The sequence below is a fragment of the Scyliorhinus torazame genome, chromosome 3 (genome assembly GCF_047496885.1).
Source record: "Scyliorhinus torazame isolate Kashiwa2021f chromosome 3, sScyTor2.1, whole genome shotgun sequence".
NCBI lineage: Eukaryota > Metazoa > Chordata > Chondrichthyes > Carcharhiniformes > Scyliorhinidae > Scyliorhinus > Scyliorhinus torazame.
Window position 1 is genome coordinate 146351884 of NC_092709.1, and position 1153433 is coordinate 147505316.

Below are 1153433 nucleotides of genomic sequence, written 5' to 3' on the forward strand. Positions count from 1 at the left end.
TAAACAGTCCGCATGATCAGAGCTTAAAACACTGGGTGGGATTCTCCCAGCCCTGGGCCGGAGAATCCCCGCGACCGGGCCACGCCGCCCCTTTCTGGCACGCAATTTGGTGCTATTGGCGCAGGTGTGGTTGGCGCGGCGCCGGTCGCGGGCTGCTCTATGTGGCTGGCCCGCCGATTTTCCAGCCTGGATGGGCTGAGCGGCCGTAAGAAAAAAAATGAGTCCCGCCGGCGCCATTCTAACCTGCTCTGAGCCAGCGGGACCTCGGCGTTGAAGAGTCAGGTGGCGGGCCTGTGGGGATGGAGGGGGTGAGGGGGGGGTCCGACCCCGGGGGTGGGGGGGGGGGCCTCCAATGTGGCCTGCCCCACGACGGGGGCCCACCGATCGGCGGACCGGCCTCTCTGGCTGGGGGCCTGCTTTCCTACTGTGCCGGCCCCTGTAGTCCTGCGCCATGTTGCGTTGGGGTCGGCGCATTGAAGGAGGCCACTGCACAGTTCGTGCCGGGATAGGGGACAGAATTAGTCCTGGGAGCGGCCCGTTCACGCCGTCTCAAAAACCAACGGCGTTTACGACGGCATGGACACTCTGCCGTGGGATTGGAGAATCCCGCCCACTGTTTAAATTCTGTCCGAAAACGCTACAAAAAATGTGGGCAGATTTTGGTATAAAAATAATGTTTATTAACGCAATGCTTATTAATATGCAAATAGGCTAGCAGGCTCATGTGAGTAAGTGGAACAACGAGAGTTATGAATCTTTAGAAATTGGTGGTTGGTTTATTGCGCTCTGCTATTTACACTCATGGCATCTTGTCTTTATCTTCCTTGTCATTTTTTTTTAACAAACAATTTTTAATGAGGTATTTTTGGCATAACAAACAACCACAGTACAAAAACAATAGAGTACAAAGAACAGTCATCAAAAAGCAACCGCCGACATCCGTCCCTCCAAGGCCCGCCTATTTAACCCCCTATTCTATACTACCCTAAACCCCCCCTGCTGACGATTAATTCTCCGCAAAGAAGTCAATGAATGGTTGCCACCTCCGGGCGAACCTTGACACCGACCCTCTCAAGGCGAACTTGATCTTTTCCAGGCCAAGAAAGCTCGCCATGTCGGTTAACCAGGAGGCCTAGACTCCCCCCAAGCCAGTAATATCCGTCGCCGGGCTACCAAGGAGGAATAGGCCAGAACATCTGCCTCTCTCTCCTCCTGAACACCCGGGTCCTCCAACACCCCAAAGATCGCTACCCCTGGACTCATTCCCACCCTTGTATTCAATAACCTGGACATGACATCCGCGAACCCCTGCCAATAACCCTAAGTTTTGGGCATGCCCAGAACCATGTGGACATGGTTCGCTGGTCCTCCCGCACACCTGACACACTTGTCTTCCACCCCCAAAAAATCTACTCATCCGGGCCGCTGTCATGTGCGCCCGGTGCACCACCTTAAATTGGATCAAGCTGAGCCTTACGCATGTAGCGGTCGCGTAGACGCTGCTCAGCAACTCCGTCCACAGGCCGTCTTCCATCTCACCCCCCAGTTCCTCTTCCCACTTATGCTTCAGCTCTTCTATATGCGTCTCCTCCGCCCCCATTAATTCTTTGTAGATGTCCGAGATGCTCCCCTCCCCCACCCATCCCCGCGACACTACCCTATCTTGAATCCCTCTTAATGGCAGGAGTGGGAAGGATGAGACCTGCCTGCGCAGAAAGTCCCGCACCTGTAGATATCAGATATCATTCCCTGCTGCCAACCCAAACTTCTCCTCCAGCGCCCTCAAGCTGGGGAAGCTCCCTTCCAGAAACAGGTCCCCCATCTTCTCAATTCCCGCCCTTTGCCATACCCAAAATCCCCCATCTAGGCTCCCAGGAGCGAACCGATGACACTTGGCTAGCAACTTAGTGTCCACATTAAGCAGCGAATTCGGCCTGTAGTACCCACAAAGCTCCGGGTTCTTGTCCCGCTTCAATATTAACGAAATGGTGGCCTGTGACATCGTCAGGGGCAGCACCCCTTTGACCCTCGCCTCGTTAAAAACCTTAACTAGCAACGGCCCTAATATCCCCGAAAATTTCTGGTAAAATTCCACCGGGAACCCATCCAGCCCCGGAGCTTTACCCGACTGCATCGCCTTCAAGCCCTCAGAAATTTCTTTGGCCCTAATTGGAGCCCCCAACTCGCCCACCTGCTCGCTGCCCACCCTTGGGAAAGTCAACCCGTCCAGAAAGCCTTTCATCTCCTCGGGCCCCGTGGGGGGTTCCGAGCGGTAAAGTCCACTATAAAAATCCCTGAACGCCCTGTTTAGCCCAGCCGAGTCCCCTACCAGGTTCCCATCTCCGTCGACCACCTTATCAATTCCCCTGGTCGCCTCCCTCTTCCTCAACTGCTGTGGCTGCATTCTGCTGGCCTTCTCCACATATTCATACAGCATCTCCCACGCCTTTCTAAGCTGCTCCACTGCCTTGCCTGTGGAGTACCCCAAACTCAGCCTGCAGCCTCCGGCGCTCCCTTAACAGTTCTGCCCCTAGGGTCACCGCATACCTCCTATATACCCGTAGGATCTCCTTGATCAGTCGGTCTGTCTCTGCCCTATCCATCCTGTCTCTATGAGCTCGGATTGAAATCAACTCCCCTCTCACCACTGCCTTCAACGCCTCCCAGACCACCGCTGCTGAGACTTTCCCCGTGTCATTGACCTGCAGGTAGTCCAGCATACATTTCCTTACTCTCTCGCACACCGCCTCGTCCGCCAACAAGCCCACGTCCAATCGCCACTGCGGCCGCTGGAAGCTCTACTCACTGGCCTGCAGTTCCACCCAATGTGGGGCATGGTCCGAGATAGTGATGGCCGAGTACCCCGTGTCCACCACCCCCGCAAGCACATCCCTACTCAAAATGAAAAAATCGATCTGGGAATACACTTTATGTACATGCGAGTAGAAAGAAAACTCCCTGACCGTCAGCTGCCTAAACCTCCGTGGGTCGATCCCCCCCCCATCTGCTCCATGAACCCTATCAGCTCCTTTGCCATCGCTGGCAGCCTCCCCATTTTCGAGAACGACCGGTCCAGGCCGGGGTCGATAACCGTGTTAAAATCCCCTCCCATCACCAGCTTGTGCGAGTCCAGATCCGGTATCTTCCCCAGTACCCTCTTAATGAATTCAACATCGTCCCAGTTCGGCGCATAGACGTTAACCAATACCACATTCCTCCCCTCCAGCTTACCGCTCACCATGACATAACGGCCCCCCCCGTCTGAAACTATACTGCCCGCCTGGAATTGCACCTGCTTATTTATTAAAATCGCCACCCCTCTCGTCTTAGTATCCAGCCCCGAACAGAAGACCTGGCTGACCCAACCCTTCCTCAGCCTAACTTGATCCGCCACTCTCAGGTGTGTCTCCTGCAACATCACCACGTCCGCCTTCAGAACCCTCAGGTGCGCGAACACACGGGCCATCTTGACCGGCCCATTCAGCCCTCTAACGTTCCAGGTGATCAGCCTGGTTGGGGGCACCGCGCCCCCCCCCCAGCAACATCACCCTATAGCCCAACCCCTGCCTGTATTGATCCAATATACACGCCCCACTATGCTTCCGTGGACTAGCTCACCCAGGTAGCCTGCTGGCCCTCGCCTCTGGCGCCACAAAATCTCCCACCTTTTGTTCCCTACTCCCTTCCCCCCTCGCCCATCGAAACCACTTCCCTCATCAAACCAAAACCGAACAATCTCCTAATTACCATAGGAAACAGCCCAAGACAGACAGAGACCCCCACAAGAAAACCCCTCAGTAATACAATTTAAAGTAATACAAAATAAAGAAAGCCCCCCCCCAACCATCCCCATCAAAACACCGAAAAACCCAACAAAAACCGAATATATTTTGAAATGAAATGAAAATCGCTTATTGTCACGAGTAGGCTTCAATGAAGTTACTGTGAAAAGCCCCTCGTCGCCACATTCCGGCGCCTGTTCGGGGAGGCTGGTTCGGGGAGGCTGGTTACTCCCCCATCTTCACCCAAACTTCAAAGACAGAAAAAAGGCAACAATCAAACCATATATACATCGTTCAAGAAAAGAGAAAGATACCGCCGCTTAAATCCAACAAGTTCTCAGTTCTGCGCCCGACCCTTCTTCTTGGCAAAGTCCATCGCCTCTTCGGGCGACTCGAAGTAATGGTGCTGGTCCTCATGAGTGACCCAGAGGCGTGCCGGGTAGAGGAGCCCGAATTTCACTTTCCTCTTAACCAGGATCTCCTTCACTTGCCTGAAGCCTGCCCTCCTTCTGGCCACCTCCACGCTCAGGTCCTGATAGATACGCAATATGCTATTGTCTCACTTGCAGCTCCTGGTACGTTTGGCCCACTGGAGGACACACTCTTTATCCAGAAATCTGTGGAACCGAACCACCATCGCCCTTGGGGAGGTCCCACGGCCCTGACTTCCTCGCCATCGCCCTGTGCTCCCTGTCTACCTCCAACCGTTGTGGTAAAGCCTCCTCCCCCAGAAGCTTCTGGAACATATTTACCACAAAAGCGCCCGCATCAGCCCCCTCAGCCCCGTCAGGGAGACCGACAATTCTCAAATTCTGCCGGCGCGTGCTGTTCTCCAGCTCTTCCACCTTTTCTAACAGCCTTTTCTGCTGATCCTTCAGCATCCCCCACCTCCAGCTCCATCACCGTTTGGTGCTCTTCCTGGTCCGCCAGTGCTTTCTCCAACTTCTGGATCGTCCGATCCTGGGCATCCAGCCTGCGTTCCATCCGATCGATCAACTCCTTTATTGGGTCGAGACAATCTCGTTTCTGTCTGGCGAAGCCCTCTTGGATGACCTGCATCAGCTCCTCCATCGATGGCTGGGCCGTCGCAGCAGGGGTCCGAACCTCGGCCATGTTAGCTTCAGCAGCCACTTCTACCCAGCCCTTGTTTATCTTTCTATTTCTTCCCTTACGGTCCCTTGCGGTTCTCCGTTCCATGCACCACTGTGTGGATCCAATGCTTAAACGTCCGCACTTTCCAAATCAGGACTCAAAGCCACGAAAAAGTCAGGGAAAAAGGTCCAAAAGCCCGGCCAGAGTGGGAGCCACCAAGTATGCTACTGACTCCCTCATAGCCGCCACCGGAAGTCTTCCTTGTCATTTTTAAGATTGCACTGGATTTGCATGTTAATTGCCCATTAAACGACTTCCGGTTGCGGCCATGCCTGGATAGGTCGCACGTTCGGCAGCTCCCGCCGGGAACGGACTTTTGGGCTCTCTAGAGCGGCCCCAACGGCACCTGTTCGACGGCTTCCAGTGTGGGAAGGTTGTCATGATATTCAAACACACACATCATGATAGACACACCAACAGACAAATCAGAACACACAACACCACAACCAATGACAGAAAGATATAAAAGCACAGACACGACCCCCGGTGGTCAGTATTAGCTGCAGAGGAGAACCAGGACACATTTGTTACCAAACACACTCAGGGAGACAGCACGTGCAGAGTATCCAGAACGAACTGTATTATAAGAGTTATAATAAAATAGAGTTGTGCCACATACAACTGTGTTGGCTCATCTGTGCACCAGAGCACCCAACACCACATGGTACAGGAGTGGATCGATACCTGCCGGCATACCTCAGTGTACACAGACAACCAGCAGTGCCCAGGCAAAATGATAGAGCTCCCGGTTCCGCAGGCGCTCCAGTGCTACGGCGATCTCCGCGAAAACTGGCGGCGATTCCGGCAAATGTTCGAATTGTTCCTGGTGGCAGCTGAACTCCAAGACCTGGATGATAGCGAAAAAATTGAATTTCTCCTCACCATCGCCGGTGCAAGGGCAAGAGAAATATTCACAAGGTTCAGGTTCTTCAGGAGGCAGCAAAGGTACGATTACCAGGCAGTCCTGGACAAATTCTCCAAGTACTGTGAAGAAAACGCAATCCAATCGGCAAATAAAGGTAAGAAAAGCTGCAGTACTCACCTCGTGGCTGGGATCCCGGAGCCCGAATTCCCAGAAGCCAAAATCCCGGGCCTGAGAGAAGGCTGGGTCGAGGTCGGCGGCCATCTTGCTAAAGGTATCACGCTAGCACAGTTGCGCGAGCAGTGCGCAGAACCGGAAGTATCGTTTGCGCATGCGCGAGATGCTGCGCACGCGCAGTCAAGAAAACGGCCATCGGTAAAGGAACAGCGATCTGAGCATGCGCAGTCGCTTCCTACGTGCTACATACCGAGCGTCAGGATGTCAGAGGCCCCAGACTGCACCAATTTAAAGGGGAAACGTCCCAAATCCAATTTAAAAGGGAAACGTCCCAAATCAAAAAAACAAAAATCTGTTAAAGCTGTAAAACAACCTTCCCTCACCTGGAATGACAGCACAGTGCCGCAAATTGACCCAGGAGATGAATTTGACCTCCGAAGAACCCTCCGACAAGCAGTTACCTACGCACAAGCCGATGATTCCGACCTTGAATACTTCGATGACGATCTTTACAGTGTTTCCGGACCTCGCGAGCTCAATGATAGCTCCGTGGTCCTATATGACTATGACTCGGACGAACCTTTCGTGTTGCACATTGGCGGCCCCCACATTGAATCCGACGCAGATGCGGATTCATTTTTCGGATTTGAGGATCTTCAATCCAGCAGATATGACGTTCCAACTTATCAGTACCGGATGATGCTGCAGCCTGACATTAACAGACAGGGAGCGGTGCAAGCACACGGAGAGTGCCCTGCTGCCACACAGAGCGTGGTCCACGTTCCCGACTCTATGAAAGAAGACATGCAAGACTCCAGAGTGCAGTCCTCGCATGAACCAGAAGTGACTCCAGTGTCACAAGCTTCCACAGCAAGCTCGTGGACAGACTCCACAATTGCAGAAATGCAAGACTCCAGAGCGCAGTCCTTGCACGGACAAGAAGTGACTCCAGTGTCACAAGCCTCCACAGAGAGCTCGTGGACAGCCTCCACGATAGAAGCAACGCAAGACTCCAGAGCGCAGTCCTTGCACGAACAAGAAGTGACTCCAGTGTCACAAGCCTCCACAGAGAGCTCGTGGACAGCCTCCACGATAGAAGCAACGCAAGACTCCAGAGCGCAGTCCTTGCACGAACAAGAAGTGACTCCAGTGTCACAAGCCTCCACAGAGAGCTCGTGGACGGACTCCACGATGGAAGGAACGCAAGACTCCAGAGCGCAGTCCTTGCAGGAACAAGACCATGAGGGTCTAGCAACCTCTCCTGACCAACCAGCGGCAGACGATGCAAGTCTGCCATGCTCACGTGAACAGCAAGAAGGCTATAACAGCCTACCATGCTCCACTACACAGCAGCATGAACATGACGGTCTCTCATGCTACAATGAAGGGCACAGCGCTGAAGACTGTTCAAGCCCAACTGAAGACAAGCCAAAGGAATCGCCTCGTCCAAGCCCGAAGAAAAAAGGTTTATGCGCTGACCTTCAGGATCATTATAGCCGAACAGAGATTAATAATGCTGCACGGCCACAGAAGGATGCTGAGGATTTGCTAACGAAATTAATTGAATGTTTAACTTGCAAGGAGCAGACTGAGAATTGCCAGTGTTTTAGTACGGATCAAAAAAATGGACAAGACATTGATCCTCAGGTAATGGAAATAACACAACCTGAATCATATCTACAGCAGGGACAAATGTCTCCCTTCAACACAACACCGCAAAATCCCAACTTCGGAGACCAGCAGTTAGTCAGTAATGACTCTTCAAACCTTGAGGGGAACATTAATTGCATTGAACCTATACACGCTCCACTGATTATTGAGCAGAACATTGGAGCAAGAATCCTGAGGACACCGACATCGAGTAGCCAGATAACGAATTTAAAACCCACAGCAGTTTCAAGTGAACCAAGTGTGCTTTCCACTAATGGTGAAGATGCAGATAAGGTCGACCCGATTATCCATTGTACCACACTAACCCCAGTGATTAAGCAGTTATGTATGGGGAGTATAATGTGGGCAATTGAGAACAGTAAAAGAGAGACTGTGACCATGCCAGTCCCAGCAAAATCAGACCCAGAGACCATGAAGGCATGTACATTAGACAAAGATACATATGAGGCACCTGAGAAGAAAAGTGAAACGGAATGTTCTTTGGAAAATAGTACAATGTCGATAGAAACATTGGATCCTATATTCGAGACCATACCTATGGGAGAATTTGGGGGTAATAAACAAGGTTCTGCAATGTCTGGGGGAAGATTTAAAATTCCAAAGAAGAAAAGCCCAAATGAAGGACAACGGCAAGACAATGACAGTCCACCGACATGGTGTGCACCACCAGATGAAAACTCTGACAATTTACCCAACCGTAGTGAACAGCAAGCTGCTAATGAGGATCTATCCACGGGATGTGAGACGAGTGACGACAGCATCCCACTTCCCATGCAAAAGGTGCAAGGTGACAGACCTCGCCTAGTGCGTACCGAGGCACTCGACGATCACGGTGGGACCACTGACGACTGCGGTGGCAGCGCACCGCTTCCACCCTCGATGGCTCGACCCTCTCCACTGGTTGGTGCATTCCTGCATGTTCCGACTCCAGAAGTGCAGCTTCAGGGAATCTCGGCTGCCTCCAGTGAACCTGTTGGGACTCCGGACGGGGGGCATCGACGGAAGGCAGACCGGACTCCAGATGGGGAGCAGCCAAGCGCCGACTCTGATTCGCGCACGCCAGACCTTGCTCCGGACGGGCGGTGTCGCGGCCTCGGTGATGGCACGCTCAGGGTGACGGCGGATGCCACGGCGACAGGGAATGGATCGCGTGGCAGTCCCACTGGGTCGGCAGTGGCAACCAGCACCGGCGGTCCAAGATGGACACACCAATTCGCGCCATCGCCAGACGTTGATGCGAGCTACAATTCTCTCTCCAAGGCGACATGCTTCGACGTTTCTCTGCGGAGTCGCCCTTCCGGCACAGCAGGTGGCCGGAACCAGCGTACACGGTCTCGGCCAACTTCCACATCTGGCACGGTCATCGCCTTGCATGATATTAGTGATGGTGCTACTTCGATGGCAACGACCCATCGGCTACAAGATGCCGTCCACCACAAACATAAAAAGAAAAAGACTCCACCTTGTTCCTGGCATGCAGGGCGGATGGATTGGTGCGTAGGCGCAATCAGCGAGCTTTGCGCCGCCTTCCACGCTCGCAACTGAACCGTACGCACACGCCGGATCCTCCACTGGTTCCCAAGGATGACTTCGTGGAGATGCCACGGATCATGCCCCTTCCATCGCCACCAGAACCAAACCACAGCCAAGGCACCACTAACAAAGATGTTGAATGTTATATTTGCACGAATGAAAAAAACCAAGCACTGCACGAAGTACAACAAATGGTAAAGTAGAGACTTCGCCAACAGCATCACCTCCAACAGTCCAAGGTGAACCAGTGTGACCCCAAATCTCCACAGCTGAACCGGCTTGAGGACCAGCCCATTCTTGAGGCGGTCACCCATTAGACTGGACTTATAACGCTGTTCATACGTTCAAAAAGTCAAACACTTCTGTATTATAACCTGTTGTTGTTTATTGTTCCAGATATCGTCTGACCAGACCAATGTTCAAGTTTTTTTTTTTTCTCTCGCATCCAAGTTTTGTTATGGTACAACCTTGTTAGTGTGATGCACCCGACATCGCCCCATGTAAATAGTTACGTCATATACACACGCTGTACATAACACACACACACACTCTTCGATGCACTCACGACACAATTATATTTATAACCACGTAGGCACATATCTTTGTAAAAAGGGGGGATGTCATGATATTCAAACACACACATCATGATAGACACACCAACAGACAAATCAGAACACACAACACCACAACCAATGACAGAAAGATATAAAAGCACAGACACGACCCCCGGTGGTCAGTATTAGCTGCAGAGGAGAACCAGGACACATTTGTTACCAAACACACTCAGGGAGACAGCACGTGCAGAGTATCCAGAACGAACTGTATTATAAGAGTTATAATAAAATAGAGTTGTGCCACATACAACTGTGTTGGCTCATCTGTGCACCAGAGCACCCAACACCACAAAGGTGACAGCAAGGTCCCCCCGACAGTATATGGATTGGACCAGGAGTGGAAAAAGGGATCTTGGAGCAGCGAAAAATGAGAGGGAGAAAAAGCAAGATGGCGGCGGGTGGAGACCAAGCAGCATGGGTGCAGTGGTCGCAGGAGCAGCAGGAGTTTCTGCAACGCTGCTTTGAAGAGCTGAAAACCGAAACGCTGGCGCCAATGAAGGCGGCAATTGAGAAGCTAGTGGAGACCCAGAAGGCCCAAGGGGTGGCGATCCGAGAGGTGCGGCAAAAAGCCTCGGAGAACGAGGATGAGATCTTGGGCCTGGCGGTGAAGATGGAGGCACACGAGGCGCTGCACAAGAGGTGGGCGGAAAGATTTGAGGACCTGGAGAATAGGTCGAGGAGGAAGAATCTTCGGATTCTGGGTCTGCCTGAAGGAGTGGAGGGGCCCGATGCCGGGGCATATATAGGCACGATGCTCAATTTGCTGATGGGCGCGGGAGCCTTCCCGAGGCTCCTGGAGCTAGATGGGGCTCATCGGGGCCAGGCAAGGAGGCCCAAGGCCAACGAGCCGCCAAGGGCTGTAGTGGTGAGGTTTCACCGCTTTATGGACAGAGAGTGTGTCTTGAGATGGGCCAAGAAAGAGCGGAGAAGCAGGTGGGAGAACACGGAGATCCGAATCTACCAGGACTGGAGTGCAGAGGTGGCCAAGAAGAGAGCTGGCTTTAATCGGGCGAAGGCGGTGCTCCATCGGAAAGGGGTGAAGTTCGGTATGCTGCAGCCAGCGCGAATGTGGGTCACATTCCAGGACCGGCGCCACTATTTTGAAACGCCTGAGGAGGCATGGAGCTTTATACAGACTGAAAAGTTGGACTCAAATTGAGGGTTTCTTGTTGGGGGGGGGGGGGATGTTTGCTGTATATATGGTTTCAACTACGTGTAGGGAATGTTCCCTTGGTTGGGTGCTGGATGGGGATGGGTGAAGGGATTTGATGGGGAGACTGTGGGAGAGTGTGGGCGTCGGTGTGGGAGGGAGGGGAGGCCTGGGGATGGGTAATTGAGGTAAGGCCGCAAAAGGAGCTGCGCCAGAGGGGGCGGGGCCGGCTCAGGAAAGCGCGGGCTTTTTCCCGTGCTAGGGAAGGACGGTGGCGGGGGTCGGGGGGGGGTCGGTAATGGAGAGGAGCGCACACTGACGGCCAGGGAGGAGGGGGAGGGGGGATTCCCAGACTGGGGGAGTCGACGGGAAGGTGGGAGAGGCCGGGGTCAGCAGGAGTCAGCTGACTTACGGGAGTGTTATGGGTAGAGCAAAAGAGCTAGATATGGATCTAGCGGGGGGAGGGGGTTGGGGGGCGGGGAGAGAGGGGGGTATAGGGTTGCTGCTGCATTGGCCAAAAGGGAACTGGAAATAGGAGAGGTGGTCGGGGCGGGGGTCCGCCGCCTGGGGGACTGGAGGGTGCGGGAGGCGCGGGCACGTGACTGGCCTAGAAAAGGAGATGGCTAGTCGGCAGGGGGGTGGGGGGGGGGTGGGGGACTGATAACTTGGAATGTGAGGGGCCTGAAAGGGCCGGTTAAGAGGGCCCGAGTGTTCGCGCACTTAAAGGGACTGAAGGCAGACGTGGTCATGCTTCAGGAGACATATCTGAAGGTGGCAGATCAGGTTAGGCTGAGAAAGGGATGGGTAGGACAGGTCTTCCATTCAGGGCTGGATGCGAATCACAGAGGGGTTGCAATACTGGTGGGGAAGGGGGTGTCGTTTGAGGCAAAGAATATTGTAGTGGATAATGGAGGTCGATACGTGATGGTGAGTGGTAGGTTGCAGGGGGTACAGGTGGTACTGGTAAACGTATACGCCCTGAACTGGGATGATGCCGGATTTATGAAGCGCATGCTGGGTCGGATTCCGGACCTGGAGGTAGGAAGCTTGATAATGGGGGGAGGGGGATTTCAACACGGTGTTGGATCCAGCATTGGATCGCTCTAGGTCCAAGACGGGGAAGAGGCCGGCTGCGGCCAAGGTGCTTAGGGGGTTTATGGACCAGATGGGGGGAGTGGATCCATGGAGGTTTGCCAGGCCCCTGGCCAGGGAATCCTCGTTCTTTTCCCATGTACATAGAGCCTACTCCCGGATAGATTTTTTTGTTTTGAGTAGAGCGCTAATCCCGAAAGCGGAGGGAACGGAGTATTCGGCCATAGCCATCTCAGACCACGCCCCACACTGGGTGGAGCTGGAGTTAGGAGAGGAGAGGGATCAGCGGCCGTTGTGGCGTCTTGATGTGGGATTATTGGCGGATGAGGAGGTGTGCGGGAGGGTGCGGGGGTGCATCGAGAGATATTTGGAGACCAATGACAACGGAGATGTGCAGGTGGGGGTAGTCTGGGAGGTGTTGAAGGCGGTGGTCAGGGGAGAGTTAATCTCCATGAGGGCCCACAGGGAGAAGAGAGAGGGCAGGGAGAGGTTGGTGGGGGAGATCTTAAGGGTGGACAGGAGATATGCAGAGGCCCCCAAGGATTACGTGGGCCCGAATGGAATACCTGTCCTACCCATCCCTTTCCCAGCCTGAGAAACACTCAGGGAGCGGCGAAGCCTCCAGACAGAGTTTGACCTGTTGACCACAGGGAAAGCAGAGGCACAGTGGAGGAAAGCACAGGGGGCGACGTACGAGTATGGGGAGAAGGCGAGCCGGATGCTGGCACACCAGCTTCGTAAGAGGAAGGCAGCGAGGGAGGTAGGTGGAGTTAAGGATAGCGGGGGGAATACGGTGCGGAGTGCGGTGAGAGTAAATGTGGTATTCAAGGACTTCTATGAGGAGCTGTACAGATCTGAGCCCCCAGCGGGGGAAGAGGGGATGCGACGATTTTTGGATCAACTGAGGTTCCCGAGGGTGGAAGAGCAGGAGGTGGCTGGTTTAGGGGCGGCAATTGGGTTGGAGGAGCTGGTTAAAGGATTGGGGAACATGCAGGCGGGGAAGGCCCCGGGGCCAGATGGGTTCCCGGTCGAGTTTTATGGGAAATATGTGGACCTGCTAGGCCCGTTGTTAGTGATGACTTTCAATGAGGCAAGGGAGGGGGGGACCCTGCCCCCGACAATGTCCGGGGCGCTGATCTCTCTGATCCTGAAGCGGGACAAGGACCCGCAATGTGGGTCGTATAGACCGATCTGGCTCCTCAATGTGGATGCTAAGTTGCTGGCAAAAGTGCTGGCTACGAGAATTGAGGACTGTGTCCCAGGGGTGATCCATGAGGACCAGACAGGATTTGTAAAGGGCAGGCAGTTAAACACTAATGTGCGGAGGCTCCTCAACATGATTATGATGCCATCGGTGGAGGGAGAAGCGGAGGTAGTGGCAGCTATGGACGCGGAGAAGGCCTTCGACCGGGTGGAGTGGGAGTATCTTTAGGAAGTGTTGCGGATGTTTGGGTTTGGGGAGGGGTTCATCAGTTGGGTCAGGCTGCTATATAGAGCCCCGGTGGCGAGTATGGCTACGAATCGGCGGAGGTCGGAGTACTTTTGGCTGTACCCCTTGTTGTTTGCATTGGCAATTGAGCCTTTGGCCATGGCACTAAGGGAGTCCAGGAAATGGAGGGGATTGGTCCGAGGGGGAAAGGAACATCGTGTGTCGCTGTATGCGGATGACCTGTTGCTGTATGTGACAGATCCAGTGGAGGGGATGGCGGAGGTCATGCGGATCCTAAGGGAGTTTGGGGACTTCGCGGGCTATAAGCTCAACGTAGGGAAAAGTGAGCTCTTTGTGGTGCATCCAGGGGACCAGGGAAGGGGGATAGACGACCTTCCATTGAAGAGGGCGGAAAGGAACTTTCGGTACTTGGGGATCCAGGTGGCTGGGAGTTGGGGGCCCTGCACAAACTCAATTTGACGCGGTTGGTGGAGCAGATGGAGGAGGATTTCAAAAGATGGGATGTGCTGCCACTCTTGCTAGCGGGCAGGGTACAGTCGGTTAAAATGACGGTCCTCCCGAGGTTTCTCTTTGTGTTCCAGTGCCTTCCCATTATGATTACCAAGGCTTTTTTTAAACAGGTAGGTAGGCGTGTCATGGGTTTCGTGTGGGCAAATAAGACCCCGAGGGTAAAGAGGGTGTTTCTGGGGTGTAGCAGGGACAGGGAGGGCTGGCGCTGCCGAATCTGTGCAGCTATTATTGGGCAGCCAACGTGGCGATGATCCGAAAGTGGGTAATAGAGGGAGAGGGGGCGGCGTGGAAGAGGTTGGAGATGGAGTCCTGCAGGGGCACGAGCCTGAGGGCGCTGGTGACGGCACCGCTGCCGCTCTCGCCGACAAGGTACACCACGAGTCCAGTGGTGGCGGCAACGTTGAAGATCTGGGGGCAGTGGAGATGGCATAGGGGCGAGGTGGGAACCTCGGTTTCGTCCCCGATTCGGGAGAACCATCGGTTCGTCCCGGGAAGGATGGATGGGGGGTTTCGGAGCTGGCATCGGGCAGGGATTAGAAGAATGGGGGACCTGTTTATAGATGGGGCGTTTGCGAGCCTAGGGGCGCTGGAGGAGAAGTTTGGGTTACCCCTGGGAAATGCGTTCAGGTATATGCAAGTGAGGGCGTTTGTGAGGCGGCAGGTGAGGGAATTCCTGTTGCTCCCGGCACAGGGGATTCAGGACAGGGTGATTTCGGGTGTATGGGTTGGAGAAGGCAAGGTTTCGGCGATCTATCAGGAGATGAAAGAAGAGGAGGAGGCCTCGGTAGAGGAGTTAAAGGGCAAGTGGGAGGAGGAGCTTGGGGAGGAGATAGATGAGGGTCTGTGGGCTGATGCCCTGAGTAGGATTAATTCCTCTTCCTCTTGTGCCAGGTTCAGCCTAATACAATTTAAGGTTACTCACAGAGCGCATATGACAGGGGCAAGGTTGAGTAGGCTCTTTGGGATGGAGGACAGGTGTGGGAGGTGCTCGGGAAGCCCGGCGAATCACGTCCACATGTTCTGGTCGTGCCCGGCACTGGATGGGTTCTGGAGGGGTTTCGCGAGGACTATGTCCAAGGTGGTGAAAGTCCAGTTCAAGCCGAGCTGGGGATTGGCACTATTTGGGGTAACGGATGAGCCGGGAGTGCAGGAGGCGAAAGAGGCCGGTATCCTGGCCTTTGCGTCCCTGGTGGCCCGGCGGAGGATCTTGTTATTATGGAAGGACACGAAGCCCCCCAGTGTGGAAGCCTGGATAAATGACATGGCAGGTTTCATTCAGCTGGAGAGGATAAAGTTTGCCTTGAGAGGGTCTGTGCAGGGGTTCTTCAGGCGGCGGCAACCGTTCCTAGACTATCTCACAGAGCGTTAGGAGGAGGTCAGCAGCAGCAGCAACCCAAGGGCGGGGGAGGGGGGTCTCTTTTGAGGGGGGTATTTGGGTGGGTGGGGGAGGGGGGCTTCCCCAAGGGTACCTTTGAATGTCATATGGGGGGGTTGCTATATACGAGGGAAACCCAATGTATAAGTTTTGTATTATTTTCGATTGTTGTGTTTGTGTTCTTTTTCTTTTTGTTACGGGGGGGGGGGTTTGTTAAAATTTTGTTGGAAAATCTGAATAAACATATTAAAAAAAAAAAATTGCCCATTAAACTCATTACAGAAAATTAGGATAGGTAGTTAAGCACATAGATATCCTTTTAAAAACATGATAATTGTTAATGCAATTACCAGTCAACCGCTCTGGCCCAGAAAGCGAGCAATTTAAATTGGTCAATTCTATTCTTGTTTGTAATACATTGTTGTTGGAGATTTCAAAGAGGCTTTGTTATTATTTCTTATAAAAATGCCTTAGTTTCCTTTTGGCCTCTTTTCACCCCCTCTCTCCTAATCCGATTTTTCTTTCATTCTCTTCGGGCCATGTTTTGTACCTGATTAGTCTCTTATTAACACTCTTTCTCCCTCATTCCTCAGTTTTTTTCAACACTTAATTCTCATTAGTTTAAAAAAACGTCCTTTTGGTCCTGCTTGTTCACAAAGGTTGCATCAGTATTCACCAAAGAGAAGGAATTGGTAGATGCTGAGTCTGGAGAAGGGTGTGTAGATAGCCTGGGTCACATTGAGATCCAAAAAGACAAGGTGTTGGGCGTCTTGAAAAATATTAAGGTAGATAAGTCCCCGGGGCCTGATTGGATCTACCCCAGGATACTGAAGGAGGCTAGAGAGGAAATTGCTGAGGCCTTGACAGAAATCTTTGGCTCCTCACTGTCTTCAGGTGATGTCCCGGAGGACTGGAGAATAGCCAATGTTGTTTCTCTGTTTAAGAAGGGTAGCAAGGATAATCCAGGGAACTACAGGCCGGCGAGCCTTATGTCAGTGGTAGGGAAATTACTGGAAAGAATTCTTCGAGACAGGATCTACTCCCATTTGGAAGCAAATGGACGTATTAGTGAGAGGCAGCATGGTTTTGTGAAGGGGAGGTTGTGTCTCACTAACTTGATAGAGTTTTTCGAGGAGGTCACAAAGATGATTGATACAGGTAGGGCAGTGGATGTTGTCTGTATGGACTTCAGTAAGGCCTTTGACAAGGTCCCTCATGGTAGACTAGTACAAAAGGTGAAGTCATACGGGATCAGGGGTGAGCTGGCAAGGTGGATACAGAACTGGCTAGGTCACAGAAGGCAGAGAGTAGCAATGGAAGGATGCTTTTCTAATTGGAGGGCTGTGACTAGTGGTGTTCTGCAGGGATCAGTGCTGGGATCTTTGCTGTTTGTAGTATATATAAATGATTTGGAAGAAAATGTAACTGGTCTGATTAGTAAGTTTGCAGACAACACAAAGGTTGGTGGAATTGCGGATAGCGATGAGAACTGTCAGAGGATACAGCAGGATTTAGATTGTTTGGAGACTTGGGTGGAGAGATGGCAGATGGCGTTTAATCCGGACAAATGTGAGGTAATGCATTTTGGAAGGGCTAATGCAGGTAGGGAATATACAGTGAATGGTAGAACCCTCAAGAGTATTGAAAGTCAGAGGGATCTAGGTGTACAGGTCCACAGGTCACGGAAAGGGGCAACACAGGTGGAGAAGGTAGTCAAGAAGGCATACGGGATGCTTGCCTTCATTGGCCGGGGCATTGAGTATAAGAATTGGTAAGTCATGTTGCAGCTGTATAGAACCTTAGTTAGGCCACACTTGGAGTATAGTGTTCAATTCTGGTCGCCACACTACCAGAAGGATCTGGAGGCTTTAGAGAGGGTGCAGAAGAGACTTACCAGAATGTTGCCTGGTATGGAGGGCATTAGCTATGAGGAGCGGTTGAATAAACTCGGTTTGTTCTCACTGGAACGACGGAGGTTGAGGGGCGACCTGATAGAGGTCTACAAAATTATGAGGGGCATAGACAGAGTGGATAGTCAGAGGCTTTTCCCCAGGGTAGAGGGGTCAATTACAAGGGGGCATAGGTTTAAGGTGCAAGGAGCAAGGTTTAGAGTAGATGTACGAGGCAAGTTTTTTACACAGAAGGTAGTGGGTGCCTGGAACTCGCTACCGGAGGAGGTGGTGGAAGCAGGGACAATAGTGACATTTAAGGGGCACCTTGACAAATACATGAATAGGATGGGAATAGAGGGATACGGACCCAGGAAGTGTAGAAGATTGTACTTTAGTCGGGCAGCATGGTCGGCACAGGCTTGGAGGGCCGAAGGGCCTGTTCCTGTGCTGTACTTTTCTTTGTTCTTTGTTGCCCTTGCTACATTGTTATCAACTTACGCTTTCTGAAAGTTACTGCATGGGACAATTTTGTGATGAAGGGTGCAGTTGTGAGAGGCGCAACTCCAGCAAGGTCCAGCCCATTTCTGTTTACCACATATCGCACCAGGCAAAATGGCTCCAGAGCTGACCTGATGCATAGAGGCAGTGATGGGGGCGAGGGGGATAATCGTATTGATAGTGTAGGATCAGCACGGTACTATTGTGGATAGCACAATTGCTTCACAGCTCCAGGGTCCCAGGTTTTATTTCCTGGCTTGGGTCACTGTCTGTGCGGAGTCTGCACGTTCTCCCCGTGTGTGCGTGGGTTTCCTCCGGGTGCTCCGGTTTCCTCCCACAGTCCAAAGATGTGCAGGTTAGGTAGATTGGCCATGATAAATTGCCCATAGTGTCCAAAATTGCCCTTAGTGTTGGGTGGGGTTACTGGGTTATGGGGATAGGGTGGAGGTGTGGACCTTGGGTAGGGTGCTCTTTCCAAGAGCCGGTACAGACTCGATGGGCCGAATGGCCTCCTTCTGCACTGTAAATTCTATATGATAGTTGTGGACAAAGATGGTAAATGGGCTAGTTTATAGCACTCGATCCTCTCATATGTGGTTCTGGAGCCTGTCTTAGAGAGGAAAACGTGAAGTTGGTCTACAACTCTTGTGACCACTGATTGTCTTTCACAATCTAGCTGCCTATTGTTAACCATTTGACCAATTAAACTACAGGGCGAGCAATATCAATCTAAAAGGAGACCTGGTGGGACCAGGCAAATAGTTCATGAGAGCTATTTTCCATGTCATTGATGGGCAGGCTGCACCATTCATCAGCCAAATGTGATGCTCCAGCCCCCCCAAGCTGAGGGTCCCACTGGCGTGAATTGGTGCAAGTCTTGATGAGTGTGGACCTGGTGGTGGAAAGACCAGCTATGGGGGCTGCCCTTTACTTTCTATGAAGCACTCGGGAACACAGAGGCAGACTCATAAAAAAAACTGCAGTTAGGGAAACAGCTGCTACCCTGACTTAATGGATCCCAGCAGAGCTATAAACATAAACAATCTGATTCGTCACTTTGAAGTTCTAGCGGGTTGACGATCACAGTGTGAATTTCAATGCAAACAGTCCAGTTCAAAGCATTCAGCCTCCGAGCCATACACAGTGCCATCAATGTTTCAAAAGGCGATAAGATTGACTGTGTGAAAACCACTTGAAAGGTTTCCACCATTTTAAAGGCATAACTTTCACCTCCACCTCATGGACCTCACTTTGACATACTGACAGACTTTTTAAAGGGTTAACGGGTGCAGATAATAAAATGTTATCTTTATTATTAGGGATGTATGTTTATCAGATAGTGAGTGACTGTCTAAATGGTTCAGGAGTATGATGATTACATTTTTGCTTTATTGTGGGAAAACTTTAACTGTTACATACTGATCAACTGTTTAATGAGTATAAAGGCTGAAGATGGGGAGAGCAACCAAAGGAGCCCTATCCCTTGGAAGACCCCTGACCTGAGTTCCTCCAGCCCAACGCAAGACGCCCTGGTTCCAGCTCCCATGAAGAGCCCCCTCGGCACCCTGGTAGCAAGTGTTGGGAGGGTATTTATCGCCCCTTGGACTGCAAGGTGCATGGCTTGCACTGCTAAGGGAAGGGACATGAAGGGCGGGACCTGGGGGAGTGGGAGTGAGGTATGGGCATGGGGGACTGAAGGGGGGGTTTTGAGGTGGGGCGGCTTTCCAGTAATTAGGGTGGGATGGTGCCCTGCCTGCGATCTTGGGTGTGGAGGGTGAGCCGCAGCAACTAATGGAGATCGAAAAAGGCGCTCCAATTTCTGAAGCCTGGGACCTTTTCAAGCGATTAAGTCCCGCCGCTCTCAGTTGCAGCACGGATTCCACCATGGTATGGAAAATCCGATTTGCCAAAACCAAATTCTAGGTGCCATGGAATGGCACATTGGGGGTGCTCTTAGCACCAGCGGAGACCAGTCCCGATTCTCCACTGGTGGGAGCCCTTAGACTCCCAAAAGGAGAATCCCGGCCGTAACACTTCCTTTCAGGAGAATAAGGCAGGTCACCTTCCTACAAACCCTCCTTTTTGGGCCCCAACAACATCACAGGGTGCCATGTGCAATTTTAATCTGAGGCCTGCGCCATCTTGTCTTCTACACCAGGCCAACATTGCAGTAAACAGAGCTGAAACCGAAAGAGGCTCAGAAACGCAAGTTAAATATTTTTTAACCTTTATTGTTGGACAGGAGAAGGAGGAAGTCTTGGACTGGTATTGTTCTCAGGATTGCCGGACAGGCCTTATAACGTCTGGAGCATCGAGACTGGCATGTGACATGCATGAACTGCCTATTTCCTGGTCTCCAATTTGCATACATAAACAGCCTAACATCTGGTTTGAGCGAAGCACCCTTTTAAAGGCCTACCTGAAATTATTCAGGTGAGAAAATGGGCACTTAAGGTTCCCGCCAAACCTTTAACTTGCCCGATTTGCAGGGGAGAAACAAAGGGCCAGCATTGAGAATCTCCCCCTCTAACTTTATACAGACTAATGCTTTTAAATTTAAATCCTTTTCTGATCAGATACTGAATATTGATCAAAAGAGAGACAAGTTGTCAGAGCTTTTCATCTTGCACTCATCAGGACAAATGCAAGAATACCAAATTTCAAGCAATCACAACAATTTACACTGCAGGAGAAAAGGGCGCGAATCGGTTAACAACACAATTATGATTGGTCAAGGCATTCCCATGGAGATAACCAGATATTCAACAAGGTAAAAATCCTAACCTTAAGTCTTTATATAGCCATTTCAATTTTGCACTCTTATCCTCCAGCACTATTCTTGCAACAACCCCCCACCTCCCCAACGAATAACTTGCAGTGATAGAAATCATCGGCGGAATTCTCTGTTCCTGAGACCAAGTGTTGATGCCGGGGCAGGAATAATGGACTTTCACAACAGGAAACTGGCGCCGCACCCGGACCGATTCAGCGACCGTTGAGGGCTAGCACTACTTGGAACACAATCGATTTCAATGAGAAACGGTGCGGGATTCGCCGGATCTGTGATTGACACTCAGGAGGCTGACAAGCTGCAGCCACATACACACACTTCACTCCCCCTACACCATCCCAGTCAACAGGATGGCACTGGTTGTGCTGGAGTGTGCCCATCCCACTGATGAGTCGATTCAGGCCAGAGGGCACCTAGGGGGTGGCCTGGGGGGTCACCCATACGGCCCGTGGCCCTAAGTTCACAGTGGACAGTCAGCGGCGTGCGCAGCTGCATGGCAACCTTGCCGGCTACGGCAATGGTGTTGCATGCCCGTCCACACCAACCCCACAGCCCCACCTCCTGGCCAACCCCCCCCCACGCCCCCAAACCCTGGCAGAAGTCCCCCGGCCAGTGGCACAGCTGTGAGCACACAATGGCGATGTTGGACACTTTCCGTACCCCCCCCGTCTGTCCCTCAGCAGCCACGGCATCAGTTTCACGATTTTTAAAAGCATAAGAGAACCTCACCGTCGCGAATCTGCCGCAGTGGAGGCGGAGAATCCCCGAGGCCCTGGAGAATACCAGGTCAGGCCCGCTATTGATATACCAACGGTATTTACTGTATGCGCGGAGTGGACGCATTGACGCTGTTGTTGAGGCACCAGAGAATTGCGATTTGGCACGAAACTGGCGCCCGCCACAATTTTGGCGTCAAAACCAATTCTCCGCCCAATCCCGTTTCCCGATTCTGGTGTCAGCTGACGGAGAATCCTGCCCCATATATATCTGGAGATTCATAACAAAAGATCTGGCAGCATCTCAGCGTTGGCTTTGTGTGTGAAAAGTAATATGGGAAGTCAATGTGAAGGTTCTGAGTCTTAAATCTAACAGTGTGACCCGTGTACATCACATCACAATGCAGCAGGCCCAGAAGCTTTAATTTACTTTTTGGTGCTTGGGTTCTGCACATTTTACTAATAGATTTCATGGCCACAGCTTTTAGCCATAGATAAGGAATGTGTGTCCAAGGAGTCTGGCCTGTTGGGCAATGGTTTCTGGAACGAAGGAGAGACAGATTCATATGGTGTACATTATTTCACACTCAACTGAGGGCCATCCGTCAATATAGCAAGAAACTTGGAAAGCTGGAATAGGGACAATTGCAACTCCAGGAGTAAAAGTCATAAAACTTCAGGAAAGAGGGAAGTCTTTTCAGGGTTTCTTTTCAAATGAAAACTTAAGAATTTGCAACTTCTGCCAGAGGTCTTTGATTTATCGCCCTGTCTACAAGAAATCTCCTATTGTGGAAAAGGTTATTTTTACATTGCTTGTATTTTGAATAAGTTAAATATATAAAGGGCTAACAATAAAGGCTCTGAGTGAAACCTTGGTGCTAAAATAAATTGGAGGCAGTATGCAAATGTTAAAGTTACCCACCTGTGCTACTGTAAGATTCCTCTGATGATCACATATTCCAGATTCCCATTTATAGTGCCTGTTTTTTGCAAATTTAAATTTAAAAACAAAATTTGACTGAAATATTGTGGAGTCAATTATGTTATGGTCAGAGGCCTTTGGGTGGGTAGGGGGGAAGCAGAGGCAAACACCTGATGTGGTGGATAGATGGCCATAGTACTGGATTGGAGCCCTGATTGGAGTGGGGGTGGGTATGATTAGAAGTCTCGTGGAGAAAGTTGGGTGGTGAGATTCCAAATTACCTGGGTCAGGAGTTAGGTGAAAAGGCACTCATTCCTGGATCTGCCATGTGTAATTCCAGGTTCTCTGAAGCTTGGCAAACCCATCATATTGGAGTCAGAGTTGAAAACTATGGCCTCATTATCAAATTTGAAATATTAACACACCTCCTTGGAGTGGGTTAACTGTCTGCCCACCTTTCAACTCCCTCCCAGTTGATCCACATCTGCCTGACTTTTAAGGTTAAGATTACCCCCCTGATTGACCTCTCTCATTCCTAGAACCTTAGAGTAGTGTCACAAAATGTTTAATGCCCTCACCAGGACAGGCAAGGTAATAAACGTAGAAACATAGCAAATAGGAGCAGGTGGAGGCCATTCGGCCCTTCAAGCCTGCTCTGTCATTCATTATGATCATGGCTGATCAACCAACTCAATAGCCTAATCCCGCTCCTCCCCCCCCCTCCCAATATCCTTTGATCCCCTTTGTCCTAAGTGCTATATCTAACTGCTTCTTGAAAACATACAATGTTCTGGTCTCAACCAGTTCCTGTGGTAACAAATTCCTCTCTCTGGGTGAAAAAATGTCTCCTCATCTCTGTCCCAATTGGTATACCCCATTTCCTCAGACTGTGAACCCTGGTCCTGGACACACCCACCATCGGGGAACATCCTTCCTGTATCTACCCTGTGTAATCCTGATGGAATTTTATAAGTTTCTATGAGATCCCCTTCATTCTTCTGAACATCAGCGAATACAATCCTAACCAAATCAATCTCTCCTCATACGTCAGTCCCGCCATCCCATAATACATAAGTATTAACACACTGTTCATTCTCTCAAATTACCAGTGCATGAGTAACCATTTGCATGGTGCTCAGCAATCAGAGCAGTTTGTTGGTACTCATATTGGCAACAATTCTGTGACAATGCCAAGTGACAGTGGGTTCTCTCTCTCAATGCAACGACCACAGTGATTACAGCCAAGACGACCCTTTGACACCGATACTAATCTATCAGAATGAGCTTCAGATACAGATATAGGGCCTCTGTAGGGGGCTGGTTTAGCACACAGGGCTAAATCGCTGGCTTTTAAAGCAGACCAAGGCAGGCCAGCAGCACGGTTCAATTCCCGTACCAGCCTCCCCGAACAGGCGCCGGAATGTGGCGACTAGGGGTTTTTCACAGTAACTTCATTGAAGTCTACTTGTGACAATAAGCGATTTTCATTTCATTTTCATTTTCCTGTACCTCTGCAGATCAGCAACTGATTGTTCAGTAGTCACCTATATTTTCCTTTCCAGTGAGGGAACACTTGATAGTTGTGTACATCTACAATCAATTTTACAATGTGCAAGGGCAAAAGCTGCGGCTAAGGTGAAAGAGAAAAGGAGTGAGACTAACTGGTAGTTCCTACAGAGAGCTGGCACAGACCTAATGAGCCAAATCACCTCCTTCAATGTCCCATGATTCTAAGATTCTATGAAGGACAGAAAGAAAAGAGGGGACTTCCAGTGGAGGCAATGAGCTGAGTGGTCACACGAAAGGTGGCTCTCTCCTAGGAACTTCTCACTGAACCTTTTTAACCCATCAATTGGGAACCAAAAGTATGACAAAGTTCCCCAACTTGACACCCACTTAGTACTTAACTGACTAAGATGCCGTTGAACCAGCAGCCAGGCCGCAAGACCAGCAAAAGCAGTGAAAGGACGACCCCAACCCCAGAACAAGAGGACATGCGGGGCGAGCCCAGACATGAGCATGGCAGACCCAGCAGGGCTGCCAGCGCCGGCCTAAACACTGACGGAGCAACTGATTGAGTTTATCTCTGCGGAGCTCCAAAAACACAGAGAGGTGATAAAAGAGAACCTCATGTCGGCTATGAAGTCAGCATTAGAGGTCACACTGGCCCCCATAAAGGCAGAAATGGACAGATTGGAGTGGAGACTGAAGGCCCAAGAGGCGACAATGGTGTAGGACCTGGAGAAATTAGCCACCGACCAGGACGGGCGGGTCGCCTCACTCGAAGCCGAGGTGGCACGGTTGGTGAAGACTCTGAAGGCGCTAATGGGCAAGGTAGACAACCAGGAAACAGGTCCCGTCGACAGAATCTTCACATCATCAGGCTACCAGAAGGCGCAGGGGGCAGGAAACCGACGGAATATGTTTTGAGGATGTTCAGAAAACTGGTCAGAGAGGAGGGCTTCGACAATCCCCTAAAGGTGGACCAGGCCCACAGGTCATTCCGGCAAAAACCCAAATCTGGGGAACCACCGCGGGCAATAATAGTGAAACTCCATAACTTTCAGGACAAGGAAAGGGTTTTGAGGTGGGCGAAGAGCATGCGGACATGTAAGTGGGAAGGACACATCATCCCCATGTATCAGGATATTGGCGCCGACCTGGCCAAGCATCAGGCAGCATTTAATGGGGCCAAAACTGCACTGTTTAAGAGTAATTCAGCATGTTGTACCCAGCAAGGCTCTCGGTCACGTACAACAATAAAAAACTTTATTCAAACACAACGGAGGAAGTTAACAAGCTTGTATGACAGAACGGACTTGGGAAGAAACAATGTGGGGCAATTAAGAACTATGTGGAATTACACAACCTAAGTGGGGGGAAGAGGGCAACTGCACTTGGGGATGTGGAGGGTGGGTGGGAACCAGGCAGGTCAGGCACAAAATGATCCATTTCCAGTGGGGGGAGCCACCACACTAGCAAGCAGGCTGGTGTCTGGGAGTAAAAAGAGGTGGGGGGTGCAGCGTGTTTCCCGAGAGGGAGAGAGCATTGACAGGAGGGGGGTAAAACAACAAGCTAGGGTGTAGCAGGGGAAGGGAGGAAGGGGGACAGGCAAGGTGGGGGGGGGAAGTAACAGAGGAACGGGGAAAGGAAAGGTGGGACTGTATGGGCAGAGGGGCTCAGAGAGAGGATCATGGGGTGAGATGAGGGGAGGAGAGGAGGGAGAGGGGAGAATGAAAATGAAAAATGAAAATGAAATGAAAATCGCTTATTGTCACAAGTAGGCTTCAAATGAAGTTACTGTGAAAAGCCCCTAGTCGCCACATTCCGGCACCTGTTCGGGGAGGCTGGTACGGGAATTGGACCGTGCTGCTGGCCTGCCTTGGTCTGCTTTAAAAGCCAGCTATTTAGCCCTGTGCTAAACCAGCCCCATTTAAAGCAGGACGCACAAGGACACGATTGGAAGGAAGAAGGCGATGGTGGCCATCTTGGGTGGCCCATGAACAAAGAGAAATGCTGGCGTGTAGGGGCATGTCCACGAGGTAAGTGATTTAAAAAAATATTTTTTTTAAATTAAAGTTTTGCAAAGTTTTTCATAATAAATAGTAACAATCCTAACACAGCAAAATAGAGTGAACATTAACATAGTGAAAAAAGAGAATATACAATAGCAATTGACTAGACGTGACCCCACGCGCCTCGGTCTTCTCACACCCTCCCAACGGAGCACTCACCCCACTCCCCTACGGGTCGCTGCTGCTGCTGACGTTTTAATTTTCCCTGAGAAGCCATCGGACGGTATTATGCCCCCGCTCAACAGCAGCAGCTCTGTACACTTGGCAAAATTATTTACACACATATGTAAGCATCTGTTCGTGTTGTCGTCCCTTGCTTCTCCCAGACGGAGTCGCTGCCGTTGTCGTCTCGTTCCGCTTCTGCGCATTTCCGCTTCTGCGGCCCGCCCGTCTTCTCCGTTTTCTCTTTTAGGTAAGTATGATTGACCCCACAGTGGGGGCAGAAACACCCCCACTGGAATAGTCACCTGGAACGTGAGGGGACTTAACGGACCAATGAAAAGATCCGGAGTCATTGCCCATCTCAAAAGCCTGTGGGTCGACATAGTCTAACTTCAGGGGCGGGATTCTCCGACCCCCCCGCCGGGTCGGAGAATCGCCGGGGGCTGGCGTGAATCCCGCCTCCGGTGGACATTGCCGGGACGCTCCAGAGCATGTCCCATCATTGCTGAGGGCGTCGGCGCCATTGTGTAGTAATCGCTCTCCGGCACCGGATATTCGGCAGGGGTGGGAATCGCGCCGCGCCAGTTGGTGGGCCACCCCCGGCGATTCTCCGGCCCGCAATGGGCCGATGTCCCGCTGCTGGAATGCCTGTCCCGCCGGCGAGAATCAAACCACCTCTCTTACCGGCGGGACAAGGCGGCACGGGCGGGGTCCTGGGGGGGGCGCGGGGGGATCTGGCCCTGGTGGGTGGCCCCACGGTGGCCTGGCCCGCGATCGGGGCCCACCGATCCGCGGGCGGGCCTATGCCGTGGGGGCACTCTTTTCCTTCCGCCTTCGCCATGGTCTCCACTATGGCGGAGGCGGAAGAGACCCCCTCCACTGCGCATGCGCGGGGATACCGTGAGTGGCCGCTGATGCTCCCGCGCATGCGCCGCAGGGCAAAGTCATTTCCGCGGCGGAAATCAGTCCGCCGCGAGCCTAGCCCCTCAAGGTGAGGGCTCGGCCCGTCAAGATGCGGAGAATTCCGCACCTTTGGGGTGGCGTGATGCTGGACTGATTTGCGCTGTTTTTGGCGCCGGTCGGCGGACATCGCGCCGATTGCGGAGAATCCCGCCCATGGACACAATTTTAAGAGAGAAAGACCGACTGAGGGTAAGGAAACACTCAGGAGGACAGGCATACCAGGTATGCTTCGACACAAGGGTAACGGGTTGGCCATACTGTTTAACAAAAGGATAGCCTTTATAGCGACGAACACGGTGATGGACCCAGGCAGGTGGTACGTAATAGTTAGTAGGACCTAGAAGGGGTCCCAGTGATACTCGTAAATATATATGCCCCAAACTGGAATGACACTGAATTCATTAAAAAGACAATGGTGGAGATCCCCGACTTGGACATCCATCAACTAATCATGGGGGGGGTGGGGAGACTTCAAATGTGTGTGTAGGACCCAATGACAGACAAGCCCAGCCCCAAATTGTGGTCTAAATCAGGAATAGCAAGAGAACTAAACATCTTCATGGTGCAGATGGGAGTGGTGGACCCGTGGCGGTTCAACCTTATGAGAGAGAAGAATTTCTCCTTCTTCTCCCATGTTCACAAAGCCTACTCCCACATAGACGTCTTTGTAGTGGGTAAGTCAGTGCTCCCAGCGGTGGTAGGGGTGGAATACTCCGCCCCTATGGGCAGTACGATGGCACAGTGGTTAGCACTACTCCTCATTGTGCCAGGGAGCTGGATTCAATTCCAGCCTTGGGTGACTGTGTGGAGTTTGCACACTCTCCCTGTGTCTGTGTGTGTTTCCTCCAGGTGCTCCAGTTTCCTCCCACAGTCCAAAGGTGTGCAGTTGGATGCCCTTTAGTGGTGGTCTTCAGAGTGTCGGAACAGTCAGAGTTCTTTATGGGGAGAGGGGCCAATGCCCTGGCCTTCGCCTCCCTGATTGCCCAACAGAGACTCCTGCTCGGATGGAGATCGGCAGCGCCACTCAAGGCCATGGGCTGGCTGTCCGACCTAATGGAATTGCTGAAATGGGAGAAAATAAAATTTGCCATCAGGGGGTCGGAGGAAGGCTTCCACTACACATGGGGGCAAAACACCAGCCTCTTCAAGGACCTGTTTGTGACCAGCAACTAGGTGGGGGTGGAATAACTAGAAGGGGGAAAAGGAGGGGAGGAAAGAGAGAGATTGGGGGAGTTGAGGAGGCAACACCCAAAACACAGGAGAAATACATAATACACCAGGGGTGCGGGGGCCCCGAGCAGCGCTACAGAAGCACACTCCCAAGTTCTCCTAATGAGGCCTCACCAATCTTGGTGGGCCTCGCTCTCGTGTATAACGTGCTGGAACTAACTGCCCACCCAGGTGACAACAGGGGGGGCCTGTGAATCATAAAGTTACCATGCCAGGCACGATCCACTAATATAGACCACACCAGCAAAATGTATAGCACAAGTTTAACTGCATAGTCCCTTGAACGAGTGAAAAGATGTAAAATATTTAATTCTGTTACCTGTGTTATGTTTTTGCTATTATTATTACTCAAGTGTTGTACTTGTTTTCTTTTTTTTCTCTCTGAGGGCAGATACAATTGGACAGCCGGAGCATGTGTGTGATAAGTCTGTTTGCCATAAAACAAAAATCTTTCAATAAAAATAATTTTTAAAAAAGCAAGGAAAGAGCTCAGGTAAAAACGGACCAAACTGGAGGAATATGTAATGAAAAATCCAAATGGCTAATCCCCAGTGACACAGGCTCCCGTACATCCCTTCCGATTGCCTGGAATGTTACATTTCCTCTCAATGGGAATGCACTGCAACTGGTTGATTGTTCCCTCAGTTCTTTATGGACCAGTCCTTTTTTTGCCTGGTAAATTTGAACCTCACATTGCACAGCTTCACCACTATCTTCAGGCAAGTATTATGTGTGCATCATATTATATTTGTTGCTTGGAGCAATATCTGCTGCACTCATTGATGCACTATCAATTACGACGAGACGAGAGTGGAGAGTAATCGAGGCTTTATTACACAGAGATGTGTGGCCACCTACAGCTGCTGCCGAAATGGCTGCAGTTCGGAGAGCACACACATTTATACTCCACCTACTGGGCGGAGCCAGCAGGCAGGGATCTACCCCCGGACCTGTAGTACAGGGGCCTTACCGTAATACCCTCGTATGCAGTGCAGTATATACAATATAATACAACAGTGGTGACTACCACACCGTTCATCAACAGGAAGGAGTTCCACACCGTAAACATCCAACTCGTGTGTGACCAGCACCTCTGGAAGATGCATACTTCCCTGGGAGTGTGCATAATAGCTACGTCCAGGGCCAGTTAGACATCCCCAGCCTATTCAAGGACTATCTCAGGATAGCCAGTTGGCGCTTGGGGGATAGGGGGTAGCCACTTAGGACCTGACTAATGATGCCAGTACTGAGGACTGTGACCGATGTGGAGACCCACAGACAACGAAGCCCATGTGGCCACCGGGGCTGTCATTAAAGTAATACATCGGAATACTGAAAATGCAGTTCAGGTGCCTCGACAGCTCTGGTGGTTCACTGCAGTACTCGCCCCCACCCCCAAAGGTCGCCCACTTTGTGGTGGGTCTGCTGTGCCCTCCACAACCTGGCATAGCAGCGGGCCGATGTGCTGGAGATGGAGGAGGAGGAGGAACATGTGGCCACCTCCAAGGTGGATGAGGACACACCAGACCAGGAAGGGCCGGAGGAAAAGCCCGGGGAGCAGCCGCAGGACCAGCTGGAGGGTGGAGGACAGGTGACAGCGGAGACGGCTCGGCATGCCCGGAGGGCCAGGGAAGCCCTCATCCTTGTCCGCTTCACATAGGATGTGACGTTGTCCTTCACCTCACCCCATTCCCCACTTTCCAACCACCGTCCTACTCCACCCATCGGGGGGATGATAACCTGCTGTAAGCTGAGCTCTGGTGCGCCTCAATACTCCTGTCTGTCTGCAGGCTCACACTCATCACCTGCATGTGGTGTGCCTTGGGTGCGGTGGGGGGGGGGGGGGGGGGGGGGGGGAGAGAACCAGAACCACCATGCCTGGGGGGCTGGGGCAGGGTTTTGAATGTTGGCCTGGATTGTGCAATAATGTGCCAAAGGCTTCATATTTCTTGGGTGGAACGTGTTTTAATGATGTACATTTATGACTTCAACTGTCCCTCGCTCCAGACGTTACCCCTCTTCCCCCTCTTCTCGACCCTCCTCCCCCTTACCACCCCCCCTCCCCCCATTTCCCTCTCAGTGATCCTCGATCTGCTTAGCCTTCTGTGCTCTGCGTTGCTTCTCGATGTGTCCCCAGGTGGAGGCAGCCTGCTGCTTACCATGTTCCATTGCCTTTGTTGCCCCTGGCAGGTGTCCTCTGGGGGCCCTGGGGCCAGAGAGCCCCAGCCCATTCCAGCAGCACATGCCTTGCAGTGTCACCCTGTTCTGGAGGCTGGCTCTGCGATGCGCCGTTGTCGGAGACGGGGGGAGCTCGTAGGAACTGGTGGCCACATTTGCCACCCCGTAGGAAGGCTCTGAGCTGGCACCCAGCGCCCCCTCCTCCTGGTCAGTGTCCGTTGGGCCCTGGGGGCCACCTTGGGACAGAGGGGCAGCTGGATTGGGCTCATCTGACTCTCAAGCCCTGGTGGCTCCCCAATTACTACACAATGGTGCCGACGCCCTCAGCAATGATGGGACATGCTCTGGAGCGTCCCGGCAATGTCCACCTGAGACTGGGACACGCCGCTCACTGACCAGGACATGCTCTGGAGTGCCTCGGCAATGCCCACCTGAGACTGGGACATGTCATTCAGTGACTTGGCAATGCTGCCGAAACCCTCAGCCAAGGCCATCACTGACTGTGCGACGCCTTGGACACCTCTACATGCTGCTGACGTTGTGCACCAGGCTCTCCACTGCGGTCGCCACTCTAGCAGTGTTGGCCTCGATGCCATGCATCGCTGGCGCCAACCCCTGTGCTCATAGCCATTGGGACTCTTCCAGTCAGCTCCTGACGTCTGGAGTGTTGCTGATAACACCTTCTGAATCTCACGGCCGCGCCCAATCGACTGCAGCAGCTCCGGGTAAACCTGGTCCAGAGGCTCAACATCTGACTGGGACCGCGCTGGGTCCTCTGACTGCCGTCTCCCCTGAACATTCTTGCTTCCAACTGATGTGCATCAGCAACTGTGTGGTGCTCACCAGATTGTGCTCTAGAAGCCTGACCATTGTGTCTCTGCGCTGGTGGAGGATGGTGTTGACAGTTATTAAGCACCGATGGTCGTGCCCTCGGAGCTCTCCTCTGAGGTGTTCTCTTGGGAGGCAGCAGATGGGGGTGGGGGTGGGAAGGGGTGGGGCACCAACCCAGATGGGCCGGCACCATTGTATGGAGATCCTGTGGGGGAATGGACATGTGGTCAGTGAGAGGAAATGGTCATTCTCTCTGGCATTAATAACTCATGTGTGACAGGTCATCTGGGTGAAGGCCGTGAATACTCACCTCTGCACCATATGCCAACCTCTACATTGGTGACCGATCTGTCCTTGGCCACCCCTGCGACCTCCAGGGCCTGCTCCTCATAGGGGCTGAGGACTCTGATGTCCGGCAGCCCTGGGCCCTCTCCCATCTGTTGTGGGCCAATCTCTCTATTGCATGGGATAAAGAGAGGACATTGTGAGCCACACGCTTTGTGCATCACGGGATAGGGGAGGGGCAGGCGTGGCTACCACTGCTGGGCATGTGTGGCATGGTATGGTGTTGGACGGGGGTGGTGCCGCCGGTACACGGTCATCGGGGCCGGGGGCAGGGTTCTGTGCCAAAAAACCATGCGGCCCACTGGGTGCCGTTCGTCCTAGAGACGCTCCCTGAGCTGACAATCGCTGTCACTTCCTCCCTGGAAACACTGGCTACCCTGTGGCTGATCCTCTGAAGCCCCTCGGCGGTACAGGTATCTCGTCTGGACTCGACCATGTCCAACATTCTGGCCAGGTCGGCATCCCCCGAATCGTGGAGCTGCTCTCCTCGACGGCATGGCTGTGAGCTGAGTGGGGTTTGCTCTGCGGGATCAGTTCAAGTGCTGCTCCCCGTTGTTAACGGGAGCTGGCGGGCACGATAACAGCAAGTCAACTAGCGGGACAATCATTTGCGGCTTGAAGCCTCGTTAAGTGGCCCAATTAACTTCCCGGTAACGGCCTTGGCAGGTTGACTGTTTGGAAACTCACGGCAGTTTCTGCTCGCTACCACATGTAGAAACTTTTCTGTTGTATTGGGCCTTTAATCTCTGCATCAGGAAACTGAAATTTAGCATCCTGATTAATTCAGACACCCTGCATACCACCTTTCACGCTCCTGTGGGCTGCATAAAATCCCCCCTCCTCCACCTCCAATGACTATTACAGGTGCGTCATATGTTTGTACAGGCATCCACACAAGAGGGCAAGGATCCCATGCAGCCTACTAGATAGACATATCAACATCATTGCACATATCTCAATGTATGTACAGTGTATAATGTGCCAGTTTAAGCACATTGCAGAATAGATAATCAAATCCAAGTGCATTATGTACGTTTAGATATTCCAATAGATGTACCCAGGCTCTACATACAGATATCCCAACACAATCATTTCACGTACCAGTGTAGAATGATTTGACCTCGTCCTCTCCAAGCCAGGTATATTTTCTTTGCCCTGCACAGTTAGAAATTCTCTGCTCGTCTAACACCATGCTCTTGAAGGTACATCCGTAACACTAGATATTGGTTACAGCTGCATGCTTGAAACTGAGCCTTAGGATTATGGCATGCCACGTCAATTAGAATATTTGTACAAAACAATTTGTAGCAGCTCAAGGGGAGGATTTCCCTACATATAGCAAATAGGAAAAATATTATAAGATCCCCCTTTCTGCTCACACACATTTACACTTACTCCAGAGAACAGGCCATTTGGCCCAGCATTTGCTTGCTTGAAGAGTAAAAGCCGACAGTCCAAATCACATTGACCTGCTCTGTTACCATGTTCCTTCCCACCTTTTCCTTCGTCCATCAATACAATCTTCAATGTTGAGATAGTTTCTGTCTCAACCACTAACCCTCCAACTGAATTTCACAGCTTCACAACTCTTGGCAATAGAAAAGTTTCTCACATAGGGGCTTGTTTAGCACACTGAGCTAAATTGCTGGCTTTTAAGGCAGACCAAGGCAGGCCAGCAGCACGATTCAATTCCCGTACCAGCCTCCCCGAACAGGCGGCGGAATGTGGCGACTAGGGGCTTTTCACAGTAACTTCATTGAAGCCTACTTGTGACAAGACAATAAGCGATTTTCATTTCATTTCATTTCATCATCTGTCCTCGATCTCTTGTATTTAATCTTTCCTTAACAGCTTCTTATTTTTGACACTCTAACAGTCCACTTTTATCTAACTTATCCCAGCAAGGGGATCGTTAGAACGATAGTCTTGGCTGACAACAGTTGGAGTGTCTTGGACTAAGAGAAATTCCCTAAAAATCAGAACCAGGCCTTGCAAGGCTGATATTATGAAACACACAAGGATTGATAGATGTTTGGAACAGTCTTCCACAAATGGTAGTTGATACTGGGTCAATTGTTAACTTGAAAACTGAGAGTGATGGATTTTTGTTCAGCAAAAGTATTAAGAGCTATGGGGCAAAGGCAGGCATACGTCCTAAAATAATGGTGCATATGTTCGGTCTCAAATCAGTCACCAGCTCATTGAATGGCGAAACAGGCTCAAGGGGCTAACAGTTTCTATGTTCTAAAATCTAAAGGAACGGGTGAAAGATTTGCCAAGAATAACTGTGAGGTAGTGATGAAGGTTGGAAATGTTCCGAAGACGGAAGGTACTCAGGAATAGCGATTAATTATTGCGTTTGAAACCCAGCTCAGGGTTATGACACCAGAGTTGCACAATTAAAAAAAGACTACTTCAAGAAAATTAGGCAATGATTAATATGTTCCATCTTTAAACAAAACGCCGATCGATTTACCACCTGCCCAATTGAAACACATGATTAAAAGCCTAAACAAAATGGAAGAGTTAAATCATGGGATCACTTGCGGTTGGGAAATATGTAGACTTGGAGGAGAGTTTTAGGTTCTTAGTAGGTGATTTATGTCAACAGTAAAATATATGCCTTTGGGATTTTTTAAAGCAGCAAAGTAAAAGAAACACTGCAGGAGACACGGACCTATAAAAGGCAGTAATTGAAACAATATGGCAAGAAACTACCAGTAGCTGTCTGGCTATAGAGCATAATGCAAGTTACCGGACCATGGACATACAGCATGACAACAGGAGAGAACAGTGTGACTACTCGATGTAAAATAATGCATCTGTAAGATATCATATTTCTTTGAACAAATTATTTTATGTCTTTGTGATAATATTCATAGCTAAAAAGTGATATTCCATATGTGCATCAAAGTAACATGTGGTTTCTAAATAAGACTGAATGCATAGACAGGCCCGATTTTGAATGTTTGAAATTGACCTGAAACTGAGAAGTTCTTGAGAAAGACTACCCGGTTTTAAAAGGTGCATTATAATAATTATACTGAAGTGCAACCCATTAACTCTTTTAGTCCTGAAGGACCCTTTCTAATTTTCTATTGCAATATCTAAAAAATTGATTTTCCTTCTATTTCCAATGCAGAGTGAATAAATCAAAAGAATTACAGGTCATATTTTCAAACAACATAATGTCAGAGTAAAATATAACTTTAGGATAGGTGTAATTGCTTTGCCCCTGAAGAGGAATACTTGCAACTAGCATCTCCTTATGACATCAGAAGTGTTTCAGTCATGATAAACATGAGTTTCCTAAACTCAGGATCTTGCTGTGGAATATAAATGTTCCAAATATTATCTTGTAGCAAAATGGTGAACCAGTGCCAGGATTAAAGAGAAAGGTGAGATATTTTATAGAAGCAAATTCCACAATTTTTGAAAAGCAAATTATGTGTATGAAAACAAATAATATTAAAGAGCATATGAAGTAAACAAGAAATCAAAACCAGATTCTGTAGCACAGGTAGGGAAATGCACTGGCACAGACCTGATCATTGTGAAAACACAGAAAAAGTCAGCCGATGGTTAGGGCAAGAGGAGAGAAATCATAGCAAAGGAAAGTGAGATCAGGAATAGAAGAAAGTAGGACTCAGACAGAGGAAAAGGAAAGTGACATTGAGGGAAGGGAAAGAGGGATGAGGAACAGGGGAAAAGCGACTTTAGGGACAGGGGAAAACGAGATTAGGAAGAGGGTGAACAGCGAGATCAGAGACTGGGGGACTATGAAATTAGGGACGGGGGAACAGTGAGAATAGGGACAGAGAGAACAGCGAGATCACGGATGGGGGAAGAGCGAGATTTGGAACGGGTAACAGTGAGATTAGGGACAGAGGAACAGTGAGATTAGGGACAGGGGGAACAGTGAGATTAGGGACAGGGGGAACAGTGAGATTAGGGACAGGGGGAACAGTGAGATTAGGGACAGGGTTAACAGTGAGATTAGGAACAGGGGAACAGTGAGATTAGGGACAGGGGGAACAGTGAGATTAGGGACAGGGGAACAGTGAGATTAGGGACAGGGGAACAGTGAGATTAGGGACAGGGGAACAGTGAGATTAGGGACAGGGGAACAGTGAGATTAGGGACAGGGGAACAGTGAGATTAGGGACAGGGGAACAATGAGATTAGGGACAGGGGAACAGTGAGATTAGGGACAGGGGAACAGCGAGATTAGGGACAGGGGGAACAGTGAGATTAGGGACAGGGGTAACAGTGAGATTAGGAACAGGGGAACAGTGAGATTAGGGACAGGGGGAACAGTGAGATTAGGGACAGGGGAACAGTGATATTAGGGACAGGGGGAACAGTGAGATTAGGGACAAGGGTAACAGTGAGAATAGGGACAGGGGGAACAGTGAGATTAGGGACAGGGGAACAGTGAGATTAGGGATGGGGAATAGAGAGATTAGGGACAGGGGAACAGTGAGATTAGGGACAGGGGGAACAGTGAGATTAGGGACGGGGGAATAGAGAGATTAGGGACAAGGGAACAGTGAGATTAGGGACAGGGGAACAGTGAGATTAGGGACAGGGGGAACAGTGAGATTAGGGACAGGGGAACAGTGAGATTAGGGACAGGGGAACAGTGAGATTAGGGACAGGGGGAACAGTGAGATTAGGGACAGGGGAACAGTGAGATTAGGGACAGGGGGCAGTGAGATTAGGGACAAGGGAACAGTGAGATTAGGGACAAGGGGAACAGGGAGACTAGGGACAGGGGAACAGTGAGATTAGGGACAGGGGAACAGTGAGATTAGGGACAAGCGGGACAGTGAGATTAGGGACAAGGGGAATAGTGAGAATAGGGACAGGGGGAACAGTGAGATTAGGGACAGGGGAACAGTGAGATTAGGGACAGAGGAACAGTGAGATTAGGGACAGGGGAACAGTGAGATTAGGGACAGAGGAACAGTGAGATTAGGGACAAGGGAACAGTGAGATTAGGGACTGGGGAACAGTGAGATTAGGGACAAGGGAACAGTGAGATTAGGGACAGGGGAACAGTGAGATTAGGGACAGAGGAACAGTGAGATTAGGGACAGAGGAACAGTGAGATTAGGGACAAGGGAACAGTGAGATTAGGGACAGGGGAACAGAGATATTAGGGACATGCGGAACAGTGAGATTAGGGACAGGGGAACAGTGAGATTAGGGACAGCGGAACAGTGAGATTAGGGACAGGGGAACAGTGAGATTAGGGACAGAGGAACAGTGAGATTAGGGACAAGAGGAACAGTGAGATTAGGGACAGGGGAACAGTGAGATTAGGGACAGGGGGAACAGGGAGACTAGGGACAGGGGAACAGTGAGATTAGGGACAGGGGAACAGTGAGGTTAGGGACAAGCGGAACAGTGAGATTAGGGACAAGCGGAACAGTGAGATTAGGGACAGGGGGAATAGTGAGATTAGGGACAGGGGGAACAGTGAGATTAGGGACAGGGGAACAGTGAGATTAGGGACAGAGGAACAGTGAGATTAGGGACAGGGGAACAGTGAGATTAGGGACAAGGGAACAGTGAGATTAGGGACATGGGAACAGTGAAATTAGGGACAGGGGAACAGTGAGATTAGGGACAGAGGAACAGTGAGATTAGGGACAAGGGAACAGTGAGATTAGGGACAAGGGAACAGTGAGATTAGGGACAGGGGGAATAGTGAGATTAGGGACAGGGGTAACAGTGAGATTAGGGACAGGGGAACAGTGAGATTAGGGACAGGGGAACAGAGAGATTAGGGACAGGGGAAACAATGAGATTAGGGACAGGGGAACAGTGAGATTAGGGACAAGAGGAAAAGTGAGATTAGGGACAGGGGAACAGAGATATTAGGGACAAGCGGAACAGTGAGATTAGGGACAAGGGAACAGTGAGATTAGGGACAGGGGAACAGTGAGATTAGGGACAGAGGAACAGTGAGATTAGGGACAAGGGAACAGTGAGATTAGGGACAGGGGAACAGAGAGATTAGGGACAGGGGAAACAATGAGATTAGGGACAGGGGAACAGTGAGATTAGGGACAAGAGGAAAAGTGAGATTAGGGACAGGGGAACAGAGATATTAGGGACAAGCGGAACAGTGAGATTAGGGACAGGGGAACAGTGAGATTAGGGACAGGGGAACAGTGAGATTAGGGACAGGGGAACAGTGAGATTAGGGACAAGAGGAACAGTGAGATTAGGGACAGGGGAACAGAGATATTAGGGACAAGCGAAACAGTGAGATTAGGGACAGGGGAACAGTGAGATTAGGGACAGGGGAACAGTGAGATTAGGGACAGGGGAACAGTGAGATTAGGGACAGGGGAACAGTGAGATTAGGGACAGGGGAAACAGTGAGATTAGGGACAGGGGAACAGTGAGATTAGGGACAAGAGGAACAGTGAGATTAGGGACAGGGGAACAGAGATATTAGGGACAAGCGGAACAGTGAGATTAGGGACAGGGGAACAGTGAGATTAGAGACAGGGGAACAGTGAGATTAGGGACAGGGGAAACAGTGAGATTAGGGACAGGGGAAACAGTGAGATTAGGGACAAGAGGAACAGTGAGATTAGGGATGGGGACAGAGAGATTAGGGACAGAGAGATTAGGGATCGGGTTTTGATTAGGCTATAAAGTTATTGTTTTCCTTTTAGTGAAGTATTCATAATATATAGTGGGAGAGACATAGCAGAGGGCAGGAAAGTTATTATGGAACAGTAATATTTATCCACTTGCACAGAACATTCTGCTGCCAGAGATTGTTAATCTGTGGGTAGCCATTTGGTAAATAACAAGCAAAGGCTCAATGGGACTAACAGACCCAAAATGCTTTTGCATCCTATAAAGTACATGAAGATCACAGTACTTCCAAATCTTTGGAATTGATGAGTGAGAATCTCTTGTAGATTTAAATACACCACTGTTAATTTTCAGTTTTTCTGAGATTTGCTGGTTTATGAATTTTTTAAAAATATATAGTTTATTTGAGCTCTGGGAAATTTGTATAAACAGCTGAAATAGCAGCAGCTATGCCAAGTTTGCAACCGTTTCCTACAATTTACTGGAACTTTTATTTTTAAAATAAGCAGTTCTATTTTCCTGAACATGAACCTAATCTCTTTTGATATAAATTGACCCCTTGTTTCCTTCCATAGCTCACCAGTTAGTTTATGAGTTTCTGCCCTGGCTGCTGTATCTAATTATGAATTTTACTAAAAAAAGCTTCTATTTTGAATCATAAACGTGATTCAAAATCCTCGATCATTTGAGTTTTCATTCATGTTCCATGCACCTGCTTCTGTTTTTACAATCAGCACTTAGTGCTATTGAAAGGTACAAGGACAGGATGCAGGAAGTAAGGTAGGAAGTGAAGTAGAGCAAATTGTCTGCAATGTTGTGTCTCAACTGTAGTTAAATTTGTAAAGTATTCAATTTATTGTAGATGAACTGCTTGATTAAAGGAAGGATCAAAAGCTCGCCAAAATTGACCTGTTTCCCTAAGAAGAAGCTGGTTAAAATAATGTGCCCGTTAGAGAAATATTACAGATGAAAAACAATTCAAAAGTAATTGATTTTCAAGATGTGTCTTTTTCTCCCCCTCACAAGGGACCTAGACCAGAAAATATGCGGTTAACAAACTTGCACCACTGTTTTGACTCTTGGTCCCTGGTTCCTGCCAATCATGATCTAGCAATCAGTGGTGAAGAGCAAAGGTCAATGGTGTAAGGACATAAAATGCACACTTTCAGTTTTTTGACCCTCCCCAGAGGAAAACAAATCAAACATCTTGAAAATGAATTGTATTCTGACTCGCTGAAGCCCCAACAGTAGGAGAAATGGCTGCTGTGATGGGATGTTATGACAACAGAATTCCTTGATAGTCAAATGACAAAGAACTTTGATTTCTCATTCAACAATTTAAGAAGTCCTCTGCTCGCCTGGTTTGGAAAGCCCTCTCTTTTGTCCAACATCCAAACCCAAAGTGTTCCATTTTACAGGGGGATGCAGAGCATTTCTTGACCACCTGATTTCCCCCCCCCCCCCCCCCCAAACACCCCCCACCGGAAAGGTCAGTTGCAAACATACCGAGTTTAAAATGCCGGCCCCGCAGCACGATAGCACAGTTGTTAGCTCTGTGGCTTCTCAGCACCAGGGTCCCAGGTTCGAATCCTGGCTGGGTCACTGTTTGTGCGGAGTCTGCATGTTCTCCCCGTGTCTGCATGGGTTTCCTCTGGGAGCTCCGGTTTCCTCCCACAAGTCCCGAAAGACGTGCTGTTAAGTAATTTGGACATTCTGAATTCTCCCTCTGTGTACCTGAGCTGGCGCTAGAATGTGGCGACTAAGGGCTTTTCCCAGTAACTTCATTGCAATGTAAGCCTACTTGTGACAATAAAGATTATTGTTATTATTACACTGACAGAAACCTTAATCAGCAGAGGGTGGGAGCTCTGCTGCTCTGTGGAAAGAAGTTCCAACCTTGACAGTTGCTGACCAGTCTGATTGATTGGCAGCTCTCGTAGCCCCAGCTGTGTTAGAACTCAGGGGCGAAATTCTCCCCCAACGGCGGGATGTCCGCCGACTGGCGCCAAAGCCGGCGCCAATCAGACGGGCATCGCGCCGGCCCAAAGGTGCGGAATGCTCCGCATCTTTGGCGGCCTAGCCCCAACATTGAGGGGCTAGGCCGACGCCGGAGGGATTTCCGCCCCGCCAGCTGGCGGAAATGGCGTTTGTTTCCCCGCCAGCTGGCGCGGAAATGCGGCGCATGCGCGGGAGCGTCAGCGGCCGCTGTCAGTTTCCCGGCGCATGCGCGGGAGCGTCAGCGGCCGCTGTCAGTTTCCCGCGCATGCGCAGTGGGGAGAGTCTCTTCCGCCTCCGCCATGGTGGAGGGCGTGGCGGAGGCGGAAGGGAAAGAGTGCCCCCACGGCACAGGCCCGCCCACGGATCGGTGGGCCCCGATCGCAGGCTAGGCCACCGTGGGGGCACCCCCCAGGGTCAGATCGCCCCGCGCCCCCCCCCCCCCCCCAGGACCCTGGAGCCCGCCCACGCTGCCTGGTCCCGCCGGTAAATACCAGGTTTGATTTACGCCGGCGGGACAGGCAATTTCTGGGCGGGACTTCGGCCCATCCGGGCCGGAGAATCCAGTGGGGGGTCCCGCCAACCGGCGCGGCCGGATTCCCGCCCCCGCCCAACCTCCGGGAGTGGAGACTTCGGCGGGGGCGGGATTCACGGCGGCCAACGGCCATTCTCCGACCCGGCGGGGGGTCGGAGAATGATGCCCCAGAAGTGGGTGCTGCTGGGACGGCAAACATTTCCACGAAGATCAACTGGACCCAGTTAAGTCCTGGGCAATTTGAACGGGGTGGAAATGGCCATCCGAGGGAGTGCGAGGTTGGAGGGAATGGCAGGGGGGAAGGTTTTACAGGCTAGGTGGGAAAGGTACAGGGGAGTGGGGATACAATTTCGTGGAGAGGGTTGCCCCTGAAGCATCAAGGGCATTCCCCGAAAGGTGTACCCTCTTCATTTCAGCATTATGGTGAAAAGTGGACTTCCGATTCTCACCCGCCTTCCACTGCCCCTTGTATTATGGTACTGGATGTGGATTAAGGTCTTTAAGTGGCTATTATCTGGCGTCAATAGGTCTAAGGGTGGGTAAAGCCAGGTCAGAGATGGGATATCCACCCATCTGCCAAAAGCACACCCAGGAGGGGTGGGGGGCGGTGAAATGGGACATAAAATCCAACCCAAAATCTATACAAATAGCAGCAACTTCAACTAACATTTATGTAGTGTGTGGGTTTATGTCCGATCTTCCACATGATCGTGGCATATTGAACTGTTTTGGCAAGGCCCAAATGTGCTTTATGAGGTCTAACCAAAACTGGTGATGGATTGCTGAACATGTTGTGCACAAAATATGCTCAAGTCTACATAAAAACAAAGCGTGTAACACTATTCCAGTCAGTGTGGTAAATATTTTTTTCCCTTTTCTGTTCATTTTGAGGTGAATATGGGCTGTCTCTCTCTTAATCCCTGGTTTAACTTTAACAGAAGACATTACTAACTGAACTTGAAATCATGCGTTGCTCTGTATGTTACGGGAAGTTCAATTGCTCTTCTACTCAATCACATGTATTTTGTAATATACATTTTATTCTTAATATTACAGATCAAAATTGCTCCTAATTTATTTCTTTCAGAAGATTTGAGAAGGATATATGCAAAGATTGATTATTCCATTCACATTTGTCATAATATCCTCTTTGGGCAGAAAACTGGTAGTTTGACTTCTGGCTATTTCCACCTATCTAGAGGTTGGACTATAGTACTGCTATTTAAACCAGCGACTGCCCTCCAAGAATGGGTGCACAGGTGACCGACCGTCTTCTGCAATACATATAGATTCTCTCAAGAACACTTGTAAATACCTGTTGGAAGTGTCAAACAAGAAAATTAATTATGTTGTCCCAAATAATTGTGGATAATAGTTTTAACAACTGGCCAAAGTACTCCTGCAAGATGATCAATCAATCTCCTCTATGTCTCAATGACTGTTTTCCTCAATCAAGGTGACAGGAAAGATGTTGTACATTTGAGAATTATACCTTAGAATCTTGAACCCAAGTTCATAACAAAAATATATTCCAGTTTAAAATGGAAATCTTTGCTGGGTTAAAAATCCAAATCCAATAATCCCTAACCACTGCAAAAGGCCATTTATACATCAAATAGGAAGTATTTTCCTCAATAGCTCAATGGGTAAAATGTAACAGGTGATATAAGAACATAAGGACATAAGAACTAGTAGCAGGAGTAGGCCATCAGCCTCTCGAGCCTGCTCCACCATTCAATATCATGGCTGAACTTTATAGACTCAGCTCCACTTACCCACCCGCTCACCATAACCCTTAATCTCTTTACTATTCAAAAATCTATCTATATTTGCCTTATAAGCATTTAATGCGGTAGCCTCTATTGCTTCACTGGGCAGGGAATTCCACAGATTCACGACTCTTTGGGTGAAGAAGTTCCTCCTCAACTCAGTCCTAAATCTGCCCCCCTTATTTTGAGGCTGTGCCACCTAGTGCTAGTTTCACCCATCAGTGGAAACAACCTAGCTGCTTCTAAACTATTTATTCTCTTCATAAATTTATATGTTCCTATAAGATCCCCCCGCTTCTTCTAAATTCCAATGAGTATAGTCCTAGTCTACTTAGTCTCTCCTCATAAGCTAATCCTCTCAACTCCGAAATCAATCTAGTGAATCTCCTCTGCACACCCTTCAGTGAAAATACATCCTTTTTCAAGTTAGGAAACCAAAACTGTACACAGTACTCCAGGTGTGGCCTTACCAGCACACTATACAGCTGCAACATAACCTCCCTGCTTTTAAATTCCATCCCTCCAGCAATGAAGGGTAAAATTCCATTTGCCTTCTTAATTACTTGCTGCACCTGCAAACCAACTTTATGTGATTCATGCACAAGGACACCCAAGTCCCTCTGCACAGCTGCATGCTGCAATGTTTTACCATTTAAATAATAGTCCATTTTGCTGTTATTCCTACCAAAATGGATGGCCTCATATTTATCAACAATGAACTCCATCTGCTAGATCCTTGCCGATTGACTTAAACTATCTATATCCCTCTTGAAGATCTTCAGTGTCCTCTGCAAACTTGGCTCTACCATTCATCTTAGTGTCATCTGCAAACTTTGACACATTACAACTCCAGATCATCTATGTAAATTGTGAACAATTGTGGACCCAACACTGATTCCTGAGGCACACCACTAGCCACTAATTGCCAACCAGAAAAACATCCATTTATTCCCACTCTTTGTCAGTTAACCAATCCTCTATCCATGCTCATACACTCCCGTAACGCTATGCGCCTTTATCGTATGCAGCAGCATTTTGTGATGCACCTTGTCGAAAGTCTTCTGGAAATCCTGATACACCACACCCACTGGTTCCCGTTGTCCATCACGCTCATAATGTCCTCACTAAATTAGTCAAACATGACCTGCCTTTCATGAACCCATGCTGCATCTGCACAATGGGACAATTTCTATCCAGATGTCTTGCTGTTTTTTCCTTAACAATAGATTCAAGCATTTTCTCCACTACAGAAGTTAAGCTAACTGGCCTATAGTTACCCATTTTTTGTCTACCTCATTTTTTAAGCAGTGGCGTCAAATTTGCTGTTTTCCAATCCGGAACCGCCCCAGAGTCCAGCGAATTTTGGTAAATTACCACAAGCGCATTTGCTATTTTCCCCCACCACCATTTTTAGTATGCTAGGATGCATTCCATTAGGGTCAGGAGACTTGTCCATCTTTAGTCCCATTAGCTTGCCCAACATTACTTCCTTAGTGACAATGATCGTTTCTAGGTCCTCCCCTGCCATAGCCTCCTTGCCAACAGTTTTTGCCATGTTATTTGTGTCTTCCAATGTGAAGATCAACACAAAATACATGTTCAATACCTCAGCCATTGCCTCATTTCCCATTATTAAATCCCCCTTCTCATCCTCTAAAGGACCAATGTTTACCTTAGCTACTCTTTTCCGTTTTATATATTTGTAGAAACTTTTGCTATCTGTTTTTATATTTTGTGCTAGTTTACTCTCATAGTCTATCCTAATTTTCTTTATAGCTTTTTTCGTGGCTTTCTGTTGACCTTTAAAGATTTCCCAATCCCCTAGTTTCCCACTATTCTTTGTCACTTTGTATGCCTTTTCTTTCATTTTGATACCCTCCTTTGTTTCCTTAGATATCCATGGTCAATTATCCTTTTTCCTACAGTCCTTTCTTTTTACTGGTATATAACTCTTCTGAGCACTGTGAAAAATCCCTTTGAAAATCCTCCACTGTTCCTCAATGGTCCCACCACAAAGTCTTTGCTCCCGGTCTACATTTGCCAGCTCCTCCCTCATCCCAGTGTCGTCTCCTTTGTTTACGCACATGACACATTGGATACGCACATTGGATTTCACCTTCTCACTCTCCATCTTTATTTTAAATTCAACCATACTGTGATCGCTCCTTCCGAGTAGCTCCCTAACTATGAGATCATTAATTATTCCTGTCTCACTACACAGGACCAGATCTAGAATAGCTTGCTCCCGCGTATATTCCATTACATACTGTTCGAGGAAACTATCGCGGATACATTCTATGAATTCCACCTCAAGGCTGCCCTGACCTACTAGGTTTGGCCAATCGACATTCAGATTAAAATTCCCCATGGTAATTGCTGTACCATTTTTACATGCATCAGTTATTTCTTTGTTTATTGTCCGTCCCTCCATGATGTTATTATTTGGTGGCTTATAGATGACATCTATCAATGACTTTTTCTCCTTACTATTTCTAATTTCCACCCAAATGGATTCAACTTTTTTTCCATAGAACCTATTTCATCTCTCATTACCGCCCTGATGTCATCCTTAAATATCAGAGCTACACCACCTCCCTTCCTTCCTGTCTTTTTTTTTAAATTTAGAGTACCCAATTCATTTTTTCCAATTAAGGGGCAATTTAGCGTGGCCAATCCACATACCCTGCACATCTTTGGGTTGTGGGGGCGAAACCCACGCAAACACGGGGAGAATGTGCAAACTCCACACGGACAGTGACCCAGAGCCGGGATCGAACCTGGGACCTTGGCACCGTGAGGCAACAGGGCTAACCCACTGCGTCACCGTGCTGCCCTTTACCTTCCTGTCTGTCCTTCCGAACAGTCTGATACCCCTGGATATTTAACTCCTAGTCGTGACCATCCTGCAACCACATCTCTGTAATGGCAACTAAATCAAAGATGATTTGTGCTGTCAACACATTTATCTTGTTTCGAATACTACGAGCATTCAGATAAAGTGCTCTTAGGCTAATTTTTATACTTTCTTTTTGAAGCCTAACACCTCCATTAATAACATTTCCTGAGTTCTCCTTCCCTTTATCGTTTTTCATAACTTTTATTGTAGTTGAACCCACCTTTCCACATGCTAACCTGCTACTTTGCTTCCCATTAACCATTTTACTTCCCGTAGTGTTACCCTTCCCTTTTCCCCACCACTTGCTAGTTGAAAGTCCTTGAAACACCCTATTTATCCTTTTCACTCGAACACCAGATAGGTTCAGATGGAGACCGTCTCAATGGTACAGATCCCGCCTGTCCCAATACTGATGCCAATGCCCCATGAAATGAAACCGCTCCTTCCCTCCCACTCCTTTAGCCACGTATTTACTCCCTAAATTTCTTATCCCTGTGCCAATTCGCATGTGGCTCGGGTAGCAATCCAGAGATTATGACCCTTGAGGACCTATTCTTTAATTTAGTTCCTAGTGCCTGATAATCCTCTCAGAGGTCCTCCTTCCTCGTCTTGCCTATGTTGTTTGTCCCAACATGGACCACAACAACTGGATCCTCTCCCTCCCACTCCAATATCCTTTCAAGGCGGTCAGAGATGTCCCTCACCCTGGCATCAGGCAGGCAACAAACTATGTGGGACTCTCGATCCTGTTTACAAAGGATGATACCTAACCCCTAATTCTAGAATCCCCTACAATGACCAGTTGTCTTTTTGCTCCCCCCGCTTGAATGGCCTCCTGTACCACAGTGCAATGGTCGGCTAGCTCATCCTCTCTACAACGCTTTTCCTCATCCACACAGGGAGCAAGTACTTCATACCTGTTAGACAAGGTCAAGGGCTGAGGCTCCTCCATACCTAAATTCAGGATCCCTCTACCTGCCTCACTTGCAGTCACACCCTCTGACCTTGACCACCGACCAAATTTGAGGTATTTAACCTACGGGGTGTGACCGCCTCCTCAACCAAAGTGTCATGTAACTCTCCCCTTCCCGGTATGCTACAGTGTTTGAAGCAAACTAATAAGGTCACAGATTTGATCCCTTGTCTGTGCTAATGTCTGCACTTATTGGGTGAAAATCTCCCCCAACGGCGCGATGTCCGCCGACTGGCGCCCAAATCGGCGCCAATCAGGCGGGCATCGCGCCGCCCCAAAGGTGCGGAATGCTCCGCATCTTTGGGGGCCGAGCCCCAACATTGAGGGGCTAGGCCGACGCCGGAGGGATTTCTACCCCGCCAGCTGGCGGAAATGGCGTTTGTTGCCCCGCCAGCTGGTGCGGAAGTGCGGCGCATGCGCGGGAGCGTCAGCGGCCGCTGACAGTTTCCCGGCGCATGCGCGGGAGCGTCAGCGGCCGCTGACAGTTTCCCGCGCATGCGCAGTGAGGAGCGTCGTGGCGGAGGCGGAAGGGAAAGAGTGCCCCCACGGCACAGGCCCGCCCGCGGATCGGTGGGCCCTGATCGCGGGCCAGGCCACCGTGGGGGCACTCCCCGGGGTCAGATCGCCCCGCGCCCCCCCCCAGGACCCCGGAGTCCGCCCGCGCCGCCTGGTCCCGCCGGTAAATACCAGGTTTAATTTACGCCGGCGGGACAGGCAATTTCTGGGCGGGACTTCGGCCCATCCGGGCCGGAGAATTGAGCGGGGGGTCCCGCCAACTGGCGCGGCCCGATTCCCGCCCCCGGTACCAGAGACTTTCCCCCCAATCTCCGGTACCAGAGACTTTGGCGGGGGCGGGATTCACGGCGGCCAACGGCCATTCTCCGACCCGGCGGGGGGTCGGAGAATGACGCCCATTATCTTGGATTACAATATATTTCATGTTACACCGCAGGCTCGTTCCTGCTTTTGAATTGACTCAATTCACATTCACATATGAAGAATAGGCAAACAAGAGAAAGAGATCCAAAATTACAAACTTACAAACTTAAAAAGATAACAATAGAGAAAATAAACGCCGCTACAGAAAGTAATATTTAAGGTTTCTAGGCATTCACTGGGAACGGACATCAGGAAATTCATAGATAGCATCGGAAAATTACAGCACAAGGGGCATTCAGCCCATCATATATATCCATGCCAGTCAACAAAGAGCTACCCAACATAATCCCACTTTCCTGCACTGAGTCCAATAAATTGTGCAATAAATGGTGATTTTAATGGCCAAAAGTTTTAGGAATACGCATTGTTCCCCAATTCCTGGTGCATACTGAAAGCGCTAAAGTGGGGAATCTCTCCTCTTAGTGTTTGCATTTATTTATTACCACAGCAATTATTTTAGATAGGTTTGGGTTCTCAAATAATTTTTCAGATTTTTCACAAAAACATGATGGAAATACACATTAGTTCAATTTTTTTAAAATGAGGACAATGGAAACAGGTTCGCTGGTTGCAGCACATTATAAACAAAAGGTATGCAGCAAAACTGGATGCAGCTTGAAGAAATAGAATGGAAGAGACTTTACTGATGGACCTGGCATTGGAGAAGCAGTTGCTGAGATATTTATTCCATGGAAGCTCAGGAATTGCATGGTGTGATATTTCACCGGTTGTGAAAATATTTTGAAGATCTCCATAGTGCAGTTGAGAAATGAAAATTCAACAAGGCACGGCATGATTTCAGCCCATTTCTATTTTCCATCTCATGAGTCATGAAAGAGGTGTTAGTGGTTCTAAAAGGAGCTGGAATGTTTGCAAATGGTATATGATATTACATTGTTCATCTGCAATAAAAACAAGAAGTCGATTCTGATGCATGAATACATCATCGTTAGTGTATGGGACAAGTAGTCTTTCATTTCAACTCTATTTGCCAGACTAAGTGCTGAAAGTCTTGAGGGGCTGATATGGAGAATAATTGGATGCAGAAAAATGATGCAGGTGTTTGTGAGGCCATGCCAAGAATTGCACAATCATTAACCATAAAAGATTGTACATTGCTTAGAAGTAATAGATTTTGTTCATAAAAATGTTCCTTGTTCTATTTCATGACTACTTATGTTCATTATTATCCCACTATTACAACTACATTTTGCGATCAGTCATAAAGATTTTAAAAGAACAAACAGAACCTATTAGATTTGGGTATTATATTCAAATTATGCACACCATTAAGCTTATCTTATAAATATGGCCCGATAAATCTTATAAGTTTTCTGCAGGTATTTTTGTCATATATTAATGACCTGGACTTCTGCATAAGGGGCACAATAACAAAGTTTTCAGATGAGACTAAGTTTAGAAATAAAAAGTGAGGACATTAATAGACATCAGGAGGTCATAGTCCAGTGAAATGAAAAGACACATAGCAGATGCAATTTAAAATGCAAGTGTGAAATGACGCATTTTAGGAATATAAAACAACAGATTATTGTTATAGAGGTAATAGATTAAATAGTCGCATTTTAAAGTGATGAAGGAACAGGCAGACATGGGGCTTCACATCTTTGAAGGTCACCAGGCTTTGTAAGTAGAAGATGGAGTACAAAGGTAAGGAAATTACATTAAACATTCATAAACCACTAGTTAGAATTCAGCGAGAATACAATATCCATATTTCAGGCAATATGTCACAGACTTGGAGAAGATACATTTCCTGGAATGTATCAGGGACATTGGAATTGTTCTCCTTAGAGAAGAGGACGGCCGGGATTCTCGGTTTGGGATACTATGTTCTCCTGTCGGAGCTGAATCGCACCTGATTTGTGCTCACGATAGGAGTGCAAATCAGGAAGCACATCCCAATCCTTTGTGCAAGGGGTTTATTTACAAAATGCTGCTCAAACAGAGTACAATGGTGAAGTTCATAAAAGTCCGTGGAATGCTCCGATGATGTCATTGAGTAACACATGCCATTACACGAACCAATGGTGTTACTCTGATACATAACACCCCTCCCTCTTTACTTCTTTTGTGTCCCTGACATTTTTACTTAATCAAACACTTGAACACAGATCTAACACATTATGCCATAACTAACATTGTTATGTTATGGATATATATGTACATTAGTGAGACAGTCCCTTGGGTGAATGTCTGTCCAATTTTGACAGAATACGACATTCAGGAACTTGGCTTTTAGCAACAGTCGGAGTGTCTTCTTGTATACTGGTCGGTGTTACATATGGCAAAAGCAACTCAAGAACTGTCTCTGGTTGTGTGGATAACTCTGTGGTAACAGGTTACATAATTTCGAAAGTTGTAGTCCTCAAGCCTGGCATGTTGCTGTCCGTATTCTCTGCATACAGATTCTGTACTCTCACTGTCTGCAGACAATAATTATTCATGTGCCTATGCCAGATTTGTTCATCGTCATTTTGCACAGTTTATAAGGGCCCGTTTTGGCTAGTACAATTGCTGAAGTCCATTTTTTTCCTTGAGGTGTAATTTCTCACAAGAACGCGTTTCCCACGGTCAAAGACTCTGCTTTTGGAATGTTGATCCCTTCTAGCCACTTACATCTGAAGTTGTTTCCTGACTATCTCTGAAGTTGAAGGGGGAGTCAAAAACTCGAACTGTGCATAGTTTCCTTTTTTAAAATCTTTTTCTTGTCATTTTTCATATTTATAAACAATTGTATATATACATTCTTCTTACCTCCATTAATTTACATTATTGTACAGAAAGGTTTATCCTGTCCTTCTTTTAATTGACCCTATATTCATTTTGCTGCCCACAGGTTTGGTCTATGGTCCCTTCTGTCTCCCCCCTCCCTTGCACCCCCTCTCCCTTGTGTACACCCCCCACCCTCCCCACCCACCCTTTGGCTTTGGTTGTGCTTTGCTTTTGTGTTTAAGGAGGGGGAGGGGGTTATCCCGCCCTCTTTCCCTTTTTGTGGCTTGCCGATCGTCCTTCCCCCCTCGGATTATGCAGTCCTTTGGTTCCTCATCTATCTTGGTTGTTTATTTTTAAACTACTCCTCGTTGCTGGCCTTGATCAGGTTTTGGAACAGGCCGACAAACTGCCCCCATGTGTCCAGGAAGACTTCCTCCGACCCTCGGGTGGCGTACGTAATCTTCTCCAGGTGGAGACATTCTGAAAGGTCAGCGAGCCAGTCTGCAGCTGTGGGTGGTACTGCCGATCGCCAGCCGAGCAGGATTCTCCGGCGTGCGATTAGGGAAGCGAAAGCGAGGGCGTTGGCCCCCTTCCCCATGTGTAGTTTTGGCTGCTCCGATACCCCAAAGATTGCCACAATTGGACATGGCTTCACCCTCACCCCCACAACCTTGGACATTGCCTCGGGGAAGGCTGTCCAGAACCCAGCAAGTTTGGGACAAGCCCAGAACATGTGGGTGTGGTTGGCCAGGCCCCTCTGGCACCGCTCACATTTAGCCTCCAACTCCAGGAAGAACCTGCTCATTCGGGTTCTGGTCAGGTATGCTCTGTGCACCACTTTGAACTGCATTAGGCTGAGCCTTGCGCAGGAGGAGGTGGAGTTCACCCTGCTCAGTGCTTCGCTCCAGAGTCCCCACCCTGCCTCTGTCCCCAGTTCATCCTCCCATTTCTGTCTTGTCTTGTCCAGTGGTGTTTGGGCTCTGTCCAGTAACTGTCTGTATATTTTCCCACATAGCCCCCTGTTCTTGCTGCTTGTGCCTATCAGGTCCTCTGATAATGTGGTTTCTAGTGGCTAAGGGTACCCTACTGTCTCTTTGCGTAGGAAGTGCTTTATTTGGAGGTGTTTCATTTCCTGTGCCCCTATCCCGCCTCCATCTTTTGAAGGTGGTGTCAAGCATGGCTCGGGGGAATCTGTGATTGCCGCAGATGGGGGCTACGGGGGACTCGAAGTTAGTTAGCCCGAAGTGTTGTCTCAATTCGGCCTATGTTCTCAGTGTGGGCTCATGTTCTCAGCCGTTCCTTTACAGGATGCTTCCTCCATCTGGACCCACTCTGTGCCAGGTTCGTGTACCCATCCCCTCACTCTTTCTGCCCTTGCTGCCCAGTGATAGTATTGTAGGTTCGGTAAGGCCAAGCCCCCTTTGATTTTCCTTCTTTGCAGTGTCAGTTTGGGAATTCTCGTGTTCTTACCCCCACACAAACACCATGATTAGATTATTTGCATTTTGGAAAAAGGCCTTGGGGATGAAGATCGGTATGGATCTAAACAGGAAGAGGAACCTCAGCAGTATGTTCACCTTGATCGTCTGCACTCTCCCCGTCAGGGAGAGGGTGAGTGAGCCCCACCTCTGTTGGTCCTTTTTTTATTTCCTCCACCAGGCTGGACAGGTTCCACTTGTGGATCTGTGTCCAATCTCTGGCGATCTGGATCCCCAGGTAGCGGAATCTGTTCTGGGCCGTTTTAAATGGGAGCCCCTCCAGCTCTGTCCCTCCCCCATTTGGGTTCACTGGGAATGCCTCACTTTTGCCCAGGTTACGTTTGTAGCCCGAAAAGGTTCCAAACACTTTCAGGATCTGCAGTATTGCCTTCATTCCCTCCTGTGGCTCTGACACATAGAGGAGCAGGTCATCTGCACAGAGTGAAACTGTGCTCTCTTCCTTCTCTCTGATGCCCTTCCAGCTTTTTGCATCCCGCAGGGCTATCGCCAGGGGTTCGATCATTAGCGCGAACAAGAGTGGGGACAGCGGGCAGCCCTGTCTTGTTCCTCTCTGCAGCTGGAAGTATTCTGAGCTGGTGGTGTTAATTTGGATGCTCACCTTGGGAGCGTTGTTACAGGAGTCTCACCCAGGCGGTGAACCCCGCTTCTAACCCAAACCCGTTCCAGTACCTCGAGGCGGTACTTCCATTCGACTCTGCCTTTTCTGCGTCCAGGGAGACGATCGCCTCTGGGTTCTCTCCCTGGGGGAGGGGGTCATTATTACGTTCAGCAGCCACCTGATGTTCGCTATGAGCTGCCTACCCTTGACAAAGTCCATTTGGTCCTCTGCGGCCACCTCCAGTACACAGCCCTTCAGCCTTTTGGCCAGGAACTTTGTGAGTATTTTCCTGTCCACATTCAGCAGTGAAATAGGTCTGTATGATCCGCATTCCGTCAGGTCTTTATCTTTTTTGGGTATCAGTGAAATTGTGGCCTGCGCTAGCGTGGGGGGCAAAGTGCCCCTTGCCAGTGAGTCCGCGAACATGTCCCTTAGATGTGAGGCCAGGACTGGTGCAAATTTTTAATAAAAGTCTGCCGGGAACCCATCGTGTCCCGGTGCCTTCCCCGCCTGCATGGAGCTGATGCTCTCCATGATTTCTCCCAGGTCTATTGGTGCTTCCAGCTCTGCCCGTCTGTCTTCCCCCACAACTGGTAGTTCCAGTCCGTCTAGGAACAGTTTCATCCCCACGTCCCCGTTGGGGGGCTCGGAGGTGTACAGGTCTCAAATGCCCGATTGACCTCCTTTGGTTCTGTTACCAGTCTGCCTCTGCTATCCTTTACCTGCGCTATTTCCCTTGTGGCTGCCTGCTTTCTCAGCTGGTGAGCCAATAGGCGGCCAGCCTTGTCTCCGTGTTCGTAGAAGGTCCCCCGTGTCTGGCGGAGTTGGTACACTGCTTTCCTGGTGGATAGCATGTTAAAGTCCATTTGCTGCTTTTTCCTCTCTGCCAGCAGCTCTACGGTCGGGGCCTCGGAGTATTTTCTGTCGACTTCCAGAATGGAGTCCACCAGTTGTTACCTGGCCCTCTCTTCCCTATCTCTGCTTGCTTTGTAGGCTATGATCTCTCCTCTAATCACGGCCTTCAGTGCCTCCCAAAACGGACTTCAGTGCCTCCCAGAACGTGGAGGGTGAGACCTTCCCGTTTTTGTTTTTACTAACGTAATCGCCTATGGCCCTCAATGTATTTTGACAGAAGGCCTTGTCGGCCAGGAGGTCCGTGTCCAGCCTCCATGTGGGGCGCTGGGTACCTCCTGTCTCCAACCTCACATCCATGTCATGTGGAGTGTGGTCAGATTGCGGAGTATTCCGCTCCCGTGATCCCTGGAAGCACCGATTTCCCCACTGCAAAGAGGTCGACACGGGTTTACACCATGTGCACTTGTGAAAAGTATGAGAATTCCTTTTCTCCTGGGTGCAGGAACCGCCATGGGTCCACCACCCCCATCTGCTCCATAAATGCTCCTAGTTCCCTAGCCATGTCAGTCTTTCTTCCTGTTATGGGGTTTGATATGTCAGTCAGTGGGCCCTGCACGCAATTGAAGTCGCCCCCCATGATCAGTCAGTGTGTGTCAAGGTGGGGGATTTCTGCCATGGTCTTCTTTATGAATTCTGTGTCATCCCAGTTGGGAGCGTACGCATTTACTAGTACCACCGGTGCCCCTTCCAGGACATTGCTGACCATGACGTACCATCCCCCTGGGTCCATAACCGTCTTGGTTTTTGTAAACCTTGTCCTCTTATTAATTGGTATTGCTACCCCTCTAGCTCTCGCCCCGTAACATTAATGGTATGTCTGTCCCACCCAGCCCTTCCTGACCAGCAGTCAGTCTTTCTCCCTCAGGTGCGTCTTTTGTAAGTAAATTATGTCGGATTTTAGGCTCCTTAAGTGGGCGAAGACTCTGGCTCTTTTCACTGGCCGTTGAGTATAATACATTGAGGGAAGAGACGAGCCCGAAAACGAGGTAGCACAGTCCCGCATAAAACATGCATAGAGTTCATGGTATTATTGTCTCTGTTTGCTGTCTGCCCTCCGCTCTCTGTTTCAATCCTTTTTTCCGCCAATTCAGCTTTCATCGTTGCCGCTATTGCTCTTCCTCCATTTTGTTCGTTTTAACAAATTCATCAGCCTCTGCTGGGGTGTTAAAGTACAGTTTCTTGCTCTTGAATGTCACCCAGAGTTTGGCCGGGAATAGCATCCCAAATTGTACCCCACTTTTCTGGATCGCTGTTTTTGCTCTGTTGAACTCGGCCCTCTTTTTTGCCAGGTCCGTCCCAATGTCCTGGTACACCCTAATCTTATGCCCTTCCCACGAGCCTGATTTCGTCTGACGGGTCTACCGAAAGATTTTTTCTTGGTCCTGGAACTGGTGCAGCTTCGCGATAATCACTCTGGGCTGCTCCCCGGCTTTGAGCCTGGGCCGAAGCGACCTGTGCGCCCTGTCCATTTCTGGGGGGTTTGGAAAGTTCTCCCTCCCCACCAGCTTGCCCAGCATTTGGGCGATGTAGCCCGTTGAGTCTCTACCCTCTATCCCCTCTGGCAGGCCCACTATTCTGACATTCTGCCGTCTGGACCTATTTTCCTGATCCTCCACTGTCCCTCTTAGGCTCCCCTGGGCCGTCACAAACCTTCTCACCTCTGTTTCCAGAGCTACGATCCTGTCGCTCTGGTCCGAGGTGGCCTTCTCCAACTCCAAGATTGTTTTCTCCTGGGCCTCCACCTTCCTTCCCAGGCCTTCTATGTGCGCTGCATTGTGTTTGTCGCCTCCGACATCACCTCCTTCATCATCGTGTGGAGCTCCGTCCTGATAGCCTCCTTCATGGCATTTAACTCCTTTTTCAGCAGGCTTCTCCAGCCACTTGATGTTCACAGTTAGCTGTTTACCCTTAACAAAGCCCACCCGGTCCTCTGCGACCACTTCCAGTACGCAATTCTCCAGTCTCTTGTCCAGGACTTTTGCGAGTATCTTTGCATCTAAATTGAGCAATGAAATGGATCTAAATGATCTGCATTCCGTCAGGTCTTTTCATTGATTTTTTTTTTACAGTGTGTGGTAAACCACTGTAGTATGTTATATGGATTGCGGTAAGCTGCTACTGTATTACATGTAATGCGGTAAACCACTGCCTGATGGCTCCGCCTCCCCTCGGGCTCGGTATAAATGTGGCTGATCACCGCCCCTGCCCCAGTTCGGGATCAGAGGCCAGGAGGCTTTCTGTTGAGCTTATTAAAGCCTCAATTACGTTCACTGCACGTCTTGTGTTCATTGATGGCACATCACACAGGTGGGAAGAAACAGTTTCGACTTGCTGAAAGATCAGTAGCTGGAGAACACTGATCTAAGGTAATTGGTAAAAGGACCATGGAAGAGACAAGTAGAATGTTTCTTACATAGCAAGTTGTTGCAGTCCATAATGCACTGCCATAATGGTGGCAGCAGTTGATTCAAAAGTAACTTTTAAAAGGGAATTGCATATATTCTTGTCAAGGAGAAATTAAAAGGGCTGTGGGGCAAGAGAGGCAGAATCGGACTTATTGGATAATTACTTTGTAGAGAAGCACAATTATGGTGAAGTGGATGGTCTCTTTCCGCGTTGTGCAATTCTATTTTAAACAAGTTATGTTTTATAAGGGGATCTTCTTTTCAGCAAAAGACAAAATATGAAAGGCTACCACACCGTGGATTTCTTAACCAGTAGTCAGACTTTATTACCAAGGTATTGTTTGTTCACAGTCTAAGATGGAAGAGGGGGAAATCTCCCAAGTGCTTCTGATGATGTTGCCATGTAATCCTGTGGCATATATGTTTATATCCCATCAGTCGGAGAGTCTTCGTCCAAATCCCCTGTTCAGAAGTCTTTGTTTTCAGTCTCGGTGGTCTGTTCCAGACTTGGCTCAGGCACATCATCTAATAAAATTGGTTCTTCTTCAGCTTCTACAGATGTTGTAACCATACGTTCAGGGATTGCCAAACCTTGGGCATGATTCACCGCCACATCGGGAACTCAGCTACCGGCGGCAGGCAGTGGAGAATCCAGCGTCAGGCAGAAAACTGGCTTGGTGTCTGCTCTGGTCCCCCGCTTGTGTCGGAATCAAGGTTCACACCCCGCGGCATTCGCATCCTATTAACGGGCCATGCACCATATTCTCTGGGTCCTCATGATTCTCTGGTCCTCTGGGCCAGAAAGCACGTGGGCGAGAATTGGTGCAGGCCTTGACAAGCGTGCACATGACGCGGTCGACCTTACAGTCGGCCAAGGGGGTAACTCTTTAAGAGAGTTGCCCCCAAAGTCCATCAGAGGGCCACCCTCCTCCCACTATGCAGAAGCTGCCCACCCCCACAATACCCTCCCACCGACGCCCACCAGAGACCTTCTAATTAAAGGGATGCTTCCGGAGACTCCCTAACTAAAGAGACCCCCCCCCCCCCCAGAGACCCCCTAATTAAAGAGACACCCACCAGATTCCCCCTAATGAATGAGACCACCCCTATAGTGCCCCTAATTAAAGGGACCACCACCAGAGAGCCCAGAATAGAGACCCCTGTCTGGAAGCTAGAGAGCGGTCCAGACAGAGTCAGTGAAAAAGATTGCTGCATTAAAGCTCAGATGTGTGCTGCAGCCTGCTGGCTCAGGCGGAGGAAGCAGCATCTGTCAATTCCTGGAAAGGGAAAACCAGTCAGCTGGGTTTAAACCCCCTCAAGTCTTTGATCTGCAAGCCATTCGTTCTACTTTGATATGATTTTACAAGGCTGTGATTGACAGCTTCCACACACTTCCAGCTGTCTGCATTGTTCCATTCATCTCCCACCGCGCTTGGTGGCTTTGAAGTAGTCAGCTGTGAAACTAACCGCAATGTTTATGAACATCAAGCTTAGGGCATCACGATGGTGCAGTGGTTAGCATTGCTGCCTCACGGCGCCGAGGTCCCAGGTTCGATCCCGGCTCTGGGTCACTGTCCATGTGGAGTTTGCACATTCTCCCGTGTTTGTGTGGGTTTCGCCCCCACAGCGCAAAAGATGTGCCGGGTAGGTGGATTGATGACGCTAAATTGCCCCTTAATTGGAAAAAATTAATTGGGTACTCTAAATTTATTTTTTTTAAAAGGAACATCAAGCTTTGATTGACACTCCTGGTACACATCAAAGACAGTGAAGTGCTTTCTGTTAGTTACACAGATACTGACTCTGCAAATTCTGTTTCTTAAGTGAGGATTTGATCGGTTTGTCTCCTCCAAACTCTCATAATCAGTTTGCCCTGACTTTGCGAGTTTTGTGGCAGGTATCCATTTCTCACTCGAAGAGCAGGTTCTTGCTAAAACTCTTCTTGCTCAAAACCTCCCGGTTTCGATGTCTACTCAAAGTGAATAATTTGCTTTTGTTGTTGTTCTACAATGGCAGAAGTGTTGATGGTAAGGGCAAATTAGTTTTGAATCTCCATAGAAGTACTCCCTTTTGTATCATTAATTCAAATTCTCGGGCAGCACGGTGGAGCAGTGGGTTAGCCCTGTTGCCTCACGGCGCCGAGGTCCCAGGTTCGGTCTCGGCTCTGGGTCACTGTCCGTGTGGAGTTTGCACATTCTCCCTGTGTTTGCGTGGGTTCCACCCCCACAACCCAAAGATGTGCAGGCTAGGTGGATTGGCCACGCTAAATTGCCCCTTAATTAGAAAAAGAAATTAATTGGATACACTAAAAAAAATTTTTTTTTAAAATTAATTCAAGTTTTCTTGTTTGATAAGGTTTGGATTCTGGATTCCTCCTCTGTTTATCTCGTGGTATACCTTTCAAGGTCATGTCCTTGACTTTCCCCATCTGACCACGCGTGTCTTTGCACTTGAGATGCAGCAACAGGTACACTATCCGCCTGGGAAATGTATTCATGTTCTTCTTTTCAGCAAAAGGCAAAAGATGCAAGATTGCCACTCCTGGGGATTCTTAACCAAATAGACTTTATTACAGAGTGTTGTTTGCTCACAGTCTAGGTGGAATGAGAGGAAATCTCCAAAGTGTTTCTGATGATGTCGCTGTGTAATCATGTAATATACTACACAGAGTACATTGGTTACAATACATAACAAACCACAATAGGGAGTCGAGACTGGAAATTAACAATTTTATGCGACTTGAAGTACTGCTGTTAGAGATGGAGAGTGATGACTTGGAAAATTAACATTTATATCTTCCACGAAAAACAGGACAAATCAGCTGATGATTGTACAATAACTATAAGCTGCAGGGACAAAATGGGGAAATTGAAATAGAGGAAGGAGAAATCAACAGAAAGCGGTGCCAGTTAACAGAACACTTGTTTCTCAAACCGTTTCCGATATATTACATTTTATTTTACACTGACCTTTATTTCTGCTTGTTGAGCAGTTCATACATTATTTCACAGTTCAATGTGGTATGGAAGAGTTACACAACTTGGGGGGTGGGGGGGGGGGGGGTGGGGGGGGGGGGGGGCGGGGGGGAAGATGACTTAATTGAATGTTCAAGCATAACCTGAACTCAAAGATAAGTTTACAAACTCGTGTTCCAGTGTGGAAGTTGGTCTTGCCAGGATCAAGCACAGAATGTGAAGGTGGGGGATGAGGGGGCTCTGCAGAACTTCCCCTTGGGGCTTTACTCTAGGCACTGCATAATCTTCCATTTACTATTTCTATTATATAAAGTATAACCATTATATTTAATCAATTAAACAAATACTATTTCCTTTTCTGACTACATACATTTAATGCAACTGTACAATTCAATAAAACAATCCCAAATTTAAGAAACAAAACTGGAAAATAAGTAACAGATGTAAAAACCAACAAGTGAGGCTTCTATGATGACAGAATATTTTTACCAGTGAAAGCTGGTGAATTTTCAGAAGCTTCAAGAAGTAATTCCAAGTCGATGAACATGCAGTTCTAATGTGTGGGTGTGAGGGGGTGGGAGGCAATTGTTTATTTTAGTAGCAGAGTATTTAATGCATAAAATTCCTTGAATGTTATTTTATCACAAATTTTAACCTGTTTATTCCTACCTGAAGATGTTATATCCTCAATTGCAAATGTGATTATTAATCAAGTCCTTCACAGGTGATTCAGTTTGACAGCCATTTTTGGTTTTGAAATGAGTATTAACCCCCAGAATCCCATCCATTCAATGAATTTCAAAGTATTTCCTCTGAATGAGTCCTATTATATTGTTCTGTTGTAAATAATTTGTTTGATGGGTTCTGAAAAGCCATGAATAAAGGTGCGTAGACGTTACACCATGTCAAGATATGACAGGCTCAAATGCTCAGCATATCTCTACCTATCCTTGTCTTATATCTGTTTCTATGTTGGCAAAAGTTTTAAATGTGTTCTACTATTTTTGTTATTGGCTTCTTACTTCAGAGAAAGCATACTCCTCCGATAGCTGAGCGACCATTATGACAAAGGAAAATGGAAGCTACCTGTCACATGATGTCTTTTGCGGTGAGCAAATTCAAATTATTAACTAATTTGAAGGACTGAACCTCTTTGAAGCAGTTCACGCTCTCCTATTGCAACATCACCGGATGAGCAGCGGAAACTCTGTTTGCTTGCTGGGCTTTGGCCGCAATTCTGGAACATCTCTGAGAAAACTCATAGCCAATTTACAAGTGATGTTCTTCAATACAGATGTAAAAACAGAAAATGCTGGAAGTACTCAGCGATACGGGTCACATTTGTAGAGGGAGGACTGATGACCTTCCATGAGAACATCTCCTCTGTTTCTTCCTATGTAGATGCTGCCTGATCTGCTGAGCATTGCCAAGACCTTCTCTTTTTATTTCAGATTTCCAACATCTGCAATATCTTGCCAATTTCTCAAATACAGTATTTTCAATATAGCAATTAGTTGCAGGACATCTGTTGTGGCAAGAGTTAGTGGAAAGTCAGAGGATTGGGAAGACTTTAAAAGCAAGCAGAGGACAACTAAAAAAGCAATAAATGTGGAGAAGATGAAATATGAGTGTAAGCTAGCTAGCAATGTAAAAGAAGATTGCAAGAGTTTTTTTCAATATATAAAAGATAAGAGAGAGGCAACAATGGGCATTGAACCTCTGGAAAATGAGTCTGGAGAAGTAATGGGCAACAAGGAAATGGCAGAAGAGCTGAATAGGTACTTGGCATCAGTCTTTACAGTGGAAGACACCAGTAGCATACCAGAACTTCAATAGTCAGGGGGCAGAGGTGACTGTCGTGGGCATCACTAAGGAGAAGGTGCTAGGGAACCTGAAAGATCTGAAGGTGGATAAATCACCTGGACTGGATGGACTACACCCCAAGGTTCTGAAGGAGATGGCTGAGGAGATTGTGGGGGCATTGGTGGTGATCTTTCAGGAGTCAGGGAGATTCCCAGATGACTAGAAAATTGTTGATATAACATCCCTGTTTAAGAAGGGAGGGAGGCATAAGACAGGAAATTATAGGCCAGTTAGCCTGACTTCAGTCGCTTGGTAAGATTTTAGAGTCCATTATTAAAGATGAGATCCCGGAGTACTTGGAAGTGCATGATAAAATAGGACTGAGTCAGCAAGGCTTCGTTAAGAGAAGGTCATGTCTGACAAAATCTGTTGGAGTTCTTTGAGGAAGTAACAAGGAAGTTAGACAAAGGAGAACCAGTGGACATGATCTATTTGGATTTCCAAAAGGCCTTTGACCAGGTGGTGTATAGGAGGCTGCTAAATAAGATAAGAGCCCATGGTGTTAGGTGCAAGGTATTGGCATGGATAGAGGATTGGCTGATGGTAGAAGGCAGACAGTGGGAATAAAGGGGCCTTTATCAGGGTGGAAGCTAGTGACTAGTGGTGTTCAGCAGGGACCACAATTATTCACCATATAATTAATGATCTGGAAGCAGGAACTGAGGGCATTGTAGCTACGTTTGCAGATGATACAAAGATATGTAGAGGTGCAGGTAGTATTGAGGAAGTAAGAGGGCTGAAGAAGGACTTGGACAGGCCAGGAGAGTGGGCAAAGAAGTGGCAGATGGAATACAATGTAGAAAGGTGTGAGGTTATGTACTTTGGTAGGAAGAATAGAGGCAATAAATGGGAAAAGGTTTCAAGAATCTGAAGCACAAAGGGACTTGGGAGTCCTCGTTCAAGATTCTCTTAAGGTTAACATGCAGGTTCAGTTGGCAGTTTGGAAGACAAATGCAATGTTAGCATTCATTTCAAGAGGGCTAGAATAGAAGAGCAGGGATGTACTTCTGAGGCTGTATAAGGCTCTGGTCAGATCCCATTTGGAATATTATGAGCAGTTTTGGGCCCTGTATCTAAGGAAGGATGTACTGGCCTTGGAGGGGATCCAGAGGAGGTTCACAAGATTGATCCCTGGAATGAAGGATTTGGCATATGAGGAGCGCTTGAGGACTCTGGGCCTGCATTTGATGGAGTTTAGTAGAATGAGGGGGGATCTCACTGAAACTTACAGAATACTGAGAGGCCTCGATAGACAGGACATGGAGAAAATATTTCTACTAGTAGGAGAGACCAGAACCCAATGACACAGCCTCAGACTGAAGGGATGATCCTTTAAAACCTAGATGAGGAGGAATTTCTTCAGCCAGAGGGTGGTGACTTTGTGGAACTCATTACCGCAGAAGGCTGTGGAGGCCAAGTCGCTAAGTATTTTAAAGACAGATATAGATAAGTTGTTTATTAATAAGGGGATCAGGGGTTACGGGGAAAAGGTAAGAGAATGGGGGATGAGAAACATATCTGGCATAATTCTGCTCCTATATCTTATGGCCTTATGTTGAAGGGAACTTCAGTGTGAATCATAGCACTGAAATCCAATGGGGTTCAGCTGGTTAACTCTAACTTTGGGAGAAAGATTGGTGGAACCCCTGGTGAAATCGCAGAAATAGCCATTTTTCAGTCAAAGTTACAGAAGGAGGTCAGGGGCACCTTCCCAAGCATCCAATTCTACTAATAATCCAATCTGCACCTTGCAAAGCCCACTTTGTGCTGCGGGTGCATGGCAATAACAAATGTTCCAAATGTTATCCATCAAGGATAGTCAAGTTCACAATGATCAAAAACAAAATAAATGTCCCCATGTCATAGAATACACACTAATAAAGAACAGCAGATGCTGGGGGCATGGGGGCATGAATCAGGATTCGGATGAGGGTTATAAAGTGCTTCACTCTCATGGCTTATCCTGCTCTTCCAGCACCTTGATTAGATTACTGGCCTGTAATCACTCCCAGCCATCTTATTACATTCTCACGCATACAAAAATACTTATTTAGATTTTTTTGAGTTCATAGATAGGATATCACAGTTTTGCAGCACAACGTACTATTTTTTTCAAGAATTCGAAACTCCAAAACTTAACCAAACTTGAAACTACGAGAAGCTGAGGAAATCATCTGCATTATCAGTATTACACCATTAAGGATATTTGATTTGGTTGCTGCATTTATCGTATTCTAAAGCAACAAAACAAAATAACACAGAACTTGTTCGCCTCAGCAGAGCCGATGCCTCGAATAGCCAGCACACATCGACTTTGATGAACTCTTCTAACTAAGCTTTTAGAAAATGAATTTGGCAACAGCAGTCGAGCTCGACCTCTCCCCTTACTTCCCATAGAACATTCTGGTGAGTTTTGCTGCCGAGAAAGAATTTGGGTAAAACTATCACAAGGCTAAGGATTTGCACACAGTCGCCTAATCAGAAGCCCAACACTCTGCTGTTATAACCATTTGGCTGGAAGGAATGCTCAGTTGCAACTTGCACTGGGTCATTAAGTGATAAATCCCTGAGTGGTGGCTTTTATTGCCTCTGCAGTGAATAAACGTGCACTCAGCAGTGAAATTAACTGAATCAATCTGCAATAAACACAGATTATTCAGAAAAATGTATCACCAGTTGTCAGAATGAAGTGAACTTTACAGGGGAGGAGGGGGTAATGTTGTATACTGTACACCCCCCAAGATGAAACGCAGATCCCAGACAGACTAAGGGCGAACAAGGCCATCCTGCAGTCATAACATGCTCCAGACGGCCTTCAGCAGATGAAGGTGGGACTTCCACTACTCAGTGGGAGGAAGCACTGCCCTTGAGAGCTGCCAGCTAATTGGATCAGCCAGCAGCTCCAGCAATCCCAGCAGTGCTAAATCACAGTAGTGGGCACTACTGAGACTGCAATAAGGCCCCAGGATAAACCCAGGATAAAGAGAACATAGTTCCTGGAGAGGTAGGTGGGTGTATTGGATGGGCAGGAAACGAGGATCTTGGGTGATAAGGGAAGGTTTTGGTGGCCAGGTGGAAAGAGACAATAAGGGACAACACCTTGTTGCCCCCCCCACCCCTCAACCCGCCTACCTTTAACCAGTTGGGTTAACAAAAAACGCCTTAATTCCCACTCCTGCAGTGCATTATTCAGGCTAACTGGTTGCTTAACAATCTCAATTACCAGTGAATTATTTATTTTTAAATGGCCACTGAGTTCTTGATTTTGTCGCTTGCACGCCTCCTGTTTTATGGGGAATGAGTTGGGATGGGAAAGCCACCCGTCATATTTTCCATTCTGCCACCGAAAACAAGCCCAGTGTATGGCGGGGGGGGGGGGGGGGGGGGGGGTAAGGTGCTTTTACTTGATAATGAAACTTCTAAATGAATTTTCACTTGAAGCTTTGCCTGTGCATAGTTAATTCAACTTTGGGTTTCCAAAAGTCACTGTTGTCATGATATCCACATTAACATATCATGATGCAATCACACACACACTGATGGACAGGCAGTTGGACCAACCAGCACACACACAACATCACAGCCAATCACCAGTGAGAGCACACGCACTATAAAACAGGGAACACCACAGTTCCCGCTCATTCTACCAGGAGATAGCTCAGAGCACAGAGCTCACAGCGTGCCACTCAGACATACACCATGTGCTGAGTGCCTCACTAAGATAGGGCTGGGTCCACAGGTTAGCTGGTGAAGTACGAACCACAGCCAGAAGTTAATAGTTATTATTGTACAGAATAATAAAACAGAGTTGTACCATCTACAACCGTGTTGGTTCGTTTGTGTATCGGAACACCCAACACGCCAACTGTATTGAAACACATTTACTTGAAAGAGAAGGGAGACCATTTTGATTTTATATGATGATGTAAAGTTGATGTTATTGAATCTGAAGCCTGTTTTCCATATCTCCTGACTTTCATTATTAAGTGAGTGGGCAACAAGATGGCAGATGGAGTATAATGTAGGGATGTGTGAACTTATTCACACTGGTCATACAAATAGAAACACAGAGGGCTGGATTCTCCCAAAATAGGGCTATGTCCCCACGCCAGCATAGAAACACTGGCGTTGCACGCTGCAGTTTCCTCAAAGAAAATCAGTCGATTCACTTACCTTCAGGGGGCTAGCAGGGACCCGGAGTGATTCACTCAGTTTTAGCTGCGGATACAGCCCCGCACTTCCGATTTCGAGTCCGCACAGGCACACAGTGGCGGCCTGCAGCGGCCGCGCTGACTGCCATGGCTGACTCGGACCGCGGAGGCAGCTCCGAAATGTAGGCCCCCCCGATCGGCCGGGCTCCCTTGCATCAGACCAGCCCGATCTGTTCCCCGGCCGCCCATAAGGCCCCCCCCTCCCCCACCCCCCACCAGGGCGGCCGCGGACTGAGTCTGCAGCCGCCAAGCACGGTTCCCGACTGGAAATAGGTGGTTAGAACCTCGTCGTCGGGAACTCGGCCGGCTGGGAGCGGAGTAAATCGCGGATTCGCTGATTCTCGGATCCCGGAGAATCGCCGGATCGGCGCCGGGTCCGATTTTGGCGCAAAAGGTGACTCTCCGCCCCACGCCAAATGCGATTTTGGCGCGGGGCTGCGGAGAATCCAGCCCAGAACCTTTTTTAAAAATGTGTGAACTTTGTAGGTAATGGTGTTCAAAGAGATTTGGGTGTGCTTGTACAAGGAACACAAAAAGTTATTCCTCGTATTTTGTGTATAAGTTCATAAGTTCATAAGGTATAGGAGCAGAATTAGGCCATTTGGCCCATCAAATCTGCTCCACCATTCGATCATTGCTGATATCATCCTTACCTTAACTCCGCCATCCTGCCCGTTCTCCATAACCCTTCAACCCATTACTAATTAAACATTTGTCTAACTCCCCCTTAAATTTACTCACTTCCCAGCATCCACTGCATACTTCCCAGCATCCACAGCAAATTCCACAGATTGACAACCCTGATTAACACTACACCCGATGTTTCACCCGATGCCGCTGTCTATATATTTACATTGTGTACCTTGTGTGCCCTATTATGTATTTCCTTTTATTTAATTTTATTTTCATGCACCAAATGATCTGTTTGAGCTGCTCGCAGAAAAATACTTTTCACTGTACCTCTGTACACGTGACAATCAATAAATCCAAATCCAAATCCATCCTTTGGGAGAAGTAGTTTCTCCTCAAATCTGTTTTAAATTTCCTACCTCTTATTCTAAGACTATGGCCTCTCGTTCTAGAATGCCCACAAGAGGAAGCATCTGCTCTACATCTACCTTATCCATACCTTTTATCATCTTGTATGCCTCAATTTGATCTTGCCTCATTCTTCTAAACTCTAGGGTATAGGCCTAAACTGTTAAATCTCTCTTCGTATGACAAACCCCCCATCTCTGGAATCAACTTAGTGAACCTCCTCTGAATTGCATCCAATGCCACTACATCAAATAAGGGGACCAAAACTGGGTGCAATACTCCAGGTGCTGTCTCACCAAAGCCTTGTACAGTTGCCACAACACTTCCTTACCTTTATACTCTATTCCTTTAGCTTTAAATGCCAATATTCCATTTGCTTTCTTTATTATCTGTTGTACCTGCATGCTAGTTTTCCTTTGCTCATGAATGAAGACCCCCAGGTCCCACTGCAACGGAGCACCCCGAAGTCTCTCCCCATTTAGATAATAGGTTGCCTTCCCATTTTTCCGACCAAAATGCATGACCTCACACTTATCCACGTTAAGCCCCATCTGCCACATTTTGGCCTCCTCTCCTAACCTATCTCTATCCATTTGTAAGGTTCTTATTTCCTCATTGTAATTTATAGATGTCCCATCTATTTTTGTGTCTTCTGCACATTTGGCTATAGATCCTTCTGTCCCTGTATCCAAGTCATTAATATAGAGTGTAAATAGCTGAGGCAAAAGGACCAAACCCTGTGGCACCCCACTAGTTACATCTTGCCATCCAGAAAAAGACCAATTTAACCCCACTCTCTGTCTTCTGTCCATCAGCCAGTCTTCTATCCAAGCTAATTAGTTCCCCCTAATCCCATGTGATCTCACCTTGTGAATTAACCTTCTGTGCGGCACCTTATCGAACACCTTACGGAAGTCCAGATGTACCACATCTACAGGATCCCCATTATCCACTTTACTTGTTACATCTTTGAAGAGCTCTAGCAAATTATTCAAACATATTTTGCCCTTCATAAAACCATGCTGACTGTGATGGATAGCATTTTGACATTCCAAATGTCCTGATATTAATTCCTTGACAATTGATTCGAACAATTTGCCAATGACAGATGTTAAACTAACTGGTTTGTAATTTCCCACATTCTGTTTCCCTCCCTTTTTGAATAAGGGCGTTATGTTAGCACTTTTCCAATCCACTGGAACCTTGTCCGTGGCCAAGGAATTTTGGAATATTATAACCAATCTCCACCGCCACGTCCTTTAATACCCTAGGATGTAGGCCATCAGACCCGAGGACTTGTCTGCCCTCAATCCCAATAGTTGAATACCGTTTCCCTATTGATGTTGATTGTTCTAAGTTCCTCCCTTACTATTATCTCTGAATTGCCCGTTCCTATAGGAATGGTAATCGTGTCCTCTGGGGGTACTGCTCATGGGCAGTTCAGGTACTGCACTCAAGGACATTCTACATCTGTCAATTTATGCAGTTGGATATCTGACAGTGGAGGGCTTCATAATCAAGCTCGTGCCCGTGCTCATATACTCCCCCAACACGTCTCGGGAACAGTGGTCGAGGCCCTTTTAAAACCATCATCCTTGTCTTTTACTTTCTCTATGTCTTCGTTCCTGTCTACCTCTGCAACCTACTGCAGCCCTGTAATCTCCTGCAGCTCTTTAATACTCTTAAACTCTCCGGTTAGTTCCCTCCGACCTTCTACAATCAGCAGAGCCAGCCACTCCCTATCCTCTAGATTCCTGGTCTAAACCCATTTCCATCTCTTCCACTAAATACCTCTTGAAACACATTTCTTTGCCCAAAATTTAGTCTCCTCCAATTCTCAAATTTCCTGTCTCATGTCCAAAATAAAGTGACTTTAAAGAAGCTTTATAAATGAAGGTTTTTAGACTGCACAGTGGCACAGTGGCTAGCACTGCTTCCTCACAGCGCCGAGGCACCAGGTTTGATCCGGGTCACTGTCCGTGTAGAGTTTGCACATTTCCCTGTGTCTGTGTGGATCTCAGCCCCACAACCCAAAAAGAAATACAGGGTAGGTGAATTGACCACACTAAATTGCCCATTAATTGGAAAACAAGAATTGGGTACTCTAAATTTATTTAAAAAATATATAAATAAATGAATAAGAAAAAAATGAAAGTTGTTGTTATTTGATAATCTCCCCTCTCACTCCAGTTCAATGATATTGAGACTAATCATAGGCTGAGAATTTCCTTGAAGCCGCTGTAAATTTGCCAGAAGGGCAGTGGAAATGCTGTTCATATCAGTGAAGAGAGTTTCCACCACATTTCCACCAAAGTGAAGTCAAAACTTAACATAGCAAACACTGCAACCATAACTCTCAAGAAAAAAAATATCCTTACAAGAGACTGCCCTTCCAAAGGAATTTGATAAAATACCATGCAAGAGACCTGTAAGTACAGGGAAGAGTTTGTGGAATAAAAGGAACACTAGCTACATGGGTATGAAATTGGTTGAGTGACAGGAAATAAAGAGTAGTGGTGAACAGTTGTTTTTTTTCTACTGAACGATGGCGTATAGTAGATATCCCAAGGATCAGACTCCTGCTGTTCCTGATAAACATTAATGCTCTAAACATTGCTGTGCAGTGAACAATTTAAAAACTTGTGGATGATACGAGCCTTGGAAGCATTGTGAACTGTGGGCAGAACTTCAAAAGGATATGGACAGGTTGGTGAAATGGGCTGACAGGTGGCAGATGAAATTTAATGCAGAGACGTGTGAAGTGATTCACTTTGGTAGGAAGAATGAGAAGAAGCTGTGTAACATAGGGTACAATTATAAAGTGGGTCCAGGTGTGGATGGAACTGCGTGGATATGTGCATGAATCATTGAAGGCGCAGTTAATAAAGCATACAGAATCCTGAAATGAAAAAATTAAATGAAAATCGCTTATTGTCACAAGTAGGCTTCAAATGAAGTTACTGTGAAAAGCCCCTAGTCGCCACATTCCGGTGCCTGGTCGGGGAGACTGTTACGGGAAATGAACTGTGCTGCTGGCCTGCCTTGGTCTACTTTCAAAGCCAGCGATTTAGCCCTGTGCTAAACCAGCCCCTAACTTTATCAGTAGAGCCATAAAGTACAAAAACAGATATGTTAAACCAGTACAAAACACTGGTTCTGTCTCAAATGGATTACTGTACTTCATCAAGTTCTGGGCAGCACGCTTTAGGAAGGATGTGAAGGCATTAGGGAGGGTGCAGAAAAAGATTTATGAGAATGGTTCCAGGAATGAGAGACTTCAGTTACATAGAAAGATTGCAGTTTGGACTGTTTTTGAAAGAGGTGGTTGACAGGGGATTTGAGAGAGAGGTATCAAAATCATGAGGCATCTCGACAGAGTAGATGGGGCCAAACTGTTCTCGCTGGTGAAAGAATCAAGAACCAGACAGCACATATTTAAGGGACCTGGCAACAGAAGCAATGGCGAGATGGTGAAAAAATAATTCTCACATAGTGGATGGCTAGGATCCAGAATGCGCTGCCTGAGAGTGTGATGGAGGCTGGTTCATTTGAGGCTTTCAATAGAGAATTGGATCACTATGTGAAAAGGAAAATCAATGCAGGCCTATGGGGGCAAAGGGAGGTGAATCTCTCCTTCAAAGGACCAGCACAGATGGGCTGAACAGCCTTTTTCTGTACTGTACCTATTCTAAGTTTGGACACCATGGGCAGGATTTTCCTTGCAGGCTTCTGAACCTGCTATCAGGCTAGAATGGCTATCAGAACCCTGCACAGTGTGACAAAATGCCCCACAAATAAGATACGGCCAATTGCCACTCCACCTGCCTACTCTCGATTAGCAGGAAAGTGATGGAAGGCCTCGTCACTAGTGCTCTCAAGCCCTGCTCACCTATTCACTGATGATTAGTTTGGCTCCCGTCAGGAACACTTACCTCAAGACCTCACTACAGCCTTGATACAAGCATGAACAAAATAGCTGATTTTGAGAAGCAAGAATGATGCCCTTTACATCAAGGCAGTATTTGACCAAGTGTGACACACTAAGGAGCCCTATTAAAATAGAAGTCAATAGGAATCAGAGGGAAAACCTGGCTGTTAGTCACCTAGCGGGCTGCAAGTGAGAAAACGCCCAGGCTGAATCTTCTTCCCCAGCCATAGCCCCTCCGACACAAGTATGCTCATGGAAGATTTATGCTGTTTGTGCTTTCGGACACAATTTAGGCACTTGTTCAAGACCTAACAACAGGTTAATTGGTGTAAGATGGCCCATTCTTTACTGACTCCATGTAATACGGACATCATCAGTCCTCATGGATTTGACTATAGGTTTCCTCACGTTAACACAAACCTCTCCTTGCTGTGGTCAGCCTTCTCTCGAAACACACTTAAAATCAGGTGATTTGTCATAAGGCAATGGAAAAGCTTAGTCACATTATATTCTTGGCCTGGGCAATTTTTCTTTAGAAGACGTATAATATTCAATAGAAGCAAAAGAAGAAGCAGGGAGGGGGAAAAATATCAATTCCAACTGATCTCAAATTACATCTTCAAAATGTACTGGGCTTAACTTTGTCAAAGTGAATTCACTTTGACCTTAGGCGTTTTTCTGCTTTGAAATAATAATTCAGAGCATACCTGATTAAAAAGAAATACTTTCTTATAAATATAAAGCAAAAACACATGGCGACTGAATCTGGGGTGCAACTCTTATTTTCTGTGAATCAGTTTTGATGTGGTCATTAATGATCAGAACACAAATCCAAACTCAGACATCCCAGCATTATTCTCACATCAGCTTCCTGTGGGTAAATAGTATGCGTGTGGGGGCAGGATTTCATCTGTAAGCTATCTATAGTAAAACTGCAAGTGCGGTTCATGCAAATTCAGTTGTAAAATCATCCTCATTGCTCTCTGCACGCATTTATGTGATGGTTTGACTTTGGTTTTCTTTGACTTTTGGCTCTATACTACTAAACCACAATGAGTAATCCTCAGAGTACAAAACCTGTTGTATCAATTCAAGGGGTAATATGCTACCAAACATAGGGAAAATAAAAAGAATGCATTTTCAGATCTGATCACCTCTACATTCCATCCAAGGGTAACCTGCTTTCTTGGCACAGTAATCCTGAGCTGCCATCAAAAGGAATGCTTTAAAGAGGAGCAAATCAGGCCAATAGCTCTGGCAGTTTAAAGGCAGAGAACAGAAATTAAGAGAGTTTTCTGAAAATTCACTTTTCAAGCATCATCACATGAGCTGGTTTATTTTGATATCCCCAGTGCCAAATCTGTTCAGTTCTGCCATTGGAATGAATGATAAAATGAAATTGGCAGTGAAATCTTCTGATGGGTATTAAGCTTTCCAGTTGATGGCATGATGTTTATTTAATTTTTCCAAGAATTAACAGTGGTTGTTGGAATTATGGATAGCTTCTTGAACCAGAAGTTCATAATCCAGGGTGTAAAAACCCAACTGGTTCACGAATGCCCTCGAGGGGAGGAAATCTGCTGTCCTTACCTGGTCTGGCCTACATGTGCTCCAGAACCACAGAAATATGGTTGACTCTTAACTGCCCCTCAAGGACAATTAGGAATGGGCAATAAATGCAGGCTTAGCCTGCGATGCCCACGTCCCATGAACAAATTGTTTTTCTAAGTTTAAAAAAAGAAACAGAACTGGACTAGCCATATTAACACTGTGGCTACCAGGGCAGGTCAAAGGCTAAGAATCCTACAGTGAGTAACCCAACTCCTGACCCCCAAAGCCTATCCACCATCTACAAGGCACAAGTCAAAAGTGTACTGGAATACTCTCCATTTGCCTGGATGAGTGCAGCTCCAACAAGACTCAAGAAGCTCGACACTATCCAGGAAAAAGCAACCTGCTAGATTGCTCCCCCTTCCACAAACATTCAAACCCTCCACCACTGATGAACAGTGGCAGCCTTGTGTACCATCTACAAGATGCACTGCAATAACTCACCAAGGTTCCTCAGACAGCACCTTCCAAACCCACGACCACTACCATCTAGAAGGACAAGAGCAGCAGATACCTGGGAACCCCACCACCTGGAGGTTCCCCTCCAAGTCCTCACCCCCCTGACTTGGAAATATATCGCCGTTCCTTCATTGTCACTGGGGCAACATCCTGGAACTCCCTCCCTAATAGCACAGTGGGGATACCTACACCTCAAGGGCTGCAGCGTTTCAAGAAAGCAACTCACCTCCACCTTCTGAAGGACAGCTAGCGATGGACCTTTTTCCATGCTGCATGATACAAAATGGCTGAAAGTGGCATTTCTCTCTGTATTAAGAGACACTATTTATTGAGTAGCTGGTATTATGGAAATGCAGTCCTAACTTAAGCTAAAATGCCTTCTAATTCTTTATAACTACCGTAAACACTAGTGGAAGCTCTCGACCATTACAAGAAAATATGCTATTACAAACACCAAGTAGTCATTTCAGCTTTTACAATTATCACTAATGAATCAATCTATTACAAAGGAAGGGTTTTAGTTAATTATAAAGAAGGCTAATCCTATCATTGCCGCATTTGGAATTACTCACTAAATTGGGCTGGAAATTCACTATGGTACATTAAGAATCTTTAAATTAATACAAATACAATGGAAAGTAAAATAAATCTCCTGGGCTGTAAGGTTTTTAAGGAAATGTCTGTTTCAGATGTGCTTCCTTTAAGGTTACACTGATGTCTGGGATTCCCTAATCAGTTTAAATGCTGCACACTACCAAAAGCCTGATTAGTTCCATACACTCCCAGCTTTTAAGCAGTCTGTGCTGCAGTGTCAAGCAGGTAACATGAGTGGTTAAGTAAACACATTGAAAGAAAGCACATTACACAACTAAATTTAAAATAGGTGACCTCCGGGTGCCTGCTGCTTAGTCTACGACAGCCAAGCGATCCTCAGCCATAGCATGTGTGCTTCATTTTGTAGCAGGAGATCAAACGTTCTGGAGAATGTGTCAAGTAACAGCTAATAAAGCTCTCTGGAAGCAGAATAACATGTCGCAATTCAGCAATGTGAACTGGAATGAAAATCACAAGTGACAGTTTAGAATCTTCTGCAGACAAAGTTAAAGTGAATAGACGCAGATTATTTGTGTATTGTAATAAAATAAAAATCGCAAATCCAATCAAATGCAATTGAAATAAGCCGGAAATATGTTGTTGTGTTAAGATTTTGTTTGGTTATTTCTCAAAGGGTGCTACTGTGAATATCGGATCTTTCAGATAAAGCAGCAGCAATGCTTTATGTTGGGCTCCGACTTTAACTGGGGGATCAGTTTTTGGTGGGTGAGTTTTAGGGTAGCATTTGCGTGGCTGTGTCCTGATCCCAACCTTAGGAGGAAATGCAGGTCAGAAAATTGCACATGCCGGCGTCGGGACCCAGGAGTAGATTTTCGAGGAGATGGTCAATTAAGTAGCCACCTCTGGAAGCCCCATCCAATTAAGGATGGCGGATCGGTCCCCAATCCTGGGGAGCCAATAAGAGGTCCTTTAGCACTGAGAGATCGGCTGCCTCACTGTCAGAGATAAGAGTTCCTGTAGCGATATCATGGTTGTGTTGTAATTCACCGACTGACCACTAGGAATCTCATTTGTATATAACTGAATGTTAGAGTCAGGTGACCTCAGACTGACTAGGGAGCTGGGAGAGACATTGCTGGTGCATGATCATACTATTATTCATCTGTTGTTTGTATATATTTGACCCACAGTTAATGTTGATAAATCATTTATAGCTTTAGATACAAGTGTTCTTGCAATATAAATCAGGCCATCCAACAAGAACATTACATGATACCAGGACTCGATGGTGTTAAACCCTGAGGAAAAACTATCACATCATCGAGTGAAGCCTGCCACGATATCCACAGAGATTTGAAGATTTTGCAGGCTGCAAGAATGAACTACATAGAGAACATTGAATCTACAAGTTCTGAGTAGCAAGGTCACACTTTGAGAAGATCAACCAGAGTCAGAAGAAAATCTGATCGACTCAATTTGCAGATTCGGACTACGCTTGCTGTTACATATATTTGTTAAACCTGTTTTAAAAATTTTAAAGAAAAAAATAATACTGTTAGACTCACAGGCTAATGATATCACATGTAAATATACTGATGATAATGTATTCATTTATTCTTTCAAATAAAAGGGGATGTAGTGATACCATGGTTGTGTTGCAATTCACCGACTGACCACTAGGAGTCTCATTAGTATATAAGGGAATGTTAGAGTCAGACGACCTCAGACTGACTAGGGAGCTGGGAGAGAAGTTGCTTGTGCATGATCATACTATTATTCATCTATTGTTTGTATATATTTGACCCACAGTTAATGTTAATAAATTGTTTGTAGCTTAAGATACAAGTGTTCTTATAATATAAATCAGACCATCCGAAAAGAACTTTGCATTGCCTACGTAGGTAGCAGAAGGAAAGTGTGCTTCAAGATGGAGATGCCCTTTGAAAAGCATTTATAAATTCGTAAATGTGGTTGACTCACAAATGCACTCTAAAATGGCCGATCAAACCACTCAGTTCAAAGGACAATTTGGAATGGGCAACAAATTCTGGCCTTGGCAGCAACACCCACAACCAATGAAATATTTATTTTTAAACCAAAGATGCTGCTGGGCTGTCATCATGTTGTGGAGGGAGTGGTTGGGGGGGGCGGCATGGCTAGTATACTAGGTGGATGGAGCACTGGCTAGCATCTGCTCCCTTGGTCTAATGCTGGGAGTCTTCAACCGCCTTGCCTGCATGAATGATACCCAGGGAGGGGGGACCATGCCAGGAGCCTGGGCGCCTGCTGGTAGCGGGAAGTTACAGGCCCATGTGCTTTCAGTCCCTCCTGTGCAGCCAAATGTCGTCAGTGCCAGGTCATAAATAACCTGCTGCAGTATAACAGAAGCCCAGGCATATTTTAACTTCTGGTGGGAAATGGTGCATCTTTGGAAACCACTAGCATGGGATCAGCTATGAAGTTGCAGGGATCCTGGTGATTAGCAGGGGGAAATGAGATTGCATTTTGGGGACTCGGCAGAGTCTGTCTGATCCACACGGCCACAGTAAGGAATGTGTTTGAATACCTCAAAGTACCTCCTCTTCTTCCCCAACAGGTTTCATAAGGACATAAGTAGGAGCAGGAGTAGGCCACCTGGCCCTTCGAGCCTGCTCCGCCATTCAAGGAGATCATGGCTGATCTTTTGTGGACTCAGCTTCACTTTCCTGCCCAAACACCATAACCCTTTATTCCTGTATTCTTCAAAAAACTATCTATCTTCATCTTAAAAACATTTAATGAATGAGCCTCTACTGCTTCACTGGGCAAGGAATTCCATAGATTCACAACCCTTTGGGTGAAGAAGTTCCTCCTAAACTCAGTCCTAAATCTACTTCCCCTTATTTTGAGGCTATGCCCCCTAGTTCTGCTTTCACCCGCCAGTGGAAACAACCTGCCCGCATCTATCCTATCTATTCCCTTCATAATCTTATATGTTTCTATAAGATCCCCCCTCATCCTTCTAAATTCCAACGAGTACAGTCCCAGTCTACTCAACCTCTCCTCGTAATCCAACCCCTTCAGCTCTGGGATTAACCTAGTGAATCTCCTCTGCACACCCTCCAGTGCCAGTACGTCTTTTCTCAAATAAGGAGACCAAAACTGAACACAATACTCCAGGTGTGGCCTCACTAACACCTTATACAATTGCAGCATAACCTCTCTAGTCTTAAACCCCATCCCTCTAGCAATGAAGGACAAAATTCCATTTGCCTTCTTAATCACCTGTTGCACCTGTAAACCAACTTTTTGTGACTCATGCACTAGCACACCCAGGTCCCTCTGCACAGCAGCATGTTTTAATATTTTATCATTTAAATAATAATCCCTTTTGCTGTTATTCTTACCAAAATGGATAACCTCACATTTGTCAACATTGTATTCCATCTGCCAGACCCTAGCCCATTCACTTAAACGAGCCAAATCCCTCTGCAGACTTCCAGTATCCTCTGCACTTTTTGCTTGACCACTCATCTTAGTGTCGGCTGCAAACTTGGACACATGGCACTTGGTCCCCAACTCCAAATCATCCATATAAATTCATGAGCAGGAAGCCCATGCTAAGTTAAGCAGACATATCAGCTGCCTAACTGTCGTATTGGGTGTTCTGATGCACAAATGATCCAACACGGCTGTAGATGGTACAACTCTGTTTTATTGTCTAATCAACAGTAACAACTAACTACTGGCTTGGGTACATGCTTCACCAGCTAACCTGTGGACCCAGCCCTATCACTATCTTAGTGAGGCACTCAGCACATGGTCTATGTCTGAGTGGCGCGCTGTGAGCTCTGTGCTTTGAGCTATCTCCTGGTAGAATGAGCGGGAACTGTGGTGTTCCCTGTTTTATAGTGTGTGTGCTCTCACTGGTTATGGCTGCGATGTTATGTGTGTGCTGGTTGGTCCAACTGCCTGTCCATCAGTGTGTGTGTGATTGCACCATGATATACTGATGTGGATATCATGACATCCCCCCCTTTCACAAAGGATTATGTGCCTACATGATAATAAATAGAAATATGTACTGAGTGCATCTGAGTATGTGTGTGCAATATTTACAACATGTACATGAGGCTAAACTATATACAGAGGAAGGTGTCAGGTGCAACAGAACAACGAGGTTGTACCAATAACAGAACAAATGCAATCAACAAACGATGAGAGAAAACTTCTGGAACAATGAACGACAAGAAAAAAAAACTCGTTAACAGTACTGTAAAACAATTCAGTGAGTCCAATGTGCCAACAGGCTCATAAGTCAAGTCTCTCAGGTGGGCGACGAATTTGGGTTGACCGCCTCAAGGGTGGGTCAGGATCCACCGGCTGAGGAATGGGCCTCGCCACGGGCGAGAGAGGAAGAGGCAGAGTGGCAGGAAGTTCAACAAAATCGACATCAGGGACAACAGGAGGGTGTGGCACCGGTGCATGATCTCGTAGCGAGTGTGGAACCAGACGAAGGGCCCGCCAATTACGGCGGCAAATAGAGCCTTCAGGCATACGAACCAGGAATGAGCAGGGAGCCACGTGGCGGAGAACCTCGGCGGTTGCCGACCAGCCACCCTCCGGTAGGTGTATGCGGACGTTGTCTCCAGGCGCCAGGGCAGGAAGATCAGTCACCCGAGCGTCATGTGCCACCTTCTGCTGAGCACGCTGTTGTTGCATCCTTCGCAATACTGGAGCATGGTCGAGGTCAGGAACATGAATGGACGGCACAGTGGTCCTGAGGGTGCGACCCATCAACAGCTGGGCTGGCGAGAGGCCCGTGGACAGTGGGGCTGAGCGATAGGCCAGCAGGGCTAAACAGAAGTCAGATCCGGCATCAGCAGCCTTGCAGAGGAGCCGCTTCACAATGTAGACGCCCTTTTCCGCCTTGCCATTCAACTGAGGATGCAAGGGACTAGACGTCACGTGTGTGAAGTTGTATGAAGTGGCAAAGGAAGACTATTCTTGACTCGCAAAGCAAGGCCCGTTGTCAGACATGACGGTGAGCGGAATTCCATGGTGAGCGAAGGTTTCTTTGCATGCCCGGATGACAGCTGATGACGTCGTGTTGTGCAGGCGTATGACCTCCGGATAACTTGAGAAGTAGTCAATGAGAATAATGTAGTCCCTGCCGAGCGCATGAGAGGTCCACGCCCACCTTCGACCAGGGGGACGTGACCAACTCATGGGGCTGAAGGGTCTCAGGAGGTTGCGCCAGCTGAAACCTCTGGCAGGTGGGGCAGTTGAGCACCATGTTGGCGATGTCGTCACTGATGCCCGGCCAGTACACGGACTCTCGGGCCCTCCGCCTGCACTTTTCAACTCTGAGATGGCCTTCGTGCAGTTGTTCGAGGACAAGGCGGTGCATGCTGTGTGGGATCACGATCCGGTCCAACTTCAAGAGGACACCATCAATGACGGCCAAGTCATCCCGGACATTGTAAAATTGTGGGCACTGCCCGTTGAGCCACCCTTCTGTCATGTGGCGCATCACACGTTGTAGAAGGGGGTCCGCCGCAGTCTCACGGCGAATATGGGCCACACGTGCATCAGTGGCTGGCAGATTGGCCGATGTGAAGGCTACTTGTGCGTCGACCTGACAAACTAACCCCTCCGAGTCGGGCGGTGTGTTGACCGCCCTGGACAGAGCATTTGCGATGATGAGATCCTTCCCCGGGGTGTAGACAAGTTGGAAGTCGTACCTCCAGAGCTTGATCAGAATACGCTGGAGGCGAGGGGTCATATCGTTGAGGTCCTTCTGAATGATGCCGACCAGGGGGCGATGGTCGGTCTCCACAGTGAACTGCGGAAGACCGTATACATAGTCGTGAAACTTGTTGATGCCAGTCAACAGGCCTAGGCACTCCATCTCAATCTGCGCATAGCGCTGCTCTGTGGGGGTCATGGCCCGCGACACATAGGCGACCGGAGCCCATGATGCGGTGTCGTCCCGTTGCAGGAGTACCGCCCCAATGCCAGACTGGCTGGCGTCAGTTGAGATCTTTGTTTCCCGTGTGGTATCGAAAAACGGCAGTACCGGGGCGGTGGTGAGCTTGACCTTGAGCTCCTCCCATTCACTCTGGTGTGCGGGCAGCCACTGGAATTCCGTTGTTTTTTGACCAGGTTGCAAAGAGCAGTCGTGTGCGAAGTAATGTTAGGAATGAACTTCCCCAGGAAGTTGACCATCCCAAGAAAGCACAGCACTGCCTTCTTGTCTGCCGGCTGCTGCATGGCTGCTATGGCTGCCACTTTGTCGGTATCCGGCCGCACACCCGACCGGGAGATGTGGTCCCCCAAAAACTTTAGCTCAGTCTGGCCAAAAGAGCACTTGGCTCGGTTGAGGCGCAGGCCCTGATCCCGTATCCGTGCAAAGACACGCTGGAGACGACTGATGTGCTCCTGTGGTGTGGTGGACCAGATGATAACGTCGTCTACGTAGATGCGTACCCCTTCGATGCCCTCCATCATCTGTTCCATGATGCGATGGAACACTTCGGAGGCCGAGATGATGCCAAACGGAATCCTATTGTAGCAGTATCTGGCAAATGGAGTGTTGAAAGTGCACAGCTTCCTGCTGGACTGTCCAATTGAAACTGCCAAAACCCCTTTGAGGCATCAAGCTTGGTGAATATTTTTGCCCGAGCCATCTCACTCGTGATTTCTTCTCGTTTGGGTATGGGGTAGTGTTCCCTCATAATGTTGTGATTCAAATCTTTTGGGTCGATACAGATCCGGAGCTCGCCGGAGGGCTTCTTGACGCACACCATGGAGCTGACCCATGGAGTTGGCTCCGTGACCCGGGAAAGCACTCCTTGGTCCTGCAGCTGCTGCTTGAGGCGGTCCTTGAGTGGTGCTGGGACCCTATGTGGTGCGTGAATGACCGGGGTGGCCTCCGGTTTGAGCCGTATTTTGTACATGTAGGGCAGTGTGCCCATGCCCTCAAAAACCTCCTGGTTGTGCGTGAGGAGTGAGTGGAGCTGCGCCCTAAAGTCTGCATCTGGGAAATCGGACATGCCTTCTGGAGACAGAGTGTGTACCCGCCGAACGAAGTGGAGGATCTTGCACGCCTGTGCGCCTAACAGTGAGTCCTTCGAGGATCCTACGATTTCAAATGATAATGTGGCTTTGTGTGAGTTGTGTGTAACATCGAGCTGGCAGGACCCCGTGGCCGGGATGACGTTTCCATTGTAGTCAACCAGCTGACAGTGGGATGGCAGAATCGGTGGTTTAACCTTCAAGGTTTGGAAGGCTGACCATGCGAGGAGGTTGGCGGAGGCACCTGTGTCCAGGCGAAATGTGATCTGGGATCGGTTGACCATTAGGGTGGCACACCACTCATCGCATGGATCAATGCTGTGCACTGGCAGCGGCTGGTGGTTCCGACTTGGGGACATCCGGTTCTTGTGGGTTACCGCAACGCGGAAGTGCTCCCTGTCTTCGGTGCCGCTAGTCTGCATACTATCTGGATATGACTCAGTGTAGGGGGGCTGAATCGCCCACATGTCCCTGCGAGGCTGGCGGAATTGTTGGGAGTTGGCAGGTTGAGCTGCTTGACAGCAGGCAGCATAGTGGCCCATCCTGCCACATCGAAAGCATTGTCACGCTTTGGCCGGACATTGCCGCTTTAAGTGGGCGGAGCCACAGTTGCCGCATGTCGTGACGTCATGGCATTCGTTGCGTTCGTTGCGCCACCGCGCATGCGCGGTGCGGTCCTGCGTAGAGCGCGCCTGCGCAACACGTTCCTCTACGTCAACGTCCCCTCTTTTGGCGCGTACAAGCGCGGGAGGCCTCGGAAAGCGCGCAAAATGGCCGCCCTCGTCCGGGCCGGGAGGAACTCGATCGACTGGACCCGCTCCGACTCGTAGGACCCGTACCGTGCCGTTTCGGCCGCCTGGATTTGGGAGTACCGGCTGGTCGCGTTCTCATGGAGGACGCAGGTCTCGATGGCAGTCGTTAGGGTGAGTTGCTTTATTTTAAGGAGCTGCTGGCATAGGGTGTCCAAGATGACCCCAAAAATATCTGATCCTGCATCATGGAGTCGGAGGTGGCCCCATAGCCGCAGGACTGCGCGAGGATACGGAGGTGTGTCAAGTAAGATTGGAAAGGCTCATCCTTACCCTGCAGGCGCTGCTGGAAGAGGTACCTCTCGAAGCTCTCATTGACTTCCACGCTGAAGTGTTCATCGAACTTCAGAAGCACCGTCTTATATTTTGTTTTGTCCTCGCCTTCCGCGAATGCCAGGGAGTTATAGATGTGGATGGCGTGTTGCCCCGCCGTGGAGAGGAGGAGGGCGATCTTCCTGGTGTCCGATGCATTCTCCCTGTCTGTGGCTTCTAGGAAGAGCTGGAAGCGCTGTTTAAACAGCTTCCAGTTAATGCCAAGATTACCAGCGATTCGGAGCGGCTGCGGCGGGCTGATGCTTTCCATGGAGCAGGATGGCGGATTTCTGAAAGGGTGCAGGTAGGTCTCACAGTCGCTGTTTTGCATCCACTACTGGTATCATGTCGTGTTGGGTGTTCTGATGCACAAATGATCCAACGCGGCTGTAGATGGTACAACTCTGTTTTATTGTCTAATCAACGGTAACAACTAACTACTGGCTTGGGTACGTGCTTCACCAGCTAACCTGTGGACCCAGCCCTATCACTATCTTGGTGAGGCACTCAGCACATGGTCTATGTCTGAGTGGCGCGCTGTGAGCTCTGTGCTCTGAGCTATCTCCTGGTAGAATGAGCGGGAACTGTGGTGTTCCCTGTTTTATAGTGTGTGTGCTCTCACTGGTGATTGGCTGTGATGTTGTGTGTGTGCTGGTTGGTCCAACTGCCTGTCCATCAGTGTGTGTGTGATTGCACCATGATATGCTGATGTGGATATCATGACACTAACAAAATCCAAATTAAGGTAATGGCAGTTGGATTGGGTCTTTGCAGAGCTACTTGAGCTGCACACTCTCACTGTTTTAAACATTCCCCACTGTTTTTAAAATCCCACTTTATAGATTGTTAAAAAGTCAAATTAAGGTTGAAGTATTCAAAGTGGAGCATGAGGGAAGGGTAGGAAAAGGAGTTTAGATAATTCTAGTTTAAAAGCTTGGCACTGAAGCCTTAGTTATTAAGTTCAGAGATTACAAAGAACTCTGAACTTTCCAATATGAGCTCTTTATTGCACAGCTATTTTTAATGAACCAACTACAGTTGTCAATCATACACATTCAGGTCAGAGTGCTTAATGAAGTTTCTGTACTTGACCAAGGTTAAAATTGATTCAGGCAAGATATAATGGGCCATATGAACAAAGAACAGGAGCATGTCATTTAGCCCCTCGAGCGTATTTCACCATTTAATAAGATTATGGCTGATCCGATAGTGACCTTAAATCTGCATCTAGTCTGCCCCCAATCACCCTTGCTTATCAAGAATTTATCCACTTCTGCTTTAAAAATATTCAAAGACTCTGCTACCACTGCCTTTTCAGGAAAAGAGTTCCAAAGAGTCGTGATTCTGTGAGTGAAAACATTTGCCTAATCTCTGTTTTAATGGGTGACCCGTTTTTTATAAACAGTGACCCATCGAATATTCTCTTCACATCCATCCTGTCAAAACCCCTCAGGATCTTGTGTTTCAACCAAGTCGCCTCTTACTCTTCTAAACTCCAGAGGATACAAGCCGAGCCTGAGCAACCTACCCTGATAAGAAAACCTTCTAAACTCCAGAGGATACAAGCCGAGCCTGAGCAACCTACCCTGATAAGAAAACCTGCCCATTCCAAGTATTAGTCTGGTGAACCTTCTCTGAACTGCTTCCAGTGCATTTCCATCTTTCCTTAAATAAGGTGGCCAATACTGTACACAAGGCCAAAAGGCCTTCTTCTGTGGTGTACTTTCCATGATTCTATGGTTGAGGAGAGTAGAGCAGAAACAGTGAGGGTAGTTTACGATTTCAACTTTTTAAATACTTTTAATTAATGTTTTTTAAATTTGTTCCTTAATCCTGCTGGGCAAATGGTAATTATTCAAGTGGTTCCTGACATAGTGTTGAAGAAGAGTCCAAGCTTTTTGTCTCCCCAGGCTGGGTAGTTCCAGAAAACTGAGGGTCACGTGTAAATATAAAAGCAATACTCCCATAATGTGCATAGATTTCAAATTACTGGTATTAATATATCTGAGTTAGGATCTACCTCCATAATCACTAAAACTAACAATTTTCAGTTGTAGGACCCACCAAATTTAAGAGGACACACCGACAAGTTAGAATATAAATGCAGATAGCTCCTGAATCCTAAAAGTCTATTGCAGGACTTGGGGATAATATGTAGTCAATGGGGCATTGACTGGGCTATCCTGCAGTGCACATCAGTGTGTGAACCTATAATTTGCAAAACCTCTTTCAAGATAGCAATTATTTGCCTGGACCACTTGGCAGAAAAATGGTTAATACTGTCCAGAAGCTGCAAAAATACTCTTACTTTTATTTAAAGCTAAAGTATGGATTGAAAGTATAAGCAAAGAAAATCCATTTCAAATTAAACAAAACAAATTAACATATTGACAAAGAAAATAATTATGATTGCTGTTGGTTACATATTCAAATGGTAGGCAGAAAGAGTGGACACATAGTCGTGAACAGTTGAGCTGATTTTCCACCAACGTGTTTTAAGCTAATCTGTGGAATCAGAATTTATATTCTCCTCTCCATCCCCTGTGTGTTTTATTCAGATCACACATGTTTAAAAAATATTACACATGACATTTCATTTTATTACATTACGAAAAATGTTTTTTCGGCTGAAATCTGTAGCTTGTGGAGGCTAAGGTAATATTTGCTGACCTTCATGTGAAATCCATCTTATCCAAAGCAGTCGGCCTTCATCAAGGTCAGTCTTTGCAAACATGAAAAAATGCTTCATGAGAATGGCAAAGAAAAGTGGGAAAGAGAACAGTTGTCAGGGAAAGGATCAGGATCATCAGATCAAGAAGATCAGGTAAAGACCACAAGAAGTGTAGGAATATGTTTGTTCGCAGGATGATTGCTCTCAGAAAGAGAAAGGAGTATAATTGTGCCTTTGTTGAAATAGATGAAGCAGGTCTCAATAATGGTGACCATGATAACTATCAGCAATTGTCATAAAAACCCATCTGCTTCACGAAGGTCCTGTGGGGCAGGAAATCTACCGTCCTTATGGTTCTGGTCTACGTGTGGCTAGATGCACAGCAATATGATTGGCACTTAATTGCCCACTGAATTGGCCAGCAAGCCAGTCAGTTCAAGGACAATTTGTGGTGGGTAACAAATGCTGGACGTGTTAGCAAACCCACATCCCACAAAAGAATAAAGAAAATGAAAAGGGTGGCCTTAGCAACAGGAAGAGTCTATTAGCGGTACGAAGAAAAATGAGAGAGCATGGTGGTTACAACACCGTCCCAGTGACTGAAAGACACTGAGGCCCAGATTTTCATCTCCAGGTCAGATTTGCTGAGTCAGGAGATTCCTTTGCTCGGCAAACTTAATCTTTAAAAATGGCAGCCCGCAGGTGAGATTTTTGGTTGGGGAAGGCAGGCTGAAACTGGAGTCAGGGCAGGCAACCCCTCAATGAATCTGCAGGCTTCCAGTGGAGGCGAGCTGGTGAAAGGCCTGGCTCCATTCCCTGGTACTGTGTTTAAATAAATAAATAATAGTAACAAAACAAAAGATATTCCTCCAGCTGTCACACCCCTCAACCCTACACAGTCCTTATGCCCCATCCAAGCTATGCTAACATAGACCCCCCCCCCTACCAACCCATAGTCCCACACCCCTTTACCCATATCCAGAGTCCTTCATACCCCTATGCCAACTTAATGCCTCTCTACCTACCCCCTTGTTTCTTTTATCTCTGTTGCCAACAAAGTAACAACTCATGCCTCCCACCATCCTTTGCCCTTAGCCCTTCAGTGCCCACTCACCTAGTATCCACACAGTTCCCTGACAGCTTTGGCAACTCCTGGGTAACTTTTACAGGTTTAATATTTGTTGGATTGCTTTGACAGCAGAACAGTTCCTTAACATTTAATTTCACCTAGAACATAGAAAATACAGCACAGAACAGGCCCTTCGGCCCACGATGTTGTGCCGAACCTTTGTCCTAGATTAATCATAGATTATCATTGAATTTACAGTGCAGAAGGAGGCCATTCGGCCCTTTGAGTCTGCACCGGCTCTTGGAAAGAGCACCCTACCCAAACTCAACACCTCCACCCAACACCAAGGGCAATTTGGACATTAAGGGCAATTTATCATTGGCCAATTCACCTAACCCGCACATCTTTGGACTGTGGGAGGAAACCGGAGCACCCGGAGGAAACCCACGCAGACACAGGGAGGACGTGCAGACTCCGCACAGACAGTGACCCAAGCCGGAATCGAACCTGGGACCCTGGAGCTGTGAAGCAATTGTGCTATCCACAATGCTACCGTGCTGCCCTTGAGAACAAATAAATCTACACTATATCATTATACCGTAATCCATGTACCTATCCAATAGCTGCTTGAAGGTCCTTAATGTTTCCGACTCAACTACTTCCACAGGCAGTGCATTCCATGCCCCCACTACTCTCTGGGTAAAAAAACCTACCTTTGATATCACTCCTATATCTTCCACCTTTCACCTTAGATTTATGTCCCCTTGTAATGGTTTGTTCCACCCGGGGAAAAAAGTCTCTGACTGTCTACTCTATCTATTCCCCTGATCATCTTATAAACCTCTATCAAGTCGCCCCTCATCCTTCTCCGTTCTAATGAGAAAAGGCCTAGCACCCTCAACCTTTCCTCGTAAGACCTCCTCTCCATTCCAGATGAGCACCTATTTTACAGCTTGATGATGTTCACGTTTAACAATCCCAAAAGGTGCTCTATGTCTCCCAAAGGGTGAGTCAGCCCTCCCAATGGTGTCCCATAACCCTCCCAAAGGGGTGTCTTACTTCTCCAAATGAATATTTACATTATCCATAAGAATCCACCAAGTTCAGAACTCCTTTTACCTGTTCTAATCTGTACACTCTGGATTCCATACTCCTTTTTCTTCCAAAATCCTCTTTAGGAACTTAGGAATTAGCCTTTCAAGCCTGCTCCGTCATTCAGTCAGATCATAGCTGATCTCTGCCTGGTCTTAAATCCGTTCAGTGAAGGGAGCTGGTGTTTAAACAGCTAACTGCCTCCATGAATCATGAATGTGCGACCCCTGACCCGACTGCAGTCCTGCCCCCATGAAGGTGGGAATTGCTATGTTTAGGGGTGGAATTTAGGATTTTCGGTCATTTCTGGGATTTTTCCAGAAATTCTTTGTTGCGGTGAAAAACTGGGCCTAGATAGAGAAGTTCCAAGTACTGATAATCACCTTGAGGGAAATAACCAGCTGACCTTGGCCCTTCATTCAGCACAATATCTCTGAAGTTGTTGATATACTCAACCAGTCATTCATCTCTTTGATATGCCTTTTCCCAGAAAGTCCTTCACTGTCTCCCATTGCAGCTATTTTCTCCTAATACAATTCTCATATTCCTCCAATAAACACAGATTTGAGCATATCTGGCACACATCTAGCTGAGCCATCAATTGCCAGATGTTTCTCAAGCGTCATCTGGTGTCATTCTCCTCTGCCAAAATTACTCACTACTTCATGAATTATATTCCCTTGGAGTGAGTGATGGCTTTTAACGTCACTGCAGTAGGATGCAGGATGACTGATATGGAAGGAAGCATAAGAGGCTGAAATGTTTACATGTTGGCTGTAAAGTTTAACACCAATCAATTATATTCTAGAATATTTTATAAAATTCATATTGCAATTCTTCATATAAATGCCATTGTCAAACTGTTTAATAATAGACACAAGCATACAAGCCAAAATACTACCAAAGGTTGAGACTGCACAAGCAATGAAATTGGCCCAATTATCAACATTTATCCACTGAACATTAGATAGGAGTTGTCAATACATTCTGTTTCCAACACAGCTCATTATGCTCCAAATTGGTTGTTACATTGATGGACAACTTTAGTTTAAAGACTTCAGGGTCTATACTTTTACTGCATCACAGCAGATGTCAGAGGAACTGGATAGTATTCTGCATTTGTACCTGGTCTTATTCACCTCTGGGACATTCTTTTTGCCAGCTGTAAAGGGCATTTACAAAATTAAGTTGTGCAGTCTGAATTCAGCTTCTACTGTGCATAAATTCACAAAAAAAGTGCAGCATGGTAGCATTGTGGATAGCACAATTGCTTCACAGCTCCAGGGTCCCAGGTTCGATTCCGGCTTGGGTCACTGTCTGTGCGGAGTCTGCACATCCTCCCCGTGTGTGCGTGGTTTCCTCCGGGTGCTCCGGTTTCCTCCCACAGTCCAAAAATGTGCAGGTTAGGTGGATTGGCCATGATAAATTGCTCTTAGTGTCCAAAATTGCCCTTAGTGTTGGGTGTGGTTACTGGGTTATGGGGATAAGGTGGAGGTGTTGACCGTGGGTAGGGTGCTCTTTTCAAGAGCCGGTGCAGACTCGATGGGCCGAATGGCCTCCTTCTGCACTGTAAATTCTATGAAAACAAACCGACTCATAAATCAACATTGATCAATGCTATGGAGTATAGTTTTGTCTGGTAGTGCATCAATAGTAGTACATGAATAAAATTCCCTTGCATGATATTGTGTCACACATAAAAAGATATTTATTTTAAGCAAATTAACAATGGTACTAAAATGACATCCAAAGTAACTTCACGCACACACTTTGATGAGTAACAGAGAAGATTGATGAGGGTAATGTTGTTGATGTGGTGTAAATGGACATCCAAAAAGCATTTGATAAAGTGCCACAAAGCAACTTGGTTTATTTTAATTCATTTTTTACAGGGTGCAGGCTTCGCTGGCTAGACCAGCATTTGTTACCCGTCCCTAATTACCTTTGGGAAGGAGGTGGTAAGCTGCCTTCTTGAATTGCTGCAGTCCATGTGATGTAGGTACATGCACAGAGCTGTTAGGGAGGGAATTCCAGGATTTAAACCCAGCATTGGAAGGAACCGTGATATATTTCCAAGTCAGGGTGGTGAGTGACTTGGAGGGGAAGTTCCAAGTGATGGTCTTCCCATGTATCTTGTCCTTCTTGATGGTAGTGATCGTGGAATTGGAAGGTGCTGCTTAAGGAGCCTTGGTGAGTTCCTGCAGTGTATCTTGTAGATGGTACACTCTGTTGCCACTGTGCATCAGTTATGGAGGAAGTGAATGTTTGTGGATGGGGTGGCAATCAAGCGAGCTCCTTTGTTCTGGATGGTGTCAAGCTTCTTGAGTGTTGTTGGCATTGCACTCATTCAGGAAAGTGAAGAGTATTCCATCACACTCCTGGCTTCTTACTTCTAGATGGTGGGCAGGTTGACAGGATCAAAGTTAGAGCACGTGGAATAAAAGGGGCAATATGGATACAGAATTGGCAAATTGACAGAGAAAAAAAGAAGTGGCAAACAGTTGTTTTTCAGATTAAAGGAAGGTTTAATGTGGAGTCCCCCCAGCGATTCATGCTAGGATCCCTGCTTTTCATGATATATATTAATAACCTTGACCTTGGTGCACAGGGCACAATTTCGAAATTTGAAGATGTCACTGTTATGGATGGCAAGATATGTGGGGTATTTTTTCCCCTTTTCTTGCCTTTCCGCTGTCCTCAAGAAGATACATTTTGGAAGAGGCAATTTTTAACCCTTTTGAGCGCTGTTAATTTAAAGAAGAGACATGAACCGGATTTATGTAAGTTAGAATCAAAAGAAAGGATAAACATTTATTTTTCACAACACTCAAAATCAAAATGCAACAAACACCCACTCCGCAGGCAAACATACACACACATGCACACACACACACATGCACACACACAGGAAAAGAGATCTTTTAGAGATGTAACATGTACATACTAACAGAGTTACAAGAAACAGGGGCGTGATTCATCGGAAACCAGCGGGGCGGGCACCTCCGGCGTGAAGGAGTGGCATGAACCACTCCGGCGTCGGGCCGCCCCGAAGGTGCGGAATCCTCCGCACCTTCAAGGGCTAGGCTGGCGCCGCAGTGGTTTGCGCCGGCTGGCGCGGAAGGGGCTTGGCGCCACGCCATCCGGCACCGAAGGGCCTCCGCTGGCTGGTGCATGCGCAGAAGCGCCAGCGTGTGCAGGCATCATCCCAGCGCATGCGCAGGGGGGTTCATCTCCGTGCCGGCCATCGCGGACTGGTGCACCAGCCGGCACGGAGGAATAGAGTGCCCCCACGGCGCAGGCCCGCCCGCAGATCGGTGGGCTCCGATCGCGGGCCAGGCCAGCATGGGGGCACCCCCCGGGGCCAGATCCCCCCGCGCCCCACCCGAGGCCGCCCGCGGAGCCAGGTCCCGCCGGTAAGTACCTGTGATAACATACGCCGGCGGGGCCCGCTGAAAACGGGTGGCCACTCGACCCATCGCGGGCCGGAGAATCGACGGGGGGGGGGGGGGGGGGGCGCGCTGCCAGCGGCCGCCGACTGGCGCGGCGCGAATCACGCCCCTGCCAAATCCCCGGCGCCGGAGAATTCGGCAGCCGGCGGGAGCGGGATTCACGCCGCCACCTGCCGATTCTCCGACCCAGCGGGGAGGTTGGAGAATCCCGCCCCAGGTCACTCTTTTTACAGTTGTTAAGATAGTGGTTGAAAACAGTGGAGACCTGAATAATTATCTCATGGTTCCTTGAATTCAAATAAAGGTTGGACCTTTCTGGATTTTTCAGACAAACTTGTGGCCGAACTCCTGCATTGAAGAAATGCAATCTTACAGGCAAAATGACTTAGCCCCTTTTCACTCTTTGAAGTGACTGCTTTTTTGAGGCAGGGTTATTTCCTTTGGCTGGATGATCTGTCCCTCCAAGGTGCTGTTCCCAGACCATCTTTCCAGTCACTCAAGTACTGGCTCCCTTATGAACTAATCAGGTATCAGCTCCTTCTTCAGCCAGTTTCAGTCATGTGATGGCAGTATCGACATATTCCATTGTCCACATAATGGGTTGGAACCAATGTATTTGCTGCAGAATGAGCGGGATATCTTATCAACCATTCCAGCTACAATAATCTTGCTGACTTGATTTGAAATTCCAATTTCATGGCCCATGAGGTTTGATAGCCATTATCATTTCATAGCTCTTCCACTGAATTGGTGAAGCACCTGGGAAAGGTATTTGCATTTTAAGAAATTTTCACCGAGTCGAGATGTCGCGGGATCCCTTTAAAAATGGTGGGCAGGGTCTGCTTCTGATCACATTCGCGGGGTGTCGGATTTTCAGGTATGCCTTTTAAGGGTGCAAGCTGGTTCAGGATACAAGCCCACACCCTGCTCTCCTGCTGTGACTGGCTCCATTGCAGCAATAGACAAGTTCTAGTCAATTTCCATCCTGCAAACTGTGCCAGGTTTTTTTGTAAATATATTTTATTCTCCTTTTTCACATTTTCTCCCAAATTTACATCCACCAACAATAAACAATAAGCAGCAACAAATATGTCAATCCCCATATCTCTAACAACGATCCCATCCTCCCACCAAACCCCAAACATTAGTCCGCATTTTCACACAAACAAATGACAAAAAGGAATTAGGGATCACCCATAGTCGCCAGTAACACACACAGCCCTCCCTCCCCCCAACCCTCCCACCCACCCTCCCCAACTAATGTTTGATGTTATCCAGTTCTTGAAAGTGCATAATGAATAATGCCCATGAATTGTAGAACCTCTCCATCCTTCCCCTCAGTTCAAACTTAACCTTCTCAAGAGTCAAGAATTCCAACAGGTCCCCCCACCACACCGGGGCACAGGGTGGACAGGTTGCTCTCCAACCTATCAGGATCCGGCTTCGGGCGATCAACGAGGCGAAGGCTACAACATCTGCCTCCACACTCGTTTCCAACCCTGGCTGGTCCGACACCCCGAATATGGCCTCCCGGGGGCCCGGGTCTAGTTTCACGTGCACCACTTTAGAAATTTCCCGAAAAACTTCCTTCCAGTAATCTTCTAGCTTTGGACAGGACCAAAACATATGAACGTGATTAGTGCCCCCCCCCTGCAACGTTCACACACATCTTCTACTCCTTCAAAGAAACGGCTCATCCTCGCCCTCGTGAGGTGTGCTCTGTATACCACCTTCAGCTGTATCAGCCCCAACCTCCCGCACGAGGTGGAGGCATTCACTCTCCGGAGCACCTCACACCAGAACCCCTCCTCCATATCTTTTCCCAACGCTTCCTCTCAATTTGCTTTAATCCCTTCCAGTGGTGCCTTCTCCTCTTCCAAAATAGCTCCGTAAACCGCTGACACTACCCCCTTCTCCAGTCCCCCTGTTGTCAGCACCTCCTCCAGCAATGTGGAGGCCGGCTCCTCCGGGAAGCTCTGTATCTCATTTCTGGCAAAATCTCGAACCTGCATGTATCTAAACATTTCTCCCTGCTCCAGCCCATGCTTCGCTTCCAGCTCCTTCAATCCTGCAGACTGACCCCTAAGAAACAAATCTTTTAGCGTCTTAATCCCCTTCTCTTCCCATTTCTGAAAATTTCCATCCCACCTCCCTGGCTCCGCACCTTCTCCACATTCGCCGCCCAGTAGTAATACATCAGGGGCGAGATTCTCCGACCCCCCGCCGGGTCGGGGAATCGCCGGGGGCTGCCGTGAATCCCGCCCCCACCGCTTGCCGAAGTCTCCGGCGCCGGATATTCGGCGGGGGCGGGAATCCCGCCGCGCCGGTTGGCGGGCCCCCCGCTTGATTCTCCGGCCCGGATGGGCCGAAGTCCCGCCGCTAAAATGCCTGTCCCGCCGGCGTAAATTAAACCACCTACCTTAACGGCGGGACAAGGCGGCGCGGGCGGGCTCCGGGGTCCTGGGGGGGTCGCGGGGCGATCTGGCCCCGGGGGGTGCCCCCATGATGGCCTGGCCCGCGATCGGGGCCCACCGATCCGCGGGCGGGCCTGTGACGTGGGGGCACTCTTTCCCTTCCGCCTCCGCCACGGTCTCCACCATGGCGGAGGCAGAAGAGACTCCCTCCACTGCGCATGCGCGGGAATGCCGTCAGCTCCGCGCCAGCTGGCGGGGCACCAGAGGCCTTTTCCGCCAGCTGGCGGGGCGGAAATTCGTCCGGCGCCAACCTAGCCCCTCAAGGTTGGGGCTCGGCCCCCAAAGATGCAGAGCATTCCGCACCTTTGGGGTGGCGCGATGCCCGTCTGATTTGCGCCGTTTTGGGCGCCAGTCGGCGGACATCACGCCGTTTCCGGAGAATTTTGCCCCAGGTTCAGAAGACCCACACCCCCTCTGTAGCAGCACCTTTCTAACTCTGGCCACCTTCCCTCCCCATATGAACGAAGTAATCCTTCCCTCAATCTCTCTGAAAAAAGCCTTTAGCAGGAAAATCGGCAGGCATTGAAAAATAAACAGAAATAGAGGCAAAACGTTCATTTTAACCGCCTGTACTCGACCCGCCAGTGACAGAGGGAGACCATCCTACCTTGCCAGATCAGCTTTCACTCTCCCCACCAAACTAGAAATGTTGTACCTGCAGAGCCCCCGCCCCAACTCCCGGGCAACCTGCAACCCCAGGTACCTAAAGTGAGTCCCTGTTTATGGAATGGCAGCCCCCCCACCCCTGCCCCCACCCCCGGCCGAGACACCACAAAATACTCACTCTTGTCTAGACTTAGTTTGTATCCCGAGAAAGACCCAAACACTCGAAGCAGCTCCAATATTCCCCCTATCGACACACTCGGTTCCGACACGTATAACAGTAAGTCATCGGCATATAAGGACACCCTATGCTCTATCCCCCCCGCCGCACTATTTCTTTCCATACCCCCTAACTTCTTAATGCGATGGCCGACGGCTCAATCGCGAGTGCAAACAGCAGGGAGGACATAGGACATCCCTGCCTAGTCCCACGGTGGAGAGAAAAGTATCTCGAGCTGATGTTGTTTGTGCGGACACTCGCCCTCGGCTCCTTATATAGTAGCTTTGCCCAGTTCACAAATCTTGGTCCAATCCCAAACCGCTCCAGAACTGCCATCAAGTACCCCCATTCTGCCTGGTCAAACGCCTTCTCAGCGTACAATGCCACAACCACCTCTGTTTCCTTCCCCTCTGCCAGTGCTATAATGACATTCAATACCCTTCTAACGTTTGAAAAGAGCTGTCTCCCTCTCACGAACCCCGTCTGATCTTCACCTATCACCTTCGGGAGGCACTCCTCCAGCCTACCCGCCAGTACCTTCGGCAATACTTTTGCGTCCACATTCAGAGGTTATATGGGCCTATACGACCCACACTCCGTCTGATCCTTATCTTTTTTTAGCAACAGGGAAATCAATGCCTGCCCCAAGGTTTGTGGCAACACCCCCGTTCCCTATCGCCTCCTCAAACATCCCCACCATTAGAGGTGCCAGCTTATCCTTGAATCTTTTATAATATTCCACCGAACACCCAATCGGCCCTGCCACCTTCCCCGACAGCATCCTCCCAATCGCATCCTTTATCTCCTGCTCCACGATTGCTCCTTCTAATGTAGCCCTGTCCCCCTCCCCTAGCCTCGGCTACTCCAACCCATCTAGATATCCCTGCATCTCCTGGTCTCCCCCAGGTGGCTCTGACCTGTACAACCTCTCATAAAATTCCTCAAAAACCTTGTTAATCAGATCTGGAGCCACCACCAACTTCCCTGCCCTATCCCTCACCTGAACAATTTCCCTTACCGCTGCCTCCCTCCGGAGCTGACCTGCAAACATGCCTTATATCCATGTTCGTTAACTGCACCCCTTGCTCGTCTCAGTTGGCGCACCGCCTTCCTGTTAGATAGTCGGTCAAAGCTCGCCTGTAGTTCCTTCCTCTTTTCCAGCTTCGCTGGGTCCCCATCTTCTGCATAACTCCTATCTACCTCCAACATCTCATCTATTACCCTCTGTCACTCCAACCTCTCCTCTTTGTCCACCCTGGCATTAAACAAAATCACTTCACCCCTCACCACCGCCTTTACAGCCTCCCAGACAACTGCTTTCAACACCTCACCCGTACAGTTGAAACCTATATATTCCTTAATTACCTTTTTAATTTTGTTACAGAACCCTTGGTCCCCCAAAAGTCCCACATCTAATTTCCACCCCGGCCTCTGTGCTACCCCCTTCTCCAGTACCATATCCACCCAATGCAGAGCATGATCTGACACTGCAATTGTCGAGTATTCCGACCCCTCAATCCCAGCCAGCAAAGCCTTCCCCACCACGAAAAGGTCGATCCGCGAGTATACCTTATGGACTGCTGAGAAAAACGAGTACTCCCGTTCCCTCGGGTGCAGGAACCTCCAAGGGTCCACCCCTCCCGTTTCCACCATTAGCCCAGCCAGCGCCTTCGCCCCCATCGATGGGACCAGCGAGCGCGGCCGTGACCTGTCCAACCTTGGCTCCTGCACCAAGTTCCAGACCCCCTCCCCAATATCAGTTTGTGTGTGTCCAAGTCGGGGATGGCCCCAAACAGCTTCTTTGCGAATCCCACATCGTCCCAATTGGGACCGTATACACTTAACAGTGCCACTACCCTCCCCTCCAGTGCCCCTGTCACAATCACATATCTACCCCCCTGATCTGCCACCACCTTCTCCATCTGGAACCGTACCCCTTTGCTGACCATTACCGTTACCCCTCGAGCCCTTCTGTCAAATCCTGAGTGAAACACCTGACTGACCCAGCCCTTTTTAAGTCTCACCTGGTCCTTCACCCTCAAGTGAGTCTCCTGCAGCATTGCTACATCGGCTTTCAAACTTTTAAGATACGCAAGCACCCTTGACCTCTTGACCGTACCTTCTAGCCCTCTCACGTTCCACGTGACTATCCTAACTGGGGGTCTCTCACCCCACCCACCCTTCTTATCCACCATCATCATACCATCAGGCCCTGCCCCATGGGTCTGACCCGCCCCTATCCATTATTAACATCAAACCCCTTCCCCCCCCCCCCCCCCCCCCCAAAACCCCTCCTTACATTTTCTCTTGAAAAAACATCTCCCAGAATCAATCCCCCCCCCTCGCTCGCATCGTAGGCCCATCAAACCTGCTAACCAGGCTCCAATGTCCGCAGCCCTCCTCTCACCTCACTTCCGTTCACTAGCCGACTTTAGTTAGCTAGCGCAGGTGGCTCCCCCCCGCCAAGATATATCGTCCCCTCCCACCCAGTCCCAGAGAAAGAAAAAACAAAAACAACAATCCAACCAATACAATTCACTAAAATAAGATATAACCGTCGCAACACAGAATGCCAATCAACCCAACCAGTAACTTGAACTTGGTAACAATGTGAAGAGAAGTAAATTACAATACACGTCAGTAAAAAGGTTACAGCATTTATACATTTTCCAGCTCCCCAACACAGTCCACAGTCTCTCTTCGAACTCCGCTCCTCACATCTGTCCCAAGCCTTCTGACCTCATGAACGCCTCAGCCGCCTCCGCTGTCTCGAAATAAAAGTCTTCGGCATCATACATCACCCTCAGCTTCGCCGGGTATACCATACCAAATCGCACCCCGCTTTTGTACAGTGCCGCCTTCACTCGCCCAAACATCACTTGTCATTATGCCGACTCCACCGTCAAGTCCTGGTAGATCCGAACACCAGCACCATCCCACTGCAACTCACGTTTCTGCTTCGCCCAGCTTAACACCTTCTCCTTCATGCAGTACTTATGGAAGCAGATAATTACTGCTCTAGGCAACTCATTCACTATGGCCGATGAGCTCGGTCCAGCTCGTGCTGGGAGGGGTTCTCACCCTCCCCCATCAACTCCGCCACCTTCTTAGTGAAGTACTCTGTTGGCCTTGGGCCCTCTGTCCCTTCGGGCAAGGCCACAATTCTCAGATTGTGCCTCCTTGAGCGATTCTCCAAGTCCTCGAGCTTTGCCCGGAGTCCTCTGTTGACCTCCACCACCCTCCGCAGCTCGTCCCCCATTGAGGTGACCTGGTCGCTGTGCCGTGACACGGCCTCCTCCACTTCCTTCATCTACTTGTCCTGCTCTCTCACCTCGGCCGATGTCTTTGCCACAGCTACCCTCACCGGGGCGATTGCCTCCTCCACCGATGACTTCAATGTGACCGCCATCTCCTTCCTCAAAGCCTCCATGTACCTCACAAACTGCTTTTCCAGCTCCACAACCATCACCTCGGTCATCATCTCCACCGTAAGTAGTGCGGCCCCACCATGCGGTCCGGCATCTGCCATCTTGTCAGCACTTTTGCTGGTCATCTCATTCAACGGCGAGCCCGTGTTTCCTCCCTTCTTCGACGCTGCTTTTCGCATCCTTTAACGACTTATTATTTTTCCTTTTTTTTCACCCTTCTTTCCTTCTTCAATCTTTTTTTATTTTATAGAAAAACAAAAAATTCTTCCTTCAAAAAAAAAAGATTTCACCAAGTTTCTTTAAAACTTCTTTCTCTTCTTATTTGGATTCCTCCAGAATTTCACTGGGACTGGACTTCAGTCTTCTTACCACATTCTAGGCGGGAGCCACCCGATGTGGGACATCTCAGTTACATCACGCCCTGGCTTCGGGCCTGCTGCCTCGACTTCCGTTTGACTCCACCCCCGCTGCTCCGACCTCTGCGCGCGCTGGGCCCGACGCCTCAGCACCAGCCGCCCAACACAAGCGGGGTTCCTTACCGGTTTTCAACCAACCCCGCTTGATGCCCGGGACGACCCCAAAGTCTGACAATAATCGGAGGGGAGAGCGAAGAATCGGGGAAAACTCCGAAAGCACTGCAAATAGTGGCCACCGGCAGGAGCTCCTCTCGATGCGGCTGACCCGCTCACAAACGCCACCGGAAGTCCAAACGCCACTGGATCTCCAAACGCCACCGGAAGTCACTGTGCCAGATTTTTAACGAATCGTGTGTCACGGTCCCTCAGAGGAGCCGTGAACCCTACTCTGCATGAGGGGAACTTTTAAAAGCCACATTCAAAACATTCTGCTCAAAACCCCCCCACCCCAGGCCAGGTTATGCCCCCCCTCCTCCATTCTCTATAGCCCCTCATGCCAAGCCCTCCAAACAACCCCCATGGCAAGTTATGCCCCTCCACTCACCATCCATGGCTCCTCGTAACTGCTATGGCAAGCTGTGCCACTTCCATGCCCATTGGTCCATTATATATTGCATAGAACAAATGAACATTATGGTGAAAATAGAATGTGTACAATATGCTTTAAAAAAACCATAGTAATTTCATAAATTTCCACAATGCAAAATATGTCTTCTTACTACAAGGTCAGAAAAGTGCCAGTCATCTAGACCCTTTGAAATTTCAATAGCTGAAACTGCAAGCACTTGGAACCTCCTTACCTTGTGTAAATAAACATTGTGAAGTTGACAACATAGACCAGAGAGCCAGAGCTACCAATCAACCACTATTTTCCCTGCAGCTCAAGTGTTTTAGTACTCTACTGGATGTCTGTCCCTCAGTCAAGAATTCATAATCAAGTTTGGCCCAGAGCCCAGAAATGCATTGATCTGTTAAAACACCTGAGCCCCAGAGAAAACATTGCTTGATTGACAGGTCTGGCTATCTTATTTCTGCTGCCAATCGCACAATGGTTTATTTACACAAGGTTAAGAAGTTTCAAGAGCTTTAAGTTTCAGCTACTGAAACTTTAATGGATATGATGGGAAGACTTATGGTGCAGTGATAGTGTCCCTACGGCTGGGTTATAAGCTTCAGGTTCAAGTCTAACCCTGGGACTTGATGGTCATGGAAGATGCATTCATAACATGGCCAAACAAGTTGATTATCAGCCACTGGATCTTCTAATACACCTGATGGCAGCCAATAAGAATGGGAGTTTCCCAGTCAGCCATACTGCTCCAAACAATGGCAAACAACTGCAGTACTTTGCTAAGCATAATAATGGACCAATCCAATGGCTTTCTATGCTCGCCAGTGATCTCTTAGGGCCTAGTACCTGAAGAAAGAGGAATGGTACTGGATGGTTGACACTTAAAATGCCCTGCAATAAAAAGGAGATTTTATTTAAACACTGTGGAAATTTATGAATGACCGGCTGTTTTTGGAAATGTTTTTTACACATCCCCTTGTCACTACAGGATTGATTGGTTCTATATAGCGTATTGTGGGTCAATGAGCATGGAAGTGCCTAAACTTTGCATGGGGAGTGTGTGAGAAGTGAGGGGATATGAGTGGTGAGGGCTTTTCTGTTTTTATTTTAGCTGGACCAAAAGTCTCACAATACTGGGGTGGGCCTTTAAAACATTCACCTCTGCAGCTCCTGTGGCTGTCCCCAATCCTTTCCCCCAGCTCAGCCATCGTAACTCCAGCCTGTTCTGCCCACCTCCACAATGAAAGTCCAGTCCTTGCCAGCACTTTTGCCCAAGAAGGGTGAGCAAGCCAGGAACTGGCCCGAGTCTCGCAACCCACCTCAAGGATGAAAATTCAGGCCATTGTCTCGGTCAGTCCATAAATCACAACAGAGGTCACATGACTTTCTGGAGTCCATTTTTGAAGGTGTCGTGTCAATATTTTATGTTGCTCTGTTCCTTTTTTGAAAAAAATAGCGTCCTTTTGCCAATTAGCTTTACAGGCATGATGCGACCATCATAACACAAAACTTGGAAGCATTGTGAACCATGGGGAGAATAGTGTAGAACATCAAAACTACACAGGCAGATTGGTTAAATGGATGGACAAGTGGCAAATTGAATTTAATTATGAAGTGGTTCATTTTGGTGGGACAAATGCAGAGAGACAAAGTGAAGGGTACAATTCTAAAGTGAGGGCAGGAGCAGATGGACATGGTTGTACCTGTGCATAAGTCACTGAAGGTGACAGGACAGTTTGAGACATTGGTTAACAAAGCATACAACACTCTAGGCTTTATCAATAGGGCATACTATAGAGTACAAAAGCAAAGAAGTTATGATTAATCTGTATAAAACACTCGTTGGGCCTTCAATGGAATAGTGTGTCTGGTCCTGGGCACTACACTTTAGGAAAGATGCAATGGCATTAGAGAGGATGCAGAAAAGACGTACGATGATGGTTCCAAGGATAAGGACCTTCAGGTACGTAGCTATATTGGAGAAGTTGAGATGATTTTACTTGGAGAAGAGAAAGCAGAGCGGAGATCTGATAGACGTACTAAAAATCATGAGGGGTCTGAGCAGAGTACATAAGGATAAGTGGAACAATCAAGAATCACACGGCACAGATTTAAGGTAATTGGCAAAAGAAGCAATGATGAGAAGGGGAAAAAACTTTTCATACCATGTGTGGTTCGAATCTCGGCCTGAGTGTGATGAGGACAATTGAGGCTTTCAAAAGGGAATTCGATCATTACCTGACAAGGGAAAATGCAGGGCTAGGGGAAATGGTGGAAGAATGGCACTCAGCGAATTGTTCCTTCAGCCTCCTGTGTTGTAATTATTCTATGATTCTATGATAAGCAATCCACAAACAGAGGAAATTAAATTGTTCAAGTGATAATCTTACTGGTAGTGACCTCTAAGATTAGCTCGCTTAGAAAGTGGAAAAATGACAGTGTGCATACTCTTCTGAGGCTGGGTTTAAAATGTGTCCAGGGCAGAGCAGAGCGTGACATTTTACTTAACAGCTAGCCCATACTACACCTGGGGGGGTCGGTTAGCTCAGTTGGCTAGATGGCTGGTTTGTGATGCGGAGCAACGCCAACAGCATGGGTTCAATTCCCATACCGGCTGAGGTTATTCATGAAGACCTTACCTTCTCAACCTTGCCCCTCACCTGGGGTGTGGTGACCTTCAGGTTAAATCACCATCAGTCAGCTCTCAAAGGGGAGAGCAGCCTATGGTTCTCTGTGACATTTATCGTTACTACACCTGCTCTGGAAATGTTCTATTGCTTGACACTGATCAAGTATATCTTAGCCTGATATGGCTGGGAGTACGATTGAAACAGCAATATCAACATTTTCACTGCAGCTTTTCTCATCCCCCTTACTGAGAAACAATTGTTACCTGTCAAAGAAGAATTCAATTCTAATTAATATAATCGCTCATTTCTTATAACTTATTGGATATTTTGGCTCAGGAAGTCACCACTGTTGCGGTATAATTGAACACAAATCTAAAGAAATGTCGGATTGAATGTTTCTGGAACAGTTCATGCTGACTAGAAGGTCCTTAGGGTTCTGAAGAAGAATCATATGGAGTCAACGTTAAATCTGATTCTCTCTCCACAGATGCTGCCAGACCTGCTGAGTTCATCCAGCATTTTCTGTTTTTATTATATAAGATCATTAGTACAATTGGATTTTGTTTATTGTCACGTGTACCGAGGTACAGTGAAAAGTATTTTTCTGCAAGCAGCTCAACAGATCATTAAGTACATGACAAGAAAAGGAAAAGCATGCTGAGGATGGTGCCTCTGAAGTTGCTTTGCTGCAGGATCTGCCATTTTGGACTGCGCAGTTTCAGTTAACATGCTCTGTTCATCACTCCTAGTTGAACGTGCAATCAGTTGCACAAGGGTCACCCATTAATACAGTTTAACGGGCTAATCATGCAAGTTCCTGATAAGATGCTTTTGACTTTCCTTTGCTGGTACACTGACTGGAAATACTGCATTGAATGCATTGGCGGAGTTTTGCAAATCTTTTGGATCTACATGGGGTTGTTGCTGAAGCATGACAAGGAGGTCATAGGCGCTAGAAGGCCGGTCAAGAGAAAGTCTGCTTCAGTAATAGGGGCTGTAGTTGGAGTACATCTTGGGTTGCAGCATGACTTAGAAATGAAGTACAGGCAAGTGAGAGGGGAAGCTCTGAGCAGAATGAGGAAGAGGAGGGCTCTCAATAAAAGGACCCATTTAGGGCCTCTGGGAGCACTTCTCCTCCCACCATCTCAGCCTGGAGCAATGAGTGAGGTGCTGACATTTCACCAAGAAGCTGGTGACTGAACCGTTCCACCTCTACAATTGGACCTGCAGCCACACAGCAAGGTAAGAGGCGCACTGCACAGTGGTCATCAAGATCACCGTTGCCCTGAATTTATATGCTATTGGAGCCTTCCGAATGGGAGCAGATTACATCAGTAAAATGTCACAGTTCACGATCCATCACTGTATCAGGAAAGTGCCATTGGCCCTTTATGAAAGGAAAGGAAACTTCATTGTCTTCTTACTTACCAGAGAGAAGCATGAGGAGAGGAGAGTGGCTTTGTCACTCTAGGGGAATTTCCAATGGGGCGGTGGTTCATGAACCTTCTGCCACGCAGTCATGCATAGATCATACTGGGCGCGATCAAACGACCACACCGTGCGCGAATACGAGCGGGCTGGTTAGATCGGAGGAAAGACCGACCTAACCGGCCTGCTCTCATTGGCAAGATCAGGATCCCGCCACACTGTGGCGAAAAAACAATGATCACCAATTAAGGACAATGTCCATCCGATTAACGGGAAGGACCGCCTATCTAACGGCATCCCATGATCTAACCGGCTCCCCAAGGCTTGGTCATGTGGGCACTGTTTATCACAGCTATTTAAAAACGTGAAGCTAGTGAAATGTCTCCTGTGTGGACCGGAGGAGGTGAGTAGCCATCTTGGTAAATGGAAAGTCAGCCCGGGCTGCTGCTGGTGGGAGCCCATTGGAGGATCGGGTCCAGTTGGGGGTATCAACGACGACCAGTGAGAGGGTTGCTCCTGGGGTGGGGGGGCGCGGGATCTCAGTGCCCACAGATCCAACATGCCACCCCCTGGATCGTGTATACCCATACCAGGGGTGACCATCTTCTGCCTGTCCGTCCCACTGAACACTCCCAAGACAGAGCCCGGACCCTGGTAATATGGTGCAGGTCACTGTAACCCCCACCAACCGTGGCAGCCTGTGGCCATACAGTTGAATCTGCAGAGAATCGCGTCCCGGCATCGGGGCGGCGTGGCGCAATTCGCGCGGCCCGCCACCGATTCTCCGACGGTACGGAGGCCGGTGACCGATGCAGAGACCCGCTACAACAAGGCCCACGTGTCCATTCGGGCTATCACTGAACGGTGCATCAGACGGCTTAAAATGAGGTTCTGATACCTTCTGAGGTTCTTGACTACTCTAGTGGTGCACTGCAGTGCACCCCTCGGAGGGCCGCATGCTTTGTGGTGGTCTGCTGTGCCCTCCACAACCTCGCACAGCAATGGGTGAAGTGCTGGAGGTGGAGGAGGAGGAGGACAAGGAGGAGCCGGACCCGGAGGGGTTGGAGGATGAGCCCAGGGATGACCCGTTGGAGTAGCCGGTGGATGCAAGATAGACGACAGCGGCGATGGCCCGGCATGCCCAGAGGGCAGGGACGCCCTCATCCTCGCCCGCTTCACATAGGACCTGGCTTTGTCCATCATCTCACCCCCTGTCCCCATCCCACCCACCATCCCCCGGCAACCACCCTACCACCCCCACCACCCACCTGATCTGCCTCTCCCTCCCGCCTCCATCCCTACCCACCCACCCACCTTTTCCCACTATCCATTTCCCACTCCACTCTAACGTCCTGTTCCACCCTCCCAGGGTCTGTGTTACATCACCCGGGGACGATGGGTCTGTGTCTGCACTCTCAGTGGGTCACCACACAAGGCAGAAGGGTGATGATAAAGCGCTGTGAGCTGAGCTTTGGTGCTGCTCGATCTATGCCATAGTCTGACTTCTGTCTGTTTGCCGACAGAGCGCTCACACCCATCACCTGCACGTGGTATGCTTGGGGGGGGGGGGGGGGGTGCAGATCCAGGACCACCATGCCCGGGGTGCTGGGGCCGAGAGGGGCGTGGGCCAAGGGGGGAAGAGGTTGCAGGCCGGCCCACAGTGTGGAATAACACGACAGAGGCTTCACATGTCTCTTGTGTGAAGTGTTTTAATGGTGAGCAATCATGCCTCTAACTGTCCCTGACTGCCCTCTCAGTGATCCCCAGTCATTTTAGCCCTCTGTGCTCTGCCACTATGTCTAGGTGTGTCCCCAGGATGCACATCAGAGGTGGAGGCAGCCAGCTGCTTACCTCGCCCTGTGGTGGCCCAGAAGCCTGTCCACTACTTTCCCCATCGTGGTGTGTTTCTCTGTGCTGGTGGAGGGTGTGGGTGACAGCTGTGACGACTCAATGCTGGCATCCTCGGAGCTCTCCACCGAGGTGTTCTCATGGGTGATGGGGGTTAGGGGGGGGGGGGTGCAGGCACCATCGGATGGAGATCCTGTGGGAGAGAATGAGCATGTGGTCAGTGCGAGGAAAGGATCATTCTGTCTGGCATGAACAACTCATGTGTGATGGGACATCTGGGTGAGGACAGGTGGATACTCATGCATGTGGCGCAGGCCAGCCTCAACATTGGTGACCAATCTGTCCTCGGCTGCCCCTGCTACTTCCAGGGCCCCTTCCTCGTAGGAGGTGAGGATTCTGATGTCCAGCACCTCAGATTGTGATCTGCATCGTGGGGCAGGGTGGTTATTGTGGTGGACAGGTGTGGGCACTGCCGCTGGGTGTGGGTAGGGTGCGTAGGTGCCTGCCAGGGTGTGCTGGGGATGGTATTGTGCTGGTGGGGGGGGGGGGGGGGCGGTGCCGCTGCAGGGCCGTTGGGGGGGGGGGGGGCAGTGAGTGACAAGCGGGACTGGTGCCAGGGGGCCAATGCCAACTCACCCATGAGGCCCGGTGGAGGTCATTGAGCTTCTTATGGCACTGGGTGGCAGTCCTTCTGGAAATACTCCCCGCCTTGACAGCCGCTGCCACTGCCTACCAGGCAGCGCTGGCTGTCCTGTGGCTGACCCTGCGGCCCCCTCGGGGGAATAGGGTATCTCGTGTGGACTCCGACGTGTCCAACAGTCTGGCATGGTAGGCATCACCGAAACGTGCGGCTGGTCTGTGCAGTGGCATGGCTGCGTGCTGTCTGGCTTTGCTTTGCGGAATCGGTACTTGCTGCTCCCCCTCGTTAGTGGGGAGTTGTCAAGCATGGTCCAAGAAAATCAGCTGGCAGGACAGTCTTTTCCAGTGTGAAGCCTGTGAGGCATCATTAAGTGCTCTAATTAAGGATAGGTACCGGTGACAGCCCCGCCGGGCCGACTGTTAGGGAATACCCGGCTGTTCCCACTCGCTACTACACTTAGAAACATTTCTGTTAGATTGCCCCCACTGTGTCTGCAATGAGAGCCATGCAGTGATCGGAGCGAACTACCAGCATCCTGAAAGAATTCTTCCGCTGGGAGCTCTCTGGTATTTGTCAGAACCTCTCACCAAGCTCGTGGTGACCCTCTGTCCTCCACAACATTGCTATATTGAAGTAACTGACCATTCCACCAGACCTTCAGTGGCCATCCCGGGTGGAGCAGAAACAGGATCAGAAGGAGGAGGATGAGAAAGAGAAAGAGGAGAAGATATCCAGGGCCCATTTTGCTTCAGACAGGCGGATACTCAAACTTCAGGTCTCCAGAGATCTAGGGCGTCATTCTCCGACCCCCCAGTTGGGGTCCGTGCCGGGGAGAGGGATGGGGGGTCCGGGCCGGGGAGGGGGATGCGGGGTCCGTGCCGGGGAGGAGGTTGGGGTCCGTGCCGGGGAGGGGGATGGGGGGTCCGGGCCGGGGAGGGGGATGGGGGGTCCGTGCCGGGGAGGAGTTTGGGGGGGTCCGGGCTGGGGAGGGGGATGGGGGGTCCGTGCCGGGGAGGAGGTTGGGGTCGTGCCGGGGAGGGGGATGGGGGGTCCGTGCCGGGGAGGAGGTTGGGGGGGTCCGTGCCGGGGAGGGGGATGGAGTGTCCGGGCCGGGGAGGGGGATGGGGGTCCGTGCCGGGGAGGAGGTTGGGGTCCGTGCCGGGGAGGAGGTTGGGGTCCGTGCCGGGGAGGGGGATGGGGGGCTCCGTGCCGGGGAAGGGGATGGGGGGCCCGTGCCGGGGAGGAGGTTGGGGTCCGTGCCGGGGAGGGGGATGCGAGGGCAAGTGAGTTGGTCCGCCTGGCCAGGTGCCAGCCTCCAACAGTTGGACCCATGCGGTCCATGCCACCTGGCTGGGGGGAGGAGGGGATATGGGCAATGATGACATGTCGTCGTTCCCCTCCCCCCCCACCAGGCCGTCATGTTTTCCGATCATCCAGCGATGTCGGCCGCCGTGGCGGCAACCGCTAATGTCTATGTTGCCCTGGATGAGGAGGAGGAGGAGGAGCGTGCCAGAGAGACGGCGCAGGCTGCCGCAGAGGGACAGCCGGCAGCCGCCCAGGCTGGAGGGACACCTGACCGACAGGATGAGGAGGGGGAGGAGGACATCGCGGCCCCACGGCAACGGAGGCACACGGGGCGTGTGTACCGGCCCCGGCAGTCATACCAGGACCTCACGGACCGGGAATGCAGGAGGAGACTCCGGATGAGGCGGGAAACCGTGGCACACATCTGCCACCTGCTGGCACACCTGTCACCGCGTGGCACTGGCGGGGGACACCCTCTCCCCGTGTCCGTCAAGGTTACGGTGGCCCTGAACTTTTATGCAACGGGGTCATTCCAGGCACCGAGTGGGGACCTGTCCGGCATATCGCTGCATCTGGGCAGTGACAGATGCCCTATATGCCATGGCGCACCGCTACATCCGCTTCCCTGTGGACTGGGCCAGCCAAGGTGCCCGGGCCGTGGGCTTCTCTGCCGTGGCCGAGTTCCCCATGGTCCAGGGCACGATTGATGGGATGAACGTCGCCGTGCGGCCACCTGCAGATAACAGGGCCATGTTCACTAATAGGAAGGGGACCTACTCGATGAACGTACAGGTGGTCTGTGACTACCGCATGATGATCCTGCAAGTCTGCGCCCGTTAATCAGGCAGTGTACACGACTGATACGTATTGTCGCGGTCATCCATCCCCAGCATGTACGAGGGACGCCATCCCCGGCTGAGGGGCTGGTTGCTGGGCAACAGGGGCTACCCATTGCGATCGTGGCTGATGACGCCTATACGGAGGCCACGCAATGAGGCGGAGAACCGCTACAATGATGCCCATGTCGCGACAAGGGGAGTGATAGAGAGGTGCTTTGGCGTGCTGAAGATGCGTTTCAGGTGTCTGGACCTCTCTGGGGCGCCCTCCAGTATCGGTCAGATAGAGTCGGCTGTATCATTGTGGTGTGCTGCGTCCTGCACAACATAGCCCAGCAGAGGGGCGATGTGCCGCAGGCAGAGGAGGGCGGAGTGGAGGAGCAGCAGGAAGAGGCCCAGTCCTCCCCAGATGAGGGGGATGGGGGTAATGGTCAGGGCGGACGGGGTAGACACAGGCGGGTGGCTGTCCACCGTTACTGGCTGGCCCAGCGGGCACGGGACAGACTGATAATCGCCCGCTTCACTGACTAGATGGGCGTGGGAATCGGGTAGTATGGCCACAGACCGCACACCATGGCAACAGCCGATGGTGGAGGGTGTTGGTGACAGCAGTGGCGTTGTGTCGTGCTATTCGTCCCACTTTGAGTCCATGGCACTTTGGGGTGGGGGTTCGTCTCCACCCATCCACCCTGAGTCACTGTCCGATATTTCGTCTTCCTGGGTAGTGCTGTCCCAGGTAGGGGTGTCCTGGGCAGTGCTGTCCCGGGTAGTGGTGTCCTGGGTAATGGTGTCCTGGGTAGTGGTGTCCTGGGTAGTGGTGTCCTGGGTAGTGGTGTCCTGGGTAGTGGTGTCCTGGCTCGGATGTGACGGGGGCCTGTGGCTGCCTCCCTCGTCGCTGGGTGGTCGCTCCCGCACGTGACGGGGGTGTCGTCTCCCTGTTGCTCCAGGTCTCTCCGTCTCCCGTGGTGTGCGAAGGGCATCCTGCGGGCGTCGCATGCTGGAGGGTCCGGGTCTCTCTGTCTCCCGTGGCCTCCGAGGGGCATCCTGCGGGCGTCACATGCTGGAGGGTCCGGGTCTCTCCGTCTCCCGTGGTCTCCGAGGGGCATCCTGCGGGCAGTCTGCATCTGCGGGGATGGGTGCCTGGACGTTTGGTCCTGCGATACACAATGAAGCATGCATGGTTAGACATCAGGCAGTGATCAGGTGATATGGGGGAGGGGGATATAGGGGAGGGGGGATATGGGGACGGGCTGTCGGTGGCTCACTTGCTAGTACGCCCCCGACCTCTGCATCAGCAACCTCCCGGTCCTCAGGTCCGCCAGCCAGTTCCAGGGCCCTTTCCTCGTGTTCGGTCAGTGGCCTCTCATCAGCGGGGCCTCCTCCAGTCCTCACATGCTCCCTATTGTTGTGTGCGCGCTTCTCCTGTGGGAGGGGGTGGGGTGGGGGTGGTGGCAGGGGTTAAAGGCAACACTGTTAGGCAGGTATATGAATACATGCCATCGGTTGCGTGTGCATTGCAGAGGTTAAGGTTAGGGCTGGATTCACTTGGGGATATGGGGGAGGGGGGATATGGGGGAGGGGGATATGGGGGAGGGGGGGATATGGGGGATTATGGGGAGGGGGGAAATGGGGGAGGGGGGGATATGGGGGAGGGGGGATATGGGGAGGGGGGATATGGGAGAGGGGGGATATGGGGGAGGGGGGATATGGGGAGGGGGGATATGGGGGATATGGGGGAGGGGGGATATGGGGGAGGGGGGATATGGGGGAGGGGCATATGGGGGAGGGGGGATATGGGGGAGGGGGCATATTGGGGAGGGGGGATATGGGGGAGGGTCACCCTGCCTGCTCTGACAAGGTCATTCACCTTCTTGTGGCACTGGGTGCCTGTCCGTGGTGTCAGGGTCGCAGCGGTGACGGCCTCTGCCACCTCCCTCCACAGACGCCGACTGTGGCGTGGGGCAACTCTGCGGCCGTGCCCGGGATACAGGGCGTCCCTCCTCTGCTCCACTGTGTCCAGGAGCGCCTCCACATCCCGTGACTCGAACCTCGGGGCTGAGCGGCGGCCAGCCATCCAGTCGGGTGTTGCGGTCGGGTGTTCCGGTCGGGTGGGGGGGGAGCAGCGCGGCCTTATGAGCCGTCACGCCGTGCGGCGCGTATGACGCTGCACGGCGTCAACCACGTGCACAAGCGCGGATCCCGTTACGTCGCTGCTAGCCCATTTCGGGCCGGAGACTTTCGACCCATTTTTCCGACGTGACGCAAGTCGGATTTGCGCCGTTTTCTGCGCCGATCGGCGGACTTTGCGCCGAAAACGGAGAATTTCGCCCACAATCTCCACATCACCAATGCTCCACAATTCCCCATCTTACAATCTATCTGCTACAGGCCATCGCAGCATCCTTGTGATAAAATACTCAGAAAAGGCAGCAAGAAAAAAAAATTCCATGACAACTTTATCCAACAATACTTTCAAAATAGAACTATTTGCCTTTGTGGGTTCTCTTAATGCTAGTCTTACAGGTGTCTTTGATTATCCTAGTGCTCTTACACTGTGCTACACCATGGCTGGATCATGGCTAATGGAAGCTTGCTGTCTTTTACTGAGGAAGACTGCAGATAGGGAGTGACCTTGAGCAGCTCTGGGCCTATTGAGCCCCACTACTTTGGGATGCTCAGCCAAGACATGGGCCCAGCATCCCACGTTGACTGACTGAAAGGCCTGTCTGTCACATGCTGATTCTCTACTTCTCTTTGGTGCTAGAGGCCCACTTTGTTCTGAAATAGAGGGGGAAGAGTGTCACTGAGTGCGATGCACTGTGTTTCGATCATGTGCCTACCATAGCTGAACAATCACCAGTATGTGGAAGCTGCAAGATGTGGATATGAGGCTGGTAGCATTGGTAAGTATGTAATACAAGTTAGAGTATCTGAATGTTATTCACACACCCTGATTATTGATGGGGCTGTGGTGTGTGATGAATGTAAGAAATCATTATACATTATATTATAAATGCATTGCAATAATTGTATTAACAACCCTGTTTTAAGATACAAACAGGTGGCATGTCTGCTAAAGCTGTGCTCAAGGGGTCATAAAAGTGAGCTAATTATTGATTTTAACCATTTATTTGTTTACAGATAAATGGCTAATGGAATATTGTTTGACTTTGGAGGATCCCTGGAGTGTAGATAATGTATGAGGGATGGTGCTTAGCCCTGGATAAACAGGTCATGGGACATCTTGGTGGGAGGAGACCGAAGAATGCCTTATAATGTGATTAAGGAGTGGAACCAGGTCTGTCTGTACTTTTGAAGTTTGCTATAGACATTTAGTCTGACAAGACAGGGCTTCACCTGGCTCTTGGAAGGTTCTCTCCAAGGTCTTTAACCTGTTTGTTAACTTTATTTGTAAGTGGTTTTTGAACCACATTTGTTTGCTTAATTGAAATATATATAGTTGCAGGTTCAAGATTTTTCCTGTTGTTTAAGAACTGTCTGAATTGTTAACTCTAAAGCTGTTACTGTGTTGTTAAGGTGATTGTTTCTGTAATTAAATTGAAGTTTATTTGCACATAAAGGATACCTATTGGTCAGTGTTATCACACCTGGGGTGTAGTATCCTTTCCTCACAGTTTCACAAATCACAATGAATTGGGTTTCTTGTCCGGGATCCTAAGAAATATTGGGGACTCATCCAGGATCCTAACAGGTGCTTCAGCAGCATGTGGTTTGTGATGTGTTGGGTAGGAGATATTCTTTCAAGATGTATTCACTGACCTTAAGTCACACATTTGTGGCCATTTAACCTTTTCCGGCATTACAGCCAGGTGCTCGACTCAAGGCTCTTGGAATTGAAATCCCTGACTATGTGTTCTCTTTTCCATCTCACAGTATACCCGAGCTCCTGGCTCCCCTGTGGAACCATGACATCTCTCTTTCTTTCCACATTCATGACTGCATCATTCCTGCATTGGAACACTGGGAGCCCTCTCTCTGGCCTAATGTTCCATTTGCTCTCCTCTTCCTTCCAGCAAAGCCTTGAAGACAATGCTACAGAAGTTCATACTGCAATAAGCTGTGATGATTGACCATTTAAGGGCAACACAGCAGAGTAAGGGTCACATGGTCTGGGTCACCAATCAGGACCCAGAGCGAGGATCCACCCCTGGGGAAGTTCTCCAGTGCAGAGCTATTTTGGAATTAGATGCAAGCATGCAACTCCTGTCGTTGACTTGTAAATAAATGTATTTTTGTTCTACTAATGAAGTCTCTGAAAGTGCATAATTACAGAAGGGGGTAACTAGCTGTGCATTATGCTCACCTCACACATACCAGGGTCCCCTGCTAAGCATGCAGCCAGCCAGAAGCACATTTCATGCTGGGCTGCAATCATGTTGCTGAATAGGCAACATGAAGTTACAACAGGACACACCAAGGAGTATTTGTCCATCACAATCCCTGTGCCTGAACGAGGACTTAATCCTATTTTTAGCCCCTTCAGCCCTACAGGTTATTTTCCTATTTGCCTCTGTTTGAAAATAAAGATAAGACAAGTCATTCATGAGAGTAGAATTTAAGTGAGTAGCCACAAAGCCAGCTAATGCCCAGCTTTGATATAAAAATTGTAAAAGAGGCTGAAAATGTATATATTTCAAAAAGGGAAATGTTTCACGTTGATGGGATAATCTCTCCTCAACTACAAGGGATAAGTGGTATCATTTGCACTAAAGCACAGCTTAAAAATGGTTCTCGACATCCATTAAAAAGAGTCCTGCTTGCTTTCTATTAAGTATGATATTTTCAAAAGAGTGCAATGTCTACCCGTTGGACATTACTGTTGTAAAATAAACATGATTCAGTAACCCTGGGCTCAGAAAAATATTTTTCTTTGATGTCGTGGGGAATGTACTGGTACTGCTGAACATTATGAAAATATATCATTTGTTACACAATTGATTTAGTCATCAGGATTTCTACAGGGCTTCAACAAAGTGTTTAAGCTTCTGATAATTCACACAGGTAGAGTTTCTATTAGTCTGATGCACGCTCTTCCTGCCGGAACACATGTGACTTGGCTAAACTCTGACTGCTCAAGGACCTCCAACTGTGCGCAGAAGTAATGCTGGAATTTGAACAGCTGAACCATGCAATTTTCTAGTATACGTTTCTTGTTGCTTCCAGTTTGAGCATTAGGACAAATGTGGAGCCAAACCGGAAGAATCTAGTGATAAAGGTGAGCTCCCATGGCCTAAATTTTGCAGGGATGATGGAGCGAGTGCCACGAAAAGGGAGGGTGGTGTGGGCTGGCGCTAGTAATGGGCTCCCGCAAGATGGACATCTGGTGCAGAGTTGTCTCGGGGAGCTGCTGACCCCGACAAATTAAACCCTGATGACAAAACCCCAGAAAACTGTGTCTAGGTAGTTCATTCAAACATCTGACAGCAGATCTCAGAAAACCTCAGTCCCCAGTCACCTTTTAAAATTTATTACAGCCCTGACATTTCATCCTGCCCTGGATCGAGAAAACGTAAAGGCCGCCAAAGCCCATCGGCACACTCACCAACCATTAAATTAGACTAGCCACATAAAATCGTTTTCATGTGCACGTGCCTGCCTGAGCAATGTAAATTTTTTGGCCCAGGCTTTATTCATCACCTGGCTAACTGACCGACAAACAATACTCCGGAGTGGTGCAGACCTGGTTGGGTAAGGGATTGAATTTCTGAGTCATAGGGTAAGAAAGCTGACTCAGTAGCTTCCACTGTCATGGGTGCTTATGAGTACCCTTAGAACTTCAAAATGGCGTGGCACTCACACACACCTTTGGGGCAATTCATGCCAAACGCACCATTGATGAGGATATCAGTGAACATACAGTGATCAGTGCCAGAACTACTCAAACGGGGCAGATCATGCCATCAATCAGCATGCAGTACTGGTTTGATCACAGTGGTGCCACCTTAGCAGATCAACACTTCAGCCAACCCCCTCTCTTAACCTCACATGTGTTCAACAGCAGGCAGGAACCCCCCACCAGCTTTACCGACAGGAATTACCAACTACTTATGGGCTAGTTGCTGGTTGATTACTTCTGGCTGTTGCTATGATGGTAAAAATGTTTGGTGCACCGTTTAAGTTGTTTCAAGTTGTACAAGCCTACAGGAATTGGTGTGGCAGGTGCTGAAAGACTTTTTGCTGATTTCAAGGCTTCTGCACAAACCACTTGTTTCCAGATATGGGTACTCTGATAGACATTCCCTTTGGAATGCGGCGTGACTAGGAGAATGTGTCGGAGCCACTAGTGGGGTGGAGGGGGCAAGGGGACGGGAAGAAGACTGTCAGCAGGAGGTCATATCCATCCGGAAGTAATTCTCCTCAGTGAGCCATAGTGAGGATCAGGAACTCTCAGGTGGCTGTGCCCGGGTTGCAAGTGTGCCCTTGGTGCAGGGTGGCCTTTGAGTGTGCACACATAACTTCTCGGATACCTCCTGCCAACTCTGCCATGTACAGTAAAAGAAAGGAATTTCTCTCCCTCAAGATCTGGCTGGTGTGCGACCACAGACAGTGGATCCTGTTGGTCACTGCCCAGAATCCTTGCAACAGTCATGCTGCCTTCATTCTGTGCCAACTGCACTTATGCCACCATGGCAACCCAAAGGGTGGCTACCTATTTACATCCTGGTTCATGGCCGTAATGCATACAACACATGGACACAATGCACCTGCATAATAAAATGTGACGGAGCATTGGCATACTGAAACAACAATTCCACTACTGGGATTGCTCTGGAGGAGTCCTGCAATACTTAACACAATATGTAACAAAATTTGTTGTACTCTGTGCAACCTCTCCATCATGAAGGGATGCCCCTTGATACTAACAGCCCTAAGGTGAGTATCTAAGGAGCTGCAGGAGAAGGAGGCATGGAGACAGCCTTGACTACCCTGCACTGTCTGTAAGGAACTCATCTAAGTGCGATATCAGTAATCACAACCTGAATTTCCCATTCCACCATAGTCCCACTCCTCAACTTACCTCTGTCAATGACTTGCAGTCTGCACTTGGGCACAATGCAAAAGTAAAAGCCACCACAAAATAAACATTCCAAACCAAATTTGTAAATTAAATAATTGCAGATTGCTTATAAAAACGACTCAAGCAATCACAGATGCATTCCATTAGTGCCTATTTTCCATGTACCTTAGCCTGACCTAGTGCTTCTACAAGAACAACTTATATAGTGCCTTCACCATAATAAAACATCACGAGGCACTTCACAGGAACAGTATTACCAAACAAAGTATAACACGCAAGGAGAAATTAGATCAGTTAATCAAAAGCTTGATCAGAGGTAGGTTTCAATGAGTGTTGTAATGGTGGAAAGCAAGGTTAAGAGGCAGAGTAGTGAATAAAGCATTTTCCAGAGCTTGGGGCTGAGACACTGAAGTTCCAATGGTGAGGTGACTAAAATTGGGGACGCACAATAGGCCAGAATTAGAGGAGCAAAATGTCTCGGAGCATTTGGGAGGGGAGATTGTTGATGGGGGTGCGGTGAATTGAGCAGTGTCTGAAGTTAGCGGTGTAATTGGTAAAATATAGTTTTGAAAATGTGTTCATGGACCACAACAACCCCCACCCCCCCCACCCCCCTCCTCACCCAGCCCTCCTCACTCATCATACAGCCCCTGCCCCCCTGAACTTCTTTCGGCTCTTTATCCTGGTTGTTGGAGGCATTGCTCCTGGCACAGAACTATATGGCTATCAGCTCCCATGCCTTCTGAGCTTGTGTCTGAAGGGCCCCCTGGTTTACAATGGATGCTGGCGATCTCTGCTCCTTCCCACCTCTTACCAAGGCCTCCAGTGCAATGCCTGAGTGTTCAGTGCCTGTTCTCTTTCATGTTGTGCCATTGTTGAATGTTTCCCAGGACAGATTCACATCCTGCACCATTTCCAGCATCTGCTCCACATGCAGTGCACCTTCTCTTTACGAGGTGACAGCTGGCATTAAAGAGTGCTGGCTAGCTTTAGGTGGTGTACTATTGCTCTCCGCTGATACGTCCCATCAATGAACAGTGCGGTTAGCACTGGTTAGATGCTGAAATCATTCAAATCAGCAGGCAGCATAAACTTGGTATGAGCGAGAGCAAATCAAAAACACATTTCCATATCCTGCTCAAAATCCTCGATCCTCCTTTGTTTCAATATTTATCTACTCTTCCCTTTTAAAATGCCATCAGATTGGTCTCAACCCGTCTCTTATTTTTACAGGCACTTTCCACCATCACCTTCAATTTCTGTCTCTTTGTTTGCAATGTTCACAATTTCTGCTTTTCACTTGTACCGGGGATTTTGCTACAAGTGTTAAATAGGAAAGTAACTCCCTTTAAATGAAAACAGTAAGTGTGCAAAATGTAGGTCCTCCACACCAGGAAAAAGGAACAGGTCAATGTTTCAGGTGTCAACTCTACATGATGACAGTTTGCCGAAGATCTTAACCACTCCCCCAAGCCCCCCCGCCGTCTTTTCAGGTTGTGCTACACCTGCTTGCTATTTCCAACTTTTTCTGTTCTTATTTAAGATTTGAAGATTTTTCTTTTGAACGTTTCTTCTAACCTAGAACAACAAAGGAGAACAATCAGCTACAGTGAGGCAGCTTTGACCATTGCAAATCGGCTGCCTGTTTACACTCCACCCAGTACTCAGTTCCGTTGGAAGTCAATGGAGAGGAAATTTGAGTGGGATGTATAACAGTGATAATCACATGGGGAACACGTTATCCCCCAGTGTGTTTAAATGGAAATCCCATGCTATAATTCTCAAGTGTAACAAAACATCGACATAGCAGGTCTCATTTTATTTGTTTTATGGTTGGTGATTACATGCCCTATGCTGCAGTTCAGTTTTTATTGCAGGGGCTGAGATTCTATAGGGAATCATTATCTTACACTGACTTAAACACCATCAGCAAAGAAGTGACAGAGGCTGTGTACTGGTTAATGCAACGTACATACTTTTAAAAACCGGATAGAGGCGTTGACGTCTAATATATTTCCCCATGACCATGAACCCAATGTTCTGGCCTAGGCACAGCATCAGTCTGATCATTTAAATTTAAATTTGGTTTTATAATCAATGCATTGATACAAAGGGCAGTACGGTGGCACAATGGTAAGCACTGCTGCCTCTCAGCGCCAGGGACCCGACCTTGAGTGACTGTCTGTGGGGAGTCTGCACGTTCTCCCCTTGTCTGCGTGGGTTTCCTCCGGGTGCTCCGGTTCCTCCCACAGTCCAAAGATGTGCAGGTTAGGTGGATTGGCCACGCTAAATTGCACCTTAGTATCCAAAGGTTAGTTGCAGTTATGGGGGTAGGGAGGGATTTGGACCTGGGGAGGGTGCAGACTCGATGGGCCAAATGGCCTCCTTCTGCACTGTAGGGATTCTATGAATTCTATGAAACATTAAATATTATTTTAGTGTCTTTTCACAGCTGAATTCGAGGTGCTGTTTGTATTTCAGTTTGTATCTCTAGCTTCAATCTTGCATTAGATATTACCTTATATACATTGCCAGGTAACCATTATTTTCAATTAATAATCATGAGTAAAGTCTATGGGCGGGATTCTGGGGAATCGGCGGGGTGGGCAACCCCGGCTCGAAGGAGTGGCGTGAACGACTCCGGCGTCGGGTCGCCCCAAAGGTGCGGAATCCTCCACACCTTCAGGGGCTAGGACGGCGCCGGAGTGGTTTGCGCCGTGCCGGCCAGCGGAGAAGGGGCTTGGAGAAGGGGGGGTTCATCTCCGCATCGGCCATCGCGAAGGACCACAGCGGCCGACATGGAAGAATAGAGTGCCACCACGGCACAGGCCCGCCCGCGGATCGGTGGGTCACGATCGTGGGCCAGGCCACTGTGGGGGCACTTCCTGGGGCCAGATAACCCCCGCGCCCCCCAGCGGACACCAGAGGCCGCCCACACAGCCAGGTCCCTCCGGCAAATACCTGGTGTAATATACGCCGGCGGGACTGACCGAAAACGGGCGGCCACTCGGCCCATCACGTGCGAAGAATCGCCGGGGGGGTGGGGGGGGGGGGGGGGGGGCGGCGCTGCCAGCAGCCGCCGACCGGCGCAGCGCAATTCCTGCTCTTGCCTCCACCAAATCCCCGGCGCCGGAGAATTCGGCAGCCAGCGGGGGCGATATTCACGCCGCCCCCCAGCGATTCTCCGACCCGGCTGGGGGTCGGAGATTCCCGCCCTATATTTGGGAGAGCGATTGAAAGGAATTAGGTTGGATTTAAAAGGGGGTGTTTAAAGAATAACACTCTTGTTTAGCAACATTGACACAGGTCTCCCAGGCAGTTGTTCTTTTCTTCAGCTGCTTGTGTATATTCTAAGTACGGGAATGGATGGCAAGTCAACAGGGCATCACGGTAGATCAGTGGTTAGCACAGTTGCTTTACAGCTCCAGGGTTTCAGGTTCGATTCCCGACTTGGGTCACTGTCTGTGCAGAGTCTGCAGTGGGTTTCCTCCGGGTGCTCTGGTTTCCTCCCACAGTCCAAAGATGTGCAGGTTAGATGGATTGGCCACGCTAAATTGCCCTTTGTGTCCAAAAAGGTTGGGTGGGGTTACTGGGTTACAGGGCTAGGGTAGAGGTGTGTGCATGTGCAGACTCGATGGGTCGAATGGCCTCCTTCTGCACTGTAAATTCTATGATTCTATGAACAGCACCTGTGTGATGTTTGCAAGTTGCTCTTTCAAACTAAGTAAGTGTTGTCAAGTTCTAACTTTGATGGGCTGGCAGTACAGCTGATTGGCCGGCAGCCCTCAGAGGCAGGAATTCCTCCGAGCTTGAGGTGGAAGGTCCGCCTCAAGCCAATCAATAGGTTGACAGTCATCAATTGCCTGAAAGGTGAGCCAATCAAGTGGAGATGGTCTAGGCTCTGAGCTTTATGCAAGGAGGTGGGGACCCCATTCCCAATGTAAAATTCAACCCGCGATATGTGAGGGACTGTCAGTGAAATCTTGTCCTATAAGTCTAGAATAATCCATATTACTCTTCACGCATCTCTCACCAAAGCATCAATAAAAGTTCTTCGTGAAGGCATGCTGTCTCAAACTGGATACGCTATTTTAGAATTAACCAGATCAGAGTTAATTTGTGTTGGAATTAAATCTTCTTCAAAAGGTGTATTTTTAGCAGCCTTGCGGACAGGGGAATCACCAAGTCAAATATCAATAACCATGAGTAAATCCTTCATCATTTCCACCTGTGTTAATGGAATCATTCACCACTGGATATTGCTTTATATCCAATCATATTAAATCCTTCTGTCATTTTTTAATGCATCCTGTTACTTTATTCAGATCCCTTTCATTGCTGCCTATATTCCTACTTCAGTTACCTTACCACACAGATGGGCATCATCAGCAAATTTCATGTTACTGGAATTCCTTTCTTCCATATGTTTTACAAATGCTGAAAACAGCAGGGTACCTAAAATAGGCCAAGTGGAACTCCACTGGTGAGACGGAACAGTATTCATTACCTTCAGTCTTGAATTGTCAAGTCAGGTTTCAATTTAGCCAACTCAATTAGAATTAATGTCATATCAGGTCATTTAAACTCAAATGGTTTCAGAAAATTCAAGAATATACCGCAAAAATGGACATTTTCCACTGCTATTCTAATGCAAGGCCACTCTGCTCTTTAGTTGATAACTTTTCGCACCTCTGATTATACAATGCTTTGGGACATCCTTAGATTGTGAAAAATGCACGATAAAAAGTCGGCCCCCTCGTCCCGTCCCCCCACCCCCGCCACGGCAAGCGCACTCTGAACAAAAAGCAAACCACTACCCGAGGGACCGCTTCAGGTGGGAGACCAGGCCCCAGCACGAGGGAACGAGAGTAGCGGAGAAGGGAGAGCAAGCTAGAGGAGTGCAGGGTAGGATGGGGGAAGAGCGGGCAGAAAATCGCAGAGGTCGGGCGAGGAAGAAGCGAGACAGTAACTCCCGAGAGGGGGGCCACCACGCTAGCAGGAAAGTTAGCGCCGGAGGCATGCAACAAAGCAGAGACCACTCAACAGAGACAGGAGAGCAAACGGGGATAGGAGCAGGGGAAAGAGGGACAAAAGAGAGGTAAGGGGAGAAAAAGGGGGGGAAGGGTGGGACCGGGGTGGGGGGGGGGGCACAGGGAAGGAGGGACAAACAAGGCTAGAAAAAGAACAGCAATAGGGCTACAAAGTGCCACAACCAAGGGCTCGGAACAAGGAATCGCTGCAAGCATCCACCCAGGACAGTCTCTGGGTGAAGGGAGATCCCGGAGTGCAAGGAGCTACCCATGTGGTGGGCGCACAGTGGGCGGCCATGGCGGGTGCCCCCTGGACAAAGGGAAACCCCGGAGTGCAGGGGCCCGACTGCATGGAGAGAGCAGTGACAGTGGCCATCCTGGACGGCCCCCTAAACAAGGAGAAACCCCGGAGCGCAGGGGCCCGACCGCATGGAGAGAGCAGTGACAGTGGCCATCCTGGACGGCCCCCTAACCAAGGGAAACCCCGGAGGGCAGGGGCGCGTCCACCAGGTAAGTATGGTTAATCCCACAGGAGCGGGAGGACAGAAGCCCCCACCAGGATAGTCACCTGGAACGTAAGGGGACTCAACGGCCCAGTGAAAAGATCCAGAGTCCTCACCCACCTAAGAAATATGAAAGCTGACATGGTCTTCCTCCAAGAGACACACCTGAGAGAGCAGGACCGACTACGGGTAAGAAAGCACTGGGTGGGGCAGACCTACCATTCCTGCTATGGGACAAGGGCCAATGGGGTGGCAATACTGATCGGCAAGAAGACGATGTTTAGGGCGACGAAGGCGGTTACGGACCTAGGGGGATGGTACGTCATGGTCAGCGGGGCCCTGGATGGGGCACCGGTAGTACTAGTTAACGTGTACCCGCCCAACTGGGACGACACGAGCTTCATCAAAAAGACCATGGCAGAAATCCCCGACACAGCGACTCACCGACTAATCATGGAGGGGGACTTCAACTGTGTACAGGACCCAACGACTGACAGATCAAGCAGGGCAAGGGAACTCGGTCACTTTATGGAGCAGATGGGGGCGGTGGACCCCTGGAGGTTCACCCACCCAGGGGAGGAGGAGTTCTCCTTCTTCTCCCCAGTGCACAATGTATAGTCGAGGATCGACTTCTTTGTGGTGGGGAAAACGGTGCTTCCAAGGATAGACAAAGTGGAATATTCCGCAATTGTGATATCCGACCACGCTCCACACTACATGGATGCGAGGCTGGAGACGGGCAGGGCCCAAGGCCCCACATGGCGGTTGGACATTGCCCTACTAGCAGATAAGGCCTTCAACGGATAGATATCACAGGCCATAGCAGAGTACACGGCGAACAACCAAAACTGGGAGGGCTAAAGGCCATAGTAAGAGGGGAAATTATCGCTTTCAAAGCTCAAAGAGATAGGGCGGAAAGGGCGACTAGGCAGCAGCTGGTCGACTCCATACTGGAGGTAGACCGTAAATACTCCGAAGCCCCGACCGTAGAGCTCCTGGCGGAGAGGAAAGAGCTACAAAGGAACTTTGATCTGCTCTCCACCAGGAAAGCAGTGCACCAACTCCGCCAGGCCCGTGGGACTCTATACGAACACAGAGACAAAGCCAGCTGCCTGTTGGCACACCAGCTGAGAAACCAGGCAGCTACCAGAGAAATTGCACAAATCAAGGATACCAAAGGCACATTAGAAACAGAACCAGAAAAGATCAACAAAACCTTAAAGGCCTTCTACCAAGGGCTGTACATCTCAGAGCCCCCAATGGGGGAGTCCGGGATGAAACGGTTCCTTGATGGACTGGACATACCAGTCGTGGGGGAGGACAGAAAACGGGGCCTGGAAGCACCACCAGCACTGGGAGAGATCATGGACAGCATTAGCTTCATGCAGGCGGGGAAGGCGCCGGGACCAGGTGGGTTCCCGGCAGACTTCTACAAAAAATTTGTGACAGCACTGGCCCCACACCTGCGGGAGATGTTCACAGACTCGCTAGCGAGGGGCACACTGCAACCTACGCTAGCACAGGCCTCAATCTCGCTGATACCTAAGAAAGATAAAGATCCAATGGAATGTGGGTCATACAGACCCATCTCACTGCTGAATGCAGATGCCAAAATACTGGCCAAAATCCTAGCCAAAAGGCGAGAAGACTGTGTACCAGAGGTGGTCGCAGAGGACCAGACGGGTTTTGTCAAAGGTAGGCAGCTAGCCTCGAACATCAGGCGCCTGCTGAACGTGATAATAACCCCACCCGGGGAGAGAACACCAGAGATGATCGTCTCCCTAGACGCAGAAAAGTCCTTCGACAGAGTCGAATGGAAATACCTCATAGAGGTACTGGAGCGGTTTGGGCTTGGAACAGGGTTCACCTCCTGGGTAAAACTCCTATACAACGCTCCCATGGCGAGCGTACGGATCAACAATACCAACTCCCGATACTTCCAGCTGCACAGGGACACCAGACAAGGATGCCCACTGTTCCCGCTGCTGTTTGCTCTAGCGATCGAACCATTAGCAATTGCTCTCAGAGAAGCAAAAAGCTGGAGGGGGATCCAAAGGGGCGGCAGAGAGCACAGATTCTCACTCTATGCAGATGAACTGCTCCTCTACATTTCGGACCCACAAAGCAGCATGGGCGGAATCATCGCGCTCCTGAAAGAGTTTGGTGCCTTCTCGGGCTACAAACTCAACATGAGCAAAAGCGAGATCTTCCCGGTACACCCACAAGTAGGGGGGGGGGGGGGGGGGCAGCACTAATGGGACTGCCGTTTAAACAAGCCCGACACAAATTCCGCTACCTGGGGATCCAAATAGCCCATGACTGGAAAGGGATCCACAAATGGAACCTCACCAGTCTGACAGAGGAAGTAAAAAAGGACCTGCAAAGGTGGAACACACTCTCACTCTCCCTCGCGGGGAGAGTCCAGACAATCAAAATGAACGTGCTGCCCAGCTACCTCTTCTTACTTAGATCCATCCCGATCTACATCCCCAAGGCCTTTTTCAAAGCACTAGACCCCTCCGGGCCCTCGCCACGGTGGCACTCCAATCCCTATCCAAAAAACAGCCCAGTGGTGATAGCCACCCTCCAGTCTTGGAACCAACTACAGCAGCAATTTGGGCTGACCAAAATGTCAGACAAAGCTCCCATCTGCAACAACCATGGGTTCGCACCAGCGCTGACTGATGCCACCTTTAAAAATTGGGGACAGGACGGAGGGACACTGACAGTCAGGGACCTATATACGGACGGCAGGTTCGCAACAATGGACGAACTGACAGAGAAATTCCAGCTAGCCAGGGCGAACGAGCTGAGGTACCTGCAACTCAAAACCTTCCTACGAAAGGAGACAAGGACGTATCCACAACCGCCACGACAAACATTACTGGAAGAGTTACTGGACGCAAGCAGCCTAGCTAAAGGGAACTGTCGTGACATGCATGACCGACTGGAAGAAAGGGCCGACACCGTACTGGACGCAACAAGAAATAAATGGGAGGAGGACCTGGGGATTGAAATAGGGTGGGGACTCTGGAGCGAAGCACTGCATAGGGTCATCTCCACCTCCACGTGCGCAAGGCTCAGCCTGACGCAGCTAAAAGTGGTACATAGAGCCCACTTAACAAGAACGCGTATGAGTAGGTTCTTCCCGGAGGTGGAGGATAGATGTGAACGTTGCCAAGGAGGCCCGACCAACCATGCCCACATGTTCTGGTCTTACCCCAGGCAATGTCCAAAGTGGTGGGGATAAAGGTGGAGCCATGACCGAAAGTGGCGGTCTTCGGGGTATCAGACCAGCCAGATCTATTCCTGGGGAGGAGGGCAGACGCCCTTGCCTTTGCCTCCCTGATCGCCCGCCGTAGAATCCTGTTCGGCTGGCGGTCAGCAGCACCACCCAAAGCTGCAGACTGGCTGTCCGACCTCTCAGAATCTCACCAAATGGAGAAAATCAAATTCGCCATCCGAGGGTCAGACAACGACTTCCACAGAACGTGGGAGCCAATCACCCAATTGTTCCGAGACCTGTTTGTGGCCAACGAACAAGCAGAAGAATAGCCAAGTAGCCAAGAATCAGGGGAAAGTAGCCGAGGCGGGTGAGGGAGGGATAGACCGGGGGGTGGGGATAGATCGGTGGGGGGGCGGGGGGTGAGGGGGGGGGAGGTAGCAGCTAAACCTAAGAGAAAAGAAAGGCGAACCACAGGAGAAGGGGAGGGGGGGAAGGGGTAGAAGAGGGAGGAGACAGGGAACAATAGAGGGGAACCAGTGAGGTGGAGGGGAGGCAAGGGAATGGCAGCCAGAAGGAGGGCACGGGAAACAATAACAAACGTGGTATCTACAGGGACAGAGAGCAAGGAAAATCCGGGCGAAAGACGGGACGAACAGCTGAAGCGGAGGGGACCATGAGACGACAACGGCAGTGAAAACCGTCTGGGAGAAGCAAACGACAACACCAACACCAGATCCATTCGCGTATTGCCCTCTGTAATTGTTCTGTAATTGTTTCCCCGGCGCCCAAATGTATATGTACCCTCGCAGATTTCCCCCCCCCCCGCCACAAACAGATGCCTACTTATGTGCTAAAAACAATACTGCCAATTGTACAGAGCTGTTGTTGTCGAGCCAACACATAATACCCTACCAGTTATTTTATTCAAACTTTTTTTTTTGTTTGTTGTTGCTTGTTTTCCTTTTTGTGCGTGTTTCCTTCTCTTCTATGTATATATACATGTATTCTATTTTGTGTACAAAACAGTAAATATACTTTATTCGAAAACCCAATAAAAAACATTTATATCAAAAAAAAGAAAAAGAAATTCTCTTAATTTGTTCAGTCTTCATTACTACTGTTAGACTAACAGATCCCCAAATCGTGGGCGGGATTCGTCGACCCCCCGCTGGGTCGGAGAATCCTTGTGGGCGGTGCGAATCCCACCACGCCGCTCCGACGCCAGCTGCCGTATTCTCCGGTGTCGGTTTCCAGGCGGGGGCGGGGTTTACGGCGCGCCGGTCGGGGCCGTTGGCAGCAGCCCCCCGGCAATTCTCCGGGCCCCGATGGACTGAGCAGCCATCGTTTCCTGGCCAGTCCCGCCGGCGTGAAATGGATATGGTCCATCACGGCGTGACCTGGCTTGTAGGCCGGCTAGGTGAGTCCTCTGGGGGGGGGGGGGGGGGGCGCGGGGGTATCCAGCCCCAGGGGGGCCCCCACGGTGGCCTGGCCCGCGATCGGGGCCCACCGATCTGCTGGCGGGCCTGTGCCGTGAGGGAACTCTTTCCTTCCGCACCGGCCTCTGTAGGGCTCCGCCATGACTGGCGCAGAGAAGAACCCCCCTGCGCATGCGCAGGAAACACGCAGGCCGGTCTGCGCATGCGCGGAACCACGCCTGAGGTACTGCGCATGCGCCAACTTGCACCGCTCTTGGCACCGGCATCCGGCCATCCAGCCAGTTGCGGGAGAATCCCGCCCAATATATGGGAACTTTCACAATATTAAACAGATTCATTTCACTATCTTTGGTGTTTATCATATCTACTCCTTAAATAAAGGCAGGGAATTTGTGTGTGTGTGTTGGGGTGGGGGTGGGGGTGGGGTGGGTGGGAGGGGGTTGCTCCGGCACCCAATGGTAATGTCAGGAGAAACAGGGAAAGATGGTGTAAACAGCCAACAGCGAAAATCTCCCACCAGAAGCTCCAGTGATAGATCAGGCAACACCACATAAATACATAAATTCTACCTGCTGCTTGTAATGCTTTATTCCACAAATTACATAAATGAGTAATGGCCTGGAAATTAGTCTCCTGTTATAACTGGGGAGTTGGTGAAGACTGGCAGAACCCCAGGTAAAGCAGCATAAACAGTCCTTTCCTGCAGTTCCGAATGATCTCCACAGAATCTCGGGGCTTACTAGCATTGCCGATGATCTATTCATAATTAGCCTCCATTCTCTTCAACTACTTATTTGTGCAGTTCTCAATTGACCTGCATTGCTGGTACAGCTGCTAATAATTCTTCTTAGACATTGAAAGGTATTCTCCTTCGTCATCCAGCTATAATAGTTGAGAAGGTTGAAATTATGCTGAATCATACAAGTGGGCAAGTAAAGATTTCTCTCTTCTTTCTTGACAAAGGCAGGAGCTAACTTTTGTTAACTAGCTGTCAAAAGAATTTCTTCTGAAGATTAGCATTGGGCAATATGAGTACATTCGGTGTTTGTCACTATAATTGATCCAAACTTTCCACACAATCCTCCTCCAACATCCTTCTAGCCAGCTGGAGAGGACAACATTCACCTCGTGGCTTTCTTATCTATCCAGTCATAGCCACATAATCACTTGCAGTGGCTTTTCTGTCTGCCTCTACATCAGTACATCTGGTGTCCCAGAGAATTTTTCCTTGCCCTCACCCTCCCCATTTCTCATCTATCTGCTACCTCTGTATGATATAATTAGTTTCCATATGTTCACTGGTGACACCCAGTCCCTACCTCACCATCACCTCTCACAACCTCTCCACTGCCTGTTATCTGACTGCTCATCAGATATTTGGGAAATGTCATCCTTATCTTTGGTGAATACCAGGAAGTCCATTCCCGAATTATTGACTCCATCCCTCTTTCTGGCAACCTCTGAGGCCGAACGAGATCGTTTGGTACCTTGGTATCATATTTGATTCTGAATTGAGCTTCTGACCACATATCCGAGCCATTGCTAATGCTGTTTATTTCCATCTCTGTACCATCCCCCAACTTTGCTCCTTCCTCAACTTAGGTGCTGCTGATGTCCTCCTACATGATTTGACTATTCTAATGCACTCTTGGCCAACCTCCCACTTTCTGCCCTCCATTAAACTGAGGTCTATTAAAACCTTGTTTCCCATGTCCTAGCTTGCACCAAGTCCCACTTGTTATTTTATGCTGTTTAATTAACATAAGTTGCTACTGAACATATACGACGTTGAAAGACACTCCAGTTCTTGAAGTAAGTTGAAAGGATTTATTCAGTAACAACAACTAGATAAATGACACTCTGCTGATCTAACTCTAGTAACTCAGTGATAATGACTAACTGTACAACTGGGATCTAGGCCACATGTGGTGACCCAGCCTGAGATTTGAACTATTCTGGTGCTGATCCTACAGTCCCTGCCAGGAGTGAGAGGGAGGGTCTAGTGTGTGTCTGGTTTTATAATGAGCTGTGTAGTGCCCTCTAGTGGTCGTGCCACAGCCGGGTGTTCTGATTAACCCCTTAGTTTCATGTCAGTCTACATATCACTACACGCCTCCCTATCTCTGTAATCTTCTCCAGCCCAACAATCCACCAAGATATCGGCGCTGCTCCAATTCTGGTCACTTGAATACCCCAATTTTAATTGCTCCACCACTGGCAGTCATGTCTTCGATTGCCGAGGCCCTAACCGCTGGAACCTTTCCATCTTTATCCCTTGATTTCCTCCTTTAAGGTGCTTATTGGAACCCATTTCTTGAACCAAATCTTTGGTCATCTGAACCAATATCTTATTTGGCTTGGTGCCATATTTTGTTGGATAATGCTCCTGAAGCATCTTGAGACATTTCATGATATTAAAGGTACTATGGGCGCGATTCTCCGATATTGAGACCAAGTGTTCACGCCGTCGTGAACGCCGATGCGTTTCACGACGGCGCGAACAGGGCCCAGGCACGACCTATTCTGGCCCCCACAGGGGGCCAGCGCGGCGCTGGAGCGGTTCACGCTGCTCCAGCCTCCTCGCCGCGCCAACCCGCGCATGCGCAGTTGGGGTAGCTCAAACCTGCGCCTGCGCAGTTGGGCCGCGCCATCCTGCGCATGTGCGGGGAACTTTAACATGGGGTCGGTGTTCAGGGGCCGGCCACGCCAGGAAGTAGGCCCGGGAGGGGGGAGAGGCCGGCCCGCTGATCGGTGGGCACCGATCGTGGGGCAGACCCCATCAGAGGCCCCCCCGGTGAAGGAGCCCCCCCCCCCACAGGTCACCCCCCGAACGTCCCCGCAGAGTTCCAACCGGCAGCGACCAGGGGTGAACTGCGCCGGCGGGACTCTGTCATGTCGGAGCGGCCGCTCGGCCCATTCGGGCAGGCGAATCGGCGGCCCCACCGAATTCCAGCGCCCGGGGCCGCACCAAACGTGCCAGCGCAAATGGCGCCGATTCCCCGCACCTCGGAGAATCGCGTGCCGGCGTCGGGGCGCGGTTGCGGTGATTCTCCGGTCCGGCACGGGGCTCGGAGAATCGCGTCCTATATAAATACAAGTTGTTGTTAACAATTTGCTTTGAAAACAAATGTGTTTGTGACTATTATTGCTCCAAACACCAATGCAAGCATTGCTGATACTGCTCAGCATTATTTCAATCTATCTGACCAGCTGCATTGTCAGTTTTCTTCCAAGGGTATATTTCCTTTCTGCATCCTTTAAGGTAGCTTTGAGAGTATCCATTTTTCTTTCTTTCATTTCATAATCTTCCATGATCTCCTTACGTAGCCTCGACGGTTATTCTTTTGAAATCTTGCCCTGTGTTATTTTTGGCCATTGGCTTTCTCTTGGGTATCAGACCTAACACACAAGGTTCTCTTTTATATGTGGTCAGGTTAAATTAAGTCATGGGACTGTCAAGAGGGTGAATTGAAAGACCAGGGACACCAAACGGTAGCACTACTTTACTGTGCAGTCACTTACAAGTGATCTCTTCTGTAGAAATACACAAGTATGATGGTTTATGGATGGATTGGAATTGACTTTTGCTCCAAACAATACAAGGTACAAAAAATGATCAGAACATTTTACTGCAAACACACAGGATTATTCCACTTTACCACATCTAACAGATTGGTCTTTATGCAGTTTTACACCAATAGACATGGGCATTTCAAACACTTTTGATAGAAGTTCCCAGGGCTAAGGTCCCTTCGAATTCAAATTTCTGAAATGCATTGTTCATTTGGGTGAGTGCATAATGCCTCAGTGTGACGACACACTCAATCAGATTGAAGAGAAAGGGGAGTTTGATTTCACTGATTTCTGTCATCTGGAGGTTTGTGCCAAAATTGGGTCAGCTATCCCGCAGACTTGGAAAGCAACAGCCTGAAATAGTCACACTCACAGAATCATTCCTCACAGATAATGTCTCAGACACCACCAGCACCATCCCACTGGCAGGACAGACCAACTAGAGGTAGAGGCACAGTGCAATATAGTCAGGAGGGAGTTGCCCTCGGAATCCTCAACATTGACCCCACCCCCATGAAGTCGCATGGCATCAGGTCCAACATGTGCAAGAAAGCCTCCTGCTGATGACCACCTACCACCCATCACCAGCACGGTAGCACAAGTGGATAGCACTGTGGCTTCACAGCGCCACGGTCCCAGATTCGATTCTCCGCTGGGTCACTGTGTGCAGAGTCTGAACGTTCTCCCCGTGTGTGTGTGGGTTTCCTCCGGGTGCTCCGGTTTCCTCCCACAGTACAAAGATGTGCAGGTTAGGTGGATTGGCCATGATAAATTGCCTTTAGTGACCAAAAAGGTGAGGAGGGGTTACTGGGTTATGGGGATAGGGTGGAAGTGGGGGCTTAAGTGGGTTGGTGCAGACTCGACGGGCCAAATGGCCTCCTTCTGCACTGTATGTTTTATGTTCTAACCAAGAGTGGTTCAGTAGCATCACTATTGACCTAGAGGGCCGAGTCCTAAAGGACATGGCTGCTAGACTAGGAATGTTGCAGGTGGTGAAGGAACAAACGTACTTGACCTCATCCTCACGAATCTACCTGTCCCAGATACTGCCCACAACAGTATTGGTAGGAGTGACCACTGCACAATCCTTGTGGAAATGTGGAGACATGACCTTCCAGCATGTAGTGAGGCACTGCCACCATACTAGATGGGAGTGCTACTTCCATTTGAAATCTGCAAACAGATTTTAAACAGATCTTGTAAATCAAACCCGAGCATCTATGAGGCGCTGTGGGCCATCAGCAGCAGCAACAGAATTGCATTCAACCACAATCTGTAACCTTATGGCCCAGCATAGCCTCCACCGTATGATTACCATCAATCCTGGGGATCAACCCTGTTTCAATTAAGAATGCAGGAGGGCATGTCAGGATCAGCACACGGCAATCTTAAAAATAATGGGCAGGATTCTCCGACCCCCTTGCCGGGTTGGGGAATCGCCGGGAATCGGCGTGAATCCCGCCCCCGCCATCCTCCGAATTCTCCGGCCCCCCAAAAATCGCCCCGGCGTGTATCGCGCCGCCCGCCTCATAGAATGGCGGGGACTGGCGCGTCTCAATGGACCCCGGGGCTGCCCGAATTCTCCCGCCTGCGATGGGCTGAAGTCCCGCCCGTTTCTTGCCAGTTCCGCCGCCGTAAATTGGAGTAGGTCCTTACCGGCGGGACCTGGCGGCGCGGGGTTCTCGGGGGGGTGTGGGGGGATTGGACCCCGGGAGGTGCCCCCACGGTGGCCTGGCCCGCGCTCAGGGCCCACCGATCCGCGGGCGGGCCTGTGCCGTGGGGGCACTCTATTCCTCCGCATCGGTCGCTGTCGTCCTCCGTGATGGCCGATGCGGAGACAAACCCTCCCATGCATGCGGCGGGTTGACACCAGCACACGCTGGTGCTCCCGCGCATGCGCCAACTCGCGCCGGCCGGCGGAGGCCCTTCGGTGCCGGTTGCCATGGCACCAAGCCCCTTCCCCGCCGGCCGGCGGAGTGCAAACCACTCCGGGCCGGGCCTAGCCCCTGAAGGTGCGGAGGAGTCCGCACATTTGGGGTGGCCCGATGCCGGAATGGTTCACATCACTCCTCGGCGCCGGGACCCCCCGCCCCGCAGGGAAGGGGAGAAACCCGCCCAATGTGTCAACCTCAGCTCCAAACCAGGACTACTTGCATGGTAAAGAGTGGAAGCAGCATGCAATAGAGTTAAACAATCCCACAACTAACAGATTATGGGGGCGATTCTCTGAACCCCGCGCCGGAGAATCGCCGCAACCGTGCCACGACGCCCCAACGCCGGCGCGCGATTCTCCGAGGTGCGGAGAATCGGCGCCATTTGCGCCGGCATGTTTGGCGCGGTGCCGGCTGCGGGCCGCTGTACGAGACTGGGCCGCTGATTCTCCGGCCCGGATGGGCCGAGCGGCTGCTCTGATACGACAGAGTCCCGCCAGCACCGTTCACCCCTGGTCGCTGCCGGCGGGAACTCTGCGGGAATGCTCAGGGGGCGGCCTGTGTGGGGGGGGAGGGGGGCTCCTTCACCGGAGGGGGGCCTCCGATGGGATCTAGCCTGCGATCGGGTCCCACCGGTCGGCGGGCCGGCCTCTCCCCCATCGGGCCTACTTTCCGGCATGGCCGGCCCCTCAACACCGATGTTGGGTCGGGGCCGGCGCGCGTAAGAAGTTCCCTGCGCATGCGCGGGTTGGTGCGACGCCCATTTGGCGCCGCGTAAGGACGCTGGAGCGGCGTGAACCACTCCAGTGCCGTGCTAGCCCCCTGTGGGGGCCAGAATAGATCATGCCCAGGCCCTGTTCGCACCGTCGTGAAGCGTGACTGCATTCACGATGGCGCGAACACTTGGCCTCCATATCGGAGAATCGCCCCCCATGTCTCAGCTCTGCAGTCCTATCACATCCAGTCGTGAATAGTGGTGGATAATTAAACAATGAACTGGAGGAGGAGGCTTCAGAACTATCCTGAATTATGGGGCAGCCCAGCACATCGATGCAAAAATAAGGCTGAAGCATTTGCAACAATCTTCAGCCAGGAGCGCTGAATAGATGATCCAACCTGGCCTCCTCTGGATGTCCCAGCATCACAGATGCTAGCTTTGAGCTAATTCGATTCACTCCACGCGATATGAAGGCACTGGATACTGCAAAGGCTATGTGCCCTGACAATATTGTGGCAATAATACCGAAGACTTGTGCACCAGAACCTATTGTGTCCCTAGCCAAGCTGTTCAAGTGCAGTTACAACAGGCAGCATGGTGGAGCAGTGGTTAACACTGTTGCCTCACAGTGCTGAGGACCCGGGTTCGATCTCGGCCCCGGGTTACTGGAGTGTGCACATTCTCCCCATGTCTGCGTGGGTCTCACCCCCACAACCCAAAGATGTGGAGGTTAAAATAAATGAATAATCTTTATTGTCACAAGTAGGCTTACATTAACACTGCAATGAAGTTACTGTGAAAAGCCCCTAGTCGCCACATTCCGGCGCCTGTTCGGGTACACAGAGGGAGAATTCAGAATTCTCAACTGGTACGGGAATTGAACCTGTGCTAATAGCCTTGTTCTACATCACGGGCGTCATTCTCCGACCCCCCGCCGGGTCGGAGAATGGCCGTAGGCCGCCGTGAATCCCGCCCCCGCCCCCGCCGAAGTCTCCGGTACCGGAGATTGGGTGGGGGCGGGAATCGGGCCGCGCCGGTTGGCGGGACCCCCCGTTCAATTCTCTGGCCCGGATGGGCCGAAGTCCCACCCAGAAATTGCCTGTCCCGCCGGCGTAAATCAAACCTGGTATTTACCGGCGGGACCAGGCGGCGTGGGCGGGCTCCGGGGTCCTGGGGGGGGCGTGGGGCGATCTGACCCCGGGGGGTGCCCCCACGGTGGCCTGGCCCACGATCGGAGCCCACCGATCCGCGGGCGGGCCTGTGCCGTGGGGGCACTCTTTCCCTTCCGCCTCCGCCACGGCCTCCACCATGGCGGAGGCGGAGTGACTCTCCCCACTGCGCATGCGCGGGAAACTGACAGCGGCCGCTGACGCTCCCGCGCATGCGACGGGAAACTGACAACGGCCGCTGACGCTCCCGCGCATGCGCCACATTTCCGCGCCAGCTGGCGGGGCAACAAACGCCATTTCCGCCAGCTGGCGGGGCGGAAATCCCTCCGGCGTCGGCCTAGCCCCTCAATGTTGGGGCTAGGCCGCCAAAGATGCGGAGCATTCTGCACCTTTGGGCCGGCGCGATGTCCGTCTGATTGGCGCCGTCTTTGGCGCCAGTCGGCGGACATCCCGCCGTTGGGGGAGAATTTCGCCCCACAAACCAGGGGCGAAATTCTCCAGAAACGGCGCGATGTCCGCCGACTGTCACCCAAAACGGTGCAAATCAGACGGGCATCGCGCCGCCCCAAAGGTGCGGAATGCTCCGCATCTTTGGGGGCCGAGCCCCAACATTGAGGGGCTAGGCCGGCGGCGGACAAATTTCCGCCCCGCCAGCTGGCGGAAACGGCCTTTGGTGCCCCGCCAGCTGGCGCAGAAATGACATCTCCGGGCGGCGCATGCGCAGGAGCGTCAGCGGCCGCTGACGGCATTCCCGCGCATGCGCAGTGGAGGGAGTCTCTTCCGCCTCCGCCATGGTGGAGACCGTGGCGGAGGCGGAAGGGAAAGAGTGCCCCCACGGCACAGGCCCGCCCACGGATCGGTGGGCCCCGATCGCGGGCCAGGCCACCGTGGGGGCATCCCCCGGGGTCAGATCGCCTCGCGCCCCCCCCCCCCCCCAGGGCCCCGGAGCCCACCCGCGCTGCCTTGTCCCGCCGGTAAGGTAGGTGGTTTAATTTACGCCGGCGGGACAGGCATTTTAGCGGCGGGACTTCGGCCCATCCGGGCCGGAGAATCGAGCGGGGGGGCCCGCTAACCGGCGCGGCGCGATACCCGCCCCCGCCGAATCTCCAGTGCCGGAGACTTCGGCAACCGGCGGGAGCGGGATTCACGCCAGCCCCCGGCGATTCTCCGACCCGGCAGGGGGTCGGAGAATCTCGCCCCAGGTGTCTAGCCCACTGAGCTAAATCAGTTTCTCAACGATTTTAGGTGGATTGTCCATGTTAAATTGCCCCTCAACTGGAAAAAATAATCGGGTACTCTAAATTTTTTAAAAAGTACAGTTACAACACTAGCATCTAACCGGGAATGTGGAAAATTACCCAGGTATGTCATCTGCACAAAAATCAGATAAATCCAACCCGGCCAGTTACCACCCCATCAGCCGACTCGTGATCATCAGTAAAGTGATGGAAGGGGAAATCAAAAATCATATCAAGCGGCACTTGCTTAGCAATAGGATTTCGTCATCAATGTCTGCTCGCACCAAGAGGAGGCTCCTTGGGTATGGGAAATGATCCATGTGGTCCAAGGGATTACCGTGGATCTTGATGGCTGGGGGGCAGTTTTGTGTGGCAGGAGGGGCTCTGAGGGAATCTTTGTTTTCCGGATGTTTAGTCTGAGGCTCATTCTCTCATGTGTCTCATCGGTCAACGATGGTTTGTAGCTCAGCTTTTGCATGTGTGCATTCATAGGCGTTGTCTGCGTACTGCAGCTCGATTTCAGAGATTGGTGTGGTCTTGGTTCTGGCCTGGAGGCATCAGAAATTGAAGGTTCCCACTTGTCTGGTAGGTTAGCTTCCAGTGGGGCGGTTCAGTGTTGACTCCAATGTGCCAGTGCAGTCTTCGGGCACCTGAGGAACAGAGTATTCGAAGACCGAGACCTCAAACCCAGAAACAAGCTCATGGTCTACAGAGCAGCCATGGCCCCCGCCCTCCTGTCAGCACCAGAAACATGGACAATGTACAGCAGACACCTCAGATCCGTGGAGAGATATCACCAACATTGCCTCCCCAAAATCCTGCAAATCCACTGACAGCATAGATGTACCAACGTGAGCATGGTCTCCCAGGCCAATATCCCCAGTATCAAGGCACTGGTCATGCTCGACCAGCTGCGATGGGTGGGCCACATTGCCCGCATGCCCGCATTCCCGATACAAGACTCCCAAAACAAGTGCCCTATTCCAAGCTCTGTATTGGCAAGCGATCACTCGGAAGTCAGAAGAATCACCATTAGGACACGCTGAAAGCCTGCCTAAATCAATGAAACATCCCCACCGACACGTGGGAATCGCTTGCCTCAGAACACACAAACTGGAGAAAAAGCATCCGTGAAAGAGCCAATCAACTCGAGAGTTGTAGGGTGGAGCATGCGAAGGCCCACTGTAAACAGTGGAAGGAGAGCGCAGAATTGAGAGCGTCCCACCTACCCACCTCTTCAAGTACTACCTGCCAAACCTGTGGATCCAGGACTTTTTAGCCACCGCAGAACCCACCTCCCCGGAGTGGAAGCCTCATACTCAATGCTGAGGGACTGCCAAGAGAGCTTATTAATAACCTGCTCATGGATGCTCAGTTTGGGTTCCACTCTGCTCCTGACCTCATTACATAGAACATAGAACATACAGTGCAGAAGGAGGCCATTCAGCACATCGAGTCTGCACTGACCCACTTAAACCCTCATTTCCACCCTATCCCCGTAACCCAATAACCCCTCCTAACCGTTTTTGGACACTGGGGCTTTTCACAGTAACTTCATTTGAAGCTTACTTGTGACAATAAGCGATTTTCAATTCATTTCATAAGGGCAATTTAGCATGGCCAATCCACCTAACCTGCACGTCTTTGGACTGTGGGAGGAAACCCACGCAGACACGGGGAGAACATGCAGACTCCTCACAGACAGTGACCCAGCGGGGAATCGAACCTGGGACCTTGGCGCTGTGAAGCCACAGTGCTATCCACTTGTGCTACCGCGTTGCCCCTTAGTTCAAACATGAACAAAAGAGATGAACTCCAGAGATACGTTGAGAATGGCCTTGACAGTCGCCACCATAAACACTGAGTGTTTAATTTAGGAGTTCTAGCAATAGAGGAGTCAATGGGGGAAAACTGTTCCCTGGTTGGAGTCATAGCTAGTGCAAAGGCAGATGGCTGTGGTTGCTGGAGGTCAATTTTCTCAGTTTCAGGACATCACTGCAGGAGTACCGCAGGGCAGTTGCCTCGGTTCAACCATCTGCAGCTGCTTAATGAATGACCTCCCTTCCATCATAAAGTCAGAAGTGGGATGTTCATTGATAATTACACAATATTCAGCACCATTTGTGACTCCTCAGATACTGAAGTAGTCCATGTCCAAATGCAGCAACAACTGGACAATATCCAGGTTTGGAATGACAAATGACAAGCAACATTCACGCCACACAAGTGCCAGACAATGACAATCTCCAACAAGAGAAAACCTAACCATCGCCCCTTGACATTCAATAGCATTACCATTGCTGAATCCCCCACTATCAACATCTTGGGGGTTACCACTGATCATAAACTGAACTGAGTCAGTCATATAATACCATCGCTTCAAGAGCAGGTCAGAGACTAGGAGTTCTGCAGCGAGCAAATCATATCTTTTTTTTTAATAAACATTTTATTGAGGTATTTTTTGGTATTATAACAACAACATAATCAACAATGTACATGAAACTATAAACATAGTTGAATAGCTGTCTCCCTCGCTTACAGGTCCCACCTTTATTAACCCCCTACTCTAAGCTAAATTTTACCCCCCTCTGCCTTCTGCTGACGATTAATTTTCCGCGAAGAAGTCGACGAACGGTTGCCACCTCCGGCGAACCCTAAAAGTGACCCTCTCAAGGCGAACTTGATTTTCTCCAAACAGAGAAAGCTAGCCATGTCCGATAGCCAGGTCTCCGACTTCGGGGGCTTTGAGTCCCTCCAAGCTAATAGTATCCATCTCCGGGCTACCAGGGAAGCAAAGGCCAGAACGTCTGCCTCTTTCTCCTCCTGGATTCCCGGGTCTTCCGACACCCCGAAAATCGCCACCTCTGGACTCAGCGCCACCCTTGTTTTTAACACCATGGACATGATATCTGCAAACCCCTGTCAAAATCCCCTAATCTTTGGACATGTCCAGAACATGTGGACATGGTTCGCTGGTCCTCCCGCACATTTTGCACACCTGTCTTCCACCCCAAAGAATCTGCTCATCCGGGCCACTGTCATGTGAGTCCGGTGAACGACCTTAAATTGTATCAGGCTGAGCCTGGCACAAGTTGCAGACGCGTTGACTCTACTCAACGTGTCCGCCCATAGACCATCCTCGATCTCACCACCCAGCTCCGTCTCCCACTTGTGCTTCAGCTCCTCGGTCTGCATCTCCTCTGACCCCATAAGTTCCTTGTAAATGTCCGCGACGCTCCCTTCTCCTACCCACCCTCTGGAAACTACCCTGTCCTAAATCCCCCTTAGCGGTAGGAGCGGGAAGGTTGACACCTGTTTCCGTAGGAAGTCCCGCACCTGCAGATACCTGAATTCATTTCCCCTCACCAACCCAAACCTCTCCTCCAGCACCCTTATAGTCGTAAAGCTCCCCCCTATAAACATATCCCCCATCCTCTCAATCCCTGCTCTCCGCCATATCCGGAACGCCCCATCCATACTTCCCGGAGCAAACCGGTGATTATTACAGATTGGGAACCAGACCGATGCTCCCTCTGCTCCCACGTCTCCTCCATTGCCCAGACTCAGGGCCGCCACCACCACGGGGCTGGTGGAGTACCGTGCCGGCGGGAACAGCAGAGGCGCAGTTACCAACGCTCCCAAACTGATGCCCTTGCATGAAGCCGCCTCGATACGCTCCCATGCCTCCCCCTCCCCCACCACCCACTTCCTGATCATGGCTATATTCGCCGGCCAGTAATAGTTACTAAAATTTGGCAGCGCCAGCCCGCCCTCTCCCCGACTCCACTCAAGCATTACCTTCCTTAAAGCCAGAGATCACTTTGTTGACCCGTTTGAAAAAGGACCGCGGAATAAAGATGGGGAGGCATTGAAACACAAACAGGAATCTCGGGAGGACCGTCATCTTCACCGTCTGCACCCTCCCAGCTAATGACAACGGGAGCGCGTCCCATCTCCAAAAATCGTCCTTCATTTAGTCCACCAGCTGGGCCAGATTTAATTTATGCAGCTGGTCCCATTGCTGCGCCACTTGAATGCCTAGGTACCTAAAACTTCCCCCTACTAATCTAAACGGCAGCTTTCCGAATCGCCTCTCCTGTCCCCTCGCCTGGATCGCAAACATCTCACTTTTCCCCATATTTAGCTTATACCCCGAAAACCGGCTAAATTCCCCCAGAATCCTCAAGATTTCTTCCAACCCCTCTCATGGGTCCGATACATATAGAAGCAGGTCATCTGCATAGAGCGAGACTCTGTGCTCCCCCCCACCCCCACCCCCAACCCGGACCAGCCCCTTCCAGTCCCTTGAGGCTCTCAGTGCAATTGCCAACTGCTCTATAGCTAGCAGTGGGGAGAGAGGGCATCCCTGTCTCGTCCCCCGGTGCAGTCTAAAATAGTCCGATATTGACCTATTCATCCGTACACTTGCCACAGGAGCCTGATACAGTAACCTGACCCAGTCAGTAAAGCCCCGCCCAAATCTAAACCGTCCCAGTATCTCCCACAGATAGTCCCATTCCACCCGACCAGAAGCCTTTTCTGCATCCATTGCGATCACTATCTCCACCTCCCTACCTTCCGGGGGCATCATGATCACATTTAACAACCTTCTTATGTTGGCCACCAACATTGGCCTACCTTTAACAAACCCCGTCTGGTCCTCCCCAATAACGTCCGGAACACAATCCTCAATCCTGGAGTTCAAAATTTTGGCCAGCCGTTTGGCGTCCACAGTCAACAGGGATATCGGCCTGTAGGACCCACACAGCTCCGGGTTCTTGTCCCACTTCAGAATCAGCGAAACTGTGGCCTGTGACATCGTCGGGGGCAACACCCCTCTTTGCTTGCTTCATTGAACATCCTCATCAAAACTGGCCCCAATATCCCAGAGGTCGTTTTATAAAACTCCACTAAGTACCCATCCGGACCCGGGGCCTTATGCGCCTGCATGGCTTTCAGAGCCTCCACTATCTCTTCCAACCCGATCGGGGCCCCCTGCCCTTCTACCAGCTCCCCGTCCACCTTTGGGAAATTCAGCCCCCCAAGAAGTGCCTCATCCCCTCCGGCCCCGTAGGGGGTTCCGACTATACAGCCTACTGTAGAAATCCCGAAACGCCTTATTCACCCCTGCTGAATCTCCAACCAGGTTCCCATCTCTGTCATTTACTTTCCCTATCTCCCTAGCTGCCTCCCTCTTTCTAAGCTGCTGTGCAAGCATTCTGCTGGCCTTCTCTTCATACTCATAGATCGCCCCCCTCGCCTTTCTCAGCTGCTCCACCGTCCTCCCGGTGGTAAACAAGCCAAACTCCGCCTGTAGCCTCCGCCATTCCCTTAAAAGCCCTGCCTCTGGGGCTTCCGCATACCTCCTATCGATCTGTAGTATCTCCTTCACCAGTCGGTCCGTCTCTGTCCTGTCCACCTTCTCCCTATGAGCCCGTATCGAGATCAGCTCCCCCTGACCACTGCCTTCAGTGCTTCCCAGACCATCGCTGCTGAAATTTCCCCCGTGTCGTTGACCTGCAGGTAGTTCTGAATATATTTTCTCAGCCGCTCGCACACCCCTTCGTCAGCCAAAAATCCCACATCTAACCTCCAGTGCGGGTGCTGGTTACTGTCTTTACTAACCTGCAGGTCAACCCAGTGCAGAGCATGGTCTGAGATTGTGATCGCCGAGTACCCCGTGTCCACCACCCCTGTCAGTAAGGCCCTGCTCACAATAAAGAAATCAATCCGGGAGTACACTTCATGCACGTGTGAGTTGAAGAAGAACTCCTTCACCCTCGGCTGCCAAAATCTCCATGGATCCACCCCCCCCATCTGCTCCATGAACCCTTTTAGTTCCTTTGCCATTGCTGGCACCCTGCCTGTTTTCGAGCTTGACTGGTCTAAGCCAGGGTCAATAACTGTGTTGAAGTCCCCTCCCATGACCAACCTGTGCGAGTCCAGGTCCGGTATCTTCCCCATCATCCTCTTTATAAAATCCACATCATCCCAATTCGGCGCGTACACATTTACTAATACCACCTGTACCCCCTCCAGTTTCCCACTGACCATAATGTACCGACGTCCCACATCCAAAACTATTCTACCCGCCTCAAACACCACCTGCTTATTGATCAGGATCGCGACCCCTCTAGTCTTTGAATCCAGTCCCGAGTGAAAGACCTGACTGACCCAGCCTTTCCTCAATCTAATCTGGTCAGTTACTCTAAGTGCGTCTCCTGCAACATTACCACGTCCGCCTTCAGTCCCCTAAGATGCGCGAACACATGTGCCCTCTTGACCGGCCCATTTAACCCTCGAATATTCCAGGTGATCAGCCTAGTTGGGGGGGGGGGGGGGGCTCATTGCCCCCCCCCCTTTCGCCGATCAGCCATCCCCTTTTTTGGGCCAGCCTCCAGCGCATGCTCTGCACCTTCACCGGCCCACCCCCAGGCAACCTCCGCACCAACCTCCTCTCTGTCCTTTGGTCCAAGTCCCTCCCTCGTCAGCAGAACATTTCCCCCCCTGGTAACAACACTCTGTACCCCAACCCCTTTGATAAACCGAACATATGCACACCCCCACTGCGCTTCTGTGAGCTAGCCCGCCCAGCTAGCTTGGTGGCCCCCATCCCTGGCGCCGGATAGTCTCCCACCTTCTGTTCCCTCCCCACCCTCCCCCCCGCTCATACAAACATACTCTAACATCAAACAATCCCCACACAATTGCCCGACAGAGAAACACCAAAATCTAAACAAGCACACCTCCATCCCCCAACAGTGCAATTGAAAACTTTAACTCACTCAGCTCTACCACTGGTCCCAACTCAATACAGAAGGCATTACAAACAGCTTCCACAAAATGGAAAACGAGAAGCTTTTTTTTAAAGAACAGAGAAACAAAAAGAAAAAAAAACAAGAACATTGGAGCAAAGTTCAAAAGTTCTCAGTCCACCACCAGTTCTTTCCTTTTCACGAAGTCCAGCACGTCCTCAGGCAACTCGAAATAAAAGTGCTGTTCCTCGTACGTGATCCAGAGACGGCCCGGATACAACAGTCCGAACTTCACGTTTTTCTTAAAAAGGATCGACCTAATCTGGTTGAAGCCTGCTCTTCTCCCGGCCACCTCCACACTCAGGTCTTGGTAGATCCGCAGGATACTATTGTCCCACTTACAGCTCCATGTCTGCTTGGCCCATTGTAAAATGCGCGCCTTATCCAAGTACCTGTGGAATCTCACCACCATTGCCCACGGAGGGTCTCCCGTTCGCGGCTTCCTCGCGAGTGCTCTATGAGCCCTATCCACCTCCAAGGGTCGGGACAATGCCCCATCCCCCAGCAGTTTCACAAACATATCTGCGATGTATGCCCCAGCGTGATGGAATATTCTCCACTTGCCTGGATGAGTGCAACTCCAACAATGCTTGACACCATCCAGAACAAAGGAGCCCACATGATTGACACCCCATCCACAAACATTCATTTTCTCCACAACTGATGTACAGTGACAACACTGTGTACCACCTACAAGATGCACTGCAGAAACTCGCCAAGTCTCCTGCGCCAGCCCCTTCCAAACTCATGACCACTCCCATCTAGAAGGACAGGCACACGGGAACATCACAAATGAAAGTTCTCCTCCAAGGAACCACCATCCTGATTTGGAAATATATCGCTGTTCCTTCACTGTGGCTGGATCACAGTCCTGGAACTCCCTCCCTAATAGCACAGTGGGTGTACCTACAACACACAGACATCAATGGTTCAAGAAGGCAGCTCCCCAGCACCTTCTCAATGACAATTGGGGATGAGCAATACGCTGGCTTCACCCGCGATACCTGCATCCCATGAACAAATAAAGAAAAAATAATTGAAGTGATGATCTTCTTTTGTTGCACTTCTGTAGTATGTTTGGTTATACTACTGAATGTAATATATGTTACTTAATCCGGTTGCTGATGAGGTTTTCTGAATCTTGATGAAAAGGACTCAAAGTCATCCAGTAGTAATGAAAGGTTTATTGAGTAACTAAAACAATAATTTTGTGCGTTATTTACTTTAAGATTAATACTAGTAGTAAGGTTACAAGATGTAAATACAATAGCTATGTTTAACTACACGAATCACTCTGAGCTAAATCTATGCTCCTGCTCTCGTTACTGTACAACCAAAAGGGAGCGAGGAACAGCATGAGTCTGGCTTTTATACCCGTTAATGCTGCCCTCTAGTGATCTTCTGATTACACATTAACCCCTTATGTACATGGCACATACAGATCCAGGCAGGAATAGTGTGTAATTTTGACTTTGTAAAGTCACACTTCCAGTCTGTGAATAGCAGCAGTGGCAGGCACGGAAGAGTTTTATTCTTGCTGCTATTTGTTGCGAAATTGGAACTATGTTCTGTCATATTGGCATTTATGATTGGGCAACAATGTGCAATGAAAACTCTCGTACTTTTACACTGAAAATTTACTCCAGAGGATCCAGTAATTGATGCTGCATATGGTCACTGTAACTGCTGATCAGCTCCACATAGGCAGTTGCTAATTTAACTAATAATAGCAAATGCATTGTTTTGAGAGTAGAAAACACCATAATTCTTATATATTGTGAAATGAGAAACAACTCTCTCAACTGGAAACGGACTAATTTCCCACCCAAAGCAGCCAGAACCGTTGATGTATCAGCCTTACAAATATAGGATTTTCAGAAACCTCCAGGAATAGCAAGGCTGGTCCTCTATTGTATTACTATGTATTAAGTATTGAGGATAATTAAATTAACAATACAGGCATACAGACATATCACTAGGACTATTATTTTGCTATCCTTTCATACCAGTTAGTTTTAATTGACAATGAAACTGAGAATTGGAATGATGTTGTGATATCTTACAGTATACGGATGTTCCAGTAAATTAAAAAATAAACTTTGAAGTGCAAGAACTATTTCTGTTTCACTTTTATCATCAATTGCACCCGACTGAGTAGGTGTATCTATGTGTTTTATAAACTCTGTACAATCTGCCTCATGTTAAAAGAAAAATAATTCTTATCTTGATGATGTTCATTGAGCATTCAGACATCAAAAGTACTTACAGGAGGTCCTGTAAAAAGAAAGAAACAAAAGAATTAGTCACGAGACCAACAATTTAAACACCATTTCAAAACTAGAAGGCTCAGAGTGAATAGAAACACTGGAAACTTCCCCATTTTTGTTGATTGCAAAAGCATATGGTGAGGTGCTGAAATACGAATTCTGCTTTCTACAACATAACAACTAGGAATAGGAGTAGGCAATTCAGCTTCTCAAGCCCGCTCTGCCATTCAATACGATCATGACTGACCTCCTCTCAGCCTGAACTCCACTTTCCTTCCCGTTCTCCATAACCCTTCAACCCATTACTGAATAAAAATCTGTCTAGCTCCTCAAATTTACTCAATGTCCCGGTTCCATCACTCTCTGGAATAGTGAATTCCACAGATTCACGACCCTTTGAGAGATGTAATTTCTCCTCATCCCGGTTTTAAATCTGCTAACCCTTATCCTGAACTATGACCTCTTGTTCAAGATTGCTCGACAAGAGGAAACATCCGCTCTACTTTGTCAATATGTTTTATCATCTTATATACCTCAATTAGATCTCCTCTCATTCTTCCAAACTCAAGAGAGTATCGGCCTAAACTGTTCAATCTCTCTTCATAGGACAAACCCCTCATCTATGCAATCAAAGCCCTGCAAAACCCAATAGCACTCCATAGAATTTATATGTTTCCCACATTAAACCAGTGTCTGCACTTCAAAAAGTGCTTTATTGGCCATAAAGCGCCACAGCAATATAAGTCTTTTTTAAAAAATACATCTTTTGTTTTATTTAGTTGTGGCTAGAGCCTAGAAACTACAATTGCCAATATTGGTGAACTAATGCTTAATGTGTTCATGATGTTCCTCTGTCTATTATTATTACGCAGGTGTTGATTCATTTATTTTAAATGCAGTAAGGAATATCATATGAAATAATATCCTTTCTATCACTATTCTTTAATACACTGGGGAGTCTTTTAAAATTGACAAATGTTTCCCCAAAAAAGTATCATTCACCAAGTATGCGCTGGCTGTGGGAAGCATCACCTCACCATTGCTATTTCATTTACAATTCCCCAATCATCAATGGGTGACTTTTTTGTTGATATTCTGCAAGTGTGTCATGAAGTAGTGGTGCAGTGGTATTGTCATTAGACCCAGGGTAATGCTGTGGGGTCCCGGGTTAAAATCCCACCATGGCAGGTGGTGAAATATGAATTCACTCAATATTTGGAATTAAAAGTCTAATGATGTGGTAAGAACCCACTTGGTTCACTAATGTCCTTTAGGGAAGGAAATCTGCTGTCCTTACCTGGTCTGGCCTACATGTGACTCCAGATCCAAAGCAATGTGGTTGACTCTTAAATGCCCTCTGAAATAACCTAGCAATTCACTCAGTTCAAGGGCAATTAAGGATGGGCAATAAATGTGGACCCAGCCAGCCATCCACATGAATGAATAAAACAAAAGATCTTTTACCGCATACTCAGAATTTTTTAAAAATTAACTCATCTGCTAAATTCTCAGCTGCTGTCTCTATCTCCATTTCAAATTATCTGGGGCAGGATTCTCCGACCCCCCGCCGGGTAGGAGAATCGCCGGGGGTCGGCGTGAACCCCGCCCCCGCTGTCCTCCGAATTCTCCGGCCCCCCCAAAAAATCGCCCCGGCGTGAATCGCGCTGCCCGCCTCGGAGAATGGCGGGGACCGGCGCGACTCAATGGGTCCCGGGGCCGCCCGAGTTCTCCGGCCCGTGATGGCCCGAAGTCCCGCCCGTTTTTTGCCAGTCCCGCTGCCGTAAATTGGAGTAGGTCCTTACCGGCGGGACCTGGCGGCGCGGGCGGCCTCCGGGGTTCTCGGGGGGGCGCGGGGGGATCTGGCCCCGGTAGGTGCCCCCACGGTGGCCTGGCTCGCGATTGGGGCCCACCGAGGATTCCACACCTTTGGGGCGGCCCGACACCGGAGTGGTTCACGTCACTCCTCGGCGCCGGGACCCCCCGCCCTGCCATGTAGGGGGGAATCCCGCCCCTGGTGTGACACTGGCAATGTGAAATGATCAAATCAATCAACTGCACCCATCCTGTTACCCAGCAAATTCAAGCAGACTCTATCCAGCTCAGAGGAGATAGGACAGCAGCAGTCTGCTCACACTGAGAGCACAAGCTGTGCTGTGGAAACAGGAATTTTTATGACCTAATTAATTGGTGAACTGTCAGTGATGGGATCTCAGTATTGGAATTTCCGTCGCTGGCTTTGCTATTGAAAACATACACATTTCCGAGAAGGCCCCATTTTTATAACCACTATCGGACTATACATCTCACATCCATGCAAAAAAACACTTGAATTTTGCATTGATGTTATGTGGATGAGATACCGCCCAATTAGTTGCTTGCATGTACCTCAGAGAGACGCCATTGAATTTAATAGCAGCTGCAGTAATTTTTAAAATAATCTTTATTGTCACAAGTAGGCTTACATTAATGCTGCAATGAAGTTACTCCGAAAAGCCCCTAGTCGCCACATTCCGGCGCCTGTTCGGGTTCACAGAGGGAAAATTCAGAATGTCCAATTCACCTAACAGCACGTCTTTCGGGACTTGTGGGAGGAAACCGGAGCACCCAGAGGAAACCCACGCAGGCACTGGGAGAACGTGCAGACTCCGCACAGACAGTGACCCAATCCGGGAATCGAACCTGGGACCCTGGCGCTATGAAGCAACAGTGCTAACCACTGTGCTACCGTGTAACCCGAATGTTCCGGACTTAGCAAAGATCCTCGGTAGGGATCACATTATTTAAAATTAAGTTTTTAAAACCTGCCCGTTAGCAGAGGGTTAACCATCAGGTGGTTTCATTTCTTAAAATAAAAGATTCTCAGAACTCGAACTGAAGAGTGTTCGGAATGACTGAATCTAATTATGTTATTTCAGCTGATTTAAAGAGTAATATGGAATGTCTGCCCTTTCCTGCATTTGTCTTTTGTCTGTACCGAGTCCAATGTTTGAATTTCACCAACAATCATTATTCCAGCTGTTGTGCGAGAGGTTGTTTTAAAAGCTGCGAATAACATTCAGTGCTCCAGAGCAGGTTCTCAACTTCAAATTTCTGAAACTATTCTCTCAGGGTTGGTGCTCCTGCCCCCCATGGTATTGAAGTCGCATTAGAGCTAGATTTCCCTCTATTTTGGGGGGATAGAAATACCTGTATCTCGTCATAACTTGTGAGTTGCTGATGAAATTCAGGGTAATGTGCCGTTTAGAAATATGAGATTCCTTACAGTTCAATCTCATTCGCAGTAACAAAAAAAAGATCCAATCCTATTACACCTGTAGTAAGGAATGATCCGTCAACACTTCCTGAGCCGCGAATATATCATTACACTGGGGTCCTTTTGAAGTTAAATGATTGTGTAGAACGGTCACTTAGGGCATTTGATGTCAATTCCACAATGCCCCTGTGTTTTGTTCAACGGACACGGAGAATAAAACGGTCAGCTTGAAGAGCGTACTCATTTGGTTAGGGTCTCTCATGTCTCCAGTTGGATTTGGCACAAGTGGAGTTGCAAACAGGAAACTAAGTGGTGAAGGGCAGCAACAAGATGAGCTACAAGGCTCAACTTGTGCAGTGTGAAAGCCTGGCAGATTGCAGGCCTTGTCTAAATTGTATACAGGTTTCCTAGTGTGAGATTGATAAAATGCAGTACCAAAAGGCTTTCGAGTGCCACTTAATAGATGACAGCAAAGTTGAATTCCATGGAGTAACAAGGACAGTAGCAGCATAGACACATAGTTGGCTGAGTGATAGGAAACAGCAGTGGTTGGTGGTTTTTGGATTGAACATGTGACTCCAGATCCACAGCAATGTGGTAGACTCTTAAATGCCCCTCAAGGATAATTAGGGATTGGCAATAAATGCTGTCCAACCAGTGACGCAGCCATCCTATGAAATAGTAAAAAGAAGACTGAGATAATCATGAATTGTAATTGTATTGTTTTACCTGCATCTGCACCTAATCTTTGTGTATGCATCCATAAAATGGGTGAGAAGTCATGTTTTAAACCTCTGGGGAAAATGTGTGATGATAAATAACCTTCCTTATTTTTAAATTCACACTATGCTTGCTGCTGGAATTACTTAAATTGGGAAAACACGCCGAGGATAAGAAATCACACACTCCTCACATACGAAACACATTGATCACAGGCAGTAAGAAAATACATAAATTTTGTCCATGATACTACACACCTGCAAAGTAATATGCAGAACTTCAAAAAGTCAAGGGAGAAAATGCACAAAACATATACAACAAACCACTGAAAACCACCCCTCCTAGCCCAGTTCACAGTTACTGCAGTTGATGTTGTTTCCTATCAACAGGCACCATACCTCTTCCTTTCAAAACTATTACATTTGATGATCAACAAACCAACCCCTTGACCAATACATTATCTCCACCAACCACACAACCCTAACCAACTTTTCCTTGTGTACTGTATCTCTTGGCCCTGCAGTTCCATGCCCATAACCCCTGATGTTCCCCGATTGAATTCCTTTAATATGGAATCCATACATCACACAACAGTGAAATGACCATGGACAAAGCCATGAATGACATCCTCTGTCACTGTCGTATGTTGACCTTCACTGACTTCTCTACAGTTTTATATTATGGTTGACCATGTCATTCATTGCTTCATGACTATTGTCCAGCCCTTGTATGGTTCTACTCATTCACATCCAGGCAATATAGCAATGAATTCTCCTCCCCTTGCACCTCTAAGGTCCCCTAAGATTCTACCTTCAGTCATCTATATGTAGCCCATTGGCAACCTCATCTGCAGGCATAGGTTTAGTTTCCATATGCATGTTTGCAATATCCAGTCTGTATTACTGCTCTTAATTCTATGACCATTTCCATTCACCATAGTCCATCTGTCTGACATCAAGGTCCCTAAAATTTGCAGTCATTCTGGTAGAATCTGCCGTAACAATCACAAATCTGATTGGGAGCAGAAAATAACTTGATTCTGTTCTTTGATGAAGTAATACAGAGGGTTCAAATGTGGATATGGACTTAAAAAGAGGTATTAACATTGAATAGCATAGAATTCCTACAGTTCAGAAGGAGACCATTCAGCTCAGCAAGTCTGCATAGACCTTCTGAAAGATCACCCTACCTAGGCCCACTCCCTTGCCCTAGCCCCGTAACCCCCATAACCCCTGCTAACCTGCACATCTTTGGACCCTAAGCTGCGATTTATCATGGCCTGCACATCTTTGGACTGTGGGAAGAAACCGGAGCACCCGGAGGAAACCTGCGCAGACACAAGGAGAAAGTCCAAACTCCACACAGACAGTCACCCAAGACCAGAATTGACCAGGGTCCCTTGTGCTGTGAGGCAGCAGTGCTAACCACTGTGCCACCATAAACTTGTTTGTAAAATTGAAGCTCATGGGGAATAAAGGGGCGGGGCAGCAAGGGCCAAATGGCCATGCTTCAGATTCAATAATCTCGACCTTAAGCTGCAATTTCTGGGATGACCTTGTGAAAGTGGAACCCAGTATAGCATTCACAATCTGAACTGGTTCAAGTGAAATCTCCTGGTCATCCAGGCCAAGGTTAGAACTCAGGCCCCAGAAGATGGGAAAGACAATAACTGTCTGTAAAATTTTACTATTATTTGTAAAATTAATAAAGCAGTTCGCTGATTGAGCAACTTTCTTGGCAGGAAAGACAGGAGTCCCCCCACTCCCCCCTCTCCTCCACCCAACGCTTCACCATCACCAAGACTGCCCAATTTCCACTGGTGTTGCCAGCATGTTTAGCAGGGCAGGGGAGCGCGAAAAATTCACCCAGGCTGCTTGAGGTTTCTCCTGAAAGTTCCATCCCCAACCTTCATAAATCTTAATGCGGGGTCAGTAGTGCAGTTCAGCAGGGGGCTGGTATTATGATCTGAGGATTTTCTGAGCCCTCATTCTAGATAAACCACAATTTTCCAGTTGAACACCCGACAGCCCATTATTTCTAGTTCCCAGCACATAAATCCCTTCCGTCGCCTCTGATTTCATCAACCTATGTCCTCTTTCTCAAGGTGAACAATCTGTGTGTTACTTCAGTATTGAGTCCAACCTAGAGCTGAGTTCTGACACCAGGGGCGGGATTCTCCAACTCCCCGCCGGGTCGGGGAATCGTCGAGGGCTGGCGTGAATCCCGCCGTGTCCTGAAGTCTCCGCCACCAGAGATTCGGCGGGGGCGGGAATCACGCTATGCCGGTCGGTGGGGGCGGGAATCGCGCCGCGTCAGTCGGCGGGCCCACCCCCCGCCGATTCTCCGGCCCGCGATGGGCCAAAGTGCCGCTGCTGGAATGCCTGTCCTGCCAGCGTGGATTAAACCACCTTTTGAACAGCGGGACAAGGCGGCGCGGGTGGGCTCTGGGGTCCTGGGGCGGGGCGTGGGGCAATCTGGCCCCGGGGGGTGCCCCCACGGTGGCCTGGCGCGCGATCGTGGCCCACCGATCCGCGTGCGGGCCTGTGCCGTGGGGGCATTCTTTTTCTTCCGCCTTCGCCATGGTCTTCACTATGGCAGAGGCAGAAGAGACCCCCTACCCTGCGCATGCGTGGGGATGACATCAGCAGCCGCTGATGCTCCCGCGCATGCGTCGCCCGGCGAAGCCCTTTCGGCCCCGGCTGGTGTGGCGCCAAAGGCCTTTCCCGCCAGCCGGTGGAGCGCAAACCACTCCGGCGTGGGCCTAGCCCCTCAAGGTGAGGGCTTGGCCCCTAAAGGTGCGGAGACATCCGCTCCTTTGGGGCGGCCCGACGCCGGAGTGGTTCCCGCCACTCCATTAGGCCGGAAACCCCCGCCCCGCCGGGTAGGGGAGAATCCTGCCCCAGATCCTCTCTATGACCAAGGACACTTAGTTCAATCTTTGCAATATCCCCCTTTTTCTCTCCATCAGTCCATGTTGAATCTTCTGTCATCTTCAGTTCAACAACCCCACTACTTTATTATTTGACAGTCCTGCCCCACATTATGCTCTGCTTGTCCATCAGCTCAATCTTTGCTGACCTATACTGGCTAAAAAATCCCCCCTGTGCATTCAAGTTAAAAATTCCAGCATTTTCTTCACATTTCTCCCCCTACCTCTGCAAACAGCTCTGTTCTTCCATTCCTTTTTGCCTTCCAGTTCTGACCTGCTGTCCAGCTTCCACTTTCTTCTCCCACCGTTGATAACAAAGCCTCATTGGTTCCAGTGATTGCTATTTCCTACCTAATTCACTTGATGAAGGAGCAACACTTTGAAAGCTTGTGATTTCAATAAACCTGTTGGACTTTAACCTGGTGCTATGTGACCTCTTACTGTGCCTACCTAATTCCCACCACGGTTGTGCCGATTTAACGGATATGAAACAGAGTCATGTGTCAAACGCATTTAGTAGGTTCTTTCCCGGCACTTGCAGCACCGAGAATGACCCCACTATCAAATGGGACTTTGCTTCATTTTGGGGCCTCGGTGAGGAATGTCCCACTGGGGCTGCACTCAGTTCCATTTCCTGCACCAATGAGCTCCGCTCACTCCAGACACCCACCCTAGCCTCTGGACATGCCCAACACATCTATAATTGGGCATCCAGCACCCCCCCCATCTCATAAGGGCAGGACAACCCCAATCCCGATCCCTGGTGCCGGCAAAATGCCACCTGGGCACCTTAGCACCAGCAACCTGGAACCTTGGCAGTGCCCAGACAGCCTGGCAGTGCCACCTGGGCACTCTGGCACTGTCAGGCTGGCAGAGGTACTATCGCCAGCATGCCAGGTTGGCAGTGCTAGGGTGCCCAGGTGACATCAGTGATGTCAGGGTACCACCCTGCCCAGAGTCCGGCCACCCAGGGACTCCCGATCACCTGGGAGACCCCACCCAAGTACTGGTACGCCTGGTTTATGTTTGCTAACCAACACTCGTTCAGGGTCTCCAAAGCGTGGGTCTTAGATCCCACGCCTTGGGTAACTCCGATGAGTGCATATTCAAGTGTGCCTTACTGCACTTTGATATGCAAATTTAGGTTCCACCCAATGTGAGTGGGATCCAGATCGCGACGTCTAACAAGATCCCGATAGATCTCGCGAGGCGTAAAGCCACGTTGCGTCCCAGGCCGTGCGCAACATGGCCGTTAGATCACATCTGTTAGCTCCTCGCCCTTTCTGACCTACCCTTCGCAAATTGCTCCTGACATACTATTTCTGTTTTGCAAAAATTAGCCAGCACATGAAAAAATGACGCATAGCTTTATTTCATAGTATTTTGTATTTCCTGTCTCAGGAAAATAAAAGGCTTGTAACTAACTTAAGAATCACAAAGCTATTACACCAAACCAGCATCTATAGACATTTTAACCAGGCTTAATGTTATAATAAAAGCGACAACTTTAATAGCAAATCACAGATTCTGATGCAGATACTCAGTCACAGGTACGAGACTCCTTGTCTGAATAGCTTGTTTTCCTACCGCACACATGCAAACTGGTGCCTAGCCAAAAATAATTTAACCTGTTTCCTTTCAACATTGATAATCACAGAACCATCCATTTTATTTCTAAGTTAACACACACGACTCCAAACTTACAGCTTTATTTTTGACCTTGATATTTAACCTTGGCTTTAGACAGTTTTAGATAGCTTTCAAATGCAGCCCCTCACCTTCTATTGCCAATGGGGGAAGCCTAGCGGTCACCTGACCCTCAGGAACCTTTCTTTCATCACGAGAATGTAGCAATAATTTTGACTTCAGCTTATAAAAACTCCTTATTAAATCTTACACCTTGTGAGTTGACAGTTGCACATTTTTGCAATTACTTTCATTTTCAGGCTAGTTTATCTGTTGCTGTTTCTGAAAGTTTTCCAAGTCCCACAAATGGGAAATAATATTTTAAGCTTATTGACAGAGGGAGGGAAGCCTACCGTTTTTCATTATGTTTTATGGTTCACTTCAGCTGCCGGAGAATGAACTACAAATGATATTTGAACATTCTTTCTGGCATCATAAATGTGCCTTTGATATTGTCAAGACTTCTTATTATGGTGCGGGTCACCAACCCTCAGCTCTACATTTAATTCTGACTTAACTGAAGTCTAATGGTGGCATTTGGGCCAGGCTAGTTAGATTCACTGGTTTCTGCACTGCGGAGGTTCCCAAAAAACCATCAACAATTTGCTTTAATGTAGAAAACACTTAACCCATTCACTGGCCACTTTCTTACTATTATCAGATTTCCAAATTAAAATCAGATTAAGTTCACCATTATTTTCTTATTTATCACCAAAATATATATTTTTCCTTCTGCTCCATTATGATACTATAGGGCGGGATTTACTCGGCGGGAAATTCTCGTCCCAATTCGGTACACGGGTTTCCTGGCGACGAGGGGTGTAGTGAACAGGAATTTCCATTGACAACAGCGGGACCGGTAGATTCTGCTGGCGGGCCACCTCCGCGGCCAAAGAAACGCGGCGGGGTGGTCAGTAAATCCCACCTGCAGTCTCTTAGTGTAAAAACGCTGTCATTTAGTGGAGGTTGCAGGTGGGGTTGAAAAGTAACTGTCAAAAAGCAACAGAAATACACATTTCAATGTTCTTACGTTGTAACGTATACAATGTCCTCAGAGATGGAGAATCGTCATAAAGCACATTTTCTGTAATTAACACAGATTCTATCCCAAAGATAGTGATGTTACCAACCTGAGGCAGCAAGTTTGACTTTTCTGGGATGTAACAGCCGGTTGCAATTTAGGTGGCTCCCGCGCAGGTCCCAGCTTTTTTGCCCTTTTCGCGAAGACTTTTCGCGCTCTAATCTGACGGCCCGGCAGAGTAAGCAAAGGTTAACCGGGGATGTTGAGGACGGCATTGAAGAGAGGCGGAGAAGGGAAATGAGAGGCACCGAACCCAACATAATATCCAGCAAAGATGGCGGGGGAAGGGGCTGCACCCATCACCTTGGGTATGATGACGGGGGTGATTGCGAAAGAACTGGAGAGGTTCGGCCGGGAGATGGACGAGTGATTTAAGAGACATGATCAGGAAATGAGGGTGTCTTTTAAAGCTATGTGGAGGAGGCTTAGGGCACTATTAGGGAGCAGCTTGTCAAGACGGCTAAGCCGGTAGGTGAACAGCCTGCATAATTGAAAGGCATGGAGGAGGCCTTGTATCAGCATGAGGACCAACTCGCGTCATTGGAAGCCGAATTGGTGCTCGTCGGAGAAAGAAACAAAGGGGCTTAAAGTGAAACTCAATGACATGGAGAACAGGCCCAGGTGCATGATCACGGGGATGATGGGTCTGCCGGAGGGAGTCGAGGGCCAAATGCCAACCGAATACTTCTCTGTGAAATGTTCTCAGCTGATGAACGGAGATGAGAAGCGGGATTCTCCGTTGGCTGATGCTGAAATCGGGAAACCTGATTGGGTGGAGAATAGGTTCCGACGGCAAAATTGCAATTCGCCGTCACCTCGACAGTGGCGTCAATGCGATACAGAACGCACAAACAGTAGACACCATTTGCATATCATTAGTGGACCTGACCCTGTATTCTCCGGGGCCTCCACGATTCTCCACCTTTGATGGGCGGAGGCCCCGACGGCGCGGTTCACTTGTGCTTTTAAATCCGGTGCCGTGGCTGCTCTGGGGGTACGGAAAATGTCCAACATCGCCATAATCTGCTGACAGTTGTGTCGCTGGCCGGGGGCTTCTGCCAAGGCCAGGGGGAAATAGCAGGGAGTTGCCCGGAGGTGGGCTATGGGGTCGGGGTGGACGGGCATGAAACACCTTTGCCGCAGCCGGAAAAGCAGTTATGCAGCTGCACACACCACTGACGGTCCACTGTGAACTTAGGGCCACAGGTCGTATGGGTGTCCCCCAGGCCACCCCCCGGGTGCTCTTTGGCCCCAGCCGACCCAATCAGCTGTATGGGTGCAATCCAGCACAACCATCTTGTTGGCTGGGATGAGTGTGTGTGGGTATTGTAATGTGTATGTGGCTCCAGCTTGTCAGCCTCCCGAGTGTCAATCATGGACCCGAAGATTCCCGCACCGTTTTTTATTGGAATCGGTTGTGTTCCACGTGGCGCCGGTGCTAGCCCCGCCACAGTCGCCGAATCAGTCCAGGTTCGGCGCCAGGTTTGCTGTCGTGAAAGTCCACAAATCCTGCCCCGGCATCAACACTTATTCTCAGGAGCAGAGAATCTAGCCCAAGGTGTTTGCTGCGCCAGAGCTGGACAGGGCGCACCGGCCCTTGAGGCAGAAGCTGAGACCGAATGAGCCACCCCATGCAGTAATCAGTCGGTTCCACAGTTTCCAAAGGAAGGAGTGGGTCCTGGAGTGGGCAAAGAAATGGCAGAGCATTGATTGGCATGGTAACATCGCAAGAATTTACCAGGACATTGGCACTGAGCTGGCAAGGTGACTGGCGGCCTTTAATAAGGCAAAGACAGTCCTGTAAAGCCGAGGAGTGGGGTTTTGGGTAGTGTACATGTTTGACTCGAAGGACCTTTACTTCGATACTCACACAGGATGGATGCAAGGTTTAGGGAGTGGGAGGAGAAGGGGTTGGAGAAGATGGGAGATTTATTTCTAGAAGGTCGGTTTGCAAACCTGAAGGCTCTGAAGGAGGAATATGGGCTTACGGAAGCTGACATGTCCAGGTATCTCCAGTTGTGTAGCTGGGTCAAAAAGTACTTTGCTGCCTTCTCAGTGAACCAGCTTTCTCCCTTGCTTAAGCGGATTTTGTCCTGCTTGGGGTTGGAGGTGGCCGGCACGTCAAGCATAATCCCAGCAGATAGTGGAAGTGGGGATGGCCTCGGTTGAGGGAGTGAAGGTAAAGTGGGTATAACAGCTAGGTCTAATTGTGGAGGAGTAGGTTTGGTGTGAGGCACTGAGGAGGGTGAACGTGATTTTGTCCTGTGCAAGGCTGAGTCTCAGTCAGCTAAAAGTAGTGTTTCGAGAACACCTCATGAAGACTAGAATGGGCTGCGTTCGATGGGGTGGAGGATTGTGCAATTGTTGTTCAAGGGGGCCAGCACAGCATGCGCACATGTTATGGTCGTGCTCAAAGCTGGTGGGCTTCCGGAGGTCTTTTTCTAATACCATTTCGGCAATCCTTAACATGGGGTTGGAGCCGTGACCACTGCTTGCGATTTTTGGGATTTCAGATGCACCGGAGCTCCCGTCGGGGGCAGGGGCAGATGCTCTGGCCTTTGCCACGCTTTTGGCAAGGGGGCGGATCGTCTTGAGCTGGAGGTCAACTACACCGCCAAGCGCCTCGACGTGGCTGGGTGACCTGATGGAGTCTTTGCACCTCTCACGGAAGGTCTAATACAGGTGGGAAGTACACAGGATGTCGAGGCTTTGGAGAGGTTGAGAATAATAATAGCTTATTGTCACAAGTAGGCTTCAATGAAGTTACTGTGAAAAGCCCTTGTCGCCACATTCCGGCACCTGTTCGGGGAGGCTGGGACGGGAATTGAATCCGCGCTGCTGGCATTGTTCTGCATTGTAAGCCAGCTATTTAGCCCACTGTGCTAAACCAGCCCCTGGATGTTGCCTGGTCTGGATGCTATGAGGATGAGGTTGGATAAATGTGGATTGTTTTCACTGGAATGACGGAGGTTGAGGGACATCTTGATAGAAGTTTACATGGGCAGAATGGATAATCAGAACTTTTTCCCAGGGTGTAAAAGTAAATTATTAGGTTTAAGGCATGATGGGCAAAGTTTAGAGGAGATGTGCAGGGCAAGATGTTTTACACAGAAGGTGGTGAGTGCCTGGAACTCGCTGCTGGGGGAGGTGGGTGGAAGCAGGTACGACGATAGTGACGTTTAAGAGGCATCTTGCTAAATACATGAATAATAATAAAAATCTTGATTGTCGCAAGTAGGCTTACATTAACACTGCAATGAAGTTACTGTGAAAAGCCCCTAGTCGCCACATTCTGCCGCCAGTTTGGGTACACAGAGGGAGAATTCCGAATGTCCAGATTACCTAACAGCACGTATTTCGGGACTTGTGGGTGGAAACCGGAGCACCCGGAGGAAACACATGCAGACACAGGGAGAACGTGCAAACTCCACACAGACAGCGACCCAAGCCAGGAATCGAAGCTGGGACCCTGGCGCTGTGAAGCAACAGCGCTACCCACCCGAAGTTCAGAAGGTTTTTGTTTAGGCATTAAGATTGGCACAGATTTGGAGGGCTGAAGGCCTGTTCCTGTGCTGGACTGTTCTTTGAGAAGGTCAAGTTCACCATGAGAGAGTCGGTGGAAGGGATTTACCTTAGGTGGTGGCCATTTATAATGTACTTTGAGTTGGTCACGGTTAGCTGTTAGAGGGGGTTGGATAGGGTGGGGAGGAAGGTTAGAAATTGTTATGGGTAGGGGGCGGGGGTTATTCCTGTTTTTAAGTATTAGCGTTTGGTTTTATAAACTTTGTACAAAAATTGTTAAAATTTCAATAAAAGTATTTCCAAAAACAGAAATTGAATTTGTAAGTTTGGAAACTAGGCCCTGTTTACCCTGGGTCCTAACCAAGGGGCTAGTTTAGCATAGTGTGCTAAATAGCTGGCTTGTAAGGCAGAACAAGACCAGAGCGCGGGTTCAATTCCCGTACCGGCCTTCCCGAACAGGCGCCGTAATGTGGCAACTAGGGGCTTTTCACAGTAACTTCATTGAACAATAAGCAATTATTATTAAGTAGTGCAGGTTCCTGTGGGGGCAGAAGACTCAACCCCTTTCCATAAAGCATGGGGATGAGGTTTGAAACTCTGATTGATGGAGTAGCCCATTGATGACAAAGTAACATCAGTCTGCATATATAGAGTCAGTGCTGGTATATTCTCACTGGCAAAGTGGTTGCAGGTGTAAAGACCATGGACTGGATTCTCCGATTTGAAGACTAAGTGCTGATCCCAGCGCGGGAACAGTGGCGTTTAATGCACAAAAGCTGCACCGGTATCCTCCGTCTGGTGAGGGGCTAGCAGATAGGCAGCGCAAAGCCTCCGGCTTTACCTGCCAATATGGCCGGAGAATTTCCGAGTCCGTGGCCACGCATAGGCATGGCGGCGGCCTGCAGTGGCCGCGCCGTGCAACATGGCGCGTGGATCCGGCCGCCACATACTGTCCCCCAGTAAACCACTGGACCACCAACCACCAGCCCCCGCCAAAGGCCCCCCTCCCCGTGGAACATCTTCCCCCAACGGACTGTGGCAGCGCTGGACTCAGCCCGCAGCCACCACGCCGGGTTCACAAACAAAATGGCATGTATTCGGCCCATTGGGGGGGGGGGGAAATCGGGGAAGGGCCTCTGGTGACGTCCTGAGGCCGTCGCGATGGCGTACGGCGTACTCTTCAAGTATGCTGTTTTTGTGGGGGCTGAGCATCCCAATAGCAGCACAGCCCCCGATTCCGTTGCAAACGGGCATTCTCCGGCTGATCGCCGTACACGATTTCAGCGTCTACGATCAGAGAATCCTGTCCCAGAATTGTGGGGTGCACACTACAATATGCAGTAAGAAAAGTTTTGTTTCAAACACTTTAAGGGCAGCCTTTTATATTGGGGTCTAAGTTTTTCATTTGTTGGTGAAATCCAACACTCATCTTCCAGGCCAGGATTTCTTTTCAGATTCTCCCGTCGTTCAAAGGGCTGGGGTGAATGATGCCCAAACAATTTAAATCAAATTATCTCCTCTTCTTCTTCAAACGTTGGTGGGGTCAGTGGCTGAGGATGGAGGTGGGCACATGTGCCTGAACAGATGTCTCAAGGTAGGCCTGAGGAAGAAGAACTCCAATGACCGAAGTCTTCGTCCCCATAAGCACAGATTAGCAGGCGATTGCAAGTCTGATATTATTGTATGAAGTTAGCACTGGTGCAGCAGCTTCAGGGCTAAACAGGCATGCAATAGGGCATCAATCAAATATCAAGGCACCTTATTGATGTATTCAAAAGACTTATCCCGATTTTGTGCTGGGCCACTGCAAAATACTCTTTTTATTTCCTTTTCCAGTAAGGCTTGTGGCGCACTTCTAGTTGGGAAAGTGCTGGCACATCCTACACATTGGCTTTAGTAAACTAGTTACTGCTCAAAAAATAGTCCAGCTTATAGATGCAGATCTTTGAATTACCCCAGTGATTTGACAGGCTGTCACAAAGGATAGAACTACCGGCTCCCCAGGGTCTGTATTAATCAACATCAATGAGAGCTTGCACAACGAAGTGTGTGTAAAATATTGTAAACTCAGGAATGCACATGATGTGTTGTTGAATCTCGACAGTGCAGGACACAGAGGGGCAATATTGAGCAGAGCAAGTATGTTATGCATGTCCAGTTCAATTTCTCTTCCAAATGCGCACTATGTCAGAATACAAGAAAAGGCCAATCTGTCCTTGAAACTTTATCCCTCATGTATATGAATGGATCCATCACAGGAACTGCAGCCCCTTAAATTGCTGTCTCTACTATCTTCTTGATAATTCTTCTGAACATTTGTCACTCTTTGAGTTAAGGTCACCTGATTTAAAAAAAAAGTTTTTCTCAATTTAAATTACGACCACTGATTTTTCTTTACAATTGTACTTTTAAAATATTATTTTGAGTTTACCTTGGCTATTACTGTTTATTTTAATTGCCGAATAAGGGGCATGATGCTGAAACGTTTTGTCTTGCTCTCATCAGGGCAAATGCAAGAATGCCAAATTTCAAATGATCGCAACAATTTAACTACAGGAGATAACGGTGCTGATCAGGTGGCAAATCGACTCTGATTGGCCAAGGAATTGCCATGGAGGAAGCAAAGGGGAACTACAGACTCCCCATCCCAGGCATTTCAATAAAGGCACAAGGCTTGTACATGTTCCTTTTATTTGCAGAGAATGGTTCCTTGAGGAACAACGTATGTCGCTTCTCGTAAGCCATGTTATGAACTCAAATGATTATCTTAAATTGGCTGTTAGTGTAGCTATTAACGCACTCAGGATTGCTAAGAAAACCCAGTCATGGAATCACATCTAACAGTAGAAAGACTTTGGGAGGATTTCAGGTGTGGCACGCTCTCGGGATTCTCCATTTCACCGGTTGGTCAATGGGGTTTCCCATTGTGGGGCAGCCCCACGCTGTCGGGAAACCCCTGGGCTGCCGGCAAAATGGAGAATCCCTACAGTGGAGAATTCGCCCATTGTGTTTTGGATTTTGTAAGTGCAGGCTGATTGAGTACGGTCTGAACTCTGCCTATTATGAATAACCAAGGAACATGGGGCAAAATTCTCCTACCCGCCCCGCCACATTTCTGCTCCGACCGGCCGGCGGGAGTCTCCGTAACACCGGCCGGTCAATGGGGTTTCCCATTGTGGAGCAGCCCCACGCCGTCGGGAAACCCCTGGGCGCCGGCAAAACGGAGACTCCCGCCGGCGGAGAATGACGCCCCTGATGTTTGATTCAATTAGTCAGTCACTGGGACATAAGACATACATACTTGGCATTGCACTGGCACTGAAATTCAGAGACAACATTGTTCAATCATGTGATAGGCAGAATGTCTTTTTAGACTGTGAGCCTCATCCTGTTAGTGGAAAATACCACTCACGTAGCCACTGCATCGTAGCAGTTTGAAAAGGCTTCTTTAAACTGTTGTTCAAATTTTGAGAAACTTTGCCTTGCCAGGGTAATTGGATGTAGGAGGGGTGCTTTCCAGGTCAGAAAGTGGCAGCCTTTGGCCAATTTGCAAGTTTACGTGACACACAGCAAACAATTATCTGATCACGATAGCCAATGTCCTGCAGGATAGCTTTGATACGCTCTATTTCTATGTCAAGCATTCAAGGTGAGCAAAAGGCTAGGGCCCTATTTACAAGATTGCTGATGAGGCCAATCTTATAGTGCATGAAGCTCTATGAATCCGAGTGTGCATATTGGTGTGTGAAGGTAGGCTTATTGTAGACACTAGTGGGATATCCATTAGCAGGTTTCTCAACTAGCACATCGTGGAAAGGGGAAACTCCAGAATGCCCCATCTCGAAAGTGAATTTGAGTGCAGGCCATGGAGTGAGTGGTCGCTTATTTGGTAGCTCCCGCTCATGGTTGACCTTTGGGACCTTTCTCCTTGATTTTCGGTGGATTTGAGTGACAAAACAGGAGACTGGTGAGGTAGAGGAGAAGGATTCCCCACCACTATTTGTATACGTGGGCCAGAAGTGATCTGAAAAGGAGAGATTGTTGGTCGAGGACGGGAGTGGTGTCTGCAGCACAGGAGAATATGGCGGAGGGTCAGGGACCAAAATTGCTGGCCTAGTGGTCAGCGGAGAAAAAAGAAAGGAATGCCTGGATCCGATGAAGACTGGGATTGACCGTGTGGAGCAGAGATTGGAAGCCCAGGGCCAGGCGATCCAGAAGGTGGAAGAGGCGGTTACTGAGCACGATGAGCAACGTGAGTGATGGAGGCAGAGATGGGGGCTGATGAAGGACAACTAGAAGAGGCTGCATGAGAAAATGGAGGATTTGGAGAACAGATCGCGCAGGCAGAATCTGAGGATTGTTGGCCTCCCGGAGGGCAGCGAGGGATCGGACACAGGGACAAATGTGGTGCGTTTGCTCTAGAAGCTGCTGGGGGAATATGTGCGTTTGCTCCATTCTTGGAGGTGGACAGAGCGCACAGAGTGCTGATGAGGAAGCCGCTGAGGAATGAGCTGCTGAGGATGATGGTACGAATGCACCGGTTCCTGGACAAGGAACAGATCTTGAGGTGGGCCAGGCAGACGAGGAGCTACATATGGGAAGGCGACGAGCTGCGTATTTACCAGGACGTGGGTGCGGAACTGGCCAAAAGAAGGGCGAGTTTCAACAAGGTGGAATCAGCCCTCTTTACGAAGGGGTGAAGTTCGGCATGCTGTACCCAGCGTGTTTGTGGGTCACTTATCAGGACCAGGAACCTTATTTTGGATCGCCAGATGAGGCGATGAACCTTGTTAAGGACAAGGAACTGGCAGGTGAAGGAGGACATTGAACTTGGGGGCAAGTAGTTGTGCTCTTGATATGTTGCTAAATTTCTTTTCTCTTCGGCTTCTGTATGTATTGTTTTGGGCCGTTGCTCAGTTTTGTGTGTGGGTTAACTTTGTGGGGGATGTGGTTGGAATTTTCTTCTTTGTGTTTTTTGGGAATTGGGATTGATCTGCTGACAGGGGAGGGACTGGCGCTTGGAGACAAATTGCTGTTCTCGCCGGCCCGGTATCCACAAACCCGGTCGTGGTGGCGGCTATGGTGGGAGCAACGATGTGGGCTCCAATTTGCGGCAATCACCGATTTGTGCCAGGGAGGTTGGATGGGGGGTTTCGGAGGTGGCAGAGAGCAGGTATTGAGAGGATGGGGGATCTGTTTATCAATGGGAGCTTTCCTTGTTTGCAGGATTTGGAGGAGGGGTTTGAATTGCCGGGTGGGAATGAGTTTCGCTATCTGCAGATGAGAGACTTTGCACAAAGGCAGGTTTCGTCCTTTTCGCTTCTACCGCTACAGGGAATACAGGGAAAGGTAGTTTCAAAAATGGGGGTGGGGGAGGGGAAGGTGTCGGAAATTTAGAAAGAGCTTATGGAGTGGGAGGGAACACAGATAGGGGAAGTGAAGCGCAAATGGGAAGATGAGCTGGGTAAGGAGCTAGAGGCAGGTCTGTGGGAGGATGCTCTGAGTGGAATCAACTCGTCTGATACAATGCAAGGTAGTTCACTGGGCACACATGACAATGGCCCGGATGAGCATGTGTTTTGGGGTAGGGGACAGGTGTGTGAGGTGTGCAGGAGGGCCCGCAAATCATGTCCACATGTTTTGGGATTGTCCGAAGCTTAGAGGATTCTGATAGGGATTTGCCGATGTCATGTCTACGGTGCTAAAAACGAGTCCTAAGGTGGCGATCTTTGGAGTGTCGGAAGACCCGGGAGTCCAGGGGGCGAGAGAGGCTGACATTTTGGCCTTTGCCTCCTTGGAAGCCCGGAGACGGACATTGCTAGCGGAGAGGGATTCGGGGCACCCAAAATCGGGGGTATGGGTTAGCGGCATGGCTGGGTTTCTCAGGTTTGAGAAAATGAAGTTCGCCCTAAGAGGATCAATGTTAGGGTTCTTCTGGAAGTGGCAGCCGTTTATCGACTTCTTCGGGGAAAACGAAACTGTTAGCAGAAACAATAAGGTGGCGAGGGGGAGTTAGTACAGTTTAGTTTAGGCGGGATCAGTGAGAGGAGATGGAGGGACTGGGGAATTGTGTGTGCAAGCCATGTTGGCTGGGTATGGTTGTTGGTTGGAAGGTGTTACGTACTGAATTATGTTTACATTTTTATTTGAATCTTATGTTGTTATAAAACCATAAATGCCTTAATAAAATATTTGTTAAAAAGCAAATCTATGTATCAGAAATATGCACAGGGTAAGAGGTTAGGGCTCATTCCATAAAAAATTGCTTCTCATGAAAATGTTAACAAGTGTTGGGCTTAGAGGGAATCTCATAGTGCCACCATGCATTTGTGGATATATAGTATCATTAAATTGAATTTGATTGCCCAAGTTGCTAAGTTCGTAAGTTCAGTGAATCCAGATTAAGAAAATGGTGGCACGTCGATATTGCCCTGACACAGCGGTGTGGCACAAATGTTGATGGCTTCCTTCAGCGGTACATCGTTAATGTACTTACCATGTTGAACAAGCATATAGACAAGATGTTGCGATCAATATGCAGGTCATGTATAGTATTTGCAAAAGTGTAGAAATCCTTCACTGTATATTTGGAGAACTCACTGGCTGTAGTAATTCACTCAACCATGTGGCCAATTCACTCTGTACAGGACCAGTCGTTGATGAGAAAGGGCGGAATGGGACATCATTTTTGTTTGTCTTTGGCTGCCCATACATGTGTGGCCATAAGGACGGATTTATCACATAATTTTGCAAGGCATTTTGTTGCTCTATCACAAGTGTAAAGAATGTTTTTGTAGCTTGTTAGTGAGCAAGGCTTTGTGGGCATGGTTGGTGGCAAATTCAATCGATACAAATTTGGACCGATCATTAAGAACAACGTGTGTTTCATCAACTTAATCGCACTTGTTCAGTGCTTACTTAATGCTTACTCAGGCTTGCAAATATGTGTGTCTGGGGTGATCCTGAGACTTCGCAAGGTCACCAGACATTTGCGTTGCATGTGTAAATTGGACAAGTCATCAGGTATTGCGTAATTCCTTTCAATTTATCAACTACCTCTTTCACAGTGACTTCAGAGCATTTGGAACTTTGAAAACAACGCAAGACTTGGATAGTAGATTACGAGCATACGAATTAGGTGCAGGATTAGGCCACTCAACCCTTCGAACCTGCTCCGCCATTCAATAAAATCATGGCTTATCCGATTGTAACCTCAACTCCAAATTCCTGCCTACCCCCAATAACCTTTCACTCCCTTGTTTATCAAGCATCTATCTACCTCTGTCTGGAAAATATTCAAAGACTCTGCTTTTGAGGAAGAGAGTTCCAGAGACACGCCACCCTCTGAGGGGAAAAGAAAATTTGTTATCTCTCCCCTAAATGGCTGACCCCTTAAAGTTAAACAGCAGCCCTTATTACTGGACTCTCCTGCAAGAAGAAACATTGGTGGAATGTTATGGCATAGTAGGGGTGGGGCCGTAAAATGTGGTGAACCTTTCAAAACTCCATTGACTTCAAAGGGAACGGAAGATCCTGTCGGCGAGATAGACCATAAAATTCCAGCCTTCCTCTCCATATCAAACCTTCAACATGCCTCATGATGTTTCAATCAAGTGCCTCTTACTCTTCTAAGCTCCAGTGGAGACAGATCGAGCCTGTCCTTTCCTCAGAAGACAACCCGCTCAATCCAGATATTTGTTTAGTAAACCTTCTCTGAACTGCTTCCACGCATTTACATCCTTCCTTAAATAAGACCAATACTGTACACAGTACTCCAGGTGCGGTCACAACAATGCCCCATATAACTGAAGCATAAACTCTCCACTTTCATATTCAATTCCCCTTACAATAAATTATAACATTCTATTAGCTTTCCTAATTACTTGCGATACCTGCATACGAACCTTGTAATTCATGCCCCAAGACACACAGATCCTTCAGCATCTCAGAGCTCTGCAATCTCTCACCATTTAGATACTCTGCTTCTATAATTTTCCTGCTAAAATAGACAATTTCCCACTTTCCCACTCCATTATACTCCATTTGCCATATCTTTGCCCACTCACTTAACCTATCGCTATCCCTAGGCAGCCTCCTTATGCCCTCTTCACAGCTTTCTATCCTACCTATCTTGGTGTCATCAGCAAATTTAGCATCATCCCTTCAATCCCTTCATCCAAATCATTCATATAAACCGTAAAGAGTTGAGGCCCCAGCACACTACTCGTTACATCTTGCCAACCAGAAAAAGACCCACTTAAGCCTCCCCTCTGTTTCCTGCTAGCCAGCCATTCTTCTATCCATGCCAATATGTTACCCCCTCCACCATGAGCTTTTATTTTTCACAATAACCTTTGATGATACGATTCTCAAAGCTAGTGACTATCTCCAGAAATGTTTATTTAATAAACGAACACTCTTGGCAGTCAAATATTTGTTTGCCAAAGTTCTGGTGAAGTTCCTTGGGATATTTTGCCATATCAAAGGTGCTTTACAAAAACAAGTTGTTGCTATATCAAGTGAAGTGAAAACTCCCCAGTTGTGGTTGTGATCCGCATGTATTTTTCATTCAAAAATTCTTAGATTAAAATAAACTGTCGACTATAAATAGTGGGAATTTAGCTTTTCCTTTAACGTGAAAAATTTGCTTTGGGCTTCATATCTGCTTTGTTATGGTAGAATTTAATTATCTTTTCTCACAAATTCCATTATTTTATAAAGTACAGCTGACTTTAAAGTAAGGGAAGCAAAGAGACACAAGTTTAATTATAGAGCAAGCAACCCGCATTATTATTTTAATGAAACTGCAGGAGGGTAATAACTGACTAGTTATGGAGAAGATGAGGTTTCTCGTAAATGTGCTTCAGCAAATGTTTCTGCTGATGACATGGCTTTACTTCCTTTGTGCTTCAATGTAGAAACATGGGCCTGCAATAATCAGCCCTCTGATGCTGTCAGTGTTTCTATATAGGAAACTAACTAAGAACAGTTTGAGTTGTTCAAAATACAAGCTGAGCAGGAGCTGGCCTACGTTCAAGGGCCAAGAACTCCATGCTATTCCCACTGAACAGGTTCATAATTTATTTTAACAACATGGGTGTCAATCTTCATTTGAGCCCAGGGCTTCATTAGCCAAGTGTGTCAGGAATTTGGGTACCTGCTCGACTTGTGACTTCTCAAATTTCGGTCCATTATTTGCTCATAACTCATCTTAAAGACACAAATTAAAGACATCAACCTAAAATTCTTTCCATCCGCAGCATAACTGTGGGTGGGGTAAGGGGCAGTACACAAGTTGTAATGCAGTTTTGCTGGAACCCTGTTTTGTGGCGTGAAACAGTGGAAGAATTAGTGTTGACCAAAAGCAGAGTCAAAGTGATATGTTTTAAGGAAGTCTTTTAAGGTAGGTTCCTCATTTAATAGGTCTCTGTGGAGGGGGTTCTTTTTATTTAATGGGGTTTCCGGGAGGGGCAAGGTTAGAACATAAGAATTAGGAACAGGAGTAGGCTATCTGGCCCCTCGAGCCTGCTCCGCCATTCAATTAAATCATGGCTGATCTTTGTGGACTCAGCTCCACTCTCGGGCCTGTACACCATATCCCCGAATCCCTTTATTCTTTAGAAAGGCATCTATCTTTTTCTTAAAAACGTTTAAAGAAGGAGCCTCAACTGCTTCACTGGGCAAGGAATTCCAGAGATTCACAACCCTTTGGGTCAAGAAGTTCCTCCTACACTCCGTCCTAAATCTACCTCCCCTTATTTTGAGGCTATGCCCCCTAGTTCTGCTTTCCCCGACCAGTGGAAACAACCTGCCCGCATCTATCCTATCTATTCCCTTCATAATTTTATATGTCTCAATAAGATCCCCCCGCATCCTTCTAAACTCCAATGAGTACAGTCCCAGTCTACTCAACCTCTCATCATAATCTAATCCCCTCAACTCTGGGATCAACCTAGTGAATCTCCTCTGCACTCCCTCCAGTGCCAATATGTCCTTTCTCAGGTAAGGAGACCAAAACTGAACACAATACTCCAGATGCGGCCTCACCAACACCTTATACAATTGCAGCATAACCTCTCTAGTCTTGAACTCCATCCCTTTAGCAATGAAAGACAAAACTCGATTAGCCTTCTTAATCACCTGTTGCACCTGCACACCAACTTTTTGCGACTCGTGCACCAGCACACCCAGGTCCCTCTGCACAGCAGCATGTTTTAACATCTTACCGTTTAAATAATAATCCATTCTGCTGTTATTCCTCCCAAAATGGATAGCCTCACACTTGGCAACACTGAATTCCATCTGCCAGATCCTAGCCCATTCACCTAACCTATCCAAATCCTTCTGCAGACTTCCGGTATCCTCTGCACTTTTTGCTTTACCGCTCATCTTAGTGTCGTCTGCAAACTTTGACACATTGCACTTGGTCCCCAACTCCAAATCGTCTATGTAAATTGTGAACAACTGCAGGCCCAACACTGATCCTTGAGGGACCCCACTAGTTACAGGTTGCCAACCAGAGAAACACCCATTTAGCCCCACTCTCTGCTTTCTGTTAGTTAACCAATCCTCTACCCATGCTACGACTTTACCCTCAATGCCATGCATCTTTAGTTTATGCAGCAACCTTTTGTGTGGCACCTTGTCAAAAGCTTTCTGGAAATCCAGATATACCACATCCATTGGCTTCCCGTTATCTACTGCACTGGTAACGGCCTCAAAAAATTCTACCACATTAGTCAGACACGACCTACCCTTTGTGAACCCATGCTGCATCTGCCCAATGGGACAATTTCCCTCCAGGTGCCCCGCTATTTCCTCCTTAATGATAGATTCCAGCATTTTCCCTACAACCGAAGTTAAACTAACCGGCCTATAATTATCCGCTTTCTGCCGACCTCCTTTTTTAAACAGTGGTGTCACGTTTGCTACTTTCCAATCCTCTGGGACCAGGTTGTTTCGTTATTTAGAGGGTTTCTGCGGGGTTGAGTCATTCCCATACTGGGGTGGGGAGGGGGTGGGTGGAGGAGCAAACCCAGAAAGTCTGGGGGAAGGGGGCAGAATTACACTGCCGGGGTGGGGGTGGGAGGTGAATTGCCATGCGGGGTGGCCAACCGTGGGATCTCGCTATCGGGCCGCCCGCTCAACATGGCATCCCAATAGCGGGATTCCTTTTTGTATTATTCATTTCTTGCCAAAAACTCCATCCTCTTGCATCCATTTGCATTCTCTTCTCTGACCGATAACTCACAAAGAATGAGAGGTTCGCTTGAAGCTGCCCTCCCAGACATATCTCGTATTCATCCTTCAAGCACCCTCAATCTCTTAGCCATGCTTTTGGCACCTCCACACACAACTTCCCTTCACAGTTGAATGATTTTGAAGTGGTCAGCGAGAAATTGACAGCACTTAACTCCATTTGAAGTGGTCCAGAGATGTCAATCAAAGCTTGATGTTTATAAACATTGCTGTTAGAGCACTTAAGAGTTAGTCAACCGTGAAGAAAGATGAATGGAACAATGCTGACAGCTGTGTATGTGGAAGCTGTCAATCACAGCCTCGTAAAATCAATTTCAAAGGGAAATGAATGAGTGGCTTGCAGATGAGGTGGTTTAAACATATCTGACTGGTTTTCTCTTTCCAGAAATTGACAGGTGGTGCTTCCTGTGTCTGAGCCAACATGTGTATTCGCCAGATAAATGATAAACTGTAATTTTTTCACTGCTTCTGATTGGACTGCTCTCTAGTTTCTTGACAGGGGTCTCTCTTTTTGGGGGGGGGGGGGTGCTTCCTGACTGAGGTCCCTTTTCTGGGGCTTTGTGGGGGTTTCTTTATTTAAGGGGTCTCTGGGGTGGGCTTCCTTATTTAGGGGGTCTCTGGTGGGGGCGGTAGGGCGTATAGTGTGGTGGGATGGGTGGGCAGGTCTTGCATTGTGTATGGGGGAGGGTGGCACTCAGATGGACTCTGGGGGCAACTCCCTTCAAGAGTTATCCCCTTGGCCCACCGCGACATCCACCGGGTCAGGGCCCCAATTGTCAAGACCAGTGGTAATTCTCGACTACGTGATTCCTGGCCCAGAGGACCGGAGAATCATGCGGGCCCAGAGGATATGGTGCTCAGCCCATTAATTAGATGCAAATAGGTCTTAATGACCCATTTGCATCCTCCTGCTGGCTTGGGAGTGGAGGGTGGGGGGGTGGGGGTCGGGGGGCGTGAACCTTGTTCCCGCCACTAGTGGGGGCAGAGCATCCGAAAGACGCCGATCACATTTTCCTTCACAACGCTGAATTCTCCACCTTGTCGATAATTCCGCTACCGGCAGCAGAGAAATTTGCTCATCATTTCTTGATGAACAACTGGGGAATATTCAGCCTAATTCACACCTTGATGAAATCTATGAACATAGAACATAGAACATAGAAAAATACAGCACAGAACAGGCCCTTCAGCCCACGATGTGCCGAACCTTTGTCCTAGATTAATCATAGATTATCATTGCATTTACAGTGCCGAAGGAGGCCATTCGGCCCATTGAGTCTGTGCCGGCTCTTGGAAAGAGCACCCTACCCAAAGTCAACACCTCCACCCAACACTAAGGGCAATTTTGGACACTAAGGGCAATTTATCATGGCCAATCCACCTAACCTGCACATCTTTGGACTGTGGGAGGAAACCGGAGCACCCGGAGGAAACCCACGCAGACACGGGGAGGACGTGCAGACTCCGCACAGACAATGACCCAAGCCGGAATCGAACCTGGGACCATGGAGCTGTGAAGCAATTGCGCTATCCACAATGCTACCGTGCTGCCCTTAAGAACAAATAAATCTACACTATATCATTTTACCGTAATCCATGAACCTATCCAATAGCTGCTTGAAGGTCCCTAATGTTTCCGACTCAACTACTTCCACAGGCAGTGCATTCCATGCCCCCACTACTCTCTGGGTAAAGAACCTACCTCTGACATTCCCCCCTATATCTTCCACCATTCACCTTAAATTTATGTCCCCTTGTAATGGTTTGTTCCACCCGGGGGGAAAGTCTCTGACTGTCTACTCTATCTATTCCCCTGATCATCTTATAAACCTCTATCAAGTCACCCCTCATCCTTCTCCGTTCTAATGAGAAAAGGCCTAGCACCCTCAACCTTTCCTCGTAAGACCTACTCTCCATTCCAGGCAACATCCTGGTAAATCTCCTTTGCACCTTTTCCAAAGCTTCCACATCCTTCCTAAAATGAGGCGACCAGAACTGTACACAGTACTCCAAATGTGGCCTTACCAAAGTTTTGTACAGCTGCATCATCACCTCACGGCTCTTAAATTCAATCCCTCTGTTAATGAACGCCAGCACACCATAGCCCTTCTTCACAGCTCTATCCACTTGAGTGGCAACTTTCAAAGATGTATGAACATAGACCCCAAGATCTCTCTGCTCCTCCACATTGCCAAGAACTCTACCGTTAACCCTGTATTCCGCATTCATATTTGTCCTTCCAAAATGGACAACCTCACACTTTTCAGGGTTAAACTCCATCTGCCACTTCTCAGCCCAGCTCTGCATCCTATCTTTGTCTCTTTGCAGCCGACAACAGCCCTCCTCACTATCCACAACTCCACCAATCTTCGTATTGTCTGCAAATTTACTGACCCACCCTTCAACTCCCTCATCCAAGTCATTAATGAAAATCACAAAGAGCAGAGGACCCAGAACTGATCCCTGCGGTACGCCACTGGTAACTGCGATCCAGGCTGAATATTTGCCATCCACCACCACTTTCTCTGACTTCTATCGGTTAGCCAGTTCGTTATCCAACTGGCCAAATTTCCCACTATCCCATGCCTCCTTACTTTCTGCAGAAGCCTAGCATGGGGAACCTTATCAAATGCCTTACTAAAATCCAGGTACACTACATCCACTGCTTTACCTTCATCCACATGCTTGGTCACCTCCTCAAAGAATTCAATAAGACTTGTAAGGCAAGACCTACCCCTCACAAATCCGTCCTGACTATCCCTAATCAAGCAGTGTCTTTCCAGATGCTCAGAAATCCTATCCTTCAGTACACTTTCCATGACTTTGCCTACCACCGAAGTAAGACTAACTGGCCTGTAATTCCCAGGGTTATCCCGAGTCCCTTTTTTGAACAGGGGCACGACATTCGCCACTCTCCAATCCCCTGGTACCACCCCTGTTGACAGTGAGGACGAAAAGATCATTGCCAACGGCTCTGCAATTTCATCTCTTGCTTCCCATAGAATCCTTGGATATATCCTGTCAGGCCCGGGGGACTTGTCTATCCTCAAGTTTTTCAAAATGCCCAACACATCTTCCTTCCTAACAACTACTTCCTCGAGCTTATCAGTCTGTTTCACACAGTCCTCTCCAACAATATGGCCCCTCTCATTTGTAAATACAGAAGAAAAGTATTCGTTCAAGACCTCTCCCATCTCTTCAGTCTCAATATACAATCTCCCGCTACTGTCCTTGATCGGACCTACCCTCGCTCTAGTCATTCTCATATTTCTCACATATGTGTAAAAGGCCTTGGGGTTTTCCTTGATCCTACCCACCAAAGATTGTTCATGCCCTCTCTTAGATCTCCTAATCCCTTTCTTCAGTTCCCTCCTGGCTATCTTGTATCCCTCCAACGCCCTGTCTGAACCTTGTTTCCTCAGCCTTACATAAGTCTCCTTTTTCCTCTTAACAAGACATTCAACCTCTCTTGTCAACCATGGTTCCCTCACTCGACCATCTCTTCCCTGCCTGACAGGGACATACATATCAAGGACACGTAGTACCTGTTCCCTGAACAAGTTCCACATTTCACTTGTGTCCTTCCCTGACAGCCTATGTTCCCAACTTATGCACTTCAATTCTTGTCTGACAACATCGTATTTACCCTTCCCCCAATTGTAAACCTTGCCCTGTTGCACGCACCTATCCCTCTCCATTACTAAAGTGAAAGTCACAGACTTGTGGTCACTATCTCCAAAATGCTCCCCCACTAACAAATCTATCACTTGCCCTGGTTCATTACCAAGTACTAAATCCAATATTGCCCCTCCTCTGGTCGGACAATCTACATACTGTGTTAGAAAAGCTTCCTGGACACACTGCACAAACACCACCCCATCCAAACTATTTGATCTAAAGAGTTTCCACTCAATGTTTGGGAAGTTAAAGTCACCCATGACTACTACCCTGTGACTTCTGCACCTTTCCAAAATCTGTTTCCCAATCTGTTCCTCCACATCTCTGCTACTATTGGGGGGCCTATAGAAAACTCCTAACAAGGTGACTGCTCCTTTCCTATTTCTGACTTCAACCCATACTACCTCAGTAGGCTGATACTCCTCGAACTGTCTTTCTGCAGCTGTTATACTATCTCTAATCAACAATGCCACCCCCCACCTCTTTTACCACCCTCCATAATCTTATTGAAACATCTATAACCAGGGACCTCCAACAACCATTTCTGCCCCTCTTCTATCCACGTTTCCGTGATGGCCACCACATCGTAGCCCCAAGTACTGATCCATGCCTTAAGTTCACCCACCTTATTCCTGATGCTTCTTGCGTTGAAGTATACACACTTTAACCCGTCTCCGTGCCTGCAAGTACTCTCCTTTGTCAGTGTTCCCTTCCCCACTGCCTCATTACACGCTTTGGCGTCCTGAATATCGGCTACCTTAGTTGCTGGACTACAAATCCGGTTCCCATTCCCCTACCAAATTAGTTTAAACCCTCCCGAAGAGTACTAGAAAATCTCCCTCCCAGGATATTGGTGCCTCTCTGGTTCAGATGCAACCCGTCCTGCTTGTACAGGTCCCACCTTCCCCAGAATGCGCTCCAATTATCCAAATACCTGAAGCCCTCCCTCCTACACCATTCCTGCAGCCACGTGTTCAGCTGCACTCTCTCCCTATTCCTAGCCTCGCTATCACGTGGCACCGGCAACAAACCAGAGATGACAACTCTGTCTGTCCTGGCTTTTAACTTCCAGCCTAACTCCCTAAACTCATTTATTACCTCCACACCCCTTTTCCTACCTACATTGTTGGTACCAATGTGCAGCACGACTTCTGGCTGCTCCCCCTCCCCCTTAAGGATCCTGAAGAGACGATCCGAGACATCCCTGGCCCTGGCACCCGGGAGGCAACATACCTTCCGGGAGTCTCGCTCGCGACCACAGTATCTCCTATCTATTCCCCTAACCATTCAATCTCCTACAACTATTGCTTTTCTATTCTCCCCCTTCCCTTCTGAGCCCCAGAGCCAGACTCAGTGCCAGAGACCTGGTCGCTAGGGCCTTCCCCCGGTAGGTCATCCCCCCCAACAGCATCCAAAATGATATACTTGTTTTGAAGGGGAACGGCCACAAGGGATCCCTGCACTGTCTGCCTGTTTTTTTTTTCCCCTTCCTGTAACGCAGCTATTCTTGTCCTGTACCTTGGGTATGGTTACCTCCCTGTAACTCTTCTCTATCACCCCCTCTGCCTCCCGGATGATCCGAAGTTCATCCAGCTTCAGCTCCAGTTCCCTAACACGGTCTTTGAGGAGCTGGAGTTGGGTGCACTTCCCGCAGGTATAGTCAGCGGGGACACCAGTGGTATCTCTCACCACCCACATCCTACAGGATGAGCTTGCAACTGGCCTAGCCTCCATCCCCTCTTACCTTACAGAATATAGCTGCCCTGTGGACCAACTGGATCTCCGCCCTCCGACTCTGCTCCCAGTCAGCTGCACTCTCTGTAAACTCCTGGCTCTCTTCTCACTCTTTGCGGAAATGTAGGAAACAAAATGAAAGGAGCACCTTACTCCCTCCTCACCTAACTCCCTCAGTCACCAAACTCTCACTATAGCACACAAATGCATCAAATTCAGCACTCAGTGAGTCAGATAAAACAAAGGTCGTTGTAGAATGGAGGGTGATGGAAGAAAATGTCAGGAAGTTCCACCTTGTCAATCAACTTTTAATGAAAATGTAGAAATGTGCAGCTTTCAGGTGTGTGATTTGTGAGATTGGGATATTGCCAGCAGCAATGAAAAGCTAACAATCAATCAGAAGTCACCGATAATAACGAATAGTTGATGCTTATCAAGCACCTGGGAAACCCTTGTCCATAATAAATGTCAGCAAGTTCGATAAACCAGCTGTGGGCTAGACACTTGTAGATATGATTTACAAGTGCACCCTCCAAGTGATGTCTAAGGTAGAACTTGCTTTGATTTGTGAATCTCTAACACCCTCTGAGTTGGTCTCTCTGTTTTCTTTTAAAATGATTTCTTTTCTTATTTTGCTAGCAGTCTTCAATCCTTCTTCTGTGTAAGGAATAATGCTATCTCTCGATAGCCAACCATATGTTATTCTTGGTGAGCAAACAAAGGAATTTCGACTCCATGGAGCAAAGTGAGAGAAAACCTATGAAAACCTTGGGATATTTGAGGATATTCAAGATTTCCAAAACGGCACAGTTTGGATGAAGGAGATTTCTATGTCTAGCTGTAATGTAGCATGTCAGTCCTTCAATTTGCAAAAAACAAAACAAAGACTTGATTATTTTGTTTAATACGGAAGAAGCACTTCAATTAGAACGAACAAGTGACCTCCTAAATGGCATTTTGCCAAAACTGACACGTATAAATGATTTTGAGTACAGGGGTAAAGTGATTTACAAAGTTGGAAAACAACCTTATGAGAAACCATTTTTGTTGAACCAACTCTTGAAAAAAATATTCCAAGTAATATTAGTAACTGGGGCTGATTTTTAAAAAATCATTGACAAACTCACATTTGCATGTTCGTTGTAATATTCGTCCTCCAATATTTTTATACCTGGCTTTCTTGCACTACTTAATATCCATTTATCTAATAAACACATTTTGAAACTCTTTGCCTTTTACTTTGAACACTTGAAAAATTCACAGGTGGGTTTTGTTAAGATCTTTTCCCCTCATTAGCTTAATCTGCCTTAAACGTTCAGCATTCTAAATAGAAAAAGCAAAGGTTTAATGCCAAGGATTACAGCTGTCTTACTCAATGCATTAACAATTCCAGATTGGCGCAGCAAAAACAATTCCAGTACACTATGTCACGCTGGGATGCTGCTTTTACATCACTACAGAATAAACCTAGTATTTATGATCAATAAAGTATATGCCTGGCTAGGTATAATGGACTTAATGTGAAACATCTTCCAAGACTACCTTTGTTCTTTAATGACTAAATACCAATGTGGAAAAATGGCAACATTTTGAAATCAAAGTTGAGACTTACCGGGTTCTCCATTCCTACCTCTTCTGCCTCGCTTTCCTGGAGGGCCTACAACAACAAGACAAAGGTTAAGTTAGATGTTGCTCACTAAACAAATATACTGAACAACATTAAGCAAGTAAGCAATCCTGTCCCACTCTTTCTCATCAGTCAATGTTTTAATATAACATCATCCACAGTACTAAGATCACAGTCGGCACTTTAATAGTTTTTGATCTTGGGTATAATGTGCCCGGAGATGTTGAATTTCCACAAACTTAGTGATCACGAATACAGAAATGTCTCACCAGAATTGCCTAAGGAATTGTAATTGCTCATGGATTTAGTCACATATTTTCATGGAATATTGGGAAAAGGTAACCTCCCTTCTCAGATACCTGCAATTTCTCAAATTTAATTTGTTGCATCTACTTTACCTCACTTCTCTCAGAACAAGACTGTTCCTTGCAACTAATGGCAAAATAATAATGTTGTCCAAGGAAGAAGTTAACAATGGTACACAATTTGGAATGAAGAGGTACCTTTGCTCCACACACCTTCTAACACTACTATGCAGGGCAACGTCCATTATGTATTTTTATTGACAGCACCCTTCCCCTGAAAAATAATTGGTAGACCATTGGTCGTCCTCAAATGATGGTCCTGGACATAGAGTGCAGCATTACCTTGGGTTTGGGATAAAGATAAACACAAACCACGGAACAAAAGAAACATTACGTAATTTGCTTCTCCAAAAAAGTGGCAGAAATACAAATAAAATAGCTAATGCAAACTTTGTGGCTGTAAAAGGTGTAGTCAGACCCCATTTGGAGTATTGCGAGCAGTTTTGGACTCCGTATCTAAGGAAGGATGTGCTAGCCTTGGAAAGGGTCCAGAGGAGGTTCACAAGAATGATCCCTGGAATGAAAAGCCTGTTATATGAGGAGCTCTGGGTCTGTGCTCTTTGGAGTTTAGAAGGATGAGGGGGGTTCATATTGAAACTTACAGAATACTGAGAGGCCTAGATAGAGTCGATGTGGAGAGGATGTTTCCACTAGTATAAAACACTGGAACCAGAGGGCACAATTTCAGACTAAAGGGATGATCCTTCAAAACAGAGATGAGGAGGAATATCTTCAGTCACAGGGTGGTGAATCTGTGGAACTCTTTGCTGCAGAGGGCTGTTGGGAGGCCAAATCTTTAAGACAGAGATAGATAGGTTCTTGATTAATAAGGGCATCAAGGGTTATGGGGAGAAGACAGGAGAATGGGGATGAGAAAAATATGAGCAGTGATTGAATGGCGGAGCAGACTAGATGGGCCAGGTGGCCTAATTATGCTCCAATATCTTATGGTCTACACTGGTCCACAATATGCTGTCTCTATTCCTGTAGAACAGGTCAGGAATCAGGGGCGGAATTCTGTGGGAAGCGGTGGGTCGGGCAACTCCGGCGCGAAGGCGTGGCATGAATCGTCCGCACCTTCAGGGGCTAGGCCGGCGCCGGAGTGGTTTGCGCCGCGCCGGCTGGCGTGGAAGGGGCTTGGCGCCATGCCAACCGGCGTCACAGGGCCTCCGTCGGCCAGTGTGAGTTGGCGCATGTGCGGGAGCACCAGGGTGTGCTGGCATCATCCCAGCGCAAGCGCAGGGGGGGTTCATCTCCGCGTCGGCCATTGCGGAGGTCCACAGCAGCCGACGTGGAGCAATAGAGTGTCCCCACGGCACAGGCCCGCCCGCGGATCGGTGGGCCCTGATCGCGGGCCAGACCACCGTGGGAGCGCCTCTCGGGGCCAGATCCCCCCGCGCCCCCCGAGGACCCCGGAGACTGCCCGCGCAGCCAGGTCCTGCCGGTAAGTACCTACTGTAATTTATGCCGGCGGGACCGGCCTAAAACGGCCGGCCACTTGGCCCATCGCGGGCCGGAGAATCGCCGGGGGGGGGGCTGTCGCTAGCGGACGCTGACTGGCGCGGTGCGATCCCTGCCCCCGCCAAATCCCGGCGCCGGAGAATTCGGCAGCCGGCGGGGCGGGTTTCACGCCGCCCTGGCGATTCTTCGACCCGGCGGGGGGGTCGGAGAATCCCGCCCCATATTCCACAGCACCTTTCAGCTCCAAATTTCACAAGTATGATTATCATCGACAAGGCGCCATGAACCCTCTCTCCTTCAAGTCACAATAGTCTGATGGGGTAGTTTTCCAGAGTTCATTTTCAACCGACCAACCATCAATACATAATTAATCTGGTCCTCTGGAAAAAGGATCAGCTTTTTTGCATGCCTGAGCTCTTTGTACCACTTTTAGGATTCAGTCACTTTTAACTCGCTCATACATTGTTTCGTCAAGAACTTCTAGAATTCTCTTTTCCTTTTTGCTGCCAAACAGAAAACCAATTTTTTGTTGAGAGTTTTGCTGGTTTCACTTCACACAAATTCAGTGAGTTCCTCTTTCTGTCTTGTCCGCATTCTCTTTGTGTCTGTATCTGTGTTCAGATCCGCTTCTCCCTTCAGCTCTCCTTATTGTCTGCCACTCTTCTTTGTGTCTGGCCATAAGGCTTCTATATCTTAACTCCCTTAGTGTTGGTACAGCTTCCAGGTCAAAGGTTATCTGATCATAGAGACCATTATTCAGGAAAATTACAATCCTTTATAATTCATGCAATCTCATAAACATTCTTAAAAACAATTACAGGTTCCACACACAGTATAAAGAAATGTACAGCTTTCCTTATTGTATTGCTTCTGAGTCAAATATTGCCACAACTATCAAAATGGGGTTCCAATAGACAAGTGATTAGGTGTTCAAAACTAAGAAAGGGATGGACTAGAGCCAGGGTCAAATAGTAGAGAATGTAAAACACATAAGGATAAAATGTATGGAGAAAACAATTTAGCATGACAGATAAGGAGCAAAGAAATTCAATCTAATGACAAATGGGGAAAAGACTAAAATAATGGTAGGGGATAATACAGGAAAACATAATGGGAAAAGGAGTATTAAGTAAAAGTTGTTCTGTCAAATTGAGAATATTTATTGCAATGCATAGAGTGTGGGAAATATATTGGCGGACCTGGAAGCAATTATTTTACAGGAAGATCTAGACTTAATGGCATTACCAGAAACTAAGCATGAATGGAAAATAAACATATGGGAATTATAATATATTAATAAGGGTAGAAAATAGGTGGAGACAGAGTGACAATATTTGTAAGTGAGAATATGAGATAGTTGGTGAGGTCTAGGAAGGGTGGTAGGGTACCGGACCAAACCCTGTTTCTGGACACTGGGATCAGGGCGCCCATTCTCGTATCAGCCTCCCCGAACAGGCGCCGGAATGTGGCGACTAGGGACTTTTCACAGTAACTTCATTCGAAGCCTACTTGTGACAATAAGCGATTTTCATTTCATTTCATTTCAAAATGGCAGCCTGATACCAGTAATTGCTGGGAAGCCAGCATATTCACCGCTATGCATAATTTTGCATAGCAAAGGTCTGTAAATTCCATTATGCGATGGTTCCAGCGCCAGTGCGACGCAGTTCCGATTCTCCGCTGGCGGCCACCCTTTACACATTCCAATGGTTTTAGATTCCCATGGTTAATTAGAGAGATTAGGAATCAGTTTTATAGAAGGCAGTGGGTGGAATCATCCCAGAAATCGGCAATATCCAATGTTGGGTGGCAAAAGCGCATTGGACCCGACGATGTCAATGGCAGACTTTTCTGCTGTACTGTGCAGCACATAGTGCAAAAATTGTGCGGGCATGGATTTTATGTCAGATTTTACGTTTATTGGCATCTGACTGTTCCACCACGTCATCACCTCAGTGCTTCAGTAAGCCGAGCAACATAATTAAAGGCCACCCCTGCATGCAACTAGCACACTTCAGGTCAAAAGAAGCCACTAGGAAGACATGGCTTCCAAACCTAGGAAGCATACATCCCCGAAGATCACCAACGCCTCCCTCGAGAGCTTGCTGGAAGCAGTGGATGCTCACCACGATGTTATGCCCCCACGCTCTGGACAAAGACACTCATAATAGGTGACCAATCCATCATGGGCAGCACAGTGGCCACTGGTTAGCACTGCTGCCTCACAGCACCAGGGACCCCGGTTCAATTGTCTGTATGGAGTTTGCACATTCTCTTTGTGTCTGTGTGGGTTTCCTCTGGGTGCCCTAGTTTGCTCCCACAGTCCAAAGTTGTTCAGGTTAGATGGATTGGCCATGATAAAAATTGCCCCTTCGGGTCAGGTAAAGGAATAGGGCGGGGGATTGGGCCTAGGGAGCATGGCCTTGCTAAAGGTCGGTGCAGACTCGATGGGCCGAATGGCCTCCTTCTGCACTGTAGGGATTTTATGGGATGGTGGCAGTGGTGGTCAGTGCCAACACCCTTCAGAAGAGGTCAGCTATTCAGTGATGCATGAGGATGAATGATCTTGTCCGTTCTGCCAGGGTAAGTCACTCTTTTCATCACTCTCAACTCACACACCCATCACACATGCACAGAGATCACACTCAATGCCAGCTTAAGGGACATCACCATGAACTCTCTCACACACATCTTCATCTCCCCTGCGGGTCATGTCCTCATCACCTCCCTGCTCCCATTTACCATCCACACATGCCAGGCATCCTTATCATCTGCCAAGACACATGTCCTGTTTACACTCTCTCCATGCAGGCCAAGCTGGTACACAAGAAAAGGGAGAGATCCTTGAAAGATGCACGCCTTTTGAATCTAGTCATACATCATGCTGTTCTGATATCATGCCACCATGTGTTAAAAACCCCGTTGATGTTATTTGTGAGAGTATCACAATACGCCCAAGGATAACTTGAAACACTGTTTTTTATTGGTGTGCATTTGTTTGGAATTGTGTGAGGAACCAGTTCAGTCATTGTGTAAACAATTAATAAAGAATATTAATGAAAAGAAAAGAAAAAACACAACAAAAGACTAATATACACTATGACGCTTAACGTATGTGAATAACTAAGCACACCGTATTATGTGAAGTTATCTCTTGTTCCCAAAATATGCCTATATTCTCTGAACTCACTGACATTCCCTCTTTCCCAAATCCAGTTAATAGTTGCCACACAATACCGCTTCGGTGACCACATCTGGGAAATCGTCTCTTCCTGGTTCAGCGAAGCACAAAACTGCATCTGTTAGGAGAGAGTCTCTGTTTTCTGCTGAAGCTCTAAATGATAGCTAGAACTGGCCTCCATGGCTTGGGACACAAATGGAACTGGCATGCCTGCTTGTTTGATGGAAAACTATCCACCCCCCCCCCCCCCCCCAATGAGGGTGGCAACAATTATACTGTGCACTCCCTTTGATATGCCCCTCTGTGAATTCTGCTGTCTACCTCATTCAAATTCCTTGCCTTTTGAAGTTACCATTTGCATAACCTCACTGATCTCTGGTAAACATTGGCCTGATTTATCACACCAGCGGAGAATTGGGACTGGAGTTAGGTGTGAATCTCTCTCCTTAACCATGCAAATGTATGCATGGTGGCAAGCTCGCCGGATTCCGTTGGAACCCTTCTTTGATGCAAACCACAATGCCAAAAAGTACTCTTTCTGTGATTGACAGTTCCTCACCACATCAAAAGGGGCTAAGTGCTTTCTGTTGTGAATTAGCTGCTTTTGATGTGACGAGAAGCTGTCAAACATAGCAGAAACTCCTGGCCAGTATCTATGAGGACTATAAGAATAATGCTGAAAAAGCTAAAAAGAAATATGACAAAATAAAGGGTTAAAAGCAAGAGGCAGTATGAGAAAGCAATAAAGGGGAATGGGAGTGTGTTTTACAAGCATATCATCACATTTATGAAAAGCCAGATAGCAGCCCTGAAAGGAAAATGTTGATGATTTGTAATTGCTCAAAAGATTTTGGAAGCATTTCACAGGTACTTTCCATTAGTTTTTACTGACGGGAGGGATATTGGAATAGAGGTAAATCCTATATAGTTCTAATCGAGCGGAATGACATTATGGTGGAAAAAAGGGAAAGATTTAACTAACCCAAGGAAAGACAAAGTATCAGAATCACAGGAAATAAATCCTAGGATCCTTAGAAAAATGAGAAACAAAATTGCCATGGATCTAGAAATTATATTTTGGGGACCGATTGACTGTGTATGTTTGCTTGAGGACTGGAAAATGGCCAATGTAGTACCCATTAAAAAAAAAGGGTAACAGAACGAATCTGGGGTGGGATTCTCCGACCCCCCCGCCTTGTCGGAGAATCGCCGGGGGCTGGTGTGAATCCCGCCCCCGCCGGTTGCCGAATTCTTCGGCACCGGATATTCGGCGGGAGAAGGAATCGTGCCGCAGCGGGCGGCGAGACCCTCCTGGCGATTCTCCGGCCCGCAATGGGCCGAAGTCCCGCTGCTGGAATGCCAGTCCCGCCGGCGAGAATCAAACCATCTCTCTTTCCGGCGGGACTAGGCGGCGCGGGTGGGGTCCTGGGGGGGGGTCGCGGGGCGATCTGGCCCCGGGGGGTGCCCCCACATTGGCCTGGCCCGCGATCGGGGCCCACCGATCCGCGGGCGGGCCTGTGCCGTGGGGGCACTCTTTTCCCTCCGCCTCGGCCACAGCCTTCACCATGGCTGACGCGCAAGAGACCCTCCCCCCCCTGCGCATGCTGGAGTTTGGATTTAACTGAACAATGCCTGGGGCTACCTCCAGAGTTTGGGATGAAGGCCACCAGCAAACTTGGATCTTGGAACACCACAGCAGTAGGTGGTGGGAGCATCTACAAATGGATCTTCCAAATTCTGTGTCATCAAGGAAGTCCATCTTCCAGCCTCAGAGGGTTTCTGGAGACCCATCGTCTTTCTTCAACAATGGACCAGTGATGTTGGGCGCCTTTTCAATATGGCACCCAGATACTATGGCAGGATGCCCTCCCCACCACAGAATATGGCGCGATACCCCTGGGTGCATAATTAATTTGGTCAGGTCTGGAACACACCTGTTCCCGCCCTTGCCACGGGACTTATTCTGCTCTACATTACCATAATATGAACAAAACTTTATTCTTCCTTTCAAAGGCAATTATGGATTGCAATAAATTCTGGCCTAGCCAGCGGCACCCATTGCCCGTGAAAGAATTTAGAAAACCATCCCCTTTGCAGCTGGCAGCCTCTGAACCCTTACAGCTCACAGATGTTGAAGCATTTTTTATGACAATAGTGCTAAAGTAAGTTCTAATAATGTAGTAGCAGAAGGAACTAATGAATAGAGAAGACTTGCTCATTGACATTTTCCTTGGAGTAAGACGCAGGGGAATTGCGCCAACTCATTTGTTCCTCTGTTGATCCTGAAGAATTCCTGAAGTTAGCTTTATGTAAATTATTTTGGTAGGTTGCCAATGTTGTATTGGCTGTACTGTAGTGTTCACTTGAATGAGAGGGGATGAAAAATCACTGCTAGTGCAGAATTCTGGCATTTATACCAACAAAACAAATGATCACGGGTCACTAACTGCACAGACAAAACTATGAGCTCTCTTTACCTCCAGGCAAAATCTGATGGTGAGAGAGAACTTTCGAGCACATCACAAATTCATTATATTTGCCAGAATGAGACATTTAAAATTTAAACACCATCTGCCACTCCAGAAACACCACTTGCATTCAAATCTCCCTTGAATGCCAATAAAATTCTGGCATAACTAATGACTAGCTTTGTTAAAGTGGTTATGCGGAAAATGTAACATCTACCACACTCTTTACCACCCTATTTGAACACTTTTGCTATTATTTAGTCCTTTTACTGTCTGGTGGAAGGTTGGGACAAAAATGGTCAGAGTTCCGGCTTAATTCCCATTGAATTTTCACCACACCCGACTGGAGACTGATTAATTTTGGGGGGGAAATCGTGTTTACTGAACTATGAACTTGGGCCAGGTTTGAGATGGAGGGACATCGAATAAACAAGTGTTCTAAGTTTGGCTCCCAGTCAGTGTGCGTGAACGAACGGTCTCGTTGTGATATTTGAGTTCCTAGATCTGTTCGTCATTCAAAATTTCACTGCTTAGATGGGAAGGGGTAAAATAAAAACCTGTTTGATTTTGCCTCCTGAGCCACATATTGTTTGGCTGATGGGAGCGTAACCTTGACTGTTCTTGAGAAAACAACAGTGCTGGAGCAGAAGGTATTGTTTGAGGCAAATGGCTCAGTGTTGCAAGTGGAGACAAACTGTGAGCATTTCTGATGTGTGTGTTGATGCAGGTGTGAGTTCTAATCCATGAGACAGTGATCCTGTAACAATTTTCCAACATTTCCACTTTTCCCTCATATTATTTGCTCCAAACAGGACATACTTTCAGTCTTTTCCAAATGGCCCAGAAATTTTCTTCACAATTTATATGGGGGCAAAATTCAACTCCTGCAGTTTGTTTTCTGCCTCAAAAGTGGGGGAGGGGGCCAGAAGCTGAAAGTACTGTGGGGACATAATTACCAACCTACTGGCACCCTGATGCCATATTCAGGCGGACCTATAAATAGAGAGTACAGGTGGCACGGTGGCGCATTGGTTGGCACTGCTGCCTCACGGCGCCGAGGACCCGTGTTCGATCCCGGCCACGGGTCACTGTCCTTGTGGAGTTAGCACCTTCTCCCCTTGTCTGCATGGGTTTCACCCCCACAACCAAACGATTTTGCAGGGTAGGTGGATTGGCCATGCTAAATTAGCCCTTAATTGGAAAAAAAGAATTGGGTACTCTAAATTTTAAAAGAAATTTTAAAAACAAATGGTGAGTGGAACATCAACACGAATCAGGCACAGGCCCCAAATACGATAAAAATTGGGGTCTTACACCGACTGCAAGATCCTGATGTAAAATGTAAGTAGCATTGGGTGGAGCTTTGAGCAGTTCCAAAAGTGGGGCTCTTGGTCCCACGTAAATACTGCTGGTTGTTGCGTCCTCCCATCCCACCCCAACTTTGGCTTCATCATCTCACCCCTAGGACCAACCTGTGGGCCAATTTGGCATCACAGCTGGCTAGAATTTATCAGGCCCTCAAATCAGGAGTTGCATTAGGACGCCCATTTTGGCTGGAGCTTAAATTTCCATTCAAACAAGGCCAAATGTGAAAATTGGCTCAGAGGCAGTTTTAAAGGCTTACTGACCACCACCTCCGCTGTGGATACTTCAACCAAACCAAACTGCCAAAGAAAAAGCAGTGGCCCCAAAAATTTAAATACAAAACTCTGGGAATGCCAGCCAACTTTAAGCTGGGCGGAAACTAGCTGGAGAAATGTTCACGAGACCCAGATGTTTAAAACCCTCCCAGGGCATTTCTGCGTGAAAAACATAATGCCTCAGCCCTGCCTTCCACCCAGGAGTTAACATCCTTACTATTATCTAAATTAATGTGACAATTGGAAGATTAAAGGCCCAGGTCCAAGATAAGCTTTACATTGGGTTGGATTCTGGTCCCCAGCGCATGTTTCGTGGGCGAGCACCATTCGTTGGTGGCGGGATTCTATTTTCCTGCTCCTTGTCAATGGGATTTTCCATTGTAACCACTCCAAGCCACCGTGAAACCTGTTGGCGGGGGTGCGTTGTCAACGGGAAAAGTGAATCGCGACGACCGGAGAATTCTGTCACTGTTAATGTTCTTTCACATATTGGATATAATTTTCCCAATAAATGACCAAGTGTCAGGTTCTGACTGAAGAATGGCATTAAGAGAAACAGCAAGGCTTTCTCTCCAGACCTTTGTCAAAAAAAAGTAGGGGGTTGTATTTTGCGGCATCACTCTGGTGGAGCGGGTCCTCATAAAGCCTGTGAGCCTGGCTACACAGAGATTGGGTCGCCCTTCAAAAAGAATGCCAACCTCAAAAAGAAAGTGAAGACGCCACCCCCACTGCCATTTCCGGCACTGGGACTTCAGTGCCCTCCCCCCACCGCCATCACCTGTCTGGGCTTCAATGCCCCACAACCGCAACCACCATCACTGGCATCCTCACATACTGGGAAACTCCCTGGGGCTCCTTGAAGGCCCCATTCCCTGTCCCTGCTCCTCTGCCCTCCCCCTCACCATGAAAACCTCGCTGTGTCAATCTGGAACTTCCAGGTTTGCGTTGCCATGTTGCCACTCTCATGGTACCCTTGCCATGTCTCTAACCACGTTGGGACTACACTGGCCTTTGCTCCCCTGGGGTGGTCATCTCGACTGCTGGAGAGAAGTAGTGAATCCCACAGCTGGACAGCCCAGGAAGATATGATGGCATTATGGGGGCGATTCTCCGAGCCCCGCGCCGCGCCGGAGAATCACCGCAACCGCACCACGACGCCCTGACGCCGGTGCGCGATTCTTCGAGGTGCGGAGAATCGGCGCCATTTGCACCGGCGTGTTTGACGCAGCGCCGGCCGCGCCGATACAACAGAGTCCCGCCGGCGCCGTTCACCCCTGGTCGCTGCCGGCGGGAACTCTGCGCGTAGGGTCGGGGGGCAGCCAGTGGGGTGGGGAAAGCGCTCCTTCACCGGGGGGGGGGGGCCTCCGATGGGGTCTGGCCCGCAATCAGGGCCCACCGATCGGCAGGCCAACCTCTCCCCCCCCCTACTTTGTTGAGCGGCCGGCCCTTGAATCCCCACGCCACGTTGCACGGGGCCGGCGCGCTGAAGAAGTCCCCCGCGCATGTGCCGGTTGGCACGGTGCCCATTTGATGACGGGAAGGGAGGCGTGAACTGCTCCAGCACCATGCTGGCCCCCTGTGGGGGACAGAATCGGTCATTCTCGTGCCCGTTTTGCGCCATCGTGAAACGCGACGGCATTCACGACGCCGCAAACACTTTGTCTCCATTTTGGAGAATCGCCCCCTATAGTTATTCAAATCCATGGTAATGAGGGTGTGAACCTGATTATTTCACCGGCGGGTGGCAAGGAAGATCTTTTTCTTACATCTCCCTGCCACAAATCCCGTTAAAGCCCTCTCGCGAGTGTTAGCGGCCGTAATGGGATTTGCACCCGCATCGAAAGGGAATCAAGCGGGCCAGCAAATTCCCCCCCCCCCCAGTTGTATCAGCAGGAAACCAAAACTTTAGTTTCGGATTAAGATCAGCCAACCAATCACATTGTGGCAAAGAGGTTGGTTAACCTCAGTCCAAAGGAAAGCCATGCTTAAAACATTTTCAACTGTATCCCTAAAAATATCTGCAGAAATTTATACTTCAACGTTTACCATGAGCAGAGACCGATTGCCTTGTTGATCCACTCCATCATTAAATTATCTTGAGAGAATGTGCAAGATCTTGGCTATTCCAGGCCACATACTGTAGCAATGGTAATTTTAACACCATTATCTGTAGCATTAAGACACTGCTGAAGATGTATTGTTTCATACTCGACGTTCAAACTACTGTCACCCATCCAAAATGTCTGACAGCACAACATCATGCAGAGATTTTGGAATGGGTGCCTTGGGGTTGTTTTCGGCTTACACTTCATTTCCTGCCAATGCAATAAAATGGATTATCACAACAGACTGTTTATTTCCTTGCTTGCAAAGGAAATTGAGAAATTCATCGTGGCTAAAAGATGGAAAGAACGAGTGGAATGATTCTTCTTGTTAAAACCTGCCGGTATGGATTCTGGATAGCATTCTTTTCTCCGGTAGCTGCTCTTATTCCGATAGGAACCAGACCTCCCCCAATTAAACGTTTCAAAATGCAAGGAGCTACGCTTGATCGTCTTGGTACTTTCAAGTCCAAAAGCCGTCATCTGCTGGAATCGTGCAAACATGTTATTCCAATAAGGTAATTACAGGGTGCAGGTGCTACATGACTGCTGGCTTGTAAAAGAATGTTATTACCTACGTTAATCATGGGATTTACCTGATAAAACTGACAGCTAAACATTTCCCCGTACAAAGAATGTGCTGTTAAGTTGCAGGTAAGGGACATGTCTTTTCAACACTGCATAAATCTATCTGAATTATGTATTATATCCCATTCATTGCTTAATATTAATTTTGGAGTCAAGGGCAGTCGGCCACTACAGCCGAGTCAACTTGCACTTTAAAAAATATATATAGTTAAATATTAAAGTTTTCCAGCAAAAGTTGGGAAACAAGCTCTGATGCAGAGCATCGCAAAGGGTGGAGAAGCTAGTGGCTGCTGGCAATCGGGGGTTTCATTTCAGTTTAATGTTCATGAATATCTACTGTATTCATTCCTTTGGAAGTATGTTTAGAAAAAAGAATTTGAAAGCAAATATTAACATGGCAGCTTTTATAAACATTAATCGGTAACTAAAGTACTGTAACTCAGAGTTTAATGTGGCTATGTGTTCTGGTAGTCAATCATTAGATCCAAAGACAAATGGCCTGGATTACAAACCCATTTCTTTTTTACTCTGCGTTTTGCTAATTCCTTGTCAAGTTGATATTCTTTCTGAAGGAAGGCGCTGCTCCATCTTGGATGGTAATAGGGAGGATGCATGTAAATAGTGAGGAAGAAAGTTATAATAAACAAGCCTGATGAGGTCACACTACCTGTTCTTTGCTCCTGGATTGGTGTTTTTTTTAATTTAAAGTACCCAATTCATTTTTTCTTCCAATTAAGGGGCAATTCAGTGTGACCAAACCACCTACCCTGTACATATTTGGGTTGTGGGTGAGACTGACGCAGACATGGGGAGAATGTGCAAACTCCACACGGACAGTGACCTGGGGCCAGGATTAAACCCGGGTCATCAGCGCTGTGAGGCAACAGCGCTGACCATTGTACCATTATGCTGCTCTCAGCCACAGGGAGGAGGTGGCATAGTGGTATTATCACTGGATTAGTAATCCAGAGATCCAGGGTTATGTTCTGGGGTCCCAGGTTCGAATCTCACCATGGCAGATGGTGAAATTTGAGGGCAGCACGGTAGCATTGTGGATAGCACAATTGCTTCACAGCACCAGGGTCCCAGGTTCGATTCCCGGCTTGGGTCACTGTCTGTGCGGAGTCTGCACGTTCTCCCCGTGTGTGCGTGGGTTTCCTCCGGTGCTCCCACACTTCAAAGATGTGCAGGTTAGGTGGATTGGCCATGCTAAATTGCCCTTAGTGACCAAAATTGCCCTTAGTGTTGGGTGGGGTTACTGCGTTATGGGGATTGGGTGGAGGTGTTGACCTTGGATAGGCTGCTCTTTCCAAGAGCCGGTACAGACTCGATGGGCCGAATGGCCTCCTTCTGCACTGTAAATTCTATGATTCTATGATGAGTTTTGGAATGGTCTCCATGGCACCTAGGTGATGTATGCAACACAGCCAGTGTCATACTTCCAAACTGCACTTCTTGACAATAGAACGTAAAATGGCATTTTCATAGGCACAGTTATGAGATCTCTGGTCCTCAAAATAATCAGTTTTCCAGCCTGCAGGGTTGGGAGCCTGGCCGGCACAAGTCAGTTGGTCAGCCACCCGATAACTAAAATCTGAAAAAAAGGTGATTGATAAGTTGCCACATAATAGACCTGTTGCAAAGTTGTATCTCGAGGTCCAAAAAACGGAGAGTTATAATTTGGATGTATAATTGGCTGAGTGATAGGACACGGGGTATAGTGATGAATTGTGGTTTTTCAGACTGGAGGAAGGGTTACAGCAGGGTTCCCCAAGGGTCAGCTTTTCTTGATATTTTTAATGAGCTAGACTTGGGTGAACCAACTTCAAAGTTTCAAGATGGTGCAAAACTTGGAAGGATTGTGAGACTTCAAGGAGGACATAAGCAAACCAGGACGGCACGGTGGCACAGTGCTGCCTCACAGTGCCAGGGACCCGGGTTCAATTCCAGCCTTGAGTGACTATCTGTGTGGAGTTTGCACTTTCTCCCTGTGTCTACATACATTTCCTCCAGGTGCTCCAGGTTTCCTCCCACAGTCCAAAGATGTGCAGGTTAGGTGGATTTGCCATGGTAAATTGTCCCTTAGAATCCAAAGGTTGGGTGGGGTCACGGGTTTACGGGGGAGTGGACCTAGGTAGGGTGCTCTGTCAGAAAGTCGGTGCAGACGGGCCGAATGGGCTCCTTCTGCACTGTAGGGATTCTATGAAATCGGCAGAATGGGCAGACATGTGGCAGATGAAAGTTAATGCAGAGAAGTTTGCAATGATACATTTTGGAAGGAAGAATGAAGAGAGGCAATATAAATAAAGAGTATAATGCGAAATGGGGTGCAGGAACAGAGAGAAAAGGGGAAGCGGGTATATGTACACAGATCACTGCAGGTGGCAAGGCAGATCGAGAAAGTGGTTAATAAGGCTTATTGGATGCTGAGCTTTGCGAATAAAGACATAGCGCGGGATTCTCCACTCCCGCGCCGAAGTGGCCGTGCCGTCATGAACGCCGTTGAGGTTCACGACGGCGCAAAACGGCCCCGGTCCTGACCGATTCTGGCCCTGACAATGGGCCAGGATCGGGGCGGCGTCATCTACACGCGCCAGGCCTTGTCGCCCGCGTAAAAGTGGCGCCGCATAGATGACGCGGCCGGCACCGCATAACAGGCGTCATCCACGCATGTGTGGTTGCCGTCCTCTCTAGGTCCGCCCCGCAAGAAGATGGCGGACGGATCTTGCGGGGCCGCGGAAGGAAGGAGGTCCTTCTTCAGAGAGGACGGCCCGACGATTGGTGGGCATCGATCGCGGGCCACCCCACATTTAAGGTACCCCCCCGGTGCAGGATCCTCCCTTGCCCCCCCCCCCCCCGCAGGCCGCCCCCCCAGCGTTCACGCACCACTCACGACGGCAGCGACCAGGTGTGGACGGCGCCGGGGGGAACCCGCCGTTTTGGCCTGGCCGCTCGGCCCATCCGGCCCTGAGAATAGCGGGGGTGCCGGAGAATCGCCATTTTCGGTGTCTCCGGCGATTCTCCGGCTTGCGGCCCGCGAAACTCGACCGGGCCGTTCCCGCCGCTTGTCCCGGTAAATTTTGGCGGCCCAGGCGATTCTCCTAACCGGCGTGGGAGTGGAGAATCGCGCCCATAGGATCCCAAAAGAAATTATTATGATCCATCAAAAAAATCTTTTTAGCCTGCAGCTGGAACGTTGTGTCCAATTCTGGGCACTGCACTTCAGGAAGTTTGTGACTGTTTCAGAGAGGATGCAGAAATGGTTCTAGGGAGAAGGAACTTTAATTGAGTGGATAGGTTGGAGAAACTGTTTTTTTCTCCTGAAAGAGGAGATTTGATAGAAATGTTCAAAATCATGAGGAGTCTAGACAGAGTAGACAGAAAGAAACACTTCCCATTGGCAGAAGGATTGCGAAGCAGAGGCCATCAATTCAAGGTAATTGGCCAAAGAACCAATGGCAACATAAGGGGAAAAGAATTTTATGCAGCAAGTGGTTAGGATCCAACCCCTAATGAGATTTAAATCTATGTAAATGATGTTTTTTCATGGGCCTGCCGGCGCAAGGTGTGAACTTCACTCACACTGCCAGGGGTTACTGGAGCATGGCGTCAGAATTGGCGCCGGGCGCTGATCGCGGTTTTTCCATTGCGCACTATTCTCTGCCCCATCGCTGGCATCGGGAGATAGAGAATTCAGCCCATGCTTTTCCTTATCACCAGTGGTTTTTCACCATGAACTTCTGACCAACACTGAATTCTCTAAGTTTCATGCCCAAACTGAACCTTGTCCTTGGAGCATGTTTGAACACTAACTCGTAAGCTGAGCGGGCTTATTCTGTAAGAGAACAGAAAATTGTCTGGCATGTGTCAAAGAGAAACAGAAATTATTGCCCAACTAGTTACCCAATAAATACTTCCGCAAAGACCTCTTCACAATCTGTACACTTTTTTTCTGCAGCACCATTCGATCCTGGATGATATGGTGGTACTGGAGTGTGTTTGACTCCATTCTTACTCAACAACATTTCAAACTCTTCTGATGTAAACTGTGGACCATTGTTTATTGACCAACACCACTGGTAACCCATAAATTGCAAAACAACTTCTCAAAACCTCAATAGTTTTGGCATTTGAAATATTGGGCCTAGATTCAACCTCTTATCATTTTGCTGTAGCTATCATCCAAGAGAAAGTAATCTCTCCCTTCCACTTCAAAGAAATCAACATGTACTCATTCCCACAATTTATTTGCGTTTGACCATGGATTGAAAGGAACCGTGATTGGATCATTTCTCATTTGTGACACACTTCACAACTATTCACCAATTCTTTAATATCTCTATATACCTTTGGATACCAAAAATAGTTTGTTTCTACGTCTTTCAAAGCAAACTATTCCTGTATGCTCCTGATGAAGTTCCTCTCACAATCCCTTTCTTAAACCTTGGCAGATGAATGTCTTAAACCTCATAGGAGATGCTTTAAACTACACTCCGTTAATTTCCACATGTGAAATACTATTGCAATTTCTCACCATCACACTCTTTAGGCCAGCGATTTATGTCATAATTCAGTAATTTACTTGATACCACGTCCTTACGAGTTTCTTCACTAATTTCTCTGGCAGGCACTGGAAGGACACTTATGTACAGAGAGTAATTCACAAGTAGCTCAGTGGCTAAGAACGAATCAGTCTTTGTGGGGAATCTTGAAAGAATGTTTGCATTTGCATGATCAGCTGACAATATTTAATATCCTACTAACGAGGTCCATCTCTGAAGCCATGCTGCTGGTAGGGATGGTATTTCCATATTTAAACCAAATACGATTGTAAAGGCTTGGTGGTCAGTTAACAAAGTTAACTGTACAGGTATTTGTGATATTTTGTCACACTATTTCTAATTGCTACTACCTCTTTCTCAACTTGATTAATTTTGCTTTGACTTTGTTGAAATACATGAAGCATGTGCTACAGGTTCTTCACACCATCTTACATTATGTGAGAAAGCACCGCATATTAAAATGAAATCATAGTGGGTCAAAATGGCAATATTAGTCAATACTTCATTTAATTTTTCAAATGCATTTGGACATTCCACAGGCCATTGCTAAGCTGTTCCATCCTTGAGAAGTTAATACAGTGGAGCACATATGCTAGCTCAGTCAAGGATGAACGTAGAATAATATACAACAATCCTAAGAAAATGTTAAGTTCTTCTTTGTTCTCTGGTCTCTTTGCTCTCAAAATACCCTCAACCCTCTCCTGTGTTGAGTGGCTATGTTCACCATCTGTTGGTGACACAGGTGTATTATACTTATCATTATGACATTTGTGCTTTTTGGGGATGCGGTGGCGTAGTGGTATTGTTGCCGGAATAGTAAACCAGAGGCCCAGGGTAATGCTCTGAGGATCCAGGTTCAAATCCCACCACTGCAGATAGTGAAATTTGAATTCAATAAAAATCTAGAATCAAAAGTCTAATGATAATCACAAAACCATTACCGATTGTCGTAAAAACCCATCTGGTTCACTAATGTCCTTTAGGGAAGGAAATCTGCCGTCCTTACCTGATCTGGCCTACATGTGACTCCAGACCCATAGCAATGTGGTTGACTCTTAACTGCCCCCTTAAGGGCAATTGGGGACGGGCAATAAATGCTGGCACAGCCTACGATGCCCATGTCTCATGAACAAATAAATCTTTTACCTTTGATGTTGTACTCTTGAAGTTGATCTAGGACTTTGTTCAACTTTACAATGTGCTCTTTCTCTTTTTTACTGCTAATTAGAATGTCATCTATGAAGCAGCACCTTCCTTTCATCACACTTAATATGTAATCCTTTGACACGCTGGAACACTGCAGGAGCAATGGACCCACCAAATTATAACCTTTCGTACTGGTACAGCTCCTTGTGTGTATGAATGGTAACCAATTCTTTGTTTGTGTCAGTCAATTCTGATTTCCAATGTGCATCGGACAAATCTATTTTACAGAACGCCTTTCCTTTGGCTAAATTAGAAAACAAATCTTTGCTGGTAGGGTAGGTAAGTATAATTTTTGATCGCTTTATTTACTGTTTGTAATCTCCAGAGATCCCAATGGATCCATCTTCCTTTTGAACTACCACAATGGGTACGGCATATTCACTTCTCTTCATCTTTTTAATTGCCCTGTTCTTTCTAAACTATCTAACTCTTAGTGTCTCTAACTGTGCATAAGGCACTAGCCTAGCCTTGCAAAATGCTGGCTGTACATTATCTTTTACCTTGTCTTTGGCATTGTGATGTCTAATTTTATCATTTGACTCTCTTTACTCAAAGACCACTTTGTGCTCTCTTAGCACTTTCCTAATCCAGAAATATTTTCCTGATCTCCACTGTAAATACCTCGGTCCAGTTTATCTGTATCTTCTTAAACCAATTTCTTCAGGGAGATTGTATTCCTCCTGCTGCCAATGGCAAGCAAAAGGATGCATCATCGTATTCCACTCGAACACGAACTTGACCTAATCCACAGACCACAATCAGTGAGGATAAACAACGACACCTCCTTCACGATAGTCCTCAATACTAGAGTCCCACAAGGCTGTGTGCTTAGCCCCCTATTATATTCCCTAAACACACACAACTATGTGGCAAAATTCGGCTCCAACTCCATCTACAAGTTGCTGATGACATGACCATAGTGGATTGGATCTCAAACAATGATGAGTCACAGTATAGGAAGGATATAGAGAACTTAGTGACATGCTATAATGACAACAATCTCTCTCTCTGACTGTCATTTCTCCTGTGGACATTGGAATTATATCCTCAGTCCTATTACTCTCATCTTCCATGTGTTGTTTTTCTTGCTCTCGGAGTACAATGCTTGGTCTCCTTACCCCATTTCACATCAGCTTCTTTTTCCATATCTCTCATATGCACATCTGAGGACTACCAGGCTCCTGAACTAGCTTTACACCTTCCAATACCTCAGCCCGATGCATTACTGCGACCTGGTACTTGACTGTGACCCAAAGAATTCCTGTTTCCTTTACTCCTGCATGCCATCTGAATATAACTGGCTTTCCCACCGGCATAACAATGTGACTGGAAAAGGGAGCATTTAGATGGGAGCATTTAGACTACTGTGGCAATGGTAACATCCAAATTTCTGACTGAGGTGGGTGACCCTGACTAAAATCCACTGGACCTATCCTCCTGGATGAGGAAACAAACTTCCTTGTAACTTACAACTATCTCCTTCTGCCATGTCTGCCCGCAGCCTCCTTCCACAGCGGCATATTACCTTTAGTCAAAAACTGGCCTGGATTTTGTGTTCTTTATGCCTCCTATGAAAGTGTCCCTAAGGTTGATTTCTAAGTTCGTACCATATCCACAGTGACAAGAGAATTTCTTTAATTTGAGAATGTAACCTGCAACAGTCTCACTTGGCAATTGCTTCCTTTGATGGAAGCAACTTCCAACGCAATTACATTCTTAGTCGTGCCATAATGGGACTCCAGAATCTCATTAATTTCAGCATGTTCCTTAGTAGCGAGCCTCGCAGGCAATACTGGTGAGATACTACATTAAAAGCATCTGGCCCCATCATGAAGAGGAAAACATTTACTTTAGCCTCATCTTCTATCATATTTGCTTTCAGCCAAATGCGTAACCTTTTGTTCATAATTACACCAGCCTTATTTTTCGGATTGAATTCCTCCATTGTCCCAAATATGCTTTCAGTGCCATTTTCTTTCAATCAATTATGTAGCGTGCTAACTCACTAAGCTGAACACAGAGCAATCATTCAAATTACTCAAACTTTCTCAAAAGTAATTTGAAGAAGTTCCAAAAAGTGTCACAATTTTCTTTAGTTAACTTCTTAAAATGAAATGGAAAATAAAATTCATCCTAACCTCGGAACCATATTTCTGAGGTGTACCGCACTGAGAAAAGATCCTGTGGACTCGCTGCAAGCAGCCATTATTGCACTAACTTTATTTAAACCTCCCGAGAGCAGCAGGGAAGCAGTTGTACAACATAACACCATTCATAGTGCAGAAGGAGGCCATTGGGTCCATCGAGTCTGCACTGACCCTCCGAATGTGCACCCTACCTATGCCTACTCCTCCATTCTATCCCCGCATGTTGATCATGGCCAAATTAAGTGAAACGAGGGATATTTTAGATAGTACAGTTGGAAGTGGGGTTGAGACAGAAGATCAGCCATGATCCTGCTGAATGATAGAGCAGGCTTCTAGTATCGCAGTAAGAAACTTTAATCAAATGTCAATTCAGAAAGTAACTATTTAGTTTTCAAACAGCGCAAACGGGATCACAACTCATTGGTGTTTGTATTCCTAAAGATGCACGTTCACAAGGCAACATGGTCTAACTGAGGCCAGATTTACTGCGCTAAATTAAAGTCTATCCACCTACATTTACCTTCTTTTTAGCATTTGATTTTTTTGAAAAATTGATTTGGCTTGAAAGATAGCATCACAGTGGGATAACAAATGCACCGAATGAAGTGCCAAAATTTGAAGTTTTCTGAGGAAGCCCCCATGCTCCATTTTCAAAATGTAGCTGCTACCCTTCACGCTCACACCATTCTTCAGCAAGCTTTAATCCCAACACTGCTGCATTTGGTCTAACTCCATGGGCGGGGGGGGGGGGGGGGGGGTGGAATTTACCGGCTGTTCATGCCGATGGGATATTCCGGTTTCACCGGCGCCGCACCGCTGCCTCGGGTTTTCCGGCGACAAGGGGTACATTCAACGGGAAATCCCGTTGACAACAGCGGGACTAGAAGATCCTGCTGGCGGATCACCTCCGCCACTAAAAAACACGCGGCGGGTTGCGCAGAAACTCGCCCCCCCCCCCCCCCCCTTGCCTCCAGGATTTAAGGCCTCTATTTCAGACTGCTTTTGGTCTTTTAGCAGTTTGTTCCTTCACAGCCAAGTTTCCTCCTAATTCCATTCAGCCATACCAAAAAGGACGGCTGTAGATTGAAAGGGTTTAATTTCACGTAACAACCAAATGGAGTTAGTGCACATTACTATCCTAAGGTTAAATAGATAGCATGCAGGGCAGACTCACAACTAACAAACTGTATCCTCCTGAATTGTGCCAAAAATAAATCTTTGCTCTGATGCAAAAAAGTCTTTGAAGTTGCCAGTCAGCTTTTGTCAGTTTCCTAGTTTGGTTTGTGCATGCATGAAGAGGTGTGCGCTCAAATGTGGGCATAATGCAAATATCGGATTTCAAGGCAGAGTTGGCACCTGCACTAAACTGGTTAAATAACTAAAACCAGTTGTTTCAGTGTTGTTTCCACTTCCTCCTGCCCTGAACTTCCCCGTTTTCATAGCTACCATCATAATTCCAATTCCTCGTGTCCTCAGGGCTGATCCGCATTGATCTCAAACATCCTTCCTCTCCACCACCTGTAGCACTGACAGAAATGCCCTGCGGCACTGCGTGCATACAATTTTCCAGATAACTCTTAAGTCTGAGTTAAATCTAATACATGCCACCATGCTGTGATCCCAATTCATCGTTTACTGGGAAGAAAAGAATGTGGATGAGCAATCCAAACGTTTCTCTTTTTTATTGCCATCCACCATTGTTTGTCCTGAGTCTCTACTGGTGAAGCAATTTCTTATTTAATGTTTAGTTTAGTTGCACCGCAGTATATTGGCTGAACCCTGCAAAAATACAACAATAATTAGTTTTAAGTATAAACAGATGCCACTGCTGATAAATACTGCACGGGAGTGGATGCCCAAATGATTGTTTTACCAGGTCACTGCACGACAAGAGATAGTGGGCCTGAAAAACTAGAAAGTGACACCCCAGATGTTAACTGCTGGCATACACTTACACACGATCACAACCACTGACGCCCGTCAAAGTTCGCAGCACCAGTAAAGGGGAAGCAGATATTTGGGGATAATGGGCTGAAACGAGGTATCGAATCCCACCCACTATTAACCTAGAACCCTAGGAGGCAGAAATCATGCCCCTCCAACAGCTGCTGACCAATCAGAGACTGGCAGCTCTTCTTTGCCATCAGTATCACCAGGGGTGCAGATTTAGATGTTTCCTCTGCACCCATCAGAGGTCCAGGATCCGTGAGGGACACAGGCCAAAGGTGACTGAGGGCAGGATGGGGCTTCAGGGAGGGGTTCACTGGCTGTGGGGAGGTGTGGGAAGAAGGAACGGGTGGGAGGGGTGGTTTTCAGCCAAGTCCCTCAATCAGGCTTTTGAACAAGGGACTCGCACCCCCTCTCTAGGTGCCCATAATCAAACTCTTTTTCGGGCTTCCTAGATGTTGACTGCTACTTTCGCCGTTGGTTGAACATCAGGTTGAGGTCCGTAAGTGGGCATTATCGCCCACTTAAAGGCCTCAAACACTTTGGCATGGGAAAGTAATCCATGAGCCTTACCACCCCAGATTTAATCGAGTCACAGGTGGGATGGCGGTGGGATCCCCACCTGGCACCTTCCCATTTGATTGCACTCTTGGGCAGCACAGTGGCGCAGTGCTTAGCACTGCTGCCTCACGGCACCGAGGACCCGGGTTCAATCCCGCCTCGGGTCACTGTCCGTGTGGAGTTTGCACATTCTCCCCGATCTGCATGGGTTCCAGCCCCACAACCCAAAAAGATATGCACGGTAGGTGAACTGGCCATGCTAAATTGCCCCTTAATTGGAAAAACAGTGCCAGGGTTCCAGGTTGGCAGTGCCAGAGCACCCAAGTGGAACCAGCAGTGCTAGGTTGCCATCCTGCCAAGAGGGCAAGCACCTGGTGGCCGCCGATCCTCTGGGAGGCCCCCACAAGTGCCATTCTGTCTTGTCCCTGGTTGTGGAGACCAGTACTGAACAGCGCTCACCCAAGGTCTCTGAGGCAAAGGGATTAGATCCCAACACCTTGACACCTTGAGTGCCTCGGAAAACATAATGTGAGACTAGCTGTCTTACTCTAATATGCAGATTTGCCAAAAAGTGGCACCGCCCACAATGGGCAGGATTCTGGGGCGAAATTCTCCGTTATCGGCGGAAACTCCGCCGATCGGCGCAAAAAACGGCGCAAATCCCACTTGCGTCACGTCATAAAAATGGGCCGATAGTCTGCGGCCCGAAATGGGCTAGCAGCGACGTAACGGGATCCGCGCTTGCGCAGTGGTTCACGCCGTGCAGCGTCATACGCGCTGCACGGCGTGACGGCTCATAAGGCCGCGCAGCTCCCCCCCCACCCGACCGGAACAGCCGACCGCAACACCCGACTTGATGGCTGGCCGTCGCTCAGCCCCGAGGTTCGAGTCACGCGATGTGGAGGCGCTCCTGGATGCGGTGGAGCAGAGGAGGGACGCCCTGTATCCCGGGCACGGCCGCAGAGTTGCCCCACGCCACAGCCGGCGTCTGTGGAGGGAGGTGGCAGAGGCCGTCACCGCTGTGGCCCTGACACCACGGACAGGCACCCAGTGCCACAAGAAGGTGAACGACCTCGTCAGAGCAGGCAGGGTGAGCGTCCCCCATATCCCCCATATCCCCTCTCCCCCAAATCCCCCCCTCCCCCATATCCCCCATATCCCCCCTCCCCCATATCCCCCATATTCCCCCCTCCCCCATATCCCCCCCTCCCCCATATCCCCCATATTCCCCCCTCCCCCATATCCCCATATCCCCCCTCCCCCATATCCCCCCTCCCCCATATCCCCCCCTCCCACATATCCACCCTCCCCCATATCCCCCCTCCCCCATATCCCCCATATCCCCCCTCCCCCATATCCCCCCCTCCCCCATATCCCCCCTCCCCCATATCCCCCATATTCCCCCCTCCCCCATATCCCCCCTCCCCCATATCCCCCCTCCCCCATATCCCCCATATCCCCCCTCCCCCATATCCCCCCTCCCACATATCCCCCATATCCCCCCTCCCCCATATCCCCCCTCCCCCATATCCCCCCTCCCCCATATCCCCCCTCCCCCATATCCCCCATATTCCCCCCTCCCCCATATCCCCCCTCCCCCATATCCCCCATATCCCCCCTCCCCCATATCCCCCATATCCCCCCTCCCCCATATCCCCCATATCCCCCCTCCCCCATATCCCCCATATCCCCCCTCCCCCATATCCCCCCTCCCCCATATCCCCCATATCCCCAAGTGAATCCAGCCCTAACCTTAACCTCTGCAATGCACGCGCAACCGATGGCGTGCATTCATATACCTGCCTAACACTGTTGCCTTTTACCCCTGCCACCACCCCCCCCCCCCCCCCCCCAGGAGAAGCGCGCACACAACAATAGGGAGCATGTGAGGACTGGAGGAGGGCCCGCTGATGAGAGGCCACTGACCGTACACGAGGAAAGGGCCCTGGAACTGGCTGGCGGACCTGACGACCGGGAGGTTGCTGATGCAGAGGTCGGGGCCCCACGAGCAAGTGAGCCACCAACAGCCCGTCCCCATATCCCCCCTCCCCTATATCCCCCTCTCCCGTATCACCTGATCACTGCCTGATGTCTAACCATGCATGCTTCATTGTGTATCGCAGGACCAAACGTCCAGGCACCCATCCCCGCAGATGCAGACCGCCCGCAGGATGCCCCTCGGAGACCACGGGAGACGGAGAGACCCGAACCCTCCAGCATGCGACGCCCGCAGGATGCCCCTCGGAGACCACGGGAGACGGAGAGACCTGGAGCAACAGGGAGACGACACCCCCGTCACGTGCGGGAGCGACCACCCAGCGATGAGGGGGGCAGCCACAGGCCCCCGTCACATCCGAGCCAGGACACCACTACCCAGGACACCACTATCCAGGACACCCCTACCCGGGACACCACTACCCAGGACACCCCTACCCGGGACAGCACTACCCGGGACAGCACTACCCAGGACACCCCTACCCGGGAAGACGAAATACCGGACAGTGACTCAGAGTGGATGGGTGGAGACGAACCCCCACCCCAAAGTGCCATGGACTCAGAGTGGGACGAAGAGCACGACACAACGCCACTGCTGTCACCAACACCCTCCACCATCGCAGAAACACTCACCACGGTTGGGCACTTTAGTGATGAGGCGTCTGGTACACTCACTGGTGCGCACAACACAGCCGTCCCGGTACAGCAGGTGGAGGTAGGAGCAGCAGAGGGACCGGGCGGTCGGAGGGCAGCCCAGGCCAAGCGAACATCTGCCGCCCAGATGGATCCCGGGTTCCTGCAGTTACCACACCCACACATAGATCCGATGCAACCACCGACACGGAGACGAGCGAATAGGGTGACGGGTGGCTTGCGGCGGCTGCGGTCGCAGGTGGAGGAGTCCACCCGCGTCCAGGAGCTGGGAGTGGTCCCGGTCATGCGTGCCACCCAGGCTGACACCGCACGGGTGGCGTCCGCGGTGGAGGCAATGGGTGCGACGGTGTCAGACATGGGGAACGGTTTGCGAGGCCTGGGGCCTTCCGTGCAGGCGGCGTCTGTGGCCCAGGAAATGGCTGCCCTCTCACAGGAGGCCATGAGCCAGTGCCAGCGCCAGATGGCAGAGGCGCTCAACGCCATAGCCCAGTCTCAGCAGGCCATGGCCCAGTCTCAGCAGGCCATAGCCCAGTCTCTGCAGGCCATGGCCCAGTCTCTGCAGGCCATGGCCCAGTCTCAGCAGGCCATCGCTGAGGGCATCGGCGCCAGTGGCCATGTGCGAGCTGGCGTCGCACTGTCGCAGACAGGGTTCGACAACCCCCTGGGCTCCATGGCTGCAAACCTGCAGACCCCTGTCGATACCAGCACGGGCCTCCAGGACTGGCAGCGCCAGATGTCGGGGGCGCGTCGGATGGCCAGTCCGTTCGCATCCCCCACCCATGTAGAGGCCTGGGGGCCATCGGGCACCCCGAGGGAGGAGGAGGTGGTGTGGTCCATCCCGGCTCCCTCTGTAGGGGAGGTCCCGGTACACCGCGACACCTCGGACTCCCCCCCTTCCGTCCCAGGTGCATCGGGTGGGCAACGGGCAGGACAGGCTGGCAGCTCGCCATCCCAGTCGCCCGGGCCGCAGCCTGGCCCATCTAGGCCAGGACGCCCCAGGAAACGGCCGCCAAAGGGATCCAGTGTCAGAGGGCAGGAATCACAGGAGTCCACCTCCAGTTCTGCTGTACCGTCTGGGGAACCACGTAGACGTAGTCAAAGGGCCCGTAAGGCCAAACAATTAGACACTGAGTAAGTTGGCACGGGTGCAGGGCACAGATGAGTTTTAGGCGCTAGGGCACGTGCATGAACTCCTTTGGTTATTAAAGTCAATGTTACACCTACCGAAGCTGCCTTTATGCTCTGTCCAAAGTGTGCGGGGGTGTCATGTACGTTGAGCGCAAGTGTGTGTGTGAGGGGTGGTCTTACCTCAGCCCCAGGTGAGTCTGCCCCCTTCCCCCTGGGCCGCCATCAACATCCCCCGGGCAGAGGACGGGACCGTGCGCTGCAGTATCACAGCCGCATGCAGGGATGGTCCGGGTGGATGGTGGTACTGTGGCCATGGGTCAGACATAGTCCAACGATGTAGAGCCAGGAGCTCATCGGAGGCGGGCTGTCATCATTCTCCATGGCCTGCGATAGACACGCGTCCACCCGCAACTGGGTGAGCCCGGCCCGTTGTGCCGCCGGTGGATCGGCAATTGGGAGTGGGGGGGTGGTGTGCATGCGGGTGGGGTGTGTGGGGTTGGGGAGGGGGGTGATGGTGCTGGGTGGATGGATGGGTGGGGGGTGTGGGTGGTCGGCTGTTGTCATGGTGTGCGGTCTGTGGCCATACTACCCGATTCCCACGCCCATCTAGTCAGTGAAGCGGGCGTCTATCAGTCTGTCCCGTGCCCGCTGGGCCAGCCGGTAACGGTGGACAGCCACCCGTCTGTGTCTACCCCGTCTGCCCTGACCATTGCCCCCATCCCCCTCATCTGGGGAGGACTGGGCCTCTTCCTGCTGCTCCTCCACTCCGCCCTCCTCTGCCTGCGGCACATCGCCCCTCTGCTGGGCTATGTTGTGCAGGACGCAGCACACCACAATGATGCGGCCGACCCTATCTGACCGATACTGGAGGGCGCCCCCAGAGAGGTCCAGGCACCTGAAACGCATCTTCAGCACGCCAAAGCACCTCTCGATCACTCCCCTTGTCGCTACATGGGCATCATTGTAGCGGTTCTCCGCCTCATTGCGTGGCCTCCGTATAGGCGTCATCAGCCACGATCGCAATGGGTAGCCCCTGTCGCCCAGCAACCAGCCCCTCAGCCGGGGATGGCGTCCCTCGTACATGCCGGGGATGGATGACCGCGACAACACGAATGAGTCGTGTACACTGCCTGGGTAACGGGCGCAGACGTGCAGGATCATCATGCGGTGGTCGCAGACCACCTGTACGTTCATCGAATAGGTCCCCTTCCTATTAGTGAACACGGCCCTGTTATCTGCAGGTGGCCGCACGGCGACGTGCATCCCATCGATCGCGCCCTGGACCATGGGGAACCCGGCAATGGCAGAGAAGCCCACGGCCCGGGCATCTTGGCTGGCCCGGTCCACGGGGAAGCGGATGTAGCGGTGCGCCATGGCATAAAGGGCATCTGTCACTGCCCGGATGCACCGATGCACCGATGTCTGCGATATGCCGGACAGGTCCCCACTCGGTGCCTGGAATGACCCCGTTGCATAAAAGTTCAGGGCCACCGTAACCTTGACGGACACGGGGAGAGGGTGTCCCCCGCCAGTGCCACGCGGTGACAGGTGTGCCAGCAGGTGGCAGATGTGTGCCACGGTTTCCCGGCTCATCCGGAGTCTCCTCCTGCATTCCCGGTCCGTGAGGTCCTGGTATGACTGCCGGGGCCGGTACACACGGGGCGCCCTCGGGTGCCTCCGTTGCCGTGGGGCCGCGACGTCCTCCTCCCCCTCCTCGTCCTGTCGGTCAGGTGTCCCTCCAGCCTGGGCGGCTGCCGCCTGCCCCTCTGCGGCAGCCTGCGCCGCCTCTCTGGCACGCTCCTCCTCCTCCTCCTCCTCCTCCTCCTCCTCATCCAGGGCAACATAGACATGAGCGGCTGCCACCACGGCGGCCAACATCGCTGGATGATCTGAAAACATGACGACCTGGTGGGGGGGAGGGGAACGACGACATGTCATCATTGCCCATATCCCCTCCTCCCCCCAGCCAGGTGGCATGGACCGCATGGGTCCAACTGTTGGAGGCTGGCACCTGGCCAGGTGGACCAACTCATTTGCCCTCCCATCACCCACCCCGGCACGGACCCCCCCCCGCCCCAACCTCCACCCCAGCACGGACCCCCCCCCAACCTCCACCCCGGCACGGACCCCCTCCCCAACCCCCAACCTCCACCCCAGCACGGACCCCCCCCCCCCCCAACCTCCACCCCGGCACGGACCCCCTCCCCAACCCCCAACCTCCACCCCAGCACGGACCCCCCCCCCCCAACCTCCACCCCGGCACGGACCCCCTCCACAACCCCCAACCTCCACCCCGGCACGGACCCCCCCCCCCAACCTCCACCCCGGCACGGACCCCCTCCACAACCCCCAACCTCCACCCCGGCACGGACCCCCTCCACAACCTCCACCCCGGCACGGACCCCCTCCACAACCCCCAACCTCCACCCCAGCACGGACCCCCCCCCCCCAACCTCCACCCCGGCACGGACCCCCTCCACAACCCCCAACCTCCACCCCGGCACGGACCCCCTCCACAACCCCCAACCTCCACCCCGGCACGGACCCCCTCCACAACCTCCACCCCGGCACGGACCCCCTCCACAACCCCCAACCTCCACCCCAGCACGGACCCCCCCCCCCCAACCTCCACCCCGGCACGGACCCCCTCCACAACCCCCAACCTCCACCCCGGCACGGACCCCCCCCCCCCAACCTCCACCCCGGCACGGACCCCCTCCACAACCCCCAACCTCCACCCCGGCACGGACCCCCCCCCCCCAACCTCCACCCCGGCACGGACCCCCTCCACAACCCCCAACCTCCACCCCGGCACGGACCCCCTCCACAACCTCCACCCCGGCACGGACCCCCTCCACAACCCCCAACCTCCACCCCAGCACGGACCCCCCCCCCCCAACCTCCACCCCGGCACGGACCCCCTCCACAACCCCCAACCTCCACCCCGGCACGGACCCCCTCCACAACCCCCAACCTCCACCCCGGCACGGACCCCCTCCACAACCCCCAACCTCCACCCCGGCACGGACCCCCTCCACAACCCCCAACCTCCACCCCGGCACGGACCCCCTCCCCAACCCCCAACCTCCACCCCAGCACGGACCCCCCCCCCCCAACCTCCACCCCGGCACGGACCCCCTCCACAACCCCCAACCTCCACCCCGGCACGGACCCCCTCCACAACCTCCACCCCGGCACGGACCCCCTCCCGGCACTCCCCCGGAGCCCAGCCTACTCTAACCACCCCCCCCCCCCCCCCGCCGCACACACACACAAGCCGAGACACACCTCTTCTCAGGCAATCAGTCTGCGGCCACGCCATTTCCTGCCCAGAGCCAACCCCCCAGGCCGTCACTCACCTCCTCGCTGGTCGGCGTGAGCCTGGAGCACCGGGTCACGCCGATGAAAAGGAGGTTTGATTGACGTCGACGTGAACGGTCATCACGTCGACGGGACTTCGGCCCATCCGGAAGGGAGAATATCGGCAGGCCGAAAATCGGCTGCCTTGCGCAGGCCCGTGACATTCTCCGCGGCAGCGGCGCCATTAACGCCCCGCCGACTTTTCTCCCTTCGGAGACTTCGGCGGGGGCGGGGGCGGGATTCACGGCGGCCAACGGCCATTCTCCGACCCGGCGGGGGGTCGGAGAATGACGCCCCACATCGCAACATCTGAGATTGTGTTAGATCCCGTGAGGCACTGCGAGCCGGGTAGACCCCTGGAGCAGGGCTTCTATTGGTCACATGCACCGCAGCACGCTGCATTTCAGGCGCAACGTGGTCGTTCGGTCATGCCCATGTCTCCAGATCATTAGTCTGCACCCCTGAATTACTAATTCTTTTTAAAAATATATTTTTTTAAAATTCCAATTGAGGGGCAATTTAGCGTGGCCAATCCATCTACCTGCACATCTTTGGGTTGTGGGGGTGAAACCCATGCGCACAAGGGGAGAATGTGCAAACTCCACATGGACAGTGACCAGGGGCCAGGATCGAACCCAGGTCCTCGGCGTCATGAGGAAGCAGTGCTAACTTCTGCGCCCAGTGCTGCCCTCTGAATTACTAATTCAGGAGCATAACCACTATGTTGGTGTACCTAGCTCTTGACCGAAGAAGCTCCCCATCCATCCTTTATGTATAATGTCCCCCACAAGACCACGTCAGAAACAGCAGAGCAAGGCTGGGACTTGTGTCAAGTATTTAGTGGAACAGCCGAGGTTTTCAGAGGCACCAGTCTGTCTGAAGGGTTCTTACCCCTTCATGACCAAGTTTGTTTCTAAACCACTTAACCGCGCTTAATAAGGTCCTTTACTGCATTATGTGAAGCCACACTGCATGTGTTACGTACATCATAATAAGAGATAGAAACAGAAAGTTAGAAAATAGAAGCAGGAGGCCATTCGGCCCTTGAGCCTGCTCCGCCTTTCACCATGGTCATGGCTGATCATCCTACTCAGTAACCTTCTCCCGCTTTCCCCCCATATCCTTTGATCCCTTTTGCCCCAAGAGCTACATCTAACTCTTTCTTGAAAACATAATATTTTGGCCTCAACTGCTTTCTGTGGTAGATAATTCCACAGGCTCACCACTCTCTGGGTGTAGACATTTATCCTCATCGGAGTCCTAAGTGTATCCTTAGACTGTGGTCCCTGGTTCTGGACACCCGTCACTGGGAACGTCCTTCCTGCATCTACCCTCTTAGTATTTTATAGGTTTCTACGAGATTCCCCCTCATTCTTCTAAACTTCAGCGAATATAATCCTAATGGACTCAATGGGTGGGATTCTCCGACCCCACGGTGGGTCGGAGAATCGCTGGGGGGCGGCATGAATCCAGCCCCCGCCGGCCGCCGCATTCTCTGGCACCAAAAATTTGGCGGGGGCGGGAATCGCGCCGCGCCGGTCGGCGGGTCCCCCCCGGCAATTCTCCGGCCCGCGATGGGCCGAAGTCCCGCTGCTGTCATGCCAGTCCCGCCAGCGTGAATCAAACCACCTACCTTACTGGTGGGACTGGCGGCACGGGCGGGCTCCGGGTTCCTGGGGGGGGCGCGGGGCGATCTGGCCCCGGGGGGTGCCCCCACAGTGGCCTGGCCCGTGATCGGGGCCCACCGATCCGCGGGCGGGCCTGTGCCGTGGGGGCACTCTTTTCCCTCTGCCTCGGCCACAGCCTCCGCGATGGCCGACACGTAAGAGACACCCCCACTGTGCATGCGCGGGGATGATGTCAGTGGCCGCTGACGCTCCCGCGCATGCGTGGACATCCGCCGCCCGGCGAAGTTCTTTCGGCCCCGGCTGGCGTGGTGCTAAAGGCCTTCCACACCAGGCGGTGGAGCGGAAACCACTCCAGCGGGGGCCTAGCCCCTCACGGTGAGTGCTTGGCCCCTAAAGGTGCAGAGAAATCCGCACCTTTGGGACGGTCCGCGCCGGAGTGGTTCACGCCACTCCATCCCGCCAGGACCGCCCGCCCCGCTGGGTAGGGGAGAATCCCGGCCAATATGTCTTCATACGTCACTCCCACCATCTCAGGAATCAGTCTGGTAAACATTTGCTTCACTCCCTCTATCGCAAAAATATGGAGACCAAAACTACACACAATTATACTTCACCAAGGCCTTGTATAATTGCAACAAGACACCCCTGCTCCTGTAATCTGATCCTCTCAGTATGAAGGCCAACATACCTTTTGCCTTCTTCACTGTCTGCAGCGATTGGTGTGCAAGGATACCCAGGTCTCATTGCACATTGAGCTCTCAACCTCTTGCCATTCAGATAATAATCTGCCTTCCTGCTTTTGCTACCAAAGTGAATAAGCTCACATTATACTGCATCTGCCATGCACTTACCCACTCACTCAACTTGTCTAAATCACACTGCAGCATCTCTCTGTCCTCCTCACAGCTCACCCTCCCACCCAGCATTGCGTCATCTGCAAATTTGGAGATATTACATTTTGTTTCCTCATTTAAATCATTAATTGTGAATAGCTGCCGTCCTCGTACTAATCCCTACGGTACTCCATGAGTCACTGCCTGCTACTTGGAAAAAGACCCCTTTATTCCTACACTTTGCGCATGATCGTACGGCCTTGTTGCGGCCAACTCGGGATGCAACGAGGCCATTAAATCTTCTCAGATTTGCAATGCTCGGGACAACTCGCAAGATCTAACAAGACCTCGCGAGACGTTGAAATCTGGATCTCGACCTCACTGGGCGGGATCGAGATTTGCATATTTAGTGAGCAGTTAGCCTCACTTAATTGTTTCTGCACTGGAGTCTCCCAAGGCCCGGGATCGAACACTCGCACCTGGGAGACATCGCCATGGGACCGTGTCGAAAGCTTTGCACTGGAAACATGCTTTGCCCTGAAGCTCATAGAATCTTACACCTGAGACTGCCAAGATTCATTCAAAGAAAAGTGTTGAAAGGAAATGGACGGCATTTGTATTTTTATAAACTTAATCTGCGAGCAAAATCCAAGGGACAACCAAGGCAATAGCTGCCCAGAATAGGATTAGCAATATGTACAATGATACATACATTAGAGGCTGGGACATTAACAGCTAAAAGCCATCAAACAAAAGCCAGGTTGAAAAACTAGATCAACATCCCTTTATGAAACCATTGTGGAGGCCTTGAGTGACCAATTTGAAGTCACTGATCTGCTGATTTACCTTCACCCTGAAAACCTCCGACTCAAGGCTGGCTAAGCCTGCAACAAGACCTCCCCGAAAGCCTGTTTATCTCGAAACCACAGACCACCAGCTACCAAGCAGACCAAGTTTCTGAATATCAACGTCAATCTACAATTGTTGTGGGTCTCTGGCAGAAATATCCAAACAAACAGATTATTAGTGCTATTTGACAGGGAATAACTATTTGTATTGATGTGCAAACATTGCAAGTCCTAATCTTTGAGTTTAAATTTATTTACAAACGATGTTCAACTGAATAAAGAAAATGTTTGTCACAACTGATATTTCCGCCAGAGGAGTTAGAAGACCAGCAGAGTGTATATCTAAATCCTTTCTGTGTTCATATACTGCTCATTATTATTCCTCAAGGATTTAATCCTGCTACATTCACCAACTGCCCATATACTATAAATTTCTGTTAATCATCCTTTTTTCTGGCTAACATTAATACCAAGAGCTGCAGTTATGGAACATTTATAGTATTCAGTCACATCATGAAGTTGTCAAAATGCTACTCTAAATTTGACTCATTACTTGGTCCTGTCATTCTTTCTGAAATGTACCCATTAAGAAAAGGATATAACTGCTGTGGAATAGAACATTTCCCCACGGTTTGCAAGCAGTGTTTGTAAAGTATTGCAGAGGTCAGTTACAGAGCCAAGCTACCGAAAAGAACACTGGGATTTCCAAAAGTCACTCACAGCCCGTTAATTGTTTTTCAGATGAGTTACTCTTATTTAGCTAAGGGCGGAATCTTGCCAGAATTTGGCAAAGTGTCTGGCTCGGACTGAAAACTGGTGTGCAACTCTCATGTCGCACGGATCAGTTTTATCTTCAAATATTGAGCCTCTTAGAGAAGAAGGAATGAGTGGGTATGGTTTACTCCATCACTCAGGTGAGACGGGGCCTGATAGTGCTAGGAAACGGCTTCACAGATATTGGGGCATCATCTTTAAAGGACCCCCCTGGTCAGCATTACAGCCTAATGCCCCCAGCCCCATCACGGAAGTATCAGGGACTCTTCCCCCCATGCCTGATAATCCTCGCCAGCACTGCACCCCCCCCACCAACAGCACAGAGGTATCACTGGCACTTGCCTCCAACCCGCCTCTCAGTGTCTGCTCTCTCCCCTCCCCCCACCCCAATCACACATAAATGTATGCCCCCCCCCCATGGGGCTCCCGCTAGGGCCCCCCCCCCTGGCACTCCCCCCTGGCACAGGTTGGCATTGCTCAGGCAAGTCTCTCTTTCCCCCCGGGGGCTATACTTACCTCTGCGGCACGGAGAGATCACCTTGACTGCTTCTCGTTTGGCAAAACTTATTATAAATCTTGACAACATGACGTCACATTGACAAGGTATGAATATTTAGTGAGGGAACACAGTGGTTAGCACAGTTGCTTCACAGCGCCAGGGTCCCAGGTTGGATTCCCGGCTTGGGTCACTGTCTGTACGGAGTCTGCACGTTCTCCCTGTATCTGCGTGGGCTTCCTCCGGGTGCGCCGGTTTCCTCCCACAAGTCCCGAAAGACGTGCTGCTCGGTAATTTGGACATTCTGAATTCGCCCTCTGTGTACCCGAACAGGCGCCAGAATGTGGCGACCTGGGGCTTTTCACAGTAACTTTGTTGCAGTGTTAATGTAAAAAGATTATTGTTGTGAGGGGGGCCACTAATAACATTTAATTCATGGAAATCTATTCAAATGAGGTTCAAGCCCTTTGTAGGTGTGAATCTCATGATGTCGCCAGTGAGGGTGAGAAAATCAAGAAATGAAATCTGTCTAGAGAGAATCAAATTTACAGATTCTCCCGGGATTTTCTGCCCGCATTGCTGATCCCGCGCAAGGTTAGTGTGGGCTCAAAGTCATCCCCTACATGTGGAAGTCAATTTGCCCACAAACTGCAGTGCGAGAAACAGCAAATTATTACGCCTGAATGGTGTTGATTAAAGAATATATTTTATGCTTTTCTTCAGAAAAGTACACTGCGATCTTTTGCATTCATCTGAACAAGAAAACTGATCCTTGGTTTAATGCTTCATCTGATGTGCCTGCATTGAAGTGCCAGGCTAGGCTGGATGCTTAGGTCCTGGAGTGGGGTTTGAACCCACAGCCACAACTATGCACCTTATACCAATTTGGAAACTGTGGGTAGAATTTTTATGTCTTGGTCCCCAGCAAAACAACACAATCTTTAATGGAGGGGAACACATTCAAATCTCCAGTGAGCTTTGTCGAGGCGTTTTAACTGAGCCACAACATGAGCACACGGCTTGCAGGTTTCCTGACCAATCGGAGAAGGTGGGGTGATGCCCCAAATCTGTCAAAGGCAGGATTTCTAATGAAAGGAACCTTGTAATGGGTGTGAAAGGCTTAATTCTGCAAGAATTCCTGAGACTACAGGAATGGTGAGGACACCAGGTATGAGTCTCTTAAGTGCAGGTCCTGCTGGAGATCTGAGAGACTGTAGCGAGGTGATCTTTCCCATGGACACACGAAGACACAGAAAGGTCTCCAGCCTGGAGACCATGCACCAAGAGGATCTAGAACTTCAGGAGGACTGGAAAGATGACCGACATAAACCTTTCAGATGCCAATACTCAAACTGACTTGCCAGCATTCTCCTGCATCGCATTCCCCAGGTCAACACCTTGCAGCTTCACTCATTCCTCTCTCTGCAGGCAACTCACTTCCCCAATAGGACAGCTAAGACTTACACTTCCCCTCAGTTGATTGCCTTCTCAGACCCATGCTTACCCTATTCTTCCCTCCTCTTCAAACAAGTCATTTCTAAAACTCTCATTGCAGAGGAAGAGAAGACCAGATTGAAAGGGTGGGCATCCAGAGACAGGTATTTAGGTGTCCATTGACAATGCATGCCTGCCTTGGCCACTGGGAAGGAGGTGTTGTTCCAGGAGGCTTCAGACGTCAGCAACAACCTGTTGTGAAACCCTGGGCTCCTGAGGAACTGGCGTTCATACATGTTGATACAGCTGATCCCTTGCCTGTAGATCCTGTCTTGAGGGGGGGTCTCTTTGCAGTATAATTTTTGTGTCCATTCCCTCTGCCTTTGCAGCAGCATCTTTCTGAGGAAAAGGCAGCTGGTTTTGCTACTGGTGTTGTTTCCGCTGCTTTTTATGTTGGTGTCACTGCTTCTCGTGTTTCTCATCAGAGTTGCAATGTTGGGCTGCATAGGCTTCCTCACTGCCATAATGAAGGGTGGATCAGGAATGCTCTGCTCAAGACAAGCAGAGTGAAGCCCAATGCAGGTGAATGGGCCCCCAAGAAGTTGGAAATCAAGCACTGAAAGCACTCTCTGGGAAGGTGTGAAATGAACACCAGACTCTCACCTGCCGATGGCTACAGCTCTTCAGTTTCATCTCAGCTCCAGAACATCACTGCAAGAGTTGCTCAGGGTGGTGTCTGAAGCCCAACCATCTTCAGCTGCTTCATCAATGACCTCCCTTCCATTATAAGGTCAGAAGTGGGGATGTTTGCAGATGACTGCACAATGAAGTAGTTGAGGCTACCTTGTTGAATGTTTTTAAGGCAAAGATAGATAGATTTTTGAACAGTAAAGGAATTAAGGGTTATGGTAGGCAGGTGGGTAAGTGGAGCTGAGTCCACAAAAAGATCAGCCATGATATTATTGAATGGTGGAGCAGGCGTGAGGGGCCAGATGGCCTACTCCTGCTCCTAGTTCTTATGTTCAGCACCATTTGCGACTCTTCAGATACTGAAGCAGTCTATGTTCAAATGCAGGAAGACTTGGACAATATCCAGGCTTGGGCTGACAAGTGGCAAGTTGCATTCGCGCCACACAAGTGCCAGGCAATGGCCATCTCCTTCAAGAGGATCTAACCACCGACCCTTGACATTCAATGACATTACCATTGCTGAATCCCCCACAATCAACATTCTGGGGGTTGCCATTGATCAGAAACTGAACTGGACTCGCCATATTAATACTGTGGCTACGAGGGCAGGTCAAAGGCTAGGAATCCTACGGTGAGTAACTCACCTCCTGACCCCCCAAATTCTGTCACAAGTCAGGAGTGTAATGGAATACTCTCCTCTTGCCTGGATGAGTGCAGTTCCAACAACACTCAAGAAGCTTGACACCATCCAGGACAAAGCAGCCCGCTTGATTGCTCTCCCTTCCACAAACATTCAAACCCTGCACCACCGATGAACAATGGCAACCGTGTGTACCATCTACAAGTTGTTCTACAGTTACTCATCAAAGTTCCTTAGATAGCACCTTTGAAACCCACGACCACTACCGTCTAGAAGGACAAGAGCAGCAGATATCTGGGACCCCACCAAATGGAGGTTCCCCTCCAAGTCACTCAACTCTCTGACTTAGAAATATATCAGTAAGAAGTCTTATAACACCAGGTTAAAGTCCAACAGGTTTGTTTTGACTTTAACCTGTTGGACTTTAAGACCTCTTACTGTGCCCACCCCTGTCCAATGCCAGCATCTCCACATCATGGAAATATATCGGCGTTCTTTCAATGTTGACATCCTGGAACTCCCTTTCTAACAGCACAGTGGTGTACCTGCACCTCAAGGACTGCAGCGGTTCAAGAAGGCAGCTCACCACCACCTTCTGAAGGGCAACGAGGAGGGGCAATAAATGCTGGCCAACCTGCGATGCCCACATCCCATAAATGAATTTTTAAAAGGGTTTCACTATTCAAAGGTTTCCCAGCCTGTCAATTTGAATGAAGAAGCACTACTTGCAGTGCACCTGGCTGGCTGACCCTGGCAAGTAGCAAATAAGTCACTGGATGTAAAAAACAGAATGGTTGGTTCAAAAAGCAGTCACTTACCGACTTGTATTGAACAATTACTTAACCAACAACACCAAGGGAGCTTCATGCTCATGTAAAAACGTACCTTGGTAAAATTCAGAGGTGGACGGGATGCTGTCACGATCGTAGCCCATTGTCACCTGAAGGGTATTTAATTCCTCACTGACACCCACTGTACCCCTTATCTGTTAAAATTCACGCCAGTACCTCCAGTACATCAGTGTGATACTTTCAATTTCGCGATCTAGCCATCTTTATAACCTCTATTAATGAAATACACTCAGAAAAGTATGAACAATTCTAGGGTTGAGGCTTGTGCTTATCAGAAATGCATTAATAATTATGCAACCTCACATCACTATGGGCCTTGTTGCAGGAAAAAAGGAGATAAATCATCTCATTGGACTGCTTTCAGGTCCAAGTACATGTCTGAATTTGTTGTGCCACCCAATTTCCATTTACTCCAAAGTAATCAGAATTAAGACACACTGGTCTGATTTTGCTGAGCCCGGGTGACCTGGGAGTCCTATAAAAAAGGTGTTCGGGACCAAATTCTGGGATTCACATCCCCATTCCCATTTCTGGAATTTTTTATCAGCCCAAGTCAAGGGTGCAGCTAGTTCATCTGCACGCAGCATTTCCCCATGTGCCAGCATCTTTGTGGGGGTGGGCAGTTTTAGTAGAGTCAGGCTCCTTCTGGAAGTAGATATGGTTCACCGCCTGTCAGAAGTGGGAAACCAAAAAGAACACTGAAATACAAAAAAAAGGTTCTTTCAGTTTCAATAGTTACATGTTGTATGGTAAATAATCCCGTTTTTACTGCAGTGATTATAGGAATCTGTAACGGTAAGTTTACATTGATCAGCATTGTATAGGTGTTGAGGTGCATTAGAGTACTTTTCCCAATGGAAAAATGTTCCTATGCATTCAAAAGTGAAGAATACACTATTTGGGATCTCTAGGATGATAATCTGAAATTACTTAAATGCCCCACGTCATTTCAATTAAGGAGAAAACCTTCAGAAGCAGTCACTTAGAGAAAAATGACCCTCGCTTTCTCCTGACATGCTTTGATTGGCAGGGCATCCAGCCATCTTTTCTTTTTCAGTTTCAACAGACTTAATTGTTTACATTTCCCAGGATTTTCTATTATAGCTCAGCCCATTATGAATGTTTGGCTGACTTTCAAAAGATTTATTACTACTTATCTCAGTTCAGATTTTGGACTGACCATTTCATCAGGTTATTAAAGGATTTATCTGTCTTTGATGTAGCTGGTGAAATAAATTGATTGCAAGCTTTTTTTTCTGATAGGAGGTGTGTTTATCTGACTGATCTATAACTATGCTAGATTTGTAATTGTTTTTATCTCCATTTCTAAGATTTGAATCCTGGGGTGGAATTTTCCCTAAAATATGCAGAGTGCTGCAACGGGCAGGAAGTGCAGCATGGTAGCACAGTGGTTCGCACAGTTGTTTCACAGCTCCAGGGTCCCAGGTTTGATTCCCGGCTTGGGTCACTGTCTGTGCGGAGTCTGCACGTTATCCCTGTGCCTGCATGGGTTTCTTCCGGGTGCTCCGGTTTCCTTCCACAGTCCAAAGATATGCAGGTCAGATGGATTGGCCATGCTAAATTGTCCTTAGTGTCCAAAAAAAGGTTAGATGGGGTTACGGGGATAGGGTAAAAGTGTGGGGATAGGGTGGATGTCTGGGCTTGGGTAGCATGCTCTTTCCATGGGCCGGTGCAGACTCAATGGGCCGAATGGCCTTCTTCTGCACTGTAAATTCTGTATAAGCTGTGTCAGCGGCATTCTCTTCACTATTGTTCAGCTGATTGAACAAAACTGCAAGGGGGGGGGGGAGGGGGGGGTGGTCCCACAATGTTACGCTGACAGGGTGGGCTATGATTGAGACTGCCCTGCCAGCAACTTTGTTTTTGAAAGAACGTGGCACCCTTTTAAAGACTGCCCCGATACAAAATATTAAAAATAAGATATCCCTCCCACACAAACCACCACCTCCTCCCCATGCCCAGGCAGTGCCATTGTGCAGTGCCAGGGGGCATTTCTGGGCAAGTACCCCCCCCCCCCCCCTGTGAAATGCACTCATTTGCTCCTTAATTGGAAAAAAAGAATTGGGTACGCTAAGCACAAAAAAAAGTAAATCGCCTCAAATAGCCAAATTATTGTAAAAACAATCATGTAATTCTGCTATATCAAAGACAGATAATCCTTTAATAACCTTTGAATGTCGGCATTCCTGTTACATTACTGGTGGGGGGGGGGAAATAATTGCATCAAGGATTTATGCGTGATATGTGATTTGGCCCACTCACTTGATTTTACGTTCCCATTGCCTATCCCACCCGACGAAAACGGCCTTGTGGCCTCACCATCTACCTGCCTCCATGTCATCTCAGACCTGCTTTTGGAGGTGCCTTACACCACCACACACCCCCGTCTCACCAAGAAAAAAATATGCGGACAGAGGCCACTTTACTGGAGATAGATCCGCCAGATTCGGAAGTTTCCCAAGTTGACTTTTCTGCCTCCTCCACTAAATCCAGCCTTCTAATTCTAACCAGAATTGTCCTTCTAAATGATGATTTACAGCTCCAATGGGCAAAGTGAAAACACAGCGAAATATGTAGGGAAGTGATATTATCTTATAAATGTAGGCATTTTTGGTCATTTTGAGGTCTGAAAACAAGCACTTACATGAGTGCAGAGTCTCACCCACCATAAAGATTAATGTCACTCATGCAATGTATTCCTCGCATTTTGTAGATTTTCGTGCAGGAATAAATAGATGACATTACTTTAAATTGATTTAATTCATGTCCCGAACAGTAATTCCAAACTGAGGGAAGAAATTAAAATTAACACCAGTCCAAAGCTTTCTCTCCACCTCTAATATATTGAATGCAATGGCCAAGGGCAACACATTAGCGCAGTGGTTAGTTTTGCTGCCTCACGGTGCCGAGGTCCCAGGTTCGATCCCGGCTCTGGGTTACTGTCCATGTGGAGTTTGCACATTCTCCTAGTGTTTACGTGGGTTTCACCCACACACCCAAAGATGTGCAGGCTAGGTGGATTGACCACGCTAAATTGCCCCTTAATTGGGAAAAATGAATTGGGTACTCTAAATTTAAAGAAAAAGAAAGAAAAAATTGAATGTAATGCCATCTCCAATTCTTAACCTCATGTGGTCTTCCAACAATATTGAACTCTAAGTTTAATTTCCTCTCACTCTTGCCTCCTGCCTGACATTCGCTCCTACATTTTCAACCTTGGTCGTGTTTTGTGATGTAGGATTTGGTCCTGCCCCGAAGATTCATGGCAATAGGATCACATCCATACCATGCATGCATTCTAAAAAGGCTCCATTAATGTTTATTTGCAATCGGCCTATTATGCACCTAATACTCAGTGGATCTGGCATTTTGTTTTATAGGCAATATAACAAGAGAACAGATGGCAGTGTAATTTAAGCTAATAATTTTTACACAATGCAGACAAGATATGTAATTGGTTCAATTCTGATTTTCTGAAAAAGGACACCAGTGGAATTAAATTACAACCTCAAATTATTTTATTTATTTATTACTTCCTCTTTTTCCTCTTTATAGCCTCATGGATTGCTTACCCAGGACCTCCCTCGAGTCAAAGAATATTTGGGTCAAAATATTCTCCTCATCGCCTGCTGCAACAGTCCACAAACAGTTGATGAAGGTGAAGAAATGTGACCAGAAATGTAGGCACTTGGGAAACCTAACTCTGCAAGGTGAACTTGGCCAAGACTGATGACAAACCATCTTGGAGCGAGAAGCCACCAATCGACTGTCCAAGTTGCTACATCAAATTTCAGAAATAATGCAGAACAGCTATTTCTGTTTCCAAATACATGTACAACGTCAGTACAGAATTATACAACCTGAAACCAGATCATTTTGGAGCTTCTGTACTGCTAACCATTGGAGAGAAGGGACAACCTGTAGCAGTTGAAGAGGTTCCAGTTGAGCAAACCTTTGGGCTTCAGCTGTGCATCATTTTCTTCAAAAAGGATCTTGTGCTTTCCTGGGTCAGTTGTGGCACAGTTGGGATCACTTTTGCCTCTGAGTCACAAGATCCCACGTTCAAGTCTCACTCCGGGATTCAACACAAAATCAAGGCAAACAATTTACTGAAGTACTCTTTGAGTGAGATATCAAACCGAGGCCATTTTTTCCCTCTCTGGTGGACGTAAATGATCCTATGGCACTACTTCGAAGATGGGCAGGGGAGTTAGTTACGCCTGGTGTCCTGGTCAATATTTATCCTTCAAACCACATCGCCAAAAGATTATCTGGTCATTACTCAGTAATGTTTGTGGGAACTTGCTGTGTGCAGATCGACTGCCATGTTTTCAACATTGCATCACTGACTACAGTTCAAAACTATTTTTTGGGCTCAAACTGCTTTGAGACACCAGCGATCATGAAAAAGACTATGTCAATGCAACTTTTTTTTTATTGTGAAGGTATGAATGATGCACTGGGGAACCACCACTCACCCCCTCCGCCAACCCCTCCCCGGTAAGGTGTGCATGGTAATTTCCCGAAAGTGCAAACTTCGGGTGGTTCTGGTTAGGTTACATCAACAGTTACCAGCAAAAGGTGAAAGAATTAAAACTGCTTCGAACTTTTGGGTACCTATCACACAGACCCACACAAATCCCCGGCAGGACTCCCTCCAGTTCCAAACCATCCAGAGACCCTCCCCCCCCCCCCCCGCTCCAAAATCCCCCTAACCAAAAAATCCCATCCGCTAATCTTAGCCACTTACCTTCGACAGTTACCTTCTCCCTAGCCTATCAAAGACCTTTAAACTTGGTTGGTTCTTTTAATTACCTGCGTATAGCAGCTAATGCTGTAAAAAAAAAGGCCGTGGCCTCCTTGCATCCTACAGAGCTGCCCTCGACCCTGGGCCTCAGAGATACACTGCACTGCCTGGATCTCGTTCGGCCTGAGTTGAAAGGTCAGATTAGAGAGAATCGAAAACAAAATTGAGGAAAAAACTAGGAGCAGAGTTGCAATCCGACTCGGAGGGTGTTCAAACCCCAATCAGCCCTTTTCAAGTATTTCCAAGTAAGATGATTCTCCTTCATATTAAGTGAAAGAACACACTTGAATTTATAGGAATGTTACTTCCTTCCTAAAATCTCTCCAACTGTTTTCAGAGCTCTTGTTAATAACTTATTGGCAAAGCTCTGCAAACAGTCCTAGTCACTCCTGAAGTATTGGTAATTCCTAGAAAAAAAACATTTTATTTTAGTTCTTTGCTTCAAACCACTTTCCAGTAGCTTTCACATGAGTCAAAGGTTGAAACTTCCTTTGCCAATTTGGCAAGAAATTGGACTTTATATAATAACAAAAGCAAGCTGAAATAAGGGAAATGAGAGCAGCGCAGGAACAAAGCATGAACTCCCAGAGGTAACAAGTCAGGACAGGGATATAATGGTCCAGCTATGGGAGAGTCAGGAAGCAAGGTTGAAGAACTGCCAGTTGGAGGACTGGGAGGTGCATGTGTGAGCAAAGAGCTGGAGACGATCACAAATGTAAGGGAGCTATGAATTCTCAAGTCAACTTGCTGGACCTCAGTAGAGCTTAGGAGAGGATGGATATAATTGCCATTTTGTCAGGTGAGATAATAGCTCTAGCTTTGGAGTGTTGAGGCAGAAACACCAAGCGGGGGGGAGGGGGGGGGGGCACAAGAGAGGTTAAAGTTCAAGGCAATGAAGACAAACAAAATGAAGCAATTCTACAAAGTTTTTGTGTGGATACACTCTCATAATTAAAATACAGCACATAAGGAGTTCAGACTTAGCAGCACTCCCAGAAAGTATGCTCTATGTTACAGTAATAAATTTTCACTGCCATTTGACTATCCTTGTGTAGATTGATTGAGGGAGGGATAAATCCATACACTGCAAAAGGTTGGCAGTGCAAAATCCCTGTTTGTCTTTTAATATTGCATAGTCCACCTGAAACTTTCAGAGAGAGCAAGGTATGACAGTGAGACTCCAGGGACAGTTAATGACAACCCCCTTGGAAAGATTGGGATCCCTGGGTACAATTCCAGTTTAGGATAGCAAATGTGTCTGTTGTTTCCCACTCTGTAAGTAGGGGTAGATTAACTGCATCTACTTTAATCAATAAATGGATGAATGCAGAGAATCATAGAATCCTTGTGGTGTAGAAGGAGGCCATTTGGACCATCAAGTCTGCATCGACTCTTCGAATGAGCATTCCACCTATCCCCGTAACTCCATAATCTAACCTGCACATCCCTAGACACAAGGGGCAATTTACCATGGCCAATCCACCTAACACGCACATCTTTGGATTGTGGGAGGAAACCTACGTAGATACGGGGAGAACGTACAAACTCCAGTCAGTGACCCAGGCTGGAATTGAAACCAGGTCCCTGGCACTGTAAGGCAGTGCTAACCACTGTGCCACCTTGCCTGTGTTTGTTTGGCAAATTTCAGACTAAGCTTCAGTTGAATATGTTGTTTATTCCACTGGTTTCCAAAGCCGAAGAAAGTCAGATGAGAGCATACAATATAACCATTATTTGAAATGCAATGAAGAGGGTTTTCATTGTATCATGTTGGCAATCTGTCCTCAGCCTTTCAGTAAAGCTCACAAGGAGTATAGGAAAGCAGTTTTGGTTGCGGGACCTGCCGTTTTGAAGGGGTAGGTATATGGGTGGGAGTGAGCCTTAAGAAGAATCTGCCACGATTATTAATTGTGGGTCTAATGGTGCATTCCTGCTTCTCCCAGCCCCAAACATAATTAGCACTCAACTTTTTGGACCTCAGCAGCTCCATCACCAGTAATTGGTGGCGGACATAATGCATAGCACCACTCTAGCAGTTCTGTCCCTAAAATGGCAACCAAGGTCCTATGTATGTGACAGGACCCTGATTTGTATATTCAAAAGGGTCTTCTGACTCAAACAGGCAGACATTGTGGCACCATTGATAATGACCTGTAAAAACAGCAGGGGCTGATACGTTGTCATTGATCAGGTGGTAAGAACCTGTTAAAATTGACCTCCGAGAGTAAAGACCTAAAGAGCCCAGCACTTGCAGTTTTCCAACATCTAGTGCTACGTATTCATGTCCCAATGAGCTGCTCTACACTCTATATAATTTTTAATAGACAAGAGTACAAAGCAGCACAATCATAAGTCTAACGAATGGTGTTTTATTGAAAGAGCCAGGTGCGTGGCCAAGTTCTATTGTGTAGGATATCAACAAACTTGAAAGGAGTAGGAGAGAGAATGAAGTGGATGAGGAAGTAATGATTAGGCGCTGCATTTGAGTTTTAAAAGCCTGAAGTTTGTATAAGGAAGGAAACACTGAGGGAGGTAAGTTGGTGCCCATTAGGATGTAACTTTTCTTTCAACTTTTGTTATTCGTCTCCAAGGCATTCTTTTAGCAGTTGATAAAAGTTTTTGCTTCCTTGAATGGATGTGATTGTTGAACTCACCAGCGTAAAAGCTGAAGCCTAGTCAGAGTTTTAGATTACTTCTCTCAGTATTTAATGCCATTTTATTCCTTAATCGTGTATTTATCAGGAATAACCATTGGCGGTCTCCTCAATGGTGACTTTAAGAAGGCTGCAGAACTCTAGTTTTTTCCTTTAACCCTCTCACCTCATTAGAAATGCCTGAATTCTCAAACTTAGCTGTGGCACATATTAAGTTCAATGTTAGAAAAGAGTATGTACCTCGGGCGCGATTCACCGAAATGGAGACAGAAGACAGAGTGTTTGCGCCGGCGTGAACGCCGTCGCGTTTCACGACAGCGCGAAACGGGCGTGGGCAGTAGCGATTCTGGCCTTCACAGGGGACCAGCACAGCGCTCGAGCAGTTCATGTCGCTCCAGCCTCCCTTCCCAGCGCCAAATTGGCGCCGCGCCAACCCGCGCATGTGCAATTGGGCCGCGCCAACCTGCAAATGTGCGGGGGACTTCCTCAGCGCGCCGGCCCCGACGCAACATGGCGTGAGGGTTCAGGGGCCGGCCGCGTAATAAAATAGGGCCGGGGCTGGAGAGGCCGGCCCGCCGATCGGTGGGCCCCGATCGCGGGCCAGGCCCCATTGGAGGCCCTCCCGGTGAAGGAGCGCTTTTCCTCGCCCCATAGGCTGCCCCCCGACCCTAGGCGCAGAGTTCCCGCCGGCTGCGAGCAGGGGTGAATAGTGCCGGCGGGACTCTGCCATTTCCGCGCGGCCGCTCGGCCCATCAAGGCCGGAGAATCGTCGGCCCGGCCCCGGACAGCGGCCCGCAACCGGCGCCGCACCAAACGCGCCGGCGCAAATGGCGTTGAGTCTCCGCTGCTCAGAGATTCGCCTGCCGGCGTCGGACCGGCGCCACGGGAAAAAAATGGCGCGAACGGCAATTCTCCCATACGCCGCGGGATGGGGGAGTCGCGCCCCTCAGGTTCACTTATGGACAACTTTGGGCGGAATTATCCATCTCTTTTTCTAAGTTCTAAATGTAGTGGTGAGAGGTTCTGGCTTCGACATTCCCAGTGGAGGACACTAGTATCATTCCTGCAGGAACGGGCAATTCAGAGGTAATAGAAAAGGTGGATCTTGGAACAATCAGCATCAATAGGGAAACAGTACTCAACAAACTCATAGGGATTGAGGGAAGACAAGTTCCCAGGGTCTGATGGCCTACATCTTAGAGTGGTAAAGGAAGTGGCAGCTGAAATAGTGGATCCATTGGATATAATATTCCTAAATTCCATGGACACGGGAAAGTTTCCAGTGGATTGGGAAAATGCTAACATAACGCCCTTATTCAAAAAGGAGGGGAGAGACAGAATGTGGGAAATTACAGACCAGTCAGTTTACCATCTGTTGTTGGAAAATTGTCAGAATCGATTATCAGGGATGTAATATCAGGACATTTGGAAAGCCAAAGCGCTATCCATCAGAGTCAGCATGGTTTTATGAAGGGAAAATCATGTTTGACTAATTTGCTTGAGTTCTTCGAAGATGTAACAAGCAAAGTGGATAATGGGGATCCTGTCGATGTGGTATATCTGGACTACCGGAAGGTGTTTGATAAGGTGCCGCATAGAAGGTTAATTCACAAGGTGAGATCACATGGGATTAGGGGGAACTAATTAGCTTGGATAGAAGACTGGCTGACAGACAGGAGACCGAGAGTCCGGATAAATGGGTCTTTTTCGGGATGGCAAGATGTAACTAGTGGGGTACCACAGGGTTCGGTCCTTTTGCCCCAGCTATTTACACTCTATATTAACGGTAGAAGGTTCGACAGCCAAATTCACAGATGACACAAAAATAGGTGGGACAGTAAGTTGTAATGAGGAAATAAGAACCGTACAAATGGATATAGATAGGTTAGGAGAGTGGGCCAAAATGTAACAGATGGAGTTCAATCTGGATGAGGTCATGCATTTTGGTCAAAAAATTGGAAAGGCAACTTATTATCTAAATGGGGAGTGACTTGGGGTGCTCTGATGCAGAGGGATCTGGGTGTCCTCGTGCATGATTTGCAGAAAATAGAAGAAATTAGTACAAAGGTAAGGAAGTGTTGTTGCAACTATACAAGGCATTGGTAAGACCGCACCTGGAGTATTGCGCACAGTTTTGGTCCCCTTATTTGAGGAAAGATGTAGTTCATTGGAGGCAGTTCAGAGGAGGTTCACTAGATTGATTCCAGAGATGAGGGCTGGGATTCTCCCTTCTGGGGACTAAGTCCCCACGCCAGCGGAAGAACCAGCGCCAACCACTCCGGCATCAACAGCCCTCGAAAGTGCGGAATTCTCTCCACTTTCTGGTGCTAGGTGGACGCAGGAGGGGTTGGCGCCGCTCCAGCCACTGCCGAAGAGACGGCGCGAGTTTGCGCATGCGCCTAAGGGCCGGTGTGATTTCACGCATGCGCGGAACCGCCGGCATGATTCCGCGCAGGCGCAGACCCGCCGTCGTATTTTGGCGCATGCGCGGGGTGTTCTCTTCTTCGCTCCGGCCATGGCGGAGCCCTACATGGGCCCAGCGCAGAGAAAAGAAGTGCCCCCACGGAACAAGCCCGCCCGCAGATCGGTGGGCCCCGATCGAGGGCCAGGCCACCGTGGGGGGCCCCCGGGGGTCGAATCCCCCCGCACCCCCCCCCCCGAGGACCGTACATGCATACTCATCTGCCAGGTCCCGCCGGTACGTGAGTTGATTGATTCACGCCGGCAGGACTGGCCAAAAATGGACGGCCGCTCGGCCCATCGGGGCCCGAAGAATTGCTGGGGGGGGCCGCTGCCAACAACCCCCAACCGGCGTGGCGGGAATCCCGCCCCCCCGAAAAACGGCACCGGAGAATACGGCAGCCAGCGTCGGGGTGGCGGGGCGGGATTCGCGCCATCCCCCCGGGGATTCTCCGACCCGGCGGGGGTCAGAGAATCCCGCCCGAAAGGATTTGTCATATGAGGAGAGATTGAACAGTTAATCCTATACTCTCTATAGTTTGAAGAATGAGGCGAGATCAAATTGAGGCATACAAGATGATAAAAGGTATGGATAAAGTAGATGCAGAGCAGATGCTTCCTCGTGTGGGGCATTCTAAAACGAGAGGTCATAATCTTAGAATATCGGGCAGCACGGTAGCACAAGTGGATAGCACTGTGGCTTCACAGCGTCAGGATCCCGGGTTCGATTCCGGCTTGGGTCACTGTCTGTGAGGAGTCTGCACATTCGCCCCGTGTCTGCGTGGGTTTCCTCCGGGTGCATCGGTTTCCTCCAACAGTCCAGAGATGTGCAGGTTAGGTGGATTGGCCACGCTAAATTGCCCTTAGGTTAGATGGGGTTGCTGGGTTACGGGGGTAGGATGGAGGTGTGGCCTTAAGTGGCGTGCTCTTTCCAAGAGCCGGTGCAGACTCGATGGGCCGAATGGTCTCCTTCTGCAATGTAAATTCTATAAAAATGAGTTCTATGAAAATAAGGGGTGGCAAATTTCAAACAGATTTGAGGAAAAACTACTCCCAAAGGGTTGTGAATCTGTGGAATTCGCTACCCCAGAGTGCGGTGGATGCATGGGCCAGTGAGTAATTTTGAGGAGGAGTTAGACAGTTTTTTAATTGGTAATGGGTTGAAGGGTTATGGGTAACAGGCGGGACGGTGGAATTGAGGCCAGGATGAGATCAGCCATGATCACATTGAAGATGTTTAGGCTCGGGAGGCTAAATTGCCTACTCCTGCTCCTAGTTCATGTGTTCTCGGGAGGAGATGCTCTGGCTGATTTCGCAATCCAGCTCTTGGTCTGTAGCATTGTAGGTAGCAGATGAGGAACATATCAGCCATGATAGAATGGCAGAGCAGACTCAATGGGCCGAATGGCCTAATTCTGCTCCTATATCTTCTGAATTTATGAACTGACCAGAATGCCTGATTCCATGTTCGAAGCTTCATTAACTATGCATGAGCGAGTATCTCTCTATATCACCTGATGGGGCAGGAGTTGATTTATCTGCTCTTTTTCAGCTAACAGTTTAGAAGGTCATGGTGCCTTTTGTAAATGCCTGTCCAGCGCATTCTCTCCAGCCCACCTGCCTTCACGAGAACGTGTGGAAGTCCAGAGGCAAATCCAGAGGCAAAAGGCTAGCAACCTCAAGAAGTCGTTTGCACCCCGACTCAAATATCAGGTCCTTGAAGTCTTGAGTTGAGAAGTCCAGGCGCAGATATGTCTTCTATATTATTATGTCTTCTACCCAAGGGAAAGCTCCAGGGAGCACAGAAACCTCACCTCTCTGGCTTGGGAGACAGTTGTTCAGGAAATCAGACTGACTGGAAAACTTGCTAGAAGCACCAGTTCAGGAAGTGGGTGAATGATCTCATCCACTCTGCCAGGGTAAGTCGTCTCTCAGCTCCCTCCACTATCAAACTTTCATCATGTACTCAAACGTTGACTCTCTTCAAGGATCCCACACATCTATTAGTGCGAGAAATATATCAACACTTATCTGCTCATGGTCACTTTCTTATCACTACTATCCCATTTGTGATGTTGCTCACAACCTGGCCTCTGGTCCATCAGGGGCGAGTTCACCTCTTTGCACAGCCAGATTGTGAAGGGCACAATAAACTGCATTCATGTGGGAAACCCTTTCCGGTGTGTTTTGCAATGAGCCACCTGAGTGGTCCAGGCAGCTGCGTCGCATCTTCAGATGTCCTGCTCTATGTGTGGGCTCTTTCCAGGCGCGGATGATAGATGTCAGCATTGTTTGAGGGGGCCAGCGAACTACTCGCATATGTTTTGGTCTTGCCCTAAGCTAGTTAAGTTCTGGGTTTCCTTCTTCGAAACAATGTCGGAGATTTTGAGAGTTAGAGTGAAACCCTGCCCAATGGTGGTGATCTTTGGAGTGTCGGACTTGCTGGGGCTGAATGAGGGTAAGAAGGTTGATGGCTTGGCCTTCGCCCCTCTAACAGCCCAGAGGCGGGTCTTGCTCGGATGGAGGGCATCGGCGCCGCCTAAAGCTTCAGCACACGAAGGGATTTGTCAGAATTCAAGTACGCCATAAGGGGATTGGAAGAGGGGTTTTACTCTGGGTGGCTGCCGTTCATTACCTTCCTTAAAGGGCTGGTTGTCGTCAGCAATTCTGGGCTGTGTGGTTGGTGGGGGGCTGGGGGGGGGGGGTTCTGGGTAAATCTGAATTAGGTGGGGTGGGTGGTGGGAATATTTTTATAACAATTGTGGGCGGGATTCTCCGATCCCGTGCTGGGTCGGAAAATCACCGGGGGCCGCGCTTTGCGCGGCCCTGCCGCCTCAACGCCGGGACGCGATTCTCCGCCATTGAGGCCGGCGTGTTTGGCACGGTGCCGGTCGGGTCTATGCGGCCCCCCCGCGATTCTCTGGCCGGAATGGGCCGAACGGCTGTAAAAAAAAACCCGAGTCCCGCCAGCGCCGTTCTAACCTGCTCTGAGCCGGCGGGACCTCGGCGTTGAAGGGTCCGAGGGTGGCCTGTGGGGAGGGGGGTCTGACCCCGGGTGGGGCCTCCGATGTGGCCTGGCCCACGATCGGGACCCACCGATCGACGGGCCGGCCTCTCTGTCTCCTGGCCTCCTTTCTTCCGCGCCGGCGCCTGTACTCCTGCACCATGTTGGGTCGGGGCCGGCTCGGACAAGGAAGACACCGCGCATGCACGGGTTCGCGCCAGACCCACTGCGCATGCGCGCATCCCCCGGCGCCCATTCCACAGCGCCCTGCTGGCCACCTGTAGGGGCCAGAATTGCTGGGGCCGTGTTGACGCCGTTGAGAAATGCGACGGCGTTTCCAACAGCGTCAACACTTGGCCTCAGGATCAGAGAATCCCGCCCAATATACACTTGTTTGACTACTCTGTATGTTGTAACCAATTTTTTCTGAATAAAAATATTTATTTTAAAATGCTATCTGAGAAATCCAGGAATGCGAAAACTGTTAAAATTATCCAGGCATTGTAAAAGCTTTCCAGGAATGCCAAAGCTGTCAAAGAACTGTCCAAGGACAGGTGAGTTATCATAGAATATACAGTGCAGAAGGAGGCCATTCGGCCCATCGAGTCTGCACTGGCTCTTAGAATGAGCATGTTACTTAAGCTCACACCTGCACCCTATCCCCATAACCCAGTAACCCCAGCTAACCTTTTTTGGACACTAAGGTCAATTTATCATGCCCAATCCACTTAACCTGCACATCTTTGGGCTGTGGGAGGAAACCGGGGCACCCGGATTAGACCCACGCAGACATGGAGAGAATGTGCAGACTCCGCACAGACAGTGACCCAAGCCGGGAATCGAATCTGGGACGCTGGAGCTGTGAAACAACTGTGCTAACCACTGTGCTACCGTGCTGCCCGAGTTGTCATGGAGGGGATAAGGGCAAAGGATGGTTTGTGGGAGCATGGGTTGGTATAGAGGGAAGGGGGCCATTAGGGTGGGTAGTACAGTACTAAGTTGGCATAGGGTGTATGAAAGCCATATGAATTTGTGGGGTCATGGGTTGGCATGGATGGGGCTTAGGGAGTGTGTTGGGGGGCCAATGAGGGAGTTGAGGAGTGACATTTGGAGGCATGCATTTTGTTTTATTATTTTTGAGTTAATTAAACACAGTGCCAGAGCACAGAGACAGGCTTTGCACCCAGCAGCCCGCACATTCATTCTGATGTTGCCCACCCCGGCTTCAGTTCCAGCCCGCTCCTGACCACAAATCCGACCTATACGTAGCTATTTTTAAAGGTTGGGTTCGCCAAACCAGGAAATCTTCCGTCTCTGCGAACCTAAACCGGGGATGGACATCTGGGGAGATCTGGTTTCTTTCCAATTAAGCTCTGCAGGTAATGGAATAACAAGCATCATTTGTCAAACTATATTTGTTCTTCCATTTTCTATATCCAGAATTCTGGTTCTGTTGTAGTGAAAATAATCATAATGCTGCAAATTTTCTCAGAGTTGTTGCCAGAGATATTTTCGAGGGAATTCCTGACCTCTGCTTATTACCAGGCTTATGGATATTTGCGATTGCAAATTGACATTGTCGGATTTGAACAGCCCTTCAAATCACAAGTTTTATCTTCCAATCTTGAATTTACACTCTGACTGTTGTTTGTTTTAAAATACATGGGGTTGTGGGTTCTGACTTTGAGGCCAGTTTCGCTTACCTTTTTTCCCTGTGGAATGGGGCAACTGGGCTGGTAAGAATATCGAGCCTTTGCCTGTCTGAAGCTGCCTGGCAGCATGCTGGAGCCCAATCCGTGGGGGCCCCAAAAAACAGGCATTGAGGCAAACCAAGGGCTGAAAGTTTTGTGAGAGTTTTGAAAACACCTGAAGTAGGTCTGAGATTTTCTCTTCCCCTCTTGCAATCTTCAGGCATTGGCACCTTCAGGTTGTTTCTTCCCCACGACCAGAATACAGCTGGAAGCTTCCGGACTGGTGCAGCTGCCCATTAACTTCTTTCTGTTTTTGCGCACCCCTGCCAAGAGTATGCCTGTAAATGGACTCATACTGGGCCACATGAATGGCTCAGATTTAAAACTGTGGTGGTTCTGAGTTTAGGTAGGTGTAACACACTTTGGGCTCTACACCTCTTCTACCAAGGCTGGGGAACAGGGGGTGGAAAAATGTATTCCCTTTCACTCCTCTATTCCTCCTTGCTTTTGAGCTCTCTTCGGCCTCATTTTTTCCAGAAAAATAAACTTCAGTATCATTAGTGGGACTCAAAATGTTATCTCGCTACAGGTTATGTGATTATCCTTGTCTAAAATATATTAAAATTCTGACACGGACAAAAACAAATTACATTTACATAGCGCCTTTCCCAACACTTGCTTTGCCTTAAAATCGAGTGAGATTCTCCGCCTTGTGTCGCCGCTAACAGAGTTCCCGATGAGGTGGAGAATCCTGCGTTATGAGTGGTTAGCACTGTTGCTTCACAGCTCCAGGGTCCCAAGTTCAATTCCGGCTTGGGTCACTGTCTGTACGGAGTCCGCACGTTCTCCCCGTGTCTGCGTGGGTTTCCTCAGAGTGCTCCGGTTTCCTCCCACAAATCCCGAAACACGTGCTATTAGGTAATTTGGACATTCTAAATTCTCCCTCTGTGTACCCAAACAGGCGCCATAATGTGGCGACTAGGGGCTTTTTACAATAACTACATTGCAGTTATTGTAAGCCTACTTGTGACAATAAAGATTATGATAGAAAACGGGTTCGGCACCAGGTGTCGACCCGTTTCTGATGCTCTGGCCCTCGCTGATGGCGGAATCTAGGTTCATGCACCAGGACAGCGCGAGGATGCAAATGGCCCTTAATGAGCCAGCCACCATATTCTCCTGGCCCACGTGATTCTCCAATCCTCTGGGCAGAGAATCGCATGGGCGAGGATTACAACAGGTATAGACAAACATGACCCTGACGTGGTGGACCTCTCGGTGGGCAAAGGGGGTAGCTCCTTAATGGAGCTGTCCCCAAAGTCCATCGAGGGCCACCCCTCCCCACAATACAAGACCTACCCATCCCATCCACCCCTAGTAGCCCCCACCCCCTCGCCCCTCCCAGAAACTCTCGAAATAAAGAGACCCCCCGGAGCTCCCTAAATAAAGAGATCCCCCAGAGACTCCCTAATATAGAAGACCTCCCCACAATCCCTAACTAAATATCATGCTTGAGTGCTTTTGAAGTGGTCAGCTGGAAATTGACAGCACTTAACTCTTTGAAGCGGTTGATGTTTATAAACAATGTGTGTAAAGCACTTCAGGGTTACTCAACCGTGAAGGAAGATGAATGAAGCAAGGCTGACAGCTGTGTCTATGTGGAAGCCTAGTCAGGGAAATGAATGAAAAGCTTGCAGCTCAAGCATCTAAGGGGTTTGAACGCAGCTCACTGCTTTCGCTTCTCAGGAATTGACACATGTTGTTTTTTGTGTCTGTGGCAGCAGGTGTATGCCCAGGTGAGTGTTACAAAAGTAATTTTTTTTTCAATGCCTCTGTGTGGACTACTCTCTGGCTTCCAGGCAGGGGTTTCTTTTCCGGGGGGCTTTCTGGCAGGGTTCTCTTTTCTGGGGCTTCTGTGGGGTCTCTTTATTTAAGGGGTCTCTGGGATGGCTCTTTATGTTGGGGGCCTGTGGAGAGGAGCTCTGTATTTACAGGGTCTCTGGGGATCTCCTTATTTAGGGGGCCTCGAGGGGTGGGTCTCTTTATTTACGGGGTCTCTGGGACGGCTCTTTATTTAGGAGGCAAGTCAGGTCACCCCCATACTTGAGAGAAGGAGGGGGACCCAGATAATCCGGGGGTTGGGGGATGAATTGCGATGCGGTGAGGGGGGGGGGTGCTGAATTCCAATGTGGGGTATATGTGGCCAGCCACGCCACCCAAATATCCGGCTGCTCACTCAAAATGGCGGCCCGATAGTGGGATTCCCTCGGGGATCCCTCGCAATCCTCACCATGCATAAATTTGCAAGGTAGGGGATTGGGAATCGCTTCCTGATTTGGGAGCGCAAATTAATTGCAATGCAGCTCCAGCAGAGGAAGTCTCCCAAAAGCAGAATCTTGCCATTTTTGTTTTACTGAACACTGTTGAATTTTACAAGTCATTTTACTCATTTAGCTAAAGGAAAAATTCAAAGCTGAAAATCTCTGAAAAGAGTGTTGGATTTTACTTTTGTCCCTGTGTTTAATGTTTCCTTGGGTGGAAACTGGAAATTTTAGATGTACACAATGTGACACTCCAGCAAGTCAAGGTAGTTGAGGAATACCTGACATAACTATTACTTTGTTGATGAAGGATGAATAACAGGACAGAAAGTTACAACTATTCAGCATGCACTTGTAGCTCGAACATTCACCTTGTCCTATGGAAGACAGGAGCAAATAATTCCTCAGGTGAATGGGATCGAAATGGGTGGTGAGTTTTCAACTTCCCAGCAAAACATATTTTAGTAAAACCTTTGCCTGGCTCATAAAACTCAGAAAAATAAATGTTCCCGGTAGAATCGCACTTTTCCCTCTGAAGAGGATTTTTAAGACGAATAAGTTCCTTTCTAACTCCTTATGATCACCTAATCTTGCTAAGGATCAGTCTTTGCAGTTCAGTGTTTGAGTGCAGGGGGGCGGTGATTAGAACACAAAATAATTGTCGCATTAATTGAAACAGCTTGGAATTTCCTCGCCGGTACTATTAACTGTGCCACTGAAATGTCACCAGAATTGCAGCAAATGAGGTTCATGCTGCATCTCCAACGAAGTTAGAGTGGAGGAGCAGGGTCAACTCTCCATTCGCTGCTCTAGCAGTGTGATTTTTAACAAAAATGGTCAGAACTCAACTGAAAAGGAACGTGTGCCAGTCACTTATTTAATATTAATGCCTCATGTCAAAGGCCATTTCTATTTAAAAAGTCCACACTCCCTATAAACCAAATTATGACCGAATGTGCATGAACTTTTGTGTTGCAATATTGTCCAGCGGTCAAACAGAAACTCTTCTCCTGTAATTGCTAAATGAACATGACACATGCCATCTGCTGATCTGGTACAGCAGAAAGTAAGTACTTTAAACAACTGCAGCTTGCATTTATATAGCACCTTTAACATAAGTTTAAAAACAAAACAGGTGCTTCGCAAGAGCATTATCCAACAAAAGGGAGCTATTAGGACAGTTGACCAAAAGCTTTGTCAAAGAGGTAGGTTTGAAGGAATGCATTGAAGGAGGTCAAATAAGAAGAGAGGTTTGGCAAAGGAATTATACAGCTTAGGGCCTCGGAAGCTGAAAGCATAGCCGCCAAAGGGGAACTGCCAAGGATATTAGATCTGCCCCCTGTCCCCTCTGCTAGGTATATGAGCAGGAATTCATCTAAATCTGATTATAGTCAATAGCTCCTTTACCTGCTCTCAATCCAGCTTCTTCCAGACTAGCCAAGACCTGAAAGTGGCTTTCCGAAAAGGGGGCTGATATATTTTTTCAAAAATCCTCAACTCAACAATTCTGCCCCTTTCCTTCCCACTTTGTGGAAGCCCTAACAGCACTTAAACTGCCACAGCCGGTCAGTAACATTCTATATAATAGCCCCGGCATTTAGAAGGTGTCAGGCACATCTGGAAGTGCCGCTCAATCATCAGGCCATTCAGTGGTGAAGGGGGTTCACAGGCCACTTTATACAAAGCCAAACACCCAGGTTTATGGAAGGAATCGCTGTTGCCTGTTCCTCACCACAACCCACCTCCCACCCCACCTTCTTGGAGGCATATACAATTTAATTTATGCAACTGGTCATCATTTATCAACCTGTAGAAAGGTACTTATTTATTTTTCAGAAATGTTATTTATCTATTTTCTGGGATCTAATCAAAAATGATTACTTTGTTGTTGCTGAGGTGATCTCTTCCAAACTCATTTTCAAAACTCAGGAAGATGTGAACCCCTCCCTCACTTCCACATTCAACACAAATGACTCCTTGCAACAATGTCCTCCTAACCTCACTCTCAGCTGGATCATAGGGAATAGTGCCAAGCATGCCATTCATTTGTTCATGAAATCATACCACACAGAGGGTGGCCATTTGGCCCACTGCGTCTGTGCTATGCTCATTCCTGTCCTCCATAGGGATATGTAGGATGTGTCTATCTTCCATTCTACTAATGGAGTATCTCACTGGCCAGGGTGCTTTTTTCAAAGAAGGGGCAGTTCAAGTGAAGAAGAATCTGTCCTCGACGTGAAAGACTTTGCTTATTAGAAGAATTAACCAAGTTTATTAATTATTTATTAACAATTTGCATAACCATTGTTAAATGAATGAAAACAACCTCTGCCGTCAGCTACTCTCTACTTTGCCAAAGAAAATTCTCGATGAGTCCCAATGACTCTTTAACAAATGGTCAGAAAACAACAGCTTCCTAATAATAACAAACTATGTTCCACTACAATGTGCATATTTACAGGGAACCAACAAAAGTGTTTTATTTTTTTGCCACAGAACATCTGGCATTATTTTTACTGCTTAGGGATACCTGCCGGCATATGACGTCTACAGAGGAATATAACAGTATCCCTGCACAACCATCATACCAGTTAAACTGTGCCTTAATACGTATCTAAAAGGTACTGTTTTAGCAGCAGATTCCTGCTGTGTTCTGGTCAGTTGATGCTCACTTCTTCAATTGTCAAATAGGGTGTTAATTAGATGTAAAACCTGGACTGCCCTGAAGGTGAAATTGTGTAACTGAAATTGGGCATGAATTAGAATTTATCAGGTTTTACCTTGTGTTGGAAGTTTCCTTGGGGCTCAAGGCACTGAACCTCCATCTGCTGCGCACCTAAACCCCTAAAGGAAATCAGAGATATTTTCTTAATTTTCGATCAATTAAAAGTGCAGGTTTTGGTCTTGGGGGTAGTGGTTGGTGGGGGAACAGGTAGGCAGAATCTGCTTGTGGCCTTTGCTGGGGAGAGCCTTGTACTCTTTACAGTGGCAGCCTGATTGTGGTCAAGCACCAGTGATATGCTTATATGGGTGCAGGTCGCCACTGATGTCATGTGAAATTTGGCACCTTCACACTGAGCCAACTGGATCTGGCAAGCGCAGCACTGCCGAATATCATTGAGAACGATTATGACATACCAGATAATGGGTTTCTTGGGACTGCATGATTAAAGGTTACATTTTTTTAGTGATGGCATATGCAGATTGCTAGTGAAATCAATCAGATCTTGTTGTAAAATCCAGTTTTTAATCAATTAAGTCACTGAAGTTTTGACTATTTTATAATATTTTGAGTAATCCCAGTTCTCTTTGGAATTAGTTGAATGAAGTACAAATTTTACAGCTCTTCTTTTGACTGGTAGTAATTGGCAGTTAAGACTGCGAACAAGCTCTCTACTAAGTTTCAAAGCAGTCAACAAACTTATACACAAAACTGAAAGTATGTAATTCCCTTTCAATTCTCCTTCTGAATGTGAGATGTTTACTCACTGCCATTCGTTTCCTCCTACTTGATGGGAGAAAAATTGACCAGGCTGCAAATCTGCTCGTATTTATGAATGCCTACACTTTTGCCAATCTCTATGGGTGGGACCACGATCTGATTGTAACCTGGGTCAAGCGGTGAGTACAGATCGTTGGAGGCAGGGGACTCGCCTATGAAAAGCCAGGGCCTTTTTAACTCCTGGGCCACATGAACATATTGCAGCCCCCACTCCAATCAAACCTGAGGTACAGCTGACAGGTGTTATCAGGGCTAAGTAGGACGGGAGGCTGCCATCGGGCACCTGAAAGAAAGGTTCCTGACATCAGGTAAATGGAATGGGTCAACCTTTGTTTGATAATGCGTCTGTAGAGTGCCTTAGGATGTTTTACTATGTTAAAGGTGCTACGTAAATATAAGATGATGGTGTTTGAGAAATTGGTGTTTGTGAACATGATCAGGGCAAGGGGGAAGCCTGGGGAGGCTCTCTTTAGGTAATGGAGCTTTCTTACTGCAGCTTCCTTGGGCGCGATCAACAGTATACATGCCCTGGGGTTAATTTCGAGGTCTGAATGACATCTTCAGAGGTCAGCTTTTGCATTTCAGTGAGCTTGTGACCACCTCACATGTGTTCCAAAATGCAGCTATTAAAATGGTTTCTATTGCAAGGTCAAAGAGAAGCCTCTGAGCTGTCACACTGCGATGTTTTAACCCCCCTCTTCTGCAAGCCCCGGTTATGGTCCTGTTAAGAAAGGGGCTGGTATGTTTGTGTCGGAGGTGGTATTAGGCAGCTGTTCCGATATTTGCTCAACATGCTGGACATCTGAAAAATTAAGAATTGATTGTTGAAATGATGGGTAAATACCAGAGCAAGAAACAGTGGAATGGAGCACATGCTATCGTGTTAGTCTCATTTGAACAGGAATATCCAACAGTGCGTGGAGAATTCCTATGACTGCTGCAAATCACAAGCAGGCAAATAAAATGTGCTGAAGTCCGGCCACACAGTTCCCTGCCTCACCTTCCCATCTGCACACTCACAGGGAACAATCTCGGTTTGAATGTTGACGGGCTGTGGATGGAGCTGGCAGTGATGCTATTTCTGGTTGCCTTTCAAATGTAAAAAATATTAATTTGAAATGATTGCAACAATGAACCAACAAAATTTTAAATGCCAGAAGTCAGGACTATGTTGATTTTTGCTGCACACAATTTGTCCCCTGTATCTCCCGCTAAATTGTGTTTGTTAGTCACCCTTGGCTAAGATCTCATTGTAAACAAACCTTTAGGCAGATCCTGTTTAAATATTTAAAATAAATAAATAAATCATGAAATGATATATCGCACACTAACATGGCACTCTAACTGGACAGCAGCCCGGTCTCGAATAATTCAGCTTATATTCAATCATGAATTAAGCTCATGGTTAATGGATAATTTCTATCAAGCATTTGTTTGGCATCATGACTATAATTGGCCCTTCAAATGGTGTGAACAAGACCACTGCTGATATCTCTTACTCCTAATTTTCACCAAGGTCCCAGGGACTTGATCTTCTGATCCAACCTGTTGATTTGTGGCAGTGGTATCAGTATCGCACAGCTAATGGGCAGTCACTTGAAGTATGTTTAGAACGTTTGGACCATAACCTTCAGGGCAAACCATATCCAGGAGAGGATTCAGCAGCACAGTAGGTTGCAACAATGCCCTTTGAACTTTGAGAGCTAAGTTCATACCCAGATCCAGAAGATGGGTTGAAAGTCCTTTCTCTTCTGCAGCTGTTAATGACTGTAAGTGGAATGCTGGGCCAGCATCAAGATATTTCAGTAGACAGAGTGCAGAACACAAAACAGCATTCAAGCTTTACGTCCTTGGCATGAATTTGGTCAATTCAGTCGGAATAGACATATTCATTTCAGAAGCATCTTACTAAAACAAACTTCAAGTGGATATGACACTGGTGCTTAGCTACATAACGTGACTCAAGCAGGAAGATCTTGGCACATTGTCTAACCTAAGGTGGAACAAGTCAACTGGTCTATCTAGGTCACAGAGATCCAAGCTATGGTATATAGTCCACACGTACAACCAGGTATGTCTGCGGTACATCTAGTCCACAGTTACTAGATACTTTTGAATAATGCTGGTAATGAGTGTAGAATAGAACAAATAAATAATTCTACATTGACAATTTGGCACTATAATGGACAAAGCTGCGTATCAAGAGGTTTGGATACTGCACAGTGCGCCTGGTTCTCTGATCTTCTCTGCTGGTGAACATAGCTCCCCACTGGGAGTACAGAATTGTGGCAATGGGCCTCAAAATTCCCAGCCATTTATTTTCATTTTAATCATTTGACCCTGACAGCACAGTATGCAATCACCATCCACTATGTTATCACCATATAGCATGTGACCACTCTCTGACATGTGATCACCAGACATGGTGATGCGTGCAGATGAGGTAGAACCATGAAAATGAGTTGAAACAATATGTAAAAGAAAATGTTATAAATTGTGGGTGCTAGGTTGAAAAATTTAAATATCCAAGACTGGTTTTTAAAATGCACACATGAAGGTGTGCTCATCCCGTCAAGCTAATAGTGATTGAGAATGGTACTGGGTTCTGTTGTCTGTCCAATAGGGTTCACATTCCCTGGGTGAGTCTATGTCTCATCCATACGGAAAACATGGTTCAGGAGGTGTGAAGAGGTGACTAAGGTTTGGAGGTTTGGGGTTTGGGCGCAGAGGCACTGGATGGGAGGCAGAATGAATGGAAAGAGCTGTGCTTGGCGAATCTAGGTATTGACAGGGCCAAGAAAGACTCAGGTTGAAATTTGACATTAGTTGAGGTGGGGAGTGATGGAGATGGGGAGAAGCAGAGGGTCACCCTTACACTGAAGGGGTCAATGAATGAGAGCTTAAAGATGGCGCAGAGGAATGGCCAGTAAAGTAGGTCACGGGTTTGGTGTGTGATGAGTGAAGAAGGATGTGATCTTGAAGAAATAAACAAAGCTGCGCGACCTGAGACAATTCTAAGCTTTGGGGAAGAATAATAATATTTGGTGGTGTTCAGGTTATAAACCTGAGAACAAGGGGTCGCAGGTCATTGAAGAAATGCGTCTAGAGTCTATCGGCTCCTCTACTTGAAGAAATAAACTGAATCTGGATCAACCAAAACAAGAGATTTCCATTCTGAAGAAGAGCCATGTTAACTCTACTTCTCTCTCCACAGATGCTGCCAGACCCATTGAGTATTTTCAGCATTGCTGTTTTTGTTTGATATAAATATTTCCTCTGTGTTTCTCCGTCATCTGCTATAGCTTTGACGGAAACCCCAGATTCAGCATGTAAACTGGGAAGCGGGGGATTTGCCGTGCCCATTTTCGGCAGGCAGGAATGCCAGTGGGGGGTGGAGAATTCAATGGGAGTCCCCAAATGACTTTTATGCCAGCAGGATTTCCCGTTGACGATGTCCCCAGCCCTCACCAATAACATAATGGGGTTCCCGCCATTAAAAGGTGGGAACCTCAGTATCATATATTTAAATATTTGTGGGCTTCCCCACTGTATTATCCCCTCATGGAAGGAACTCCCCCCCCCCCCCCCCCCAGCTGATGTAATGTCACATCGGTGGGATTTACAACGGGTCTGGACCATCAGGGACCTGACAAGTGGTCCCCACCGGGGTCACAGGAAGTACGCTGGCACGGTCCACTGGAGACATGTTCCGTTTCTGGGGGTGGGGGGGGTTACTTTATTTATTCTTATATTTTTCAGATGGGGTGCCCTTTATAAAGGACACCCTGATCTGCCAGGGGGCTTGTGGGACGGCTCACGGGAGAAGCCGGCATGGCCGCTGGCGGGCTGCCCACCATTTGTCCTGCCCCAGACAACACCTTGAAAACAAATTCATAAAATTCCACTAGGGGTTCCTGCTGATGTTGCGGGGGATGATCAAGAAACTTCTCCAAAAGGAGATTCCCAACAGAAGTATCTGGGCCTGGACTCTCCGACCCCCCGCCGGGTTGGAGAATCCCCAGGGGGGAGGCGCAAATCCAGCCCACCGCCCCGACTCTGGCGGCCCTATTCTCCGGCGCCGTTTTTTGGGGCCCAGCGGGATTCCCGCCACGCCGGTCGGGGGACTTTGGCAGCGCCCCCCCCCCCCCCGACGATTCTCTGGGCCCCGATGGGCCGAGTGGCCGTCCAGCTTTGGCCACTCCCGCCGGCATGAATTACTCACCTCACGCACGGCGGGACCTGGCAGGTAAGTGTGCGGGAATGGTCCTGGGGGTGGGTGGGGGGGGGGGGGGGGGGAGGAGTGGGGGGATCCAGCCCCGGGGAGGGGGACACACCGTGGCTTGGCCTGCGATTGGGGCCTACTGATCCTGCAGGCGGGCTGTTTCTGGTTGGGGCGTGGGGGCCGTCTTTCCTCCGCGCCAAGCCCCTGTAGGGCTCCGCCATATTGCCCGGGTGCCGGCGCGGAGAAGAGGAGCCCCGCGCATGCGCGGAAATAAGTCGGCCGGTCTGCACATGTGAGGAAATACGCCGGCCAGTCCGCACATGCACGAACTGGCTGGAGCGGCGCCAACCCCTCTGGCGTCAACCTAGCCCGAAATTTTTTTTGAGAATTCCTCACTTTCGAGGGCTGTTGACGCCGGAGTGGTTGGCGCCGGTTTTCCCGCCGGCGTGGGGACTAAGTCCCCAGAAGGGAGAATCCCGCCCCTGAGTAGTGGAGTCAACGGCAATGGTCCATTTGCTGTGGTCTTTTATGTCACTACAAGAGTCTTTTCACCAGTACCTGAAATATTCAAATTGAGCAGTCAGAATTGGAGATGGGCAGAATGGGGTAAGTAGTGAATGATGGATTAGGGAAAAGTCAAAGTGAAGCAAAATCCTGATGGATGGTCAAAAAGGAAAATTGAATCAATCAGACAGGCCTCGTTATGTGCTGTCCTCCTTAATATCTGATTTCCTTCAATGTGCTGTGCCCAGGTGTTTCTTTACTCACTCGAAAGATAACAGCTGGCCCGATATCCCATGAATGACTATATTGCATAAACACAGTAAAGTCCAAGCGTGAGTCTGGTTTGTTGCTATCTTAAAGATGAAGCCACCTGTGACTCCACTGGCCTTTATGAGTGATGAACCCTGTAGTAATGGGAAATGAGTCGGAATACTCTTTCCATTCAGTATCACTGTTTTCCTGGATCAGAACCAATCTCCAACAACAGTTAATATCAAATGATAGGTGAATGTTGGGAATGATTCTAAAATCACCGCAGGACATTTTCACACCAGTGGAGGAAAATTGCTGTAACAACAATGATTAAATACTGACGGATGTGTGTGTAAAGCAGTGACAGTTCTTCAGTTATTGCAAGCTTTATATTTAATAAGCATGTAAAATCAATGCCATCATTGAAACGCTATCAAATGGACATTTCTTTTTCACCTTTTGTAAAGTTTCTCTTTTTCACATGATGCCTGAAAGTCCAAATTTAAATATTCTTGCCTCAGGACACCCCTGAATAATATAAATTGTCATCCTCTATTTTGCTGAATACAGTTTCTGAGAGAGAACTGATTTCACAGAAGCCGTTTGAGACTTGAGCCCATTGGGATTTTTGAGAAAGAGAGAGACGGAGGCCTAGCAGCTGCTAAAGTCATCGCTTTGATTTACGTGCTTGAATGTTACCCATGTATGGCTATGTAGTCAGTAGGATGCAGTTATGACTACAGGTAGGTAGGATTAGATCCAAAGATAAAATGAAGATTGCATGTCTGCGCTTTCATTTTAACTCCATAGACCTTGACCTCTCCTAAGCCAGTGGAACAGCAATGATTCTTGCAACACTAGGTCATCAAATTCTAAGAGAGTTTTTCTTAGTCCACCCTGCTGTTACCAAGGTCACTGCTGCGCATAAAGTACAGCCCGTCATCTCTGCCCCCAGATTTCTGACGTGTCTGAATTTGGTGCGAAGCCCACTTTTGACAAACGATACATGCTGTCAGTCCTATTCACCTCGCAGCAACCATGGGCTTTATCTTGATGAATTATACTCTCCCCTGTATACCTGCTGTCATTGGCTGGAAAGGGGACGGAATGACAGAGGTACCCCTCGCAACAATGTCATGCAGTAATAACCAGAAGCTTATATCTTCTTCCGCCAAATTCTGTTCTTGTCTACACTTGGTAAAACACGACTGCTTAATCCAGGAACAAGTATAGAATGTATAAAATTGCAACTGTCACATGCAAAAGAAAGAAAAGAGCTTTCAGCAAATACACAATTGATGACCTCAGTATATTCTAAAGCACCAATGAATTATTTTTGAAATATAATCACTGTTGTACTGTAGGAAACATGCTTGTACAAACAGTAATGAGATCAGTGACCAGGTCATCTGTTGCAGGTATGGGTTAAGTGATAAATATCAGCCAGGACACCAGAGAGATCTTCCTGACTCTTCTTTGAAATGCACTGTAGGATATTTGATGTCCATCTGAGAGGGTAGGCACAGCCTTGGTTTAACCTTGCCTCTGAAAAATATCATGTATACAACTTCAATTGAGTTTTTAAAATAATTCTCACAAGGACTCATTATTGGGCAAGTTTCAACATTTTTTGCTGGTTGATCTATAGATATGCAAATTACTGCCTACTATAGATGAGTCACCAGAAGGGTTTCCTAATTTGAACAAACTGTCTCTTTGTTCAGACTGTGACTTTTTTCTTTCAATTCTTTTGCCTACCACTTAATTTTTGTCAGATATATTCAGTGCATTGTTAAAGAAAATATCTGCTGTGCTTATCATTTTAAATTCAGCCCAAATTTAGTGTGGCCACAGAGCAGAATGGACATTGCTACATCACTCCTAGCCACCAGGTGGCAACGTTTTCATCTGGGGATTGGCGGTTGTGTTGAGCAGCTCTGCTGTTTGTGTGATAAATAAACGGGATAAAACTTTGCAGATTTTAGCTCTGAAGTGGGAATGGTTTTGAAGCAAGGAATAATGGCTGGATTCTCCGATTTTCAGGCTATGTCCTGACGTCGGCGTGTGAACGGTGGCCTTTTAGGACTGAACACTCGGCGCAAAACGGCCACCGATCCTCCGTTTGCTAGCATGCAGACAGTGTAGAGCACCCGGCTCGAGCTGTCGATACGGCCGGAGAATTGCCGGGTCCTTGCCCACGAATGTGCGTGGCGGCGGGCTGCAGCGGCCGCGCCTTGCAACATGGCGCCGGCCTCGCGCGGACCCGGCCTGCCAAATATTGCTCCCCACTTTGCCCAGCTCGCGAACCCCGGACCACCCCCCAACAGTGCCCAGCCCCTGCCGAAGTACCCCCTACCCATGGATTGGCTCTCTCCCGACTGAGTCCGCAGCTGCCACGCTGAGTTCCTGACAAGTAATAGCATGAGAGAACCAGGAACTCGGCCGGTCGGGGAAAGAGCATCGGGGGAGAGGGCATCAGGCAACGTCCTGGGGCTGTCGATAGGGTGTGCGGGAGTACGCCGCTTTGGAGGGGGTGGAGCATCACGAAAGCGGCACCGCCCCCGGTTTCGCTGCAAATGTTGATTCTCCGGCCGATCGTCGAACGTGATTGCGCCGTTGCCGACCGAAGAATCCTGCCCAGTGCTTTTCAATAAGGTCAGGAATTTCACCCCCCCCCCCCCCCAACCTCTTGTTTTCTGTGAGTCAAAAACAATTGTGAATAATAATAGTGATCTTTATTAGTGTCACAAGTAGGCTTACATTAACACTGTAATGGAAGTTACTGTGAAAATCCCCTAGTCGCCACACTCTGGCACTTGTTCGGATACACTGAGGGAGAATTCAGAATGTCCAATTCACCTAACAGCAGGTCTTTCTGGACTTGTGGGAGGAAACCGGAGCACCCGGAGGGAACCCATGCAAATATGTATAGTGAAGTCCCATGCAAGCAATCTGATGTATTGTTGGAGTTTTGCCTGGATTATATCCTACATTGTACATGTGACCACCCAAAAAATAGAATTCATGGATGTGATTGTATTAAAGTTTGGCATTAAGAGGCATGTTTAATTGCCCCACTACTCATCTGATATGGATCGTGGTGACCTGGAAGGGCCAAACAGTGTAACTGGCCCACATTTTAATGTATGTTACTGAAATGTCTGAGTCAGCAAGCAGATTGCAGAAGGAGAAAGACTATAGTTGGAAACGTGGGGAGGGCAGTAAGGGTAAAACGATTTGGGGCAGAAACAACTTCTGCTCGAATTCCCAGGCCATAAAATATCCCCATCCCGATTTAACGCTGTAGAGGTATGGGGCAGGTTTTCCATTCTCGGGGTGGGTAGCAGCAGTCTGGAGTCTACTAGGGGGAATATGCAGGCTGATGGCTAGTCAGTTGACCCAGGAAAGGGGTCTGAAGCAGCCACGGGTGCTGCTGGGTGGGGAGGGGGGCTGCTTAAAAGGCAGACCTCGTGTTGTGGGACTTCATCCCAGATAAAATAAAAACAAAAAGGCCCCCCAGCCCTCATCTTCTCCATCCCCCCCAAACATTCCCTCATACCCCGCTCATGCAATCTCATGCCCTCTTTGCCAAACTATGGCGCTCCATACACACCCTCATGTCCTCCCATGGCCACATGCCAAGGTATGGCAATTCAACACACATTGACCCATTTTAGAATGTGTAAAAAAGCTTTAAAATCAAACAATAATTAATTCATGATGTTCCACGATGTTAACAAAGACCTTTTGCTGCTGAGCAATAAACGTTTCAATCATCCAGACCATCTAAGGCATCAATAACGTAAATTTCAGGCACTAGAAGCCTCTTAACCATTTGTAAATTAACAGTGTGCAATCTCTGCTCTTATTAAGCGGTGATTTCCCTGGGGCCCAGGTGTTTCAGTGCTCTACTGGACGTCTGCGCCCTCAGCCAAGAGTTCACGTTAAGGCTTGGCTGAGAGCCCAAACATCCATTACTCTGTTGAAATACCTGATCAGAAGAGAAAATATTGCTTGATTGACAGTCCTGGCTCACTGAACTCTGCTGTCAATTGCACAATGTTTATTTACATGGGTTTCAAGTGCTTGCTGTTTATGTTATTGATATTTTAGAAGGGTTAGAGTATTAACACTTTTGTTGCCCTGTCATAAAAGGGCTTTTGCTAACGTAGAAGAAATTAAAGATTTTTTTTACATATCCTATGGTCACTATAGGATTCATTGGTTCTACACAGTATATTGTTGGTAAATGGGCATGGGTGTGCTATGGCTCACCATAGGGGGTTAGAGAAGACTTTCTGAATTAACATTTTAAAGGTCTCCTCATGCAGACTATGGTTTATGTCTCCTCTGAGGGGCTGTAAAACAAGCCCTACTCCAAGAAAATTGTGCCAGCACTACAACATGCCCATCCCTGCAATTGAGCCGGCCAGGTCGGGAGGTCAGCATTCGGGCTTTTGATCTGAACCAAGCCGCAGCCTCAAAAGGCTCACCCAAAAAACAGACAACCTGAGAATGGAGTCAGGCATCCCAGAATCTGGACCCACTTGACATTTTGTAAAGGGCTCCCAAGTCATCCCAACTCCATGAAAATCCAGGCCACGGAAAAGTGTGGAGGTTTGCGTCTGAGGGTTCACTGTCGCTGGATCGGACAGACTACACTTATTCTGGTACAATAAACATAAGCTCATTTAGTACCCATTTCATCCATGACTATCATTCTCACTGAGGTTATTTTTCACCTGAGGTCAACAATCACTGCCAATGTTAACATTCAAATTAAGATGAAGTGTGTGTACACTGGGTTAGCACACTATCCTTGAATTTCTGGGGCTTGCACTTGGAGTCCAGCCACAAGCATGCCACCCACAATATGGGTGGCATGGTGACACAGTGGTTAGCATTGCTGCCTCACGGTGCCAGGGACCTGGGTTCAATTCTGGCCATGGGTGACTGTGCGGAGTTTGCACGTTCTCCCCGTATCTTCGTGGGTTTCCTCCGGGTGCTCCAGTTTCCTTCCACAGTCCAAAGATGTGCAGGTTAGGTCGGTTTATGAGGATAGGGCAGGAAGTGGAGCTGGGTAGGGTGCTCCTTCAGAGGGTCGGTGCAGACTCGATGGGCCAAATGGCCTCCTTCTTCACTTAAGGGATTTAAAAAAAAAACATTTTATAACAACAATTTCAAATGTAAACATAATTCAGTCAATGACCCCCCTCCCCCCCAATCAACAACCATATCCAGCCAACATGGTTTACACACACAGGCGGGATTCTCCCGGCCCTGGGTCGGGCCGGAGAATCCCCACGAACGGGCCATGCCGGACCGACGCTGGCACTCGATTCTCCGCAGAATCGGCGCCGGCGTGGCCAGCCCGCCGATTCTCTGGCCTCAATGGGCCGAGCGGTCATAAGAAAAGAGCCGAGCCCCGCCGGCGTTGTTCTAACCTGCTCTGGGCCGGCGGGACCCCAGAGTGGAAGGGCCGGGTGGCGGCCTGTGGGCAGGGGGGGGGGGGGGGCCAACACCGGGGGGGCGCCTCCGATGTGGCCTGGCCTGCGATCGGGGCCCACCGATCGGCGGGCCGGCCTCTGTGGCTGGGGGCCTCCTTTCCTACGCGCTGGCCCCTCTAGTCCTGCGCCATGTTGCGTCGGGGCCGGCACATTGAAGGAGGCCACTGTGCATGCGCGCGTTGGCGCCGGCGCCACTGCGCATGTCCTCGTTGGTGCCGGTGCAACTGCGCATGCACGGATCCCGCGGCGCACAGTTCGCGCCGGGATCGGTAGCTGGAGCGGCGCAAATCGCTCCAGCGCCGTGCTGGCCCCCTGTAGGGGGCAGAATTAGTACTGGGAGTGGCCCATTCACGCCGTCGTAAAACGCGATGGCGTTTACGACGGTGTGGACACTCTGCCGCGCGATTGGAGAATCCTGCCCAGTTCCCCAGTCCCTCCACAGTAGGGATTTCATGGATTCTGTGGATGCAATTAAAGCTTCCTCTCTGCAGTATTGAATCTGCTCCATTAAATAGCAATGAAGGGGTTCTGTATCATATTTATTCTCATTGTGTTGAATTTCACATTGTGCAAGTGCCTAAAGTTGACATTAATTTGCATTAAGTGGGTTGCTGCAATCAATGGAAGCTGAAGGCCAATGGAGTACAGAAGCTTTTCTGAGACTTTTGAGCCCAAAAGTCAGTGGTGTTTTCTCTCCGCCCACCCACAGCCACATTTGAAGTTTATTAGCCAGCTGCAGACAGCGACTGGGCACTCCGCAATAGGCTGTTGATTTCAGGGAGTTGAAATTCAGCCAGCTTTCTGGGGGAAGAAGAGCAAATCATTTAAAAAATATTTTTATTGAAAATTTTTCATTTATTACAAACGCAACATTAACATCAACTAGCCCAGAAAACGGACATCCAATAGTACAATATCATACAAAAAAAAGAAAAAAAGCACTTTATCCAACTTATAACTCCCAACCAAAGAACACCAAAAATAACCCACAGCCAATAATAATAACTAACCCCCCCACCTTAACAGCTGATGGTGATTAACTCTGAAAGTAGGAAATGAATGGCTGCCACATCAGGTAGAACACCTCCACTGACCCCTAACAGTGTACTTGACCTTTCCCAGATATAAAAATTCCATAAGTTCACCCAACCAGACCGAGGTACGAGGCGGAGTGGAAGATCTCCATCTCAGTAGAATTCACCTCCGGGCCATCAACAAGGTGGAACGGTAGCACAGTGGTTAGCACTCTTGCTTCACAGCACCAGGGTCCCAGGTTCGATTCCTGCCTTGGGTCACTGTCTGTGCGGAGTCTGCACGGTCACCCCGTGTCTGCGTGGATTTCCTCCGGGTGCTCCAGTTTCCTCCCACAGACCAAAGATGTGTAGGTTAAGCGGTTTGGCCATGCTAAATTGCTCTTAGTGTCCAAAACGATTAGGGGTGGTTACTAGGTTATGGGGATAGGGCGGCGGTGTGAGCTTAAGAAGGGTGCTCTTTCCAAGGGCCGGTGCTACTCGATGGGCCGTATGGCCTCCTTCTGCACTGTAAATTCTATGACTATGACTAAGGCAAAGGCAATAACATCCACCTTCACCCTTGTCTGCAGCCCCGGTGAGTCCGACACCCCGAAAATGGCCAACAACAGACAAAGCTCCAGGTCAATGTTAAGAATCGCGGACATTGGGCGGCACAGTGGTGCAGTGGTTAGCACTGCTGCCTCACTCTGAGGACCCAGGTTCACTCCCGGCCCCAGGTCACTGTCCGTGTGGAGTTTGCACATTCTCCCCGTGGCTGCGTGGGTCTCACCTCTACAACTCAAAAAGATGTGCCGTGTAGGTGGATTGGCCACGCTAAATTGCCCCTTAACTGGAAAACAAGAATTGGGTACTCTAAATTTGAATCGCTGACATGGTGCTAAAGAAGGGGACCCAAAGGTTTACCATCCTTGAACACAACCAGAACATCTGGGGTGTGGTTAGCGGGCCCACAAGAGCACTGCTTACCCTTGTCCTCCACTCTTTGGACCCAGAAAAATCTTTTTGTTTTAAACTTGCTGAGCACCCCCTGGTTTGGTCTCTCAGCAAATGGCACACAGGGCCGAGCATTTGTAAACTGTCAATTGGGGTCTTTGACCCAGAGTTGGACCCCACTCTGTATATTTAACCAGCCTCCTGTCTGTTTGGGTGGTTGTGCCCATTTGATGGCCTGCCTGAAAATGTAATCAGATAGGAAAATGTGTGTCCAAAATACAAATCAGGGGCGGGATTCTCCGCAATCGGCACGATGGCCGCCAATCGGCGCCAAAAACGGCGCAAATCAGTCCGGCATCGCGCCGCCCCAAAGGTGCGGAATTCTCCGCATCGTGAGGGGCCGAGCCCTCACCTTGAGGGGCTAGGCCCGCGCCGGACTGATTTCCGACCCGCCGGCTGGCGGGAGAGGCCTTTGGCGCCCCGCCAGCTGGTGCGGAAATGACTTTGCCGCGTGACATATGCGCGAGAGCGTCAGCTCACAGCATCTCCGCGCATGCGCAGTGGAGGGAGTCTCTTCCGCCTCCGCCATAGTGAAGACAATGGCGAAGGCGGAAGGAAAAGAGTGCCCCCACGGCACAGGCCCGCCTGCGGATCGGTGGGCCCCGATCGCGGGCCAGGCCACCGTGGGCCCCCCCCTCCTCCGGGGCCAGATCAGCCCACGCCCCGCGCACCCCCCCCCCCCAGGACCCCGGAGCCCGCCGCCTTGTCCCGCCATTCGAAAGGTGGTTCAATCCACGCCGGCTGGCGTGGGTTGACAGCGGCGGGACTTCGGCCCATCGCCGACCGGAGAATCGCTGGGGGTGGGCCTGGCGACCGGCGCGATTTCCGCTGACCGGCGCGGCGTGATTCCCTCCTCCGCCGAATCTCCGGTGGCGGAAAATTCGGGACACGGCGGGGGCGGGATTCACGCCGGCCCCCGGCGATTCTCCGACCCGGTGAGGGGTCGGAGAAACGCGCCCCAGATTCTTCCCTGTGGGTCAGCCAGTTGTAGGATAGAAAGTTGGTGGTCTGGGGTTGAAAATCCTCCCATTAGTTGTGTCATGATATTCAGGTAAACATCATAGCACATACATACATACATACTGATGGACAGATCAACGGACCAATCAACACACACAACACGACAGCCAATCACAGGCAAGAGCATACACAGTACAAAACAGGGAACACAACACTTCCTGGGCACTCGAGGAGGAGACGGCTCAGGGCACAGAGCTCATTACAAGCCACTCAGACATCCACCATGTGCTGAGTGCCACTACACTATAGAATTAGGAATAGGTCCACAGAATCAAGGGTCATGATCGAACCTCAGTAAACAGTTTACCAGTGTAAATAGATGTTTGACATAAAACTGCGTTGTACCATTCGCAACCGTGTTGGTTTGTCTGTGTAGCAGAGTACCCAACACTTCAAGTTGGACCAGAATACAAGGAGCTCGCGTCTATTTTAAATCATGACTTACATACCTTTTATACTGCTTGTTGCTGATATTGGAAGAAAAAAGGGCTCTATTTCCTAATGTAGACATCACTCATATTAACAAGCTCAATAATTCACCCCTTTTATGGAAAGAAAATTAATAAGGAAGTTGAAGTTTTAAACTTCCAGTAATGTTAGTAATGTGGGTGACAGTTAAAGAACCAAGCAACGGGAAAACTACTGCACAGAGAAAAGTTCCACTATAGAGATTTAGCAATTGGAAATGAAGGAGATTTATTACCCCATGAGGCTATATGCTGACTTTAGAAAGAAGCAGGCTGACCTCTGGGATCATGACCAGGAACAATGAAGGAATTTTTAGTTTGCCTCCCAAATACAATAATTTACATCGTGCTCCTATTTTCCATATGCTCAATTAATCAATCGAGAACCATTAACAAAATCACTCCATACAAATCACAACATATTCAACTGTAAACCCTGCCAGAATCCCTTGCACGTAACCCAAATGATGATTGGTTCTGAAGGAAACATTATAAATTGTCAAATCTTGCACTGTATGATCCAATCGTGACCTAGCAGTGCTCTCTGCTTTCAACGAACTGAAAATCCTTCATAAAACTATTGAGCTTTGAACTGTGTTCCACCAGATGTGTACGAGTGAATGTCGTCTTTTCCCCGACTTTCTGATTCGCCTGCTGTAACCTTGTGGTGTCATCAGTCATCTGCTTTAACAGGGACCGTCGTTGTCAGAAAAATAAAAAAGAGGAAATCGTCATGAAGCCTGTCACCACCTATGGGGTACAAATAAATATTCTCTATTTCGTCTTTACAATTGAGAATGGAAATGAGAATTAGATGTACTACTGACAAAGTTGAAATAATTGTGAGAAAATGTACTGTTCTTAGAAAAATATAGGGCAGAACTCAAGATTGCTAAGTCATTGGACCATGATTTCACACACCTTAGGTGACTGAAAGAAGTCAGTCAGGACAGAGCAGGGGCTCAGGCTAAAATGTTTCAATTTTCTTCAAATATGTAAATTGTGCTATTGACTGGAGAGTAGCCAAGAGAGGAGGGAAGAATAAATTGGACAACAATCAGTCAGTTAGACTAATGTCAAGTTGCGGGCAAACTCTTCACAATCCATAATGTGGGATAAAGTTGTGAACATTAGAAATGAATGGGTTGAAGAAGTGTTTGATTGATTGGGTAGTTTCCGGGAATTCAGTGTGTCATGATATTCATGTGAACATCACAGCACATACACACACACATAATGATGGACAGATCAACGGACCAATCAACACACACAACACGACAGCCAATCACGGACAAGAGCATACACAGTACAAAGCAGGGAACACGACACTTCCTGGGCACTCGAGCAGGAGAGAACTCAGGGAACAGACCTCATTGCCAGCCACTCAGAATGTGCTGAATACCAGAGTTTACTATGTTTATAGTTCAATGAAATAAAACTGCGTTGTACCATACGCAACCGTGTTGGTTCGTCTGTGTGTCAGAGTACCCAACACTTCACAGTGGATAGAGCATTTTCAGAAAAAGTCCAATATGATGCTTCACACAGGGCTTATCAGAATAATTCTGGCTTATGGCACAAACGGATAATGTAGTAACACATATAAAAATAAAATAGGTGTAGAAAGACAAGAGGTGATACATGTGAGACAACAGTATCAGACCTATCTTTGTTCTTAAGTGTATATATAAATGATTTAGACTTGCAGTGTTGAATGAGTGTCAGGCTCACCCTGGCCCGCTGATGTGACTTGGGCCTTATTTAATACACCAGACCCGACTCCAACCTGAACCCAGATTCAGTGATGCAGGCAAATGGCCCTGACCTAAATCTATCATTCTAAATAAAACTCCGAGCGCTGTGACCTGTTAAATATGCCTGTAAAAATTGGCAACAGGTCTTTCAAAGGTGCTGTATACAAGACCTGTGACATTTGTTTTTAATGCGAAACAACCAAAGACCACTGCATGACAAGGTTTCTGTTTGCCATGGGTCCTGATTTCAAGTGTTTATAAACCCCGTGTTTTTGTGATTCCTCTCACGTAGAAGAAGTTCATGAAGTAAATAATCTATAAATCCAACTTTCTGCAATGAAAACCCTGAAATACAGCCAAACTTCTCATGCATCTTAAATACAACAAACCAGTGTCGTTTGTCTACTGTTTTGACAAATGGAAGTACAAGCTCACAAGAACAGACACACAAATGTGTGTGCATTCAGGGTATAAACTGTGACAAATGATCTTAAAATACAACAGGACCAGCGACAAATAAAGTATCTTCCAAAAGATTTGGAGCTATTAAGATAAAAGCAGTCAATGTAATTCAAGATCCTCTCATTGTCATTCCAGCTACCTCTATTAAAACAGACCACTTTTAAAAAATATAAGTATGTTTATTAGGATTTTACATTTTATAAAATAGTGCAACAAAGTCACAAAACAATACAGCGCCATGAAGGGAAAATACAGAAACGGATTGATCCACAGTATGGAACAGGAGAACGACAGCACAACTGGCTTAATACCACCATTAGACAAAACTAGATACTCATATCGCCCCATCAGAGACTGAGGGAGAAACAGAATAATATCATGAAAACATGACTGCATAACAAAATGGCGCACACACTCTCACACTGCTCAGCCCCGCAATCATCATGGAAGATCAGGGTAAACTTCCTGCCCCAGGATGGGGTGCACACCAATATACATCCCCCTCAACTCCAGCAGCACCAATGGCCCAACAAAGACTTTTCTTTTCAGATTCCAGGTCATCTGCACTCACGTAGGAGCCAGGAACGGATTTGTCACACCCACTCTTGCAAAAAGAAAAGAAAATACACGGAAACCCAGATCTACGGGGAGTTATAAACATACTACATGACCCAACAAAACCCCAAACCCAAGGCAGAAGTACAATTATGAAGAAAGGAGAGGAAGAGAGGACTGGCAACAATAACATGTTCAGACTACGGTCAAGGCCGCAGGGCCTCCCAAGGTAGAGACGAAGAGCGAAGAAAAAAGAGATCTACCCGGGCTATCCACCAGATGACAACACCCAACTTTGAAAAGGAGAACAGGCTACTCAATCAACAAGGTGGTGACCCACTCCCCCCAAGGGTAACCACGGGATATACACCAAGACATGGAATAGACCAATCCCCAGGTCCCTGTACACCAGCGAGACAACAAAACAAAACCCAGCCGCTCAAGAAGCCCCTCCACACACCTTCGGCAGGTACATCAAGAGTCCGTAGAGACAACAGGGTAACTGCCACAGCACCAGGCCTGACCTAGCCCAGCACCAACCAATACATAAAAACCTATACCCCCAGGGCCTCCAGCACACCCCAAACAAACCTGCACTCCTGTCAAGCCTATACCTTTCCATTTCAATCAGGGCAACACACCACAAGAGGATGATTATTCCAGCCCCAGACAGGAGGGGGGGGGGTCTTCCGTCCAAGAAGAGGAAGAATCGGCAAGACACCCAATAATCCAATAATTAGGTGCTCTAAGAGGGAGGGCCATATTAGGATAAAACCAATACAATGCTCACGCGAATGAACAGAAGAAAATGATGAATTGAACCCCCAAAGCGGGCTCACCCAACTTAGCTCAAAGCGACCACTGTCACTGAAAGGATATTCAGAGCAACCTCCCTCCTTAATAACCCAACCACCACAAAGCCCAGAAGATGAACACATAGAAAGACTCAAACGGAGGGATAGAAAACTCAGCCTCAAGATGGAAGCAGAAGGAATCCACTCCTCCTGAGGATATAAACTCTGCCCAGGCTAAAAAAGGATGAAGATGTGGATTCTAAATTCAAAGAATATACAAATCTAAAAGAAAAAACAAAATGGATTTGTTATAATTGGCGGGGGGTGGGGTGGGGGGGGGGGGGGGGGGGGCGGCGGGGGGAGGACAAAAAGCACTCCCTTCCCCCAACTATAAAGATTACAAGACACAGTAATCAAGAGGGGTAAAACTGTGCACAAATCACACCTCTATTAATTGACTCATGATGATCCTGCCAACACAGAATAATAGGTTAAGAATAATCAATGGCACACTCACACTCCCTTAGGAAAAAAGAGAGCAATAAAAAGTCAACAACATGACAACAAGGAGTAACAATCAGGATTATTGAAGAACCGCAGGGTAAGTTGCAGGATAAAGACATCTTCCATGTCACACAAGACATGTACTGTAACTGTAACTGCACTGTAAATTCTATGATAATATATGATAAAGTATAAGGCAGGATCAACGAGCGCTGTTCAGGATCTCTCAAGGATTCCATCCATTGAAGCACGCGACACCATCTCTTCCATCAAGCCGTCTCTCTTACACCCAGACGGTCCACAGCCTAGGTCCCAGCCGAGGGGAATGACTTGCCTTGCTTGGCCAGCTCCAGCTCCTTGAGACAAGCATCAAGAACAGCACAAAATAGGACCAGTGATTGGTGGGCCCAATCGACCACTGGCCTCGCAGACAAGGTAGGTTGTGCTCCACCGAATCTGACGCATCCAGTCTTCAAATCAAGATTATCAAAGCATGGCAGTCAATTCTCGAACTCAATCAGGAATTCATTTCCTATCTCTCGCCAGGGACTGGACTCAGGGGGCAACCCTCCCAGCCCCATCTCCTAAACCCGTCAGGATAACCAACACACCAAGCAGCAGGATTTCAATGACACAAAGGCTAACTAGAGATAGTGCACTTTCAAATGCAAGACCCCTCTCATGCACCACCACCGCTCTTCTAAAGGTACACTGCAGTGCCTCAAAATGAGCTCTAACGACCTGCACCCCGAAATTCTCAGCCAAGACAACTGGCTGGATTCTCCATTTCAGGAACTATGTCCCCAGGCCGTCGTGAAAACTGTGGCTTTTTACGCCAGAAAAACTTGCATCAAAAAGCCACATATTAACAGCCTTGCAGGGGGCTAGCAGGGAGCCGTTGTGAGGTTCACAGCTCCAGCTGCAGATACAGCCCACTGCACAACCGGGTCAGATGCCGCGCCGTGCTCCATGACGGACTCAGATCGCGGAGCTAGACCGCGCAAATAGTGCCGACTGAGTCCGCAGCCGCCACGCGAGTATCCCGAACGGCAGGATCATGAGTCGTCCACGCTGTCGGGACTTTGGCCGGTCTTGGGCGGAGAATAGCAGGGCTGGCCTCTGGCAAAGGCCACAGGTCGGGGATACGTGGTGCGGCATATTCCCCGAGTACACCGCTTTTCAGGGGCTAGAGAATCGAGGAACCGGCGCCAGTCCCGATTCCATGCATGGAACTGGATTCTCTGCACCCCGCAGCCAAAATTGCGCTCAACTTCTTCAAAAGTGGCCATCATCTGATGTACACCGTACCGTCAAAGTGGGAGCACGCTCAGCAGCAACTGCACCACCATCAGGAGGGCCCCATCCCAGCCAACTGCGGCCACCCTGAACAAATGAGGATTTTAGCATTTTATCTCAGGTTTTTCTCACAAAAAGACCAATCAGGAACCTCAAGGCTGAGCCCAAAAAAGCAATTATGAAATATGCAGCAGGGTAAAACGACGGATTAAAAGATGAGTACAGCTGGAGGTCATGAAACTCAATCGCGCCCGAGCTCATATCACGCGACCTGCCATAACGGACCACATATTTATTGAGAACTTATGCAAACAGTGCAAATGCAGGTGTATAAGTCTGCTTCATATGTTCCTATATTGATGCTAAGTCAGAATTTTGTGTACTTTCTAAAAATGACAATTTATAGTAATGTACATTAAAGATTTCTGGCCTCATTTACTCAAAATACAAACAATCCACGTGCCTTCCTATTTATGAGCATAATAAAACGGAGCAGCAGGAGGCCTTACAGCCCCTCGAGTTACCTCACCATTCAATACGATCATAACTGAGCTCCTACATAAACTCCACTTTCAAAACACAAATCTATAATTCCTTGAATCCTTTAGTGCCCAAAAATCAACTAATCTCTTAACAGTACTCTGTACATATAAAAAAAACATTTTGAATATCCAATTATTTTTTTTCCAATTAAGGGGCAATTTAGCATGGCCAATCCACCTACCCTGCACATCTTTGGGTTGTGGGGGTGAAACCCATGCAGACATGGGGAGAATGTGCAAACTCCACACGGACAGTGACCCAAAATGAGTGGGATTCACATTGCGACGTCTCGCAAGATCGCATTATGGAACCTCAAGGGGGAATTAGGGGCCTCAAGGTTTGGGGGTAATCAAGGGCTCCATCCATGGAGGATGGATTGGAGACATTATAGTATCAGAGGCTGGTGGGGGACCGGAATGCAAAGTCTCCTCAGGCAAGCACCTGGATCCCAGTGATACGTGTAAGGTACTCAACTCCTGAATCCGCCAAGTCGTTACCTTGATAAAGCTGATGTGTTACTTGATACTTGGGAAACAGAGCCAACAATATTGAAGGATGAACAGTAAGAATGGAAACGAAGTCCTCAAAATCATTATAAGTACCAACCCATATCCTTGGAGAAGGTTGGTTGCCCATCAATATTCCAGCCTCCGTTAAAAGCATGAATTGAAAGGCAGCACGCTGGTGCAGTGGTTAGCACCGCTGTCTCACGGCACCGAGGTCCCAGGTTCGATCCCGGCTCTGGGTCACTGTCCGTGTGGAGTTTGCACATTCTCCCCGTGTTTGCGTGAGTTTCGCCCCCACAACCTGAAGATGTGCAGGGTAGGTGGATTAGCCACGCTAAATTGTCCCTTAATTGGAGAAAATGAATTGGGCACTCTAAATTTATTTTAAAAAAGCATGAAATTGAGTGGGTTTGGAGGTGAGTTTGTACATGAAACAAACGTTCCTGAATTTGACCCCCCCCCCCCCCAACCACACCTCACCCAGACCTACCTATTTTTAGGTTGAAATTTAGCCCTTGGGATGCTTTGCTCGAAGAAGTGATGGCTGTTCCTTTCGATAATGTTTGGTGAATATCAACAGTTCAATAGACAAAGGCTTTGTGGCTGTCTTAGAACTGCATTTTGTTGCTATTGTGTGGGGCCTGTGGCACCAACGCTGAGTTTAAAGTTGATTTCAGTATTGACATTCTGCTCATCTGTTTCTGACAGCTCTTTGAGTGGCTGCTTTCTGGAAAATGTAACCCTTTCATCAATCACATTTTGCTTGGATGGTGAAATGCCCTGAACATTTCTATCACCGCAAAAAAACTGTTTTACGTTTGTCTTCTGTCAGCTTCAATGATGCCAGAATATCCTGTGTTTCATCGTCCATGCGGTAAGTCAGTGTGTTTGCTTGCTTAATTTCCACTCTGTCTGCCAGGCCTGCCAGAATACAATAGTGTTCCCCACTGCTTCTCCAACCCAGCCATTGGAAACATTCAAATTTGCTAAAGAATATTGTAAAATATCAACAGATGACATAATTAGCTTTACTTGTAACTTGAATCAAATGTTTGAATGTCCAATCAGAATTTTCCCTGCTGCTTACATGGCCATTATTTTTCTTATTTTGCTCAGAACAAGCCGGTAGCTTTAAAATAACAGCTTCCCTTTGTTTCCAGAGGATAATATCTGACCTTCGACACTATGAACGGAATCTTGCGGAGTGGGGGGGGGGGGGGGGGGGGGGGGGGGGGGGGCTCGGCCCCCATTTTGTGTTTTTTTCTGGCAGCCCGTCACATCTTGATCCCACTCCAATCACTTGTCAGGTGAGCAGCAGGCCTTCCCCTCAGGCCCAGGGATGGTGCCGCAAAGGTGGGGCCCACTTGCTGAGATCTCCTGACCAGACCAAGTAATCAGCAGTCCCACAAGAGAGGCAATGACTGCCGCGGGTGTCACATCCACCCGAGGCCTTAACCCAGAGGAGGGACCCAGGTACAGGTAAAAGACTGGGGGCAGGTCGGTTTGCAGGATTGAAGGAGCTGGAAGCGAAGTATGGGCTGGAGCAGGGGGAAATGTTTAGATTCATGCAGGTTCGAGATTTTGCTAGAAAGGAGATACAGAACTTCCCGGAGGAGCCGGCCTCCACATTGCTGGAGGAGGTGCTGACGACAGGGGGACTGGAGAAGGGGGTGGTGTCAGCGGTCTACGGAGCTATTCTGGAGGAGGAGAAGGCACTGCTGGAAGGGATCAAAGCAAAGTGGGAGGAAGAGTTGGGAGAGGATATGGAGGAGGGGTTCTGGTGTGAGGTGCTCCGGAGAGTGAATGCCTCCACCTCATGCGTGAGGTTGGGGCTGATACAGCTGAAGGTGGTATACAGAGCACACCTCAAGAGGGCGAGGATGAGCCGATTCTTTGAAGGAGTAGAAGATGTGTGTGAACGTTGCGGGGGGGGGTGCTAACCACGTTCAAATGATGTGGCCCTGTCCAAAGCTAGAGGATTACTGGAAGGAGGGTTTTGGAATAATTTCTAAAGTGGTGCACATGAAACTGGACCCGGGCCCCCGGGAGGCCATATTCAGGGTGTCGGACCAGCCAGGGTTGGAAACGGATGCGGAGGCAGATGTTGTAGCCTTCGCCTCGTTGATTGCCCGAAGGCTGATCCTGATGGGTTGGAGAGCAACCTCTCCATCCTGTGCCCTGGCGTGGCGGGGGCGATCTGTTGGAATTCTTGACTGTTGAGAAGGTTACGTTTGAACTGAGGGGAAGGATGGAGGGGTTCTACAATTCATGGGCGTTATTCATTATGCACTTCCAAGAACTGGATAACATCGAACATTAGTTGGGGGGATGGGTGGGAGGGTTGGAGCGGGAGGGGGGCGATGGGTGTTAATGGTGACTATGGGTGATTCCTGATTCCTTTTTGTCAGTTGTTTATGTGAACATGTGGGCGAATGTTTTGGGTTTGGTGGGAGGATGGGATCGTTGTTATTGATATGGGGATTGACATATTTGTTATTGAATATTGTTTATTACTGATTATTGTTTATTGTTGGTGGGTGTAAATTTGGGAGCAAATGCGAAAAAGGAGAATAAAGAAATATTTGTTAAGAAAAGACTGGGGGCAGGAAGCTGCGGGAAGGGGGTCCCTCATATGGAGGGGTTTAGCAGCGGGGGTTGCTCTCAGCAGGGCCCCCTTTCCCAGTGCTGGGTGTCTCAATCAGGCACTGAGTGCCTTTGAATGAGGAACCCACACACCTTCCGCCCCCAAACTGGGAACCGAGAAACAAATGATCAGGGTCTGTGTCCGAGGCTCCCGGCATGACGACCCCCCGAGCCAGTCTCTGGATTAATGCCAGCAGGAGAAGGCCCTTAAGTGGTTGGAAGTGGGGTTCCCTCCTGTAACCCTCCCACCTGACTAAATGCCCCCATCACCAAATCTGGCACAGGATTCCACCTTATGTAATATTTTTGAATCCAATGGGAACACTGGGTGTTATCAGAAGACATCAGCAAAACCTCTTGGACTCATTCAAGAATTAATGGAACAAGAAATTGTGTAGCGGGATTCACGGTTTTAATACAATGGTCAACTGCATTGGACTAACATTTGAAAAATTAACTTTCCATTCAGTAAATCAAACATGAATCACAATGAAGCTGGTTCAGAAGAACCTGGATCAGGGTGAATCAGGATCATGGTGAACCTGGAATGTGCAGTTTAATCTGTTGTTATTTGTTTTCAAAAAAGTCCATTCCTCCCCACGCAATGCCGCACCCCAACTCCACCAGGCAACAGCTTCATTGACAATCGCTCCTTACCTCACACACCAATTTCTCAGCACCTTATTCAGTCCTAATGATAAAATCAACTGCTGTGAGAGGTTGCTATGTTTACATTTGTTTTGCCTTCATTAAATGTTAATAGATGTCACTACCAGCTGACTCGTTCTCAGCACATCAGCAGTGAGTCTCTGCCAACAGAAACATCCCCATCCCCACTCCGCCTCCACACACACGATTGTAGGCTTTCACAATATTCTTAGGCAGTCTCTCAGCAATCTTTTGTTCCTTGTGTATCCAGATAGCTTGAACACACCATGTGCATTGATAATTCTATATACGGCAGTTATTCTGAGTCTATCATGTTCTTAGCATACTGGCAAAGTATCAAATTTACTAACCTAAAAGATTGCTGAGTAACTGAAATTAGTTTATCTGCCTTTACGAATTCTTCATTGTGCAATTTATGTGAGCGGATGTTTTACAGGCAAGTTCGAAGTTTAAGCTGTATTGATAAAGCAAATGTTCCAGTGCAATTGACCCTTAAGTGTTCTTGTGGGCGTTAAAACAAAGCTGCCAGTCAGTGTTTAAATTGGAAGCTGAGAAAGAAAGTATGTGTTCATGGTACAAATTGCCCTTAATAGGCATAGCTGTAAGGAAGGAAAGTCTAGTTCCATTTCAGCACTTTGAAGAACTAACAGTTCACCAGTAATCACCGTGCCAAAACATTGGCTGCTTTGCTGTGGTGTTCAGTTGAATGAAAATAGCTTTTGAGTTATCATGATGCTTTTATCTGGTTTAAAGTGGACTTTAAACACCAGGATTATATGATTCTGCTATTGATGGACATCTTCCTCTTCAGTTCCATGAGAACACAAAATGCAAGGAAAACAGATTTTAAATTATTCACAAAAGAAATAGGTTACAATTTGTAATTTTGTAAATCAGCTCTCTGGCCAAGAAACTGCTGAAAGATTACTGAGGACCAATTCAATCATGAATACCTGTGATGCCATTTTTGGGGTTTGGATTTAAGTTGTCTACTTTATGGTCAAATACAAAAGCAAGATAAGCAAATATCTTCACAACAATTTTCTTTGCTATCATTTTTACAGTTTTGTCAGGGTACGTACACGATTGGTGACACAAAAGTGCCCTTGCATTAATGTGATTATGTAGCTTATCGTTGTCATAGTTACATCGTTATCTTACAATAATATGGGCCTTCAGTGTCCTTTTTTATTGTTTCTGTTGACTAACGACAAATAATAACTTACATTAATACAGCACTTTTAACATAATAAAGCATCCTGAGGCATTTCAATGGAGATTTAGAAAGCAAACTTAGACACTAAGCCACATAAAATGAAATTAGGGCAGGTGACCAAAAGGATCAGTGAGTTTTTCGATACCCCAGAGCATAGGGGCTAGTTGCTGTCATATTAGTAAATGTATTGGAAGCAGTTCAGACAAATTTGGCTGGACTAACAATTGGAATGGGCAGGTTATCTTGTGTGGAACGGATGGATAGGCTAGGCCTATATCCAGTGAAGTTTAGGAGAGCGAGAGGATTCTTGATTTATTTAAAAAAAATATATATTGATTAAAGTTTTTCAACAACACAATTTTTTCCCCTTACAAACAATAACCACCCCCCCCCCCCCCCCCCCCCCCCCCGTAACAAAATAACACAAAATCGCACTGAGCAAGATATACACATGGCAAAGTGGTATATTTACATAGCTTTATACACTGGCTCTCTCCCGCACGTGCCAGTTTCCCCCACCCTTCATGTTATCTCCTGCTCATCCATCCCCCCAAGCAATCCCCCTCCCCCCCTTCCCAAGACGTCCCCCACCCCCCCAGGGTTGCTGCTGCTGACCGATCTTCCTCTAACGCTCCGCGAGATAGTCTAGGAACGGTTGCCACCGCTGTGGTGATGTAAATCACTGTAAATACATGTAAGCTAGACAGACACTAGAGGGAGCACCAGAAACATCACACACATACACACTCAACCAATAGATAAGTTAGATGGGAGGCGACCAATGGACATTCACGATACACCAGGAGGTGACACGACCACAGGGGGGCATTATACCAACCTATACATAAAGGACACCACACAGATAATCAGCCCCTTTGGCCAGTGGAGACAGTCAGTGAGGAGAGGCACAGGGTTGATTCATTATCACACCCACCACGTGGAAGACAGCAGCTGGTTAGTCAGTTTAGGCAGCTACAATAGGATTAGCAGTAGTGTCGAACTCAAGTTATAAAAGTGTACATAGTGTAAATAAATGAGTTGACGTTATTTACACGTCTCGACCTTCCTTGACAAACGCAACACAAGGAAGCCGCTTATGTTACAAAGGAAACATAACAAAACAACCGCCTGTAGAACCCCTGCACAGACCCTCTTAAGGCAAACTTAATTCACTCCAGCTTTATGAACCTAGCCATGTCGTTTATCCAGGCCTCCACGCTAGGGGGCTTCACCTCCTTCCACATTAGCAAGATCCTTCGCCGGGCTACTAGGGACGCAAAGGCCAGAATGCCAGCCTCTTTCGCCTCCTGCACTCCCGGCTCGTCCACTACTCCAAATATTGCTAGCCCCCAGCTTGGCTTGACCCGGACTTTCACCACCTGAGATATTGCTCCCGCCACTCCTCTCCAGAACCCCTCCAGTGCCGGGCATGACCAAAACATATGGACATGGTTCGCTGGGCTCCCTGAGCACCTTCCACATCTGTCCTCTACCCCAAAGAACCTCCTCAACCTCGCCCCCATCAAGTGCGCTCTGTGGACCACCTTAAATTGTATCAGGCTGAGCCTGGCACACGAGGAGGAGGAATTAACCCTACCCAGGGCATCAGCCCACAGACCTTCCTCGATCTCCTCCCCCAGCTCCTCCTCCCATTTACCCTTCAGCTCATCTACTAGCGCTTCCCCCTCTTCTTTCATCTCTTGGAGTATTGCCGACACCTTGCCCTCCCCGACCCATACACCCGAGATCACCCTATCTTGAATTTCTTGTGCCGGGAGCAATGGGAATTCCCTGACCTGTCGCCTCACAAAAGCCCTCACCTGCATATATCTAAAAGCATTTCCCGGGGGTAACTCAAACTTCTCCTCCAGTGCCCCTAGGCTCGCAAATGTCCCGTCAATGAACAGGTCCCCCATTCTTCTAATCCCCGCCCGATGCCAGCCCTGGAAACCCCCGTCCATCTTCCCCGGGACAAACCGGTGGTTACCCCTGATCGGGGACCACACCGAGGCTCCCACTGCACCCCTGTGCCATCTCCACTGGCCCAGATCCTTAACGTTGCCGCCACCACCGGGCTCGTGGTATACTTTGACGGCGAGAACGGCAGCAGTGCCGTCACCAACGCCCCCAAGCTCGTTCCTTTACAGGATGCCATCTCCATCCTCTTCCATGCCGCCCCCTCTCCCTCCATGACCCACTTGCGGATCATCGCCACATTTGCTGCCCAGTAGTAGCTCGCTAGGTTTGGCAGCGCCAACCCGCCTCGGTCCCTACTGCATTCCAGGAACCCTCTCCTTACCCTCAGGGTCTTATTTGCCCACACAACCCCCATAATACTCCTACCTACTCTCTTAAAAAAGCCGTTGGTGATCACGATGGGAAGGCACTGAAACACAAACAGAAACCTCGGAAGGACCACCATTTTGACCGACTGCATTCCACCCACCAGCGAGAGCGGTAACATGTCCCATCTTTTGAAGTCCTCCTCCATTTGGTCCACCAACCTCGTCAGATTCAATTTATGTAGGGCCCCCCAACTCCTGGCTATCTGGATCCCCAGATACCGAAAACTCCCCACCGCCCTCCTCAGTGGTAGGTCCCCTATCCCTCTTTCTTGGTCCCCTGCCTGTATTACAAAGAGCTCACTCTTCCCTACATTGAGCTTATAGCCCGAAAACTCCCCAAACTCCCTTAGAGTCTGCATGACCTGCACCATCCCCTCCATTGGGTCGGCCACGTACAGCAACAGGTCATCCGCAGATAGCGACACCCGATGCTCTTCTCCCCCTCGGACCACCCACCTCCATTTATTAGACTCCCTCAATGACATGGCCAAGGGTTCGATCGCCAATGCAAACAACAGGGGGGACAGGGGGCACCCCTGCCTCGTTCCTCGGTACAGCCGAAAGTACTCCGACCTCCGCCGGTTCGTCACTACACTCGCCACCGGGGCTCTGTAAAGGAGCTTAACCCAACTGATAAACCCTCCCCCGAACCCAAACCTACGCAGCACCTCCCAGAGGTACTCCCACTCTACTCGGTCAAAGGCCTTTTCCGCGTCCATAGCTGCCACTATCTCCGCCTCTCCCTCCTCCGATGGCATCATTATCACGTTTAAGAGCCGCCGCACATTAGTGTTTAATTGCCTGCCCTTTACAAATCCCGTCTGGTCCTCATGGATCACCCCCGGGACACAGTCCTCAATCCTCGTGGCCAGCACTTTTGCCAATAGCTTAGCATCCACATTGAGGAGCGAGATCGGCCTGTACGATCCACATTGCAGTGGGTCCTTGTCCCGCTTTAGAATCAAGGAAATTGTCGCTTCCGACATTGTCGGGGGCAGGGTCCCCTCCTCTCTTGCCTCGTTAAAGGTCCTCACTAGTAGCGGGGCCAACAGGTCTACGTACTTTCTGTAGAACTCCACCGGAAATCCATCCGGCCCCGGGGCCTTCCCCGCCTGCATACTCCCCAAACCCTTGCTCAGCTCCTCCAACTCGATTGGTGCCCCCAAACCAGCCACCTCTTGCTCCTCCACCCTCGGGAACTTCAGTTGGTCTAGGAATCGTCTCATACCCTTGTCCCCCACTGGGGGCTGGGATCTGTACGGCTCCTCATAGAAGGCCTTGAATACCTTGTTTATTTTTGTTACACTCCGAACCGTGGCTCCCCTTCCATCTTTGACTCCCCCTATTTCCCTCGCTGCCGTCCTCTTACGGAGCTGGTGTGCCAGCATCCGACTAGCCTTCTCCCCGTACTCGTAGGTCGCTCCCTGCGCCTTCCTCCACTGTGCCTCCGCCTTCCCCGTGGTCAACAGGTCAAACTCCGTCTGGAGCCGTCGTCTTTCCCCAAGTAATCTTTCCTCCGGGGCCTCTGCGTATCTCCGGTCCACTCTCAAAATCTCCCCCACTAACCTCTCATTTTCTATGCCCTCTGTCTTCTCCCTATGAGCCCTAATGGAGATTAGCTCTCCCCTGATCACCGCCTTCAACGCCTCCCATACCACCCCCACCCGCACCTCCACATTGTCGTTGGCCTCCAAGTACCTTTCGATACACCCCCTCACCTTCCCACACACCACCTCGTCCGCCAGCAGTCCGACATCCAGCCACCACAGCGGGCGTTGGCCCCTCTCCTCTCCCAGCCCCATTTCCACCCAGTGCGGGACGTGGTCCGAAACGGCTATAGCAGTATACTCCGTCCCCTCCACCCTCGGGATGAGCACCCTGCCCAGAACAAAAAAATCTATCCGGGAGTAGGCTTTGTGCACGTGGGAGAAGAAAGAAAATTCCCTGGCCTGCGGCCTTGCAAACCGCCATGGGTCCACTCCCCCCATCTGATCCATAAACCCCCTAAGTACCTTGGCCGCCGCCGGCCTCTTTCCCGTCCTTGATCTGGAGCGGTGCAGTGCTGGGTCCAGCACTGTATTGAAGTCCCCTCCCATTATCAGGCCTCCTACCTCCAGGTCCGGAATGCGCCCCAACATGTGCTTCATGAATCCTGCATCATCCCAGTTCAGGGCATATACATTCACCAACACCACCCACGTCCCTTGCAACCTACCGCTCACCATCACATATCTCCCTCCATTATCCGCTACAATAGCCTTGGCCTCAAATGACACATGACAAATGACAATTCCCACCAAAATTGCCACCCCTCTATTTTACGCGTCCAGTCCAGAGTGAAATACCTGTCCTACCCATCCCCTTCTTAACCTGACCTGGTCCGCCACCTTCAGATGTGTCTCTTGGAGCATGGCCACGTCTGCCTTCAGTCCCTTCAAGTGCGCGAACACTCGAGCCCTCTTCACTGGCCCATTCAGGCCCCTCACGTTCCACGTTATCAGCCGGATTGGAGGGGCTCTGGCCCTTCCCCCCCCCCCCCGCCCCCCCCCAACTAGCCCTCTCCTTTTCTGCGCCAGTCCCGCGTCCGCGCCACCCTCACCCTCCAGTCCCCCAGCCGGGAGACCCCCGTCCCGACCACCTCTTCTGTGTCCCATTCCCTTTCGGCCAGTGCAGCAGCAACCCTTTCCCCCCCCCCCCTTCCCCCCCCTCCCGCTAGACCCCTGTCTAGCTTATTTGCTCCCCCCACATCACTCCCATAAGTCAGCTGACACCTGCCTGACCCCGGCTACCCCCGCCGTCCCTTTGACCCCCCCGTGTGGGAGTCTCCCAATAAATATACGTTCCTTCGTTCCCCTTCCCGCCTTTCTTCCTGCGCGCAGGAAAAAAACCCGCGCTTTCCAAAGCCTGCCCCGCCCCCTCTGGCGCAGCTCCTGTCGAGGAGGTCTTGTCTCTCTCCCCCAGCCCATATAACATTTCCTGCGCGTGATTGACCCTCTATATACAACAACCCCCTATACACATCAACCCTCAAACACCCCCCGCCCTCACAAACCCTCAGTTAGAGTCCAACTTTTCAGTTTGTATAAAGGTCCACGCCTCTTCAGGCGTTTCGAAGTAATAGTGTTGGTCCTTGTATGTGACCCACAGTCGCGCTGGCTGCAGCATTCCAAATTTCACTCCTTTCCGATGCAGCACCGCTTTGGCCCGGTTGAAACCCGCTCTCCACTTAGCAACGTCCGTGCTCCAGTCCGGGTATATTCGGATCTCTGCATTGTCCCACTTGCTGCTCCGCTCCTTCTTGGCCCATTTCAGGACCCACTCTCTGTCCGTGAACCGGTGAAATCTCACCACCATCGCCCTTGGCGGCTCATTTGCCTTGGGCTTCCTCGCCAGCACCCGGTGTGCCCCGTCCAGCTCCAGCAACCTCGAAGGGGCCTCCGCGCCCATCAGCGCCCCGATCATCGTGCCCGCATATGCCGCGGCATCGGCCCCCTCCACTCCTTCTGGGAGACCCAGGATCCGCAGATTATTTCTCCTCGACCTGTTCTCCAGGTCTTCGAGTCTTCCCGCCCACCTCTTGTGTAGCGCCTCGTTCTGCTCCACTCTCACCGCCAGGCCCAAGAGCTCGTCCTCATTCTCACTCACTCTTTTCTGTACCTCCTGGATCTTCACCTCGTGGGCCTTCTGGGTTATCCCTAGTCCTTTAATTACCGCCAGCATCTCCTTCCGCAGCTCCTCGAAGCAGCGCTTGATGAATTCCTGCAGCTCCGGCCAGCACTCCGCTTTGTCCCCGGTCGCCGCCATTTTGATTTTTTTCCCTCGCTTCTCCCGCTGCTCCAGTGCCGCTTTTTTAGCCGTTGAAGTTCTGGTCCGGTCCATAAAAGTTGGAGGAGGACCTCTCTCTTCACTTCCCCACGGGTTGTCGTCAAAAAAATTCCGTTGGGGCTCCTCCAATGAGCCCGAAAGTCTGTAGTAGCGGGAGCTGCCGAATCGTGCGGCTTAGCTCCGCATAGCCGCAAACGGAAGTCGATTCTTGATTTAAACATATAAAATCCTAAGAGGTCTTCACAGGGTGGATGTGGAGAGGATATTTCCTCTTGTGGAACAATCTAGAACTAAGGGTCAGTGTTTGAAAATAATTCCAATTCTCTTCCCACACCTAGTGGTGCACTAAGGTAGACTTTCAATAAAACATTACAGCGTCCATCCATTCCCATAACTAGTTATTCCTGGAACAGGTTGCTAGTCTGTCGCCAAAGGCTTATATAGCTTGAGGGCGTCACTCCGCATCAAACATGGCTGACCAGGAATCTCTCCCAGTTTACCTCCAGCCATTAGTGTGTTGAAAGGGTTTTGCAGGTTGACATGCAACCTGTTGGTTGCGTTATGAATGCACCTTCCTTGGACATCAAATCCTGGGGTGGTATTCGAACCCAGGATTCCTGGTTTAGAGGCAGGGATTGTACCCACTGTGCCACAAGACCTTCTGTTTAAAAATAAGGTGTCGCCCATTGGAAGAGCGACAAGGAGGATATTTTTTCTCTCAGAGGGTCATGAGTCTTTGGAACTCTCTTCCTGAAAAGGCAGTGGAAAAGAAATGAAAAATGAAATGAAAATTGCTTATTGTCACAAGTAGGCTTCAAATGAAGTTACTGTGAAAAGCCCCTAGTCGCCACATTCCGGCGCCTGTTCGGAGAGGCTGGTACGGGAATTGAACTCGCGCTGCTGGCCTGCCGTGGTCTGCTTTAAAAGCCAGCTATTTAGCCCTGTGCTAAACCAGCCCCCAGCTAAACCAGCATCTAATAGTTTATTGTCACAAGCAGGCTTCAATGAAGTTACTGTGAAAAGCCCCTAGTCGCCATATCCCGGTTCCTTTTCGGGGAGGCTGGTCCGGGAATTGAACCCACGCTGCTGCCTTGTTCTGCATTGCAAGCCAGCTATTTGGCCCAGTGTGCTAAACCAGCCCCGGAGAGGTGTGAATTCTCTGCCTTTGCAGCTGCATGTTCCTCGGCGACGCGCCATCACTGGCAGCGGGATTCTCAGTTCTCGCCACTGGCCAATGAGATTTCCCATTGTAGGCACCTCCATGTTGCCGGGAAACCCAGAGGTGGGAGTGCTCCGCCGGAGGAACGGAGAATCCTTCCGGCAGAGAATTCACCCCAAAGTTTTTGGATATTTTTACGGCTGTGTTGTACATAGATTGTTGATTAACAAGGGGGTGAAAGGTTATCGGGGGTAGGTGAGAATGTGAAATTACAGTCAGATCAGCCATGATCTTATTAAATGGTGGGGCAGGCTTAAGAGGCCGAATGGCCATCTCCTGCTCTTAGTTCGTATGCATGTATGTTTATTGAACTAATGTATGATAAATTTGTTTGTTCCAACACACATTGCAACCACTATGAAAAATTCCACCATTGGACAAATTTTCTCTGTTTTCTAAGTGTTATCTCTGGCGGGAAAAGCAGAGGACAGCCCACCAGCTGTCTTACCGGGTTTTCTCGTTGTATTTTCAAACATTTAGGGGAAAAAAGTTAAGGGGCGGGTCCCATGATGTCATGCTGGCGGGGTAAGATCCAAGAAACCGACTGCTGAGAGATTGGGGAACCCTTTCAATAAAATAAAAATACAGGTCCCCATGGAACCACTTGGGACATTGACCCCATGGATATGGGACACAGCCCCAGGCACAGGACCCCCATCCATAGACACAGGAAACCCCCACGGGTATGGTAAACCCCCATGGACATGGTGACCCCCCTCCACTGTGAACAAGGCCCCCGCCCCCATGGATAGAGAAGCCCCCCATGGACATAGGACCCCATGGGAAGCCTCTCTCCCTGCCGAGAACCCACCCCGTTCAACTGAAGCCCCTCTGGCAGTGCCGACATTGGCAATGACTCCTGGGGCATGCTCAGATCTGTTGTAAACGCCACCAATATGGTGTCACATCGGCAGGGTGAGGGGGAGGACGTGGAATTCCTAATGTGGTGGGATAATACAGTGGGGAAATCCATTAATGAGATGTAAATGTATGGTAATGTGGTTCACAACCTTTCATAACAAGAGACCCATTACGCCATTGGTGGAGGGACGGGGACAATCTGAACGGAAAATCCCGCTGGTGAAAAACCGTTTGAGGATTCTTATTGGATTTTCCACCCCCACTGGCTTTCCTGCCCCATAAAAACGGGAATGGAGAATCCCGGCTGTTATTTATGAATCTGTAAATGCTAACAATGGGCGGGATTCTCTGACCCCCCCCCGCCGGGTCGGAGAATCGCCAGGGGGCGGCGTGAATCCCGCCCCCACTGGCCGCCAAATTCTCCGGCACTGGAGATTCGGCGGGGCGGGAATCGCGCCGCGCTGGTCGGCGGGCCCCCCCGGCGATTCTCCGGCCCGCGATGGGCCCAAGTCCCGCTGCTTCTATGCCAGTCCCACCGGCGTAAATTGAACCAGGTCCCTTACCGGTGGGGGCGGCGTGGCCGGCTCCGGGGTCCTGGGGGGGGCGCGGGGCGATCTGGCCCCAGGGGGGTGCCCCCACGGTGGCATGGACCGCGATCTGGGCCCACCGATCCGCGGGGGGGCTGTGCCGTGGGGGCACTCTTTTTCTACATGCCGACCATCAGCCCCAGCCATGGCCGATGTGTAGGTGAACCCCGCCCCCCACGCATGCGTGGGGATGAAGTCAGCAGCCGCTAACGCTCCCGCGCATGCGCGGACTCGCGCCAGCCGGCGGAGTCCCTTCGGCCCCGGCTGACGTGGAAGGCCTTTGGCGATGGTCGGCGTGTAGAAAAAGAGTGCCCCCACGGCAGGCCCCCCCGCGGATCAGTGGGCCCCGATCGCGGGCCAGGCCACCGTGGGGGCACCCCCCCCGGGGCCAGATCGCCCGCGCCCCCCCCAGGATCCCTAGCCCCTAAAGGTGGTTCACGCCATTCCATCCCGCCGGGACCCCCCGCCCCGCCGGGAAGGCGAGAATCCCGCCCTGTATTTGTATCCTGACGGATTGTGATAGGTAGAGATTATTTTTGAAAATAAAGATCATGAAATAAGTTGGCCACATTAATCTGACCAGACATCCGTCCAATGAGCTATCTATCTATAAGGATATGTTTTGGAAGCATTTTACCCATCATATTATTCTTCATGCAAATTCAGCATCACAGTTATACCTGATTGGTTTATGAATCTGAAATTTGAGACAATGACAAATCAAAATTGAAGGGAGTGACAACATGGCAATTAAACTGCAAAATGGATGGTGAACACTCAATGGTGACTTAATAAGGATCAGGAAAAATAATAAATGATTCAAGACTAATTTCAAGAAAAAATGGACAGACCCACAGAATTTGATCCCTGAAGCAGCAGTCAAAATTTCCAAATCCCAAGTTAAAAAAATGGAATGTGGATAATTATTGATTAAATATAAAAGATTTGAGAGAACAAAAAAAGCTTGTTTTGTACAGAGGGTTGTGAGGTGGGGGAGGCCAGAATTGATGATTGAAGTTGAGACCAAGACAATATACAAAACTGATTAGATAGGTAGTTGTATGAAAGGGAACTAAATAGATAAAGAAACAGGCATATGGGATTAGGACCTGAGTGAAGGATCATAGATCACAGAATTTACAGTGCATAAGGAGGCCATTCAGCCCATCGAGTCTGCACTGGCTCTTGAAGGGAGCACCCTACTTAAGCCCACGACTCCACCCTATCCCCCTAACCCACCTAACCTTTTTGGACACAAAGGGCAATTTATCGTGGCCAATCCACCTAACCAGCACAACTTTGGACTGTGAGAGGAACCCAGAGGAAACCCATGTAGACATGGGGAGAACGTGCAGACTCCGCGCAGACAGTGACCAAAGCCGGGAATCAAACCTGGGACCCTGGAGCTGTGAAGCAACTGTGCTAACCACTGTGCTCCAAGCTGCCCAAGGATAAACATAAATAGGGGCTGGTGAGGCTCAACTACAGGTTGTATATTCAATGCAAAAAATGAGTCATAATTTCTATTAAAAGGTAAACCAATTAAAGTAGGTAATGGCCTTTCACCTGGCTTCAAACTCCCAACAGACTGATGGAATGGACGTCGACTATGTTGTGTTCTGTGTATTGTTCTTCAGAATGGTGAAGGTTGCAGTGTTGACAAAGAACAGCAAGCAGTGTCTAACAAACAAAGCTCATTTATTACGCTACACTTAATTAGATTTGAACATTTGCTGAGGAATTAGATATGTAAAGAATACACTACACACCTACAATATTAAACAATGCTATCAGCTAAACTATCTCACATCTACTCAGTCTGGCTTCCTTCCACTCTCTCTCTGAAGTCAAGGATGTCATGATGTGCAGACACCCACATAATGATATACAGGCAAGGATCTAATTGACACAGAGAACAGGACATGACCAATAAGCAGGCAGGACACTCAGGGGTGGGATCTTACTATAAAAGACACAAGGCACTCACACTCCGCCTCTTTCCACTGATGAACATCTAGAGAGTCAGTCAAAGGTGTTGTTACAATCTCACACCTCAACCACATGGCTAAGAGCAAGTCTGGTTCAGTCAGACAGAGTAACCACACTTAAATTAGCAGAGAATTGAACTCACAGAGAACTGTGCTAACTGTGCTATTCGTTCAATAAACCTGATTGAACTAACTTCAAGGTCTGGAGTATCTTTCTGATCTAAGCTGCATCCAGTTGCAGCCAGTGTTAGACCAATGTACCGAACATGACAAAGGACGCATGTGATATTTATGTGGTGGCTCTGTAGGACCGCCTAGTGACTAGAGTAGTAACATTACATTAACCCTTTGTGTTCCTCACAATATCCACATATTGTGGCAGACGATTTGTAAGTATCCTGTGCGCAATGAACCTATAACACAAAACTGTCACAAATTTACCTTTGTGTTCAAAGAGACAGTGGCTTATAGGGAAAACAAAATAAACCTAGGCTGGTCAATAGGTTGGACTAATGCACATTGTTGAAAAAAAATAGTAATTGCTCGAAAAGTCAGCACCATCTACGGAGAGAGGAATAAAGCTAACATTTCAAGTTGAGCACATTTTTTGGGAACTGCCAAAAAGGTATTGACTTGAAACAGTCTTTCTTTCTCCATAGAGGCAATTTAACTCTGCGATCAAGTGTGCTCTACCTGACCAGAGAGTGTTTGGTGGCAACAGTGGATGACTGAAATGGGTCCCATTCCTCTGCACACCGATGACCACACAACATTAAAAAATGCAAAAGGACATTCCAAATGTGGGCATATGCTGTAAATATTTGGCAATTGCATTTGCAAACTCTTCAAGTATGGTTAAATCAAAGCTACAGTGAACTTGCATAGTTTTGCATTCTGATTTGTTTGCCACGTCAAAATAAATATTTGGATTGCATGTTTTTGTGCTAATTCTGTTGTGCTTCAACAAACTGCATATTTAATATGAGAATCATAAACAAGAATACTTGGAAGAAATGGAGACAGCTTGATGCACTATCAATTACCACAAAGACGAGAGTAATGGAATAATCATGGCTTTATTGAGCAAAGATGTTGTGCCTCCTGTAGCTGCTACCAGAATGGCTGCAGCACTGGCGAGCACACACATTTATACACCGCCTACTGGGCGGAGTCAGCAGGCAGGGATTTACCCATGTACCTCTAGTATATGTGTCTTACCATAATACATATAATACTGCAAGTGGTTACTACCACATTTACCCCCTGTTAAAAAAGAGTCCGGCGGGGGTGGTGGAAAAAAATTACAAGTTCAGTCTGTCGGGGGCCTTGACCTTCCTCTGCGATCGCCTCAGTCCTGGTGGTGATGTGGGCGCCGACTTGGTCACCTGTGACTCCGGGAGGGTGTTGCCCTTGTATTATTGTCTTACCATAATACATATAATACTGCTAGTGGTGACTACCACACAGCTAAGCACCTAGATTTGGATATGTCTATTCAAATTCAAATAAAAAACAGAATAATGCAACAGATCCCTCGGTTTGAATTATATTCTCTGCGACTCAATAGTTTGACCTACAATCAATTATTTTTCTTTTCAATCAAACTAGGCAAAATTCCTAATGGCATCCAGTGAAACTGGGTGGGTTGTAATTTCACTCCATTGTTAAAGTTACAAAGCCAATGCGCAGAGTGGACAGAGAAAGCCCTTAATCCATCTCATTGCTTGCTCCAAAAACCAATTGAATCCAAGTCCTGGGGCTGGATTCTCCATCCCGCCGCGCCAGATTTCTGGTTCAGCACACCGGTGGTAAGCTCCGTTTAGCTGGCTGGTCAATGGGGTTTCCCATTGTGGGGCACCGTTGGGAAACCCCCGAGCTTCCGGCAAAACGGAGCATCCCGACGGCGGAGAATCCAGCCCATCGTCTCCACTAGAGAAACATACAAGATCCAAGCTGACAAGAAAAGACATTGCACCTCATCTTGGGCTTGATATGATGCTTGTTCTTTGCCAAAAGGCAGAGGTACACAGATCCCTTAAATTTACCTGACAATGTTGATTCCTGTCCAGGAACAGGGAAATATTGAAAAGCACAGGTAACTTACCAAGATCAGGCTGTTGTTTAGGGGTCTTCAATCGTGCAGGATCCGTTTGACCCCATTTCAGAACACAAGTTCCTCACTCTACTCTCTCCTGAATCACGATTCTGTTAAATTACCATTTGCAGTCCATGACAACTGTCACAGTGCGATTGTTTTACTGTGTGATTTTCATTTAAAATATGTTTTCTACAGTCTTCTTCCTTTTGTCACAGTATCCTTGAAAATGCTGCTGGTCAGGAAGGGCTCTCATGTTCTTTATCATTTTTACCTAAAGGTCTTCCCTTCTATACTTTCAGTAACCGTGTACAGATCGAGTACTGTACTGGAATGGAGGTGAAGAGTTATTCAGCACTGAGTAACACTTTTGTTAGACAAGACAATATTGTTCACTATTATGACACACAAGCTGGAAAATTAGAGCGAAGCAGATTATATTTTTCTTCCAACTGACAATTGCCTTGGATTAAGAGCCTCAGAGAAAATTATTGAACACGCCATGTGAAGATTACAAAGATAGTGGATGGAACACTCTGGCCATCCCGTAGCATATATTCCAGCGGTGGTTCGCCATTTGCCGGCGATAGGACCTTCCATTCCTGTCGAGATCGATGGATCTTTTCATGCCCCACACTCTCGGCTGCCAGGGATTGCGCCATGTAGGGGTGGGGGGGGGGGGCTGACTTGTCGTCATAGGCGGGACCAAATGATACCACCAACGGAAAGGGCTGGAAAGCTTTGGCCGGTAACATTCATTTTCTGAAACCAGGGGCGTCATTCTCCGACCCCCCGCTGGGTCGGAGAATGGCCGTTGGCCGCCGTGAATCCCGCCCCCGCCGAAGTCTCCGGTACCGGAGATTGGGCGGGGGCGGGAATCGGGCCGCGCCGGTTGGCGGGACCCCCTGCTCAATTCTCCGGCCCGGATGGGCCGAAGTCCCGCCCAGAAATTGCCTGTCCGCCGGCGTAAATCAAAGCTGGTATTTACCGGCGGAACCAGGCGGTGTGGGCGGGCTCCGGGGTCCTGGGGGGGGGGGGGGGGGGCGGGAGGCAATCTGGTGGCCTGGCTCGCGATCAGGGCCCACCGATCCGCGGGCGGGCCTGTGCCGTGGGGGCACTCTTTCCCTTCCGCCTACGCCACGGCCTCCACCATGGCGGAGGCGGAAGAGACTCTCCCCACTGCGCATGCGCGGGAAACTGTCGGCGGCCGCTGACGCTCCCGCGCATGCGCCGCATTTCCGCGCCAGCTGGCGGGGCACCAAACGCAATTTCCGCCAGCTGGCGGGGAGGAAATCCCTCCGGCGCCGGCCTAGCCCCTCAATGTTGGGGCTCGGCCCACAAAGTTGCGGAGCATTCCGCACCTTTGGGCCGGCGCGATGCCCGTCTGATTGCCGCCGTTTTTGGCGCCAGTCGGCGGACATCGCGCCGTTGGGGGAGAATTTCGCCCCAGGTTCCTCTTCAAACCTGGAGCTGAAGGAGCTTAACTGAATTGTGTTGATCTGCTTCTTCCTGTTTCTCTTCATTGACAGTCAAAGCCTCTGAAACAAATTTATTTGAAATTCCATCTTCAGGGAGCTAGCAAGTCCGGCTGTCGCCATTTTTAAACTTCTTTTGAAATGATGAGGCTCAGCCACTTACAAATTAAATTTCCCAGAGATATGTTCAGAAATATCTGTTTGCAGAAAACACAAAAGAAGTGACTCCCCTGGAATCCATTTTGTAGAGGTAAATTGGAACTTTTAACAACAAGCCAATGAGGTTTGCTGTCATCAGAATTTAGAACAGATCCAATGACCACTTTAATTCCACCATTTTACCTTAAATTAAACACACAGTCCTGAAACAGAACAATTTTATAAAACTTTACATGTGTAATATTATGCAATTGAAGTGGTGTGAGATTACTTGCTATAGGCACTCTCTCAACTGAAGCTATGGTCTGAATTTTCACCGAGTCAGAAGAGCTCTGCACCATAGCCAAAGCCTGAGTCCCTGATTCAGGAAGTCCCGCCTCCACAACTGGGTGAAATAGGGGTGGCCTGTACTTTGCACATCTGTGGTTCATGGCGGCGGTTCCATATGAAAACATGCAGCTGCCTTCAAATAGTCCAATTTTTGTAACTGGGATTTCCAGAAGATGACTCGTGGGCATTAGATTTCTGAGGAAAAGGTCCAAAGCTGGTGAAGCTATTTGGAGAGGTAAGATACCTTTTCAGAGTGTAAAGCCACCCCTTTGGAGTGGTAAGCCACCCTTTTTGAGAGATAAGGAGCGGGATACTCCGGGCTCTGACGCCAAAATTTTGTTTGGTGATCGGCCGGAGAATCCACATTGGCGCCGAAATTGGGGGCGGTGCCACTTTTATGATGCTCCACCCCCTCAAAAACTGTACCTGAGGCTCTCCCCCGCCAGGCGCGGGTCACTCATGCTATTTGTTTTCGGGAACTCAGCGTGGCGGCTGCAGACTAAGTCCAGCGCCGCCACAGTCGGGGGAGAGCCAATCCGCGGGCAGGGGGACTTTGCCGGGAGCTGGGGCCACTGGTGGAGTGTGGTCCAGGGGTGGCGAGCCTGGCCAAAGGGGAGCACTATTTGGCAGGCCAGGTTTGCGCGCAGCCGGTGCCATGTTGCACGGCATGGCCGCTGCAGGCAGGCACCATGCGCATGCGTGGCCACGGATCTGGCAATTCTCTGGTCATATCGGCAGTTAGTGTCCGCTAGTCCCTCACCAGACGGAGGATCGGTGGCCGTTTTGCGGCCGTTTTGTTATGAATGGAGTGTGGGGTGTGTTTGGAGTGAGGTAGTGTGAAGGTTAAGGGCTAGAGGGCTTTTTCCAGTTTTATTGTTTTTCAAGAGCACTGTGAGGGGCCTTTTGAACACACCACCTTAACACTCAGCAGCCCTTGTGGCTGCCTCTGAATTCTTTCCGGGGTCACCAGGCTGAATCTAGTTAGCACCCTCCAATCATGCCCCATCAAATGAAAATCCAAAGATGTGGGCACTTCTCCAGCGTTGGGTTTGCCAAGTCAGGAATTTTTTCTGGGAGTGACAATTCAGCCCCAAATCTCAAATTTAGAGCAGTTTAGCTGTGTCCAGACATTGGGCGGGATTCCCCCATCTGGGGACTAAGTCCCCACGCCGGCGGAAAAACCGGCGCCAACCACTCCGGCGTCAACAGCCCCCGAAAGTGAGGAATTCTCAAAATCTTCGGGGGCTATGTTGACGCCGGAGTGGCTGGTGCCGCTGCAGCTGGCTGCGAAGGGCCGGCGCGATATCGCGCATGAGTGGAACGGCCGGCGTATTTCCGCGCATGCGCGGGGGTTCACTTCTCCGCGCTGGCCCCCGGGCAATATGGCGGAGCCCTACAGGGGCCCGGCGCGGAGGAAAGAAGGCCCCCACGGAAACAGCCCGCCCGCAGGATCAGTATGGCCCGATCGCGGGCCACGCCACCGTGGGCCCCCCTCCAGGGGTCGGATCCCCCCGCGCCCTCCCCCCTCCCCCAGACCACCCCCACACACTTACCTGCCAGGCGTGAGGTGAGGATTTCACGCCCGCGGGACTGGCCAAAACTGGACGGCCACTCGGCTCATCGAGGCCCGGAGAATCGCCGGTGTTGGGGGGGGGGGGCGCTGTCAACAGTCCCTGACTGGCGTGGTGGAAATCCCACCGGCCCCCAAAATTCGGCTTTGGAGATTAGGGCAGCCGGCGGCGGGGTGGAATTTGCGTCTCCCCCCGGAGATTCTCTGACCCGCCGCAGGGTCGGTTCGGAGAATCCAGGCCAAGATTCTTGTGAAACAGAAACCCCTTTGTGTCAATCCAAAATGTGGGGCGGGATTCTCCCCTACCTGGCGGTGCGGAGCTCCCGGCACCAAGGAGTGGCGTGAACCACTCTGGCGTCGGGCCGCCCCGAAGGTGCGGAATCTTCCGGCGGGTAAGGGGCTTGGTGCCACATTAACCGGTGCAGAAGGGCCTCCGCTGGCCGGCGCGAGTTGGCACATGCGCGGGAGCGCCAGCATGTGCTGGCGTCATCCCAGCGCATGGGCGGAGGACCACAGCAGCCGACGCGGAGGAATAGAGTGCCCCCCATGGCACAGGCCCGCCTGCGGATTGGTGGGCCCCGATCACGGGCCTGACCACCGTGGGGGCACCTCCCAGGACCAGATCCCCCTGCGCCCCCCCGAGGACCCTGGAGGCCGCCCGTGCAGCCAGGTCCCGCCAGTAAGTACCTACTCTAATTTACGCCGGCAGGGCCGGCCGAAAACGGGCGGCCACTCGGCCCATCGCCGGGTGGGCCGCTGCCAGTTGCCGCCGACTGGCACGGCGCGATTCCCGCCCCCGCCAAATCCCCGGCGCTGGAGAATTTGGCAGCCAGCGGGGGCGGGATTCACTCCGCCCCCCGGCGATTTTCCGACCTGGCGGGGGGGTCGGAGAATCCCGCCTGTGGAGTTTGAAAATGTGAAAAGTAAGGATTCACTTTTAAGTGCTGGTGCCAGTACGGCAATAGATCAGTTTGGATTTGAAAGATATGCTTAACCTAGTCAGCGAAATTCAGATTGGCTCTGAAACATGAAAAGCCTTACAATATGTATACGACGATGCATAGAGTGAAGTTCTGGATTTCATAACGACATCACAATATCCCGTCTGCTTCATGCAGACACATATGCTCACGTGATAGGCCGGTAGATTTATGGTAAATACGGAGGTGCTGGGCAAGAGTAGGATCGAGGTTAAAGGAGCAATTACATGCATTTCTTTTTGTTTCTTAATAAATTTCGAGTAGACAATTTTTTCTTTCAATTAAGGGGCAATTTAGCATGGCCAATCTTTTGGGGTTGTGGGGGTGAAACCCGCGCAAATACGGGGAGAATGTGCAAACTCCACACAGACAGTGACCTGGGGCCGGGATCGATCCTGGGTCCTCGACGTCGTGAGGCAGCAGTGCTAACCACTGTAACACCGTGGTGCCCCATTACATGCATTTCTAACAAATTGATTGTGCGAGTTCAATTTAGGACTTTGGACCTGGCAAAGTACCACTTCAGTGTTGACCCACCCACTGAGGTGAACGTCACTGGGGCAACACAATTTCATTTAGTTGGTTTCCACAGGTATTGTTATATCAAATTCACAAAGCTAAAGAGATGAAAATTCCAATGGAGCAGTGACAAAAGTGTTTCAACTGCCCCGTAGTCTAGTACATTAGTGTAGTGACCAAAAGGATGGGATTGCATGTGCTTTCTCCACTGATCGATCCCACACTTTGTATGAGGGTGGAACATTCAGGCAGTAACTCAACAACGCTATTTTCACATAAGGAAGAATGAAAGTAAATAAACATATAACAGTGCTTTGTCTTATTTATGAGATGTACACACCTTTTTATACATACCTCCTCAGCAAAATATAATCATGGCTAGGCTCTTCTGGATCGCATTGATCTCAAATAGAATGTCCCTAAACTGCTGCATAAATCGTATTCAATCTATGGAATCGGGGAGGTTGTTTTTTTGCCCCCATATATATGTACGAAAATATGAATTAGGACAGAGGTAGGCCACTCGGCCCCTCGAGCCTGCTCCGCCATTCAATAAGATCATGGCTAATTTGCTTATAATTTCAACTCTGCATTCCTGTCTACTGATAACCTTTCACCCCCTTGTTAATCAAGTATCTGTCCAGCTCTATCGACAAGTTGCATACAATAAGGGTGCTTGGTGGCATTAAGGTGCACCTTCGTTTTAATAAAATATATGTGTTACTCCAAAGAAAAAGACCATCTTCCTCCTCACTATTGATTTAAACTCTGGCCATTGTCTCTGAAATGGGGATTCTGCTAGTCTTCTTGAACTAATAATTGAAATGCTCTCAAGGGGGCACATCTTTTTTTTTTAAATAATATTTTATTGAAAATTTTTGGTCAACCAACACAGTACATTGTGCATCCTTTACACAACATTGTAACAATACAGATAATAATGACCTTTTTTAAATTTAAACAAAAACAACAACAAATAAATAAATATTAAATAACAAAAAATAAAAACTAGCCCTAATTGGCAACTGCCTTGTCTCAGGCCACACCCCCCCCCATCCCTCCCCCCCCCATCCCTCCCCCCCCCCCCCCAAGTCCTGGGCCGCTGCTGCTGCCTTCTTTGTTCTCCCCTATCTATCTTTCCGCAAGATATTCGACGAACGGTTGCCACCGCCTAGTAAACCCTTGAGCCGACCCCCTTAGGACGAACTTAATCCGCTCTAACTTTATGAACCCCGCCATATCATTTATCCAGGTCTCCACCCCCGGGGGCTTGGCTTCTTTCCACATTAGCAATATTCTGCGCCGGGCTACTAGGGACGCAAAGGCCAAAACATCGGCCTCTTTCGCCTCCTGCACTCCCGGCTCTTGTGCAACCCCAAATATAGCCAACCCCCAGCTTGGTTCGACCCGGACTCCTACTACTTTCGAAAGCACCTTTGTCACCCCCATCCAAAACCCCTGTAGTGCCGGGCATGACCAAAACATATGGGTATGATTCGCTGGGCTTCTCGAGCACCTCGCACACCTATCCTCCACGCCAAAAAATTTACTGAGCCGTGTTCCAGTCATATGTGCCCTGTGTAATACCTTAAACTGAATCAGGCTTAGCCTGGCGCACGAGGACGACGAGTTTACCCTGTTTAGGGCATCTGCCCACATCCCCTCCTCAATCTCCTCCCCTAGCTCTTCTTCCCATTTCCCTTTTAGTTCGTCCATCATAGTCTCCCCTTCGTCTCTCATTTCCCTATATATATCCGACACCTTACCGTCCCCCACCCATTTCTTTGAGATGACTCTGTCCTGCACCTCTTGTGTCGGGAGCTGCGGGAATTCCCTCACCTGCTGCCTCGCAAAAGCCCTCAATTGCATGTACCTGAATGCATTCCCTTGGGGCAACCCATATTTCTCGGTCAGCGCTCCCAGACTCGCAAACTTCCCATCCACAAATAGATCTTTCAATTGCGTTATACCTGCTCTTTGCCACATTCCATATCCCCCATCCATTCCCCCCGGGGCAAACCTATGGTTGTTTCTTATCGGGGACCCCCCCAGTGCTCCGGTCTTTCCCCTATGTCGTCTCCACTGTCCCCAAATCTTCAGTGTAGCTACCACCACCGGACTCGTGGTATAGTTCCTTGGTGAGAACGGCAATGGGGCTGTCACCATAGCCTGCAGGCTGGTCCCCCTACAGGACGCCCTCTCTAATCTCTTCCACGCCGCTCCTTCCTCCTCTCCCATCCACTTACTCACCATTGAAATATTAGCGGCCCAATAATACTCACTTAGGCTCGGTAGTGCCAGCCCCCCCCTATCCCTACTACGCTGTAAGAATCCCTTCCTCACTCTCGGAGTCTTCCCGGCCCAAACAAAACCCATGATACTCTTTTCTATCCTTTTGAAAAAAGCCTTCGTGATCACCACCGGGAGACACTGAAACACAAAAAGGAATCTCGGGAGGACCACCATCTTAACTGCCTGCACCCTCCCTGCCATTGACAATGCTACCACATCCCATCTCTTGAAATCTTCCTCCATCTGTTCCACCAACCGCGTCAAATTTAGCCTGTGCAATGTGCCCCAATTCTTAGCTATCTGGATCCCCAGATAACGAAAGTCTCTTGTTACCTTCCTCAACGGTAGGTCTTCTATTTCTCTACTCTGCTCCCCTGGATGCACCACAAACAGCTCACTCTTTCCCATGTTCAATTTATACCCTGAAAAATCCCCAAACTCCCCAAGTATCCGCATTATTTCTGGCATCCCCTCCGCTGGATCCGCCACATATAGTAGCAGATCATCCGCATATAAAGATACCCGGTGTTCTTCTCCTCCCCGAAGTATTCCCCTCCATCCCTTGGAACCTCTCAGCGCTATCGCCAGGGGCTCAATCGCCAGTGCAAACAGTAACGGGGACAGAGGACATCCCTGCCTTGTCCCTCTATGGAGCCGAAAATATGCCGATCCCCGTCCATTCGTGACCACACTCGCCACTGGGGCCCTATACAACAGCTGCACCCATCTAACATACCCCTCTCCGAACCCAAATCTCCTCAACACCTCCCACAGATAATCCCACTCCACTCTATCAAATGCTTTCTCGGCATCCATCGCCACTACTATCTCCGTTTCACCCTCTGGTGGGGCCATCATCATTACCCCTAACAACCTCCATATGTTCGTGTTCAGCTGTCTCCCCTTCACAAACCCAGTTTGGTCCTCATGAACCACCCCCGGGACACATTTCTCTATTCCCATTGCCATTACCTTGGCCAAGACCTTGGCATCTACATTGAGGAGGGAGATTGGTCTGTAGGACCCGCATTGTAGCGGATCCTTTTCCTTCTTTAAAAGAAGCGATATCGTTGCTTCTGACATAGTCGGGGGCAGTTGTCCCCTTTCCTTTGCCTCGTTGAAGGTCCTCGTCAGTAGCGGGGCGAGCAAGTCCAAATATTTTCTGTAAAATTCAACTGGGAATCCGTCCGGTCCCGGGGCCTTTCCCGTCTGCATGTTCCTAATTCCTTTCATCACTTCTTCTACCGTGATCTGTGCTCCCAATCCCATCCTTTCCTGCTCTTCCACCTTGGGAATTTCCAGCCGATCCAAAAACTCCATCATTCTCTCCCTCCCATCCGGGGGTTGAGCTTCATACAATTTTTTATAAAATGTCTTAAACACTTCATTCACTCTCTCCGCTCCCCGCTCCGTCTCTCCATCTTCGTCTCTCACCCCCCCTATTTCCCTCGCTGCTCCCCTTTTCCTCAATTGGTGTGCCAGCAATCTGCTCGCCTTCTCTCCATATTCATACTGTACACCCTGCGCCTTCCTCCATTGTGCCTCTGCAGTGCCTGTGGTCAGCAAGTCAAATTCCACATGCAGCCTTTGCCTTTCCCTATACAGTCCCTCCTCCGGTGCTTCCGCATACTGTCTGTCCACCCTCAAAAGTTCTTGCAACAACCGCTCCCGTTCCTTACTCTCCTGCTTCCCTTTATGTGTCCTTATTGATATCAGCTCCCCCCTAACCACCGCCTTCAACGCCTCCCAGACCACTCCCACCTGAACCTCCCCATTGTCATTGAGTTCCAAGTACTTTTCAATGCATCCCCTCACCCTTAAGCACACCCCCTCATCCGCCATTAGTCCCATATCCATTCTCCAGGGTGGACGCCCTCTTGTTTCCTCCCCTATCTCCAAGTCTACCCAGTGTGGGGCATGATCCGAAATGGCTATAGCCGTATATTCCGTTCCCCTCACCCTCGGGATCAATGCCCTACCCAACACAAAAAAGTCTATGCGTGAATAGACTTTATGGACATAGGAGAAAAACGAGAACTCCTTACTCCTAGGTCTACTGAATCTCCACGGGTCCACCCCTCCCATCTGCTCCATAAAATCCTTAAGCACCTTGGCTGCTGCCGGCCTCCTACCAGTCCTGGACTTCGACCTATCCAGCCTTGGTTCCAACACCGTGTTAAAGTCTCCCCCCATTATCAGCTTTCCGGTCTCTAGGTCTGGGATGCGTCCTAGCATTCGCCTCATAAAATTGGCATCGTCCCAATTCGGGGCATACACGTTTACCAACACCACCATCTCTCCCTGTAATTTGCCACTCACCATCACGTATCTGCCCCCGTTATCCGCCACTATAGTCTTTGCCTCGAACATTACCCGCTTCCCCACTAATATAGCCACCCCCCTGTTTTTCGCATCCAGCCCCGAATGGAACACCTGCCCTACCCATCCTTTGCGCAACCTAACCTGATCTATCATTTTCAGGTGCGTTTCCTGTAACATGACCACATCTGCTTTAAGTTTCTTAAGGTGTGCGAGTACTCGTGCCCTCTTTATCGGCCCATTAAGCCCCCTCACGTTCCACGTGATCAGCCGAGTTGGGGGCTTCCCACCCCCCCCCCTTGCCGGTTAGCCATCATCTTTTTCCAGCTTCTCGCCCAGTTCCCATGCGGCTGTATTTCTCCCAGACGGTGCCCCCCGCCCATCCTTTCCCGCACCCACTCCCCCCTTTCCCCAGCAGCAGCAACCCAGTAATTCCCCCCCCCCCCCCCCCCGCTAGACCCCCCGCTAGCGTAATTACTCCCCCCATGTTGCTCCCAGAAGTCAGCAAACTCTGGCTGACCTCGGCTTCCCCCCGTGATCACGGCTCGCCCCGTGCGGCGCCCCCTCCTTCCTGCTTCTCTATTCCCGCCATAATTATCATAGCGCGGGAACCAAGCCCGCGCCTCTCCCTCGGCCCCGCCTCCCATGGCCAACGCCCCATCTCCTCTCCCTCCCCACCTCCCCCCATCACCACCTGTGGGAGAAAGAAAAGTTACCATACCGCAGGATTAATCATACAATCCCTCTTCGCCGCCCCCCCCCCCCCACTCGTCCCACCACTTTGTCCAAACGTTCATTTTCGTAGTCCAATCATTCCAATTTTTCTTCTACAATAAAAGTCCACGCTTCATCCGCCGTCTCAAAGTAGTGGTGCCTCCCTTGATATGTGACCCACAGTCTTGCCGGTTGCAGCATTCCAAACTTTATCTTTTTTTTGTGAAGTACCGCTTTGGCCCGATTAAAGCTCGCCCTCCTTCTCGCCACCTCCGCACTCCAATCTTGATAGACGCGGATCACCGCGTTCTCCCATTTACTACACCGAGTTTTCTTCGCCCATCTAAGGACCATTTCTCTATCCTTAAAACGGAGAAATCTCACACTATGGCTCTGGGAGCTTCTCCTGCTCTCGGTCCTCGCGCCATCACTCGGTATGCTCCCTCCACCTCCAACGGACCCGTCGGGGCCTCCACTCCCATTAACGAGTGCAGCATCGTGCTCACATATGCCCCGACGTCCGCCCCCTCCACACCTTCAGGAAGGCCAAGAATCCTCAAGTTGTTCCTCCTTGCGTTATTTTCCAGTGCCTCCAACCTCTCCACAGATCGTTTCTGGTGTGCCTCCTGTATCTCCGACTTCACCACCAGGCCCTGTATGTCGTTTTCATTCTCTGCTGCTTTCGCCTTCACGACCCGAAGCTCCTGCTCCTGGGTCTTTTGTTCCTCTTTCAGCCCTTCAATCGCCTGTAATATCGGGGCCAACAACTCTTTCTTCATTTCCTTTTTTATCTCCTCCACGCAGCGTTTCAAAAACTCTTGTTGTTCAGGACCCCATATGAAACTGCCACCTTCCGACGCCATCTTGGTTTCTGCTTGCCTTCCTTGCCGTTGTTCCAAAGGATCCGCTGCAATCCGGCCACTTTCCTCTCCTTTTTCCATCCGTGTCCAGGGGGAACACCCTTCTGGTTTACCGCACGGTGTTTTCAGCCGTTAAAATTGCCGTTGGGGCTCCTATCAAGAGCCCAAAAGTCCGTTTCACAGGGAGCTGCCGAAACGTGCGACTCAGCTGGTCATCGCCGCACCCGGAAGTCCCAAGGGGGCACATCTAAAAGCTATTTGTGCAATTCAACTGATGTATAGCTCTGCGCTGTCTCAGAATTTCAATAAAGAAGTTCCAATCAATTAAATGGTGCGGTTCTGACATTGAACAAAAACAATTAACAAGGAAAGGATGAAAGCATTTATTATCTCTCAGTAATGAACAACTGGTGTCACAACACTGGATTTTGAATATGATTTCCTGTTTTCCAAGCTGGGAATTCATGATGATGAGGTATCAGGTTGAAAATGTTTTGTAAGAGTTAGTTAGCATCTTAGTTAGCATCAAAACTGAAAGCATGGGTTACAGAGAGAAAAAAATACATCTCAAATAACTCTAAAAATGCCAACTGAACTGCTCTATCTGTTATTCCCCCCTCCCTGCCCCCGTCCTCCCTGCTTTGGCCAGTTCTGTAAAATAAATGTCCTGGGCGGGATTCTCTCAGCCCGGGGCCGGGCCGGAGAATCGCCGGCGCGGAGAAGAGAGCCACTGCGAATGCGCGCCTTGGTGCCGGTGCCACTGCGCATGTGCGGACCCCGTGTCACCCGGTTGATGCCGGGATCAGCAGCTGGAGCAGCGTGGCCCGCTCCAGTGCCGTGCTGGCCCCCTGTAGGGCCAGAATTGCTGATCCTGAGGCCGTGTTGACGCCGTCGGGAAACGTGACGGCGTCTCCGACAGCGTCAACACTTCGCCTCAGGATCCCAGAATCCCGCCTCCTTTATTACCAATTCTTATTTACTTATTACCAATTCTTAGCCAAAAGGTTCCCTGTGTTTCTCATTCAGATACTGACAAACGTACTGGCACATCCAACACTTTTGTTTTTATTTTCAAACCTCAAAGCTATGCAAGTGCCATTCATACTTTTATGAAATTATGAAATTACTAATTTGAAGGAAGGAATCTTTCTAATATTGACATTGGAAGAAAGAGAACAGAACCAAATTCCTGACTATGCAGAATTTGTTTTCAATCATAAAGGTGAGTGTTCACTGACCTTCACCATTTTGCTTTCTCCCAGGCAGCATCTAATCACTGGCAGTGCATCACTACCATGTTAGTTACATAGCTCTACATCTTCATCAGGCATGCACATCCATGCCAACATGCAAGACTGTCAATTTAGTTTTTGCTTGGGATTGCATTTGTTTCCACCTTTGGAAACGCCAAAGAAAGCGCATTGGACATTGCAAACTTCAATACGTTCTGCACCTTTGCTCTAGATTATGTGAAGGATGATGAGTTATGATTGTAGATACTTGGCTGGTATAGCTGTTACTGATGAGTTATTATTGGGGTCATTGTTTATGTACATCTAAAAAGAATCAGCCCTGAATTGCTGCATCTTATTTAATAGTATATTTCCTTCATGTTTATAGGTCTTCACATTACGGTATCGATGCCATATAACGCAGAGGCAGCCAGGGCTCAATCCAGCTGCCCCTCTGTCCGAGGTGAACCCCAGGGTCCCGAGTGGGAGGAGGGGGCACTGGGTGGCAACCAGGACCCATCCTATGGACTGGCGACGGTGGCCACCAGCTCCCCTGAGATATCCCTCTGATCCACCCTCTGATGCGGCCGCGTCTCGCAGCCAGAACCCGGAACAGGGCTGTGCAAGTGCATTGGGGTCCACCGGCCCCAGAGGACCCCCGCCAGCGGCAGCTCTGATGTGCATCCCAGGGATATAACTAGATGTGGCGGTAGAGCAAGGAAGGCTAAGCATGTCGAGGATCACGGTGAGGGCACAGGTGGAGGTGGGGGGGGGGGGGGTAGAAGAATGTTAAGGAGTGGAGTGTGCATGGGGGGGGGGAAGAGTGAGGGGGCATTCGGGGGTAGCGGGGGGATAATGGAGCTGCACCACTGGGAGAAGGGGCAGTGGTGTATACTTGTACAAGAACATTAAAAAGCTCTCACCACAACCAGTATGATGCCTCTGGCTCTTTGTTCCGCGATGCGGGCCGACCACCGATCCCATGGCCCATCCCCCTAGACATACATCCCCCCTTCCCCCCACCAGACACGCTCTGCCTGGACATGTGCCCGGGGCTGGGGTCCATCCCCTGAGTGATTAAAGGTTGGCCGATGCTTCTGTGGTGCTGCCTCCCGCAGTGTTGAAGCACAGTGTTCATGAATCAAGGTGTGATTGGGATGCTAGGCAGTGAGCCCCACAAGCTACATGGCCCGCCCACTCATGGGGATCGACTTGGAATGTGTGAAGTGCTCACTTAACCACGATTGCCAATTTCCACGCGCAATATCCTTCAGCCGCACGGCCAGAGGCCTCCGCATGCGGTCAGTGGGAGTTATGGGTGATCGTTGGGCAAACAGACAGGGACTAGGGTTACTCCTAGAATGAGAACATACAGTCCAGGGGGTGGCATGGAAGACCAATGCACGGTCGACCCTGTGACACCCAGCTTCCCATGTCAGCCCGCCCCTAACCGGGTGATGCACCACATGGTTGCCCCGCCCTAAGCGCAGGGGCAGTATAACCAGTGCCCCCCTCACCCCCCAAACACAGGGTCAGCATGACCAGTGCTCCCGGGCTCACTGCCTCTGAGTGAAAGTGGCTGCTCACCTCCTCGGCTCCCTGCAGCAGCCCTTCCGCCAGGTTCACATTTTTCAAAAGGAGTACTAATCGGCGCCAGTTGGCGAGGTCACTTGACCGCGGGAGGCCATTGGATAAGGGGTGGCTCCCGTTAATTGTATGGAAATAGGGTTTAAGTGGTGATAATAGGTTACTCACCCCGCCACGGCAGGATCCCGATTTCACCTACGGGAGTGGCCGGTTACATTGCAAATGGGTTGGCGCCTGTCAGAGTTCTCATTTTTGGCCTCTTCCACTATTCACCGGCCTCGTTACGCCCTCGTGCCCAGAGTTAATGTTTTGAGTCCCACAAGTCTCTTCTTCAGAACACTGTCTTCCTGGGAGTCTCCCGCCATGACTGAGTTCTAAGTAGAGCTATTGCTTCAGGAGTCTGGTGTCAGGCATACAATCTACATGTCCCACCATTGACAAGCAGTGGGAGTAGCAAATCCCACCAACAGCGAGCGCCGCGCAGCCGGGGGGCCGGAGAATCCAGCCCTGTGCTTCAGCAATAGAAGCAAAATAATTTACCTCTTCCCCTCCTGTTTGTCCCCCCATCACTGAGCCCGGATTTATGCTGTAAAATATTTACTGACTTGTTTAATACATTTAGTTCACTGGTTGATTGTATTCTCACTTAATTATACCAACAATACTGCCATAATATCTGAAATTATCTTTTTAAATATGCTCTGGACATTAAACATGAAGAAACAAATCCCGAGATTTATTTTTATTTTGCTGAGTAACTTCCGTGAGTACTAAAGACTACAAGAATTTGGTGTGATGCTTTAAACATCTTTTTTAAAGGATATGTTGTGGAAGACGCGAGTTAAAAGGAGTACTTAGAAAGAGGATACTTCAACTTTTAATAAAATGTGCTGATTGTTTGCAAGAAAAGGTATGCTGGCTGGCACCTGACAACCTTGTCATAACTAAAGAAAGGCAAACAGTAAATGATATTAGTCATTTAATAAATGGTTCTCCTCCCTCCTTTCCTCCACTGTGGGAGTCAGCTTCTGCAGTTCAATCACCACACATCTGAGTGAACCTCTGTTCAGGTTTCTTCATTCTCAGCTTCTCCTTTTCCCTTGTTAGCAAAAGCTGAGCTCAAACAAAAGACCAACTCTACCCCCTACCCCGGGCAGTTGGCCGTCTCCTCTGTTTGGCTGGGAAGCAGGTACGCACCTCTTTTAACTTTGCTCCCTCGGGTTAAAGGTGACTGATAGAATGCCTCTCACAATGACTGACCCCTGTGCCAACGCTCACATTTCTTCTGGAGTCACCACGTACTTTCCTTTTCCACAGATATGCAGTCTGACTCAGAACTGTAACAATAAAGGCTGTTATTTACAACCTTCTCATTTCTTTTATGGCTATATTTTTGCTGAAGCTGAGGTTTGCTTTTTATCATTCCCAGACTGACGAAAGCCTAGCTTTCCAAGGTCTCATGCAGCTAATGTCACAACTTAGAATCATAGAATAGCTACAGTGCAGAAGGAGGCCATTCAGCCCATTGAGTCTGCACCGGCCCTCTCCTCTGAACGAGCACTCCACCTAGACCCGATACCTCTGCCTTATCCCCATAATCCCACCTAGGGAGAATTTAGCATGGCCAATCGACCTAATCTGGACATCTTCGGACCATGGGAGGAAAGCAGAGCACCCGGAGGAAACCTATGCAGACATGGGAAGAAAGTGCAAACGCGACACAGTCACCCGAGGTCTTAATCGAACCCGAGGTCACTGGTGCGGTGAAGCAGCCGTGCTAACCACTTTATGTGCCGTCAATTACCACGAGACGAGAATGAAGAAACAATCGAGGCTTTATTGCACAAGATGTTGTGCCTCCTGCAGCTGGAACCAGAATGGAAGCGGCGTAGGAGAGCAGACACTTTTATACATCGCCTGCTGGGAGGAGCCAGCAGGTGGGGATTTACTGCTTTACCTGTAATACAGGGGCAGTACCGTAATACATGCAATGTTACGAGTGGTGTTTACCACACCACTGTGCCATTGTTCCGCCCCTTGCTCACTGAAAAAGCTGCTATGGGTCTTAGAATTTCCTTCTCTGGAAAATAGCTCTTGTAGTTCTCTCCTATCTTTCACCAAACTTGGGACTCAAAGTGCTTTACTAACTCTGCCTTGCATCTTTTACGATGATAAGACACATTACACAACATAGCACACAATTTTCCAGCACTCCCTGCAGCAGATTTTCCAGTGGCGGAACTGGCTTGTCATTGGCCGGCGGCGGATCTCCCGACCCCACCAAAGGCAATTGGCGATTTGGCGGCCATGCCGCCAAAAAACCCGCTAGCCAACGGCAACCTGCCTCTGCTAATCGAAAAGCGGGTATACATCTTTCAAGAGAAGCTAAAATTATATATGCAGCATAGCTCTGATTAAATCCACTTCCTGTGATAGCTGGCACATGCATTGGCATTGGTAATGTTACTGTCCACCAGTGCACGAACAACGTAATCTGGGTAAAGAAGCAGTTTTTAGTCCTGTCTCTTAAATATTCTAATTGTTACTTAAATGTCCTTCTAGCACTCTCCTACATCTTACTGCCATGGTGATGTCCTGAGAGAAATTACTTGGCCTGATGCTGGGAGTTGAAGTAGTTAGTTTCCTCTCCTCCTGAGTGTAAACTTTACACCAAATAAACAAAATTAGAGAAGGTTCATTTCATGAGAGCTACTTTTTATAAAGTGACCTTCCAGTAAGGTACAATAATGCAACACAGCTCCATGTAATTCTTTGCACGAGCTGTTAGTCCTGATCTACACTTTGGCACATAAAACTATGCAATGTTTGTTATCTGTGCTCTGTACTTTCCTGACGTGTACTCCTTTATAGCGTTTTAGCTCAAAATTGCTTTATTGTTAGCTGGATTGCAGAAAGAAATAAAATGTATAGTGAAGACATTACGTATAGGGTCAATGTTGCCAATAATGTAAGTGCTTGAAAAGGATATTAGAAAAGGCCATTTAACCTAACTTATTGGCTCTGGCAGGCCAATGTTAAATTCAATTGCACTCAGAAGATTGTGACGTGAAGGGTAAAGACATTCTGAAATATTTTCCTCCTTATTTGTACCAGCATGTTCAATGCCAAATACTAAACAATGCTAAAATAAATAGTCATAATGGGGAAGCTCCACTCCTTTTCAACATATACTCCTTATACACAGCCAAGTATCAGTAAAAATATGTGGACATTATTTCCAGTTCCTATGAAGTGACACTGCAGTCCTGCAAAGCAGGCCTCCTGATATGTTTATGTTGCGAACAAAGTGTATGATACTTGTGTCAAAGTTCAGATGTACAAAATACCTGCCCCTCAGCAAGGACCTGGTTGGAGGTAATGAAAGGCCAAAGGTTAACCGAGCAAACTGGTGACAAAAGGAATGAAGAATGTTATTGTTATTCTGCTCTTAAAGGCAAAAGTTTGACAATTGTGCTGTGGTAGAGAATTGGAAATTTAATCCTGTAATTGCTTCATGGAAATAAAAAAATAACATAAATTACATTTGTGTAGCAAAGATGCAGAAACAGTCTTCAAGAGACAACTTTCTAATCGTTTTACTTGTCTTCATTACTCCATTCAAAGGGATCTATTCTCTATAATTTATCAAAAGTCAGTTAAACTCCACAGCAACATTTTTGGATTAATTATGTATTTCATTGAACTAAATGATATCACGAATTTGATGAGCTATGAAGATTGCAGTTCAAACCTTCATACTCAAATCTTTGTTCATGCAGAATTATTAGACAAGGAAATTATTACATTGTGATAGGGGACATTTCATAAATTTCACCGAGCAGGATGTTGACAATTAATAACTTAGTACAGAAGTCACAATATTCAAACTATTAACTAACACTCATCATATATGATTGTCCATCTTAATGTCCTCTGATGCCATGAGCTCACCGTGCCAATTAACCAGCAGTAGATACATTATTTCTGTTTTGATCCAATTTTAAAATCATATTTACTGTTCATTATTGCTGTGCAGACACAAAAATAACAAGCCATGTGTTATTCCATTTGGATCTGTGTGCATAGGATAAATACTGTATGCAATGGTTGCTGGCATTTAACCTCCATGTAATCTGAGTGCGTTATTAATTCTAACCAAACACAGAGCATAAAGCCAAAGGTCAGGAAAGCAGCTTGAATGCATAAGGACCGCCAATTTTTATTAACCTCATCAGCAGCTAACATCTATTGGATATATTGGGCCGGGGGAGGTGCAAGAGGCTCTCCAAGTGGCATGAAGACAAACCCATCACCGAAAAGCATTCTGGCTACTTGGGGAGGCGCTCACTTAACTCATGATCCCTAGGTGCCTTTCTGCTAACCTCACAATCTCTGGTAGAGTCAATACTGGAGTGTATTGACAAGTACAATGTCAGTGAAATCATCATAATTATAGCCTGTGATTTGGGCCCAGCAGAGAAGCGTCTGAAAACTAAGAATTTCACCTTTCTATTTCTGCTACTGTCTGCAGTTGATTCTTTTGCCTGTAAAGTAAAGCAGTATGCTTGTCGTTAAATACATGACATATTCCACAAACGTCAAAAGATATCAGCTGAATGGGCTTGGAATTGTGATGATGAAATGCTTTACACCTCAGTTGTCACTGGTTCTAATCCCAAGAGATGATGGGTTTAACCTATAGTTATCCGATATCATCAAAGCTATCCTGCACTTGGCTGGTAAGTCCAGGGGCTGATCCATTATTATTACATTGATTACGTGTATTTAGTTACTAAAGCACAAGATATCTTTCATGCATGTTAACACAGAGGGAGCTGCCACCTCAAACAGATCTTGTGGCCGCAAATACCATTCTGAACTTAAGAAAACTTCAGCAAGACCACAGATTGCCTTCAGAAGCCTGCGCCCCCTCGCCATCAACCTATTTAAGAGTCCCGGCACGCATTTGGGTCAAAACAAGGGATTGTCTAACAATGTTCTTCTACCTGCTACATCAGATATGAGCTGGATTCAGGACTGCAGCTGGCGTGTGACAGTTTTACAAAGTAAACTAATCACATTACAAGGTGTCATCCAGATGTCATAATATGTTTAACACTTGACTGTTGACACATGGAAACAATTAATTTTCTGCTGCTGGATATTAATTAACAGTAAACCTTATCATCCTGCACTGACTCAATCTCAGAACAATTACAGTCCCTCAGGGAATAATCAAGTGTGAATATTCTGTGGATTTGGGGACACTGTGAAGGCTGTCTAGGTTATTGACCCAAAATCCAAGCTTTAGCACTGAAATGGAACAATTGGGATGGTATTAAAATCATAACAAAAATAAAATCATTGCAATTTTTTCGCAAAACAGTGATATCACTAATTTACACTCATTCCTCACTCAAGACAGGTTGTGGTACCATAAAGGTTAACAGGAAGGAATCTGATTAGCATTCAGCATTATCATTATTGACACAGCAGAGCAGTTACTGCCATTCAGTCTGCGTTTGAGTAATACCCATCCAAAGGCAGTCAACAGTTATCAATCAGCTGCACATAGCGTCATCCTCCCCAAAACAGGCTGAATTCTCCGGTTCTCCCGCTGCCTGTTTCTCAGCGGTGTGCTGTTCGCTGGCGGCAGGATTCTCTTTTCCCACCACTTGTCAATGGGATTTCCCATTTAAGCCAGCCCATGCTACCGGGAAACCCACAGGCGGGGTGCACTGCCGCCGGGAACAGAAAATCCCAGCGGCCGGAGAATTAGACCCAAGATCTCTGGGTGAATAGTGTGAACATAGCATTTTTATGGGGTATCACATTAATGCTAGTAAATTAACTTGGACGTGCCACTGCAGCAGTTCACTGAGTAATTGCTGGCCTGTACCTCTAATTCTTCCAATTATCCTGCATTTACAGAACATTGTGTTCAACATGGAGAGCTAGATTAAGGCTAGGATTTATGTTTACGATAAATGATCCACCTTTCTATTTGCACAGATGTGGAGTCAAAGTTTATTTTCTGGAAACTTGCCAGTTGTTTCCTTTTTTCCCGATGTGTTTCACCCTTTCACACTGCAAAAATCCATGCAGCCTTGGTTACCGTTACTTTTTAACAACATGACTCTCCAGCCCAGAATTTATTGAAAAGATGTCTGAAAGATGCACAGGTTTATAAATGCGCAAACCAACCAATGAATTGTTCCATGGAAGAGATATCCAGGAAATGCAAATTGCTGGAAGTTGCTGGTCAATTTGCCCCAATACTCTGTTAGCTTGGCATTTTGTCTTTAAGCTCTTCTTTTCACGAGCTTGCTGCAACTGTACATGAATCGCCTGTTAAACTTACAAACGGATACAAGACTGCTGAAGAAAAGTGCAGACAATGGAAGGATTATGTTTATACCAGAACCCTCCAAACCAGGAGTTCTTGTGCCCCAACTGTTCAAGAATTGGTTTCTTTGGTCACCAAAGACCATGCCAACTACCACAATGAGAAAGTCTCACTGTGACCTTCGCCTGCTCTTGATCATCATCAAGTTTACATTGAAAGTTAAGACTTGTAATTGTAAGTATCTTTTATTGTTCAGATAATTGTCATTGACTACTAATCAATCTCTCTTGCCTGAAAAGTTAACAATTTAATGTATGGATGTCATTCCATCAGATTGTGAATTATTGTTGGAGATTAAGAAACAGTCACATTTCAATATTTTTTCTTACTTTTCCTTTGTGTCTTTCCTCTTTCTTAGTCAAATCTCTTTTAGTTTTTCCTTCCGGAACTGATTTAATATTGAATTCACCAACTCTAATTCACCTCCTTTCTCCGACCTTCCTCTGTTTACTTCTCAATCCTTTAACTTCAATGGTTAAGGAGACATATTGCAGGATTTATTATTCACCACGGTCCCAGAAGTCAAATTGTCCTTTCTGCACCATTGTTAGCATGCACCTCCAGGGCAAAATATAAAATCAAAACACGCACAAACAAATTGAATAAGCAGGGCCCTACTCCAGCAAAATCCGTGCCGTGAATTGTCTGTTCCCCGTTATCTCACCAATGCCAATTTTAAATGCCCTGCTTAAAGGAGCACAAATATGCTTACTAAACGTTTAATGCATAGTGAGGAAGTAATGCCAGATGGGCCATGGGTAATTTTCATCATAGTATCATGCAATTGCGTACTTTAATGCAAATGATCTTATTTATAAAAAATATATTTTTTTAACAGGGATTAAAAACTTTCTGACTCACATGATGTTACTTGACTGATATGTAAGAAAAGAGCACAGCAAGTGCCTGTGGTCAGAAATGGAGTTAATAGCCTGGACCTCCTGAGAAGCAGCAATCACTGTTGGATTATTGCTCCGACTGTACCTGTCTGCGCCCAGATGCAGCCCTACATTTCTGGCCGGATCTTCAGAGTCCAGTTTCTCCAGCAACGTGGAGTAAACAGTCTATCAGAAAACTCCATCGTGGCAGAGTAGAGTTGGGGGGAATACTGGACCTGCCCTCTTTTATGGTACTTGCCTTAAGATCGGTTTAAATGTCCAGTGAAAATAGTAATGAATGGGTGAATGGGTATGTGGATGCTGGTGGAATTTAAAGTCAATTAATAAAACCTGGTGAGTGGATGGAAGAGTGAGTGCAGAGGGTCGATCAGGTTAATTGTTAAGTAGGTAGGGCGGAAGGTGGGTAGGATGGGTGAGGTTGGTCAGGGGGATAGCCTTGTCTAGTCGGAGGTAGTGGGATTTGGTCAGGAGGGGTAGTTGAGTGGTTGGGCTTTAGTTAGTTTTGGAGGGAAAGTTGGGCCTGGTCGTGGGTGGGTGGGGGGGGGGGGGGGGGGGGGGCGGGGAAGGTGGTCGGGTCTGGGGGTCAGAGTGATTGATTGGGTTCATTTCTGTAGTTACCCAGGAGTTAGGCTAGAATTTTGTCTGTTTAACATTTATTTGGTACCCCGGTACGTCAGAACTGGCCCATGTTTCCAACTCTACAGTTGGAGACATTTCAGGAAGGCACTGGAGAGCAGCAGAATTGTCCTTTGGGAGTTCAAACTTTCTGGGTAATTCCCTTGGAGATCAGTGTGTCAGGACCTCAGTGGGGTCCCAATGTGTGACTTGGGTCACATTGGTCAATTTTTCAGGCCGATGACCTTTCATCAGAGCAGCCTGTAAGCTGTCAAATAAAATTTGTCTTGAGTCAATAATGTTTTAAACTTGGGTCACATGGTGGTGCAGTGGTTAGCACTGCCGCCTCACAATGCCAAAAACCCAGGTTCGATCCCGGCCCTGGGTCACTGTCCATGTGGAGTTTGCACAATCTCCCCGTGTTTGCGTGGGTCTCACCCCGCAACCCAAAGTTGTGCAGGGTATGTGGATGGGCCACGCTAAATTGCCCCTTAATAGGAAAAAAAACTGTTTTTTAAACTTGCTATGTATTTGCAAACAATAAACCCATATGGTCCTGCTCGGCATGACTAGCACCAAGACATTGCAAGCTCCAGAAGCCCAAGTGGAAGAAGTTAAATGTCCCAGCACTAAAGCAGCCTGACTGAAGAGAAAATTCCAACTGCACTCAAAGTCAATGGAGAAAATCTTCACAATTCCACCTAAATTCTCCGTTTAGGTTTGAGCATTGTCATCGCTCGGACTGGCTCAATGAAATCAATGCTGGAAAAATGAGCAGCCATCATCACTTGATAAAACAACCCAAGGGCCCAAGTCTAGGGGCACAATCCAGCGTAATTAAAACTAAGTCTGCTGTTGAGCACATTTAGCGGGGTGTTTCTCAGCGGCTGCAGCACCGAGAGACATCTTGCTATTCAACGGCACTTTGCCATAATCTTGGCTTCAGGGAGTTTTTCTCTGCCGGTGCCGCACTGAGACAATTTCCCTGCTGGCAAGCCGATCTTGCCAACATGAATGGCTGTTCGCAGATCGGGGCACCATTTGATCGGCAGGACTGATCTTCCCTTCCCTTCCCCTCTCTCAGAACCCCCCCCCCCCCCCCCCCCCCATTTTATCAACACCCCCCCTGTCATGATATCCACATCAGCATATCATGGTGCAATCACACACACACTGATGGACAGGCAGTTGGACCAACCAACACACACACAACATCGCAGCCAATCACCAATGAGAGCACATGCACTATAAAACAGGGAACACCACAGTTCCCGCTCATTCTACAGGGAGATAGCTCAGAGCACAGAGCTCACAGCGTGCCACTCAGACATGAACCATGTGCTGAGTGCCTCACTAAGATAGGGCTAGGGCTGGGTCCACAGGTTAGCTGGTGAAGCACGTACCCAAGCCAGCAGTTAGTTGTTACAGTTGTTTGGACAATAAAACTGAGTTGTACCATCTACAGCCGTGTTGGATCATTTGTGCATCAGAACACCCAACATGACATGATACCAGTAGTGGATGCAAAACAGCGACTGTGAGACCTACCTGCACCCTTTCAGAAATCCGCCATCCTGCTCCATGGAAAACATCAGCCCGCCGCAGCCGCTCCGAATCGCTGGAAATCTTGGCGTCAACTGGAAGCTGTTTAAACAGCGCTTCCAGCTCTTCTTAGAAGCCACAGACAGGGAGAATGCATCGGATACCAGGAAGATCGCCCTCCTCCTCTCCACGGCAGGGCAACACGCCATCCACATCTACAACTCCCTGGCATTCGTGGAAGGCGAGGACACAGCGAAATATAAGACGGTGCTTCTGAAATTCGAGGATCACTTCAGAGTGGAAGTCAATGAGAGCTTCGAGAGGTACCTATTCCAGCAGCGCCTGCAGGGTAAAGATGAGCCTTTCCAATCTTACTTGACACACCTCCGTATCCTCGCGCAGTCCTGCGGCTACGAGGCAACCTCCGACTCCATGATACGGGATCAGATAGTTTTTGGGGTCATCTCGGACACCCTATGCCAGCAGCTCCTTAAAATAAAGCACCTCACCCTAGTGACTGCCATCGAGACCTGCGTCCTCCATGAGAATGCGACCAGCCGGTACTCACAAATCCAGGCGGCCGAAACGGCACGGCTCGGGTCCTACGAGGCGGAGCGGGTCCAGTCGATCGAGTTCCTCCCGGCCCGTGGCCTGGACGAGGACGGCCATTTTGCGCGCTTTCCAAGGCCTCCCGCGCTTGTTCTTGCCAAAAGAGAGGACGTTGACGCAGAGGGACGTGATGCGCAGGCGCGCTCTATGCAGGACCGCACCGCGCATGTGCGGTGGGGCAACGAACGCCATGACGTCACGACGTGCGGCAACTGTGGCTCCGCCCACTGAAAGCAGCAATGTCCGGCCAAAGCGTGACAATGTCTCCGCTGTGGCAGGATGGGCCACTATGCTGCCTGATGTCGAGCAGCTCAACCTGCCAACTCCCAACAATTCCGCCAGCCTCGCAGGGACGTGCGGGCGATTCAGCCCCCCTACACTGAGTCATATCCGGATAGTATGCAGACCAGCGATACCGAAGACAGGGAGCCCTTCCGCGTTGCGGTAATCCACAAGAGCCGGATGTCCCCAAGTCGGAACCACCAGCCGCTGCACCAGTGCACAGCATTGATCTGGGCGATGAGTGGTGTGCCACCCTAACGGTCAACCCGAATTCGTCGCCCACCTGAGAGACTTGACTTATGAGCCTGTTAGCACATTGGACTCACTGAATTGTTTTACAGTACTGTTAACGAGTTTCTCTTCTTGTCGTTCATTGTTCCAGAAGTTTTCTCTCATCGTTTGTTGATTGCATTTGTTCTGTAATTGGTACAACCTCGTTGTTCTGTTGCAACTGACACCTTCCTCTGTATATAGTTTAGCCTCATGTACATGTTGTAAATATTGTACACACATACTCAGATACACTCAGTACACATTTCTATTTATTAGCATGTAGGCACATATCCTTTGTGAAAGGGGGGGATGTCATGATATCCACATCAGCATATCATGGTGCAATCACACACACACTGATGGACAGGCAGTTGGACCAACCAGCACTCACATAACATCGCAGCCAATCACCAGTGAGAGCACATGCACTATAAAACAGGGAACACCACAGTTCCCGCTCATTCTACAGGGAGATAGCTCAGAGCACAGAGCTCACAGCGGCCACTCAGACATAGACCATGTGGTGAGTACCTCACTAAGATAGTGATAGGGCTGGGTCCACAGGTTATCTGGTGAAGCACGTACCCAAGCCAGTAGTTAGTTGTTACAGTTGTTTGGCTACAGCAGGGGCTGTTTAGCACAGGGCTAAATCGCTGGCTTTGAAAGCAGACCAAGGCAGGCCAGCAGCACGGTTCAATTCCCGTAACAGCCTCCCCGAACAGGCGCCGGAATGTGGTGACTAGGGGCTTTTCACAGTAACTTAATTTGAAGCCTACTTGTGACAATAAGCGATTTTCATTTTCAAGGGGCAGCTCGGTAGCATTGTGGATAGCACAATTGCTTCACAGCTCAAGGGCACCAGGTTCAATTCCGGCTTGGGTCACTATCTGTGCAGAGTCTGCACGTCCTCCCCGTGTCTGCGTGGGTTTCCTCCGGATGCTCCGGTTTCCTCCCACAGTCCAAAGATGTGCAGGTTAGATGGATTGGCCATGATAGATTGCCCTTAGTGTCCAAAATTGTCCTTAGTGTTGGGTGGGGTTACTGGGTTGTGGGGATAGGGTGGAGGTGTTGACCTTGGGTAAGGTGCTCTTTACAAGAGCCGGTGCAGACTCGATGGGCCGAATGGCCTCCTTCTGCACTGTAAATTCTATGAAATAAAACAGAGTTGTACCATCTACAGCCGTGTTGGATCATTTGTGCATCAGAACACCCAACACGACACCCCCCACACCTCGCCCTACCTTGGCGAGACCCCTGGAAACCCTCCTCACCTCCCTCTAATTGGCAAGGCCCTCCCGGGCCCGACCCCCCTGCAGTGCCAACCTGGCACTTGACAACCTGGCACTGCCAGTCTGGCACCCTGACAGCGCTCCAGGCACCCTAGCAGTGCCACCAAGCCACCCTGGAAGTGCAAGGGCGCCGGAGTGGCACTGTCAGGGTTACCATGTGGCACTGCCCGGCTGGCAGTACCAAGGTATCCGGGTGCCTGCTGAGTGTCAGTGTACCACCTTGCCCTGCTCTGACCACCCGGGGGTCTCAAATTGCATGCCCCCCGCTAGGTACCATTACAACTGGTCTATGTTTGTGTGGGCCAGTACTAAACAGCACCCTGGCACGACCGTTGAGTCCCAGGCGTCGGGTCAATTCCTCTCATTTAAATATCCAGATTGCGCCGGACGGAGCGAGTCAGGTGACTTGTGATCAGCCCAGCGTCCGGTGCGGAACCCGGTTAGGGGCTCTTGCGCGATTCAGCGAGCACTGGGCGCAACAGGATTGCACCCTAGAAAGCAATATTTCAACAGCTCAAGGTTGACATCCAAAGACATACCCAGAAGATATTACATGTGGTGGGAAGAAAAAGCCCAAGAGATCCAACAATGTGTTGACCATCATGACATGTAAATCTTCTTTGAAGCCATGAGGGCCATCTATAGACCCAGGTCAAATGACAAGATCCCCTTCATTCACAGAATGATGTTTCACTTGCTAAGGGTGACAATGCCATTCATCAATGCTGGAGAGCACATTTTCGACAACTCCTTAACTGCTAACCCTCAATGGCAGCTCATACTCTCCAGGTGACTTGCCACTACAATCCATGGGTGCGTCATCATCAATAGAAGAGCTGTAATAAGCAATAAAACATATGAAAAACAACAGAGCCTTGATGGATCTCTCGGGCTTTTTCTTCCCACCACCACAGGGGCAGCACGGTAGCATTGTGGACAGCACAATTGCTTCACAGCTCCAGAGTCCCAGGTTCGATTCCGGCTTGGGTCACTGTCTGTGCGGAGTCTGCACATCCTCCCAGTGTGTGCGTGGGTTTCCTCTGGGTGCTCCGGTTTCCTCCCACAGTCCAAAGATGTGCGGGTTAGGTGGATTGGCCATGATAAATTGCCCTTGGTGTTCAAAATTGCCCTTAGTGTTGGGTGGGGTTACTGGGTTATGGGGATAGGGTGGAGCTGTTGACCTTGGGTAGGGTGCTCTTTCCAAGAGCCGGTGCAGACTCGATGGGCTGAATGGCCTCCTTCTGCACTGTAAATTCTATGATGTTCATAATGCAGCCCAGATTCAATTCCATTGAGTTCTTCAAAGTTTTTGCTCACTTCATGACTCAATGCATCATCCTTTGGATTCGGGAAGAAAAAAGCTCTCTGTGACCCCTTGCCACGCTCACCCCCAACTTCATGAATGCAACAATTGTACCTATCTTCAAGAACGGGATATACTTTATGCTATGGAAACTATTGAGGCATTTCCCTCTTGCAGAGAAAGGCCTGACACGCATTCTCCCGTATCTTCTAATTCCCGCATGAGAAAATCCTCCCAGAGATACAGAGGCCTGAATTTTTCAGCCCTGCCGTCCACAGAGTCAGTAGGGAATGCATCCTTGCTGACTCCAGAAGGCCTGCTGCCATTTTAGCGTTCTAATGAACGTTGGTTGTCAGCAGGCGAGACATCTGTCTCCACTGCAAGGAAAAGACATCTTGGAGAGCTGCCAGCCCATCAGATTGGTCGTCAGCTCTCCAGCCCATCCAGGCACAGTGCTGCAGTGGCCGGAACAGCTGGTGGAATTTAAATTCAACTAATAAACCTGTTATATAAAAGTGCTCTCAGTAATGGTGACCCTGACCCCTTCATCAATTGTTGTAATTGTGGTCATCAGACTCCTGGACTGTGAATCAGCAGCACAAAGAACTCTAGAGACATTCCTTCAATAATGACTCCAACGCATCCTCCGTGTTCAACGGGAGGACCATCAACAAGTGTTAATGTCCTTCTTGCAACGAGCTTCACAAGCATTTATGCAAAAAATCCATCCTGCAAAATCAACTTCAATGAACAGGGCACAGTGTACAAATAGCCAAAAAGTAGAGAGGCCCCTGGCAGAAATCTATGACCCTGAGGAGATGTCATCCTCGAATTGAGGGACAGCTGATGACAGCAATGAAGTTGAACTGATACATGTCCGCACACCCACAGACATGAATGAATACATCTTGAAGTAGAAATTGGACCTCATCATACTCATAAAACTGACAGACTGCGCCAATTTTGGAGACCACCTTCCTGCCATTTAGATTGTGCAATCAGTCCGACATCTGGCAAGTCTATCTAAAATGGTTGATAGGTCCCTTGCATGTGCTAATGAGATCTCCGGCACTTGTTTGCAGACTCTTTTGGTCGGTTTTCCAGGTGTGGACATGGCCTAGAAAGTAGCCACCCACCAAAAAGTATGTAGATTGTTTGTAAGTTTAATGTGGAGCCAGGAGGAATAGGAGTCCTCTTCCAGGGCATACCAGAGGGCCATTTTCAGTCAAGCAATCAATTTGAAATTGCTCTGTTAGTTATGGATAGCCTTCCTCATAAAGTGCAATAGGTGCAGGCAGTTCACCAGAATACAGAAATGAGGCCTGAGGTCTAATTTCAAGCAAGCCTCAGGCCTCCCAGTTAGAGTGCATACTGCCTGCACACTATTAGTTATGCACCCCAAAACAACCCACTACCAATTTCTATGCCCTGATTTCATTGCAGTTGGTGTATGACTGTCTACTACATCAACATTGATTAGATGATACTCAATGAGAAGCAGCTCTCATTAGAGATAATCGTGCACAGGAACGGTAACAGAAAAAGTGTATATAAAGTGGATGGCTAAAAAAAGATCTTCAGTAACATCACATTTCTATTTCAAATTTACCAGAGGGCAAGATTTCCTCTATGCGTTGTGTTACCAAAATTGGAATCTTGTTTATAAGGTTTTATTACACATAACATTCTGTGAGAATCTTCCCACCATATTACATTTCTACTGCTCATCTTCCATTTATAATCTCTGGGTATATAAACTTAGAGTGCTTAAAGCATTGACATGCCATTCATCTGTTCGCTTCTTGAACTGAAATGTTCTGACTCCATTGAATAACAGCTAATTAAGCAAACCATAGTTTCAGGACTATTAGTACTGTTGATCATAGTAATATAAACTGCGCACACCATAAAAATGTGTGAATCTGTCTCCAATGTGATTGTACATGAATGTTTAAATGTAAACTATAAACTTTCTGTGGTGCATTCATAGAACATAGAACATACAGTGCAGAAGGAGGCCATTCGGCCCATCGAGTCTGCACTGACCCACTTAAGCCCTCACTTCCACCCTATCCCCGTAACCCAATAACCCCTCCTAACCTTTTTGGTCACTAAGAGCAATTTATCATGGGCAATCCACCTAACCTGCGCGTCTTTGGACTGTGGCAGGAAACCGGAGCACCCGGAGGAAACCCACACAGACACGGGGAGAACGTGCAGACTTCGCACAGACAGTGACCCAGCGGGGAATCGAACCTGGGACTCTGGCGCTGTGAAGCCACAGTGCTATCCACTTGTGCTACTGTGCTGCCCATTCATACTTCACAGTGGAGGAACGATCCTCATTATACCTGTTTTCCGCCCGAGCCTTTCCTCCAGGGATTTTCACTTTGTTTTGTTCAGATGTCATGTCAGACCCTGATACCAGGCTCAGTTGGGTTGCAATATTAAATGTACCATTGAAGTGAGGCTATGGCAGGATATCTGCCAGCCCTGAACAGTTAAACTGCATTGCATCCTTTTTATATGTTGGGAAAGACTTTTGCGATCGGCAGTATTGGCCTGGAATAAAGTCCCCCACAAACAGGCTCCAGAGTGCAGACTTTCTTTATTCCGACGTCCTTTGAACCTGGCGCCATCTGTGAGGTCGAGCAACAGGACAGGCAGCAGGCAAGCTGATCGGCCAATCAGTTGAAAAGTTCTTACATGCAGCAAAGCAGGAAGTAAAAAGCAGGAATTACAATTCACATTTTAATCATTGGACGAAATAAAGATTGGGCTACACATGGGACTAAAGTTGAAGCTGAAATGTCATAAACAAAATGTAAAAAAAAAAAATCAATTTTAGTTTTAAACTGAGCAAAACGTTCAAGTGTTTTTGAGCGAATGAGCCGCCATAATTGTAAAATTAGGTCTATAAGGCAAGAGAGGTTGTTCAGCAGTATGTAATGACTTAGTACTCCATTAAAAACTCAGTTACTCCAGATTCAGCAATTTTGAACATTCTCAATATATAATCTGAAATTCATGTAGGGGAAAATCCCCCGAGAAGCCGAGCTCGCATTTCACACCAAGGTAAAGGCATGATGTAATTGTTGCCGCCCTCCCACCAGTGATGTAATTGCGCCATTAGAAGAAATTAGCATCTCATTATCAGGCCTCTACACCTGATCATCCTCCCAGTATATCATCATTCATGTTGGAATGCCAATTATGACATATCTCCCATGGTGTGCACCTGGCAAGCAGAACTTACCAGAGCAGCTCAGGTGAGTGCATCGCTCAGGGGGGTGGGGGGAGAAGGTCAATCCAGGGCTCTGCCAGGGACAGTGCTGGGGGGAGGTGGGGGGGGGGGGGGGAGTGCTGCCGGGGGGGGGGGGGAAGGGTGTTGGGGGGGGGGGGGGGGGAGTTCGGGGAGATGTACTGTTTTGTATGAGGGTGGCCTTCAACAAGAGGGCCCCGACATTTTAAAAGTTGCTGACAGGGCAGGTTCAGTCAGAGCCCGCCCCACTAGCATTACATCTTGAAACACACACCCTCATTTCTTTTTGAATCAGCCAAATAATATGGTGGAGAAAGCCGCCATTAGGGCCAGCAGCTCCAACACCACTTTTCCTGCCCTATGCAACACTCTGCATATTTTAGGGAAGATCCCACCCCATGCCAATTGACTGATGCTGTGTTGGATGCATCTGTGGCAATTGCAACAGCGCAACGTGTGGGGAAAGAGAGCATCAATGACAGCAACCTCCTGATATCCACATTTAACTGCAAGTGTATGGATGTCAGTTTTACACAATAATATCACTGAGCATTAACAGTTTTGTCAATACAACAGCAATATCTGTGTTATTTTCTCTGCATGGCACTTATGTGGCATGGATCCCTGTGGACCGTTTTCGATCATAGAACATAGAATTTACAGTGCAGAAGGAGGCTATTCGGTCCATCGAGTCTGCACCGGCCCTTGGAAAGAGCACTCTACTTAAACCCACGCCTCCACCCTGTCCCCTTAACCCAGTAACCCCACCCAACCATTTTTTTGCCACTAAGGGCAATTTATCATGGCCAATCCACCTAACCTGCACATCGTTTTGGGTTGTGGGGGTGAGGGCAGCACGGTAGCATTGTGGATAGCACAATTGCTTCACAGCTCCAGGGTCCCAGGTTCGATTCCGGCTTGGGTCACAGTCTGTGCGGAGTCTGCACATCCTCCCCGTGTGTGCGTGGGTTTCTTCCGGGTGCTCCGGTTTCCTCCCACAGTCCAAAGATGTGCAGGTTAGGTGGATTGGCCATGATAAATTTCCCTTAGTGTCCAAAATTGCCCTTAGTGTTGGGTGGGGTTACTGGGTTATGGGGATAGGGTGGAGGTGTTACCTTGGGTAGGATGCTCTTTCCAAGAGCCGGTGCAGAATTGATGGGTCGAATGGCCTCCTTCTGCACTGTAAATTCTATGATAATCTATGACCCATGCAGACACGAGGAGAATGTGCAAACTGCACACGGACAGTGACCCGGGGCCGGGATCGAACCCAGGTCCTCAACACCACTGTGCCAACGTGCCGCCTTGGATCCCAATGGTACTTATATGCTGAATCAGAATTGCAGTACTGCACTGACCACTATGTCCTTGTTAATAGCTCATTTTGTTTAATTAATTTTACAAATTCACTCCTCACAAATTAAGTTACAGAGTAAATTATAATTAACATTGTTCAGTGAAAAACATCACCTGACATGGATAAATTTTGTATAATAAGAGAATGAATTTTGAATAATTAAAAATGAACTTTGCATAATTAAAAACACTAATTGGCACTCAAGAATGTAACTGGAGCAAAAACAAGCTCTCTCACTGGCTGCATAGTCAGGCTTTTGTCCGGAAGCCACATTCTCTGAGTTGCAGTTTTGACATGCCAGACCTAAAAGGGATATCTGCATTTTAACACTATTGATAATATCGTACCTTACATAAGAACTAGGAGCAGGAGTAGGCCATCTGGTCCCTCGAGCCTGCTCCGCCATTCAATGAGATCATGGCTGATCTTTCGTGGACTCAGCTCCACTTTCTGGCCCGAACACCATAACCCTTAATCCCTTTATTCTTCAAAAAACGAGCTATCTTTATTTTAAAAACATTTAATGAAGGAGCCTCTACTGCTTCACTGGGCAAGGAATTCCATAGATTCACAACCCTTTGGGTGAAGAAGTTCCTCCTAAACTCAGTCCTAAATCTACTTCCCCTTATTTTGAGGCTATGCCCCCAGTTCTGCTTTCACCCGCCAGTGGAAACAACCTGTCCGCATCTATCCTATCTATTCCCTTCATAATTTTATATGTTTCTATGAGATCCCCCCCTCATCCTTCTAAATTCCAATGAGTACAGTCCCAGTCTACTCAACATCTCCTCGTAATCCAACCCCTTCAGCTCTGGGATTAACCTAGTGAATCTCCTCTGCACACCCTCCAGCGCCAGTACGTCCTTTCTCAGGTAAGGAGACCAAAACTGAACACAATACTCCAGCTGTGGCCTCACTAACACCTTATACAATTGCAGCATAACCTCCCTAGTCTTAAACTCCACTCCTCTAGCAATGAAGGACAAAATTCCATTTGCCTTCTTAATCACCTGTTGCACCTGAAAACCAACTTTCTGCGACTCATGCACTAGCACACCCAGGTCTCTCTGCACAGCAGCATGTTTTAATATTTTATCATTTAAATAATAATCCCTTTTGCTGTTATTCCTACCTTAACAATAATATTTTTTTCCAATCCTTTCTGCAGGAGTTTCATTGTAATGAAGATTTTTGAAAGTGCAAAACACTGTATTTGATCTAGTTTTTATTTCTACCCGGCTCTTATTGAAATTCTTGAACCGCTTGGAGACTCAGATCAGAATATTGTATTAAATGACATCAACTTGGACCTAAGGCAGGAAACTGCTAAACTGTCAAAAATTGACCATGTGAACGGTGATTGGAATTATTTAAAGGAACTTTTGCTAGAGATAAGTTGGACTGCAGTTCTCTTCTGTGATGCAATCGATGATGTCTCGGCACAATATTCATCAACGATTCGTGAGGTTCTTGGAGACAGTGTTCCAACAAAGAAATGGCGTCTCAAATTAAAACCACTCTGAGAAACAGAGCAAGTACAAGAAGCAAAGAGACAATGGTGGTTAGCCAAGTTGACTTGTAGAGTGCATAGGACAAGAAAATCATATTAATCGTAATAGATTTGCAAACACTCAAATCTGTAGTGTGACAAGTGGTGCTGAATTTTAAATGTACAGTTGCAGAAAGTGGAGACAGTAAATTATTCTGGAATATATGGGGGGCGATTCTCCGAGCCCTGCGCCGGGCATGAGAATCGCCGCAACCGCGCCACGACGCCCCGATGCCAGCGCATGGTTCTCCGAGGTGTGGAGAATCGACGCCATTTGCGCTGGCGCGTTGACGCGGTGCCAGCCACGGGCCGCTGGAATTGGCGGGGCCACCGATTCTCCGGCCCGAATGGGTCGAGCGGCCGCGTGGGTACGACAGAGTCCCGCCACCGCCGTTCACCCCTGGTTGCTGCTGGCGGGAACTCTGCGCCAAGGGCCGGGGGGGCGGGCCTGTGGGGCGGGAAAAAGCGATCCTTCCCCGGGGGGGCCTCCGATGGGGTCTGGCCCGCGATCGGGGCCCACCAATCGGCGGGCCCGCCACTCCCCCCCCCCCCAACCCCCCCCCCCCCCCCCCCCCAGCCTACTTTCCTGCGCGACTGGCCCCTGAACATCGACACCATGTTGAGTCAGGGCCGGCGCGCTGAAGAAGTCCCCCGCGCATGCACAAGTTGGAGCAGCCCAACTGCATATGCACGGGTTGGAGCGGTGCCCATTTGGTGCCGGGGAAGGAGGCTGGAGCGGCGTGAACCACTCCAGCGCCATGCTGGCCCCCTGTGGGGGACAGAAGCAGTCGTCCCCGTGCCCGTTTCGAGCTGTCGATCAACGCGACGGCATTCACGACGGCGCAAACACTTGCGCTCCATTTTGGAGAATCGCCCCCGTGAAGTCCAAAAAGAAAGTTAAAAACCTAACTGGCCCACTAATTTGTCCAGTAACTGGGCGTGTCACTGATAATCCCCAACAATTTCTCAGACATTTAGTGATTTTTATTCAACAGTCTGCACTGTTGAAGATTGAGATCAAGTCTTCGTTGCCTTTATGTACATCTGACCGATTGGAGACCATAAACTTCACTCCGAATAGTCTTCAACAAAGGCTATTCAGATGAAAGAATTTTGCCTCTCCTGGACTAGGTAAGACTTATTTTTATTGGACCACGTAGAAGTGGTCAGTGTTAATGGGCAATTATCAAATCCAACACATATTTCTGGAGTCCCTCAAGGTAGTGTTTTAGGACCTCTTTTATTTCAGACATTGGTGGCCAGATGCAGCATAGTCCAGTTTTGAAATATACGGATGACATTAAAATGTATTTGGAAGTGAAAAAGCATAATCCAGGGCTCTCGAATGACTTCTCCAGAGTGGTGCAGTGGTCCAAGGAGTGGCAACTTACATTTAATGTGGCAAAGTGTTCAGTTTTCCATTTTGGCCACAATTCACCGTTTCATATTGATGGCCACCATTTAGCACATTCAACCATTGGAAAGGATTTGGGTGTGACTGTTATAAGTCATTTGAAGCTTACGAATCATGTGGCTCAGGCAGTACAGCGTGCAGAAAATGTTTTACGAGCATTGAATACATCCTTTTTGAGTTGGGATGTTAGTGTTTAAACTTTGTAAGCAGCTGATAGCCCACATCTGGAGAATGCATCCACAGTTTGGAATCCACACTTTCAGAGAGATATACAGCTCATCGGGAGAGTGAAAAGATGTGTTACAAGGAAAAAGGCATGAGGGGAATATCTTATCAGGAGCATCAAAGAATTCTTGGATTACAATCTTTATAGCAGAGAAGATGAGCTTTGATTTTGTTGTAGTTTATAAATTGATATATGGCTTTACTACATGCCGGCCTGAAAAGTTATTTCCTCGCAATGATAGCACATTGTGTGGTCATCAGTATGAGCTACAGAAATTTGTTTCATGTCTTACTATTCCTGATTTTTTTTCCCCCCATATGTAGCCACCTGGGTTTGGCCACTTCCCGACTTTAAAATGGAGATCCGCAAAGAATGCAGGGAAATTCAGTCAAGCCAGGAAAAACTAGCAGGTGCAAAGTTTCCTGTGTATCAGAACATGCAGAAACCCAGACAGCACTGAAACTAACAACCATCCGCATATTAATGAACGATCCCCGGGAACAATTGAAACATTTAAGGTAAATAAGGCCAAGCCAGACTCCTCGGCGCTAGCAGGAGCCAAGACAAAGGAAGGCCAACGGACTCTCAGGAACCGCCCAGTGATCAGGGAACCGCTCCAGTATTGGAGAAAACGATCCAAGTGATCGGAACGTAGTCCAATCACTTGGAACCAGATTCGGGGTCCGCCCCGAACGGCGCAAAGCCCCTGGGGACTATAAAGTAGAGTCCCCAAGTTCAATTCGTCCTTCTTGGCAGGGTCACTCAGCAGCTCGAAACAACCCTTGACAGTGACCTGCCTAGCCGCTGCATCAACCAAGTAAGTCTCCAGTCAACGCACGCTACGAGATAGGCGCTCCTAGCTACCAGTCTATACCAGCTTTGAATCCTGCAGACTCAGAATCGAGCGAAAGGTCATTTGTTCCCCTGACCTGGTGGGCCAGGTCCCAAGCGAAGTATAGGCCTTTTAGTGGTAGAGATAGTCTAGTAAGTAGAGTTTTATGCATGAATAGTGATTGGCTGTGTATAATAAATGTGTTTTGATTTGAAACTTAGTAACTGGTGTATTGAGATATTGATCAGCACTTGAACTTGAAACTCGTGGCGGTATCATAAAGATACCTGGCGACTCTAGAGCAAAGGTGATAGAAACAGAGCAAATTAAATAAAGACATAACGAGCAACATTTAAGAGCCAACCAAAAGTTAGTAACTTTTACTGGCGAACTCTGACGGGACCCGACTTAGAAGTGGCCTAACCACTCCGGGAGAACACAATCTTTGAATTAGAAGTCCAATTGGGAACAGAAAAACCACAAGTGTTCAAACAGTTCTGATCAATCCTCATAATTTGGAAGTGTGTTAATGCATGCGTAACTAACAGGGCTATACGGTAAAACTGATAGATTTTGTTACGAAAAAACTGTCAGGCGTTTGTATTCCGGAAAATAGTGCACGCTATACGCGTGTTTACAGCACCGCCTTAGTACCCCTCGTTCCAAATTTTAAAAGAGCATTCAGATAGGAAAAAGGGCGATGAAGGCAATGGAATGCCTTATGAACCCCCTGGAATTCGAGGTCGCAGCGACCAGCAGCAGAGTAGGACAGTGTCCCGTTTGGGAAGAAGAGATCAGGAAATATCTCAAACGGAAAGGATGGCCCCTTTGGAGTGAATTCTGTGATAATGAGGAAACAGGACCCGGGAGTATAGGACATACTTGGTGGGAGAACCTGTCAGAGATCCATAAGAAAAGCTTAGGGAAAGCTCGCAAGCCGATGGCAATCGTGTCCTGTCTGGCACAATTGTGAGGCACAGAGGAGGTCGTTCGGACGCTCCTCAAACAGATAGAAGAGAGACATCGAATGAGCAAGGTCGATGTTAGTGAGATCAAGAAAGAGAATATAGATTTGAGAAGGAAGTTGGCAGCAAAGGACGGAGAGGTGGATGATGCCAAGTGGGCACACCAGTCTTGTCTAGCGCATCTGAGCAGCTTCCAAACCCAATACGATAAGGCCTATCAGGACACGCAACGGCAGTCCTGGTAAGAGAAGAGACAGAGAAACAGGTAGAGGCATTGCAAAGGCAGTGCAGCGATCTAAAAGCAGCTTTAAGAGCACTCCATGCTGCCACCACGGAGCACAGACAAAGCTCAGTGGATCATGCAAAATGCCGGAAGCAGATTGCGAAACTGCAGTCTTTGCTTTCAATTTAAAATGGGTTTCAAAGCACCTTTGGATCCCAATTAGATGAAGAAGACGGCCCTGATTGGCAAGAACTAAACAAAACCGCGCAGAGATACGTACAGGGAACATGTGCGCAAGGAAAGCTCCAAAGGAGAAAAGCACCCCAACCCCCCACAGAGCAGATAGATCAGGCACCCATGAATCCAGTAACTACCCACCGCACTGTCACATTGGACGGAGACACGGAATTCCTTTACACCACCCCCTTAACCATGACCCAATTAGGGGACTTGTGCGAAAAGATCACGCCTTTCCTCCCCACCTCAGACCCCCACCACTTCTTTGCTAGAGTGAAGCAGCAGGTGACCATGTACAGCCTGGATGAGCGTGAGCAAGTGAAGTTCGCAGTTTTAAGCATAGACCCTTCTGTTGTAGCAGCCCTTCCCGACCCACAGAATGTAGGAGGAGGCACCCTTGCAGAGAGGCACACGGCGATCCTAGGCACGATCGATTGTAACAGAGGTGACCCAGTAGAAGGTCTGAATAAGTGCAGGCAGAAGAAAACAGAACACACCACAGTGTTTGCTGGACGCCTGTGGATCCATTTTACAGCCGTTTTCGGAAACTTAGACCGCGGCCATTTGTCCCCAGACAACATGGCCAAATGGACCCGCACCGTTATCTCCCATGCCACAGAGCCAGGACAAAAAGCTTGTACTAACTATGACCCCTCGGAAGAAACGCACAACGAAAAGTGGGTTTTAAACAGGTTGTCCCGCACATGGGAGCAATCTGTCCACAACAAACCTGCGATTAGGAAACCCGAAGTACAGCAAGCAGAGGCAGATATCCAAGCAGTTAAAGCGCACCAGAACCCCGCATGGGTGAACAAAGGCAGGAACAGCACCCCACATAAACCACAGGAGTGTTACAACTGTGGACAATTAGGTCACTTCGCACGAGAGTGCAATGCCCCACGAAAGCCACAGAGAGCCCAGCAGGCAGGCACTATGAATAGAAACAGGACAGAGCCCATACACAGTGTAAGCACCCGTTCAGACCAGACAGGCATGAACGGAACTGACTGACGGTGTTCGGGCTTCTCCATTTGGGTCTGCGACACCCTTTGGGATAGGTCCGGCCGACCAGTCGTTGCAGCAAAAATACGGGGACAGCCCATCGAATTTCTCTGGGACACAGGAGGGTCCCGCACCACAATTAATTCCTCCACCATGTTCCAAAAAGGCACGTGGCCCACTACAGCCACAATCACCCTCAGCGGCTTCACAGGCCACTCACAACAGGGACACATCACAGCCCCTGTACCCATTCAAATTGGCAACATCACAACAAAACACCCCATAGTTTTGGTCGAACTGGACCACACAGCAAAACACATTTTGGGAATTGAGTTCATGAACTCCCACAGCCTTTCATTTGACCCAGTAAATCAATGTGTCTGGAAAATGACAAAGTCAGCAAGAGCCCCCGCAATGCTCACAGTCGGTGAGTATGCTAATAAGATTAGCGCAGTCGGCGATTTTTGGTTTGACACAACCACGATTAGCGCAGACAAACAGGTTAGGGCAGATCTTCAGAAAAACAGGACCGCATTTGCAAATCATAAATATGACTGCGGCAGGATGGTTGGTTCGGTTCAAATAACAGGACCTGACCCTAGACCCCAGAAGCAATATGGTTTTCCCCAAGAGACAGAGGGAGAAATCTCAAAGGTTATTGATAGCTTATTAGAACAAGTCATACTTAGATCGGTAGCCTCTACTAATAATGCCCTGATTTGGCCAGTGAGAAAGCCCGATGGATCATGGCGACTGACCATCGATTACTCAACAAAGTCACCCCCGCAGCAGCCCCCATGGTAGCCACAAGTCCCGAGACCATGCTCAAACAGGGACTCAACTCACGATATTTTACGGTTTTGGACATCAGTAACGGATTCTGGTCCATTCCATTGGCAAAAGCGTGCCAGTACAAATTTGCCTTCACTTTTAAAGGTCAGCAGTACACGTGGACATGCCTTCCACAAGGATTCCACAACTCCCCCTCCATTTTCCACCGACAGCTGGCTAATGGTTTATCAAAATTTTCTCACCCCGAATGTCTGGTCCAGTATGTAGATGACTTATTACTGCAGACAGACACCAAGGCAGAGCACATCGCACTTCTGGCTGAACTCCTGGAACTCCTACAAATTGGATGTAAAGTGAACCCCAAGAAGGCCCAAATTTTGGAAAACAAAGTGGGATACTTGGGAACGATTATCACGCAAGGTAAACGCGAGATCGAGCATAAAAGAATTGACTCGATTGTCAAATTTCCCCTTCCCCAGAATGTTTCCGCCCTCCGGTCGTTTTTAGGACTGGTTGGCTACTGCCGAAACCATATTGATGGTTTCGCCACCAAAGCAGCACCCCTCTCGGAACTCCTAAAGAAAGGAGCCCCTTGGGAATGGCTTCCACAGCACACGGATGCTGTAGATACTTTAAAGCGCGCACTCATTGCAGCCCCCGCATTACAGGTTCCAGACCCGCTTTCCCCCTATGCTATAGAGATAGCTAGCACTCATCGTACCCTTTCAGCCGTGCTCCTCCAGGAATGGCACGAACAGTTAAGACCTGTGGCTTACGCGCCTCCAGAGTTTTAGATGTTGTGGAGCAGGGATTTTCGGCCTGTGAAAGCCACCTGCTCGCAGTTTTCTGTGCAGTTCAATATTTTTCATACATCACTGGACTAAACCCCATCACAATCTTCACGGAACACACCCCCACCCAACTTTTACTAGACGGACGACTTAAGGACGGTACAGTAAGCCAGATCAGAGCAGCCAGATGGACCCTTCTTTTGCAGGGACGGGACATCACTGTTAAAAGGACCAAGACCCACACTTTCCTATCCGACAACCTTCAGTACCCAGGCACCCCCCACAAATGTGAAATTATCTCACCGCACCACAACACAGACACTTTTATCGTAAAAACACCCCCCAAAAAGATAGGTAGTTCACCCCAGAGCCCCCAGCACACCTTTGAGAATATATGTGGATGGTTCTTCCACTGTATTGAACGGGAAGCGCATTACAGGATGCGGCATCTATGTTGAGGACGCGCAGGGACGCGCCCTAGAAGAAATCTCCTTAAAACTGCCAGGACACTTAGGCGCGCAGGCGGCAGAACTAGCAGCCATTGCGTACATTATAGATCACCCAAATTCCTTCCCCAGCCCAGCAGACATATACTCGGACAGCCTCTATGTAACAGCCTCACAGAATTCCTACCCCTGTGGAAAACAAGAGGATTTGTTTCTGCGGACGGAAAACCCCTCCCTTCAGCCCCATTGCTCTGGCACATTTTGGACAAAGCACAGGACAGGATATTTGGTGTCATTAAAGTTCAAAGTCACCACCCTTCCTTCCCACCTGGAAATGTAAAAGCCGACGCACTGGCTAAAGCAGGTTCCAGACATGGACATTTTTGGAACCCCCCCCCCCCCCCCCCCGAAAACACCCCAGTGAATGCAGTTCAGGTCTCACAGACTAATATTGAGGATTTAGTTCAGGCCCAGAAGCAAGATAGTAATCTCAGGGAGATTTTAAAAGGAAACTTTCCAGCCCTATACGATAGGTTTAAAAATGCACTGACCACACATGACGGTGTGATCCTAGAAGACACCCTTTATGTGGTTCCTGAACAGGACAGGAATCAGCTTATTTGTTTGTTCCATGATAGTCATGGGCATCAGGGAATTGACCCCACTACAGCCCACCTCAGGCAGCTCTGTTGGTGGCCGAATTTAAAGGAAGACGTCACGCACTATGTTGAAAATTGCCTTATCTGTGCCCAAAACAATCCAGACAGATATGCAAAGAAAGCTCAGCTTAGCCACACCCGCCCCGTTAATGGCCCCTGGACTAACCTCCAGATTGATTTTATAGGACCATTGCCCCCAAGCAGGAATGGTCACAAGTACGTGTTAGTTGTGATAGACACGTTTACGAAATAGGTAGAAGCATTCCCATCTGGGACAAACACGGCAAAGACTACCGCTAAGATTTTAACCCACCACATCTTTACGAGATAGGGACTGCCCCGCAGCATTGAATCCGACCAAGGTTCCCATTTTACGGGACGTATCATGAAGAACGTCCTCACGATATTTGGCATGACCCAAAAATTCCACATCGCATACCACCCCCAGTCAAGTGGTATCGTGGAGCGCATAAGTCGGACCCTAAAGGCAACCCTTAGGAAAATGGTCCAACAAAACAGCACCACTTGGGATTCAGTCCTCCCTTTTGCACTAATGTTTTTGCGTAACACTGTTTTGACATCCACAGGTTACACCCTACACACTCTCATGACGCCCCATGAAAGGCACAGAATTTTTATTAGGACTTGACTTGACCAGCCCCGAAGTGATGGCCCTCACACGCGAGAACGCAGTGAGACAATTAGTCAAGAATGTAAAAACGGCTCAGCTAGCAGCCGCAGTAAAATTAGGCACCAGGAAGAAACAGAGCAAGGCCTGTTTCGACAAGACAGTGCATGCGACTGAGTTTGATGTAGGACAGCAGGTCATGCTCTCCATCTACAACCCCAGCACGTTCCTGTCACCTAAGTATTCGGGTCCGTACTCCGTTACGGACAATGTAAGCCCCTCCGTTTACAAGATTAAGTACCCCAACGGGAAGACCGCGTGGTTCCGTATTAACCAGCTCAAGGCATATGGCTCACAGTCTAACCACACACACCACGTAATGCTCGACGCAGCAGACCACGCCCCGCCCACAGCCAACGTATCCCTACCCTCCCCCAACACGTCCGCCCCATCCATGGACTCTACCTCGACTCCACCCCCGAACTCGAGACTCCGCCCCAGAATGCCCACAGACGGCAGCAGCAGCGACAGCGACTGTGACACAGGCAACAGCCACAGCACGCCTCCCTACTATCCCCATGCAACAGGCCCCACACCCAGCGATTCTGAACACGATTCGAGTGATACCTTCCTGATCACATTCCTTAACAAACCTCACCAAAGACCACCGCCCTACAATGACGACCCCGACTCCGTCCCCACAGAATTAGACAACACTATTTGGCACCGTGACAATTCGTACAGGCTCGTCCGAAACAACAAGATGGACCCTAAGTCACACCATGCAGCTTTAGCAACCCTCATCCATTCAAGAGTATGGTATCCGGGAGAAGATGATGACTTTGAGTCTGACTCCCAAAACGAGAACCCCTTTGCGACCCTGTTCGCAACTGATAACTGAGGTGTCCAGATGATGTTTTAAAAGGAACCGCTTGGGAGAAACGGTGTCCTTTCTGATGGAACCTGCAGCATGTTTGTTCGTTAATGTTATCGTTAAGTGTTGTTTGTAAACTCGTAAGTTTCACGGCCCCATGCCACCACTCCGTTGACGCCCGGCTGTTAATGGAACAAGTCTGTCCCAGACAATAGTTCAGAGGAACTAGTCTGTCGACAGAAATTGTGAGAGGATCTAGTTTGTCCCAGACAACAGTTCAGAGGAACTAGTCTGTCGACTGGAAATTGTTAAAGGTACAAGTTTGTCCCAGACAATAGTTCAGAGGAACTAGTCTGTCGCAGAGAACAATCATAAATACTCTCCTGATTCGAAGGTAATCACGAGAGGCAGCCCCCATGATGACCACATTCTTACCCATTCTTGCCGGTTGCTCAGGCAGTGGAGAAACGGCATTGGTCTCCGCCCTGCCTGAGGACCCCCCTCTTGTGAGCTACGCTCGGGTAGAGCACATACAGCATTGATCACCATCCTACCTGGGGATTCCATCCAAATCTTACCTGCCGCGGCCCATACGCACCCCATTTTGGCTCGATTATGTTCAAAATTCTTTTGTTTGGTTTTAGCAACCCTTAGGATTGCTTCCCTATGCTATTTACATCCTCAAACACTAGGATGGTAAATCACACAGGCTGTGAGACCGCTCGCAGTATGGCAGTATTCTCTTAGATGTCTAGTCCAAATTATCAGTTTAAAAATATTTTTAAATGAGGGAGTCACACATGGTGACCAATTATAAAGGGAGATTGGCACTAAAAGACAGACATGCTAACATACAAGATATTAAACAAGATAGTAACGGATAGTAATAAAGAGAGAGAAGGAAGAGAAGAGAAGAAAGAAGAGAACAATGAAGACATCATATGTGTTTTTCGTTGTCATTGTAATTTGTATTCGGTTACGCGCGAATGCGAACCCCCTGACCCCAAACCCCCCCGGCCGTAATTGATTAACTTCCCCATAGCACCTAGAGCCCAGTGACAAGTAACAACACACCATCATGGTGTGATAGGTTTATAACGTGGTACTCCCTTTCATATGTCATTGAATCCCTTTTAGCATTGGCGATATTCTGTAGCATCGTGCAGATTATCCGCATGAGAAAATGGTGAAGGAGAGCCTACCGCTCTCGCACCTCGGTATACAGAATAAGATCCCCTATCTTCAGTTTTCACCAGGCCCCCGAACCCCTGGATCTACAATAAAGGACATTCGTTCAGCGTCATTTGTGAATAAAGACAACTAAGAGATTGTACAACTCTTTGCTTGACCGCCAAGCCAGAGGGAAATGTGAATGCTGCTATTTTTGTATTATTAGGAAATTAGTATGATTGGATGTTTAAGTGAGTGTAGTTTATGGAAGATAGTTAGAGGTACCATTTTAAAAAATATGTTGTACTGCATGTCCCGGTTGTGACATAGCGCCACTTAGAATTGTCAATTAAAATTTTCTTGCCTAGTTATGGTCAGTGTAGAGGCCATGGGAGAGTGCTCGCTGGGTCAGGGAGTGAAGACGACGCAGTTATGTGATCCTTCACGCTTCGCGTTAGGGATCACAAGGAGGGAGTGTAGCCACCTGAGTTGGCCACTTCCCGACTTTAAAATGGAGATCCACAAAGAATGCAGGGAAATTCAGTCAAGCCAGGAAAAACTAGCAGGTGCTAAGTTTCCTGTGTATTAGAACTTGCAGAAACCCAGACAGCACTGAAACTAGCAACCATCCGCATATTAATGAGCGATCCCCGGGAACAATTGAAACATTTAAGGTAAATAAGGCCAAGCCAGACTCCTCAGTGCCAGCAGGAACCAAGACAAAGGAAGGCCAACGGACACTCAGGAACTGCCCAGCGATCAGGGAACAGCTCCTGTATTGGAGAAATCGATCCAAGTGATCGGAACGTAGTCCAATCACTTGGAACCAGATACGGGGTCCGCCCCGAATGGCGCAAAGCCCCTGGGGACTATAAAGTAGAGTCGCCAAGTTCAATTTGTCCTTCTTGGCAGGGTCACTCAGCAGCTCGAAACAACCCTTGACAGTGACCTGCCTAGCCGCTGCATCAACCAAGTAAGTCTCCAGTCAATGCACGCTATGAGATAGGCGTTCCTAGTTACCAGTCCATACCAGCTTTCAATCCTGCAGACTCAGAATCGAACGAAAGGCCATTTGTTCCCCTACCTGGTGGGCCAGTTCTGAAGCGAAGTATAGACCTTTTAGTGGTAGAGATAGTCTAGTAAGTAGAGTTTTTTGCATGAGTAGTGATTGACTGTGTATAATAAATGTGTTTTGATTTGAAACTTACTAACTGGTGTATTGAGTTATTGATCAGCACTTGAACTTGAACCTCGTGGCGGTATCATAAAGATACCTGGCGACTCTAGAGCAAAGGTTATAGAAACAGAGCAAATTAAGTAAAGACACAACGAGCAACATTTAAGAGCCAACCAAAAGTTAGCAACACATCGATTTGTTGATACCTGGATTTTGTTGTCAATGTTGAAAATGTTGTGACTTTTAGAAGACTTTGTAGAAGCATGGTGTGATTTCTATGTATGTATTGTCTGATGTTGTTGGTGATTTTGTTTTTAATTCTGTGCCTGTGTGCTTCACACTGTATGGCAACATAAATAAATAAAATATAAAGATAGCCCATGCTGCATGATGATTGCTAAAGGAGCCACGTTTTCAGTGTGCCTTGCACAGCTGATCAACCTCTATGTAATGTGACAAGAACAAAGCAATATCAATACTTTGCAGACTCCTGAGCCTCATTACTCAATGTCCCCCAGTATACCTTGGTCAATGTCAGAACTTCATTTGACACGGAGGCATGGAGATACGGCAGTGCCAAATGTTTTCAGTCACTCTGTTAACGGTCTCTGAGAGACAGTGCAAAAGTGGTGTAATTTAAAACAGCTTTATGCTGAGCATCTGAACCTATTAAGAGCAGGGTTGAAACCACCTTAATTCTCACATAGAAGTCATACAATCCATAAAAAGTCCTGACTTCCATCCCTTCACTGTGGACAGACTTTAAGTCCAGTCTCAGGAGTTAAATGAATCCCAATCTAAGGAATTAAATGACGGTGTGCACAACTTACTTCCCTTTTCCCTCTTAAAAATATCCAACAAAGCCTCTTTCACAGAGATCAAGCTTTCAGATGGAGTTGATGCTTGACAGTTGTGATAGCGTGGCACAATTGCTGCGCAGTCATTTGAGGACACAACTGAGATTATAAAATACACTGCAGCTTATATTAGTTCTAATCATGTGGAAGGCACATTTTACTCATTTTATGAGTACAGGGTACAAATATTTATACAATATTGTATGGTAAATTCTGGCAGTGTTCATGCTCGATCCAGGCCCTCATTTAACAGGTGCTGGATTAGAAAATGTTTGTTTTGTGCATTCCCGAATTTCAGTTGAAATTCACTGCACGTTTGGGAGGACTACAAACCTGGAACATCGTCCTTTGTACAAGGTTCTCTCCAGAGCCCACCCTCACAGTTATATCCCTTCACATGACAGATTCAATTACATTTATTAATGGACATTTAATTGGTTTGAGGTATGACCAAGTATGTCAAAGACAAAAATGCATTCTTGTCTAGAATACCTATGAGAAATTATGATGAGTAAATCCTTCCGATTTACATCTTGCTGAGGGTTGTCAATCCGTTATGATCAAGTAATGGTATAAAAGATTTCTGGTTCATTCTGGTTCAAGGTTTTCAAAAGAAAAGGATAAGGAGGTAGAATTTCTGATTTCAGTCCAATCAGAAAATTAGCTACAATTTGTGTTGGAAACCACGCCGGTTTTCTGAAGTGAAATTATGGTTTAAATTTGAACTGAAACTCATGTACCTAATCACGAATCTGAAATCTCCCATGACCCAGTGCAATTGCTTAGCATAACAGATCATAATCTTTTCATATTTTTACATTTAAAAATCCCTTGATGTATTCAAGAGTGGTAACCTGGTCCAGTTCTAATAATCCAGGTGAAAAGTTGTTCTATCACATTTTAATAAGTGTTCAGTCCAATCTCTGAATAACCAGTTTTAAATTACTGAAATCGACTTAAAACAGCTATATCACACCATTTACTAATTCCACTTACTTGATGGTTTCCTTCCCCAATTAAACATAAAGTGTTACTCAATCTGTTATTGTCTGCAGGTAAATATTTCAAACCCTTATTAGCATAAACCAATTAACATTCCCTTGAGAATTATTAACCTATTCCAAATCAGTTTCCTTTCACTTGAGAGATATTTCGTTATTTTGTGATTAACATTACTTCACATTTCACCTTAAGTAATAGGTTGGATGCACTCGATGTCAGTCTCTCTTGCAATTATCTGACATGCACATTAATCATTTGTTGTATACACTATTTAAATATACATTTATTCAAAAGTGAGTCAATGCAACCTGCATGGAATCTACCAGAATACATGAGCGAGGAGATGTAAATCTGAGTACTTTACAGTGTTAATAAAAAACTTACCAGTCAGTCAATCATTGTAACATCCATTAAAGTCTGAACAGACTGAAGAATGTGTATGGTATAGTCATGAATGGAATTGTTGGGGCAGCTCTTCTAGAATCTTGGAATTTGATGTTGAAGATAATTTTGAGTTGCCATTTGAAAGTTAATGTTGTTTCAATGGTTTGTTCTTTTCAAAAGTACACGACCCAATGAATTATTCAAGAGAAGGATTATTATTTTTAAGTGGTTCAATAGAAAATACAGCCATCCAACAATGAACTTAAAAGTGCAATCATATGGAAGCAGTAAGTGTTGGGTACATACTGCATTATCCTATATTGCTTTGGATTCTTTACAAGTCTTCTTAACCAAATGTTAACAATGCAAAGAAGAGAAAAGCAAAAATGATAGTGTGCAATTACATTCTGGAAAACTGTGTTTACCAATTTAATGCAATCAAATTTTCTTTCCTTGGAACATAACCAATGTTTCAAGTGGCTGAAGGCCAGACCCCAGGAACTGTGAGGAATGAATCAATTGTTCCCAGACCAATAAATACTACAGGAGTTTTCTGACAGACCCCCTGGGTTGGCACCAAAAATAGAAACAGCAACAGGGTCAGAAAAATCAAGAATTTTCTTGCTGTGCTAGTTTGCTTAATTTGCTGTGTTAATTATAAGTGAGCGACATTGACTAAAGTGACATAACGTGAAATTTCATTAATTCTCATGTAAGCTGATCGCACGGTCATATTGCAAGTGCTGGATTCTAGTTTTGGCTGAGAATGTCATGGACTTAGACGTGAGCTATACTGCTGATTGTATGCTACTCTCTGCTCAGTTGAAACAGAACAGCGGATGTGCACCTATTAGCACATCACCAGGAAGTAGTGCACACATTGTCCTTGAATTAATGGAGGGAAATTAATGTAAAAACTATTATTCTAAAACTTCCTTTAGCTGATCGTTTAACTGAGGTGTCAATTTGTTATGGAATTGTACCTCAGCAAGGAGCGGATGCTGTTAGGAGAGGAAATATGTGAAAATATAAATTAAAATTCTCCTTCCTGGAAGATATTGTTTGTGTGAGCAGATAATCTACAGAAACATAGTTATACAAAAAATATTAACAGCAGCTTCTGAGGGAAGGAGTGTTCAGGATCTCACCGAACATGCCAGCCAGGAAGGTCGCGATACTTTGCGATAGCTTTATTCCCAACTGATTCGTTGCTGATTTGCAAACCTGTTACGGTGTTGTTTAATCTAAATCCGGGAGAGGTTTATTGTAAATGATTAACTGGCGATGTGTCCACTGCCAGGACGGGATCGCCTTCCAGGGTTTTGGTGCTTTAATTTCATTGGTTTGCAATTTTATTGTTTTAACAAAACAATTTTATTGAGGTATTTTAGGCATATAGAAAAAGTGACATTGTACAGTACAAAAAAAAGAAGTCAAGACACAAATTAAACATAGTGCAAACCAGGGCTCTGTTCACTCAAGGACCTGCCTCAACATCCCCCTACTCTACTCTACCCTAGCCGCCCCCCCCCCTTACCCCCCACCCCCTGCTGACGCTTACTCCTCTGTGAAGAAGTCAATAAATGGCTGCCACCTTCGGGCGAACCCTAGTAGCGAACCTCTCAAGGCGAACTTGACTTTCTCTAGGCCAAGAAAGTTCGCCATGTCTGATAGCCACACCTTAGCCCTCGGGGGCTTTGAGTCCCTCCATGCTAACAGTATTCGTCGCTGGGCTACCAGGGAAGCAAAGGCCAGAATGTCGGCCACTCTCTCTTCTTGCACTCCCGGGTCCTCCGAAACCCCAAAGATTGGCACCTCAGGGCTCATTACCACCCCAGTTTTCAATACCCGGGACATGACATCTGCAAATCCCTGCCAATACCCCCTGAGTTTAGGGCACGACCAGAGCGTGTACATGGTTAGCCAGCCCTCCGGCACATCTAACACACTTGTCCTCCAGCCCGAAGAATTTGCTCATCCGGGCCACCGTCATGTGGGCCCGGTGCACAACCTTAAACTGGATCAGGCTGAGCCTGGCGCATGTTGCGGTCAGGTTTACTCTGCTCAGGGCTTCTGCCCAGACACCGTCCTCCATCTCCCCACCGAGCTCCTCTTCCCACTTAAGCTTCAGGTCCTCGATCTGCATATCTTCAGCTCCCATTAGCTCCTTGTAGACGTCTGAGACTCTACCCTCTCCCACCTCTCCCCTCGAAACTACCCCGTCCTGCCTCCCCTTCGGGGGGAGACGTGGGAAGGACGGCACCAGTCTGCGTACAAAATCCCGCACCTATAAGTATCTAAAGTCGTTTCCTCTCGTCAACCCAAACTTTTCCTCCAGCGCCCTCATGCTCGGAAAGGTCCCTTCCAGGAACAGAGCCCCCATCCTCACAATCCCCGCCCTCCTCCACAGTCGATACCCCCCATCCATGATCCCCGGGGCAAATTGGTGGTTGCCGCAGATTGGGGTCCACACCGATGCTCTTACCTCCCCTACATGCCTACTCCACTGGCCCCAGATCCGAAGAGCCGCCACCACTATCGGGCTGGTGGAGTACCGTGCCGGTGAAAGCGGCAGAGGCGCCGTGACCAGGGCTGCTAAGCTAGTGCCCCTGCACGAAGCAGCCTCCATCCACTCCCAAACCGACCCCACACCCACCATCCATTTCCTTATCATCGCAATGTTGGCTGCCCAGTAATAGTTGCTGAAGTTCGGCAACGCCAGCTCCCCTTCTCCTCTGTTCCGTTCAAGCATCACCCTCTTCATCCGCGGGGACTTCCCTGCCCATACAAATCCCAGAATAATTTTATTCAGCCTCTTAAAGAAGGACCGTGGGATAAAGATGGGGAGACACTGAAAAACAAACAAGAACCGCGAGAGAATCGTCATCTTAACAGCCTGCACCCTCCCCGCCAATGACAGTGGGACGCATCCTACCTCCGGACCTCCTCCCTCACTCATTCCACCAGCCGGGACAGGTTGAGCTTGTGCAACTTGTCCGAGTCCCGTGCCACCTGAATCCCCAAATATCGGAAACTCTCCCCCACTAGCCTGAACGGCAACCCCTTCAGCCTACTCTCCTGCCCCCTCGCCTGAATTACAAACAACTCGCTCTTAGCTATGTTCAGTTTGCATCCAGAGAACCGGCCAAATTCCCTCAGGGTTGCCATAATACCGTCCATCTTCACCATTGGGTTCGATACATATAACAGCAGATCATCTGCGTATAACGAGACTCTATGTTCCACTCCCCCCTGGACCAGCCCTTTCCAGCCCCTAGAAGCTCTCAGTGCAATTGCCAGCGGCTCTATGGCCAGCGCAAACAGCAGTGGGGAGAGAGGGCAGCCCTGTCTTGTCTCAAGGTGCAGTCTAAAGTAGTCCGATGTCGTCCTGTTCGTCTTTACACTCGCCTCCGGGGCCTGATACAATAGCCTAACCCAGCCGATGAACCCCCCCTCCCCCCCTTTCCCCGAACCGTCCTAGTATCTTCCACAGATAATCCCACTCGACGCGGTCAAAAGCCTTTTCAGCATCCATGGCTACCACTATCTCTACCTCCCTACTCTCCGGGGGCATCATAATCACGTTGAGCATCCATCTTATGTTGGCCACCAGCTGCCTCCCCTTTACAAACCCGGTTTGGCCCTCCCCAATTACATCCGGGACACAGTCCTCAATTCCAGTCCCCAAAATCTTGGCCAGTAACTTGGCGTCTACGTTGATCAGAGAGGTCGGCCTGTATGACCCACAGGCCTCCGGGTCCTTATCCCATTTCAGAATGAGCGAGATGGTGGCCTGCGACATCGTTGGGGGTAAACGCCCTCTGTCTCTTGCCTCATTAAAGACCCTGACCAGCACCGGCCCCACTATCCCAGCAAATTTATGCAAAACTCCACCGGATACCCGTCCGGCCCCAGGGCTTTACCCGACTGCATGACCTTCAGGCCCCCCAACACCTCTTCGATCCTGACCAGGGCCCCCAGTCCGTCCCCCACTCTTGGGAAGGTCAGTCCGTCCAGGGATCGCCTCATCCCCCCCCGGTCCCCTGCGTGGTTCCGAAATGTACAGCTTCCTATAAAAGTCCCAAAAGACCTTGTTCAGCCCTGCCGGGTCACCCACTAGATTACCTTCCCCATCCACTACCCTCCCTATTTCCCTAGCCGCCTCCCTCTTCCTTAGCTGTTGCTCAAGCATTCCACTGGCCTTCTCCCCATGCTCATAAATCGCGCCTTTTACCTTTCTAACTGCTCTACAGCCTTGCCTGTAGTCAGCACCCCAAATTCGGCCTGCCGCCTCTGTCGTTTCCGGAGTAGCTCTGGCCTTGGGGATTCCACGTAACTCCTGTCCGTCCGTAGAATTTCCTTAATCAGTCGGTCCGTCTCTGCCCTATCTGTCCTGTCCCTGTACGCCCAGATTGAAATCAGCTCCCCTCTCACCACTGCCTTCAGTGCCTCCCAGAGCACCGCTGCTGAGACTTCTCCAGTATCGTTCACCTGCAAGTAATTCTGCATGCATTTCCATAGCCTCTCTCACACCGCCTCGTCCGCGAGTACTCCAACTTCCAGCCTCCATGGTGGGCGCTGAAAGCTGTCCTTACAAAACTGCAGGTCTACCCAGTGCGGAGCATGGTCTGATATGGCAATTGCCGAATATTCTGCCCCCACCATTCTGGTCAGCAGGTCCCTACTCAGAACAAAGTAGTCAACCTTGTGGACGTGGGAGTAGTACGAGAACTCCCTCGCCGTCGGCCGTTAAATCTCCACGGATCTGCTCCCCCCATTTGCTCCATGAACCCTCTCAGTTCCTTTGCCATTGCTGGCAACCTGCCTGTTCTTGAACATGACCAGTCCAGGACTGTATTAAAGTCCCCGCCCATGATCAACTTACACGAGGCCAAATCGGGGATCTTCCCTAGCATGCTCCTAATAAAATCCACATCGTCCCAATTAGGGGCATACACACTGACCAGGACTACTCTCACCCCTTCGAGTTTACCCCTCACCATAACGAACCTGCCACCCCCATCCACGACTGTGCCCTCCGCCTCAAATTGTACCCTTTTATTAATCAGGATCGCAACCCCCCTCGTCTTAGAATCAAGCCCCAAATGAAAGACCTGACTGACCCAGCCCTTCCTGAACCTAACCTGGTCTGCCACTTTCAGGTGCGTCTCCTGCAGCAAAATTATGTCCGCCTTCAGAACCCGCAGATGCGCAAACACACGCACCCTCTTCACTGGCCCGTTAACCCTCTAACATTCCAATCAGCCATCCCCTTTCCTTGGCCAGCCCCCCAGCCATGTGTCGCGCTTCCTCTGGCCTGTCTCCTGACCGGCTCCACCCTTGACATCCTCACTGTTGCCATGCCCAGTTTCCATCCCCGTCAGCAGAACGACTCCTCCCACTAGCAACACCATCCTATCACCTAACCCCTGCTCTAATCTAACTATATGCACCCCCCCACCCCCCACCTCGGCTACCGTTGACTAGCCCCACTCAGCTAGCCTGGGGCTCCCAGCCTCGGCACCAGCACGTCTCCCATTCATTGTTCCCAGTCACCCCTCCCCCCGACCCATCCATACCACTTCCCCAGAGCAGCCCTACTTAAGCAAACACTCTATACAAGTCATAAACAACCCCCACAACAGCAGAATTCAAGTTAAACAAGAAAAAAAACAGAGATAAGAAGTAACAGGCACTCTCAGTCCTTCCCATACAGACACAGAAAATGATTGCACAAAGTTCCCCTGAAGCATCCATTTTAACCTAACCCTTTTAACTGTTTTCTTTATTATTTTCCCCCCAGTCAAACTCCAACTACTTAATGAGCCCAGACAGGAAACATTCAGGTAACCCATGCAAAAAGCACGCAAAAAAACCCAACACATTGCTACCACCTTCCAACACCCTAAAAAGGTCAAAAAAAGAAACAACAAAAACGGACCCAAACATGCAGGCCCTTTTCAAAATGGGAGAGACACCACATATACTTAAAAGTTCTAACATGAGACCAAATGTCCTCAGCTCAGGGCCAGCCTTGCTTCTTAACAAAGTCCTTCGCCTCTTCGGGTTCCTCGAAATAGTGGTGCTGACCCTCATACGTAACCCACAGTCACGCCGGAAAAAGCAGCCCGAATTTTCTCCTTCACCTGCCTGTAGCCTCCCCTCCTCCTGGCCACTTCAGTGCTCAAACCTTGGTAAACACGCAGGGTGGTATTGTCCCAAGTACAGCTTTGTGTGCTCTTTGCCCATTGCAGCACCTGTTCCTTGTCCAGGTACCTGTGAAAGCGTACCACCATCGCTCGTGGGGGACTCCCTCATCGCGGCTGCCTCACCTGCACTCTGTGTGCCCTGTCCACCACCGGCGGGAGCGGGAAAACCTCGTTCCCCAGCAACTTCTGAAACAAACCCTCCACAAATGCGGCAGCGTCTAGCCCCTCTGCCCCTTCCGGGAGGCCCACGATTCTCACGTTCTGCTGATGAGATCTGTTGTCCAGGTCCTCCAGCCTTTCCAGAAGCACTTTTTGCTGGTCCCTCAGCCTCCAAATCTCCACATCCACCACCGTTTGAAAGTCAGCCTGCTCCTCCACTGACTTCTCCAACTGCTGGAGCTTCTCAGCCTGATCATCCAGACTTTTTTCCCATCCGGTCAACCGACTTCTGAAGCGGCTCCAAGTTGTCACTCTTCAGAGCCAAAAAGCCCTCCTGCATAGTCTGCAGCAATTGCTCCATTGTGGGCTGGGCTGTCGGCGCCTTGCTCTGAACACCAGCCATGCTGGTCTCTCTCACAGCCTCCACTGTGCCCATACTCGACCACTTCTTCTGCTGTTTACGGTCCCTCCGGCTTCTTAGGTCCATACAACTCTGTATGGGTCCAGTGCCTGAGTACTATTGCTTTCCAGTTCCGCGCTCAAAAGCGCAAAAAAGTCATGGGAAAAGGTCCAAAAGTCCGGCCGAAAAGGGAACCACCAAATGTGCGACCTACTCCCTCATAGCCGCCACCAGAAGTCCATTAATTTGCAATTTAATACAATTTAGGCAGATTGCAGTCCAAATGGTTACAAATCAAATAGAAATTGCCATTTCCTGACTGAGATTTATGTTAATCTGAAAGGCTTCCTGAGGAATTAGAAAAATATCCAACAGACCTCCAGTGAGAATCACAATTCATTCATACTGCAGTCTAATTTGGTCGGTGTTATCTGAATTTTTCAAAAGGCGGATGGTCTTTCTTACCGGTACACTGTACTGTTGACTGTACTGGCTTGTTTTCACCTCTGGGGTTAGTGCAGTAAAAATGTCATTGTGGTAGGTGATCAACATGATCAAGCTGAATGGCAGAGCAGACTTGAGGGGCTGAATTACTTAATCCTGCTCCTATGTTGTGCAGTTAGGTTTATTCTGGTATGACCTGATATAACTGACCAGCAAATGATTCAGGGCACATTTCACTTCAACAGTGGAAGGTGAATGGATTGGTTTCCAAATTTGCTTCAGTTTTGGAGGTCCATTTCTACAGACACCTCTGAAATCCAGTCCTGGTGAAGATATAGGGCAGCACGGTGGCACAGTGGTTAGCACTGCTGCCTCATGGCGCCGAGGTCCCAGGTTCGATCCAGCCTCTGGGTCACTGTCTGTGTGGAGTTTGCACATTCTCCCCGTGTTTGCGTGGGTTTCGCCCCCACAACCCAAAGATGTGCAGTTTAAGTGGATTGGTCACGCTAAATTGCCCCTTATTTGGAAAAAATGAATTGGGTACTCTTAAGTTTATTTTTTTTAAAGATGTAATACAGCTCTGACGTCGATACACCCACATTTCCTTAATGCATTTAAAATTTAGAAGTATGACGATTATTTTTAACATTATCTGAGGGGACATTTCTTTGAAGAATAATATCAGGTATGTTTGAAATCTTTTTCTCTCTAGTCATGCAGAACTTTGCTTTTTGGGACCAAGATCTGTAGTTTGATTCTGGAACAACCAGGTGCTTGGGTTAGACAGAAAGGCAGTGAGGTGGAATCAACCACCATAGACTGTACTTACTCTATGTAGTATCGCTGGGAAGTGATTCCTTGGCAGTGACATTAAACATGAAGAATGCAGCCCGAGCCAACTCTTATTTGAATCATATAATCTGCCAAAAAAAACTTGTTCTGAAGTATAAATCGAAGAGTCAGATTCGCACTGAATGGCCAAATACCCACTAACATACATCCCATTTACTCATCTGGCTGTCTCACACACAGAGAATCTGAGTCTGTTAAAACTGAAATGATGGCTCTCTTATTTTTAACTTTGCCTTGGGAAAGGATCATCTCTGGCAAAAGGGGCATCTATTACCCTCCACTAGTTGCCCTGTGAATTTGGTGATGGGGCTTTCTTATTGAGCACTGCAACTTGTGTGGGAAAGGTGTCCCAGCAATGTTCTTTTGTAGTGGTCTGATATTGTGGGATGGCTTGCTAGGCCACTTCAGAGATACAAATAGGCCTTTTGGCTAAATATATTAATGGGCTCGCTGGTTTTTTTTCAACAATGACACTGGACGAGATCCTCTGGTCCCCCAGCCATGTATTTCTCGGTGGCGGGTTGTTTGCTGGTTGCGGGAATCTACCTCCCACCATTTGCCAATGGGATTTTCCATTGTTAGCACCACACGCCTCCGCAAAACCCAGTGGCTAGGCTGCGCTGCCAGCGGAAAAAGTGAATCACAATGACTAGAGAATTCTGACCACTAGCTTTGTTATATTTCCAATGTTTTAAATTTTAATTCAAGCTTCCCGAAATGCCCTGCGGAAACTTTGACTCAAATTATTTGGATTATTAGTCCGGATGCTGGGTTCTCGAGTTCCCCAGCCGTGAGTTTCTCAGCGGCGCGCAGTTCGTGGCAGTGGGATTCTGACTTCCCCCCCCCAGTGGTCAATGGGATTTCCATTGAAGCCACCCCATGCCGTCAGGAAGCCCGTTGGCGGGTGTGTCTTGCTGACAGGAAAAGTGAATCGCAATGATCGTGGAATTCCAGCACAGATCTCTGGATTATTATTTTTTTCTCCTAAACCTCATCCTATTTTCTTTGAAATACTCTTTTTAAAAAAAAATATTGCCAAGTAGCCCCAGATTTCCTCTGCCCAAATTACAGTACAACAGTAGGGAGAGGTCAGGTTCAAAACTAGGCTTTATGCTGTTTTTTGCTGACCTGTCTTTCCAGCCAGACTTATGGATGTAAGGGATCACACCACCAGCAACAGAGGTTGTCTTGATCTCTTCAACACCTCTGATGGCTAATTGCAAGTGACATGATGCACTTTACTTTCAGGTCCTTCAATGCGTTTCCTGCTAACTCCAACACCTCAGCAGCGAGATACTCGAGAAAAGCTGCACGGGGCACTGCAGCTGTGCCGCCCAGTCGTCCACGGTTGTGGTACGATTCTGAAAATGCCATGAATACGACCTACAGGAAACTGTAGCCCTGCTCTTTGAGAGCGGAAAACTGCTTTAGCTTTGGCTTTCCCCCACCCCCCTGAGTCCTTCCCAGTTTTCCTGCCAGCCATCTTTTAGTGCAGCAATGAACTCTTATGGGAAAAGTAACAATGAAAGTGATGCAGGTCATTTGGATGAACCCAATTGTTTAACTGTTGAAAGAAGACTTTGCAACAGCTCCCACAAGGATAATAATTAAGTCCGAAGAAAGGACAAGTTTAATGAAGCATCCACATTTAAACTTCAGTCATACATGTTTAATTGGTCATTTTTCATTAACAAGTGTAACTTTGTCCAGTGCAATGCTTCAAGGACAGGAATATCTTTTCATTATTCAAAGAATTTACGTATTCAACAGTTGGAAACTGTGACTTGTTTTCTTTCTCTAAATTATGCTTCCATCTTTCCTCACATTTTACGGGAAAATAAATGTGCGCATATCAGTTTACAAAGGACAAGGATGTGTGGAGGTCTGGTGCATACAAACTCAGTGCTGACATTTGGGTCTGCATAGAGCTGGGAAATAGTTGGTGTTGAAAGAGTCCTCAAGCAAGACTTCAGCCTTTAACCTTACCACTTTGAAGGGAAAGAGGACCGTCTGTGTCTGAAGTCTGAAACAACTCAAATAAGGGAAAAAAACAACAGTTTACACTGTTCCAATAAGTAGGCAATTGTAATGGTGTCAGCACTGTAACTTCAGCTGAGAAAAAGTCCTGTGGGCTCCTTTTTAAACAAATCAATTAAAACTTAATTGCAGTCCGGAGACAGAACTTTAAAAAAAACATGGAAGAAAGGAATAACCGAAATGAATGGAAACAATGGGTTGCTCATAATAATAACTATTATTATTAAGTGTTGATCTCTACTTTCTCCACAAAGGTTTTTCTACATCATGCACCATACAAGAGAGAGCAAGTGACCCCAATCATAAGTCTTCCCTCGCTGGCTCTGAAACCAGCCATTAGAATTGTCGGGGCCAAGTTTCCTTCTGACTTTCTTACCCTTTCTGTGAGGAAGTATCTGGCTTCCTCCCAGTGTTCCCCCACAGTAATGTGAGTGAGATTGGGAACTCAGCTTGTGAGGGTCCGAGAGCATTAACCGATGCCCCACATCTGAGGCATTACATTTTAATTTAATTATTTCTTGGGCGATGGAAATCACTGGCAGGGCCAATATTTACTGTTCCTCCCTGGTCACTCTTGAGACTAGTGGTAGGTCTACATAGTGCTTTACGATGGCTGGGATACAGGTGAAGGATGCAGGTCGATTTAACAGACAATGTTGATTACACTCCCAGTGGGAATGAGAAAGTCATATTCTCATGCAGTATAACTACAAAGGTAGGGTCTATCTCTTGAAGAGAGCCATTAGGTCAACTGCATACATGTGTTTCCCTCAAGGCTCTTTGCAGTTTTTGAAAATGAGTCAGGACTGGCAGGAAAGGCACTTTAGGATCTGAATAGGGACTTCATTGTGAGTATTCAGATTTCAGTTACATGACCAAGCTGAAGCGACAGCAGCAGGTCATTCTAATTCCTGACCTTTCCCCTTTTGCTTCGCCTCTTTGTTCACGTTTTGGTCTATTTATACCACTATGCATGGAAATTATCTGAACACTGGGATTATTAGAATATTGGGCAGACGAGAGAACTAAATCTGAAATTATTATACCTAAGACAAAAGCATAATGCTACACATACATGAGTTTGCAACATTGTACATTTGTAAGTGATGTAATATAGTGTACATGTAAGTGGAATAATGTGGAGTATCTATGGTACAGCAAAGCACATATATGAACATTATAGTTTGAGTGTATAGCATATATCTGTAAACATAAAATATGGGCAGAATACATGGTGTACAGGAGTCATATAGCGTGGTGTATACATGAATTGCACAACTATATATTTGACTGGTAAGATGATAAACACTTTATCATTGTGTATGATACTACTATGACATGTTAACTTCCAAGAACGTTCAAAATATATTGCAAAATGTAAGGAAGCAGCATTCAACCTGGAAAGCTGAATGGTGGCACAGTGGTTAGCACTGCTGCCTCACAGCTCCTGGGTCCCAGATTTAATGCCAGCCTCAGGTGACAGTCTGTGTGGAGTTTACACTTTCACCCGGTGTCAGTGTGGGATTCCTCCGGGTGCTCCTGTTTCCTCCCACAGTCCAAAGATGTGCAGATTAGGTGGATTGGCCATGCTAAATTAGTCTCCAAAAGATTAGGTGGGGTTACTGGGTTCTGGGGATAGGGTGGAGGTGTGGGCTTAAGTAGGGTGCTCTTTCCAAAGGCTGGTCCAGACTCAATGGGCCAAATGGCCTCCTTCTGCACTGATTCTATGATCATATGATTCTATGACTAACAAAAGTCTTGTCAGTTGATTTGTGAATTTGCTGCGTGTGCATCACATTTTTCAGAAAGGTACATAGAAACTGAAATGATCAGTACAATGTTAAAACAGTGGGGAAGATTTTCCGTGTCCCCTGCAGCGTGTTTCTTGGCAGCGGGAAGTAGCCCGCCATTGTCTGGTGGCGGGATCGTCTGGTCCCACTGTTGTTAATGGAATATCCCATTGAATCTGCCCCCTGTTGTCAGGAACCCCATGACGGGGATTCACTGTGAGCAAGACTGGAAAATCCAGCTGGCAAGAGCGGCCGGAAAATCCCAGTGTTAAATCACACAATCTTGTTTTCTCTACCTTAGAGTCAGTTCGAGACATAATTATCCAGTAGATTCTTTGGAATGCCCATGAAACTGTTGTCAATCAAGCTAGTGTGTATCAGGATAACAAAGCTTGCATTTGTATGGCACTCTAAAGTTCTTTACTGAAGTGCAGCTATGATTACCATCACAAGTGCAGGTTAGACATCTTTTTTATTCATCCACGAGACGTGGGCATAGCAGGCTGTGCCAGTATTTATTGCCCTTCAGGGGCAGTTAAGAATCAACCACATTGCTGTGGGTCTGGAGTCACATATAGGCCAGACCAGGTAAGGATGACAGATTTCCTTCCCTAAAAGACATTAGTGAACCAGATGGATTCTTAGGACAATCAGCAATGGTTTCATGGTCACCGCTAGACTTTTAATTCCAGATTTATTTTTGAATTCAAATGTCGCCATCTGCAGTGGGGTCATTTGAACCTGGGATCCCAGAGTACTACATAGTACATAGAACATACAGTGCAGAAGGAGGCCATTCGGCCCATCGAGTCTGCACCGACCCACTTAAGCCCTCACTTCCATCCGATCCCCTTAACCCAATAATCCCTTCTAACCTTTTTTAGTCACTAAGGGCAATTTATCATGGCCAATCCACCTAACCTGCACGTCTTTGGACTGTGGGAGGAAACCGGAGCACCCGGAGGAAACCCACATCAATACAACAGTGTCCAATCTGATTATTTGTCGGTGGTGTTTGTTTAGGAGGCTCTACTGGCATTGGCATTTGGATAACTCTGCTCTACCATTAAGGGAGTGATCTACCGGCCACGTTACCCCCGAAAGGCAGTGCGGCACGGCCACTAGATGTCAGGAGATCCCTCTTCCGGTATCTACCCGGCTTATCATGCCTTGTGAAATCTAACGCAATCTCGCGAGACGTCGCAATGTGAATCCCACCCATTGTGACCGGATTAGTTCTTAGTAAATCTGCATAATAGAGTGAGACAGCTAGTCTCTACCAGGACTTTTGGTATGTCCTGTGTGCAAAATCCCTGTCGTAGTTTCTCGATCACAACATGGGAGGTTGTGGAGCCCATGCAGTGTAATTCCAACCATTTGGATTGTGCGCCCACCAGGATCAGGAACATAGAACCCAGAAAGGGCTGGCATAGGCAATGGGCATGGCCTGACTGGCCACTCTAATGGGTGTAGGGAGGCGAAGGAGTGAGTTTTTGCTGTTCCTGGCATGAATCACACTGCTTCACCAATGTCTGAGTTGAGACCGGGACACCAGACATAGCTTCTGCCGAGCATTTTCATTTTAGAGACCCCAGGGTAGCCATTATGTAGCTCCAGTAGAATTGGGTGCTGTCCAGAGTGGGGGACAACTGCCCGGAACTCCCAAAGAATGATAGTGACCTCAACACTAAGTTCTTGGTCAATAGGGTTTCATGTCGTTGGAGGGTTGTCCTCGGATTTCATCGTTCAGGATCATGTGCTTCAACTTTGACTGGGTTGAATCCTTTCGCGTCCAGGTCTTCATTTGCTTTGCAGACACTGGTAATGTCTCTAAGATATTCAATGTCATCATGACCGCTTCTAACTCCAGCAAGGGAGCCCGGCTTGTGGGCAGCGGGAGGCGACTCAAAGCTACTTATGTTAGCTACTTCTTAGCTACTTGCATTCCTGGGCAGTGTTCTCAGAGATATTCATAACCTGCAAAGAACAGGGACCAACGCTGTATCCAGGCAGAGGTAATAGGGGTGTTTACCTTAACCTCCTTAAAAAGTCCCAATAAGGGCTTGTGGTCAGTCACTATCACAAAACGCCTGCCTTGGACAAGCTGGTGAATTGTTTTACACCAAACACAACCACCAAACCCTCCTTCTTGATATGACAGTACCTCTGCTCGGTATCTGAGTGAGTCCTGGATGAGTAGACGATAGGACTTTCAGTTCAGTCTTTCCAGTGGTGAGAGAGTACCGCCCCAACCCCTTAAGAAGGAGCATCGCACATCAGGATGAGTTCCTTTCTGGGGTTGAAATGGGTCAATATGTTCGACAATACCAGCTGCCGTTTTACTTTTTTTTTTTTTTAAAAAAGGCCTCCACCTGTGGTGCCTCCCAAGACCATTTCTGGTACTTTCTCAGTTGTACGTGTAGCGGAGACAGCAAGGAAGCCAAATTCAGGATAAACTTCCCATAATAATTGATTAATCCCATGAAGGATTGCAATTCTGTGGTGTTTCTTGGAGTTGGCACTTCTTTAATGGCCCTGATTTTGATCTCCCCTGGATACCCCTGATAGCCCACATACATCACTTTGCTCTCTTGAAAAATGCATTTCTCTCATTTGAGACGTACCCCCACTTTCAAAAATCACTGCAAGGCCTCTTCTAGGTTTGCAGGTTGATCTTGTTCTGAAATGCCTGTGATCAGAACGTCATCCAAGTACACTGCCACTTTGGATAACCCTTAGAGTAGGTTCTCCATGATCCGTTGGAATATAGTGCCCACGGATGAGACTCCGAAGGGCAAGAGAGTATACTCACACTTAAGCGTGTTGGTCGTGCCATATTTAGAACATAGAACATAGAAAAATACAGCACAGAACAGGCCCTTCGGCCCACGATGTTGTGCCGAACCTTTGTCCTAGATTAATCATAGATTATCATTGAATTTACAGTGCAGAAGGAGGCCATTCGGCCCATTGAGTCTGCACCAGCTCTTGGAAAGAGCACCCTACCCAAAGTCAACACCTCCACCCAACACTAAGGGCAATTTTGGACACTAAGGGCAATTTATCATGGCCAATCCACCTAACCTGCACATCTTTGGACTGTGGGAGGAAACCGGAGCACCCGTTTTGCGGGAAGACTCGTCTAATTCGAGTTGAAGATAAGCGTGACTCATATCTAACTTAGTGAGTATCTGGGGAGGTGATGGTGTCATGGTTTTGTCACTGAACTGATAATCCAGAGACCCAGGGTAAGGCTCTCGGGGCATCAATCCGAGTCCTACTACGACAGACAGAATATTGGACCATGGTGGGAAATGTTTTTTTTTGATATGTTAATGTTTTGGGAGATTCCAGGTTTTTTTCTACTTTAACTTGCTGCCCTCATCCCAGCTATGCACCTTACTTCTCTCTCAAAGTATTGATATCCTGCTATCTGGCAATGGCTAACTCTACTCTGCTGTCAGGCACATGGCATTGGTCCTATGGTGATTCTTCATCTCATTTTCAATTTCCGCGACAGGAAGACCACTGGCTCCTTCTATGCCTCTCCACAGGAACATAACTGTGGTCAAAAATTCAGTTGAGGTGGGGAGGGGATGTGGCGTCGGAAAGGATGCGGAGGCTCTCATGAATTTGGTTTCTAAGGTGAAAATTGAGCTCATGATATGAAACATGAACACTGAAATAGTTTAAACAAGAAAAAAAATAATAGACAAAGATGGCAACTAATGGTAGTACAGTTCCTATTTTGCTATATATGGACCAATGGGTTGCTAATGTTAAAAAAAAAAAGCACTTGGGGTTTCCCATGACAAACAACCATCCCAGTCACTGAATCTTCTGTCACTACGTGCCAAGTTATCCTTGATGATGTTTCTGTTCCTTTCCCTCTTTTATCAACCCTCGTTTCAAATGCCAAATATACATATTGTTCTAATCCTCCATTCTATAAATATGAAAGTCAGCTATGAGCTTCTTCAGACACAGTGCAATATAAATCAGATTGATGTACTCAGTTGCTTCATGCACTTAGGTCAAGGGATGGTCAGTTCAACCTAATAAGGTACAATCATATGTGCTTCACTGCTTTAATGGACAGCGCATTTTCCCAAATTGATTACTCAAGCTTACAAATTATTTACTTTTATTGCTTCATGCTGCTAGGACTAGATTGAAGACATAAAATATAAATCAGCTTCAGCTGTTGCAAGGACAGCCTGTTATTGAGATGCGGTAGAACAGATCAGGTGTAACGTGCAAAGAGGACATCATGTTAGATTAGACCTAAACCAAATGGCAACTTGCTGACATTCTCCTCCCATTGGTGTTAACTCTTATTGGTCTTAAATGATTTCCATCAGTCATTCCAGTGATATATTGCCCATGTCCTTTCCAATAGAAATAAAGTGAGTTGCTCCATAGCCAAACCAAAGCAGACAGCCTTCATGCTGTGTCACATCTACTAAGTGAAATACTCAGATAATGGAATTGCATGTAAGTTTTATTTTCAACAGTTGTCCAAATGTTGCTGACTACAATGGGTATTTCAGCAGCTTTTTGTATTTAGTAAGTTGATTGAGAACCAATTCTCATTTACAGTAATGATCTTGCCAAGAAGCTAATGTCACAGCAACAGAAAATACACTACAATATAAATTAATTTAAATACCAAAAATAATGAAATACAAATTAGCAGTGAAAGAGAATTGACAGTTCAGCAAGTATAAGAATTTGAGGCACTGTTCTGGATTTAAACCTGGAGGCCGAGCCCTGTACAGGGTTTTGGGGGGGGCACAGTTGTGAGGCTGGAAAAATCAGAAGGGCAGATTTCCCGAAGAGTTCATTAGACTTTATCTGCATGGTGCCTTGAAGCAGAGTTCCTGATAGACACAGGTTGGAGGAGTTTTGAATGTGAAGCCTTCTTCACAAGGCCGAAGTCTAGAGCAGGTCTACGTATGGAGGAAGTGAGAAGAATTCCTGGGAGGGGGTGGAGTGTCTGGATTGCTCCGTGGGTGGGCAATCTGCGAACGGTTGGGTGGACAGATGGTGTTGGTGTGGGTTGCAGTTGGAGGTTGGAAGTATTAGGGTGAGGGATGGTAGTGATAGGATGGTGGGGGGTAAGCCTGAAGGTGATTGGGGTGAAGGGGGGTTAGATGATGTTCAGGGAGGTCTGGTGATGATGGTGCGGTGGTGTAAGTGGTTAGCAGGCAGATCATGTGGGTGAGGTGCATTCATTGGACAGCTTGTTGGGTCTGGGGTAACACTCTTGCGCTTCCTTGCCTATAAGCGCTGTAAAGGCACTTAACTCATGGATTCAGTCCATTTTGCCTTCTTTAAACAGTCGAGTTTCATGAGGCCTGGCAAATTCTGCTGCCCAAATTACTGTCAAAATTAAGGCATTCAGCCTCTTTATCATACTTGATTGATCAATGTACCTCCTGCGATCATATTGGTCAGCCTCCTCTTATCCCATTAAAACGGTAAGTGGGCGGATTCAAGATCATTTTTATTTCTGTTTCAAATTTCTTGCATCTTAACCTCTGATATGTGCCCAACCCATCTGTTTCTGGAAGTTAAAATTCAGCACAGTGGCTCAAGCACGAAAAGTTGTATTAAGTCTTCCTAATAAGGTCTCATACCAAGTCTTATTCAACCATTTGCTTTTCTAATAATGCACATAGTGAAAGGCATTAATACAAAATATTGCAAATGAGAAATGACAGTAGTTCCGTTCATTTTCATGGGGACTAAATTTGATAGCTTCTGAAAATGTATGCAAGGATTGGGATGTGGGATTAATCTGCGCCTGCTGCTTTTGATGCAGGCACAATGCCAACGTCATGCTGCCTGCTAATTAACATGATTGCAGTGTGCAGTCGGTACTATTCATGCTGTTGAGTAGCTATTCATCTCAGCAGATACCCTGAAATCATGAGGAGCTAACCCCGCTTAAAGTTATGCTGCATTGCTCAAAGCCAGCCTGCACCTTTGAAACAGAAGGTGTATTGTTGCAGGGATGGGGTGCTGGAAGCCATTCTACAATTGATTCAAACCTGGGAAAGAGCCAAGAATGGCACAGTATGGGAGTGCACAGACTTCAAGATTTCCCAACATTCACTGTAGGGGGAAATATGTTCCACTCATAAACAGTCAGGAAGAACTCCAGGTCAAGTCTCAGAAGGCAGTGTGATCAGATAGCTATGGAGGTCAATGTCACATGTTAAACCTGAGATGCAGTGCCAAATAAAATTCACTCCTGTGAATGCTCAGAGTCAGTGGCTACAACTTCAACTGCTACATCCCACTACCCCCACGATGATCCTCATACTCTGCTCAGTGCTGCATCTCCATCACTCATCCACCAACAATCTCTACCTCACCCTCACACGCTTTGCATTGTTGCAAACCCATTCCACATCTCATCAGTCCAGCTATTCAACCATGACAGGCGCATCACCCAAACACATTGTGCCACACTCACTGACATACTTCCCTCTTCCTTCCAAGACAATGTATTGCCATACCGCAGTCCGTAGGGCTAACTGGCATAGACAGGCTGGCTCAAATTCTTTACCCCGATAGAGATGATGTTACTCCCATCATTGGAGTAACTATGACTAAGGCTGTGTGGACAGGGCACTTTGTTACTTAAGTTGCTTCTTGCATCCCACAATCTGCTCTGACTTACAAGCTGCTGATGGTGTAAGTTTTCATCTATTGCCATTCAAAGTGCCCATATATGTGTACCCGAATAGGCGCTGGAATGTGGTGACTAGAGGCTTTTCAAAGCAACTTCATTGCAGTGACAATGAAGATTATTATAATGGATGCTGCACAACAACATGTAGTGTTGATTAGGTTTTATGGGTTTACCTGTAATATTGAAACATTTAAATTGATTCCTGACAGCCCACGTGATATTTTGAATTTATTTTTGTTTCCAACCAATTGTTTTTAGTTATGGAAAATCAGAGTCTCCTTCACCACCTCTCCACAGAACATGAGTTGTGAGAGTTCGCTGAATAACCCCTGATCCTTCTCATTTGCCTCCTGTGGAGATGCATCATACCCTGGTCACTACTTTTATGATTCCAGCTGATGTTAATACTGGACAAGTCAGATCCCAAAGTGAAACCTGTGTTGGTAGATTCAAACTTTGTTTGTTTTTGAGAAACCATAGAGGTCAGCTACTGAACAAATTCACAAGAATTTGTTTAGTAGCTGACAAAATATTTTGGAAGGTCTAAAGCAGGTAGGGAATATACAGTGAATAGTAGAACCTTCAAGAGTATTGACAGTCAGAGAGATCTAGATGCACAGGTCCACAGGTCACTGAAAGGGGCAACACAGGTGAAGAAGGTAGTCAAGAAGGCATATGGCAGGCTTGCCTTCATTGGCCGGGGCATTGAGTATAAGAATTGGCAAGTCATGTTGCAGCTGTATAGAACCTTAGTTAGGCCACACTTTGGAGTATAGTGTTCAATCCTGGTTGCCACACTACCAGAAGAATGTGGAGGCTTTAGAGAGGGTGCAGAAGAGATTTACAAGGATGTTGCCTGGTATGGAGGGCAGTAGCCATGAGGAGCGGTTGAATAAACTCGGTTTGTTCTCACTGGAACGACGGAGGTTGAGGAGCGACCTGATAAAGGGCTACAAAATTATGAGGGGCAAAGACAGAGTGGATAGTCCGAGGCTTTTCCCCAGGGTAGAGAGGTCAATTACGAGGGGGGCATAGTTTTAAGGTGCGAGGGGCAAAGTTTAGAGGAGATGTACGAGGCAAGTTTTTTACACAGAGGGTAGTGGGTGCCTGGAACGCGCTGCCGGAGGAGGTGGTGGAAGCAGGGACGATGGTGACATTTAAGGGGCATCTTGACAAATACATGAATAGGATGGGAATAGAGGGATACAGACCCAGGAAGTGTAGAAGATTTTAGTTTAGACGGGCAGCATGGTCGGCACAGGCTTGGAGAGCCGAAGGGCCTGTTCCTGTGCTGTACGTTTCTTTGTTCTTTGTAAGAGTCTGCCAGTATACTTTTAACACAAACAACAAAACATTTATTAAACAAGAAAAAAATGAGTTATATTACACTAGACAACAAGGTGAAAAAGATTTCAATACAGATGCCAGAAAATGATCCAAACTCACACTGTTGCTTTTTTCCAGCAACCTTTGCTGACACACAACCCCAGTGAAGATTTACCATTGCTCAACATCAAGGTTCCTTGCTTGGAATAGTTTAGTATCAGTTTTCTTCTAGCGGACTTCTGAGCATTCACTATATGTTTTTCTCCAGCTGTACGTCTGCCTGTGACATCCAAAAGCCACAAATTAAACTCTCTTGTACGTTAACTTCAGAGCAAAGACATGAATTCTCTAAATTCAGTTTCCCAACAGGCTTTCAGGATTTCTTATTCGAGAGATTAGGCCTTCTGCCTGCACTCTCTGGTATACACATCCAAACAGACCATCCTTCTGTGTTTCCCTGTCTCTTTGTGTGTCTTTGAACCCCTGTTAGGCAAAAGCAAAGTTTTTCCTACTTCTTGGCCAGGATTTTACAGCCCCTCCCGCTCAATGGGATATTATGGTCTCAATGAACTGAATGGAGACTTAAATGGCTGGCTGTATTCAGTGTTGGGAGGCCCACCGCAGTGGGGCCGTTAAAATCTTAGCCGTTTTGTTAACTTCACTAAATGACTAAACCCTTGGTAACCCATCTCTTCACTTCAAGAGATGTAAAAGTTCATTTAAAGTGCATATACACAAACAGTGTTCCAGACTTCCTGACACCTCGTTTACAAATTAAACTAAAACCAGGTTTCACCTTTCTTAACACCCAAATATAAATTAAACATAAAGCTGTACATTGTTCCTAATACTATGCTCTTCTTTCAGCTCATCGTCAAAGAAAGCCAGGTCCAGAGGCAATTAAAGAGGCGGATTTTCCATCACTACCATTATGGGAACCTTATTTGGATTCCTTCTATTCTTGATACACAGTTTCACGTGGCTGATTCTTGAGATAAAGGAGTTGTCATATGAGGAAAGCTTGAGATACTTGCTGGAATTTAGAAGAATGAGACCTTTCTGAAACATGTAGGATTCTGAGGGGGCTTGGCAGGGTGGAGAATGTGGAAAGTGGAGGGGGAAAGTTTGATGTGCAAGGTAAAACCTTGAACATTTTGGAGAGCGCGAGAGAGCAACATTGAGTAAAGTATAGTTCCAGTACCAGTTGTTGACTTATCTGAGGATAAGAGTAAGTTTAGTTCTATTACCTAGTACTTATAAGAATCCTCACAATAGTCATTGGTTGCGGATACTCGTAAAATGTTTTGTCATCCCACATAAAGCAATTTCAGAAAATTAGGGCAAATAATTGTTATGTGAAAATCAATGTGATAATTTTTTCAATTAGCATTACAGTGGGCTAATTGATGAGCTATAGAACAATTTGAATAAGTATTTACCATGCTGCCTGAAGCTTAATTCCTAACCAAACCAACAAGGCAATTTAATTTCTCACACAAGACTAAGACAAAATAGAGCATAATTACATTCAATGTTTATAATGAAGCATCCCAGTGCACCTTCTCTAATACTCTTTTTCTGTACTGCACTGAAGAGTTGGGTATTTTTCTTTTTGTTTTCTGACTTCACACTCATAGATAGGCACTTTCTCTACCAGCCACACATATGGAAATCTGCACTGCACAGGATTTACAACTATTTTAGTTAGAAAAATGCATGCAAATGCCCAAATTTCCTCTGTGAATCCCCAGGAGGTGAAGCTCTCAATCAGAGAAATAATATTGTAAAAATGTCACTAAAAAGATCTTTCCTGTGAATTTAAGTTGGTTGCATTTCTTTTTTAACATAGCAAATCATTATTGAAGGATAATATGTGACAGTGGTCTCACAATCATTCGTGATGATTTATATTTGAAAAATGTATTCTCACAGGCATGGATATAAAAAGTACATACAAATGTGCAAATGGGCACTCACCCCAGTGCAACCCCATTATCGTTTTGCTCCACTTTTGTCCCTCGTGCAGGGGCTATAATGTGCAGATTATGAAGCTTATTCTTTAATATTATTCCCAGTAACAAATAATTGTTTCAGCATTATCGAACGATCAAAATATTCTGTCATCCTGAAATTTAAGATTCTATCCCAATGATGTTAGTTAACCTCACTTTTTGGATGATGAAAAACATGCTGTGTAATTTTTAATTTTATTTCAAAGATTTCACACATTTGTATTTTCCCCTAGTGCACTAATAACTACACTAACAACCAATTTAAGATAGTCAGTCAAGCTCATAATGGCTCATTTATGCTTGCTCGAAGTTACATATATTCATATGTAGCAACCTGTCCTCTACAAACAGAGAGAATACTTTCAAGCCTTGCACCTTTTTCGAATTACCTGGGAGCTAGAGGAACATTTAGTTCCCCATGGCGACCAAACAACATTCCTGCAGTATAAATTGTTGCGATTGTCATGATATGCAGACACGCACATAATGATATACAGACAAGGATCTAATTGACACAGACAACAGGACATGACCAATATGCAGGCAGGACACTCGGGTGGGATCTGACTATAAAAGACACGAGGCACTCACACTCCGCCTCTTTCCACTGATGAACATCTAGAGAGTCAGTCAAGGGTGTTGTTACAATCTCACACCTCCATCACGTGGCTAAGAGCTAGTCTGGTTCAGTCAGACAGAGTAATCACACTTAAGTTAGCAGAGAGTCGAACTCACAGAGAACTGTGCTAACTGTGCTATTAGTTCAATAAACCTGATTGAACTAACTTCAAGATCCGGAGTACCTTTCTGATCTAAGTTGCAGCCAGTGTTAGACCAGTGTACCTAACACGACATGATACCAGGAGACTACTAATTTAAGGTGGCTTACATCAGTCCGTTCCGTGACGACCAGCAAATGTATCCCGGCACCATGGAGAAGATTTAGGCTCCTCACCAGCTCAGGACCTCCGGCAATCTCAGTGCCAACTGGCGGATATTCAAGCAAAAGGTTCTGCTGTGCATCGAAGCCTCAGACCTCAAGGGTGTGTCTGGTGCAAGAAAGATCGCGCTTCTCCTCTCAACAGCGGGTGATCAAGCCATCGAACTCTTCAACTCATTTAACTTCACCGAAGGCCAGGACAAGACAAAGTTTCAGACCATCCGGGACAAATTCGATAGTCACTGTAAAGTGGACACCAATGAAATCTTCGAGCTCTACATATTCAAACAACGTCTTCAAGGTAAAGATGAATCTTTCAATGCCTTCTTAACTAGCCTCCGCCTGCTGGCGCTGTCCTGCAACTTTGGTGATATTGCTGACTCCATAATCAGAGACCAAATCGTGTTTGGAGTTCACTTTGATCCTCTGAGAGAGCAGCTCTTAAAAATCAAGCATATGACCCTGCCAGTCGCGATTGAAACATGTACAGCGCATGAGCACGCAAAAAAAAAAAAAAAAAAAAAAAAAAAAAAAAAAAAAAAAAAAAAAAAATCGGTATTCCCAATAAAAATCGGCTGAAAATGAGAAACTTGCCTCCCACGAGGCAGTGAGTGTGCAAGCCATCTCCCGGATACAGCGCCTCAGCATTGAAGACAGCGGTCATCTCGGTGTGTTCCTGGTGCCCCACGCATGCGCAATGCGAATGGGATAACGAAGCGGCCGACACCCACACTGCGCAGGTGCCAACGTACACCGCATCACGACGCCGACGTCATGACGTGCCTGAACTGTGGCAACGCCCACTTAAAGGGACACTGCCCTGCAAGAGGCAGGCGATGTTCAAACTGCGGGAAGCCTGGACACTATGCAGCCTGGTGCAGGTCTGCACCACCAGTCAGAGGCCAGCGCTCCCAATCCCAACGACGGCGTGTCCAGAATGTGCAACGACGATTACAAGATTCTGATCCTGGCAGTACAATGGATCCAGAGGACGAGTGCCTGGAGTCCGCCTACCAAGTGGGCATCATTACCACATGTGAACATGCCACACCTAACTCATCTCGCATTCAGTCCATCCTCGCTGTGGATTCGGAGGACGAGTGGCGTGCGGTGATGCAGGTCAACCGCTGCTCCATCCAGTTCAAGCTGGACACAGATGCTTCTGCCAACCTCCTCTCACAGGCAGATTTCAAATGCATCAAGAAGCCCCCCAAGGTCCTTCCAGCAGCCTGCCAGCTCCTGGACTATAACGGTAATGCCATCTACCCACCTCCAACCGGAGTACCCATGCACAGCTAAGGTTTAAAATTGTCAAGCCGGACAGGGCATCCCTACTGGGCGCGCATGCCTGCAAAAAGCTAAACCTGGTGCAGCGGGTTTATTCAACGACATCCTCCAACGTGGATCTTCAAGCTGGCATTGACGACATCCTCATTCAGTATCCAGATGTGTTTGACGGCATGGGCACTTTGCCATATCGGTACAAGATCCAACAGTGACCTGATGCCAAGCCAGTGGTCCATGCACCACGCCGGGTCCCGGCTCCGCTGAAGGAGCGCCTGAAGGAACAGCTCAAGGAGCTGCAGCAGCAGGGGATCATTTCCAGGGTAACCGAACAGACTGACTGGGTCAGCTCAATGGTGGTGGTTAAAAAAACCCTCGAGAGACCTGCGCATCTGCATTGATCCCAAGGATCTCAACCAGAATATAATGCGTGAACACTACCCCATCCCGAAGCGGGAAGAACTCACCAGTGAAATGGCACATGCACGGTTTTTCACAAAGTTAGATTCTGGCAAATCCAGCTGGATGAGTCCAGCAGAAGGCTCTGCACCTTCAACACACCGTTTTGCAGGTAATGCTATAACCGTATGCCATTCGGCATCGTCTCGGCATCGGAGATATTTCATTGCATCATGGAGCAGGTGATGGACAGCATCAAAGGGGTTCGTGTGTACGTGGACAATGTCATCATATGGTCCACGACCCCTGAGGAGCATGTTTCCTGTCTCCAGCAGGTATTCCACCGTGTCCACGCCAATGGCCTGAGGCTGAACAGGGCCAAATGTTGCTTTGGCACAACGACACTCAAGTTCCGAAGAGACCAGATATCTCAGCAGGGCATGTGCCCCATCACAGACCAGGTCAAGGCCATCGCAGCCATGAAGGTCCCGGAAGACAAGAAGGCGGTATTGCGCTGCCTGGGCATGGTCAATTTTCTGGGCAAGTTCATCCCAAACATGGCCTCACACACCACGGCCCTACGAAACCTAGTGAAGAAGTCACACTGCCTTCGAGTGGAAGGCGGCCCATCAGGCAGAGTGGTTGGAGCTGAAAGCCAAGCTCACCACTGCACCTGTCTTGGCATTTTTCAACCCAGACAGGGAAACAAAAATCTCAACAGATGCGAGCCAGGATGGCATCGGTGCAGTCCTGCTGCAATGCGATGACACTTCATCCCGGGCACCGGTTGCCTACTCATCAAGGGCAATGACGCCCACCGAACAAAGGTATGCACAAATCGAGAAGGAATGCCTGGGCCTTCTCACTGGCATTCTCAAGTTTCACGACTATGTCTACCGCCTGCCGACATTCACAGTCGAGACGGATCACAGGCCCCTGGTCCACATTATCCACAAGGACCTTAATGACATGACGCCTCGGTTGCAGCGCATCCTCCTCAAACTCAGAAGGTACGACTTTGACCTGGTCTACACGCCTGGCAAGCAGCTCATCATTGCCGATACACTGTCCCGCTCCATCACCGTGCCTAGTGAACTACTGAACGTCATCCGGCAAATTGAGTCACAGGTTGAGGCACAGGTACAGCTGTGTGCTAGCACCCTCCCGGCACCTGATGAGAAGGTGATTCGTATCCGTGAGGAGACACCAAAGACCCCCTCTTGCAGCGTGTTATGCAACACCTAGCCAATGGCTGGCAAACAGGGCAGTGCCCTCAATTTTTCAATGTAAAGGACGACCTGACAGTGGTTGATGGTATCCTCCTCAAACTGGACCAGATTGAAATTCCACACAGTCTCCAGAGCTTGGTGCTCCGTCAAATCCATGAGGGCCACCTGGGTGTGGAAAAGTGCAGACGCAGTGCCAGGCAGGCTGTCTACTGGCCCGGGATCAGCCGGGACTTTGCGAACATGGTCCTTAACTGTGCGGCCTGTCAACGCTTCCAACCAGCGCAGAGTAAGGAGATGCTCCAGCAGCATGAAATCGAAACCTCTCCGTGGTCCAAGGTTGGCATCGACCTCTTTCATGCAAATGGTCGTGATTACGTGTTAATCATTGATTACTTTTCCAATTACCCTGAAGTCGTGAAGCTCTCAGACCTCGCATCTCGGACCGTCTTCAAGGCCTGTAAGGAGACGTTCTCCAGGTATGGTATCCCACTCACTGTCATGAGAGACAATGGCCCGTGCTTCAGCAGCCATGAATGGTCTCTGTTTGCCCAGTCGTTTCAGTTCAAACACGGTACTTCCAGCCCACACTATCCGCAGTCAAACGGAAAAGTTGAGAAAGGAGTGCACATAGTGAAGAAGCTCATCTGCAAGGCCGCGGATTCTGCGTCTGACATTCACCTTGCGCTGTTTGCGTACAGGGCGACCCCACTGTCCACTGGCATGTTGCCGGCTCAACTCCTGATGAACAGGGTCCTGCGAACAACACTTTCAGTCATACTCGTGCCCAACCTGGATCACCTCCCGGTGCTGCAGAAGGTGCAGCAACTCAGAGTCCGGCAAAAACTGGGCTATGATGCTTATGCCACCGATTTGCCCGTGTTATCCCTGTCAGATACTGTTCGGGTCAAGATCCCTGATGGAGGCTGGTGAGCTCCAGCTGTCGTTGTTCGACTGGCTGCCCCCCGCTCGTATGTTGTGCGTCTGGCTGATGGTTCTGTTGTGCGATGAAACAGACGGGCACTGCGCAAAGTTGCCTGCCCGCAACCACATTCTTCTCCGTTACCTTCTGTTGCCACCTCCTGATACCTCGACTCACGAGGCCACCAGTCAGGCTTCAATCCTGCCCATCAAGGTGCTGTCGTCCCCACCACCACCTCTCCGTCGGTTGACCAGGATCAGACGCAAGCCACAGGACTTATGAACATTTATTCTCGCATTAGACAGCTGTTTTCATGTTCACATCCACTGCATGTATATATGTTAATATTGGCCTATTCTTGTAAATACTCACATATGTCATCCAAACATTAAAAAAAGGGAGATGTCATGATATGCAGACACACATAATGATATACAGACAAGCAGCTAATGGACACAGAACAGGACATGACCAATAAGCAGGCAGGACACTCGGGTGGGATCTGACTATAAAAGACACGAGGCACTCACACTCCGTCTCTTTCCACTGATGAACATCTAGACAATCAGTCAAGGGTGTTGTTACAATCTCACACCTCCACTATGTGGCTAAGAGCTAGTCTGGTTCAGTCAGACAGAGTAACCACACTTAAGTTAGCAGAGAGTCGAACTCCGAGAACTGTGCTATTAGTTCAATAAACCTGATTGAACTAACTTCAAGGTCTGTAGTATCTTTCTGATCTAAGCTGCATCCAGTGTTAGATCAGTGTCTAACACGACAGCGATCATTTGAAATTTGGCATTCTTGTGTTTGTCCTGATGAGTACAAGACGAGAAGCTTCAGCAACATGTTTCTCTTTTCAGCAATATTTGTATTTTTATTTCCATCTTTTACTTTTCTTCAGGTGGTCACACACTGTTTATTAAAATTCAATCCAGTCAATTCCACCCTAAGTTAGACTCAGAAATTTGCATCAATGTGAGACCAAGATTACCCTGCATTAAAATAAAATAAAAAAGGTAATCTGTCACATTTGTGGTAGCCCCAATTAAATAGAAGAAAAACAAAAACTCTCAAAGTGTTTTCATAATCCAAACTGTGTTCTACACAGAACGGTTATTATTTAGTAATTGAATGCACTATTTAAACCTCATGTAAGGCGAAACCAACAGAATATGCCTAGGACCTGGTGAGTCATTAGTTATTTAATCTCCGTTTTACATAAAACAAGCTCGATATAATAATAAACAGCTAAGGTCAACTATCCACAACAAGTTCCATTGTTTTCACAAACTTGCTGCAAAATCACTAATCTGCGGCTTTTCCCCGAAGAATTCCTCTTTCACTCCTTGAAAACTTTCATATTCGCCTGTTGTTTTGAAGCCTGGAAGAAATATAAATACTTCTGCCATCACAGAGCTCTCAGACGACGATCTGATTGCAATCGAGACAAAAGTACGCTTTTAGATTTTATGAGCGGCTTCTGAACTTTTCCAATGAATTGTTTTTATTATTGTGCCAATCTAAAAACAATAAAGCATAATTACGCCACTCAGCTGCTGGTCCTTTCATTGTATTGGCAAGAGAATTGGCATCAGATATACGAGGTTAGAAAAACAGAACACATCAAGCCAATGAACTCTCAGATCAAACGACATTCAGCTGTCCCCTTTCTCCATTTAAGCGAGGTGATATGCACTCAAACTCCAGGCGGCAATCGCCAGGCACAAGGAATACACTGAAAGTGCAATGTTATTCACAAGGATTTCCACTTCTGTGAGATATGTTAAAGAAGGTGTGCAGGCTGGCCCACAACTATTCCATAATAAAATATCTACTGAATTATTTATAAGCCTGCAGGGGTAAATATTTGCTGATCCTGATTCTTAGGCACACTCCTGTTAGGATTTTGATTAAAAAAGGGCAGGATGAGCCATGAATAATTTGTTTGCAGCTAAATGCATCTGGCCTTTTCCAAGCGTGGGCTTCAAGGTTCTTATGCACCAACATAACAAGTTCTTTGAAAATTAAACGTCCCTTTGAAGAGATTGCGGAGGCTCAATTGGACAATTCTTGCGATTAACCCACGCCCATTGATCTGATGCAGGCAGCAAGCTAGATTCATGCTGCCTGCTAATTTGCATAATTGTGTGCAGCCAAAGGTGTGGCTGAGTGACTACATGATGCCTCAGTGATGGCAGGGGGCACACATTTGTGGGAGGCTAGGGTTGCACAAAGCTAGCCTGCAATACTTATAACCAGCCTGCGCCTCTTAAAGGAGGGGTGTACTCTGTCTGGAGCAGGCGTTGGATGTGTTTTTGGAAGGGACTCTAAACCAGAAGAAAAGTGAATTAAAGCGTCTTGGCCTTTGGTTAAGACCAAGTGAGGTATGGGGCACGATTCAGTGGTCTTATAACTCATGCACGCTTTCAGGCGTGTTTGGAAGGATGATTCTCAGCAGCTGTAGCGCCGAGAATCACCCCGCTATTCAACTGCAATTTTTTGCCTTCAGGGAGTTTCTCCCACCAAGGCCTGACTTAGAGGGAGTCCCTGCTGGTGGTTCGCAATTCAGCACGCCATTTTGATCGGCAGCCCCGATCTCTGCCACCCCCCCCCCCGGCTTTCTGAACCCCCTCTCACCCTCCCCCCACAACCTTGCCGAGGCCGCTGGGAACCGACTTCCAATTGGCAAGGCCCCTCCTGGGCCCGAGCCTGGCAGTGCTGACCTGCCACCTGGGCACCCTGGCACTGCCAGCCTGGCACCCTGAAAGTGCCAGGGTGATCAGGTGCCGGGGGGGGGGGTGCCAGAGTACCATCCTGCCCTGTCCGCGACCACCCAGAGTTTCCAATGGCCTGTGAGACCCCCTGAGGTGCCGTTACACCAGGTTCATGTTTGTGTGGGCCAGTACTAACTGGCGCCCTGGCGAGGTCTCGCAGGCCCGGCGTTTGCCAGGTGAATCCAGTGTCTGGGCATTTAAATGAGCCATTAGGGTCATTTGAATGTGCAGTTCTGGATCACTACCCAGCAGGGCGAGATCCAGATCTCGTCAGGAAGAGTGAGTTGGGTGACTCGCGATCGGTCTGCCGTCCGGTGAGGAGCCCAATTTGAGGCTTTTCATCCATTGTGCCTGGGTCATGCCTTGCGCAACTGAGTCACTGAATTGCACCCCAAGTGTAATATATCTGTTCTTGTCAGCTTGGATCTGGTATGTGCCTTTTCTGTGGACCATGAATTTAATTGTTTTTTGGAGCAAGCAAAAAGATGGATTCGGGACTTGCTCCGTCCACTCTGTGCACTGGCTTCGTAACTCTGAGAAAGGAATAAAATTAAAAAATAGCTGACAGCATGGGATACTTCACATTAAACATATATGGTGCTTATTCAATGTCTCACAATTGTATTGAAGCATCTCAAACTGAAACATGTGGACAACTTGAATATCATTGCACTTTCTGTAATGTCCATTTTGAAATGTTTGTAATGTTTTTTCAAATATTTTACGAATAAAGTATAGTTTTGCAAAAAAAGAACAGAGGAGAGAGCATGTTCAAAGGTTCTCTGACACTGGACTGGATGCCTTGTTGAAGGAGATGGAAAGGGGGGGGGGGGGGGGGGGGAGATATGAACATGCACAGGGAACATTGGAACAGGAATATGCCATTAAGTCCCTTGAGCCTGATCTGTCATTCAGTGAGGTCATGGCTGATCTGTAACCTAACACTATAGATTTGTCTTTTCACCATATCCCTTAATACCTTTTAATAACAAAGGTCCATCAATCACAAGTTTTAAAATTTACAATTGATCCAGCATCAATTCTCTTTTGCAGAAGAGAGTTCCAAACTCCTACTGTCCTTTATGTGAAGAGATATTTCCTAATTTCACTCCTGAAATGTCTGGCTCTAACTTTTAGATTGGTATCCTTTAGGCCTGGACTCCCCAATTAACAGAACTAGTTTCTGCCAATCACCTCAGCTGTTGCCCCTCTTAACTTGAAAATCAATCAAATCATCTCTTAACCGTTTAAATTCCAAGGAGACCCCTGGTTTTCTTAATCTCCACTCATAGGTTAACCCAAGACTCGAGGGTTGGAACGTTCCAGCACCTCTCTGCTGTGGGTTCTCCTGCAGCATGGCTGGAAAGCCATTGAAATCTCTGTTCATATTGGCGGGACTGGAAGATCCTGTTGGTGTGAAGGGCTGGAAAATTCCAGCCAAGGTGTCATTTTGGTAAATCTGTGCAGCATCCCCTCCAATATTTCATTCTGCAGGGGTGACTCTATTCCTAGGCTTTGTATATCTGAAGCATGACTTCCTCCCACTATTCCTCTACATATATAAAGATTAGCATCTCATTAAGATTTTATTTGATCATGATATTTTAATGATCCATGTACCTGTATCCCAAGTCTCTTGGACCTCTCCTGTTTCTAGTTTTTCACAGCAGCTGCTGCTAATTGTCCCTGGAGGAATTGGCAGCAGGGAGAAGCACACCAAATGGGGCAGCAGGCAAGACAGCGGGCTCCCAAATTTTCAAGTGCAGTGCAGTTTGTGGGAGGAGAGAGCAGAATTTCATGCCACCCCTGTGGTGAATTTGTGGTGAGCTGGCATTTAATCATGTGGCAGGGTGGTCCACTTAAGGGTCGCATCCTACTGCCACTGGAATTCACTCAGTGATAGGTAGGGCTGTCGCCATGTGAGGAACATGACAAGCGAACCCATGCGTGGTTGTTTGTGGACTTGTGGTGAGAGGGGGGTCCTTCCTTCAAAGGCACTCAGTGCCTGCTCAAAGGATTCAGTGTGGGAAGGAGGGCCCAATGAGAGCCAAACTCCTGCTTTTGTTACACAAGCTGTGCCCCCCCCGCCCCGCCCCCCCGCCCCCCCCCGCCCCGCCCCCCCGCCCCGCCCCCCCGCCCCGCCCCCCGCCCCGCCCCCCGCCCCCGCCCCGCCCCCCGCCCCCCGCCCCCCGCCCCCCGCCCCCCCCGCCCCCGCCCCCCCCGCCCCCCCCCGCCCCCCGCCCCCCCCCCCAGACCTTCATCCCACCATTACACACGTGTGATCTGGGTCCATGATGACACTGGGCCTTGGGTGGGTGTCATACTGGCAGCAGCCACTACCTCCTCAGTGGCGCTGTAATTCAATAAAGCTTCCAGCCTCTGATTGGGTAGCAGCTTTCAGTGGACAGAACATCTGACCTGGGGTCCTTGACCCAAGAAGGCCTGCCATTGTCCAGGTACGTGTCTGAATGGCACATGATGAAACGGCCTTCACAAAAAGAGGTGACATGGCCTTTTGTTGGCTCTCCAGCTGGTGGGAGCGATCCCCTTTGCCTCCATTAAATCCACCCTAATGTTTCCACATGGGACTACAAAGTCCTTGAGGTATATACTGATAAAGGAATAGGAGTAGATGGCCAGAGGGCCTGGCCCCAAGGTTCTGAGAGCAGTGCTGTAAGAAATTTAGTGTTCTCCTTGAGGTGGTCAAAGTCAGTGATTGGGTGCCTTATCACCCCCGCCCCCCAACCAAATCACATTTTAGTTTGATATTTTAAGTTTCATTTGTGATTTGTTTTTGTCTGAAGCACTATCACTTTAAGGGGCTGCTCCTTCAGTTTTTCCCTCAGTTTTAAAAATTTATTTTAATTGGTTAATTAGGGCAGCACTGTAGCATAGTGGTTAGCACAATTGCTTCACAGCTCCAGGGTCCCAGGTTCGATTCCCGGCTTGGGTCACTGTCTGTGAGGAGTCTGCACGTTCTCCCCGTGTGTGCGTGGGTTTCCTCACACAGTCCAAAGATGTTCAAGTTTAGGTGGATTGGACCTGCTAAATTGCCCTTAGTGTCCAAAAATTGCCCTTAGAGTTGGGTGGGGTTACTGGGTTATGGGGATAGGGTGGAGGTGTGGGCTTGGGTAGGGTGCTCTTTCCAAGAGCCGGTGCGGATTCGATGGGCCGAATGGCCTCCTTCTGCACTGTAAATTCTATGATTGTATGTTTTAACCCAAAATAGGGAAAGTGAAGAAAAGGGCAATCCTATTGTGGTTCTTGGAAGGAGGTGTAGGGATAAGAACAGAAGTTAAGGAAATGGTATAGACATGGTTGAGGGTAACCACAATGGAGGAGCATCCTTTATTGAGGAAAAAGGAAGACATATGTGCTATCATCGGACCTGATGCACAATAGAAGGGGAAACTGGGAGAATATAATAAAGTCCTTCCAGGGACCAGGGTGCACGGAAGTGCAATCAATATAGCTGTGGAAATCAGTGAGGAATAGTGAATGTTAGTTGATAACCTATCCCCAGAAATTGAGAATGCAGGGCAGCACGGTGGTGCAGTGGTTAGCTCTGCTCTCTCACGGCGCCGAGGTCCCAGGTTCGATCCCGGCTCTGGGTCACTGTCCGTGTGGAGTTTGCACGTTCTCCCCGTGTTTGCGTGGGTTTCGCCCCCACAACCCAAAGGTGTGCAGGGTAGGTGGATTGGCCACGGTAAATTGGAAAAAAATTGTTGGGTACGCTGATTTTTAAAAACATTTTTAAAAGGAGAATGCAAAGTTGAGAGAGGGAAGGAAAGAGTCAGAGATGGAATGTGTGAAGGTGAGGGAAGGGTAGTAATTGGGTGCTGAGATGAAATGTTCCAGTTCTGGAAAAGAGCACGAAATGACACCAATAAAGCCATCTGTCTGGAAAAATATGAGGGGATAGACTTGGAAGAAGCAACGTTCCACACATCAGACAAAAAAAGCTGGCATAGCTAGAACCCATTCACCTTTTATTTGGAAGCAGTGAGTAGAATTAAAGGAGAAATTGTTCAATGTGGGAACAAGATTAGCCAGGTGGAAGAGGTTAGTAGTGATTTGAAACTGATTGGGCCTATGATCAAGGAAGAAACAAAGATCCCTCAATGATTCCTGGTGGGGGATGGAGGTGTCGAGAGATTGGGTGTCTGTAATGAAAAGGAGATGGTTAGGGCTAGAAAATTGGCAAAAGCTAGGGTAATGGGCATTCACCAACAGGTTATGTTGGGCTAATGTTGAAAGAGGGTGCCATGAGAGATATGGATGTAGATAAGAGACTGGACAAGGAGAGAAAACAAATCAACTCCAAGTAGGAGAAAATATGTGTTCTGGGGACAGGAACAGGTTGAAATGATGGACCTACCAGGAGGGTACTGTTTGTGGATTATGGGAAAGAGGTAAAAGTGGGCTGTGAGTGGATGAGGTGGAGATCGTTTAGACCCTAGAAGGTAGAGAGCAGTTCAGCAAACAACAGTGAAACCTTTGTTAGCAGGTTTAATGACAATTTTGGGGTTACATAGCTTCCCTATAGTTTATTGAGTTTTATGCTGTGACCCCATACCAAACCCGAGTACGATTAAAACTCATTTCCTATAGCCCTCTCAGCTTCCAGATAGTGAATATTTTGATCCCTTTAGTCTGGAGTGAATTTGAACCTAGATCTCAGATATGTTAATCCATTCTGGTACCCAACATATAAATTTTATAGTACCAACAATATAAAGCGAACAGCTTGGATGTAGGGAAAGACAAAGCCTCACTGATGCCGTGATAAACTGGAGTTGGCCCCAGTTCATTACTCGGGGCACACTCCTAGCCCACTTTGGGTCCTCCCCCATCTCTGCGCTCCTCTCTTGTTAGGACTGGATTTCCAGTGCAACCTCAGAAGCCTGACCCTGAAGTTCAGCAGACCCCTACCCCCTCTCACCGTATGTAGCCTCGCGACCCTTAAGGTCGCCCCTCACTCGCTCTTCGCTAACCTCATCTCCGACTGTCAACCCGTCGCCATCAGGAGCAGGCGGTACAGTGCCCAGGACAGGACTTTTATCAAGTCGGAGGTCCAGCGGCTCTTGAGGGAGGGGATTATCGAGGCCAGTAATAGTCCCTGGAGAGCCCAAGTGGTGGTCGTCAGGACCGGGGGAAAGAACAGGATGGTTGTAGACTACAGCCAGACTATAATTTGTTGTACGCAACTCTATGCGTACCCCCTTCCCCGCATAGCGGACATGGTTAATCAGATTGCACATTACCGGGTTTTCTCCATGGTAGATCTGAAGTCCGCATACCACCAGCTTCCGATTCGCCTGGAAGACCGCCACTACACTGCCTTTGAGGCAGACGGCCACCTCTTCCACTTCCTCAGGGTCCCCTTCGGCATCACCAATGGGGTCTCGGTATTCCAAAGAACGATGGACCGAATGGTTGACCAGTACGGGCTGCGGGCCACGTTCCCGTACTTGGATAACGTCACCATCTGCGGCCATGATCAGCAGGACCATGACGCTAACCTTCAGAAGTTCCTCCAAACTGCCCAAGCTCTCAATCTCACCTACAACAAGGAGAAATGCGTTTTCCGCACAACCCGACTAGCCATCCTCGGCTATGTTGTGGAAAACTGAGTCCTAGGGACCGACCCCGACCGCATGCACCCCCTCCTGCAACTTCCCCTTCCCCACTGCCCCCAGTGAGCCCCCAGATGCCCTGTCCCGCGGCACATGCGCCAGCACGCAAGATGACCGACTTTAGGCCATCCACAATGACCTCTGTCACCTGGGGGTCACCCAGCTTCTCCACTATATCAAGGCCCGCAACCTGCCCTACTCCACCGAGGAGGTCAGGGCCATGATCAGGGACTGCCAAGGCTGCGCGGAGTGCAAGCCACACTTCCATCGGCCAGACCAGGCCCACCTGGTGAAGGCATCCCACCCCTTTGTGCACCTCAGCGTCGATTTCAAAGGGCCCCTCCTCTCCACTGACCGCAACTTGTATTTTCTCAATGTCGTTGACGAGTACTCCCGTTTCCCCTTTGCCATCCCATGCCCCGACATGACCACGGCCAATGTCATTAAGGCAGTGGCCGCGGTCATGTCGGGGCATGGGATGGCAAAGGGGGAACGGGAGTACTCGTCAACGACGTTGAGAAAAGCATCTTCACCCTGTTCGGTTTCCCCACTTACATCCAGTGACGGGGCTCCTCTTTTATGAGCTGCATCAGTATCTGCTCGGTAAGGGCATTGCCTCAAGCAGGACTACCAGCTACAATCCCTGGGGAAACGGACAGGTGGAGGGGGAGAACACAACGGTATGGAAGGCCATCCTTCTGGCCCTACAGTCTAGAAGTCTCCCAGTTTCCTGCTTGCAGGAGGTCCTCCCCGATGCACTCCACTCCATTCAGTCGCTCCTCTGCACAGCCACGAACGAGATCCCTCACGACCGTCTATTTGTCTTCCCCAGAAAATCCACCTCCGGGGTCTCGCTTCCGTCCTGGCTGACAACACCGGGGCCTGTCCTCCTCAGGAAGCACGTGACGAGGGTCAAGCTCCTACATGCCAACCCTCCATATGCCTACGTGGCGCACCGCGACGGCCAACAAAGATACAGTCTCCCTCCAGGATCTGGCACCCGCCGGTTCCCCAGCGACCATCACCGCCCTACACTGAACACCGCCCCCGCCCCTACACGGCCTACACCCCCCCCTCCCCCCATCGCCGACCCACCGTGATGAAGCTCCAGACGACACGCTCCCGGAGTCAACGAGCCCAACACCCGTGCCCGCAGCGAAACCGGAGCTGAGGTGATCACAGGGAACGATCAAGGCGCTGGATAGACTATCTGTGAGTCCAGTTCACCTCCGCTGGACTTCAAGTTTTTAACAGGGGGTGAATGTGGTGAATGTATTGCTGCTACAATTCACCACTGTATAGTATTATATTATGCTGATGTCCTTGTGCACTTCGCCTGTGGCTCTGCCCCCTTGGGGGTGGTATATAGATCTGCAGCCTGTAGGCGGCACTCAGTACAGAGCACTTACAGGCAGGCACAGATCTAGTTTATTAAAACCACTGTTCACTTCTACTAATCGTCTTGTGTGAATTGATGGCTGCATCACTGGTTTTGCTACTTCTTTGTACTAGCTACTAAAATCAACTCACCGCAAACAGCCAATTATTCCAAAGGGGGGGGGTATAAATAAAAACACTTCACCATTTCATTCAAGTTTAACTGCTAATTACATTTCAAAGCAAAATAAAGTGACCTATTGGAAGAGAAGAAAAAGTCTGAGCTCACTGTTCTCTTAATATTCAGCTTTAATTACATTGAATTTACAGGACAAAACAGACCATTCAACCCAAGTGGCCTGTGCTGCAATGTATGCTCGACACTCAATTTCCATCATCTCACCCTCTCACCCTATCAAATATCCTTCTCGTTCTTTCTCCAGCATGGACTTTTCCAGCTGCACTTTAAAATCACCAATTCAAAGAAAAACATGTGTCACAGCCCATTAAAATATTGTCCTTTTTATGTTCATTGTTTTGCATCCATTCTAAACAAAGCAAATCACAATCCTCACTCTCTCTGATGATTATTAAGGTGAAATAAGTTCTGGCAGTTTCGCACAGTTCCTAAAGGACATAAACTTACAGCAAAAGTGGCTCCAGAATTCATCACTAACTCACACCAATTTAGCAATCAAGCTCCACCGGGCTCTCAGCATAGAGTGTGTCAGAAATGGACAACTTGCTGAAGTGCAGTTTTGTAAATTCTAACAAACACCACCCAGTCAATCGGGAGCAACAATTATGAGTGCAAGGTGCTGGTTACAAACCATTGAGATGCAAGTCAGCAGCTGAATATGCAACAAAGGTAAGTGTACCTAGAATCTCACCGTCAGGCAGCATCTCAGCAACATGGCTCCCTTGTACATCTTGCAAAGGGTGTTCTCTGTGCAGAATAAACTGGCTTTGAGAGATTCATAACTGAAATGTATATCCTGTGCTGAAAAATCTAACTCTATAACATCAAGACCGAAACTTTCCAGCCCTGCTCACCGAAAGTCAATCATAGAATCATAGAATTTACAGTGCAGAAGGAGGCCATTTGTCCAGTGCAGAAGGAGGCCATTTGTCCAATCGAGTCTGCACCGTCCCTTGGAAAGAACATCTTCCTGAAGCACATGCCTCCACCCTGTCCTCGTAACAGAGTAACCCCATCTAACATTTTGGATACTTTGGCAAATTAGCATGGCCTAACCTGCACATCTTTGGACTGTGGGAGGAAACAGGAACACCCGGAGGAAACACATGCAGACATGGGGAGGAAGTGCAAACTTCACACTGACAGCCACCCGAGGCCAGAATTGAACTCCGGTACCTGGAGCTGTGATGCAGCAGTGCTAACCACTGTGTATACAACGAAAAGTGCATGATCCACTGAAGGGAGCAGGTGGTGTTCATTTTATTGTCAAGGAATGGGCGAGGAAAATCATTTAAATGGTCTTTCAAATGTTGGTGCCAAATATACACTTGATTGTGTCTTAAGCAGCGACTCCTCAACACTCAGCAATCAATAGGGCATAATTGAGTGGGCGGAACGGAGGCACAGTGGTTAGCACTGCTGCCTCACGGCACTGAGGACCTGGATTTGATCCTGGTCCCGGGTCACTATGTGGAGTTTGCACATTCTCCCAGTGTCTGCGTGGGTTTCACCCCCACAACCCAAAGATGTGCAGGGTAGGTGAATTGGCCACGCTAAATTGCCGCTTAATTGGAAAAAGATAATTGGGTACTCTAAATTTACTTTTTTTTTTAATAGGGGAAAATTGATCTGATATGTATATCAACTGATTCTAAAAACGTGTGCCAGTATACTACAATGTATGGTTACCTAACCTATAGTGGGAGATTTGTGCACAATTACTACTCAAGATGTAGTGGATGGATATGGTGTAATAGTAAGAAACAGCATCAAATATCCCCAGTCCTATCCCTTTGCCTATCTCAGTACTCATAGGAAAGAAAGGGGTAATATTCAGCCAGAGCTCCACAGTGATGGGTAACCAGTGGTACTCCAATGTGGAACTGTAGATTAGCACAAATGACCCAATTTCTAAAATTAGCAAAATACTGCAGATACTGGGTTCTGAAACAAGAGCAGAGCATGCTGGAAAAACTCAACAGGTCTGGCAGTGTCTGTAAGGAGAGAACGCAGAGTTATCATTCAAGTCCTTTTGGCTTTCGTCAGAACTATTGGGCGAATGCTTTAGAAATTAAAGTGTAGCTGTGAGAGATTGTAACAGAAAGTAGCAACTTCAAGAACAAAAGACTGGTGTGGAAAGGGGAGGGGTGGGGAGGGGGTTGCATTGAGGCAATACATGTATGGGATATATATTCTGACAAAGAGTCCAAAGGACTCAATGTTGACTCTGCTTTCTCTCCTTACAGACCTGCAGGACCTCCTGAGTTTTTCCATAATCCTCTGGTCTAGGATCATTTTTTTCTGTCAAACATCCTGGGCGTCATTCTCCGACCCCCCGCCGGGTCGGAGAATGGCCGTTGGCCGCCGTGAATCCCGCCCCCGCCACCGCCGAAGTCTCCGCTCCCGGAGATTGGGCGGGGGCGGGAATCCGGCCGCGCCGATTGGCAGGACCCCCCGCTGGATTCTCCGGCCCGGGTGGGCCGAAGTCCCGCCCAGCAATTGCCTGTCCCGCCGACGTAAATCAAACCTGGTATTTACCGGCGGGACCAGGCGGCGTGGGCGGGCTCCGGGGTCCTGGGGGGGGGGGGGCGCGGGGCGATCTGACCCCGGGGGGTGCCCCCACGGTGGCCTGGCCCGCGATCGGGGCCCACCGATCCGCGGGCGGGCTTGTGCCGTGGGGGCACTCTTTCCCTTCCGCCTCCGCTACGGCCTCCACCATGGCGGAGGCGGAAGAGACTCTCCCCACTGCGCATGCGCGGGAAACTGACAGCGGCCGCTGACGCTTCCGCGCATGCGCTGGTAAACTGACAGCGGCCGATGACGCTCCCGTGCATGCGCCGCATTTCCGCGCCAGCTGGCGGGGAAACAAACGCCATTTCCGCCAGCTGGCGGGGCGGAAATCCCTCCGGCATCGGCCTAGCCCCTCAATGTTGGGGCTAGGCCGCCAAAGATGCGGAGCCTTCCGCACCTTTGGGCCGGCACGATGCCCGTCTGATTGGCGCCGGCTTTGGCGCCAGTCGGCGGACATCCCGTCGTTGGGGGAGAATTTTGCCCCCTATCTCTGCTGGAAAATGGAGTGGTAGGGGCAGCATGGTGGCACAGTGGGTTAGCCCTGCTGCCTCACGGCACCGAGGTCCCAGGTTCGATCCCAGCTCTGGGTCACTGTCCATGTGGAGTTTGCACATTCTCCCCGTGTTTGCGTGGGTTTCGCCCCACAATGCCAAACAAAATGTGCAGAGTAGGTGGATTGGCCACGCTAAATTGCCCCTTAATTGGAAAAAATAATTGGGTAATCTAAATTAAAAAAAAAAGAAAATGGGGTGGTAGGCAAATGAAAATTTGAAGAAGACTCCAGGCCATGTTGTCCAGCACCTCCATTTATATCCAGTGCCATGTGTAGAGAACCCTTACTTAGAATCATCCAATCTCTATAGTGCAGAAGGAGGCCAATTGGCGCATCGAGTCAGCAACCACCCGCTGAAAGAGCACCTCACCTAGGTCCAGTCCACCAACCAATCCCTGTAACCCCACCTTACACTTCATTCACTAAGGGGCAATTTATCATGGCCAATCCACCAAACCTACACATTTTGGACTGCGGGAGGAAGCCGAAGCACCTGGAGGAAACCCATGCAGACATGGGGAGAACATGCAGACTCCAGACAGACACCCAAGATCAGAATCAATCCCTGGCGCTGTGAGTAGGCAGTGCTAACCACTGTGCCGCCCTTAATCGTCTAGATTTTCCATCCAAAAATAATTTTCTCTCATGTTCTTCTTCAGGCTCCAAGTAAATATTGTAGCTAATGTTGCTGATATGCATGAAGAATTTTATATCTTTTTAAGAGTAGAAATATCAATCATGGAAAGCCTTCCTGATTATGTTTACAATGTCACAACATGTTATAACTGACTCAGTTCCCTTGTAAAGACCTGAATATCCAAAACGTGAATTGATCAGTATGGAGGCAAGATTTACTGCATAAGGTTGTGTCACAAACCAGAGGATTGGCTGCATTTTTTATATTCAAAGTACCATTTCAAAGTACCATTTGAATTACAATCGGTCCAAAACATAAACTAATATGCTGAGTCACTGAAAGCCTCATAATGCACCAGTCTTAATCCAGACCGTGTTGAATAAACAATAGCTGTGCACAGATTGTGCAGCAAATGCTTTAACATGACGACAACCAAGCCTTTGTCAGGCTCCTGTAATTAGACAAATTATTCAGTCATAACAATAAAACTTTGACAGTATTTAAGATCCCACTATGATTGTTATAGCTTGCTGTTACTTGCAAAGAATTGACATTCTCATTCCTGTCAAACTCACAATTGAATTGTGCCCCAAGTAAGGAGTTGGTACCTTGGCTTTTCTATCTTTCCTTAAATGGTTTCATTCTGAACTCTGCTGACAGCTGTCTGCTGCCAGCAGCTAATCAGTCTCCTTACGCAGAGAAGCAGATGTTATGGTTCCAAGGCAGAGTTTAGGGCCAAAATAAATGTAACCCTCCTCCCCCATGCACCTCAGGTCTTGGCGTAAGGCGTGTGAAGTGGGCTCAGGGGCCTGTTTGGCTGTCTCGCTTATGTCTGAGCGTTTGTTGGCCTCTTGGTCTAGGGCAAGCTTTTCCTCCCACGGGGCCTACTTCAGAAAACTCAATTTAAAAAAAAATTAACTTGGACATAAAACATAAAATGCTACTGTTAGCCACCCTGGTGGTTTCTGAGTTACCAGAACAAAAAAGTGTTTCCAACCCAATGCTGGTGTGACAGAAAAACAAGTCACAAGAGTCTGACTACATCAAATGAGGTAGAATGGGGGTATTAAATGCAAAATAAGCACCACACTGAAAATGAGAAGCAATAGGAAAAGGAAGCAAAAGCCTAGAAAATGGGGATGAAATCATGTAAACTAAAAGAAAAAACTCACTTAATTATACAAAGAAAGCATCTTATAATATCATTTAAAGCTATATAAACACGATTAAATCTTTTTTCATTTTGAAAAAATCTGGATATTTATGAAAGTATATTAAATATGAAAATTCCAAAATGACTTCAGGCTATTTAAATACTTTCAATATTTTGTAATGAGATCTGTAAATTACCAGTCAAATGTTATAATGTCCACGGCTAAGCAATGAAGAGTTGTACAACTTCTTGGAAAATCTTGTTCCAAAGTATGAAACATTAAAAATACCTTTTAAATACAGTATTATTCAAATCACAGTATAAGCAGCTTTATTTTCTATTGATTGACAACAACCGGGGTGATTTTCACTTTGTGAACAGTACACAGGCAGGTAGTGGATGGAGTAAGATTGGTGACCTTCGGGAAGAGCTGCTGGGGGGGCCTTGTTAATACACGGCCATACATGCTGCCAATGGAACAGTACACCCTGAACAGTTATCATTTTGGAAGTGCAAATCAGATGTTGTAGCCGGAAGCAACTTAAAGTGAAGAGGAATTATTATGTGCCAACATAACAGGCCACATAAGATCAACAACAAACTACGGGCACGATTCAGCTATCTCAAATTGGGCTCTGCACCGCGGTGGCTGATCACGAGCCACCCAACTCCCTCCATCTGGCGCAATCTGGATCACACCCTTGCTGGGCGTGATCTAGATCAGCAGATTTAATGAGCATAAATACCCAGATGCTGTATTCGCCCGGCGCCTGGGAGTCAACGGCCCCGCCTGCAAGACCTCTGATGTGTTGGGGACTCTGGATCTGTGGGGACTGCGTTTACCTTAGCAGTAACATAGACAGGCTACCAACACTTGTAATAGTACAACTCTATTTTATTTAACTAAGAGCTGTTAAACATACTTGCACTGTGGGTCGACACTATGTTAGATTGACTGAAGACCTATGCCTAACCTGACCAGCCTATACTGCTAGCATATGGTGGATGTTTGTGCTACTGATTGCGAGCTCTGTCTGTCTCAGAGGCTGCATCCCGAATGAGCGGGAAAACTAGTGCCCTCTGTCTTTATAGTGACCGTGCCCTAACTGGTGATTGACTGCTGTGTTGCGTGTGTTGATTGGTCTTGCAGTGTGCCAGTCAGTGTGTGGCTCGGCACCATCATATACTGATGTGTATATTATGACAACCTCGACTAGCGTTGTTTAGCACTGGTTTCCACAAACTTAGGAGGTCTTGCAGGCCATTAGGGCTCCCCGGGTAGTCAGGGACAGGGCAAGATGGTACCCTGGTGTATCCCTGGCACCCGGGCACCTTGGCACTGACGGCCTGGCACCCTGGTAGTGCCACCCAGGCACTGGAAACGACAACGGAAAACCCAGCCCTGTGGTGAGGGAACCAACAAGAGGGAAAAATATACTTGACCACATCCTCACCAATCTGCCTGCTGCAGATGAAAATGAAATGAAATGAAATGAAAATCGCTTATTGTCACGTGTCACATGCATCTGTCCATGACAATATCGGTGGAAGTAACCACCGCACCGTCCTTGTGGCGACAAAGTCCTGTCTTCACATTGGGGATACCCTCCATTGTGATGTGTGGCACTACCACCGTGCTACATGGGATAGACTCCGAACAGATCCAGCAACTCAAACAGGCATCCATGAGGCGCTGTGGGCCATCAACAGCAGAGCTGTATTCAACCACAATCTGCAACCTCATGGCCTGGCATAACCCCCACTCTACCATCACCGCCAAGCCAAGGGATCAACCCTGGTTCAATGAAGAGTGCAGGAGAGCATGCCAGGAGCAACATCAGGCATAACGAAAAGTGAGGTGTCGACCTTGTGAAGCTACAACACAGGACTACTTGTGTGCCAAACAGCATAAGCAGCAAGTAATAGACAGAGCTAAGCGATTCTACAAAGGGTGCATCAGATCTAAGCTTTGTAGTTCTGCCACATCAAGCCATGAATGGTGGTGGACAATTAAACATCTCACTGGGGGAGGAAGCTCCACAAATAACCCCAGGCTTACATTAAGACTGCAATGAAGTTACTGTGAAAAGCCCCGAGTCGCCACATTCCGGCACCTGTTCGGGTACACTGAGGGAGAATTCAGAATGTTCAATTCACCTAACAAGCACGTCTCTCGGGACTTCCCGTACCAGCCTCCCCGAACAGGCGCCGGAATGTGGCGACTAGGGGTTTTTCACAGTAAATTCATTTGAAGCCTACTTGTGACAATAAGCGATTTTCATTTTTCATTGTGGGAGGGAACTGGAGCAGCGGAGTAAACCCACGCACACAAAGGGAGAACGTGCAGACTCCGCACAGACAGTGACTAAGCGCTGTGAAGCAACAGTGCTAACCACTGTGCTACCATGCCGCCCCCACTGTGCTGAATCACAATTTGCCATTGAGGAGAATAATTTGCAGGTGGCAGACTGCAAAGATCCCAATATTAGACCATAAGACCAGAAGACATAGGAGCAGAATTAGGCCACTCGGCCCATCAAGTCTGCTTCACTGATATTTTCTCAGCCCCATTTTCCTGCCTTCTCCCCATAACCCCTGCTCCCCTTATTAATCAAGAACCTATCTATATTTGTCTTAAAGACACTCGGCGATTTGGCTTCCACAGCCTTCTGTGGCAAAGAGTTCCCCAGATCTACCACCCTCTGGCTGAAGAAATTCCTCCTCATCTCTGTTTTAAACTTTTCATAGAACTTTTTCAAAGAATTTACAGTGCAGAAGGAGGCCATTCGGCCCATCGAGTCTGCACCGGCTCTTGGAAAGAGCACCCCACCCAAGGTCAACACCTCCACCCTATCCCCATAACCCAGTAACCCCACCCAACACCAAGGGCAATCTTGGACACCAAGGGCCAATCCACCTAACCTAGGTCCCTTTAGTCTCTTTTGTCTGAGATGGTTTTAGTTTCTCATACAAGTGGTTACATCCTCTCCACGTCCACTCTATCCAGGCCTTGCAGTATCCTGTAAGTTTCAATAAGATCCTCCCCTCATCCTTATAAACTCCAACGAGTACAGACCCAGAGTCCTCAACAGTTCCTCATACGGCAAGTTCTTCATTCCAGGGATCATTCTTGTGAACCTCCTCTGGACCCTTTCCAAGGCCAGCACATCCATCCTTAGATACGGGGCCAAAAACTGCTCACAATACTCCAAATGGGATCTGACCAGAGCCTTATACTGCCTCATGTTAGAGCAAGTTCAAAGTCCATGCAGCATGACAACCAAGGATTCATCTGTATTCATATTCAAACTGATGGTGCTTGAATAAAATGCATTTGCTATCCTTTGATGAATAAAAATAAAAATGTCATAAATCATGAACATGCAACATACACAACTCAGACAATAAAAATGCACAGAATCCTGCCATGGATTACAAGAGTAGGGAGATAATGTTGAATCTGGACAAAATCATAGTTATGCTGCGCAATTTGGACATGTCTACAAGATGTGACCACGGGTTAGACCTATGAAGTGAGATGTTATGGGGTTGGATTCTCTGTTTGGGAGATTAGGTCCCCACTCCGGCGTGAAAACTGCCGCACAACGACCACCGATTCGCCGTTTTGCTGCAGGCTGGGAGGGAGGCAGCGTAGAATTCCCAGCTCGCGCTGCCGATACAGCCCAGAGCATTGCCGGGTCTGTGGCCGCGCAGGCACACGGTGGTGGCCTGCAGCAGCCGCGCCATGCTTCATGGCGGACTCAGCCCGCAGACCCAGACCGCAAAAATAGTACCCCCCTTCGGCCGCTCGCGCGCCCCGGACCGCCAACCCACAGTGCCCCCATCCCCGAATGAAGCCTCCCCTCCCCGTGGATCGCCCCCCTCCCTCCCCAACTGTGGTGGTGCCGGACTGAGTCTACAGCTGCCATACTAAGTTCACGACGGGTGAGACCACATGAGTCCCACGCCATAGGGAACTTGGTCGGTTACAGACGAAGCATCGCGGCGCGGGCCTCAGGCAATGGCCTGACGCTGTGAATACGTGGCTGAGAAAGTTGTTCACATTGGTCAGCGAGAGAGAGCAATGAAAGGACACAGGTTTATGGTCAGAAAAATAATTCACTGGAGGTCAGAACATTTCTTTGCACAGAGAATAGTTATAATTTGGAATTCAAATCATGATTGAATCAGAATGCATCTTTATTTTAAAAGGAACTTTGGCACTTGATGAAGGGAACAGTAAGCTCATGATTATGAACAGGATCCAGCAAAATTTAGTAAAACACAGGCATACCAGAGGATTGTATGATGAGAATGGCCAGAATGAGAAGACAAAATAATCAGTGCATCAAGTCTGCCCCATCGAGAGTCTATTCCTCACATAAAGGAACAGTAAGTTCCTTTCTCGAAAAAGAAAATCAAATTGTAATATCTGTGAGACATTGAATCAATATGTAGGAATCTGCATGTCTTTTATATGTATCAATCAACCATGAATCAATTCATTAATTACCCTGGATGTTTGTTCTACGTGGCATTTTGCAAGTACAGGAGATAGCCATTCAACCCACTAACCAATGCTTTAAAACAGCCATTTACTAAGTCCCTTTCCAATTGCTCTTTCCCCAAACAGAGAGAACCACCAAACATACTCTCCATTTTCCTTTCAAGCTCATTTGGATTATATTTCTACCATTCTTTTTCGTAGGGCAATCCGTGTTATAGTTATTTCCTCTCCCAAAATTAAATCACCTAACTTCGCCAGACTTTTGTTGGTAGTCTTCCATTTATGCCACTTGCCAATGGATATTGTTTTTATCAAATAACTTTTTCAAAATGTTAATCCTAATTAGAGCGGCATGGTGGCACAGTGGTTAGCACTGCTGACTCACAGCTCCAGGAGCCCAGGTTTGATTCCAGCCTTGGGTGACTTTGTATGGAGTTTGCACGTTCTCCCCATGTCTGCGCGGTTTCTCCGGGTGCTCCGGTTTCCACACACAGTCCATGCTAAATTGCCTGTGAGTGTCCAAAGGTGTTCAGGTTAGGTGGAATTAGAGGGTTAGAGGGATTAGGGGGTGGAGTGGGTTTATGTGGGATGTTCTTACAGAGGGTTTGTGCAGACGATTGTGGGACGACTGGCCTCCTTCTGCACTGTAGGGATTCTATGATTCTATGAAAATCCTTCGTAAAATTGAAAACCTCTTATCGAGCTCCTACGATTATCTGCTCCAACGAAAAGAGGCTAAATTTCTCTAATCTCTCCTCTGAACTAAACTCTCTCATCACTGGTATAGGGGCTTTTCACAGTAACTTCATACATGTGACAATAAAGGGTTATTATTATCTTATTGAGTATCTTCAATTATCTGTATGGGATTAATATTCCCGCTTTGATTTTACAATGTCTACTATCTTGTGAGAATAAAGGCATGGAATTTTCTCAGATATGTTCCTGTACCCGCTCTGTATCTTTCTGATCTCTAACATTGTTCGTAGCTTGCGAATGTTGTCCTTTAGTCCTATATGTTGAAGTTAAATAGTTACTTATTTCAACTTCACACTTGAACTTTTCTTGATAACTTAGTCTCCAAAGCCAAGAATCATCCTAATCACTCTTCTCGCAACCCTTTTGAGTGAATCTGGTAGTGCACAGGGTAACGAGTTACTGAAAATAGTGAGCAAAGGAATTTTGTATGAAATTTTTAACCAAAGCACTATCAGAAGAAATTAAATTGAATGGTGAGCTGAATTGAGGCACCTGGCATTTATTTTCCAAATGTTTGACTTTAATTCGAAATTGGCATCTTGAAATTCAACCACAGAGTATTAGCAGTCCTCGTTCTACTATTTTTTAATATCTTATGGGGAGGCGTGCAAACGCATTGAGGGCCGACTGATTTTTGTGTCCTTTGATCAGGCAGATCGTTTCACAGATGTGTGATTCTCCCCACCTGCTATTCCGTTCAGCAATGTGCACATGTGACCTTTCAGATTGAAATGTAGTAAAAATGAAAATTATCCCCTGGGATATTAGGCTGCAATTTACCAGTCCTTTGGCGATGGGTCGGGAGGAGGTGAGTCTGGCAAAATGCCACCGTGTTGTGCCCAAAGCCTACTCACTGTCATGCTATTTTGCCAGGAACAGGAAAGTTGGCAGACTGGCCACTCACCTGGGACCCAGTTGAGTTATCTGAGAGGCCAATGAAGGTCCTCTTCTCAAATCCGCTGGCATTTTGCCTGTATTGGGGGAGGGGGATGGTGCTGCATGGGGAGACAGCCAGTTAAACACTAGTGACCTCCCAGTGGGATCTGGTGGCAGTGTCTCTTGTTTGGGCATTCTCTATGACCTATGGAGGAGCTCCCTTTGTGCCGGCAGCAAGGGCTCATCTGAAGTAATGGTGCTGCCTGTACTGAGTCAACTCCCTCCATCTCGACAACGTCAGAATCTGTCTCCAAGGCCTGTCATCCCCAGATCTCACTTACCCAAACAGACATTTAAACAACTATCATTCTCTGGGGACGCGGTGGGGTAGTGGTATTGGCACTCGTCTAGTAAACCAGGGACCCAGAGTAATGCTCCAGGGACCCAGGTTCACATCCCACCACTGCAGATGGTGAAATTTGAATTCAATAAAAATCTGGCATTAAAATTCTAATGATGATCACAAAACCATTACCGATTGTCGTAAAAACCCAATTGGTTCACTAATGTCCTTTGAGGGAAGGAAATCTGCCGTTCTAGTCTGGCCTGCATGGGACTCCAGATCCACAGCAATGTGGTTGACGCTTAACTCTTAACTGCCCCCACAATTAGGGATGGGCAATAAATGCTTTCAGCTGTGGTGGTGGTGGGACTACTGCTGCTTCTGCAAAACTGTAGACTAATGCTGAGTTTCTCAATATTTCTTGGCAGTCTAATTGGAAAGTTATCAACACACCTAATAGCAGCTTGGGGCAGGGTGGTGGGGGAATGTGGGGGGTTGGTGAACAGCCTATGTTTGCAGGATGGATTGTCCACCTAGTTGGTTTTAGAGATTCTGAATTAGGAATCTGAAACCTGTCCACTCACCCCTTTTGTTTGATGCACTTTATTTTTATGTGTTTTTTTTTACATTTTACCTTTCGTGTTACCTTTTGTAGAATAATTTATAATTTCATTAGCAGTTGTGCAGCTGCAGAATAAAATTTCCCTCTTGGTTGTTCTCAGGTATGGAATATGTTTTAACTCACATATGCCTGGTACCAGATTATCAGTATGTTTGGGGCCTCTGACATGAGGCTGAACTTGCTTCTTTTCCATATTTGTAACATCATTATTTCACTCCAGTGTAGCAGTGTTAGTTGACACATCTAACTTATGGGACTTTGGAATCATTTGTATATCTGGGACAAACATTTTAATAGTGATATAAGTATAAATCTTTTCCAATCGTGACAACAAGAACTTCTGAAAAGCAGTTAATGATGCAATTTATTTGTCAGACTGGGTAAGAGACTATAACATAGAATATTTTATATTATCCAACTATTTACTGACTGAAGTAAGGCAGGATCTCCAAGGGGAATTCACCACTGCCGGTAGTGGAGTTCCCGAATATCATGTCAGGCAAAAAACAGGATTGGCGCCCCGTTGCGATGCACTGTCCCCCGCTGGTGGCAGCATCAAGGTTTGCACCCTGTGCCAGCAGGAGGATGATAATGGGTCATTTGAACATAGGAACATATGAATTAGGAACAGAAGTAGGCAATTCAGCCCTTTGAGCCTGCTCTGCCATTCATTCAGATCATGGCTGCTCTCTTCCTGATCTCAAATCCACCTCCCACCTGTTGCCCATATCCCTTTAACCTGTTTTTTAAAATCAAAAATATATCTCTTTCTTGAAACCATTTAATGACTCAGATTCCACCGCACTATGGGCCAGCGAGTTCCACAAATTCATCACCTTCTGCAAGAAGTAGTTCCTCCTCATCTCAGTTTTAAATCTACCGTCTCTCAAACTATATCCGTGACCTCTTGTTCTAGATTTCCGCACAAGGGGGAAGATTTGGTCTGCGTTTACATTATCAGTCCCATTTAGTATTTTATACACCTCGATCATATCCCCTCTCAACCTTCTAAACTCCAGCCAATATAAACCCAAACTGTTTAATCTCTCCTCTTACGTCAACCCTTTCAACCCCGGAATCAATCTGGTGAACCTCCTCTGAACTGCCTCCAATGCCACCACATCCTTCCTCAAATAAGATTAAAACTGGACACAATTCTCCAGATGTGGTCTCACCAACACCCAATACAATTGCAACAATACTTCTCTACTTCTATACTCCAGTTCTTTTGCAATAAATTTCCATTTGCCTTTTTAATTGCATGCTGTACCTGCATACCGACTTTCTGCGATTCATGAACAAAGACACCCAGATCCCTCTGTCCAGATGCTTTTTGAATCTGCTTTCCATTTAGATAATAATTTGCCTTTCTATTTTTTCGGCCAAAATGGTTAACCTCACACTTATCCACATTAAACTCCATTTGCCAAATTTTGGCCCAATCTCCTAGCCTATCTATATCCATCTGTAAAATCTTTTTCTCCTCTTCACTGCCTGCTTTCCCACCTATTTTAGTATCATCTGCAAATTTTGCTGTTACAGATCATTTAAATAAATTGTAAACTGTTGAGGTCCGAGGACTGAACCCTGCAGCACCCCACTAGTTACAATTCGCCAAGGACCCATTTATCCCGACCCTCCGCTTTCTGTCAGTCAACCAATCCTCTATCCAATCTAGTAATATACCCCCAGTATCCTGTGATCTCAGCTTCTGGCTCAGTCTTTTATGTGGCATCTTATCAAATGCTTTCTGGAAGTCTAGATATACTACATCCACAAGTTTCCCATTATCCACCCTACTGGTTACATCCTCAAAGAACAAAGCAAGTTTGTCAATCATGATTTACCCCTCATAAAACCATGCTGACAATGATGGATGGAGCTTAGTCTTTCCAAATATTCAGTCATCTCCTCCTTAATGATTAATTCCAGCAACTTCCCCACCGATTAATTCCAGCAACTTCCCCACCACAGAGGTCAAGCTAACTGGTCTGTAGTTTCCTACTTTTTGCCTCTCTCCCATTTTGAATAGGGGCATCACATTAGTATGTTTCCAATCGATCGGGACCCTTTCAGAATCAAGGGAATTCTGAAATATCATAACCAATGCAGCCACTATTTCCCCTGCCAATTCCCTTAATACCCTAGGATGCAGACCATCAAGTCCCAGACACTTATCAGCCCTTAATTCCATCAATTTACTCAGTACTGTCTTCCTAGTGATGTTTATTGTAACAGGTTCCTCTGTACCAGAGCACAGTGGGTAGCACTGTTGCTTCACAGCTATCAACCCTCGAACACCTCGACAACAAGGACACCTATGTAAGACTGCTGTTCATAGACTACAGCTCTGCCTTCAACACCATTATCCCAACAAGACTAATAACCAAACTCTGCAATCTTGGACTTGACCCCTCCCTGCGCAGCTGAATCCTCTACTTCCTCACCAACAGACCGCAATCTGTCAGGATAGGCAACAGCACCTCCTCCACATTAGTCCTGAACACTGGGGCCCCGCAAGGATGTGTGCTCAGTCCTATACTGTACTCCCTATACACACATGACTGTGTGGCAAGATTTAACTCCAACTCAATCTATAAATTTGCAGATGATACGACTGTGGTGGGCCGGATCTCAAACAACGACGAATCAGACTACAGGAGGGAGATAAATCACTTGCTTGCATGATGTACATAAAAACAACCTCTCACTAAATGTTGGAAAGACCAAGGAACTGATCATCGACTTCAGGAAGCGTAGCACGACACACACTCCCGTCTGCATCAATGGGCTCCGAAGTGGAAATGGTCGATAGCTTTAAGTTCCTGGGGGTCACCATCACGAACAGTCTGTCCTGGTCCACTCACGTTGATGTAACAGTCAAGAAAGCCCAACAACGTCTCTACTTCCTACGGAAGCTAAAGAAATTTGGCATGTCTGCATCGACTCTCTCAAACTTCTACAGATGTGCCATAGAGAGCATCCTATCCGGCTGCATTGCAGCCTGGTATGGCAACTGCTCGGTCCAAGATCGCAAGAAACTGCAGAGTCTGGTGAACTCATCCCAATGCATCACACAAGCTTGCCACCCCCACATTGATTCCCGCTGCCTCAGGAAGGCAGACAACATTATCAGAGACCCTTCCCACCCAGGCATTGCCTTCTTCCAGACCCTTTCATCAGGCAGAAGGTACAGAAATCTGAAGACTTACACACCAGACATAGGAACAGCTTCTTCCCCACAGCTACAAGACTCCTCAATGACTCCCCCTTGGACTGATCTGTTCCCTGTAAGAACGCTATTCACGACACCCTATACTGCTCTTGCTCATGTATTTGCTTTGTTTGGCCCCTTGTTCCGCACTCTAACCAATCACTGTTTGTCGATGTACCATTTGTCAATGTTCTCTGTTGATTATTCTTTTGTATACTATATATGTACAGTGTATGCTCCCTTGGCCACAGAAAAATACTTTTCACTGTACTTCGGTACATAGAACATAGAACATACAGTGTAGAAGGGGGCCATTTGGCCCATCGACTCTGCACTGACCCACTTAAGCCCTCACTTCCACCCTATCACTGTAACCTAATAACCCCTCCTAACCCTTTTTGGACACTAAGGGCAATTTAGCGTGACCAATCCACCTAACCTGCACGTCTTTGGACTGTGGGAGGAAACGGGAGCACCCGGAGGAAACCCACGCAGACATGGCGAGAATGTGCAGACTCCACACAGACAGTGACCCGAGCCGGGAATTGAACCTGGGACCCTGGCGCTGTGAAGCCACAGTGCTAGCCACTTGTGCTACCGTGCCGCCCCTAAATGTGACAATAAATCAAATCAAATCAGCTCCAGGGTCCCAGGTTCGATTCCCAGCTTTTGGGTCACTGTCTGTGTGGAGTCTGCACATTCTCCCTGTGTCTGCATGGGTTTCCTCCCACAAGTCCTGAAAAACGTGCTGTTAGGTGAATTGGACATTCTGAATTCTCCCTCTGTTTACCCGAACAGGCACCGGAATGTGGCGACGAGGGGCTTTTCACAGTAACTTCATTGCAGTGTAAATGTAAGCCTACTTTTGACAAAGATTATTATATTATTATATTTGCATCCTATTAACAGGCTGGACTGTGGATTCCCTTGGCCCCATAATGATCCAGCCCTCTCAGCCAGGATTCATGTGTGCGTGGATTAGTGCAAGCATTTACCAGTGCAGCCTTGACACGGTGACCTCCCAATGGGCCAAGGGGGTGAGTATTTAATGCAGGTCCCCCCAAAGGCCATCAGAGGGCCTCCCACCCCTCACAATGAAACCCTGCCCGCCCTACCCCAAGCATGCCCATCAGACCCCCCTACCAGACCCCATACCAGAACCCCCACAAGAGCCCCCCATCAAGACCCCTGCACTAAACCCACCCATCAGACCGCATTAGAACTTTCCCACCAGAACCCCATCAGTCATCAGACCCCCCCCCCCCACAAGACCCCCCTCTCAGACACCCCTCACACTCCCATATCAGAGACACCCAATGAGACACCCCCCCAATATCAGAGTTCCCCCCCCCCCCCACATCAGTCACCTCTGCCTGGAAGCTAAAGAGCAGTCCAAAACAGCAGTTCAGGCAGAAACAGTGAAACATCTCAGAGTTAAATGCTTTCACATCCTCTTTTTCTCCGCAAAAAGCTCTTTACTGCTTTTGATGTGGTCAGGAGCTGTCAATCATAGCTAGATGTTTATAAATATTGAGGCCAGGTACAAAGGAGGGTACTTGAGATGCGTTCAAGTATGAAGAAAAATTAAATTAAACAATCCAAACATCTCTGGAAACAGTCTGGAAGCTGTCAACTGCAGCCCACTAGAAGTTTTATTCTCTTTGAAAGTGAATAAAAGCATTGCAGATCAAAGAATCTGGGGGTGTGGGGGTGGTTTAAAGCCTTGTGATGTGGTTTTGGCTTTCTGTGAAGTAACAGCTGCTGCTTTCTACACCTCTGAGGTAGCAGGTGAAAGGGACAGGTAAGGAAAAAAGCAGTGAATTTTCACTGTTTCTGCCTGGACTGCTCCTTAGCTTCCAGGCAGGGGTCACTAATGGGGGGATGGTGTCTCTAATATGGAGGGTCTCTGGTGGGGAGATCTGATGGGGGTCTCTGGTGTGGGGAGCAGATGGGGGGGTCTCTGGTGGGGTAGTCATGGGAGGGTGTCAGATCACCTTCATGCGTGTGTGCTGTGGGGGGTGACCCAGCATTCCTGTTACTGGGGTAGGGAGGATGCCCCGACTTGTCAGCAGAGGGGAGCAGAATTTGTATTGTGGGGGTAGAGGGGGTCAGCCACCGGACGTCGATATTGGACCGTCCGCTGAAAATAGCGGCCCGAAAACAGGATTTGGAACGTAAGCCCTTGCACTCCCCACCATGCATAAATTTGCGTGGCAAGGGAGAAGAAATTGGTTCTGGGCACCACTCCTAATGCCAGCACAAACAAGAAGGGATTTTGTTCCGGTGGGAGAACTTTGGGCTGGATTCTCCATCAGCAGAACCCTCCGCTTCGGGATTTCCCGACGGCGTGGGGTGCCCACAATGGGAAACCCATTGACCGGCTGCCGGGACGGAGGATCCCGCTGCCGGTGGGGGCGCCCATGGAGAATCCCGCCCATAGTCTCCCAACTGAAGGATCTAGCACCTAATCATAACTATTTTCGAGTAATGTTAAATTAAATGCAAAATTGAGTGTTGTGCGCATTCCTTCTGAAATACGTGAATCTCTATTGGAATGGGGTAAGAATACATATGAAGACGTGAAGAAAAAAAAAGATGGAAAGCTTGGAGTTGTTCTCATTATAAATTTGGACACAATATCAAAAAAATAAGAGAGGAAGACAATTATTATTGTTCCTACAAACAAAAATAGTCTATAGGGTCTGTCAAATCCCACTGCAAATGGTGCAGCCAGCAGACCAATAGCCAGAAAATAAGCCCCTTGGATCTTGATTTTTCAAGTGGCCAGCAGCTATTTTGAGGAAAAATACTTTCGTAAAACAAAATTAATTTAGCAGGTCACTACATATATTATTTTTGAAAATTCTGCCAGTTTTATCACTCCTCCTTTTCTAAGCCAGCAATTAAACTACATTTCTCACCCATTTGCAGCAAAGACCATTGTTTTTGTGTTACGTCTTCAGCACCAGGTCTTCAGATACTACAAAGTGCCACAACTGCCTTGTCTGATTAAATGGATGATATCACACGAGTCAGTGAATTCCAATCATTCTTTCACTGAGAGTGAAAGGACTTGCCAACATGAATTATGACCATTTGTCGCCACACGGGTGCAAGTGAGTTGTAGTTTCTTCCAATTTGAAAACAACCGCCATCCCCAGTGGGTGATTTTATTTGTTTTGTGGCGATGCATCTATTCATGGAATCACAGGAGTCGATCCGCAAAACCCCATGGAAATTTAAGGCCACGATTCCCAGCTCTTGAGTACACTTTGGTTTAATTGTGACGGAAAATATGTAGAGGTGGGAGACCCGTGATTCTTCCTGATGAGATTTTTCGAAAACTTCAAGTTGCAAACAATGCAACAGCTGAAGGTTTCTGTAATTAATGATATTGTTCCAGGATTTAGCACGTACTCATATCAAATTTCTCTCTCCGTTATTTTAACACAAACTGAGTTGAGAGCTCTGGGATTTACATCTCAGCGCAGTGAGAGAGGAATATGATACAAGTGTGTTAAATGTTGCTATAAAATATCAATCACAATAATTTCCAGTACTTGACCAATGATATATTTTTGTAAATAGCCTAATAGTGTCCCTTTGAAATGTGTCACAGGGTGGATGGTAACCACTGGGTGGATGGCAGACTCCACAGCCTTCACCCAGATAACCACAGTGCTACTGTTCCAGCAATGACGCCTACTTTAATACCCACTTAATCTACACAAACACCACCAGCTGCACAGAAATTAAGTAACAGCTGCTGGATCAAAAGCATAGACTTTTGTCTTTTCAAAAATGCACAGACTCTCAAAGAAGTTTTTCATCTTTCTTTGACAACTCTGAAAAAATCCTATCCTATTAAAATCCAGTGCTCCACATCGTGATAGATAATCCGGTCTAAATGTTTACAGATAATGTAATTCCACTGCGATAGGTAAGTGTTATCCTACTACCTTCCTACATCAGCCCCCTTTACTGCCAGTGTCTTGAATGAAAAATATTTGCTACGTTAGTGGCCGGATGTATGTGTATACAATATCCCTCCATCTCTGAGCCTGTCTTTTTTTTAAAAAAGCAATGCGGTTTTAAATGGGCAGGGCTACAAGTAATCAATTATTATTAGTGTTTCTAACCATTGTTGTCAAATGATAAGGCTTGAACTACTGCGGAATGTCAGTCGGAGTCAGATTGTCACTGCGCTCTTAGTTTCCTACTTCAAAATCCAAGCAATCCTTTCTTACACGATCTTCCGATTCAGGGGCCTTCTGTGAGGACTGCCCAGTCGGGGGTAAAAAAAGCCACCCTCTTTTTTATAGCACCAACTGCTTTAAAGCAGGCTAAGTTAATTGTGGGCATCAGTTGGTCAGGGGATGGGGGAGGGTCAGATGGGAAGAGTCGGTTGGAGGGTGTTCTGGTGGTCAAGGGGGCTTAGGGGCTGGGCGGCATTGGGTGCATTGTGAGTGAGTGGCTAATGGGGGGGGCTGATTCAGGGGGTTGGTGGACAGTGTGGGGAAATCGGTTATTCTTGATAATGACAATTTGTTCTGTTCTTTGAAATATTGGTGAAACAGATTGCAATAGGATTAATCAGTGAGATAGAAGCAAAAGGTAGAAGCAAAAAGAAATGTTATGGTTCATTACCATGTTTGATACTCAACTAATTTTTCAATCACTGCATGAGTTTGAAATCAGTGGTTCAATCTTCAAAACCTCATCTCAAGTTGGAAGCTACACTCGTGCTGCATTGTCTTTCAAAGGACAACTGTGTTATTTCATCACACTTGTGACTGCAGTGTGACTGTCATCCAAGGACTGCTCCGTTCCATATAAACCAGCTGGCAGGGATTTGTCAAGAAGAATTCTGACTCGATGTGGGGCTCAAAGAGGGGAGTCTGATGCCACCAACTCTGTCAGGCTGTTGACTGCACTGCTCTCTGAGTTTTGAAAATAAGTCAATGGCACAAACCCAACACAAAGGGAAATCTGGATTATTTTGTAATTAGCAAATGCCACTGCGCCCAGGAATGAGAGGAAATTGACTTTTAATAGAACTCATTTCAAATGCCAGAGGTTTCCTTCCGAACTCAGTTAACCAGTGATCAACTCCAACAACCAGTGATCAACCATTCTTGTGCAACAGTAATCATAACTCCTACCATTTATTCTCACCAGATGAATTGGTTTGAGCAAGTGCTCTAATCAGCTTTATCCTCGGACTGTTCAATGATTACCAGAAGAAATATGCTTCAAATACAGGACTGTAACCAACCCTGTTTTAAAACCGGCTTACCTGCCTTGGGCAGAAGGCACTTTGCACCTGGAGCCCACCCTGGTGCTAATGTTTTACCTACCATATAGGGAATGAGCATTTATAAGCTGGGGCAGCTGAATGCTGTTTCCGGACCAATTTTGTACGTTTAGACTTTTAGGCCCATCGATTTATAAAAGTACAGATTTCACTGGAGAGCCAGTTGGTTTCGAAAAAATTAAAATGTCAAGAACCAGATGCAAGAAACAACCATTCAGGATTTCCTTCTATTTTTACACTTTGGCTCTCAATTGCCGGACATTAGGAAATTAATACCCATGACATACATTCCAGCTGTTGCCTTATTTTGCAGAACATGAATGGGGTGTTATTTAAATGAGGCCTAAATGTTTTCCTATTGAATTTCATGTAAAGGGTTTGTGATTATAATATAGGAGCGAGCACATGCCGAACTTGTTAGATCTACTACTTTAAAGCACTCATTAACACATGGTGACCGTGTAAATGCTGCAATATGTTCTTAAAAATGTTCCTATGTTAAAACTTTCTTGTGCAGATTTCTTCTGGTACTGTTCCAGATGAACTTCCTCAAGGCCATTCATTATTGTTACTTCCACATTCTAAGCCAAACCAAACAAAATTCTGCCAATCATTATTTCCGCAATTTTCATCCTTATTCCTCGAACATCATTTAGTGATTCCATTGGCCAAATTCTTTGATTTCATAAATTGCATTAGCATTTATCCTTGAACGCTACGTTGCTGCAGCAGGAGGAGTAATTTGTTCAATTAGCAACTTTCATTCCCTTAGTCGTGCAAAAAGGTTTTCACAGAACTTTAATTCATGCAGTTTCATTTCTTACTTCTTCCCATTTCAATTCCATTATATCACCAACTAGTATCAAAGCTTTACCTCATGTATAATGCATTATGTTCCTTTTATTTGGGAAAGTCAGCTTTCTGTCAATTTGGACTTCAGTGCCTTTGCAGCTAATGATTGAATTATTATTTTAAATATTTAAGAGCAATAAGGTTGAAATTATATAATTAAGGGTTCACGACAAAATTGAGAATAATAAATATTTAGAAGTAATTCCAATATATTATCCAATCACTAGGCTCATGGCAACACAAAAGTTTTAGAATCACCATCTTATTAATAAGATTATTAGCTGCAATCATTCAATAATTCTATTTCTTTTAGGTGCTAATTTTAGGGGTTCATTCATTTTGTTTAGGGTTTGTTTTTATGACAGTATAGATTGCTAATGTCCTTCATGTAGTTGATGTGTGACATTCCTAAAATTGAAGAATTAATTATGTTAAATATTCGGCGAAATGTCTGGACAATACATTAATGATTTGTCCAATCATAAGGTCATTGTGAGTTTAAGGGTGGTAACCAATTGTGCCAGTGAGAAATGACACAGTCAGTAGGATAAAATATGGGGCACGATCTTCCGGCCGTGCTACACCAAAAAAGCAGCTCGCCACGGCGCAGTGTGGCTGGTGAAAGCCGGGAGACCCTGCTCCCGAGATCTACCAGGCGCGCAATGCCTCTTGAGATTCAACGTAATCGGCTCCCTCCCGTGTTGCGTTCAGGCTGGGTGGAGGTCGGGGAATATTTTTTGTGGGCCTCGGAGATCGGGATGCCATTTAAAAATGGCGTTGCAATCTCTCGCTACAATGGGGAGTTCCGTCGAGCAGAGCTCCCTGTTGCAAAAAATAGGGCTATGTGCAGCCTGGGTCCCCAGTTCCCCGTTTAGGGCAGCACGGTAGCATAGTGGTTAGCACAATTGCATCACAGCTCCACGGTCCCACGTTCGATTCCCGGCTTGGGTCACTGTCTGTGCGGAGTCTGCATGTTCTCCCCGTGTCTGCGTGGGTTCCTTCCGGGTGCTCTGGTTTCCTCCCACAGTCCAAAGATGTGCAGGTTAGGTGGATTGGCCATGCTAAATTGCCCTTAGTGTCCAAAATTGCCCCGAGTGTTGTGTGGGGTTACTGGGTTATGGGGATAGGGTGGAGGGGTGCTCTTTCAAAGAGCCGGTGCAGACTTGATGGGCTGAATGGCCTCCTTCTGCACTGTAAATTCTATGATTATTCAAAGCGAGTTGCGTTGAATAGCCACGTGTTTCTCGGCACTGCGAATGCCGGGAACCACGTGGCTAAATGCGCACGCACAGGAACTTTGTTCCCTTTTGAGAAGATTGCGCCCAAGTAGCGGAATTTAATGATCATGGCCAGGGGTCCATCCACCAGCTGGAAAAATTGTGACATCCCAGCTGCAGCCACTTCCTGGGGGCTCAATGGGCTTTAATCCAAATGAGGCATCCCCCAGCTTAGTGTTGAACTTCCTGGCTACTGTGAGGGAAATTTTCACTTAGATGTCCTGGTGGAGAGTGTCGTGACTCCAAGAGCTGCCAACTAATCAAAGGCCAGTAGTTCACCAGTGCCAGCTGTTGTGTTATGTAATTTGGAATAACACAAGCTGCCACTTGATGCAGTTTAGAGTAAAAGATGCTCCAGACTTTGAAGTGAGTTCAATGTGTTTTATTGAACTATTAGCACAGTTCTCAATGAGTTTGACTCTCTGCTAAGCTAAATGTAGTAACTCAGTCTAACTGAACGAGCCTTGCTCTAGGCCACGTGCTGGGGTGTGATGCTGAGGATACACCCTGTCTCACTCTGTAGATGTTGGTCTGTGGAAAGAGGCGGGGTGCGAGTGCCTCATCCCTTTTATAGTGAAATACCACCCCTGAGTGTCCTGACTGCTCATTGGTCGAGTCCTATTCCATGTGTTCATTAGCTGCATGTTTGCATATCATGATATCTCCCCTTTTTTTTAAATGTTTTGTTGGCTGGAAATGTATGTGAATGTATTTACATGTGAATGAGTCTGTCTAACGTGACTGACAGAGGACAACAGAACAGAGAAAACAAAACAAATGTTCACAAGTCCAGTCTCTGATGCTTGTGTCTGATCCTGGTCGACCGCCGCAGAGGTGGAGGAGGGGACGACGGCGCCTTGACAGATGGGATGGAAGCCTGACTGGTGGACTCGTGGTGCAAGGTATCAGGAGGTGGCAATTCAACATATGGAAATGGAGGAGAAAGTGGTTGCGGCCAGGCAACTTTGCGCAGTGCCTGTCGATTCCTTCGCACGATGGAGCCATCAGCCATACGTACAACATAAGAGCAGCCTGTTGAACAATGACAGCCGAGGCAGACTACCCACCATCCGGTATCTGGATCCTGACAGTGTCTGCCGGGGATAGCATGGCCAGATCGGTGGCATGGGCATCATAGCCCTGCTTTTGACTGTCTGAGCAGCTGCATCTTCTGCAGCACCGGCAGATGATCCAGGTTGGGCAGGTGTATGTCTGGAAGCGTCGTCTGCTGCATGTTTGCATGTCATGACACCAGCAGCACTACTGGGAGTGATCGCCATGGCTTGTCTCTGGAGCCCCAGGACGTGGCAAGGATGGCGGTGAGGCCAATTTAAAGGGAGGGTGGTCCCATTCATGCCAGTATGTGCCTCCTTGTTGAGTATAAAATGTCCAACAAATAGGGTCATTTCCTTTGACCAGACCTGAGACCTATCCGTCAGAGTATTATGTCGTCCTTAAGTAGCCACTTCGGGCCTTAATTGGGCTCTGGATGGGAAGGCCACCCTTGAGTCTTCCCGCCCTGAACTAAATCAGAGGGAGGCGGGAAGGCAGCAGAATCTCCACCCCGCACCTTCATACCTGATCATATGCCCTACTCCTGACCTCAGAACCCACTTAAGGTGGGTGGTGGGCCATTAACATTCGGTCCACATTTTGGGATGTGTTGGAAAACATTATGATATAGAGGAGTTCAGATTGCATCATGCACATTGAGAGCAAAGTCTGAACAGTCCTTCAGTCTCACCTGATTTTGTTAAATGCCTGACAGACATGTGCCATTCTCTATACAGAGCAGTACAATTTTATGGGCTGCTTTTATTCTATTTGTGCTGGGTTTTGTTTTGTCACTGCTGGGTGTCATGGCAAGCAGTGACAGGTGGCATGCTTTGGCTATGGAGTCACCTGGTTTGAACTGCAATTCTATTATACCACATGACTCAAACTGTAGCAATATTGGATTTTATTTCAGTGCATGCTACAGGGGAATAGAATACTCTGCCTCTGGAATAGGCTTTCTGGCTCCCACATCATCCTTGGACTGTGTTCTGTTGATGTGGATGGAATACAGCAGGTGCCAGGCCTGCTGCCTCACAACAGATGACATGTACAGCCAATGCAAATCTTCTTAAGCATATTACAGAGTAAAGCTATTTGTCTGACCGTCCATTAGGATCAGCCACAGCTCTAGTGCCCTCATCATCTGAGGAGAAAACTGCCTTGAAGCATCAGCAGAGGTGGCAGCGCAGTGGTATACAGTCGGGAGGAAGTTGCCCTGGGAGCCTTCAACGTCGACTCTGGACCCCTTGAAGCCTCATGGCACCAGGTAAAACACTGGCATGGAAACCTCCTGCTGATTACCACGTACTGCCCCCCCTTCAGCTGGTGAATCAGTACTTCTCACTGTGGGTGTACCTACACCGCATGGACTATAGTGGTTCAAGAAGGCAGCTTATCACCACCTTCTGAAGGACAATTAGGGATAGGCAATAAATGCTGGCCTAGCCAGCAATACCCTACTCCTGTAACGATAAATTAATTAAAAATTAAGCAAAGTCTAGAATACTATCCCAGGTTTTAGACTCCAATCTCACAAAACTGAGTTAAGTGAATTGAAGAGGGTTATAAAATTCCCCGTTGTCCAATCTGAGATCTTGTAGGGACATTTTAACCTCTCAAGCTGTTTTGCGTTTAAAGACTGCAGAGCTTCTCAGTGAGTGGTCTTTACTGAACTGATCTTAAGATGGCTTCTTATACAGATTGCCTCAGGGAGTGGTCATCCAACTACAGAAAGAGCCAGAGAGAACATGTAGAACTGATTGCACTTCAAACCTAAATACAAAACACGCAGGTTTGGGTCGGTTTGGAGGTTTAAAGGTTGTTACAATCACTATTTTGTGTACCTGGATTTCCAAAAAGCATTCAATAAGATTCCAAATCCTGACCCAAATTCACCTCCAATCTGCCCACTTCTGGCTTTAATGGAGGCAGGACTCTCCAACTGCATAATATTCTCCTGAACCAATGCTAACACCCACCTCTCTCCTCCTTTCTTTCCTTCCCTATCTTTCCTCAATACCTTGTATCCGGGGATATTTAATACCCAGTCTTCCTTATTGTCACAATATCATACTCTCATGGGCTTCTTGCACCTGCAGTTAACCAATTTTATTTACCATGCTCCTTGCATTTATATGCTGCACTCAAAATCTGTAAACCATTTCTCTTACAACTACAGGTTTATAAAATTATTTTTTCCCCCAAATCCTTTCAATCCAGGAATGGTCCCATTAGATTGGGAATTAGAAAATGTAACACCACTGTTCAAGAAAGGACGGATAAAGTAAACAATGAGCTAATGACCAGTTAGCATAACATAATTTGTTGGGAAAATGCTGAAATTTATTATTAAGGAAGTCTTAACAATGCATAGTATGATTAGAGCAAGTCAACATGGTTTTACTAAAGGGAAATCCCATTTGACAAACTAAGAGCCTTTTGAGGATGGGATTAGTAGGGGTAATAAAGGGGAAGTAGTAGATGTAATATACCTGGATTTCTATAACGCATTTGATAAGGTGCCACACAAAAGTTTCATCGGGAAGATAAGGGCTCATAGAGTTGGACCGAATATATTAGCATGGGGAGAGGATTGGTTAATGGATAGAAAGCAGAGAGTGGGCATAAATGGGGCCTTTTCAAGCTGCCAGCCAGTGAATAGTGAAGTGCTGCAAGGATCAATGCCAGGGTTTCAGCTATTTACAATATATACTGATGACTTAAATAAAGAGGCAGAGAGTAATGCATCTAGGTTTGTTGATGATATCAGGCTAGGTGGGAAAGTAAGCTGCGGGGAGGAGATGGAGAGACTGCAAAGAGATATCAACAGGTTAACTGAGTGGGCAACAAGATGACAGATGGAGTACAATGTAGGGAAGTGTGAAGTTATTCACTTTCGTGATAGGAATAGAAAAGCAGAATATCTTTTTAAAGGTATGAAATTTGGAAGTGCTGATGTCCAAATAGACTTGGGTGTGCTTGTACAGAAACACAGAAGGTTAGCATACAGGTGCAGCAGGCAATTAGGAAGTCAAATTACATGTTGGCTTTTAGTGTGAGGGGATTGGAGTACAGGAATAAAGAAGTGTTGCTGCGATTGTACAGGGTTTTGGTGAGACCAGATCTGGAATACTATCCACAGTTTTGTTCTCTGTATTTAAGAAAATATATAGTTTCACTGGAGGTAGTACAATGAAGTTTTATTAAATTGGTCCCTGGGATGAGTGGGTTGTCCTATGATGAGAGGCTGAGTAAATTTGGCTTATATTGTCTGGAATTTAGAAAGATGAAAGACAAATTCATTGACACTTACAAAATTCTGCAGAGGCTTGATCGAATGGATACTGGGAGATTGTTTTTGCTGGCTGCGGAGTCTAAAAGCTGGGACAGTGGCAGATTAACATTTAGTGGGGCCCTGTGCTCAGCTTTATTTATGTGCCTACTGCCTCTTCTCCTCCAAACTCTATTCCTGTTTGGACACATAAATGCCAACATAGACATAACAGGCGGGATTTCCATGCGCCCAGTGGTGTGCTTCGCAGCAGCGCAGGTGGTCCGCCATTGATTGGAGATGCGATCTTTTGATCTCACCGCTATCAATGAAGTTCCCCATTCTATGCTGTCCTGCCATGGGGAAACCTAGAGCGGTGGTTCAACCACAGCGAGAACGGATGATCGTGCCAGCAAGATGGCCGGAAAATTCTGGCAAATGAAACATATGGCCTCCTTTGCTGATTGATTATGTGATTCAAAATTATCTTGCCAATGCATTAAAAAATACTTTAAGGCTGTCACTTCTGTGGTGTTGGGTGCTCTGGTGCACAGATGAGCCAACACAGTTGTATGTGGTACAACTCTATTTTATTATAACTCTTATAATACAGTTCGTTCTGGATACTCTGCACGTGCTGTCTCCCTGAGTGTGTTTGGCAATAGATGTGTCCTGGTTCTCCTCTGCAGCTAATACTGACCACCAGGGGTCGTGTCTGTGCTTTTATATCTTTCTGTCATTGGTTGTGGTGTTGTGTGTTCTGATTTGTCTGTTGGTGTGTCTATCATGATGTGTGTGTTTGAATATCATGACAACTTCAGCACAGCATGAAGGGAATGAGCGACCCGCACCCCTCCCCCCCCGCAACCTCTGAATTTACACTCCAAAATCTCAGTCAGCATGACTCATGTCACGTCTCTCCAAAATTCTGGCCGCACTTTGTGTCTTCAAATTAATTAATTTCATTGACCTAATTCCATGAATTGCAATTGGGCAATGTAAAATATTGAACATTGGAGAAGTGCAGCATTGTGTATGTGCAACCATCAGTTCACAACTTTTTAAAATCCTTCCCTGCCTGCCCATTTTGAAGTAGCATCCTTCTCAGGCTTGTGGAACAGGGGCCTGGAGAGCGGAAATAGGGATTGTCACCAAGTGTCCCCCAAATAAATAATGAAATATAAGTCTGAGGCAAGTGATGGATGCGAGACCAGGGGCAAAATTCTCTGTTATCGGCGCAAAGTCCGCCGATCGGCGCCAAAAACGGCGCAAATCCGACCTTCATCACGCTGCCCCAAACGTCGCAAAGTCTCCGGCCCGGAATGGGCTAGCAGCGACGTGACGGGATCCGTGCTTGCTCACGTGCTTCACGCCGTGCGGCGTTATACACGCCGCACGGCGTGACGGCTCATCAGGACGCGCTGCTCCCCCCCCCCCACCCGACCAGAACACCCGACCGGATGGCCGCCCACCGCTCAGCCCCGAGGTTCCAGTCACGGGATGTGGAGGCGCTCCTGGACGCAGTGAAGCAGAGGAGGGAGGCCCTGTATCCCGGGCACGGCCGCAGAGTTGCCCCACGCCACAGCCGGCATCTGTGGAGGGAGGTGGCAGAGGCCGTCACCGCTGTGGCCCTGACACCACGGACAGGCACCCAGTGCCACAAGAAGGTGAACGACCTCGTCAGAGCAGCCAGGGTGAGCCTCCCCCCCCATGCCCCTAAACTTAACCTCTGCAATACACGCGCAACCGATGGCGTGCATTCATATACCTGTCTAACACTGTTGCCTTTTACACCTGCCACCACCCCCCGCCACAGGAGAAACGCGCACACAACACCAGGGAGCATGTGAGGACTGGAGGAGGCCCCGCTGATGAGAGGCCACTGACCGAACAGGAGGAAAGGGCCCTGGAACTGGCTGGCGGACCCGAGGACCGGGAGGTTGCTGATGCAGAGGTCAGGGGCATACTAGCAAGTGAGCCACCGACAGCCCGTCCCCATATCTCCCCTCCCCTATATCCCCCTCCCCCATATCACCTGATCACTGCCTGCATGTCTAACCATGCATGCTTCATTGTGTATCGCAGGAGCAAACGTCGAGACACCCATCCCCGCAGATGCAGACCGCCCGCATGATGCCCCTCGGAGGCCACGGGAGACGGAGAGATCTGGACCCTCCGGCATGCGACGCCCGCATGATGCCCCGCGGAGGCCACGGGAGACGGAGAGACCCGGACCCTCCGGCATCCGACGCCCGCATGATGCCCCTCGGAGGCCACGGGAGACGGAGAGACCCGGACCCTCCGGCATCCGACGCCCACAGGATGCCCCTCGCACACCACGGGAGACGGAGAGACCTGGAGCAACAGGGAGACGACGCCCCCGTCACATGCGGGTGCGACGACGCAGGCGTGTGCCACCCAGCGACGAGAGGTGCAGCCACAGGCCCCCGTCACAGCCGAGCCAGGACACCACTCCCCAAGACACCACTACCCAGGACACCACTACCCAGGACACCTCTACCCGGGACAGCACTACCCAGGAAAACGAAATACCGGACAGTGACACAGAGTGGATGGGTGGAGACGAACCCCCACCCCAAAGTGCCATGGACTCAGAGTGGGACGAAGAGCACGACACAACGCCACTGCTGTCACCAACACCCTCCACCATCGCAGAAACACTCACCTCGGTTGGGCACTTTAGTGATGAGGCGTCTGCTACACTCACTGGTGCGCACAACACAGCCGTCCCGGTACAGCAGGTGGAGGTAGGAGCAGCAGAGGGGCCGGGCGGTCTGAGGGCAGCCCAGCCCAAGCGAACATCTGCCGCCCAGATGGATCCCGGGTTCCTGGAGTTACCACACCCACACATAGATCCGATGCAACCACCGAACCGGAGACGAGCGAAGAGGGTGACGGCCGGCTTGCGGCGGCTGCAGTCGCAGGTGGAGGAGTCCACCCGCTTTCAGGAGCTGGGAGTGGTGCTGGTCATGCGTGCCACCCAGGTCGACACCACACGGGTGGCGTCCGCGGTGGAGGCAATGGGTGCGACGGTGTCAGACATGGGGAACGGTTTGCGAGGCCTGGAGCTTTCCGTGCAGGCGGCGTCTGTGGCCCAGGACATGGCTGCCCTCTCACAGGAGGCCATGAGCCAGTGCCAGCGCCAGATGGCAGAGGCGCTCAACGCCATGGCCCAGTCTCAGCAGGCCATGGTCCAGTCGCAGGCCATGGCCCAGTCTCAGCAGGCCATGGCCCAGTCTCTGCAGGCCATCGCTGAGGGCATCGGCGCCATTGGCCATGTGCGAGCCGGCGTCGCACAGTCACAGACAGGGTTTGCCAATCCCCTGAGCTCCATGGCTGCAAACCTGCAGACCCCTGTTGATACCAGCACGGGCCTCCAGGACTGGCAGCGCCAGATGTCGGGGGGGGCGTCAGAGAACGGAGATGGCCAGTCCGTTCGCATCCACCACCCATGTAGAGGCCTGGGGGCCATCGGGCACCCCGAGGGAAGAGGAGGTGCTGTGATCCGTCCTGGGTCCCCCTGTAGGGGAGATCCCAGAACACCGCGACACCTCGGACTCCCCCCCCCCCCCTTCCGTCCCAGGTGCATCGGGTGGGCAACGGGCAGGACAGGCTGGCAGCTCGCCATCCCAGTCACCCGGGCAGCAGCCTGGCCCATCTAGGCCAGGACGCCCCAGGAAACGGCCGCCAAAAGGGATCCCGTGTCAGAGGGCAGGAATCACAGGAGTCCACCTCCAGTTCTGCTGTGCCGTCTGGGGAACCACGTAGACTTAGTCAAAGGGCCCGTAAGGCCAAACAATTAGACACTGAGTAAGTTGGTACAGGTGCAGGGCACAGATGAGTTTTAGGGGCTAGGGCACGTGCATGAACTCCTTTGGTTATTAAAGTCAATGTTACACCTACCGAAGCTGCCTTTGTGCTCTGTCCAAAGCGTGCGGCGGTGTCATGTACGTTGAGCGCAAGTGTGTGTGTGAGGGGTGGTCTTACCTCAGCCCCAGGTGAGTCTGCCCCCTTCCCGCTGGGCCGCCATTAACATCCCCCCGGGCAGAGGACGGGACCGTGCGCTGCAGTGTCACAGCCACATGCAGGGATGGTCCGGGTGGATGGTGGTACTGTGGCCATGGGTCAGACATAGTCCAATGATGTGGAGCCAGGAGCTCATCGCAGGGCGGGTTGTCATCATCCTCCATGGCCTGCAATAGACACGCGTCCACCCGCAACTGTGTGAGCCCGGCCGTTGTGCTGCAGGTGGATCGGCAATGGGGGGGTGGTGTGCATGCGGGTGGGGTGAGTGGGGTTGGGGAGGGGGGGGTGAGGTTGCTGGGTGGGGGGTGTGGGTGGTCGGCTGGTTCCATGGTGTGCGGTCTGTGGCCATACTACCCGATTCCCACGCCCATCTAGTCAGTGAAGCGGGCGGCTATCAGCCTGTCCCGTGCCCGCTGGGCCAGCCGGTAACGGTGGACAGCCACCCGCCCGTGTCTAGCCCGTCTGCCCTGACCATTGCCCCCATCCCCCTCATCTGGGGAGGACTGCGCCACTTCCTGCTGCTCCTCCACTCCGCCCTCCTCTGCCTGCGGCACATCGCCCCTCTGTTGGGCTATGTTGTGCAGGACGCAGCACACCACAATGATGCAGCCGACCCTATCTGACCGATACTGGAGGGCGCCCCCAGAGAGGTCCAGGCACCTGAAACGCATCTTCAGCACACCAAAGCACCTCACTATCACTCCCCTTGTCGCTACATGGGCATCATTGTAGCGGTTCTCCGCCTCATTGCGTAGCCTCCGTACAGGCGTCATCAGCCATGATCGCAATGGGTAGCCCCTGTCGCCCAGAAACCAGCCCCTCAGCCGGGGATGGCATCCCTCGTACATGCCGGTGATGTATGACCGCGGCAACACGTATGAGTCGTGTACACTGCCCGGGTAACGGGCGCAGACGTGCAGGATCATCATGCGGTGGTCGCAGACCACCTGTACGTTCATCGAATAGGTCCCCTTCCTATTGGTGAACATGGCCCTGTTATCTGCAGGTGGCCGCACGGTGACGTGCATCCCATCAATCGCGCCCTGGACCATGGGGAACCCGGACACGGCAGAGAAGCCCACGGCCCGGGCATCTTGGCTGGCCCGGTCCATAGGGAAGCGGATGTAGCGGTGCGCCATGGCATATAGGGCGTCTGTCACTGCCCGGATGCACCGGTGCACCGATGTCTGCGATATGCCGGACAGGTCCCCACTCGGCGCCTGGAATGACCCCGTTGCATAAAAGTTCAGGGCCAACGTAACCTTGACTGACACGGGGAGAGGGTGTCCCCCGCCAGTGCCACGCGGTGGCAGCTGTGCCAGCAGGTGGCAGATGTGTGCCACGGTTTCCCGCCTCATCCGGCGTCTCCTCCTGCATTCCCAGTCCGTGAGGTCCTGGTATGACTGCTGGGGCCGGTACACACGGGGCGCCCTCGGGTGCCTCCGTTGCCGTGGGGCCGAGACGTCCTCCTCCCCCTCCTGTCGGTCAGGTGTCCCTCCAGCCTGGGCGGCTGCCACCTGCCCCTCTGCGGCAGCCTGCGCCGCCTCTCTGGCATGCCCCTCCTCCTCCTCATCCAGGGCAACATAGACATTAGCGGCTACCGCCACGGCGGCCATCATCGCTGGCTGATCGTAAAACATGACGGCCTGGTTGGGGGGGGGGGGGGGGGGGGGGGGGAACGACGACATGTCATCATTGCCCATACCCCCTCCTCCCCCCAGCTAGGTGTCATGGACCGCATGGGTCCAACTGTTGGAGGCTGGCACCTGGCCAGGTGGACCAACTCACTTGCCCTCGCACCCCCCCTCCCCGGCACGGACCCCATCCTCCTCCCGGCACGGACCCTATCCTCCTCCCCGGCACGGCCCCGGAGCCCAGCCCATTCTAACCACACCCCCTTCCCGCCGCACACACACACACAAAACCCTACACACACCTCTCCCCACACATTCAGACTGCGGCCACACCATCGTCTGTCCAGCGGCCAACCCCCCAGGCCGTCACCCACCTCCACGCTGGTCGGCGTAAACCTTGAGCACAGGTTGACGCCGATTAAAAGGAGGTTTGATTTACGCCGACGTGACCCGTCATCACGTCGACGGGACTTCGGCCCATCCGGACGGGAGACTATCGGCAGGCCCAAAATCGATTGCCTTGCGCCCACCCGTGCCATTCTCCGAAGTCTGCGGCGCCATTGACGCCCCTCCGACTTTTCTCCCTTCGGAGACTTCGGCGGGTGGCGGGGGCGGAATTCACGGCGGCCAACGGCCATTCTCCGACCCGCTGGGTGGTCGGAGAATCTCGCCCCAGATTCACAAGAGTAGATGAGCCCAGTTCATGCTGCCATCCAACGCTGATGTTTCCACTTTACATTACCACCAGGTTTACGCTTCATCGTTGAAAGCTCCAGTTCTGGATATGACCTTGTTCTCAAACTGGAAGTTTTAATAGCTCATTCCTGATCGCAGTTGCCATATGTTGTTTTCATTTCTCAAGATATTGTGCAAACAGTTTCTTCTTCCCACGTGCTACCATGTTCCATTGCCAAGGCACAACCAAAAATTATGATCTCTAACTTTTTCCATCGCAGTGCTGTTTTCTTTGCCTACAGCAGCCATTGTTTCTATTATACCTGTCAGTTCTTGATATTGATTGTGAAGTTTCAGTTCCAGTTAGTGTTCCACACCCAGATAGCGTGTCTGTCTCTTAGCAAAAGCAACGAGGTAACATTTAGTCCCATTTTATTTATGTAGGGTATCTTGAACCCTTTGCACTGTTATTCCTACTGACAAAAAAATCAGTCCACTAAATATGTGTCAATGTAAATGATTTTCTTTTTAAAATCAATTTCACAGCACGCAACTCAGGTATTCCCCCTGCTGCGAACAGATGCTGCTGTTGAATGATTTCGTTCTGGCAAGCTTTTAACTTAGTTTAGTCCTGGTTTGCTGGTGAGCAATGAAGCCTTAAAATCACCTACATTTAGAAAAGCCTTCAATTATATTTTCTTCTCTTAAAAAAAACATTCAAGTCCTTGGAGCAACCGAGCAGTATCATATTCATTCCCAATTTGAGGAATATATTCCAGTAGTGCTAGTTTTTCAAACATTTATGCACACCACCCCCCCAGCCCCCAATCAAATTTTGCACAATCCCGGTTTCTCCCTCTAGAGCAAGGTGATTTTACATTTTTGTTGGTAGGTTGCGATTCATTTGACTTGTATTTTATGGCCTCCTGTCATTAGGGGGCCCCGTGTCATGGCATTGGAGTGTTTCATGGTAAATCCGCCACTGCACAGGGCCACAGTCTCAGGATAAGGGGATAATTATTTAGGACTGAGATCAGGGAAAATTACTTCACTCAAATCTCTGGGATTAATTCCTCAGAGGATGATGGATATTTGAATACATTTAAGGTTGGGATAGAGAGATTTTGGTTTCTCAGAGAATTAAGGGAAATGGGGACCAATCGGGAAAATGGAGTTTAAGCCAAGATCAGCTGTGATCATGTCGGTTGGTGGAGCAGGCTCGATAGGCCATGTGGTCCACTTCTGCTCCTATTTCTTGTGTTCTCAAGCTTAATGTTACCTAGTCAGTACTTCCCAATTTATCTCCTCTCCTTCATCTTTCCAACCTCAATGAACTGTGCTTGATAGATCATGGTCCTTTACGTAGATTAGGAACATAGGAACAGGAGTAGGCCATTCAGTCCATTGAGCCTGCCCCACCATTTAATGAGATCATGGCTAATTTGTGGTCTAACTCCATATACCTGCCTTTGACCCATATCCCTTAATATCTTTGCGTAACAAAAAATGATCTATCCCAGATTTAAAATTAACAACTGATCTGAAATCAATTGCGGTTTGTGGGAGAGAGTTCCAAACCTCTACCAGGCTTTGAGTGAAGAAATGCTACCTAACTTCGCTCCTGAACAGTCTGACCCTAATTTTTAGACTATGCCTCATCTCCAAGCAGTGGAAATAGTTCATCTTTATCTACCCTGTCTTTTCCTGTTAATATCTTGAATACTTGGATCAGATCACCCCTCAACCTTCTGAATTCTAGCGAAAGCAGGCCTAATTTGTATAATCTTTCCTTGTAACTTAACCCCTGTAGATTGCTCAATAATAACAATAATGATAAAAACATATAAATTTGATAACATTTTGTTCTTTACTTGTGACTGCACATGCACTATGATTGGCCTCTAAATGTATCCTCAGATTGAAAGAACTTTTTCTTTTATTAGTTCATGTGATCTTCTTTTTCAGGTTGGCAACCTGTAACCACGTGGGTTCCACAGGAATCAGTGTTGGGACCACATCTGTTTCCAATATATATTGATGACTTGGAGGAAGGAAGCAAATGTACTGCAGCCAAATTTGCAGACGACCCAAATAGTTGTGAAGGGGATACAAACAGTTTGTAAAGAGATATTGATAGGTTAAGTAAGTGGGCAAAAGGTTGGCAAATGGAGTACAATGTGGGAAAATATGAATTTGTTCATTTTGGAAGGGAAAACAAAAGAACAGAGTATTATTTAAATGGAGATAAACTGCAGAAATCTGAAACACAAAGGGACTTGGGGGTTCTTGTGCATGAAACCCAGAAAGTTAGTATGCAAGAGTAGCAGGTAATTAGGAAGGCTAATGAAATGTTGGCCCTTATTTCAAGGGGGTTGGAGTATAAGAGTAGAGACATCCTGCTGCAACTGTACAAGGTACTAGTGAGATTACATCTAGAGTGCTGTGAGCAGTTATGGTCCCCTATTTAAGGAAAGATATTGGGCACAATCCATTGGGGCATGACTTCACTGGTAGACCCCAGGTGAAGCCTCCCACGGGCTTCCCGGCAGCCACGATGTCCCACGAGGCGTCGGAATCAGGAACCCCTCCACAATGGGTCGGACCAAGCCGCACTCGCGTAAGTAGGCCTTAAACCTACTTGAGACTGACTTACCGTGTATCTACTGGCCTCCTGGTTCAAACAATAAATGGCGGCTGGATTCTCAGTCGGCAGGATCCTCCGTTTTGCTGGCAGCGGATTCACACCCGCGGATTTCCCGAAATTCCATTGGCCGGCTGCCGGGATGGAGAATCCCGCTGCCGTCGGGGGCACGCCAGACCAGTAAACGGATGTGACGGGACGGAGAAATCCGCCCGGGAACTTTTACACCCACTGAGTGGGTAATCACACTTCTTGGTCTTTTGGCTAAGATCAAGCATGTCAGATCATGTGTGAGATCAGGTTTAATGCCTGTTCTTGTCAGCCTGGATCTCAATGTCCCTTTTGTGGGGACTATGAATTGGATTCAATTTGAATTGGTTTTTTGAGCAAGCAAGGAGATGGTTTAAGAGATAGCCTTGTCCACTCTTTGCATTAGCTTTGTAACTCTGAGAAAGGAATAACATTTTTAAAAAAAGAGTGGGTAATCAAAGCAGTTGTTTAACATCTCATCTGAATGTCGGCACCTCCAACAGCGAAGCACTTCAGTTTCTCTAAAGTCATCTTTAGTCATTAACTCCTGCTAATCTTGTAAGAGTTGAGCCATCTCATCCTTCAAGTTACAAATCTCATCTTCAAGATGGACAATCGTGCCTTGGGCATTTTTGCCTCCAAAATAGAAGCTTTCTTCCATTTTCTGCATCTGGTGCTCAACAGATGAATTTGTTCCCTTAAGTGCATAAATATCGCAAGTCAGTGTCTGAATTCATTGCAGTAACCACTATTCTCTTGTTTTGCCATGTAGCCAGTATAGTACTGAAGTGTCGGCCTAGATTTTGTGCTCAAGTCTTTGGAATAGGACTTGAACGAATAACCTTCTAACACAGGCGAACGAAAGTGCTACTGCTGAGTTATGGCTGACACGTCATGAACTGCAAATGCCTAGGCAGTGGATCTGGGTCACACAAATATTTCATACTGCTATCAGCTTAAAAGTGTCAGTGATACTGAGGCGTCTGTCATTACAAGACTTTCTAAAATCTCCACAATGTTATTGAAATGCAGTTGTTCCTTCTACTCTACTTGTCTTTACTTTTGTTTGGTGGTGCTAGTCAATGTGTTAGCTAGTTCAAAAGAGGGTGAAACCAACCTGTGCCAACTATTATACCCTCTCATTATTACAGATTTTTCACACAAAAACATGGCAAATTCTTTCATTGGTTCCACTCCCGGAAGAGCTGAAATGGCTAAAAAATAAACCTTCACTGTGGATTTTTATGAACGTTTAGCAATACAAGAAGTATAGATTGCACAACCAGTTCTGGACAAGATCCTGTGCATTCCCATATCATCCAATTTACTTACAATCAAAAAACTATAATGGGGCATGTCTGGTTCCCAAGTGTTTTTTATGTTATGTTGCTAAAGATCAAACTATGTTGGATCAAGATGATCTGAAATAAATACATTCTGGATGATATTGCAGTAGAAATATAGCTCAAGGAGCAATGATATCCTGAGATATATAGCTACAGGTGATTTGGTTCAATTCAACCTTGACATTATGAACGAGCAGAGTTATTCTCCATCGAAAAAGGAGAATGATTTTTACAAGCCATTTTCATCAGTGTAATATGAATTACTTGCTTCACAGCTCAGGCCATCTCAGAAGCGAAGAGGTTTTGCTCTGAACTATGACCAGGGTAAATAACTTCACACTCTTTATAGTTGGCCCCTTACTGTGTGTCAGCTGCAAAGCTTGAACAAATGTGAACTTGCAGCTGTAGTGTCAGTGAGAGTTTGGACACAGGTTTATTACTTTTAAGTAAACATTGCATGCTGTAGGCTGACTAACTGGTGTGCATGGGGGCATGGCGCAGGTGGTGGGTGGGCACCGTTTGTTGTAACGTTCCATTCTTCAGGACGCCAGTGTGGAAGAGATCTAAAAACTTAGGGCTAGGTATGGTGACCGCAAGTGTGTGTGTGAATTTGGCTCAGCTGTCTTTAACATGTACAGCAGCTTGCATTCGTCTTAACATCGTAAAACATCCCGAAGTGCTGCACAGGAGAATTATCAAATAAAATTTAGCATCAAGACACAAGGATATAGGACAGGTAAAAAACGTTTGGTTTAACAGGTTGGTTTTAAGGCAAGTTTTAATGAGGAAAGTGGGGTAAAGAGGCATGTGATTTTCTGGCCATTAACGCTGATGTAACTTTATAGTCCCGCTGACAGTGCACCCACTCCGTCCTCAGACACTGCAGAACACGCTGCAGACGGGATATGTAGGGAATTCCAGAGCTTCGAGTCACTAATGAAGGCAGGGTCACTAATGGTGGGGCTTTAATGATGCAAATTCAGGATGCCATGTCTGAAGTGCTGAGAGATGTCGCTATGCACTCCAGAAATTGAAATTTTTCTCTTCCTTCATGCATTGGCATTTTATGCAATCCTTATTTCAAAATTCCCCTTGTTAATTTAACATTAGAATTGGAAGGTGAAGAACATGTGTTCAGCGTTGTTGCTTTGTCTCCTTCAGTCATGTTGCAATTAAATAACAAACATTTTCCTGGATCTGTGCCATTTAGATTTGTAAATGGAGAGCTAACTGGATAAAGTACAGCACAATTGCCAAAAAGTATTGCCTGACAGTTAGCAAATACAATGTCGGATGGCCATGATAATACTGGCTAATGCTGCTCTTGAGCTGACCTTACTATCAAAAACATAGACAAGTTCAACCAAGGTGCTACATGGCCTTAAGTCAAAATAGAGTAGCAATCTGTTAAATGGTAACATACCCATCGCACAATTCGTGACCCGTGAAAGTGACAATCATGCCATGGATTAATTAAGGGAAATGTCATTAACTTTGCTGTTTACTCTGACAACAGTCCAGGCACTGGGGCACACTTTAAATTAATATTCTTCTTGAAGTTGTCTACAGTATGTGAAAACAGATGGAACAATGTAAAATACCTTGAGGACAAATGAATCTGTGGCAGCCTGAAGGAGTATTAGGTTGCCTCGAAACATGTGCAGTGTGATGAATTCTCTCATCACCTGCTGTGGATGGACACAGTGCAGAAAGATACCCTGATGAGGCTGAAGGAGGGTTCATTCCCTCAGGGATGATCGTTTCTTCACAGCAAATACATGACTGCTGACACATTTCAAAATAGGTGAGCAAAGGGTAGTTCCTTCAACTGCACAATAGAAAACATGTTGCTTCTGTAGTTATGCTTATCTGCTCCTTTCACTGATGCTAGACACTCTTCACTACCTGGACCAAATATATGAATATTGCAAGATCATTTGAACAAGGGAACACCAAATCATCCTGTCCTTTCCCAACATTCATTCAAACGCATCATCCAGTGGAACATATCGGCTGGTGATTAGGAAGAAGAACCCTAGTTCTTTTCCCTTTCGCATCTCGGAAACATTGAGGCTTTACTGAGATTGCCTTTCCAGGAACAGACCTTGAATTAACCTCTCCTTTGATCATTTGCTTCAGTCCACACGTGGCAGTTCAATTAACAAACTTAGCAACCAGAGGAGTGAAGATATGTTTTAAGTTACAAACCTTTGTATAACCTGCGCAGATCCATTGGAAAGTAGCTCAGATCATTCTGAGGTAGCAGTCTCCTTAAAAAGCTAATGACTCCAAATGTGGTTTCTTTCTACTCTTATTGCTTATGAGCTCCAAGCACATCAACGTGCTCATTATACTCAGCTATTCCTCATTGTGCTCAAATTGAGATGCAATGTAATCCAATTCTTTCCCAAGACTTCAGAACTGAACCTACTTCACTCAGTCCTTCCATCTTCTGCCAATCTTCCTTTTATAAAAGCCCAAGCTTGTTTGTCATTAATTGGCAGTCTATTTTACAAGTCTTGTGATTTTTACTTCCATTGGCTTTAGAAGAAATAAAATCAGGACAGACATGAAACAGTTGCCTATTCAATTTGCCCATTTTCTATTTTCACACCAAGCTCTATTCCCAATGATCTCAAATGACACAATGTTATGTTTTGGGATAATCAAATGTTCAGCGTATTTTCAAACAAGTTGAATACCCTCAGCCCATGACTGTTACGAGAAGGAAATATTTCTTTGGTGGTTAAATAATGATTCCGATTAAAGAGTTTTTTAAAGATTAATTTGCTTTAAAGAGTAACTGACTGGAATTGCTGTTCTTCATTCATTATATAGTAAGCAAGTTCTTTTTCCAAACTTTGATGCTACATAAACGTCCTTGAATAGTAGCAGTACGCTAACTTTCTACTTCTGTCAGATTTGGATAACACAACATTTGAAGGCCAAGCTATCCCATTTGAGCTGACACCTGTTACAGATAGGAGTGAGGGGAGGTTAATTTAAACATCACCAATTTCTCCTCATCACATGTCCGTAAAAAGAAAGATGTTTTGATTTGCTTCCCCTTTCTTTCACACGGTGGCGTACTTCCAATCCCTCGATTTTGCTGTGATGCAGTTTATATTAATAATCCAACTGAAAACTTGAGATAGGATGAACTCAAAGGGTTAGTTTATTTTTACACACTCAAACTTCAGGAGGAGGGTCGCAGCGTTGCCTTCTTGGCATTCATACAGTAAAAGAGGGATAGAGAAATGAAAGATTTACAGTGCAGAGACCACAGAGAAAAGAAATAGTTTTCCACATGGGTTCCAGAGTCCAGAAATAAAGTCCAGTGAGGTAGTTCTTCCAGGCGGTGAGTGAACTAAAACCAATTATGGGGAATTCACTTTTCTGATGGTGCTGACTTCACACAATGAGATAGTCAAACAGAGATGAAGCAGCCTTCTGCCGAATCTGATGTATCATTATTGGGCAACGAACGCCGAGAAGGTGCAGGGTTGGGGTAGGGATGTGGGGGAGGATGAAGGCAGGCTCATGTAGACGGTCGATGTTGCAGGTGCTGGCAACCGCCCCACTCCCGTTTGCCCCAGGCCTATATTTGGGTAGCCAGCAGTGGTGGCCACACTGAAGATATGGAGACAATTTCAGCAACATTTTAAGTTAGGAGTAGGGTCGAAGTTGATGCCGATTTAAGAGAATAATTTGTTTGAGCCAGCAAAATTGGATGCTAGGTTTCAGGGCTGGGAGGAACAGGGGGTGGTGGAAATGAAGGACTTATTTCTGGAAGGGCGGTTCATGAGCTTGGAGGAGTTGGCGGAGAAGTTTGGGATTCCACGGAAGGAGGCCTTCGGGCCTATGCAGGTGTGGGATTTTGCGAGAAAGGATTTCCTGACTTTTCTGGTGACACCGCCCTCCTTGTTGTTGGACAGGGTGTTGTCGGTGATGGGGTTGGAAGGGGAATCATTTCGGCAATCTATGGGAGGATTTTGGAGGAGCGGACAGCATCGTTGGACGGGGCTACGGCCAAGTGGGAGGAGGAGCTGGGGCGGGAGGAGGGGGGCGCTGGGGATGGGGTCGTGGTGTGAGGTTCTGCAGAAAGTGAATGCCTCAACCTTGTGCGCAAGTCTAGGGTTAATACAATTAAAGGTGGCGCATAGGGCACACCTGACAAGGTCAAGGTTGAGCTGGTTGTTTAAGGACACTTGCGGGCGGTGTGGAAGGGTATGCGGCCAACCACATACATATATTCTGGTCCTGTCCAAAATTGGAGAAGTTTTGGGGTTTGGGGCGGGACAGGGTTGGATGTTTTAGCCTTCACCTCGCTGATTGCTCACAGCTGTGTTCTGTAGAAGTCAGCTTTTCCACCCTGTGCCTCAGTGTGCCTACTGATGGAGTTCCTGTATCTCGAGAAGGTTACGTTCACCTTGAGAGGGGAGGCACAGTGGTGCAGTGGTTAGCACTGCTGCCTCATGATGCCGAGGACCAGGGTTTGATCCCGGCCCCGAGTCACTGATCTTGTGGAATTTGCACATTCTCCCCATGTGTGCGTGGGTCTCACCCCCACAACCCAAAGATGCGCAGGGTAAGTGAATTGGCCACCCTAAACTGGAATTTTAAAAAAAACTATTTTTTTTAAAACAGTTCACCTTGATGGGCTGTTGAGGGGTTCCATAAGAGATGGGATCATGGAATTTACAGTGCAGCAGGAGGCCATTTGGCCCATTGAGTCTGCACCGGCTCTTGGAAAGAGCACCCTACTTGGAAAAGCCCACGCCTCCACCCTGTCTCCTTAACCCAGTAATCCCACCTATAATTTTGATCACTAAGGGGCCAATGGCCAATCTACCTAACCTGAACAAATTTGGACTGTGGCAGGAAACCGGAGCACCCAAAGGAAACGCAGGCAGACATGGAGAGAAAGTGCAAACTCCACACAGACATTCACCCGAGACCGGAATTGAATCCAGAACCCGTGAGGCAGCAGTGCTAACCACTCTGTCACTGTGCTGCCTCTGTTTTTTCTGCAATTTAAAGAGTTGGTCACCGTCAGTTCCTGAAGAGGGAGTGAGAGGAGGGAAGAATCTGGGAGGAGGCAGGGGTGGGGGGATGGGGTTTTCCCAGTCATATATGTATTAGTTGGTAATATGGGGAGTTCTTCCATTATGCTTTCAACTTTGTGTACTTTTGTTTTTTGTATAACATGTTAAAATGTTAAAAACTGAATAAAAATATTTTAATAAAAGAGATGAATCAGTCTTGTAAGCCACGTACAGGATTGTCAATTGAAATAGTGGGCAAACCTCTCCGCCTCGTGCTCCTACAAACGCGAACCGCAATCGGGCGGAGAATCGGACGTCCGGCCAAAATCTAGGTCCGTGCCTGGCGCCGATTCGGGCGCCAGACTCTGCTATCTTCCTAGCGGCAATAACAAGGTTTGTGACCCACGTGGGTGGGGCATAGAAAACTGGTATTTGCATGCATTTAAATCAGATTAGCGGGTTGGGCACAGTGTGCTCCGCCATTTTTAAAAATAAATTTAGAGTACCCAATTCTTTTTTTTCCCAATTAAGGGGCAATTTAACGTGGCCAATTCACCTACGTTACATACCTTTGGATTGTGGGGGTGTGACCACGCAGACATGGGGAGAATGTGCAAACTCCACATGGACAATGACCCGGGGCTGGGATTGAACCTGGGACCTCAACGCCGTAGGTAGCAGTGCTAACCATTGCACCACCGTGCCACCTTATGCTCTGCCCTTCTGTGATGCTCCGCTCCTCCCATGTATGCAGAGGGGGAGCAGGAGGCTAAAAAAACACTGAAAAACCATTGACAACTGTCAAGCTTGCTGGGGAACGGCTCCCCGGGCTGGGGGCAGTAGCGGGTAGTGACTTGGTGCCAGGTCCATGGACTCGGGTGTCACCCTCGGGATCGAGGTGGGCTGGCTCAGACTGCCATTACTGCCGTCTGTCTTTTAAATGCACCCCTATGGTGCTACTTACATGCTCCTGGCTGCTCATGCTGCTGAGTGCTGCCTGTGCCCTTTAAAAGTTCAGAAGGCCTTTGTTCATCTGGGAGTCCAACAAGGCTGCCCCTCTGGACATCCTCATACTCCAGCTCTATCATCAAGGGCCAAGCTCAATCAGGAACCATCACTCCTCAGAAGCGCTGCCCCATTGCAGAGGAAGCAGGGGATCAGCAGAGTTCACACCAACCAGAGGACACCAGCATCACGTCCTATGGAACCTTCCCTGATTCTCTGCCATCTCAGGGTAGAGGACTCACCAGTGACCCCCACCCATCCGGATCACCAACTGTCTCCTCCTGGCAAGACTGGCAGCACGGACTGCCTCTGCCACCACCTCCCAGGCAGTGTTCGCGAGGGCAGGCTTGAGTCTGCAGCCCATGCTGGGGGAGAAGGTGTGCCTCCGTTCCTCCCTGGCATGGAGCTGAGTGTCCACCTCTGATTCTCAACCTCAGGGGGCAGGTCTTCTCTGAGCCATCCTGGTCGCTGCAGTGAGTGTGTGGGAATTGGAGCGCTTAAAAACTGCTCAGCTGCCAGGCTCTCAGGTACTAACTCCAGCCCCAGTGGTTAGAACGCCTGCTGGACTGGGAATTGCTCAGAATTCGTGTCAGCAGGGTACTGGTCCATTAGCATATTCCGAATGCTCCAGAAATAGCACCCCCAACAGGAACATGAACTGCATGCAATTCAGTCCCGGCATCAACACTTAGGGCAGGATTTACCGACCAGCCCGGCCTGTGATATTTGGTGGCGGAGGCGTCCCGCCATTGTCAACATGAATTCCAGGTGACAGCACCCCTCGCCGCCGGGAAACCCGTGCGCCGGCGTGGGACCGGAATTTCCTGCTGGCGTGAACAGCCGGTAAATCCAGCCCTACATCTCCCAAACGTAAACTTTCGCCCAGTTTAGAAGCGGGCCAGGTATTAAACCTGGGCAGAGCTCTTTCCTGTGAGGCTGTTTTTAGGATGGTAAAATGGCAGACTGAGAATTTACAGTACAGCAAGGCAATATCACTGGCTACAGAAGCAAAGGGTTCATGTCACATGACTCCCATCTCTCCACATTGTTTTTGACAAGAGATGTGTATCTCCTCATCTGGGTCCCCAAGATTTTTGAATGTCCAATCATTAAGAATTGAAAGGAAGGTTGTGTGGCCCTTTGTCCTAGTAGACTAGTAGACTCCACTTGGCTAGCCTGGGTTATGAAATGCAGGTGGCCTTTGTATAGCTCTCTTTAAATTTGGTCTGTGCAGCCCACTGGAGGGTCAATTATGTCTCATCATGGCTAACCAGCTGGACGTTTCTTCAATACTGCCAGGTAGCTCCTTTTGTTCGAATGTCACAGACAGACATGGATTCAACCATTTTAAAAGGTCTTTGTTCAGTTTAAAATTTTTTAAAAATAGCACACTCTGCACTCCTTTATCCTTGAGTTCTATATGGGCGCTCTCTGGCATTCCAGCTTGTCATTTGACAGTCCCTAGTGGGGGGTTCTCTATCTGCAAGTCCTCTTCTGGTCCATTAGGATCTGCAGTGGAAGGTGTTGCACAGAACAGTTCTATCTATTAGGTTTTTGTTATAACCTGCCTACTTACCATAGGCTGGGGGCTAATGACTATCCCACAATCCTGTGGGAGTATGAGCTTCCCCAATGAGGGGGGCGGAGAAACCACTAGTAAACTCCTAGTATAAATAAAGCTGGCCAGTTCAGGAACCAGCAGGAAGGAGTATGTAGCAAGGGAAGTTACTGCTACTGTTATGTATATATGTTATAGTAAATAAATGTTATTACTTTGTATCCTTAAAACTCGTGCTGGATTCTTTGTGGCCCTTACAAAACTGGCGACGAAGGTTAAAGTGAATAGCTGTCTACACTGCTGAAGCCACCTCCCTCGATTTTTGTTGGATACAGGTTGGAAGTTGTTTTCTATTATACCATGCCTCTGTACGGACGTTTGGATGTTTTTGATGCTGCGCTGGAAAGCTGGAACCAGTACACACAACGGATGCGTTACTATTTCCGGGCAAACAATATCACCGAAAACGAGTGCCAGGTGGTCATATTGCTCACCGCCTGCGGCCCGCATACGTTTGGGGTGATTAGGTGCCTTACGTACCCAGCTGCGCCAGACACCAAAACGTTTGATGAACTTGTGAATATAGTGGGGCAACATTTTAACCCAACCCCGTCCACGATAGTCCAGCGTTACCGGTTTAATACCGCTGAGAGGACCCCTGGAGAATCCCTTGCCGATTTTCTATCCAGGCTACGCAGGATTGCGGAGTACTGTGACTATGGTGAGACCTTGTCAGAAATGTTACGCGACCGTTTGGTTTGCGGTATTAACAATGCGGCCACCCAGAGAAAGTTGTTAGCGGAGCCAACATTGACTTTTCAACAGGCCATTCAAATAGTATTGTCCCGAGAGAGCGCAGAATGAGGAGTACAGGAGCTACAGGGAATGGAAGTGCATGCCTTGGGGCGCAACCCCTTCCGTCCGAAAACGTCCCCCTGCACTCCTGCAGTACCTTGGGCGAGGCAACGTCCGGACCGACGCCACTGGCTGTCGGACATTCCTCCCCGAAGGGAGCCTTCTCCAGAGCCAATGGATGAGGAGCCATGTCCGTGTCAGACTTGTAGGCGCCGACCCCGTCGCGGACGGCGGTCCTGGGGGCGCCAGAGGCGCCGTCGTTCCGACCGAAACTGGGACCAGCCCAGGGGCCGTAACTGGGACAAGCCCAGAGGCCATACCTTCCATGTGGATGAACCTGCGGCGACTACTCCTGAGGACGTGGAGACGGAGGACGACTGCCTGCAGCTGCATTGTGTGGCAGCTCCCCGTGTGGCCCCCATTAAGGTGACAGTACGGGTCAATGGCCACCCGCTTGAGATGGAGTTGGATACTGGTGCAGCGGTCTCCGTGATCGCCCAGAGGACATTCGACCGCATCAAGCAGGGTATACAGACCCGAACATTAACAGACTCACAGGCCAGGTTGGCCATCTACACGGGGGAACCACTGGACATTGCAGGAACTACAATGACCCCTGTTGTCTATGGACGCCAGGAGGGGCGTTTCCCACTTATCGTGGTGCGCGGCCATGGGCCCAGCCTGTTGGGTCGGGACTGGTTGCGCCATTTGCGGCTGCAATGGCAGCACATCCTCCAAACAGTTTCTGAAGGGTTGACTGAGGTGCTAGGACGATACCCAGATGTATTCCAGCCTGGTTTGGGGAAAATAAAAGGGGCCGTAGCCCGTATCCAAGTTGAACCAGGAGCCACGGCGCGCTATTTCCGGGCGCGCCCAGTGCCTTACGCCTTGCTCGAGAAGGTAGAAGGGGAGCTCACTCATTTGGAGAGTTTGGGTATTATCAGGCCCGTCCGTTTTGCTGACTGGGCAGCACCAATTGTACCTGTAATGAAGCCAGATGCCACAGTTCGCTTGTGTGGCGACTATAAACTTACAGTGAATACAGTTTCCTGACTCGACCGATATCCAATGCCTCGCAGAGAGGATTACTACGCGAAACTTGCAGATGGACTCTCATTCACAAAATTAGATATGAGTCACGCCTACCTGCAGTTGGAGCTGGACCCTGCCTCCCGACCATATGTAACGATTAATACACACCGGGGCCTGTATGAATATACACGGTTGCCCTTTGGAGTATCCTCTGCCTGCGCAATTTGTCAACGTGTTATGGAGGGCATTTTGAGAGGTTTACCACGTGTGGCTGTCTACCTAGATGACGTTTTGATTACAGGGACGTCAGAGCAGGAACATTTGGAAAATCTGGAGGCTGTCCTTAGATGCCTTTCGGAGGCTGGAGTCCGTTTACGTCGCACAATGTGCGTATTTCAGGCAAAGGAAGTAGTCTACCTAGGTTATTGGGTGGACCGCGAAGGTTTGCACCCCGTCGCAGCGAAGGTGCGTGCAATTCAACATGCCCCCGCCCCGACTGACACTTCGCATCTTCGTTCTTTTCTCGGTCTCGTAAACTATTACGGGAAGTTCCTCCCCAATCTGGCAACTACGCTGGCCCCTTTGCACCTTCTGCTAAAGAAAAATCACACCTGGGTTTGGGGTCAGCCGCAAGAAACCGCTTTCCGGCGGGTAAAGCAACAATTGTCGTCGTCTGGGTTACTAACCCACTATGATCCTGGAAAGCCTTTGCTCGTCACATGTGATGCATCCCCGTATGGTATTGGGGCTGTCCTGTCCCACAAGATGGAGAACGGGGCCGAGCGACCGATAGCTTTTGCCTCCCGCACATTGACTGCAGCGGAGAAAAAGTACGCGCAGATCGAGAAGGAGGGCCTGGCAGTGGTTTTTGCGGTGAAACGCTTCCACCAGTACGTGTACGGCCGCCATTTCACTATCGTGACTGATCATAAGCCCCTGCTGGGACTTTTCATAGAGGATAAGCCAATACTGCCCATTGCTTCTGCACGGATCCAGCGCTGGGCTTTGTTGCTTGCTGCATACATGTATTCTCTGGAGCACAAACCAGGTACGCAGATAGCAAATGCCGACGCACTGAGCCGATTGCCCTTATCGACCGGCCCCATGTCGACCCCCACGACCGGTGAGGACGTTGCAACCCAAAATTTATGGACACCTTGCCTGTCACGGCATCGCAGATCCGTGAGTGGACCCAGACGGAGCCAGTCCTGTCAAAGGTTCGGCACATAGTCCTGTATGGTGTGCAGCATAGACAGCTCCCAGGCGAGATGCGGGCATTTTCCTCCAAGCTGTCAGAATTCAGCGTGGAAGACGGCATCCTCTTGTGGGGGACGCGTGTGATTGTCCCTGAAAAAGGCCAGGAGCTGATACTGAGAGACTTGCACAATGGGCATCCAGGTGTGACCAAAATGAAAATGTTGGCACGGAGTTATGTCTGGTGGCCAGGCCTCGACACCGACATTGAGAAGGTGGCCCAAAACTGCTCCATTTGCCAGGAGCATCAGAAGCTTCCGCCGGCCGCGCCCCTACATCACTGGGAATGGCCAGGGCGGCCTTGGGCGCGCTTGCATGCACATTTCGCAGGCCCTTTTCAAGGATCCATGTTCCTTCTACTAATTGACGCCGAGTCCAAATGGCTAGAGGTGCATAAGGTGCAGGGGACAACGTCCTGCGCAACAATTGAAAAGATGCGTTTATTGTTTAGTACGCATGGCCTCCCCGAGGTGTTGGTCACGGATAACGGCACTCCATTCACGAGTGAGGAGTTTGCGAGGTTCACAAAGGTGAACGGCATCCGCCGTATCCGACCTGCCCCTTACCACCCGGCTTCAAATGGGTTGGCAGAGCGCGCAGTGCAGACATTCAAAAGAGGCCTAAAGAAGCAGTCTTCTGGATCAATGGACACGAGACTGGCTCGCTTTTTGTTTACGTACAGGACCACCCCCCATGCAGTGACTGGGGTAGGTCCCGCAGAACTCCTAATGGGCCGGAGACTTCGCACCCGCCTTAGTATGGTTTTCCCAGACATTGGCGCAAAAGTACGCCGCACACAAGAACGGCAGGGACAGGGATTTTCTCGGCATCGGCCGATTCGGCAGTTTGCGCCCGGTGACCCAGTGTTCGTTCGGAATTTTGCTGGTGGTGCCCAATGGGTTACTGGTGTAATCTTTCGCCAAACGGGCCCTATATCTTACCAAGTGCAAGCCCAGGGCCGTCTCCAGCGAAAACATGTAGACCACGTTCGGTCCAGAAGACCATCCCCTCAAAAGATTCCCCGCCCCCGGAGCTCATTTCAACAGCCGCAGAGACCAGCGACAAGGGAAGGTAGTCCTCACAATCTTCCACTGGTGCCTCACTCGAAGCCTGCGCAGGTCGTTACGGGACCGAATGGAGATAGAGACGCTGACATGACGGAGGCAGCAGACTCTGACTCCGAGATGGAGACACAGGATGCATCAGAGGGGGAATCCTCGGGTCCACGGGCCGTGGATGTACAACCGCGCCGTTCATCACGGAAGCGCCGGTCTCCATCTCGTTACACGCCGCCTGATCCAGCGCCGCATGCAAAAGGTGTCCGGCCTGCGGCCAAACGACTCCGACGCCCTCCTTCGCCAGGGTCTTCGGTGGATTCCTTGGACTTTGGGGGGGGAGGGATGTTATAACCTGCCTACTTACCATTGGCTGGGGACTAATGACTATCCCACAATCCTGTGGGAGTATGAGCTTCCCCAATGAGGGGGGTGGAGAAACCACTAGTAAACTCCTAGTATAAATAAAGCTGGCCAGTTCAGGAACCAGCAGGAAGGAGTATGTAGCAAGGGAAGTTACTGCTGCTGTTATGTATATATGTTATAGTAAATAAATGTTATTACTTTGTATCCTTAAAACTCGTGCTGGATTCTTCGTGGCCCTTACAAAAGTTTTCAAGCCAATTGCAGGCTGCTTTAAATATTTGCTGCCTGGATAAGCCGATTTGTCAAGTTACTGTATGTGTGAGGTAGTAGGCGCTTGTCTTCTACTTGAAGAGGCCGCTCTTCAAATTCCACCAAAGGTCCTTCAGCCACTCTGTGCAAGGTGGGGATTAATGGCAGGCAAACCAGAGGACTCCTCATGGACCTGCTCCTGGGGGCCTGACCAATCTGGTTACCCAAAAGATTTTCAAATCAAAGCCTGATTCTGGCTGATGTCAGGATTTGGTTCAACTGCCTTCCCTTCATCCATGGAAATGGGCTTGTCTGAGTGTACCTTGAGAGGGGACATGCAGTGTCTCTCGGCTTGAGGCCTTCTGCAACTGATTGGCATCAGAGGGACTGAAGTAAATTACAGGGAATAATAGTCTGACTTGATAAATTTTGCTTTTGTCTTCATTATAATTTGGAGATTTAGAAGGGGGACACTTTTGTTACTTTGATTTCACTTGATGCAATGCCATCTTAATTGGCATTTAGAGTCAGGTTATAAATTGTATACAATTTCATTATAGAGCCAACTACTTGTGACCAATCACCAACCATCTTATTTTGTTTATACAACACCATTCCACTCATACATTGTTAACACGGAGAGGAAAATTTGTTGTGGCCCAATTTTGGGCACATAACTGATGCACATATGAAGCCCACCCCTGAACTGGGAAACCTGAGGTTTCCCCGAAGTGAGCCTCATTTTAATAATCGTGGCAAGCTTCTGATGCCTCTGTCGCCTCCAGAGGTGATTGCTACTTTTCCATCAGCCAAACTGGGCCTTGCCGGCAGCAGCCCTCAGGTACGGATGGATGGAAGGAGAATGGGCGAGTTGGATAACCGTGATGATAATGGCCCTTGGAAATGCTGTGGGGAGCTGGGCCACACAACCTTTTGTTGGTGGCCACATCCTAGGCTGGCTCCAAGGAAGGGAAACCTAAGTGGGGAAAAGCACATATTTGCTTGGAGCAGCGCTGTCCAATTTCAAGTCATGCTGTTAAAACAGGCATTAAGCTCATCTTTAACATGTACAAGTAAACTTATTTAGTTGTCTGAAAAATCATCAGGCATTTTTAAGGTCTCTTTGGTGCATGGGAGATAGCCTCACAAAATTGATCCCTTTTGCCTTGTTTTTAGCCAGAAAAGGATTGTAACAAGGTTCAATTTATACCCATGCATTCTTAATCTGGTAGGGACCAGAGCACGTTCTATAGAAGTTGTTCCGTTTCTTTCAATAGATGGTCTTGTTCTTGCATAAAGTAAAAGGTAGCACTAGGAAAGCTCATAAATCAAATGTGACAGTCTGGTTATGGCATTGTGCCTATGATGTGAAAGGCAGGGAGAAATAAATCAAAATAAATTAACCCTTCCAACCATCTCCAGTACAGAGCATAAAAACGATTCAACCTCAAAATAAATCATGTTTTCTATCATCCCGCACTGAAAAGTAAAAGTTGCAAGTAATAAAAACTAAACTTGCCTGGAAAGATGGAAGGGAGAAAGAAGACTTCAGCATGCCTGCAATTGCATCCAAAAGTGTAAGACATCTGACACTTGCATTCTGAATTGAATGTCAATCAGCATCATTGTGAAAGGAAAATGCCCCTCAGGAAAATACCCACAACATATGCACTCAGCAGTCTCTTTTGAGTTTAATTGGGCATGAACTTCATAATGGCTGTAACAGAAAGAATTCCTCCTTAAAGGAACATATTGAAACATTTTTCATAATTGGCGGAGCACAATTTTGACACACTCCAAGAGCAACTAATTACTGGAAAGGTTAAACTAGTGGAAATGTAAACATAATAGATTACTGGAAAATATCATAGTCCGTCCAAGGGGTAAAGGAACAGAAGATTCAGTGTGTACGGTAGCATTTAATCACCCCAAGGCTATTTTCCTTTTTATTACTATAATAGCAAAAATTATACACTGTAATTTCTATTTTAGTCATTTTAAATTTGTGACATGCGCGTTTTTTATGTGATTAACCAACTCCCTCCTCCCAGATCTGCTACTCGCCACCAGAATTGCTGCTGTTACATTTTCCATTTGACCTCAACATGCCGAGAAACCTTTGGATGAACTACGATATTGCCAGTTACTGTACAAAGGACAACTGGAATTTTCATTAAACAGTCATTTATTTAATGTAAATAGCCAGCTAATAAGTAGTAAATTAATAAATACTGGTTGATTGGTGACAATGTTTCCAGGCTGATCCATCCATCTATGTCTCCATTTTAATGAAAGTAAATGAAGAGATTAAGGTTGGGTATCCCATTGAATCAAGCTGTTCTTCGCCTGCCTCTTCGTCAGAAGAGAGTGGGTAGAAGTCTTAATGCCATCTATCATTTAAATTTGCTGAACCTTCTTCAAGCAAGTTCTTTCACTTCTTAGCCAGACCGCTAGACGACCAAAAGCTGTTAATACTGCACCGACGCATTCAAAACAAAGCTGAATAAATATCTAGTTAAGAATAGTTCAAAGGTTTGGAGAGAAGTATAGACAGAGACACTGCAGGATGGTTCCTGTGCAGCTATGAGCCTAGCAATATCATCTGTGGGAAACTAATATTAAGGTTTGAATAATGCGCAAATGTAGATTGATATTGTGGACTATTAACTTATTGGATGACTGAACAATATTGCATAGCCCATAGATTGAGTTGGCTAAACAGACCAGGAAGCCTTTACCATTCTATGCTTGAGGTTCTGAAGTATCTAGTGATAGTATGAGACTAATCGTGGGTAATGCTAACATTTGGAGCTGACTTTTTCTTGTTGGGTAATGATCCCCATGTTCACTTCAATTCTGTACCAGGAACCAGGAAGTGCCTGTGTCAGGATGCCGGCTCTGCTTTTCCTGCAGGTAGACATTTAAGAAGTCGCTTCTTAAATGTCATGCCCAATTAAGGTCAACGGGTGGAGCAGGGAAGCCGGAGGCCCAATCAGAGGGCCGCAGTTAAGTCTATTCAAAACCTCCAACAAGAGGGGTGATTACCACCAAGGTAGGCAGAATGAGGGCTCCAAGTGGAGACTGGGGCCATCATTCTTGCATCTGTGCTGGTTAATTGGGGGCACTGATGGCCCCCTGGCCTGCTGCTGGTAGGTTGCCTCTAGTTCAATTGTGGTCTCTGGCCTCAAGTGGAAAAATCACTCAGGGAAGGTATCAGCATGGCTACCTGATGGGCTATTTTAAAACTTTGCTCTCTCCCATCTCCCAACACACCTCTGTGGGCTTGAAAAAATTCAGCTCCAGTTATGCTGATCACTGCTGAACATGAGGGAAAGTATACAGCCTGCGCATGGAGAAACGTGTACAGTCTTTACAAGGAAGAAAGTATACACCGTGGACATGGAGTAAAATAGTGAGGAGTAAAAGTACATCTTAAATTCAAAACAGAAGTTATTGAAGATCTATTTAAATCAAGAGACTCTCCATTTGGTGTGTGCCAAACTGAAAGTGCATCTACGCATCTTTTGGCTAGAAAAAGCTTTAAATCTGTGCTTAAACATTGGATATTATTTCAGGGCAAATTATGGGATCTTTCAATTCAGCCCTTTGATTCCATGCAGTTCCACATCTATATTGATCAAAGTAAGGTTTAGACAGTTGACAAAATATATAATCGAGCCAAGTATTCCCCACTGCTGCATATAGTGCAAACCATGGATTGACCTTAGGGATGAGAAAACTGTCACCTACGGACACTAAACCTGTTTGTGCAGATGTTTCTTCTTTTCGCTAAGATCAAACAGATGTGAACAGCAGGGAGTAGCCACTAAAAATAATACAAAGTAGTGCCTCAATTAAATAGACAGAAAAGGAATCATCAATTGTTGCCTGTTTGTGCCTTTCTTTCCTATTTTAAAGCTTGGTACATTTCTCGTATTAATTATTGATTTCAGTGCTATCATGTTTGGATGTGGTGTATATTGTGGTGCAGCATGATGGCACAGTGGTTAGCACTGCTGCCTCACAGCGCTAGGGATCCCGGTTCAATTCTGACCTTGGGTGACTGTCTGTGTGGAGTTTGCTTGTTCTCCCAGTGTGTGAGTGGGTTTCCTCCGGGTGCTCCAGTTTTCTCCCACAGTCCAAAGATGTGCTGGTTAGATGAATTGGCCATGCTTCGAGCTAACCAATATAAGGCCAGACTGCAGGCACTTTTTACTTCTCTCTTACTCTCTGTGAGGAAACACCTGACTTCTGCTTATGACTATTAATGTCCAATTATGAATAAGGAATCAGGATCCTGAAATTGCTGATAGCCTAATATATTGTGCCATAATTTACAGTCACCCTTCAAATAGTGCTTTTGGACATAAGACGCTATCAGGCTTTTGTGCCAGTTGCCAATCAAAAGGCACAATATAAATCAATGTTATTTTTCCTTTTTGTTTTATCGTTTCAAAGGAAAGCATACAGGGCAGCACGGTGGCCAATGATTAGCAGCCAATTATCATGGCCAATCCACCTAACCTGCACATCTTTGGACTGTGGAAGGAAACGGAGCACCCAGAGGAAACCCACGCTGACACGGTAGGAACGTGCAAACTCCACACACAGTCACCCAAGGCTGGAATCGAACCTGGATCTCTAGCGCAGTGAGGCAACAGTGCTAACCACCGTGCCACCATGCATCTGTTCCTTTGCTTCCTATGTACTTACTTCTGTACAAATTCCTCATGCTAGCAATTAAGGCCCAACATTCGACCTGAACAGTTGAAAATCTACATTGAGCCTTCTTCATTTTGTATGTTACATAGCTTCCACTGGGCTCAGGAATGATAATTATTCCTAATACAGGCTGATTATTGGGAATCTGTCTGCAGCAGTTACATCCTGGTGGTAACAATCAAACAATTGAATGCAAGGTTTCTCTTTGGTATGAATAGTTAGTTTATTTTTATCTTGCTAATGATGCAGACATGTGCTTGCATCTTCTTCAGACAACAGGACACATGCAGCCTTTATTTGCACCACAAGAGAGTTGGGCTGGGATTTGACTGGTCCCTTCAGAGAACGAAACAGACCAAACAATTTTTCAATTGGAACTTGTAAATTGAACTTGTAGACTTACATTAACACTGCAATGAAGTTACTGTGAAAATTTCCTAGTCGCCACGCTCCGGCGCCTGTTCAGATACACGGAGGGAGAATTCAGAATGTCCAATTCATCTAAGAAGCACGTCATTCGGGACTTGTGGGAGGAAACCCATGCAGACACAGAGAGAACGTACAGACTCCGCACAGACAGTGACCCAAGTAGGGAATCAAACCCGGGACCCTGGAGCTGTGAAGAAACAGTGCTAACCACTGTGTTACCGTGCCCGCCATTGCTAACCTGCCGCCCAATGCTGTAAAGTAATTCACAGTTTCTACATTGTGAAATTTAATCCAGTCATTGTAGAGGAGGGCTCCAAATATAACAGCGCTCACCTGTACTGCATTCAGGGAACAAACAAGGCCGGAGTTCAGAGAACACGCATGCTCACACTAGGATTCAGAAAACAAGTGGTGCTCACACTTGAGTTCAGATAACATACGCTGCCCACACTCAGGTTCAGAGAACAAGCAGTCCTCACACTTGAGTTCAGAGAACACCCGGTATTCACACTCAAGTTCAGAGAACACATGGTGCTCATACTCTTGTTCAGAGAACATGCGCTGCTCACACTCACGTTCAGGGAACACACGGTGCTCACACTCATATTCTGAGAGCACGTGGTGTTCATACGCTTGTTCAGAGAAAATGCTGTGTTCACAGTCACGTTCAGAGTACATGCAGTGCTCACACACGAGTTTAGAGAACCCATGGTGCTCACACTCAAATTCAGAGAAGGCGCGGGCTCACACTCCTGAGTGGAAGATGGAAGGTTGACTAGGTGATCATCGGAATATGTGACTCTGGAAAATAACAGGTCAATATAATGCAATGCATGTTAGTCGGAATACAGAATACGGCTTCACGTTTTAGGGAGAACAATTCTAGTTTCTGTAGTCTCTCTTTGCAACGGAAGTCTTTCACCCTTGGTATTACTCTTAAATTTCCTCTTCACCCTCTCTAAGGTCTTGACATCTTTTCTAATAATAATAATAACCTTTCATTGTCACAAGTATGAAGTTGCTGTGAAAATCTCCTCGTCGCTACATTCCAGCACCTGTTTATGTAAGCTGGTACGGGAATTGAACCCACGCTGCTGGCCTTGTCCTGCATCACAAACCAGCTGTCTAGCCCACTGAGCTAAACCAGTCCATTAATAATCTTTTATTGTCACAAGTAGGCTTCAATGAAGTTACTGTGAAAAGCCCCTAGTCGCCACATTCCAGCGCCTATTTGGGTGCACAGAGGGAGAATTCAGAAATCTCACAGCCAGTACAGGAATTGAACCCGCGCTGCTGGCCTTATTCTGCATTACAAGCCAGCTGTCTAGCCCACTATGCTAAACCAGCCCTCTAAAGTGTGGTTCCCAGAATTGGCCACAATAACGGAGCTGAAACCGTACCAGTTTTGATAAAGGTTCAGCATATCTTCCATGCTTTGTGTAATGCATGCTTCTGTTAATGAATTCAATGATCATTTAAGTATTTTAACAGCTTTCTCTACTTGACTTGCCGCCTTCAGAGACTTGTTTGTGCAAACCCACATATCCCTCTGTCCCTGCATCCTTTTAAAAATTGTACTCTTTAATTTATGTTTCCTCTTCTCGTTTCTTTCTACTCTCCCACATCCCTAAATTCCTAACCTTCGTCCCTGCCCCCGTCAGTCCTGAGCGGCTGGGACAAAACAAGCTGAGCTTCCAGCTAGGCATACGTTCAGCTGCAAATGAAATGTATATGCATAGCTCCGGTGGAGTGCGGTGCAGGTAGGTGGATGGGAAGGACATCAGGCTCCACTCCCAAACAGCTACACATGCACAGAAGGGCACCCGATAGGCCAACAGTAATCACTCTGCACTTGGATATAATGTAAGGCAATAGGTAAATAATTTGGTCACTGGAGAAGATGGGGTGCGATTCTCCGCTCCCGCGCCGGTTGGGAGAATCGCCTGGATCGCCAAATTTTCTCACGACGCCGGTCCAACACCCTCCCGCGATTCTCCCAAGCGGCGAGAACGGCCCCGTCGGGTTCCGCGCAGCGCAGGCCGGAGAATCGCCTGAGACACCCAAAATGGCGATTCTCCGGCACCCCTGCTATTCTCAGGCCCGGATGGGCCGAGCGGCCAGCCCGAAACGGTGGGTTCCCCCCGGCGCTGTCCACACCTGGTCGCTGCCGGCGGGTACAGTGCGGGAATGCTGGGGGGTGGGGGGGTGGCCTGCACCGGGGGGGGGGGTGGCCTGAAATGGGGTGTGGCCCGCGATCGGTGCCCACCAATCGTCGGGCCGTCCTCTCTGAAGGAGGACCTCCTTTCTTCCGCAGCCCCGCAAGATCTGTCTGACATCTGCTTGCGGGGCAGACTCGGAGAGGATGGCAACCACGCATGCGCGGGTGACGCCAGTTATGCAGCATCGGCCGCGTCATGTATGCGGCGCCGCCTTTACGCGGCGCCAAGGCCTGGCGCGCGTAAATGACGCGGCGCTGCTCCTAGCCCATTATCGAGCCCTGAATCGGTCGGGATAGGGGCCGTTTTGCGCCGTCGTAAACCTCAACGCGTTCACGGTGCCGCAAACACTCTGCCTCCATTTCGGAGAATCCCAACCATGATCTACACCGCATATCTTTCGAACCACAACTATCACTTACAACGACTAACTGATTCTTCAGCAACCCCATAGATATGGTGGCAAACTGACCACTGTACTGCCAACTATAAAAAAAAGTTAAACTAGTACAAAGGTCATTCCGTTCCGTACATTTCTTTGAAGTAACAGATGAATGGACATAACTTGGACACCTGCAGTCAAACATCTTTTGCAAAGTTGCTGCCTGGTTTGATGTAGCAATAGACTGAAAGACAGCCAATCTGTTTCCTGATCGTGCAATTCAATAATCCTGAGTGTCTAACCTCTAGAATGTGTAGCACTGAGAACTATCCGGTTAAAGCTAGGTTGCTTGTGAAAAGCCATTTTTGCAATTCCATTCATTAATGGCATTTGTGTGTCTATTTTTAAATCTGTGTTAACACCAGAATTGTTTGATGAGAAAGCAAGCCTTGAGCATGTCAACTTCAAACAATTTCTGCTAGCTTATTTGAAATTTCCCAAACAAGTACCCATCAAACATTTAGCTGCTTATAGATCAAGCGTGTGTGACTCTTTATTCTAGTGATCAGTCAGAACTGTGGCAGCAAGGAGAAGTTATGGCCTTCACCATTAGCCCCAGACGAGAGGGTACCATGCAGCCGCAGCAGTTAAGAAGACACCCCGCTAAACTCAGGTTGGGACGCAGACTTAATTCACAAATCTGGGAAATGTGCTCTCTAAAGGTGCACACCTTGATTAATGATCACAGGCTCCTGGTATGGGTGCCCACATAAATGTATATGGATGTATCCGGGCATTCCTTTAGAAACCCAGATGAAGATCTATGAGGTCGTCCTATTCCCAACTTTTATATAACCATGAGGCATAGACATGCTGCAGGTACCATACGCAGGAACTTGACACATTTCACATTTTGCCTGCAATCAATGTGACGCATCAAAGAGCAAGGCCATTAGCTACTATTTTTTCTCCTATAACTTTCTACTTTTCTGGTGATTTAATAGCATAAGGGTTAGATAACAGGGGCGAGATTCTCCGAACCCCCGCCGGGTCGGAGAATCGCCGGGGGCTGGCGTGAATCCCGCCCCCGCCGGTTGCCGAATTCTCCGGGGGCTGGAATTGCGCCGGTTGGCGGGGCCCCCCCCCCCGCGATTCTCCGGCCCGGATGGGCCAAAGTCCCGCTGCTAAAATGCCTGTCCCGTAGATTAAACCACCTTACCGGCGGGACAAGGCGGCGCGGGCGGGCTCTGGGGTCCTGGGGGGGGGGGGGGAGGCGATCTGGCCCCGGGGGGTGCCCCCACAGTGGCCTGGCCCGCGATCGGGGCCCACCGATCCGCGGGCGGGCCTGTGCCGTGGGGGCACTCTTTTCCTTCCGCCTTCGCCACGGCCTCCACCATGGCGGAGGCGGAAGAGACTCCCTCCACTGCGCATGCGTGGGAATACCGTCAGCGGCTGCTAACGCTCCCGCGCATGCGCCGCCCGGAGATGTCATTTCCGCGCCAGCTGGCAGGGCACCAAAGGCCTTTTCCGCCAGCTGGCAGGGCGGAAATCAGTCCGGCGCGGGCCCAGCCCCTTAAGGTTGGGGCTCGACCCCCCCAAGATGCCCGACTGATTTGCGTTGTTTTGGGCGCCAGTCGGCGGACATGGCGCCGATACCGGAGAATTTCGCCCCAGATCTCTGCATGACCAAAAATAACCAACAGAATGTATAATTTCAGTGTTTAATAATGTTTATCTTTCCCTGAGACTACAGGTAAGCAACTGATAAAGTCACTGAACTGAGCTCAATGAGTTTCAGTGAAGACCAGCCCTAGAACTTGGGTATTTTTAGTCATCAATCAAATAACCTATAGGCCCTGAGTCAGGACCTTCCCTGGTTCCCTCCACTCATATTGCTTAAAACACACAACCGAAAATAGAAAATACTAATATGAATCATTAAATGATGGTGGGAAGAAATCTGTCTCAGGCAGACAGGGGTGGTATTGGATCGGCTGTTCATTGCACAGAGTGCCTGAAATTAATTTCCATTCCAGGCAATGGAACTGACCATTAGGCACTGTGCATAATGCATAGCTCCTCCAAAATCACCTGTTTTGTACCACTGTCTGAGGTAAGTTTTCAAACCAACAGGTTTAAATGTCTCACTCGACTAACACACATGGCCATTTTCATAACATAATGGGCGGGATTCTCCGGTCTCTGATACCGAAATCGTGTTAGGCGATCGGCAGGAGAATCGCCGTTTGCACCGAAATCGGATGCTCCGCCCCCTCAAAAACTGCAGGAGATATCATTGAGGTGGTAATTCAGATATTCTGGTTGGAAAATTACAATGTAAGTGCAGAAGGTGCTTTTTATTCAGTCAGAAATGTATTTTCCTTCTGGAAGAGCAGTTATTGAGGAGAATAACAATCTTGGCACAAGAACACATTCATCAAAGTATAAGCCCTGGATGGGGCATGGGAAATGATAACCAAAATGTCCATCCACCAGCAGAAGATGTTCAAAGGTTTCAAGGGTATCAAAGAGAAGTAAGGAGAGCACACTTTCATCAATAACCCAAGGAGACAATTGAGGCAAAGGAACAACTATAGAGAGACACAGATTCTGAAGTTGTGGTCCCGACCCATGAGTCAGGAAATGCTGATATGCCAGTGGATATGGTATGTATTCTCCCTTCTATGTCATGCTATGAATTACATCTAACTAACACAATGCTTAGTTCACATTAATAATTCAATATTCGTGATTTTGTAAAATTGAGAATGTGTCTCTTCAGGACCTATACATGACAGTGTGCTTCACTATGAAACTTGCCCAAGAGAGTGCAATAAAAGTTCACTGGATTGGTTCTTGGGTTGAAGGGATTTTTCTATGGGGAGATATGGGACGGGATTCTCCCGCACTTGGCGCGATGGCCGGACGCTGGCTCCAAGAGCGGCGCGAACCACTCCGGGACCGGGCCACCCGGAAGTTGCGGAATCCTCCGCACTTCCGGGTGCTAGGCCGGCGCCGGAGGAGTTGGCGCCACGCCAACCAGCGCCAAAGGGCCGCTGTGGGCGGGTGCGAGTTGGCGGATTCGCAGAACCGCCGGCGCGTTCTGGCACATGCGCAGAACCGCCGGCGTGTTTCCTGCGCATGCATAGGGGGTTTCTTCTCCGCGCCGGCCATGGCCGAGCCTTACAGAGGCCGGCACAGAGGGAAAGAGTGCCCCCACGGCACAGGCCCGCCCGCAGATCAGTGGGCCCCGAGCGCAGGCCAGGCCACCGTGGGGGCCCCCCCGGGGCCGGATGCCCCCATGCTCCCCTGAGGACCCCGCTAGACAGCCGACAAGCCAGGTCCCACCGGGATGGACCATGTTCATTTCACGCCAGTGGGACTGGCCGAAAATGGGCGGCTGCTCGGCTCATCGGGGCACGGAGAATTGCCAGGGGGGCTGCTGCCAACGGCCCCCGGCCGGCGCGGCGTGATCCCCGCCCCCGCCCAAAAACTGGCACCGGAGAATTCGGCAGCCGGTGTTGGAGCGCCGGGACGGGATTCACGCTCCCCCCCCCCCCCCCGGCGATTCGCCGACCCGGCAGGGGGGGGGGCGGAGAATCCCTCCCATGATGTGGAGATGCCGGCGTTGGACTGAGGTGAGCACATTAAGACGTCTTACAACATCCGGTTAAAGTCCAACAGGTTTGTTTCAAATCACTAGCTTTCAGAGCTAGTGAGCCAGGCAGAAATGTTCCCTTCCAGTCGGGGAACACTTCAGCAGTCAGGGGCATTCAGCCTCTGATCTTCAGGTAAGCGTTCTCCAAGGCGGCCTTCAGGACGCCCGACAGCGCAGAATCGCCGAGTAGAAACTTATAGCCAAGTTCCGTACACATGAATATGGCTGCAACCGGGACCTTGGATTCATGTTGCATTACATTCACCCCCCACCATCTGGCCTGGGCTTGCGAAATCCTACCAACTGTCTTGGCTTGAGACAATTCACACCTCTTTAACCTGGGGTTACCCCTCTCTCTGGCTCTGTAAAGACTTAATTACTTGCAAATGCTCGCATTCAAAGTATCGACTTGCATCTTCTGTCTATATATATGTTTCTGGAACCCACCTCTTCATTCACCTGAGGAAGGAGCAGTGCTCCGAAAGCTAGTGATTTGAAACAAACCTGTTGGACTTTAACCTGGTGCTGTAAGACTTCTTACTATGGGGAGATAGTCAGTGGAGTAGGTCTATCTGCCCAACAGTTTAGAAGAATGAGAGGCGATCAAGTTAAAACATAGAAAATTCTTAAGGGGCTTGGCAGGGTAGATGCTAAAACAATGGTTGGAATTTTCGGGCTGTTCCTATGGGTTGCACGGTGGCTGTGGATGGGTGCATAAAACAGGAAACCCTGTTGGCAGTGGTGGGACCAAAAGATCCCGCTACCAGCCAATGGCGGACCGTTTCCACCACGGCGAAACCCATGGCGGGAGATGTAGAAAATCCTGCCCAATGTTTTTCCTGGCTGGGGAATCTCGAGCACAGGGTGACAGTCTCAGAATAACAGACTCAGCCAGTTAGGACAGAGATGAGGAGAAACATCTTCATTGACGTAAATCCACCCCAGAGAGTTGTTGATGCTCAGTTATTGAGTATATTCAAGACAGAGATCAGTAGATTTTTGGGTAACTAAAGGCATTAGAGTCAATCGAGAGAGTGTGGGAAGGTGAAGGTGAGGCAGAAGATCAGGGGCTGGATTTTCCGGTCCCCCAGTCATGTCTTTCTCAGCGGAAGATTTCCATTTGAAGCCACCCCACAGCTCCAGGAAACGGGGGTACGCTGCTAGCGGAAAAAGAGAATCCCAATGACTGGAGAATGCCGGCCCACCCCCTAAGCTTGTTGAATGGTGCAGTGGTCTCATGGCCAATGACCCATCCCAGCTCCTATTTCTTGGCTGGAATTCTCTGGCCATTGGGATTCTCTTTTCCCGCTGGCAGTGCACCCCCACCCGTGGGTTTGCCAGTGGCTTGGGGTGGCTTCAATGGGAAATCCTATTGACAAGCAGCAGGAAGAGAGAATCCTGCCGCCAGCGAACGGTGCACTGCCACAAAACATGTGGTGGGAGACCAGAGAATCCAGCCGCTCACATTCTTTTGTAACATAGTTGCACCAAAGCCAGGGAGCAGACATGCATTTATGTCGCTGATTGAATTTACCGGATGGCTCATTTTGAGGAAGCTTGAAAAGATAATATTAGCCCACAACTGGGCAGAGGGTTAAGAAGCTAGAGGAGGGGCAGGGTAATGGCTCAGAGAAACATTTTTGCAAAGTTATATGCACAAAGGCAAATTATTTCAATTATATTGGGAAGCCCAACATTCAACCAGTATTGGAGGTGCTTTTATTTTAACACTCTTCTTTTCTCCCTCTTTCTGTTTTAGCATTTCCAGCTCCTAGATGTTTGCTAGGTCTAAATTTAATTGCTGTAAATTTAGGTGCAATGCTTCTAGCACCTTAATATTCAGCATTTGTACTATAATTTGTGTTCATTTTCATACAATCTTTATATCAGCTTTTATATATACTCATATAGAATTACATGGAATATACAGCAGAGAAACAGGCCGTTGGTCCAACCAGTTTAATGTCCGTGTTTATGCTCCACTGAAGACTCATTTTATCCTTCCTAACGTAACTATATCAGCATAACACTCTATTTCCTTCTCCTTCATATGCATCGAGCTAATTTCCTTGTTGCCATTTATTATTTATCTACGGACAGTAATATTTTTGGACTCTTTAATGTTCTTTATGGGGAAGATATCACTCATTAAGGATGAAGGACATTGCACCTCAACTGGCTGTAAGTCAATAAAGAACACAGGTTCCTGAGTTCCAAATATAAAGTTAAGGAAGGTGCAACAGACAATGAGCTTATCTTTCAAGTATTAAATATTATGTTCAATATCATAGCTACCAGGAACAGATGATGACGAGGATGGGAATCACAGCTGAATTATGAGAATATAGATTGCACTGGACCAATGACAGGCTATGCTGCAGTTCTCTGGTTGGAGAATTTCATCCAATAAATCAACTGCATTGGAAACCCCTATAAGCCCAGAATCACAGAGGTGATCCAGTTACACTGATTCACATGAAGTCTAATATCCATCAGAGACATGAAGCTAGTCCAAGAAGTTGCTGGCAAACATAATTGATGGTCTCTCTGGCCATAATTGTACACTGCTGTGTTCTGAGAAGGATCAATGGCAATGATGAACCATCATGAACAAAGCTGAACTGAGATTTTAGGCAAGTGCTGCACTTTACACATGAAACTAGATCAATGTCAAAATTACTGACAAACAGAAAATCGTCTCCAGCAAGTTCACCACCTCAAGCTGTGACAGTTGTGAACTAAACTGCATTGTGGAAGCCTGAAGATAGACAGGTCAGCTCCGGTATCATTTGGTTGTCTGAAACTAAGAAAAACACATGTTTATCCAAGTTAGATTATAAGTCATAATTCTCTTGATAAATCACGGGCGGCGTTAGCAGGGAGTTTTGTAGTTTTGCTTTTGCCACTTGGTCCCTAAGAGTTATTCCATTTTGAATGCGATATTGTGCAGTGCTTCTTAAATCACCTGGCTGTTTCTTTTCAGGTTCCCCGTTGCTATTTGCCATTTCCTAAACAAAACAGGCTACCTGGAGTGGGGCTTGAACTCATACCTGACTTTCACGATGAAGTAGTAAGACCTGACATTGCGATAGTGTAACGCCCTAATGCTACATCAACCTTTCTAATTCACCATGGCATGCATTTGTCACATTGGGCTGCACAAACCCTTGTATTAGAAAAGTAACAAATTACAGGGCGAAATTGAACTTTGTGCAGACACTGTATGGTGGAAAGGTATGATCTCGCCATAACCACTGCCATGTCCTCATTGAAAGAAATATTTTAATATCCACAGTGAGCTATGAGAGATCAGTCAATAATAGTAAGCAGCTCATGTATGAACTGCAAATGCTTAACTATAATTATGATTAAATCCAAACACTAAAATAACTAAAGGGAACTCTTATAAAATTTCTTGTAGGGTTCCTAATAGCTTGGAAAGCAGATCTTTAAGGATCCAATTTGGCCAAATACATAACCAAAACAAAATACTCCAGACATTGGAAATCTGAAACCTTTCGGCTTTAATCATGTTGTTGGGCTGGCTCTTATTTCTAATCGGGAGTTGTAGTTTAGACTCAAATCAGGAGAGAAAGTTGTAATCTAAATATCACAGTGTAGGGGGATGGTAGGAATTGCTGTACAGTAGGAAGCCATTGCCCCGGTGAAGCTGTCCACTCGAATCCCATTTCACTGTTCTTTCTCCATTCTCTTCAATTTTTTCTTCAGGTGTTTTCCTGCCCCCTTTTTTGGTATCATCTGTAACTTTTTATGTAACTTCCCCTATTACAAGTCCCTAACCCGAATTGCTTGGTAGCACCACGAGTAAAGTAACTGAGCTGTCCAAGTGCTGAAGGAAATGTGCCAGATTGGGTATCATAGAATATAGAATCCCTACAGTGCAGAAGGAGGCCATTCGACCCACCAAGTCTGCACCGACCCTTCAAAAGAGCATTCTACCCATGTCCACTCCCACCCCGCCCTATCTCCACAACCCACAAGCTACCCTGCACATCCTTCAACACTAAGGAACAACTTAGCGTGGCCAATCCACCTAACCTGCACATCCATCTTTGGACTGTGGGAGGAGACCGGAGCACCCAGAGAAAACCCACGCAGACATGGGGAGAAAGTGCAAACTCCACACAGTCACCCAAGGCCAGAATCAAATCTGGGTCCCTGGTGCTGTGAGGCAGCAGTGCTAGCCTCTATGGCACCATGCCGCCCCGTAGGTAGGTGGTGATACAAGCAGAGCAAGGGAAAAACCTGCTTGACCTTATCTTCGCCCATACACTTGTCACAGATGCATGTCTCCATTTATTGGTAGCAGTGATCACTACACCGTCTTTGTGGCTAAGCTCCATCACTATACTGAGGACACTGGGTTGTGTGGCATTATTACTGTGCTAATGGGATAGATACAGAGCAGATCAAGCAGCTCATAACTGAGCATCCATGAGGAGCTATGGGTCATTAGCATCAGAAGAATTGTAATCTACCACAATCTGTAACCTCATTGCCCAGTACATTCTACATTGTACCATTTCCAGAGTTGAGGATAGAGTGATTTGGCGTCAATGGAACCTTTGACCGAATGTGGCATCAAGGAGCCTGAGCAAAACTGAGAGCAATAGGAGTCATTGACCATTTCCAACAAGAGGAAATCTAACCATCCCCTAGCGACATACAATTGCATTACCATCACTGACTCCCACAACATTGCTAGCCTGGGGGCTTATCATTGACCAGAAACTTCACGTGCACTTTCCTGCCCTTTCCCCGTAACCCTCGATTCCCTTACTGATCAAAAATCTATCTCAGCCTTAAATATAGTGGAGGACTCTGCCTCCATAGCTCTCTCTGTCAAGGAGTTCCAAAGACTCACAACCTTCAGAGAGAAGAAATACCTCCACTTCTCAGTCTTAAATTGGCACCTGTTTATTCTGAGACTATGCCCTCTGGTCCAACTCTCCCATGAGGGACAACATCTTCTCAGCCTTTACCCTGCCAAGCACGTTAAGAATCCTATATGTTTCAATGAGATCATCTCTTATTATTCTAAATTCCAATTAGTTTAATCTTTGCTCATAAGACAATCCCTTCATTCGGGGATCATTCTAGTGAAGGTTCTCTGAACCGCCTTCAATGAAATAATACCTTTCCTTAAATAAGGGGACCAAAACTACTCATAATAATCCAGATGTGGTTTCCCAGTACCTTCCTTGTACAGTTCCAGCAAGACTTCCCTATTCTGCTACTCCAACCCCTTTGAAATAAGGGCCAACATTCCCCTGCCTGCATCAGTGGTGCTGAAGTGGAGATGGTTGACAGCTTCAAATTGCTAGCTGTACAAATCACCAACAATCTTTCCTGGTCCATCCAAGTCAACGCTACAGCCAAGAAAGCACTACAGCACCTTTAGTTCCTCAGGAAACTAAGGAAATTTGGCATGTCCACATTGACTCTTACCAATTTTTACAGATGCACCATAGAAAGCATCCCATCTGGCTGCATCGCAGCCTGGTATGGCAACTGTTCAGCCCAGGACTGTAAGAAGCTACAGAGAGTGGAACTCAGATGGTGTAAAAGGTAATTGGAGGCTACCTATGCATAATCCCGAATCATAGGAAGGAATTAAATTCTCATTGTGCAACCCAGAGTTGTGAAAACTTTGGAAACCGCCCGTGCTGGGGAAAACGGGAAATAAATCTTTCAGGCCTACCTTCGTTATATCAGCTATTTAAATTGTAATTTTTAGTTTCTATTGAATAAAATTCATGTTTATTTTTCGTAGATTTTGGTTTGATTGGCACAGTAAAAGTTTAATCTTCTCCACTGGCTTCTTCCACAAGGGTTGTTAAGGAAGTTTGGTTCCTCTACACTGGAGGTCTCCTCAGGGATCATGACAAAATCATTCTGCTGCTAGTTATTTTACCTATTCCTTTAAGGTTGCCAAGGTATAATTGCTCACCATCCTTAAAATGAATGCTCAGAATCCATAACAAACCATAACAAATCACAACACTGGTCTTTTTTGTAGGAAGTCAATTAAGTCAATGCTTTTCACATTTTATTTCCGAGGACCAACTTTACCAACTGGCTGACCTTCGGGACCCACGCTGACCGGCCTTCGCGACCCACGTTGGCCAACCTTCGCAACACACCATTGCCGCTTACAATTAATGCGACAGGTGAGCCTGTTTGGCCCTCACAATCTCACACCAATCAGGTTCACAGGAGGAGAGGGCAATGCGCATATCAGGTGCAGAATTCAGCCAGTTCCAAAGGAACTGTCTTCATCTTTGTCACAATGGAAAATCCAACCTCGCACATGTAGGTCTTGTGAAGGGCTAAATGCTTGTTTTCCTCAGAATTGGATACTTCTCAGAGATGTTATTCCAGAATGCTGACAGCCTCATGGAATTGCAGCGTGTTTTAAATGTGCTGTCACAGGTGAGGCGCAGAAATTCGGTCTCTTCATTTGGCGTCAGCTGTAAGTTAATAATTGGCTCTGGGGTCTCAAACTCAAAAGAAGTTTTGACCCACCTCTTCTCTTTCAAAGTCTGAAATTTCTCCTCTGGAAAATGGAGACAACAATTGTTGATCAGTGCAGCCAAATGAGACTGAATAAGGCATGCCAATCTATCAACAGTTCCCTTACACCACTGTTTTCTTCTATGTTTCGTAGCAGTGTGGGGAACATGAAATAGTTTTAGCTTTGTACTCGCACCTGCCAAACTTTCAAAGACTTTTGGAAAGCATCTATTTCTACACTGTGCTAAAAGCAATCATCATCCTTTATTGCAATTTCAGGTTCAGTTCTTTTAGAATTGAAAAGATGTCTGCAAGGTAAAACATAGTTAGCATCTAATTCTCATTTGCCAGTACTTCCCTGCAAATAACACACGTAGGGCAGGATTCTCCTGCCAGCCCCATTTTCAGTGCAGCCGACAGTGGGATTCTCCGTTCCAGCAGCCAGTCAATGGGGTTTCCCATTGTGGCCATCCCAGGCTGTCGGGAAACCCGACGAAAGTGGCGACGAGGAGGATCCCACCGATAGAGAATCCCACAGATGGGCTTTGCATTCTGATTTGCATTGGCATTCAAAGCCTTACTTCAAGAAATCATCTTTATATTGCTCTTAGTTGACTGTTCACCAGAAGCCCTGGAGCTCTGTACACAGCTCATACCAGCAATGCTTTGTCCTGCCGTGGACTCTGCAGCAGATTCAGCTGTGAGATCCTGGCCTGTTTGTGTCTCTGGCCCTCTCTTCCTTGTAACAATACGATCCATCTTCAGTTCTTGACAGTCCTGCTGCCTTGCTTGCTCACAGCTAGAAAATGGAGGAACGTCTCCTCCGTTATTTTGCTGCAAAATCACGGATGTACAGGACGCGTGACATCAGTGTATATGCCGAGTGTGTGACCTGCTCTCTGCCATCACATCTGACGGGAGGACTGCATCTTTTGCATTTACAAGCCGGTCATGGCCAGCATTCTTTACATAAAGCTGGCCGTGACCGATCGCTCTGTAACCCTCAATTGCAACCCACAGTTTGCAAAACCCTGAATTAAGAAGCTGCAGACATTCTGAATTTGATATTAAGTGTGATGCAGAAATTTGTATTGGACAATTTCTGATGCCTGAAATGCAGGCATACCATTTTTCATTATCAGGTAAGTATATTGTAGAGAGGGAGATTCAAGAGATCTCAGGGAAGCACCAACTGTTGTATTTCTTACACTGATCCTTTTCCTTGAGTCAATCCTCTGTCATTGCTACCACAGTCCTTTTAATGCCAGAAGTCGAAACCACTACAACACATCTCTTATATGGCACGTCTTCAAAATCTAAATACACATGCAAAATATCCCTGTGGCATTGGGTGTCCAGGAGCCAGTGTCTGTAAACTAGGACTGCAGCGATGGGTGATCACGAGTTGCTATCGGATAGGACACGTGTAATGGAGTGTTACAGGGGAGAGAATGTGGGGCTAGCAAGGACAACACAGGAATGGTTGAGTCTGGAGGTGAAAATGGATTGAGAGCAGATCAGCTGATGCGGGTGATGTTCCAGAGTTGGAACCAGTACTCTTTGTAATGTACAGGATATGAGGTTGGAAGTTCAGCTGAGGATGAATAGGATTCTGCAGCTGCAAACACTCAAATTGAACCCGATGTAAAGGATAAGGTGGGAAATTAAATTGCTGGTAAAGATTTGGAGTATATGATGGAGCTGAACATGATAGCGATAATCTTCCCAATGTTTAACTGAAATAAATGAAATAAATTGTGAATAAACAAGACTGGGTGTTATCAATATATATGTGGAAGCTGATCCTATGTCTGCAGATGATGTTATCAAGTATAGATGAGGAAGAAGAAAACCTGGGAACCTGCAGTTTTAACGACACAGGACCAGAAAGACAAGCTATTGCTAGCGATGCTCTATTCCCGATTGTACAGGTAAGAGTAGAACCAAGTTGGGAGTAGTGATATATTGGATTATACTTACTGCAGATTAAGGATGAGTACCATCCACAAAGAAAGCATCAGAATCACTAATGCAAACAAATAGGCCCAAAATGTTGTGGCCAGAGAGACTGTGAGGGGCAAGGGTCATGAAAACCACCCCTTATAGATACGATGTTAATGTAAAGTGGTTTTGGATTGCACTAAAGCTAAACTGGTTTAGTCGGAGCAACCTCATTTAGCAGTATGAGCTGAATTCTCTGGTCCCCGGCTATGTTTTTCTCGGCGGCATGCCGTTTGCTAGTGGCGGGTTTCTCTACACCCGACACTTGTCAATGGGTTTTTCCATTGAAGCCATTCCATGCCGCCGGGGAACCTGCAGGTGGGGTGCACTGCCGGCAGGTACAGAGAACCCTAATGGCTGGCAAATTACGGTGGTAGTATGGATATATCCAAACTGGTTTCTTCCTTCCCCCTTTTTGCACAACAATGTGATATGCATCACTCTCCGGTCCCTTGATACAATTTCCATTGGCAAAAATGTTAGAATCTTATTATTCGTGCCTTCATTATTTTATCATTAAACCCTTTCAGAATCTAAAGGCAAACATCAGGGGCGAAATTCTCCCCCAACGGCGTGATGTCCACCAACTGGCGCCAAAAACGGCGCCAATCAGACGGGCATCGCGCCGGCACAAAGGTGTGGAATGCTCCGCATCTTTGGGGGCCGAGCCCCAACATTGAGGGGCTAGGCCGGCGCCGGAGGAATTTCCGCCCCGCCAGCTGGCGGAAATGGCGTTTGTTGCCCCGCCAGCTGGCGGAAATGGCGTTTGGTACCCTGCCAGCTGGCACGGAAATGCGGCGCATGCGCGGGAGCGCCAGCGGCCGCCGACAGTTTCCCGCGCATGTGCAGTGGGGAGAGTCTCTTCCGCCTCCGCCATGGTGGAGACCGTGGCGGAGGCGGAAGGGAAAGAGTGCCCCCACGGCACAGGCCCGCCCGCGGATCGGTGGGCCTCAATCGCGGGCCAGGCCACCGTGGGGGCACCCCCGGGGTCAGATCGCCCCGCGCCCCCCCAGGACCCCGGAGCCCGCCCACGCCGCCTGGTCTCGCCGGTAAATACCAGCTTTGATTTACGCTGGCGGGACAGGCAATTTCTGGGCGGGACCTCGGCCCATCCGGGCCGGAGAATTGATCGGGGGGTCCCGCCAACCGGCGCGGCCCGATTCCCGCCCCCGCCCAATCTCCGGTACCGGAGACTTCGGCGGGGGCGGGGGCGGGATTCACGGTGGCCAACGGCCATTCTCCGACCCGGCGGGGGGTCGGAGAATGACGCCCCAGTTGGGAGTATTAACTGTTAGGGATGAATATGGTGTGATGCTGCTACAAGGCCCACCCTTTTTGATGAAACTATTCCATCGCGAGGAAAACCTGAAGTAGGATTTAACCCACATTTAAAGCAGCCCACCTTTCTTTTACCCTCAAACAGATAATAAATTTCTAGTCTGATACACAACTGCTAATTCAACACAGCCCAGACCACTAATCGATCCACTGACCTCTGGGCTGTGTGAGTGAGCAGAACATTATGCAGTTTATTGCTCACCGAGCCATTTGAGAATCTATTATGGGTCTTAAGGTGTATAGATTCTTGCCAACATTACTGAATATTTCTAATATATGAGATATTCATGACAATAATTAACAAAAGCGAAACAAAATTGACAAAATAATGTTTTATTAAGAAAAGTTCCAACATTATAAAGCTTGAGGTGGAGTTGTCGCACACATTTGCTTTGCAGCTGCAAAAAATCATGCAGAATATTTCTTCCATTAAGACCTTAATTAAAAAGCTAAAATTGAAAAAAAAAACATGCCATATCTTGAAAGATTGGATTTTCTCCAAGTATTTCTATTAGTCTATGGGCTTTCTAATTAAAACACAAATGGAAATGGCGTAGGGTGATTGTCTTCTTCAGGAGGTTATAGAGCAGCAAGAGCATAAATGTTAATTTTCGTGACAAACGCATCTTATTCTGACCTGGTGATAGCAAAACAGCAGTCTGGAAAAATATTTAATTGTTCACTTGATAATACTTTCGCTCAGATCATACCCATCAAGGCTAATAAGCTCATGATTTACATGTATGGCCAACAAGGGTTCAGCTAGCTCCTGGAATATGGATCCACCAACTCAACATTGAAGGATTCTCCATGGTGAAATATGAGTAACTTCAAACACACTGAAGATGCATAACGTTGATGTCCATAGTTCCAAGAAACCCATGTCTCTCGCCAATGACCAAAAAGCCAGACATTACTGTCATGACTTGCTACAACCATCCAGCATATGGCTTGGCCATATGCACAAAGCTCACCATTACGGATTTTGATGGCCCCCTACAACACCGCCAATAAGTTAGGGTAGCTGCGCATTACCAACATGTACAAAGCCTTTGATTCAAAATGGTCAAAAGTCAGTGTTCCCAAGTGCACAATGCCAGCTCTATATGTTGGTGACTTTAGCAACCAGCACAATATGTGGGGCCACGAAGCAAACAAATCCAACAGCCAAGACCTCATACACTGGATGTCTGCGCAAGATCTGCAACTCATCCTGTTATGGGCCAGGGCTTAGAAACTCCAAAGTTTATTCTGAAGTTCACCTGACCTACAATCTTTATGTTGAATTTGGCTATGATGAGCACAAAAGCCTTCACTCTAGGTGTGATTCATCAGACTTCCTAGACACTTTAATCAAAACAAGGTTTATTCTAAGAATGTAGATAACATATATATATAAAAACACAGCAAGAATTTTTATCAATTACAAACATAAAGACACCACACAGCTACAGTAATCTATGTACATAACACTTAATGAATTCCTCTTTAGCTGTTCCAATTCAATAGCAAAATCCAATTAAACCAAAACACCCTTTCAAGGCCATGGCCCAGCACACTGTATTCTCACTTGAGTGCGACTGGTCCTTTTCCTGAAATTCTGATCCAGTTCCAACCAGTAGATTCAAAGTCCTTTCGGAAAGCAACCATATATTTAAAGTTACCAAGGCAGTTAGCCACAACCAATGGGCTTTTTACTGGAACAGCTTTTAAAATTAAAACAGAGAAAAACAGGGAAAACATTTCTTTCTCCTTCTGCAGTCCAAAGCAGTCAAACTGAAACTGAAACCCCCTCTCACCTCAAAGCCACAACCCAATGTTCTATAAGTCACATGATAAGAGACTAAACCTTTCTTAAAGGGACACTCACATGACAATCCCAAGTAGTGAGTAATCTTACAACCTACTCGCTCGCAACGCATCTCACCATTGCTTGCAAAGATCAAAGAGGAGCACAATTCAGGCAACCCCTCAGAATAAATACACCCCGACTTCCCCAACAGCCAACAAAAGCTCATTATCATTTATATTGGCATTGAAATGTTTGTGATTCTGTCAGAAGGAATCCCGAGGAAAGTCATTGAGAGAGTGGTGATCCGAGTCCAAACAATACAGGAATGCTGTCATCAATTGATTGGACTCCTTACCCTCACGGCAAAGAAGAGCATCTCCCAGGTTTTCTGAAAAGAATTAACCTGTCCTGGGCAAAAATGACCCAGAACCTGCTCCGACAGTAAGTCGGGCAGACCACGGATTGTGAAGGTCTTGCAAACTCAGACAGACACCAATGGTGGAATGAGTGCATTGAAGTTCTGAACTGCACACACTCTTACCATGCCTATTGTTGGAGTGCACAGTAGGAATAAGCGACAAAAATATCGAGCGAGAGTTCCATTCCCAACCAATGTGAGAACTAAAGGAGAGTTTAACCCCAGTAAAGAAAGGAAAGGCAGCCAATAGAGATGATGTTCACCCCAGAATTTCATCATCAATTAGGTCCCAAGGCAATCGAATGTTTGGTTAAATTATACATCATGCAATGGAATCTGGCTCAGCCATCGACCTGTGACATGGTCTGGATTTAAAGAGTGCAACCCCTGGGAAGTCCAGCGAATTGAAGAGTGCGAATGTCTCACAACCACTTTAAACCGCACACATCCTTTTGGAGTCATGCACTTGATCTTCAACAATACAACTTCAACCATCATGAAGCTTGGAAACCCACATGGAGTTCACAAGAAGCCCAATTGTACACCGTATAAAAGAATGGGTGTAATGTTCCTGGTTTTGATCTTCTGCAAAGTTCATGGGCAGTTCCAAACTGGCTCTACATAGAACATAGAAAATTTGGCTCTAGCCAAACAATTGGCAAACGTGGATACTTGATGCATAAATGGAGACATAAACATTGTCTGGGTGTGACTGTTTCACACAGAGTAGAACACGGAACAGATAACACCTCAATTCCCATAAGACCATACTACATTAGAGCAGAATTAGGCCACTCGGCCCATCGAGTCTGCTCCGCCATTCAATCGTGGCTGATATTTTTCTCATCCCCATTCTCCTGCCTTCTCCCCATAAACCCTGATCCCCTTATTAATCAAGAACCTATATATCTCTGTCTTAAAGAGACTCAGTGATTTGGCCTCCAGAGCCTTCTGCGACAAAGAGTTCCACAGATTCACCACCTTCTGACTAAAGAAATTCCTCCCCATATCTGTTTTAATTCCCGATACACAAATGTGAAGAAGACATTACAGGGATACACACTGTTAATCCTGACACAATTAACTGGCTTAACCACTTGAATATAAAAATATATACTTACATTATATAAATTATAGTCATTGCTCTACATTTACATCAGCCACAAGAAACAAAAAGAGGTTAAAACTGAATAGTTGAATAGAGATGATGTTCAAATAATGTAATTGTTTTCTACCTCAGTTAACAGTAAAAATTATCTGCTTTAATAAATCTGCACACCTTCAGTCACATCAATGGATAACTTTCCTGGCAGTTGGCTTAAAAAATTGTCACACTATCCAAGATTCAATATACACTTCTGGGGCACTCTTTTGAGTTCTTCATCAGTTATTTTATTGCCTTAATCTGTTTGCCAACAGTTCAACTCCACTTCTAACTTACTTGAGTGCACAGGCTTCTACTTTATTGGCTTTCAAGCTAAGAAACCAACTTCATATAGAAACAGGACCTTTAATTGAATTAAATCATCGTCAAATGCAAAAATGGTAACTTACCATTTTGGCCTTTGCACCAAGTTTCACCCATTAAAGTTCAAAATAAACTTGTTTTATCAATGAAGTTTATGTGTTTAGTTACTGCAGCTTTTGTGCATTCGGCCTAAAAGCCACCTGTATGCTTCTTTAGACGTGACCTTTTGCCATCTGTATCAACTTGGCACGTTTCCTACAATTAACAGATGAGTGGCCCATTGTTCACCTATCTGACACTTTAAGAATGCTTCAAGTCAATCACCGAATGATATGTGACCCATAAATGTGCTGCATGTGACCTGGTTGACTTGGAGGTGACCTGATGGCCCATCACATAAGGACAGGGTCCCATCTATCATTGTTTTTTTTGAAGAACGTCACAACAAATGACTTTTCCAGATCTGCTTCAGTTAACATCTGATCAAAATGACGGACTTCAAAGATTACTTAAAATACCATCTGACCCAGTGTTCATTCCACTGACCAAATTTTTCCCAGAAATATTGTAATAAAAATGTAAAATAACTGTGCAGAAAATGTAAAGAGTGAATATTATAGATATAGTGTATGGTTTGCAGCAGGTTTACTGGATCTAATCATTTTGATAGTGACACCTGGTACAGCAATGAAAGCTTTCACTTTCTAAAATGATAATGATTACAGAGTCATAGAACCGATTTTGAATTGTTTCAACCTATACTATGATCCTGATTTATTTATTTTAAATACCATGTCAGATTATTACTCTTTGAAACAGTAACAAATATCTTTTCTAGCTACGCACATATTAAAAGCAGGGCCTTGATCCGAAATGCGAAAATCACTGACTATTCTTACGGACTTCCAACACATGTATTAATGAACATATTAACTGCACAATACTTTTTGTAGTACCAATACTTTATTTAGTGACTCATTGCCTTGTACATTCTAGCTCCCATTTCTCCATCACTGAATCTTTCTGGCTGCTTACACACGTGATATGAAAGCCAAACCATTGTTGATGTTTGTATACATTCTTTCCTCCACTATTTTGGTGGTGTCTTTAGCTGCTTAGAATGCCTGCTTGCATTAACATAATCAACAGAAGTACAAAATAAGTGACCAATTTTCCACTATTATCACTGACAATAATTTCTAGGCTGAAGCGAATACTCTAAAATATTTTTTCAACGAGGTGTGACAATGCATGAAGGTAAAGCTTTGTTCTGACAGAGTGCAACTTGAGTGTGAAAATGGTGTTTACTTTGTTCATATGTTGGATAATGTGGGAAATTTATTCCAGTGAGGCTGTTCACTAGAAATCCTTATTTTAGTTGCTGTACTCATTAATTTCATTGTGACCTTTCAAAATATATGCTTCTCTTTAACTAAAAAGTACCAAAGCCATCTCTGTGAATTTCTAATGCTGAGAATTGTAAAGGGAAAATGGAGTAAATATAAAGAATTGATCAAGATTTAATGTCATAAGGGTAGCACGGTGGCACAGTGGTAGCACTGCAGTCTCACGGCGCCGACGTCCCAGGTTCAATCCCGGCTCTGGGTCACTGTCCGTGTGGAGTTTGCACATTCTCCCTGTGTTTGCGTGGGTTTCGCCCCCACAACCCAAAGATGTGCAGGGTAGGTGGATTGGCCACGCTAAATTGCCCCTTAATTGGAAAAATTTAATTGGGTACTCTAAATTTAAAAAAAAAGATTTAATGTCATTGTCCAAAGTAAAGAAAAAAATGTTTTGCCATCTCCAAACATTTAAGTGTGTCTGGCTCCTCTTCCCACCCCCTCTCCCAACGTCTGCAGCGAAAGGTTCTATGTCATCTATCCTGGTAATTTCAGTCATCATGGGTGAAATGCAACTCGAAAATGTTAAAGGAAAAGAAAATTGTAGGGAAGTGCTGGACTTTCAATATGAAGTACTTTTGGATTTTAGAAGTCATTTTAAAATCTCCCCAGTTAGTACCCCATATAGAACTTAGTCATGGAGACTGGAAAGCCCCAGGTTTGGTTCCTGCACTACACTGAGCTCACTGATCATGACCAGGATGCATAAAGGGACTTTCCAATTTCCCTGAGTACCCTGGGTAGAGAAAAGAAAAATAAACTAAGGCCCCTGTCCTAACTGGTATTCCAGGAAATTGGAGCATATGGACATCAGTTGAGGGCGGAATTGAGCTTGGATGAGGCACTCTCTACTGCAGTGTAGGCTACCATTGCTCAAGGCTCTATCAGAAAAATGTGCACTTAAGCAAGGCACTGGACAGCTGCCAGTATTACCATCCACTTTCTTGCCTTTGGGAAGAAAACTTAAAATCTATTTTTTTAGGAAATTATTTTATTTCTGGTCGTAATGCAGTGCAAGTCAAGGGAAAAGGAGTGACCTCATGAAGATGTGGCGCATGCATTGGCAAACCTGTGGATAGATGAAGATGCCTGAAGTTCAAAATAATCGCATTTTTAAACTTCACTGCTTGTATTTCTCAGCTCACACCATGTGCTGTAGACAATACCTTATTAATCCGATGCAAAGACTAGTGCAGTTATGAGTGATGTGGCACTCTGGATAAACATATAGCTGCAAAATCATATTGGTATAATATAACACAATGGAGCTCAGCAGCACAATTTGAGGCCCTAGAATGATTTGCGGAGGTACCAGCAGAAAGGCAAACGAACAGGTGAGTGCAAAGTTAAACAAACCATGATAACAAGAAAACTAGCTGAGGTAAAAGAAATGAAAGGAAAACGTAAATCAGCAAGTCCATGGCTAAGAGTCTTTGGGTGAAAAGGCGGTTGTAGAAGATCTACTAGCAATGTGAAACAAAAATCAACAGAGCCATGGATAGACAACTCAGGCTCATTAAAATTCAGTAAGAGCTGATGGGCATCAGAGGCCTGGATTGCAAGAAAACCAAAAAAAGAAAGAGAATAAAAACTAAATTATTCAACAGAAATGCCACCTTATTCAATATAGTTTAGTACAGAAAATTATGAGAAAAGACACTGCATTCCAAGAAACAAAATAGTAGATAATTCCTCTGCTCACATTGCATCAAAACACACATTGAGAGGGCGGCACGTGATGTAGCGGTTAACACTGGGAATATGGCACTGAGGTCCCGGGTTCAAATCCCGGCCCTGGGTCACTGTCCGTGTGGAGTTTGCACATTCTCCCCGTGTCTGCGTGGGTTTCACCCCCACAACCCAAAGATGTGTAGGTTAGGTGGATTGGCCACACTAAATTGCCCTTTAATTGGAAAAAAAATAATTGGGTACTCGAAATTTATTTTTTTAAAACACACATTGAGTTATGGTATATATCTACTTCTAGACCAGCATATAAAAGCTAAACTACATATCAGATATGATATTCAATAATACAGAAATCAATGAATGTAGTCATGTCATGAACATTTGGCATCCTGGGCCTCCAAAACCATAAGGCCATAAGACATAGGAGCAGAATTAGGCCATTCGGCCCATCGAGTGTGTTCACCATTCAATCATGACTGATATGTTTCTCCACCATTCCCCTGCTTCTCCCCATAACCCCTTATTAATCAAGAACCTGGGCGAAATTCTCCCCCAACGGCGCGATGTCCGCCGACTGGCGCCAAAGACGGCGCCAATCAGACGGGCATCGCGCCGGCCCAAAGGTGCGGAATGCTCCGCATCTTTGGTGGCCTAGCCCCAACATTGAGGGGCTAGGCCGGCGCCGTAGGGATTTCCGCCCCGCCAGCTGGCGGAAATGGCGTTTGTTGCCCCGCCAGCTGGCGCGGAAATGCGGCGCATGCGTGGGAGCGTCAGCGGCCGCTGTCAGTTTCCCGCGCATGCGCAGTGGGGAGAGTCTCTTCCGCCTCCGCCATGGTGGAGGCGGTAGCGGAGGCGGAAGGGAAAGAGTGCCCCCACGGCACAGGCCCGCCCGCGGATCGGTGGGCCCCGATCGTGGGCCAGGCCACCGTGGGGGCACCCCCCGGGGTCAGATCGCCCTGCGCCCCCCCCCCCCAGGACCCCAGAGCCCGCCCACGCCACCTGGTCCCGCCGGTAAATACCAGGTTTGATTTACGCCGGCGGGACAGGCAGTTTCTGGGCGGGACTTCGGCCCATCCGGGCCGGAGAATCCAGCGGCAGGTCCCGCCAACCGGCGCGGCCCGATTCCCGCCCCCGCCCAATCTCCGGTACCGGAGACTTCGGCGGGTGCGGGGGCGGGATTCACGGCGGCCAACGGCCATTCTCCGACCCGGCGGGGGGTCGGAGAATGACGCCCCCTATCTTTCTGTCTTAAAGACACTCAGTGACTTGCTCTCATCTGCTGCATGATAATAACTAGTGCAAGCTCCAATTTAGAGTAATGCATTCAGTATTCTGTTGCATTTGGCATTGTGCCTGAGTTTTATTTCCACAATGATATTAGCTTAGTTAATTTACCAACTGTGATTGTAAATTCCTGCACAGAATATGGTGAATGCAAAGGACCAATGTTTTTTCCTCAGGAAGAAAAGGAACTAACTACTCAAAGAAACTATTTATCCCAAAGGTTTTAATTCCTTTCATGGAAAAGTAATTATCTTGTTATAGAAACATTGCGACAATGCCGTTAATAATTGAAATCCCAGTGTTAAGCAGTTAATAATGCAGGGATTACTTAATGGCCATGGTGGTGGCCTTGTCCATCAGCCAGAGAGAACCTGTGGTAAACCTGCCTCAGCCATCTCTGGGCCCCGATAGGATTAAATCCCTACCTTTCCCACCCGGACTTAATCAGGAGGAGTCAAGAAGGTGATAGGCTCTCTCACCCTGTGCTTCCCTGCCCAATTAAACGTCATCCCTGCAGCAAGCTAATTTCCAGGCCGGTGTTGGGGGGAGGGGAAGGTATTCAGTTCCATCCATACCTTGACCCCAAAAAAGGAAAACATTTCATAGTGTTAGAATAAATTATTAATATTTATTTTTGCAACATAATACATAAAAACATAGCACAATTATTAACGAGTACAAATTTGAGGCAGAAACTGGTGTGGCGTTTGATAACAGTAGGTTGGGTAGATCTATGCTTTTACATTTTAAAGCGCTGTTCTGATCTAATTAATATTGAAAGGGCTTAGAGTATGAACAGCGTTGATGGGTAAAGCATCCAGTGTCAACCAGCCAAGTGTGGACATTGACAACCGATGGGTCGAGCAGTGACATTTTAGTCAGAAGAAACATGGAGTGGGATTCTATCAGCTCGAGGCCGGGCTGGGGAATCCCTGCGACCGGCGCATCGCGCCACGCCACCCCGACGCCGGGACATGGTTCTCCGCAGAGCTCCAGGATGGGCCAAGCGGCCGTCGTAAAAAACCTGGGTCCCGCCGGCGCCGTTCACACCTGCTCTCAGCCAGCGGGACCTCGGCGTTGAAGAGTCCGGGGGGCGGCCTGTGGGAGGGAGGGGGCGTCTGACCCCGTGAGGGCCTCCAATGTGGCCTGGCCGGCGATCAAGGCCCACCAATCGGTGGGCCGGCCTCTCTGGCTGGGGGCCTCCTTTCTTCCGTGCCGGCCCCTGTAGCCCTGCTCCATGTTGCGTCGGGGCCGGCGCGTTGAAGGGAGTCATTGCGCATGCACGCGTTGGCGCCAGTGCCACTGCGCATGAGCGGACCCCGCGGCGCTCAGTTCACGCCAGGATCAGCAGCTGAAGTGGCGTGGTCCACTCCAGTGCCATGCTGGCGCGGATGACGTCCGTTATGCGGCGCCGGCCGTGTCATCTATGCGCCACCGGTTTTACGCGGGCGACAAGGCCTGGCGCGTGTAGATGACGCGGCCCCGATACTGGCCCATTGTCAGGGCCTGAATCGGTTGGGACTGGGGCCGTTCCGCGCCGTTGTGAACCTCGACGGCGTTCACGACGGCGCGGCCACTTCGGCGTGGGAGTGGAGAATCTCGCCCATGATTTTGGGCCCAAAAGGGTCCCTCATTCAAAGGCAATTACTGCCTGATTGAAAGATCTTGCATCAGGAAAGGGGAACAGGCCCACTGAAAGTCCCCCCTCCCACCCTCGTCTTTGCTATCAATGCCTCCTCCTTTCTGACCCCCTTCCCCAGCCCTATATCCATCATCACTCACGCATGCCTGGGACCCTCCTCAATCCGAGACGTTGGGTGAGTGCTGTACTGACAGCAGCTACCGCCTCCCAGTATTGCTACTATTCAATTGAGATACCAGTCTTTAACTGGTCAGCTGCTCTCGGTGGGCTCCCATCCCTGGGGTCCTTGATCCATGGGAAGGCACGCAGCTGGCCTGTTGAGTGCCACGAGTAGTGGATGTTCCTGAAAAGAGGCGACGTTGGGCTCTCGCTGGTTCTCTCGTGGAGTGACTGAGATGCCCGTCGCCCCAAAGTCCGTCCAATGTTTAAGATCGATGAGCTTTCAACCTTTCTGAACTGTCCACAGAAATACATCAGCATTTAAGAAAGCACAATGGAAGGTGATTAGGCTATCTGACCAATAAGGAATCCTGTATATGTATTTATTTGTCCTTATAGTATATATATTATTGCTCTGCCTGTCATAGTGGGTCACTGTTACTTCCAGCCTATGTAGAAAAGGTTGAATAGGATACTCCATGGGTGGTATAGTCTTGAATTACTTGTAAAATTTGTCATAAAGTAACTAAATATTATATAGCCTATACATTTCATGTTCAGACCAAATCTAATTATTGAAATATACACCAAACAAAGTAATTCCAGTCAGCTCTGAAATAAATCTATCAGAATCCTTAATCAAAGATAGGTTTCTAGCATTCATTTGATGATCTTCAAATTTGACCTTAAGCTGAGTCTTCTTCCACATGTGCACCGCTTTTGCAGAGATACCTGTCGTAAAAACCTGAAAGACTTCCTCTGTTTATCTCTGATCCATTTCACTGGGGATTTATTGCACACTAATCGCTGTTAAATATACATTGAAGTGTCAATCACTCTGAAGTCAGAGCATAAAGCTGCAGTTAAAGATTTTATGGTGTTGCTGAGTTACTTTGTCTAACCTCAATCTATGCCTCATCAAATCATTCACTCTAAATTATTTAGCTTGTAAGGTAAGTAAAGAATATTAGCCTTCTGCAGGAGGTCACCCCTGAGGTCTGCTCAAGGCACAATATGACAGCCTTCAGATTTAATAAAGCAGATCTGGAGACTAAAATTGAAGATGAAATTGTGCTGTACGGCCAAAGGACTCTCACACAAAAAAAAACAGTATTCATTGGAAATCTCTTGATACTCATTTTGCAAGAATATCAATGATAGTATAAGATAAACATAAGATTGAGCCAAAAGAACGATTAAACATATTGGTTTCAGTTTTGCGGTCAGTGGCGAAGGAGCGATGCTTGCCAATCATTACATTTTCACTTGCTCACAGCATGTCTGTGGGTTTTTGCAATGCGATTTGCGGTAAATAGAAATCAAAACAGGAAAGAGTTCTCTCCAGTCGATCTAGTAACTGTGTGAATAGGGTAGGCAATAGAATTTCTACTCAACCAATCCATTGATGAACCCTCATTGTAGCACGCATTGTTGAAAGCAGGAAGTGTAATATTCAATTCAGTATAAAGTCACACGGGTCTGTTGTGATGGGTATGTCAGCTTCTTATTCTAGAAGAGATCTTTAAAAAAAAAAAAATTTAGAGTGCCCAATTAATTTTTTTCAATTAAGCGGCAATTTAGCGTCACCAATCCACCTAAACTGCAGATGTTTGGCTTATGGCGGTGAAACCCACGCCGACACGGGGAGAATGTGCAAACTCCACATGGGCAGTGACCCAGGATCGGGATCGAAGCCGGGTCCTCAGCGTCATAGTCCCAGTGCTAACCACTGCGCCACCATGCCGCCCTCTAGAGCTAAGCCTTTGCTCTACCTCTTCCCCCAAATTAACCCTTCCCACAAAGCATTAGCTTCATATACTATTTACAGTTTCCATCCAACTCCTACTCCCGCCACCCCCACCCCTCCCCCAAGACGCTGTCGCCAAGGGTGTCAATCACCAACTATGTTTTTGGCCCTCTTGGACATCATGTAGGATGCATGTGTTCCTTTATCTCCTCCTTGGAAGGGGAACACATAGGTGGAGTGGGAGAGCAGCTTTTCACAACACGGTAGCCTGGCCCGCTACTCTTTCACATGATGCTGTGGTAATTTCCTAGATCACCAGTTACACACTCACACTCCTGTTCTGCAATATGTTCACTTTCTGTTGTTCCACTATTTCTAAATCCCTCTCTGTGGTTTGACAGTGACTGCTAATAGCTGGCTTTTGAGTTCCGTGTTCTCTTTAATTAGACTTCTCCAACTTTTGCTTCAATTTAATATTTTCAAGCTCCTTTTAATGCTCGACTTTTTAAAGTTTTTCTCAGGTAGAAGCAGTAGAAGCCTGCAATTTGGGCCCCTGTTTCTTTACTGAAGGAAAGTGGGAGTGTTTCCATAGCTTGCTGATGAGATCCAAGTGTGGGCTCCAGCGTACACTTTAACAGATGGCCTCAGAATTTCCACGAATAGTTTGAATCAGTTTGGAGTTAAGTGTTTATCATAGAATTTACAGTGCAGAAGGAGGCCATTCGGCCCATCGAGCCTGCACCGGCTCTTGGAAAGAGCACCCTACCCAAGGTCAACACCTCCACCCTATCCCCATAACCCAGTAACCCCACTCAACACTAAGGGCAATTTTGGACACTATGGGCAATTTAGCATGGCCAATCCACCTAACCCGCACATCTTTGGACTGTGGGAGGAAACCAGAGCACCCGGAGGAAACCCACGCATACACGGGGAGGATTTGCAGACTCCGCACAGACAGTGACCCAAGCCGGAATCGAACCTGGGACCCTGGAGCTGTGAAGCAATTGTGCTATCCACAATGCTACCGTGCTGCCCGTTGCTATCCACAACGCTACTGTTGCATCCTCCCTGGATAGGGTTCTTGATGGCTGCATGTCATCGGTGGGGTCAGTGAAATAAATACACCAATTCACCTTTTTCGACAAAAGGGTGATTCTCCTCAAAAGGGATAGCAAAGACTTTATGATCATTGGGTGTGGAATGAAAGAGTGCAGTCAGGTCTAGGGCCTCTTCTTCCAACAGATCATCTGCCTCTGTGGTGGCTTCATTCTCGTGCAATCTTTCCTCAAAGAGAAAATAAAGGTCTGGAATCTCTTCTCATGGGTGGGCACCATCATTCTTGGTGCATCCTGTTTCCACCTATTCTAGCCTGTCTCCACACAGAAGTGAAAGATCTACTTGAATTTTGAGACTTGAACGGAAAGATGTTGAACTTTCAATCTAGTCTGCAGACTAGAGCACTATACAGGAATTTCCTCTTGGTCCCGGTCCTGAAATTTAGTCCATTGTTGATCATTCTCCAATCCCATCAGGGCAGCACGGTAGCACAGCGATTAGCACTGTTGCTTCACAGCACCAGGGTCCCAGGTTCGATTCCCGGCTTGGGTCACTGTCTGTGTGGAGTCTGCACGTTCTCCCTGTGTCTGCGTGGGTTTCCTCCGGGTGCTCCAGTTTCCTCCCACAAGCCCTGAAAGATGTGTTAGGTAATTTGGTCATTCTGGGCTGGATTCTCCGGTCGCCGACGCCAAAATTGTGTTCGGCGAATGGCTGGAGATTCCACGCTTACGACCAAATCGGGGCCGACGCCGCTTTCACCCTCCTAAACGCGTGCCACGTATCGACAGCCTCAGGACATTGCCTGAGGCCCGCCCCCCCCCATGCTCTGCCCGCAGCCACGGACAGGGCAATTCTTTGGGGCGTATCGGCAGCTCGAGCCGAGAGCTCTACGCTACAGTCCTGCTCGCCCCCAGCATAACTGGGAATCGGTGGCCGTTTTGTGCCAGTTTTCCTGGCCCACTGTTCCTACACCGGGATGGGGACATAGCCCCAGAATCGGAGAATCCAGCCCTCTGAATTCTCCCTCTGTGTACCCGAACAGGTGCCGGAATGTGGCGACTAGGGGCTTTTCACAGTAACGTCATTGCAGTGTTAATGTAAGCCTACTTGTGACAATAAAGATTATTATTATTATTCTCCTGCTGACTACTGTGCTTCTACGGAAGGTGATTTTTCAATAAAGACTGGTTCACTGTGTAATTTCTGTAGCAGTTGGGGATTAGAGAAGTTTCAACGCTATACATGTGCAACTGTTTAGTGAAGAACATGGCTGATTTGAAAGGGCATACAGTGTATCAACACATTATAGCAAAAGATAGGCTGCCTCTGGCCTCACATTGTGAAACCTCTAGCGCCCTGAAGTTGCTTAGAGGGTGGTTGCAGAGTTACATTAAGTATCCTTGAAACTTTGGCAGAGGGCACTGATATGCCAGTGGTTAGCACTGTGGCTTCACAGCGCCAGGGACCCAAGTTTGATTCCCCGCTGGATCGCTGTCTGCGTGGAGTCTGCACGTTCTCCCTGTGTCTGTGTGGCTTTCCTCCGGGTTCTCCAATTTCCTCCCACAGTCCAAAGATGTGCGGGTCGGTAGACTGGCCATGCTAAATTGCCCTTAGTGTCCAAAAAGGTTAGGTGGGGTTATTAGGTTACGGGGATAGGGTGGAAGTGAGGGTGGGAGTGAGAGCTTAAGTGGGTCGGTGCAGACTTGGGCTGAATGACCTCCTTTTGCACTGTATGTTCTATGTTCAAATCTGCTCCTTGTCTACTTTGGATTCATCAGATGTCCATTTACCTCAATGTCAGCACTCCAAACAGGTTTTCATTATCCAAGGTAAGTATTTTCCAGGTCATTTGACTGGACTGGAGGTTTTCGAGGTGAACCTCTTATTCCCACCACAGTGGGGACATTGGAAAGTTGCCACCATTTCAGGACATTTCCCTGGTTGCTGCCTTGCTATAGTTTTGATTTTAAAGCTCACAAATTGAACAAATTAATTGGGCTATTCTTGGGAAATTCCTCTTGCACCTTGAACAAAACCCTTATTCTGCCTCCACTCTTTGGCGTGTCTGGCAAAGTGTACAACTTTGCTTAAATTTAAATATTCCCGAGATTACATAAGAACATAAGAACTAGGAGCAGGAGTAGGCCATCTGGCCCCTTGAGCCTGCTCCTCCATTCAATGAGCTCATGGCTGATCTTTTGTGGACTCAGCTCCACTTTCCGGCCCGAACACCATAACCCTTAATCCCTTTATTCTTCATAAAACTATCTATCTTTATCTTAAAAACATTTAATGAAGGAGCCTCTACTGCTTCACTGGGCAAGGAATTCCATAGATTCACAACCCTTTGGGTGAAGAAGTTCCTCCTAAACTCAGTCCTAAATCTACTTCCCCTTATTTTGAGGCTATGCCCCCTAGTTCTGCTTTCACCCGCCAGTGGAAACAACCTGCCCGCATCTATCCTATCTATTCCCTTCATAATTTCATATGTTTCTATAAGATCCCCCCTCATCCTTCTAAATTCCAACGAGTAAAGTCCCAGTCTACTCAACCTCTCCTCGTAATCCAACCCCTTCAGCTCTGGGATTAACCTAGTGAACCTCCTCTGCACACCCTCCAGTGCCAGTACATCTTTTCTCAAGTAAGGAGACCAAAACTGAACAATACTCCAGGTGTGGCCTCACTAACACCTTATACAATTGCAGCATAACCTCCCTAGTCTTAAACTCCATCCCTCTAGCAATGAAGGACAAAATTCCATTCGCCTTCTTAATCACCTGTTGCACCTGTAAACCAACGTTTTGCGACTCATGCACTAGCACACCCAGGTCTCTCTGCACAGCAGCATGTTTTAATATTTTATCATTTAAATAATAATCCCTTTTCCTGTTATTTCAACCAAAATGGATAACCTCACATTTGTCAACATTGTATTCCATCTGCCAGACCCTAGCCCATTCACTTAGCCTATCCAAATCCCTCTGCAGACTTCCAGTATCCTCTGCACTTTTTGCTTTACCACTCATCTTAGTGTCATCTGCAAACTTGGATACATTACCCTTGGTCCCCAGCTCCAAATCATCTATATAAATTGTGAACAATTGTGGGCCCAACACTGATCCCTGAGGATTATAAGGAGTCAGAGAACTTTTCATCAAAAGCACCAACCAATATTTAATCTCTGATCAGGTTGTCCTTTAGCTTTCCACATTCACAGTTTGTAGCTATGCCGTATAATTCATTGTGAATGGGTAAATCCCTTCACCCGGATTTTTGACTGTACCAGTTAAACCTTGCCCTCTCATTAACAATGAGCTGTATTCTCCGTCCTACAACGCTAGCAATGTGGATCGTGATCGGGCAGAGAATTGGGCGCCTGACCGAAATCGAGGTTCACGCCGGACGCCAAAACAACCACTAGCTCTGCCCCCCTCCCTGCTGGTAGTGGATTCAGGGCTCACACCTGCACGATAGTGGCCCTGGCACCATGGTCTCAGGGCCCTCACGATTCTCCGGTCCTCCGGGCCGGGAATCACATGGGTGCGGATCACTACTGGTATTTACCAGGGTGGCCCTGGCTTGGTAAGTCCACCCGTGGACCACCCTCCCCTCCACAATACCGACCAGGGAAAGCCGCCACAGAGACTCCCTAGATATGGAGAACCCCCAAGACCCCAAAATAGGGGGACCTCCTGAGACCCAAAACTAAAGGGACCCTCCACAGTGATCCCCTAACCAAAGGAATCGCCCCCCCCCCCCCCCCCCCCCCAAGGGACCCCCAGGAAAGAAACGTCTGTCTGGAAGCTAAGGAGCAGTCTAGATAGAGGCATGGAAAAATCACTGATCTGCTTCCAGACAGGGGTGCCAAGCTGGCAGTGCCAGGCTGGCATTTTGTATGCTGTGGTGATTGAGCCCAGGGATGCTGTGCACATGAGGTGGGGTGCAGGGGCAGGGACTGAGGACCCCCTTATAGGTGAGTTGGGGCTTTGAGGGGGTTCAGGGTTGTGCCCGGGGGTTGAGAGATAGGCGATCTCTCACTGCACTGAGGAGTTTCAGCGAGCGGGGCTCCTCAGTACAGGAAATGGGATTAAGTGTGGCCTCAGCCGCGCGTTCCCTGCTGAGGCTCTATATCTAACCGGAGTCGCATTAGATGCGTTGTGTTTCTCGGTGCTCTGAGTGCCCGGAAACACGCGGTTAAATGCACTTGCTCTTGAACATAGTTCCCATTTGGTTCGATCACGCCCATTGGACGGGATTCTCCGGTCTCCGAAGCCGATATTGCATTTGCCGATCGGCATACGTTGGTGTATGCCGCATCGATGGCCTCAGGACATTAGCAGAGCCCTCCCCTTGATGCTTCACCCCCGACTGGCGAAGTTCCCGATGGCGTGGGTCTCTCATGCTATTTATTTTCGGGAACCCGGCGTGGCGTCGGCGGACTCAGTTCAGCGCCGCCACAATTGGGGGAGAGCCGATCCGCGGGCAGGGGGGACTGTGGCCGGGGCTGGGGGCACTGGTGGGGGATGGTCTGAGGGTGGCGAGCCTGGCCAAAGCGGTGCACTATTTGGCAGACTGGTTCTGCGAGCGGCCTGCGCCATGTTGCACGGCACGGCCGCTGCAGGCCGCCGTCGCGCCCATGCACGGCCACGGACCCGACAATTCTCTGGCCGTATCAGCAGCTAGAGCCGGGTGCTCTACACTGCCTGCCTGCTAGCCCCCCACCAAACGGAGGATCGGTGGCCGTTTTGGGCCGATATTTCGGTCGTAAAACGCCACCGTTCCCACGCCGGCATCAGGACAAAGCCTGAAAATCGGAGAATCGAGCCCATTGTCTCCCAAACGGAGAATCCGGCCAATATTTTTCAGAAGACTGAAGTATGAATCAAAAGCTCTGATGATATCCTCATAGTAGACTGGCTCTTCGTTCACACCCCAGCTGATGAGCATGCCATCTGATATGCTCCCAACAGCATTGAACAAAGTGTTAACTTGATCTTTGTTCTCTTTAGTTGTGACGTCTGAGGAGCTGCAGTATTGGGTAAAATCTTTCCATGGTTCAGCCTTTCTTAGGCTCCCAATATTGTTTGAAGATTCAGGTTGGGCAGAGTAGTCGCTGAACTTCGTTGATTGCAGATCATACAGAATCAAATAGAATTCCTGCTTCTGGTCACTATTCAATCCCCGATTGGAAAGTCCACTCAGACAGATGAAACCCAAGACCGAGATTGAGCTAGGCTACAGCATCATCCATAAGGGCAGGTTAGCTCAGTTGGCTGGGTGATGAGTGTGTGGTTCAGAATAATGCCAATAGCACTTGTTTGATACCTGCTCAGGCCGAGGTAGACTTGGGACCTCTCTCCACCCACTGCCCTCAGAGTGGAAGGCAATGGAAAACCAGCACTGACAAAACGGACAAGAAAATGGGTCAAGGTGAAGCATCAGCAAACAATGAGCCAAGGATCTGCCTTTGGGCAGAGAACACATGGAATGGAATTGAATGGAACAATGTCATACACAGTTGTAAAACCTTTTGGAACTCACTGACTCGACTTCCAAATGAAGAATGACTGCTTGAAGGAGGTCCTGGAGGACTGCCAGCATTTCAGCTAGCAGCTGTGGAATTGCATCCATTTTGTTTAAAGACTTATTTGAGGTGGAATTGGCCTTGGGGCAGTAGCACAGAGCAGGCAATTGGAAATCAACAGCATGTTTTACGCCCTACATAATTTAACTCCAATCGTAAAGAATATCAGGCAGTGTAGAAGTCAATATTTGTTAATGCCTAAAAAAGTCACCCCTCCAACTCTGTAATAACTGTTGGTAACTTCTAGATCAAATAATTGTGCAGCAAATCAAAGTTACACTCCATTAGAAAATAACAATACTAAATACCAATTTTTTTAAATGTGGAAAGTACCAGAAAGCTTGCTGATTGATTTTCCATTTAGAACTTTATACAATGTTCTTTCTATCATAACACAAGGAAAGATTGGAAAGATCAGATTAAACTCTGGACATCAATCATTCTTCTGACATGTGACCTAAATTAAACTTTGAGTAATGCTGGACAGAAGTGTACTTTGGCATGATGAAAATGACAATGTTACTCTTAGTTCCTTTAACTACTGAAATGCTTATACGTTTTGTTAACCAGTGTTATATGTCCTATATAATCTTAAAATGATCCTCTTACTAAAGACAACTCATAAGTTACCTTTTCATATCACATTTCTCTTATTATAACTGTCATAAGTTATTTGGTTATTATCATAAAATATTCAACAGTTGGGCTCATGAGCAGTAACTTGATAATATTTAAGCTCATGTATCCCTTTTTTAACTCCTGAACAAAAACAGCTCTCCACACGACACCTAACTAATGAGAATGCTGATTATTAAGCTGATGAGCAGCATATAAAATATTTAACAATTGAGTAGAATTAAGTGATTAACCTGTGGCAGGAAGTTCCTATTGCTGCTGCCCATAGTGATGCACATAAAGCATGATCTTAAAAATATATGTAAGTATTCTACTAAGAGCAGCAATTATCTTAAATGTATATCACCGAATTTAACTGAATTGCACTGTAATATTACTCTTTACACTTCAGCCATCTCACAATGTCATCTCTCTATTAGTGCTTTACACAACTTAAGAAAATCATTGAACAATTACACATTCACAATGGAACAGTCAATTAAGAAACCAGCACCAATTCACACACCAGATAGTGTCTTCGACATAGGAAATACTGATTGCGAGACACATCATCCAGGTTGAGAATTCTTGTTTTCATAGAGAATTTGAATACTTGCACCATCACCAACAAACCCAATCTCAAAAAGGACCATTCATCCTTTTAAAAAATCATTACCATCCGTGGCGTGGGCCATTAAAATCTGCACAGATCTTTGAGGTTCAATGTGGTAGGTTCTTTCTGTTACCAATATCCTAAGAGAATTTTCAGAGTCCAACTTTATTTAAGGACAACCTTGCATTCTAGATTAACAGGATATGACAAGCCCAGCAGTTCATGAATTTTCCTTGCATGCTTGATTTGACCCATTGGACCAAATACACGGGAATGAGGATGTGTCAAAATACACAACAAAAGGCATTTTCAGAATAACTCAGAACTAAGAAGCATAATGAGCGGTATACTATAATCTTGCAAGTAATTATGCATGGAATAACTATAAATAGTTGCAATTAAATTCCAAGATCCATGTCATTTACTCTGCATGATCCAGTTAATTACTTCTTTTTGCACGTGTGAACTTGTACAAAAGTTATGGAAATGGAGATTGATAAGTCATTTCTTCTAAGGATAGAATCAGAGAAATGTTTCAAATATTTTGAAGAAGTGACTTTATGAAACTACAAATTACAAAGTTCAGCTATTTTTGAAATTATAGCCATTGAGCATTTAATTTTATTCAACTGAACAAGTTATATTCCAGGAATTGGCTTGTACTTTGTAGCTGTACCATTTCTAAAGATAATAAATTTGAATTATATTAATATTTATATGGTGCTTATTTTCAACAAGAAAGTTGTTTCGCCTGTACAAGTGAAATCTTCAGTGATGCATCAACTCAAATATATCCCCAGTTTTGCCACAGTTATCAGCTAAGTATAATTAAAACTGCAGAAGCCAGCTTACGAAGTTATCATTTGTTTAAAATGAAAATCGTTAGGTAATTTGGACATTCTGAATTCTCCCTCGGTGTACCCGAACAGGTGCCGGAATGTGGCGACTAGGGGCTTTTCACAGTAACTTCATTGCAGTGTTAATGTAAGCGTACTTGTGACAATAAAGATTATTAAATTATTAATTTGTAAAGAAGACAGCAACCATACCATAACAAAGACTGATATAAAAATGTTTTAAAAGAGGGTATTAGAATGGTATACTTCATGTGGATTCTTCACTATTGAGTGAGCTATAAATAATGAGCAAATTGTATTATCCTTGTTAGAGCTGATGTTAGAAAGGGATAAGTTATACATTGGATAATATTCATTGGATAAGTTCTTCAAATTTGGATTAAAATTCGAAGAACCAATTCCCCCAAGTGCAAGTGGGAATGATTCTAAACCACTAATAACTTGTGTGCATACCAGAATATCAATAAAGAAAAATGTAGTTCCTCTGAATTCCCAGCATTCTGTCAGAGAATCACATGTGCATGTGTCAAACTAAGAATTGAATACATAACCCTTCCTTATGTTTGTATTTCGGAAAATTGGCAATCTAAACCAAATAAACTGTCCAACTGACTGTCAATCCCTTCACCAGTTTTAAAAACCTTATCATATTGTTTCTGACTCTCTGGTTCTCAAATGTAAAAAGCCGTAATTCATGAAGCTTATCCTGACAACTGAGAGCCCTAAAACCGAATATCATTCTGATTATCCTCCTGATATTCATTGGCATGAAAGGCACAAAAATTAGAAATAAACTGGCCAGAATTCTCTGGTTGTTTCGATTCAATTTTCCCACTGGTAGCACACCGCCGTCAGCAGGTTTCAGGCGCTGTGGGATGGTTAAAATGGGAAATCCCGGGCGCGATTCTCCACTCCCACACCGGTTGGGAGAATCGCCTGGGCCGCCAAAATTTCTGGGGACGCCGGTCCGACGCCCTCCCGCGATTCTCCCAAGCGGCGGGAACGGCCCGGTCGAGTTTCGCGGGCCGCAGGCCGGAGAATCGCCGGAGATACCCAAAATGGCGATTCTCCGGCACCCCCGCTATTCTGAGGCCCGGATGGGCCGAGCGGCCAGGCCAAAATGGCGGGTTCCCCCCGGCGCCGTCCACACCTGGTCGCTGCAGTCGTGGGCGGTGCATGAACGCTGGGGGGGCGGCCTGTGGGGGGGCAAGGGGGGATCCTGCACCGGGCTTCACCTTGAATGTGGGGTGGCCCGCGATCGGTGCCCACCGATCGTCGGGCCGTCCTCTCTGAAGGAGGACCTCCTTCCTTCCGCGGCCCCGCAAGATCCGTCCCCCATCTTCTTGCGGGGCGGATTTGGACAGGACGGCAACCACGCATGCGCAGATGACGTCCGTTATGCGGCGCCGGCCGCGTCATCTATGTGGTGCCGCTTTTACGCGGGCGACAAGGCCTGGCGCGGGTAGATGATGCGGCCCCGATACTGGCCCATTGTCAGGGCCTGAATCGGTCGGGACCGGGGCCATTCCGCGCCGTCGTGAACCTCGACGGCGTTCACGACGGCGTGGCCACTTCGGCGTGGGAGTGGAGAATCGCGCCCCATATCTATGGGAAGATAGAATCCCGCTCCCAGCGAACGGTACACGGCCGAGAAAACGCGGTTGGCAGACAGGAGAATCCTCCCCATTATCCCAGATGCAGCTTGTTTTCTATTCAATAGTCCTTGCCATACAACTTAAAGCCCGACTTGCTTTCTCTACAGTAGCCTCATATTATGCATCCTTAATGAGTTATCAAATGTAAACCCCATGCTTCTCTTAATCCGTAAAAAGTAATGAGCACCTCCATGGTGTATACATGCCTAAAGTCTCCCACCCCCAAATACAATTGGCCACCTTGAAGGGTATCTGCCATGCAAAGGTTCATTTCACAAACTCCTCTGAATCAGCACCAACATAATAATTTAGTTTAAATTACTAACACAATTTGGTACCAAATTTATGAGCGGTTCCATTAATGTCCTCATTCAAATTATTAACGAAAAGCAGCAATTCCAACAAAAAGTTTGGTTAATTGATTCAGTTGATGCCCAGTATTAAGTTGGTGCAGTGGAACTCCACACCGAATCCAATTCCAACACATTGCCATGAATTGCATCTTTTCCCTGCAAAATTTCAACCAATTACATATCCAGCATAATATCTGTCCCATGTATTATCTAACCTCTTTCAATTGCCTTCCATGTCGCACTTTGTCAAAGGCTTTTTTGGAAATCAAGTGCTATAACATGAATAGAATGGATATCATCCATGGCACTGGTTACTTCTTCAAGGAACTCAATCAGATTATTGAGTAAGGGTCCCCATTTTCTGAGGCCAATGTGATGCTTTAAAGCTTATAGCTCAGAATGGAATGATGCCCAGCAAGACGTCAGTGTAGCCACTATTGGCACTTAGGTCCAATTTTCACTCTAAGTGGGTGGGTTTTGAATGAGTTAAAATCTTGCCATTTAGGTTTTCTTCAGAGTAAAACATATTGACCTGATTCAGAAACCGTTCTCTTATGGTTATGAAATATATATATGAATTCCCCAGAAGCTGAAAATGTTATTTATTATAACTGGCAGTTTATCATAATACCCACATCGGGTGCAAACTGATATCAAAAATCATGTCCCAGAGGCAATACTTCCCCATCCAAGTCATTCCCAAATAGTCACTAGGAGATTAGTTTTCTCTAGATACCATTCATAACAGAGTTTGGTTGAATTTGTAAGGAATTAATTCACAGTTTTGCTACAATTAATACCGAGAGGCAATATTCCCCATAGATTGTCAAAGAATAATAAAGTATCACTGATAGTGGGTTAATAATAAATGCTGTAACAGGCAACCAGGGAATTACCTTTAAGTATATGAAGGAGAAGGGAATAGAGGGTTATGCTGATCGAATTAGAGTTAGAGAAGGCTCTGGATAACTCTTCTCTAGTGCAGCATAAATACCAGACTGGTTGGATCAAATGGCCTATTTCTGTGCTGTATATTCTATGTGAATAAAAAAACTCTTATAAAGACGGGCTAAGAAAATGAATGCAAAATTTAATACGAATGGTAAGTACCAATGAGCTGAAAACAATTTGCCTAAATTTACAGCAGTTAAGAGCTAGTAAAATGTAGGAGCCGGAAAAGTTCAAACTGAAAGAGGAAGAAAGGAGAGTATTAAAATAAAAATAATGAAGGTTGAGTGTTGGGTTACCAATATCGGTGAAATAATTTGCCTCTATGTGTAGAATCTTTTAAAAAATATTTATTTTAGCCTTGACCTTCCCCTGTTTCTAGTCTCAGGCCTGAATTGTTTGGGTGGCAGGGTGACTTCCACCATCCGGAGAGTCGGGGATGCCTGGAGCACATTGCCAGGGAGGCGGTTGGATTATCGTGGGATAGGCCGGGGGTGGGGTTTGGAGGAAGTTCCGGGTATTTCCGGTTCTTGAGGGGAGGGTGCCCCCAGTCAGAAGGGGGCTTCCGACAACGATGTTCCTCCACCATCCCCCGCCCTCCCCAATCTTCCCACACAAACGTGAATTTTTCTATTTCCCACCCTGAGTTATCCGACAATCATCAGCTTGCAAATTGAGGCTGGGCAGGAAAAGGACATTAATTGGCCACTTACGGGCCTTAATTGGAGCAAGGGCAAGCTTCTTGACCAAGGCTCTGCCTGTCCCACCGTAAAATCACATCTGGATCGGAGCAGGAGGAATCCTCCCTGCAATTTCACACTCCCCCTCGCCTTAAAGCCGACCAAGAGAGAGCCTAAAATTCAGGCCTTATTCTGTTTCCAGTTGTAGGGTAGGATAATCTCCTAAAGAATCCTCAACATGAACCGTGAGGTAAATTCATCCAGTTGACAGAAGTGCATAATTCCGCAACATGTGTTCAATCATGTTGACAATTCTTTTAACACAATCAGGAGCATTTTTTTTTTTTAATCTCCTGAGTTTTTCTGAGACCCTCCTTGGAGATTAACTTTAAAGTAATTTCTCAGCCAATCTGGTAACAGCTGGGACACCATTGGTACCATTGGTTGGATCCTTGACTGACATCAGCAAAGCATTACTACTTAATTAATTTACACTCAGCTTTTTTCCCATTCAGGTTTGCACAGAAAGCCTTTCAGGAATGTATATTCTGAAAAAACAAATTCCATAAAAAATATGTATGAACCACTTTAGATGTAAGTACCCAATAGACAACATAGTTACCCCCTAAAATTTTCTTCACTTTTTATCAGCAAAGTGTTTTTTTTCCAATTTGAATGTAGATTATCTTTTGAATAATTAAGAATGGGGCTAATGACTATGCAGAACCAAAGCTATCCAATAGCACATGGTGCCGGCACTGATATACTAAACTGCACTCAAAATAGATTTTAAGTAAATGTGATGTTGGAGTTGCAATAGTTATGAATGAAGAGGTTGATGGTTACTCTACAGGGCTAATGATGACATTTATTCATATAAAGGTTAAGTCCACGTAAATAACCTGTAGGAAAAGGCAGTGCAATTTTACTATGATACAGAGCCAATGTGCACTCATTACAATGAAAAGGGATCACAGTTAAAGTCTTGTGTAAGGTTCCTTCCTGTTTATTCCCTTACTTCCCCTTTCTTTTATTTTGCCGTTATTATTTTTTATCCATGGATGATTAATGGACATGTATCGTTAAGTCAAGTAGCAGAGAGGAGTGAGGAATTCCTAAGTTACAGGAGAGAACACTGCTAATTTTGAACAGCAGACCTCAGACATTTCGGCACCAGAGAGAGTTGGAGTGTGACTCGGTTCAATTTTTGGCAGTTTTGATTTGGCCAAAAGGCCGTACTCTGCCCAGTAACAAGTGATGATTGGATCCTACCCCAGTGGGATGAATCTCAGAGACCTCAGGGAGCTGTTGAGTCCTAGACACACAGAGGCAAGGCCCTGCTCACTGTCGTCCCTCCATGTTTTCTCCAGTCAAGTTGTATAGCTGTTGTATTTCTGAAGCTGCAAAGAACCTCAATGAAGGAATCTACAGGGAAGACCATTACAGACTGCAAACAAACAGAGACATTTGACCTGAAGGTTTACTGTGAAGGAAGCTGTGCTAGAAACCACCATCTCAAACAAAGACTGTTTTGCCTTTCACTTATTATTTTCATCCCTTTCTTCCCCTTTATATTTGTTTGTCTTGTGTGTAAGTAAAGAGAGTGAGGGCAAGTTAAAGTGGGGAATTAGGAACCATATGATCATTAACCCGTTGTATCTGCTGCATATTTCATTATAGGTCTTGTTATTAATAAAAACTAGTTGTGCTTACATTTACAAACCTGGTGACTGTAATTATTAAGCAGCCAAAGGCCAAAGACTTTGGATATTTTTCTAAGAATTATTTGTTAATTTAATTGTGTTGCGACTCCTGGTCAAGAGGGACTAGAATTGACCACACACTAGCCCATGGTGTCGGAACACTTGTTTCATGATATTAATTACTCAGCTGTTTCTTACATGTGGAAACTGAATCACATATGTAATCGCCTGCTTTCTATCAGTGCCAAACTCACTGAAGTTGTTGTGGAATAAGTAGCCGGTGCGAAAAGCTAGAATCAAACTTAACTTGGAATTTATATCTGTTACTAAACATTCACATCTTACTCGCCTTGCAGTCTTGACTCTGTAGTCAATGCATCCAATTCAATAACAACATTTAATCAAAAATTATGCAAGTATTTTAAAAATATAAAATTATCTAAAATCATCTTTAATTCCTTGTGGTGCTTGTACCTAGTACTCATGGGGTGGAATAGCAGCTAAAATGCCTCTTAGCTGACATAACACCATGGATGACACTTACATTGAGATAAAATCATGATTGCTACAACTATTTTAATATTGGTATAAATATCCATTTGTAGCAATGCTGATATAGTACCAAAGAGCATTACAAAGAACATCTCTTTCAAGATCATCAGTGGTAAAACTCAACTTTGGTGGATGCAAAATGAGCAGTGGTAGATTGACTGCTTGTTATGCATTCCACCCAAATTCCATTTCCATTGAAGTCAATTGTGAGGGAAAACTGGTTGAGGTGTGTAACAACTGATTCACTTTTACACCCTACTAATATTGAATTTTGCCTTCACCATCTACTGGGGAAGTACTGGGAGGAATACAGTCCTAGCAAACCAGACAGCATGTGACGTTTTGGACCCTTGTTACATGAGGGCTGGCTCGTCTTTGTGAAACAAAACCACACTCTCAGCTTTGTACTTTTTGCATCGTTAAACTGTAGAATGGTTTTAGCACAGAGGAGGTCATGTACCTCATTGTGCCTATGGCAGTTCTCTGCAAGAACAACTTCACCTACTTCTACCCCTCCTCTGCCGTTTACCTATAAACTGCAAAATGTCTTCATATAATTGTACAATTCTTTTATAAAAGCCACAATTTAATCTGCTTCCATCACAATCTTGGGCAATGTATTTCAGATCCTAATCCACTCCCTATATGAAAAGACTTTTGCTTCTCTTGCCAATCACCTTAAATTCCACCCTCTGGTTCTCTATTCTTCCACCAATGGGAATGGTTTCTTTTTATCTTCTCTGCCCAGACCCTTCACGATTTTGAATACTTCTATCAAATCCCCACTCAACCTTCTCTTCTCCAAGTAGAACAGCCACAGCATCTGCAATCATTCCACATAACTCTAGTTCCTTGTCCCTGGGGCAATTCTAATTAATGTTTTCTGCACCCTCTCTAGTGCCTTCTCATCTTTTCCAAAGTGTCGTGCCCAGGAACTGGACATAATGCTCCAGTTGATACAAAACCAGGGCGTATATTGTTTTATCGTAACTTATTTGCTTTCTCTATGCCCCAACTTATAAAGCTTTCGATCCCACATACTTTATAAACCATTTTCTCAACCTGCCCTGCCAACCTCAATGATTTGTGTACTTATCCCTCTGCTCCTGTACCCTTTTCAGAATTGTATCCTTTATGTCATATTGCCTCTTTTTCTTCCTAACAAAATTAATCACTTCCTACTCCTACTTCCCTGCATTAAATTTGATCTGCCGTGTGTCTGCCCATTCCACCAGCCTCCCCATGTCATCTTGAAGTTTCACTCTTCTCCTCACAGTTCATAAAACTGTATTCCGTAAATTTGAAAAGTGTGCCTTGAACACCAAGTCAAGGTGATTAATATATATCAGGAAAAACAGGAGTTCCAATTCGAAAAACAAGAAAAAATTTAGAATGTTCATACTCAGGGTACTGGTGATGGGAGGAGGCAACAGCCATAGTTAGAAGTAAGAGAGGGATGGGGTAGGCCAGGGGGACAATACAATTGGCTCAGATAACGTGATGGGGCACGGGGATGGTAATGGGCTTCAGCTCTTTGGGGAGGAAAAGTGGGTGGAGGTGGATCATGATAGGGTCCAAGGTGATGGGGAGAGGTTCAAGGGTCACAGAGGGGAGAAGAATAGTGGATCAAGGTTGGAGGGGGGGGGGGGGGGGGGGGGGGTCGGTGGGTGACAGAGGGAGAGTAGAATGTGGTGAAGTGAGTTCGAAAGGTGACATTCACCATTTTTTCCAAACTGATCTTGACTACAAAGTTAGTCAGTCACTGAGATTAAGATGGGAGGAGCAACATTTTAGGTGGATGGAGTTCAAGGTCAGCACAAGTGGCCGACTGAACAGACAGCCTGATAATGATAAGGCAACTGGATGTCAAAGGTGCTGACTTGTGTTCGCTCTATAATAAAGCCACCATTGCAGCAGGTTTGTTCCCAGCTGGTCCACCTTGTAACATCGCGATCTTAGCAAGGTGTGGAGCTGCCATTCATTTGCCATTCAGAGGCAGGGATGAAGGGAGGGAAGGAGATGAATGCCTCAAGGGGCATGGCTGATGGAGAATTGCCAACTTGTGACTCCAAACATTCAGCCTCTTGGGTAAAAGGTCATGTCCGACAAGAATTATACAGCTCGCCTTTCTATTCTGACAAGGAAATGGCCTCTCTATAGAGTTCTAAGGGTAGCGGGAACAAGCAGAAAAGTGTCCATATGAGGCTTCTTGTACAAGAGCAGTGTCTCCATGCCTCGTCATGTATGAATGGGAGGAATATCCATCTCTGGTCATCTAGGATGTTCATTACCTGGAAGGAGTGGGGTGGGGATGCCATGTCTCGATGAAAGCCAGGTGAAGGGATTAGCAGACTGGCTTTGCGAGGGAGCAAAACCTGGAAAGGACTTGCTCACTTAATGTACCACTTCAATTCATCAGACATCCACTGAGGCATCAATGATACAGGCTGCAGGCAGCCTTGACTTGGTAATGGCTCTCACCAGACAAGGAAAAGGGGGAATTATCTCCTGTTGGCATGGGGTCAGGAGGAGAAAGGGCCAAGCAGTAGGGGGCAGTAGGGCCTCCAAAGGTCAAGCAACTGGTGACCAATGAACACTGCAGAAATGAGCACTGCCCTGACCATGTGTATATCCTAGGTGGTGTTCTTATCCAGAGATGAACAAAACACAATTCTGGAAGCACCTTCAAATGTCCTAGGGTGTGGTTGCTCACATTTGCTAGCGTCTTCATTATGAGCTGTGGCTGCAAGGACTAGAGGAACAATGCGGAGCTTCTGGCGTGCACTGAATGAAAGTCTATCAGGTGCTAGGACCTTTGGCCCCATGAGGTAACTGGCAGCTTCCAGCCTGCCCCGCCTACGCCGAACTCTGCGTGGATGCATAATTAATTACTTGAAAAGTGGAATATCACGCATGTTCACCCGCCATTTTACCCATTGGGAATCATGCCAACTTTCCCACTTACCACAGAGCTAAGTGGAAAATTCCACCAATGTCTTTGAAAGGAATGGACCTAAAGTCCCAAATTGCATTTTCAATCTCCATGTTTTATGTTCTTAAAGTGATTCTGATTAGCCATCAGATGGTGAAGAATCGTGACATGGTATTTTATATATATAGCCATTTCTTTGCAATCATATTTAATTCATCATTGCTGCAATGTCTTTAGTCAGTAAAAAAGATTAACATTGTCTGCAAAGGTTATCAGTTGGGAATTTACACTACTCTGCCTGTGATTTTCCATTCATTAATTTATAATGGATGGGCTTGGGAGCACAGGAGTATAAAATTATTTGCATTGTGTAATCATGCAGTTTGTTTCTGATTGATTATTCATCTGATAAGTGGATTTATCTGGTGGTCCAGTGATTCTACAATAGTGCCAGAGGGTTCAGAGACCTTCATGTTATTAACCTCAATTGACATTTGAACTTGCTTGGCTTCATTTCATGTGTTTTGGCAGCTACCATCTCTTCCATAATGTGACAGGCGTTGCAGCAATATGCCAGGTCAAATAGAAAATAATATTGGCCCATAACTTCCTGGTTTCCCAGTATTGCATTTGGCAGCTACCCAATGATGTACGGGGAATCCCTGGAGGAAGTTCCCACGTAAAGGTTTACCTGTCAATTACCCAGAGTTGCTAACTTCCTCTGGACAATTGCGCTGGGCTGGGAGCCAACCGACAGAAGTGATTTAAATAGCTAACTTCGGGTGAATCTGACAGTTTTGCCCTGATAGTTACTCTGAAAGAGTGAGAGAAAAAGAACGACGTCTTGTTCAAGAATAACTATTTAAAAGACGCAGCCTCACACGGGACACCCCCCCCCCCCCCCCACACACACACACGATCCCCAAGGGGATCTACCACCCTCACTCCCTTCTGACTCGACCCCAATTCCTCCCATTGGCCCAAACCTACCCTCCTCCCGGTGCTACCCTGTCCAATCCACTTCCTGGACTGACCCCCACTCTGCCGGACTGACCCCCCCGCCCCCCAACCTCCCATACAGATCCTCCACTCTGCCGGACCGACACCCCCCCCACCTCCCATACAGATCCTCCACTGTGCCAGACAGACCCTTCCCACCGCTCCAGTCAAACACCACCCTCCTGGATTGACTCCCGCACCCGCTTTCCCAGACTGATCCCTCCCTCTAGCCTGACCGCCCCCCCCCCCCCCTCCACCAGTCCGACTGCCATCCCCCCACCCTCCCAGGACTGACCCTCCCCCTATCCAACCCCTCGCCCAGCTTGACCTCTTCCACCCTCTCCGATATGACATGACCCCCCCCCCTTCTCCAATCCGACTAGATCCCCCCACCTTCCCCTTCGGTTCGACTTGACTCTCCTCTCTCGGGTCTGACCCGACTGCACCTCCCCCTTTCCGCTCCGACCTGCCCCCCCCAGTCTGACCTGGCCACCTACCTTTGCATTGTTCATTTAAACATCCCCTTTAGACAGTTAGTGCTGTAAAAAGGGAGCGTTTCTTAAAAAAAAATTTTTTTACATTTAGAGAACCCAATTAATTTTTTCCAATTAAGGGGCAATTTAGCGTGGCCAATCCACCTACTCTGCACATCTTTGGGTTGTGGGGGCGAAACCCACGCAAGACACGGGGAGAATGTGCAAACTCCACACACACAGTGACCCAGAGCCGGGATCGAACCTAGGACCTCGGCGCCGTGAGGCAGCAGGACTAACCCACTGCGCCACAGTGCTGCCCCCTTGTTATTCCACATCGATTTAGCTGGGAGCGCACTTAAATGCCCCTGTCTCATCTAACATGAGTGAGGAATGTTGGGCAAGACAGGGGCTTTGCAATTCCAGCGAAGATAAGTCCATCGAGGGTGGCAATCCGCTGGAGATTGCCACTCTGTGGACATTACGGGATAGTATTGCTCAAATGGATCTCATACTAGCGAAAGACGGAATAAGCTTTAATGGTGATTACAATGCAATTTTTCATGATTTGATTTATATCCCGTTTTCTGATAAATGTTGTCAGATTGGATTGGATGAAGTTTTTAGACAAGCTGCAATTTGAGAGCACAAAACCGAACAAGACTGTAAAACATACAGCACAGGCAATACGACAGAGCTTTGTGCTCTGTTAGGATAGGGCACAATGCCCACTGTGATGATGGTCCCTTGAGTGCTTTAAAGATTTATATCCAGCCCAGAGGACTCTGGAATTCTTGAATGCCACAATAACAACTAACCATGCCCCCAACAACCTGCCTGCCAACTCTGCCATGGCAACCTGGCAAACAGTCTGCTGAAAAACAGCCAGAATACAGCTGACTCTGCAAATGTGTAGTTAGACTTGACAGGGGAACTGATTTCAAAGCTCTCTGCAGTTACACTATTTCTGATATGTGCTTCTTCTTTCTGGTATGTCCATTCGGGACTTTCAATCTGGTTGAAAAATCAAGAGAATTTTGGGTATGTTCCAGACTTTGGAAATCCTATCTCTGTTCAATGTCACATCATGTCATGGATTTGACCTGTTTGCCAATTGCTTCATTATATAATGATTGTGGGTAATCATCAGTGCACTGTTAAGCATGTGAGTTAACCATAAATCTTGTGTTAAGTCCATTTAGCATATCACCTGAGTGTATGTAATTTGTTGAAACCGCCTTTGCAATGAGTCAATTCATAGCAACATGCACTCTTGTATGTTGAAAACATCATTGCGTTTTCCAATAAAATATCATGCTGCTGTTCTGCGGTGCCAGCAACCAAGACAATGAGGGAAAAGTTTGATGAGGCTCAAAAATGGGCATGGGGATCTTGATCATGTCTAATCTGCCCTCTAGGTACTGACTGATGCTGCCAGCACACTGATTTAACGCTGCTAGTTCTCTTGTATAACTGCAGTGCGCAACCAACGCAAAATGCTGTTGAGTGGCTGCACACCTTTTTTTAAAAAATATTTTATTGAAAATTTTTGGTCAGCCATCACAGTACATTGTGTATCCTTTACACAATAATATAACAGTATAAATAACAATGACCTGTTTTATAAACAAAGAATAAATAATATATAACAAAAATGAAAACTAAAACTAAATGGCAACTGCCTTGTCTCAGATAAACACTCTCCAAAAATATGATTTAACAGTCCAATATACAATTATTTATAGCAACGACCTATACATATTATACATATATATTAACAACCCTGAGAGTCCTTCTGGTTCCCCCCCCCCCCCCCCCCCCCCACCCCCGGGCTGCTGCTGCTGCCTTCTTCTTTTCCATTCCCTCTATCTTTCTGTGAGGTATTCGACGAACAGTTGCCACCGCCTGGTGAACCCTTGAGCCGATCCCCTTAAGACGAACTTAATCTGTTCCAGCTTTATAAACCCTGCCATGTCATTTATCCAGGTCTCCACCCCCGGGGGCTTGGCTTCCTTCCACATCAACAGTATCCTGCGCCGGGCTACTAGGGACGCAAAGGCCAAAACATCGGCCTCTCTCACCTCCTGCACTCCCGGCTCTTGTGCAACCCCAAATATAGCCAACCCCCAGCTTGGTTCGACCTGGACCCCCACTACTTTTGAAAGCACCTTTGTCACCCCCACCCAGAACACCTGTAGTGCCGGACATGATCAAAACATGTGGGTGTGATTCGCTGGGCTTCTCGAGCATCTCGCACACCTATCCTCTACCCCCCAAAATTTACTGAGCCGTGCTCCAGTCATATGCGCCCTGTGTAACACCTTAAATTGAATCAGGCTTAGCCTGGCACACGAGGACGATGAGTTTTCCCTACTTAGGGCATCCGCCCACAGCCCTTTCTCAATCTCCTCCCCCAGCTCTTCTTCCCATTTCCCTTTCAGCTCATCTACCATAATCTCCCCCTCGTCCCTCATTTCCCTATATATCTCTGACACCTTACCGTCCCCCACCCATGTCTTTGAGATCACTCTGTCCTGCACCTCATGCGTCGGGAGCTGTGGGAATTCCCTCACCTGTTGCCTCGCAAAAGCCCTCAGTTGCATATACCGGAATGCATTCCCTTGGGGCAACCCATATTTCTCGGTCAGCGCTCCCAGACTTGCGAACTTCCCATCCACAAACAGATCTTTCAGTTGCGTTACTCCTGCTCTTTGCCATATTCCAAATCCCCCATCCATTCTCCCCGGGGCAAACCTATGGTTATTTCTTATCGGGGACCCCACCAAGGCTCCCGTCTTTCCCCTATGCCGTCTCCACTGTCCCCAAATTTTCAAAGTCACCACCACCACCGGGCTTGTGGTGTATTTCTTCGGTGAGAACGGCAATGGGGCCGTCACCATAGCTTGTAGGCTAGTCCCCCTACAGGACGCCCTCTCCAATCTCTTCCACGCCGCTCCCTCCTCTTCTCCCATCCACTTACTTACCATTGAGATATTGGCGGCCCAGTAGTGCTCACTTAGGCTCGGTAGTGCCAGCCCCCCCCTATCCCTACTACGCTGTAAGAATCCCTTCCTCACTCTCGGGGTCTTCCCGGCCCACACAAAACTCATGATACTCTTTTCGATCCTTTTGAAAAAAGCCTTCGTGATCACCACCGGGAGGCACTGAAACACAAAGAGGAATCTCGGGAGGACTACCATTTTAACCGCCTGCACCCTCCCTGCCAGTGACAGGGATACCATATCCCATCTCTTGAAGTCCTCCTCCATTTGTTCCACCAATCGCGTTAAATTTAACCTATGCAATGTACCCCAATTCTTGGCTATCTGGATCCCCAAGTAACGAAAGTCCCTTGTTACCTTCCTCAGCGGAAAGTCCTCTATTTCTCTGCTCTGCTCCCCTGGATGCACCACAAACAACTCACTTTTCCCCATGTTCAGTTTATATCCTGAGAATTCTCCAAACTCCCGAAGTGTCTGCATTATCTCTGACATCCCCTCCGCCGGTTCCGCTACATATAACAACAAATCATCCGCATACAGAGATACCTCTTCTCCTCCTCTAAGTACGCCCCTCCACTTCTTGGAACCCCTCAATGCTATTGCCAGGGGCTCAATCGCCAGTGCAAACAATAATGGGGACAGAGGGCATCCCTGCCTTGTCCCTCTATGGAGCCGAAAGTATGCAGATCCCCGTCCATTCGTGACCACACTCGCCACTGGGGCCGTATACAACAGCTGCACCCATCCAACATACTCATCTCCAAAACCAAATCTCCTCAGCACCTCCCACAGATAATCCCACTCCACTCTATCAAATGCTTTCTCGGCATCCATCGCCACTACTATCTCCGCTTCCCCCTCTGGTGGGGGCATCATCATTACCCCTAGCAGCCTCCGTATATTCGTATTCAGCTGTCTCCCCTTCACAAACCCAGTTTGGTCCTCATGGACCACCCTCGGGACACAATCCTCTATCCTCATTGCCATTACCTTGGCCAGAATCTTAGCGTCTACATTTAGGAGGGAAATAGGTCTATAGGACCCGCATTGCAGCGGGTCCTTTTCCTTCTTTAGGAGAAGCGATATCGTTGCCTCAGACATAGTCGGGGGCAGCTGTCCCCTTTCCTTTGCCTCATTAAAGGTCCTCATCAGTAGCGGGGCGAGCAAGTCCACATATTTCCTGTAAAATTCAACTGGGAATCCATCCGGTCCCGGAGCCTTCCCCGCCTGCATGCTCCTAATTCCTTTCACTACTTCCTCTATTTCAATCCGTGCTCCCAGTCCCACCCTTTCCTGCTCCTCTACCTTGGGAAATTCCAGCCGGTCCAGAAAGCCCATCATTCTCTCCCTCCCATCCGGGGGTTGAGCTTCGTATAATTTTTTATAAAATGCCTTGAACACTCCATTCACTCGCTCCACTCCCCGCTCCATCTCTCCTTCCTCATCCCTCACTCCCCCTATTTCCCTCGCTGCTCCCCTTTTCCTCAATTGGTGGGCCAGCAACCTGCTCGCCTTCTCCCCATATTCGTACTGTACACCCTGTGCCTTCCTCCACTGTGCCTCTGCAGTACCCGTTGTCAGCAAGTCAAATTCTACGTGTAGCCTTTGCCTTTCCCTGTACAGTCCCTCCTCCGGTGCCTCCGCATATTGCCTGTCCACCCTCAGAAGTTCTTGCAGCAACCGCTCCCGTTCCCTACTCTCCTGCTTTCCTTTATGTGCCCTTATTGATATCAGCTCCCCTCTAACCACTGCCTTCAGCGCCTCCCAGACCACTCCCACCTGGACCTCCCCATTATCATTGAGTTCCAAGTACTTTTCAATGCACCCCCTCACCCTTAGACACACACCCTCATCTGCCATTAGTCCCATGTCCATTCTCCAGGGTGGGCGCCCTTCTGTTTCCTCCCCTATCTCCAAGTCCACCCAATGTGGAGCGTGATCCGAAATGGCTATAGCCGTATACTCCGTTCCCCTCACCTTCGGGATCAACGCCCTTCCCAAAACAAAAAAGTCTATTCGCGAATAGACTTTGTGGACATAGGAGAAAAACGAAAACTCCTTACTCCTAGGTCTGCTAAATCTCCACGGGTCTACTCCTCCCATCTGCTCCATAAAATCTTTAAGCACCTTGGCTGCTGCCGGCCTCCTTCCAGTCCTGGACCTCAACCTGTCCAGCCCTGGTTCCAACACCGTATTGAAATCTCCCCCCATTACCAACTTTCCCACCTCTAGGTCCGGGATGCGTCCTAGCATACGCCTCATAAAATTGGCATCATCCCAGTTCGGGGCAAAACCACCGTCTCCCCCTATAGTTTGCCACTCACCATCACGTATCTGCCCCCGCTATAGTCTTTGCCTCAAACATTACCCGTTTCCCCACTAATATAGCCACCCCCCTGTTTTTCGCATCTAGCCCCGAATGGGACACCTGCCCCACCCAACCTTTGCGTAGTCTCACCTGGTCTATCAGTTTCAAGTGCGTTTCCTGTAACATAACCACGTCTGCCTTAAGTTTCTTAAGGTGTGTGAGTACCCGTGCCCTCTTTATCGGCCCGTTCAGCCCTCTCACGTTCCACGTGATCAGCCGGTTTGGGGGGCTTTTTACCCACCCCCCCCTTGTCGATTAGCCATCCCCTTTTTCCAGCTCTTCACCCGGTTCCCACGTAGCTGTGTCCCCCCCAGGCGGTGCCCCCCCCGCCCATCCCACCCCATGCCAGCTCCCCCCTCTCCCCAGCAGCAGCAGCCCAATAATTCCCCCTCCCACCCCCCCGCTAGATCCCCCACTAGCGTAGTTACACCCCACATGTTGCTCCCAGAAGTCAGCAAACTCTGGCCGACCTCGGCTTCCCCCCATGACCTCGGCTCGCACCGTGCGACGCCCCCTCCTTACTGCTTCCCTATCCCCGCCATGATTATCATAGCGCGGGAACCGAACCCGCGCTTCCCCCTTGGCCCCGCCCCCAATGGCCAATGCCCCATCTCCTCCACCTCCTTTCCTCCCCCCACCACCTCCTGTGGAAGAGAGAAAAGTTACCACATCGCAGGATTAATAACATAAAACTCCTCTTTCCCCCCTTTTTACCTCCCTCTTCGTCCCCCATACTCACCCCACCACTTTGTTTCAAACGTTCTTTTTTTAAAAAAATAACCCGCTCATTCCAATTTTTCTTCCACGATAAAAGTCCACGCCTCATCCGCCGTCTCAAAGTAGTGGTGCCTCCCTTGATATGTGACCCACAGTCTTGCCGGTTGCAGCATTCCGAATTTTATCTTCTTTTTGTGAAGCACCGCCTTGGCCTGATTAAAGCTCGCCCTCCTTCTCGCCACCTCCGCACTCCAGTCTAGGTATACGCGGATCACCGCGTTCTCCCACTTACTGCTCCGAGTTTTCCTTGCCCATCTAAGGACCATCGCTTTGTCCTTAAAACGGAGGAATCTCACCACTATGGCTCTAGGAATTTCTCCTGCTCTCGGTCCTCGCGCCATCACTCGGTATGCTCCCTCCACCTCCAGCGGACCCGCAGGGGCCTCTGCTCCCATTAACGAGTGCAGCATCGTGCTCACATATGCCCCGACGTCCGCTCCCTCCGCACCTTCAGGAAGACTAAGAATCCTTAGGTTGTTCCTCCTCGCGTTGTTCTCCAGCACCTCCAGCCTTTCCACACATCGTTTATGGTGTGCCTCGTGCATCTCCGTCTTCACCACCAGGCCCTGTATGTCGTCCTCATTCTCGGCAGCCTTTGCCTTCACGACCCAAAGCTCCCGCTCCTGGGTCTTTTGCTCCTCCTTTAGCCCTTCGATCGCCTGTAATATCGGGGCCAACAGCTCCTTCTTCATTTCCTTTTTGAGTTCTTCCACGCAGCGTTTCAAAAACCCGTGTTGTTCAGGGCCCCATATTAAACTGCCACCTTCCGACGCCATCTTGGTTTTTGCTTGCCTTCCTTGCCGCTGCTCTAAAGGATCCACCGCAATCCGGCCACCTTCCTCTCCTTTTTTCATCCGTATCCAGGGGGGATTCCCTTCTGGTTCACCGCACAGTACTTTTAGCCGTTAAAATTGCCGTTGGGGCTCTTATTAAGAGCCCAAAAGTCCGTTCCACCGGGAGCTGCCGAAACGTGCGACTCAGCTGGTCATCGCCGCACCCGGAAGTCGAGTGGCTGCACACCTGATTAGCAGAGGCACAGTCTTGAGATGCTGGCATCAGTTCAAGTTAGGCTCCATTACTTAAGGAAAGCCTATAGGTTTTAAATGAGGTTGCAATTTTGCTGGAGCAAGTGCTGGAATTCAGTGCGGCAGTGACTGGACCTGGGAAAGACACAGGAGTGGCGCAACATGGTAGAGTGCAGGCTCCTTCTCCAATACAGCACTGGAGGCCTTAGTGCAGCAGGTGAATAGGACAACACTCACCAGACAAACTTTGCGAAGACAGTGGCATCGGACAACCTGGAGCTCAATGTCAGGACTATATCTCCGAGGACCTGGATGCAGTGCTGCAAGGTCAATGACCTCACACGAGTGATCAAGGTTGGTGAATGCATCTTCAAGCAGAACATTCCACCATGTACATCGCTAGCCTCAAACACTGCTCAAAGTACCACATCTTATCAATCACCTATCAACAATCTACATCAATCACTACTCACACTGCACGTTCACAGCTTCATCTCATTCTCACACACTTATCACTGCTCTAAGCTTCGCACCCACATTGCACAGATTGCTCATACTGCCAGCTTTTCAATTATGACAGCCACATCATACAAACAGATCAGAGCACACTCACTGACACAATTTCCTCAAGATAAGAAGATGCATAATTGGAGGCAGCAAAGTCTAACCTCGTGGGGACAACTGTCCTCACCCAGTGGAGGTTCCAGTGTTTGCCATCATTGGAGCAGCCATGACTGAGGTTGTCGCCAGTGGTGAGACAGAAAGGATTGAAGGTGAGGGTATATTGTCTGTAATCTTCCTTCTCGCATCCCTCATCTCCCTTGTCTTCCAAACTCTTGATTCCCATGCTTTAGATGGTGTAAAAGCATGCACCTCTTGCTTTTCACATCCTTCCTCACCTTAACCATTGCCTTGTAGATTCCTCCCTTCAGATACCAAAGACCTGCACTGATGAAGCTGTGTAAAGCGCAAGAGGAAGAACAGACTGATGATGAAAAACATTTCACGTTCGCAGCCTCAAATACTGGTACTGTGCATAATTTAGGCCTTTGTATCGTGGGAGGATCTGGTGATGATGAGTCACCAGGCATGGGTGGTCCACAGCCTGACCAGCGGGATAGCATAGATACAAGCTACCAGGAAGTTGAGGTCTGACACAAAGAACTCAGATGACGACTTTGGTGGGACTATGTAAAGAACGAGGTTGGTGGCATGTACAATGAAAACGCTGCTCATGTAGACTTCATCAACTTCACGTAGCAGTAGAAAATTCTCGGTACTTCTTCACATTCAGAAATGATTTAGCAACTAATGTTAAATTAGTTAATAAACTCTTTAAATAGTGCTGGTGGGGCGTGGGGGGTTGGGTCCTTCCTGCCTCTGAATGCATATTCATCTGTGCATATTAGGAGTGTGCTAACTGGAACGCAGGTCAAAGATGGCACCACTACAGTTGAATCAGCGTCACACACTAACACATCCCAATCTGCCTACTCTGCATTATTCCAGTGCACACACCCAACACCCGCACTATTGCCCTCACCAAAATGGACTCCATTTGCACCTGTTGCACCGGGATTCTCGGTCCTGCCAGCCCCGTTTTCTGGCGAGGCGCACCCCCGCCTGCAGCAGCACCTTCCATTCTGGCAGCCAGCCAATGGGGTTTCCCATTGTGGCCATCTCACGCCGCCGGGAAACCCGCGGGCGTGGGTTCACTGCATCCCGCATGGTCACTGCGAGCTGAATTTTGCAGCTAATACCCCTGTAATATAAAAACTAAACTGTGTTGTTAGTCTAATCTGGGGCAACAGTTTCTGGGGCGGGATCCTCCGACTGCCCGCCGGGTCGGAGAATCGCCAGGGGCTGGCGTGAACCCCGCCCCAACCGGTTGCCGAATTCTCCAGCACCGGATATTCGGCGGGTGCAGGAATCGCGCCGCGCCGGTCGACGTACCCCCCCCGGACCGCGATGGGCCAAAGTCCCGCTGCTGGAATGCCTGTCCCGCCGGCGAGAATCAAACCACCACCTCCCGGTGGGACTAGGCGGCGCGTGCAGGCTCCGGGGTCCTGGGGGGGTGCGGGGCGATCTGGCCCCGGGGGGTGCCCTCTCGGTGTCCTGGCCCACGATCGGGGCCCACCGATCAGCAGGGGGGGGGGCCCTGTGCCGTGGGGGCACTCTTTTCCCTCCGCCTCCGCCACAGTCTTCACCATGGCCAACGTGTAAGAGACACCCCCCCTGCGCATGCGCGGGGTTGACGTCAGCAGTTGCTGACCCTCCCACGCATGCACTGACTTCCGCAGACCGGCGAAGTCCTTTCGGCCCCGGCTGGCGTGGCGCCAAAGGCCTTTCCGCTGGTCGGCGATGCGCCAACCACTCCGGCGCGGGCCTAGCTCCTCAAGGTGAGGGCTTGGCCCCTAAAGGTGCCAGAGAAATCCGCACCTTTGGGTCGGCCCGACGCCGGAGTGGTTCCCACCACTCCATCCCCCCGGGTAGGGGAGAATCCGGCCCGGATGTTGTTCAAGTGGAGAGCTCACCGCCTATTGCAATCTTTTAAATGTTCTCATCATTGGGGCGAAATTCTCCATCCCGCCCCGCCACATTTCTGCCCCGACCCGCCGGCGGGATGCTCCGTTACACCGGCCGGTCAATGGGGTTTCCCATTGTGGGGCAGCCCCACGCCGTCGGGAAAACCCCGGGCACCGGCAAAACGGAGACTCCATGTCTTAATCCTTTGGTAAATCGGAATTAAATATATTTACGTCATTGTTTTCTCCTTTTTTTCTCCTCTGCTGGAAGCATTCATTCTGTGCTAGGGATTGGTTCCAGGCTGATACTCTTGGGGTAACTCTCCAATTCAGGGAACTAAGTATGTGAGCAGAGAGAAGCAAGAGCCAGCAGACCTTTCTGGCCACACTGGGGAGTACAACCACCAAACCAAGCTCAATTTTCATCCCGTGTCAATAAATGGACAGTCAGAAGCAAGAGCGTTGGTTCGTTACTCTCTCCCTCACTAGAATCATTACTACCAACTGTAATGAGCTGAGACCAGCCAACTCAGCACAGACTGAGCCTGAAACATTTCTGGCCTTTGAGGCTTGGCTACTCATTGTCATAACCAGCCATGCCATTGGGGAGCCTAGCAAACATTATTAATAATATTGAATACGGGCAGCACGGTGGTGCAGTGGTTAGCATTGCTGCCTCACGGCACCGAGGTCCCAGGTTCGATCCCGGCTCTGGGTCACTGTCCGTGTGGAGTTTGCACATTCTCCCCATCTTTGCGTGGGTTTCGCCCCCACAACCCAAAAATGTGTAAATTAGGTGGATTGGCCACGCTAAATTGCCCCTTAATTGGAAAAAATGAATTGGGTACTCTAAATTTAAAAAAAAAGAAAAATAAATAATTATCCTTGTAAGATTACAGGCGAATGTTTACAGAATAAATGTAGTATGTCGCACAATCCAACAGGTGGCATTCATATACAAGACAACTTTAAAAAAAACATTTTCTGGACATTTCATCGGTTTAAATAACTTCTCTCAACATTATCCTACCTGCAATAAGAGATGACGACTGTTTTTTTTGTCAGATCTTGTGTGCTGCTATAGTGTGAGAGTTAGACTAAAGCATTGTGTTAATTCAATTTAATTTATATTCATGAAGTCATAACTGAATGACGCACAGCCAAGAGCTGAATGACTTAACTATATTGAAAAAAGTAAGCACTCTGGGTATGATGGTTGATCATGGAGCGGCATGGTGGTGCATTGATTAGCACTGCTGCCTCATGATGCTGAGGATCTGGGTTCGATCCTGGCCCCAGGTCATTATCCGTGTGAAGTTTGCACATTCTTCCCATGTCTGTGTGGGTCTCACACCTGTAGTGATATGTATTTATAGAGATGGGCAGCACCATAGCGCAGTGGTTAGCACAGCTGCCTCACGGCCCCGATGTCCCAGGTTCCAGCCCGGCTCTGGGTCACTGTCCGTGTGGAGTTTACACATTCTCCCCGTGTTTGTGTGGGTTTCGCCCCCACAACCCAAAGATGTGCAGGCTAGGTGGATTGGCCACACTAAATTGACCCTTAATTGGAAAAAATGAATTGGGTACTCTAAATTTAGAGACCTATAGAGGGTTAATGATTACATCATAGTGGAAGACATCCACTAAATGGCAGCACTAGATTCCTTTATAAATATGAGAACTCAAAGGATCCTGGGTCTCTTCGAACTAGACAGCAGAGTGTTAGAGAGATAGATAATAGCATAGTTAGCACGTGAAGTCAAAATAGTTTATGTTTTATTCTGAATTACTTGATCACTAGTTAAAAGTTCTGTAAGAATGGGCAAACTCAATATTAATCAATTCGTTATTCATTAAATCTATTTTGCTTTAAGTTGAAGATTGGTGGTTTCTTGAGAATCAAACCATCAGACCATTCTGGATATATAAAGCAAAGAGTAATGATATATTACCAAAGAGTAATATAACAACCCCCACAACCCAAAGATGCGCAGGGTAGGTGAATTGGCCACATTAAATTGCCCCTTAATTGGAAAGAAAAAATGACGGTTGATCACTATTGTATACTGTTGTAGTTTAAGATTAGAGATAAAACAATAAACAGTTAACGGTTGTAAGTATGAGCCAGCGCTTCATTTTCTGTTGGTGACCTCTCTGTTGGCAGGTAACCATTCATTATTAACATAATAACTGTTGTGTTGTCCAATGATGCACATTTATAAACCCATCACATTGAATCTTTATACTTTGACAAGCAAAACATATTTTAGTACCAGTTTTCCTATGGCCAAAAATCTTGCTGCAATCAAGTAAAACAAAAAGAAAGCCAAATTTATTAAGGTTTTCAATAACATCGTTGGACTTAACTTCCCTAAAAGTAAACTATGGCATAAACAATGCCAACATCATGCAAACAGAACCACAACAAACACTATCAATTGAGTTACGGCATCCAGAGAGGCAACAGGCCAACATTCCATGGTTAATATCTATTACAGTAACAGTTGTCTTTGCCTAAACATTATAAAAGATTATTTGTGCTTTGTCTGCATTCATTGGTAAACAAAATGACTGAGGTAAATTTGGTTCATTTTGGGGCTATTTCTTTGAAACTTAAGCACACTTAGAAGACAGTACTGAGACAACTGATTCATTTTTACCACTGGGCTTGCATGGAAAATGTAAAGAACGCAACACTTTTTATTACAGCAGCAACTTATAAAGTCCAGGGCACCTCATATTTAAGAATACGCCTCTCAAAATATTGCACACCATAAATTAGTGAATAACGTACCTCTTCATTTGCCCTATAACATTTCTGGATTCAAAGCCAGGCGGTTTAATGTCGCTGTGAATGATTTATGGTCCATGTAGTTTGGGAATATTTCCAATTTGCAGCAAAACCTTGTTATTGCTGATATATAAATTTAAACAATTCAAGGTGTAAAGGTAATTTTCAGTAATTAATGGACATTGCTGTATTCATTTTGTATGTTTTAAAGATACCTTTTCTAATTGACTCTTCAGGATTATCCAAAGATAGTGAGCATATGTGCATTTTGTGATTTAGGTATTTTCTCCCTTTCCCCCACTTCCTCCAGAAGGCCTCACAGGTTCTGTCAGTGAAGAATGATCAAAGACAAGATGATTTTCTGTAATCCAGGAACACGGAGTTCAATTTTAGCACCTTCAAAGTCACCCTGACTGGGATCACTGATGTCTGTGCCACACTAGGAAGGTAAATATGGGACCTTTCCACTCTGTACATTGTATCACCCACTGAGCCATTAGGGAAGGTGTAAGCGATTCATTTCACCAACATATTCAAATGCTGTGCATATGTTTCATTCACACCAAATTTGAAGCTAAATCTGCTGATGATGCATTGCCAATGGGAAGCTGATCGTGAAGGGAATTCCGGTGAGAGAATTGTTGTAGCCCTTTATCCAATCTATGTTTTCTTCAAGTGTGGCACCCTATTGGGAGTGTGGGGTCAAGGAATTTATACTGCATACTATTTGTTCACACAATTTCACCACAAACAGCATGGAACAGCATAGGGCAGCACGGTAGCATTGTGGATAGCACAATTGCTTCACAGCTGCAGGGTCCAGGTATGATTCCGACTTGGGTCACTGTCTGTGCGGAGTCTGCACATCCTCCCCGTGTGTGCGTGGGTTTCCTCCGGGTGCTCCGGTTTCCTCCCACAGTCCAAAGATGTGCAGGTTAGGTGGATTGGCCATGCTAAATTGCCCTTAGTGTCCAAAATAGCCCTTAGTGTTGGGTGGGGTTACTGGGTTCTGGGGATAGGGTGGAGGTGTTGACCTTGGGTAGGGTGCTCTTTCCAAGAGCCAGTGCAGACTCGATGGGCAGACTGGCCTCCTGCACTGTAAATTCTATGATAATCTATGATAATCTATGAAGCATGAGGAAATCGATACCTTGTAGATGGCTTTCTTTTTAGGCCTTTAAGAAATATGAACTCAAGGTCGGATGCCAGTGGCAGCAGAGCACCATTGGCAGGCAGCAAGGCACCCATCACATTGCCAGGATGCAAGGCACATTCTCATTGCTAGTAGAGAACATGCATTCCTGCAGACTGTGGAGAGGGTGCAGACAGGGAGCCAACTATCTTGAAACTTTAAAAAATACTCTGTTTGAATTCATGAAGTGCCCTGGAAGTCTATTGAAACGCCGTGGAGCTTTTTAAATCCACTTGTACATGCAGTGGACTATAGAATGTCAAGCCCAAGTGCTGCAAAATTATCTCTGGCATGACATCCACACCACTGTGTTATGGACTAAGTTTCTCTGCTGTTATATTGCTGCTTTTGAGTTGCCCTGAAATGAAATAGCTTCATCCTGCTTCAAAAGTGACACAATTGCAATCTGATCTCATAAAAATTAACAAACCCTCATTTCTTTTGAGTAATAATTATGGACCTTTAGTGACATTGGAATAATTGCCGTTTTGCATTTCTCTTCCAATCGAATAACTATTGAGGAGAGATACTGAACCATATTAAAATTTCAACAACTGTGAGCTAATTTACAATCTGTCATCCTGCAAGTATTTCTGCCCTTATACGGAATTAATTGCTGTTGAACCGCTCTCTAATTACAATTTTACAATGTAACATTTGTCCCATGAAAACGTTGTTGCAGTAACACCCGATATTGTCCTCATTGCGATTTACTTAACTCCTCTATGAACATGATTCTCAGTACAATTGATTACCCCAAAAGCCTTTATTCAGGATAATAAGTTTGAGGGCGGCACAGTGACACAGCGGTTAGCACTGCAGCCTCACAACACAAGGGACCCGGGTTCAATTCTGGCCTCAGGTAATTGTCTATGTGGAGTTTGCAACTTCTCCCCGTGTCTGCGTGGGTTTCCCCGTACTCCGGTTTCCTCCCACAGTCCAAAGATGTGCAGGTTAGATGAATTGGCCATGCTAAAAAAGATGCCTCTTTGTGTCCAGGGATGTGCAGGTCAGGTGGAGTTACGGGGATAGGGTGGGGGAATGGCCTCAGCAGGGTGCTCTTTCAGAGGGTCGTGCAGACCCGATGGGCCAAATGGTCTCCTTTTGCACTGTAGGGATTCTATGATTCTATGAAATCTTCTTTCATGCAACAGAAATGTAGGTGGCATCAAGCAGGTATGAATGAATTCCATTACTGCATCAGAAACTACATAAAAATTAAAGTTTTGCCACTTTAAATTAGAGGTGAATACTCATTATTTTTTCAATGTTTGGGTCATCCATCGTTTTGTTTTGTGTTCGTGAAAGACTATTTCACCAGAAAATTTGGTGACACAGAATCCTGTTCATAATGTTCTCTATTGGCTTTAATTCACACATAAGAAAGTTCTGTGCTAATATCCTTATCACTGTACCACAGAACAGATTATGGGTGGGTTTTCCACCTCTCCCGCTGCTTGATTTCTGGCAGTGGAGGAGGCTTGCCATTGGCAGCGGCGGTATCTTCCGGTTATGCCGCTGCCAATGAGTTTTCCCGTTGTTCGCACCCTCCGATGCCGGGGAGCCCATGGCGAGGGGGCGGGGCCACCGTTGGCAGGATCAGAAGATCTCGCCAGGGGGAATGGTCAAAAAACTTTAGTCTATATGTTTCCTTGAACTAAGTGAGTGTAGAAAAAAAAGAGGATAGAGCAGGTGGATGCGTAACTGGAGAGTTGGTACAGGAGGGTGTGCTTTAGATCTTGGGACATTGGGATTGGTTCTGGGGGGAGATGGGACCTGTACAGGCCATATGGGTTACACCCAAACAAGCTGGGACCAATTTTCTTGTGGGCCAATTTGATAGTGCTATTGGGGAGGGCTTACACCAGCTTAACAGGAGTGTGGGAATCAGGAGGTAATACTAGAGGGCAATATCATATTGGAAAGCATATTAGGAGGAACAGATAGTACTAGAGTAGGAATTAGTAAGATATTTAGTTGGTTCAGCGTAAGACAGAAAATAATAAAGTCTAAATCAGGTTACAGTGTGTGGATGTGAATGAACACGAGTGTAGGAAATAAGATTGGTGAGTTGCAGACACTGATAGCCTCACAGAATTTTGATGTTGTGGTGATTACAGAGACCTAGTTTAAAGAAGGGCAGGACTGGATATTAAATATTCCTGGATACAAGATTTTCACAAAAGATAAGGAAGGAAAGATTGGAGGAGGGATGGCAGTGTCGATTAAAGAGAACACTACAGTGCAGGACTAAGAGAGAATATCCCAGGGTGACCAAGGAAAGAATATACTTAGCAAGAGCTAAGGAACAAGAAAGGTGCAATAACATTGTTGATATAGTTCATTGGCCATCAAATAGTGGGAAATATGTAGAAGAACAAATTTGCAAATAAATTACAGAGAAGTGCAAGGTTATAGAGCAGGTATAATGGGGAACTTCATCTGAATATAGACTGGGATATTAGGAGTGTAAAGAAAAGAGAGAGACAAGAGTTCCTAATTGTGTTCAGAGTGTTTTCTACAGCATTTTTGTTTCCAGTCCAATAAGAAAGGAAGCATTACTGGGCCTGGGTTCTATCAAATGAGGCTGGCCAAGTAGATCATCTGTCAGGAGGAGATTATTTAGGGGACAGTGATCATTGTATCATAAGGTTTAGGTTGGCTATGAAAAAGGTCAGGAACGTCTTAGAGTAAGAGTAACACATTGGGGTGAAGCCAACTTCAATGCGGTAAGAATGGATGTGCTGCAAACAAACTGGATTCAAAGATCAGCAGCCAAAACTGTAACTGAACAATGGGATGCCTTTAAAGAAGAGATAGTTCAAGTACAGTCCACAAAAGGGAAAGGTAGGACATACCAATCCAGAGCTCCCTAGATCTCAAAGGAAGTAGAGATTAAGAAGAAGCAGAAAAGGAGAAGACATCTTTTTCTCTCAGAGTGTTGTTAGTCTGTGTAATTCTCTTCCCCATACAGAAGTGGAGGCTGCGACATTGATTTTGAAAGACAAAGGCATCAAGAGCTATAGGAGGTTGACAGGAAAATTAAATTGAGGCCACAATCTGATCAGCCCCCCCTCTGGGCTTGTTTTTGGGCAAGGTGGTACATAAAATATGACAGGTGACTAGCCACAGCTAGACACAGTGGACGTGAGATTAGGCTTGTGCAGGGACACGAAAGGATGGTGAATCGGCCGACCATTTTACATCCCACACCATCTTATTTTCCATTGAAGTCAATGTAGAAACATTGGGCAGAATGTGAGATTCGCAGCTGATTCACTATTGCCCATCTTACTGTCCACCCCCAGTGACTTTGCCAGCTAAATGTAGTTTAATACTGTGAGCACAGAGTGTTGGCACCCCTAAAACAGACATTAAATTCATTTCCTCGTAATGTTGATGTTGTTCATTCCTGCAATATATATATAGTTACTCATTTCCTCATAGATCTCATAGAATCCCTATCACTGCAGGAGGCCATTTGGTCCACCTTGTTTGCACCATCCCTACAAAAGAGCCTTACCTAGGCCCATGTCCCTGCCCTATCCCCGTAACCCCAGCTTTCCTTTTGGACACTAAAGGGTAATTTAGCGTAGCTAATCCACGCAAACCTGCACATCTTTGGACTATGGGAGGAAATCGGAGCACTCAGAGGAAACCCACGCAGACACGGGGAGAAAGTGCAGATTCCGCACAGCCAACCAAGGCGCTGGTTCGTTGGGGCTGTAAGGCAGCACTGCTAACCACTGTGCCACCATGACGCCCCTTTCCCCGAAAGGATTTCATCTAAATAATTTCAGGTGCTTTCTCCCAGCATGTAACATAAATTTATAAAATTAATTGCAGCTGCTTAACTTCATTATCCGTGGTACAAATCACATAGTTAAAAGTGTAAACTTTGGCCCATTATTAGAAATCATCAGTTTCAAAATAGTCAAGCAGGGCAATTGCATAACAAATGTTCTTTCTGTATCTGTATTCAGAAACATGGTAAAAGTGCAGTATAATGTGTGATCACATACCTTTAATAATATGATCCCAAAGATGGTACAGTCAGTCAATGTTGCAAAGCAGCAGCAGCAGCAGCGAGAACAAATGGGAACAAAGAAAATATGAAAAGAGATATTATTATGTGGGGACTTGCAATATGACTATTTCACATTCTTTCAAGCATAAAAGGTTAAACATCAACATACACTAAGGAAGACATTTTGCCTGGAAGCTCCGCAGCAGTTCTCAGGGTGGGATCAGCAAAACAACTGAAGCATTTGCATAGAGAGCTAGAGACAGCTGGTTGCCAGCCATTTATATAGGTCCTCTACCAAACCCCTGTCTGGGATACTGCTAGAGATTGGGTGCACTCTGTAGAAATTCAGGGCTGTTCTGTTTATTCAGTAACACAATCCATGGGCTGTTCACACCGACGGGGTCCCCTGGTTCTGCCGCAGGTTTCCGGGAGGCATGGGGTGGATTCATTGAGAAATCCCATTGACAGCGGCAGGACCAGAAGATCCCGCTGTCAGCCAACAGTGGGCCACCTCCGGCCAGCGAGAATCAGGCTTGTGGGAGGCCCTTATTGTGCACAAAGTTTAGCTCAAACATCAGCTGAAGATTTCATTAAAATCATGTTGTGAAATTTCACTAACCCCGGGGTACAAGTGTATCAGAATACATTTGGAGTTTGTTTTGTTATAGCATGCCAATATTTTGGTCTGTATGTTCAGAGTTTTATCCGGTAGACATTATTTTCCATCCATTAATTTAAACTATGTTATTGAGCAAAGAACAATAATTTTAATGGTGATGGCTTCTCTTCCCCTTAGGGATGCATAATTGTCTCTTATGCGTTTACTGTTTGATATCTTTCGCACCAAAAAAAAATCAAATTATATGTGGCAGCCATCCAGTTAGTTCCTCTCTCGCCCCACACTGCCTTTATCAAAAACAAGTTGCACTTAAGGCAGGAGAGTGGTCAGTTGACCTCACAAGAGATGCAACTTAAAAGAAATGGCTGGCATGGGTTTATGTGGTGACTTGCGTGCTGTTTTGCTGCAATGTAATTAACTTGTTTTGTCTAGGATCTGACTAGAAAACCACATATATCGCAGGAACTAAAATGGGGCCTTGTGCACCAATTCATGAAAGATAAATATGACTACTGGAATACTTTGGGTGGGATTCTCTGCCCGCGTTCGCTAGGTGACCAGAGAATCCTGCCCCAGGTCAATGGATTTTTCTATCTGCACATTCCTGTTGAGAGTGCACATCAGGGAATCACATATTCTATGTGGAAAAAAATCAGGTACTACATGTACAATTTCCTGCATTGCACTCCTGGCAGGCAGGGCTTCATTGTAATTTGTTCTCAGTGGGGCCATGTAGGTAACTTACAGGACAGAGGGAGATTGGTGCATGCGCATGGAGTTCAAGTACCCAACTGAAAAACTAGTTTGTTCTGGTTAGACAATAAAAACATACATCCACACAAATGGTTGTAAGAGGTGTATTTACACTTTTCTGTCCTTAATGAAAAAGTTACACCCAAGTTCAAATTCCATACAACTTATATATATATTGTCATGTGAGAGTACCTTTAAGAAATGGATGTTTAAGCAATGTACCTTTAAGAAAATAGTGATGTCAGAGAGTGGGTGGAGCTGAGCTCAGTTCGGCCATTTTGAGGTTAGTTCTGGGTTTTAGTTTCAGTTTGAGACAGCAGCTTGGGTGTGACTGTGTTTTTGGCTGTGAGCTGCATTTTAAGAAAAAGCAAGGTGCTGGAGTGGAAATTAACCAAGCTGATATATCTCTGCCATCCAACAGAAACTATATATTAACTGTGACCTGGTGTGTTACTGTTTTTATGAAGGTGAAGTCTTTTGGATGTGTAAAGGAACAGTTTGCAGGATTGGGTAGTGTTGTATTATTTTCGGGGTTATCTTTGAAGTAAGGGGTGTTAAGAGATCTAATGTTTATTTAAAAGGTTAATTTGAGTTCATGGAATAAACATTGTTTTGTTTTAAAAACCACGTGTCCATAATTGTAATACTACACCTGAGGACAAGCCATGTGCTTCAAAAGCAACAATCCATTAAAGGGTGGGGGGGTTGGTTGAACTCCATGATACATTTTGGGGTTCTGAAAACACCTCTCCCATAACAATATATATATATATGTCTTGTTTTTCACAAATCCAACTTAACCACAGATCTCCTAGTTCTAAGGGGAGTACCTCCTTTGTTGACTCAGGTTTCCAGAACCTGGGAAGGGGTTTGTCCAGTTTGGCCTGAGTCTGCGGAAAGGTTTCTCCAACAATGACTGATTTTGGGATTGACCTTCAATTGGATTTTCCACTTTATTGGACATATCTGTCTGATTCAGATCTGAACTGGTTTCAGGCATAACTTGTATTGTGCGAGAATTGATAATCAACCAAAATGCCAACTACCCAATTAATCAGACTTATTTGATTGTTCTTAACTCTTCTTCATGACCCTCAGACAGTGAAACATGATCTATATGTCAATCTAACCTTTCCACTACAAAATATCTTAACCAAATATGTGCAAGGACCACAAACTTCCATGACTCTTCGTGGGGGTCACTTCAACTACTTCTGATGATTTTCTTTCACCTTACCTTTCTGACTCAGCATCAGACATCTTTATGTCACTCTATCCCTTCATGATTCTCTTTCTGCATGAATTATTTCTCTAAATGCTGTGCTAAATGTGGATTCAACAATGAAAACCTTGTTCTCGGCTTCCTTCTAAGAAAAATATCAGCTGGTGTTCTGCCAGTAGTAGTGTGAGATGCGTAACAATAAATAAACAAAACAATTGCCAGTTTGTAATTCAATGACAATTGACATTTCTTCCAATTTATATGGGGCTGGTTTAGCACAGTGGGCTAAACAGCTGGCTTGTAATGCAGAACAATGCCAGCAGCGCGGGTTTTATGTCCGTACCGGCCTCCCCGAACAGGCGCCGGAATGTGGCGACGAGGGGCTTTTCACAGTAACTTCATTGAAGCCTACTTGTGACATTAAGCGATTATTATTATTATATCCAGCATTTGCTTAACAAGAGCATGCTTAACTTGTACTATGCCTACTGCTGCTTCATTTGAACCAGGATGATGCATTAGAACTCTCATGTATTTTATCCCATTCTTTCTCATAAATTTTACAAACTCTTCTGATCAAAATTGAGGTTCATTGTTGGACACAATTTAGTCTGGGAACCCACAAGCACCAAACAAACCATGCAAAATATCTAGAATCTTGTTAGTTGTTGTTCAATTAATCAGAAACCCGTGAAGCCTCTTCTAATGGCCATTGATCACAATGAATCAGTGTTGCCCGGCAAATTCTGCAAAATCCATGTGCTGCCTCAGCCACACTCCAGTTGACCATTTCCATGGTTGCAAAGGAACCAAAGGCACCTGCTTTTCTACCTATTGACATGCTCCACACTATTTCACTGTGTCCGCTAAGTCCTTATCTAATCCTGACCACCAAAGATAGCTTCTTGCGAAGCACTTTGTCAAGCTCATCATTTAGTATTGATCATTAGGGGCAGCACGGTAGCATTGTGGATAGCACAATTGCTTCACAGCTCCAGGGTCCCAGGTTTGATTCTGGCTTGGGTCACTGTCTGTGCGGAGTCTGCACATCCTCCCCGTGTGTGCGTGGGTTTCCTCCGGGTGCTCCGGTTTCCTCCCACAGTCCAAAGATGTGCAGGTTAGGTGGATTGGCCATGCTAAATTGCCCTTAGGGTCCAAAATAGCCCTTAGTGTTGGGTGGGGTTACTGGGTTCTGGGGATAGGTTGGAGGTGTTGACCTTGGGTAGGGTGCTCTTTCCCGGAGCCGGTGCAGACTCGATGGGCCGAATGGCCTCCTTCTGCACTATAAATTCTATGATAATCTATGATAATCATGAGGGCAACACAGTAGCACAGTGGTTAGCACTGCTGCATCATGGCACCAAGGTCCCAGGTTTGATCCTGGCTCTGGGTCACTGTCCGTGTAGAGTTTGCACATACCCCCGTGCTTGCGTGGGTTTCACCCCCACAACCCAAAGATGTGCAGGATTAGTGAATTGGCCACACTAAATTGCCCCTTAATTGGAAAAAATGAATTGGGTACTCTAAATTTAGAAGAAAAAAAAATATTGATCATGAAGATCACATAACAACTGAGATCAGTACATTTCAGCGTTCACAACTCTGGCTGCCCACATAACACAACCTTTATCAATGGACAGCTCATCCTGATGCATAAAGAATTGCCCAATTTGTAAAACTAATGTTGAGCATCCATTTGTGACAGAATTGTGCCAGTACAGGACCCTGATGAGCTTTCTACAAATGCCATCTGCTGTGACTGGCAACTCCCCTGCATGTGAAAAAAAATACTTCCCTGTTGGGCTTTACCTCTGACAGGTATGGTAAACAAGACAACGCATCAGCATTACAAAGATCTTCTGATCGTCAGTACTAAATGTTGTACTGATTAGCAGACAAAATCTCTGCTTTCAAGCAGCTAAAGTGCGTATTGGAGATTTTTGGCTGAATTCGCCATTTGGGTGGCTATGGCATGGATTCTCCGGACGCGTCCACCCGGCGACCGGAAATTGGCACAATAGCACAGCGGTTAGCAGTGTTGCTTCACAGCGCCAGGGTCCCAGGTTCGATTCCTGGCTTGGGTCACTGTCTGTGCAGAGTCTGCACATTCTCCCCGTGTCTGTGTGGGTTTCCTCCGGGTGCTCAGTTTTCATCCCACGAGTCGTGAAAGACGTGCTTGTTAGGTGAATTTGACATTCTGAATTCTCCTTCAGTGTTCCCAAACACGCGCCAGAGTGTGGCGACTAGGGGATTTTCACAGTAATTTCATTGCAGTGTTAATGTAAGCCTACTTGTGACACTAATAAAGATTATTATTATTATTAATAAATTGCTGCCCAATGTCAATGCACCTTTACATGGTCCGCATCCCGCCTGAGGTGATCCCGCGGCGGGTAGGGTGGAAGAATCTAGCCCTACTTATGTACATAAACTGGTTCTGCTAATCTACCATTGAAATTGCATTGATTGGGATAAATTCACAGAAAACTGTGGCATTACGTTGAGATCTCCCAAGTGTGTGAAGAGTTGATTAGAAACCTTTACAACACTGCAGTACACTCACACTAACAGCCGACAATTCTTCAAGTGCGTCTGCGTGCATAGTGCAATTCTGAACCAAGGCACATCACATGTAAAATCTTAGATTTGAATAGTAAATGTCAATTTAAATTATTTCTATCAAGTTGAAAATTCTGTTCTTCCAACAGTTACAGAACAGACCAAAGGATCATATCCCCTTCATTTTAAGTAACTAACTGGATAAATCAAAAGTCTGGATAAACTAAAATGCATGTTTCTATTTTTGCACTGCATTCTGATGAAGGTTCACGCACAGCATCTTAAGCTAAATTTTCTTTCAGGGTCCTGTGTGTTTTCTGCATTTTCTGTTTTTATTTCAATATTTACAATTTTTCATTTATTTCCATTCACTTCAGTTTTGACAAGAGAAAGGACATATAATCCCCAGTATCATCCACCATTTCCTGGCATCAAATTAAACAGACCAGTTTATTTTGCAATGGCACCAAGTGCATCTCTAATATCAAAAGTCTCTAATATCTCACAAGACCCTTTGGTCTGAGCAATTGTGATAATTAAAATTCTGCGCTCTTTTTAAAGGAAACCAGTTTAATGCTATAGTATCTTTTACCAGTTTTGCCATTTGATCTTTGAAAGTTACACCTCTGACCTGACAAGTTAGAGCAAAGATCATCCTTGTGGGACATCTATGTCACAGGCTGCAGCTCCCCAGCAAGAGAATCCCAACCATCCGGCCTACGTGACAAGATATAACAGCTGAGGCGTTGAGCTCCTTCTCTTTAACAGACACTTTTTATCAATCACCCTCAAGAACAAGAGAGATGAAACACTGAAAGATGAGCAGCTGCTGTCAAGGCCCAATACTTTTAAAAGAGGCAATTCCGATTGCTCACTTGATTACAAGAACCTTTTGAACCTCTGGCATCAGTAATACATTGCAGTCAGCGTCTAGCAGTTCAAGAGTTTCATCAGGTTAGAATTTGTTTTACTGGCAGTTTTACTCTCAAAGTATGTCACTGCTATTTTTTCCCCATCCATCTGGTTTCCACATCTCTACTGCTAAGGAGGGTGGCTGGGAGAGGCCCTTCCCAGAGGATTACACCCTCCCTCTGGCTGCCCACTGTCAGGTTTGATTTACTGCTCAGGTCACACCACTACGTCTGATTTGGCCTCCGATCACCAAGAGACACTGCAACCCCTGCTCATCATTCCCCAGCTGAGGGGTTAAAAAGTGTAGGGGTCACGGTGCATTTTTGAATCATAGAATTATAGAATTTACAGTACAGAAGGAGGCCATTCGGCCCATCGAGTCTGTATCGGCTCTTGGAAAGAGCACCCTACTTAAGCCCGCGCCTCCACCCTTATCCCCATAACCCAGTAACCCCAGCTCACCTTTTTGGACACTAAGGGCAATTTATCACGGCCAATCCACCTAACCTGCACATCTTTGGACTGTGGGAGGAAACCGGAGCAGCCGGAGGAAACCCACGCAGACTCCGCACAGAGCTTCAAATTGTTTTTTGGTTATGATTTTCTTATCTCCATTCCCAGACTTGTAATTGCTTCTGTGAGCCTCATTTCCCTAAACCCACACCTGTAGGGCACGTAACCAGCTCTGATGTCAGTGATGCTCTGTTCTGGTTATTATCACTCCAATGGATCTGAACTTTGCTCACAACATGTTTAAGTAGTTACTAAGCATAGTAGTGCCACTAGAATGATATTGACCTGATTTTGCAAAAATACAACTGCACAGTTCTATGAATAGCTAATGTCATTTTATAAGCCCCAGTCACAGTCACTGGATCTGCAAATAATTAAAAGGGTTGATCTGTCTGAATCATTCATATGCAACAAATAATAACTACTGAAAACTTCCATTCAGCCAAGATAAAAATGCAGACATGGAGCAAAGCCTGCACTTCCAAGTTCAATGCAGTTGGTGATATTGATTTCCTCCTACTCTGTACACCAAGAATGTTGGAAATAAATCTGTAGCTTTACATTTAAAGATGTCCAGAGTCTTGGCTTGAAATGCTTTGAGCCTGACTGATGTTGGAAGCCTATTGGAAATATGGATTCCACAATGCCTTATTATCTATCCCAAAGGAAGACAAAAAGTGAACAAAGAAATCAATGATGTGTCATCATTAATCTAATGGTCGAGCAACCACATGAGGTTTTGTCCAATCGCCAGCTGTAATTTTGGTGGGAGACCAGAAGCATCGCAGAGATAAATGGTATTTTTTCCAGTTTATCAGAATTCTCTGGAGTGAGCTAAGATGGGAGATCGGGAGAATACCATGGAATTTTAATCAGAACTTAACTGTGCAACCATGTAAAATGGGATGTGAATAAAATTCAGCAGAGATATGAAACAGGCTGCCAATTTACCATTATGTCTGTTACATTATTTTATAAAATCAATTCGCCCCTGTATCTTTATGGGGAAGGTGAATACCATCAGCAGAATATGGCTTTTGGCTAACAGTGATGCCACATGAAATGAAAGTCATGTCACTTGGAGGATTCTTAAGAAAAATGGGTTTGGGTAGTCTCAATATAATTCCTTATTTATAGTCCACAACATACAAGTTACCATAATTTAGAATGTCTACCTCATTATTTGGGCAATATTCATCTCATTGACTGCAAAGTAATAAGTTGGGTGGAAAAAGGAAAGGTTAATCTGGTCCAGGAAAGAGAAACATAGATCTACAGAATATTGACTAGATTTTACATTAATGTCATTTTTTCTGCACTGAGTAATGTTTATCCTTCTTTGAAAATGAGCTTGATTTAATGCCAGGAACCATGGTGGCCAGGTCCACTTAATCACAAGAGGCAAAATCTTCTCTTATCATAGGCGGAAGGTGGTGACTTGGAAATCCCAACCTCCAGCATTGGGATGAATGAATGAGCTAATTGACACACATTACCCAAAAGCACAATTTAGTGGTGGCTCAGGGATTGAATAGAGACTGCATGGCTTTCCTGTGCCCTCAGAAGGCTGCCCAACAAACCTTGTTGGGTTTACCAGCAGCCTTCCAGGGTGGGAGTCCCTCATTGTCAGGCATCCTGCGCCTAATCGAGGGGCCCAACATTGGGAAGAGGGCAGGTCAGTTGAAAGTCACCTGACCCCCATGCACCCCCAAGCCTTAACTCCCACTCCGTGATCCCGAACCTGCCTTCACTCACCTTTAGTCTGGGATCCCAAAATGATCCCATTGCCACCAGCTGCCACTGCTATCGCTGGCATTGGTGTCAATTGGCAGCTGCCGGCCACCTTGGCAAGTGGAATCCCCAGTGCGAGGAACCTCAATTGTGGGGAAGCCACAGTGGTGGACTCTTAAGTGCCTGAAGCCACTTGATTCTTTCAGGCCTCTTCCACAGAACTGGGGGAGTGGTACTCCACACTTTCCCTGACCAACGGGTAAAGACATCGGCTCAACAGAATCCCAGCGAACACTTGCGCAAAATCCTGATCTTTCTGGCTATTTTGGCAATCTACCGAAAATTCATTAGATGTGCTACTTGTGCTATATGCCAAGAATGGCAACAAAGGGGAAGATTTTTCATAGGCTTCCCATCTGCCATATTCCCACCATATTTGTAAAATATGAATGCCTTTTATGCACTTGAGGGTCAGCACTGTTTTACCACTGGATTAGACAGGTAGGGATAGAAAAAACTTAAGCAGAATTACACTTTTTTAAATGCGTGATCACAGACAAATGCAAAAATTGCAGCTGTGGATGGAAGTAGAGTTTGACAGTTGAAAACAGTAAGTTCAAAGTTTGGTTTTTAAAACCTGTTCTTTCTTTGCTGACCCCACATAACTGAATGATAAACATCCCAATGCAAATCAGATGTCTTGTTAAATGGGTGATAAATGACGGTAAGACATGTTAAAAATGCCGTCTTTCATAGACACGCAGAGTCTACTTTTAGCAATTCGACAACCATGGGATCATTAACAACACTGAGCAAATACATTACTGAGGGCAGCTCTGAACTAGACTGAACTCCTCCATTAACAGTTACAAAGCAAGATTGTAGTGTTTAAGGAGCATGAGAATCAGTACTCGTAAACACAAGCAGAAAGTAGGATTGATGAAATAGTTAACGCATGAGTCACAGCAGTGAAACATAAGAGATACAACCAAGCTTTGAAACCGATGGTTGATCTTTAATTCATTCTTTATTTTCACATTTTGAAGTTCTAGAGGATAAGCTTTGACAGTTTTGAGCCTTGAAAATAACAGAGCAATTGTAAAATTATTGATCTAAAAAAAAAGTGCCTGATTTTTCAAACATATTTAAATTATTTACCAAGCCTAAGATTTAACATTACAAATGTTGGGCTAAAAATACAAGTTGACGTATAAAATAATTGATTCTATGAACTACATGATCTCTGTGAATCTGAAGTTCAATTCAATCTATTATTTAAGAGGTCCTACAACACTTCTAATCGGTGGCATGTCTTGATAATTAACTTACTAGTTATAAATTTATAGTAGCATAGGATGCTCTCAATTTTATTGGATAGCAGAAACCTATTTCATGCCATTTAGTATTGTACAATGAAACATTGCACACTTCAATATATACTCAAAACATTTCTAATGTGCAATAAAGGCATAGATCTGGAAATTCCTGAGAATTTTTGCTGGCAGAGCAGAATTTCTGTCTGCCAAAATCATGTTCATATCCAATTAACTCTCGGCATTTTTCCTGGAGAAAAGAGCATCCAATATCAGGGAACACCAGGCACAGGAGAAGGAAATGCCAACAAAGCGTTTAATACCATGTGAAGAATAAGCAAAGACCACAACAACCTTCAACTCTAGATTGAAAGTTGGGAATGGAAGTACAAGAGTCTGTGTGACTTCAGTGTGATCATAAAAATGCATGACATTTGTTTTTTTGTTCCAGTGTATTTTATCATCTCTTCTCTAGATACCACCTTCCTGATGAGAAAGTAACTATGTAAGCTACAAGATAAAGTGTACTATTTTTCTTCGCTCAGAGACTGCAAGTTTGAATACAGCAAAGAATATCTCTTAAGAGTGAGACCTCGCTGCCTCCTGTACCTCTGCCAAAACCGAAGACTGCCTCCCATCCCATCATTCACCCTTTCTCTTACACTGAGCAGTCAAGAGAAATCCATTAATGGAGGCAGAAATAATGCAAATGCGGAACTGACACATGGTGAAACACAAAAGTTGCAGATGTGGAAGTGGATCCTCATGTAGCTGAGTGAAGGATTATCGCATATCAGCCCCTGGTGGTACAGGATCTGATGATGGGGTCTTGCTATGAAGAGAAGAATGCTGGTAGAGCATCAGGTATATTTAGTGATTTTGAATGTCCTCTGACAAGGTTGGCAGCAAATGATTGGATTAAGTCCATGACTGTGCTGTATGTTAGCATGTGTTCAAATCATTGCAGGGAAACCCGGGGAAGGTATCTACTTCAGCAGCACCTGTAAACCTTCCCCACGTCTTGAGAGATCCAGGCAGGGCAATCAACTTAGAATGGGTGCACTTAATAACGAACTACAGACCTTCTGGAGGGGCCTTTGTCAATCAAATTGTAAAGTATGCAGGTAAGCATCTCAGGGAAAAAGTGTAAAAGCTGATGTGGGGCTTACCGGTTGGGTATGATTGGGCGCGATTCTCCGAGCCATGCGCCGGGCCGGAAAATCGCTGCAACCGCGCAACGACGCCGGTGCGCGATTCTCCGAGGTATGGAGAATCGGCGCCATTTGCGCCGATGCGTTTGACATGGCGCCGGCCACATGCCGCTGGAATCGGCGGGGCCGCTGCTTCTCCGGCCCGCATGGGCTGAGCTCCCGCACAGAAAAAGCAGAGTCCCGCCAGCGCCGTTCACCATGAACTGCTCCAGCACCGTGCTGGCCCCTGTAGGGGACAGAATCGGTTGTCCCCATGCCCGTTTCACCATGTCGTGAAACGCGACGGCGTTCACGATGGCGCGAACACTTAGTCTCCATTTTGGAGAATCGCCCCCATTATCTCTTTCTGGGGGCGGAATTCTCCCCCCCCCCCACGCCGGGTGGGAGAATCGCTGAGGCGCCGCGCGAGTCCCGCCACGCCGCCCCGGCACCTGCACATGAGTCTCCCACCCCCCCAAACCGGCGCGGCGAGAATCACGGCTGGCCGCTGGGAGAATCGCCGCTCGCCGTTTGTAACGGGCGAGCGGCGATTCTTCGGCCCGGATGGGCCGAGCGGCCTGCCCAACACAACGGCTTCCCGTTGGCGCCGTCCACACCTGGTCGCTGCCGGCGAGAACAGCGCAGGATCGCTGGGAGGGCGGCCTGTGGAGGGGAGGGTGATTCCTGCACCGGGGGCGGCCTCAAAAGGGGTCTGGCCCGTGTTCGGTGCCCACTCTGAAGGAGGACCTCCTTTCCTCCGCCGCCCCGCAAGATCCATCCGACATCTTCTTGCGGGGCAGCCTTGGGGAGGCCAGCGCGAGTTCACACATGCTCGTGGGTTGCCTACTCCGCGCCGGCCCCGACGCAACATGGCGGAGAGCTACAGGGGCCTGGCGCGAAGGAACATAGGATAAACCCTCCGGCCGATCGGTTGGCCCCGATCATGGGCCAGGTCACCGTGGAGGCCCCCCCTGGGTCGGATCCCCCCTCCCCCCCAAGAGGCCGCCCGTCGCAACATGAACGCCAAGGTCCCGCCGGGTTGGACCATATGAGAACGGCGCTGTTGGGACTCGGCCTAACTCGGCGGGCACTCAGCCCATCGCGCGGGGAGAATCGCCGGGGTGGAGGGCCGCATTGAGCGGACGGCATCGGAGCGGCGTCACGTGAATTGTGCCCCCCCCCCGCCGATTCTCCGACTCCCGCCCAATATTTATGCCCCAGCCAACATCACGAAAAACATTGCCCAGAAATCTGGATACAAAGCTCAGGCACGCATCCGAAATGTGTGAAATCATGCGAGAAGACACCGGCACATGCCCCAACGTCATCACGCATTCGTACAACACTTCATTTGCACGCATGAGAGTCGAAAGCACATCCACTGACAATCAAGAAGCCAGTTAGATTAATTAAGCACTGACTGACCGGAATTTGACATCGCCCGTCTGCCTCTGTGGTTGGTGGGCGGGCCCATTGGCAAGACTGCCTTTATGCTTTAGCTGCATCTTCAGTATAGGTCGAGATGAAAGGTCAGGGCTCAAATAAAACAAATGTACCTGGGGACTGAGGTCTGTGCATGATTGCGCTGCCTCATGGCATAGTTTTCTGTTAGTATTTATTTTTCACAAGTCAGCATCTTCCTCGACAGCTGCGCAGAGGTTACCCCCTGAGGGGCACATTGGAAACCCAGGCCCGCACTCTTCCTTTCTCGGCACCGGCCCTATTCCTGCCTTTCACAGTGCGCATTTCATGTTGACTCGCCACTAACTGGCCAGCCATCATGAAATCATGCTCCTGGGCAGACCGCAGTCGTGAGCGAATTTCCCGCTCACTTCTGGGTCCGCTGACTGAGTGCGTCTAACAGGCAAAATGTTCAGGCCCTTTGCTGATCAATACCACTTTAGTGTTTGTGGGACTATTCTGTGTGCAAATTGGATCTCGTATTTCATAAATTATAATAATGGCTGAATTTTACGGTCTCCCATGTGGTGGAGGACCATTAAAATGGGCATCATGCAATGGGAACAGTTCATGGCTACCCACTTGCCCCACCACAATTTTAACAGCAACACGGGTGGCATTGGGAGGACCACTAGCCATGGGCCAATTGATGCTCTTAAGTGGCTAATCGATGCTAATATATCGCCTCGGCGCCTTACCACTAACATTGGGGAACTCTCCCTCACCACTCGCTCCCAGTCAGCACATAAACATGGCAGCTCCTCATGTTAGAGTCGGCAATCTCACAAGGCTTCTCGACACTGTGGATGATAAGCGAGCCACCTTTTTCCACCCGAGACGGTTGCTGGCCCAGCAGAAGGATCAGCAATGCCGCCTCGGAGGGAGTGGCAGCGGCTGTCAGTGTGGCCAATATGACAGGGAGGATCACCGACTACCATCCAATATAGGAAGAAGACAAATGATTTCCACAAGCTACAAGGGTAAGTTAGTACCTCAATCCTGGCATCGGTTCTGCCGGCCACCCATCAAATTCCCAACCCCCACCTGCGAATCCAGTGGCTGACACCTCACACCCTCCCTACATTCAATCTTCGTACTTGTTCCTCAGAGCCCCTGGCACCAACCAGCAGAACCGCTTCATATACAGGTGCAGTGTCCACACATGCCACCTGCGATAGGCCTCGCTTATTCATCAAACATGCGGCTTCCAATACTCTCTATTTGTCCCCGCAGGAGAGGATAGCCATAACGGGAAAGGGCCAAGATGGGGGGGGCGGTATCCCGGAGACATGAGTCCTCACCCACTATGAGGAACGGGCCCTGGAAACCGTGGGGTTACCTGAGGAGAGAGCAGTCACCGACAGTGAGGCTGGACTATGCCAGAGAGGTGAGGATCCACTCCCCTTCATTCAGGTGACCTGTCTCAAATGAGTTGGGGCAGCAGCTCCAGTGCCCTTGAAGTTGCATACTGGAAAATGGAAATGGCTACTCATCTCCTGACTTCCCCTCAGCGTCACATTTTAAAAAAGGAGTACTAAACAACGCCCATGTGAGTTCCCACTGGGGAGTCAGAGTTTTTAAAATTCATTTTACGGGATGTGGGCGTCGCTGGTTAGGTCAGCATTTATTGCCCATCCCTAGTTGCCCTGAAGAAGGTGGTGGATAATTCCCAGGAGGCCGCTGCATTCAACTTCAAACTCAACGGTCTGCACCGGCCTTTACAAAGAGTACCCTACTCATGCCCACGTATCTACCCTGTCCCCGTAACCCCCACTTAACCTATTTTGACACTAAAGGCAATTTATCATGGCCAATCCACCTAACATGCACATCTTTGGACTGTGGGAGGAAACTGGAGCCCCCGGAGGAAACCCACGCACACACGGGGAGGATGTGCAGACTCCGCACAGATGGTGACCCAAGCCGGGAATTGAACCTGGGATCCCGGTGCTGTGAAGCAACTCTGCTAACCATTATGCTACCGTGCTGCCAGGTGTTGACAGGTGTTGCTTCCTCTGCCTCAGCCAATAGGTGTATTGCAGATGTGAGTTTGAAAGCAATTATTTTTTCACTGCCTCTGTCTGGACTGCTCTCTCGCTTCCAGACAGGGGATTATCTTCTGGGGGCTTTAGGACAGCGGTCTCTCTTCTGGGGGTCTTCCAGACAGGGGGCTCTCTCTATGGGGTTGGGTGTGTGGCGGCTTCCAGACTTGGGTCGACTTACCAGGGTTAAGCCATGGGGGACAGGTCTCTAGCACAGAGTCTGTCCCTGTTACTCAGAAGGGCAGGGGGGAGAGGAGAAGAGCATTAGTCATTATGGAGACTCCATAGTTAGGGGGATAGATAGGAGATTCTGTGGGAACGAGAGAGACTCACGGTTTGTGTGTTGCCTCCCAGGTGCCAGGGTGCGTGATGTCTCGGATCGTGTTTTCAGGATCCTTAAGGGGGAGGGGGAGCAGCCCCAAGTCGTGTCCACATAGGTACCAACGACATAGGTAGGAAAAGGGATAGAGATGTAAGGCAGGAATTCAGGGAGCTTGGGTGGAAACTTAGATCTAGGACAAACAGAGTTATTATCTCTGGGTTGTTACCCGTGCCACATGATAGCGAGACGAGGAATAGGGAGAGAGAGGAGTTGAACACGTGGCTACAGGGATGGTGCAGGAGGGAGGGTTTCAGATTTCTGGATAATTGGGGCTCATTCTGGGGTCGGTGGGACCTCTACAAACGGGATGGTCTGCACCTGGACCAGAGGGTTACCAATATTCTGGGGGAGAAATTTGCTAATGCTCTTCGGGAGGGTTTAAACTAGTTCAGCAGGGGCTTGGGAACCTGAATTGTAGCTCCAGTATACAGGAGGTTGAGAGTAGTGAGGTCATGAGTAGGGTTTCAAAGTTGCAGGAGTGTACCGGCAGGCAGGAAGGTGGTTTAAAGTGTGTCTTCTTCAATGCCAGGAGCATCCGGAATAAGGTGGGTGAACTTGCAGCATGCGCTGGTACCTGAGACTTCGATGTTGTGGCCATTTCGGAGACATGGATAGAGCAGGGACAGGAATGGTTGTTGCAGGTGCCAGGATTTAGATATTTCAGTAAGCTCAGGGAAGGTGGTAAAAGAGGGGGAGGGGTGGCATTGTTAGTCAAGGACAGTATTACGGTGGCAGAAAGGACGTTTGATGAGGACTCGTCTACTGAGGTAGTATGGGCTGAGGTTAGAAACAGGAAAGGAGAGGTCACCCTGTTAGGGGTTTTCTATAGGCCTCCGAAAAGTTCCAGAGATGTAGAGGAGAGGATTGCAAAGATGATTCGGGATAGGAGCGAAAGCAACAGGGTAGTTGTTATGGGGGACTTTAACTTTCCAAATATTGACTGGAAACGCTATAGTTCGAGTACATTAGATGGGTCCGTTTTTGTCCAATGTGTGCAGGAGGGTTTCCTGACACAGTATGTAGATAGGCCAACGAGAGGCGAGTCCATATTGGATTTGGTACTGGGTAATGAACCAGGACAGGTGTTAGATTTGGAGGTAGGTGAGCACTTTGGTGATAGTGACCACAATTCGATTACGTTTGCTTTAGTGATGGAAAGGGATAGGTATATACCGCAGGGCAAGAGTTATATCTGGGGGAAAGGCAATTATGATGCGATGAGGCAAGACTTAGGATGCATCGGATGGAGAGGAAAACTGCAGATGATGGGCACAATGGAAATGTGGACCTTGCTCAAGGAACAGCTACTGCGTGTCCTTGATAAGTATGTACCTGTCAGGCAGGGAGGAAGTGGTCGAGTGAGGGAACCGTGGTTTACTAAAGCAGTCGAAACACTTGTGAAATTAAATGAAATGAAAATCGCTTATTGTCACGAGTAGGCTTCAATGAAGTTACTGTGAAAAGCCCCTAGTCGCCACATTCCGGCGCCTGTTCGGGGAGGCTTATACGGTCCCCTTGTCAAGAGGAAGAAGGAGACTTATGTAAAGATGAGACATGAAGGTTCAGTTAGGGCGCTCGAGAGTTACAAGTTAGCCAGGAAGGACCTAAAGAGAGAGCTAAGAAGATCCAGGAGGGGACATGAGAAGTCTTTGGCAGGTAGGATCAAGGATAACCCTAAAGCTTTCTATAGATATGTCAGGAATAAAAGAATGACTAGGGTAAGAGTAGGGCCAGTCAAGGACAGTAGTGGGAAGTTGTGCTTGGAGTCCGAGGAGATAGGAGAGGTGCTAAATGAATATTTTTCGTCAGTATTCACACAGGAAAAAGACAATGTTGTCGAGGAGAATACTGAGATTCAGGCTACTAGACTAGAAGGGCTTGAGATTCATAAGGAGGAGGTGTTCGCAATTCTGGAAAGTGTGAAAATAGATAAGTCACCTGGGCCGGATGGGATTTATCCTAGGATTCTCTGGGAAGCTAGGGAGGAGATAGCAAATGTTGTCCCCTTGTTCAAGAAGGGGAGTAGAGATAACCCCGGTAACTATAGACCAGTGAGCCTTACTTCTGTTGTGGGAAAAATCTTGGAAAGGTTTATAAGACATAGGATGTATAATCATCTGGAAAGGAATAATTTGATTAGAGATAGTCAACACGGTTTTGTGAAGGGTAGGTTGTGCCTCACAAACTTTATAGAGTTCTTTGAGAAGGTGACCAAACAGGTGGATGAGGGTAAAGCAGTTGATGTGGTGTATATGGATTTCAGTAAAGCGTTTGATAAGGTTCCCCATGGTAGGCTACTGCAGAAAATACGGAGGCATGGGATTCAGGGTGATTTAGCAGTTTGGATCAGAAATTGGCTAGCTGGAAGAAGACAAAGGGTGGTGGTTGATGGGAAATGTTCAGACTGGAGTCCAGTTACTAGTGGTGTACCACAAGGATCTGTTTTGGGGCTACTGCTGTTTGTCATTTTTATAAATGACCTGGAGGAGGGCGTAGAAGGGTGGGTGAGTAAATCTGCAGATGACACTAAAGTCGGTGGAGTTGTGGACAGTGCAGAAGGATGCTACAAGTTACAGAGGGACATAGATAAGCTGCAGCGCTGGGCTGACAGGTTGCAAATGGAGTTTAATGCAGAAAAGTGTGAGGTGATTCATTTTGGAAGGAATAACAGGAAGACTGAGTACTGGGCTAATGGTAAGATTCTTGGCAGTGTGGATGAGCAGAGAGATCTCGGTGTCCATGTACATAGATCCCTGAAAGTTGCCACCCGTTGTTAAGAAGGTGTACGGTGTGTTAGCTTTTATTGGTAGAGGGATTGAGTTTAGGAGCCATGAGGTCATGTTGCAGCTATACAACACTCTGGTGCGGCCGCATTTGGAGTATTGCGTGCAATTCTGGTCGCCGCATTATAGGAAGGATGTGGAAGCATTGGAAAGGGTGCAGAGGAGATTTACCAGAATGTTGCCTGGTATGGAGGGAAGATCTTATGAGGACAGGCTGAGGGACTTGAGGCTGTTTTCGTTAGAGAGAAGAAGGTTAAGAGGTGACTTAATTGAGGCATACAAGATGATCAGAGGATTGGTTGGGTGGACAGTGAGAGCCTTTTTCCTCGGATGGTGATGTCTAACACGAGGGGACATAGCTTTAAATTGAGGGGAGATAGATATAAGACAGATGTCAGAGATAGGTTCTTTACTCAGAGAGTAGTAAGGGCGTGGAATGCCCTGCCTGCAACAGTAGTGGACTCGCCAACACTAAGGACATTCAAATTGTAATTGGATAGACATATGGACAATAAGGGAATAGTTTAGATGGGCTTTAGAGTGGTTTCACAGGTCGGCGCAACATCGAGGGCCGAAGGGCCTGTACTGCGCTGTTATGTTCTATGTTCTATGTTCTATGGGTCTGTATTCTGGGAGGCTTCCAGGCAGGGGTATCTCTACCAGGAGATCAGTGGTGGGGGTCTCTTTAATTAGGGGGTCTCTGGCGGGGTGGGGGGGAGGAATTGGGGAGGATTGGCACGTCCCCATACTGGGACGGGGGGGGAGGGGAGAGGGAGGTGACACAGGAAATCCCGGGTGTGGGCTGGGGGGAGAGGTACCAGCCATGGGACCTTGCTATCAGCCTGCCCGCTCAAAATGGGGGCTGAAAGTGGGATTCCCTCGGTGACCAGTGGTGTCCCACAGGGATCTGTTCTGGGACCTCTGCTCTTTGTGGTTTTTATAAATGACTTGGATGAGGAAGTGGAAGGGTGGGTTAGTATGTTTGCCGATGACACGAAGGTTGGTGGAGTTGTAGATAGTGTTGAGGGTTGCGATTCATACGATGCCGGTCTGCTGATTCTCCGGTGACCAGAGAATTGGCGCCATTGGCGCCGGCGCGGTCGGCGGCCACTCTACATGGCCCCCCGCCAATTCTCCGCGCGGGATTGGGGCAGCACGGTAGCCTTGTGGATAGCACAATTGCTTCACAGCTCCAGGGTCCCAGGTTCGATTCCGGCTTGGGTCACTGTCTGTGCGGAGTCTGCACATCCTCCCCGTGTGTGCGTGGGTTTCCTCCGGGTGCCCCGGTTTCCTCCCACAGTCCAAAGATGTGCAGGTTAGGTGGATTGGCCATGATAAATTGCCCTTAGTTTCCAAAATTGCCCTTAGTGTTGGGTGGGGTTATGGGGATAGGGTGGCGGTGTTGACCGTGGGTAGGGTGCTCTTTCCAAGAGCCGGTGCAGACTCGATGGGCCGAATGGCCTCCTTCTGCACTGTAAATTCTATGATAATCTATGATAATCTATGAGTGGTCGCCGAGGTAGGCCGAGTCCCGCTGGTGTTCACATGTGCTCCTACCCGGCAAGACCTCGGCATCCACCCTGCGGGAACCAACCTGGTGGGGGGGAGGTGGAGTCCAACCCCTCGGGGCCTACCGATCGGCAGCCGGCTTCTCCTGGTGGGGGCCTCTTTTACTCCATGCCAGGGCCCTATGGCTCTACGCCATGTTGCGTCGGGGCCGGCGCGGAGAAGGCAACTTGTGCGCATGTGCGAATTCGCGATGGCCATAGTGCGCATGCGCAGACCCGCGGCGCCCGTTTGATGCCGGTATTGGCAGTCGGAGCTGCGTGAGTTGCTCTAGTGCCGTGCTGGCCCCCTGTAGGGTGCAGGATCACTACTCCTGGGGGCCTGTTAACACCGTCATAAAACGCTACGCCGTTTACGACGGCATCAACACTTGGCCTCAGGATCAGAGAATCCCGCCCCATTGTGTCCAGTTCCGGTCACCTCATTATAGGAAGGATGCGGATGCTTGGGAGCGGGTGCAGAGGAGATTTATCAAGACGCTGCCTGGACTGGAGGGCATGACTTATGAAGAAAGGTTGAGGGATCTAGGGTTTTCTCACTGGAGTGAAGAAGGAAGAGAGGTGACTTAATAGAGGTGTACAGGGTGATGAGAGGCATGGATAGAGTGGATAGCCAGAGACTTTTCCCCAGGGTGGATATGGCTGTCACGAGAGGACATAATTTTAAGGTGATTGGAAGAAGGTAGAGGGGAGATGTCAGATGTCGGTTCTTTACACAGAGAGTGGTGGGTGTGTGGAATGCACTGCCAGCAGAGGTAGTGGAGTCAGAGTCATTAGGGATATTTAAGCGACTCTTGGACAGGCACATGGACAGCAGTAAATTGAAGGAGTGTAGGTTAGGTTGATCTTAGATTAGGATAAATGGTCGGCACAACATAATGGGCCGAAGGGCATGTACTGTGCTGGACTGTTCTGTGTTCTATGTTCTCATCTTCCCCATGCAAAAATTTATGGATAAGGATTCGCTTCCTGATTTGCACTCCCATCGTGAGCACAAATCAGGCGCAATTCAGGGCCAAAATTCTCTGACTGTTGAGATTCACTTTCCTGCTGGCAGCACACCCCCGCCCGTGGGTTTCCCGGTGGCTTGGGGTAGTTTCAATGGGCAATCCCAGCGACAAGTGGCTGGTGGACCGGAGAATCCTGCCCCAGCTCTGGTGAGAAGTCTCCTTTATTTCACACTCTGTAAATAGTTTCTTACCTTAATAAACCGTTTATTCATTGATCTACTTGGTGGTCGCCAGTCTTACAGAATACTACAGAACCAAACATTTCAAGGCAATGGTTGAGCACATATTGCAAGCCACCTCCAGATCCACCCAGACAATGGATCTTTCTTTGAGAATCTCCATTTCTATCCTTGTCTTCACACACACGCTTTATTGTAGCACTCCTCTGAGGAGACAGTGGTTTTACTAACAGGGGTCATGAGTCATTACTTTTCACCCAGCAATCATCTTGTGTGTCTCTCTATTGTTGAAGTGGAGCTGAAACACTAGACTGATAAAATAAAGAACCCTCATGACTGCTCCTACATGTCGAAGCTCACTTGTGGAAAACTGTGTCTGTCATTGCAAAGAGCTGCACATTTAGAGGACGGAAGCTTTTGTGGTTGATATAAATATGGAAGTTTACATTTGGAGTACATAATGTCACGTGTGTGCAATCAATACACCAAACCCCTCGGGGAATTTTGCAATGTTGAAATGTTTGATGGCTCACTCAGTTATCTGACTGGATAAGTTGACAAATTTATAAATTGAGCTGCCCTCTGAAAGATGGCATTGATAACTTGCTTGATAAGAGTGAAGTGAAGAAAATTGTCTGACCTGACAATCATCCCCTTTGACTCCCTGGCATGAACTTCTGGCACAAAGGTTTACACTGTGGTTACTTTCTGTGCCACAGTGAGAGCTGTTGTGCCGTGGACAATGGTTGCTTATATGACTGCAGCAATGAACAAGCTGCTCTAAAGCTGAAGTACAGCCCCCCCAAAAAAATTAAAGCACCCCCGCCCCCAAATTCTTGTGAACCACAGCTGGTCACTGGACTAAGAAACACAGTAGGTTGTCTAACAGGTGAAGAACTTGGGGAATGAAAAAATTGTTATTCCAAGGTCAAGCTAGCATAATATAAATGACCCCACACAGTTGGCTATGGCTCGGCAAAGCCTTTTAAAATAGAGGCCTTACCTACTTAAGCTGGTCTGTTCCCTTGGGTCGACCCACTGCAAAGGTGTATATAACATCCTGGCCAAAATCATTTTGAGTGCAAAACACAGATACCAATGTTTGGCAACTTTGATGATGGAGGCTATGTTATCAAAGGTGCACTGATATGTACTTATTTTCATTAATACATCATTTTACTTTGATTAAAAAAACACTGCAGCTACTGGATATTTGCACCAATGACCGAAAACAATAAAAAATACTGACAGATGAGGTGGCGAGAACGAGGAACACTTCAGGTGTGGGCCTCTTGTCAGAAATGTCATCCATAACAAAGGAATCACACCTGAAATGATAACCTGCCTGCCTCTTCGTAAATGCTGCATGATTTCCTGAGTGCTTCCAGCATTTTTCATTTGTTTTCTTAATTTGCAAAGGTGCCTAGTCCTGACAAGTAAAATATACGAGAAATCTACCTTTAAGAAGCAATTTGAAGGATGGGACCTTTTTGAAATAATTGCACTTTTTGAAGTATCATCTTGTCTCTAAGATCTTGTAATAAATGTAACAACCAACAAAGAGAAGTCTACTTCCATTTGCAAAGCTACCTCGATGATTTAATTACATAAAACAAGGCCTATCAGGCACTTTAAAGCAGTACATTTTTTCGATGCAAATTCTGTAGACTTATTTCTCACTAGTCAGCTTACCAAAGCCTTTATTAACAGACTGTGTAGTTTACATGCCAGCTGTTGCTATGTGAAAATGAAATGAGAAAGTGTCAAGTGGCTGCTGAGAGAGATTGTCCGTCTCAAGCGTTTTGAAAGATTTTTTTTTGACCTCTTGGGTTATCATTGCAGAGAATCAGCCACAACATCAGGCTTGGCCCCTTATGCTGCACTAGATGTAACCCGCCCCATATGTAATTACATCGACTTGAATTCCTTTGGATGTCTGTGGCACAACATTCACCATTAGAAGCGCATAAAGCTGGAAGCTTAATACATCCTAGTGTTTTCTCTGTGCAGTGTCAATAAGCAGATAAAGTTGCTTGGACTCTCGAGTTATTTTAGCACAATAAAATTATGGGAATATCACATGACATGGGATGTCAGCTATCTCAGATAGCTAAATAGCCAACAGCACGGATTCGATTCCTGTTCTGGTTGAGGTAGACTAGGGACCAGCATCCTTGTCCTACCCCATAGAGTGGAAGGCAATGGCAAGCTACTGCTATCAAAAACTGCCAAGAAAATGGCTAAGGAGGAAGTATGAGCAGATAATGGGCCAAGGATCTGTCTTCATAGCATACATAGCATAGCATTCATAGCTTAGCAGGGCTAAATCGCTGGCTTTGAAAGCAGACCAAGGCAAGCCAGCAGCACGCTTCAATTCCCGTAACAGCCTCCCCGAACAGGCGCCGGAATGTGGCGACTAGGGGCTTTTCACAGTAACTTCATTGAAGCCTACTTGTGACAATAAGCGATTTTCATTTTTCATTTCACGTCAATGAATGAATCACACAACTTAGAATATATCAGAACAACTGGTAAATATCAGGGCTACCTGCTGATTGATGAACATTATTTAATAAGGATGGCGTCCCAATTGAATTCTTGGTTCAATTTGAATTGGTCTGAAGACCATACGACATAGTAATAGAATTAGGCCATTCGACTCATCGAGTCTGCTCCACCATTCAATCATGATCAGTATGTTTCTCATCCCCATTCATAATTTTTTGAAATAGAAATCAAAATTTTGATCCAATTTATATCATTGTAGCTATGATCTCAATGAAACTGCACATTTATACTGGCATTTTTGCTGATGTTTGTCTCCTAATGTCATATTGGAAACATCCCCATCAAAATGTTTTTTTTTAAAGTTCTAATTTTGAGGTGAAGTATCACTCACATTGATTTACTTTTCATGGTGCTCTTGTGGCTTTTCTATCTCAGGGTTGAAGTTTCTGGCAGTTTGGTGACTCCATTCATCTGCTTCTCATATGATTGGGGAAGAAGTGGAATTATCCTATGGCCGGGATTCTCCTCTACCCAGCGGGGCGGGGGGTCCCGGCGGGATGGAGTGGCGGGAACCACTCCTGCGTCGGGCCACCACAAAGGTGCAGATTTCCCCGCACCTTTAGAGGCCAAGTCCTCACCGTGAGGGGCTAGGCCCGCGCCGGAGTGGTTCCCGCTTCACCGGCTGGCGTGCAAGGCCTTTGGCGCCACGCCAGACGGGACCGAAAGGACTTCGCCGGCCGGCGGAAGGCCGCGCATGCGCTGGAGCGTCAGCGGCTGCTTACGTCATCCCCGCGCATGCGCAGTACCATTTAACTTCAATGGTACTTCTTCCACAGTCGCCCACAGGCTAGTCATGACATTAGAAAACGTAGGAATCAGTGTCATATTGTTGTGTAAGGGGAAGCATTTCTGAGATAATTGATGCAGCATTATGTGCTCTGTCTGATCTGTGTCATACCTGACCCCAGAGTGCTTACGGTTGTCATTGAATACCAAATGGGAAAAGTCTCATTGTCCAAAACTTCTATTCTTTAGTTTGATGCCCATCACATGCCTTGATATAACAGCAATGCAGGTGCTCATTTTTATTGCAAGTGATAAAGACCCCTCTAATTTCTAATGGGTTATAAGAAAAATGGAATGTCTCAAAAGTTAGAAGTATGAATTAGGATTGTATGCAAAGTTTCTTGTTTCTGTTCACATTGGCCAAAACAGATGAACAGAAACAATGGATGGTTAAAAATCTTCAAACACGAGGTCTAAACCGCCAATCTATGCTTTTTTGAATACATTTGACATTTTTTCTGCTGTCATTACTAATAGGTATTATTTCATCAACTATCTAATCTGTTTTTGTATTTATCTTGTGTCAATTTGTACTGGAAACTAAAAGCATATGTTTTCTCTTCCAAATTATCTGCTGCTTCTCCGATACAAGATTATGACAGGGTAGACATGGAGGGCGTGATCTAACTAAATGGGAACAAAGTCCCACAGCAAGCGTGTTTAGCCGTGTGTTTCCAGGCGCTCGCAGTGCCGAGAAACATGAGGCTATAAAACAAGTCCCGCGTTTGATAGGGGCCTCAACAGGAAACGCATGGCCGAGGCTGCACATGACACTGTTTTGTACACTGAGGCGATCCGCTCACTAGAATCAGGACGTCATTTAAAATTGACTCCTGGGGCGTCATTCTCCGACCCCCCCAGTGGGTCGGAGAATGGCAGTTGGCCGCCGTGAATCCCGCCTCCGCCGGTTGCCGAAGTCTCCGGCACTGGAGATTCGGCGGGGGCGGGAATCGCGCCGCGCCAGTTGGCGGGCCCCCCCGCTCGATTCTCCGGCCCGGATGGGCCGAAGTCCTGCCGAGAAATTGCCTGTCCCGCCGGCGTAAATTAAAGTAGCTATTTACCGGCGGGACAAGGCGGCGTGGGCGGGCTCCGGGGTCCTGGGGGGGGGGGGCGCGGGGCGATCTGACCCCGGGGGGGTGCCCCCACGGTGGCCTGGCCCGCGATCGGGGCCCACCGATCCGCGGGCGGGCCTGTGCCGTGGGGGCACTCTTTCCTTTCCGCCTCCGCAACGGTCTCCACCATGGCGGAGGCGGAAGAGACTCTCCCCACTGCGCATGCGCGGGAAACTGCCAGCGGCCGCTGACGCTCCCGCGCATGCGCCGCCCGGAGATGTCATTTCCGTGCCAGCTGGCGGGGCAACAAAGGCAGTTTCCGCCAGCTGGCGGGGCGGAAATCCCTCCGGCGCCGGCCTAGCCCCTCAATGTTGGGGCTCGGCCCCCAAAGATGCGGAGCATTCCGCACCTTTGGGGCGGCGCGATGCCCGTCTGATTGGCGCCGTTTTGGGCGCCAGTCGGCGGACATTACGCCGTTGGGAGAGAATTTCGCCCCAGATCTCTCAGGCCCCCGAAGCGACCCCCGAAAGCTCCCAAGTCCCAGTGCACTATGGGAGAGTCCCCAGCCCCCACCTCCCAACACCCGCGCAGGGCACCCTGGCCCGATCGCATCCGTGCAATAAATGCCAGCTTGGCACCTAGTGCCAACCTGGCATCCTGGCAGTACCCCTGCCATTTGGAAATGCTGCCTCAGCACCTTGGCAGTGCCAGGCTGGCACCAAGGTGGCACTGCCAGGTGGCACCAGCAGTATCAGGCCACCACCCTGCCCAAAAAGCATTCACCCAGGGGTCTCCAATTCCCTGGGAGACCTCTGTGAGTGCCATTCCGTCTGGTCCCATTTGTGGAGACCAGTACTGAACGACATTCGCCCAAGGTCTCCAAAGCGAGGGAGATTGACCAGCTGTCTCGTTTTAATATGCAGATTTTCTAAAAAGTGAATCTGCCCACAATGGGAGGGATTCACATCACAACGTCTTATGAGATCGCGTTAGCTCTTACGAGGCGTTGTGAGTCGGGTAGATCCCGTGAGCAGGGTCTCCCGGCTTTTATCGGCCATGCTGCGCCACGTCGAGCTGCTTTTCAGGTTCAGTTAAATCACGGCCAGAGTGTTTTCATTTGTGTGGAGACCAGAACCATAAATGTAAGATAGTCGCTAAGGGATCCAATGGGAAATTCAGGAGGAGCTTACTTATCCAGAGCATGGTAAGAAAGTGAAACTCACTACCAAAAAGAGTAGTTGAAGTGGATAGCATTTACACATTGAACGGAAAGCGAGACAAATACATGAGCGAAAAAGTGTGTTTATGGGGTTAGAAGATAAAAAGCCAGGATAATCTGGCCATGTTGTAGTGCGACCTGCCTTGGGAAATTCGGTATCCCCGCCAAAAGTCCACTGACCTTTGTTGGGATTGGGCAATCTCGGCGGGAGATGGAGATTCAAAATCCCGCCCAAAGAGTGGGAGAAGATTTAAGTGGAGCATAAGTGCTGGCATGGGCCTGTTGAGCCGAATGACCTGTTTCTGTGATGTAAATACTATGTAACAGTATTTAACAATGATAATTGCAATCGGGAACAAATAAGCTGTTGGAATTAATGCCACTGTAATATGATAAATTTTATAAAAATATGTTGGTAAACGTTCCCATACACCTACAAACCCAAAACTATGCAGGAAATATTGACAAGTACCAACAACAAAATGACGCTTTTCATTAAATGGGTTAACACCTGCATTAATTGTGGCAAGATGTTGATCTGTTAATCAACAACCCTCGTGGAGACCGACGACAGAACTAATGCTAATCAAATTTTTGAAAATCACTTTTTTGTTGTTCATGAATGGTACTGAATGTATATGAAGTATAAGTCAGTATTTATGGGCAGCACGGTGGTGCAGTGGTTAGCATTGCTGCCTCACGGCGCCGAGGTCCCAGATTCGATCCCGGCTCTGGGTCACTGTCCGTGTCGTGTTTGCACAGTCTCTCCGTGTTTGCGTGGGTTTCGCCCCCACAACCCAAAGACGTGCAGTGTAGGTGGATTGGCCACGCTAAATTGCCCCTTAATTGAATAAAATGAATTGGCACTCTAAATTTTTTTTTTTAAATTAAAAGTCAGTATTTATACTGATTGTATAAATCATACTGGAAAACCAAACCCCCAGGAGCAGAACCAACAGCTCAATGTAATAAGAAAAAAAATCACTTATGGAGTTTAATGCCAATTGAAATACTCTTCCATTGTTTTATCTTTTTATTAAGTGAAGCAATGAGAATATCAATTATTTTACCAGTAACATTTTGATGGCAGTTTTAGCAGTATGAAAAGAATTGGTACCATTTAAGTTCTTGGAATATCTCATGGTGCTTGAAGGTTAATTAAGAACGGTTGAAGAGTAGACATAGTTGTTAAGTCACAGCAGCCAATTTGCACACAAGGGTCAAGTGGTGGTGGTAGCCCAGACCCCGGGCTGAATGTCAGAGGAAAGCCCACCTCCACTAGGCCAGGATGCCCTGCAACGATTTAACATCTTACAGGGTGGGACTTTGGTTCCCATCTAGGAGGAAGTTCCCTCTGAGTATCTGACCAATGAAATGGCTGGAAGCTCTCTTGCCTCAGCAGTGCCATTAAGAGCGGTTGTGGTTACTGCGAGGTCTATCGACAGTCCTGGGTGGTTGGGTGGGGGGCGGGGGGGGGGGGGGGGGGATCGGGGGATTGCCTTTCAGATGAGATATTAAACTGAGGACCCTGTTCAGGTGGGTGGGAAAAAAATCTCATGGCTCATTAGCAGGGTCACTTTTTCTACCTCTAAAATGGATTAAGTGCTGCTGTTTGGGGGACTTTGCTGTGTGCAAATTGGTTGCTGTGTTTTAACACCATTGTTCAGCCTTTAAAATAATGAATTGACTGCAAACTACTTTGAAAAATCCCACGGTCGTATCAATGCGACATTCTTTAATGATGAATACATGAACAAGATTACCTTTTAAAATAATAAAATTGCGCTTTCTGTTCTTTTCCTTGGTTGCACGCAGTTCCTTTAATTACTCCTGAGAATAGATAAAGTCTGACCACAGATACAGGAACTAATATCCTGCTTCCATTCATCACAGGCTCCTGGTGGCATAGACAACATTTGGTAACATGCCAAACATTTCTAAATGCCCAACATTAATTTTGAAGTTGCCGAAATACAGGAAACAGATCTGAAGCTGCCAGCTGACTCTGTACCTCATAATAAGTATATATGATACTGCCGAAGTCAAAGCACTTCACACAGGGTGCTCAATTAACAACTGAAATGTGTCTGAACCCAAACATCTTGGCAGGCTTCCTGGATAGCTCTAATATTTGAGATAATAACAGCACCATCTTCATAAATCAGAAACTGAGTAACATACTATAAGAAGACCATGTATTTAAATAAAACTCACTCCTTCTCTTCTGCCGCCAGTGTAATTATGTGAAATCTCACTTCCTCTATTCCATTATTAACACAGGTCAAATACAGCATCAGGAAGCACTCAAGAATTACCGACAAGCCACCATTTTATGACTTGTCCCCCCCCCCCCCACCCCCCACCTCCCAACCCCCTCATGACTTCTCTAGGAGAACAAATTAAAAATTCTTCATTTCTGGTCACTTTGACATGATGACGATTGTGGGATACCAGTGATACATATCTTCCTTTACAGGCTAAATAATAATCATACTTTATATACTGAAGAACATGAGCTGGTTAGATTTTATTTGTGTAAAATACAGTTTTTCTTTCCTAATATAACTTTATTTGATCTGCCAGGAAGCATTAAGGAAATTCAATAAAACATACACAGAAAATAGTCTATATTGGGCGTATTAGTCTGGTAAATCGTGACAGGCAGAGTTATTTTTAAGGACTGAGCTGTGCAACGTTTATATGGAGACTATCTCGAAATCCGTGCTCTTTGTTACATCAGCAATGAACCAAACAATTTTGCATCCATCTAACACATTTCGGAAAATGTCATCGACTAATAATTATAGAATTCAAAACTTTACAGTTTAACTAATCGTATTGCTGCCTCATGGTGCCGGGTTCGATTCCGACCTTGGGTGACTCTGTGTCAAGTTTGCACATTCCCCCCACGTCTGCGTGGGTTTCCTCCGGGTTTTCCGGTTTCCTCCCACAGTCCAAAGATGTGCAGGTTAGGTGGATTGGCCGTAGTAAATTGTCTCTTAGTGTACAGGCATATACAGGTTGGGTTAGTGCGCCTAGGTAGGGTGCTGTTTCAGAGGGTCGGTGCAGACTTAATGGGACAAATGGCCTCCTTCTGCACTGTAAAGATGCTATGAACTTCTATGGACTAAACTAAAAGTTGTTGTGGCGAGGGATTTGCCTTAGGATGTAGAAAGGCACCAGATTGAAGACAATGATAATAGCGGTTATACCAGATTACCAGTTACATTCATTGAACTGTGGGTCACAATAAAAGAGAAATGTAAGTTCAGAACAGTGGCTATTTACTCTGGCACAATGTAGATATAATGTTTCACTCAAAAACAGTGATGTCTTTTGCTACTGGGTGTCCATTCAGCTGGCATTGGATCATTCCAAATGGAGCTTTGTTCAGAAGCTTAACTTCAGTAAATTTGAAAACGACCCAAACTTTATATTATGGGAATAGTAATGAGATAAAGGGCTGGGTCCACACCACTTTTCAGCCTCGACCCGCCGGCGGGATTCTCCGTTACGCCGACTGGTCAATGGGATTTCCCATGCTGGGGCAGCCCCATGCCGTCGGGAAACCTCCAGGCGCCGGCAAAACAGAGAATCCCACCAGCGGAGAATCCCAAAGGATTGTGTCTGAGAGCTGGGACCTATCTGAGAAAGTTTCAGTGTGCAGTCTTGCATGGGGAGTTTGGAAAATGGAGTAGTGACATCAAGCCACAAATCTAGTTCGTTGTGGAAAAACTAAACAATTGAAGTTCTAATAGAGTGGTATCATTTTTGCAGCCATGGTGTTACTTTCAGCACTAGACAATACTCCAAATCCCATGCATCTACCAATCAAATAGAAATTATCAGTGATTTCAGGCTGATTCTGAGATTCAGCTCGTAATTAAAAGGGGAGCTGAAATTCAATGTCAATCATTTAAAATAGAAACTGAGTTTAGATTTAAAAAGTGATTCGGGTGAGACGGTTTGCTTTTGCAATTCATGCTAGATCTCAACTTAAGAGTATGAAATACTAACGAAAAGGAACTCAGGAGCTTTATTTCAAACCCATGTGGCATACCCATGCTAAATAAGCGGCAAAAGCACAGCACATCATATTAAATCCCTTTCACGTCAGTTGTTACCAATTGCATTGTGATATAGATTACACATTAAGATAAAATAATTACTTCCCCGCAGAAACTATGTGTAAAATTACAATCGTTCACTTTTGGGATTGTTGAGCAGACTGTTGCTGATACTAGTTGCAGCAATTTGTTAATTTTCTCTCAATCAATAGAGAGTTAATTTTTTAAAAAACCCACCCAGTGGAAGGTGAATGGAGTTACGGGCTGGGATTATCAGGCCTCTATGCCTGATAATTCCCATTCCCCCACATTAGATTATCTATTGGCATGATCCAATGCCCAGGAGGTACCAGGGGCAGTGCCGCAGGGAGTGGGGATGTTCTGTGGGGATGGGGGTGGGCGCGGGTGTGGGGGGGGGGGGGGGGGGGGGGTCTATTTTTAGTTTTGTGCACCAGGGTGGACTTTAAAAATGGCACCCCGATCTTTAAGAAGCTAAGTTGCTGTAGGGCGGGCTCAATCAGCCCCTTGGCTTTTTCTTCTAAGTTGCGAACATACAGCAGAGAAGGTCACCTTTGGGGATGATGGCTTCATTGCTGATTTTCTTGCCCACTGACACACTCTGCCTCAGAAATGGAAAATTATTCCACAGAGTCCGCAGGTTTTACAACCCACCAGAAAATATAATTGGGTGGGATGAAAAATTGACAGCCGATCTGATTACACCTATCTCGTGCTTTCTGCAATCCATTGATACCTCTAGGAAAAGCTATCCGAATTTGGAAAGGCCCATTGAATGGCTTCATTCATATCCCTTTGCTTAGAGGAATCAAGTGTGTCCAGAGCCCCTGCTCAACCCAGCCGCTTTCCTCAGCTGTTTACCGCACCCTTTATAGTTGGGAATCAAATTAAAACTGGAATGGAATGCTGCAATCAGTTAATTAGTCTGCAAATTAATTTTACTGGTACAGATGACCACCTATATCTCATCCACTATATATTGACTACAATAGTAATTAATTTGAAAAATTATTGGGAGGAACAAGAAAATTAACTTAAGTTGCTTTAATTCCTGCATAAAGAATAATTCCTCAGTTCACGTATTATTGCAGTTTGAGTATGCACAAGCTGCTGCCCCATAAAAGAAAACTTAATGCTGGAACCTTCCTAATTAAGTAAAATGGCTTCTTCCCAGGTTGTAGATTTCTGCAGATTAATTTTAGCTTGGTTTCATATTGCTCAACCTCATCGTCGTCCACATCACAGATTAACACCCTGGAAAATATTGGAGTCTGCTCCAATTAGGTTCAATTGCTTCTCTCTAATTTTATTTATTCAAATGTTCTCAGATATTCTGACCTTGAAACTTTGCTGTTAAAAAACAGATTATGCCTTTTATCCAAATAAAACATTTTGCCACTGTAATTACGCAGGCAACGTAGCCTTGTAGAACATATTGCACCAACCATACCCCAGAATCACAGAATAATACAGTGCAGAAGAGGCCTTTTGGCCCATCAAGTCTACACCGATACATGAAAGACACCTGACCTGCCTATCTAATCCCATTTGCCAGCACTTGTAGCCTTGAATGGTATGGTGCAATCAACCTCTACCACCCTCTAAGACAGTGCATTCCTGACCGTCACCTCTGGGTAAAATAATTTTTCCTCAAATCCCACCCTAAACCTCCTGAATCAAGTTACCCTGTATCCCATGTGCATTTGCCTTCTTTATAAGGCTCCCATGTGCGACCTTGTCAAAAGCTTTCCTGAAATCCATGTAAACTACATCAAACTACATCAATTGTACTACCTTCATCTACACGCCAGGTCACATGTTCAAAAAATTCAATCAAATTTGTTAAGCATGACCTCCATCTGACAAAGCCATGCTGACTATTCCTAATCAAACCCTGCTTCTTTAAGTGGAGATAGATTATCTCCTTGAACTTGCTAAAATTAATCTGCAGACATCTACAACCTGGGAAGAAGCCATTTTACTGAATCAGGAACTAACCTTTCACCTAAGGGGAACAATTGCTCCTTATCCACTCTGACCATATCCCTCATAATCTTGTACACCTCGATCAGGTTGTCCCTCAGTCTTCTCTGCTCCAGTGAAAACAACCCAAGCCTATTCAACCTCTCTTCATAACTTAAATGTTCCGTCCCAGGCAACATCCTGGTGAATCGCCTCAACACCCTCTCCAGTGCAATCATATCCTTCCTATAATGTGGCGACCAGAATTGCACACAGTACTCCAGCTGTGGCCTCACCAAATTTCTAGACAACTCCAACATGACCTCCCTGCTTTTGTAATCTATGACTCAATTGATAAAGGCAAGTGTCCCATATGCCCTTTTCACCACTCTATTAACCTGCCCTTCCAGCTTCTGCGATCTGTGCACAAAAATGTCAAGGTCCCTTTGTTCCTTCGAACTTCCCAGTGTCAGGCCATTCATTGAATACTTCCTTATTAAATTACTCCTTCCAAAGTGTATCACCTCACACTTTTCAGGGTTAAATTCCATCTGCCACTTCTCTGCCCATTTGACCAGTCTGCCTATATCTTCCTGTAACACTCAACCTGACTGTTAACCACCCAGGCAATATTTGTTTCATCCATAAACTTACTGATCCTACCCCCACATAGTCATCTATGTCATTTCTTGAAATGACAAATAATAGGGGACCCAGGACAGATCCCTATGGTACACCACTGGACACTGGCTTCCAGTCACTAAAGCAGCCATCTGTCATCATCCTCTGTCTCCTACAGCTAAGCCAATTTTGAATCCACCTTATCAAGTTACCCTGTATCCCATGCGCATTTGCCATCTTTATAAGTCACCCATGTGGGACCTTGTCAAAGGCTTTGCTGAAATCCATGTCAACTACGTCAACTGCACTACCCTCATCTACACACCTGGTCACATGCTCAAAAAATTCAATCACATTTGTTATGCATGACCTTCCTCTGACAAAGCTATGCTGACTTCCCTGGTCAAATCTTGCTTCTCCAAGTAGAGGTTGATTCTCTCCTTCAGAGTTTTCTCCAATAGTTTCCCTACCACTGATGTGAGACTCACTGGTCTGTAGTTCTCTGGCTTATCTCTACATGCTTTCTTAAATAATGGGCACATATTAACAGTTCTCCAGTCCTCTGGAACCTCCCCCATGGCGAGAGAGGTGTGAGACGTTTTAGTTGCTGTGATATGAAAAGTCTAAAGTTCTGTTCCTTTTTCACAAACACCAATTTATTTCATTCCAACAGCCTTTGCACAAAACTCTCACTATACATCACCTGCCAGAGGCCACCTGAAGCCCCTTTACATATCAGTGTCAATTAATGGATACTTAACATAAATGAGACAACTAATTGCAATGTCTCTTAACCCATTACTTAACAGTCTCCCCTTCCTTGGAGAAAATTTTTTTTAGGTGAAAACATAATTTCAAGAAACTCAAAAACACACACATGATTTCCCCCCTTTTTTTTTGTTTGGACAAGAAAGAAAAAAAAACAGTCGCAGAAACAAGCGCCCTTCATTAATAATATCCAAAAGTTTCTGTGAACTCGCCCCTCTTTTCGTAAAACAGTCTGACAGTTGATAGCTCCTGTTGACCCATTTAATTTTTGTTATTTCCCCTCTGTCCAACATCTGCTTCAAACGCGCGATGTCTATCCGTAACCTCTTTTCATTGACACTTTTTGTAGAGTGCACATTTTCCCACAGGGATTTATTGTCAATGTGACAGTCAATAGGTATATTACCCAAATCCCCTAATCCCAAAATTTCTGTCAATATCATACTTATATAAAAGGCCATATCCACCGCCTCTACAAGGCTTAACGTCTCAGCAGCCAAAGTGCTTTTTACCACTCTCCTTATTTTCTTTGTTTCTCACACAAGCGGGCAACATTTACCATTGTTCCCCAAAAGGAAAATTATAAAACCTCCTGCGCTTGAAACCTCATCACATAAATTTGCATAGGACGCATCACTATAAACTATGAGTTTCAAGTGCCTAAGGTCACCTAAAACCGGGAACTTCAAAACACACTCCTGCATTTTTAGTTTGGCCAACGCTTTATTTGCTCTTATTATGTCTTCCACTTTGGGATCATTAATTTTTGTGCTCAACTCTAAGACATCAAAACTCACGTCCGGTCTAGTCTGTCTACCTACCCAGTTCAGTTGCCCAATTAAACTTCGCAGTTGCTCTTTTTCTATCTTTGAAACCATTCCGTCTTTTTGTGAAACTCGGCCACGACTAATTGCTATTGGGCTGATGCTTTCCAAATAAGATTGCTGACATAAAGTTGCCCCTAACTTAGTCTGTCAAATTTCCAGTCCAATATATTTAAATACACCGGAAGCCTGACTTCCAACCCTGAATTCTTTCCTCAAATCAGAGATTACAATAGCTTCAAAATCACTGGTCCCACCCCACAAAAAATCATCGACATGCATCATAAAAATGCCAGAAAGATTTCCTTCATAGTGCCAGTAAAACATTGCAGGATCTGTTTTCAACTGGCAACAGCCTAACTTTAACAAAACTGACCTTACCGAAAAATACCAGACTCTAGATGCATCATTTAATCCATATACACATTTGTTCAACTTCCAGAGTACCCCTTGTGTTAGCTGCTTCTTTAGGAGGACGGAGAAAAATGTCTCTCTGGAGCTGAGGCCCCTGCAAAAAGGCAGCTTTTATATCTATAGATTTGCATTCCCATGCCTTTGTGGCTAATAGAGCCAAGAAGATCTTTAAAATAACCTTTCTTGATTAGGTGAATCTACCCTCAAATCCTGGATCTTCTTAGTTTTCTTCAAATCCCCTTGCCACAAGCCTGGCCTTTGCCTTATAAGTTCCATCCGGAAGAACCTTTTCCGTGCAAATCCATCTGTGGGATAGAGCTCTTTGTCCCCTATCTGGTACTTCAGTGTATACCCCAAATTCACTCCAACTATGCAATTCTTGCTGTTTAGATTTTTTGATAACTTTTTCATCTAACTTATTTGAAGCCACCAAAATCTCACGTGCATGTGGGCTTCTACTCCTATTAGTATTCATAGTCTTACTCATGTTCTGAGATCTTGATAAACTACGTCCCCTCGCCCGCCTGGTATCTCGTTCTGTACTGCTACTGCTTGAACTTTCCCTTCTGCTGTGGAATGTCCTTTCAATAGTTCTCGACCTTTTCCTGCGGACCTGTTCACTATCTGATGTACTATCTGAACTGGCACTGCGTTTCTGTGCCCTCCATTTTTGAACTTCGTTTTCCCAATCCATTGTCTTGAATCCTTCCCCTGAATGCTGTACATTCAAACAATGTTTATACTTTCCAGTGGCCTTCCCTGCTCTACTAATAACAGTTGCATCCTTCCATTGACTAGACGCTTCAGGCAAGTCTGTCACTTTTGTACCAACTTTTGGCAGTTGCCCTTTCGGTAAAAATGGCCTGTTCTAATTCATCAGAAGTGTTGTGTTCCTCCACAGAAACCCTGTCTATATCAGTTAATTGGTCCTCATAGTTCTGTAACACATGTTACCAGATGACTCTGATTCCTCATCATGTCTGTCTGCTCTGTCTAAATTTGAAAATTTGTAATCTGTACCCATTATCCTTGATGAATGTACCCTAACAGTTTGATTACCATGTTGCAAAATAATTGTTTTGCCATCTATGCCTATGATCTTCCCTGGGCCTTTCATTTCATTAAAACTGTCTCTCTTATAGTATACCATGCCTCCATGTTGAAAAACGGAATCTGATGGCCGTACATTGTTTCTTAAAGCTCTGCGAATTCTTTCAGAGACTTCTGCTTCCAAAAAAGCTTTCCTACTGCTAGGTAATGCATTTAAATGTTCAGCAAAACCAGAGCTAATTGTAGTCCCGTCCCAAGCTGGAGGCTGGTCATCCAAAATGGACGGAATTTTAGGATTTCTACCAAACACTAATTGATAAGGACAATAGCCCCCAACCATCTGCAATGAATTCTTTGCATGTACTGCCCATGTTAAAGCTGAATTTAGCCTGCAATTTGGTCGATCTGCCAAAATTTTCCGAAGCATGTCATCGATGACAGCGTGATTTCTTTCACAGACACCATTACTAAATGGGCTTTCTGCAGCTGTATTCATAACTCTGATATTCATGTTTTCACACATATCCCTAAACTCATCATTAGCAGATTCTCCCCCATTGTCCGTAAGGAATTTTGCCGTTGGACCCATTCCTGTCCCTATCAATTTTTCCACGATTTGATCCAGAATTACTCTTTTCTTTACTTCGTACAATCGTGGATTGACTAAGTCTGGTTGCAAAATCTACAAAATGCAAAATAAATATATTATTTGCTTTATCCCAGATCTTAAGGTCCATGGCCACAATGTTGTTAAAATCCCTGGCCAAAGGTAAGGTTACTATCGGTCGTGCTGGTGTCCTTCTGTACTTCCTACAAACTTCACAGCGGTCACTAACCTGTTCTATCAGTTTAGTATAGTTGTCATCCCTTACTCCTGCATCCTTTAATAAATGTTTCAGCCTCCGAGGAGACGGATGAGCAAATTGCCTGTGCAGTTTTAATACCACAAGCTTTTTATCAGCTAAAGTCCCATTTTTAACTGTCATTAACACATCCTTAACCACACTACTTGAAATATTATTTGTCAGTAATGGAATACAATAGTGTCCCGACTGTGTAAATTGTAAGTCCACCGTCTTTCCAAAAACTGTTGCCTTATCCTGTTCCATATCCAGTTTCTTTTTTTAAAAATATATTTTATCGAAAAAATTTTCCCAAACAACAATTTTTCCCCTCTTACAAAACAAACGTAACAATACAGAAATTTTTAACAATACACAAGTAACAAAACCCCATTATCTTTTGACCTTAACTAAACTAAACCGCCCCCCCCGTCCCCCCTCCCCTCCCCCTCCCCCCTGGGTTGCTGCTGCTGGTCATCTGTCTTCCCTCTAACGTTCCCCTTGGTAGTCGAGAAATGGCTGCCACCGCTTGTGAACCCTTGAGCCGATCCTCTCAGGGCAAACTTTATCTGCTCCAATTTAATGAACCCCGCCATATCATTTACCCAGGCCTCCAGTCCGGGGGGTTTCGCCTCCTTCCACATGAGTAGGATCCTGCGCCGGGCTACTAGGGACGCAAAGGCCACAACGTCGGCCTCTTTCGCCTCCTGCACTCCCGGCTCATCCGCAACTCCAAATAGAGCTAACCCCCAGCCTGGCTTGACCCGGGCCTTCACCACCTTCGAACTCACTCCCGTCACTCCCTTCCAATACCCTACCAGTGCCGGGCAAGCCCAAAACATATGTGCGTGGTTTGCCGGGCTCCCGCCACACCTCCCACATTTGTCCTCCACTCCAAAGAACCTGCTCAATCTTGCTCCCGTTATGTGTGCTCTATGTAGCACCTTAAATTGAATCAGGCTAAGCCTGGCGCATGAGGAAGAGGAATTTACCCTGCTTAGGGCATCAGCCCACATACCCTCCTCTATCTCCTCCCCTAGTTCTTCCTCCCACTTTCCTTTTAGTTCGCCCACCGATTCCTCCCCTCTTCCCTCATCTCTCGGTAAATCTCTGACACCTTGCCCTCTCCGACCCACACCCCTGAAAGCACTCTGTCCTGTATCCCCTGCGTCGGGAGCAACGGAAATTCCCTCACCTGTTGTTTAGTAAACGCCCTCACCTGCATATATCTCAAGAAATTTCCCCGGTGCAACTTATACTTTTCCTCCAATGCTCCCAAGCTCGCAAAAGTCCCATCTATAAATAAATCTCCCACCCTCCTAATTCCCAACTGGTACCAGCTCTGAAATCCTCCATCCATTCTTCCTGGGGCGAACCTATGGTTGTTCCTGATTGGGGACCCCACCAGGGCTCCCCGCACCCCTCTCTGTCGCCTCCACTGACCCCAGATATTCAAAGTTGCCGCCACCACCGGGTTCGTGGTAAACCTTTTAGGTGAGAATGGTAGCGGCGCCGTCACCAGCGCCTCTAAACTCGTTCCGTTACAGGACTTTCTCTCCAGTCTTTTCCACGCCGCTCCCTCACCCTCCATCATCCATTTACGTATCATTGCCACATTGGCGGCCCAATAGTAATCGCCCAAATTCGGTAGTGCCAATCCTCGTCTGTCCCTACTACGCTGAAGTAACCCCCTCCTTACTCTCGGAACTTTCCCTGCCCACACGAAACTCGTGATGCTCCTGTCTATTTTATTAAAAAAGGTCTTGGTGATTAGTATAGGGAGACATTGAAATACAAATAAGAACCTCGGGAGGACCATCATCTTAATTGCCTGCACCCTGCCTGCCAGCGACAGAGGCTGCATGTCCCACCTCTTAAAGTCCTCCTCCATTTGTTCTACCAGCCGTGTCAGGTTAAGCCTGTGCAAAGTTCCCCAGCTCCTAGCGATCTGAATCCCCAGGTATCGGAAGTTTCTTTCCACTTTCCTTAGAGGCAGGCCTTCTATCTCTCTACTCTGGTCCCCTGGATGTATCACAAATAATTCACTCTTCCCCATGTTTAGCCTATACCCCGAGAAATCCCCGAACTCCCTCAACATTCGCATAACCTCTATCATCCCCCCCGCTGGGTCCGACACGTATAACAATAGGTCATCTGCGTATAACGAGACTCGGTGTTCTTCTCCCCCTCTAATCACCCCTCTCCATTTCCTGGAGTCTCTCAACGCCATGGCCAGAGGTTCAATTGCCAACGCGAACAACAATGGAGACAGCGGGCATCCCTGTCTTGTTCCCCTATATAGTCGGAAATACTCCGACCTATGTCGACCTGTAACTACACTTGCCGTTGGAGCCCCATAAAGAAGTCTAACCCAGCTAATAAACCCGTTCCCGAACCCAACCCTCCTTAACACTTCCCATAGATACTCCCACTCCACCCTATCAAATGCCTTCTCTGCATCCATTGCCGCCACTATCTCTGCCTCCCCTCCACTGGGGGCATCATTATCACCCCTAGTAGTCGTCGCACGTTAACATTCAGTTGTCTCCCTTTTACGAACCGTCTGGTCTTCGTGCACTACCCCCGGGACACAGTCCTCTATCCTCAATGCCAATACCTTTGCCAACAATTTGGCGTCCACGTTCAATAATGAAATAGGTCTATAGGACCCGCACTGCAACGGATCTTTATCCCTCTTCAAAATTAACGATATCGCCGCCTCCGACATCGTCGGGGGTAGAGTCCCCCCTTCCCTGGCCTCATTGAACGTCCTCACCATCAACGGGGCCAACAAGTCCACATATTTTCTGTAATATTCCACCGGGAACCCGTCTGGTCCCGGGACCTTCCCTGCTTGCATGCTTCCAAGTCCCTTAATAACCTTGTCCACCCCAATCAGTGCCCCCAGGCCTACCACCTCCTGCTCCTCCACTTTCGGGAACCTCAATTGGTCCAGGAACTGCCGCATCCCCTCCACTCCCCCTGGGGGTTGAGACCTATACAGTTCCTCATAGAAGGTCTTGAACACCTCATTTATCTTTCCTGCCCTTCGCACCGTGTCTCCCCTTTCGTCTCTAATTCCTCCTATCTCCCTCACTGCTGCCCTCTTTCGCAATTGATGAGCCAACAGGCGACTAGCCTTTTCCCCATATTCATACCTCCTCCCCTGTGCCTTCCTCCACAGTACCTCCGCCTTTCTGGTGGTCAGAAGGTCAAACTCCGTCTGGAGTCGTCTCCTCTCCCTGTACAATTCCTCCTCCGGGGTCTCTGCAAATTCCCTATCCACCCTTAAAATCTCCCCCAGTACTCTTTCCCTTTCCTTGGCCTCTGTTTTCCTTTTGTGGGCCCCAATGGCGATCAGCTCTCCTCTGACCACCGCTTTTAGTGCTTCCCATACCACTCCCACAGGGACCTTACCGTCGTCATTGACCTCCAGGTATCTCTCAATACACCCCCGCACTCTTGCACACACTCCCTCATCCGCCATCAGTCCCACATCTAATCGCCAGAGTGTTCTCTGCTCCCTATCCTCTCCTAATTCCAGGTCCACCCAATGTGGGGCATGATCCGAAACTGCTATGGCTGAGTACTCAGCTTCTTCCACCCTAGAGATCAACGACCTTCCTAAAACAAAAAAATCTATCCGGGAGTACACTTTATGGACATGGGAGAAGAAGGAGAACTCCCTAGCCCTAGGTCTAAGAAATCGCCATGGATCCACTCCCCCCATTTGGTCCATAAACCCCTTAAGTACCTTGGCCGCTGCCAGCCTTCTTCCGGTCCTTGAGCTGGATCTATCTAGCCCCGGGTCCAGCACCGTATTAAAGTCCCCTCCTAAAATCAAGTTTCCTACCTCCAGGTCCGGTATACGCCCCAGCATCCGTCTCATAAATCCCGCATCGTCCCAGTTTGGGGCATACACATTAACCAACACGACCTCCATTCCCTCCAGCCTGCCACTCACCATTACATATCTACCTCCGCTATCTGCTACGATGTTCTTTGCTTCAAATGCTACCCGTTTCCCCACCAAAATGGCCACCCCTCTATTCTTTGCGTCCAGTCCTGAGTGGAACACCTGTCCCACCCATCCTTTCCTTAACCTAACTTGGTCCGCCACCTTTAGGTGCGTCTCTCGGAGCATAACCACGTCTGCCCTTAGTCCTTTCAAATGCGCGAGCACTCAGGCCCTTTTTATCGGTCCGTTCAGGCCTCTCACGTTCCACGTGATCAGCCTCACTAGGGGGCTACCTGCCCCCCTCCCGTGTCGACTAGCCATTACCTTCTCTAGGCCAGTCCCATATCCCGCCTCCGCGCTCCCGCTCGCTCCCCCAGCGTCGCACACCATCCCCGCCCACCCACTCTTTAGCCATTTCCTTTTGGATTTCCGCAGCAGCAACCCAGTTGTCCCCCCCCTCCCCCCCCCCCCCCCCCCCCCCCCCGCTAGATCTCTTTCTAGCGTGATTGCTCCCCCCATATTACTTCCGTAACTCAGCTGACTTCAACTGACCCCGGCTTCTCCTGCTCACTCCTCGACCCCCCCGTGTGGGGAACTCCCATCCGCCTTGCGCCTGTCTTCCCGCCTTATTCTTTCTTGCGCGGGAACATCCCTTTACCTGACCCGCCTCTTATGGCGCAGCTCCCTTTCCCCTCCCCCTCCCCTTCCCCATTCTCCAACTATGTCCCGTCTTTCCCCCCTCACCGGCGCCCACATTTCCCCAATGTCTCCCCCCTTCCCAATTTACTTCTCAATTAACTTCAACCATAACATTAACAATAACATTTCCTGCAGCATCAGTCCCTCAGTTCCGATCCAATTTCTCCTCTTTGATATATGTCCATGCTTCCTCCGCCGTCTCGAAATAATGGTGTCTCTCCTGATACGTGACCCATAGTCTTGCCGGCTGCAGCATCCCGAACTTCACCTTCCTTTTATGCAACACCTCTTTGGCTCGGTTAAAGCTCGCCCTCCTTCTCGCCACCTTCGCACTCCAATCCTGGTACACCCGTACCACTGCATTCTCCCATCTGCTACTCCGCACCTTTTTAGCCCATCTCAGGACCTCTTCTCTAGCCTTAAGGCGGTAAAATCGCACGATTATCACCCTGGGTGGTTCTCCCGCTTTTGGTCTTCTCGCCGGAATCTGATTTGCCCACTCCACCTCCAAGGGGCCCGTAGGGGCCTCAGCGCCCATCAGTGAGCTCAGCATCGTACTTGCATACGCTCCACAGTCCACTCCTTCCACACCCTCAGGGAGACCCAGTATCCGAAGGTTCTTCCTTCGCGCTCCGTTTTCTAGGGCCTCGATCCTTTCAGTACACTTTTTATGAAGTGCCTCGTGCGTCTGTGTCTTAACCGCCAGGCCCAGGATCTCGTCCTCAATATCTGTCACCTACTGCTCCACCACGCGGAGCTCTGTCTCCTGGGTCTTTAATGTCTCCTTGAGCCCCTCAATTGCCTGTAGCATCGGGGTCAGCACCTCCCTCTTCAGCAGCTCCACGCACCGTCTCACAATTTCATCCTGCTCAGGCCCCCATGTCGCCTGCGCTTTCTCCGCCGCCATCTTGTACTTCTCTCTTTCTGACCCTTTGGTCGACGATTCCTCGCGCTGCAGCCGCTGCCGCCGGTTTTTTTCTCCTTTGTTGGGGGGGGACTCCCTTCTTACACACCCCACACCGGGTTGCGTGGTCAAAAAATACCCCGTTGGGGCTCTTAAAAGAGCCCGAAGGTCCGTCGGAGCTGGAGCCACCGAAACGTGCGGCTAGCAAGGCATCACCGCAACCGGAAGTCCCTCCATATCCAGTTTCATGTGTGCTTTCTTCATCAACGGTCTGCTCAGAAGCAAAGGTATCTCACTTGATACAACATCCGTGCTAATGAAATGATTCACTCCGGCAATATTGCAAGGGATCACCACTCTTTTCAGCGACTTCAGAGTATTATCATTCCCAAACCTGAAACTTGTGGAACTTTCAAATTCCTTAACCTTGTTACGATTTTCAGCATTCAAAGAGTCCAGGTAGCATTTTAACCAGTTAATTCCACACACAGTAGATGTGCAGCCACTGTCCAATACAAGGCAGTTGAAGGATTCTGCAACCAACACCCTCATTACCGGCATAAAACTGCTTGTCAATAGGACAATGCCTTCTTTCTGGTCACTATCTTTTTCCTCTTCTGACTCTTCCGTGTTATGTGTCGCTTCAAACACTCTATCATAACGAGTTGGACAGTTGAAAGCATAATGGTATTGAGAGTCACATCGAAAACATTGATTTATCATGCCCCGTGCATTTCTGGGGTTCATCTTCCTATTGTAGGTTCTAACTGGGTTTCTGTCTTCATAATTTCTTTGTCTCGGTCTCCTTCTATAGTCTTGAGCCCTGTTCGTAGCCATACGATTTTGCCATCCTGTTAGTAGTGTATCTTCCATATTCTGCCTGATTGCAGGCTGACCTATTTGGGTCATCAGAGCCATCAGAGTCGAATGTTTCCCCAGAAACATTTGTAAAGCTATTGTCATCTGTTCGAATAAGGTATCCTTATCAGTAAACTGAACTCCTGTCAAAACCAGGAGCCTATCCATGTTGCTCACTCTAGCACAGTCAAGTAATATAAAGGCAAACACAGAAATTCCAGATTGTGTTTCTGCAGCCTTTTTATATAGTCTGCCAAATTCCATTATATAGTCTTCCATGGAGATATCCTCCATTTTCCGGAACTTATCAAAATCCGACCATGCTTCATACGCACTTAACAAGTCATCTTTCTTATAAATCTTATCCATATAATGTAATAAAGTCTCCAGACCTTCTTCTGAGTCTAACTCTTCCAATTCCAGCTCAGAAAGCACTTTGTTTCAGATTTTACTGCCATATGGTAGAGAAAGAGCCAATGCCATACCTTGTTTTCTCTTTCCCAAAGCAGTTACCTTAGTTCACATAACTACTGCACTTCTCCATTGGTCGTCTGATTCCCTTTCAGAAAATAAGGGAGGATAGTCATATCCAGCCATCTTTATCCTCGGTTCAGCCATATATCCCTTTTTTTTTCTTCTTTTCTCACTCACTCCTTGGTTTGATCTGGAAAGTTGTATCTTTCAACCTTCACATTTACACAGCAACCATCCTCTGCTATCAATTGTTAGACGTTTAAGTTGCTATGATATGAAGAGTCTAAAGTTCTGTTCCTTTTTCACAAACACCCATTTATTTCATTCCAACAGCCTTTGCACAAAACTCTCACTATACATCACCTGACAGAGGCCACCTGAAGCCCCTTTACATATCAGTGTCAATGAATGGATACTTCGCATAAATGAGACAACTAATTGCAATGTCTCTTAACCCATTACTTAACAAGAGGAATTACAAATTTGGGTCAGAGCCCCTGCTATCTACTCCCTCACCTCCTCCAGCATCTTGGGACACATTTCATCCGGACCTGGAGATTTGTCCACTTTTAAGCTTGCCAACACCTCCAATACCTTGTCACGCCCTATGATAATTTGCTCAAGAATCTCACAGTCTCTCTCCCTGAGTTCCATATCTATATCCTCATTCTCTTGGGTGAAGACAGATGTGAAATGTTCATCCAACGCCCTACCAATGTCCTCTGGCTGCACCCACAGATTTCCCCCTTGGTCCCTGTTGAGCCCTACTCTTTCCTGGTTATCCTCTTCCCATTGATATACTTATGGAATATCTTAGGATTTTCCCTTCTTATACCAGCCGGAACATTCTCATATCCCCTCTTTGCTCTCCTGATTGCTTTCTTAAGCTCCATCCTGCACTTTCTGTACTCCATTAAAGCTTCTGTTGATTTGCACCCCTTGTACTTGCAAAAAGCCTCTCTCGTTCTCCTGCAGACATTTTAAGAACTCCACTCCAACTGAGCCCTTAACATGATGACTATCCCAATTGACGTTGGGAAAGTTGAAATTACCTAATATAATTACCTTATTATTATTTTTACCTCTGCGAATTGCACAAACATTTGCTCCTCAATTTCCCACTGAGCATTTGGGGGCCTGTAATAAATATCTAGCAATGTGGCTGTCCCTTTTTTATTCCTTAGCTCTACCCACAAAACCTAATTTGATGCCCCCTCCAAGATATCATCTCTCCTTACTGCAATAACTGACTCCTTAACTAATAATGTGATGCCTTCTCCTCTTTTACCCCCTCCTCTGTCTCGCCTGAAGATTCTATATCCCGGGATGTTGAACTGCCAATTCTGCCCCTCCCTCAACCATGTCTCCGTGATGGCAGCTATATCACAATTCCACATGTTGATCCTCACCCTTAACTCATCCATTTTACCATTTGGCATTAAAGTAGAGGCCACTCAGCCTTGTCTTACTCCCTTCAAACTTACTACCGTTGTATTCGCTATGACTTGATTGCTTTTCTGTGTTATGTTGTATCACTATTCTGCTAATAGCCTGCGCCACTTCCCCTGCTGAATTAGTTTAAACTCCTCCCAACAGCACCAGCAAACCTGCCAGCAAGGATGTTAGTCCCATTCTGGTTCAGATGTAGACCGTCCTGCTTGTATGGGTCCCACCTTCCCCAGAAATGGTCCCAGTGGTCCAGGAATCTAAAACCCTCTCTCCTGCACCAATTCTTAATTCATGCATTCATCTGCACTATTCTCCTATTTCTGTATTTGCTAGCATGTGACACTGGAAGTAATCCAGAGATTACAAACCATGGGGTCCTGCTTTTTAGTCTTATCGCCTAACTCTCTGAATTCTTGATGCAAGACCTCATCCCTCTTTGTATCTCTGTCATTGGTACCAACATGTACCATGACCTCTGCCTTATCACCCTTCCCCTTCAGGATGCCCTGCAGCGGTTCAATGACATCCCGGACCCTGGCACCAGGGAGGCAACACACCATCCTGGACGACTAAAGTAGTGCCTAACTGTGCCCCTGACTATAGAATCACCTATTACTATTGCACTTCGTCTCTTTCCTCCTTCCTGTACAGACAAGCTTCATGTGGTGTCAGAAGCTTGGTTCTGTCCGCACTCCCTGGAGGAACCAGCCTCATCAGCCTCTAAAATGGAATACCGATTTGTGAGCAGGACCCCAGAAGACTCCTGAACAACTGCTTGTTTCTCTTGGACTGCCTGGTGGTCACCCATTCCCTTCCTTCCTCAAGTCCCTTCAGCTATGGTGTGACCACCTCTCTAATCCATATTGCTCTCAGACTCATGGATGCTCCACAGTGCCTCAAGTCATCATTCCAACTCTTAATCCTGAGCTTCCAGGAGCTGCAGCTGGACACACTTCCTGCACACATGTTGGTCCCGGGATCTGGAAATGTTCCTGGGTTCCCACATGAAGCAAGAGGAGCAAATCAGGGCTTCGAGCTTTCCTGCCATGAATAAACCATTTAAATTAAAAATGTTAGGAGGGTATTATATATATTTTTTAAATCAACTAAATTTCTACCCTTGCTAAAACAATGACTTACAATTTAATCTAGTTTGAAAAATACCCACCAAGACTTATTCACCAGGCAGCTGCACTCTTTGTAAACTCCCGGCTCCCCTCATGCTCTTTAAGGACAGGTAGGAAATAAAAGGAGTACCTCACTTCCTCCTTACTGAACTCCCTTAATCACAAAACTCCCATTTTAGCACTCTAATACAGCCCGAAGTCAGCATTCCAGTGCAAACAAAGTCAGCGCTTTTATACTGTCTGACTCTAGCCTCTGAAAACTAGTTTAAGCCAGTTATCTAATTAACAAGTTGCAGCTGCAAGCAGAACCTGTATGAACCCTTACTATTTGGTGTGGCCAAAGTTTTATTTTGTTGCAATAATGGAAAACTCAGTAAAAATATTTGTTTTTAGACCCCATGGGTTTTAAATGGACATGGACGAGGCAAGTGCAAACTGCATTTGCAGGGGCAAGTATTCAGATTGAGACTATTTTAATTCCCAGGCCTTATTTGCTTCCACCAGTCTGGTGCCTTCCAACAGTAGGTGGAAATGGACAGCTTGCTGGCAGCAGAGGAAGGCTCACTGGCCAGCAGTTAAGGTGCGGAAAGAGGTTTCAGGAAAGACTCAGTGTCAGCCATGACTTACTTAGTTGGCAGCGTGCCTACCATTGAATCAGATGATGTAGGATCAAGTCCAGGAGTTAAGCACACAAATCAAGGCTGACCCTCCAGTGCAATATTCACAGAATGATGCTGTCTTTTGGAAGAGACATTGTTTAACTGGGGCTGCTCCCAAGGCTGGGTGTAAATAATCACACCATCATTTGAAGAAGAACAGGGGAGTTATCCCAGGAGTTCTGGTCAATATTTGTCTTTTAATCAACATCACAGAAAAACAGTTTAACTGGTCATTATCACATGTGAGCTTTATGTAAGCTAATTTGCTGCTACATTTCTGACTTTGCAAGAGTGACTACACTTCAATGCAAATACAAAAGTATTTCCTTGGCAATGAAACTCTGTGGGGTGTCCTAATGTTGTGAAAGGCACTATGGAGGTGTGATTAGCGGCCTTGTCGCGCCCGACTTGGTGGCGTGACAGAACTATTGAATCTGACAAGTGGCCTCTTGCGAGATTCGTGATGCATGAGACGTCTCGCGAGATTCAACCGAACCTTGCGAGACATCGCGATCTGGATCTCGCTCACACTGGGCGAGACCCAGATCAACATAGCTCATTTAAATATGTCTGGCTAGGATTCTCCCAGCGCCTGGGACCTAACGGCCACACCTGGGGCTCTGGGCAGGATGGTACCCTGGCACTCCCACTGGCACCATGGCACCTTAGTGCTGCCACCCTGGCAATGAAATGCTGGCACTGTCAGGGTGCCTGAGTGGCACTGCTAGCCTTGCAGGGGCACTGCCAGGGTGGCAGTGCCAAGGTGCTCAGATGCCAGATTGCCTGTGCCAGGGGTTGGGGTCAGGGTGCCTTGACCATAAGGGGAGTGGGGTGAGGTGGTGGCTCGAGGACCACGGAAGAGGTATGTTGGGTGCAGTGGGGGGGGGGGGGTCGAGAGCCCACAGTAGGGTCACTGAGGGGTATCAGAAAATCGGGGTTTCCTTTACAAATGGCACCCAGATCCGCGAGTCAACTTCCTGCACTGGCGAGCTGAGATCGCCTCATTGGGGCGCTCGTGGCCAAGGCCAAAGAAAATGACTAAGTGCCATTGAATAGCAGTGTCTTTCTCGGTGTTACATGGATTGGGGGGGGGGGGGGGGGGGGTGGTAATGCGGGTGTGGGGATTACTTTTAGTTTTGTTCACCAAGGCTGACTTTAAAAATGGTGTCCTAATCTTTAAAAAGCTAAGTTGATGGTACAGCGGGCTCAATCAGCCCCTTAGCATTTTATTTTAAGTTGCGAATACGACAGATACAGAAATACAGCAGAGAAAGTCACCATTGGGGACGATGCTAATGCACTCTGCCTCAGAAAGGGAAAATTAATCCACAGAGTTCGCAGATTTTACAACTCACCTGCAATCAATGGAAAGTATAGTCAGATGGGATGTAAAATTGACAGCCGATATCATTACACCAACCTTGTGCTTTCTGCAATCCATTGATACATCTAGGTGCTACAGGCATTGAGAAACACCTCTCTCAACATGCCTGAAATCGGCCTGTTTTCTTCTGGTTGAATCGCGCTCTATAAATGGAAGTATTTTTTTTTACAGAGGAAAAAGTGCAGGGCTCGAATCCAAGAGAGTGGAGGCCATGGGCGGCATTCTCCATCCTGCCGCACCTGTTTTCTGGTGCAGTGCGCCTTTGCCGGCAACGTGATTCTATGTCTCGGAAGCTAACCAATGGGGTTTCCCATTGAGAACACCCCCCACGCCATCGGGAAACCCGCAGTATGAGTGCGCTGCCAGCGGAACGGAGGATCCCGCTGATGGAGATTCCAGCCCCATGTGTTTCTGTGTGCATTCTAAAAGAGCACTCCTGCTCCGAGTCTCACAAAGATTTTGACTTAAGGATCTCATTGTCCTCCGATTGCCTAGTGGTTTACATTCATCTGGTGGGAAAGCCAAGATTGTTTCCCATTCAGACCCACTTTAAACTTCATTATGGGATCCCTTGACAAAGGGCCCTTATTTTCATTAATTTAAGAGGAGTTACCTGATTCTAGTGGGCTCCCCAACCTTGCAATGAGCAGAACAAATTGTTACCAATGGGCACAGGGCTGTACTGAACACTCCATTTCAAAGCATTATCCTTAACTAGTGGGGAGGGTTAAAACATCAATGGGAAAGTTTACATCTAAACGGAATATTATGTGTGAATGATGAAAATCTAACTGATGACTTGAAGTGGATGCAATTTTTGCAGGATGTGGTAATCTGTCTTAGAATCCCTACAGTGCAGAAGGAGGCCATTTGACCCATCAGCTCTGCACCAACGCTCTGAAAGAATCCCCCAGCCAGGCCCACTTCCCATCCTATCCCCATAACCCCACCTAACCTGCACATCTTTGGACACTGCAAGGAAACCGGAGCACCCAGAGGAAACCCACACAGACATGGGGAGAATGTGTAAACTCCACACAGGTAGTCACCCGAGGCCGGAATTGAACCCAGATCCTTGGCGCTGTGAGGAGACAGTGCTAACCACCATAATCTAGTGATTTTTTATTCCTCCTCCGGTATTAGAACCTTCAGCAACCTGCCTATGTTCTGGATCTCTCCTTAAACCCTTCTAGTTTTTCACCACCCTTTTCTAAACCTAGTGTCTACAACCATTCCTTCGGTCACCTTATTCAAATTGCCTATTATGAACGATTAGTATCTGCATTCTTCTGCCTTGTTAGGCTCTTTGGATGCTTCCCACAATAAAAGGACAAACTGTAGTGTTGTTGTCGTTTTAGTTGTCGTATGACATCATTTGGTAAAGACGTGTAGACCGAGTGGTCATGTGATAATGTGATGAGGCAGGTACTTAAGAGGTCATGTGATGGGAACACATGACCTCTTAGCCAGTCTTTGGGAGCCCAGCACTTCTACAAAGGGGTTAAGGAACTTTCTGAAAATAACGCACAAAAAGATTTCACACCTCTTGATGCTATTGTTAACAATATGGTGGCACATCCGCTAGCATTGTTGCTTCACAGCACCAGGGTCCCAGGTTCAATTCCCGCTTGGGTCACTCTGTGTGGAGTCTGCACATCCTCCACGTGTCTGTGTGGGTTTCCTCAGGGCGCTCCGTTTCCTCCCACAAATCCCGAAAGACATGCTTGTTAGGTGGATTGGACATTCTGAAATCTTCATCTGTGTACCCGAACAGGCGCCGGAGTGTGGCGACTGGGATTTTCACAGTAACATCATTGCAGTGTTAATGTGAGCTTATTTGTGACAATAATAAAGATTATTATTATTACAATATCACACACAGCGTGGCGACAGGGATTTTCACAGTAACATCATTGCAGTGTTAATGTGAGCTTATTTATGACAATAATAAAGATTATTATTATTACAATATCACACACAGCGTAATAATAATAATATTCTTCCAGAACTCCATGTTCTTTCCCCATTGGTTGGGATTTTCTTGCTCACGCACGATTGGCCCCAAGCCGGTGATGAGTCCCTTAAAGGGGCCACACTACCACATCCGACCTCCCACCCCCCTTAAGTTCCTCAGGAACATATCTGTATCCTAATTCACTGACAGTTAACTATGTATAATAAATGCTGAGACATGAAAAAGGGGAAGTCCAAAACAGTCCCTCATAGGGTTAGTCTGTCAAGGGATTCTTAGTCCTAGTGTACTGCCTCAGTCTCCTGACCGGTTCCTCTAGTGTCTGTCAAAAGCAGGGGGTTGTTCCGAGGACTCCAGGTCGGCAGTTATAAACGAGTCGATGCCTTGAGTCAACTCCCGCTCCTCCAAAGTCTTACACCGTCACCTGTACCACAAGTGATTGTCCTGGTGGTAAATTCTATGAACACCCTGCCAATTTCATCATCCTGCATCAAGAACTGGACTCAACATGATACAGCCCTCTCGAAAGTGAAAGCTGATACGACACAGGCGTCATTGTTGTACCCAAACCTTCAAGGGTTCCCCTGTATAAATTGCCAACTTGGCGGTTGTACTACTTAGGCTCAAAGGCTGAACTCCTCCTCAAAGGCATTTGAAAGTTTGTTCACCCACCACCGTGGCCGACACCCTGTGTTGACCTCCATGCTTAATGGTTGCCCATTGACCATAAGGACTATTTCTGGTGGAGCTGTTTTTATTTCTTTTACTATATTCAGCCTGTAGATTTCTGATTCCTCTTTGGAGTTCTTCTCTGCTTCATTCACTGGAGTCGTTGAGTGCCATTTTTAAGACTTGGTGCACCCTACCTAGTGTGGCAACATGTTTGGATATGGTCCTTCCTGGTGCATCTAAACAAATTACAACTCCGCAGTGACACATTTCTTGGGGGTGAACTCACCTGCATCTATAATATTCGTCATAATTTCTAGGTTTAGGGCCCGCTTTGCTGCCTGACCTCTGACTGTGGTCCTGTCCTGGGATCGTGGCTGATGTTCCTCTGTGCCTGTCACCCTTGGTGCGCGCCTTTCAGTCATACTGTGATGTCTGTTCTTTCCCCATTGGTTGGGGATTTTCTTGCTCACGCACGATTGGCCCCGAGCCGGTGATGAGTCCCTTAAAGGGGCCACGCTACCACATCCGACCTCCCACCCCCCTTAAGTTCCTCAGGAACATATCTGCCCTTTGTGCATAGGCAGGTACACCCTCCTTCTTCCTACCTGCCTGCTCTAACACTGCACCCACACCCTGCCTCCCTAAACTGCCCAAACCCTCTAGGCCCAAGTTCCCAGACTTAATAATGATAATAATAATAATCACTTATTGTCACAAGTAGGCTTCAATGAAGTTACTATGAAAAGCTCCTAGTCGCCACATTCCGGCACCTGTTCGGGGATGCCAGTACGGGAAAACTCGCCTTGCTCTGGGATCCTTAGGCCTTCTTTTTGGGGCAGCTTGCAGTCACAGCAGCTGCCACTAATGTACTCTTGGCGCTGCTGGGTCTGCTGGAGCTGTTGGCCAATTGGATTGGCCAGCAGCTCCTGTGGGTGGGTTTCCCTCCCCAAAGAGGCATGCAAGTCACATGCTGCCCTAATTTAGGCAGCCCGCAATGAGCTGCAGGAAGGGCTGACATGGACAACTTTGCTTCTGGGGGAGGCAAACTGTTCGCTACCTCGTGAGATGCTGCCAATGTTTTATAAAGGTGCATTATAGCGTCCTTGCTTTTGTACCCTAATGGCTCTATTTATAAAGCCCAGGATCCTGTGTGTCTTTTGAACCACTTTCTCAACCTGTCCTGCCACCTTCAAGGCTTTGGGCATACATACACCCAGAATTTCCTGCCCCTGGACTCCCTTTAGAACTCTCCTCATAATTTTATAATTGTCTCCTATTATTAATCGTCTCCTCTTAATATTCCTACAAAAATGTGTCACTTCATGTTTTGTTGCATTAAATTTCATCTGCCACACATCTGCCCATTTTACCCGCCTTCCTATATCATTTTGAAGTTTATTGCAATCTTCTTCACAGTTCACAATACTTCCAAGTTTTTATGTAGCAGTTCCTTTGACATTCCAGGCTCTTTTAGTTGTTTAATGAAATCTTTCTTTCCTTCTCCAATTGACCTGGCCTCATCCACTGTAAGCAAAGTGAAAAAACATTTGTGCGCATTACAATTAAAGGATGCTCAGAGGTTTATTTATAAGCACTACTCTCTTTCACTTATCTTGAAAACATTTTATCAACATGCCTTACTTTGTACCCACAAGCATGCATAAATGCCAAGCAGCTAATCTGTTTAATAGTGACCATGATAGCTGTTTGATTCTGTATGCTTTTACTCTCCTTTTTCACTCTTTTTGCATCATGCTTTACACTTCCTTCACACAGGTGTGTTTGAGACATTTGAGATTGGGTAATAAATAAAATTACTTTCTGGTAATGTTTTCCCCACAACTTTTACAATACATTAACACTGAATCTTCTAGTTTATTCTAGGCATTTAGAAGTAGTAAGTCTTTACAGAAAGGAACTTTCCCCAGTTGCTTTCCTACTCCACTGGTTGTGCTCAATGGCCAACAACTCTTCAATTAACTGACCCAGGCAGCTCAACATTATCTCTTCATTTGATCTGAGGTTGGCTCTTGCCAATTCACTCATCATCATTCCACTTCTTTTTTCAATGCCTTCTTATGTAATTACTTAGTTTTTCTCCCGGGGCTCTATTCCTGATTTTACCCGTCAGAGTACTGCTGGCACTCAACGGAAGTCACTTTGGCTGGGATGTCAGACAGCTGACATTTCTGAGCAGGAGAACCATTCCTGCTGCTATTTGATCAGCCCCCTGAGGGAAGTTAAATCAGGCACGCAACCAAGATGAGGGCGTGAGGTGATCAGGCAGATTATTCTTCTCCTCTTTTATTCCTTTCTGGCTGGGAAATCTTCTCTCTCCATAAATCAATGCCTTGGATTGAGCAAGGGAGTAACTAACCAGAATTCCCACCATGGATCGCTATAATATGACACCTGCTGGAAAAATTATGTACACGTGTGGATACCAGGTGTGGACAGGGCAGGGCTCAGCTGAAATGTACTCAAGTTTGAATAACCTGCTGACCTGTCTGGACTCATGCATGGGTCAGATATTGAAGAGCTATTGGTAAGTGTGGAAGCCACTCAGCGCCAGCCAGTGGAGGAAGGAAAAGGGTGGGGGAAGATCCATTTTATTTTTTTAAAAGCACTGCACTATTTCTAGGTGCTTTAAAATAAAATTAAAAGCTTCTATTTTAGAATATTTTATAAATTGTTAGGAACAATTATCAGAAGTTAATTTTATTTGTTACAGAATATCAATGTCCTGGCTTTTCATTTAATCTAATTTTTATTACACCTGACTGATAAAAGTGTAAAGCACAATGTAAAAAGAGTGAATGGGAAGAGTAAAAGCATACAGAATCAACCAGTTATCATGGTCACTATTAAGCATATTAGCTGCTTGACATTTAGGCAGTATTTTCTCCAATGAACACACGTGGGGCGAAATTAAGACTTGCTTATAAAATGTTTTAAAGATTAAGTAAAATTGTTTAGTGCTTTCTAACAGGATTTTATTAGCCATTTTGTCATCTGCTGCTGTTTCCTTGCAGTTGCCTGGGGGGTGGGGAGTGGAAGTGCACCCTGAGGTTACGTTAATATACAGCTCGCTCAAAGGGCTTCACTAGGATATGAGGCTGTTAGTGGGTGAGAGACTTCAGCACTTTTCACAGAACAGACCGTGGGATCTGTAAGTGGGGTCAGACACCTCTGAATCCAAAGGGCCCATAAGCACCATGCACTTTTCTTTTCAATATTCCTGATCTACGGATCACAGCTGGCCTTTCTTCTTTTCAGTCATTGACCTATCTTTTTAAGTATGGACAAATCGACTAAATGACAGATGGAGAAAGAACTACCAGTGTTCAGTCCTGCTGCTTTGATAAGTTATCAATATGGTTGCCATTATTTCTAGAAGTCCAAGAACTCCTTGAATTGGGTTAGGTTTGCTGCCTTCCCTTAGCTAACATGTGAATGCACACATTTAGCAAGCACATACGTCATACACTATTCCGTGACCAAGGGAGCGATTACCCGAGGCAGAATCCCGGGGCACGAGACGCCATTTTAAAATGGTGTCCTAATCTCTCAAGCCCCTGACATGACCCCTGAATCCCCCCATGCCCCAACCCACTATAAGGAGGTCCCCACATCCACACAAGGCACCTTCCGTCAATCACCGCGATGCAGAAATGCCAGCTTGGCACATTGGCATTGTCAGCATGGCATCCTGGCAGTTCTCCTGCCAGTTGGCAGTGCCACCTGGGAACCTTTGCAGTGCCAATCTGGTACAGAGGTGGCACTTCCAGGGTACCAGGCTGGCAGTGCCAAGATGCAGTGGTGGCACCAGAAATGTACCATCCTGCCCAAATGGCATGCACCTGGAGACCCCCCCCACAAGTGCCATTCTATCTGGTCCCCATTTGTGGAGACCAGCACTGAATGGCGCATGCCCAAAGTCTCCAGGGCAAGGAGGTTAGATCCCGCGCCTTGGTTAGATATCGGGAACACATATTAGAGTGAGACTAGCTGTCTCACTCTAATATGCAAATTTGCCAGAAAGTGATTCTGCCCACAATGGGCGGGATTCACATTGCGATGTCTCGCGAGATCGCGTTAGATCTTGTGAGACATAGCGAGCTGGGTTAATCCCAGTCGCATCTACCAGTCACGTTGCGCCGCGCTGCTTTTCAGGCGCACCACGACCGATAGGTCCCGCCCCAAGTGTTTAAGGTTCAATCCATATTCAGGCCTCTGCTTCTTTGCAGCCAGCTTTACACCATGGAAAACTGGCTGGGCAAACATGGCAGGCTCTATCCAACATTGCCACCTTTTAGATTAATGGATGGAAAATCAGACCTCATTTATAACCCCCCAAGGATGCATGGAAGGCGGAGGTACTCATAAAATTAAACCTTCCCACCATCTTCTCCTCCACCCCTAACCTGTTTCCTATATTACTGTCAGGCAAGAAAGGTGTCAGGAAGCCCATCTGCTCTTAGGTCAATTGAGGCCCTTAAGTGGCCACATAAGTGCTTTGTTCTGACTCTACCACTATTGGTGTGCAGCAAGGGAAGGCAGAGGTAACGCAGGTAGCCCAAAAGTTTCACTACTTGGTCTATTGCTGGAGAAGGTGTGGGCCCCTCCTTTAGAAACTTGCTGTACCCATTAGACTGCACCCCTGAAGATCAGACACCCTCAATAACGCTCATCCATGGCCTCTCTAATTCAGCTGCCACATCCCCCACAACCCATCCCCCATCCCAAATCTCACAAAGGTTACCCAGCCGGGCCTGTCCAAAATACGGGCCTTGCCTCTGAGTCCAGTCTCTGTGACACTTTTTCTCCTGGGACTGGCTAGAATGCCAGCAGCTTAATCCTGTTATTACTGTGATAACTATCAGATTGGCCTCAGCTCTTGAGTCCTCCCAGTTTGGCCGCAGATCCCACTCTGAATCAATTAGGGCTGCTCTCAGCCTAACATTGCTGTGGGGCAGCCAGCTTCTGAGTGGGCAGGCTTGAAGCTAATGTTTCTGCTGGTGGTGGTGGTGGACAGGGAGGGAAGTGGTGGACGGGGAGGGGAGGGGTGGCACAGGAGAGGAGGGAGGAGGATCTGTCTTTGTGTAAAATCCAGCTCTAAAAGCCTGAAATTTCTTGGCCGCCAGTCCATATGAGCAACATTCCAAGTTGGGAACTCCAGACATAGAATTGGCCCTATCAAAAGACATCACATCACAGAATGCCACACAACATGCCACCTATGATTGATTACTTTGAAGTCGAGGTACTGCCGTTATGTCGACGAATGTGCCACCCACTTTTGTGCATAGCAAGATCTCATAAACAACAGCTAGATGAAAACAAGGTTTTTTTGATGCCACTGATTGAGAAGGAGCTCCCTGCTTCTCTAAACATTCTTGTAGTATTTTGTGGTACACCACTGGAATAAACCAGATAGCCTCACTTTAATAGCTTAGTTAAACAACCATCCTGGACAATGCATTACTCCTGAGTACTGCATGGAAGTGTCACCCTACATTTCAAGTCCTGGATCGGGATGTGGATCAACAATGTTATGAGTAAAGGATGAGAGTTCTACCAATTGCGCCAAGCTGATATAATGGGCAGGATTTTACAGGGTATCCTGCTTATGCCACGTGCCCCTCCTCCACCAGCTCAAGGGGCAGGGGGAGAATCCAACTGGGGAAGAACAACTGCCTACAACCAGTTAATGACCAGTTGGCCATTAAAAGACTGACTGTGGGATTTCTACCCCTCTGCGACAGGAAGTCCTGCCTCAGATAGCTTCCAGCCAATCAGAGGATCGCTGTTTCCCAATATCGATAGAGGTACTAGGAGTGGTGGCCACTGCTGGAACTGCATTCAGAGGCAAGTTGTGCTGGATTGTGACTTTGTTTGGGGGTCAGTGAGGGGAGTGGGAGCTGGGGTTTGAGAGTCCCTGGGGAGAGGGGAATCTGGGGGAGTTAGAACGTTGGGCAGAGAGGGAAGGTTGCTGATGGGCCAGGGAGCCTGTTTATGAGGGACCACCCCAACCACTTAGAATACAGCCCGTGCAGTGGGCATCTCACATTCCCCATTTAAATCCCGGCGACTGCAAAATAAGGCTTTAAGTGGGCATTAATTGCCCAGTTAAGGGCTTCAATAGTCTGAAAATTCCTGTAGCCAAATAATCAGGATTGGTCCCAACTAATTTAGATTACAATGCGACCATGGAAAGATAATTTAGTTTATTAGCCAGTTAACACTTCATCCACTTCAAGTTGATTGAGTAAGACAACCCCTAGCTAATTTAGGCTTCCATTTCATTTATAGAATAGTAAATCTTAATTAATTTGCTTTAGTCACCTCATTGATGACAACCTCAAACAGCAGTCTGATTACACCAAAACCGAAATCTCCTGGTAAGTCTAGATACCGTTTTAGGTTGCAGGGCCACCAAAGGATTGTAAATTTCAATGCAATCGTATTTACAAATCTTGCATCTGATGTTAAATTTAAAACTCCTAAAGGTTTCTAGAAGCAATACTCAAAGTAAAAGAACACAGCGATCAAACAGGTGAATTTACAGTGCATCTGAGAACTTTCAAAAAATGTTGATTATTAAACACCTTAAAAGATTATTGAAGTTGAATAGCATTGAGACTGAGCGATGAATATACTACACGTAATAGGAACATTTGTGAATAATTTAGTTCCCTCATGTTTTACAAAAATTGTAAATGTATTTTTATTATCAATCATGACTTAAGAGAATGAAAGGCCACATTTTACTTCTGAAGATTACTGCCTATCTACAAGTCATACAAGACGCAGTAAAATAGGCCAAAATTTTTCTTTATTTAAATTAGATATGTATGCTACACACTAAACACACACATACTCCATGAGATATGGTCCTATTTACTGTAATCATGAGATGGGAAATTTCTGTGCTGTTTGCATATACCTATGATGCAATCATTACTGTACAGAGATCTTCAACACTTCTATGATACCAGGCCAAATGTGTAAAACAGTACAGTTCAGCCACTTAAAGCTACCGACTTGAGAGTTGCCAACTGGCTTCAATCCTAAGGTGGGGCGAAGGGTGTGAGGGAATGGTGGGTGACGAGATGGAGTGGGTGGGTGCAGACTTGTCTTCAAATTCCCAGCAGGAGTGTTATTCGCTCAGCTGCCAAGACCTAGTTTGGCAGCTTGTCCCACAACTCTGACCCTTGCCAAATACTTCAAGGCAGAAAGGGAAAAGAGTAGTGGGCAAAAACAAAGAGAAACCAGAGACAAAAACATGACAAGAAGGACTAGGACAAGCACACCATTGAGGCTTGTGGTGAGACATTTAACAAGAGAAAGACATGTCGTATTGCAAAAGAAATGAAACAAGGAGCCACAGTATATAATTTTAGGCTTGTCAAACATTTCAATGGAGTCCTAGAAATCCACAGAGAGCTTCACTCATTACTTTGTTACTTGGGTCACACCTATCTTGTCTTTCTAGTTCAGTTTTCTCTGTCTGTTTCTCATTACTTCTGTAGTCTCTATTATTCTATTTCTGTCTAGAAGGGATTTGGGGCTGTTACAAAACCCACCAAAGCTACCACTCCTATTTTACATTTTTTTACTCAATTACAATGTTGTTTTTGTCTGACCAATATTTACTTATAGAGGCTTCAATTGTCTTGGTTTCACTGGCTGTTTCGAAGTAGGCGCCTCTCATTGTGTAAGTTTGTACTTGCTGAAGGTCTCATCAAATGATACAGGACATATGTAATTTTACATTTTAATTTAAGCACATGGTAACGATAAAATAAATTTTTGCAGGGTTCCTCATGGTTGCTTCAGCAGAAGTACATTGCAAAGCAGAAAAACGGGTTGGGATTCAGCTATATTAGATTCCAGCTGAGCCCCAAACAAATCTGGAATGGGTTGTTAGAAGGCTATCATATGTAGGGATTTCGGATGAACATTGGATGTATACTTGAAAAGGAAAAAAAATCGCAAGGTGATGGAGCAAAAGTGAAGGAGAGGAACTCATTGGAGAACTCTCCAGACATCATGAACTGAATGGCCCCTTCTGTGTAAGATTTGATGATACATCAGCAGTTCCCATGCTTTTCCATTGTTTCCGGTGTTTGGTTTACAGAGACACACCTGATTAAGCCAGGCATAATCATTGACAGGGGCAGAAATGGGACAATGTGAACTAAAGTTGATTATTTTTTATCAAAAATATGCATCTTTAATGTTGCCCTCTTTCAATGATGGTTCTGGACTTTCAAACTTGCTGCAATAGAATGCATCACAAACAGTACAAATAACCACCCTCAACAGAGAAGTTAGGGGACCACCTCCTGATTCCGTGAACTTTGTCAGGGTCAAAGGTGGTCATCTTGGGCAACACATTTCAGCACCTACATGTTTCACCCTATAGATTTATGAGGCCAAATTACATTAAGCAAATGGATTTATTCTGGTAGTCGAAAGGAAAAAGGTAAATGACACAGCGCTTAAAGTTAGAATCTCTGACTTTATTATTTTAGGATTAGGAGCTTCAGTTCTCTCTTAATCGTTTTGCTGTAGTGAGTAATCTTAGCAGTACATTCATTTTCCAAAGGGGATGAGAGTTTGGGCTTAATTGGTACCATTACTGCTTACAGCAGGAGACTGATCTGCCCATAAGGAAAAGCTTATCTGAACATAGTCACAATTTTCATGCATGTAAGTGTCTGGCAAGGTAGCCTAAAAACCTACTGGTCTCTGACTGAGGTTCAAAAGAACAAACAAAAAAGCAATACAGTCATCATTGCTTCTGGTTAGGATTGGAATTTCAGTTGACTTAGGAATCAGTTCCAAAAGCTTGGTGCACTGACAAAATTGAATCTTAATGACTGATCTATTTAATGTACTCGTATCCAAAGGAATCTCCTGATGTTACTGCTATGGAAAAAGAATAACTTGGGGTATATATTCAATAAGTGAGGATCAAACTCTCCCAAGTTACCCCATTATACGATCAGTACTCTAATAATGGATTATAAATGACTAGATTCATCCCCTCCCTGTTAAAATGGACACATACAGACTATGAAGGACTGACACGAGCAATAGTTCTCTAACTGCTATTTGTAGTAAAACTGTGAACATATTTACAAAGAGCATTTATAATTTTGCTGCAAGAACAATGTCTATCAGTACCATTAATCATCCTACCTTTCTCTCCTCACAAATCAGCAGAACAGTCAGGTGCAGACTCACTCAGCATGGAACAGACACCATCACACTCCCAAGCGAGACCACACAGAACCATAGTCAGTCGTAGACAGCCAGAGTAATGCTGGATTAGTTAGCCAGGCATCGGTTTTCTAACTGCAAACAATCAGTCTGCGCCCTGGTCCCCAGTCCTCTTGAGGGGCCTGAAAGCTGAGCTGCAGATTCTTGATGCGCAGTTGGTATGGACTTGTACAGTTCAGGTACCAGACACCTCTTTCCTCACTTTGCAATCCCATGACATTCTCAAACTGCAAGGCCAGCTTCAAAAATGGAAAGTAAGGCCTGAACTTGCGCTCCTGAGTCGGGAGCATAGAGTTGCAAATATTCCTGGCTCAGAGAATCCAACTCCTGAAAAATTGTCCGAGAACTTTCAAATTTCTTTCTGGGGGATGCGGAATCAGGGAGTTAAACTCTGTGTCATTTACAAATGGGAGCCAGGTCTACTAATCCCATGAATAGATTGGATGCAGTACAGGGGCTGCCATGTGCTGAGGTGGCTGATGAAAGGTGGGCCTCAGTGATCCAGCCCTTTGTCCCAGTTGCAAAAAAAGAAGTAAATGGATCGCTGGACCCTGCTGAAACTGACCATTAACTTGTCATAAAATGTAGACTTCATTGTTCCATCACATTTCAGTGGCGGGAAACCCCCAGGCCTGATCCCGCCATGGGGAGTGCCCCTGCCAGCCTGGCACCATGGCAGTGTCTTCCAGCCTGGAACCCTGGCAGTGCCACCTAGGCACCCTGGCATTGCCACCTGGGCACCCTGGCAGTGCCAGGCTATCACTCAAGTAGCACTGCCAGGGAGTCAAGGTGGAACTGCTATTGTGGCAGGGCCAAGGTGCCTTGGTGGCACCAGCAGTGCCTGGGTGCCGCCCTGCCAGTAGGCTGACCACACGGGGGCCTCCGATCGCCTGGGAGACCCCTCCAGTACTTTTCCACCTGGTCCCCATTTGTAGGGATAAGTACTGAACAGCACCTGGCTGGGGTCTCCTCAGTGAGGTCAGTGGATGCCGGGTGGTGGTTAGATCCGGCACGAGCACAACTAAGTGGGCTCTTAAACTCACTTAACCATACAAGACTGGCAACCCCCCCCCCCCCCCCCCACCCCCCAACCCTGGGCGGGTCCCAAATTGTGAGGCTCGCAAGATCTGATTAGATCTCATGAGGTGTAATTGCCGTCGGGAATCCCTGGCGAGGCCTCTCCCCGGGATCTAACGGCCGCGTCGCACCCAGGTTTCCGGGGTGCATGGACAGGAGATCATACCGATAACCCCCCCCCCCAGTACATTTGAGTTAAAAATAAATGTTGAGTTTCAGTGAACAACGGAGTTCACAAAGTATTTCTTGTAACTTTGGTTAAGTAGCAAATATTGGAAATTGAAGGGGGAAAGGGATAGACAACAGAAATAGAATTGGAACAAAACTGAAGCAAATAGAACAAGAGAATTTTTTCAATTAGCTAAAGGGACGCAATTGCGTGCCAAATTTCCTCACTCACACCCCACCCCTTTAGGTTTTGTAGAAAAATTAAACATTTCAGCAGACAGCTGTTTTGTTTTTAAATTGCCCAGAAACTTGTGCGTCTCTGATTATGTATAATTTATATAAGGTTTAATTGTGGATGTGTGGGAACTCAACAACAGCAGTTAAATGTGGAAATGTTAAGCATAGTCCAGAGGACCGGGTGTCGAACCTTACCAGCGGCAAAACTTGTTGCATTACCGGATTAAACCTGGTACAGAATAATCACAGTTGGACAACAGCTACTGAGATGACGAGAATTTTTTTCTCTCAGAGGGTTGTGAGTTTTTAGAACTGTTTTCCTCAAGAGGGCAGTGGAAGAAGATTCTTTTAATATTTTCAAGACAGAGCTGGATAGATTCTTGATAAACACGGGGATGAAAGGTTATCGAGGTAGACGGGACTGTGGAGTTGTGGTTACACTCAAATCACCATGATTTTATTGAATGGAGGAGCAGACTCAAGATGCTTAGTGCCTCTTGCTCCTAATTCATATGTTCATATGTTCATTGTATTTAAAATCTGTCAACCATTTAATTGCTTATAACAACTAGCATTTGTATTTACAGACCCACGTCAAAGACTTTATAATCAATTAAACTGTAACCTGACAGGGATTCTATTGGAGTAATGGTAGGCTGTGCAATCAGTCATACATCACAAATCCTATAATTATAACCCTCAGGCTTATGCAACAAACAGAGTGAAATAGCAAGCACTGATTCTTTTTAACCTTCAGGTTTTTTTTTTAAAGGCCAGGGGATTTAAACCTCTTGACAGCTTGACGGTTCCAATGATCATTGACAGTAAAAGCTGCCTTAACGGTTCCCTTGATAACTCTCTTGACAGTTCCAATGAACTTGAGAGTTCCACTGAGTTTATCCATTAAACAATCCCAAAGGACACTTTACTTCTCCAAAAGGTGGCACTGAACCTATCCAAAAGGGTGTCTTACCACTCAAAAGGAATACCCCACTTTTCCGCTAACTTTAGACTTCCCCTTGAAAGGTCTAAATTACACAAGTTGCATATCGGACAATGCATTAGCCAAAATTCCATCCTACTGATGCCAGCTGTACTTTAACATGTGCAGCATCCTCCATGAACTTGCCTGCATAGCCCTGCCTCCTTGATAAAGTAGTAGGACCGGGTTTGGGGGACAGGGCTATTGCACCCAGGCCTCCAACATCATTTTCACTATGCTGGAGAAAGTCTCCATTGGTGAAAAAACCTAGGCCAACCTGGGAATGGATGTGGAAGAACCCACTTAAATTTATCTCTCCAAATCACAATGAAGGGAATGGTAATTTGCTCTTAGTCAATAATGCAAATGCAACTGCATCCCACACCGCTAGTGATAAAAGTTGATCTGTATTATCTCTCTCTTACACATATAGAAATTAACATGTTAAAATGATTGAAGTATGTTGACTTTTATGCTGGAATATCAATTTGCCTTGTTCCAGTCAGCTGTTATACACTCTGTCAGAAATAGCTGGCTGATGAGATACCACCCATTTTACACTCCTACTCATAACACATTTCTACCTCGCTGCATTCTGTTTGCAATAAAACATGAATTTTATTTACAGCCTAAATACAGAAAGTAACAGCCTTTACCAAGCAACGTTAAAGCCACCTACTCCACATCAACTGACAAGAATGAATCACCATCTATCAAGAGGCTACTGGAGATCCATTCACCTCAATATTGGTCAACCAATTGTTACTCTATTTTTCAAATGAGCTAGTTAACTTGTTCTTTTTTGCGAACCTATTAACAGTGGAATGGTACCAAGAGCAGGGATGACTAACAGTCTAGGAGCAAATTGACAATTCCAGCCTGTCAGCTAGGCCAGGGATCCACGATCATGTGAACATGCCCAAATATCACACCAGACATAATGCGTGACCATTGCATTGCCCCTGAGTCAACTGAACCTGTGCAAGTAACCAACTGATGTCCTCGGTTCACATTGTAACATCCAAACAGACATTACAACAGACAATGTCTGGCCATAATGCTCACATACAATGGCTCACATTCCAACGTATGCACACGCTTTTGATGGAATCGCCCTATCCGAAAAGTCAATCTGAAGAATACAGCCCAGATTTTTTTCTTTTGCAGAAATCCTGACCATACCACCAAATCTTCAGGAGTCAACCGCAACTCCATGTTTCTACAGGCCCATCAGCACTGCAAACTTAATCTCTCGAGTGATGAAAATATTTTTTCTACGACAGGTCTAAACTTTCTGCAGCCTTGGGGTCTTAGCTATTCTGAGGACTTCTGTTCTTGCTGTCACACACACAACTGCAGAGTACTGTGCCCCAAATGTGAAATCAAATTGCCCATGCCAAACATGTTGATGTGCAACTCAACTCAATGGGCGGAATTCTCCCACCCTACTTGTGACGGGTTTGGTGACTGACCTGGCGAGAGTGGAGAATCTAGTGGGAGCCAAAAAGTCGGAAACCTGCAAGCATTAAATCACATCCTAATTCCCCCAATGGTGGGTTAATGGCACCATTGTTCTTCCCACTGGATATTGGTGTGAATGTCATTTGTCTTAATTTGCATCTCATAAATGCTCATTAAAACAGCTGCCCGCAGGTGTCCTGTCAGGCCTTCCAATCTTGTATCACACCAGTGTGAATTTACATCAGTTTAAAATCTGATTGCTAAAGAGTGCCATGGACAAGGTAGTCCTCAGTTTGCAAGATACTTTGGGGTGAGTACAACAAAGCATTTCTGCCTTGGCGCTGCACTGCTCCTGATGCACTGTGTTCCAGCCTGACAGGCAGACCGGTACCTGCTGTCTATCTCCATGCTGAGCTGGTCTTCATGGACAGCACCAGGCTGCTGAACCCATGGAACATCCTGTGTTACCGATTCAGATTGTAAAGTACCTAGTGTTGGGGAGTATAGGGGTCTGTCTCCTTCTCCCTGGTTCCACACATCAGTGTCTATCTGGACAGCACTGTGCTGTGGGACTCATGCTTCCACCGCAACAAAGGTCTGAACGTGGGCGACACGGTAGCACAGTGGTTAGCACTGTTGCTTCACAGCGTCAGGGTCCCAGGTTCGATTGTCTGTGCGGAGTCTGCACATTCTCCTTGTGTCTGCATGGGCTTCCTCCGGGTGGTCCTGTTTCCTCCCACAAGTCAGAAAGGTGTGCTGTTAGGTGAATTGGACATTCTGAATTCTCCCTCTGTGTACCCGAACAGACGCCGGAATGTGGCGACTAGGGGATTTTCACAGTAACTTCATTGCAGTGTTAATGTAAGCCTACTTGTGATAATAAAGATTATTTAAAAAATTTGACCTGGGGTGGGTGGAGGTAAGGATGGGGAGGAGGGGGTAGCCTGATGAAGATGATTGGGCAATGGTGAAGACGGACTACACAAGGGAGTGGGGAAGTCTGCGAGTCAACACGATCCAGGTTGTAGCTTTGAGTGTAGTCAATTCAATGATTCACATTGTCGGCGAGTGTCCTCTGACTAAACTTAAGGCAGGCTTAAAGAATTCCTGATCAGGCCATTGTTTGGCTCTGTGGCTGAGCACCTGCTAAATAAATAAACAAATCAGTGAAGTTAAAGGCATTTGAAAAAAATCATAGATTTGACTTGGTCTGAGGCCATTTGAAATTTTAAAACTCTGGAGTTTAAACTCTGGAGTTTTAACATTCCTGGACCATGGCTAGATACCAGGATTGCTTGTGCTTCCATTGCCCCCATATTTTAGGGGGAGGCACCAAGACTGTAAGGGGGCTCAATAGAGTGAAGAACATCTGGCAAGGCCAAAGACGCAGTAGTTGGCCAAATTTAAGGGCAGGACCATATTATGATTTTTTTTTTCTTTCATTTCCCACCTAGCAGTCAGCGAGATTTTGCCTTATTCCCCCAGCTGACCTTTTTACTTTGATGCTATTTAAATATAATTTGAATATACCTGCCCATATAGATGAAAATGCAAAAGTGGCCACAGGGCAATCAGGCGGTGGATCAGGAGAAAATCTCGGCCTTTGCATTTAAGGGGATCAAAGTGTACTTTAGTACATTTTTTCACGTTTTTTAGAAAGCATAGTTGTCTTTTTTGAATACAGAGGACAACCCGAGGAAGCCGAACATTTTTGATACATAGAAAATTCAAAAGTGTATACAGATTTCAATTAGATACAATCACAGATCAGAGGACAGTCATAGCAATCAAAAGTAAAATTTATCCGTGTCGTGACCTTAGCCATTTGCAAGATTTTAATTAATCTCTGAGAATTACTTGTTCTACTTTTGTGCAGTGACATTCATTTACGGAAGAATGCATCGTATAAAACTCTGCTGTTTGGAAGTGATTGGGCTTAAGTGCTGTTTAGCAGTTTTAATCTATACATATTCATCAACGTGCAGAGGAATTATCATATTGCACCACACATCACAATGCTCAGATGTCATTAGAAAAATCCATTAAAAGATACACCACCAGCATGGAAATCTGTTTGACAATTGTTTCTGAAAGCACAACATAATAATGTAATCTAAATCAAAACAAGTAATCACATTATTTATAAATTATATCTTGCGGCAGTAATGACTCACAACTGTTGGGACTGCATTCCAAGAAAAGATTGGTTTGCCAAATATTGTTTCATGGAGCTAATTAAACTTCATCTTTTGAGATATAATGGATGAATTTTTACATGGAATTTCTAAATGTTCGTGGGCCTGATTCTTTTTTCTGTCAGGAGTGAAAGTGGGTTTCTATCCAGCCAACTTAATTGAAAATGCAAACATACCAAAATCCTAAATTCTCTGCAAGGGGGAACAAAATTGCAGTAAGGATCCCCTCCCAATTCTGCAGCAAATAGCTCTTTTATTGCCAATTTAGGGCACCAGATGAATTGAGGGAATGGTATGCAGTTTTCACACCTTCCACCACTTGCATCCCTGGCCCTCTGCTGACCGGTAGTCCTATGCACCCTTTAAACCCAGGGGATCAGTTCCTGGATTTCTTCTGGGGATTCCTGCCAAAATGGAATGGAGGTAGGTTATGTAGATATAGCTCCATGATGTTTGCAGAAATTAACTTCTCAATCCAAAAGCTTTCCTCCCTCTCATGAGCCTCTGCAAAGTCATGATCTGTGGACACTTGAATAGGTCTCTACTGCTAGAAAACACCATTAAACCCCCTCCTAATGACTTCTAAATATTAAGCATGAATTCTAACATGTATCGCTTGCATCTAAATGTTATAAATGTTTGTTTGCCAACCCTTCAGGATTCGCCTGGAATTTCTGGAAATTGAATGTCAATCGCCAGAATTCTGCTGTGTGCAACTCTGGAGAAAATTCATCGGGTTCCAGGCTCAACCATCTTCAGCTGCTTCATCAATAACCTTACTTCCATCATAAGGTCAGATGTGAGGATGTTCGCTGCTGACTGCACAATGCTTAGCACCATTCACAACTCCATTTTAAACTAATTTGGCTGGGGAATGGGAACCGGATTTGTAGTCCAGCAACTAAGGTAGCCGATATTCAGGACGCCAAAGCTTGTAATGAGGCAGTGGGGAAGGGAACACTGACAAAGGAGAGTATTTGCAGGCACGGAGATGGGTTGAAGTGTGTATACTTCAACGCAAGAAGCATCAGGAATAAGGTGGGTGAACTTAAGGCATGGATCGGTACTTGGGACTACGATGTGGTGGCCATCACGGAAACTTGGATCGAAGAGGGGCAGAAATGGTTGTTGGAGGTCCCTGGTTATAGATGTTTCAATAAGATTAGGGAGGGTGGTAAAAGAGGTGGGGGGGTGGCATTATTAATTAGAGATAGTATAACAGCTGCAGAAAGGCAGTTTGAGGAGTATCACCCTATTGAGGTAGTATGGGTTGAAGTCAGAAATAGGAAAGGAGCAGTCACCTTGTTAGGAGTTTTCTATAGGCCCCCCAATAGTAGCAGAGATGTGGAGGAACAGATTGGGAAACAGATTTTGGAAAGGTGCAGAAGTCATAGGGTAGTAGTCATGGGCGACTTTAACTTCCCAAATATTGAGTGGAAACTCTTTAGATCAAATAGTTTGGATGGGGTGGTGTTTGTGCAGTGTGTCCAGGAAGCTTTTCTAACACAGTATGTAGATTGTCCAACCAGAGGAGGGGCAATATTGGATTTAGTACTGGGTAATGAACCAGGGCAAGTGATAGATTTGTTAGTGGGGGAGCATTTTGGAGATAGTGACCACAATTCTGTGACTTTCACTTTAGTAATGGAGAGGGATAGGTACGTGCAACAGGGCAAGGTTTACAATTGGGGGAAGGGTAAATACGATGTTGTCAGACAAGAATTGAAGTGCATAAGTTGGGAACATAGGCTGGCAGGGAAGGACACAAGTGAAATGTGGAACTTGTTCAAGGAACAGGTGTTACGTGTCCTTGATATGTATGTCCCTGTCAGGCAGGGAAGAGATGGTCGAGTGAGGGAACCATGGTTGACAAGAGAGGTTGAATGTCTTGTTAAGAGGAAAAAGGTGACTTATGTAAGGCTGAGGAAACAAGGTTCAGACAGGGCATTGGAGGGATACAAGATAGCCAGGAGGGAACTGAAGAAAGGGATTAGGAGAGCTAAGAGAGGGCATGAACAATCTTTGGCGGGTAGGATCAAGGAAAACCCCAAGGCCTTTTACACATATGTGAGAAATATGAGAATGACTAGAGCGAGGGTAGGTCCGATCAAGGACAGTAGCGGGAGATTGTGTATTGAGTCTGAAGAGATAGGAGAGGTCTTGAATGAGTACTTTTCTTCTGTATTTACAAATGAGAGGGGCGATATTGTTGGAGAGAACAGTGTGAAACAGATTGGTAAGCTCGAGGAAATACTTGTTAGGAAGGAAGATGTGTTGGGCATCCTGAAAAACTTGAGGATAGACAAGTCCCCCGGGCCTGACGGGATATATCCAAGGATTCTATGGGAAGCAAGAGATGAAATTGCAGAGCCGTTGGCAATTATCTTTTCGTCCTCACTGTCAACAGGGGTGGTACCAGGGGATTGGAGAGTGGCGAATGTCGTGCCCCTGTTCAAAAAAGGAACTAGGGATAACCCTGGGAATTACAGGCCAGTTAGTCTTACTTCGGTGGTAGGCAAAGTAATGGAAAGGGTACTGAAGGATAGGATTTCTGAGCATCTGGAAAGACACTGCTTGATTAGGGATAGTCAGCACGGATTTGTGAGGGGTAGGTCTTGCCTTACAAATCTTATTGAATTCTTTGAGGAGGTGACCAAGCATGTGGATGAAGGTAAAGCAGTGGATGTAGTGTACATGGATTTTAGTAAGGCATTTGATAAAGTTCCCCATGGTAGGCTTATGCAGAATGTAAGGAGGCATGGGATAGTGGGAAATTTGGCCAGTTGGATAACGAACTGGCTAACCGATAGAAGTCAGAGAGTGGTGGTGGATGGCAAATATTCAGCCTGGATCCCAGTTACCAGTGGTGTACCACAGGGATCAGTTCTGGGTCCTCTGCTGTTTGTGATTTTCATTAATGACTTGGATGAGGGAGTTGAAGGGTGGGTCAGTAAATTTGCAGGCGATACGAAGATTGGTGGAGTTGTGGATAGTAAGGAGGGCTGTTGTCGGCTGCAAAGAGACATAGATAGGATGCAGAGCTGGGCTGAGAAGTGGCAGATGGAGTTTAACCCTGAAAAGTGTGAGGTTGTCCATTTTGGAAGGACAAATATGAATGCGGAATACAGGGTTAACGGTAGAGTTCTTGGCATTGTGGAGGAGCAGAGAGACCTTGGGGTCTATGTTCATATATCTTTGAAAGTTGCCACTCAAGTGGATAGAGCTGTGAAGAAGGCCTATGGTGTGCTCGCGTTCATTAACAGAGGGATTGAATTTAAGAGCCATGAGGTAATGATGCAGCTGTACAAAACTTTGGTAAGACCACATTTGGAGTACTGTGTACAGTTCTGGTCGCCTCATTTTAGGAAGGATGTGGAAGCTCTGGAAAAGGTGCAAAGAAGATTTACCAGGATGTTGCCTGGAATGGAGAGTAGGTCTTACGAGGAAAGGTTGAGGGTGCTAGGCCTTTTCTCATTAGAGCGGAGAAGGATGAGGGGCGACTTGATAGAGGTTTATCAGATGATCAGGGGAATAGATAGAGTGGACAGTCAGAGACTTTTTCCCCAGGTGGAACACACCATTACAAGGGGACATAAATTTAAGGTGAAAGGTGGAAGATATAGGAGGGATATCAGAGGTAGGTTCTTTACCCAGAGAGTGGTGGGGGCATGGAATGCACTGCCTGTGGAAGTAGTTGAGTCGGAAACATTAGGGACCTTCAAGCAGCTGTTGGATAGGTACATGGATTACGGGAAAATGATATAGTGTAGATTTATTTGTTCTTAAGGGCAGCACGGTAGCATTGTGGATAGCACAATTGCTTCACAGATCCATGGTCCCAGGTTCGATTCCAGCTTGGGTCATTGTCTGTGCGGAGTCTGCACGTCCTCCCCGTGTCTGCGTGGGTTTCCTCCGGGTGCTCCGGTTTCCTCCCACAGTCCAAAGATGTGTGGGTTAGGTGAATTGGCCAATGATAAATTGCCCTTAATGTCCAAATTGCCCTTGGTGTTGGGTGGAGGTGTTGAGTTTGGGTAGGGTGCTCTTTCCAAGAGCTGGTGCAGACTCAAAGGGCCGAATGGCCTCCTTCTGCACTGTAAATTCAATGATAATCTATGATTAATCTAGGACAAAGGTTCGGCACAACATCGTGGGCCGAAGGGCCTGTTCTGTGCTGTATTTTCTATGTTCTATGTTCCACAGGTACTGAAGCAGCCCATGGACGATATCCAGGCTTGGGCGGACAAGTGGCAAGTAACATTCGCGGCATACAAGTGCCAGGCAATGACCATCTCCAGCAAGAGAGAATCTAACCATTACGTTTTGACATTCAATGATGTTATCATCGCTGAATTCCCCACTAACAACATCCTGGGGTTACCATAGACCAGAAGCTGAACTGAACTAGCCATATAAATATTGTGGCTACAGTTTCAAAGAACATCTTTTATGCAAGAGCAAGTCAGAGGCTAGGAATGCTGCAGTGAGTTACTCAACTCCTGATTCCCTAAAGTCTGACTACTATCTACAAGGCACAAGTCAGGAGTGTAATGGAATACTCTCCACTTACCTGGGTGAGTGCGGCTCCAACAACACTCAAGAAGCTCGACACCACCCAGGACAAAAGAGCCGCTTGATTGGCAGCCCTTCCACAAACATTCACTCCCTTCACCACCGACACACAGTAGCAGCAATGTGTACCATCTGTGATGAATGCATGAATTTCAGATATATTGTTTTATATGTACTTGGTGCAGTAAGGGTTATAAGCCTGGGTCAGTATGTGTATCACTACTGCAGTAGTGTTTTAAAAAATCCTGGTTAGCAAGACAGCTAGGTTTTGTGGCAAGCCAGAGGTGGGCTAATGGATTTTTGTTTGGGTTAAGAGGGTTCCCCATGGAGTATTTAATTAGAGACCTTTGTGTTCAGTTAGTAAGATAATGGAGGTGCTAGAGTACCAGTCATTTAAGCAGAGAAGTTGAGATTATTCAGTAGATTTCTAGAAGTCAAATATTGAAGACAGTTTCTGAAGACTTCAGCTAGAAATTCTGCATTGTTTTGACAGGATTCTGGTTTATCTCTTAAAACAGTCTCATACAACATCTTTTAAGCAAGTATCCTTGAGTGCTAATTTTATTCAAAAATGGATTCTAACATGGTTCTGTTGTTTAATTAGAAGTAAAGATAGCAGTTAAGGGTTATTGTGTCACTGTATTGATTAGCATTTTTTAAGGGGTAATTGTAAGCTACTTTCTTGTGGGATGTTAAGATATTTTAATGCTATGTTAGTAATAAAATTTGTTTTAATATACCATGGGCTGGATTCTCCGCCGGCGGGATGCTCCGTTTTGCCAGCAGCCCGGGGGTTTCCTGATGGCGTGGGGCTGCCCCACAATGGGAAACCCCATTGACCAGCCGGCATAACGGAGCATCTCGCCGGCGGGGTGAAACAGAAATGTGGCGCAGCTGGGCGGAGAATCCAGCCCATATCCCTATTTTGCATGAAATTGTTCCTAGTGAGGAATCCTTTCCTCACAGTCTTACAAAATTAAAATAAAATATTGGGGTTTCTGTCCAGTATCCTAGCAGCTGTTGGGGTCTGATCCCGGATCCGAATAATCTACAAGATGAATTGCAGGAACTCACCAAAGCTCCTTAGGCAGCACCTTCTAAACTCACAACCCCTATCATCTAGAAGGTTGAGGGTAGAAGATACCTGGGAATACCACCACCTGGAAGTTGCCCACTAAGTTACTCATCATCCTGACTTGGAAATATATCGCCGTTCCTTCACGGTCACTGGGTCAAAATCCTGGAATTCCCTCCATAACAGCAATGGGGTGTATCTACACCTCATGGACCTGAATTGCTCAAGAAGGCAGCTCACTACCACTTTCTCAAGGGCAATTAGGGATGGGCAATACATGCTGGCCTAGCTAGTGACACACATCTTGTAAATTATTATTTTTTATAGATAGTCTTCCAAATAATAACCTGCAAACATTAATCTTTACCAGATACAGAAATATTGAAAATGGGGGGAACAAATGTCTGCCTGGCTGACAATCAAGCATCATCCAATTGGGTGATGAGCCATTTTGCTTTCCAATTGGAGTAGGAAGGCAGTGCGTCACAAGGATAGATGTGTTGGCCGACTAATGGCTGGAGCATGGGGTCATGTCATGTGCTGAAACCTCAACATATTCAATCATAGTTTGCAATGCTACTTAAATATGGGAACAATATTAAATTACTCGATTAATTCTGGGATGAAGGACTTAGATAAGGAGAAAAGGTTGAATAGGTTAAGCTGATACCCCTTAGAGTTTAGAAGAATTAGAGGTGATCTTACTAAATCACGTAAGATCGTGAGAGGACTTGATAGGGTGGACACTGGGAGGCTGTTTCCTCTTGTGTGAGAGGCCAACACAACAGGACACAGTTTAAGGAAGAGATGAGGAGAATTTCTTTCACTCAATGTGTAGTTAGTCTGTGGATTGCTGGGAGGTGGGAGTGTTATGTAAGGAATGGGTAGGGACACACTCTTTGTAACTTTTCTGTCCCACCAGCCCCATATCCATCTATAATAGTGATGGATGTGCAGAAAGTGCAGGTCATAATCCCTTAATACAAGTAATACACAACCAAAATTATGAACTTAACTTTCCAACAGAAATAATATGTATTTAGAGAGGAGGTTATGGCGTCCACGGCACATCCCAAAATGCTTTGCAACTAATTCATTATTTAAACACAGACACTGTTGTTAAGTAGGGAATATAGCAGCCAATTTGCCCACAGTAAAGGTCCAAAAAACAGCAAGTGAATGAATGACCAGGTAATCGGTTTTGGGGGCAATGGGTTGATGTTGGAATGTCGACCAGGATGCAAGGAGAACTCCTTGCTCTTGATCGAATAGTGCCATGGAATTTGCTACATCCAGCTGAACGGTCAGACAAGGCTTTGGTTTAAACAAACGAGGAGTAAATAGGTAATGGGGATTAGACAGAGGAGTCAGTTAGAGTGGACTAAAGGAGTCTCCTTTAATTGTTGGGTGAATGTGATAACCCTCACAAGGAGCGCGGACGAATCGCTGATTGATCTTCCCGTGGGCTTCATAGAATACGAGTTCCCGTGGTGAGCATGCGGCGGCCAACCCAGATGGGGTCCATTAGCGGGACTTGTAAATGTAGCTCCCAGACCCGGACTGGCAGTTCCCGAAAGTCCTAGGCTGGGACGTCTATTTTGGGTGCCGCTGTAGCGGCTTTATTTTCAATTTAAACTGAACCAGTTTGACCTTTCACTCTGCGTCTCCTGGAATTATTACAGCGAACAAAGACAGAGGGACTCCAGATAAGGCCAGAGTCGGACAGCTGAAGGACTTGGAAGGTTTTTGCAAGGCTGAAGGAGCGAAAAACAGTCAGGTGAGGTGAGGCTGTGGAGGAACTGTCATGATATTCAGGTAAACATCATAGCACATACATACTGATGGACAGATCAACGGACCAATCAACACACACACAACACCACAGCCAATCACAGGCAAGAACATACACAGTACAAAACAGGGAACACGACACTTCCTGAGCATTCCAGCAGGAGACAGCTCAGGGCACAGAGCTCACAGCAAGCCACTCAGACATCCACCATGTGCTGAGTGCTACTACAAGATAGTGTTAGGAATAGGTCCACAGATTCTAGGGTTATGATCGAACCTCAGTAACCAGTTTACCACTGTAAATAAATGTTAGCAATAAAACTGAGTTGTACCATTCGCAACCGTGTTGGTTCGTCTGTGTAGCAGAGTACCCAACACATCAGGAACTTGAAGAGGGAATGAGAATTTTAAATTCAACGCATTGAAGTTCAGGGTTCTGTGTAAGTCAATGAGGACAGAGATGACAGGCGACTACTGGATCTCATTTACCACATATTATTCTGAGAATTCCATTTCCAGTTACAAAATATTCTTTGTTGGGTGTGCCAAATTTTATTGTAACATTTTATTATCCCTCTGTGACTACAAAGTGAGCTACTGCAAAAATAAGGAGCAATAGAGACAAACCACATTGCTAGAATCCTGTCCTTTTAAGCAGGATTCTCGAAGCTAACCCAATTTCCTGCAATAAAAAGCATATGACATTATTCAGACCACAGTTTTCTACATTTCCTCCCACGAAACAACAGTGAGCTGGCAAAACAAATCATTCCAAAACCATATAATGGCAGATATAACAGCTATGGTCATGTCCCTTCCACTTGCCCTATTTCTGCGTGGCTTCCTTGAGAATTAAAGTAGCGACAGGAGTGTATTGGGTTCACTGAAAGCCCATCTCACATCTGCTATCTTTCAAGAACATTCACAAGTAGGTTTACTTGCCTAACAGTGGAAGGGGAGTAAAGGATTCTTCCCGAAACCCTGAACAAGCATTGAGGTATCACCAAGCACATTGGCCATCTAGCCATTGCTTTTAAACAATTTTAGGATGGCTACAACGGTTCAGAAAATATCTCTACTCTTTCATAGGTGACCATCACTCCAACTTGCTTGGATGCGAGAGCTGGGTAAGTACGCGTCCCGCTGAAGAAGATTACCTTTGCCTGATGTTTCTAATGAAATTGTAAATGTAATTATAATGTCTTTGCTTGTACAGCCAGACTAATTCTTAACCCCGAGTTGTTGCAATTCCTAACTTGGTACAGAAGTGTTTGCAGTTACTTATTTCCCTGCTGGGATAGATCACATTGGTATTTCGGTGAGATTGCAGACTGCTTTGAGTTTCCAGTGTGATTGTTTCTTTTAGAAGATCATATGCTGAGACCAATATTTCAATTTTTTGCCATCTGTTTCTCCTCTCCATTCCACTTGGCCAAGAGCACTCAGTCTGGCTGGGGATCAGTTTCACAGCCAGTCTTTGACTTTTGTCAATTGGCCATTCAACATGTGTGAGTGTAGACATTCAAGGGGTGGTTTTAACCCGACCTGCATGGCAGGAACTGGACAGGTGGATAGCTAAAACTACCCACGGGACTCGCTTGATAATTTTTGCACCACCCTGCAGTCTACAATTTTAAACTTATCTTCTGAGCAGGGACGAATGATACCTGCTGGGAACCGTATGCAAATATGAAGGTTCGACATCAATAACATTATCAGGGCCAAATTGTTCTTTTAACCAGGGACCTGAGTGGGAATTCAATTGTGCCTTTCCCACGAGGGCAACTTCATGTAAATGTCGGATAAACGGATAAACTCAGCAGGTCTGGCAACATCTATGAAGAGAGAAACAGAGTTAGAGGGCGGGTATCTCCTGCCGCCTCCGCCCGGTGACCGGAGAAACCTGCCCGAGGTCACTGGACTTCTCTATTGTCTGCGTCTCGCCCATGGACGATCTTGCGGCGGGTGAGGTGGAAGAATCCAGCCCGTTGTTTCAAGTCCATATGAAGGTCATATGGATTTGAGTTGATCCAGCATTTTCTGTTCATATTTCAAATTTCTAGCATTTGCATTATTTTGCTTTTATTTGTGTTAGAAAGGCTGGTGCCAGAAATGTCCTGAAGAGATGCCATTTCTTTATTTTTTGGACCATTCTTATAGGACCAGAAGTGATTCGGTGGTCTCCCCAAGGTACATTTAGACTTGGCTTACCATGGGCTTCACCCCAACATCTGACTGTGAGATTCGCCTGGGACTCCTTTTCCCTTTCTTAACACTTCCTTCTCCTCCTCACGGCAACCTTCTGCCATCTGATGTTTGAGAGGGACGTTCTGCTTCCACCCCTCTGGCATGTTTTGCGGTAGCGGAGGCAGCCCGCCATTGACGGTGGGATTATCTTGTCCCGCCGCTGTCAACGGGTTTTCCCGCTACTGCCAGGGAAACCATGGCAGGGAACGACCGAAAAATCCACCCTTTGTTCTTCCACCTGCTGTCCAACTGTTAGTTTCAAATGGGAAACTGATCAGGGACATGTTGATAAATCAAGGAGTTAAAATTGCTCAGGATCTTGTGCTGGTGATGTCAGATAGATTGAAGGGGAGGGGGTAAGTACGGAGGGAGGGGGTTGTCACAAGCCATGGACACCACATGCTCTTTAATGCAGACTCAAAGGTTTGGATGCTTCGGCTGCGCTCGCTGCAAGATTGCCACGGATGGGACGGGAACCATATAAATTCCCGTTGATCCGGGAGGGGGGGGGGTGATTTCCAGTCCTCGGGCATGCGCAGCCAAAGAATACCACCCAAAGGGCTGTATGGTTTCCTTCATTGCTATACTATACCATGACTCTAACCAAATCATAATGGGAATTTCAGTGTTGACAACTGACTTACAAGGGAGCATCGCAAATGAGCCTAGTTCGATTCTCACCCAATGTCTACACAGGTCCACTTCCAAGAGGGATCTCTACGTATATTTTAGCAGCAGAAACTCTCACCAACTTTCCCAACCACTCACTCAAAGGCCATTCGTTTACACATCTATAAAAGAAATTTGATTGCAAATAATGTTGAAATAAAACTGGTTGAAATAAGAATTCGTAACACATTAATTTCTGTTTTCAGTATATATATTGGGAGCAAAGATTACAAAACATTAAACATGTAAGACATATATTTTCAAAGTACACGGAATCTGTTTTATACAGAACTTAAAGCCTTTTGAATATGTATCAAACAGAAGCATACAGAAAGAAAGTATGGTTTGGTGTTATTAAAAATAAGCAAAAATATTTGGCCGTGATTCTCCAGAAAGATTTCTAAGGGTGGTAGCGAGCGGGAACTGACGCGTGTGTCCCGGCGCGAGGCCGGCAGCGCAATTTAACGTTAATTGGTCCACTTAACAAGGCTGTCATAATATACACCAGTATATCATGGTGCAGACACACACTGATGGACACACAGTGGGACCAATCAACATACACAACACCGCAGCCAATCACCAGTGAGAGCACACGCACTATAAAGGCAGGGGGCATCAGAGTTCCCTCTCATTCGAGTTGCAGCTAGCTAGGAGGACAGAGCTCACAGCCTGCAACACAGACGTTCACCATGTGCTGAGTGCATCGACTGGTTAGGGCAAGGCAGAGGTCTTTAGTTAAAGCTAGTATCGTATTAACCCACAGTTCAAGTATGTTTAAACAGTTAATGATTCAAGAAAATAGTGTTGCACTATTTGAAGTGTTGGTGACCTGTATGTGATCCAGAACACCCAACACATCAGAGGCCTTGCAGACTTCATGCTGCAAATGAAGGCTCGCCAGCTGATTCGCTGGGATCGCACTCGTCAGCCCCCACCCCCCACCCCACCGCTAACAAGTTCAAGCAGCACTTGTATGGCCAACCCCACTCAGCTTGCAGCCATGGTACTGTGACGACAGGCCCAAACATTTGAAGAAGCATCTTGGAGGCTCCTAGAAGCAGTCAGGATCAGGAGAGATGTCTTGTTCCCCCGGGAGTCCCGGAGGGTAAGCCACAGGGCAGCCAGTGCCACCTGGGATGAAGCGGTAGTGGCCATAGGCTCAGGCACCCTGGCCAGGAGGATAGGCCTCCAATGCCGCAAGAAGGTCAATGACCTACACCGGTCAGCATGGGGTGAGTTGACACCAACACCACCCACTCCCCCGAACTTTCCCACCCCCCAATGTGACCAGGAACCACCCAACCCACCCTTCACAGTCCCACCTTCACCCAACCCTCCCACCACCACAATCTTCCTTCACACCCCCACCCCTAGCACTGTAATGCCCTCTCTGTGTTTCCACAGGAGAAGCTCTTCCACAGTCACCGGGAAAGGGCCCAGACCGGCAGAGGAGTGCCAGACATAAGAATCCTCATCTACTTCCAGGAGCGGGCCTGGAGGTGGCTGGGGTGGCCGAGGACAGTTTGGTCACCCTTGCAGAAGTTGTGATAATTATCACCCTTGCTTAAGTGGTGATAATTGGCTTCTCACCATGCTCCAGCGAGGTCCCAATCTCGCCTACGGGAGTGGGCCAGTTACATCACAAACAGTTTGCTGCCAAGTGTGATTCTCATTTTCTGCCTCTCCCGTTATTCACCGACTTCTTTTTGCTCCAGCCAGAGTGCAATGAGGCCAGAGAATCGCGCCCTTTTCATTTTCGAATGTGGAAACAGGCCAGGATGTTTCTGGTGGGACACTTGGAATATGGGGCGAACTTCTCCGTAATCGGCGCGATGTCTGCCGACCGGCGCCAAAAACGGCACAAATCAGTCCGGCATCGCGCCGCCCCAAAGGTGCGGAATCCTCCGCATCTTGAGCGACCGAGCACTAACCTTGAGGGGCTAGGCCCGCGCCGGACTGATTTCCGCCCCGCCAGCTGGCGAGAAAGGCCTTTGGTGCCCCGCCAGCTGGCGCGGAAATGACATTGACGGGCGGCGCATGCGCGGGAGTGTTCGCGGCCGCTCATGGCATCCCCGCGCATGCGCAGTGGAGGGGGTCTCTTCCGCCTCCGCCATGGTGGAGACCATGGCGAAGGCGGAAGGAAAAGAGTGCCCCCACGGCACAGGCCCGCCCGCGGATCGGTGGGCCCCGACCCTTGAGCCTTGAGTTCCCTCCATTCGCGGTCATGGGCAGGGAGCCATTGGAGGTCTGTCGTCTTCCTGACCAGGGGCGTCATTCTCCGACCCCCCGCCGGGTTGGAGAATCGCCGGGGGCTGGCGTGAATCCCGCCCCCGCCGGTTGCCGAAGTCTCAGGCACCGGATATTCGGCGGGGGCGGGAATCGGGCCGTGCCGGTTGGCGGGCCCCCCCCCCGCTGGATTCTCCGGGCGGATGGTCCGAAGTCCCGCCGATAAATTGCCTGTCCCGCCGGCGTGGATTAAACCACCTTTTGAACGGCAGGACAAGGCGGCATGGGCGGGCTCCGGGGTCCTGGGGGGGGGCGCGGGGCGATCTGGCCCCGGGGGGTGCCCCCATGGTGGCCTGGCCCGCGATCGGGGCCCACAGATCCACGGGCGTGCCTGTGCCGTGGGGGCACTCTTTCCCTTCCGCCTCCACCACGGTCTCCACCATTGCGGAGGCGGAAGAGACTCCCTCCACTGCGCATGCGCGGGAATGCTGTCAGCGGCCGCTGATGCTCCAGCGCATGCGCCGCCCGGAGATGTAATTTCCGCGCCAGCTGGCGGGGCAACAAAGGCCGTTTTCGCCAGCTGGCGGGGCGGAAATTCCTCCGGCGCCGGCCTGGCCCCTCAATGTTGGGGCTCTGCCCCCAAAGCTGCGGAGCATTCCGCACCTTTGGGGCGGCGCGATGCCCATCTGATTGGCGCCGCTTTGGGCGCCAGTCGGCGGACATCGCGCCGTTTCCGGAGAATTTCGCCCCAGGTTCCTGAGAGCCGTGGTATGAGAGGCGAGGTTAGGGATGAATTTCCCAGTGTGTGTGTCTGCACCATGATATACTGGTGTATATTATGACATGGGAGGCAGGTTCGTGTGATGGACTGATTTTTGGTGATGTGTCCCCCTAGGAATTTTAAACTGCTAACCATCTCCACCTCGGCCCAATTAATTCAATGTTAATTGGTCCACTTAACAAGGCCTCATGGGCTTCGCGTCGCAATTAAGCCAGGACCGCTCTCACCAGCCTTCCCACTAACAAGGTCAAGCAGCACTTAAACTGTACTTGCTCAGCCAACCCCAGCCAACGTGACACCCCTCCTCCACCAGCACAGATACACGCACCTCAGTGGGACATGTTAGTGGACAGGCTTCGGGGGCACCATCTGGTGAGTACCACACTGCTGCTGATGTACATGTAGTGGCGGCAGGAACCCTCAGGCGAGATAGCAGTCGGAGGTCTGCTGGATCGCAGGAGTCAGCTGGGTCCCAGCTCGATGCTGAGTTTGTGGAAGTGTGTTACCTGGAGCTGATGGGTACGATAGGGAGCGGCCGTGACGTTCAGAGGGAGATGTCAGCGACACTCCACCAGATCCATGGCAGCTTGGAGGAGTCCCAGAGGCTACGGAACAGGAGATGGCGCCGGCAATGAGTGGCACCGAGGCCAACGCTGCTAGGGTGGTGACCGTAGTAGACAGCCTGGTGCACGACGTTGGCATCATGAGTGATGGTGTCCATCGAATCATAGAATTTACAGTGCCGAAGGAGGCCATTAGGCCCATCGAGTCTGCACCAGCCCTTGGAAAGAACACCCCACTTAAGCCCACGCCTCCACCCCATCCCCGTAAACCAGTAATCCTACCTAACCTTTTTTTTGGACCCTAAGGGCAATTTAGCATGGCCAATTCACCTAACCTGCACATCTTTGGACTGTGAGAGGAAACCGGAACACCCGGAGGAAACCCACGCACACACGGGGAGGACGTGCAGACTCCGCACAGACAGTGACCCAAGCGGGAATCGAATCTGGGACCCTGCAGCTGTGAAGGAAGTGTGCTATCCACTGTGCTACCGAATGACTGCCTCGCTGGGGGATGTCACCCAGTACTTTGATGAAGTTCTGCAGGACATGTCCCGTTTTCCGAAGGGCATGGCCGAGGCATTACAGAGCTTGTCCCAATCACAGGTGGTCATGCTGCGCTGCAGAGAATGTCCCAGTCACTGAGGAACATCGCTGACGGTGTCAACACATTGGTGCGGACCATGGGGAACCGCCAAGGCTGGCAGAGCCAGACGATGCAGGGGCAGCCGGGGCTCAAACCGGCTGCCCCTCCATCCCAAGGTGAATCCCAGGGCCCTATGGGCTCTGATCGGGAAGAGGGGGCGTGGAGTGCCAACCCAGACCCATCCCGTGGACTGGCGACGGTGGCCACTAGCTCCCCCAAGTTCCACCCCTCTGCCGAGGCCACATCTTGCAGTCAGCATACAAGACAGGACGGCATGGCTGTGCATGTGCCGCCGACAAGTGAGCTGGGGTCCTCCGGTCCCAGAGCTCCCAGAGGATGCCCACGAGGGGCAACGAGGGCCACGGGACGAGGTAAGCAGCTGGCTGCCTCCACCTCTGATGTGCATCCTGGGGAATCACCAAGACGCTGTGGTAGGGCTAGGAGGGTCATACACTTTGAGGTTCATTGAGGGCACCGGGATAGGGTGTAGGGAGAAGGGAGTTGGGGGCTGGATGGGTGGGGGACGGCACCACGGGGAGTCACTTTCTTCTGCAAAGCGGGCTGACCCCTGGACACTTTGGCCATCTCTCCAGGCATTCTTCCCCCACCTCCCCATGGCGTTCACCCATCCTCCAGCCATGGACACATCCGCAGAGCTGTGTCTCATCCCCTGGGTGTTGCGTGTGTGGTGTTGTCTCCCGCAGTGTCCAGGCTCAAAGTGTGATTGGGATGCTAGGCAATGACTCCCACATGCTGCATGGCCCACCAACCAATGGGAATCCACTAGGCATGTGTCAAGTGCTAACTTAACCACGATTGCCAAATCCCTATTGGCAATAGCCTTCAGCCGCATGGCTAGAGGCCTCTGCAGTCGGTGGGTGTTATGGGTGATCGATGGAGCAGACGGGTTGGGACAAGGTGTGGTAGTAGAGGTATTATGGTACCTGATAGGCTGGAGCACCATTGGTGGAAACTGTATGTTTCCCATTGGTTAAGATGTATGGTAGCTCCGCCCTGCTAGGCGGGATATAAGAGCCCGTGCCGCCCCAGCAGCCTTCATTCTGTACCTGAGCTGCTGGGGGAAACATGTAGCTTATTAAAGCCTTCAGTTGGACTACAACCTCGCTTTAGTGATCATTGATCGTGCATCACAAGGTACCCCCCGAACGGGTACACATGATCCATGAGTTGGCATGGTGGTGCTGCGAGCGATTGCAGTTGTTCCCACAGCCCCCCATGGCGTACCACCCACCCCTGCGGAGGGCCTCATAACGCCAGAGACCTGGGTTCGATTCTGACCTTGGGGACTTCCTGTGTGGAGTTTGCATGTTCTCCCCGTGTCTATGTGGGTTTCCTCCAGGTGCTCCGGTTTCATCCACCGTCCAAGATGTGCAGGTTAGGATGATTGGCCATGATAAATTGCCCCTTAGTGTCCACGGTTTGATGGGGTTCCAGAAGTAGAGCAGGTGGGGTACTCCTTCAGAGGTCGGTGCAGACTGTATGGGCCGAATGGTCTCCTTCTGCACTGAAGGGATTCTATGATATCAGTGATGGTGAAAAGAAGCTCCTAATAGGCCTTTTAAGTGGCATAATTGGTCTCCGGGATGCAGGGCTGTCCTCCCAACTTTCCCCTCACGGCAGAATGTCAAGACTGGGAAGATGATGGGATCCCTCGCAATCTTCACTATGCATAAATTTGCATGGCAAAGGATTGGGAATTACTTTCTGATTTATGCTCCCATACAATTCAGTTCCAGCGGGAGAACATGGGCTGGATTCTCCGATTTTGAGGGTATGTCCGGGGGAAGTGTCTAGTTTTACAATGAAAAAGTCGGAGCCGCCCCGCACCGATGCTCTGCCCAGTGGGGGGCTAGCAGCCGCACCACGTAAAGCCCCCAGCTTTACCTGCAGATACGGATGGAAAATTGCCGGGTCGGTGGCCGCGTATGCGCACAGTGGTGACCTGCGGCGGCCGCGCTGTACAACAAGGCGCCGGCCGCACGTGGACCCAGCCTGCCAGATAATGCTCCCCGTAACCACTTCTTCCCCCCCGGCCAGCGGAATGGTACCCCCCTGCCCCGCGACTGTGGCGGCGCTGGACACAGTCTGCAGCCTCCATGAGAGGTCCCCGGAAACTGAGAGGACACGCGACCGACGCCGTCGGGAGGTTGGCCCATCGGGGACAGAGCATCGGGGAGGGCCTCGGGTGACGTCCTGAGGCTGTCCCAATGGCCTGCGGCATACTCAGCGATTACGCCGCTTTTGAGGGGGCGGAGCATCTGAAAGACTGCACCGCCCCCAATTTAAGCGTACAAACGGATTCTCAGGCCAATTGCCGAACGCGATTTCAGCGTCGGCCATCGGAGAATCCTGCCCATGGTCTCCTAAATGGAGAACTTCGCCCCTGGCCTACCCTACACATGACCTCAGTCCCATAGCCCCCTGAAATGGCGAAATAAGCCACTCAGGTCAAGGGTAATCAGAGCAGTCAGGGATGGGCAAGAAATGCTGGACCATCCAGCAACGCCCACATCCCATGAATTAACAACTTGACCTCACACCCACAGCCATTAGCTCAATTACCGGCCTTGTGGGGATGTTTAAGAGGAGATTAGAGGAAGGATCTGCATGTGATGTGTCACCTGGCATGAATGAGCTCAGGGAGAAAGGCTCCTTCAGGTGCCAGCTCACCAGAGGCCGAGGTTGCCCATGCGCAACATCATCCAGGGGACTACTGAGTCACTGCATTAACGGGTCCCCGGCCTCGCAGTTTGGGAGGGGCCTTTAAGTATTCGCCAGAGCATGTACCATAACTCAACATGGAATGCTGTACCCTGCGTTTACCCTGTACAACCATGGTATCATGCGGGTGTGGTTCTTGCTACCATGTGTACATCAAAAGTAGAATTTTACAGCTAATGTTTTCTCTTTACTATTTTGCAATCCAGCATGCCATTTTATTTACTTCATGTGACAATGCGTTGCTAGCAACCATTAGAATTGATAAAGCTGTTGAGACCAAAACAAATGAATTATACACCAAAAGTACTCAGTAAGCATGATGCATATCACACATCTATTGGACTACAAATCAAAACCAACTATCGTATTCTTTAGAAATGTGATCTATTTTTTACAACCTTAATAAATTCAGAGAAGTCCATAACAACATAAATTGTACATAAGCATTTGGAAAAGTGATCCCAATGACCTAAATGGATCTTTTTGTTCGATAGTTCATTATAATCTTGGTAAATGGGCCTGCTGCTTTCTATTCAGTGCGCCACAGGAGTCTGCTGTAATCTAGCTCCCCATTAAGCTGCTTGAATTGAGTTGAATTTTGTTGATTTAGCATGGCTTTTGGAATGACTTTGAACCTTTACTGGATGCTAATGATACAATCATTGCAGTGTTATCCCGGGAATGTATTTCTGCTATTGTATCTTCATTCCAGATCAGCATCGAAGCCATGGTGCCTGAAGTGAACATTTTCACCAATACACATTGCTTGGCATGGTTTGCACTGCAGACATTTTCTGTATATATTGGACTAATCCTCGAAGCCTCTGAGGATTTATGAGAGCTTTAGAGTTGGTCACCACTGGTAAACTGAGCCAGTTCCACTGTTTGTGCAACATTCGACAAACTGGTGACATAAGGGTCTCCTTATTTGGGGGTGTCTGTGCGGGGGGGGTCTCTTTATTTAGGGAGTCTGTGGGGTTGTCTTATTTAGGGCGTCTCTGGGGAGTCTCTTTATTTAGGGGGGCTGTTGGGGGTGGGATGGGTAGGTCTTGCATTATGGTGGTGGACTGGTGGTGCTCGGATGGACTTTGGGTTACCATGAGGTTCACCCTGTCAGGGCCACGGCAGTAATACCTCTAGTAATTCTCGCCCATGTGATTCCTGGCCCACAGGACCAGAGAATCACACAGGCCTGGGGAATATGGGCTGGGATTCTCCCTTTTGGGGACTAAGTCCGCACGCCCGCCGGAAAACGGGCAAGAATCACTCCGGACTTTTTCCATCGGGTGGTACCAGATGTTAACCAAGCCGGCGGGAGTTCAGCCGGTCGACCACGGAGAATTGCTGCGGGGGCCTGTTCCAACAGCCCCGACCAGCGCTGCGTCGACCGCACGTGCGCGCGTGACTGGCGGGTCCGTGGAGAATCGCGGAAGCGCCGTTGCGCCAGGTTTCTGGCGTGAACGGCTATTCGCCACGGGCGCGATTCCGGCACGGAGGGTCCCGCCCATGGTGCCTGATCTTCAGAGTGGATGTAAATGGATCTTAATGACACATTTTTATCCTCCCGCTGGCACGCGGGCATGAACCTGGATCCCAACGCCAGCGTTTGGCACCGATCCCGTTTTCTCCATGATGATGGATTCTCCGCCTCACCAGGAACTCCTCTACCGATGGTGCGAGGTGGAGAATTTGGTGCAAGATGGAGAATTCCGCCCAATGTGTGAAAAGAGGGAATAGAGAATAAGACCAGTGTATTTAACTGTATCATGAGAATTTGTATTCACTGCTGTACGCCTCTTCCAATTTCCAATTGGGGGGATAGTGTGTCTATATAATGACAGATTCCCTGCCTTAACAATGTGCTGAGGAAACTCTAAATTGAACTTCTGACAGGACACACACATACTTCCAGCATACAAAACCATAAGCATGTTTGAATAGCTTTTTATTCACAGTATTCTAAAAAGAATAAAGTGAACTTGATAATTATGTACTGCACAAATTACACTCAAACATTTGCACTTCTGTAAATGACAAACATCATTTGAGTACACAGATTATTGGAATGAAAAATAAGAAGTATTAGTTAGAGACATTTTTTTGTAACACTTTACATTTGTACCTTTACGTTCCTAAGTTAAGCATTCAGAAATCTACAAAGAGACATCTGATGTAACTAAATAGTACAATCACACAATAGTATTCAGGGAAACTGGTGGTGATGATTGTCAAAAGGGCCTTTGACCAGGTCCATCTCACTTTGTACTTTTGACCTGATCATCATCCCCTTCCTTTCACTACCATGACTCATGCCCCATGCCAATGACCTCTATATTGGCTAGGTCATCTTCACTCATTTCCGACAGCACTTCCTACCAAACAAATGTTCACCTCCCTTCTGTGGAGTGGTTATTCCCTCTGAGATACATTCACTCCCTCTTTAATCATGCCCACTTTTCATCTTTCCTTCCCATGGATGCTTCCTGTGCAATGAGAACAAATGCAGATTAGGCAACCACTTTGGCAAATACTGTCTGCAACTGAACTCCCTGTGGTTCACCACTTTAACTTCAGCTCCCATTTGCACACTGTTCTCTCTGTCTTTGGCCTCTTACGTAAGTTCACAGAACCTCAACAACATTGGCACCGGAAAAGCAAGAGCCCTTTTTAGCAATGATCCAGGCCCCACACCATTCCTGAGCTGGAGAAACAATACCTCATCTTCTCTAAGTCTCCCCCGGCTCAAGACACTGGCTTCAGTATGTTCTGAAGTCATTGTCCTTGCAGCACCAGTTGCTGGCAATGTGGGGTTGGCTTTGTCAGCGACAAGAGGGAGCATGGATGACAAACTGGCCTCCCTCCATCAGAATAGAATGAAGACTGGGAGGTATGTGAGTGTGGGGGAGGGGGGGTGGCAGGGTGAGGAGGAGGCAGGGGGGAGGCAGGCAGGCAAAATAAACGTTTTGATTTCAATTACATCAAGTTTTACATTTAGCTGATTTCCCTTCGGTCTGTCATTATCTCACTTATTCACAGATCTTTTATATATTTTTGGAATTTCTTTAATGCTTCTTTCTTTAATTTAACTGAAATCATGTTATGCCATCCATCAATTAGTTCCCTGAGAGTTCTTGTGACAATGAAGGTAGACTACCCATCCTTGTCCTAATCTGCAAGCACATGGTTATAGAAGGTTAAGAGGTGACTTAATTGAGGCATACAAGATGATCAGAGGATTGGATAGGGTGGACAGTGAGAGTCTTTTTCCTCAGATGGTGATGTCTAGCACGAGGGGATATAGCTTTAAATTGAGGGGAGATAGATATAAGACAGACGTCAGAGGTAGGTTCTTTACTCAGAGAGTAGTAAGGGGGTGGAATGCCCTGCCTGCAACAGTAGTGGACTCGCCAACACTAAGGGCATTCACATGGTCATTGGATAGACATATGGACAATAAGGGAATAGTGTAGATGGGCTTTAGAGTGGATTCACAGGTCGGCGCAACATCGAGGGCCGAAGGGCCTGTACTGCGCTGTAATGTTCTATGTTCTATACCAGCCTCCTCCAACCTGTTGCCAGCATCAGCCAGTTGGGTGGCGCAGTACATGTCCAAATCGATTCTTATCCACTGAGTCACAGCCAGAGAATCGTCTTCAGTGGCTTCTCTTCTTGCTTTGCGCCTTTACCTTTGGTAATTAAAGGGACTCCGACAGATGTTACAGTGGTCCTCACCTTGCAACCGCAGGAACAGAGAGGTGACCTAGGAAGGCTGCTCCCCAGATCTCTCACTTTGGGGATCTTTCGGCCAGATTTGAAGGACTGCAGTCAGGCAAGCACTGGAGGAAACTGCCTCTCCAACAAAGACGCTGTGGATGTAAGTACTAAGGGAGTCAGCAGTACGTGTGGCCTTGCCACTCTTTTTTTTCTAACTTAAGAGAACCAATTAAGGGTAAATTAAAATTTAATATGGCCAATCCACCTACCCTGCACATCCTTTTAGGTTGGGGGTGAGGCCCACACAGACATGGGGAGAATGTGCAAACTCCACACAGACGGTGACCTGGGGTTGGGATTGAACCCGGGTCCTCGGTGCGTGAGGCAGCAGTGCTAACCACTACGCCACTGTGCCGGCCTCCAATCTGACGACCGTGCAGCAAGAGGATCCAGGATTTCAAGAGGGCGGGAAAAGCATGTGGTATGACACTTTCACATGCCAATCACCCCAATCTTTCTCAGCATTTTCCTGCACAGCCCTCCTCAGAAGAACACAACCTTACAGCTCCACTCATTCCTCTCTCTCCAGACACTGCGCTTCTCTAATAAAGACTCACACCCAGCCTACTGCTCTCTCACACCCATTCATCACAGTCACCATCCACAAATGTTGTCCTTCCCTCCTACTGACACAAGCTATTCCAAACACCAGCCCAGGTTAGTGTCCTGGGGACATGAGTACAAGTCCCACTGTGGCAGATGGTGAAATTCATATTCAATTAATTAATAAATCTGGAATTGATAAATCTCTGTAATGTCCTCCAGTCCCATAACCCTCGGAGATTACCTGCACTCTTCCAATTCTGGTCTCCTGGGCATCGTCAGCTTTATTTGCTCCACTATTGTACCTTAAGCTCTGAATTTCCCTGCCTAACGTGTCTGTCTCTCTTTCCTCATTTAAGATGCTGTAAAAAAACTTACCTCTTTGACAAAGCTTATAGTCTCCTGCCTTATTATTTATTACCTTGTGTGATTTGATGTCATATTTTGCATTATGACACTCCTATGAAATGCCTGATGATGTGAAAAGAACCATAAAAATACAACTTGTTATTAGTGTTGTGTGTGTTTGTCTGTACTTCTATATATTCCCCCTCTCTCATGAAGGCCTCATATGTTAAGAAGCTCAACAGCATTGGCCCTAAAAAATGCATTGGTCATCTCCAGTGAGGAACCAGGCTGTACAAGCCTTTTCTCATTATTAATGTGTTTGCCCATCGTTTTTCAGTTCTGTTAGCAGACATTAACAAAGAAATGTTGACTATCCAGTCTCTCCACAGATTCTGATTGATTTGCAGTAAATATTGAGTTTTCTACTTGTGCTCCTGATTAGTTGTATGCATGGTGTCAGTGGGAATTTTGTTCTAGTGAACTGGCATTCTGAATTGTTGCCTCTCAAGGTGTCAAAGATTCAACCACACACAATCTAATCAGAAAAGCAAGTGGTTTATCCCCACCCCAGCTGCTGGGAGGCTATTCATTCGTATTAAAAAGAATGAAACAAATAGTTGCTTTGTAGCAAATGTAAGAGGATAAAAGAAAATTGTCTTTAGTTGTAAGACTATGACTCGAGGAGATAGACATCTTTGAGAAGATGCCACATGGTGTACTTCTGACAATGTAGGCTCAGAGATCAAACAGCTGAACTGAGAGATCATTGGCTAAAAATAGAAAGCAAGGAGTAGAGGGGTAAAGTGTAGTTGTTCAGATTAGAGAGGTTAGGCAAAGAGTATCAAGATTAGTGCTGGAACCACTGCTGGGTGGGACAGTTAACATTGAGGGAGAATGTAATGTAATACAAGAAGACATTCTCAAAAATTGGATTCTGGGCAATTAAGTGGCAAATGAAGTTGAACATTAAATGTGAGGTGATGCACTTTTCTGGGGAAATAAGAAACATCATGGGGCGAAATTCTCCGGAAGCGGCGCGATGTCCACCGACTGGCGCCCAAAACGGCGCCAATCAGACGGGCATCGCGCCGCCCCAAAGGTGCGGAATGCTCCGCATCTTTGGGGGCCGAGCCCCAACATTGAGGGGCTAGGCTGACGCCGGAGGAATTTCCGCCACGCCAGCTGGCGGAAACGGCCTTTGTTGCCCCGCCAGCTGGCGCGGAAATTACATCTCCGGGCGGCGCATGCGCGGGAGCGTCAGCGGCCGCTGACAGATTCCCACGCATGCGCAGTGGAGGGAGTCTATTCCACCTCCGCCATGGTGGAGACCGTGGCGTAGGCGGAAGGGAAAGAGTGCCCCCACGGTACAGGTCCGCCCGCGAATCGGTGGGCCCCGATCGCGGGCCAGGCCATCGTGGGGACACCCCCCGGGGTCAGATCGCCCCGCGCCCCCCCCCCAGGACCCCGGAGCCCGCCCACGCCGCCTTGTCCCGCCGGTAAGGTAGGTAATTTAATTTTGCGCTGGCGGGACAGGCAATTTATTGCCGGGACTTCGGCCCATCCGGGCCGGAGAATCGAGCGGGGGGACTCGCCACCCGGCGCGGCGCGATTCCGCCCCCGCCGAATATCCGGTGCCGGAGACTTCGGCAACCGGTGGGGGCGGGATTCACGCCAGCCCCCGGCGATTCTCCGACCCGGCGGGGGGTCGGAGAATGTCGCCCCATCTTATTCCTTGGAAAATAAGAAAATGAATAAGATTGGAGAGCCAAGAGATCTAGGGATACAGGTGAACATACAATTAAAAACAGCATTGCAGGTAAATAAAATAATATAAAATGCTAACAAAGCATTTGGATTTACTCCGAGGGTTCTGGAAGTTTAAAGTACTGAAGTTATGTTAAACTTATACAGGACCCTGGATGGGCCACACTGTGCACTGTTCTGCACGTGGTTTAATGACCGCGTTGTGCTTAAGCGAGGCCATTGGATCACGGGAGAGGCCAAAATCAAGAACTGCGGCAGGCACTGATCTGTTTGTGATCTAATTGGCCTACGCCCGTTGGCAAAATGAGGTTCCCGCTGTAGCGTGGCGAGAAACCAATAATCACCACTTAAGGCCAATCTCCATACAATTAAGGGGAGCGACCCTATCTAACGCCACCCGTGATCTAACCACCTCCTCAGCAAGTGGTCACGCGGGCGCCGATTATCCCAACAGGATGCCTGGGCAGCAGGATTTTTCCCATCGGCGGGGTGCCCCAGGTCCAAGGGCTAATAGATGGCATGCATGTCGCCTTACTCTCATCGGGTCGTCTGGGAGTGCCCGACATCAACAGGAAGTGGCTCCACTCCCTGAACGTCCAGCTCGTGTACAGCTATTGGAAGAGGTTGAACAGGTTGGGGCTTTTTAATTTAGAAAAATGAAGAATTAGAGGTGCTGTTGGAAAAATCTTTAGTTTTATGAATGGGATAAAAGGAATAGATATGGAGAGAACATTTCCCAAACTAGGAACAAAATAGTTACTGCTGTTGTTTGTAGCTACTCCAGCTGTCACGGTATGCCACGCTCTCCTGTTTTGCGCCATCGTCATACATCCACTGTAACTCGTCTGCAACCACTCTGTGATATCCATCGTTCAACTTTGCCTCGTCAAACCTCTCTTTCTGCTGTCTCCACTTTGCCCTCTAGAAGAGACCTCAGCTCTGGTTAAATGGCCAGAACTCTGACATTTTCTTTTCTGGATGTCACTTTTAGAGTTAGTTTTGCTCTTGCTATTTCAAGTACCTCTTCATTTGCCTTAAGGTTTGTATATGGAATTATTTGCATGTCTCAGTATCCACATGTCAAAAGGCTGCCATTTTCTTCCACAGAGTTTTAATTACTGTCCTGGTTTCTGAGGCATACAGGGAAGTGGATAGAATGTGAATGATCAGTTTTTACTTTGTTACAAGCTTGAATTTTCTTGTTAACACATCCTCCATCATGACAAAATAACTTTTAGCTATTTCTATACTTCTTCAAACTTGTGCATCGTATCTGCCATTTTCTGTTATTATTTGTCCTAAATAGAGGTATCTACTTGTTGCAGTGTGACACCATCCAATCTTCGCTCTAGTTTCTTCTAATGTATTCTTTCTAATTTACATTTTATAAATCTTTTCGGTGTTCAAAGGCAATCCATGTTCCACACTTCTGGATTTTACGTGATCTACACTATTTTGTAGGGTCTCCTCTATTTCTGCAAGTAGCACTGTGCCATCAGTGAGTTTGGAATGTTCTTGCCTCCGTTTTCCTACACCTGGGGGAACTTCTAATTCCACAAATATTTGTTCTGTCCACAGATTTAATAATTTTGGCAACCTTTGTCCTACTCCCCTTCTCACTTTAAATATATCTGATTGTCCTTCTTCTAGCCTGATGCTCGCTTTTTGGTGCCAATATAGACTCTGGATAAATCTCACGGTGGCGATTCTCCAAAATGTAGACTAAGTGTTCGCGCCGTCGCGTTTCATGACGGCGCAAAATGGGCACGGGGACGACCCCACAGGGGGCCAACACGGCGCTGGAGCGGTTCACGCCGTTCCAGCCTCCCTTCCCGGTGCCAACCCTCGCATGCACAGATGGGCCGTGCCAACCTGCGCATGCGCGGGGAACTTCTTCAGCGCGCCGGCCCCTAAGCAACATGGCGTAGGGGTTCAGGGGCCGGCCGCGCAACAAAGTAGGCCCGGGGGGGAGAGGCCGGCCCGTCGATCAGTGGGCCCCGATCGTGGGCCAGACCCCATCGGAAGCCCCCCCCCCCCCCCCCCCGGTGAAGGAGCGCTTTTCCCCACCCCACAGGCTGCCCCCCGACCCTTCGCGCAGAGTTCCCGCCGTCGGCGACCAGGGGTGAACGGCGCCGGCGGGACTCTGCTTTTTCCGCGCGGCCGCTCGGCCCATCCGGGCCGGAGAATCGGCGGCCCACATCTTTACCATCAATGTCACAATTCATCATCACATCTATTAACTTTTGGTGTTAAATACAATCAATTGCTTTTTCATAGTCTGCGAATATAAATCCAATAAGGAGAAATTTCTTACCCTAGAGATTGCAGAGAATGTTCAACACAGAACCATGGAAGATGGTTGAGACAAGTACTTAAATGCTTTGGAAAAGGAACCGAGTCAAACACGTGAAAAAAGGGGAATTGGGAGAATAGTTGGATAGAATGGGAGGAGTTTTGTGTGGAATATAAACACCAGCACAGTTGGGAGGAACAGCCAGTACGTCCTCTGTAATTCCAATATTGTCAATGGAATAATGCCTGAGTAATAAAAGAATTAAATCAGACCCGGGAGAATCAACCTAAGGACACTCTGCACAAAGAGAGATGAAAGGAATTGATGTAGAGGGTTACACTGCAAGAGGAAGAGTGGAGGTTAAGCAACAGAATAACGAAAGGTCTCATAAAGAACTGGAGCTGATGGGGAGGCAGTACTGTAATGTTTAAACAAGCCACTAGGGTATATTCGAGCATGGCTGGGAAATGAAAACCTTTGATTTCTGTTACAGTCCACATAGTAAAATGATGGAGACCAAGAATCTAATGGTGTGAGACTCTAAACACACATCGTCCCCTTCGGTGACATTTGCCCATTAATGCTTTGAGGTAGTGCTCCATTTAGTCACTTATGCGTGTTGTAGTTTATAATTTAGAAATGAATGTGCACCGTTATGTGAGAACGCAGAGCTGTGCTTGTCTCATAGAATAATGGAATAGTCACAACACAAATGAAGGCCATTTGGCTCGTTGCGTCCATGCTATCTCTCTACAAGAGCAATTCAGCGAGTCCCATTCCCCCCCCCCCCCCCCCCCCATTCTTTTCCTCATAGCCCTGCAAATTGTTAAATGATTGTCAGATGGAAAAAATAATGAACCCATAGTATTTTGCAAAGCATTTATACTTGGGGCCAGATTTGGTATTGATGCTGTCTGTGTCAGAAGACACCGGGTTCCTGTTACATATGATTTTTATACAAGCTGAACCTAATTGAATTACACCAGCCTGTTAAAGCCCCACGTGTGAAGTGTGTTAACGTTGTCAAGTTTTTTAAGTACTTACCTCACCCAAGGAGAACAATAGTATAATTATAAAGCCTGACCGATTTCTGCAGTGGAACACTCGCGTAATTCTAAAACCTGATAGGTTTCTGCTGCATAATGTGACTTTAAGACAAATCTGAGTCTTGAAGCCCCGAGTGTCTTATGTCTGGCTCACAAGTTCCCGACAAATGTTTTAAATACTTACCTCATTCAAACAGAACAATGATGCAATTATGCAACATGCTGAGTTCCTGTCGGATATGACTTTAATGCAACACATAAACCTGACTGATTAACAGATGCCGTCTCAGGTGTGTTATGATCCTGTATTCACAAATTCCAATAGAAGCCTATTGTGCTTTAGAATCATACCTTTGCTTAGATAGATCAGGAATGTGTATGTAATACGAATAGTCGATTTGTCGTGGCATTTCATAGCGAGTCAAGACTGCAGTAGCTAAGTTAAGAAAGACTATAGAAGAAGGGCGGGGTATACAAGTGGGGAGGGGAGAGAGGGAGAGGAGGCAGGGTCGGAGGAGACGGAAAAGGAGAAGGGAGGTGATGGGAAGGAGGCATGTGAGAAGCAGTGGAGATGAGGAAGAGGGTGGGGAAAAAAGGGATGACAGGTGGAGAAGGAGTTATAGAAGAGTGGGATAGAGTAGCAATGTGAGGAGGTCTAGTGAGAAGCAAATGCGAATGATAGGACTTGGAGGGGGAGAAAGGTAGGGGAAGAGCAGGAGGTGAACAACAGGAGGAGATGTGAGAGGATATTTGGATTATTAGTAGAATGGAATTTAGGCTGCAAAGGGTGAAATCTCCTACTCATTAGAGATAGCAAGTCAAAAGCTCGCAATTATGCTTAAGGGGGAGTTTAATGGATGGGCGGTGGGGAATGAAGTGGGGGGGGGGGGGGAGGAGCACAATGCTGCTCATTGTGAGGTGGGTTCAGTCTGTGTCTGGGGGCAAGGGCCAGGACTCTGTTCCTGGCAGGGGTGAGGGGGGAGTGAGAGAGATTTGTGGAGGTAAATAGGTGAGAGCTGACATGTTATTTAGTGATTAGGTTGACAACTATGTTGTATGTTGGTGGGGAAACAAAATAAACACGGAATGCTGCTCCATGGAGTGGGTAGTTGCGGCAAAATATTGTTCAGTAAGATGTGGAAAAAGGGCTGGTAAACAAAGGAATTAATGTGCTTTAAATGGAGTCAGAAGACTTATGAACAAAAGGAGAGCAAGTACAGGACAGAGTTGCCTGGTTGGGTATGGGCAGCATAGTGGTGGTGGTTCAAGGCAAACAACACTGAATGAATGTTGAGAAAGAATCTTGAAAAACTGAAGGAGTAGTGGTGTGGTAGTAGAGGTATTACAGCACCTGGTAATGCTGGAACACCATTGGTAGAAACTGTATGCTTTGTATTGGTCAAAATGTATGGTAGCTCCGCCCTGCTAGGTGGGGTATAAGAGCCCGGGCCGCCCCAGCAGCCTTCATTCTGTACCTGAGCTGCTGGGGGAAACATGTAGCTTATTAAAGCCTTCAGTTGGACTACAACTGTGCTTTAGTGGTCATTGATCGTGCATCAAGGGGACAGAGACATTACCAGTAGCAACTAAGAATAGACATGTCAGATTTTGCAGTGATCATAGAGGTTGCCCACTGAAAGACCATGATATAAGTGATTTGAGAAGATAAATGTAGTGGGTCAACAAGAAAGGCTATTGCCCAAGCAACTCAGCAGATTGTTCAGAGTGCTGCAGGAACAATGAGCAATTAGCCTGACATGCATTTTGACAGTGAAAAATATATAGTTATAATACAATCTTTATTAGTGTCACAAGTAGGCTTGCATTAAGACTGCAGTGAAGTTACTGTGAAAATCCCCTAGTTGCCACACTCCGGCGCCTGTTTGGGTATACTGAGGGAGAATTCAGAATGTCCAATTCACCTAACAAGCACATCTTTTGGGACTTGTGGATGGAAACTGGAGCACCCGGAGGAAACCCACGCACACACAGGGAGAACGTGTAGACTCTGCAGAGACTGTGACCCAAGCCGGGAATCGAACCCGGGACCCTGGCGCTGTGAAGCAACAGTGCTAACCACTGTGTTACCGTGCCACCCACAGGTAACAGGGTGGGATGAATGTCTCAGAGGCATGCATATATGGGAAGTAAATTATGATCTAAACAATTAACAGTTGTTCTTAATCTTTGTTACATAACATTCCTCGCTCACCTATTCCAACATGGCTGCTGGCTGGCCTAAATTGAAGTTGCTTTACAGTGACACTCTGTGACCAGTGCCTGTAATAACATGTAGACTCAACCTGTGGAAATTTCCTCAGAAATTCTCTGCGGTAACTTTAGCAGAATATAAACTGAAATCCCATTTGCTTTTCATTCTGCGGTTCCTGCTGATCCTTCACCAACATTATCAGGAAAATCTTTGGGGAAATTCCCAATGTCTCAACATATTCTGTTGGTTTAGGAGATAACGTAACATGGGGCGGGATTCTCCGAGCCCCCCGCCGGGTCGGAGGATCGCCGGGGGCTGGCGTGAATCCCGCCCCCGCTGGTTGCCGAATTCTCCGGCACCGGATATTCGGTGGGGGTGGGAATCGCGCAGCGCTGGTTGGTGGGCCCCCCCCGGCGATTCTCCGGCCCGCAATGGGCCGAAGTCCCGCTGCTGGAATGCCTGTCCCGCCGGCGAGAATCAAACCACCTCTCTTACCGGCGGGACAAGGCGGCGCGGGCGGGCTCCGGGGTCCTGGGGGGGGGCGCGGGGCGATCTGGCCCCGGGAGGTGCCCCCACTGTGGCCTGGCCCGCGATCAGGGCCCACCGATCCGCGGGTTGGGCCTGTGCCGTGGGGGCACACTTTTCCTTCTGCATTCGCCATGGTCTCCACTATGGCGGAGGCGGAAGAGACCCCCTCCAATGCGCTTGCGTGGGGATGCCGTGAGTGGCCGCTGACGCTCCCGCACATGCGCCGCACGGCAAAGTCATTTCCGCGCCAGCTGGCGGGGCACCAAAGGCTTTTCCCGCCAGCTGGCGGGGCGGAAATCAGTCCGGCGCGGGCCTAGCCCCTCAAGGTGAGGGCTCGGCCCCTCACGATGCGGAGAATTCCGCACCTTTGGGGCGGCATGATGCCGGACTGATTCGCGCCGTTTTTGGCGTCGATCGGCGGACATCGCGCCGATTGCGGAGAATCCCGTCCATGATATTTAACATTGAAAATAAACCTATTCCAATACTACCTACATGCATAACAAGTTCTGCAGTTAAACCGCAAACAATTTTATTCTGGACATTTCCATTAAGATAACATCACATAGTACTTTATGAGGGAATACTGCTGAAAAAGGAACACTTTTTGTCAAAGCTTTTCATCTAGTACTCATCAGGACAATTTTGCAAGAATATCAAGGGAAAACAACAAATTTATACTATATGAGAAGAGTGTGCTGATTGGTTGGAAAATGGACTCTGATTGGTAGAGGCATTGCTGCAGACAAGGCGGAAGATGATGGTGACTGACAGTTAATTGCCAAGCACTGTTTGAAATTTAAACCTGACAGCTCGACTCTAAATGGTCAATCAAATGAAATAGGCACAATGCATATACATGGGGCGGGATTCTCTGGTATCCGGCGGGCGGGCCGTACCGGCGCCGAGGAGTGGCGTGAACCACTCCGGTGTCGGGCCGCCCGGAAGGTGCGGAATCCTCCACACCTTCGGGGGCTAGGCTGGCGCTGGAGTGGTTGGCGCCGAAGGGCCTCCACCGGCCGGCGCGAGTTGGCACATGTGCAGGAGCGCTAGCGTGTTCCCAGAACTGCTGGCGTGATCCCTGCGCATGCGCAGGGTGTTTCTTCCCCGCGCCGGCGGATCTTTACAGCGGCCGTCGCGGAGGGAAAGAGTGCCCCCACGGCACAGGCCCGTCCGCAGATTGGTGGGCCCCGATCGCGGGCCAGGCCACCGTGGGGGCCCCCCCTGAGGCCAGATCCCCCCCGAGGACTCCGCATGCTGCCCGCAGAGCCAGGTCCCGCCGGTAAGAACCTTGTGTAATTTACGCCGGTGGGACTGGCCGAAAACGGGTGGCGGGGGAGCCGCTGCCAACGGCCCCTGACCAGCGCGGAGCGATTCCCGCCCCCGCCAAAAAAACAGTGCCGGAGAATTCGGCAGCCGGCGGCGGGGCGGGATTCATACCGCGCTGGGGCGATTCTCCGGCCCGGCGGGGGGCGGGGGGGTTGGGGGGGGGGGGGGGTGTCAGAGAATCCCGCCCATGTTCTTTCTGTCTGCAAAGAACAAGGCCCTGTCTATTTACAAATGAAGTTTCCCGGGCATGCAGATGTGCCACACTGCGAGTCTGACGACGATCTTAATTTTAAAAGATTTTTTATTTTATTAAATTTAGAGTACCCAATTAATTTTTTCCAGTTAAGGGGCAATTTAGCGTGGCCAATCCACCTATGCTGCACATCTTTGGGTTGTGGGGGCGAAACCCACGCAAACATGGGGAGAATGTGCAAACTCTACACGAACAGTGACCCAGAGCCAGGATTCGAACCTGGGATATCGGCGCCGTGAGGCAGCAATGCTAACCATTGCGCCACCCTGCTGCCCTGACAATCTTATATTGATTGTCATCGTAATTCCTAGCACACTGAGGATTAGTTTGCAAATTGTGGAATCACATCTAATGTTGAGCACTGTATTTTGAGTCTTGCAAGCATGGACTGGTTGAGTACAATGCCCATTGCATACAGCAGAAGGGACCGGCTGTGTGATATGATCCATTAGTCTTTGGAACATATGGCCTAAATACCTAGAATCACACTGGCACTGAAATTCATATATCTCATTATTCATTTGTGTAACAATCAGAACTGCTTTTTGGATTGACGGCAACATCCTGTTGCTGGAGAATACACAAGTGCCCTGGATTTCGAACTGGATCGTGCAAACCAGGAATTACGAGCACTGGGATTTGCCCAGATCTCTGGGTTTCCACAGGTGCAGGGTGCCATGGACTGCACTCGCATGGCACTCAGGTCTTCATAGCATCAAGCTGTCAACTATGTGAACCGCAAGGGCTTCTGCTGGCTAAATATTCAGCTGGTCTGTGACTGCACCAAATGCACCCTGCAGGTGTGTGCACTATTCCCAGGGAGTGACTCCTACATTCTCAGTCACTCTCTGATCCCTGACATGTTTCAGGGTCCACAGAGAGTGCAGGTTTGGCTCCTCAGGGACAAGGGAAACTCACTGAGGAGTTGGCTGATGGCGCCAGTCTGGACGCCACAGTGTATAGCAGCAAGAAGATACAACATGACTATATCTGCAACTCACACTTTGGTGAAACAAATTATAAGGATGCTGAAGATACGCTTCCAGTGCCTGGACCCATCTGGCGGAGCCCTGCAATACAATCCACAGAGGGTGTCACATATCGCCATTGCCTGCTATACAACCTGGCGCTGCAACAGGGTGAGGAATTGCCGAAGGAGGAGATGGAGGAGCGTCACATCTCCTCCAGTGAAGAGGACGTCAACAGGGATGAGGGTGAGGAGGTCGGCCATGAGGCCTTGACAATGCCCAGGTGAGGCAGATGAGCTCAGGCTGCACTCATTGCTCTCATCATGGAAGAGTGATGAGGATATAGAATGAACACCGCCTGTAATCTTCACATGGCGTCTGTTAGAATTGGACTCGCGTCTGACTGATGACACCAGGCTTGCCATTTGACTCAGACTCAGCAAATTCTTGGCTTCCAGCAATTGTTGGAGACACCTGGATGCCCCTCTCTCTGCCTATGGATCAGATAGTACGATGTGTTCATCAGACTGCAAGCCCAAGGCTACTCTAGAATTATGTCCTGCCAAGGTGTGTGTGTCTATACAGGTGGAGGGTGTGAGCGTTGTGATGGGTATTCAATGTTTCCGTCTATGAATTTCTCCTCTGTGCTGCTCTCTGGGCAGGAGTCAAGGATTTGGCTCGTGGACCCTCTCGGCTGCGTCCCAGATGTGGCTGCACATGGCAGGAGCATGAAAAACAGGATATATCACTCACAGCATTGTTGTCTGATGGATACTGCGGTTGGTGTACAAAGAATGGTCCTTACCAGAAAAATGCTAACCGTCAAGACTCTCTTTAATACTGCAGTGAGGAGACAGTCAGGAAGATGAAGCTTGGTGATCCTGCTGTCTCCCCCATTGCTTATAGGCAGGAGAGAAGAAGAAGACTGCAATGGTGGTGCTTGGCTCACCAAAGGCAGGAGCAGAACTGCACACAGAGGATGAACACCAGAGACCATTGCCTGCAGGCACCTCAGTCGACCCTCACTCAGTTGAATGCTGCCAACCGTATCATCAGCACACGAACGGCCCACACCCTCCTCAGCCATCTGGTTCGCTCTTTCCTCAAAATCTGAGGATCCTGAATTCAGGTATCCTTCAACCGTGTGGAATCTCTCCCATTTGTTGTGTGCCAGCTTGTCCTGCATGAAGACAGATGGAGAGAGTGTAAGCAGGATGCATGCCAGAGCAGATGATAAGGATGCCTGTGGATGGTGAATGGGACAAAGCAAGGAGACGAGGAAGTGACCCACAAGGGAGATGAAAATGTGTGTGGGAGAGTTAGTGTTGATGTCCCTTGAGCTGGCATTGAGTGAGATTCCTGTGGATGTGTGATGGGTGTGTGAGTGTGTGAGGTGAAAGTGACGGGAAGAGGAACTTATTCTGGCAGAATAGAAGAGATCATTTATCCTCTTATGGCACTGGATGACTGTCCTCTACTGTACGCATTGATACTGACCACCGCTGCCACCATCTCCCAGCCAAGGTCACTTTGTATGAGAGTACTGGTCCAGAACATAGAACTACAACATCGCAGAGAACCTCCACTCTGTCCAGCAGGTGCACGAGGGAGGCGTTGGTGAACTTTGGCGCTATATGCTTCCTAGATTTGGTAGCCATGACTTCCCAGGGGCTTCCTCTGACTTGAAGTGTACTAGCTGTGTGCAGGGGCAGCTTTTAAATATGGCAGCCAGATTATTGAAACAATGAGGTGATGGCAGGCTGGGAATCATAGGCTGTCCCACCAGTGATCCGAAATTAAATCAATGCCTGCACATTTGTTACACTACGTACTGCACAATACAGTGGAAAAAAACACCATTGACGTTGGCTGGTCCAATGGACATCAGACATTGCCGATTTCTGGGATGATTCCGCATTTTGTTTTCTGTAATAGTTTGATTACATTTGTCATCAATTACACAGCAACACTTTCTGAGTCCAGGAAGTTGTTCAGCACTGAAGAGCAATTAAAGAACCGTGAATTCCGTCCCTCCCTCCCTGAATGCCATGTGGTGTTGGGAAAACAAAGGTAGTTTTAAAGAATTTATATTTGTATGGATAAACATTAGAAATGGGTTTAATTTAATGTTTCTGTGTCTGGAAGACTAAACCCTATTATTAGATTCATGCTGGACAAAGGTATTTGTATGTGTGGGGGTTTGTTCAGTTCCACCTGTGCTCCTATTGTGCTTAGAGAGTGCTACGGCATGAAGCATAAATAAACGAGCAGTGATTGCTTAGAGGTAGAGATGCTTTTAAGTTGGAGTTGAGCTAATTTGATTGTAGTTGGAGATAATTAGTGATAGCTCTGCTAGAAGCAGTTGGGTTTCAGAAGGTCAAAGAGAGAATATATCTCTCAGCCTTTCTAGGAGAGAAGCCATACTATGGAGTAATGGTTAAGAAAACAAATACCAGAGATCAAAAGTCCAATTAGTTAAGGAAACTAGAGAAACGAAGAGAAATTTCCAAGAAGTCTGGAGTTAAGTAATCTGAGGTCACTTTAATATAATCTGGAAATCAAGAGTTAAAGCAATTGTAAGCTGTTTGCACAGAAATTTTCAAGGGGTTGGTGAAATCCTGGACTGGATTTGCTGTTAAAAGTGATGCGGAAACATTGTTTGAATGTGTAATTTATAAAACCTGGACTGGATTTCAGAATGCAAACCTCTTTAGAAAATTTTAAAGCAGATTTGTGGGAGTGGAGTTGGGAAGTTCTCATGTGATCATCATCTGGAGAGATTCTGAGGAAAAATCCACAGACACTAACGTGGGTTCAGAACAGAGTACATGCATTGTTTTTTATTTGTTCTTGGGACAAAGGTGTCACTGGCTGGGCTACTGCATATGGCCCATCCATGAGGGCATTTAGGAGTCAACCACATTGCTGTGGATCTGGAATCACATGCAGGTCAGACCAGGTAAAGATAGCAAATTTCCTTCCCTAAAGGACATTAGTAAACCAGTTGGGTTTTTACAACAAAAACAATAGTTTCAAAGAACAAAAAAAGGAACAGGCCCCTCGGCCCTCCAAGACTGCGCTGACAATGCTGCCCGTCTAACCTAAAATCTTTTCATTTCCAGGGCCCGTATCCCTCTATTCCCATCCTATACATGCATTTGTCAAGATGACTCTTAAACGTCACTATTGTCCCTGCTTCCACCATCTCCCCCAGCAGTGAGTTCCAGGCACCCACTACCCTCCGTGTAAAATAACTTCCCTCATCCATCTCCTCTAAACTTTGCCCCTCGCACCTTAAACCCCTAGTAAGCGACTGTTCCATCCTGGAAAATAGCTTTCGACTATCTATTCTGTCCATGCCTCTCAGAATTTTGTAGATTTCTATCAGGTCACCTCTCAACATCTGTCGTTCCAGTGAGAAAAAGCCAAGTTTATCCAACCTCTCCTCATAGCTAATGCTCTTCATACCAGGCAACCTCCTGGTAAACCTCTTCTGTACCCTCTCCAAAGCCTCCACATCCTTCTGCTAGTGTGGCGAACAGAGTTGAGCACTATTATTCTAAGTGGCCAAAGCAAGGTCCTATACAACTGCTGCGTGACCTGCCAATTTTTATAATCAATGCCCTTGCCGATGAAGGCAAGCATGCCGTATGCCATCTTTAATACCTCCTCCACAGATCACAGAATCCGTGGATCTGTACACCCAGATCTCTCTGCCTGTCAATACACTTACATAGATTACATAGATTGGGTTACATAGAATTTACAGTGCAGAAGGAGGCCATTCATCCCATCGAGTCTGCACTGGCCCTTGGAAAGAGCACCCGACTTAAGCCCACACCTCCACCCTATCCCCGTAACCAGGTAAACCCACTGAACCACTTCAGGTTTCTGCCATTTACTATATATTTCCCACCTGTATTAGACCTTCCAAAATGCATTACCTCACATTTGTTTGGATTAAACTCCATTTGCCAACTCTCTGCAAAAGTCTCTTTCCGATCTAAATCCTGCTGTAACCTCTGACATCACTATCCGCAATTCCACCAACCTTTGTGTCGTCTGCAAACTTACTAATCAGACCAGTTACATTTTCCTCTGAATCATTTATATATACTACGAGCAGCAAAGGTCCTAGCACTGATCTCTGTGAGACACCACTAGTCACAGCCCTCCATTCAGAAACACACCCTTACACTGCCCTCTGTCTTCTATGACTGAATTAGTTCTGTATCCATTTTACTTGCTCACCTCTGATGCCTTGAGACTTCACATTCTGTACCAGTCTGCCATGAGGGACCTTGCCAAAGGCCTTACTGAAGTCCCTGTAGACAACATCCACTGCCCTACCTTTATCAATCATCTTCATCACTTCCTCGAAAAACTCAAGTTAGTGAAACACGACTGCCCCTTCACAAAAGCATGCTACCTCTCACTAATATGTTCATTTACTTCCAAATTACTTCCAAATGGGAGTAAATTCTGTCTCGAAGAATCCTCTCTTCCCTGCCACTGACGTAAAGCTCACCATTCTGTAATTCTCTGCTATTCTCCAGACCTCTGGGACCTCACCTGTAGCCAGTGAGGATACAAAGGTTTCTCTCAAGACCACATCAATTTCCTCCCTTGCCTCTCAGTATTCTTGGGTAGATCCTATCAGGTCCTGGGGACTTAGCTACCTTAATGTTTTTCAAGACGTCCAACATCTCTTTCTTTTGATCTCAATGTGACCCAGACTATCTACACACCCTTGCCCAGACTCATCATGCACCAAATCCTTCTATTTAGTGAATACTAAATACAAAGTACTCATTTAGTTCCTCAACCATTTCCTCTGCTCCACACATAGATTCTCTTCCCATCCTTGAATGGGCCAACCCTTTCCCTAGCTACACTCTTGCTCTTTATATATGTATAAAAAGCCTTGTGATTTTCCTTAATTCTGTTTGCCAATGACTTTTCATGGTCCCCTTTTAGTCCTCTTGACTCCTTGTTTAATTTCCTTCCTCTTTTCCTTATATTTCTCAGGGGTTTTGGCTTTTCCCAGCTTTCTAGCCTTTAAAAATGCTTCCTTTTTCTTTTGCACTGGGTTCACAATATCCCTCATTATTCAAGGTTCCCGAAACTTGCCATACTTATCCTTCTTCCTCACACAAATATGCCGGTCCTGAATTCCTATCAACTGACATTTGAAGGCCTCCTACATGCCAGATGTTGATTTATCCTCAAACATCTGTAACCAATCTAGATTCTTCAGTTCCTGCCTAATATTGTTAGAATTAGCCTTCCCCCAATTTAGCACCTTCACCCGAGGACTACCCTTATCTTTATCCAACAGTACCTTAAAACTTACTGAATTGTGGTCACTGAATTGTGGTCACTGCTCCCAAAATGCTACCCTACTGAAACTTCAACCCCCTGGCCAGGCTCATTCCCCAATACTAGGTCCAGTGCGGCCCCTTCCCTCGTTGGACTATTTACATATTGCTTCAAGAAGCCCTCCTGGATGTTCCTTACACACTCTGCCCCATCCAAGCCTCTAGCTCTAAGTGAGTCCCAGTCAATTTGGGGAAGTTAAAATCGCCCACCACAACAACCCTGTTCCTTTTACACCTTTCCAAAATCTGCCTACATATCTGCTCCTCTATCTCCCGCTGGCTGTTGGGAGGCCTGTAGTAAACCCCCAATTATGACTGTACCCTTCCTATTCCTGAGCTCTACCCATATTGCCTCGCTGCATGAGCCCTCTGAGGTAACCTCCCACAGTACTTTTTAAAAATTCATTTTACGGGATGTGGGCATCGCTGATTAGGCCAGCATTTAGTGTCCATTCCTAGTTGCCCTTCAAAAGGTGGTGGTGAGTTGCCTTCTTGAACCACTGCAGTCCTTGAAGTGTAGGTACACCCACTGTGCTGTTAGGGTGGACATTCCAGGGTGTTTCCCCAGCGACAGTGAAGGAACGGCAATATATTTCCAAGTCAGGGTGGTGAGTGACTTGGAGGGGAACCTCCAGGTGGTGGGGTTCCCAGGCATCTGCTGCTCTTGTCCTTCTAGATGGTAGGGGTCGTGGGCTTGGAAGGTGTTGTCTGAGGAACCTTGGTGAGTCACTGCAGTGCATCTTGTAGATGGTGCACATGGCTGCCATTTCGTCGGTGGTGGAGGGGCTGAATGTTTGTGGAAGGGGGAGCAATCAAGCGGGTTGTTTGAGTGTTGTTGTACAGCTGTGATATTCTCCTTAGCGAGTAGTGCAATTCCCGTTTTTCATCTCCCTCTATCTCGCCAGAAACATCTAAATCCTGTAATTCATGGCCATCATTCAACTTTATTTTATTGAATTCAAATTTCACCATCTGCCATGGCGGAATTTGAACCCAATCCCCAGGGCACTACCCAGGATATCTGGATTATTAGTCAAATGACAATACCAGTGCGCCACTGCCTCCCCAGTCAACTTGTGTGCTTAAAAGGGACTTTTTTGTATGAATGAGACACATTATTGCTTACGGTGTACTTTGAAAGCCATGTTAATCTTTGAATCTGTGTGCATTTGTTAAGCTAAGGTGGGGAGGGGAAATAAAGGAGGATTGTTCAGTGCGGGTTCAATTCCTGTACCAGCCTGCCCAAACAGGCGCCGGAATGTGGCGACTCGGGGCTTTTCACAATAACTTCATTGAAGTCTACTTGTGACAATAAGTGATTATTATTATATGATCCAACTTTTTATGTTTAATAAATGTTTTTTTCCTGTTCTTAAAACAAATTAGCAGTCCTGTGATTCTGTTCCTCCATGTTTTATTTTTTTTAATCTAACATGTACGGTCGTTTGAACTTGGTTTCCATTCTGCGATCTTCCCATCTAGTTATAAATGTGGAGAAAGGGCTTCTAAATGCTGATTAGTAATAATTTACTGGGAAATTTTGAAACATGGAAAGCAAGTTATGGATTCTGACTAGTAAAACTTATTTTTAAAATTTAGAATACCCAATTATTTTTTTCCAATTAAGCGGCAATTTAGCAAGGCCGGCCAATCCACCTACCCTGCACAACTTTGGGTTGTAGCTGTGAAACCCACGCAGACACAGGGAGAATATGCAAACTCCACACTGTGACCTGGATCGAACCCGGGTCCACAGCGGCGTGAGGCTGCCGTGCTAACCATTGTACCACCGTGCCACCCTGAATAGTTAAACTTGTTCTGGAAATTATTGTTGAATGGTCAGATCTGTTGTTACATCAACAGGGATTCTAACAATGGCGTTCCACTGGTTCAGGGTAATTTACTTTTCTTTGCAGAGTGCTACCTGAACACTGAAGTGTTTAAGTGTGATTATTTTATTTATAGCATGACCCAATCATGCCACAAGTATGAGATGATGATGCCTGTCTCCGAAATGGAGACAAATATCTTTACAGAATGTGTGTGAGAAGTATAATTGGCATTTCATTATTACAGCAATGTTTCCTGATATAGAATCAGAGCACAATACAGCATACTGAGAATGCTTAGTCTACAGACTGAGGAGTGGAAAGAGAAACAGGTAGATGTTTCAGGAATGGAGTCTGGCTACAGACCAAACTCATCCATTTAACTTGGGGCCTGAATTTTTCCCCCGTTTGCCGCATTGCGCTCAGCGGACCTAGAAGTGGGTGTGGAATGCTCTTCAGGCCACGATTTGCCCCAGGACATGATTTCACACTGGTTGGTCAATTAACGGGCAACCAGCATGAACCAGGTGCTGGGAACGGCTCAGTATTGATGAGGGGAGGCAGAAAGAGGGTGGGTGCCAAGAAAAGGGAGGGGATGGGCTGGCCCTTATGATGGGCTCTCTCAAGGTGAACAGCTGCTGCGGAGCTGCCTCAGGGAGATCTCCGCACATTAAATGCGATGATAAAATGCAGCAAACTGTCTCAGCAGCATATTCAAACACCTTGCAGCAGAACTCAGAAAACCTCAGTCCCCAGACATATTTTTAAATTTTATTTCACCCCAGACATTTCATCCCATCCTGGATTGAGGTTGTAGCGAAATCGTGCAAGCTGCCTGGTCAATTGGCCCACCTGCCAACTGTAAAAGTGGACGGGCCATGTGAAATCACTTTCAATTGACTCCTTAATGGGTTTAAGTACCCATTTAATTGTTGGCGGGCACTCTTCCGACTCTCATGCTTGCTCGCTGACTGAAATATCGTGCGTAGTGTGCGATGATGTTGGGATGCGCCCCCGATGTCTTCTCACGCGATATCATGCACTTGCAGGTCAGGCGCGTGCTTGCCCAAGCAATGTAAAATCCTGGCCTTAAAATAACCCAAGCTAATTGAATTGATCCTTCGTTATCATTCCAACATGTTTGGAGGTTTCTTGCAATAAAACAAAAGTGCCGGTAATTTTCTGATAAGTTGCACATTATCTCTCTGCCAATCTGTTTTACATGTGGACTCACAGGGAATCAGACTTATCTCCCACACTGTTCACCATTCTCAGAAATGTACCGGGCCTTTGTGTATAATTTAGTGGCTGCCTTCAAGATGCTTTTGATAAGTGTGTTCACTTCTCCAAGCCTCAGACTGCCCATTCACTTTGGTGAGCTTGAAACATTATTGTGGTGGGTCTTCACTAACCGCAGACTTGCTGGGAAAACCTGCTCTCTGAAAAGACTGCACAATGGGTAAAGAAGGAGGAACCACTCCAGAGATTTTAAACCTGCCTAGTAGCCCTGAACTCTGATTCAGTGAAACAAAAGTCGGCACAGACGGTCCATGTTTTCTGAAAGTAAGTTAAAAAGGATACTCCCTCATCTGCGGTTTTATATTTGCAACTTCTTGAACATTTGTGAAGAAGAAAAAGATCATGCCTTTTGTGTTATTCACAGCCAGTTTTCTTTGTGTGATTCATTAAATCTGAAGCTTTTCTGAAAAGGGTCACATTATATAACTGTAAAATGGTTTATATATGGAACATATGTACAGATAGATAGATACATACATACAATACAAACACACAATTGCTTGACCAAGAACGTTTGTATCATTTAATCTCATTTTCATCTGAACAATTTAGTTATTCTGGCCTCAATTTTTGTCTCAGTACAAAAAAAAACATGCCCTTCCCCTCTCCCCTCCCCCATCCTCTGCACCTGGTCATTTATCTCTTGTTCTTAAGTTTGTTACACTGATGTTACAACCTCTTCCAGTTACAATATGGTTTCTGTCAGATTTCCCTCTCAGTTCTAATGAAGGGTCAAATGAACCTGAAACCATAGAATCCCTACAGGCCCATTGACTCTGCACCAACTCTCTGAAAGAGATCCCTCCCAAGGCCCACTCCCCCATTCTAGCCCCGTTACCTCATCTAATCTGCAGTTCTTTGGACTGTGGGAGGAAATCAGAGCACCCGGTGGAAACCCACGCAGACATGCGGAGAAAGAGCAAACCGCACACAAGACAATTATCCAAGGCTGGAATTGAATCCAGGTCCCTGGCGCTGAGGCAGCAGTGCTCACCACTGGGCCACCCTGTTTTCTCTCCCTACAGATGTTGCCAGACCTGCTGAGTTTTTCCAGCATTCTCTGTTTGATAACCATTCTGGCATCTAGCTAATTTTAAAATATGTGCCGGTTGGGATTCTCCGAACCCCCGCCGGGTCGGAGAATCCCCGGGGAGCGGTGCGAATCCCGCCCCGACGCCGTCTGCCATAATCTCCGGCGCTGTTTTTCGGGCAGGAGCGGGATTCACGCCACGCCGATTGGGGGCCGTTGGCAGCAGCCCCCCCCCAGCAATTCTCCGAGCCCCGATGGGCCGAGCGGCCGTCCGTTTTTGGCCAGTCCCGCCAGCGTGGGTTATGTACGGTCCCACACGGCGGGACCTGGCAGGTAAGTTAACGGGGGCGGTCCTCGGGGGGGGGGGTGTGTGGCCGAATCTGACCTCGCGGGTGGCCTGGCCCACGATCGGGGCCCACCGATCTGCAGGCGGGCCTGTTCCATGGGGGCACTTCCTCTTTCCGCGCCAGCCCCTGTAGGGCTCCGCCATGGCTGGCGCGGAGAAGAGAACCCCCCGCGCATGCGCCAAAATATGCCAGCCGGTCTGCGCATGAGCGGAACCGCGCTGGCGGTCCACGCATGCGCCAGATCACACCAGCCCTTTGTCGAATGCGCAAACTCGTGTCAGCTGCAGCGGCGCCAATCCCTCCAGCGTCCACCTAGCCCCCGAGACAGGTGAGAATTACTCACCTTGGGGGCCTATTGATGCCAGAGTCGTTGCTGCCGGTTTTCCCGGAAGGGAGAATCCCGGCCATGATGTCCCACCAGTTCGAATGCATTTGCTGAAACTCAGTGGGAATTCGATTGGTCTCCTATTATAACACCAGCAGAAAGTCAGCACCTTTCCCCAGGTAAATGGTGGAAAAGGCTTGTCCTGCTCTTCCTCTGTGGGTTTCCCTGGTTTCCCACTGGAATCATGAGTGGAAACTCCCATGGAATTTCAGCCCCAAACTATTTCGATCACGGCCCCGGGTCACTGTCCGTGTGGAGTTTACACATTCTCCCCGTGTTTACGTGGGTCTCACCCCACAACCCAAAGATGTACAGGGTAGGTGGATTGATCATACTAAATTGCCCCTAATTTGGAAAGTAAGTGAATTGGATACTGTCAATTTATTTGTTTTTTATTTTTAAAAAAGAATGGGCAGTTAGGGACGGGCAATAAATGTTGGCATAGCCAATGATGCCTGCATCAGATGAATGAATTTTTTAAAGTCACAGTGTGCTGCTGTCATGGCACCCAATGTTTGCCAACCCACCCCCGAATGTTGGGGGGGTAAGGTGGGGGAAGAGGGGGTTGATGGTGTTAAATTTGGCCCGTGTTTTAATATTGTATTTGTGCAATTTAATTCACATGCTTCAGTGTCTTTGGAAATCCTTATTGTAGCTGTTGTCTTTGTGAAAGATAAATGTAAATTAAGGGATTGGAAAGCCACTATCCCCACATCCAGGAACTGTTTTTGCCAGAAATGGCATCAGGTGTTTAAAACATATGCTCACCTATGGGAGGGTATATTGTAAAAATGCACATATGACAGGAATACATACATTGCTCATAATTTCTGCCAAAGAAATGCTGAATACTACAAACATTGGCATTGCAAAATGCATTATGTTATCAATTGTGCATGAATCCGAATAGAGGCGAGTTCCCCACTACATGTGGGATCCTGGCAAAATGACAAGCCTGGATTGGGGTGTAGGACTGGATCGGGCAAAGTCTCACTTCACCAAAGATGCACTGCCCAGGAGGAACATTGGTCCCGTGTCTTATTGCTAGAAGCTTTAATATGCCATGAGTGGAAGGTTCACTAAATCCTTTACATCTCGTGCTGTGACTCGAGTTAACCTGCAACAAATAGAGTCCTGGTGCTGTCTTTGGAAATAAATCAACCTCACTAGATGGTTAACATAGGGAAATAGATGTAAATCTGTTGCTAATACCGAACAGATCTGCAGCAGCTGGAAAGAGAAAAACGAACGTTTCGGGTAGTGACCTCTTATTAGGCCCGAGGAAAGGAAGGTAAGAGTGAGCAAAACAGAGATGGGAGAGGAGAGTGGAATAATACATAAGCTTTGCCAGACAAGTAACCCAAATATAAGTTCAAAGAAACAGATAAAGGATTTCATGCCTTGGAATGGATTTTGTTTTAAACTGCAGATGTGAAATTGCTGGATGATATATAAAGGTCATCATAGTCAGGCTGTGAAAAGGCATTACAAGCATTCCTTTGTGTGTTAGCCATAGCAAAGTTTTAAACCTGTTTATAAAAGCTGGGGGTCATTTTAACTTTTACTGGTAGGCGACGAATAGTTTCCTATCTTGTGTGATTTTGTTTTTCCATTGGCTGCCAATTTGCCATCATCCGCTTACTGCAGTCAATGAGTTCCTGACTGAGAGTCAGTAAAGCAGCTCGACCGTGGAAGCAATAAAGTGGAATGGGAATGTCAGAAATTGGCACGAAAATGGGTGCGAGAGATCAGGGCTAAATTACTGACGTTTCCAAACTCAGTTTGTATTGCACTGGCTGGAAGCTGAAAAAGCTTGCTTGAAACAATGCAAGAGACCAAAGGCAAAGGGGCCAGTGTGAGAAGGAGCAGGGGGAGGGAAGTTGAAGCGGTGCATGTGGATGGGGCAAAGGTTCATGAACATACTTGTTCAAATAAAACTTGTCACCCAGTCCACATATGATGTGAAATCCTCCTGGCCCCACGGAGACCTGGGGGCAAGCTCTGCTGGGACAGTTCCCCGATGCATTCCCACCATTGGGAAAGTTTCGTAGGGGTGGGGCGGGATGTGGATCAGCTGCTCACTGTACGGAGTCGGGCAGACAATTTAGGTATCTGCCAGTTTTGCTGCTGGTGGAGCGCATGTCCCACCACCACCGCCCCCCCAACACCACCACCCCAATACCACCAACCGCAAGACCACCACGACCACCACCAACAACCCCATCCCCAACGCCACCACCTACTCCACCACCACGTACAACAACCCCCACGCCCAACCCCCCACCACCAACCATTGTGCCCCACTGCCACCACCACACCCCACCACTCCCTCCCCAGTTTCATATGTGGAGGCCGCCAGCTCAATGGAGCCAGCTCTCTGTCGCAGGCTGGTTTAGCCATCAGAGTGGGCTAAAAGAGAATGTTATCCCCATGACTACAACAATTCCCCAGAGGGTCCCACCCTCCCTCCTACCCCCATTCCGCTATTCCTGTCACCTCCCCTACTCTAAAATATTTAATTAATTTGAGCCCTCGGAGGGCGGCACTATTTTGGGTTGACCTGGAATTCCCAGCCCTGCCTCAGCAGCAGCCATTTCTCCCAATGGGGTTACCGAGGCTTTGGGGCAGTCGGCCCTCTGACTGGGTCTGCAGCACCAGGAGCTCACCCGTCTGACATGATTGTTGCGGGGGCCAGTTGGGACATTGCATTAAGGACAATAGCTTCGCTGGTCTAGTTCTCTGCAAGTGCGGGCTCGGGATACCCAGGTGGTCCTGAAGAACACGGGGAAATCCTACTCATGGGGCGGGATTCTTCGTGATCGGCGCGATGGCCTGACGCCGGGGTCAAAAACGGCGCGAACCTCTCCAGTATTGGGCCAACCGGAATGTCGGAAAACCTTCGACCCGGAAGGGGCGAGCAGCGGAGTGACGCCAATCGCAATGGCATCACCTGTCACTGATGCGCGCGCCGTGACAGCACAAACGACGCCTCCGCCGGAGACCCCGCAAAATGGCCACCTGCCGCGCAGCGCCGAGGTTCCAGGAGCGCGACATTGAGGAGCTCCTGGACGCAGTGGAGCAGAAGAGGGAGGCCCTTTACCCCGGACACGGCCGCAGGGTCGCACCACACCTCAGCCGGCACCTGTGGAAGGAGGTGGCAGAGGCCCTCAGCGCCGTGGCCGTAACTGCCAGGACAGGCAACCAGTGGCACAAGAAGGTCAATTACCTAGTCAGGGCAGCCAGGGTGAGTAGCCCCCCCCCCCACCCCCAGAGGGCGGGACAGCCCTAGCTGAAACCGACATGGCTGCACCCACCCATGCAGGCTGCATTGGCAGGATGCGGTGTTAACCTATGCCACCATGCACACAACCGCTGGTCCGCATGTATATGTCTGCCTAACACTATTGCCCATTATCCCTCCCCCCCCCCCCCAGCGGGAACAACCGGGAGCATGAGAGGACTGGAGGGGGTCCACCATAATTGCGCCCCCTCACCGTTCATGAAGAGAGGGCCCTGGGCCTTGCAGGCGGACCCGAGGACTCGGAGGTTGCAGATGCAGAGGTCGGGGGTGCAGCACCAAGTGAGACCCCCCACTGCCTGCCCTCCTTTCCCCCTTCCCCATCCCCCCTTTCCCCCATTCCTCCATCCCCATCCCCCTTCCCAACCCCCCTTCTGCCTTTCCCCCTTTCCCCTTCCCCCCCCCATCCCCGCTTTCCCCCTTTCCCCCTTTCCCCTTCCCCATCCCCCCTTTCCCCCTTTCCCCTCCTTTCCCCCTCCCCACACTTCCCCCCATCCTCGTCTGCGTGTCTAACCATGCATGCTGTATTGTGTATTGCAGGACCAAACGTCGACCATCCATTCCTGCGGATGCTGACCGCCTCCAGGACGTGCCAGGGCGCCCACAAGACAGGGATAGACCCGGCCCATCGGGCATACGATGCCCCCACCCAGTTCCAGGGTGCCCGCGAGCCAGGGATAGACCCGGAGCGCCAGCCAAACGATGCCCCCACCTAGTGCCAGGGTGCCCGCGAGCCAGGGATAGACCCAGAGCATCAGGCATACGCCGCCCCCATCTAGTGCCAGTGCGGGAACATCAGTGGGCCACACCCAGCGACGAGGAGGGCAGCCACAGCAACAGGCCCCCGTCCCAGGCGACTCGGGACACTGAGACATGACACAAGCACCCAGGAGACCTACATACAGGACACACCCAGCCAGGACACACCCACCCAGGATGCACCCACCCAGGACACACGCAGCCAGGACACACCCAGCCAGGATACACCCACTCACAGGACACACCCAGCCAGGACACACCCACCCAGGACACACGCAGCCAAGACACACCCACCCAGGACACACCCAGCCAGGACACACCCACTCACAGGACACACCCAGCCAGGACACACCCACCCAGGACACACCCAGCCAGGATACACCCGCTCACAGGACACACTCAGCCAGGACACACCCACCCAGGACACACCCAGCCAGGATACACCCACTCACAGGACACACGCAGCCAGGACACACCCAGCCAGGATACACCCGCTCACAGGACACACTCAGCCAGGACACACCCACCCAGGACACACCCAGCCAGGATACACCCGCTCACAGGACACACCCAGCCAGGACACACCCAGCCAGGATACACCCACTCACAGGACACACCCAGCCAGGACACACCCAGCCAGGATACACCCGCTCACAGGACACACCCAGCCAGGACACACCCAGCCAGGATACACCCACTCACAGGACACGCGCAGCCAGGACACACCCAGCCAGGAGACATCCACTCACAGGACACACTCAGCCAGGACACACCCACCCAGGACACACCCAGCCAGGATACACCCACTCACAGGACACACTCAGCCAGGACACACCCACTCACAGGACACACCCAGCCAGGACACACCCAGCCAGGATACACCCACTCACAGGACACACCCAGCCAGGACACACCCACTCACACGACACACTCAGCCAGGACACACCCAGCCAGGACACACCCAGCCAGGACACACCCACTCACAGGACACACCCAGCCAGGACACATGCAGCCAGGACACACCCAGCCAGGACACACCCACTCACAGGACACACCCAGCCAGGACACACCCACCCAGGACACACCCAGCCAGGACACACCCAGCCAGGACACACGCAGCCAGGATACGCCCACTCACAGGACACACCCACCCAGGACACACCCACTCACAGGACACACCAAGCCAGGACACACCCACTCACAGGACACACCAAGCCAGGACACACCCACCCAGGACACACCCAGCCAGGACACACGCAGCCAGGACACACCCAGCCAGGATACACCCACTCACAGGACACACTCAGCCAGGACACACCCACTCACAGGACACACCCAGCCAGGACACACCCACCCAGGACACACCCAGCCAGGATACACCCACTCACAGGACACACCCAGCCAGGACACACCCACTCACACGACACACTCAGCCAGGACACACCCAGCCAGGACACACCCAGCCAGGACACATGCAGCCAGGACACACCCAGCCAGGACACACCCAGCCAGGACACACCCACTCACAGGACACACCCAGCCAGGGCACATGCAGCCAGGACACACCCAGCCAGGACACACCCACTCACACGACACACTCAGCCAGGACACACCCAGCCAGGACACACCCAGCCAGGACACACGCAGCCAGGACACACCCAGCCAGGACACACGCAGCCAGGACACACGCAGCCAGGATACGCCCACTCACAGGACACACCCACCCAGGACACACCCAGCCAGGACACACGCAGCCAGGACACACGCAGCCAGGATACACCCACTCACAGGACACACCCACTCACAGGACACACCCAGCCAGGACACACGCAGCCAGGATACGCCCACTCACAGGACACACCCAGCCAGGACACACCCACCCAGGACACACCCAGCCAGGATACGCCCACTCACAGGACACACCCAGCCAGGACACACCCAGCCAGGACATACCCACCCACAGGACACCCACACACAGGGGACGGATGGACAGGAAACACCACTCCAGGGGACCCCGGATTTTAGGTCGGATGAGGAGCACGACACAACGCCACTGCAATCTCCTACACCCTCCACCATCGCAGAGACACTCACCTCGGTTGGGCACTTTAGTGATGAGGCCTCTGGTACACTAACTGGTGCGCACAACACAGCCGTCCTGGTACAGCAGGTGGAAGTACGAGCAGCCGAGGGGCTGGTCGGTTGGGGGGCAGCCCGGCGCAAGCAACCATCTGTCGCCCAGATGGGTCTCGGGTTTCAGGAGTTCCCACACCCACCCATAGACCCGATACAGTCAAGGACCCAGGGACGATCGAAGGGGGTGACGGCTGGCTTGCTACAACTGCAGACACAGGTAGAGGAGTCCACCCGCGTCAAGGAGCAGGGAATGATGCCGGTCATGCGTGCCACCCAGGCCGACACCGTACGGGTTGCGTCTGCGGTGGAGGCAATGGGGGCGACGATGTCAGACATGGGGAGCAGTATGCAAGGCCTGGGGTTTCCGTGCAGGCAGCGTCTGTGGCCAGGACATGGCTGCCCTCTCACAGGAAGCCATTAGCCAGAGCCAGCAGCAGATCGCAGAGGCGCTCAATGCCGTGGCCCAGTCTGAGCAGGCCATCGCTGAGGGCACCGGCGCCATTGCCCAGGTGCTGGCCGGCATGGCACAGACACAGACAGGGATGGCCAACTCCCTGAGCTCCATGGCTGCAAACTTGTTGATACCAGGGCGGGCCTCCAGGACTGGCAGATGCTGGATCCGTTCGCACACCCGACCCATGGAGAGGCCCGTGGGCCATCGGGCACTCCGAGGGAGGAGGAGGTGCTGGGGCCCGTTTCGGGTCCCTCTGCAGGGGAGGTCCCGGAACACCGCGACACATCGGACTCCCCCCCCCCCCCCCGCCCGCGGCACATCGGACTCCCTCCCACCCACCCCCCGCTTACGTCCCGGGTGCATCTGGTGGGCAACGGGCAAGACAGGCTGGTAGCTCGCCATTCCAGTCACCCAAGCCGTGGCCTGGCCCCAGGAAACGGCCGCCAAAGGGGACCCTAGTCACAGGGCAGGAATCACAGGAGTCCACCTCCAGTTCTGCTGTACCGTCTGGGGAACCACCTAGACGTAGTCATTGGGCCCATAAGGCCAAAATATTAGACACTGAGTAAGTTGGCACGGGTGCAGGGCACAGATTAGTTATAGGGTCTAGGGCACGTGTATGAACTGTTTCTCATTAAAATCACTTTCACACTGACAGAAGCTGCCCATTTGCTCTGTCCGATGTTTGCAGGGGTGTGGTGTGAGGTGAGTGCCAGTGTGTGTGTGTGGGGTGATAGGACGTCCGCCTCGGGTGAGAATGCCCCCCCCCCGGGTCGCCCTCGCATTCCCCCCCGGGCAGACGTCGGGAGCGTGCGCTGCAGTGTCAAGGCCGCATGCAGGGCGATCCGGGGGGAGGGTGGTACTGTGGCCATGAGTCAGACATTGTCCAACGATGTAGAGCCCTGAGCTCCTCGCAGAGCAGGTTGTCATCATCCTCCATGGCCTGCAATAGACCCGCTTCCACTGGCGACCGTGAGCCCGGCCCATTGTGCCGCAGGTGGATGTGCAGTGGAGGGGTGGTGTGCATACGGGTTTGTGAGGGTGGTTGGTGGTGGGTGGGTGGGGGGAGGGTGGTTGGTGGTGGGTGGGTGGGGGAGGATGGTTGGTGGTGGGTGGGTGGGGTGAGGGTGATTGGTGGTGGGTGGGTGGGGTGAGGGTGGTAGGCTGGTGCCATACTGTGCTGTCTGTGCCCATACCCGGCGATTCCCACCTGTCCTGTACATTGCCCCCATCCTCCTCATCTGGGAGGCCTGCCCTTTGTCGTGTTGCTCCTCCCCCTCCGCCCTCCTCTGCCTGCGGCACATCGCCCCTCTGCTGGGTTATGTTGTGCAGGACGCAGCAGACCACAACGATGCGGCCGACCCTATCTGACGGGTACTGGAGGGCCCCTCCAGAGAGGTCCAGGCACCTGAAACGCATCTTCAGCATCCCAAAGCACCTCTATCACACCCCTGGTCGCTGCATGGGCATCGTTGTAGCAGTTCTCCATATCAATCTGTGGCCTCCGTAGTGGCGTCATCAGCCACGACTACAACGGGTAACCCCTGTCGCCCAGCAAGCATCCCCTCAGCCGGGGGTGGCGTCCCTCGAACATGGTGGGGATGAACGATTGCGCCAATACGAATGAGTCATGTACACTGCCCAGGTACCGGGTGCAGACATGCAGGATCATCATGTGGTGGTCGCAGACCACCTGAATGTTCATGGAGTAGGTCCCCTTCCTATTCGTGAACACAGCCCTGTTATCAGCTGGTGGACCCATGACAACGTGCACACCATCGATCGCCCCCTGGACCATGGGCATCCTGGCCATGGCAGCGTAGCCCGCTGCCCGGGCATCCTGGCTGGCCCGGTCCACAGGGAACTGGATGTAGCGGTCCGCGATGGCATACAGGGTGTCCGTCACTGCACGGATGCACCGGTGCACTGATGCCTGCGAGATGCCGGACAGGTCTCCACTCGGCGACTGCAATGACCCCGTCGCGTAGAAGTTCAGGGCCACCATAGCCTTGACGGCCACCGGCAGAGGGTGTCCTCCTCCAGTGCCAGGTGTGCCATGAGATGGCAGATATGGGCGATGGCTTCCCGGCTCATCCTGAGTCGCCTCCTGCATGTCCAGTCCATGAGGTCCTGGTACGACGTACGGCGTCGGTACACACGGAGCCTCATTGGGTGTCTCCGTCGCCGTGGCACCACCAGCTCCTCCTCCTCCTCCTCCTCCTCATCCTTTCAGGCGGGCAGCCCTCCAGCCTGGGCGGCTGCTACGTGCCGCTCTGCAGCACGCTCCTCTGCGGCAGCCTTCGCCGCATCCCTGGCACGCTCTTGCTCCAGGTCCCCCAGGGCAACATGTAGAAATGCGGCTCCCGCCATGGCGGCCAACATCGCTGGGTGATGCCCAAACATAACGGTCTTCAGGGGATGGGGGATAGACGACATATCATCATTGTACATACCCCCCTCCGCAGCCAGGTGCCATGGGCAGCATGGTCGTGACCGTTGCCACCTGGCACCTGGCCAGGCAACCCCCCCTCCCCGGCACTCACCCTCCCTGGCACTCACCCTCCCCGGCACTCACCCTCCCCGGCACTCAGCCTCCCCGGCGCTCACCCTCCCCGGCACGACTGGTTGGCGCCGTTAAAAAGGTTGTTTGATTTACGCCGGCGTGACTCGTGGTCACGTCAGCAGGACTTCGGCCCATCCGGCCTGGAGAATTGGAGCTTCCCCGGGGCCCATAGTGCCGCGCCAGTCCTCGCTATTCTGCGAGGCGCGCGGTGCGATTCCCGTCGGCACAAATTTTTGGCTGCCGGAGAATATCGCGGGTGGCATCGGAGCGGCGGGATTTACCCCGGCGGGGGGTCGGAGAATCCCGCCCGTGGTCTCCCTACTGTAGAGAAGATTGCGACCTGAGCAACGAGTGGGAACTAGTGTTTGCCATTATGCATTGTAAATTGCATGTAGCTCAGGTGAATTCAGCATTTTGCTTCCCAAACAAGGGTGTGGGAAGAAAGGAATGCCAGATATTACAGGCACTATAGCTGCATGGGGTAAACAGTGCCTGACAAAGACTAGTCAGTCATAGAATGATGGAACAGAAGTTGGAAGAGGCTCTCAAGAAATTGCAAGGTATCGGGACTTTGAGCTTGGTGGTGGGGTTATGCAGATAGAAGAAGGGATGGAGGACAGTTTGGGGAATGATTCAGTAATATCAGACCTAGACAACAGGATTTGAAATTCAAGTTTGATAAAGATTTTACCCTGTCTCATTCAAGTTGTCACCTGTCTAAACAGGGTATCGTTTATAACGCCAGTTATTGTAAGGGATTGGCAAAATACACTAATCAAAAAACAGTTTGCCGGTTAATTGCCAGCAGAGCTCTGTAGAGTGTAATGGGTTGGAAATGTGTGCACTTTTATTCAGTATGTTCCAACTGCACTAACAGCAAAGGAAGCGACAAAGAAGCTGCCGGACAGCCAATCTGAAAAACATGTTTATACAGCTGAAAGCTAACACAGTCAGTGCTAGTTCCTTGTGTAAATTAAAACTGGGATACAGATGCCAGCTGGTTTTGGACAGGGTTACATTAAGCATATGTTCTTTGAGTTAGTGAGCAGCTGTTTACCAGTTCAGGTGCCAGATTCATGTATGTCACACACAGGGAGGAACAGCTTAAATAAGGTCTGTTTTCGCATCCACTGCATATAACTTCGCATTTGTTATGGGCATCCCCATAAAAGTATGCTTTGAAGTAGGTTCAGTGAAACTGGAAATGCAGGTCAATCTGGCATGTCATCGGTAACACTAATTTCTAAGTCAAATATCAGAACCAGAGAACAATTTCTTGTGCCATTAGTCTTTAATTACTGAGCAATTTTGCCATACTTCTGTTGGGATTTATTGGTAAAAGGCTAAGTTTTCCTTTTGCTGGTAACTAAAGTTCAGTAGTTTGTCCAACGAATAGGAATGAATGGCTCCTTTCTGAGGAGACGTCTGTGTGGGCACCAACGTTTCCAACAACACTTTTATTATCCGGCAATATCGCACGCTCACCCGCCTTTCCTTTTCCTCTTGTCCTGCAAACTTCTTGATTTAATTTAAAAAAAGACAGAATGAAAGATTGACTGAAAGACTGAATGACGCAGACCGTGTCTTTTATACTTCAGGAGATGTTCGCTAATCACTTTAGCCTGTAATTATTTCATGCAGAAACTGTAAAGAGGTCAGTCTCATTCTGCTTTCACACTATGCTGCCTTGTTGTTGTGGCTTCGCTGAACAAGGCCCCCAAAAGAAGCTCTTCCATACAGTCCTGCCTCAATCAGGTGTTCCCAACACTCAACGGGGGGACAATCTTGAAGTTTAGATGATAGTGTAAAACAGGCAATACCAAATCATTGAACACCTCTCCTGATTTGTTGTTTCCATTATCATCAATCAGTGGATATTTTCTAATGGGTGTCTTAGCCAATTTTGCATGTTTTACACGATCGTCCCCCAAGTCAAAGGAAGCAGCACTGTCAATGCTGACATGAAGTGTGGCCACTTGGCCAGGGTATCTGTCGGTGGCCAGTCACTGCTAATACACATTACTGAATTTGAACCAACGCCTTCAGGAAAATGAGACAAACGGACAAAAGGAGTAGAAAGTATGTTGAAGATTACATATCTTCCATTCTTACTTAAAAAAAATCAAACGTACAGATCATCTTTCAGAACTTTAACATCAAGCTGTCCTGCTTTTTGTCTTGTTTTACTTATTGCTTCTGCAATATATTATGTGCTGCACTTTGGTGCTAATCGTGCTGTCAAAGAGCGGGGCTAAGTTCAGGTTTTATTACTTTCGTAATTTGGTTTATGAAACATGATGGATCGCAGAAAGAGAATGAAAGAAGAAGCCATTTCTGCGCACATCATTAAAAACAGTACAACATCTGAAGCGAGGCATGACTCAAAATAAGAGTCATTTTCTTTCCTGTCTTTTTGATTGGTGTGTCTTGGCCCAAACAAAAGTCTGGCATTGGCAGCAGATGACACATTGCAGAATTCCCTTTTCGGATTAAATCAGATTGGGTGATTTTCAATCAGATATGAGCTTCAAATCAAATTTACCTGACATGTGCTGAGTCTTGCTCTACACTTTACGTCTCGCTTATCTGACCATGACCAATCTCAGCTTCCACACACACAAGCATTGACAACAGTGACTATACTGCAAAAGGTACATCATTGGTTGTAAATCGTTCTGGGATGTTTTGATGTTGTGAAAGGTACCAAATAAGTGCATGTTTTTTTTCTTTTTTGCCTAAAAACACACACACGTCAAAGATAACCAGTAACTTAATTGACATTAGTGTTGTTTGTAATGTTGAAACTCTTCTCCTTCAGAGATTTTCTCCTGTTGCTGCTTTCCTCCACGTGGATGTGCCCCCCATGTTACACTATAATTGCACAGGCATCGGTTGCCCTTCCAAATCTCACTCAAATAGCCATTCTTCCAGCACCAGCATCAAAGGTGACTGAAAGTAGATTATTTCATGGTTTGACCTCACCCAGTTGCGCACTTCCACCAGCTAGATGTTCCTTAACCTCAGGACATTGGGGATCATCTCGCCCTCCCCTCATAAAATGTGTTAGAAGCAGTTCAGAAAAGGTTCAATTGACTTATTCCTATGATTAACGGCTTGTTTTCTGAGGAAAGATAAATCAGGTTGGGTCCATACCCACTGACATTCAGAAGAATGTGAAGTGTCCCTTTTTAAGACAGAGATGAGGAGAACTTTTCTCTCTCAGAGGGTTATTGGTCTGTGGAATTCCCTTCCCCAGAAAGTAGTAGAGGCTGGTCATCGAATTTATTCAAAGCTGCGTTAGATAGAGTTTTGATAGACATTGGGTGGAGGGACATCAATGGTAACAGAGAATGGACAGGAAAGTGGAGTTGAGACCACAATCAGATAAGCTATTGGCAGAGTAAGCTGGAAGGGTTGAATGGTCTACTCTTGTTCCTCAGTCCTATGTTAGAATGTTCTAATTTAGCTCAAACTGATGCTGTAAAATTCCTGGTGCAGCTGATTTGGCTGGATAAACTCACTGTACAATTGGGGAATTTGACCAGTGATTTTTCAGATTTCTGGATTCACAGTCATGATTTGTGGTGCTTTACTATTGCTAACCCAAATATCTTTCACTGAAACTGTGTCATGGAGAAATGACTCTTCCTTTCAGACTTTACTCTTCCTCAATGTGTGTATGGCAGATGGAATTGTGCTATGCATCAGGAAACAATAATCAGAAGGGATACCATCCTCACAACATATGCTGCAAACAGATATAAATCTGCACTGCCACTTATTAAACTGGGCAAATGCCAGACCCTGTAATGTAAGAACAGCTAATGTGATTTGCCCTAATCCTCTAAAAGTGACAAAATTTTATTTAACTTTTATTTGACATGAATAACTAGGCCAGTTGACCCAAGCTCTTTTTTCAACACCCTGTATTGCATTTCACTGACTTCCTCCCAGAAGGGCTGGGCGAGTATCAGAGTCAGTCAGGCTGCACTCCTGACCAGAAGCTGCAGCTGTGCCCATCTCCTTCAGTGACTGGAACAAATTTCCTGTACAGTGGAAAGGAAGCCAACTTGGCAAGCTGATTTTGGATCAGCATTTGGTCTTTAGGAAATACCGACTACTCTTCAAGCTTTCCAACTGATGCGCCACGTGCAGATATACAGTCAGATCGACAGAAAGATAGATCTGATATAAATGTATTTTTGACAGGCTCCAATTTGTTCTTAAATTCTGAGTACTATTAAAAAGAAAGTGTCATTTATGTAGCATATTATGTATCCCAGCAACAACTTAAAGTTCTTTGCCTACTTAAGCAGGCAAACGTGGCAGCCTATTTGCACATGTACGATTTCCACAAATAGTAACCAGAAAAGTTACTAGTTAATGTTTTCTTTTTGGTCAGACCAATGGAAGAGCTCTCTGCTAATCTTTTGAATTGTACCACAGGATCTTTAACATCAACCTCAACCAGTAAAATGGGTAGACAAGATCTTGGTTAATGTTGCAACGTTAGAAAAACCAAAGTATTATAAAGCTTTCTTGCCGTAGAAAATTAGCATTTGGCGACATCATTCCTAAACAACTAGATCAAACAAAATTCATGGTATATGCAAACATGTAAAATACAGAGCCAAGGATACATCAGTCATATGTATCTGAAAAATAGTCCTTTTTAGGAACCATTAATGAATTTCTAATTTCAGTCTTTAACAGTGCCAACTGAGTGACTCGCCTTGTGATTTTGAATATTTGTCTGTGCAACAGGGAAGGGGTAAAAATGCGGAGCTCCTTTGGTTCCTAATACAACAAATGTATGTGACTCTGTACACATATTGTATGGAAAAGCATTTTGATTTTACACACACAAACTACAATAGGCAAAAATGCTTGGGATGTCGATTTTGAACGGTTCTGTAGTAATGGTGGAGTTAGCAACAAACATGTTGCACCAGAGAACAACATTTCATAGCTTGCGTGGTCATTTGAGATCCTGAAAGGAAGTTTCAATTTATCAGCTTATAAATCACCACAGATGCTTCATGAACTGATGTGGATTTTAAGACAGTTCATTTTAATTGAAGGTGAGCCGACTATTTTTCTTGCACTGTGAGTTTGCAAGCTGTAACAAGAATTGCCTTTTACATCCAATTGTTAGTGCAGTGGTCAGTAGAACTCATTTTGAAATTGTTTTTCTCCATGTCGCTCCCTCCACCACCCACCCCCCCCCCCCCCCCCCCGGCCCCCCCTGCCCAGCTTCAGCTTCCCCATGCCTGCCCCCCACTGTCTGCTCCACCCTGAGAAAGAGTCCCATCGCCAATATAATGTTCCAGGAACGAGGCGGTCGGGGGCACTCAATTGCGCTGGACGCAAAATGTCAGCTTCCTGACAATGACATATAGGTTGGGAATTGACAGTAGATTAAAGGTGGGTCATAGTTCCCAACAGTAGCAGCAGGAACTGATTTTTAATCCATTAGAATGTCAGGCATATTCATTAAACTGTAACTTTGAGATTTAGTCAGCAGCAAATGAGAAACTTGTGCCTTCAGATTCACAATTGGTTAAAGGTAGTGTGCAGCGAGTGAGATAGTTTTCCTGCTGGATTTGAGTGAGTACAAGCTGTATGATGAACTTAGTTGGACCAGGGGATAGGAGGCAGAGCTGCTACACTGAACTTGGGTGGTGGCTGTCCAGGGAGGTCATGGCATGGCTTTACAAGGAAGAAGTTTGGGGGTCCAGGCTGGATGATAACGGTAAGGTCAATCTCTATGAAGTGTGGAGGAAGCACGATAGATAGGAAATCAAGAGTGGTTGAGAGTTGGTCAGTGGTGAAGCCGTGAGAGCTGAGAATAGGTCAAGAATGATAGCGGGAGGTTCAAAGATGACAATTGGCAGGTCAAGGGTGACAGGTCCAGGGTAGCTGCTGGCAGCTCGATGGCAGTGGCGTAGCTCTAAGTTGGCAGACAATGGGTCAAGAATGATGGTGGGAGGCTCCAGGATCACAAAAGGCGGGGCGAGGGTGATGGAGTGAGGGTCGAGGGTGATTGAGGAAACGCTAAAGTTGGCCAAGGGAAGGTGGAAGGTGACGGCTTGTAGCTCCAGCGATCCAAATGTAGCAGTTTGGAGGGGTGGGGGTTGTGTGGCAACAGTACAAGTTTAAAATGCTCCGCTCAGACAATCAGAATGATGCTGTGGACTTGCTTTCAAAGAGTGGATGGCTGCCTGTGTGGCATTTTAATATGGTACCCAGACCTTTAGTCATTGCTGTGGTGTTGGGTGTTCTGACACACAGATGAGCCAACACGGTTGTATATGGTACAACGCTATTTTATTTAAACTTACTATGTACAGTTTTGTCTTGACACTCTGCACGTGGGGATTCCCTGTTTGTGATTTTGTAACAGCTCTTCTCCGTGTCTTTGTCCCCAGACCTACTGACCACCAGGTGTCGTGCTCGTGCTTTTTATGTGGTTGGTGTTCTTGTGTGTGATTGGTTGTGGTGTTGTGTGCTCTGATTTGCCTGTTGGTGTGTCCATCATGATGTGTGTGTTTGAATATCATGACAATTGCGAGATTATTGTGGGATTGGTGACATGCTGCCTGCTCCTGCCGCACAGATGCCCAGGTCCCTTGACTGTCATGACTAAGTGACTGGTCCTCTTGTGATTCTACATGACCAACTATTCTGTCAATGTGCGTATGTCCTGCTCACTTCTGGTCCTCCAACCCAAACGCTCGCCTCTATAACAAGATTCCGCCCATTGAATGGGAAGTTCTGAATATTGGAAAGCTATTGATTCCTATCTAGCAACTGCTCCCCTTGTAAAAGGATGAAAAATGAGAGGGCACACATATAAGGTGACGTGCAAAGGAAGCAAATGTGACGAGAGAAAATACTTTTTTGAATAACGAGTGGTTCGGGTCTGGAATTTAATCGCACCTCATTGCACCCCGATCTGCGAATACTCTTCCTGCACTGACGAGCTGAGCTCGTCGGTGCAGGAAATGATGTAAGTGCGGCCTTGTTCCTAGATGAGGCCCAAAAAATCTGCAAAGTCCCGTTAAAAGTGATGTCACAGCACTGAGAAACACCCGCTACACACGCCCAAAAGGGGACTCTGTTTTTGTCCTGTTCTATCACGCTGGAGAAAGTGCAGGGGAATGGCACTCAGTCAAGATGCCTGTTTGGAGTGCTGATGCAGACATGATGGAGCCAAATGTATATAATATATATAATATAACAATTTATTTTTAGAAAATATATATTTTTTAATTGAGGCATTTACAATTTTAACAATTTTAAACTTCAGGGGCTGGATTCTCCAAAAATGGGGCTACGTCCCCACGCCAGATTAAAGTCCTGAGTGATTCTCCCATCTGCAGGGGGCTAGCAGGGCCCAGGAGTGCTTCTCGCAGCTCTGGCTGCGGATACAGGGCCCCGCACTTCCGGTCGTGAGTCCGCGCATGCGCATGGCAACGGCCGTCCCATGCGACATAGCGGACTCAGCCGGCTCACCTGGACCAGGAAAGAAGGTCCCAATGATCGGCCCTGCGCCGCTCCATATTGCCCCCCCCCCCGGTATTTGACCCCCCCTTCCCCACCAGGGCGGCCGCGGACTGAGTCCGCAGCCGCCACCTGTAGTTCTCGACGGCCGATACGTGGTTAGAACCACGCTGTCGGGAACTCGCCCAATTGCGCGTGGATAATCGCGGGGGGGACCTCTGTCGATGGACCCCTACCCACGCGCGACTCCCGAGCGATTCTCCGGGGAGCGCTTCAGAGAATCGAGCCCCAGGTTTCAACAAGAACAAAACAGTAAAACCAACCCCCCACCCCAACCCCCCAACCCCAGTGACAAACCCCAGCCAACATGGCTTACACAAACAATACCACCTTCCCCAGCCCCTCTCCCACTGGTTCTCCTGCCCTTACACGGCCCCACCCATGCCGCCCTTCCCCTGACAGCATAATTTTTCTCAAAGAAGTCGATGAACGGCTGCTACCTCCAGGCAAACCCCTGCAATGATCCCCTCAAGGCGAACTTGATTTTCTCGAGTCTGAGAAATCCTGTCATGTCACTAACCCATACCACCAGCTTTGGGGGCTCCGACCCCCTCCAGCCTAGTAGGATCCGTCCACGGGCCACCAGGGAGGCAAAGGCCAGGACATCGGCCTCTCTCACCCCCTGGGCTCCCGGATTGTCCGACATGCCATAGATCGCACCTCTGGACTCTGTACCACCCTCATTTTTAATACCTCTGACATGACGTCAGCAAAGCCCTGCCAGAAACACCTCAGCCTCGGGCGTGGCCAAAATATATGGGCAAGGTTAGCAGGACCCCCCGCTCAGCGCCCACACCTATCCTCCAAGCACCTGCTAATCCTGGCCACAGTAATGTGCTACCTGTGAACCAACTAAATTGTATCAGACTGAGCCTGGCACACGGCGAGGATGCATTGACTTGCCCAAGGGCCTCCTCCCATAATCCGGCCTCCAACTCCCCACCCAGCTCTTCTTCACACTTTCTCTTCAACTCCCCTATCGGGGCTCCCTCCCATTCCATCAGTTCCCTGCAGATCTCTGAAACCTTCCCCTTTCCTACTCCTGTTCTCGATATCATCTTATCCTGTAGCCCCTGGTGCGGAAGATGCGGGGAGTTCAAAACCCGCCTCCCCACAAAGTCCCTCACTTACAGAGACCAGAACCCATTCCCACCTGCCAACTCAAACTCCTCCTCCAACTCCTCCAAGCTGGGGAAGCCCTCATCAATGAAAAGATCTCCAAATCTCTCGATCCTTACCCGCCACCACATCCAGAACCCCCCATCCAGCCCCGCCCGGAGCGAACCGGTGGTTATCACATATAGGTGCCCACATCGACGCCCCCTCCAAACCCATATGCTGCCTCCACTGTCCCCACACCCTCAGGGCTGCCACTACTACCTGGCTTGTGTGAGTACCTGGCCGGCGAGAACGGCAGGAGTGTCATTAATAGGGCCCCCAAACATGTGCCCCTACATGAGGCCACCTCCCCCTGCTCCCACAGTGACCCCTCCCCCTCTACCCACTTGCTGACCATCGCAATATTCGCCGCCCAATAATAATTTATAAAATTCGGAAGAGCCAGCCCCCACCCCCCACCGCCCCCACGCCCTGCTCCAGCAGCACCTTCTTCACCCGCGGGTTTCACCCACCCAAACAATTCCGGAGATCACCGCATTTACTTTTATTACTATAATATAATAATCTTTATTAGTGTCACAAGTAGGCTTACATTAACACTGCAATGAAGTTACTTTGAAAAGCCCCTCATCACCACACTCCGGCGCCTGTTCGGGTACACAGAGAATTCAGAATGTCCAATTCACCTAACAGCACGTCTTTTGGGACATGTGGGAGGAAACCGGAGCACCCGGAGGAAACCCACGCAGACACGGGGAGAACGTGCAGACTCCACACAGACAGACCCAAGCCGGGAATCGAACCTGGGATCCTTGCGCTGTGAAGCAACAGTGCTAACCACTGTGCTCCCAGAAATGACCTCCTTCTGCGCCGTCACAATTCTGTGATTCTGTTAATCTGAGTAGGTGGGTGGGAAGGCATTGTCATCTAGAATGATTCACCCATGAAAACATGTTCAAGGGGCATATCTACATGCTGAAACTTTTGATGTTTTTGAGAAGAGCAAGAAACACAATCCATTTATCCCCCCATCATTATGCCATTATACACAAGTGACAAAATAAAGCATTGCATCTGGAAAACGTTTGTCAAACACGTTTCCATGAATGCGAAACCAGTGCCCCTTCAAACCGGTTCATTTAATAAAGTAGTGGACCTGTGGATGTGATGTTCAAAGAATAATAAACAAAATGCTAGCTGCTGAAGGGGGCTTGAAAGTAAATGGCGAAGTGAAGGAGTTTTTTTCACTTTGCTTATTTCGGACTGAACAGTCTGCAAGGACAGCACAGAGGACAAGCATGTGCAACACCCCGCACACATGCAACTGTAATGTTAGCTGAGGAATGAAAGTTAATCCTGGGCATTTGCCTCACTCTAAACTGACTGTTTGCTGAGCAGACGCAGCACAATGGTAACTGACCATTGTGCCTTGTTGTTGAAAAAGCATACAATCATACCACAAAGAACTTTGATCTGGGTCACTTTAGTGACCAGCAGAGATAGTGCCATGTCTGCCTTTGTTCTTTCCAACAGTAATTATGCTGTATCTCCCAATCATCTTCAATTTATTTTTCCCTGTGTCACTGTGCAACTGGTCTGGAACACAAATGCTTCACATTCTCGAAAAGCCTTTCTGATGCTCGTCTGCTAATGAGAGTTTGTTTTTATCTTTGGAGATAAGAATGTAACAGAAGATAGCCTGAGGCTTTCACTAATTTGTATTTCGCTCTCATTTTCTAATTTGTTTAGTTGCGGCCTCTTTGCAGACTCTGCTTGATAGACTGCATGCTTCTTTCTTCCGAGATTTTAACATGAGAATGGTGCAGTTAAAAGTTATCTGTTGCACTATTCAAGCTTAACTCAGTTGTATGAATTTCACAGACAGCTGCCCTTGATCTTCAGATATTTCAGAAAGTTTAAAATAGATAAGGTCGCACAGTTAAAAAGCTATTACGCTTCAGTTAAGACAGAAGGAAACCAAAACTTCAGAATTACTAATAGAGGGTGGGATTTCCCTCCCGTTCTGCAGCATGTTCTGCATGGTGGGGGGGGGGGTGGTCACCAGTGGCTGGTGGCAAGATCTTCTGGTCCCGTCATTGTCAACAGGGTTTTCCTTTGAACACACCACTCCTCGCCGTGGGGTGCACTGTCGGTGGGACTGTAAAATCCCACCAGCATTAATGACCATAAAGTCCCATCCATAGTTACCTATTATGGCATTCACGTTACAGAATAATGATCCAGTTCAGTATCTAATGAAAGGTTTAAATGATCTAATACTTGAGATGGTTAACAACAAGTTGAACAATTATACTGCTGGTTTTTTTTGATATAAAATAATTTTAGGTGCAAACTGACACAAAACCAGTAGCATATCTCCACAGTTGAATTAATGGTCTGAACTGTACTAAAGCAGGCAATGAAAACCTGTTGTATAAACTGGTTTCTGTGCTCTAATTAATAGCCAATGTACATCCATCAATCTTAATTCGATAGTTTCAAACATTTCATTACCATTTAAACGCATAAACTTCTCTCAAGCAACTTCCTTTCTTTAGGCCCTGTTGTTCCTGTCATAAATTGGTATACTGGGGTCAGCACGGTGGCACAGTGGTTAGCACTGCTGCCTCACGGCGCCAAGGTGCCAGGTTCGATCCCGGCCCTGGGTCATTGTCCGTGTGGAGTTTGCACATTCTCCCCGTGTTTGCGTGGGTCTTACTCCCACAACCCAAAGATGTGCAGGGTAGGTGGATTGGCCACGCTAAATTGCCCCTTAATTGGAAAAAATGAATTGGGTACTCTAAATTTAGTTTTTTTTAAATTGGCATACGGTCAGAAACTAGGAATGATGTTCTGCTAAGAGAATTTGAGGAGATCGGGTCCGCGATCTGCAGTGACTGCGGGAAGAAGGAGCATTTTGCGAGGGTCTGCCTGGCCAGACCCAGGGGCCAGAAGAACAAAGAACAGCCGGCCCGAAAATCAGGTTCTCAGGCCCGCAGGCCTCGCAATGCGGCTGCGCACCGACCCGACCCCTTCTGACCCGTCATCAGCCTCGTGCGAATCATGGGAGTGGCCATCTTGTCGGCGGCCACCTTCTCGACCCGACACGTGCAGCCGGCGGCGGCCATTTTACGAGTTCGACTCAGCTGAGGACTCCGACTACCCGCGAGTGGGTGCGATCACCCTCTACCAAACTCAGCCAATACACCTGCAGAACTCTATGTTGCAGGTCCAGGTCAACGGGCGCGACACTGCATGCCTCTTCGACTCTGGGAGCACGGAGAGCTTTATCCATCCTGAAACGAAAAGGCGCTGCTCCCTGCGCACCCATACCGTGTCCCAAACCATAGCCCTCGCATCCGGGTCCCACTCGGTACAAATCAAGGGGTACTGTAGCGCAGATCTCTTGATCCAGGGGGCCAAGTACACCCGTTTCAAATTTTATATCCTTCCCCACCTCTGTGCCCCCCTGCTGCTCGGACTGGATTTCCAGCGCAGCTACCGAAGCCTGACACTGAAGTTCGGGGGACCCTTGCCCCCCCTCACGGTGTGCTGCCTTGCGACACTGAAAGTCACACCCCCTCGCTATTCGCGAATCTCACTCCCGACTGTAAGCCAGTCGCCGCCAGGAGCCGGCGCTACAGTGCCCAAGATTTGGCTTTTATCAAGTCAGAGGTCCAGCGTTAACTGGGAGAGGGGGTCATCGAGGTTAGCAACAGCCCTTGGAGAGCACAAGTGGTGGTAGTCCGGTCCGGGGATAAGAAACAGATGGTCGTGGATTATAGCCAGACCATAAACCGATTCACGCAGCTTGATGCGTACCCCCTTCCTTGCATCGCGGAAATGGTAAATCGGATCGCCCAATACCGAGTATTTTCCACGGTCGACCTCAAATCCGCCTACCACCAGCTCCCCATCCGACCAAAAGATTGCCCCTATACTGCCTTTGAAGCAGCCGGCCGGCTCTTCCACTTCCTCAGGGTTTCCTTCGGCGTCACAAATGGGGTCTCGGTCTTTCAAAGGGCGATGGATCAAATGGTGGACCAGTACGGTTTGCGGGCTACATACCCGTACTTGGACAATGTCACCATCTGCGGCCATGACCAGCAGGACCATGACTCTAACCTCAAAGTTCCTCTAGACCGCCCGAGCCCTTAACCTGCCCTATAATGAGGAAAAATGCATTTTCCACACAACCCGGCTAGCCATCCTCGGCTATGTCGTGGAAGGCGGGGTCATAGATCCCGACCCCGACCGCATGCGCCCCCTTAAGGAACTCCCCTTCCCCCACAGCCTCAAGGCCCTCAAACGGTGCTTGGGGCTCTTCTCCTACTACGCCCAATGGGTCCCCAAGTATGCGGACAAAGCCCGCCCACTCATAAAGACCACCACTTTTTCCCTCTCGGCTGAGGCTCAATTGGCCTTCAACCGCATTAAGGCCGATATTGTCAAGGCCGCTATGCGCGCGGTGGACGAAACTATCCCCTTCCAGGTAGAGAGCGATGCATCAGACATCGCCCTGGCTGCTACCCTCAATCAGGCAGGCAGACCAGCAGCGTTCTTCTCCCGGACCCTCGCCACCTCCGAAGTTCGACACTCTGCAGTCGAGAAGGAGGCACAAGCCATTGTGGAGGCCGTGCAACACTGGAGGCACTACCTAGCCGGTAGGAGGTTCACCCTCAACACCGACCAACGGTCAATCGCCTATATGTTCGATAACACGCAACGGGGCAAAATAAAAAATGATTAAAATTTTGAAGTGGAGGATCGAACTCTCCACCTACACGTACGATATCAAGTATCGTCCAGGGGAGCTCAACGAGTCTCCAGATGCCCTGTCCCGCGGCACATGCGCCAACGCGCAGGACGACCGCCTGCTAGCCATCCACAATGACCTCTGCCACCTGGGGGTTACCTGGCTCATCCATTTTATCAAGTCCGGCAACCTACCTTACTCAACCAAGGAGGTCAAGGCCATGAACAGGGCCTGCCAGATCTGTACGGAGTGCAAACCACACTTCTATCGGCCAGACAAGGTTTGGCTCGTGAAGGCCTCGGGGCCCTTTGAGCGACTGAGCGTGGACTTCAAGGGGCCCCTCCCGTCCACCAACCATTATGCCTATTTCCTCACCGTGATCGATGAGTTCTCCTGTTTCCCATTCGCCATTCCCTGCACCGACATGACCTCAGCCACCGTGATTAAGGCACTGCTCAGCATCTTCACTCTGTTCGGTTTCCCCGCTTATATCCACAGCGACCGGGGTACATCGTTCATGAGCGATGAAATGGGTCAGTATCTGCTCAGCAAAGGCATCGCCTCGAGCAGAACGACCAGTTATAACCCGCGAGGAAACGGGAAAGTGGAGAGGGAGAACGCGACAGTGTGGCAGGCTGTCCTTCTGGCCCTACGGTCGAGAAGTCTCCCAACTACCCGCTGGCAGGAGGTCCTACCCGATGCCCTACACTCCATTAGGTCACTCCTCTGCACGGCCACGATTGAGACCCCTCACAACCGATTGTTTGTCTTCCCCAGGAAGTCTACCTCTGGGTCTCGCTTCCACCTTGGCTGATGGCTCCGGGACCTGATCTTCTCCGGAGGCACACGAGGAGCCATAGAATGGACACCCTGGTCGAAAAGGTCCGATTATTCCACGCCAACCCCAGTTACGCCTACGTTGAGAACCCCGAAGGCAGGCAAGATACGGTTTCCCTCCGGGACCTGGCACCCGCTGGAACCCCCACTACAGACGCCCTTTCCCGCACCGCTCCCCTGCAGGACCCGGCACCCCCTACAACACACCCCCTCCTGCCCCCACACCCCTATTGGTGAACACCTACCGCGCGCGCACCCTAGCGCCCCCCCTTTACACACCCCGCCGGCGCCGGCACCGCTACCCCCGGCCCCGCCTATTCTCCCTGCGCCCTGTTCCCCTGCCCCGACCCGGACCGAAACTCCGACCGACGTGCTCCCGGACATACCCTCAACCAGGACGTCCGTGTCCACCGCACCACCGGCCGTCACACCACCGCCCGAACTGAGGAGGTCGATGAGGATGACCCGGCCACTGAGACGGGTGGACCTATGATGGCACTTCGCCCCCGCCGGACTCTTTTTTAAACAGGGAGTGAATGTGATGAACGGTTACGGTAACACTGTACCCTTGTCATCATGTAGGGTGATGTCCCCTTTAAGACCGGGCTTGGAACCCTGGGGAACTCCGCCTCCGGCTCCGCCTATCTGGGAGCCGTATATACGGGGCTGCCTTGTGGGCAGTGCAGCAGTTAGCGCACGTCTCGGCACTAGTCTAGTTCTTAGTTTATTAAAGTCTTCTTTACTGTTTACACTCTAAGCGTCGTTATTGACGGTACCACAGTGTTTATTTTAGCGAATTAAACACGTGGCTCAAAGAATGGCGCAGGAAAGGGTTTTGCTTCATGGGGCACTGATATCAGTACTCAGCGATGTGTGAGCTATTCCGCTGAGATGGGCTCCACCTGAATAGGGCTGGGCTCAGTGACCTGGCCAATTGTATAACTAAGCTGCGGACGTCACTTTAAACTTCCAGAGTGCGTGGTGGGGAAGGGAGACTACGAGCACGATTTAACGGGAAAAAGCAGAGTCCCGTTTAGGGGGCATTTGACACCGAGAACGACCCTGCTATCAAACTGGACTCTTTTTGAGGCCTCAGTGAGGAATGCTCCGCAGAGAGCACACTTACCTCCATTTCCAATGTTTGTGTGGAGCAGGGCATTCAATCCCGGGCCTTGGGAGAATCCGCAGCAGACATATTCAAGTGAGCCCAATTGCTCAATAAACATGCAAATCCCGCCCAGTGAGGGCGAGATCCAGATCTGCGAAATCACATTACATTTTGTGAGGCGTCCTCTGCCATTAGAGTCCCACGAGAGGCCTCCCACAAGATTTAACGGCATCGTCGCGTCCCGAGTCGGGCTTGATGAGGCTATTTGCTCAAGCCCATAGAAATCCGAAAAGAAAAGTCAGGGTAATGAAACAATATAGCGATGTGGGCAAAGACAAGCAGAGAGTTTAACTAAATATGTACAGCAAGAATATAAATTTTAAAAATGAAACTAAGGATACTTTACCTGAATGGATCAAACATCTGCAATAAGATAGCTGAATCAGTGGCACAAACAACTGTAAATGATTTAGATTTAATCGCCATTACAGGGGTGGAATTCTCCCCAATAAAGTTCCAAGTGTTGTCCCTAGCGGGAAAACGGAGTGATTTAGACTTGGTTTCCTTCCCATTTGTTGTTGAGAAGGCTGTGCTGTACATTACAATATTGTACATCAAGCCGACAATTAAATCCTTCCTGAGTGGCCTCACAGTTGCCTGCCAGAGAGTCCAAGCACTGAGAGAGCATAACTCGAACCTGGCCATGACCTCACCGTTTCATATGTATATTATTTTTCTGCGTCACCTATCTTGGGGGCAGCATGGTAGCACAGTGGTTAGCACAGTTGCTTCACAGCTCCGAGGTCCCAGGTTCGATTCCCGGCTTGGGTCACTGTCAGTGTGGAGTCTGCACGTTCTCCCCCGTGTCTGCATGGGTTTCCTCCGGGTGCTCCGGTTTCCTCCCACAGTCCAAAGATGTGCAGGGTTAGGTGGATTGGCCATGCTAAATTGCCCTTAGGTTAGGTTGGGTTACGGGGATAGGGTGGAGGTGTGAGCTTAAGTGGGGTGCTTTTTCCAAGAGCCAGTGTAGAGTCGATGGACTGAATGGCCTCCTTCTGCACTGCAAATTCTGAAATTCTCACAGCACTAGGGACTTGGGTTCAATTCCAGTCTTGGGAGACTGTGTGGAGTTTGCATGTTGCAAGGGTCCTCCTGTTATTCTTTGTATGTCCCTTGTTTTTTCCTTTTAATTTCTGTTACTCTGTTATTTCAATTTTTGTACTTGGACAGCTAATGAGACCAATGCCTTTAAGATGGACTTCACCTTTAACTTAACCTCCAGCAGGATGTGCTGTTAGGTCTGACATGATCGATGACAATTCTTGATGGACTTGTCTGACAGCCAATTTACTGTTTCAGATTGTCAGGCCTTATCAATGGATTATGATGATTGGTCAGGTTTTTCTCTGGAATGTTCTTTCTCTGTGAGACTCTGTGTTGTTCGTTTTGTTTTGAACTCAAGAGCTGAAGGAGGCTCTTTTGAGTTTCTCTCCCTGAATGGGTAACTCTCTCAAACACCCAGTTGGGCACTCTGTTTACTCCTTTGTAAAGCTGGAGGACATTTTAGTGAGCCTGGAAACCAAGTAAGAGTAAACCCAGGCTGAAAACTGGGTTTGAGGGGAGACGAAGAAAATCTTAAGAACATCCAGACAATCCACCAGCTGAAAGCAGGGTCAGTAGTTTAAAAACCCTTTTAAAGTCTTGTGCAGGGAACTCTTTTCTTGTGTCAGGAAGGCTGGTTGGCATTCTGGTGGAGTTGGAAACCGGTAAGAATGAAACAGGCAGATCTTCCGAGTGAAGGCCCAGGTTAATACAAGTTAAAGTGACTCCTCAGAGGGAATCCTACAGCCTGGGAGTCCTGACTGAATGCCACTGTCAGGAAATCATTCTAACCATACTCTGGTGGTTCCAATCAGTCCACCTCCTGGAAGGACAGCCTGTGGCTGCAACAACCTCAACATCCGAAGCAAGGACACTCATCTTCCATTTCAGATTAATCCGCTTATTATTTTTTACCCTTCCCCCTCCCCCGTATGTATCTGTCTTGTGTGTGTTTGGATAGAGGTGTGACAGTAAAGGGGGAGGGGGGAGAGTAGTAGATTAGCTGGTCATTCTTCTATTGTAAATATAGCATGTCTTATCTTTTTTTAAATAAATAAACAGTTGTGTGTTTCATTTACAGATCTGGTGCCTGTACGTCTTTGAAGCAGTCAAAGGCCAAAGATCTCAGAAACATTTACGAATTATTGGTTAATTCTCTGGGCTCTGTGGGGCTGGAATCAACTGCGCACTAGCCCGGGGTTTCATAACAATCTCCCTGCGTCTGAATGGGTTTCCATCAGGTGCTCCAGTTTCCCCTCTCAGTCCAAAGATGTGCAGGTTAGATGGGGTTAGGGAGATAGAGTGGGGGATTGGGCCCAGGTAAAGTGCTCTTTCAGAGGGTCAGTGCAGATTAGATGGGCCGAATGACCACCTTCTGCACTGAAGGGATTCTATGAAAAGAGGTGAGATTCCCGTTGGGTGGGTCAGTGCATTCCAGATTGCAATCCACCCACACTTCCTCACATTGTTCGGAGCTTGGGGAGATCCCCAATGGGAAAGAGATGTGCAGGACCTAAAGGCGACAGCCAGGTTGGCTCCTCAGAGATCTGAGCGCCTTTTTTAAAGGGCATCCCGATCTCCATACTATCATATAGCAGCACCCCCACTCGCCAGCAGAGCGGCCCCCTCCCCCACCATTCACAGGTATCAGGCCGCCGCCCCCATCTTTGATAACTGCATCCCCCCCCCCAGTGACTGACACCCTGTTATGGGGTTGCTGAAATACCTCTCTTTCAGGTCCCCTCCTTTCATGCCCCCCCATCCACCCGCTTTATTGGCCACACACCAATTCAGGCCCTGCATCTTGGCAGTGGCCCTTGGCACCCAGCATTGCCGAACTAGCACCTTCACACTGTCACCAGGTTGGCACTACCATCATGTAAGGAGGCAGTGCCTGTCCACGACCACCCGAGGGCTCCCATGGCCTCTGTGGCCATCTAAAATGGCCGCCTGTAAAGGATAAAGGGAATTGTAGTCAAGTCGGGACACAGACAGTACACAACCTCTGTGTATTGAGCGAAGGAAAACCAGACGGAACTGAAACTTGCACCTGTTAAAGGTCAATCACCGATTTCCCCAGGACAATAGACTCAAATTATGGAATAGCAACATATTCAGACTCCCCGGCGCCACTTCCCCTTATTTGGAAAGGCCTTCGCACTTGGAACAATGATGACTAGGACCTGCCCAGCCATCGAGGTACCCGCCCCTAATTGGCCAGCATTGATCAGAGTGATCGAGACCCTATTGATCCATTAGATCTGAGTTAACCCCGCCCAAAAGGGCGCGATAGAGAAGGATAAGAGGCCCTGCGCACTAGGGATCGGTCTCTTTTGGGACCGGCCTGTGCTGCATAACGACCAGCCAAGTTCAAGACCCGCGATCGCTACCTGAGATAGACGAGCCGCAGCCGAGACGAACCTGACGATTTCCAGCCGACACACATGGGTACTCAGATAAAGGCCTTATCTACCTGCACAGAGCCGGTCATCCAGAAGTTAAGTAAAGGTCATCTTAGTTGATAGGTGTGTGTAATGCGTAGCCACGTGTATCATTGCACAGAGACATAAGTCTTGTGTTTAATAATCTGTCCTTTGAACTAACATACTGGTTGTGTGGTCATTTGGTCAATTCAAGAAACATACTCGCAGCTTGTGATTTGTAAATAAAGGTAGCAACGCTTCCGAACCCACAGGTGTGGTATCATGTATGGTCTAGTAGTGATTCCCGCTGGCCTCACGCTGCGGGGGTGGAAAATCCGGGAGCCGAGAGACTCTGGCTAAATGCATACTTAAATGCTCGTTTAAATAAGCAAATCTAGTTCACACCCAGCAAGGGCGTCTAGTGCTGCGGGCTCTGTTTGGCGCCCGACAGGAATTCCATTTAGGGGCTCCCCTGCTAAACTCTTGGAATTTTGGGATGTGCGTCCGGCCCAATGCGGGTGCAGAATCGCCCCATTGTTACAAGCTGATGAAAGCTGGGAAATAAATATTCCAGGGTGCACAATATTTTGGGAGGGGGTGATCAAAGGGTAGGGGGACCATTAATAATATTTAGTGCATTAAAATCTATTGAAATGAAGTTCACAGGGCGGCACGGGTAGCACTACTGCCCCACGGCGCCGAAGTCCCAGGTTCGATCACTGCTCTGGGTCACTGTCCATATGGAATTTGCACATTCTTCCCATGTCTGCGTGGGTCTCACCCCCACAACCCAAAATAGTAGGTGGATTGGCCATGCTAAATTGCCCCTTAATTGGAAAAATAAATAATTGGATACTCTAAATTTTTTTTAAAATGAAATGCGTTTCACCCCCAATCAGGGACATTGGGGGCAATTTTGAGCCAGTAATAGCCGTGCACAGGATCAGCAATGCAGGCGGAAAATCCACAGACAATTGGGAAAAGTGATTTTCTCTGGTAAGAGCATGTTTCCTAATTTTCCCTGCTTCTCACTGATGATGTCACAAAGTTCACGTCCTTGGTTTATCGATCTTCGAGAGCCTCAGCGGTTTACATGTGCCCTTCCCCGCCCCCATAAGGAGTTTGGGCAAATGGGTGCATTCAATGGACCGGCATTCTAACCTCACTGCGGAGCAAGATGTTGACTCTGTTATACCCTGACGGGATGACTGATGAGAGACTTGACTATAATACCTTTCTTTGGAGGTGACAGCTGTGTTACTTCTCTGTTACGTAGATGTGAGTATGAGCCTTGGAGTTCAATGCTTGGGGTTACGCTTTCAAAGGGTTAAAAATTGAGCACTATTCTGTGGCACACTCATGCATTGCAATGCTGACTTAATTGGCTCAATTGACTCAACACAACAGGGTCAGGGAGCTGATCAGGCAATTGGTTCCCCTTCCGGCAGGCGAGGCACCTGATTCATGTGAACACTGCAATTAGTATGTCAACTTCACCCTTAGAGGGTGGATTAAACAAGTTTTCCAACTGGAACAGCCAGCCACCCAGGCATTCATCCCTGACAGCCTGACCTCTGTAATCAGGGGCGAAATTCTCCGGAAACGGCGCGATGTCCGCTGACTGGCGCCCAAAGCGGCGCCAATCAGACGGGCTTCGCGCCGCCCCAAAGGCGCGGAATGCTCCGCATCTTTGGGGGCCGAGCCCCAACATTGAGGGGCTAGGCCGACGCCGGAGGAATTTCCGCCCCGCCAGCTGGCGGAAACGGCCTTTGTTGCCCCGCCAACTGGCGCGGAAATGACATCTCCGGGCAGCGCATGCGCGGGAGCGTCAGCGGCCGCTGACAGTTTCCCACGCATGCGCAGTGGAGGGAGTCTCTTCCACCTCCGCCATGGTGGAGACCGTGGCGTAGGCGGAAGGGAAAGAGTGCCCCCACGGCACAGGCCCGCCCGCGGATCGGTGGGCCCCGATTGCGGGCCAGGCCACCGTGGGGGCACCCCCCCAGGGTCAGATCACCCCGCGCCCTCCCAGGACCCCGGAGCCCGCCCACGCCGCCTTGTCCCGCCGGTAAGGTAGGTGATTTAATTTACGCTGGCGGGACAGGCAATTTATCGGCGGGACTTCGGCCCATTCGGGCCGGAGAATCCAGCGGGGGGGCCCGCCAACCGGCGCGGCGCAATTCCCGCCCCCGCCGAATATCCGGTGCCGGAGACTTCGGCAACCGGCGGGGGCGGGATTCACGCCAGCCCCCGGTGATTCTCCGACCCGGCGGGGGGTCGGAGAATGTCGCCCCAGATGTCTAATCTAAGGAGAGTACAAGATTAACAAGATGATGTTCATGTATCTCAACACTAGATGGCATCACTGAGTAGTCTTATAAAAGGCTGCGTCTCTAAGAATTCTCGGAGAAGCTTATGGAGAAGGATAGTGTGAGGTTGAGATAGAGGGCGGGATTCTCCCGCATTTGGCGTGATGGCCCGACGCCGGCTCCAAGAGCGGCGCGAACAACTCCGGCGTCGGGCCACCCGGACGTTGCGGAATTCTCCGCACTTCTGGGGGCTAGCCCAGCGCCAGAGGGGTTGGCGCTGCGCCAACCAGTGCCGAAGGGCCGCCGTGGGCAGGCATGAGTTGTCACATGCGCAGAACCGCCGGCGTGTTTCCTGCACATGCGCTGGGGGTTTCTTCTCCACGCCGGCAACGGCGGTGCCTTACCGAGGCTGACGCGGAGGGAAAGAGTTCCCCCACGGCACAGGCCCGCCTGCAGATCGGTGGGCCCCAATCGCAGGCCAGGCCACAGCAGGGCCCTACCCGGGGCCGGATCCCCCCGTGCCCCCCCCAAGTACTCCGCTAGCCGCCCTCCAAGCCAGGTCCCGCCGTGATGGACCATGTTCATTTGACGCCGGCGGGACTGGCTGAAAACGGGTGGCCGCTCAGCCCATTGGGGCCTGGAGAATTGCCGGGCGGGGTGGGCGCTGCCAACGGCCCCCGACCGGCGTGGCATGATCCCCTTCCCTGCCCGCAAACCAGCGCCGGAGAATTCGGCAGCTGATGTCAGAGCGACGGGGCGGGATTCACGCCGCCCCCCCGGGGATTCTCCGACCCGGCGGGGGGGGTCAGAGAATCCCGGCCTATGACTTTTAGCTATCTTGGAGAACTATACAAGGAACATCATTACCTCCATTACCAGTGGCCTTGAACTTCCATATATCTCTTGACCTCTGGCTTCGCTGTGCTACCTGAGTGTAGAGGTTCATTGTCACTTCAGTCGTCCTCCACACTTCAGGCCTCATGAAACTGGAAAACACCCCATGTCGGAGTCTCCCACTCTGCCATTGCAGTATCTCATGGGACCACCACCCAAGAACCTCACAGTCACCCCCAGTGCTGACCCTATAGATTATCCTGCTCCCATCCACTTTCCAGCTGCCTCCCAGGAAGGGCAATCCCTCAGCGGTTATATTGCCGCCACAATCCTGGCAAGGAGGACATGGGAAGCGCTGTTTGCATGACAGCTGCCAGACCCCTTTTAACCTAGAGGCTAACAGCTATGGAAGGCCACTAAAGTCTACGAGTGACCTCATCCCAGAGATGCCGAGACTGAAGCCCCGGCCCCAAGTTGAACTTATGAGGGTCCCCTGCATCCTCTTTGCTGCTCTTCCACGACTGATACCCTGGAGGGTAATGGCAACCTGAGCACTCACCTCTGATATCTCCTTCGGAGGTGGGGTCGTCAGGTTCTCGTTTTTGTGCAGCTGTTGTAAATCTCACTGGCAACCAATGAATATTCAGTGAGTGGGGAAGTCCCGGAGGGAGGGCTCACTAATTATATCACAATGTATTCTGCAGTGGACGTCTTATGCTAACAGAGGTTCGAAAGCACCACCAATCATTAGAGTCCTTCTGACTCTTCTTTAAAAATTGTTACATTTCCTTTGTTACAAGCTCCAATAGTTTCTTGTTTAATGCTCTGCCATGGATATAACCACAGTTGGGGGACCTATAAAGTATTCCCACCAATGTTTCCCGACTCTTGTCCTTCCTAATTTCCACCCTTACTATTTCTGCTTCATGATCTCCTGAGACCAGATCCTCTCTCACTCGCCCTTGTTTCTCCCTATGGTTTACAGCAGCTCTGGCCAAACGAGCATCAGTCGTGGGGATCCCTCCGGGGGCGCAGGGTTAAGTATAGCCCCTGGGGGGGGGGGGGCAGGGGGACAGATTGACACTCCCAGGTTGGCAATGCCAGGTTGTCACAGTGCCAACCTGAGAGTGCCAACCTGTGTTAGGGGCAGTACCAGGGTGGTCTCCAGTGGGAGGGGGGTTCATTTATGTATGGGGGGGGCAAGAGCGGGCACTTGGGGTGTTGCTGGCTATACTTCCATGGTGGTGGTGGGGGCGGGAGGGAAATGTCGGTGATGATTGTCAGGGGGTGGGGGTGAGAGACCCCAATATCTCTGTGGTGGGGGCTGGGGGCCATTAGGGCTCAGAGCTGATCAGACCCCATTTTAAGGATGACTCCCTGATTTCTGTGTGCCAGTTACCAGCTCTATCAGACCCCGACCCGCTGGAGTGACAGTATAAACCACACCCACTCATTATTTTTCTCTTTTAAGAGGCTCAATATTTGGAGAGAAAATTGGTCTGTGCAACTGGCGAGTTACACGCCACTCTTCAGTCTGAGCCTGACACTTTGCCAAATTCTGGTAGACTTACCCATACCTCACGAAGAAGGTCATTCATCTTCTTCCTGCACTGTTTCTCCGTCCTCTTATGGAGCCAGCTGGCACTCACCATCGTGGCCCCTGGCCACCAGGCGGCGGTAGTGATCTTGCTTAATGGGCGTCTGCACGATTGAGGGTAGAGGATATCATGCCTCAGCTTCACACCATCCAGGTGTCTGGTGAGGGCTCCCTCTGAAAATCTTGGTGATGTCTTCCTGGCGGCTATCCCCCGATTGGACTTGGAATAAGTACAGGGAGACGTTTAAAAGGGGCACCCCACTGATTGCAGGGATTAAGTTTTCCTGGGTGAGTGAATCGGGGGCAAGCCTCCACGAGCGTGGTTTGAATCAAGTGGGGAAAAGAAATGTTACTAAAGAGGCTCAATATTTGGTGAGTTTCCTGCCGACGCCAGTTTTCTCACCAGAACCAGCACCCTAAAAAGTATGGTGAAATTCCGCCAATTAACTCTGTTTCTCTCTCCGCCAATGCTGCCAAACCTGCTGAGTCTTTACTGCATTTTCTGTTTTATTTCAGATTTCCAGCATCCGTGGTATTATGCATTTATAATAATTATTGGGGCCCTTAATCTTCATATAGACTGGAACAAAGAATGATCTGGAAGAAGAAGAGTTTGCAAAATGTTTCAGTGATATTTCCTTGGAGCTGTATGTAGTGGAACCGACTAGGGAAAGAAGCTGTATTGAATCTATGAAACAGGGTTAATTAGTAATTAAGGGTCGGTTTAGCTCAGTGGGCTGGACAGTTGGTTTTGGATGCAGAGGAAGGCCAGAGGTTCAATTCCCGTACTGTCTGAGGGACTTCATGAAAGCCTCGCCTTCTCAACCTTGGCCCTTGCCTGAAGTGTGTTAATCCCCAGGTTAAATCACCACCAGTCAGCTCTCCCTTGATTCTCTGGTCCACCAGCCGCATGTTTTTCGGCAGCGCAGGGACCAGGGAATCCAGCCCTTTTTGTCCATCTTCACAACTGAAGAGACAGTTTCATATCAGAATTAGAAGATAAACAGAGCAGAAATTAAGAAAATTAATATCAGCATAGATAAAGGCCAGGATTCTCCGATCCGAGTTCGCCCCTCCACCGCTGCCAGTGAGAATGGAGAATGTGTCACTCAGCTAAAACTCCAATCACTGCAGCGGGACAGGAGAATCCCGCTGGCGTGAACGGATGGAGAATTCCAGCCAAAGTACTGGAGCAACATGAGGGACTAGAATCCGACAAATCTCCAGAACCTGGGGGCGGGATCATCCCATTGCGACGCCGAAATCGCATTCGGCGATCAGCTGGAGAATTTGTTTTTGCGCCAAAATCGGGGGTGACTCCGTTTTTCAGATGCTCAGCCCCTTCAAATACGGCGAATGCCATGAGTACGCCACACGCTGTCGGGACAGCCTCAGGACGTCACCTGAGGCCCTCTCCCGATGGGCCAACTAACCGACGGCGTGGGAGATGTGTCCTCGCAACTTTCATCAACCTGGCGTGGCGCCTGCGGACTGTGTCCAGCGCCGCCACAGTCGGCGGGGGGGGGGGAGAGCCATTCCGCTGGCAGGAGGCGCTTCGACGGGGGCTGAGGGGGTTGGTGAGGGGTGGTGAGGGCAGTTACAGGGGGGCACTATCTGGCAGGCCGGATCCATGCGCGACCGGCACCATGTAGTACGCCAATACCGACCATGTAGGTTCCAGTAAATTACGCTACATTGAGTTAGTCAATCTCAGTTGAGGCATCAGTGAGACATTGCAAGTGGCTTTGAGGTGGACAGGACAACATTTCAGCGATCAAATGAGCTGATTTGGGCCACAGATTTGCCAAAGTCGATGATGTTCACTCCTAGCTGTCAAAAACATACAAGGTGAACTTTGTCTGCAACATTCCTAACAAGCTTTGTATTCCGGGAACTTGTATTGGAAAACTGGGCATTCCCTGGCAAGCCACACAAGAGAAAATCATTGGCAGCACCAACCTAATTTTCCAGTCTGTGCTTCTGTGTATGAACCTTGGAGCTGAGAACGCTGAAGCCAGAAATGTACTCCAAATCATTCTTACAGAAAAAGGCCTCCAGAGGGGGCAGCACAGTAGCCTTGTGGATAGCACAATTGCTTCACAGCTCCAGGGTCCCAGGTTCGATTCCGGCTTGGGTCACTGTCTGTGCGGAGTCTGTACATCCTCCCCGTGTGTGCGTGGGTTTCCTCCGGGTGCTCCGGTTTCCTCCCACAGTCCAAAGATGTGCAGGTTAGGTGGATTGGCCATGATAAATTGCCCTTAGTGTCCAAAATTGCCCTTAGTGTTGGGTGGGGTTACTGGGTTATGGGGATAAGGGTGGCGGTGTTGACCTTGGGTAGGGTGCTCTTTCCAGGAGCCGGTGCTGACTCGATGGGCTGAATGGCCTCCTTCTGCACTGTAAATTCTATGATAATGTCTATGATAGGTTTGATACGTCAATATCTGTATTCAGAACCCCAATTCCAAATAATGTGGAGCTGAGAAAGAATGAGTTCAAATTCAACCCACATTGATAGGATGAAAACCTTTGATGGTTAGGAAGGTACTTGTTAATCTTATTCAAGCACGACAAGGTAGCTGGTGTATGAAGCAAGAAAAAGGTCATACTGGTGCAGTTGGGGTTAAAGTGCATTAAAGGTCATTTTCTCTTTTGCTCTCCTCATACAAAACAGCAAGTGTTGGAAGTGCACACTGTCATAATCTGCACCAGTATATCATGGTGCAGACACACACTGATGGACAGACAGCAAGACCAATTAACACATACAACACCGCAGCCAATCACCAGTTAGAGCACACTCACTATAAAGACAGGGGGCATTAGAGTTCCCGCTCATTTGGGATGCAGCTTCCTACAAGGGCAGAGCTTACAGCTTACAGCACAGATCTTCACCATGTGCTGAGTGCATAGACTGGTTCGGACAGGCATAGGTCTTTAGTTTAATCTAACATCGTGTTAACCCACAGTGAAAGTATGTTCAACAGTTTCTAACTTAATAAAATAGTGTTGCACTATTTTAAGTGTTGGTGGCCTGTATGTGTTCCACTGATCCAGAGCACCCAACACATCACGCACTGGAATATCAGCTGGGCAGGATGGTGTGTCTGTTACTCAGCCTGTCCAATGTTCTGCTGATCAAAATGAATGCTTCATATTCTAACAGGGCCTTCTCTGGTATGTGTAGGCAGTGAAGCACTTGAACATTATCACTATTGTTGAGCTGGAGAAGAGAAAGCTTTACTCCCTTACTGTATCTAACCTCGGAGCACTTGATACTTGAAGTGTTGAAAAAGTCTGTCTTCCAACGCAAATATCCCTCACCTTAATGTGCACAAAAACTCACCAAAAAAAAAATCATAAGGAAGCAGGGAGTGAGGGGTGGCACGGTGGTGCAGTGGTTAGCACTGCAACAAAGGCCTTGAGGACCCGGATTCGATTCTGGCCCAGCATCACTGTCTGTATGGAATTTGCACATTCTCCCCGTGTCTGCGTGGGTTTCACCTCCACAACCCAAAGATGTGCAGTTTAGGTGGAGTGGCCATGCTAAATTGCCCCTTATTTGGAAAAAATATAATTGGGTACTCTAAATTTATTTTTAAAAAGAAGCAGGGGATGAGAAAAGTCCATTCAGCTATCAAACCCATTCCTGGCATTGATCCCTTACAATTTGTCTTGACATCGGCACTTGCCACCCATTTAATCTCTTCAAGAATTGACCTTTAAAGTTACTCTGTGATCTCCTAAATGTAAATTTATAAAAATCATAGAATATCTGTGTAACCTATATTATTCAAATTTAAGAGTTTGTCTTTGTTGGTATATTTCTCAGCAGTTCAAGAAGCATCATGTTCAACATAACATTCTTAGGAGCTGAGCAAGGGTTTGGGGAGCATGCAGATGGGGAAGGCCACGGGACCGGACGGATTCCCGGTGGAGTTCTACAGGAAGTACGCAGACCTGTTGGCCCCGCTACTGGTGAGGACATTTAATGAGGCAAGAGAGGAGGGGACCCTGCCCCCGACAATGTCGGAAGCGACAATTTCTTTGATCCTAAAGTGGGACAAGGACCCACTGCAATGTGGATCGTACAGGCCGACCTCGCTTCTCAATGTGGATGCAAAGTTGCTTGCAAAAGTTCTGGCCACGAGGATCGAGGACTGTGTCCCGGGGGTAATCCACGAGGACCAGACGGGATTTGTAAAGGGCAGGCAACTAAACACCAATGTGCGGCGGCTCTTAAACGTGATAATGATGCCATCGGAGGAGGGAGAGGCGGAGATAGTGGCAGCTATGGACGCGGAGAAGGCCTTTGACCGAGTAGAGTGGGAGTACCTCTGGGAGGTGCTGCGTAGGTTTGGGTTCGGGGGAGGGTTTATCAGTTGGGTTAAGCTCCTTTACAGAGCCCCGGTGGCGAGTGTAGTGACGAACCGGCGGAGGTCGGAGTACTTTCGACTGTACCGAGGCACGAGGCAGGGGTGCCCCCTGTCCCCCCTGTTGTTCGCATTGGCGATCGAACCATTGGCCATGTCATTGAGGGCGTCTAATAAATAGAGGGGGGTGGTCCGAGGGGGAGAAGAGCATCGGGTGTCGCTATATGCGGATGACCTGTTGCTGTACGTGGCGGATCCAATGGCGGGGATGGTGGCGGTCATGCAGACTCTAAGGGAGTTTGGGGAGTTTTTGGGCTATAAGCTCAATGTAGGGAAGAATGAGCTCTTTGTATTACAGGCGGGGGACCAAGAAAGAGGGATAGGGGACCTACCGCTGAGGAGGGCGGAGGGGAGCTTTCGGTATCTGGGGATCCAGATAGCCAGGAGTTGGGGGACCCTACGTAAACTGAATCTGACGAGGTTGGTGGAGCTAATGGCGGAGGATTTCAAAAGATGGGACATGTTACCGCTCTCGCTGGCGGGTAGAGTGCAGTCGGTCAAAATGGTGGTCCTTCCGAGGTTTCTGTTTGTGTTTCAGTGCCTTCCCATCGTGATCACTATGGCCTTTTTTAAGAGAGTAGGCAGGAGTATTATGGGGTTTGTGTGGGCGAATAAGACCCCGAGAGTAAGGAGAGGGTTCCTGGAACGCAGTAGGGACCGAGGGGGGTTGGCGCTGCCAAACCTGGGGAGCTACTACTGGGCAGCAAATGTGGCGATGATCCGCAAGTGGGTTATGGAGGGAGAGGGGGCGGCATGGAAGAGGATGGAGATGGCGTCCTGTAAAGGATCGAGCCTGGGGGCGTTGGTGACGGCACCGCTGCCGCTCTCGCCGACAAAGTATACCACGAGCCCGGTGGTGGCGGCAACGCTAAGGATCTGGGGCCAGTGGAGACGGCACCGGGGTGCAATGGGAGCATCGGTGTGGTCTCCGATCAGGGATAACCACCGGTTTGTCCCGGGGAAGATGGACGGGGGGTTCCAGAGCTGGCATCGGGCGGGGATTGGAAGAATGGGGGACCTGTTCATCGACAGGGCGTTTGCGAGCCTCGGGGCACTGGAGGAGAAGTTCGAGTTACCCCCGGGAAATGCCTTTAGATATATGCAGGTGAGGGCTTTTGTGAGGCGACAGGTGAGGGAATTCCCGTTGCTCCCGGCACAAGAAGTTCAAGATAGGGTGATCTCGGGTGTATGGGTCGGGGAGGGCAAGGTGTCAGAAATCCACCAGGAGTTGAAAGAAGAGGGGGAAGCGCTGGTAGAAGAGTTGAAGGGTAAATGGGACGAGGAGCTGGGGGAGGAGATCGAGAAAGGTCTGTGGGCTGATGCCCTAGGTAGGGTTAATTCCTCCTCCTCATGTGCCAGGCTCAGCCTGATACAATTTAAGGTGGTTCACAGAGCTCACCTGAGCTCACCTGACGGGGGCGAGGTTGAGTAGGTTCTTTGGGGTAGAGGACAGATGTGGAAGGTGCTCAGGGAGCCCGGCGAACCATGCCCATCTGGGAGGAGGGGGAGGGGGGGGGAAAGGGGGGACTGCCTGGGAGGGTGGATGAGCAAGAGATAACATGAAGGGTTGGGGAAACTGGCACGTACGGGTGAGGGCCAGTGTACAAAGCTGTGTAAATATATCATTTTGCCGTGTATATATCTTGCTCTGCGCGATTTCTCGTTTTTTTTTTGTTTGTAAGGGAGAAAAATTGTGTTAAAAAACTTTAATAAATATATATTTTTTAAAGACATAACATTCTTGGTTGTCTATTTGTACACATGCTTAGGGCAGCATTTTACTGATGGTGGGATTTCCTGTTCTACCACCCAAAGAGTTGGCAGAGAACACATCCTCGCTGATACTAGTTGACCCCACAGCAATTTAACTTTTGACAGGCCAGTAATTGATCGAGGGCAATTCTGCCACCCCATCTGAGGGGGAAGTCCCACTTTAGAGAGGCAGGTTCGAGTGGACAACAGGGGCGGGATGAGGCTCCTAAGTGGCCACTAATTATCTATTTGAAGGCTTCAATAGGTCCAAGAGTGGGCAGACTTTCCACAGCCTGTCCACACACCCCCAAAATGGGAGACCAGTCAGAGCTGGTGGGTAGGCATTGGGCAGGCCATGTGCTGCATTTTGCAATCTCCCTTGCCTTCAAACCTGCCAGAGGGGCACTGTATCATTCTGCCCTCAGTACCTTCAATCTCATTCTTAACCAGGAAGTTAATTCATTTGTTTTAGTTCAAAAAATGTTTTCCTACACAACATTTGTTGCGTTTTTGATGTAACGACTTGGGTTCACTGCTTCATGAATGAAATAATTACTTTTCGGTTTGTCAATATTATTACCCAACTTGTAAATGGCAGTAAAACAGCGGAGCGTGGAATATTCCCTTCCTGCCAACAGTGGAAACTGTGGTGGGTGAGTGCGAGATTTGGCAGGAGGCCCAAAATCTGTTTCCCGACATCAGGCAATTTGTTTGGAATCTCGTTCTCCCGGCTTTCATGGTGGGTTAAAGGTTGCTTTTGTCTTTGTTTCATACCGTCAGTGGGAGATGTCAGCCACCTGACACATACACTGCGCCAAGGCTGGGCACAGGGGAGAGTTGAGATTGAGGCAGGACTTGGAGGGTGGTGTGGGGGGGGGGATGGGTGGTGTTAAGGGGCAGAGTGGAATGATGAATGTCTGCCCAGGTAACGTTTAATTATGGTGACTGTGGTGATATCTATGTGTGCATGTACACAAGGGGTTAATGTGTAATCAGTAGCACCACATGATCACTAGAGGGCCGGACCAACAGGGGTATAAAAGGCAGACACATTGGGCGGAATTCTCCCCCAACGGCGCGATGTCCGCCGACTGGCGCCAAACACGGCGCCAATCAGACGGGCAACGCGCCGGCCCAAAGGTGCGGAATGCTCCGCATCTTTGGGGGCCGAGACCCAACATTGAGGGGCTAGGCCGGCGCCGGAGGGATTTCCGCCCCGCCTGCTGGCGGAAATGGCGTTTGGTGCCCCGCCAACTGGCGGAAATGGCGTTTGGTGCCCCGCCAGCTGGCGCGGTAATGCGGCGCATGCGCGGGAGCGTCAGCGGCCGCCGACAGTTTCCCGCGCATGCGCAGTGTGGTGAGTCTCTTCCGCCTCCGCCATGGTAGAGACCGTGGCGGAGGCGGAAGGGAAAGAGTGCCCCCACGGCACAGGCCCGCCCGCGGATCGGTGGGCTCCGATCGCGGTCCAGGCCACCGTGGGGGCACCCCCCCCGGGGTCAGATCGCCCCGCTCCCCCCCCAGGACCCCGGAGCCCGCCCACGCTGCCTGGTCCCGCCGGTAAATACCAGCTTTGATTTACGCCGGCGGGACAGGCAATTTCTGGGCGGGACTACGGCCCATCCGGGCCGGAGAATTGAGCGGGGGGTCCCGCCAATCGGCGCGGCCCAATTCCCGCCCCCGCCCAATCTCCGGTACCGGAGACTTCGGCGGGGGTGGGGGCGGGATTCACGGCGGCCAATGGCCATTCTCCGACCCGGCGGCGGGGGGGGGTCGGAGAATGACGCCCATTGAGTCTCTCTCTGTCTCTTGGGTGCACGGTGATCAAAGCAACAGCTGACTAGTTTAATAGCCAGGTGAGTTACGTATAGTTACCATAGTTAGATCTTGTTAACCTTATCACTCGTATCAAAGTTAAAGTAAAGAACTCGTGTAAATATTGTTGTAGTTACTCAATAATCCTTTTGTTACTACTGGAAAAGTTTGAATCTTCTTCATCGGAATTCAGAATACCTGATCACTAACCAAGGTTTGAGTAGCACATGTTACCTACCAGACAAGGTAACAAAACAGTGTCCAGACATTGGAGCCTATGAAATGATAACAAAGCCCTCATGCCCCACCCCACCATTGGATTTGATGGGCTCCTCATGGCTGCATAATTAATGAGCTGAACAGCACAAGACCTCGCAAGATCAGCCGCCCCATGCTCCAGTGGAAGTCCCTTTTGCTTCCAGCACCGGACTCCAGAACAGAAAACTCCACCCGCGAGCCTTCATTTTGATTTTCAAATGATCGTCACAACTTTCCCTGTCAATAATCGTTTTATTCAGAATTATTTGTGAGACTCATAAAGTGGTGATATGGGGCGTCATTCTCCGACCCCCCGCCGGGTCGGAGAATGGCCGTTGGCCGCCGTGAATCCCGCCCCCGCCCCCGCCCCCGCCGAAGTCTCCGCTCCCGGAGATTGGGCGGGGGCGGGAATCCGGCCGCGCCGGTTGGCGGGACCCCCCGCTGGATTCTCCGGCCCGGATGGGCCGAAGTCCCGCCCAGGAATTGCCTGTCCCGCCGACGTAAATCAAACCTGGTATTTACCGGCGGGACCAGGCGGCGTGGGCGGGCTCCGGGGTCCTGGGGGGGGCGCGGGGCGATCTGACCCTGGGGGGGTGCCCCCACGGTGGCCTGGCCCGCGATCGGGGCCCACCGATCCGCGGGCGGGCCTGTGCCGTGGGGGCACTCTTTCCCTTCCGCCTCCGCTACGGCCTCCACCATGGCGGAGGCGGAAGAGACTCTCCCCACTGCGCATGCGCGGGAAACTGACAGCGGCCGCTGACGCTCCCGCGCATGCGCCGCATTTCCGCGCCAGCTGGCGGGGCAACAAACGCCATTTCCGCCAGCTGGCGGGGCGGATATCCCTCCGGCGTCGGCCTAGCCCCACAATATTGGGGCTAGGCCGCCAAAGATGCGGAGACTTCCGCACCTTTTTGCCGGCGCGATGCCCGTCTGATTGGCGCCGGCTTTGGCGCCAGTCGGCGGGCATCCCGCCGTTGGGGGAGAATTTCGCCCAAGGTTTGTCAGGTACTCTAAAACAACTGAAACCAGAAATGATGTTTACAGGCTGTTAATGGACCAGCACCGATATCATTTGATGATTATGGGCGAGATTCTCCCAGCCCCGCGCCGGGCCAGAGAATCGCCGCAATCGCGCCACGCCGCCCTGACGCCGGCGCACGATTCACCGAGGTGCGGAGAATTGGCGCCATTTGCTCCGGCGCGTTTGGCTCAGCGCCGGTCGCGGGCCGCTGTCCGCGGCCGGGCCGTGATTATCCGGCCCGAATGGGCCGAACGGCCACGTGGAAACAGCAGAGTCCCACCGGCGCCATTCACCCCTGGTCGCTGCCGGCGTAAACTCTTCGCGAAGGGTCGGGGGGTGGCCTGTGGGGCGGGGAAAAGCGATCCTTCACCAGGGGGGCCTTCGATGGGGTCTGGCCCGCGATCGGGGCTCACCAATCGGCGGGCCGGCCTCTTCCCCCCCCGGGCCTACTTTGTTGTGCATCCGGCCCCAGAAACCCCGCCCAATGTTGCGTCGGGGCCGGAGTGTTCCGTGAGTCTACCGCACATGCATTGGTTGGCGCTTCGCCACTGCGCATTCGCAGTTGGCGCCGCCCCCCAGTCTGCGGCAGGATGTAAGGCTGGAGCAGTGTGATCTGCTCCAGCGCCGTGCTGGCCCCCTGTAGAGGCCAGAATCCCTACCCGTGCCCGTTTTGCACCGTCGTGAAACGCAAGGGCGTTTATGATGGCGCAGGCACTTAGTATCGCAATCGGTGAATCGCGCCCTCGCAATTCTCCGAAATGGAGACTAAGTGTTTGCGCCATCATGAACACCGTCACCTGGCCACTCGGCCCATCCGGGCCGGAGAATCGGCGGCCCGGCCGCGGACAGTGGCCCGCGACCTGCGCCGCGCCAAACGTGCCAGCTCAAATGACGCCGATTCTCCGCAGCTCAGAGAATCGCGCGCCGCCGTCGGAGCGGCATGGAGCGGTTGCGCCGATTCTCCGGCCCGGCGCGGGGCTGGGAGAATCGTGCCCTTTATTTCCAGATTTTGCACTATATTTGTAAAAAGAATGCATCTCCCACTGTTATGTTACCAATATACGACATTGGAAAGTTCATTTCTCTGAAGGTGCTTTTGCCCACATTAAAGGAATATTCTAGACAGTATCTTCAACATAAATAAACAGGACTTGATAATAATGGAAACCAGTCTCTCAAGTGTACCACATGTTAAATTCTCTTTCCATTGCTTAAAATTTCTTACAGAGATGAACCACATGTCGGTTATGTTTTCAGTAGTTACCAGTGTTAGGTTTATGTTGCCTGAGTTTGACGTTGCCTTATTAAACTAAAAATGGCTGTATATTGACAACCCAGAGCCTTACGATGATTTTTTCTTGTCATCTATTAAGAAAGAACTGACTGATATAACATTATGTAATCCCTTTGCAACTTTGAGCGAATTTCAGTTGAAAACATACAAGTGATGTACACTTGGTTCGAAGCGTGATATAAACTATGCATTAGTGAGGCTAATTTTTGACATAGAAGGATTTTCACATCCAGCTGACAATCTCGTCAGTCACCCAGCTGGGGCGCAGCTCCTTCTGAGGACCAGGCGTCACCAACATATAAGTGAAAATGTACAACCCAACTGATGTCTCATGTATGCACAGGACCACAACGGGTGAGAAAGAAGCTGGAATCTCTCATGGGTGTCTAGATAGGACAAAGATTCCCCGATCCATCACCTGCATTTGATCCACCCTGTAAAATTTTGGAATTCCTTAAAGATTACTTTAGTGGCCGAGAGACCAATTCCGGCGGAGTTTACTGGTGGTTGTGTACTTGGTGGGACCTCTGGTGTCAAGTTCCTAATTGCGTCGCAAGTGTTCTGTTTACATATATTCACAAGGCCCCTGTCTGACTCTGGGGAACCTAAACCAATGCTGGAATTTCATTATTAAAACATCAGCAGATAGGAGCACATCAGGACTCCAGCATCAACTACTCTACCAGTATTTTTACCATCTGCCTGCCACATTCCAGTTAGTGGCAAGAGTTAAAATCAGGCCGAATGTTGCTTTTCTGAGACTTTTGGATTGATTATTGCCTGCGGTGAGTGACTTATCTTCTAACTCACCAAAGCCTTTCCACTACCTGTTAGGCACAAGTCAGAGTGAGTTCCTGGATGAGTGCAGCTTCAACAACACTCAAGAAGTTTGACACCATCCAGAACAAAGCAGGCGCTTTATGGTACCCCTTTCAACAACTTAAACATTCACTCCCTCTACCACCAGCTTAACATGGCAGCACTTTGCCTCATTTACGGTATACAACTCGGCAAGTCTTCATCAGCAACATTCTCAAATACACATGTCTACCATCTAGAAAGACACGGAAGCTGGTGCATAGAAACATCACAACAGGCAAGTTCCCCTCCAAGTCACACACCAACCTGATTTGGGTTTATATCGCTGTTCCATTATCATCGCCGAGTTAGACTCCTGGAATCCCACCTCCATCAGCACTTTGGGTGTCCCTACACCACAAGGACCATAGCAGTTCAAGAAGACAGCTCACCACCACATTCTCAAGGGACGGGCAATAAATGTTGACCTTGCCAGCAACATCTACACCCAGTGAATGAATCAAATTATTTAAAGGGTGTCCTTTAATCGCATTTAGTGGTCATTAACTTTGGAGGTGACATCGCTTTCACAAGGCCCCATTCAACTTAGTCATTTTAAACTTATGATGCTCAGCAGCCGCTGACATTACAAACTTATTAAAACTGAAAAATGCTAAATAACAGTAAATAATTGGCATGTTGAACATCTAACCTATTTGACCACAGCAATAAGTTTGCATCTGAAAGCCTTTGAAGACAAAGGGCCCAATCTAATGAATTGCAACAGAATCCCTTGTTGAGTGCGTTTTGCCAGGTGTTTTCTGGTGCTCGCAGTGCCAAGAAACACCACACTACCTAACGGGACTTTATTGTAATCAGGGGCCTCCACTGAGGCCGCACTTCGTCCCGTTTTCTGCACAGGAGAGCTCCGCTCGTCAGAACTCCTTTGTGCAAGAGAAGATCGAAGCGTAATTTTAAAAAATGTAAATGGTGTCCCAATCCCTCGCCCCCCCCCCCTCCCCCCTCCCTCCTCCCGTGCCACCCAGAGCCCCCAAAGCACCAAATCACCTATAAGGGGGTCCTCGGGTCCCCCGCATCACACCTCACTTCAGGCCCGATCCCTGGTGCAGGAAAAATGCCACCCAGGTGACAGTGCTCGGGTAGCAGTGCCAGGGTGTCACCCTGCCCAGTGGGCAACCACCTAGGAGAGACCAGCACGGTGGCATTGTGGATAGCACAATTGCTTCACAGCGCCAGGGTCCCAGGTTCGATTCCGGCTTGGGTCTCTGTCTGTGCGGAGTCTGCACATCCTCCCCGTGTGTGCGTGGGTTTCCTCCGGGTGCTCCGGTTTCCTCCCACAGTCCAAAGATGTGCAGGTTAGGTGGATTGGCCATGGTAAATTGCCCTTAGTGTCCAAAATTGCCCTTAGTGTTGGGTGGGGTTTACTGGGTTATGGGGATAGGGTGGAGGTGTTGACCTTGGGTAGAGCGCTCTTTCCAAGAGCCGGTGCAGACTCGATGGGCCGAATGGCCTCCTTCTGCACTGTAAATTCTATGAATCTATGAACAGCGCTTGTCTGAGGTTTCCCTGGATTAGATCCCAGGGTCGTGGTGGATCAGGCGAGTGCATATTAGAGTGAGACTAGCTGTCTCACTCTAATATGTAGATTTGCCAAATACTGATCTCACCCACTATGGCAGGATTCAGATCGTGACATTTTGCGACATTCTGCTGGATCTCAGCATGGTGCCACAGTGGTTAGCACTGCTGCTCACAGTGCCAGGAACCCAGGTTCCATTCCGACCTTGGGTGTCCGTGGAGTTTGCATGTTCTCCTCGTGTCTGCGTGGGTTTCCTCTGGGTGCTCCTGGTTTCCTCCCACAATTCAAAGATGTGCAGGTTGGGTGGATTGGCTGTGTTAAATTGCCCCTTAGTATCCAAAACGTTAGGCAGTGTTACTGGTTTACAAAGATAGTGTGGGGGGTGTAGGCCTAGGTAGAGTACTCTTTCAGAGCATCGGTGTAGACTCGATAGGCCGAACGGCCTCCTTCTTCACTGTAATGATTCTATCTCATGAGGCTTGGCGAGCTGGGTAGATCCCGGAAGAGGTAGAGGTGGGTCATGCCCAATGATTTAGTGTGTCAGTGTCTGAAATGCAATGAACAACTACTATTGCTTTTTCACATTGTGCTTATACATTTTAAGTGGCTAAACCTCCCCTTTGCAGCAAATGCACCAACCCAGGAACTCTTCAATCTCCCTCCATCAGATAATACACCAATCTGTGGAATCTTCATCTGCTGTGCATCAAATACACCACAATATATGTGTTCTTCATAGTCCTTACATCCTCATTGTTTTGAAATCAAAATCACTAAACTATCTTCTCCTCTGGTTCATTCTTGCCGAGAACTGCAAAGCATGGAACTCTTGACCTTGCTCAGGCTTCAGTTGCGCCTCCAACAGGATTTCAAAACGCTAACTTAATATCATCTAATCACACTTCTTGATTCACTTCACCTTCTCCCTTTGCTTTTCAACTTTAGTGGTTTCCTGCATTTCACAAAGGTTTTTCAGTAAAACAAGAAAATGATTTTTCTGAACATGACATTTATTGATTTTTGAAAGTATTGATACTAAGTACACATGGTTATTAATAATAAAACAACAGTGCAGGAAAAAATGGACATAATATTCAGAATTAACATCATAAACTGCAGGTAATTATCATCTCTTTTTATTACCCATGAAGTATCCATTAGGCAAAATCAATCCCCCTTTGCACGACCTTTTTTTCCCTTTCTCGTGCCTACCATGCCGCTGAGATTATATAAAAAACAGCAATTGCCTGTTATTGTTCCTAATTAACACAAGTTGTGCACACAAATGATTCCATTTATCATTCAGCATGTCAGCTCAGTTTGCTGTTTCTGTAATACAAAGTAAAATGAAACATACACTGCACATCGGACACCTCGCCTTCAGTGCTCCAGTTCGACAGCCTTCATTTGCCACTTTCCTTACCAGTGCTATTTCATTTCCTCACACCTTTCAGTTAAAGTGTTTTGCTTTCACCCCCTTGTATCTAATCAGATAGAGACATTCATTTCCTAATGTGAGTTTGTGACATGTTCCCAGCTAAATCTGCTTCGCACACTCAGAACAAGTACTTTAGTGGTTCCAGATGTAGAAGTGTGCAGTGTCAGAAGTATTTAATGCATTATTCTTTGTGAACCACAAGAGTTTTGCATCTTTATAAATATCATCCCTCGCCCTCCACCTAAACAACTTCACAATCATCATCCTGAATGGAATATAAATCACTTCATATACTGTTCACCAAAAGATCGCCTTTAATGTAACTTCTACTTGTTTCAAGTTAAAAGAAAATACCATGGTGGGGTGGTGGCGGCAGGGGAGTGGGGGTGGGAAGTAGTTTTGATATAAAGTATTTCCTTTAAAAATTGCGCAACAATGACCTTCCAAAGCTCAGCTCTGGGTACACTTGTCCTTTCACTTTATAGAAATTTATCGAGAGGGAAGCAGGATTTTATTTGTAGTCAATAGTCTATTTTGTATTGCTAAATCTAGCAGTAATTTTAATGTTACTCATTTGGGATAACATCATTCTCATGTTGCAACTTTCCTACTTTGATCCACATGACATCTGAACAAAAAGTAACCTTTTAAACCTCATCTGTGGTTTCCTGCAGCAATTTATTTTCTCTGATAACATTGCCCATTGATGAACTAAAACATGGGGCACGTACAGATCATCTGACCGAAAAAAATAAACTGTTTTTAAAATCATAGATTAGCTAAAAATATCTTCAATTAAAATGACAAAAATTAACAAGTTTGTCATAACTTCATCTGTGACCAATTAGACGTTAGCATTGGAAAATGTTATAAATCCTGGCACTTTAGAAAGAGAATCCTTATAAAAAGGAAAGATATTTTTGCAATTTATTAAAGATTAATTGATTAAAATTATAGTGTGGGGATCTGGTTGCCATCAAGGAGTGGGAGGGGGAATTCGGAGAGGGGGCGAAGGATGGTGTTTGGGTTGTATTTATTGATTGTAAAAATGTAAAATTTGAATACAATTTTTTTTTTCAAATCACACTGTGGGACATTAGGAACCCATATTCAGTTGAAATTCTACGACAGAATGCTCCTTTTTAGCAAAGACACTAATCTGTTCATTTTAACCTGCTTATTTTAACAGTAGATAGTCTTTTTAATACCGCAGAGCATGACTTCAACCCATAGTCTGTATTTTGAAACTTTGGACTTCATTAAATAACCTATTATCCTCCAGACACTGAAACACTGGCTAATTGGTTGAAATCTCTGAGCTTTAGCTTCATTACAAATGTGTCATAAGGTAAAGTCGCCATAGTCCCCAATTACCAAAAGCTGACTGGTGGTGGTTTAACCTGAGGGTCACCAGACCTCAGGTGAGGGGAAGGCTGAGAAGGCGAATAAAGGTGTCATAACTCCATGAGGACCATGGGGAAACTGTAGCCACCTAAATTGGCCAACTCCCGATTTAAAATGGCGAACGGCAAAGGCTGATGGGAAAGTCAGCCAACACAGGCAGAAACCAGCAGGAGCAGGTTTGCTGTGTATTTAACTCTGCAAAGCCCAGACAGCATCGATACCAGCGACCGTCAGCATAACAATGTAGCAGCCATCTACATACTAATGAGCAATCCCTGGGAACAATGGCAACATTTGGGACACTCAAAACTAAGCCAGACTCCCCGGCGCCAGCAGGAGCCAACACAAAAGAGGTTAACGAACACCTCAAGACCGCCCATTGATCAGGGAACCGCTCCAGTATTGGAGAAATCGAACCAAGCGATTGGAACAAAGTCCAATCACCTAGAACCAGGTACAGGGTCCGCCCTGAAAGGCGGGAAGCCCCTGGGGACTATAAGAGTTAAGCCCCAAGTTCAAATCGCTCTCTTTGTCTCTTCGTCCTGCCCGGGTCACCCAGCAACACGAACCAACATTGACTGTGACCGGTGCAGTGACCACCGACAGAAGTAAGTCTTAATTCAACGCTCGCTATGAGCTAGGCGCTCCTAGCTACCAATCCATACCAACTTCGAATCCCGCAGACTCAGAACCCGGACAAAGGGCCATTTGTTCCCCTGACCTGGTGGGCCAGTCCGAAGCTAAGTATAGGCCTGTTAGGTATAGAAGTAGCTTAGACGTAGAACTTGTGCATGAGTAGCGATTACTGTGTATAATAAATGTGCTTTGATTTGAATCTTACTAATCGGTGTATTGAGTTATTGATCATTACTTGGACTTGAACCTTGTGGTGGTATCATAAAGATAATAAGGTAATAAGAGCAAAGGTAATAAAACAGAGCAATTGAACCAACTGGAAAGCTAGCAACATTATTTGTCGACATCTGACGGGACCTGATTTAGAAGTGGCATAACCACTCCGGCAGAACCCAGAATTTGAATTAGAGACCCAATTGGGAACAGAAAACCACAAGCATTCAAGCAGTTCTGATCAATACTCATAATTCGGAAGTGTGTGTATGCATGCGTAACTAACAGGGCGATAAGATAAAACTGATAGATTTTTTGTTGCGACAAAACTGTCGGGAGTTTGTACTTCGGAAAGTAGCAAAAGCCGTACCCGTATTTACAGCACCGCCTTAATACCCCTGTCCCAAATTTGAAGAGCAGCATTCGGATAGGAAAGATGGCAATGCAGGCAATGCAACGCCTCATGAACCCAGAGAAATTTGCGGTCGCAGCAACAGCAGCAGTAGGGTGGGACACAGTCCCATTTGGGAGGAAGAAATCAGGAAATATCTCAAAGGGAAGGAATGGCCCCTTTGGAGTGAATTCTGTGACAACGGGGAATCAGGTCCCGGAAGTATAGGACATACTTGGTGGGAGACCCTGAGCGAGATCCACAAAAAGAGCTTAGGGAAAGCTCGCAATCCGATGGCAATCGTGTCCTGCTTGGCACAGTTGCGAGGCACCGAGAAGGTCGTTTGGACGCTCCGGAAAGAGATGGAAGGCATACATCGAATGAGTAAGGTCGATGTAAGTGAGGTAGAAAGAGAGAACTTAGAATTAAGGAGGAAGTTGGCAGCAAAAGACGGAGAGGTGGGGGATGCCAAAAGGGCACACCAGTCTTGTCTGGCACACTTACGCAGCTTCCAATCCCAGTACGAAAAGGCCTATCAGCAACGTGAAGTCCTGGTACGAGAAGAAACAGAGAAGCAGGTAGAGACATTGCAGAGACAGTGCAGCGACCTAAAGGCAGCGTTAAGAGCACTCCATGCTGCCACCACAGAGCAAAGACAAAGCTCACTAGACCATGCAAAGTGCCGGAAGCAGATTGCAGAGCTGCAATCGCTGCTTTCAGTCCAGAAAGGCTTCCAGGAAACCTTTGGAGCAAAGTTAGAAGAGGAATACGGCCCTGATTGGGAAGAATTAAACGAGACAGCGCAGAGATATGTTCAGGGAACATGTGCGCAGGGAAAGCCACAGAAGAGGAAAGCGCCCCAACCCCCCCACAGAGCAGATAGTTCAGGCTCCAATGAACCCAGTCACCACCCACCGCACAGCCACACCGGACGATGCGGAATTTCTATACTTCTATATTTCTGAACAGTAACCCAATTACGGGACGCGTGCGAGAAAATCACACCGTTCCTCCCCACCTCAGACGACCACCGTTTCTTTGCCAGAGTAAAGCAGCAGGCGACCATATACGGCCTGGATGAGCGAGAGCATGTAAAGCTCACAGTTTTAAGTTTAGACCCTTCAGTCGTAGCAGTTCTTCCCGACACACAGAATGTAGGAGGAGGCACCCTTGCAGAAATGCATACCGCGATCCTGGATGCGATCGGGTATAACCGGGGTGACCCCGTAGATGGTCTCAACAAATGCAGGCAAAAGAAGACCGAGCGCCCCACAGCGTTTGCTGGACGCCTGTGGATTCACTTCGCAGCAGTCTTTGGAGACTTAGACCGCGCCCATTTGTCCCCAGACGACATGGCCAAATGGACCCGCACCCATATCTCCCATGCCACAGAAACAGGACAAAAAGCTTGCGCCAATTATGATCCCTCAGAGGAGGCTCATAACGAGAAGTGGGTAGTAAAAAGATTGTCCCGCGCCTGGGAGCAATCTATACAAAGCAAACCCGCAGTCAAGAATCCCGAGGAAAAGCAGGCCGACGCAGATATACAGGCAGTTACAACACACCAGAACCCCGCATGGGTGAATGAAGGAAAGAACAGCCCCCTACCCAAGTCACAGGAGTGTTACAACTGTGGACAGTTGGGACACTTTGCAAGAGAGTGCAATGCCCCTAGAAAGCCACAGAGAGCCCAGCAGACGGGCACTCTGAGTAAGAAGAAGACAGAGCCGATTCATAGTGTTAGCGCCCGTTCAGATCAGACGGACCTGACCGGAATGGACTGACGGTGTTCGGGCTCCCCCAGTTGGGTCTGCGATACCCTTTGGGATAGGTCCGGGTGACCGGTAGTTGCAGCGAAAATTCGGGGACAGCCCATCGAGTTTCTCTGGGACACAGGAGGGTCCTGCACCACAATAAATTCCTCCACCATTTTCCAAAAAGACACGTGGCCCACTACAGCCACCATCACCCTCAGCGGCTTTACAGGCCACTCACAGCAGGGACACATCACAGCCCCTGTACCCATTCAAATCGGCAACATCACCACCAAGCACCCCGTGGTTTTAGTTGACGTGCCCCACACAGCAGAACACATTCTGGGAATAGACTTCATGAATTCCCATAATCTATCATTTGATCCAGTCAACCAGTGTGTCTGGAAGATGGCAAAATCTGCAAGAGCCCCCGCATTGCTCAACATAGGAGAATACGCGAACAAAATTAGCGCAGGAGGCGAATTTTGGTTCAGCCCGACCATGCTTAGCACGGACAAGCAGGTTAGGGCAGTTCTGCAAAAGAACAGGACAGCATTCGCGACCCACAAGCACAACTGTGGACGGATGACTGGCTCCGTACAAATCACAGGACCTGACCCCAGACCCCAAAACAGTATGGATTTCCCCAAGAGGCAGAGGGAGAAATCGCAAAAGTAATCAAAAGCTTATTAGAGCAGGGCGTACTTAGATCAGTAGCCTCCACTAATAATGCCCCGATTTGGCCAGTGAGAAACCCCGATGGATCATGGCGACTGACCATCGATTACCGGGAACTCAACAAAATCACCCCCGCAGCAGCCCCCACGGTAGCCACAAGTCCCGAGACCATGCTCAAGCAGGGACTCAATTCCCGATTCTTTACGGTTTTGGACGTCAGTAATGGATTCTGGTCCATTCCATTGGCAAAGGCGTGGCAGTACAAATTTGCCTTCACTTTTAAAAATCAGCAGTACACGTGGACATGCCTGCCACAAGGATTCCACAACTCCCCCTCCATTTTCCACCGACAGCTGGCAAATGGTTGAGCCAAATTTTCTCGCCCCGAATGTCTGGTTCAGTACGTAGACGACCAACTACTGCAGACAGACACCAAGGAAGAGCACATCGAGCTTCTGACCAAACTCCTGGAACTCTTACACTCAATTGGTTGTAAAGTTAACCCCAAAAAGGCCCAGATTTTGGAAGACAAGGTGATATATTTGGGAACAATTATCACGCACGGTAAACGCGAGATCGAGCATAAAAGGATTGACTCGATTGCCAAATTGCCCCTTCCCTAGAACGTTTCAGCCCTCCGGTCATTTTTAGGACTGGTTGGCCACTGCCGAAACCACATTGACGGTTTCGCCAGCAAGGCAGCACCCCTCTCAGACCTCCTAAAGAAAGGAGCCCCCTGGGAATGGCTTCCGCAGCATACGGATGCTGTGGACTCTTTAAAACAGGCACTCATAGCAGCTCCCGCACTACAATTTCCAGACCCGTTTTCCCATTGCGCTATAGAGGTAGCAACCACAGACCGCACCCTTTCGGCCGTGCTCCTTCAGGAACGGCACGAACAGTTAAGGCCCGTGGCTTACACCTCCAGAGTTTTAGATGCTGTGGAGCAGGGATTTTCAGCCTGTGAGAGGCACCTGCTCACAGTATTTTGGGCAGTTCAATATTTTTCGTACATTACCGGACAGAACCCCATCACAATCCTCACAGAACACACCCCCACACAACCTTTACTGGACGGATGACTTAAGGATGGTACAGTCAGTCAAATAAGAGCAGCCAGATGGACCCTTTTTTTGCAGGGACGGGACATCACTGTTCAAAGGACAAAGACCCACACTTTTTTAGCCGACAACCTACAGTACCCCGGAACCCCCCATGAATGTGAAATTATATCTCCACACCACAACACAGGCCCCTTTATTGCTAAAGCACCCCCCAGAAAGATAGCTAGTTCAACCCAGAGCCCCCAGCACACAGACACGTGCGAGCCCATAAAGATATATGTGGATGGATCTTCCACAGTATTGGAAGGGAAGCGCATAACAGGTTGCGGTATATATGTCGAGGACGCGCCCTAGAAGAAATAGCAATAAAACTTCCAGGACACCTAGGTGCACAGGCAGCAGAACTTGCGGCCATCGCATATATAGTTGAACACCCAGATTCCTTCCCCAGCCCAGCAGACATATACTCGGACAGCCTCTGTGTCTGCAACAGCCTTACGGAATTCCTGCCCCTGTGGAAAGCAAGAAAATTTGTTTCCGCAGACAGAAAACCCCGCCCTTCAGCCCCATTGCTCCGTCACAGCTTAGAGAGAGCACAGACCAGGACTTTTGGGATAGTCAAAGTTCGAAGTCACCATCATTCCTCCCCCCCTGGAAATGTAAAAGCCAATGCACTGGCTAAGGCAGGTTCCAGGCATGGACACCCCCCCGAAAGCGCACCAGTGAATGCAGTTCAGGTCTCGCAGACTAAGATCGAGGATCTAGTGCAGGCCCAGAAGCAGGACAGCAATCTCCGGGAGATTTTAAAAGGAAACTATCCAGCACCATACGAGAGGTTTAAAAATTCTCTGACCACACATGACGGTGTGGTGTTAAAAGACACCCTTTATGTGGTTCCTGAACAGGACAGGAATCAACTGATTTTTTGTTCCATGACGGTCATGGACATCAGGGAATCGATCCCACTACAGCCCACCTCAGGCAGCTTTGTTGGTGGCCGAATTTAAAGGACGATGTAAATCACTACATCGAGAATTGTCTTATCTGCGCCCAGAATAATCCGGACAGATATGCCAAAAAGGCTGAGCTTAGTCACACCCGACCCGTTAATGGCCCCTGGACTAACCTCCAGATTGATTTTATAGGACCATTGCCCCCTTGCAGGAATGGTTATAAATATGTACTCGTGGCGATAGACACATTTACGAAATGGGTGGAAGCATTCCCATCCAGAACTAACACGGCAAAGACCACAGCCAAGATTTTGACCCACCACATCTATACAAGATGGGGACTCCCCCGCAGCATTGAATCCGGCCAAGGTTCCCATTTTTCGGGACGCGTCATGAAGAATGTCCTCACTATACTTGGCATTACCCAAAAATTCCACATTGCTTACCACCCACAGTCGAGTGGTATCGTGGAGCGCATGAATCGGACCCTAAAATCCACCCTCAGAAAAATGGTCCAGCAAAACAACACCACTTGGGACTCAGTCCTCCCTTTTGCGCTGATGTTTTTGCGTAATACAGTTTCAACGCCTACAGGTTACACCCCACACACCCTCATGACTGGACACCCCATGGAAGGCACAGAATTTTTATTAGGTTTAGGCCTGACCAGCCCCGAAGTGACGGCCCTCACACACGAGAACGCAGTCAAACAATTAGTAGAGAATGTTAAAACGGCTCAGCTAGCAGCCGCAGTGAAATTGGGCACAAGAAAGAAACCGAGCAAGGCCTGTTTTGATAAGACAGTGCATGCGACTGAGTTCAGTGTAGGACAGCAAGTCATGCTCTCCGTATACAACCCCAGCATATTCCTGTCACCTAAGTACTCGGGTCCGTACTCCATTGCGGACAAAGTAAGCCCTTCCGTCTACAAAATAAAGTATCCCAACGGAAAGACTGCGTGGTTCCATATCAACCAGCTGAAGGCATATGGAACACAGTCTAACCACGCACACCACGCCATGCTTGACGCAGCAGCCCACGTCCCGCCCGCAGCCAATGTAACCCTACCCTCCCCCAACACGTCCAGCCCAGCCACGGACTCAACCTCAACTCCACCCCCGAACTATACACCCCGCCCCGGAACTCCCACAGACTGCAGCAGCAGAGACAGCGACTGTGACTCGGACGATAGCCACAGCACGCCTCCCTACTTTCCCCATGCAACAGGACCTACACCCAGCGAATCTGACCATGATTCGAGTGATCCCTTCACGATCACTTTCCTAAAAAAAACCGACCACCGACCTACAATGACGACCCCGATTCCGTCCCCACACAACTAGACACCACCTATTGGCACAGAGATAATTCGTACAGACTCGTCCGGAATGACGAGAGCGATCCAAAATCATACCAAACAGCCCTATCAGCCCTGATACACTCGAGAGTTTGGCATCCGGGAGGAGATGACGACCTTGAGTCTGACTCCCAAAACGAGAACCCCTTTGCGACCCTGTTCTCAACCGATAACTGAGGTGTCCAGATGATGTTTTAAAGGAACCGCTTGGGAGAAAACGGTGTCCTTTCTGATGGAACCTGCAGCATGTTTGATGTTGTTTGTACTTGTACTGTTAAATGTTGTATGTCAGATCGGAAAAAAAAATTTCCACCGCCCCACGCGCTTTTGGCCGAAACCTCTGAGAACTTGTCCGCACGCTCATCGGTAGGAACCTCTGAGAGCTTGCCAGATGCCCGTTCGTAACTGCCCTTCTGGAGGCTGAGAAGGCGAATAAAGGTGTCATAACGCCATGAGGACCATGGGGAAACCATTGTAAGTCTTGCTGTGGGACTCGAGCAGTACGGGCTTCCCAGGAAGGAGGCGGAGACCATCCAGCTGCAGCTCGTTAGACCTACATATAAAGCCGGCCCAAGCAGGGCCCGGAGCTATTGGTTGTCCCAACAGGGACTGGATTAGGAGAGAGTTACTGATGTGGGCATTGTTCTAATAAATCCTTGTTCCACTACCGCTGGCTTCCTCAGTTATTAAAAATGGACCCCACAGCTTTTTAGTTTAGTTTAGTGACTTTTTCACCGCTACTTCACCAGTTTGTAAATGTTGTCTTTTGTTGCGGTAGCAGTGCTGCTGGTGCATTAGTATATCATTTTCTGCACCATAATGTGGCACTAATTTCAATTATACAAAGGATCAAAGTGGGAATCAAAGAAGGATATCAGGGAAATTGGTGCCCAGGATACTGGAGATCAGCATTATATTTTCTTTCATTCATTAGTTTTAGCAAAAAGCAGACATAATTATAAAATGGGGCAGAGTACTTAAAAGTCATCGTCACTTTGCTGCCAAAAATTGACTGAATCGAGGAAGTTTACCAGGGCTCTTAAACTCCATGGGCATGATTTAGCTAAATGCAACTAAAGTCCCATAGTGAGGTCCCCGACCCCTGCCCCCTTCCCCCCGCCCAAGTCCCAACACACCATGGGAAGTCTCCCCCCCCCACCCCCACAATCCCCCAACACCCATGCAGGGTACCCCTGGCCTGATCGCACCCATGCAAAAAGTGCCACCTTGGCAGTGCTAAACTGCCATCCTAGCAGTGTCCCTGCTAGTGCCACCTGCGCATGTTGGCAGTGCCAGACTGCCACTCAGGTGGCAATGGCAGGGTGCCAAGCTAGCACTGCCAGGGTACCAGGCCGGCAGTACCAAGGTGCTAACCTGCCGAGACGGCATGCACCTTGGGGCCTCCAATCCCCTGGGAGACCCCCACGAGTGCCATTCTGTCTGGCTACCATTTGTGGAGACCAGTGCGAGGTCTGTCGCTTTAATATGCAGATTTGCTAAAAAGTAATCCCACCCACAATGGGCGGGATTCATATTGCAACGTCTCACGAGATCACGTTAGATCTCGCAAGGCGTTGCGAGCTGGGTAGATCCCGGGGGCGGGGTTTCCCGGCTTCCATCGGCCACGGCGAGCTGGTTTTCGGACGCAGCGAGGCCATTAAATCGTGCCTCATACATCATGATATTCATTTATTTAATTGTTGAGCCATCAACAATGTGCCTTTTGTCTCGAATAACTTAGTATAGTTGAGGAAGAAAAATTATTAGCTTTAGATAGTGATAGCGATGGTGGAACTTGTGACCATAAGTGACCTGTACTTATGCAATGTCAGAGCAATTGCTTCTGGGGGAAAGGTAAGTGCATGAAAATAAACCACCGGCCAACAGTTCACATGTGTGGTACAAAGAATGTTACAAGAAAAGCAGCTGTGTTCTTCCAATCAAAACAATGGGACCGCAGGCAGGGTGAGTTTCACACTCAAGTATGTTCCACAGGATTGACGATTTATAAAATCACATTCGTTTTAAGGACTTATGATTTTAATGTCTACTGTATTAATGTTCTCCACTTATACTCAAATTCAAATACAAATGCAGGAAATTTCCTTAGTGAGATTTCTGACTGGCCTACGTTGATTTGATTAAAGATCAGCAAATACTTTGGAGACATGAATTGACCGGTTTTCTGCTGATCTTTTGTTAAAGATGCATCGGCCAAACAGGAGAGCTGCAGAAGGAAATTACTCCAATTATAAATCTCTTAATTCCAACATAAAATTGATCATACGGCTTTGATATCACTGTGAAGCTGTTAGTATTCAGCAACAGCTCTAACTCCTCACTAGAACACTGGCGTTGAGTCATACCTGACTCTGAAGGGGAGTGGTCAGCGAAGGAGGAGACAGCTGACTCTGGAGTTGTTAACTGTACAGAGTATATGATTTCAATGTGTTGTCAAACTCGGTTCATCCTTCGCTCAGACGAACCTCCAGAGTACCATTTATATATTCAGAGGATGCCAATGCTTGTGTCCAAGTTCTCTAAATATTTCAATTTTAACGACAGTGGGGGCAACTCTGTGAATGCAGATATGCTCCTCTGTGCAGCACTGTCTCCTGTAGCATGTGTTCCAGTTCCAAACCTTCAGAAACGGTTGACAAGGTAGTGCCTTGCGGAATTGCTTGGCGTTTCCATGTGGTAGCTACCCTATGAAAGGACCCTGACAGTAACAAATATGTTTATACAAGCTGTCAACTAAGAATATAACCATTCTAAAAGCATGCATTTTTCAGATGAATAATTAATTTTTAAAATCAAGCTGCAAATTCTTACTTTTTATGAAAACTAGATTGTTATTTGATTTTACCAAGTTCTGAACTCTGTTGTGGTACACTTGGCTGTTAGTCAGAATATTCAAGGTCCACTGCAGGACAGTATACATATCTAGTCTCCTATTTCGGTACAGTACTGTGGGAAGTTATAATTATAAAAGCAGAAATGCCTGGGAATACTCAGCAGGAAGGGGAGCATCTTTGGAGAGATATTGTTCTACCCCATGAAGTTGCCTCTCATCCTTTAAAAAGTACCTGGATGAGCACTTGGCATGTCATAACATTCAAGGCTATGGGCCAAGTGCTGGCAAATGGGATTAGGTCGGGAGGTCAGGTGTTTTTCATGCGTCAGTGCAGACTCAATGGACCGAAGGGCATCTTCTGCACTGTATTATTCTGAGATTCTGCGATGAACGAGGTGGCAGAGGGCGTGTTTACTTGCAGGCTCCCTCGGGGCAGGAGGGGTTCCTCATTGTCAGGCACTCTGAGAGCCACCCCCCAGCCTTTGCAATCGACCCATCTCCCCACAAGCCGCCTCCAGCCATTACTCACCTCTGGCATAGGATCCAACAATAATCCAAGGTCTCAGGTAGGTGTCATGCCAGGGGCAGTCATTGCCTCCCCGCCATGCTACTGTTCAATAGATCTTCTGACCTCTGATTGGCTGGCAGCTCTCGGTGAGCAGGGCTTCCATGCCCACTGCTGACCTGCAAGTGCCCGAACGGCACATGCAAATGGGAGCCTTCCTACAAAGAGCAGCGATCTCACCAACTCTCTACCTGGTGGCCGAGACCCACGGCATCTCCACAAGATTCCAGTCACAGAGTGAGCATTTGAGGTTGCTGACCTTTCATTCGAAATTCAGATGAAAGGTCATTGACCTGAAATGTTACTCTGTTCATCTCGCCAAGATGCTACCACATCTGCTAAGTATTTCCAGTATTTTCTATTTTTCTTTCAGACTTTCAGAATCTGCAGTATTTTGTTTTGGTACTGAGGGTGTGCTGTAGTGTCTAAGGTAACGCCCTTCATGTGAGATGCTAGACTGGGCACTGACTGTCCTTGTGGTTAAGATATCGAAGATCCACTGGCACTAAATGAAATGCAGGGAGTTCTTCCAATGCCCTCACCAATATCTCTCCATCTGTCAATTTCAAGTAAACAAATGCTTTTTATGTGGAACCTTGCCATGTCCAGATTGACTGCTGTATTTGCCAACATACCAACGGTCTCTGAATTCAAAGTTCTGCTTTACATTTGAAAAGCTTTGTGGTTTGTCTGTGAGATGCAATATGCACAGTTTTCCTTCCAGTTCAGGGAGAGAATTCATATGAAGCTAAACCATTTTTACCTGTTTTATTCAGCACTGACTTAAGTTATTAAATTCTGCTTTATGCGCAAAGATTATTTTCTGGCTACCATTTGGACATGATTTTTAGATTCTGAATCAGTGAAGTATATCAGAATGGATAGCAACAGTTTCCATGGAACTCCAATGCCCATTGCTCTGCCCTTCTGTGACAAATATCAGCAGGAAAATACTGAAGTGGGATGTTCTCTCGTGTCGAACCTCCTCAGCAATGTTACAGAACAACACAAAATGATTTCATTCTTATTGTCATGAGTTATTCTGGATCAGTAACTTCATGTAAACATTGTAGTGCAGGCAGGCCTCAAGCAATGTTTGGGTTTGAAATAAAGCAATAGTATTGTTTTGTCAGTCATTACTAGTATTATTATTGCAGTAAAGGAGAGCAGAAAACTTGTTTGATTTTAATCAGAGCACCACAACTGGTTAAAAATACTTTTATATAACCCCTCGCTATCTTTTCAACACATGCAAAACATATCACAATGAATTACGTTTGAAGTGCACAAAAGTTTCATAAAGGAAAGAAGTCCACAATATGGTATAACATACTGCCATTTTTACAGCAGTGGGCATTATAGGGGGGCACTTCAAAAACACGGCGAAGGGGGGGGCGTGGTCACAGTAACGGGAGAGGGGAGTCATCAATTTAGGATTGAGATGAGCAGAAATTTCTCCACCAAAAGGACAAAACATAATTCCCTCCCCCCACCACGCTCACATACACAGACTTCATAGGTGAGTTTGAAGGTGGGGAGAGGTGGACACTTAATTGGATGAGAGGGTCTGGGTAGGGCCACCTCTGCCTTCCCTCCTCATACAGTTATAGAGTCAAAGACGTTAACAGCACAGCAACAGGCCCTTCGACCCAGCTTGTCCATGCCGCCCAGTTTCTATCACTAAGCTAGTCCCACTTGCCCGCATTTGGCCATATCCCTTTATACCCACCCTGCCCATGTAACTGTCTAACTGTTTTTTAAAGGATAAAATTGTACCCGCCTCAATCACTGCCTCTGGCAGCTCGTTCCAGATGCTCGCCACCCTCTGTGTGAAGAGATTTCCCCTCTGGTCTCTTTTGTATCTCTACCCTCTCACCTTAAACCTGTGCCCTCTAGTTCTAGACTCCTCTACCTTTAGGAAAAGATGTTGACGATCCTCCACCCAATTAAGCCAAGGAGGGCTCATGGACTGTCTTCCTATCATTTGAAAAAATGTGTTGTTAAACTCGGTTCACACTTTGTCTAGGCAGCCACTTGGACCTCAGGATATCTTTAAAATATTAAGAGAGTGTCAATGCCTGTGCCCTTTGAATAAGTGTGCCTACTAAACAAGTAAAATCTGTAGTATTTGTATGAAGATAAATTATGGGCTGAAATTTTGAGATAGTGGGGTCTGAAGAGTCAGTGGCAAATCCTTGCCTCTTCCTACAGCCCCACTGCCATATTACATTCTAATGAGCGTTGATTGGCGTAAGGTGAGACTTCTGTCCATCACACAGGAGAAATTCTGCCTTGGAAAGTTTCTGGCCAATCAGAATAGCCAACAGCTCTCCAGTCTCTCCAAGAACAGCATTGCAGTGGCCACAGGAGGTACTGCACAAAGCTTCTTGGGAATCAGAGAAAATGTTCAGTATCAGGGGGGTCATTCTCCGACCCCCCGCCGGGTCGGAGAATCGCCGGGGGCTGGCGTGAATCCCGCCCCCGCCGGTTGCCGAAGTCTCTGGCACCGGATATTCGGTGGGGGCGGGAATCGGGCCGCGCCGGTTGGCGGGCGCCCCCGCTGGATTCTCCGGCCCGGATGGGCCGAAGTCCCGCCGATAAATTGCCTGTCCCGCCGGCGTGGATTAAACCACCTTTTGAACGGTGGGACAAGGCGGCGTGGGAGGGGTGCGGGGCGATCTGGCCCCGGGGGGTGCCCCCACGGTGGCCTGGCCCGCGATCGGGGCCCACCGATCCGCGGGCGGGCCTGTGCCGTGGGGGCACTCTTTCCCTTCCGCCTCCGCCACGGTCTCCACCATGGCGGAGGCGGAAGAGACTCCCTCTACTGCGCATGCGTGGGAAACTGTCAGCGGCCGCTGATGCTCCCGCGCATGCGCCGCCCGGAGATGTCATTTCCGCGCCAGCTGGCGGGGCAACAAAGGCCGTTTCCGCCAGCTGGCGGGGCGGAAATTCCTCCGGTGCCGGCCTAGCCCCTCAATGTTGGGGCTCGGCCCCCAAAGATGCGGAGCATTCCGCACCTTTGGGGCGGCGCGATGCCCGCCTGATTGGCGCCATTTTGGGCGCCAGTCGGCGGACATCGCGCCGTTTCGGGAGAATTTCGCCCCAGGAGTCGGACGGGAGAAGAGGTGAAGGGGTCACGATGGGGGGATGGGCTGTCGGAGTCCCGGAAGATAGGCATGGGTCGGTGGGGGGTGTCTAGACGTCACTGGGCCTTAAGGGGAGGGTGCCGGATGAATAAAATGAAAATGAAAATCGCTTATTGTCACAGGTAGGCTTCAAATGAAGTTACTGTGAAAAGCCCCTAGTCACCACAATCTGGTGCCTGTTCGAGGAGGCTGGTATGGGAATTGAACCCGTGCTGCTGGCCTGCCTTGGCCTGCTTTAAAAGCCAGATATTTAGCCCTGTGCTAAACCAGCCCCTGCACCCAGTCAGAATGAGGTTTCCAATGCCCCCCCCCATAGGACTTCCAACACCCCAACCCACCCGAGATCTAACTCTGTTCATTTCTAGGCCCCCCCCACCCCCCCAACAGTTGGCATCCTCCCGCCAGCTAAAAATCAAGGCTGGGCAGGAAACGGCACTTAAGTGGCCATTAAGTGGCCACTTAATAATAATAATCTTTATTGTCAAAAGTAGGCTTACACTGCAATGAAATTACTGTGAAAAGCCCCGAGTCGCCACATTCCGGCGCCTGTTCAGATACACAGAGGGAGAATTCAGAATGTCCAAATTATCTAACAGCACGTCTTTCTGGTCTTGTGGCAGGAAACCGGAACACCCAGAGGAAATCCGTGCAGACACGGGAAGAACGTGCAGACTCCGCACAGTCAGTGACCCAAACCGGGAATCGAACTTGGGACCTTGGAGCTGTGAAGCGACAGTACTAACCACTGTACTACCGTGTTGGGGCCAGGGTAGGCTTCCCGTCCGAGGTCTTGCCCACCCTGTGTGAAATCACTGAGGTCTGAGCTGACGGGAACCAGGAAGCAATCTGTCCAAGGACTTTCATGCTCCCTCACCAGCCCCCTCCCAAACAACTCTGCCTCAGAACCCACTGGGGTGGGGCGAGCATAAAATTCTGGCCCGATATAAATTTCTCTGAGTCAAGCTGTTCTTAACCTTGCATACAATCACAGAAATAAAGAAGCTAATAGCATTTTACATCTTAAGATCAGAAAATGCTTCATTTTGTCATACTAGTGTTGTCCTGCCCTGCAGACTTCCATTAGGCATTTCCCATTGAATTCAGATATGCCGTAAACCTTACAGAGCTAAAATACTCGAGGTCTTGCATCTGTTCACCTTCAACTTTAAAATAACTAAATTTAATATTTATTATTATTCCCAGATGAACGCCAGCTTTTTCAAAAGTTGCTTCTGGCAACATTCTGTCAACATTTGCTGATACATAATACCTAATTACACAGAAAGAAACCAATATTGGCTGTTATTTTTCCAAATGCAATACATCTGTGGAGTTAGCAACACAAGTATTTTCAATACTGTGGCAGTTTTATGGCCTAATTACCTTTTCTGTTGTCTCCTTTCAAGTGCTTGAAGTCTAACTGAAATAAATGAAGTAATGTTGACTCGACTGAAAACCTGCAGGGTGGACTGAAGAAGACTTCAAAGGACACAAATCTTTCAAGACTTTTAAACTCAAGGATGGAGTGGAAATAACTTAGGATGTGGAGTGCTGGGTACATTAATTTGCAATATGTTACCTATTTTTTTAATGGCTAAATATGTGGGCAGGACCAGAATATTTAATCTCCAAAGCGTGGCTGATAAGACCCTCATTACTGGGGTCTGCTACATTGAGTGACCACTGAGATCTCTTATTGAGAACCCAGGGTTAAAACAATCAGAAGGTTGCTCTAGTCGCTTCACCGACATGACAAGATCAATCTTCAATTTCCTTAGTTACGTGAGTCTTTTGTGGCTGTAGATAATTTTAGAGCACAGTACTTGTCCTCAGTGGACAGTTGCATGTTCAAGGCATTGGAAAATTCACCAGAGGACAAGCTTTCTGCACAGGCTTTCCATGTGCTAGTAACCTAATCAAATTAGTGAGAAGGATTCCTGATGTAAACTTGAGTACAGTTCCCGCTCTGAGCTTTTCATGGAGCTAAGCTAACTAATTTAACCTAATTTTCAACACATGCACAAAATTAGGGGTTATTTTTCTATTGATTGATTTAGGAGCTTATTTCTGGTGTCAATATTAATAAAAAATGTTTTCTTCCAGTATGAAAAGCCTGATACCAGGATGTCATTTACTTAAGCCTTGAATGTGAGCGATCTTTGCTGCCTTGTTATCATAGAATCTACAGTGCAGAAGGAAGCCATTCGAGTCTACACCGACCCCTGAAAAAGCACCCTACCCAAGCCCACACCTCCGTCCTATCCCCGCACCCCATCTAACTTTGGACACTAAGGGGCAATTTAATGTGATCAATCCACTTAACCTGCACATCTTTGGACTGTGGGAAGAAACCCACGCAGACATGGGGAGTACGTGCAGACTCTGCACAGACAGTGACCCAAGGACCCTGGCATTGTGAAACAACAGTGCTAATCACTGTCCTGCTGTGCCGCCCTGATGCCTTCTTTATACAGAGAAACTGATAAAGGTGTGATGCTTGCAAACACATCATTTGTCACTTTGTGGCTTGGGCAGTGTCTAATAGCAATAAAGCTTCTCAGTATGCTCACAATTATTATTACGGAATGGCTGTTCCTGTTATCATTGCTGTGTGTAGGCCACCCATCCTGCAACAGGTGGTACAACCTGTCTTTATAAAGCTAGGAACAAAGATGGAACCAGTTGCCCAAATACTTCTGAAACACTCTATAAATGCAGACCACATGGTAAGACAGGTGTGGGCAAACACATGGGGTGGAATTCTCCCCGCCACCCCCCCACCCCCACCCCCCCCCCCCCCCCACCCCACGCCAGGTGGGAGAATCGCCCGGGCGCCGCGCGAGTCCCGCCACGCCGTCCCGACGCCCGCACGCGATTCTCCCACCCTCCCACCCAACCGGCGCGGCGCGAATCACGGGTGGCCACTGGGAGAATCGCCGTATGCCGTTGGTAATGGCCGAGCGGCGATTCTCCAGCCCGGATCGGCCGAGCAGCCTGCCCAACACGACAGGTTCCCGCCGGCGCCATCCACACCTGGTCGCTGCCGGCAGGAACAGCGCAGGAACGCTGGGGGGGAGGCCTGTGGGGGAGGGGCGAGGGGGGTTCCTGCACCGGGGGGGGGCTCAAAAGGGGTCTGGCCCGCGATCGGTGGCCGGCCTCTCTGAAGGAGGACCTCCTTTCCTCCGCTGCCCCACAAGATCGATCCGACATCATCTTGCGGGGCGGCCGCGGGGAGGACGGCAACCACGCATGCGCAGGTGACGTCATTTATGCGGCGCCGGTCGCGACATTTACGCGGCGCCGCTCCTAGCCCCCCGGGAGCGGGAGAATAGGGGGCTGGGAACGGCCTCCGACGCCGGAGTGAAACACTCCGGTTTTCACTCGGGTGTCAGGACTTCGGGCGCGGTTCTCCGCTCCCGCGACTAAGTGCCCACGCCGTCGTGAACGCCGTTGAGGTTCACAACGGCGCGAAACGGCCCCGATCACGACCGATTCAGGGCCCAAAGATGGGCTAGGAGCGGGGCCGCGAGAAACTCGGGGGGCGTGTCGCTAAAGCAGCGTCGTCAGCGTGCGCCGGGCATAAAAGCGGCGCCGCGTCATCCGCCGCCTAACTGGCGTCACCCGCACATGCGTGGTTGCCATCCTCCCCGAGGCCGCCCCGCAAGAAGATGTCGGATGGATCTTGCGGGGCGTGGAGGAAAGGAGGTCCTCCTACAGAGAGGCCAGCCCGCCGATCGGTGGGCACCGATCGCGGGCCAGACCCCTTTTGAGTGCAACCCCGGTGAAAGAACCCCCCTCGCCCCCCCCACAGGCCGCCCCCCCAGTGTTCCTGCGCTGTTCCCGCCGGCAGCGACCAGGTGTGGATGGCGCCGGCAGGAAGCCGTCGTTTTGGGCAGGCCGCTCGGCCATCCGCGCTGGAGAATAGCGGGTGCAGTGGAGAATCGCCATTTTGGGTGTCCCGGGCGATTCTCCGGCCTGCGCCGCGCAGAACTCGACGGGGCCATTCCTGTCGCTTGGGTGCATCGCGGGAGGGCGTCGGACCGGTGTCGCAGGGAAAAATGGCGCACCAGGCGATTCTCCAACCGGCGCGGGAGCGGAGAATCGCGCCCAAGGTCTCCCGATGGGAGAATTGCGCCCCTCAAGTGTTACCTCATTAACCTTTCTTCTACAGCAGCACAAGGAGAATCCTGGGAGGAATACCCTGCCAGTACTTTGCACTGTATGAGTGAAATGCCAGGAATGACCAAGAATTACAAACAGAGATTTCTTATGTTCTTCAGTCCTGGCAGGAGTAAAAAAACAATGTAAACATGACAGATTACAGAGGAAAAAACAACTAGGGCATATAACAAAATACACTGAAATGGAATTGAAAACATAAAAGAAAATGCCCTCCACATAGGTTTCTCACCAATTGAAACAACAACCTGCCTTTAAGATGCCCAGTCGGGTAGAAATCTACCTAATTCCAAGAGTTCAATAAACTCATTTTATATCGGTCAGATGCCTGGGGCGGGATTCTCTGATCCTGAGGCTAAGTGTTGACGCCGTCGGAAACGCCGTCGCATTTCTCGACGGCATCAACACGGCCTCAGGATTAGCAATTCTGGCCCCTACAGGGGACTAGCACGGCACTGGAGCGACCCTCGCTGCTCCAGCTGCTGACCCGGTGTGAACTGAGCGTCGCAGGGTCCGCGCATGCGCAGTGGCACTGGCGCCAACACATGCATATGAAGTGGCACCGGCACCAACGCACGCATGCGCAGTGGCTCCCTTCAATGCGCCAGCCCCGACGCAACATGGTGCAGGACTACAGGGGTTGGCAAGGAAGCCCCCAGCCAGAGAGGCCGGCTCGCCGATCGGTGGGCCCCGATCGCCTGGCCACATCGGATGCCCCCCCGGGTCGGAACTCCCTCCCCCACACAGGCCACCCCCCGACCCTTCCATGCCAAGTTCCCGCCGGCTGAGAGCAGGTGTGGATGCCGCCGGCGGGATTCGGCGTTTTTACGGCGTCCGCTCGGCCTATTCCGGGTTGGAGAATCGCGTGCCGGCGTCGGGGCATCGTGGCGTGATTCGCGCCGGTCGCGGGGATCCTCCGGACCGGCCCCGGGCAGAGAGAATCCAGCCCTTGATGTTTCATCATGCAACAAGAGTGCTAATTTGAATAATTAAACTATTTAACAAAGATTGAGCGTTACTGGAGGGTGGCTCATTCCTTTGTCCAATCATCGAATGCAATATGTGATACACTGTAAACTTGAGTGTGTAACTACATAGATTTACATGAAATTAACAGCCAAATAAGGATGTTTGATCCAACCAATTATGCCGCTGTTAATGCTCCGTTTGCTTCTGGAACAGACTAGAAATGCAGCTCTTCTGTAGCCAGAGGCACTACAAAGGAATGGAACCATGAGAAATCAGAGCTCCATAGCCATGTTGGTCAACAGCTCTCATAAAGCTTAGTTCATAAGAAATTGAGATAATAATTGCAAAACGTATTGATTATGCAACCTAGATAATACAGGCCATGGTGGCGAACTAATTTCTGAAATTACTGTGTGTGTTCAAAAAGTACTTTGCAGCCTTCCCAGTGAAGCAGCTTTCTACCTTGCTCAAGTGGATTTTATCCTGCATGGAGTCTTGGAGTCAGGCATGGCCAGTACGCATAAGACCATAAGCCCGTAAGACATGGGGGCTGAATTCAACTCGGCCCATCGAGTCTGCTCCATCATTCAATCATGGCTGATATGTTTCTCATCCCCATTCTCCTGCCTTCTCCCCATAACTCTTGATCCTCTTATTAATCAAGAACCTATCTATCTCTGTCTTAAGACACTCCGTGATTTGACCTCCACAGCTTTCTGCGGCAAAGAGTTCCATATATTCACCGCCCTCTGGCTGAAGAAATACCTCCTCATCTCTGTTTTAAAGGATCGTCCCTTTAGTCTGAGATTGTATCCTCTGGTTCTAGTTTTTCCTACTAGTGGAAACATCCTCTCAACGTCCACTCTACCCAGGTCTTGCAGTATCCTGTGAGTTTCAATAAGATCCCCCTCATCCTTCTAAACTCCAACAAGTACAGACCCAGAGTCCTCAACAAAATCTCTTATGCAGAGCTGGGCTGAGAGGTGGCAAATGGAGTTTAATGTCGAGAAGTGTGAGGTGATTCACTTTGGAAGGAATAACAGGAATGCGGAATATTTGGCTAATGGTAAAGTTCTTGGAAGTGTGGATGAGCAGAGGGATCTAGGTGTCCATGTACATAGATCCCTGAAAGTTGCCACCCAGGTTGATAGGGTTGTGAAGAAGGCCTATGGAGTGTTGGCCTTTATTGGTAGAGGGATTGAGTTCCGGAGTCAGGAGGTCATGTTGCAGCTGTACAGAACTCTGGTACGGCCGCATTTGGAGTATTGCGTACAGTTCTGGTCACCGCATTATAGGAAGGACGTGGAGGCTTTGGAGCGGGTGCAGAGGAGATTTACCAGGATGTTGCCTGGTATGGAGGGAAAATCTTATGAGGAAAGGCTGATGGACTTGAGGTTGTTTTCGTTGGAGAGAAGAAGGTTAAGAGGAGACTTAATAGAGACATACAAAATGATCAGGGGGTTGGATAGGGTGGACAGTGAGAGCCTTCTCCCGCGGATGGAAATGGCTGGCACGAGGGGACATAGCTTTAAACTGAGGGGTAATAGATATAGGACAGAGGTCAGAGGTAGGTTCTTTACGCAAAGAGTAGTGAGGCCGTGGAATGCCCTACCTGCTACAGTAGTGAACTCGCCAACATTGAGGGCATTTAAAAGTTTATTGGATAAACATATGGATGATAATGGCATAGTGTAGGTTAGATGGCTTTTGTTTTGGTGCAACATCGTGGGCCGAAGGGCCTGTACTGCGCTGTATCGTTCTATGTTCTATGTTCCTCATATGACAAGCTCTTCATTCCAGGGATCATTCTTGTGAACCCCTTCCGGGGTCCTTTTCAAGGACAGCACATGCTCCCTTAGATACGGGAGTGGGGGAGGAGACAGGCTAGGTTGAGGGAATGAAGGCAAACTGGACTGAAGAGTTGGGCCATTTTGGAAGAGGAGGTTTTGTGGGGGGTGAACAGGACCTTGTCCTGTGTGAGGCTGAGTCTCATTCAGCTAAAAGTAGCATTTCGAGCACACCTCACGAATGAGACGGTTTTTTGATGCGGTGGAGGATAGATGCAATCATTATTCAAGGGGACACCACGCTCACATTTTCTGGTCATGTTCAAAGCTGGTGGGCTCCTGGAGGTCCTTTTTTGATACCATATTGGCAATCCTGAACATTCGGTTGGAGCCTTGCCCACTGGTAACGATTTTTGGGGTTTTGGATGTGTCGGAGCCGTGGACGGGGGCAGGTGCAGACGTTCTGGCCTTTGCCTCCTTGTGGCAAGGAAGCAGATCCTCTTGGGCTGGAGGTCAACAAAACCGCCAAGCGCCTCGACGTGACTGGGTGACCTGATGGACATTTTTGCACCTCAAGAAGGTCAAGCTCATCGTGAGGGGGTCGGTGGAAGGGCTTTACCGTAGATGGCGGCAGATTATAATGTACTTTAAAGAGTTGGTCACTGTCAGTTGTTAGGGAAGGTGGGATAGGGTGGATGGGGGATTGAGTTTATATTGTTGTGGGGGCATGGGGGTTATTACTGGGTGTAATTGTCTGGTTTTGTAAATGTTACATTTGTTAACATTTTGTCATGTGAGAGTACCTTTAAGAAATGGGTGTTTATAAATGGGTGTGTATATAAATATCTGAAGTGAGAGTACCTTTAAGAAATGGATGTATACTACTGCAATGATGTCAGAGAGTGGGTGGAGCTGGGCTGTCTGTCAGCTATTTACTTTTGTTTTAGGCTGTTTGCTGCAGCGTGCGTTTTAGTTTTGTTTTCAGTGTTGGAGCTGAAGCCAGACCAGCAGGGGCACTGCTGTTCTCTCTGCCACAAAAAGACTATCTCTTGATCATTTGGTGAATTCAGAATTATAAATGTTTTCAGTAGTGACTTTAAACTGTTAAAGGTTTTGTTTTTAAGACGTATGGATGTTAAAAGGAAAGCTTAAATGATTACTTAGTGTTGTCGTCTTTGGGAGTTGTATTTGAATTAATGGTTGCTAAGATGTTCACTGTATGTTTTAAAAAGGTTAACTTGAGTTAATAGAAGAAACATTGTTTTGCTTTAAAAAAATTACTTTTCCATTTTTGCTGTACCACACCTGTAGAGTGAGCCGTGTGCTCCCCATACCACAATCTAGTAAAGGTTGTGGGTCAGGTGAACTCACCATGATACACTTTGGGGTTCTCTAAACCCTGGCCCATAACAAATTGGGAGCTCGAGGGGGATAAAAGTCTATCTATTGGATTGGCTTAGTGAACTTAAAGACAGTGAGGGGTGAGCATGTTGTGGTTGCTTATCAGGTGTGGTATTCTAGTTCAAGTGGGGAGTGTGTTGTGGACAATGGCTCTTTCAGAGGCTCTGAAGGTTTTGGGGGTGGAGACGGTCACACGCAGTGCCTTACAGATAGAGACTACAAGCAGACTGTTAGATTTGGCAAAACATTGCAATTAACATTACCTGACAAAATGCGAAAAGATGAGGTAATTATGACAGTGGCTAAGCATTTAAAGTTGCCTGAGATACAGTTTGAATCATTGGAAATGGCAAAAATTCAGTTACAAATCAAACAAATGGAACATGAAAAAGAATTAAAGCAGCTTGAATACGAAAGAGAAGAAAAAGAAAGAGAGAGCAAAAAAAGAAAGAGAAAGAGATACAGAGGAAAAAGAAAGAGAGAGAGAAGAAAAAAAAAGGAGAGAGAAGAAAGGAGAAAAGAAAGAATAGCCCTCGCAGAACAAAAAGAAAGAGAAAGGGATATACAGATCAGGGGAAAAGATAAAGAGAGAGAGTTTGAACTTCAGAAAATGGCCATGAAACATGACAGTCAGTTAAAATTTGCAGACGTAAAGGGAAACGTACAGTTGGATCACAGTGATGAGGAGAGTGAGAAAGAGCGTCAAAGTCAAAGGCTTGGTGGGGATTTATTTAAATATGTCCAAGCATTGCCAAGATTTGACGCGAAAGAGGTAGAAGCCTTTTTCATTTCATTTGAGAAGGTAGCTAAACAAATGAAATGGCCACAGGACATGTGGGTATTACTGATTCAAACAAAGCTGATAGGTAGGTCTAGTGAAGTGTTTGCATCACTACCGGAGGGGGTATCTGAGACATATGAGGAGGTGAAAAAATCCATCTTAGGTGCATATGAACTAGTGCCTGAAGCCTACAGACAACAGTTTAGAAATTTGAGGAAAGAATTTGGTCAAACATACATGGAGTTTGAAAGGCTCAAACAGAGTAATTTTGATAGGTGGATAAGGGCTTTGAAAATAGACCAAACGTATGAAGCTCTCAGAGAAATTATACTTTTGGAGGAGTTTAAAAGTTCAATTACTGATGTAGTGAGAACTCATGTGGAAGAGCAGAGGGTTACAACTGCGAGGTTAGCAGCAGAAATGGCAGATGATTATGAATTAGTTCATAAATCAAAGCTTGGTTTCCAACATCAGTTTCAGCCGGTGAGGGATAGCAACTGGGGACATGAGAACTACTCAGGTGGTAGAGGCAAAGGTGATGGGAGATAATAAGAAGAGTGTACCTCAGATTAAAAAAGAAATCCAGGAGGGTGGAAAAGAAATGAAAAGTTTCAAATGTTTTCACTGTAATAAACTAGGCCATGTAAAGTCACAGTGTTGGTGGTTGAAGAAAAGCACTGGGAAGGCTGATGTGGTAAAACAGGATAAGACAGTGGGGTTTGTTAAAGTGGTAAAGTAAAGCCCAAGTGAAGCGAAGGAGGTGCAAAAGACTGTACAGCCTGATCAAGAGGTGATTGATAAGAAGGTGCTAGATCTCTTTAAAGAATTTTGTGGGTAAAGTTTACTCGTGTATCAGGAGGAGCAGGTAAAGAAGTCACAATTTTAAGAGATACGGGAGCTAGTCAATCTTTAATGGTAAGAGAGAAGAGTTATGTAGTTTGGGAAGAATATTGCCAGAAAAGGTGGTAATATGTGGAATTCAGGGTGAGAGGAGTAGTGTTCCATTATATAAGGTAAGGTTCGAAAGTCCAGTGAAGAATGGAGAAGTGGTAGTAGGAGTAATAGAGAAACTATCTTGTCCAGGAATACAGTTTATCTTGGGTAATGATATAGCTGGATCGCAAGTGGGAGTGATGCCTACTGTGGTTGATAAGCCAGTGGAAAATCAGACAACTGAAGTGTTGAAGGACGAATATCCTGGGATTTTTCCGGATTGTGTAGTAACAAGGTCGCAAAGTCACAGGTTAAGACAAGAGGAGAAATCAAAGAGTGAAGATGAAGTTGAAGTGCAATTATCAGAAACGATATTTGATCAGATAGTTGAAAAAGAACAAGGACAGGTGGAGGATGAGGCGATATGTTTAGTTCAGGAAAATTGGCGGAGTTACAACAGAAAGATGTAGAAATAAAACGGATATATCAGAAAGCATACACCGAGTGGATACCAGACTGTTATTACTGTAAAAGTGATGTCTTGATGAGAAAATGGAGACCTTTACATATGCAGGCGGATGAAAAGCGGACAGATGTTCATCAAGTAGCATTGCCGGTAGGGTATAGAAAGGAAGTGTTGCAAGTCGCACATGAGGTACCAGTGGGAGGTCATTTGGGAATAAGGAAAACTCAAGCTAAAATCCAGAAACATTTTTATTGGCCTGGACTACATAAAGATGTAGTTAAATTTTGTCAATCATGTCACACATGTCAAGTGATAGGGAAACCTCAAGCAGTGATAAAACCAGCACCCTTAATACCAATTCCAGCATTTGAGGAACCTTTTTCAAGGTTCCTAATTGATTGCGTAGGACTGCTTCCCAAAACAAAAAGTGGGAATCAATATCTTTTGACTATATTGGATGTGTCTACTAGGTTTCCAGAGGCCATTCCAGTACGTAATATTACAGCTAAAAAGATTGTGGAGGAGTTACTTAAGTTCTTTAGTAGATATGGACTACCCACAGAAATACAATCGGATCAAGGATCAAATTTTACCTCAAGGTTATTCAAAGAAGTTATGGATAGCTTAGGAATAAAACAATTTAAATCAACTGCGTGCCATCCAGAATCGCAGGGAGCATTAGAAAGGTGGCATCAGACATTAATGACAATGTTGAGGGCTATTGTCATGATTATCCAGAGGATTGGGATAAAGGAATTCCATTCGTACTGTTTGCAGTTAGGGATGCACCTAATGAGTCAACCAAATTTAGTCCTTTTGAACTAATTTTTGGTCATGAGTTAAGAGGACCACTTAAATTGATTAAGGAAAAATTGGTGAGTGAGAAATCGGAAATTACATTATTGGATTACGTGTCAAATTTTAAATAGAGCAGGTGAATTGGCTGGACAACATTTCAAAGTTGCACAACATGTGATGAAACGGGTAGTGGACAAGAAATCCAAAGTTCGTAGTTTTGCCAGTGGAGATAAAGTTTTAGTGTTGTTACCAGTTGCAGGTGAACCTTTAAAAGCAAGGTTTTGTGGACCTTATCAGATTGAAAGGAAATTAAGTGAGGTGAATTATGTGGTAAAAACACCAGATAGAAGGAAGACTCACCGAGTATGTCATGTGAATATGTTTAAAAGGTACTTTGAAAGGGAAGGAGCGAAAAAGGAAGTTTTAATGATTCTAACTCAAAGTGATGAACCAAATCCAGCTGACTGTGAATTTGACATACCTCAAATTGAATTGGAAAATGTGGATGTTCTTAAAAATTGGGATAAATTGTTGAGTTACCTTCCAGAGGAAAAACGGACTGACCTGAAAGAGTTATTGATATCACATGGGCAAGTTTGTGGAGATAAATTGGGAAGTACTAAAATGGCTACACATGGTGTAGATGAGGGAAAGGCTTTTCCAAACAAACAACATCCATATAGACTTAACCCTTTAAAATTGGCACAGATTAACAAAGAGATTGAGAGCATGCTTAAAAATGGCATAATTGAAGTGGGTTGCAGCCAATGGAGCTCACCCATAGTGACCAGACGGTACCCAACGGTTGTGTGTGGACTATAGAAAGGTTACTGCAGTTACAAGGATGGACTCTTATCCTCTCCCACGTTTGGAGGAATACATTGAGAAAGTGGGACAATCAGCTTTTATTTCCAAACTGGATTTACTTAAAAGTTACTGGCAGGTACCTTTATCTGAAAGGGCGAAGGAGATTTCAGCTTTTGTGACTCCAGATGGTATATACCAATTCAAAGTTATGCCATTTGGCATGAAAAACACCCCAGCCACATTACCCAATCGTGCGGCACACATCGGCGATCTGGTAATTTTCAGCCAGACATGGACAGAACATTTGAAACATCTGATGGAGTTATTCGATGGACTTCAGGAGGCGGGTTTGGTGATAAACCTAGCCAAAAGTGAATTTGGAAAAGCCTAAGTCACTTTCCTTGGCGATACAATCGGACAGGGTTGAATGGTCATACGGGATGTGAAACCAACAGTTATTGAGGAGTTTCCGCTACCCTCAACACGAAGGGAAATAATGCGATTTCTTGACATGAGTGGATTTGATCGAACATTTGTGGAAAATTTTTGTCGCATGGTTACTCCACTGATAGACTTGCTGAAAAAACGTCAAAACTTTCAGTGGACAGGGACTTTCAACAGGCATTTGACTGCCTGAAAGCTGTGATAACCAATGCTCCTGTGTTGGAGAATTGCAAGGGACTCTGTTATCAGATTGAACTAAAGTATCTGACTTTAAAGAGAAATGCCGAGGCGTAGAGAAATGGATGGATCGTGCAGAGACCGTCTTGTTCAAAGAGACTGTCAATTGAGAAGGATTTCAGTTGGCGGAAGAAGAAAAAAATGGACTATATTATTATATCTGTTTGCGTGTGTTTTTTTAAAAAACGAAAATGTATATTTACTGTGTGCATTTCTTAAAGGATAGTGAAAAGGTGGAAAACGAAACCATCTTGAAGTTGATGGTTTATTTATTTTTCTTGGGGGAAGGTGTCATGTAAGAGTACCTTTAAGAAATGGGTGTTTATAAATGGGTGTGTATATATATATCTGAAGTGAGAGTACCTTTAAGAAATGGGTGTTTACTACTGCAGTGATGTCAGAGCGTGGATGGAACTGGGCTATCTGTCAGCTTTTTACTTTCGTTTTAGGCTGTTTGCTGCAGGGTGTGTTTTAGTTTCGTTTTCAGTGTTGGAGCTGAAGCCAGACCAAGCAGGTGTACTGCTGTTCTCTCTGCCATCAAAAGACTATCTCTTGATCATTTGGTGAACTCAGAATTATAAATGTTTTCAGTAGTGACTTTAATCTAATGTGCTTCTGTTAAAGGCTTTGTTTTTGAGTCGTATGGATGTTAAAAGGAAAGCTTAAAGGATTACTTAGTGTTGTAGTCTTTGGGGGTTGTATTTGAATTGATGGTTGCTAAGATGTTCACTGTATGTTTTAAAAAGGTTAACTTGAGTTCATAAAATATACATTGTTTTGCTTTAAAAAATTACTTTTCCATTTTTGCTGTACCACACCTGTAGAGTGGGCTGTGTGCTCCCCATACCACAATCTATTATAATTTCAGGTGAACTCCATGATACATTTTGGGGTCTCTAAACTCTGGCCCATAACAAATTCAATAAAAATATTTTGAAAAAAAAAATTACTCTGTGTGAATTCCCACCGATCTCATGTTTAAAAGTAAAAGTAGCTGATAATGGAAAGGTAATTTTTAAAAATTTGTTCATGTGATGTGGGCATCACTGGCTGGCCAGCATTTATTGCCCATCCCTAATTGTCCTTGGGGGGCAGTTAAGAGTCAACCACATCGCTGTGGGTCTGGAGTCACACGTCGGCCAGACCAGGTAAGGATGGCAGATTTCTTTCCCTAAAGGACATTAGATGGGTTTTTATGACAATCAGCAAAGGTTTCATGGTCATCATTCCATTTTTAATTCCAGATTTTTTATTGAATTCAAATTTCACCATCTGCCATGGTGGGATTCGAACCCAAGTATCCAAAACATTACCCAGGGTTTCTGGTTTCTAGTCCAGTGACAATACCACTGGACTAGAAACCAGTGATAGATCTCCAAACCTTAACCAACTGACTCAGAAGACTTGTGAAGACTGAAGGACAGCCCAGAACTAATGATATGAACCATACTAAATATATTAGAATTTGTATATGTTGTAAGAACATTTGTATATATGCTTATTCTAAACTATTTCCTAACAGTCTGTCTGGATGCTATATACATCCCAGAGAATAAGCATGATTATGTATCTGTATTGCATGCAAGGAGAAGCCAGTGCAACACTAACTGTACCAGACACTAAAGAAATGTGGCAAGCGTGTAAAATGGATGGTTGGCTCAATGTTGCCCTTTTCCCATTCAGTAAAAACAGTTAAAATTGACTTGTAGGGTTTTATAATTCAGGCGACACACCCAATTATCCACTTTATTATTAAGCATGAACCTCCTATTTGGCGTTTGGTTAGCTGATTCAGTTGGGACACACCTCCTAATGCTTATCATTCACCTTTGCTGCCCTTTGCATTTCGCAGTTGCTGTCTCCTCTTCCTGTTCTACTGGTAAAAGTGCTGTCTCAATTGTGTCTGATTTCAACATGGAATTAAAGAAGGCAGTAGGCAAGGGTTAAGTACTTCACAACGGAAAATAATGGAAAATTAGAGGGCACATCAGCCCTCAACACTATGATACAATTCCTTTGGAGTGATCATTTTTGTGGGTGGCTTTGACGGTAACCTGGAAGTAGATCACTTGCCAGCTGAGGAATAGTGCACGGTTAAAAATGGGCAAAACTTACTTTAAAAATTACTACATAAGGAGCGGGATTCTTCCTTAATTGGCGGGGCGGGCAACACCGGAGAGATGGAGTGGCGTGAACCACTCTGGCATCGGGCCGCCCCTAAGGTGCGGAATCCTCCTCACCTTCAGGGGCTAGGCCCGCCCTGGAGTGGTTTGCGCCCCACCGGCCGGCGGGGAAGGGGCTTGGCGCCACGCCAACCGGCGCCGAAGGGCCTCTGCCGGCCAGCGCGTGTTGGCGCATGTGCGGGAGTGCCAGCGTGTGCTGGCGTCATCCCCGCGCATGCGCAGGGGGCTTTGTTTCCGCACCGGCAATTGCGGACTGCTACAACCGCCAGTGCGGAACAATAGAGTGCCCCCACGGCACAGGCCCACCCGCGAATCGGTGGGCCCCAATCGCGGGCCAGGCCACCATGGAGGCACCTCCCGGGACCAGATCCCCCCGCGCCCCCCCGAGAACCCTGGAGGCTGCCCACGGAGCTGGGTCCCGCCGGTAGGGACCAACCTTGATTTACGCCGGCAGGACCCTCGTTAAACGGGCGGGACTTCGGCCCATCACGGCCCGGCGAATTCGGGCAGCCCCGGGGCCCATTGAGTCGCGCCAGTCCCCGCCATTCTCCGAGGTGGGCGGCGCGATTCACGCCGGGACGTTTTGGGGGGGGGCAGAGAATTCGGAGGACGGCGGGGGCGGGATTCACGCCGACCCCCAGCGATTCTCCGACCCTAATGGAAGAATCCCGCCCAAGAGATCACAGAATCACATTGTTGCAGTGCCGAAGGTGGTCATTCGGCCCTATCATATCTGCACTGGCTCTCCAAAAGAACAATTCCCCACTCCCCCACCCTTGCCCCAAAAACCTGCTCAATTTCTTTTTCTGAATTGCAGATTTACAAGTTGAATCTGGCAATGAATCCTGTACGAGCATTAAAGGCTTCCACTATACCCACAAGATGCAATGCTGCCAGACATCGTTATCTAGTCAGGTATTTTCATCTGGTTTAATTTTACTTCACCTGTGCAGCCTATTTCCTCTATCTTGACAGATGGATCAAATTCATCTGTTAAGGTCACTGTTCAATAAGCTATGAAATCAGACAGATTTAGTCAAGCTGCTGGCTAACCTAGTTTAGTAGAATGATTATTGGATACTGACAAGCATTACATTGTTACCATCCAGACCCTGAATTTCAACCGCCTTCCACAGAAAACCCAGACCGCCTGTTTACAATTCTCAAGTCAACAATACTCACTTTTTAACCAACAGCCAAGTTCAGAAACTTATTAGTTAGAATCTGCATTCACGAAAACGTTTGGAACTATCCAATGGCTTTTATCATCTTCCAAAGCCATAATAGGTCATCAAATAACTTTATCTTCCTACTTAAAGCTTTTTTAAAGTAACTACCAATCTGCTGAATTCAAAGGGTAGCTCAGAAGCTATTCACCACTTTCCAAAGTGAAAGAGTAGGGCTTTCAAGAAAATGCCAAATAAATCAGAGAACCAAAGACCCACATGGCACGCTTTCAGAACCACAATCTAGACTACATGTTTTTTCAATAGGCTTTCTTTGGCTATTAAAGGGCTTTCTTTGGCTATTAACATCGCTAATTTTATTGAGAGCCATGATCAAACTATATTTTAGTTTCTTAACTCGTCCCTTTTTACTTACATTAATGATTCCATGTTTATTCCAGATTATCATTTTGCCTGCATGCGATGTACCATTTTGTGCTGCAATTAGTTAACAAGAATGGAATATGTTCATATATATTAGACACTTTTTATGTGCTCCAGCATTCTTAATGCTGTTGCAGGTTTTCTTTTACACTTTGTGATGACAAAGGACAAATAAGTAAAAACAAGCATTTTTCTTTTGTGATGTGGCTGTCTTTTATCCACCGATGAAATATTATTGCTAAGATCATCTCTTTCCAAATCTCCAAGCCTATAAAATTCAAATAGGGCCGACAGTGAGCAAGCAATAAGCAAAACTAGCAGAAAGTTGTCTCTGTTTCATGAATCAGATTGCTAGGATTTGGTATCACTGTTTGGACATAGCAACAGACATAGGAACAGCTTCTTCTCCACAGCTATTAGACTCCTCAATGGTTTCCCCATTGTATATATCTGTTCCCTGTAAGAACACTATTCACGACGCCCTATGCGCTCTTGTTGGCCCTTGTTTCGCACTGTGACCAATCACTATTTGTTGATGTACCATTGTCAGTGTACTCAGTCGATTACTCTTTTGTCTACTATGTACGTATTGTGTACGTTCCCTTGGCCGCAGAAAAATATTTTTAACTGTACTTTGGTACATGTGACAATAAATATCAATATACGGTATAGACAATATACAATATATATACAATCAGCTCTCAAAGGTAGTTTCATCACACAGGAGCTAACCATAGCATGTTGAGAGATTGATGACTCCATTTTCTTTAATTCTATTCTTTAATTAGATTAGATTCACTGGAGAAATGACAGAAATGAATTTTGACTGGGTTTATATTTGCAGAAAACGATGATATTTTGTTTCAGTTAATTTATGTGAAGATTCACTTATAAGCATAGATAATTGGGTATGGGAATAGCATGTGTACTGAGCTCTTGACTTTAGTCTCATTCTTATGTTGAATAGGGCTTTTACATATTGTTTTACATATTAACATATAAATAACACATTACGGGAATTTATTACACACTAGTTATTTTGGGGTAACATGAAAAAGGAGGTTTAAAATGAGAGTATTCTTTATGACTCAACATATAGTAGCTACAAAAACTACAGAATTAAAATATGACATGTTGATTTGCCTCAGGTATGATTCTTTGCCCGGATCACCTCAATTTTAGCGATGATTTTTCAGTTTTAGTGAAATTTGCAGGATGTAGTGAACTAAACCTCATGGCCTTGCATTAAATTCCAGACCTGTAATCTGTAGAAATATAGAGCTGTTACTTGGCATTACACAAAGGTTCTTCCAGCCATATTTGGTTCTTTGAAAATATGTAATTTCATTTCTATGTACTTATTTGTAAAACACATGTAACCGCTTGTTTGAGTTAGCTCCGGTCCATTTATCCATTAGTTGACTGATTTAAGGGTAACAAATTTATATAATAGCAGTTTCTGCTGTCTGCTTTGTAAATGCGCCTGCTCAGTTGACATGCCTTTTCATGGACTTTTTTCTAACTGCACATATTATTGTTGAATTTAGTGCCGTACATAAAGTGGCATAGAGGACTGTTACCTCAAGTAACTCAGATAGGCAACGTGATTTACTTGATAAGGTTAAGAAAAAGGCATTATGGTTGTGTTCTAAGTATTCTCTTTATGGAATATATGCAGTTATCAAAGAAAAAAAGCATAATGATCATACTAAAAATAAATGCAGTATACTGGAGAATATATCAGTTTCCCAAACTTAAAGTCAGAATATTTCCGCTCCGGAAAAATTTTCATCCTCTCTGTTTTTTACCATGACTTGAAGTCCACTACAAATATTCCTGATGTTTTTGATCACAAAATGGATACTACTTATTGCTTTCAGGATGAATCAGCCTGGGCTTGTCCATGAAAACACCAAAATATTGTCCACCACAATACACAAATACCAACAGTAATATTGCTAAGATGCTTTGAGCTGATGCTGTCAAAGTTGGCATGCCAATAACTAGTCATTAGTAAAGCCCAATAACATACTTACAAAAATGTTACAACCAGAGATAATGCTGGTCGGAATGAATGCGACCAAATACTACTAAACAACCAAATACTGCACACTCCAATACAGTCCAGTCCAATTATTTACCACAAGAAAATGTGTTCGACAAAATTATAAAGCCAAACTGTATGCTGCTATTTTGTAAAGCCCATGAAAAACAGGCATATTGATAATATACCACAGGAGGGACTGTTGTATAATGAGTTATCAAACTCTGCTCTTTCCCACAAATCAGCTTGTGAATTATGGTTTTGATAAAGAAAACCTGCTTCATCTATATTGCTCACAGAATCCAATAAAAGCTTCTTAAGTTGGTTTAAACATATCTGTGCAATTCCCATGAATGGCTTTTCTTAAATTAATTTTAGTAATCTTTTGTTGAACGAACATAAATGAAATGCTCCTTCAATGAAATTAGCTACTTAATAGAGGTTTGCGCATATTTTTGTGTAACTGTATGGAATTAATCATTGCATAGATGGAGTACATATCCATCTAATGGCATTCCTTATAAAGCTGTTGCTGATTTGGGAGCTATTTACTCTACATTAACCCAGCCTTGGCTCACCAACAAAGAGTATGAAACGTGCAGTAGGAAAGAGTAACTGCACCCCTGTGGTTCGCATGAACAATATGTGTTCTCCTCACTCATATCTGGGATGCTGAAACTTCTCCTATTATTGGGAATAAAGTGTGCAATCTGAGCCATAGAAACCATCTACCCCATCATTGTGAAAAGAGAACCCACCCATCAATTCAACCTTTTGAGATAAAACTCACTGCCTGATAAATAAGTTACTTTAAAGCCACTCTTACACAGGTTGTAGGAAGAAGTGACAAAATACAGGCCAACATAAAGGTCAGTGAATTCAGGTATAGTGCCACATAAAGATGCGAGCACCCTCTTGGTAATGTCCTTTAACCCGCATTAGAGAACACTGAAAATGGTCCCTAGGCACATGCTGGACCACCCCGAAGAGAAACAATTAAACATTAATGAAAATTCGTCCTCATTTAGAAACAAGTGTCCTTTAATGAAGTTGGAAATATTCCCCAAAAACTTGAATACTCGAGAAGAAGTCCTTTAAAATATTGTTTTCTCAAAGGCTTACATCAATAATTGCAACAAACAGAAATATAGACAATGCATGTGAAAATATTATATGTGATTTGTATATAATGTGAAGAAAGCAAGACAGAAAAGAAGAGACAGACAGAATGAAAAAGAAACTTAAGAAATTCTGCATTAATTACTACATTTCAAAATTAGTGCTTTTCATTAAATACTGTGTAGAGTTTGCACATTCTCCCCGTGTCTGCGTGTGTTTTCTCTGGGTGCTCGGTTTGTTTATTTTGTGTTTCATAAAATGAAAACTTTAATAACAACATTTATTTCAAAAAATGTTATTGTATACAGTGCATTTCTAAACTGTTAACTAAACTGCTAAATAAAGCATGCTGGGAATGCAGAGCTGCTTGGTTTGCATCTAAAACAGAATATAGCATCATAGAATCCCTACAGTGCAGAAGGAGGTAATTCAGCCCATTGGGTCTGCACGACCCTCTGAAAGAGCACCCTACCTAGATTAGGTTCCCTCCAACCCACCCCACGCTATCCCCACAACCCCATCTAACTTGCACATCTTTGGACTCTGGGAGGAAACTGGAGCACCTGGAGGAAACACACGCACACACGGGGAGAAAGTGTAAACTCCATACAGGCAGTCACCCGAGGCCGGAATCGAACCCGAGTCCTTGGAGCTGTGAGGCAGCAGTGCTAACCACTGTGCCACCATGCCGCCCTGTAGACCGAGGCCCAGGGCCCACCCAAGTCAGCCTCTAACCCCATGCATTATACTGACAAAGAAAGGCCCCGAGTCCCCCTCAGACCCTTACCCAACCCCCAGCCCTGAACATCCCCCCCCCCAATAAACCTGAAAAGAGCTGACCAGAAAAAACAACTCCTTCCTCTCTTCCCCTCCCCCCAACAAACAAACAAGCTAGGCTCGCTGAGCCTTGTCTTAACAGGTCCAATAAGCTGCTACCCCTCCCCCTACCTCATTCCCGTTCACCAGCTAAAACTTTACAGTTAGCAAAGGTAACCCCCCACCCAGGCACTCGTAGAAAAAAGAAAAACACCGCTCTCCGGCCTGTCCTGGCTACAGAGGAGTAACCAAAACCCAACAGCTTTACAGTACTTAAACTCCTCCTGAGGGCCATTTATTCCCCATACTATTACCCTGACCACTACCCCCATCAACTGTAGCCACCGTCAGTCCCTAACATTGAACAGATACCTACAACACACCCCAAACAACCCTCTCCCAACCGATCCCATTAAAATCCCAATCAAATCCATTTAACCAAGTCCAAGTCCATGCTCCTTGACAAAAGCCTCCTCCTCCTCCTCCGATGTATTGAAAAAATAATCTTGACCGAAACTGCACTTTCAGCTTTGCCGGGTACACTCCAACTTGACTCCTCTCCTGAACAGCACTGGCTTTGCCTTATTAAAAGCTGCACACTGCTTTGCCTACTCTGCTCCAACATCCTGGTATATCCGAATAATGCTTTCTTCCCATCTCGAGTCCCGATACACTTTGGCCCATTGCAGAACCTGCTCCTTCTCCTGGAAGCTGTGGAATCTAATAATATCTGCCCGCGGCGCCTTATTTGCCACAAACTTCCTCCGGAATACTCAGTGGGCTCGATACAACTCTGGGGGAGAAACTCGCCCGTCCCCCCACTAAAAGCTTGCCGAGAAAAGTACTCAGTCAGCTTCAGGCCCTCCACCCCCTCCGGCAACCCCATGATTCTGAGGTTCTGCGTTCTCGAACTATTCTCCCAGTCATCCACCTTTTCCCTCAGAATCTTGGGCGAAATTCTCCCCCAACGGCGGGATGTCCGCCGACTGGCGCCAAAGCCGGCGCCAATCAGACGGGCATCCGCATCTTTGGCGGAAGGCTCCGCATCTTTGGCGGCCTAGCCCCAACATTGAGGGGCTAGGCCGACGCCGGAGGGATTTCCGCCCCGCCAGCTGGCGGAAATGGCGTTTGTTTCCCCGCCAGCTGGCGCGGAAATGCGGCGCATGCGCGGGAGCGTCAGCGGCCGCTGTCAGTTTCCCGCGCATGCGCAGTGGGGAGAGTCTCTTCCGCCTCCGCCATGGTGGAGGCCGTAGCGGAGGCGGAAGGGAAAGAGTGCCCCCATGGCACAGACCCCCCCGCGGATCGGTGGGCCCCGATCGCGGGCCAGGCCACCGAGGGGGCACCCCCCGGGGTCAGATCGCCCCGCGCCCCCCCCAGGACCCCGGAGCCCGCCCACGCCGCCTGGTCCCGCCGGTAAATACCAGGTTTGATTTACGCCGGCGGGACAGGCAATTTCTGGGCGGGACTTCGGCCCATCCGGGCCGGAGAATCCAGCGGGGGGTCCCAAACCGGCGCGGCCCGATTCCCGCCCCCGCCCAATCTCCGGGAGCGGAGACTTCGGCGGGGGCGGGGGCGGGATTCACGGCGGCCAACGGCCATTCTCCGACCCGGCGGGGGGTCGGGGAATGACGCCCCTTGTTCCTCTTCTCCACCGCCAGGATCTCAGCTTCCAATGAGGTGTTTCAATCACCATGCGCGGCGTAAATCAGGGGCTGGTTTAGCACAGTGGGCTAAACAGCTGGCTTGCAATGCAAAACAAGGCGGCAGCGCGGGTTCAATTCCCGTACCGGCCTCCCCGAACAGGCGCCAGAATATGGCGATTAGGGGCTTTTCACCGTGACTTCATTGAAGCCTACTTGTGACAATAAGCGATTATTATTATTATAAATCGCAAACCCGCGATTCTTCGGGGCCTGGAGAATCGCAGGAGCAGCACTAGGCTGCGGAGAATCCAGTTCACTGTTTTTCAAACTCCTGTGCCATCACCCCAGTCAGCGTTTTCTCCATGATATAAGCAGCCACGCCCAAGGCCACGTCCGCCACCTTTCCAGCTGCTGAGCTTTGCAGGCTTTCTGGCTCCGTCGAAGGATTACCTCCTGTAATCTTCTTGCCACCAATTTTCTTCATAGATTTTGACATATTTTCGCCGACAAATTCCTTATCCCATATGCTGGGCGGGTTTTGATAACCAAAAACCCCGGGTTAAAAAGTCCAAAAAACAAAGACCACGGCGAGTGTTACCTTATAGGCGACTTCTCCTCCCTGTCGCCATCGTAGATCCTGAGCGGGATTCTCTCACCCCGGGGGCTGGCCACAGAATTGCCGAGACGGGCGCGAATCGCGGCACGACGCCTCGACGCCGGTCCGCCGATTCACCGGAGAGCGGCGAATCGGCACCATTGGCGCCAGCATGGTCGGCGCGCCGCCGGTCGGGGGGCGCTCTGTGGGGCCCCCTCCGGCAATTCTCAGCCCCGGATGGACTGAGTGGCCACGCTAAAGAAGCTGAGTCCCGCCGGCGCCGTCCACACCTGCTCTTACCCAGCGGGACTTTGGATGCATCTGTGGGCGGCCTGGGGGGTCCGACCACGGGGGGGCCCTCCGCTGTGGCCTGGCCCACCGATCAGCGGACCGGCCTCTCGGGCTGGGGGCCTCTTTTGTTCCGCGCCGGCCCCTGTAGCCCTACACCATGTTGTGTTGGGGCCGGCGCGGAGAAGCGAGCCACAGCGCATGCGCGCATTGGCGCCGGTCCCACTGTGCATGCGCAGACCCGCAGCGCCCATCTGATGCCGGATCGGCAGCTGGAGCGGCGTGGGTCGTTCCAGTGCCGTGCTGGCCCCCTGTAGGGGTCAGAATCGCTGCTCCGGAGGCCATGTTGACGCCGTCGAGAAACACAACGGCATTTACGACGGCGTCAACACTTAGCCTCAGGATCAGAGAATCCTGCCCCCTGAATACAATAACATGGATTAAACTCAGCAAATTAACAAGACATTGGGTTGGATTCTCTGCCTCACGACGCAGGGAATGCGAATCGCAATTGAGCGGAGAATCGGGCGTCATGTGCAAATCGAGGTTTGTGCCCGGAGCTGATTCTGGATTTATGCTCCGGATCCTCCCTGGTGGCAAAACATAGGTTTGCGCTCCGTGCTGGCGGGGGCATGCAAAAACCAGCATTTGCATGTATTGGGCAGCACGGTAGCACAGTGGTTAGCACTGTTGCTTCACAGCACCAGGGTCCCAGGTTCGATTCCCGGCTTGGGTCACTGTCTGTGCGGAGTCTGCATGTTCTCCCCGTGTCTGCGTGGGTTTCCTCCGGGTGCTCCGTTTCCTCCCACAAGTCCCGAAAGATGTGCAGGTTAGGTGAATTGGACAATCTGAATTCTCCCTCTGTGTACCCGAACAGGTGCCGGAATGTGGTGATTGAGGGCTTTTCACAGTAACTTCATCACAGTGTTAATGTAAGCCTACTTGTGACAATAAAGGACAATTTGGGGCAGCATGGTAGCATTGTGGATAGCGCAATTGCTTCACAGCTCCAGGGTCCCAGGTTCGATTCCGGCTTGGGTCACTGTTTGTGCGGAGTCTGCACATCCTCCCCGTGTCTGCGTGGGTTTCCTCCGGGTGCTCCGGTTTCCTCCCACAGTCCAAAGATGTGCAAGTTAGGTGGATTGGCCATGATAAATTGCCCTTAGTGTCCAAAATTACCCTTAGTGTTGGGTGGGGTTACTGGGTTATGGGGATAGGGTGGAGGTGTTGACCTTGGGTAGGGTGCTCTTTCCAAGAGCTGGTGCAGACTCGATGGGCCGAATGGCCTCCTTCTGCACTGTAAATTCTATGATCTATGAATAAAGATTATTGTTAATTGTAAAGATTATTAATTATTTAAATCTGATTAGCAGGTTGACACAGTATGCTCTGCTCTTCTGTGAGGCAGACATCGCACGGACATGAATTGGTACAAGTATTTACAAATGGAAACTGGCGCCTAGTCTGCGGAGGGAGAGCGGGAGGCTAAATAAACACTGAAAAACCATTGAAAACTGTCGGGCTTGCTTGGGGGGGGGGGGGCGGGGCTGGCTGCCCGCCCGGCCGGGGGATGCAGTGCCTCTGCCAGCACCTCCCAGGTGGGGTTCAAGAGGGCAGGGTTGCGTCTGCAGCTCAACCTGAGGAAGAGGGTGACCCTCCGCTCCTCACTGGCATGGAGCTTTGGGAGCATATCTTCTGTGAGCCATCTTCACGGCTGCAGTGAGTGTGTTCTAAGTGGAGTGCTTAAAAATACCTCTAGCTGCCAAGCTCTTTGGCACAAACGCCAGCCGCAGCGGTTAGAATGCCTGCTAGGCTGGGAATTGCCGCGCTGGCAATGTGCTAGCCCATTTGCATGTCCTGACTCGCTTGCTGAACAACGTCCCCAATGGGAATGCGAATGGCACGCAATTCAGTCCTGGTGGCCAGACTTAGGGCGCGATTCACCCAAAAGATTTCAATCCAGTTTCGGGCCCATCTGCCGGGGTGTTTCTCAGTGACACCAAGAAACATCTCGCTATTCAAAGGCACTTTGCCATTTTATTGGCCTCGGTGAGATTCTCTTCATCAAGGCCTCACTTAGAGTGAAGCTCCCCAGCATGAAAGGCTCCTCGCACATCAGGACACCATTTTCGAAGGCTGACCTGATCTTCTCCACCCCGCACCCTTCCCCCAACATTGGGGAGGCCCCTGGGAAACCCCCTCATCTCCCTCTAACTGGTAAGAATCCCTGGGCCAATCCCTGGCTGTGCCAACCTGGCACCCGGGCATCGGGTGAAGCCGGAGAATAATTATTTAAATGAACCATACAGACTCATTTAAATATGCTCATCTGGATCACACCCAGTGAGGGCGAGATCCAGACCGTGACATCTGTAGTATATCGTTTTGAGCATCGTAAATCTCACGAGAAGCCGCTGTGAGATACAACGGCCTCATCCCGACACCAAGTCGGGCCAACGAGGCCACTGAATCGCACCCTTAGTCTCCCAAGTGGAGAATCCGACCAACTTCTGGGAGTGTTCTGGCTAGGTGATGAGTGGTAGAATGACTCCCCTCTCTTTCCACCGCCTAGTTAACTATAACCACGTTTCTTGGAAAGAATTTGCTTACCGATTTGATGAGTATTTAACTGTTTGAGTGCTGTGACTGTAAAAAACACTCATACAGAGAGGTTTTCTTCTAAGTTTTAAAAGAAAAGGAAATATTTATTGTACTTAACACACGATCAATAAGAAATAAACTAAAATGCTTCAACTCACACATGTATCAAAAAGGTCACATACACACACAGGAGTAAGTTATAAGTGGTCGGATAGTGTCCAAAAATCATATGGATTGATGCTTTGGTTCGAGGCTGTGTTTGGTATGTTATTTTTCCAGATTCTGTATCGAGACTACTTAAAGATTTGATGGGAAATCTCCATCCTTTCACCAACTCATAACAGGAATTTGGGGAGGTGCAGCCTTCCCTCCCCTATTGCCCTATTATTCAAATGAATGGGAGGATGGATGGTCATTGTTTTCTTGGAGGGTGCATGGGATGTATGACCTCTGAGGCACCCAAATTCCCAAAATATGGGTCGGGATTCTCCACAAACCGGCGGGGTGGGCCACTCCGGCGCCGAGGAATGGCGTGAACAACTCCGGCATCGGGGTGCGGAATCCTCCGCTCCTTCAGGGGCTAGACCGGTGCCGGAGTGTTTGGCACCACGCCAGCCGGCGCGAAAGGGCTTGGCGTCATGCCAACCGGCGCCAAAAGGCCTCCGCGGCCAGAGCGAGTTGGCGCAAGCGCGGGAGCGCCAGCATGTGCAGGCGTCATCCCAGCGCTTGCGCAGGGGGGTTCTTCTCCGCACCGGCCATGGCGGAGGTTGACATCGGCCGGTGATGAGGGAAAGAGTGCCCCCACGGCACAGGCCCGCCAGCGGATCGGTGGGCCACGATCGTGGGCCAGGCCATTGTGGGGGCAAGCCCCAGGGCCAGATCGCCCCGTGCCCCCCCCGAGGACTCTGTGGGCCGCCCGTGGAGCCAGGTCCCGCCGGTAAGGACCTGTTATGATTTACGCCGGCGGGACCCGCCGCAAACGGGCAGCCACTCGGCCCATCGCGGGCCAGAGAATCACCGGGGGGGGCGCTGCCAGCAGCCGCCGACCGGCCGCCGCGATTCTCACCCCCGCCCAAACCCCGGCACCGGAGAATTCGGCAGCCAGACGGGGCGGGATTCACGCAGCCCCCGGCGATTCTCCGATTCTCCGACCCGGCGGGTGGGCGGAGAATCCCGCCCAAGATCTTGACGGATGAGACTTTGCACCAGGAGGTCAAATTTGTCAACTTACTCCTAAAATGTGTAGAGTAAGAAATCTTACAACATCAGGTTAAAGTCCAACAGGTTTCTTTCGAATCACTAATAATAATAATAATCACTTATTGTCACAAGTAGGCTTCAATGAAGTTACTGTGAAAAGCCCCGAGTCGCCACATTCCAGTGCCTGTTCGGGGAGGCCGGTACGGGAATTGAACCTGCGCTGCTTGCATTGTTCTGCATTACAAGCCAGCTATTTAGCCCATTGTGCTAAACTCACTAGCTTCACCTGATGAAGGAGCTGTGCTCCGAAAGCTAGTGATTCGAAACAAACCTGTTGGGCTTTAACCTGGTGTTGTAAGACTTCTTACTGTGCCCACCCCATTCCAACATCGGCATCTCCACATCATGGCTAAAATGTGTAGTCTACTAAACCTATTAGGTCACTTCCACCCACTCCCTGAGAAAACAATACATTTAATTGTGCTATTTTCAGATTTATTACTGGTAACCATGCTGTAACCCACAAACGACCAGAATATAACAGAGAGCTCCACCATCTCAATTTTACTGCAATTGGACTTTCAGGGAAATAAACAACTCCTTTAATGTAATAAAGTTCATTTCCCTGGTGAGATGGTTTCAAATATCAAACAGTTACAGTAGGTGCAAACTTAAAAAGTAGAATGGTCCTCATAGTTCATTTCCTATGTTTCTATTATTCAACATACAGAATACACAAAGCAGTTTGGAGGTTTGAAAAGTAGCTGAAGTAAACGTAGCACAGTCAACTGCAATCCAGTGGGAAATTATCAAAGTAATTACCGTATACAGCATAGCAAAGCTGAAATTTACCGCTCTGTTACATGAACCTCCCCAATGTGTATTAATACTCCTGTGATCACTGTAGCCTCAATAACCATAGTCTGTAAGCTTGCTCCAAGATTCTTTTTTAATTTATTAACAGACTTGAAGAACAGTTTTTATTACAGTATATCAGAAATTTTTTGTACATTTGTGCAGCAATGTTTGACATTTTGGAAAGCATATTATCTAAACTGGTTTGCAAAGTTTTTTTATTTTCCAAATTGAACATTGTTGTTTGATGTCCATTTAGGAGTGAGTTTTCGTAAGAGAGCCTGTGAAGGCCCAAATCGGAAGGTAATCGTCACCTCCCCTCACCGTCATTGGCGGAGCGCATTTCCCACCGTTCAACATTTAGAAACTGTTGAATACCTGCCTGAATACTATTGGCTGGGGACATTGTCCTCACAAAAGAAACCTCATTGGAAGAAATTATCATGCCAGAATCATACCCACACATCAAATAAAGCGACCACATGGGCGTGATGTCAGAACAGAGCAAAGCGCGACTGGTCTTAGAAGGCATGCATTTGGCAAACAGTATTCTTGGGGAACCCGGGGGCGAGCGCAGTGCTTGGGGGGGGGGGGGGGGGGGGGGGGGATGGTGTAGCCACCTAAAATGGCTGATTCCCTATTAATTTGGCCAAAACCCGATTTAAAATGGCTAACCGAAAAGACTGATGGGAAAAGCAGCCAACAGGACACAAACGGACAGCTGCAGACAGAATAGCGTATTCGGCTCTGGGGAAGTCGGCCCAGATCGATACTCAAGACTATTAGCAGCACACCAACCCAGACATCTGCAGTTTAATCGGCTATCCCCGGGAACAATTGCAACATATTAGCAATTGAATGCCGGACCAGACCTGTCGGCGCCTGCAGTGGCCGAAACAAAGACAGGTGAACGACCACCCCCCGATCGAGGAATCCCCCCATTATTGGAGCATATCGAACCCAGTGATTGGGAGCAAGTCCAATAACTTGGGACGAGAGGCGGGAAGCCCCTGGGCCCTACAAAGTGAGGGGCCAAGTTCAGATTTCTCTCTCTCTACCTTCTTCACTTGTTCGAGACCTTCGCAAGAACATCGACCAGAAACAGTAAGTCTGACTCCAGCGATCGCTACCCGATAAAGACTCCTAGCCATCGACCCGTATCAGCCTTTTTGAATCCCACGGGCCAGATCCGATTCGATAAGCCATTCGTTTCCCTGACCTGGTGGGCCCTTCCTAAAGTTTCTTTCGAGGTAGTAGGATTATTGTGTAAGCATTAATTGTTGTATATAATAAATGACCGTTGATTTCAATCTTACTAAGCGATGTGCTGACTTATTGATCATAACTCGAGCTTGAACCACGTGGCGGTATCAGAAAGATACCTGGCGACTCGTGAGCAAAGGTGACATAATCAGAGGTAATAAAACTAAGGCTAAAAAGAGCAACAATGGTTATACCAAGGTAAAGCCATGAGATGCCTGGTTGAAGCTAGATTGATGCCACCTTGATGCCAGCTTGATACCAAGATGATGTCAAGAAATGCACCTGGGTGAAGACTGTCTCCTGACATGATTGCTGTGCACTGGGGCGACCATTAAAAATGACTTCCGATCATCAATTTGCGGAGTTGCTGGTGGGGTGTGCAAATCAGAGGCTGCCCACCAGCAATACAATGTGGAACCACTGCCTGTCTTCGCTTTCTTCAAAGTCCGGCCCTATTTGGCGGAAAAATCCGAAAAATGCGATAAGGCAAGACTTAGGATGCATAGGATGGGGTAGGGAAACTGCAGGGGATGGGCACAATTGAAATGTGGAGCTGGTTCAAGGAACAGCTACTGCGTTTCCTTGATAAGTATGTCCCTGTCAGGCTGGGTGGAAGTGGTCGAGCGAGGGAACCATGGTTTACTAAAGTAGTTGAATCACTTGTTAAGAGGAAGAAGGAGGCTTATGCAAAGATGAGACGTGAAGGTTCAGTTAAGGCGCTCGAGAGTTACAAGTTAGCTAGGAAGGACCTAAAGAGAGAGCTAAGAAGAGCCAGGAGGGGACATGAGAAGTCTTTGGCAGGTAGGATCAAGGATAATGAAATGTGGAGCTGGTTCAAGGAACAGCTACTGCGTTTCCTTGATAAGTATGTCCCTGTCAGGCTGGGTGGAAGTGGTCGAGCGAGGGAACCATGGTCGATTTCGGCGGCGTGAGAGCAGCTGGTTAGTCAATTTCAGCGGGAGCATTGCGGAAGGAGGTTGCTGGGAGGTAAGTCAACCTTTAAAAGCACTTCTCTTTGCAGGGGCAGGCCAGTCGATTTCGGCGGCGTGAGAGCAGCTGGTTAGTCAATTTCAGCGGGAGCATTGCGGAAGGAGGTTGCTGGGAGGTAAGTCAACCTTTAAAAGCACTTCTCTTTGCAGGGGCAGGCCAGTCGATTTCGGCGGCGTGAGAGCAGCTGGTTAGTCAGTTTCAGCGGGAGCATTGCGGAAGGAGGTTGCTGGGAGGTAAGTCAACCTTTAAAAGCACTTCTCTTTGCAGGGGCAGGCCAGTCGATTTCGGCGGCGTGAGAGCAGCTGGTTAGTCAGTTTCAGCGGGAGCATTGCGGAAGGAGGTTGCTGGGAGGTAAGTCAACCTTTAAAAGCACTTCTCTTTGCAGGGGCAGGCCAGTCGATTTCGGCGGCGTGAGAGCAGCTGGTTAGTCAATTTCAGCGGGAGCATTGCGGAAGGAGGTTGCTGGGAGGTAAGTCAACCTTTAAAAGCACTTCTCTTTGCAGGGGCAGGCCAGTCGATTTCGGCGGCGTGAGAGCAGCTGGTTAGTCAGTTTCAGCGGGAGCATTGCGGAAGGAGGTTGCTGGGAGGTAAGTCAACCTTTAAAAGCACTTCTCTTTGCAGGGGCAGGCCAGTCGATTTCGGCGGCGTGAGAGCAGCTGGTTAGTCAATTTCAGCGGGAGCATTGCGGAAGGAGGTTGCTGGGAGGTAAGTCAACCTTTAAAAGCACTTCTCTTTGCAGGGGCAGGCCAGTCGATTTCGGCGGCGTGAGAGCAGCTGGTGAGTCAGTTTCAGCGGGAGCATTGCGGAAGGAGGTTGCTGGGAGGTAAGTCAACCTTTAAAAGCACTTCTCTTTGCAGGGGCAGGCCAGTCGATTTCGGCGGCGTGAGAGCAGCTGGTTAGTCAATTTCAGCGGGAGCATTGCGGAAGGAGGTTGCTGGGAGGTAAGTCAACCTTTAAAAGCACTTCTCTTTGCAGGGGCAGGCCAGTCGATTTCGGCGGCGTGAGAGCAGCTGGTTAGTCAGTTTCAGCGGGAGCATTGCGGAAGGAGGTTGCTGGGAGGTAAGTCAACCTTTAAAAGCACTTCTCTTTGCAGGGGCAGGCCAGTCGATTTCGGCGGCGTGAGAGCAGCTGGTGAGTCAGTTTCAGCGGGAGCATTGCGGAAGGAGGTTGCTGGGAGGTAAGTCAACCTTTAAAAGCACTTCTCTTTGCAGGGGCAGGCCAGTTGATTTCGGCGGGAGTGGAGCTGGCTGGTTAGTCAATTTCAGCAGGAGCTGAGAATTTTTCTTTTTTTTTAAATTAGTTTTTTAGGCGGGATCAGGAAGTCGACCCGCGGACGTCTGGGAAGACCCTCACCAATAAATTCTGGTGGAGAGGAAACCCGAGACACTACACGTGTAGTGTCTCCCACCCACCCTCCTCCTCTAACCTAATAATAAAACCCATTGGTCTGAGGTAAGTACCATATTTTTATTATATTATTATTATTTTTTATAAAAATTTAATTCAGTTGTTAGCCAGATCTTGGTAGAAAGTTGGAGGAATGGCAGGGAAGGGAGTGCAATGTTCCTCCTGCAGGATGTTTGAGGTGAGGGATGCAGTTAGTGTCCCTGCTGATTTTACCTGCAGGAAGTGCTGCCATCTCCAGCTCCTCCAAGACCGAGTTAGGGAACTGGAGCTGGAGTTGGAAGAACTTCGGATCATTCGGGAGGCAGAAGGGGTCATAGATAGCAGCTTCAGGGAATTAGTTACACCAAAGATTGGAGATAGGTGGGTAACTGTAAGAGGGACTGGGAAAAAACAGTCAGTGCAGGGATCCCCTGCCGTCGTTCCCCTGAGAAACAAGTATACCGCTTTGGATACTTGTGGGGGGGACGACTTACCAGGGGTAAGCCATGGGGTACGGGCCTCTGGCACGGAGTCTGTCCCTGTTGCTCAGAAGGGAAGGGGGGAGAGGAGCAGAGCATTAGTAATTGGGGACTCTATAGTCAGGGGCACAGATAGGAGATTTTGTGGGAGCGTGAGAGACTCACGTTTGGTATGTTGCCTCCCAGGTGCAAGGGTACGTGATGTCTCGGATCGTGTTTTCCGGGTCCTTAGGGGGGAGGGGGAGCAGCCCCAAGTCGTGGTCCACATTGGCACCAACGACATAGATAGGGAAGGGGACAAGGATGTCAGGCAGGCTTTCAGGGAGCTAGGATGGAAGCTCAGAACGAGAACAAACAGAGTTGTTATCTCTGGGTTGTTGCCCGTGCCACGTGATAGTGAGATGAGGAATAGGGAGAGAGAGCATTTAAACACGTGGCTACAGGGATGGTGCAGGCGGGAGGGTTTCAGATTTTTGGATAACTGGGGCTCTTTCTGGGGAAGGTGGGACCTCTACAGACAGGATGGTCTACATCTGAACCTGAGGGGCACAAATATCCTGGGGGGGAGATTTGTTAGTGCTCTTTGGGGGGGTTTAAACTAATGCAGCAGGGGCATGGGAACCTGGATTGTAGTTTTAGGGTAAGGGAGAATGAGAGTATAGAGGTCAGGAGCACAGATTTGACGTCGCAGGAGGGGGCCAGCGTTCAGGTAGGTGGTTTGAAGTGTGTCTACTTCAATGCCAGGAGTATACGAAACAAGGTAGGGGAACTGGCAGCGTGGGTTGGTACCTGGGACTTCGATGTTGTGGCCATTTCGGAGACATGGATCGAGCAGGGACAGGAATGGATGTTGCAGGTTCCGGGGTTTAGGTGTTTTAGTAAGCTCAGAGAAGGAGGCAAAAGAGGGGGAGGTGTGGCGCTGCTAGTCAAGAGCAGTATTACGGTGGCGGAGAGGATGCTAGATGGGGACTCTTCTTCCGAGGTAGTATTGGCTGAAGTTAGAAACAGGAAAGGAGAGGTCACCCTGTTGGGAGTTTTTTATAGGCCTCCTAATAGTTCTAGGGATGTAGAGGAAAGGATGGCGATTCTGGATATGAGCGAAAGTAACAGGGTAGTTATTATGGGAGACTTTAACTTTCCAAATATTGACTGGAAAATATATAGTTCGAGTACAATAGATGGGTCGTTTTTTGTACAGTGTGTGCAGGAGGGTTTCCTGAAACAATATGTTGACAGGCCAACAAGAGGCGAGGCCACGTTGGATTTGGTTTTGGGTAATGAACCAGGCCAGGTGTTGGATTTGGAGGTAGGAGAGCACTTTGGGGACAGTGACCACAATTCGGTGACGTTTACGTTAATGATGGAAAGGGATAAGTATACACTGCAGGGCAAGAGTTATAGCTGGGGGAAGGGCAATTATGATGCCATTAGACGTGACTTGGGGGGGATAAGGTGGAGAAGTAGGCTGCAAGTGTTGGGCACACTGGATAAGTGGGGCTTGCTCAAGGATCAGCTACTGCGTGTTCTTGATAAGTATGTACCGGTCAGACAGGGAGGAAGGCGTCGAGTGAGGGAACCGTGGTTTACCAAGGAAGTGGAATCTCTTGTTAAGAGGAAGAAGAAGGCCTATGTGAAGATGAAGTGTGAAGTTTCGGTTGGGGCGATGGATAGTTACAAGGTAGCGAGGAAGGATCTAAAGAGAGAGCTAAGACGAGCAAGGAGGGGACATGAGAAGTATTTGGCAGGAAGGATCAAGGAAAACCCAAAAGCTTTCTATAGGTATGTCAGGAATAAGCGAATGACTAGGGAAAGAGTAGGACCAGTCAAGGACAGGGATGGGAAATTGTGTGTGGAGTCTGAAGAGATAGGCGAGATACTAAATGAATATTTTTCGTCAGTATTCACTCAGGAAAAAGATAATGTTGTGGAGGAGAATGCTGAGCCCCAGGCTAATAGAATAGATGGCATTGAGGTACGTAGGGAAGAGGTGTTGGCAATTCTGGACAGGCTGAAAATAGATAAGTCCCCGGGACCTGATGGGATTTATCCTAGGATTCTATGGGAGGCCAGGGAAGAGATTGCTGGACCTTTGGCTTTGATTTTTATGTCATCATTGGCTACAGGAATAGTGCCAGAGGACTGGAGGACAGCAAATGTGGTCCCTTTGTTCAAAAAGGGGAGCAGAGACAACCCCGGCAACTATAGACCGGTGAGCCTCACGTCTGTAGTGGGTAAAGTCTTGGAGGGGATTATAAGGGACAAGATTTATAATCATCTAGATAGGAATAATATGATCAGGGATAGTCAGCATGGCTTTGTGAAGGGTAGGTCATGCCTCACAAACCTTATTGAGTTCTTTGAGAAGGTGACTGAACAGGTAGACGAGGGTAGAGCAGTTGATGTGGTGTATATGGATTTCAGCAAAGCGTTTGATAAGGTTCCCCACGGTAGGCTATTGCAAAAAATACGGAGGCTGGGGATTGAGGGTGATTTAGAGATGTGGATCAGAAATTGGCTAGCTGAAAGAAGACAGAGGGTGGTGGTTGATGGGAAATGTTCAGAATGGAGTACAGTCACAAGTGGAGTACCACAAGGATCTGTTCTGGGGCCGTTGATGTTTGTCATTTTTATCAATGACCTAGAGGAAGGCGCAGAAGGGTGGGTGAGTAAATTTGCAGACGATACTAAAGTCGGTGGTGTTGTCGATAGTGTGGAAGGATGTAGCAGGTTACAGAGGGCTATAGATAAGCTGCAGAGCTGGGCTGAGAGGTGGCAAATGGAGTTTAATGTAGAGAAGTGTGAGGTGATTCACTTTGGAAGGAATAACAGGAATGCGGAATATTTGGCTAATGGTAAAGTTCTTGAAAGTGTGGATGAGCAGAGGGATCTAGGTGTCCATGTACATAGATCCCTGAAAGTTGCCACCCAGGTTGATAGGGTTGTGAAGAAGGCCTATGGAGTGTTGGCCTTTATTGGTAGAGGGATTGAGTTCCGGAGTCGGGAGGTCATGTTGCAGCTGTACAGAACTCTGGTCCGGCCGCATTTGGAGTATTGCGTACAGTTCTGGTCACCGCATTATAGGAAGGACGTGGAGGCTTTGGAGCGGGTGCAGAGGAGATTTACCAGGATGTTGCCTGGTATGGAGGGAAAATCTTATGAGGAAAGGCTGACGGACTTGAGGTTGTTTTCGTTGGAGAGAAGAAGGTTAAGAGGAGACTTAATAGAGGCATACAAAATGATCAGGGGGTTGGATAGGGTGGACAGTGAGAGCCTTTTCCCGCGAATGGATATGGCTGGCACGAGGGGACATAACTTTAAACTGAGGGGTAATAGATATAGGACAGAGGTCAGAGGTAGGTTCTTTACGCAAAGAGTAGTGAGGCCGTGGAATGCCCTACCTGCTACAGTAGTGAACTCGCCAACATTGAGGGCATTTAAAAGTTTATTGGATAAACATATGGATGATAATGGCATAGTGTAGGTTAGATGGCTTTTGTTTCGGTGCAACATCGTGGGCCGAAGGGCCTGTACTGCGCTGTATTGTTCTATGTTCTATAACCCTAAAGCTTTCTATAGATAGGTCAGGAATAAAAGAATGAGTAGGGTAAGAGTGGGGCCAGTCAAGAACAGTAGTGGGAAGTTGTGCGTGGAGTCCGAGGAGATAGGAGAGGTGATAAATGAATATTTTTCGTCAGCATTCACACAGGAAAAAGACAATGTTGTCGAGGAGAATACTGAGATACAGGCTACTAGACTAGAAGGGCTTGAGGTTCTTAAGGAGGGGGTGTTAGCAATTCTGGAAAGTGTGAAAATAGATAAGTCCCCTGGGCCAGATGGGATTTATCCTAGGATTCTATGGGAAGCTAGGGAAGAGATTGCTGAGCCTTTGGCTTTGATCTTTATGTCATCATTGTCTACAGGAATAGTGCCAGAAGACTGGAGGATAGCAAATGTTGTCCCCTTGTTCAAGAAGGGGAGTAGAGACAACCCCGGTAACTATAGACCAGTGAGCCTTACTTCTGTTGTGGGCAAAGTCTTGGAAAGGTTGATAAGACATAGGATGTACAATCATCTGGAAAGGAATAATTTAATTAGAGATAGTCAACACGGTTTTGTGAAGGGTAGGTAGTGCCTCACAAACCTTATTGAGTTCTTTGAGAAGGTGACCAAACAGGTGGACGAGAGTAAAGCAGTTGATGTGGTGTATATGGATTTCAGTAAAGCGTTTGATAAGGTTCCCCACGGTAGGCTATTGCAGAAAATACAGAGGCATAGGATTCAGGGTGATTTAGCAGTTTAGATCAGAAATTGGCGAGCTGGAAGAAGGAAAAGGGTGGTGGTTGATGGGAAATGTTCAGCCTGGAGTCCAGTTACTAGTGATGTACCACAAGGATCAGTTTTGGGGCCACTGCTGTTTGTCATTTTTGTAAATGACCTGGAGGATGGCGTAGAAGGATGGGTGAGTAAATTTGCCGATGACACGAAAGTCGGTGGAGTTGTGGACAGTGCAGAAGGATGTAACACGTTACAGAAGGACATAGATAAGCTGCAGAGCTGGGCTGAGAGGTGGCAAATGGAGTTTAATGCAGAAAAGTGTGAGGTGATTCATTTTGGAAGGAATAACAGGAAGACAGAGTACTGGGCTAATGGTAAGATTCTTGGTAGTGTGGATGAGCAGAGAGATCTTGGTGTCCATGTACATAGATCCCTGAAAGCTGCCACCCAGGTTGAGAGGGTTGTTAAGAAGGCATATGGTATGTTAGCTTTTATTGGTAGAGGGATTGAGTTTAGGAGCCATGAGGTCATGTTGCAGCTGTATAAATCTCTGCTGCGGACGCATTTGGAGTATTGCGTGCAGTTCTGGTCGCCGCATTATAGGAAGGATGTGGAAGCATTGGAAAGGGTGCAGAGGAGATTTACCAGGATGTTGCCTGGTCTGGAGGGAAGATCTTATGAGGGAAGGCTGAGGGACTTGAGGTTATTTTCTTTAGAAAGAAGAAGGTTAAGAGATGACTTAATTGAGGCATACAAGATGATCAGAGGATTAGATAGGGTGGACAGTGAGAGCCTTTTTCCTCGGATGATGATGTCGAGCACGAGGGGACATAGCTTTAAATTGAGGGGTGATATAGGACAGATGTCAGAGGTAGGTTCTTTACTCAGAGAGTAGTAAGGGCGTGGAATGCCCTGCCTGTAACAGTAGTGGACTCGCCAACATTAAGGGCATTTAAATGGTAATTGGATAGACATATGGACAATAAGGGAATAGTGTAGATGGGCTTTAGAGTGGTTTCACAGGTCGGCGCAATATCGAGGGCCGAAGGGCCTGTACTGCGCTGCAATGTTCTATGTTCTATGTTCTATTGCCTTTGACAGCCCCTAGGTGGCTTTTCTCACCCGACATCAGCCTTTGCTGATAGCATAGAACATTTTGCCCTAAATGTTTTGATAGCACCTAGTTATCTGTTCCAATGCAGCTTGACAAAGGTTTGGAGCTCTGAGTAAATGTTGCTGTGCATTCCTGACTGACTAGATCGAGGTGTCATGGATAACTGCCCTCTGGGTCCAGAGTTTTAAAAGTTCTTTCACAGAATGTCAGCTTCATTGGTTAGGCCGCCATTTATTGTCCATCCTTAATTTCCCTTGAGAGGTGGGGATGATGGTCCTTGAGTGATCTTTACGAGATTAATAAAAATATTGGTGAGATACACAGTGAAATTGTTGGACCAAAACTGTTGTTCCCTGACCCATTTGCCGCATGTCCTATCGCTGAAGAGGAGTCAGACGGAATTGTTCTTTTAAAGGTCACAAATACCCTCAGATAATTCAGCTACTTACACCCCTTTTATACAGTAAGAAGTCTTACAACACCAGGTTAAGAAGTCCTTCTTATACAGATTTTACACCGATGATTGCACCATGGAAATGAAAAATACATTACCCAGGAAACTTGCAAGAAACTTCCTAGGCCACCAGCAGCTGCCAGACATTTTTTTAAGAGCAAGGGTGTAAACATCAGTTCAAAGAACTTTTAATTAGGCCATATTATCAACTATATATTTTACTGATTTATCTTTTTTAAATCAGAAAATGCAAAGACCTGCTTTAATAACCCTACTGAATGCATAATATTGGTCCTTAGTGTGACTTTCAATACAATTTTACAAATTCTGGTGTTAACTTCACAAAGATATTGGGCCGGAATTCTCCGGTCATTGAGATTCTGTTTTCCCACCGGCAGCGCACCCCCACCCTTGGGTTTCCCGGCGGCATGGGGTGGCCTCAATGTGAAATCCCATTGTCAAGGAGTGGAAAGAGAGAACCCTGCCGGCAGCGAACGGCGCGCTGCCGAGAAACATGCGGTCGGGGGACCAGAGAATCCCGCCATGTTTCTGTTACAGGCACATGGGAACACAACCACCCTCCAATCCACTCACCATCCTGGCTTAGAAATATATCACCGTTTCTTCAATGGCTCTGGGTCAAAATACTGGAGCTCCCTCCCTAACAGCACTGTGGGTGTACCTAGATCAAATGGATTGCAGCAGTTCAAGAAGGTGGTTCACTACCACCTTCTCAAGGGCAATTAGGGATGGGCAATAACTGCTGGCCTAACCAGGGATGCATACATCCCATGAAGAAGAAAAAACTCCTCATGTTTTGGCAGTAGGCAATTCCATGACAAATCATATGGATACTGCAACACATGAATTGTTATGTGTTGCAACCATTTTCAGGTCTAAAACATGTAAAACATACCAATTTAATAGTGGGATGATGTGCCTTGATTCTGCATAGGCATACGTCCCACTGCTAAGTTCTGGTGGGGTCCTTTATTCTGGACAGACATATGGATGGTGTGAGGCCCCTTAAAGATGCATCTTATGTGCCTACCAACTGCTAAAGAACCCCTTTTCAAAACCCGCTGGCAATGAGCAGGCCTCACCCACTCAGAATTCCACGGTGGCCTTTGTGGCCGCCAGCAAAAGATTGGCGATAACTTATTTGTTAAAACGATGCAGAGCCAGTAAGTGGAGGGTTCACAAGTGACCAACTCCAACCCTACTACGGCTATCACCCCCTTCCCCCCTGTACCCCACCAACTAGAATTAACTAAAGGTTGCTGTTAGTTCGACATGGCATTTGTTGCAAATTTTTGATATGACATATTATTCCAAAAACTCCATTTAACAAGCCACATCTGAACTGGAAAGCAACTTGCCAAACTCAAGTACTCATTGTACAGTAAACAGATTTTATTTCTCCATGCAGTTCCAATATATTAAAGTACTATTTCTTCACCAGACCTCCAGAATGTAACTTAAAACAGAGATGGTTAATTTTACATCACTTCAATAAAAATCATTGATTCTCTTTAACTGTTTAGATGACAGCTTACTGAAGATTATTCCTTAAAGTTTTTTATCATTGATTTCCAGGATGTGAGTGTCGCTGGTTAGGCCGCATTTATTGCCCATTCCTGGTTGCCCTTCAGAAGGTGGTGGTGGGCTGCCTTCTTGAACCGCTGCAGTCCTTGAGGTGTAGGTCCACATACAGTGCTGTTAGGGAGGGACTTCCAGGATTTTTCCCCAGTGACAGCGAAGGAATGGCGATGTATTTCCAAGGCAGGGTGGTGAGTGACTTGGAGAGGAACCTCTAGATGGTGGGGTTCCCAGGTATCTACTGCTCTTGTCCTTCTAGATGGTAGCGGCTGTGGGTTTGGAAGGTGCTGCCTAAGGAACCTTGCCGACTTTCTGCAGTGTATCTTGTAGATGGTACGGCTGCCACTGTTCATCGATGGTGGAGGGATTGAATGTTTGTGGAAGGTGTAGCAATCAAGTGTCCTGAATGGTGTTGAGTTTATTGAGTGCTCTAGGCGCTGCACTCATCTAGGCAAGTGGAGAGTATTCCATTACACCCCTGACTTGTGCTTTGTAGATGGTGGACATGCTTTGTGGGGGGTCAGGAGGTGAGTTACTCGTCGCAGGATTCCTAGCTTTTGACCTGCTCTGGTAGCCACAGTATTAATATGTCTAGTCCAGTTCAGTTTGTTGTCAATAGTAAGCCCCAGGATGTTGACTGTGGGGGATTCAGTGATGGTAATGCCATTGAATGTCAAAGATCAATGGCTTGATCCTCTCTTGTAGGAGATGGTCATTGCCTGGCACTTTTGTGCCGCGAATGTAACTTTCCACTTGTTAGCCCAAGCCTGGATATTGTGCAGGTCTTGCTGCAATTGAACATGGACTGCTTCAGTGTCTGAGGAGTCCCGTGTGACACTAGCCACGAGGTTTGCTAGTGCCACATGGGAGGGTTTAAACTAGTATGGCGGGGGGGTGGGTACCGGAGCAATAGGTCAGAAGGCGAACAAATTGAGGGCGAACGAGGGAATAAGGAAGTATGTCTCTGAGGAAGAGCAGACAGAGAGATATTGCTGAAAACAGCAGGAGTGGTGGCCTGAAGTGCATATGTTTTAATGCAAGAAGTATAGCAGGTAAGGCAAATGAACTTAGAGCTTGGATTAGTACTTGGAACTATGATGTTGTTGCCATTACAGGGACTTGGTTGAGGGAAGGACAGGATTGGCAACTAAACGTTCCAGGATTTAGATGTTTCAGGCAGGATAGAGGGGGATGTAAAAGGGGTGGAGGAGTTGCGCTACTGGTTAGGGAGAATATCACAGCTGTACTGCGGAAGGACACCTCAGAGGGCAGCGAGGCTATATGGGTAGAGATCAGGAAAAAGAAGGGTCAGTCACAATGTTGGGGGTTTACTACAGGCAACCCAACAGCCAGCGGGAGATAGAGGAGCAGATCGGTAGACAGATTTTGGAAAGGAGTAAAAGCAACAGGGTTGTTGTGATGGGAGACTTTAACTTCCCCAATATTGACTGGGGCTCACTTAGTGCTAGGGGCTTGGATGGGGCAGAGTTTGTAAGGAGCATCCAAGAGGGCTTCTTAAAACAATATATAGATAGTCCAACTAGGGAAGGGGCTATACTGGACCTGGTATTGGGGAATGAGCCCGGCCAGGTGGTAGAAGTTTCAGTAGGGGAGCATTTCAGGAACAGTGACCACAATTCAGTAAGTTTTAAAGTGCTGGTGGACAAGGATAAGAGTGGTCCTAGGGTGAATGTGCTAAATTGGGGGAAGGCTAATTATAACAATATTAGGCAGGAACTGAAGAACCTAGATTGGGGGTGGATGATTGAGGATACATCAACATCTGACATGTGGGAGGTATTCAAATGTCAGTTGGAAGGAATTCAGGACCGGCATGTTCCTGTGCGGAAGAAGGTACATGCGGCAAATTTCGGGAACCTTAGATAACGAGAGATATTGTAGGCCTCCTCAAAAAACAAAAGGATGCATCTGTTAGGGCTCGAAGGCTGGGAACAGACGAAGCCTGTGTGGAATATAAGTAAAGTGGGAAAGAACTTAAGCAAGGAGTCAGGAGGGCTAAAAGGGGTCACGAAAAGTCATTGGCAAATAGGGTTAAGGAAAATCTCAAGGCTTTTTACATGTACATAAAAAGCAAGAAGGTAGCCAGGGAAAGGATGGGCCCACTAAAGGACAGGCGAGGGAATCTATGTATGGAGCTAGAGGAAATGGGCGAGGTACTAAATGAATACTTTGCATCAGTATTCACCAAAGAGAAGGAATTGGTGGATGTTGAGTCTGGAGAAGGGTGTGTAGATAGCCTGGGTCACATTGAGATCCAAAAAGACGAGGTGTTGGGCGTCTTGAAAAATATTAAGGTAGATAAGTCCCCAGGGCCTGATGGGATCTACCTCAGAATACTGAAGGAGCCTAGAGAGGAAATTGCTGAGGCCTTCACAGAAATCTTTGCACCCTCACTGTCTTCAGGTGATGTCCCGGAGGACTGGAGAAGAGCGAATGTTGTTCCTCCGTTTAAGAAGGGTAGCAAGGATAATCCAAGGAACTACAGGCCGGTGAGCCTTACGTCAGTGGTAGGGAAATTACTGGAGAGAATTCTTCGAGAGAGGATCTACTCCCATTTGGAAGAAAATGGACGTATTAGCAAGAGGCAGCACGGTTTTGTGAAGGGGAGGTTGTGTCTCACTAACCTGATAGAGTTTTTCGAGGAGGTCACAAAGATGATTGATGCAGGTAGGGCAGTGGATGTTGTCTATATGGACTTCAGTAAGGCCATTGACAAGGTCCCTCATGGCAGAGTAGTACAAAAGGTGAAGTCACACGGGATCAGGGGTGAGCTGGCAAGGTGGATACAGAACTGGCTAGGTCATAGAAGGCAGAGAGTAGCATTGGAAGGGTGCTTTTGTGATTGGATGACTGTGACTAGTGATGTTCTGCAGGGATCAGTGCTGGGGCCTTTGCTGTTCGTAGTATATATAAATGATTTGGAGGAAAATGTAACTGGTCTGATTAGTAAGTTTGCAGACGACACAAAGGTTGGTGGAATTGCAGATAGCGATGAGGACTGTCAGAGGATACAGCAGGATTTAGATTGTTTGGAGACTTGGGCGGAGAGATGGTAGATGGAGTTTAATCCGGACAAATGTGAGGTAATGCATTTTGGAAAGTCTAATGCAGGTAGGGAATATACAGTGAATGATAGAACCCTCAAGAGTATTGACAGTCAGAGAGATCTAGGTGTACAGGTCCACAGGTCACTGAAAGGGGCAACACAGGTGGAGAAGGTAGTCAAGAAGGCATACGGCATGCTTGCCTTCATTGACCGGGGCATTGAGTATAAAAATTGGCAAGTCATGTTGCAGCTGTATAGAACCTTAGTTAGGCCACACTTGGAGTATAGTGTTCAATTCTGATCACCACACTACCATAAGGATGTGGAGGCTTTAGAGAGGGTGCAGAAGAGATTTACCAGGCTGTTGCCTCTATCGTCAAGGAAGAAATAGCGAGGCATCTGGATGGAAATTGTCCCATTGGGCAGACGCAGCATGGGTTCATAAATGGCAGGTCGTGCCTAACTAATTTAGTGGAATTTTTTGAGGACATTACCAGTGCGGTAGATAACGGGGAGCCAATGGATGTGGTATATCTGGATTTCCAGAAAGCCTTTGACAAGGTGCCACACAAAAGGTTGCTGCATAAGATAAAGATGCATGGCATTAAGGGGAAAGTAGTAGCATGGATAGAGGATTGGTTAATTAATAGAAAGCAAAGAGTGGGGATTAATGGGTGTTTCTCTGGTTGGCAATCAGTAGCTAGTGGTGTCCCTCAAGGATCAGTGTTGGGCTAACAATTGTTCACAATTTACATAGATGATTTGGAGCTGGGGACCAAGGGCAATGTGTCCAAGTTTGCAGACGACACTAAGATGAGTGGTAAAGCAAAAAGTGCAGAGGATACTGGAAGTCTGCAGAGGGATTTGGATAGGCTAAGTGAATGGGCTAGGGTCTAGCAGATGGAATACAATGTTGACAAATGTGAGGTTATCCATTTTGGTAGGAATAACAGCAAAAGGGATTATTATTTAAATGATAAAATATTAAAACATGCTGCTGTGCAGAGAGACCTGAGTGTACTAGTGCATGAGTCGCAAAAAGTTGGTTTACAGGTGCAACAGGTGATTAAGAAGGCAAATGGAATTTTGTCCTTCATTGCTAGAGGGATGGAGTTTAAGACTAGGGAGGTTATGCTGCAATTGTATAAGGTGCTAGTGAGGCCACACCTGGAGTATTGTGTTCAGTTTTGGTCTCCTTACTTGAGAAAGGATGTACTGGCGCTGGAGGGTGTGCAGAGGAGATTCACTAGGTTAATCCCAGAGCTGAAGGGGTTGGATTACGAGGAGAGGTTGAGTAGACTGGGACTGTACTCATTGGAATTTAGAAGGATGAGGGGGGATCTTATAGAAACATATAAAATTATGAAGGGAATAGATAGGATAGATGCGGGCAGGTTGTTTCCACTGGCGGGTGAAAGCAGAACTAGGGGGCATAGCCTCAAAATAAGGGGAAGTAGATTTAGGACTGAGTTTAGGAGGAACTTCTTCACCCAAAGGGTTGTGAATCTATGGAATTCCTTGCCCAGTGAAGCAGTAGAGGCTCCTTCATTAAATGTTTTTAAAATAAAGATAGATAGTTTTTTTAAGAATAAAGGGATTAAGGCTTATGGTGTTCGGCCGGAAAGTGGAGCTGAGTCCACAAAAGATCAGCCATGATCTCATTGAATGGTGGAGCAGGCTCGAGGGGCCAGATGGCCTACTCCTGCTCCTAGTTCTTATGTTCTTATGGAGGGCATTAGCTATGAGGAGAGGTTGAATAAACTCGGTTTGTTATCACTGGAACAACGGATGTTGAGGGGCGACCTGATAGAGGTCTACAAAATTATGAGGGGTATAGACAGAGTGGGTAATGAGGACAGGTAGAAATCCAAATAGAGAGGCTTTTTCCCAGGGTAGAGGGGTCAATTACTAGGGGGCATAGGTTTAAGGTGCGAGGGGCAAGGTTTAGAGGAGATGTACAAGGCAAGTCTTTTACACAGAGGGTAGTGGGTGCCTGGAACTCGCTGCCGGAGGAGGTGGTGGAAGTAGGGACGATAGTGACGTTTAAGGGGCATTTTGACAAATACATGAAAAGGATGGGAATAGACGGATACGGACCCCAGAAGTGCAGAAGATTTTAGTTTAGACGGGCAGCATGGTCGGCACAGGCTTGGATGGCCGAAAGGCCTGTTCCTGTGCTGTACTTTTTTTGTTCTTTGTTCTTTGAGTCACGAATGGTGCTGAACATTGTGCAGTTATCCCCAAACAACAACACTTCTGACCTTATAATGGTAAGGAGGTCATTGATAAAGCAGCTGAAGATGTTTGGGCCTAGGAACTCTTGCAATATGTAGGCAGCCTCTCTTGTTCTGTCCCTATTATACCTATTACACAAAATCAACCAACAGAATTCTTCCTTTCTGACTCCATGGAAAATAGTCTCAGTTACTTTCAGATGAAATTTAATGAAGGCAGTAACCGGGAATGTATTGAATCAGCTAGCTGCAACAAGAGACATTAAAATAAAACCATTACGGGTCATATTGTCACAGAGTTGGAACAACTCCAGGGCTATTTAAAAATCACGGGCAGGACCTTGATTCCCAATACCAAAACAGGCACCCCCTGTTTTCACCAGCTCATGATGAAGGACGTGGGTGGTGCTCCAGCACCCTGCACTCCCAACCTGGCGTGCTCCATTCCAGGGGTAAGCATCTCCTAGCCCCACACAATTTTCATGAAGTCAGGCCAGCTCCTCCATAACTCATGGTTCACGGCCCCTTAGAGGATTCATGAATCATATTCTGGTTTCAGGTACCTTTTGAAAAGTAAACTCAAAATGTCTCAATCATGCTCACTCTTAATCTTCTCTCAATAAACAGTGAGACATTGAAGGAGTATGTACAATGAAGACAGGGCTATTTGGATTTCTACCTGTCCTCATTATGTATGTTCAGCTGAGATCCCAGTTCAATAAGAGCATTAGCTCAGCAGGGTATTAGTTTTGACAAATGAATTGAATTGTTGACTGCTTTATTGACATTTCTAAGTGGTTATAAGTTGATCTTTCGGTGATCTCTTTTTGTCAATGTTTCAATGTCTATTTAGATAGGATTAAGAGTTATGAAGTTCTTGAAGTCTCTTTTATTACCATTTTAATGGTCTGTCTGATTGGCACTTTTATTGGGTTATAGAAACAAAAGTTTAGCTGTTTAGCACAGGGTTAAATCGCTGGCTTTGAAAGCAGACCAAGGCACGCCAGCAGCACGGTTCAATTCCTGTAACAGCCTCCCCGAACAGGCGCCGGAATGTGGCGACGAGGGGCTTTTCACAGTAACTTCATTTGAAGCCTACTTGTGACAATAAGCGATTTTCATTTCATTCATTCATTTCATTTCATTTCATTTTTCATTTCATTTTCAACAGTTATTTTTTCAAAGAACATTTCTGAATAGGTGCTTTTTTATTAATAGTTCCACACTTGCCATTGTAATTTTGACCGGAATTCATCGGCTGTTGGAACTTCCTTTTCCCACCAGCAGTGCACCCCCGCCCATTGGTTTCCCAGCTGCATTGGGAGTCTTCAATGGGGATCCCATTGACAATCGGTGACATTAGAGAATCCCGCCAGCAGTGAACGGCATACTGCCGAGAAACACGCTGCTCGGGGATCGGAGCATCCAGCTCTAGATTGTTTCATTAGTTATGTACATTGTGCATACTTGATTAATGAGCATGGAAAGGGCTTGAGTTGGCATGGAGAGTATAAGGGGCTGGGGGGCATGGGTTGACATTGAGTTGGCATGGAAAGCATGAGGAACAATGAAAAGTGTTTTGGTGGTGATGTGGTGAAGGGTGGAGACCCTTACTGCTTTTGTTACAACTGGGACAAAGTCTCAAAGAACCGAGGTGGGCCTCCTAACCAGCCCACCTCAGCACTCAGCCGCCCCCTGCTCCCTCCCCATGGCTGCCTAGCATCTGCTTCCAGAATCAGCTGATCCGGCTCTATTCTACATCCTGCCTCCCAGAATGAAATTCTTTTGTGGCCAGGCACTTTAAACCGAGGCGAACCTGCGGAGTCAGAACATTTCCAAACCCAAGCTACTCAGTGCAGTAGTGAAATCTGTCCCTAGATCTTGGAAATACGACAGATCCTTCAGCATCCAGAAAAAGACCAGGGTGGGCAAGGCAATAGGGGCATGACACATAGCATGGAAAGGTTGTGGTGTAGTGGTATTGTCACTGGACAACAGAAGACCCAGGGCAAAGCTCTGGGGACCAGGGTTGGAATCCCACCATGGCAGATGGTGAAATTGGAATTAAATAAAAATCTAGAAATAAAAGTCTAATGATCACTACAAAACTATTGTCGATTGTTGGAAAAACTCATCTGCTTCACTGATGTCCTTTGGAGAAGGAAGTCCTTATCCAGTCTGGCCTACATGTGATTCTAGACCCACAGAAATATAGAATCATAGAATCCCTACAGTGTAGAAGGAGGCCATTTGGCCCATCAAGCCTGCACCAACCCTCTGAAAGTGCATCCCACCTAGGCTCACTCCACTGCCCTATCCCCATATACCTGCCTAATCTTTGGACACTAAGGGGCAGTTTAACATGGCCAATCCACCTAACCTGCACTTTTTTGGACTGTGGGAGGAAATCGGAGGACACAGAGGAAACCCAAACAGGCACGGGAGAACCTCCAAACTCAACACAGACAAACTGATTGACTCTCAACTGTCCTCAGGGATGGGCAATAAATGCTGGCCCAGCCTGCAACGCCCACATCCCATGAACAAAATGTTTTTAATCAAGAGGCAATTGGATCCTGTAATGGGGATTGCCAGTATAGGAAATTATAAAGATTCTACTGAGGAATAGCTAGATGGGCTGAATTGGCCACCCTGATCTGTACTAAATACTGCAGACTTTCGGGCAGAGAGCGACATTTGCAATTTTTTTTCTTTCCAAAAGAGTAAGGCACTAAAATCCATGGAACTCTTCTCGGCTTCTGCCTGACGAGTTGGCTGCCCTTCACAGATGCTCTTTTTACCAGTGTGCAACCAAAAAGGGGGTTAGATCATTCAAAAGGCTGATTGACATTCATGAATTCCAATCTGAACTTAATTAATTTCACTCCTCATTACAAGTAGAACATATCCAAGGATCTTCCGCCTAACTTCCCAAGATAAATCAACTCTGAAAAAAATATGTTTTAAATTTGGCTAAACTATTTTCAGAGCTGCGAGCTCAGGAAGAAAATATACATTGTTCAATGAACGTATTTCAATGAGACAAATCAGTTCTCAGTCATATGTTCTTCAGTTCAATGAAGATGCAACCAGCAAAACTTTGGTTCTGTGTAATATATGTACGAGTCCCATTCTTTGGAACAAAGCCAAATTATTTTCTCCAAGTGCCCCACATTAAGGGTGCTTCTCGTAATGGAGAAGAGAATGAATTCAAGTAACAGACAATCGCCCCCATTGTAAATCTTTAGAAATCTATGTTTAAAAATAATCACAACTCAGACCTACATAACATTCTTTATAGCATACATCCCAGCCAGGTCAGAAGGTTCAAAGTATTTAAAACATGTTCAGTCAGAGAAGATGAAATGTCTGAACTGGTGCAGGAGCGACCATTATCTTTATTTACTGAATTGGAAAAAATATTACGCAGTCAAAATAGACATTTAAAGCACAACTTTACCTTGAATGTTGTCTGAATCATCATTTGCCATTCAAATACTTTGAAGTTTGAATGCAAATGAACCCACTTCAGCTTTTGGATATATTGGTATCGATAAACATACATATTTTACTCGCTTAAGAACTTCACCAAAATACATTTTGTGACTGAATGCTGTGCAGCAACTACTTTGATATGGAATTTTCCAAGACAGAGCAGCAAAATATTGAGATTTTTCATTGTTTTCGAAATTTTCTATTTCTAAAACACAAGATGCTGTGCAGGAGGTTCTTGAATTTTCAGTACAGCTTTGGCATTTATCCAGTCTCAACGAAGTTAAAACGCAATGAATTGAGTTGCTCCAAAACAAATAAAAGCCATCTTTTATTTGCAAGGTGAATTAGATTTGTGCATGTGCCAGGTCTGGGAGGTTTCTGTTGGATTTCTACATTGGCTCACGACATTGGCATAGGCATAAAATCTGGCATGGAACAAGGAAAACTGAGCACGCAACAGTAAATGGCACTAACAGCAGAATGTGTAGACCTCTTGAAGCTCCAAAGAGGAAATAAATTTTTTGACGTGGATGGGATTTTTTTGTTGTTGGCCCTGAATATCCATTGGATTTGTGCCAACCTCCTGCCGTTAATTACAACTGAAGTGACATGAGTGGCCATTTTCTTTGAAAAAAAAATATATTTATTAAAGTTTTTAACACAATTTTTCACCCTTACAAACAATAACCCCCCCCCCGTAACAAAAAAAAGAAACGAGAAATCGCGCAGAGCAAGATATATACATGGCAAAATAGTATATTTACATAGCTTTGTACACTGGCTCTCTCCCGTATGTGCCAGTTTCCCCGACTCTTCATGTTATCTCTTGCTCATCCACCCCCCCAGGCAGCTCACCCTCCCGCCCCCCCACCCCCAACCCGGACCCCCCCCCCACCCCCCAGGTTGCTGCTGCTGCTGACCGACCTTCCTCTAACGTTCCGCGAGATAGTCTAGGAACGGTTGCCACCGCCTGTAGAACCCCTGCGCAGACCCTCTCAAGGCAAACTTAATCCTCTCCAACTTTATGAACCCAGCCATATCGTTTACCCAGGCCTCCAGGCTGGGGGGCTTCGCCTCCTTCCACATTAGCAAGATCCTTCGCCGGGCTACTAGGGACGCAAAGGCCAGAATGCCGGCCTCTTTCGCCTCCTGCACACCCGGTTCGTCCACTACTCCGAATATTGCTAGCCCCCAGCTTGGCTTGACCCGGACTTTCACCACCTGAGATATTGCTCCCGCCACTCCTCTCCAGAACCCCTCCACTGCCGGGCATGACCAAAACATATGGACATGGTTCGCCGGGCTCCCTGAGCACCTTCCACATCTGTCCTCTACCCCAAAGAACCTGCTCAACCTCGCCCCCGTCAGGTGAGCTCTGTGAACCACCTTAAATTGTATCAGGCTGAGCCTGGCACACGAGGAGGAGGAATTAACCTTACCTAGGGCATCCGCACACAGACCTTCCTCGATCTCCTCCCCCAGCTCCTCCTCCCATTTACCCTTCAACTCTTCTACCAGCGCTTCCCCTTCTTCTTTCATCTCCTGGTGTATTTCCGACACCTTACCCTCCCCAACCCATGCGCCCGAGATCACCCTGTCTTGAATTTCTTGTGCCGGGAGCAACGGGAATTCCCTCACCTGTCGCCTTACAAAAGCTCTCACCTGCATATATCTAAAGGCATTTCCCGGGGGTAACTCAAACTTCTCCTCCAGTGCCCCTAGGCTCGCAAACATTCTGTCAATGAACAGGTCCCCCATTCTTCTGATCCCCGCCCGATGTCAGCTCAGGAACCCCCCGTCCGTTTTCCCCGGGATAAACCGATGGTTACCCCTGATCGGGGACCATACCGATGCTCCCATTGCACCCCTGTGCCGTCTCCACTGGCCCCAGATCCTTAGCGTTGCCGCCACCACCGGGCTCGTGGTATACTTTGTCGGCGAGAGCGGCAGCGGTGCCGTCACCAATGCCCCCAGACTCGTTCCTTTGCAGGACGCCATCTCCATCCTCTTCCATGCCACCCCCTCTCCCTCCATAACCCACTTGCGGATCATCGACACATTTGCTGCCCAGTAGTAGCTCCCCAGGTTTGGCAGCGCCAACCCTCCTCGGTCCCTACTGCGTTCCAGGAACCCTCTCCTTACCCTCGGGGTCTTATTCGCCCACACAAACCCCATAATACTCCTGCCTACTCTCTTAAAAAAGGCCTTAGTGATCACGATGGGAAGGCACTGAAACACAAACAAAAACCTCGGAAGGACCACCATTTTGACCGATTGCACTCTACCCGCCAGCGAGAGTGATAGCATGTCCCATCTTTGAAAATCCTCCTCCATTTGCTCCACCAACCTCGTCAGATTCAGTTTATGTAGGGGCCCCCAGCTCCTGGCTATCTGGATCCCCAGATACCGAAAGCTCCCCTCCGCCCTCCTCAGTGGTAGGTCCCCTATCCCTCTTTCTTGGTCCCCCGTCTGTAATACAAAGAGCTCACTCTTCCCTACATTGAGCTTATAGCCCGAAAACTCCCCAAACTCCCTTAGAGTCTGCATGACCTCCACCATCCCCTCCATTGGATCCGCCACGTACAGCAACAGGTCATCCGCATATAGCGACACCCAATGCTCTTCTCCCCCTCGGACCACCCCCCTCCATTTGTTAGACTCCCTCAATGACATGGCCAATGGTTCAATTGCCAATACGAATAACGGGGGGACAGGGAGCACCCCTGCCTCGTCCCTCGGTACAGCCGAAAGTACTCCAACCTCCGCCGGTTCGTCACTACACTCGCCACCGGGGCTCTGTAAAGGAGCTTAACCCAACTGATAAACCCTCCCCCGAACTCAAACCTACGCAGCACCTCCCAGAGGTATTCCCACTCTACTCGGTCAAAGGCCTTCTCCGCGTCCATAGCTGCCACTATCTCCGCCTCTCCCTCCACCGATGGCATCATTATCACGTTTAAGAGCCGCCGCACATTGGTGTTTAGCTGCCTACCCTTTACAAATCCTGTCTGGTCCTCATGAATCACCCCCGGAACACAGTCCTCGATCCTCGTGGCCAGCACTTTTGCCAGCAACTTTGCATCAACATTAAGGAGCGAGATCGGCCTGTACGATCCACATCGCAGTGGGTCCTTGTCCCGCTTTAGGATCAACGAAATTGTCGCTTCCGACATTGTCGGCGGTAGGGTCCCCTCCTCTCTTGCCTCGTTAAAGGTCCTCACTAATAGCGGGGCCAACAGGTCTACGTACTTCCTGTAGAACTCCACCGGGAACCCGTCCGGCCCCGGGGCCTTCCCCGCCTGCATGCTCCCCAAACCCTTGCTCAGCTCCTCCAACCCAATTGGTGCCCCCAGACCAGCCACTTCTTGCTCCTCCACCCTCGGGAACCTCAGCTGGTCTAGGAATCGTCTCATACCCTCTTCCCCCGCTGGGGGCTGGGATCTGTACAGCTCTTCATATAAGGCCTTAAATACCTCGTTTATTTTCGTCGCACTCTGAACCGTGGCTCCCCTTCCATCTTTGACTTCCATCTTTGACTCCCCCTATTTCCCTCGCTGCCATCCTTTTACGGAGCTGGTGTGCCAGCATCCGACTAGCCTTTTCCCCATACTCGTAGGTCGCCCCCTGCGCTTTCCTCCACTGTGTCTCCGCCTTCCCTGTGGTCAACAGGTCAAACTCCGTCTGCAGCCGTCGTCTTTCCCCAAGTAATCTTTCCTCCGGGGCCTCTGCGTATCTCCTGTCCACTCTCAAAATCTCCCCCACCAACCTCTCCCTTTCCATGCCCTCTGTCTTCTCCCTGTGAGCCCTAATGGAGATTAGCTCTCCCCTGACCACCGCCTTCAACGCTTCCCATACCACCCGTACTCGCACCTCCCCGTCGTCGTTGGCCTCCAGGTACCTTTCGATACCCCCTCGTCCGCCAGCAGTCCCACATCCAGCCGCCACAGCGGGCGTTGGTCCCTCTCCTCTCCCAGCTCCAGTTCCACCCAGTGCGGGGCATGGTCCGAAACGGCTATGGCCGAATACTCCGTCCCCTCCACCCTTGGGATGAGCGCCTTGCCCAGAACAAAAAAATCTATACGGGAGTAGGCTTTGTGTACATGGGAAAAGAAAGAAAATTCCCTGGCCAGCGGCCTTGCAAACCGCCATGGGTCCACTCCCCCCATCTGATCTATAAACCCCCTAAGTACCTTGGCCGCCACCGGCCACTTTCCAGTCCTTGATTTGGAGCAGTCCAGTGCTGGGTCCAACACTGTATTGAAGTCCCCTCCCATTATCAGGCCTCCTTTCTCCAGGTCCGGAATGCGCCCCAACATGCGCTTCATGAATCCTGCATCATCCCAGTTCGGGGCGTACACGTTTACCAACACCACCCACGTCCCCTGCAGCCTACCGCTCACCATTACATATCGCCCTCCATTGTCCACCTCAATAGTCTTGGCCTCAAATGACACCCGCTTTCCCACTAATATTGCCACCCCTCTATTCTTCGCGTCCAGTCCCGAGTGGAATACCTGTCCTACCCATCCCTTTCTTAACCTGACCTGGTCCGCCACCTGCAGGTGGGTCTCTTGGAGCATGACCACGTCCGCCTTCAGTCCCTTTAAGTACGCGAACACTCGAGCCCTCTTCGCCGGCCCATTCAGCTCCCTCACGTTCCACGTTATCAGCCGATTGGAGGGGCTCTCACCCCCCCCCCCCCCCCCCCCCCCCCCCAACCACCCCCGCCGACTAGCCATCTCCTTTCCTGGGCCAGTCCCGTGTCTGCGCATCCCTCACCCTCCAGTCCCCCAGACGGGGGACCCCCATCGCAACCACCTCTTCCAAATCCCATTCCCTTTCGGCCAGTGCAGCAGCAACCCTTTTTCCCCCCCCTTCCCTCCCCCCCGCTAGACCCCTGTCAGGCTTTGTTGCTCCCCCCATGTCACTCCCGTAAGTCAGCTGACACCTGCTGACCCCGGCTACCCCCGCTATCGTTTTGACCTCCCCGTGTGGGAGCTCCCCCTCCCACCTTTCTTCCCGCGTGCGGGAAAAACCAGACCCCGCGCTTTCCAAAGCCCGTTCCGCCCCCTCTGGCCCAGCTCCTGTCGCAGCCTTGTCTCTCTCCCCCAGCCCATGTAACATTTCCTGCGCGTGATTGACCCCCTATATACAACAACCATCACACATCAAACCTCAAATATCCCCCCCACCCTCACAAACCCTCAGTTAGAGTCCAACTTTTCAGTTTGTATAAATGTCCACGCCTCTTCAGGCGTTTCGAAGTAATAGTGTTGGCCCTTGTATGTGACCCACAGTCGCGCCGGCTGCAGCATTCCGAATTTCACTTCTTTCCGGTGCAACATCGCTTTGGCCCGGTTGAAACCTGCTCTCCGCTTTGCAACCTCCGTGTTCCAGTCCGGGTATATTCGGATCTCTGCATTGTCCCACTTGCTGCTCTGCTCCTTCTTGGCCCATTTCAGGACCCTATCTCTGTCCGTGAACCGGTGGAACCTCACCACCATCGCTCTTGGTGGCTCATTTGCCCGGGGCCTCCTCGCCAGCACCCGGTGTGCCCCGTCCAACTCCAGCGGCCTCGAAGGGGCCTCCTTGCCCATCATCGCCCCGAGCATCGTGCTCGCGTATGCGCCGTCATCAGCCCCCTCCGCTCCTTCAGGGAGACCCAGGATCCGCAGATTCTTTCTCCTCGACCTGTTCTCCAGGTCTTCAAGTCTTCCCGCCCACCTCCTGTGCAGCGCCTCGCTCTGCTCCACTCTCGCCACCAGGCCCGAGATCTCGTCCTCGTCCTGACCAACTCTTTTTTGTACCTCCTGGATCTGAACCTCATGGGCCTTCTGGGTGATCCCTAGTCCTTCGATTGCCGAAAGCATAGGCACCAGCATTTCCTTACGCATCTCCTCGCGATGCTCCTCGAAGCAGTGCCTAATAAACTCCTGCATCTCCACTTTGTCTCTGGCCGCCGCCATTCTATCTTTCTTTCCCGGTCCTTCCCACTGCTCCAGCTCCTGCAGCTCACCTTTGTCTCTGGCCGCCGCCATTTTTTCTTTTTTCCCCGGTTTTTCCCGTTGCTTCAATGCCACTTTTGTGGCCGTTGCGCTTCGAGTCCGTTTCATGCAAGTTGGAGGGGGACCTCCCTCTTACCTTCCACGGGTTAGTTTAAAAAAAAAATCCCGTTGGGGCTCTTCTAGCGAGCCCGAAAGTCCGTGGTAGCGGGAGCTGCCGAATCGTGCGGCTCAGCTCCGCATTGCCGCACCCGGAAGTTGAGTGGCCATTTTCAATACTTTACATTTCTCTACGGGATAGCACGTCCCACAGGCCATGTTTTTGGTGTGGTGAGGAGGGGGGGAGGGGGAGGTGAGTGGAGAGAGAGAGTAAAATGTGATGGGTGGCTAGCCCACCAACTTTCTGCCCTGACCCAGTTCCTATAATACGGTAGGTGGACAACCAGCTTGCCATTTTTAATAATTAATGGGTAAGCTGAGCTTGTTAACAAGCCAACTGACCCAGATAATATGCTGCCCACTCCATGAAAAGGTGGGCAAATTCAGGCCGTTGTTAAAATAACTTTGTGGAAAAGGCAGGAAGGTGGGGGCAGGTGTATCTTTTGAATGGTGCCCTGTGTGCATTTGGGGCACTCTCCCAAAATGCTACCCTCCACTTTGTTCCTCCCCACCTGCCCTTCCCCCCTCAGCCTCGTCCTTAGACTCCCCACCCCTTCCCACCCTAATAGCCCTGGATTCACCTTAGTTTAGGATCCATCTATCATCTCCTTGCAATCCCAGTAGTGCCCACTGAGCACTGGTGCTGCTAGGACTGCTAGAGCTGCCGGCAAATCAGTTTGCTAGCTCTCAAGGGTGAGAATTTATCCCTCTGTGGGGCAGAAGTCTGACCTTCACCCACTGAAAGCCACTCAAAACATGTTATTGCTGCAAGGTGGTTGTCTTGTTGAGCATTGGTTGGTTGCAGCACCATCTTCCCTTCCAGGGTTCAACCCTAAGGCTTCCCCCAGTTTCCTGCTGAAGCTCCAGGGGACAGAACTCATCTATGTTCAGAGTCAGAGGCTATAAAAGACAATATAGGGTCATTTCAGGATTTTACAGGGAAGATTTGGGTGGAATTCAGCATATGGCATTGATTTTAAATGGCTAATATTTACTCAAGATGATACTGGATTAGAATGAATATAAAATGGGTTCATTTGTAGGATGAATGGTTTTATAAAATTGGGCTGATGCGTGCTCAATGAAATTAAAGCCATTTGCTCATTTATTTAATCATTCAATGGGATTGTCCCCATGGACTGGAAAGAGAGACCATGTGATACCAAAATTTAAGAAGGGCAATAAATCAAACCTGAGAGGTGATAGGCCCAGCAATTTGATTTTAGTTACAGACGTGTAGCTAGAAAGGATCACAAAAAATGCACCGTATGATAAACTTGAAAGATAATTCTACCCTTCCCGTTGGCAGGATCTTCCTGCCCTGCCGAAGGTGACACTCAGCGGCGGTTTCGGTGGTGGCATGGCAGACGAGCAATGCAAATGGCCATTGACTTTGACAGAATCTTCCTGTCCCATTGGCGGCCAATGGCGAACATTGGGTCCATCATGTCCATGCTAGTTCTCTACAAGAGCAACTCACCTAAGTGTACAAAAGGTTAAAATGTCACAGACAGAGATGAGTGTTCCACTGGGGTTTGCATCATTCACTTACAGGTAGTCTCCTGGAATTCATTGTCGGTCGGAGAGGAAACCCCCAAACCTGTTTTTTCCTAAATTTCCCTGTTGTTTCTTTCTCTGATTTTGTTTTCCCAGACTATTGCAAGGCTGAATGATGAGGGTGTTGGAGACATTGTGAAAATCACACCCTACTAGGATGGGGCAGATTCAATAGACCGCTGATCTCTTCCTATCCTTCTGTTTCATATATTCTTTGGCTAACATCGTGAGAACTTTTAAAGATGTTCACCCCCGCCATTCCCCCCTCTCAATATAGACCAGCTTCTTTTAAACGGTGATGTGTTAGAGGGACTATCTTATTTCTCATCAAAAATGTTGTCGCCCGTGTTGAATGTGGCTCTGGAACCGTCTTAAGTGTCAGATGGTTTCGGGATAACTATTTTTGCTTTCTTATCCATTGGTATGTGTTTTCCCCTGGTGGCCTGCCTCAGTTTTCCTTGTTGGTTTTGCATATTTACACAGGAAGTCCCTGCCTTGATTCCACCTATCTTGATCCCTGCTCCATTGGACCTGTCTCGAGGGTGGCACACTTAGTACATTTGAAACTCGCTTCCTCTCTGATTAATTACTCACCTTGGTGACATTAACCTGATCAGTTAATTCCTCCGCCAGTAGCTGCAGCTCGTGTTGAATGAACAATTTCATCAAGACGACCTGCAGGTCTGTTCTTGGCAAATGCTAACATTCCACTTATGTAGTCAGAAGCTGTGAGTTTGACAATCCATCAGCATATGTTCAAGTCACATTTCATCATTCCCAAGCTTCATAAATATAGAAGTTTTCTGTGATTAGCCTTCAGTATCGCAACATTACTCCTGTCTCATTCTTTCATGCAGAAGTGAGATTAATCAATTCGGTATTAGCTGCTTGTAAATTCAATCACTATAATCAGAACCTGTGCTTACGATTGATACTGTACTGATACAACTCCAATAATTGTACACCAGTTACACTATCTAACAAAACATCATGTATTACAAAACAATACGATTTGGTATAGTTAGTTCAATTAGCTTTTGTCTTCCTTTTTCACCAGAACACTCCATTCCCAAAATAAACAATATTTTACCTCTTAACCATTGCTGTCCATGCCATAGACTTGGAGGCGGTCATTGTATTTTCTTTTTTTTTATTATAATTTTTTTCCTTTTCTGAGTTACCAAGCCAGGGCTCAGAGTGTGGGTCAGGGGCGAACCCCTAATCCAGCTCCTCGCCTGCTCCAAAAAACTAATTCAAATTGAATCCAATTCATGGTCCCCACAAGAGAGACATACCAGATCTGAACCAAAGGCTCAATCTACAGACACTTGATCTTAGCCAAAAGCCGAGAAGCGATGGTCATTGTATTTTCAAAGGACATACACCTAAGTTACGACCTTTTACTTTAACCTGGGACAATTTAGTTGACCTCAGCAAACTCTGACACAGAAAGAAAAGGACATTGCTAAACCATTTAGCATTATCAAACACTGGGTATATTTGTACTGTTTCAGCAATTGCTGTGTCCTATTATAATAAATAATCAATTGTATCCAAATATAAACGCCAGGGGATAAACTAATCTGGTCGCTGCAACTGGACTGGGTCACCAGCCAACTGATTAGATCACCATGGTGACTTGAAACCTTGCCTATGTGAGAAGAATCTTGCAGTAAAGAGAGCTATAAAACGTATGAGCTCTGCACCATTACAGGAAGAAGAAAGAAGACAGCTGAACTGCAGACAGAGGCAAGAAGAGGAATTTGGCTGGTCACCAGCTCCACAAAACTCACTTGACCGACGGAAGGCTGCCCTGCTGGATGACAGTGAATACCTGAACACTAAGTACATTTTGCCCATTGCATTTTACTCAGTAAAGAGCATTGCGAAAAGATTTGAAACCAAATTCTGGTATTGGCCTCTCATCTGGTCATTCTAATGCTAATCAGCTGACCAAAAAGGGGATTTGAACGATCACACTTAAATCTGTGTAATCCAGAGGACCTGGGAATTCTCCTCACAGACTTGAAGAGATATTTGCTTCTTCAGTGTAATCATCCAACAAGATTTGTAACTTTTAACATAGTGAGAAGGCAGATTTACCCAGGCTGGAGAAGGTTACATCCTCCACTATCACAAGGCATTCTGCAATGAACCCTGGTTAAAGAGGAAACCAGGTGAACTTATCCAATTGACAGACAAAAATGACCAGCAGAAAGTCAAAGCAATTTTGGATCTATGGATATCAAATTGGGAAAACATGGAACATGAGGGGCAAAATTCTCCGGTATCGGCGCGAGGTCCGCCGACCGGCGCCAAAAACGGCACGAATCAGTCCGGCATCGCGCCGCTCGAAAGGTGCGGAATCCTCCACCCCTTGAGCTGCCGAGCCCTAACCTTGAGGGGCTAGGCCTGCGCCGGACTGATTTCCGCCCCCCCCCCCCCCCAGCTGGCGGGAAAGGCCTTTGGTGCCCCGCCAGCTGACTCGGAAATGACACTGCCGGGCGGCGCATGCGCGGGAGCGTCAGCGGCCGCTCACGGCAACCCCACGCATGCGCAGTGGAGGGAGTCTCTTCCGCCTCCGCCATGGTGGAGACCGTGGCGAACGCGGAAGGAAAAGAGTGCCCCCACGGCACAGGCCCGCCCACGGATTGGTGGGCCCCGATTGCGGGCCAGGCCACCGTGGGGACACCCCCCCGGGGCCAGATCGCCCCGAGCCCCCCCCCCAGGACCCTGGAGCCCGCCCGCGCCGCCTTGTCCCGCAGGTAAGAGAGGTGGTTTAATCCACGCCGGCGGGACAGGCATTCTAGCAGTGGGACTTTGGCCCATTCGGGCGGGGGAATCGCCGGGGTGCGGCCCGCCATCCGGCGCGGCGCGATTCCCGCCTCCGCCGAATATCCGGTGCCGGAGAATTCGGCAACCGGCGGGGGGGAATTCACGCCAGCCCCCGGCGATTCTCCGACCCGGTGGGGGGTCGGGGAATCTCGCCCCAGGTTCTGGACCAGGGCCAGGAATTTAGGTTTAGAGGGGTTTGAGGGGAAATCGTTTCACCCAGAGGATGGAGGGGATCTGGAACTCATGCTGTGAAAGAAAGGTACAGGCAGAAACCTTCATAACATTTAAAAGAACGTGGAAATGCATTCAAAAGTCATAACCTACAAAACTACAGACCATTCAAACAAACATACAAACAGATGGAATAGGAGCAGAATTAGGACATTCGGCCGCTTGGGTTTTCTCCGCCTTTCAAGAAGATAATGGCTGATCTGTTTATGTTTTGAATTCCACATTCCCACTTATCCCCAAGTACCATTGATTCCCTTGCCTGACAAGGATCTATCTATCACCGCCTTAAAAATGTTCAGTGATCTGTCCCCACCCCCTCCACCATCTTCTCAGGCAGGGAGTTCCAACGTTGCATAACCCTCATAGAAATAAAACTCATCTCTGTTCGAAAACTGTTCTATTTTAAAACTGTGGCCCTGGTTCTTGACTCATCCGCAAGAGGAAATATCATCTCTGCGACCACCTTGTCAAGGCCTTTAAGGATCTTATATACTTCAGTCAAGTCACCCTCACTGTTCAAAATTTCAGTGGAAACAAGCCCAGCCTGTCCAACCTATCCAACCTATTCTCATAAGACATTCCCGCTCATTCCAAGTAGACCCTAATAAATCTCCTCTGAAACGTCACCATTTGCATCCTTCCTTAAATAAGGAGAACAAAACTGCACACAATATTCGAGACGCGGTCTCACCAATGTCCTGTACAACTGAAGCATAACAGGCTGTATTCTCCACTGTCGGGATTCTCCGTTGTTTCGGCAGCTGGGGATTTCCCGGCGGCGTGGGGCTGCCCACAATGGGAAATCCCATTGGCCAGGTGGCGAGACGGAGAATCCCGGAGGTGCACTGCTGCGGGACGGAGAATCCCGCACAACATCTTTACTTTTATGTTTGAAACCAGGCTACTATTGATAATCTGAATTTTCCAGCTAAAATCACCCATGATTATTGCTGTCTCTTTAGCACAAGCACCCAAGAGTTGGAATGAAGGATTTGGCTGGAGAGTTCCTCCATAATTGGTATGGACACAATCTCTGAATGACCTCCTTCCATGCAGTAAGTTTCTATGGTTCTATGAAACCCATGACGTGGGCTAGGAATCATGTCAGATTGATTTATTTTCAATGAATTGCTTTATTTTCCTTGTTATTAATTGTGCACAATTCTTCCATTGGAACTTCCCAGTGCAATCATTTCACGATTGATTCCATAAACATTATGTAAGAAACAGAAAAATATCTGCTTGGTTACCAGAATCAAACCATTGGTTATACATGCTTCATGGCGCCTCAGAAAACTGGAACATCTCTCAATCTTACCCTGTTATTTTAAGTTTTTAAGACGGCTTGTTAACATGTTGTCTCCTTTATTCTGGTAATATTGCTGTGTCTTAGGGACATAAATGTTACAGGCTGTCTTAAACTATCATGCCCTTGTGTTTGACACTGCTCATTTTTCTCTAACCAAAACTTTACATTCAGCAATTAATTAATCTGTGGATTTCAGCTTCTAAGATTAAGTTATTAATATCATCAGATGCCCCCGACAGATATAGGCGTGTTCCTTCTTTATCTGATGGACTGATTGGGTTATTTGGAGAACTTTTATACAAGGTTTTGTATCCTTTCTTCTTATTATTTATTTTCTGAGACACATCAGAGGAAATTAATCAATGTCCTGATTCTGCAATGCACCTCCAGCAACTGTCACCTTCTATTAGACTGAAGCTGACTAATCTAGATGTGTTCAATGCTTTTGAGTTTTCCACTGAAAAGTCTCCATTTATAGTCATGTGTACAGTTGTTAAATAAATGTTTTCATTTTCCTTGACACTTCAGCCAGTTACTGGCATAGTTTGGAGACACTGGGCGTGATTCACCCAAAACATGACTGAGTGTCATTTTCGGCGAATTTGGCGGGGGTGTTTTGCGCCAACCGTAATGGCGACATTGCATCCTTGGTTCACCCGTACTTAGCCCAATAAATGAGACCCCACATGAATCTCGCCATGCCTGGCTCCCTCGCTGTCTGATGCACCTGAGTCACACCTCAGCTGCTCACCTGTAACTAGGGGAAGTTGCTTTGAAACTTCCACAGCATTCACTCCCAGTCTAGACACCAGCATGGCACCATGGAGACCTGCTCCTCGCCTTGGGGTTGCCGACCTTGCCAGGCTTCTCAATGTCGTGGATGAGAGGCGCGGCACCCTGTTACCCTGATGGGGCGGAAAAGCAGCAGCAGGGTGAGCAATGCCACCTAGGAGGCAGTGGCAGCTACAGTGAGTGCAGGCAGCATTACAGCATTACCAGGAGGACTACCATCCAATGTAGGAAGAAGACGAACAACCTCCTATGAGCTGGAAGGGTAACCTCCTCTCTCATGACATCAGTCCCGCTTGCCACTCTTCAATTTCCCAACCCCCATCCAATCCATTGGCTGACACCCCGAAACTTCCCAATATCCCTTCTTCGTACTTGCTCCTCAGAACATACTGGCAACCACCAACACAACCCCTTAATGTCTAAGTGCATTGCCCACACATATCACCTGACCCATCATGCGTACGGCTCACAATGCCCTCTCTTTGTCCCCTCAGGAGAGTATAGCCCATAATAAGAAGGAAAGGGCAGAGTCCTCACCACCTATGAGGAAAGGATGCTGGAGATCACATGGTTGCCCGAGGACAGAGCAGTGACCAACAACGAGGTCAGCCTGCGCCAGAGAAAAGAGGATTCTCGTCCCCTTCATCCAGATGACCTGTCTCAAGTGAGTTGTTGGTGTCCCACACAATTATCCTTCCCTTTCACGGACCACGTGTCCATTGTCTTGCTGGATCACCAACTGATGAGGCCGGGACATCCGGAGTCATTCCCTCGCCACCTCCCCCCCCCCCCCCCCCCCCCCACCCCCACCACCACCATCACCCCCACCGCACCCAAGGGAACACCTCGGAGGAGAGCTCCGAGGAGAACACCGGCAATACGTCACAGCTATCAGCCTCCCAACATTGCAGAGATACGCATCTCGGTGGGCGACATTAGTCGACAGGCTTCGGGGGCACCATCTTGTGAGCACCACACAGTTGCTGATGCACATCAGGTGGAGGCAGGAACATTCAATGGGGATAGCAGTCAGAGGTCTGCTGGATCCCAGGACTCAGCTGGGTCCCAGTCAGATGCCGAGCCTCTGGACAAGGTTCTCTCAGAGCTGATGCAGATGATAGGGCACAGCCCTAACATTGGGGGTTGGGGGGGTTACCAGTGACATTCTAATGACTGCAAGGCCAATTGGAGGAGTCCCAAAGCCTACAATCACAGGGGATGGTGCCGGCATTGCGTGGCACCCGTGTGGTGCCCAGGCCAACACTGCTAGGGTGGCAGCTGCAGTGGAAAGCCTGGAGGACTACATCAGCGTCTTGAGTGGTGTTGTCCAGGCATTGATGAGTCTGTGATAACCATGGCTGAGGGCCTCAACATCATGTCCCAGTCACCGAGGGACACGTCCCAGATGCAGTTGGACATTCCTGAGGCACTACAGAGATTGGTTCAGTCACTTAGGACCATCGCTGAAGGCGTCAACATCATGGTGCAGACAATGGGGAGCTGCCAGGACTGGCAGAGCTCACTCCAGATGCCCCTCAGTCCCATGGAGTCGCCCAGAACCCTACAGGCACCCTCAGGGAGGCGAAGGTGCTGGAGCCCATTCCTGGAGCCTTCCACCAAGGAGACAAAGGCAGTCTCCAGTTCCTCTGAATCTCCCCCCCACCCCCCCTACCAACACCGGCGCATCTCAGAAGAGTGTGGCACGGCGACACCGGTGGTACTGGTAAGCCGGCCGTGGCCCTCTGGCTCCAGGCCTTCCAGAGGACAAGAGCATCAAAGGCCACAAGGCACGGAAAGCAGCTGGATTCCTCCATCTCTGATGTGCATCCTGGGAACAAACCTAGACGTAGCACTAGACCGCAGAGGATCAAGAAGAGTGAGGATAAAAGCAAATTACTACGGATGCTGGAATCTGAAACGAAAGAGAAAATGCTGGAAAATCTCAGCAGGGAGAGATCTCTCCCTACAGGTGCTGCCAGACCTGCTGAGATTTTTCAGCATTTTCTCTTTCGTCGTCGAAGAAGTATGAGGAGCACTGAGTGGGCACTGGCAGAGTCACTATCTGTAACTAGGGGGAATGGAACTGCGTCACATTAAAATGTTCACCAGTAAAACATTCACACCTGATACTTGTGAAGCCTCTGCCAATTTAATCTTCACAGCGGGCCTGCCTGCACCTCCATCCCCTGTTCCTCCCGCTCCCCCTGCCACCCCCCTCCCCCCAACAGTGATCCAAGATCAAAAACCCCCGATGCAGACTCCGTCTTGTGGATGGATATGAGCGCGCTGTCAGCAGAATGAGAAGAGTCAGTCTTCTTCAGATCCTGAGGAACACCAGAGCTTTCCTCACAGAGGGCACTCTCCTGCCTTGTGTAGTGACCCGCTGGCAATGCCAACACAGGCCTATCACCATGCAGTGATGTTACATAGACCCTTGGAATGGGACAGAGTGGTCGGGGAGAGGGGAGTGTGATGGGGGTAGGGGGAATGGGGGCACTGTTGAGCTGACGGACACAGCCTAATATCCGGACAATCTGGAGAAGCTGAGGGCCTCCCTGTCCCTTCTGGCACGTCAGCCCCTTCCACCACCTGTGCCCCATCCTCCATTTCCTCGACACGCTCATCCTGCGGGCCCTCCTGGTCTTCTCCTCAGACGAGGCTGCATGTCCTTCCGTCTCCCCCGCCTCATCCACCATGTCGCCCCACTGCTGTGCCAGATTGTGGTGGGCACCACAATGTGGGAGACACTCTGGGGGCTGTACTGTAGAGCCCCACCAGAGTGGTCCAAGCATCGGAACCACATATTGAGCAACCCGATCCATGGCTCAATGACAGCCCGTATGGCAATGTGGGCCTCATTGTATCAAGTCTCCATCTTGATCTCAGGCTAACGCACTGGTGTCATCAACCATGACCTCAGCGGGTATCCCTTGTCCCCAACGAGCCAACCCACCATCCTGGGGTGGCCCTTGAAGACACTGGGTATCTCCAAGTACCCCAGCATGTAGCTGTCATGCACTCTCGCAGGATAGTGTGTACATACGTACATGATCCTCAGGTAGCGGTCACACATGTTTTGAACATTCAGAGAGTGGAACCCCTTCCTGTTAATATAGGGCACTCCCTGATGCCCTGGTGTCTGCAGGGTGACATGTGTGCCATCAATGGCCCCCTGGACCTGGGGCATCCCAGCAGTGGCGGGGAATCCTGCAATCTGATCATTTTAGAGGGCCTACTCCAGACCGAAGGTGATATAGTCGGATGCCCGGGCATACAGATCTCCGTCACCTCCTGGATGCATCACTGGGATGACATCTGCAAAATGCCACACAGGCCCCCAATCAAGCCTTGGGATGACAAGGTGGTGTAAACATTTTGAGCTGCACTGACCTTCACAGCCACTGGGAGCTGCTCCACGGCGGAAATGGCACAAGTGCTCCAATGTCTCTCTGTTGAGTTGCAGTCCTCTGTGGGATATACCACCCGGCAGCTCATGAAAGACCCAACGACTCTTGTACACACTGGCATGTCGTTGACCTCCCCTTCTGGCCCCCTCCTCAGCCTGATGGGGGGCCAAGTCTTCAGGGTGTGCGGCAACCCCCTGCACATGTGGTGCCACTTCCAGCCTGCGTTGGCCTTGCAGCCTTCTTTGGCATCTCCCTGTCCAGGCTGTGACAAGGAGAGTGAGGACAGCCTCCAAAGGATCAACTCCAGCAAACATTTTTGTTTCTGGACGGAATTGGAGAAGGGGAGAGACCAACAATCAATTAGTCTTCTATCCCGGGATCCTCATATCTCCTAAGCCTCCCGACCCTTACAATGACTGTCCTTTCTTCTCTCAGTGCCATCCCGTGAGCCTCACTCTCCACACTCACTCCCGGCCAGATCAGACACCCCTAGACCCCGACCTCTGACAAAAACATTAACAAGGTTGTGTTCAACTGTCCTCCGCTTATCCACACACTTACTCTTTGGCTGCAAGAAGGTTCTCATTGGTGAAGCCCTGCTTTTTAGTGTTTGAGTGTTGGCATCTGCCTCAACGATGCTGATGTTCCTAGAGTACAGGCACACTGTTCAGGCATCAACCGTTGCAGGACATCGAGTCCACTAATCAACCTCTCAGACAGGGCAGCTGTTCCTTTGAGGAGGCACTTGAGAGTCCAGTAGCGTGAAGTGCTCTGACAACTAACAAGGCTAATCCGTCCTTAGAGGAGGCTGCTGGAGGCTGCTCACTGTTGAAGGGGGTGAAATTGACTTTCAGGAGAGGAGCTTCAGCATGGCTCTGTCTTGGAAAGACAGATAAGCTGCAGCTGTGATTGCCCCTATTTATGGAACTCCACAATATTTAACGATGGCTTGAAGGCTTCACAAATGCAAAGCCCCACCCCTGACCCCCTCAAGCCCCCAAAGAATCCCAACCCCTGAATGCAACCCCCCCACCCTGTGCCGAGCACTGGAGCAGCAGTTCCGGTGCCCTTGAGCAGCATCTGGTAACTGAAATGGCTACTCACCGCCTCACTTCACCTCAATAGACAGTGCGTCAGGTATCCGTTTTTGTAGAGGAGTACTAAACGACGGCCACATGATTTCTTGCCGGAGAGTCTGGTGTCACCCAGGAGGCGGCTGCAATCTCGCTAATGCGATTGAAATGCAAATTAGGCTTATTCAGCTTCTTGCCATTTTTGGACGAGATCCAGAGCTTACCATCGGGAGTGGGCCCGGGTGAATTGCAAAATGGTTTGTGCCTGGTGCTGATCTCAATTTGGGCCTCTCCCGCGATTCATTCTGTACGTCTGGATTGGCACCGGGTGCAACGCAGCGGGAATATCATACTCACTGTGCTGTTAGGTTTACAATATAAGGTTTGTGCCCGCCTGTGACAAGGGCATGTTTGTGCCAGTGACAGACAGGATTGGTATATCTAGAAGCTGCAAGACAGGTTCTTCCCATTAATTATAAAAATGCAACTCCTGCCAATGTAACATGGCTGCCAATAGAGCTTCTGTGCATGCGCACTTGACCGCACATAGACAGAAATCCACCCTAGGTACCTGCGAGTGAGATATTGTGGGGAATGATAAACTTTAGCATGCTTAAAAACTAGCAGGAGTAAATGACGCATCTTTGATGTCACGATAGTTTGTTCCATTCTGCATTTATCTTTCATGGGTTTACACTTCGACTTAATTTTTTTGAGTCAGTTCATTTTCAGTGAATTATGGGTTTCTATTGGAGAAACATTTTTCACATGATTCCAAGTTAAATGACAATTTGAAATAAATTTCAGTTATGGAGTAATGGAATAATGGACAATTTCGATAAATTTAAATAATGGAGTAATGCTTTCTGATTTTTAGGTGTTTACGTTATTCTATCACATGTTGTTTTTATTGGCATTGTTGTGCTAACCACATCAATTTTGGGGTACAGGGTTTTCATTTAGATTTTGTATTGTCTTTAAATTGTTTTCGAAGCACCAGCAACTTGGTGCTGCCAGCACTGCAATATTTCCCGTTCCAAGGCCAGTGACGATTGTGCATGCACCTTGCTGCACACCGACCCCTCTAAAGATGGCCACCGTGAAGACAACTGCACATGCACAGCGTCAGCAGCAAACACAGCCTAATTATAACATGTGTTCAATATATAGGAGGCTAGTTTGTTTTGCTGATTCAGAGGAAGTAAATATCGCTGTCACAGCCAGGATTTATTGCCCATCCCTAATTGTTCCCGAGAAGGTAATGGTGGAACATCCTTTCTGAACTGCAACAATCCACATGATGAAGGCACTTCTACAATGTTGTTGGGGTGAGGCGAGTTACAGGATCTGACCTAGCAACGATGACAGAATGGCAATGTATTTCCCAGACGGTGTGTGACTTGGAAGGGAACTTGAAGGTGGTGGCACACCCATGCATCTCCTGCCTCTGTCTTTCACGGTGGTTGCACTCATGGGTTTTGGAGGTGCTTTTTCAGAGCAGTGATGAGTTGCTGCAGTGCATGTTAAAGATGGTACACACCACTGCCATTGTGCACCAGTGGCGAAGAGGGTGAATGTTTAAGGTGGTGGATTGGCTGCCAATGAAACCAGCTTTGTCCTGGTTAATGTTCAGTTTCTTCATGGTTGGAGCTGCACTCATCCAGGCAGACAGAGAGTATCCCATCACAATACTGACTTGTGTCTTGCATGTGGTGGAAAGGGAGCCTTAATATGAGTCATTACCACAGAACACCCAGTTCATGACCTGGCCTTTTAACCACAGCATTAATATGGTTTACTCTAAAACATTAACTCTGTTTCTCTTTCCATATGCTGCCACACGCAAGACACAAGTCTTGTTTTCATTTCGACTGAAATGATTGAAAAGGGAACATTTGCAGATTCTATAACCAGCAGCTGATCAGCAAGTCTCACTTGAATGTGCAGAATCCTGAGTTACCCGAGGCATGGGGTCTTTCTCCTTTGCCTTGGAGACCTTGAGCAACTGCTGTTTAGTACTGGTCTCCACAAATGGAATGGCACTCATGGGGGTCTCCCAGGGGATCAGAAACCCCCTAGGTGCATTATCCCACTCTCCAGTTGCTCCGTTTGGAGCTGTAAAGACTTAATTACCTGCAATGATTTGCATTCAAAGTATCGTCTTTGACTTTGTCCATATAAATGTTTCTGGAACCTACCTCTTCATTCACCTGAGGAAGGAGCTGTGCTCCGAAAGTTAGTGTTTCAAAACAAATCTGTTGGACTTTAACCTGGAGTTGTAAGACCTCTTACTGTGCTCACCCCAGTTCAACGCCGGCATCGCCACATCATGGCATATAATAAGCCTGATCTGTGCCAGCAGCAGAGTCTTCCAATTGTGGGACTTGTGTCTGCTTGGCTGCATTCTCAGTTACGAAAATTGGATGGATTACCATTGATGGAGGGATAATAGAAAATCTTAGCAAATTTGGATTCAGAAACAATAAGAAGCTGTTGGTATATTAATATACCGAATTTCAATAAAAAGCATTTATTATGGCTCAGTGAGAAGAACTTTGCCTTACTTCACCTCAATGTTACATGCTAGACTCAGGAAGATGGTGCCCCTTTAATATTAATGAAAGAGCTCATTATTGCAATTATCCTTAACTTTACTGCAACAGTGCAGACAATCGGCAGTTGGCTCAGTGACAGAACATAATAATGTCCTTAAATTATAACTTGCTGCTCAGTATCCACATGAGACTCAATATATTTTTAATCTTTCCCATTTTATGTACAGTCTGGGACAAACAGGAAGAATAGTCACATAGGAAAAACAAATCAAGCAGACACACCCATTACAAGTACAGTACCAACCAAACATTTCCAAATCTACTATTTATTTCCAGTACATAAGTGTACCAAACATTTCTGCACTGAAATAAATAAATCAGCCATTTCATTCTTTGTCATGTGAGGACTCAGCCCTAAGACATCAGCGCGTAACATGATAAAATATTAAACAGCCATGATTATTAAAGAGTAAATTGTATTCCCAACTGCTGCCTTTCTTGGTGCTTTGATTAAGTTTCCTATTTAACTGTTTTGTCTATTAATCTTAACTGTCATTATTCATTTAAGGTTAAAAAAAAAAGTTTTGCTCTGCTATGGATAACAAACAAGGGAAACAAAGTTTAATAACATAAACTAAATAATTAATAGTTCACAGTTGGTTGATTGATCTGGAACAAAGGGCTGGATTCCCCGATCCCCGCTGATGCGAAAATCGGGGGCGACGCTGCTTTCACAATACTCCGACCCCTGAAAAGCGGTGTACTCTAGAGGTACGCCAATGCCTCAGGCCATTTCCTGAGGCCCGCCCCACAATGCTCCATCCCCAACAGGCCGAGTTCCCGACGGCGTGGGACACGTGTGGTCTCACCCGTTATGAGCTCAGCGTGGCGGCTACGGACTCAGTCCAGCGGCGTCACAGTCAGGGGAGGGCTGATCCACAGGCAGGAGGGGCTTTATTCAGGGTTGGTTGAAGGGGGGGACTATTTTTGTGGTCCGGATCTGCGGGCTGCATCCGCCATGAAGCATGGCTCGGCCACTGCAGGCTGCCGCCCTGCGCATGCGCGGCCATTCAGCCGACAATGCTCCGGGACGCATCAGCAGCTAGAGCTGGGATCTCTATACTGCCTGGTTGCTAGCCACCCCCGCACCCCCCCCCCCCTCCCCGGAGCAGGGAATCGGTGTCCTGGCATAAAATACCACCGTTTTCAAGCCGGCGTGGAGACTTGGGCCGGGATTCTCACGCAATTGGTGGGACAGCCCGACGCCAGCGCCAAGAGCGGCGCGAACCACTCCGGCATCAGGCCGCGCAAAGGTTGCGGAAAACTCCGCACATCCGGGGGATAGGCCGGTGCCGGCAGGGTTGGCGCCACGCTGTGGGCCGACGCGAGTTGCCGCATGCGCAGAGCCGCCGCCGTGTTTCCTGCGCATGCGCAGGACGTTTCTTCTCCGCGCTGGCCATGGCGGAGCCTTACAGAGGCTCATGCCGCCCACCGGCGATTCTCTGACCCGGCGGGGTGTTGGAGAATCCCGCCCTTTGTCTCCCAAACTGAGAATCCAGCCCATAATTACTTGCCATATGACATGCCCTATATAGATCAGCGAATCTCCTGCTCAGTATAGAGTTGAAGCTCCTATGTATCTCAGTCACAAAGCAGGATAATCAGTTGAGAAATAACTTTTCAGTTAAAAGCAAAGACTCATTTTAAGAGCACCTCTGTTAAGATCAATTTAGATACAATATTAAAATAAAGGATTGCTAAGTTGTTGTAGAAAATTATCATTACAATTCGCAATTGAATTGCCGGGCAGCACGGTAGCACAAGTGACGCGCACTATGGCTTCACAACGACAGGATCCCAGGTTCGATTCCCCGCAGGGGAATCCTCGCACTGTCTGTGCGGAGTCTGCACGTTCTTCCCGCGTCTGCGTGGGTTTCCTCCAGGTGCTCTGGTTTTCTCCCACGGTCCAAAGACGTGCAGGTTAGGTGGATTGGCCATGATAAATTGCCCTTAGTGTCCAAAAAGGTTAGGAGAGGTTATTGGGTTACTGGGACAGGGTGGAAGTGAGGGCTTAAGTGGGTCGGTGCAGACTCGATGGGCCGAATGGCCTCCTTCTGCACTGTATGTTCTATATTCTATGAAATACTGGATTTTATGTCAGTCATGTCCTTCTGGTTTTGTTATGATTCCATAAATAAGTTTAGAAATATCGCTGAATCATATGAATAGCGCAACAGTGTGATATTTGAACCTTTAATAATGAACGGTGGAATTGAAATGGTGTGTTTTGATGCTGAGGTTAAATCAGGTCTATTGCATTGAACAGTGGGCTCCAACGTTTCTCCATTATACAAATTCTTGGAAGATCTGTCACGTTTATTCCAGTTTAAATAATTTTCTCTGCAAATTCACAATTGTTCATAATTGGATCTCAATTCTGAAAAGGGATCTCTATTCTGCAATGGCCATCTAAATAGGTTTTAATATCTCTGTAACAGTATTTAAAATCTCTGAAACAGCCCTGCTGATGTGCTACGATGCTATATAATGATGTAATGCGATGATACCATACATGGTATAGTTTAATATATAGCCCAATACAATACAGTAAAGTACAGTGCAACAAAACAAAGGAGGCTTGTAAGAATACAAGGAGAGGGGAAAGGTCCAGTTAGTCATTGCCACTAAATGATATCATGCATTCCAATGCATGAATTATAGGCAGCACCCCAAGTTGCAGTGTTGTTGACTTACTAACTGATAATATATTGTGGCTACGCCAAGGCATAGCATGTTTATATTTCATTGCTCATTGCTTTGACACCACTTGTTGAGATACAGTTAAAGCCATGTGAACACCCAAAGGACATTACCCAAATTGACATTACCCTGCCCTCCAGGCAGGGGGGCACAGGAATTTCTTTACCCAAAGGGGTAAAGAAAAGTTTTAATAACCTCAGGAACTCTGTCAAGACAAGATAAGTTAATGAGTCTTTGAGCTGGATTCTCTGGAGATTAAGTGCGTCTTCCAGCGGGGACTCGCTCCTTGTGTCCGCTGGTGCCAGGAGGTGCAATTCCTTCATTTTTCCATGCAAATTTATGCATTGTGAGGAGCTCATGAGATTCTGTTTGAATCCCGGTAATGGGCTGCCGCTTAATGCAAAGGTCTGGCGGCTGGCCCCTCCACCATATTTATTTCTAATCCTATTTATTTTTCCAAGGTGACATCGGAGCGTTGCGACACTCTGCGAGTTCTCCCCGACAGATAATCTTCCTACATCTTTTATAATCGTTATTATAGTATGTTCTATGTATTCACATATGGAGTGATCTGCCAGGACTTTAAGCAGAACAATATTTTTCACTCTACCTCAATACAATAAATAAATCAAATCAACAATGCAAACTCCCCCGCCCTTCACTAACCAAGTAGGGGCATCCTTCCGCCCCCACCACGGGAATAATGGGTCACCCCCTCCCAACAGCATGCACGCATGAGGGTGACCCGACCCCCACTCTTCCCAATCATACCCTCTTTAGAGACTCCTGCCTGAAAAAGAGCAGTCCAGGCAGCGGAGTGAAAAATTACTGCTTTTTCACTTACCATTTCTTAACATCGGCTGTCTCAGACAAATGTGTTTAAAGCAACATATGTTACACTTGTCAGAGGCTTCCTTGAAAGCCAAGTGCACTTCAAAGGGCTTGAAATCCCTCAACAGCCTTTGAAATGTAAATTTCCATTCAATTTCACACAGCAATACTTTGCATTAGCCAGTGACTGGCAGTTTTATTACTCAAAAGTCGACTTCTTGACGGGTTGATCTTTCCCTTCATGCTTGAATACATCTACGTTACCCTGCTTTGATGCAAACCATGATGTTTATAAACACTCTTGCTATAATTGACAGCTACTCACACATCAAGAGCAACTAAGTGCTTTTATCTGTGGAAAAAGAGGAAGTCATAGCGCTTAGCTTCCCTAAGCTGTTCTTCAGCTTTTAGGGAGGGTCTCTGGGCGGGAGGGTGGGAGGAGAGGTCTCTGATGGGGGGCGGGGAGGGGGGGGTCTCTGAAGGAGGTGCCTGATACAGCTGTTGAGGGAGTCTGATGGCGGGATCTGAGGGGGGGGGTGCAAGGGGGTGACCAGGCAGGGGGGCACAGGAATTTCATTTTGGGGGAGAGGGGTCTCTTCTGATGGACTTTGGGGCACATCTCCATTGTACACTGATGCCCTTGACCCACCGCAAATGGGTCAATTCCCACTGACGTAACTCTCGGCTTAGATGACTAGAGCATCATGGAGGGGCGCTGGAGAACTGGGCTTCCAGCCTGTTAATCGGATGCAAATAGGTGCAAATAACCCATTTGCATGATGCTGGTGGAAAGGTTATGTAGCTCGCTGCGAGTGGGCGACTGGAGAATTGGAACGGGAATGGAGCCCGTCGCTGATCCCACTTTTCAGCTGATGCTTGATCCTCCACCAGATTGGGAAAGTCGTTACTGGCAGGGGACAATGAAATATCCACCCCTTTCTCTCTGACAGGTGGGTGGGCAAAGTACGCGTACAACAAAGTGTTTCCTCTCAATTTGTCAAACCATATCTGAGATAAGGCCACAGAAAACAGCTCTTTCCCTGCTCAAGTATTGTATGGCCATCCTCCATTAGGGCAAGGAATTACATCAAAGTTCCAATTTTAATTGAAAGCAACCTAGCTACAGAATACATGGCCACTCAATAATACGTATGATGGCCAAATATTTGCCATTATGCAAGTACTTAATCAGCTTACAATATCTCAAAACTGTTTCTCTGTTTGACAAGTTGCCAAATGGGGCCTAGTTTTTATCAGTTACCTGGTGTGTAGACACCCATCGTAATGCCCTGGTCTACATGAAAAGAAAAGGTTTTCCTTTGGTTAATGTCTAACAACAAAGCACTATTATATACAACAGCAGCTGTCATCATGCCAATGGCAATGATGCTTTAATCGTGCAGCAATCTGTGGGCTGTAATGTTTGAAGAAACAGCGCTAGGTAGATGGTTGCTATGAGAACAGTGCTATCACCTGCTGATGCCACAGAGAATCAGCTGAAGAATACTTTTGTTTGGATGCCACAGTGTCTGCTCACTGTTCCTCATTTACCACCTGCACCTTTAAACAAAATGAATTGTGGAGATTTGTCACAACAATTAAGTGTGTACAAAGGCTTAATACTTGAAGTGCTACCTCACTGAAATATAATGGTTTCTAACCTTGGTTTTTTGCCAATACTTGGTAGTCCACATTCATAACATTTAAAAAACTCTTTATCCATTCATAGGATGTGGGTGTTCCTGCCCAATCTAGCTGTCCTTGAGAAGATGATGGTGAGTCGCTGCCTTGAACTGCTGAAGAGCATGTTGTGTTGGTACATCCATAGTGCTGTAAGGAAGAGACTTCCAGACCCAGTGACAGTGAAACAACAGGATATAGGACTGAGCCAAAACCATGTGTGACTTGAAAGGAAACTTGGTGGTGGTGGTGGTGTGTGTGCTGCCTCTTCTTGGTGATAGAAGTTGTTGGTTTGGAAGGTGTTCATGAAGGAACCTTGGAAAGTTGCTGTAGTACATCTTATAAATGGTGCATCCGTGGTGGAGTGAGTGAATGTTTAAAGTGGTAGAAGGGATGCCGATCAAACGGGCTGCTTTGTGCTAGATGGTTTTGGCCTTGAGTATTGTTGGAGGTGCATCCATGTAAGCCAGTAGAGTGTATTCCATCACACTCCTGACTTGTGCCTAGTAGATGGTGGAAAGATTTTTAGGAGATGAGTTATTTACTGCAGAATCTCCAGCTCTAACCTTGTCTTGGCTCATAGATACATAGAACATACAGTGCAGAAGGAGGTCATTCAGCCCATCGAGTCTGCACCGACCCACTTAAGCCCTCACTTCCACCCTATCCCCATAACCCAATAACCCCTCCTAACATTTTTGCACACTAAGGGCAATTTAGCATGGCCAATCCACCTAACCTGCACGTCTTTGGACTGTGGGAGGAAACCGGAGCACCCGGAGGGAACCCACGCACACACGGGGAGAACGTGCAGACTCCGCACAGACAGTGATCCAGTGGAGAATCGAACCTGGGACCCTGGCACTGTGAAGCCACAGTGCTAGCCACATGTGCTACCGTGCTGCTCTCTTAGCCACAGTATTCTGGTCAATGTTCACCCCTAGAATTTTGATGGTTGAGGATACAATGATAATGTCATTAAACATCAAGGAGAGAAGGTCATTTATGAAGAATCTGAAGATGTTTGCCCCAATACACTACCAAACCTCTGGGATTCAGCTCTTTTGTCCAGTGGCCTTGGTGGAACCCAAAATGGACATAAGTGCGCAGGTTATTGCCGGGTAGGTGGTGGCAACACCTCCATAACTTTGCTAATGGTTGAGAGGAGACTGACGATTGGGGGGATTGGGGATGGGAGGGGGAGCAGTAATTGGTCAGTTTAGATTTGTCTTACGTTTTGAGGACAGGACATTTTTGGATAAATTTCCACTTTGCCAAGTATATGCCAGGTTTGTAGCCACGTTGGTAAAGCTTGGTTAGCAGTGAACTAGTTCTCAAACACTAAGTCTTCAGCCCTATAGCCAGAATGTTGTCAAGGCCTTTGCTGTATCCAGTACCTTCAGCCATTTATTGATATCATATGGAGTGAATTGAAATGGCTGAAGGTTGTCATCTGTGATGCTGGAGTTCTAGGGAGGAGGCTGAGATGGATCATCCACTTGGCACTTCCAGTTGAAGCTGGTAGCAAATTCTTCAGCCTTTCCTTTTGCACTGATGTGCTGAGGATGGAAATGTTTGTGGAGCCTCCTCTGGTTAATTGTTTGATTGTCCACCCCCATTCATGCATGGATGGAGTAAGACTACTGAATGTGGGATGAATTGTAGGATTGCTTAGTCCTGTCTACAGGATGCTACTACTGATGTAGACAGTGCAATGATGGCACCTCATTTTTAGGTATACTTGATGCACTGTTATTAAACCATGGTTGGTCCCCTGGCTTGATAGTAATGGTGGAGTGGGGGGATACACCATGCCATGAGGTTACAAATTGTGGTTGAATACTATTCTGATGCTGCTGTTGGCCCGCAGCGTTTCATAGATATCCAGTTTTGAACTGCCAGATTTGTTCCGAATCTATCCCATTTACCACAGTGATAAATGATTGAAGATGCTGTCAACAGTGGAATCCAGCAGCACTTACACAGCAATAATCTGCCTACTGATGTTCAGTTTGGGTTCCACCAAGAACATGAGATTCCTGACCTCATTATGGGATAGGCCCGAATGTGGACAAAAGCTGGTGAGCTGAGTGTGACCACCAAAGCAACATTTGATCGAGTATGGCATCAAAGAGGCCAATCATCTCAGCCCCAGAACATTGCTACAGAGTTTTTCAGGGTAGTGTCCTCGGTCTAACCATCTTCAGCTGCTTCATTAATGACCTTTCCTCCATCATAAGGTCAGAAGTTGGTGTGTTCGCTGATGATTGCACAGTTTTCAGTCCACGTCATGACTTCTCATATGATGCAGCAGCACCAGTCCATATTCAGTCCATATTCAGCAAAACCTGGGCAATGTCCAGGCTTAGGCAGGCAAGCAAGTGGTAAGTAATATTCATGCCACACTATTACCATTTCCAAAAAAGAATCTAACCATTTGTATTTGACAATCAAGGCATCGCCATTGCTGAATACCTCAACATTGTGTTACCATTGACCAGAAACATAATTGGACAAGCCATATAAATATTGCATCTACAAGGCGGTTTGGAATTTTATGGTGACTTCTCAGCCCCTAGAATAGAATAAAATCATAGAATCACTACAGTGCAGAAGGAGGCTATTTGACCCATCGAGTCTGCACCGACCCTCTGAAAGAGCACCATATCTAGACACATGCTCCACCCTATCCCCATAACCCAATGATCCTTTTTTGGACACTAAGGGGCAATTTATCATGCCCAATCCACCTAACCTGCACATCTTTGGACTGTGGGAGGAAACTGGAGCATCCAGAGGAAACTCACACAGACACTGAGAGAACGTGCAAACTCCATACAGACAGTCACCCAAGGCCGGAATTGAACCTGGGTCCCTGGTGCTGTGATGCAGCTGTGCTAACCACAGTGCTACCGTGCCACCCTATAATGCGTTCTCATATAATCACTACAGTGCAGAGGTGGTCATTTGGCCCATCGAATCTGCACCGATACATTCCACCCTATATCCTGAATCCCGTAACGTAACCTATACATCCCTGGACAGTACGGGGCAATTTATCATGGCCAATCCACCTTGCATGCACATGTTTAGACTGTGGGAGAAAATGGACCACTCAGAGGAAACCCATGCAGACACGGGGTGAATGTACAAACTCTAAACAGACAGTCACCCAAGACCAGAATTGAACCCGGGTCCCTGGTGCTGTGAGGCAGCTGTGCTAACCACTATGCCACCGTGCCATCCTGTTGACCTCCCAAAGCCTGTCCTCCGTCTACAGGACACAAGTCGAAGTGTGATGAAATGCTCTCCACTTACCTGGATGAGTACGGCTCCAACAGCACAATAAACCTGACACCATCCAAGACAAAGTAGCTGCTTGATGGCACCCCATCTACCGCCATAAGCATTCACTCACTCTGCCATTGAATAACAGTGGCAGCAGTGTGCCCCATCTACAAGATGCACTGCAGCAACTCACAAATGTTCCTTCGACAACACCTTCCAAACATAGCACTTCTACCATCTAGAAGGACAAGGGCAGAAGATATTTTGGAATACCACCAAGTTCACTTGAAAACAACACACCATCCTGCTCAGAACAAAATTGGCATTCCTTCAGTGTCGCTGGGTCAAAAAGTTAGAACTCCCTTCCTAATAGCACTGAGTGTACCTGCAATAGATGTACTGCAGCGGTTCAAGAGGCAGCTTACTTCAATTTTCACAAGGGAATTAGGGATGGGCAATTAATGCTGGATTAACCAATGATATTCACATACCATAAAAGAAAAAAGAAAATGCCGCACAACACGATGGACGAATCTGAGTGTGAAGATGAGAGATCATCTCCATAAGGACTGTACATTGGCCATACCTACCAATACTGTCATGGACAGATGTATCTGCGACCAGTGGATTGGTGAGGACAAAGTCACATGTGTTTTCCCTCCCACTCAGTCAGTAGTGTTGGTACTTATTGGCTCTTTTTGATAAGCATTGAAGTCTCCCACCCAGACTACATTCTCTGCCCTTGTTACCCTTCCTGCTTCTTCCAAGTGGTGTCCAACATGGAGTACTGATTCACCGGTTGAGGCATCATGATCAGCAGCAGGTGGTTTGCTTGCCCATTTGACTAGTGGGATGTGGAGTCAATGTTGCAGTCACCCAGGGCAACTACCTCCTGACTCTGTGCCACTGAACATCAACTCTGGTGATTCTGTCCTGCCGGTGGGAGAGGATTTCCACTCACATGGTGTGTAAGGTAGGATTCGGTGAATATGACTATATTATGCTGTTATTTGACCGGACTGTTTCCTGTTGATTCTAAGAGGCACGGTAGAATAGACCGCGGCTGGGATTCTCTGGGGCGTATGGTCCAAAATCAATTTGTGCCAGGTGTCAAACCAGTCGCGAATCTCCTGGTTCACCCCACCAACCAGAACTGGTTTCCTGGACCTACCCGCCTCAACCTGGTGGGACCATGCAAATAGCTCATTACATCTCATTGATAGGCAGGACACCCGATTCACTTGCCAGCTGGCATGCTCCAGCCGCCTCCTACCAGCCCCCTGGGTCCTGCAGCGTAAATTGGTGCAAGTCTTGAGGAACGTGGGCCTGGTGGCTTGCAGTCTGAGGGGTGGAAAGGTGGCATATTCCCTCCTGCAAATGATTCCAGGGTGCCAAGAGAGCTCCTTCGTGGGAGGTGGAGGTCAGGGGGGCTTAAACTGAGCTGGAGGGACTCAGGCCAGGAGTCTTTTTCTGGGATGGGGCTCATTTGGCTTCCTTCTGCATACTTTAAACCCCTTAAACCATCGCGATCGCCTACCCCACTTACTGTTTTTTCATCGCCTACCCCACTTCCTGTGGAGTAGTTGATGGCGTTTATCAAGGAGGGTGTTTCGGCAGCATCGGAAAGAGATACAAGACGACTGGGCCAGTGCAACTGAGGAAGCAGTAGCTGCTTTTCTTTTTTTAAATATTTAGAGTACCCAATTCATTTTTCCCAATTAAGGGGCAATTTAGCGTGGCCAATCCACCTACCCTGCACATCTTTGGGTTGTGGAGGGCGGAACCCATGCAAACACGGGGTGAATGTGCAAACTCCACAGGGACAGTGACCCAGGGCCTGGATCGAACCTGGGACCTCGGCGCCGTGAGGCAACAGCGGTAACCTCTGCGCCACCATGCTACCCCTCAGTAACCCTCTTCGTGGGGCGGCATGGTAGCACAGTGGTTAGCACTGTTGCCTCACAGCACCAGAGTCGCAAGTTCAATTCGAGCCTCAGGTGACTGTCTGTGTGGAGTTTGCGCGTTCTCCCCATGTCTGCGTGGATTTCCTCCAGGTGCTCCGGTTTCCTCCCACAGACCAAAGGTGTGCAGGTTAGGTTAATTGGCCATGCTAAATTTTCCAAACATTAGGTCGGGTTACGGGGCTCGGAGAGGGGGATTGGGCCTTGGTGCTTTATCGGGGCAAGGGCTGGTGCAGACTCGATGGGCCAAATGGCCTCCTTCTGCACTGTAGGGATTTTATGATTCTATGAAACAGTCGGTCAGTATGTAAATATTAAGTTTTCTAGTAAAAGTGATTACAGCCAAATGCGTAAACCCACTAAACAGTCACTCAGAATCTCACAAATACACATCTCTCATAATAAAATGAAAGTGGGGCGGCATGGTGGTGCCTAACGATCCTGGCCCCAGGTCACTGTTCATGTGGAGTTTGTACATTCTTCCCGTGTCTGCATGGGTCTTACCCCCACAAACCACGAAGATGTGCAGATGAGGTGGATTGGCCACACTAAATTTCCCCTTAATTGGAAATTAAAATTAAAATTAAATGAAAGTGATCCCACCTGTACCCGAAACGCTTTTAAAAGTCTTCAGTACGCCAAGTTTAAAAGACTGAGATGAATGTAAAAGTAATCCCTTTAAAGTGGTGGGAAACTTTGAAGTGGTTTCCATTGCCCTTTGAAGTGTAGAAGCCTGTGTATGCCAGAAGACTGAAAGCTTTGAACTGCATTCTTTACAATCAGTTTCATGCCCCATTGCTTGCTAAAAGCTTTTTGATTGACACATTGAGGCAGTCTCAAAGGGGAGATTCAGTTGTTTATTTATATACCCCTGTAGGGATCAATTAACTCAGGGGAGCAGGTGTTTTCCTAACTGTATGTTTTTTGAGGCTGCCTCTTCATTCTCAAGTGCTTCCTTTGAAGAGCAGGGGCTGCCTCGACACTTCCTTCCCACCCCTCAGACTGCAATGTGCCCGGTTGGCACTGCCAAGGGGTGAGGCTTTGCTGCTGGCGGGAACACTTTGTCACGGATTGGGAGAATTGCAGCCTATGCCTATATTCCCAGGAGTTTCAAGAATGAGAGGTGATCTACAAAAAATTGGAAAGGAACTTGACAGGGTAAATGCTGAGAAAATGTTTCCCCTGGCTGTGGAATCTAGAACACAGGGTCACTGTCTCAGAATAAGAGCCTAATTACTGAATAAGCATCAGTGAATCAAAAGCTTTTATCAAATCACGTGGTTGTAGATTGAACAGATGTCGGATGGAGTTTTTCTTCAGATTCAAGTGGGACTTAAAGTTACTACAACTAACTGCAAATTTTCTTTGAACAATCAAAACTGAATTCTTATGTCACAGCTTCTTTATTTTCAGCCAGACACACGTCATCTAATTCTCGCAGTTTCATTGCTGTCGATACAGCAATTGGTGTTGCTTCATTCCATAGAATAGAAGATAGAGGCCAGTCATTTTGTTGTATAATTTTAAATTTTACCTATTGCCCTCACTAAAAGCTATGATTTGAAAATTGATACATCACGTCATCAAAGTTGGGATCTTGTATGCAAGATCGAGGGCACTGTAAACTTTTACTTCAATGCATTGCACATAGTTTTAAGCTGAAACAGATGAACCCTTATCGAACTCTAGACTAACCGGTTCTGTAATACAGAGAAATGAATGTAATATATTTCATCCATATCAGTAAAACCTATGCATCAAAGTTTCCAGACAATATAACGTTTATTTTAATTGGCAACTTTTCCCTAATGAGCATTTACTTCTCAAAGCACATGCCGTACTGATTGCTGGGAAACACATCAGTCACTAGGCGGAACAGACAAATCATTACTGTAGGCGATTTCTAAAGATGCTTCCATTTTCCAAAGAGCTCCACATAACTGGCAACTAGCAAGACAGAAGCAGCTTTAATTCTGTGAGTAATTGTAGGCTATTCAGGAAAAGTGATTTATTAATAATTTCCTGCATCATTCATTCACACAAAATTGGGTACCTTTATAATTCTGCAATAAATCAAAAGTATGACAGCTGCTCATTTTTAATCTGTATGGAAAGAGCAGCTGCCTCGAGTGACAAACGGATGTCAATACCAACAGTTAATGTTTCAGTCTTGTGTTCGAAGACTGCCTATCTCTATAAACTTCAGGCAATAAGGCTTAAAGTAGATTTAATGCCCTGCTTATACTGCACTGTAACACCACTCTCAGCACTGAATCCCAGTTATACTGATTGCATTTTTGTTGAATTATTAAATAAGTCAAAACTCACTGCTTCAGGCATCAACCATAAAATACTGATGCCCAACTGTTAGTTACTTTAAAAGATTAGCATCCACATTTTATCCCTTGTTGTCATTACTCGCAACTTCCTTGTTTTACTATTTTATCTATATAACGTCTCTGTAGACAATAGCTGCCACCATCTGAATGCTCTCATGGTAGTTTCCAGTGCATTTACACCTAATATTGTTATTTAGTTACTGATGCTTATTAACTTAAATCCAAATTCAGAGTAAAATATCCTTCCATCTGATCATGGCTTAAGGTCGGCTGAGAAACAACATGATTCAGATCAGATGGTTGTATACACTCTAATTTTATTTCCTGCTCACTTATCGCTGAAAAAAAGCTGCATTGCACAAATCAGGCTGGTAATTTGACATTGCCTGGTGTTTGAACAAGCTCAAGGCTGGGTTCAGTGTAACTAATAAAATATTGCACTTAAATGGACTCAACTTGATCTGAAATGAACAAAACTCCTCGCCATAAATTGAGAGCCTGTGCTAAATGATTTTTAAGTCTTCACCACTGCATTTAACCTGTCAGTTTTCCACTAAAATGATTTGATTTGTAATACCCATTACACCATGGATGCGCTATCAGATAGTAAATGGTCTTCTTCCTCTGTGCCTTGTCAAAACAAATACAATTAATCTACAATTCATGGGTAAACCTGAAAAAAAATGTAGATTTCAAGAAAGACACACAGCATAGTAGAAGAGCTATGCCAAGGACGGTACAACAGATGTTATATTGGGAAAAGTCAAAGAAATGAAAAAGATCACTGTGTATGTATGTGTGACATAGAAACATTTTTTTTGCAAGCTCAGAAGTGGTCACAATTCTTCTGAGCATATCTCACGGTTAGAGTAAGGGATTTGGCACTCTGGTATAGGGATTTTGCACAATTTTGCAGTCATATTGTGCTTTCTGAATGTAACAAATTATTTGTTACAAAAAATCATGAGACTGTTGCACATTCTGATCATATGCTCCTTATTATATCTTATAACTCTACTTGGTACGTCTCATGAACATTAGGTTTTCATGATAATGTAACACAATTTCGAATGGAATGAAGAAGTAGAAAATTGCAACATGTCTTGTTAGGACAGTATTCAATTATGCAAATAGACTCGCTATTTTCAGTAGGGGAAACAAAAAATGGATGGTAATCTCCACAACAATCATATAAAGCCCCATCTAAAGAATCATTACAAAATGAATCAGGAAACTCACCAATTACTTATCTCCAATCATTCATACAATTCTTTATAATGCAATTGACTCAGTGTTTGATCCTCACAATACTCTGCAATTGTTATCATTTGTTCATTATTGAATTTTGCAAAACTTAACATAAAAATATTTAAAGTAGGTTTAACTGTAATTTTCAACCTATGTATTTCAACTCAACAAACTTGGGACATTCCAAGTTTGTGTTCAATGTCATTAATTCAGGTATGTACTGCATCCCAAATGAATGGTCAGAAACTAATTTGCAATGCACACCTGAATTTCCAATAAATAGTTCTGGTGGGCAAGGTGCTTTACCATGAATGTAAAACAGCCCTTTAGAGCTATTTTGTTTGCCAGTTTACATGGATTGCAACAAAAAATTGCATTTATACAGCACATTTAGCCCAGTAAAACATACCCTGTTGCTTCACAGGGATGTAATCAGACAAGGAAAGTTGTAAAGTGGGAGAGACAGTTGGCATGGTGGAATTCCAGTCCTTAGGACCTAGGTGCCTGAAAGCTAATGGTGAAGCAAAGGTGCTAAGGAATGCACAAGAGGTCAGAACACTGCAATATTGGCAGGTTGTAGGGTTGGAAGAGATTAGAGATAGAGATGGGTAAGGCCACAGAAGGATTTGAACACCAGGATGAGAATTTAAAATTTGAACCATTAGTGGATCGGGAGCAACTGTAGGTCAGTGATCAAAGAACTGAAGGGTGAGCAGAGCTTGATGGAGGTTACAACACAGTTGCAGAATTTTGGATGAGTTTGAGTTCGTAGAAGAGAGGGGATTGGCTAAACAGCATGGGAATAATCCAACAAAAGAAAATGGACTTGAGACAATGGCCAGGGAATGGAATAGAATCAGTAGTGAGGAAACAAAGTTGGGACCAGGGATGAAGATAATGGCTTTGAACATGCCACAGCTTAATTTGAACAAATTACAGCACAGTCAGGACTGGATGTCAGGCAAATATGCTAATAAAACACAGGTGGTGCAGGGGTTGAAAGATATACCGGTAAAGTAGAACTGAAAATGTTCTGCATACTTGTGGGATCTGATGTCATGCTTCAGATGATGTTAACAAGGGACAGTCTGCAGGCGAGAAATTAAAAGGGCCAAGGATATCCTTGGTGGACTTCAAAGGCGTTGGTCCAGGGTTATGATAATTCATTGTAGGAGATTCTCGGGCTACGACAGGATAGGTAAAAATGGACTTGGATTGTAGCAATCCTATTCGACTGAGGGGGGTTAAGGCTGCAGATGGGTCAAGAGGACAAAATGGAATTGTTTACCATGGTGACTGTCACATTGAATGTGATTTGTTACTTTAACAAGGGTTGTGCCATTGCTGTGACAGGGTCAGAAACGTGATTCAAACATGGAGTTGAGAAAAGGAATGGCACCAATTTGGGAGCTAACAACATGTTTGCAGACTTTGGAAAGAAAAGGGAAGTTGAAGATGAGTGGGGAGATGTAAGGTAGAGTGGAATCGTGGGGGAGGGGGTTCTGAGAAGGGAGTGATTACGGTAGATTTAAAAGGGAGAGGGGCAGTGTCTGGGGAGAGATAAGTCATTTACATCGTCAGCTAGCATGGGGGCCAGGAAAGGAAGTTTGAGTGGTCAGCAGTTTCATTGGAATTGGGTCTAAGGTGCAGTAAATGGATCTCATGGACAAGATGAACCTGTAAGGGGATGAAGAGAGGGAACAGAGTAAAAGAAGCTGAAGGAGGTTCCTTAAGGATGTTTGGCTTTGTGGATAAGGGAAAGGAAGATAATGACCAGATGCTACTAACGAAAGGTCTCAATCTGAATATGAAGGCCCACAAGATCCTCACACTTTCTGAAGGTGATGGAGCAGGGAATGGGCACGGGAGCAGAGAAATTAAACTGTGTTGACTTTGCATTCCAGGGCCAGTCTGGAGCAGTGAACAGATCTGACAGAGAGCAGTGCCTGACAGTTCTTCGTGTGGCCCATCCATCTAGCCAGCATTGTGGGTGAACAGCTCAACCAGCTGTTTGCCAGGTGCATCCTAGTCTGCACCCCTGTGTTAAAGCAAGTGACGGTGAGGGGCCAGGCCCTGCAGAGAGCCGGGTGTGAGTATGGCTTTTACTCGGGATACAGGCTGAGTGAGGTGCGGGATTCATTGAGAAAAGCGACAGAAACACAGTACACTGGAATAATTCTCAGCGTGATTTTTCTGCGGGGGGTCATTCTGTGTTATTAACGCCCAGGACAAGTTTCCAGTAGCAAATCTAAGAGCAGAACAAATGACTGCTGGCAATATTGGTGAGCAAATGTTTAACTCGTCCACTTATCACATCCGTGTTTACTTTAAACAGGTTAACGCCTCCGTTAAAATGGGAAGAGTTTACTCGCATGAATGAGTTAAGCGGTTGTCTGCTGACACTGAGCTGTGCTGGAGGATGGATTTTGGGATAAGGGTATTGCTGCACAGTGGAATCCACCTACCTGCAGGACAGTTACAGTCACTTGGCGCTTCTCTTGCTGCTCTGCGTTTCGCTGAGTCTTCGTAAGATCTCTGCAGGGAAACAAGACAAATGTCCACATTTCAGTGACAAATCAGCACCGTTAGACAACATCTTTGAAGGGCACGGGCGCGTCCTTATCCCTAGCCAGTTGCAGCACAGCCCGGGAGCTGAGTGCTCCGGGACAGGAGCTGGGGGACAGAGAGTGAAGTCTCAGTCTGCAGCACATTCCCCACTTGTTAGTTGCCGAAGGCAGTTTGCATTCACATTTTGCTCCGTGCTCGCTTTAAAAAAAAACACCGTGTCGCTTAAAATGGGAATAGCCCCCAAGTGCCCGCGGCGGGGTCATGCCTCAACCGGTAGGATCAACAGGAAAGCAGGCGATTGGGTTCAGCGGGCGCTACCTGGCTCAGAAGTTGTTCCACTCTCTCCTGGACGAGAAGTCTCATGCGATCTGCCGCTATACTGGGGGCCCGGTGAGGCAGGGTGTCCCCCTTCACAATCTCCAGGTCCAGTATCCTCTCCTCCAGCTGGGACGTTTTAACACTGAGGCTGATACAAAACGCCAGCGAGCCCACAGACAGCAGGAACCACAGGGCGTTTGACATTGTCCAGCAGCAGAGACTCCCCTGGGCAGCCAGAACCGGACTGGCAGTCACCCCCATCTCCTCAACCTGCTGCCTCCGCTTCGCACTTCGCTCTGTGGACATCTTCGGCATATTCCTTCCCCCAAAACCTCGCAAAGGACCAATCAGCATGGGAGATAGCCTCAGTTTCAGCAAGACGGGGCAAGGCGATCATTCATATATTCTCTCTCTCTTAAGTGGTGTCTCAACTGGTGTCTGCTCTCTGCTAAATCTGGCCAGATTCAGTGAATCAAAGGAGTGCTCTGACTTGTTGCTGTGCCGGCTGCTACCTGACTGTGTGTGTGTGCTGGCTGAGGAATGGGCTCAGTTCCCTGTCTGTCCACTCTCTCTCTCTCTCTGTGAGTACTGTGTGTGTGCGGATCCACTGCCCTGGTCTCGTTTGCCGCGTATTGACTGCAGATGGTAAATACGCCTTCAGTCCCCCACACCCCGTCCCAGCGCGATTTACATAATGCTGCTCAGATATGTAAACCTCCCGCCGCCTCTTGTGGGGGGAGCAGGGCACGGTGCTCCTGAGACCTGTCAACAATCCACACAAAAACCACCCTCAGTCACTATTCAGGGCTCAAACACTGGGGGAATGAAGGAGACGAGCACACCGAACATTTGTGTACAGCGGTTGGACCGCAATGCACTCATAATGTCACTCGTCCTTATATAGTTGAAATGAGAATAGGAGGTGACCTGTGATTACAGTCTGGAGACAGTGGCACTATATAACCACTGTCCTTCCCAATGGCACCGCACTGTATCCTTGAGGGACATGTACCTCAACAGAGTGACTCACTTTCACCTCCTCTGTAACAAAGAACATTGCGGATGCTGCAAACTCCAACAGCAAACTCTGCAAACACTCTGGAGGTCAGGCAGCGTCTGTGGAGAGAGGAGAATTCACGTTACAGGCCATTTGGATTGGATTTGTTTATTGTCACGTGTACCGAGGTACAGTGAAAAGTATTTTTCTGCCAGCAGCTCAACAGATCATTTAGTACATGGGAAGAAAAGGGAATAAAAGAAAATACATAATAGGGCAACACAAGGTACACAATGTAACTACATAAGCACCGGCATCGGGTGAAGCATATAGGGTGTAGTGTTAATGAGGTCAGTCCATAAGAGGGTCATTTAGGAGACTGGTAACAGAACATTTGTTCTTATGTGAGACCCATCACAAACGGGCAACCGGCCTGTAATGTTATATGTGTTATAATAAAATAAAAGCAAATTACTGCGGATGCTGGAATCTGAAAGAAAAAGCAGAAAATGCTGGAAAATCTCCTCTCTTCTGTCGAGAGAGAAACCAGAGCTGAGTCTGGATGTCTCTTTGTCAGAGCTGGATTGTCATCTGTATCTCTCCTCACAGACGCTGACTGACCTGCTGTGTGTTTTCAGCATTTTTCTGTTTCTCTCACCATTGGGAGGGTGTGGGTCAGGATTAATTAAGGTGAGCGCCTGAGTCAGTAAAAAGTCAGTTATGTCAGTCTAGATTCAGATTCTTTGATTTGATTTATTGTCAAGTGTGCAGAGGTATTGTTCTGTGTTCTGTCCAAGCAGGTCGTTCCATACATGAAAAAAAACATTGGGCATACATAACTGCACATTGGAAATACATAGCCACAGGCATCAGGTGAAGCATACAGGAGTGCAGTACCACTCAGTAGAGAAGATGTGTGAAGAGATCAGATTAGTCCATAAGAAGGTCATTCAGGAATTTGGTAGCAGCGGGGAAGAAGCTGTTTTTGAATCTGTTAGTGCGTGTTCTGAGACTTTTGTATCTCCTGCCCAATGGAAGAGGTTGGAAGAGAGAATAACCGGGTTGGGAGGGGTCTTTGATTATGCTGCCTGCTTTCCGAAGGCAGCGGGAGGTGTCGACAGAGTCAACGGATGGGAGGCGGGTTTGTGTGATGGACTGGGCTGTGTTCATGACTCTCTGTAGTTTCTTATGGTCTTGGGCCGAGCAGTTGCCATACCAGGCCGTGTTGCAGCCAGATAGGATGCTTTCTATGGTGCATCTGTAAAAATTGGTAAGAGTCAATGTGGACATGTTGAATTTCCTTAGTTTCCTGGGGAAGTATAAGCGCTGTTGTGCTTTCTTAGTTATAGCGTCGACGTGGGTGGACCAGGACAGATTGTTGGTGATGTGCACACCTGGGAATTTGAATTTTGAATCTCGGAATGTTATTATCACTGTTTAGTTACCCGTGCGCCCGGGTTCACCCTGTTATGAAGTCGTCAATCATCTGTGTACCCTTGCTGCTCACAACTGCAGGACCACCTTGCTCATGCCCCAGATACATTTTCAAAACCCTCAAAACAAAACACTTCAGGGAACAATATCCTTTGTTCAAATTGTAACATCTCCACTGTCCAGCCGCCTACCCCTCCTCCACTCCGCTCCAACAGCTATTCGGCCACAGGAGCTGCAAGTGACTTTGTGGTGGGCGGAATTATTCTTTAAATGTGATAAAGAGTTGTCGTCCCTCTGCCCCCCCGCCCCCCCCCCCCCCCCGCTCCCAAACGAATGCTGCTTAACAACAGGCCTATAATTCGACTAGCCAATGACTATTAGGACAAGCTGGAAATCGTGAACAGAAAATACTGGAGCTTCACAGGAGGTAGTCTATGAAGATAAGAGATTTGGCTATATATAACATTTGGCCTTGGTTTTCGGCGCGTGTTGTGCATTTTCAACGCTTTTGCTCCCAAAAAATAAGCTAGATTTAACTTTAAAAACCGCTGAGAGAATTTGAGAATCAGTATTGCGTGTGAATGAGTTGATGCTATAAAACACAGCACTAACATTAGTGGCAACATTTTTTTCAAAAAGATAACATTAACACAAAAAACAATTCAAGCTGCAGTAACAATTATTATTCGTTTTATTATTATATACTTATTAACATCTATCATAACATTTTCTGCAAAAGTTGATTGGTGGTCATTAATTCACTATATTCGTTGCCAATGGCACACTTTTTGGCATAATAGTGCTGATGTCGAAACATAACTCCGTCCGCTCTTTGTGGCTGGGTCATGCTGCTTCGAGACGATAGAGTTAAACATCTTGAACTAAGCCTATTCCGAGTGCTGGTTAGATGCTCTCTGCTGGGTTATGGGAGTGCGCTGCACAGTTCACCCTGAACGTCAGTGCCAGCCTTCCACGCGGGGTCTTACTGTGCAGAAAAATCCCGCAGATGGTTCCTGGGCTCATTGTTATCCAGCGACCCCTGCTGGACAGTGTGTGCACATCAGATGTGGAGAAGATTCGACTTGGCTTAAATAGCCAATCGGTACTCGGTGACCTCTTTGACAAGAGGCTTAAACATGGGTCATATCGGATTCGTCATCTATTATGTATATGGTTTGGTGCCTTCTGGAAAGAAAAGTTGGACAGGGTGTAAGAGTGGATGGCCGATCTGATATCGCCTCTTTTTACACCTTAGCTGGGGTACACATTTCTGGCTACTGTCCAGGCTGACCACATCTGACGAAGGTTTGCTTGGGTGACGGTCTACCAATGCTTGCAGAAGCAACCGAGAAGAGTCAGGGACAAAACGACAAAGGCAGCCTCATTGTGCCATCATTCTACTGTTCAGAGTGAAGATATCCAACCATCCCCACCCTCTCCACAGCCAGAGGCAGGTCAGGATATGTTGCGCACACATATGGAAATCGGTCAATCAATTCCGGGTGGTTGGCAACGATGGTTGGTAACAGTGGATCGGGAAAGAAAATGATGCCAGATGCGATGTGTTGCTGGTCAGGTTACTTGCGGGATAAATCTCTCTGATGTACCTGACGCTCTTAAGTTGATTAGCCCAGAAAGCATGTGTTCATTCTTTCAGATAGGTTCCACATGGATTCTGCAGTAATTTGAGCAGTCAATGCACGGTTTTCCCTCGTTTACTTCACTGTTCAAATGCTGCCAACACTATATTAGCAGGTGCAGTGGAATCATTCCAACAGCATGCACACTGGGTGGAGGACTTGAATTAAGTTCATACACTTTCAACTTCAGCGATGTGAATGACCACATGGCGTGATGTTATAATAGGTTTTAATTGCACTAGCACGCCACACGGATGTACAGTAATCCAGATCCCCTTTAAAATGGAAAGCTTTTAATTGCAATCCAAAACAAAATTCAATTCACAATTTGAAACCATTGTCAATGAGAATTATGTCATTGAAATGAATATCCTAGCTCGGTTCAGACTTTGAATACCTGCCCAAATGAACAGATCTGAGCCAGTCAAGAAATAAATCCGTTTATAAGATTAAACCTGACATTATTTTGTCAAAAAAAAGTCATTTTCTGTCAAATTGTGATTTTAGTTGAATATGAATTTGCAAAAGAAAAAAGGGTGATGCGTAATCATTGAAATTCAAAGGTATGGGAAACAGATCTAGGAATGCCCTCGTGAATATTAATCGAAATATTGCAGGCAAATTCATGTTTGCAAAGTATTTGAACATCAGGTTGTCCAGGACAATTATGATTTCTTTTTAGGTACAATTAACGATTAGATTTTAACCTATCAATATAAATCACATCCTATCCAGGTACTTCCAGTCCAGATTTTTTTCTCCCTTATTTATCATTAATCAATTCCATATTAAATTTACACCACAGTGAAATAAATAATGATATTCTTTATTAGTGTCACAAGTCGGCTTACATTAACACTGCAATAAAGTTACTGTGAAAAGCCCCTAGTCGCCACATTCCGGCGCCTGTTCGGGTTCACAGGAGAATTCAGAATGTCCAATTCACCTAACAGCACATCTTTCGTGTCCTTGTGGGAGGAAACCTGAGCACCCGGAGGAAACCCACGCAGGCACTGGAAGACCGTGCCGACTCCGCACAGGCAGTGACCCAAGCCGGGAATCAAACGCGGGGTCCTTGGCCCTGTGAAGCAACAGTGCTGCCGTGCCGCCACTGAGAAATTAACTGGGTTGATGTGAAGGAAGTGAGCACATCAAAAAGATGACACTTAATTGAGGCAAAATTTGAAGCATAGTTATTTTTCTGTTTAAATGTAGAGAATAAATTTCTCTGGGTGGCGAAGGTTCACTTAAAGCACACCAACACAAAAGTCTAATGCTGATCGAGCTTATTCTAAGCATCTGAGTGACACCTAGTGGTCAATATTGCAACTGCATGTGACTCCTCCGGCTTATTTCTATGGTGCCTTTTCCAGCAGTGGATGCTCTTTTACAGAAGTTGGACATGATTTAAAAAAATAAGATGGCATAAATTAAGGTTGCACTGCCTGGATCTTAGAAGTTTAAGGGATGATTTAATCAAATTATCCAACATATTAAGGAGAACTGATATGGCCGAGAGGCAATGGGCGGGATTCTTCGTTTCAGAAACTAAGAGTCGATGCTAGGACTGAATCGGTGGACTTCGACGACAACTAAATTAGCGCCGGTCCCGGATCAATCGGGATCCATTAATGGGCTAGCACCGGTGCCAATTGGAACATGATCGATACCAATGAAAAATGGTCTCCGATTCGCTCGGGTCGGGATTGTCACTCGAGAAGCTGCGCATTAGCACTCTACTCCCCACACCCACTCATCCCAGCCAACAAGATGGCAGCAAGGAGAGCAGCGCCCTGGTTTGTTGACGCTGAGCTGGAGACCCTGCTGGTCGCCCTGGAGGAGAGGCAGGCCACTCTGTTCCCCAGGGTGGGAAGGAGGCTGCCAGCAGCCACCGTACACCGGGCCTGGGTGCAAGTGGCAGAGGCCATGGGCCCCAGCGCCAGGACTGGCCAGCAGTGCAGGAAGAAGCTCCTCAGGGTGGCCAGTAGGTAGCATTGTGCCCCTGGCATCAACCTCTATCCCACATATCCACTGACAGTGTGCGCGCTCTCCATCACATGCCAGTACCTATACCAGCTGTCATGTCTGGGTGCCCTGGCCACAAAGGCCACAAGCTGCCCACCCCCTGTGCTGCCCATGTCCGACTGCCTAACACTGCGTGCTTTCCATATCCATCCCCCTCTCCAGAGAAGGTGGCGCACACTGCAGGGAGAGAGAGAAGACTGGAGTGGGAGTGCTGGGCCTGTGGCCCCTCACCACCACAGAGCAGTGGGCACGGGACCTGGTCAGTGGGCCAGGAGATGGGCAGTCGCCGAGGTGGAGGTCGGCATTGGGCAAGGAAACAAGACCCTACTGCATTGCAGTTTCCCATGGCATGCATGGCACAACCCCCACCACACCACACCACCCAACCCATGATCCAATCATGCGTCATGTCCTGTGTCTTGCAGGATCACCTGGCGATGAGGCGGGCCCTTCTGGTGTCCCCTGACCCCAACCCCAAGCAGATTTCAGGACAAGCAGGCGATGGATAGCGAAGAGAACCCCCTAACGCCAACCCGAGACACCCCGTAGCACCAGTCCAGGAACGACACCCAGAGACACCCACCTCGGTTGGGCACTTTAGTGAATAGGTGCTTGGGGCATTACAAACATCAAGGGTGCCTACCGATCCATCCCCCGACCACACTTCGGAAAATCGGACCATAAGACCGTATTCTTCTCCCGGCATACAAACAGAAACTTAAGTGGGAGAATCTGGTTAAGAAGGTCATGCAAGGACTTCCGGTGATGGTGATGTATGGAGCAGATGCACATCAGGTGGCTCTCCTCCAAAACATGAGATTTGTAGCATCTCACCCACAATTAAGAAAGGGAAAGAACAGAACTATCATGCCAACAAATGGGAGCTCAAGAGGCCGCAGAGATGGCAGGACCAGAGGAAAAGGCCACGAACATAGGGTGGGCGAGTTGGTGGACCCACGAGGCCCCTGGCCACCTCAGAGAGAGGGAGACCGATGACCCGAGCAATGGCCCCCCCATAAGGAAATGGATGGAAGACGTTCCTGACAAAGGTACTGATGGCGATGAGCGAGGCAATATAGGTGGAGATCCAGGTGGCGGCCAAGGTGGCAGTAGCGGAGGCGTTGGTTGCCATGCAGATAGCAATCGATGGACAGGGGAAGAAGGTGGAGGCGAGGGGAAGACAATCCTCAAACTGTAGAAGGCGTCGACAAACCAGAGCAACAGGATTGTCGAGATCAAAAGGTTGGAGCAACCCAAGGGAGCCTGAAGGGGAACGTCGAGGGCCAGGGGAATAGGTCCCGCCGCCAGAATATCCAGATCGTGAGCCTGCCAGAGGGGATCAAGGGCAGGGATCCGACAGGCTATGTGGCCTAAATGCTGGGCAACTTAGTTGAGAGGAACATCTTCCCCAACCTGCCGAAGATCGACAGAGCACACATCCCTCCGGCCGAAACCCTAAGCGGAGGAACAACCAAGGGCGATAATCGCGAAACTGCATCATTATCAGGATCGTGAGAGCATCCTGAGGTGGGTGAGGCAAAAGAAAGTGAGCAGGTGGGAAAGACATTAGGGCAGACCTGGCAAAGCGCAGGGCCCGAGTTCAGCCAGGTGAAATCGGCCCTGTACAGGAACAGAATGAAATTTGCAATGCTGTTCCCAGCCAGGCTCTGGATCACGTTCCAAAAGAAGGAACACAAATTCAACACCCGGCAGAGATGGACGCGTTTGTTTGGAAGAATGGCCTGGACAAGAGGCAGGCAAGGCAATGCTGAAGGCGAAGCAGAGGAGAAAGGAGCAAAAACAGAACTATGATGAACACACACTATGTTTGTGCGGGACTGTATTGCCTTGCTTTGATCAGAAAGATCAGATCACAGGGAAGGGTGAGGGCAACAGATTGCAGGAGAGGGTAAGGCATAGACAGAGGGAACGGTTAGTTAGTGGGTATGGGACAGGGGTACAACCAGCCCTGGGGGGGGGGGGGGGGGGGCACCACACCAGCGAGGAAAGCTAGCGCAGGAAGTATGATAGCAAGAGGGACCACGGCGCACCTCCCGGCAGGGAGAGAGTCCCTAGCAGGGGTCGGGGAACACAGGGACACAGAGGGAAAACATACGGGGAGACACAGGGCGGGGGGGACGGGGGGACAGGGGTGGTAAGGGATAGCAGGGAGAACGGGGGAAGAGGGAACTCAAGGGGAACATGAGAAGAAGAAAGGGATGGGTCTCAGATTGGTTTAAACAGGTCAGGAGCAGTGGGTCAGTGCAGACTCAGTGCAGACCGTTACAAGATGGCGCCGCAAGTAGCCAATTTGGAGGGCCCCCAAACAAAGGAAAACCCAGAATGCAGGGGCGCACCCAGGTGGCATACACATGTTGGTGGTAATGTTGGATGTCCATTGGACAATGGGAAACACCGGATAGCAGGGGCTTGGCCTCATGATGAGAACGGTGACCGTGGCCATTTTAGACGGCCCCGAACAAAAGGAACCCCCAGAATACAGGGGCGCATCCACCAGGCAAGAATGGTCCCGTAGAAATGGGGGACAAAAAGCCCCCACCAGGATTATCACCTGGAACATTAGGGGAGTTAACAGCCCAGTGAAAAGATCCAGAATCTTCGCTCATTTAAGGAGTTTGAAAAACGACAGTCTTCCTTTGGTTCCTGAGGGAGAAGGACTGACTATGGGTAAGGAAGGGCTGGATGGGACAGACGTAACATTCATGTTATGAGACAAGGGCTAGGGCGTAGCAATACTGATTAGTAAGAGGACGGTGTTTACACTGACAAGGATGGTTACGGACCAAGGGGGACGGTACATCATGGTCAGCGGTGTCCTAGACGGGGCACCGGTAGTCCTGGTAAATGCGTATGAGCCCAACTGGGACGACACGGATTTCATAATGTAGACTATGGTGGAAATCCCTGACATCGACACACACCAACTGATCATAGAAGGTGACTTTCACTGAGTACAGGACCCATTGACGGATCCAAAACGGGGAAAACGACAGGCACGGCAAGGCAACTGGGAGCATTCATGGAGCAGATTGGGGCAGTGGACCCATGGCGGTTCCTATACCCTGGTGGGAAGGAATTCCTATTCTCAAGATATCGACTTCTTTGCATTGGGAAAATTGGTGCTTCCAGAAATAGTCAGAGCGGAATACTCCACGATGGCCATCTCCGACCACGCTCCACATTACATGGATGTGAGGTTAGAGATTGGCCGTGCCCAATGCCCGCTTGAAGATTGGACACAGACCATGTTGGCCAACAAGGTCTTCTGCAAGAAAACATCACAGGCCACAGGCGAGTACATCACAAACAACCAGGAAGAGGAAGTCTCACCTTCCACATTCTGGGAGGCACTAAAGGCAGTGATTAGAGGAGAAATAATAGCCTACAAGGCTCGCAGAAACAGGGGAAGAGAGGACGGCTAGGCAACACCTGATTGACTCTGTCCTGGAGGTCAACAGAAAATACACTGAGGCCCAGATCGTAAAGCTTCTTGCAGAGAGGAAAAAGCGACAAATGGGCTTTAACCTGCTATCCACCAGGAAAGCAGTGCATCAACTACGCCAGGTACGGGGGACCTTTTATGAGCATGGAGACTAGGCCAGCCGCTGCTGGCTCACCAGCTGAGAAAGCAGGCAGCCACGAGGGAAATAACACAGGTAAAAGACAGCAGAAGTGAACTGGTAGCCGAACCAAAAAAAGTCAACCAAGCCTTTTGAGGCCTTCTACCGGGGACTGTACACCTGTACCCCAATGGGGACTCGGGGATCAAACGGTTCCTCGATGGACTGGACATGCCATCATGGGGACAAGAGGTGGAGGGAACTGGAAACACCATTAGGACTGGGAGAGGTCATGGAGAGCATTGACTCCATGCATGCGGGGAAAGCGCCGGGACCCAATGTGGGTTCTCTGTGGACTTTTATAAAAGATTTTCACCAATTCTGGCCCTGCACCTGCGGGAGATGTTCATAGGCTCGCTAGTGAGGGGCTCCCTGCCTTCTACGCTAATACAGGCCACTCAAAAAATGACAAAGGATCGATGGAATGTGGATCACACAGGCCCATTTTGCTGCTCAATTTGGACACATAATACTCGCAAAAGCCCTGGCCAGGAGACGGGAGAACTGTGTACCTGAGGTGGTCGCAGAGGACAGACAGGCTTTGTCAAGGGTAGACAGCTAAGTGCGAACGTCAGACAGCTGTTGAATGTGATACTAACCCCATCGTGGAGAGAACACCTGAGGTGATTGTCTCCTTGGACGCAGAAAAGGCCTTCGACAGAGTTGAATGGAAGTAGCTCCTCGAGGTACACAAGCGTTTTGGGCTAGGGATGGGTTCACCTCGGGGTGAAACTGCTGTACAACGCCCAAGGTGAGCGTTCGGACCAAAAACCACCAACTCTGAATGCTTCCAGTTGTACAGAGGCAAGAATCCAAGAATCCCCAAGACTACACTGCAGAGGAGAAGAGACATGGGTGGCCTGGCCCTCCCAAACTTGTAATACAGCGACTGAGCAGTCATAGTTGAGAGAGTGAGAGGATGGGTAAGGAAACCGAGCACGGAATGGGTAAGGCTGGATGATGCCTTCTGAAAAGGAATGCCCTCTGAGCTGTTGCCATCCCCCCCCCCCCCCAGAAAAATACACGCCCTGAGGTGGTAGCCACGTTGAAAACCTGGAACCAGATGAGCCAACACTTAATCGAGGTGTCCACCATGGCTCCCATCTGCATTAACCGCAAATCCCCACCAGCCATGCTAGATGCCATTTTAAGAAGTGGAGACAGGACGTGGTGGGGGCGGGGGAGGCTAACAATCAGGGACAGACTCTCAACTCTGGATGAGCTAACGGAGAGACTGGAGCTACCGAATGGACAGCAGCTCCAACATTTACAAATCAAAACCTTTCTCCACAAGGGGACAGCGAGGTACCCGAGGGCCCTGAGAGACACATTGCTGGAGGAACAACTGGACATGGACAGAATGGGGAAGGGGAACTGTGGGGATATTTACAGACAACTTTTAGAAAGGGCAAGAACGCCATTAGGCAGAGCAAGACAGAAATGGGAGGACAAACCTGGGACGGAAGTATGGTGGGGACTCTGGAGTGAAGCACTAAGTAGGGCCAACTCCACTTCCTCCTGTGCAAGGCTAAGCCTCATGCAGTTTAAACTGGTGCACAGAGCACACCTAACCAGAACCCGAATGAACAGGTTCTTCTTGGAGGTGGAGGTTAAATGTGAACGGTGCCAGGGAGGTCCAGCCAACCAATGTTCTGGCATGCCCCAGACTTGTCGGGTTCTGGACAGCTTTCTTCGAGGCAATGTTCAAGGTTGTGGTGGTGAGGGTGGATCCGTGCCCGAGAGTGGCACTCGGACCACGAGTGTGTCGGACCAGACAGAACTACATATGGGAAAGAGGGCCGATGCCCTTGCTTTTGCTTCCTTAATCGCACACCAGAGAATCCTGCTTGACTGGCGATCAGCAGTGCCACCCACAGCTGCAGACTGGCTGGCAGACCTGTTGGGGGGGGGGGTTCGCTCTCTTTTGGGCGGTCCTTCGATTTGGGCCTTACTAATTGGGTGATCCCTGATCACTCCGTTTGATTCCTTAGCCAATAAGTGGGTGGGAATCTGGATGGCTGGGTGTGTCCCAAGCGGTCACTGACCCCGTTTCGCTTGAACATGGAGTAGCGCTGAAATGTCTGGGACTGTCCCGGTTGCTTGAGTACCAGTCCTTTGTTTTGGTGAAGATGGGCCGTCAAATGCTAATCGACCTGATTAACATGCTAATGGGACGGAGTTTCGATACCGTCTGGACGTCTGGCTTACGAATATGCATTTCAGGTTCTGAGCCTTCCTGAGTCTTGGCTTGTCCATTTTACCTGCCAGACTTTGCGAGTTTCTCTGTACCTCGTTGGAAGTGGCCATCCCAGTTGGCTGCATGTTCCATCTTCAGGAACTCAGTGGCCAACCTAAATGAGTATGCCACCACTGTCACAGACTTCATCAGCAAGTGTGCAGAAGATTGTGCCAAAGAAGGTAGTACAGATGGGGGAAGATCTTATGAGGAAAGGCTGAGGGATACAATTGAGGCATACAAGATGATCGGAGGATTAGATAGGGTGGACAGTGAGAGCCTTTTTCCTTGGATGGTGATGGCTAGCACGAGGGGACATAACTTTAAATTGAGGGGAGATTGACAGATGTCAGAGGTAGGTTCTTTACTCAGAGAGTAGTAAGGGCGTGGAATGCCCTGCCTGCAACAGTAGTGGACTCACCAGCATTAAGGGCATTTAAATGGTCATTGGATAAACATATGGATGATAAAGGAATAGTGTAGATGGGATTTAGATTGGTTTCACAGGTCGGCGCAACACCGAGGGCCAAAGGGCCTGTACTGTGCTGTAATGTTCTATGTAACTGGAAACCATGGTTTAATCCGGGTATCCACTCCCTACTGAAGGCCAGGTCTGAGGTGTTCAAAACAGGCAGCCCTAACCTATACGAGAAATCCAGGTATGACCTCCACAAATCCATCAGGGATGTCAAGAGACAATACCAGATCAAACTAGAGTCACAGAATAACAACATGGACTCTCGTCGGTTGTGGCAAGGCTTAAACAACATAAGCTACAAAGCAAAGCAGAGTAGAATCTCCAGCAGCAGCGCACGCTTCCCAATGAACGCAGGAAACCAACAAACCGTTGTCAACTGCCCCAGCAGCCTCGGACACACCCATGCCTACCATCACAGCTTCCGAAGTCAGATCGGCCTTTTCAAAAATAAATTTAGCGTACCCAATTATTTTTTTCCAATTAAGGGGCAATTTAGCGTGGCTAATCCACTTAACCGACATACCTTTGGGTTGTGTGGGTGAAACCCACGCCGACATGGGGAGAATGTGCAAACTCCACACTGACAGTGACCCAGGGCCAGTATTCGAACCTGGGTCCTCAGCGCCATAGGCGCAGATCGGCCTTCTTGAAACTGAACCCTGGGAAAGCAACAACGGTGTCCCTGGTCACGCACTGAGATCCTGCTTAGGCCAACAGCGGGCGTGCTCGCGGACATCTTCAAACTCCCCCAACTCCGTTTCAAGATTCCCACCTGCCACCACCATAGAACATAGAACATACAGTGCAGAAGGAGGCCATTCGGCCCATTGAGTCTGCACTGACCCACTTAAGCGCCTCACTTCCATCCTATCCCCGTAACCCAATAACCCGTCCTAACCGCTTTGGACACTAAAGGCAATTTAGCCTGTCCAATCCACCTAACCTGCATGTCTTTGGTTTGTGGGAGGAAACAGGAGCACCCGGAGGAAACTCACGCAGAGATAGGGAGAACGTGCAGATTCCTCACAGATAGTGATCCAGCGGGGAATCGACCTGGTACCCTGGCGCTGTGAAGCCACAGTGCTAGCCACTTGTGCTACCGTGCTGGACATCATACCGGTGCCAAAGAAGAACTAGGCAGCCACCCTTGGCAGTGGCCTTGACATCTATCTTTATGAATTGTTTTGAGAGGTTGGTCATGAGACACATCAACTCCATACTCCCAGAATGCCTTGACCCACTGCAATTCGTACACTGCTATAACCGCTCCACAGCAGACGCCAACTCCCTGGCTCTACACTCATTCCTGGAGCATCCCGACAACATGGAATCCTACGTCAGACTCCTGTTCATTGACTACAGCTCCGCCTTCAACACCATAATCTCAGCCAAGTTCATATCACAGCTCCAAAACCTAAGACTTGGTTCCTCCCTCTGCAACTGGATCCCCGGCTTCCTGACCCATAGACCACAATTAGTAAGGATAAACAGCAGCTCCTCCACGATAGTCCTCAATACCGGTGCCCAGCAAGGCTGCGTACTCAGCCCTCTGCTGTACGTCCTATACACATACGACTGTGTGGCAAAATTTGGCTCAATTCCATCTCCACCATAGTGGGTCGGATCTCGAACACAGATGAGTCACAGTACAGGAGGGAGATAGAGGGAGATAGGTGTTGTGTAACGGCAACAATCTAGTCATTGACTTCTGGAAGCGAAGTATTGTACACACTCCTGTCTACATCAATAGTTCTGAGGTGGAGATGGTTGACAGCTTCAAGTTCCAAAGGTGTGCATATCACCAACAATCTGTCCTGGTCCACCCACGTCGACACTACGACCAAGAAAGCACAACAGCGCCTATACTTCCTCAGGAAACTGAGGAAATTTGGCATGACCACATTAACTCTTACCAATTTTTACAGGTGCACCATAGAAAGCATCCTATCTGGCTGCATCACAGCCTGATATGGCAGCTGCTCGGCCCAAGACCATAAGAAACTGCAGAAAGTCATGAATACAGCCCAGTCCATGCCAACGTGCCTTCCATCTATTGATTCTGTTTACATCTCCCGCTGCCTTGGGAAAGCGGGCAGCATAATCAAAGGTCCCTCCCACCCAGCTTATTCTCCCTTCTAACTTCTTCCATTGGGCAGGAGTAACAAAAGTCTGAGAACACGCACTATCATGTTCAAAAACAGCTTCTTCCCCGCAAGACTCCTGAATGACCCTCTTGTGGACTGAAATGATCTCTTCACACATCTCCTCTATTGAGTAGTGCTGCACTCCCTCTGCTTCACCCGATGTCTGTGTCTATGTATTTACATTGTGTACTTACGTATGTCCTGTTTTTTTTAATTCATGGAACAATCTGTCTGGACAGTATGCAGTGCCTCAGTACACGTGGCAATAAATCAAATCACATCAAAATCAATTCTGGTGCACACCACACAAATGCTGTGTGCATGTGTACATGCTGTGTACATGCTGCGGACGTAGGAACGCCTGAGGGCCGGAGGGCGGCCAGACCCCAGGAACGATCTACCGTCCAGACACGTCTCAGGCTTCTCGAAAGGGTGCTCCATTGATGCAAACACAGAGCTGGGGCTATCTGAGGGGCTGTCAGCAACCGTGCAGCGCCTGCAGGTGCAGCTGGAACCACCTGCAGGGACAGGAGGCGGTGCCGACACCGAACGGATGGTATCTGCGGTGGAAGCCTTAGGGCGAAGGATCGACCATGGGTCAGGATGTCCACGACCTGTGGCACTCTGTGCGGGTGGAGGCTGAGCCCCAGGACAGGGTGGCCTGGCCGTAGACAGCCATGTACCAGGCCACCTGGACATTGCAGCCGGCACACCAAAGCTTGGTCTGATCACAACAGGTTATGGCGAAGGGCGTCGGCGGCATTGCCCGGGCGCTGGCTGACCTGAGCCAGTCACGGAGGGCCATGACCCAGTCCGTGCTCCATGGCCTCGAGCATAAAGACCCATGTTGAGACGAAAGTGAGCCTCCAGGACTGGCAGCACCAGGTGGCGGGGTAGCCCCAAGAGTTTGCTCCAATTGCACCCCGTCCGCCACCTGAACTGCATCTTCAGGTTGCCAAATCACCACTTGATCGCACCCCTGATCCCGCATGGGCATCGTTGTAGCGGGTCTCCGCATCGGTCTGTGGCCTTCAGATAGACATCATCAGCCACGACTGCAGCAGATAACCCCTATCGCCCAAGAGACAACCCTCATCTGGAGGATGCACCTCGAAGGTGTCAGAATCCGTCCAGTGTGCCAGAATAAAGGCGTCATGCACACTGCCAGCGAATAAAACCCCTTTGCTTTGTGAAGACCAGCCTGTCATGAGCCGGTGATGTTGGGGGATATGCGTCACATCGATCTGCCCCTAGACCCAGGGCATCTTGGCGATGACGGCGAACTCCGCTGCCCGGGCTTCGTGGTGGGCTAGGTCCACATTGAATTTGATATATTGTGCCGAGCAGGCATATAGGATCTCCATGATGGCATGGATGCACCTGTACACCGAAGTCTCTGAGATTCTGCAAAGGTCCCAACTAGGTAGCTGGAAGGATCCCATGGCATAAACGGTCATGGCGACCGTCACTTTGACGGCCACTGGGAGCGGGTGACCTCTCACCTACACCCATGGTTTCAGGTGCGCCATGATCCGGCAGATATGTCGCACTCTCCCCCTGCTCAGCCGGTGTCTCTGACGTCATGGTTGGACCGGCAGGTCCTCGAATGACAGGCGCTGCCGGTACACAGGAGAGCTCATACGGCACCTCCTTCCCACCTCCTCCTCGACCTGTAAGGTAGCCAGTTCTCCGTCCAGATCAGCTGCCTCCTGTTCCTCTGGGGCAGGCTCAACTGCTGCAGGTTCCTCCCCGAGCAGCTACTGCTCGTTCAGCCTCAGTTGAATGGGACACCGATGCATCATAGTTCTTCAAATTTTCAACATTTAAATTAACATTCTGTAGCGCACAAAGACTCCGAGAGACGAATAGAGTGAAGTCGATGAGGCTTTATTAAGCGTGACTGTTTCCCCCGCAGTTCAGTAGTAGACTGCCTGCAGGGGAGGACTCCAGGTACTTATACTCCGCCTTCAGGGCGGAGCTAGAGGTCAACGTCCAACCAGGACCCGGGATCTGTCAGCCAATGACATCATGGCTTCACAGTCCCACATGACCCCTAATGCATACTACCACATTCACCCCTTGTTAAAAATGAACCCGGCGGGGTGATGCTTCGCATGGTGGTAAGGGTTTACAAGGCTGGTCCTGGGAGGAAAACTTTCACATGTTATAACAGTATGTACAAGGTTTTTTTTTTTTGTTTCAAACTATTTACAGTAATCGTCAGGAATAGACAAAATGTTCTCGTTAAAAGTCCACATTGTACTGTTAGATCGACGCCACGAGTCGGTCGGGCGGTCTGGTCGTCCGTGTCGATCGCCTCGGCCCCGGTGGTGGTGGTGGTGCTTGTTCCGGTGTTGTCTTCTCCGGGAGCCTTACGGTTTCAGCTTGGGCTTCATTCCTGGTCGGGCCTGGGAGGAGGATTGATCCTCCTGGGAAGGGGGCGGTCACGGGGTGCGGCGGTGGCAGGAAGGGGGGGGGGGGGTTGGGTGATTGGTGTCGGGGGGGTGTGTGTGTTGCCGGCGGGCGCCAGATCTCGCAGAGAGACCGTGTCCTGTCGGCCGTCGGGGTACTCCAAGTAAGCGTACTGCGGGTTCGCGTGAAGGAGGTGAACCCGTTCGACCAACGGGTCCGACTTGTGCGCTCGCACGTGCTTTCGGAGCAAGATGGGTCCTGGGGCCGCCAGCCAGGTCGGCAGCGACGTTCCAGAGGAGGACTTCCTGAGGAAGACAAGGAGGCGCTCATGAGGAGTTTGGTTAGTGCTAGTACACAGTAGTGACCGGATGGAGTGGAGGGCGTCCGGAAGGACCTCTTGCCACCGTGAAACTGGGAGGTCCCTGGACCGTAGGGACAGCAGGACGGTCTTCCAGACTGTGCCGTTATCCCTCTCTACTTGCCCATTCCCCCGGGGGTTGTAGCTGGTCGTCCTGCTCGAGGCTATCCCGTTGCTGAGCAGGAACTGGCGCAGCTCGTCACTCATGAAAGAGGACCCCCTGTCGCTGTGGACGTATGTGGGGCAACCGAACAGTGTGAATATGGTGTTCAGGGCTTTAATGACTGTGGCCGCGGTCATGTCAGAACAGGGGATGGCGAATCGGAAGCGGGAGTACTCGTCCACCACATTAAGGAAGTATGTGTTGCGGTCGGTGGAGGGGAGGGGTCCTTTGAAATCCAGACTAAGGCGTTAAAGGGGTGGGAAGCCTTAATCAGGTGCGCACCATCCGGCCTGAAAAAATGCGGTTTGCACTCTGCGCAGATGTGGCAGTTCCTTGTGACTGTACCCACCTCCTCTAAGGAGTATGGGAGGTTGCGGGACTTGATAAAGTGGTAAAACCGAGTGACCCCCGGGTGGCAGAGGTCCTCGTGGAGGGTTTGGAGGTGGTTAATTTGTGCGTTTGCACATGTGCCGCGGGATAGGGCATCGGACGGCTCGTTCAGCTTTCCGGGACGATACAAGATCTCGTAGTTGAAGGTGGAGAGCTCGATCCTCCACCTTAAGATCTTGTCGTTTTTAATCTTGCCCCGCTGTGCATTATCGAACATGAAGGCTACCGACCGTTGGTCCGTGAGGAGAGTGAATCTCCTGCCGGCCAGGTAATGCCTCCAATGTCGCACAGCTTCCACTATGGCTTGGGCTTCCTTTTCCACTGAGGAGTGACGGATTTCTGAAGCGTGGAGGGTTCGGGAGAAAAAGGCCACGGGTCTGCCCGCTTGGTTAAGGGTGGCCGCTAGAACTACGTCGGAGGCGTCGCTCTCGACCTGGAAGGGGAGGGACTCGTAGATGGCGCGCATCGTGGCCTTTGCGATATCCGCTTTGATGCGGCTGAAGGCCTGGCAAGCCTCTGTCGACAGAGGGAAGGTCGTGGTCTGTATTAGGGGGCGGGCCTTGTCTGGGGGACCCACTGGGCGTAGTATGAAAAAAACCCCAGGCAGCGTTTCAGGGCTTTTGAGCAGTGCGGGAGGGGAAATTCCATGCGGGCGCGCATACGTTCGGGGTCGGGGCCTATTATCCCATTGCGCACTACGTAGCCCAGGATGACTAGCCGGTTGGTGCTAAAAACGCACTTGTCCTCGTTGTACGTGAGGTTCAAGGCTTAAGCGGTCTGGAGGAATTTTTGGAGGTTGGCGTCATAGTCCTGCTGATCGTGGCCGCAGATGGTTACATTGTCGAGATACGGGAACGTGGCCCGCAACCCGTGTTGATCAACCATTCGGTCCATCTCTCGTTGGAAGACCGAGACCCCGTTTGTGACGCCAAATGGGACCCTTAGGAAATGGTATAATCGCCCGTCTGCCTCGAAGGCTGTGTACTTGCGGTCACTTGGGCGGATGGGGAGCTGATGGTAGGCGGACTTGAGGTCCACGGTGGAGAAGACTTTATATTGGGCAATCCGATTGACCATGTCGGATATGCGGGGGAGAGGGTACGCGTCTAGTTGTGTGTACCTGTTGATGGTCTGGCTATAGTCTATGACCATCCTTTGCTTCTCCCCTGTCTTTACTACTACCACCTGTGCTCTCCAGGGACTATTGCTGGCCTGGATTATGCCTTCCTTTAGTAGCCGCTGGACTTCGGACCGAATGAAGGTCCGGTCCTGTGCGCTGTACCGTCTGCTCCTAGTGGCGACGGGTTTGCAATCCGGGGTGAGGTTTGCAAACAAGGACGGTGGTTGCACCTTGAGGGTTGCGAGGCCGCAGATAGTGAGTGGGGGTATTGGGCCGCCGAATTTGAAGGTAAGGCTCTGTAGATTGCACTGGAAGTCTAATCCCAGTAATGTGGGGGCGCAGAGTTGGGGAAGGACGTAGAGCCTGTAGTTTTTGAACTCCCTCCCCTGCACCGTTAGGGTAACTATGCAGAAGCCTTTGATCTGTACGGAATGGGATCCTGCAGCTAGGGAAATCTTTTGTCCGCTGGGATGGGTGGTCAAAGAACAGCGTCTTACCGTGTCGGGGTGGATAAAGCTCTCCGTGCTCCCGGAGTCGACTAGGCATGGTGTCTCGTGCCCGTTTATCAGCACCGTTGTCGTCGTCGTCTGGAGTGTCCGGGGCCGAGTTTGGTCCAGCGTTATTGAAGCGAGACGTGGTTGTAGTAGTTGAGCGTCTTCTTCGAACCCCGTGGAGCCGTCGACACTGGGGTCCGTTGTTGCCGTCCAAGATGGCGTCGGGGGTGAACAAAATGGCTGCCCCCATGCATCGCACATGGCTGGGGGGTCACAAGATGGCGGCGGGGGTGGACTAAATGGCCGCCCCCATGCGTCGTACAGGTCTGGGGTGGTCCAAGATGGCGGCGCCCTTCCTCTCCTCGTGGTGGCCGGGACCCAAAATGGCTGCGCCTGCGGGTCGCACATGGGGCGCTGGAGGGGTTGGGGAGCGTTAGGAACGCGCGGGGCTCCCTCATCTCTAGGGACAGCGGTGGTCGGGACCCAAGTTGGTAGGGCCGGCGGGTCATACGTGGGACGCGGGGGGTGTTTGGGGGGCGTTAGAGCCGCGCAGAACTCCCTCTTCTCCGGGGAGAGCGGTGGTCGGGACCCAAAGTGGTAGCGCCGGCGGGTCATACATGGGGCGTGGGGGGGGGGGTTGGGGAGCGTAAGCGGCGTGCAGGGCTCCCTGTTCTCCCGGGACCGCGGTGGTCGGGACCCAGAGTGGCTGCGCCTGCGGGTCGTACATGGGGCGCAGGGGGGGTTGGGGAGCGTAAGCGGCGTGCAGGGCTCCCTGTTCTCCCGGGACAGCGGCGACCTCGCGGGACCGGCACACAACCGCAAAATGGCCCTTTTTCCCGCAGCTCTTACAGATCGCTGCGCGGGCCGGGCAGTGCTGCCGGGGGTGTTTCGCCTGGCCGCAGAATTAGCAGCGGGCGCCCCGGTGCGACTTGGCGTTTGGACCGCGCAAGCCTGTGGGGTGTCCGGGGGGGGGAGGGGTTTGTCACGACGGGTACGTACGGAGCCCAATGGGCTGCTGCGCGGTCGGGGCCGTAGGCGCGGGTATTTCGCGCGGCCACGTCTAGGGAGGCTTCTAGGGCCCGTGCCTCTGAGAGTCCTACCGACTTTTTCTAGAAGTCTTTGGCGGATTTGGGAGGAGTTCATACCTGCCACAAAAGCATCACGCATTAACATGTCCGTGTGTTCATTTGCGTTCACCGACGGGCAGCTGCAGGCTCGTCCCAAAATTAGTAGCGCGGCGTAGAATTCATCTATCGATTCTCCGGGACTTTTCCGTCTCGTTGCGAGTTGATAGCGAGCGTAGATTTGGTTTACTCGGTGGACATAGAGACTTTTTAGTGCTGCGAACGCCGTCTGGAAATCCTCTACGTCTTCGATGAAAGAGAAAATCTCCGTGCTTAACCTCGAGTGCAGGACCTGTAGTTTTTGGTCTTCTGTGACCCGGCCGGTGGCCGTTCTGAAGTAGGCCTCAAAACAAGTCTGCCAGTGCTTGAAAGCTGCTGCCGCGTTCACTGCGTGGGGGCTGATCCTCAGACATTCCGGGATGATCCTGAGCTCCATAGTCCTTTTTAGTCACGCTTAATAAATTGTAGCACACAAAGACTCCGAGAGACGAATAGAGTGAAGTTGATGAGGCTTTATTAAGCGTGACTGTTTCCCCCGCAGTTCAGTAGTAGACTGCCTGCAGGGGAGGACTCCAGGTACTTATACTCGCCTTCAGGGCGGAGCTAGAGGTCAACGTCCAACCAGGACCCGGGATCTGTCAGCCAATGACATCATGGCTTCAGTCCCACATGACCCCTAATACATACTACCACACATTCCAATACACACGTCATTCATTACCTGATATTTGAATTGGTGCCAATGAAAGACTTTGATACTCCTGTTGCTCGAAATTCAATTTCAATCCTGTTGCTCGAAATTTAACATGGTCCCATGTTAAACAGCGATGGAGCAGAAACTAGATGAATGCTGTTACTAAAAAGTATTTTAGACTTGGTGTCTAGACTAATTCTGGAAAAAGGAAGTTCAATCGCAGTGTCATCAGCCAGGCATTTATTTCAAAGAAAGCTCACTCCCACATTTCACAAAATGAATGTTAGGATTGGAATCACATTTTCCAGGTAAACTCAGCATGACAGTAAATCTGTGAACTGGACTTGCTGATGATGATGTGACAAACAAGGCACCACAACAGGTAGCACTTAGACTGTTTTCAAGATGCTATGAGTACCACTGTTGAGGTGACTTCGTATTGCACATTTTCTATGAAAAATCCAGTTACCGTGAGGGGAGAGAAAGACTTCAGTAATGTAAAATAAAGTACAAAGTGTTTGAGCTGTGGAATTCAGTTGTCATCAGTAAAATGCAAAGATGATTGCAGGATAAACGCTGAAATGTACTGATTGACACTGCGTGGCTAAAGCAGGCAAACACTCACACAACAATAATTTAGAGCTTAGCTGTTGAAAAAAAAGGACATTATATTAAAGTCATTACATTCAAGAATAGATTTTCTACATTAAAATGGGCTGTGGGCGAGAATATCCAAAATTAACCAAATACAATCGTCTCTGTGAAGCAACTCTTACCAAATTCAGTCGGTTAAAATATCTCCAGTGACATCAAGAGCCTTGCTGTGTCTATTCATGTTTGTTTCTGAATGGACACCATGCTCATTGCAGCAAAAAGCCACCACAACAAGTCGCACTTACGGTATTTTGATGGGGAGAAGCTGTTTGCACTCATATTGTGGTCTTTAGTCTGCACAGGATGCAGTGTTACAAATGTTAGGCTGAAATGAAGAATCTTTGTAAACGGTGTCGTTTATAGACAGAGAGCTTTTTTTGGGAAGCCAGTTAAGCTGTTTATTATGAGGATAACCATACAGAGATCCTTCTTGGTATTTCTGCTCTAGAGTTAACTCACAAAATCGAAAGTGAATAGCGAGACATCTATGACCCAAACAGGTAGCACTTACCACAGCAAAGAAAAAGCAAATGCTCGTGTTCAGGTCACAATTGTCTGTAATGTGAAACGGCAAGGACCAAATAAAACAGCGATGATATCAACTCGACATGTTCTTGCCTTAACTTTTCCTAAACATATGTTGCAAACTTCATTAATTGCAAATTCAATACAGTTCCAAAGTGAAGTTCACATACTTACAAACCTTAATTCCTCCACATTCATTCTTTGCATATCTCTACGTTTCACTTTCTGTTTTTGATCACTGGTTGAATGGGACACCGGCCTTCATAGTTCCTCAAAACGCAACATTTAAATTAACATTCCAATACCACGCCATTCATTACCTGATATTTGAATTGGCGCCAGTGAATGACTTTGATACTCCTGTTGATCGGAATTCAGTTGGTCCCATGTTAATCTCAGCGATGTAAATCTGTGCACTGGACTTGCTGATGCTGATATGACAAACAAGGCACCACAACAGGTAGCACTTAGACTGTTTTCAAGATGCTATAGTGCACGGCTGTTGAAAAATGGACATTGTATTGAAAAGTCATCACAATCCAGAATAGATTTTCAGCAATAAAATGGGCTGTGGGTGAGAATAAATAAAATACACCAAACCCCATCTCTGTGAAGCAACTCTGAACAAATTTTGTCAGTTAAAATATCTCTAGTGGCTGGTCAATATTACAGTTAATCTGTGAACTGGACTTGCTGATGATGATATGACAAACAAGGCATCACAACAGGTAGCACTTAGATTGTTTTCAAGATGCTATTAATACCACTGTTGAGGTGACATTTGATTGCACATTTTATGATACAGTCGCTTAAAGTATCTCCAGTGAAATCTACTTAGGTGCTGAAAAGCATTGTGACAACAAGAGCCACTGTATCAATTCATGTTTGTTTCTCAATGGACACCTTGCTCATCGCAGCAAAAAGCCACCACAACAAGTCACACTTACAGTATTTTTTAATGGGGAGAAGCTGTTTGCACTCATGTTGTGGTGTCTTTGGTCTGCACAGGTTGCAGTGTTACAAACGTAAGGCTGTAATGAAGAAGCTTTGTGAGCGGTGTAGTCCATAGACAGAGAGCATGTTTTAGGAAGCAAGTTAATCTATTTATTATGAGGATATCCATGCAGAGATCCGTCTATATGCTCTACAAATTACTCACAAAGTCTCAAGTAGATAGCGCGACATCTATGACCCCAACAGCAAAGAAAAAGCAAATGCTCCTGTTCAGGTCACAATTGTCTGCAATGTGAAACGGCAAGGACCATGTAAAACAGCGATGATATCAACTGAGTTCATGTTTGTTTCTCAATGGACACCTTGCTCATTTGCAGCAAAAGGCCACCACCAGTAACACTGTGAAAGAGCGCGAGGAGAGCGGCGGGGACACAGTGAAAGAGCGCGAGGAGAGCGACGGGGGCACAGGATAAAAGAGCGCGAGGAGAGCGGTGGGGACACAGGATAAAAGAGCACGAGGAGAGCGGCGGGGACAATGAAAGAGTGTGATGAGAGCGGCGGAGACACAGCATAAAGAGCGAGAGGAGAGCGGGAGGGACACAGTGAAAGAGCGCGAGAGCAGCGGGGACACAGCTGCCGGAGAAGCGGCCTTCAGATTTGCGGTGAGAGCAGTGGCCAGGGGTCTGTCGGGAAGGTAAGTTTACCTCTTTAAAAACTTACCTTGAAGCAGTGCCCTGATTGGCTGGTAAGGAAAGTGCTCCAATTCGCAGTAGCTGGGAGAAATTTTACTCTTTGTGTGTTGGAAAGTATTGTGATTGGTAAGTAAAATTTTTATTCCTTTCACTTATTCATTATTTGATATTATATTTGTAATCAGTTAAGGTAAAGTGTTAAAATGGCAGGAGATCCCAGACCCATGTTATGCTCCTCATGCTCAATGTGGGAGTTCAGGGACGCGGCCGATGCCCCTGACTCCTTCATGTGCGGGATGTGTGTCCAGCCACAGCTCCTGATAGACCGCATGATGGCTCTGGAGCTGCGGATGGACTCACCTTGGAGCATCTGCGATGCTGAGGAGGTTGTGGATAGCACTGAGTTCAGTGAGTTGGTCACACCGCTGATTAGGATTGGTGAGAGACAGGGAATGTGTGACCAAATGGCAGAGAAAGAGCAGGAAGGCAGTGCAGGTGTCCCCTGCGGTCATCTCCCTCCAAAACAGGTATACCGTTTTGGATACTGTTGGGGGAGATGACTCACCAGGGGAAGGCAGTAGTAGCCAGGCTCATGGCACCTTGGCTGGCTCTGCTGCACAGAAGGGCGGGAAAAAGACTGGCAGGGCTATATCCATAGGGGATTCAATCGTAAGGGGAGTAGACAGGTGTTTCTGTGGCTGAAAACGAGACTTCCAAATGGTATGTTGCCTCCCAGGTGCACAGGTCAAGGATGTCTCAGATCGGCTGCAGGACATACTGAAGGGGGAGGGTGTACAGCCAGTTGTCGTGGTGCATATAGGCACCAACGATGTAGGTAAAAAACGGGATGAGGTCCTACAATCAGAATTTAGGGAGTTAGGAGATAAGTTTAAAAGTCGGACCTCAAAGGTAGTAATCTCAGGATTGCTACCAGTGCCACGAGACAGTCAGAGTAGAAATTCAAGAATAGTCAGAATGAATACGTGGCTTGAGAGATGGTGCAGGAGGGAGGGTTTCATATTTTTGAGACATTGGAACCGGTTCTGGGGGCAGTGGGACCATTACAAATCAAATGGTCTACACCTGGGCAGCACTGGAACCAATGTCCTAGGGGGTGCTTTTGCAAACACTGTTGGGGAGGTTTTAAACTAATGTGGCAGGGGGATGGGAACCAGATTAGGAAGTTAGAGGTCAGTAAAGAGGCAGCAACTAAAGCCAGTAAGGTACTAGATAATAAACTCAATGTGACTGAGGGGAAGAGTAGACAGGGAAGAGATGATGAATGCAAAGGGACAGGTGGTCTGAGTTGCATTTGTTTTAATGCAAAAAGTGTAGCAGGTTAGGCAGATGAACTTAGGGCTTGGATTAGTACCTGGGAATATGATGTTATTGGTATTACCGAGACTTGGTTGAGGGAAGGGCAAGACTGGCAATTAAATATCCCAGGGTATAGATGCTTCAGGAGGGATACTCAGGCGGCCTTCAGGACCCGCGACAACGCAGAATCGTCGAGCAGAAACTTATAGCCAAGTTCCGCACACATGAGTGCAGCCTCAGCCGGGACCTGGGATTCATGTCACATTACATTCATCCCCCACCATCTGGCCTGCGAAATCCTACCAACTGTCCTGGCTTGATACAATTCACACCTCTTTAACCTGGGGTTACCCCATCTCTGGATCTGTAAAGATTTAATCACCTGCTAATGCTCGCATTCCTAGCATTGTTTGGCATCTTTGAATTTGTCTATATATGTGTTTCTGGATCAGACTTCTTCATTCACCTGAGGAAGGGGCAGCGCTCCGAAAGCTAGTGACATCGAAACAAACCTGTTGGACTTTAACCTGGTGTTGTAAGACTTCGTACTGTGCTCAGGAGGGATAGACAGGGAAGTAAAAGGGGTGGAGGAGTTGCATTACTGGTCAGAGATGATATCACAGCTGTGATTAAGGAGGGCACGATTGAGGATTCGAGCACTGAGGCAATATGGGTAGAGCTAAGAAATAGGAAGGGTGCAGTAACATTGTTGGGACTTTACTACAGGCCCCCCAAAAGCGAGCGTGAAGTAGAGGTACAAATATGTAGACAGATTATAGAAAAATGTAGCAGCAATAGGGTGGTCGTGATGGGAGATTTTAATTTCCCCAACATTGAATGAGACTCATGTAGTGTTGGAGGCGTAGATGGAGCAGAATTTGTAAGGAGCATTCAGGAGTTTTTTAGAGCAGTATGTAAATAGTCCAACTTGGGAAGGGGCCATACTGACCTGGTATTGGGGAATGATCCCGGCCAGGTGGTTGAAGTTTCAGTCGGTGATTACTTTGGGAATAGCGATCACAATTCCGTAAGTTTTAGAATACTCATGGACAAAGACGAGAGTGGTCCTAAAGGAAGAGTGCTAAATTGGGGAAAGGCCAAGTATAACAAAATTTGTCAGGAGCTAGGAATTTGGATTGGGAGCAGCTGTTTAAGGGTAAATCCACATTTGAAATGTGGGAGTCTTTTAAGGAAAGGTTGATTAGAGTGCAGGACAGAAATGTCCCTGTGAAAATGAGGGATAGAAATGGCAAGATTAGGGAACCATGGATGACGGGTGGAATTGTGAGACTAGCTAAGATGAAAAAAGAAGCATACATAAGATCTAGACAACTTAAAACTGATGAAGCTTTGGAGGAATATCTGGAAAGTAGGACAAATCTCAAACGCGCAATAAAGAGGGCTAAAAGGGGTCATGAAATATCTTTGGCAAACAGGGTTAAGGAAAATCCCAAAGCCTTTTATTCGTATATAAGGAGCAAGAGGGTAACTAGAGAAAGGATTGGCCGACTCAAAGATAAAAGGAATTTATGCATGGAGTCAGAGGAATTGGGTGAGATTCTTAATGAGTACTTTGCATCGGTATTCACCAAGGAGAGGGACATGACGGATGTTGAGGCTAGGGATGGATGTTTAAATACTCTAGGTCAAGTCTGCATAAGGAAGGGGGAAGTTTTGGGTATTCTAAAAGGCATTAAGGTGGACAAGTCCCCAGGTCCGGATGGGATCTATCCCAGGTTACTGAGGGAAGCGAGGGACGAAATAGCTGGGGCCTTAACAGATTTCTTTGCAGCATCCTTGAGCACGGGTGATGTCCTGGAGGACTGGAGAATTGCTAATGTTGTCCCTTTGTTTAAGAAGGGTAGCAGGGATAATCCAGGAAATTATAGACCTGTGAGCTTGATGTCAGTGGTAGGCAAACTGTTGGAGAAGATACTGAGGGATAGAATCTATTCACATTTGGAAGAAAATAGACTTATCAATGATAGGCAGCATGGTTTTGTGCAGGGACGGTCATGTCTTACAAACCTAATAGAATTCTTTGAGGAAGTGACAAAGTTAATTGATGAGGGAAGGGCTGTAGATGTCATATACATGGACTTCAGTACGGCGTTTGATAAAGTTTCCCATGGCAGGTTGATGGAAAAAGTGAAGTCGTATGGTGTTCAGGGTGTACTAGCTATATGGATAAAGAACTGGCTGGGCAACAGGAGACAGAGAGTAGTGGTGGAAGGGAGTGTCTCAAAATGGAGAAAGGTGACTAGCGGTATTCCACAGGGATCCGTGCTCGGACCACTGTTGTTTGTGATATACATAAATGATCTGGACGAAGGTATAGGTGGTCTGATTAGTAAGCTTGCAGATGATACTAAGATTGGTGGAGTTGCAGATAGCGAGGAGGACTGTCAGAGAATACAGCAAAACATAGATAGATTGGAGAGTTGGGCAGAAAAATGGCAGATGGAGTTCAATCCAGGCAAATGCGAGGTGATGCATTTTGGAAGATCGAATTCAAGAGCGGACTATACGGTCAATGGAAGAGTCCTGGGGAAAATTGATGTACAGAGATCTGGGAGTTCAGGTCCATTGTACCCTGAAGGTGGCAACGCAGGTCGATAGAGTGGTCAAGAAGGCATACAGCATGCTTGCCTTCATCGGACGGGGTATTGAGTACACGAGTCGGCAGGTCATGTTACAGTTGTATAGAACTTTGGTTAGGCCACATTTGGAACACTGCGTGCAGTTCTGGTCACCACATTACCAGAAGGATGTGGATGCGTTAGAGAGGGTGCAGAGGAGTTTCACCAGGATTTGCCTGGTATGGAGGGTGCTAGCTATGAAGAAAGGTTGAGTAGATAGGATTATTTTCATTGTAAAGACGGAGGTTGAGGGGGGACCTGATTGAAGTCTACAAAATTATGAGAGGTATGGACAGGGTGGATAGCAACAAGCTTTTTCCAAGAGTGGGGTCACAATTTCAAGGTGAGAGGGAGAAAGTTTAAGGGAGATGTGCGTGGAAAGTCTTTTACGCAGAGGTTGGTGGGTGCCTGGAACGCTTTGCCAGCGGAGATTGTAGAGGCGGGCACGATAATTTTCATTTAAGATGCATCTAGACAGATATATGAACGGGCGGGGAACAGAGAGAAGTAGATCCTTGGAAAATAGGCGACAGGTTTAGATAAATGATCTGGATCGGCGCAGGCTGGGAGGGCCGAAGGGCCTGTTCCTGTGCTGTAATTATCTTTGATCTTTGTACTTACAGTATTTGGATGGGCATGAAGTGGAGATGCCGGTGTTGGACTGGGGTGAGCGCAGTAAGAAGTCTTAGCAATTAGACTGTTTTCAAGATGCTATGAGTACCACTGTTGAGGTGACTTCATATTGTACATTTTATATGATACACCCAGTTACCGTGAGGGGAGAGAAATACTTCAGCAAAGTGAAATAAAGACAAACAGTGCTGTTAGAGCTGGAATTCAGTTGTCATAAAAGCAAAATGGAAAGACAACTGCAGGATCAACGGCTGAAACCTACAGGTTGACAGGGCGTGGCAAAAGCAGGCAAACAAACGCAAAACAATAATTTAGTGCAGAGCTGTTGAAAAATTTTAATGAAAAGTCATTACAATCCAGAATAGATTTTCAATAATAAAATGTGATGTGGGAGAGAATAAACAAAATACACCAAGCCACATCTCTGTGAAGCAACTCTGAACAAATTTTGTCAGTTAAAAGATCTCTAGTGGCTGGTCAATATTACAGTTAATCTGTGAACTGGAATTGCTGATGATCATATGACAAACAAGGTAGGACTTGGCATGTTTTCATGATGCTATGAGTGCCACTGCTGAGGTGACTTGATTTCACATTTTATGATAGTCGGTTAAAGTGTCTCCAGTGAAATCTGCTAAAGTGATGAAAAGCATTGGGACAACAAGAGCCATGCTGTATCAATTCATTTTTGTTTCTCAATGGACACATTGCTCATCGTAGCAAAAAGCCACCACAACAAGTCACACTTACAGCATTTTTTAATGGGGAGAAGCTGTTTGCACTCATGTTGTGGTGTCTTTAGTCTGCACAGGTTGCAGTGTTACAAACGTAAGGCTGAAATGAAGAATCATTGTGAGCGGTGTCGTCTATAGACAGAGAGCATGTTTTGGGAAGCAAGTTAATCTATTTATTATGAGGATATCCATGCAGCGATCCATCAAAATGCTCTACAAATTACTCACAAAGTCTAAAGTAGTAGCGAGACATCTATGACCCAAACAGGGTAGCACTTACCACAGCAAAGAAAAAGCAAATGCTCCTGTTCAGGTCACAATTGTCTGTAATGTGAAACGGCAAGGACCAAGTAACACAGCGCTGATATCAACTGAGTTCATGTTTGTTTCTCAATGGACACCTTTCTCATTTGCAGCAAAAAGCACTGACCGTATTTTGATGGGGAGAAGCTGTTTGCACTCATGTTGTGGTATCGTTAATGTTCCAAAGTGAAGATCACGTACTTACAAACCTCACAAAGCTGAATTCCACCACATTCATTCTTTGCATCTCTCCCTTTCACTTTCTGGTTTTGATCACTGGTTGAATGGTACACCGATAGTTCTTCATAGTCCTTCAAACTCAACATTTACATTAACTTTCCAATACACACGCCATTCATGAACTGATATTTGAATTGGTGCCAATGAACGACTTTGATAATCCTGTTGCTCGGAATTCAGTTGGTCCCATGTTAATCTCAGCGATGCAGGAGAAACTACATGCATGCTGTTGCTAAAAAGTGTTTTCGATCTTGGTGTCTGGGCAAATTTTGGAAAATGAGGATTCAATCGAAGTGTCATCAGCCAGATTTATTTCAGGGGCGAAAGCTCACTTCCCCCATTTCACAAAAGGAATATTAGTGTTGGACTCACATTCTCCGGGCAGTCAGCATTACATTAAATCTGTGAACTGGACTTGCTGATGAAGATATGACAAACAAGGCACCACAACAGGTAGCACTTAGACTGTTTTCAAGATGCTATGAGTACCACTGTTGATGTAACTCCGTATTGCACATTTCTATGATACATCCATTTGCTGTCAGGGGAGAGAAATACTTCAGCAAAGTGAAATAAAGACAAACAGTGCTGTTCGAGCTGTGGAATTCAGTTGTCATAAGCAAAATGCATTCATGTTGTGCTGTCTTTAGTTTGCACAGGATTCAGTGTTCCAAACGGTAGGCTGATAATGAAGAACCTTTGTGAAAGGTGTTGTCTGCGGACAGAGAGCATGTTTGGTGAAGCAAGTTAAGCTATTTGTTGAGGACAACCATGCAGTTATCGTCCAGACATATCTGCTCTGCAGATTACTCACAAAGTCTCAAGTAGATAGCGAGACATCTGTGACCCAAACAGGGTAGCACTTACCACAGCAAAGGAAAAGCAAATGCTACTGTTCAGGTCACAGTTTTCTGTAATGTGAATAGGTAAGGCCAAGCTGGACAGAAGAAATCAACACAATACATTTCCCCCGATTTGCAGCTAAATCTTGGCATATGAAGCAACAAAGTCAAGGAGTTTTCAAAGAGAAGGTCTCATTCTTGCAAAATCAGGTTCCTTCACATTCTTTCTTTGCACGGTTGTCTATGTTTCAATATCAGCCTGATGGTCACTTGTTTAAGAGAACAATAATGCTTTATATTTCTTCAAAACTCGATATTTAAACTATGCGATTCACAGGGCATTACCTGATATTTAATTGGTGGCAAAGAATGACTTTGATATCGGTATTGCTCGGAATACAGTTGGTCACACGTTAATTTCAGCGATGTAGCAGAAACTACATGATGTTACTAAAATGATCTGTTAGACCTTTGTGTCTAGACTACTTTTGGAAAATGGAGATGCAATCAAAATGTCATCAGCCTGTTATTTATTTCAGGGAAGAAAGCTCATGTCTTCCATTTCGCAAAATGAATATTACTGTTGGACTCACATTCTCCGGGCAGTCAGCATTACAGTAAATCTGTGAACTGGACTTGCTGATGATGATGTGACAAACAAGGCACCACAACAGGTAGCACTGAGACTGTTTTCAAGATGCTATGAGTACCACTGTTAAGGTGACTTTATATTGTACATTTTATATGGTACTCCCAGTTGCCGTGAAGGGAGAGAAAGACTTTAACAAAGTGAAATAAAGACAAACAGTGCTGTTAGAACTGTGGAATTCAGTTGTCATAAGCAAAACGCAAAGACAATTGCAAGAAATTGTGCTCTACAAATAACTCACAAAATCTCAAGTGAATAACCAGATATCTATGACCCAAACAGGTAGCACTTACAACTGCAAAGAAAAAGCAAATGCTTCGTGTTCAGGTCACAATTGTCTGTAATGTCCAACGGCAAGGACCAGATAAAACAGTGATTATCTCAACACGACATGTTCTTGCCTTAACTTATCCTAAACCTATGTTGCAAACTTCATTAATTGCAAATTCAATACAGAACCACAGTCAAGTTCACATACTTACAAACCATAATTCCTCCACATTCATTCTTTGCATATCTCTCCGTTTCACTTTCTGTTTTTGATCACTGGTTGAATGGGACACAGATCCATCATAGTTCCTCAAAACTCAAAATTTAAATTAACTTTCCAATACACACGTCATTCATTACCTGATATTTGAATTGGTGCCAATGAATGACTTTGATAATTTGTTGCTCGGAATTCAGTTGGTCCCATGTTAATCTCAGCGATGTAAATCTGCGAACTGGACTTGCTGATGATGACATGACAAACAAGGCACCACAACAGGTAGCACTTAGACTGTTTTCAAGATGCTATGAGTACCACTGTTGATGTGACTTCGTATTGTACATTTTATATGATACTCCCAGTTGCCGTGAAGGGAGAGAAAGACTTTAGCAAAGTGAAATAAAGACAAACAGTGCTGTTAGAACTGTGGAATTCAGTTGTCATAAGCAAAACGCAAAGACAATTGCAAGAATTTGTGCACTACAAATTTCCAGCATGTTTTGGGAAGCAAGTTAATCTATTTATTATGAGGATATCCATGCAGAGATCCGTCTATATGCTCTACAAATTACTCACAAAGTCTCAAGTAGATAGCGAGACATCTATGACCCAAACAGTGTAGCACTTACCACAGCGAAGAAAAAGCAAATGCTCCTGTTCAGGTCACCATTGTCTGTAATGTCAAACGGCAAGGACCAAGTAAAACAGCGATGATATCAAATCAACTGAGTTCATGTTTGTTTCTCAATGGACACCAGGCTCATTTGCAGCAAAAAGCACTGACGATAGAGACCCATTGCGATATTGCAGCTCTGCAGACTACTCACAAAGTCTCAAGTGGACAGCCAGACATCTATGACCCAAACAGGGTAACACTTACCACAGCAAAGAAAAGGCAAATGTTAGTGTTCAGGCCACAATTGTCTGTAATGTGAATAGGTAAGGCCAAGCTGGACAGAAGAAATCAACACAATATATTTCCCCCGAATTGCAGCTAAATCTTATCTTACGAAGAAGCCAAGTAAATGAGTTTTCAAAGAGAAGATTTCATTTTTGCAAAATCAGGTTCCTTCACATTCTTTCTTTGCACGGTTGTCTATGTTTCACTATCAGTCAGATGGTCACTTGTTTAATGTAACACCAATGCTTTATATTTCTTCAAAACTCGATGTTTAAACTATGCGATTCACACGGCCTTACCTGATATTTGAATTGGTGGCAAAGAATGACTTTGATATCTGTGTTGCTCAGAATTCAGTTGGTCACACGCTAATATCAGCGATGTAGCAGAAACTACATGCTGTTACTAAAATGATCTGTTGGAACTAGGTGTCTAGACTAATTTTGGAAAATGGAGATTCAATCGAAAGTGTCATCAGCCAGGCATTTATTTCATTGGAGAAAGCTCACTTCCCCATTTCACAAAAGGAATGTTACTGTTGGACTCACATTCTCCGGGCAGTCAGCATTACAGTAAATCTGTGCACTGGTCTTGCTGATGATGACATGACAAACAAGGCACCACAACAGGTAGCACTTAGAGTGTTTCCAAGATGCTATGAGTACCACTGTTGAGGTGACTTCATATTGCACATTTCTATGATACACCCAGTTACTGTGAGGGGAGAGAAATACTTCAGCAAAGTGAAATAAAGACAAACAGTGCTGTTAGAGCTGTGGAATTCAGTTGCCATAAAAGCAAAATGGAAAGACAAGTGCAGGATCAACGGCTGAGACCTGCAGGTTGACACGGCGTGGCTAAAGCAGGCAAACAATAATTTAGTGCAGAGCTGTTGAAAAATTTGAATGAAAAGTCATTGCAATCCAGAATAGATTTTCAACAATAAAATGTGATGTGGGAGAGAATAAACAAAATACACCAAACCACATCTCTGTGAAGCAACTCTGAACAAATTTTGTCAGTTAAAATATCTCTAGTGGCTGGTCAATATTACAGTTAATCTGTGAACTGGAATTGCTGATGATCATATGACAAACAAGGTAGGACTTGGCATGTTTTCATAATGCTATGAGTGCCACTGCTGAGGTGACTTGATTTCACATTTTATGATAGTCGGTTAAAGTGTCTCCAGTGAAATCTGCTTAAGTGATGAAAAGCATTGGGACAACAAGAGCCATGCTGTATCAATTCATTTTTGTTTCTCAATGGACACATTGCTCATCGTAGCAAAAAGCCACCACAACAAGTCACACTTACAGCATTTCTTAATGGGGAGAAGCTGTTTGCACTCATGTTGTGGTGTCTTTAGTCTGCACAGGTTGCAGTGTTACAAACGTAAGGCTGAAATAAAGAATCGTTGTGAGCGGTGTCGTCTATAGACAGAGAGCATGTTTTGGGAAGCAAGTTAATGTATTCATTATGAGGATATCCATGCAGCGATCCATCAAAATGCTCTACAAATAACTCACAAAATCTCAAGTGAATAACCAGATATCTATGACCCAAACAGGTAGCACTTACAACTGCAAAGAAAAAGCAAATGCTTCGTGTTCAGGTCACAATTGTCTGTAATGTCCAACGGCAAGGACCAGATAAAACAGTGATTATCTCAACACGACATGTTCTTGCCTTAACTTATCCTAAACCTATGTTGCAAACTTCATTAATTGCAAATTCAATACAGAACCACAGTCAAGTTCACATACTTACAAACCATAATTCCTCCACATTCATTCTTTGCATATCTCTCCGTTTCACTTTCTGTTTTTGATCACTGGTTGAATGGGACACAGATCCATCATAGTTCCTCAAAACTCAAAATTTAAATTAACTTTCCAATACACACGTCATTCATTATCTGATATTTGAATTGGTGCCAATGAATGACTTTGATAATTTGTTGCTCGGAATTCAGTTGGTCCCATGTTAATCTCAGCGATGTAAATCTCCGAACTGGACTTGCTGATGATGACATGACAAACAAGGCACCACAACAGGTAGCACTTAGACTGTTTTCAAGATGCTATGAGTACCACTGTTGATGTGACTTCGTATTGCACATTTCTATGATACATCCATTTATGGTGAGGAAAGAGAAATACTTCAGCAAAGTGAAATAAAGACAAACAGTGCTGTTAGAGCTGTGGAATTCAGTTATCATAAGCAAAACGCAAAGACGATTGCAAGAAATTGTGCTCTACAAATAACTCACAAAATCTCAAGTCAGCAGCCAGACATCTATGGCCCAAACAGGTAGCACTTACCACAGCAAAGAAAAAGCAAATGCTTCATGTTCAGGTCACAATTGTCTGTAATGTGAAACGGCAAGGACCAAATAAAACAGTGATTATCTCAACACGACATGTTCTTGTCTTAACTTATCCTAAACCTATGTTGCAAACTTCATTAATTGCAAATTTAACAAAGTGTTTTCAAGATGCTATGAGTACCACTGTTGAGGTGACTTCGTATTGCACATTTCTATGATATACCCAGTTACCGTGAAGGGAGAGAAAGACTTCAGCAAAGTAAATAAACACAAACAGTGCTGTTAGATCTGTGGAATTCAGTTGTCAGAAGCAAAATGCAAAGACGATTGCAGCAAAAACGGCTGAAACGTACAGGTCAATACTGCATGGCAAAAGCAGGCAAACACTCGCACAACAATAATTTAGTGCTTTTGTGTTGAAACATGGACATAGTATTGTCAAGTCATTTAATTCCAAAATCGATTTTCAACATTATAATGGGCTGCGGGTGAGAATCAACAAAATACACCAAACCCAATCATCTCTGAAGCAAATCAGAACAAATTCAGTCAGTTACAACATCTCCACTGATATCTAGAGCCATTATGTATCAATTACTTTCTGTTTCTCAATGGACACCTTGCTCATTGCAGCAAAAAGTCATCACAACAAGCAGTACGAACAGTATTTTGATGGGATGCAGCTGTTTGCACTCATGTTGTGGTGTCTTTAGTCTGCACAGGTTGCAGTGTTACAAACGGTAGGCTGAAATTAAGAATCTTTGTGAGCGGTGCCATCTCTCGACAGAGAGCATATTTTGGGAAGCAAGTTAATCTATTTATGATGAGGATATCCATGCAGCGATCCATCAAAATGCTCTACAAATTACTCCCAAAGTCTCAAGTGAATAACCAGATATCTATGACCCAAACAGGTAGCACTTACCACAGCAAAGAAAAAGCTAATGCTTCGTGTTCAGGTCACAATTGTCTGTAATGTGAAACGGCAAGGACCAAATAAAACAGTGATTATCTCAACACGACATGTTCTTGCCTTAACTTATCCTAAGCCTATGTTGCAAGCTTCATTAATTGCAAATTCAATACAGTTCCAAAGTGAAGTTCACAGACTTACAATCCTTAATTCCTCCACATTCATTCTTTGCATATCTCTCCGTTTCACTTTCTGTTTTTGATCACTGGTTGAATGGGACACCGTCCTTCATAGTTCCACAAAACGCAACATTTAAATAAACATTCCACTACACACGTCATTCATTACCTGATATTTGAATTGGTGCCAATGAATGACTTTGGTAATCCTGTTGCTCGGAATTCAGTTGGTCCCATGTTAATCTCAGCGATGTAAATCTGCGAACTGGACTTGCTGATGATGACACGACAAACAAGGCACCACAACAGGTAGCACTTATACTATTTTCAAGATGCTATGAGTACCACTGTTGAGGTGACTTCATATTGTACATTTTATATGATACACCCAGTTGCCGTGAAGGGAGAGAAAGACTTTAGCAAAGTGAAATAAAGACAAACAGTGCTGTTAGAACTGTGGAATTCAGTTGTCATAAGCAAAACGCAAAGACAATTGCAAGAATTTGTGCACTACAAATTTCCAGCATGTTTTGGGAAGCAAGTTAATCTATTTATTATGAGGATATCCATGCAGCGATCCATCAAAATGCTCTACAAATTACTCACAAAGTCTAAAGTAGTAGCGAGACATCTATGACCCAAACAGGGTAGCACTTACCACAGCAAAGAAAAAGCAAATGCTCCTGTTCAGGTCACAATTGTCTGTAATGTGAAACGGCAAGGACCAAGTAACACAGCGCTGATATCAACTGAGTTCATGTTTGTTTCTCAATGGACACCTTTCTCATTTGCAGCAAAAAGCACTGACCGTATTTTGATGGGGAGAAGCTGTTTGCACTCATGTTGTGGTATCGTTAATGTTCCAAAGTGAAGATCACGTACTTACAAACCTCACAAAGCTGAATTCCACCACATTCATTCTTTGCATCTCTCCCTTTCACTTTCTGGTTTTGATCACTGGTTGAATGGTACACCGATAGTTCTTCATAGTCCTTCAAACTCAACATTTACATTAACTTTTCAATACACACGCCATTCATGAACTGATATTTGAATTGGTGCCAATGAACGACTTTGATAATCCTGTTGCTCGGAATTCAGTTGGTCCCATGTTAATCTCAGCGATGCAGGAGAAACTACATGCATGCTGTTGCTAAAAAGTGTTTTCGATCTTGGTGTCTGGGCAAATTTTGGAAAATGAGGATTCAATCGAAGTGTCATCAGCCAGATTTATTTCAGGGGCGAAAGCTCACTTCCCCCATTTCACAAAAGGAATATTAGTGTTGGACTCACATTCTCCGGGCAGTCAGCATTACATTAAATCTGTGAACTGGACTTGCTGATGAAGATATGACAAACAAGGCACCACAACAGGTAGCACTTAGACTGTTTTCAAGATGCTATGAGTACCACTGTTGATGTAACTCCGTATTGCACATTTCTATGATACATCCATTTGCTGTCAGGGGAGAGAAATACTTCAGCAAAGTGAAATAAAGACAAACAGTGCTGTTCGAGCTGTGGAATTCAGTTGTCATAAGCAAAATGCATTCATGTTGTGCTGTCTTTAGTTTGCACAGGATTCAGTGTTCCAAACGGTAGGCTGATAATGAAGAACCTTTGTGAAAGGTGTTGTCTGCGGACAGAGAGCATGTTTGGTGAAGCAAGTTAAGCTATTTGTTGAGGACAACCATGCAGTTATCGTCCAGACATATCTGCTCTGCAGATTACTCACAAAGTCTCAAGTAGATAGCGAGACATCTGTGACCCAAACAGGGTAGCACTTACCACAGCAAAGGAAAAGCAAATGCTACTGTTCAGGTCACAGTTTTCTGTAATGTGAATAGGTAAGGCCAAGCTGGACAGAAGAAATCAACACAATACATTTCCCCCGATTTGCAGCTAAATCTTGGCATATGAAGCAACAAAGTCAAGGAGTTTTCAAAGAGAAGGTCTCATTCTTGCAAAATCAGGTTCCTTCACATTCTTTCTTTGCACGGTTGTCTATGTTTCAATATCAGCCTGATGGTCACTTGTTTAAGAGAACAATAATGCTTTATATTTCTTCAAAACTCGATATTTAAACTATGCGATTCACAGGGCATTACCTGATATTTAATTGGTGGCAAAGAATGACTTTGATATCGGTATTGCTCGGAATACAGTTGGTCACACGTTAATTTCAGCGATGTAGCAGAAACTACATGATGTTACTAAAATGATCTGTTAGACCTTTGTGTCTAGACTACTTTTGGAAAATGGAGATGCAATCAAAATGTCATCAGCCTGTTATTTATTTCAGGGAAGAAAGCTCATGTCTTCCATTTCGCAAAATGAATATTACTGTTGGACTCACATTCTCCGGGCAGTCAGCATTACAGTAAATCTGTGAACTGGACTTGCTGATGATGATGTGACAAACAAGGCACCACAACAGGTAGCACTGAGACTGTTTTCAAGATGCTATGAGTACCACTGTTAAGGTGACTTTATATTGTACATTTTATATGGTACTCCCAGTTGCCGTGAAGGGAGAGAAAGACTTTAACAAAGTGAAATAAAGACAAACAGTGCTGTTAGAACTGTGGAATTCAGTTGTCATAAGCAAAACGCAAAGACAATTGCAAGAAATTGTGCTCTACAAATAACTCACAAAATCTCAAGTGAATAACCAGATATCTATGACCCAAACAGGTAGCACTTACAACTGCAAAGAAAAAGCAAATGCTTCGTGTTCAGGTCACAATTGTCTGTAATGTCCAACGGCAAGGACCAGATAAAACAGTGATTATCTCAACACGACATGTTCTTGCCTTAACTTATCCTAAACCTATGTTGCAAACTTCATTAATTGCAAATTCAATACAGAACCACAGTCAAGTTCACATACTTACAAACCATAATTCCTCCACATTCATTCTTTGCATATCTCTCCGTTTCACTTTCTGTTTTTGATCACTGGTTGAATGGGACACAGATCCATCATAGTTCCTCAAAACTCAAAATTTAAATTAACTTTCCAATACACACGTCATTCATTACCTGATATTTGAATTGGTGCCAATGAATGACTTTGATAATTTGTTGCTCGGAATTCAGTTGGTCCCATGTTAATCTCAGCGATGTAAATCTGCGAACTGGACTTGCTGATGATGACATGACAAACAAGGCACCACAACAGGTAGCACTTAGACTGTTTTCAAGATGCTATGAGTACCACTGTTGATGTGACTTCGTATTGTACATTTTATATGATACTCCCAGTTGCCGTGAAGGGAGAGAAAGACTTTAGCAAAGTGAAATAAAGACAAACAGTGCTGTTAGAACTGTGGAATTCAGTTGTCATAAGCAAAACGCAAAGACAATTGCAAGAATTTGTGCACTACAAATTTCCAGCATGTTTTGGGAAGCAAGTTAATCTATTTATTATGAGGATATCCATGTAGAGATCCGTCTATATGCTCTACAAATTACTCACAAAGTCTCAAGTAGATAGCGAGACATCTATGACCCAAACAGTGTAGCACTTACCACAGCGAAGAAAAAGCAAATGCTCCTGTTCAGGTCACCATTGTCTGTAATGTCAAACGGCAAGGACCAAGTAAAACAGCGATGATATCAAATCAACTGAGTTCATGTTTGTTTCTCAATGGACACCAGGCTCATTTGCAGCAAAAAGCACTGACGATAGAGACCCATTGCGATATTGCAGCTCTGCAGACTACTCACAAAGTCTCAAGTGGACAGCCAGACATCTATGACCCAAACAGGGTAACACTTACCACAGCAAAGAAAAGGCAAATGTTAGTGTTCAGGCCACAATTGTCTGTAATGTGAATAGGTAAGGCCAAGCTGGACAGAAGAAATCAACACAATATATTTCCCCCGAATTGCAGCTAAATCTTATCTTACGAAGAAGCCAAGTAAATGAGTTTTCAAAGAGAAGATTTCATTTTTGCAAAATCAGGTTCCTTCACATTCTTTCTTTGCACGGTTGTCTATGTTTCACTATCAGTCAGATGGTCACTTGTTTAATGTAACACCAATGCTTTATATTTCTTCAAAACTCGATGTTTAAACTATGCGATTCACACGGCCTTACCTGATATTTGAATTGGTGGCAAAGAATGACTTTGATATCTGTGTTGCTCAGAATTCAGTTGGTCACACGCTAATATCAGCGATGTAGCAGAAACTACATGCTGTTACTAAAATGATCTGTTGGAACTAGGTGTCTAGACTAATTTTGGAAAATGGAGATTCAATCGAAAGTGTCATCAGCCAGGCATTTATTTCATTGGAGAAAGCTCACTTCCCCATTTCACAAAAGGAATGTTACTGTTGGACTCACATTCTCCGGGCAGTCAGCATTACAGTAAATCTGTGCACTGGTCTTGCTGATGATGACATGACAAACAAGGCACCACAACAGGTAGCACTTAGAGTGTTTCCAAGATGCTATGAGTACCACTGTTGAGGTGACTTCATATTGCACATTTCTATGATACACCCAGTTACTGTGAGGGGAGAGAAATACTTCAGCAAAGTGAAATAAAGACAAACAGTGCTGTTAGAGCTGTGGAATTCAGTTGCCATAAAAGCAAAATGGAAAGACAAGTGCAGGATCAACGGCTGAGACCTGCAGGTTGACACGGCGTGGCTAAAGCAGGCAAACAATAATTTAGTGCAGAGCTGTTGAAAAATTTGAATGAAAAGTCATTGCAATCCAGAATAGATTTTCAACAATAAAATGTGATGTGGGAGAGAATAAACAAAATACACCAAACCACATCTCTGTGAAGCAACTCTGAACAAATTTTGTCAGTTAAAATATCTCTAGTGGCTGGTCAATATTACAGTTAATCTGTGAACTGGAATTGCTGATGATCATATGACAAACAAGGTAGGACTTGGCATGTTTTCATAATGCTATGAGTGCCACTGCTGAGGTGACTTGATTTCACATTTTATGATAGTCGGTTAAAGTGTCTCCAGTGAAATCTGCTTAAGTGATGAAAAGCATTGGGACAACAAGAGCCATGCTGTATCAATTCATTTTTGTTTCTCAATGGACACATTGCTCATCGTAGCAAAAAGCCACCACAACAAGTCACACTTACAGCATTTTTTAATGGGGAGAAGCTGTTTGCACTCATGTTGTGGTGTCTTTAGTCTGCACAGGTTGCAGTGTTACAAACGTAAGGCTGAAATAAAGAATCGTTGTGAGCGGTGTCGTCTATAGACAGAGAGCATGTTTTGGGAAGCAAGTTAATGTATTCATTATGAGGATATCCATGCAGCGATCCATCAAAATGCTCTACAAATAACTCACAAAATCTCAAGTGAATAACCAGATATCTATGACCCAAACAGGTAGCACTTACAACTGCAAAGAAAAAGCAAATGCTTCGTGTTCAGGTCACAATTGTCTGTAATGTCCAACGGCAAGGACCAGATAAAACAGTGATTATCTCAACACGACATGTTCTTGCCTTAACTTATCCTAAACCTATGTTGCAAACTTCATTAATTGCAAATTCAATACAGAACCACAGTCAAGTTCACATACTTACAAACCATAATTCCTCCACATTCATTCTTTGCATATCTCTCCGTTTCACTTTCTGTTTTTGATCACTGGTTGAATGGGACACAGATCCATCATAGTTCCTCAAAACTCAAAATTTAAATTAACTTTCCAATACACACGTCATTCATTATCTGATATTTGAATTGGTGCCAATGAATGACTTTGATAATTTGTTGCTCGGAATTCAGTTGGTCCCATGTTAATCTCAGCGATGTAAATCTGCGAACTGGACTTGCTGATGATGACATGACAAACAAGGCACCACAACAGGTAGCACTTAGACTGTTTTCAAGATGCTATGAGTACCACTGTTGATGTGACTTCGTATTGCACATTTCTATGATACATCCATTTATGGTGAGGAAAGAGAAATACTTCAGCAAAGTGAAATAAAGACAAACAGTGCTGTTAGAGCTGTGGAATTCAGTTATCATAAGCAAAACGCAAAGACGATTGCAAGAAATTGTGCTCTACAAATAACTCACAAAATCTCAAGTCAGCAGCCAGACATCTATGGCCCAAACAGGTAGCACTTACCACAGCAAAGAAAAAGCAAATGCTTCATGTTCAGGTCACAATTGTCTGTAATGTGAAACGGCAAGGACCAAATAAAACAGTGATTATCTCAACACGACATGTTCTTGTCTTAACTTATCCTAAACCTATGTTGCAAACTTCATTAATTGCAAATTTAACAAAGTGTTTTCAAGATGCTATGAGTACCACTGTTGAGGTGACTTCGTATTGCACATTTCTATGATATACCCAGTTACCGTGAAGGGAGAGAAAGACTTCAGCAAAGTAAATAAACACAAACAGTGCTGTTAGATCTGTGGAATTCAGTTGTCAGAAGCAAAATGCAAAGACGATTGCAGCAAAAACGGCTGAAACGTACAGGTCAATACTGCATGGCAAAAGCAGGCAAACACTCGCACAACAATAATTTAGTGCTTTTGTGTTGAAACATGGACATAGTATTGTCAAGTCATTTAATTCCAAAATCGATTTTCAACATTATAATGGGCTGCGGGTGAGAATCAACAAAATACACCAAACCCAATCATCTCTGAAGCAAATCAGAACAAATTCAGTCAGTTACAACATCTCCACTGATATCTAGAGCCATTATGTATCAATTACTTTCTGTTTCTCAATGGACACCTTGCTCATTGCAGCAAAAAGTCATCACAACAAGCAGTACGAACAGTATTTTGATGGGATGCAGCTGTTTGCACTCATGTTGTGGTGTCTTTAGTCTGCACAGGTTGCAGTGTTACAAACGGTAGGCTGAAATTAAGAATCTTTGTGAGCGGTGCCATCTCTCGACAGAGAGCATATTTTGGGAAGCAAGTTAATCTATTTATGATGAGGATATCCATGCAGCGATCCATCAAAATGCTCTACAAATTACTCACAAAGTCTCAAGTGAATAACCAGATATCTATGACCCAAACAGGTAGCACTTACCACAGCAAAGAAAAAGCTAATGCTTCGTGTTCAGGTCACAATTGTCTGTAATGTGAAACGGCAAGGACCAAATAAAACAGTGATTATCTCAACACGACATGTTCTTGCCTTAACTTATCCTAAGCCTATGTTGCAAGCTTCATTAATTGCAAATTCAATACAGTTCCAAAGTGAAGTTCACAGACTTACAATCCTTAATTCCTCCACATTCATTCTTTGCATATCTCTCCGTTTCACTTTCTGTTTTTGATCACTGGTTGAATGGGACACCGTCCTTCATAGTTCCACAAAACGCAACATTTAAATAAACATTCCACTACACACGTCATTCATTACCTGATATTTGAATTGGTGCCAATGAATGACTTTGGTAATCCTGTTGCTCGGAATTCAGTTGGTCCCATGTTAATCTCAGCGATGTAAATCTGCGAACTGGACTTGCTGATGATGACACGACAAACAAGGCACCACAACAGGTAGCACTTATACTATTTTCAAGATGCTATGAGTACCACTGTTGAGGTGACTTCATATTGTACATTTTATATGATACACCCAGTTGCCGTGAAGGGAGAGAAAGACTTTAGCAAAGTGAAATAAAGACAAACAGTGCTGTTAGAACTGTGGAATTCAGTTGTCATAAGCAAAACGCAAAGACAATTGCAAGAATTTGTGCACTACAAATTTCCAGCATGTTTTGGGAAGCAAGTTAATCTATTTATTATGAGGATATCCATGCAGCGATCCATCAAAATGCTCTACAAATTACTCACAAAGTCTAAAGTAGTAGCGAGACATCTATGACCCAAACAGGGTAGCACTTACCACAGCAAAGAAAAAGCAAATGCTCCTGTTCAGGTCACAATTGTCTGTAATGTGAAACGGCAAGGACCAAGTAACACAGCGCTGATATCAACTGAGTTCATGTTTGTTTCTCAATGGACACCTTTCTCATTTGCAGCAAAAAGCACTGACCGTATTTTGATGGGGAGAAGCTGTTTGCACTCATGTTGTGGTATCGTTAATGTTCCAAAGTGAAGATCACGTACTTACAAACCTCACAAAGCTGAATTCCACCACATTCATTCTTTGCATCTCTCCCTTTCACTTTCTGGTTTTGATCACTGGTTGAATGGTACACCGATAGTTCTTCATAGTCCTTCAAACTCAACATTTACATTAACTTTTCAATACACACGCCATTCATGAACTGATATTTGAATTGGTGCCAATGAACGACTTTGATAATCCTGTTGCTCGGAATTCAGTTGGTCCCATGTTAATCTCAGCGATGCAGGAGAAACTACATGCATGCTGTTGCTAAAAAGTGTTTTCGATCTTGGTGTCTGGGCAAATTTTGGAAAATGAGGATTCAATCGAAGTGTCATCAGCCAGATTTATTTCAGGGGCGAAAGCTCACTTCCCCCATTTCACAAAAGGAATATTAGTGTTGGACTCACATTCTCCGGGCAGTCAGCATTACATTAAATCTGTGAACTGGACTTGCTGATGAAGATATGACAAACAAGGCACCACAACAGGTAGCACTTAGACTGTTTTCAAGATGCTATGAGTACCACTGTTGATGTAACTCCGTATTGCACATTTCTATGATACATCCATTTGCTGTCAGGGGAGAGAAATACTTCAGCAAAGTGAAATAAAGACAAACAGTGCTGTTCGAGCTGTGGAATTCAGTTGTCATAAGCAAAATGCATTCATGTTGTGCTGTCTTTAGTTTGCACAGGATTCAGTGTTCCAAACGGTAGGCTGATAATGAAGAACCTTTGTGAAAGGTGTTGTCTGCGGACAGAGAGCATGTTTGGTGAAGCAAGTTAAGCTATTTGTTGAGGACAACCATGCAGTTATCGTCCAGACATATCTGCTCTGCAGATTACTCACAAAGTCTCAAGTAGATAGCGAGACATCTGTGACCCAAACAGGGTAGCACTTACCACAGCAAAGGAAAAGCAAATGCTACTGTTCAGGTCACAGTTTTCTGTAATGTGAATAGGTAAGGCCAAGCTGGACAGAAGAAATCAACACAATACATTTCCCCCGATTTGCAGCTAAATCTTGGCATATGAAGCAACAAAGTCAAGGAGTTTTCAAAGAGAAGGTCTCATTCTTGCAAAATCAGGTTCCTTCACATTCTTTCTTTGCACGGTTGTCTATGTTTCAATATCAGCCTGATGGTCACTTGTTTAAGAGAACAATAATGCTTTATATTTCTTCAAAACTCGATATTTAAACTATGCGATTCACAGGGCATTACCTGATATTTAATTGGTGGCAAAGAATGACTTTGATATCGGTATTGCTCGGAATACAGTTGGTCACACGTTAATTTCAGCGATGTAGCAGAAACTACATGATGTTACTAAAATGATCTGTTAGACCTTTGTGTCTAGACTACTTTTGGAAAATGGAGATGCAATCAAAATGTCATCAGCCTGTTATTTATTTCAGGGAAGAAAGCTCATGTCTTCCATTTCGCAAAATGAATATTACTGTTGGACTCACATTCTCCGGGCAGTCAGCATTACAGTAAATCTGTGAACTGGACTTGCTGATGATGATGTGACAAACAAGGCACCACAACAGGTAGCACTGAGACTGTTTTCAAGATGCTATGAGTACCACTGTTAAGGTGACTTTATATTGTACATTTTATATGGTACTCCCAGTTGCCGTGAAGGGAGAGAAAGACTTTAACAAAGTGAAATAAAGACAAACAGTGCTGTTAGAACTGTGGAATTCAGTTGTCATAAGCAAAACGCAAAGACAATTGCAAGAAATTGTGCTCTACAAATAACTCACAAAATCTCAAGTGAATAACCAGATATCTATGACCCAAACAGGTAGCACTTACAACTGCAAAGAAAAAGCAAATGCTTCGTGTTCAGGTCACAATTGTCTGTAATGTCCAACGGCAAGGACCAGATAAAACAGTGATTATCTCAACACGACATGTTCTTGCCTTAACTTATCCTAAACCTATGTTGCAAACTTCATTAATTGCAAATTCAATACAGAACCACAGTCAAGTTCACATACTTACAAACCATAATTCCTCCACATTCATTCTTTGCATATCTCTCCGTTTCACTTTCTGTTTTTGATCACTGGTTGAATGGGACACAGATCCATCATAGTTCCTCAAAACTCAAAATTTAAATTAACTTTCCAATACACACGTCATTCATTACCTGATATTTGAATTGGTGCCAATGAATGACTTTGATAATTTGTTGCTCGGAATTCAGTTGGTCCCATGTTAATCTCAGCGATGTAAATCTCCGAACTGGACTTGCTGATGATGACATGACAAACAAGGCACCACAACAGGTAGCACTTAGACTGTTTTCAAGATGCTATGAGTACCACTGTTGATGTGACTTCGTATTGTACATTTTATATGATACTCCCAGTTGCCGTGAAGGGAGAGAAAGACTTTAGCAAAGTGAAATAAAGACAAACAGTGCTGTTAGAACTGTGGAATTCAGTTGTCATAAGCAAAACGCAAAGACAATTGCAAGAATTTGTGCACTACAAATTTCCAGCATGTTTTGGGAAGCAAGTTAATCTATTTATTATGAGGATATCCATGCAGAGATCCGTCTATATGCTCTACAAATTACTCACAAAGTCTCAAGTAGATAGCGAGACATCTATGACCCAAACAGTGTAGCACTTACCACAGCGAAGAAAAAGCAAATGCTCCTGTTCAGGTCACCATTGTCTGTAATGTCAAACGGCAAGGACCAAGTAAAACAGCGATGATATCAAATCAACTGAGTTCATGTTTGTTTCTCAATGGACACCAGGCTCATTTGCAGCAAAAAGCACTGACGATAGAGACCCATTGCGATATTGCAGCTCTGCAGACTACTCACAAAGTCTCAAGTGGACAGCCAGACATCTATGACCCAAACAGGGTAACACTTACCACAGCAAAGAAAAGGCAAATGTTAGTGTTCAGGCCACAATTGTCTGTAATGTGAATAGGTAAGGCCAAGCTGGACAGAAGAAATCAACACAATATATTTCCCCCGAATTGCAGCTAAATCTTATCTTACGAAGAAGCCAAGTAAATGAGTTTTCAAAGAGAAGATTTCATTTTTGCAAAATCAGGTTCCTTCACATTCTTTCTTTGCACGGTTGTCTATGTTTCACTATCAGTCAGATGGTCACTTGTTTAATGTAACACCAATGCTTTATATTTCTTCAAAACTCGATGTTTAAACTATGCGATTCACACGGCCTTACCTGATATTTGAATTGGTGGCAAAGAATGACTTTGATATCTGTGTTGCTCAGAATTCAGTTGGTCACACGCTAATATCAGCGATGTAGCAGAAACTACATGCTGTTACTAAAATGATCTGTTGGAACTAGGTGTCTAGACTAATTTTGGAAAATGGAGATTCAATCGAAAGTGTCATCAGCCAGGCATTTATTTCATTGGAGAAAGCTCACTTCCCCATTTCACAAAAGGAATGTTACTGTTGGACTCACATTCTCCGGGCAGTCAGCATTACAGTAAATCTGTGCACTGGTCTTGCTGATGATGACATGACAAACAAGGCACCACAACAGGTAGCACTTAGAGTGTTTCCAAGATGCTATGAGTACCACTGTTGAGGTGACTTCATATTGCACATTTCTATGATACACCCAGTTACTGTGAGGGGAGAGAAATACTTCAGCAAAGTGAAATAAAGACAAACAGTGCTGTTAGAGCTGTGGAATTCAGTTGCCATAAAAGCAAAATGGAAAGACAAGTGCAGGATCAACGGCTGAGACCTGCAGGTTGACACGGCGTGGCTAAAGCAGGCAAACAATAATTTAGTGCAGAGCTGTTGAAAAATTTGAATGAAAAGTCATTGCAATCCAGAATAGATTTTCAACAATAAAATGTGATGTGGGAGAGAATAAACAAAATACACCAAACCACATCTCTGTGAAGCAACTCTGAACAAATTTTGTCAGTTAAAATATCTCTAGTGGCTGGTCAATATTACAGTTAATCTGTGAACTGGAATTGCTGATGATCATATGACAAACAAGGTAGGACTTGGCATGTTTTCATAATGCTATGAGTGCCACTGCTGAGGTGACTTGATTTCACATTTTATGATAGTCGGTTAAAGTGTCTCCAGTGAAATCTGCTTAAGTGATGAAAAGCATTGGGACAACAAGAGCCATGCTGTATCAATTCATTTTTGTTTCTCAATGGACACATTGCTCATCGTAGCAAAAAGCCACCACAACAAGTCACACTTACAGCATTTTTTAATGGGGAGAAGCTGTTTGCACTCATGTTGTGGTGTCTTTAGTCTGCACAGGTTGCAGTGTTACAAACGTAAGGCTGAAATAAAGAATCGTTGTGAGCGGTGTCGTCTATAGACAGAGAGCATGTTTTGGGAAGCAAGTTAATGTATTCATTATGAGGATATCCATGCAGCGATCCATCAAAATGCTCTACAAATAACTCACAAAATCTCAAGTGAATAACCAGATATCTATGACCCAAACAGGTAGCACTTACAACTGCAAAGAAAAAGCAAATGCTTCGTGTTCAGGTCACAATTGTCTGTAATGTCCAACGGCAAGGACCAGATAAAACAGTGATTATCTCAACACGACATGTTCTTGCCTTAACTTATCCTAAACCTATGTTGCAAACTTCATTAATTGCAAATTCAATACAGAACCACAGTCAAGTTCACATACTTACAAACCATAATTCCTCCACATTCATTCTTTGCATATCTCTCCGTTTCACTTTCTGTTTTTGATCACTGGTTGAATGGGACACAGATCCATCATAGTTCCTCAAAACTCAAAATTTAAATTAACTTTCCAATACACACGTCATTCATTATCTGATATTTGAATTGGTGCCAATGAATGACTTTGATAATTTGTTGCTCGGAATTCAGTTGGTCCCATGTTAATCTCAGCGATGTAAATCTGCGAACTGGACTTGCTGATGATGACATGACAAACAAGGCACCACAACAGGTAGCACTTAGACTGTTTTCAAGATGCTATGAGTACCACTGTTGATGTGACTTCGTATTGCACATTTCTATGATACATCCATTTATGGTGAGGAAAGAGAAATACTTCAGCAAAGTGAAATAAAGACAAACAGTGCTGTTAGAGCTGTGGAATTCAGTTATCATAAGCAAAACGCAAAGACGATTGCAAGAAATTGTGCTCTACAAATAACTCACAAAATCTCAAGTCAGCAGCCAGACATCTATGGCCCAAACAGGTAGCACTTACCACAGCAAAGAAAAAGCAAATGCTTCATGTTCAGGTCACAATTGTCTGTAATGTGAAACGGCAAGGACCAAATAAAACAGTGATTATCTCAACACGACATGTTCTTGTCTTAACTTATCCTAAACCTATGTTGCAAACTTCATTAATTGCAAATTTAACAAAGTGTTTTCAAGATGCTATGAGTACCACTGTTGAGGTGACTTCGTATTGCACATTTCTATGATATACCCAGTTACCGTGAAGGGAGAGAAAGACTTCAGCAAAGTAAATAAACACAAACAGTGCTGTTAGATCTGTGGAATTCAGTTGTCAGAAGCAAAATGCAAAGACGATTGCAGCAAAAACGGCTGAAACGTACAGGTCAATACTGCATGGCAAAAGCAGGCAAACACTCGCACAACAATAATTTAGTGCTTTTGTGTTGAAACATGGACATAGTATTGTCAAGTCATTTAATTCCAAAATCGATTTTCAACATTATAATGGGCTGCGGGTGAGAATCAACAAAATACACCAAACCCAATCATCTCTGAAGCAAATCAGAACAAATTCAGTCAGTTACAACATCTCCACTGATATCTAGAGCCATTATGTATCAATTACTTTCTGTTTCTCAATGGACACCTTGCTCATTGCAGCAAAAAGTCATCACAACAAGCAGTACGAACAGTATTTTGATGGGATGCAGCTGTTTGCACTCATGTTGTGGTGTCTTTAGTCTGCACAGGTTGCAGTGTTACAAACGGTAGGCTGAAATTAAGAATCTTTGTGAGCGGTGCCATCTCTCGACAGAGAGCATATTTTGGGAAGCAAGTTAATCTATTTATTATGAGGATATCCATGGAAAGATCCGTCTATATGCTCTACAAATTACTCATAAAGTCTCAAGTGAATAACCAGATATCTATGACCCAAACAGGTAGCACTTACCACAGCAAAGAAAAAGCTAATGCTTCGTGTTCAGGTCACAATTGTCTGTAATGTGAAACGGCAAGGACCTAATAAAACAGTGATTATCTCAACACGACATGTTCTTGCCTTAACTTATCCTAAACCTATGTTGCAAGCTTCATTAATTGCAAATTCAATACAGTTCCAAAGTGAAGTTCACAGACTTACAATCCTTAATTCCTCCACATTCATTCTTTGCATATCTCTCCGTTTCACTTTCTGTTTTTGATCACTGGTTGAATGGGACACCGTCCTTCATAGTTCCACAAAACGCAACATTTAAATTAACTTTCCACTACACACGTCATTCATTACCTGATATTTGAATTGGTGCCAATGAATGACTTTGGTAATCCTGTTGCTCGGAATTCAGTTGGTCCCAGGTTAATCTCAGCGATGTAAATCTGCCAACTGGACTTGCTGATGATGACATGACAAACAAGGCACCACAACAGGTAGCACTTAGACTGTTTTCAAGATGCTATGAGTACCACTGTTGAGGTGACTTCATATTGTACATTTTATATGATACTCCCAGTTGCCGTGAAGGGAGAGAAAGACTTTAGCAAAGTGAAATAAAGACAAACAGTGCTGTTAGAACTGTGGAATTCAGTTGTCATAAGCAAAACGCAAAGACAATTGCAAGAATTTGTGCACTACAAATTTCCAGCATGTTTTGGGAAGCAAGTTAATCTATTTATTATGAGGATATCCATGCAGAGATCCGTCTATATGCTCTACAAATTACTCACAAAGTCTCAAGTAGATAGCGAGACATCTATGACCCAAACAGTGTAGCACTTACCACAGCGAAGAAAAAGCAAATGCTCCTGTTCAGGTCACAATTGTCTGTAATGTCAAACGGCAAGGACCAAGCAAAACAGCGATGATATCAACTGAGTTCATATTTGTTTCTCAATGGACACCAGGCTCATTTGCAGCAAAAAGCACTGACGATAGAGATCCATTGGGATATTGCAGCTCTGCAGACTACTCACAAAGTCTCAAGTGGATAGCCAGACATCTATGACCCAAACAGGGTAACACTTACCACAGCAAAGAAAAAGCAAATGTTAGTGTTCAGGCCACAATTGCCTGTAATGTGAATAGGTAAGGCCAAGCTGGACAGAAGAAATCACACAATATATTTCCCCCGAATTGCAGCTAAATCTTATCTTACGAAGAAGCCAAGTCAATGAGTTTTCAAAGAAAAGATTTCATTTTTGCAAAATCAGGTTCCTTCACATTCTTTCTTTGCACGGTTGTCTATGTTTCACTATCAGTCAGATGGTCACTTGTTTAATGTAACACCAATGCTTTATATTTCTTCAAAACTCCATGTTTAAACTATGCGATTCATATGGCCTTACCTGATATTTGCATTGGTGGCAAAGAATGACTTTGATATCGGTATTGCTCCGAATTCAGTTGGTCACACGCTAATCTCAGCGATGTAGCAGAAACTACATGCTGTTACTAAAATGATATGTTGGAACTAGGTGTCTAGACCAATTTTGGAAAATGGAGATTCAGTCGAAAGTGTCATCAGCCAGGCATTTATTTCATTGGAGAAAGCTCACTTCCCCCATTTCACAAAAGGAATGTTACTGTTGGACTCACATTCTCCGGGCAGTCAGCATTACAGTAAATCTGTGCACTGGTCTTGCTGATGATGACATGACAAACAAGGCACCACAACAGGTAGCACTTAGTGTTTCCAAGATGCTATGAGTACCACTGTTGAGGTGACTTCGTATTGCACATTTCTATGATACACCCAGTTACGGTGAGGGGAGAGAAATACTTCAGCAAAGTGAAATGAAGACAAACAATGCTGTTAGAGCTGTGGAATTCAGTTGTCATAAAAGCAAAATGGAAAGACAAGTGCAGGATCAACGACTGAGACCTGCAGGTTGACACGGCGTGGCTAAAGCAGGCAAACAATAATTTAGTGCAGAGCTGTTGAAAAATTTGAATGAAAAGTCATTGCAATCCAGAATAGATTTTCAACAATAAAATGTGATGTGGGAGAGAATAAACAAAATACACCAAACCACATCTCTGTGAAGCAACTCTGAACAAATTTTGTCAGTTAAAATATCTCTAGTGGCTGGTCAATATTACAGTTAATCTGTGAACTGAAATTGCTGATGATCATATGACAAACAAGGTAGGACTTGGCATGTTTTCATAATGCTATGAGTGCCACTGCTGAGGTGACTTGATTTCACATTTTATGATAGTCGGTTAAAGTGTCTCCAGTGAAATCTGCTTAAGTGATGAAAAGCATTGGGACAACAAGAGCCATGCTGTATCAATTCATTTTTGTTTCTCAATGGACACATTGCTCATCGTAGCAAAAAGCCACCACAACAAGTCACACTTACAGCATTTTTTAATGGGGAGAAGCTGTTTGCACTCATGTTGTGGTGTCTTTAGTCTGCACAGGTTGCAGTGTTACAAACGTAAGGCTGAAATAAAGAATCGTTGTGAGCGGTGTCGTCTATAGACAGAGAGCATGTTTTGGGAAGCAAGTTAATGTATTCATTATGAGGATATCCATGCAGCGATCCATCAAAATGCTCTACAAATTACTCACAAAGTCTAAAGTAGATAGCGAGACATCTATGAGCCAAACAGGGTAGCACTTACCACAGCAAAGAAAAAGCAAATGCTCCTGTTCAGGTCACTATTGTCTGTAATGTCAAATGGCAAGGACCATGCAAAACAGCGATGATATCAACTGAGTTCATGTTTGTTTCTCAATGGACACCTTTCTCATTTGCAGCAAAAAGCACTGACCGTATTTTGATGGGGAGAAGCTGTTTGCACTCATGTTGTGGTGTCTTTAATGTTCCAAAGTGAAGATCACGTACTTACAAACCTCACAAAGCTGAATTCCACCACATTCATTCTTTGCATCTCTCCCTTTCACTTTCTTGTTTTGATCACTGTTGAATGGTACATCGATAGTTCTTCATAGTCCTTCAAACTCAACATTTAAATTAACATTCCAATACACACGTCATTCATTACCTGATATGAGAATTGGTGCCAATGAATGACTTTGATAATACTATTGCTCGGAATTCAGTTGGTCCCATGTTAATCTCGGTGATGTAAATCTGTGAACTGGACTTGCTGATGATGATGTGACAAACAAGGCACCACAACAGGTAGCACTGAGACTGTTTTCAAGATGCTATGAGTACCACTGTTAAGGTGACTTTATATTGTACATTTTATATGATACTCCCAGTTGCCGTGAAGGGAGAGAAAGACTTTAGCAAAGTGAAATAAAGACAAACAGTGCTGTTAGAACTGTGGAATTCAGTTGTCATAAGCAAAACGCAAAGACAATTGCAAGAAATTGTGCTCTACAAATAACTCACAAAATCTCAAGTGAATAACCAGATATCTATGACCCAAACAGGTAGCACTTACAACTGCAAAGAAAAAGCAAATGCTTCGTGTTCAGGTCACAATTGTCTGTAATGTCCAACGGCAAGGACCAGATAAAACAGTGATTATCTCAACACGACATGTTCTTGCCTTAACTTATCCTAAACCTATGTTGCAAACTTCATTAATTGCAAATTCAATACAGAACCACAGTCAAGTTCACATACTTACAAACCATAATTCCTCCACATTCATTCTTTGCATATCTCTCCGTTTCACTTTCTGTTTTTGATCACTGGTTGAATGGGACACAGATCCATCATAGTTCCTCAAAACTCAAAATTTAAATTAACTTTCCAATACACACGTCATTCATTATCTGATATTTGAATTGGTGCCAATGAATGACTTTGATAATTTGTTGCTCGGAATTCAGTTGGTCCCATGTTAATCTCAGCGATGTAAATCTGCGAACTGGACTTGCTGATGATGACATGACAAACAAGGCACCACAACAGGTAGCACTTAGACTGTTTTCAAGATGCTATGAGTACCACTGTTGATGTGACTTCGTATTGCACATTTCTATGATACATCCATTTATGGTGAGGAAAGAGAAATACTTCAGCAAAGTGAAATAAAGACAAACAGTGCTGTTTGAGCTGTGGAATTCAGTTATCATAAGCAAAACGCAAAGACGATTGCAAGAAATTGTGCTCCACAATTAACTCACAAAATCTCAAGTCAGCAGCCAGACATCTATGGCCCAAACAGGTAGCACTTACCACAGCATAGAAAAAGCAAATGCTTCATGTTCAGGTCACAATTGTCTGTAATGTGAAATGGCAAGGACCAAATAAAACAGTGATTATCTCAACACGACATGTTCTTGTCTTAACTTATCCTAAACCTATGTTGCAAACTTCATTAATTGCAAATTTAACAAAGTGTTTTCAAGATGCTATGAGTACCACTGTTGAGGTGACTTCGTATTGCACATTTCTATGATATACCCAGTTACCGTGAAGGGAGAGAAAGACTTCAGCAAAGTAAATAAACACAAACAGTGCTGTTAGATCTGTGGAATTCAGTTGTCAGAAGCAAAATGCAAAGACGATTGCAGCAAAAACGGCTGAAACGTACAGGTCAATACTGCATGGCAAAAGCAGGCAAACACTCGCACAACAATAATTTAGTGCTTTTGTGTTGAAACATGGACATAGTATTGTCAAGTCATTTAATTCCAAAATCGATTTTCAACATTATAATGGGCTGCGGGTGAGAATCAACAAAATACACCAAACCCAATCATCTCTGAAGCAAATCAGAACAAATTCAGTCAGTTACAACATCTCCACTGATATCTAGAGCCATTATGTATCAATTACTTTCTGTTTCTCAATGGACACCTTGCTCATTGCAGCAAAAAGTCATCACAACAAGCAGTACGAACAGTATTTTGATGGGATGCAGCTGTTTGCACTCATGTTGTGGTGTCTTTAGTCTGCACAGGTTGCAGTGTTACAAACGGTAGGCTGAAATTAAGAATCTTTGTGAGCGGTGCCATCTCTCGACAGAGAGCATATTTTGGGAAGCAAGTTAATCTATTTATTATGAGGATATCCATGGAAAGATCCGTCTATATGCTCTACAAATTACTCATAAAGTCTCAAGTGAATAACCAGATATCTATGACCCAAACAGGTAGCACTTACCACAGCAAAGAAAAAGCTAATGCTTCGTGTTCAGGTCACAATTGTCTGTAATGTGAAACGGCAAGGACCTAATAAAACAGTGATTATCTCAACACGACATGTTCTTGCCTTAACTTATCCTAAACCTATGTTGCAAGCTTCATTAATTGCAAATTCAATACAGTTCCAAAGTGAAGTTCACAGACTTACAATCCTTAATTCCTCCACATTCATTCTTTGCATATCTCTCCGTTTCACTTTCTGTTTTTGATCACTGGTTGAATGGGACACCGTCCTTCATAGTTCCACAAAACGCAACATTTAAATTAACTTTCCACTACACACGTCATTCATTACCTGATATTTGAATTGGTGCCAATGAATGACTTTGGTAATCCTGTTGCTCGGAATTCAGTTGGTCCCAGGTTAATCTCAGCGATGTAAATCTGCCAACTGGACTTGCTGATGATGACATGACAAACAAGGCACCACAACAGGTAGCACTTAGACTGTTTTCAAGATGCTATGAGTACCACTGTTGAGGTGACTTCATATTGTACATTTTATATGATACTCCCAGTTGCCGTGAAGGGAGAGAAAGACTTTAGCAAAGTGAAATAAAGACAAACAGTGCTGTTAGAACTGTGGAATTCAGTTGTCATAAGCAAAACGCAAAGACAATTGCAAGAATTTGTGCACTACAAATTTCCAGCATGTTTTGGGAAGCAAGTTAATCTATTTATTATGAGGATATCCATGCAGAGATCCGTCTATATGCTCTACAAATTACTCACAAAGTCTCAAGTAGATAGCGAGACATCTATGACCCAAACAGTGTAGCACTTACCACAGCGAAGAAAAAGCAAATGCTCCTGTTCAGGTCACAATTGTCTGTAATGTCAAACGGCAAGGACCAAGCAAAACAGCGATGATATCAACTGAGTTCATATTTGTTTCTCAATGGACACCAGGCTCATTTGCAGCAAAAAGCACTGACGATAGAGATCCATTGGGATATTGCAGCTCTGCAGACTACTCACAAAGTCTCAAGTGGATAGCCAGACATCTATGACCCAAACAGGGTAACACTTACCACAGCAAAGAAAAAGCAAATGTTAGTGTTCAGGCCACAATTGCCTGTAATGTGAATAGGTAAGGCCAAGCTGGACAGAAGAAATCACACAATATATTTCCCCCGAATTGCAGCTAAATCTTATCTTACGAAGAAGCCAAGTCAATGAGTTTTCAAAGAAAAGATTTCATTTTTGCAAAATCAGGTTCCTTCACATTCTTTCTTTGCACGGTTGTCTATGTTTCACTATCAGTCAGATGGTCACTTGTTTAATGTAACACCAATGCTTTATATTTCTTCAAAACTCCATGTTTAAACTATGCGATTCATATGGCCTTACCTGATATTTGCATTGGTGGCAAAGAATGACTTTGATATCGGTATTGCTCCGAATTCAGTTGGTCACACGCTAATCTCAGCGATGTAGCAGAAACTACATGCTGTTACTAAAATGATATGTTGGAACTAGGTGTCTAGACCAATTTTGGAAAATGGAGATTCAGTCGAAAGTGTCATCAGCCAGGCATTTATTTCATTGGAGAAAGCTCACTTCCCCATTTCACAAAAGGAATGTTACTGTTGGACTCACATTCTCCGGGCAGTCAGCATTACAGTAAATCTGTGCACTGGTCTTGCTGATGATGACATGACAAACAAGGCACCACAACAGGTAGCACTTAGTGTTTCCAAGATGCTATGAGTACCACTGTTGAGGTGACTTCGTATTGCACATTTCTATGATACACCCAGTTACGGTGAGGGGAGAGAAATACTTCAGCAAAGTGAAATAAAGACAAACAATGCTGTTAGAGCTGTGGAATTCAGTTGTCATAAAAGCAAAATGGAAAGACAAGTGCAGGATCAACGACTGAGACCTGCAGGTTGACACGGCGTGGCTAAAGCAGGCAAACAATAATTTAGTGCAGAGCTGTTGAAAAATTTGAATGAAAAGTCATTGCAATCCAGAATAGATTTTCAACAATAAAATGTGATGTGGGAGAGAATAAACAAAATACACCAAACCACATCTCTGTGAAGCAACTCTGAACAAATTTTGTCAGTTAAAATATCTCTAGTGGCTGGTCAATATTACAGTTAATCTGTGAACTGGAATTGCTGATGATCATATGACAAACAAGGTAGGACTTGGCATGTTTTCATAATGCTATGAGTGCCACTGCTGAGGTGACTTGATTTCACATTTTATGATAGTCGGTTAAAGTGTCTCCAGTGAAATCTGCTTAAGTGATGAAAAGCATTGGGACAACAAGAGCCATGCTGTATCAATTCATTTTTGTTTCTCAATGGACACATTGCTCATCGTAGCAAAAAGCCACCACAACAAGTCACACTTACAGCATTTTTTAATGGGGAGAAGCTGTTTGCACTCATGTTGTGGTGTCTTTAGTCTGCACAGGTTGCAGTGTTACAAACGTAAGGCTGAAATAAAGAATCGTTGTGAGCGGTGTCGTCTATAGACAGAGAGCATGTTTTGGGAAGCAAGTTAATGTATTCATTATGAGGATATCCATGCAGCGATCCATCAAAATGCTCTACAAATAACTCACAAAATCTCAAGTGAATAACCAGATATCTATGACCCAAACAGGTAGCACTTACAACTGCAAAGAAAAAGCAAATGCTTCGTGTTCAGGTCACAATTGTCTGTAATGTCCAACGGCAAGGACCAGATAAAACAGTGATTATCTCAACACGACATGTTCTTGCCTTAACTTATCCTAAACCTATGTTGCAAACTTCATTAATTGCAAATTCAATACAGAACCACAGTCAAGTTCACATACTTACAAACCATAATTCCTCCACATTCATTCTTTGCATATCTCTCCGTTTCACTTTCTGTTTTTGATCACTGGTTGAATGGGACACAGATCCATCATAGTTCCTCAAAACTCAAAATTTAAATTAACTTTCCAATACACACGTCATTCATTATCTGATATTTGAATTGGTGCCAATGAATGACTTTGATAATTTGTTGCTCGGAATTCAGTTGGTCCCATGTTAATCTCAGCGATGTAAATCTGCGAACTGGACTTGCTGATGATGACATGACAAACAAGGCACCACAACAGGTAGCACTTAGACTGTTTTCAAGATGCTATGAGTACCACTGTTGATGTGACTTCGTATTGCACATTTCTATGATACATCCATTTATGGTGAGGAAAGAGAAATACTTCAGCAAAGTGAAATAAAGACAAACAGTGCTGTTAGAGCTGTGGAATTCAGTTATCATAAGCAAAACGCAAAGACGATTGCAAGAAATTGTGCTCTACAAATAACTCACAAAATCTCAAGTCAGCAGCCAGACATCTATGGCCCAAACAGGTAGCACTTACCACAGCAAAGAAAAAGCAAATGCTTCATGTTCAGGTCACAATTGTCTGTAATGTGAAACGGCAAGGACCAAATAAAACAGTGATTATCTCAACACGACATGTTCTTGTCTTAACTTATCCTAAACCTATGTTGCAAACTTCATTAATTGCAAATTTAACAAAGTGTTTTCAAGATGCTATGAGTACCACTGTTGAGGTGACTTCGTATTGCACATTTCTATGATATACCCAGTTACCGTGAAGGGAGAGAAAGACTTCAGCAAAGTAAATAAACACAAACAGTGCTGTTAGATCTGTGGAATTCAGTTGTCAGAAGCAAAATGCAAAGACGATTGCAGCAAAAACGGCTGAAACATACAGGTCAATACTGCATGGCAAAAGCAGGCAAACACTCGCACAACAATAATTTAGTGCTTTTGTGTTGAAACATGGACATAGTATTGTCAAGTCATTTCATTCCAAAATCGATTTTCAACATTATAATGGGCTGCGGGTGAGAATCAACAAAATACACCAAACCCAATCATCTCTGAAGCAAATCAGAACAAATTCAGTCAGTTACAACATCTCCACTGATATCTAGAGCCATTATGTATCAATTACTTTCTGTTTCTCAATGGACACCTTGCTCATTGCAGCAAAAAGTCATCACAACAAGCAGTACGAACAGTATTTTGATGGGATGCAGCTGTTTGCACTCATGTTGTGGTGTCTTTAGTCTGCACAGGTTGCAGTGTTACAAACGGTAGGCTGAAATTAAGAATCTTTGTGAGCGGTGCCATCTCTCGACAGAGAGCATATTTTGGGAAGCAAGTTAATCTATTTATTATGAGGATATCCATGGAAAGATCCGTCTATATGCTCTACAAATTACTCATAAAGTCTCAAGTGAATAACCAGATATCTATGACCCAAACAGGTAGCACTTAGCACAGCAAAGAAAAAGCTAATGCTTCGTGTTCAGGTCACAATTGTCTGTAATGTGAAACGGCAAGGACCTAATAAAACAGTGATTATCTCAACACGACATGTTCTTGCCTTAACTTATCCTAAACCTATGTTGCAAGCTTCATTAATTGCAAATTCAATACAGTTCCAAAGTGAAGTTCACAGACTTACAATCCTTAATTCCTCCACATTCATTCTTTGCATATCTCTCCGTTTCACTTTCTGTTTTTGATCACTGGTTGAATGGGACACCGTCCTTCATAGTTCCACAAAACGCAACATTTAAATTAACTTTCCACTACACACGTCATTCATTACCTGATATTTGAATTGGTGCCAATGAATGACTTTGGTAATCCTGTTGCTCGGAATTCAGTTGGTCCCAGGTTAATCTCAGCGATGTAAATCTGCCAACTGGACTTGCTGATGATGACATGACAAACAAGGCACCACAACAGGTAGCACTTAGACTGTTTTCAAGATGCTATGAGTACCACTGTTGAGGTGACTTCATATTGTACATTTTATATGATACTCCCAGTTGCCGTGAAGGGAGAGAAAGACTTTAGCAAAGTGAAATAAAGACAAACAGTGCTGTTAGAACTGTGGAATTCAGTTGTCATAAGCAAAACGCAAAGACAATTGCAAGAAATTGTGCACTACAAATTTCCAGCATGTTTTGGGAAGCAAGTTAATCTATTTATTATGAGGATATCCATGCAGAGATCCGTCTATATGCTCTACAAATTACTCACAAAGTCTCAAGTAGATAGAGAGACATCTATGACCCAAACAGTGTAGCACTTACCTTTTCGAAGAAAAAGCAAATGCTCCTGTTCAGGTCACAATTGTCTGTAATGTCAAACGGCAAGGACCAAGTAAAACAGCGATGATATCAACTGAGTTCATGTTTGTTTCTCAATGGACACCCGGCTCATTTGCAGCAAAAAGCACTGACTATAGAGACCCATTGCGATATTGCAGCTCTGCAGACTACTCACAAAGTCTCAAGTGGATAGCCAGACATCTATGACCCAAACAGGGTAACACTTACCACAGCAAAGAAAAAGCAAATGTTAGTGTTCAGGCCACAATTGTCTGTAATGTGAATAGGTAAGGCCAAGCTGGACAGAAGAAATCAACACAATATATTTCCCCCCGAATTGCAGCTAAATCTTATCTTACGAAGAAGCCAAGTCAATGAGTTTTCAAAGAGAAGATTTCATTTTTGCAAAATCAGGTTCCTTCACATTCTTTCTTTGCACGGTTGTCTATGTTTCACTATCAGTCAGATGGTCACTTGTTTAATGTAACACCAATGCTTTATATTTCTTCAAAACTCGATGTTTAAACTATGCGATTCACACGGCCTTACCTGATATTTGAATTGGTGGCAAAGAATGATTTTGATATCTGTGTTGCTCAGAATTCAGTTGGTCACACGCTAATATCAACGATGTAGCAGAAACTACATGCTGTTACTAAAATGATCTGTTGGAACTAGGTGACTAGACTAATTTTGGAAGATGGAGATTCAATCGAAAGTGTCATCAGCCAGGCATTTATTTCATTGGAGAAAGCTCACTTCCCCATTTCACAAAAGGAATGTTACTGTTGGACTCATATTGTTCGGGCAGTCAGCATTACAGTAAATCTGTGCACTGGTCTTGCTGATGATGACATGACAAACAAGGCACCACAACAGGTAGCACTTAGAGTGTTTCCAAGATGCTATGAGTACCACTGGTGAGGTGACTTCATATTGCACATTTCTATGATACACCCAGTTACTGTGAGGGGAGAGAAATACTTCAGCAAAGTGAAATAAAGACAAACAGTGCTGTTAGAGCTGTGGAATTCAGTTGTCATAAAAGCAAAATGGAAAGACAAGTGCAGGATCAACGACTGAGACCTGCAGGTTGACACGGCGTGGCTAAAGCAGGCAAACAATAATTTAGTGCAGAGCTGTTGAAAAATTTGAATGAAAAGTCATTGCAATCCAGAATAGATTTTCAACAATAAAATGTGATGTGGGAGAGAATAAACAAAATACACCAAACCACATCTCTGTGAAGCAACTCTGAACAAATTTTGTCAGTTAAAATATCTCTAGTGGCTGGTCAATATTACAGTTAATCTGTGAACTGGAATTGCTGATGATCATATGACAAACAAGGTAGGACTTGGCATGTTTTCATAATGCTATGAGTGCCACTGCTGAGGTGACTTGATTTCACATTTTATGATAGTCGGTTAAAGTGTCTCCAGTGAAATCTGCTTAAGTGATGAAAAGCATTGGGACAACAAGAGCCATGCTGTATCAATTCATTTTTGTTTCTCAATGGACACATTGCTCATCGTAGCAAAAAGCCACCACAACAAGTCACACTTACAGCATTTTTTAATGGGGAGAAGCTGTTTGCACTCATGTTGTGGTGTCTTTAGTCTGCACAGGTTGCAGTGTTACAAACGTAAGGCTGAAATAAAGAATCGTTGTGAGCGGTGTCGTCTATAGACAGAGAGCATGTTTTGGGAAGCAAGTTAATGTATTCATTATGAGGATATCCATGCAGCGATCCATCAAAATGCTCTACAAATTACTCACAAAGTCTAAAGTAGATAGCGAGACATCTATGACCCAAACAGGGTAGCACTTACCACAGCAACGAAAAAGCAAATGCTCCTGTTCAGGTCACTATTGTCTGTAATGTCAAACGGCAAGGACCATGTAAAACAGCGATGATATCAACTGAGTTCATGTTTGTTTCTCAATGGACACCTTTCTCATTTGCAGCAAAAAGCACTGACGGTATTTTGATGGGGAGAAGCTGTTTGCACTCATTTTGTGGTGTCTTTAATGTTCCAAAGTGAAGATCACGTACTTACAAACCTCACAAAGCTGAATTCCACCACATTCATTCTTTGCATCTCTCCCTTTCACTTTCTTGTTTTGAACACTGTTGAATGGTACACCGATAGTTCTTCATAGTCCTTCAAACTCAATATTTAAATTAACATTCCAATACACACGTCATTCATTACCTGATATGAGAATTGGTGCCAATGAATGACTTTGATAATACTATTGCTCGCATGTTGGTCCCATGTTAATCTCAGTGATGTAAATCTGTGAACTGGACTTGCTGATGATGATGTGACAAACAAGGCACCACAACAGGTAGCACTGAGACTGTTTTCAAGATGCTATGAGTACCACTGTTAAGGTGACTTTATATTGTACATTTTATATGATACTCCCAGTTGCCGTGAAGGGAGAGAAAGACTTTAGCAAAGTGAAATAAAGACAAACAGTGCTGTTAGAACTGTGGAATTCAGTTGTCATAAGCAAAACGCAAAGACAATTGCAAGAAATTGTGCTCTACAAATAACTCACAAAATCTCAAGTGAATAACCAGATATCTATGACCCAAACAGGTAGCACTTACAACTGCAAAGAAAAAGCAAATGCTTCGTGTTCAGGTCACAATTGTCTGTAATGTCCAACGGCAAGGACCAGATAAAACAGTGATTATCTCAACACGACATGTTCTTGCCTTAACTTATCCTAAACCTATGTTGCAAACTTCATTAATTGCAAATTCAATACAGAACCACAGTCAAGTTCACATACTTACAAACCATAATTCCTCCACATTCATTCTTTGCATATCTCTCCGTTTCACTTTCTGTTTTTGATCACTGGTTGAATGGGACACAGATCCATCATAGTTCCTCAAAACTCAAAATTTAAATTAACTTTCCAATACACACGTCATTCATTACCTGATATTTGAATTGGTGCCAATGAATGACTTTGATAATTTGTTGCTCGGAATTCAGTTGGTCCCATGTTAATCTCAGCGATGTAAATCTCCGAACTGGACTTGCTGATGATGACATGACAAACAAGGCACCACAACAGGTAGCACTTAGACTGTTTTCAAGTTGCTATGAGTACCACTGTTGATGTGACTTCGTATTGCACATTTCTATGATACATCCATTTATGGTGAGGAAAGAGAAATACTTCAGCAAAGTGAAATAAAGACAAACAGTGCTGTTTGAGCTGTGGAATTCAGTTATCATAAGCAAAACGCAAAGACGATTGCAAGAAATTGTGCTCTACAAATAACTCACAAAATCTCAAGTCAGCAGCCAGACATCTATGGCCCAAACAGGTAGCACTTACCACAGCAAAGAAAAAGCAAATGCTTCATGTTCAGGTCACAATTGTCTGTAATGTGAAACGGCAAGGACCAAATAAAACAGTGATTATCTCAACACGACATGTTCTTGTCTTAACTTATCCTAAACCTATGTTGCAAACTTCATTAATTGCAAATTTAACAAAGTGTTTTCAAGATGCTATGAGTACCACTGTTGAGGTGACTTCGTATTGCACATTTCTATGATATACCCAGTTACCGTGAAGGGAGAGAAAGACTTCAGCAAAGTAAATAAACACAAACAGTGCTGTTAGATCTGTGGAATTCAGTTGTCAGAAGCAAAATGCAAAGACGATTGCAGCAAAAACGGCTGAAACGTACAGGTCAATACTGCATGGCAAAAGCAGGCAAACACTCGCACAACAATAATTTAGTGCTTTTGTGTTGAAACATGGACATAGTATTGTCAAGTCATTTCATTCCAAAATCGATTTTCAACATTATAATGGGCTGCGGGTGAGAATCAACAAAATACACCAAACCCAATCATCTCTGAAGCAAATCAGAACAAATTCAGTCAGTTACAACATCTCCACTGATATCTAGAGCCATTATGTATCAATTACTTTCTGTTTCTCAATGGACACCTTGCTCATTGCAGCAAAAAGTCATCACAACAAGCAGTAAGAACAGTATTTTGATGGGATGCAGCTGTTTGCACTCATGTTGTGGTGTCTTTAGTCTGCACAGGTTGCAGTGTTACAAACGGTAGGCTGAAATTAAGAATCTTTGTGAGCGGTGCCATCTCTCGACAGAGAGCATATTTTGGGAAGCAAGTTAATCTATTTATGATGAGGATATCCATGCAGCGATCCATCAAAATGCTCTACAAATTACTCACAAAGTCTCAAGTGAATAACCAGATATCTATGACCCAAACAGGTAGCACTTACCACAGCAAAGAAAAAGCTAATGCTTCGTGTTCAGGTCACAATTGTCTGTAATGTGAAACGGCAAGGACCAAATAAAACAGTGATTATCTCAACACGACATGTTCTTGCCTTAACTTATCCTAAACCTATGTTGCAAGCTTCATTAATTGCAAATTCAATACAGTTCCAAAGTGAAGTTCACAGACTTACAATCCTTAATTCCTCCACATTCATTCTTTGCATATCTCTCCGTTTCACTTTCTGTTTTTGATCACTGGTTGAACGGGACACCGTCCTTCATAGTTCCACAAAACGCAACATTTAAATAAACATTCCACTACACACGTCATTCATTACCTGGTATTTGAATTGGTGCCAATGAATGACTTTGGTAATCCTGTTGCTCGGAATTCAGTTGGTCCCATGTTAATCTCAGCGATGTAAATCTGCGAACTGGACTTGCTGATGATGACACGACAAACAAGGCACCACAACAGGTAGCACTTAGACTGTTTTCAAGATGCTATGAGTACCACTGTTGAGGTGACTTCATATTGTACATTTTATATGATACACCCAGTTGCCGTGAAGGGAGAGAAAGACTTTAGCAAAGTGAAATAAAGACAAACAGTGCTGTTAGAACTGTGGAATTCAGTTGTCATAAGCAAAACGCAAAGACAATTGCAAGAATTTGTGCACTACAAATTTCCAGCATGTTTTGGGAAGCAAGTTAATCTATTTATTATGAGGATATCCATGCAGAGATCCGTCTATATGCTCTACAAATTACTCACAAAGTCTCAAGTAGATAGCGAGACATCTATGACCCAAACAGTGTAGCACTTACCACAGCGAAGAAAAAGCAAATGCTACTGTTCAGGTCACAATTGTCTGTAATGTCAAACGGCAAGGACCAAGTAAAACAGCGATGATATCAACTGAGTTCATGTTTGTTTCTCAATGGACACCAGGCTCATTTGCAGCAAAAAGCACTGACGATAGAGATCCATTGGGATATTGCAGCTCTGCAGACTACTCACAAAGTCTCAAGTGGATAGCCAGACATCTATGACCCAAACAGGGTAACACTTACCACAGCAAAGAAAAAGCAAATGTTAGTGTTCAGGCCACAATTGCCTGTAATGTGAATAGGTAAGGCCAAGCTGGACAGAAGAAATCACACAATATATTTCCCCCGAATTGCAGCTAAATCTTATCTTACGAAGAAGCCAAGTCAATGAGTTTTCAAAGAGAAGATTTCATTTTTGCAAAATCAGGTTCCTTCACATTCTTTCTTTGCACGGTTGTCTATGTTTCACTATCAGTCAGATGGTCACTTGTTTAATGTAACACCAATGCTTTATATTTCTTCAAAACTCCATGTTTAAACTATGCGATTCATACGGCCTTACCTGATATTTGCATTGGTGGCAAAGAATGACTTTGATATCGGTATTGCTCCGAATTCAGTTGGTCACACGCTAATCTCAGCGATGTAGCAGAAACTACATGCTGTTACTAAAATGATATGTTGGAACTAGGTGTCTAGACCAATTTTGGAAAATGGAGATTCAGTCGAAAGTGTCATCAGCCAGGCATTTATTTCATTGGAGAAAGCTCACTTCCCCATTTCACAAAAGGAATGTTACTGTTGGACTCACATTGTTCGGGCAGTCAGCATTACAGTAAATCTGTGCACTGGTCTTGCTGATGATGACATGACAAACAAGGCACCACAACAGGTAGCACTTAGAGTGTTTCCAAGATGCTATGAGTACCACTGGTGAGGTGACTTCATATTGCACATTTCTATGATACACCCAGTTACTGTGAGGGGAGAGAAATACTTCAGCAAAGTGAAATAAAGACAAACAGTGCTGTTAGAGCTGTGGAATTCAGTTGTCATAAAAGCAAAATGGAAAGACAAGTGCAGGATCAACGACTGAGACCTGCAGGTTGACACGGCGTGGCTAAAGCAGGCAAACAATAATTTAGTGCAGAGCTGTTGAAAAATTTGAATGAAAAGTCATTGCAATCCAGAATAGATTTTCAACAATAAAATGTGATGTGGGAGAGAATAAACAAAATACACCAAACCACATCTCTGTGAAGCAACTCTGAACAAATTTTGTCAGTTAAAATATCTCTAGTGGCTGGTCAATATTACAGTTAATCTGTGAACTGGAATTGCTGATGATCATATGACAAACAAGGTAGGACTTGGCATGTTTTCATAATGCTATGAGTGCCACTGCTGAGGTGACTTGATTTCACATTTTATGATAGTCGGTTAAAGTGTCTCCAGTGAAATCTGCTTAAGTGATGAAAAGCATTGGGACAACAAGAGCCATGCTGTATCAATTCATTTTTGTTTCTCAATGGACACATTGCTCATCGTAGCAAAAAGCCACCACAACAAGTCACACTTACAGCATTTTTTAATGGGGAGAAGCTGTTTGCACTCATGTTGTGGTGTCTTTAGTCTGCACAGGTTGCAGTGTTACAAACGTAAGGCTGAAATAAAGAATCGTTGTGAGCGGTGTCGTCTATAGACAGAGAGCATGTTTTGGGAAGCAAGTTAATGTATTCATTATGAGGATATCCATGCAGCGATCCATCAAAATGCTCTACAAATTACTCACAAAGTCTAAAGTAGATAGCGAGACATCTATGACCCAAACAGGGTAGCACTTACCACAGCAAAGAAAAAGCAAATGCTCCTGTTCAGGTCACTATTGTCTGTAATGTCAAACGGCAAGGACCATGTAAAACAGCGATGATATCAACTGAGTTCATGTTTGTTTCTCAATGGACACCTTTCTCATTTGCAGCAAAAAGCACTGACGGTATTTTGATGGGGAGAAGCTGTTTGCACTCATTTTGTGGTGTCTTTAATGTTCCAAAGTGAAGATCACGTACTTACAAACCTCACAAAGCTGAATTCCACCACATTCATTCTTTGCATCTCTCCCTTTCACTTTCTTGTTTTGAACACTGTTGAATGGTACACCGATAGTTCTTCATAGTCCTTCAAACTCAATATTTAAATTAACATTCCAATACACACGTCATTCATTACCTGATATGAGAATTGGTGCCAATGAATGACTTTGATAATACTATTGCTCGCATGTTGGTCCCATGTTAATCTCAGTGATGTAAATCTGTGAACTGGACTTGCTGATGATGATGTGACAAACAAGGCACCACAACAGGTAGCACTGAGACTGTTTTCAAGATGCTATGAGTACCACTGTTAAGGTGACTTTATATTGTACATTTTATATGATACTCCCAGTTGCCGTGAAGGGAGAGAAAGACTTTAGCAAAGTGAAATAAAGACAAACAGTGCTGTTAGAACTGTGGAATTCAGTTGTCATAAGCAAAACGCAAAGACAATTGCAAGAAATTGTGCTCTACAAATAACTCACAAAATAACTCACAAAAGTGAATAACCAGATATCTATGACCCAAACAGGTAGCACTTACAACTGCAAAGAAAAAGCAAATGCTTCGTGTTCAGGTCACAATTGTCTGTAATGTCCAACGGCAAGGACCAGATAAAACAGTGATTATCTCAACACGACATGTTCTTGCCTAAACTTATCCTAAACCTATGTTGCAAACTTCATTAATTGCAAATTCAATACAGAACCACAGTCAAGTTCACATACTTACAAACCATAATTCCTCCACATTCATTCTTTGCATATCTCTCCGTTTCACTTTCTGTTTTTGATCACTGGTTGAATGGGACACAGATCCATCATAGTTCCTCAAAACTCAAAATTTAAATTAACTTTCCAATACACACGTCATTCATTACCTGATATTTGAATTGGTGCCAATGAATGACTTTGATAATTTGTTGCTCGGAATTCAGTTGGTCCCATGTTAATCTCAGCGATGTAAATCTCCGAACTGGACTTGCTGATGATGACATGACAAACAAGGCACCACAACAGGTAGCACTTAGACTGTTTTCAAGATGCTATGAGTACCACTGTTGATGTGACTTCGTATTGCACATTTCTATGATACATCCATTTATGGTGAGGAAAGAGAAATACTTCAGCAAAGTGAAATAAAGACAAACAGTGCTGTTTGAGCTGTGGAATTCAGTTATCATAAGCAAAACGCAAAGACGATTGCAAGAAATTGTGCTCTACAAATAACTCACAAAATCTCAAGTCAGCAGCCAGACATCTATGGCCCAAACAGGTAGCACTTACCACAGCAAAGAAAAAGCAAATGCTTCATGTTCAGGTCACAATTGTCTGTAATGTGAAACGGCAAGGACCAAATAAAACAGTGATTATCTCAACACGACATGTTCTTGTCTTAACTTATCCTAAACCTATGTTGCAAACTTCATTAATTGCAAATTTAACAAAGTGTTTTCAAGATGCTATGAGTACCACTGTTGAGGTGACTTCGTATTGCACATTTCTATGATATACCCAGTTACCGTGAAGGGAGAGAAAGACTTCAGCAAAGTAAATAAACACAAACAGTGCTGTTAGATCTGTGGAATTCAGTTGTCAGAAGCAAAATGCAAAGACGATTGCAGCAAAAACGGCTGAAACGTACAGGTCAATACTGCATGGCAAAAGCAGGCAAACACTCGCACAACAATAATTTAGTGCTTTTGTGTTGAAACATGGACATAGTATTGTCAAGTCATTTCATTCCAAAATCGATTTTCAACATTATAATGGGCTGCGGGTGAGAATCAACAAAATACACCAAACCCAATCATCTCTGAAGCAAATCAGAACAAATTCAGTCAGTTACAACATCTCCACTGATATCTAGAGCCATTATGTATCAATTACTTTCTGTTTCTGAATGGACACCTTGCTCATTGCAGCAAAAAGTCATCACAACAAGCAGTAAGAACAGTATTTTGATGGGATGCAGCTGTTTGCACTCATGTTGTGGTGTCTTTAGTCTGCACAGGTTGCAGTGTTACAAACGGTAGGCTGAAATTAAGAATCTTTGTGAGCGGTGCCATCTCTCGACAGAGAGCATATTTTGGGAAGCAAGTTAATCTATTTATGATGAGGATATCCATGCAGCGATCCATCAAAATGCTCTACAAATTACTCACAAAGTCTCAAGTGAATAACCAGATATCTATGACCCAAACAGGTAGCACTTACTACAGCAAAGAAAAAGCTAATGCTTCGTGTTCAGGTCACAATTGTCTGTAATGTGAAACGGCAAGGACCAAATAAAACAGTGATTATCTCAACACGACATGTTCTTGCCTTAACTTATCCTAAACCTATGTTGCAAGCTTCATTAATTGCAAATTCAATACAGTTCCAAAGTGAAGTTCACAGACTTACAATTCCTCCACATTCATTCTTTGCATATCTCTCCGTGTCACTTTCTGTTTTTGATCACTGGTTGAATGGGACACCGTCCTTCATAGTTCCACAAAACGCAACATTTAAATAAACATTCCACTACACACGTCATTCATTACCTGATATTTGAATTGGTGCCAATGAATGACTTTGGTAATCCTGTTGCTCGGAATTCAGTTGGTCCCAGGTTAATCTCAGCGATGTAAATCTGCGAACTGGACTTGCTGATGATGACATGACAAACAAGGCACCACAACAGGTAGCACTTAGACTGTTTTCAAGATGCTATGAGTACCACTGTTGAGGTGACTTCATATTGTACATTTTATATGATACTCCCAGTTGCCGTGAAGGGAGAGAAAGACTTTAGCAAAGTGAAATAAAGACAAACAGTGCTGTTAGAACTGTGGAATTCAGTTGTCATAAGCAAAACGCAAAGACAATTGCAAGAATTTGTGCACTAAAAATTTCCAGCATGTTTTGGGAAGCAAGTTAATCTATTTATTATGAGGATATCCATGCAGAGATCCGTCTATATGCTCTACAAATTACTCACAAAGTCTCAAGTAGATAGCGAGACATCTATGACCCAAACAGTGTAGCACTTACCACAGCGAAGAAAAAGCAAATGCTCCTGTTCAGGTCACCATTGTCTGTAATGTCAAACGGCAAGGACCAAGTAAAACAGCGATGATATCAACTGAGTTCATGTTTGTTTCTCAATGGACACCAGGCTCATTTGCAGCAAAAAGCACTGACGATAGAGATCCATTGGGATATTGCAGCTCTGCAGACTACTCAAAGTCTCAAGTGGATAGCCAGACATCTATGACCCAAACAGGGTAACACTTACCACAGCAAAGAAAAAGCAAATGTTAGTGTTCAGGCCACAATTGCCTGTAATGTGAATAGGTAAGGCCAAGCTGGACAGAAGAAATCACACAATATATTTCCCCCGAATTGCAGCTAAATCTTATCTTACGAAGAAGTCAATGAGTTTTCAAAGAGAAGATTTCATTTTTGCAAAATCAGGTTCCTTCACATTCTTTCTTTGCACGGTTGTCTATGTTTCACTATCAGTCAGATGGTCACTTGTTTAATGTAACACCAATGCTTTATATTTCTTCAAAACTCCATGTTTAAACTATGCGATTCATACGGCCTTACCTGATATTTGCATTGGTGGCAAAGAATGACTTTGATATCGGTATTGCTCCGAATTCAGTTGGTCACACGCTAATCTCAGCGATGTAGCAGAAACTACATGCTGTTACTAAAATGATATGTTGGAACTAGGTGTCTAGACCAATTTTGGAAAATGGAGATTCAGTCGAAAGTGTCATCAGCCAGGCATTTATTTCATTGGAGAAAGCTCACTTCCCCCATTTCACAAAAAGGAATGTTACTGTTGGACTCACATTGTTCGGGCAGTCAGCATTACAGTAAATCTGTGCACTGGTCTTGCTGATGATGACATGACAAACAAGGCACCACAACAGGTAGCACTTAGAGTGTTTCCAAGATGCTATGAGTACCACTGGTGAGGTGACTTCATATTGCACATTTCTATGATACACCCAGTTACTGTGAGGGGAGAGAAATACTTCAGCAAAGTGAAATAAAGACAAACAGTGCTGTTAGAGCTGTGGAATTCAGTTGTCATAAAAGCAAAATGGAAAGACAAGTGCAGGATCAACGACTGAGACCTGCAGGTTGACACGGCGTGGCTAAAGCAGGCAAACAATAATTTAGTGCAGAGCTGTTGAAAAATTTGAATGAAAAGTCATTGCAATCCAGAATAGATTTTCAACAATAAAATGTGATGTGGGAGAGAATAAACAAAATACACCAAACCACATCTCTGTGAAGCAACTCTGAACAAATTTTGTCAGTTAAAATATCTCTAGTGGCTGGTCAATATTACAGTTAATCTGTGAACTGGAATTGCTGATGATCATATGACAAACAAGGTAGGACTTGGCATGTTTTCATAATGCTATGAGTGCCACTGCTGAGGTGACTTGATTTCACATTTTATGATAGTCGGTTAAAGTGTCTCCAGTGAAATCTGCTTAAGTGATGAAAAGCATTGGGACAACAAGAGCCATGCTGTATCAATTCATTTTTGTTTCTCAATGGACACATTGCTCATCGTAGCAAAAAGCCACCACAACAAGTCACACTTACAGCATTTTTTAATGGGGAGAAGCTGTTTGCACTCATGTTGTGGTGTCTTTAGTCTGCACAGGTTGCAGTGTTACAAACGTAAGGCTGAAATAAAGAATCGTTGTGAGCGGTGTCGTCTATAGACAGAGAGCATGTTTTGGGAAGCAAGTTAATGTATTCATTATGAGGATATCCATGCAGCGATCCATCAAAATGCTCTACAAATTACTCACAAAGTCTAAAGTAGATAGCGAGACATCTATGACCCAAACAGGGTAGCACTTACCACAGCAAAGAAAAAGCAAATGCTCCTGTTCAGGTCACTATTGTCTGTAATGTCAAACGGCAAGGACCATGTAAAACAGCGATGATATCAACTGAGTTCATGTTTGTTTCTCAATGGACACCTTTCTCATTTGCAGCAAAAAGCACTGACGGTATTTTGATGGGGAGAAGCTGTTTGCACTCATTTTGTGGTGTCTTTAATGTTCCAAAGTGAAGATCACGTACTTACAAACCTCACAAAGCTGAATTCCACCACATTCATTCTTTGCATCTCTCCCTTTCACTTTCTTGTTTTGAACACTGTTGAATGGTACACCGATAGTTCTTCATAGTCCTTCAAACTCAATATTTAAATTAACATTCCAATACACACGTCATTCATTACCTGATATGAGAATTGGTGCCAATGAATGACTTTGATAATACTATTGCTCGCATGTTGGTCCCATGTTAATCTCAGTGATGTAAATCTGTGAACTGGACTTGCTGATGATGATGTGACAAACAAGGCACCACAACAGGTAGCACTGAGACTGTTTTCAAGATGCTATGAGTACCACTGTTAAGGTGACTTTATATTGTACATTTTATATGATACTCCCAGTTGCCGTGAAGGGAGAGAAAGACTTTAGCAAAGTGAAATAAAGACAAACAGTGCTGTTAGAACTGTGGAATTCAGTTGTCATAAGCAAAACGCAAAGACAATTGCAAGAAATTGTGCTCTACAAATAACTCACAAAATAACTCACAAAAGTGAATAACCAGATATCTATGACCCAAACAGGTAGCACTTACAACTGCAAAGAAAAAGCAAATGCTTCGTGTTCAGGTCACAATTGTCTGTAATGTCCAACGGCAAGGACCAGATAAAACAGTGATTATCTCAACACGACATGTTCTTGCCTTAACTTATCCTAAACCTATGTTGCAAACTTCATTAATTGCAAATTCAATACAGAACCACAGTCAAGTTCACATACTTACAAACCATAATTCCTCCACATTCATTCTTTGCATATCTCTCCGTTTCACTTTCTGTTTTTGATCACTGGTTGAATGGGACACAGATCCATCATAGTTCCTCAAAACTCAAAATTTAAATTAACTTTCCAATACACACGTCATTCATTACCTGATATTTGAATTGGTGCCAATGAATGACTTTGATAATTTGTTGCTCGGAATTCAGTTGGTCCCATGTTAATCTCAGCGATGTAAATCTCCGAACTGGACTTGCTGATGATGACATGACAAACAAGGCACCACAACAGGTAGCACTTAGACTGTTTTCAAGATGCTATGAGTACCACTGTTGATGTGACTTCGTATTGCACATTTCTATGATACATCCATTTATGGTGAGGAAAGAGAAATACTTCAGCAAAGTGAAATAAAGACAAACAGTGCTGTTTGAGCTGTGGAATTCAGTTATCATAAGCAAAACGCAAAGACGATTGCAAGAAATTGTGCTCTACAAATAACTCACAAAATCTCAAGTCAGCAGCCAGACATCTATGGCCCAAACAGGTAGCACTTACCACAGCAAAGAAAAAGCAAATGCTTCATGTTCAGGTCACAATTGTCTGTAATGTGAAACGGCAAGGACCAAATAAAACAGTGATTATCTCAACACGACATGTTCTTGTCTTAACTTATCCTAAACCTATGTTGCAAACTTCATTAATTGCAAATTTAACAAAGTGTTTTCAAGATGCTATGAGTACCACTGTTGAGGTGACTTCGTATTGCACATTTCTATGATATACCCAGTTACCGTGAAGGGAGAGAAAGACTTCAGCAAAGTAAATAAACACAAACAGTGCTGTTAGATCTGTGGAATTCAGTTGTCAGAAGCAAAATGCAAAGACGATTGCAGCAAAAACGGCTGAAACGTACAGGTCAATACTGCATGGCAAAAGCAGGCAAACACTCGCACAACAATAATTTAGTGCTTTTGTGTTGAACCATGGACATAGTATTGTCAAGTCTTTTCATTCCAAAATCGATTTTCAACATTATAATGGGCTGCGGGTGAGAATCAACAAAATACACCAAACCCAATCATCTCTGAAGCAAATCAGAACAAATTCAGTCAGTTACAACATCTCCACTGATATCTAGAGCCATTATGTATCAATTACTTTCTGTTTCTCAATGGACACCTTGCTCATTGCAGCAAAAAGTCATCACAACAAGCAGTAAGAACAGTATTTTGATGGGATGCAGCTGTTTGCACTCATGTTGTGGTGTCTTTAGTCTGCACAGGTTGCAGTGTTACAAACGGGAGGCTGAAATTAAGAATCTTTGTGAGCGGTGCCATCTCTCGACAGAGAGCATATTTTGGGAAGCAAGTTAATCTATTTATGATGAGGATATCCATGCAGCGATCCATCAAAATGCTCTACAAATTACTCACAAAGTCTCAAGTGAATAACCAGATATCTATGACCCAAACAGGTAGCACTTACCACAGCAAAGAAAAAGCTAATGCTTCGTGTTCAGGTCACAATTGTCTGTAATGTGAAACGGCAAGGACCAAATAAAACAGTGATTATCTCAACACGACATGTTCTTGCCTTAACTTATCCTAAACCTATGTTGCAAGCTTCATTAATTGCAAATTCAATACAGTTCCAAAGTGAAGTTCACAGACTTACAATTCCTCCACATTCATTCTTTGCATATCTCTCCGTGTCACTTTCTGTTTTTGATCACTGGTTGAATGGGACACCGTCCTTCATAGTTCCACAAAACGCAACATTTAAATAAACATTCCACTACACACGTCATTCATTACCTGATATTTGAATTGGTGCCAATGAATGACTTTGGTAATCCTGTTGCTCGGAATTCAGTTGGTCCCAGGTTAATCTCAGCGATGTAAATCTGCGAACTGGACTTGCTGATGATGACATGACAAACAAGGCACCACAACAGGTAGCACTTAGACTGTTTTCAAGATGCTATGAGTACCACTGTTGAGGTGACTTCATATTGTACATTTTATATGATACTCCCAGTTGCCGTGAAGGGAGAGAAAGACTTTAGCAAAGTGAAATAAAGACAAACAGTGCTGTTAGAACTGTGGAATTCAGTTGTCATAAGCAAAACGCAAAGACAATTGCAAGAATTTGTGCACTAAAAATTTCCAGCATGTTTTGGGAAGCAAGTTAATCTATTTATTATGAGGATATCCATGCAGAGATCCGTCTATATGCTCTACAAATTACTCACAAAGTCTCAAGTAGATAGCGAGACATCTATGACCCAAACAGTGTAGCACTTACCACAGCGAAGAAAAAGCAAATGCTACTGTTCAGGTCACAATTGTCTGTAATGTCAAACGGCAAGGACCAAGTAAAACAGCGATGATATCAACTGAGTTCATGTTTGTTTCTCAATGGACACCAGGCTCATTTGCAGCAAAAAGCACTGACGATAGAGATCCATTGGGATATTGCAGCTCTGCAGACTACTCACAAAGTCTCAAGTGGATAGCCAGACATCTATGACCCAAACAGGGTAACACTTACCACAGCAAAGAAAAAGCAAATGTTAGTGTTCAGGCCACAATTGCCTGTAATGTGAATAGGTAAGGCCAAGCTGGACAGAAGAAATCACACAATATATTTCCCCCGAATTGCAGCTAAATCTTATCTTACGAAGAAGCCAAGTCAATGAGTTTTCAAAGAGAAGATTTCATTTTTGCAAAATCAGGTTCCTTCACATTCTTTCTTTGCACGGTTGTCTATGTTTCACTATCAGTCAGATGGTCACTTGTTTAATGTAACACCAATGCTTTATATTTCTTCAAAACTCCATGTTTAAACTATGCGATTCATACGGCCTTACCTGATATTTGCATTGGTGGCAAAGAATGACTTTGATATCGGTATTGCTCCGAATTCAGTTGGTCACACGCTAATCTCAGCGATGTAGCAGAAACTACATGCTGTTACTAAAATGATATGTTGGAACTAGGTGTCTAGACCAATTTTGGAAAATGGAGATTCAGTCGAAAGTGTCATCAGCCAGGCATTTATTTCATTGGAGAAAGCTCACTTCCCCCATTTCACAAAAAGGAATGTTACTGTTGGACTCACATTGTTCGGGCAGTCAGCATTACAGTAAATCTGTGCACTGGTCTTGCTGATGATGACATGACAAACAAGGCACCACAACAGGTAGCACTTAGAGTGTTTCCAAGATGCTATGAGTACCACTGGTGAGGTGACTTCATATTGCACATTTCTATGATACACCCAGTTACTGTGAGGGGAGAGAAATACTTCAGCAAAGTGAAATAAAGACAAACAGTGCTGTTAGAGCTGTGGAATTCAGTTGTCATAAAAGCAAAATGGAAAGACAAGTGCAGGATCAACGACTGAGACCTGCAGGTTGACACGGCGTGGCTAAAGCAGGCAAACAATAATTTAGTGCAGAGCTGTTGAAAAATTTGAATGAAAAGTCATTGCAATCCAGAATAGATTTTCAACAATAAAATGTGATGTGGGAGAGAATAAACAAAATACACCAAACCACATCTCTGTGAAGCAACTCTGAACAAATTTTGTCAGTTAAAATATCTCTAGTGGCTGGTCAATATTACAGTTAATCTGTGAACTGGAATTGCTGATGATCATATGACAAACAAGGTAGGACTTGGCATGTTTTCATAATGCTATGAGTGCCACTGCTGAGGTGACTTGATTTCACATTTTATGATAGTCGGTTAAAGTGTCTCCAGTGAAATCTGCTTAAGTGATGAAAAGCATTGGGACAACAAGAGCCATGCTGTATCAATTCATTTTTGTTTCTCAATGGACACATTGCTCATCGTAGCAAAAAGCCACCACAACAAGTCACACTTACAGCATTTTTTAATGGGGAGAAGCTGTTTGCACTCATGTTGTGGTGTCTTTAGTCTGCACAGGTTGCAGTGTTACAAACGTAAGGCTGAAATAAGGAATCGTTGTGAGCGGTGTCGTCTATAGACAGAGAGCATGTTTTGGGAAGCAAGTTAATGTATTCATTATGAGGATATCCATGCAGCGATCCATCAAAATGCTCTACAAATTACTCACAAAGTCTAAAGTAGATAGCGAGACATCTATGACCCAAACAGGGTAGCACTTACCACAGCAAAGAAAAAGCAAATGCTCCTGTTCAGGTCACTATTGTCTGTAATGTCAAACGGCAAGGACCATGTAAAACAGCGATGATATCAACTGAGTTCATGTTTGTTTCTCAATGGACACCTTTCTCATTTGCAGCAAAAAGCACTGACGGTATTTTGATGGGGAGAAGCTGTTTGCACTCATTTTGTGGTGTCTTTAATGTTCCAAAGTGAAGATCACGTACTTACAAACCTCACAAAGCTGAATTCCACCACATTCATTCTTTGCATCTCTCCCTTTCACTTTCTTGTTTTGAACACTGTTGAATGGTACACCGATAGTTCTTCATAGTCCTTCAAACTCAATATTTAAATTAACATTCCAATACACACGTCATTCATTACCTGATATGAGAATTGGTGCCAATGAATGACTTTGATAATACTATTGCTCGCATGTTGGTCCCATGTTAATCTCAGTGATGTAAATCTGTGAACTGGACTTGCTGATGATGATGTGACAAACAAGGCACCACAACAGGTAGCACTGAGACTGTTTTCAAGATGCTATGAGTACCACTGTTAAGGTGACTTTATATTGTACATTTTATATGATACTCCCAGTTGCCGTGAAGGGAGAGAAAGACTTTAGCAAAGTGAAATAAAGACAAACAGTGCTGTTAGAACTGTGGAATTCAGTTGTCATAAGCAAAACGCAAAGACAATTGCAAGAAATTGTGCTCTACAAATAACTCACAAAATAACTCACAAAAGTGAATAACCAGATATCTATGACCCAAACAGGTAGCACTTACAACTGCAAAGAAAAAGCAAATGCTTCGTGTTCAGGTCACAATTGTCTGTAATGTCCAACGGCAAGGACCAGATAAAACAGTGATTATCTCAACACGACATGTTCTTGCCTTAACTTATCCTAAACCTATGTTGCAAACTTCATTAATTGCAAATTCAATACAGAACCACAGTCAAGTTCACATACTTACAAACCATAATTCCTCCACATTCATTCTTTGCATATCTCTCCATTTCACTTTCTGTTTTTGATCACTGGTTGAATGGGACACAGATCCATCATAGTTCCTCAAAACTCAAAATTTAAATTAACTTTCCAATACACACGTCATTCATTACCTGATATTTGAATTGGTGCCAATGAATGACTTTGATAATTTGTTGCTCGGAATTCAGTTGGTCCCATGTTAATCTCAGCGATGTAAATCTCCGAACTGGACTTGCTGATGATGACATGACAAACAAGGCACCACAACAGGTAGCACTTAGACTGTTTTCAAGATGCTATGAGTACCACTGTTGATGTGACTTCGTATTGCACATTTCTATGATACATCCATTTATGGTGAGGAAAGAGAAATACTTCAGCAAAGTGAAATAAAGACAAACAGTGCTGTTTGAGCTGTGGAATTCAGTTATCATAAGCAAAACGCAAAGACGATTGCAAGAAATTGTGCTCTACAAATAACTCACAAAATCTCAAGTCAGCAGCCAGACATCTATGGCCCAAACAGGTAGCACTTACCACAGCAAAGAAAAAGCAAATGCTTCATGTTCAGGTCACAATTGTCTGTAATGTGAAACGGCAAGGACCAAATAAAACAGTGATTATCTCAACACGACATGTTCTTGTCTTAACTTATCCTAAACCTATGTTGCAAACTTCATTAATTGCAAATTTAACAAAGTGTTTTCAAGATGCTATGAGTACCACTGTTGAGGTGACTTCGTATTGCACATTTCTATGATATACCCAGTTACCGTGAAGGGAGAGAAAGACTTCAGCAAAGTAAATAAACACAAACAGTGCTGTTAGATCTGTGGAATTCAGTTGTCAGAAGCAAAATGCAAAGACGATTGCAGCAAAAACGGCTGAAACGTACAGGTCAATACTGCATGGCAAAAGCAGGCAAACACTCGCACAACAATAATTTAGTGCTTGTGTTGAACCATGGACATAGTATTGTCAAGTCTTTTCATTCCAAAATCGATTTTCAACATTATAATGGGCTGCGGGTGAGAATCAACAAAATACACCAAACCCAATCATCTCTGAAGCAAATCAGAACAAATTCAGTCAGTTACAACATCTCCACTGATATCTAGAGCCATTATGTATCAATTACTTTCTGTTTCTCAATGGACACCTTGCTCATTGCAGCAAAAAGTCATCACAACAAGCAGTAAGAACAGTATTTTGATGGGATGCAGCTGTTTGCACTCATGTTGTGGTGTCTTTAGTCTGCACAGGTTGCAGTGTTACAAACGGTAGGCTGAAATTAAGAATCTTTGTGAGCGGTGCCATCTCTCGACAGAGAGCATATTTTGGGAAGCAAGTTAATCTATTTATGATGAGGATATCCATGCAGCGATCCATCAAAATGCTGTTGCAGATATCTATGACCCAAACAGGTAGCACTTACCACAGCAAAGAAAAAGCAAATGCTTCGTGTTCAGGTCACAATTGTCTGTAATGTCCAACGGCAAGGACCAGATAAAACAGTGATTATCTCAACACGACATGTTCTTGCCTTAACTTATCCTAAACCTATGTTGCAAACTTCATTAATTGCAAATTCAATACAGAACCACAGTCAAGTTCACATACTTACAAACCATAATTCCTCCACATTCATTCTTTGCATATCTCTCCGTTTCACTTTCTGTTTTTGATCACTGGTTGAATGGGACACAGATCCATCATAGTTCCTCAAAACTCAAAATTTAAATTAACTTTCCAATACACACGTCATTCATTATCTGATATTTGAATTGGTGCCAATGAATGACTTTGATAATTTGTTGCTCGGAATTCAGTTGGTCCCATGTTAATCTCAGCGATGTAAATCTGCGAACTGGACTTGCTGATGATGACATGACAAACAAGGCACCACAACAGGTAGCACTTAGACTGTTTTCAAGATGCTATGAGTACCACTGTTGATGTGACTTCGTATTGCACATTTCTATGATACATCCATTTATGGTGAGGAAAGAGAAATACTTCAGCAAAGTGAAATAAAGACAAACAGTGCTGTTTGAGCTGTGGAATTCAGTTATCATAAGCAAAACGCAAAGACGATTGCAAGAAATTGTGCTCCACAATTAACTCACAAAATCTCAAGTCAGCAGCCAGACATCTATGGCCCAAACAGGTAGCACTTACCACAGCATAGAAAAAGCAAATGCTTCATGTTCAGGTCACAATTGTCTGTAATGTGAAATGGCAAGGACCAAATAAAACAGTGATTATCTCAACACGACATGTTCTTGTCTTAACTTATCCTAAACCTATGTTGCAAACTTCATTAATTGCAAATTTAACAAAGTGTTTTCAAGATGCTATGAGTACCACTGTTGAGGTGACTTCGTATTGCACATTTCTATGATATACCCAGTTACCGTGAAGGGAGAGAAAGACTTCAGCAAAGTAAATAAACACAAACAGTGCTGTTAGATCTGTGGAATTCAGTTGTCAGAAGCAAAATGCAAAGACGATTGCAGCAAAAACGGCTGAAACGTACAGGTCAATACTGCATGGCAAAAGCAGGCAAACACTCGCACAACAATAATTTAGTGCTTTTGTGTTGAAACATGGACATAGTATTGTCAAGTCATTTAATTCCAAAATCGATTTTCAACATTATAATGGGCTGCGGGTGAGAATCAACAAAATACACCAAACCCAATCATCTCTGAAGCAAATCAGAACAAATTCAGTCAGTTACAACATCTCCACTGATATCTAGAGCCATTATGTATCAATTACTTTCTGTTTCTCAATGGACACCTTGCTCATTGCAGCAAAAAGTCATCACAACAAGCAGTACGAACAGTATTTTGATGGGATGCAGCTGTTTGCACTCATGTTGTGGTGTCTTTAGTCTGCACAGGTTGCAGTGTTACAAACGGTAGGCTGAAATTAAGAATCTTTGTGAGCGGTGCCATCTCTCGACAGAGAGCATATTTTGGGAAGCAAGTTAATCTATTTACGATGAGGATATCCATGCAGCGATCCATCAAAATGCTCTACAAATTACTCACAAAGTCTCAAGTGAATAACCAGATATCTATGACCCAAACAGGTAGCACTTACCACAGCAAAGAAAAAGCTAATGCTTCGTGTTCAGGTCACAATTGTCTGTAATGTGAAACGGCAAGGACCAAATAAAACAGTGATTATCTCAACACGACATGTTCTTGCCTTAACTTATCCTAAGCCTATGTTGCAAGCTTCATTAATTGCAAATTCAATACAGTTCCAAAGTGAAGTTCACAGACTTACAATCCTTAATTCCTCCACATTCATTCTTTGCATATCTCTCCGTTTCACTTTCTGTTTTTGATCACTGGTTGAATGGGACACCGTCCTTCATAGTTCCACAAAACGCAACATTTAAATAAACATTCCACTACACACGTCATTCATTACCTGATATTTGAATTGGTGCCAATGAATGACTTTGGTAATCCTGTTGCTCGGAATTCAGTTGGTCCCATGTTAATCTCAGCGATGTAAATCTGCGAACTGGACTTGCTGATGATGACACGACAAACAAGGCACCACAACAGGTAGCACTTATACTATTTTCAAGATGCTATGAGTACCACTGTTGAGGTGACTTCATATTGTACATTTTATATGATACACCCAGTTGCCGTGAAGGGAGAGAAAGACTTTAGCAAAGTGAAATAAAGACAAACAGTGCTGTTAGAACTGTGGAATTCAGTTGTCATAAGCAAAACGCAAAGACAATTGCAAGAAATTGTGCACTACAAATTTCCAGCATGTTTTGGGAAGCAAGTTAATCTATTTATTATGAGGATATCCATGCAGAGATCCGTCTATATGCTCTACAAATTACTCACAAAGTCTCAAGTAGATAGAGAGACATCTATGACCCAAACAGTGTAGCACTTACCTTTTCGAAGAAAAAGCAAATGCTCCTGTTCAGGTCACAATTGTCTGTAATGTCAAACGGCAAGGACCAAGTAAAACAGCGATGATATCAACTGAGTTCATGTTTGTTTCTCAATGGACACCCGGCTCATTTGCAGCAAAAAGCACTGACTATAGAGACCCATTGCGATATTGCAGCTCTGCAGACTACTCACAAAGTCTCAAGTGGATAGCCAGACATCTATGACCCAAACAGGGTAACACTTACCACAGCAAAGAAAAAGCAAATGTTAGTGTTCAGGCCACAATTGTCTGTAATGTGAATAGGTAAGGCCAAGCTGGACAGAAGAAATCAACACAATATATTTCCCCCCGAATTGCAGCTAAATCTTATCTTACGAAGAAGCCAAGTCAATGAGTTTTCAAAGAGAAGATTTCATTTTTGCAAAATCAGGTTCCTTCACATTCTTTCTTTGCACGGTTGTCTATGTTTCACTATCAGTCAGATGGTCACTTGTTTAATGTAACACCAATGCTTTATATTTCTTCAAAACTCGATGTTTAAACTATGCGATTCACACGGCCTTACCTGATATTTGAATTGGTGGCAAAGAATGATTTTGATATCTGTGTTGCTCAGAATTCAGTTGGTCACACGCTAATATCAGCGATGTAGCAGAAACTACATGCTGTTACTAAAATGATCTGTTGGAACTAGGTGACTAGACTAATTTTGGAAGATGGAGATTCAATCGAAAGTGTCATCAGCCAGGCATTTATTTCATTGGAGAAAGCTCACTTCCCCATTTCACAAAAGGAATGTTACTGTTGGACTCACATTGTTTGGGCAGTCAGCATTACAGTAAATCTGTGCACTGGTCTTGCTGATGATGACATGACAAACAAGGCACCACAACAGGTAGCACTTAGAGTGTTTCCAAGATGCTATGAGTACCACTGGTGAGGTGACTTCGTATTGCACATATCTATGATACACCCAGTTACTGTGAGGGGAGAGAAATACTTCAGCAAAGTGAAATAAAGACAAACAGTGCTGTTAGAGCTGTGGAATTCAGTTGTCATAAAAGCAAAATGGAAAGACAAGTGCAGGATCAACGACTGAGACCTGCAGGTTGACACGGCGTGGCTAAAGCAGGCAAACAATAATTTAGTGCAGAGCTGTTGAAAAATTTGAATGAAAAGTCATTGCAATCCAGAATAGATTTTCAACAATAAAATGTGATGTGGGAGAGAATAAACAAAATACACCAAACCACATCTCTGTGAAGCAACTCTGAACAAATTTTGTCAGTTAAAATATCTCTAGTGGCTGGTCAATATTACAGTTAATCTGTGAACTGGAATTGCTGATGATCATATGACAAACAAGGTAGGACTTGGCATGTTTTCATAATGCTATGAGTGCCACTGCTGAGGTGACTTGATTTCACATTTTATGATAGTCGGTTAAAGTGTCTCCAGTGAAATCTGCTTAAGTGATGAAAAGCATTGGGACAACAAGAGCCATGCTGTATCAATTCATTTTTGTTTCTCAATGGACACATTGCTCATCGTAGCAAAAAGCCACCACAACAAGTCACACTTACAGCATTTTTTAATGGGGAGAAGCTGTTTGCACTCATGTTGTGGTGTCTTTAGTCTGCACAGGTTGCAGTGTTACAAACGTAAGGCTGAAATAAAGAATCGTTGTGAGCGGTGTCGTCTATAGACAGAGAGCATGTTTTGGGAAGCAAGTTAATGTATTCATTATGAGGATATCCATGCAGCGATCCATCAAAATGCTCTACAAATAACTCACAAAATCTCAAGTGAATAACCAGATATCTATGACCCAAACAGGTAGCACTTACAACTGCAAAGAAAAAGCAAATGCTTCGTGTTCAGGTCACAATTGTCTGTAATGTCCAACGGCAAGGACCAGATAAAACAGTGATTATCTCAACACGACATGTTCTTGCCTTAACTTATCCTAAACCTATGTTGCAAACTTCATTAATTGCAAATTCAATACAGAACCACAGTCAAGTTCACATACTTACAAACCATAATTCCTCCACATTCATTCTTTGCATATCTCTCCGTTTCACTTTCTGTTTTTGATCACTGGTTGAATGGGACACAGATCCATCATAGTTCCTCAAAACTCAAAATTTAAATTAACTTTCCAATACACACGTCATTCATTATCTGATATTTGAATTGGTGCCAATGAATGACTTTGATAATTTGTTGCTCGGAATTCAGTTGGTCCCATGTTAATCTCAGCGATGTAAATCTGCGAACTGGACTTGCTGATGATGACATGACAAACAAGGCACCACAACAGGTAGCACTTAGACTGTTTTCAAGATGCTATGAGTACCACTGTTGATGTGACTTCGTATTGCACATTTCTATGATACATCCATTTATGGTGAGGAAAGAGAAATACTTCAGCAAAGTGAAATAAAGACAAACAGTGCTGTTAGAGCTGTGGAATTCAGTTATCATAAGCAAAACGCAAAGACGATTGCAAGAAATTGTGCTCTACAAATAACTCACAAAATCTCAAGTCAGCAGCCAGACATCTATGGCCCAAACAGGTAGCACTTACCACAGCAAAGAAAAAGCAAATGCTTCATGTTCAGGTCACAATTGTCTGTAATGTGAAACGGCAAGGACCAAATAAAACAGTGATTATCTCAACACGACATGTTCTTGTCTTAACTTATCCTAAACCTATGTTGCAAACTTCATTAATTGCAAATTTAACAAAGTGTTTTCAAGATGCTATGAGTACCACTGTTGAGGTGACTTCGTATTGCACATTTCTATGATATACCCAGTTACCGTGAAGGGAGAGAAAGACTTCAGCAAAGTAAATAAACACAAACAGTGCTGTTAGATCTGTGGAATTCAGTTGTCAGAAGCAAAATGCAAAGACGATTGCAGCAAAAACGGCTGAAACGTACAGGTCAATACTGCATGGCAAAAGCAGGCAAACACTCGCACAACAATAATTTAGTGCTTTTGTGTTGAACCATGGACATAGTATTGTCAAGTCTTTTCATTCCAAAATCGATTTTCAACATTATAATGGGCTGCGGGTGAGAATGAACAAAATACACCAAACCCAATCATCTCTGAAGCAAATCAGAACAAATTCAGTCAGTTACAACATCTCCACTGATATCTAGAGCCATTATGTATCAATTACTTTCTGTTTCTCAATGGACACCTTGCTCATTGCAGCAAAAAGTCATCACAACAAGCAGTAAGAACAGTATTTTGATGGGATGCAGCTGTTTGCACTCATGTTGTGGTGTCTTTAGTCTGCACAGGTTGCAGTGTTACAAACGGTAGGCTGAAATTAAGAATCTTTGTGAGCGGTGCCATCTCTCGACAGAGAGCATATTTTGGGAAGCAAGTTAATCTATTTATGATGAGGATATCCATGCAGCGATCCATCAAAATGCTCTACAAATTACTCACAAAGTCTCAAGTGAATAACCAGATATCTATGACCCAAACAGGTAGCACTTACCACAGCAAAGAAAAAGCTAATGCTTCGTGTTCAGGTCACAATTGTCTGTAATGTGAAACGGCAAGGACCAAATAAAACAGTGATTATCTCAACACGACATGTTCTTGCCTTAACTTATCCTAAACCTATGTTGCAAGCTTCATTAATTGCAAATTCAATACAGTTCCAAAGTGAAGTTCACAGACTTACAATTCCTCCACATTCATTCTTTGCATATCTCTCCGTGTCACTTTCTGTTTTTGATCACTGGTTGAATGGGACACCGTCCTTCATAGTTCCACAAAACGCAACATTTAAATAAACATTCCACTACACACGTCATTCATTACCTGATATTTGAATTGGTGCCAATGAATGACTTTGGTAATCCTGTTGCTCGGAATTCAGTTGGTCCCAGGTTAATCTCAGCGATGTAAATCTGCGAACTGGACTTGCTGATGATGACATGACAAACAAGGCACCACAACAGGTAGCACTTAGACTGTTTTCAAGATGCTATGAGTACCACTGTTGAGGTGACTTCATATTGTACATTTTATATGATACTCCCAGTTGCCGTGAAGGGAGAGAAAGACTTTAGCAAAGTGAAATAAAGACAAACAGTGCTGTTAGAACTGTGGAATTCAGTTGTCATAAGCAAAACGCAAAGACAATTGCAAGAATTTGTGCACTAAAAATTTCCAGCATGTTTTGGGAAGCAAGTTAATCTATTTATTATGAGGATATCCATGCAGAGATCCGTCTATATGCTCTACAAATTACTCACAAAGTCTCAAGTAGATAGCGAGACATCTATGACCCAAACAGTGTAGCACTTACCACAGCGAAGAAAAAGCAAATGCTACTGTTCAGGTCACAATTGTCTGTAATGTCAAACGGCAAGGACCAAGTAAAACAGCGATGATATCAACTGAGTTCATGTTTGTTTCTCAATGGACACCAGGCTCATTTGCAGCAAAAAGCACTGACGATAGAGATCCATTGGGATATTGCAGCTCTGCAGACTACTCACAAAGTCTCAAGTGGATAGCCAGACATCTATGACCCAAACAGGGTAACACTTACCACAGCAAAGAAAAAGCAAATGTTAGTGTTCAGGCCACAATTGCCTGTAATGTGAATAGGTAAGGCCAAGCTGGACAGAAGAAATCACACAATATATTTCCCCCGAATTGCAGCTAAATCTTATCTTACGAAGAAGCCAAGTCAATGAGTTTTCAAAGAGAAGATTTCATTTTTGCAAAATCAGGTTCCTTCACATTCTTTCTTTGCACGGTTGTCTATGTTTCACTATCAGTCAGATGGTCACTTGTTTAATGTAACACCAATGCTTTATATTTCTTCAAAACTCCATGTTTAAACTATGCGATTCATACGGCCTTACCTGATATTTGCATTGGTGGCAAAGAATGACTTTGATATCGGTATTGCTCCGAATTCAGTTGGTCACACGCTAATCTCAGCGATGTAGCAGAAACTACATGCTGTTACTAAAATGATATGTTGGAACTAGGTGTCTAGACCAATTTTGGAAAATGGAGATTCAGTCGAAAGTGTCATCAGCCAGGCATTTATTTCATTGGAGAAAGCTCACTTCCCCCATTTCACAAAAAGGAATGTTACTGTTGGACTCACATTGTTCGGGCAGTCAGCATTACAGTAAATCTGTGCACTGGTCTTGCTGATGATGACATGACAAACAAGGCACCACAACAGGTAGCACTTAGAGTGTTTCCAAGATGCTATGAGTACCACTGGTGAGGTGACTTCATATTGCACATTTCTATGATACACCCAGTTACTGTGAGGGGAGAGAAATACTTCAGCAAAGTGAAATAAAGACAAACAGTGCTGTTAGAGCTGTGGAATTCAGTTGTCATAAAAGCAAAATGGAAAGACAAGTGCAGGATCAACGACTGAGACCTGCAGGTTGACACGGCGTGGCTAAAGCAGGCAAACAATAATTTAGTGCAGAGCTGTTGAAAAATTTGAATGAAAAGTCATTGCAATCCAGAATAGATTTTCAACAATAAAATGTGATGTGGGAGAGAATAAACAAAATACACCAAACCACATCTCTGTGAAGCAACTCTGAACAAATTTTGTCAGTTAAAATATCTCTAGTGGCTGGTCAATATTACAGTTAATCTGTGAACTGGAATTGCTGATGATCATATGACAAACAAGGTAGGACTTGGCATGTTTTCATAATGCTATGAGTGCCACTGCTGAGGTGACTTGATTTCACATTTTATGATAGTCGGTTAAAGTGTCTCCAGTGAAATCTGCTTAAGTGATGAAAAGCATTGGGACAACAAGAGCCATGCTGTATCAATTCATTTTTGTTTCTCAATGGACACATTGCTCATCGTAGCAAAAAGCCACCACAACAAGTCACACTTACAGCATTTTTTAATGGGGAGAAGCTGTTTGCACTCATGTTGTGGTGTCTTTAGTCTGCACAGGTTGCAGTGTTACAAACGTAAGGCTGAAATAAGGAATCGTTGTGAGCGGTGTCGTCTATAGACAGAGAGCATGTTTTGGGAAGCAAGTTAATGTATTCATTATGAGGATATCCATGCAGCGATCCATCAAAATGCTCTACAAATTACTCACAAAGTCTAAAGTAGATAGCGAGACATCTATGACCCAAACAGGGTAGCACTTACCACAGCAAAGAAAAAGCAAATGCTCCTGTTCAGGTCACTATTGTCTGTAATGTCAAACGGCAAGGACCATGTAAAACAGCGATGATATCAACTGAGTTCATGTTTGTTTCTCAATGGACACCTTTCTCATTTGCAGCAAAAAGCACTGACGGTATTTTGATGGGGAGAAGCTGTTTGCACTCATTTTGTGGTGTCTTTAATGTTCCAAAGTGAAGATCACGTACTTACAAACCTCACAAAGCTGAATTCCACCACATTCATTCTTTGCATCTCTCCCTTTCACTTTCTTGTTTTGAACACTGTTGAATGGTACACCGATAGTTCTTCATAGTCCTTCAAACTCAATATTTAAATTAACATTCCAATACACACGTCATTCATTACCTGATATGAGAATTGGTGCCAATGAATGACTTTGATAATACTATTGCTCGCATGTTGGTCCCATGTTAATCTCAGTGATGTAAATCTGTGAACTGGACTTGCTGATGATGATGTGACAAACAAGGCACCACAACAGGTAGCACTGAGACTGTTTTCAAGATGCTATGAGTACCACTGTTAAGGTGACTTTATATTGTACATTTTATATGATACTCCCAGTTGCCGTGAAGGGAGAGAAAGACTTTAGCAAAGTGAAATAAAGACAAACAGTGCTGTTAGAACTGTGGAATTCAGTTGTCATAAGCAAAACGCAAAGACAATTGCAAGAAATTGTGCTCTACAAATAACTCACAAAATAACTCACAAAAGTGAATAACCAGATATCTATGACCCAAACAGGTAGCACTTACAACTGCAAAGAAAAAGCAAATGCTTCGTGTTCAGGTCACAATTGTCTGTAATGTCCAACGGCAAGGACCAGATAAAACAGTGATTATCTCAACACGACATGTTCTTGCCTTAACTTATCCTAAACCTATGTTGCAAACTTCATTAATTGCAAATTCAATACAGAACCACAGTCAAGTTCACATACTTACAAAACCATAATTCCTCCACATTCATTCTTTGCATATCTCTCCGTTTCACTTTCTGTTTTTGATCACTGGTTGAATGGGACACAGATCCATCATAGTTCCTCAAAACTCAAAATTTAAATTAACTTTCCAATACACACGTCATTCATTACCTGATATTTGAATTGGTGCCAATGAATGACTTTGATAATTTGTTGCTCGGAATTCAGTTGGTCCCATGTTAATCTCAGCGATGTAAATCTCCGAACTGGACTTGCTGATGATGACATGACAAACAAGGCACCACAACAGGTAGCACTTAGACTGTTTTCAAGATGCTATGAGTACCACTGTTGATGTGACTTCGTATTGCACATTTCTATGATACATCCATTTATGGTGAGGAAAGAGAAATACTTCAGCAAAGTGAAATAAAGACAAACAGTGCTGTTTGAGCTGTGGAATTCAGTTATCATAAGCAAAACGCAAAGACGATTGCAAGAAATTGTGCTCTACAAATAACTCACAAAATCTCAAGTCAGCAGCCAGACATCTATGGCCCAAACAGGTAGCACTTACCACAGCAAAGAAAAAGCAAATGCTTCATGTTCAGGTCACAATTGTCTGTAATGTGAAACGGCAAGGACCAAATAAAACAGTGATTATCTCAACACGACATGTTCTTGTCTTAACTTATCCTAAACCTATGTTGCAAACTTCATTAATTGCAAATTTAACAAAGTGTTTTCAAGATGCTATGAGTACCACTGTTGAGGTGACTTCGTATTGCACATTTCTATGATATACCCAGTTACCGTGAAGGGAGAGAAAGACTTCAGCAAAGTAAATAAACACAAACAGTGCTGTTAGATCTGTGGAATTCAGTTGTCAGAAGCAAAATGCAAAGACGATTGCAGCAAAAACGGCTGAAACGTACAGGTCAATACTGCATGGCAAAAGCAGGCAAACACTCGCACAACAATAATTTAGTGCTTGTGTTGAACCATGGACATAGTATTGTCAAGTCTTTTCATTCCAAAATCGATTTTCAACATTATAATGGGCTGCGGGTGAGAATCAACAAAATACACCAAACTCAATCATCTCTGAAGCAAATCAGAACAAATTCAGTCAGTTACAACATCTCCACTGATATCTAGAGCCATTATGTATCAATTACTTTCTGTTTCTCAATGGACACCTTGCTCATTGCAGCAAAAAGTCATCACAACAAGCAGTAAGAACAGTATTTTGATGGGATGCAGCTGTTTGCACTCATGTTGTGGTGTCTTTAGTCTGCACAGGTTGCAGTGTTACAAACGGTAGGCTGAAATTAAGAATCTTTGTGAGCGGTGCCATCTCTCGACAGAGAGCATATTTTGGGAAGCAAGTTAATCTATTTATGATGAGGATATCCATGCAGCGATCCATCAAAATGCTGTTGCAGATATCTATGACCCAAACAGGTAGCACTTACCACAGCAAAGAAAAAGCAAATGCTTCGTGTTCAGGTCACAATTGTCTGTAATGTCCAACGGCAAGGACCAGATAAAACAGTGATTATCTCAACACGACATGTTCTTGCCTTAACTTATCCTAAACCTATGTTGCAAACTTCATTAATTGCAAATTCAATACAGAACCACAGTCAAGTTCACATACTTACAAACCATAATTCCTCCACATTCATTCTTTGCATATCTCTCCGTTTCACTTTCTGTTTTTGATCACTGGTTGAATGGGACACAGATCCATCATAGTTCCTCAAAACTCAAAATTTAAATTAACTTTCCAATACACACGTCATTCATTATCTGATATTTGAATTGGTGCCAATGAATGACTTTGATAATTTGTTGCTCGGAATTCAGTTGGTCCCATGTTAATCTCAGCGATGTAAATCTGCGAACTGGACTTGCTGATGATGACATGACAAACAAGGCACCACAACAGGTAGCACTTAGACTGTTTTCAAGATGCTATGAGTACCACTGTTGATGTGACTTCGTATTGCACATTTCTATGATACATCCATTTATGGTGAGGAAAGAGAAATACTTCAGCAAAGTGAAATAAAGACAAACAGTGCTGTTTGAGCTGTGGAATTCAGTTATCATAAGCAAAACGCAAAGACGATTGCAAGAAATTGTGCTCCACAATTAACTCACAAAATCTCAAGTCAGCAGCCAGACATCTATGGCCCAAACAGGTAGCACTTACCACAGCATAGAAAAAGCAAATGCTTCATGTTCAGGTCACAATTGTCTGTAATGTGAAATGGCAAGGACCAAATAAAACAGTGATTATCTCAACACGACATGTTCTTGTCTTAACTTATCCTAAACCTATGTTGCAAACTTCATTAATTGCAAATTTAACAAAGTGTTTTCAAGATGCTATGAGTACCACTGTTGAGGTGACTTCGTATTGCACATTTCTATGATATACCCAGTTACCGTGAAGGGAGAGAAAGACTTCAGCAAAGTAAATAAACACAAACAGTGCTGTTAGATCTGTGGAATTCAGTTGTCAGAAGCAAAATGCAAAGACGATTGCAGCAAAAACGGCTGAAACGTACAGGTCAATACTGCATGGCAAAAGCAGGCAAACACTCGCACAACAATAATTTAGTGCTTTTGTGTTGAAACATGGACATAGTATTGTCAAGTCATTTAATTCCAAAATCGATTTTCAACATTATAATGGGCTGCGGGTGAGAATCAACAAAATACACCAAACCCAATCATCTCTGAAGCAAATCAGAACAAATTCAGTCAGTTACAACATCTCCACTGATATCTAGAGCCATTATGTATCAATTACTTTCTGTTTCTCAATGGACACCTTGCTCATTGCAGCAAAAAGTCATCACAACAAGCAGTACGAACAGTATTTTGATGGGATGCAGCTGTTTGCACTCATGTTGTGGTGTCTTTAGTCTGCACAGGTTGCAGTGTTACAAACGGTAGGCTGAAATTAAGAATCTTTGTGAGCGGTGCCATCTCTCGACAGAGAGCATATTTTGGGAAGCAAGTTAATCTATTTACGATGAGGATATCCATGCAGCGATCCATCAAAATGCTCTACAAATTACTCACAAAGTCTCAAGTGAATAACCAGATATCTATGACCCAAACAGGTAGCACTTACCACAGCAAAGAAAAAGCTAATGCTTCGTGTTCAGGTCACAATTGTCTGTAATGTGAAACGGCAAGGACCAAATAAAACAGTGATTATCTCAACACGACATGTTCTTGCCTTAACTTATCCTAAGCCTATGTTGCAAGCTTCATTAATTGCAAATTCAATACAGTTCCAAAGTGAAGTTCACAGACTTACAATCCTTAATTCCTCCACATTCATTCTTTGCATATCTCTCCGTTTCACTTTCTGTTTTTGATCACTGGTTGAATGGGACACCGTCCTTCATAGTTCCACAAAACGCAACATTTAAATAAACATTCCACTACACACGTCATTCATTACCTGATATTTGAATTGGTGCCAATGAATGACTTTGGTAATCCTGTTGCTCGGAATTCAGTTGGTCCCATGTTAATCTCAGCGATGTAAATCTGCGAACTGGACTTGCTGATGATGACACGACAAACAAGGCACCACAACAGGTAGCACTTATACTATTTTCAAGATGCTATGAGTACCACTGTTGAGGTGACTTCATATTGTACATTTTATATGATACACCCAGTTGCCGTGAAGGGAGAGAAAGACTTTAGCAAAGTGAAATAAAGACAAACAGTGCTGTTAGAACTGTGGAATTCAGTTGTCATAAGCAAAACGCAAAGACAATTGCAAGAAATTGTGCACTACAAATTTCCAGCATGTTTTGGGAAGCAAGTTAATCTATTTATTATGAGGATATCCATGCAGAGATCCGTCTATATGCTCTACAAATTACTCACAAAGTCTCAAGTAGATAGAGAGACATCTATGACCCAAACAGTGTAGCACTTACCTTTTCGAAGAAAAAGCAAATGCTCCTGTTCAGGTCACAATTGTCTGTAATGTCAAACGGCAAGGACCAAGTAAAACAGCGATGATATCAACTGAGTTCATGTTTGTTTCTCAATGGACACCCGGCTCATTTGCAGCAAAAAGCACTGACTATAGAGACCCATTGCGATATTGCAGCTCTGCAGACTACTCACAAAGTCTCAAGTGGATAGCCAGACATCTATGACCCAAACAGGGTAACACTTACCACAGCAAAGAAAAAGCAAATGTTAGTGTTCAGGCCACAATTGTCTGTAATGTGAATAGGTAAGGCCAAGCTGGACAGAAGAAATCAACACAATATATTTCCCCCCGAATTGCAGCTAAATCTTATCTTACGAAGAAGCCAAGTCAATGAGTTTTCAAAGAGAAGATTTCATTTTTGCAAAATCAGGTTCCTTCACATTCTTTCTTTGCACGGTTGTCTATGTTTCACTATCAGTCAGATGGTCACTTGTTTAATGTAACACCAATGCTTTATATTTCTTCAAAACTCGATGTTTAAACTATGCGATTCACACGGCCTTACCTGATATTTGAATTGGTGGCAAAGAATGATTTTGATATCTGTGTTGCTCAGAATTCAGTTGGTCACACGCTAATATCAGCGATGTAGCAGAAACTACATGCTGTTACTAAAATGATCTGTTGGAACTAGGTGACTAGACTAATTTTGGAAGATGGAGATTCAATCGAAAGTGTCATCAGCCAGGCATTTATTTCATTGGAGAAAGCTCACTTCCCCATTTCACAAAAGGAATGTTACTGTTGGACTCACATTGTTCGGGCAGTCAGCATTACAGTAAATCTGTGCACTGGTCTTGCTGATGATGACATGACAAACAAGGCACCACAACAGGTAGCACTTAGAGTGTTTCCAAGATGCTATGAGTACCACTGGTGAGGTGACTTCGTATTGCACATATCTATGATACACCCAGTTACTGTGAGGGGAGAGAAATACTTCAGCAAAGTGAAATAAAGACAAACAGTGCTGTTAGAGCTGTGGAATTCAGTTGTCATAAAAGCAAAATGGAAAGACAAGTGCAGGATCAACGACTGAGACCTGCAGGTTGACACGGCGTGGCTAAAGCAGGCAAACAATAATTTAGTGCAGAGCTGTTGAAAAATTTGAATGAAAAGTCATTGCAATCCAGAATAGATTTTCAACAATAAAATGTGATGTGGGAGAGAATAAACAAAATACACCAAACCACATCTCTGTGAAGCAACTCTGAACAAATTTTGTCAGTTAAAATATCTCTAGTGGCTGGTCAATATTACAGTTAATCTGTGAACTGGAATTGCTGATGATCATATGACAAACAAGGTAGGACTTGGCATGTTTTCATAATGCTATGAGTGCCACTGCTGAGGTGACTTGATTTCACATTTTATGATAGTCGGTTAAAGTGTCTCCAGTGAAATCTGCTTAAGTGATGAAAAGCATTGGGACAACAAGAGCCATGCTGTATCAATTCATTTTTGTTTCTCAATGGACACATTGCTCATCGTAGCAAAAAGCCACCACAACAAGTCACACTTACAGCATTTTTTAATGGGGAGAAGCTGTTTGCACTCATGTTGTGGTGTCTTTAGTCTGCACAGGTTGCAGTGTTACAAACGTAAGGCTGAAATAAAGAATCGTTGTGAGCGGTGTCGTCTATAGACAGAGAGCATGTTTTGGGAAGCAAGTTAATGTATTCATTATGAGGATATCCATGCAGCGATCCATCAAAATGCTCTACAAATAACTCACAAAATCTCAAGTGAATAACCAGATATCTATGACCCAAACAGGTAGCACTTACAACTGCAAAGAAAAAGCAAATGCTTCGTGTTCAGGTCACAATTGTCTGTAATGTCCAACGGCAAGGACCAGATAAAACAGTGATTATCTCAACACGACATGTTCTTGCCTTAACTTATCCTAAACCTATGTTGCAAACTTCATTAATTGCAAATTCAATACAGAACCACAGTCAAGTTCACATACTTACAAACCATAATTCCTCCACATTCATTCTTTGCATATCTCTCCGTTTCACTTTCTGTTTTTGATCACTGGTTGAATGGGACACAGATCCATCATAGTTCCTCAAAACTCAAAATTTAAATTAACTTTCCAATACACACGTCATTCATTACCTGATATTTGAATTGGTGCCAATGAATGACTTTGATAATTTGTTGCTCGGAATTCAGTTGGTCCCATGTTAATCTCAGCGATGTAAATCTCCGAACTGGACTTGCTGATGATGACATGACAAACAAGGCACCACAACAGGTAGCACTTAGACTGTTTTCAAGATGCTATGAGTACCACTGTTGATGTGACTTCGTATTGCACATTTCTATGATACATCCATTTATGGTGAGGAAAGAGAAATACTTCAGCAAAGTGAAATAAAGACAAACAGTGCTGTTTGAGCTGTGGAATTCAGTTATCATAAGCAAAACGCAAAGACGATTGCAAGAAATTGTGCTCTACAAATAACTCACAAAATCTCAAGTCAGCAGCCAGACATCTATGGCCCAAACAGGTAGCACTTACCACAGCAAAGAAAAAGCAAATGCTTCATGTTCAGGTCACAATTGTCTGTAATGTGAAACGGCAAGGACCAAATAAAACAGTGATTATCTCAACACGACATGTTCTTGTCTTAACTTATCCTAAACCTATGTTGCAAACTTCATTAATTGCAAATTTAACAAAGTGTTTTCAAGATGCTATGAGTACCACTGTTGAGGTGACTTCGTATTGCACATTTCTATGATATACCCAGTTACCGTGAAGGGAGAGAAAGACTTCAGCAAAGTAAATAAACACAAACAGTGCTGTTAGATCTGTGGAATTCAGTTGTCAGAAGCAAAATGCAAAGACGATTGCAGCAAAAACGGCTGAAACGTACAGGTCAATACTGCATGGCAAAAGCAGGCAAACACTCGCACAACAATAATTTAGTGCTTTTGTGTTGAAACATGGACATAGTATTGTCAAGTCATTTCATTCCAAAATCGATTTTCAACATTATAATGGGCTGCGGGTGAGAATCAACAAAATACACCAAACCCAATCATCTCTGAAGCAAATCAGAACAAATTCAGTCAGTTACAACATCTCCACTGATATCTAGAGCCATTATGTATCAATTACTTTCTGTTTCTCAATGGACACCTTGCTCATTGCAGCAAAAAGTCATCACAACAAGCAGTAAGAACAGTATTTTGATGGGATGCAGCTGTTTGCACTCATGTTGTGGTGTCTTTAGTCTGCACAGGTTGCAGTGTTACAAACGGTAGGCTGAAATTAAGAATCTTTGTGAGCGGTGCCATCTCTCGACAGAGAGCATATTTTGGGAAGCAAGTTAATCTATTTATGATGAGGATATCCATGCAGCGATCCATCAAAATGCTCTACAAATTACTCACAAAGTCTCAAGTGAATAACCAGATATCTATGACCCAAACAGGTAGCACTTACCACAGCAAAGAAAAAGCTAATGCTTCGTGTTCAGGTCACAATTGTCTGTAATGTGAAACGGCAAGGACCAAATAAAACAGTGATTATCTCAACACGACATGTTCTTGCCTTAACTTATCCTAAACCTATGTTGCAAGCTTCATTAATTGCAAATTCAATACAGTTCCAAAGTGAAGTTCACAGACTTACAATTCCTCCACATTCATTCTTTGCATATCTCTCCGTGTCACTTTCTGTTTTTGATCACTGGTTGAATGGGACACCGTCCTTCATAGTTCCACAAAACGCAACATTTAAATAAACATTCCACTACACACGTCATTCATTACCTGATATTTGAATTGGTGCCAATGAATGACTTTGGTAATCCTGTTGCTCGGAATTCAGTTGGTCCCAGGTTAATCTCAGCGATGTAAATCTGCGAACTGGACTTGCTGATGATGACATGACAAACAAGGCACCACAACAGGTAGCACTTAGACTGTTTTCAAGATGCTATGAGTACCACTGTTGAGGTGACTTCATATTGTACATTTTATATGATACTCCCAGTTGCCGTGAAGGGAGAGAAAGACTTTAGCAAAGTGAAATAAAGACAAACAGTGCTGTTAGAACTGTGGAATTCAGTTGTCATAAGCAAAACGCAAAGACAATTGCAAGAATTTGTGCACTACAAATTTCCAGCATGTTTTGGGAAGCAAGTTAATCTATTTATTATGAGGATATCCATGCAGAGATCCGTCTATATGCTCTACAAATTACTCACAAAGTCTCAAGTAGATAGCGAGACATCTATGACCCAAACAGTGTAGCACTTACCACAGCGAAGAAAAAGCAAATGCTACTGTTCAGGTCACAATTGTCTGTAATGTCAAACGGCAAGGACCAAGTAAAACAGCGATGATATCAACTGAGTTCATGTTTGTTTCTCAATGGACACCAGGCTCATTTGCAGCAAAAAGCACTGACGATAGAGATCCATTGGGATATTGCAGCTCTGCAGACTACTCACAAAGTCTCAAGTGGATAGCCAGACATCTATGACCCAAACAGGGTAACACTTACCACAGCAAAGAAAAAGCAAATGTTAGTGTTCAGGCCACAATTGCCTGTAATGTGAATAGGTAAGGCCAAGCTGGACAGAAGAAATCACACAATATATTTCCCCCGAATTGCAGCTAAATCTTATCTTACGAAGAAGCCAAGTCAATGAGTTTTCAAAGAGAAGATTTCATTTTTGCAAAATCAGGTTCCTTCACATTCTTTCTTTGCACGGTTGTCTATGTTTCACTATCAGTCAGATGGTCACTTGTTTAATGTAACACCAATGCTTTATATTTCTTCAAAACTCCATGTTTAAACTATGCGATTCATACGGCCTTACCTGATATTTGCATTGGTGGCAAAGAATGACTTTGATATCGGTATTGCTCCGAATTCAGTTGGTCACACGCTAATCTCAGCGATGTAGCAGAAACTACATGCTGTTACTAAAATGATATGTTGGAACTAGGTGTCTAGACCAATTTTGGAAAATGGAGATTCAGTCGAAAGTGTCATCAGCCAGGCATTTATTTCATTGGAGAAAGCTCACTTCCCCCATTTCACAAAAAGGAATGTTACTGTTGGACTCACATTGTTCGGGCAGTCAGCATTACAGTAAATCTGTGCACTGGTCTTGCTGATGATGACATGACAAACAAGGCACCACAACAGGTAGCACTTAGAGTGTTTCCAAGATGCTATGAGTACCACTGGTGAGGTGACTTCATATTGCACATTTCTATGATACACCCAGTTACTGTGAGGGGAGAGAAATACTTCAGCAAAGTGAAATAAAGACAAACAGTGCTGTTAGAGCTGTGGAATTCAGTTGTCATAAAAGCAAAATGGAAAGACAAGTGCAGGATCAACGACTGAGACCTGCAGGTTGACACGGCGTGGCTAAAGCAGGCAAACAATAATTTAGTGCAGAGCTGTTGAAAAATTTGAATGAAAAGTCATTGCAATCCAGAATAGATTTTCAACAATAAAATGTGATGTGGGAGAGAATAAACAAAATACACCAAACCACATCTCTGTGAAGCAACTCTGAACAAATTTTGTCAGTTAAAATATCTCTAGTGGCTGGTCAATATTACAGTTAATCTGTGAACTGGAATTGCTGATGATCATATGACAAACAAGGTAGGACTTGGCATGTTTTCATAATGCTATGAGTGCCACTGCTGAGGTGACTTGATTTCACATTTTATGATAGTCGGTTAAAGTGTCTCCAGTGAAATCTGCTTAAGTGATGAAAAGCATTGGGACAACAAGAGCCATGCTGTATCAATTCATTTTTGTTTCTCAATGGACACATTGCTCATCGTAGCAAAAAGCCACCACAACAAGTCACACTTACAGCATTTTTTAATGGGGAGAAGCTGTTTGCACTCATGTTGTGGTGTCTTTAGTCTGCACAGGTTGCAGTGTTACAAACGTAAGGCTGAAATAAAGAATCGTTGTGAGCGGTGTCGTCTATAGACAGAGAGCATGTTTTGGGAAGCAAGTTAATGTATTCATTATGAGGATATCCATGCAGCGATCCATCAAAATGCTCTACAAATTACTCACAAAGTCTAAAGTAGATAGCGAGACATCTATGACCCAAACAGGGTAGCACTTACCACAGCAAAGAAAAAGCAAATGCTCCTGTTCAGGTCACTATTGTCTGTAATGTCAAACGGCAAGGACCATGTAAAACAGCGATGATATCAACTGAGTTCATGTTTGTTTCTCAATGGACACCTTTCTCATTTGCAGCAAAAAGCACTGACGGTATTTTGATGGGGAGAAGCTGTTTGCACTCATTTTGTGGTGTCTTTAATGTTCCAAAGTGAAGATCACGTACTTACAAACCTCACAAAGCTGAATTCCACCACATTCATTCTTTGCATCTCTCCCTTTCACTTTCTTGTTTTGAACACTGTTGAATGGTACACCGATAGTTCTTCATAGTCCTTCAAACTCAATATTTAAATTAACATTCCAATACACACGTCATTCATTACCTGATATGAGAATTGGTGCCAATGAATGACTTTGATAATACTATTGCTCGCATGTTGGTCCCATGTTAATCTCAGTGATGTAAATCTGTGAACTGGACTTGCTGATGATGATGTGACAAACAAGGCACCACAACAGGTAGCACTGAGACTGTTTTCAAGATGCTATGAGTACCACTGTTAAGGTGACTTTATATTGTACATTTTATATGATACTCCCAGTTGCCGTGAAGGGAGAGAAAGACTTTAGCAAAGTGAAATAAAGACAAACAGTGCTGTTAGAACTGTGGAATTCAGTTGTCATAAGCAAAACGCAAAGACAATTGCAAGAAATTGTGCTCTACAAATAACTCACAAAATAACTCACAAAAGTGAATAACCAGATATCTATGACCCAAACAGGTAGCACTTACAACTGCAAAGAAAAAGCAAATGCTTCGTGTTCAGGTCACAATTGTCTGTAATGTCCAACGGCAAGGACCAGATAAAACAGTGATTATCTCAACACGACATGTTCTTGCCTTAACTTATCCTAAACCTATGTTGCAAACTTCATTAATTGCAAATTCAATACAGAACCACAGTCAAGTTCACATACTTACAAACCATAATTCCTCCACATTCATTCTTTGCATATCTCTCCGTTTCACTTTCTGTTTTTGATCACTGGTTGAATGGGACACAGATCCATCATAGTTCCTCAAAACTCAAAATTTAAATTAACTTTCCAATACACACGTCATTCATTACCTGATATTTGAATTGGTGCCAATGAATGACTTTGATAATTTGTTGCTCGGAATTCAGTTGGTCCCATGTTAATCTCAGCGATGTAAATCTCCGAACTGGACTTGCTGATGATGACATGACAAACAAGGCACCACAACAGGTAGCACTTAGACTGTTTTCAAGATGCTATGAGTACCACTGTTGATGTGACTTCGTATTGCACATTTCTATGATACATCCATTTATGGTGAGGAAAGAGAAATACTTCAGCAAAGTGAAATAAAGACAAACAGTGCTGTTTGAGCTGTGGAATTCAGTTATCATAAGCAAAACGCAAAGACGATTGCAAGAAATTGTGCTCTACAAATAACTCACAAAATCTCAAGTCAGCAGCCAGACATCTATGGCCCAAACAGGTAGCACTTACCACAGCAAAGAAAAAGCAAATGCTTCATGTTCAGGTCACAATTGTCTGTAATGTGAAACGGCAAGGACCAAATAAAACAGTGATTATCTCAACACGACATGTTCTTGTCTTAACTTATCCTAAACCTATGTTGCAAACTTCATTAATTGCAAATTTAACAAAGTGTTTTCAAGATGCTATGAGTACCACTGTTGAGGTGACTTCGTATTGCACATTTCTATGATATACCCAGTTACCGTGAAGGGAGAGAAAGACTTCAGCAAAGTAAATAAACACAAACAGTGCTGTTAGATCTGTGGAATTCAGTTGTCAGAAGCAAAATGCAAAGACGATTGCAGCAAAAACGGCTGAAACGTACAGGTCAATACTGCATGGCAAAAGCAGGCAAACACTCGCACAACAATAATTTAGTGCTTTTGTGTTGAACCATGGACATAGTATTGTCAAGTCTTTTCATTCCAAAATCGATTTTCAACATTATAATGGGCTGCGGGTGAGAATCAACAAAATACACCAAACCCAATCATCTCTGAAGCAAATCAGAACAAATTCAGTCAGTTACAACATCTCCACTGATATCTAGAGCCATTATGTATCAATTACTTTCTGTTTCTCAATGGACACCTTGCTCATTGCAGCAAAAAGTCATCACAACAAGCAGTAAGAACAGTATTTTGATGGGATGCAGCTGTTTGCACTCATGTTGTGGTGTCTTTAGTCTGCACAGGTTGCAGTGTTACAAACGGTAGGCTGAAATTAAGAATCTTTGTGAGCGGTGCCATCTCTCGACAGAGAGCATATTTTGGGAAGCAAGTTAATCTATTTATGATGAGGATATCCATGCAGCGATCCATCAAAATGCTGTTGCAGATATCTATGACCCAAACAGGTAGCACTTACCACAGCAAAGAAAAAGCAAATGCTTCATGTTCAGGTCACAATTGTCTGTAATGTGAAACGGCAAGGACCAAATAAAACAGTGATTATCTCAACACGACATGTTCTTGTCTTAACTTATCCTAAACCTATGTTGCAAACTTCATTAATTGCAAATTTAACAAAGTGTTTTCAAGATGCTATGAGTACCACTGTTGAGGTGACTTCGTATTGCACATTTCTATGATATACCCAGTTACCGTGAAGGGAGAGAAAGACTTCAGCAAAGTAAATAAACACAAACAGTGCTGTTAGATCTGTGGAATTCAGTTGTCAGAAGCAAAATGCAAAGACGATTGCAGCAAAAACGGCTGAAACGTACAGGTCAATACTGCATGGCAAAAGCAGGCAAACACTCGCACAACAATAATTTAGTGCTTTTGTGTTGAAACATGGACATAGTATTGTCAAGTCATTTAATTCCAAAATCGATTTTCAACATTATAATGGGCTGCGGGTGAGAATCAACAAAATACACCAAACCCAATCATCTCTGAAGCAAATCAGAACAAATTCAGTCAGTTACAACATCTCCACTGATATCTAGAGCCATTATGTATCAATTACTTTCTGTTTCTCAATGGACACCTTGCTCATTGCAGCAAAAAGTCATCACAACAAGCAGTACGAACAGTATTTTGATGGGATGCAGCTGTTTGCACTCATGTTGTGGTGTCTTTAGTCTGCACAGGTTGCAGTGTTACAAACGGTAGGCTGAAATTAAGAATCTTTGTGAGCGGTGCCATCTCTCGACAGAGAGCATATTTTGGGAAGCAAGTTAATCTATTTATGATGAGGATATCCATGCAGCGATCCATCAAAATGCTCTACAAATTACTCACAAAGTCTCAAGTGAATAACCAGATATCTATGACCCAAACAGGTAGCACTTACCACAGCAAAGAAAAAGCTAATGCTTCGTGTTCAGGTCACAATTGTCTGTAATGTGAAACGGCAAGGACCAAATAAAACAGTGATTATCTCAACACGACATGTTCTTGCCTTAACTTATCCTAAACCTATGTTGCAAGCTTCATTAATTGCAAATTCAATACAGTTCCAAAGTGAAGTTCACAGACTTACAATTCCTCCACATTCATTCTTTGCATATCTCTCCGTGTCACTTTCTGTTTTTGATCACTGGTTGAATGGGACACCGTCCTTCATAGTTCCACAAAACGCAACATTTAAATAAACATTCCACTACACACGTCATTCATTACCTGATATTTGAATTGGTGCCAATGAATGACTTTGGTAATCCTGTTGCTCGGAATTCAGTTGGTCCCAGGTTAATCTCAGCGATGTAAATCTGCGAACTGGACTTGCTGATGATGACATGACAAACAAGGCACCACAACAGGTAGCACTTAGACTGTTTTCAAGATGCTATGAGTACCACTGTTGAGGTGACTTCATATTGTACATTTTATATGATACTCCCAGTTGCCGTGAAGGGAGAGAAAGACTTTAGCAAAGTGAAATAAAGACAAACAGTGCTGTTAGAACTGTGGAATTCAGTTGTCATAAGCAAAACGCAAAGACAATTGCAAGAATTTGTGCACTAAAAATTTCCAGCATGTTTTGGGAAGCAAGTTAATCTATTTATTATGAGGATATCCATGCAGAGATCCGTCTATATGCTCTACAAATTACTCACAAAGTCTCAAGTAGATAGCGAGACATCTATGACCCAAACAGTGTAGCACTTACCACAGCGAAGAAAAAGCAAATGCTCCTGTTCAGGTCACCATTGTCTGTAATGTCAAACGGCAAGGACCAAGTAAAACAGCGATGATATCAACTGAGTTCATGTTTGTTTCTCAATGGACACCAGGCTCATTTGCAGCAAAAAGCACTGACGATAGAGATCCATTGGGATATTGCAGCTCTGCAGACTACTCACAAAGTCTCAAGTGGATAGCCAGACATCTATGACCCAAACAGGGTAACACTTACCACAGCAAAGAAAAAGCAAATGTTAGTGTTCAGGCCACAATTGCCTGTAATGTGAATAGGTAAGGCCAAGCTGGACAGAAGAAATCACACAATATATTTCCCCCGAATTGCAGCTAAATCTTATCTTACGAAGAAGCCAAGTCAATGAGTTTTCAAAGAGAAGATTTCATTTTTGCAAAATCAGGTTCCTTCACATTCTTTCTTTGCACGGTTGTCTATGTTTCACTATCAGTCAGATGGTCACTTGTTTAATGTAACACCAATGCTTTATATTTCTTCAAAACTCCATGTTTAAACTATGCGATTCATACGGCCTTACCTGATATTTGCATTGGTGGCAAAGAATGACTTTGATATCGGTATTGCTCCGAATTCAGTTGGTCACACGCTAATCTCAGCGATGTAGCAGAAACTACATGCTGTTACTAAAATGATATGTTGGAACTAGGTGTCTAGACCAATTTTGGAAAATGGAGATTCAGTCGAAAGTGTCATCAGCCAGGCATTTATTTCATTGGAGAAAGCTCACTTCCCCCATTTCACAAAAGGAATGTTACTGTTGGACTCACATTCTCCGGGCAGTCAGCATTACAGTAAATCTGTGCACTGGTCTTGCTGATGATGACATGACAAACAAGGCACCACAACAGGTAGCACTTAGAGTGTTTCCAAGATGCTATGAGTACCACTGTTGAGGTGACTTCGTATTGCACATATCTATGATACACCCAGTTACGGTGAGGGGAGAGAAATACTTCAGCAAAGTGAAATAAAGACAAACAGTGCTGTTAGAGCTGTGGAATTCAGTTGTCATAAAAGCAAAATGGAAAGACAAGTGCAGGATCAACGACTGAGACCTGCAGGTTGACACGGCGTGGCTAAAGCAGGCAAACAATAATTTAGTGCAGAGCTGTTGAAAAATTTGAATGAAAAGTCATTGCAATCCAGAATAGATTTTCAACAATAAAATGTGATGTGGGAGAGAATAAACAAAATACACCAAACCACATCTCTGTGAAGCAACTCTGAACAAATTTTGTCAGTTAAAATATCTCTAGTGGCTGGTCAATATTACAGTTAATCTGTGAACTGGAATTGCTGATGATCATATGACAAACAAGGTAGGACTTGGCATGTTTTCATAATGCTATGAGTGCCACTGCTGAGGTGACTTGATTTCACATTTTATGATAGTCGGTTAAAGTGTCTCCAGTGAAATCTGCTTAAGTGATGAAAAGCATTGGGACAACAAGAGCCATGCTGTATCAATTCATTTTTGTTTCTCAATGGACACATTGCTCATCGTAGCAAAAAGCCACCACAACAAGTCACACTTACAGCATTTTTTAATGGGGAGAAGCTGTTTGCACTCATGTTGTGGTGTCTTTAGTCTGCACAGGTTGCAGTGTTACAAACGGTAGGCTGAAATTAAGAATCTTTGTGAGCGGTGCCATCTCTCGACAGAGAGCATATTTTGGGAAGCAAGTTAATCTATTTATGATGAGGATATCCATGCAGCGATCCATCAAAATGCTCTACAAATTACTCACAAAGTCTCAAGTGAATAACCAGATATCTATGACCCAAACAGGTAGCACTTACCACAGCAAAGAAAAAGCTAATGCTTCGTGTTCAGGTCACAATTGTCTGTAATGTGAAACGGCAAGGACCAAATAAAACAGTGATTATCTCAACACGACATGTTCTTGCCTTAACTTATCCTAAACCTATGTTGCAAGCTTCATTAATTGCAAATTCAATACAGTTCCAAAGTGAAGTTCACAGACTTACAATCCTTAATTCCTCCACATTCATTCTTTGCATATCTCTCCGTTTCACTTTCTGTTTTTGATCACTGGTTGAATGGGACACCGTCCTTCATAGTTCCACAAAACGCAACATTTAAATAAACATTCCACTACACACGTCATTCATTACCTGGTATTTGAATTGGTGCCAATGAATGACTTTGGTAATCCTGTTGCTCGGAATTCAGTTGGTCCCATGTTAATCTCAGCGATGTAAATCTGCGAACTGGACTTGCTGATGATGACACGACAAACAAGGCACCACAACAGGTAGCACTTAGACTGTTTTCAAGATGCTATGAGTACCACTGTTGAGGTGACTTCATATTGTACATTTTATATGATACACCCAGTTGCCGTGAAGGGAGAGAAAGACTTTAGCAAAGTGAAATAAAGACAAACAGTGCTGTTAGAACTGTGGAATTCAGTTGTCATAAGCAAAACGCAAAGACAATTGCAAGAATTTGTGCACTACAAATTTCCAGCATGTTTTGGGAAGCAAGTTAATCTATTTATTATGAGGATATCCATGCAGAGATCCGTCTATATGCTCTACAAATTACTCACAAAGTCTCAAGTAGATAGCGAGACATCTATGACCCAAACAGTGTAGCACTTACCACAGCGAAGAAAAAGCAAATGCTACTGTTCAGGTCACAATTGTCTGTAATGTCAAACGGCAAGGACCAAGTAAAACAGCGATGATATCAACTGAGTTCATGTTTGTTTCTCAATGGACACCAGGCTCATTTGCAGCAAAAAGCACTGACGATAGAGATCCATTGGGATATTGCAGCTCTGCAGACTACTCACAAAGTCTCAAGTGGATAGCCAGACATCTATGACCCAAACAGGGTAACACTTACCACAGCAAAGAAAAAGCAAATGTTAGTGTTCAGGCCACAATTGCCTGTAATGTGAATAGGTAAGGCCAAGCTGGACAGAAGAAATCACACAATATATTTCCCCCGAATTGCAGCTAAATCTTATCTTACGAAGAAGCCAAGTCAATGAGTTTTCAAAGAGAAGATTTCATTTTTGCAAAATCAGGTTCCTTCACATTCTTTCTTTGCACGGTTGTCTATGTTTCACTATCAGTCAGATGGTCACTTGTTTAATGTAACACCAATGCTTTATATTTCTTCAAAACTCCATGTTTAAACTATGCGATTCATACGGCCTTACCTGATATTTGCATTGGTGGCAAAGAATGACTTTGATATCGGTATTGCTCCGAATTCAGTTGGTCACACGCTAATCTCAGCGATGTAGCAGAAACTACATGCTGTTACTAAAATGATATGTTGGAACTAGGTGTCTAGACCAATTTTGGAAAATGGAGATTCAGTCGAAAGTGTCATCAGCCAGGCATTTATTTCATTGGAGAAAGCTCACTTCCCCCATTTCACAAAAGGAATGTTACTGTTGGACTCACATTTTCCGGGCAGTCAGCATTACAGTAAATCTGTGCACTGGTCTTGCTGATGATGACATGACAAACAAGGCACCACAACAGGTAGCACTTAGAGTGTTTCCAAGATGCTATGAGTACCACTGTTGAGGTGACTTCGTATTGCACATATCTATGATACACCCAGTTACGGTGAGGGGAGAGAAATACTTCAGCAAAGTGAAATAAAGACAAACAGTGCTGTTAGAGCTGTGGAATTCAGTTGTCATAAAAGCAAAATGGAAAGACAAGTGCAGGATCAACGACTGAGACCTGCAGGTTGACACGGCGTGGCTAAAGCAGGCAAACAATAATTTAGTGCAGAGCTGTTGAAAAATTTGAATGAAAAGTCATTGCAATCCAGAATAGATTTTCAACAATAAAATGTGATGTGGGAGAGAATAAACAAAATACACCAAACCACATCTCTGTGAAGCAACTCTGAACAAATTTTGTCAGTTAAAATATCTCTAGTGGCTGGTCAATATTACAGTTAATCTGTGAACTGGAATTGCTGATGATCATATGACAAACAAGGTAGGACTTGGCATGTTTTCATAATGCTATGAGTGCCACTGCTGAGGTGACTTGATTTCACATTTTATGATAGTCGGTTAAAGTGTCTCCAGTGAAATCTGCTTAAGTGATGAAAAGCATTGGGACAACAAGAGCCATGCTGTATCAATTCATTTTTGTTTCTCAATGGACACATTGCTCATCGTAGCAAAAAGCCACCACAACAAGTCACACTTACAGCATTTTTTAATGGGGAGAAGCTGTTTGCACTCATGTTGTGGTGTCTTTAGTCTGCACAGGTTGCAGTGTTACAAACGTAAGGCTGAAATAAAGAATCGTTGTGAGCGGTGTCGTCTATAGACAGAGAGCATGTTTTGGGAAGCAAGTTAATGTATTCATTATGAGGATATCCATGCAGCGATCCATCAAAATGCTCTACAAATTACTCACAAAGTCTAAAGTAGATAGCGAGACATCTATGGCCCAAACAGGGTAGCACTTACCACAGCAAAGAAAAAGCAAATGCTCCTGTTCAGGTCACTATTGTCTGTAATGTCAAACGGCAAGGACCATGTAAAACAGCGATGATATCAACTGAGTTCATGTTTGTTTCTCAATGGACACCTTTCTCATTTGCAGCAAAAAGCACTGACGGTATTTTGATGGGGAGAAGCTGTTTGCACTCATTTTGTGGTGTCTTTAATGTTCCAAAGTGAAGATCACGTACTTACAAACCTCACAAAGCTGAATTCCACCACATTCATTCTTTGCATCTCTCCCTTTCACTTTCTTGTTTTGAACACTGTTGAATGGTACACCGATAGTTCTTCATAGTCCTTCAAACTCAATATTTAAATTAACATTCCAATACACACGTCATTCATTACCTGATATGAGAATTGGTGCCAATGAATGACTTTGATAATACTATTGCTCGCATGTTGGTCCCATGTTAATCTCAGTGATGTAAATCTGTGAACTGGACTTGCTGATGATGATGTGACAAACAAGGCACCACAACAGGTAGCACTGAGACTGTTTTCAAGATGCTATGAGTACCACTGTTAAGGTGACTTTATATTGTACATTTTATATGATACTCCCAGTTGCCGTGAAGGGAGAGAAAGACTTTAGCAAAGTGAAATAAAGACAAACAGTGCTGTTAGAACTGTGGAATTCAGTTGTCATAAGCAAAACGCAAAGACAATTGCAAGAAATTGTGCTCTACAAATAACTCACAAAATAACTCACAAAAGTGAATAACCAGATATCTATGACCCAAACAGGTAGCACTTACAACTGCAAAGAAAAAGCAAATGCTTCGTGTTCAGGTCACAATTGTCTGTAATGTCCAACGGCAAGGACCAGATAAAACAGTGATTATCTCAACACGACATGTTCTTGCCTTAACTTATCCTAAACCTATGTTGCAAACTTCATTAATTGCAAATTCAATACAGAACCACAGTCAAGTTCACATACTTACAAACCATAATTCCTCCACATTCATTCTTTGCATATCTCTCCGTTTCACTTTCTGTTTTTGATCACTGGTTGAATGGGACACAGATCCATCATAGTTCCTCAAAACTCAAAATTTAAATTAACTTTCCAATACACACGTCATTCATTACCTGATATTTGAATTGGTGCCAATGAATGACTTTGATAATTTGTTGCTCGGAATTCAGTTGGTCCCATGTTAATCTCAGCGATGTAAATCTCCGAACTGGACTTGCTGATGATGACATGACAAACAAGGCACCACAACAGGTAGCACTTAGACTGTTTTCAAGATGCTATGAGTACCACTGTTGATGTGACTTCGTATTGCACATTTCTATGATACATCCATTTATGGTGAGGAAAGAGAAATACTTCAGCAAAGTGAAATAAAGACAAACAGTGCTGTTTGAGCTGTGGAATTCAGTTATCATAAGCAAAACGCAAAGACGATTGCAAGAAATTGTGCTCTACAAATAACTCACAAAATCTCAAGTCAGCAGCCAGACATCTATGGCCCAAACAGGTAGCACTTACCACAGCAAAGAAAAAGCAAATGCTTCATGTTCAGGTCACAATTGTCTGTAATGTGAAACGGCAAGGACCAAATAAAACAGTGATTATCTCAACACGACATGTTCTTGTCTTAACTTATCCTAAACCTATGTTGCAAACTTCATTAATTGCAAATTTAACAAAGTGTTTTCAAGATGCTATGAGTACCACTGTTGAGGTGACTTCGTATTGCACATTTCTATGATATACCCAGTTACCGTGAAGGGAGAGAAAGACTTCAGCAAAGTAAATAAACACAAACAGTGCTGTTAGATCTGTGGAATTCAGTTGTCAGAAGCAAAATGCAAAGACGATTGCAGCAAAAACGGCTGAAACGTACAGGTCAATACTGCATGGCAAAAGCAGGCAAACACTCGCACAACAATAATTTAGTGCTTTTGTGTTGAAACATGGACATAGTATTGTCAAGTCATTTCATTCCAAAATCGATTTTCAACATTATAATGGGCTGCGGGTGAGAATCAACAAAATACACCAAACCCAATCATCTCTGAAGCAAATCAGAACAAATTCAGTCAGTTACAACATCTCCACTGATATCTAGAGCCATTATGTATCAATTACTTTCTGTTTCTCAATGGACACCTTGCTCATTGCAGCAAAAAGTCATCACAACAAGCAGTACGAACAGTATTTTGATGGGATGCAGCTGTTTGCACTCATGTTGTGGTGTCTTTAGTCTGCACAGGTTGCAGTGTTACAAACGGTAGGCTGAAATTAAGAATCTTTGTGAGCGGTGCCATCTCTCGACAGAGAGCATATTTTGGGAAGCAAGTTAATCTATTTATGATGAGGATATCCATGCAGCGATCCATCAAAATGCTGTTGCAGATATCTATGACCCAAACACTTACCACAGCAAAGAAAAAGCAAATGCTTCATGTTCAGGTCACAATTGTCTGTAATGTGAAACGGCAAGGACCAAATAAAACAGTGATTATCTCAACACGACATGTTCTTGTCTTAACTTATCCTAAACCTATGTTGCAAACTTCATTAATTGCAAATTTAACAAAGTGTTTTCAAGATGCTATGAGTACCACTGTTGAGGTGACTTCGTATTGCACATTTCTATGATATACCCAGTTACCGTGAAGGGAGAGAAAGACTTCAGCAAAGTAAATAAACACAAACAGTGCTGTTAGATCTGTGGAATTCAGTTGTCAGAAGCAAAATGCAAAGACGATTGCAGCAAAAACGGCTGAAACGTACAGGTCAATACTGCATGGCAAAAGCAGGCAAACACTCGCACAACAATAATTTAGTGCTTTTGTGTTGAAACATGGACATAGTATTGTCAAGTCATTTCATTCCAAAATCGATTTTCAACATTATAATGGGCTGCGGGTGAGAATCAACAAAATACACCAAACCCAATCATCTCTGAAGCAAATCAGAACAAATTCAGTCAGTTACAACATCTCCACTGATATCTAGAGCCATTATGTATCAATTACTTTCTGTTTCTCAATGGACACCTTGCTCATTGCAGCAAAAAGTCATCACAACAAGCAGTACGAACAGTATTTTGATGGGATGCAGCTGTTTGCACTCATGTTGTGGTGTCTTTAGTCTGCACAGGTTGCAGTGTTACAAACGGTAGGCTGAAATTAAGAATCTTTGTGAGCGGTGCCATCTCTCGACAGAGAGCATATTTTGGGAAGCAAGTTAATCTATTTATGATGAGGATATCCATGCAGCGATCCATCAAAATGCTCTACAAATTACTCACAAAGTCTCAAGTGAATAACCAGATATCTATGACCCAAACAGGTAGCACTTACCACAGCAAAGAAAAAGCTAATGCTTCGTGTTCAGGTCACAATTGTCTGTAATGTGAAACGGCAAGGACCAAATAAAACAGTGATTATCTCAACACGACATGTTCTTGCCTTAACTTATCCTAAACCTATGTTGCAAGCTTCATTAATTGCAAATTCAATACAGTTCCAAAGTGAAGTTCACAGACTTACAATTCCTCCACATTCATTCTTTGCATATCTCTCCGTGTCACTTTCTGTTTTTGATCACTGGTTGAATGGGACACCGTCCTTCATAGTTCCACAAAACGCAACATTTAAATAAACATTCCACTACACACGTCATTCATTACCTGATATTTGAATTGGTGCCAATGAATGACTTTGGTAATCCTGTTGCTCGGAATTCAGTTGGTCCCAGGTTAATCTCAGCGATGTAAATCTGCGAACTGGACTTGCTGATGATGACATGACAAACAAGGCACCACAACAGGTAGCACTTAGACTGTTTTCAAGATGCTATGAGTACCACTGTTGAGGTGACTTCATATTGTACATTTTATATGATACTCCCAGTTGCCGTGAAGGGAGAGAAAGACTTTAGCAAAGTGAAATAAAGACAAACAGTGCTGTTAGAACTGTGGAATTCAGTTGTCATAAGCAAAACGCAAAGACAATTGCAAGAATTTGTGCACTACAAATTTCCAGCATGTTTTGGGAAGCAAGTTAATCTATTTATTATGAGGATATCCATGCAGAGATCCGTCTATATGCTCTACAAATTACTCACAAAGTCTCAAGTAGATAGCGAGACATCTATGACCCAAACAGTGTAGCACTTACCACAGCGAAGAAAAAGCAAATGCTACTGTTCAGGTCACAATTGTCTGTAATGTCAAACGGCAAGGACCAAGTAAAACAGCGATGATATCAACTGAGTTCATGTTTGTTTCTCAATGGACACCAGGCTCATTTGCAGCAAAAAGCACTGACGATAGAGATCCATTGGGATATTGCAGCTCTGCAGACTACTCACAAAGTCTCAAGTGGATAGCCAGACATCTATGACCCAAACAGGGTAACACTTACCACAGCAAAGAAAAAGCAAATGTTAGTGTTCAGGCCACAATTGCCTGTAATGTGAATAGGTAAGGCCAAGCTGGACAGAAGAAATCACACAATATATTTCCCCCGAATTGCAGCTAAATCTTATCTTACGAAGAAGCCAAGTCAATGAGTTTTCAAAGAGAAGATTTCATTTTTGCAAAATCAGGTTCCTTCACATTCTTTCTTTGCACGGTTGTCTATGTTTCACTATCAGTCAGATGGTCACTTGTTTAATGTAACACCAATGCTTTATATTTCTTCAAAACTCCATGTTTAAACTATGCGATTCATACGGCCTTACCTGATATTTGCATTGGTGGCAAAGAATGACTTTGATATCGGTATTGCTCCGAATTCAGTTGGTCACACGCTAATCTCAGCGATGTAGCAGAAACTACATGCTGTTACTAAAATGATATGTTGGAACTAGGTGTCTAGACCAATTTTGGAAAATGGAGATTCAGTCGAAAGTGTCATCAGCCAGGCATTTATTTCATTGGAGAAAGCTCACTTCCCCCATTTCACAAAAGGAATGTTACTGTTGGACTCACATTTTCCGGGCAGTCAGCATTACAGTAAATCTGTGCACTGGTCTTGCTGATGATGACATGACAAACAAGGCACCACAACAGGTAGCACTTAGAGTGTTTCCAAGATGCTATGAGTACCACTGTTGAGGTGACTTCGTATTGCACATATCTATGATACACCCAGTTACGGTGAGGGGAGAGAAATACTTCAGCAAAGTGAAATAAAGACAAACAGTGCTGTTAGAGCTGTGGAATTCAGTTGTCATAAAAGCAAAATGGAAAGACAAGTGCAGGATCAACGACTGAGACCTGCAGGTTGACACGGCGTGGCTAAAGCAGGCAAACAATAATTTAGTGCAGAGCTGTTGAAAAATTTGAATGAAAAGTCATTGCAATCCAGAATAGATTTTCAACAATAAAATGTGATGTGGGAGAGAATAAACAAAATACACCAAACCACATCTCTGTGAAGCAACTCTGAACAAATTTTGTCAGTTAAAATATCTCTAGTGGCTGGTCAATATTACAGTTAATCTGTGAACTGGAATTGCTGATGATCATATGACAAACAAGGTAGGACTTGGCATGTTTTCATAATGCTATGAGTGCCACTGCTGAGGTGACTTGATTTCACATTTTATGATAGTCGGTTAAAGTGTCTCCAGTGAAATCTGCTTAAGTGATGAAAAGCATTGGGACAACAAGAGCCATGCTGTATCAATTCATTTTTGTTTCTCAATGGACACATTGCTCATCGTAGCAAAAAGCCACCACAACAAGTCACACTTACAGCATTTTTTAATGGGGAGAAGCTGTTTGCACTCATGTTGTGGTGTCTTTAGTCTGCACAGGTTGCAGTGTTACAAACGGTAGGCTGAAATTAAGAATCTTTGTGAGCGGTGCCATCTCTCGACAGAGAGCATATTTTGGGAAGCAAGTTAATCTATTTATGATGAGGATATCCATGCAGCGATCCATCAAAATGCTCTACAAATTACTCACAAAGTCTCAAGTGAATAACCAGATATCTATGACCCAAACAGGTAGCACTTACCACAGCAAAGAAAAAGCTAATGCTTCGTGTTCAGGTCACAATTGTCTGTAATGTGAAACGGCAAGGACCAAATAAAACAGTGATTATCTCAACACGACATGTTCTTGCCTTAACTTATCCTAAACCTATGTTGCAAGCTTCATTAATTGCAAATTCAATACAGTTCCAAAGTGAAGTTCACAGACTTACAATCCTTAATTCCTCCACATTCATTCTTTGCATATCTCTCCGTTTCACTTTCTGTTTTTGATCACTGGTTGAATGGGACACCGTCCTTCATAGTTCCACAAAACGCAACATTTAAATAAACATTCCACTACACACGTCATTCATTACCTGGTATTTGAATTGGTGCCAATGAATGACTTTGGTAATCCTGTTGCTCGGAATTCAGTTGGTCCCATGTTAATCTCAGCGATGTAAATCTGCGAACTGGACTTGCTGATGATGACACGACAAACAAGGCACCACAACAGGTAGCACTTAGACTGTTTTCAAGATGCTATGAGTACCACTGTTGAGGTGACTTCATATTGTACATTTTATATGATACACCCAGTTGCCGTGAAGGGAGAGAAAGACTTTAGCAAAGTGAAATAAAGACAAACAGTGCTGTTAGAACTGTGGAATTCAGTTGTCATAAGCAAAACGCAAAGACAATTGCAAGAATTTGTGCACTACAAATTTCCAGCATGTTTTGGGAAGCAAGTTAATCTATTTATTATGAGGATATCCATGCAGAGATCCGTCTATATGCTCTACAAATTACTCACAAAGTCTCAAGTAGATAGCGAGACATCTATGACCCAAACAGTGTAGCACTTACCACAGCGAAGAAAAAGCAAATGCTACTGTTCAGGTCACAATTGTCTGTAATGTCAAACGGCAAGGACCAAGTAAAACAGCGATGATATCAACTGAGTTCATGTTTGTTTCTCAATGGACACCAGGCTCATTTGCAGCAAAAAGCACTGACGATAGAGATCCATTGGGATATTGCAGCTCTGCAGACTACTCACAAAGTCTCAAGTGGATAGCCAGACATCTATGACCCAAACAGGGTAACACTTACCACAGCAAAGAAAAAGCAAATGTTAGTGTTCAGGCCACAATTGCCTGTAATGTGAATAGGTAAGGCCAAGCTGGACAGAAGAAATCACACAATATATTTCCCCCGAATTGCAGCTAAATCTTATCTTACGAAGAAGCCAAGTCAATGAGTTTTCAAAGAGAAGATTTCATTTTTGCAAAATCAGGTTCCTTCACATTCTTTCTTTGCACGGTTGTCTATGTTTCACTATCAGTCAGATGGTCACTTGTTTAATGTAACACCAATGCTTTATATTTCTTCAAAACTCCATGTTTAAACTATGCGATTCATACGGCCTTACCTGATATTTGCATTGGTGGCAAAGAATGACTTTGATATCGGTATTGCTCCGAATTCAGTTGGTCACACGCTAATCTCAGCGATGTAGCAGAAACTACATGCTGTTACTAAAATGATATGTTGGAACTAGGTGTCTAGACCAATTTTGGAAAATGGAGATTCAGTCGAAAGTGTCATCAGCCAGGCATTTATTTCATTGGAGAAAGCTCACTTCCCCCATTTCACAAAAGGAATGTTACTGTTGGACTCACATTTTCCGGGCAGTCAGCATTACAGTAAATCTGTGCACTGGTCTTGCTGATGATGACATGACAAACAAGGCACCACAACAGGTAGCACTTAGAGTGTTTCCAAGATGCTATGAGTACCACTGTTGAGGTGACTTCGTATTGCACATATCTATGATACACCCAGTTACGGTGAGGGGAGAGAAATACTTCAGCAAAGTGAAATAAAGACAAACAGTGCTGTTAGAGCTGTGGAATTCAGTTGTCATAAAAGCAAAATGGAAAGACAAGTGCAGGATCAACGACTGAGACCTGCAGGTTGACACGGCGTGGCTAAAGCAGGCAAACAATAATTTAGTGCAGAGCTGTTGAAAAATTTGAATGAAAAGTCATTGCAATCCAGAATAGATTTTCAACAATAAAATGTGATGTGGGAGAGAATAAACAAAATACACCAAACCACATCTCTGTGAAGCAACTCTGAACAAATTTTGTCAGTTAAAATATCTCTAGTGGCTGGTCAATATTACAGTTAATCTGTGAACTGGAATTGCTGATGATCATATGACAAACAAGGTAGGACTTGGCATGTTTTCATAATGCTATGAGTGCCACTGCTGAGGTGACTTGATTTCACATTTTATGATAGTCGGTTAAAGTGTCTCCAGTGAAATCTGCTTAAGTGATGAAAAGCATTGGGACAACAAGAGCCATGCTGTATCAATTCATTTTTGTTTCTCAATGGACACATTGCTCATCGTAGCAAAAAGCCACCACAACAAGTCACACTTACAGCATTTTTTAATGGGGAGAAGCTGTTTGCACTCATGTTGTGGTGTCTTTAGTCTGCACAGGTTGCAGTGTTACAAACGGTAGGCTGAAATTAAGAATCTTTGTGAGCGGTGCCATCTCTCGACAGAGAGCATATTTTGGGAAGCAAGTTAATCTATTTATGATGAGGATATCCATGCAGCGATCCATCAAAATGCTCTACAAATTACTCACAAAGTCTCAAGTGAATAACCAGATATCTATGACCCAAACAGGTAGCACTTACCACAGCAAAGAAAAAGCTAATGCTTCGTGTTCAGGTCACAATTGTCTGTAATGTGAAACGGCAAGGACCAAATAAAACAGTGATTATCTCAACACGACATGTTCTTGCCTTAACTTATCCTAAACCTATGTTGCAAGCTTCATTAATTGCAAATTCAATACAGTTCCAAAGTGAAGTTCACAGACTTACAATCCTTAATTCCTCCACATTCATTCTTTGCATATCTCTCCGTTTCACTTTCTGTTTTTGATCACTGGTTGAATGGGACACCGTCCTTCATAGTTCCACAAAACGCAACATTTAAATAAACATTCCACTACACACGTCATTCATTACCTGGTATTTGAATTGGTGCCAATGAATGACTTTGGTAATCCTGTTGCTCGGAATTCAGTTGGTCCCATGTTAATCTCAGCGATGTAAATCTGCGAACTGGACTTGCTGATGATGACACGACAAACAAGGCACCACAACAGGTAGCACTTAGACTGTTTTCAAGATGCTATGAGTACCACTGTTGAGGTGACTTCATATTGTACATTTTATATGATACACCCAGTTGCCGTGAAGGGAGAGAAAGACTTTAGCAAAGTGAAATAAAGACAAACAGTGCTGTTAGAACTGTGGAATTCAGTTGTCATAAGCAAAACGCAAAGACAATTGCAAGAATTTGTGCACTACAAATTTCCAGCATGTTTTGGGAAGCAAGTTAATCTATTTATTATGAGGATATCCATGCAGAGATCCGTCTATATGCTCTACAAATTACTCACAAAGTCTCAAGTAGATAGCGAGACATCTATGACCCAAACAGTGTAGCACTTACCACAGCGAAGAAAAAGCAAATGCTACTGTTCAGGTCACAATTGTCTGTAATGTCAAACGGCAAGGACCAAGTAAAACAGCGATGATATCAACTGAGTTCATGTTTGTTTCTCAATGGACACCAGGCTCATTTGCAGCAAAAAGCACTGACGATAGAGATCCATTGGGATATTGCAGCTCTGCAGACTACTCACAAAGTCTCAAGTGGATAGCCAGACATCTATGACCCAAACAGGGTAACACTTACCACAGCAAAGAAAAAGCAAATGTTAGTGTTCAGGCCACAATTGCCTGTAATGTGAATAGGTAAGGCCAAGCTGGACAGAAGAAATCACACAATATATTTCCCCCGAATTGCAGCTAAATCTTATCTTACGAAGAAGCCAAGTCAATGAGTTTTCAAAGAGAAGATTTCATTTTTGCAAAATCAGGTTCCTTCACATTCTTTCTTTGCACGGTTGTCTATGTTTCACTATCAGTCAGATGGTCACTTGTTTAATGTAACACCAATGCTTTATATTTCTTCAAAACTCCATGTTTAAACTATGCGATTCATACGGCCTTACCTGATATTTGCATTGGTGGCAAAGAATGACTTTGATATCGGTATTGCTCCGAATTCAGTTGGTCACACGCTAATCTCAGCGATGTAGCAGAAACTACATGCTGTTACTAAAATGATATGTTGGAACTAGGTGTCTAGACCAATTTTGGAAAATGGAGATTCAGTCGAAAGTGTCATCAGCCAGGCATTTATTTCATTGGAGAAAGCTCACTTCCCCCATTTCACAAAAGGAATGTTACTGTTGGACTCACATTTTCCGGGCAGTCAGCATTACAGTAAATCTGTGCACTGGTCTTGCTGATGATGACATGACAAACAAGGCACCACAACAGGTAGCACTTAGAGTGTTTCCAAGATGCTATGAGTACCACTGTTGAGGTGACTTCGTATTGCACATATCTATGATACACCCAGTTACGGTGAGGGGAGAGAAATACTTCAGCAAAGTGAAATAAAGACAAACAGTGCTGTTAGAGCTGTGGAATTCAGTTGTCATAAAAGCAAAATGGAAAGACAAGTGCAGGATCAACGACTGAGACCTGCAGGTTGACACGGCGTGGCTAAAGCAGGCAAACAATAATTTAGTGCAGAGCTGTTGAAAAATTTGAATGAAAAGTCATTGCAATCCAGAATAGATTTTCAACAATAAAATGTGATGTGGGAGAGAATAAACAAAATACACCAAACCACATCTCTGTGAAGCAACTCTGAACAAATTTTGTCAGTTAAAATATCTCTAGTGGCTGGTCAATATTACAGTTAATCTGTGAACTGGAATTGCTGATGATCATATGACAAACAAGGTAGGACTTGGCATGTTTTCATAATGCTATGAGTGCCACTGCTGAGGTGACTTGATTTCACATTTTATGATAGTCGGTTAAAGTGTCTCCAGTGAAATCTGCTTAAGTGATGAAAAGCATTGGGACAACAAGAGCCATGCTGTATCAATTCATTTTTGTTTCTCAATGGACACATTGCTCATCGTAGCAAAAAGCCACCACAACAAGTCACACTTACAGCATTTTTTAATGGGGAGAAGCTGTTTGCACTCATGTTGTGGTGTCTTTAGTCTGCACAGGTTGCAGTGTTACAAACGGTAGGCTGAAATTAAGAATCTTTGTGAGCGGTGCCATCTCTCGACAGAGAGCATATTTTGGGAAGCAAGTTAATCTATTTATGATGAGGATATCCATGCAGCGATCCATCAAAATGCTCTACAAATTACTCACAAAGTCTCAAGTGAATAACCAGATATCTATGACCCAAACAGGTAGCACTTACCACAGCAAAGAAAAAGCTAATGCTTCGTGTTCAGGTCACAATTGTCTGTAATGTGAAACGGCAAGGACCAAATAAAACAGTGATTATCTCAACACGACATGTTCTTGCCTTAACTTATCCTAAACCTATGTTGCAAGCTTCATTAATTGCAAATTCAATACAGTTCCAAAGTGAAGTTCACAGACTTACAATCCTTAATTCCTCCACATTCATTCTTTGCATATCTCTCCGTTTCACTTTCTGTTTTTGATCACTGGTTGAATGGGACACCGTCCTTCATAGTTCCACAAAACGCAACATTTAAATAAACATTCCACTACACACGTCATTCATTACCTGGTATTTGAATTGGTGCCAATGAATGACTTTGGTAATCCTGTTGCTCGGAATTCAGTTGGTCCCATGTTAATCTCAGCGATGTAAATCTGCGAACTGGACTTGCTGATGATGACACGACAAACAAGGCACCACAACAGGTAGCACTTAGACTGTTTTCAAGATGCTATGAGTACCACTGTTGAGGTGACTTCATATTGTACATTTTATATGATACACCCAGTTGCCGTGAAGGGAGAGAAAGACTTTAGCAAAGTGAAATAAAGACAAACAGTGCTGTTAGAACTGTGGAATTCAGTTGTCATAAGCAAAACGCAAAGACAATTGCAAGAATTTGTGCACTACAAATTTCCAGCATGTTTTGGGAAGCAAGTTAATCTATTTATTATGAGGATATCCATGCAGAGATCCGTCTATATGCTCTACAAATTACTCACAAAGTCTCAAGTAGATAGCGAGACATCTATGACCCAAACAGTGTAGCACTTACCACAGCGAAGAAAAAGCAAATGCTACTGTTCAGGTCACAATTGTCTGTAATGTCAAACGGCAAGGACCAAGTAAAACAGCGATGATATCAACTGAGTTCATGTTTGTTTCTCAATGGACACCAGGCTCATTTGCAGCAAAAAGCACTGACGATAGAGATCCATTGGGATATTGCAGCTCTGCAGACTACTCACAAAGTCTCAAGTGGATAGCCAGACATCTATGACCCAAACAGGGTAACACTTACCACAGCAAAGAAAAAGCAAATGTTAGTGTTCAGGCCACAATTGCCTGTAATGTGAATAGGTAAGGCCAAGCTGGACAGAAGAAATCACACAATATATTTCCCCCGAATTGCAGCTAAATCTTATCTTACGAAGAAGCCAAGTCAATGAGTTTTCAAAGAGAAGATTTCATTTTTGCAAAATCAGGTTCCTTCACATTCTTTCTTTGCACGGTTGTCTATGTTTCACTATCAGTCAGATGGTCACTTGTTTAATGTAACACCAATGCTTTATATTTCTTCAAAACTCCATGTTTAAACTATGCGATTCATACGGCCTTACCTGATATTTGCATTGGTGGCAAAGAATGACTTTGATATCGGTATTGCTCCGAATTCAGTTGGTCACACGCTAATCTCAGCGATGTAGCAGAAACTACATGCTGTTACTAAAATGATATGTTGGAACTAGGTGTCTAGACCAATTTTGGAAAATGGAGATTCAGTCGAAAGTGTCATCAGCCAGGCATTTATTTCATTGGAGAAAGCTCACTTCCCCCATTTCACAAAAGGAATGTTACTGTTGGACTCACATTCTCCGGGCAGTCAGCATTACAGTAAATCTGTGCACTGGTCTTGCTGATGATGACATGACAAACAAGGCACCACAACAGGTAGCACTTAGAGTGTTTCCAAGATGCTATGAGTACCACTGTTGAGGTGACTTCGTATTGCACATATCTATGATACACCCAGTTACGGTGAGGGGAGAGAAATACTTCAGCAAAGTGAAATAAAGACAAACAGTGCTGTTAGAGCTGTGGAATTCAGTTGTCATAAAAGCAAAATGGAAAGACAAGTGCAGGATCAACGACTGAGACCTGCAGGTTGACACGGCGTGGCTAAAGCAGGCAAACAATAATTTAGTGCAGAGCTGTTGAAAAATTTGAATGAAAAGTCATTGCAATCCAGAATAGATTTTCAACAATAAAATGTGATGTGGGAGAGAATAAACAAAATACACCAAACCACATCTCTGTGAAGCAACTCTGAACAAATTTTGTCAGTTAAAATATCTCTAGTGGCTGGTCAATATTACAGTTAATCTGTGAACTGGAATTGCTGATGATCATATGACAAACAAGGTAGGACTTGGCATGTTTTCATAATGCTATGAGTGCCACTGCTGAGGTGACTTGATTTCACATTTTATGATAGTCGGTTAAAGTGTCTCCAGTGAAATCTGCTTAAGTGATGAAAAGCATTGGGACAACAAGAGCCATGCTGTATCAATTCATTTTTGTTTCTCAATGGACACATTGCTCATCGTAGCAAAAAGCCACCACAACAAGTCACACTTACAGCATTTTTTAATGGGGAGAAGCTGTTTGCACTCATGTTGTGGTGTCTTTAGTCTGCACAGGTTGCAGTGTTACAAACGGTAGGCTGAAATTAAGAATCTTTGTGAGCGGTGCCATCTCTCGACAGAGAGCATATTTTGGGAAGCAAGTTAATCTATTTATGATGAGGATATCCATGCAGCGATCCATCAAAATGCTCTACAAATTACTCACAAAGTCTCAAGTGAATAACCAGATATCTATGACCCAAACAGGTAGCACTTACCACAGCAAAGAAAAAGCTAATGCTTCGTGTTCAGGTCACAATTGTCTGTAATGTGAAACGGCAAGGACCAAATAAAACAGTGATTATCTCAACACGACATGTTCTTGCCTTAACTTATCCTAAACCTATGTTGCAAGCTTCATTAATTGCAAATTCAATACAGTTCCAAAGTGAAGTTCACAGACTTACAATCCTTAATTCCTCCACATTCATTCTTTGCATATCTCTCCGTTTCACTTTCTGTTTTTGATCACTGGTTGAATGGGACACCGTCCTTCATAGTTCCACAAAACGCAACATTTAAATAAACATTCCACTACACACGTCATTCATTACCTGGTATTTGAATTGGTGCCAATGAATGACTTTGGTAATCCTGTTGCTCGGAATTCAGTTGGTCCCATGTTAATCTCAGCGATGTAAATCTGCGAACTGGACTTGCTGATGATGACACGACAAACAAGGCACCACAACAGGTAGCACTTAGACTGTTTTCAAGATGCTATGAGTACCACTGTTGAGGTGACTTCATATTGTACATTTTATATGATACACCCAGTTGCCGTGAAGGGAGAGAAAGACTTTAGCAAAGTGAAATAAAGACAAACAGTGCTGTTAGAACTGTGGAATTCAGTTGTCATAAGCAAAACGCAAAGACAATTGCAAGAATTTGTGCACTACAAATTTCCAGCATGTTTTGGGAAGCAAGTTAATCTATTTATTATGAGGATATCCATGCAGAGATCCGTCTATATGCTCTACAAATTACTCACAAAGTCTCAAGTAGATAGCGAGACATCTATGACCCAAACAGTGTAGCACTTACCACAGCGAAGAAAAAGCAAATGCTACTGTTCAGGTCACAATTGTCTGTAATGTCAAACGGCAAGGACCAAGTAAAACAGCGATGATATCAACTGAGTTCATGTTTGTTTCTCAATGGACACCAGGCTCATTTGCAGCAAAAAGCACTGACGATAGAGATCCATTGGGATATTGCAGCTCTGCAGACTACTCACAAAGTCTCAAGTGGATAGCCAGACATCTATGACCCAAACAGGGTAACACTTACCACAGCAAAGAAAAAGCAAATGTTAGTGTTCAGGCCACAATTGCCTGTAATGTGAATAGGTAAGGCCAAGCTGGACAGAAGAAATCACACAATATATTTCCCCCGAATTGCAGCTAAATCTTATCTTACGAAGAAGCCAAGTCAATGAGTTTTCAAAGAGAAGATTTCATTTTTGCAAAATCAGGTTCCTTCACATTCTTTCTTTGCACGGTTGTCTATGTTTCACTATCAGTCAGATGGTCACTTGTTTAATGTAACACCAATGCTTTATATTTCTTCAAAACTCCATGTTTAAACTATGCGATTCATACGGCCTTACCTGATATTTGCATTGGTGGCAAAGAATGACTTTGATATCGGTATTGCTCCGAATTCAGTTGGTCACACGCTAATCTCAGCGATGTAGCAGAAACTACATGCTGTTACTAAAATGATATGTTGGAACTAGGTGTCTAGACCAATTTTGGAAAATGGAGATTCAGTCGAAAGTGTCATCAGCCAGGCATTTATTTCATTGGAGAAAGCTCACTTCCCCCATTTCACAAAAGGAATGTTACTGTTGGACTCACATTCTCCGGGCAGTCAGCATTACAGTAAATCTGTGCACTGGTCTTGCTGATGATGACATGACAAACAAGGCACCACAACAGGTAGCACTTAGAGTGTTTCCAAGATGCTATGAGTACCACTGTTGAGGTGACTTCGTATTGCACATATCTATGATACACCCAGTTACGGTGAGGGGAGAGAAATACTTCAGCAAAGTGAAATAAAGACAAACAGTGCTGTTAGAGCTGTGGAATTCAGTTGTCATAAAAGCAAAATGGAAAGACAAGTGCAGGATCAACGACTGAGACCTGCAGGTTGACACGGCGTGGCTAAAGCAGGCAAACAATAATTTAGTGCAGAGCTGTTGAAAAATTTGAATGAAAAGTCATTGCAATCCAGAATAGATTTTCAACAATAAAATGTGATGTGGGAGAGAATAAACAAAATACACCAAACCACATCTCTGTGAAGCAACTCTGAACAAATTTTGTCAGTTAAAATATCTCTAGTGGCTGGTCAATATTACAGTTAATCTGTGAACTGGAATTGCTGATGATCATATGACAAACAAGGTAGGACTTGGCATGTTTTCATAATGCTATGAGTGCCACTGCTGAGGTGACTTGATTTCACATTTTATGATAGTCGGTTAAAGTGTCTCCAGTGAAATCTGCTTAAGTGATGAAAAGCATTGGGACAACAAGAGCCATGCTGTATCAATTCATTTTTGTTTCTCAATGGACACATTGCTCATCGTAGCAAAAAGCCACCACAACAAGTCACACTTACAGCATTTTTTAATGGGGAGAAGCTGTTTGCACTCATGTTGTGGTGTCTTTAGTCTGCACAGGTTGCAGTGTTACAAACGTAAGGCTGAAATAAAGAATCGTTGTGAGCGGTGTCGTCTATAGACAGAGAGCATGTTTTGGGAAGCAAGTTAATGTATTCATTATGAGGATATCCATGCAGCGATCCATCAAAATGCTCTACAAATTACTCACAAAGTCTAAAGTAGATAGCGAGACATCTATGGCCCAAACAGGGTAGCACTTACCACAGCAAAGAAAAAGCAAATGCTCCTGTTCAGGTCACTATTGTCTGTAATGTCAAACGGCAAGGACCATGTAAAACAGCGATGATATCAACTGAGTTCATGTTTGTTTCTCAATGGACACCTTTCTCATTTGCAGCAAAAAGCACTGACGGTATTTTGATGGGGAGAAGCTGTTTGCACTCATTTTGTGGTGTCTTTAATGTTCCAAAGTGAAGATCACGTACTTACAAACCTCACAAAGCTGAATTCCACCACATTCATTCTTTGCATCTCTCCCTTTCACTTTCTTGTTTTGAACACTGTTGAATGGTACACCGATAGTTCTTCATAGTCCTTCAAACTCAATATTTAAATTAACATTCCAATACACACGTCATTCATTACCTGATATGAGAATTGGTGCCAATGAATGACTTTGATAATACTATTGCTCGCATGTTGGTCCCATGTTAATCTCAGTGATGTAAATCTGTGAACTGGACTTGCTGATGATGATGTGACAAACAAGGCACCACAACAGGTAGCACTGAGACTGTTTTCAAGATGCTATGAGTACCACTGTTAAGGTGACTTTATATTGTACATTTTATATGATACTCCCAGTTGCCGTGAAGGGAGAGAAAGACTTTAGCAAAGTGAAATAAAGACAAACAGTGCTGTTAGAACTGTGGAATTCAGTTGTCATAAGCAAAACGCAAAGACAATTGCAAGAAATTGTGCTCTACAAATAACTCACAAAATAACTCACAAAAGTGAATAACCAGATATCTATGACCCAAACAGGTAGCACTTACAACTGCAAAGAAAAAGCAAATGCTTCGTGTTCAGGTCACAATTGTCTGTAATGTCCAACGGCAAGGACCAGATAAAACAGTGATTATCTCAACACGACATGTTCTTGCCTTAACTTATCCTAAACCTATGTTGCAAACTTCATTAATTGCAAATTCAATACAGAACCACAGTCAAGTTCACATACTTACAAACCATAATTCCTCCACATTCATTCTTTGCATATCTCTCCGTTTCACTTTCTGTTTTTGATCACTGGTTGAATGGGACACAGATCCATCATAGTTCCTCAAAACTCAAAATTTAAATTAACTTTCCAATACACACGTCATTCATTACCTGATATTTGAATTGGTGCCAATGAATGACTTTGATAATTTGTTGCTCGGAATTCAGTTGGTCCCATGTTAATCTCAGCGATGTAAATCTCCGAACTGGACTTGCTGATGATGACATGACAAACAAGGCACCACAACAGGTAGCACTTAGACTGTTTTCAAGATGCTATGAGTACCACTGTTGATGTGACTTCGTATTGCACATTTCTATGATACATCCATTTATGGTGAGGAAAGAGAAATACTTCAGCAAAGTGAAATAAAGACAAACAGTGCTGTTTGAGCTGTGGAATTCAGTTATCATAAGCAAAACGCAAAGACGATTGCAAGAAATTGTGCTCTACAAATAACTCACAAAATCTCAAGTCAGCAGCCAGACATCTATGGCCCAAACAGGTAGCACTTACCACAGCAAAGAAAAAGCAAATGCTTCATGTTCAGGTCACAATTGTCTGTAATGTGAAACGGCAAGGACCAAATAAAACAGTGATTATCTCAACACGACATGTTCTTGTCTTAACTTATCCTAAACCTATGTTGCAAACTTCATTAATTGCAAATTTAACAAAGTGTTTTCAAGATGCTATGAGTACCACTGTTGAGGTGACTTCGTATTGCACATTTCTATGATATACCCAGTTACCGTGAAGGGAGAGAAAGACTTCAGCAAAGTAAATAAACACAAACAGTGCTGTTAGATCTGTGGAATTCAGTTGTCAGAAGCAAAATGCAAAGACGATTGCAGCAAAAACGGCTGAAACGTACAGGTCAATACTGCATGGCAAAAGCAGGCAAACACTCGCACAACAATAATTTAGTGCTTTTGTGTTGAAACATGGACATAGTATTGTCAAGTCATTTCATTCCAAAATCGATTTTCAACATTATAATGGGCTGCGGGTGAGAATCAACAAAATACACCAAACCCAATCATCTCTGAAGCAAATCAGAACAAATTCAGTCAGTTACAACATCTCCACTGATATCTAGAGCCATTATGTATCAATTACTTTCTGTTTCTCAATGGACACCTTGCTCATTGCAGCAAAAAGTCATCACAACAAGCAGTAAGAACAGTATTTTGATGGGATGCAGCTGTTTGCACTCATGTTGTGGTGTCTTTAGTCTGCACAGGTTGCAGTGTTACAAACGGTAGGCTGAAATTAAGAATCTTTGTGAGCGGTGCCATCTCTCGACAGAGAGCATATTTTGGGAAGCAAGTTAATCTATTTATGATGAGGATATCCATGCAGCGATCCATCAAAATGCTGTTGCAGATATCTATGACCCAAACAGGTAGCACTTACCACAGCAAAGAAAAAGCAAATGCTTCATGTTCAGGTCACAATTGTCTGTAATGTGAAACGGCAAGGACCAAATAAAACAGTGATTATCTCAACACGACATGTTCTTGTCTTAACTTATCCTAAACCTATGTTGCAAACTTCGTTAATTGCAAATTTAACAAAGTGTTTTCAAGATGCTATGAGTACCACTGTTGAGGTGACTTCGTATTGCACATTTCTATGATATACCCAGTTACCGTGAAGGGAGAGAAAGACTTCAGCAAAGTAAATAAACACAAACAGTGCTGTTAGATCTGTGGAATTCAGTTGTCAGAAGCAAAATGCAAAGACGATTGCAGCAAAAACGGCTGAAACGTACAGGTCAATACTGCATGGCAAAAGCAGGCAAACACTCGCACAACAATAATTTAGTGCTTTTGTGTTGAAACATGGACATAGTATTGTCAAGTCATTTCATTCCAAAATCGATTTTCAACATTATAATGGGCTGCGGGTGAGAATCAACAAAATACACCAAACCCAATCATCTCTGAAGCAAATCAGAACAAATTCAGTCAGTTACAACATCTCCACTGATATCTAGAGCCATTATGTATCAATTACTTTCTGTTTCTCAATGGACACCTTGCTCATTGCAGCAAAAAGTCATCACAACAAGCAGTACGAACAGTATTTTGATGGGATGCAGCTGTTTGCACTCATGTTGTGGTGTCTTTAGTCTGCACAGGTTGCAGTGTTACAAACGGTAGGCTGAAATTAAGAATCTTTGTGAGCGGTGCCATCTCTCGACAGAGAGCATATTTTGGGAAGCAAGTTAATCTATTTATGATGAGGATATCCATGCAGCGATCCATCAAAATGCTCTACAAATTACTCACAAAGTCTCAAGTGAATAACCAGATATCTATGACCCAAACAGGTAGCACTTACCACAGCAAAGAAAAAGCTAATGCTTCGTGTTCAGGTCACAATTGTCTGTAATGTGAAACGGCAAGGACCAAATAAAACAGTGATTATCTCAACACGACATGTTCTTGCCTTAACTTATCCTAAACCTATGTTGCAAGCTTCATTAATTGCAAATTCAATACAGTTCCAAAGTGAAGTTCACAGACTTACAATTCCTCCACATTCATTCTTTGCATATCTCTCCGTGTCACTTTCTGTTTTTGATCACTGGTTGAATGGGACACCGTCCTTCATAGTTCCACAAAACGCAACATTTAAATAAACATTCCACTACACACGTCATTCATTACCTGATATTTGAATTGGTGCCAATGAATGACTTTGGTAATCCTGTTGCTCGGAATTCAGTTGGTCCCAGGTTAATCTCAGCGATGTAAATCTGCGAACTGGACTTGCTGATGATGACATGACAAACAAGGCACCACAACAGGTAGCACTTAGACTGTTTTCAAGATGCTATGAGTACCACTGTTGAGGTGACTTCATATTGTACATTTTATATGATACTCCCAGTTGCCGTGAAGGGAGAGAAAGACTTTAGCAAAGTGAAATAAAGACAAACAGTGCTGTTAGAACTGTGGAATTCAGTTGTCATAAGCAAAACGCAAAGACAATTGCAAGAATTTGTGCACTACAAATTTCCAGCATGTTTTGGGAAGCAAGTTAATCTATTTATTATGAGGATATCCATGCAGAGATCCGTCTATATGCTCTACAAATTACTCACAAAGTCTCAAGTAGATAGCGAGACATCTATGACCCAAACAGTGTAGCACTTACCACAGCGAAGAAAAAGCAAATGCTACTGTTCAGGTCACAATTGTCTGTAATGTCAAACGGCAAGGACCAAGTAAAACAGCGATGATATCAACTGAGTTCATGTTTGTTTCTCAATGGACACCAGGCTCATTTGCAGCAAAAAGCACTGACGATAGAGATCCATTGGGATATTGCAGCTCTGCAGACTACTCACAAAGTCTCAAGTGGATAGCCAGACATCTATGACCCAAACAGGGTAACACTTACCACAGCAAAGAAAAAGCAAATGTTAGTGTTCAGGCCACAATTGCCTGTAATGTGAATAGGTAAGGCCAAGCTGGACAGAAGAAATCACACAATATATTTCCCCCGAATTGCAGCTAAATCTTATCTTACGAAGAAGCCAAGTCAATGAGTTTTCAAAGAGAAGATTTCATTTTTGCAAAATCAGGTTCCTTCACATTCTTTCTTTGCACGGTTGTCTATGTTTCACTATCAGTCAGATGGTCACTTGTTTAATGTAACACCAATGCTTTATATTTCTTCAAAACTCCATGTTTAAACTATGCGATTCATACGGCCTTACCTGATATTTGCATTGGTGGCAAAGAATGACTTTGATATCGGTATTGCTCCGAATTCAGTTGGTCACACGCTAATCTCAGCGATGTAGCAGAAACTACATGCTGTTACTAAAATGATATGTTGGAACTAGGTGTCTAGACCAATTTTGGAAAATGGAGATTCAGTCGAAAGTGTCATCAGCCAGGCATTTATTTCATTGGAGAAAGCTCACTTCCCCCATTTCACAAAAGGAATGTTACTGTTGGACTCACATTCTCCGGGCAGTCAGCATTACAGTAAATCTGTGCACTGGTCTTGCTGATGATGACATGACAAACAAGGCACCACAACAGGTAGCACTTAGAGTGTTTCCAAGATGCTATGAGTACCACTGTTGAGGTGACTTCGTATTGCACATATCTATGATACACCCAGTTACGGTGAGGGGAGAGAAATACTTCAGCAAAGTGAAATAAAGACAAACAGTGCTGTTAGAGCTGTGGAATTCAGTTGTCATAAAAGCAAAATGGAAAGACAAGTGCAGGATCAACGACTGAGACCTGCAGGTTGACACGGCGTGGCTAAAGCAGGCAAACAATAATTTAGTGCAGAGCTGTTGAAAAATTTGAATGAAAAGTCATTGCAATCCAGAATAGATTTTCAACAATAAAATGTGATGTGGGAGAGAATAAACAAAATACACCAAACCACATCTCTGTGAAGCAACTCTGAACAAATTTTGTCAGTTAAAATATCTCTAGTGGCTGGTCAATATTACAGTTAATCTGTGAACTGGAATTGCTGATGATCATATGACAAACAAGGTAGGACTTGGCATGTTTTCATAATGCTATGAGTGCCACTGCTGAGGTGACTTGATTTCACATTTTATGATAGTCGGTTAAAGTGTCTCCAGTGAAATCTGCTTAAGTGATGAAAAGCATTGGGACAACAAGAGCCATGCTGTATCAATTCATTTTTGTTTCTCAATGGACACATTGCTCATCGTAGCAAAAAGCCACCACAACAAGTCACACTTACAGCATTTTTTAATGGGGAGAAGCTGTTTGCACTCATGTTGTGGTGTCTTTAGTCTGCACAGGTTGCAGTGTTACAAACGGTAGGCTGAAATTAAGAATCTTTGTGAGCGGTGCCATCTCTCGACAGAGAGCATATTTTGGGAAGCAAGTTAATCTATTTATGATGAGGATATCCATGCAGCGATCCATCAAAATGCTCTACAAATTACTCACAAAGTCTCAAGTGAATAACCAGATATCTATGACCCAAACAGGTAGCACTTACCACAGCAAAGAAAAAGCTAATGCTTCGTGTTCAGGTCACAATTGTCTGTAATGTGAAACGGCAAGGACCAAATAAAACAGTGATTATCTCAACACGACATGTTCTTGCCTTAACTTATCCTAAACCTATGTTGCAAGCTTCATTAATTGCAAATTCAATACAGTTCCAAAGTGAAGTTCACAGACTTACAATCCTTAATTCCTCCACATTCATTCTTTGCATATCTCTCCGTTTCACTTTCTGTTTTTGATCACTGGTTGAATGGGACACCGTCCTTCATAGTTCCACAAAACGCAACATTTAAATAAACATTCCACTACACACGTCATTCATTACCTGGTATTTGAATTGGTGCCAATGAATGACTTTGGTAATCCTGTTGCTCGGAATTCAGTTGGTCCCATGTTAATCTCAGCGATGTAAATCTGCGAACTGGACTTGCTGATGATGACACGACAAACAAGGCACCACAACAGGTAGCACTTAGACTGTTTTCAAGATGCTATGAGTACCACTGTTGAGGTGACTTCATATTGTACATTTTATATGATACACCCAGTTGCCGTGAAGGGAGAGAAAGACTTTAGCAAAGTGAAATAAAGACAAACAGTGCTGTTAGAACTGTGGAATTCAGTTGTCATAAGCAAAACGCAAAGACAATTGCAAGAATTTGTGCACTACAAATTTCCAGCATGTTTTGGGAAGCAAGTTAATCTATTTATTATGAGGATATCCATGCAGAGATCCGTCTATATGCTCTACAAATTACTCACAAAGTCTCAAGTAGATAGCGAGACATCTATGACCCAAACAGTGTAGCACTTACCACAGCGAAGAAAAAGCAAATGCTACTGTTCAGGTCACAATTGTCTGTAATGTCAAACGGCAAGGACCAAGTAAAACAGCGATGATATCAACTGAGTTCATGTTTGTTTCTCAATGGACACCAGGCTCATTTGCAGCAAAAAGCACTGACGATAGAGATCCATTGGGATATTGCAGCTCTGCAGACTACTCACAAAGTCTCAAGTGGATAGCCAGACATCTATGACCCAAACAGGGTAACACTTACCACAGCAAAGAAAAAGCAAATGTTAGTGTTCAGGCCACAATTGCCTGTAATGTGAATAGGTAAGGCCAAGCTGGACAGAAGAAATCACACAATATATTTCCCCCGAATTGCAGCTAAATCTTATCTTACGAAGAAGCCAAGTCAATGAGTTTTCAAAGAGAAGATTTCATTTTTGCAAAATCAGGTTCCTTCACATTCTTTCTTTGCACGGTTGTCTATGTTTCACTATCAGTCAGATGGTCACTTGTTTAATGTAACACCAATGCTTTATATTTCTTCAAAACTCCATGTTTAAACTATGCGATTCATACGGCCTTACCTGATATTTGCATTGGTGGCAAAGAATGACTTTGATATCGGTATTGCTCCGAATTCAGTTGGTCACACGCTAATCTCAGCGATGTAGCAGAAACTACATGCTGTTACTAAAATGATATGTTGGAACTAGGTGTCTAGACCAATTTTGGAAAATGGAGATTCAGTCGAAAGTGTCATCAGCCAGGCATTTATTTCATTGGAGAAAGCTCACTTCCCCCATTTCACAAAAGGAATGTTACTGTTGGACTCACATTTTCCGGGCAGTCAGCATTACAGTAAATCTGTGCACTGGTCTTGCTGATGATGACATGACAAACAAGGCACCACAACAGGTAGCACTTAGAGTGTTTCCAAGATGCTATGAGTACCACTGTTGAGGTGACTTCGTATTGCACATATCTATGATACACCCAGTTACGGTGAGGGGAGAGAAATACTTCAGCAAAGTGAAATAAAGACAAACAGTGCTGTTAGAGCTGTGGAATTCAGTTGTCATAAAAGCAAAATGGAAAGACAAGTGCAGGATCAACGACTGAGACCTGCAGGTTGACACGGCGTGGCTAAAGCAGGCAAACAATAATTTAGTGCAGAGCTGTTGAAAAATTTGAATGAAAAGTCATTGCAATCCAGAATAGATTTTCAACAATAAAATGTGATGTGGGAGAGAATAAACAAAATACACCAAACCACATCTCTGTGAAGCAACTCTGAACAAATTTTGTCAGTTAAAATATCTCTAGTGGCTGGTCAATATTACAGTTAATCTGTGAACTGGAATTGCTGATGATCATATGACAAACAAGGTAGGACTTGGCATGTTTTCATAATGCTATGAGTGCCACTGCTGAGGTGACTTGATTTCACATTTTATGATAGTCGGTTAAAGTGTCTCCAGTGAAATCTGCTTAAGTGATGAAAAGCATTGGGACAACAAGAGCCATGCTGTATCAATTCATTTTTGTTTCTCAATGGACACATTGCTCATCGTAGCAAAAAGCCACCACAACAAGTCACACTTACAGCATTTTTTAATGGGGAGAAGCTGTTTGCACTCATGTTGTGGTGTCTTTAGTCTGCACAGGTTGCAGTGTTACAAACGTAAGGCTGAAATAAAGAATCGTTGTGAGCGGTGTCGTCTATAGACAGAGAGCATGTTTTGGGAAGCAAGTTAATGTATTCATTATGAGGATATCCATGCAGCGATCCATCAAAATGCTCTACAAATTACTCACAAAGTCTAAAGTAGATAGCGAGACATCTATGGCCCAAACAGGGTAGCACTTACCACAGCAAAGAAAAAGCAAATGCTCCTGTTCAGGTCACTATTGTCTGTAATGTCAAACGGCAAGGACCATGTAAAACAGCGATGATATCAACTGAGTTCATGTTTGTTTCTCAATGGACACCTTTCTCATTTGCAGCAAAAAGCACTGACGGTATTTTGATGGGGAGAAGCTGTTTGCACTCATTTTGTGGTGTCTTTAATGTTCCAAAGTGAAGATCACGTACTTACAAACCTCACAAAGCTGAATTCCACCACATTCATTCTTTGCATCTCTCCCTTTCACTTTCTTGTTTTGAACACTGTTGAATGGTACACCGATAGTTCTTCATAGTCCTTCAAACTCAATATTTAAATTAACATTCCAATACACACGTCATTCATTACCTGATATGAGAATTGGTGCCAATGAATGACTTTGATAATACTATTGCTCGCATGTTGGTCCCATGTTAATCTCAGTGATGTAAATCTGTGAACTGGACTTGCTGATGATGATGTGACAAACAAGGCACCACAACAGGTAGCACTGAGACTGTTTTCAAGATGCTATGAGTACCACTGTTAAGGTGACTTTATATTGTACATTTTATATGATACTCCCAGTTGCCGTGAAGGGAGAGAAAGACTTTAGCAAAGTGAAATAAAGACAAACAGTGCTGTTAGAACTGTGGAATTCAGTTGTCATAAGCAAAACGCAAAGACAATTGCAAGAAATTGTGCTCTACAAATAACTCACAAAATAACTCACAAAAGTGAATAACCAGATATCTATGACCCAAACAGGTAGCACTTACAACTGCAAAGAAAAAGCAAATGCTTCGTGTTCAGGTCACAATTGTCTGTAATGTCCAACGGCAAGGACCAGATAAAACAGTGATTATCTCAACACGACATGTTCTTGCCTTAACTTATCCTAAACCTATGTTGCAAACTTCATTAATTGCAAATTCAATACAGAACCACAGTCAAGTTCACATACTTACAAACCATAATTCCTCCACATTCATTCTTTGCATATCTCTCCGTTTCACTTTCTGTTTTTGATCACTGGTTGAATGGGACACAGATCCATCATAGTTCCTCAAAACTCAAAATTTAAATTAACTTTCCAATACACACGTCATTCATTACCTGATATTTGAATTGGTGCCAATGAATGACTTTGATAATTTGTTGCTCGGAATTCAGTTGGTCCCATGTTAATCTCAGCGATGTAAATCTCCGAACTGGACTTGCTGATGATGACATGACAAACAAGGCACCACAACAGGTAGCACTTAGACTGTTTTCAAGATGCTATGAGTACCACTGTTGATGTGACTTCGTATTGCACATTTCTATGATACATCCATTTATGGTGAGGAAAGAGAAATACTTCAGCAAAGTGAAATAAAGACAAACAGTGCTGTTTGAGCTGTGGAATTCAGTTATCATAAGCAAAACGCAAAGACGATTGCAAGAAATTGTGCTCTACAAATAACTCACAAAATCTCAAGTCAGCAGCCAGACATCTATGGCCCAAACAGGTAGCACTTACCACAGCAAAGAAAAAGCAAATGCTTCATGTTCAGGTCACAATTGTCTGTAATGTGAAACGGCAAGGACCAAATAAAACAGTGATTATCTCAACACGACATGTTCTTGTCTTAACTTATCCTAAACCTATGTTGCAAACTTCATTAATTGCAAATTTAACAAAGTGTTTTCAAGATGCTATGAGTACCACTGTTGAGGTGACTTCGTATTGCACATTTCTATGATATACCCAGTTACCGTGAAGGGAGAGAAAGACTTCAGCAAAGTAAATAAACACAAACAGTGCTGTTAGATCTGTGGAATTCAGTTGTCAGAAGCAAAATGCAAAGACGATTGCAGCAAAAACGGCTGAAACGTACAGGTCAATACTGCATGGCAAAAGCAGGCAAACACTCGCACAACAATAATTTAGTGCTTTTGTGTTGAAACATGGACATAGTATTGTCAAGTCATTTCATTCCAAAATCGATTTTCAACATTATAATGGGCTGCGGGTGAGAATCAACAAAATACACCAAACCCAATCATCTCTGAAGCAAATCAGAACAAATTCAGTCAGTTACAACATCTCCACTGATATCTAGAGCCATTATGTATCAATTACTTTCTGTTTCTCAATGGACACCTTGCTCATTGCAGCAAAAAGTCATCACAACAAGCAGTAAGAACAGTATTTTGATGGGATGCAGCTGTTTGCACTCATGTTGTGGTGTCTTTAGTCTGCACAGGTTGCAGTGTTACAAACGGTAGGCTGAAATTAAGAATCTTTGTGAGCGGTGCCATCTCTCGACAGAGAGCATATTTTGGGAAGCAAGTTAATCTATTTATGATGAGGATATCCATGCAGCGATCCATCAAAATGCTGTTGCAGATATCTATGACCCAAACAGGTAGCACTTACCACAGCAAAGAAAAAGCAAATGCTTCATGTTCAGGTCACAATTGTCTGTAATGTGAAACGGCAAGGACCAAATAAAACAGTGATTATCTCAACACGACATGTTCTTGTCTTAACTTATCCTAAACCTATGTTGCAAACTTCGTTAATTGCAAATTTAACAAAGTGTTTTCAAGATGCTATGAGTACCACTGTTGAGGTGACTTCGTATTGCACATTTCTATGATATACCCAGTTACCGTGAAGGGAGAGAAAGACTTCAGCAAAGTAAATAAACACAAACAGTGCTGTTAGATCTGTGGAATTCAGTTGTCAGAAGCAAAATGCAAAGACGATTGCAGCAAAACGGCTGAAACGTACAGGTCAATACTGCATGGCAAAAGCAGGCAAACACTCGCACAACAATAATTTAGTGCTTTTGTGTTGAAACATGGACATAGTATTGTCAAGTCATTTAATTCCAAAATCGATTTTCAACATTATAATGGGCTGCGGGTGAGAATCAACAAAATACACCAAACCCAATCATCTCTGAAGCAAATCAGAACAAATTCAGTCAGTTACAACATCTCCACTGATATCTAGAGCCATTATGTATCAATTACTTTCTGTTTCTCAATGGACACCTTGCTCATTGCAGCAAAAAGTCATCACAACAAGCAGTACGAACAGTATTTTGATGGGATGCAGCTGTTTGCACTCATGTTGTGGTGTCTTTAGTCTGCACAGGTTGCAGTGTTACAAACGGTAGGCTGAAATTAAGAATCTTTGTGAGCGGTGCCATCTCTCGACAGAGAGCATATTTTGGGAAGCAAGTTAATCTATTTATGATGAGGATATCCATGCAGCGATCCATCAAAATGCTCTACAAATTACTCACAAAGTCTCAAGTGAATAACCAGATATCTATGACCCAAACAGGTAGCACTTACCACAGCAAAGAAAAAGCTAATGCTTCGTGTTCAGGTCACAATTGTCTGTAATGTGAAACGGCAAGGACCAAATAAAACAGTGATTATCTCAACACGACATGTTCTTGCCTTAACTTATCCTAAACCTATGTTGCAAGCTTCATTAATTGCAAATTCAATACAGTTCCAAAGTGAAGTTCACAGACTTACAATTCCTCCACATTCATTCTTTGCATATCTCTCCGTGTCACTTTCTGTTTTTGATCACTGGTTGAATGGGACACCGTCCTTCATAGTTCCACAAAACGCAACATTTAAATAAACATTCCACTACACACGTCATTCATTACCTGATATTTGAATTGGTGCCAATGAATGACTTTGGTAATCCTGTTGCTCGGAATTCAGTTGGTCCCAGGTTAATCTCAGCGATGTAAATCTGCGAACTGGACTTGCTGATGATGACATGACAAACAAGGCACCACAACAGGTAGCACTTAGACTGTTTTCAAGATGCTATGAGTACCACTGTTGAGGTGACTTCATATTGTACATTTTATATGATACTCCCAGTTGCCGTGAAGGGAGAGAAAGACTTTAGCAAAGTGAAATAAAGACAAACAGTGCTGTTAGAACTGTGGAATTCAGTTGTCATAAGCAAAACGCAAAGACAATTGCAAGAATTTGTGCACTACAAATTTCCAGCATGTTTTGGGAAGCAAGTTAATCTATTTATTATGAGGATATCCATGCAGAGATCCGTCTATATGCTCTACAAATTACTCACAAAGTCTCAAGTAGATAGCGAGACATCTATGACCCAAACAGTGTAGCACTTACCACAGCGAAGAAAAAGCAAATGCTACTGTTCAGGTCACAATTGTCTGTAATGTCAAACGGCAAGGACCAAGTAAAACAGCGATGATATCAACTGAGTTCATGTTTGTTTCTCAATGGACACCAGGCTCATTTGCAGCAAAAAGCACTGACGATAGAGATCCATTGGGATATTGCAGCTCTGCAGACTACTCACAAAGTCTCAAGTGGATAGCCAGACATCTATGACCCAAACAGGGTAACACTTACCACAGCAAAGAAAAAGCAAATGTTAGTGTTCAGGCCACAATTGCCTGTAATGTGAATAGGTAAGGCCAAGCTGGACAGAAGAAATCACACAATATATTTCCCCCGAATTGCAGCTAAATCTTATCTTACGAAGAAGCCAAGTCAATGAGTTTTCAAAGAGAAGATTTCATTTTTGCAAAATCAGGTTCCTTCACATTCTTTCTTTGCACGGTTGTCTATGTTTCACTATCAGTCAGATGGTCACTTGTTTAATGTAACACCAATGCTTTATATTTCTTCAAAACTCCATGTTTAAACTATGCGATTCATACGGCCTTACCTGATATTTGCATTGGTGGCAAAGAATGACTTTGATATCGGTATTGCTCCGAATTCAGTTGGTCACACGCTAATCTCAGCGATGTAGCAGAAACTACATGCTGTTACTAAAATGATATGTTGGAACTAGGTGTCTAGACCAATTTTGGAAAATGGAGATTCAGTCGAAAGTGTCATCAGCCAGGCATTTATTTCATTGGAGAAAGCTCACTTCCCCCATTTCACAAAAGGAATGTTACTGTTGGACTCACATTCTCCGGGCAGTCAGCATTACAGTAAATCTGTGCACTGGTCTTGCTGATGATGACATGACAAACAAGGCACCACAACAGGTAGCACTTAGAGTGTTTCCAAGATGCTATGAGTACCACTGTTGAGGTGACTTCGTATTGCACATATCTATGATACACCCAGTTACGGTGAGGGGAGAGAAATACTTCAGCAAAGTGAAATAAAGACAAACAGTGCTGTTAGAGCTGTGGAATTCAGTTGTCATAAAAGCAAAATGGAAAGACAAGTGCAGGATCAACGACTGAGACCTGCAGGTTGACACGGCGTGGCTAAAGCAGGCAAACAATAATTTAGTGCAGAGCTGTTGAAAAATTTGAATGAAAAGTCATTGCAATCCAGAATAGATTTTCAACAATAAAATGTGATGTGGGAGAGAATAAACAAAATACACCAAACCACATCTCTGTGAAGCAACTCTGAACAAATTTTGTCAGTTAAAATATCTCTAGTGGCTGGTCAATATTACAGTTAATCTGTGAACTGGAATTGCTGATGATCATATGACAAACAAGGTAGGACTTGGCATGTTTTCATAATGCTATGAGTGCCACTGCTGAGGTGACTTGATTTCACATTTTATGATAGTCGGTTAAAGTGTCTCCAGTGAAATCTGCTTAAGTGATGAAAAGCATTGGGACAACAAGAGCCATGCTGTATCAATTCATTTTTGTTTCTCAATGGACACATTGCTCATCGTAGCAAAAAGCCACCACAACAAGTCACACTTACAGCATTTTTTAATGGGGAGAAGCTGTTTGCACTCATGTTGTGGTGTCTTTAGTCTGCACAGGTTGCAGTGTTACAAACGGTAGGCTGAAATTAAGAATCTTTGTGAGCGGTGCCATCTCTCGACAGAGAGCATATTTTGGGAAGCAAGTTAATCTATTTATGATGAGGATATCCATGCAGCGATCCATCAAAATGCTCTACAAATTACTCACAAAGTCTCAAGTGAATAACCAGATATCTATGACCCAAACAGGTAGCACTTACCACAGCAAAGAAAAAGCTAATGCTTCGTGTTCAGGTCACAATTGTCTGTAATGTGAAACGGCAAGGACCAAATAAAACAGTGATTATCTCAACACGACATGTTCTTGCCTTAACTTATCCTAAACCTATGTTGCAAGCTTCATTAATTGCAAATTCAATACAGTTCCAAAGTGAAGTTCACAGACTTACAATCCTTAATTCCTCCACATTCATTCTTTGTATATCTCTCCGTTTCACTTTCTGTTTTTGATCACTGGTTGAATGGGACACCGTCCTTCATAGTTCCACAAAACGCAACATTTAAATAAACATTCCACTACACACGTCATTCATTACCTGGTATTTGAATTGGTGCCAATGAATGACTTTGGTAATCCTGTTGCTCGGAATTCAGTTGGTCCCATGTTAATCTCAGCGATGTAAATCTGCGAACTGGACTTGCTGATGATGACACGACAAACAAGGCACCACAACAGGTAGCACTTAGACTGTTTTCAAGATGCTATGAGTACCACTGTTGAGGTGACTTCATATTGTACATTTTATATGATACACCCAGTTGCCGTGAAGGGAGAGAAAGACTTTAGCAAAGTGAAATAAAGACAAACAGTGCTGTTAGAACTGTGGAATTCAGTTGTCATAAGCAAAACGCAAAGACAATTGCAAGAATTTGTGCACTACAAATTTCCAGCATGTTTTGGGAAGCAAGTTAATCTATTTATTATGAGGATATCCATGCAGAGATCCGTCTATATGCTCTACAAATTACTCACAAAGTCTCAAGTAGATAGCGAGACATCTATGACCCAAACAGTGTAGCACTTACCACAGCGAAGAAAAAGCAAATGCTACTGTTCAGGTCACAATTGTCTGTAATGTCAAACGGCAAGGACCAAGTAAAACAGCGATGATATCAACTGAGTTCATGTTTGTTTCTCAATGGACACCAGGCTCATTTGCAGCAAAAAGCACTGACGATAGAGATCCATTGGGATATTGCAGCTCTGCAGACTACTCACAAAGTCTCAAGTGGATAGCCAGACATCTATGACCCAAACAGGGTAACACTTACCACAGCAAAGAAAAAGCAAATGTTAGTGTTCAGGCCACAATTGCCTGTAATGTGAATAGGTAAGGCCAAGCTGGACAGAAGAAATCACACAATATATTTCCCCCGAATTGCAGCTAAATCTTATCTTACGAAGAAGCCAAGTCAATGAGTTTTCAAAGAGAAGATTTCATTTTTGCAAAATCAGGTTCCTTCACATTCTTTCTTTGCACGGTTGTCTATGTTTCACTATCAGTCAGATGGTCACTTGTTTAATGTAACACCAATGCTTTATATTTCTTCAAAACTCCATGTTTAAACTATGCGATTCATACGGCCTTACCTGATATTTGCATTGGTGGCAAAGAATGACTTTGATATCGGTATTGCTCCGAATTCAGTTGGTCACACGCTAATCTCAGCGATGTAGCAGAAACTACATGCTGTTACTAAAATGATATGTTGGAACTAGGTGTCTAGACCAATTTTGGAAAATGGAGATTCAGTCGAAAGTGTCATCAGCCAGGCATTTATTTCATTGGAGAAAGCTCACTTCCCCCATTTCACAAAAGGAATGTTACTGTTGGACTCACATTTTCCGGGCAGTCAGCATTACAGTAAATCTGTGCACTGGTCTTGCTGATGATGACATGACAAACAAGGCACCACAACAGGTAGCACTTAGAGTGTTTCCAAGATGCTATGAGTACCACTGTTGAGGTGACTTCGTATTGCACATATCTATGATACACCCAGTTACGGTGAGGGGAGAGAAATACTTCAGCAAAGTGAAATAAAGACAAACAGTGCTGTTAGAGCTGTGGAATTCAGTTGTCATAAAAGCAAAATGGAAAGACAAGTGCAGGATCAACGACTGAGACCTGCAGGTTGACACGGCGTGGCTAAAGCAGGCAAACAATAATTTAGTGCAGAGCTGTTGAAAAATTTGAATGAAAAGTCATTGCAATCCAGAATAGATTTTCAACAATAAAATGTGATGTGGGAGAGAATAAACAAAATACACCAAACCACATCTCTGTGAAGCAACTCTGAACAAATTTTGTCAGTTAAAATATCTCTAGTGGCTGGTCAATATTACAGTTAATCTGTGAACTGGAATTGCTGATGATCATATGACAAACAAGGTAGGACTTGGCATGTTTTCATAATGCTATGAGTGCCACTGCTGAGGTGACTTGATTTCACATTTTATGATAGTCGGTTAAAGTGTCTCCAGTGAAATCTGCTTAAGTGATGAAAAGCATTGGGACAACAAGAGCCATGCTGTATCAATTCATTTTTGTTTCTCAATGGACACATTGCTCATCGTAGCAAAAAGCCACCACAACAAGTCACACTTACAGCATTTTTTAATGGGGAGAAGCTGTTTGCACTCATGTTGTGGTGTCTTTAGTCTGCACAGGTTGCAGTGTTACAAACGTAAGGCTGAAATAAAGAATCGTTGTGAGCGGTGTCGTCTATAGACAGAGAGCATGTTTTGGGAAGCAAGTTAATGTATTCATTATGAGGATATCCATGCAGCGATCCATCAAAATGCTCTACAAATTACTCACAAAGTCTAAAGTAGATAGCGAGACATCTATGGCCCAAACAGGGTAGCACTTACCACAGCAAAGAAAAAGCAAATGCTCCTGTTCAGGTCACTATTGTCTGTAATGTCAAACGGCAAGGACCATGTAAAACAGCGATGATATCAACTGAGTTCATGTTTGTTTCTCAATGGACACCTTTCTCATTTGCAGCAAAAAGCACTGACGGTATTTTGATGGGGAGAAGCTGTTTGCACTCATTTTGTGGTGTCTTTAATGTTCCAAAGTGAAGATCACGTACTTACAAACCTCACAAAGCTGAATTCCACCACATTCATTCTTTGCATCTCTCCCTTTCACTTTCTTGTTTTGAACACTGTTGAATGGTACACCGATAGTTCTTCATAGTCCTTCAAACTCAATATTTAAATTAACATTCCAATACACACGTCATTCATTACCTGATATGAGAATTGGTGCCAATGAATGACTTTGATAATACTATTGCTCGCATGTTGGTCCCATGTTAATCTCAGTGATGTAAATCTGTGAACTGGACTTGCTGATGATGATGTGACAAACAAGGCACCACAACAGGTAGCACTGAGACTGTTTTCAAGATGCTATGAGTACCACTGTTAAGGTGACTTTATATTGTACATTTTATATGATACTCCCAGTTGCCGTGAAGGGAGAGAAAGACTTTAGCAAAGTGAAATAAAGACAAACAGTGCTGTTAGAACTGTGGAATTCAGTTGTCATAAGCAAAACGCAAAGACAATTGCAAGAAATTGTGCTCTACAAATAACTCACAAAATAACTCACAAAAGTGAATAACCAGATATCTATGACCCAAACAGGTAGCACTTACAACTGCAAAGAAAAAGCAAATGCTTCGTGTTCAGGTCACAATTGTCTGTAATGTCCAACGGCAAGGACCAGATAAAACAGTGATTATCTCAACACGACATGTTCTTGCCTTAACTTATCCTAAACCTATGTTGCAAACTTCATTAATTGCAAATTCAATACAGAACCACAGTCAAGTTCACATACTTACAAACCATAATTCCTCCACATTCATTCTTTGCATATCTCTCCGTTTCACTTTCTGTTTTTGATCACTGGTTGAATGGGACACAGATCCATCATAGTTCCTCAAAACTCAAAATTTAAATTAACTTTCCAATACACACGTCATTCATTACCTGATATTTGAATTGGTGCCAATGAATGACTTTGATAATTTGTTGCTCGGAATTCAGTTGGTCCCATGTTAATCTCAGCGATGTAAATCTCCGAACTGGACTTGCTGATGATGACATGACAAACAAGGCACCACAACAGGTAGCACTTAGACTGTTTTCAAGATGCTATGAGTACCACTGTTGATGTGACTTCGTATTGCACATTTCTATGATACATCCATTTATGGTGAGGAAAGAGAAATACTTCAGCAAAGTGAAATAAAGACAAACAGTGCTGTTTGAGCTGTGGAATTCAGTTATCATAAGCAAAACGCAAAGACGATTGCAAGAAATTGTGCTCTACAAATAACTCACAAAATCTCAAGTCAGCAGCCAGACATCTATGGCCCAAACAGGTAGCACTTACCACAGCAAAGAAAAAGCAAATGCTTCATGTTCAGGTCACAATTGTCTGTAATGTGAAACGGCAAGGACCAAATAAAACAGTGATTATCTCAACACGACATGTTCTTGTCTTAACTTATCCTAAACCTATGTTGCAAACTTCATTAATTGCAAATTTAACAAAGTGTTTTCAAGATGCTATGAGTACCACTGTTGAGGTGACTTCGTATTGCACATTTCTATGATATACCCAGTTACCGTGAAGGGAGAGAAAGACTTCAGCAAAGTAAATAAACACAAACAGTGCTGTTAGATCTGTGGAATTCAGTTGTCAGAAGCAAAATGCAAAGACGATTGCAGCAAAAACGGCTGAAACGTACAGGTCAATACTGCATGGCAAAAGCAGGCAAACACTCGCACAACAATAATTTAGTGCTTTTGTGTTGAAACATGGACATAGTATTGTCAAGTCATTTCATTCCAAAATCGATTTTCAACATTATAATGGGCTGCGGGTGAGAATCAACAAAATACACCAAACCCAATCATCTCTGAAGCAAATCAGAACAAATTCAGTCAGTTACAACATCTCCACTGATATCTAGAGCCATTATGTATCAATTACTTTCTGTTTCTCAATGGACACCTTGCTCATTGCAGCAAAAAGTCATCACAACAAGCAGTAAGAACAGTATTTTGATGGGATGCAGCTGTTTGCACTCATGTTGTGGTGTCTTTAGTCTGCACAGGTTGCAGTGTTACAAACGGTAGGCTGAAATTAAGAATCTTTGTGAGCGGTGCCATCTCTCGACAGAGAGCATATTTTGGGAAGCAAGTTAATCTATTTATGATGAGGATATCCATGCAGCGATCCATCAAAATGCTGTTGCAGATATCTATGACCCAAACAGGTAGCACTTACCACAGCAAAGAAAAAGCAAATGCTTCATGTTCAGGTCACAATTGTCTGTAATGTGAAACGGCAAGGACCAAATAAAACAGTGATTATCTCAACACGACATGTTCTTGTCTTAACTTATCCTAAACCTATGTTGCAAACTTCGTTAATTGCAAATTTAACAAAGTGTTTTCAAGATGCTATGAGTACCACTGTTGAGGTGACTTCGTATTGCACATTTCTATGATATACCCAGTTACCGTGAAGGGAGAGAAAGACTTCAGCAAAGTAAATAAACACAAACAGTGCTGTTAGATCTGTGGAATTCAGTTGTCAGAAGCAAAATGCAAAGACGATTGCAGCAAAAACGGCTGAAACGTACAGGTCAATACTGCATGGCAAAAGCAGGCAAACACTCGCACAACAATAATTTAGTGCTTTTGTGTTGAAACATGGACATAGTATTGTCAAGTCATTTAATTCCAAAATCGATTTTCAACATTATAATGGGCTGCGGGTGAGAATCAACAAAATACACCAAACCCAATCATCTCTGAAGCAAATCAGAACAAATTCAGTCAGTTACAACATCTCCACTGATATCTAGAGCCATTATGTATCAATTACTTTCTGTTTCTCAATGGACACCTTGCTCATTGCAGCAAAAAGTCATCACAACAAGCAGTACGAACAGTATTTTGATGGGATGCAGCTGTTTGCACTCATGTTGTGGTGTCTTTAGTCTGCACAGGTTGCAGTGTTACAAACGGTAGGCTGAAATTAAGAATCTTTGTGAGCGGTGCCATCTCTCGACAGAGAGCATATTTTGGGAAGCAAGTTAATCTATTTATGATGAGGATATCCATGCAGCGATCCATCAAAATGCTCTACAAATTACTCACAAAGTCTCAAGTGAATAACCAGATATCTATGACCCAAACAGGTAGCACTTACCACAGCAAAGAAAAAGCTAATGCTTCGTGTTCAGGTCACAATTGTCTGTAATGTGAAACGGCAAGGACCAAATAAAACAGTGATTATCTCAACACGACATGTTCTTGCCTTAACTTATCCTAAACCTATGTTGCAAGCTTCATTAATTGCAAATTCAATACAGTTCCAAAGTGAAGTTCACAGACTTACAATTCCTCCACATTCATTCTTTGCATATCTCTCCGTGTCACTTTCTGTTTTTGATCACTGGTTGAATGGGACACCGTCCTTCATAGTTCCACAAAACGCAACATTTAAATAAACATTCCACTACACACGTCATTCATTACCTGATATTTGAATTGGTGCCAATGAATGACTTTGGTAATCCTGTTGCTCGGAATTCAGTTGGTCCCAGGTTAATCTCAGCGATGTAAATCTGCGAACTGGACTTGCTGATGATGACATGACAAACAAGGCACCACAACAGGTAGCACTTAGACTGTTTTCAAGATGCTATGAGTACCACTGTTGAGGTGACTTCATATTGTACATTTTATATGATACTCCCAGTTGCCGTGAAGGGAGAGAAAGACTTTAGCAAAGTGAAATAAAGACAAACAGTGCTGTTAGAACTGTGGAATTCAGTTGTCATAAGCAAAACGCAAAGACAATTGCAAGAATTTGTGCACTACAAATTTCCAGCATGTTTTGGGAAGCAAGTTAATCTATTTATTATGAGGATATCCATGCAGAGATCCGTCTATATGCTCTACAAATTACTCACAAAGTCTCAAGTAGATAGCGAGACATCTATGACCCAAACAGTGTAGCACTTACCACAGCGAAGAAAAAGCAAATGCTACTGTTCAGGTCACAATTGTCTGTAATGTCAAACGGCAAGGACCAAGTAAAACAGCGATGATATCAACTGAGTTCATGTTTGTTTCTCAATGGACACCAGGCTCATTTGCAGCAAAAAGCACTGACGATAGAGATCCATTGGGATATTGCAGCTCTGCAGACTACTCACAAAGTCTCAAGTGGATAGCCAGACATCTATGACCCAAACAGGGTAACACTTACCACAGCAAAGAAAAAGCAAATGTTAGTGTTCAGGCCACAATTGCCTGTAATGTGAATAGGTAAGGCCAAGCTGGACAGAAGAAATCACACAATATATTTCCCCCGAATTGCAGCTAAATCTTATCTTACGAAGAAGCCAAGTCAATGAGTTTTCAAAGAGAAGATTTCATTTTTGCAAAATCAGGTTCCTTCACATTCTTTCTTTGCACGGTTGTCTATGTTTCACTATCAGTCAGATGGTCACTTGTTTAATGTAACACCAATGCTTTATATTTCTTCAAAACTCCATGTTTAAACTATGCGATTCATACGGCCTTACCTGATATTTGCATTGGTGGCAAAGAATGACTTTGATATCGGTATTGCTCCGAATTCAGTTGGTCACACGCTAATCTCAGCGATGTAGCAGAAACTACATGCTGTTACTAAAATGATATGTTGGAACTAGGTGTCTAGACCAATTTTGGAAAATGGAGATTCAGTCGAAAGTGTCATCAGCCAGGCATTTATTTCATTGGAGAAAGCTCACTTCCCCCATTTCACAAAAGGAATGTTACTGTTGGACTCACATTCTCCGGGCAGTCAGCATTACAGTAAATCTGTGCACTGGTCTTGCTGATGATGACATGACAAACAAGGCACCACAACAGGTAGCACTTAGAGTGTTTCCAAGATGCTATGAGTACCACTGTTGAGGTGACTTCGTATTGCACATATCTATGATACACCCAGTTACGGTGAGGGGAGAGAAATACTTCAGCAAAGTGAAATAAAGACAAACAGTGCTGTTAGAGCTGTGGAATTCAGTTGTCATAAAAGCAAAATGGAAAGACAAGTGCAGGATCAACGACTGAGACCTGCAGGTTGACACGGCGTGGCTAAAGCAGGCAAACAATAATTTAGTGCAGAGCTGTTGAAAAATTTGAATGAAAAGTCATTGCAATCCAGAATAGATTTTCAACAATAAAATGTGATGTGGGAGAGAATAAACAAAATACACCAAACCACATCTCTGTGAAGCAACTCTGAACAAATTTTGTCAGTTAAAATATCTCTAGTGGCTGGTCAATATTACAGTTAATCTGTGAACTGGAATTGCTGATGATCATATGACAAACAAGGTAGGACTTGGCATGTTTTCATAATGCTATGAGTGCCACTGCTGAGGTGACTTGATTTCACATTTTATGATAGTCGGTTAAAGTGTCTCCAGTGAAATCTGCTTAAGTGATGAAAAGCATTGGGACAACAAGAGCCATGCTGTATCAATTCATTTTTGTTTCTCAATGGACACATTGCTCATCGTAGCAAAAAGCCACCACAACAAGTCACACTTACAGCATTTTTTAATGGGGAGAAGCTGTTTGCACTCATGTTGTGGTGTCTTTAGTCTGCACAGGTTGCAGTGTTACAAACGGTAGGCTGAAATTAAGAATCTTTGTGAGCGGTGCCATCTCTCGACAGAGAGCATATTTTGGGAAGCAAGTTAATCTATTTATGATGAGGATATCCATGCAGCGATCCATCAAAATGCTCTACAAATTACTCACAAAGTCTCAAGTGAATAACCAGATATCTATGACCCAAACAGGTAGCACTTACCACAGCAAAGAAAAAGCTAATGCTTCGTGTTCAGGTCACAATTGTCTGTAATGTGAAACGGCAAGGACCAAATAAAACAGTGATTATCTCAACACGACATGTTCTTGCCTTAACTTATCCTAAACCTATGTTGCAAGCTTCATTAATTGCAAATTCAATACAGTTCCAAAGTGAAGTTCACAGACTTACAATTCCTCCACATTCATTCTTTGCATATCTCTCCGTGTCACTTTCTGTTTTTGATCACTGGTTGAATGGGACACCGTCCTTCATAGTTCCACAAAACGCAACATTTAAATAAACATTCCACTACACACGTCATTCATTACCTGATATTTGAATTGGTGCCAATGAATGACTTTGGTAATCCTGTTGCTCGGAATTCAGTTGGTCCCAGGTTAATCTCAGCGATGTAAATCTGCGAACTGGACTTGCTGATGATGACATGACAAACAAGGCACCACAACAGGTAGCACTTAGACTGTTTTCAAGATGCTATGAGTACCACTGTTGAGGTGACTTCATATTGTACATTTTATATGATACTCCCAGTTGCCGTGAAGGGAGAGAAAGACTTTAGCAAAGTGAAATAAAGACAAACAGTGCTGTTAGAACTGTGGAATTCAGTTGTCATAAGCAAAACGCAAAGACAATTGCAAGAATTTGTGCACTACAAATTTCCAGCATGTTTTGGGAAGCAAGTTAATCTATTTATTATGAGGATATCCATGCAGAGATCCGTCTATATGCTCTACAAATTACTCACAAAGTCTCAAGTAGATAGCGAGACATCTATGACCCAAACAGTGTAGCACTTACCACAGCGAAGAAAAAGCAAATGCTACTGTTCAGGTCACAATTGTCTGTAATGTCAAACGGCAAGGACCAAGTAAAACAGCGATGATATCAACTGAGTTCATGTTTGTTTCTCAATGGACACCAGGCTCATTTGCAGCAAAAAGCACTGACGATAGAGATCCATTGGGATATTGCAGCTCTGCAGACTACTCACAAAGTCTCAAGTGGATAGCCAGACATCTATGACCCAAACAGGGTAACACTTACCACAGCAAAGAAAAAGCAAATGTTAGTGTTCAGGCCACAATTGCCTGTAATGTGAATAGGTAAGGCCAAGCTGGACAGAAGAAATCACACAATATATTTCCCCCGAATTGCAGCTAAATCTTATCTTACGAAGAAGCCAAGTCAATGAGTTTTCAAAGAGAAGATTTCATTTTTGCAAAATCAGGTTCCTTCACATTCTTTCTTTGCACGGTTGTCTATGTTTCACTATCAGTCAGATGGTCACTTGTTTAATGTAACACCAATGCTTTATATTTCTTCAAAACTCCATGTTTAAACTATGCGATTCATACGGCCTTACCTGATATTTGCATTGGTGGCAAAGAATGACTTTGATATCGGTATTGCTCCGAATTCAGTTGGTCACACGCTAATCTCAGCGATGTAGCAGAAACTACATGCTGTTACTAAAATGATATGTTGGAACTAGGTGTCTAGACCAATTTTGGAAAATGGAGATTCAGTCGAAAGTGTCATCAGCCAGGCATTTATTTCATTGGAGAAAGCTCACTTCCCCCATTTCACAAAAGGAATGTTACTGTTGGACTCACATTCTCCGGGCAGTCAGCATTACAGTAAATCTGTGCACTGGTCTTGCTGATGATGACATGACAAACAAGGCACCACAACAGGTAGCACTTAGAGTGTTTCCAAGATGCTATGAGTACCACTGTTGAGGTGACTTCGTATTGCACATATCTATGATACACCCAGTTACGGTGAGGGGAGAGAAATACTTCAGCAAAGTGAAATAAAGACAAACAGTGCTGTTAGAGCTGTGGAATTCAGTTGTCATAAAAGCAAAATGGAAAGACAAGTGCAGGATCAACGACTGAGACCTGCAGGTTGACACGGCGTGGCTAAAGCAGGCAAACAATAATTTAGTGCAGAGCTGTTGAAAAATTTGAATGAAAAGTCATTGCAATCCAGAATAGATTTTCAACAATAAAATGTGATGTGGGAGAGAATAAACAAAATACACCAAACCACATCTCTGTGAAGCAACTCTGAACAAATTTTGTCAGTTAAAATATCTCTAGTGGCTGGTCAATATTACAGTTAATCTGTGAACTGGAATTGCTGATGATCATATGACAAACAAGGTAGGACTTGGCATGTTTTCATAATGCTATGAGTGCCACTGCTGAGGTGACTTGATTTCACATTTTATGATAGTCGGTTAAAGTGTCTCCAGTGAAATCTGCTTAAGTGATGAAAAGCATTGGGACAACAAGAGCCATGCTGTATCAATTCATTTTTGTTTCTCAATGGACACATTGCTCATCGTAGCAAAAAGCCACCACAACAAGTCACACTTACAGCATTTTTTAATGGGGAGAAGCTGTTTGCACTCATGTTGTGGTGTCTTTAGTCTGCACAGGTTGCAGTGTTACAAACGGTAGGCTGAAATTAAGAATCTTTGTGAGCGGTGCCATCTCTCGACAGAGAGCATATTTTGGGAAGCAAGTTAATCTATTTATGATGAGGATATCCATGCAGCGATCCATCAAAATGCTCTACAAATTACTCACAAAGTCTCAAGTGAATAACCAGATATCTATGACCCAAACAGGTAGCACTTACCACAGCAAAGAAAAAGCTAATGCTTCGTGTTCAGGTCACAATTGTCTGTAATGTGAAACGGCAAGGACCAAATAAAACAGTGATTATCTCAACACGACATGTTCTTGCCTTAACTTATCCTAAACCTATGTTGCAAGCTTCATTAATTGCAAATTCAATACAGTTCCAAAGTGAAGTTCACAGACTTACAATCCTTAATTCCTCCACATTCATTCTTTGCATATCTCTCCGTTTCACTTTCTGTTTTTGATCACTGGTTGAATGGGACACCGTCCTTCATAGTTCCACAAAACGCAACATTTAAATAAACATTCCACTACACACGTCATTCATTACCTGGTATTTGAATTGGTGCCAATGAATGACTTTGGTAATCCTGTTGCTCGGAATTCAGTTGGTCCCATGTTAATCTCAGCGATGTAAATCTGCGAACTGGACTTGCTGATGATGACACGACAAACAAGGCACCACAACAGGTAGCACTTAGACTGTTTTCAAGATGCTATGAGTACCACTGTTGAGGTGACTTCATATTGTACATTTTATATGATACACCCAGTTGCCGTGAAGGGAGAGAAAGACTTTAGCAAAGTGAAATAAAGACAAACAGTGCTGTTAGAACTGTGGAATTCAGTTGTCATAAGCAAAACGCAAAGACAATTGCAAGAATTTGTGCACTACAAATTTCCAGCATGTTTTGGGAAGCAAGTTAATCTATTTATTATGAGGATATCCATGCAGAGATCCGTCTATATGCTCTACAAATTACTCACAAAGTCTCAAGTAGATAGCGAGACATCTATGACCCAAACAGTGTAGCACTTACCACAGCGAAGAAAAAGCAAATGCTACTGTTCAGGTCACAATTGTCTGTAATGTCAAACGGCAAGGACCAAGTAAAACAGCGATGATATCAACTGAGTTCATGTTTGTTTCTCAATGGACACCAGGCTCATTTGCAGCAAAAAGCACTGACGATAGAGATCCATTGGGATATTGCAGCTCTGCAGACTACTCACAAAGTCTCAAGTGGATAGCCAGACATCTATGACCCAAACAGGGTAACACTTACCACAGCAAAGAAAAAGCAAATGTTAGTGTTCAGGCCACAATTGCCTGTAATGTGAATAGGTAAGGCCAAGCTGGACAGAAGAAATCACACAATATATTTCCCCCGAATTGCAGCTAAATCTTATCTTACGAAGAAGCCAAGTCAATGAGTTTTCAAAGAGAAGATTTCATTTTTGCAAAATCAGGTTCCTTCACATTCTTTCTTTGCACGGTTGTCTATGTTTCACTATCAGTCAGATGGTCACTTGTTTAATGTAACACCAATGCTTTATATTTCTTCAAAACTCCATGTTTAAACTATGCGATTCATACGGCCTTACCTGATATTTGCATTGGTGGCAAAGAATGACTTTGATATCGGTATTGCTCCGAATTCAGTTGGTCACACGCTAATCTCAGCGATGTAGCAGAAACTACATGCTGTTACTAAAATGATATGTTGGAACTAGGTGTCTAGACCAATTTTGGAAAATGGAGATTCAGTCGAAAGTGTCATCAGCCAGGCATTTATTTCATTGGAGAAAGCTCACTTCCCCCATTTCACAAAAGGAATGTTACTGTTGGACTCACATTTTCCGGGCAGTCAGCATTACAGTAAATCTGTGCACTGGTCTTGCTGATGATGACATGACAAACAAGGCACCACAACAGGTAGCACTTAGAGTGTTTCCAAGATGCTATGAGTACCACTGTTGAGGTGACTTCGTATTGCACATATCTATGATACACCCAGTTACGGTGAGGGGAGAGAAATACTTCAGCAAAGTGAAATAAAGACAAACAGTGCTGTTAGAGCTGTGGAATTCAGTTGTCATAAAAGCAAAATGGAAAGACAAGTGCAGGATCAACGACTGAGACCTGCAGGTTGACACGGCGTGGCTAAAGCAGGCAAACAATAATTTAGTGCAGAGCTGTTGAAAAATTTGAATGAAAAGTCATTGCAATCCAGAATAGATTTTCAACAATAAAATGTGATGTGGGAGAGAATAAACAAAATACACCAAACCACATCTCTGTGAAGCAACTCTGAACAAATTTTGTCAGTTAAAATATCTCTAGTGGCTGGTCAATATTACAGTTAATCTGTGAACTGGAATTGCTGATGATCATATGACAAACAAGGTAGGACTTGGCATGTTTTCATAATGCTATGAGTGCCACTGCTGAGGTGACTTGATTTCACATTTTATGATAGTCGGTTAAAGTGTCTCCAGTGAAATCTGCTTAAGTGATGAAAAGCATTGGGACAACAAGAGCCATGCTGTATCAATTCATTTTTGTTTCTCAATGGACACATTGCTCATCGTAGCAAAAAGCCACCACAACAAGTCACACTTACAGCATTTTTTAATGGGGAGAAGCTGTTTGCACTCATGTTGTGGTGTCTTTAGTCTGCACAGGTTGCAGTGTTACAAACGTAAGGCTGAAATAAAGAATCGTTGTGAGCGGTGTCGTCTATAGACAGAGAGCATGTTTTGGGAAGCAAGTTAATGTATTCATTATGAGGATATCCATGCAGCGATCCATCAAAATGCTCTACAAATTACTCACAAAGTCTAAAGTAGATAGCGAGACATCTATGGCCCAAACAGGGTAGCACTTACCACAGCAAAGAAAAAGCAAATGCTCCTGTTCAGGTCACTATTGTCTGTAATGTCAAACGGCAAGGACCATGTAAAACAGCGATGATATCAACTGAGTTCATGTTTGTTTCTCAATGGACACCTTTCTCATTTGCAGCAAAAAGCACTGACGGTATTTTGATGGGGAGAAGCTGTTTGCACTCATTTTGTGGTGTCTTTAATGTTCCAAAGTGAAGATCACGTACTTACAAACCTCACAAAGCTGAATTCCACCACATTCATTCTTTGCATCTCTCCCTTTCACTTTCTTGTTTTGAACACTGTTGAATGGTACACCGATAGTTCTTCATAGTCCTTCAAACTCAATATTTAAATTAACATTCCAATACACACGTCATTCATTACCTGATATGAGAATTGGTGCCAATGAATGACTTTGATAATACTATTGCTCGCATGTTGGTCCCATGTTAATCTCAGTGATGTAAATCTGTGAACTGGACTTGCTGATGATGATGTGACAAACAAGGCACCACAACAGGTAGCACTGAGACTGTTTTCAAGATGCTATGAGTACCACTGTTAAGGTGACTTTATATTGTACATTTTATATGATACTCCCAGTTGCCGTGAAGGGAGAGAAAGACTTTAGCAAAGTGAAATAAAGACAAACAGTGCTGTTAGAACTGTGGAATTCAGTTGTCATAAGCAAAACGCAAAGACAATTGCAAGAAATTGTGCTCTACAAATAACTCACAAAATAACTCACAAAAGTGAATAACCAGATATCTATGACCCAAACAGGTAGCACTTACAACTGCAAAGAAAAAGCAAATGCTTCGTGTTCAGGTCACAATTGTCTGTAATGTCCAACGGCAAGGACCAGATAAAACAGTGATTATCTCAACACGACATGTTCTTGCCTTAACTTATCCTAAACCTATGTTGCAAACTTCATTAATTGCAAATTCAATACAGAACCACAGTCAAGTTCACATACTTACAAACCATAATTCCTCCACATTCATTCTTTGCATATCTCTCCGTTTCACTTTCTGTTTTTGATCACTGGTTGAATGGGACACAGATCCATCATAGTTCCTCAAAACTCAAAATTTAAATTAACTTTCCAATACACACGTCATTCATTACCTGATATTTGAATTGGTGCCAATGAATGACTTTGATAATTTGTTGCTCGGAATTCAGTTGGTCCCATGTTAATCTCAGCGATGTAAATCTCCGAACTGGACTTGCTGATGATGACATGACAAACAAGGCACCACAACAGGTAGCACTTAGACTGTTTTCAAGATGCTATGAGTACCACTGTTGATGTGACTTCGTATTGCACATTTCTATGATACATCCATTTATGGTGAGGAAAGAGAAATACTTCAGCAAAGTGAAATAAAGACAAACAGTGCTGTTTGAGCTGTGGAATTCAGTTATCATAAGCAAAACGCAAAGACGATTGCAAGAAATTGTGCTCTACAAATAACTCACAAAATCTCAAGTCAGCAGCCAGACATCTATGGCCCAAACAGGTAGCACTTACCACAGCAAAGAAAAAGCAAATGCTTCATGTTCAGGTCACAATTGTCTGTAATGTGAAACGGCAAGGACCAAATAAAACAGTGATTATCTCAACACGACATGTTCTTGTCTTAACTTATCCTAAACCTATGTTGCAAACTTCATTAATTGCAAATTTAACAAAGTGTTTTCAAGATGCTATGAGTACCACTGTTGAGGTGACTTCGTATTGCACATTTCTATGATATACCCAGTTACCGTGAAGGGAGAGAAAGACTTCAGCAAAGTAAATAAACACAAACAGTGCTGTTAGATCTGTGGAATTCAGTTGTCAGAAGCAAAATGCAAAGACGATTGCAGCAAAAACGGCTGAAACGTACAGGTCAATACTGCATGGCAAAAGCAGGCAAACACTCGCACAACAATAATTTAGTGCTTTTGTGTTGAAACATGGACATAGTATTGTCAAGTCATTTCATTCCAAAATCGATTTTCAACATTATAATGGGCTGCGGGTGAGAATCAACAAAATACACCAAACCCAATCATCTCTGAAGCAAATCAGAACAAATTCAGTCAGTTACAACATCTCCACTGATATCTAGAGCCATTATGTATCAATTACTTTCTGTTTCTCAATGGACACCTTGCTCATTGCAGCAAAAAGTCATCACAACAAGCAGTAAGAACAGTATTTTGATGGGATGCAGCTGTTTGCACTCATGTTGTGGTGTCTTTAGTCTGCACAGGTTGCAGTGTTACAAACGGTAGGCTGAAATTAAGAATCTTTGTGAGCGGTGCCATCTCTCGACAGAGAGCATATTTTGGGAAGCAAGTTAATCTATTTATGATGAGGATATCCATGCAGCGATCCATCAAAATGCTGTTGCAGATATCTATGACCCAAACAGGTAGCACTTACCACAGCAAAGAAAAAGCAAATGCTTCATGTTCAGGTCACAATTGTCTGTAATGTGAAACGGCAAGGACCAAATAAAACAGTGATTATCTCAACACGACATGTTCTTGTCTTAACTTATCCTAAACCTATGTTGCAAACTTCGTTAATTGCAAATTTAACAAAGTGTTTTCAAGATGCTATGAGTACCACTGTTGAGGTGACTTCGTATTGCACATTTCTATGATATACCCAGTTACCGTGAAGGGAGAGAAAGACTTCAGCAAAGTAAATAAACACAAACAGTGCTGTTAGATCTGTGGAATTCAGTTGTCAGAAGCAAAATGCAAAGACGATTGCAGCAAAAACGGCTGAAACGTACAGGTCAATACTGCATGGCAAAAGCAGGCAAACACTCGCACAACAATAATTTAGTGCTTTTGTGTTGAAACATGGACATAGTATTGTCAAGTCATTTAATTCCAAAATCGATTTTCAACATTATAATGGGCTGCGGGTGAGAATCAACAAAATACACCAAACCCAATCATCTCTGAAGCAAATCAGAACAAATTCAGTCAGTTACAACATCTCCACTGATATCTAGAGCCATTATGTATCAATTACTTTCTGTTTCTCAATGGACACCTTGCTCATTGCAGCAAAAAGTCATCACAACAAGCAGTACGAACAGTATTTTGATGGGATGCAGCTGTTTGCACTCATGTTGTGGTGTCTTTAGTCTGCACAGGTTGCAGTGTTACAAACGGTAGGCTGAAATTAAGAATCTTTGTGAGCGGTGCCATCTCTCGACAGAGAGCATATTTTGGGAAGCAAGTTAATCTATTTATGATGAGGATATCCATGCAGCGATCCATCAAAATGCTCTACAAATTACTCACAAAGTCTCAAGTGAATAACCAGATATCTATGACCCAAACAGGTAGCACTTACCACAGCAAAGAAAAAGCTAATGCTTCGTGTTCAGGTCACAATTGTCTGTAATGTGAAACGGCAAGGACCAAATAAAACAGTGATTATCTCAACACGACATGTTCTTGCCTTAACTTATCCTAAACCTATGTTGCAAGCTTCATTAATTGCAAATTCAATACAGTTCCAAAGTGAAGTTCACAGACTTACAATTCCTCCACATTCATTCTTTGCATATCTCTCCGTGTCACTTTCTGTTTTTGATCACTGGTTGAATGGGACACCGTCCTTCATAGTTCCACAAAACGCAACATTTAAATAAACATTCCACTACACACGTCATTCATTACCTGATATTTGAATTGGTGCCAATGAATGACTTTGGTAATCCTGTTGCTCGGAATTCAGTTGGTCCCAGGTTAATCTCAGCGATGTAAATCTGCGAACTGGACTTGCTGATGATGACATGACAAACAAGGCACCACAACAGGTAGCACTTAGACTGTTTTCAAGATGCTATGAGTACCACTGTTGAGGTGACTTCATATTGTACATTTTATATGATACTCCCAGTTGCCGTGAAGGGAGAGAAAGACTTTAGCAAAGTGAAATAAAGACAAACAGTGCTGTTAGAACTGTGGAATTCAGTTGTCATAAGCAAAACGCAAAGACAATTGCAAGAATTTGTGCACTACAAATTTCCAGCATGTTTTGGGAAGCAAGTTAATCTATTTATTATGAGGATATCCATGCAGAGATCCGTCTATATGCTCTACAAATTACTCACAAAGTCTCAAGTAGATAGCGAGACATCTATGACCCAAACAGTGTAGCACTTACCACAGCGAAGAAAAAGCAAATGCTACTGTTCAGGTCACAATTGTCTGTAATGTCAAACGGCAAGGACCAAGTAAAACAGCGATGATATCAACTGAGTTCATGTTTGTTTCTCAATGGACACCAGGCTCATTTGCAGCAAAAAGCACTGACGATAGAGATCCATTGGGATATTGCAGCTCTGCAGACTACTCACAAAGTCTCAAGTGGATAGCCAGACATCTATGACCCAAACAGGGTAACACTTACCACAGCAAAGAAAAAGCAAATGTTAGTGTTCAGGCCACAATTGCCTGTAATGTGAATAGGTAAGGCCAAGCTGGACAGAAGAAATCACACAATATATTTCCCCCGAATTGCAGCTAAATCTTATCTTACGAAGAAGCCAAGTCAATGAGTTTTCAAAGAGAAGATTTCATTTTTGCAAAATCAGGTTCCTTCACATTCTTTCTTTGCACGGTTGTCTATGTTTCACTATCAGTCAGATGGTCACTTGTTTAATGTAACACCAATGCTTTATATTTCTTCAAAACTCCATGTTTAAACTATGCGATTCATACGGCCTTACCTGATATTTGCATTGGTGGCAAAGAATGACTTTGATATCGGTATTGCTCCGAATTCAGTTGGTCACACGCTAATCTCAGCGATGTAGCAGAAACTACATGCTGTTACTAAAATGATATGTTGGAACTAGGTGTCTAGACCAATTTTGGAAAATGGAGATTCAGTCGAAAGTGTCATCAGCCAGGCATTTATTTCATTGGAGAAAGCTCACTTCCCCCATTTCACAAAAGGAATGTTACTGTTGGACTCACATTCTCCGGGCAGTCAGCATTACAGTAAATCTGTGCACTGGTCTTGCTGATGATGACATGACAAACAAGGCACCACAACAGGTAGCACTTAGAGTGTTTCCAAGATGCTATGAGTACCACTGTTGAGGTGACTTCGTATTGCACATATCTATGATACACCCAGTTACGGTGAGGGGAGAGAAATACTTCAGCAAAGTGAAATAAAGACAAACAGTGCTGTTAGAGCTGTGGAATTCAGTTGTCATAAAAGCAAAATGGAAAGACAAGTGCAGGATCAACGACTGAGACCTGCAGGTTGACACGGCGTGGCTAAAGCAGGCAAACAATAATTTAGTGCAGAGCTGTTGAAAAATTTGAATGAAAAGTCATTGCAATCCAGAATAGATTTTCAACAATAAAATGTGATGTGGGAGAGAATAAACAAAATACACCAAACCACATCTCTGTGAAGCAACTCTGAACAAATTTTGTCAGTTAAAATATCTCTAGTGGCTGGTCAATATTACAGTTAATCTGTGAACTGGAATTGCTGATGATCATATGACAAACAAGGTAGGACTTGGCATGTTTTCATAATGCTATGAGTGCCACTGCTGAGGTGACTTGATTTCACATTTTATGATAGTCGGTTAAAGTGTCTCCAGTGAAATCTGCTTAAGTGATGAAAAGCATTGGGACAACAAGAGCCATGCTGTATCAATTCATTTTTGTTTCTCAATGGACACATTGCTCATCGTAGCAAAAAGCCACCACAACAAGTCACACTTACAGCATTTTTTAATGGGGAGAAGCTGTTTGCACTCATGTTGTGGTGTCTTTAGTCTGCACAGGTTGCAGTGTTACAAACGGTAGGCTGAAATTAAGAATCTTTGTGAGCGGTGCCATCTCTCGACAGAGAGCATATTTTGGGAAGCAAGTTAATCTATTTATGATGAGGATATCCATGCAGCGATCCATCAAAATGCTCTACAAATTACTCACAAAGTCTCAAGTGAATAACCAGATATCTATGACCCAAACAGGTAGCACTTACCACAGCAAAGAAAAAGCTAATGCTTCGTGTTCAGGTCACAATTGTCTGTAATGTGAAACGGCAAGGACCAAATAAAACAGTGATTATCTCAACACGACATGTTCTTGCCTTAACTTATCCTAAACCTATGTTGCAAGCTTCATTAATTGCAAATTCAATACAGTTCCAAAGTGAAGTTCACAGACTTACAATCCTTAATTCCTCCACATTCATTCTTTGCATATCTCTCCGTTTCACTTTCTGTTTTTGATCACTGGTTGAATGGGACACCGTCCTTCATAGTTCCACAAAACGCAACATTTAAATAAACATTCCACTACACACGTCATTCATTACCTGGTATTTGAATTGGTGCCAATGAATGACTTTGGTAATCCTGTTGCTCGGAATTCAGTTGGTCCCATGTTAATCTCAGCGATGTAAATCTGCGAACTGGACTTGCTGATGATGACACGACAAACAAGGCACCACAACAGGTAGCACTTAGACTGTTTTCAAGATGCTATGAGTACCACTGTTGAGGTGACTTCATATTGTACATTTTATATGATACACCCAGTTGCCGTGAAGGGAGAGAAAGACTTTAGCAAAGTGAAATAAAGACAAACAGTGCTGTTAGAACTGTGGAATTCAGTTGTCATAAGCAAAACGCAAAGACAATTGCAAGAATTTGTGCACTACAAATTTCCAGCATGTTTTGGGAAGCAAGTTAATCTATTTATTATGAGGATATCCATGCAGAGATCCGTCTATATGCTCTACAAATTACTCACAAAGTCTCAAGTAGATAGCGAGACATCTATGACCCAAACAGTGTAGCACTTACCACAGCGAAGAAAAAGCAAATGCTACTGTTCAGGTCACAATTGTCTGTAATGTCAAACGGCAAGGACCAAGTAAAACAGCGATGATATCAACTGAGTTCATGTTTGTTTCTCAATGGACACCAGGCTCATTTGCAGCAAAAAGCACTGACGATAGAGATCCATTGGGATATTGCAGCTCTGCAGACTACTCACAAAGTCTCAAGTGGATAGCCAGACATCTATGACCCAAACAGGGTAACACTTACCACAGCAAAGAAAAAGCAAATGTTAGTGTTCAGGCCACAATTGCCTGTAATGTGAATAGGTAAGGCCAAGCTGGACAGAAGAAATCACACAATATATTTCCCCCGAATTGCAGCTAAATCTTATCTTACGAAGAAGCCAAGTCAATGAGTTTTCAAAGAGAAGATTTCATTTTTGCAAAATCAGGTTCCTTCACATTCTTTCTTTGCACGGTTGTCTATGTTTCACTATCAGTCAGATGGTCACTTGTTTAATGTAACACCAATGCTTTATATTTCTTCAAAACTCCATGTTTAAACTATGCGATTCATACGGCCTTACCTGATATTTGCATTGGTGGCAAAGAATGACTTTGATATCGGTATTGCTCCGAATTCAGTTGGTCACACGCTAATCTCAGCGATGTAGCAGAAACTACATGCTGTTACTAAAATGATATGTTGGAACTAGGTGTCTAGACCAATTTTGGAAAATGGAGATTCAGTCGAAAGTGTCATCAGCCAGGCATTTATTTCATTGGAGAAAGCTCACTTCCCCCATTTCACAAAAGGAATGTTACTGTTGGACTCACATTTTCCGGGCAGTCAGCATTACAGTAAATCTGTGCACTGGTCTTGCTGATGATGACATGACAAACAAGGCACCACAACAGGTAGCACTTAGAGTGTTTCCAAGATGCTATGAGTACCACTGTTGAGGTGACTTCGTATTGCACATATCTATGATACACCCAGTTACGGTGAGGGGAGAGAAATACTTCAGCAAAGTGAAATAAAGACAAACAGTGCTGTTAGAGCTGTGGAATTCAGTTGTCATAAAAGCAAAATGGAAAGACAAGTGCAGGATCAACGACTGAGACCTGCAGGTTGACACGGCGTGGCTAAAGCAGGCAAACAATAATTTAGTGCAGAGCTGTTGAAAAATTTGAATGAAAAGTCATTGCAATCCAGAATAGATTTTCAACAATAAAATGTGATGTGGGAGAGAATAAACAAAATACACCAAACCACATCTCTGTGAAGCAACTCTGAACAAATTTTGTCAGTTAAAATATCTCTAGTGGCTGGTCAATATTACAGTTAATCTGTGAACTGGAATTGCTGATGATCATATGACAAACAAGGTAGGACTTGGCATGTTTTCATAATGCTATGAGTGCCACTGCTGAGGTGACTTGATTTCACATTTTATGATAGTCGGTTAAAGTGTCTCCAGTGAAATCTGCTTAAGTGATGAAAAGCATTGGGACAACAAGAGCCATGCTGTATCAATTCATTTTTGTTTCTCAATGGACACATTGCTCATCGTAGCAAAAAGCCACCACAACAAGTCACACTTACAGCATTTTTTAATGGGGAGAAGCTGTTTGCACTCATGTTGTGGTGTCTTTAGTCTGCACAGGTTGCAGTGTTACAAACGTAAGGCTGAAATAAAGAATCGTTGTGAGCGGTGTCGTCTATAGACAGAGAGCATGTTTTGGGAAGCAAGTTAATGTATTCATTATGAGGATATCCATGCAGCGATCCATCAAAATGCTCTACAAATTACTCACAAAGTCTAAAGTAGATAGCGAGACATCTATGACCCAAACAGGGTAGCACTTACCACAGCAAAGAAAAAGCAAATGCTCCTGTTCAGGTCACTATTGTCTGTAATGTCAAACGGCAAGGACCATGCAAAACAGCGATGATATCAACTGAGTTCATGTTTGTTTCTCAATGGACACCTTTCTCATTTGCAGCAAAAAGCACTGACCGTATTTTGATGGGGAGAAGCTGTTTGCACTCATGTTGTGGTGTCTTTAATGTTCCAAAGTGAAGATCACGTACTTACAAACCTCACAAAGCTGAATTCCACCACATTCATTCTTTGCATCTCTCCCTTTCACTTTCTTGTTTTGATCACTGTTGAATGGTACACCGATAGTTCTTCATAGTCCTTCAAACTCAACATTTAAATTAACATTCCAATACACACGTCATTCATTACCTGATATGAGAATTGGTGCCAATGAATGACTTTGATAATACTATTGCTCGGAATTCAGTTGGTCCCATGTTAATCTCAGTGATGTAAATCTGTGAACTGGACTTGCTGATGATGATGTGACAAACAAGGCACCACAACAGGTAGCACTGAGACTGTTTTCAAGATGCTATGAGTACCACTGTTAAGGTGACTTTATATTGTACATTTTATATGATACTCCCAGTTGCCGTGAAGGGAGAGAAAGACTTTAGCAAAGTGAAATAAAGACAAACAGTGCTGTTAGAACTGTGGAATTCAGTTGTCATAAGCAAAGCGCAAAGACAATTGCAAGAAATTGTGCTCTACAAATAACTCACAAAATCTCAAGTGAATAACCAGATATCTATGACCCAAACAGGTAGCACTTACAACTGCAAAGAAAAAGCAAATGCTTCGTGTTCAGGTCACAATTGTCTGTAATGTCCAACGGCAAGGACCAGATAAAACAGTGATTATCTCAACACGACATGTTCTTGCCTTAACTTATCCTAAACCTATGTTGCAAACTTCATTAATTGCAAATTCAATACAGAACCACAGTCAAGTTCACATACTTACAAACCATAATTCCTCCACATTCATTCTTTGCATATCTCTCCGTTTCACTTTCTGTTTTTGATCACTGGTTGAATGGGACACAGATCCATCATAGTTCCTCAAAACTCAAAATTTAAATTAACTTTCCAATACACACGTCATTCATTACCTGATATTTGAATTGGTGCCAATGAATGACTTTGATAATTTGTTGCTCGGAATTCAGTTGGTCCCATGTTAATCTCAGCGATGTAAATCTGCGAACTGGACTTGCTGATGATGACATGACAAACAAGGCACCACAACAGGTAGCACTTAGACTGTTTTCAAGATGCTATGAGTACCACTGTTGATGTGACTTCGTATTGCACATTTCTATGATACATCCATTTATGGTGAGGAAAGAGAAATACTTCAGCAAAGTGAAATAAAGACAAACAGTGCTGTTTGAGCTGTGGAATTCAGTTATCATAAGCAAAACGCAAAGGCGATTGCAAGAAATTGTGCTCCACAATTAACTCACAAAATCTCAAGTCAGCAGCCAGACATCTATGGCCCAAACAGGTAGCACTTACCACAGCAAAGAAAAAGCAAATGCTTCATGTTCAGGTCACAATTGTCTGTAATGTGAAACGGCAAGGACCAAATAAAACAGTGATTATCTCAACACGACATGTTCTTGTCTTAACTTATCCTAAACCTATGTTGCAAACTTCATTAATTGCAAATTTAACAAAGTGTTTTCAAGATGCTATGAGTACCACTGTTGAGGTGACTTCGTATTGCACATTTCTATGATATACCCAGTTACCGTGAAGGGAGAGAAAGACTTCAGCAAAGTAAATAAACACAAACAGTGCTGTTAGATCTGTGGAATTCAGTTGTCAGAAGCAAAATGCAAAGACGATTGCAGCAAAAACGGCTGAAACGTACAGGTCAATACTGCATGGCAAAAGCAGGCAAACACTCGCACAACAATAATTTAGTGCTTTTGTGTTGAAACATGGACATAGTATTGTCAAGTCATTTCATTCCAAAATCGATTTTCAACATTATAATGGGCTGCGGGTGAGAATCAACAAAATACACCAAACCCAATCATCTCTGAAGCAAATCAGAACAAATTCAGTCAGTTACAACATCTCCACTGATATCTAGAGCCATTATGTATCAATTACTTTCTGTTTCTCAATGGACACCTTGCTCATTGCAGCAAAAAGTCATCACAACAAGCAGTACGAACAGTATTTTGATGGGATGCAGCTGTTTGCACTCATGTTGTGGTGTCTTTAGTCTGCACAGGTTGCAGTGTTACAAACGGTAGGCTGAAATTAAGAATCTTTGTGAGCGGTGCCATCTCTCGACAGAGAGCATATTTTGGGAAGCAAGTTAATCTATTTATTATGAGGATATCCATGGAAAGATCCGTCTATATGCTTTACAAATTACTCATAAAGTCTCAAGTGAATAACCAGATATCTATGACCCAAACAGGTAGCACTTACCACAGCAAAGAAAAAGCTAATGCTTCGTGTTCAGGTCACAATTGTCTGTAATGTGAAACGGCAAGGACCTAATAAAACAGTGATTATCTCAACACGACATGTTCTTGCCTTAACTTATCCTAAACCTATGTTGCAAGCTTCATTAATTGCAAATTCAATACAGTTCCAAAGTGAAGTTCACAGACTTACAATCCTTAATTCCTCCACATTCATTCTTTGCATATCTCTCCGTTTCACTTTCTGTTTTTGATCACTGGTTGAATGGGACACCGTCCTTCATAGTTCCACAAAACGCAACATTTAAATTAACTTTCCACTACACACGTCATTCATTACCTGATATTTGAATTGGTGCCAATGAATGACTTTGGTAATCCTGTTGCTCGGAATTCAGTTGGTCCCAGGTTAATCTCAGCGATGTAAATCTGCGAACTGGACTTGCTGATGATGACATGACAAACAAGGCACCACAACAGGTAGCACTTAGACTGTTTTCAAGATGCTATGAGTACCACTGTTGAGGTGATTTCATATTGGACATTTTATATGATACTCCCAGTTGCCGTGAAGGGAGAGAAAGACTTTAGCAAAGTGAAATAAAGACAAACAGTGCTGTTAGAACTGTGGAATTCAGTTGTCATAAGCAAAACGCAAAGACAATTGCAAGAATTTATGCACTACAAATTTCCAGCATGTTTTGGGAAGCAAGTTAATCTATTTATTATGAGGATATCCATGCAGAGATCCGTCTATATGCTCTACAAATTACTCACAAAGTCTCAAGTAGATAGCGAGACATCTATGACCCAAACAGTGTAGCACTTACCACAGCGAAGAAAAAGCAAATGCTCCTGTTCAGGTCACAATTGTCTGTAATGTCAAACGGCAAGGACCAAGCAAAACAGCGATGATATCAACTGAGTTCATCTTTGTTTCTCAATGGACACCAGGCTCATTTGCAGCAAAAAGCACTGACGATAGAGATCCATTGGGATATTGCAGCTCTGCAGACTACTCACAAAGTCTCAAGTGGATAGCCAGACATCTATGACCCAAACAGGGTAACACTTACCACAGCAAAGAAAAAGCAAATGTTAGTGTTCAGGCCACAATTGCCTGTAATGTGAATAGGTAAGGCCAAGCTGGACAGAAGAAATCACACAATATATTTCCCCCGAATTGCAGCTAAATCTTATCTTACGAAGAAGCCAAGTCAATGAGTTTTCAAAGAAAAGATTTCATTTTTGCAAAATCAGGTTCCTTCACATTCTTTCTTTGCACGGTTGTCTATGTTTCACTATCAGTCAGATGGTCACTTGTTTAATGTAACACCAATGCTTTATATTTCTTCAAAACTCCATGTTTAAACTATGCGATTCATACGGCCTTACCTGATATTTGCATTGGTGGCAAAGAATGACTTTGATATCGGTATTGCTCCGAATTCAGTTGGTCACACGCTAATCTCAGCGATGTAGCAGAAACTACATGCTGTTACTAAAATGATATGTTGGAACTAGGTGTCTAGACCAATTTTGGAAAATGGAGATTCAGTCGAAAGTGTCATCAGCCAGGCATTTATTTCATTGGAGAAAGCTCACTTCCCCCATTTCACAAAAGGAATGTTACTGTTGGACTCACATTCTCCGGGCAGTCAGCATTACAGTAAATCTGTGCACTGGTCTTGCTGATGATGACATGACAAACAAGGCACCACAACAGGTAGCACTTAGTGTTTCCAAGATGCTATGAGTACCACTGTTGAGGTGACTTCGTATTGCACATTTCTATGATACACCCAGTTACGGTGAGGGGAGAGAAATACTTCAGCAAAGTGAAATAAAGGCAAACAATGCTGTTAGAGCTGTGGAATTCAGTTGTCATAAAAGCAAAATGGAAAGACAAGTGCAGGATCAACGACTGAGACCTGCAGGTTGACACGGCGTGGCTAAAGCAGGCAAACAATAATTTAGTGCAGAGCTGTTGAAAAATTTGAATGAAAAGTCATTGCAATCCAGAATAGATTTTCAACAATAAAATGTGATGTGGGAGAGAATAAACAAAATACACCAAACCACATCTCTGTGAAGCAACTCTGAACAAATTTTGTCAGTTAAAATATCTCTAGTGGCTGGTCAATATTACAGTTAATCTGTGAACTGGAATTGCTGATGATCATATGACAAACAAGGTAGGACTTGGCATGTTTTCATAATGCTATGAGTGCCACTGCTGAGGTGACTTGATTTCACATTTTATGATAGTCGGTTAAAGTGTCTCCAGTGAAATCTGCTTAAGTGATGAAAAGCATTGGGACAACAAGAGCCATGCTGTATCAATTCATTTTTGTTTCTCAATGGACACATTGCTCATCGTAGCAAAAAGCCACCACAACAAGTCACACTTACAGCATTTTTTAATGGGGAGAAGCTGTTTGCACTCATGTTGTGGTGTCTTTAGTCTGCACAGGTTGCAGTGTTACAAACGTAAGGCTGAAATAAAGAATCGTTGTGAGCGGTGTCGTCTATAGACAGAGAGCATGTTTTGGGAAGCAAGTTAATGTATTCATTATGAGGATATCCATGCAGCGATCCATCAAAATGCTCTACAAATTACTCACAAAGTCTAAAGTAGATAGCGAGACATCTATGACCCAAACAGGGTAGCACTTACCACAGCAAAGAAAAAGCAAATGCTCCTGTTCAGGTCACTATTGTCTGTGATGTCAAACGGCAAGGACCATGCAAAACAGCGATGATATCAACTGAGTTCATGTTTGTTTCTCAATGGACACCTTTCTCATTTGCAGCAAAATGCCACCAGAAGTAGCACTTAGTATTTTGATGGAGAGAATTTGTTTGCACTCATGTTGTGGTGTCTTACGAAGCAACCAAGTCAATGAGTTTTCAAAGAGAAGAACTCATCCTTGCAAAATCTGGTTGTCTGTTTCACTATCAGCCTGATGGTCACTTGTTTAATATAACACTATATATTTCTTCAAAACTCGATGGCGGCAAAGAATGACTTTGATGTCTGTGTTGCTCAGAATTCAGTTGGTCACACGTTAGTCCCAGCGATATAGCAAGAACTACATGCTGTTACTAAGATGATCTGTTAGACCTTGGTGTCTAGACTAATTTTTGAATTTGGAGATTCAATCAAAATGTCATCAGCCAGTTATTTATTTCAGGGAAGAAAGCTCATGTCTTCCATTTCACAAAAGGAATATTAGTGTTGGACTCACATCCTCAAGGCAGTCAGCATTACAGTAAATCTGTGAACTGGACTTGCTGATGATGATATGACAAAAAAGGCACCACAACAGGTAGCACTTAGACTGTTTTCAAGATGCTATGAGTACCACTGTTGATGTGACTTCGTATTGCACATTTCTATGATACACCCTGTTACCGTGAGGGGAGAGAAATACTTTAGCAAAGTGAAATAAAGTTTTAGAGCTGTGGAATTCAGTTGTCATCAACAAAATGCAAAGACGATTGCTGGATAAATAGCTGGAACGTACATGTTGACACCACGCGTCAAAAGGAGGCAAACACCCGAATAACAATAATTTATCCCTTAGTTGCTGTAGAAAACAAAAACGTATTATTGTAAAGTCATTTTGTTCCAGAATACATTTTTAACATTAAAATGGGCTGTGGCGAGAATAAACAAAATTAACCAAATACAATCAATTCTGCGAAGCAACTCTGAACAAATTCAGTCGGTTAAAATATCTCCAGTGACATCAAGTGCTGTTAGATCTGTGGAATTCAATTGTCAGAAGCAAAATGCAAAGACGATTGCAGCAAAAACGGCTGAAATGTACAGGTTGATACTCCATGGCAAAAGCAGGCAAACACTCGCACAAAAATTTAGTGCTTTGCAGTTGAAAAATGGACATTGTATTGTAAAGTCATTGCAGTCCTGAATAGATTTTCAACATTATAATGGGCTTTGGGTGAGAATAAACAAAATACACCAAACCCAATCACCTCTGTGAAGCAAATCAGAACAGCATTGCAGTAACTCTGTGAACTGGACTTGCTGATGATGATGTGACAAACAAGGCACCACAACAGGTAGTACTTAGACTGTTTTCAAGATACTATGTGCTCCACTGTTGAGGTAACTTCGTATTGCACATTTTACCGTGAGGAGAGAGGAATACTTTAGCAAAGTAAAATAAAGCACGTGTTACGATAAAGTACAATTCCACAAGATGTGGAATTGTACAGGATGTGGAATTGAGTTGTCATCTGCAAAATGCAAACACAATTTCGGGATAAGGGGCTGAAACGGCTCTCGTGGCTAAAGCAAACAAGCAATAGCACAATTGTCTATAATGTGAAATGTCAAGGCCAAATTAGACCGGGATGATATCAACACAGTATACTTTCCCTGAGATAGCAGGTAAATATAATAATATATTATAATAATATTTATTAGTGTCACAAGCAGGCTTACATAAACCCTGCAATGAAGTTACCGTGAACTCTCACCTTCGGAAGCTGCATTTTCGGTCAGTTTTGAATGTGAAGATCTCTTTCTGGCAAACTCAGATTCCTTCACATCCTAGATTTTCACATCTCTCCATTTCACTTTGAGTCTGAATGTAACAGCAATCCTTCATAGTTCCTCAAAACTCAATTCACACGCCACTAGCTGATATTTGAATTGGTGCTAAGGAATATCCGCGTTGCTCAGAATTCAGTTGGTCACATGGTAATCTCAGTTTTGACAAAGAAACTCGATGCACGCTGTTACTAATATGATCTGTTAGAACTTGGTAGCTAGAAGTTTTGAAAAATGGTGATTCTGTTGAGGTGTCATCAGCCTGGTATATAATTCATCAAAAGAAGCTCACTTCAGCTACTTCACATAGGAAATATCGCTCTCAGAATTTCTCTTTGCCAAGCAGTCACATTCACAGAGAAACTGTGAACAGGACTTGCTGATGATGGCAAACAAGGACTGAGTCCCACTGTTGAGGTGACATCACATTCCACCTCTCAGATGATACACCCTGCTATCGTGAGGGAGAGAGAAAGAGTTCAGGAAAATAAAACAAATTATAAATAGTCGTGTTAAGAGCTGTAGAATTCAGTCACTCCATGCAAAAGTTTGAAAAAAATGTTGGCAGATTGAACAGGTAAATGGAATGAATTTGCACGGGTGGTTAAAACAGGCAGTCGAAACTCAAGCCACGAGGTTTAACATGATGTAAGATGTCTTATTGCGGACTCATATTAATCTACAATGGATGGCCACAGAAAGATATACAATGGGTGAAACATTAATCAATGCCACTCCCGGTTTTGAAGCAACTGCTGAGGAAGTGCTGACTGTTAAAAAAAAAGTGAATTCTGCGCAGGTGCAGAGGGCACGGTAAACGAGAGGTATAATGTCGAAAGTCAGGCTAATTTCTCAACAGGTATCTTGTGCATTGCAGCAAAAAAAGTCACCACAACAAGTCGCACTTCCAGTATTTTTATGAGAAGGAGCTGTTTGCACTCAGGTTGTGGTGTCTTTAGGCCGCACAGGTTGCAGTGTTATAAACGGTAGGCTGAAATGCCGAATCATTCTGACAGGTGAAGTATAACGAAAAGAGAGCTTATTTAAGTAAGAGCAGATAACACATAGCATAACAAAACAGGGATCTATCCGGGCATTACAGTGCTCAGGTGTTCAGATTAATTACAGGGGTGCAGGTTCATAGTCAGACAACTGTGACCCAAACGGGGTAGCACTTACCTCAGCAAAGTAAAAGCGTTAGTGTTCAGTGTCTGTAATGTGACAAGGCAAGACCAACATAGAATGTTCTTGCCTGAGGTAGCTGCACATCTACGTTGTTGGCTTCATGAAGTTCAAATTCAATAAGGTTCCAAAGTGAAGATCACATACTTACAAATCCAAATTCCACAACACTCATTCTTTGCCGATCTCTACATTTCACTTTCTGCCTTTGGTCACTGGTTGAATGGAACAGCAATCCTTCATAGCACAGATTTAAAAATGCTCGACTATCTCAGCATGTCCGACAGCATCTGTGGAGAGAGAAGAGGACTAACGTTGCGAGTGTAGATGACTCTTCGTCCAAGCTGGAGAGAATTGGAAATAGGATCAGATTTATACTGTTTTGTGGGAGGGGGTGTGGAGCGGTGGGGCTGGATAGAGAGCCAGCCATAGGCCATAGGTGGAGATTGACAAAGATGCCGTGGACAAAAAGACAAAGGGAGTGTAAATGATGGTGATAATGACTAAGAAAGGTGCTGATAGTGGCACATGAAGAGATCAGAATGTGTTAATGGCAGAACAAAGATGAGCATTGTGTCAAAGGGCAACCTGGAACAGGGAACAGATGGCCCTAGTCAGGTGGGTTAGGGGGAGATGAGGCAACGCTGAGAGCAAAACGAATCAATGAAAAAAATGAAAGTAACTTGATGGAAATTACTGCCACTTCTCTTAAAAAATCCCTGTCCTGAAGAAGTGCCGTACTTCTCTCCAACAGGACTTCCATCCGTCTGTGTCACCCTGTCGACTTTCATTGCTTTCCATTTTCCTCCTGGTGTTTGAAAAGATGTTTACCAAAATTTGCATTCACAACTATATTTTCTTCCTCAGCGATTGCCTTTGTCTCCGATTCACATGTGGATTCCAAATCAAGTTCCACCCTCATATTTTGAATCCAGCCAGGATTACAGATATCTCCGGGACATACAATGGGTTGGATTCTCCGTGACATCGCGGCGAAATTGCGATCGGCCGTAGAATCGGCTCTGCCGCCGAAATCGGGCTTGACGCCGGTTTCGCGCTGATTTGGATTTCTCCGGACCCCCCCAACTCGACGGAATAGCGCGCCTACAGCGTCGCCCAGATGTACAGTACACATCTCATTATTTGCCCTGACGACTGATTCTGCGGGGGTGCGGGGGTGGGGGGCATGAGTAGCTGGGGCGCACAGTGACAACCGCGGCCACTGTGTAGCCCATGGTAACTGGTTGGGCATGGGTGTATGCGCCATGATAACATGTTTTCCCCTCATCCCCTGCAGATAATTATGTTCGGCCATCAACCAGCGATGTTGGCCGCCATGGCGACGGCTGCTGCCCTGCATGCAGCTCTGTGGCAGCGTGAGCGGGGGCCGCTCAGAGAGGAGGCGGCAGAGGAGCTTCAGCAGAGGGGCAGGTGGCAGCCACTCAGGCTGGAGTGCCGCCTGCCCAATAGGACGAGGAGGAGGAGGAGGTGGTGTCAAGGAGGTGTCTATCGTGACTGCATGTCTTTTGAGGACCTCCCGGACCGGGCATGCAGGAGGAGACTGCGGATGAGCAAGGAGACTGTCGGACATATCTGCCACATGATGGCACACCTGGCACCGTATGGGAAGGGAGGAGGACACCCACTTCCGGTGGCCATTAAGGTGATGGTGACGTTGAACTTCTACGCGACGGGGTCGTTCCAGTCGTCGAGTGGGGACCTGTCCAGCATCTCACAGGCATCAAGCATAGGTGCATCCGTGCCATCACGGACGTCCTGTATGCCCTTGCGATCGGGTACATCCAGTACCCTATGGACTACACCCAGCAGGCTGCCCGGGCAGCGGAGTTTGCTGCCGTCGCTGGGATGCCCCGGGTCCAGGGGGTAATCGATGGGGTGCATGTCGCTCTATGGCAACCGGCGGTAACAGGCCGCTGTTCAACACCAAAAGGGGTACCACTCCATGAACGTTCAGGTGGTCTGTGACCACCAGATGAGGATCCTGCACGCCTGCGCCCGGTACCTGGGCAGTATACATGATTCATTCGTTTTGGCACAGTCTGTGATCCCCGACATGTTCGAGGGATATCCCCCTTGGGCTGTGGGGCTGATTGCTGGGCGACAAGGGTTTCCCGTTGCAGTCGTGGTTGATAACGCCTATGCGGAGGCCACAGACCAATGTGGAGCACCGCTACAGTGATGCCCATTGTGCGGCCAGGTGGAGAGCGGCTTCGGGGTCCTGAAGATGCGTTTCAGATGCCTGGACCGCTCTGGAGGGGCCTTCCAGTACAAGACCAGGAGGGTCGGCCACATCATGGTTGGCTGCTGCGTCCTCCCAGTATAGCCCAGCAGAGGGGCGATGTGCTGAAGGAGGACGAAGAGCAAGGGCAGACCTCGTCAGATGAGGAGGATAAGTGGGAGGGGGACAATGAGCAGGACATTTGGGCTGGCCAGGCACGGGAGGCCGCACAACGGAACCACGAGGGCCAGCGAGCACGGGACATATTAATCAAGACACAATTCACCAACTAGGGGGGAGTGGGGTTGCTGGGTAGGGGCATGGATACCGCACTCCGTCACCACCAAACACCCTCATCCACCACATCACCCAACACAGTCACCTCCCCCTCCATCGAGCACACTCACCTCCCACACCACCCAACACCCTCACCTCCCACACCATCGAAAACACTCACCTCCCCTGCCACCCAACACCCTCACCTCCCACACCACCCAACACCCTCACCTCCCACACCGTCGAAAACACTCAGCTCCCCTGCCACCCAACACACTCACCTCCCACACCACCCAACACCCTCACCTCCCACACCGTCGAAAACACTCACCTCCCCTGCCACCCAACACACTCACCTCCCACACCACCCAACACCCTCACCTCCCACACCATCGAACACCCTCACCTCCCACACCACCCAACACACTCACCTCACACACCACCCAACACACTCACCTCCCCTGCCACCCAACACCCTCACCTCCCACACCACCCAACACCCTCACCTCCCACACCACCCAACACACTCACCTCACACACCACCCAACACACTCACCTCCCCTGCCACCCAACACCCTCACCTCCCACACCACCCAACACCCTCACCTCCCACACCACCCAAAACCCACACCTCCCACACCATCGAACACCCTCACCTCCCACACCACCCAACACCCTCCCCTCCCACACCACCCAACACCCTCACCTCCCACACCACCCAAAACCCACACCTCCCACACCATCGAACACCCTCACCACCCACACCACCCAACACCCTCACCTCCCACACCACCCACAACCTTCACCTCCCACACCATCGAACACCCTCACCTCCCACACCACCCAACACACTCACCTCACACACCACCCAACACACTCACCTCCCACACCATCGAGCACCCTCACCTCCCACAACATCGAGCACCCTCACCTCCCACACCACCCAACATCCTCACCTCCCACACCACCCAACACACTCACCTCCCACACCATCCTACACTCTCACCTCCCACACCACCCAACACCCTCACCTCCTACACCACCGAACACCCTCACCTCCCACACCACCCAACACCCTCACCTCCCACACCACCCAACACCCTCACCACCCACACCATCGAGCACACTCACCTCCCACACCATCCTACACTCTCACCTCCCACACCACCCAACACCCTCACCTCCCACACCACCCAACACCCTCACCACCCCCACCATCGAGCACACTCATCTCCCCCACCACCCAACACCCTCACCTCCTCCACCACCCAAACCCTCACCCCCCACACCACAAAACACCCTCACCTCCTCCAGCACCCAAAACCCTCACCTCCCACACCACCCAACACACTCACCTCCCACACCACCCAACACCCTCACCTGCCACACCACCCAACACCCTCACCTCCCACACCACCCAACACCCTCACCTCCCACACCACCCAACACCCTCACCTCCCACACCACCAAACCACCCGCATGCACACCCCCCTCAGTTATATATACCTGTGGCACTACGAGCTGGGGGCACTGGGTTGTCAGTGACAGCGGGTTTGGTCCTTGGGATGGAGGATGATGACAGCCCGCTCTGCGATGTGCTCCGAGCTCCACATCGTTTGACAATGTGGAGGGGGGGGGCTACACGGTCCAACTACTGGGCCTCACTCGTCCACCACCCCTCACCCCCAGTGGCCATCACTGACCCCCCCGCCCACTCCCACACCCTTCAGACAGAGCACCAAAGCTGGTTTTAATGGTGTGAACATGTGTATATTGTGAACAAATACAGTCTGTGCCGTAGTCCGTCTCTCTAAGCTGTGCCCTGCACCCGTGCCAACTTAACCTGTGTCTAACTTTGTGGCTTTACGGGCCCTACCATTGCGCCTCTGTGTTTCCCCAGACGGTACAGCATGAGTGGAGGTGGCCTCCTGTCCTGTGACGAGGGCCCCCGTTGGCGCACGTCTCCTGGGGCGGCCCGGCCTGTATGGGCCCGGTTGCTCCTCGGACATCCCGGGTGGTGTGGTGCCACACTGTTCTGCCCGCTGCTCACCAGTGACAGGAGGGGGGGGGGGGGGAGTCCGAGGTGCTGCGGTGTTTCCGGGTCCTCCCCTGCAGGAGTCACCGGCACGGGCCCCAGCACCTCCTCCTCCCTCGTGGTGCCCGATGACCCTTGGGCTTCACCATGGGATGGGAGTGCGAGCAGAGCCATCCCCCTGAGGCCCCCCCTGACACCTGCTGCTGCCAGTCCTGGAGGCCCACTCTAGTATCGACAACGTTTGCCGCCATGGAGCACAGGGAGTGGGCCATCTGCGACTGTGCCACCATCCTGAGGGTCTGTGCCACATCAACCAGTGAGTGGGCCACCTACCTCTGTGTCTGTGCAAGCACCTGGGAAATGCCGCCGATGCTCTCAGCCATGGACTGCTGTCACTGGGCCATGCTGAGGAGCGCTGCTGCAAAGTCCAGCTGACCCCGGCACATAGCTGCCTGTGAGAGGGTAGACCTGTCGTGGCCCTCGGCACTCGCCTTCACAAAATGCCCCAGGCCTTGCAACCGTTGACCATGTCCGACACTGTCGTCCCCATTGCCTCCACTGCGGACGCCACCCGTTCGGTTTCAGCCCGGTTGGCACGCATGACCAGCACTACTCCCTGCTCCTGCACATGGATAGACTCCTCCACCTGCGTCTGCAGGTGCTGGAAGCCGGCCGTCATCCCCTCCTCTAGTCCCTGGGTCTCTGCCAGCACCTGCACTACGGGTGGGACTGGATGTTCCAGGTGCCCGGGACCTGTCTGGGTGGCAGCTGGTTCCTGGGGCTGGCCTGCCCTCCGACCGTCCGGCCCCACGGCTGCTCCTACCTCCACCTGCTGTACTAGAACGACTGTGTGGTGCGCACCAGTGAGTGTCCCAGAAGCCTCTTCACTAATTTGCCCAACCGAGGTGATAGTCTCTGAGATGGTGGAGGATGTAGGAGACAGCAATGACGGAAAGTCTGTGTCCTCCTCCGACCCGAACTCCGTGGTGTCCTGGGTCGTCTGGGCAGAGGGCTGGTGTTCCGGCTGCTCTCCCCGTCGGTGCTCAGCTGTCTGGGGGGCACCGGCTCTGGCACTAGCTGGGGGCAGGAGCACAATTGCTTCACAGCCCAGGGTCCCAGGTACGATTCCCGGCTGGGTCACTGTCTGTGCGGAGACTGCACGTTCTCCCCGTGTCTGCGTGGGTTTCCTCCGGGTGCTCCGGTTTCCTCCCACAGTCCAAAGATGTGCAGGTTAGGTGGATTGGCCATGATAAATTGCCTCCAATGCCCAAAATGTTAGGTGGGACTTCTGGATTACAGGGATAGGGTTGGGTCAGGATGTGGGCAGGGTAGGGACGGGCGTAGGTAGGGTCGGCGCAGACTTAATGGGCTGAATGGCCTCCTTCTACAGAGATTTTATTCTATACAAGTCGAGGGCTCCCATCCGTATCCTTGTACTAGTTGTCGCTGCTCTCCACTTGTGTTTGGGGTGGCGGCAGGGGACACCAGAAGGGCCTGCGCCAACACTGGCAACTCCTGCAAGACACAACATAAGATGCATGATTGCATCACTGGGCCAGGGGGGGAGTGGGTGTAGAGGAGGTGTGTGGGGAGAGGTGGCTGTGTGGGGAGGGAATGGTGGTGGACAGGGGCTGTGGAGGTGGTGATGTGGGAGTTTGGGGGTTCTGGAGTGGTGGTTTGGGTTTGTGGCTGAGTGGTGTTAGGGATGATGGTATGGGTGTGTGACACAAGTGCCATGGGGAACCCCAACTCAGCAGGATCTCACTTCCTTGCCCGATGCCCTGGCGACTGCCCTTTCTTTGGGCCCACCGACCACGTCCAGTGCCCCCTGTTCCGCTGCAGTGAGGGGTTATAGGTCCAGCGGTCCTTCTCCAGTCTTCTCCCTCTCTCGGCGATTGCGATGGCGGGGGAACAAAAACGCACAGTGTTAGACAGTCCGTGCATGCAGCCTAGGGGGTGGGTAGCTGGTGGCTTCGGTGGCTGGGCACCTGGCCATGGTGGCCGGTATGGGTGCCGTTGTGGTGCAGGGTGGGGGTTCGGCCGCATCCTGTGGCAGAGGGAGAAGCTGGGTTACGGATGTGTGGAACTGGGTTGGTGATAGGGGCACTGTGCTGTTTTTTTCTGCACTGTGGGCCAGTCCTCGCGATGTTGCCCACGGTGCTGATGACTTCTGCCACCTGCGTCCAGGCACGGCAAACGGCATCCAAGAATCGTGTGCCTGCTCTCCTCGCTACCATCTTGTTGACTGGGATGCTGGGCATGGGGAGTGAAGTGTGTATGGCCGGCTGCAGCCTCCTGAGTGTTAATGCCGAACCCGGCGAATCGGGCACCGTTTCTCATTGGAATCGGTTGTGTTCCACGTGGCGCTGGTGCTGCCCCTTAACGGTCTGTGAATCGGTCCAGGTTTGGCATCGGTATTGCTGTTGTGGAAGTCCACACATCCTGCCCTGGCATCAGGACGGGATTCTCCATTTCTGAGACGAAGGACGGGATTCTCCATTCCCCGACGCTGATACCGTAATCGGCGATTGGGTGGAGAATCCCTTTTTATGACCGAATCGGGGGCGGCGCCTATTTTCGGATGCTCTGCCCCTTCAAAATGGCGTCATCGGGGACTTCGCCGCACGCTGTTGGGACGGCCTCAGGACGTTACCTGAAGGCCCTCCCCCGATGCTCTGGCCCCAATGAGCCAAGTTCACGATGGGTAATCCGTTTTCCTCCCAGTCCAAAGATCTGCGGGTTAGGTGGATTGGCCAAGCAAAATTGCCCTTAGTGTCCAAAGATGCGCAGGTTAGGTGGGGTTATGAAGATGGGGTGGAGGAGTAGGCCGAGGTGGGATGCTCTTTCAGAAGGATGGTGCAGACTTGATGGGCTGAATGGCCTCCTTCTGTACTGTAGGGATTCTGTGGTTTTATGGACCCAAACAGGTAACACTTATCACAGCAAATGCTAGTGTTGAGGTAACAGTTGTCTGTGATGTGAAATAGCACGGCCAAATCGGACAGGGATGACATAAACACAATTTTTTCACTGAGGAGACAGCTGAATCTTACCTCAGGAAGCAGCAATTTCAATCAGTTTTCAAAGTGAAGATGACATTATTGCAAACTTAGATTGCTTCACATTCTTTGCATATCTCTCCATTTCATATTCAGTTCTTCAAAGCTCAACATTTAAAATATGCCATTCACACGTCATTAGCTAATATTTGAATTGGTGTTAATGAATGGCTTTGATATCTGTGTTGCTCAGAATTCAGTTGGTCACATGTTAATCTCAGTAATGAGGTAGAAACTAGATGCACGCTGTTCCTAAAATGACCTGTTAGAACTTGGTGGCTAGACCTGTTTTGGGAAATGGAGATTAAATCAAAGCATCATCAGTTAGGTATTTAGTTCATGCATAAGAAGCTCACTACTCTTATATCACAAAAGGAATGTTACTATTGGACTCACATTTGGCAGGCACAGTCAACTTTACAGGATTTTCACAGTAACTTCATTGCAGTGGTAATGTAAGCCTACTTGTGACATTAAAATATATTATTACTATTAAATCTGTGAACTGAGGGCAGCATGTGGCGCAGTGGTTAGCACTGGGACTGTGGCGCTTAGGACCCCGGTTCGAATCCAGGCCCTGGGTCACTGTCCATGTGGGGTTTGCACATTCTCCCCATGTCTTCGTGGGTTTCACCCCACTGCCCAAAGATGTGCAGGCTAGGTGGATTGGCCACGCTAAATTGCTCCTTAATTGGAAACAAAATAATTGGGTAGTCTACATTTTTTTTAAAATCTGTGAATTGGACTTGCTGATGACAAACAAGGGAACACAACAGGTAGGACCCAGACTGTTTTCAAGACGCTATGAGTACCACTGTTGAGATGACTTCACATAGCGCATCTCACATGTTTTCATGAGGGAGGGAAAAAATTCAGGAAAGTGAAATAAATTAAAGAAATATTTCTGTTAGAGGTAAAGTCATTGAGGCAAAATTAAATTTAAAAAAATAGTTTCATGTTGAACAGGGAAAAGGAACAGAATCGCACATGGTGGTGAATGCAGGCAGACATCCCAGTCGGTTAGCATTTAACTTCAAAATAACGCACAAATTGTGTTATTGTGAGGTTATATTGTTACTGGATGGATGATCGCTGAAAAGATGCATAGTGGAGGAAATAAACAAAATTCGACAATGTCACTCCTGTTTTTGAAGCAAGCTCATAGAAAGCGCTGACAGTCAAAAAAATGAACCTCCAGTGTATCTGCTCAGGTGCAGGAGAGCATTGTAAACAAGAGGTATAATGTTGAAAGTCAGGGCGGCACGGTGGTTAGCACTTCTGCCTCACAGCACCTAGGCCCTGGGTTCAATCCCAGCCCCGGGTCACTGTCCATGTGGAGCTTGCACATTCTCCCCGTGTCTGTGTGGGTCTCACCCCTAAAACCCAAAAAGATGTGCAGGGTAGGTGGATTAGCCATGCTAAATTGCCCTTTAATTGGAAAAAAGAATTGTCTACTCTAAATTAATTTTTTTTAAAATAATGTTGAAAGTCAGGACAATGTCCCCATTGGCCCAAAGCCAGTAGAACAGCTCCCCCCCCCGACTGTGGCGGTGCAGGACACAGTCCGCAGCCACCTCGCGAGGTCCCCGAAAACTGAGAGCACACGCACCCCACGCCGTTGAGAAGTCGGCCCATTGGGGGTGGAGCAACGGGGGAGGGCCGTCTGAGGCTGTCCAAACTGCGTGCGGTGTATTCAGTGATGACGCTGCTTTTGAGGGGGCGGAGCATCCGAAAAACAGCACCACCCCCGATTCCGGCATCAAAACGGATTCTCCGGCCAATCGCCGAATGCGATTTCGCCATTGGCAATCGGAGAATCCAGCCCAATGTGCTGACGCTGGGACTGAATAGGGAGTATTCCATGGTCATAATGGGGGCACCAGCCCCAGATCCATTCATTGCATACTATTGGGTCAGCACTCTTTCCAGGTGAAATTAGTACCCTGCACACACAGGCCACTAATTGCGGACCCCCTGTGCAATCCGCGTCCGAACGTCCCACACTTTGCATTATCTGTCCCCCAGCAGAAGACGGCCCACAACCGCCAGGAATGGGAAAAGACCATTGGCGGCCCGCCGGACCTGTGGGCCCGGACTGTCATGGAGCAGAGGGCGATGGACCTGGTCGAGGAGATGGGAGAGTGGGCAGTCGCCCCGGCAGATGTCGGCATGGGACAACCAAGTGAGCCCCAATGAATGGCAACAACCCTATGGCAAGTGAGTCACCCCTCCCCATCACACCATGGCGACTTGAAATCTCACCATGCGTCTTGTCTTTTGTCTTGCACGATCACCATCCGACGAGGCAAGACTGTCTGGTGTACGTCGCTCCTAGCCGCAACCCTGTGACACCCCGGAGCACCAGTCCAGGGACGACGCCAACTTCTCGTCACTGCTGTCACTCGCACCCTCCACCATCCCAGAGACTCCTTAGTGAAGAGGTTCCTGGGACACTATCTGGTGCGCTTGTCACACTTGCCGCGGTATATGAGGTGGAGGTAGGAACACCCGAGGAGATGTGCAGTCGGAGGGCGACCCGACCCCAAAGGCTAGCTGCCGTCCAGATGGTTCTCACGCATCTGGAAACGACGATTTCATCCATTCTGGAGATGAAGACGCAGAGTCAGGGACAACATGAGGGGGTGTCAGTACCCTTCCATGCGCACCAGATAGTGTCCCAGGAACCTCTTCACTAAGGTGCAGTTGGAGGCGTTCAAGCACCTGCAGGAGAAAGAGGCGGTGCCGACAATGCGTGTCACCCAGGCCAACACCGAACGGGTGGCATCCGTGGTGGAAGCCTTGGGTGCGAGGGTCATGGCCATGGGTCAGGATGTCCAAGGTCTGGGGCACAGTGTCTGGGTGGTGGCTGTCTCAGGCACCCATGTACCAGGGTGTGGCCCAGTCACAACAGGCCATGGCTGCAGGTGTTGAGAGCATTAGCCGGGGGCTGGCTGACCTGAGCCAGTCACAGAGGGACGTGTGCTTTATGGCCACATGCATTGAGACCCCGGTCAAGACAAGAGCAGGCCTCCAGGGATGGTAGTGCCAGTCGACTATGGACCGAGGCTCACTCAGGCCGCACACCTGTCCCAGGGAGTAGCCTGGGGGCCATCGGGCATCCCGAGGGAGGAGGAGGTGATATGACCTGTGCCGGTGACTCCTGCAGGGGAGATGCCAGAACACCACACTGTCTCTAAATCCACCCCCTCCCCCACCTGTCACTGGCACATCTGATGTGTAGCGGGCAGAACAGGGGGCACTACGTCACCTGTGACACCAGAGAGTCGGCCGGATCCATCCAGACCCAGTCATTCCAGAGGCCGGCCACCAAAGGGGACCCAGGTCACAGGGCGGGATACGCAGCAGGCTCCACCTCTGATATACCACCTGGGAGACCACCCAGTAGGGGCATTAGATCACGTAAGATTAGAAAGTTTGACACGAGTTAAGTTGGCATGGATCCGGCACACAGCTTAGATTTAGGGGCAAGGGCACAATACTTGTACATGGCACAATAAATACCTGGAACAGTGAACAAAAAAAAGTACAGCACAGAAACAGACCCTTCGGCCCTCCAAGCCTGTGCCGATCATGATCCTAACTAAAAAAACTTTCTGTCCTTACTCGGTCCATATCCCTCTATTTCCTCCCTATTTATGTATCCGCATGGACCGCAAGAAACTTCAGAGAGTCGTGAACACAGTCCAGTCCATCACACAATCCTGCCTCCCATCCATTGACTCCATTCAAACCTCCCGCAGCCTGGGGAAAGAGGGCACCATAATCAAAGACCTCTCCCACCCGGCTTACTCACTCTTCCAACTTCTTCCATCGGGCAGGAGGTACAGAAGTCTGAAAACACATTACAAACAGACGCACGCAAAAACAGCTTTCCCCCCCGCTGTTACCAGGCTCGTAAATGACCCTCTTATGGACTGACCTCATTAACACTACACCCTGTATGCTTCATTCGATGCCGGTGCTTATGTAGTTACATTGTGTACCTTGTGTTGCCCTATTAGGTATTTTCTTTTATTCCCATGTACATTCTTTTTCTTCCCATGTACATAATGATCTGTTTGAGCTGCTCGCAGAAAAATTCTTTTCACTGTACCTCGGTACACGTGACAATAAACAAATCCAATCCAATCCATCCAGGTGCCTCTTAAATGATGTTAATGTACCTGCTTCCACCACATCCTCTGGCAGTGTATTCCAGGCACCCACCACGCTCGACGTGATCTCCCTTAAACATTCCCCCTCTCACCTTGAACCTGTGCCCCCTTGTAATTGACACTTCCACCCTTGGAAATAGCCTCTCGTAATTTTGTAGATCTCTATCAGGTCTCCCCTTAGCCTCCATCTTTCCAGTGAAAACAATCCTCGTTTATTCAACCTCGCCTCATAGCCAACATCCTCGAGACCAGGCAACATCCTGATGAACCTTCATTGCACACTTTCCAAAGCTTCCATGTCCTTCTGATAATGTGGTGACCAGAACTGCACGCGGTACTCCAAATGCGGCCTAACCAAGGTTTTATACAGCTGCAACATGATTTCCCGACTCTTGTACTCAATGCCCCGGCTGATGAATGCAAGCCTTCTTAATCACCTTGGCCACCTGTGTTGCCACTTTTAGGGAACTGTGGACCTGCACAGCCAGATCCCTCTGTATGTTAATGTTCCGAAGGGTTCTGCCATTTACAATATAATTCATACCTAAATTTGATCCTCCAAATGCCTCACGTCGTATTTGTCCGGATTTAACTCCATCTGACATTTCTGTGCCCAAGTCTCCAATCTACCTATATCCTGTTCACCAACGTTCCAAACTGCCTCGGTCCTCTTTCTGAAGGGTGTAAGGGGTGGGTTGGGTAGAGAGTGCGTGCCAGGTGGGGTGGTTAGGGTGGTGGGGAATGGGAGGCCGGTGGTGTGGGGTGTGATTGTTAGAGGAAGCACAGGCAGGGCCCTCAGGACAGTCTGACATTCCCCCGGGGGTTCACCCATGGAGGCGGCAGGGGTCATGGCCAGAGATATGGGGGTGCCAATGGCAGGACCTACTCTGAGAGTGACCCATCACCACTAACCACCCCCTTGACCACCCCCAAACCTCATCCCTCCCTCCGCCTCCCCATAAGGTCTATAGGCCTGTTTGATGGAATGGCCAGCACACATGAAGGGATCACCCAGGCAGATATTGGAGTGTAGTACCGAAGAAGTAAGACTTCTCTAAATGATGTAGAGCACCAGAGCAGAGCGGGTCATCTTCATCCTCTATCCCATGGAGCAGACCCACTGATATTGCCACCCAGGGCCAACACCCTGTAATGATGCTAATGGGAGGCTCGGAGGGAGGTGGAGGTGCTTGGGTGGGGGGTGATGAAGTGCAGGAAGGGAGACAGTGGAGGTGGTGGGTGGCTATGTGGGGGTAGTGTGGGGAGGTGGGAGGGGAAGGCTGGGCTGCTAGTTGCCAGGCCTCCAAGTTAGCGAACCTGGAGGTTATGAGATTCCCCCATGCGTGGTGGCCCTGGCGCACACATTGTTCTGTCTCCTGTGCATGCACGGGCCCAATGCTCTGTCCATCCGAGCCATCCTCCTCGCCGGATGAGACCTGGTGTTCCACCTCCAGCATGTCCCCCTCTGCAGCGTGATGTTGTGCAGGACACATCAGGCCAGCACGATGTGGGCGGCCCTCCTAGGGCTATGTTGGAGGGTCTCACCACAGCATCTTTAGGACGCCGATGCACCGCTCGATGGCGCTCCTGATTGCTGCATGGGCGTCATTGTAACGGTTCTCCACGTCAGGCTGGGGCCTCTGGGCAGGCATCATTAGCCACAACCGCAGCATATAACCCCTGTCACCCTAGAGCCAACCCCTCACCAAGGGCACCTCAAAGGTGTCGGAGACGGTCATGTGTGCCAGGACAAATGTGTCGTGCACACCGCCTGGATTGCGGCCGCAGATGTGCATCATGTGCATCCAGTAGTCAAACACCACCGACACATTCAGGAAGTGGAACCTCTTCCAATTGATGAAGGGCACCCCCTCATGCAGCAGTACCCGAGGGGGACATGTGCTCCACCACTCACCCTGTGGACCTGCGGCATGACAGGGATGGCGGTGAATCCCGCTGCACGGGCTCTCTCCACATTGAAGTTTATATAGTCTGCTGCCAGCTAGCATCCATATGGTGCGTATCCACCTTTGAACGGACGTCTGTGAGACCCCGGACAGGTCCTCGCTCGGCACCTGGAAAGACCTGGTGGCAAAAATGCTCAGGGCGACCGCCACCTTGCTGGCCACCCGGAGCAGGTGTCCTCCCCATTACCCCATGGTTCCAGCTGCGAAGTCTCTATGGTTAGCCGAAGCCATCGGCGACACGTTCGGTCCAGCAGGTCCTCCAAGGACAGGCGCTGACGGTATACACGTGGCTTGATGCAATGTCTCCTTTTTGGACGGCTGGCTCTCTGGCCTCACCGGCTGGTCCTGCTCCTCTGGGGAAGATTCCTGTTGTGCAGGGTCCTCCCTCAGCAGCTCCTATGCCTGCAGCCTCAGTGCGTCCACAAGGGTTGCTGCAGCCAGGCAGATACCAACCATTTCTGGTTGAACACCGAAGTCCATTCTCTGCAGGGGAAAAGGGGCAGACATGTTACCATGGTGAGTACTCCCGGGCCCATCCAGGTCCAAGAGGCTACACGATGGCACTGGCTTGCACTGCAGCTCCAGACTCCGCATGTCCCCCCCTCCCAATCCTACCTCCCACCCCCAGCCATTCCCGGCGACATCGTGCCTTCCGCTCCACACCCCTGGTTCCATCGGTGACTGGCACTGGGGAGCCTCTAGCTCCATCACCCATCCCTGCCAGCAGGGGTACCGGTGGCTGGCGATACCCATGTCAGCGATAGACGGCCCCTGTCTTGTGCCCTCCAGGAGGGTCTACTGTGGGTGTCCTCCTTGGGTGGGCCATGTGATACCCCACCAGCAGGGTGGCACCAGGTTGTGGGGTGGTGGGATCACAGTGTGCCACCGACCATCTCCATGCTTGCTGGCAAGCGTGCAGTCAGGGCCCAAAGATTGGCTGGGTAAGGGGGGGGGGGGGGGTGCAGCTGTTAGGACTTTAGCTGTATTGTGCTGTGGGTCCTGTGTGCAGCACACAGTTGTGACATCCTGTCCTGGGTCAGGATGGATGAGAGCAGGGGCACAGTATGCAGACAGGGCTTGGAGACAGCTGGTGGTCCTGTGGTGTGGGCAAGCTGATCGTGCCACTGATGGGACCTCTGAGAGGACAGTGTGCCAGGGAGGGTGCCAAAGGTCACAGTGCATGCGTCCTCTGTCCAGGGTGCAGTCTGCTCCTCCCCTGCTTCCCCTGCAGTGAGGCTGCGCTTCTGATGAGTGAACTGAGGAGTGCCACCACTTGGAGGGCCACTGGGTGCCCATGGCCATGCCCATCCCGTTGATTGGCCGGCTGGGGTCTGAAGATTCCCACGGGGATGGTCTGGGGGGGTGGGGGGCACCCAAACAACCGGTGGTGCTTTGCACATTTACAGGACATGGTGAGCAGCCGGAGCGCAGCCAGATGGCCACCTTGCAGGCCGTGGTAATGATGATCCATGCCCGGCCACCCCGATCCCCGGGGGCGGGGGGGGGGGGGGGGGGGGGGGGGGCAACGCTCTGAACCCACGGCCTATCTCTGGGTGGCGCCCTGCTTACCCCCCGCCCCAGCCAGCAGCACAACTGTCAGCACACTATTGCGAGTTTGGAAATTTCTCTGACCTCCTCTCTCTCCCTCAGCAGCCATGGTGCCTGGTCCCCATTTTAAAATAGCACACGTGAACCGTCCTAATGTCGCTTTCGCCTGGCAGAGGCAGGGCATCGCAGAGGCCTGGAGAATGCCGGGCCGAACCTGGTAATGATTTTCTAACGAATGCTAACGCCGGCTTTGCATGCTGATGGTGGCGCGGGGCGTGGAGCGCATTGACGCCACCAGTGGGCCACTGGAGCATGGCAGTCAGTTCGACATCTGGCACCAACCTCAATTTTCAGTGATGCCCGAAGCTCCGCCCGATCATGGCTAACGATACCAGCATCGCAAAGTGGAGAATCGAGCACTTACATTCCTTCACATTCTTTCTTTACAAATCTTTCCATTTCACATTCAGCCTGTTGACCAGTAGTTACATGTAACACCAATCCAACATTTAAACTTTGTGATTCGCACATCATTACTTTGTAATGAAATTGGTGACAATGAATGCCTTTGATCCTCTTGTTGTTCAGAATTCAGTTGGCCACATGTTAATCTCAGCGGTGCAGCTGTCAAAGGGTCTGTTAGAACTTGGCGTCAAGACTAATTTTGGACAAGGGTGATTCAATCAAGGTGTCATTAGCGAGGCATTTATTTCACGAAAAATTTGGCTTCAGGGAATTCAGATAGGAATATTACTATAGTAATCACTTTTTCCAGGCACAGTCAATGTTACAGAAATTCTGTGAATTGTAATCCCACCTAACCTACCCTTTGAACTCTGGGGGACAGTTTAGCTGAATCGGCTGGACAGCTGATTTGCGATGCAGAGTGAAGCGACCAGCGTGCAATCAATTCCTGTCCTGGTTGAGGTTATTCATGTCTCAACCTTGTCCCTTGCCTGAGATGTGGTGATCTTCTGGTTAAATCACCACCAGTCAGCCCTCCCCTTCAAAGCTTTGACAAAGAGTCATCGGACTCAAAACGTTAGCTCTTTCCTCTCCCCACAGATGCTGCCAGACCTGCTGAGATTTTCCAGCATTTTCTCTTTCGTGTAGTGATCTCATGGTTGTGTTATAATGCACTGACTGACCACTAGGAGTCTCATTAGTCTATAAGTGAATGTCAAGGTCACGTGACCTCAGACTGACCAGGTAGTTGGGAGATAGTGCTTTGTGAATGATCATACGGTTATTCATCTGTTGTTTTGCCTAAATTTGACCCACAGTTAATGTTAATACATCGTTTATAGCTTTAGCTACAAGTGTTCTTGTGATATAAATCAGGCCATCCGACAAGAACATTACAGGGGATATTCTGAAAGAGGAGGAAGAACGCCAGGCCACATCTGACGAGGATGGCCAGGAGGAACCGAAGCATGGAGCCCGGTCTGGCATGGCAGGATGCACAGAGTGTGCTCCAGATCTGTCACACATGGGACAACCTCACCACCTCCCGGTTTGCCATTGAACAGGCCTGGCCCCCAGCAGCTCTGCCACCCAGTTCCACCTCTCCAAACTCCCCCCACTCTTCGAAGTGGTGCCCTCTTCCCCATTGTCACTCACATCCTCCTCTCGCTGCACTAACCCTTTCCTCCTCCCTTCACTCCACCTCCCCTGTCCCTCCTCCCTTCACTCCACCTCCCCTGTCCTTCCTCCCTTCACTCCACCTCCCCTGTGCCTCCTCACTTCAATCCACCTCCCCTGTCCCGCCTCCCTTCACTCCACCTCCCCTGTCCTTCCTCCCTTCAATCCACCTCCCCTGTCCCGCCTCCCTTCACTCCACCTCCCCTGTTCCTCCTCCCTTCACTCCACCTCCCCTGTCCTTCCTCCCTTCACTCCACCTCCCCTGTGCCTCCTCACTTCAATCCACCTCCCCTGTCCCGCCTCCCTTCACTCCACCTCCCCTGTCCTTCCTCCCTTCACTCCCGCTCCCCTATGCCTCCTCCCTTCACTCCACCCCCCCTGTTCCTCCTCCCTTCACTCCATCTCCCCTGTCCCTCCTCCCTTCACTCCACCCTCCCCTGTCCCCCCTCCCATCACTTTGCCTCCCCTGTCCCAGCACCCTTCACTCCACCTTCCCTGTCCCTCCTCCCTTCACTCCACTTCCCCTGTCCCTCCTCCATCCACTCCACCTTCCCTGTTCCCCCTCCCTTCACTTCACCTCCCCTGTCCCTCCTCCCTTCATTCTACCTTTCCTGTTCCCCCTCCCTTCACTTCACCTCCCCTGTCCTTCCTCCCTTCATTCTACCTCCCCTGTACCTCCTCCCTTCACTCCACCTTCCCTGTCCCTCCTCCCTTCACTCCACCTCCCCTGTCCCTCCTCCCTTCACTCCACCTCCCCTGTCCCTCCTCCATCCACTCCACCTTCCCTGTTCCCCCTCCCTTCACTCCACCTCCCCTGTCCTTCCTCCCTTCACTCCACCTCCCCTGTCCCTCCTCCCTTCACTCCACCTCCCCTGTCCCTCCTCCATCCACTCCACCTTCCCTGTTCCCCCTCCCTTCACTCCACCTCTCCTGTCCTTCCTCCCTTCACTCCACCTCCCCTGTCCCTCCTCCCTTCACTCCACCTCCCCTGTCCCGCCTCCCTTCACTCCACCTCCCCTGTCCCTCCTCCCTTCACTCCCCCTCCCCTGTGCCTCCTCCCTTCAATCCACCTCCCCTGTCCCTCCTCCCTTCACTCCCCTTCCCCTGTGCCTCCTCCCTTCAATCCACCTCCCCTGTCCTTCCTCCCTTCACTCCACCTCCCCTGTTCCTCCTCCCTTCACTCCCCCTCCCCTGTCCCTCCTCCCTTCACTCCACCCTCCCCTGTTCCCCCTCCCATCACTTTGCCTCCCCGTCCCTGCACCCTTCACTCCACCTTCCCTGTCCCTCCTCCCTTCACTCCACTTCCCCTGTCCCTCCTCCATCCACTCCACCTTCCCTGTTCCCCCTCCCTTCACTTCACCTCCCCTGTCCCTCCTCCATCCACTCCACCTTCCCTGTTCCCCCTCCCTTCACTCCACCTCTCCTGTCCTTCCTCCCTTCAGTCCACCTCCCCTGTCCCTCCTCCCTTCACTCCCCCTCCCCTGTGCCTCCTCCCTTCAATCCACCTCCCCTGTCCCTCCTCCCTTCACTCCCCCTCCCCTGTGCCTCCTCCCTTCAATCCACCTCCCCTGTCCTTCCTCCCTTCACTCCACCTCCCCTGTTCCTCCTCCCTTCACTCCCCCTCCCCTGTGCCTCCTCCCTTCACTCCCCCTCCCCTGTCCCTCCTCCCTTCAATCCACCTCCCCTGTCCCTCCTCCCTTCGCTCCACCCTCCCCTGTTCCCCCTCCCATCACTTTGCCTCCCCGTCCCTGCACCCTTCACTCCACCTTCCCTGTCCCTCCTCCCTTCACTCCACCTCCCCTGTCTCTCCTCCATCCACTCCACCTTCCCTGTTCCCCCTCCCTTCACTCCACCTTCCCTGTCCCTCCTCCCTTCACTCCACCTTCCCTGACCAATTGCCCTTCATTCCATCCCACCACTCCAACACCCTCCACCCCTTCCAAGGGTCCTACCAGCATCACGGCAGAGCGTTGGCCCTGGGCATGTAGTATCAGTGAGTCTTGTCCATGGGGCAGAGGATGATGACGACTCTCTGTGGGATGAGCTCTGGTGCTCCTCATAGTTTGACAAAGTTTGACTCCCACCTTCAGGATCACATACATACATACATAGATACATAGAAGGTCGGAGCAGGAGGAGGCCTTTTGGCCCTTCGAGCCTGCTCCGCCATTCATCATGATCATGGCTGATCATCCAACTCAATAGCCTAATCCTGCTTTCTCCCCATAGCCTTTGATCCCATTCTCCCCAAGTGCTATATCCAACCGCCTCTTGAATATATTCAAAGTTTTATCATTAGCAACTTCCTGTGGTAATGAACTCCACAGGCTCACCACTCTTTGTGTGAAGAAATGTCTCCTTATCTCTGTCCGAAATGGTTTACCCTGAATCCTCAGGTTGTGACCCCTGGTTCTGGACACACCCAGCATTGGTAACATCTTCCCTGCATCTACTCCGTCTAGTCCTGTTAGAATTGTCTAAGTCACCTTCCACTGTCTGCCCAGGTGATCCCTGCATGTGTGCTGGCCATTCCATCTCACGGGCCCATACATCCTTTGTGGGGGGGGGAAGGAGTGGGAAGCGCTGTCACGAAGATGGTGAGCGATGATGACGGCCACTCATTCGGTAAGCTGTCCCACGAGGCAGCCTCACACTTCAAGCCCCGTTCCCTGCCACCTCTGAGGGTGATCCTAGGTGGAATGGTCAAGTGTCCTGGGGGCCCTGCCCCATGCCATCCTCCAACATCCCTCTCCCCCATCCCCCCATCATCCTCCCCCCACACATCCCCACCCCTCCCCCACACCCCCACCACCAACCTCCCACATCTCACACTCGGCACACCCTCTACACCCAGTCAAGCACATCCATCACACCTAGAGGACTGAGGCAGGATTCTCCAGAATGTTGGTGAAAAGGTATTTAATGGTGACTATATACATTGTTGTGCCTTTACCCCTACCTCTAATCTATGTGCTGCACTCATGCCAACTTAATTGGTGTCTAACTTTATGTTTCTCTAACGCTCTTTCTAGGTGTGACCCCAGACACCTCATCAGACATGGATTAGGCCTGCTGCGTTTCTCGCCTTCTGAACTGAGATGCTTTTGGTAGCCGTCTTCTGGAACGGCTGGACCTGGATGTGACTGGTCGACGTTCGGATGTGTTGCTAACTTTTGGTTGGTTCAATAGGCTCTGTTTTATAACCTTTGCTCTAGAGTCGCCAGGTATCTTTATGATACCGCCACGAGGCTCAAGTTCAAGTAATGATCAATAACTCAAAACACCAGTTAGTAAGATTCAAATCAAAACACATTTATTATACACAGTAAATCGCTACTCATGCATAAACTCTACTTTCTAGGCTATTTCTATAAGTAACAGGCCTATACTTAGCTTCGGACTGGCCCACCAGGTCAGGGGAACAAATGGCCTTTCGTTCAGGTCCTGAGTCTGCAGGATTCAAAAGCTGGTATGGACTGGTAGCTAGGAGCGCCTTTCTCGTAGCGAGCGTTGACTTGAGACTTAATTGTTTGGAGGCCGCTGGACAGTTCACTCTCAGGCGTTGCTTCGCGTTGCTGAGTGACCCTGTCAAGAAGGACGATTTGAACTTGGGGGCTTTGCTTTATAGTCCCCAGGGGCTTCCCGCCCTTCGGGGCGGACCCCGTACCTGGTTTCAAGTGATTGGACTGCGTTCCAATCACTTGGATCGATTTCTCCAATGCTGGAGCGGTTCCCTGATCGCTAGGCGGTCCCTAAATGTTCGTTGGCCTTCCTTTGGCTTGGCTCCTGCTGGCCCCGAGGAGTCTGGCATGGCTTTGTTTACCTTAACTGTTGCCACTGTGCCTGGGAATCGCATATTACTATGCAGATGGCTGCTACATTACTATGCAGATGGCTGCTGGTTTCGGTGCTGTCTGGTTGTTTTGCAGGTTCCAATATACATGATTTCTGTCTTTGCCTGTGTTGGCTGAATTTCCCTTCAGCCTTTGCGGTTCTCCATTTTAAGTCGGGAAGTGGCCAACTCAGGTGGCTACAGATGTCACAGATGACAAGTTGCCACACTGTTCTCCCCACTGCCCAGCAGATGTGCCAGCGTCAGGTGATGGTAGGGGGTTGGGGGGGGGGTGGATTCAGAAGTGCTGAGGTGCTCCAGCACCTCCCCAGTGGAGGCACCTGCACCTGCATCACTTATTCCTCCCTCAGGGTGCTCGATTGTCCCCAGGCTACTCCATGGGACAAAGGTTAGGCCAGAGGGAGCTCCAGAGACTCCACCATCACATGCGCTGCCAGTCCTGGAGGCTTTCTCTTGTCTGAACCAGGGTCTTGATGCCCTCAACCATGAAGCACTGAGACTGAGATACGTCCCTCAGCGAGTGAGTCATGTTCCTCACTGCCTCAGTCATGTCCCTCTGGCACTGTGCAATATGCCTCTGGCACTGTGCAATATCCCTCTGGCATTGTGCAATACCCCTCTGGGACTGTGCAATGTTCCTCTGGGACTGTGCCACATCCCTCTGTGATTGGCCCAGGCAAATCAGCGATGGTCCAATGCTCTTGATTCCCTCAGTCCTTAGTGAATGGGTCAAGCCCTGGGGCACCGCAGCAATGTCCATGTGGTCCCAGAACATGTCTACTTGTGACTGGGCTCCCTTGTCCTGAGCTTCAATCATCGACCGCACAGTGTGCAAGTGTGGCTAGACCGATTGTTGTGACATTTGACTCAGGCCTTCCACTGCAGACGCCACCAGTTTAGTGTTGGCCTGAGTACCACACATTGTCAACACCATCACCTGCACTTGAAGGACTCCTCTAACTGTACCTCCGGAGTGAGAAAGTTGCTGGCACCCCTCCTGTCAATCTTGGCTGTGCATCTACATTTCCACCAGTGATGGGACATACTTTCCAGAAGTGCGATACCTGTCTGGACTGCAGCTGCTTCCTGGGCTGGGGCAGCTCTCTGATTGCCCGCTCCCTTGTGAGTCCCAACCTCCACCTGATGTGCTGCAGCATGTGTGACGTGCTGCACCAGAAGGTGAGCAAGGAGCCGCATCACTAAAATGCCCCACCAAGGTGATCGTCTCTGAGATGGTGGAGAGGGCAGTTGACAGCAGTGACGAGAAGTAGGTATCATCCCCGGAGTGGTGCTCTGGGATGTGCTGGGGAACTGGCTGGGGGTGAGGTATCCTGGACGGGCTGGCCTGGTCGATTGGTGATCCTGCAAGACAAAAGATAAGACCCATGGTGAAATCTTGGGAAGGAGTGGTCTGCGGGAGAGGGGTGCCTCACTTGCAGTAGAGACATCGTTTTGCATTAGGGGTTCATTTTGCATTAGCGTGGTTGAAGTATGCTGTCCTCAGCCTCAGAGACAACCCTCCTCTAAAATCGCTGGCAAGCTTCAGCGGGATTGTGAGCCCTGAGGTCTGGTACGCCCCCAGCAGTCTTCTCCTGCTCTCGCCTGTTATGCGCTGCCTTTTCCATGGGGACACATAAAGGACATGGCGAGATGTATAGAGGCGAGTTCCACAGGGGGGTCTGTTGCTGGTGGCATGCGTATGCAAGGCATCTGGCCAAAGAGGACAACACATCTGTTGGGGTTTGATGCCAGGTGGGATGTGAGGGAGAGGTGGGCAGATGGGTTTTGGTTGGTCTCCCGGGGAGTGGGCGGTGATGTGAGGAATGAGGGACAGGAGTGATGCCAGGGAAACAGAGGTGGTGTCTCACTCGAGCTGCCCTAAGGAGATCATTCATCTTCTTCCTGCACTGGGTTCCAGTCCTCCTGGTGAGACTGAACACCTCTGCCACCTTATCCTAGACCCACCTCTCCTTCACTGCATCAAGCATCCTGTCAAGGTGCTGTCATAATATACACCAGTATATCATGGTGCAGACACAGACTGATGGACACACAGTGGGACCAATCAACACACACAACACCACAGCCAATCACCAGTTAGAGCACACGCACTATAAAGACAGGGGACATCAGAGTTCCCGCTCATTCGAGCTGCAGCTAGCTAGGAGGACAGAGCTCACAGCCTGCAACACAGACATTCACCATGAGTTGAGTGCATCGACTGGTTAGGACAAGGCAAAGGTCTTTAGTTAAAGCTAGTATCGTGTTAACCCACAGTCAGAGTATGTTAAACAGTTAATGATTCAATAAAATAGTGTTGCACTGTTTCAAGTGTTGGTGACCTGTATGTGTTCCACGGATCCCGAACACCCAGCACAACATGATACCAGGATTTGAGGGATATTAGCACTTCTTAGACCTACCTGCAAGTGATCTGCCTTCCACCAGCATTCCGTCATCCTGCAACATGGACAACATCTGCCCGCCGCTCCGCATCGCCGACAACCTCGGGCCAACTGGAAGATATTCAAACAGCGCTTCCAGCTCTTCCTTGAGGCCACAGACAGGGAGGATGCCTCGGATACCAGGAAGATTGCTTTCCTCCTCTCCACAGCCGGAGACCATGTCATCCACATTTTCAATTCTCTCATTTTGCGGATGATGAAGATGAAACAAAGTTCAAGACAGTCCTCCTCAAGTTTGACACTCACTGCAGCATAGAGGTGAATGAAAGTTTTGAGCGCTACGTGTTCCAACATTGTTTGCAGGGTAAGGATGAACCTTTCCAATCCTTTCTCACACACCTCCGCATCCTTGCGCAGTCTTGCAGCTACGGGCCCACCTCCGACTCCATGATACGTGACCAGATCGTTTTTGGTGTTCAGTCGGACCCCCTACGACAGCAGCACCTCAAAGTAAAGCAGCTCACCCTAGCGACCTGTGTCATACACAAAAACGCCACGAGCCGGTATTCCTACATCCAAGCGGTTGAAACGGCGCGGCAAGATCCCCACGAGGTGGAACGAGTCCAATTGATTGAGCAACTCCAGGGCCTCAGCCTGGATGAGGGCGGCCATTTCACGCGCTTTTCGCGGACTCCTGCGCTTGTGCGCACCAAACGAAGGGACGGCGACATCGAAGAATGTAATGCGCAGGCACGCACCACGCACGACCACGCAGTGAACGTGCTGACGCTACGACGTGCGGCAACTGTGGCTCCGCCCATTTATAATGGCAATGCCCTGCCAAATCTCGGCAATGCCTACGATGTGGCAGATTTGGCCACTATGCTGCCTTCTGCCGAGCAGCTCAGCCTGCCAATTCATATCGCTTCAGCCAGCCTCGCAGGAATGTCCGGGCAATTCAACCCATGGTCACCGAGTCCGATGCAGACCTCCCACACAGCAGTAACACCGAGGACCCGAAGGCGCCTTTTCGAGTCGGTGTCGTGACAGAAAACAGGCTGTCCCCGAAGCAAAGACGCCAGCCGCTGTCGGTATACAGCATCGATCCAGACGATGAGTGGTGTGCCACCCTGACGGTCAACGGGTCCCAAATACGATTCCGCCTGGACACTGGTGCCTCCGCCAATCTCATTGCGCGGTCTGACTTCCAAAGCCTTTGTGTCAAACCAGCCATCCTTCCAACAGCCCGCCAGCTATTGGATTATAACGGCAATGTCATTCCTGGTAGCGGCTCGTGCCAACTTGACGTGATGCACAGGTCACGCAAAGCCACCCTTCCTTTTGAAATCGTGGGCTCCTCGACAGACTCCCTGTTTGGCGCAAAGGCATGCAAGCTGTTGAACCTAGTTCAGAGAGTTCACTCTCTCTCTCCTGATGACATGTCTGCCTTTCAGGACACTGACTTCAGGGCACAACTCGACGCCATCATCAACCAGCACCACGACGTCTTCGAGAGCATGGGCACGCTCCCATATACCCACAAGATCTAATTGAAACAGAACGCCGTGCCTGTGGTGCACGCACCTCGCAGGGTCCCAGCACCCCTTAAGGACCGCCTCCAGCTGCAGGACCTCCAGGACCAAGGAGTGATCTCCAGAGTCACGGAACCAACCGACTGGGTCAGTTCCATGGTATGTGTAAAAATGCCTTCCGGCGAGTTGAGAATTTGCATTGATCCCAAGGATCTGAATCGCAATATCATGAGGGAGCATTATACAATTCCCAAGCGTGAAGAGATCACATGCGAGATGGCTCGCGCCAAACTCTTCGCCAAACTCGACACCTCAAAAGGATTCTGGCAAATCCAGCTCGACAAATCCAGCAGGAAACTGTGTACATTCAGTACCCCCTTTGGCAGATATTGTTACCACAGGATGCCGTTTGGGATCATATCTGCTTCAGAAGTGTTCCACAGGATCATGGAAAAAATGATGGAAGGCATTGAAGGTGTTCGCGTCTATGTCGACGACGTAATCATTTGGTCCACCACCCCGCAGGAGCATGTCAGTCGCCTCCAGCGTGTATTCAAATGCATACGTGAGCAGGGCTTATATCTCAACAGGGCCGAATGCTCTTTTGGTCAGATGGAACTCAAGTTCCTCGGGGACCACATCTCCCAGTTGGGTGTGCGGCCGGATGCGGACAAGGTGGCTGCTATCACAGCCATTAAAATGCCAGAGGACAAGAAGGCGGTCCTCCGATTTATGGGCATGGTCAACTTCCTAGGGAGTTCATCCCTAACCTCGCCTCTCATACCACGGCTCTCAGTAACCTGGTCAGGAAGACTTCCTTCGACAGACTTCCAATGGCTCCCTGCCCACGAGCGCAAATGGAGAGAACTCAAAACCAAACTCACCGCGGCCCCGGTCTTAGCTTTCTTTGATCCAGCAAAAGAGACCAAAACTTCGACCGATGCCAGCCAATCCGGCATTGGGGCAGTGCTCCTGCAACGCAGTGAGGCCTTATCATGGGTCGCCGTTGCATATGCGTCACGCGCCATAACCCCCTCGGAACAGCGCTACGCGCAGATAGAAAAGGAGTGCTGGGCCTTCTGACCGGTGTGGTTAAGTTTCACGATTATGTGTACGGACTTCCTCAATTCACCGTCGGGACCGACCATCGCCCGCTGGTCAATATAATACAGAAAGACTTGAATGACATGACGCCTCGCCTCCAGCATATTCTTCTCAAGCTCCAGCGATACGACTTCCAGCTGATATACACTCCAGGCAAAGACCTCATCATTGCCGACGCTCTCTCCAGGGCAGTCAACACTCCATGTGACCCAGCGGGATTCGTCTGCCAGGTTGACGCCCATGTGGCCTTCGTGGATGAATGCCTCGTCCAAATTCGCCGTGAGACGGCGGCTGACCCTTTGCTACAGCGTGTCATGCGCCAGCTGACAGATGGGTGGCTCAAGGGCCAATGCCCTCAGTTCTATAATGTCAGAGATGATCTGGCGGTAGTAGACGTGTACTGGCCCGGCATTAATGACGATATAGCCAACACAGTGCTCAACTGCCCCACTTGTCAGCGCTTCCAGCCGGCCCAACCATGTGAGACCCTGCAGCCCCATGAGTTGGTCACATCACCTTGGTCCAAGATGGGCATCGACCTGTTCCACGCGCTGGGTAGAGACTATGTCCTGATTGTGGACTACTTTTCAAATTACCCGGAGGTGATACGGTTGCACGACATCACATCGTCTGCAGTCATCCGTGCCTGTAAGGACACCTTTGCTCGACACGGCAACCCACTCACTGTGATGTCGGACAATGGCCCCTGGTTCGCAAGCCAGGAATGGTCCAACTTTGTCAGGCGATATAATTTATCATAGAATTTATCATAGAATTTACAGTGCAGAAGGAGGCCATTCGGCCCATCGAGTCTGCACCGGCTCTTGGAAAGAGCACCCTACCTAAGGTCAACACCTCCACCCTATCCCCATAACCCAGTAACCCCACCCAACACTAAGGGCAATTTTGGACACTAAGGGCAATTTAGCATGGCCAATCAACCTAACCTGCACATCTTTGGACTGTGGGAGGAAACCGGAGCACCCGGAGGAAACCCACGCACACACGGGGAGGATGTGCAGACTCCGCACAGACAGTGACCCAGGCTGGAATCAAACCTGGGACCCTGTTGCACATGTGACATCCAGTCCCCTGTACCCCCAATCCAACGGCAAAGCGGAGAAGGGTGTCCACATAGTCAAACGGCTCCTCTGCAAGGCTGCTGATGCTGGGTCTGATTTCTACCTCGCCTCGCTGGCCTATCGCTCCGCCCCACTGTCCACTGGCCTGTTGCCAGCCCAGTTACTCATGGGTCGCACCCTGAGGACGACGGTGCCGTCCATTCATGTCCCAGACCTCGACCACGTTCCGGTCCTTCAACGGATGCAGCTGTATCGTGCACAGCACAAGGCGGCTCATGTCTCCCGTGCAGCTGATCTCCCTGCTCTGGCTCCAGATGACAATGTCCGCATCCATCTTCCGGATGGTGGCTGGTCTGCAACCGCTGTGGTCCTTCGGCAGGTGGCTCCCCGCTCGTTCCTGGTTCGTCTACCGGATGGCTCTATTCTGCGCCGCAATTGACGTGCCCTTCATCTCGTTCCGCACTCGCTACGTGATCCTCTACTGTCGCCTCGCCCTCCTGCTGACCCTGCCATGGACTATGCAGAGATCCCGGTCACTCTGCATCCTCCGTACTCTGACGCAGTCCAGCCCGCTCCTCAGTCGGCGGCTCTCGACCCACCCTTGAGGCGGTCAACCAGAATTCGTCGCCCACCTCAGAGACTTAATTTGTGAACTTTGTGGACTTATGGACTTTCTGATTTGTTCTGTTCTTCCGTTTAATCGTTTACGTAGTTTGTATATAGTGTTCATCTCGTTATTCTTGTGACATACTGTTGTTCTGCACCAGGCCTTCCCATGTAAATAGCTTAGTTCGCATGTACGTAGTCCTGTAAATATTTCGCACACACGTATTCAGGGACATTCTCACCATACACTATTTATTGCCACGCAGGTTCATTTTTTTAATAAACGGGGGAATGTCATAATATACACCAGTATATCATGGTGCAGACACACACTGATGGACACACAGCAAGACCAATCAACATACACACCACAGCCAATCACCAGTTAGCGCACACGCACTATAAAGACAGGGGGCATCAGAGTTCCCGCTCATTCGAGTTGCAGCTAGCTAGGAGGACAGAGCTCACAGCCTGCAACACAGACATTCACCAAGTGCTGAGTGCATCGACTGGTTAGGACAAGGCAAAGGTCTTTAGTTAAAGCTAGTATCGTGTTAACCCACAGTCAGAGTATGTTAAACAGTTAATGATTCAATAAAATAGTGTTGCACTATTTCAAGTGTTGGTGACAAGTATATGTTCCACGGATCCCGAACACCCAACACAACAGGTCCATCTTGTAGATGGTGGCAAAGACTGTACAAGAGGCAAGGCTGACAGGGTACAACTCTCATTTCTTCTCACATTAGATACAGCAATCACTCCTCTCCACTCCCCGCAGGCAGGTGGTGCAGAGTGGGGATTTGAATGTGTGGGACGGGGATTGGTGCCATGGGCACAGTGCTGCCTACTCACACTAACCGCCCTAAGGAGGTTGTGCAGTTTATTCTGGCACTACTGGTCAGTCTGGATGGTGTTGCTGACGGCACTGACCGCCTCTGCCGCCTGTGACCAGGCACGGCATACAGCAGTGGCTGGCATCCTCCTTCCCTGGCCGGGGTACAGGGTCACCTGCCTCTCATCCATGGCGTCTAGCAGGGTTTCAAGCTAGGTGTCCGTAAAATGGGGTTGCGCTCTCCTTGCTGCCACCTTGTTGGCTGGGATGGTGTGTGTGGGGAGTGAAGTGTGTATAGGCGGCTGCAGCTTGTCAGCCTCCTGAGTGTCAATTGCAAACCCGACGAATCCCACACCGTTTCTTATTGGAATTGATTGTGTTCCACTTGGCCCACCTGAATGGTCCAGGTACGGCGTTAGTTTTGTTGCCGTAGAACTCTGCGAATCCTGCCCCAGCGTCAACACTTAAGACAGAATTCTCCGGTCCTGAGTCCAGGAAGCTGGCAGGCACAGCCGTTCGCCGCGCCTGGGTGCAGGTGGCAGAGGCTCTCAGCGCCATTAGCAACACCGTCCAGGCCAGAAATGCCGGAAGAAACTGCACAATTCCCTTCGGGCAGCCAGGGCGAGTAGGCAGCACTGTGCCCTGATACCAACCCACATCCATACACCCATAACCACACTCCCCCACCCAGAGAGCAGCTGCAACCTCACCCTGCACCACCTGCTGGCACCCATACTGGCTGTCAAGGCTGGGTGCCGAGGCCACTGTAGCCGCCAGCTATCGGTCGCACAGTGGTTAACACTGTTGCTTCACAGCGCCAGGGACCCGGGTTCGATTCCCTCTTGGGTCACTGGCTGTGTGGAGCCTGCATGTTCTCCCTGTGTTTTGTGGGTTTCCTCCAGATGCTCCGGTTTCCTCCCACAAGTCCCGAAAGACGTGCTTGTTAGGTGAATTGGACATTCTGAATTCTCCCTCTGTGCAGCGCCGGAGTGTGGCGACTAGGGGATTTTCACAATAACTTCATTGCAGTGTTAATGTAAGCCTACTTGTGACACTGAAAAAGGTTAATATTACCCACCCCCTGGGCTGCATGTGTCGGAATGTCCTACACTGCATTTTCTGTTTCCCCCTCCCCAGGAAAAGGCAGCCCATAACCGCCCAGAGGAGGTAGCCCAGAAACTGGCTGATGTGGCACAGATCCAGGAGTGGTGGCACAGTAACAGAGTGTTGTGGCGCTGTCCCAGACAGAAGTGGTCTGCTCCCTGTGCTCCATGGCCGCGAGCATGCAGACCCTGGTCGAGACCAGAGTGGGCCTCCAGGACTGGCAGCGCCAGGTGGTGGGGGGCCTCAGGGGATGGCTCCGCTCACACCCCCGTCCCATGGAGTAGCTCGGGGGCCACAGGCACCCCAAGGAATGAAGTGATGGGGCCCTTTCCAGTGACCCCCCGCAGGGGAGGTGCCAGAAAACCGCAGCACCTCGGCCTCCCCCCCCCCCCCCCCGGCACGTCTGTGGGCAGAACAGGGTGGCACCACACCACCTGGGACACCCGAGCATCAGCGGGCTTGGTCTCCCAAGAAGACGCCCGCCAAAGGGGACTCGGGTCGCAGGGCGGGAATTACAGCAGACGACCTCCACTCCTGATATACTGGGGTCCACCTAGATGTAGTGTTAGGGCCCATAATGTCAGAAAAGTAGACACCAGTTAGGTTGGCACGGGTGCAGGGCACAGTTTAGCGATAGGGACTAGGGCATGAATCTGTATGTATGTTTTCACATGAAACACCTGTTCACAATATTCCAACCAACCTCGCTGCTCTGTCAGAAGGGTGTGAGGGGTGGGTAGGTCTGGGCTGGCTGCAGAGGGGGTGAAGGAGGAGGGGGGAATGGATGACGTTATGGGTGGACTTGCAGGGACTGCAGTTCTGCCAGCGCTCATCAGTATATAGGGCCTCCGGGACGACGTTTATGCACCTGCGCACCGAGCTCTGTGAGATCCCGGACAGGTCCCCACACGGCACCTGAAAGGACCCTGAGACGTAAAGGTTCAGGGTGACCGTCATTTTGACGGCCACCGAGACTGGGTGCCCACTCCCATTCCCCCACGGTGCCCGGTGCGCCAGGATCTGGCAAATATGCCTCCCTGTCTCCCTGTTCAGCCGGAGTCTTCGACGACATGCCCTGTCCGGCAGATCCTTGAATGACAGGCGCTGCCGGTGAGAGGCCTTATGTACCACCTCGATCTGCACCACCTCCTCCTCTTTGGTCTGTTGGGTGGCCGGCTCTCCATCCTCAGCAGCTGCCTCCTGTTTCGCTGCTGCAGCTTCCTCTTCCTTGAGCAGCTCCAGCTCGTACAGTTGCAGGGCATCCCTCAGAGCTGCAGCAACTAGCAGGAAGGCCACCATTGCTGGTTGAATTCCAATATCCATTGTCTGCAGAGGGTAAAGGCTGACATGTTAGCATGGTGCGTAATCCCGTACTCAACTTGGCTACATGGCCCCGGTTGGCACTGCGGACACTGCCGCTGCATGTCCCCCTTGTCCCCATCCCCGCACCCTGACCCTGTCAGTGCCTGGCACCGTGGGGGCCCTGGCACCTGTCCCTGCTGCTAGGGGTACTGTTGGCTGGTGCTACCCTTGCCAGAAGTATGTTTCGCAGCCCCTGTCCGGCTCCCCCCTGTAGGGACTACTGTGGGCATTGCTCTGGGATGGGCAGTGTGATGCCCCGTCGGCGGGTGGCAGCCGGTTGGGGGAGTGGGTTGGTGGCAGAGGGTGTGGTATGAGAGTGGTGTGGTAGAGTGTGGAGGCTGGGGTGCAGGGGTGGAGGGTAGGGTCTGTGGTATGGGGATGTTGGTGTGGAGGGTGGGGGCTGGGGTGTGGGAGTGGTGGGGTGGGGGCACCCAAACGTTCAGTGGCACTCTGCAGAATCAAGGCCAAGGAGATGGTCGGGGATGTGCAGCAAGATGGCTGCATTGCAGGCCGCGGCAATGGCGGTCCATGTCTGGACACTGCCCCATCCTGTGGGGGGTCACCCCGGCCCCACAACCCGTCCCATCATCACCTTCCCCACACCCGGCCCTGGAAGGGCACCCCACCACCAGGCAGTCCTGCCATGTCCGGCCCTGTAGCCTATGATCGCCCCTCTGCATGTCCTACCTCCTCTCTCTCCCTCATCAGCCAAAGCGCATGATTCCCGATTTCTAAAAGCACAAGTGAACCTCGCCATTGGGAATTCCCCCAGTGGAGGCGGCGAATTGTGGAGGCCGCGGAGAATACCGGGTCAGGCCCGCTAATGATATGCCAACATGCAGGGTGTAAATCATTGACGCCACTGTCGAGGCACTGGATTATTGCGATTTGGCGTAAAACCGCCCCCAGCCACGATTTTGGCGACAAAACTGATTCTCCACCCAATCCCCTTTTCCCATTCTGGCATCGGCTGATGGAGAATACTGCCCTTATTCTCAAGAATAGAGAATTCCGCAGCGGATCTTCCTTGAATAACCCCAGCATGTATATACTTGAATGCCCATCCATAAACATACTGGTGGAATTTCCTCACCGTGAATACAACGGCCTGGCCACCCTTTTCTTTCTGTACTAGTTTCGCTCAGCGACCGTGAGCGAGCGGGACGCAAAGGCTATAGGTGGCTTTGAGCTATAGGGCATGCGATGTGCCAGGACCACCCCGACACCGTATGGCAAGGCATCGCACGTGAGGAGTAGGGGTTTGTCTAGTCTCGAAGTGGGTCAGCAGTTCATCTGACGCGAGACGTTGCTTCACCTCTTGAAATGCCCTCTAGTGCTGGGAGCCCCAGTCCCACTTCTGCCCCTTCTTCAGCAGTTAGAGGAGTGGGCTGAGTAGTGTCGCCATCCTGGGTATGAACTTCCCATAGTAATTCACCAGGCCTGGGAAAGAGCGGAGCTCCATTTGGTCATGAAGGATGGGGACCTGGCGAATCGGCCGCACCTTGTCCTCCACTGGATGGAGGCCCCTGCTGTCCACTCAGTAGCCGAGATATGTGACCTCTGGCACGTTGAAAACGTACCTCTCCCTCTAGAGACGGACCTCGGCCTGATCAATCCGCACATGGACCTCGGGTAGGTTCTCTATTTTTCCTGATGCGAGGTCCTGGTGGTGAGAGCATCGTCCAGCCATCCTTGATAGCCCTCGCAAGATATTCTCGTATAGTCCCCGATGGGTATTGATCATCACATATTTCCAGGAACTCGGTTCGAGCACCAGCTGAAAGTAAACGTGTCTCATGTCCACCTTAGTGACTGTTTTCCCCCCCGCTGAGCCGGATGTAGAGACCTTCAATCCGAGGGACCGGGTCACGGTCAGGGCGGGATTCACGGTTTACGGTCATTTTGTCATCCCCACAGAACCGTAACGACCCATCTGGCTTCAACATGGGGACTACAGGCATGGCGCAATCGGCATAGTGGACGGAGCAAATAATACCCAGCTGTTCCAAACAGTCCAATTCCCGGGGTACCTTAGCGTGAAGTGCGTACGGCACAGGGCGGGCGCGATAATATAGGGGCTGGGTGTTCTCTTCCACATTTATCGCGGCCATTGCTTCTTCAATGCTACTGAGGCCTTCGCCGAAAACCAATGGGAATTTGGAATGCACTCCATCCGGTCCATGGGGATACAATTGGCGCACGCGTTGCCAATCCAAATGTAGTTGACGCATCCAATCACGCCCTAATAGGCTGGGCCTGTTGCCGCAGACTACCGCCAATGGTAGGCATGCGGACTGGTCTCCGTATGCCATGGGCATGTGGGCGGTGCCTTCGATTTCTTTTTAAAAAATATTTTATTCAGGCATTTTCATAAAAAAACCAAATCAGAAGCAAAGTTATACATTATAAATAACCAACATCCAATCACACCCCCCCCCCCCCCCCCCCGCCCCGCTCCCCAATCTCGCCCCCTCCTCCCGTACTGCCTTCCCCATTTTAAGCCCCTTATCCACCCTTTCCACCCCTTTTGCTGATTTCTCAATCCTCCTTAAAGAAGTCAATTAACGGCTTCCATCTCCGGGCAAACCCATCAACCACTGCCTTAGGACGAACTTGACCTTCTCCAGCCTCAAGAATTCTGCCAGGTCATTCACCCACATCCTCGCTTTCAGCGGTTCCAACTCCCTCCATCCAAGTAAGATTTGGCTCCGGGTTATCAGGGAGGCGATGGCCAAAATGTCGGCCTCTCTCGTCCCCTGGACTCTCGGATCTTCCGACACCCCAAATATCGCTACCATGGACCCGAGGCCACCTTCACCCCCAGCACCTCCGACATTATCGTCCACAAACCCCTGCCAGAACCCCTTCATCTTCGGACAGGCCCAAAACATGTGGACGTGATTCGCGGGCCTCCCAGCACACCACCCACACCTATCCTCTACCCCCTCAAAAACCTACTCATCGTGCTGCCGTCACATGCGCCCTGTGAAGTACTTTAAACTGGATGAGGCATAGCCTCGCACACAACATGGACACATTCGCCTTGTGCAGGGCCTCAGCCCACGTCCCGGCCTCCACCTCTCCACCCAGCTCCTCCTCCCACCTCTGCTTCATATCCTCCACCGGGGCCACCTCCCAATCATCAGCGCCCTGTAAAATTCCAGCACCTTCCCCCCCCCTATCTCCTTCTTCGACAATACCTTAAGCTGCAGCCCCAAGGGCAGTAACCCAGGAAAGGACAGTACCTCTCTCCTCACAAAACCCGGACCTGCAGATACCTGAAACCGTTCCCCCAAGGCAGCTCGTACTCTTCCTCCTGGGTCTCTAATTTCAAGAAACTGTCCCCTACAAACATGTCACCAAATCGCTCAATCCCTACCTGCCGCCACCCTGAAACCTCACATTCAGCCCCCCCTTGGTTCAAACCTATGATCATCTCAGATCGGTGCCCAAGCCAAGGCACCCTCCAGTCCCAAATGCTGCCTCCACACCCTCATGGCCGACACTGTGAGTGAGAACAGCAGGGTCGCTGTTAACAATGCCCTTAAGCTCGTTCCCCTACAAGAAGTCAACTCCATCCGCCCCAACGCTGACCTCTCCCTCACTACCCATTTCCTAACCATGGTGATGTTCGCCGCCCAGTAGTAATTAATTATAATCAGCAATGCTACCACCCCCCCCCCCCCCGAACCCGCCTCCTCGCCCCCAGTCTAAAAAAGCCCTTTTTACCCTCAGGGTCTTCCCGCCCATACAAACCCAGAGATCAGTGCGTTAACCTTTTTAAACAACAACTTTGGGACAAAGATCAAGAGGTTCTGAAATACGAACAGAAACCTTGCCAGCACCGTCATCTTAACTCTCTACACCCATCCCACCGACGACAGTGGCAGCACATCCTACCTCTTGAAATCCCTCTTCATCTGCTCCACCAAACTAGTTAAATGTAACTTATGCACCTGTGCCCAGCCCCACGAGACCTGAATGACCAGGCAACTAACGATTGCCTCCCACTACCTTAAATCCCTTAATCTCCTCTCATGCCCCCTGGTCTCAATCGGGAACACGTCGCTCTTTCCCATATTTAACTTGTATCCGAAGAACCGGCCAAAGTCCACAAAATCCTCATAATGTCCCCAATGCCACCCAGTGGGTCCAAAATATATAGCAGCAGGTCGTCCGCATACAGCAAAACCCTGTGCCCAACGCTCCCTCGCACAACCTTCTCCAATCCCTCGATGCTCTAAGCGCCATTGCCAATGGCTCTAAAGCCAGGGAACATCCAAAATGGAAATGTTGGCCCACAGTTATGTCTGATGGCCTGGTATCGATGGGGACATTGAAAGGATCGTGTACAGGTGCCTGGAGTGCCAGGAGCATCAGAAACTCGCACTGGCAGCCTTTTGTATTCCTTGGGAATGGCCGGGACGCCCATGAGTATGCCTGTACGCAGATTTTGCAGGACTGTTTCGAGGCTCTACTTCCTCGTGCTCGTGAATTCTCACTCAAAGTATCGAGAGGTGTAAGATGGCCTCCACAATGTCCAAGGCCATGATAGAGAAGCTCCCACGTATTTTTAGCACCCATGGAATCCCCTGAGGTTCAAGTGACAGATAATGGGATGTTGTTCACTAGCGAAGAATTCACCATATTTATGAAGAGTAACTGCATTTGCCATATTAGAACCCATCCATATCATCCCCCCTCCAATGGTCTAGCAGAAAGGGCAGACCAAACCTTGAAGAGGGGCTTAAAGCAATCCATGGGGTCGATGGTCGTACGTCTGGTGCGGTTCCTTTCTAATTAATAATAATAATAATCGCTTATTGTCACAAGTGGGCTTTGTGGTAAACCACTGTTGCACCTGTATTAGGCGATGTACGGTAGGACCTGTACTACAGGTTCGCCGGTAGTCCCTGCCTGCTGGCTCCGCCCAGGAGGCGGGGTATAAATATGCGTGTCCTCCAGCCAGCAGCCATTTCGCCAGCTGCTGTGGGAGGCCACACATCTGATAGCAATAAAGCCTCAGTTGGATTCAACTATCCAGTGCCTCAGGCTTCAATGAAGTTACTGTGAAAAGCCCCTAATTATCACATGACACCCTATATGACAATGGGAGTCACCCCGGCGGAACTGTTGATGGGTTTCAGACTCAGAACCTGGCTGAATCTGACATCTCCAAGTCTAGGCAGAAAGGTAGAGGTACAACAGGAAATGCAGAAAAGCCACCATGACCTGAGGACGCCTGGGCACTCTCGGGATGCGGTCTACGCTCACAATTCTGGCGTTGTGGCTCCGAGGAGTAGTACTGGAATGAACGGATCCAATCTCTTATGAGGTCCAGGTTCAAGGTAAATTCCACCGGAAACATTTGAACCACCTGATGAAGCGGGAACCCAGACAGCTCGACACCTGACTGGCGGTAGGGCCACCTCTGCTGCGTCAGGAACCACCCGTCAGCCTGGGGGCTCAGCTGTCCGGGTCACAACGCCAAATCCAGCGAGAGGAGGGTGAATCTGAATCCGACATGGGCGCAGTGGAAACCAATCTGGCAGATGATAACGTATCGTGGATGGAGGTCCCAGCGGTAACTCTTCGGCGGTCAGTCAGGAAATGACGGTCAGCAAATCGATACACTCCACCCAACCCAGAGCTGCAACAGGCGGAAGCCCAGGAGCGGGAAATGCCGTGCAGAAGGCCTCACCATTGGCAGCTGAAGAGGGACCTTCGGGCTTTGGGGCGGGGAGAGGGGTGTCATCACCCCCACGAGGACCATAGGGAACCACATTGATCTCCCCTTGGGACTCGTGGAGTACCAGCTCCCCAGATAGGGAGCGGAGGCCACCCGCATGGGGCTCGTTATGTACTAATATAAAAGCTGGGCCAAAGTACAGGCTGGTGTGGTTGGATCTCCCAGCAAGGTCTGTACTGGGAGATATATGCTACTTTGAGCAGCACTCTGGAAATAGTTTAATAAATTAATGTTCATTTACCACGGCGTCAAGTTACTAAAGAACTGTTTCCCCTGAGTTAAAGGCAAGTTAACATCGTGTGGGCCTAATATTGTTTGAAGAATAAACACTGTACTTCCTTGGAATCTGTTATAATTCCAGCATCTATCAGTGAAGGAAACAGTTTCCTAACTCCTAACCTTGGTCCATGACTAAGTTCTTATGGAGGATTTAAGTTTCATTGGAACATTGTAACTGCTCTTTCCTTGAATCTAACTTCCTACTGTGGCAATCCAACTCAAGGGTTTCACCACATTTCCGCTGCTTTTATACTCCACCAGCTCACCAACCCCATCACTGCTGCCACCATTGGTAGTGGTGTGGGGTGACGATGTGTCAATAAATTGATTGCTAATTTTACAATGAGTGGGCTAATCCTAATTGATAGAATTTTTCAGTCATTAATTTGGTTAGCCAGCATAATATGATCACATCAGGTGGAAACATATATATGGCTCAAATATGGCTCCTGTAACCCATTGCTTCTTTGAGAAAGGACTTAGTTCACTAAGTATTTCTCCCCTGAATATTCTTGAATAAACCACACCAGTCCCTGCTTCAAGCCAGCTTTTATATTAGTACTCTGCCCCTATCTGGGTTGTTTGAAATCCACGAGTCCCACGAGAGATCAATGATCCCGTGGAAATCGTGGGGGTTATGGCAAGTTTCCAATTAGGCTTCCCTATTCAGTGACAGTGAATAAGTCAGAAGGCCAAGTTTCTGACAAGATTTGTATTCATATTCCAAAGCCTGTTTTTACAAATGGACAGCTTTAAGAAGATTTCCCAGAGTGGGATGTTTTGATTCTGTTGAAGACTTTGATGAAAGAGTAATTAGAAATCCTGCATGCAAAGGAGTATTATTGCAATAAAGGTATAATTTGACCACAAATTTCTGCGGTGTAGGTTTCTGCTGGTAATCTATTACTGCCCGGTGCACCAATAAAAAGGCAGATGCTTAGATACCCCTACTGTCAGTCAGGCACTTTGTAACCACTGTTCAAAAGTTCCTCTATGATTCACATTTTTAATTGTTGCACCGTTTATCTTGGAGACCAATTGCGTTGATCGTTTAAAACAATGATGAGTTTTCCCCTTTTCTGTGAGTGGTGGTCAGGAAATGGAGCATGTACGATCATTATCTTTATCCCGGTGTCCGCTAAGATCAACTGGTGTTGACTTCCCACACTTAGAACAGGGATGATTGTCAGGTACAACGATAACACTGGAATTCCACAGCTGTCTCTCTCTCGAGAGGCCTGGACCAATACCAACAACTTTCATTTATGTCCCAAGGTGGTTTACATGTTTAGTGGCCACAGAGAAATCCAAAACGAGAGACGTAAAGAAACTCATTTTATTGCAAAGCACACTAATACACAGTGCACTCCAGGGACAGCTGGGACTACTCATGCTTGGCTCCCATCTGGGCCAACTTTATGACAGAGTCCATTATTCTGCTGATGGGTCCCCGTCCTTCAGCGGAGAAGCTCGTATATGATGAGGCTCGCGGGAAGGTTAATTGGTTCAGCCCTGTAGGTCGCGTGCGGGTTATAACATCACCCCCCCCCCTCAAAGTCTGAAGACCCTTGCTAGGAAGGTGGAGCAGGAGGGCGCCTGCTCTTTTTCACCTGTGTTTGCGCTTCTTGTGCCTGTGGGGCCAGATCAGGAGGTGTATATCTGGGTGGTGAACACCCAGCTGATCGCCATGGAGGAAACACTACTGGTGGCTGCTCTCTGGCTTGTTCACCGTCAGAAACCTCCAATGCCTAGGGCTCCATAACGGAGTCAGATTCCTTGACCTCCCTCATCTCTGCATCGGGCTCCCCAGGGAACAACACCCTGAATTCACTGGTGCCCACCTGACTGATTAAAAACTGGTTCCTCCAGAGGGATCTTGCGTGGAGCTGCTCGCTTGCTTCTGACGAGGTGGCCTCTGCTTCATTACTTGGTCTTGTGCCTAAATCTGGTATGAAACTGGCCCTGTCTGTCAAACTACCATTACTGGGATCTACTGGGCACCCACACTGAAGCTTCGAATGTAAACTGCGTCACCGAGTCCGAACTGCCTGGTCCGCGACACCTACCTGCGCAACGGCCCTGCTGCTCCTGACTACGGCGCACGTTCCCGCCAATATCTGAGAACACGAGGCTGAGGTGGGTCCAGAGTCTTCGGCACATTAATAGTTCTGCCGGTGCTACACCGGCCGTGGCATGTAGGGGGTAAGGTAACAAAATAAAAATCTGTCCACTCATGTGTCGAGAGATCTCGAGGTATGTTTCACCAAGCCTCCTTTAAAAGTTTGCACCGCCCTTTCAGTTTGCCCATTTGAAGCCAGGTGGTATGGGGCCTTGTGGATGTGCTGCACCCCATTTGCCTTCATGAAACACCCAAACCCTTCCCTAGTAAAAGGCGTGCCATTGTCATTGACCAACACCTCTGGGCTACCGTGTGTACTAAATTAGAATCACAGTTTTTTAATCGTTGCCTTTGATGTAATGAACAACATCCTGTGGACCTCCAGCCACTTGAATGAACATTCACAATAATCAGAAACATGGAGCCCTGGAAGGGACTGGCAAAGGCAGCATGAAGCTGCACCCAAGGTCATCCTGGCCATTCCCATGGGAGAAGAGGCGCAGCGGGTGGGAACTTCTGCTCTTCTAGGCAAACGCCGCACTGATGGGACAGCCGCCCTATCTCCACATCTAAAGCTGGCCATCACACGTAACTTTGGGCGAGCATTTTTATTTTGGATATGCAGATCTCACAGTATAAAGTCCTGAACCTTGTGTGGGACCAGGACGCGAGTTCCACATAGAAGCGTGTCTCCTTCGGTGCTGAACTCTGCTATCTTGGTCGAGTAAACCTTTAACTGGTTGGGCAATTTCTGGTGTTGACCACCGAATAGCGCGATATGGTGGACCTTGAACAATAAAGGATCTGTTTGCGTCAACTCACATATTTGCGCCGCCGTGACTAGCAACGTATTAATAAAGTTTAATATGGCTACAACTTTGTTGGCTCTGGGAGGAGTCGGGGGCTGTGTCGTCAGCGGAAGTCTACTCAATGCATCTGCGTTCGCAATCTGTGTGACCGGTTGGTGCTCAATAAGAGAGCCCATCTCTGGATCTGGGCTGACACGATAGGCGGGATAGTCTTGTCCTCCTTGAAGAGCCCCAACAACGGTTTGTGGTCCGTCAGTATTATAAAACGACTAGGTACATGTACTGATGAAACTTTTTGACTGCAAAAACTACGGCAATCCTTTTTCAATTTGTGCATAGTTTCTCTCTGCCACAGCCAGTTTTCTGGAGGTGGATACAATTGGCCGTTCTCTACCGTCATCCATACGGTGTGACAACATGGCGCCAATACCATACGGTGAGACATCGCACATGACTACCAGTGATTTGATGGGATCTTAGTGCGTTAGCAGGCCGGATGAAGTCAATTGCCTTTTTACTTGAGTAAATATCTCTTTGTGTGATGTTCAACACACCCACGATTATTTTCTTTTTCAGCTGGACGTGCAGGGGGCGAGTAAGGTTGCGAGTCCAGGAATTAATTTTCCATAGTAATTCACGAGCCCCAGAAATGAGTGCATCTCAGTTGTGTTCTCCGGTGTGAGGGGGTCTATTGAATTGCTCACACTTTCTCGTCTACTGGCTGTAGTCAATCCCGGTCTACGTGGTAACCCAGGTAAATGACCTTCTCTCCTGTGAGGCAGATACCAGATTCTGTAAAGCAGCAGAGCACCTCAATCAGGTTATTCAACTGTTCTTGCTACATCGTACCCATGACTAATAAGTCATCCAAATAAACCACCACACATGGCATCTCCCTCTATTTACATAAGAGACACAACCCAGCCTATCAATCGTTTCCTGATGTGCATTTCTGGTATCATCCTTGATCATTTAATAATAATAATCTTTATTATTGTCACAAATAGGCTTACATTAACAGTCACTGTGAAAATACCCTAGTCGCCACATTCCGACGCCTATTCAAGTACACTGAGGGAGAATTCAGAATGTCCAAATTACCTAACAGCACATCTTTCGGGACTAGTGGGAGGAAACCGGAGCACCCGGAGGAAACCCACGCAGACACAGGGAGAACGTGCAGACTCCGCACAATGACCCAAGCTGGGAATCGAACTTGGGACCCTGGCGCTGTGAAGCAACAGTGCAAACACTGTGCTACTGTGTCGCGCGCCCGACACCCTCTCTCATGCCTCTGTATACTTTCTATAATATGGCAACCAGAACTGCATGCAGGACTCGAAAGTGTGATTTAACCAAGATTCGATACAGGTTTAAATCACCTTCCCTTTTATTTCCAATTCTATCCCTTTAGAAATAAAGTTTAGCGGTTGGATTCCTATTCATGACCTTACGAGCCTGTGGCGCATTGTTTAGTGATTGGTGTATTTGTACTTTGAGATCCCTTTGTTCCTCTACCGCACCTAGACTTGCACCTTCCAAGTAATAATTAACCTTGCTATTTATTCTGCCATACTGAACTCCCTTAATTGTATTGGTGTTGAACTTTGTTTATTTGTTCATTTTGCAAGTTGATTAATATCCTCCTGTAATTTTTGTACAGCTATACTCAGTATTGACCATTTCTGCAATTTAATGTCATCCACAAACTTGTTTTTGACTGCAAACTCCAACCAATTAATAGAAATTGCAAAAACAGTGTTCCCAATACTGATCTTTGTGGAACATCACTTTTTATTCTTTATGGGATGTGGACGTCGCTGGCTAGGACAGCATTTACTACCAGCATTTATTGCCCATTCATAATTGACCATGATAAGGTGGTGAGCTGCCTTTTTTTATTTAAATGGTTTTATTTGTTTTACAATTATTTACAGTAAAATTTGCTGTGCAGAATACACAATAATAAAAACAAAGAAGAAAGAAAAACGGGAGTCTACAAAGTGGGTATACAAATGGAAATAATGATGGACAAACAAACCTTTATACATTCACACAAGTGGACCAATGAGTGCACAGGAATGGGGAGCCTGTTAATGAACCCCCTGGAGATAGTTGCCACAGCCGTACTGTTTTATTTATGTCTCTGCTGACCCCTGGTATTACAATGTACTGGGGGTTGGGTGTGGTGGTGGGGGGGGGGGGGGGGGGGTGGCATGTTTGGTGTCGGCCATGCATGCCTATGGTTTGCTGCTGTGGCCACTGTGGTCGCCCCCATGTGTGCCTTCACTCATTGTGCCTTCTGGCTCCTCTCCCCTGCTTGCCCAGTGTTCGCCTTGGCGTCCTCACCACCACCCCCCATCCCCACCTTCCTATCCTCCCCCTCCCCCCACTCATCTCTCCCTCCATTGTCCTGTCCGCTCGTCCCTCCCTCCCCCCTTCCCCCTTGCTTACTGGTTGCTGGTCATGAACAGGTCTTGGAACAGGTTGGTGAATAGTCTCCCCGTGTTGTGGAAGCCTTCCTCCATTCCCTGAATGTTTTTTCCAATTTGCGATATTCTGCCAAGTTGGACAGCCAGTCTGCGGCCTTGGGTGGTGCTGCTGATCACTAAGGGAGACAAAAGGTAGGGCATCTGTACCTCTCCCCTTAAAGAGCTCTGGCTGCTCCGAAGCCCCGAAGACAGCCACTAGTGGCCGTGGCCCTACCCTCACTCCCACAACCTTGGACATCGCCTCGAAGAAGGCTGTCCAGTACCCGACGAGTCTGGGGCAAGACCAGAAGATGTGGGAGTGGTTGACTGGGCCTCCCTGGCACCGCTCACATTTGTCCTCCAGCTCCGTGAAAAACACGCTCATTCGTGTTCTGGTTAAGTCCGTCCTGTGCACCATCTTTTGCTGCATTAGACTCAGCCCTGCATATGAGGAGGTGGAGCCCTGTGCAGTGCTTCGATCCAGAGTCCTCCCCTCATCTGCATGCCAACTCTTCCTCCCACTTCTCCCGCGCCTCATCCAGTGGTGACCCTATCTCCTCTAGTAGCCATCCGTACATGTCGGCACAATTCCCGTCCTCTAGTTGGCCCGCAGTCAGAGGTCTGTCCAGTAGGAAGTGTCCTGATTGCTGGTGGAATGTTGCTGTTTTCTTTCGGAAGAAGTTCCTTAATTGTATGTTTCTTAGCTCGTTCCGTTCAGGGGTGGCAGCTTATCCGTGAGTTCCCCCAACCTCTGCCATCTATGAATACGTCCCCTACTGTCAGTACCCCTTCGTCCTGTCTCACTTTTAAAGGAGGTGTCCATAGTCGTGGGGGAACGTATGGTTATTGCAGATGGGGCCAGGGTGGACATTATGGTCAGACCGAAATGGTGTCTCAGTTGATTCCACATTCTCTGTGTGGCCATTACCACTGGGCTTCTTTTTTCAAAAGTATTTTTATTCAAAATTTTTCACATTTGAACATTTAAAGCGCACAACAGTACAAAATAAAACCAACATAAAACCACAAAATCCACCCCCCGATACTCTAACCAACCCCCCTTTGCCTCTCCCTTCTCTCCCCCCCCCCCCCACCCAGCAGCTGATAGTAACCAGCTCCTTGAGTGTGGTATAAACAATTCCCATCTCTTATAGAACCCTCACTATCTCCCTCAGAGCAAATTTCACCTTTTCCAAGTGCCGGAACTCCATTAAATCCCCCCCAGCCACAGGATGGAGAAACTGACCTCCATCCCAACAGGACCCACCTGCGAACACAACTGGGCTTCTTGAGTATGTGGCTGGGAGAAATGGGAGTGGAGCTGGCCAGTGCTCCTCCATTTTGACCCATTCTGCTCCCGACTCCTGTACTCATCCCCGTAATCTTTCTGCGGTTGCGGCCCAGTGGTAGAATAGAAGGTTCGGGCGGGCCAGGCCTCCCATGTTCCTCCTTCTTTGTAGCAGATTCCCCCCCACGCCCCCCCCCCCCCCCCCCACCCCACCTCACGCAAGCACAATGATTGCTTTGTCTACCTTAGAGAAGGTGGCCTTGGCGCTGAAGATTGGGAGGGATCTGAAGAGGAAGAGGAACCCAGGCAGTACGTTCATTTTGATTGTCTGCACTCTCCCCACCAGGGAGGGTGGGAGCGAGTGCCACCTCTGCAGATCTCTCTTTACCTCTTCTACTCGGTTCAACAGGTTCCACTTGTGGATCCGTGTCCAGTTGTGGGCTATTTGGATCCCCAGGTATTGGAATTTGGTTTGGGTCAGCTTGAATGGTGACTTCCCAGCTCTAATTTCCACCCCCCACACCCCCACACACCATCGCGGGTTCATGGGGAAGAGTTTGCTCTTATTCGGGTTAAGTTTGCAACCTGCGAAGGCTCCGAACTCCCTCAGGTATTCTATTATTCCTCCCATGCTGGCCAGGTGGTTTGTGACGTACAGGAGCAGGTCATCTGCATAGAGTCAGAATCTCTGCTCTTTGTTTCCCCTTCCGAGTGCCTCTCTACCCCTTCGCTGATCTGAGAGCGAAAGCCAGTGGCTTGATTACCAGGGCAAATAGCAGCGGGTATAAAGGGCATCCCTGCCTTGTGCCTCTGTGCAGAGCTGGTGGCATTTGTCCATACGCTCGCCATGGGAGAGCTGTACAATATTTTCACCCACCAGGTGAACCCTGGCCCAAACCCAAACCATTCCAGAACCTCCATGAGGTACCTCCATTCGAATCTGTCGGAGGCCTTCTCATCGTCCAGGGAGATGATCACTTCTGGTGTCTCCTCCCCCGGTGGGGTCCTTATCACGTTCAGCAGACGTCTGATGTTCATTGTTAGTTGTCTGCACTTGATAAAGCCCATCTGATGCTCCATGACCTTCAGGCCATAAGACATGGGAACAGAATTAGGCCACTCGGCCCATCGCGTCTGCTTCGCCATTCAATCATGGTTGATATTTTCCTCATCCCCATACTTATCTTTAATGCCTTCTCGCCATAACCCCTTATTAATCAAGAACCTATCTATCTCTGCCTTAAAGATACTCAGTGATTTGGCCTCCACAGCCTTCTGCAGCAAAGGGTTCCACAGATTCATGACTCTGGCTGAAGAAAGTCCTCCTCATCTCTGTCTTAAAGGATCGCCCCATTAGTCTGAGGTGGTGTCCTCTGGTTCTAGTTTTTTCTGCAAGTGGAAACATCCTCTCCACGTCCACTCTATCAAGGCCTCGCAGTATCCTGTAAGTTTCAATAAGATACCCTCTCATCCTTCTAAGTTCCAACTGCTTCTCATACGACAAGCTCTTCATTCCAGGGATCGTTCTTGTGAACCTCCTCTGGACCCTTTCCAAGGCCAGTATATCCTTCCTCAGTTACGGTGCTCAAAACTGCTCACAATACTCTAAATGGGGTCTGACCAGGGCCCCATACAGCCTCAGAAGTACATCGCTGGTCTTGTATTCTAGCCCTCTCGACATGAATGCTAACATTGCATTTGCCTTCCCAACTGTCGACTGAACCTGCACGTTAACCTTCAGTGAATCTTGAACAAGGACTCCTTTGTGCTGATTTCCTAAGCATTTCCCCATTTAGAAAATAGTCTATGCCTCCATTCCTCCTTCCAAAGTGCATAACCTCACACTTTTCCACATTGTATTCCATCTGCCACTTTTTGCCCAATCTCCTAGCCTGTCTAAGTCCTTCTGCAGCCCCCCCCCCCTGCTTCCTCAATACTAACTGTCCCTCTACGGATCTTTGTATCATCTGCAAACTTAGAAACAGTGCCTTCAGTTCCTTCTTTCAAATCGTTAATGTATATTGTGAAAAGTTGTGGTCCCAGCATCGATCCCTGAGGCACACCACTAGTCACCAGCTGCCATCCTGAAAAAGACCCCTTTATCCCCACTCTCTGCCTTCTGCCAGTCAGCCAATCCTCTATCCATGCCAGGATCTTACACTTAACACCATGGGCTCTTATTTAACAGTTTCCTATGTGGCACCTATTCAAAGGTCTTCTAGAAATCTAAATAAATCACGTCCACCGGTTGTCCTTTGTCTAACTTCCTTGTTACCTCCTCAAAGAAGTCTAACAGATTTGTCAGACATGGCCTCCCCTTGACGAAGCTGTGCTGATTCAGTCCTATTTTATCTTGCACTTCCAAGAACTCCGTGATCTTATCTTTAATAATGGACTCTAAAATCTTGCCAATGACCGAAGTCAGGCTAACCGGCCTAAAATGTCCTGTCTTCTGCCCCCCTCCCTTCTTAAACAGCAGTGTTACATTAACTACTTTCCAGTCCTCTGGGACCCTTCCTACCTCCAGTGATTCCTGAAAGATCACCACCAATGCCACCACAATCCCCTCAGCTATCTCTTTTAGAACCCTGGGGTGTAGTCCATCCGGTCCCGGTGATTTATCCACCTTCAGACCTTTCAGTTTCCCCAGAACATTTTCCTTAGTGATGGCCACTGCACTCACCTGTGCCCCCTGATTCTCCTGGACCTCTGGTATCCCACTGGTGTCTTCCACCGTGAAGACTGATGCAAAGTAACCATTCAATTCCTCTACCATTTCTTTGTTTCCTATTATATTCCTATCCAACCTCATTTGCCAGTGGGACATTGTCTATTTTTGCCTCTCTATTACCTTTTATATATTGAAAAAACTCTTCCTATCTTCCTTTATATTACTAGCTAACTTACACTCATATTTCATCTTCTCCCCCCTTATTGTTTTTTAGTTGACCTCTGCTCACTTTTAAAGGCTTCCCAATCCTCTGCTTGCCACTAATCCTCACCACATTGTAAGCTTTTCCTTTTCCTTTTATGCTGTCCATGACCTCCCTCGTCAGTCATGGATGCCTTGTCCTCCCCTTAACATGTTTCCTCCTTGGGATGAATTTTTGCTGTGCCTCCCGAATAACCCCCCAAAACATCTGCCATTGCAGTTCCATTGTCTTCCCTGCTAGGCTCCCTTCCCAATCAACTCTGGCCAGCCCCTCCCTCATGTCTTTGTAGTTCCCCTTATTTAATTGTAGTACCATTACATCTGATTGCAGCTTCTCCCTTTCAAACTACAGGGTATATTCTATCATATTGAGGTCACTGTTCATTAAAGGTTCCTTCACCTTAAGATCCCTAATCAAGTCTGCCTCATTACACATCACCAAATTCAGAATTGCCTGTTCCCTAGTAGGCTCTGTCACAAGCTGCTCCCAAAAAAAATTCCACAAATTCCTTTTCTTGGGATCCACTGATTTTCCCAGTCCATATTGAAGTCCCCCATGATTATTGTAATGTTGCCTTTTTTATATGCCTTTTCTATCTCCAGATTTATTTTCTGCCTCACATCCTGATTACTGCTAGGGGGCCTGTACATAACTCCCATCAGGGTTTGCAATTCCTCAACTCTACCCACAGAGATTCTATGCCTTCTGATCCTATATCGCTTCTTACTATCGATTTAACTTCATTCCTTACTAACAATGCAACCCCGCCCCTTTGCCCATCTGCCTGTCCTTTCGACAGGACACATATCCTTGTAAATTAGATCCCAGTGCTGATCCCTTTGCAGCCACGTCTCTGTGATGCCCCCCCCCCCCCCCCCCCCCCCCCCCCCACTATATAATTTAAAGCTCCATCTCCAGCCCTAGTTATATGATTCGCCAGGACTCTGGTCCCAGCATGATTCAGATGAAGACTGCCGCTGGCATATAATTCTCCAGTCACCTGGGAGGGCCTTTGGCAGAGCTTTGGCATCAGTGATTCAGAGTGAGATGGGTCTGTGTCCTTTTTATGGATCAGTGACATTGAGGCATGCGCCAGGGTGGATGGCAGGGTCCTTCTCGATAGCCAGTCATTCAACATCTTCCACAGGTGCGGGACCAGTGCTGTCGCGAGATTTTAATAGAAGTCCACCAGGAATCTCTCTTCCCCGGTGCCTTCCCCGACTGCATGGAGTTAATGCCCTCCATGACATCCAATCCCCCAGTTCTAATGGTGCTTCCAGTCCCTGCTCCTTTCCTCCCCCACGGCTGGTATGCTAAATTGCCCCTTAGTGTCCAAAGGTTACATTAGGTGGGGTAACAGGGTTACAGGGATCGGGCGGGATTGGCCGAGGTAGGGTGCTCATTGGGAGGGTCGGTGCTTGCAGGGTGACATGCACACCATCGATCGTCACCTGGACCTGGGGCATCCCGGCGATGGCAGCAAATTGTGCAGCCCAGGCCCATGCATCTTGGTAGGCCTGGTCCAGCTGGAAGGTGATATTGTCGGATTCCTGAGCATACAGAGCATCTGTAACGTCCCGGATGCACCTGTGGACGGAAGACTGGGAAATGCTACACAGGTCACTGATAGAGCCCTGGAAAGATTCAGGGCAGCAGTGAGCTTCACGGCCACTGGGAGCGGGTGTCCTCCTCTCCTCCCTGGGGTGCCAAGTCCGCGAGGAGGCGGCACAGATCCACCTATGGAGAATCCTGCAGGAGGTGCGTGAAGTGCTATCACAAATAACAAGGCTAATTGATCATTTGAAATAGCCTTCAGCTGTGAATCTAGAGGCTGCTCACAGTCAGATGGAGTGAAATTGAATTTCAGGATAGAAACAGGACTCTATCCTCGAGGTGTTGGATTGGATTTGTTTATTGTCACGTGTACCGAGGTACAGTGAAAAGTATTGTTCTGCAAGCAGTTCAGACAGATCACTCCATACTTGAAAAAAAACATGGGGCACACATAACTGCACAATGTGAATACATAGACGCAGATATCGGGTGAAGCATACAGGAGTGCAGCACTACTAAATAGAGAAGATGTGTGAAGAGATCAGATCAGTCCGTAAGAGTGTCATTTAGGAATCTCGGATCAGCGGGGAAGAAGCTGTTTTTGAATTTGTTTGTGTGCGTTCTCAGACTTGTGTATCTCCTGCACAATGGAAGAAGTTGGAAGAGTGAGTAAGCCGGGTGGGAGGGATCTTTGATTATACTGCCCGCTTTCCCCAGACAGCGGGAGGTGTAGACAGAGCTAATGGATGGGAGGCAGGTTCGCGTGATGGACAGGGCTGTGTTCACGACTCTCTGAAGTTTCTTATGGTCTTGGGCCGAGCAGTTGCCATACCAGGCTGTGATGCAGCCAGATAGTATATTTTATATTTTATTTAATGTATTTTATTACATGTATCAAAACAGGCTACAACACATAAACACCCCGGGAAACATGCTTCCTAGCAATCGACTATACAGTCTGTACAAATTTGTCCCCTTTTTCACCCATGCACCCCCTCCCCCCCCCTCCCCCTCCCCGCCCTCCCCCACACCCTGTGCCGAACAGCTCCTCAAACACGGTCACAAACATCCCCCACCTTTTCTCAAACCCGTCTGCAGAGCCACTTAACTCATATTTTATCTTCTCTAACCGCAGGAAGTTGTACAGGTCACCCAACCAGGCCGCTATCCCCGGTGACGATGCCGATCGCCACTCCAGCAAAATTCGCCGCCGTGCAATCAGAGAGGCGACGGCCAAGACATCGGCTTTCCTCCTCTCCATGAGCTCCGTCTTCTCTGAAACCCCAAATATCGCCACCAAAGGGTCCGGTCCACCACTTCCTCCACTATCCTGGCCAAGACCGGGAACACTCCCGAACCCTTCCTCCAAGAACAGATCCCTCCCTCACTTTGGCCAGCCCCACTTCCCTCCACCTCATGTATACACTATCCATCCCCCTCCCCCGACTCAAACCCCTGATTCTCGCACAGCGGAGTTAGCACCGACATCCCTTCCACCCTAAAATGCCTCCTCGGCTGATTCTATATCTTCACCGTGGACTGCACCACCGGGCTCCCTGAATACCTACTCGGAGCCATTGGCAATGCTGCTGTCACCTTAGCCCTCAAATTGGACCCCTTACAAGATTTGTCCTCTATCCTAACCCACTCTACCCCTTCCCCTTCCCACCATTGCCGCACCTTGTCCACATTTGCCTCCCAATAATAAGGAAGTAAGTTAGGCAACCCCCCACCCCCCTGCTGCCTCTGCCTCAGTAGCAGGCTCCTCCCCACCCTCGGCACCTTCCCCTCCCATACAAAGTCCAAGATGATCGTGTCCACTTTCCAAAAAAAGGCCTTTGGTATAAAGATCGGGAGAGCCTGAAAGATAAACAAGAACCTCAGCAGAATATTCATTCACCACTTGACCTTCCCTGCCAGCGTTAAGTGCAGTGCATCCCACCTCTTAAGATCCTCCCTGGCCTCCTCCACCAGCTTTGTTAAGTTCCACTTATGGAGCCCCATCCATTCCCTCGCTACCAGAATCCCCAAATACCTAAACCTATCCCTCACTACCATAAATGGCATTCCCGCTAAATTTGCCCACTGTCCCAGCTCATTCACCAGGAAAACCTTGCTTTTCCCTACATTTAGTTTATACCCCGAGAACCCTCCAAACCTCCCAAGCAGGTCCACTCCTGCTAGACTGCGAATGCAGCAGCTGGTGAGGGAACCAACAAGAGGGGAAAACATACTTGACCTCAACCTCACCAACCTGCCTGCTGCAGATGCATCTGCCCATGACAGTATCGGTAGAAGTGACCACCGCAGAGTCTTTGTGGAGACAAAGTCCCGTCTTCACATTGAAGATACCCTCCATCATGTTGTGTGGCACTACGACCGTGCTAAATGGGTTAGACTTCGAACAGATCTAGCAACTCAAAACTGGGCATCCATGAGGCGTGTGGACCATCAGCAGCAGCAGAGTTGTGTTCAACCACAATCTGCAACCTTATGTGCAGGGGGTCAACCCTGGTTCAATGAACAGTGCAGGAGAGCATGCCAGGAGTGTGATAAACCACTGTATTGTATTGTATTGTTGTACTGTTACATACCTGGCCTTGTCCCTGCTAGGCCCGAACCACTGTAGTATATAATATGTGTATTGTGGTAAACTGCCACTGTATTATATGTAATGTGGTAAACTACTGCCTGCTGGCTCCACCTCCCCCGGGCTCGGTATAAAGGTGGCTAGTCTCCGCCACTGCCCCAGTTCGGGATCCGAGGCCAGGAGGCTTTCTGTTTAGTTTATTAAAGCCTCAGTTACGTTCACCACTTGTCGTGTGTTCATTGATCGCACATCAAAGAGCAACATCAGGCATACCGCGAAAATGCGGTGTCGACCTGGGGAAGCTACAACACAGGACTACTTGTGTGCCAAACAGCATAAGCAGCAAGTAATAGAGCTAAGCGATTCCACAACAAACACATCAGATCTAAGCTCTGTAGTCCTGCCACATCCAGCCGTGAATGGTGGTGGACAATTAAACAACTCACTGGAGGAGGAGGCTCCACAAATATCCCCATCCTCAATAGTGGAGGAGACCAACATGTATATGCAAAAGACAAGGCTGAGGCATTTGCAACAATCTTCAGCCAGAAGTGCCGAGTGGATGATCCATCTCGGTCTCCTCCGGAGGTCCCCAGCATCACAGATGTCAGTCCTCAGCCAATACAATTCACTCCACGTGACGGCACTGGATATGGCAAAGGCTATGGGCCCTGACACTATCTGGCAATAGTACTGAAGACTCGTGCTCCAGAACTTGCCACACCCCTAGCCAAGCTGTTCCAGTACAGCTACAACACTGGCATCTACCCGCACTACCTTCTGGAGGGCAACTAGGGATGGGGAATAAATGCTGGCCTAACCAGCGACACCCACACCCGTACATTAATTTTTTTAAATGATGGTTTCCTGCTCGAACCGAGCAGAATGCATTGATTTCATCGGGGAGGGATACACTGCTGTCAGAGATTGTACTCAGCTTCGCTTTGTAGCCTGATATGTTGTTGAAGCCTTGCCACAACCAACGACAGTCTTATGGCATTAGCCTGTGACTCTAGCGTGGTCTGATATTGTCTCTTGGCATCCCTGATGACTTCGCGGAGGTCGTTCCTGGATTTCTTGTATAGAAATCAGGCAGCTGCAGCTGTGGTTGTTCCTGTTGTGTGTCTCCACAAAATTTCAAGATAGCTTGAAGGCCTCGCAGGTGCAAAACCCCTCACCCCTCCTGGCCCATGGGCAAGTTCCAACCTGGAATGCGTCAGCCTCCCCAAACCACGCTCAACCCCCTGAAAGGCCGCCCACGCTGATACCCACCGTGCCCTTGAGCTGTATGCCGGAAAATAGAAATGGCTACTTACTTGCCCTCAGTGGATATTGCGGCTGTCATGATGTGCAGACACACACATAATAATATACAGACAAGCAGCTAATGGACACAGAGAACAGGACATGACCAACTAGCAGGCAGGACACTCAGGGGTGGGATCTGACTAAAGAAGACATGAGGCACTCACACTCCGCCGCTTTCCACTGATGAACATCTAGAGAGTCAGTCAAGGGTGTTGTTACAATCTCACACCTCAACCACGTGGTTAAGAGCTAGTCTGGTTCAGTCAGACAGAGTAACCACACTTAAGTTAGCAGAGAGTCGAACTCACAGAGAACTGTGCTAACTGTGCTATTAGTTCAATAAACCTGATTGAACTAACTTCAAAGTCTGGAGTATCTTTCTGATCTAAGCTGCATCCAGTTGCAGCCAGTGTTAGACCAGTGTACCTAACACGACAGGGGCAGGTTGCCATTTTTGAAAAGGAGTACGACATGGTGCCCCCGTGACTCCCCGCTGGGGAGTCGGGTCGGGTAATTCCCAGTCGGCCGATGCATTCAACTTCAATTTTGAACATGAGAATGAAATTAATGCAAATGGGGTTTGATGATATTCGCACCATTTGTGGGCATGATCCGGAACTTGCCATCAGGAGCGGGTCAAGTGAATCGCAATATGGATTGCACCTGGCTCGAATCTCGATTTTGCCCTCTCCAGATATTCAAACAGCCGAATGGTCTGCGTTGGGCGCAACATGGTCGCTATATCGCGCTCGATATATACAAACTATATAGATGAGAATGTGGGGGGGGGTTAATAAGTAAGTTTGAGGATAACACATAGATTAGCAGGGTGGTTAATAGTGTAGAAGAAAGTCTTAGGTTGCAGGAAGCTATAAGTGGATTGGTCAGATGGGCAGATCAATGGAAGATGGAATTTAACCCTGAAAAGTGCAAGATGGACTTCTGGTGGGGGCCATGGAGTGAGTGGTCGCACATTTTTGTGGCTCCCACTCCAGGTGGATTTCTTTCGGTCTTTCCGCAGCGAAAGGGCAAAAGGTGCAGGCATGCCTGGGGAAGGTAACAAACACTCCTCTGAAGTGGCTGGTGCATAGACCAACGGAAGAGGAGCGTCACGAGAAAGAAAGAGCAGTTAGAGCAGGAGAGTTTTTGTGGTGTGCCACAGGTAAAGATGGTGGAGGGCAAGGGGGGTGCGCTGCCCTCCCAGTGTTCGATGGAGCAGCTGGTGGAGTTCTTGAACTAGTTCCAGCAGCAGAGGAAAAAGGCCATGGAGGACTTGGCCAAGGTGGTGGAGCCGCTGAGAACTGGGATTGAGTGAGTGGAGAAGAGGCTGGAGTTCCAGGTCCGGGCCATCCTGAGCACTGAGGAGGAGACTGTGGCGGAGCATGAGGAGCAGATGGCCTCGTTGGCAACAGAGTTGGGATTGATGCGGGAAAGCCATAAGAGGCTGAGGGAGAAGGTGGAAGACCTGAAGAACCGCTCCAGGAGGCAAATGTGAGGATTGTTGCGATACATGGAACATAGAACATAGAACAATACAGCACAGTACAGGCCCTTCAGCCCACAAAGTTGTGCCAACCATTTATTTTAATCTAAGGTCAACCTGAAGGCATTGAAGGTGCAGAGGCCGCTGTGTGTGTGGCAAGAATGCTGGAGACGTGATGGGGGAGGGGGCCTTTGATCATCCTCTCGAGGTGGACCGAGTGCACAGAGCACTGAGGAGGAGGCCGCAGGTGGGCGAGCTGACAAGCGCAATGGCGCTGCACCTACATTACTTTTTGGATAAGGAAAAGATCCTACGTTGGGCGAGGCAGACCAAGAAGGAAGTGAGCAGTGGATCTATCAAGACCTGGGTGCGGAGTTGTCGAAGAGGAGAGCCGGGTTCAACCGGATAAAGGTGGCCCTCTTTGAGAAGAGGGTGCAGTTTGGAGTATTATACCCGGCCCACCTGTGAGTGACTTTCCAGAAACAGGAGCTCTATTTTGACATGCCAGAGGAGCCGACAGACTTTATGAAGGACAATGGACGGGGGGGAGTGTCAGGATATTGGACTTTGGGGAAGTTTTGTGTGCTTTTTTAAGTGTCTGGGGCTTGGTATTCCGGGGCAGGTCTTGGCTGGGGAGCACTGAAGGTGAGTGTTCCTTTTGTTACTCTTTGTGTTGGGTTGGTCGGGGGCGGGGGGCTTGGAGCTGAAATGAAATGAAATGAAAATCGCTTATTGTCACAAGTAGGCTTCAAATTAAGTTACTGTGAAATGCCCCTAGTCGCCACATTCCGGCGCCTGTTCGGGGAGGCTGGTACGGGGAGCTGGATGGAAGAGAAGAAGTTGGAGGCCTTGGGCGTGGGCCACCATGCTAGCTGGGTGGGCTGGTTAATGGGAGTGAAGCGGTGGGTTGCTAGGAGACAGGTGTGTGTGTGTGTGTGGGGGGGGGGATGGGGTTCTTTTCTTGTTTGAGGGCGAGCGGAGGGGAGGGTTGTTGGCAAGGGTGTGGTTTGTGTGGCGCAGTTGGGAGGGGGATCGCTGGCGGTGGATATCCATGGGCGGTCCTGGAGGGGTGCGTGTCGTAGGCCGGGGGCTGGCCCAACAAGGGATATGGCTGATCAACCCTTGTGCCTGCGTGGGTGTTGCCCCCACAACCCAAAGAGATAGGGTAGGTGAAATGGCTATGCTAAATTGGTAAAAAGAATTGGGTACACTAAAAAAATTAAATGGCTGATCGGCGGGGGAAGGGAGTTGGGGAGCACCCCCCCCCCGCAACTCCCTTCCCTGGGTGATCAGATGAGGCTGAGAAAGGGAAGGGTGGGGCAGGTTTTTAATTCAGGGTTGGATATGAAGATGAGGGGGGTGGCGGTTAATAAGAGGGTTGCGTTCGATGTGGTGAGCATTGTGGCCGATCCGGGGGGAGATATGTGATGGTTAATGGGAAGTTGGAGGGGATGCTGGTAGTTTTGGTAAACGTTCATGCCCCGAATTGGGACGATGTGGACTTTATGAGGTGGGTGTTGGGGAAGATTCCCGACATGGACTCGCACCGGTTGATTATGGGGGGAACCTTAATATGGTCATGTATCCGAATTTAGACCGGTCGAATCCCAAGTCGTTGAGGGTGTCGGCAGTGGTGAGAGAGCTGAGGGAGTTCATGGAGCGCATGGGGGGTGTCCCTGTGGAAGTTTGCGAGCTGAGGGTGAAGAAGTTTTCATACTTCTCCCATGTGCACCGGGGGTACTCCCGGATTTACATTTTGCCAGGGACAAGCAGCTGCTGGCGGGGGTGGCCAATTGTATTTGCCGATTGCGGTTTCCAACCACGCGCTGCATTGGGTAGATTTGCGGGTGGCTCGGGGGTGGGCAACAGCCGCAGTGGAGGATAGACATGGGGTTGCTGCCGGATGAGAAGGTGTGTGAATGAGTGAGGGCTGCCATTCAGGACTACATGGAGTTGAATGACATGGGGGAGGTCACAGCCGTCATGTGTGAGTCACTGAAGGCTGTAGTCAGGGAGGAGTTTATATTGATCCATGCGCACAAGGAGAAGGTGGAGTGGGAGGAGAGGGCAAAGCTGGTCGATGAGATTTTGAGGGGAGACAGGAGATACTTGGAGCCGCAGAAGGCAGAGTTTTGAAGGAGAGGACAGAGGCTCCAAATGGAGTTTCCTACAGGGAAGGCAGTGGGGCAACTGCAGACAGCCAGAGGGGCTGCGTATGAGTACGGGGAAAGGCGAATAGGCTGTTGGTTCATCAGTAGGGGCTGGTTTAGCACATTGGGCTAAATTGCTGGCTTTTAAAGCAGCCCAAGGCAGGCCAGCAGCACGGTTCAATTCCTGTACCAGCCTCCAGAACAGGTGCCGAAAGTGGCGACTAGGGGCTTTTCACAGTAACTTCATTTGAAGCCTACTTGTGACAAGCGATTCTCATTTCATTCATTCATTCATTCAGTTGAGGAAGCAGGAGGCTAAAAGGGTGATTGGTAGAGTGAAGGATGATAAGGGTAAGGTGGTAATGGACCCAGAGGGGGTGAATGGGGTGTTTGAGGCCTTTTACAGGAGGCTCTATGAGCCATTCCATTGCTTTTCGCCTTGGTGATAGAGCCGTTGGCAATGCTGCTTAGGGCGTTGAGGGATTGGAAAGGGATTGAGCAGGTGTGGGGGGTGCTGATGAGCATAGGGTCTCGCTGTACGTGGACCACCTGTTATTGAATATTTTGGATCTGGTGGGTAGCATTTGAGGGATTATGGATATTTTGGAGGAATTTGGCTGTTTTTTGGGATTGAACATGGGAAAGATGAAGGGCGGGTTTCTCCGTTCTGCCACACCAGAAACCGGGACTCTCCGTTTCGCCAGCTGGTCAATGGGGTTTCACATTGTGGGGCAGCTCCACACAGTCGGGAAACCCCCGGGCTGTCGGCAAAACGGAGCATCCCAATTGGCAGAAAATTCAGCCCGAGGTGTTCCCGATAAATGCCAGAGGGCAGGAAAGGAAACCAGGGGATTTGCCGTTTAGGGTGGTGGGGCGAGTTTCAGGTATTTGGGTATCCAGGTGGCAAGGAGCTGGCTGCAGCTGTATAAACTGAACTTGGTTTGACTGGTGGATCTGCGATAAACAAAGGTTTGTGCCAGTGTGGCTGGATGTGAGATTTCAGAGGTGGCGGCAGGCGGGGTTTGACCGCTTTGGAGACTTTTGTAGGGGACACATTTGTGGGGCTGGAGGATTTGGAGGAAGCGTATGAGTTGGCCATCGCGAATGGTTTTAGCTACCTGTAGTTTCGGGACTTCGTGAGGAGAAAGGTATCGTCCTTTCGTGGGTTGTCGCCACTCGGGTTGCAGGACAAGGTGCTGTTGAAGGATGGATTAGGGGAGGGGAAGGTTTCGGAAGTCTCCGCAATGTTGAGGACTCCCAAAGAAATATGCTCTTGATTGTATGTCACTGTGCCACCACCCCTCGTATGTCTGTCCTATCAGTGACACAGGACATATCCAGGGATGGTGATGTCTGGGATATTAGCTGTAAGGTGCAATTCCAAGAGTATGACTATGTCAAGCTGTTCGTTGACCAATTTGAGCAACAGCTCTCTCATTTTGGCACAAGCCCCCAGATGTTAGTAAGGAGGGCTTTGCAGGGTCGTCAAGGTCGGGTTTGCTGTTGCCTCGGTTGATTCCGTCTAGTTTCATTCCTTCTTGGAAACTTCATAGCAATTTGATACAATTGAGTGGGTATTTCAGAGGGCATTTAGGAGCCAACCATATTGCTGCAGGTCTGGAGTCATATGTAGGCCAGACCAGGTAAAGGTGGCAGATTTCCCTCCATGAAGGACACCAGTAAACCATCTTTTATTCCCACTCCGCTTTCTGTCATGACACCTGCTAGCAATCCAGTCTGCTGTTTGTCCCGACTCCACATTCTATAATCGGGATATTATACAAAGACCTTTGAAAATCCAAATAAATTGCATCACTCTCTGAAACCTAAAAGAAAATCAATAATGTTGGTAAAGTGAGATTTTTCTTTTGAAATCTATGCTGAATATTCATTATTACTACTTGTTTCTGGATGTTGAGAGGCTTGATGATTACTTTTGTCTTTCATTTCATAGAATAAAGCATATGCAAACATGTTCCCACCGTTACGCAAATTTAAAATGTCTTTTTAATATACATTTCCTATGCCCTCAAAATCTTGAATCTGCTTCTGTTCCATTTGATTGGCTTCCTTTAGCCATCTGACCTACATGGGTCCCCTTTTTCATCAACCTGAAGCTACATTTCCGTTAACACGTAGCTTTCCCCCTGATTAGTTTGTTCTCAACTGCTGTTAGTCTGGTTGTTAAGTGAAAATTGCAAAGGAGCAGCTGTGCTATTAATAACACAATTGTTGTTTAAACTTTTTCAGCATAGAAGGCATTATATTACTGGCAGTCAACAATATGACTTCTTTTCTGACATTGGGAGCAATAGTTGATTGTTTACCATGCTTCCCCTGCATTCTGCCCAATATCTTGGTACACCCGTATTGTTTCCTTTCCAACTGCTTGCTTTGGTATTCAGTCCAAAGCAGTAACTTCTCCCAATCCTGATACCTGTGTAGTCTGGCGAAAAACACCCTTGGCTTGATCATCAGTCGGAGTGACCTGTTGACCCTGTCATTCTCCAGTTGTTGGGGAAGCTGTCCCTTCTGACCCAGTTGCCCAGCATCTGGGCCACATAGTCAGTCAGGTCTCTGCCCTCGATCTCCTCTGGCAGGCCCACTATTCAAGTCTTTTGGCCCAGAGACCGGTTTTCCTGATCCTCAACTTCCCCCTTCAGGCACCCCTGGGTCGCCACCAACCTTTTTATCTCAGCTTCCATAGCTACAATTCTGTCGCTCTGGTCAGCCTTTTCAAGTTCCTGGGTCGTCTTTCCCTGAGCCTCCAGCTTCTTCCACATTCCATCGAGTGCCGTCTGCATGGCTACCAGTGCCGCCGCCAACTTGACCATCACCTGGATCTCCACTTGGATTTCCTCCTTCATCGCGGTCAATTCCTTGGTTGGGAATGTCTTCCATCCCTCACCAGGTTGGTGGGGAGTCGGGGGCGGAGAATGAGGAAATGCATTGTCCGGGTCTTGGTCTCCCTCTCTCGGGGTGGCCGGGGGCCCCTCGCCTCTTGGGTCCACCGACTCACTCGCTGCTCCTGCCTTTTTCCAGTTTCCCTGTGGCCTCTTGAGCCACCACTTACTGGCATATTGAACGTTTTCTTTTCCTTTTCTGTTTAAGGGTTGAATAAGTCTGAATTTTCAAGCTAAATCCATCCTAAAGTGCCTATTTTACTGTATTCTGGAGAAGAGCCACCTGATGTGCGACTGCTCAGCACATCCCAGTCGTCGGCCAGTGGCTTCATTAACATTTATGCTAAAAGTGGCCTTTACCAGTGTGTGATCCCAACAATAAAAGACTGTCTGAAGAGTTAGTGATCATTGTCCTCAGGCTTGAGCCAATTCAGTCAACTCCTGCAGTCCATTTGGAAAAGCCCATCGGCATTTTTGTTTCACTCTGGCAGCATTAATATGGTTCATACACAAGGCAGGCATGATGTCAAATTTAGGATCCTGTATATGGGTGTCAGTCCATGAATACTTGGGTCTGAGATCTTAATTATATGTTCACATGCTGCATCTATCACTCTTTCGGACCTGCTTCATTTAATGAACTGCACCAAAACCACTAACCTGACTAGGTTATTTGCTTTTCTAATTGGTCGCCGCTCTTGGACTAAATCCGTTTCAAACGTTAATGGTCTCTCCCCGAGGTATGCTAATCACACAATAGAATGAATTACACCTGACAACAGCAGTGACGATCTCACGAGGCCTCAGCAATGCTCGTTTACCATAATCTCCAAAATCCTGGAGTCATCCTCATCTTTTAAAATATCTCAATGGGGTTTAATCATCGCCATTTGTCCATTTCCCAGAGCTTAAGTGAGCCACATCTTGTGGTCAGCAAAATTTGCTAGTTGATACATGGCTTCCTCCAACCATTGGATTCTGATTTTTCTGGGTAGGCTTATCTCTCACTTGTAATATTCTAACTCTGCAGTGAGTATCATAGAATCTCTTCAGTGCAGAAGGTGGTCATTTGGCCCATCAAGTCGGCACCGACCCTCCGAAAGAGCCCTCTACCATGGTCCTCTCACCCACCCAATCCCTGAAACCTAACCTGCATATCTTTGGATGTGCAACAAAACCCATGCAGACATGGGGAGAAATTTCAAACTCCACACATTACAGTCACCCAAGGTCGGAATCGAACCCGAGTCCCTGATGCCATGAGGCAGCAGTACTAACCACTGTGCCACCGTGCGCCCCATGCAATGTTAATTAAAAATCTTTCAACACATGAGACAATGGAATCAGTCATGTTTCCCTTCATCTCTGAATTTCCGTTTTTTTTTTTGTCTGCTTATTTTCCTCATGGTGTTTCCTACTTCCTTTTTGGGTGTTTTCCACTTCCTTTCAAATTATGTGTTCCTTATTTTTAAATTCAAACATATTAGCCTAAAAACAGAAGGGTTATTTTGCCATACTTTATGTTCAATCCATTTTATGGTCATATTATAAGCCTCATCATTCTCTACAATCTTAGGGACCAAGTCTTTAGAAACCTTTAGCCAATTTCCCAAAACCTTGCGAATAATTGCAGCAAATATTTGTAGGAATATGTATCCATTAAATTTTTCTTGCTGTAGTCGAGACCAGAAATAAAATCTTGAATTTATTTAGTAATGATGATAAATCTGACATGTTTTTTAAGCAATGCCAGGTTTAATTAACAAAATTGTCATGGGTTGTACTAGATTCACGGGGAGATAAGGGAGGCTAAAGTGTAGGGTAAACACCAGCATATATTGGTTGGACCCAATGACCTGTTTCTGTGCCAAATATTTTGTGTGATCCCGTGGAACAAAAAATAGAAAACGCTGGTCTGGCAGCGTTGATGGAGAGAGAAACAGTTCATGTTTCAGGTTTGTGATCTTCCAATGTATTTCATATTTGTTATTTGCATTCAGAATACATGTCTGGTATTCCTGCTGTGACCCATTTCCAAACTAATTTCCAATCTATTTCAATTGCATTCACTTTCATTTCTACTAAGAAAATAATTACACATTTCAAGGACCGGTCGTATCACTTTGATTGAAGCATAGTACCCCAAGGCAGAAATTAAATACCATGAATGTCCCCCCAGGCAATAACCAGTTTCTCTTTTTTTTTTACACTTAAGGATTCAAATGATCAATTTATTCTAACATTACCATTGTTACACATATAATAGATGGATTGTGCACAAGCCAAGAGAGAAGGTTTGATGGAGCCATTTGGACTTTTTTGTCTATATCTGCTCTTAATGTTAAAGCACTGAAGGATGCTCTCAGAATGTAAATTTTTCAAAAGTCTATCGGTATTTAAAAAAGTTTGAAAAGCCACCAGTTTCTTTCATTTCCCTTTACAAGCCCGCTTATTCACACTTTTAAGAGTTGCAGTAATTTTATGAAGACATAAATCAAAACAAACTATCTTTTGTTTCACATTATAGACATTTCTGGAAGTGTTCAGCACCTGAAGAGTCTTGTGTCTCACTCATTTGGCTCACTGAATATCAACTGCACCTCATGAAAAAACACAGCAGACTTCACTTACAAACTAACTATGCATAGATGAATTTTTAAAGCATTAAAAATTTATTAGGTACTTTTCTGACCATCTGGAGAAAGTCTGAGGCAACAATTGTGCAGTACAGATTTCTAAAGCAAAGAAAAAACATGTACAATATACAGTAGCTGCACTTACATAATTTCAGATCACAATTTTCCAAGAATTTTTGTCACTGTACAGAAATATTCTCTAGTTGCAATTGAGTGTCTCTTGATTCAACTCAATACAACTTCATAGATCTGGACTTAAACAAAAAAAAAGCTGCATATAGGGCTTTATAGGAATAGAAATAAGGCTGTTGCCTCTGGAATGTTGAACATACGAGTTAAGCTCCAGAGATTAGGTTAACAAGTGCTTTTCACGTGCAATTTGTTTTCTGCTAAAGCTTTCCAAACACAGTATATTAGATATGAACACGTATGGTGAACTAGGATTGTGATATGAGGCCCAATGGGCAATAAAGAAATATTCCGCTCAATGCTAAGTTTCTACAGCAGCACCCTAGTCCCTGAAATTCTACGTGTCCTCCCCAAAAACAGCAATTCTCATTCAGTTGTAGGTAATGGTCCACTGCTTCACACAAGCATCAGGAGAAGATGAAACCAGAGTATGTTCATCCAACCAAGCAATACAGTTGATGTGATATAATCGGTGAGCATCTGAGGAAAAAAGGCAATAAACTTTACATACAAAAAACTTTTTATACAAAGTTCACGCAGGATTGGAGTTTTGCAAAAATAAAAAGGCAGCATCATAGTCCACATTTACACTACAGAAGACAATTAGTCCTACTTCAAGTCCATGAACTTAAAATTGGTGTTTTGCAATTTTTAATTTGGGGCAGGACAGTTGGTACTGAAAATAAAAATCACATTGAAAGCTAGTTGCTGTAGCAGTGTTCTGGATTATTAATCAAACAAATGAAAACACTAGCATACTGTGTCACTTCCGCAGATTTAAAAATTGAATTATATTGGGTCTTCTAAATGGTCCTCTTGCATATTGCTGCAAGTCTAAATTTAAAAGTGGAGACGTACCTGGTCACGTGCATTTAGTGCAATTCAGCTTTTATCTGAATCCAACTGCCTGCCTTCACCAAACTGTACATTTTGGATTACAAATTTCACCACAAAATGAAAGTACTGCATTTTAACAAAGGCACACAGTAATCCATTTCGCTAAGTAACTCACTGGCAGACTCCCGGGTGGTGATTGATTTAAAAAAAAAAAATTTAAAGCGGCCAATTTTTTTTTCCTATTATGGGGCAGTTTAGCGTGGCCGATCCACCTACCCTCCACATCTCTGGGTTGTGGGGGTGAGGCCCATGTAGACAGAGAGAGAATGTGCAAACTCCACACAGACAGTGATCCGGGGCCAGAATCGAACCTGGCTCCTCGGCGCAGTGCTAACCACTGCACTCGCGTGCCCCCCCAGAGATTGATTTCGAAAAATCCATGGACATCGGACAAATATTCAACCCACAACACAAATTTGGATAATCCTATTCGTCGAATATGGGTAGTTTCCACCTATGATGCATGTGAAATTATTGTTTGATGATGGCTCAACTTTCTGCTAAAATTAATACACATCACCTCAAATGTAAAATCTTCCATGAGCCATCAAGTAACAAAATGTAACAGTATATTTATGGTCTAATATAGCCTTTGATGTATTTGAGAGTGATAACCCAATTCAGTTGATCAGTACAGCTGAAAATCAGCTAATCAACAATAAGAACTTTAAGAACGTTCAGTAGACTTCCGGTGGCGGCGACGTGCTGAGCAGACGCACATCAGGTGGCTCTCCTCCCAACTAGAACCAAAAGAGTTAATTTGCAGAGTCTTTTAGCCCAAAAAGCCATCATAAACAAAACAAACCCCAATGCGATGACTAACAATGGGAAAAAGGATGCTGCTGAACGGCTATGAGAGGGCAGGATTGGCAGAAAAGGGCAAGACCAGCGAGCGGACGGAACGGCAGAACCACGAGGCGACTTGAAAGCCCTGGCTGCACTAGAATGGAGTAGGCCGGCGACCCAAGCGGAGGCACCGAAGCAGACTGCAACCCCAACCACAACCTCTCCCTCCATCACCAGGGGATGGGTGGAACTGACCACCATGAGGGAAGCGATCAAAACAGAGTTCCAGGTTCCAGTGAAGGAGGTGGTGACGGAGGTGATGGCGCACAATGGAGGGCTTGGGGAAGAAAGTGGAGCAGCATGAGAGAACAATTTTGGACCTTGAAACAACCTTGTCAGACTAGAGTGACAGGATCGTAGCTCTGGAGGCAGAGGTGAAAAGGTTGGTGGCGGCCCAGGGAACGTGAAGGGGAAGGTCGAAGACCAAGAGAACAGGCCTCAACAGCAAAATATCCGGATTGTGGGTCTGCCAGAGGGCATCGGGGGCAGGGACCCAATGGACTATAATCGCCCAAATGCTGGGTAATTTAGTCGGGAGGGACAGCTTCCCCAACCCCCCAGGGCCCACAGGTCGCTCCGGCTGAAGCCTAAAGCAGGGAAACAGCTGAGAGCGATTATCGCTAAGTTGCTAGGGTTGGGAAAAAATCCTGAGGTGGGCCCGGCAGATGAAGTCAAGTGCATGGGAAGGACATAGAATCCGGGACTACTAGGACATTGGGGCGGACCTTGCTAAGAAGAGGGCCGAATTCAATAGAGCAAAATCGGCACTCTAGTGGGGTACGATTTGGCATGCTGTTCCTGATCAGACTCTGGGTCACATACCAGAAAGAACACTACTTTAACACCACGGCATAGGCCAACGAATTTGTGAGAGTCAACGACTTGGACAGAGAACAGGCTCGGCAGCGGTGAAGAGGCGTTGGAGAAGGACGTTAATGGGAGAGAAAAGCGTAGACCAGAGACTATTTTATAGACTGTGTTTGAGCGGGACTGTTCTGCCTTGTTTTGAACTAAGGGTTAGACTACAGAGAGGAGACAGAGGTGATAGGGAAACCAGGTGAGGGGGCGATGAAGGGAACGTAGGTAGGCAGACAACTCGGGCACAGGGCTGAACCAGCCCGGGGAGGGGAGCCACCGTACTAGCAGGGAGGACTAGCACGGGAAGACAGGCAGTAAAGGGGGCCGAGGACCACCTCTCAGGGGAGAGGGAGCATCTGGCCAAAGGGGGGGGGGAAAACAGCAAAGGGGAGGATGAACACGAGTGGAGGGGGGGGTGGGAGTGGGGGAGCGGGAGCAGGCATGAAGGGTGCACAGAACAGCTAAGAGACAGAGGGAGGGAGAAGGGTTGGCAGCAAGGTAAGCACTAGTTTTGGCAGGCAGGGAGCAGGCCGAGAAACCAAGATGGCAGCGCAATCAGCAACTTTGGAGGGCCCCAAACAAAGGGAGACCCCAGAGTGCAGGGGCGCACCCACGTGGCAGACACACAGTTGGTAGCCATATTGGGTGCACCCTGGACAAAGGGAAACCCCGGGGTGCAGGGACCCAACCACCAGATAAGTATGGGTGATCCCACAGGAACGGGGAGACAGAAGCACCCCCCCCCCCCCCAAATCAGGATAGTCACCTGGCATGTAAGGGTACTTAACGGCCCAGTGAAAAGATCCAAAGTCTTCACCCACCCGAGAAGCCTGAAGTTGGACATAATCTACCTACCGGAGACACACCCATGGACAGGTTACTGGTAAGGAAGGCTTTGTGGGACAGACATACCATTCATGTTGCGGGACGAGGGCTAGGGGAGTAGCCATACTGATTAGCAAGAGGATGAGATTTACGGAGCCCAGAATGGTTTCGGACCCAGGGGGATGGTACATCATGGTCAGTGGTGTCCTGGAAGGGGCACTGGTAGTCCTGGTAAATGTGTACGCGCACAACTGGGACGACACAGAATTTATGAAAAAGACCATGGCGGAAATCCCCGACATTGACACACACAGACTGATTATGGGGCACGCACAGGGAAGAGGAGCTGGAAGCACCAATAGATCTGGGAAAATCATGGAGAGCATCACCTTGGCTCCTACACTAGCGCAGGCCACAATTTCACTGATACCCAAAAAAGACAAAGACCCGACAGAATGTGGATCATACAGACCCATTTCGCTGCTAAATGTGAATGCGAAAATACTCGCCAAAGGTCCTGGCTAAAAGGCCCCCCACTCGGGCGAGAACACAAGAGGTGATCGTCTCCCTGGACACAGAAAGGCCTTAGATAGAGTCGAATGGAAGTACCTCCTCGAGGTACTGGAACGGTTTGGGCTAGGAGCAGGATTCACCACCTGGGTGAGACTCCTGTAACAACGCTCCCAAAGTGTGCGTTCAAACTAACACCAACCAGCTCTGAATACTTCCAGCTGCAAAGAGGCACAAGGCAGGGATTTTCACTGTCCCTGCTCGCAATAGCGATCAAACCCCTGGCGATAGCTTGCGGGATGCGAAATGCTAGAAGGACATTTAAAGAGGAGACAGAGCGCACAGAGTTTCACTCGATGTGGATGATCTGCTCCAGTACGTCTCAAAGCCACAGGAAAGATTGAAAGCAATCATGCGGATCCTGAAAGAGTTTGGAACTTTCTTGGGTTACAAACTTAACCTGGGCAGGGCAAGAGTGAGGCATGCCCAGTGAACCCAAATGGGGGGAGGGTCAAGAGCTGGAAGGGCTCCCGTCTAAAACAGCCCAAAATAGATTCTGTTACCTGGGGATCCAAATAGCCAGGGACTGGACACAGATCCACAAGTGGAATCTGACCAGCCTGGTGGATGAAGTCAAAAAGGACCGACAATGGTGGGATGCAGTCACATTCTCCCTAGCTGGGGGGGGGGGGGGGGGGGGGGGGGGGAGTGTAGACGATCAAAATGAACGTACTGCTGAGGTTCCTCTTCCTGTTTAGACCCATACTGATCTTCATCCCCAAGGCACTCTTCCAAAACATAGATAGCGTAATTATGGCATGTGTGTGTGTGGTGTGGGGCAAAATACACGGAGCCCAGTGGTGGCAGCCACACTGAAAACGTGGGGTCAACTAAGACAGCACTTGGGGCTGACCAAGATGTCCCCCATGACCCCCACCTGCGGTAACCACAGATTCCCGCCAGCCATGCTAGATGCAACGTTTAAAAAATGGAGACAGGACGGGGGAACGCTGACAGTTAGGGGTATTTACATAGGACACAGACTAGAGACGCTGAACGAACTGACGATGGAATAGGAATTGCCGACAGGACAGGAAATGAGACAATTGCAAATAAAACAATTCTTCCGCGAAGAGACAGTAGGGTACCCCTGGGCCCCGAAGACCACACTATTAGAGTGCCTGATGAATAAGGACAGTAAAGAAGGGGGACTCGGTGGGAAAATATATGTACAGCTACTGGACAGAGCCCAAACACCACTGGATGAGACCAGATGGAAATGGGAGGAGGAAATGGGGACAGAAGTGGGATGGGGACTCTGGAGCGAAGCACTGTGCAGGGCCAACTCCACCTCCTCCTGTGCAAGACTCAGCTTCATGCAGTTCAAAGTGGTGCACACAGCATGCCTGACCAGAACCCGAATGAGCAGGTTCTTCCCGGAGGTGGAGGATAAATGTGAACGGTGCCAGAGGGGCCCAGCCAACCACACCCAAATATTCTGGGCATGTCCCAAAATTGCTGGGTTCTGGACAGCCTTCTCCGAGGCAATGTCCAAGGTTGTGGGGGTTAGGTGATGCAATGCCCAAATGTGTCAATCTTCAGGGTATCAGAGCAGCCAGGGCTATACATGGGGAAGGGGGCCAACGCCCTTGCTTTCGCTTCCCTAATCGCACGCCGGAGAATCCTGCTTGGCTGGCGATCGGCAGCACCACACACAGCTGCAGACTGGCTTGCTGACCTCTCGAAATATGCCATCACAGGGTCGGAGGAAGGCTTCCTTCCTGCATGTGGGCAATTTGTCGGTCTGTTCCAAAACCTGTTTGAGGCCAACAACAGCCAGTAGAGGGGGATAACTGGAAGGAGTAGAAACGGAAAAGAAAAGACAACAAGGAGGAACGTCAGGGATGCACAACCGGAGGGGGTGGGGTGCTGAGAAGACAGAGCCTGAGAGGGACAAAGAGAAACAATGCAAGGGGGGGTGGGGGGGGAAAGAGAGAGAGATCCACTGAAAAGGCACGGCTGAAGCCGACTGAGGGAGAAACAAAGGGGGGGGGGGGGGGGGGGAGAGAAACAAGAAGGGGGAACCCCCCCCCGGATAGACCCGGGCGGGGGGAACATCAGGAGGATGGGCGGGGAGGGAGGACTCGCCGTATCAGACGGCAAGAATATGTAAATAGAGTAAAATAAGAAAACGCCTTTTCGCACTGTATAATAAATGAAGACGAACGACAATGTATAGAACTTTGAAAATGCCAAAAAAAATATTTTTCAATAAAAAATAGAATGTTTAGTAAATGTCCAGGTCTCCACTTATGAATGACTGGATAAAAGTGAATAAAAACGACTATTTGCACAGTTACAGTAAATTAAAACATTTAGGATAGAAAACTCTTTAAAAATGTGCCTAAGCCGTACAAATAAGAATGTTGTTTGAAAAACTTTCCCAAAATCAAACCTGGGCAGTTTCACGAGCAGGACCCAAGTCAGGAAGAAAAAGTGAAGCAGCGTGAAAGATTCGCGAAGACAAAAATGCAAGTGGTTTTGAACGTAACCCACTTGCATTTAAATTCACTGCGCTTTTGTGCCAGTTTGGTTAATTCTACCTGAATCGCACTGATACAAGACCCAAGCATCTGGTTTATCTTTCTCTGCCCCTCGAAATGAGGTGAACATTGCCTCCTCTTAGTTCTATTTTGGCATAACTTCAAATCTGATATCCAAGTGATTGGATTGTAAATTTGCAGATGCATCACCCAGAAGTTGTTGGAAAGTTACACTGGAGGTGTGGACACATTTTGCTATGTTCAGCTAATTTATCAGTGGAATTACCCGGAATCCCCATTATTCCGAATTTAGGTCTCAAATGTTTTTGGGACCTACACCAAGTCAGAGGGCTTTACAAAGTTCATTTTAGATATTACTTTAAAAGTTCAGCAGTTTGATCAGGCAGGATTTCCTAAAAACTTATGTTGAGTGCAGTTTACAGTATTATTGTGGATAATAAAGTTTGTAATCCCCAACCTTTTAATTAGTTTCTGTAAATGTTTTTGCAAAGTATATTTTTCTTCTATAAAAATTGAATGGATAAATTTTCTCAGATGGCCTGTTCGGCGAACATCATGGTAGACAAGCAAGAGGCCCCTGTGCAAATTCATCCTCTAAGATTTTTTTTCTGTGGTGGAAAGCAAGATATTCAATCCTGGGAATACTAAAAAGAAAAAGCATCTATTTTCATTAAAGAAAAGAACAGCACTAAGCTTAAATAGTTAGTTGATGCTCAACAGTTTGTAATGTTTTGTTTAAAAATAAGGCACATTGTCGACTGGATAATGCAGTGGTGCGAGTACATTCTTTCTTGCAATTTGATTAGTCATCAGTTAGTCATAATGGTCGGGACTAGCTAAGTTGCTCTTTTGGGAGCCGGTGCAGACAAAATAGGGTGAATGGCCTCTTTCTTGGATAAATTGAATAAATTGTTCATTTTAAAATTAGTCATCAGTTGGTCATAAAGATTGCAGACATGATGGACCAAATGGGGTCCTTCCGTGCTGTAAATAACAAACAAACATCTTGCATGGAGAGTTCTGGCAGTTTTGGCATGGTTGCATAGTGGTTAGCACTGTTGTCTCAGCGCCAGGGACCTGGGTTCAATTCCGATCTCTGGCGACTTGTGTGGAGTTTGTACATTCTTCCTGTGTCTGTGTGGGCTTCCTCCGGGTGCTCCGGGTTCCTCCCACAGTCCAAATATGTGCAAGTTAGGTGGATTAGCCATGATAAATTGCCCTTAGTGTCCAAGAGTCAGGTGGGGATTATGGGGTTAGGGGAGGAGATTGGGCCCAGAGGGTCGGAGCTGACCTGATGGGCTGAATGGCCTATGTCTGCACTGCAGGATTCTACGAGTCCCAAAACAGATTCTAGGAGGTCTTATGGCACAGTAGCATCCCTACCCCGAATCAGAAGCTCTTGAGTTCAAGTCCAATGCCAGGACTTGTTGGCCATGGAAGGGGCATTTATATCGTCGTTCAACAGGCTGAAAATCAGCTCGGGGATCCTTCCACCACATCCCCACTATTCCCCGAAAGGAAAAAGGTCTGAGAAGAGAAGATACGCTTAAAAGCTCAGATCCTCACAAAGATTTTTTAAAAATTTAGAGTATCCAGTTCTTTTTCCAACTAAGGGGCAATTTAACGTGGCCAATTCACGTACCCTGCATATCTTTTTGGGTTGTGGGGGTGAGACCCACACAAACATGGGGAGAATGTGCAAACTCCACATGTACAGTGATCCAGGTCCGGGATCAAGCCTGGGTCCTCAGCACCTTGACGGTCCTCACAATGATCACCTACAGTGAAAAAGCACATTGCTCGAGAATGATAGCTGGTGCGACATGCAAAAATAATCAATAAATATTGCATTAAATGCTTTCCCCCAATGTAGCTAATATCCACTGTTATTCCAAAGTTCAGCTAATGTTATATTCTTTGACTTTGTCGTGACTGATGGAGGCACTGATGAGAAAGATGCAAGGGTCAACAATTAAAATGATAACATCCATTATACCCTTACAAACTGCTCGTAACGATTAAAACAGGCATGCTTTACAGCTCACTATAAATACCTGGTATTTTGAAAATTTTATTTCTATCATTCAGGGTCCAAATAAAGATTAATCCATCCATCCCACCAGTTGCAAAATGTTGATTGTCTGGAGACCAGGATATGCAAAGAGCTTTAGCGTGATGTCCATAGAATGCACTTCCATCCTGTTGAAATGCAGGCAGTTAAAATATGGCTTCTTGTCACCCAATATATAATAATTTTTTATGACTACAGTATCTTACTTGATTGTGCAGTGTAGAACATTTCTGACAGTTTATCAATATTCTCACACAAAGTTTATTACTAATGTGGAAGTCTAAACAACAATGTCACCTCCCACATTATTTATTTATTTTTTGGAGGGCATCATGGCGAACAGAAATTTCACACCCACTTGTGTAACTTGTCATTGGGCCTGAACTGATGCCAGAATTTACTTTGCTATGGAACACAGGGAAATACAATTTTTATTTTTGAAGTTCCTTTCCGCATAATCATTCCAGATCTCCTAAAGATCTCCCTTGCTCAATGGAGTCAAACCCTGCTACTGGAGTGCCACAATTTTCTGGGACTGGCAACATGCAAGTCATTTCAAAAATAAAAATCAACTGTCCAACATAGCTTGAAAACATTTAAATGAAAAACTATTGAAGTTACTGAGAAATTACACAGGTCTTCATTGTTTGCCCTACATGGGAGTGTCCACACAGTAGAGACACACACCATTTGAGAAAGTGTTGACATGGCTGTCGTAGCTGGGTATAACTGTTTGCAAATAGTCTTCTCAGAAATTTAGGTATTGTCTCAATTAATGGAATGAAAGATCTATCCACTGGGTGCACAAAGCCAACCAATGGGTTGAGGGAGAATGCCTCAAACTACAGCATAGTTCCAACATGGCAAAGGGCAAGTACCTCTGGCCTGATCGATTTTTGCTCGATTTCGGGAATTCAAAGGAGGTCTAATCTGCTTTCATCTCAGATTTTCACCGTGTATATTGCTCTAGATTTCTATTGTCAAAAACGTCAACATCAATTTTTTGATTAAAACAAAAATCAAATCTGATTTCTCATTCCTTAATCTTCTTCTGAAATTGGTCACAATGCTTGATATGGGTTGCTATTTGCCTTCCCTTACTTTGCCTGGGTATTCTTCTTGCGCAAGCTTATAGGCAAATGTCAGAAGGCTGTACTAGCGAGCCTGAACTACGTTACACTTGCTAGCAAGAGTAACTTGGGTAAATGTTAAGAGTGGTGTCCTGGGTATACTTTCCACCCCCACCAACAACTCATCCCTTTGCCTTTTAGCATTTATTTAAAATTCAAATACATAGCAACAGTACTAGTAAAACTTCTGGCAAAAGTAAGCTGGAAGAAAAGGAAGGTCACCGGAATGAAGGATTATTCCCCCTGGTGACCATCTCTGTATAATGATGGAAAAAAAATCATTTTACAGATTAAGTTAAATACAGATTACAGCAAAGATTGCCTATTTGTCACAGCATATTACATACAATGACAACTCAAATACTGATGTGCTATAAGATAGTAACAGAAAATTATGGTTTATAAGTCACCATGAGAAAAAGCCTCTCCATTCATCTCATGGTTGAATCAATCAAATGTGAACTATAGTAAATTTTGCTGAATATACAGAAAGCACAATTTACTTTTTAGATTCTTCGGTATTCCATTTCATCCCAATAAACAAGCTTAATTTGCGGATATGTATATTTGTGTGTGAATAATGTCCCAAGGTACTTTCTGGAGGGAGTTGAGGAAGGACGGGAAAATTGTATAATGGACTGTTCACGAAGGCATTGCAGGAGAGTTAGAAGAGATAACCAATTACTTTACCAAAAGCTTTGCGAAAGATTTAAAAAATGTGGAGAGATTAAACATGAGAATTCCAGACAGTGGTTAGCACAATTGCTTCACAGCCCAGGGTCCCAGGTTCGATTCCGGCTTGGGTCTCCGTGGGTTTCCACTGGGTGCTCCTGCTTCCTTCCACAGTCCAAAGATGTGCAGGTTAGGTGGATTGGTCATGCTAAATTGCCCTTAGTGTCCCCCCCAAAAAAAGGTTAGGTTGGGTTACAGGGATAGGTTGGAAGTGTGGGGTGCTCTTTCAAAAGGGCCGGTGCAGACTTGATGGGCCGAATGGCCTCCTTCTGGACTGTACATTCTATGATAAAGGGCAAGGCAGCTGATAATTTTGGCATAAAACAGTGGGGTAAAGGGATGCATGAAAGATGAGTAAAACTGAAGAATCTGGATTCAAGGCGGAAAGTGACATAGAAGTGAGAGCTAAACAACACCATAAAAATATTTTGAATTTAATGGACTGGCTAAATGGGGTCATGAGAGTACGGCTTTATAGGTCTGTAGAAGGATAACGAAGCTGGTGGAACATGGTCACTCATGCTGTCCTGCACAGAGGACACTTCTTACAGCCGGGAGGTTGCGCTGGTGTGGTGGTATTGTCACTAGTAATCCAGAGACCCAGGGTAATTCTCTGGGGACCCAGGTTCACACATTTTCCCCATGTCTGCGTGGGTTTCCTCCGGGTGCTCTGGTTTCCTCTCACAGTCCAAAGAAGTGCAGGTTAGGTGGATTGGCCATGCTAAATTGCCATTAGTGTCCAAAACAAAAAAGGTTGGGTTGGGTTACGGGGATAGGGGGAGGAATGGGCCTAGGTGGGGTGCTCGTTCAGAGTGTCAGTGCCGACTCGATGGGCTGAATGGCGGCCTCCTGCACGGTAGGGATCCTATGGTAAGGAAGAGTGAAGCACAGCAAGGCAGCCACCAGAGAACAGAATCTTAGAGAGAAAAATCTGGGTAAAATTTCAGTGGTAATAGTGAAGAGGCGAATTATGTGATGGGTCTTTGAGTTAGATAGAATGTGGCGTTTAAAACTCAATTACAGGTCCAAATACGATGCCAAGGTTTTGCACATCTTGATTGGGATGAACATGAGAAACTTACCGTTTTACAAAGACTAAGGGCGCGATTATCCACTCCCACGCTGAAGTGGCCGCGCCGTCGTGAACACCGTCGAGGTTCACGACGGCGCGAAACGGCCCCGATCCTGACCAATTCAGGGCCCGAAAATGGGCTAGGATCGGGGCCGCCAGAACCTCGGGGGGGGGCATTCCGCGAAGGCCGCGTCGTCACCGCGCGACACCCGAATGACGCAGCGCTGCGTCATAAATTGCGCGATCCGCGCACAGAGGACCCGGAGGAGAACAGAGGAGATGGCTGAGCCCCGAAGAGCCGCACCGAGGTTCCGGGATACAGACCTGGACACCCTGGTGGATGAGGTGGAGCGGAGAAGGGACACCCTCTGCCCAAGACGTGGGCATCGTCAGCCATCCAGCGCGGTGAGGCGCGGCTGGCGGGAGGTGGGCACCGCAGTCAGTGCTGTGGGCCAGATCCCCCCGGACGGGGGAGCAGTGCCGCAAGAAGCTGCACGACCTCACCTGGGCTGCCAGGGTAAGTGCCATGAGGGTGCCCCCAAGCCCCCCCCCCGGCACGGTGGGGGGGGGGGGGGGGGGGAGGAGAAGAGAAGTAGGGGGGGGGGTTGGAGTGTTGGGGGGGACTGGGGCATCAGGGACAATGTTGGGGGGGTCAGGGGGGTTTTTGGGGGGGGGGGGGGTCACGGTGCCCAACTATCTACTTGACCCACATGAGCCCCGGGACCCCCCTGGAGCGAAGCCATGGCGTGCTGTCTCCTGAACCAGCAACAATGTTGTCTATACCTGCATGCCCTGATGATACCCGCCTAATGGTGATGCTTTATCCAACACCCCCCCCCCCCCCCCAGGACAAGAGAGCGCACAACCAGCGGGAGCGCATGAGAACCACAGGGGGTTCTCTGGTCCTGCACCCCCAAACTGTTCACGAGCAGAGGGCCCTGGACCTCGCTGGAGGATCCGCCACCCGGGAGGTCGCACCATGCCAGGTCGGAGGCGCAGAAGCAAGTGAGAGAACCCTGCATGTCCTCTCCACCCCCAACCAGTCATCGCCCCCCTCACACTCTGGCCACTGCACCCCCGATCCCATCCCCCCTCACACTCTGGCCACTGCACCCCCGACCCCATCCCCCCTCACACTCTGGCCACTGCACCCCCGATCCCATCCCCCCCTCACACTCTGGCCACTGCACCCCAGATCCCATCCCCCCTCACACTGTGCACCTACCACCATACACCCGGGCCACCGTGTCTAACGTACCCCGAATCTTTTATGTTCCCCAGGGCCATCCGCCGAACCTTCAGGGACATTTCGCCCAGGAAGCAGCGCAACGCCGCCCACTGCAACTGCACCCAGGGACGCACGCCAGAGGTTGGCAGTTGGTCGGACAGGAGGGCAGACCTCACAGTCTGGGACACAGGACCGGGACGCTGAGACCACGGGACAGACATTAGTCAGGGGCACAGGGTGGACAGTAATGCCAAAGCCCACATCACGGCCACACACCCGCTGGATCAAACTCAAGACGTCACGGCCCGCATGGAGCTAGCACCGGGCCATGAGGGGGACCAGTACACACCAGACTTCTGTACGGATGATGACCTCGAGCTTTCGGCACTGCTGTCTCCCACACCATTCACCATCGCAGAGACACTCACCTCGGTTGGGCATACAAGTGAGGAGGCTCCCGTGTCAATGTCTGGTGCGCACCCCACAGCCGAGCAGGTACAGCAGGTGGAGTTTGGAGCAGCCGAGGGGCTGGACGGTCGGAGGGCAGCCCAGGCCCAGCAACCAGCTGTCACCCAGACGGTTCCCGGGTTCCTGGATGTAATTGACCCACCCGGACAACCGATGCGTATGGACACCCAGGGACTGAGTAACGGGATGAGGGCCATCTTCCAGGACCTGCACACGTAGCTGGAGGAGTCTATCCACGTCCAGGAGCAGGGAGTGGTGCCGCTCATCGCAGCCACCCAGGCCGTCACCGCACGGGTGGCATCCGCGGTGGAGGCAATGGGTGAAGGGGTTTCGGCGATGGGTCAGGTTCTGCAAGGCGTTGGGCTTCATTTGCACGCGTCATCCACGGCCCAGGAGCGGGCTGCCCTCTCACAGGTAGCCATGCGCCAGAGCCAACACGACATTGCCGCCGCTCTCCGGACCCTGGCTGAGTCTCACCACGCCATGGCCCGGTCCCAGCAAGCGATGGCTCAGTCCCAGCAGTCGGACGCGGAGAGCATTGACCGCCTGGCGCACGTGATGGATGGCGTCGCGCACTCACAGGTCGAGATCGCACAGACCTTGGCAGGAATGTGGCACTCCCTGGGCCCCATCTCGGCGAACATCCGGACCGTGGTCGATACCGCTGCAGGCCTCCAGGACTGGCAGTGCCAGGTGTCGGGGGTGCGACAGGGCATGTCTCCGAGCGCATCTCCGTCCTACAGTGAGGCCCGGGGGCCACTGGGCTCCCCGAGGGAGAAGCAGGTTCTGGGGCCCCGTCCCGGTATCTCCACCAAGGGATGTCCCGGTACACTTGGCCTCCCCCCGTTCAGTCCCTGGCGCACCTGGTGGGGAGCGGGCAGGTCAGGGTGGCACCACGCCATCCAGCACGCCCGCAGAGCAGCCTGGCCCATAGAAGCTGGGCCGCCCCAGGAAATGTGTGCCGACGGGGAGCCATGTCGAAGTGCGTGATTCACAGCAGTCCACCTCCACTCCTGCTGTACCATCTGGGAACACACCTAGACGTAGTGGTAGGGCCCGTAAGGCAAAGTCGTTAGGCACGCAAGGAGTTGGCACGGGTGCAGGGCACAGTCTAGTTGTAGTGGGTAGGGCACCTATGTTTACCACACGAATAAACGCACTGTTAAATCTGACTTGTAAGACTGTGTGCTACGTCCAGTGCCAGGGGGCTCGTGAGGGTGCCCGATTGGCATAGTGGTATACTAGCCATTCAAGGTCTGTTCCGGATGTGCTGACGCTTCTCTCCCCCCCCCGCCCCCCATAATCGGACACCGTTGTCCTCGGTACACCGACGCCAGCCACCCCACGGGCATGTGGTGAAATATCCGTCATGAAGGCTGTGAGCACCGGAGTGCATGGTTCAGCTATAGCCATGAGTCAGACCTCGGCTCTCGAATCGGAGCACACAGCTCATCGCAGAGCGGGCTGTCATCATTCAACATGGCACTGATCACACGCGCTTACCCAATCATCAATGTTGTGCAATCCCGTAGTGCCGCAGTGGTAAGGTGATGTGGAATTGTTGCCGTGAACGCGGTGCGGGGGCGGGAGGTGATGGGTGCTGTGTGGTGCCCGTGTACAGGAGTGACGGTGCAAGTGGCAGTGTTCAGCGAATCCCACCCCCACAGTGCGTGAACCGTGCGGCCACCAACGCATCACGTGCCCGCTGTCCTTGGCGGTGCCGTCGCACAGCCTCCTGGGCGTAATGAGCAGCCGGGCAGTGTCTGCGTCCTGCGCCCCTCCCCCCAACCTGATGCGCCCCATCATCCTCATCCTCCTCTTCCCCATCCCCCTCGTTTGCGTTGGCTCCGGTGCCGTTGGGTCCTCCCTCCCGGCTCCTCCACCAGGTCATCTTCCCTCTGCATGGCAATGTTGTGCAGCGCACAGCAGACCACAACTATGCGACCGACCCTGTCGGGTTGGTACTGCAGGGCCCCTCCTGATCGGTCCAGGCATCTGAAGCGCATCTTCAGCAGCCCAAAGCACCGCTCCAACACACCCCTGGTTGCTGCATGTGCCTCGTTGTATAGGCTCTCAGTGTTGGTGTGAGGCCTCCGTATTGGCGTCAGCAGCCATGACCTCAATGGATAGCCCTCGTCGCCCAGCAACCAGCCCCTCAGCCGGAATGGGCATCCATCGAACATTGCGGGGATGAACGACTGTGCCAGAATGTAGGCGTCATGCACACTGCCGGGGTACTTTGCACACACGTGCATGATCTTCATGTGGGGGTGGCACACCACCTGAATGGTCATGGAATATGCGCCCTTTCTGTTCATGAACACATCCCTGCTGTCTGCAGGTGGGCGCATGGGGACGTGCGCACCATCGATGACACCCTGGACCATCGGTATCCCGGCCACCTTGGCGAATCCACGTGCCCGTGCTTCCTGCTGTGCTCGGTCCTCAGGGAATTGAATGTACCTGTCCGCGATGGCGCACAAGGCGTCGGTGACGGCCCTGATGCACCTGTGGACCGATGCCTGTGATATCCCGGATAGGTCCCCGCTCGGCGCCTGGAAGGAACCGGTCGCATAGAGGTTTAGGGCCACCGTCACCTTGACGGAGACTGGTATCGAGTGTCCTCCTCCCATTCCACGTGGTGCAAGGTGCGCCACGAGCTGGCATATATGTGCGACCGTCTCCCTGCTGAACCGTAGTCTCCTCCTGCATGTGATGTCCGGTAGGGCCTCGATCGACATTCTGTCACGGTACACCCTCGGCCTTGCTGGACGCCTGTGGCGCCCTGGCACCACCATCAGTGGATCCACCTGCTTCCCCCAAGTACTTCCTCTGCATTCCTCGCCGTCTGGCGGTCAATGTTCCCCTCGGCATCCCCCTGTACATTCGGGCCCTGAGCGCCTGCGGGGCGACGACGGGCCACTCCGCGGCCATCCCCTCTGCTGCACCGGCGACCGCTGCATCTGCAGCCACTGTGGGCCGTCCGATTCTACGCTGCCGGATGGCAAACTCCAGAGCTGCTGCTCCAACCACGGCAGTGAACATCGCTGTCTGGTTGGCATACATGGTGACCTGCAGGAGGGTGGTGGGAGGCAGAGAAACGACATGTTACACGGAGGTTCTTCCACACCTTGTCAGCCGGGCTGCATGGGATACCGGTGTGCCCCGGTAGCCTGGTCGCGCTGCAGACACGCAGCCAGCCTAACACCTGGTCACATTCTGCGCCCAACGGTCAGTTCACACCGTACTGCTCACCAGTGTGCCACTCTCCGGTGCCCATCAGCCACACGCACACTGCGGCCATGTCCTCGGCACCGTCCTGCCATATCAGGGCGGCTGACCTGTGGCATCCGCGGATCGACGATACCATCCACACTCTCCCTCACCCCCCTCCCACCTGCACGCCGCTCCCTCATCCCCCCCTCCCACCTGCACACACTCCCTCACCCCCTCCCACCTGCACGCCGCTCCCTCATCCCCCCTCCCACCTGCACGCTCTCCCATCCCCACCCCCCACCTGCACGCTCTCCCACCCCCCCCACCTGCACACTCTCCCGCACACCCCCCCCCCCCCACACCTGCACCCCCTCCCACCTGCACGCTTCCGCCCCCCACCTGCACACTCGCCCGCACCCCCCCTTTAGCTGCAGCCTTCTCGGGTAAGCCGACCTGGTCTCCAGGTGCTGCGCAACAGTCCGCTCACCTCCTCACTGCTCAGCGTCAGCCAGCACGACTGGCTGACGACTTTAAAAAGCAGGTGTGAACGGCGACGGCGTGAACTGGGGTCACGCCGTCGGGACTTCGGCCCATCCGGGCCTGAGAATAGCAGGGGTGCCGGAGAATCGCCGTTTTGGGTGTCTCGGGCAATTCTCCGGCCTGCGGCCCGTGAAACTTGACCGGGCCGTTCCCGCCGCTTGGGGGAATCACGGGAGGGCGTCGGACCTGCGTCGCGGGAAATTTTGGCGGCCCAGGCGATTCTCCCAACCAGCGTGGGAGTGGAGAATCACGCCCTAAATGTTGAAGCACAACATTCTGCAGCAAGAAAATATATTTTGTTAAATTAACTTTGAGATATTCTAATGCACACCGAAAACCAGTGTAGCCCATAAGCTAATCAAAACTTAAGTTGATAATGCACTGCAACCATCCTGTTCAGATATAACACTAAAAGACAAGAGCCATTTCTAAAAAGATTGCAGAAGTAAAATCACCTTGTATCCATCTGCGACACCAAATACTGTTATGACTTTGTTTTCAGAACAAACAGCAAGGTTTGCACCATCAGGCGAATAAGCCATAGCCAGCACTGCTTCCAAACTCTCAGAAGTTATAACACAATCTTTTTGCAATGTATTTTCTTGAATGGAATACAGGTGCACTATGGAATCCTGATGGTAAAAGAAAGCATGTTTGAAAATTATGAATTATACAATAATTTCCTGCAAAGAGAAAAACTAATAAAAGTTTATACTTAGTCTTTTTTAAAAGGCAGAACGCAATGACACTGCACAGAATTTGCAAATGTCATTTCCTTGCCTATTGAAAATATCTGCACCATGATGCAGATTTCGTACGAACAGATGCCCACTTATTTAAAATCTATCTGCTCAATTATCAAAGTTACCACTGTAGATCCAACTTCAATAGTCACAGAATTTTAAAAGATCACCAACTCAAACATGCAGATAAACGCCAGAAAATTAAAATTAATTTGCAACCAGAAACTGAATATTTCAATAGAACACCAACATTGAAAATTAAATACATATATACTATGTCATGCTAAAATTAATACCCCAGTGAGCTTGTATTACAAGCATATTACTACAATTTTGAAGGAATAAATATATTTTTAATATCGGTGCATATTTGACAATATTCATGTTCACTGACTATGCATATTTAATGCACATTTTGGCACAACTACAGCTCAATTAAACAAGTAACAAGTCTCTATCAGAGGTTTATTCCTCAAGACTCCGTATCAACTAAAAAATATTTTCCAACAATGATAAACAGAAGACATATCTTACATTTCCTCCCACAGCCACAGTTCCTCCTCCAGGATGAATTGCTGCACATCTCGGATCATAATCGAGGTTCTCAAACATAAAGACTTTCTTCTTGTCCTTTAGCAGCACAATCTGAACAGATGAGCAAATTTAATATCCTTTCTACACAAGTCCTGGGTTCCAATTTGAGAATTAATACAACCTTCAGAGTCACAAGCTAATTAATTGCTTTTAATTTAACCAGTTAGAAATTATTAGCTAACAAATTTATTTTTTTCATTGAATTGGAGGCAGAATAAAGTTGTGATGATGTACATTATATGGTTTATGGATGCATGATGTACTGGGGGGTGAAGGTCACAAATGCGGCCATTTGTTCCATAGTCCACTAGCTACTATTAAGATTGGTCTTTATGTGCCTTGATGAAAAATTTGAGCAGTTCAATCATATAGCTAAAAATAAAAGCTATATATTTACACTTAGCAAAGGATGCAGTTATTCATTACAAGCACAGTTAAGAGGCTAATCAAATATTTTTTAAAAAACTTTAAAATAATACCGTTATATTAGATGTAAAACTGCATATTATCCACAAGTGGACAATAGTTATTACCTGCCCAATGCAAATGACCACTGTATAGCCACCAGGACCAACTGCAACAGATGTGGGTTGGGCATCCATCTTTACTCTGTCTTCAGCACTATAAACAATATGCAGTGAAAATATTGCGTAGATAGAACATATACAGCAATACTGCTAACATTAGACATGTGGGGCTGGGATTTACTGCGCAATTCATCATGTGTTGCGCAGTGGCAGGGAGTGGTCAGCCTTTGGCTAGCAGCAGGATCTTCTGGTCACGCCATTGTCAATGGAGTTTCCCGTTGAATGCACACCTCGTCGCTATGAAACCCGTGGCGGGGGGGTGCCGTCCCGACATGAAAGGCCGGAAAGTTCCAGCCACTGACAGAATTATACCATAAGTGAATAAATTCTTGGGGGGTAAAAATCAAAAGCTCCTGAAAAATCAGCACCGGGATTGCGATGTACAATTAATCCATGCTCGTTTGACTGCAATGCAGGCAGCACTCCAACTTTGTATGGGCGGCATGGTAGCACAGTAGTTAGCACTGTTGCTTCACAGATCCATGGTCCCAGGTTCGATTCCAGGCTTGGGTCACTGTCCGTTCGGAGTCTACATGTTCTCCCAGTGTCTGCATGGGTTTCTTCCGGATGCTCCGATTTCCTCCCACAAGTCCAAAGGTGTGCAGGTTAGGTGGACTGGCCATGCTAAATTGCCCTTAAGTGTCCAAAAAGGTTAGGTGGGGTTTCTGGAATAGGGTGGAGGTGTGGCTTAAGTAAGTTGCTCTTTCCAAAGGCCGGTGCAAATTTGATGGGCTGAATGGCCTCCTTCTGCACTGTAAATTCTATGATACTATGATTTGTTTCTATGATTTTAGTCACCATCCAGTGATGACCATGCTGCTGATTGCCTGGAAACATCAGAAGGAAAAGACCCGAGTAGCTATCACCACATAAAGTTAAAGTAAAAACAAAGTGCTCAAAATACTCAGGTCTGGCAGCATCAACGAAGGGCGAAACAGGGTTAATGTTTTAGGCCTGCGATCTTTCATTAGAATTGGGAAGAGTTAAAAGCCAATTCTATTTTTAGCAAGGAGAAAGAGGGAGGGTGGGAAGAATGGCAAAAGGAAGGTCTGTGATAGGTTGAAGGGCAGAAGGGATTAAATGAAAAAATATTTCACAGTGCTAGGCCAAAGTCATGTTAACGGGGCAAGTAAATAAATAAAAGATGATAGTGCCGGGAGTACATGTAAATGGCAGCTGCAGTGCAAAAGTAATGGAAATCGGAAAACATAAACAACCAAACCTACGATCAATCTAGAAGACTGCAAAGTGCCCAGTCGATAAATGGAGCTGTTTGTTCCTCAAGCTTGTGTTCAGCTTCATTGGAACACTGTAGCAGTCCAATGACAGAAAGGTCAGATTGGAAGCAAGATGGGGAATTAAAATGACAGGAAACTGGAACATCAGGATCGCACATGCAGACTGTACAGAGGTATTCAGCAAAAACCAGCATTTGGTCTCTCCAGTGTAAAGGAGACCACAATATGAGGAGTGGATCCAGTATATTAAAATGAAAGTAGTACAAGTACAGAATGAGGTAAAGAAAGCAGGTGTTGCATTTTCCGCACTTGCATGGAAAGGGAAGGGATGCTGGAGGGACTACAGGGTGAATTAGAGCACGGATTTTCAAAGTGCAGGTGGCACGCGGGTGTCGGAAGGGTCACAGAATGAGCAGTAGCAGTGCTCCCGATCGTGGGAGAAGCGTCCAACTGGCTTTTAAATGCAAACGATACTCTTCCAGCCAGAAGCAACAGCAGAGATCAGGTCATGCGCTGACCATGTACGTTTGACGTCAAGCGCCCTATACGTCTGTGCTTTTGGTGCACAATCACGGAGAAGAGCTTCCTCCATTTTCGAACTGCAAGAAAGCAAAGCAACAGGACTGTGAAGATGGATTGTTTTGTTATAAAGGAAGAGAGGGCCAGTGTACCTCCTGGCCAGGATCTCACTACTGAATATGGACAGTGCTGTTCAGAAGAGTCATAGCAGGAAAAAGCAGTGCTGGCGTTAGCTATGTACAGAATTCCAGGGCCCTGGTGAACAGCCAACAAAGAAGAAATCGTGAACAAAGCAGTATAAAGATGATTTATCGGGAAATGGCTTTGTTAATTGTGCCAATGCAAATCAGGATGCAAAGCCCATGTGTGATATATGCAGGGAAGTACTGGCAAATGAGTTTAAAACCCTCAAGACTTCAAAGGCATTTGAAGACTAAACATGGCGATTTAGAGAACAAACCAATTTTTTTCCAAAGGATACTGCGAGAACTTCAGCTGCAGTCCTTAACAGGAATATAATATGGAATGACAAAACACAGCTAGCCTCTTGTATGATAGCTCACCATGTAGCTAAAGAACAAATGCCCCATGCTGTAGCAAAGAGATTAATTCTCCCTGTAGATTACACATAGCTCATATGGTCTAGGGTCAGCTAAAAAACTGAAATGCACCCCACTTAGTGACAACACAGTGGCTCGCCGAATTTGATATTGCTGAGAATTTAGAAGCCCAGTTTATTTCTTGTTTAAAGTCAGCACAGGAGCTCTCAATACATCTAGATGGAAGTATAGACATTTCAAGATTGTGCAACCGTGCTAGTTTACATTAGGTATGTTTGGCACAATGAATTTGTTGAGGATTTGCTGTGCTACCATGACATTACCAACCAGCACGATTAGCGCACAGATTTTTGAAGCATTGTGGTTATCTGGTTATAAAGTGCGGGCTCAACTAGCTTCATTGGAGAGGAATCACAAGTGATGGGTTGGCCAACATGGCTGGGCAGAACAGCAGAGTTCTAATAAGGATTAGGGAGGAAGCTGGTCAGGACATTGTTTGGAATCATTTTCCTCCTTGAAAAATCATGATGATTCGTTTGGTGATGAAACTTGGATGCTAATTATGTCTTACCTTGCAGACATCTTTTCAATTCTAAATAAACTAAACCACAAATTGCAAAGAAAGGATGATTTTTTTTGACACTGTAGATTCTTCCCAAAAGTCATTGAAAGTCATTGATATTGCGAGTACAAAGCCAAAACTACTTCGACATATCAAAGAAAAATATTAGTCAGGGAACTGTCAATAGCCTTATTCAGTCACATCTGGCTGCGCTGATCAACATATTTTGTCGCTACTTTACAGAGAAGTTTCAGATTTTGAAAAAGAGGCGAGTGAAAAATCCTTTAAGACCCCAGAGTTGATTATTAACTGCAGCTGACTCCAAATGAAGAGTGAACTTCTGCACCTCACCTGCAGCACACACGCCACAAGTCCATGAGACTTCAGCATTTGAGACTGTCATCATTCTGGAGTCGCATCTCTGAGGAGTATCCAGTGCTGAGTAAAACAAGTATTTTATTGCTATTTGCCCTTCACAATGATCTACATGTGCGAAGTTGGATTTTCTGTCCTCACAAAGATGAAGACGGCACAAAGGAACTGGCTGAAGTCTGCACCTGATATACACATTGCCCTCTCGTCCTGTAAACCTGATTGGAGTGAGATCATGAAGACCAAGCAGCATCAATTGTCGCATTAAGGCAAGCAAAAATGGTGTGTTGCGAAGGTTGTCAAAACTGGATCCCGGGAAAAAGTTTGAAAACACCGGATTAGAGCGAGAATATGGCTCAAGCTACAGAATGTCAAACAGAGCTTTTAGTCTAACGCTAGAATAGAGCTTTATGGGAAAATGAAATGTCAAACAGAGCTTTTAGTCTAATGGAATGTCAAGGCTTTTTGTAATCGCTTATGCTTTTGCGCGAGACAGTTTGCAGTAACAAGACACGGCCTTGGGAATCGTTTCTCATTCTACAGATAACTATATTTTAGCTGAGAGCAACAGAATGCTGTCATTCTCAGGCATCCTCTAAGGGGGCTGTCCTTAGGAAGGAAACATTGCCATTTAATTGTATATAAGTAACTGTCTGCTGTATTAACTTTGGCTTGGTACTGTAGACTCTTTGAAGTACAGTGCTCAAGTCCCGGCCGTGAATAAACGTTCATTTGTTGAAGTAACTTGGTGTTCGATTGATCATTTCATCCGGACTGAAGGGAAACGAAAATTCACAAGAGTGTCACAGTGTGAATAGTTTTTTCCCAGAATATGAAAGCAGGGGCGAGGGGAAGGTGTGCTTGGTGGTGGCGTTATGCTAGAGGTGGCTGAAATGGCAGAAGACGACCTGTTGAATATGGAAGTTGGTTGAGAGAAATGTGAGGACAAGGGGAATCCTATTACGGTTCTGGGAAGAAAGGAGGAAAGCAGAAGTGCAGGAAAAAGAATGGACATGATTGAAAGCCTAGTCAACCACAGCAGGAGGCAATTGTCCGCTGAGAAAAATGGAAGGTGCAATGAGTCAATAATTTTAAAAGTTGCTTCATCTGAACAGATGCAATGGAGTTGGAGAAACTTCAGAAAATAAGGCGTGAGAGGTGTAATCAAAGTAAATGTGGGATTCTTGTAAATATTGGGCGATAGCCCAGCATCAAATATAGACAAAAGTAAAGAAAAGGACGGCTTAGAGTCACTTAAAGCTAGCCTCCACTTCTTAGAAGGTATCTCAATACATCAAGTGCTGGCAATTATGTAGGGAGCATGACCTTGACAACATTGGTACATGGGAGCGTGGGTTCCAAGGTTCTTGGATGCTGCACTGAAGGCCTTGTTGGAACAGGTGGCGAGGAGGGCAAATGTGGCCAGTACGCTGTCAAGGCATTCATTCAGAAGGCAGTGGAAACAGATAGCCATGGAGGTCAATACCCCAAGGATCGAGACATTGTGCTAGTTTAATGATCTCTCATATTACTCAATTTACCATACAGCCAGTCAGTTTTTTCAAAGATGCATGTGTGTGTTTAAATGAGAAAGTGGTCATATTATCATACCTCATCCTCTATGCATCCCATTCCCTCTTAACCAACATACTCCTGACTTGCAAACTGCAGGTGGTGTAAGTACTAATTCTTCTCCACCCCTCCCTATTTCCACACCACAACCAAACGTAGCCAGGATGTGGAGATACCGGACTGGGCACAGTAAGAAGTCTTACAACACCAGGTTAAAATCCAACAGGTTTGGTTCGAATCACTTGCTTTTGGAGCGCAGCTCCTTCCTCAGGTGACTCACCTGAGGAAGGAGCTGCGCTCCAAAAGCTAGTGATTCGAAACAAACATGTTGGAACTAAACCTGGTGTTGTAATACTTCTTACTTTGTTTCTTAGTGCAACTTTGTGAGGGAACAGGATGAAGTAAAATCTGTTAATCTGAGGAATTCAGTTACTGATATTACATTTAGTGGAGCTGTTGAAATTCCAGCCCAAAAGCGACCATCGGCGTACCTCCTCCCTTCCAGTTCTTCAACCAGAGGCATGCCCCAGTGTGGCCATGGTTGCAGGAGAAAGATTGCAGTTGTCTCAGAGGAGGGCATTCATTTCACCACTGTGCCTTGCTGTTGACACTCAGCCAGCCAGCCCAAACAGCTGCCTCTCATGAATTATGTCCAAAACACAGCTAAGCCCAGAGCTGCTGGAGGGCAACCTCCAAGACCATATATGGTGGATCATCTGCTAAAAATCAGCAGCCATCCACCAGTCATGCTCAGCCAAGGGGTAGTATTACGCAAGAACACGAGGACAGGCAGTGGCACCCAGAGAAGAAACACACTAAGGGAATACAAAAGAAAGATCTGTTGATTTTTGTATGCAATCTGACAATTTCATTTAGAAATTTATTTTGGAATGTTCGTTTTGTGTTACCTTTAATTTTTGCATCATGGCAGTGACAGAGAGAAGCAAGGTGCAGAATGGTTAGCAAATGGAGTTGTATTAATGATATTGCTCTCTAGTTCTTCGCAGATAGCCAGAGTAGAAAGAGGCACCTAGGTTGCCTCCTCACCGCCTCTTTCACCTCATACTCTTGCTTCTCAGCCGGTCACCATATAATTGGTGCCAAGAGTTGTCTTTGTGTCAGAGAGGTTGCTGCAGGCCATGAACCTTGCCAACTGATCTGCTGAATATTCCAAGATTCCCCCAGTGTTGTTTCAACATGCCAATGGTTTACTCTACCACATTTCATGGAGCAGCATGGCTTTAATTGACGATGTTGGCTGTGCACCAGAGTCACAAGCCATGACCTGGGCAGAGATGACATCTTGCCAATATCAATTGCTCACCACTCCACTCTCAACAACATTGAGCAACACACACTTGTGTGCATGATCTTTCTCTCAACCCCTCTGCAGCCTTTGACATGGTCACCTACACCATTCACCTGAAAAGCTTTAAAAAAAAAAATTGTAAAAATCATTTCCAGCAATGACTTCCTTTCCCCTCTGGGCTCTATAAACCCTGGGTCCACAAGAATTCATCCTCATCTCCCTCTTCTACATTCTGTCAATTGGTGACATCATGTGCACAAGTGAGATTGGTTTCCACATTTGGAATCCTCCACTGGCAATGAACCATAGAATCCCTACAGTGCAGGAGGCGGCCATTCGGCCCATCAAGTCTGCACCGACCCTTTGAATAGACCACTCCACCGCCCTATTCCTGCAACTCCACCTGAAGGAAAAATTCAGCATGGCCAATCCACCTAACCTGCAATTCTTTAGACATCCAGGAAACCGGAGCACCTGGAGGAAACCCACGCAGACATGGGGAGAATATACAAACTCCACACAGTCATCGGAATCGAACCCGGATTCCTGCCACTGTAAGGCAGCAGTGCTAACCACTGGGCCACTTTGCCACCCTGGCAAGACCCATCCAATAATAATAATAATCTTTTATTGCCACAAGTATGAAGTTACTGTGAAAAGCCCCTAGTCACCACATTCTAGCACCTGTTCAGGTAAGCTGGTACAGAAACTGAACCTGCGCTGCTGGCCTTGTTCTGCATTACAAACCAGCTGTCTAGCTCACTGAGCTAAACCAGCCCAATCTGCCTGTTTGCTAAATCTTAAATCGCCTCTAAGCACGAGACTGAAATATTGTTTTGGGCTCCCACTAAACTCCAGTCTTTTGCACTCAACTCCATTCCCCATCCCTGGTCTGCACCAGACCATTTACAACCATCATATTCTGCGTGCAAGTAATTGTTAAGGAGAGACCTTGCATCCTAAAAGGATACGACTCAGCAAAGTTTCAGATTTTGAAACAGGATATATACTAGCTGATGACAATAAAACATGCAACAATGTAACAGCATCTTACTTGTATTCTTTCTTGATCATATTTGTGAAACGCACATCATCATCCATACCGCAAGTGACCAGCTCATTTGAGTCATTAACCACCATACATGACACCTGGTTCGTATGCCCTTTCCCTGCAAAAGTATCATTCTCTCCAGTTTGAGCATTCCAATCATGTGAGACCTTATTAGTCAAGGAAATATTAAAACAAAAACTTTGTCAAATACATTTGAAAGCATTGCATGACACATCTGAGGGAAGCAGTATCATGAGTGCAATCTTTCTGGATGGATTCCAAGTTTGAAAACACAATGAATTCAATAGGACTTCAACATATCTTACATCTTTGTTTTTTTTTTTACAATGGAAAGGTTTTGCTCATGAGTTATATTTAAGTGTAGTGCTTTAAAACAATAAATTCACACAGGTGAGCAACAAAGCCACAGGTTGCAGACACTGAAGAGGTATTCAAACGTCTGGTGTGTGAAAGAAAAAGCTGGTTTTACTGACCAGTCTATTAATTAAACACCAACTAGGAAGAAGAAACATACGTTTCCCCAGAGAGAAAAGGAAGAGAGAGATAGTCATGCAACCAAATAGCACCCAAGTAAAAGCTTGGTGTAGTGAAGAGAAACTTGCTTATAAAGCCCTCAATCAGGTCAGAAAGTAAAGTCTGCTCATAGAAGCAGCAAAGCGGAATTACATTAATTTTGGCAACATGGAACTGCAACAACCAAAGAACATTTTTTCCCAAAGTCTGGCTTCAGAAAGGCAAGTGGATACTTGAAACATATTTAATTCAGACCACAAGATACAAAACCAGAAAACGAGAAATACTCAGCAAGTCAGACAGTATTCTTTGGAGCGAGAAACAGAGTTAAATGTTTTTTTAGGTCAATGACTTCTGAGTATTTCAATCAGTAATTCCAGCAGTTTCTGTTTTGGTTTCAGATTTTCAGTCTCTGCTTTTCAGACTGAAGGGGAGTGCTGTTGTTAAGACTCTTGAGTAGAGACCAGCACTGTTGTACCTGACAGAATAAGGAATACCTGAAACTCAACCATTAAAACATTATCTAACAACTGCTCCACAGCATTACCTTACTGAAAGTTAAAGCGCTGCCTATGACAGCAAAAAACTAAAAAGAAAAGATAAAGCCATGGAGATCATTCCTGAAGTCCTACTTCACGGAGAAGCTTTAAATGGTCCATACTTCAGACCTAAATAGAATTCACAGACTAATAAAGTAACTCAAACCGGTTACAAAAAGAACATATCACCAAGTATATAACTACAGGGAAGGCAAATTTTTCCAATTTGAAGGCATTTTAATTTTTTCACATTTTTAAGCAGGACTATAAAACTTGAGCCTTGGCAGAGAAGGAAGCAAAATACATGTTACTGCATTGCCTAAATAAAGCAATACATATCAACTTAGGAATTAATTAAATTACTAAATGGGATGGCAACAAGGGAAGAAAAGTAGGTGCTCTTTTCTCAATCTAGCTCAGTTGGAAGAAAAGTTTCAAGGTTGTTAAACATCAACGGCAAATCCCAAAATTGCTCCAATAACTAAATGTCTACAAACTGATAAGTAAATTTCAACTGTTTGAAGCAAAGGACAACTGCATAGAACAAAATTAAGAAATTAAAAATAAAAGCAGAAATTGCTGGAAACACACGTCGCAGGTCCGGCAGTTACCTGTGGAGAGCAGTAAGGCTAACATTTCAGTTTACCTTCCTGTTGAGCTACAAGTCATCTACCCGAAATGTTAACAAACGTGCCACTATATCTGCAGTATTTCCAGAATCCACAGATTTTGTCTTTATATGAAGAAATACAAACATTGTCATTCGATCAGGAAATGAAGTAACCAAAAATGCAGATGATATTTCTTTTAAAATGTCATACAAAAAATGGAGGAATTGAGAAAAATAAAGAAGCTAAATCATTTCATCTAACAGGTTCTAAGTTATACAGCTTGATATTTTGGCGGTAACTAATGCAGTCAAGGTACCAGAACTTGTATATATGCACTGACAAAAGGATATTGATATGACCATCATGGCTGCCCGAGTAGATGACATGCTTCTCATCACAGGTGCGGACTGTCAAGGATTGAATTGATTTGCTGTGCCCCTATAAAGTAAAACAGCACAATCAAAATATTTTTGGATATATTTGGCAAATGCATAAATACAATGGTAGTTATTGTACGCAGTTGCTTTTGTAACCAAAATCAACTGTATAATTCAGGAATAAATAAAACGTTAGGCAAATAGAAATTCAGCAAAGAAAATGCATCAGAAACAGTACCAGATTGTTTGACGCTAGTTAGTAGCTGAACTGCAAATGACAAATGGGTTTACACAGTGCAGCAGCCAAGCAGCATCAAACCGGATTCAAGAGCTATGCTGATTAGCCAATCCAGACCAGGATTACAACTGACCTCTTTAGTTAGCGCAAGTAAAATGCCTTGGTTTGGTTTCCTGTTTTAATCACTGATCAACAACCTTGGAGAAAAATATGTGGGCAAATCTTAGGCAAAGACAAGATCGAGCTCGACTGTGATAATCCATGATCTTGAAAGTCATCATTAAGATATTAATACTGGTCACTTGCGAGGGATACTGGTCACACATGATGCTCATGAAATCACAGCCCAGCAATAACTTCCAAGAACAGAAGGGAGAAGCATATAAGAAACAAAGTGAACAGATCTTTTTGCTTGCTTTTTAAAATATTTTCCTTTAAACCAATACGGAGAAATATTTGAGGGAAAGGCAAGGTAAATTACTAAATGATTATAGTTAGAACATTAAATGCCCTGGGTAAAGGCAGCAGTGGTTAGCACTGCTGCCTCACAGTACCGAGGACCCAGGTTCAATTTTGGCCCCGGGTCACTGTGTGGAGTTTGCACATTCTCCCCCCCATGTCTGTGTGGGTCTCACCCCCATAACCCAAAGATGTGTAGGGGAGGGGGATTGGCCACACTAAACTGCCCCTTAATTGGAAAAATAAAAACAAAATATAAATAAATAAAATAAATGCCCTGGGTAAATATCTCCACCGTAGAATTCCCCAAATATTAGATTTAATCTCAAATATTCAGTACTTCTAAGAATCTACAGAAGTGGACAAGATAAATAACCAATATTAGTTTGGACAATTGAAAAATAGATGGGGGTGGTAGTGGTATTGCCACTGGACTAATAATCCAGAGACTGAGGGCAGTGCTCTGGGGACCTGGGTGTGTGGTGAATGGGGAAAGTAGAACTCAATAACAATCTGAAGTTAAAAGTCAAATAATCACCATGCAACCCATTGCTGATTGTTGTAAAAACCCATCTGGCTCACTAATGTCCTTTCAGACACCAGGTTCACAGCAATGTGGCTGACTCTTAAATGCCCTCTGAAATGGAATATCAAGCTACTCAGCTCAAGGACAATTAGGGCTGGACAATAAATGCTGACCCAGCCAGCGACTGAATGAATGAAAAAAAGAGCTGCACAGTAAATTTTTGGGGGGCCAGTTAATGATGAGCAATCCATAAATTATTGCTAAAGGAGGAATGGTCCTTAAAGGTTAAGTTGGTTGGTGCAGAGTATCTGTATCAACGATTGTATTCTTAGGATCACAGTATTTATTTTTTTCCTTCACAGGACATTGGTGTCACTGTCCAGGCCAGGATGTTTTGCCCATCATTCATTGCCCTCGATAATCATTACTTCAATAATGTTGAGGGCAACATTTCTGACCAATCTTAAGCATCATCACAGCTTCAGTAATTAGCATAGAAAGACTAGAAAAAAAAAATAGATGCGTTTCAAACCATTTTTTAAAAAGTGGCAGCAAGCTATTAAATCAAATTCTTATTCCAAACTTTCATTTGCAATAAGACTTTCTGTGACTCAGGAATTAGCCTTCATCAATGTGTGTTGGTTCTACTGTTGTTCAGAGCACAACCAATTTACATCCACTGGGTTTGAAGAAAAAAAACCTGACATCAAGCTTAAATATTATAGTACTGCAGCAATTGATAAATTGTCCATACTGCAGCTATTATAAAGAGCTTGAAGCTGGAGTACATTTTACAAATATATAGGAATCCCTTTAAGTCTGATACTTCATACTGTCTCAAATATTTGTAGATGTACAGTTTTCCCCCACTAATGACATTGCTGAAAAATGGAGTTGCATGCTATGAATTTAGATCAGGACCTTTCCCCACGAGCTCGCTGAGAAAGGCCCACTAACAATTCCATTTGAATCAATTCCAGCATGAAATTATTATTTTTGGTTCTGATGAAAGGTTATTGACCCGAAACGTTCCTCAAAATGCTACCAGGCTGGAGAATTTCCAGCATTGTGCTTTTTGCATATTTTTAGCATTCTTGGTATTTTGCTCTTGGAACTATTAATACTGTTTATTAAAGTTTATTAACTTCAAGAATTAAGGAATGCAGGCAGCTCAATTTAATATGATTAAGTGTAAGATATTAACCTAACCCAGCTCTGAAAGGTACAAGGATGAATGATCTTCATGGTAAAGGTCTCGGGAGAGCCGGATTTGAATCCCATCAAGGCAGATGTTGGAATTGAGACCCTATTAAAATCTGGATATTAGTATAATGATGACCGTGAAAGCAATGTCTATTGCTGTGAGACCCCAACTGGTTCATCAATGTCCTTTAGGAAATCTGCCTTCCACTCCTAGTCCTGCAACTCTAGATCCACAGCAATAAAATGGCTTAGAAAGCCACTCAGTTCAAGGCCAATTAGGGAAGGGCAATAAATGCTGGCCCTGCCAACAGTCTCACATCCCATAAATTGAATAGGAAAAGCAAAGTATCGGTGTTCTTGTAAGATGATTGGCCCTTTCGTGGTTTACTACAATGAAGTAAGATTTTCTTTTGGCAAGTATCACCAATTATTTATGAAAAATACATTGAAAAACTTTATTCCCACACTATCCGGAGAGAATTTTACTAAAAACTTTCTGAACACATACCAAACAATGCCAATAAGCCCAAGTCAAATCACCACAGCACAGATTATGGCATTTTATTCTACAATGTCCTCTGTTGAAGGACAATATTTCTCCGATTGTTATAGCTCAAGATTGTTCTGGTCATGATAATCTCAATATAAATAGTAACATGAGCCCAAGAGGATTAGTTTCTTCAGAAAAGTTAATCTTTAGTGAAAATGATTTTCCAAGAACATAACGTCATAAAACATGTAAAAAAATCACAGCAAATTAAGAAAAACTATCTTGATTGATTCATAGAAACCCTGCAGTGCAGAAGGAGGCTATTCAGCCCATCAAGTCTGCCCTTGGAAAGAGCACCCTTCCCAAGCCCATGCTACCACCCTATCCACGTAACCCAATAAACCCATCTAACCGTTTGGACACTTTAGGGGAAATTTAGCATGGCCAATCCACCTATCCTGCATATCTTTGGTCTGTGGGAGGAAACCCACGCAGACCCGGGGAGAAAGTGCAAACTCCACACAGTCACCCGAGACCGGTATTGAACCCAGGTACCTAGCACTGCGAGGCAGCAGTGCTAACCACTGTGCCACCATTGCTGCATATTATCAGATACAAAAAATTTGCATCATGTATAAGCTTAAAGCAGAAGATACAGGAGCAGAACTAGGCCATTCAATCATGGCTGATATTTTTCTCACCCCCATTCTCCTGCCTTTTCTTAGCACAATGGACTAAACAGCTGGCTTGTAATGTAGAACAAGGCAGCAGCACGGGTTCAAATCCCGTAACGGCATCTCGAACAGGCTCCAGAATATGGCAACTAGGGGCTTTTCACAGTAACTTCATTGAAGCATATTTGAGACAATATGTAATTATTATTTTCCCCATATTCCCTTATGAATCAAGATCAGATTTGTGCTCGAGGAGCTGTTACCCACAGGGCTACAGCCCAATAGTTGGAATTAGACAGATTAGTTCTTTCTTCGAACATATTAGGAGAAGGAAATTTAGCCTCTTGAACCTGCTCCACTGTTCAACAAGATCATTGCGGATCTCATCATGGTCTCATCTGCCCGTTCTCCATAACCCTTCAACCTATTTCCAATTAAAAATCTGTCCAACTCCTCCTTAAATTTCCTCACTGTCCCAGCATGCACCGTACTTTGGGTTAGCGAATTCCACAGATTCACGACCCTTTGGGAAAAGTAGTTTCTTCTCATCTCTGTTTTAAATTCACTACTCTCGTTCTAGAATGCCTGACAAGAGGAAGCATCCACTCCATGTCTACTTTATCCATACCTTTTATCATCTTATTACCTCAATTGATCGCCCCTCATTCTCCGAAACTCTAGAGAGTATAGGCCTAAACTGGTCAATCTCTCTCAAGACAAACCCCTCATCTCTGGAATCAATCTTATGAACCTCCTCTGAACTGCCTCCAATGCCACTACATCTTTCCTCAAATAAGGGGACCAAAACTGTACTCAATACTCCAGGTGCGGTCTCACCTATGCTGTGTACAGTTGCATCAACACTTTCCTACTTTATACTCTTATTCCTTTAGCTACAAATGCCAGCTCAGCATGTCCAAAAAATTGCAGCACGTTCATACACAATTCCTATTGTAATAAGTTTCCTTATTTTTAATGGCTAATTAACATATTTTCCCCAAAAGTAACAAATATAACCATGCAATTATTTTGTATATATTTAGACATATAAACAAGAGTGTGCCTACAAACCACTGGACCATGGAAAGATAATTAGTTTACACACTCATCAGCTCCAGCTGCAGATTCCTGACTACTGCACCCCACACTCCCACAGCTGTTTGGTCTATTCTCCCCTCTGCACCCCTAGATCTATTCCTAACACGTGGGGCTGGATTCTCTGTTTTTGGGACTATGTCCCCACGCCGTCGTAAAAACTGTGGACTTTGGAAAGGGCCACATATTCCTAGTCCTGTAGGGGGCTAGCAGGGACCCGGCGTAAAACTAGTAGCTTTTGCTGCAGATACGAGCCCCCGCACTTCCAGGTCAGAGGCCACACATGCGCATGGCGGCGGCCTCTAGCAGCTGCGCCATGCTCCATGGAAGACTCAGACCACGGAGCTGGACATTAAAAATGGAGCCCCTCCCCCCCAACCGATTGGTCACGTGCCAGACCCTGACCTCCCGCCCAAACATTGCCCGGCCACGTACATTGCCCCACTGCCTTCCGATCGGCCCGCCCCCGACCAGGGCGGCCGCGGACTGAGTCCGCAGCCGCCACACTAGTTTCTCGACTGGCAGGGCCATGAGTAGTCCACGCTGTCGGGACTTTGGCCGGTCGGGGGCGGAGAATGGCGGAGCGGGTCTCCAGCAATGGCCGCTGGTAGGTGATATGCGGCTTGGCGTACTCTCCGACTACACCGCTTTCCGGGGCCCGCAGAATGGTGGAACCGGCGCCGATCCCAATTCAGTGCTGGGAAAAGGATTCTCCGCCCTGGCGCCGGCCACGATTTCGGCGTAGGGGTGCGGAGAATCCAGCCCTTGGTCTTTTTCAGCTCTAGCCTGAACTCCAAATATCTGAATTGCAGATTTTTAATTGCTGTATTAAAATCTGTCTTTAATATACAATAGACGCACAATTGATCAGCTATTCAACTAGATGTTTTGTACAATCTTTTGAATTAAACTAATTCAAAGCATACTCCAGATACAGTGGCTCCGAACTGGATAAAAACAGACAGCATAGGCAAAACACAAGCCTGAACCAAACAGGAAAAGTAGTTAAATAAGTTTTGACAATGTTTTCATATTCTTCCTCCACTTTTTATTCCAACCATCAAACAGTCTCTTCACACTCTGATAGCAGGTTAAAAATCTTCCCAGAATCATATATCTGCAGCCAGTGTCCAGAGGCTAGTTCTCCAGATTTCTGTGCAACATAGCATCCTTTTAAATGGCAAAACAATTCATGGAGTTTTGGAAATTGGTGGGTTAGTTCTCAGTGGTGGAGACAGAGTTTAGAAGATTCCGCCAAAGAAACTAAGGCAAGTGAAGAATAAGAGGTGACCTTATTGAAACACAAGACGCTGAGCTGATTTGATAAGGTAGATAACGGAGAAGTTTCCATTGTGGAGAGACTAGAACCAGGGAACAGTGTAAGAATAAGAGGTCTCGCATTAAGACAAAGATTGGGAGAATTTTTCTCTCTGAAAGGGTTATATGTGGAATTCTCTTTCCTAGAAAGCAGAAGAGGCTGTCATTAAATTAATTCCACACTATGTGAGACTGATTTTGATAGACAAGTGAGTACTGGCTTATGGATGTAAGATTGCAAAGTGAAGTTGAGACCACAATCAGATCAGCTGTGCTTATTGAATGGCAGTGCATGCTCAATGGTCTGAATGGCCTAATCCTGCTCACAAATCCTTTGTTCCAATGCAAGATTGTGCTAGCCCCTTTTCCAACACTTGATAAATGGTTGGGCAGAATGGGAATTGGAATCGTAGGGATAAATCTGACTGAAAAGATCAAAGAGCCCACATGATATATGGTCGTCATGCTACTGGAGGCAAAAGGCATTGCCTGTGAAAATCAGCCAGTCAAGGCTGATCAGTTCAACTGTAGGAAATAATAAAAAGTATTGTGGGTCTATTTCTGGTTCTTTTGGGGGAAATACACACTTAACAAATTTTCTGCTAAGAGATAAGTGATTTGTGGAAGACCAATAAAACAAACTAGTTCTCAGTAATGTTGTAACACTGTGGCATATACTGCAACTAATGTTACTTTGTGGCAGTGGCTTAATGTTGTTTGTTTGCCTGCTTGTAGCATTTGTAATAATGGACCAAATCTGCTGGTTTCCTGATAGTCAAAGACTAGATGTATGGCTGAAGATCAACTGTGGAAGTCCTGATGGGTGTACCTACTTCAAAATTTACCAGAAAGTTTAACATTCTGATGGGCAACTCCCTGCTCTCTGGGCTTGAGTCCAAAGCGTTTACCTGGATAGCTACGGAAATGCTGGACACATTAAAGCCTGATATAACACGGGGGTAACAACACAACTGACCACCCACTCCCCCCCACAAGCATCCTCCAACAGGATTACTGCTCCTAGTGCCCCTACTCCCCACCTGACAATCAACCAACTTTCATCCCAACTACACCTACAACCATACCTGACTATCACCTCACCCCATTCACTAACAGTCAAAAACTGGACCTTTAAACTTATCATACTGCGGCCAATGCCATAGAAAGGGGGCTGTCCTGTTGTCTCCTGACTGCGCTCCACTCTGGAGATCCCCAAGGGATACACAGCAGTATCAAGTATCAAGAGAGCAGCAGCTATCCACTTGGCAATGATGCTGCATGAAAGATTCAGAATTTTTGTGTTTCAGAGTTAACATATGGCAACTTTTAATTTGAGGGAGCTTGGGGCCAGAGATGGACAAGGGCCAGGCACCAAAGCAAAAAAACAGCATAAGCACAACTTTTAGAACAAAGTTTTCTAAGCACTGTATTTTATCAAGGCCCACATTAAAATTACTTCTCTCCCACCTAGTTTTAAGGTAAAATGCCATGAAAAGTATTCCATTCCAATTCAGAAAAAAACCCTCTGGCATAAGAATGGTAAATTTGTAAGGAAAATATAATTCTAATTACAGCAAAATAAGTATACTCAAGTACACAGCTTTTCATGTATGTATGTTATGTAACTGTTTACAGTTGCTTTAATAGTGATTTATTGAATTGTTCAGAATAAAGGGCAACAATAAAACTGTTTAGCACCTCTGAACTAATACACACCCCTTTTAGAACATCCAGCACTGTAGATGTCAGTGTTTGGGGAGAACACATGAATACAGCAATTTCAATACCTTGAGAACACGAAGAGGCTTGTTGGGATTTGCTTTATCCAAATAGTTGATATAGCCAGAAAGTGAAACGCTTAGCAGATGATTCTTCTGCCACAAACAGCCTAATTGTTGGTCCATTCCATCAGACCCCATATTGAATGTTGTCACTGCAGAGTTGGCTTCAATATCCCATAGCTTAACAGTTTTATCACCAGAAGCAGAAAGTAGGTGCATACTATTCTCAGGACTCCAACTAACCTATGGAAGATAAATGACGAAAAATAAAATATGGGGTTTCAACGTTCACTGGCTGTCAGCTTAAAATAGTTGCTAAATTACAACCAAGTTAACATGTAGATACAAGTTTCAAACTGTACACTGAATAGAACCTTACAGCTAATTAATCACGATTTCTCCATGACAACAACAGCTTCAATGTATTTCTTTTTTTTTAAAACCAAGGTGAACAAAAATACAATAGTTAGATTACACAACAGAATGTTATCAAATTAGCAATGGAAAGAGGGATAATAAAAAAATAATTTAATATCTGTCTTTCAGTTCCCAAGTTAAGCTGAATTTCAAAGTTATACAAAGTAACAAACATTAGCTTTGCAGTAAATGTTTACGAGTTCAATTTAAGCCTAATGTAACAGACTGGTGGGCCTTAAAACAAACTTACAGCATATACACCTCCACTGTGGGCACGGTCACCTCCAAGAGCACAAATCTGACTCCCATCCTTCCCATCATAGATAAAAATCTATTTTGAAAAAAAGATGCAAATTAATTAGTACTTAAAATGGAAGAGAGAAATCAGGTTTTGAATTTTTGCAAGAATCTCCAAATTCCATTTGCATTATTTGAGATACCCAAATAAAATGCATGCACTGACTGACAATTATAAATACAACAATTAAAGAAACATTTAGAACAAAAAATATATTTAACATCTCCCCACAAACAGGAAATCCTGTTTAAGTTATAATTGAATTATACTTTGTATTATCCAGTGTTCTGCCCATTATTCCAAATCTTATGTTAAAACATTAAATGACTCCTGAAAGCACAACTTTCCCTAACATTCATTCAGCTGCCTTGCCTCCAACAGTCATTAACCAGACAAACTAATCAAAACTGCAGGGCCTCGTTTTTCCACTCGCAAAAGGGAACTGAAGCAGACACAGAACCTTTGCGTATATAAATTGATCCAAATGCCAAATTCAGGTAGCCATCAGGCACATTTAAAAAAAGTGAGGACAAACATGGTGGCAGCCATGCCAGATTTTGGGCCCATAAATTGACATACTGTGACAATCTTGTGTTTAAATAAAGGGCCAGGAAGTATATTTACATATCTATAGGATGAGACACTATATTAGCGCATGACTGTTTAAAATTATTTTACAGGTTTGGATTGTATTAAATTTAAGCCTAAATGTTCTCTAGTGTCTCTTTTGGTTATTTCCAGCTTTATTTGTTGTTTTATTTGAGATGGTAGTCAGATATTTATTTCTGTTGACAATTAGGATCAATGATTATGGTTTGACAAGATACATTTTTTTTTTGCCAACATTTGCAAGTTTTATACTTAAAATGTGGCATTTCACAAGAAACATTTTCAATTAATGATGTTAACAATACATTAGTTGTATATGGAAGAGCAAGAAAGTATACCCCATCAAGAGCCAGCTGAGTGTAATATTTATTGGCAGGCAAACACAGTATAACTGTTAAAGCAATTATGCACTGAACAGTGATCACATCTTAAAATATCTGTCATTATATTTCTATATGCATGTTTACAGTTACTATACTCAATGCAGGGCATTTAAATCCCTGAGGCACTAATTTGTAAGCGCTGTCATCTGCATAACTGAATGCATGTCTTTTTCCCCTTCTAAGCTGTTCACACCGTACAGAGGAAAGACAAGACACTTCTCTGAAGACATGAATTGGGAAAAATAATTCAACGTTCACAGTAGCCATTTCCAAGATTTCATTAAGACTAAAGAAACAGATCCCAATACTGTATGGTAATTAGACCAGCTTGCCACCCTTTGGAAATGCCACTGAAGCAAATTGTGACTGCTAATAGATTAAATATTGCCCCTGCAAAAACGTACATACTGGATCACTATTGGCATTTTAAAAAAATTACCATCAGCAATAAAGAAAACCAGCTTTGCTCTTCTGCCAACATGCAAATTCAGGAAGATCAAACGGATCTAATTACATGTTGAGACAGGGTTAATAGCACTGAAATTTTCACCCTGAAGAAATGTAAGCAGTGAGCACATGCAAATTCGGAAATGAGATACTGTACTCTAGAATAATTTAGTTGAATTTTACCTGCCCATCTGTACCAGCTGAAGCAAACTTGGTCCCATCAGGAGAATATCGCACACAGTTAACAAAACTTGAATGGTTCTAAGAAAAAAGAGAGAAGCCAGTCTAGAAAATGTATTTCATAGGTACAAGACAAGGCAATTATTTTCTAGTTGAGATTTTAAATTTTAAAGTAGAATAAAGGCCACACAAATTTGATAATAGCTCATACCTGCCACAAAACAGACAGTAAACCACATTGTCAATAACTAGATTTCTCTGAAGTACCTTCAATATTATGAATGAAATAGGGAAAGAAGCCCAACTAATGTCCGGAGACAAATAAACTCAACTAAACATTAACAAAAAGGAAAATCTTCATGGAAACTACCCTATCCACATGGCAAGCAACATACGGCGGGCTGCCAATAATTATTCCAAGAAACATGGTTGAAATGTTGTGAATGCCTTCAGCTAAGTGCTGAGTTGATGATTCTATTCTGTCTCTTCTCAAAGTTCCCATTATTACTGTGAGTGCTCAGCCAATTCAAATGACGTTAAAAAGTGGAATGCCGAAGATTTGTGTTTCATAGCTGGCTGAATTTCAAGACGACTGTTCCAGGATAGCTGCAACACTGGCATCTAATCCAATGAAAAAAAAAGCCCAGGTATGCTCCATTCCCAAGGAAAAATAAGCTGAATAACTCCATCACAAAAAACCTCCACTCAACCAAACTGGGAGCTAATATAGGGTAGGTCAGCAAACACATGAGTAATGGGTGAATGAGGTTTGGTAAAGGTTTGAATACAGAGCTATGAAGGAAATAGTTTTACTGAAGGTTTGAGGTGAAGGCTAACAAGAGGATCATTGGGATATGGGAAGTGTAAGCCATTTAGTCACTTAAACCTGCTCTGCCATTTAATGAGACCACGACTGATCTGTGACCCAACTTCATGTACCCACCTTTGCCCTGTATGCCTTAATACTGGAAGCTAACAAGAACCTATCAATCTTCAATTTAGAATGAACCGATCGACCATCAATTGCCATTTGTGGAAGAATTCCAAACTTCTACCACCCTTTATGTTGGAGTTTAAAAACAAAAATTGATGGTATCTGAGCATCGTTGGAGGCGCCAGCATTTGTTGTCCATTCCCAAGTGCCCTTGAACTGAGTGGTTTACCAGGCCATTTTAAAAGGCAGCTTGGAGTCACCCACATTGCTGTGGGTCTGGAGTCACATGTAGGTCATATCAGGTAAGAACAGCAGATTTCCTTCCCTAAAAGACATTAGTGAACAAGATGGATTTTTACAACAGCCGATAGTTTCATGTGTAGGTCGATAAAATTCAAATACTTAAACAAAAATATCTTCCTGACTCATCTAACTTCATGATTCAGTCAGAGGTGATATCACCAAGCTCATTACTGTATTCTATAATTACCTAATCAGCACTAACTTGCCCCCACACAACCTAAAGCACATAAGTTATGGATTCTTATTTAACTAATTTTTAAAACCACGACAAATTTAAATATTCCTATTACCTGACAGTTTCCTCAATGTTAAATGCTCAAAGTACAGGTAAAAATATACAAATAACTCCTTTCCAGGAAGGGTGGTTAATATACCCAGGAGCAAAGTATTTCGAATTGGGACAGCAAAATAGTAAACGCATTTCCAGCTTGTTTACTAAATTTTCAGTGGCAAGTACAAGCTCAAGTACAAATCTTTTCACATAAATTAATTTGAAATATGATAGAAAAATTTCAAACTATCATTTTCTGCACATATCAAATGTGTTTTTTTTAAAAAATTGTTGGAAAATCGCAACTTATACCAACTTACTGCAAAAATATTTAACAGAAAATTCCAACGTTAGGCTTTATTTTGTTCTGACAATTGGTTGCTTGGAAGGTTATCACAGAATTTACAATACAGGAGGCCATTCGGCCCATCAAGTCTGCACCCTAGGGAAGAGCACACTAATTAAGCCCCGGCTTCAACCCTATCCCCGTAACGTAATCTAACTTTTTTGGGACACCAAGAGGCAATTTAGCATGGCTAATCCACCTAAGCTGCACATCTTTCGGCTGTGGGAGGAATCCTGGAGCACCCGGAAGAAACCCAGGCAGAAATGGGGAGAAAGTGCAACTCCACACAGACAGTCACCCGAGGCCGGGATTGAACCTGGGATCCTGGAGCTGTGAGGCAGCAGTGCTAACCACTGTGCCACTCTCAATGTTAGTTCTCAATGTTTTTGAGACACATGGACAGCAGGTGAGGAAATTGTCTTGATATGCCCAGTATCTGAACAGAGGCTGTCAAACCTGAAATGTGGGTGCTGTTGGCAAAGATGCCCAAGAGCTGCACCCTACAACAGATGATTCTGGTACAAGTTCAAGTCTGAAATTGGCATAAAAACCTCCATGTGAAACTCTTATGGGCATTTTGAATACAATTGAATTGAACACATTCAGGTTATTGCCAGTTTTATTTATTTTTAATTGAACATTTTCATGATAAAATGACGCAACAAAACAGATGCTTCAAGTTACAATATAAAAATAGCACAATCAACAATAAAGAGCACATCCAATCTTAAACCCCCAACATTAAACTAAAACCCCCTTAACAATTAACGGTAACTGACTCTTTAAAAAAGGAAATGAATGGCTGCTGTCTGATGTATAACCTTTCTACCGACCCCCTAATAAGTAACCTAAGCAGAACCTGTCTCCGGATTTTTAACGAGGCGAAGGCGAGGACATCCGCCTTCATGCCCATCTGCAGCACCGGCGAGAGCGACACCCCAAAAACAGCTACTAGCAGACAAGGCTCCTGATCGACTTTAGGAATCTCGGAAATGGTGTTCAAGGAGATCCAAAAGCTCAATAAATTGGGACATGACCAGACCAGGAGAGTATGTTCGCTGGCACCAGAGAACACCGCTCACACCGGTCGTCCACCTGCAAAAAACACTCATTCGCACCTTGGTCTGATGACCGTGCACCACCTTGAACTGGATCAAACTGAACAGAGCTCTAGAGGACGTGGAGTTGAACTCCCAAAGAGCTTGGCTCCACACCTCCGCATCCAGAATAGGACCAATCACCCTCCCATTTCCCCTTCACCTCATTCAATGAAGCCAACTCCGCTGATAGAAATACACCCCCACCAGACATGGCCAAAGACAAAATCCTTGGTGGTACCAAGGGAAAAGAAGGAAAAGCCGTATGCAAAAAAAAAAATCATAAATATGGAAAAATATAAACAAATTGCCTTGGAAGTTGAAATTTCTCCGACAGCTCCTCAAACCTGGCAAACCCACCCTTCACGGACAGGTCCCCAACCCTCTCCAAACCCTTCCCCTCTCATAACCTAAATGTAGAGTCTAAACGAAAGGCTCAAAGAGATGACTCCTGCAGATAGGGGTCAAAAACGATATGGAACCAAATTTAAAATGCTTTCTGAAGTCCTTCCAGATTCTGAGGGTGGACACAACTACCGGATTTGAAAATCTTGAGAGAACGGAAGTGAAGCAGTTACTAAAGCTCTCAAACCAGAGCCTCTACAAGAACACATTTTCAATTTCTCCCATATTGAACTCGGATAACCTTATTTCTCAATATTGGCAGTCCAATAATAAAACAACAAATTGGGTAAAGCTAAACAACATATCTATCTCTCTGGAGGAAGGCCCTGGGGATTCTTGGGGTCTTGCCCCCCAAATAAAAGAGGACATTAATTTAACTCCGAGAAATGCGGCTTTGGGGAGAAAAGTGGGGGGGGACACTGAAAAAGAAATAAAAAGTTCGTGAGGACATTGATTTTAATAGTCCGAACCATGCTAGCCAAGGACAGGGGGAGGTTATCGTACTTCTGCAAGTCAGATTTGACCCCATTTGCCAGACTAGCATCAATTAACTTAACCCTGCCAGCCAAGGACAGGGGGAGGTTATCGTACTTCTGTAAGTCAGATTTGACCCCATTTGCCAGACTAGCATCAATTAACTTAACCCTGCCAGCCAAGGACAGGGGAAGGTTATCGTACTTCTGTAAGTCAGATTTGACCCCATTTGCCAGACTAGCATCATTTAATTTATGGAGAGAATCCCAGTCGTGATTCCCAGATAATGAAAGCTAGGTCTGGCCAGGCGTACCATGTCCCCAGATAGGCCCCTTCCCTGGGCAGTTCACCGGAAAGTATTCGCTCTTCTACCCAGAAAAGGAGCCAAAACTCCTCAGTAGCTTCATTATCTCATCTATAGTGGAAACAGAGTCTGTAACCTAAAGAAGCAGATTATTTGCGTACAAGGACACTATGCTCCCTCCCCGATTTATCCCCCTCCACTAACCAGAAGATCTTAACGCTATGGCCAGTGGTTCAATTACTAAAGCAAATAGAAGTTGAGTCCTGCCTTGTACCCCTATTCAGCAGGAAATAACCCAAGCACAAGGCACTTGTGCAAACATTAGCAGTGGGAGCCCGATATAGTACACAAATCCAGGATATTAACTTTTGCCCAAAACCAAACCTCCCAAGAATCTCAAAGAGGCATCCCACTCCATCCTATCAAATGCTTTTGCCGTGTCCATGGTAACACTCACTTCCTGTTCGGGCACTTGAAGAGGGGGAAGGATAATATTCCACAGCCAACATATTTGGCCAACGATTGCCGACTCTTGACGAAGCCTGCCTGGTCATCTGAGATTAGCTCTGGGAGGCAGGGCTCCAACCACTGTGCGAGCACTTTTGCAAGCAATTTAGCATCTGCGTTCAAAAGCAAGTTGGTTTGAAACAGACAACATTCCAGACTCCTTCACGATCAGAGAGCTAGAGGCCTCTGCAAGCGCAACAGGCAACAAACCCAGCACAAGGAGTCATTGAACATATCTAATATTAAAGGAACCAACTGTCCTGAAAAATTATAAAACTCAATACGGAATCTATGAGGGCTGGGAGCTTTATCCATCTGCATTAACTCAATTAATTTCATAATTCCCTCAGGGCCCAATAGGGATTCTAACTCCTCCCCACTCTCCGCCACTGGGAATGATGGCCCATCCAAAAACTCAAGCCATGATCAAATTCTCCTCCGGGGATTCCGACCTATAGAGATCCCGATAGAGCATTTCAAAAGCCACGTTGACCTTAGGTGGGGTGGAAACCAAGCTGCCACCGAGTCTCTTATCTGCACAACCTCCCAGGAAGCAGCCATGCCACCTAAGCTGATGAGCCAAAAGGCGACTGGCATTCTCCCATTGTTCATAAAAGGCCCTCCTCGAACTTCGCTGCTGGCCTTACCCTTTAATAGTAATTCAAATTGCGTCTGCAGCTTTTTGCTGCTCACCAGCAACTCCAGGGTAGGGGCAAGTGAGTACTGATGGTCCACCTCCAGGATAGAGTCCACCAGCCTCTGCTGCTCCACCCTCGCAGACCTTTCAATATGTGCTTTGTAGGAAAATGTCGCCCCCCTGATGACAACCTTAAGAACTTCCCACAACACAGAAGGGGAGATAGACTCACTCATATTGAATTCATTATATTCCCCAATGACAGGACATGCGTTCACAAAATATTTTGTCCGCCAACAACGCCGCATCCAATCATCATGGCGGACGTTACGACGGACTTGACTCACATCAAATACACAAAATGTGGGATCTGATCCGAAATCACAATCACTGAATACCCCACCCACTTCAGTCAAGGGGCCACAAAAATGTCAATACTGAGTAAACCCGATGGACATATTATTATTATTAACAACTTGTTGTCACAAGCAGGCTTCAATGAAGTTACTGTGAAAAGCCCCTAGTCGCCACATTCCGACACCTGTTCGGGGAGGCTGGTACGAGAATTGAGCCGGGATCAAATCCGGGTCCTCAGGCACTGTAGGCAGCAGTGCTAAACACTGCACTGTCGGCCACCCAACAGTAAAATATTAACATGCCACGCGCCCACATCCCTCAAGCCATGTCAAGATCACAATCTTTGATAAAGCCCTCCGCCTGCTCGGAAGTTTCGAAATAGAAATCTTTTGAGTCAAACATGACCCTTAATTTCGCTGGCACACAAACCCAAATCACACTCTTTTTGATGAAACAGAAGGCCGCCTGTCTTTTCGCCAGATCCATGCCAATGTCCTGATAAATCCTTCCATGTTGCTGTCCCAGTTAGAACATAGAACATAGAACGATACAGCGCAGTACAGGCCCTTCGACCCACGATGTTGCACCGACATGGGAAGTCAAAAAACAAAAGCCATCTAACCTATACTATGCCATTATCATCCATATGCTTATCCAATAAACTTTTAAATGCCCTCAATGTTGGTGAGTTCACTACTGTTGCAGGTAGGGCATTCCACGGCCTCACCACTCTTTGCGTAAAGAACCTACCTCTGACCTATATCTATTAGCCCTCAGTTTAAGGCTATGTCCCCTCGTGCTAGCCATTTCCATCCGTGGGAGAAGGCTCTCACTGTCCACCCTATCTAACCCCCTGATCATTTTGTATGCCTCTATTAAGTCTCCTCTTAACTTTCTTCTCTCTAACGAAAACAACCTCAAGTCCATCAGCCTTTCCTCATAAGATTTTCCCTCCATACCAGGCAACATCCTGGTAAATCTCCCCTGCACCCGTTCCAAAGCTTCCACGTCCTTCCTGTAATGAGGTGACCAGAACTGTACGTAACACTCCAAATGCGGCAGTACCAGAGTTTTGTACAGCTGCAACATGACCTCCTGACTCCGGAACTCAATCCCTCTACCAATAAAGGCCAACACGCCATAGGCCTTCTTCACCACCCTATCAACCTGGGTGGCAACTTTCAGGGATCTATGTACATGGACACCTAGATCCCTCTGCTCATCCACACTTTCAAGAACTTTTCCATTAGCCAAATATTCCACATTCCTGTTTTTCCTTCCAAAGTGAATCACCTCACACTTCTCTACATTAAACTCCATTTGCCACCTCTCAGCCCAGCACTGCAGCTTATCTATATCCCTCTGTAACCTGCTACTTCCTTCCACACTATCGACAACACCACCGACTTTAGTATCGTCTGCAAATTTACTCACCCACCTTTCTGCGCCTTCCTCTAGGTCATTGATAAAAATGACAAACAGCAACGGCCCCAGAACAGATCCTTGTGGTACTCCACTTGTAACTGAACTCCATTCTGAACATTTCCCATCAACCACCACCCTCTGTCTTCTTTCAGCTAGCCAATTTCTGATCCACATCTCTAAATCACCCTCAATCCCCAGCCTCCGTATTTTCTGCAATAGCCTACCGTGGGGAACCTTATCAAACGCTTTACTGAAAGTTGATGTTGCGGGCTTTCTTGGCCCATTCCAGGATCCACTCCTTTCTCTGAAAACTACGAAACCGAATGATCACCGCTTGAGATGGCTCATTTGGTCATGGTTTCTGCCTCGGGCCCTGTGTGCCCCGTCGAGCTCTGGTGCAGCAAATACCTCATGACCGCTCATCAATGGGGAATACTTTGCAGCAAAGTATTTGGTGGGTCTTGCACCCTCAACTCCCCCGGGGAGACCCACCTGCCTCAGGATCATGTGCCTGGACCTATTTTCTCAAATCATCCAACTTTGCCTTGAAGCCCTATCTTCGACAATCACCATTTCGACCTCCAAGGATGCAAGTCTGTCTTCCTGCTGGGATAAGGCCTCCTGCACATTCTTCAATTTCGCCACTTGCTCGCCTACTGCTTTAATTGTTTTGCTTAGTTGCTCAATGCTTCTTCCACCATGGCTTTAAATGAAGCCTTCAATTCCTGACCAACTTTCTTGAAGCGTTCATCCATTTCTCCACCAAATTTCTTTAATTCTCTGGCTACCACCCCTGTCATGTCGAGGGTGATGGCCATAGCTGCTTTCTTCGCTATCTTTGGTGCCCCCTTGTTCAGGCTCGACGTTTGTAACTTTACCCTTTCACTCCTCTTCGACGTCAATTTCAACATCCCACTTTTTGCGGTCAATTTCATTGCTGAGTAAGTCTGGTTTTTTTTATTCTTCCGAGCGGGCGAGAAGCTTCCAGGCAAAGTTGGATGATTTAGAAAATAGGTCCAGGTGCATGATCCTGAGGCAGGTGGGCCAAAAAAGCCCGCAACATCAACTGGGACGGCAACATGGAAGGATTTATCAGGACATTGGCATGGATCTGGCGAAAAGGCAGGTGGCCTTCTGTTTAATCGAAAAGAGTGTGATTTGGCTTTGTGTGCCAGCGAAATTAAGGGTCATGTTTGACTCAAAAGATTTCTATTTCGAAACTTCCGAGCAGGCGGAGGGCTTTATCAGAGATTGTGATCTTTACATGGCTTGAGGGACGCGGGCGGGTGGCATGTTAATATTTTACTGTTGAGTGGCACGGCAGCGCAGTGATTAGCACTGCTGCCTACAGCGCCCGAGGACCCGGATTTGATCCCGGCTCTGGGTCACTGTCCGTGTGGAGTTTGCACTTTCTCTCCATGCCTGCTTGGGTTTCACCCCCACAACCCAAAGATGCGCAGGTTAGGTGGATTGGCCACGCTTATTTGCCCCTTAATTGGGAAAAAATTAGGTACTCTAAATTTATAAAAAAGTTATATTTTATTGTTCGTGTTCACTTTGTTGAGTTGGGTTGGTGGTGGAGATGGTTTGGATGGCATTGTTTCCTCATCTGTTTAAAAAAAAAAAAAGATTTTCCTTCTTTATGGGCTTAGTAGTTGCTGGGATGTCGACTGGGGTGGGTTAGGTGGGATTAAGGAATAGGTGGGACCTGGGATGAGGTTGTCACCTTACTAGCACTAGAAAGTTAGCTTGGTAACAGGAGTCAAGTGGGGAATGAGGCTGCAACTTATCAGGCTAGTTTTATTGAGCTCGATGGATCTAGAGGGGGTAGTGGGAAAGAGGTGGAAACTTGACAGTGACCAGATATCTTCTTCTGCTCCACCATTTAGGTGGGATGGGTCGTCCCCGTGGGCCTGCGTGAAGCGATGACATTTCGTGTTGGTAAAGACTGACTAGCGTACCCCTACGAGGGTGGTCACCTGGAATGTGCAGGGCCTGGGAGGCACAGTCAAAAGAACCTGGGTTTCTGCTCATTGGGAGCCGATGTGAAATTCCTCAGGGGACCCAAGTGCACGAGCAAGATCAGGCGCAGCTTTGGAGAGCCAGGTTTTCCATTCAGGATTTGACAGCAGGGCCCGGGTTGGGGGAACCCATCAGCTTATTAAGGGAGGAGAACACAATTGAGTGTTCGACCCAAGGATAGATCATTCTAGGCCAAGTTTGCTGGTCGAAAGGGGTATAGCAAAGGCGTTAATTGCTCTTGAAGTCAGATTCAGAAAGAGGGCTTTTAGACAAAAGGTACCCATTGGCTTAGTTTCCTGTATAAGAGGCAATTTGTAGGAATAGATAGTGTATAAACAATGCTTGTGATTTTATAACCCAAGAATTACGAATAGACAGGACACAAAATGGCTGTTAGCTGAGCTAGCCACATTCGTGAATAATCATTAGCTGGGTTAAGTTACAAACTGGTATAAACAACATCATTTAATTACAGGCAGTAGAGTTAGTCAGGGGGGCAAGAATGATTGAAACAGACATGGGAGAAGTGGGAAGACTTCACCAGCGACTGGTAACAGCTCCACAGGACATTGAGCATTATGTATCCTCACCAGCTCAAGGTCTCCAGGGGCAGGCAGGAGACATAACTTCAACAGTTAGTATGAATGACTTCTTCATGAAGTCAGGGGCTGGTAAGGGGCCAACCCACTTTATGTAATGTCGAACTTAATTGGATATATAACTAATACATGTAATGTATAAGCAATATTATTGGCCAAGGTCCAGCCAAATGGGCTGTGTAGCTGTTTTGAAAATATAAGAATTGATGTTTTCCTTTGTTCGGTGGAGACGCGGTCTGGGACTTTAACAGATGCCATCTACCCACTGGCGAAATAAACCGTATGATGAGAGGACCAGCAGCCCTGCGCGTGAGTGATTTCTTTGAGATCCTCTCCTGCTAACAATTGCTTTTATGGAAACATCAGTTGGGGGAAAATGGAGAACAGACCTTTGACGGTTCCGTCACTCGGGGGATGGGGGTTCACGTTCTTCTCCTCACTACAAAGGTTTTCCAGGATTGACTATTTTGTCATAAGCCAATTGCTAGTGTCAGGGGTGAAAAATTTGGAGTGCTCAGCACTGGTCATTTCTGACCATGCCCCACATTGGATGGACCTTCAGTTGGGGGTAGATAAAGGGCATTGAAAGGGGTGGTGGCTGGATGTGGCTGTGCTAGCGGATATTGTGTTCTGTGCAAGGATCTCAGGGGCTATCTAGATTATATTTCGAATAATGACAATGGGAAGAAAGTGGGGGACTTATCTTTAATGGGGTGAGTTCGCTAGCTTAGGGGAACTGAAAGAAAAATATGGGTTCATTGGGTTTGTGTATTTCCAAGTGCACAGCTCGGTCAAAAAGTACTTTTTAGCCTTTCCGATGAAGCAACCTTCTGCCTTGCTCGAGAGGATCTTATCCTACTCTAGTTCGAATATATACCGACAGATGATGGGGGAGGGGACGTGCTCTGTTGAGGATGTGAAGGCAAAGTGGACCAAGGTGCTGGGACCGCTCTTGGGAGGAGGAGGTTTGAAGTGAGGAACATGAACTCAACCTGTGTGAGGCAGAGTCACATCCAGCTGAAAGTGGTGTTCTGAGCACACCTTACTTTCTATTTTCTAAAGGGGTGGATGCTAGATGCGATCGGTGTTTGGGGGGTCAAGGGGGCGGCACTTCATGTGCACATGGTCTGGTCATGCTCAAATCCAGCAAATGTCTGGAGGTCCTTTTTTGAGACTATGTCGGCAATCCTGAACATTGTGTTGGAGCCTTGCTGATTGGTGGCACTTGGAGGTTTGTCATGAGAATGTCGCTTGAAGAAATGTTTGGCTGCTCATATTACTGCAGTGATGTCAGAGTGTGGGTGGAGCTGGGCTGTCAGCTTTTTACTTTCGTTTTAGGCTGTTTGCTGCAGGGTGTGTTTTAGTTTTGTTTTCAGTGTTGGAGCTGAAGCCAGGCAGAGCAGGTGTACTGTTGATCTCTCTACCACAAAAAGACTATCTCTTGATCATTTGGTGAATTCAGAATTATAAATGTTCTCAGTAGTGAATGTAAACCTAATGTTCTTCTGTAAACAGGTGTTTCCTTTGTCTTCTGGATGTTGTTTGGGAAGTTATTAAGGATTACTTAGTGTTGTAATCTTTGGGGGTTGTATTTGAATTGATGGTTGCTATGATGTTCACTGTATGTTTTAAAAAGGTTCATAGAATAAACATTGTTTTGCTTTAAACAATACATTTCCATTTCTGCTGTACCACACCTGTAGAGTGGGCCGTGTGCTCCCTATACCACAAATCTATTGAAAGTTGTGGGTCAGGCGAACTCCATGATACCATCTGGGGCTCTCTAAACCCTGGCCCATAATAAATTGGGGGCTCGAGGGGGATAAACGTCTATCTATTGGATTGGCTTAGTGAACTTAAAGACAGTGAGGGGTGAGCATATTGTGGTTGCTTTTCAGGTGTGGTATTTCAGTTTAAGCAGAAAGTGTGTTGTGGACAATGGTTCTTTCAGAGGCTCTGAAGTTTTTGGGGGTGGAGACGGTCACACGCAGTACCTTACGGACAGAGAATAAAAGCAGATGGTTAGATTTGGCAAAACATTGCAATTAACATGGTGACAAAATGCGAAAAGTTGAGGTAATTATGGTGGCGGCTAAGCATTGAAAGTTGCCTGAGATACAGTTTGACTCATTGGAAGTGGCAAAAATTCAGTTACAAATTAAACAAATGGAACATGAGAAAGAATTAAAGCAGCTTGAATACGAAAGAGAGAGAGAGAGAGAGAGGAAAAAGAAAGAGAGGAAAAAGAAAGAGGAAAAGGAAAGGGAAAGGGAGATACAGATCAGGGAAAAAGATAAAGAGAGAGAGTTTGAACTTCAGAAAATGGCCATGAAACATGAAAGTCAGTTAAAATTAGCAGACAAAGGGAAACGTACAGTTGGATGATAGTGAGGAGAGTGAGAAAGAGCGTCATAGTCGAACGCTTGGTGGGGATCTATTTAAATATGTTCAAGCATTGCCAAGGTTTGATGAGGAGGTGGAGGCCCTTTTCATTTCATTTGAGAAGGTAGCTAAACAAATGAAATGGCCACAGGATATGTGGGTATTACTGATTCAAACAAAGCTGGTAGGTAGGGCTAGTGAAGTGTTTGCATCACTGCTGGAGGAGGTATCCGAGTCATACGAGGAGGTGAAAAAAATCCATCTCAGGTGCATATAAACTAGTGCCTGAAGCTTACAAAAGGTTTAGAAATTTAAGGAAAGAACCTGGTCAAACATACATGGAGTCTGAAAGGATCAAACAGCTCAAATTTGATAGGTGGATAAACCTAATGTGCTTCTGTTAACAGGTGTTTCTTTTGTGTTCTGGATGTTGTTTGGGAAGTTAAGGATTCTTTGGGGGTGTATTTGAATTGATGGTTGCGAAGATGTTCACTGTATGTTTTAAGAAGGTTAACTTGAGTTCATAGAATAAACATGGTTTTGCTTTAAACAATACTTTTCCATTTCTGCTGTACCATAAGTTTCCATTTCTGCTGTACCACACCTATAGAGTGGGCCATGTGCTCCCCATACCACAATCTAGTAAAAGTTGTGGGTCAGGCGAACTCCATGATACACTTTGGGGTTCTCTAAGCCCTGGCCCATAGCAGTCTCATCGAGCTGAAAGTGGTGTTCTGAGCACACCTTACTTTCTATTTTCTAAAGGAGTGGATGCTAGATGCGATCGGTGTTTGGGGATTGGGGGGGGGGGGGGGGGGGGGGGCACACCATGGGCACATGGTCTGGTCGTGTTCAAGTCTGGCAAACGTCTGGAGGTCCTTTTTTGAGACAATGTCGGCAATCCTGAACATTGGGTTGGAGCCTTGCTGATTGGTGGCGCTTGTAGGTTTGGGTTGTGGCAGAACTCTGGACAGGGGCAGACATCCTGGCCTTTGCCTCACTGGTGGCAAGGAGGCAGATCCTCATGGGCTGGAGATCGATTACTCTGCCAAACACCTCGGCATGGCTGAGTGACTTGGGAGTTTTTACACCTTGAGGAGGTTAAATTTACCATGAGTCAGTGGAAGGGTTTTATCACAGATAGCGAGATCAAGAGATCCACCTCATTGGTCTTCTCAAACGCCGACTGAATGGGAGCCACGGCATCTTCCATTGATTTATGGAGGTTCTCAGCCAAAGCCCATGGTTGCTTCTCGAATTCCGCTGCCAAGATGCCAGTAAGCATCTCAGCAATTAGTCGAATGGCCAGAGTCACAGCAGCAGCCTGCGCCATTTTCTCCACCCAAGAGCCCAGAGAAGCCTCCGACTCAGTGTACAAACTATTGTCAGTTAAACTATCAAGCCTCAATACTAGCACATTTTCAACTTAGTGGAGAAAGTGAGTTAGCTGCCAGAACACGGTCCAAAATAATGAGAACATTTCAACATGTTCCTATCTCTTTTACAGCCAAGGCTCAACGGAATTCTAATTCCATGTTTTTACATCTCCTTAGTCATTTCTAATCACGATACTTTACTTGATTTCAAGGTTTTCTACTTCAGTTAGAATTTGTTTTCTGAATAACTAATAACGTTCATCCACTACGTTCTTGCAGGTTTGCTGCATAAGAAATAGGGAGTAGGCCATTTGCCCTTCGAGGCTGTTCTGCCATTCAATAAGATCATGGCTGATGTGGTTGTGGCCTCAACCTCTTCATATACGACTTCCTTTTCATCAATGTTAACTCTGCTTGATATTCTGACTTGGTAAACGTCCTGCTATGACTTCCTTAATAATCAAATCAAGAATTTCCCAAAACAAATGTCAAGCTACCTGGCTTATAGTTTCCTGCTTTCCATCCCCATCTTCCTTGAACAGAGATGTTACATTTTTTGTTTTCAGTCCACTTTCCAGAAGCAAGAGAATTTTGGAAGATTACAATCAATGCTTTTTGTGTCCAACATAAAGACAAATATAAAATACTTGTTCAAAGTTTCTGCCATTTCCTGGTTGTTGTGTTTGGTCCCTTGTATTTTAATTTGAACTCGCCAAACACTTTGATCTGTCCAACCAAGATCCTTATATTGTGTCTCGTGCAGTAGGATGGCAATCTGATACAGAGCACGTTATCATGGAGTTTTGCTACTCCTCTGGAACTTACATGTAACAGGTCAGCTACTCCTCTGGAACTTGCATGTAACATGCCAGCAGAAGTGTATGTCTTATTCCCCTTTACATAGTGTTCTTTGGAGATGGCCGGATGAGCCTCTCTTTATATACAGATCCCCGGGTCACATGACTTTGGTCTTGAGACCACATGGTGTGTCTGCACCGCTACCTGCTGGTTGGAGGTCTCACGCCATCCAACTGTGATATGGCTCATTGGCGTATATCACCACACTGATTTCTCATTGTTAATTGCACAGTCTCATCCTCTAAGAGATCAACGTTACTTTAGTTCCTCTCTTTCTTTTTATGCCCTTGCAGAAGCCCCTGCTCTTATATTTCTTGATGTGGAGATGCCGAACACCAGGTTAAAGTCCAACAGGTTTGTTTCAAATCACTAGCTTTCGGAGCACTGCTCCTTCCTCAGGTCTTTGAGGAAAGAGCAGTGCTCCAAAAGCTAGTGATTTGAAATAAACCTGTTGAACTTTAATCTAGTGTTGTAAGACTTCTTACTTATATTTCTTGCTAGCTTACTCGCTCATTCTAATTTCTCCCTCTTGATTATTTTTCCCAGTCATCCTTCGCTATTTTTTAAAAAAAAGTTACCCAAGCTTCTGAAGAACATAAGAACTAGAAGCAGGAGTAGGCCATCTGGCCCCTCGAGCCTGCTCCACCATTCAATGAGATCTTGGCTGATCTTTTGTGGACTCAGCTCCACTTTCCGGCCTGAACACAATAACCCTCAATCCCTTTATTCTTCAAACAACTATCTCTATCTTAAAAACATTTAATGAAGGAGCCTCTACTGCTTCACTGGGCAAGGAATTCCATAGATTCACAACCCTTTGGGTGTAGAAGTTCCTCCTAAACTCAGTCCTAAATCTACTTCCCCTTATTTTGAGGCTATGCCCCCTAGTTCTGCTTTCACCCGCCAGTGGAAACAGCCTGTCCGCATCTATCCTATCTATTCCCTTGATAATCTTATGTTTCTATAAGATCCCCCCTCATCATTCTAAATTCCAACGAGTACAGTCCCAGCCGACAGAACCTCTCCTCGTAGTCCAACCCCTTCAGCTCTGGGATTAACCTAGTGAATCTCCTCTGCACACCCTCCAGTGCCAGTACGTCCTTTCTCAAGTAAGGAGACCAAAACTGAACACAATACTCCAGGTGTGGCCTCACTAACACCTTATACAATTGCAGCATAACCTCTCTAGTCTTAAACGCCATCCCTCTAGCAATGAAGGACAAAATTCCATTTGCCTTCTTAATCACCTGTTGCACCTGTAAACCAACTTTTTGCGACTCATGCACTAGTACACCCAGGTCTCTCTGCACATGTTTTAATACTTTATCATTTAAATAATAATCCCTTTTGCTGTTATTCCTACCAAAATGGATAACCTCACATTTGTCAACATTGTATTCCATCTGCCAGACCCTAGCCCATTCACTTAGCCTATCCAAATCCCTCTGCAGACTTCTAGTATCCTCCGCACTTTTTGCTTTACCACTCATCTTAGTGTCATCTGCAAACTTGGACACATTGCCCTTGGTCCCCAATTCCAAATCATCTATGTAAATTGTGAACAGTTGTGTGCCCAACACTGATCCCTGAGGGACACCATTAGCTACTGATTGCCAACCAGAGAAACACATATTATTCCCCACTCTTTGCTTTCTATTAATTAGCCAATCCTCTGTCCATGCTACTACTTTACCCTTAATGCCATGCATCTTTATCTTATGCAGTGTGGCACCTTGTCAAAGGCTTTCTGGAAATCCAGATATACCACATCCATTGGCTCCCCGTTATCTACCGCACTGGTAATGTCCTCAAAAAATTCCACTAAATTAGTTAGGCACGACCTGCCCTTTATGAACCCATGCTGCGTCTGCCCAATGGGACAATTTCCATCCAGATGCCTCGCTATTTCTTCCTTGATGATAGATTCCAGCATCTTCCCTACTACAGAAGTTAAGTTCACTGGCCTATAATTACCCGCTTTTTGCCTACCTCCTTTTTTAAACAGTGTCACGTTTGCTAATTTCCAATCCGCCAGGACCATCCCAGAGTCTAGTGAATTTTGGTAAATTACCACTAGTGCATTTGCAATTTCCCTAGCCATCTTTTTTAGCACTCTAGGATGCATTCCATCAGGGCCAAGAGACATGTCTACCTTTAGCCCCATTAGCTTGCCCATCACTACCTCCTTGGTGATAACAATCCTCTCAAGGTCCTCACCTGTCATAGCCTCATTTCCATCAGTCACTGGCGTGTTATTTGTGTCTTCCACTGTGAAGACCGACCCAAAAAACCTGTTCAGTTCCTCAGCCATTTCCTCATCTCCCATTATTAAATCTCCCTTCTCATTCTCTAAAGGACCAATATTTACCTTAGCCACTCTTTTTTGTTTTATATATTTGTAGAAACTTTTACTATCTGTTTTTATATTCTGAGCAAGTTTACTCTCATAATCTATCTTACTCTTCTTTATAGCTTTTTTTAGTCGCTTTCTGTTGCCCCCTAAAGGTTTCCCAGTCCTCTAGTCTCCCACTAATCTTTGCTACTTTGTATTTTTTTTCCTTCAATTTGATATTCTCCCTTATTTCCTTAGATATCCACGGTCGATTTTCCCTCCTTCCATCGTCCTTCCTTTTCGTTGGTATAAACCTTTGCTGAGCACTGTGAAAAATCGCTTGGAAGGTTCTCTACTGTTCCTCAACTGTTTCACCATAAAGTCTTTGCTCCCAGTCTACCTTAGCTAGTTCTCCTCACATCCCATTGTAATCTCCTTTGTTTAAGCGCAAAACACTAGTGCTTGATTTTACCTTCTCACCCTCCATCTGTATTTTAAATTCCACCATATTGTGATCGCTCCTTCTGAGAGGATCCCTAACTATGAGATCCTGAATCAATCCTGACTCATTACACAGGACCAGATCTAGGACCGCTTGTTCCCTCGTAGGTTCCATTACATATTGTTCTAGAAAACTATCGCGGATATATTCTACAAACTCCTCCTCAAGGCTGCCTTGACCGACCTGGTTAAACCAATCGACATGTAGATTAAAATCCCCCATGATAACTGCTGTACCATTTCTACATGCATCAGTTATTTCTTTGTTTATTGCCTGCCCCACCATAAATGTTACTATTTGGTGGCCTATAGACTACTCCTATCAGTGACTTTTTCGCCTTACTATTCCTGATTTCCACCCAAATGGATTCAACCTTATCCCTCATACCACCAATGTCATCCCTTACTGTTGCCCGGATGTCATCCTTAAATAACAGAGCTACACCACCTCCCTCACCATCCACTCTGTCCTTCCGAATAGTTTGATACCCTCGGATATTTAACTCCCAGTCGTGACCATCCTTTAACCATGTTTCAGTAATTGCCACTAAATCATAGTCATTCACGATGATTTGCGCCATCAACTCATTTACCTTATTCCGAATACTACGAGCATTCAGGTAAAGTACACTTATGTTGGCTTTTTCACCTCTGTTCTGAATCTTAACACCTCAATCAGTAACCTCTCCTAAGTTATATTTCCTCTTAACCTTTCTCCTAATTTTCCTTGTCGTTGAACCCATATCTTCATGTAACAACCTGCCGCGTCACTTACCATTAATGTTTTTACTTCCCGTTTTATTCCTTTTAGTATTCCTGGTCCTATTCACTGAGCTCCCCTCAGTCACTGTACCTTGTACGGTCACCCTTTTTGATTTTTGACTATGGCTTCTCTGCCTTACACTTTCCCCCTTACTGCCTTTTGTTTCTGTCCCTGTTTTACTACCTTCCAACTTCCTGCATCGGTTCCCATCCCCCTGTCACATTAGTTGAAACCCTCCCCACCAGCTCTAGCAAACCACCCCCCCCAGGACATCGGTTCCAGTCCTGCCCAGGTGCAGACCGTCCGGTTTGTACTGGTCCCACCTCCCCCAGAACCGGTTCCAATGCCCTTGGAATTTGAATCCCTCCCTCTTGCACCATATCTCGAGCCACGCATTCATCCCATCTATCCTGACATTCCTACTCGGACTAGCTCGTGGCACTGGTAACAATCCTGAGATTACTACCTTTGAGGTCCTACTTTTTAGTTTAACTCCTAACTCCCTGAATTCAGCTTGTAGGACCTCGTCCCGTTTTTTACCTATATCATTGGTGCCTATGTGCACAACGACAGTTGGCTGTTCACCCCCCTCCCCCCCAGAGTGTCCTGCAGCTGCTCCGAGACATCCTTGACCCTTGCACCAGGGAGGCAACATACCATCCTGGAGTCTCGATTGCCTCCGCAGAACCACCTGTCTATTCCCCTTACAATTGAGTCCCCTATCACTATAGCCCTGCCATTCTTCTTCCTGCCCAGCTGCGCAGCAGAGCCAGCCACGGTGCCATGAACCTGGCTGCTGCTGCCTTCCCCTGGTGAGCCATCTCCTTCAACAGTATCCAAAGCGGTATATCTGTTTTGCAGGGAGATGACCGCAGAGGACACCTGCACTGCCTTCCTACTCTTGCTCTGTCTTTTGGTCACCCATTTTCTATCTCCCTCAGTACCTTTCACCTGCGGTGTGACCAACTCGCTAAACGTGCTAGCCACAACGTCCTCAGCATCGCGGATGCTCCAAAGTGAGTCCATCCGCAGCTCCAGAGCCGTCAAGCGGTCTAACAGGAGCTGCAACTGGACACACTTCTTGCACGTGAAGGAGCCAGGGACAGTGGACGTGACCCTGAGCTCCCACATCGCACACAAGGAGCATGACACGGGTCTGAGATCTCCTGCCATGTCTTAAACCTTCAGTTAACTTCAACAATTTCAATTTCCCAAAAATAAATAAATAAACAACAAAGAAAAAAATAAATAAATATAACAATGAAAAGAAAAAGAAAACAGAAACACTATTTACCAGGGATAAAAAGCACTTCCTCCCCACCCAGCTTCGAATTCCCACCTAGATTCAAATTCCCAAACTCACTCTTGGCTCTGTCTCACTCTGGCTGTGTCTTCTCTGGCTCACTGGGAGAACTGAAGTGCCACTTATTTTTGCAGCATTGCGCAACTTTATTTCAATTTGATATCAGCTATAAATTCCTTCGCCGGTTAAGGATGATACATTGTTCTTTCGGAGTCTCTCTCAGTGAAAGGTATCTTTGTTGAGGTTTATGAAATATCTTCTTAAATACCTGCCTCTGCTTCTCTACTATTTTACCTTTCAAGCTATTTTACCAGTCCACTTTCACCAACACCATTTTCATTGCTTTGAAATTGCCGTCACAGCCCAGGTTTCTCACCCTCAAACTATTCATGAAATTCAATCATGTTATGATCATTCTTGCCTAGTGAATCCTTTATTAGGAGATAATTTATTAATCTGGTCTCAATACACATCATCAGAACGAAAATAGTCTGCTCCCAGTCAGTTCCAGAACATAACGTCCAAAGAAACTAACGTAAATACAGTGAACTCAAGACTACCTTTGCCAATTTGATTTGTACAATCTACAAGATGATTAAAATTGCCCACAATTATTGCAATACCATTCATATAATCCCCCATTTCTTGAATTGTACTCTATTTTACTGTGTTGTTTGGGGGCTGAACTGACTACTCCCAGTCACCTCTTCCCCATGTTATTTCTTGGTTACCTTTGCATAACATCTCCATAATGGCCGTCAAATCCCACTCATTTATTTCCATTTGTACTGTTAAGTCATCCATCTTGTTACAAATACCTTGTATGCAGTCAGATAAAGAGCTTTTAATCTGGTCTTATCATTTTTCTTTGACCCTATTTGCTACTCTTGTGTGTAAATGATCTATCCCTTTGTCACACTCTGGCTATTACCAGATTGCTACTTTTGTCTCTTGCCTTGTCGTTTCTCATTTGACTTTCTAAATCACCCCTTACAGGTCTTCCCTAACTATTTAGTTTAAAGCCCCATCTGCAGACTTGGTTTTACGACTCACCAGGACACTGACCCCAAAGACGTCCAAGTGCAGCCATTTCCAACAGCACAGCTCCTTGTTCCCCAGTACTGGGGCCTGCGCCCCGAGTTAAAACCCATTTCTCCAATATCAAACTTTGAGCCATTCCATCAATCCTCTGATTTTACTTACCACCTGCCAATTTTATCATGTCTACACACAGATATGATCACCCCAGGTGTGATCGGCAAAGCACAAACTAGACAAACCATAAATGAAAGAAAATTTGAATGAACCTACTCATTTAGAGAAGTAAAACTGCAAACTACTTAAAATGTTTGAACTTTTGTATGATGGGATTATAATTTAGTTACGCCACAGTTTTAACTGCATAACTCAAAACGGGGTCTGTTCAGCAAAACATTTAATCATAGGCCACTTACTTTAATTGTAAAGCAGAATTTCAAAGGAAGTCCTTCAAAGAACACACAGCTAAAATCATCACTTCCAGTCACAACTCGGAAAGGTCGATTTGGCTTAAAAGCGATGCTGTTTACAATTTTGCTGTGGCCAGTAAGCAAGCCAACAGAAGTTCCTGTGTCCCACTGGAAGACGGCTCCATATCTGCAATGATTCAAACATAATCAATACTCTTATTCAATATAAACAGATACAATGCATATGGTTAACTTCTCTACAGTGCTGTGAACTTTCTTCAAAGTGTCCCAACGAAGCCTGTGCCACTTCTGCAACAGTTCTTCTCCTCTGTCCTCATCTCACACTGGTCATTCCCAGGATTCCATTCTTACCACATTTGACCCCTACACACATTTCAGCAGCATAAATCGTTAATGGATGATTATACTTTCACGGGTATGCCATGTTTTTCCCCTCTCTCACGCTAGCACCATTCTGGGCCACTGCTGCTGTCTGACTGCACAACAGTCTTGAAGTCGGAACAGCTTCCTTCAACTGATCATTGCAAAAAAATCCAAGTTAAGTTAGTGAGAGGCAGCATGGTTTTGTGAAGGGGAGGTGGTGTCTCACTAACTTGATAGAGTTTTTCGAGGAGGTCACTAAGATGATTGATGCAGGTAGGGCAGTGGATGTTGTCTATATGGACTTCAGTAAGGCCTTTGACAAGGTCCCTCAATGGGAGACTAGTACAAAAGGTGAAGTCACACGGGATCAGGGGTGAGCTGGAAAGGTGGATACAGAACTGGCTAGGTCACAGAAGGCAGAGAGTAGCAATGGAAGGATGCTTTTCTAATTGGAGGGCTGTGACCAGTGGTGTTCCACAGGGATCAGTGCTGGGACCGTTGCTGTTTGTAGTATATATAAATGATTTGGAGGAAAATGTAACTGGTCTGATTAGTAAGTTTGCAGACGACACAAAGGTTGGTGGAATTGTGGATAGCGATGAGGACTGTCGGAGGATACAGCAGGATTTAGATTGTTTGGAGACTTGGGCGGAGAGATGGCAGATGGAGTTTAATCCGGACAAATGTGAGGTAATGCATTTTGGAAGGTCTGATGCAGGTAGGGAATATACAGTGAATGGTAGAACCCTCAAGAGTATTGAAAGTCAAAGAGATCTAGGAGTACAGGTCCACAGGTCATTGAAAGGGGCAACACAGGTGGAGAAGGTAGTCAAGAAGGCATACGGCATGCTTGCCTTCATTGGCCGGGGCATTGAGTATAAGAATTGGCAAGTCATGTTGCAGCTGTATAGAACCTTAGTTAGGCCACACTTGGGAGTATAGTGTTCAATTCTGGTCGCCACACTACCAGAAGGATGTGGAGGCTTTAGAGAGGGTGCAGAAGAGATTTACCAGAATGTTGCCTGGTATGGGGGGCATTAGCTATGAGGAGCGGTTGAATAAACTCGGTCTGTTCTCACTGGAACGAAGGAGGTTGAGGGGCGACCTGATAGAGGTCTACAAAATAATGAGGGGCATAGACAGAGTGGATTGTCAGAGGCTTTTTCCCGGGGTAGAGGGGTCAATTACTAGGGGTCATAGGTTTAAGGTGAGAGGGGCAAAGTTTAGAGTAGATGTACGAGGCAAGTTTGTTTAAGCAGAGGGTAGTGGGTGCCTGGAACTCGCTACCTGAGGAGGTGGTGGAAGCAGGGACGACAGTGACATTTAAGGGTCATCTTGACAAATACATGAATAGGATGGGAATAGAGGGATACGGACCCAGGAAGTGTAGAAGATTGTAGTTTAGTCGGGCAGCATGGTCGGCACGGGCTTGGAGGGCCGAAGGGCCTGTTCCTGTGCTGTACATTTCTTTGTGCTTAACAAATTCCGCTTCCAACAAAAACTTTGCAAATTCCTCACATTATTCTCCCTGTCACCTCACTTGTGCTGAAGCATATAACTGTTTATTCATAGCCTTGTTAGACCTCAAACTGAACTTCAAGCCCCACATCTCTTCAACACTCATCTCCAGCTTTATTTCACTCCCTCTACCTCTGTAGGGGAAACTGGAGCACTTGGAGGAAACCCATGCAGACACGACACGGGGAGAAAGTGCAACTCCACACAGACAGTTGCCCAAGGCCAGAATTGAACCCGGGCCTCTGGCACGGTGAGGCAGCAATGCTAAGGGCCTCTGGCGCGGTGAGGCACCACTGTGCCGCCCCTATCCTGGCCCCTTAAGAATTCCAGCTTGTTCAACTCTACATTCAGATTTAACTTCATCACTCTCAAACTTTGCATGAAATTCTATCAAATAAATATCACTTTTTTTCAGAGAATCTTTTACGACAAGATTCCTAATTAACGCCAACCAATTACAATAAAGTAGACTGTTCCCTAGTCGACACAAACGTTTTTCTGGATAACACGAATGCATACCGTGACCTCATCTTCCTAGCTACTTTCACCCATTTGGTTTGGTCCAATCTACATGAGGTTTACCATCTTCCATGATTATATTACTCTCATCAAATACCAAATCATTTCCTGACTTATTCTCTATCCAACACAGGCTATCGTTATGCATCCTATAACCTACTTTCATCCATATTTTCTGTGCTTTATAAAAAATTTTCACTTATTATAAATTCCACATAGGACTGGGACAATGACCGGAACTACCATAAGAACAGTAAGTGCTGGAAAAATTGAGAGGGTCCAGCAAAGAGTTAACATCAAGTCTAATATGACCCTTTGGTGAAGAGTTATATTATATTGGGCTCAAAATATAAACTCTTTCTCACTCCATAGATGCTGCCCGATCTGCTGGGATTCCAACACTGCTTTAGCAACAACCAACTGAGTGCCAATTTTTTAAAAAAGGACGGAGTTAAGATGTTTTTTGCACTAGCATTATTCAAGTTCAGAAATGATTAGACCAACAATGGAGTTCAAACTGCATTTTCATCCAGTTTTCACTTATTTCTTTAAGGAATGTATCCTGGGCTTGGTGTACAATTTCCCCATAGCGGCACAGTTAAAAACACCAAAGAATGTTACTGTTTTGTAGGGATTGAGAGAGTTTCCAGTCAATTAATTAGAGATTATACTTTACATTTGTTGCTTAGACTGAATATTTTCTGCAAAGTAACTCACCCATATAGAATTCACTTCCATTCTTGTCCCATATGCAACTGTTGCTAATTCCATAAGGAAGATGCTCCACATATAGCTGCATTGCTAACTGCTGCCTGTGATACATTTCTAAGTGATGACAGCAAATTTCTGAGGTGCCTCATTAACATTATAAAATAACATTTTGATTGCTAATCTCAAAAACAATTTCAGATGTTTCCAAGCGACTAATTATGTAAAAAGAAAAAGGGTCCAGACTTTAGAAATGATTTTCCAGTGACCACAGGATGTAAACAACTTCAACTCTATCAATGAAACCACAGGTTTTAACTTGCACTCGAGTTAATGTGTGCTACCCTATTGGATAGACTAAGAACTCTGTAGGATTTCATATATCACAGGATGACTATAAAAGGGCAAAATATTGCAGATGCTGAAAATCTGAAATATAAACAGCAAATACTGGAAATATTCATGTTCGGCAGCATTTTGGAAATGAATATGAAGAAACTAGCACTGAGTCATGGAGCTAGCAATGGGAAAAGTCCAGCGTATTCAAAAACAACACGAACTTTAAAGCTATTCGTGTTCACAGTTTAGTCTCTTTCTAAAAGATGCAATTACCCCAATTTGGATAGAGGAATTTTCAAGACAGGAATCAAGTATTTCTGCAGATCAGCAGTTTTAGGATCTAAATAGTCTCAATTTTGAAAAAAAAACACTTGATATCTTTTGCTATCCGAACATAATGCAGTATACTAATACAGCGCAAAGTAAACACGTCCCAAAAAAACAAAATTTGCTGAGTTTTCATCACTCTTTCTTCTAAACTTGTTCCTTATTCTGTAATTTGTAGACTTACATTTGCTTTCCTTGTCCAACAATTGCAACTTTTTGACTATCCCCAGACCAACAAATATCTTTGATTGTTCCTGCAAAGGGTTGGTACTCATACTTCAATAGGTGTTCCTTCTGGGTGGTATCCCAAATGCGAATTTTTCCAGAAATATCTGTTATAATACAAAACAAAAACTTACTTTAAGGTGATGTGTAGCACACCAAACAAAAAAAATATAGAAAACCCCTCAATACTGGTGGATTGTCAAATAGGCCAAAAAGTCCCTCAATCTCTTTACGTTCAGTAACAGTAACCATGAAACTGTCTATTGTCATTAAAAAACTACTGGGTTCACTAATGCCCTTGAGGGAAGGAAATCTGCCATCCTTACCTGATCTGGCCTTCATATGACTCCTGACCTACAGCAATGTGGTTGACTCTCAATTGCCCTTTGAAATGGCCGAACAAACCAATCAATGCATGGTCAATAGGGATGGTCAATAGGGATGGTCAATAGGGATGGTCAATAGGGATGAGCAACAAGTGCTAAGAATTGCAGCACCCACACCCCATGGAAGAATTAAAATACTTCATTTCCATATTACTCTAGCTCAAAACAACATTATCCTGAAGAAACTGGACGCCTGATATTCAATCTTGCAGGAAAATCGGTGTCTGCCCAATTCCTCTTATTTTTGTGAAAAGAAAATTGTGATTAGAGCTATTTGAGGATGTAATAAGCAATGTCGATAAAGGGGGACCTGTGGATGTGGTCTACTTAGATTTCCAGAAGGTATTTTACATATCAATGATTACACCGCAAAATAAGAGCCCACAATGTAGGAGATAACATATTAGCATGTTTAGGGGATTCATTAGTTAGCTAATTGGAAGCATAAAGTAGGGTCATTTTCAGTTTGGCACGATGCAACAGAGTGCTACAGGGATCAATGCTGAGACCTCAACTATTTACAATCTACATTAATGGCTTGGATGATGGGATCGAATCGAAGGGTGCTAAATTTAATGACACCAAGATAGGTAGAGAAGTTGAAAAAAAGATAAAACCAGTCTGCACAGGGATATATATAGGTAAGGTGAGTGGCAAAAATTTGGGAGATTGAGTACATGTAGAAAATGTGACCTTGTCCACTTTGGCATGAATAAAAAAAGCACCATAATATTTAAATGGCGACAGATTGCTGCCTTAGAAGGATCTGGACGTCTTTGTACATGAATCAGGAAAAGTTAGAATACAGGTACAGCAAAGGAGTAGGAAGGCAAATGGAATGTTATAGTTTGTTCTAATAAGAGGAACAAAATATACAAGTAGGAATGCTTTGCTACAGTTGTGTAGTGTATTAGTGAAACCATATCTGGTGTACTGTGTAGAGTTTTGGTTGCCTTCTTTAATTACTGCTTTTGAAACAGTTCAGGGAAGGTTCATTCTACTCATTCCTGGAATGAGTCATCTTAAGTGGAGAAGTTGGATAATTTGGGCTTGTATCCATTGAAGTTCAGAATAATGCGATCTTATTGAAACATATGCTAAAAGGATGTTTCACCTTGTGAGAGAGTCTAGACCAGGAGACAGTTTAAAAATAAGGGGTCTCCCATTTAAGGTGGAGATGAAGAAAAAACAATTCTGAGGGTCGAGAGACTGTGTAACTCTCTCCCCCAGAGAGTAGCAGAGACAAGGTCATTTAATATTTTTAAGACTGAATTAGATGGACTTCCTTGTCAATCAAGAATCAAAGAGTATAGGGCAGGATAGAAAGTGAGGTTGACGCCACAATTGGATCAGCTATGATCTTATTCAATGGTTGAGTCGGCACAAGGGATCAATTGGCCAATTCCCATCCTGATTCTGATGTTCATATGGATTTGAATTCAATGCAATCCCCAAAAACAATATGTACCCTTATAAAAACTAAGCTTTGGAGGCATTCAAATGTTGTGCATTGGTTATCACAAGTCACACTAGCCTTGAAAGCCAAAAACAGAGTTTGTAGTCAATCTGCAGATAAAGTTAATTCTCAGAAAAAAAGCTAATCTAAAAATTGAGACTAGTCTATTCAGATTTCCAACGGACGCATTATTTACAGTCAAAACACAATGAGACTAATATTTTGCAACATCATCTGAAGGGTTGCAGATGCTCCATGATTGAATACATTTAAGGTTGAGATAGACAAGATTTTAGATGTCTCAGAGAATCAAAGGATATGGGAGTGGTGGTAAAGTGGAGTGGAAGAAGCCATGATTGTACTGAATGCAGGAAAGGTTCAAGGGACCATATAATCTACGTTCTTATGTTATGAGCTTACGCCAGCATTCAACAATATCATGACTGATTCACAATTCAATTCCACCTGCAAGATTCCGTGTTCTAAGTCTACCTTCTCCATTTGAAGAGAAATGGTAGATAAGGGGAACCGAACCTAGCAAATCAATAATTAACTTTCTCAATTCCAGGGAATACAACCTTATATTTTGCAATCTTTCATAATTTAACCTTTGGAGTCTAGGTATACTCTATAAATCTACACTGTAAGGCACTCCCTCAAAGGCCAATATATCCGAACAAAGACATGATATCCAGAGTTGTTCAGTCCTCTACATTTGGCCTAAACAGGGCTTTGTTTAGCTAAAGCATGATTTCTACTGTCCTCTTGATATAAAAGGCCTGCGTAACCTTTTGACATTGTTACGACTAGAATGGGAGGGGTACACAAATTATCTAGCGCCACTACACCATGGGTCTTACCATTTATTTAAAATTTGCTCACCAAAATGGCCAATTGTTTACCTTCACTACTAGAATCCAGAATAAAAGACCTTACCCAATAAATTCAGAACAATTGATTTTAAAACAAACCTCTTAACAAGTTGCAGGAACTGGTCAACACACAACTGTAAACTAGAAGTAGAACTATCTGTCTCTTCTTAAAACTTCCCCAGTGTGCAACACAACACTTAGGCAAACAAATGACACATTATTATGGGCAGCACAGTGGTTAGTATTGTTGCTTCACAGCTCCAGGGTCCCAGGTTCGATTCCTGCCTTGTGTAACTGTCTGTGCGGAGTCTGCACGTTCTCCCAGCGTCTGCATGGGTTTCCTCCAGGTGCTCCGGTTTCCTCCCAGTGTCCAAAGATGAGCAGGTCAGGTGGATTGGCTATGCTAAATTGCCCTTAGTGGCGAAAATAAAAAGGTTAGTTGGGGTTACGGGGATAGGGTGGAGGTGTGGGCTTGTTAGGGTGCTCTTTCCAAGGGCCAGTGCAGACTTGATGGGCCGAATGGCCTCTTTCTGGACTGTAAATTTTATTTGTCACTGGATCAATTATTTTGGCTCAGCTTTGCAGGTTTCTAAACATAGACAAGTTACAATTAAATAAAGATTCTCTGGCTACAGATGGATAACCACATATGGCATTTTAAGGAGTCAGTTAGGGTGGTGGGATGGCACGGCAACATAGTGGTTAGCACTGTTGGTTCACAGCACCAGGAACCCGGGTTCGATTCCCGGCTTGGGTCACTGTCTTTGCGAGTCTGCATGTTCTTCCCGTGTCTGTGTGGGTGTCCTCCGGGTGCTCCAGTTTTCTCCCACAAGTCCCAAAACACGTGATGTTAGATGAATTAGACATTGTGAATTCTCCCTCAGTGTACCCGAACAGGCGTCGTTATGTGGCAACTCGGGGATTTTCATAGTAACTTCATTGCAGTTTTAATGTAAGCCTACTTGTGACACTAATAAAGATTATCCGTCCTCCTCAGCTTATTCCCCAAAAAAGACGGAATTAAAAAATAGCTAAAGCTTGCCTCAGTCATGTGATTTCAGTCACTAGCCTTTGCCTTTTTAAAGTATTTCCTGCTCCCCCCCAACCACTACCACCACACACACACACACAATCAAGTAAAGTGATTGCTGTTCAAAACAAACAAACAAACAGCTGTTCCCAAAGTACCATGCGGGTCAGTTGATTTCTTTAGGACATGGTTTTGGACTGGGAGCAACAATGAATTTCTTGTAACAATGAATTTCTTGCAACAAAAAAAGGTCCAAATCATGCACGGTCCTTCCAAATTTAAAATCCAGTTTGTGAAGTGCTGGTTTCCCAACAATATTTTCTGTATCTTAGTGATCAAGTTGTAATTTATTCTCTTCGGACCTCCACTGTTTTTTATTTTTCACCATTTACCCAGCACAATCCTTCATTGTCCAATGGATAACCTCACATTTGCTGACAATGGAATCTATTTATCATTTTTTGTCCATTTAAGCTTCCATGCATATTGCTCACAATGCCACCTATCCAGTTTTGTTGATGACAAAAGGATGTGGCTTTCTACCCCGTCATTAACAAATATAGTGGATTGTTGAGATCCCAACACAGACACTGTGGCACACCACGAATCACATTCAATAGCTGATTATCACAACTCTGGCTCCGACCATTCAACTCATTTTCTAATCGGGCGATAATTTGTCTTCAATTCAGTCTCTTAGGAGGAACACCCCAAAACATACCCTACACCCTCCCACAGTCCAACTCCTCCACTTCCCTTTCCCCCCACTTTTTACACATTGTCCAAGCTGGGAGTTAACGTAGTTTGTTGCCAATATACGGAAATATATGTACAGGTTTTGGAGGGGGGGGGGGGTCTTTCGCTTTAGGTTCCTGGTGATTGGGTACCCGACCCCTCTGTTCTACTGCTTTCTGGTATTGAAACAGGGGCATGCCTGTGGTCCCCCAGGAGTGCCCTTCCTAGGCTGTCCTCCCTTACCCTTGTACCCCTTTGGCCCCTCTCCCCTACATCACCTGTGTTCTGGGTTGGGTCACCTCTCTTCTCCCCCTCCCCTCTTCTTGGATCCCTTTCCCCCCCCGCTCGCTCCTTCCTTACCCATCCACAAAGTTTTTTTTATTAACAAACAATTTTATGGAGGTATTTTTTGGCATTGTAAAGTTACAGATTACAGAAATATGCAAACATCAACAGAAAACCAACATTTCAACCAAACCATAATGCACATATCCGCTCCTCTCCCATCTACACTCCCTGCCTGTTTATCCCCCCCCCGCTGACACTCACTCTCCCGCGAAGAAGTCTATGCGAACCCCAATACATATCCCCTCAAGGTGAACTTGATTTTTTTCCATACCCAGAAAACTTGACATGTCCGAAAGCCATAGTCTGGTCTTTGGCGGTTGAGTCCCTCCATGCCAGCAGTATTCGCCACCGGCTATTAGGGAACCACTTCCATATCATGGCTATGTTAGCCACCCAGTAGTAGTTGATCAGGCTTGGCAATGCCAGTCCCCCCTCGCTGCGGCTCCTTTCAAGCATCGCCTTCCTCACCCGCGGGGATTTTCCCACCCAAAGCTCATTATGATTTTGCCGGTCCTTTTGAAGAAGGACCATGGGATAAAGATCGGGAGGCACTGGAAGATGAACAGGAATCTAGGGAAGATTGTCATCTTTACCGTCTGCACCCTCCCCGCAAGTGACAGCGGGAGTGCATCCCATATCCGAAACTCCCCCTTCATTTGTTCTACCACTCGCGTCAAATTTAACTTATGGATGGCTTTTGTTTCGGTGCAACATCGTGGGCCGAAGGGCCTGTACTGCGCTGTATTGTTCTATGTTCTATGAACCTGCCCCAGTCTCATGCCACCTATATCCCCAAGTACCAAAAACTTTCCCCAACCAGCCTAAATGGCAGCTCCTTCAGTCTATTCTCCTGGCCCCTTGCCTGCACTACAAACATCTCACTCTTGGCCATATTTAATTTATACCCGGAGAACCTGCCGAACTTCCTCAATATTTCCAGTATATTTTCCATTCCGTCCAGTGGGTCCGACATGTACAGGAGCAGGTCATCCGCATAGAGAGAGACCCTGTGCCCGCCCCCACCCCAGTGCGAACTGGAACGGGGAGAGTGGGCATCCCTGCCTGGTCCCGTGATGTAGCCAGAAATAATCTGACATTATCCTGTTCGTCCTTACGCTAGCTTTTGGGGCCTGGTACAACAGTCTGACCTAATTAACCAGTCCCTCCCCGAACCGTCCGAGTACCTCCCACAAATAGCCCCACTCCACCCGGTCGAAGGCCTTCTCAGCGTCCATTGCCACCACCACCTCCACCTCCTTGTCCGTCGGGGACATCATGATCACATTAAGCAATCTTCTCAAGTTAGCTGTCAGCTGCCTGCCTTTCACAAACCCTGTCTGATCGTCCCCAATCATCTCCGGTACGCAGTCTTCAATTCTAATCGCCAGGACCTTGGCCAGGAGCTTGGCATCTACATTGATCAGGGAGATCGGCCTGTATGACACGCAGGATTCCAGGTCCCTGTCCCGCTTCAATATCAGCGAGATGGTGGCCTGCGACATCGTCGACAGCAAGGTCCCTCTGTCTCTCACCTCATTAAAAACCCTAGTCAGGACCGGTCCCACTATTTCCGAGAACATCTTGTAAAACTCTACTGGGTATCCATCCGGCCCCGGGGCTTTCCCCGACTGCATGGTCTTTAGGCCCCCCAGTACCTCCTCCACTCTAATCGGGGCACCCAGCCTGTCCACTAGTCCCCCGCCTACTTTTGGTAAGGTTCGTCCGTCCAGAAACCGTTTCATCTCCTCCGGCCGTTCTGAAGTGTAGAGCTTATTATAAAAGTCCCGAAACACCCTATTCAGTCCTGACGGGTCCTCCACTCTGCTTCCCTCCCAGTCCACCACCCTACTTATTTCCCTGGCCGCCTCCCTCTTCCTCAGTTGCTGCGCTAGCAATCTGCTGGCCTTCTCACCATGCTCATACACCACATCCCTTGCCTTCCTAAACTGTTCCACGGCTCTACTCGTGCATAGCACTCCCAGTTCCGCCTGCAGTCTCCGTCTCTCCCCGAGTAGATCCTCCCCCGGGGACCCCGCATGCTCCTCGTCTATCCGGTGAATCTCCTTAACCAATCTATCCATTTCTGCTCTGTCCATCCTATCCCTGTGAGCCAGAATTGAGATCAGCTCCCCCCTCACTACTATCTTCAGCGCCTCCCACAGGGTCGCTGCTGAAACCTCCCCTGTATCGTTCACCTGCAAGTAATTTTGCATACACTTCCGCAGTCTCTCACATATCCCCTCCTCCGACAACAATCCTACGTCTAACCTCCATTGCGGGCATTGGTAATTCGCCCCACCGACCTGCAGGTCCACCCAATGTCGGGCATGGTCCGAGATAGTGATTGCCGAGTATTCCGTATTCTTTACCTCCCCCACACAGTCCCTGCTCAAGATAAAGAAATCAATCCTAGAGTATACTTTATGAACATGTGAGTAGAACGAGTAACCCCTTCCCGTCGGCTGTCCAGCTCTCCATGGGTCCACTGCTCCCATTTGCTCCATGAACCCTTTCAGCTCCCTTGCCATTGCTGGGAGCCTACCCGTTCTGGGACATGACCGGTCTAGCACCGGGTCGAGGACCGTATTAAAGTGTTGTGTGTGTCCCCCCCCCCCCCCCCCCCCCATCATCAACTTACGTGAGTCTAGGTCTGGGATCTTCCCCAGCACTCTTTTAATAAAGTCGACGTCGTCCCAGTTCGGAGCATATATGTTCACCAGCACCACTCTCCTCCCCTCCAGCTTGCCCCTTACCATAAGGAATCTGCCCCCGCTGTCTGCCATTACGCCCTCCGCCTCAAATCGAACCCACTTATTGATCATAATTGCTACCCCCATCAACAAAGTTAACTAACTCTATCTGTTTACAAGTCTACCTTGTCCTCAAGTAGAAATTCTAGCAATTTCATGACAGATGTTAAATTCAACATGGAAACCTAAAGGTTGCTGCTTGAGGTGCTTTGTGAAAATAGAATTTTTGTCACTGGCTTATCACTGAAATGTATTAAACAGCATAATGCTACTGCACTTAGGAGATAAACTAAACTTGCCAAAGAAAATCAGAGCCAGTCTGATGCAAGGAACATGTTTGATTACCATTTAGAGTCCAAACTTATTCGACAGCCTGTATTAACGGAGAGATTTTAATGATGGTGCAAGGAGCTAATTACTTCCAATGAACAGCACTGGCAGTGAAAACTATTTTCAATATCGAATCTCATCCTGCAGGTGTTAATGGGTTTGATATTTTAAAAACTTAAATGCTTTTCCTTTCTCTCTCAATCTCTCGCTCTCTCTCAGTATCCAGTTTGGTGGGGAGGGTGAAGGCTGATTTGTCGAGATGGGATAATCTTCCTCTCGCGCTGGCAGGCCGGGTACAGGCTGTGAAGATGAACATTCTACCACTATTTTGTTTCAGTGCCTGCCGGTCTTTTTATCAAAGGTGTTTTTCATGGGTGGATCGGCTGATCTCTTCATTTGTGTTGGCGGGGAAGGTGGTGCTGCAGAGGGGATGGCAGTCGGGACAGGGGGTTAGGCCTCCCGAATGCAGAGAAAGTTCAGGGATGGAATAGGGAGGCGGGCTTTGTGGGGAAGAATGGAGGCGGGTTCATATAGGGGTCCGAGATACAGGCGCTGCCAATGGCGCCGCAACTGGTTGGCTCCAAGGAAGTATTCGGTGAGTCCAGTCATGGCCAAGCTGTCGATTTGGAGGCAGTTTAGGTTGGGAGGGGGTCGGGGTGCCAAATCAGGGGAAATCATGGATTTGAACCGGGGAGGATGAACGTGAGGTTCCGGGGATGGGAGGAGAGGGAGATCGAAGGATTTGTTTCTGGGAGGGCGGTTTGCGAGCTTGGAGAAGCTGGTTGGTTGGGAGAAGAGAAGTGTAAATGCGGGTGCAGGACCTTGCGAGGAAGGTTTCCCGATCTTCCCAATAGTGCCTGTCTCTTCATTGTTTGAGGAAGTGCTGTCAGCTGGGGGGCGGAGAGGGGAGTCGTCTCGGCTATTTCTGGAAGGATTTTGGAGGAGGATAAAGTATCCATGGAGGGAGGGGTTACGGTTAAGTGGGAGGAGGAGTTGGGGCAGTGTTGGAGGAGGGATTGTCGTGAGGTGCTATGGAGGGTGAATGCCTCGACTTCATGTGCGAGGCGGAGGCTGATACAGCTGAAGGTGGCAAACATGGCACACCTGGCAAAGTCGAGGATGAGCCAGATGGAAGGGGGAAAGAGGATATCTGTGAGAGATATTGGAGGGGTCTTATGTTCTGGTCCTGCCCGAAGCGGTTTTGGAGGGTGGAGGCCAGCTTCTCCACCCTGTGCCTCAGCATGGCGGGGGGGACCTGTTGGAGTTGTTAGCCGTGGAGGTGAAATTTGCTCTTAGGGAGACGAATAATGGGTTCCACAAAAGCTGGAGTTTGTTCATTCTGCATTTTGGAGAGTTGGTTACTGTTGACTGCTGGGTGGGTGGGGAGGCTGCAGAAGCAGATCAGATGCTGGGAATTTTCAGGCAAACTCAACTTTTGTCTTTTCAGGTCAGCCCACCACCTGGTACAAGTCAGGAATGTGATGGAATGCTCTCCACTTGACTGGATGGGGGACTGGATGGGTGCAACCGCACTAACATTCAAAAGACTCAACAGCATCCCGGACAAAGCAGCCCGCATCATCAGGACATCATTCACCACCTTAGCAGTGGCAGTAGTAGAATCTATTTAGCAACTTAAAGTACAACTTAATTAAGTTGACTCAGAAACCATGGATATGTTTTTATGTTTTGAATGCAAAACAAAAAAAAAAAACAGCACTATACATTTACTTTGAATGCTTTAGAGGAAAAGATTCTACATCCAAGATCTTTTAGCACTCTCCCCTCCGAGTTGAAGGGTCATTTAATAAACATTCACCCAATGAGGCACTACTGTTTATCCCACAAGGCTTTCTGAATGATTTAATGTGTAGAAGTAGTGAAATGCAGCATAGGTGACAAAGCAGTCACACACAAAATGAGTGATAAAATGAAATAGTAAAACAGGCAAGAATATTTAATTTCCTCCTGTGAGCAGTGCCCGAACAGGTCAACATCAATTTTTCCACCGTCCGAATCTATAACAATTTTCTATTTTTAAAAAAATTAAAAAGTATCGGTCACGTTTCCTCCGGCAACTCTGTTCTAACACCACATCTGCAAAGCCTAAAGTTTTTTTTAAATTTGTTCATGGGATGTGGGTGTTGCTGGCTGGGCCAGACCAGGTAAGGATGGCAAATTTCCTTCCCTCAGGGACATGAGTAAACCAGATGGGTTTTTAACGACAATCAACAATGCTTTCATGGTAATCGTCAGACTTTTAATTCGAGATTGTTTATGATGTGAAAGATTGTGCTATCTTCACACCAGGAAACAAACTGTGCCACAAGCAATTAATTTAGTCATTAAAAGTCACAAAGCAGACTATTATCTGATATTGTATAGCAGTACCAAACTTCTCAACTTTGTCGTCTCTGCAAAACATTGCTCCAGGCAAAAGAACTATTAGCTACAACATGTATTGGTCAATAGACATTTAGAATGAGGAACTTGGGAATTATAGGATGATAAGAGGTAGCCCAGCTATGAGCTTTCTTTTCAATTGAAGAATCTTTGGAATCCATGCAGTGCAGAAGGAGGCCATTTGGCCCATCAAACATGCACCAGCCCTCTGAAGGAACATTCCCCCACCATATCCCCAGGCATTGATCATGGCCTATCCACATAACCTGCACATCTTTGGACTAGAATCAGCATTAAAAAATATCACCTATTCCTTTGACAGGCAGATTGACCTTGGTAAACGTCAAAAAACAGTACCAGAAATTCTTGCTGCAGCATATAATAAACAGTGTTGAGTACAGTCTAACTGACATACCTCCTGAGGCTATGTAATATCCACTAGGTGCATATTGAGCAACCTGAACGTGATGAGCATGCTCAGTATATATATCAGCAATTTCTGGATTCTGAAACAAGGAAAACATTTTTAGACATTCTGAATTTGAAATATGCATACTGGGAAATTTAAAAAGTTTTTGAAACAGTATTACATCAATGTTCCTTATGATGACACTTTTCTGATTGGTATAAAGAAAGTTGATTCCTTTTGGATCACCTCCAAGGACCTTTGAAACACCTCTTTCGACTAGAGGGAGGCTAGCAAACACTTTACCTGTTGAGAAATAAGGAAAAAAAACCTGAGAAAACGCAGCATCTTAAAGTTCTGCAATAATAAGTCAAAATTAAAAGTAAAATGTGCAAATCAAATCTTTCCCAGATCCAAAATGCCAAGAATATAATCTCAATTTTTCATATGAAATATTTGGTAATTGATGCTATTTTTTATTTATTCCAGAAGCCAAGGTCTTTGTCACAAAAAAAAAGAGGCTCGCAGAAGCAAGGGAGACAATAAGAACTCTTTTGAATAATTAAACTGCATAATTATACACCCATGTAGCTGGGCATGTCTCCTGCTTACATGACCAACTATCATTTTTGATCACTATATTATAAATTCTCAGCTGTATATTTATTTGTTAGCCAGTACTGAAATTTAACTCAATTCAAAATCCTGCATACTTCAAGGCCTTTTATGTTCTGTGGAATAGATTTTGTAAGAACAGTTAAGTGTTTGGAAAACTATCAACTGGTTTATGTTTGGTTAGGTTGATATCACCATTTTCTCTAGATTAGAACATTTTTGGCAGCATGGGTAATAAATGGGCAGCACGGTAGCACAGTTGCTTCACAGCGCCAGGGACCGGGCATTTGATTCCCGCTTGGGTCGCTATCTGTGCGGAGTCTGCATGTTCTCTCCGTGTCTGCGTGGGTTTCCTCCTACAAGTCCCGAAAGATGTGCTGTTAGGTGATTTGGGCATTCTGAATTCTCAGTGTACCCGAACAGGCACCGGAATGTGGCGACTAGGGGCTTTGCACAGTAACTGCATTGCAGGGTTAATGCAAGTCTACTTGTGACACTAATAAAGATTATTAAAGATTAAATCCAAAGGAATGCTACGTGGTCATAGGCACCATCCTTCAGAAAAAACAAAGGTCCCACTTGCTTCCCTTGTTTTCAAAAACCTTGTTTGAATAAGAGGTGTGTTCACCTGATGTCTTTAGCAACATCCCTCCTCCAGCCAACAGCACAAAAACATTAACCTCACTACAATTAGAGATTTAGTTCAAAATATTTGAACATTTCACTGCATGAAGCACTGTACAGAATTCTTTAAAAAACGTTTTCCAATTAAGGGAAAAATTTAGTGTGGCCAATCCACCTACCCTGCACATAGAAGATAGGAGGAGGCCATTCAGCCCTTCGATCCTGCTCTGCCATTCATCACGATCACAGCTGAACACAATAGCCTAATCCTGCTTTCTCCCCATAACTCTTGATCCCACTCGCCTCAAGTGCCATATTTAGCCGCCACTTGAATGTATTCAATGTCTTAGCCTCAACTACTTCCTGTGCTGATGAATTCGACAGGCTTACCACTCATTGTGAAGAAATGTCTCATCTCTGTACTAAATGGTCTACCCAGAATCCTTAGACTGTGACCCCTAGTTGTGGACACACCCACCATCAGGAACATCCTCCCTGCATCAACCTTATCAAGTCCTGTTAGAATTTTAAATCTCCACGAGATGCCCCCTCATTCGTCTGAACTCCAGTGAAAACAATAGTTTTCCTAGTCAATTGCTTCTCATATAACAGTCCCGCCGTCCCTGGACTCTGCCTGGTAAACCTTCGCTGCTCACCCGAGAGCACATCCTTCTTCAGAAAAGGAGACCAAAACGGAACATAATATTCTATAATTGTAACACATCCCTGCTCCTGTACTCGAATCCTCTTGCAATGAAAGTCAACGTTCCATTTGCCTTTCCTACTACCTGCATACTTACCTTCAGCGACTGGTGCACAAGGACACCTAGGTCCTGCTGCACACGCCCCTCTCCCAATTTAGAACCAATCAGGTAGTAATCTGCCTTTTTGTTTTTGCTTCCAAAGTGAATAACCTCACATTTATCCAAATTATACTGTATTTGCCATTGATTTGCCTACTTGCCCAACCTGTCCAGATCATGCTGAAGGGTCTCCGCATCCTCGTCACTGTTCACCCTTCCACCCAACTTGGTATCACCTGCGAACTTTGAGATGTTAAATTTTATTCCCTCATCCAAATCGTTAATATATATTGTGAATGGCTGGGATTCCAGCACCGATTCCTGTTGCACCCCACTAGTTACTGCCTGCCAATTGGAAAATAATTTGATAATTCCTACTCTTTTTCTTTCTGCCAACCAGTTTTCTATCCATCTCAATACACTTCCCCCAAACCCATCTTTGGGTTGTGGAGGTGAGCACGCAGATATGGGGAGAATGTGCAAACATTCCTCGGCGCCGTGAGGCAGCAGTGCTAACCACTGCGCAACCGTGTAGCACTCTCTATACAGACATAAGCCACTACACAAATGCAAGCATCTAAATTCCATGATTTAGTGAAGACTTCCCAAGTTTGCAATTTCATTTCCCTGAAGTTTTTTTAAAAATCAGCCGTAGCTCAAGTGATGGCACTCTCGCATTTGGGGTTGGTGGATTCAGGGAGCACTTCATAAACTTGAGCACACAATCTAGGCTGATAGCTCAGTGTAGAAATTATAGTGTGCTGCATTGTCACAGCTGATATCTTTCAAAGGAGATATTAGATCAAGACCCCTGGATCAAATGATGCGCGTGGGTGCAGCTGTATTTTCCCCGAGCTCCAGCTCTGCTCATCCAAGTCTTTGTACACATCTCTTTTCTTGTCTTTAAGTTTACATGGCTATTACTATGTGCTGTTACTTCTTGGTCAATGTTGAAGCACTTTCAGCTGAGACAGTATGCTTTAAACCTCATTGATTTGTGGCGGCTGGAGGGAATTGGTGTGGAGCCTGATCCTTCGTGGCGGAGTTGCCTTTGAGAGGTTTCCTCCCTGATGGTGTGGTGCACATCAATGGATGATTGCTAGCGATTAAGGTGATCCATCTGATCGACTTGGCTCTGCGGTGCACGGCATTAGGGTGCAGGGTAGTTGGGTGCAGGCTAGTTGAAGCCCAATGTTAAGAGTTGCAAGGCATCGTTATGGAGGCAGTGGCAGTGCATGAGGCAGTTCTTGTAGCAGAGAGCCCAATCTCTGGTGGAAGCCCACCTCCGCACGGTTGAATATATTGCATGGCCTGTCATCCCATCCAAAAAAAGAGAGGGGGGGGGGGGGCAAAAGGGAACCGATGAGGAGTTGAGGTGGTGGAGAGTTCCCAGACAAATTTGAGAACTGGCTGCCACGTTTCAGGAATCTCGAACTGGAGGCAGGCAGCTTGATGGAGCACATTTCATCCCGACTCCACAGGCCAGGTGTTGGGTTGACCTTCCAGCCTTTGGATCTGTGGTCTTGTTCCTGTTGTTGGTCAAGAGGGGATGAGGTCACCTGAGCCTGCTGGATCACACCCTGTCCCTGCTGGAGCCTAGATCGTTGACCGTCTGGGTTTTGTCGAGTCAGAATGTTGGAAGTAATGAGGTTAGTGTTCTGATCATTGGGATCCTTGGAAGATCTTGGGAGTGCTCTCTGTCCCAGATCCTGCTTTATTCTGGATGCCTACTTTCTTTGTGTGCCAGTGGAGTGGTCTTTATCCATCTGCCTCATTCCTCAGACTTCACAGGAGTAATTTGCTTGAAGGGAAGTAAATACTTCAGTGTGATGTTCTGTACTGTTATTATCCTTATTTAAAACATTTTATCCTGTTCCACTGAATATTAATTTCAGGATTTGCAGTCTCTTTTTCCTAATATATCCTTGGGGCGAGCATGAGCAGAGCCTTAGCAGGAACGGGGTGGAGGGTGTGTTTAGTTCTGTCCTTGCTGTGACATTCCAGGAAGGTCCTCCATAGGCAAGAGTTTTAAAAATTTTGGCTGCGCCTTTCCTTCTTCAGGCTCAGGTGGACTGCATATTACCCTGTTTGAGGACTGGGGCTAGTTGATTCCTCTTTCGAAGGGAGTTGGTCGTTCGCCTGGTGTGGATCTCCCTCTTTGACTATCATTGGTGTCTGTGTGGGCTGGTCTCGGTGGGCTTTGGCGTCATGGACACTCTGATACGGACTTACATTTGTTTGTGGGTGGCTTATTCCTTTCTATTTTTGAGTGATGTTGGAATGGATTTCCAGCTGTTTTAAGATTGGGACCAGTTTATATTCCTTTTGGTTCTTGGCCCCAGGACATCGTCCGAAGGGGCTACTGCTGCTGATGGTCCATTGGTGTGTGCTGTCCTTTGATCTGGGGCTAAGATTATGGAAGTTTGGTTTCTTGTTCTTGCTCTCTTTTTATTTATTTTATGGGAGACCCTAGGCAAAGTAGTAAAGTTTGGTTGTGCCCATTCCTCATCTTTGTTTTTGCTATTTTGCCTTCTTAAAGAGGTATAGCATGGCTTCCTGTTCTTGTCTGGATTTGGAGAACAATTGAAATTACACTGCAAGAGCTAGTCGATTTCCCAATAGCAGTGTGGTTCTCGGGGTATTATCTTCTTCAGCCATTTTCTTTGTAGCTATGGTTCAGACGTAGGTCTATAATTTGATTTGATTTATTATTTGATTTGATTTATTATTGTCACATGCATTAGTATACAGTGAAAAGTATTGTTTCTTGCATGCTGTACAAACAATGCATACCGTACATAGGGAAGGAAGGAGAGACTACAGAATATAATGTTACAGTTATAGCAAGGTGTAGAGAAAAGATCAACTTAACACGAGGTATGTCCATTCAAAAGTCTGATGGCAGTAGGGAAGAAGCTGTTCTTGAGTCGGTTGGTACGGGGCCTCAAACTTTGGTATCTTTTTCCTGACGGAAGGAGGTGGAAGAGAGTATGTCTGGGGTGCGTGGGGTCCTTAATTATGCTGGCTGCCTTTCAGAGGCAGCGGGAATTGTAGACAGAGTCGATGGATGGGAGGTTGGTTTGCGTGATGGACTGGGCTACATTCACGACCTTTTGTAGTTTCCTGCGGTCTTGGGCAGAGCAGGCTCCATACCAAGCTGTAATACAACCAGAAAGAACTGGTTGTATCTTCAAGGGCAGCACGGTAGCGCAGTGGATAGCATTGTGGCTTCACAGCGCCAGGGTCCCAGGTTCAATTCCTCGCTGGGTCACTGTCTGTGTGGAGTCTGCACGTTCTCCCCGTGTCTGCGTGGGTTTCCTCCGGGTGCTCCGGTTTCCTCCCACAGTCCAAAGACGTGCAGGTTAGGTGGATTGGCCATGCTAAATTGCCCTTAATGTCCAAAAAAAAAGGTTAGGAGGGATTATTGGGTTATGGGGATAGGGTGGAAGTGAGGGCTTAAGTGGGTTGGTGCAGACTCGATGGGCCGAATGGCCTCCTTCTGCACTGTATGTTCTATGTATCTATGTATGTAACGCTTTCTATGGTGCATCTGTAGAAGTTGGTGAGGGTTGTAGCTGACATGCCAAATTTCCTTAGTCTTCTGAGAGAGTAGTCATTGGTGAGCTCTCTTAACTATAGTGTCGACATGGGGGGGGGGGGGGGGGGGGGGGGGGGGAGAGAGAGAGAGAGAGAAAGAGGAGGGAAGGGAAGGGAAACAGGACAGGCTGTTGGTGATCTGTACACCTAAAAACTTGAAGCTCTCGACCCTTTCTACTTCGTTCCCATTGATGTAGACAGAGGCATGTTCACCACTACCGCTTCCTGAAGTCGATGACAATCTCCTTTGTTTTGTTAACATTGAGGGAGAGATTACTGTCGTCGCACCAGTTCACCAGATTCTCGATCTCATTCCTATACTCTGTCCCGTCACGGTCTGAAATCCGATCCACTACGGTGGTGTCATCAGCAAATTTTAAAAGAGAGTTGATGGGGAATTTGGCCAGTCATAGGTGTATAAGGAGTGTAGCAGTGGGCTGAGGACACAGCCTTGTGGGGCACCAGTGTTGAGGATGATCGTGGAGGAGGTGTTGTTGCCTATCTTTTCTGATTGTGGCCTGTGGGTTAGAAAGTTCAGGATCCAGTCGCAGGGGGAGGAGCCGATTCTTCCTATGTACTTAATGATCTGTTGAGCTGCTCGCAGAAAAATACTTTTCACTGTACCTCGGTACAAGTGACAATAAACAAATCCAATCCAATGCCACAGAGTTTGGAAATGAGTTTTGTAGGAATGATGATGTTGAAGGCTGCGCTGTAGTCGATAAACAGGAGTCTGACATAGCTGTCTTTGTTATCTAGGTGTTCCAGGGTAAAGTGCAGGGCCATGGAGATGACGTCTGCTGTGGACCTGTTGCAGTGGTAGGCGAACTGTAGTGGATCAAGGCAATCCGGGAGGCTGGAATTGATTCGTGCCAGGACTAACCTTTCGAAGCACTTCATGTTGCCTGTATCCTGTTTGGGTGCAGACGAGTGCATTTATCCGTGGAAGAAACTTGTTGGGAATTTTGTCCGATTTATCTCACCTTATTTGTTCCCAATTATGTAATGATTGTTTTGTGATGTACCTATTGTAAAAGTTTGATTGATGCGATTACTTGTAAAAAAAAAAAAAATAATTGAAAATGCCAACAAATAAACATTTAAAAAAGATCCCATTTTCCTGGAGTGTAAAATATTGCCTGGCATTATTTAAAGAATAGGAAGTTCTTCTGGACAACATTTATTCCTCAATCAACATATCTGGTCATTTCATTCATCACCAATTGTGAGAGCTTTGCAGAAATTAGTGGCCACATTTTCTACATTAGTGAATACACTTCAAAGCTCTTAATTGGTTGTAAATCATTAGAATGTCCTCAAGGCATGAAAGGTAGTCATTTTCTAAAATTAAGCAATACCAAAAGGCTATGCATGCAACACACTTTGGAATATATATCCACCTGGAAATGGAAAGGCCCCTGGTAGTTATATAAATAAATATATAAATAAATATATATATGTGTATGGAGGGAACTTTTCAAAACACATGCCTGACGTTTGCTCACTAACCCAACATTAGTGTGGTTATAAGCAGAACAACTTGGTGCCAAATTATGATCACAAAGAGAATACGGACTCGCTTTCCCAACGCTCCCACCAGTGATTTGCTACTTATATACAAAGGGTACCAAATATGCTGACCACTGCTTGAAGACAGGTGTCCTCTGTAGACATAGCAGTTACATAACATCTGTATTTTGTGTCCACGTACTGTATGCTTATCCAATCACTTTCTTATTGATTCTTTAGGGTTGGGCGTGAATGCTCCTATTGAAATATTTCCATACAGATTAGTTTTCATGCAGATACCTGACTGCTATTTCCCAAGTCTGAAAACAAAAAGTGCAAGATGCACTATATTTGAACTTTTGAAATCATTTGATAAAAGCTTTATTATTGAAGATCAGGGCCCATTGTATTAAAGGTTATATGATATGGATACAGTATTAGCCAAGTAATAATGCAAGACTAGAAAAAACATTTCTTATATGGGCTAGTGATGACCCACAGACCCTCATTTAAGATGTCCTGTTCTTCAAACACAAATAACTTGGAAGTGTACACAAAAGACTAATGACAAAAGTTATTTCCAAAAGAAATTGAATTCAACAGTATATCAAAAAACATGATATGCAATTTAGAAGATAAGACATGGTGAATGCAGTTCATTGCTGATAGTAATATAAAAAAACAGAAATATACTCCAAGTAGTAACATTTACAAGAGGGCAGAACAGATGTTACACAATATCTACAATGGATAATTTCGGTATTTTCAATTTTAAAAAAAAAAAATCACAGGTGACTTAAGACAGCATATACTTGCCCACTCTAGTTAGTGGGTGGCCTTCTTGGACCTGTAAAACCCGTAGGGATAGGGGTGGTGTTGTGTCGAGACATTCAAGTTACAGAGTCCAGCAATGATGCAAACATCATGATCTCACTCAATGGTGGCTGGAGGGGCTAAATGTCACATTTCTATTCCTATGGTGATATGATGCAATTTTTAAGCAATAGCTTAAATAATGTACCAGCAATAATTATCCAAGTTAAATTATCACTCATCACACCTATGGCAAAATAAATGCTTGCATATTGTGTAAAAGTGTTTACAATTACGAGTTGGTACTTTTAAGTCAATTGTATTTTTTCTTAAATGTTCCCAGTCCTTATTAAAATTATTGCAAACGGGATCTTATAATTTTAGTGCATGTGACGAGACAAGTTTTATGGACTACCAGAAGTGATTTGCAAGTTATCGAAACAACACAAATGGAAGTAACAGAAGTAATGGTTACAAAATAACACGACGATTAGCAAAAGGAAACACGATTCAACAGTTTGAAACATTCTCGGGGTGGTTTTACTCGAAATAAATAGTTCCTAAATGTCACCGAGTGTCCAAAAGGTTTAAAATGTTGAATTTCAGTATACTGGTAACCTATTACACTTAAGTCAAAATAGAAATCAAACAAGACAGTACAGAAAGTGTGCTTATAAAGGTTAGGTGGTTCTGAACTTTAATCTGTTTGGAGGGAGGGGGAATGAGAAGCGATCTTAAATTATGTGTTGAATAAACCACTCAAATATGTATTCGCGGGAGATGGGTCTTCACCGGATACATTCCAGGTTGCAAAAACGAATACAGGTAAAAGAGGCCACTTGTTAACTCCCTAATCCCAATGTATTGAATTCGCTGACCAATCCAAAAGATACGCCCTTTTTTGGTTACTCCTGACTGAGCAGAAACCCAGCGGCGGGTGGAATGCACTGTCAAGTTTGAACCAGTTTAAAACCAGGAGGGAAAATGAGGAAGGGAAGGGTAAACCCGCAGAGAGACAGGCGGGTGAGGTTCCATCCTCACGTTTGCCTTTCTCTGCTGGGAACCCCGGGCCCAGCATTGGGACACGGGCCAGGGTCAGCCTCACCCTTGTTATCTCCCCCCCACCCCCCACCCACCTGAAGCCTCCGCTGTTCGGAACCATCGCTGGAGACAGACCCCGGGCCGGGCGGTAGTGCCCGCCTGCAAACACTTACACAGTTCGTGAGGCATCTCCGCGGGCTGGGCTGCACGCACACCGGCAGTCGGTACACACAAGGCAGGGCAGAGAGAGCGCGGCGGTGGCTGCTGCTCGGTCGGTCAGTCAGTCAATCGGTCGGTCGGTAACGCTTAACACAACCTCCCTCCGCCTTCCCCGGACACGGCCGCCTTCCCTTGCAGGATTCACAGACAGGGCGGAGGCAGTGAGCGCTGCAACCCGGAAACAGGCGCTCACTCCCTCACTGCCTCGCCGCTTTGACCAAATATAGTCAAAGCCGCTCCAGCAGCCACGGCTCTGAGCCCGAACGCTAACCACCGCCTCCTCCATGGCTTGACGTAGAGCGGCTGACGTCAACGCGCACTGCGGTGGCGGCCACGGTGAGGGGGGGGGGGGGGGGGGGGGAGGCCTGGCTGCTGCCCATTGGCCCCAGGGGGCGGGGGCGGGGCGACTGGGGAGACTATACCTGTGGCCGTGGAAGAGCAGCTCCCAGGTGTTGACTTGCTGCCTGCTTGTTGCAACTTAATCGGGATGGCAGTTCTAAGAAGTGTGAAACAAAATCCCGCCGCACCTTTTATGCAATAGAACTTTTCTGGGGCTCTTTGCCAGCCGAGTAACAGACATGGGTCCTTCAGAAACTTGCACTTATAAACTGCATTCAACAAGGCGCTTCATCATCAGACTTAGGATAAGTCTGAGGCAAAAGGATTAACTTTTTAAGGAATGTTTTGAAGGAGTAGAGAGGCGACGAGGCTTGCAAAGACAATTCTCCAGCTTCGGATGCAGATAGCTGAAGGTACAGCTGTCGGGAGTGGGGCGTGTAGAAGAGTCCAGAGTTGTTGGAACACAGTTCTGGGAGCGTAATAGGGCAGCAGGTTATAGTAAGAAGTCTTACAACACCAGGTTAAAGTCCAACAAGTTTGTTTCAAACACTAGCTTTCGGAGCACTGCTCCTTCCTCAGGTGATAGGTTAAAGAGGTTCAGCGAGTGAGAATTTTAAAATCAGGGCATTGGTTGATTGGGAGCCAATGTAGTTCAGCAAGCCTGTGTCTGCATAGGCCTAGGTAGAGTGCTCATTTGGAGAGTGGGTGCAGGCACGATGGGCTGAAAGACCTCCTGCAGTGTATAGATTCTATAAGCCTGAGGTGATGAATGATTGTGGCTTGTTGCAACTTAGGATACAGTCAGCAGAAGTTTGGGTGAGACCCAAGTTTTGGAAGGGTTAAAAGATGTCAGGAACGCATTGAAATATTCAAGACTTGAAATTATGAAAACAGGTGTTAGGATTTCAGTTGCAGACAAATCCTGCACTACCGACTGGAAGAGGATTTGGCACAGGATTAGCTGGTGTATTTGAGTGAGTGAAATACCGTGTGGAATTTGTGGGTCCTGAGCCAGAAAAATGGCCTGGCTCTCTGAAGATTTTGCTTTTATTGTTTCAAGTGTTCTTTTGGAGTTCAAATCAGTTCTTGGGAGGGGAGGCAGAGAGATGAGACAACAAGGCCGTGGGAGGAAGTCACCTGAGTATCCAGAAATCCTGACAGCTCACCAATCACATGGGTAAGAATTTTGGGGTTTTGACCAGAACCTTTAGCACGGTGAGCTAAACAGTTGGCTTGTAATGCAGAACAATGCCAGCAGCGCAGGTTCAATTCCTGTACTGGCCTCCCCGAACAGGTGCTGGAATGTGGCAACTAGGGGCTTTTCACAGTAACTTCATTGAAGCCTACTTGTGACAATAAGCGATTATTAATTATTAATTGACCTAACTTTACCAGGCATATAAATATTATCGATGGACAGGAGTAGGTCAGAGGTTGGTAATTCTGCACCAGCTATTTCATAGAATCAGAGAATTTACAGTGAAGAAGGAGGCCATTCGGCCCATCAATTCTGCCCTGGCCTTTGGAAAGGGTACTCTAGTTAAACCCATGCCTGCCACCCTATCCCAGTAACCCCACTTACCTTTTGGATACTAAGGGGCAATCTTAGTGTGGCCAATCCATCTAATTTGCACATGTTTGGACTGTGGGAGGAAACGCACACAGGGAGAAAGTGCAAACTCCACACAGACACTCACCTGAGGCTGGAATTGAACCCAGGACCCTGGAGCTGTGAGGCAGCAGTGCTAACCACCATGCCACCCCAAGGTCTGTTCAGCATCTACAAGACAGAGGTGTGATTGAATATTCTCCACTTACCTGGATGAATGCAGCTTGAAAAACCCTCAAACATTTTTTTTTAATTATTTGTTTTTTAAATTTGTGTTCCCAATTCATTTTTTCCAATTAAGGGGCAATTTAGTGTAGCCAATCCACCAACCCTGCACATCTTTGGGTTGTGGGGGCGAAACCCAGTCAAACACAGGGAGAATATGCAAACTCCACACGGACAGTGACCCAGAGCCGGGATTGAACCTGAGGCAGCAATGCTAACCACTGTACCACCATGCTGCCCTAACCCTCAAAAATCTTGACACTATCCAGGACAAAGACTGTTTGACCAGCACCAAATACCATGCCTTAAACATTCACTCCCTGCACCACCGATGCACAATGGCAGCAAGGATGTACAAAATGCACTGCTGCAATTCACCAGACTCCTTTGACAGCACCTTCCAAACCTTCAACCTCTAGCAGAAAGAAGGACAAGGGCAGAAAATGGCATTACCTTACCCCCTAAGATGCACACCATTTGGAACTATATTATTCTTCCCTTACTTTCACCGAGTCAAAATCATGGATCATCTTTCCGAGCAGCACCGTGGGTGTAACGTAACTTCAGCTGTTCAAGAAGGTGGCTTGCCAATACCCTCTCAAGGGAATGGACTCAATAGTCAACCAATCAATGCCCTTCACCTGAATATATTTAACTTTAATTTATAATATATTTCCAGAATCTAGAGAATTTTGATATTTTACAACCAACGCAACCACTATCTTTTTTTTTATTGTTCATGGGACAAAGACTTCGCAGGCTGGGCCAGCATTTATTGACCATCCCTAATTGCCCTTGAGGGGACACAATTAAAAAATCAACTACATTGCTGTGGATCTGGAGTCACATTTAAGGATGGCATATTACCTCATGAACCAGGTGGGTTTTTATGAGAATCGACAATGGTTTCATGGTCATCATCAGATTTTTAATTCCAGATTTTTATTGAATTCAAATGTCACCATCTGCAGTAGTGGGATTGGAACCTGAGCCCCAGAGCATTACTCTTAGTTTAGTGACAATACCACTACGCCACCACCTCTCCTCATCTTGCAGCCACTTCTTTTAAGGTGGTAGAAACCAGTCCAGGGAACTTAGAAACCATTAGTTTTCCTAGTTATTTTTCTCCAGGAATAGTTTTAACTTCCTCCTTCCTTTTGCTCCTTCATTTACTAATATTCTTGCGATGGTTTAGTGTCTTCGACTGTGAAAACAGGTGTGATGAGATCCAATTTACTTTCTCGACAAGCAGGGGCAGAGAACTACAATTCCAAGCATGTCTCAGGAATTTGTCATGCATGTGTGAACCAGAAATGGGCTGCACATGTACAGTGTAGCATAGAGGTATCAGAGTTCCTACATTAAGAGAAAAAAATGAAAAATTGCATGAAGATCTGGAGACCGGAGCAGACTGCCATAATCCAGTGAGAGAGGGCATAGGGAGAGGCCTGAATTAAGAACAGGAGCAGAGAAAAGGGCTCAAAGCTGAAAAAGAGCTGTGGTTGGCAGAATATAAGTGGGGAGGGCTCAGAAGCAGCCATGGCATTTGAAGGGATCTCAGGAGAAGCTCTGTTGAGCAGGCCTCTGGAGAAGTCGCAAAGATCTAAGAAAGCAGAAGAAGGTTGATGTCTCCATGTTGCAGGTTGTTGGGGTAAAGGTAACCCAATGGGTTCAGCTTGACACAAGCAAAGAGCTGAAGTTATGCTTATGAGTTGATGCTGACAAGCAGACTCGGGAATCCAGGGGAATGGAGTCTTGGGAGACGAGACTGAAACCTACCAGGGTGGGTTGTTGAGGCTATCTGAGATGGAGCAAACCTTAGAGAGAATTCCAAGACAGGATCATCAAAGGTGAAGACTGGAATCCCTCATGAAAGACAGACTTTGTGAAATTTATTGATTAAAGTTTATTTGCATCGGTGTGGATTGTTGAGAAATCCATGGAATCCGTCTTGATCACATTACAATTTATCATGCTGTGTGTTTGGCCCCATTTTCCCTGTTCATTGATGTATACCTCATATTAACCTTGCATGTCAAAATTACAAGATAGATATTGGAAGAGATCTACCCAAATGGGGAAAGAGCCCCGTAGCGCAATATTAGCCGGGTATTTCTCTGCACTCGGAGCACTGAGAAACACCCCCTATCTAACGCTCATCCGGGTAGATACGGGGCCTCAACAGGGAACTCCCCAACGAGGCTGCACTTAGCCCCATTTTCTGCACTGAGGAGCTCCATTAAAAATGGTGTCCCAGTCTCTTGAGCCCCCAATGTGACCTCTGAACCCAAACTCACTATAAGGGGTCCCTGGGCCTCCCTGCATTCCTCCACACCCACACAGGACACATTCTGGCCCAATCGCAGCAAAATGCCAGCTTGGCACCTTGGCAGTGCCCCCTGCCAGCTGGTAGTGCCACCTGGGCAGTGCACCTGGGGGCCTCAATCACCTGGGAGACCTCCACGAGTGCCGTTCTGTTTGATCCTCATTTGTGGAGACCAGGACTGAACGGCGCTTACCCAAGGTGTCTAAGGTGAGGGAGTTAGGTCCCACGCCTTGGTTAGATTTCGGGAACACATATTAGAGTGAGATTAGCTGTCATGGGCGGGATTAGCTGTCATGGGTGTAAAGGCGGCGCCGCATACATGACGCGGCCGACGCCGCATAACTGGCGTCACCCACGCATGCGTGGTTGCCGTCCTCTCCGAGTCCGCCCCGCAAGAAGAATCTGACGGATCTTGCGGGGCTGCGGAAGAAAGGAGGACCTCCTTCAGAGAGGCTGGCCCGACAATCGGTGGGCACCGATCGTGGGCCAGACCCCATTTGAGGCCCCCCCCGGTGCAGGATCCCCCCCCCACACCCCCCCCCCCCCCGCAGGCCGCCCCCCCCCCCCCAGCGTTCCCGCCGGCCGTGACCAGGTGTGGACGGCACCAGGGGGAACCCGCCGTTTTGGGCAGGCCGCTCGGCCCATCCGGCACTGAGAATCGGGGGGGGGGGTACCGGTGAATCGGCATTTTGGCTGTCTCGGGCGATTCACTGGACCGTGCCGCGCAAAACGCGATTGTGCCGATCTGGCCGCTTCAGTGAATCGCGGGAGGGCGTCGGACCGGCGTGGCGAGAAAATTTGGTGACCCAGGCGATTCTCCAAACCGGCGCAGGAGCGTGGAATCGCGCCCCTTATCTTTCTGACCTTGGACAGTCAAGTTTATTTTATTTGTTCAAAACCAATGGAATTTTGTGGCTTTATTCTCTTTGTAAATGCCTTGAATCTCAAACTTTGACACTGAAACAAAAGATTTCTGTTTCCAAGCTGGATTATTTCCAAGTAGGATTGTATCAAAAACATAGGTGTCTGGTCCAGAATCATAACACAGGTACCAAAATACTTGTTCTCTGTCTTTGCCATTTCTTTGTTTCCCATCATTAATCCCCAGTCTTATCCGTTATAAGACCAACATTTTTTTCAGCTGTTCCCTTTTTAGAAACTTTACTGTCTAACTTTATATTTCTTGCTAGCTTACTCTCATTCTAATTTATTTACAATTCCTTTCGTTATCCTTCACTGGCTTGTAGAATTTTTCCAATCTTCTGACAAGTAGAAATGGTTAACAGCTATTATGTCAATAGATACAGTGCATCATCAGCGATGTTAGATGATGCCTGATCACATGTAACTGGAGCCTGAAGAAAGAAGGTTCTCATGGAATCATAGAATAGAATCATAAAATCCCTGCAGTGTAGAAGGAGGCCATTCGGCCCATCTAGTCTGCACCAACCTTTTGAAAGAGTACCTTACCTAGGCCCACTCCACCGCCCTCTCCAAGCGACCACACTTTTGGATACTGAGGGGCAATTTAGCATAGCCAATCCACCTAATCTGCACATCATTGGACTGGAGTCCAGCAAAGGTGTGCCTCTGTAAATAGTGAACAAATGTTCATTTTTTGGCAGCAGCATGGCTTCCAGCTCTCTTCTATCAAAGACACCTAGAACTCAGTCATGGTATTAATACACTTGCCTACTGTTAATCTTCGTAGTATTGTATGCCTTTTCATTCAAATTGATGCCTTCCTTAGTTAGTCACAGATGGTTTATCCATTTGAAAGAGTCTCTGGCCTGAATTTTAGGCCTGGTGAGGGAGCACGCTCGGCAGGACCAGAAACGGATGTGAATTAACTGCCAGCCTGTGTAAAAAATGCGTTGAGACAGGTTCAGTGCTACAAGTGGGGGTAGGAAAAGGATGGGCATCAGGAAATGAAATGAAAATCGCTTATTATCACAAGTAGGCTTCAATGAAGTTACTGTGAAAAGCCCCTAGTCGCCACATTCCGGCGCCTGTTCGGGGAGGCTGTTACGGTAATTGAACCGTGCTGCTGGCCTGCCTTGGTCTGCTTTCAAAGCCAGCGATTTAGCCCTGTGCTAAACAGCCCCTCGATAAATATGGGTGCGAGGAGGTGAGGTTCAAATGGAGTTCCCTGAAGGCTGACAATCAGTGCCCAATGGTCTCGGGGAGCTGCTTTAAATTTTGAAATGTTTTACTAATTTCGGTTTTTGTGATAAAACTGTCTGCAGTATGTCACCTGCACCTGAAGTCCATGACAGGTGGGATGGAAGTGCCCAAAGTCAGTCTGCCCCCCTCCTTTCTGATGAGTGCCTGCGGGTTCTGCTGTGGAGGCAGTCAGTGCCCGACATGATATCATGCTGCCATGACAGAAAGAGGAGGCCACTTACCTAACAAAGAATACCTGGATGGAAGTGGCAGGTCAGGTCAACAGACTTGATATCATGTGAAGGGCCTGAATCCATGTGCTCTACCACGGTGAGTACTGAATTCCATTGCAAGCATTGATATTGTTTTTGTGGGTGGCAACAACTGTTGGTGCTCATGGGTGTGAAATGCAGAGCGTAGAGTGGCACATATTCCTTTATCTTGAAAGCCTGTATGTGATTAGATAGGATGGCTGGCAGGTATGCAAGGGTGAAGTGAGGCAATGTGATGAGCACCTGACCTGCATCTCTTGAGGCGCGTGGGGAGCTGATATGTTTCGGCATCTAGATGGGGGACAAATGAAAGCATTCTTGTCTGAACAGGAGAAGAGGAATCACAATCTACAGGACGGTTGGTGGAATCCCAAACTTTCTGCTTCAAAGTCAGGTGGAGGAGGTGGCGTGTGAGCATGGAGCCATGTCCACTGGTCACGGAGGAGGGTAAGAATCAACTGGACATGGGATGAGATTGGAGGATGGTATGAGAGATGTTGGGCAGTGGTTGTAAGACTGACATGTGAAATCTACTTATCCCCATTGCTCAGCCAGAAGTCAATTTCAAGAAGCAACCCGACTGCATGCACTCTGACTTCATTATGCTGTTCGAGACTGACATTTTGTCTTCCCCCTTCAAATGGAACATTCTCATGACCCCTGAAGTTCTCTTGACCTCTGAGGATGGCCAGCAGCCAGATGATCCCATGTCACATCCTTCCTCTGGTCCATGCCCTAGCGCAGGTACGGGCACACTGGGGACATATGCTTATTGGAAAAGATAGTGGTGCACAGTGGTGAAGGTACATTACACTCCCCTGAGGAGCTGGTCAAGGCAGGGAGTCCCCAGGATGCCAGCAATTGGAGGATTGCTGGAGACAAGGATAATGCTGCACCCGAGGCAGATGATGAGCTTCTGGAGTCATTCATCAGGCAGCAGATACTGAACATCCAGTGGGATGCACGTGAAGATGTGGCAGAAATCACCAAGTACCTGTGTGCCACTGTCTCAGTGTTGGAGGTGTCTATGTGGATCGTGAGCACTGTGTTGGTCCAGAACTCTGAACGCACAGCTTCCTTCATTGAGGGAGTGGTGATTCACATGGAGAGGTAAGTCCAAGAATCAATCAGGGATTTCTTGAGTTGCATTCAGAACTGAGAGCCCACACACTGGCAATGTCCTCATTAGGTCGCTGCCAATGTAAGAGTTGGATGAGGCACCAAGTGACTCTACTAGCTGCCTGTCCATCTATGGTAAGCAGGGACATTCAAACCACCTCATGTTGTTGGACAACCTGCAGCTCCATGTATCTAGGGGCTCTTCGCAAGGCGCTCTTGATGATGGTAGCAGCTCCTCTGCCAGGGACCACAATGACTGAGTGCCCAGTCATGGCACTGGCTCTCACCTTACACAGGTCCAAACGACCAGGGTCACCATGGTCATCAAGGCCAATGGGACATTAGAGTCAGCAGGCTGTCTTCAACCCAGTTAGTTGCATGTGAGGCGATGGAGCACTCATGAGTGCAAATTTAAGTCACAATGATCACATACGGGATCTCATGAGTAATTCATTTTCTTTCACACGTGTGCTATAGTTAATGTATATCTCTCCCGTCAATGTTAAAATGTTAGATCATCTGCAATGGACTGAGTGTTCTTCATGCAATTGCTAGGGAAGAAGCCTGGAGTTGTGTGCCACACATATAAAAGGTCAGGACTTGGAGTGAAGGGTGACAGAGTGCCTCACCAGCACTGACCCAGTAAGATGGTGTTTCCTTGCTATCACGTTGACTCCTTGCTTTGGAGTCCTAATTGAAAGTCCTACTGCTCCTCACTCTGGGGTATCCTTTGAAGGAGCCAGATTATGGTGGGTACAGCAGACTACGAGAATAAGTGAGATGCGTTCAGGAGGATATTGCAGTAATCTTCCTGAGCAATCCAGGCAGCAAAACCTCATTTAGATTAGGCCTATGGTCCTCACAATTATTGCCCTTGTGGAGACATGACTGCGGCTGCAGCTGTCTTCGGCTTGTCAGTGGCCTCATCAGCCACCTTTTCAGCATATAGCCTTTGTTCCCAGTAGCCAGCCAGGGAAAGGGTAGGCCCACTGAAGGACGGGGGAGGGAATCTATGTGTGGAGCCAGAGGAAATGGGCGAGGTACTAAATGAGTACTTTGCATCAGTATTCACCAAAGAGAAGGAATTGGTGGATGTTGAGTCTGGAGAAGGGTGTGTAGATAGCCTGGGTCACATTGAGATCCAAAAAGACGAGGTGTTGGGCATCTTGAAAAATATTACGGTGTATAAGTCCCCAGGGCCTGATGGGATATACCCCAGAATACTGAAGGAGGTAAGAGAGGAAATTGCTGAGGACTTGACAGAAATCTTTGGATCATCACTGTCTTCAGGTGATGTCCCGGAAGACTGGAGAATATCCAATATTGTCCCTTTCATCAAGAAGGATGATCCAGGGAACTACAGGCCGGTGAGCCTTACGTCAGTGGTAGGGAAACTACTGGAGAGAATTCTTCGAGATAGGATCTACTCCTATTTGGAAGCAAGTGGACGTATTAGAGAGAGGCAGCATGGTTTTGTGAAGGGGAGGTTGTGTCTCACTAACTTGATAGAGTTTTTCAAGGAGGTCACAAAGATGACTGATGCAGGTAGGGCAATGGATGCTGTCTATATGTTAGGCCTTTGACAAGGTCCCTCATGGCAGACTGGTACAAAAGGTGAAGTCACACGGGATCAGACGTGAGCTGGCAAGATGGATACAGAACTGGCTAGGTCATAGAAGGCAGAGAGTAGCAATGGAAGGTTCCTTTTCTGACAGGAGGGCTGTGACTAGTGGTATTCCGCAGGAATTAGTGCTGGGACCTTTGCTGTTCATAGTGTATATATAAATGATTTGGAGGAAAATGTAACTGGTCTGATTAGTAAGTTTGCTGACGACATAAAGGTTGGTGGAATTGTGAATAGCAATGTGGACTGTCAGAGGATATAGCAGGATTTATATCATTTGGAGACTTGGGCAGAGAGATGGCAGATGGAGTTTAATCCGGACAAATGTGAGGTAATGCATTTTGGAAGATCTAATACAGGTAGGGAATATACAGTGAATGGGAGAACCCTCAAGAGTATTGACAGTCAGAGAGATGGTGGAAGCAGTGATGATAGTGACGATTAAGGGACGTCTTGACAAATACCTGAATAGGATGGGAATAGAGGGATACGGACCCCGGAAGTGTAGAAGATTTTAGTTTAGACGGGCAGCATGGTCGGCGCAGGCTTGGAGGGCCGAAGGGCCTGTTCCTGTGATTTACTTTTCTTTGTTCTCTTTGTTCATTCACTAAATGTCCAGATTGTGTGTGATGACAAGAGTGAAATCCTGCAGGTTTGGGCTAGATATCCAGGAAGGTGCCATGATGCCTACATCCTGTGTCACTCCCAGGTACCAAGGCTGTTCATTGCATTAGCATGGTTGGATAGAACATGGTTGGGTCCATATCCCTCTATTCCCACCCTATTCATGTATTTGTCAAGATGCCCCTTAAATGTCATTATCGTCTCTGCTTCCACCACCTTCTCCGGCAGCGGGTTCCAGGCACCCACTACCCTCTGTGTAAACAACTTGCCTCGTACATCTCCTCTAATGGAGACCTTAAACCTATGCCCCCTAGTCATTGACCCCTCTACCCTGGGGAAAAACCTCTGACTATCCACTCTGTCTATGCCCCTCATAATTTTGTAGACCTCTATCAGGTCGCCCCTCAACCTCCGTCGTTCCAGTGAGAACAAACCGAGTTTATTCAACCGCCCCTCATAGCTAATGCCCTCCATACCAGGCAACATCCTGGTAAATCTCTTCTGCACCCTCTCTAAAGCCTCCACATCCTTCACGTAGTGTGGCGACCAGAATTTAACACTATACTCCAAGTGTGGCCTAACTAAGGTACTATACAGCTGCAACATGACTTGCCAGTTCTTATACTCAAAGCCCCGGCCAATGAAGGCAAGCATGCCGTATGCCTTCTGGACTACCTTCTCCACCTGTGTTGCCCCTTTCAGTGACCTGTGGACCTGTACACCTAGATCTCTCTGACTTTCAATACTCTTGAGGGTTCTACCATTCACTGTATATTCCCGACCTGCATTGGATCTTCCAAAATGCATTACCTCACATTTGTCCGGATTATACTCCATCTGCCATCTCTCTGCCCAAGTCTCCAAACAATCTAAATCCTGTTGTATCCTCTGACAGTCCTCATCGCTATCCGCAATTCCACCAATCTTTGTGTCGTCTGTAAACTTACTAATCAGACCAGTTACATTTGCCTCCAAATCATTTATATATACTACGAACAGCAAAGGTTCCAGCACTGATCCCTGCGGAACACCACTAGTCACAGCCCTCCAATTAGAAAAGCACCCTTCCATTGCTACTCTCTGCCTTCTATGACCTAGCCAGTTCTGTATCCACCTTGCCAGCTCACCCCTGATCCCGTGTGACTTCACCTTTTGTACCAGTCTACCATGAGGGACCTTGTCAAAGGCCTTACTGAAGTCCATATAGACAACATCCACTGCCCTACCTGCATCAATCATCTTTGTGACCTCGTCGTAAAACTCTATCAAGTTAGTGAGACACAACCTCCCCGTCACAAAACCATGCTGCCTCTCACTAATACGTCCATTTGTTTCCAAATGGGAGTAGATCCTGTCTCGAAGAATTCTCTCCAGTAATTTCCCTACCACTGATGTAAGGCTCACCGGCCTGTAGTTCCCTGGATTATCCTTGCTACCCTTCTTAAACAAAGGAACAACATTGGCTATTCTCCAGTCCTCCGGGACCTCACCTGAAGACAGTGAGGATCCAAAGATTTCTGTCAAGCCTCAGCAATTTCCTCTCTAGCCCCCTTCAGTATTCTGGGGTAGATCCCATCCAACCCTGGGGACTTATCTACCTTAATATTTTTCAAGACGCCCAACACCTCGTCTTTTTGGATCTCAATGTGACCCAGGCTATCTACACACCCTTCTCCAGACTCAACATCCACCAATTCCTTCTCTTGGTGAATACCGATGCAAAGTATTCATTTAGTACCTCACCCATTTCCTCTGGCTCCACACATAGTTCCCTTGCCTATCCTTCAGTGGGACAACCCTTTCCCTGGCTACCCTCTTGCTTTTTATATATGTGTAAAAAGCCTTGGGATTTTCCTTAACCCTATTTGCCAATGACTTTTCGTGACCTCTTCTAGCCCTCCTGACTCCTTGCTTAAGTTCCTTCCTACTTTCCTTATATTCAACACAGGCTTCATCTGTTCCTAGCCTTCTAGCCCTGACAAATGCCTCCTTTTTCTTTTTGACGAGGCCTACAATATCTCTCGTTATCCAAGGTTCTCGAAAATTGTCGTATTTATCCTTCTTTCGCACAGGAACATGCCGGGCCTGAATTCCTTTCAACTGACATTTGAAAGCCTCCCACATGTCAGATGTTGATTTACCCTCAAACATCCTCCCCCAATCTAGTTTCTTCAGTTCCCGCCTAATATTGTTATAATTAGTCTTCCCCCAATTTAGCACATTCACTCTCAGCCCACTCTTATCCTTGCCCACCAGCACTTTAAAACTTACTGAATTGTGGTCACTGTTCCCGAAATGCTCCCCTACTGAAACTTCTACCACCTGATCGGGCTCATTCCCCAATACCAGGTCCAGCCCCTTCCTTAGCTGGACTGTCTACATATTGTTTTAACAAGCCCTCCTGGATGTTCCTTACAAACTCTGCCCCTAGCACTAAGTGAGTCCCAGTCAATATTGCGGAAGTTGAAGTCTCCCATCACAACAACCCTATTGTTTTTACTTGTTCCCAAAATCTGTCTACCTATCTGCTCCTCTATCTCCCGCTGGCTGCTGGGTGGCCTGTAGTAAACCCCCAACATTGTGACTGCACCCTTCTTATTCCTGATCTCTACCCATATAGCCTCGCTGCCCTCTGAGGTGTCCTCCCGTAGTACAGCTGTGATATTCTCCCTAACCAGTAGCGCAACTCCGCCACCCCTTTTACATCCCCCTCTATCCCGCCTGAAACATCTAAATCCTGGAACATTTAGCTGCCAACCCTGTCCTTCCCTCAACCAAGTCTCTGTAATGGCAACAACATCATAGTTCCAAGTACTAATCCAAGCTCTAAGTTCATCTGCCTTACCCGTAATACTTCTTGCATTAAAACATATGCACTTCAGGCCACCAGACCCGCTGCTTTCAGCAACATCTCCCTGTCTGCTCTTCCTCAGAGCCAAACTGACCCTATTCCCTAGTTCGCCCTCAATGCTTTCACCTTCTGACCTATTGCTCCGGTACCCACCGCCCTGCCCTTTCTACTAACAAAGGCAACTAGTTCCTGCACTCCAGCTTTATGGCACAGACACGTAGTCAATAGGGCAGCACGGTGGCACAGTGGTTAGCGCTGCTGCCTCACAGCGCCAGGGACCCGGGTTCAATTCTGGCCTCAGGTAACTGTCTGAGTGGAGTTTGTACATTCTCTCCGTGTTTGCGTGGGTTTCCTCTGGGTGCTCGGTTTCCTCCCACAGTCCAAACATGTGCAGGTTAGATGGATTGGCCAAACTAAGGTTGCCCCTTGGTGTCCAGGGATGTGCAGGTTAGGTTAAGGGGTTATTGGGATAAGGGGAAGGGAGGTGGGCTTGGACGGAGTGCTCTATCAGAGAGTCGGTGCAGTCTCAGTCGGCCAAATGGCCTCCTTCTGCACTGTAGGGATTCTATGATTCTATGAATGGTTCCCTGAATTGAAGGAAATCCGACAATTGCAGCAACGTCTCTGGATCACTCTGCCTGACTGGCCTCATCTGTCCTGAAGTGAATGAAGGTGTTGACCCATTGGAACATTGTATCTGTGATCAAGCTGATGTAGCTGTGGGCAGCGGATTGGAAAAGTCCACAGAGACTTCCCACTGCCTCTTGGAACAAAGCGTTCAGGGTCACTGTCGGCTTCAGTCACCCACACAGTTGGAAGCAATTTTGGGGCGGATCAAGTTGCAATTAGAGGTAACACTGTCCCTGGGAAGGCACAGCCTTTTTCAACACTGAACCTCTGACATATCCAGATAGCATGATTGTGGGCTGTACATCAACCTGCTAGGTAATGGCGTCATCTCCGGACCATCTGCCTTATGATTCCTGCTGGCCCTCCACCCCTTCTGTCTGGACCTCTCAATTCACAGGGAAGATTCTGGAATGGTGCCTTCAGATGATTAGCCTCCTTTCTGACTCTGGGTGCCGAATACACAATCCCCACGTTTGTCCAGAAGGTTGCATAGGCGTCTGCACTGAAAATGGCTTTCTGCATGAAGCGTGGGCAAGTGTTTAAAAATCAGAAAGAGTTATCCAAAACACCCCAAAAATGCCAGAATGAACTCCGAACAAACTCCAAACAATTCACATCAAAATTACCAATATCCTGTTGGCCTTTTATCGCACCCTGGATGTAGAATGAATGGAAAATGTGAAGGATAATCTGAGCGCTGAGCATTAAAGCACAAAGGTCACTCAAAATCGCTATCAGTTGGCCTTTTAATGAGTTGAATTGGCCATTTAACTTTTGGCAGGCTTGCTTCTGACTTCCACCTATGCCCAATGGTCGAAATATCGTGAGGCCACGCGATGATGTCTGACACCTCTTGCAATGCCTCATTTTGCATACACGCGTGTCCAACATGTGCCTGTTTGACAAATTAAAAATTCAAGCCTTTCTCAAAGAGTATCTTTTTGAGAGTTATGAAATATCTTTTTGTGTGTGCCACTGCTTATCTACCATCTTAATTTCCCCCGTCCGCTTTAGACAACTCTGTCTTCATCCATTTGTAATTACCTTTATTCAAGTTTAAGACACTCGTTTCAGACCCAAGTTGCTCACTATCAAAATAAATGTTAAATTCTACAATATCTTCACTCTTAGAAACATAGAAAGTAAGAGCAGGAGTAGGTAATTCCATCCTTAAGAGCCTGTTCCGCCATTCAATGACCATGGCTGATCTTCTATCTCAATATCATTCCCTTGCGCTCTGCTATGCCCTTAACACTTTTCAGAATTCCACAGGTTCACCACCCTCTGAATGAGGAAGTTTTGCCTCATCTCAGTCCCAAGTGATCTACCCAGTTTCCTGAGACTGTGACTCTTTGTTCTGGACTGCTCAGTTAGAGGAGATAACTTCTTGCATCTGTCTTTCCAACCCTGTCATAATTTTATACATTTCAATTAGATCCCCTCTTATTTTTATAAATTCCAATGAAAACAGGCCCAGTCGACCCAATCTCTCCTCATAGAACAACCCTGCCATCCCAAAATTCAAGTATGGGTCTTCATTGCACTCGCTCTAAGGCCAGCATATCCTTTCTTGGATAAGGAGACCAAAACTGCACACAATACTCGAGGTGTGATCTCACCAAGATCCTGTACAGCTGCAGTGAGATATATTGAGAGTGATTTAATGGCCGTGTTGTGCTTGAGCGAGAATGCGACAAGGCCATTAAATCGCAGGAGAGACACGACCTGTTTGCGATCAAACCGGCCCACTCCCATTGGCGAAATCAGGATCCCACCTTAGCGTGGCGTGAACCCAATAATCACCACTTAAACCCAATCTCCATACAATTAACGGGAGCGACCCCCTATCTATCGGCCCCCAGTGATCTAACAACCTCACCAGCAAGTGGTCATGCGGGCGCCGATTAGTACTCCTTTTAAAAATGTGAAGCTTGCAGAAATGCTGCTGCGGGAACCCAAGGTGAGTAACCATCTTCGCTCCCAGGCAATGAGCACTAGGGCACATGGATTCCTGCCCCGGTGCTCGGAGGGGGTGGAGAACCCCCGGCGGGGCCAACCTCGGTCAGCGTCATCTGGTGAGGGCCAGTGGATCCTCACCTCTGCGCTGTATGCCAACCTCTATGTTGGTTACAGAGATGTCCTCAGCCACTCCCACGATCTCCAGGCCCATTCCCCGTAGGGGGTGAGGACTTCGATGTTTGGCACCCCGCTGCCTGTCTGGGCCCCCTCCCATCTTTTGTGGGCCAACTCCCATCTCCAGGATCACAGGGTGGGAACCGGGGCACGGAACGGTGCTGGGCGGTGAGGGTACCAGGTGCATACTGATGGGGGGGGGAGGGCAATCGGGTGTCCAGTGCCAACTCACCCGTGCGGCCCAGCGGAGGTCATTGATCTGACAGCTCTAGGTGTCGGTCCTCCTGGTCATACCCCCTAAGCTGACGACCACTGTCACTTCCTCCCAGGCAGCACTGGCGGCCCTGCGGCTGACCCTTGGGGGAATAGGACATCCCGTCTGGCCTGGACCAAATCGAGGAATCTGCCCAGTTTAGCATCCCTGAATTGTGGGGCTGATCTTGTCAGTGGCGTGGCTGTGAGCCGAGTGGGGTTGACTGCACAGAAGCAGTTTAAGTGCTGTTCTCCCATGTTAGCGGGGAGAGGCTGGCAAGCGTGGTACCAGCAAATCAGCCGACAGGACCATCATTTGTGGTGCAAGGCCTCGTTAAGTGGACCGGTTGTTGGCAAGATTCTAGAATCCATTGTTAAGGATGAGATTTCTAAATTCTTGGAAGTGCAGGGTCGGATTAGGACAAGTCAACCTGGATTTAGTAAGGGGAGGTCTTGCCTGACAAACCTGTTAGAGTTCTTTGAAGAGATAACAAATAGGTTAGACCAAGGAGAGCCAATGGATGTTATCTATCTTGACTTCCAAAAGGCCTTTGATAAGGTGCCTCACGGGAGACTGCTGAGTAAAATAAGGGCCGATGGTATTCGAGGCAAGGTACTAACATGGATTGACGATTGGCTGTCAGGCAGAAGGCAGAGAGTTGGGATGAAAGGTTCTTTTTCGGAATGGCAACCGGTGACGAGTGGTGTCCCGCAGGGTTCAGTGATGGACCCACAGCTGTTCTCTTTATATATTAACGATCTAGATGACGGGACTGGGGGCATTCTGGCTAAGTTTGCCGATGATACAAAGATAGGTGGAGGGGCAGGTAGTATGGAGGAGGTGGGGAGGCTGCAGAAAGATTTAGACAGTTTAGGAGAGTGGTCCAAGAAATGGCTGATGAAATTCAACGTGGGCAAGTGCGAGGTCTTGCACTTTGGAAAAAAGAATAGAGGCATGGACTATTTTCTAAACGGTGACAAAATTCATAATGCTGAAGTGCAAAGGGACTTGGGAGTCCTAGTCCAGGATTCTCTAAAGGTAAACTTGCAGGTTGAGTCCGTAATTAAGAAAGCAAATGCAATGTTGTCATTCATCTCAAGAGGCTTGGAATATAAAAGCAGGGATGTACTTCTGAAGCTTTATAAAGCATTAGTTAGGCCCCATTTAGAATACTGTGAGCAATTTTGGGCCTCACACCTCAGGAAGGACATACTGGCATTGGAGCGGGTCCAGCGGAGATTCACACGGATGATCCCAGGAATGGTAGGCCTAACATACGATGAACGTCTGAGGATCCTGGGATTATATTCATAGGAGTTTAGGAGGTTGAGGGGAGATCTAATAGAAACTTACAAAATAATAAATGGCTTAGATAGGGTGGATGTAGGGAAGTTGTTTCCATTAGCAGGGGAGACTAGGACCCGGGGGCACAGCCTTAGAATAAAAGGGAGTCACTTTAGAACAGAGATGAGGAGAAATTTCTTCAGCCAGAGAGTGGTGGGTCTGTGGAATTCATTGCCACAGAGGGCGGTGGAGGCCGGGCGTTGAGTGTCTTTAAGACAGACGTTGATAAATTCTTGATTTCTCAAGGAATTAAGGGCTATGGAGAGAGAGCGGGTAAATGGAGTTGAAATCAGCCATGATTGAATGGTGGAGTGGACTCGATGGGCCGAATGGCCTTACTTCCACTCCTATGTCTTATGGTCTTAATTAACGTTTTATAGTGGTGATGGCCTCCCAGGTCGAGCGTTAGAAAGCTCGCAGCAGTTCCCGCTCGTTAGCACACTTAGAAACCTTTTGGTTAAATTGCGGCCATTACATTTTGTTTACCTCATCCAAATGATTGATGTATACTGTAAACAGCTGGGGCCCAAGCACTGGTCCCTGCAGGACCCCACTAGTCTTTGCCTGCCACTTTGAAAAATAATCAGTCATACCGCTGTTTCTTGTCTGCTAACCAATTCTTAATCTATGCCAATATTTTACCCCCAATGCTACGCACTTTAATTTTGCACATTTAACACTTACCTCTTAATGTGGACTTTTATTGAAAAATTTCTGAAAATCCAAATAGACCATATCCAATGATTCACCCTTATCTATCTCCAATAGGTTTGTCAAACATAAGACCATAAGACATAGGAACGGAAGTAAGGCCATTCGGCCCATTGAGTCCACTCCACCATTCAATCATGGCTGATTTCAACTCCATTTACCCGCTCTCTCTCCATAGCCCTTAATTCCTCGAGAAATCAAGAATTTATCAACTTCTGTCTTAAAGACACTCAACGTCCCGGCCTCCACCGCCCTCTGTGGCAATGAATTCCACAGACCCACCACTCTCTGGCTGAAGAAATTTCTCCTCATCTCTGTTCTAAAGTGACTCCCTTTTATTCTAAGGCTGTGCCCCCGGGTCCTAGTCTCCCCTGCTAATGGAAACAACTTCCCTACGTCCATCCTATCGAAGCCATTCATTATCTTGTAAGTTTCTATTAGATCTCCCCTCAACCTCCTGAACTCGAATGAATATAATCCCAGGATCCTCAGAGGTTCATCGTATGTTAGGTCTACCATTCCTGGGATCATCCGTGTGAATCTCCACTGGACCTGCTCCAGTGCCAGTATGTCCTTCCTGAGGTGTGGGGCCCAAAATTGCTCACAGTATTCTAAATGGGGCCTAACTAATGCTTTATAAAGCTTCAGAAGTATATCCCTGCTTTTATATTCCAAGCCTCTTGAGATGAATGACAACATTGCATTTGCTTTCTTAATTACGGACTCAACCTGCAAGTTTACCTTTAGAGAATCCTGGACTAGGACTCCCAAGTCCCTTTGCACTTCAGCATTATGAATTTTGTCACCGTTTAGAAAATAGTCCATGCCTCTATTCTTTTTTCCAAAGTGCAAGACCTCGCACTTGCCCACGTTGAATTTCATCAGCCATTTCTTGGACCACTCTCCTAAACTGTCTAAATCTTTCTGCAGCCTCCCCACCTCCTCCATACTACCTGCCCCATCACCTATCTTTGTATCATCGGCAAACTTAGCCAGAATGCCCCCAGTCCCGTCATCTAGATCGTTAATATATAAAGAGAACAGCTGTGGCCCCAACACTGAACCCTGCGGGACACCACTCGTCACCGGTTGCCATTCCGAAAAAGAACCTTTTATCCCAACTCTCTGCCTTCTGCCTGACTGCCAATCGTCAATCCATGTTAGTGCCTTGCCTCGAATACCATGGGCCCTTATTTTACTCAGCAGCCTCCTGTGAGGCACCTTATCAAAGGCCTTTTGGAAGTCAAGATAGATAACATCCATTGGCTCTCCTTGGTCTAACCTATTTGTTATCTCTTCAAAGAACTCTAACAGGTTTGTCAGGCACGACCTCCCCTTACTAAATCCATGCTGAGTTGTCCTAATCCGACCCTGCACTTCCAAGAATTTAGAAATCTCATCCTTAACAATGGATTCTAGAATCTTGCCAACAACCGAGGTTAGGCTAATTGGCCAATAATTTTCCATCTTTCTTCTTGTTCCCTTCTTGAACAGGGGGGTTACAACAGCGATTTTCCAATCCTCTGGGACTTTCCCTGACTCCAGTGACTTTTGAAAGATCATAACTAACCCCTCCACTATTTCTTCAGCTATCTCCTTTAGAACTCTAGGATGTAGTCCATCTGGGCCCGGAGATTTATCAATTTTTAGACCTCTTAGTTTCTCTAGCACTTTCTCCTTTGTGATGGCTACCATATTCAACTCTGCCCCCTGACTCTCCGGAATTGTTGGGATATTACTGTCTTCTACTGTGACGCAAAGTACTTATTTAGTTCCTCAGCTATTTCCTTGTCTCCCATCACTAGATTACCAGCGTCATTTTGGAGCGGCCCAATGTCAACTTTTGCCTCCCGTTTGTTTTTAATGTATTTAAAGAAACTTTTACTATCATTCCTAATGTTACTGGCTAGCCTACCTTCATAATTGATCCTCTCTTTCCTTATTTCTCTCTTTGTTATCCTCTGTTTGTTTTTGTAGCCTTCCCAATCTTCTGACTTCCCACTACTCTTTGCCACATTATAGGCTTTCTCTTTTGCTTTGATGCATTCCCTGACTTCCTTTGTCAGCCATGGCTGCCTAATCCCCCCTCTGATAACCTTTCTTTTCTTTGGGATGAACCTCTGTACTGTGTCCTCAATTACTCCCAGAAACTCCCACCATTGCTGTTCTACTGTCTTTCCCACTAAACATGATTTTCATAAATCCATGTTGACTTTGTCTAATGCTGTTGATATTTTCTAAGTGTCCTGTTATTGCATCCTTCAAAATAGTCTCTAGAATTTTCCTTACTATTGATGTTAGGCTAGTCAGTCTTTAATTTATCAGCTTATAGTCCCATTACTTCCTCCTACACTATGCTTTAAAAAACATATTTCCTTCAATTCCTCCTTCTCACTTGACATTTGGTTCCTTACCATTTCTGGGAAGTTATTTATTCTTTCTCCGCTAAGACAGAACTAAAGTAGTTTAATTGCTCCGCAATATCCTTGTCCTCTATTATAAATTCTCCTGTTTCGGACTTTAAAGGACCTACATTTGTCTTCATTAATCTTTTTTATTTTACATACTAAAAGCTTTTACAGTCCGCTTTTATGGTCCTTGGGCAAGTTTAGTCTCATACTGTTTTCCCCCTCTTAATCAATCTCTTAGTTCTCCTTTGCTGAAATCTGAATTGCTCCCAATCCTCAGGCTTGCTACATTTTCTAGCAACTGTATCTGACTCCTCTTTAGATCTAATACTATCCTTAATCTTTTGTAAGCTATTTTTGGGCCATTTTTCTTGTTTTTTTGCCCCAGAAAGGAATGTATAACTGTTGCAATGCATACATCTGTTCTTTGAATATTAGCCATTGTCTATCCTCCGTCATGCCTTTTAATTAAGTTCCCTAATCTATCTTAACCAACTCACACTTCATACCTTCGTGGTTTCCTTTGTTTGGATTGAGGATCCTAGTTTTAGATCGGACTTCTTCACTTTTTATCCTAAGGAAGAATTCCCTAAAAGAGCCTGCACAACAAGATTATTAATTAACCCCTTCTCAATGCATAATACCAAATCTAGGATAGCATGTTTCCTGGTTGGTTCTTCAATGTACTGGTCTAAAAAACATTGTGTACACACTCCAAGAATTCATCCACCACAATATTGTTAATTTGATTTGCCCAATCTATATGTAGATTAAAGTCACCCTTGATTACTGGAGCACACTTGTTACATGCATCTCTAGTTTCCTATTTAATACCATCCCCTACCTCACAACTACGGTTTGGAGGCCGATAGACAATTCCCACCAATGATATTTTACCCTTTGTTGCTTCTTAGCTCCACCCAGACTGATTCTACATTTAGATTTTCTGAGCCAATATCCTCTCTCAATTTTACTCTTGATTTAATCCTTGACTAATAACACCATTTCACCTCTTTTTCCTTTTTGCCTGTCCTTCCTAAACCCCTTGGACATTCAATTCTCAGCCTTGGTCACCCTGTGTATCATATCGTACCTGTATAAAACAATTTGCCCGTCTTATTGTGAATGCTCCATGCATTCAGATACAGTGCCTTTAAACTTATTTTTTAAAAACATCTTTACACATAGGTTTTTGTACTATGGCCCTATTTGCTGCTAGCCCTTGTTTCCTCTGCCTTCCACTTTTGGTTTCTATTTTCTGTCTTTCATTTCTATCTTTGTTTCCCTCTCTTGTCTATCCCTGCTTAGGTTCCCAACCTCCTGCCACTCTAGTTTAAACTCTCCCCAACAGCACTAGCCAATACCCCTGTAAAGATATTGGTTCTAGTCCTGCTGGGGGGCAACCCATCCATTTTGTGCAGGTCTTGCCTTCCCCAGAATCGTTCTCAATGCCTCAGGAATCCAAATCCCTCCCTCCATCACTATCTATCCAGCCACATATTCACCTGGTCTATTCTCCTATTCCTGCTCTCGCTAGTGTGTGGCAATGGGAGTAATCCTGAGATTACTAACTTTGAGGTCCTGCTTTTTAATTTTTTCCCAAGCTCCCTATATTCTGCTTTCAGGGCCTAATCCCTCTTCTTACCTATGTCGTTGGTACTGATATGGCCCACAACCTCTGGCTGTTCATCCTCACCCTTCAGAATGTCGTGCCTCGTAGATCCTATATAATGAGGTCATTAATTAATCCGGTCTTATTACACATAATCAGTTTTAAATTAGCCTGTTCCCTGGTTGGTCCCCAACATATTGTTCTAAGAAACTGCCATGGATGCGCTCTATTAACTCATCCTCAGGGGTCCTTTAATTAATCAATCCAAATAAAGATAAAAATTGGTCACAATTATTGCAAAAACTTTCTCACAAGCCCCTTATCATTTCTTGATTTATGCTGTCACAAAGCACGCTGATGTTATCCCAACTTCGAACACCAGTTTGTGGGCGTGTATAGTTTTGTTTTGGTGTGTGGAGACAAGTGAAACCCCAGTGAGAATAAATAACCCAGTCGTTGGGTAACAATTATTAAAGATTATTTATTAAAGTAAAGACAAATACACACAAACTTTATTACTCTACATCGCGCAATTTAAGATGTATGAATTATTAAACACTTTCCATTGACCGTTTCTCTTGTTACAAAATATATCTATGATACCGTAACTCTGTAAGACTTCCCCTGTTCCCCAAACAACATCCAAATTGAAGTCCATGTCGAAAACATCCACTCTCCTACCCTAATCAATCATCTTCGCCATTTCCTCGAAAAACTAAAGTCAAGTTAGTGAGACATGTCCTCGCCTTCACAAAACTTTGTTGCCTTTCGCTAATATGGGCGGCACGGTAGCACAGTGGGTGGCACTGTCGCTTAACAGCTCCAGGGTCCCAGGTTCGATTTCCGGCTTGGGTCACTGTCTGCATGTTCGCCTCGTGTCTACGTGGGTTTCCTCCGGGAGTTCCAGTTTCCTCCCATAGTCGAATGACGTGAAGGTTAGGTGGATTGCCAAATTGCCCTTACTACCCAAAGGGGTTGGGTAGGGTTGCTGGGTTACAGATGTGGGCTTAAGTGGGGTGGTCTTTCCAAGGGCTGGTGCAGACTCAATGGGCTGAATGGCCTCCTTCTGCACTGTAAATTCTATGTCTAATAGGTCCACTTATTTCCAAGTGGGAGTAAATCCTGTCTCAAAGGATCCTCTCCAATAATTTCCCTACCACTGACGTAAGGCTCACCGGCCTGTAATTACTTAGATTATCCTTGCTACCCTTCTTAAAGAAAGGAACAGCATTGGCTATTTTCCAATCCTCTGGGACCTTCCCTGTAGCCAGTGAGGATACAAAGATTTCTTTCAAGGCCCCAACAATTTCCTCCCTTGCCTCTCTCAGTATTCTGGGGATTTGTTTACCTTAATGTTTTTCAAGGCACCCAATACCTCCTTTTTGATCTCAACATGACCCAAACTATCTACACTCCCTTCCCCAGACACATCATCACCAAGTCCTTATCTTTGGTGAATACTGAAGCACTCATTTAATACCTCACCCATTTCCTCTGACTCCACGCATAGATTCCCTCCCCTATTCTTGAGTGGGTAAACCCTCTCCCTGGCTACCCTCTTGCTCTTTATATATGTGTAAAAAGCCTTGGCATTTTCCTCAATCCTGCTGGCCAATTACTTTTTGTGACCCCTTTTAGCTCTCCTGACTCCTTGCTTAAGTTTCTTTCTACTTTCCTTGTATTGCACACTTGCTTTGTGTGTTCCCAGACTCCTAGACTTGACAAATGCTTCCTTTTTCTTTTTTAACTAGACTTGTCATCCAAGGTTCCCGAAATTTGCCATACTTATCCTTCATCCTTACAGGAATGTGCTGGTCCTGAATTCCTATCAACTTACACTTGAAAGCCTCCCACGTGCCAGATGTCGATTTGCCCTCAAAGATCTGCCCCAGGTATCGCCCCCACAACCCAAAGATGTGCAGGGTTGGTGGATTGGCCATGATAAATTGTCCATTAATTGGAAAAAATGAATCGGGTACTCTAAATTTATTACAAAAAAGAAAAAAATCTTCTGCCCCCAAACTACATTCTTCAGTTCCTGCCTAATATTGTTGTAATTAGCTTTCCCCCAATTTAGCACACTCACCTGAGGACTGCACTTATCCATCAGTACCTTAAAGCTTACTGAATTCTGGTCACTGTTCGCGAACTGCTCCCCTACTGAAATGTTGATCACCTGGCCGGGCTCATTCCCCAATACCAGTCCGGTACAACTCCTTCCCTAGTTAGACTATCTTCATACTGTTTCAAGAAACCCACCTGGATGCTCCTTACAAGCTCTGCCCCATCCACGCCCCGAGCCCTAAGGGAGTCCAAGTCACTATAGGGGAAGTTAAAATCATCCCACAACAACCCTGTTACTTTTATACCTTGCCAAAATCTGCCTACAAATCTGTTCCTTTATCTCCTGCTGGCTGTTGGGAGGCCTATAGTAAACACCCAACATTGTGACCACACCCTTCCTATTCCTGAGCTCTACCCATATTCCCTCGCAGTATAGGCCCTCCGAGGTGTCTTCTTGCAGTACAGCTGTGATATTCTTCTTAACCAGTATTGCAACTCCCCCACCCCTTTTACACCCCCCTCTATGCTGCCTGAAACATCTGTATCCTGAAACATTAAGCTGCCAATCCTGTCCTTCCCTTAACCAAGTCTCTGTAATGGCAACAACATCATAGTTCCAAGTACTAACCCAGCTCTAAATTCATCTGTCTTACCTGTTACACTTCTCGCATTGAAACAAATACACTTCAGTCCTCCAAACCCTCTTTGATCAGCAAGCATACCCTGCCTGCTCTTCCTCTGCATCTAACTGGTCCTATTCTCTAGTTCCCCTTCAGTTAATTCACTTTTGCTTAGGCTCCCACCCCTTGCCAAACTAGTTTAAATCCACCCGTGTGACACTAGCAAACCTCCCAGCCAGAATATTTATGACCCTCCAGTTTAGATTATAAAGGTACAACAAAGATACAGTGCAGAAGGCCATTCGGCCCATTGTGTCTGCACCGATCCTCTGAAAGAGCACCCTACCTAGGCCCATTTCGCCCACCCTATCCCCGGAGCAGAGAATCCCACTGCCAGTGAATGGTGTGCTCCTTCATGCCGCCAAGAAACACACGGCCAATATTTGGGGTTGTCAAACGGTTCACTCCTGACCTGTGCACATCTGACTTATTCAGCATAATGTAAGTGTATGGTGATTCCAATGAAATTAAAATTTTAATATTTGTCAATCCATTTAATCTAATATTTTCAAAATATCAACCTAACTAAGTCAGTAATGAGACGGAATATATTCCACTTGCCTGGATGAGCACAGTTCCAACAACACTCTATAAACTCAATATAATCCAGGGCAAAGCAACTGATTTGATTGGCACCCCGTTCACCACCTAAAACATTCACCCTCCCCACCACCTTGCACAGCTGCAGTATCGTGCAATATATACAAAACGAACTGCAGCAACTTGCCAAACATCCTCTGACATTCTCTTCCAAATGCGTGACTTCTACCACCGAGGGAGAACAACACTGAGAGCTGTGCATGAGAACACCACCACTTGCAAGTTCAAGCCACACATTATCCAGAGTTGTAACTCCAGAGCTGTTCCTTCAATGTTGCTGGATCAAAATCCTGGAACCATTCTACTGACAACACTGTGGGTGTACCTATATCACATGCACTGCAGCAGTTCAAGAAACTCACCACCACCTTCTCAAGGGAAATTAAGGTGGGCAACAATAGTGGCCTTGCCACAACACTCACACCCCATGAATGGATTTTTAAAAATCAATCATTCTTCTAAGTAAATACACACTCCTCAATATCTGTCCTTCACAACTCTGCCCTCTTATCCAGTTACACAGAAACGGAAAGATTTACGGCAGAGAAATAGGCCACTCAGCTCATTGTGTCTGCGCTGGCTGAGAAAGAACTAACTAGACTAATCGTACCTTCCAGCTCTTGGACCCGAGTACCTCAAACACATATCGAAGCATTATTAAAATGCAAATAAAGGTTTTTGCCTCCACCATCCATTCAGATCGTGACTTCCAGACCCTCACTGCCCTCTGGATGAAAAAAGGTATTCCTCAACTTCATTCCCATCCTTGTTACAAATGCAGGACTCACAAGATGGTTATGTTTTAAAATGTTACCTTTAACTTAAGGTGAAATAGAATGCTCTGGATAAGGGTATGGTGGTCATACTAAACCTCTGGATGGTGACAGACCAATGTGATCTGATTATTGCAAAGAAAGAAACCCAAACCAAAACCTATTGAAAATCAAGTGACTGTTTTCACACCTTGACACAGAAAAGGGACAGCTGATTTTTGGGGAGTGACACAGAGGCACACTGAGAGAGAGAGAGAATGCTGATACTCTGAAGAACAGTAAAAAGACCTTTTTCACTGAACAACCAAGAAGGATGCCGGGGAGGGCTGGTTCTTTGTTTGAAAAGAAAATGAAGCAGATGGGACTTCTCAAAATTTAAGGAACAAAGGGTTGCCAAGGTGGGTCTTGGTGGTGGAAGTCGGTTCAAAAATACTCAGGCTAAGTGAAATGATTTTTGGGGACACTGGAAGATTCGACTTGGATGGTAGGGAGAAGTCAGCCTGCTGAAAAGCTGTGATTAACTTGGAGCTTGATCTTGCAACATTATTGATCTGCAGAAGTGCAGTCCACATTGGAAGATGTTGGAAAATGTATCTCGGTTACATTAATTAGTTAATGTGAAAGTACCTTTTCTTTATTCACTGTATTAGTTGCTTGTTAAGTAATGTTTGATTTCTGTTGATTTTTTTGGTTTGTTACAGTAAGAATCTCAAAATGTGATATATTGTCCTTTGGTTAGTTCAGTTAATCGTTCAAGAAATTAATCTCTTTATAAAAGTTATTGGTCTCTACAGGGATCCTAACATCCTTCAATTATGTATACCGACTGTTTATTGGCCTCACTTTCTTCATATCCGGTAAGTCTAGCTCCCTCATAATCTTAATCACTTCAATTAAATCTGCTCTCAACCTCTTCAAAAGAAAATAACCCCAACCTATCCAATCTTGTGTCACAGCTATCGTCTGTCACAGCTAAAATTCTCCATTTCAGGCAACTCCTCTTAACTCTCCTCTGTACCCTCCCTTGAGTGACCATATAATTCCTGCAATACAGTTACAAAAACAGTTACAGTTCTGGCATAACCTCCCTTCCCATATACTCTATACCTCAGTCACTAAGTTAAGTATCTTGTATACCTTCTTGACCATCTCGTCTACCTGTCCTGCTACCTTCAGGGATGTGTGGTACCGAATTCAAGATTTCTCTGTTCATCTACATTTCTCAGAATCCTATCATTTATTGCGTTATCCATCCCAAATGAATTACCTCACATTTGTCAGAATTGAATTGTATTTGCCACTTTTCTGCCCATTTGACAGTTGATTCATACTTTCCTGCACTTTACAGCTTTCTCCCTATCAATTACATAACCAATTTTAATATCATCTGCAAAACGTTTCATCATGTCCCCTACATTTAACAAAGAACAAAGAAATGTACAGCACAGGAACAGGCCCTTCGGCCCTCCAAGCCCATACCGACCATGCTGCCCGACTAAACTACAATCTTCTACACTTCCTGGGTCCGTATCCCTCTATTCCCATCCTATTCATGTATTTGTCAAGATGCCCCTTAAATGTCACTATCGTCCCTGCTTCCACCACCTCCTCCGGTAGCGAGTTCCAGGCACCCACTACCCTCTGTGTAAAAAACTTGCCTCGTACATCTACTCTAAACCTTGCCCCTCTCACCTTAAACTTATGCCCCCTAGTAATTGTCCCCTCTACCCTGGGGAAAAGCCTCTGACTATCCACTCTATCTATGCCCCTCATAATTCTGTAGACCACTATCAGGTCGCCCCTCAGCCTCCGTCGTTCCAGTGAGAACAAACCAAGTTTATTCAACTGCTCCTCATAGCTAATGCCCTCCATACCAGGCAACATTCTGGTGAATCTCTTCTGCACCCTCTCTAAAGCCTCCACATCCTTCTGGTAGTGTGGCAACCAGAATTGAACACTATACTCCCAAGTGTGGCCTAACTAAGGTTCTATACAGCTGCAACATGACTTGCCAATTCTTATACTCAATGCCCCGGCCAATGAAGGCAAGCATGCCGTATGCCTTCTTGGCTACCTTCTCCACCTGTGTTGCCCCTTTCAGTGACCTGTGGACCTGTACTCCTAGATCTCTCTGGCTTTCAATACTCTTGAGGGTTCTACCATTCACTGTATATTCCCTACCTGCATTAGACCTTCCAAAATGCATTACCTCACATTTGTCCGGATTAAACTCCATCTGCCATCTCTCCGCCCAAGTCTCCAAACAATCGAAATCCTCTGACAGTCCTCATCGCTATTCGCAATTCCACCAACCTTTGTGTCGTCTGCAAACTTACTAATCAGACCAGTTACATTTTCCTCCAAATCATTTATATATACTACAAACAGCAAAGGTCCCAGCACTGATCCCTGCGGAACACCACTGGTCACAGCCCTCCAATTAGAAAAGCATCCTTCCATTGCTACTCTCTGCCTTCAATGATCTAGCCAGTTCTGTATCTACCTTGCCAGCTCACCCCTGATCCCGTGTGACTTCAACTTTTGTACTAGTCTGCCATGAGGGACCTTGTCAAAGGCCTTACTGAAGTCCATATAGACAACATCCACTGCCCTACCTGCATCAATCATCTTTGTGACCTAATCGAAAAACTCTATCAAGTTACTGAGACACGACCTCCCCGTCACAAAACCATGCTGCCTTTAAGTCTAAATCATTGGTATATACCAGAAGCAGTGAGGGACCCAGAATGGAGCCCTGCAGTATCCTACTGGAAGCACCATTCTAGTCACAAAAACACCTGTTCACCCTTTGTTTCCAGCCAATTTAGATCCAACCTGTTTCTTTCCTTTGAATTCCATAAGGTTTTAATTTTCTAATCTCGCTGCCATGTAGGACCTCATAAATGCCTCATTGAAATCCATGTAGACGACATCAAACATGCTACTCTCATTGATCCTCCTGGTTATCGCCTCAAAAAAATCAATCAATTTGGTTAGACATGACCTTCCTTTAACAAATGCATGCAGACTGTCCTTGGTTTCTGTGTGCTTTTCTAAATGATGATTTACACCATCTCTCATAATTTTATTTTCAATCACTTTCCCAGCGTGGAGTTTAGGCTGACAAGCTTGTAGTCATTTGGGCTCTGCCTCCTTCCTCATTTAAACAACAGTGGCAGTGCTCCCTTCCTCTGGCACCACACCTGCAGCGAGAGACGATTGGAAAATGATGGTTAGAGCTTCCACTAAGTTTTCTTTTGCATCCCTTAGGATATGGTTCATCCAGGCCTGATGGTTTATCCACTTTGAAGGATGCTAGACACTTGATATCTCCTCCATCACTGTGTTTAGCCCATTCAACAATTCACACTTTTCCCCTTCAAGTTCTATGTCTGCTTTGCTTCCATCTTTTTTGAAAAGCAAATGATAAACAATTATTAAGAAGCATACCCCACCTTCCACCTCCACAGAGAAGTTACCCATTTGGTTTCTAATTGGCCTTACTCTTTTCTATTGCTCTTTATGTATTTATAAAACATATATATATGCCAATATATATTTTTTCCTGTCATCTCTTTATTTTCCCAATTTCCTTTTTTAACTTTATCCTGCGCTTTCTATACTCCTAGTTTTCTGCAGAGCTTTTGGTATCTGACATATGCTTTCACTTTTTGCCTTATTCTACTGTGTGTGCTGTTGAAATCTGAAGGATTCTAGGTTTGGGATTCCCACCCTTTTTCTATGTAACCCTTCTTTATCTCCTCCTTGCTTGCCTCACACTGTTCTCACACTGATTTATTTTCAAATCGCTGCCAGTCCACTTTTGTCAAATTACATCTCATGTTGCCCTGAATGGAAATAAGTGGTCTATATTTTAACATTCTAAATACAGTTAAGTCAGAAAGAAAGATCACCGCAGGCTCGCAATTTTGCATCCAAATATAGAACTTGATCTATTGCTCATAAAGTTAGGAATTTCTGGCCTCTGTAGTGTAGACTTTGCCACACAGGAGGAATTAGGGTAAAATAAAATCCTGAAAGTAGTTTATTTTTTTCTTTAAATTTCAAGTTCATAAATAACTATATTTAATTTGTTGAGATCTAGAAAACATCTATATAATTCTTAAAAGATTTACTATCTAAAGCCGTTATCTCTGTGGCAAAGAAAAATCACTATCCTGGTGCCAAACATTCAGTAAACATTACTGGTGACACCCTGTACTAGTAAACAAGGGAACGTCTGAGCAGTTATTCATGTGAGCAGGCTTTATATTGGCGGCACTGTAACACTGTCTGGTGCAAACTCATCCTTTATATATTTTTTAATTTAGGCAGTGTCTTCGCCCTTTTCATGCACCCCCCCCCCCCCAACAAATGTCACAAATTACAACTGAAAACCTCTGAACTGTTTATCAAAAGGTAGCAATAATATCTTACAATGACCACTGAAAATATAAATAAATAAATAATCTTTATTGTCAAAAGTAGGCTTACATTAATTAACACTGCAATGAAGTTACTGTGAAAAGCCCCTAGTTCCCACATTCCGGCTCCTGTTTGGGTACACAGAGGGAGAATTCAGAATGTCCAAATTACCTAACAGCATGTCTTTCGGGACTTGTGGGACGAAACCGGAGTGCCCGAAGAAAACCCACGCAGAATCCACACAGTGACCCAAGCCGGGAATCGAACCTGGGACTGACGCTGTGAAGCAGCGGTGCTAACCACTGTGCTGCCCTCACCTCAGTTAAAACCTGAAATCAAGTCGGAGCTCACAGTCGCCATTTACTAATTTATCATTCTCCTTTTGGATGACATTGACGAATGGTAGCTCTGGTTGATGTTATTGCTCCACTGATTTGACTTGTTCAGCTAGCTGACTGAAGAGCTTATTTATGGTACAGTTGCGCATCTGACAATGCATTCATTCATCCACTTAGTTGTTGGGGAATCTTTCAACATTTATCTCGATGCTTGCTCCCTCAGGGAAAATTAGATAAACATTGGGGGGGAAAGATTGCAAGAATAAGAAGAAAGAACAAGGAGTTGTGGACCTATCACTTCACTCTCTCCTATGCTGGCCTTGTAAGGAATAGAAGGCAGATTGCCACCCTTAAAAGGCTCCAGATGTATAAACCTGACGTCTCGAGTTCTGACATAATTTCCGGCACACGCACCCAGTTTTTCTTCTGGGCCCAAATGCGCTTTAGGTGTTGACGTTCAGAAACAAATTCTCGCTCTTGCAATTGCATTTGAGTCTTTATGTGACATTTCAAGACATAACCCCTGATCGGTGCACGCACAAGTTTGTCTCCCCGGCACCCGTCCTGTTGTGAATTTTATCAACTATTTAACTAAAACAGATAATTCAGATTAAGGAGTGCAAGCAACGCTTACAAGTTAGTCAAATTTCATTCGCAAATACTAATTCAGGTAGTGAATGGTTCTAACTGGGTGTTGTGACTTACGGTCCGCATACATTGCTTAACCGAGAGCGTTGAAAAGTGACATTTATATGTAAGTGTATGTATTTATTGCGATGTAATTGGTGTTTCCATGTCAGAAATGTAACCACAGGAATAATAAACTGCACTCGATACACCACGAGGTGGCCTCAGTGCACCAATAGTTTATATTAAATTAACTAAAAATTACAATCTACAGAATTTGCATTCATATATCTGACATATGAAGAACGTGCCTGGAATGAAGTGGAGGCTCTGCTGTCACAAAAATATTGAAGGGAACACCCTTCAATGGCGCTGTTTCTCTGAGGGTCCTGCCGACCCCCCACTCAAGTTGCAGCAGATCCGGAGAACCCTGCGGAAGTTCAGAGCCCAGACGCAGAAATGTCGCCTCCATATCGGAAAGCAGGGGCGAGCGAACCTCCAGACCATTTTCTCGGAATGGCAACTGACGGGATAGCTGCCTGCGATTTTCTAATCGACCCTGAAGCATTGTGAACAAATCAAATGCCTGGAGGTTGTCTCCTGGCAGCAGGCCAAGACTCCAGGCAGACTGTGAAGCCTTCACTTCCTATCTGCCCGGCCACAGTTCCGGCTCCACAATGGTGGCCAGGCTGCTGAAGTTATTTATTTTTGTTTCAAGCAGTTGCAGAAAGGGTGCCTGGAGCTCTGGCCGGAAATTACTAGTTCAGTGACATTACCAGGACGTCACCATTTCCCAAGCATCATCCCCCCCAACATAGAATCTAACCAAAATAAAACAGTGCCCTTCTTGGTGGGATTCAGAACAGACCCTGCTATCTATGGCACTCTGTCTTGTTTTTGTGCTCTGCTGGGGAGTGCTCCAACAAGTGGAGTTCCTCAGGGAAGGAAGAGATTGGGGCGAATGGCGTTCCGATCTCACGACCCCCGGAACTCCCAACAGCCCAACTCACTTGTCGGTGAGTCCAAGGGGCCCCTGCCCTCCACCACATATGGGCAGGGCACCCTGGGCCTGAACCCTGGCATAGGCACAATGCCAACTTGGCACCTTGACACTGTCAGCCTGGTGCCCATTGGCACTGCCAGGCTGGCAGTGCCTGGGTGACACCAGGGTGTCAGCCTGGCCTGAGGCCAACCTCCTGGATGCCTCGGAAACCCTCCCAGTTACCGTTCCGCCTGGTCCCTGTTATTGGGGACCAGTACTGAACACCGTCTGTCTGGGGGTCTCCTCGGCGAGGCCGGTAGATGCAGGCTGCCGTTGACCTGGCAAAGGCAGAGGTATGTCAGCTTCAAAACTGAATTGACTCTGCGAGACCGGATCGCGCCCATTGTTGGTGGGATCGAGATCGTGACGTCTTGAGATCCGGTCAGATCCCATGAGGCGTAACGGCTGTCGGGAAGCGCTGGGAGGCCTTTCTCGGCATCTACTCCGTTCAGGCGCAACGCAGCTGGTAGATCGCGCCACAGGGACCAAATTGGACAAAATCCCACCTGTAAGTTCTGCTATTGATGCAGATTCAAGTTGATTATTCCTGAGAGAATTATATAAATTTGTGTTGCGATTGAGATAAAATTTTGTAAACTATTGTAATCCTCTGTACTGCCTATTGCCATTGTCTATCTTTTAGTAGTTGTACACTGTAGATTATAACTTAAATTGTGCTCTGAAAGAGTATTTATTCTAATGCATTCCAATGTCAAGGAGTTTACTATTTGGATTGTGACATATCCAGGAATATAAAAACATAAGATCGGAAGGAAAAGAATCAGGAGTGGGCCATTTAGCCCCTCGAACCTATTCCATCATCCAACAAGTATGTGGTACGATTGTGGCCTCAACTCCACTTTCCTGCCCGCCCCATCACTACCTTGTAAATGGAAAATCTGTCGAACTCAGCCTTGAATACGCTTGAATCAACTTGCATGGCCTACCTTTCATGTGCGAAACAGCCTCTCCGCATCTATTTTGTCAAGAAACAATATTTTGTGGGCAGGATACTCCATCCAGCGACTCCGGAATCGCAAATCGCAATTAGGTGGAGAATCAAGCATCAGCTGAAAATTGAGGTCGGTGCCAGGCGCCCATGGAGCATCATGCTCCGGTGTCTCGATGGCAGTATGGATGCATTCCACGCCCCGTGGTGGCATGGGCATGCAAACCGTACAGTAACACTCATTTACATGTCATTAATAGGCCCGATCCGGTGGTCTCCGGCCTCCCGCTATGTTCCGCCTCCGCCAGATGGAAGTGATGCCATCGTGGTTCACTTGTGTTATTTAAAAATGGTGTAGTAATCTAGCAAGGCCTAGATTTAGACCCGAGTAAAATTGGGTATTTTTAATTAAAGAATTTGTCCGAGTAAATTGGATATCTTAAATTAAAGAATTGGGCATTTTAAAATCACACTGCAGTAAAACCTCAGGCAGGCTGTTGGAATTTAAACTTGACTAAAGTCAAATACACAACCAACAGACAAGCTGCCAGTACATGTCTGGGCCTATCTCACAATCACCCATCAAAGATCATCGCACTCTACTGAGACTCAGTTAGAAGCCCAGATCGGGCCAGATTTTCTGTCACCTAGAGTTCCTGCCATTACCTTATACGACAACATGTCACATGTAAGCAACAACATGGAGATGGGCACCTGGGGCAGGCTCCGGTGCCTTGTTAAGCAGACATCAAGAACCCTACTGGGTATTGGGACCCCCAGTTGAGACCCTCATTGCCCAGAAGCCAGAGAAGTTTCTTGAAAGGTGGAGAGGGTGGGGTATAAATGTACACATCTCAAACTCACGCGCAGTAAAGACTCGGTGTGTGAGGTGACCTTGACCAGACCAGAGGGAAGAAAGGAAGCAAGGAAGAGACCACCAATAAGAACCAGCTTTGTGAAGATGGGCCAGAGCAATTCCAACGATTAGATCCACAGCCTACCAAGCCATCTTTGTGGTTAGTATATTTGAATCCGGGGTATTCTCTTGTTTTATGTGGGTAATTTAAGGATTAATAGTATTATTATTAATAAACCTATTGAACCTTTACTTGTGTTTGTCCTTTGTCCATCTTGCAACTAAGGGCATCTGGGTAAAACTTTGAATGATATACTGGTTGACGTATCTGCGATTTAGCAGATACAACAATGGGGACCGGGCGTCGTGGCTGCTGAGGGAGAGAGAGGAGGTAAGAAAAGTTTCCAAAGATGTGATCATGACCCCACCTGGGGACGAGACACCAGAGGTGATCATCTCCCTGGATGCAGAGAAGGCATTCGACAGAGTCGAATGGAGGTACCTCACAGAGGTATTGGAATGGTTTGGATTCGGGCCAAGATTCATCTCATGGGCGAAGTTACTGCACAATGCTCCCATGGTGAGCAGAAGGACAAAAACCAGCAGCTCTGGATACTTCCGGCTTCACAGAGGCCCGAGGCAGGGATGCCCATTGTCCCCGCTACTATTTAGCCTGGCAGTTGAGCCACTGGCAATCACTCTCAGATCAGCAAAGGGATGAAGAGGCATTCAAAGGGAAGAAAGTGAGCATAGAGTCTCACTCTACGCAGATGACCTGCACCTCTATGTCTTGAACTCCCTGGCCAGAATGGGAGGAATAATGGAACTCCTAAGGGAGTTTGACGCCTTCTCAGGTTACAAACTCAACCTGCGAAAGAGCAGAATCTTCCCTGTGAACCCCCAGGGGAGGGAACCAGAGCTGGGGAAGTTGCCGTTCAAACTGGCCCAGACCAAATTCCGATTCCTGGGGCAAACTGGCCCAGACCAAATTCCGATTCCTGGGGATCCGAATATCCCAAGACTGGACCCAAATCCATAACTGGAACCTGACAAGTCTGGTGGAGGAGATAAAAAGGGACTTGTCCCGTTCACCCTGGTGGGGATACTGCAGACAATCAAGAAGAACGTGCTGCCCAGGTTCCTTTTCCTGTTCAGATCCCTCCTGATCTTCAGCCCTAAGGCCTTCTTTACCAAAGTTGACAAACTAATCATGGTATTTGAGTGTTTGCGGTGGAGGCCATCTTCTCCTGGAGAGACAGATAATGCACAGTGTGAGACACTCAGACATGGGCAATGCAGGTGGTCCGCAGCTGGTGGCTTGTGTGCGTGGGGCACCTGGCCATGGTGGGTGGTATGAGTGTTGGCATTGCTGCAGGGTAGAGTGTGAAGGGTTGCGGCGTCTGGGGTTCGGTTGCCCTCTTGGGGACGGAGGGATAGGGATGGGTTATGGGACTGTGGGACAGGGATGGTACCAGGGGCACAGTGGAGGTGGCTGACCTGGAGGATTGCCCATCCTACCCAGCATTGTCTAACGGTCCGCTTAGCGAGGGCTGCATGGGCAGGGAGGTGACGGTGGTGGTGGTGGCGGGGCGGGCGGGGGGGGGGGGGGGGGGAGGGGAGGGGAGAGAGAGAGAGGAGTGGGTTGGGATGTATGGGACGGGAGTGGTGCCAGGGGCACGGAGATGGGGAGTCGCCCAGGCCCCCCTGAGAAGTTCATGCAGCTTCTTTCTACACTGCTGGCTGGTCCTTGTGGTGGGGCCTATGGCGCTCATGGCCTCTGCTACCTGCTTCCAGGCCCGGTTGACGTCGGTGGATGGCGCCTCCTTCCTACTCAGGGGGAGAGGCTGTCCCACCTCTCCTCCCAGCATTCAGCCGTATCACTAGCTCTGTGTCGATGAACCTCAGGGCCGCTCTTCATGGTGCCATCTTCTCGGCTGGATTGAGTGTGTTAGGGGAGAGAAGTGCTTATATGCAGATCCAGCTTGTCAGGCTCTCCAGTGCCAATCCTGACTTCAGCGAATCCAACTCAGGCATGGGTTGGCATTGCACTTCCACGTGGCGTGGGTTCTGGACTATTTGCATATCCTGAATGGCCCCGGGACTGGGCCTGCATCAGGACCATGGAACACCCCCATTCAGTCCCGGCGTCAGCACTTAATCTCTCAAATGGAGAATATGTTTCAATAAGATCACCTCTCATTCTTCTAAACACCAATGAGCATAGATCCAACCTGTTCAATCTTTCCATAAAAGCCAATCATTTCATCCCAGGAATCAACCTTGTGAGTCTTCTCCCAACTTCTCCAACACAATTACATCCCTCCTTAAGTAAGGAGACCAAAATTCTGCAGAGTACTACAAGTGGTGTCTCACAGGGGCTGTTTAGCACAGGGCTAAATTGCTGGCTTTGAAAGCAGACCAAGGCAGGCCAGCAGCAGGGTTCAATTCCCGTAACAGCCTCCCCGAACAGTCGCCGGAATGTGGCGACTAGGGGCTTTTCACAGTAACTTCATTTGAAACCTACTTGTGACAAGCGATTTTCATTTCATTTCATTTTAATGCCCTGCAGTGTTGTAACAAAACTTCCCTACTTTTATACTCCATCCCACTTGGGATAATGATCAACATTCCATTCTCCTTTTTTATTACTGTAACTGAATGCTAATGTTTTGTGATTTATGCATGTAGATACCCAGATCCCTCTGCACTATAGCATTCTGCAGTCTCTCTCCATTTAAAGAAAAATTTTGCTTTTCAATTCTTCTCATTAAAGTGGACAACCTCAAATTTCCCATACAGCATCCACCAAATGTTTTGCCCACTCACTTAGCTTATTGATATCCCTTTGTGTCCTCCTCGTAGCTTGCTTTCATACCTATCTTTGTATCATCAGCAAATTTGGCTACAGTCTGCTGGGTCCCTTCATCCAAATCATGAATATAGTTTAAAAATAGTTGATCCCTGTGGCACCCCATTGGTTAGTCTGAAAATGTATCTATTTATCCCAATTCACTATCCATGCTAGTATATGACCCCCAACGCCTTGAGCTCTTATCTTGTACCCTTTATGTGGCACCATTTTTTACAAATCCAAATACTCTACATCCACTGATTATCTTTTATCCACCCTGCTTGTTATATCCTCAAAGAACTCTAATAAATTTGACAAAGACGATTTCTGTTTCATAAAACGATGTTCACTCTACTTCATTGTATTCTGATTTTCTAAATGTCCTACTACTATTTCCTTAAAAATGGATTCCAGCATTTTCTCAATGAAATGTTTGGCTAACTGGCCCATAGTTTCCTGTTTTCTAGCTCCCTCCTTTCTTGCATAGAGGCATTACATTTGCAATTTTGCAATCTACTGGATGTTAAACTCCTAATGGCCAGTTGGTGAAGTAAAAGACCAGAAACCAACCTTTACTCAGTTTTAGATTTACTCACAGAGTTAAGCATTACAAGTGTAGGGTTCCGAACTCCACTCACACACCAATGTTGACAAGTGTCTCTTTATACTCTTTTAATGAAACAAAAATCAATTAAACAGAAATAAGAGGGGGTGAAGGCCCTGGTAGAGTATTGCAACCAAGACAAAACGTCAAAGAAAGCCTGACTAACTAAACCAAAATATCATTTCCGGGGGTGGGGTTGTAGTGATGCATCCTGGTCCTGCAGCACTCACCGGTTGCGGAAGACCTGAAGTGTACCGGTGGACACCGCATGCTCCATCTCCAGGGCCACCTGGCTGTGAGTACAAGTGTCTCCTTATAGTTTTTTAATGAAACCAATAATTAATAAATGAAACTAAAATGACAGGGGTGACAGTCCCTGGTGGGGCATTGTAACCAAAGCAAAATATCAAAGGAAACTTAATTAACAAAACTATAATATAATTCTTGGGGGTGATAGTGCACCCCAGTCCTGCAGCACCCACTCACCGCGGAAGGCCTGAAGTGTACCAGTGACACTGCATGCTCCCTCTCCAAGCCACCTGACTATGAATACAAGTGTCTCTTTATATGCGCTCAAGTAATCAATCAATCTGTGACGTCCACCCATATCGATGTAGCCTTAATTTATACAATTAACACAAGGACCTTTGTAGGGAATTTTGGAATATTACAACTAATTCAACCACTATCACTGCAGTCACTTCTATTACCTTTATGATTTTGCTTTGTAATTTAACCCTTAGCTATTCATACATTTTTAGCCCTCAGGCAAGCAAAACTATGTTAGCAATCTAACCTGTTTGTTTGAATTTCAGAAATACCAATTAAAATTCCATTATATTGCATTAGAAAGTGTAAGTGAACTGGAGTATACAGATATAGTTCAGTTTCCATTTTAAAGTCGTACATTCTGTTCTTATTTTTTGTATTTCCGTTTATAATGGACACTTCCTACATAAGCTTCCCACAAGTGGTGCGGGAGGGAGTGAATTAGTGGAAGAAAGAAGGGGGAGGAATGAACTGGGGACACAAGGAGCAAATAAAGGAGAAGGATGAAGAGAGAAGGAGAAACAGAACAAATAGGGAGGAGGTGAAGTGCAAGCAGGTTGAAGGTAGATGTAAGGAAAGAAATGGTAGGATATTTAGGGAAATTAGGTGTTGAAAGGGATAAATGGCACTGGCTTTGTCTGAAACAAGATCAACCTCAATTGTCTACACCTGTTTCACTAAATATTTAGTCAATCCATCTAATATCTCCTTTGCTTGGTTTCCAATTTTAATCTGATTACACTTCTGTGAATGTAACCTGTTGTTGTAAATTGGGAATTGGTATTAACTTCTTTTGGCACAGTGTGGGAGATAATTGCTCTACTTGGGGGTGGGGGGGAGATTAGTATTGAAATTGTTTTGGAGAAGGACAATTGTAGCAAATGTGAGAAGATGGGCTTTGTACTCATATCACTCTCTCTAGCCCACTTGTCTTCACCAGACTGTGCAAGATGTTCGCAACCCAGGAAAAAAGGTTAGATGCTTCAAGAAGAAGTCTGTTCTTCCATTTTACCACCTTCTCTCCAAGCTCATCATCTGCGAGGCATCCATGCCCCACTTGGACCTCTACCCACTGCAAATGGAGTTTTCATCCACCCCCTTCCGATAAACAATGTGGATCCTTTTGACCCCCATTATTTGTGAGCTTTTCGTGCAGCCTTGTCAGGATTCAGCTTCCCTCCCCTGTCTTCCCCCTGCCTTCCATTTCATCATCCTCATCCAGCTCCTTGACACTCTGCCTGCCATCGCTAGCCCTCATCCTTGTCCAATCCCACCTTACACAATCCTTATATGAACCTGCAAACTAGGAGCAGAAGTAAGCCATTCGACCCCTCAAGCATGCTCCCTAATTCAATAACATCATGGCTCATCTCTTCATGTTGCATTCCGCATGGCTCCTGGACATTCAAAACCATCAGCTCAGGGTGGGCTGATGAATGTGCATTCCACATTCCCCTTCTATCCCCAATAAGCTTTGATTCCTTTGCCTAACAATAATCTATCTACTTTGCCATAAACATATGCAGTGATCCCACTTCCAGTGCCCTCTGAGGCAGAGTTCCAAAGTTGCATAACCCTCTGAGAGAAGCAATTTCTCCTCATATCTCTCCTCTAAGGGCGGCCCCTAATTTTAAAACAGTACACCCTAATTCTGGACTCCCCCACATGAGTACACATCTTTTCAATGTCCACCTTGTCAATACCATTCAGGATCTTATATATTTCAGTCAAGTCACCCCTCACTCTTCTAAACTCCGGCGGAAACAAGCCCAGCCTTTCTAACCCATCCTCATAAGACAATTCACTCATTCCAGGTCTCAATCTAGTAAACCTCCTCTGAACTACCTCCAATGCATTTATATCCTTCCTTAGATAAGGAGATCAGGGCCAGGAATTCTCCAGCATTTAGCTGGCAGCGTACTCCTGCCTACGGGTTTCCCGGCGATGTGGGGTGGCTTCAAAGGGAAATTCCATTGACAGCAGTGGGAGCACAGAATCCCCCTGCCAGCGAATGGCACGCTGCCTCTTGCTGCCAAGAAACACATGTCTGGGAGCATCCCACCCCAGAACTGCACGCAGTATTCGAGATGTGGTCTCACTAATGCCCTGTGTAACTGAAGCAAAACTTCTATACTTTTATGGGTTCAGTTCCTCTGGAATAAAGGATAGCATTCTGTTAGCTTCATTGATTACATGCTGCAACTGCATACTCAGGTTTTGTGACTCATGCACGAGAACACCTAAATCCCCCTGCACCTCAGCATTCTGCAGTCCATCCCAATTTAAGTAATTCTCTACTTTTTTATTCTTTCTGCCAAAGTGAACAACTTCATATTTTCCCACATTATACTCCATCTGACAGATTTTTGCCTAATCACTCAACCTATCTATATCCATCTGCAAATTGTGTATGTCGTCACAACCTACTTTCCGCATTATTTTTGTCTCATCTGCAAATTTGGACACCAATCTCCGCTCCCCTCATCTAAGTCACTGATGTAAATGTTTTCTAGAAATCCAAGGCTCCTCCCTATCCACAGAGCATGTTACTCCTTCAAGGAACGCGACCAAATTGGTCAAATATGATTTCTTTTCATAAAGCCATTCTGATTCTTCCCTATTATCTTGAGATTGTCTAAGTACCCATTTATAACCTCTTTAATGATCAATTTTAACACCTTCCCCACAACAAATGTCAAGTTAACTGGTTTATAATATCCTGCTTTCTACCTCCCTCCGTTCTTGAATAAGACCATAAGACCATAAGACATAGGAGCGGAAGTATGGCCATTCGGCCCATCGAGTCCACTCCACCATTCAATCATGGCTAATTTCAACTCCATTTACCTGCTCTCTCTCCATAGCCCTTAATTGCTCGAGAAATCACAAATTTATCAACTTCTGTCTTAAAGACACTCAACGTCCCGGCCTCCACCGCCCTCTGGCAATGAATTCCACAGACCCACCACTCTCTGGCTGAAATTTCTCCTCATCTCTGTTCTAAAGCGACTCCCTTTTATTCTAAGGCTGTGTCCCCGGGTCCTAGTCTCCCCTGCAAATGGAAACAACTTCCCTACGTCCACCCTATCTAAGCCATTCATTATCTTGTAAGTTTCTATTAGATCTCCCCTCAACCTCCTAAACTCCAATGAATATAATCCCAGGATCCTCAGACGTTCATCGTATGTTAGGCCTACCATTCCTGGGATTATCCGTGTGAATCTCCTCTGGACCCGCTCCAGTGCCAGTATGTCCTTCCTGAGGTGTGGGGCCCAAAATTGCTCACAGTATTCAAAATGGGGCCTAACTAATGCTTTATAAAGCTTCAGAAGTACATCCCTGCTTTTATATTCCAAGCCTCTTGAGATGAATGACAACATTGCATTTGCTTTCTTAATTACGGACTCAACCTGCAAGTTTACCTTTAGAGAATCCTGGACTAGGACTCCCAAGTCCCTTTGCACTTCAGCATTATGAATTTTGTCACCGTTTAGAAAATAGTCCATGCCTCTATTCTTTTTTCCAAAGTGCAAGACCTCGCACTTGCCCACGTTGAATTTCATCAGCCATTTCTTGGACCACTCTCCTAAACTGTCTAAATCTTTCTGCAGCCTCCCCACCTCCTCCATACTACCTGCCCCTCCACCTATCTTTGTATCATCGGCAAACTTAGCCAGAATGCCCCCAGTCCCGTCATCTAGATCGTTAATATATAAAGAGAACAGCTGTGGCCCCAACACTGAACCCTGCGGGACACCACTCGTCACCGGTTGCCATTCCGAAAAAGAACCTTTTATCCCAACTCTCTGCCTTCTGCCTGACTGCCAATCGTCAATCCATGTTAGTGCCTTGCCTCGAATACCATGGGCCCTTATTTTACTCAGCAGTCTCCCGTGAGGCACCTTATCAAAGGCCTTTTGGAAGTCAAGATAGATAACATCCATTGGCTCTCCTTGGTCTAACCTATTTGTTATCTCTTCAAAGAATTCTAACAGGTTTGTCAGGCACGACCTCTCCTTACTAAATCCATGCTGTCTTGACCTAATCCGACTCTGCACTTCCAAGAATTTAGAAATCTCATCCTTAACGATGGATTCTAGAATCTTGCCAACAACCGAGGTTAGGCTAATTGGCCTATAATTTTCCATCTTTTTCCTTGTTCCCTTCTTGAACAGGGGGGTTACAACAGCGATTTTCCAATCCTATGGGACTTTCCCTGACTCTAGCGACCTTTGAAAGATCATAACTAACGCCTCCACTATTTCTTCAGCTATCTCCTTTAGAACTCTAGGATGTAGCCCATCTGGGCCCGGAGATTTATCAATTTTTAGACCTCTTAGTTTCTCTAGCACTTTCTCCTTTGTGATGGCTACCATATTCAACTCTGCCCCCTGACTCTCCCGAATTGTTGGAATAGAGGGTCATAAGTGTTCCTTTCCAGTCTGTTGGAACCTTTCCAGAATCTAACGGATTGTGGAAAACTAATATATCTACTATTTCATTACCCATCTCTTTTAAGACCCTGGATGAAGTCCATAATGACCCGGAGACTTGTCAGCCCACAGCTCCATCAGTTTGCCCAGTACTGCTTCCCCAGTGATTGGTAATTTTACCAAGTCCCTATCTCTCTTCCACCTCCCAATTTACAGCTGTTACTGGAATGTTTTTTGTATCTGCTATGTTATTGTTAGCCTAACTTTACACCCATATAATGCTCTCACCCTCGAGGGGATAGTGGGGAAAGTGGTGGAAGGATTTCCGAGCTGATTATCAGTTTGTTGAACCGTGTTGAACACTCCTGGCATTGCACTCAAACCCAGTGCTACGGGTGCTTCCACTGCACCACAAGGCCTCCCTGTCTCTGCGTGGGTTACCTCCGGGTGCTCCGGTTTCCTTCCACAAGTCCCGAAAGACGTGCTTGTTAGGTGAATTCGACATTCTGAATTCTCCCTCTGTGTACCCGAACAGCGGCCGGAGTGTGGCGACTAGGGCCTTTTCACAGTAACTTCATTGCAGTGTTAATGTAAGCCTACTTGTGACAATAATAAAGATTATTATTACTCACTCTTTTTCTGTTTAAATACCTGTAGAAACTCATGCTCTCTGTTTTACATTCCTAGCAAGCTTTGTCTCATACTTTAATTTCTTTCTCCTGATTAACTTTTTAGTCATTCTCTGCTGTTCTTTATATTCTGCCAATTCATTTGACCTGCCACTCATCTTTGCTAAGTTATGTTTCTTCCTTAAGTTTAATGCTTTCCTTAACTTTAATTAACCACGGATGGTGGCTCCTCCTTTTAGAATTTTTCTTTACAGCAGTATACTTATTCTGAGTATTATGAAATGTCCCCTTAAATATCTGCCACAGCTCCTCAATGGGCCTATCCTCGAGTCTGATATTCCAGCTGAATTCACTTAGATCAGCTTTCATACCCACATAGTTACCCTTATTTAAGTTAAATATATTAGTCTCAAACCCACTCTTCTCCCTTTCAAACTGGATGTAAAATTCAATCGTATTGTGGTCACTGCTACCTCGGGGGCAACTTTACTCTGAGATCATTAATTAATCCTGTCACATTACACAATACTAGGTCTAAAATAACCTGCTCTCTGGCTGGTTCCAGAACATGCTATTCTAAGAAACTATCTCAAAACATTCTAAGAACTCCGCATTCAGGCTACTAATGCAAATCTGATTTTTTTGGTTTATATGTAGATTAAAGTCATCTATGATTATTGCTGTTACTTTATCTCAAGCACCCATTAATTTTTCTTGTAAACTTTTCCCGACATTGCCACATTGTCCCCTTGTCTTTGTCAGGTAAACTCCCCCCCACCCCACCCCCCTTGCACTCCCCCACCAGTTGGACTTCAGACCTTTGCTGCATTGGCTGCATGGGTCCCACAGAACAGTGCTGTCCAGTTAGACACTGGTGTTTGGCATCAGGAGGGAGGGAGATGCCTGTACTCCCCAACCCCAGATGAAGTACAGATCTGAGATGGTGACACAGGAGGGTCCATGAATCCAGCAGCATGGTGCTGTCCATGAAGACCAGCTCGTCATAGAGATGGAAGGCAGAAAACACCCTGGCAGGGAGGTATACAACGCATCAGGAGCAATGAAGCACTATTGTAGTGTTGCACTCACCTCCAAGTCTCTTGCCAACTGAGGGCCGCTTTGTGCATGCCATTCATTAGCAATCGGGCTTGATGCCAATGTGATGTCTCGCTGGCGTGACACAAGATTGAAAGGCCTGATGGGACACTGGCGGGCAGCTGTTTTAATCAGCATTCATGAGATGTAAATAAATGCAAATCATGTTCATGCCACCAGCCAGTGGAAGAGCGACCCGCCATTGGGAGAGTTGTAACGTGATTTTACGCCAGCGGGTTTCTGACGTTTGCCTCCACTAGATTCGCCCCTCCCACCCACCGCCAACCCGTAGCAGGCGGATTGGGAGGATCTGGCCCTATATTTGGGTTAAACCAATTTTGTGTTTGGCTGAACTGTGTGATCATTTTTAACAGTGATGAACATGCACATAATTTTGTATTTGTATGAGCAATTGGTTATGTTGGAAGGCTATTTTTGACTTGGGCAACTTCGGCTGTTTATATTTGTAAACAATATTAGAGTTAACTCACACAAAATATAGTGATATAGCAATTATAAATGTGGATATATATATATATATAAAGCTTAAGAGGGGTTACTGGACTTCCGGGTGCGGCGATGACCAGCTAAGTCGCACGTTTCGGCAGCTCCCGTTGGAACGGACTTTTGGGCTCTTAATAGGAGCCCCAACGGCAATTTAAACGGCCAAAAACACTGTGCGGTAAACCAGAAGGGAATCCCCCCCGGACACGCATGGATAAGGGAGAGGATAGCGGCCGGATTGCGGAGGATCCTCTGGAGCAGCGGCAAGGAAGGGAAGCTCAAAGCAAGATGGCGTCGGAACGTGGCCGCTTGTTATGGGGCCCGGACCAACAAGAGTTCATGCGGCGCTGTGTGGAAGAGCTGAAAAAGGAGTTGAAGAAGGAGCTGTTGGCCCCGATATTACAGGCGATTGAAGGGCTAAAGGAGGAGCAGAGGACACGAGCTGGAGCTTCGGGTCGTGAAGGCAAAGGCTGCTGAAAATGAAGACGAAATACAGGGACTGGTGGTGAAGACAGAGACACACGAGGCACAGCACAAAAGGTGTGTGGAAAGGTTGGAAGTACTGGAGAATAACTCGAGGAGGAAGAATCTAAGAGTTCTGGGTCTTCCCGAAGGCGCAGAAGGGGCGGACGTCGGGACATATGTGAGCACGATGCTTCACTCGCTAATGGGATTGGAGGCCCCGGCGGGCCCCTTGGAGGTGGAGGGAGCTTATCGAGTTCTGGCGCGAAGACCGAAGGCTGGAGAAATACCCTGAGCTATAGTGGTGAGGTTTCTCCGCTATAATGACAGAGAGACGGTCCTCAGATGGGCGAAGAAAACTCGGAGCTGTAGGTGGGAGAACGCGGTGATCCGCGTATACCAGGATTGGAGTGCAGAGGTGGCGAGAAGGAGAGCAAGTTTTAATCGGGCTAAGGCGGTGCTTCACAAAAAGAAGATCCAGTTTGGAATGTTGCAACTGGCGACATTGTGGGTCACACACCAAGGGAAGCACCACTACTTTGAGACGGCAGAAGAGGCGTGGACATTCATTGTGGACGAGAAGCTGGAATAGTCGGGCAAGAGAAAGAACTTTTGGGACAAAGTGGTGGGGTGATTATGTGGGGCGAGGTGGGGGGGGGATGGTTTTTTCAATTTGTTAATTTTGCGATCCTGGAACTTTTCTCTCTTCCCCATGTTGGCGGGGTGGGGGGGGGGTGGGGGGAGTATGAGGAACTGTGGGCGCCGGCCATTAGGGGCGGGGCCGAGTGGGAAATGCGGGCTTTGTTCCCGCGCTATGGTAATTATGGCGGGAACAGGGATGCAGGAAGGAGGGGGCCTCGCACAGTGGGGGCCGAGGACAAGGGGGGAAGCCGAGGTCAGCCAGAGTTCGCTGACTTCTAGGAACAACATGGGGGGTGCAACTACGCTAGAGGGGGATCTAGCGGAAGGGGGGGAGAGGGGGGGGTTAACTGGGTTGCTGCTGCTAAGGAGAAGGGGGAGCTGTTATGGGATGGGGTGGTCAAGGCGGGAGGGCGCCCTCGGGGGGATATACGGGTACGTGGGAACCGGGTGAGGAGCTGGGTTAAAAAAGGGGATGGCTAGTCGACAAGGCGGGGGGGGGGGGGGGGGGTGGTAAAGACCCCCCCAACCCGGCTGATCACGTGGAACGTGAGAGGGCTGAACGAGCCGATTAAAAGGGCACGGGTACTCGCACACCTAAAGGAATTAAAGGCAGATGTGGTTATGTTGCAGGAGACGCATCTGAAACTGATAGACCAGGTCAGACTACGCAAAGGATGGGTGGGGCAGGTGTTTCATTCGGGTTTAGATGCGAAGAACAGGGGGGTGGCTATCTTAGTGGGGAAACGGGTAGTATTTGAGGCAAAGACCATAGTGGCGGATAGTGGGGGTAGATATGTGATGGTGAGTGGCAGATTGCAAGGGGAGGCAGTGGTTCTGGTGAACGTATATGCCCCGAACTGGGATGATGCAAATTTTATGAGGCGTATGTTGGGACGTATCCCTGACCTGGAGGCGGGAAAGTTGGTAATGGGGGGAGACTTCAATACGGTGCTTGATCCAGGACTGGACCGGTCGAGGTCCAGGACCGGGAGGAGGCCGGCAGCGGCCAGGGTACTCAAGGACTTCATGGAACAGATGGGAGGGGTAGACCCCTGGAGATTTAGTAGACCTAGGAGTAAGGAGTTCTCATTTTTCTCCCATGTTCATAGAGTATACTCACGGATAGACTTTTTTGTCTTGGGAAGGGCACTGATTCCGAAGGTGACAGGGACGGAATATACGGCCATAGCCATTTCGGACCACGCTCCACATTGGGTAGACCTGGAGGTAGGAGAGGAAAAAGAACAGCACCCACTCTGGAGAATGGATATGGGCTTATTGGCGGATGAGGGGGAATGTTTAAGGGTGAGGGGGTGCATCGAAAGGTACTTGGAGCTTAATGACAACGGAGAGGTTCAGGTGGGAGTGGTCTGGGAGGCGTTGAAGGCAGTGGTTAGAGGGGAACTGATATCCATAAGGGTACATAAAGGGAAACAAGAGGGTAAAGAAAGGGAGCGATTGCTGAAAGAACTTCTGAGGGTGGACAGGCAATATGCGGAGGCACCGGAGGAGGGACTGTACAGGGAAAGACAAAGGCTACAAGTAGAATTTGACCTGCTGACCACGGGTAAGGCAGAGGCACAGTGGAGGAGGGCACAGGGTGTACAGTATGAGTATGGAGAGAATGCGAGTCGGCTACTGGCCCACCAATTGAGGAAGAGGGGAGCAGCGAGGGAGATAGGTGGGGTGAGAGATGAGGAGGGAGAGATGGAACGGGGAGCGGAAAGAGTGAACTGGGTGTTCAAGGCATTTTATGAGAGGTTATATAAGGCTCAGCCCCCGGAAGGGAAGGAGGGAATGATGCATTTTCTGGATCAGCTGGAATTCCCTAAGGTGGAGGAGCAGGAGAGGGCGGGACTGGGAGCACAGATTGAGATGGAGGAGGTGGTAAAAGGGATTGGGAGCATGCAGGCGGGGAAGGCCCCGGGACCGGACGGATTCCCGGTGGAATTTTATAGGAAGTATATGGACCTACTGGCCCCGCTTTTGACGAGAACCTTTAATGAGGCCAGGGAAAGGGGGCAGCTGCCCCGAACTATGTCGGAGGCAACGATATCGCTCCTTTTGAAGAAGGAAAAAGACCCGCTGCAGTGTGGGTCCTACAGGGCCATTTCCTTTTTAAATGTAGATGCTAAGCTCCTGGGCAAGGTGATGGCGACGAGGATAGAGGACTGTGTCCCGGGGGTGGTCCACTAGGATCAAACTGGATTCGTTAAGGGGAGACAGCTGAACACGAACATACGGAGGTTGCTAGGGGTAATGATGATGCCCCCACCAGAGGGGGAGGCGGAGATAGTGGTGGCAATGGACGCCGAGAAAGCATTCGACAGAGTGGAGTGGGATTATCTGTGGGAGGTACTGAGGAGATTTGGTTTTGGAGAAGGATATATCGGATGGGTACAGCTGATGTATAGGGCCCCGGTGGTGAGCGTGGTCACAAACAGACAGAGGTCTGAATACTTCCGTCTTCATAGAGGGACGAGGCAGGGGTGTCCCCTGTCTCCGCTACTGTTTGCATTGGCGATTGAGCCCCTGGCCATAGCACTGAGGGGCTCCAGGAAGTGGAGGGGAGTACTGAGGGGAGGAGAAGAACACCGGCTATCTTTGTATGCAGATGATTTATTGCTGTATGTTGCGGACCCAGTGGAGGGGATGCCTGAGATAATGCAGACACTTAGGGAGTTTGGGGAATTTTCGGGGTATAAATTGAATATGGGGAAGAGTGAGTTGTTTGTGGTGCATCCGGGGGAGCAGAGCAGGGGAATAGATGACTTACCGCTGAGGAAGGTGACAAGAGATTTCCGGTACTTAGGGATTCAGATAGCCAGGAGTTGGGGAACCTTACATAGGCTTAATTTAACAAGATTGGTGGAACAGGTGGAGGAGGATTTTAAGAGATGGGACATGGTGCCCCTGTCACTGGTGGGTAGGGTGCAGGCGGTCAAAATGGTAGTCCTCCCGAGATTCCTTTTTGTGTTTCAGTGCCTTCCGGTGATGGTCACGAAGGCTTTTTTCAAGAGAATTGAGAAAAGTGTCATGGGTTTTGTGTGGGCCGGGAAGACTCCGAGAGTGAGGAGGGGGTTCTTGCAGCGTAGCAGGGATAGGGGGGGGCTGGCACTACCGAGCCTAAGTGAATACTACTGGGCCGCCAATATCTCAATGGTGTGTAAGTGGATGGGAGAAGGGGAGGGAGCGGCGTGGAAGAGATTGGAGATGGCGTCTTGTAAAGGAACCAGCCTACAAGCAATGGTGACGGCGCCGTTGCGGTTCTCTCCGAAGAAATACAAGTCCAGTGGTGGTGGCAACACTAAAAATTTGGGGGCAGTGGAGACGGCATAGGGGAATGACGGGAGCCTCGGTGCGGTCCCCGATAAGAAATAACCATAGGATTGTCCCGGGGAGAATGGATGGGGGATTTGGAGCATGGCAGAGAGCTGGGGTTGTGCAACTGAGAGATCTGTTCGTAGACGGGACGTTTGCGAGTCTGGGAGCGCTGACGGAAAAATATGGGTTGCCCCAAGGGAATGAATTTCGATACATGCAACTGAGGGCTTTTGCGAGGCAACAGGGGAGGGAATTCCTGCAGCTCCCGATGCAGGAGATTCAGGATAGAGTGATCTCAGGGACATGGGTGGGGGATGGTAGGGTGTCGGATATATACAGGGAAATGAGGGACGAGGGGGAGATCATGGTGGATGAGCTGAAGGGGAAATGGGAAGAAGAGCTGGGCGAAGAGATTGAGGAGGGGCTGTGGGATGATGCCCTACGTAGGGTAAACTCGTCGTCCTCGTGCCCCAGGCTAAGCCTGATACAATTCAAGGTTTTACACAGGGCGCATATGACCGGAGCAAGGCTCAGTAAATTTTTTGGGGTAGAGGATAGGTGTGGGAGATGCTCGAGAAGCCCAGCAAACCACACCCACATGTTTTGGCCATGTCCGGCACTGCAGGGGTTCTGGGTGGGGGTGGCAAAGGTGCTTTCGAAGGTGGTGGGGGTCCGGGTCCAGCCAGGCTGGGGGTTGGCTATATTCGGGGTTGCAGAAGAGCCGGGAGTGCAAGGGGTGAAAGAGGCTGATGTCTTGGCCTTTGCGTCCCTAGTAGCCCGGAGAAGGATATTGTTTATGTGGAAAGAAGCCAAACCCCCGGGCGTGGAGACCTGGATAAATGACATGGCAGGGTTTATAAAACTAGAACGGATAAAGTTCGCACTAAGGGGTTCGGCTCAAGGGTTCACCAGGCGGTGGCAACCGTTCGTCGACTACCTCACAGAACGATAAAGGAAATGGGAAGGTAACAGCAGCAACCCGGGGGGGGGGGGGGGGGGTGGCGGGGGAGAGTCCGGGCGGGTCTTCAGGGTTGTTTTTGTATAGACATTTGTATTAGGCTATGTATATTGGATTGTTTGATTTTATTTTTGGAGAGTTATTATTTTTGATATGGCAGTTGCCATTTAGTTTATGTATATATTATTTATTTATTTATTGTTGTTCTGTTTGGCCAAAAAATTTGAATAAAATATATATTTTTTTAAAAAGAGTGGTTGTGATGTATGCAAAAAAACAGGAGGGCTGTTTTCTGAGATCATATTACCAGCAGGGAATCTCATCCAGCACCTGCTGTTGATTTCACACAGATTTTGGTCGGAAAATCACCAACAATGATGCCCTAATTTCCCAAAATGCACAGTGATTGGCTGAGACTCCCTGCTGGTGGTATACGCTCAGAAAATTACCCCAGCGACTCTTTTACATAATTAGCAGTTTTAGTTGGCGGCAAAGCTGTTTTCCATGATGTTTAGGACAAACACATTTAAAAACATATTGTAGCAGCAGACTTTGCTCTCACTTTTAAATTTATTTATAAAATAAGATTATTTGTCTCTTGCAAACCAGAGGCATCACAAAGTGAAATAGTTTGCACGACAGAAGTTCACAGTTCTTCAAATCAACCTTTAGAGTTTCACGTTAAACAGCATCTAATTATTTCATGACTGAATAAAACAGCATCAACTTAATCCATGGCAGATGGCCCCAAGCAATTTCTATGTAGTTGCAAACAAATTTGTTGTGGAGTAATGAAACTATAGTCATTAACTCTGTTCAGACGAAATCAACATCACGATAATTCACAATAAAGAATCAGTCCCAGTGGACAACTCTTGTTAAAAAAGATCAATTTCTAACAAAGTTAACATTTATCTCTCTATTTTAGAAGGAAAAAACAGTTTGGATCAGTATTCTTATTTCCCATTTTACTGCGTTCCATTTTAAAGTATACAAGAACAGTTCAGACCAGTATTCGTATTTCCCTGAAGCCTGAATTTAACAGGCACATTCTAATTTGCAAAGTTCTTTGACTAGTTGAATGAACAGATGGGAAAATTACAAAACTGTGCCCATAATTTCTCAACCAGCAGGAGCTGCTCCTCCCTGGTACATAGAACATAGAACATAGAAAATACAGCACAGAACAGGCCCTTCGGCCCACGATGTTGTGCCAAACCTTTGTCCTAGATTAATCATAGATTATCATTGAATTTACAGTGCAGAAGGAGGCCATTCGGCCCTTTGAGTCTGCACCGGTTCCTGGAAAGAGCACCCTACCCAAACTCAACACCTCCACCCAACACCAAGGGCAATTTTGGACATTCAGGGCAATTTATCATTGGCCGATTCACCTAACCTGCACATCTTTGGACTGTGGGAGGAAACCGGAGCACCCGGAGGAAACCCACGCAGACACAGGGAGGACGTGCAGACTCCGCACAGACAGTGACCCAAGCCGGAATCGAACCTGGGACCCTGGAGCTGTGAAGCAATTGTGCTATCCACAATGCTACCGTGCTGCCCTTAAGAACAAATAAATCTACACTATATCATTTTACCGTAATCCATGTACCTATCCAATAGCTGCTTGAAGGTCCCTAATGTTTCCGACTCAACTACTTCCACAGGCAGTGCATTCCATGCCCCCACTACTCTCTGGGTAAAGAACCTACCTCTGATATCCCTCCTATATCTTCCACCTTTCACCTTAAATTTATGTCCCCTTGTAATGGTTTGTTCCACCCGGGGAAAAAGTCTCTGACTGTCTACTCTATCTATTCCCCTGATCATCTTATAAACCTCTATCAAGTCGCCCCTCATCCTTCTCAGTTCTAATGAGAAAAGGCCTAGCACCCTCAACCTTTCCTCGTAAGACCTACTCTCCATTCCAGGCAACATTCTGGTAAATCTTCTTTGCACCTTTTCCAAAGCTTCCACATCCTTCCTAAAATGAGGCGACCAGAACTGTACACAGTACTCCAAATGTGGTCTTACCAAAGTTTTGTACAGCTGCATCATCACCTCACGGCTCTTAAATTCAATCCCTCTGTTAATGAATGCGATCACACCATAGGCCTCCTTCACAGCTCTATCCACTTGAGTGGCAACTTTCAAAGATGTATGAACATAGACCCCAAGATCTCTCTGCTCCTCCACATTGCCAAGAACTCTACCGTTAACCCTGTATTCCGCATTCATATTTGTCCTTCCAAAATGGACAATCTCACACTTTTCAGGGTTAAACTCCATCTGCCACTTCTCAGCCCAGCTCTGCATCCTATCTATGTCTCTTTGCAGCCGACAACAGCCCTCCTCACTATCCATAACTCCACCAATCTTCGTATCGTCTGCAAATTTACTGACCCACCCTTCAACTCCCTCATCCAAGTCATTAATGAAAATCACAAACAGCAGAGGACCCAGAACTGATCCCTGATAGTACCCGATTAGGGAACCAATCCTTGCAGGTCAGACTTTGAAACCCTCCACTCGTTACTGATACAAAATCATTTCAGAATAAAACAGGAAGAAAGACCTTCAGTGATTGGAGACTGGAATTTAAACTCAGTTATAGCTAGTGTCGAAATGGCACAAAGAAGGAAGGAGTTCAACTTGCACTGTTTACTGATGTGAAATGGACTGTGTGATCCAAATGTGTTCCGAAAGGCACAATGACTATTTGAAGCATTGGGAGTTGGATTAGGAGAGTTTGGGAAGAAGTCAGGGTGGGGAGGATGGTGACTTGTAATCTGACACCGCGAGGAGGAGCGGGAATGTCCTGCAATTTGGCACCATTCTGGGGTGGGAGGTGTGGGACCCTGTGTTCTGGCATCATTGTGGATGAGAAGCTGCTATTTGGTGGAAATGTGGTGTACTGTGAAGTAAAATGTTACACAGTACCAAGTGAGTGCAGACACATTGCTGTCCTTACAGTTTTACATGTGACTATGCATGAATGTGAGATTGGTAGTGTCGTGTTAGGTACACTGGTCTAACACTGGCTGCGACTGGATGACGCTGAGATCAGAAAGATACTCCAGACCTTGAAGTTAGTTCAATCAGTTTTATTGAACTAACAACACAGTTAGCACAGTTCTCTGTGAGTTCGACTTTCTGCTAACTTAAGTGTGGTTACTCTGTCTGACTGAACCAGACTAACTCTTAGCCACTTGGTGGAGGTGTGAGATTGTAAAAACATTCTTGACTGACTTTCTAGATGTTCATCAGTGGAAAGAGGTGGAGTGTGAGTGCCTCGTGTCTTTTATAGTCAGATCCCACCCCTGAGTGTCCTGCCTGCTTATTGGTCATGTCCTGTTCTCTGTGTCCATTAGCTAGTTGTCTGTATATCATTATGTGTGTGTCTGCATATCATGACATCTCCCCTTTTTTAATGTTTGGATGACATATGTGAACGTATTTACAAGAATAGGCCAACATTAACATATATACATGCAGTGGATGTGAACATATGTACATGTGAAAACAGCTGTCTAATGCGAGAACACAGAACATAGCAAACAGAACAAATGTTCATAAGTCCAGTCTCTGTGGCTTGCGTCTGATCCTGGTCGAACGCCGGAGAGGTCGTGGTGGGGGACGACAGCGCCTTGATGGGCGGGATTGAAGCCTGACTGGTGGCCTCGTGAGTCGAGCTATCAGGAGGTGGCAAAACAACAGAAGGAAACAGAGAAGAATGTGGTTGCGGGCAGGCAACTTTGCGCAGTGCCCATCTGTTTCGTCGCTCAACAGAACCATCAGCCAGACGCACAACATACGAGCGGGGGGCAGCCTGTCGAACAACAACAGCTGGAGCTGACCAGCCTCCATCAGGGATCTTGATCCGAACAGTGTCTGACGGGGATAACACGGGCAAATCGGTGGCATGAGCATTGTAGCCCTGTTTTTGCCGCTGTCGCAGTTGCTGCACCTTCTGCAGCACCGGGAGGTGATCCAGGTTGGGCACGTGTATCGTTCGCAGGTCCATGTACATCAGCAGTTGAGCCGGCGACATGCCAGTGGGCAGCGGGGTCGCCCTGTACGCAAGCAGCACAAGGTGAATGTCAGACGCAGAATCCGCGGCCTTGCAGATGAGCTGCTTCACTATGTGCACCCCTTTCTCAACTTTACTGTTTGACTGCGGTTAGTGTGGGCTGGAAGTGACGCGTTTGAACTGATACGACTGGACAAACAGAGACCATTCATGGCTGCTGAAACATGGACCATTGTCACTCATGACAGTGAGTGGGATACCATGCCTGGAGAATGTCTCCTTACAGGCCTTGATGACGGTCCGAGATGTGAGGTCTGAGAGCTTCACGACTTCAGGGTAATTGGAAAAGTAATCAATGGTTAACACGTAATCACGACCATTTGCATGAAAGAGGTCGATGCCAACCTTGGACCACGGAGAGGTTTCGATTTCATGCTGCTGAAGTGTCTCCTTACTCTGCGCTGGCTGGAAGCGTTGTCAGGTCGCACAGTTAAGGACCATGTTCGCGATGGCCTGGCTGATCCCGGGCCAGTAGACAGCCTGCCTGGCTCTGCGCCTGCACTTTTCCACACCCAGGTGGCCCTCATGGATTTGACGGAGCACCAAGCTCTGGAGACTGTGTGGAATTACAATCCAGTCCAGTTTGAGGAGGATACCATCAACCACCGTCAGGTCGTCCTTTACATTGAAAAACTGAGGGCACTGCCCTTTTTGCCAGCCATTGGCTAGGTGTTGCATAACACGCTGCAAGAGGGGGTCTTTGGCTGTCTCCTCACGGATACGAATCACCTTCTCATCAGATGCCGGGTGCGAGCACACAGCTGCACCTGTGCCTCAACCTGTGACTCAATGTGCCGGATGACGTTCATTGGTTCACTAGGCACGGTGATGGAGCGGGACAGTGTATCGGCAATGATGAGCTCCTTGCCAGGCGTGTAGACCAGGTCAAAGTCGTACCTTCTGAGTTTGAGGAGGATGTGCTGCAACCGAGGCGTCAAGTCATTAAGGTCCTTGTGGATAATGTGGACCAGGGGCCTGTGATCCGCCTCGACTGTGAATGACGGCAGGCCGTAGACATAGTCGTGAAACTTGAGAATGCCAGTGAGAAGGCCCAGGCATTCCTTCTCTATTTGTGCATACCTTTGTTCGGTGGGTATCATTGCCCTTGATGCGTAGGCAACCGCTGCCCAGGATGAGGTGTCATCACGTTGCAGCAGGACGGCACCGATGCCAGCCTGGCTCGCATCTGTCGAGATTTTCGTTTCCCTGTCTGGCTTGAAAAATGCCAATACGGGTGCAGTGGTGAGCTTGGCTTTCAGCTCCAACCACTCTGCCTGATGGGCCGCCTTCTACTCGAAGGCAGTGGACTTCTTCACTAGGTTTCGTAGGGCCGTGGTGTGTGAGGCCATATTTGGGATGAACTTGCCCAGAAAATTGACCATGCCCAGGAAGTGCAATACCACCTTCTTGCCTTCCGGGACCTTCATGGCTGCAATGGCCTTGACCTTGTCTGTGTCGGGGCACACGCCCTGCTGAGAGATCTGGTCTCCTAGGAACTTGAGTGTCGACACGCCAAAGCAACATTTGGCCCTGTTCAGCTTCAGACCATTGGCGTGGACACGGCGGAATACCTGCTGGAGACGGGAAACATGCTCCTCAGGGGTCATGGACCATATGATGACGTCGTTCACATACACACAAACCCCTTCGATGTCCTCCATCATCTGTTCCATGATGCGATGAAATATCTCCAATGCCGAGACGATGCCGAACGGCATACGGTTATAGCAGTACCTGCCAAATGGTGTGTTGATGGTGCAGAGCCTTCTGCTGGACTCATCCAGCTGGATTTGCCAGAATCCATGTGACGCATCTAACTTTGTGAAAAACCGTGCATGTGCCATCTCACTGGTGAGTTCCTGCCGCTTCAGGATGGGGTAAGTGTTCACACATTATATTCTGGTTGAGATCCTGGGATCAATGCAGATGCGCAGGTCTCCACCACCATCGAGCTGACCCAGTCAGTTGGTTCGCTTACCCTGGAAATGATCCGCTGCTGCAGCTCCTTGAGCTGTTCCTTCAGGCGCTCCTTCAGCGGAGCCGGGGCCCGGTGTGGTGCATGGACCACTGGCTTGGCATCAGGTCACAGTAGGATCTTGTACCGATATGGCAAAGTGCCCATCCCGTCAAACACATCTGGATACTGAGCGAGGATGTCGTCAATGCCAGCTTGAAGATCCATGTTGGCGGATTTCGTTGAATAAACCCGCTGCACCAGGTTTAGCTTTTTGCAGGCATGCGCGCCCAGTAGGGATGCCCTGTCCGGCTTGACAATTTCAAATCTTAGCCGTGCATGGGTACTCCGGTTGGAGATGAGTAGGTGGCAGGACCCCAGTGCCGTGATGGCATTACCGTTATAGTCCAGGAGCTGGTAGGCTGCTGGAAGGACCTTGGGGGGTTTCTTGATGCGTTTGAAGTCTGCCTGTGAGAGGAGGTTGGCAGAAGCATCTGTGTCCAGCTTGAACTGGATGGAGCAGCGGTTGACCTGCATCACCGCACGCCATTCGTCCTCCGAATCCACAGCGAGGATGGACTGAATGCGAGATGAGCTAGGTGTGGCATGTTCACGTGTGGTAATGATGCCCACTCGGTAGGCGGACTCCAGGCACTCGTCCTCTGGATCCGTTGTACTGCCACGATCAGAATCCTGTAATCGTCGTTGCATATTCTGGACGCGCCGTCGTCGGAATTGGGAGCGCTGGCCTCTGACTGGTCGTGCAGACCTGCACAAGGCTGCATTGTGTCCAGGCTTCCAGCAGTTTAAACATCACCTGCCTCTTTACGTGAGCGTTGCCACAGTTCGGGCACGTCATGACGTCGGCGTTGTGACGCGGTGTATGGCGTCGCACATGCTCAGTGCGGTCGGCAGATGTCTGCACCTGTGCAGTGTGGGTGTCAGCCGCTTCGTTATCCCATTCGCATTGCGCATGCGTGGGGCTCCGGGAAAAGTGCGTGAGATGGCCGCTGTCTTCAGTGCTGAGGCGCTGCATCCGGGAGATGGCCTGCACACTCACTGCCTCGTGGGAGGCAAATTTCTCATTTTCAGCCGATTTGTATAGGGAATACTGATTTTTTGCGTGCTCATGCACTGTACATGTTTCAGTCCCGACTGGCAAGGTCATATGCTTGATTTTTAAGAGCTGCTCTCTCAGAGGATCAAAGTGAACTCCAAACATGATTTGGTCTCTGATCATGGAGTCAGCAATATCACTAAAGTTGCAGGACAGCGCTAGCAGGAGGTGGCTAGTTAAGAAGGCATTGAAAGATTCATCTTTACCTTGAGGACGTTGTTTGAATATGTAGCACTCGAAGATTTCATTGGTGTCCACTTCACAGTGACTATCGAATTTGTCCCGGATGGTCTGAAACTTTGTCTTGTCCTGGCCTTCGGTGAAGTTAAACGAGTTGAAGAGTTTGATGGCTTGATCACCTGCTGTTGAGAGGAGAAGTGCGATCTTTCTTGCACCAGACACACCCTCGAGGTCTGAGGTTTCGATGTACAGCAGAAACTTTTGCTTGAATATCCGCCAGTTGGCACTGAGATTGCCGGAGGTCCTGAGCTGGTGAGGAGCCTGAATCTTCTCCATGGTACCGGGATACATTTGCTGGTCGTCACGGAATGGACTGAGGTAAGCCACCTTAAATTAGTAGTCCCCTGGTATCATGTCGTGTTAGGTACACTGGTCTAACACTGGCTGCAACTGGATGCAGCTTAGATCAGAAAGATACTCCAGACCTTGAAGTTAGTTCAATCAGCTTTATTGAACTAATAACACAGTTAGCACAGTTCTCTGTGAGTTCAACTCTCTGCTAACTTAAGTGTGGTTACTCTGTCTGACTGAACCAGACTAGCTCTTCGTAACGTGGTGGAGGTGTCAGATTGTAACAACACCCTTGACTGACTCTCTAGATGTTCATCAATGGAAAGAAGCAGATTGTGAGTGCATCCTGTCTTTTATAGTCAGACCCCCCCCCCCCCCCCCCGAGTGTCCTGCCTGCTTATTGGTCATGTCCTGTTCTCTGTGTCCATCAGCTGCTTGTCTGTATATCATTATGTGTGTGTCTGCATATCATGACAGGTAGGAAGGCCATCTCTACCCCAGCCACTGGCAGTAATCATTATTTAACCCATTATTTTGAATCTATAGCATTGCCTGTCAGCCTCTGTGGAAAAGGGCCTCATTCCGGCAGAGTTGATTCCCACATTGCCACATTCTTGTGAGAATATGGCTCAAGCTACAGAGTCAAACAGAGTTTTAGTCTGGATCTAGAATCAAGCTTGATGGGGAAATGAAATGTCAAAAAGAACTTTTGGTCTAATGGAATTTATGTTATCTCTTATGTTTTTGTACCAGACAAATTGCAGTAACGGCCTTGGGAATGGTTGCGCTGGTTTTAAAGATAATTAAAATTGAGGGGGCTGAATTATAATTGAGCTAAAAGCACAGATAGAATGCGAGGGGGCTGCCCTCAGCAATGAACCAAAAATGTATAAGAACTGCTGTTAGATGTATTGACTTTGGCTACTGTTGTAACTCTCAAGAGATACAGTGGTCTTAGCACCGGCCGAGAAATAAACATATGTTAAAGTAACGAGGTGTTCGGCTGATCATTTCATCAGGACTGGCAGCAAAGAATCCTCATTTGGTGTCAGAAGTGGGATTTCAAGGAGCCTCCCTGGAACCTGATGGCGTAACAGACTGATCACATTCGGACGCTGAGGAGGGAATGGGCCACCAAACGTGAGTACCCTTGTTACCACTTTGGTTTCCCCCTCTGCTGTCCCGAGTGTGGCCACGCCCTGCTGTTCGGTTTCGGTGGAGACTCTGACAAAATCAAAACAGTCCGGCGAACCCGTTACGAATAAGGGTTGAAAGGGTTGGAGTCCCTGCGAGGTTAGAATCCTTCCTAAAGTCCCGTGTTGGAAACCCTGGGAGGTTAGAGTCCTCCCTAAAAGGTCCAGGGCTGGAGTCCCTGGGAGGTTAGAGTCCTTCCTAAAGTCCCGGGTTGCAAACCTTGGGAGGTTAGAGTCCTCCTTAAATCTCTGGGTAAATAGCCCGTGAGAGGTTAGAATCCTCTCCAAATTAGTAAGGTGATTGAATGACGATGATCCTTAGGGTTGCCTAATACCTTCACAATAAAAGGTGGTTTTCGATAAATAAGTCTATCAACCGGTGTCTAGACTTGTTCGACACTTCGGGTTGATCAGATTGAATATTACGGAGAACGGATAACTCTGTCCAAATTATATATAAAATTTAAATGGTGGTGCGGATAACACCTAAAGGAAACATAATAAACAGGGCTTGACCGTTGCATGCCCTGTCGGAACATTCGAACAATTTGATTTAGCCTCTTGATTGGGTAACGGGGCAGGATAACCCCGTTTAAATTCTTGATTGAATAGGCGATTTAGGATCGCTATCAAAAATAAGCAGGTAACCACAAGGATCATCTGAGGATAGGAGACAATGGGTAATACTTTAGATAGCACCTCTGATAGTGGAAGCGCGCTTCAAACTCTTTGTGAACAGTATCCGGAACATTCTCAGCAGCTGCGGCAGTTATCGGGAGAATTGCATAAGAAATTGGGGAAGGGGAAATGGCCCCTGGGAGGATCAAAAGATTTGCCCACGGTTATGGAGGCACAGCAGATTATTTGGCAACGTAACCGTAGCTCCACGGCTAAGAAATTGATTGAGTCATGGCGGGAGTACTGCCAAAAATTAAAAGATACATCTTTATTGTCTAGTTGGCAGGCTAACGCTTTAAAATTGGGTATTGAATTAACAGAAGGGGGAATTGTTAAGACTGCGGAGGTTTTGAAAAAGGAATGTGCCCACCATAGAAAAAAACCTAAGTCTGTAAAACCCCCCATTTCTAAATCAGGACCGTACAGTCAAATGGCCGGCCTTGTCTTGACCGAGGGAGACGATGAGGATGACCCTGAAAATTGGCTATATAGGGGACGACCGACCGTTACATCGCCACTACGACCGCCTCCACCTTACATTCCCAGGGTTCTGATTGTAGTTTAAACTGTTCTAAAACAAATGATGTTTCAGACGAAAAACTCTTTATTCCTCTGGTGTGACCATGTTAGAAATTACATTAAAGATGTGTACATTCAAGCCCTTTATCCACCACTCCCCCCGCCACTACCACCACCTCCGCCGCCGCAAGAACGTCGCAGTCGTTCTAAAACCCGTGCTAATCAATTCCCACAGATGAATCAAGAGTTAGTCCTGGGAAAAGAGGGAGCACCGGAGGTGGATTTCCCTGATTACCCAGACGATTATCAGCCGCAGTGTCAGTTCCCCGTCCGGTAAGTTCCCAATATAGCATACAACCCTGCCAACCCCCGGGGCCCAACAACCAGGCATTTCAAAATAATTATTATAATTAATAAATTAATCAAATTTGATACTGATTCAGTATTAATAAATTATACAATATGTTAATAATACAGCCAAACAGTTGATTGATCAGTAACATTTCAATAACAGTATTTCAGCTCAAATTCATCGATTGGGGGTACAGTTGGGCTAGTTTGAATCATTCTAATAGTTGGTCCCCTGCGTTTAGCAAATAGTTTTTTTATGCACTTAGCATATTGGTATGTTATGTAAATGATGAATACAGCTACACAGGAGAATAAGATTATTCTTATTGTGGACATTCCAGTGTGTCCAAGCCACCCACAAATTTTATCCCAGAGAGAGATAAATTGGGGTGGATCAAGTTTTTAAATTTCTTTTTGGATATGTAATGCCAAATCTTTAACTTCTTTAGAGTTATTGGGAATGAAAGTGCAACATTCTGCACTTTGACATCTTCTGGATTGTACACAAAAGCTTGTTGAAAGGGTTAATTTTATTGCAGAGACAAAAAGAGGCGTATAGCTTGGAATGATGCCATTCGCATATCTAAACTTTAAAAAAAAAATATTTGTCACTCAAATGGACTGGGAGTAAAAGTTGGATTGCTGAAAAAATTCCCATTATCAAATGTCCTTGAACAATCTGTTCTTTTGGAATATAGATTTGCCTTTAATTAGAGTTTAAAAAAAAAAACAGCTTCCACATTGTTTGAAATTTTAATTCCCAGGCTAATTCTAAACATTTATTTTAAAATATCAAACACAATAACTTATTAAACATATAGGTTTTCTGTGGATGAATTCATCGATTCTATTAAAGAAGGCACTACTAGCAAGATATGTTGGTTTCTTAAAATTAATAAAGCAATATTCAGAATAATGACAGTTCTCTTAAATTGACAGTTCTTGACTATCCCACCTGCACTCAGATCCTTGCTTCTATTTACAACAGCCTCCAGTCGGCGGGTAGGTAACCTTACCCTCCAAGCAGGACATTGTGGTTTACAGTTCCCACTCTGTCACGGCACTGGTCGGACAGCTCCAAACCCAACATTTAACCATGGCTCGGCAGAACAAATACAAGATTTATCTCCTGAATAATCCCAAGCTCCAATTTCACCACTGCACCACTATCAATCCAGCAAGTTTACTCTCCGAACCACCCTCGGAATGCTCACAGCCGGGCCACGATTGCCTGACGCTCCTCAGAGAGGAAGCCCCCGACACTCCCCTGCCCGATGTAGACTTAACTGTTTTCACCGACGGCAGTGCTTCCGTTGGCGAAAGGGGGGGTAGATTATCAGGGTACGCTATAGTTAATCAGCAGGGAGAAACCCTGGAAGCAGCAGCATTTGAAACGCCGTTCTCCGCCCAACAAGCCGAGCTATTTGCGCTTATCCGAGCGTGCGTGTTAGGAGAGAATAAAAAAATAAACATTTACACAGACTCCAGATATGCATTTGGAGTCACACACGACTTCGGTTAATTATGGAAGAACAGGGGATTTCTTACATCTACAGGCACTCAGATATCCCACAAACAGTTAGTTACACAATTACTACAGGCTTTAATGCTCCCTAAACAAATAGCCGTAATAAAGTGTGCTGCCCATACGACAGGCAAAACACAAGCGGACCACCAAGCCAAAGAGGCTTCTCGCTTAAAAGACATGGTGGTACCAAAAATGATGAGCCAGACTAAAAGCTCTAAGGGTCAGTCTCCCTCTGAAAAACCAATGCCGACCGTCACTGACGTCATTCAGTTACAGGAGGACGCTCCTGCTTGTGTAAAAAGACTATGGGAAGAATTGGGATGTTGTCATGATCCTGTAAACAAATTGTGGGTCACCCCGGCAGGGCAAACTTGTATGCCCGATGCATTAGCAGCCTGGGTCACCGAATGTGTTCACTTTGCAACTCATTGTGGTGCGCGAGCTACGGGTGATGTATTGCTCAAGATTTGGTGGCATCCAAGACTGCAGGACATAGCGCAAAACATTAGCAGCCGTTGCCTAGTATGTCAGCAGTATAATCCTGGTAAAGCAATACCATGTGAAATGGGTAAAACCCCGCTACCGGAAGGTCCCTTTGAGACACTCAAGATGGATTACATTGAGTTGGAAAGATGCCAATGTTATAAACATGTATTGGTTATTGTTGATGTATTTAGCAAATGGATAGACGCTGACCCCACTGTAGATAACAAAGCTTCCACGGTAGTAAAAGTTTTGATGCGAGAAATTGTTCCTAGATTTGGGATTCCATATCGTTTAGCTCTGATAATGGACCTAATTTTGTGGGACATATCAATGAGGAATTTTGTACTCAGCTGGGAATAAAACAACAATTACATTGCGCATACCGACCCCAAGCAGCGGGAATGGTAGAAAGGGCTAATCAGACATTAAAAACAAAACTGGCAAAACTACAGGCAGAGACTGGAGCCACTTGGCTCAAATTATTGCCTATTGCCCTCTTCCAAATACGTGCAACCCCAGCTGGAAAGACACGACTGAGTCCCGCCGAAATTTCATACGGAAGACCCTTGCGTACTCCTTGGGATCAAGGGAAACATAAGGAAGTACAGTTTCATCATATGACCACTGAAATGGCCAACTATGTGATAGCCTTGACTAAAGTACTAAAGGGCCTCCATTCACGGGTACGAGCCGCTTATGAGGAGATACCTCCCTTGTCCAGTTCTGTCACTATTAATCCGGGGGAGTATGTTCTGATTCGTAATTGGGTTAGGGAAGGATTAGAACCCCGATGGGAAGGACCACACCAGGCCCTACTCACTACCCCCACTGCTGTAAAAGTGGAAGGCAGAAATGCCTGGATCCACATCCACCATTGTAAAGTTGTGAAAATGCAATAGAGAATAACGCTCTGTTTCGAGCCCTAAGTAATAACTTCAGCATCATTCACGGGATGAAGGACAGCCTTATTATCGTAACCCTGCTGGGACTTTTGGAAACGGGAGGAGAGGCCAAGCGAAGAACCTGTGGCCCCAAGGGAAGACGGACTCATCACCTCTGTCAAGGAGACACCTTACAATGCACCAGACAAGGCCCAGGAGAAGGACCTTGGAACGCGACCCCTGCGGACGGATGTTCGCCCTACGTACAACGATGCAATCGGACCATACTCATCAGTGGAGTGATGAAGGGCAACCTACCCTGTCATCAGGTCAACTGTAAATGGGACGATAGCTGCAGAAACAGAAAAAAAGACTTTACCCTTGGGATGCATTGACCAAGGGAGGGTAAGGCTGCGGGAAAAAAGGGAATTACATGTAAACACATATCTGTATATGTCATATGTGTACGCAAAGGATATGAATGTTTCTGGTTGCTGGGTATGTACACATATCCCGACCCATGCTAAGGGAGGGATCCCCCTCAGACCTGTTCCCCTTAACCTGTCAGAAACAGTAGAATGGTATATTTACCAGGATGGTACTCGTCAATCCCCCAGGACTATAAGAATTGCATCTATGGTAAGACACCCAGACAGCGGGGCAGCTTCTAGTTTATCGTTTCTCCCCATATCCCCAAGACCTTGGAAAGAGGGGGCTATCCAATGAACACCTTTGAGATGTGGTACCAACCAAGTTATAACAAATCCCACCAGCCTCCGTTTCTTACCCTCACTAATACCACCAACATGGGAAGACCACTGGGAATAATATGTTTGGTAAGGAATGTGGTTAAAGGGATATTTGTAGGTGCGAGTCAATGCGAGCACAGATTTGTGGTGGCCAACATATCCGAGGTCTATCCCGTATATACGTCTCCTCAGTTTTATGGGTGTACACTGGACATCCCATACGCTAACGGGACAGGCACCCTGATGGCCCAAGGGTTTGATGTGGACAAACTCACTTCATACAATGGGAGGTACTTTATTTGTGGCCACAAGGCATATCCCTGGCTGCCAGAGAATTGGACGGGATCCTGTTATCTGGGGTATGTGGTCCCCTTTATACACCACCTCGCCAATTTAGGCGACCATTACCAAATGATGAAGCGACAAAAGAGAGCAATAACCAAAACGCAACAATACTTTGGGATCCTGCTTCCCCCTATCGGGGTAGCTCTTGCAATAAAGGAAATAAGGAAGATAGCAAAAATCATGGAAGAGGTAGCAAACGACACCACTGAAGCATTGACTGAGATAAATAATGAAATGGTGGCAATAAGAACCGTAGCCCTACAAAACCGAATGGCCCTCGATTACCTCCTTGCAAACAAAGGTGGGACTTGTGCCGTAATCGGTTCGGAATGTTGCACCTACATCCCCGATAGTTCGGAGAACATCACTCACCTTGTGGATCATATCCACAAAGAGGTTAAGAAACTGCATGAAACATCAAGGGATGGGTGGTTAGATTGGTTATTTGCCGGATCATGGGGGTCTTACCTCGTGCATGGATTGATAATCCTGGTACTTATAATACTTGTAATAATTATGCTTAGCTTCCTAATGAAATGCTTGTGTAAAAGTGCAGCAGTAATTTCTCAACAGTTAATGCAGCAACATGAAGTGAGCCTTAACGAGTTAATGGATGTAAAAGTAAGTGCTAAGGAATATGAGGAAATTATAGAAGTACAGATAGAATGGGAGAGATTGAGACGATTGGCTATGGATTAGAAGTTATCATGAAATGATAAAAGTGGGGAATGAGAATATGGCTCAAGCTATAGAATGTCCAACAAGAGTTTTAGTCTGGATCTAGAATCAAGCTTGATGGGGAAATTAAATGTCAAAAAGAACTTTTGGTCTAATGGAATTTATGTTATCTCTTATGTTTTTGTACCAGACAAATTGCAGTAACGGCCTTGGGAATGGTTGCGCTGGTTTTAAAGATAATTATAATTGAGGGGGCTGAATTATAATTGAGCTAAAATCACAGGTAGAATGCGAGGGGGCTGCCCTCAGCAATGAACCAAAAATGTATAAGAACTGCTGTTAGATGTATTGACTTTGACTACTGTTGTAACTCTCAGAGATACAGCGGTCTTAGCACCGGCCGAGAAATAAACATATGTTAAAGTCACGAGGTGTTCAACTGATCATTTCATCCGGACTGGCAGCAAAGAATCCTCACACAGAGCATTCCTGTGGTACCATCAATGACAATCCGGCTGCCACCACCATAGGCATTGCATATGTTTATCGCAGAATCTCAGAATCTTTACAGTGCCAAAATAGGCTATTCAGCCCATCAGGTCCGTCCTGGCTCTCTTTCAGAGCCTTCTACCTACTGTGGTTTGAGGTGCTGCGGAGGGTGAATGCCTCGACTTTGCCACGAGGTTGGGGCTGTTACAGCTGAAGGTAGTGTGTAGGACGCACGTCACAAAATCAAGGATGAGCCAGCTATTTGAGGGGGTGGAGGATGTCTGTGAGAGGTGTGGGAGGGACCCTGCGAACCATATTCATTTGTTTTGGTCCTTCCTGAAGCTGGAAATGTTTTGGAGGACGGTGTTCAGTACAATCTTGGGGCCCTTACATGTGGATGTGGAGCCCGGTCCCCTAGAAGCCATATTCGGATGTCGGACCGGCCCGGATTGCAGGAGGGAGCGGGGGCAGATGTCTTAGCCTTCGCCTCGCTGATCGCTCGTAGGCGGCTCTTATTGGAATGGAAGTGGAGGTCAGCTTCTCCACCTTGTGCCTTGGCATGGTGGGGGGAACCTGCTGGAGTTTGTGACCCTGGAGAAGGTGAAGTTCGAACTGAAGGGAGTGAAGGTCGGGTTCTACAATTTTTGGGGTTTGTTCATCATACACTTTTGGGAGTGGGCCTCCGTTGATTGTTGGGGGGGGGGTGTCGGCGGGGGGAGGGGGGGGCGAGGTTTGTTTTTGTATGGCGAAAATGGTGAAATCTGTTGAATAAAAATAAAAAAGAGCATTCTACCGCGTCCCATTCCCCTGTCTTATCCCCGTAACCTTGCACATTATTTATTTTCAGATAGCAATTCAACTCCCTTTTCAATACTTCATCGAACCTACATCCACCACACTTTCAGGAAGTTCGGTCCAGTCTCTGGGTGAAACAAAATTTCCTCACATCAGTTTTGCCCATTATTTTGAATCTATAGTTCTTGATGCTCCCTTGAGTGGGAATCGTTTCTCACTATTTACCATGCCCATAGCCCTCAGGATCTTAACAATAATAATCTTTATTTGTGTCACAAGAAGGCTTGCAATAACACTGCAGAGGGAGAATTCAGAATGCCCAATTCACCTAAAAAGCATGTCTTTCGGGACTCATGGGAGGAACCCAGGATTCATGTAGGAAACCCATGCAGACACGGGGAGAACGTGCAGACCCCATACACAGACAGCGACCCCAGCCGGGAATCAAACCTGGGTCCCTGGTGCTGTGAAGCAACAGTGCTAACCACAGTGCTACTGTGCCACCCATTGAATACCTCTATCAAGTCTCCCACAGATCATCTTTTCTTCATGTAAAACAGACCCACTCTCCAATCTATCCTCATAGCTACAGTTCTTTGTCCCTGGAATCATTCTTGTGAATCTCCTCTGTACTCTTTCCAATGCTTTCACATCCTTGCTCAAGTATGGTGCCCAGAACTGAATGCAGTATTCAGATGAGGCCTAACTAGTGTCTTCCACAAGTTCAACGTGACCTCCTTACTCTTGTACTCAATACCTTTATTAATAAGCCTAGGATATCATATGCTTTATTAATTGCTCTCTCAACCTACCCTGCCATTTTCAATGACTTATGTGCATACATATCGAGGTCCCTCTGTTCCTGCACCTCCTTTGGGGTGTCTCCCTTTATTTTATACTAGCCGTAATTCTCGGCTCTTGGGGAACCTCTGTTCCCGCTGGCAGCTCTCGGCGACGTGAGATGGCTTCAATGGGTAATTCCATTAACAAACAGCGAGAGGAGAAAATTCCACTGCCAGCAAACAGCTGCCGCCGAAAAACATGCAGCTGGGGAACCAGGGAATCCAGCCCACTGTCTTTCCATAGTCTTTCTGCCAAAATGAATCAACTTATACTTCTCTCCATTGAACTTCTGCCACTTGACCGTCCAAATTTCAAGACTATCCTCATCACAATTGACAAGGTTCCGAATCTTCCTATCATCTGCAAATTCTGAAATCATGCCCTGAACACCACCATCTGGGTCATTAATATATATCAGGAAGGGCCAGGAACTCCACTTCAAATCTTACTCCAATCTGAAAAACAACCATTGGCTGGCCCTCTCGAACATAGCATTGGTGACCATCTTGATGCAATGATGAATTGAGGTCTGGGAGATCCCACACATTTCCAGAAGATCCTTGGAATGATCTGGGGATGTTTAAATTTAGCACCACAGTGACCTTCAGCCCCACATGCATTGGGTGGCAATCAATTTCCATAGGCCCACCCTCTCTCATGACATACAGATTTGTAATGGAAGCAGAGAAGCAGAGTATTCAGTGACACTGCTGCTTTGACATTTACAGGAAGCTGTGCCTCTGATGGTAGACCCTCTCTGGCAAGTAAGCTCTGCTGCACACAAGTGGCTGGTCGTGTCTTCCTCTGCATCCTCCTCCCCTCTGCAACCTCTGAGGCTGCAGCTCTCACAATCTGGAGCCAGCACTGCTATCTCCCACTCATCCACCACCTTCTTATTCCTTGCAAGGCTCTGAAATCTGTTACTCCCTTGCATGGCTGGTTTAGCTCAGTGGGCTAGACAGCTGGCTTGTGCTGCAGAACAAGGCCAGCAGCACGGGTTCAATTCCTGTACCAGCTGAGAATTCTGAATTCTCCCTCAGTGCACCCAAACAGATGCCGGAATATGGCGACTTGGGGCTTTTCACAGAAACTTCATACTTGTGACAATAAAAGGTTATTATTATAGGACAGCATGGTAGCACAAGTGACTAACACTGTGGCTTCACAGCACCAGGGTCCCAGGTTCGATTCCTCGCTGGGTCACTGTCTGTGCGGAGGCTGCACATTCTCCCCGTGCCTACGTGGGTTTTCTCCGGGTACTCCAGTTTGGGTACACCAAAGACGTGCAGGTTAGGTGGATTGGCCATGATAAATTGTCCTTAGTAGCCAAAAAGATTAGATGGGGTTATTGGGTTACAGGGATAGGGTGGAAGTGAGGGTTTAAGTGGGTCGGTGCAGACTCGATGGGCCAAATGGCCTCCTTCTGCACTGGATGTTCTATATTCTATGATTTGTAAAACTTTGCAATCCCTGGTTAAGTAGCAGTTACTTGCCTGTTCAATGGGCTTAATTATCTTCCTGCTACATTTCAGCGTAAGATCTTCCCGCCATGTTGACCATCCTTTGAAATATCCACTTGCAATATAAAGACACCGGGCTTCTCTACTGACACCGCAATATTACAGCACCTTCCACCTTCCAGCTCAAAATCGAAACTATAAAATTTAATTCAATAGTGGTAAAAATTGCAGAATATCTCAAAATAAAAATGGCATGCGACTTGTTAGATCATTATAAATCAGCAGTGCCTGGGGTGTTAGATGGGATAACGTGATGGGGTTTCACGGTAGCACAGCGGTTAGCACTGTTGCCTCACAGCGCCAGGGTCCCAGGTTCCATTCCTGTCTTGGGTCTGCACGTTCTCCCTGTGTCTGCATGGGTTTTCTCCGGGTGCTCCAGTTTCCTCCCACAAATCCCGAAAGACGTGCTGTCAGGTAATTTGGACATTCTGAATTCTTCCTCTGTGTACCCGAACAGGCGCTGGAATGTGGTGACTAGGGGCTGTTCACAGTAACTTCATTGCAGTGTTAATGTAAGCCTACTTGTGACAATAAAGATTACTATTATTATTATTACTGTTAAATTGTCACTTCTCCCCTTGAGTTTTGCAAACAGCATTGAAGCCACAGTGGCCAAGAAAAAATCTTACAAGCTCACAATCTACTTAAAAAATGAATTTGAGATCTAACTGAGTGTAGCTGAAGATCCATTTAAATATCGCCGAAGTGGCCGACTTGCTGACTGTTGATGACAAGAATTACTGAACAGATTTTAAGATTCCGTGAATCCAATGCTTCTGTAGTTTAATTTGGAAAAAGGTTCCTTTAAAAGGCAAAAATACCAGTCATATTTCAATGAAGGCCATAGTGTTTACAGACAGCCCTCCAGGGATGACTGAATAGATACACTGAGCCTGTCAAAGGTGAAACTGGTGTAATTCCAAGGCGAGTTTATGAACACATTCCAAACTGTTGCTGGCAAACGGGTAGGCAGGAAGACATATGCTGGCAACTCCTGCCTCTGACTGGGATTTTCTATGAACAAAATCAATGTATTTGAATTCTTCCCTAAATTCCCATATTTTTTCTTCCCAACGCAACTCTGTGTGAATTCCACTCCAGTGTAGGTTTGACAAATTCCATAGTTTAGTGGAGAGCCATGCTCAGAGGGAGAAGATTTATTTCTACAGTGTTGATCAGTGAGCTGACTTTCTTCAGATCAAAGCTGGTCATCAGCAGAAGTAGCTCAGTTGAGAGAGCATCAGACTAAAAATCTGAAGGTCCCTGGTTCAATCCTGGTTTCCGTGCAGAGCCACATGCTGGCTTCCTTCGCTATCTGCTAATTCTCCAGCCACAGCTGTCCATTGGGAGTGGAAAATTATTCAAGCACAAAATTAACTCCACATTGTAGTAAACAATATTTATAACTCAAGGGACCAATTAATGCACTATTAGTCTAATTAGGTTACTTTGATTGAGTTTGTAAATTTAAGTCATTTATATGTTCCCTGTACACATTAAATCAAACACAAAGAAAGTGCAAATGGAGGTGTCTGGGTATTTAAAGGGATGTAACTATTTAAACGAAGAAATTGCGCGATGGTTCAGGGAGGAGATAAAGGCCAGAAATCTCCGGTCATTCTCTGGTCGCAGGATTCTGTGCTTCCGCAGGCAGCACACCCGCAACGCGAGTTTCCCGGCGGCATGGGGTGGCTTCAATGGAAATTTCCATTGGCAGCAGCAGAGAATCCTGCCGCCAGCAACTGGCGCACTGCCTCCCGCTGTCGAGAAACACTACGCTGGGAGGCTGAAGAATCCCGCCCAAAATTCTTCCATATTTTAGGAAGACTGAAAGTATGTTCAAAAATTCTGAAAAAGGAGACATTTTATGTCAAAGCTTTTCATCGTGCCCACATCAGGACATTTCCTAAGAACACACATCCAAGGGAGATAACAAATTTATACCGCAGGAGAAGAGAGTGCTGATTGGTTGACAGTAGATTCTCAACTGGACCTTGCAATGGGTAAGGTACAGGCTGTACTCATCTAACCTGTGCTTCCAAAACTCAAAGCACAGTGGGCTGTCCCAACCATTCACACATGAATGATCCATCATTCCCGTGATGAGATAGGAAGGAGCTGTTCACACCTCCAGGCCTGCCATTGTCTCTGTTGGGGTCTTTGTAGACTTTGGATCCCCATAGAATGGAATGTAGCTTCACAGATGCAAATTAGCAGTTACTTTAACTCAGTGTCCTTTATTTAGCAAGAGTGTATTTCTAAACAAAACAATTCTATATTATACACATGAAATTACAAACTAATATTCTGTATAGCACACCTTTGTAACACTTGCTTGGTCATTGCAATGAGTCTGGAGTTACGCGCAGACCAAGCAAGGGAAGGGCAGCAGGTTTCCTTCCCTAAAGACTGATAATGCTGTTCTTTCAAATTATGTCACCAAGGGACAACATGTGCGGAATAAGAGAGGGCCAAGTATAGATCCTTGGGGGACACCAGAGGTAATAATGTTGGAGAAAGAAGAGAAGCTATTGCAAGTGATTCTCTGGCTATTGGTTAGATAGATTAGAATAGAACCAGGTGAGTACAGCCCCATCCAACTGGACAAAGTGGAGAGACCTTGGGGTAGTGTTATGATATGGCAGGTGGGGGGCAGCACGGTGGGGCAGTGGGTTAGCCCTGTTGCCTCACGGCACCGAGGTCCCAGGTTCAATCCCAGTTCTGGGACACTGTTCGTGTGGAGTTTGCACATTCTCCCTGTGTTTGTGTGGGTTTTGCCCCCAAACCCAAAGATGTGCAGGGTAGGTGGATTGGCCATGCTAAATTGCCCCTTAATTGGAAAAAATGAATTGGGTACTCTAAATTTTTTACATTTTAAAAATTGATATGGCAGGTAGTAATTGCTAGTCTGACCAAATCCCGAGGGGAAACTTTATCAAACTATCACAATGATTTGCAATTTGTATTTTATTACAAGGAGGTTTGGGCACTGTCGTCAGGAGTAAGACATCCAATACCACTGGTGGAAATTTTAAATATTAAATTAAAACATTTATTATCAAAAGAAGGGTAAATTTAACACACACAAGATTACAGTTTTACAACATTTCCCAAAAGATTTCTACTTCACTAGACTCGCAAATAAAGACCTTTTTCCAGTCTCTATAGATTCTTAATTTGTAGAAATTCCAGTAATATTACTACAAGGCAGGCATTGTTAGCATTGGTGTGGCATTTCACAGGGCTTCTCTCTCCCACTCACTTGATAATGGAAATGCAAGGCTTATAACAAAACCTTGCTTTCTGGTACAAACGGACACTTCTCAGGGGTGGCCAGAGGCTGTTCACTTCACAGGTCAGTTCAAGCATAGCATTCTCTTCAGGATATCACATGGCCACTCCTACTAATACAATTTTCAATCTTTCCTTAAATATATTCTTTCTCTTTCGTTATTTTTCTTAACTTTTCTTTGGTAGTTGCTTTTCCCAGAATTTAAAAAATGTTCATGTTGTCTTTATAGCCACTATTTGTGGGAAAAAAGGCTATAACGTTGCTTTATTAATTTATAATCTTTGCCCGCTTTAAAGCTTCCTTTCATTTCGTAGGTGGCATGGTGGCACAATGGCTAGCACTGCTGCCTCACAGTGCTAGGGACCCGGGTTCAATTCCGGCCTTGGTCACTGTCTGTGAAGTTTGTACATTCTCCCCATGTCTGTGTGGGTTTCCTCCGGGTGCTCCGGTTTCCAGTAATGACCACTGTGAGGTGCCAACACATTTAAGGGCTTTGGAGAGGAAAAGGATATTGTAAATGGGGTGTAGTTTGCAAGAACGATGGGATCAAATGTTAGTGTTTTGCAAAGAGGGATGATGAAAACAGATTTTAAAGGGGAAGAGGACAACATCTAAAGAGAACGAACCATTAACAATATTGGCTAAATGCAGACCAGGAATAAAGGTTTGATGGTTAGCAGTTTAGTATAAATAGTGTCAAGGGAGCCAGAGAAGAGTCTCATAGACAAGATGAGCTCGAAGAGGGCATGAGGCGAAATAGGCCAGAAATTAGAGAAAGATGCAAGTTCAGGTCTAGGGTGAGGGAAACTTTGGAGGAAGTTTGACTCAATGGGCTAGTGGAAGGAGGGGTCGTGCCTGTTTGAATGGTCTTCATCTTAGTGTCAATGAAGTCCATAAGTCATAAGCCTGGAATAGTGATTAATTTTAACATAGGACCCAATTGTCCTACAGTAGCACGGTAGCATTGTGGATAGCACAATTGCTTCACAGCTCCAGGGTCCCAGGTTCGATTCCTGCTTGGGTCACTGTCTGTGCAGAGTCTGCACATCCTCCCCGTGTGTGCGTGGGTTTCCTCCGGGTGCTCCGGTTTCCTCCCACAGTCCAAAGATGTGCAGGTTAGGTGAATTGGCCATGATAAATTGCCCTTAGTGTCCAAAATTGCCCTTAGTGTTGGGTGGTGTTACTGAGTTATGGGGATAGGGTGGCGGTGTGGACCTTGGATAGGGTGCTCTTTCCAAGAGCCGGTGCAGACTCGATGGGCCGAATGGCCTCCTTCTGCACTGTAAATTCTATGAATCTATGAATTGTGTTTTATGTGATCCAACCAGATGTGGTGGTGGATATTTAAATCAGCTGTCCACCATATCCTTTCAATTCTGCATCCCTTGGACTGAAGAGATTCAAGATGAGGGCCGTACCAGAGAGAACAACCTGGGTGAGAGAGATTAATGGCTTTATTGGGGATGTTATAACATGGAAGGAGGATGTGGGTGGTGAATGGTAAAAGGAAGTGATCAGAGATGGCCTTTTTCTGTGACTGATGCGATAGAACGAGCAAACCATGTGAGATTTAGGGGGTAACATTGAATATGGGTTTGGAAATTTACATGGAGGGAGAAATTTAGGGAGTCTAATAGGGCAGTGAACTCAGGAGTGAGGGATCATGACTTCTGGTGTCGACCATGGTGTGAGTGGGCACACATTTGGCAGTTCCCGATCGATGCGTTTTTTTTGGTCCTTTTCCCCAGTTGCCGGGTGGATGTTTTGGAGGGAAAAGGTGTCGAGGTGGTGGGGGAAAGCTGTACTCCAGTGGTGAGGTCATTGGATGGATCCGCGGACCATGAATGGGTCTAGAAGAAAGGAGCTGCTGGAGCAAGAAACTCTTTGTGCGACACAGGGGTAGATGGTGGAGGGTAGTGGGTCTGCCCTACCAGTCCAATGGTCGACGGAGCAGTTGGTTGACTTTCTAAAAGAAAGGTTCAGCCAACAGAGGAGGGAGGCTCAGGAGGACCTGGTGAAGGTGGTAGACCTGCTGAAAGTGGGGATCGACCCTGTGGAGCTGAGGCTGAAAACCCAGAGCCAGGTGATCCAGAAGGTGGAGGAGACAGTGGGGAAGCACGAGGAGCAGCTGACCTCATTGCGGCTGAAGTTGGGATGCTGAGGAAGACCCAGAAGCAGCTCAAGGAGAAAGTGGAGGATTTGGAGAACCGAACCCGGAGGCAGAGTCTGAGAATAGCAGGGATGCCTGCGGACGCAGACTCTTATGTGACCAAGATGGAGAAGCTAATGGGGGAGGGGGCTTTCGGCCGTCTCCTGGAGGTCGATTGGGCGCATAGGGCGCATATGAGGAAGCTGCAGGCAAACGAGCCGCTGAGGGCGATGGTGGTGAGGCAACACCGGTTCTTGGACAAAGAGAAGATCTTGTGGTGGGCCAGACAGACGAGAAGATGTACCTGGGAAGACAACGAGCTTTGGGTATATCAGGACCTGGGCGCGGAACTGGCAAAGAGAGCCAGATTCAACCATTTCAAGGCTGCCCTCTCTAAGAAGGCGGTGAAGTTCGGGATGCTGTACCTGACCCACCTTTGGGTGACCCACAATGGCCCTGAATATTCCTTTGGAATACCAGAGGAGGCAATGGAGTTTTTGAGAGACAATGAATTGGCAGGAGAGGGAGGACACTGAACTTTGGAGGAAATGCGAGATGGTGTTTGTTCTCCCTGCCCCTCTTTTTGTTGTATTGTTCTGAGTTCTTTTGTTTTAGTGATGGCCAGGGGAGAACCTTTTTTCCCTTAGGGGCAGGTTAGCTTTTTTATGGGGTTCTTTGATGGGAGGCCGGAGGACGGTGAAGGGTGAATGCACCTTTTTTTCTTCTTTATAGTGTTATTGTTGTTTGCACAATCGAGGAGTGTGAGCGGGGCAGGGGGGGGGGGGATCAGTGGGGGATAGGATGCTTGGCATCATGAGCGGGGGCTGCAAGGCTAGTTATTCAGGGGAGGGGGGGGGGGGACTGATGATGGGGGTGAGGCAGTTGATGTGCAATAAGGAGGGAGTTGGTGACGGTGGACATCCAAGGGTGGGTTACGGGTCGCGAGCTTGGGGCAGGCCGAAGAAGGGGTATGGATGGGCTGGTCACATGGAATGTGAGGGGGCTGAATGGGACAGTCAAACAGTTGCGCGTATTTGCACACCTGAGGAGCTTAAAGGCGGATGTGGCATTTCTACATGAAAAGCATTTGAAGATTGGGGACCAGACTGGGCTGAGTAAGGGGTGGGTTGGACATTTTTCACTCGGGGTTGTTCTGAAGATGCCTGGAGTGGCGGTGCTGATAAATAAGCGGGTGGCGTTTGAGGTGGGGAAGTTTTGTGATGGTGAGCGGGGAATTGGTGGGGATGGCAGTGGCCTTGGTGAACGTTAATGCCCCAAAATAGGATGATGTCGAATTTATGAGGGGGCTGTTGGGGAATATCCCGGACCTGGACTCGCACCAGTTGATCATGGCGGAGGGATTTTAGTATGGTTATCGAGCCAAGATTGGACCGGTCGAGTCCGTGATCGGGTGGGTGTCGGCTGTGACGAAGGAACTAAGGGGCAGGCCTGTTGAAGGAGCGTCAAAAGCTCCAGATGGAGTTCGGGATTGTGTCTATGGGGAAAGCAAAGGGGCAGCTGTGGAGGGCCAGGGGTGGCAGTGTGTGAGAATGGGTAGGCAGCGAGGAAGATTGGAAAGATGAAGGATGGGAGGGGAAGGGTGGTCCTGGACTCTGTGGGGTGAATGGGGCATTTGAGGAATTTTATAAGAAGATTATGTGAAACGGAGGGGTGGTGAGGGAATGCAACGAATTCTAGATGGGTTGGAATTCCCCAAAGTGGAGTAGGACCTGGTATAGGGGTTGGGGGAAGCCATTGAAGGTGGAGGTGCTGGAGGGCATGGGGGCGATGCAGGCAGGGAAAGTCCCGGGTCCGGATGGGTCCCCGGTGGAATTTTCTAAAATGTTTTCGGGGGATCTGGGGCCCCTGCTGGTCAGGGCATACAATGAGGTGCGGGAGAAGAGGGAGCTTCCACCTACACTATCGAAGGATTCGATATCCTTAATTCTGAAGAAGGATGAGAACCCGGAGCAGTGTGGGTCTTACCGCCTGATCTCGCTGCTAAATGAGGACGGCAAACTGCTGGCAAAGATCTTGACCTTGCGGATCAAGGACCGTTTACCGGGGGTTTAGGGGAGGACCAGAAGGGTTTGTAAAGATGAGGCAATTGCCGGCGAAAGTCAGGCGTTTATTAAATGTGACTATGATGCTCCCAGTGGGACAGGCGGTGGAGGTGTAGTCGCTGTGGATGCAGAGAAAGCCATTGATCAGGTAGCCTTTGATCGGGAATATCTGTGGGAAGTACTGGGACGGTTTGGGTTTGGGCAGGGGTTTGTGGATTGGGTCCGATCGCTATATAGGGCGCTGGTAGCAAGTGTGAGGACAAATTGGGTGAGCACGGGGTATTTTGGATTACATCGTGGGACAAGGCAGGGATGCCCACTCTCGACGTTGCTTTTTGCCCTGGCAATAGAGCCATTGGCAAAGGCGCTTATGGCGCCAAAGAGTTGGAAGGGGATAGTGACCCCCCTGGTGGAGTTTAGTGTTTCTTTCTGTGTGGATGACCTGTTCCTTTACATTTCGGACCCATTGGAAGGCATTGAGGGGATCATGAACATCTTAGAGGAATTCGGCCAGTTTTATGGGTATAAGGGCAGCATGGTGGCGCAGTGATTAGCACTGCCTCCTCACGGCGATGAGGTCCCAGGTTCGATCCCGGCTCTGGGTCACTGTCCATGTGGAATTTGCACATTCTCCCCGTGTTTGTGTGGGTTTCGCCCCCCCCAACCCAAAAGATATGCAGGGTAGTTGGATTGGCCACACTAAAATTGCCTCTTGGAAAAAATGAATTGGGGACTCTAAATTTATTTTAAAAAGTTTTCTGGGTATACATTAAACATGGGGAGGTTTTCCCAATTCAAGCAAACGGACAGGAGGGGAGGCTGGGGGAGCTGCCCTTTAAAGTGGTGGGGACGAACTTTAGATACTTGGGCATCCGGGTGGTGTGGGGTTGGGGACAATTACACTAATTGAACCTGGGGAAATCTCCCTGGGTGCTGCTGGCAGGTGCTGCTGGAGCGGGGATGTGGGGGTGGGGCGGTAGGGGGAGGTGGGGGGGGGGGCGCTGACCGTGCCAAACTTAATGAACTATTAATGGGCAGCAAATCTTACCATGGTTAGGAAGTGGGCAGTGGGGGAGGGGTCGGTGTGAAAGCAGATGGAGGCAGCCTCTTGTAAGGACATTAGCTTAGGGGCACGTTGACAGCGCCTCTGCCATTCTCGCCAGCAAGGTACTCCACAGGCGCAGCGGTGGTGGTGGCCCTGAAGGTATGTGGACAATGGTGGCAGCACCTGAGGTTGTAGGGTGCGTCGGTTTGGGCTCCGATCTGTGGGTATCACACGTTTGCTCCGGGGGGGGGGGGGGCTGGACCCGGGTTACCGAGAGTGGCGGCAGGCAGGGATCAAGCAGTTTGGGGACCTATTCGTGGGGAGCTTCTAGTGCCGAGAGGAATTGGACGAGGAGTACGAGCTGTCCAGCGAAAATGGGTTCCGGTAGATATGGGTTCGGGATTATGTTGGGAAGCAGGTGCCGTCCTTTCCTGGCCTGCCACTCCCGGAGCTGCAGGACAAGGTGGTGTCCAAAACAAGAGTAGGCGAGGGTAGGGCGTTGGAGATTGAAAAGGAATTAATGGATTGGGAGGGAGCCCCGATAGGTGAAGTTAAGCAGAAGTGTGTGAAATATTTACAGGACTATGTACATGAGAACTAAACTATTTACATGGGAAGGTGCCTGGTGCAGAAAAACAGTATGCAACAAGAATAACGAGATGAACACTATATACAAACCATGTAAACAATCAAACGGAAGAACAGAACAAATCAGAAAGTCCACAAAGTTCATAAATTAAGTCTCTGAGGTGGGCGACAAATTCTGGTTGACCGCCTCAAGAGTGGGTCGGGAGCCGCCGGCTGAGGAGCGGGCTGGACTGCGTCAGAGTGAGGAGGATGCAGTGTGTCCGGGATCTCTGCATAGTCCATGGCAGGGTCAGCAGGAGGGCGAGGCAACAGTGGAGGATCACGTAGTGAGCGTGGAACGAGACGAAGGGCGCGTTGATTGCGGCGTACAATGGAGCCATCCGGTAGACGAACCAGGAACGAGCGGGGGGCCACCTGCCGAAGGACCACAGCGGTTGCAGACCAGCCACCATCCGGAAGATGGATGCAGACGTTGTCATCTGGAGCCAGAGCAGGGAGATCAGCTGCATGGGAGTCATGAGCCGCCTTGTGCTGTGCACGATACAGCTGCATCCGTCGAAGGACCAGAACGTGGTCGAGTCTGGGACATGAATGGACGCCACCGTCGTCCTCAGGGTGCGAACCATGAGCAACTGGGCTGGCGACAGGCTAGTGGACAGTGGGGCGGAGCGATAGGCCAGCGAGGCGAGGTAGAAATCAGACCCAGCATTGGCAGCCTTGCAGAGGAGCCGTTTGACTATGTGGACGCCCTTCTCCGCTTTGCCGTTGGATTGGGGGTGCAGGGGACTGGATATCACATGTGCAAAATTGTACCGCCTGGCAAAGTTGGATCATTCCTGGCTTGCGAAGCAGGGGCCATTGTCCGACATAACCATGAGTGGGATGCCATATCGAGCAAAGCTTTCCTTACAGGCAGGGATGACTGCAGACGATGTGATATCATGCAACCGTATCACCTCTGGGTAATTTGAAAAGTAGTCCACGATCAGGACATAGTCTTTACCTAGCGCATGGAACAGGTCGATGCCCACCTTGGTCCAAGGCGACGTGACCAACTCATGGGGCTGTAGGGTCTCACGTGGTTGGGCCGGCTGGAAGCGCTGACAAGTGGGGCTTTTGAGCACTGTGTTGGCTATGTCGTCATTAATGCCGGGCCAGTACATAGCCTCTCGGGCCCGTCGGCGGCACTTTTCCATGCCAAGATGGCCCTCATGTAGCTGTTCCAGGACGAGCTGGCGCATGCAATGCGGGATGACAATGCGGTCCAATTTCAGAAGAACCCCGTCTACTACCGCCAGATCACCTCTGACATTTTAGAACTGAGGGCATTGGCCCTTGAGCCACCCATCTGTTAGATGGCGCATGACACGCTGTAGCAAAGGGTCAGCCGCCATCTCGCGGCGAATTTGGACGAGGAGTTCATCCGTGGCAGGTAGATTGGAGGCCACGAAGGCCACATGGGCGTCAACCTGGCAGACGAATCCCGCTGGGTCACATAGAGTGTTGACTGCCCTGGAGAGAGCGTCAGCAATGACGAGGTCTTTGCCTGGGGTGTATACCAGCTGGAAGTCGTATCGCCGGAGCTTGAGAAGAATACGCTGGAGGCGAGGCTTCATGTCGTTCAAGTCTTTCTGTATTATATTGACCAGCGGGCGATGGTCGGTCTCGACGGTGAATTGAGGAAGTCCGTACACATAATCGTGAAACTTAACCACACCGGTCAGAAGGCCCAGGCACTCCTTTTCTATCTGCGCGTAGCGTTGTTCCGTGGGGGTCATGCGCGTGACGCATATGCAACTGGTGCCCATGATAAGGCCTCACTGCGTTGAAGGAGCACTGCCCCAATGCCGGATTGGCTGGCATCGGTCGAAATTTTGGTCTCTTTTGCTGGATCAAAGAAAGCTAAGACCGGGGCCGTGGTGAGTTGGGTTTTGAGTTCTCTCCATTCGCGCTCGTGGGTAGGGAGCCATTGGAAGTCTGTCGTCTTCCTGACCAGGTTCCTGAGAACCGTGGTATGAGAGGCGAGGTTAGGGATGAACTTCCTTAAAAAGTTGACCATGCCCAGAAATCGGAGGACCGCCTTCTTGTCCTTTGGCGTTTTCATGGCTGTGATAGCAGCCACCTTGTCCGCATCCGGCCGCACACCCAACTGGGAGATGTGGTCCCTGAGGAACTTGAGTTCCGTCTGACCAAAAGAGCATTTGGCCCTGTTGAGGCGTTGGCCCTGCTCATGAATGCGTTTGAATACGCGCTGGAGGCGACTGCCATGCTCCTGCATGGGGTGGTGGACCAAATGATTATGTCGTCAACATAGATGCGAACACCTTCTATGCCTTCCATCATTTGTTCCATGATCCTGTGGAACACTTCTGAAGCAGATATGATCCCAAACTGCATCCTGTTGTAACAATATCTGCCAAAGGGGGTATTGAATGTACACAGTTTCCTGCTGGATTTGTCAAGCTGGATTTGCCAGAATCCTTTTGAGGCGTCGAGTTTGGTGAAGAGCTTGGCGCGAGCCATCTCACATGTGATCTCTTCGCGCTTGGGAATTGGATAATGCTCCCTCATGATATTGCGATTTAGATCCTTGGGATCAATGCAAATTCTCAATTCGCCGGAAGGCTTTTTTACACATACCATGGAACTGACCCAATCGGTTGGTTCCGTGACTCTGGAGATCACTCCTTGGTACTGGAGGTCCTGCAGCTGCTGCTTGAGGCGGTCCTTAAGGGGTGCTGGGACCCTGCGAGGTGCGTGCACCACAGGCGTGGCATTCTGTTTCAATAAGATCTTGTAGGTATATGGGAGCGTGCCCATGCCTTCGAAGACGTCGTGGTGCTGGTTGATGATGGCGTCGAGTTGCGCCCTGAAGTCAGTGTCCTGAAAGACAGACGTGTAATCAGGAGAGAGAGAGTGAATTCTCTGAACTAGGTTCAACAGCTTACATGCCTGCGCGGCAAGCAGAAAGGCTTTTGAGGAGCACACGATTTCAAAAGGAAAGATGGCTTTGCGTGAACTGTGCGTCACTTCAAGTTGGCACGAGCCGCTAGCAGGAATGACATTGCCATTATAATCCAATAGCTGGCAGGCTGATGGAAGGATGGCTGGTTTGACACGAAGGCTTTGGAGGTCAGACCGTGCAATGAGATTGGCGGAGGCACCAGTGTCCTGGCGGAATCGTATTTGGGACTGGTTGACCGTCAGGGTGGCACACCACTCATCATCTGGATCGATGCTGTATACCGACAGCAGCTGGTGTCTTTGCTTCGGGGACACCCTGTTTTTTGTCATGACACAGACTGGAAAAGGTGTCTTTGGGTCCTCGGTGTCACTGCTGTGTGGGCGGCCCGCATCGGACTTGGTGACCGTGGGTTGAATTGCCCAGACATTCCTGCGAGGCTGGCTGAAGCGATATGAATTGGCAGGTTGAGCTGCTCGGCAGAAGGCAGCATAGTGGCCAAGTCTTCCACATCTTAGGCATTGTCGAGATTTGGCAGGGCATTGCCGTTTTAAATGGGCGGAGCCACAGTTGCCGCACGCCGTAGCGTCAGCACGTTCGCTGCGCCACCGCGCATGCGTGGTGCGGTCGTGCGTGATGCGCGCCTGCGCATTATGCTCCTCGACGTCGCCGTCCCCTCGTTTGGTGCGCACAAGCGCAGGAGTCCGCGAAAAGCGCGCAAAATGGCTGACTTCATTCAGGCTGAGGCCCTGGAGTTGCTCAATCGCTTGGACCCGTTCCGCCTCGTGGGTACCTTGCTGCGCCGTTGCAGCCGCTTGGATGTGGGAATACCGACTTCTGGTGTTTTCGTGTAAGACACAGGTCTCAATAGCGGTCGCTAGGGTGAGCTGCTTTACTTTGAGGAGCTGCTGTCGTAGGGGGTCCGACTGAACACCAAAAACGATCTGGTCGCGTATCATGGAGTTGGAGGTGGGCCCGTAGCTGCAAGACTGCGCAAGGATGCGGAGGTGCGTGAGAAAGGATTGGAAAGGTTCATCCTTACCCTGCAAACGCTGTTGGAACACGTAGCGCTCAAAACTTTCATTCACCTCTACGCTGCAGTGAGTGACAAACTTGAGGAGGACCATCTTGAACTTTGTTTTATCTTCATCATCCGCAAAGGTGAGAGAATTGAAAATGTGTATGGCATGGCCTCCGGCCGTGGAGAGGAGGAGAGCAATCTTCCTGGTATCCGGGGTGTCCTCCCTGTCTGTGGCCTCAAGGAAGAGCTGGAAGCGCTGTTTGAATACCTTCCAGTTGGCCCGAGGTTGTCAGCGATGTGGAGCGGCGGTGGCGGGCTGATGTTGTCCATGTTGCAGGATGACGGAATGCTGGCGAAAGGCAGATCACTTGCAGGTAGGTCTAAGAAGTGCTAATATGGACTTCTGGGTGTGGCTATGCAGAGCTAGGTCGCATATTCGGCAGCTCCCGCTTGGAACGGACTTTTGGGCTCTTTTACAGGGCCCCCACGGCATTTGTTTGACATTTCCCAGTGTGGGAAGAAGACTGCAGCATTCCCCTGACAGTGTCCCCCAGGAATGTTGTGTCTTTTGGCTGCCAGACCCGGCAGAAACAGTGAAGGATTTGGCTTGAGCTGCAGCAATAGACAGAGGCCCCTTCCAGCATGCAGGCGGGGGAAGGGCAAGCTTAAAGCTGCAATCTGACTTGACTCTATCAAAGGTGAATTCTAGCAGCAGAGGGAACAACTGTGAAAGAATCTACCAAGGCCATTGAAGAGGCGGGGACGAGGCTTCTGGTGGCGGCCATGGAGGAGTAGGTCGCACATTCGGCAGCTCCCGTCTGGAACCAACTCTCAGACCTTTTTCAGGAGTTTCCATAGACCTTTTGGGGCAGACTGGTGAAGCAAACACTGCCAACTTCTATGAAACGGACCAGAAGTGTAACGGCCAAAGGAGCGGCACTGGAGCAACGGGAGAAGCGAGGGAAAGAAAACAAAATGGCGACGGCCAGGGACAAAGGGGAGCTGCAGGAGTTCATCAAGCGCTGCTTCGAGGAGCAGCGCGAGGAGATGCGCAAAGAGATGTTGGCGCCTATGCTTTCGGCAATTGAAGGACTTGGGATCACGCAGAAGGCCAACGAAACTAAGATCCAGGAGGTACAGAAAAGAGTCAGTCAGAACGAGGACGAGCTCGTGGGCCTGGCGGTGAGAGTGGAGCAGAACGAGGTGCTACACAAGAGGTGGGCGGGGAGACTCGAAGACCTGGAGAACAGGTCAAGGAGAAAGAATCTGCGAATCCTGGGTCTCCCTGAGGGAGTGGAGGGGGCTGATGCTGGGGCATACGCGAGCACGATGCTCGAGACGATGATGGGCACGAAGGCCCCTTCGAGGCCGCTGGAGTTGGACGGGGCACATCGGGTGCTGGCGAAGAAGCCCCAGGCAAATGAGCCGCCAAGGGCGATGGTGGTGAGGTTCCACCGGTTCACGGACAGAGAGTGGGTCCTGAGATGGGCCAAGAAGGAGCGGAGCAGTAAGTGGGACAATGCAGAGATCCGAATATACCCGGACTGGAGCACGGAGGTTGCAAAGCGGAGAGCGGGTTTCAACCGGGCCAAAGCGGCGTTGTACCAGAAAGAAGTGAAATTCGGAATGCTGCAGCCAGCGCGACTGTGGGTCACATACAAGAGCCAACACTAGTACTTTGAAACGCCTGAAGAGGCGTGGACATTTGTACAAGCCGAAAAGTTGGACTCTAACTGAGGGTTTGTGAGGGTGGGGGGGATGTTTTGGGGTTTGATGTGTGATGGTTGTTGTATATAGGGGGTCAATCACGCGCAGGAAATGTTACATGGGCTGGGGGAGAGAGACAAGGCCGCGACAGGAGCTGCGCCAGAGGGGGCGGAGCGGGCTTTGGAAAGCGAGGTTTTTTTCCAGCGCGCGGGAAGAAAGGCGGGAAGGGGAACGAAGGAATGCATATGGATTGGGAGACTCCCGCGCGGGGAGGTCAATGGGACGGCGGGGGAAGCCGGGGTCAGCAGGCGTCAGCTGACTTACGGGAGTGATATGGGGGGAGCAAAAAAGCTAGACAGGGGTCTAGCGGGGGGGGGGGGGGGGGGGGGGGGAGGGGAGGGAGGGGGAAAAGGATTGCTGCTGCACTGGCCGAAAGGGAATGGGACACAGAAGAGGTGGTCGGGACGGGGGTCCCCCCTCTGGGGGACTGGAGGGTGAGGGAGGCGTGGACACGGGACTGGCCCAGAAAAGGAGATGGCTAGTCGGCGGGGCGTGGGGGGGTGAGAGCCCCTCCAATCCGGCTGATAACGTGGAATGTGAGGGACCTGAATGGGCCGGTGAAGAGGGCTCGAGTGTTCGCGCACTTAAAGGGACTGAAGGCGGACGTGGCCATGCTCCAAGAGACACATCTGAAGGTGGCGGACCAGGTCAGGTTAAGAAAGGGATGGGTAGGACAGGTATTCCACTCGGGACTGGACGCGAAGAATAGAGGGGTGGCAATATTGGTGGGAAAGCGGGTGTCATTTGAGGCAAAGACTATTGTAGCGGACAATGGAGGGCGATATGTAATGGTGAGCGGTAGGCTGCAAGGGACGTGGGTGGTGTTGGTAAACGTATACGCCCCGAACTGGGATGATGCAGGATTCATGAAGCGCATGTTGGGGCGCATTCCGGACCTGGAGATAGGAGGCCTGATAATGGGAGGGGACTTCAATACAGTGTTGGATCCAGCACTGGACCGCTCCAAATCAAGGACTGGAAAGAGGCCGGCGGCGGCCAAGGTACTTAGGGGGTTTATGGATCAGATGGGGGGAGTGGACCCATGGCGGTTTGCAAGGCCGCAGGCCAGGGAATTTTCTTTCTTCTCCCATGTACACAAAGCCTACTCCCGGATAGATTTCTTTGTTCTGGGTAGGGCGCTCATCCCGAGGGTGGAGGGGACGGAGTATTCTGCTATAGCCATTTCGGACCATGCCCCGCACTGGGTGGAACTGGAGCTGGGAGAGGAGAGGGACCAACGCCCGTTGTGGCGGCTGGATGTGGGACTGCTGGCGGACGAGGTGGTGTGTGGGAAGGTGAGGGGGTGTATCGAAAGGTACTTGGAGGCCAACGACAACGGGGAGGTGCGGGTGCGGGTGGTCTGGGAGGCGTTGAAGGCGGTGGTCAGGGGAGAGCTAATCTCCATTAGGGCTCACAGGGAGAAGACAGAGGGCATGGAAAAGGAGAGGTTAGTGGGGGAGATTTTGAGAGTGGACAGGAGATACGCAGAGGCCCCGGAGGAAAGATTACTTGGGGAAAGACGATGGCTCCAGACGGAGATTGACCTGTTGACCACAGGGAAGGCGGAGGCACAGTGGAGGAAAGCGCAGGGGGCGAGCTACGAGTACGGGGAAAAGGCTAGTCGGATGCTGGCACACCAGCTCCGTAAGACGATGGCAGCGAGGGAAATAGGGGGAGTCAAAGATGGAAGGGGAGCCACGGTTCGGAGTGCGACGAAAATAAACGAGGTATTCAAGGCCTTTTATGAAGAGCTGTACAGATCCCAGCCCCCAGCGGGGGAAGAGGGGATGAGGCGATTCCTAGATTAGCTGAGATTCCCGAGGGTGGAGGAGCAAGAAGTGGCTCGTTTGGGGGCACCAATTGGGTTGGAGGAGCTGAGCAAGGGTTTGGGGAGCATTCAGGCGGGGAAGGCCCCGGAACCGGACGGATTACCGGTGGAGTTCTACAGGAAGTACGCAGACCTGTTGGCCCCGCTACTGGTGAGGACCTTTAATGAGGCAAGAGAGGAGGGGACCCTGCCCGCGACAATGTCGGAAGCGACAATTTTTTCGATCCTAAAGCGGGACAAGGACCCACTGCAATGTGGATCGTACAGGCCGATCTCGCTCCTCAATGTAAGTGCAAAGTTGCTGGCAAAAGTGCTGGCCACGAGGATCGAGGACTGTGTCCCGGGGGTAATCCACGAGGACCAGACGGGATTTGTAAAGGGCAGGCAACTAAACACCAATGTGCGGTGGCTCTTAAACGTGATAATGATGCCATCGGAGGAGGAAGAGGCGGAGATAGTGGCAGCTATGGACGCGGAGAAGGCCTTTGACCGAGTAGAGTGGGAGTACCTCTGGGAGGTGCTGCATAGGTTTGGGTTCGGGGTAGGGTTTATCAATTGGGTTAAGCTCCTTTACAGAGCCCTGACGGCGAGTGTAGTGACGAACCGGCGGAGGTCGGAGTAATTTCGACTGTACCGAGGGACGAGGCGGGATGCCCCCTGTCCCCCCTGTTGTTCGCATCGGCGATCGAACCATTGGCCATGTCATTGAGGGAGTCTAATAAATGGAGGGAGGTGGTCCGAGGGGGAGAAGAGCATCGGGTGTCGCTCTTGCGGATGACCTGTTGCTGTACGTGGCGGATCTAATGGAGGGGATGGTGGAGGTCATGCAGACTCTAAGGGAGTTTGGGGAGTTTTCGGGCTATAAGCTCAATGTAGGGACGAGTGAGCTCTTTGTATTCCAGGCGGGGGACCAAGAAATAAGGATAGGGGACCTACCGCTGAGTAGGGCGGAGGGGAGCTTTCGGTATCTGGGGATCCAGATAGCCAGGAGTTGGGGGACCCTACATAAACTGAATCTGACGAGGTTGGTGGAGCAAATGGAGGAGGATTTCAAAAGATGGGACATGTTACCGCTCTCGCTGGCGGGTAGAGTGCAGTCGGTCAAAATGGTGGTCCTTCCGAGGTTTCTGTTTGTGTTTCAGTGCCTTCCCATCGTGATGACTAAGGCCTTTTTTAAGAGAGTAGGCAGGAGTATTATGGGGTTTGTGTGGGCGAATAAGACCCCGAGAGTAAGGAGAGGGTTCCTGGAACGCAGTAGGGACCGAGGAGGGTTGGCGCTGCCAAACCTGCGGAGCTACTACTGGGCAGCAAATGTGGCGATGATCCGCAAGTGGGTTATGGAGGGAGAGGGGGCAGCATGGAAGAGGATGGAGATGGCGTCCTGTAAAGGAACGAGCCTGGGGGCGTTGGTGACGGCACCGCTGCCGCTCTCGCCGACAAAGTATACCACGAGCCCGGTGGTGGCGGCAACGCTAAGGATCTGGGGCCAGTGGAGACGGCACCGGGGTGCAATGGGAGCATCGGTGTGGTCCCCGATCAGGGGTAAGCACCGGTTTGTCCCAGGGAAAATGGGGAAAATGGTTCCAGAGCTGGCATCGGGCGGGGATTGGAAGAATGGGGGACCTGTTCATCGACGGGACGTTTGCGAGCCTAGGGGTACTGGAGGAGAAGTTTGAGTTACCCCCGGGAAATGCCTTTAGATATATGCAGGTGAGGGCTTTTGTGAGGTGACAGGTGAGGGAATTCCCGTTGCTCCCGGCACAAGAAGTTCAAGATAGGGTGATCGTGGGTGTATGGGTCGGGGAGGGCAAGACGTCGGAAATACACCAGGAGTTGAAAGAAGGGGGGGAAGCGCTGGTAGAAGAGTTGAAGGGAAAATGGGAGGAGGAGCTGGGGGAGGAGATCGAGGAAGGTCTGTGGGCTGATGCCCTAGGTAGGGTTAATTCCTCCTCCTCGTGTGCCAGGCTCAGCCTGATACAATTTAAGGTGGTCCACAGAGCGTACTTGACGGGGGCGAGGTTGAGTAGGTTCTTTGGGGTAGAGGACAGATGTGGAAGGTGCTCAGGGAGCACGGCGAACCATGACCATTTGTTTTGGTCATGCCCGGCACTGGAGGGGTTCTGGAGAGGAGTGGCGGGAGCAATTTCTCAGGTGATGAAAGTCCAGGTCAAGCCAAGCTGGGGGCTAGCAATATTTGGAGTAGTGGACGAACCGGGAGTGCAGGAGGCGAAAGAGGCCGGCATTCTGGCCTTTGCGTCCCTAGTAGCCTGGCGAAGGATCTTGCTAATGTGGAAGGAGGCGAAGCCCCCCCAGTCTGGAGGCCTGGATCAATGATATGGCTGGGTTCATAAAGTTGGAGAGGATTAAGTTCGCCTTGAGAGGGTCTGTGCAGGGGTTCTACAGGCAGTGGCAACCGTTCCTAGACTATCTCGCAGAGCGTTAGAGGAAGGTCGGTCAGCAGCAGCAGCAACCTTGGGGGGGGTGGGGGGTGGAGGGGACATCCTGGGAGGGGGGTGGGGAAAGGGGGGACTGCCTGGGAGGGTGGATGAGCAAGCGATAACATGAAGGGTTGGGGAAACTGGCACGTACGGGTGAGGGCCAGTGTACAAAGCTGTGTACATATATCATTTTGCCATGTATATATCTTGCTCTGCGCGATTTCTCGTTTTTTTTTGTTTTTTTGTTACGGGGGGGGGGTTATTGTTTGTAAGGGAGAAAAATTGTGTTACAAAACTTTAATAAATATATTTAAAAAAAAAGAAATGCTAATATCCCTCAACTCCTGGTATCAGATTGTGTTGGGTGCTCTAGATCCGTGGAACACATACAGGTCACCAACACTTGAAATAGTGCAACACTATTTTATTGAATCATTAACTGTTTAACATACTCTGACTGTGGGTTAACACAATACTAACTTTAACTAAAAACCTTTGCCTTGTCCTCACCAGTCAATGCACTCAGCACATGGTGAATGTCTGTGCTGCAGGCTGTGAGCTCTGTCCTCCTAGCTAGCTGCAGCTCGAACCATCGGGAACTCTGATGCCCCCTGTCTTTATGGTGCATGTGCTCTAACTGGTAATTGGCTGCGGTGTTGTGTGTGTTGATTGGTCCCACTGTGTGTCCATCAGTGTGTGTCTGCACCATGATATACTGGTGTATATTATGTCAGGAGGTGTGGGTGAGCGACCTCGCAGAATTCCTGAAGCTGGAAACATTTGCCTTGAGAGGGTCTGTGGGGGGGTTTGCCCAGAGTTGGAAGCCATTTATTGACTTCTTCAAAGATAGTTAAGACATCAACATTTGGCGGGGGGGGGGGGGATGGGGGGGTTATAGGGGGTAAGAACAGGGGAGGCAGGGTGGATTTGGGGGAGGGTGAGTTGTTATTTATTGGTTATGAGATTTCCTGTTTGTTCTCTTTTTCATGGTTTTGGTTGTGTTTTATGTATATATTTATAAATACTTTAATAAAAATATTTCTAAAAAGAGGAGAGGGATCATGCAGAGTTAAGATGAAAGTTGGAATCATCAAGATGGGAAACTGGTGCAAACGCTGAGGGAAGAGAGCTTTGAAGATCTCGTGGTGAGAACATTTCTATTGTACTTGGGATGGTTGTAGAGAATAATTACTTTGAATGGGAGATGAAGGGATGAAATAAGGTGAGATGCTCAAAGGAGGATGAAGTGTCAGATAGTAGGGGGGTCAGGCCAATGTGTGATCTGGTGATTAACACCACTGCGGCAAAGTTCTTCTGGCACTCAGCTAATCATAACGTGCCAACATGAAAATACCTACTGTCTGCTTCCTGCCCAATAACAGTCTATGTGAAGATTAACGTGCCCACAATTATTACCTTGCTTTGTTACAGGCTCATGGGCACGATTCAGTGACCCCATTGCTTCCTGTTACGATCTGGGCACAACGGGTGAATTGCACAAGAGCCCCAAATCGGGTTCTGGCTGGGCACTGGGCCGATCGCAAGTCCCTCGATTTGCTCTGCCCGACGAGATCTAGGTCTCGCCCTCACTGGGCGAGATCCAGATCTGAATATTTAAATGAGCCATTAAATACCTGGACAATGGATTCACCCAGCGCCAGGAATTAACGGTCATGCCTGCGAGGCCTCGCCAGGGTGCCATTTAGTAGTGGACCAGGCATAAAGACACCTCGGGGGGGGGGGGGGGGTCTTGTAGTCCATTGAGACCCTCATGTGGTTGGGAACCCTGGCATACCCTGTCTCTGGGGTCATTGGCACTGCCAGCCTGGCACCCTGGGAGTAGCACCCTGGGAGTGCCACTGTGGATCTCTTATTTTACCTTCTAATAAGAATCGGTAGTGCGGTTGGTGGGGGGGGGGTGTCAAAAATACGACTTTATTATTGTTAATTACTCACTTGAATATACTTGAATAAGAACTGAATAAAAACTTCGAAACCAAAAGCACAAACAAAGCAAGGCCAACGGCCACTAAAGACACGCCCAGCCATCAGGGCACCCCCCCCCTTTATTGGTCAAGATCAATACCAGTGATCAAGAAGCGGCCAAATTAATTGGGGCCAAGTTTAAGGCTCGCCCAAAAGCACGCGAAGCCCCTCCTGGTATAAGAAGAAACCCCTACGAGAGAATCGCTCTCTTGGATTTGGCTCTCAAATGCGTAGAGACCCATCCACCAGCTGCACCAGAAGCAAGTAAGTCCAAGGTCAACGCTCGCTACCAGACGGACGACCTTAGCTGTTCTCCTGTACAACTTCGAACCCAGCAACCTCAGATCCGGACAACGGCCATTGTTCCTCTGACTGAGTGGACACCCGAAGCTAATTATAGGCGTTAGCGTTAGAGATAGTTTAGTTTGTAGTACTTTGTGCATGCGTAGATCTTACTGTGTGTGTAAATAAATAGTATTGACTTTGAACTAACTAACTGGTGTATTGGCTCTTTGATCAGTATTCGGGTTTGAACCTTGTGGCGGTATCGAGAGATACCTGGCGACTCTAAGGCAAACATAATTAGGATTAAGGAAGGTGACCATATTGACTGCCATATTTAGAACCAGAGAAACAGAGCCACAAGACCTTAAGAATTGATTCGTTGATTAGACAGAGAACAATACGTCCTCAGTGCTGAATACACTGGAATACAATGGTCAATTCTCATTATGTGGATTTGTTTATTGTCACGTGTACCGAGGTACAATGAAAAGTATTTTTCTGCAACAGTTCAAACACAATGTAAATACATCGACACCGGCATCGGGTGAAGCATACAGGAGTGCAGTATTAATCAGGTCAGTATATGAGAAACTGAATGCGTTCCCACAGTCAAAACACTTTAATATTTTTGGCTATTAGCTATATGCATTCAACTAGCTCCTATATAAATAAAACTATACTCTATTAGACACCCAGACACCCTGGGTGGTACTGCCAGGTTTCCAGGAAAGTGCCATGGTGTCCAACTGCCAGGTTGGAGTCAGGCCAGGAGAACCTTGCCAATTGGAGTGAGGATGAGTTCCCAACGGCGTCAATGAGATTCTGGGGGTGGGAGGGGCATTGATAAAGCCAGGAGGGAGGCCTGAAAGTGGGTGGGGGACAGATTGGGGCTGCTGATCAAAATGGCGCCCCGATCTGTGAACGGCCATTCCTGCTGGCGAGATCAGTTCACCAGCAGGAAATCAACTCAAGTGCAGCTTCAGCAGGGAGAAACTCCCTGAGGCCAAAGAAAAAGGGCGAAGTGCCTCTGAATAGTGGGGTTTTTCTCAGCGATGCAGCTGCCAAGAAACACCCCGCTAAATTCACCCAAAAGCGAACTTTAACATTTATCCGCTGAATCACACCCAAAATTATTTTTTGCCCAATTCTCTGTCCAATGTATGACTACTCTTTTGCTGCCGATAAACTATTCCAGTAACATTTTCTGACCTTTCTTATTCCTAAACCTCACCAATACTAGTTCAACTTCTTGACCTTCTGAGACAAGAACCATTCCTACTACTGTCCTTTCCTCATTCTGTTTTCTGCGGATGGCGACAAGTTACATAAATCCTGTTGGCTTCCATTGTGTGTACAGAAATAAAATTGAACACTTTTGAGTTAATCAACTCATTACAAGGAATTCACAGTTTAAGGTAGATAAGAGCTAGAATGGGTTGAATTATTTAGTGTAATTAAGATACCTGGACTTGTTATGAGAGGTGTGAATGTAATTGTTAGAATTACTGTACCTTAACTCACAAAATCACTTGTTGTTATGGTGTAGGAGGAGGCGACTCGGCCCATCGTGTCTGCATTGGCTCTCCAGGGTAGAGGGGTCAATTACTAGGGGGGATAGGTTTAAGGTGCAAGGGGCAAGGTTTAGGGGAGATGTACGAGACAAGTTTTTTACACAGAGGGTGGTGGGTGCCTGGAACTCGCTGCCGGAGGAGGTGGTGGAAGCAGGGACGATAGTGACATTTAAGGGGCACCTTGACAAATACATTAATAGGATGGGAATAGAAGGATACGGACCCCGGAAGTGTAGAAGATGACGGGCAGCATGGTCAGCACAAGCTTGGAGGGCTGAAGGGCCTGTTCCTGTGCTGTACTTTTCTTTGTTCTTGTTCTTTGTTCATTGTAATTTAAAATTGTGCCCCCACAAAATGGGTATTTACTTTCATAAAGTATTTGGCAATATTCTTTTGGGGTAGTGATTTATATTGACTGTGATTTACTTTCTACTTCTGTTCAAATGTACAATTCTTTTTAAAGTAAAAATAGCTTTGGAGAATTTCAAAATTACTTTTTGAACATTTTCAAAGTTATTTTGGTTAGCATGTTTGCAACCTGTACTGGCCAATTCCTCATTAAACCATGTTTTTTCTTACGAATGAGCAATTAGCCCCTTACTTCCACTTTCCATCGCTGAATGAAAAGACATGTTACATGGTCCGATTTTCAATTATCAGCTGCAATCTGCTGCGCGAGTACTTGCGGAACATAGTTTTTTGAGCTGGGGAGCTCAAGATGATTGTTATTGATATTAAAGTATGGCTTTTTCATGAAGAAATGTGTACCAGAAACAAATCAAAGTCTTAAAAGCAATGTTGAAAAAAGACATCTGAGTGAATCTGAAATCTTAAAATACCTTGGATTATGATGGTGGAGGAACTAACTAATAGAGCTAAAATTTTGGAATTTTGAATTTTAACGCCATAACCATTCATAGGAAAGTGCCTGAGAAATATCTCTATGGTGCCTCTTTGACTGTTAAAATACATGATTTTATGATCCCGAGGAAGACTAAGAACTTTTAAAAAGAAATTTGAACTCCCGGTTGTTAACTGAAAGAAGTATGCCACAATATTTCACAAGAATTTATGGGTACTCAGTTAAGCCTCAATATGCATTCACAGGCTTTTTGGTCAAACCTCATCAGACATCCTTGGCTGAAATCCCAGATATCCTTTTCAGTGAAACAGCTCTGCCCCATGGAAAACGTGGCTTGATTAACAGTTCAGGCTTTGATCTATTTTGTCAATTGCACAATGTTTATTTCCATGTCATAAAATGGTTTCAAGTGCTTGCAGTTTCAGCTATTGATATTTTAAAGACTGTGTTTCATATGCCTTCAGCTGTTTGATATGGAACCATGCAGTCTTACCGTTGGGATACTTTATTTTGTAGATGGAGGGGCTTACTTTGTCCGCAATGGAGTACGGACCCGAGTACTTTGGTGACAGGAATGTGCTGGGGTTGTATACGGAGAGCATGTACTCAGTCGCATGCACTGTCTTGTCGAAACAAGCCTTGTTCTGTTTCTTTCTGGTGCCCAATTTTACAGCGGCTGCGAGCTGAGCCGTTTTAACATTTTCCACTAATTGCTCTACTGCTTTCTCGGGTGTGAGGGCTGTCACCTCGGGGCTGGTCAAGTCTAAACCTAATAAAAATTCTGTGCCTTTCATGGGGCGTCCAGTCATGAGGGTGTGTGGGGTGTAACCTGTGGAAATTGAAATTGTGTTACGCAAAAACATCAGCGCAAAAGGGAGGACTGAGTCCCAAGTGGTGTTGTTTTGCTGGACCATTTTTCTGAGGGTGGATTTTAGGGTCCGATTCATGCGCTCCACGATACCACTTGACTGTGGGTGGTATGCTATGTGGAATTTTTGGGTGATGCCAAATATCGTGAGGACGTTCTGCATGACACGTCCCGTAAAATGGGAACCTTGGTCGGATTCAATGCTGCGGGGGAGTCCCCATCTTGTAAAGATGTGGTGGGTCAAAATCTTGGCTGTGGTTTTTGCAGTGTTTGTGCAGGCTTGGAATGCTTCTACCCATTTTGTAAACGTGTCTATCACCACGAGTACATATTTATAGCCATTCCTGCAAGGGGGCAATGGTCCTATAAAATCAATCTGGAGGTTAGTCCAGGGACCATTAACGGGTTGGGTGTGGCTGAGTTGAGCCTTTTTGGCATATCTGTCCGGATTATTCTGGGCACAGATAAGACAATTCTCGATGTAGTGATTCACATCATCCTTTAAAATTGGCCACCAACAAAGCTGCTTGAGAAGGGCTGTAGTGGGATTGATTCCCTGATGTCCATGACCGCCATGGAACAAACAAATCAGTTGATTCCTGTCCTGTTCAGGAACAACATAAAGGGTGTCTTTTAACACCACACCGTCATGTGTGGTCAGTGCGTTTTTGAACCTCTCATAGGGAGCTGGATATTTTCCTTTTACAATCTCCTTGAAATTGCTGTCCTGCTTCTGGGCCTGCACTAGATCCTCGATCTTTGTCTGTGAGACCTGAACTGCACTCACTGGTGCGCTTTCGGGGGATGTCCAAAAATATCCATGCCTGGAACCTGCCTTAGCCAGTGCGTCGGCTTTCACATTTCCAGGGGGGAGGAATGATGGTGACTACGAACCTTGACTATCCCAAAAGTCCTGCTCTGGGCTCTCTCTAAAATGTGACGGAGTAATGGGGCTGAGGGGAGGGGTTTCCCGTCTGCGGAAACAAATCCTCTTGCTTTCCACAGGGGCAGGAATTCCGTGAGGCTGTTGCAGACATAGAGGCTGTCTGAGTATATGTCTGCTGGGCTGGGGAAGGAATCTGGTCCACTATATATGCGATGGCCGCAAGTTCTGCTGCCCACGCGCCTAAGTGGCCTGGCAGTTTCAATGATATTTCCTCAAGGGCGCGTCCCTGCGCGTCCTCAACATATATACCGCAACCTGTTATGCGCTTCCCATCCAAGACTGTGGAAGATCCATCCACATAGATCTTTATGGGCTCACACGTGTCTGTGTGCTGGGGGCTCTGGGTTGAACTACCTATCTTTCTAGGGGTGTTTTAGCAATGAAGGGGCCTGTGTTGTGGTGTGGAGAGATAATTTCACATTCATGGGGTGTTCCGGGGTACTGTAAGTTGTCGGCTAAAAAGGTGTGCGTCTTTGTCCGTTTAACAATGATGTCCCGTCACTGCAAGAGAAGGGTCCATCTAGCTGCTCTAATTTGGCTTAATGTGCCGTCCTTGAGTTGTCCGTCCAGTAAAAGTTGGGTGGGGGTGTGTTCGGTGAGAATTGTGATGGGGTTCAGTCCGGTAATATATGAAAAATACTGAACTGCCCAAAATACTGAACTGCCCAAAATACTGCGAGCAGGTGCCTCTCACAGGCTGAAAATCCCTGCTCCACAGCATCTAAAATTCTGGAGGCGTAAGCTACGGGTCTTAACTGGTCATGCCGTTCCTGAAGGAGCACGGCTGAAAGGGTGCGGTCTGTGGTTGCTACCTCTATCGCATAGGGGGAAAGCGGGTCTGTAACTTGTAGTGCGGGGGCTGCTATGAGTGATTGCTTCAACGCATCCACAGTATCCGTATGCTGCGGAAGCCATTCCCAGGGGGCTCCTTTCTTTAGGAGGTCTGAGAGGGGTGCTGCCTTGCTGGCGAAACCGTCAATGTGGTTTCGGCAGTAGCCAACCAGTCCTAAAAACGACCGGAGGGCTGAAACGTTCTGGGGAAGGGGCAATTTAGCAATCGAGTCAATCCTTTTATGCTCGATCTCGCGTTTACCATGTGTGATAATTGTTCCCAAATATATCACCTTCCAAAATCTGGGCCTTTTTGGGGTTGACTTTACAACCAATTGAGTGTAAGAGTTCCAGGAGTTTGGACAGAAGCTCGATGTGCTCTTCCTTGGTGTCTGTCTGCAGTGGTAGGTCGTCTACGTACTGAACCAGACATTCGGGGCGAGATAATTTGGCTAAACCATTTGCCAGCTTTCGGTGGAAAATGGAGGGGGAGTTGTAGAATCCTTGTGGCAGGCATGTCCACGTGTACTGCTGATTTTTAAAAGTGAAGGCAAATTTGTACTGGCATGCCTTTGCCAATGGAATGGACCAGAATCCATTACTGACATCCAAAACCGTAAAGAATCGGGAATTGAGTCCCTGCTTGAGCATGGTCTCGGGACTTGTTGCTACTGTGGGGGCTGCTGCGGGGGTGATTTTGTTGAGCTCCCGGTAATCGATGGTCAGTCGCCATGATCCATCGGACTTTCTCACTGGCCAAATTGGCCATTATTAGTGGAGGCTACTGATCTAAGTACACCCTGCTCTAATAAGCTGTCTATTACCTTTGAGATTTCTCCCTCTGCCTCTTGGTGAAATCCATATTGTTTTTGGGGTCTAGGGTCAAGTCCTGTTATTTGTACGGAGCCAGTCATCCATCCACAGTCATGCTTGTGGGTCGCGAATGCTGCCCTGTTCTTTTGCAGAACTGCCCTAACCTGCTTGTCCGTGCTAAGCCTGGTCGGGTTGAACCAAAATTTGCCTACTGCACTAATTTAGTTCGCGTATTCTCCTATGTTGAGCGTTGTGGGGGCTCTTGCGGATTTTGCCATCTTCCAGACACACTGGTTGACTGGATCAAATGATAAGTTGTGGGAATTCATAAAATCGATTCCCAGAATGTGTTCTGCTGTGTGGGGCAGGTTAACTAAAACAACGGGGTGCTTGGTGGTAATGTTACCGATTTGAATGGGTACAGGAGCTGTGATGTGTCCCTGCTGTGAATGGCCTGTAAAGCTGCTGAGGGTGATAGTGGCTGTAGTGGGACACGTGTCTTTTTGAAACAGGGTGGAGGAATTTATTGTGGTGCGGGACCCTCCTGTGTCCCATAGAAATTCGATGGGCTGTCCCCGAATTTTCGCTGCAACTACCGGTCGTCCGGACCTATCCCAAAGGGTGTTGAAGACCCAACTGGAGGAGCCCGTACACCGTCAATCCGTTCCGGTCAAGTCCGTCTGATCTGAACGGGCGCTAACGCTATGAATGGGCTCTGTCTTCTTCTTGCTCAGAGTGCCCGTCGGCTGGGCTCTCTGTGGCTTTCTAGGGGCATTGCACTCTCTTGCAAAGTGTCCCTACTGTCCGCAGTTGTAACACTCCTGTGACTTGGGTGGGGGGCTGTTCTTTCCTTCATTCACCCATGCGGGGTCCTGGTGTGTTGTAACTGCCTGTATATCTGCGTCGGCCTGCTTTTCCTCAGGATTCTTGACTGCGGGTTTGCTTTGTATAGATTGCTCCCAAGCGCGGGACCATCTTTTCACTCCCCACTTTTCGTTATGGGCCTCCTCTGAGGGATCATAACTCACGCAAGCTTTCTGTCCTGTTTCTGTGGCATGGGAGATAAGGGTGCGGGTCCATTTGGCCATGTTGTCTGGGGACAAATGGGCGCGGTCTAAGTCTCCAAAGACTGCTGCAAAGTGGATCCACAGGCGTCCAGCAAACGCTGTGGGGTGCTCGGATTTCCTTTGCCTACATTTGTTGAGGCCATCTACGGGGTCACCTCGGTTATACCCGATCGCATCCAGGATCGCGGTATGCATTTCTGCAAGGGTGCCTCCTCCTACATTCTGTGGGTCGGGAAGGGCTGCTGCTACTGACGGGTCTAAACTTAAAACTGTGAGCTTTACATGCTCTCGCTCATCCAGGCCGTACATGGTCGCCTGATGCTTAACGGTGGCAAAGAAATGGTGGGGGTCTGAGGTGGGGAGGAACGGTGTGATTTTCTTGCACGCGTCCCGTAATTGAGTCACTGTTAAGGGGGTGTAGTATAGAAATTCCATATCATCCACTATGGCTGTGCGGGGTGGTGACTGGGTTCATTGGAGCCTGAACTATCTGCTCTGTGGGGGGTTTGGGCGCTTTTCTCTTTTGTGGCTTTCCCTGCACACATGTTCCCTGAACATATCTCTGCACTGTTTCATTCAATTCTTCCCAATCAGGGCCGTCTTCCTGATCTAATTTCGCTCCAAAGGTTTCCTGGAAGCCTTTCTGAACTGAAAGCAGCGATTGCAGCTCTGCAATCTGCTTCCGGCACTTTGCGTGATCTAGCGTGCTTTGTCTTTGGTCTGTGGTGGCAGCATGGAGTGCTCTTAATGCTGCCTTTAGATCCCTACACTGTCTCTGTAATACTTCTACCTGCTTTTCTGTTTCTTCACGTACCAGGACTGCACGTTGCGTGTCATGATAGGCCTTTTCATATTGAGACTGGAAGCTGCTTAAGTGCGCCAGACAAGACTGGTGTGCCCTTTTGGCATCCTCCACCTCTCCATCTTTTGCTGCCAACTTCCTCCTCAATTCTAAATTCTCCTTTTCTACCTCGCTTACATCGACCTTATTCATTCGATGTATGCCCTCTACTTCTTTCCGGAGCGTCCTAACGACCTCCTCTGTGCCTTGCAATTGTGCCAAGCAGGACACGATTGCCATCGGCTTGCGAGCTTTCCCTAAGCTCTTTTTGTGGATCTCGCTCAGGTTCTCCCACCAAGTATGTCCTATACTCCCGGGACCTGATTCCTCGTTGTCACAGAATTCATTCCAAAGGGACCATCCTTTCCCTTTGACATATTTCCTGATCATTTCCTCCCGAATGGGACATTGTCCCACTCTACTGCTGCTGGTCGCTGCGACCGCAAATTCCTCTGGGTTCATTAGGCGCTGCATTCCCTGCATTGCCATCTTTCCTATCCGAATGCTGCTCTTCAAATTTGGGACAGGGGTATTAAGGCGGTGCTGTAAATACGGGTACGGCTTTCACTACTTTCCAATATACAAACTTCCGACAGTTTTGTCGCAACAAAAAAATCTATCAGTTTTACCTTATAGTCCTGTTAGCTACGCATGCATACACACACTTCCGAATTTATGAGTATTGATCAGAACTGCTTGAACACTTGTGGTTTTCTGTTTCCAATTGGACCTCTAATTCAAATTCTGGGTTCTCCCGGAGTGGTTTTCCACTTCTAGATCGGGTCCCGTCAGAGGTCGCCAAATAATGTTGCTGATTTTCTCCTTGGTTCAATTGCTCTGTTTTATTACCTTTGCTCTTGAGTCGCCAGGTATCTTTATGATACCGCCACGAGGTTCAAGTCCGCGTAATGATCAATAACACAATACACCGATGAGTAAGATTTAAATCAAAGCACATTTATTATACACTGTAATCGCTACTCATGCATAAATTCTACGTCTAAGCTACTTCTACAACTAACAGGCCTATACTTAACTTCGGACTGGCCCACCAGGTCAGGGTTCTGAGTCTGCGGGATTCGAAGTTGGTACGGATAGGTAGCTAGGAGCGCCTATCTCGTAGCGAGCGTTGAGTTAAGACTTACGTCAGTCGACGATCATTGAACCAGTCACGGTCAATGTTGGTTCGTGTTGCTGGGTGACCCGGGCAGGAAGAAGAGGTGAAGAGCTGAAGAGAGCGATTTGAACTTGGGGCTTGACTCTTATAGTCCCCAGGGGCTTCCCGCCTTTCGGGGCAGACTCTGTACCTGGTCCTAAGTGATTGGACTTTGTCCCAATCGCTTGGTTCAATTTTCTCCAATACTGGAGTGGTTCCCTGATCGATGGGCGGTCTTGAGGTGCTCGTTCACCTCCTTTGTGTTGGCTCCTGCTGGCGCCAAGGAGTCTGGCTTTGCTTTGTGTGTCCAAAATGTTACTTATGTTTCCTGGGGATTGCTCATCTGTATGCAGATGACTGTTACTTTGTTATGCTGATGGTTGCTGGTATCAATGTTGTCTGGCCTTTGCAGAGGTAAATACACAGCAAACCTGCAGCTGCTGGTGTCTATCTATGTTGGCTGACTTTCCCATCAGCCTTTGCCGTTCGCCATTTTAAATCGGGAGTTGGCCAATTTAGGTGGCTACACTGGGAGTGAACCGGACAAACACAATTTGACCTTCTCACACTCAAATTACCATCTTTATTAATTATTCTTTTTTGTTAATTATCAATCGGTTGCTCTGATATTGGTTCATTTTTACTCAACAAACTATTTTTTTTCTCATACCTCAACATTTTAATGAAATTTATGTTTACTGTTACGTCAAACATTATCTTTCTGAAATCGGCTCCTTGAGTGAGGAAAAATATTTAAATCTGGCCTCTCACATAAAAATGTTAGACAAGCCTGGTCTGGATGATTGATACTTTTATTGATCTGTAGTGCAAGGAGTTTTTTTTAAGGCAGTGGAAAGTTATGCATGAATTACTTTTCTAAAAAGCTTTTTTATACCTTCTATTGTCACTTTAGGGTTTATTGGTTCGATAGAGAGTGTATGGTGGAGGAAAGAACATGGAAGCACAGCAGCTTGGCATGGAGGGTACGAGATGCCATGCAAGGTGGGTGGAGGGGCATAGCTTAGCATGGAGGGTGTGGGGGACCATGGGGGGATGTGGGTGGGGGGTATACCTTGGCATGCATGATGTGAGCAAGGTGTTTTGAACTTGCCTTTCAAAAGTTCCTTCATTCAGACCAAGTTCACAACAATTCTGAGGTGCCATGACCAACAACATTGACCTAATTCCATGGAAACTGCGGAGGATTTGCACATGCCTATTTCCGCAATGGGGCAGCGACCCTCATCCTTAATTTACACTTGTTGAAAGCAAAACCCTGGAAATGGGGTTGGGAATCCCAGAATTGGGTCAAGATTGCCTTTCTTACATTTCCATGGAATCTCCCCAACTGCAAGAAAATCATCAGGATGAAAGGTTGTATCTCTATGCTGAAAAATGTAGTAACTTAATTTATTTTTCAACATGTTTACTGATCAACGAGATTACAAGAGCCTGGACTTGGTGAAACACAATGGGCAGGTTTGGTGATAGGTGGGAGGGAGAATCCAATGGGAGCCGAAAAGTCGGAAATCTGCCAACGTAAAAAGTTTGCAATTCTCCAATGGTGGGTGTCTGGTGACGTGAACATTTTTTGCATTCATTTGCATCTCATGAATGCTTATTGAAACCGCAGATCACCAAAATCCTGTCAGGCCTTTGAATCTTCCATGACACCAGTAGGAAATTAGTTGATGTCAAAACCTTTCACAAAGTGTGACAAGCACTAGGCGGACCTCAGTTCACTCACGACTTTGAGCTGAGTGCAATATGGCCTACCTACCATAATGTGGAGATGCCGGCGTTGGACTGGGGTGGACACAGTAAGAAGTCTTCCCCGACTGGAAAGGAACATTCCTGCCTGGCGATTGCCGCGCGATGTCCGCTCACCCGTTGTCGCAGCGCCTGCATGGTCTCGCCAATGTACCACACTTCGGGACATCCTTTCCTGCAACGTATAAGGTAGACAACATTGGCCGAGTCGCACGAGTATGTACCGTGTACCTGGTGGGTAGTTTTCTCATGTGTAATGGTGGTACCCATGTCGATGATCTGGCACGTCTTGCAGAGATTGCCATGGTGGGGTTGTGTGGTGTGGTGGTCGCTGTTCTGAAGGCTGGGTAGTTTGCTGCAAACAATGGTTTGTTTGAGGTTGCGCGGTTGTTTGAAGGCAAGTAGTGGAGGTGTGGGGATGACCTTGGCAAGATGTTTGTCTTCATCGATGACGTGTTGAAGGTTGCAAAGAAGATGTCGTAGTTTCTCCGTCCCGGGGAAGTACTGGACGATGAAGGGTACTCTGTCGGTTGTGCTCTTTTTTTGTCTTCTGACGAAGACGGTGCATTTTTTTGCCTTGGCGCGTTGGAACTGTCGATCAATGAGTCGAGCGCCATATCCCTTTTGTACGATGTCATCTTTCAGCGTCTGTAAATGTTTGTTACGCTCCTCCTCGTCTGAGCAGATCCTGTGTATACAGAGGGCTTGTCCATAGGGGATGGCTTGTTTAATGTGTTTAGGGTGGAAGCTGGAGAAGTGGAGCATCGTGAGGTTATCTGTGGGCTTGCGGTAAGCGAAGTGCTGAGGTGACCAGACTTGATGGAGATGAGTGCGTCCAAGAATGTAACCGATTTTGGAGAGTAGTCCATGGTGAGTCTGATGGTGGGATGGAACTTATTGAGGAAAAAAATGTAATTGATGTATCTGGTGTATAACGTCAGTTGAAGGTCCTGTGCGGTGAGGAGGTCTTGTTCAAACTTATGCATGAAGATGAAGCGGATGAGTTGCAGAATTGCGTCTGGAGATTGGCAGTTGTCAGTGTTGAGTACTGAGGCTGTACCAGCAATGCTGTCATCATGGGGGATGCTGGTGTAGAGTGCCGAGACATCCATTGTGACGAGCAATGTTCCTGGTTCAACTGGTCCATGGGTGCTGAGTTTCTGTGAGAAGTCTGTCGTGTCACAACAGAAGATAGGCATTCCTATCGAGGGGTTTCAAGATGCTCTCGATGTAGCCAGAGATTCTCACACAGGGTCCCATTGCCTGATACGATAGGACGGCCTGGTGTGTTGGCCTTGTGTATTTTCAGGAGGCAGTAGAAATCTCCAACGTGGGGAGTACATGTGATAAGTGCACGTAGGGTGCTCTGAAGGTCTGAATCCAAGGTCTTGATCAGTCTGTTGAGTTGGTGGCTGTGTTTCTTGGTCGGATCTGCGGTAACTGTCTGTCGTGTTCCTGGTTGTTGAGTTGTCAATACACTTCTTTGCAGCAGTCCGTTCTGTTCAGTATGACGGTGGCCCCTCCTTTGTGTGCTGGACGATGTTGCGGTTGGTCTTGAGAGCGCGGATGGCACTGCGTTGTACCATATGGCTGCACTGATCCTGTTGCACTAAACGCTATTCTGCTGAGGCAGACCGGTTCATGCCCTCCAGTTCAAGGCTGAGCTTGTCTGTATGAACAGCAGTATGCTCCCACGGGTGTAGAGCAAACACATTTTTTCTTTGTACTAGTGTGAATGGATGTAACCGTCATTCCTTCACCTCTTCCCATTCTCCTCACCTCCCCCCATCTACCCCCAGCTACTCCCGCACCACTCCCACCCCCCAGCTGCTGGCCACAAACAGGTTTTTGAAGATGGTGGTGATCTGCATCCACCTGAGATGGAGCCCTTCGTCCGACCCCCGATAGCAAATTTTATTTTTTCGAGCCTCAGGAATTTCACTAGGTCGGCCAGCCAGTCCGAGGTCTTGGGTGGTGCTGCCGATTTCCATCCAAGCTATTGGGGGAGGGGACAAAGGCCAGGGTGTTGGGCCCACTCCCTTCAAAGAGCTGTGGTTGCTCTGAAAACCCCAAAATGCCACTAATGGGCATGGCTTGACCCTAACCCCCACAACCTCGGAGATGGTCTCGAATAAGGCCGGTCCAGAGGAAGACTAGAACATGTGGGAGTGGTTACCAGACCTTCCCTGACACCTGTCGCATCTGTCTTTCACCTCTGGGAAGAACCCGCTCATGCGTATCCTGGTCAGGTGTGCCCTGTGTACCACCATCAATTGCACCAGGCTCAGCCTTGTGCAAGAGGAGGTGGAGTTCAGCCTGTGTAGTATTTCCCTCCAGAGTCCTCCCCATATTTCGATGCCTAGTTCTTCCTCCTATTTTTCTCTCATTTTGTTCAGTGGAGCCCTTACCTCCTCTGGCAGTTGTCCATATATGTCCACGCACTTACCCTCCCCTAATTTATCCTGTGCTAATGGCCTGTCCAAAAGGGAGTTTCTGGGCAGCTGAGGGAACAATGGGGCTTCCTTGCGGAGGAAGTCCCATATTTGGAGATATCAATGCTCATTCCCTTTTGGGAGCTCGAGTTTCTTCATTTGTTCCCCCAGGATTGCTACTCTACAGTCTATATATAGACCTCATGATGCATTATCAATTACAACGAGACAAGAGTAGAATGTAATTGAGGCTTTATTACACAGAGATGTGTGGCCTCCTACCGCAGCTTACAAATGACTGCTTTTCGGACAGCACACACATTTATACACCGCCTCCTGTGCAGAGCCAGCAGGTAGGGATCTACCCCCGTGCCTGTAGTACAGGGGCCTTACCTTAATACCCGGAGATACAGTGGTGACTACCACATTCACCCCCTGTTAAAAATGAGTCCAGTGAAAAAAAAAATGAAAATCGCTTATTGTCACAAGTAGGCTTCAAATGAAGTTACTGTGAAAAGCCCCTACTCGCCACATTCCAGTGCCCGTTCGGGGGAGGTGGTGGAAAACTATATACATACAGATTGGTTTTAAAATTACAGAGAAGGTTATAAATTTAGACGATCAGGCACCTTGATCTGTCGTTGAGAGCGCCGCAGTGCTGGTGGTGACTCAGGCGTCGGCTTGGTCTTCGGTGACTTCGGGAGCGTGTCGAAATCCTCTTTGTCCCCGGGTGGGAGCAAGGGGAGGACGGATTGTCCTGGAGCGGGGGCTGTGGTGGGGTGTGCCGGGGAGGGGAGGGTGGTGCCGGGGCCGGGGGGGGGGGGGGGGGGGGGGGCGACAGGGTGGGGACCCAGCTGGTGCCAGATCCCTGAGGGAGACTGTGTCTTGGCGGCCGTCAGGGTACGCTACGTCGGCGTACTGCGGGTTGGCATGGAGTAGCTGTACCCTTTCAACCAACGGGTCCGCTTTGTGGAGCCGCACTTGCATGCGGAGGAGAATGGGTCCTGGAGCTGCCAGCCACATTGGGAGCAAAACCCCGGAGGTGGACCTCCTGAGGAAGGCAGCGACGTTCATGGGGGGTTTTGTAGGTCGCGGTGCACAGGAGCGACCGAATGAAGTGAAGTGCGTCGGGGAGGACCTCCTGCCAGCGGGATGCCGGGAGATTTCTGGACCGTAGGCCAGCTGATGACCCTCCAGACCATCCCATTCTCCCACTCCACCTGTCCATTTCCCCTGGGGTTGTAGGCGGCCGTCCTGCTGGAGGCAATGCCCCTGTTGAGCAGGTACTGGCGCAGCTCCTCGCTCATAAATGAGGATCTCCGGTCGCTGTGGACATAGGCGGGGAAACCGAACAGAGCGAAGATGGTGTTGAGGGCTTTGATGATGGCAGCAGACGTCATATCGGGGCATGGGACGGCGAAGGGGAATCGGGAATACTCGTCGACCACATTAAGAAAGTACATGTTGCGGTCGGTGGAGGGGAGGGGCCCTTTGAAGTCCACGCTGAGGCGTTCAAAGGGGCGGGAGGCCTTCACCAGGCGCGCATGGTCTGGCCGGTAGAAGTGTGGTTTACACTCCGCGCAAATCTGGCAGTCTCAGTGAAAGCCCTGAATTCCTCGATGGGGTAGGGCAGATTGCGGGCTTTAATGAAATGGTAAAAGCGGGTGACTCCCAGGTGACAGAGATCGTCGTGCAGGGTCAGGAGTCGGTTCACTTGTGTGCTGGCACATGTACCTCGGGTCAGGGCATCGGGGGGCTCATTGAGCTTACCGGGGCGATACAAAATCTCGTAATTGTAGGTGGAGAGCTTGATCCATTGAAAATTTGGAAAGGTTAGTGTCGTGGTCTAGCTGGTCGTGGCCACAGATGGTGGCGTGATCCAGGTATGGGAAAGTGGCCCGCAGTCCGTACCGGTCAACCATTCGGTCCATCTCCCATTGGAAGACCGAGACCCCGTTGGTGATGCCGAAGGGAACCCGAAGGAAATGGTAAAGGCGGCCGACCGCTTCAAACGCGGTCTACGGGCGGTCCACCTTGCGAATGGGGAGCTGGTGTTAGGCAGATTTCAGGTCCACTGTCGAGAAGACCCAGAACTGTGCAATCTGATTGACCATATCAGATATGCGTGGGAGGGGGTACGCGTCGAGCTGCGTGTACCGATTGATGGTCTGACTGTAGTCAACGACCATCCTGTTTTTCTCCCCTGTTTTCACCACTACCACTTGGGCTCTCCAGGGGCTGTTGCTGGTCTCGATGATACCTTCCTGCAGCAGCTGCTGGACCTCAGACCTGATGAAGGTCCTGTCCTGGACGCTGTACCGTCTGCTCCTGGTGGCGACGGGTTTGCAATCCAGGGTGAGGTTTGCAAACAGAGAAAGCGGGTCGACCTTAAGGGTCGTGAGGCCGCATACAGTAAGGGGTGATAGGGGTCCGCCAAATTTCCACAAGGAACTGAACGACATGACGTCCCGGCTGCAGTGCATCCTCATCAGACTCCAGAGGTATGGCTTTGAACTCGTGTACACGCCTGGCAAGGAGCTCATTATTGCAGATGCCTTGTCCCGCTCCCTTGTCCTGCTGACCCGCCGGCATTCATCCAACAGATCGAATGGGCCAGCAACCTCCCGGCGTCGGATGAAAAGGTGATCCGCATTCGCGAGAAGACAGCCAAAGACCCTATTCTGCAGCGTGTCATGCGCCACCTCGCCAATGTCTCGCAAAAAGGGCAGTGCCCTCAATTCTTCAATGTGAAGGACAACCTGACGGTAGTTGATGGCATCCTCCTCAAGCTGGACCGCATTGTCATTCCACTCAATCTCCAGAGCTTGGTGCTCCGGCAAATCCACGAGGGACATCTGGGTGTCGAGAAGCGCAGGCGCAGAGCCAGGCAAGCTGTCTACTGGCCTGGGATTTGTCAGGACATCTCGAATATGGTCCTCAACTGTTCGACCTGTCAGCACTTCCAGCCAGTGCAGAGCAAGGAGACGCTTCAGCAGCATAAAATCGCGACCTCCACGTGGTCCAAGGTGGGCATCGACCTCTTTCACGCCAATGGCCGTGATTATGTGTTAATCATTGATTATTTTTCCAACTACCCAGAAGTCGTGAAGCTCTCGGACCTGACATCCAAGACCGTCAAAAAGGCCTGTAAGGAGACGTTCTCCAGGCATGGTATTCCACTCACTGTCATGAGTGACAATGGTCCTTGCTTCAGCAGCCAAGAGTGGTCAAGATTTGCCCGGTTATATCAGTTTCATCACGTCACTTCCAGCCCAAATTACCCGCAGTCCAACAGGAAGGTTGAGAAAGGGGTGCACATAGTGAAGCAGCTCATCTGCAAGGCTGCGGATTCTGCTTCTGACGACAACCTTGCGCTGTTTGCATACAGGGCAACCCCTCTGTCTACCAGCATGTCACCGGCACAACTCCTGATGAACAGGGACCTGTGGACGACTCTTCCAGCCATACACTTGCCTGACCTGGTTCACCTCCCGGTTCTGCAGAAGGTGCAGACGCTCAGGGACCGGCAAAAGCAGAGCTATGATGCTCATGCCACTGATTTGCCTGTGCTACTCCCGGAGGATGCTGTTCGGATCAAGCTACCTGATGGAAGTTGGTCAGCTCCAGCTGTTGTTGCTCGACAGGCTGCTCCCCGATCGTATGTACCGTGTATGGCTGATGGCTCTATTGTGCGGCACAACAGACGGGCACTGCGCACAGTTGCCCGCCCGCAACCACATTCTTCATTGTTTCCATCCGTTATTGTGCCACCTCCTGATACCTCGAACCATGAGGCCACCAGTCAGGCTTCAATCCCGCCTATCAAGGCGCCGTCATCCCCACCACCACCTCTCCGGCGGTCGACCAGGATCAGACGCCAGCCCCAGAGACTGGACTTTTGAACATTTGTTTTGTTTGCTATGTTTTGTTTTTGCACCTTAGACATCTGTTTTCACATGTACATATGTTCTCATCTGCTACTGTATGTAAATAAGTTAATTTTTCAGCCTACACACGTAAATATTTTCACATAGGCCATAGAAAAACATTTCAAAAGGGGAGATGTACTGATATGCAGACATGCATATCATGAGATACAAACAGGCAACCAAAGGATACAGGGAACACGACATAACCAATCAGCAGCCAGAACACTTGGGGGTGGTTTCCCACTATAAAAGGCAAGAGGCACTCACACTCCGCCTCTTTCCACTGGTGACATCTACAGTGTGAGTCAGGGTGTACATATCATATAACTCCTACAGCACGTGACTAAGAGCTAGTCTGGTTCAGTCAGACAGATTAATCACACTAGGTTAGCAGAGAGACAAAGTCACAGAGGATTGAGCTAACTGTGTGACAGGTTCAATAAAACATATTGAATTAACTTCAAGGTGTGGAGTAACTCTCAGGTAAAGCTGCATCCAGTTGCTGCCTGTGTTATCTTTTCATAGAATTTACAGTGCAGAAGGAGGCCATTTGGCCCATCGAGTCTGCACCAGCTCTTGGAAAGAGCACCCTACCCAAACCCACACCTCCACCCTATCCCCATAATCCAACACTAAGGGCAATTCTGGGCACAAAGGGCAATTTATCATGGCCAATCCACCTAACCTGCACATCTTTGGACTGTGGGAGGAATCCGGAGCACCCGGAGGAAACCCACGCAGACACAGGAGAACGTGCAAACTCCGCACAGACAGTAACCCAAGCAGGGAATCGAACCTGCGGCCCTGGAGCTGTGAAGCAATTGTGCTAACCACTATACTACCGTGCTGCCTTAACTGTGCTTCACACGACAAACACCTTTTCACAAAGCCTTCACCAGAGTTGTCCCTCTCACCTCCACCAGAATGAAGTGCCATTCAGTGGCACACTCATGCATTGCAATTCTGACTTAATTGGCATAATTAACTTATTAAAGAATGGTCAGGAAGCTGATCAGGCAACTAGTTTCCGCTTGTAGCAGGTGAGGCACACCTGATTTGTGTGAAGACTGCACTAGCATATCAACTTTCATCCTGAGAGGGCAGATTAAACAAGCCTTCCAACTGGAACAGCTGACCACCCAGAAACAAATCCCTGACAGCCTGGCCTCCATAACCAGTGGCCTTGAACCTTCGTACAGCTCTTGCCCTCTGGCTTCACAGTGCTGCCTGAGTGTGGGGGCTCATTCCCACTGCAGTCATCCTCCCTCCTGTGTGAGGGTCTTCAGACCTCATGAGGCTGGAAAACACCCCATGTTGGAGTCCTCCATTCTGCCCATGCATCCCGGTGTCTCTTGGGACCCCACCTATGAATCTCCCTGTGCTGACCCTATGGATTCACCTGCTCCAACCCAGCTGCCACTCTGGAAAGGCAATCCCTCAGCAGTGATATTGCCACAAGCCCATCAAGGTGGACATGGGAAATTCCGCCTGGAAACAGTTTCCCAATCCCCAATAAACCTAGAGGCATGAAGGGCTGCTAAGGCCTGTGAGAGGCCCCCCATCCCCCCGAGATGCCGATACTGAACCCCACACCTACCCGGCCCGAGTTGAACTTATCTGGGTCCCCCGAGTCTTTTCTGCTGCCCCCTCTGCTATTTGCATCTGGATGACAAGCTAAATGTGGCCCTGATGGGATGCATCCCAGAGTGTTAAAAGAGATGGCTAGGGAAATTGTAAACGCACTAGTGATAATTTATCAAAATTCACTAGACTCTGGGGTGGTCCCAGAGGATTGGAAAGTAGCAAACGTGACACCACTGTTTAAAAAAGGAGGTCGGCAGAAAGCGGGTAATTATAGGCCGGTAAGCTTAACTTCGGTTGTAGGGAAAATGCTGGAATCTATCATTAAGGAGGAAATAGCGGGGCACCTAGAGGGAAATTGTCCCATTGGGCAGACGCAGCATGGGTTCACAAAGGGTAGGTCGTGTCTGACTAATTTGGTAGAATTTTTTGAGGACGTTAACAGTGCAGTAGATAATGGGGAGCCAATGGATGTGGTATACCTGGATTTCCAGAAAGCTTTTGACAAGGTGCCACACAAAAGGTTGCTGCATAAACTAAAGATGCATGGCATTGAGGGTAAAGTGGTAGCATAGGTAGAGGATTAGTTAACTAACAGAAAGCAGAGAGTGGGGATAAATGGGTGTTTCTCTGGTTGGCAACCTGTAACTAGTGGGGTCCCTCAAGGATCAGTGTTGGGCCCGCAGTTGTTCACAATTTACATAGATGATTTGGAGTTGGGGACCAAGTGCAATGTGGCAAAGTTTGCAGACGACACTAAGATGAGTGGTAAAGCAAAAATTGCAGAGGATACTGGAAGTCTGCAGAAGGATTTGGATAGATTAGGTGAATGGGCTAGGGTCTGGCAGATGGAATTCAATGTTGCCAAGTGTGAGGCTATCCATTTTGGGAGGAATAACAGCAGAATGGATTATTATTTAAACGGTAAGATATTAAAACATGCTGCTGTGCAGAAGGACCTGGGTGTGCTGGTGCACGAGTCGCAAAAAGTTGGTGTGTAGGCGCAACAGGTGATTAAGAAGGCTAATCGAGTTTTGTCTTTCATTGCTAGAGGGATGGAGTTCAAGACTAGGGAGGTTATGCTGCAATTGTATAGGGTGTTGGTGAGGCCACATCTGGAGTATTGTGTTCAGTTTTGGTCTCCTTACCTGAGAAAGGCCATATTGGCACTGGAGGGAGTGCAGAGGAGATTCACTAGGTTGATCCCAGAGTTGAGGGGATTAGATTATGACGAGAGGTTGAGTAGAGTGGGACTGTACTCATTGGAGTTTAGAAGGATGCGGGGGGATCTTATTGAAACATATAAAATTATGAAGGGAATAGATAGGATAGATGCGGGCAGGTTGTTTCCACTGGTCGGGGAAAGCAGAACTAGGGGGCATAACCTCAAAATAAAGGGAAGTAGATTTAGGACCGAGTTTAGGAGGGACTTCTTCACCCAAAGGGTTGTGAATCTCTGGAATTCCTTGCCCAGTGAAGCAGTTGAGGCTCCTTCTTTAAACGTTTTTAAGAAAATGATAGATACCTTTCTAAAGAATAAAGGGATTCGGGGATATGGTGTACGGGCCGGAGAGCGGAGCTGAGTCCACAAAGATCAGCCATGATCTCATTAAATGGCGGAGCAGGCTCGAGGGGCCAGATGGCCTACTCCTGTTCCTAGTTCTTATGTTCTTATGTTCTTATGTCAACATCCCCTTTGTTGGTGAGGTCACCAGGTTCTTTTTTTTATACAGCTGTTGTAAATCGTGCCATGTGACTGATGAATATTCAGTGATGGGAGACATCCTAGCGGGATGGCTTGCTAATATTATTATATTGTTTTAAATTAGGTTAAATTCTCGTTATACCACCGGCGTGGACACTGGAAAATCGGAAAATGCGATCTTGCCGGCAAGAATTGGATTTTCTTTTTAAATTGAGAATTGCTTTCGCTGATGGCTGATGCGGG

The 1153433-nt window shown here is 46.8% G+C and overlaps 2 protein-coding genes, 1 long non-coding RNA gene and 1 pseudogene across 5 annotated transcripts; 1 reads left to right on the forward strand and 3 right to left on the reverse strand.

Moving 5' to 3' along the window:
- Window positions 1–131146: 131146 nt before the first annotated feature.
- Window positions 131147–726916, reverse strand: LOC140409398 (collagen alpha-1(XXV) chain-like). The gene is made up of 5 exons (XM_072497845.1): window positions 726279–726916; window positions 725858–725927; window positions 171263–171307; window positions 139788–139795; window positions 131147–131254 (listed from the first exon to the last, which is right to left on the reverse strand). Exons 1-5 carry the CDS (start codon window positions 726630–726632, stop codon window positions 131147–131149), a joined length of 585 nt encoding a protein of 194 aa, XP_072353946.1. The 5' UTR covers window positions 726633–726916.
- On the reverse strand, window positions 323432–323806 carry LOC140409536 (histone H2A.V-like; annotated as a pseudogene).
- A 210868-nt stretch (window positions 726917–937784) lies between the features above and the next one.
- LOC140409537 (uncharacterized) lies at window positions 937785–948705 on the forward strand. 3 transcript variants are annotated; one of them, XR_011940376.1, is made up of 3 exons: window positions 937785–937921; window positions 938225–938402; window positions 947030–948705. It is a non-coding gene; the product is annotated as an uncharacterized lncRNA (long non-coding RNA). The 3 variants fall into 3 exon arrangements; XR_011940374.1 differs by lacking the exon at window positions 947030–948705 and adding an exon at window positions 938656–939768; XR_011940375.1 differs by lacking the exon at window positions 947030–948705 and adding an exon at window positions 938656–939768 and having other exon boundaries at window positions 937795–938084.
- A 10276-nt stretch (window positions 948706–958981) lies between these two features.
- On the reverse strand, window positions 958982–1042216 carry wdr1 (WD repeat domain 1). The gene is made up of 15 exons (XM_072496375.1): window positions 1041951–1042216; window positions 1032960–1033081; window positions 1032785–1032875; window positions 1022019–1022166; window positions 1018046–1018226; window positions 997399–997476; window positions 995729–995809; window positions 995068–995304; window positions 987250–987339; window positions 985221–985375; window positions 977981–978068; window positions 977388–977498; window positions 976566–976742; window positions 967708–967852; window positions 958982–959633 (listed from the first exon to the last, which is right to left on the reverse strand). The coding sequence occupies exons 1-15, from the start codon at window positions 1041964–1041966 to the stop codon at window positions 959524–959526; spliced, it is 1830 nt and encodes a 609-aa protein (XP_072352476.1). The 5' UTR covers window positions 1041967–1042216; the 3' UTR covers window positions 958982–959523.
- Window positions 1042217–1153433: the final 111217 nt, after the last annotated feature.

Bases quoted from the DNA above. Each gene is read 5' to 3' on its own strand.
- LOC140409398 (XM_072497845.1), bottom strand. From the start codon at position 726,632: ATGCTGATTGGTCCTTTGCGAGGTTTTGGGGGAAGGAATATGCCGAAG. The intron at 725,928-726,278 runs GTAGCGCCCGCT...GTTTCCCTGCAG, and splicing joins TGGAACAACTTCTGAGCCAG to AGATCTTACGAAGACTCAGC. The intron at 171,308-725,857 runs GTAGGTGGATTC...TTGTTGTTGTAG, and splicing joins TGACTGTAACTGTCCTGCAG to GCCCTCCAGGAAAGCGAGGC.
- wdr1 (XM_072496375.1), bottom strand. The intron at 997,477-1,018,045 runs GTAAGTGGCCTA...CTTTTTTCTTAG, and splicing joins AATTCTGCTTTACAATTAAA to AACCATTCAAGTTTTGTTAA. The intron at 959,634-967,707 runs GTATTTATAGTG...TTTTTTCCTCAG, and splicing joins TAAAATTTTCAAAATACCAG to ATGCTCACCGATTATATCAC.